This window comes from Myripristis murdjan, chromosome 18, assembly GCF_902150065.1.
Source record: "Myripristis murdjan chromosome 18, fMyrMur1.1, whole genome shotgun sequence".
Taxonomy (NCBI): Eukaryota; Metazoa; Chordata; class Actinopteri; order Holocentriformes; family Holocentridae; genus Myripristis; species Myripristis murdjan.
Window position 1 is genome coordinate 24,142,462 of NC_043997.1, and position 1,008,220 is coordinate 25,150,681.

Consider the following 1,008,220-nt stretch of genomic DNA (forward strand, 5'->3'; position numbering starts at 1 on the left):
GAGCTCACTGTACCTTGGGAGGATGCAGTAGAGGAGGCTCATGAGCGCAAGAGGCTGAAGTACACCGAACTGGCACCAGATGTACAGCAGCATGGCTGGATTGCTAAAGTCCGCCCGGTCGAGGTAGGCTGCAGAGGGTTCATAGCCACTTCTACGTCAAGGCTACTCCAAGAGATTGGGGTGAGAGGAAAGGCCCACCAGCAGGCAGTGAACGATCTCTCCAGGGTGGCTGAGGAGGGCAGTCAGTAGCTCTGGTGTAAGAGAAAGGACTGCAGCTGGGCCTCAACTGGGTAGATGCCGTCTTGGGGGTGAGCCCAGGATGCTGGGATTCACTGCTGAACCCTCTGGAGACGTTGTGGGCCTATCAGCGAAATGTTAAAGAGGGAGGGTGCCCACTTGATAATCCAATAAGGCACCATCACTCACTTGACAACCACGCAGCAGATCTCAAGTATGCAATTAGGGATAATAACATCCAGTCCTATGTAACAGAACTTTTTCTTTTCTTTTTTTGGCAAAAAAAAAAAAGTTGGTCTTATTTTAATTTTCAGGTATTTTTTTTGTTGCTTAATTCCAGGCCATTTCCTTGTTGGTTTTTGTTTTTTTACTTTTCTTTTTGTTTCTTTTTTGTTTCTTTCTGTCTTCCTTTCTTTCTTTCTTGATTGGAACATTTTACTAATTTCTTGCACATTTTTGAGTTATTTCCTTGCTCTTTGCCTTTTTGCCATGTTTTTGACAGCCATCAAATAAATCTGCTCGCAGTTCAGAGGGCAGATGAGGGACATTCTTGCAAGAGCATCTGAAAAGTTCACTTCCCCAGATTGTAGAGGGCAGAAAACACCGGCTCAGCCACTCGGCCTGCTGGGTAGATGTAAATTGTTAGTAGCATGTGTACATGACACCAAAGCTGTTTATATTTTACTTTATTTCTGTACTACTTATACAATTTATGCTGCTTTATTGATTATTGTACATTTTATTTTGTGCTATCGTCTCTGGATATGTCTTTTTTCCCTGCTGAATCCTGCTTTTTGCATCACTGGTACTAATTTATTTTTGTTATAGGTCACACCAGTAAATAGTAAATGGTAGGCTTTCTTGTGCAGCGACATCCCTATTTTTACATCCCTGTTCGAGCTCAACTTCCTATAGTCTAAATCCAAATGAAGCAGCAGCACAGTATGGCTGTTTGGTTTTCACGTCCTCTTTTTTGGCCACTTGTCTCTGTCCTCTTGCTTCCCTAAGTGTTCCCTTGGAAAGTGAACTTATTGGAGACAACGCTCACCTCTCACAAGAGGCACACATTTGAAAATGTCTATTGTATTATTTGCAGAGTGTGTTAACTGTTTGTGGCATTTCTCATTATTGGACAGTGACAGAGTGAAAGAAGTATTGTTGTGCTGCTATATTTGTATTGTATAAATCCCTAAAAACACGCTATGGAAATACCACATTATATAGTCATTACTATTTTTAAATTCTTCTTCCTCTTCTCATCAATGTGGTAGTTCTTCTGCTCATAATGTGATTATTTTCAAGAGAGGAGCTGGTTGCATGTTATATAACAGCATGTCAGGTAACAGAGGCAGATTCGGCCTGCCGGTCCTGTTTTACACCCGGTACATGTTTCCTATTGTGTTGGAGGCTGGGTTCTGCCACCGCTGCAAACAAGGAGCAAATCGATTCCAGTGCCTTCAGCGTTTATTTTTTTTTCCCCCACCCGCATTCCGAATGCAATGCGGGTGGGGGGGAAAACGGGTTGTGTCACGGACAGAGCAAGTGAAGATAGTTCGCCTGCGTTCCCTGTGCTCACGGACAGCTTGCCTCGCGTACAGCTGTGGGACATGAAAAGGATGGTGGGCTAGCAGCCAGCAATGCCACTTCTGAATATTCAGTACAGTCACAAGAGCATTACGCAAGTTTACGCATGCGTAAAGTTGCGTTCCGTTCAAATCGCAGAGTAAACCGGAAGTCCTCCCGAACGAAAGCGGAAATACCGAAAAGTATCGAGAAATAAAATTCGAGCGGTAGTGAGACGATCCTGGTTTCTAAATAAAACCGACAAACAAACAAATCTTGGTGGTTGGAGAATACATGGCAAGTTGAAATGGTGGTTCTGCGGTGTCTGATGGGTTTAGGGGATTCTGATATGATTCATACATCCATCCTCATTAATTCATCTTTATTGCAGATTTACAGTGCCACCATGTGGCTTCGGTGGGTCCCACAAGGCACTTTAATATGAGTAAAAATAATGCAAATCGTTCTCGTTTCCCAGGTCTATTTCAGCCAACCAACTTAGAGCAAATTTATTATGCAGCTCTACAAACCATCCAGTCATTTTTCACCCTGTTAACTACACACCATTTTATAAACTTCATGTGGAGTAATGGCATCACATCCATCCAGTAATGTTTAATAAACTTTAAAATGTCTGCTAGGATCAGTTAAAGCTGTTTGGTCAAGATACAGGCCGAGATGATGATATTCACCCACAAGGAGCATATAAATTTAGGTTATCTGCTTAAGCAATAACTAATGTTTTATTATGTCACGCTTATTATTATTATCATTATTATCATTATTGTTATTATTATTGTTGTTGTTGTTGTTGTTGCAAGTCATGAACAAAGAAGATAGCAACATCACTTACAAGTATAGGAAGCATTAAGACAATAAAACATAAAGTAATGCTATTGAGAGAAATACAGCAAAAATATATTGTTCATTGTTTTGATAGATGTATTGCTCCAGTTCCCTCATGAATACAAAGAATTTAGTTTTTCTTTCTTTTCTTTTCTTTTTTCTTTTCTTTTTTTTTTTTTTTTGTAAATTTGTATTTGTGAATGTGGTAAATGGCAAAAAGTAAAATTAAATTAATAAGAAAAAATGTGAGTGAATATTGTGTGTAAATCTGAGAAAACATTGTTAACTATAATCTTTTTAACATCTTGCCACAGCCTGTACGTAAATTTACAAGACCAAAATCAGTGGTCCGCAAGTTTCAGGAAACAAGGGACATTTATGTCACGCGTTACCTTCTCAAAGAACAGAAATGTTTCACTGGATGGAATTTATGGATCAAATTATAAGAGACTCTTTCACCTTATTTGCTGGAAGGATTTTGGTATTGTGGTATAAAGACGAAACTTTTTTTTTTTCAGTCAGGATTCTTCCAATAAAATGTTGCAGTAGAAACCATATTGGCTGATGATGACTGATGACGACACACACGGAGCGTTTGGATTGGCGATACTACCGGGAGTTTTGAATTTTGAGGAAGACTTTGTTGATGGGAGCCAAGAGGAGGAAAAAGAAGACGGAGAGGATGAGTGAGACGGTTGAGCACGACTGTTCCGTGAATGGATCAGAAGTAGGCAGTTGGGCAGGAATGGAGTATGATGAAGATAGAGAGGAAGAGGAAGACAGCGATGGGAGTTACAGCAGTGAGGAAGAAGGACATGAACATGTTGAGAGGGAGAGTCCAGAGAAGTGTGTTGTTATTATAAGGTTTAATGAAAAGGGACAAGAAAACATGAAGAAGATTAACCCGTTTTTGCTAACTACAGCTCTGGCAAGTAAACTAGGGGAGATAAAATGTGCGAAAGTCTTGAAGGATGGCAATTTATGGGTGAGTTGTGCTAATGGAGAGCAAGTTGAGAAGGCTCTCAAATTGACAGAGATTGGAAAAAATAAGGTGGCAAGTTCAGGAAGGGTCGGAGCAAGAAATGGTGGAGGATGCAAAGGAGTGATTACAGGGGTACTACTGAATGTGAGCATGGAGGAACTTAAGAGAAATTTCAAAGGAGGAAACATATTGGATGTGCTAAGAATGAAAACAACTAGAGAAGGAGTTAAAAAAGATAGCGAAACTGTTTTGATAACGTTTGAAGGAGAGATTGTACCCAAGAAAGTATTCCTAGGGTTTATGAGCTACTCAGTGAGAGTTTTTGTGCCAAAGCCTTTAAGGTGCTTCAACTGTCAAAGATTTGGACACATAGCAAAAAACTGCAAGGAGAAGAGAAGGTGTGCTAGGTGTGGGGGAGATCATGAGTATGGGAAGTGTGGAACAGGGGTGCAACCAAAGTGTTGTAGCTGTGGAGGAGCTCATACTGTGGCATATGGGGGATGTGAGGCTATGAAAAGGGAGAATGGTATCCAGAAAATAAGAGTGGAAAGAAGGCTATCTTATGCAGAAGCTGTAAGAGTATCAAGAGAGCAGCATGTTGGAACTAATGATCAAGGAGCAATGGGAGGTAGAGAGCAGCAACAAAAAATAAATGACAGGATGTATGTGGACAAAAGGGATTTAGTAACATTTATTGCAGGAGTGGTTAACAGCACAGCAGAAGTGAAGTCAAAGAGTGAAAAAATCCAGCTGATTGTTAAGGCAGCAGTGCATCATCTGGGACTAGTGGGACTGACATGGGAAGAAGTGAGGGATAACCTCACTAATCAGTCAAGTTTGGAGACACCATGAACCTGTTGATAATAGTTATGGTCATTATTTTACAATGGAATGCGAGGAGCTTACTGGCTAATGGCCAGGAATTCAAGCATTTCATCAAAGAGATGGATGAGAAACCAGATGTAATTTGTGTGCAGGAAACATGGCTAAAACCAAATCTGGACTTTGTGATACTTGGATACACAGCGATAAGGAAAGATAGAAATCAGGGGGGAGGGGGAGGTTGTGCTACATTTGTTAAACAAGATATTCCATATAGGCTACTGGAAAAGGGAGCTGAGCAGGAATATGCAGTGGTGGAAATATGGGAGAAAGGGGAGAAGGTAGTTATAATCAACTACTATAACCCATGTAAAAGGTTGGAATTGGAAACAGACTTAAATGGACAGGTAATTGAAGATCTGATGGATGAAAGGGAGTTGGTATGTATGAATGATGGCAGAGGAACAAGGATAAATGTAACAACTGGTACAGAGTCAGTATTGGATATAACTCTAGTATCTAACACCCTGGCTGGAATAGGTAACTGGGAAGTTTGGTCAGCATCAACAATAGGCAGTGATCATTACCCAGTTTTGTGTATGGTGGGAGAAAGAGTGGAAGTGAGAGGAAGTGAGGGAATCAGAAAGTGGGTTTTTGGAAAGGCAGAGTGGGATAAGTTCAAGAGCCTGAGTGAGGAAATGATGAATGGGATAGATATGTTTGGAGATATTGATGAACTAAATAATCAGGTAACGTCAGCAATCATAATGGCGGCAGAAAGAGCTATACCCAGGAGTAAAAACAAGAAGAACAGAAAACTGGTACCATGGTGGACAGAGGAATGCCGTCAGGCTGTAAGAAATAGGAATAGAGCTTTCAGGCTAGTTAAAAGAACCCATAACATGCAGAATTTAATAGAGTACAAAAAGGCGCAGGCAGTGGTGAGAAGAACAGTACGTCAAGCTAAGAAGGCAAGTTGGAGGAATTTCTGCAACAAAATAGGAAGAACGACACCAGTTGGAGAGGTTTGGGGAATGGTAAAGAGGATGGGGGGAGACAGAAGGGAATGGGATTATCCAGTCATAATATCAGAGAGAGAAACAGCAATATCCAACAGGGATAAGGCAGAGATCATGGTCAAGGCTTTTGTAAATATACATAGCTCAGGAAATTTGTCGGAAGAAGGAAGAAAGAGAAGACACAGAACTATGAATCAGTATCCAGGTGTGTTAGAGAGGAGGGAGAGTACAGATGAAATAATTGATGAGCCATTTACTTTGGCAGAGATGGTGAGAGCTATAAAGAGATCACGACCAACTTCTCCAGGGAAAGATCAGGTTTGTTACATTATGTTAAAACATCTAGGGGAAGGAGCGCTATTGAAGTTGCTGAAGCTTTATAACAGAGTGTGGGAGGAGGGGAGGTTACCAGGAGCTTGGAAAGAAGCAGTAGTGATTCCAATTAGGAAACCGGGAAAGGATCCATCTAAACCTACTAGCTATAGACCAATAGCACTAACGTCAAATATATGTAAGATAATGGAGAGGATGGTAACAGAAAGATTGTCATATGAACTTGAGAGGAAGGGATTGTTGGATAGTTGCCAGAGTGGATTTAGGAGGGGGAGGAATACCATGGACTCTGTGATAAGGTTAGAAACTGAAATAAGAAAGGCTCAGGCAAATAAGGAATCAGTTATAGCAGTGTTTTTTGATATTGAAAAGGCTTATGACATGATGTGGAAGGAGGGATTGCTAATAAAACTACACAAGATGGGTGGTGGGGGGAGAGTATTTAACTGGATAAAGGATTTTTTATATGATAGGAAGATCTAGGTACGCATTGGGCCAGATTTATCTAACCAGTATACAGTTGAAAATGGTACACCTCAAGGGAGCGTGATAAGTCTGTTGCTCTTTATCATCATGATAAATGATGTATTTTTAAAAGTGCCGATGGATATAGGGAGATCACTTTTTGCAGATGATGGAGCCCTGTGGAAACGAGGAAGGAATGTAGAACATGCAATCAGGAAAGTCCAAAGTGCAATTGATGAGGTGGTGGAATGGGGTTTTGATTGGGGGTGCAGGTTCTCAGTGGAAAAAACTCAAACAGTGTTTTTTACCAGGAAAAGAATTGAGGAAAGGATGAAGCTGAGTATGTATGGGAAAGCATTAGAAAGGGTTGGAACGTTCAAATTTTTGGGAGTTCTATTTGATTCTCGACTGACATGGGCAGATCATATCAGGAAAATAGAAATAAAATGCAAAAAAGTAATAAATGTGATGAGATGTTTGACTGGAAGGGAATGGGGGGCAGGATGTTCAGCGTTGAAGAAGCTGTATGTAGCTATGATAAGATCGGTGCTGGATTATGGCAGTATAGCATGGGTCAGCAGCTAAATCTGTTCTACGGAGACTGGATGTGATTCAAGCGCAGGCTTTGAGGGTCTGTAGTGGGGCTATCAAGTCTTCACCAGTGCCTGCTTTACAGGTAGAATTGGGAGAATTGCCTCTAGAATTAAGAAGGATGCAGTTGATGAATAATTATTGGGCAAATTTGCAGGGGCACAACAATTTTCACCCCACGAAAGGAGTATTGCAGGAGTGTTGGGAGAATGGGAGGATCCACAGGGATAACTTTGCCAGAATAGGGAATGATATAGCAAAAGAATATGGGATATTTGAGATGAAGATAAGCCCAACAGTAGTTTTTCCAGTGATGGCTCCATGGAAGCTTGTGTGGCCTGAGGTGGACTGGTACCTGTTAGAGGTGAAAAGGAAGGGAAAGGGTACAATAGATTTGGTGAATACATTCAAGTGTCATGTAATGGAAGAATATAGTGATTTCACACAGGTATACACAGACGGTGCTAAACAACCAGACACAGAGGTGACAGGGTTTGGGGTGGCGGTGCCAGGGAAAGGAATTGGGATAAATAGAAGAACATCCAGTAAGTTAGGGGTATATACAGTGGAAATGCTGGCGGTGCTGGTTGCATTAAGGTGGGTGGAAAAAAGCAGTCAAAAGAAGGTGCTGATTTGTTCTGATTCATCCTCAGTCCTAGCTAGTTTAAGGTCTTTTCATTCAAGCAGTCGTCAAGATATTCTTTATCAAGTACTTCAGTCAGTCACAAGAACAGTTAGTCAGGGAGGTCAGGTAATAGTCCAGTAATTTTAGGCCAAAATTGGGGTCAACCTAGGACAAATTGCAAGAGAAGCAAACTCAACTGATTTTGTATCCTCAGTTTGTCCTGAGTGAGGGAAAAAAAGTCCCAAGAAATCCCATTGGTGGAAAGTTTTGAAAATCACCTATTTATGACCACATATTACCAAAAAACACTGTTTTTAACACACAGGAAAGGGGTTCAAAATTTTACTTTCAGATATCACTATAAAAATTCACAAGATGATTACACACACAAAGACAAGAAAAAAAGTCAATTACAAGTTCTTTGAATTATTCTGTTTACACATGCATATCACACATTAACTGATTTGATATGCGCTAATAAGGAATATAAGGAATAAATGCCAGAAGAGACATTTAAACAGTGAATTAAAAAGTTACTATATATAAAGTAACCTTGAATTAAAAGGTTACTATATAACAGTGAATTAAAAGGTTATTATATATATAGTAACCTTTTAATTCACTGTAAATATCTGTTCTGGCATTTATTCCTTATATTCCTTATTAGCTCATATCCAATCAGATAATGTGTGATATGCATGTGTAAACAGAATAATTCAAATAACTTGTAATTGACTTTTTTTCTTGTCTTTGTGTGTGTAATCATCTTGTGAATTTTTATAGTGATATCTGAAAGTAAAATTTTGAACCCCTTTCCCTGTGTGTTAAAAACAGTGTTTTTTGGTAATATGTGGTCATAAATAGGTGATTTTCAAAACTTTCCACCAATGGGATTTCTTGGGACTTTTTTCCCCTCACTCAGGACAAACTGAGGATACAAAATCAGTTGAGTTTGTTTCTCTTGCAATTTGTCCTAGGTTTTTTCATAAAATGACTGGACTATAAGGTTTCTGTGGGTTCCAGCACATGTAGGGGTGAGGGGGAATGAGAGGGCAGATAAGTTAGCAGGGAGGGCGTTGAGGAAAGGAAGTGTAGAAATGCAAGTGAGTATTAGCAAAGCAGAGGTTAAATGTGCAATATGGGAGAGGACAATTCAGATGTGGCAAGAAAGGTGGGATGGTGAGGAGAAAGGGAGGCATTTTTATCAAATTCAAAAAAGTGTTCGAGGTGAAAGGAAGGGAAGTGGGCATAGGAGAGAGGAGATTGTGATGACTAGATTAAGGTTGGGGCATTGTGCACTGAACAAAACATTGAAATTGTTAGGGAAACACCAGACTGGTCTGTGTGAGGGATGTCAGGAGGAGGAATCAGTGGAGCATGTGGTCTTGAGGTGTCAGAAATATGAGATGCAGAGAGAAGTGATGAGCAATAAGATGAGGGACTTAGGGATAAAGGATCTTACATTAAAAGTATTGTTGAGTATGGAAAGGAGAGAGCTGGTTAGGATACTGATGGCTTTCTTAAGGGATACAGGTGTTTATTATAGAATCTGATGGATAAGGAGGGTTAGAGTCTAGGTGGCAGTTTGTTACATGGGTAGGGCATTAATAGTAGGAAGTGTGTGTGTGTATATGTATATATATATATATATATGTGTGTGTGTGTGTGTGTGTGTGTGTGTGTGTGTGTGTATATATATACATATATATATATATATATATATATATATATATATATATATATATACTTTTATAATTTTCTTTCTTTCTTTTTTTTTTTTTTTTTTTTTTTGGCACAAGTGTATAATATTGTTAGTCTGTAAGTCTATTGTCTGATCCACACTCCGGAACAGTAGGTGGCGGTAATGCGCAAGAAGAAGAAGACACACACACACACACACACACACACACACACACACACACACACACACACACACACACACACACACACACACACACACACACACACACACACACACACACACACACACACACACACACACATTCAACAGCCACACAAAGCTGTGTCGCTCCGTGTGTGGCTATTAGTAGACACCTTGCGTTTCCGCCACGTGTAGTGAAGAAGAGTAACATTACGCATATTTTCCCTCATGTCGCCGACGCGCTTTTGCTCGTCTACGATATGTACTCGTCTCCTACTAACCGTAGCAACACGATGACGATACAGTAACAGGACCAGCGTTTTGCCAAGGTGAGTCGTGGTCATATTCCTGGTTAAGGCTAGCTAACATTCACCGTAACGTTACCGTGATGCTGGCAAATGGTGTGCTGTGCGACCGCTGCTCTCCTCTTTTAGCGTAAACTGGCTCGCCCCGGTTTTACTGAAGACATTTCGACTCCAGAGAGTACAGCTATCTGACTCCAAGACCTCTCTGAATGATGAACAACGTGAACTAGGATGGTTGTATTAGCTTCATATTTTGAAATCCTGTTTTCCGCTCCTCCAGAGAGACTGACAAAAACAGGTGTATCCACAAGTGTCCAACTGTCACGTATGTTAATGTAGGTTTATGTCTAATGATGTAATTCGTCTTTTTAAATCATTGCGTAAGATATTGAATCGTTTCTTAGGAAAAATCACTGCTGTAATCTTTTAGGCAAAGGACCTAGATACAACATGTGCTCTACAGTGAGTTCATACTGACTGTAGAAGGTTTTGCATCATATTATACCATCATAATATAGCCTAACTTATATAATATACATGTTGAGGCCTGGTGTTTAGTGAGTTTATAGACACCATTAGCACTACATTGTATTTTGAAGCCCCTGTGATATCACCGTAATATTCTATAGGAACTTGTGTCAGTTGTATTCAGTAGTGATGTTTTAGTGACTTTAAACTTAGGGATGAAAAGCAATTATAGAATCACTTCAGGTTCTTTTTCCCAACATGTGTCCAGTTTCCTGTGTACACTGACTGTAATAATAGAGGTTTAGTGCTGTGCCATGCATCATGGCACCTGCCTTCTGCTGAGCACATGGATTGAATGAGTCATTGTAGATAACTGGCAGAACCAATAATGTCTCAGCAGGTGACTCAGTAGGGAAACAAACACCGTTATGACCTTATCATCAGTGGTTAAAGAGGGCCAGGATCTGCAGAATTCCCTTTGACAGCCTCTGGAAAAGTCTTGCCTCTGCCATTCTCATACTCCAGTGATTCCATTTTGCTCATACAGGCGAGCTTCTGCTTCGGCCGGCATGTCGGTGCTGACAGACGCAACCTTGCTCAAATGACAATATGTCATGAGTATACATTCCCCTCCTTTATGATTGAGGTGTGTCTTGGTGGAGAAATACCACACCTGCCTCCTTTCTGATTTTTTTTTTTCCTTTTGAGTTGAACAATTGTTGGACAGCTGTTTGTGAGGGGGAACGATGCTATTTTATGCTGATAATGTGCATCAAAACTCAATACAATACATGACTATACACAATACACAATACTTGGTTAGATTTGATATGTATTGCGATTCTTTAATTATTACAATTCTACAAGTATTGCAATTTGCTATTATGATTTATTGCTTTAAAAAAAAAAAATCTAGTTTGTGGTTGTGTTTTGTGAGGCAGTGATTATTCTAAACATCACAGTGAGTCATTTTATACAGTGATGTCAATTTCCAAATAATCTGGCCTCACTACAATGACACACATGAATCAGATGTGGCTCATTGAAACCCACAAGTCTCAGCTTTCCAGTGAAACCCAATTTATGCAACTCCAAGACTGTTTAGGCCCCAGTCTGCACAAACACACCATTTTACAACAGGCCAGAAGAACACATGTGGACTGCGTGGTTTGTGGCCCAAACTGCATGGGATTAGCGTGAGGTGGGCATGTCTGCAAAGGGGAGAGCCGTGGCTGCCCAGAGAACCCATTTTCATGTAGTTGCTACTATTTAGGCTCCTACATCAGCGATAGCATCCTGTTTTAATATCCGTTCTCCTCAACCCTACTGAAAACTCAATGGAATGAGTCTTTGAAAATTATATTTTTTCTTATTCTGGTTTTCCTAGTTACACACACATAAGCACAAACACGTACTCCCTTTGTAACGTCTTACATGTCCTAGTCCTATGACTGAATTTAGATAGCTAACCAGTAGCTGCTTTCACTTCTGCTCATAAGCATTTCAAATCAGTTATGTCGGACTATTATTGAGATAATGGAAGCAGACCTCCCTATGGACGGTGGACCTTTAAAGACTTTTGTGGCTGTTGTCAACAGTGTTATTTTAAATCCCCTAGGCTCATGTTTTGAGTCCTTGCCTTAGGTGACCTCTGAAGGTTTCTGCTGTGCCAGCTGCAACACACTCTTGTTACAAAATAAATCCAGGGTGATAAGAAAATATCACTGTGAAGCCTCTGGGATTGTTTGGGTGACTGTACTACTTGTTTCCTTAGTGCTGTCTTTGGGTATCCACAAAACAGTTTTTGTATTTGTCTGTAAGAAGCAAAAACTCATGTAATGTGAGTTCAAATCTCTTGGCTTGCTCAATATGTGTTCCTCTTTTTTTTTTTTTTTTTTTTTTTAACAAAATTAACTATATTAGGAGAACTTATATGTGCTGGCAGTCAGCTGATTGAATTCTAGTCTAGCATGTAAACGTCTGTGGTAGTCCCAGTCTTATTCAGTCCTCTTTTTTACTTTTTTATTGCTGTGTTTAAAACAAAACAAAAAACCCCAAACAAACAAACAAACAAACAAAAAATACACTGTTGTTGATTTTTATGTGTAGACATCATTTAAGCCTTGTCCATGATTTACCAGCTCATGCACATCAGTTCTGCCTGGCTGCTTAAAAACACTATGTCTAGTTTGAATGTAATGATGTCTAACCAGGCCAATCTGCTGGAGAGCCAGGCTGTGAAAGGCACACCCATGGCTGTATTGTCAAGGTGTCTTGCTTTACTGAGATGAAGGAAGACGCAACGCAAATTGATAATTTAAAAAGAGAGAAAAGATGTTTATGTTAAGTCAGAGACATAATTATAATAAGAGACAGCATACTTTGGCACCATGTTTGAAACAGCTCCAAACAGTAGGAGTATTACCAGATCAGACCTGAGCTCTAGCTCTTTGAATATGGAGTTGTCTATATCTAACTTTGTGCTGGATGTACTGTTGTTTGTATATCATATTTACGTACACTGATAATTGGATACAACAAGGAGTCATAAAATTTAAGCAAAGTTTGTGTCATGGAATTAGCGCCATGTGTGTGTTTGAGCAGGCCATTGTTTTTAGATACAAGGTGTTAGTGGTGGGTTACCAACAACAGTAACAGGAGGGAACTACAACCACCCAGTTATCCTTTCACATCAGCACTAAACAGATGGAAACTCCAAACCGCTCTGCAGAAGTGATGGCATCAGTGGAAAAAAACCCCAGGCTACATCCGGCCACAGTAGTTATTTTACTCTTTCCTATGTCTTCCCTTTTATATCCTGGGTTCTGCTGCCGCTGAAATGAAAAACAACCTTGCAGTGACTCAGTGTTATGTAATAGAGTTGTTGAGCGTTGATGAGCTGTACTTTTTAGCACAAACTGTTACTAGTCTAGCACTCACTCCTAAAGTAGAACTACTAGACATGTGGAGCCTATTCGCAATTATCCTTGTTTGGCCTGCTTCCCGACCAGGTTCCAGTTTTTTTTTTTTTTTTTTCTACTCACAGCATAGCCAGTGGCCTCGTGTGTTAAGACGGCACAGGCTTCAAAGAATTAACAAGCCCAGATATCCTTAGCAGCTGGGGCAGTATCCTTGTGGTTCTGTTGTGCCTGTGTGTGTGTGTGTGTGTGTGTGTGTGTGTGTGTGTGTGTGTTTTATTTTCTCCCTCAGTCTAAGTGAGTTGATGTGCGCGCTCAGTGAATGAACTCTCAGATTCTTGACTAATCTACACATTAAAGAGGCAGAGAAGGTATTCAGCCTCGGGGTGTCGGTTTCTGTGCCAGGGCCTCATTGGAACATCAGTGGAACTGGCCGTAGTTATTCAGGTCATTGAACTGGGAACCACCACATGCACTGCTGGCATTCCGAGTGGCTCTCTTGCCGTTCATACAAACTACACAGCAGAACAGGTTGTTGGAATTTAATTGAGTCAGAGCCCAATGTAATATTGTAGAGGTCAGAGCAGAGTGATTTATTATCAGGTTTTGGAGTTTGTCTGGCTGAATGACCATAGGCAGTGAAAGGTATTGCATCATCTATCATTCCCATACACAGATCACACCAGTGTGCCCTATAGTCTATATGTGTCGTGCTTGTCTGGAGGCAGGTTTGGACAGCCCCTTGCAGCCTCATGCCAGAATGTAATGGATTCCTGCGTCTGTAAGAAGGGGAACCTTGGCAGAGGCACGTCTGGTGAGCAGTACATGCACAATAAGCTTTGGAAATGCTGCTGACTTTTCCTTTCTCCTGTTGCCCCCATAGTTTGACCAGAACCTCCTACATCAGGATGACGGGGCGAATGGACGCCCCTCAGGACCGGTGAGTTGACTTCTTATGAAAAGTGTCCACTTGTGTTTGGTTTCTAAAAGTTTGATGTTCACTGAACAAAACTGTCCATGTGTCAAATGTGTTAAAACCATCCTTTGAATGACTAAAAAAGAGTCTTAATGGAACATTTAATGGAAAAACTGTATTGATGTTTTAGGAACATTTTGAGGCATTAGCGATGGAGTGATGGGTCTGCCACCAGTATCATTCCCTTTTACAGATTTTAGACAAGTCCCATCAGTTGCTTTGGCTCCTACAGCAGCAATAGAATCCTGTTTTTATAAATCTTCTTCAAATAACACAGTTTTTTCCCCCCTATCCACAGGGCCTGCTTAGTAGGAATCATCTTCTTCATTCTGGGCTTGGGAACTCTACTACCATGGAACTTCTTCATGACTGCTTCCATGGTAAAAAACAAAACAAAGCATAACAAAACACAAACTGCTTACGCTTTGCAGTGGTTCAGTCCAGTGCTTGTTAAGAGGATGGTAACATCACCTGTTTGTCCTTATCGAAGCCATGCTGGTCTACACAGAGGGCTTAGGGGCGATTGTGATTTGTTGGCCGTCTGTCCCCATGACCCTAAACCTTGTCACACTTAAAGAATCACATGCTGGATCAAAGCCAGTGCAGGTCACTTCTCTAGTTTGAGGGGATTGGCAGTGAAATTAAGTGGGTTTAGACTGACAGGCGGTTGACATACTTAAGGAAAATGTCAAGAAAATCTCTGAACGGTTGCATGCACGTGTAATCTAAAGTAACTATAGCGTGGATAGAATTAGTTGAGTTGGTGGTGGGTGGCCAGGGGTCAGTGCATTTTGTTGAGCTCTCTGTCACACAGTCAGCGTGTAAGGCACGTTAACCTGTCACGTTTTCCTTTGACCTCGTAGAAGTACCCACAATCAATCATAAGACTACCAGGCCAGTTAACCGTGCATCATCTTGCACGTGTACGTATGTCTCCACGTTCTGGTTGAGGCCTCTTTTCACAAACATGTTACATTCCGGTCCTAGAGTGAATTCAGTGATCCACAGTGTGTAATCGGCATGTGTATTCCTGCTCTGCACCGACACTGCAGCCTTAGCTGTTTTTAGCTACTAAGTGACTGTCATAACACATTTTCTTTCAAGCCAGAAAAGTAAATGACAAAGCACCATTATTGTTGCAGTATTTAGCATATCACTTCACCAGACTTTTGTTGGATCTCTTGCATACTTGCCTGTCTTACTCCTCTTTATAGTAAAAATACTTATTACATGAAGCTGAGGCCCATTAAGCCCAAGGATACTAGTTGGACTGTGACTGCCAGATGTATCTAACGTCTCATGTCCTCTTGATTCTTAGTATTTCCAGGGCCGTCTGAACACAACAGAATGGAGCAATGGCACGGTGGTGGTTCGCAAAGAGTACTACTTCAACAACTGGATGACCCTGCTATCCCAGCTTCCCCTGCTGCTCTTCACCCTGCTCAACTCCTTCCTCTACCAGAGGTAAGGCGTTGTTTCACAGCTTTGCTTGCGGTTTTGAGCTCTGACAAGGTGGAGGATAGAGTTGCACTGGTATTGCAGTTGGACTGACACCAGACCATTAGGTTCCTTTTACACCGACATACATCCTGAGTGATCACACTGTAATTGGATACAAGACAAACATAAAACCTGGGTATGATGGCACAAAGCAAAATTGAACTTTGGTTGAGTGTTGGGTTTAACATCAAATGAGTCCACATCATGGTAAAATAGCCTCGGTAGTTGCTCCTTGTTCCCCTGGGCTGCTAATTTACAATACTGTGTTTGTGTTTGTCCACTCACTTCCATAGCATGGCACAAGAGCTCCCAAAATAAACCAGAAGTTGAACTGAAAAGTAGATCGGGCAAGAAACTTCCACCTAAAGCCAGGAAGAAGCACCCTGATTGTACTCTTACAAATAATTGTAGTTATTTGAAGAAAAATGGGTGTCAGGATTTCCTTTTTATATTGGCATAATATACTTTGTTTGCATATTTTTATTGATATTGTTTATATTTTGGGAGCTTTTTTCGCTATGGAAGTGAATGGAGTGACAGAAATTAAGTATTGTGGTTTAGCAGTCCAGGGGAGCACAGGGAATAAGACAACACAGCGCACTGCCAAAGCTCAGTTTTGCTTTAAGAGCTACTAAAGTTGCAGTCATCCAAACCAGAGGTGGGCAGAGACACGTTTGTCCGCAGCAACAACAAAATGACAATACAGTGACTCTCAGAGCAAAATAAAAATAAAATGTCACATACGGTAGGAAGCACATGTAAAGAAAACAGACATCGGGCAGCTCGGATGGTGATTATACCTGTCAAAAATGAATGTGACAAAGTGAGAGGATGTGTTTACTGCTTGTATACCTCAGCTGTTAGATATAAAATACAATCTAGCAATACAATGTGGATGGAAGACAGCTGTTAATTATACTGTAGGTCTATACAGAGCTTTATGGTATTGAAAATCAACATAATTTTTTTTTTTATATGCAGAAAAATGTCAAATCTCCTATATTAGGTAAAACTAATGACTCTGATCGGCGCTTCATATTGTAAATTACTGATTGTGAATACTATGCTTCAAGTATTGGCTATGATGAAGTGGTTTTGCTGTACCCAGTTAATTAGATCTGCCAAGATCATACTAAGAGTGTGCAGCCTTTTAATGCTTGCTGGGCACTGCCTAGCCAGTGTGAGGATAAAACGCCGAGGTGAAATGACTGAAGTGTGTTCTGGTGGGCCGCTGTGTGTTGCAGGATATCGGAGGCGATGCGTATCGCGGGCAGCTTGGTTTTCATTCTGCTGCTCTTCATGCTCACCGCCGTTTTGGTTAAAGTGCCCATGGAGGAGGACCGCTTCTTCTCTATCACCATGGCCACTATTTGGTTCATCAACTGTAAGCTCATGTGATTGTATGTGAGAGTGAGCGGCGTCTTGGCTTCATGCGTGGGGTCTAATCACATCTGTGTGTGAGTGTGGGCGTGGAATGTTCTGAGTGAAAGAGATTAGAAATGTGTGTTTGTGTGTGTTACATTAATTTGAGTCCCCCTTTCCTCCCCCAGCGTTCGGGGCCGTGCTGCAGGGCAGTTTGTTCGGCCTGGTGGGCCTGCTGCCTCTGAGATACAGTGCCATCTTCATGAGCGGCCAGGGCCTCGCCGGGACTTTTGCTGCTGTCGCCATGCTGCTAGCCATAGCCAGTGAGATTCACATATACCACTGGGTGCCAAATCCCCAGTTGCCTAGTAACACAGTCAATTCCAGTGAGACGTTTTAAGTCAAATCAGCATGACGCCACCCACCACACTCTGTAAATTCAAGGACACAGCTTGTGTTGGGTCCCTTTGAATGATGTTTTCAGCTACCTAGTGATTTTCTTTCTCAGATTGTCTTAGTTAGCTAATTTGTCTGTGTGTGTGTGTGTGTGTGTCATTTAGGTGATGTCGACTCTGAGACAGCGGCTTTGGGATACTTCATCACACCGTGTGTCGGGACCCTGGCCACACTGTTTAGCTACCTGCTCCTGCCCCGTCTGGTCAGTAGGCACCCCCATCAAAGCTGCAATATCCCCTCACTGCTTACCCGCTAACCCCCCACCCACATCATCACAATGCACCCTCAGTCTGTTTCTGTCCCACACTTTTCCCACCCTGCATTTAGAGAGCGCCAGAGTCTGTACATTCACCCTCCTGGGCTTGAACATTATTTAGAAAGACTTGAGGAGTAACTTTGTTTGTGGTGTATTTTTTTTTACATGGGAGTGGAGAGGCCTTGGGAGGAGATGACTGGTCATTCACAAAGCTTATCGAAGCGTTAATTGAATTTTGAGTATCGTTAATTGAATTTTGAGTATTTTATTTTATTTGTTATATTATCTTTTTTGGGGGGAGGTTTCTTTGAATAAGCCCATTTTGGGTTTTTTACCTCTCCAGCACTTTCTGTATTATTGTTTTTTTTTTTTTTTTTTTTAATTTATGTAATTGTCTCTGTATTATGGTGCAAAAAAAAAAAAAAAAAAAGACATGAGAAAACAAGTATTTGAGAGGTTCCACAATGGATAGAAAGATTAAATTGTCCGCCTTTTATGTAAAAATCCAGCCATCTTATCAGCCTGAATCAGAGTCTCATCCCCGCTAATTCCGACCCTGTGCCCAGTCTGCCTTTATGTCTTCAGTATCCTCACTGATGGATGATGGGAAAACAGAGGATGTGATGAATCACTTCCACTGTGCATTTCCTTATTGTTATGTAAGGCCTCGTTTCCTCTGGTGTTTCCATACAGGAGTTTGCCCAGTTCTACTTGAACAGAAGCAGCCAGTACGAAGCAGGCACCACAGATGAACTGCTGAAAGGTGGGATTTCACCATTGGACTCTATCTGACTGCACACTTTACTCATCTTAAAGTGACTATAAAGCTCTTCTGCAGTAATGCGTCTCACAGAGATTTGACAGCATTTCTCCATGCAGCGTAAAGCTCCCCCGCCCTAGTGATTTCATGAGTCACTCTCAGAATTTTCTCCAAAGCAATTGTACATGTAACACAAATTATTACATATTACATTATTACATTACATAAATTAGAGTTTTCTGTGTATGACAATAAATTTGATCTGCTAAAACAACAGTTAGCCACCAGTGAAAAATGCTTGTTGGCTAAAGCAAGCCTTGTTGGTTCGTTCTTCATTCCTCTGTGCTCTTTATGCGCTCTGTACATGCCCTCTTGGCGCTGCCTTGTTGCTCCTCTGTCCTCTGGACCACAACCAGAACTTTAGGGCACTTGATGTCGTTGTTCTCCACTGAATAGATCTTTGTTTGTCGTGTATAAAAAATCCCACATGTACGTCACTTTGGATAAAAGCGTCAGCCAAATGTGAATTGAATTGAATGTAATGGCAAACAGCGTTTCTGTGTCCACGTTCTGAAGCACATGAATCTAGATGGATTTCTTATGTTTGAGCTTCGCAAACCCTGAAGTGGAGGGCTCCACATCATCCCATGAATCCTTTGACATGAATGTGGCATTATTCTACAAATTAAAGTCTCAATCAAACTGAGTCACACATGCAGCAGTTGAAACCACAGCCACTTAATTCAAACAGGTCCTGCAGGGAATTACTTGGTTGGATCAACTTTCCCAAGAAGGGCTGTGTAAGGCTTCTGCATGAAATGTGTTCATGAACTTGTCATGTCTCATCTTTATGTCAGTTAAAACACCTTTATGATCTTGAGCTTGGCGTGTAAGGGTAGTACACAATGATCTAGCAGGCACCGCCTCATTTTAAGATCTATTCACACGGGGCTAGTATTACCTAGCAACAGCAGCACCAAAGGTGTGTTGAGCCTGATGAAAGAGAAAAATGTTACCAACCGCATGCTGCCATGCATGTCACCCGTCTCATCATTTTTTTGAGATTTCACTCTTCTGATGAATTTGAGCTTGTTCTTTCTGCAAATGGGAATTTGCACCCACAGTGCTATCAAATGTCTTTATTTATAATTTACACTGCAGCCCTATTTGCACAGGATTACGATCACCGAAGACCTCCACTATTACTACAACTTACTAGTTGTCCCCAGGTAATACTAGTCCCAGGTGAATGGGGCTGCAGAAGGTAAACAAAGGCAATGAAATCCAATCCTGTTGAATTCAACAGTTTGACTGTGGGTTCAAGAGTCTAGTATTTTACACAACACGCTGGATGCACAGTGCAATCGAAGACTTGCGTCAACATGTGCACAGCTGCATTGACCCATTGAGCTCCCTAGCCATTGGTAATTGATGATTAGAGTATGTGCACACACCTTAGGATTCACCATGGCAGTGTCAAGCAGTCGCTAAATAGGCATTGCTGATTGATTCAATTCATTGTCAGTTTTAAATTAAATTGTCGGTTTGAGCCAAGCCTAAGCACAGCCTGACAGTTCACCCCAGCAGGGTTTCAGCAGGCATGAGAGGGTGTACATAAAGACTCCGTTTTTCATTTCTGGGTGAACTATTCCTTTAATACTCCTACCATTCATAATCCTAACATTCGTGTGACGTTTAATAATCCACTTGAGTCAACAGCTGTGTCTTTCTCAGTCTGGCTGAATCAAACTGATTCAATGGAGCATTATCTCGTTAGGCCAGTTTACCCTCATTTATCTCGTTTAGAATCCTGGCAGACAAAGATGGGCCTGTCAGACACACAGAGACCCGCCGACCGCTAATCCTCTTCATTCAGCAAGATACTCTTTTCCACGTCTGTCATTCACCCGCATGCAGAACAGCAGCAAAGTTTATGTTCTAAATTGTATTCATCCGCTTGTTAAGATATAACGTCGTCTTGTGTTTAACTGCAGAGACCAGCGCGGTAGAGAACAGCAAGCTGAACGGCCACGCCAGCTGCCCGGTGTCCAACGGTGGAGCCGGTGTTGGCAGTGCGGCTGAGGCTGAGGCTGAGGCTGTGGCTGAGGCTGAGGCTGGAGCCAGTCCAGACGGGGCCAAGCAGGCCTTCCTGTCCTTGGAGCAGGCTGAGAGTGCCAACACCAAATCCTCAGTCAAAGAGGTCTTCAAAAAGGTACACAACACCGGACTGATACAAGGCTTTCATTCACAGGGTGCAGTTTTTTGGATAACGTGGCCTGTTTGTTTGGAAAAATTCGGTTGGCTTATTATGAGGCTCATTGTGAATTTAGTCATGATTTCCTCATGTTTAAAAGTCACTTGAGACTTTGTCTGCTTTCCTTTTAAGGTGTGGGTGATGGCGTTCTGCGTGACGTTTGTGTTCACGGTGACTCTGTCCGTCTTCCCTGCAGTCACCGTGGACGTCAAAACCTTGTTCCCAGGGAAATGGGGTACGACCTCACTTCACCTCCACTCTCTGATTAGACTAGACCCCCCCCACTGCACTAATAGTCCAGTCATTTTATGAAAAAACCTAGGACAAATTGCAAGAGAAGCAAACTCAACTGATTTTGTATCCTCAGTTTGTCCTGAGTGAGGGGAAAAAAGTCCCAAGAAATCCCATTGGTGGAAAGTTTTGAAAATTACCTATTTATGACCATATAATACCAAAAAACAGCCTTTTAACACACAGGTGAAAGGGGTTCAACATTTTACTTTCAGAAATCACTATAAAAATTCACAAGTTGATTACACACACAAAGACAAGAAAAAAAGTCAATTACAAATTCTTTGAATTATTCTGTTTACACATGCATATCACACATTATCTGATTTGATATGGGCTAATGAGAAATATAAGGAATAAATGCCAGAACAGATATTTAAATAGTGAATTAAAAGGTTACTATATATGTATAGTAACCTTGAATTAAAAGGTTACTATATAACAGTGAATTACAAGGTTACTATACATATATAGTAACCTTTTAATTCACTGTTTAAATATCTGTTCTGGCATTTATTCCTTATATTCCTTATTAGCGCATATCAAATCAGATAATGTGTGATATGCATGTGTAAACAGAATAATTCAAAGAACTTGTAATTGACTTTTTTTCTTGTCTTTGTGTGTTTAATCAACTTGTGAATTTTTATAGTGATATCTGAAAGTAAAATTTTGAACCCCTGTCCCCTGTGTGTTAAAAACACTGTTTTTTGGTAATATGTGGTCATAAATAGGTGATTTTCAAAACTTTCCACCAATGGGATTCCTTGGGACTTTTTTTCCCCTCACTCAGGACAAACTGAGGATACAAAATCAGTTGAGTTTGCTTCTCTTGCAATTTGTCCTAGGTTGACCCCAATTTTGGCCTAAAATTACTGGACTATAAAAATACCTTGATGATTAGGCTTATCTGTGTGTACTCCTTGTGTACATTCAGTGTACCTGGACATCGTGTTCTGCTGAGTTGAAACCTTTCTTCTCTCATAACTTGTGTTTCAGAGCGCTTCTTCATTTCCGTGTGCTGCTTCTTGATGTTCAACATCAACGACTGGCTTGGCCGGACCGTCACGACCTGGATACAGTGGGTCAGTGTGACTGTCTTGATTTCTACGCAGGGAGGCGATGCTTTTCTACTCCTGCATCATTTATGCAGCTGGACCAAATGCTCCCACTACTTGGAACTTTTTCCAATCCACTTTTATTGTGCCAGATGGTTCAACACTCCCACAATACAAAGTCGTCTTAGCTTCCACGCCTACACATGGAAATCCCCTCCAGGCAGCACATCCTCACCATCGCCCACTCCTGTCCGCCTGTTTCCATTTTTTTCTCCTTTCTTTCTTTCACCTCCTTTCCCTCCATCTGCTCCCTTCTCATGGATTAACGGTGATGTGTTTGCGGGGTAGAAATCCATCTAAATTCAGCTCATACAAAGTGCACTGCAGATTACAGCCCTGTGTGCCACACGGGTGCCGGCTGGGTGAAAACAAGACCTTTTCAATAAAAATGATTTCACATCAGCTTGAAAGTGAAATGCAGAAGTTTTAGTTAGATGTTTTCATGTAGCATCTCCATCAGTGATCATCCCTGTCACTCTGCTGCACACACAGCAGTCTCTGTGCTTGTGCTCCTGCAAATGTGTGTTGTGCTGGCTAGCTTTTTTAAAAAATGTATTTTTGTAGCTCTGTTTTTCTTTGGTGTATTTTATGGGGATATTTCTCATGTGTATTCTAAAACTTTTGTCCCTGAGGACAGTAAACTATAATTATAATTTTCCTGGCTCTCCATCCTGCTGTTGTCTCTTTCTGTACATAATGAGTTTATTTGCAAAAACAGATGAATGCCATTCCCGACTTGACTGTAATGCTTCACATAAAAAAAATCTAAAATTTTGTCACAAAATCAGTTATCGCCTCAAATATCACTTTAGCCTACTAGTGTTTTTATTTTAATTGGTATGTGGAAAAAAAACTTGATAGAAATGAATACATTTGGAAATAGGTTTTTTGAGAGCTCAACTCTGTTCTACTCTACTCATATATTCCCTGTGATTCCCTCCCATCCAAAATGCCGTTTGTGTCCTCTGTGGTTAAACGTGGGCCGTGGCTTCTGGGAAATGCAAATTGAACTGGACTGACTGGATGGGGTCTGTTGTTCTGTTGTTTGTGTCTCTGCTTTCCAGCCCCGCAAGGACTCCCTTCTCTTCCCGGCGCTGGTCGTCTCCAGGGTCGTGTTCATCCCCTTGCTGATGCTCTGCAACGTCCAGAGTCGGTCCTTCCTGCCCGTCTACTTCCCCCATGATGCCGTGTTCGCCGTCATCATGGTCTTCTTCTCTCTGTCCAGCGGCTACTTTGTGTGCCTCTCCATGTCCTACGCCCCGCAGTGAGTGGAGACAGCTTACTGCTGCTTGGACAGCAGTAAGCTGTTAACATGACAGTGAACAACATAAATGTAAATATGGTAAAAAATTGTCATATTTATACTATTCCCTGAATAGTATTGTACTATATTCTTATCTGTCCATTCACTTCTGTAGCAAAACAGCTCCCAAAATAACACTTTTAGCACATAAATGGACACAAACAAAGCAGACTATGCAAATATAAAAAAACCCAACAAGCTCCCATTATTTGACTAAATGTAATGGCTTCTTTCTTTTTATTTTCCTATTTGAATTGGAAAGTGGATCCGGCAGGTAGTGTTTGCAAGAAAAACATAATTTGTACTCGTTGACTGGTACATGGAATTACAAAATGATTTAACAGCTTTTTTTAAATAGCACTTCTAATCAATATGAGGGGGCTGTGTGGTTGACTTGGTTTGTGCTGCTCTCTGTCTTGGCAGGTTGGTGGAGCCCAAGGACGCCGAGACAGCTGGAGCCCTCATGACCTTCTTCCTGGCCCTGGGTTTGTCCATAGGAGCGGCCCTGTCCTTCGCCCTGCGAGCCCTGGTCTAGAAATACACACACACACACACACACACACATGCATACACAGACACAAAGACTCGCACCTTTAACCCGAGAGAGGGGCTGGACTGCTGATGGTGAGCAGTGAGGCTCAGATCACAGCAGGGCTGGGTTAAAAAAAATCAATTTAATCGATTTCCCTTTAGGTGGTTCGATATCGATTCATAAAATCCAAAAATCAGTCTTTTAATTTAACTATTTTTTTTCTTCTTTGGACGCGTGATCAGCATTTAGCGCTGCATTTCATGGCAGATGTTGTTGCTGCCAGCAGTCAAACAACATGGCTGGAGCGAGCGCACCACTGAAGGCACCGCCAGCCAGTTTAAAAGCTCATGTTTGGATGTGTTTCGGATTTAACAACAAGCACAAGGAAAACGACGAGTTGGACAAAAAAACAAGCAATATGCAAGATATGCAACGGAAAGGTAAAATACTGTGGAAAAAAAAAACAGTCGGCACGGCTCAGACAAACCAACCTGGAGCAGGTGTTGGCGCGTAAGTTACCAGCAAACTCTCAGCGTGCAGAGAAATTAACCGAGGCTGTTGCTGTTTTTATATGCAAGGACCTACGACCATACAGCGTCGAAAACGATTTCCGAAGCCTCATTAAAACTCTGGAGCCACGCTACGACACGCAAACATTTAAGTGAAGTGACAACCCCAAGCATGTATGCAGGTATTAAACAAAGAATTTTTTTTGTATCCAAGTAAAGTTGGTATTTTAACTGAAAAATCCCTGACTGAATCGATATCAAATCGAATCTTGAATCGAATCGAATTGGGACCTTGTAATATCGAATTGATCTGGAAAATCTGAATCGATACCCAGCCCTAGATCACAGAGCGCCACTTTCAGCCCTACGTGACTGTCAAGACTGCAGGAGGTGTAAATAAGGGAAACGTGTTACACGCCGTGCTGTCTGTGTATGCGGCAGCCTGAGCGCACAGGCTTAGACTCCTCATTTCAGATTGTGATGGGCGAACCCACCGCTTTTCACGAAGTTATTTTTCTGGACCTTCAGTTGTTGTTGTGTCTGTGTTCCGTTTCATTTAAAAGTAATGTGTTTAGGTCATTAATCTCAGCGAATCACAGCAAAAGGGAAAAACCCTCGAGTTGGTTTGTGGAAGCGTTTGTTGTTGTTTTTGTTTTGTTTTGTTTTTTGCCCAGTAGGTAGATTAAAAATCATTGTTCCTGATAGGAAAGACAATTGTTTTTTTGTTTTTTTTTCACCCCACCACTAAGCTCTGTGATAACAGACGCTTACATGTCCGATTTGATTTCTTTTATTTTGGATTCTGACTGTATTACAGGGCTTTGCTTCGTTAAGTGAGTGAGTCTTCTTTGTCTTGGATTAGTTACAGCAAAGCTTTTTTGTTTCATATTTCTTCATACCGCGGCTCTGGGCTACGCAGGAAGAACAATCTTTTAGTTTGTTGTCGTTTTGTTTACCAAGGGAAGGATGCCTGACCAGGTTTGGTCTCTTTCAGCACCACCTTTTTTTTTTTTTTTTTTTTTTTTTTTCCTTTTCCATTTGTAAGCTGACACTCCTTTGATCCCCCAGCCATCTACTGCCACCTGTTGATCAGTTGTTTTGGCCACCATTAAAGCTGCTGCTGCCCCCTGCTGGCTTTGCTCTCCTCTGATCCTCTCAACACTATCACATTGAAACTTTTGACACTAGTGGGCTTTGGCAACAAGTTCATAGAATTATATACATACACACCTGATTGCAGTCGGTATCAAGTCTCTCCTGCAGTGGAATTAACATTTCATTATGCCTGCTCTTATTGTGAAGGCCCACTGGTTGATGCAGACATGAAACACAATGCTTTTCTAAATGTACACACTCCACTGGGCAAAATAAGAAAACTACTCATCTAAGGTTATGTAAAACATGCCATTTATTTTTATGTACCATTTTCTTTCAAACAGAACTGTGATGCATTTCAAGCCGATACCAATATCTCATTTCTAAAGCCGATATGGGCCGATGTCATGCAGTTATTGTGAATTCCTAGTGTGTATCTTATAAACCCCATTTTTGGTGGTAGATTGGTAACTCCTTTTTTGTTTTACATGTATGTATGTCAGTGTAATCAAGTATTAAGGGAGAACAATTGGGTAAAAAAAAAAAAAATGCTGGGGACATTACAAAGGCCAAGCAATAATTCTGTTGTAATGTTTTTGCTCCTGAGGGAGAGAGAGATACGTACTGTAACAGAGTTGACAAGAATGAATTTCATGTTCTTGGTTTTTCTTTTTTGTTTAACATTGCTACCTGTGAACCATGTAGCAAGGAAAGAGCCTACATCAGTAAAGATGGTGTTTTTTGTAAATATTTCATTGATTTTTTTTTTTTTTATCTTTATTTTCTTTTACTTTTTTCATTTAGCCTAATGTAGGTGTAGAAGTAACATTCTTTACCTTTTTTCCTTGTCCTGCTCATTTTCAATTAGCTGATCAACCTTTTAGTTTATTTCCTCAGATGCTTGAAGTGTTTTTTTGTTTTGTTTTATATTTCATTCCCTGGTTGGGTGTCAGGAATGGTTGTACATGAGGTTAAGAAGGCTGAACCAAGGGCTGTATGGGACCAAGAGTCCTAAAGCATTTGTGGAGCAATATTTGTGAGATATTAAGATGACTCGATGCATGCTGCATTCACATCCTGGGGTTTTGTCTACCTTTACTCCTCATGGGATTTTGGGAAAGAATCCTCCTTGAATGATTAGATGTAGATCCTGCTAAATAGGGCAGGCACAGGTACTTAAGTACGTGCAGCTGTTGTTCTGTCACAGTCCACCGTAAGACCAACCCAATGTTACGAGGTTTTGCTGTGTTCATGTCCTAAAGGATTGGATGGAAACAGGAGCTGCTAATTGGGAAACGCAGTCGGTGATGTAGTAACATTCAGTCCAATCCTGCTGTGACCTGAACACATCATGAACATTCTGTGTGATGCGTTACGTGAAACTGGTTTGTGCATCTTGAAAACACGGACATGACAGCCCGAGAACAGAGCGGCTCGTCACTGCAACCATGGAAGTGATGGTACTGCCAGAGCATCTACCAGGCGGTACAGTGAAGTGTATCATGCCTGTGCACGTGGATGTATCTGTATAGTTTTGATTGTGCCATTAAATGGATTCTTTTATAAACTGGTGTTTGGAACTGGTCTTGTCTATATGAAAACGTCAAGTGTGGTAACTTAAGATTTAAAAAAGAATAATCCACTTATTGATGAAGTCCTTATAGAAGGGTATAATTAAGGAAGGGCTTTGTGGGATGGCTTGTACGTTGTAAAAGTCTATTTTGAAATAAACAAATTAAAGCTGTTCATGTTCAGGCTACACAACAGGGCATCAGGTTCCTAATGTGAAGTCAGTAAGAATAGTTTGAGTTGATGTATGTAAGGAAAGCACTATGTGCATAAACCTGTCGGCCATGAATACATGAAGTGAATTGAAGGACAGCAATGCATACGCACGACAAGTGCTACATAGACTATTAAATCTACTTTTTTTTTTGCCCTGCAGAATAATAATGCATCTGTGAGGCCTGTGTCACATTCCAGGTTTTAATGAGCTCCCTGGAGGTATCATTTCAGTCTCCTGCAAGAAAACACACCAAGCATCCAAATAAAGGTTTATTCCCCATATTATTTATTGAAAACCCAGCAGTTATCATTAATACCTGTTGTGTCTGTACAGGCAGGGGAGGGAAAGGATCTGGTAAACTAAAACTAGCTGTCATTCTGTTGTAAAAGCAAAAATAAAAATACAAGCATTGACAAAGACAAAAAAAAAAAAAAAAAAACACTCCGGATATGCTGACAGAATGACACCCTTATATTGTTTTCTCATTTCTCTTTAACACTTGGTTTTTAAAAACATTTCAAGGTTACACAGATGCAGAGAAAAAAAAGCACTGAGGAAGAAAACAGCAGCATAACAGCACTTCAGAGAGGGAGATAAAAAGAAAAGAAAGATGAATTAAAAAAAAAAAAAGACAGGTTGTGTGTCCTAAATCAGAAACAGTTGTGTTCATCCACTTCTCCTCCGCCCAAGTGTTGCCTTTTTCTTTATTTGTGTTATGAAAAGCTGACAAGGGACTACCACTCGTTCACAATCACCCCCCCCTTCTCTTTCATTCTCTGTCTCTCTTCCCCCCTCTGTCCTTCTTCATCGTTTCTTTGGAGGTTGGCCTGAGCGGGGAGGGGTGACAGGCCGACCGGTGTTCATCCCTCCATACTGGTACTTGGCTTTCTTCTCAGATGGCTTCAGGATCTACACAAGATCACACAGAGGACACAGTCAGCTTGTATTAGCAGACACATTAAAGGGCTTTTCTGGAAGTGTAACACTCCTACATCCCTTTCAGAAATGGTACCAAGATACTCCCCTCCATCTGCTTGGCTGGTATAATACCCACTCTGCATCAACATCATGTAATACAGTTAAGATGCTAAGTATGAGCCTCCTACTGGAAAATACTGAGATGATGTATATGTGGTTTTTTTTTTCCTAAAGGAAATAGCTGCTACTGAGAAGGCAGGCGATGTGGTGTTCATTTCCAGTGACGAAGTGAATGGCTTCCATCATGTCAGTCATTTAGTGAAAGGGCTTCATGCCGGAGTTCAGGCTTGTGGTTTGACACTACGTGTTTTTGCTCAACCTTTTTTCCACAAGAACTGAAATGCATCACTAAGAGCAAGTGTACCGAATGTCAACACTAGGAGGAAGTACACTCCACTGAGCGTTTCAACACAGTGTGAGTGCATGAACATTTTCCAAGTGTGTGGTTTAAAGAGTCGACTCTCAAACACGGTCCTCGGTCGTACCTGGAAGGAGCACATAAGGGTTTCGTCCACGCTCATCATACCACCCGCGTTGTCAAACTCTCCACAGTAGTTGGGAGCTGAGAACAGAGTCACCAGCTGCCGCTTGGCAAAGAACTCATAACCATCTTCTACCACCTGGGGGCGCCAAAGATACAGGAAGGTTACAAAGTACAGCACAAAGGGAGTTTTTCCATAAACATTAGCCTCTGGGATGTACTGTGAAGGGCTTGAATGTTTACTTTTAGTAAACTTTGAATACCTTTACAACCACAACATGTGCATGGATGGCTGCTTTTACATAATACCTTTTAGGTGTTTAAGCTTGAGTGGCCTACAGTGCAAAATAAGATTCAGCTCTCAGATCACCAGGATTATAAGCAACTACAAATCAGGAGGTCAAAGGTCAGGGCCTCAGTGCCCTTACAGTTTTCCTGTGATGATAGAATAATCATATTAGAGTGAATTGCTGGGATAAAGAAGTAAAGCTAAGGTGAGAGATAAAAGTGATTTTATCTTCCCTCAGAGTACGCAGAAAGTAAATCGCTCAATGGGTGGAGGGCCATGAGACACATTCAGAGATGAGTGTAAAGCAGTTCAGTCAGAATAAGAAATAAAAATGACTCTGGTGAACTGAACTCCTCAGAAATATGGTACAATTAGGAGAAAGTAGGGATATCTGAGGAGATACCAAACAACATGTTTTTGCAGTAGTTAAAAGGAGTTTTGGCCACAATCCTCTTTTTCCGACTTCCCCACACTGAGACAAGATGTTGGATAACATTTTCACCTCTGTACGTCCAGCACTTCAGTTCCTAAGGTGTATTTTTTTACTTTGACGGAGCTAGGCTAATGACTCCCATTGACTTCAAGTCTTTACACTGAGCTAACATGAAATGCTACCCATAGGAACTGAACCCCTGGACGTACAGAGGTGAAAACAGTATCAACATCTTGTCTCAGTCACAGTTAGTTGGAAAAAGGGGATTTTGCCCAAAACGCTGGAGCATTCCTTTGAAAGCCCAGATTGAGGGTTTGGTGAAGGTTGAGTTTACAGCTGGACTGATATGTGTTTGCAGAGGCTGATAGCTAACCTTTTGGACTGAAACTGCTGATACTGCATGCCGATGTTGACAGTCTTTAGACTCTACCATTTCCATGCCAAAACATTTAACTATTCAGTTTTTCCTCCAATTTTCTTCCTGTCAGGGTGGAAATGCCTCTGAAACATTTAGACCAGCAAGTGACACTTAACTGATATATTTAGGTCAGGGCGAAGTGTCTGAGTGTGTGTGTGACCTACCTGATGGGCTCTACAAATGAGGTCCAGGTCATGGCGGTTGAGGAACTTGCTGACCACATCGGCTCCGAAAGTGAAGGAGACGCCACGGTCGTTCTCACCCCAACCCTGCACATCTTTGTCTGGGTCTGACCACAGCAGATCGCACAGCAGGCCTGAAGCGAAATGCATACACACACACACACACACACACACACACACACACACACACACACACACACACACGCACAGAAAAAGGTAAGGGCACAAGATCAACATTTTAAAAACCCATGACAGCTCCTCTGGATGGCATTATGCTTTCTGTGTTCCTCACGGTGTGTTCTTATCGGACAAGGGGAGCAGACAGAGTCAGTGCAGTGCCACAGATGCTAACTTCATGGCAGGCCTGTATACACATACATTCTTTGCACCCAGACACAGCGAGACTCACAGAAAGACCATAAGAGGATGTCAGGGACGAGGGCTGCCATGGTCTGGAAGCTGCCTTCCTTATAAGGACATGTTCAACCAGGTTTGATGAAGGGCTGGTTTAATGAAGCTTGGTTAAAACCAAGAAAGAAAAAAAATAAATCAGTGGACTGGAGCTGGAGACAATGTGGTATTGTGATTGTCATATAGACTATCATATTTTTTGGACTATTATGTGATTTATTCCTTTTGGCAGTATATACATCAGGTTATAGAGAAAATTATTACCTGCCTGCAAACAGGACTTTTGTGAGACACAGATATCACTTTAAAATAATTTTGTAAGTAAGAAAACAATTATGAAGGATAATTACATAATAGGGAAGTTTTCTTTGTAACAGCAAATAAGGCTATCACAGTTGTACCGGGTAAAATGTGTGCAATATTTTAACCATGATTGAGCCTTGTTATTTTATTTTACACATTTTTTTCACATTTTAGGGTGTAATCATTGGACTAAAGAGTTGCCCCATCACTATCATTCAACTGACGAATCGGATTGTTTGTGTGCTGTGAACTACTAATCTATAAGCTAATTTGTTCCTGACATCATCTCTTTTTTTGGCTGTTTTTTGTTTTATTTTGACCGTTTGTGTTTATATATTTGCGAACATTTATGAGAGAGTAATAATAAGAAAGGTTTATGGGAAAAAAAATGGAAAGTATCTCTACTTTACTCTCAATAAAAACTTTAAGGAAAAAGAAAAGCGTGGTCCTAACCAGCCCCAGAGTATCTACTACGACTTCAAATGTTCTTGATTTTTCCTGGGGAACTGATGCGCTACACATGAAAATTAATCCGAGCTCACGTAATGTCGCAATCATCTATGAATGATGATGCTGGGTTTTGGTATGTAATGACCTGAAACTTTTAGAGCTACTCCAAAGTAGGACAACGTTTTCCAACATAAACATCTGAGTTGCTCAAAATGTTAGTTATGACTTACAACTGGTGAGCAAATATTTTCTTACAGAAATACTGCTACCTACTGGACAGAAAAGATATGATGCAAGCCCAAGAAAAAAATGTAGATGCGAGTGCACCCTAAATCATCAACAATTCCTGTATAGAGGTTTCTAGGACAAAGCAGGTCTAACTGGAGATGGCATGAGTCCATTTGAAAACTTGGATCAGTGTGAGCATGTAAGAGTGTGTGTGTGTTGCCCTACCTGTGTCAGGCACGTCTGTGGGTCTCATGATGCGTCTGATCTGCTCCATAGACTGCAGGTCAGGTGAAAGACCTGGAAAAAACAGAGCATGACATGAAGCCACCGCAGCTCATAAACCTCTTTCACTTCAATTTTCCCCGTGCTCACCCAGGAATTAACCTTAACCTACAATGCCAGCGCTGCTTTGACCCATTTCCTTCACATCAGATTAGCCAATCCCCACAACAAAGAAGCAGACTGCGAGGTTTATAAGCTTTGTCTTTTAAATATCAGACTGTGTCTCACCTCCACCCATTCTAAATAAGTAAACACGGCCCTCAGTCAGAGAGATATTTGTTTATGCCGTTTTGACCCACAGCACCCAACCCAAGATAAATCCAAGGACTGGAAACATGCGGACTGGATAACAGTTTGTACCTCCATGACAGCAGAAGATCTTCTCATCCACAATGGCGGCGATGGGTAGGCAGTTGAAGCAGTCAGTAAATGTCTTCCACAGCTTGATGTTGAATCTGCGTTTACCTGCAGAGGGGGGGAAAAAACATCTTAGAAGTGAAGATTTCAGAGCTCCTGTTTTCAAGTGACAGTTTGGGTCCTACCCAAACTGTCGCTACCCCAAACCTAGACTAGGTGCGCTTTATTCATTTTGGAGAAGGGGGTCCAGCTGAAGTGCTTGTTCACACCACAGAGAAGGAATTGACGGGTCAAACTATTACATGAGTTTAAATATTTCCAAATGGACCAACTGTGTTGCTAGTTGCAAAAATGCATGCCAGATTTACACTTGGACTGAAATATGCAGTTTTTAATTTAGAAATTCTGTTTGGGTTCGAGTCGAGTTCAGTCGTGTCAGTCGTGTATTTCAGTGAAACTCTAGTGTAAAATAAAAATGATGGACCTAATGTCTGTTCTGGGCAATTTCCCTTACAGTACTGGAGTTTACATGACAACGCTGAAGCCAACACGTAGGCTGTTTCAGGTGGCAAATGTAACCTAGCGATGGAGGACAAGCAAAACCTCGGGCTCAGACACAAAAAAGAATGCCTGTTGGGTATGGATTGGGCTTGGATTGGGCTCCCGTCTCAGATCGGGTTCAGACAAAAATATGCGGCCCGATCCAAACTCTAGTCTGTACCAAACAAACATGTTTTCTTACATCTGGACAATTTGTAGGTCAGGACGTCTCTGTAGCATTATAATGTTTGATTTACAACAATGTTTTCACACACACACATTTTACCTGTATCAAAAAAATTGCAGCTCCTGCCAAGTTGGATACAAAACTTGGCCACTGATTTTAATATTATTTCCATTAAATGGTCAGCCCTGATTTTAACTGTTACTATGTGTCCAAATTATAATCCATGAGTGTATGATGAAGGCTCAGCTCAGATAAACTGGTGTGAGATGTGCACAAGACTGCCCAAGATCCTTTTTGGTGAGCTTAAGAGTAGCAGGTGAGCAAAAGGGCATAAAAAAAACAGTACCACAAACACACCTTGAAGGCCTCTATAAAGAGCATTTGTCATTGACCTACAAAACTGGGAGATCCTTGCTCAGGATCAACTTGCCTGAAGAAACAAAATCCAGGAGGGTAGGAGGCATGTGTGTACCAAATGCAACCCTGATAACCCCATGACACATGCCATGGTCAGGAAGAAAGGAGATGTGTGCTTTTTTACTTCAGTGCAGGACCAGTGGATATTTTGTGCCTGTAATGTGCTTAATATAGCTCAAAGTGAATTTCTAGTGAAATTATCTGAGACTAATTCCAAAGCCTTTCTACTCATCAATCACTTCCATTTATAGAAAAAAAGTGTATAATAACAGCAGCCACCCTGCCAAGTTCCGGATTATGTGTGACCAGTCCTTTGATCTGGTACTGTAGTTACATGATTTAAAAGCAAGCAGAGGAAAGACTTGGCTTCAGCTTTGAAAGTAGAGCTTTAAACTGCATCAACCACTGGACTGGTGGGGGCAGTGGGCATGTACAGCACACTGTATCTCCATGATCAAATACTGAGATGATGGTGGATTGTGCAATGGATTTCCTATTTTCAAAGGAAATGCAGGTTTTGATTCTGAAGAGAAATCCACTTTCAATTTTGAGTTTGACTTAATTGTACCACGTGCATCTTGATGTGGACTCCCTAGTAAATAGTAAATAAGATGTAAGGTCAAGTATTACGCCTTCGTGCTTGCTGAAATTTTGAGCATTTATCATACATGGCTATGTTGGATATGTTCTCTTATTTTTGAAAAAATGTTAAAAACTCAGTTGTTAGATAACTAATAACCATGAAATCTGTGCGAGCTTGCCATTTTGTCCAATTACCACAGCATTTCCGCAAATTTTGACAATAATTGCAGGTTCCAGCAAATTTCACCTTTCACTGCATTCCCTCACACAAAATGTCAAACTACATGTCACCATGGCACTTTTTCCAGTAATATCGTTGCTACTAAAGTAAAGTATTAAAGTACAACTAATTTTGTACTTTAAAAAGTTGTGACACATTTCACACATTATGTTACTGCTTCATACACCATACTAGGCCTTTGTGGGAAACAGAAAAGATAAACTACAAAACTGACAAATTACACATACTAAATTGTGGATAAAAAAAAACCCAAAAAAACCCCACAATATATGTTAATCTACGATTGACTGCTAAGCCCTACATTCAAGAAAAAGGTCCACATTAGTATGAGTGTGGGAAATGGGGGAATGGCCACTCACACTCATCGTAGAAGCCGTAGATGCGGTTGATGGAAGCACACTCATGGTTGCCCCTGAGCAGGAAAAAGTTCTCAGGGTATTTGATCTTGTAGGCCAGCAAGAGGCAGATGGTTTCTAGAGACTGCTTCCCTCTGTCTACATAGTCACCCAGGAACAGGTAGTTGGCCTCGGGAGGGAAGCCGCCATACTCAAAGAGCCTCAGCAGGTCTGTGTACTGTCCATGGATGTCACCTGGAGGACAGAGAGGTGCAGTGATGAACATATAGGAGAAGGATGAGGAAGAAGCTGATGAACATCAGGAGTAGAGAAAGGAGGTATGTGAGGCAGAAACTTTCAATAAGATGTTTGTCCTTTTGGTACAATGATATTAAATTAATAAATAAATATGAAAAACAGTACGCATTTAAAAATATGTACCGTTTATTCATTAGTGTTAAGACATTAAAAAAGGATAGTAATTTCCTGTTCAAAAGTGTAAAATGCTCATGGGTGTGACGGATGCCGTTACTGACCACAGATTTTGAGCGGAGCCTCCAGCTCCAGGAGGATTGGCTGACTGAGGAAGATCTCCCGGGATTTGATGCAGAGGCCGCGAACCTCCGCCTCCGTCATCTGGACAATCTTTCCTGGACGACATCCTCGCACTGGGGGAGGAACGAGAGGAGGGGAGAGCAGATTAGAGACAAAATAATTTGAACACAGCCAGCGCAAACACTAATTCTAGAAGCTCAACAACTGCACGCTGCAAATCCTAAACATCCATTCAGTCTGACACATTTAATGTGACTCAATTAAATGGAGATGAATGCAAGTGAAGGCATTTTGTGTTCACAAAAGCACACAAAACCCTCTTTTCTTTTCCCTTGTAAAGTGAGTTTTGGAAAGATAAGAGCATTGGGTTTAACAAACTAATCCAGTCTTTCAGGCATAACCTTTTCTAGAGAATGGACTCCCTGCCTTCTCGTTCCCATGTAACTTTAATACTTCCTAGGGTTCTTATCCTGTTTATTATCACAGTTCTGTACACATGGCATCTAAGGCCCTTGGGATAAGTTTCTGAACGAACTTCAAGCTAAATATGGGAGGCAAGGTTTAGTCAACAGAGAGAGGCTGGAAATAGCCTGAGAGGGCGTTGTTGATGTTAGAGTTTTTTTAAGAGAAACTTCCCGTTGTATAACTGAGAAGAAAAGTGCAGGGGTAGTCCTTGCTGTCACGTGATCGGAGCCAGGGAGCAGCAGATTTCATCTAATGGAATGATCGTCACAACATTATGAAACAATGGTAATAAAAGTCTATGATGCAATCACAGACATTTAATAAAATGAGGCTACTTGTTTTCCTCACAAACATTTGAAAGGTCGAGGGACATTTTGTAAGGGTTATTCTACTTGATGACCAATGATGACTATATGTTTCAATGACAGTAATAAAATTTTAGTGTGAAAGCTATAACATAGGCTTTTGTGACTTGAACTTCAAATTTATATATTTTGGCAGCAAAGCAATGCAAAAGTAACTTAAAGTAAGTATTATCGGAACGGAGATGACCTGAGGTAAGTTACTAAATACTATCATGAATTAATTAAGTTGTTTTCCATGCTATAGTTTCATTATTTTGTCCATCGATGTTCCCGCTGTGCTCAGCCCTATGCAGCAGCAGTGCCAGACACTCCTCTTTTCTTTTTTCTCCTTGGTGAAGCAAAGAAACTGGGCCAGAGCTGACTAAGATCCCTGTCTGTCAGAGGACACCACAACAACATGATCGAAATACAAGCATGTGTCAAAAGCCATTTCATTTGCAAATACAAATATATTAGTGGGTCAAATCCATTTTTATATGCTTTAAAAATGTTACAGGGGAGAGACTGACATATTGTCAGCTCATATCTTTCAAGGTGTTTTTCTAACCTTTTTTTTTTTTTATGTTCCAAACAGATCTTCCTCCTCTAAGTGTATTTGCAAAGACAGATAAATGTCATTCCTGGAGGAAAAAACATGAACTAGTCTAACTGTTGTATGTAATGCTTCACATAAGATATTTTCTGAAGCTAAATCACAAATTTTGCTGCAAAGCCACGTTGCCTACATTAGCCTACAGTGATTTTTTATTGGTATTACCTGGAAAAATGTGATTTACAGAAATGAATACAAATCGAAATTTCTGTGGATGAATTCTTTAAGTACAGCTTGGAATGTTGATCAGATTCCTGCAGGTGATTTGTGTCTGGGCCTTGTAGCTTTGAACTTATTTTGCATCCAAATTTGTGCAGCCGTGCATGAACATGTGCAGTGTGACCCAGCTATTTCTGCCTGGAGACCATAAGCAAGGACGATAAACACGCGCTCTGTCTCCCCCCTCCCAGCCAAACACAACCTGCTATCATGCACCTCACCTGAATGACAGGAGTGGGGCTATATTTAGACTGTCCAACGGCAGGATTTCACAGGTAGAAAAACAACATAAACAGTGGCTTTGGCCAAAACAGAAAAAAAAACTTCACTTCCTGCATCACCAAAAATTACCATAAATACAGAAAAATCTGGGTTTTTGTGCCCTCATAATATATCAGTCACACATTTGCATAAGAGCAAAACTAAAACAGAATAAGAGCAAATAATGGAGATGGAAGAGAGCATTAGTATTGCCTGACACTTCCCCAGCAGTTTATGCTAACCAAGTCCTAACAGGGTAAGAATATCTTTGGTTTAGAAATATTAACACATTTTCTTACTGGCCTTTACACACTAGATACTATTAACTGAATACTAAACAGGAGGAGCAAGGTGTGTGTTTGTCTGAAGGTGTATGCATGTCCACTTAAATGTGTGTGCATTTCATTTCACACCCCTCCTTTGCAGCTCGGTCATGACGTGTTTGCAGGTCTGTGTTGGTTCAGCTTACAGAGGGACACGCCTGATACTGGACACACTCGCTCACTCTCTCTCTCTCTCTCTCACACACACACCTTAGCAACTGCACTAACACCACACGTCCCACTTGTCTGGGAGGATCCCCTTTCACCATCTGGGTGAGTTACATTGCCAGAGAGAAATGAATGAGCCAGGGACAGACAGACACACACACACACACACACACACACACACACACACACACACACACACACACACACACACACACACACACACACACACACACACACATCCATTTCTCTCTCTTCATGTCTCTCTCTCTCTCTCTCTCTCTCTCTCTCTCTCACATACACACACACACGCACACGCACAGTGCTCCAGTGACCTTGACTTTGGATTGTACCACTGTGGCATATGGGGAGGTATCCCAGCATCCTTTACTTGCACCACTGCACTGCAGCTTCCCCGCTGAAGAGTACGAGAGCGAGAGAACTGAGAAAGACAGAGAGAGACAGATGGAGGTGGTACTACGTCTAATCACCATGGCAACCCAGTAGGGCCAATTTCCACCGTGAAAGGTGTTGATGAGTGCTGCTGCTGTATCTTTGGTTGGAAAGCAGCTGATTTGCACACAAAGTGGCACCTCTCCCAGCCCACGCCCTGAATACTGTGCATCGCCTCTGACAGCGTTGTAGGAAAGCCCTCTGCCAATAGAGAGGATCACACACACACACACACACACACGCATACACACACAGAGGGGAAACAGAGGTGCACCTGTATCTGTAGAATCAGGACTAGTGATGACCCAGCTCTTCAGTAGCTGCACTTACTCTAGACTAAGAATTGGAGCTTCCCAATATTGATACTTAAATGGCATGTTGTCTGGTGCAATATAAAAGTTTTGTAGCATAAAAATGTCTGTCAGTCTGAAAATACTGTAAAGAGCTTGAGTAAGCTTCTTACAAGTCAACTTATTCTGAATCAGATGCAAGTGGTGTACTTATATTTTTTAAAACTTGATTTATAATTAGGTCAACACAAGGCAATGTGCACAACTGTAAACTGAGGGGTACCTGGATGGTTGCCCATTATAGCCAACATTCTGGAAATTGCCATACCAGTGATTTTGTACGTTCAGTGTAAAGTTTGCAAAATTTATGTACTTAATGTTTCTTCTCATCTTTTCCCTAAGTCAATGTTCCCCATTCCAGTCCTCAAGGACCGCCTGTCCTGCAAGTTTTGGTTTCAGCTCTGCTCTTGCACATCTGACCCAATTAAGGCCCACGCATCTTCCTGCACGCCCTGTTCAGGTAGATCTGCTTCAACCAATCAGCATGAAGCCCTTAAATGGATCAGGTGTGAATGAGCAGAGCTGAAACAAAAACTTGCAGGACAGGCGGTCCTTGAGGACTGGGTTGGGGAACACTGCCCTAAGTGAGCATCATATTTTAGAACTCAGTATCACTTTCAGAGGCTTCAAACTTTCTTCACACCAGTATTCCATCATCGTAATAAAGTTGTCCTCATTAAAAGCAGCAGCACTGTTGTGTTCTTATCTTGACATTATGGGGAGTGAAATGGTCTCTCTGCCAGAAAATAGTCCCTGGGGAAACTCGCTTTACAAAACCAATTATCAGTTCCACAATTTATAAATGGTGACAACCTTTCTTAGCTGCAGAAAAAGACAAATGTTGTGAAATCTTTAGTACCTCCACACTAAAACACCCACACCGACAAATCCAAGCAGACGTGTGTTTATCAGTGAATACTTGCTTACGAGAAGGGAATGTGAAAGATTCCTGCATGAAATGGTTGTCGAGCTTCACTTCATGTCAGCCTCGTTTAAATGGGGGACAAGGAGAGACAAAAATTTCCTTGCCATTTCCCAGCTGGTTCTTGCACAAGATTGGTGCAAATCTCCGACTACAGTCTTTGTTGAGGAAACTCGTCACGTTCCAATTCATCATTCCTAATTTGGCATTGGTCTGGTGTGCTGTGACTGTGTCTCCATAAGCTCTGGAGCTGGAGGTGGGGGTCACAATCTGACATCTTCAAACCGAACGCTATGTACTCTCTCTAACTCATCTCTCCACCTGCCAAAGCAGATCACTGCACTGCAGAAGAGCTCTATTCCCTCTCTTTATCTCTCTCCCTATCTCCTTCTTCCTCCTCCTCCGCCTCTTCCTTCCCTCCTTTTCCCTTCATGATTTATCTTTAGATGCATTTTTGGCTGGGGTTGAAATCCTGGGTCATCATCCTCTTCTGCCTTGCTGGTAAACTGTGTTGACGTCAGAGGACAACCCTGACTCGTACCCCTCCTATAGGAGTCTTTGCATTCCACACAGTTCACACAGATGCTTAAAAACTCTGTAGCACTGCCTGTATAGGGTTCTGATGCAACCTGGGGATACACACTGACCACATGCACCAGCTGCAGCTGAACACAGATTCAATTATCTGGCATGTTACTGGGGGAAAAAGGTAATTGCTTATAGGGGTGTAACGGTTCCCCTAACCTAACCTAACCTATGGTTTGGTTCAAACTTTGGTTTTTGAATCACAGTTTGGTTCAAACCTCGGTTTTCAAAAACTAGTAAAGAAAAGTTTTGAAAACTTTTAGAAAAAATGTCTGGATTTTATTAACTAAATGTTGCATTGCAATAAAGAACATGGACATTACTATAACACTTTTCTTACCACTCTTCTTCCACTCTGATACAACTGCCTGTAGTATTTCTGACAGATGTTCACTTGTGTGACTTTCATATACACCGCATGTCTGAAAAACGGGATTTTTAATTACCCAGTTGGCGGTGATATAATGTGCGGTGATTGTGATGAAGCTCTCCGTTGTGCACAACGTCCAACCATGTGTAGTTGATGGAATGAACTCTGCGCTGCTTAAGTCCTCTTGTAGTTTAGCCTTCACATCTTCATAAAAGTTTAGACAACACATTTTGGATGAAATGTGGTAGACTGGACATGTCATATCATACTTAGCAAATGTCTGAATCCAGGGTTTTCATCAAGTGAAAAGGGGCGCATATCCCCGATAGCATTTGTAAGTGGAGCGATTTATCTGGTTAATTCCGATAACAAACGAGACTCCGGCATTCTAATTAGTTACGCGGCCCCGTGCAGTCGGCATCCAACTTCTTAGAGGGACAAGTGGCGTTCAGCCACACGAGACGTTCCATCAAATAAAGTGATTTAGTAAAGTCTACGTCAGTGTGTGGAGGATCTGTTTGTCCTAGTTTGTCGTACGTTCCTGCTGCCTTCTAGCACCTGACTACCCGTGGCTGTGCGAGGAGATTTCATTGATTGCAGCATTTGTAATTGCTTTTGCAATCTGAGGTCGGAGGAAGTTTCATTTTAAAAGGCCTCTTGAAGAGTTTGCTGTTGTGGTTTCCGCTGGGCTGAGTAAGCGCAGCGTCGGGGTAATGCCAGCCGCTCCCGCAGCAGGTTTCACAAAACACAGATGACAAATTACGTGTATTTTGATAATGTCACAACTTCCATCCTCATTGATAAAATCGGTGAACCCAAAGTGTTTCCACACAGCTGACCTGAAAGTGGCCAGGGGATCTGCAATCACCGGTTTATCAGCCATCTTGCTAAAACGTGACTACCTGCAACATGTGAGTGATGGTGGGATGGGGGGTGGGGGGGTCAACCTTTTTTTTTTTTAAGTCATTTACTATCACCTGTAAAGATGATGTTACACCAGAGACCAGTGGTAAATGTTTGTTCTAAACAGTCACACCACCATCTGTTGCATTCTAAGTAGCAATATTTTTGGCACCTTGAATACAATAAAAATAGGTCTTAAAAATACAGGCAAAGTATAAATTCAGGGTCAGCAGCGTGATATAAAAATTGTCAAAAAAAGTAAATAACTAACTAAATTTTTTTTAAAAAAAAGTGATTTGTAACTGAATCATGTTTTCCCATTCTTTGTTTTCTCATTTGTTGTTAATGATTGTTTGTCAAAAAATTATTGTCTACAAAAATAGCCATCCGTACAATATCGTATTCAGCGAAAGATATTACATTTAATTTTGTTCATATGACTAAGGCCTAACTGAAACATGAACTGAAATTGTCTTTTACTGCTTACTGGGTTACATGGTAATGACAACACTGCCCACTAACCATTCCCTTGGTTGATCTTACTAAAAAAAACTGAGTTGAAGTTCTTAAGAGGTAAAGCTCAGCTGCCAGGCACTCTGCAAATAAATTCTCAAAATGTTTGGGAGGATCCTTAACACTGCCCAACCCATCTCTTCTTGCAAGATGAAACCACAACAGTGAGATGTTATGACGTCAGTCAACCTGATGGATTGTGTTTGTGTGAATACAATCACATTCTGACACAGCAAAGCCGACAGGAAGACAAAACCAGCATAGTAGGATATGAGCATATCTAAGCAGTTTTGGAAAGGGATAGGCAAGTAAAGAGTGCTGTGACATTTTGTAGAGCCTATGTCGATCAGGTTCACAAAAGTTTCTTTTCTTTGTGGGTCATTTTAGCCTGACATTTAGGGATCGAAAAGTTGAAGGACCAATTTTAAACTGTAGCTAGTATTCAGTTAAACAAAATTTTGGACCAGAACAACTTCAATCCAGTTTAAAGATCTGTGTTTATAGTTATGCAGAGCCAGAAATGTATATCTTTTAGAGATACATGTTGTCCTGATGCCACAGGGGCACAATTGTTACTAAATAGAGGCTGGTGTTCAGCCATAAGTTGTTCTGCTTCCATGGCTGCACAGTATTTGGAAAGATTTAAGGAGGTCAGCAAATTTTCCATTCATTTAAAAAAAACAAAAAAAAACAGGGTTCACTTTAAATGTGTGTTAGAGCAAGCAAGAGACAGACAGGAGGAAAAGAAAAGTGCATCACATTACCAGACCATATAAGGGCGTACAGGGACTACTACTGTATGGAGGAGGAAAGGAGGAAGTAGAGTAGTCAGTCCAGACCAAAAGAAAGCGAGAGGACTTCCAGGCTCTGGTATCTGCTTCAGAGAAAATGAGACTAGCCGGCAGTCACAAGCCAGGCCTCTGCCAATGACTTGGGAGGCTACAACAATACAAAGGCTGTCAGCTCCAGATAGCCACATCAGCCCATTCACATCAACAAGAAAACACACTGACGAAAGCGCAACATCAGAAAGCTATCAAAAAATGGAAGCTAAACTGTTGTCCCTACTGCTGTTTTGCACACCTTACTCACCATCCAAGCTTTTTCCACACGTCTTTCTATTGTTTTATCATTTTTTTATTTTTATTTTTTTTTATTTGCTGCTGCTGTAACCCTACTTACCCATGTGGATCATGGGTATGCAGATACAAAAGCTCTCCAAAAGGCAAGAGCAACAACAAATGATTTTTCTCTCTCTCTAATCACCAAGTAAAGACCACCAGGTCAAGCAGATGTCATGAATTCTAAGCAGGTATGACTGTGCATGTTTTGGTCAGCAGTACACCCAGCAGCACCACAGAGATGCCCTGTCAGAGCTTTTTTAGCTCTCTACCTCCATTCTGTATTCCTTCCAACTGGGCACCAGTCCAGCAGCCCCTGTATCCAGTCATCCCTGTAACCCTGTTCCATACAGGGGAGATGAAAAACAGTAACCCCTCAGAGGACGGGGGACATAAAGAGACTGTGGTGAGGAGAAAGGGACAGAATTTTAAAGCAGAAATTGCAAATGCAATGGCATTTCTGAGCATGCTTTGCATTTTATGAGGACTTTTTGTTTGGCTTTCAGTGACTGCGTGAATGGCTGTCTTTATGGGGCGAAAGAAAGGATGAAATTGAGAGGAGAGCAAGTGAAATAAACAGTGGGCATGGAGAGAGAGACAGACACACAGTATGAGAGATCGAGAGAAAAGGAGTAGGGAGAAAGAGAGCTTGAGAAAATAAAGCTTGAGTGAGAGAGAGGCAGAAAAGCCAAGGTAGATAATAGAAAGAGGGGGAGGCAGGGAGAATGAGAGAAGTTTATTGGAAAGGCTAGCCAGGCAGCTGAAAAGCCTGCATGAGCTCTGTGCCATACTTGGTGCCAGGGGGCGAATGCTCCTCGCCACACAGGCTCCACCATTGTTGTTTCCATAACAGTGTACCACGCCACCACATGGAACGCCATGCAACACAGTCACACTCCTCAACGTTGACAACAAGCAGGTTAACATGTTTAAAATGTGTTGTGAAGGAGCAGAAGCATGTTAGTGTTGCATAAAGTGCTGTGACCATCAGAAAAAAATACCCATGTTTTGATCAACTTCCCTTAACTAAAGTAATGATATAAAGTAAATTCATTAGCATACTTTTCTTGAGTGATCATGTTCAACAAACTAAAAGTAATATTGGTGCCTGTATTACTGGACTGTATGTACCAATCCCTTAAATCTGATAAAATTGTATCTGATGCTGCTGAAATCTGATAGATCTGATGCCTGTAACATCATTTGCATGTTTGCCCCAAAACCAAAATGACAACATGGCTCCAAAGTGCAACCCCTCGCCCCTTTCTGCTTGAGCTGTGGTGTTGATTGTGCCACATAAAGCCTACGGGCCACCTGTGCTGGCCAGGCAGACAGAGGGCCTGTTGTTGGTAAAGCCTAGCCCAGTTTGGGCTTAGCATGGGCACACAGGGCGAGCCAGGCCTGTAATAGCTGCTGGATCACTGCACGACACAGCACAGAGCTAATAAAAACGAAGCTGGAGGAGTCACGAGTGGAAAAGCCAAACAAACAGAAAAACACAAGGTGAGCTCAGATGTACTGTAGGCAAAGGTGGAGTGCCTTGTGAAATCTGAGTCTTGCTGAGGCATGCTACTATCTGCTGGGCACAGACAACAACTGAGGGATTTCCAAGATCTGTTGTGAAAAATACAAAGTTGGCTCAAATGTGCTTTATCCAACAGTACGTACTTTGCTATCCAAAATCTGTGTTTTGCTGAGGCACTCTACTAGCAGCTACAAAGACACTGGCACTGGGTAACTTGTCGATTTGCAATGTTGTAATGCAGGATTGTGTATTGTGTAAGTATGTCTAATGTGGCAAACCATGCTTGAATCCACCGGGATACAGCTTCCATGCCCACTGTGGACAAGTGACAGGACCGAGCAAGTGTACGGCAAGTTGATATGAGGGAGCCTTGACATGCAAACTGCACATTCCACTGGACTGAATCAAAATACAAACCCATACAAATAGCTTGACAACTAAAGATGTATACTTTTGTTTAACCTGATTTGTAAGTTTCATGCACTGGGCTGTGGTCAGTGGTCACAACAGGAAAAGTGGCCAGTTGTTGCATTCACAATAACAAGTAAAACCTGAGAGACCAGTGAGCTGCATGCTGAAGCCAAACGGGACTCAATTCAAGCAGCAGTGACTGTAAGCCATTTTGTCAGTGGGTCAGGTTAGGCCTGTCAGCCCGTCTGCCATCAAGCTACGGCTGAGGGACAGAAACACTACATATGTGTGCATGGGAATGTAAGTGTGTTACAGCTGGGTCATATGTGTTTAACACAATTAAAACTGATTGGAGTAGTTCTAGAAGTTGATTAAATGCTGTAAATAATTGTTATTTTTTATATTGAAACTAAATTATATGTAATCTCTACTGTTTTGTGCAATGTATGTGCATTTGCCGCTATGCTCATTTGAAGACACTAAATCCTTAAATTTGTCATCTAACAGCATATATGCTTAACTTAAAAATAAAAAACTGTGAAAACATCTACAAAATTTTCCTTCAAAACAACTGTATTTAATCAAGTTTCTCATGAAAAGCAAAATTTTACGATTACATTTTAACACATCATGATGTTGTAATAATTTTCCTTCATCCACTGCTTATTTTTCTGAATACTGCTTGAATGCACCATAATCAGTAGCGGTTTTAGGCACGGGCGAAGCGGGCAGCCGCCCGGGGCGGCATATTTTCATGTCACGTGGGGGGCGGCATGAGAGCAAAAAAAAAAAAAAAAAAAAATCATCCTCGCTGCAAAGCAGTTTTCTATTACCGTATTCATCTGAATATAAGACAATATTTTTTCCATTGAAAATGCCCTGAAAAAACGCCCTCGTCTAATATTGGGGTGTAAGCAAATACACATGTATTGTGCTTGCATATAAACCAGTAGGTAGGCTCGCCTGATGCCGCAATTACCGGCGAATGGCCGCATTGCGCAGTCAATAATCAACCATGTTGTCTGTGTCATTGTCCGTTGTGCTGCTGCAGCCGCGTATGAACAAAAGTTGATTTATAACGAGAGGATGGCAGTATGTGTGCGCCCTCACCTGTCAGATCCGGCAGGGCGCGGCACCTGTAAGCATCAAGCCAGTGCCGCGGCCGGCCCGCCTGATGCTGACCGGTGGCTTTTTTTTATGCAAACAAGATTTTGTCCATATAAAAAGTATTTTTCCAAAAAAGGTATTTGTGTAGGTGTTGGCGCCCCTGCTCTGGGAGGGGCGCGTGTAGCCGCCAGAGGGGCACCGGTAGCGGCCGTTATCGCTCGCTTGGAAGTTCTCGCCGCGTGCGCGCGTGCGCGCGCGCGGCTAGAACAGTAGGGCGTAAGGCAGTAATTTCGCCCAGGGCGGCAACATGGGCAGAACCGCCACTGACCATAATGTAACTCAATGCAACCTAATAACCCAATAACACAGATAATGATAACACATTATCGCTTTCAGTGTGGATACAGTTGCGGCTTAGTGCTACCCGGGTCCCTACTCCAACTCAGAGCCGCTTATGGATCATCATCTCTGTTCTTTCCTGACTTACAGGCGGACTCAGTAAGGTGCAGCTCCCTGGTGTTGCCGGTCAGTTTATATGTCATCTGTGACAGTGCTTCTGTTACTCTCTTTAAACAGAACATCAGGTATTAGTGCTAGCATGACCAGAGCAATGAATGCTACCATGTCAACATTTCAGAATCATTATATTTCTCACAGGGCTCGCAACTCAGTCAACTAAGGGGACAGCTAGTGATTACTTACAGTAACAGCAAGAGAAGAGACACTCAGCTGTAATCAGCACCCGGTAGTGGAAAACACTGGTCGTGGCCAAGTAGTTGATTCAATTTGTCAATTTCTATGTGATAACGATAGTAAAACCCCCAAATTCCCCCTTTTCTCGAGGAAGCATGCGTCCTGTTGCAGAGGGTTGGCTGTCCCAAATACATTTTTCCCTAGGTGGGATGCCCTTAGTTGCCAGCCCTGAATGTTATGCCTCCCCAGAAAAAAAATATGAATATTCTGAGCTCAATTTGAGTCCCAGGGAAATCCCCACAAATAAATACACTAATAAATACAGTTTGCACAGAATAGCAGAGACACTGAAAGTATTTATTTATTTATTTTTTGGTCTGGAATGGGGGACTTAAAAAACACAACCTTATGATGGTAGAGCGCTGGTTGGTCAATGGCTGTCAGCTATTGATGATGGAAGATGATATCACCTATCAGCCCAACCCTAAAAGCCATCAAGGAGATTTCTTTCCAAGTTGGTGGCACATAGTGTAACATGCAGTGTGGAGGCTAATGGAAACTGCCATTGTCTTGTGTCTTTATGTTGGCAATAGTGAGGTCTTTAAATGAATATGGTAGTAATTATTTAATGTTAAAGTGCTATTCGTAGCACTGTTAAGTGTGATTCCAGTGTTAAAAATAGTCTACGTACCTAACCAAGAAACAGAAAGACGATATGCCAAGAAAAAAAAGAGTGACAAAACTGTAAGTCACTGTATTACTGTACTACCATTTTTAAACTTTCTCCTGAGTGTGTGTGTATGTGCGGACGCGTGTGCATGTGTATGTGTGTGTGTGCATGTCATCAAAAGGGTAGGTAACTTCTACCAGGGACAGCTGTGCCTGCTGACATTTAATGGGAGATCAGAGAGCTATGCGAGTGTTCCTGTCTGGCACCAATGCACTGAGGAGGTGGGACAGTCCTCCTGAAGAGGTGGTAAGGAAAGCTCTCTCCACCTTTGAGAAAGTGTCCTCTTATTGTTGTAAAGAAAGAGAAATTACTCCCTAGGGTGGGAAAGTAGAAATACGAACCAGGCGAGCTTTTCAACCTTTAGCCTATTTAATACCAAATAAAGGCCAGGCAAAGTCATCTACCTCTGAGACTATCATACACGCAAACTATTCTCTGAAACCCAGGATAATAAAACATTTTCATGAATTTTTTTGTGGAATCTGATTAATATCAAGAATCAGAATCAGTTAAGGTTATTTCCTTTCTAGTATCGATTAGAAGGTTTTCCACCCTGATGAAACTAAAATTTTATAATGATTATAAAGATTTATATTGCTTAAAATTTTATAAAGATTTGTAATACTTGAAATATATACGTTCTAATTTGTAAATGTAAAATATTGTCAGTTTTTTTTTGTTTTGTTTTTTTAAATATCACTTTCACCTCTCAAAAACTGCCTGCCTATGTCTCATGTTCTTGAATGAAATCGGCCTGCAGAATGAAAACTAGCTAAAGATGGTGAAAGAGAGGCTGAGCAGAGCTGAGCTGTTGGGTATACACACGGCCCACATCTGGAAGCCTTTACAAACAGATCTGGCCAATTTCCCCTACTGAGGTTTCCTCAGCACTGCATAAAAAACGTAGACAAATATGTAACCAGCTAAATAGTTAGCTAGCCTGGCCTTTAGGACAACATGGCAATGCCACTGGTGTGTTACTGTGCAGTTAGCTCACACTGAAAGACAAAACATAAACCCAATTACATAATCATCCCCAATCAATACAGATGATTACATTATATTGACATATCCAGTGCCTCTGTTGATCTACACTGTTCTTTTAGCATAAGCTTCCAACCTGTGTGTTAGTATCTGATTTACAAAATAAGGCATCTGTGTGTGTGTGTGTGTGTGTGTATGAGAGAGAGAGAAAGAGAGAGAGAAAATCAGTCATTAATGTTTGTTCACCACTGTTTCAGCCAGTCCACATGTTTACTGAAGACACAGAGGAACACTGTCTCCATGTTTGATATTTGCTTGAGAGAAAGACAGGGAGACAAAAGGAGCCAGAGTGTGTGTGAAGGAGCGAGAGAGCGAGAAAGTGAGAGAGAGAGAGAGAGAGAGAGAGAGAGAGAGAGAGAGAGAGAGAGAGAGAGAGAGAGATCACCTGTCCCCTATTTATCCATGTTCAGAACAACATGATGGTGCCGGAGCAACTGTAAGGTGTTCTTCGAAAGTAATAGGGATTCTTTTGTGCTGTGTTTATAGACCTACTCTTCTGAATCACGCTGATACAGAAGTAAAACTGTGTCCGTCCATAGAGTAGAAACTGTTAAATATAGGCTATTAAGTCCAGCTGATGATTTAAGAAGATAAAGTCAGCCTGTTCAAATGCATTCCCTTGTGCCACACATACATACACACACACACATGCACACGCACACAGTTGAAATTACAAATATTCAACTTTGTCTAGACAAAGGAAAAACATCAGATGTACTATTTAAACAACTTAAATATTATGTAAAGGGTTATACAGCACTTGTGGTACAGCAGTCAGTAGTTAGTTTAAAATGACTTTAGAGTACTTTATGGCATTTCTTATGTCCAAAAACAATCTTTATGATGGGACTGTTGACCATTATGTATTTGTATAGTTTGGCTGTGATATTTCTAAGGCATCCTGAAGTGCATGATAAGATTACTTTCCATGATGCTTCTTCATAAGGCCACTCAGGGGCTGAGGCAATCGCATTGGGATAAGCTGACTCTTACCACCACATCCAAAGCTAAAAATGGGAACACCCTTTACATTCCTTGATGATGATAGATCATGTCATTACACAACATCCTGTGCTCTCAGCCAAACACTACCTGCAATTGACTCCATGTTTAAAAATCAAGGTAGACTACACTGCACTGTATTACCTTACTTGAACAAAATTCGAGGTTTGGTTCACGCAGTTGACTATTAGTAGCAACAAAACCAACAGAGTAACCTTGACAAGCCAGTCCACTTCATTTCCAAAGGCTCAAAAGGGTTTTTGTTTTTTGTTTTTATAATGAAAAATACTTGCTTTATCACTGTGCCTTTTCCTTTTATAGACAAACAATACAGACATGAAAAGTGCTCTCCTCTCTTATCCGAGAACTCGTCAAGCCAATCTGCATTCAAAACCTTGGAACTTATTGCTGTGCATACCGGCAAAAGAGGAAAAGAGGCCCCCAAAACAAACTTTGGACGTTTTACGAATCCAAAACGTCCCGTGGTCAATTCGTCCTATGGGTAAACCACCAAGCTGCACTTTATTGCAGTACAGTTTCAACTTTTACGACTGTTTTGCACTGCTCTTCATCTACCGCCCACCACAGCGGTGGAAAAACGCTGCGGGACGGGCGAACCAGTGTGAAAGGTTGAGCTTTTCCATGGACTGCGTTCAACCTATACGACACATGCCGGACAATAAAGCTATATTTAACTGCCATAACGTTATTTGGGAGTAAAGTTTGGTGTGTCGCCCTCTACAACACACGACATACCGAGTCTTTTAACTTTGTCACACGCTTACAACTAGCTTAACAGCTAACCTATCATGGGTTAGTGACACTGTAAGGTATTTTTTCATTCAAGACCATCATTCTGAGTTTCTACTGCTGTGAATTAGTTGAAACTTTATCCCAAAACGACATTGTGAACAGAGAAAGGCGGCGGCTAAAGCTAAGGTGTGCCTATGTTTGGTTTTAGCTACGGGACCACTTCTGTTCATTCCAGCAATACCGGGTGTGCTAGCAAAGGAGGCTTTTTACGTTCATTTGTGACTAAATGATACCCACACGACTCCTGAGGATTAGCGCCTCGAAGAGAACAACAATACCAATGAAATGTGGTGGTGAACTCACCCTCCAAAAGCCTGGAAATCAGCGAGTCGACGTCCAACTCCCCCTCCGCCATTTCTGTGGTAAACTGTGCTGTCAGATAGGCTACTCAGTGCTGCCCGCCGCAGTCTGGAGCGGGCAGGGCAGGCACCGCCTCACTGCACTGGAACGCACCGCCAACCCGCCGGGCCTCCCTTTCGGGAACATAATGCTGCGTTCACGGGTCTTGCTTGAACTCGGTATTATCACTTTTACCACTGGCTTCGTTTTTTTAACCCCTGAAACATCACTGTTCACATACTGGTGACTAACGGTTTCGAGAATTACCACAGCCCGTTAAGACATCAACAGAACCAGCATTTGTCAACAGGTATTTTGTCATTCACTATAGCAAAGATCTCGGTTTTAAAAACCCAAATAGAATCTTTTGTAGCAATAGTTAATAATATAATAGCATAGTTCATAAATGATATGACAATGGTGTACTGCACAGCTAAAGCATCACTGTGCTTATAAGGCCAATACATAGCATGGCACCAGCTAAATATGAGGGGTGGAGGGGATACCTTTGTCCCCAAAGATGAATTGTGGATCTATCACCTCATCATGTAATTCGCCAATAACTCATCCAGTTCGTTTCTCCTTTATCCAGGTCAAGGCCCGATATAGGCTAGTTCAGGGACTACTGAATAGTGCTAGTAATAAGAGAACTGCTGGCAAAGGAATATGATTCACTGTGTTACAGCGCCTCCCTCTGGTCACAGCACGCCTGGGCGGGCAGTAGAAGAGAGTTTCCTTGACTTTTCTGTGTTATGGACCTCTATCTGTGTTATTAAATGGGATTTTGAGGGTAATTTAATTAATTACTACTACTACTACTACTACTACTAATAATAATAATAATAATAATTTTATATTGTCACATGTAACTGTGGTCACAGATCACTAATTAATTAATTTGTTTACACTGTGGGTAACAAAAACAAAATGATCTTTTGACTGTTTTACTTCAGACTGGGTTGATAATTTATCGTTTATTTGAGCTAATAAAATTGAGTCGGATGGCCATGATTTTGACAAAACTGTAGTGATATGATTATTAGTCTGTTTCGTTTTTATTGCCTCGCCAGTCATGCTGCAGCCCACGCCGAGCATTAGTCGCTCATTGTAAGAGTACAAGAGTGGAAACTTTGATTAAGTCACTGCTTACAGTTAGTCGAACAAAATAGAGCTACAGTTGATCAACCTGTAAGTCCTTTCCCTCAAAATAAACCTTGCAGCGTTTATACTTTTTCATTAGGACTTGAGACGACACTCCTTCTAAAAGCCTCTTCCCAGGCCATGACTACAGTCTAGAGTTATGTTAATGCCTCTCCCACTCACAACTTATTTTTCTGTTCCTTTAAAGTGCGTCATCTGGGTATTTCCGTGCCGTTTGAGTAGGCGGTGGCGAGCTGCGCCGGAGAGACAAGGCCGAGGCTGCACGGCGCTGTCAAGTTCACTGAAGACAACAGGAGTGTGGCAGAAAGTGACGGCATGGTGCACTTCAGAATAATATAGTGCAGTTGTCACATAGTAGAAAAACAAGTATAATTGTTACTAGCTCGTCATTATAGTTTAAAATATCTTTAAATAAGTAGTATACGAAATACAAATAATAGTCAACGAACTAACTATCAATGCCTGAAAATAACCAAACAAACATATGAATAAAATAAAATTGACGGCTATATATGATATTATGATAGAATTTCTGCGATGTACACAACTGCAATCACAGCAAAACACTCTGAACAGTCGATCCTCGTCAGCTTTTGGATTACTTATTAAAACCTAGTCAAATTACTGCCTTAAAATGAACATTTTAAAGGTGGTCTAAATTTGTAGTGAATGAGCTAGCATGCCACCTTACTTGTGTTGCAATGAGTATCCTGCATTGAAATGGACATTTTGGCAAGCAAAGCAAAACAAAACGAAAAAACAAAAAACATAGTATCACACTTTAGGTCAAAATCAGCAGGGAAAGGATAAATTACATAATAAAATTGAGTACACTTGGAAGAATACCTTATACCTTAGGAGAATGGTGTTCTGCTACAGCTAAGTAGGCTACCTAGCCAAGGTAGAATAGAATAGAATAGAATAGAATAGAATAGAATAGAATAGAATAGATATTAAAAAAGAGACATTTTGATAATGAAATAAGATGTAAAATTCCCTTTATAGATTCTCTCTTTAACTCTCTGTCTCTGTTGCCTGCCTGTTGCTCTCTCAGGCTTTTATTGTCTACTCCTCGGACCGGAACACCTCGCTTCGTTCCTGCCTGTAGCTTCACGCCGTGGGGTGGAGCAAAGGAGGCGAAAGAAGAGCAGCTCTTGTCAAGAAGTTTTGGAGTCCACTCTGCCGTGTTTGAGGGTGATAATAGTTGACAAAATAAACATCAAACAAGCAGCTGTGTGGACGACGAAGCGTGGCTCGGAATCAGACACAGACATGGATGGTGAGCAGATGTGTATTTTTCAGCTCTAGATGTGTATGTTGCTCGGAGGCTGTAGGTGAAACTGTGAGGAGAGTTGTTTTGCGCAAAGGGGAAAGCCCCGCTGCCATTGGGTTTTTGCGCTAACGCAGGAGGGGTCAGTCTCAGAGGAGATGAATACTACCGTCCCCGACAGTAGGAAGTTAGATTTAGTGTGTTAATTACATCTGCTATGCGGTTTCTGGGTGAAATGACATGGATTCGGTATCTCACACACGTCAAAACACGGCGCGACACCGGCAGGGTTTCCTGAGAAGCCTGGAGTTTCCGAGCCACTTCACGTAGAGCTGTCGCGCCTGTCTAGAGCACAACATGCTGAAACTCCATTAACACATTTGGCAGATTACTGTTACTCTGCTCATCGGCTCAAACTCAAAACCAAATTATGGAATGTATAATGTAAACCAGGTATGCTTAAATTCGTCATAGAACATGTCGCTAGCGTCCTAAGTAAACACCGCAGCAGTGTCACATTGATCCACAGCACCGCTCAGCAGCCGCCCACTACAGTGTATTTTTGTTGAGGGACGTTACCGCAACATGTCAGCCACCAAAAGTTGAAATATTAGCGACATAAGAGCTGCTTGGTGAATTTTATGTATGCCGAAGTAATAAGTGCTCGCTTTTGATTTAGAAATGAATTTTCTTCATAGTTGGCGGCGCACGCGCCTTTGCACGATAAGGAAAAAAACATAAAAAATTATAGTTTTTAAAAGAGGTTTGGTGTGTTTTTTGTTTTGTTTTGTTTTGTTTTTGCGTCAAACAAAGGAATGGGTTTATTTATTCCATATCACAAAATGTTACTCCCTCCTACCCACCCCTTGATAATCCTTAATAACAAACTGGGTATGTTGTTAACACTGTCATGAATACACAGATGACCACGGAATTCACTTGTGGAATGGCCTCAGCATGAATTCATTTCTGTCTCTCAAATTCAGTGTGATGTGAGAGCCAAATTATGCTGGTAGACTTTTATTTTCACTTTTTTGTCTATTTAACGATAATTATTGTATTTATATTTGGTGCACATTTTTTCTATTGGTTGTAAAGTACCTCATCCCCTTTCGACCACCTGCAGGATATGCACATTTAACATAAATAAGAGATTCATGTTCCATTGCCTTAATAGACTAATAGCAAAATGTATGAGGGTGTAAAATGATGTCACTGCCTTTTTCTAGGTCAACCCACAACACTAGTTATTTTCCTTTCAGGGGCCAGAATTCTATTCTTTTTCACACACACACACACACACACGCACACACATACCAACACACGTATATGTATATGTATGTATACATATATACATACATATACATATATATGTGTAGGTATGTGTGTGCGTGTGTGTGTGTGTGTATATATATATATATATATATATACATATAGAAAGAAAGTTGACATTAATACTTTGGTGGTCTATAGCTGGTGCCTCTCCCATACCTTAAAATATGGACTCTTAGGTTTGAGTCATACTTAATACTTAAATCACTCTCGGGACAAAGACCAAGAAGATTGTAATTTTATGCGAACTGTATGCGTTTGTTGGGTTTTTGTTGGATTTTCAATGAATTCAGTCATCTGTGTAGCACGCTGTAGGCCTCATGGTGGTTCTTTTCATTTTTTTCCCCAGTCATATGCCCCCAATATCTGTGTATCACACGCAGACTCAGCTTTGCTTTGGTCTGAGGCAGGGAAGCAGGCATGTTAAGACTTGAAAATGTGCTCAATACATGCTTGAGATGATCCCAGTAGTCAATGGATAGAGCTTTGACCAACAGTGCTTTTATCGCACCTTGCATCTCTTTATGAATCCCAACAATGCACAAACTAAACACCTGAAACTAGAGCGCTGCATGCTCTATTGAGCAACGTGGGACACAATGGAAGAACATATTCCTCATACTAAAGTGAGGGGAGTAATTTGATACCAATATTACACCCTAGCTGGCTTTGTTTGCTTTAGTCTGCAGGCCGTCTTCTCTCCAAGCTTGGTGGGTCATTCATGACAAGCAATTATAGTTTCCTGGGAGTCCCTTGTATTTCAGTGGCCTTTGACACTTTTGGACGCCTCACTGTCCAGTAGCTTTCCACTAACGCTACATCACAACCAAGACTTTTGTCAAACCACAAATATGTGCTGCAGCAGTTTTTTTTTTCATCATCTGCACTGCCATTGTGTGTTTTGTTTCATGTAGTTGGTGGATCAGTGCATGTTATTGACGTTCCCTTCTTTTTTTCCCCCACTCTCTCCACTACAGCACTGTTTGGATGGGGCCAGCCCCCCCTAAACCAAGGTGAGAGGCAGTTTCTTGTAAATTACGACTGTTTGTTGTTGATTGCATACTTTTGATGAGTAAACATTTAAAATCTCAGATGTACTGATGGCTGATGATTGAGCAATTCTGGTGACACACTGACAAAAGGGAATCAGTGAAGACAGACAGTTGTGCAATCTTTGCACGGCATATTTGTATCTTCTAAAGTCAATAGCACAGAATGGCAGGCACGGTGTGTTGTTTTTAGATGGATATATAGCAGTAGCTATTTACAGTCAGGATTGCAATCAGGTAGTGCCAGGTTGCTCTTCTGTGCTCCATGTCATTCTGACAACTACTGCGTTACAATCACAGTGAAAGTGATTGTATCATAAAATGATGCAAAAGACTATCAAAAGTTTGTTTTCCTCACTGCAAGAGTTTGAAAACGATAATGTCTCACAAAGGGAAAGCACCATCTGTGCAATTTTTGTCAAGAATTTCTGTTTAATTTTTTTGCTGCTACTTTAATTGAGTTTTTTTTTATTTTCTTATTTGTTTGAGCAAGGTAGAGCTTTGCAATCCAACTATCTGTTTTGAGTCACTCCTCATTAAATTTATCTTCTGTAGCTGACCCATAACATATCTATTGAGTATACTCTTGCCAGTATGAACAACATCTCTGATCTTCCTGGAAAATCACAAGATGAGTGACACTGCATCTTCTCTGTCTGTCTCACACTCTCTGGCCTTCCCTCTTCATCGTTTCTCTGTTTCAAAATCCAGGTAATCCTTTCATAGAAATCATTGAGCAGCCAAAGCAGAGGGGGATGAGGTTTAGGTACAAGTGTGAGGGACGCTCGGCCGGCAGCATCCCTGGAGAGAAGACCAACGACAACACCAAGACGTACCCCTCCATCAAGGTGAGCCAAAATCAGTTTTCAGCTGGCTGGTCTCTAGCTGTGATTCATCTGATCATTTAAACTACATGACATTTGAATGATCCTTGCTGTTGAGTCATCACTGCAGCAGAGAAAAGCATAAAGAAGAGTAAAACAAATAGAGAATACTGAAGATCTTGAAAATAATATGCAAATACATAAATAAAGATACAGCATTTTTGTAACTAGTAACTAAGTATATAACCAAAACCTGCAAAGGCTGAGGTTTGGTGTTAAAGCAAAAATTGAACTTTGGAAGATTATTTGGTTGTGTAGTTACCATGGAGTTATACGGCCACAAAGCATGTTCCAGGTTCCACTTTTAACACATAAACAAACATGAACAAAACTGATTATAACACTATATAAAAGAAGACCCAGTACTTTTTTTTTTTTTTTGGGAGGAGGAAATTAAACAGTGCTTTTCTTATTATTTCCCTATTTGACTTGGAAAGTAGATCCACCAGGTCGTGTCTGCAGGAAACTTTCACGTAGTAACCTTGCGCCAGGAAGAAATAACATGATAGTACTTTCACAAATAATTTTAACTATATAAAAAAATGGCTAACCGGGACTTGTTTTTTATATTGACATAATCCACTTTGTTTGTGTTCATTTATGCTCTAAAAGTGATATTTTGGGAGCTGTTTTGCAATGTAAGAGAATGTAGAGGCAGAAATACAGTATCGTGATTAACAGTGAGCAGCTAATGAGAATATTTCACCACCGTGTGGACTCATATAACACCCAGGGAACTACACAACCCAACACTCTACCAAAAACAATAACGTAGGGATTGTCAAATCTGTAAATATGATTTCAAACAGATTAAACATAGAATATCAGCTTCATCAGACAGTGAGGAACTGTTATATTCTTCAAACGGTCAGTTATTGTTTATTCAGTGCATGATAGGTATGTTTTGTTTTGGCCGTTTTCTAAGCCAAATGTTGTAGTCAGGTAAAGGAATACTTGGATTCAGAACAACATGGGTTCAAGCCCCTTGTGCTGCTAAACTGTCTAAGGTGTCCTTGAGCAAGAAATTGAATTCCCATGAGCTTCAGGTCCTGCCTGTCAACAGGACAAGGGTCAACCAAACTATCACATCATTATTTTAAATAACATGCCATCCGATATGTATTATATGATGTCTGTCCACCAGGTGCACAACTACAGCGGCCCCATGCGTGTTCGCATCTCGTTGGTGACCAAGAATGCGCCACACAAGCCTCACCCCCACGAGCTGGTTGGGAAAGACTGCAAACATGGCTACTATGAGGCCGACCTGCAGGAGAGACGCATACACAGGTAGCCACGGGAGAATTTGTGTGTGGTTTATATGTATAAAAAAAAAAAAAAAAAAAGATGTCAAGTGACAAAACATGGGTGTAGAGCTGGCCAGTTGCATTGTAATCTCAGTGTCATGGTTATTGAGGTGTGCAACGAGAGTGAAGAGTGAATGCTTGAAAATATGGTGGCTCAGACTTCAACTTGACTAACATGACTAGCCAGCCGTGAAGGACAGATAACAAAGCAGAATCAATATGAAGCATTATTTTGGACCATTTTTGCAAGAATGGAAACCATCAAAAATATTTAAACGGATGAAAGACGGCCGACCCAAATCTGCGACCCAAATCTTAATAGCATGGCTATTAAGTTAAAATCCCAGCAGGTCCAGTCACACCAATTTTCTATATAAATTCCAAACTGTGGGAATATAATGTGTCCATATTTTTATGATCAGTAGAGCTACATGATAAATGTGCTGTATTATAACACATACTCGTATGCATTCTTAATATTAAATGTACTTATTTAGTCAATACAGTGGCACAGTTTGCAGAAAGCGAGTCGGCTGAAACAAAAATTGGAAATAGTTTCTCCATCTGAGAAATAAGAACAAAGTGCACTTTTTTGTGCTCTTGAGAACAAGATAGGTCCTCTCTTCTGAGTAATGAGTTCACTCATTAAAGTACAATAAAGTGCAAGTTTTCTGGAGAACTGAGTTGGTTAGAACAGATCAATTTAAACAAATGTGAAATTGTCCCAGTTTTACACGGTCATACACATTGCATATTTGGGCTGTTAGTCACCCTCCCTAGAATAGAAGTCTCTCTGATCATTCCCTCCTCCTTCATGTCTCTCGATTGGTGAGAGAAATGAGCCTGTTTTTTTGTCGTGGCAACACTTTGCACTGTGGCCATGTAGAGTCATTGCAACTCTCAAAATTATAAAAGATATTTTTTTCATCACCTTTTTCGCTGTGCATCTGCTTCTTTTCTGTCTCCTGCTTCTCCGTTGCCCAGTGTGTCTCTGCTGGAGCAGTTGTCCCACCAGATTGTCTGTGTTGCTCTTGGTTTTGTGTATAAATGCACACATTACAAGGATCCTTGCATATTATGACTCCTGCCCGCTTTAGTAGCTTGCTTTCACAGTTCCAATAAGATGACACTCGAGCTGCACTGGAGACAAGACGCTGTGGTTTGAGTGCATGAGATCACACTCCACTGCATGTAGATGTGTTTCCATCCACAACATGTTTTTAGCACATTTCCAAAATTCAGCAAAACAAAACAAAAAAAAAGCAACTTAATGTGGGTTTCCATCTATTACATTATGCAGATTACCCTGAAAAGCGCACTTAAATACAATGTAATCAAATTCTGACAGTGAAACAGAAGACAGATTCAGAAATGAAGTATGGTTAATGATCTCCTTGCTGGTATGTGAAAAGTGGTTGTTACAGTCCTCTGGAGAGGGTGCACTGTGGGCTGAAATAGCTGCTGTTGTGACGCCATCCACCGTATACACGGGCGGGCCGCTGTTGTGTCGTGGATTTTACCCTGCCACAGAATTCCTTCCTGCTGCTGCACTGCCATTCCATTCCAATTCAGAAAATCATGTTGGTATCACAAATTTGAGGTCAAATTTGAGCATGACTGGCACAAGTACTGTGGCTCTATGCAAGGAAGGTGTTCTCTGACAGCACATGATCCATGGCACCACACCTGCGCTCAAACCATTTCACAGTTCAGTTTTCACTTCTATACGTCCAGTGGTTCAGTTCCTATGGGCAGCATTTTGTGTTAGCTTAGCATAAAGACTTGAAATCTATAGGAGTCATTAGCATAGCACTGTCGAAGTGGAAAAAATCAACCTCGCAGCAACTCCGAAGCTGTCTTATTTACGCACTTGTACTTGAAAAATCATATCCAACATTTTTTTCTCAGTCTGGGTAAGTCAGAAAAACGTTGGAATATTCCTTCAGTCGCGTTTTTTCCTTCATGATTCACCAACTTATTCACCTCCGCTCACCGCATGAACCTATAGGTGAATTTTGGGAGGTGAAATTTGAGGTTTTCTCGTGTAAATTCAGGATTCACATATGAACAGGTGGATGGAAACCAGCCGTTGCGCAAGAGTTGGAATTGAATATGAGCTCATGCACTGAACATACAAAGAGCAGCACACCTCACTATATACATTTTCCATCTGTGATATGGGAATAGGTACAAAGCAGGTGTACAAAGAGTTTTATACGTGTGTGTGTGTGTGTGTGTGTGTGTGTGTGTGTCTGTGTCTGTGTGTCTGTGTTTATCTTGGTGATGAAATGCAAACGAACAAGATGCTCTGCCATCGCATGTCAGTTAATATGGTACGGAGTGAGGAAGTGCACAGGTTCATATATTAGTCATTTGTTTTCTCACAACTGTACATTTGTCATTGCATCATGCCTACATTATGATCAGGGGTATAGTGGCAGATAAATCCACCTAAATCAGTTCAGAATAGAGAAAATATGATCAGTTTTTGTCAACATATGTGGTTGTTTGCTTTATGATGATGATGACTGGCCAGAGGTCACTCTTTACCCCTCTTTGTATTTACCACGAGAGCACTGACTGCAATAAACACAGGCTTGTCTGTGCTATGCTTTTCTTTACTTTTTGTGCAATGTATCTTTACATGAGTCACTCTGAGTCAAACGCAGGTCAGATAAAGATGATTTGTAGCAAACACTGCAACCAGCCCAAATTAGAGAGTACACGGTGTACCCTTTTGTGGTTTACTTACACTTGTTTTCTCTCTCACTTTCTGTCTTCTTGAAGTTTTCAAAACCTGGGCATTCAATGTGTGAAGAAAAAGGATGTGAATGAAGCTATCACTTGTAGGCTACAGACACACAACAACCCCTTTAACAGTAAGTAGTCTTCTTTCGAGATAACAATATCACACAAGGCTGCTCATGCTCAGTTTTCTGTTGTTTTTTTTTTTTTCTTGGACAGTTTTGTTTTCAATCTGTCGCTGTGTGATAAGGAATTGAGCCTAGTCTCAAAGACGACCAAAATGTCCCACTTTAATACAAGCACTGTTGCTTTGATGAAATTTTGCTCAAATAGAACTCTAATTAAAAGTTAAAGGTTAAGTTTAAGATTAATTTAAAAAGTACTCAGAGTTAAAGTTACTGATGTTTTTTTTTTTATTAATAGAACACAGTTGCAGAGGACAAGAGGACAGAGTTCAGTGTGCAATAATGAACTCAATCTTGACAAGACTACTCATGATGCTGGGAAAAAAACGCCCTCCATTATCATATAGGAATATATTGCTATGGGAAAACTGACAAGTCACGCCACTGTCGGGCTGAACAAGTGTGGGTTCTGCTCACGTAGGGCTTTGATGTTGCACACCTCATCTTTTTTAAACCAACTATTAAACATCATCTCTGGAATGAGACTATGTCAGGAAATAAAAAAAAACGGCAGCACTCACATTTAGGAAGTGGCGACCCGGCTATGACTCCCGAGAACCAGATGTCATGTAGATGGAGACTTCTGCATATGAGCTACCAAGAATGCGTCTGTGTTTGATCGCTCAAGCCTCCTCTGGAAGCCTCCTTGCGCCTCTCTGTGTGTTCCAACGAGAAAATGTGCAGAGATTTTTTTCCAGGGTCACAATCTGGAGGATGGAGGAGCAAGACGACATAAAAAAACAATTGAGATCCACCCAAAGTGTCTGGTAGAATCTGGTGCACAGGAAACGGTGCATTTTATATCTTTGGTTTGAATTAAATAGAAGAACTGGTTAGTCAGCATGAGCAGTGAAGTATTTAACACAAAATATGGAAACAAATACAACAACATTACTACTTTAGGTAAAAGCACTTTAATTAATGCCTTTAAAAGAGTACTCAGAGGTTCAAGTTCTTCAAAAGGCCACTTGGTCACAGTTATAGGAAGTCTAAGTTGTTATTTCCATGCTTGACTGCTAGTGTTTCTGACAGGATGCAGATACCAGACTCCTGTGTTGCTTGACTGTGCACCACACCCATTTCTCTGCTGTGTTTTGGCTGCAGTTCCTGAGGCCAAGGTGTGGGAGGAAGAGTTTGACCTGAATTCAGTCCGGCTTTGCTTCCAGGCCTCCATCACCCTGCCAACAGGGGAGCTGTGTGCCCTGGAACCAGTGGTGTCCCAGCCCATCTATGATAACAGTGAGTAGGCTATACTCTCTAAGTGGTGATTGCCAATATCACGTGTTGTTATTGAGTATCTCTGAAGCAAGATTGAAGTTTTGGAGCGTGTTGGTTTGTGGAGTTACCTGGACGTGATATGAGTCCACAAGGTGGTGAATCCATAAAACTGTATTTATGTCTCTCCGGTCACTTACATAGAGCAGCAAAAAGTCCCCAAAATAGCACTTTTAGCACATAAACAAATGTAAACAGCTGATTATGGCAATATAAAAACGAAAAGTCCCCGTACCCATTTTTTTTTCAGTGTAATTATTTGTGAAAGTATTATTAGGTTATTTCTTTCTGGTGCAAAGTTACTATGCAGAACTTTCCCACAGATGCTACGTGCCGGATCTTCTTTCCAGTTCAAATAGCAAAATAACAAAAAATTAGCGGTTTCATTTCCTCCAAAAATGGGTACCAAGACTTGTTGCTTTTCATATTGGCATAATCCACTTTGTTGGTGTTCATTTATGTGTGAAAAGTGTTATTTTGGGATCTGGTCTGCGACACTACAGAAGTGAATAGAGATAGAAACCCAGTGTTGTGGATTAGCAGTCCAGGGGATCGCAGAGCAACTAATGAGGATATTTCACCACCATGTGGACTCATATAACACCCTGGTAACTTTAAAGGCCAACATTCTACTAAAGTTCAATTCTGCTGTAAACTTGACCATTTTCTAGCTAAGATTTTCAAGAAATTGCAAGTAATAAATTTGTCCTGCAGAATTGTATTCTTGTCAGGGTGGAAACGCCTCTATAACAACATTTAGAACATCATGGGACACAGCAACTCTCTACTGAAAAATCCACTGGAAAAAAAAAATCAAAGTGCATCATGTCTATCATATCTGTGGATGTCTGATTATATGTGATTTTAATGAAACAGCCAAGACTGGTCCAGCAACCTCAGTATGTACAAGCCCACAACATGCCTCAGTTCATATTTTAACCCACACACCATATTCTTGCCTCATATATTTCTTCCCTCATATATTTCTTTGTTCCTCTTTGCATGTCGGCTTTTATTGTCAGTCTCGGAGTGTTTACAAGAATCAGTCTGACAGTAAAAGGCATGTCCCCTGATCCCTCAATAATTGATCCCTATTTCTGTCTGTACGATTGCAAAGATTTACCATGTTGTTCTGAATTTCTCAGGAATGGAAGTCCTGAGAAAGCAAAAACGGCTTCAGCATTCAAATTGTGCTGAAAAAGCAGATTGAAACTTAACTGTAACCAACAATGTGAAACATGCGCTAGAAGACACACTGCTTCATTTGCGGTTTGAGTGCTTTTAGCCTGCACGTATCATCAAGGAAGAATATTTGATTTTTTTCTCACTGTAATATTTTTGCTTTATGCCTGTGGCCTCTAACCTATCTGACTGATCCAATTAAAAAGTGAGTTAAGACCATTTGGAAAAAAAAATTAGGTCTACTCTTATGAAATGGGTGATATAAAAAAAAATATATAAATAAACTATACTACTTTTTTTGTAAAACTCTCTGTATTCTGAACACGTTCAGGCAACAAAAAGAATGCCTCAGGATCTTTATCATCAAGTCTGGCTAGTAAGAGCAAGTTAGCAAATACATAAAAACCACTGCCACCCCATCATACCCAGCCATCCCATTAACACCAAACAGGTCTTAAGAATTTTATTTTTTGCGCAGAATACAGAAACCGCACAGCCTCACTTTTCACAAGCTCCAACATCTTTGGGGCATATCAGAAACAGGTGCCGATTGTTCGGGTTATCCATGATTTCTTTGAGAGAAGGCTGCCCCCTGCTTTCAGAAATTATTTCTTCACATCAGGCAACCATCACAATCACACCACACACACACACACACACACACACACACATACACACACAAAACAGTCACCAGATGTGCACTGACTGGTCAAGAGTGTATTTAATTTAGAATTTTGCATAGATCTTAAATGCCAACTTACAGTGCCATCCACCTTTTTTTACTTCTTAAAATCTTTTTTCTTCAAGTTTTCTTCCCTTTAATTCACACATGCAGGCACACATAGGTGAGTGTGCATACTCACATGTACACATACTTCACTGAATAGTAAAATAGTAACACAGATATTACTAATGACATTAATTAAGGTTCAGTTCCAGTTCAGTGTAGCAGAGTCAGTGAGTGAAGTGAGCAGCATGTCTTTGTTATTGCGTTGCTGCAGAATTTAACAAATGTGAATAAACCAAACTAAATGTACAAAAAGTGAAATCCCTGACAGATAGCAGTAGAACTTAAGTGATTTACTGAAAATGGGCATGTTGTTTTGGAACAGCGAGGATACTTTTGGTGAACACTAGGTCACGGTATTAAGTGAATTTTGCAGAAAAATAATTTCTTGACGGCTGAAGCTTGTCCAAGGTTAGATACTTGGTGTAAAGACGGTTTAAGTGGCTTGTGGAGTTGACTTGCAAGCCACATCCCAAATTCCTCCACATTTAGCAGGTGTCTGGTGTTAATCTCAAGCCTCTGTGTTATATTTATTCATGCAGAAAAATGTCTTTCTCTCTCGCAGGAGCCCCAAACACAGCTGAACTGAAGATCTGCCGAGTCAACCGCAATTCTGGAAGTTGCAAAGGAGGAGATGAAATCTTCCTGCTCTGCGACAAAGTGCAAAAAGGTATGATAATTTCTGACCAGCTGCCATTCAGACACAAATGGTTTGTGTCTGCACTGTCGGGTGTGCATGAAGCCATACAGTGCAGTCTTATTATCTGTATTTTTTTGAGCTTAAGCCTCTGAATTACTTAAATTACCAACCCAATGCTTTCTCCCCCTGCTTGTGCTCCTCTTTTTGCATTCTTTTGCATTTTCTACAAAAAATGAAAAGGAGTTTAGAACCTCATATTGTGATAAGTAATTGTTTGCTGGCTGTGTCACAGTGAAAATGATATTGCTCAGTAATTTACTTTGAAATATGAGGATCCTTAAGGTAAACTGTGAGTTTTACATTGTATGACATTTGACATCCTGTAAGTAAGAAAGTGCTAATAAGGCAAACTCTCCAAAAAATTCTGCCATCTGGCTCCTTTTCAGCTCCACCTCTTTTTCATTTGATTTCATATTTGCATTATTTCTGCCCAATTAACTCTCAGTGTAACAATGTAAGGTTGCGGTCACAAAGGAAGCTTTTTAAAAATTTTAGTAGTTAGGTTGTGGCAGTGCTAGAGATGCACTGACCTAAGATCTAGATCCGGATCTGGAAATGGCCATTTTCAGTATTCGCTGATCTTGTTATGAGTGACTCTAAGCCATATGAATGCATATATATATATATATATATATATATATATATATATATATATATATACACACTACTCACAAAAAGTTAGGGATATTTGGCTTTTGGGTGAAATTTATGGAAAAAGTAAAATGTTCACGCTGCAGTGATATTATATCATGAAAGTAGGGCATTTAAGTAGAAGCATACACTGGTGATTTCCTCATCTCAAACAATTTCTTGAAACAAAAGCCAACAACAGTGGTGGATATACCACAACAAAAAATGTCAGTGTCAATAACTTGTCATGTGCCCTTGAGCATCAATTACAGCTTGACAACGACGTCTCATGCTGTTCACAAGTCGACTTATTGTCTGCTGAGGCATGACATCCCACTCTTCTTGAAGGGCGGCCCTCAGGACATTGAGGTTCTGGGGTACAGAGCTCCGAGCCTCTACACGGCGACTCAGCTGATCCCATAGGTTTTCTATGGGATTCAGGTCTGAGAAAGTGCAGGCCACTCCATTTGAGCTACCCCAGTCTCCAGCAGCCATTCCCTAATGATACGACCTTGATGAGCTGGAGCATCAAAAACCTGATGTGAATTTTGCCGTTAAACTCCTTGTTAGAGAACAGCAACTTGTGCAAAAAGTACTGAAACACTGAACAGTTGGACATGTGCATTCAAAAGTTTACAGAAGGTCACATTAAGTTCACCTGTAAAGGTTATAATGCATTTTAGGTTCATCCTGAAATTTCACCCGAAAGCCGAATATCCCTAACTTTTTGTGAGTAGTGTATACATATATATATATATATATATATATATATATATATATATATATATATATATATATATATAGCGTGATCTTAAGTGCTGGATCCAAGATCTGGCCAGGTAAATAAAAAATATGGGCAGTTTGTATCTCCCCCAGACTATGTCTCTAGTCCTTTGGGGAGCTTCTTTGGGCTCTGTGCTGAAAATGTTGCTGCTTAAGCTGCATCACAGTAAACTTTAATGTGAAAAGAGCCCTGAAACAGTCTATTCAGCTCTTGGATAAGATGATGAAACTCTCAGTGCTCTGTTCTCCATAGGATGTCATGTTCCGGTATTCACTGTTGAGCAGTCACTAATTGTCTCTCGTTCATTTTTATTACCATTATTACCTCCTTTTTTATTTGAGGTTAGCTGGCTCAAGCTAATTAGATACATACGCTTGCAAGCTGTTGTCAAGGTTTGTGTTACATAGCAATGAGAGTGATGCAATTCTCAGCTGCATTTTGGGTTTGGGTAGAAGAAGAAGCCTCCTATCTGATTCTTGTTTGAGAAGAAGAACCCATTCTCCCCGCGACCCTAGTGAGGATAAGCGGTTTAGAAGATGAATGAATGAATGAACCCATTCTCGTCTTTGGTCTGAACTGTCAACTCTCTTTGCTTTTCCCACTTTCCTCTCGTCTACAGAAGACATCGAGGTGCATTTCTTCCAGGACTCCTGGGAGGGAAAGGGCACTTTTTCCCAAGCTGACGTTCATCGGCAGGTGGCCATTGTGTTTCGCACACCGCCGTACCGTGACACCAACCTTACCGAGCCTGTTAAAGTGAAGATGCAGCTCCGCAGACCCTCCGACCGAGAGGTCAGCGAGCCAATGGACTTCCAGTTCCTGCCCTCTGACCCAGGTATCAGGGGAACCCAATTCTGTCTCTGTCGTTACATTCTCATGTTACAAATAAGATGTTCCTGAGAGCTCTAAATCTTTGCCTTAACACTCACAACATAAATTTTACTGATGATATAGATATATTCAAATTCTTAGGAACTACATGCAAAATCTATGCTGTCTGACATGATATTTATGATTTACCTTTTTAAAAAATCGTCCCTATAGATGAATACAGACTGATGGAGAAGAGGAAGCGCACAGGAGACATGTTCCAGAGCCTGAAGCTGGGAACTATGCTGCCTGGCGGTTGGTAGATGAAAATGTTTTATAGCATGCCAGAGCAATAAAATCTACTGAAGTAATAAAATGGTAGTGATTCTCACGCTTTGTTCTGTAATTTAATGGTTTGTGTGGGAATTTCAGTTTCTATTCCAACAGAGAGACGGCCCATGAACACCGCAAGGAGAACGGTCACAGCCAAGCCTGTATCAATGAATATCCAATCTGGTAAGACTTTTCTATTTGTTGTATTTCAGTATCATGACAAGACATGCTGTTCACTCAGGAATGTTGTTAACTAGGGGTGTGCAGTGATTTGTAATAATAAATTGTCAGTGATTTCAATTGTCTGAATCTGTCATGTTTGGGTGCAAATTATCAACCATATTTTGGTGAAAATAGAAATGCCATGATTGCAGTAGTCCAGTGTGAATCAACCTACTCTTAATTTCAGGGGGGATGGTGTGACGTTTGTCTGGAGGTTGGCAAGGTGGCTGTCATGGTTGTTAGCTGAACATTTGAGGTCTTTGACAGCGTCGCCCTGGGAAACGAGTTCGTTCTCAAACAGTTCTCAAGCAGTTTATCTCTCTTTGGAGTGTCTCTGAGACTGATTTCCGCTAGCATGTCGTCCATCATCTGCCTGATGACTATTAGCATACATTCAGTAGTATCAAACTGTGGCGAGGCCTCGAGCTCAGGTGTGGAATCCATTTTAGTTTGTGCAGTTGCCATTTATTTTAACATTGGGTGAAGATGATAAAGTAATGTAAGCACCAGCAATGTAAAAGCCCAGAAATGTTTAAGAGCAAATTTTAGTGCAAGACTTCATGAAAACAAGTTACACTCCAGAGGCACAACCGCAGTGCAGCTCTTACATCGTGCATCTCCCAAAGTCTTGGCCTTTATACAGTTCAATCCACAGACCTGTGGTTTCACTGAACTACGCTGTACAGAGGAAATGTGCTTCAGAAAGACACAGTTTAGAGGTTAATTTGTTAATTGCATGAGGTCTTCTCATAATACAACTACTACATGAATAGCCACATTGTTTGGATTGTGTATACACTTGTTCTTGCAGGAAACAAATCTTTGTCATAACAACAAAATCATATTGCCCAGTAAACATGACGTAATGGGTGATCTGTGGATTGTAGTTAATATGCTGCATAAAGGTTACATCATACACAGAATGAAGGTAGTGAGCTACTGATGAATTGTTTTGTTGTCTCCAGCAGGCGCACCTCCAGTCATGCCCCCTACTGGTGGTAGAGTGAAGCCTTACCCTTACGTCCAGCCAGGCCAACTCTTCTCAGTCCAGCCCAAGGTAGAAGCCTCGCCCTCGGTTCCCACCACGACAGCAAGCCAAACATGGAAGTTCATGGAGAGCCTGACACTGGACCCCCAGCCGAAAGTCTCCTCTTCCGCCACCATCAACCAGGACCTGTCTACAGTCAACCTCTCAGACCTTCATGACTTCTTCCCTCCCTTCTCCTCAGCAGTTGCCCAGGGGCCAGCAGCTTCTCAGGGGAGCACGGCCTCCACACAGCCCAGCTCTTCCTTCACCCTCCCACCCACACAGTTCAGGTCGGACCCCCCAATGGTGGATGACGATATCCCGGAGTTCCCTAGCTTTTCTGAGGCCCAGGCCACAGGCAACCTGGACAGTCTCAACATGGATGAGTTTGAGGACCTGCTCAACCAGCGGCTCTTGAGCGAGGGTGGAAACGGTGCCTCGATGCTGGCTCAAGCTCCAGCTGGCTCCTCTACCACTGCTCAGAACAATGCAGTATTGCAGAACACTCTTGACCCAGCCAGCAACCCAGGAAGTACCTGGATGAATTACCCCAACAGCATTGTCAGCCTGCTGGCGAACGAGAGCATGATTGACAGTTCACCCACCAATGCCGTCTCACGCACTCCCATGGATGACTTTGATGAGTTTCTGTCAGGAGATGATGATCGTCTTATTTCCATTTTGAATAGCGGACAACAAGCTGGTTTTGTGTCGGGACACCCAACTTAAAGGCTGTCAACATGCTTTTTTTTTAATAATTAGCACAGTTCATCAGATCACTTGTGACTGTCTTTTAACCCTTGGGACTGGAGGCCCTTTACAAGAAAATATGGTGGATATGAAGGGCTGGTTAAGACAGAATGCTAATCAAGATACTTTTAAGACTCTTAACGGTATTTGATGCGGACAGAGTTGATTGACTTGTGGGCTTCATTGAGCCTTTTTTTGTTTTCTTTTCTTTCAATACATGATAAACCAAAAGACTGGACATCATCAGATGTAATACCCCTTGTTAAACATAGTGCTTTTATCAACAGTTGTACTTGATATTCAGCATGAATCTATTATACTGTGATAAAAGCTGTTCCACAAAGAAAACATGTTTATTTCAAAAAGATAATCAAAACAAATGCATTGTTGAATATATTGAATGAGTGCCTGTTAAACCATTCTCTGTGTTTATAAAGGACATTATTAATTGGTATAACTCTGGTCAGTGTTAACAAAACTGACCAGTGTCTAAGTTAAAAAGGCCTTTTTTCTTAAGAGAATTGTTAGAGCAAAGGGGCACTTATTTAAATCTTTTTTTTCCCCCATTGTGCAATCAAAAGCAGAGGGGCGTCTATGCAGTCTATGCATTTGCCTTTTTGGTGAACAATCCCATGCATTAGATAGCCTGGAAATTCAGAGTATTTAAAACATTTACTGGAAGTCACCAGTAACTGTTAACACAGTTGTCTTGCAGATGTGCCTTTGTTTATTTTCAGCAAAATGTACTTCTATCACCTTGAGAACCAAATATAATGAAGGTCTACATGTAAATAATGATCAGGAAGCAAGCATAGTCAGTGAATACATGCCCATAGCAGAGCAAATGTGCATGAAATTCCTGAATCACTTATTGAATTGTAACATATCATCTGTATTTTGTGCATTGTCTCAGTATAATTTCTTCTGTGATTTCACTTTTCTAGTTATTTTATGAATGGTTGCAGTAGTTTAAAGAGCTAAACCATTTCAAACCTGTAAGCCACCTTGCTGTAGTCAAAGCTGTGTTACAGAAACAGATGAATGTCTAGGCTAATATTTTGTACTAGTATTAAAAAAAAAAAAGCAAAATAAATATATGCAGATTTTGGTGTAATGTGTCATTGTCTTTTTTCGTTCATACTCCAAAACACACCTGCCTTGGTAATAAAATCGCAACATGTCAAGACACAGGCTTCAAAAGTAAATTTTATTTGGCAAGTTAAATTTGTGATCATCACAAAGCAATTTTTTCAGCACAAAGCAAAAACTGAAGCCAAAAGAATGAGATAAGTGCATCTGTTATCAAAAAGAGAAACGCTTGCAAAGATCCATTACAAATTTCCCTTAACAGTAGAAAAAAAAATCAGCTTCAGCTGTCAGGTAGGTATTGTCATGAACAGAAAAACCACTGTCAATATTCTCATCTGTAGATAAAAAATATCAACAATAAAGTATGATTTTCACTGACATTTAAACTCAATAGAGAATTTATTTCACAGCATGCACAGACAACATTAAAACAAGAGCTTTTGTGGTTTTCTGTGCCAAAAAGGAAGAACTTCAGATCATAATTCAGCCACTGATAGACAATCAACAAAACTGTGCAACCACAGTACAACACAGGGATCATTTGTGGCTCCCATAAACCCTTCCTCAGAATCCTCCCTCCTTGTTCTAACAGGCCTACGTGACTTCAAGATTGGTGACTTTGTTGATAATGTGGGACCGCCTGGGTACACACTCAAGGTCAAATTTGCTCTCATATATGGTCGGGCAGAGCTTCCAGCGGTTGTTCCGGTAGATTCCCAGGTATGTGTACACATCCGGCTTGTAAGAAAGAGGGCACTTGACCCCTGTGGCACGAATGACCGAGTCTAGCCTCATAACCTCGCTCTCATCAGTGAAGTTCTGGTTATAGGCACAAATGACCTGCTTGCCCTCTGACTTTGGGTCATAAGGGCTCACTTTTACCGTGGAGATCTTGCCTTCCAAGGCAGCTCTGGCCACACACTCCCAGGCGTGATCCAACTTGAAACCAGAGTCTAAGTGCATCAGCCACTTCCCTGACAGCACCCCATGGTTCAAGGCCATCTCCTTCACCGTCTGGAAGTTCACAGGCCGGCCACTGGCCAACAGTCGCTCCCAGCTCTCTTGGAGGCCGACAACGTCCCCGCCACTAGGGCAGTGATTGGGGCCCAGCACGGCAATCCACCCCACAGGACCTTTCCCGCCCTCCTCATCACCATACCGGGATATTTGTGAAGGCCTGTTACTTTCCAGCCAGGCGTCAAACTCCGCTCTGGGAGTTCTTCTGGAGTCAAATACAATCCAAGGGTCCATGTCTGCAGCCATGGCCTCGGCAGCATACACCTCAGCAGTGAAGCTGTCGGGGTTTTCCATCTCCCCCTCCAAAGGCAGCTCTTCCTCCTCCATGGTGCAGTCAGTATGAGGGTGCTGTCGGAATCCTGCACAGGGTTTTCCTGTTGAAAGGGAGCAGGTGCAGTGCATTCAGATCAGAGCTGCACCATATGGACAAAATTTCATACCTCAATATTTATACCAAATATCTCGATAGTGATATGACTATGGGTTCACTCTTACTTGAAATTTGGATTGTAACAATGGTGAAAATCAAGCATTCCTCCAAAACACAGCATAATAACGCCAAATGGATGTAGAAAATGCAGTTACTTCACAAAAACGTTTACTGATCAGAACAGACAAATCACTGTCTTAGACTGCATAAAAACAAAACCAAAAAATAAATTAATAAATTAAAACATTTTGCTGCAGCCGTGGCTTTGACACAACGCTTCAACAATATTTTTAGTGTAACAGTGAAAATTGAGGACTCTTAAAACAAACAAACAAAAAACTCCAATTTATACCAATGGATGTTGAAAATGCAGTTACTTCACAAAATGTTTTGATCAGAACAGACCAATTTGTGTCTTGGGCTAACCTTAAACCTAAATTTGATATCGTCCATATCGTTGCCATTTGAGATATTACTGTAACGCATGTTCATAGGTAGAACAAGATAAGACAACGATATGTCGCTCTGCCCTAATTCAAATTACAAAATATTCTCTAACTACAGTTTCGGTTTACCAACAACTTCAGTTTCGGTTTAACTGGAGCCGGTGCGCCCATAATAATACACGTTGATTATTTATTACTGCTACAAAGCCATGGCGATGTACATAACGCTGTTGCAAATACAACTGAGAACAAACGTGTTTTAAAAAGTGGACAGTGTTGCGTCGCTTGCTGGTGTTTTCAACTGCTGCTAGCTAGTCTGCCGACAAGTTAGCTGCACTGGCATTCTCGCTGTCGTTCATGTCCTCCCTGTAGTATGTATTAAAAACATGCTTGAGGGATAATTGTTGTTTTAAAATATAATTTCAGTCAACGTGTCCACATGTACAGCTGATAATAATGTAACTGACAGACTCCAGACTTGAGTTAGCTAAGTTAGCCTGCTAACCTACCTAGCCAGTTTGCCAGTCCTCCATGCTATAGTCTGCAGTTGTTGTTTTTTTTTTTTTTTTTTTTAATTTGAAGAAACTTTATGTACAGACGGCTGTTAACAGAAAAGAAAACAGCCAACGTTTGTGTGCGGTCCACTGGAAAGCTTAAAAACAAACACACAAACAAAAAACACGAAATAGAAGACGTAGTGATAGCTAGCTAGCATTCATATTTATCTTACCTTAAGACGAGGAACACTTTATGACCACCGAGATAACGATATCAATTCTGGGAAACTGCCCTGCACAAACCACTAGCATACTCCACGCTGACGCCACACATTTAACGTCAAAGCAATTAGTGGCAAGTTGTAAATTTATTATTATTATTATTATTTTACTATTGCTATGTCACCAAACCCATAAGGAACATTCCAAATGACGGTGCACACCTAGGTCACCATGTTCATTAGATGGAAATAAAATTACACAGAAAGTTGCATGAAAAAGTTTAACATGAATGGCCTATTTGTCAAACCCCACTCCATCCAAATATCTGACAATTAACGATACCTGTCTCATTACACATTTGGAAGTCCAACAACAGTACTCAAAGATGCTTTTAAGTTTAACTTAAGTATTGTTTGCTGGATGGAATGTTAGCCGAATTTACCAAAAGCACCCAAACGATTCCTAAAAGTTGTTTTGTTGTTGAAATGACTGTTCACATTTGAGAAGATACCATGTCCCGTTAAATTGTTGGAATACTGAATAGCCTTTGGTGCATTTTCCCCATGCAGTGATAACAGTTGTGCTTTAACGGGCTTGTAAGAACCCCACGGGCACTGAGACCCAGCGGAACCCCCAGCTACCCTGCCAGTCAACACTGAACGGGAGACGACGACGTGCTAACGAGCTAGCCGGGTAGCTATAGCTATCCGGTGTGTGCGTGGTGGGGGCGATTTATACAATATTTACACAGAATATATTTCACTTTTTAAGTTACCTATCCAGGTCATTTAATAATGCCCAGCAAAAAGAAGAAATACAACGCCAGGTTCCCTCCGGTAAGTCTACAGCTAATTGAAGCAGCGCTACAACTAGCCAACTGTATGATGGAAAGCTAACTTAACTAGCTAGCTTGAGTGGGGATTCGGCCTGTCCGGTCGGCTAGCCGGCTAACGAACCAAAAAATAAAGCTAACGTTGAGCCTCTAAAACCAAAATGTGAAATGTAGTGCTAAGAAGTAACGTTGAATGAATCACACATGGGCTTAAGAGAAAGAGCTACTTTGCCAGCCAGTGCTTGCCAGGGTCGGTTCACAATGGGGGAAGTTGTTAGCTAACTAATTTATGTTGTTTTTAGCAGGACTCGACAAGCAGTTAGCAAGTTATATGCACGGAGTTGGAGCTGCATAATTAGGAAACTATCGAGGTCACAGTCTGACCTTCGTGATGGGAATGAATGGTCATAATGTAATGATCATGAAGAAGCCCCTTTCTTGAGTCACACATGTTAAAATATATATATATATATATATATATATATATATATATATATATATATATATATATATATATATACATATATATGTTTGGCATTGCACTTTGTTCCCGTGTCATCTGTTCCTAGTGTGGCCTTGGGTCGTTGATCCAGTGTTGTGGATCATGCCAATACAACATCTAACTAGTTATGGCCAGTTGACACACACACACACACACACACACACACACACACACACACACACACACACACACTCAGCGTTGATTCTCTTCTCATTACAGGCGAGGATTAAGAAGATTATGCAGACTGATGAAGAAATAGGCAAAGTGGCTGCAGCAGTACCTGTTATTATTTGTATCCTTTTCCTCCTCCTACACTTCACTTTGCAGGCTCTTGTGTCTTGCTCGGTGTTTTCCCATGGGTGTGGAGCTATATTGGGAGGAACTCACTGCCACTGTTATCTGGAAGAGAAATGTGATGAATCACAACCCACCACTGTACTTTCTTTTCTCAGAATATGAAACACTGTATTAATCCCCAAGGGGACTATGGGTCAGTCGCAGTTGCTCAAGTTATACAAGAAATAAATGAAAGGAAATAGAAAAAGAAATAAGAAATACAAAAATATGTGCCTTACAAATTTGTGAAAGCAAAAAAGTGCATTATGGCTGAAAAATATGTGCATGAATCCTGGAAAAATACAAAAAATATATACAGAAATAAGAAATTGAGGGTTTGTTTAAAAAAAAAAGTGTACCTATGTACAAAGGGATATTGGAGTTGGTTGTCAAGTCCTACAGTTATAAATAATTACACAGTTAAATGGTTAAATATACAGTTACATAGTGTATAGTTAAGCAGTGTCTCCACACACTGAATAATATCAGCTTTTATTTTGGAAAAAGACCTCAAATTACCATGTCATATTATTCATAATAGATTGATAGTATGCATCGGGTGATGTTTTAACCTGATTTTTGTGCTGTTATTAATTCAGCTGTCTAAGTTAACCTATTATTATTATTGTTGGTATTATTTGAAATAACATAAGCCTGCTGTGCCATAATTTCCTTAATTCAGTCATCAGCGAGAGCCCTGGAGCTTTTTTTGGAATCGCTGCTCACAAAAGCATGTCAAGTTACGCAGTCTAGGAACGCAAAGACAATGACAACGTCACATCTGTAAGTTTTTCTCTGTGTGTCTGTGTCTGTGTTTTAGTCTGTATGTGTGAGTTTCAGAGAATGTGTATTTAAAAAAAGAAGCTTGTGACAGGTTGTGGTTTGTTGAAGACGCCCTCTGCTAGATTAATCTTGCCATAGGTGTGAATTACGGCTGCACAGTGAGAGAACAATATCAGTCAAAAAGGTGATAAAACCAGAATGTGTGTGCATCAGTGCAGAAAGCATTGTACCTAGCCCTTAGCGCGCACGTGTGTATGTGTTTGCAGAAAGCAGTGTATTGAGCTGGAGCAACAGTTTGACTTCCTGAAAGACCTGGTGGCATCAGTGCCAGACATGCAGGGCGAGGGCGAAGAGAACCACACAGAGGGGGCAGGAGACAAAGTCCCACGCAGGTAGGAGCCGCCTTAACACTGGAGTTTACCTCAGGGAACGAAAAAAGACAAACAACAGCGTCCTATTCAACAGATAGTTTACATATGCAGAGATTAAAGATCACTCTGCAGGAGCAACTTATTGAGGAGGAATTAAGATCATATACAGCGGCAACATATTTGGATCATTCAACAAGTGTTTATTTACAAATTAAGCGAGGGTGGTTCAGATAAAATTGCTCATTACTACCATACTGTCTTTTTGTCATTTTTAAACAAATGCAGTACATGTAAACCTATAGCCTTTGTACCATAAAGCAAGCAACAATAAAATTAGGTATTTTTTGTAATCCACTAAAACAAGAACAGCCAGTAGATTAAAGATCATCAGCCTTCCTTTTGGAAATATTAAGAGGCATAGCAAGGTGAAGATTCAGTTTCATTACCCGGACATCAGTCCAAGACCAAAGTAAGATAGACTAGTTTTACCAGCTTCAGTTCTCACAAATGGTACCTGGAGACCTAAGCCATTACTAGAGCTCTGAATGAGAGACAACTTAGATATAGTTTAACTTTCCAACAAGGGCTTTGTAGAGTGTACACCAGTCCTTCATGCTAGCTTTTCTGAAGAAAATAATCAGTATTCAGTAAATAATCCTTTGTTGTAGCCTTATTGCAGTGTCAAGTTTGTATGCGTCCTGAATGCTGGAATTGTAATATATCTTAGGGCAGCGTGATATAATGAATCAAACTTTGCTAAAGTAAATGAGGAGGCAAACTGATGCGCAATATCACTCTAATCAAGTTGAGGCAAAAAGGCTTAGTACCAGCTTTTTGTGTGCAATTTGTGAGAGACATAATTTTAGCCTGTACAGAAAGCTCAGTGTAAGTTTCAGTTTCTGGGCCTGAGCATTAATATACTGCTTGAAGTTAAGACTGCCATTCAGCCAGACGCCCAGATATTTATAGGTTGTGACAAACTTGGAACCATATCCCTGCTCATTGAGAGGAGGTGTGACTGTTTTACTAATCACACACGGTGGAGTTTTTACGTGTTTCCTGGCGCTCAAATCTGCACTCCTTTCTGTGCAACTTTGATAAATGAGGCCCAGTGTGTATGGAAACAGTTCTATAACAAGAAGCACATAACATACAAAATGCACAGTATTTACATGGTGAATGAATAGAAATTGATGTTTTGTATGTACATCATAAGGTAGAACATGCAAACTCTATTGTAAAACTGTAAAGCTGATAATTATAATGTCCTGGCTTTCTCTCAGAGGCCGAAAACCAGGGTCTGGTCGCAAGAATGGAGGAGCCAGCTCCAAAGGCAAGGACAAGAAGCTGTCAGGCACCGAGTCCGAGCAAGAGGTGAGAATTGGTTTGTGTGCACAAGCTGTTAAGGCTGATGTATGCCTTAGCATCAAAGTGAAACCACAGTTATGTAGCAGTTTGAGGGCCAGTGTTTGTGGTCCTGCATCAGTGCATCTTCTGCATAGACTGCCTCAACATTAGTGTAGTGCTGAAGTGTGATTAATTGATTCTAATTTTGATAATCAATATATCATCTTAGTAATTTATCAAATGAAAATATCAAATATTTTGCTGGTTCTGGTTTCACAAAAGCTAAGATTTGCCAGCTTTGCTCAGTTTACATGATCAAGAGAATAATCAATAATGAAAATAATCTTTAGTTGTAACCTTATTGCAGTGTCAAGTTTCTATTCCCTTTGTGCTAACAAAACTTGAATTCTCTAAAACTGTAATTTCATTGTTGGACACATGCTGCAGTGTTCATACCAATGTTTGATTTATTTCTTACCCTGAATTCAGTGACATCTGACTGTCTTACTTATTTGGTGAGGAGGTGTCTTAGAAATGAAGATATTTGTGGACATGGTTAGCTCATCTCACTGCAGTTGGCTTCATATTGTTTACCTTGAGTGAAAATCAAGTGGAAACGTGGGATGAAGTACAAAGCGGCCACACGGACTAATCACAGTTCCTGCATCACTCCACATGCAGTTTTGCAGAGGTGTGTGTAAGTTAGGGCATTTAGATGCAGAACCATAAACTGGCCATCAGGTGTCTGCAGACAGTGATTTGTGTGGGTGTGAGGTGAAATGGCAAGAGAGGATGAGGCATATGGATTTTGGTCAGTGTGAGCTCACCCTTGTGTTCATTGCGATGCAACCAGGATGACTCTGAAGACAGCGAGACAGACGGGGAAGAGGAGGACGGCTCTCAGTCAAGCACAACTCTGCAGCCTGTGTCCAAGTTTCAAAGGTACAAACATAACAAAGTGCAGTGCCCAAAAGCATGTGTGGTGCAAAGCACTAAAAACAAGGTCAAGAATCGAGAATCAAGTTTTTATACAATTCCAAAGTGGAAAAAAACAACAGGAGAAAAGTGCATTGAGGCAGTAAGATGTGAAACACCAGGGGAGAAACAGTGGGACCCTGGCAGTCAATATGCTCATGTTTTGTAACATTTATTTTTTATTTTTTAAATTTATTTTCATTTATTTATTTTCAGTTTTAGCTGAGATAATGTTAACAATATTGTTGTAGGCTAAATAGTCTTGAGAGTACAAAACTGATATTGATATTGAATATGAATAAATCGAGATTCACACATTTACTTACTTAAACAATGCTTAACGTTAGCTTGTAATGGTAACAGTTAACTTCCCTCAAGTCATTAGCTAATTAACATTATCAGCAGCACACAGACTGTATGTAGCTCTGTGAACATAAACAGTGTTTTCCTCCCCTCTGCAGTCTGTCAGCTATATCCCCGGAGAATATTGAAAATAATCGTGGAGTTTATACAGGTTCTATCATTTTGGTTCAGGTTTCCTTTCTGTTGCTCGGTGTTAAGATCAACAGTATTGAGTTTTTCTAATCCCTCTCCCTTTCTAGTGGATACAGGGTGCTAAAATGATGCAAACACTTGATCAAATTAGCAGCTCCAGGTATTTAGGCTGCTGTTCCACATTTGGATGTATTGATCAGCACTGATTGTTTGTGGGTGTGGCTTTTCAAGTGTAAGTCCTTATTTCTGTTGTCAGATTGGTCTTAGGTCTTGTTCCCACTTGGTATTATCTGTCCCGAGAAACCCAAACACAAGGTGACGCCTTTAACTACAGGTGTAAACAGCAGTAATGCGCCCTCAGGACGCATTTTGAGGTGGTCTGGGATGCTTGTGTCCGTATTGCATTAGTGGCATAAGCAGACATGTGTCCCAGGGCACATTTAAGGACCGCCTACTGACCGGTTGTGCTCTGTCTTGTCCAGCCCAACACCGCGACACCGGCCAGATTGTCACTTTCCTACTAGAAAAAATCTCTTACATGACTCTAAAATATGTATTGACAATATGCAGGATTTTTTCTTTATGTAAAATTCAGAGGCAGCAGCCTTTCTTAAATTTTGTGCCCCGGCATGATTAAATACATTGTTTCTAACCCTAGACGCAGTGGAGTTACCACAGGAACATTACAGGCAGCCATGTAAAATGCTTCCTCAGTGATTGATTACTTTTGTTAAATACCTGCTGCCTGGTATGCCATTTTATTTATTTATTTATTTTTTTGTGGAAGGATTATTAGCAAAGTAAGAATTTATTTTACGCTCTCTCTCTCTCTTTCTCTCTCTCTCTCTCATTCTCATTCTCTCTCTGAGATCTGAACACAAGTGGGCAGGCAAGATGCACGTGGATAGGCATGTTAATGCCAGGTGTGTGCGGACAGACTTACAGGTGTTCACTTGTGTTTGGATTACCTAAGACTGATTTTAATACCAGATGGGAACAGAGCCTCAGATTAAATAACTTGCATTAAAGAGGTCTTAATTCTGTCATTAAACAACTGAACTGGAAAACTGATAAACAACGCAACCGTTGTTCAACATAGGCTTTATTAATTGGTTTTTACTTTTCCTGAAAGGTGCTACTTGTACCCTTTTCCCATCAGTCATCATTATGGCAATCTTTTGAGTATGGTTAGTGTAAAGAAACAAGCCCTCTGTCTTCCCTCCCCCTCTACAGAGACAGGAAGCAAGCTGGTTTATGAGAAAGGTGGTATCAATTTTGAGAAACACTGGCAATAACAACACCATTGGAGTGAGATAGCAGTTATGAGCCATCTGAGCTTATTTATGTATGGTAATTACATCAAGATCTCACAATTAATGTGATAAAATATTAATGTTTAGATAGGTGCTACACATAGCACCTTCAAAGCATGCAGCTATTGAGATTTAATTTTATTCAATGGCAAATTAAAACCCCTGTCTTTCTTTTCTCTTTATTTTTCTTCCTTTCTTTCTTCCTTTCTTTCTTTCTTCCTTTCTTTGTTTATCCTGCTTCCTGGTTTCCACCTCTCTGCCTGTCCTCCTCCAGCTCAGACATGCCCCCCCAGTACTTGCACATGGGCAACATGGTCTCTATGGGCAGCATGGTGCCTGCACAGCCCCCAGGTGGCATGGCCTTTGCCCCTCACCCCTCCATGATGAGTGCCACGCCACCGCCCCCCGCCCCTGCACCACACAAAAATGAGGAGGACGACGATGAAGACTATGACTCTTAGCTCCCTCTCCCCCTCCCACATCTCCAACACACACAAACACACACATACACATTTTTACCTTTAATTTGGTTCTCTTATGTTCTTACGGCGGGTGCTCTGAGCAGGGGAGGGAAAGACTCTTTTCATCGCAGCCCGCTGACAGAAAAGCCCACGGCAGCCGGCCGTATGAGACGCCTAGACAAGCCTGCCACGGCAGAAGACAGATAACTGGTTGTATATTATGTGTTTTAATTTTCTTTTTTTTTTTTAAAGACGTTTTTATTTTATTGTAAAGGAGAATCCAACCAGGATGTTTTTTAAGAAGTCGAGTTGCTCTATTTTGACGATTAAAGTGGCAGTCGTCAGCGGTTTGCCACGAGTCCCTCAGACAGGCAAGGATTGGTTTGTGTTACTTTGTAGTTTTATTTTTCCTTTTGCACTTTGGTTTCTCTCTCAGTCCTCTGTATTAGCCGTCATTGTTGTGAAAAGAACATATCACTCCTCGTCGCTCAAACCCTCAGGCTGGTAAAGAAAATTAAGAATTCTATACATGGTAGTTAAAGCCTTATAGCCTTTGATGTACATGCAAAGGCAACTACTTGAGATGATTTTTTCAGGGCAACAGTTTATAAAGTATTTTGAAAGCGACCAGCACTTGTCTAAAGGAAGGGAATCATCGATCATTGTCTCATCAGATGTTATTATTAATTGCTATGTTATTAATTGGCTATGAAAAACTGCTGTTACGATGTGGGCCCTACTTCCTGACTTTGTCACAACTTGCTCGTCCAGTCCATTTGTGTAGCTGTTATGTAAACAAGGAAGCAGGTGTGTTGTATTTTTACTGTTGGTTAAACTGCAGCATTTTGAATTCATTTCCATTTTTAATTCACATTTTTATAAGGAAACTGTCCTCCAGTCCGCAGCGTCAACCCCGAAGCCAATCACGTCAGCATGGAAACAATTTCAGAGAGTTTGTTGTTTTCTCGACACTGTCAATTACAAGCCACTGCTCTCGCGGTATGACAAATGGTATTATTTTGTACTGCTGCCACCCAACCCACACAAACCCCCCATCTGCATTGATGACCCAGACGTCTGTGCAGCCATGTCTATCAGAATTACTGTGACTCTCACACTAGAACTTTGTTTTTAAATTTGCTTAGCTCCTTCCTTTTCTCCCTGGTCCACACTAATTTCTATTCCTTTCCGCTCATTACACTCCCCCCACCCCACATGCATCTGCCATTTCCATTTCATTTGTGGTCACCCCCCAACTCCCCCTTTTAGATTGTTTTAATGTATCCACTGAAAGCAGAGAGATAGGGTTCCCATATATGTGTCAGTCTCAATATGAAATGTTTCCAAATAGACAGTTGAAATTGACACTGTATTGTAAACTTTTAACATTCTTTTTATTTTGTATGGGTGAAATAAAGTTCAGATTTCAATAAAAAAACAATCAAAACTCACTTTTTTTCCCTCTTCCTTTGTGTCAGAGATGAGCAGGGTGAGATGTTTCCCCACAAGCGAATCCGCAACGATGCTCACCTTTATACAGTTTGCATGTCTGCCAGCTGGGAAGGCAAAACCTGATTGTGTGCCATGCCCCCCTCAACCCCCCTTCCCACACACACACACACACACACACTTTTTGCACTCTCCTCCTCAGGCACTGCTTTTTGATTGCACAGTGGTGGAAAGCATCCTTTGTAGTCATAGCCCAGCGCCCTGCCTCCCCTCCACCTTTTGATATTTTTCCACCGAATATATTTGTTTTTGTATGTTGCAGCGTGGAAAAAAAAAAGTTTCCCAAAGAGCTCGCATAGATTGCACCACCCCATGACTCACAACCTCAAACACACCATGAGGGCTGGTATGCAGCCTTGCCACTCCGGTCCACCTCCCGCCTGCTAGTCAGATAAGTGCAAGACGGTACAGGTTTTGGGGTGAGCTTCTGACAGAGAGGTGATTGTTAGCATCACAGGCGCACACTGTACGCTCAAAGTAGCCCGCACACTTTGCTCTTGCTGTGTGTCTGGCCCTTTTCCTCACCCCCACCCTCCCAGCCAACCAACCAGCCCTGAGCCGGGGCCACAAAAACAACTGCATCCTTCCTGCACAAGCGATGACTCAGCAGACTGTCAGGGGAAGGGGGGGGCGGGGTGGTGGAGGGGGGGCGTTAGGTGCTTGACTTCAGAAGGTGGGTGTCCAAACAAACGCTGGCTGTGGGAAGGGCGGGAGGCAGGGAGGGAGGGTCAGGGAAACCATCAAAGCGGCCAACAGAAGGAAGGACACTGTTTCCACACAGAAGCGGCTGGGAGGAGGGCACAGAAGTGGCCCTCTGAGTCTCATCTCCTCCCATGAAGGGCAGGACTTCTCAGGGCTCTGGACTATTTGAAACGTGGGAAAAATGTGTGGAGACTCTGAACACTTTTTTTTTTTTTTTTTTACAGGAATACTCAAAAGCGAAATCCCCCTTTTCCTACCTATCCAGACTGAGACAAGATCTTGGTACCATTTTCACCTCTGTATGTCCAGTGGTTCAGTTCCTATGAGTAGCATTACCTGTCTATGAGAGTCAAAATGAAAAAATAACCCTTACAGCAGGGTATAGTTATAGTATAGCAGTTATAGTTCCACCATCTAGCTTCTCCTGAAATTACTCTTTTTTTATATATATATTTCAAGACTTTCATTTCAAACCCACATAATCCACTGTATAAATCAGACAGCTTTGTAGTTGCTGTAAGGGTTATTTTTTCACTTTGAAGGAGCTAGGCTAACGACTCCTATGGACTTCAAGTCTTTATGCTAAGCTAACACACAATGCTACCCACAGGAACCGAACCACTGGACGTACAGAGGTGAAGATTGTGTCCAACATCTTGTCTCATTCTCAGTAAGTTGGAAAAAGGGGATTTTGCCCAAAACGTTGGAATATCCCTTTAAAGCTCTTTCCTGGAGAAGCCATAGAATTTGATTAAATGTTTTCCAGGCTTGGGCATATTTTTGAAAATGTTGAAATAGCCCCTAAAGTTTTGGAAAAGTCATGGATATTTTTAAAAAGTTATGCTACTCCTGGCAAGTCAAAGTAGAATCAGAGAAATGAAAACAGTTAAGGTACTTTTTATTTCCTCAAAAGCAGCTTTTATATTATACTGGGAAACAAGCCAGTCAGAGCCAAGAGACGTGGCAGTTGCTATGAGATGTTTTTTATTTGCCCGGTGATTTCACCCCCTAGTTGGAAAGGTTGCTTTACTCATTACACCACAGATATACATTTAAATGTTATATATAGTTATGGAGAAGATCAAAAAATGTCAGATATGGGTAGAAAGCCTGTTTGTAAGCCGAGCTGAAAACACATGATCAGTACACGTGCTGTGGCCTTTATCACAGAGCAAAGGTAGAAATCAATTCTTTACTACTGCTGACAAAACAATACTACACCAGCTTTTTTATAGTGTGCTGTTTGAATATTAGTATCTGTTCCTCAGCCATGCCAACTGGAATGTGGGACATGATGTTGTCATGGTGGAATCTGCCTATGTGTGACTCATTCATGAGAACATAGTTACTCAAGAACAATACATGACTGAGAAACTTCATCCACTATAGGTTCCCGTCCAGTAGAGGAAATGTTCTGGATTTTGGAGCATAAATATGCATATTATGAGGAAAGACAAAGTTTCTCAGTTTACCTCCTTCATGCTTCAGGATGTGGAGTTCATATTAATACTATTCATGTGTTACAGCAGCCCATGGCCTTGGTAGCATATTTGGTTATATTTAATACATTATGGTGATAACTGTGGGGCATTAGGTGGTTCAAGTGCCTCCTATTTGAAGGAATACTTTTACATAAGTATGTTTTAGTAAAGAATACAACAATATCGTTTTTTGTTAAAAAAAAAAAAAAAAAGTTAATTTGGGTAACTTACGTTTTGAAAGAGATGTTTACTTTTAGTTAATTTAATATATGAACATGAATGTATAATAAATAACATTAGCATATGTACCCCTATACAAGATAATGTTAAATCCTATTAATGAGATTGTCTAACCTAAAGTGAATGGCCTATCTTTTTAGTAAATATAAAGTAATGTAAAAGCAACATATTTCTACAGAGGAATGTGTTTCAAATGAAAGTCCAAGTATCTGTGCAATTTGATATTGAATGTTTTGTATATATCAAAACTGCACAAAAATTCTGCATTATGAGTATACATCTATGTTATATATACATATTCTATAGTTATTTTGATATTTTGATATATTTCATTATACACAGTCTATGCAAAGGTCCAAAGATGAAGGGTATATAGATATTCTATAGACATATTTTAGTATATATTTTTTTTATTGTATACAAAGGTTTTTCTTTTTTTTTATATATCCGTTGTATTGATCCACTTTATTTATTTTGTTCCTTGTGTTTAATTTTTCTAAAGATATATATTTCTGCTAGTGTTGAGAGGTATATTTTGTGTTGTCAACTATTGTCCCTGTGCAAAGTCTGGACAACCTGCTGCTGGAGCACAAGAATTTTCCAGTTTGGGATCAATAAAGTGCAACTATTTATATCTATCTATATCTATATTGTCCTTGTGTTATCACACAGGTGCAGCTTTTCCTGCCCAACATACATATAGGACAGTACTGGCCGCTGACTCAAAAAAATTGTAAGGACACATGCATTTGTATATGTTAGACACATCCGTATATGAAAATTGTGCCTAAGTCCAATACATGTAATATGTGAGTATTTAATATGGACACTATGTCATATTTGGAAAACCCTTTTATGTACATACGTATATTGCATTTCTTGTATGGGAAACTCCACTTGCCCTGGAGTAGTGAATATTTTAGTAGTCTTCCCACCTGTGTCAAAGAGCAGCACACCAAACAGCATTAACACTCTCAGCATTCGCCATACAATAAAGGCTTTTAAAAATGTGTTGCCTGAAGAGTGCCTTGAAAGTCCTTTAATGTTCAAAGTAACGCCACACAAGGGAGCACCTTCAATAAATTCCTTCTTGCAGAGATCCAGCAGAAGCCCTTTATGTTACTCTTTTTTGAGCATAAAAAAAGATATACCTTAAATACAAAAAAGAGCAAATTGGGTGTGTGGAATTTAATCCAACCAGTAGTTACTGCACAAGAACAGGACATACACTATGTAGACAAAAGTTTTGGGCCACACCTCTTAATCACTGAAGATGTTTCATTCAGTCATCATGTAGAAAATGAATAAAATCCAGCAGCTGGCCATGCAGTCTGCCTTTACAAACATTTGTGAAAGAATGGCTCGTTCTAAAGAGCTCACTGAGTTCCAGCGTCCTGCTGTAATAGTAATGTAATAGGATGCCACCGCTGCAACAAGTCAGCTGGTGAAGTTTCTTCCCTCCTAGATATTCCACCATCAGCTGGAAGTGGGATTATTGCAAAGTGGAAGCGTTTAGGAACCACAGCAGCTCAGCCACCAGGTGGCAGACCACATGAAGTTACAGAGCGGGGTCGCTGAGCGCTGAGGCTCATAGTGCGTAAAAGTGGCTGACGCTCTGCTGACTCAGTAACTGCAGAGCTCCAAACCTCCTCTGGCATCAACATCAGCACAGAAACTGAGTGCCGGGAGCTTCATGGCCGAGCGGCCGCATGCAAGCCTCACATCACCGAGCACAACGGCAAGCATCGGATGGAGCGGTGTAAAGCACGCCACCGCTGGACCCTGGAAATGTGTTCTGTGGAGCGACCAATCACACTTCTCTATGTGGCGGTCTGATGGACGAGTCTGGGTTTGGTGAATGCCAGGAGAACGTTCCCTGTCTGACTGCATTGTGCCGACTGTAAAGTCTGCTGGAGGAGGGATAACGCTGTGGGCTTGTTTTTCTGGGATCGGCCTCGGCCCTTCAGTTCCTGTAAAGGGAAATCTTGATGCTTCAGCTCACCGAGACATTTTGGACAATTCTCTGCTTCCAGCTTTGTGGGACCAGTTTGGTGAAGGCCCTTCCCTGTCCCAGCAGGACTGAGCTCCAGTGCACAAAGCAGCTCCATAAAGGCGTGGCTGGCTGAGTTTGGTGTGGAAGAACTTGACTGGCCCACACAGAGCTCTGACCTCAACCCCATCCAACACTTTTGGGATCAACTAGAACAGAGATTATGAGCCAGGCCCTCTGGTCCAACATCAGTGTCTGACCTCACAAATGCTCTTCTGGATGAACGGGCAAAAATTCCCACAGACACACTCCAACATCTTGTAGCCTTCCCAGAAGAGTGGAAGCTGTTCTAGCTGCAAAGGGGGACCAACTCCATTTTAATGCCTCTGGATTTAGAATGGGAGGTCAGAAAAGCTCCTGTAGGTGGCCCAATACTTGTCCATATAGTGTGTTTAAAATATCAGCGGACAATGATGAAAGTATGAGTAATATTAAAATGTGAGTCTATATGTTAGTATGAAAATAGAGTGATGTCCACTACCAATGATTCATTTCATTTCTCTTTGGGCAAATTGAATCGTAGGCAATTGGACTTCTATTTGTCTTAGGAAGACGTTTCGCCTCCTATCCAAGGAGCTTCATCAGTTCATACGCATCGGTCTTTCTAGTCCGCACTAGTCCGTGCTATTTTATTTCTGTTCAGTTTTTCTGTTCTGTTCAGTTTCTGTTCCATTTAGGGTCAGCAGAGTCTTTCCATATTAAGGCCCCGGCTCTGTTAGAGCTAAATGGAACAGAAACTTCATTAGTATCATTAGTGACACCTGTGTTTACCCTGCTATTTCATGTCAAAATGGCTGCTGGTAAAAAGGTCAATTGTACTCCATAAAATCCCACAGCAGCTATGAAGCAGGACTATGCAAAGCAAACTTGAATATGTATAGTAATTTTTTTACAAGCATATCCTTATGTATAGCTCATGAAATAAAAGTCAGTGCCACAGTTTAAAGATGTTTTTTTTTTTTTTTTTTTTTACACGACTGAGTTAAGATGGGTTTTTAATAAAAACTGCATAAATTAAGACTTTGCTGAAAGGGTTCATTATGATGTCGATGTTTTCTTTCTGATCCTGTATTACAGCTCTCAGAATGATTCAAAAGATTTTTTTTTTTTTTTGATCAAATTAACTTCTTTATTGTCTCATAAATGACTTTCTCAGGCACCAGGCTGTTCCTGTAGTAGGGCATTCAAGCTCACCACCAGTGTCAAGCGAGACAGAATTAACAAAGTTCTTCTGTTATGAATTTCAGTGTAAAATGTTTTTGAGCCAGTGCCAATGTGAAAATTATATCCTCTAGGGGAAATCTGTTTTTGTTGTTTTTTCCACATCATAAAATACGATTTTCCTTTTACACACCCCAACACTCAAAAAGCCTTAAAAATTTATATACTTTACACTCTTACACTGAAAACAAAATCTATCAACTTCCTGTATTTTCATGGCAACTTCCTGCTAACAGCCTGAAAAATAAAAGCATCACATGCAAACATACACTGTATTCTGTTTTACACTGTATTCCTACTTTAACACATTCCCACTGTGGGAGAGGTGGAAATAATGTGGAAATAACACCCACTCTCATTACTGTAGCTGAATAGCTCTTTTGCATGCTTGTTTATTTTTGGAATATTGTGCAAAATCATGAATTTATGCTTTGAGTGAATTCTGTTGATTTACTTTGTTTGTGCACCTTTCTACATCGCAAGAGAAAGATCAGATGTAAAAATGTCTTCCTTCAACATTAAGCAAATATGGCCAAAAATTATTTGGTGGTCGTCAGTCATTGCTGCACTCTGCCTGGGTTGATGTGATTGGATTGGATGTTTACATGACAAATTATCTCAGATCCAGAGGCTACATTAACACAGCCGGTAAAAAGTGGCCTGATTTTTTTTATGCCAGCACCAACACCAAAAAACATGTTCCATCTGACATTTTCCGTTCTGATTTGATCCAGTTTCATATGTGCTCCTGAATTAGATACCGATCTGATTCCTGCTGATGTGATGCTGTGTGAACGCTCACATTGGAATCCACGTGGACTTTTGCAACAACAACAGGGAAACAGGAGGTTACAGGTCACATCCAAAAAGAAATGTGATGAGTCAGGGCAAAAAAATCACATTTGGGAAAAATACAAATAGAATTGGATCACTTTCAAACACTGTGTGAAGGTCAGAGGGTTGTTTAATGGTTCTGTTTTGCAAAAAAGGAATTTGTCCACTTTCTGTCTGTGTACATTTCAAATAAGCCCTTTACTTTTCACACCAGCAGTTTTGTTCCTGCTAAAGTAAAAACTGACAAAAGTGTAGACCTTTTTCAAATGCAGGCATACTGACATGAAATAACCAAGGTTATTATAGTTAACTGAGGGAAAACTAAAAAGTAAAACTAGGTGTGAAAAAACATTTTAGTTAACTGAAATAAAGATGAAAGAAAGAAAGAAAGAAAGAAAGAAAGAAAGAAAGAAAGAAAGAAAGAAAAAAGAGAGAGAAACAAAACTTTAGGTTCTGCTAACTTATTGGAGTAAATTTGAAATGTCTAAGTAATTTCACAGTTTCATAGTAAAATCAGAATCTGTAAAAAAAAAAAAAAAAATTACATTTCTAAAGAGGCCAATTTTAGGATGGTAAAATTATTAAGTCAAATCATTTTATGTATATAATATTTAGCCAAAACTAATAATCCAATTCATTATATAAGATTCATCTGCCATCTTTGTCTAAATGAGAATTTAGACATTTTTTGAGAATTTTTTTCAGTGAATCGAACCAAAAATAAGCACTTTGAGAACAATTAGCAAAGTTCACTAGTTTCAATCCCAAAAAGTGTGTCTGTTGTTTAGAACTGGGTAGAATTAGCTTCAACAGGATAATACCTGTGTACAATTATAAACGCAAACTCCTTTATTTTATGTGGTATTATGTATTTATGAGGTAACAGAAGCAGTTTTCCATTTTTTTAAATTTAAATTTATCCATCTAACCTTACATATGGGTGTAGTACAACAGCATATTAAGGCCAAAAAAAATTAGGAGGGGAGTGGCAATATTCTGTAAGAAAAAACAAACCTGAGATTAAAGTGGTACATTTCCACTGTAAAATTCACAAATGTACTTGAAAAAAAAAAAAAAACATGGAAAAATACTTTTTCTTTTAATGTTTTGTTCATCAAGACACCACATAACTTCACTTTGCTAAATCCAGTTCTTGGTTCTTGATTGCTTGGCTGAAAAAAGTAAAGGAAAAACTATTTTTCAGATTTTTCTCGTATAAATTTGTAATCTCAGAGTTTTCGGGGGGTTTTTTCTCCTGAAGTTGTGAGTTAGTGAGTATATCCCCCCCCTACAGTGGTCCTTATTGGGGCAGTGATATCCTCAAGATGATGTCTGATAAACACACGAGCGCACTGTCCAGCCAACAGACACCCCGCGTGCCACTCCGACAAGCACCGCCGCCCACGCGCACCGCTAACGGCCTTATTTTGAAAACTGTAACCGGAAGTCCTATTGTTTATTATGTGTAGTTTGACTCGGGCCTGCTGTCATCTGACTCTTTTCCTGTTGGGAGAGAAGAAGTTATGAAACCCCACCCTCTTTACTGACTGTAAGCACAGACGTAGAAGTGGTTCGAGGTCCTGACGAGTGAGCACTGACCAAGGAAAAGGAATATGATAATAAAGTTAGGATGGAGTTGTCGCGCTGTTTGGATATCAGCTACAACAACAACAGTATGACCAAGCTGGACCGGGCCAGGCGCTGAGCAACTCTTAGAAAACTACACGAGTTGTTTTTACTGCGTGTTTCTCTCTGGAAAGTCAATTCGAGCGGGTTTGGATAGCTCTTCCTGTTACAAACTCGGTGATTACAACGTTTTAATGGAGTGAAACCGCTCGTTGTTTGTGTGCATCGGCCAGCACCAGCAGTATGGATAGTCTCGTGCAAAGGGGATTCTGCGGGAACGCCGCAAAGTTGCGGCCAGACGTCGTTAATGGAGATATGGGCTTAATAGTGCCAGTTGGTCAGCCCTGAAACTTGTCTTGTCGTAAAACACGGCTTGGCTGTACTGAATGCTCCTTTCCTGCTATTCTTCTCCTCTTCTTAGCGCTTCCTGCTTGTGGTGGCCACTGCACTTAATGGCTAAAAATACATAAAAAACTCAGAATGGACAGCTAAATGTAGTGGGAAACTTCACTTGGAGTTGTAATGGTAGGTCTTTAAACATTTTACAAGCAGCTAATGGTAATTCGAGGTTTGCCTTTATAGTTTTAAAAAAAATCAGAATGAATTAGGTGGCACTTTTAAATGGGGGAATAAGAAATAGCCAATTAACTGATAATGAGGTGACTTAAGTGCCTCCTGTAGAAATGATATTGTGCTCAAGCCATGTGTTGGGAAACCACACACCACATCACTTGAATAGAAAGACATTCAATGGAGACAATTCTGCCTCTCTTAGCTTTCAGTCACTTGCCAGAATCAGTTACTTTGGTTTGATTATGGCTATTTCACATGGAGAGCTTTGCATTCGTTGTAGAGACGAATGAGAGACACTTGGTGTTCGTTTAATTTTTAATCCTTGCTTGTAGCCTACTTGTTGCTTGAGCTTTTGAACACATTTCACTGGTCCCTGATGAACCAACAAGAAAGACAGGAAAGGGAGCGAGGCGCAATAAAGTACTCTTTTGTACTTTATTTTCAAACCCTTGGGGTGCAGAATCAAATCCAGTCAAAACATCTGCTTGAGGCTCCATGGAGCCGCTGAAGAACATATTCAGCCGAGGCCCGCTGTCGAACTGGAAAAATTTGGAACAGTCACAAAAAGGGAACTTCACCAACCCTGTGTGGACGGCCTTGTTTGACTATGAGGCATCCTGTAAAGATGAGCTCACTTTACGCAAAGGTGACCTGGTGGAAGTCCTCTCGCTGGACTCGGAGATATCAGGGGACGAGGGCTGGTGGGCGGGTAAGGTCAACAACAAGGTTGGCATCTTCCCGTCTAACTATGGCTCCTTCAAGCCCAGTGGATATGGGAAACTGCCGGGCAGAGAGCTGGGCCCGGCCGTGGTGAGCGAGTTCGAACCTGAGACCGTGGATTTCCGGGAACTGAGCTTGGAGGAGGTCATTGGGGTTGGGGGCTTCGGGAAAGTGTATCGCGGTACGTGGAGAGGCGAGCTGGTGGCCGTGAAGGCCGCACGGCAAGACCCAGACGAGGACATCAGTGTGACAGCCCAGAACGTGAGGCAGGAGGCGCGCTTGTTTGCCATGCTCACGCACCCCAACATCATCGCCCTGAAAGGTGTCTGTCTGCAGGAACCTAACCTGTGCCTCATCATGGAGTATGCCTCCGGTGGGCCGCTGAGTCGGGCGCTGGCGGGACGCCGCATCCCGCCACATGTCCTGGTCAACTGGGCCGTGCAGATAGCCAGAGGGATGCTGTACCTGCACAGCGAGGCCATCGTCCCTGTCATCCACCGGGATCTCAAGTCCAACAACAGTAAGTCAACAATCATGTGTTAGTATAGGCTTACAACAACCGTGGAGACCAGTAGCCAGTTGGCCACAGCCAGGATTCCTAATAAATCTGTGGATTTCCCAAGTCACAAGTCATTCATCAGTCTAACCAGTCTCCAGTCTGCCAGTGTTAGACTGATTAGAGTAAAGGGTGCAGACATATTTGCTGGGGCTTCCCTTTGACCAAATGCTCCATGACAATGATAGAACATTGTGTACTGGTGTACATATAGCTGCCATAGAAAACTCACTGTGTTGGCAAGACCATATCCAGAACAAAGCCAACCTCTTTTCTCCCACATGAGAATATATGTTCCAGTAGCTTGGGAAATATCAAGTCAGACATCTCATTTGTCAAGGAAATTTGATTATATCTATCTGTTTGTTTATTTTGTTAAAGTAGTAAATAATCGGTTCAGTCATGTCACTGTCTCAGGGTCTCAGGGTGCCATGATCAATCTGAAGTCATTTTCAGTTCAAGATCATGGCTTTTAGAAACAAGATTAGTATCATGACAAGACTTTTTTCTTTTCTTTTCTTTTCTTTTTTTTTTTTTTTTTTTGATCGGTAACCTCATCATGTGACAGTGAGGCTGTGAAAGCTAGGCCAAGCCACTGAGCATACACCCAGGCAGAAATGAAAGACTGAAAGGCCCGAGAGTGTGTTGTCTATAGGGAAAAAAAATAAAATCATTTCCACTTGCAGAGGTCAGGAATTCAAGTGGGAGCATTTCATCTCAGTACTGTCACAGTTCACACTTTGGACTTTGGTGCTCTCTGAGGGTTGTGGGAAGGACTTGCGTCAGTGTTTTGGGCCCTGGCGGTGGACACGTACGCGTTGGACCTTGTCATTAAAGCTACATTGCAGGGAGATGTATCGCTGATAAAGCTTTCTGTACCCTTTTGAAGCATAACAAGTGCCTCTCTCAGCTGTATCAGTGCCCATAGCTAACCTCCACATGGAGCCACCTGAATTCATAGAGGCTTCTCCACTGTTATTATCATTCCTGTGATGCTGCATGTAATCCCTGTCAGCGGTATGGCTGGATCTGCCGCGGTTCAAAAGTTTATTTTTTCAACATCATCCCATCTTTTCTTTGTCTGTGGACCCTGATTGGCCCAGAACACGGCCACCTTGGAAAATCCCCATGTGTATGTTGTGTGACTGGGAACGAATGGCTTTATTGTACGTTTCTGAGAATATGGCCTTGGTCGGAGCACAAGGAGTTCCACTCCCTTATTTCAAGGTTTGTTTGAAGTTAAGGATCCCTTGTTCAGCAAGTCCTAAGAATACTTTTCTTCCTTTCCTCTTAATGTATTCCCAACGTTTCACTTGCCTACCATTTTTCTGTTTGAACTATTGCAAAGTGGGTGTTCTCTCTCTCTACATCCTAATGCTCTACCTCATACCTCTCCGTCCTCCACTTTAGCTCCTGTCTACACTCATTTGCTGTCTTATCTTCACCTTGGTGTTGAGTTCATGCCAGTCTGGTCACTGGGCTGGAAACCACCTCCTGTTGCGCAGAGAAACATACATTAATATAGCTGTTGCATATGAGGCAGGCCAAGCAAACACAATCCCTCTTTCTCTGTGCTGGGAGATCGTATCCCTCCTCCTGCCTCTTGTTTTTTAATTCTTTTCTGAATCTTTGTCCCTGGCCTGCCCCTACTTGTCTCCATACAGCTACAGCCCTGTTGTGCCACTGAGCAATATCCTGTTGTGGTAGAGACAGAGAGAGAAGGAGGCGGATGGAAGCGGTGGGAAGGGGGTTAGTTTCAAAAGACACCCTGTCGGTATTACAGTAGTGCGGTACGTTGTAATTGTAGTGCTGACAGGGGTTCACACACAGGTGCAAGAGCATCTCAACATGCAGACATTCTGTGTTCAGGTGGAGTTTGGTATTAGAAAAGGTTTCAGCTTACTAAAACTTCGAAGGGCACGGGCTTCTTTCTAAACTCATTATATTACTCATAGGGTTCAGCGACCATACCGTGGGAAATCCATCGCAGTAGGCTTTACAATTTCTCCACTGACAACAGCTTCCACAGTCCACAGTGCAATGCAGCCATATAACATGTCGTGTTTTAAGCATGGGTCATTCTAGGACATGTTGGAAATGGCAGTACAGAAAGTAAATTATAACACTCCATCACCAAATAACTCTTAAGGAAAGGCTGAAGGTTAGGTGAATTAAGTTGATATAGTCGAATTTACCATCATATCCAATTGATCAAAACTAAGTTCAGGCTAGAGTTACTGCGACATTACTGTATTAAAAATAAGTTTACTTTTGATCATTAAAGCCAGCCGTTTCAGTGATGGATTAAGGAGAATCGTCATTATCCTTAGAGGGCTTTTTAACAAGAGCCAGAGTTACAGTGGCAGTTAATGACAAGTGTAGCACACCCGTCCGTATGGAGGCTGCTGATTAAACTGGATCATTGAAGAAAGTGCACAGACAAAGACAGACAGACTGAGAGAGAGACAGACAGAGAGAGGAAGGTCTTGGATTGAAGCCAAAGGCCATAACTGGAATTCCTCTGAAAGTAAATGCAGAACAGAAGAGAAGAGCTTCTTTTTCTCACTTTTTGTGCGTGTCTGGGTATGAGGCACAATTTAGGACTCACTCGTGATTATATTCACATCAGTAGACACATGCTCATGTGTTCAGTTGTAGAGATATTTGGTCAGCAGTGGCCTTTTTAAAAACAAATCAAGCAAAAAACCCTTTGGCCAGTCGGTGTCAACCTCTTGGGTATGATAGAGGTTCATCTCTGGCCACAGCTAGTCAATACATTTTTATCATTATTATTATGATATCAAAATGTCTGACCTAAGAAGTCATTTCACTGTGATGTGTGAGGATTTTACTCAACTATTCAGTGAAAACCTGCCTCACCCTGCCTTATAGAGCTAACCTACCCAAAAAATTGAACTAGTGTGATTCAGTGGTTTTAGTGTCCCATGATGGCCTAAATGCTATTTTAGAGGCTTTTCTATAAAATAACGCAGAAAACACAGAGTCCTTGTCCTTTTTTTTGGCATGAAAATGATATTGCTACAGCTTCAATCCAAAAACACTGATATCAGTACTGGCATTCAAACCCGTGCAAGTCAAACTCTCATCCTGACACCACTGGTAATCAGCACAAAGCCTTCATACACCCAAAAACAGCTATAGGCAATGCCACGCACTGTAAAACTGCACAGGCTTTAGTTAGAAATGGTGGGGAAAGTGCCAAGCTAAGCACTTGTGTGGCTGGAACTCACAGGCCTTTTTCAGGAAGAAGCCACAGTTAGATCTTGGATCAACATGTCTTGTTTTTTTTTTTTTTCCACGAGTGCACAAACATCTGATACATCCCTCTACCAGCATGTTTTCATTCAGGGCCCCCAGTGCCCCACACTGCAGCGCACTCAAAACATCCCCTGTGAGTGTGTGTGTATGTGAGTGTGTGTGTGTGGTGAACAGTCATCTCTCCCAGTGCCACTGCATGTAACACACGCTCGTTCTCACACACATCAGCATTCCCCCGTTTGGTGAGGGGAATTATGAGGGCAATTTAGACATTTTAGCCAATGCCTATGGTATGGGAGGTATTTACTAAAGGAAATAAGGGTATTTTAAACCTGATAAAGTCTCAAAGTGCACCCGTATTTTGCTAATGCAGCTGTGTCATTTAAGGTGTAGCTGAGGTGATAAGTGAAGCAATAATGTTCTAAAGGCAGCCATCAGAGAGGACGTGATTAAATTCCTATGCATAGATATTAATTTTGTGGTAAAGGATATCAGCAGTCTAACAACTAAGCCAGTGTGCCATTCAAATCCTTTACTGCTTGTGAGAATAACCGTATTTCATTTGGGACTGAGTAAGGAAGTCATGTTCAGTCTTATTCAAGACAGTGTTTCTTGCGGTCTGTGACGTTTGATTCCTGTTCCTGTTGAGTTACAATGTCGGGCTGGGGTCACACTTAATGTGCAGGGTGTGAAGTCATCGCTGCAAATTATGTGCAGAAATGATGAATTATGAGAAAATCAACTGTTAAAGTTGTGATGAAGGAATGAAGATGTTGCAGGCGTGACATTTACTGAGATTATGTGTTGATAATGCACATGTCAAGAATTTCAATTGTGAATCACAATTGCAACTAAAGCTAATGTATATAAGTAACAGTCAATGTATTTTCATATGCATTTACTTATTTATGTAGCATAGTAGTTATTCAACCTGTGTCCAGTTGATGGAATATCTTTTATTTTTGTTATTTTATTTTTAACGATGTCCACGGGAGCGTTTTCAAAAATACCTCTAATATGTCTTCACAGTATAGGGAGTGGAGTGACTACAGTGGTATGTTGACATCCCAGAGTTAGCTACAAATGCAAGTGCAAATACAACTTAAAAAAAGTCTTAACATCATCCAAAATTGTACAGAAAAAGTAGGCAAATAAAAACATCTCCTAAAAGTCACCAGTACAAGTTGTTGGAAATAATTCCATGAGTGAAGTGGCTGCTGTGAGCGTGTGCGAAGAAGCATAGTTATGCTGGTGCAACATCAGTGTTTTCAAATTCTCATTTCCACAAAAAAAAGTGTTTTTAAAAAATTCCCCTCTGGTGAGCAAAAGTTTTCGTGTGGTCATAAAGAGTTGCATTTTGAAAAAATGGTTTCCACGTGGACATAGCCTCAAAATTCATCAACAAAAAATCCAAGCAAAGAGATGCCACAGCAATGGAGGCACTGTTTGATTGGCAGGTGATCTCTGGGAAATGCAGTGCAGAAGCACCAGAGCAATGAGCACTCAGCAAAGACAAAAACAGATGAATGAGGAACTTTCAAGGATATTTCAGTACCATCAAAAAACATGTCGAATCAAATCAGTTTCATCTCAGTTCTGTTTTAACCGTGGAAACCTGCAACCACATAAACACATCATGGACTAAGTGTGATCACTTCATCAAAGTTGGCTAAGTTACTGAACCAGTACACTGCTTTGGACGCAGTTGCCAGTAGGGGCAACTTTATGCACATGCTAAGCTTTTGAATTCAGCAAAAGGTGTAATCCCCTCAGTCCAGTGTAGCAAAAACTGCATCGTCAGGAAGTAACCCAATCATAAACACAGGCGCATCTTCAGTGCCAGATTGCTGACTGGCATATCCGAGGGGTGCTTGGGTGCCCTGGCAGAGAGCTGAAGGAGGTCACTGAGGGTAGAGCTCAGCTGTGTTGCTGTTGGCTGTGTGTGTGTCAGGGTGTGATAAGGCAGCAGGGAGCCGAACTTAGCGTACAGCTTAGCCAGCCGCCCTGCTGCGTTGTTCCCCTTCTCTCTTTATTTTGGCAAACCCTGCCAGCCTGCATCCGCAGATCCCAGGCTCAGATTGAATTGAAGAGCAGGTAGGATCTGGCAAAGGGATTCTCTCTCTCTCTCCCTCTCTCTCGCTCTGTCTCACACACACACACACACACACAGAGAAGGACATGCTGGGTGTGTGTATGTGCTCACAGCATTCAGCTGCTGTTTCATGGCTGATCATGCTCATTTTGAATCGTAGCCTCTGATAGTTAATGGTTTAAGCTGTTTTTCAGTGTGTTTAAATATGTCAAAAGTAACAAAGATTCAGTGTTTTATTCTTTTCAGGATAGAAAAGTCTTTGAAACAGGATTTAGACCCTCATCGGATGCTAAAACCCTATATTGAAACCAAATTGAACCTAATAGAAATTGTAATAACTCCATTGGACTCCATTGACATTGAAATGTTACACTGCCTCATAACCACTATTCTAACATTTAGTTAAGGCCTGATGTATCAACAACACTGTGTGTGTGTGTGTGTGTGTGTGTGTGTGTGTGTGTGTGTGTGTGTGTGTGTGTGTGTGTGTGTACTTATATCTATATTTATATTTATATCTATAGATATCTATGAATCTAAATTTATATATATGTGTCTATATGTATATCTATCTATCTATCTATATTACATTTATCTATATCTATATATATTTATACCCACAAAATGATTACACACCCACTCTTACAGTCATGGAACACGGAAGCTGCAAAATACTGTGTGTGCAGAGCAGGATGAGTGAGTGGGCAGAACAACAGAGCTGCAGGGGAGGAGGAGGAGGAGAAAAAGGAAAAAGCAGACACTGGAAGGTCAGAGCGCACAGGAAGTGGAGAGGTTTCCAGAACTCAGCTAGAGTGAAATCTTTTTTTTTTTTTTTTTCTCCAGTCTGAAACCTCATTCTCACCAGCTCAGCTTGGCCTCTTTTTTTTTTTTTTGCTGTGCAGATCACAAGACAGGTCCCATACAAATTTCCAAAACCTACATAAGGCTTGCAGGTTAGACAGGACAGGAAGTGGGGCTATGCAGTAATCGTCTATGCAGTAAAATGTGTTTATTATGTTATATCTGGCATGGAAGAGATAATTTGATGGTTGTTTTGTCTCTTTGACCTTTTCTTTTGAATTCAGCAATCATCTTTGTGTTAAGTTTCCATGACAGTTAAATCACCTGCACAAAAAACAGCTATGGTAATCCAGTAATACATTTTGAAGGATACCATACAGAAAATCTTTCATTTTCAAATGTTTCCTTTTTACACAGCCTTACATGACTCAGGGTAGTCCCGCTAGTTCAAGGTAATGTTAAATAACGAGAATAACTGAGGTTTGACTCAGCCGATCACCCCTGCCTCCAAGAAATGTTCGTATAACTCAGGCTACGTCCACACTGACACTTTTTTTCTTTTTCTTTTTTTTTTTCTTTTTTTGGAAAATGCAGCTTGTTCTTTACACAAAAAACAGATTATTTTGGTCACTGAAAAGGCAACTTTTGGAAAACGCTCTCCGGAGTTGGAAGCTTTTGAAAACACAGTGTTCCCTTTTGTCGTGTGGACAGGGGAAAATAAAATAAAATCATGCACCACACGATTTTGCTCCTTTTGGCATGCTCACAGTGGGACGGTGACTTCACACAGGTGCCACTTGATCAACAACTATTCATTTGTGACTTTTATGAGAAGCTTAACCACCTCCTCTGTCCATATAAACCATGCTGTTTCTATTATTCCATTTCATTTTCCATACAGTTGTTGACATTGGGAACTTTTTAAACATATTTGCACTTGCATTTGTAGCGACAGATTTTTGAACATGGTCAGACATGCAGACAGTTTTTTAAATTATTAATTTTCTAAAAATGCTTTTCAAAAAACCCACATCCATCTGGGCATGGCCTAAAACCCTAGTCTGCTTTGAGCACACTGTTCCATACAACACAAAGTAATATCAGAACATAACAATACACCTTAACTATAGTAAGATCACTTAAGCTCACTATTCAATACCACAGACACACATTAAGTTCCTACAGGAAAATCATTGTGATGTTTTGTTTTGTTTGTTTTTTGTTTTATTAGAGCAGAATGGGTGGAAAGTTGACTTTTGTGCAGCCATACAGAATCTATACAGTGCTGATGCTTGTTTTGTCTAGCTGTGTTCAAGCCCATTTTATTTCATCCCCCACAATATCAAACTCATCTCGCACCATGACCTGAGAGCTTCTGGGATCAACCTGGTAATGACCCCCCACTGTTTGATTTTCCAAGAAAATGGAGCTAATGGAGGTTACATTTCAACACATTAGGACTAGAGGCTTGTTAATAAGTGACCATCTTCAAGACCCTACAGCCTTTTACCTGTTACCAGCTACTTTACACAGCGAATCATTTATAACCCCCCTGTGACAGCTTTAATCTGGACGCCCAGAGACACAAAATTCCATTGCGTGTGTTGTATCAGCACTCTTGTGATGATTAGCTGGTGACTTGTCTGCCAGAATGTGCGCGGAAGTAGAAAATTGTTTGATTTGTGGTCGATTTCACTATAGAGGGTACTGACTGAAAAGAACACAAAAGCATATTTCCAGTAAAAAAACAAATCACTTAAATATTACTACAGTCATGATGTGACTCACAGTATCATTCAGAAATGTATAATGGGAATATGGTATGTCTTTATGGTAAGGATAGTAACTCCAGAATAGTTACAGAGTAGTAACGGAATAGTTTTAGGTGGTGTTTGTGTGGATGACATCCATTAAAGTCACAGGCCTGCCATCAGTTGGTTGAGAACTCACTGACATTGCTTAATTTCTCCATGCGATGAAAAACTGACTGAATGCCTGTGAAGAAAGACGAAACTCCAGTGGAGTAAGCTCTAGTTTCACCGTGAGTTGACATCTTGTGCACTATGATTATCCTCTCTCTCTCTTTCTCTCTTTCCCTCTTTCCCTCCCTCCCTCTCTCTCGCTGCCTGGTCAGAGGTTGCCAGACTGTCTGTCAGCCTATGGCCTCGTCCCTCAGGGGACAAAGCTCCCGTTCTTCCTGGGGAAAGCCCCCACCCTGCCGGAATTCTCCCCTCGCCTACGGGTGCAGAGCAGGAGGCGGGGGAGAGGGAGGAAGGTAGAGAGAGCATGCAGGAGACTAAGAGTCGACCGACATGAGGATTTGAAGGCCGATACTGATATTTTTTAAGTTGAACCGACTGATAGATTATATTCACGATTTAAAATTTGCCAAATATTCATGCAAAAAAAAAAAAAAAACAGCAACATCACAAATAGTCAGGGTTTTTACCCAGATTTTCACTCTTGTCAAGCCCCCCAATGGGATCATGATAGAGATCCAAAGTCTGCAGTAATTTTGTAAGCTGTTAGTTAGCATTTACGTCATTCAGTGTGTCTAAAACCTTATGTAAAACATGAATATGAATGAAACCGAATACAGAATTTGCAGGAAACACCAAAAATCTGTGCTATACAGCCCCTCAGCATCGAACTTTACCTATGTTTATTTTCATTCTTTAGTTAGATTTTGTATTATTGCTTGCAAAATGCTATTTTTGTTGAGGAAAGGATTATTAAACGAAAATTATTTCTGCCAGTGAAAAATGTGTATAAACAGGAGGCAAGGACTTTGCTCATTCTAGTCCATTTACTCAGTGATTAGCAACTTGTTAGCAAAAACTATTTTAGAATAAAGCATAAGCGTAAATAAAATTAGGAAAGTATAACATTAAGTAGAAGTGAGGGAATGAAAAATGAAAAAAAAAAACATCCCAAGGATTACAGCAAACAAACAAAAAAAAACCCCAGCTGTAGTAGAAGTGAAACAAAAAGAATGTTACATATGCAGAGATATACATGGAATAAGCAAAAAATAAGAAATAAAAAGATTAATATATACAGTGTGTGCCATTTATAACAAATGACAGCATACTTATTGTTATTATTTTTTTGTGTTATAAAACATTTTCATGCTTGAGAATCTGCACAAAATGTTTCATTAGGACCAGTTGAGAGCTTCCCATAGACAAGGGAAGACAGGCAGTCCAGTGTAGCAATGACAAACTCTATATTAAAATTTTAATCAAATAACATCATACCCATTATATCAGAGATGCACACCACTGACTGGGTTAGAAATGATTTTTAATAAAATGCTGATATTAGGCCCATATATTGGGAAGCTGATATATCAGTCCAACGCAGCACAGCTGGGAAGGGCGGGGTGGGGGTGGGGGGTTACGTGGAATGATAAATGAAGCATACAAAGAAAAATGCGGTGAGAGATGGAAATGTAGTTACAGTGTCAAATTATAGAGAAAACATAATTAAGTGAGGTGCAGAGTGAAGAGTGAGAGAACAGCTTTGTGGAGCTGACTTTTGCATCCCGTGCTATGGCGAGAGAGGCAAGAGAGCGGCAGGGTGCTTATGGAGGCAGAATGGCAGCTCACAGGTTACAGTTTCAGGCCCCGCAGCGGCCACATGTCCTACCAGAGGGTTCTTGAGAAAGATAATGAACCACTTACTTGGGTTAAGTCTGGGTAAGATAGTCTGCCTTATGCCGTACATGTAATTGCAGGTGAAGTATTCTAACAAAGGGAAGTGGAGGTAGGCAGGTGTTACCTCCAGTTGTGCACAGTACCTGTGATCTGTAATAGATTTCATAGCTGTTTTGATTTAATTTTCTTGAAACATGGTCACTACATTAGCCACGATTACAATTACAGCACATTTCTAATCTTTTTTTTCAATTGAGTTTTGCACACTAGGAACTCTGAACTCAGTGGTTACAGAATGCAAACAGGCCTGAGGTTTAATTACATGATGGACATGAGGAATGTATAGAGTCAGTGTTTACATAGGATTGTCGTAGTTGTTCTTTATCAGGCTTGCTTCACAGCAGTCACATGACGCTGTCCCAGGCAGAAATACCTGGCAGTTCGTCTCACTTTCAGTTGTGTGTGTGAAGCCGTTGTACAGTTGAGTCAGACCCAGCGACAAAACCCATATCTAGGCCGCCGCTGGTGCGAGTCATTTCTGCAACTGACACACTCTTGTTTTGGAACAACAAACAATAACAAACAGAATCCCGTTGCCATGGAAATCTGTCACGGTGTCTCCGTGGCGGCATTGTTGGCTTTGCCTCCCTATCAGGAAGACTGTCCAGGCAAGACTGATCTAGTCATGATACTCCCTATTAGAGTTAGACTCAGGACCAAAGTTTGTGATCCCGGCCCAGCTGGAATCATACAAAAAAAAAAAAAGCAAACTGCACCTGGAGGGGTAAACTTTCTAAACACAAACAATGGGTATCAATTCATCACATTCAAAGTTATGATTAAATGCCTGCATGTAATATAATCTGCCAGCAAAACTTTCAAACCAGCTACTGATATCAAATTTCTGAGGACTAGGTTAAAACAATGACTGAAGACAGACAGGGTATTATTTGGTCATTGTGATAAATTATTACACGTATTTTGTTTGGCCAAAATATAAGGTTGAAAGGAACATTGCTCTTGGATACCTCCCTGATGTGAGTAATTTTGTTTACTGTATCTAATTTAGATATGGCTTACAATAGAATTCTGTCAATAAAAAAAAACACCCAAGGATGTTTTAGTACAAGACATATAATGACAAATCTCCGTCATACTTTAAATATACACAGTAAAGAATAATACATAGTTTAGCAGATGCAGAGGCACAAGCACAAAGAACTGAGAAAAGTAAAGCCACTACAAGAAAATGGATACATAGGCCTAACACCGGGTTGAATTCACCACATTTATGGCAATGGAGTCCTGGCATTTTTTTTTGCTTGATCTACAAGCTTTACTTTCCCAACAGTTTTCAAGAACTTGTTGTCGCACCCAGACGTATGAAATTAAAGCATAAGGTTGGCTGTTTTAGATGTGGATTCTATTTTGGCATGCATTTTTTTTTAAATAGTAGCCTATTGATCAACAGATCAAAATCATGCCAGTTGATAAAAATTGACCCACAGAAATACCCAAAGCAGCATTCTGATACTCTGATAGTCTGTAGTGAGACATTGGTCCTATCTAGACTTGTTTTGCATCCACATATATCCTGATTGTCTAGATGCAATGTCTAGATTCAGTTGAGCCGGACTGTAGGTCACACATGGCACTAAAAATGCGTCTTGAGTGACCACTTCCATTCCTGTGCTGACGATCAAAACAATACAGATGGCTTCCACCACAGACCATGTTTCACACATTCTGACCTTATTTTTTTTTTTTTTTACTACATTTCGTGTTTCTCTTGTTGCAGAAGTGAATGTATGCATCCGCTTGTATGATGTTGATGACTAGGCAATCCTTCATTGCAGCTGGGTACACACGTCTATTCATACAACAAACTACAAAACATGTAATGTTTTGCGCGCTAGGCCGCCATTGAATGTGACTTCAGTGATCGGATGTCAGTGCATCTGCAGATTGCTTTGAATGCCTTGAGGCTGTGAACTTAGCACTGTCCAGTTGTCATGGAATCACCCAGAACAGTTAATGCCAGGTTTGAACAGCCTGCATGCATAACTTGACAACTTTAATTATTTGTTCTGCACTACATTACCAAGCCAGGCCTGATTTTAGACATTACATTACTTTACATACATTTCTCATAAGAGTGGGCAATCAGTGTGTGGATAACCATATGTTTTGGTGTTGGGGTTGATTTTTGGAGCATCCACTGGCTTATTAGGACTGAAATTGAGAGCTGCACACCCAAGCACATAAGGTGTAAGTAGTTCTATAAAGAAGTAGTTGATGAAAATTTGGTCTAAATTGATTGATATGATACAAACGATGGGGAAATAGGGTCCAGGTTAAATTTGTTGCTACATGCCATCTAGGAAGTAGCTGACAAGTGCAACAGTAGTCAGTGCGATGGCAGTGTGAGGAACACAGGCTGAACTGAGGATGCACTCTACTTCACCTCAGGAAGTAGAAGAAGAATGTGGTGTGTGTGTGTGTGTGTGTGTGTGTGTGTGTGTGTGTGTGTGTGTGTGTGCGCGCACTGAGACTGCAAAGACCCCTGTGTGCATTTGCATGTTTGCTCCCGTGCCTACTTACTTGTGCATATTGGTATTTGTGTGTGTTGTCATGTTATGAGTTTGTGTGCTTGCATGACTGTATAAAGTACTGAAAGACAAAGTGTGTGTTTTGATACAGGGACAATCTTTTTGTTACATGTGCACTTTTGCGTGTGTGTGTGTTGCTGAAAACAGTATATGCCTTTTTATGTATATGCGTGCGTGTGTGTGTTTATAATGAAACTGCAAGAGCCCTGGCACTGGCATGTATTTGCATTGCTGGCTTGCTAAGAGTTTCAGATTCACGTATAGCTCCAGAAGGTTTTTTTTTTTGTTTGTTTGTTTGTTTTTTGTTGTATGGAGTGTTTTAACATAAGCGCCTCTGCAAAATTCTAAAACTACACACACCTTTGCCCTCATGACATGGCCACCATCTGCTACTACAGCAGAGTTTATCAGATCTCTTCTGATAAGTAGTCAGAACTGATATGGAGAGAATGTATCTATTGTAATGCCGTGTTCACTCTTCTCATTGGATGATTTGGAATGATATGTCTGACATCACAAGCTAGAGGAAGGAACTCAGAGACAAAATCTGGATATATGCGTGTTGTCATTAGCTTCTTTGCTAATAACAATATTGTTATTATGTCAAACATTATTTGTGAAAGCAAAATTGATCTTTGGAGAGTGTTGGGTTGTATAGTTCCCTGGCTGTTATGGTGGTGAAATCTCCTCAGGAGCTGCTCTGTGCTGCCCTGGGTTGCTAATCCGCAATACTGTATTTCTGGTCCTAAAATAACAATCAGATCATGTCAATATACCAAAAAATGTGTCCTGCCACCCATTTTTTGAGGAACTTGACTCTTTTCTTTTTGTTTTCCTGTTTTAATTGAAAAGTAGATCCAGCAGATAGTTTGTCACCTTGTTCCTGGAAGAAAGGACGTAATAGTGGGCCTACTTTCACAAATAATTGTAATTACACAAGAAAAAGGGGAAAGTGTTTTTATTATTATTATTATTATTTTAATATTCTTATAATCCGCTTTGTACATGGATGGATGAGGGAGAAAGGCACCAGCAGCTCGCTAACATTAGCTGGCCTTGATGGAGAAAGGTGTTGGGTGCTGTACAGCATTTGCATTGATTTAATTGCAACTGTACTTCATTGCTAGGTTGTTGAAACATTTGCTGCATAATAGAAAGAATTATCTGACCCAATAAACCATCAGTTGCTGTCTACATAGTGCCAGATGTTTGCAGGCTGTAAAGAAGGTGGTTAGGTGATTCTAGCAACCACTGAGCTCTAGTCGCTGTGTTTTCCACATTTCATAAGAACGGATAGTATAGATTATTGCATGCGTTTATATAGAGGATAAAAGATTTGGTTAAAAGTCCTGATGGGTTAGTCAATGTAATGTCCTCTGAGGTGATGGAAACATGACTGTCTCTGTGTGTGTGTGTGTGTATTTGTGTGTGTGCAAGTGAATGCTGAGTGTCAGTACATGTGCGTTTGTATATGTATGTCTACATTACCATTTTGAGTGTCAATATGTGTGTTTGTCTCTGTGTGTACATGTTTGTTTATGCAGGTGTATGTGTGTTTGTGTTTGTGTGTGTTTACCATTATCTTCAGTTCTGCTTGCTAGGCCCAAGCAGCCATTCAAAGCTGTGCTCTGTCTTGGATGTAATCAGATGATAACAATCAACATTCAGCGCTTCTCTCTCTCTTTCTCAATCCTTTCTCTATTTCTCTCTCTCCTTCTTTTTACCTCCAGTTGCTCTACAATAGCCCCCACAATTCCCTCTGTCTGTGTCTTTATCAGTGTCTGGACCGCGTAACCCCCCTTAACCTCCACTTCCTAAAATAGCGCTCTGCTTATTGTGTACAATGAATGGGGCCAGCTACAGCGAGTGGCCAGGACAAGTCGGCTCCCGTGTTTGTTGAGGAAGGGCCCGCCCCCAGAGGCTAATTGGTCGATATCACGCTAACTTCCTGGAAGTGAGGTCATGGCGATCGAGCGCCTGGGTGGAAATGGGGGTGATGGACTGGAGCTTGTTTTTACCAGGCTCTGACTGGTGAGCAACACAAAAGAAGTAGAGCGAGGGATCAGGGCCTTTTGCGGTAAATACTGACCTTAAACCCCTCCCCTGACACCCCCACCCGGCTGACCCCCTACCCCACCCCCCCGCCCAGAGGCCCTGTGGAACTGGCAGAAACAATGACTCAGCTATAGAATGTACTGAAATTGATTTTCTGTGGAAAAGGTTAAATGAGTGGACACATTTTTACTGTAGATCTTGTCTTTGTTTTGGCCATGGGCTACTTTTGCCGTTTCACTGGTTGTGACAGGAAATCATGAGGGCTGAAGTCAGTGCCAAAGTTTGTGGTGTGCATCCCTTTGTGCAATTTTTTTTCTCATAAAAAAAAAAGAACAGCTCTGGGAATAAAAGGAGGTTTGCTTAATACTATGTAAAAGCCTGCTTTATTCTGTTCATCTTTGCATCTGTCACGTAATCACCTTTTTAACCATAATGCATAATGATGAATGAGGATGAATGCACAAAATCACAGACTATAATGCTGCATGTGAGGAGGTTTCATGGATGACTTTTTGAATAGTCTCTCTGTGTGTGGTTTCAGCAAGCCAGGGTGCAGAAAATGCAGTGCGAGTTCATTGCCAATTCCTCTATCCCTCTCAAACACACACATTCGCACAACGGAGCAGACAACACCACCTCTTGTGATACATTCCTTTGTAACATAAAACTTGCTGCCTCTGGGCTATGAGGCGCAAGATGTCAGAGAGAGAGACAGAGTTACAGAGAGAGGGAAAATCCTTATGTGCATGTCCGGTGTTCTTGAGAAAAGAGACAATTCACATTTGAGTAAATGTGTGGTAAGAGAAAAGAGAGACTGAGAGAGTGAGATTTGTCAGTGAAAGACAGTTGAAAGAGGAAAAGGGAAGACAGCGTTGAACCCAGAAAGTGGCTGCAAATAGCAGGAGCCTTACTTCCCTATAATAACTTAAATTCTTTGGTACTTCTCTTCCCTGCATTTGACGGCCAGCCCTGCCCCGAGCGATGCCCAGCCTAGTAGCAAAGGGGAAGAGAGGCAAGGCTGCCGATCACAGAAGCACACGTGATACAGAGTCACACCACAGCAACCAACATCCTCATCGTTATATTTTATTTTCCTAGAGTCTCAGCTGGCTAGCCTTCCAATGCTTAGTGGCTAACTGACACTGGCTGGTCACCAAAATCTGTTCAGTTACGGGTTATTACATTTTGTAACATGTACTTTTCTCATTTGTGATCTCTCTGCTTGTGTCTATACATACACTCTTGTTAATCACGTTTGCATATCGGATATCCTAAGGTTTTCAGCATTTGGCATTATAGAAGCCAGTGGATTCTGCACATCTTACAGAAGGCCAACAAGCCAGCAATTGAAGGGGGTAAATGTAATTATAACTGCCATTCCCTTGCATGATTTTGAAAACCTTACAACACTGGTTTGTATAGAATGTGGTTCCAGGAAAAAGTCCTGGAGGTAAATTTGGAAAGCTTTTTTTTTTTTTAATGGTAACATTCAAAGCAGCCGCCAATTGACCGTGGCTTAGCTTTTCTTTTGTTACACAAAACATGTCTTAGTGATTTTCACTGACCTTGCACGCATTTCTGAAATTACACAATAGGTTCTGAAAGGGTTTCATAAGTCCTAAAAATGTTACCCACCCACAGACAGACCCTCAAGGAATTTGCCATTTCTCCATTGCAAAAATGAATGGAAATTCAACCAGTCGCTGCAATATTTCCAAGAATAGAACGTTTGTAATATGCATAAAATGTCTATTACAATCTAAACAAACTGTGACTACCTTGGCCCTCTGTGTTTCCACCAATACCAGGCTGCTGATACACATACATGCATACATTCACCCTATCCCAATGTGGGGTCCATGCATAAATTATAAAAATGATCTAACTCAATCTCTTCCAGGTGCTCATTACATAATGTTTTCTGTCTCTTATCCATGAATATGAAAGTGAAACATAAAATTCTTCAGTTTGCTCTATAAATAGTAACTGGACATTTTTAAATTACTGGAGATATTTATGTTTCCCCAACACTTATATAGACAGGTAACATGAGTGACCCGTTAATTATAACTTTCCACTGGACACACTGATGCTGCTGTTAATTCCCAACCCATGACAACAAATGGTACAGAGGGATCACTTCAGCTTACAGGAAAGCACCTGATTTGTCTTCTGTTTCTTGAGACATTTCTAACACTCAAAACCCCCTTGATGTCTGGATGGAAACATGATTGTGTAACCTGACAATTATACAAAATGATCCTGGTCAGGTCAAAAAATCTCAAACAGGCAATTATGTGAATTGTGACCAGCCTGCTAGTACGCCATAACAATTACCTAGAAACATGCTAAGAACCACCTAGTAGGCCATAGCACCACAGTTGCTGTTTGACAGGCTTGTACTGGATACAGTACTGGATACGATACTGCTACGATTATTAGTGCAGTTGGTATTTCTGTTGCTACTGGTGCTACCATTGCTGCTGCTATTACTACTACTTGCTACAGCCTCAACCAAGTGGTAGCACTCTATAAGTGATCTTGTACACTCTAGCAACCACCTAGTACACCTTAACAACCACTGATGCACATCTTATCAACTACCTAGGACACCCAAGCAACTGTCTAGAAACTCCCTAGCAATAACCAAGGTCAGCCTAGCAATCATCAAACATTAACAGCTGCCCATACACAGCCTCACATCGAAATAGTACAGCCCGGCAACTGCCTATTAAATACCCTAGCAACAACCTACAAACAACCTCGCAACCTCCTAGATACACCCCAAGTAACCACTTGTTGCACCATAGCAACCACCCAGTACACCCTGGCAACCACCTGGTACACGCCAGCAACCAGTTTGTATACCCATGCAACCACCTAGCTCACTCTAGCATCCCAACCACATGAATGTACTACTTCAACTACTTTAACTACTTCAGATCCTATTTTAAGAACTGCTACTGCAAAAAGTACTGTAAATACTATCCTACTTGCACGACTACTTCAACTGCTATGTATTTGTACTACTTCTACTAGAAACAAAAACTTTACTATTATTGCCACTGTACTATATTACTGCTGTTTCTTGCACTACTTTAACTAATGCCACTGTTACTGCAAGTGTTATTGTACCTCCTCTTACTATGATAACAGCTACTACTACTATTACTGTTACTATTAGAAATACTAGTACTTAACTGATATTACCATTTATACTTTAAATGCCACTCATGCTGATCCTTTATTTTTTGCTACCATTTTATTAATTACTGTGAGATGACTATTTATTGCTAAGAAATAAATGGCCTAAGATGCAAACAATAAATTTACTTGCCTACTTCTACTTCTTCAACTTCTTTCTTTGCTGTGTGAAATAAGTCAAGTTCTGCTTCAACTACTTCAGCTATTGTTTGAGGTACTGATCATAATCAGAACATACAACTAAATGATAGTATACTCTTACTCTATTTTTCAGTAGACTTGCAAATTTTACCAGTTGTAATGTTTTGATCACTATTTGGAAGAGCAGAGTGCTGGAAACCAGTACTATTAAAGTACATCTATACAGGAGCTGTCCAGCACGCAGATGAGTTTTTCAGTAGGATATGTGAGTCATTTTTGTTGTTTAACAGTTACGTTGACCTGTGAGACACCAAGCACTTGGTATATTCCTTTAAGAATGCAGAGATTTATGAATTTGCTTTGGTTGGTTAGTTGCAAGTGAACTGTGTCATAGGATATGTGGAAATATAACTGTTTCAGTGTCAACTCGGATCGTAGTGGCCTTAAAGAAAAAAGAGGAAGGGGAAGTGAGAGAGAGTATGTGCCCGTGTGCGTGTGTGTGTGTGTGTGTGCGAGTGTGTTCAAGTTTAAGCCTAGTCTTGCATGATTGTTTCTCATTTATGTACGAGGGAAGTGCTAAATCAGCCTCTGCAGTGATGCATTTAATTGCATTATAATCACTTGACACATTTAACCATTTACAACCTTGTAACATTGTCTCGCCTTTTCTTTTCCTCCCTGTCTACCTCTCTGCCTCCATGCTTCCTCCATACAGTACTTCTGGCTCAGCCCATAGAGAATGAATGTATGGAGGGTTTGACATTGAAGATTACAGACTTCGGCCTGGCGAGGGAATGGCACAAAACCACCAAGATGAGCACTGCCGGCACCTATGCCTGGATGGCCCCTGAGGTCATCAAGTCGTCGACCTTTTCCAAGGGCAGTGATGTCTGGAGGTAAGGATGTGTGCATGTGCATGACTCTCTTACGTCTTACAGATTGCATTAATTTGTGGAACACTGTATATATCCAGGCTGTATGGAGTTTTGCACCTTAAATTGTCTTCAACACAGTCAGAAGCTGTGATCTTCAAATCCTGAATACTTAAGTGGACACAAATACAAATTACAGTGTGTGCCTGCAAGCTCATAAAGCCCATATTCAGTGCAGTCTTTCCCACTTGATTTGTACACTTGCTTTATTCAAATGGAAGGCCATAGATGAGGTGAATCACAGCACTTAAACAGGAAAAATGGTAAAAGGTATCCTTTGTGACTAGGAAAATACCTTGCTGATGAATATGTATCACCCTTTTTTTCCCCACTGAGAGTACAACAGTATTCTCAGTGGAGTCTGTGTTGACACACAAAGCAGAAGTGATTCAGTGGGTGAAAACTGAAATCACTCAAATGTAATTCAAGACATAATGTGCCTGTAATGTGCTGAAATGAGCTCTAATACAAATCGGGCAAAATATGTATTGGTGTCTGGTGGTCCAGATATATGTTAACTTCATAGAGAACAGAATGAGACCCATGGCTGGAGAGACAAAACCTTTCACAGCTTCAAAACCCTCAAGTCAACATTAGTCTTGTCACCATATCAGAATTTTTTTCCAGCACTTGACAACAATATCTTGGTGAACAAGAAATACCCTCAAGCAATCTCTTAAGAACAACCACTGTGCATAATTGTACATGCCTGCCTGCTTTGTAAGCAGAATAGTTCCATATTTGGCCCCTGGCACCAGTTAATTTCAGGTGGACGGGGATCCTTTTCAAGATGTGATGGACTGTTGGACGCTGTTGCCATTTGTTCAGCTGTAAATTAACGGGCATGAACCAGACTGCAGTCTCGAGAGCTCAGATGTGGCTGTCCCTTTTTCAGAGGCCCTTGTTCCTTAGGTTGATTGCCCATTGATTTTCTCTGTTGACATTTCAGAAAATGTCACTATTAAAAATTTAAGCTTTGACCTAAACCAACAAGCCAACCGGATGAATTGTGAGCTTTATCATGTGCCCTAAAACAGATACTGTCTGACAGCAACACTACAGTGGAGCAGAGGTAATCACTGATACAGGGATACAGGTCTGGCAACCACACACAACAGTGGAGTGGGTAATGTTTCCATAGTAACTGTGACATCTTCAGTTGATGGGAACTGCCTAAAGCTTGTGTAGTATGTTACAATAAATTTAGCAATAGAGTGATGGTGTGTTTTTGTAGGCCAGCCCGGATCTTGCGCCAACCAGGCTTGCCTGGAGAGATCTCTAGAGGGATTTTTTTCCACTGGGGTTTTCTAAAATATAAGGCAAAACTGAACTTTGGTAGAGTGTTGGCTTGTAAAGTTACCTGAGTTTCTTCAGTAGTTGTTCTGTGCTCCCCTGGGCTGCTAATCCAGAATGCTGTATTTGTGCCTCTACATTCACTTCCATAGTGCAGCAAAACAAGTCCCAAAATGACACTTTTAGCACATAAACGAATGCAAACAAAGCAGACGATGTTTATGTATTGCATCCAGCTAACTATACAGTACAAAACTCTCAACCAAAGTTCATTTTTGCTTTAAGATAATAACAAGCTCTGTTACAAAACAAAGGATTATTATACTTACAAGTTTTGTTCAACTAAATTATCTCCACAAACCAATATACTTTTTTTGACTTTAACACAGGTGGAATGCTAATGTCTGTCTTTAAAACAAAAAACAAACAAATAAACAAACAAAAAAACACACCAGAAACTCAGAAATGCTCACTTGCTTCTTGTAATCTCAGGACTACAACCTGTAATACTCTACAGTGTTTTTTTTTTTTTTTTTTTTCAACAATAGTCAGATTGATGGATTCCCTCAACAGCTGTTTCATAGCACTTCAGTGCATTACACCACTGAAACACTGTAGTAAATAATAAAAATCCTCATGGGAAAAACAAATTGGAAATTTATTTGAGGAACCTGTAAAGCTCAGTTGTTTCTCCTCTGTCTAACTATTCAAATCCACATGCCTGGAGGTGATGCTTAAACGGAAACTAATTCAGCAGAATCAATCTTTTGCAATGCTATGAGAGTAATTTTGAAATTATAGTCACCATGACTACAGTGGTCAATATACTCATCTGCTGCCTTGTGTTCTTTAGCAAGACACCGCTTGCTGAGCTAATTGGAAGTTGCTCTGGATCAGGGGGTCAGCTGAATTTTTTAAGTGTAAAAGCAAAATGACGAAGAAAATGAAAGTAAAACAGGAGCAAGGAGCATTGGGAAGATAGTGGGAGAGAGAGCGATGAAGGGATGGAAGGACAGAGTGATAGATTGCAGCATTGGCCACCGCAGCCATGTGACGGCTTCTCTTCAAAGAGCTGCTCTGTGCTTTGTTGTGGGACATGTGTACTGCACACTGTCCTATTGTCTCCAGTATAGACAGAGAGGGAGGCCACACACCAGACCCAACCGCAGCTCTTTATCTGGGAATGGCTTTCTGTGTGTGTGTGTGTGTGTGTGTGTGTGTGTGTGTTTCTGTGTGTGTGTGTGTCTGTGTGTGGCCACATCTACACAGAAAAAAAGAAGAGTTCTTCAAGGGTTCTTTGGTTTGGGCTTGTGGTTCCATAATAATGACTTTACGAACCATCTGATGTGTAATTTTTGTTGATGGATGGCCAAAATAAAATTATTAAATTAAAACCTAAAGCTCTTATCTTTTAAATGTTATTATTCTAAAAATATTGTAAAGTCATTGTGAAGTAATGACATAATAAAGGTTGTGCACTCCATCTCTTGTGGTTTTGTATAATAATAATATTATAATAATAATGTAATACTGCTGATTCAAACCATTTCCTGCATTTTACAGGTTTCTTTACCAAACCATAAAGGTTGTTGTGGAACCATTTGAGCATGGTCATATAGAAAACCTTTCTGAAAGGGTTCTTGACAGTACTCTAAATAGGTAAAAGTATTTTCTGGTACCATGTAGAACCCACTTTGCTGAAAATGTACAGTATACAGACAGTTTACTCCCCTCTAGACCCAATCTCATTAGTCTAACTCTCTCACACACACACACGCATTCTCTAACTTCTCCATCTGCTGACAACAAACCCATGTAATCTCATTGTCACAATAATCGCCGCACACTCTGGAAAAGAGCAAAATGAGCAAATGGCAGGAGGCAGTCCTGCTCTGAAAATGACGGATAATCTCTGTTCTCCTATCCCTTTGTCGTCTATCCTCGGCTGCTCGTCTCCAAAGCCGCCATGCGGAGACGGCGGCGGCCTCAGGGCGAGACGACGAGCAGCGTTTCTGCACAGTCACAGCGTGTGGAAGTTGTAATTAAGGAACTAAATAAAAAAAGGCTGCGGCCTGTGCTCTCCACTTAGCGAGTCTCCGCAGTGCTTTTAGTCAGGCCTGGGCGAGGGGTAATTGACAGTGTGGGAGATCCAAGTCCTGCGCCACGCTTCATCTTCTTAAGGCCCTGGGCTGCTCCCATTGTGTCTTTAGTGTGTCCATGGCCTTATGTGTGTGTGTACTTTTGTGTGCGCACATCTGCATGCGTGAGTTCACATTGCTTTGCAAGCACATGTGTGTGATCAAGCGTTATTTTTACATTGCACAAGGGTACCTTGATTCTTTGCATTCAGTGTCATGATAATGGATAATGTGCTCAAGCACTTTAATGTGAAAGAATATGAAGATTTGTAGCTGCTCTAAACTCCTGCATATTCCCTCAAAGTTCACCATTCAATCTTGAAAAACACCCCAGCCTTTAAAGTGACATCATTTTTGTCAAAAGTACTTGTTTCACCTATTGTACCTTAAAAAGTGCCAATGTTGAAGGTTGCGCTTGCTGTGAATAATTCAACAGTGACCCACTATTCCTGAAGAGGCACCATCATTCATCTGAATTTTGTGCACATACACATCAATTCATACAATCAATTCTTCAAAAGGTGGATCCCTCTTCACATTACTACTTAAACCCCAGAAAACCTGGAACAACACACGATATTCATGATGTTTCACACCATGCACGATTCACTCACAGTGTCAATACTGCTCAGCACAATCAATATGACCAACAGTTGATTTGTTTTCTGTGCTTTTTCTCTCAGCTATGGTGTTCTGCTGTGGGAGCTGCTAACAGGAGAGGCGCCCTACAGAGGCATTGATGGACTCGCCGTCGCCTATGGAGTAGCTGTCAATAAACTCACTCTGCCCATCCCTTCCACATGCCCTGAACCCTTCGCCCACCTCATGTCAGGTGTGTATGTGTGTATGTGTGTGTGTGTGCGCGCAGTTTCTGTTCCTATCAATTCAGGCAAGGCAGGGTAGCTTTCTGTGTGCTTTGCAAAGTGATTAGAGTCTTAAAGGCAAATTGAACTTGAGTGTTTGAGTTACCTGAGCGTGATGTGAGTCCACATGGTGGTGAAATATCCACATTAGTTGCTCCTGGGCTCCCTTGGGTTGATAATTTGTATCTCTCCATTCATTTCCATAGCGCAGCAAAACAGCTCCCAAAAAATAAAACAGTTGTAGCACAACATAAGTGAAAAAAGCAGATTATGCAAATATAAAAAACAAATCCTGGTACCCAGTTCTTCATGTACGTACAATTATTTGTGAAAGTACAATCAAGTAATTTCTTCATGGTGCAAGAGGTTTGCTGCACATGCTACCTGCTGGATCTACTTTCCAGCTCAGAGAGGAAAATAACAAGATAAGAAGAAAATACATTTTTAATTTCCTCTAAAAATGGGTACTGGGACTTGTTTTTTACACTGGCAAATCCACTTTTTTCATTTGTTGTTTATGTGGTAAAAGTGTTATTTTGGGAATTGTTTTGCTTTTCTATGGAAGTAAATGGAAACACAAACACAGTATTCTGGGTTAACAGTCCAAGGGAGCCCAGATGAGAGTGAAGATATTTCCAAACCATGTGGACTCATATAATGTCCAGGGAAGTAGGGAAGTTCAATATGCTTTAAAAGAATGCACTTACTTTGGGAACTGCTAGTGCCCTACTTTCATTCTATATAATGTCTACATAGTGTATGCTAAAACGTTAGCATATCGCACTGGAGCAAATGATCTTCTGCGGACACATGAATGATCTTCCTGCAGATGATCTCAGTATGTAAAAGATAAGTCAACCAACCATATAATCTCCTAAAAACATGTAATATTCCCACAGCAACAGTGCTGTGGTTACAGGTATGTTTCCCACCTGTGTTAAAAATGCATGCACACAAGGCAGCTGGGAGAGTGGAAGTGTGTTGCTGTTGTGAGAGTGCTCTTGCGTGCAATCAAGTTTGTGTCACCGGCATCTTCTCTTTCCATTTCCTCAAAGCTCGGTTGAAACTGCGAGAACAAATTCCTGAATGTTGTTGAATGACATGGCTGTGGAGGGGAAGTGATTTGTTTTTGTCACCTTGTGCAACATGTTTGAACCCATTCATGTTCTTTTTTGTTCCATTTCACATTGAAAATAAATATGGATCTTCACATGTCATCTTGGTATTGGCTAACATACCACTAGGCTGCTATTATTTTGTGGGCTCTTGACAACATGGGCACACACAAATATGCAAATTAAACTAAGATAGTTGAGATTTTTTTTCAATCTGCCGAGGCTCATCTTTGTGCATTTTCATCAGCTTGTCTGTTATGCTTGTATTTAAACAGGGGATCAGTGTACAAAAACCATTGATAGCCACCTTGGAGGATTAATTAATTATCGGATTGGTTTTTGATCTGCTTGTAATGCCTGAAAGTGTTGAAGCAAATTATGCAAAACACCCCATAGCAAGTAAATTAAGCGTAGCACTTTGAATAACTGATGAGCCTGACTCAAGATTGTGCTCAGACAAGTGCTTGAAATCTGTGTAAATAAAAATTACAGGCATTGGAGAATAGTGAATTGGTATGCGAGTATTGCACTGGAGAAACATTCATCTCACTAAATCATTTAATCTAGTCAAGTCTAGTCTTGTCTTAAAATCTTTTTTCCAAGAGAAAAAAAAATCTTCCACTTGTTAATTTACTATGTTGTCAGTGCAAATTAACGTTTGAAAAATTATCTTGAATGTCATCTTGATTCAAGACCGTTTGCAAAATAAGTGAAGCTATAATGAAAACAAATAGATTCATCTCACTTTCCTGACGGATTATTACACTTGTTTTATGCAGACAGCAAAGATTAAGATTGTAATGTTAGACAAAATGACAAATGATGAAATCCCCAAAAATACCGTTTTGGGATTTTCATGAACTAAAGTGAACTTGCCAGCAAGATCACCCATCAAAAGCAGGTCACAGAGAAAATGATGTATGTTGTGCTTTTTTCTTGGGGTTAGTTGGCAGAGGCCCATGGGGACAGACCTCCCCAAATCACATGAACCCCTGTTTCTTTAACAGTGATATAAATTCTTCAAACAGTAAAATCTACTTGCACATCAAAAATATGATTGTAATTTGAATAAGACTATAGAACTGGTAAAGCTGAACCTGCACTAGTACAGATTAAGTATCTGTCCATACTGGGACATGCTGGTGACTGGTCTCCTCCATATGAAAATGCCAGCGTGTCACAGCTGGGAATGAACTGATTTTAAAAGAGATGAGGGAAACTGATTTGATTGGCCTTTCTTGTCCTCTGTTAATAATTTATTCCTCCTACTAGTGCTGCAAACTCATGTTCCAGCCTCCTTTCCCAAATAATGCCAAGATAATGCCGGTCATGAAAATTTCAAAAATAAGCTGGCCACGCCCCAGACTCAATAGCACTGGCATTTAACTGCTCTGTTGCCACTAACGCTGTCTTCATGAAAATACTAGTCCTCTGAATCTCTTGTAACTGAAGTGGTGCTGTTGTGTCGCTGAACATGACCCCTGACCTGAGTAAATAAAAGGAGAAAATTACAGGAATCAGTAAAGTCTCACATTGCTATTATAATCTGTATGTGTATGATGACAGAGTGCTGGGACCAGGACCCCCACCATAGGCCCAACTTTGGCTCCATCTTGTCCCAGCTGACGACCCTGGAGCAGCAGGTGAAGGAGGACATGCCGCAGGAATCCTTCCACTCCCTGCAGGAGGACTGGAAACTGGAGATCCAGCACATGTTCGATGAGCTGCGGGCTAAAGAGAAGGTAACAAAGTTGTCCCTCGCCAAACATTTATGCATTCATACACCTTTTTTTTGGCTATCCATCCCTCTACCTTGGGGTTCCCGTTGGTTATGGAATTTGTGGAAACATGGTATACAAGGAAAGTCTAGGCAGTGGACATATTTTCTGGGGAACTGCGGGAGTTTTACACTCACAACAAATATATAATAATATATTTTGGAAATTGTTAATTTCATCAGATGTGGAATCTCGGAATCTGTAGTGGCAGCTGGACTATATATACAGAGTTTCTAAGATGAGAAGCAAGACTAACAATCTGCACAGGAACAAAATGTATTGGTCATGGAGACACTTTGACTTAAATATGGGAAGTCAAGGCAAAAGCTATGAAATTATATATGAAGACTGTGGTGGGAAACATCCATCCATATCTCATTTAATCCACCCATTCGTCCATCCATGTCGATAAACATAAACAAAATTCACCAGGCATTTCATACACAATCCTGTATGCTTTAGAAGATGAATCCCTCAGTCGTGCAAAATTGGATTTTATTATGGTCTGTGAAAATGGATCTGGTACTGTCCTCAACTCGTCGCAAACACAGAAAATCTTCTTTTAGCTCATATTTTGGGCTTGTTTTGTCATTTGGCTCAAGTAAACCATAGCAGGATACCTGCAATTTTCATTAAAGCCAATACACTGAGAACAGACTTTTATCCATTGTGGTTCACACTGATGTTTCGTCTATCTGAAAACAGTAAAATGGTGAGGTGTCTCTGCTTTTTCCTTCTATCAGGCTGCATGCTTGTAAGCTGTTCTGAAATATCAAATGAAAACTACAAAAGCAGTTTGTAATAATCTGTAATCATCGCACAAGAGATTGCAGGGTTTCATTGCATTTAAACACTGCTACAAATTATTTAATAGATTATTTTCTCCAACCACCCTTCAACCCGGGAGATTGGAGGTCGGAATGGAAACCTGTAGACTGTTGAGTCTTGATGACACATAATTTGGAAGCATCGATCTTACAGCTGTTTCCCCTCCTGCAGGAGCTGCGATGCCGTGAGGAGGAGCTGAAGCGAGCAGCACTGGAGCAGAAATCCCATGAGGAGTTCCTTCGACAGCGTGAGCAGCAGCTGGCCCAGTGGGAGCAGGATGTGTTCGAGCGCGAGCTCAGCCTCCTCATCCTCCACATGAACCAGAACCAAGAGAAACCTAATGTCAAAAAGAGGAAGGGCACGTTCAAGAAGCACAAGCTTAAAAGCAAGAATGGCGAGAAGATCAGCATGCCTCAAGGTGTGTATGTGTGTGTACGTGTGTGCATATGTTTGAGCTGTGACTCGTGTGACATTGTGTCACATGAGTCACAGTGAAATTGTCTTGAAGTGAGAGATTGGATTTTTATTACATCCACAAAGTTTGGTCCACTAACTCCTTACCTGTCATGAGCAGGAGAGCCTCACCAGAGTGTACTGCTCCAAAATGAATAATATAGATTTAGACTGGAATACATCATTTTGAGTAGTGACACAAAGTTGAAAGATTGTTTTGAAGGAAACACAACAAGCCCTATTTGTTTTGGTTTCACTTTCAGCCCTATTTCAGCTCCCTGGTCTTCAAAATATCAGAACTATTTTATGGCTGCAATCAGGGTCCAAAAGTAACTTTTTGGCTCATCTGCCAGTGGCAGGTAAACTGAGTAAATTTCCCAGCCAAAAATATTTATTAACAGCCATAAAACTGCATCATGCATTATTTACAAGTGGCTTCATGTTTTCCTTTTGGTGGCTTAACACCAGAAATGTGACAGACATGGTGTAGGAAGCACCAAATAGTAGTAAGGAGCTTTGATTTGACTGGCTGACAATATTGGCTCACAGTTGGCAATGAGGGTCACATCAGCCCCAGCCGTTACAATTAAAAAACACAATGATGCACACCTGGCCCTATTCTCTAATTATTATTTACTGGCCACCTGGCTGGCTACCCCAGTTTATTTACCCACCAAACCCACATTTGGCCCCGCATGGTGTTGATTTTGGACGCTGGCTAAAATTTTTTAGAATCAGCTCAGTCTAAGGAGAATAAATGTAACTGCAGTCTAACTACATGATATTCATCATATAACAATAGCAACATTAACCAATATCATAGTTACAACATCAGGAAAATAATCCCAATACACTGGTCTAACTATAGTTTCTAATATCACATTTTGTTTTATATTTTGTCTGACTGTGTGACACTCATTATTTTTCTCCTATATTATCTTCCATGCAAAATGGGTTGCTGTTTCTTATGTACAAACACATACAACCTGCTGTTCATATCCGAGTTTCAGTGTTTCAGTGGGAGTGTGTGCGTGTGTATGTGTGTGTGAGTGTATTTTCGGCTGAGCAAGCATGCGTAAATGCACTGTGTTTGTGTGCGTGTGTGCACGCGCACTGTGGTCAGGCCTTTCCCAGCAGTGGCAGGGTGGTGATGTGGTGGAGGGGTTGATGAGAGGGGAGAACGAGCCAACCACGCCTCGACGCTTCCTGTCCATAGACACGCTGCTGGCTTGCCTCTCTCTCTCTCTCTCTCTCCCCCTCTCTCTCTCTCTCACTTGCCCTCTCTCTCTCTCACTTACCCTGTCTCCCCCTCTGTTTCTCTCACAGCCTTTTTCGCTCTCTGACTTTGTTTCCCTCTTTCTTTTTCTCTTTCCCTCATTCTCTCTCTTACTCTCTTGGGCTCTACTTCCCCTCTTTTGCTCTGTCTCTCTGTCATTATCCTCTCTCTCTCTCTCTCTCTCTCTCTCTCTCACTCGGTTAGCCTCCTTCACCCTTGCCCCCCCCACCCTCTAGCTCTCTTCTCTCCCAGTTGCTGCATTTTGCCCTCTTCATCTCTGTCCTTCTATATCTGCCTTACTCCCTCTCTTTTTCACCCCCCTCCTTTCCTCTGTTATTATTTTCTTTTCCCTCTTTGTCCTTCTCATCCTGTGTTGTCCTTGTATTTTGGACCCTGTGGAGTAACTTACATATTATGTTTTATATGCCATATTCTGTACAAAATAGATAGGAATAAATGCAAATGATTTTGGAATCCATTCTCTGTCCTTCCCCCTGACTGAGCTCAAATCCCTCTGTTTTCAATAGAAGCTTTGCATTTGCATGACAGATCTCCCAGATACAACAGTGCAAAAATAGTTGTGTGAAAATAATAATACTAATAAATATAGAACAGCAGGGGTAGAGAGATTACTAAACAAAACAAGCTTGTGTGGGTTTAGATTAATGTTGTACTAAGTTAAAATCACTTGTGTGATAAGCTAAATTTGTGCCCAAATGTAGGTCATTGTGACACATTAACTGTCTTCTCTCTACTACAAAACATTATTATGTAACAACAATATTATGTTGTTAGAAAAGGCTACATGTCCTGAGGAAAAGTTGTTTGCTTGCTTGAGGTCAAAAAATAGACAGTTGAAGTATTTGAAGCAGTAGGTGAAGTAGTTACAAGCAGTATTTGTTTTACTTGAAACAATACCTGAACTAGTAGCAGGTTAAAGAGCTTAATCCATTTGTTTACTATGGCTATGACCCATAGTTATCAATAAACTGAAGAAATTGTAATTGAAATTGCAGTATTAGTTAAACAGAGATAATTTCATCATATTATTAATATTATTAAGTAGTAAAGGTAACATCATTAGAGTTAGCAGCAGTAGTTGTAATGGTTGTTATAAGAGCATCAGCAATTCAAACACATCACACACTGCAAAAAAAAAAAAAAAAAAAACTTGACATTTCAACTATTCCTTTATTGAAACATTTTTCAGCTCCTTTCTTGAAGATTGCTGGGGTGTTTCTAGGCAGCTGCTAAAAATGTGATAACAAGTAAAAAAATGTTAAAGCTGACACATAAAAGCAATAAAAATAATCCAATATCATATTTATACTATTGCCAGCATTGTCCTCCTAAGTAAGTTGAACATTTCAGAGGTTGGATGAAGTTTCTATGTGAAAGTCTGAAACATTAGAAAGAGTCAAAATTTCAAAATGGCTGAAAGCTGAATGGCTTGGGAGGCTAGAGTAAATTGTGACGGACTCTCAAGCAGAGCTGATCATCCCACTATTATATTTAATACGGCCAAAAAAATAAGGATCTTGAAATTGAAATAGTGAAAAACTATAAACTGTATAAAAATACAAACACCCTATGCCAGAAGTGGTGACAGAGCTTAAATAGTGTGAAAGTAGTTAGATGGCAGAATTAAGGTATGAGAATAAAAATTAAACAAAATAAAAATTACAATTAGCTATTCACAGCCAGCGCTCACCAAAAGCTTAGGACCTCCAATATGGCCACCACTTGACAAAACAGTTGGGCTGTGTGGCTCAAGTCGACCAAGCATCTTTCAGAGAACCAAAAACTGATTGTAAAAAAATGCACTGCAACCTTGTATGTATATCCAAGATTTCTGAATAAGAAACCCCTGAGAGAATCAAGAAACTTAATTAGAAGATCGCACTATACTGAGAGCAATCTCCTCGTTCTAGTCTGAATTCTGGTTTATGTCTGCCTTCTGGGTGGTCTAATGTCTGTCTTGTGTGTGTTTGTTGCAGATTTCATTCATAAGATTACGGTGCAGGCTTCCCCAGGCTTGGAGAAGAGGCGGAACTCTCCAGATTTGGGTTCGGGCTCCTCACCCTCTTTCGGCCCACGCTTCCGAGCAATACAACGTGAGTACAGGCCGTGCCCTTGGACACACACACACACATACACACACACACACACACACACACACACACACACAAATGTGCGTAGGCACACAGATCCACATGTATGCGTACATGCTCTTGGAAACAAACATTCCAAAAATCAAAGAACATATGTGTGCACATGCTCACACGCCCACAGATTTCCATTGTTGCACCATCATATTTCTCCAATTTCCAATTCTTTCTTTTCATCTGTTCCCATCCACTCACTCTACTTTTTGTCTTCCCCTGTTTCCCCGCAGGACCCCTCCGTCTCTCCCTTGCTGGCTCTCTCTCACACACACCCTCTCCCAACAATAGTCTGTTCCAGTCCAAATATTATCTGACTTCCTCTCTGTAGCTCAGCATTTCTCAGTGGCGTTTTGTGTTGCAGCCCTGCTCCCCCTGTCTGCAGTTACCCGCTGGCTACAGCAAGTGGAGCCATTGAGCTGTATTGTCAGGCAGAAATCCATCACAGTTTGAGATGCATGTAGTGGCTACAGTACGGTTTACTGAATTAAAAATAAGCAAGGAGAAACTCATTTCTCCAGGAGAAGGGTGTGAGAGGGGTCGCAGCAACGGCAGTGATTTACAATTCTCTTTAGACAAACGCCAAGAGATTGTTTCTCTTTGCCGGGAATTTCTAGCCAGTAGATCACAGGGCTTCTTACATGACCCAAAAGGAAATTTGTGGTGTGGCAACAGTTAGCGAAAGGGATTTTTCTAAACAATTACCACCGGGGGTTGACATAAAAGCGCAAATTGTGGTGAAACGTTTATCTGTAAAAGTGGTTGGCAAATCCAAAACATCTGCTGGCTTCATTTATTCATTAAATAGAGGGCTGGATTTCCCTCACATGGCTAATGACTCTCCTTAATGGCCGTTACCAAGCCCTGAGTGTGTCTGTCATTAAAATGTGTTTAGTGGATATTTGTTCTTGCATGCAGACTTATTGCAGGGGCTGCCCAAGCTTATTGATGTCAAGAGCTGCCAAATTGATTTGCATTAGACCACAGAAATTTTTGTCCCATTTGAGAAGACTTTTGTTGTATGATTAAGTCAGATTTAGTGTAGAATTGTGTAACTGCCTAATCTGGGAAGTTGGGAGGGGACATTGAAATGTACAATATAATCAGAGTAGTCATCCTTATACAGGGTCTCATCGCACACATTCCTGGTGAGTTGAATATCAGGGAAATTAAACCATCCCTCTTTTTGTTGGAAGCCCTCTACAATGCCTTCCAGGATATCTGGAGGTCCTGAGACTGCTTAGAGAACAGCTGACTTGTCGAACTCTGGTTCTTACATAGCATTTGTAGCATCTCAGTAGGTTGGCTGTGTTACATGTGTTACCCCTATTATTACAAATACTTCTGTTTTGGACTGTGGGGCTCTGGTTCCTGTGGTTCCTAACTAGTCTTTTTCTTAGTATCTAATCCAGTATCCAAGTGTGTCTGAATGTACAGTTTAGATTTGAGTCATAATCATCCATTTTGTTTGTTTTATACCAGTAAAGCTAAGACATAGTGATGCAGGGCAAAGTTCATTTTTATAGCACATTTCAAACACCATGGTTATACAAAGCACTTTACATACGAGACAAAAATACATAAAAGAGATTTTAAAAATATATTGTTTTTATTTTTTAGCCTAACCCTAACCCTTTTTTAGCACTTCTAGTAAAAAAATATATGTGTAAAATTGTAATATAAAAAGGCAAAAGACATTCAAAAAAGGCTAGATAATGTAATCATTTTCTTCCCTTTACTTTTTCCTCCTTTTACTACTTTTGCTTTTCTCCTTCCTAGTTGAGGCAGTTTTCACAGCTATTCAGAGAACATATTTGTGCCAGATTTGTTTGCTGAAGTGAAATTAAATGAAGTGCTAGAAATAAGCTGCCAGTGGCTGAACACAAGAAAAACTGTCTACATTGTGCGTCATGTATTGGTGTAAATCCATGCACATTTCCGAGAGTGTGCACTTGAGCGTAAATTGCAAATGTCCCTATAAATATTTCTCCCAAGTATATTTAAACGTGACCATATCAGCACTTGACAAGTTGTCGCCCTCTCTGCTGCAGTTAATTTGCGACTAACATGCTGGCATTGTTCCTGGGACTTAGGTGTGATTGGATGAGTACGTCGCAAGGTGTTTCTCTTGGATCTTCACACGGTAGATAGTTGAACATTTGCATACTGTTCACACACTGTTGACATGGTGTTGCCAGTGCAAGCCTGGAGGAAATGCAAAAACCTGTGCAAAACATGTCATCGACAGGTGAAATCCTTAGAACTTGGCGCTTTCGTCTTTTCCCCTGTGACTTTGGTTCCTTCTTCGCACACTTTTCTGCCCTGTGAAACATCTTGGGTTTTAGCCTGGAGGTTACCTTCCAGACTGGAGCCTATATTATCAGTGCAAAGAGGAAATCTTAACACTGTTTCAAAAGAAATTGGGATTCAAACTTATTCAGAAATGTCTGAAGGGTTTCAGCCTACTGGAGTTTCATGAAATTTGAGGCAATTTAGGGTCTTTGCACTGGAGATGATTGCAGGGCTGCGTACATTTATGAATGAAGCCTGCCCTTTTTAGAATGCTTTCCTTGTTACAATACAGCTATGCTCTATGCATATTTATGATGTGTATATCACTCTGTCTTTCTATTTCTCCTCCTTTCTCTACAGTTAGTCCAAGTGACAACAGCAGGACATTTGGTCTGAGCTCAGTGTGGCCCTTAGAGGCCCCTTCCCTTAAACAAGCCAATGGAGACCTGCGATTGGGCCCCCACTGGAGACCTCAGAGCCCTAAAAGCCCCAAGAGTCCTAAAGTCCTGCGCCTTAGCCCCCAGGAAAGCAGGTAGGAGACCCCTAGGAGCAAGCTGCTCATCCCGATCTTCCCTCTCTTCCATTTGCAGACATCTGGGACTTGACATTTTTGTTAACATTGTAATCATCATTTTTTGCACTTGATAATGCTTTCATAATAGTGGTCTGAAATCTCATTTGGGAATATATCTCAAGCGTTTTCAAATTTCCTATGTTTTGCAGTCTGTCGATGAGAGCCAAGCTCTTGGAGTTGGACAGCAATGAGAATGGAGAATCCAAGGATGACTTTGAGGAGTACAGACCCTCCACACCAACCCCTCTCCCTGCTCAGAATGGTAGCCAAGGCCCCCCAATGTCATCCTCCAACCACCAGTCACATATCATCTCTGAACAACTGTTTTAACTCACACTGGCATGACTCTGAATTATAAATAGACACTAAATGAATAATAAATGTGAGCAGTCCTTTTCTGGCTGTCTCTGTCTTTCTGTCTATTTTCAAAACTCATAAAACACTTTTTTCCCCCTCTCTACAGGCTCCTCAGTGAAAGAGAGCCTGCGGCTGCCTCTACCTCAGGGAGACTCAGGCAGTGAGGAAGGGGGTTCCTCCCCAGCTGGCTCCCCCAGGCCAGAGAGGGGTTCCCTGGGTGGCCTGATCAAGAGCACCCACAGGGCTCTGCTAGGCGGTGGCTCCCTATTGGCTTCCATAGGTCTCGGTCGCTGCCTAGATGTCCCTCCCCGGGTACCCCCTCGAACTAACCCTCCATCCCTGGAGGACCATCACCGCACCCCTTCCGAACCAGAAATCGCACCTCCTAAATCCGTCACTTCGGACCCCCCGGTAGTGGACGATCTCATCACGTTCTCCACCTCTGAGCAGCTCCCCAGACCGTTCTTGGATTTAGTGTTGCAGCATCCAGAGGTTAGGCCTCTACCCCTAACGCCTCCTCCGCCGAACCCCCGTGAGAGGAGTGGCCACCGCACCCCGCAGACACCACAGAGTCCCCAGAGCCCCAGGACACCCCAGCATCAAGGCAGGGCCAGTCCAGGGGAGTCTGCCCAGATGTCCCATCTAACCAACGGTGAGGTGGGCTGTGAGGCCTGGGACTACAGCTCTGACAGGCGGAGGAGGTCCAGCCAAGGCCTGCATGCATCTCAACTAGGTCAGCCTCAATCCCCATTTTACACCGTACAATAGCATGGTGTCTCACAGCCAGATTGGATCCATGATTTCATTTATCTGTATGATTTATCTTCATTTCCTCAACACAGAGCATAAAAATGCGTTATCTGTACCCACACTGAAATCAGATCGCCGCTTTACCTCGCAAAATTCACTTCATCAGCATGACAATGTTCCGTTGCAGTTCATGCACAATTATTTCTGTGCCTTTTTAGTGAGATCTTGCCGGCACAAGGGAAGCTTCAAATGCTTTTTCATTTACATCAAAGCTTGTCTTCAGCTATTTGCATATCGCAGGTAACAGCTGGTTGCCCGCACTTCAATGCTAATGCTGTTAAGCACAGCTAGCGTCCGATCTTGTGTTGTTTTTCCTCTTACAAGACAGAATGTTCTTTTATTGCCAAGTTGAGGATGAATATAAAGCACAGCTGAGTTCACACAGATACTGCTGGTTTCAAAATTGCTAATAATGAATGCTTGACTTCGCCATTGGCATAATTCTTCTCTGACCATTTCTTCAAATGGTTTGGGCAGTTAGTAAGTACATCTTGGGGCGTATTTACACCCCAGTTGCATATGGTAAAGTTTGATATGGGATGGCCAAGATAAGAAGACAAGGAATCTGCATAATGGAACACATCATCTCATTAGCACCTAGCACTGAAATACCGATGCGGATGAAAGACATTTAAAGATCACACCCAAGAGAGATTAGTATCCATTGCATCTGTGGGTTGGTTTAGAAAAGCAGTTTCTCTTACGGGCCATATGTAGACTTTTGCTTGAATTCATTTCGGTGACCTACCTCGAAAGCTGTTATCTGCATATCGGCAAACACGCACACACACATACGTTGTAATGTACATGTACATGTTTTAACCAAGCAGTAAACGCCCACATCATGATATGCATTTCTTAGAAGCAATGACACAGTTTAAAGTCGGTAATGACAGTGGAGTGGGTATTGGGTGTCTTAAGAGCGAGTGGGCTTTAAGATGGCTTTAAGAGTACCCTCTGGTTCCATTTCACACTCTATATCTGGTCCGTTTGACTCACAAAGCCGAGGATTCTCCACAGAGACATTCTTACAGTTCTGCCCCCAGGTACTAAGCAGACATTCCTCGCCTGTTCCACCACTAACAACCATAATCTCACAAACCGCATGCACTCATTACATCAGGCACGTAGAGGCAAAAAGCCACACATAATTTAACAGCGAGTGTTTTGGCTAAACATCTTATTATGTTTATTGACTGTAATGACTCAGACTCAGATGCATAGACAGGCAGCTACAAGGTTGCTGGCGGTGACTGTGTGCTTGAAAGAGAGATGAATTTAGAGGATTCCTTCATTGACGTTTTCATCTGCTCTCATGTGACTCCTGATTGCGCTTTCTTGTCAGCTGAATAGTTGAGCAGCCTCCGAGAGTTGCCACTGATGTAAATAATGCCACTTGGCAGACACTTCACATTCGGAAATGGCAAATGTTCATTCAGGCTAATTTCATTCCAAACTTAAGGTTCTTGTCATTGCTAATTTACGCTTGCTGTCGGCTGCTGTTGCGGTCCTGTCAGCTAGCTTTGCACCTCTTTGTTATGCTTAATTTTGACTAATTGCGGCAACTTTCTTTGTTGTTTATTGTTCCATAAATTTCTGTCCACTTTCTGTTTGGAACAATGTAATCATAAAGCCGTATATGTCTTCTGCACTTAATAGAGCAATGATTTTCTAGTCAGGTCACATTTATTTTGCCAACACTTCTTCCAGACACTTGTAACAAAGTGCTTTACAGAGCAACAGCATACATAAACATAAGATTACATAAAATGAGATAATCATAATAATATGAGAGAGAAAATGCAGTATTATTTTAAGACTGGCAGTTGGTGTGTGTGCTTGCATGCAAATATGCACACAAGAGCACCACTTTAATGTCTTTGTCTAATGCTTTCCCCTTATTTTCTTTCCAGTTCTGGACCTACCTTTGTGTCAAGACACACTGGACTCTGATGACAAGCCTTCGGTGCCCTTCTCCCTCTATCCGGACCCTCGCCTCTGGACCCCCAAAACCCGCCGCCTGGAGGTTAATGTCATCCCCCGGCCACGCCCCTCCCCCATTCGTCCCCGCATCGACCCTTGGAGCTTCATTTCGGCGGGAGGCGGGGGTTCAGGAGGTGCCCGCAGCCCCCATCGCTCTGACAGCCATCCTCTTGGCTACCAGCCATCCCCCACCAACCCCTTCACCAACTGTGACCCCTTCCCCTCGCCGGACTGCGACCCCTTTGCCCTCAGGGCCGACCCCTCAGGCACCCTAGATACGGCTTCACGCTTTGACCCCTTCTCGGCGCCCTTCCCCACCTCCCGTTCCGCCCCGTGCTCCACCAACGGCTCGCCCACACTGCCCACGTTCCGCGTGGCGCCCCTCAACCCAGCTGACTCGCCTCTCATCGACTTGGGCTGGGCGGCCTGCAGCAAGCCCCCGGACAGCACCAAAGAGAAGGCTCGACCCCGCAGGACTCTGGGGCTCAAGCCCTTCAAGTCCCCAACACAGCTCAGAGACGACAGATTCTAAACCCATCTAAACCCAGCTTTGCCCGTGGGCACACGGCTGTCCCTCTCCTGTGGATTTTAATTACAGCTGTTTTTATCACAGGAATGCAGTCCAGGACCGCGTGCACTACTATGTCCGAGGTGTTCACAAGGATTTGGGATCCTTTTAAAAAAATGAAACAAAAAAGCACCACTCAGCCCATAGAGGGAGGTCTCATTGATGGGAACCAGCGAGCCCCAGCTGTGGCAGGTCCTATTTATTTGCCAGCCTGTTGCCTTGGAGACCAGGAAGCCAGTGAAAGGTCATTGGTAGTACATTGGACTGTGGGATAGTGGCCTGCAAACCAAGTATCTGGTGCCCCTTTTTTTTTTTTTTCCCCAGTCCCTCTCAATCTCTGTCTCTCGAGCCCTCTGGAGAAGCAGATCAGAGATCAGTGGTCCCGTCTTCAGATTCTAACAGACTGCTCATATCTCCAGCTTTCATCTCCCGCTTACCTTTGAAGCATTGTGACAATGCAGAGGTGGATAAGGCGACTTGCACGACTTTACCTGCCTCTACCTCTCTGCTGACTCTGAAAGAATTCAGGACAATGGAAAATTGGAGTGCCTTATTTCGTGAAGTGTTTTTAATATATATCTCTTTAAGATTCCATGACCGGTTAACCTGGCGCGTAGGGAAGATGCTATGATTTTGGCTTAAATGTGCAAAGCAGCATAGCATTGCTGTGGAAGAAAATGGTGTTTGTGTGTGTGCCTGTGTGTTTGTGTGTGTGTGTGTGCATGTGTGTGTGTGTGTGTTCAGACCCACTGTAAGGAGAGAATGCTATTTTTTTAATAGTGTCTCCATGTTGCATTATGGGAGAAAGCACTCTGAGTGGTAATTCCAGTCCACTCCATCCGCTGCACATGAAATCCAAGACAAACCATGACCCAGGCATTCCACTTGGAAGCAGATAACATTCCAGTCACATTCCCGGGGAAATGCCAGGGATTGGACTGATTCAATTGGCTGGCATGCAACAGAGGACAGGAAACAAGAGGGGGGAGCCCTGTGCATTCCCTTTATGTGCCAAAGAATGTGACTGTATGAGTGAAACAGGCCGGGGACAAAGAGTATTTGCAAATAAGTTGTTTTTACCTCCAAGGAGTGCCAGATGGGTGGGGTTTGCCACACTGGACAGCACAATGAGTGCCAGCAAGTTCAGACTATAACAAAGTACCCAAGTGTCAATTTAATTGACAACTTATTTAACACTATCCGGGCTGCCTTGCCCTGAGAAACACCACCCATCTGGTGCTCAAGGGAGGTTAAAAGAAAGTATTATTTGCAAATACTCCAGCACTTGACCCTAGTCAGAACACTTCTTCTGTACAGTCCAGCAGAGTAGCAAGGCTCCTAACCCCTCACCCCTCTTACTTTTCATTCAAAGGAAAAATCCACCCGAAAACACTTAAGCACTGTACAAAACCACTATTGGAGCTATACCTGTCATTGTGTGGTGATGTGTTTTTCTTAGTCCCATGGATAGCTGGCAAAATCTAGACACCATGCCCCAATATTTCCAGTGCTGCTACAACAGAGTTGGAGAGCAGAATTGTGTCAGCAATCCCAAACATCAGTGATATCAAAGAGCAATGGCTTCTTTTCTAGAGCTGCATCACATCTGTGTTCAGTAATCTCTATCATAGAAATCCATCATAGGAGGGGCAGACATGTCTCCAAGACCCTAAAGAGACACGGAGTACAGTGCAAGCCAAAAGACATGTTACATTCTCTCTTTTTCTTGCCTGGTAAATTTGCTCTCTACTCTTGTTGAATTAATGCTGCTTCTCTCTCCAAGCAGATAATGTTATAAGTTCAGGCACGTTCTCAGCGGTTTGTCAAAAGGCATTCTGGGAAACGTAGGCAGTCACTAACTGAAGTAGACGCAGACGAGGCAGATTGAGGGAGAGTACGCATGCCAAAAAGATAAATCACAGCTCTTGAACATCACAGAGCGAAGATATCTGACGGTGGATTTTTCCTTTAATCTCAACCAACGTGGTTCTGTCCAGCATTATGGTGTCCTTTGACCTAATTGGTATAGATCAAGCACTGAAGCATCTGAAAGAGACCTGCTAACACAGAGCACACACTCCTCCCATTACCCTGCGTCTTTATTAGTGCATTACGGGGTACAAATACTGATTGGGTTCATCGCTGAAGCCATGTCATTGGAAGACAATAACAGCTTTGTTCCAATGAAGAGCATAAACCTCGACTCCAGAGGGGGAAGCTTTGTGATTAGCTTAATAATCCTACTGATGAACAGAGGAGGCCCGATAGTGATAATTAGCTTTGCGATAAGGGCAGAGTGCGTTAACACCCCATTCAGATATTCGGCTAATTAATTTGCCCCCCAACTTCACTAAAAATGCTTCGTGTCTTCCTCACAAGGTATTAAATTGCTTTGTTGTATGTCACTTTGAATTTATGGGTTTTAGCGTTGCCCTTTTAAAAAGGTTTTGTTGTCCCCCCTGCCTTAAGCCAAAGAGATCGTCCTTTTTTTTTTTTTTTTTTTTGGCTTGCCGTTGGCTACTCAGCTGCTGCGGATGAAGTCTTCACCAACGAGGCTGTCCTTTCTCTACATCCTCTTTCTTTCTCAGGTGATACACACACAACTGTTTTGAGAGACAGACACCCCCCGCCACCTCCCCACCCCCGCTCCTCGCTCCTACTTTTGGCTTCTTTCTTTTCTGGAAAGTTTTCTTCAGGGCAGTTTTGTCCTGACACTGCAGTGTTCAGTTCAATAACACCAGAGGTTTCTGTCTGGGAAAAAGAAATTGCTTTTATTCTAGTAGAGCCCATTTGCTGAAGAAAGTTCCTTTTCACAGAAGCAAATTTTGTTTGAAGTTGAATCGGATGCCTTATCAAATATTCCAGTTGCCAGTGAATGTGACATTAGTAACAGATGTTTGACAATCATATAAACACTGCTAAAAATATCGGAATTTAAATTTAAACATTAACAAGCTGTTTTACCTGCCTGTTGTCTGCAATATTTGTCAAAGAAAATGAATACATGCATATATTCAATATGTGCACCGTCTTCAGTGCTAGTTAACGACACTAGTCAAACCTTTCTCTTGAAAGCAAGTCTTTTTTTGTGTAGAATTTGACAGGATCACCTAACCCCAGGAAGCCCTCCGTTGGCTATTTTATTCAGTATGCTCTCAAATCCTTTTATATTGACTTACAGTCCTGTCCAGCACTCCACCTGCTGTCCTCTGCTGTGGGCGCAGGCAGTGTGGATTTGCCTTTGCTGTGTGCAAACGTTCAATATTGAATTCGGCAGTGTTCCCCACCTTCCTCCCCTTGCTATCACTGCTTCAGACGTCGTGTAGCAGTGACAAGTGATGAGCTATTGCCTGCTCCTTTCGTGTCAACAGACAAAGCCACAAGAGCCATCCTCCGATAGTCATTAGGCTCGGATAGCTGTTATTGTCAACAGAGCTCAGCGAGGAACACGATACATGAGGGAAATTGAGATGATTGAAAAGTCTGGCAGATTATTTCTGTCTCTGAGTTGTTGTATGCGTCAAGTATCCACTTCAACCTGCTGCTCATGTCTTGTCTGTGCTGTCGGCGCCTTCATTCTCCCCAGATCCAGTGCTGCTGCCTGTTGTTTTCCATCAAAGCATTTGGTAATTGACGTTCATGAAACATTACTTATAATAAACAGCGGTCACTGCCCCTCTCACAAATGATTAGGATGTGTAAAGACAGGAGGGGAGTTGTTTTTCTCTCGGTAATGACCCTGGGAACTTGTTCATTTGAAGTGCGGGACCCTTCCTGCTTTAAAGATGACTTTTGCACAGAAATACTCCAGATTCCTGCTTCTGTCATGCGTATACAGCACAATCCTACCTCAGCTCTGTAGTCCTTATCAGACTAGGAGCAAAATTACAGAAATTCCTTTTACTTTGGTAACTGTCCGAATGAGCTGGGGCACGTTCTAGGAAGTCTTTTGCGGACAGGGCCTTCTGATTTTTGGTTTGGCTGTCAGTTGTGTGTAGCTGCCATTCGTCTGACAGGGCTGACAGCCAGCACTCTAGTAAGAATCTCCTGATGAGCTGTTTGTGACGCGCTGCTCTTCCAGGCATCGCCCCCATCTGTCATTGCAAATCAGTGTCCTGAGCACAAAGAGGCAGAATGAAAGTGAATTCTCTACTGGAGAGTTGAATGGCACCAACTAGACTGATATCTAGCGGCGCTAGTGGCACTCCAGATTCAACCCGCAAAAGCTGTAGAGCAAATGACAAGAAGCAGAAATGATTTGACTATCTTTAATGAGAGTTCAAGGGTCAGGCCATTGCCTCTAATCGATAAAAGACACTGACCCTCCATTAACTGCAGCTCCAAGACATGTAGGGGGTTTGTGTTCGGTGATGGTGGATGGGACTACATTTATCAGGGAAAAAAACATTCAAGAGATTTTATTTGTTACATATACATACATACAGTGAAATGTAGTTGCGTCAAACTCCCAGGCAGTGCACAAATGAAGTACAGGAAATTATACACACTAAGTGAATGTTTGCTATACCTATAATAAAGCGATTAAAAAACTGTATTTAAATAGCATTTGTAAGTAAAATACAAAATAAGCCAAATAAGCAGAATATACAATAGAGTAAGCACTGTTAAAAGGAAACAGTGCAGATCAAGTGGCAACAGTATTTAAATGGCAGTAGTGCGAGGTAAAGTATAATATACATAGGTGAATGTCCTTGGGTATGTTGTCCTTCAGGAGATTACTGTTTGCTGTTCAAGGCTCTGATAGCCAGTGGGAAGAAACTTTTGCTCAGCCTCTCAGTGTGTGATTTGTGGCAGCGCAGAGGCTTGCCTGATCGCAGCCGCACAAACAGTCCATTGCTGAGGTGGCGGGGGTCCTTTATTATCCTCCCAGTTCTGCTTCCACACCTCCTGTTGTATAGGCTCTGCGGGGAGGGGAGCGCCGTCCCCGTAGCGCGCTCAGCCAATCACACAGTCCTCTATGGAACAACTCACAAGCAGGTTCCTTATCAATTCTGTGAATGCGCTTACATGATTCCATAAGCATAACAAGATACTCCAATCTTCGGGGCTAAACCCATGCTTAAATTTCAGCTGTAATGTGTTCCTGCCATGTGGTGCCCATTTCTTCTTTCTGTCTTCCTCCTGTCATGAAAAAAATGGAGGCATAGTGGAATCTGTAAGGGAAGCGTTTGCTAAATCAGGAAGCGATGAGTCATAAAGTCTTGACCTTAAACAGTTGCACCCAGGGGTTGCAGTGCATTTCATTAAACCCTGTGAACGCATTCAAGAAAACAGCAACATTCGGGTGGTAACTCATTAATTAACTCAGTTTCCTGCTTAATGCCACCTTTGTGCTCGTAGGGCTTTCATTTATTGCTAATTGAACCTTTTTTGCTGTTTACATCTTGACAACCGGTAGAAACTGGTGGACACACCTGGATTTCTGCTCTCTTTCCCAGCACTTGACACCTCAGTCTGAATTTATTTAGTTTTCTAAATGTGGCAAAAATGCCACAGAGGAAATTACATGGATCCGGCCATGGCTTTCGTCACACATTTGACAACACAGTGAGGGTAGTAAAATCCAACATTTTCTCTGATTATAATGGGAAGGCATATGTAAGAGTACATAACAAGAATATAGCTAAGAATATAACAAAGACCATTAACATGAAGGGCCAACAATACAAAAAAAAAAAAAAAAAACTGAGATGATATTCTTCTGCTCTTTCTGATTTTGAGACGTCTGAATCCCATCGCTTCAAAGCTTTCTCCAGCTCAACTCCCCCAAGTGTAAAATACCTGTGAAGCCAGGTTATTTTGAGAAATCACATTACTTCATGTTACCATAATCTGGTTACACAATAACGCAACATTTTGGCCATGTAAACATAACAATGTCTGTCTGTCAGACTTCAGTGTAAGCCAGAGAACTGTTGCCACTAGTCATTTTCAACTTTATTTCTGAAATTGCTGCAGCCTCCATCATGTCATGCTTTTCCTCCTTCACGGTTACTGAGAACATTGGAGAAATCGTTCAACAATGGTAGCAAAACTGCTCAGGCAAACCAGAATATATACATCTTGTTTTTAATGCAGTCTTCCCCATGCAGCGCGATTAAGAATAAATTCTTAAGTGATAATATAGATCGCCTAGCCCCTGAATGGCTTTCACCTCATTTACCCTTTGTCTCCCTCTGCTTGCTTGTGTTCAGTTAACTGGACATTACAAATGTACCTGGTTATCAGCCTCATTTCAGTTCTCTCACAGCTCGCCATCAGCACTAGAAACACACTATTCCCTTCTCCGGATCATATTATACTCAAACACCTGCCCAGCCCTTTGTTTGGCATTAACAGGGTGAGACCAAATCATCAAATATGACCTTTCAGTGACTGTATGGGACCTGCACATCCCAAAAGGGATGTGGACAAAAGCCACGACAGCTAAAGGCATCGCCAGGTGCATAAGCTAATGCTCTGTCTCTCTAAGTGAGAATATTATTCCTCATTCTTTTCAGTCTGCGCATCCAAGGTCACCATCTGCTGTCCTCCCTTCTATGATAACGTTTAGCAGCATAAATTGAATGAATGAGAGCCATGAAAGGAAGACCAATTCGTTTCCAAGACCACAGTGGCGGCTTGTGGAGAAGGCTGGCGCTCTTCTCAGAAAATAAACATGGATTTTATCAATGAGGTTATTAAGTCCAAGGCCCACACACTCTTCCCCCTCCACTCCACAGGATAGAACAGCCCCATTGCCGTTGTTATTGTTTGGCCTGGCTATTGAATAGGAGCTGTTCAGTCTTCAAATTTTGTTTCCAGAGCGGTGAATCGGTGCACGGCACAAGCCGACCGGCTGAACGAAGCACCTAGGATCTCGCACTCAGATTGCAGAATGATTTATTGTTGTCTGAGCTCAATAGTGTTTGCTGATAAAAAGTGACAGCTAATTGATCTGTTTGGCCTTTCTCTAGACGTGTAGAGCTATTGATGAACACCTTTTAACTCTGTGTTTCACATCTAGCAGGGCGATTAGACACATGCATTTCAGATTTGCAGGTATTTTGTCTGTAGGTGGTCTCTTTCACGTGCTCATGCTTGTATTTAAACAACTGAACTCTAAATGATCCAATGAGGCAATTTTGAATGGTTTGGATGGTACAAATCCCCGGGGCTCAGTGGTCAATCTCTTCCACTCATAGCATCACAGTACTGTAAAAGGCTTTTCCCTGTGACAGATTTCCACCAGCCAGCTAAGGACATTTATAACATTTATATGGGGACAAAATGTGGATGAGATTCTATTTATGAATGGCTATCTTTTTACACACTGGACTAAAAACGCTTTCCTTTTAAGATGGCCATAGACGCAGTCTACATTAGGATGTTGGACTGATTTCTTTGTATGTTTGAGAAAAAAATGCTTTTTTTAAATTTTTTTTTTTTTTTTTAGGTCTTCACTGGAGTATTTAAGATAAGACGTATGGGTGCTTCACATGAGGCAGAATGACTTTACGTTCCAGTTCTCCAATTCGACCAAATCTCTATCTAAAAAAGATTTCTATTTGAACCCCAGTATTTGTGTGTAGCAGAAAAATTCAAGAGAATTGCCTGGTAGAGCTTGAAAGACTGTTGTTTGTGTATATTGCAGCAAATTCCCAAACCAGATCAAATGTCCCTTAGGGGAATCCAAACTGAAATTGTACATGCATAAAACTGCTATCTACCTAGACAGAGGCGAGGCCTTTGTCATTCTTAAAAGATAGTAGGCAAGGTTGACCTCTTCCCTGTCTTTGTATCTCCGTGCTTTTAAAAAAAAAAAAAAAAAATGTTCCAGATTCAATTCTTTGTCTTGTGTCTGTTGCAGGCTAGGCGATGTGATGACTTTGTTGTTGTGTTGCCCAGGCAGCCATTTTTACAGTTTCTCAGATCTGTCTCTGCTCATGTGAGTTAGAGGTTTCCCGTCGTCAGGCTTTGAAATTTCTTTGTCAATGTTGCATTTTTGTGAAATCTCGCACTGGGCTGGGCCTAATCAACTGTTTTTATTGTTGTGCGTCAAGAGGATTATACCTGTCTGTATACAGTATGTGAAAATGTTTTTTTTTTTTTTTTCTCTTGACTATTATAATGGGTTTTAACCTGTGGAAAAAAAATATAAAGGAAAAGGCTCAAAAAGAGATAAAACCAAATAAAATGTAACACCCCTGACATGGAGAAGGTTTTTTCTTTCAGCTGCTTTCATTTCAGGTCAGTGAATACATGGCATGCATTGTCTGAACTGTACCTTGGAAGATAATACTGATGAGAGTGAAACCTTTGATTTGAAAACTCATTGTGCAGTCTTTACTAGGAGTGATTTCTGGTTAATTCAAGTACAGTGGTCCCTCGTTTATCGCGGGAGTTACGTTCTAAAAATAACCCGCAATAGGCGAAATCCGCGAAGTAGTCAGCTTTATTTTTTACAATTATTATAGATGTTTTAAGGCTGTAAAACCCCTCACTACACACTTTATACACTTTTCTCAGACAGGCATTAACATTTTCTCTCTTGTTTAAACACTCTCAAAGTTCAAACCTTTGTAGAAAAATAAGTCCAGTAAAAAAAAAAAAAAGCATGCAAAATTGCACTAAAAAAATCTGCGAGGCCGCGAAAGGTGAACCGCGTTATAGCGAGGGACAACTGTACATTGAAAAATAAACTAATCTTTATTTTGCTGGAAACTTCCTTGGAACCCCATCGAGGCTCTCTGGAGGAGCCCATGTTGAGAGCCTTTGAAGAGAAAAATGATTTGCTCTTGCATCCATGTGCCATCTTGATGCATGATATACTTTTGATATAACAGGAGATTTCAAATTGAGATGCCAGAAACGGAGAAGCGGGGCCAGGCTATCATGCACAAGTTGGCGCAGCAGCGAAGGAAACCAGGAATAATCCCAAATAGGAGAACAATGTGAATCCTCTCAAAGAACGATGTGTGTGTGTGTGTGTGTGCGGCGCTGTACTACAACTACAACTCTTCCCCCTCTCATCAACATTGTCAGTCAGCTGGATAACACAGGGAATGGGGAATCAGCAGCGTCAGCAAGGGCGTGATAGAGAAACTCTGCAACGCCTGACCCTCCTCTACCCCGGCTGAAGTCTCCAAGGCTCTCGTTGCCATGGACACTGTGAATGAACATCTGTAAAGCGCAGTGCTGTGGCTCTGCAGAGCCTTTACACCAAACAGGCAGCCGCTTCTTTCAGAAAACACCTAGCTGATTAGTTTTGAGTTTTTATCTAAGTTTCTCTATTTTAATTTAATTTAACTCAATTTAATTTCTTTTTTTGTTGTTTTTTTATTTTTTAATTTTATTTTAAATGCTTAATTATTTTGAAAAAAAAAATTAATAAATAATAGATGGCTTTCATTTAAGAAACAAAACAAAAGTGATATAGCCAAAATATGGAACATGTGAAAAAACAGAAAGATATATATTTAGTATCAAGAAAAAACATTTTTTTATAATACAGTTTAAAGCAAAATTGAACTTTGGTAGAGTGCTGGGTTGTATAGTGCCCTGGGTGTTATACGAGTCCACATGGTGGTAAAACATCCTCATTAGCTGCTCTGTGCTGCTAACTAGCACTACTAGATTTATGTCTCTCCATTCACTTCCATGGCAAAACAGCTCCCAAAATAACACTTTGAGCACATAAATGAATGCAAATAAAGAGGGTTATGCTAGTATAACAAACAAGAAGTCCCGGTACCCATTTTTTGGAGGAAATGAAATGGCTCTTTTCTTGTTATTTATCCTATTTGAATTGGAAAGTAGCAACTGCAGGAAACCTCTGCATAGCCTTGCACCATGAAGAAAAAGCCTGATAGTACAGGGTGTCCACAAAGTCTCTTTACAATTTAAAAAATCTATTACAAAAGCAATTGATGAGTTTTGTTAATCAGATTTCTTCTATGTACTCAGTGGTTATCAAAGTTTTTAATCACATTGGACATCAGCGACCTGAAGCTAAAGATCACTGATGCCACTGCCACCACTGATGAGGCTCTGCTCCAGCCAACATGGCAAGAAATCGAGCACCGTCTTCATGTGCTTCGTACAACTACTGGTGCCCATATATAGGTGTATTAAATGAGGCACAAAAACTTCAATATTTACTCCTCATTTTGTAATAATTTCCAGATTTGTCTATTCATTTGCTTTTGTAATAAATTTGTTAAATTGTAAAGAGACTTTATGGACACCCTGTACTTTCACAAATAACTGTAATTACATTTCAAAAATATGGGTACTGGGATTTGTTGTGTTTTTATATTGCATAATCCACTTTGTTTGCACCAAAATGTTCATTAACTTGGCCGTTCATTACCCTCAGAAGAAGTTAAACACTTTCTAAGAAGCTACAGCAGTGGCCCCAAACCAGTCCTCAAGATCCCCTTGTCCTGCAGGTTTTTGTTTCAGGTTTTTGTTGTTTCTTTCACACCTGACCCATTTAAGGGCTTCATGCTGATTGGTTGAAACAGATCTAGCTGAACAGGGCATGCAGGAAGGTGCCTAGGCCTTAACTGGGTCATGTGTGCAAGAGTAGAGCTGGACAGGACAGGGGGATCTTGAGGACTGGGTCGGGGACCACTGGTCTACAGAATGCCAGTCAACACACCAAAACATTACAGAGTTCATACTCATTTCAAATGTGATGCTGGAACAAATAAGCTGAGGGGAATAAAGCGTCTCGCTTGCTCGCTGTGTCTGATTGAGCCTGGACAGGAAAGGCTGCATGCGTTTTATAAATGCCACTGATGTTCGGGGCACGATAAGCCTGCTTGGATAAGTATAGAGTTATGGTTGGGTGAGGGCTCATATTAAATCAAATATTAAATAATGGCACTGCTTTAGACAGGCCAACGATTCAAACACCACCAGAGACCCTCCCCCAGGTGGAGACGAGTCCACAGCTTCTTTGAGAAAATGCTTCGTGACATGATAATAATAATGTTGCGGCTCCTGCCCAACATGTTCCTCGTGACACGGTACTTTCAGAGACAGCCATGATGAGTCTATTAAGACGTTCTTTTGTGTGAGACGTTCACTGCACAGAGAGACTACCACGGCATCATGGTGTCAAGGCCTGATGTGATTTGCAAAGCACGATGCACGCCGTCCAGCCAGCCTTCAACGCTTTTACCAACACTAAACCCCACGAGTCGCCAATCTCCTGTATAAAACATCTCTTGCTGCACTACAAGAGCCTTTCATTTGCATCATATTACCTTTTCTGTCATTTTGAATTTTAAGCAAAACTAATTTGTCATTGTTTGTCCAGCAAAATTGGCAACTTTGGGGGCAAAAAACTACTTTTGGCAACATTTGTGTCATCAAGGAGGTACTTCAGCTGCTAATAATAGTTTTAAACATCCAGATTATTTAACTGTGCTGCACAAATGCAGTTGACAGCAAAGACAGGGAGACGGAAAGTGAGGCATAATTTCTAAACACTTTGGGGGAGGAGGGGACTCAGAGTGTGACAGACCGTGCTGGTCATACTTAGGCGCATCACCACAAATTGGGATGTTTTCAAATGACAGAATGTCAGGCGCTGTCTCACATGCAGCTGCAGGGCTGTCACTGTCAAATCATTTGGCCTGCAGGCTTGGATCCTGCTAATGGTCACTTATGTCCATGTTTATTCAGTTTCTCACAGTCCCCGAGCATCTAGGACGCTCGAAATCGCAATGCAGGCCACTTCTCCTCCCTCATGACAGAAAATGTCTCGGTGTCTGCAGGTGAATATTTACAGTATAGGATGCAAATGAGGCGACACATTGTTCTTATCTTTGAGCATTTGTTGCCATTGTACAAAATGTACATTTGATCCTACTTTAGTGATTCAAGATTTTTAGTGTCACCAAATTTTTATTACACACCCGTCTACAAGAGATTTGTAACTGAAAAACTTTTTCCCTCTGCCGTCATTTCAGCATCATCTACATGTATAGAGCTGATCATGAGGTTATAATGAAGTTCCATCTCAGCAATCAAACCAGGCTCCTGCTCTAGCTGGTATCCTCCTTTCCTCAGAAGAGAAATCTTATCAGCATTAATGAATAGTGGGAATGAAGATTTCTCTCTCTGCTTCTCTCTTGTGAGCTGCCTTTAATGTGAACAACTTTGTTATACGCGGGAATGAAATAAAATAATAAAAAAAGAACAAACCCTTATGCTCCTTCAAGATGTGATTAAATTTTATTATAATCCTGAACCCTTGTTAAAGAGTGTCTCAGATGTTTATTATTTCATAAAGTTGCGCAGACAGTCATTGTTTTTGGCACTTTTTTACTTTCGCCGGCCTGGGAATTGTCAGATCTGTAGGTTTTAATTTTCTCTCTGAAATTGATAATTGACACAAGACAAACAAGGGAGAAGAGGATAAATTTAGCCTGGGGGTGAGCTGAACCACCCTTTGCAGGAAAAGTAAAAACTGTATTTTTTATTAACACTGAATAGAAAGTTTGATATGATGCTAATCAAATCAGCAGTCGCATGGTAGATATATAACAATACGCAAAAGGTCCAGTTAGGCTCAAAAACACCACTTAGGATGGATATTCTGAAAAAATTCACCATTAGAGTCATTTTGCTTGATCTTACCCATCAAAGTTAGAGAATGTCTACAGTTTGAAGTGTGGGCAGCTGCTACATATATTCTGTAGAGGACATCCTGAAACACTGGTGGCTGATGTTGGACTCTAACCAGTCTCTATATGTCTGATCATAACTGTGCAAAACTGTTATCCACAACAGTAACTGTTTCCACGCACAAATCCCACTACATATCTAAAGTAAACCCGCTCTCTCATGGAAAATGTTAAAACCTCTGGCTCTAACTCTATCATGTGACAATCCTATTTGTAACATGTTCTCACAGCCTCATTACACAAAGTCCCTTTGAAGCTAACGGCTGAGCCAGGCCATTAAGAAGCCCTGATAACATGGGGACAAAGACGTCCCTGGTCTTGAGATGCCATGACGTCTCAAGGACAACAGAGGACTGTCTGCAGAATCACCCGCTCCCTCCAACACCACACGCTGGTGTTCCTCAGCTCAGACCGCCACAGATGTTGCTGAGTGACTCTTGGGGTTGGATAGTTGATATTCACTGGATGACGGTAACGCCCCAGTCAGAGGCGTCGACTGACTGAGCCCTAAAGCAGCAACGGTGACAGTGTCCCAGCGTTTAACCCTTTGAAACCTCAGCATGTCATTTCTCATGTCAAAAAACATGGGAAAGTAAAAAGTCCTGGAAAATTACCTCAAAATAGCCAAAAACAAACAAAAACAGAAAATTTGCAAACAAACAAATAATAAAACAAAAGAAAAAAACATAATACTGATACACAATACTACTGGTAATATCATCTGCTCCCAAGGGGTCCAGAAAGCTTATATGAATGGACAAAATTGCTGTGCTAGATAAATAATATTTATCAATGTGATAAATTATTATACTTCAGCACAGCAAGGTAAAGGGAGTAGTGGTGATCAAGTGCAATAAAATGCTGACTCCTGTGTGTCTATAATAATATGAATCAATGTGGATTTTTCCATAAGCACATACCAAGCTGAACATCATCACAGCAGGAAGACTGAATTTTAAAAAAAATCAACTCGGTCACTGTCAGGGTGTTAGTGCTGATGCTGCCAGCAGAGGGCAGTGTGTCAGTGTGCAGCCGCCTCCTGCGGCCAGCAGCTGCATCAGATAATCACATCAGACATTCTGCATTAATCTATGCAATTTGTTACCGCAATAGGCTGCCATTTTGTCACTGTGGATTCATATCACACGCGCACACACACACACACACACACACACACACACACTCACAATGAGCTGTCCATCAAGAGCACATTAAGCCATAGGTTGAACATAGGCTTCCTTTTTCCTTTTTGTTCATTACAAACACTTTGATGCGGTGCTGTCAGAAATAGTGTTGCATGGTGGGACTGACTAATGATGTTTTTAGGGAGACGCGGTCCTCCCACCACAGAGAGATGCACACATAACTGAGGAGGTATGACTGACAGATTGAGATCATGGAAATTACCAATAAAAGGTCTTTATGGAAATATATGCAGAATTACAATAATACATTGTCTTCAGACTTCACTCCTTATGAGTATCAAGTATCAAGTCCAGGAAAAATATATATTTTGAATCCCTCTGTAATTTTCTGTACTGTTCTGGGCTTTGGAGGGACACACAGACCTCCGTTAAAGAAAAGCCCGTTACACATTTTTTTTGTCATGATATTTGTCGTGAGAGATACTTTCTAATAAAAAATTCCCTTTGCAATTTGTCACAACATGTCGTACCTGTGTCCGTGCCAAATTGCCCACTGCTCTCATTTGTCTTTGATATATTGTTGCCTAAAAATTCTGCCATCCTCTCGGTTGATTTCACAACTAACCTGCTTCCACCGTCAGCGAGAGGCATGGCCTGTGAAGTGCATGCCAGCGGTGCACGAACAATTACACAGCGCAACGCCGCCACAAAATCTGCCGTTTTTGTGGCACCCGATAAGAGAACCCTGGATAAATGTGCCTGCGTGCATGAAAGACTTGAGAGGGAGAAGTGTTTGTAGGGTAAATATTGCAGTTGGTCTTAGTGCATGTGTACAGAACAATTACATGCTTCATTGTTGTGACAAAAACGGGCCGAGACAGCAGCTATTTGCTGCTAATTTAGCTTGAGAAGTCCCAAACACTGGGGGGATAAATCTCATTGGATATGTCAGCAGCTATGCTCACTTGCATGCAGCTGGCTTTGAAAAGCGCACAGCAACAGTAACTCTTGTGGCATGTGAGAAATGTAAACTCAGAGGTTGACGGGGAGGAAAAAAATGGCTTAAACCTAGTGGACGCACACACAGCGAGGAGAGCCGGGGGTTGTGAGATGGAGCGAGCGAGTCATAATCTAAAGAGCAAGTCAAATGAAAATATGAAACACAAACATCTGGAAAATATGGGGAGGTCAGGAACAGTTGTAACACTTTTTGTCTCAGCACCTAGAATTCAGTTTTCACATTAGATTTCTCAAATTTTGACATAAAGTACCCACATCTGGCTGCTTTAAGTAGCTGCGACTTCAGTCTATTATAGTACCAGAGTCTTCATAAATTGATGCCTAAGAGGCCACTCACACTGGCAAGTTTGATCCGCGCCCAAGCACGATTGCCCTTAAAATCCGGATTCTTTGACCAGTGTGATCGCTCCGTATCGTGCTTGAGTACAGTACACAGTACACAGGGGGTGTGCTTCAGCGCGGTACGGGCGCGTACATGAGCACATGCACGGTCACGCACGCAGTGCGCGGATGTAAATCATGCAACTTTCCTCCTGCCTCTGCAAAACTGTTTAATGTGCGCAGCGCGATTACCGGCGAATGGCCGCGTTGCGCAATCAATAATCAACCATGTTGTCTGTGTCATTGTCCGTTGTGCTGCTGCAACCGCGTATAAACAAAAGTCGGTTTATAATGAAAGTACAGCAGTCTGTGTGCGGAGATCCGGCAGACCTGGTGCCAGCCGGCACCGCGTCGGCACCGGCCGGCACTGGCCGCAGCACCGCGCGGTGTGCGGCCACCCGGTCACCTGGTCTGCCGGATCTGACAGGTGCTGCTCTGGCTGTCAGTTGGACCTTTCTGAAGAAGGAGGAAGTTACCTCCGAAACTGTCAAGGTAAATAAACATCCCATGTCTGTTTAAAAGGACCAAAAACGTTTTTTAGTTAAAAGGAAGACATGCAGGGCCGGACTGGGAGATTATTTCAGGCCAGGAGGTAGTCATCCACCCAGGCCACCCGGGGGGGGGGGGTGGGGGGGGGGGGGTGGGGGGGGGGGGGGTGTTCATTGGAGTGGAGCGGGGAGGGGGGGGGCATACACATACAGGCACTAGCCACTCCAACACTCACTCTGATGTCACATAGCCACTCCATATTTATGTCAACTGCCTGGTTTCCATATGTCTGCAACTTGTTACAGGTTGGTGATTAATAATAAAGAATAACTACCATTTCTGTAATGTAATCCCAAGGAACATGCAAATGACTCATGTACCACCTATCACATGCCCTACTGTAGACATTGTTGTGTACCTTCTGCCAATGGTCGTGCACTGGCCTCTCTTTCTGCAGCACCAACAGGACTGCTATCAATACCACCACCACCTTTGAATAGCAAACATAGAATTATTGTGTTTTGCATTCACTATAAGAATAATGGAGTGATTATATCCCATTTGTTGCACAAAAAAATTAATCTCAAAGGGAGTAAAAAAAAATATGGCTTGTAAATCAGTGATTTTAAAACCTCAATCCTTATTTAATTTCAAAACTTTTGAATTTCAAGTCCAGGTCCTACATTTCTACACTGTACGTGTAAAATCTAATCCTCAGTGTTAATTCAACTCTAACTGAGAGTGTACATGGCCTAAAGAACCTCCTACTGAGAAGAACCAGTGTGTTTTAGAAAACTCACTTGCTGAAGCATCACTTTTTTTTGACAGTGCGACAGCGAGGGGGGGGCTGAATAACAAGGGCAACTTGAGGCACTTGGCAGCGTCTTCCTCGAGTGCCTTTCTTTTTTTCTCTCTCTCCCTTTCTGCCCCACCTTTCCTCTTTTTTTTCCCCCGGATTTGGATTGGGGTCCATGGAAAAATTTATTTATCAACTGCAATGTAATCACTAAACCTTTCCTTCCGCCTCATCCGCTCTCCTCCACAGTCCAACACACTCGCGCGACTCGCCACACCCCCTCCTATGTTTACAGCGTGCTCGGACTGTTGGGGCGGGTGTTAATCAAAACAAACCAATCACGTCTTGATCTTGTCACCGGCTGCTGGCCTCTGATTGGCCTGGCCTGGCTTGTCCCTCTGTAAGGGACAGGCCAACCGGAGAGCGGACCGGCATGACAGCTGATTGGCCTGGTCGGCGACCTGTCCAAAAAAAAAAAAAAAAAAAGACAGGCAGGCCAGCAGGCCAGTGACAGGCCGGCGCTTCGGGAATTCTCCCGGTTCTCCCGATGTACAGTCCGGGCCTGAAGACATGATGTATTTGAACTACATTGATTTATAATGACGTCGGGCCATACCTGTTGTTGTCATATTTCAACGTGATGACATGCACACCGGGGGCAATCGTGCTTGGGCGCGTTTGGGAAAAAGGTAATGTGAGTGCAGGCCAGCCGGGCACTGGGGAGGGGGGGATTTTGGCTTTAGCACGATACGGGCTCAAACTTGCCAATGTGAGTGGGCCCTAATACACAGAGCGGTTACAACTTATGCACAAACAACATGACCGTCAGTGTGGTGTGTGTGGGATTTTAACTATATTAAGGTGCAGGTTCTTTTCAACAGAACAATCTCAACCTGACTAGGGATATATTTGCTAATGAAATGTACTTCAGTCTCACTCAATCATAAATTCAGTTTTGGAATCATGTTACCATAATATGTATGAACATCATGACCAACTAAGAGTGCATTGTTCAGTGTCCTTAAAATGATTTAAATCTTGTTCAGTTTAACATAAACTATTTAACCTTAATTGCATCACCTAATGTGAGTCGAAGAAATCCCAAAAAAATGGCTTTATTCTTCACCAGCAGTTAGTTGTGACATATTTAATGGAAATGTTACAACTTAGTCCCCCGTCAGCCATTTCATTTCTCGCTTTAGCAAAATGGTGGTTTCAGATTAGCAAGGATGAAACTCATTTGATCAATTTTTATGTGAAAGAGCACTATTTAATGTAACACACAATCAATCATTTTACATTCTCAGTGTTAATCTTCCTTACCTCTAAATCATTTTGTTTGCTTTAAAATCTGTAGCTTGAAACTGAAGTGGCGATCACATGACATATCTTAGAGCAGAACTGGTGCTGTTACAACTAAGCCCACGTTACAACTGCTCCTGGTCTCCCCTGGTGTAAGTGGAAGAAATAATTGATTTAACACTGTGTGAAAAGGGCCAGAACCCAAGAATAGTCAATAGGATATCTCGGAGATTCTCTGGGGAATACAGACCATTTCTGATGGATATGCTGAGTTTTGTTGGTGTGCATCATATCTGGTCCAATATGGACTCAATAAACATTGTTAGGACCTATATTATATTAGGATATGAGATATATCTTATTTTTTGTCATGCATGTGTTCCAAAAATGACCTTATGTCATGTCTGGAAATATCCAAGCTCAATATTTTTCTAGAATACTGAGTGTCTCTATGGTGTCTATCTACAGTATCAGGGATGATATGAACTCTGCATTCTGGCGGTATAAAGTGCTCCCATACTGGAGTTTGATATGCTCCCAACACGAGATCTCTGACTGTCATATTTGGAGAGTACCACTATAGATATCATCATATTTGGATCATATTTGTGCAATGATTCTTGGGGTTTGTGCGCAGTGATAATCTGAATGTTGTGCTAGCAGAGCCCATGAGAAACTCCAGCTCCAGCAGCATCAATAAGAAGAGAAATAAAGCTACAGATGAGGAGCATTAAGCTATCATCTCCGCCAGTGGCTGCACTGCTGCGGAGGGGCCAGCGGCGCACTTCATTTTTCTACCTGAGCCTCGGTCCCGCAGGACTTGAGGCTTCATGTCCTGATTCATGACTGGGCCATGGTGTGGCTGAGCATTTTTAGAGAAACTGGGGGTACACAGTACAGTGCAAGCTGTTACACTTACAGCCTTAATAAATGGTGTTCTTAAGAGCCATTCATAGCCTGTCCCCAGTGCGGGGAAATGATGACGGATCGGTTTTCTTTGCTGTGCCTCATTTCTTATCCAAATGAAATCCGGGAAGTCCATTCATCCCGCTTAAGAGATAATAAATTGGTTGAGTTGCTGGCTGTAAATAGACTTCAGGAATTGACCCACCTCTGTGCTTACTGTGCCATTGTTTCTTTCTGTAACTCTCACCTTCCTCCACTTCCTCCTTTCTTCCTCACATTCTGTTTTATCACTTGAATCTGCTTCTCTGTCATCCGCATGAATAACTAAATTAATCTGCACTAGGCAAGACGTTTCTATAAAAACACACCATTATATGAGCCTAAAATCACAAATTAATTGAATAGATTCATCCTATATGTGCCCAAATGACATTTTGCTGTTGGTTCTGGACATGCTGGATGGACGGAAACTCAATAGTGCAATGCAGCACTTTCTATTAAACAGCAGTGAGTGTGCAAGGCAGCAGCTGCACGCACCACAATCTGCTGTGAAAAGATTTTTTTCCACCACCTCACTGACCACCATTCACAAAGAGGTACTAATTAATTAAGTACTGATGTCATGTCAGACATCTGGATGTTGAAGTCCTATAAGCGTTCATGAATTCACTTTCCTCTTGGTTGCCTCGTGCAGCTATAAGCTATAGCTACAATCTAAACTGTGAATTTACAATTTAAAAAGAACAGAGATGTCAGACTACTTCGGTGGGACCAAAGGGTGTTTGTTCACGAAAACTTTAACAATGAACAGAATGTCAGCTTTAATGAGAATCAAAATTCATCCAGGGATTGGGCTTGAACAGATTTTGCATGCGTAAGAGGCAGGGAGGATTTTCGTACCTGGAGAGAAAGACAGGTGTGAATGACGGTATCAGTTTATCAGCGGTGACGCTGAGAGGCTGCGTAGTTCACCAGCAGAGAAGATTCTCAGAGGCAGACGGGTTGGATTTCACATTTATTAGATGACAACTTGACAAACTGATAATAATCTTGTTGTTACCTATAGAATATATTTTTTCACTCCTCAGCTGTGATTGCTTGGCTCAAAATGACATTGCAAAACAAAGCACAACATCAAGTGCAGTCTTCATACTCGGCAAGACATTTTCTGACCACCAGCTACTCACTATCACTGCAAGGTCTGTGAAGCAAATTTAAAGATACACTGCTACAAATCTGGGTCATTGTAAAATAAAGACAACAGAGAATGCAGTAAATGAATGAAGTAAAAATCTAATCTGAGAAAAAGCTGACTGTGTTGGCTGCCATTCTGTTGGGACAACATGTGGGCTTTTTTTTCTTTTTTTTTTTTTGCAAAGCTGGAGTTTCAGAATGTCGCCGTAATTCCGACTTGTGGTTCGGCGTTAACTGGCATTCCTTCACACTTTGACATGTAGGAAGTTGGATTTATCCCATGTCCAAGTTCCACGGAAAGCGCCAAAATCGTTCAAGAATGCATTACGTATAGAGAATGTGGAGATGACGCCACGGCACGCTGCAATCCGCCATATTCTAAGGATTGTCCTCGGTTTGTTTACTACACATTACCTGGCACCTGGCACTTTCATGGAAAAAAAGTTGAATGGCTTACATATGATCAAGAAAGGAAGAAATGGATAAACAAAAGGAAAATGAAAGACCCTGCTAGGAAACACTACATTTCAGCGGACGGAACATGTGGAGAGCACACCTTCAGTGACTCAGGACTGTTTTTGAATGTTATGGATTTTCGTCTGACAGCCGCCATCCATGCTGTCTTTTTTCTTTTTGTTAGCTTGTCCACATGTGGCCCTTAGTTTTTCCCACATAGAAAATGAGAAAAAAAATGTATTTCGTAATCATTTTTTTTTCCCCCAGCTTGATTATGCGGTCTGCTGTGGCAGTGTCTGACGCAGCAGTGCTGCCCTGCCAGTTCGACTTTGAAAGTTTTCAGCCAAACAAAACGGGAAGGACAATGGAGACGGAGTTTCTTTACATATGCGACCCTCAGAAGATGGCGCCTGCGGCACAACACGCAAGGATGCATGACGTAACTTTGCATTCTCTTTTGGCGCAGTCGGGTGAAAACCTTGTATCTCCAATCTTAGTGATTTTCATGTTTTTATGTCATTTGAGTATTTACATGCTCCTCTATGGGTTCAGAAAGTTCTACAACCCTTGGGCTCATGAAACCTTTATAAAACTAATTATATAAACTGAAAAATGCACTGTTGTCAACCTAGTGATAAGACTGTTTTCCTAAGTTTTTGGAAAGCTGATATAGAGATACCAGGTTTTGGTTGGGCAGCACAGAAAACGCCATTTATCCTGTCAAAGTAGGCATCCCCGAGGAACCCTTACCTGTGCATTCACTGTCGGTTACTTCAACAATCCCTACTACTACAATCAAACCTGTTCCTCCTTTTGAAATTGTAAGTCACTTATGGCCAGTTAGCGGGTGTGAAATCTCAAAATATCTTTCCAATCCAATCGATATCACACATGTGGTACAACAGTGTGTGGACAGCATCAGCATACCAATTTGGTCAGGTGGGCTTGCTCGGCCTCTCGTGTAAATCCAGGAGCAGAGGCATATATGAGCACATAAACAAGGTTAACAAGGGAATGAAATAACTGATGTTTTTTCTCCTTTGTAGTTTTCCTGTTAAACTCTATGGGGAACCTGAAGGATGGTAAGCAACCATCAAAACAGGCATGTCTCCAAGTTTTTATTGTGCCTCTTGGGCATCATTATGCCGTGAGAGATTACAGGGATGTGGGTTTCCAACATAGTACCACAGACCACATTTCACAGTTTACCAATCCCTAATTCCACGGATGATTGAGGGATATTGCATGATAATGAAACGGGTAGAAGGTGTAGTTAAAATACCAGTAAACAGCATCACACTCCATCACTTCAAATGCTTGAAACCAAGAAAGGAAGCTGTCTTGGCTGGGAAAAGAGCCCCAGTATGCACATAGGGGCTATGCCAAATGTTGTGCTAACAATCTCACACTGAAAAAGCAGAGAAGCAGTGATATCTCCCATTTATTCCACTTAAGTGTGTATCAAGATGGTATACCAGAGTGTATTTTTATCCAGTCAGATTCAGCTTTTGAGTTTACTTCTGAGTTACCGTCTGCTCATGTTATTGCAGTATTTTTATCCTTTCATGCTCTTTTATGAAGACTGCCTTCATAAATATTGAAATGTAGGTTGAACCCATCGCCTTTCCTTCTTTTTCAAATAATACAGATGATACATCACCAGCACACACACATGCATAGTCATGCAAGCATGCACACACATGCATAGCATCTCACAAGCTCACCTATTCACACACACATGCATGTACAGTATGTGCACACAGACATATGCACAGTCATGCATAAATATATATAAACTAGGGCTGTCAAAGTTAATATACTAATAATGTGTTAATGGGATGGAGTTTAAATATTGCTGTTTTTTAACGCTGTTAATGCCTTTTCCTAGTTTAACCCTTAAAATCATCAATAGTTGTAGGCTCATGGAAGCTCGGTTGGTGGTGCACCTGTACTGATATGACTGAATCATGGCCACAACTGCAAACAGCCTTTTTAACAGAAAATTCCATTACAAATCCCTCCCAGATGGCTCTCTCTCCATTGATGCCAACAATACCAGTAGCAGCAGAGGTAATGTCAGTACCACAGGAGGATGTCTTTGTCAGACTCCTCTCAGCAGTGTTCACCAGAGACGTATGAACAAGTCAACCTGCAGCACGCTCAAGACAAGACAAATCACAAAGTGGAGAGCTACAGCTTGCAGTCCAGTTCATGTTGTGGAGGACAAAGGCTGTAGAGAAATAGTTCAGACTGCATCAACCATCATAACAGGAATATACAAAGTGTATGAAAACAAAAGGACTACAATAGTTGAGGGTTTGGAATGTGCAATGCCTGTTGCTCTCACTGGAGAGTACTGGACATCGGTGAGTAATCATAACTATTGTGGGGTTCCAGTGCGTTACATCAATGAAAAGCAGAAACGGCACTCACACACACTAATAAAAACAGAAGAGAGGCACCATGCTGAAGCATGTCCTGGCCATTTCATGGATGTAGCAAAGCAGTGGGACACTGAAAGTAAAGTTTCTACACTTCGCACAGATAGTGCAAGGAAAATGGTTGCAGCTGCAAGACAGCTGCCTTTTGATCATCTGCCCCGCATCCCGCACAGTCTCCAGTGGAATATCACAGTGGATATGCAACACAGAACAGCACATTTGACAATGCCATAGCCAAGTGCAGATAAACTGCCCGGCATTTCAAACACAGCCCACCAAATACTACCAAAGTAGGACAACAGCAAGTTGCAAATGGGCAAAAGATAGAGCCACTGAAGACGTTCAACCCACATCATTCTGCTGACAGCAGGACTGGACAAACTGCAGAAGTTGGAGACGCTACTGAAGTACTTATTTTTTTGTCAAGTTGGGTTGTGTGTATGTACAAGCCAAGTGTTTGTGTAATGGAGAGAGAGAGACCAAAAGTGAGTGTACATGTAATAAAGACTGTGTGTTTGTGACTGTAACTGATTTATTATAATCTCAGGAAGTGATTTTGAATTCTTCTATTGCAGGTACTTGACTGAGCCTCTTGGAGTAGAAAAGTGCTTTGTGCCATCTGTCTCAGGTGATGGAGAGCTCTGATGATAACCCCTGCCTAACGGTTCAAGTTCAGGCATTCACAACTAACCTGGAGAAACATAAAGAAAAGAACAACTCATGGCTGAAGATTGCCAAAGCGTTGGACCCAAGGGTTAAGGACCTTAAATGCCTCCGTGAAGATGAGAAGGGTGAACTGTGGGCTTTAAACAGCACCATGCTCAAAGAAGAGAGGCTTGTGTAGCACCACTGAGAGGCAACATCAGAACCAAAAAAAAAAAAAAAAAAAAAAAAAAAGAACAACAGCAAAAAAACAGCCCTCATGTTTGCTTCAGATGATGAGGGGAAGCAGAGTGTTGAGAAAAGTGTGGAGTGATACAGAGCAGAACCTTCTATCAGCATGGAGGGTGGTCACAACATGCAGGGCCACACAACACCAACACAATACCTGTGAATTTGAATTTGGAAAATACAGACTTCCCTAAAACTCAATTTAAAAGCAGAGTCCCTTTTACTGGCTGGGTATGTCTACATGTTTTGACAAACAAAGGCCGGTCTCAGTTTGAAAAAAATCTTTTTGCAGTTACCACAGATGCAGTTTTGTCATTTTTTTTTTAATCGTTATTTGCAATAAGTCAACTGATATGTTTTTAGGGGGCCTAATTTTTTTTTCCAGGTAATAGTCGTATTTACTGGTATAAATAAACAATTTGATAGTATTTCCTATCACTGCTGAGCAGCAAGAGTTTTGCACAAAAGGAAAGCAGGTCTCTCATAGACAGCTGTCCCCAAAACAGACCTTTTGTATTCAGTGACTGAAGCAAATAAAAGCCTGGGCTATTAATTGAAGTTTTAAGGTATTTACTGCATGAGTCAGTCTCTGATCAAGCAGAAGGACCTGGGGTGCCACTGAAAATACACATACAGTTCTTTCTCACGTTCACAATGCCTAATTTTTGCATGTGATGTATAACTAAAAGAGCAGTGAAAATGAGTTTCATCTATTTTGGTGCACATTTCAGCACCATGGACAGAGAGCGGAGGTCTGATTGTCATTAGTCATTTGTTTAAAGTTCACAGAAGATAAAGAAATGCACTAAATTACATGCTAATAGTAGCACCTACTATTTCATAGTGCTCAGGCCTGCCCACGCAGGCTGATTTCAGTCTTCAGTAATTTCTCACTGGAAAAAACACCCACAATCACAGACATCATTTCCACAGGCTGTTGGGCACAAATGATGAATTTTAATTCTATATAAGTGCAAATAGTTTCTTATTTTTACTTTATATAATAAAAAAGGTTTGGCAGCTGCCATACCTTGCTCTACCCAATTGACACCTATCAAACAGGCTGGCCTGCACTGCAGCATCTGCCACATCAGTACCTTGAGAAAGGTGGTTTTCACTCTCTGGGTGTGTTGCACAGAAGAAACGAGCAGCACTACCGTCTGACGGTGTTAACAGGCCTGTAGCTCCAAGCAGCTGGCTCGGTGTAAAGGACTAGGAGAAGCCTGGTGGCAGGCATATTTTGTGTTGTGTAACGTTTTTAAAATTCAGACTCATTCAAATCAAATCATTCAAAATTCACTCCACATCTTGAAAGCCTTGTAATTACATCTGCTATTCAAACTGCTATTGTACAGGTAGCCCTTTCCCAAAAAGAACGCTTTGTGTTTATCAAAAGGTATGCCACACAGGGCATCTCTTTTAGTTTTTGGTGAAATGTAATGTAGCAGCAAACGAGACAATATAATATGAAAAGATCTGAAATAAATATGTTTTATGAAAACAGATTTTGTGTTGCCGTTATTAATCAATGCATAGTATGTAACAATTTATTTTTAAATTCATCTCAAACTTGAACAAACTGATTCATTGTGATTAACTACAAAAAATCATATGATTAACTGCAATTAATTATTTTAATAATTTCACAGCCCTGATATAAACACATGTACAGGAACAAACACATACTAAGTGTATGTATGCATGCACCCACAACTATATATTATAATCTTTGTATTATTATTTTTTATTACTTCTGAAAGGCCTTAACAGAATGTAATTTCAAAAAGTAAGTGTGTGTGTACATATGTGTTTGGGATGTAAAGTTAATGTCAACGCTTGCATTAGCTCACACCACATCAGTACGAAGCTAAATCATTCCCAAAACACCTCTTTACATGTAACAGCCACCACAGACACACACACACACACACTCATTAGCCCAGAGAGAGCGCAGGGTACTAATGAGTGTCTCCTGGACGCGTGATGGAGCTGAAGTGTCTTTGGAGGCGGAGAGGTCGGCCGGCTGCATGGCGCTTCAATGCCATGGCGCTTTAATAAGCCCACTCTGTAATGGAGCCCTATCTGCCGCGGCCCCTTAATGAGCACCTCGTAATTCCATGTGTCCTTAATTTGTTCCACATAACTGAGGCCAGGAATAATCTCAAGATGTGAACGATTAGCTGATGACAGCGCGAGTGGAGGTGGTGTGAGGAGTGGGGTGTGAAGGTTTGTGTGTGTATGTATGGTGGTGGTGGTGGTGGTGGTGGTGGGGGGGGCATGGTCACGGGTGAAGGGTTTCCTTTTGGGAACGATTAGGCTTTGAACGCCCCGTATAAGGTCACGGGTCGAGGCGGGATCGGCTATGCGGGGCGGACAGTGGAGCTCCTGCAAGCCTCGACTTCAACTTTGTATCCCCAAACATACACACACAAGCAGAAGCACAGTGACGATGTCTGGTTACTATGGCAACTGGGCAAAAATAGTAGGAAGGGATGGTGGAGGTTAGTAAAAAAAAAAAAAAAAGGAGAGGGGGTTATACACGTATGCATACACATAATCAACATACAAACACTCAGGATGATTTTGCAGTCAGGTGACACATCTGTTTCCCTCTTTATCCCTCTCTCCATCTTGTGCTCATCACATTCCTCCCTCTCTCTCTCTGACACACACACACACACACACATTTTCCCTGCCTGGGTGAGAGACAGTGTAATCTGCTGACAGTCAGATTGATAGGTAAGTGCGGTGTGTTTGTATGGCTTTATTCCAGCGGCAGAGGTTTAGAGGCAGCTACCTGTTCATCCATCATCCTCCTCTCTGCTCCACTGTCTGCCTGTCTCCTGCAATAACAACATGCACGCGCACACATGCACACACACACACACACGCGCGCACATACACCTTACTTCCCTCTCACTACTTTCCTTGATCTTCCCCCCTGTACCCACTTTCAGAAGCAGCAGCCCCACCCCCACCCCCCTCTGTGCTGCATCTTGTACCCATGGTTGTTTCCCCCCACCCCGCTCCAACGCAGCGTTCACGGCGCTGCCTGGCTCCCCTCCATTCACGCACAGCTCCTTATACATATTTGACTTGTAAATTGAGGCTCTATTTGTGTCATGCCCAAGAGGCACTGTCAATTAGTCTGAACGCCGTGACGCATCTTGTGAAGGCAGAACGAGAGAGGGAGGGGGACGGCGAGAGACCAGAGGAACAGAGGAGAGAGAGAACTTCAGATACAGTAAATAAATACAGGGACAATCAGTGTGGAGAGAGGAGGAGGAGGAGGAGGACAGAGGGAGGGGGTGGCCTTTGTCTGGTTCAGCATCATAAAGAGTGAGCCAGCCCAGCCCCGCTCCACCGGGTCATCAAGCAGATCCCAGATCAGTCACATGAAACTGGACCGAACAATCCTCTGGACTCGATCATTGAAGCTAAGATTTGAATCCATGAACACACGCCATGACACATCTTGTGAAGACAGAGAGAGAGAGAGAGAGAGAGAGAGAGAGAGAGAGAGAGAGTAAAGCCGATGGAGATCAGAGAAAAAGAGAAGAGAGAAAATAAAGGTGAGGTAGAAGTGAAAAAAAACATCAAGTGTGCTGAGAGACACCAGGAGGAGGGAGTAGGTGGCATTTATGCGATGGAGTGTCAAGGCCAAATTATACTCCTGCATCCAAGTTTCATGGTAGCTACGCCGCAGTGTCCTGCACTTCTGAGCTAATGAAGCACAGATACAAACCGAAGCAACATGATTTACATTATTTAAAACCACAGAACCTGAACTGGAGCAGAACAGACTTTCCTATTCAAATCAACATAACAGGATGGCTCATACTGTCACCATAGCAGCAGCGAACTACAATCACCATTTTACTGTGCACTCGGCCACAGCAAACTGATCCATGGCTCCTCTACTCCATTCAAGTTCAATGGGAAGTACTTCAAATGAAAAAAACAAAACAAAAAAACATCCAGAAATCAACAACATCAACACAGGTGGATTTGCGTTTCTTTTTTCGTGTCTTGATTGGCGAGGGGCCACTTAGGGAGCCTTCGCTGCTGATTCAACGCGCTCAGTCGGCCAGGCAACCGCTGACCAAGACCAACATGGCAGACCACACCGCAGAAACTACAGGGGATCGCTGGCTACAAAAGAGCCTGTATGGACCGTTGTGGCTTGACTGAAATATCCCAAAATATCACTTTGGAGAGCACCACTGCGCCTGAGAATGAGCTCTGTGTTCAGACGCAGAACCTGGGAAAGTCTGCTCTACTCCTGTTTCTGCTAGTCTTTTCCAAAATAAGTGTAAGCACTTCTTAGTGCGCTATAGAAAATAATATGCACAAATGCTTAATCTATAGGTACTTTTCAAAGAGGAGGAGAGGAAAGGAAGATACCAAAACACTTAAACCACAGAAAACACTTTAGGTTGAACAGTTTGAGGTCAGTTCAGGTTTTTTTTTTTTTGTATTGTCCTCTAAACAGACAGACTTTTACATGACCCTCCAACTAGCTAAGATTGAAAAGAAAACAGATGAAAATAATTCAGAGCTTGGGGAAAATAATAAACAAAACTGAATAAAATAAGTGTTTATCTACCCAGCTAGTGTGTATTTTTCCTTTACAGTGTGTTGTGGTGAGATCTCAGTGCTTATCTGTCCCATGTGATCAATCAGTCCTCCTGACTGCTGAGATGCTCCTCTGCTGTTTGTCCTCTGTCCTCTGCTGGTCCACTGAAAGTCCTGCGACGAGTCCTCATCAGTCCCTCTGTCTCTCTCTCTTAATCATCAGGTGTGAAATAAAGACCAACCTGCATAAGCATGACATTATTCTCAATTTAAATCAAACATCGCCAGATCTAACATCGCCTAAATCCTAAACCCGCGATGGAGAGAGGGAGGTAGATTTTCTCAGGGCTTCTACTGAGGCTAAAGCAAGGTGGCTTTATATACATATTATATATTATATTATAGGCGAGTTAATTCGGGAGGTGGAGCCACATGTGTCCAAGTGGACGTGTCACAAGGTTGTACTGATTGAGTAAAATCCCCGGGTCACACACCACACACAAGAGGCAGAGGGGGAACTATGTGTAAACTAATTTATTGACAAGGTAGATTGGGCAAATAAAATATTAAAATAATAATAAAAATATAGCACAGCTGCTGGCTTATGATAAAACAATAAAACGTGCTGGGGTAAGTGTCCAATTAAAACAGTCTTTCCTCTAAACAGTCTATATGAGTAATATACTCAGTCCATTCCGGCGGCGTCCCGGTATCAGTCCGACCGTGTGCGTGGCGAGGCTCCGTCGGGGCGCGCACTGAAGCCGCCTGGACGCGCTCTCCTAACAGCACACACTTTAGGGATAGCGGATAGGACCACCCGCTATCCGCTTTCCCTAAAGTGTGTGCGCAAGATAGCAACTTTAGGGATAGCGCATGAAACACGCCCACGACGCACCTCCAGGCGCAAATGATGCAGTCGGCATAACGGATAGCGGGTAGCGGGTGGCGCAAGATACCGTTTAGGGATAGCGGAAGCTCCTAAATCCGCAATTTGCGGGTAGCGGGTAGTGGCAGCGGATAGCGGGTGGCACAAGATAGGGCCCTAAGGGTGGAAATTAGCTCTAGGGCTATAGCCTTGTACAGTGCATCTCTCCCTTTCAGGTTAATGTCCCCTGTACCTTGTCCCTGTTTTCAAAAAACAAATAAATCAAATCAAATCAATTATTGTCAATAAAATCGCCATTACATAACACAAAGAGAAAATATCACAGCTTATTCACATGAATTTCTCCTCCTGAATGGAAAACATTGAGAGCTAGCTTACAGTTTGCTCTACACTCACCGTATGGAGGACTAAAAGGGACAGAATGAAATAAATAAATACATCTTTAAATAAATACTTAAAAGTGTCATTAATTAATTAAAATGGGAATTAAATAAATAAATATGTCATTAAATAAATAAATGTTTCATTAAATAAATAAATGTTTCATTAAATAAATAAATGTGTCATTAAATGTGTCATTAATTCATTAAAATACCAGTTCATTTAATGTAAAAACATATATATAATTATTTCATTATTTATTTAATTATTGCATGGACCGGTGTTGCAGTGCTTCATGAATTAATTTTATCTGTCAAACTCACCCATCAAAGTCAGTGGGCGGGACTAACGTGAATCTAGCCCAATCGATTGCTTAGGTCTGAAGCCTGGAAGTCTGCCGGAGCCGGAGGAGTTCTGCTGAGAGCCTCTCCAGTTAAAGTTACTGCTTCTCTGAGTAGTTCTGGGCAACTTCTCCACATTTTGTGGCTGCACCTATCTAGCACGCATCGCGCACCGCAGTAACATTTGCTCCTGCAAATCCCCCATTTGCTTGAACCGAGTAAAGGTTGCGCCACCAAGTGTGTCAGAATATCAAATCAAATCAAATCAAATCAAATCAAGCTTTATTGTCATTAAGCTACACATACAGCAGTAGTGCACACAAAATGAGATAGAGTTTTTCACTTAGGATCCCCGACTGATGGTAAAGTCAGCAGTTTAAAAGTCTAACAGCTTTCTGGAGGAAGCTGTTGCTCATTCTAGCGGTTTTGCTTTTCACCGTTTGCCTGATGGAAGCAGCTCAAAGTATTTGTGGAGCGGGTGAGAAGGGTCTCTGGCATTGTTCAGTGGTCTACTCCTGCAGGGATGGGATGTTTCCATGGAGCCATGTCTCCGCAAAAGCAAGCACACAGCAGTCTCTCTCCTGCGGGTGTCTCTTAGCAAGCGGAGCTCGTCCAGCTTGTTGTCGAGGGAGCGAACATTAGAGAGCAAGAGCCACGGTCCTGCTGGTCTGGAGGAGTTAGCCTATAGCCTGTAGCCTTTAGCCTGTAGCCTGTAGCCTTTAGCCTGTAGCCTTTAGCCTGTAGCCTGTAGCCTTTAGCCTGTAGCCTGTAGCCTGTAGCCTGTAGCCTAGCGTGGATCCCGGCTCTCTTCCCCCTCGTTTGTTTACGTTTGCACCGCTTGCGCTCCCTCCTCTCCCTGGTGACAGCCGGTGTAGACGCAGGTAAAATCCCGTGCTGGCGTAGTGTGTCCACATCAAAGCAGAGAGCCTCAGTTCTTGCAGCATGCTTTACCTGATGTTTAGTAAAGTCTCTCGGCTGTAGGTTATGCAACCTGAGCGTCTGGGTTAAGCAAAACAGTTAAAAACTTTCACTCTAGAATATGTTTACTTGCTCTGCATCAATTGATTATCTGAAGTCGATCTGTCTTGGCTTGCTGTGCCGGGTAACCAATCAGGTGTTAGGATCCGCCCACTGACTTTGATGGGTGAGTTTGACAGATAAAATTAATTCATGAAGCACTGCAACACCGGTCCATGAAATAATTAAATAAATAATGAAATAATTATATATATGTTTTTACATTAAATGAACTGGTATTTTAATGAATTAATGACACATTTAATGACACATTTATTTATTTAATGAAACATTTATTTATTTAATGACATATTTATTTATTTAATGACACATTTATTTATTTAATTCCCATTTTAATTAATTAATGACACTTTTAAGTATTTATTTAAAGATGTATTTATTTATTTCATTCTGTCCCTTTTAGTCCTCCATATCACCGGAGCGTCAGAAAATCCTCTAACAAACTTCGACTAGTTTCTCCTCTCAAGCCCGTTCGGGACGGATTTCACTCAGAAGATTAAAAGAAGATGAAGAAGATTTGTTTCGCCTGTTTCTACTTTCTGTTCAGCGTGCTTTGTCCTCTAGTCTGCTCGGTGTGGTTTGTTTTTTTCTGTTTGTTAGCTTGCTGTCGTTTTTTTCTTCTTCTTTCTTCGTCTCATCCAGAAAAAAAAAAATGCTGTTTCAGCTCTTTTGCAGCGCCACCACTGCCCCCTGGTGGAGGAAACCTGGTATGGATGGGAAAAGATAGTAAATTCATCCTGACTGTGTGTTTACTTTGAGCGGGTTACACAGGCAGAACTCTGATATCATTTTTCCTCCCTTTTATCCAGCTGTTGGCTTCCATTTATTCCACTACGATATGAAAATGAACTTTCAGAGACTTCACACTTTCCTCACCAGTATTCCATCACCATAATAAAGTCGTCCACTTTAGTTTTCCTGAAAGCTGCAAAACATTATAAAGTCATTATAAAGTCATTTTTAAAACTGGATGGATTCTGATTATATGTTGTGAAATCTTTCGTCCTCCTGCATGACTTGATGATCGGGTTCGTCCCTTGCATGGCAGCCAACACATCGGTGTATAAGTGTGTGTGTGTTAATGGATGATTGTGAGGCGCAGCCTGCGTTGTAAAGCTCTACCATGTAGAAAAGTGTTATATAAATGCAAATCCATTTACAGTGGTAGAAACATTATATTAACACCAGTGGAGCAACAAAATACATACTGTTATTGTGTAAATACTTTACACAATATCGACTGCCACAGATGTTACAGGTCCATCAAAGAACAGCAACGAAATATTTTATGAATGGAGGAGTCATAAAACAATCCTAAACAAGATTACTATAAATTCATAACGGAGATCCACAGACCTGCTTTTCCTGTTGGAATATTACACTAGGGGCTTTATGGGAACATTATTGGCTTTTTTTTGTCCATACAAGAATATTCTATTTTTTTGGCAGGGATGGCAGTTTCTAGGATTTAACGAGTACTGCATGGAGGAATAAGTCTATTTATGGAAATAAAATTTGTGAGGGGTGTTACAAAGTGTCTGTGGACTTGTTCTTTAATGTCTTTTTCTCCGGCTCCCTGTACTGAGCCAGGTGATCGACTTTGGGGGATTACCTGCCTGGTTGTCTTCAAGAATTTAAAACAGACTTTGCTCCTGCGGGACCCCCCTCCGTCATAAACGCTGCCTTGAGGGTGATCACACACACGATAGAACACAGAAACACACACACACACACACAACAGCCCATTTAAGCTTTTGACTCAGAGAAAGGCAAACTAACAAAGGGAGCCTGACGTTGCGCTGCCTTCACGATGCTGACACACACACACACACCCCCCCGCGCTCAAAACACACATACCATAATTTGCATGGTAGGGGTGGCCACTGAGACGGTGTCAGGGCTGATCGCGTGTCTAGCGGGCGATGTCATATTTCTTGTGAAAGCAAAGTTCTCTGGCTTGTTTACAGCAAAGCGCTTTGAACAACACACTGCTGGCGGGGGAAGAGCTGCCACAGCTTTTGTTTTAGTTTGTTCCTTTTCTGAATTTGATCGTTCCCCAAAGTGAACTTGGGAGGGAACAAACAAAGCTATTTTGGCGGGAGCGTTGCTTGGTGGGCTGGTTGGTGGCGGGGTCGCAAAGTTTGGCCTGGGAATATTTGCAGACGTCTTCTTCGTGGTTGAGATCCAGGCGTGCGTGCGTGCGTGCCCTTCATCTCGAGCGGAGAGCAGAAATGGCCAACGGGATAAGACTGGCAATTGGATGGAAGAATGGATGATGAAATGTGGAGGAAACACCAGAGAGAACGGAGCACAGAGCAGTTTGATCCCCCATTTCCCCCTACCTTGACTAACCTCTGCTCCAGATTCAACACGCAGAGCGTTTGATTTGACGCCGCCGAGCGATGTAGGTGCTGATTCAATCCCCATGGAGTGAGGGCTTTATCTGACACTGCTCGGTATCACCCAGGTTTTTTTTTTTTTTTCCTTAAACAGAAACGTGGAGGAATCCATATTTTTGCAAACAGAAAGTCATATTACAATACCTCAGCACTGCTCATGTTTATCAGAATGAGAGTTGGCTGATGAAGCTGGGAACAAATTCGATTCAGTGTGTGTAAGGTGCTGATAAACACTTATGGCATAGGAGGAATTAATACATTTTAAAGGAAAACTCCGCTCAAAAACACTGTTAAAAAGTGTTTAACAGGGATCTACACTGCGTGTCTAGGGTTAGTTTTGCTGCACTGGTGGTGTGTTTTTCTTGTGGCGTTGGATAACTGTCCACATGAGGACGATGCAGTGTCATGTTGAGGTACACTATATTGCCAAAAGTATTCGCTCATCTATCCAAATCATTGAATTCAGGTGTTCCAATCACTTCCATGGCCACAGGTGTATAAAATCAAGCACCTAGGCATGCAGACTACTTCTACAAACATTTGTGAAAGAATGGGTCGCTCTCAGGAGCTCAGTGAATTCCAGCATGGTGCTGTAATAGTAATGTAATAGGATGCCACCTGTGCAGTAAGTCCAGTTGTGAAACTTCCTCGCTACTAAATATTCCACAATCAACTGTTAGTGGTACTATAACAAAGTAGAAGCGATTGGGAACGACAGCAACTCAGCCACGGAGTGGTAGGCCACATAAAATCACAGAGCGGGGTCAGCGGATGCTGAGACGCATAGTGCGCAGAGGACGCCAACTTTCTGCAGAGTCAATAGCTTGAGACCTTTAAACTTCATGTGATCTTCAGATTAGCTCAAGAGCAGTGCGTAGAGAGCTTCATGGAATGGGTTTCCATGGCCGAGCAGCTGCATCCAAGCCACACATCACCAAGTGCAATGCAAAGCGTCAGATGCAGCGGTGTAAAGCACGCCGCCACTGGACTCTAGAGCAGTGGACACGTGTTCTCTGCAGTGACGAGTCACGCTTCTCCGTCTGGCAATCTGATGGACGAGTCTGGGTTTGGTGGTTGCCAAGAGAACGGTACTTGTCTGACTGCATTGTGCCAAGTGTAAAGTTTGGTGGAGGAGGAATTATGGTGTGGGGTTGTTTTTCGGACGTTGGGCTCGGCCCCTTAGTTCCAGTGAAAGGAACTCTTAATGCTTCAGCATACAAAGACATTTTGGACAATTTCATGCTCCCAACCTTGTGGGAACAGTTTGGAGCGGGCCCCTTCCTCTTCCAACACGACTGCGCACCAGTGCACAAAGCAAGGTCCATAAAGACATGGATAAGCGAGTTTGGTGTGGAAGAACTTGACTGGCCTGCACAGAGTCCTGACCTGAACCCGAGAGAACACCTTTGGGATGAATTAGAGCGGAGACTGAGAGCCAGGCCTTCTCGACCAACATCAGTGTTTGACCTCACAAATGCACTTCTGGAAGAATGGTCAAAAATTCCCATAAACACTCTCCTAAACCTTGTGGAAAGCCTTCCTAGAAGAGTTGAAGCTGTTCTAGCTGCAAAGGATGGGCCCACATCATATTAAATCCTATGGTTTAAGAATGGGATGTCACTCATGTTCATATGTGTGTGAAGGCAGCCGAGCGAATACTTTTGGCAATATAGTGTATTTCCGGTGCCAGCCCCAGTGCAGTCTGAAGGCCGAAAATGTTTCAAAAACATCAGCAGCAAGTTTACTTTTTGCCATCACTCCCTCAGAATCAAAGAGCAAGAGCTTCTTTGTAGACTGACCATTTTGCACGGACTTTCTTTGAACAATCACACAGTGAGAGATCCAATATATATATAGATATAAAAAAAAACAAAAAAAAACAGAGATACCATTTTCTCCACCAATGACCTTAAAAGACCAGAATGCAATTCAGCTGTAAGAAATGTGTTTTGAGTAAGGGGTCGGATTTTCAATTCTTCTCGACTGGAAGACTGAAACCCTGTGCTATCACTATCCCATTCTGCACCTCCATGTCTAACCCACAGCTCTCAGTTTTGGATTATACGGAAGTATAATATGGAAGTGGAGGGAACGCACCCGTTCTGCACGGGTTGTTTTAAGGTCATTCTGGGAAATGTAGAAAATCTCTGACTGAAATAGAGGTGACAGGCTGAAAATTACAATACTCTATCACATAAGAACTCCTCGAATGGATTGGCCATCTCACACTGATGCTCTATAATAGTTTAATTCTTTCTTCGAGAAGTGGAGTGGCCACAAAAACCCCAACAACGTGACGAATACGCCTGGGAAAGTTAGACGTTTTCATGAAGTTGCTGAGATGTGAAACTTTCTAGTGAGAGCTACTGGAAGGTGTGTCAGGAGCTGCTGCTAACAAGTGTCGTTTACTATTTGCACCTCAGGCTGGGTTTGCAGGATTCTGGTTTCACTCTTTTTGGAAGTCCTGGCTGCTGTCACACGTCTTGTTTGTTAAATTAATTAAGATGTAAATGACATGCCACAAATGGATTTCCTCCTCCTCCTCCTCTGCGTTCTGCCGCTGGACTCCTCGGGTGCGACACAAGCTGTGTGTGTGTGTGTGTGACAGCACGCTCGTGTTGCTGCGCTGCTCCCAGTTAGTCAGCAGCACCAACTGGTGGCGTCTTTTCTCATCTATTAGTCACTTTGATACGACGTAGGCAGGATGGGAGTCGATCAGGTCAGCTGGGAGTGGTTCTTCTGCTCATCATCTGTGTGTCTTCAACACTTTTCTGGGCTGGGCAGCAAATCATGTACCACACATCGGTCAATCATAAGCCATCCATCCAACAAATGGTACATGTGATCAGTGTTTGCATGTTATAATGTGTAATGTTATGTTTTATGCATTTCATAAGTACTGGATCACTGGTTTTCAAAATGGGGCTTGGTGACCCCCAGGGGTCCTTCAGGGGCTTCTGGGGCCCTCCGAAAAATGAGAAATAGTTTCATTTCACTGTAATTTAATTCATTAGAAATTGTTAGAATGCAGAAAATGCATGAGGGATCATTTGAACAATTTCTTCTTCCTGGGCATAGGCGGTTCTAGGGGGTGGCAGCTGCCCCCCTAGAAAAATGCCTTGCCACCTTAGTTGCCACCCCAATTTCAGACAGTTTATTTATTTATTTTTTAATTGTGGCTGTTCGGAAACTCTCTGTTACGAGACTCAAATGTCTGAGTGCAAGTAAATTCAGCAAAAGATGACACTCCTACTATTTAAGGGGTTGATAAATGAATAAATAAATAAATCAAAATATATATTTCTAATGCCACCTTTTGGTTTTCTATTCAATGCTTTACTCATGTACCACAATAATGGAATGTTTTTGAGTTAAAATATCCTCATTTGGGGGTTTTCCAAGCAAATATTGATATATGGGATCGTTTGGTATTAAATTAGCATATATATTTCTGCCACCCCTTAAAATCTCCATGCCACCCTCTTGCCACCCCATGAATATTTGTCTAGATCCGCCCCTGTTCCTGGGTAAATATCACCACGATTTCTCAGTGTTCATACATGACACAAGAACAATTTAACCCTTGGAACCTGTGCAAATTCACTTGATTTATTTCAGAAACACAGGGAAAGTTCTCTGGAAATCTGCAAAAATGTGGCCAAGTGAAAAATCTCAGCTTGGAGCAAGCCTGATGAAGCGATATGTGAAACACATTGCCTGCCATATCCTGGAATAAATATTTCATTTGAAATAAATATTTCATTTATTAAGGGGATCGAGAGCTTTGTTAGTGTGCAGCAAAATTTTTGACTTGACCGCATTTGAATTTCCTACGCTTGACTGGCACCTGAAGTATGGAATCAGATTTGTGCCAAAAAGATCAAACAAAACTTCTTCAGTAACAAGTAAAAACACAAATTTAAGAGAAAGAGGGAAAAAAACACTAAGGCAAAAAAAGTCATCTCAAAAGTAAAACTTATAACTTGCAAACAAATTATTTGTGTAATCGAGCAAATTATTCCCCACTGGCTACTGAGCTCTTGAGTGACAGCTCAAGAACGACATGTTCAGTGCAGCAAGCGCGCCAATAATTTGCTCAATTACACAAATAATTTGTTTGCACGTGATAAGTTTTGCTTTTGAGATGGCATTTTTTTACTCCAGTGTTTTTTTTCCCCTCTCTCTCTCAAATTTGTGTTTTTGCTCGATTCTGAGGAAGTTTTGTTTGATCTTTTTGGGACAAATCCGATTCCATACTGAAGAAAGTAAGCACCTGTTCAGGAGACATCCCTTTTTAAAAAAAAAAAAATAAAAAAAAATAGCAAAACTACATTTACACAATACAAGAAAAGTATATTTATAATTCATTCATTAAAATGAGAAATTTAAATGTCAGATCAGTGATGCTTGCTCTGATTGGCATCAGATTTCTCATGAGGCTGCATTCGGACGCCTTTCACAAGGATTTAAGACTGAACACAAACCAAAAGGGTCCCCACAGGGCAAACACACTTTAAACTGGAGTTCACCGCTTATTGAAGGTCAACATGGGGATCCAGAACATGAAGAAGTCTGAAAACCCCTGCGCTGAACGGTTACTACATCTGCCCCGGACAAGGATATTGTAGCTTGTGTATTTGGCGTTGTTTTGTACACATAAACACTGAGGCGGGAAAAAAGCCAAGGTTATCCCAGCTGTTTGTGGCAGCGTGCTCGCACAAAATAATGAAGATCTCGGTCAGTAGAAACCTGGATCGGTGAAGTGAGCTGGCGAGGCGCTACAGGCGCAGATTTGGGTCATTCAGCCTCCCTGTTTCATAGCAGATAGCGGCGAATTCACTGGTGATGCACGGCAGAAGATCAGTTCTATAATCCTAAAAGCCAACGCGCAGCCAGCGCTGTGCATTATCTTGACTAGAAAAGGCTATTTCCTCGTCACGTGACACGACTGCGTCGGTAAAAAAGAGGCAGCTAATGAATTCCCTGAAGGACGGGGGGTGGTGGTGGGGGGCTATAGAGAAACCAGGGAATGTATACAACTCCGGCTGATATTGACCTGCAATTCAGATAATCCAGAGGTTTGAGAAGATTGTGCAAGAAGGAGTCAGGTACATTTATGAGCTATTTCTAGCAGTGTAAATGTCCATGGAAAGGCCGTGATTGCATGATGCTGCTCGTCACAGCACTTTGAGCCCTCTTGGCTTTGCATAGTGATTTACTGGATTGAGGTTGTTTTTCACTCTGACAAATGGGCTCTGTCATTGTTTAGACCAGCGGTTTTTCAGAGTGGGGTCCTTCAGGGGCTTCCAGGGGGTCCTCAGCAAAATGAGGAATAGTTTCATTTCACTGTAATTTGATTCACTAGAAATTGTGAGAACGGAGAAAATGTGTGAGGGATCATTTCAACATTGCCTTCTTTCTGGTTTAATCCCTCCGCTGTCTGCCAGTGTTCAAGTATGACCTCGGAAGAGTTTGAGCTTTGAAGCCGGAGCACGTTTCCTCTAAAAACACGGGGAAAAACAGTCATTAGCAAATTAGCAGAAAATTACTGGGAGCATTCATAAAAAAAAAACTAAATGGACAACTAATAAGGATAAGTAATTTACTAGAAAAAAAAAACAAAAACAGAAAATTGGCTAAAACAAAATCAAATTAGCAAAACATAAAAAATACAGTCTCGGGTCAGATTCAAACCCAGGCCGCTGTGGTATATTTAAACTATTAAAATTATACATTTAAATGTCAGATCAGTGATGCTAGATCGAACTCATTTTTCTTATGTTTAAATGCTTGTGGAAGGCATCTGACGCCTTTCACAAGTGTTTACCACGTAACACAAACCAAAGTATCTTGATATAAGGTGCCCTAATGGGCAAAATCACTTCACATGGGGGAACGCAGTTAATTCAGCTCAGGGGGCCAGAACATGAGAACGTTTGAAAACCCCTGAATGCACTCAGCATGTGACGGCGAAGCACGAGCTGTGTATGTATGTTGATGTTTATTTGCAGCTGACGTGTGTGTGTGTGTGTGCTGTTACCAGTTAAGTGCAAAGCTGAGCTCCCAGGAACACATCACCTCCATCAGCGTCAGAGCACTTACCTCTGTACAACAGGAGCCAAGCAGCCGTGACTGCATGTCATTCTTGATTGGAGAGGTGTCGAGATCGGCGCTTGATGTTTCATGTTCACCTTTTTCAGGCTTAGTGGTTTTGTACCACGGGCTTTAGACATCTTGAAAAGGCCAATTGGCTGCCGGTGTTAGTTTACACTCCACAACGAGGACACTGTGTTCCTTTAGAGGTGTCAAGGAGGATGTACGTGCAGAAAAAAACACCGACAGGGGACCGTTTTCAGTGTGTGCATGTTTCCCATTGTTTGGCTCCAAATACTTTCAAATCAATCAATCCAAAATGAAATAGGATAATTTATTCACGACTACGTTTTTAAAAGCCAAAAGTTTTCAGTATTTGCTTTTGCATGAGCAAAGTTGAAAGTAAACTGATTCCTACCCTGGTGTGTGATATGCTGTCACTATCTTGGGGGGTCCAGATGTCCCGACCAAAATAGTAAACAACACACCTTAGAATAGAAAAAGGTTATTTCAGGGCTTCAAATTTAGTAAGGTCAAGATAAGGAAGAAGATTGCCGGTGTGTGAGATCACAGCCAAGCAACACCTACATGCAACACTCCTGACTAAACATCTCGGTGTGTGTGAAGATAAAGAAAAAAAAAAAAAAAAAAAAAAAAAAAAGCACATAGATGGCTCACTAAATGAGCGGCCATGATGTAAAAGCAGCAGCTCTGCTATCACAGGACTGATAAAAATACTGGCAGTAAACACATGAATATCACCAGCAGCTCACAGGTGGCCCGGCTCTTCAGGAAACAGTCCTTCAACCAGACAACCTCGGCTAAAGCCACCGTGAAAACAGCTGTCTGCCCCGCTGAAGTGTCCTTGAGCAACACACTTCATCCTTATCAGCAGGGGTGCTTGTTTAAAGTGGCGTTCCTGTGTCTTATGCAACTGCAATGAATTACAAAAGAGCTCATGAACACGGTTTGCTGCTTGTTTGCCTTGTGAAGCCGGTGCAGTGGTGGCTGAATGAAAGTTGTTTGCTTACTGTAGCAGACTATCAATAAAATATCATATCCTGTCTTTAATGTACAACTCTGTGGGGTTTCTAATGAATCTTGCATTCCTCATGACCCAATTTACTTCTTCATTACAACAAATAATTGGTCTCTACATAAAAAGTTGAGGAGACACAACCCTCAGTTTTCTTTTTGGGAGTAATTCAACACTAAATCACATTCAGCAGAATACCTCTGCTACACTGCCCTCTAGGGGCTGAAACTTTCAGTCATGTTCATTTTTAATAGCTGTAAATCGCTCAGTACCTGACTGGATGTGGCCAGAAGTGCAACATCCTGGCTGTTTGAATTTCAGCCGCTAGAGGGCGCTGCAGCAGAAGCTGTATGCTGGTGTTGAGCTACTCTTCTAATTCTGAAGGTAACGTTTTAAAATGCTGGGCTGGAGAGTTACCAGGGCGTCCACATGGCCTGGACTGCCAATCCACAATACTCCGTTTGCATCTCTCCATTCACTTCTACAGTGTCAAAACAACCCCAAAATAACACTTTGAGTACATAAACAAATACAAACAAAATGGATTATGCCAATATAAAAAACAACAAGTCCCGGTACCCATTTTTCTTCATGTAATTACAATTATTTGTGAAAGTACTATCAACTTGTTTCCTCCTGGCACACGGTTACTATGCACGAGCTCCTCACAGACACTAGCTGGTGGATCTACTTTCCAATGCAGACAGGAAAATAATAAGAAAAGAGAAAAAAAATGGGAACCGGGTCTTGTTGTCTTTTATATTGACAAAATCCTCTTTGTTGCGCTTGTTTATGTGTTAAAACTGTTATTTTGGGGCTGGTTTTGTTTTGCTGTGGATGTGAATGGAAACACAGAAATATGGTATTGTGAATTAACAGCTCAGAGAAGCGCAGAGCAGCTAATGAGGATATTTCACCACCATGTTGAACTCATATGATGCCCAGGGAACTATACAACCCCACACACCCAAAAGATCAATTTTGTTTGAATACTTTTACAAACATCATATGAATTACAAACCCACTGTGGGGTTCACAGCCCTGCATTTCTTCACGATGTAAACAGTCTAATAGGAACCTGTTGACTGTTTCCGCAACAAACGGATATTTTGAAATTTACTTTCTTGTGTTTTTCTCCATTCTCCATACACCAGCTGAGATAAAACAATGACCGCAAGACCTTTCTAGAAATTATACTCCTGATTATCGGGCTGGAAAAGACACCATGAACAGACCACGCAACGCAGGAAGTAAGAAGTATATAACCAAGTGTATTCCCTCTGTTAATGTACACATATTTAGAGTCATCTCACTGGAACACTTTACAATAACATTTAGAAAGAACAGGAAGATACTGGGAGGAGTATGCTTGGAATGGAGAGAGAGAGAGAGAGAAAACAGAAACCGGACGAAGCCGGCAGGAAAGTGAACTGAATGGAGCCTGCCAACTGACGCGGCCGCCATCTTGTCTCTATCAGAGGACAGGAATAGATATAAAACGATAAAAAACAGGAGATGGAGGATGGGTAAAGCCTGCTTTCTGAACAGGTTATGGGGACATACAATCTGCCATACTGAGAAAAAGGAACGGACAAAAAAATGGTCGGGGATGATGGATGGAGGATGAGAAAAAGCAGAGTAACTTTCCTCTGATGGAAAACGAAAAAAAAAAAAAAAGATGGTTTCATGTTGATAACCCAAATCACATTTGCTCAATTACCAAAAAAAAAAAAAAAAAAAAAAGGAACATAGAAATTTCAATTTCCCAGAATCAATTACCATAGTCATTTTTTTCTCCAAACAGGAATGATAGTAGGGAAACACATTTCTCTTAGTAATGGGATGAGAGTCAAATATTTAGACATTTCACAAACTTTTTTTCAGGATTTTTCTTTTCTTTTCATCATACAGTTTTCTTTTTTTTTAATAGAGTTGAGAAAATTGGAATACTAGAGTTCTGTTGTACATCTTCCAGGGAACTGCCGTTCGCCTTGTTTTTGTGTTCTTTCCACAAAAGTTTGCCCACTGGCTGCCATCAGTCCATGTCAGGCTCGAGAGAGAGGGGGGGGGGCGAAAGACACAGTCGCTTTCTCAGATGCAAGGTATCCCTCTCCACAGTGGAACTCCAGCAAAAATGAATTCGGAATTTCCCTAAAGTGTCTGTCATTTCTCTGGAGAAAATAGTAAAATAAACCAAAACCGAAACAGCAAACTGAAAACCTCTCTGTCTCACATTGTTGCTTTACCTGTACCACCAAAGTGACTGCAGCAAGGCCGTGGAGCAGCCGCACTGTCCATGAGAGGGCTGGCTGGACGTCTGGGGATGGGACGTTTTTTTTTGTGGGGTGAAACCGGTCTCATGTCAAAAATCCTCATGTCCATCTTCGCTGCCCACTGATGCGCGCACATTCAGTGAATTCTCACTTTTAGCACTCGCTCACGATTAGGTCCATAGGTTTCTGCAATGTCTATACATATATTTATATTTATATAGAACAGAGTTCGTCTTGTTTGCTGGAGGTTTTTTCTGTTTTTCGGTGATTAGTAACTGTAAGGATGTGACACAGTTTCTCTGCGGACCTCGCAGCCCCGGAAACACATGACACACATCTGCTGGAACAAAAGGACGACCAAGGGGGTTTGTTTTTTTTTTTTTGGCCTCGAGAAGGTTTTTTTGGCGGGCTAAACGTACAAGTTAGCATCCGTTCGGGTTCCGGAGCGGTGGTATCTCACATGGTTTGCTACGTTGTTTATCATCGTCAATCGTCATCGTCGTATATTTTTGTTTGTTTTTTTTTTTTTAAATTCCACAGAAAGAAAAACAGTTTGTATCTCTTTTTCGTAAATGAATACTACATGCTTGGAAACACAGCAGAGTTTATGTTGCATCGGCTGCTGAGCACCGTAAGACAAAGGAGAGAAACAGAGCGCACGAGCGAATGAGAGGGAGAGAGAGAGAGAGAGAGAGAGAGACCTGACGAGAGGCGAGAGACTGGAGATATTGAATACTTACAGAGGCTGGGGGGGGGGAGGTGGATTTGACACAGTGTTTCTGTAAGTTGGCAGTATATTGATTTTACAGAGGGGTGTCAAGTCACTAATTCAACCCTAGTACGAAAAGAGAGTGTTCATACTGTCTAAGGTGACGGCTTACACCACAAACTAGCCTCGGAAAGATGTACAGACCTTCACTCAAATACTGATGGTGGCGCTTTCCTACAGTACCTCGGGACATTTAATCACCTGCCATACGGTAACCCATAAATCACTGCTTTATCAGTATTTAGTACAAGGTTGTTGGCACGGTATGAGTTTCAACTGAGCGCGGTGTAATAGCCTTCTTTTATATCAGCACCATGCTTAACGTGCACCAAGTCAAATCAATCAAAGCCACTGCTGAATGCTGTAAACAGAAATTTGACGTGAATAGTTGAGGGTTACCTTGCCATCTTGACTGCTGCCTCCCTCAACAAAAATGGCCGTCCAGCGATACTGTTTGAAATGATGTTATGCTAGCCTTTTCTGCTTATACTGCCTTTCCTCTCTCACCATCTCTCTCTCTCTTTCCCCAACCTCTCTCTCTCTCTCCATCTCTTCTCTCTTTCCTCCTCTAAGCGCATCTGCTGTCTGTCTCGGTGTGTCACGGCGGCTCTCCCTCAGACGTAGTACTCCTTGTCTTTGTTCTTCTTGTTCTTGGTGACCGTCTTGGCAGTGCTGGGCTGTTTCTCCTTCACCAGGGCTCCGTTGTTCTGCGTGGCCGAGTTGCTGATGTAGTTGCGGCTCTGGTCCACCTGGTAGGAGCCCTCGTCGCGGTTGCGGTACTTGTACATGGCGTAGAGCAGGATGAGGATGCAGAGGGCGGCGGCGGCCACGATGCCCACCACCATGCCCGTGGTGCTGCTGGACTGCTGCACCTCCACGGCGCCGGGCAGGCCTCTCTCGGGGGACGTGGGGTCTGGGGTGGGCACATGGGGGAAATTAGGGGGGTAGGTTATTCCCGGGACTCGGCGGTGGCCGGGGTCGGAGGAGGGGTGGGCCGGCGGCAGCAGCACTTGGTCCCGGGTGTTCATTTTCCCGGCGGGGATGTTGTTGCTGCTGCTGCTGCCACCGGCGGCCGGCTTGAGGCGCGGGCTGAGCTGGTCGGGGTTGGCCGTGGGGGTGGAGGAGAGAGGCGGGCGGTGGGAGTTGGGGAAGCGGGAGAAGTGGCGGTCCGGGGGGTTCTGGACGCCACCCTCCACGGCCGGGGGAGGAGGGAGGACAGTCCTGTCGGTGACCAGGGGGGAGTTTTTGTAATAGTCCTCGTCATCCGACTCGGTCATCTCCCCCGAGCCGTACGCCGACACCTCGATGGTCTCCTCGCAATCCTCCTGGTCCAGGGGGCAGGGGGGCCGGCCGTTGGGCAAGGGGAGGGACTCTTTGGTGGTTTCAAGCAGGGTGAGGAAGGGGCGGTAGGTGGTGGGGGGTGGGGGGATTACTGGGTAGCGGGTGGCGATGGACGGGGGGTCTAGGGAGTCCACCGTTATAATGGGCAACACTAATTCACCTCCTAGGACAAGAAAGAGACAACGGAGGGAAAAGAGCGTTAGGGACCGCCTGAGAGAGAGCACCCTCCAGACCAAAAGAAAAGCAACAACAGTTCAAATGAATACAGCAACACCAGTATTAGAACAGCACTAAAACTTAACATGAGGTTAGTTCTAAAAGTTAGTTTAAGTTTAGTTAGTCTTTTCTTTTCTATTTAAAAAGTTAATATGCTGACTAGCTTGCCAACTGGAATAAAATACAAGTTGCTGTATGAAAACATTCTATCTCATACCTACAGCATTCTGGCTCTGCTCTGACTGATCACCCTGCGCTAGACTGCATAAGCCTACATGGGATACTATTATTTCACTAGTAAAACAAGATAAAAGTAGACTATAAATTACACTGAACAGCTTACATCTACACAGTCTATTCTTCACTGACAACTTTCCTATGCTTGCCTATGCTGACTACGCTAACGCTCAGATGTTTCTGCTGTGATTGGGTAAATAAGATATAGCAAACCACGAGGTTCAGGTCACTTACATCAACAAATTGGCCGCATGATTTTTGCATGAAAAAAAAATTACAAAAAGAAAGCTGTGTAAGATTGTTCTCGGATAGTGATAAACAACTTTCCCCCCCTTCTTTTATTTTTTTTTCTCCTCCTCCTCCTCTGTTCTCTTTCTTTTCTTGGGTGAAAAATAATCATAATATTAAAAAATATATATCCTTGAATTATTCATTGTGTTTTTTTTTTTTTTCAGTTTCTCATGAAGAATGAGCCCAATCCTATTTTCCCCCTTTGGGCATGGTGATTTCTATGGCTCATTTATAATTAGCTTAATCTGTATGCTAACCCTTAGGAGCGGCTGCAGGAAACTGATGCCCCTCATTTCTACCCCAAAACTCACTACACACTAAATTGAGAGACAGAATATCAAATCCTAATGCTCCCTCTCTTAGATGGATTCCCGATGCCCAACCCCCTCCCAAAAGCCATAGATAAACATGGGGCACATTTCTTTTCAAACATCAACCAACAGAAATGGTAAGCCATTACAGAATAACCTTAATGAGCTATAATTTCTTCTCAGGCTTTTGTTGTGCGAGCTGATTTTTGCCCCCTGTGAAATGAACACCCAAATTACATAAACATTAGCGGGTGTTATAATAACGTAATTTGAAATAAGTGCCACTGACTCATTGCTCATTCACTGCTGATCATTCTATCAGGAATTGAAAGCCCAATTGGGGTCAACTGTCAGACATAATAGGAATATGTTACAAATACATAGCACAATATCAGTCACAGACAGTCTGTTTATATGTTACATTTCACTTCATCATAACAATTTCCTGATCTCTTTGGCAGCTGTGTAAGGGTCACAATCAAGGAAACAATTGAAAAACATAGAAGGGTAGGAATTTGAATGATTACGGCACATCTTAAGAGGGGAAAAAAGGGAAGGTAACAGCAAAATATGACCAAAGAAATGCCAATATCACCAGCATAAAATCATGACTCTGGCTCTTTGTTCATTTGATGAGGTAAATCAGAGTGACTCAGTGGGAGAGGGATTGGATCAAGCAATTTGGGAATGACATAGGAAGTATAAAGGGAGGTGTCAGGATTATAAGGCTTCCCCGGTGGCCTTTATTCAGCTCAGTGACGCTCAAGCCCCCAGCCCCTCAGCGATACAACCATACATTTTCACTCAAAGAATGTCAAAAGGGCTTTGTTACAGAGGGAGATGCATTGAGTAAACAAAGCCTCTAAATACATCAGCAAGTAACAATACACTTCACAGAAAACAGGCCTTGAAATGAAGCAAAAAAGTGAGAGCTGCAACGGGAAAAAAAAGTTAGTCATTCTTCAACCCTTCTCTTAACTTCTTACTTCGGTACCACTGCTGGAAAGGTCTAGTTTCCATGGCAATGCTCAAGTTATTTCTCTCTCTCTCTCTCTCTCTTTTTTTTCTCTTTCTCTCTTTTTTCGTCTTTCTGTGTTTGAGGGTTGCGTTTCACCTTGAAGACTGAGAGGACAGCCGAGTGTGGTGGCACATTTGAGGAACAAAGAAGATCTGCATGAATTAGGATTTTAGGAAGTCGCGGCGTTCAAAAAAAAAAAAAAAAAAAATCTTTGGTTTAGCAGAATGACTTGTCAAAGTCACAGAAGGGAAGGTAGGGGGAAAAAAGTACAGTTTCCTGGACCTCACAGATAGCTCCTCAGAGACACAGTATGTTCATGTGACTGAGGAAATGATAATGCCGCTATCTTTACCACACCATCTGTCCGTATGCTGCCAATGCAATTTGGAGCGCGTCTACCTGCTGCTCGGTGTGCAGTCTGCACGTCACCGAGGAGCGGCCTGCGCTTCCCGCGTGCCCCAATTACACTGCATGCGCCTCATATTGCAAATGGATGGTGAAATACCTCCGGTCTTGTTGCAGTAAATGCATTTGTGAGCCTCACAGATTCTGGCACATTGAGTTTTAATAACCAAGCCAAATCCAAGCTACTTATTGTTGAGGCATTTCACTTGTGTTTAGCAGTGGGGCAGCTCAACGTGCCCTCACGTCGTACCCAATGTACCTGACACTGTTATAATGCCACCGCTTTAAGACGCCATGTGCCACGAGCAGCGGCTGTGCAATGTTGCATAAAAGCTCTTGGAAAAAAGGGACAGGGGTGTACCTTTTTAAAAGCCTGCTTGACAGAATGCTGCATTTGCTGGATTTAGATAGACTCCTCTTATTCTTGTTTACGCATTGTTGTAACTCTTAACATTCAGAGTGGATAAATGTGCAAAAGTCTTTGAAGTGAAAAGAACCACTCCCCCAAATCCTGCCATCATCGCTCTCTGCTCGGCCCTCAGCGGCAACAAGAGCCAAAGCCTGGAAGCCTTGTGGCAATGTGTTGCTAGACTTCAAGGCAGTGGCTATTGGAAAAATAATGAATCTCAGCCCTCATACACAGAGCGAGTAACACCTCGGCGCTCTAACCAGTTATCAAACGGACCATCTTTTCATTTCCTTTTGTGTGACCTAAGGCACCCGCAGCTTAAACCAATCAAAAACTTCATTCCCTTGTCCCAATGACTGTACCCGCTTTCCTCCGTATGCAGAACTGATTGTTCACAGGTTGGTTTGCGTACGTGCTGTGAAAGTTTTTTACCGTTGGCAGGGAAAAAAAAGAAAAAAAGGAGCATACTGGAGTGTCACATTTTTTTTTTTCGTTCACTGAAAGCTGCCAAGAACCGAAGACGGATGTAAAATTAAAAGATGCCTGGCTCACATCTGATGGATGGTGACAGGCAGGAGGAGACCAAGTTCAATATCAACTCATAAGAGTGCAATATATCATGGCAGGGTAAAAAATTATATTTAAACAGCTTTGGAAGCTATTTGTGTAGTGATATTAGGACGATATTTGAGTACCAGTTTCTCAAAATAATGCACCTAGTAGCATGTATGGATGACTACAGACGCCATCTGAAAATTTCAGGTTGATGCTGGGTTTTATGGCGGCTGCCGTTTGCTGGGTACCCACACACAATATTGACTCAGGCTGTGGTTTATTCAGCAATGTTTCAACCAAGACTCGCACTGACTAAGACCAGTTTTGTCGATACTGTGAGCATCCTTTTTTGTCCAATCATTTACCAGTTCAAACCAGAGAGAGCGAAAGATGTTCAACTGGACTGATTGAGTTTGACTCCCATCGATTTGAACAGCTGATGCAGTGGAACCATGCTTAGCCCACATGATGAAATTCTCCTTTATCTTTACCCACACTCCACTCCACGGGGCTGTCGGTATGAGTCACAGCCCTCTATTTACTCAAAATGAGAACAGGGCAGATGGATACTGATGCATCTATGTCGGTCTCCTGACAAACATAGTTATTCTGCTGATCACGTTGCCTCGCTCACATCCATTTGAAATATTTAGAGCAAAAAGGTTGCTTGGAGTTTGAGCATTCTATAATTCAGCTTTGATTAGAGTGTAGATGGAAAACACAGCAGCGTGTCCGAGCATAATATATTCTCCCTTTTTCCTGGCTTGCTTTTAATTCATGCCACAATAGGTACAATTACAGCCTTATCATCTGTTAAAAGGAGAAAAAAAATGTTTTTTTAAATACTTGTGACTTAATAAAATGTTTCCAAGTGCTGCATTTACTGTTGCTGGCCTCGGGCAAAGTGATTTATTTTGACACTAATGGATGATGCCCTGCTCATAACATGTGTCACTACCGGCTGTGGGGAGAGCCGCCTCTTTGCGTCTCACTGGCAACTAGAAAAGGAGCTCACAAATTCATTTAGGTTTGTTTTTCTGGCCAGCCTCGTGTTTCTACCTCAGCATAGTATATAAAGCTGCGGTTCTCAACTGGTGGGTCGCGGTCCAGAAGTGGACCCCAGGTCAGTTTTGAGTGGACCATGGGCATGTGGGTTTATTTTGCACCCCCAAACAAATGAATCAAAACAAAAAAAATTAATAATAAAAAAAAAAACCTTTTATAATACCAATGTGATGCTAAAGCGTTAAAACTAATTTTAATAAAAATAGAAAATAAAAAAATTAAAATAAAATAAAACCATAAAAATAACATTAAATTAAAATAAAAAATATGTAAACTGTAAAAAAATATAGAAATTTAATATAGGTAAAAATAGACACAAAAATGCATGATACTTTAAAATATTTAAGAATCTCTATGTTAGCCTATGAAATTGGACATTAAAAAAAAGAGATTTGTTTTAGTATTTGAACACTTATGCTCAGTGTTTATACAAGCGTCTGCGGCTGTCAACAAAACTGGCCAAAGCAGCAAATTTAAAATATTTTTGGAAAGAAATAAAGGGAATTTCATTTAGCTTTAGGGAGTAAACAGTGCATGAAAGCACTGTGGATTACTGCATGTTTCATTTGGCACAATCAAACTGAATGGCTCTAAATGCCTAAGGACGAATGTGGACCCTGAGGCTAGACCAGCGGAGAACCACGAGGTCCTCAGGCTGTGAGGAGGAGACGAGGCAAGGAAGTCAGCACTGTGCGCCTCCACCTGCGGAGTCGACTGCCCCAGCAGCTCCCTGCTGTTCACATTTACCCCGTCTGGAGCAGCTGATGGTCTCTGTCTTTTTCAAAATGCTTTTCCTTACGCTGTTTTTTGTTCTGCTGCAGTGCTGAGTCCAAGCAACTTCACCCTCCTCTTGTCTGCCTCAGTTTTTCCTTGGAGTATATTTGCTGAATTAAAAGGTCTTTCTCCCCAAACAAACAAACACAGAGCTGCGTGACTCTTGTGAAAAAGTGTAAAAAAAAAAAAAAAAAAAAAAGAACAACAATCCGTGTTCCTCCAACATGCTCCCATGAGCTAGTAAAAAGTCTCATTAAGTAAATAAAAATTAAATAATTATAAACAAGACTTCACATGAGAGGGGAAAAAAAGCTGTGACAGGGAAATTTGTTTACAGTTCTTCACAGTTTGAGGCAGCAGCAGAAAGACGCCCCGCTGAGAAAGCAGCAGCTCGCCTGGTGATCCAGGAGTGCTGGAAAATAAGATCCCATCATCCATTGCTTTGTGGTAACGATAGTCGTTAATTATAATTTTGATATGATTTTCAACCGGGGATACATTATTAATACATTTTTTCATCTGCTCCATTTTTTCAAGGAGAGACAATCCAGTGGGTTATTTTTACTTTAAAGGATTCAAGAGTCCATCGCCCCATTTTAAGGCAAAACTGAACTTTGGTAGAGTGTTGTTATGGGCTGCGGATTCACAAAACTGTATTTCTATCTCTCCATTCACTTCCATTGTGAAACATCAGCTGTATCAGTAACACTTTCAGCACATAAAAAATTAACCAAAATGCTTATACAACTATAAAAAAACAAGAATTTGTCAAAGTGCTATCAGGTTGTTTATTCCTGGCGCAAGGTTACTATGTGGTAGTTTCCTGCAGACTTTACCTGCCGGATCTACTTTCCAATTCAGATAGGAAAAACAACAACAAAAGAGCCGTTTAATTTCCTCAAAAAAATAGGTACTGGGACTTGTTATTTTTTTAGGCATAATCTGATTTGCTCGCATTCATGTATGCACTAAAAAAAAAAAAAAAAAAAAGGATGTTTGTGACCCCAGAAGAAAAAAAAAATGTTATTTTGGGAGTTGTTTTGCTGCATTATGGAAGTCAATGTAGGAATGCAAATACATTATTGTGGATTAGCAGCCCGGGAGAGCACAGAGCAACTAATGAGGATATTTCACCAGCATGTGGACTTACATAATGTCTAGATTACTCCATCAAAGTAAAATTTTTGCTTTAAATTAAAATGCTTAACATGATTATGATAGTCATCATAATTCCTATTTTGCACGGTCAAACATGTTACATTTTTCTCACACAGTTTCTATTCTAAAGGATCTCAGATCTAGGCATAATGTTGAATGACTACTGAACTTACACCGTTGACGTAAAAAGAAAAAAAATCTCTCTGTCCAGTATTGGAGTTCTTTGGTCTCTTTTGGCGTGGTAGCCTGAAGATTTGGAAGACCTTAAGAGGCAAGACCCAAGTTCAAGCCCCTATGTCAGCAAGAATATGTCCAGTGGAATCCCTTTCGCCCTGTGGGGTGCTGGGTTGTACCTCCCCCTTACCTCCCTGTGGAGGGTGCCGAGCAAGACAAATCAATAAAGCATTGCACGGGGGAGAAAAAATGACACTTGAACCCCCTGACCGAAGTTAGTTTGATCACATGGCTACTCCGAGTCACATGGGGTGAAGGGCTCTGAGCTCCGTTCCCCATCTATCACTAGATCTCTCGGTTTTCACACCTCAACCTAAAAAGAACATTCGCAGGTTGCCTCTGTAGTGTGTCGTCTGATGAATTATTGAACTCCTCAAAGCTCTGATCTCGTCGGAGTAAAACCGATATAGCGCCTGCTACATCCTGGGACTGCTAAGTAGCTCGGAGGTATGCAAGAGAGAGAGAAAGAGGGAGAGAGACAGAGAGAGGGGAAGGAAGTGTGAGGCCGAGGTAGAGAGAAGACGGTGAAATATGGAGATTACATAGAGGAGAGATTTAATGAGCGCGGCTCATTGTTGGAGAGAGAGAAGAAGGTTGCTTTATCTAGAAGAGGGACGTGTAATATCTTGTGTAATTATGTGTTTGTGTGAATGCAGTTTGTGTACAAGCTTATAAATGAGTATACATCTAAAAGAGGGCGTGTGCAAGCTTAGATGCATACTTGCATGTCTGTGTGTACGTCTTTGTGTGCGTAAACTGCATGTGTACGAGTGCATTCTTTACATATGCATGTGTACAAGTGTGCATGTGTGCCTTTGTGTGTGTGTGTGTGTGTGTGTGTGTGTCACTTCCCCGGTGTATCTTCCATCTTTATAATCCGGGTCCTAAATTCGTAGGGCTTCTCCCTCTTCTGAGTGGGGCTCATTAAAAAAAGCCGGAGGATCCAAACCAAAGCTTGGTTGGGTGATGTAATTAAGGCTCAGTAACAAAGTCAAAGTTTAATTAGCCCAGTGGGAAAGGCAGGAGTCATTCATAGGAATGCCAGCACTCTTTCTCTCCCTCCCTCTCTGTAACTCTTCCCTTTCTCTGTTCCAAGCTTCCCTTCTCTGTCTCTCTTGAATCCTGCTGTCTCAAGCTCTTGCCTCTCTCTCTCCCCGGTTCTCCGTTCTGCTTTGAGCGCAAAGGGACGTGACACAAATCTCAATAAGGGTCAGTCCTTCAAAATGTAGTCACTCCAGCTCATGCTCATCTATTCCTTAGGTCTTTTTCCTCGGTCCTCCCTCCTTCTCTGCGTCTATGCACAGAGAAGAGCTATGTTGGCTGTATGGTCGATGTGAATTCACAGAAGTCACATCCCCTCCAGTTTAATGGAAATTCTGTGGCTACTCTTAACATTTCTTGTGCCTCCTGAAGGTAGCTCCATTCTTACATGTAATTGAAAACACTGGAAAATTGGTTGTATCGTACAATGCCTCTCTTTGTGGAGGAGTTATGGAGAGGGGGCCTTGTTTTGTGGACGGTATTCATTCCTCTGTCCTCGTCTGCAGTTTTCACCGAGGCTTATCCGACCCGGCTGGCTTGCCTCAATGGAACTCTTTTGGCATCTCTCTTGGCATCTGGTAGCTGTGATATGAAGTGTGTGTGCGTGTCTGCCTGTGTGCGTGTGGATGGCTGCAGAGAGAAAACTTTACACCCACAGAGTGAGAGAGGCAAGTGTCTGTCTGGAAAGGTGAGCATGTCTCCCGCTGTATGTGTGTGTTTGTGTGTGTGGGCATATGAGAGAGAGAGAGAGAGAGAGAGAGAGAGAGAGAGAGAGAGAGGGAGACAGAGAGAGAGTTGCTGTTCTCCCCTGGGAGATTAAGCCTGGGCATAGCATCCACCAAAAAACTCTCATTTCTTCTTTTGATAAGAAGGGAATTGAGTCTCTATTTCGGTCCCTGCCACCTACAGAGAAAACGCGGGAGAATGCCGCGCTTGAGTTTCTCAACACAGGTTCAGATCAGTTTCTCCGCGCACAAACATACCAATTGGTATAATCTCCAACCATTTACAGTCTAACATTCCATTCACGCCACTAAGCCCCGTTCCTAATAGCTTTTTGATTTGAAACGGTAAAAATATAGGATGGGGATGTGGGTTGCTTATGCCAAACATACACAAAATGGCAAAGTCCTTCCAAAATACACTTTGTTCTTTGATGGTTTCATGAAAGTTTGCTGTAGCCTGAGGACACTGGTGCACTGGTCTGGTGACATCATCTGTCTATCTAATGTCTTTCATTCCTTTTTTTTTCGTTGAATCTACAACCTATCCCAGTATTCTGTCTACCGGCGGCTCCCAGCGACCAGCTGGGATCCCTGAGGGGGCTCTAAAGGCACCCCCCCAAAAAACTAGGAAGAATTTCATGGTTATTTTAAAGGTGCACTATGGATATGGAATAAGCACATAATTTATCACTCAATCGAGCCAGTGATAAGAACAATGTAGACTCTACCACCAAATTTCATACTTATTTTTTTAATCCAATGGTCCAATGGTCGTCACTTCAATCGGCAGTGTATTTGCCATACTGCACCTTTAATCCCTGGAGGTTAGCATAGTAAGAGAAATGTATGAGGATGGCTCCTTTGATCGTAGGTTTCCCTCAGTGCATTGTTGTTATCGTTCCACTGTAGAGAGATATACGAGTCTGTATCAAAATTCTTATCAGACAGGACTCCTAAGGACAAAATGTCTTTAATTAGGGATGGAATGCAATCTGTGGAGGACGCTTATCTCTTGGTGAGTCATTGATATAAAAGTTGGTTAACTCTGGCCGTGTGGGTATTTAATTTAGAATGAGTTTGAATTGGTTTAGAATTAGTTTCACTCAATGTTTTTAAATCAAAAATGATAGGGCCGGAGGCAACATCTGGGATGTCGCAGTGTTTAAATCATTACTACGACTGTTACTTGCAGGAAACTTTACGGCGGGCCTTTACAACCCCTGGCACATGCAGGATTTATTTATTTTTTGAATTAAACATACACCATGTAATCCACTACACATCAGAAACATGGCAAAAAGAAAAATAATTAGACACTGCACAAAATAAACATAATTCTTACATCTGTTTTTAGTGTACTGGTAGTTATTCATGTATTGTCGTCTATGATGTATGTTGAAATGTGCCCTTCACACTTCTTAATCCTAGTGGGGCTTTTCTGGTTAAATAAATGTTAAATAAATACAATTTTAAAACTAATAAGAATTTAATTTTTTTTTTTACATGGTTCTTGGCAGTTCTCATGTGTTTGGCATGATTAATATAGCTCCCAACCAAAGAGACAGGAAGTAAAACTCCTGTGATCTCCTGACTTCAGTCATTTTCAGAACTCGCCCTGAAAAAACAAAGTGATTCCTCCACCAATCACAATGAGTCTCACATGTTTAGCAGGTTAATTGGGGGCCTGGGCTGGTTGTGCCATCTGTCTGCAATTAGATATCTATTCCTGTTTTATCAGGTAAACCAGTGCTTTCAAACACACCTCGCAGCTAATGAATTAGTTGCAAGGTGTGTTTGAAATCACTGGAGGGGGTCTGCTTACACCTGTTGCCACACAACTTGCTTGAGATTGTGATTGGTGGAGATAATCGCACCTCAGTGAACTGGTTCAGGACGACTTCTGAAAGCCATGAAATCACTGAAGGGGGGGCTTCAGCGTCCACCTCCCTACCTCATTGTCGAAACACAGTTTGACCTGCTGTTCACACTGACGGCGCCTCAGCCACCGGGCCTGCCAGGCTACAGCTGTGTGCTGCACAAAACAAGCTGCGTCTCCACGTTGAAACTGTCTTGCCTTGTTATAATTGGGGCAGGCGATTGGTGCAACAGCTGGACAAATGCCAGATACCTCCCCATCACGGCACTTGGCTGAGCACTTGATGGACCACGAGGCTGCGAGCTGCCTGCTGATTTGAAAGCCAATTAGATGGGGGTTGGAGGGTAAACATCTGGCCAATCAGAGCTGCATACGGAGGGTCATGGGGTCACAAAGCGTCATAAAAGTGGAGCAAAGGAGGATACTCTTTTTCTGAGGCTCTATTGGATTCGCTGACACCTGAATAATATGGACACAGAACCCCCTGAGTGGACTCACCATTTCCAGGCTCACACTCCTCCAAGTCTTCGTCATCGCTAGGACACTCAGCTGATGCTACCAATAGGTCATCCGTGTTCTGAAAGAGAAAAAAGATGGGGAGGAAGGAGAGCGAGACATAGTCAAGTCAAATTATTTTTGTATAAGGGGCTTTCAGCTGGAGTAACACCTTCCTACACGTTTTGTGTCCCTGAATGTATGACTTAAAGCCGTTTCACACCAGTGCGACACAAAATTGTGGCACGGATTTGCAGAATATCTGCGCACAAATTTTCCGCATGAAAAGTATACATGTTTTAGTGTTCCAATTCTGTTACTGCAAGACAAAAGATCTGCCCGGCTCTGCTCTCTCCTGCCTGTATGTCAAACAGATCAGCACACAGCCTACACACACTGCTACTGACAACCCTGTCAAAATACCATAGCAAATACCTGGATGCTGATGGGGGAGGAGAGCGGCCCCCTTCCGATTTGGTCCCATGTTCACACTGACATCAGTTGCACTGGTTGCTTTGCTAAATTAGCCTGATGGCTGTAGTTAGCCAGCTAACAGTTTGTGAAGGTTAACTGAGCTCACTCATGTGAAGCTACAACTAAGGATGTTTTGGAGTAGAGACTAAGGGACTAAAGATAAGAGAATAACCTGCACTTGGAAACAAATCTACCTTATCAGACCAAGCAGACTTTGATTTCGAACATTCTTGCACTGAACTGCAGCCACACGACAACAGCCTTTTTCAGTTGTCTGATTTTCTTGGCTGGTTGTTTTGTATTGAACAGCTTTGATTTTTATGTAGTAACCACAGCTTTGTCAGGGTACTTTATTGTATCTATGATTACTGTAGTCTTAACCATGGTACTACCACAAGTTTACGAGAGTTCTCTATGGTAAACATCTAACCATACAATGACCATGTTTTTCTTTTATTGTGTTTTATTGAAACTTTGATGAATTGGTAGTAATACTGTAGAAAGGCAGGGGTTAAATGATAGCAGAACCATGGGTCAGAAAGCATGGTTTTACTTAATTCTTGGTTTTTGTCTTTCCTGTTTCAACACATCCTCTAACAAGGGATCTATGAACCTTCCAAATCCATAATCTGTAATAATAAAAAATGTATACCATTTGCCCCCTTTTTTTTTTTTTTTTTTTTACATTTTATGTTAATTTTACTACAAGGACAACAAGTGATGATTTGTTATATGGGTTGGAATTGCTAGCTATCATTGCTATCATTGCTATGCATGCAATGCAATGGGGAGAAAAGTTAAGAGAGTGCTTATATAAGAGGTTGGCATTGGGGCTCTTCAGTTGGGGCCAGTCAAGACAGAGAAAGACAGCAAGGGCGGGGGGGAGGAGTTACAGAGTGTCAGCAAAGACATTTCTTTTATACATTTCATCCTTGTGATGCTGGAGACGGTAGATATGAAGTCAGTGTGTTAGTGCACGATTTAAAAGCACAATGGGTACAGTAGAGGGGTCTGGAGAGTAATACAGATTAAATCTGACAAGGTGGTTCCAACTGAGTTGCTGGGGGTTTGTTCGTCGCTGCTGGGTGACTCACGTAGCTGCATGTCTAGACACCCAAACCTCCCGTCCCCCTCCCCTAGCAGCTTCTCGGCCTCAGGTTATTATTCAAGATGGGGTCGGGCGATAGAAAACAGGGGGCTTTTATCAGTATAATTGATTCAAGCGCCACACTGCTACACGGTGTTTTCTCTCTGTTGTTAATCCACCGCCTGGGTATATTCGTTTATTAATCAAATTGTACGGGTCTAAGTGTGCATGTGTGTGTGTGCACATCACCTGGGTTTGTGAAATGGCTCTAATGATCCTGCTTTAGTTTCCCAGCATCATCTCCGTCAGACATGCTGTTACATTTCAATTCCGTCCATGCAACCAGACACCTCACTCTCTCTAATTCAATGTAAAGTAGCATAAAATGAATTCTTTAAAATGTGCTCTCCTGAAGTGAGGTAGCCTTTATCACTACATCCTATAAATTAAACAACACTTGCATCAGAAAATGGCCCAAAGCAGGGAGTCTGTGTGCAGCCAAAACTGCAGTCAAAATAATTCAGCGTCTTTCTGACTGCATCCAAAATGACTGTTCGAGCCTCCTGGAGTTATGAGAGATAATTCAGTGCAACATTTATAATACAGTTACAAACCTCACAATGTCGGGGTAAATACTAAAGGAGAGCAGGTACACCCCAAGTCCAGTTTGGATTGATCGGTACTTTTGTTGTATCCATTAGGAGACATTTCTGAAAGCATTTCTATTCATCCAGAGACACCAGAAAGATCACAAACACCCAGAAGTGGCCTTGACTTATACAGCAGCAGTGGCTTGTGATCTTAGTTTTACCTCCTCAACACCTCCGACACCAAATTGGGGTCGGAGCAGGAGAAGCGATGACTGCAACTGTTTCACGGAAACCCAAAGTATCAAAGGGGTGAGGGAACAAGGGAGGGAAAAAAAAGGCCCCCACACACACATCAAAAGGTAGATCTTTTATTCTAGGCATCAAAGCGCATTATTCCACTATGATCAAAGCTCCAGTGCGGCTGGTAGCTCAGAGCTTTAGGAGAAATTGAAATTTTGGTTTCCGCTCGCTTGCTTTCAGCCACCCCAGCCCGTCTCCTGTCTCTGAATCCGCTGTGTCTTACACGGGGCCGGGGATGTTCATTAGAGCGCCGTAGTTCCCGTTTGCCTTGCCCATCGTGGCATTTATAATACCATTACTATGTTTGCTCTAGCACAAAATTACACCGCTGGCTCCATAGGATGGATTATTAACTACCCAAAGGACTGTGTACACATGTGTACACGTGTGGAGATGTGTGCGTGTTGCGTATGTGACACAGAGTGAGAGAGGAAAATCAGAAACCAATTCTGCGTGCCATGTGTGGTGACTGTGACTAATACGACTAATTCAGGGTTTAGGGGTTAATTTCATAACATAGTTTCCAGTAGATAACTGATGCCCAGAAAAAAACTGTGATATGAAATGTTATTTTGTTAATGAGATGATAACTCCAAATCACAACGCCTTATCCTTCTTCATACATGTTTCTGAGCAATCCAGCAAGTTAAGGTAAACTTCCTTAAGATTAAAATTCATCTCAGCCTTGGTCAACACATACTGTCTGTACCCAAAAAGACATCTACAAGCAATACAGTGAAGATCAAGTTATCATCTGCAATCTCATACTTGTAGCTGCTCTCAAACCATAGTTTAAAATACTATAGTTTTCAGTGCAGTTACAGTTTGAGCAGCAGCATGTTTGATGTGGAAAAAGATACATAAGCATTGATATGCATTGGAAAAATGTTGATCATGGCTTCAGTGGATGACATATAATTGAAATTACCACCAGTGAATTATCAGTTTCACGTGATAATTATTTACAAAGATAAAATCTACACAGTCATCAATCACATCATGTTGGAGTAATCTCATTTATTATGTTTAGGACTACAATTTTTAGCGAGTAATCCATAATAAGTTTTGATGAATTAAGTTGCATTCAAAGGCATAATAAAATACCTGTGAGCGAAATTATGAACTGTGATCACTTTTAACCAGACTTACGTATAATGTACTTTGACCTTTTCTATTTGTTTATATGTATATTTGTATTTGTGTATTGTTGCTTATGGTGCTGTGTTTTTTGTTACCTACCTAGGGACTATGGTTGTAAATTAGCATTTTTGCTACCTCCAGCATGGTCTCATCATGTATTTTATGCTGATGTTCATTAATGTTCCTTATCAAATAAATACAAACTTTAACATTACTGATAAGCACACACTTGTGAGCACACATCTGTTTATTTAAGCAGAAATGTGCACACCAAAGCTTACCACTCTTGTGGCTGATGACTGTGTATGTGTCAAACTGCAAACACTTTGTTTTGCTACTGTCCAAGAACTACATTATAGGGTGGAAGAATGACTGCATTATTATTATGTGAGTCGTATTGCCTCCTGTGCACCAGAGGAAAGAGCTACCAGACCGTGTTTGGAACGAGGCCTCATGAACTACTACTGTGTTCTATGAACTTGCAACAGAGAACAGTAAAAATAAAAGAAGACATTTAAACGGAAAAAGTCAAAGATCACTCCAATATACGTTTTTTAAACATTATTCACAGATTGTATTCTTGCTTTTGTAATATGTTTGCTGTCTGACAGCGCCTTTCAGCTGCTCTAAAATCAATAAGAGGGTGTGACCTCTGATGTCTTACTGCTTGATTTGACTTGACTGCAATTGTTTCTACTCTCCTTACAAAAATAACACCAATATTGTTTTTTCTGACATCTCTATCTGTGTTGCTCTCATCTTCTTTGGCCAATCTGCTCCTGTAGTCATCAAGGAGATGTAGATGTGCTCGCCGGGCCTTGAACACCACCCCACAAATAAGAACTAATACCAGAAAAAAACACTCTGTAACGGCGGTGCGGTCCATTTGAATGAGCAGGGCTGTGGCAGCCAGCTATACAGCACGCTGCAATTATGCATTCATGTTATTTGCGCGTAGCTGAATATTACTGCTCTGATTGTTCAAGTACTTGGATGAGTGACTCATTGGTAATATCTTTTCATTCTGAAGCACATATCCTTAATGCTGTTTGGGGTTATTGTGGCTATACAATATGTTGAGTTAGGTACATGATAATAAGGAAAAGTCTGCTACAATGTGTGTACACTAGCGGAAAAATAGCTTTCTGGCAATAAAAGGCACTCCAAAGGTGTGCACAGTGCTTTTTTATGGCTATGCATCGAGCGTAAATGTCAGTCGTTGAATGCAATGCACATTAAGGCTTGTAACAACAACAGAGGGGACGGCAGAACAGACACTATCCAGAGTCCTTTGGCATCTCAGAGTGGTTATAGATAATTTATCAAGCGAGCCTGCCCACAGCTGTCAATTTCACAGCGTAGATCACTGCTATAAAAGCCTGTTATCATACGCTGTACACGGAAGCCATTTCCACTAATAAGGCTGGAGTCCAGAGATATGATATTGAACACGGTGGATGGCTCCATGTGACATGTCAGAGTCAGATTCCATCGATCTCATGTTTACCGAGGAAACGCAGAAACACTAAACCATAGACCATTACGCCGTCCAAAACACCATGTCGACAGGGGCCGCTCGGAACGACTACGTCTGGAATGGAGCTTTGAAGCCCCCCACACTCGTAATTGCTCGTAATTGTACTGCACAGCTGAGAGGAAGAGCTTGGGTGAATCTCTGAAATTCAATCTATGGCCACCTCCATGTCCTTTGTCTTCTCCACTCCATCTTCCACCACTCGAGCCATTAGCTGGAATCATAACACTAATTTGATAGTGCCAGAGAGACTTCATTAAGTGACTTTTCCCTCCTGTTTGTGAGTTTTAGGGAGCACTCCAGTTTTTCACCCGTACACAAACAGTCGGTGGGTAGAAAACACATCAGAGGGACAAGGAGTTGACCCAAAACCAACAGTCCAATTTTCTCCGAACCAGCATGGCAATATAAAGCTGCTTGAGTAGCCCACCATGCCTCTACGCATCAACTCCCTCCCACTGACTTCTCTGCTCTATCATTCACAGAAGCTTTTAGTTCTGTAATTAGCCCTGCTGCATTTGTCTGAAATGAAACAGATGGGACTTTCAAGTGAAGGAAAGTGGAGAGGTCAAAGTAGAGGTTTGATAAAGAGAGCGAGAGTGAGGGGGTCTAACTATATTCTAATTTTGATAAGTTTAATCATGGTTGTTATGGAGCAGTGAAAGTGCCCTGGCGACTCATCTCAGGTAAGCTGCTGTGGACATAAGCCCTGCTAATGAACAGCTTACAAATCAAGTGACAGAGATGTGCCATTAATTGGCACTTTGCTTCTCACCGAGGTTTAACTAGGTTAAACCATGGTTTAACATTAAATTCTACTGCATTTAAACTTTAAATTTTTAAAAAGTGTAGAGGGATTAAATTTAAACCTTTAAAATTTTAAATCCCTTACTCTTTAAAACTCAGTGTATGTTATATTCTAAATCTGGTTTAAATTCACTCCTGCTGTAACATAACTTTATACTAGGATCTGGTTTTAACTTTAAAGTTATACTTGAGGAGGTTTAAATTAAAATGATTACCTTTTTGAGATGGAGCAAAATGATGAAGTTCCTTGTAGGAAGTTAACAGACAGACCATTTTTTACTACTCCCACTGATCTGTTAAAATGGTCTCTCTCTCTTTTTTTTTTTTTCTAATGGTGCTGTCCTAGCTGTCCTACAGCCAGCAAGCAGGGAGACACAGCAAAGTTTTTACATGGTCAACAGATTTACATCATGAGTCCATCTTTTTTAAGTCATAAATGTTAGTTTGATTACTTTTCTTTTTCACTACAAATGCAAATATCCATCATTGACTGACTGATTACGTTACGCTACTGGTTGGCCAAGTGTTGAAGCTTCATTATTGGCCATTGCTCAGTTTTCTACTATGCCCTCAGGGGGCATTTACAGTAGCTCCAGTCACTGACTGCAGCTCATTCCGAATTTAGCGCACACTAACACAAGACCAACTCCAAATGGTTGTTTCATAAACATGATTAGTGTAACTAAGAGATTCACTTATTTTCTTCACATACCGTATTTCCCCAATTAATCGCCCGGGCGGTTAATATGCAAAATCAACTTGGACCCCAGGCGTTTAAAAGAACCAGGCGGCTATTCACTGCAGGCCTTTATTTATTTTTGCACAGACCTGCACCAGGCCATTACTGTGATCACAGTTACTGTCCAACATATTTACAGTCGGTCGATTTAAGATTACAGTACACCCTTTTTTTCTAACGTTAGCTAGCTCTCTTATTTTGACAGAAAACGGAAGTGCCGCATAGTTATTGTGCGGCTAACTGTTTAACGGCTATTTGCGGCCGGGCGATTAATTGGTGAAATACGGTAGATAGATTATCAAATACGATACGAGTTTCACGAGTCTCACTTTGGCATGTCCTGGCTGTAACCAGGGCTGTTCAGTTTCTCTTTGATCAATCAGTGGTCTGAATTTTTTTGACCTTTTAGTATTACCTCAGCTTGATTGAAACCTTGTAGGAGATGATACCAAAAACAGGACCAGATACAAACCACAGGTTTTGCTGGGTTGAACACCAAAAAAGGTGCATAGAGTTGAGCCAAGTTCAGTCGTACCAAGGTGGTTTATTTCATCTAAAAAATAAATTGGTGCTATTTAAGTGCATAAATAATCAGGGTTTGAACATTTCTGTCCTGGTACACCTGCTGTTGTGCTATTGCGCCTGTTGTTGTGCTGCAACTAAAAAAAATGGCCACACTGACCACACATGGGTCAGCCATATAATAATAGGTTTTGACCTAGTCTTGTTTTGGTAAGCAAACAACGCCATCTTAGTTTAACTCTAAATATTTAAGTTACTTTTAAACCATTAAACTTAGATTTACTCATTTTAAACCAATTTTTGCCAAACTCTGATTACAACTAATGATTGCTGGTGCAACCTAGCCTTATGGAAAGTAACAACAGACAAAAAAAGCTTTTCAAAGAAGGAAAATCTGAACTACCCCTTGGTTATGAAACAACTAAAATTTGCTGAAACAGTGTAGACACTATAGATCCTAAGTAAATATGAACACTACTGTAAAACAGCTAAAGTGGACACTGCTTTCCAGCGTGCTAGACCTTTGTTTCCTTGATGAACTGAACAGTCTTGATATAAATGCAGTGCAACACTATGAGTCAAGGTCTTTTTGCATAATGCACACAGCTTCTAGGTAATTAATAGATTGTGCAGAGTATGAACTGGGTAGTGCTTATTTCACTCTGGAACACACGGGGCCTGTTATTATGGCTTATTATGGGAACAGTGGGCTTGAACGCCCTGCCTTTGCCTTCTTCCAGTATGCAGGCAATGGCGCTTCCCCATTGTCGGCTAATTGCTGCTTACAAGGTTGCTGGTGGGTGCTTTCAGACCACGTACTGTAGGTAATCATGCCATAAATTTTAGCCTTTCAAATGCATGTGCTGGAAGCTCATAAATGTATGTTTACTGCACCATGTTTGATTCGGCTGTTGCTGCTGGTGAATTTCCTTTTCATTATGTTATTCCCCTCCACTGGCCTTTGTAGATCTGTCTGGATGTGTTGTAATTTCCAGCATCCTAACACGTCTGAGGTTTAGTCAGCCATATCTTCTTAGAGAAAATCAAAATTGCAGTCTTGATTGGACTAATAGGACTAGCCACACAAAGCTGTTATCTGACTGCCTCTCAGGCTGAGGGCTGTTTGAATGTCTGAATGTCAGACTGAGGAATAACACAGTGAACGCTCACAGAAAACACAGCGGTGAGGACGTGACTGTTTGACCTTGCGGCTGACGTATGATTTCTTTTGAAATGCATAACTACTGAGGATGGTCACTTGGTTACTTGGACATGCTGTTTAATCTTTCAAATATTGTTTTCAGGCCTTCTGACGTTTTAAAGGAGCTTCAGATATACAAAAAAAAAGACTAATTGGCAGGATTTCATCACATGTCAGGCTGTATTCCAACACATTGCACCAAATTATCTCCAAGGCACAATGACTCACACCCCAGCTCTCCTCTTGCTTAAAACATCTTTCTTTGTTCTTTTCTTTTCTATTCTTCCCTTTTCTTCCTGGGATTTTGCTGCTTAATACATCATATCAATCATGTGGAAAAAAATAAACCATCTCAAGGCACTCACCTGTGTGACACTGTCCCTCATGGTGGGGGAGCGCTGCTTGCGGGTGGTGGTGGTGGCCATTGTGGTGGTCGTTTCCATGATAGTGGTGGACATGTCGGCAAGCGGGGTGGTGGAGGTGGTGTCGGTGGTGAGCACAGAGGGCACATCGCCCACTAGCCGCAGGTTGCCCTGGGCCTGGACATTGGGGTCGCCCTCGGCTGCCAGTTTCAACACTTGTAGCCCATTGTAATACAGGCCCGAGATCTGGCCCTGGAAGTGACGCCCCTTCTCCCCACCACCGCCGATTTTGATGAATGCCTGGCTGTTGAAGATGGTCAGCTGTCGACCTGATGCATGAGAGACAGAATGAGGTGGAGCAAGCGAGGGAGAGAGAAATGGAGGTGAGAGAAAACAGAAAAGAGGAAGGAATAAAGAGAGAGAGAGGGAGAGAGAGAGAGAGAGAGAGAGAGGGCAAAGAATACATATCAGTCATGGTCTTTGGGTAGGCTTTCCCATCACGCATACGGTAATAAACACACATGGTGTGAAAGCAAGGAGATAGGGAGAAACTGTTTCAATCACATGGGATTTCCTCAGGTAACACTTTAGGGAGATTGGACCCTGGCTTGCTGAGGGTGCAGCTATTATAGGCCTGGGCACGCACCATTTTCTCAGAAAGCCGTTCTGAATGTGGCAGTCAAATAGATTGCGGGGGCAGTCATGGGTTGACCCCAAGACTGAGGGTGCACAGTGAAACGCATCTCATTTGCCCTGAGATTGAATATTTTAGAACAACGCAAGGTTTGTGTCATTGACCTCCAGTGCACCTGAGCTGCACAATGATAAAGTGCCTAGGCGAGGAAAAAAATTATCCCCTAACTCTGCTATCCAAAGGAGGAAAATAAGGCCCTCTTTGGGAGGAAATGTTTAATTCAGTAAGGGTTGTCCCCCTCTGTGGTCATTACCATACTGGATGGGCGGATGGATGAAGGGAGAACAGGGTCGACCATTTAACCAGGGTCCAATGCTAATGTGTTACCTGGGCTTGCGGTGAAGGGGGGTCGTGGGGTTGGGGGTGCCTGACAGGTGTAGTTTTTCTCCTGTTATTTTCTTCAGCTGATATTAATTGAGTTTTTTTTTTTCTTACATTGTGGTTCTCCACATTTGTTTCCCACTGATCTAGCTGCAGTGAATATCAGTTGGAAGGTAAACTTTGACCTCTACAATGGGCCTTGTGGGGAAGATGGAGAGAGAAAAGTATTATTACGGGATGTTGTTTGAAGGAAGTGGGTTAAAAACAGATTTGATGAGGTAATTACTTAGAGGGGAAGGACAGGAGAAGCCAAAGAGCATTTTTTATGGATTAATCAATCCCTGTAAGGAAGGAGAGAGTATGTTTGTGTGTGAAAGAGATACTGCACTAATGTGTGCATTTGAGAGAGAAAGATGGACTCTCCAGGGATGGCATGTTACAGACATCTGAAATAGGAGACTCAACCCCTCTGGCCGAGTGTGTGCTTTGCAATGTGTGGACGCACAGATGCATGTCTGTGCATATATAGGCTCGGCAATTACACCAGTGATCGAGTGTTTCAGTGCGGTAGCGCATATGCGCGCGCATCTGCACCTCAAGCACCCAGCAATTACAGACACTGGTTGGAGTGGGTGTGTATGTAGCTGCATCTAATGATGACATATGATCCTCCAAATGTCTCGTGTGTTTTTGCCTTTGTTTTCCTGTGGGGTTCCAAGTCAAAGAGGAGAGACTTCTCCCCATCAGCAGAGAGAGGTGGGGAACAGGCCTAGGTCCCATTTGTTTTCAATTAAGAAAGCTGAGAGGGTACTTCATCACTGTAATTATGATTTACCCTGAGCCTATAGGGGTGCGCTAATGCCAACATATGTGTAACACCCTCATGGGTATGGCTATCAGCCAAATAATGTTTATTAATATACATGCATGTGAAATGCTCCTTTGTGCATGTGCTGGCGCGTGTACGTGCATGTTACCATACTTGTGTGCACTTGCAAGTTTTCTGCAGATGTGCTAGACAGATAAATCCATCCGACTGAGATGGGCCATTACACGTGTCATGCCATTATCAGATCATTAGGCCCGTCAGGAGCCCACGAGGGACCCGGCTCCTATCCCTTAACTTCATAATGATGAGACTTAATGTCTGGCATATGCACTGTTGACATAATAGCTCAGTCTCACTCTATTATCTCACCACTAAGCATATTTTCTGTGGGATGTGATACCACAATGAATAGGGGAAGTAGACAAGGGGCAGGAAGGGAGAGACTGTCAAATAATGGACATCAGTGAGGAAAATAGAGGAGAGTAAACAAGCATGCGTACATACAAAGGTAAACTTTCACACACATACAAGTATACACTCAAACGACTGAAAAAGTCTCAGTGATACAGTAGCTATGATACTGTACTGTATCATTGCGCCATTGCCCTTGGCAAGAGGGGACACACACACACACACGCACACACATACGGACACACACGTCAGCCCAGAGGGTCTCCGATTTCAGGCGAGTGGCTCTACTCCCTGCTCTCTGGTGAAACGGCTGTGGAGTGCAGTGGAGTTGAGGACACACATCATCTATATTCTTGAATGCTATCAGTCCTCTTGGCTTTCCAGGCTCAAGTTCCTCTACAAATGCCTGCATTCCCCCCCGTGTATGAGCAGTAATTCCGAGTCAGAAGATGATCTGTTCAGACAGGACATTTTACTCCGGAGGAGTTAAGTGTATTGGTGTCAGGGTTATACTCTGAGCCAGTGACACAGTCATGAGTAAGCCATATTGACAAGCGGCTTATGATTATGATGCAGAGTGGGGGGGATTAGTAATACCTCCCAAGTCACTGCATATGCATTGGTGTAACGTGACATATTTTTTAAAGTGTCCAAGCATCCATGGTGTGACCTATTTAATCCAGTGTTACTACTACAGCTTGAAAAGACGCCCTCCTTCGCTCAGTGCAAAGAAGTGCAGTCAGGACAAACCCTGAGCCTAGAAGAGGCTTGTAAAGTGCCTTTCTACATTCATCTCATCTGAGAGAGACAGTGCAAAAAAAAAAAAAAAAAAGAGAGAGAGAAAGGTGCCCTCTAGACTAGATGGGGGGGAATCAGTGTTTGTTTTTGCAGCTGTCTCGTCAGGATGAGACTCTAACAGGGCCTGATGAAGTTATTGTTTCGAGGTCTGCCGGGTCAAATCAAAACTGACATGCGGTTTTAGAGCCAATTTCAGCTGCGGGGAAGAAGGAGGGCGGAGGGGCGGAAGAATAGAGGGGAAAAAAAAAGGGGGGGGGGGGGTCTGCATGACAAGCAATGAGAGTGCTTGATATGACAGAAATGGCGACGGCACGGCGGCGAAGAAGAGTGTGCGCGCGTGCGGATAATAACTTATGAAATGTGTCAGTGAAATGACCTTTATGTGTGTGATAGGTGGCCTTTTGACGAACTGTGTTTGTGCATGCTTTATTTACATATCCCTCTGTGTGTATGTGTTCGGTAGCTGCCTATATGGAGAGCACATCAGCGCTCGGGCTTTGCACATTGATGAGGGTCTAGTGGACCAATTTGGTAGGACTGGGAGGCAGCGGCTCACCTCTCCCCAGGGCTCTTAAGGTGATAGGTGCATAATGGGCGGAGGCAGGGGTATAGGAGGGGCCGGGCAGGGGAAATGAGGGGGCTCGGGGTGGGTGCGGTGGAGCTGGAGTGGTGACAGGCCGCCAGCCGCCTTTTATAATAGCTATTCACAACCATACATGGTGCTCTAATTTAGTGTGGTGCAGAGATGGTGATGGTCACGCCTCTGCAATGAGGCGCTGCAGCTTCTGAGCTAACAGTGGAGCCGGCTCTCTTTACTGTACATTTCTTAAGAGGCAACATTAACTAAAAAAAAGATAACTTACATTATCTCTGTCTGTCTATTTATCTGTCTAACTATTTATCTATCTAGAATTAACAGTATAGATATCTACAAAGGCATTTTGAAAAGTCATAATTACATTGTGACAAGTCAGAATAACTGTAAAAGATATCTGTAATTACAGTTTGACTAGTGACAATGATAATTACAGATATCTGTAATTCAGTTTTGACTGGTCAAAATATAGATATTGCAAATGGAATTATGACTATCGAATGTCATTATTCTGACTAGTCATAAGTTAATTCAAGACATCAGGAAATGTAGATATCTTAAAATGTGGGGAATTGAAGACATCTTGAATTAGAATTACTACTAGTCAGAATTTAAGGATATATAGCTGAAATTGGAATTTGAAATATTTGTAATACATTTGAAGATATCTACAATGTGAATTAAAGATATCTTAAATTGAAGTGCAGATAAAGTATAGGTAGAGACACCATGTACTGGGAGATATCTATCTATCTATCTATCTATCTATCTATATACTTCTAACCAACTCATGTTTTTTTTTTTCTCACAGAGAAATTTATATTGAGGTAAACAGTCTTTTCTTCTATTCTTGTTCTGTAAATCACAGCAGAGCTATGGGTCCTTGCTGGCTTGAACTCCCCTCATCCTCATCAGCCTCAATTTAAATTTACGTATATGTAGGTTCTCGTGAAATCTATAAGGGATTGTGAAACACACATAAAGTGGCTCACAGTGCTCCTCAACTCTGTCACAACAGCAGAGAATACAAAGAACTGTGAACAAAGAAGTTTTGACAAGCAACAGAAAGCAAGATAAAGGGGAGCAGAGAGCTGGGGAGAGCCAAGCAGGCGGTCAAATATTTGGTTAGGTGTGTATGTGAATCCTAAACAATTCCCATCAATTGAGCTAGCCTATCTAATTGAGTTAGTCTATCCATTTCAAAGGTTTCTTAGAGAAGAAGGAGGCTTGGAAAACCTCTGATCCTGCCCTTAAGCCAAGGAAAAAGTACACTGGCTAGATGTGGAGCTTTCTTTGCTTTTACTTTGGGAAAAAAGTGGTAAACGAAGGTGGCCTCGATGGTTTTCAAGCTCCCGATTCGATCTGTTATCACACCGCTGAATGGATGTTCAGTAGGTCCCTACTGCACCTTCAAGTGGGTTAGAAGCTGTTATCATCTATTCTTATCATCAATCTGTCTTAACCAGTCAAATGGGACCCTGGAGCCAGACATACCATGACATATATAAAGACTGACAGGCAGAGAGGTGGCTGGGGTGCTGGATGGATAAATCACAGGGACATACACTCTGAAGTCCCAGGACTGAGTCCTTACTTAAGCAAGAACTGCGTTTGTTTTTAGCTGGCAAACATTACGTAGATAACACTAGCAAAGGTTGCGTTAAGTTTCCTAACCTTAACCATTACCTTTTCTGAAACTTAACCATCATGATGAACCCTTTCCTAATCTCAACCAAGCAGCTGATGAAAGCTAATGAATGTGGCTAAATCTAACATTTAAGTAGTTAAAGACAGGATGATAGGAATAGAGAAGGGGCAGTAGAGACCTACTAACCCTGGCCTGTGAGGGTGATTATGGCTGATAACATCCACTCAATGAAGTGATAGCGGTCAGACGGTGTTTTAAGGCAGTATGGTCCACATTCTCTCTCGCCTTTGGCTGAATCACCAGGGGGTTAGCAGCTGACCGACATGTTGTTGTGGAGAGGGGAGTGGTGCTCTGTCTTCAATTTCCTTGCCAAGGGAATGCAGTAATGACCCCTGCACTCCAGAGCATCTTGTGTAACATGGGGAGAGGGGTGATTTTTAAATTTATAATGCATAATGAAACGCTGTGCCCCCCTGGAGTGGACAGGTAATCAATACCTGATGGGAGATATGCAGCCCTGCCTACTGAACATCTCACACAAGCCTGTCATTTTCTGGCTGTGGGGTATCCCTTATAGGAGACGTGAAAAATGAATTGCAACTGGCTTTAGTTGCATTGATTTAGACATGAAATTGTGATCTTATTTCTTTTGCATTCTTTCCCCAGTGAGTGAGAGAAAAAATAGTTCTGATTTTACTGTAAAACAGGTCTGTGCAACAAAAAGGAAATGTTTCAAAATTCCGTTCCAGCAGTTGATGCATTAATAAATCAAAATTGAGGTGTGGCTGTTCAGGAGCGAGACACCCTGGAATAATAATGTATACACGTCAAACGTGCTCATGCTGCTGTAAATAAAGGAATGCTGGCTTCCTGCGATCTCTCAGCTATTCTTGGTGTGCTTAATTAGAGAGGACAGGGGCGTAGGTCAGCTAATGGATCATGAGAGAGCGGGAAAGACGATAAAGAAAGAGGAGCTTGGACAGACACTGAGAGAATGGGGACATGTGAGATGACACGAGCGCGGGAGGATGACAGATGAGTGGGACGGAGAAAGAGCGAGCCGGTGTGAGGATAGCATGTCAAAGAGACAAAGCGAGGGCACGGAGGGAGGGGCGCAGAGAGAAAATGATGGGGTTGATAAAAGAAAAAGAGAGAGAGAGAGAGACGACGCGGTAAAAGACAGTGGCTCGGGAAGACACAGAGAGGGAGAGATAAGACGCGTGAGTAAGATGGCAGGAAAGAGGTGGGAATGAGCAGGGGAAATGGTTAGAGAGGGAGACGGTGACACAAAAAGGCAAAAGAAAGAAATAGAGAGGTGTGGAAAAGTAAACTGAAGCGCCGTGTGAGGGCAGCTGAATGCTGAGTGGGTCACACTCTTATTTTCTAGTGCAGTGAACTAATCATATGGCAAACCTCATGATAATAACAGGGTTCCTAGATATGTGCCTGTCTTAGCTTGATGCCGTGGCTGCCTACTGCATCCCTCTTGACTGACCAGAGGATTTTTATTGCTGATTTGAAGGAAGTGGGTGCACGGGGAGGAGGAAAGACTAAAATATCTTCCTCAAATCTAAGCCCTGTTTCTTTCCTGAGGTTTTCTTTAAAGTAAAATTGAACTTTGGTAGAGTGCTGGGTTATACAGCTCCCTGGCTGTTATACGAGTCCACATAGTGGTGAAATATCCTCATTAGCTGCTCTGTGCTCCCCTGGATCACTAATCCACAATACTGTATTTCTGTATCTCCATTCACTTCTATAGCATGGCAAAACAGCTCCCAAAATAACACTTTATGAACACAGTAGATTATGCCAATATAAAAAACAAGTCCCTGTGCCCTATTTTGTTTAAATAGAATTATTTGTGAAAATACTAGGTTCGTCTTTGCACAAGGTTATTACACGAAAATTCCTGCAGACGCAACCTGCTAGATCTACTTTTCAGTTCAAATAGGAAAATTACAAGAAAAGAGCTGTTTAACTTCCTTAAAAAATGGGCATCAGGACTTTTTTTTTTTTTTTTTTTTTTTTTTTTAAGCATTGGCATAATCTGCTTTGTTTATGTTTGTATATACACTTCAAGTGTTATTTTGGGAGCTGTCTTGCTATGGAATGGAGAGTGAGAAATATAGTATTGTGGATTAGCAGCCCAGGAGAGCACAGGGCAGCTAATGAGGATATTTCACCACCATGTGGACTCGTATCACACCCAGGGAGCTGTACAACCCAACACTACCAAAGTTTACCAAAGTTCAGTTTTGGCAACTTGTGTCTAATGTCACTGTGCTGGACAAACCTAAGTAAAAGTCAAAAAACAAAACAAATTACATAAAACATAATTGTAATTGCTTGTGGAGTCACGGGCAGATTACAAAAGCTATACAGTGTAGCAGATGTTATTTAAATTGTAGCAAAGCATAACGCTTCAGTGAAAAATAAGATGGTTTTAGTGACTTTTGGTAAGTATACTTTCATTGCTGTGATCACTGGGATGTGATCACTTGTCAGTCACTGTGTCCAGTACTTGTCTCACATCAATCAGAGACAGAACATTTTTTCATTTGAAAAAAATCTGCTCATTACTTTAAATAAAAGTACAATTCCTGACTTCAGCAATACTCAAAAATGTTAAAGTTCACAAACTGCTACTCAATTACAGCATCAGCTGTAGAGCAGACAGTTTCTTCCACCCTTGCATTTGTGCACCAGCCTCCATTTTTTTTTTTCTTTATTTTTTTGTGTCTCAGATGAGCTGTGGCCGGTAATTACCAGCTGAGCTGAGCCGAGCCAGCGAGTGGGCCGGGCTTGGGCCATGCTCGGCTGGCTAATGCACAGATTGCCTGTCAGAGGCTGTGGTATAATGGCTGCAAGTCTGCTACAACTCTCAGACTGGAGGTGGGGGGGTGAGCGGTGGGAGGGGGATAGCGACCTGATGCTGGGCTCTCACAAAGCTTACCCCTCCCACTGCGCGTGGCAAACCTGGAGGAGGTGATTGCGGACTTGGGGGTAAAGTCTTGAATGATCTAAATGTAACCATCCCCGGTGGAGCGGATCAGAATTGGATTGCAGCTTGGAGAGAGAGGTATCTCATTCCCACTGGCGTTATCATTACACCTCCCTCATCCTCTTTCTACCCCTGTTATCTTAGAGAAAAGAGGAAAGCCATATGGTTGCGAGAAGCCTCTATCTCAAATGTGTTTTGTTCGTTGGTTTGCAGGGTGGGAAGGATGGCCAAGGATTCACTCCTGCCTATACACTGCTTTGTCATGTGACTGACAGAAAGTTGGACTGTTTGCAGGCAAAGAATCTTTAGGGAGTTTGTGTTTGCAAATCCCTCCTACACCAGGAGGAATTTGCAAGTGTCTGTATTGACAAACAAGGTCCGTCCCAACATCTATCTTCTTCTATAGAGAGAGAAATAATGAGAAGAATAGGGAGAGAAAAAAGGAAATGAGAAAGAGAGAAAAGAGTGGAGAAAATGAGGGGAGCACAAGCTGACAAAGTTGATTATGAAGTGTGCCCAAGTTATCTCCTCGGCGCAAAGCTCTCTTTGGTAATTAAGAGAGTTTTGCTTTTTTTACTCCTCAGAAGTTGGGCTGCTTTGGGTAGAACACTATGAATTAATTGTGTTTGACAATGGAGACGAGGGGCCAAATGTGGCATGAAGTAGTACTGAAAGCCTTGTGTGAAGGAGCATGGAGCCCTGAGGGCCTTAGTTGTAGCAGGGGGCACAAAAACTTGTGGTGGTAGATCTTCAGGGCTGTACAGACAGTACAATAGACTAAATTTAACTGGATATGGCTCTATCTCTCATCATAAATCTGTACGTAGATCACAAAGAAGTGATATTGTCTGGGGAGAGAGACAGAGAGATAGCATAGCGGTTTGCTCAGGACAATCTCGCTCTCCTCTTTTTTTTTATTTTTTTATTCACTCCAGCTGTGACGGTGCTGTTTTAGGCCATTTCATGGTAGGGGACCATGAAATAACACAGCAAAGCGTCCCATCATTCCAGCTCCAGAGCTAATGTCTTGCGGCCACTTTTCTCCTGATGAGCTAGCATGTTAAAAATGCATACGGTTTCTTCTTACTCCCCCCAAATATGGCCATAGCAATGCAGAGAGATCAAATGGGAATGCAAGACCATAAATAAGTAGACCACGATACAAAGCTCGTCATGGGGGGGCTGAAAGATGAACTCAGACAGATGGATTTACTCTGTTTACGGCAGCCTGATATGAGAGAATCTCTAAAATGAAGCTCAGATCATGCATGGCATGGCTGGACCAGTGCCCGGCCTGGAGAGGTTGATTTGGGCCCTGGCCCTGCACCAAGTGGGAGGACTCGATTACTTTCGATTAGGGAAATGGGCGAGCTCACACCAGACCATTAAACACTGAACATTAAACCTAGTTGTCAAGCTAGCAGTGGGACCACAAGACCCGGTGTCCTTGTAGTCCTCCTCTGTCCCCCTCTGTGGTCTCCTGTAGTTAAATCATTGTCAGGGTCTCCAGCAGCTCCAGCAGGATGGACTCCTTGCCAGGCTAAGACCCAAAGCTCCCATGCTTCAGGAAGCTTTATTCTCTGCCTTGCTTATCAGTTGAAGCGAACAACTAGGGGAAACCATTTCTTGCTGGTTATTTGTAATCTCTATGTTTTTGGTGCTGCTCCCTGGTGGGATCAGGAAGCTGCATCCCATTCTTGCTGTTTCTAAAAAAAAAAAAAAAGGAGGCTGCCGTAGGGACATGCTTGCCAAGTCTTGGGTGAAGACTGTTGGGAAAGGTGAGGGGAAAGAGAGGGAAGAAACAAAAGGAGAGACCGCAACGAGAGAGAGGCTAGGAAGGGTGGATAAACAGAGTGGAGAATCTGGGATGACAGACTCATCGCGACGGGAGAGAAAGATGCGAGGCAAAGAGGACACATCTGAATGAGTTTCAGCTTGGATTGAGCTGTTAAAAACTTTCGGGACTCTTATTTTTCCCCTCCATTGGGTCCCTATAATGGCTGCCATTTTGGATTTAGTCAGCAGGCACAGAGAGGGCCAGCGATGTTCACTCTGATCTGCCTCAAACTCTGTAGGGGAGATGGGATGAGGGCCTCACACTGAGCTGTGGTGCCACAGCACAATGCTACAGTTCAGCTCTTTCCTAAAACACCGCTGGCTCCCGCTCTTAACTCTTCTCATTGCATTGCAGTGTGACTAAAATGCAAGTTTGTGGGTGATTGTGAGTGATTAGTGTTCTCCTTTTGTTTCTGTCCACTAAAATCCACACAAGGACAGTGGTGCATTAAGCTGAGCTTCAATCTTCAGCCGTGGCTTTGTTATCATATAAATGGGATCTGAAAGCAGAGAGCTGACGATTATCCATGCTCGAGTTTTACAGAATTGACAAAACATCATAGAAACGAGGAGAGGAGACCCACGGGGCTGATTGTTTTGTTCACTCTGGTCAAGAGCTCTGAAACATCAGAACTCTTTGAGGCACTGCAGTATTAAAATCACCCAATTCACCATGGAATAGTTTGGAGCGCGAATCGCCACGTAGGTAATACAGCCTGGGCCATCAGCAAAGACCAAGACGCAGTCACATCATTTTACATGAGCAATGATCCAGGCTGTACACCGCACGTGACAATCTGCAACTCTCCTTCCGATAATCAGTGTGTACCACAAGAAAAACACACACACACACAAACACCGCATTCATCCTGCAAATGAAAGGCAAATGACATAGGTTTCAAAACATTTAAACATGAAAATACTCCTTGGTCGTGAAAACAATAAATGTTAAAGGGACCTCATTTATATTTCTCATGCTCAAAGAGGCATTCAAGTAGCATTTTGTGTTGACATGCCGAATGATCAAGAACAGGTACGGCGTTGTTTGAATTTGGTAGGCAGTTATTTGGTTCGTTTTAACCCTCTGAGTTGTGCATTACAGATAAGATGAAAACAGGGGGTCAGGGGGTAGAAAGGATCTGTTACCTTTTTTTTTTTCATTTAGAAAAGGTTAGAACTTAGTTAGCTATTTATTTTGTTTTGTCCCAAAAGGCTTTTTGAACGATGTGCGCAACCTGTCCACGTTCTTCCCAAACAACTGACATCAAGGTCCAATTGTGTTGACGTTATACTCATTTATAACAGGGTTATAACTGAGGGCTTTCTAAATTCGTCACCTGCTGTCGGAAAGGCAGGAAGTTTCACTACATCTTCTCGGAGAACAGCTTCAGCACTAGTGATGGAAGGTGGGGTGGCGTGTCACGACATAAGCCCTCAGTGGTTAGTGTGGGTGAAGTTTGATTTGCTGTTAGGTGGTTAGATTCTGCTTAGAAGTTTCTTATCTTTAGGCTCTACCTGCTTTCACATCAAAGCAAATTACAGCCTTTAACCCTTTGAGCCCAGAAATGTCCACTACTTGCTTCTGCTCCAGCCCCCTAATTTTCCTTTTGTACATAGCGTGATCGTCTACATACACTAGTATCTTAAACCAACAGTTTCTTAGATTATACTGTTCCAAAACCACTTTGCCTCTTAAGACGTCATGACGTGTGTGCAACAATTTATTAGTGAATCCCATTCTTAGAAGAATAACAAATAATGGTCCCTGCATGTTTTTATGAATATGCACCCTGATCAAAGCCCGAACTTGCACATTTGAAGGCTTGGAGTTAAGAGTTTGTTTGTTCTTCCCAGTGTCCCGTTGCTCTTACCTAAATGATTGGATGTGGAGTCATTTCAAACTATAGAAGAAAGAGAATAATACATTCAATTTCCAAGCTTGTTCTCTTTAGAGTTTCACAGCATACACAAATCATTTCATAAGTGGGTAAGTCATTTTTTATTGATCCCGTTTTTCATTCAACTTTCATCTCCCAAGCCTTTTTAATTCTGATTTGTGTCTTAACTGCTCTCAGCTGGAGTGCTTTCCCTATGCACTAAGGGAGAGCAGAGGAGACGGTTTACAGGATCTCAAGATGAATGCGCTGATTGTTTTGTTTTCATGAAATAAACATGCATGTGCTGTGTTTATTGTGTTCTCCTGTCACATGAATACTTCATTTAGCTCTTGGTGACAAAATTATGTATTTCGAATTCATCTCTGCATTCGTTATCACTCACAGTACCATTTCAAAGAAATGCCTGAAGAGAGTCAGCTGATGTCTCAACAGAAAACCAAATGCTGACCATTTGTAATCTCAGTGCTTTATAAATTCAGCTAATGTAGACCAAAACGTCCATTATATATACGTGCATACTGTATTCCATAACCTATACTGTTGGTTTTATATGACTAAGCTGCACTCTTTAGTTAGTCTGCTCAATGACTTGCAAAACTTTGCCAGACTTTGCAATATGCACAGAAGTGCATTAAAGATGAGTGTCTGCAGTGCATTCACTGTGCCATGACAGCTGTTTTAAGACACAGCTCCCTTGTGATCTGATTTATCTTTGTGTTATTTCATCCTTTTATAGAATCAACCACCTTCAGCAGCACAAACACACGGCACAAGACAAAGACAAAGAGGTCGGGACGTTTGGCACTCAAAGGGTTAAAGAATCATCACTTTGATCAGACCACATTCGAAACTCAGCACTAATTATGCTCAGCGTTGGGCGGAAAGTGGTGCCCGCACGGTGAAATATATGTAGACTTATTACTCAACAAACACTTCAACAGTCCCTTTAACTTTTAATGACTTTCATATACGGCTTCTTTTTTTCTCTTAAAATCCAGTAAGAAAGTGATTTTTTTTTCCCGATTTCATGAATGATTAAATATAGTAGTCATAATTAATGCATATTCACATTCAGCAAACAAAAGACACAGGAAAGAAGCAGACGGAATCAAAAGTCTATTTACAAGTTGCCAGGTTACTGAGGGGGTTATGTCGGGGTTATTTGGGGGTTAATACTCTGAAGAGATGCAGCCCCAGTTTAAGGTGCTTTGGATATGGTCCCCTGGATATGTTACTGTATCATGCTAACATTTATAATTGCAGAATAGAATTTCTTGCTAAATGAATGCCAATTATTGCACATTCACTAGATTCAAATGTCTAAAAAGCAAAAAAAACACTACTAGATATATGATCAGAAATCAAAGTATCAGAAATCAAAGTATCAGCCAACAATGTAAGGTTTAATGGGTTAAATTTCAAACATCAGTGGAAAGTAACCACAATTTAAAGATGTATGTTTCATCAACCAATTATCGTTAGGGTTGTTACATTGGGGTTCAGGGGGACCCACAATTCTGTGGAAGAGCCAATCACATCCACCCTTGTTGCGTGGCACTGCACCTCCTCCAGAGCGGTGGTTAACGGTGGGTTAGGCGGTTAGATCATTAGTGGAGTTAAAGGGATTTTATTACCTTTGTCGAGTAGCCACTCGTCAACTACCCGACCGAGTCGGTATGGGATTCTTTGTCTAGCAATAGCCAGGCGCTCATTATCAAAGTTCCCTTTAAGAAATTTAGAGAAGACAAATTAAGAGAGGTTACAAAAAAATCTGGAAGTTGAAAGGTTAGAGGTTAGAAGAAAAGGGCAACATGGCAAATGTTTAGCAGGTTATGTACTTTAAATCAGCTTTAGGTAGGACAGGAAGAACTCGAGGTTTTTGTGGGCTGGTTTGTTTGGTTAGACAAGTTAACAGCACTCTAGTTACCTTGGGGTTAAATGATAAGTTTTTAATACACTAACAAGTTAAACATATTTATGAATTATTTAGATATAGTATGATTACATTTATAGAACTGCTAACTTATGAAAGTTATTCGCATAGTGAATACACTTTAGAAATGCATTAGCAGTAATGAAGCAAATTAAGCTACAAAATCAACACAGAACCAGCAATCATTTAATAGCAGCATTATTACAACTTGAATGTATAAAAAAAACTCCTTCACATTGTCAGGGACAAACCATTGTTATTGCATATCAGCATGAGATAATCACACAGTATCAGAACACATTTCATGGTTATTTCAAGGAAGACATTTTTCAGTTCCCGTTTCAAACAAGGAGCTGCTCATTAGCAAATCGCCGTCTCACAAATCCCAGAAGAGGATGGCACTGCGCCACAGTGGAGCCTCAGTTCATTTGAAACCAGGCTCTTACCTGTCAACTAGAGCAAAAAGTATTAAGTGAAACCGTCACTGCTCTGTTTTGTTCAGGTTTTCCACTGCATTAATTGAGCACTCCACAGTGGCACTCAGCAATTAGCATCACTTCATCAGTGTGTCAAAGATGTTTCATCGCCACTGCGCAAACTTATTATCCCTCACTTCACTTCAATCAACCCCAGGGTCACGCTGCATACATCTCCAACACTATCTATACAGTGAGCTGGAGTGAAGGGATTGGCGAGGGCTGATGGTGGTCACCCTGGGGTTTGATGAAACTTAATGCTGTGGCAACGTCAGAGGCTTAATTAGGGGTTACTGTCAATGCCCAGTGGCAACTGTTACAGACTGTAGAGCTCTGTGAGGACAGCGCTCACCAAAGTGGAGTCCAGGAACCCCAAGTGGTCCTTGAGGAGTGATAGCAAAACAAGGCGTTGCATAGTTTCACACTAATTTAATTTACTTGTAATTATCCCAGTTAGAAAACGTATAATAGTGATTCTTCAATAGCAAGGTTTTATTCATAGAAAGCAATGGTTGGAGTGGTTTAACTACAAATTGAACTCTGGGGCCTTTACACCATCAATTCGATTTGTTTAGGCAGGTGAGAAGAATGCCACTTGAAAAGTGGCACTGAATAACCATATCAAGATGAGAACAGAAAATATTTGAAAAGTTAAAAAAAAAAAAAAATACTACTACTACTACTAAAAATGCTTTTCCTCTATACAACTACTCAGCACCAAACAGCCTCAGTTCTAGTGGAAATCCTCTGAAATTGACATAATTTTACAAAAATCAATTTCAGATTAGCTTATAATTATGTCTTTATTATAAATATTGGGGTGACCATATATTCTACAATATATAACAAGTGCTCAGCACTGCCCCCAATGGCCAAAAGACTGTACTGCACTGGTTTTCTGTCTGGCCATAGTTTGGCTTTCACGTCTTGTTTCTTTATAGCTCAACTACAGGAAACGACCTTAAAATACAAGGACTTCTAAGTACAACCACCCTACTGATAATTGTGCTAATTTGTGAGTCAATGTTAATTTTGTTTACAAGCCATGCTTCACTTGTATTGGATAGTGTGGACAGTGTGAAACAACAAAGACCATTTTTCCAGTATGGGGTTAAAAAAGAGAAACTGCACCCTAAAATCAACAAAATCTTCAAATCTTGTGATGCCTGAGACAAAATCCAGGGCCCTAATGCATGTCTATTGGAGGACTGTGACATGAAAACATCTGAGAACCCCTAGGCTTGAGGAGAGTGGCTGAAGTTATCAGCTGGGGTCTAAGGTTAATAACTGCAAGAAGGCAAGGTTAAAGACTGAGGGGGAGTTTGGGACCAAAGGCTAAACAGCAAACAGAAAACACAGAAGTATGTACCGCATCTTAACTAGTACATCCCCCACCCCCACCTACTGCCTCACAGCCACCCAGTGCTCTGTACTGCTGCAATGCTCTAAAATAGACCACCTCTCATTTCTGCAGTACCTACTTCCACTCCCAAGGGGTCTCTCTACCCACGCCTGCCTGCGCAATACAGCCTCACACTGGCTGAGGAGGTGTGCACGAGTGTGCGCGCGCCTTCTGCAAACGCATGCAGTTGTTTGTGCACGGAGACAGTGGCAACAATAAGCTTTGGTGAGAAAGATAATGAGAAGCGAATTGGAGAATGAGGGAGTGAGGGCGGTAGTGGAAAGATAGGAGGAATGAATGGGAGATGGCAGATGGACGGAGAAGCATGGGGGACAGGCAAGGCTGAGCATGTGATAGTGTGAGGTTTCAGTGCAATGTATGAGTCAGTGTCATTCATATGCTGCACATATAGCTCTGTGGCTGTTGATCTGGGTGGGAACCGGCTTGCATGATGCAGGAGAGATTGAGAGACAGCGAACAGCAGCTGAATTGCTATCGGACGCTTCATATCAATCCCGATAACAATATCTATTGATTTTAGTTTTAATTGTTACTAGCCGGCTGTTAATACTGATAATAATCCCTCCAACAGTGACTCAGAAAGTGTCCTGAAAAGTCTGGGATTCACAAGTAACACCATATATGTTTTTTTTTGTTTTTTTTTTTGGTTGTTGTTGCACAAGTTGTTAGGGGTTTGAATCCCACTTCTAACAAGCAGTTTTGCTTCCAAGTTGGCACTTTACCTGTGAGTCCAGAGTGTATTGCATTGGCACTACAGGTTTCTTTCCTGTCTTGCCAATAGAGTGCAATGCCAGCGCGGCGCTGTGAGAAAAAAAACGAGTGTGTATTTGCCTGCATGTGTGTGTGTGAGGACACTTTGCGTGGCATTAAGGATTGCCAGGTAACACTCTTCAGATTAGCCCTGTGCAAAGCCAGTGCAGCAATTATAGTGTGCACACGTTTTAAGATGGGTGCTCTGCAGCAATCACTGAATTAGAGATGGAGAGACAGATGCGGCTGAAGGGGGAGAGAGAGAGAGAGAGACAGAGAGTAGGGAACAAACAAGAATCTGTGCAGACACACAGAAAAGCCGATCATAATGATGGCAGAGAGAAAGAAAAATGGTGGGAGGCAGCAGTCCCTTCCTTAGTGAGATGAATCAATCCTGGTCTCTGTATGCTCCCCTCCTACTGCTGCTGCTGCTGCTGCTATTTCTCCTTCCTATCCTTCCTAATCCTTCCTAAACCTCTACCCTCCTCTAACTTTCTTCCCTGAATCACAATGTGGCCGGGAAGTGCGATCCTAAGGCGGCCGCATCCAGCAAACTTAATCCCATGAAGAATTCCTTTTATTGTCCTGCTCGTGGTTCATAATGAAGATCTACAAGAGAGATGTAATTCTCCCCCTACTGGCCGCTGTTAGTCAATGCATCCAGGACACATGGCAGGGACAGGTGCTTCTCAAAACAATTTGTTGCTGAAACCCACAAGCCCAGGGACAAGTTTTTATTTTCCGATCTTTTTTTTTATAATTTAAACTAAACTCCTTTCATTTCTATGCTACCGTGGCCTATGAAGATGCATTTTTCTGTTGGAAGGCACAGATTCTTAATAAATTTATTTGTTTTTAATTAAAATAATGATCTTTTTTTCTTTTACCTTCTCTTACTTTTGTCTGGTGAAAAATCTTATTTTTACTTGATTTTTTTTTAGATATATTTTTTAGACAATACTTTCAAAAAATTGCATCTTCATAGGCCAAACTAGTGTTTTTTTTTTTGTTTGTTTGTTTTTTTTATATTTATGAAAGGAAATGAAGAGAATTTGGGGTTTCACAAGGTTGATTTTTACTCTGGAGTCCTCATCTTCCACTATTCATTCTTTCATTCTTTTCTCCTTCCCCTCTGCAACAATGTCCTTTCTTTCCTCCTTACTTCCTCCCTTCCTTTCACCTCCTTGTCACCCTCTTTCTCCATTTCTCAGTAACATAATGACTTTATTACGAGAAGATTAATAGTGGGGCATTGTGAACCAGGCTTTGCCATCCATTACCACATTTGATGATTATTTTTTACCACATTTCCATGGAAAAATCTCTCTTCCCCTCTTTCTCTCTGACTGAGGCAGTGTATAGAGAGGAGGGTAATGAGTGCTAAAATGTGTTTGTGTGTACAGTATGCAAATGCATGTGTATTCTTTCTCTGACAAACACGAGTGACTGACAACAACCTCATCAACAACCAAAAAATAACTGCAGGATCAACAAACAACAAGACACCCCCCCCCCCCCCCCACCTCCCCTGCTCTCCATTTTGTATACATACCCCGGGAATTGGAAAGTGCTGTGTTGGAGCAAACCAGAGACGGACAAGGGGGGCAGAAAACTATGGAACTGAGGAAGGCAGTACACGACTCCCTGTGGGTTTGATTTGAGCCAAAATGGATGCACAGCCACAGGGAAATAAATAAATGGACAAGTTGTTGTGTGAGCTAACACTGCAGTATCAGAAAATCTTGATTCCTGGGTGTCCTGCTTGTTTGTTTGCATCTGTTTACTCTCAGATCCTTGGAGAAATAAGTGAATGAGAGAAACTTTTCCCTTCTCGCTCCTCTCCCCACCAGCTGAAACCTGCTCTGCATGAGAATGGGGGGATGGATTAAACAGCTGGGCCTGTCTCTTTTCCCACACCGCCATTATCACAGCCGCTCCATTCCCCAGACTATTCCCTTTGCTTGATTTTAGAGACGGCAAAACAATGCTATCGGACCTGGCGCTCAGCGAAATCTGATATACGAGAGAGGAGAAACAAACTAGTGAGTCAGGGAGATGCTCACCTCTGTTGAGGTGTGCAACTTTTGTAGTTAATAGTTAACTTAGAACGAGGGTGCCGGTGGCAATGTTTACATGCAGACTAATATTCCCTCCATATTGCATGTAAACAATATATCTCATTGTAATAACGTATATAAACTCTCACCCCAGCTAAGATAAGATGCACAGATAAGATAGCTGGTATATTATTCTGTTGTTATTCTTGCATACCAATGCAAGTAAATTTCATTATTATCTCATTCACTTGGTAGGTTTGCAGTTTTGCATTGCATCAGTAATTTGGTCAAAATTCAATTACTTGGTCAACAAATGTAAACAAGCCTGGGTAGCTCCACATCCTCAGAACAAAACTGGACTGTCTGAGAGATGAGCCCTCTGAAACCTGAGCGACTTCACTTGAATTTCATAATGTTAGTAAAAATTATGATGATGGGCTGACATAAAAACTGTTGTGTTCTTATGTGAGTGTAAATGGTGTCTTAACACAGTCTACGACCCTTCAACCCAGTCTCAGACCTGAGTTCACTTAATAAGGGAAAATGGATGTGCAAATAAGCAAGAAATTACCTGAAAATTATCAAGAAATTAGGAAAACATTCTAGAAACTTACCACAAAATTATCCCCATCCTATATATATGTGTGTAAAGATATGTGTCTAAAGAAAAAAATTAAAAGTACTTATTGGATCCCACAAATAAATACATAGAAATGTATACAATTATTATTATTATTATTATTATTATTTTTGCTAAATTTCAGGGTTTTGAGTCAATTAGCTCAGGCTCAAAGGGTTAATTCACCAGACATTATTTTAACATGTTTTAATCCACTACTGTGAATTTACTTGACAAATATGACACCTAGACAATGCCGTAATTAACAAAAACCAAACTATCCATTCATATCAGACTCCAAAGGGCAAAATCACTTCAAGTGTGGGGCCAGGCTTTCCTGAGAGTCAATTTGGGGTCCAGAGCATGAAAAAGTTTGAAAACCCTTGGCCTAGAAAACCCATCCTGAAGCAGTTGGAGCATCCTGGGTTAGATTTCTACACGACCACACCTGCAGATAAAGAAGCTGCCTGTCCTGCTCGTGTGTCTCGGATCGGGAGCCTCGAGCGCTCGGCTGGCTTCACGGCCATCGATGGGACCCGTCCAGGCTGGGCATCACAGCTGCTATGCCAGGGGCAGGGCAAGGGCACAGTGATTGACTGGCACCTCGGGGAGACACAAAGCCAGGCAGAGGACGGACAAGAGACTGGCGTGGCATGCCGGGGGTGTGGAGTGTCTGTTTCTGTGTCTGGGAGAGTTGGACTTTAGTGGGCAATAGAGGCCACACTCTCACTATGCAGTGTATGAGTCAGACCCTATTCTGCCTCTGTCTCCATCTCCTTTTGTATGCTGCATGTGTGTGTGTGTGTGTGTCTGTGCAAGTGCATGTGTGTGTATGTGTGTGTGTGAAACAAGACAGAGACTCTCCGAGGAGCCAACTGTATATCATGTAGCTCTGCAGGCAGCCAGATGACCTTGTGCAGGACACCCACATCGGAAATCCATCCACAAGAATGGAGATTACATTGGAGACGATTGGCCACCGGCCACCCCCGCTCTCCCTCTTCCCTCTCTCTCTCTCTCTCTCTCTCTCTCTCTCCCTCTCTCCCTGTTTCACTTTCTCTCTCTCTCTCTCTCTCTCTCTCTCTGTCAAGCCAGCCTAATTCTGTTTTTCATTAGGTAACTTTAGATGGATTGCTCTCATATCTACTGGTTGTTTTCAAGAGTGGATGGAGAGAGGAGGCGTCCCCTCCATGCTACTGTGTGCAACTAAATGCGTCTCTCCTTTTAACTCTTTAGAACAGAAACTGCTGGCAAATTGTATGGCAAAAAAAAAAAAAAAAAGCGATTTACCTGCCAACCACTTTCCTTTGTTCAGTGTAAATACATCGCCCACCGCTCATGTCGGTATGCATCTGAAAGAGATGATATCTCCCCGTTAACTGCTCACTCATCTTTCATCTCTGCGGCAGTTATCAATCCAACCGCTCTCGTTCCCTTTCTCTCTCTCGCTGCTTCAACAGTATCCTTACCACCTTTCATCTCGGCCACGGTGGATTTGTGCGAGGGTGGCAGCCTGAGCAAAAGAAAGCCCCCTGCTCATTTGGAAATCAAAGTTGTCACTCCTCTAATTACCTTAAGCAATCTATTCCTTCTCCTGCTCTGCACTGCTTAGCTGTCTCCCTCTCTTTCTCCTCATCCCTACTTCTCTATTTCACTGTTCTCTCTCTGCGTCATCCCATAGCCACAGGCCTATAATTGGAGATACGTTCCAACTGTGCAAGATCCAATCAGAACAAGTCACAGAGCACCAGAGGCCCAATAAGAGCCCACAGAATGAGGGAGAACTGTCATTGGTGACAAATGATTGAACAGGCTTACTAACTCATGCCTACTTTTTTGCGATACTTTCATCCTGAGTATAATGACTACAATGAAAATTCAGTCCCTAAGCAAGATAAGCCATTGATCATTTGGAATCAATATTGAAACATGATTGCTGTTTGAAATTAAATAGAGCCTTAGTTGTTGTTGTTCAAATCTGTTAAATCCAGTTGAAGGAAGAACTGTGGGATCGTTGTATTCACCCATCAGTTTGGTGGGCAACATTTCAAGCAAACCATAAATTATCAACATTCGCTCCGCTGGTCAGCAATTGGGTGTTGAAAAAGACTTTCTTCAAGGTAAACCAACATGGAGCCTCAGCATCAGTACCTTCTGTAGTTGTGGGTCAGAACATGATCTCACTTCTAGCGAAGAGCTCCGGGGTTGGCTATGGAAACGTACAGAGACACCACTCTCTCAAAAGTTTCGGACCAATTATTTTGGACTGCTATATTCTCGTGTGCACAAACAAATCAAACTACAGAGGAGACTGCTGCGGGGTTCGAAATAACTACTCTAAACGAACGAGGTGTGAAAATGACGTTGAGAAAGAGTACCAAAAAGGCTATAAGACAATGCTTTCCTGCATCTTCGATTCTCTGAAATTGCCCCATCGCGCCACTGAGCAAGCCGGTTTTTACTTCATGGCTCTACCTTCAACTGTTGGAAAGTCTCCAGGGAGTTCAGACATGAGGCGGTGACGGCGGTCTTCCATTGTGCGTCTTTTGTTTTCTGCTCAGTAGACCATCGCCGTCACACCGGGTGGGTCAAATGCTTCTTGCCTGTAGGCCTCAGCTTGTGACGTGAGTAGGGTTCAATTCTTGTTCATGCTCGGTAAAGGTCCATATCCCCCCGACCAGCCTGCCCCACCCCTCCAACCTGCTCTACCCCTGGCATTTTAACTGTCACTCGTGAGTGTTTTTATATGGTTTTGGCCAGAGGCTCAAGAACAACTCTGCAAAGCTCCTTGTCTATTTCTTTCACCTTTTCTCGGTTGGTTTTCTTTCTCCTTGAGCATGGAGAGCACAAAGATATCTGGAAACAGCAGTGGTATAGAGGAAAATGAAAGAGGTGGGAGGAGGGAAAGAACAGCGCAGACAGCCTTGCTCAGCCCCCTTTGTCCGATTGCTTATCCAAGGAATAAGAGCACCTTAACAGCTCAGCTGGAAGAGCCATTGGTGACCTCTCTGGCACAAAAAGTCTCTCTCTCCATCTCTGTGACTCTTTGGTTTCAAGTCTCTCTTGCTTTTTTTTTTTTTTTTTTGGTCCACCCTCTTTTCCTCTCTCTAATGGGCAGTGTTCATTCTGCACCGCTTGTCATCTAAATGCCTAGCAGGTTGAAAACAGGGAATGACAATAGCCTCCTCGCTGTACTTCACCTCTATTCTACCTCTCTCCTCTGTCTGCTTTTGTTGTCTACTTTTTTTGTTATTCACTTGTTCCATCGCTGTCCTGGATTTCTCTGTATTAAATGGTGCATGTGCGCTCCGAAATGAGCTCTGAGTGCATTTCAAATAGTGTGTTTCCTGTAATTTGGTGGCATGTGTGTGGTCTGCACGTTGGGCTTTGTGTGCATGTGTGTGTGACAGCTTACTGTACAGGCTATATGTAATCTCTCCTGCTGTGATGCGATCCAATTTGTGCAGTACTTATTATTCAGTAACGTGCAAAGCCTCATCCATCAGAGCGGTGACAGCAGCTAGCTTGCAGCATGCATACTGTAACTCGCCCTCCCTGTCTTCCCTCCATATCGCGCTCTCTTTCTTTCTGCCGCGCCATCTCCAAACCTCTCTCTCTGTCTCCATCTCCCCCTCTTCATTCATCTTATCCGCCAATCCATCATTTTCCAGCAATGCATCCCCTGCACTCAACGATAGAGTGCTATTGCCTTTCCTCTCCTCTCCTCTTTGCTCTCAGGCCTTCCATCTATGCATTACTTTTGCCCCCCCCACCACCCAACTTTACTCAATTCCAGCCCAGCCAGAAACTAAAGCAAAATGACAGCTTTATAGCTGATATGTTGACTGTAAATACTGTTGAAGGAGAAAGAGGTAGAGAGAGAGAGTGAGACAGAGAAATCGAGTGAGGAAAGAGAGACGGCACACTGTGCTCTCTTATTGGTCATAATAATGCAGTTATGAGGCAACAAAATATGGTAATCACAGCCAATAGACTGCAATGAGGGCAATACAAGTGTGATTGTAAAATGCACAATGTTTATTCAAAGCTCAGGAGGCACCGCTGTGACATCTAAATGTGTAATCCCATAGGAAATGGGTGGACTGTTCGAGAAGCTCTTTTCCCACAGTAATGTCCTAATTTACTGCAGTGAATTACCATAATCGCAAAAGAGTTAAATCTGAAGTGCTTTATGAAGATGTACGATGATGAGGAGATGGGTTGGTGTAAAATGAAGAACAAAGACATAGGAAGACAACAGGAAAGCGAGAGACGGAGCATAGAGAGATAAGGTAGGCATGCATGCAGGAATGTGAAGCACATGCTCACACACCCTTGCTCATACTCACGTGCACATACGCACACACTCAGCGACAACCCCCCCTCCCTTCCCTGCCTGGTGACAATTTCTCCCTGGAAGCTTTTCCCTCCTTGTCGGAATCTTTGGGAGCAGCAGATGCTGGAGGGGAGGCTGGCTCCTAATAAGAGGGGGATTAATACTGTAGCATGCCCCCACTAGCTAAATCTGACCTCCCTTTCGAGTGTCTGAGCCCCATGTTCAGCTGTGGGGTGGGGCGTTGGAGAAAGAGAAGTGGAGATCTGGGAGGGCGGGGGGGCATGGCAGGGAGAAAGACCCCTGACAGAAATGTAATAATATTGGAAAACTTAAAGTTGCAGGATGCTGATCATTGCGTTTGCTTTTAAGCTGTTAAAGGTCAACAGCGGCACTGATTTTTTTTTTTTTTTTTTGATTGAAGCTGCCAATACTTGATGGTGGATTCATGATTTCAGAATCCAATCAACTACAGAAACCCGAGCTTCCTTACAGAAAATCCAAGGAAAACACATTATTGACCACACTATTGGATTACCAAGTGATCTTTTGCACCACATTAAATTTTCATCGGTGTGGTGCAAACCCTCGTGCCAATGAAAACATAGTACGAGAGAATTTTTAACGCATAGCTGAACTCTGGTCGAGTGTTGGATTGTAGAGTTCCCTGGATGTGATATGAGTCCACACACTGCAAAAACTCAAAATCTTACCAAGATTTTTTGTCTTATTTCAAGTCAAAAATGTCTTATTACTAGTCAAAATATCTCATTACACTTAAAATAAGACATGATCACCTCAGAAGTAACTTGTTTTTAGACAATTGTCTCTTGTTTCAAGTGAAAATTTGCTTGAAACAAGTGAAAATTTGCTAGTTTCATTGGCAAAATTTGTTTCTTTTTTCAAGTTAATTTTCACTTTTTTCAAGTGAAATTTCACTTTTTCCACTGGCAAATTTTGCCAATGAAACAAGCAAATTTTCACTTGAAACAAGTGAAAATTGTCTAAAAACAAGTTACTTCTGAGGTGATCATGTCTTATTTTAAGTGTAATGAGATATTTTGACTAGAAATAAGACATTTTTGACTTGAAATAAGACAAATAATCTTGGTAAGATTTTGCGTTTTTGCAGTGCATGGTGGTGAAATATCCTTATCAGTAGGTCCATGCTCCTTTGGATTGCTAATCCACAATACTTTATGCTGCTTCTTTTGACGTCTGTCTGTCTCTCTGTGGCCAGGTTGAGGCGCTCAGCATAACACAGTGATGTTGTGTCTCTCTTTTTTTTTTTTTTTTTTTTTTTTTGCATGATTACAGTTATGTTGGTAATCAGGTTGTTTCTTTCTGCTGCAAGGTTACTATTTGGGAGTTTCCTGCAGACACTACCTGCTGGATCTACTTTCCAATTCAAACAGGAAAATAACAAGAAAAGAGACGTATCATATCCTCAAAAAAATGGGTACTGGAACTTGGTGTTTTTTTTATATTGGCATACTCTGCCTTGTTTGTATTTGTTTATGTGCTAATAGTTTCATTTTGGAAGCTGTTATAGAAGTGAATGAAGAGACATAAATCCAGTATCATTGATTAGCAGCCCATGGGCGCACAGAGCAGCTAATGAGGATATTTCACCACCATGTGGATTCATATCAACACCCAGGGAACTACACAACCCTACATGCTACTGATTGCTTTAAGGCAATGTCAGAGAACAGTTAACAATTAGCGTGAAACCTGCTACCTTTACCCGACAGAGTAAATAAAGGGAGTCAGGTGTGAAATGGTGCAACCGTGGCCCGTATGATGCTTCCGTTAACATCTGGCTGTCTCTCTGTGGCCAGGTTGAGGCGCTCAGCGTGACACAGAGATGTTTTTATTCAGCCAATCCGCCATGTTGGGGGGTGGGGAGGAAGGGTGTGCCAATAACAGGGGCTGCAGGGCCCACCAGGGACACCTGACACACTGGATTAGATGGCCGAGCACTCCTCTGACACTTTTTGTCTGCTCTCTGTCCGTCACACGCATGTACACATACACACATGCGCCTGCACCCCCACAGCGTGACTGTACACTCACTCATGCACACAGACAGGCACAATGTCATGCACTCACACTTTGAAATGGGCGCACACACCCAGACAGAGACACGCGGGCGCGCACGCACACGCGCAGACTCCCCAAGGACAACAAACATCACTTCGTGGGACATCAGGCGACGTGTTGCTTTGCCGTTGAGTGTGCCCGACCCGTGACAGCCATGTTTTCTGTCAACATCCTGTCGCTCCAAATCATCACCTTGCACTGGCTTTCTGTTTATAAGCCTGCTGCTGGCGAGCCCAGGCTTTAAGGGGTGCTTCTTGTGAAAAGAAAGCAAAGCACACATTCTTACTCCGCAGGATTATGTGTGTGTGCCTACAATAAAGAGAGATGTACCGTGTTAAAGCATTGGCCCCCACCTGTGGTTCTTAGGACCCCGAGCACTTCTGGTTTTCGCTCAGCGTTCTATCACTAGCCATCTAATAGGGACTGATTTATACCTCAGATGCTAGGTGACCTACCTGGTAAGAGTAGAAACCCTGTGGTATTAAAGGACTATACCAGAGATTCCTTCTTTTATCCAGCCATTGGTTTCCATTCATTGCACTTTGACGTGAAAATTGGCTTTCAAACTTTCTTCTCACTAGTACTCCATCACTGTAATAAAGTCAACCTCATTTTCCCCCTAAAAGCATCAGCAGTGTTGGGTTTTGATGACCTGAAATGGGGAGAAAATGGAGAAAATAGTGTCCCGGGAAATGTTTGCTTTACACATCCAATTATTACTTCTGTGGTTTATGAATGATGATGACTTTGTTACCCTTACGAAACAAAAATATATTGCAGTATATTGGAAAATATCATGTGATATATTAGATAATGCATTTCCATATATGGGAACTAGTCTTTATATTTTCCAGTATATTGCAATATCTGAAATGCGCAATTACTTATGTATTATTCCATATATTAAAATGTATTGAAGCAATATATATAAATATATTGCATTATATGTTTCACCAATATATTATTCTATGTAATGCTAAGACATTTTCAAATACATAACATATACATTTATTGTAATTCCATATATTAAATGTAATATATTGTAATATATTTCATGTAATATATTGATAAATATTTTTTCTTTCCGTAAGGGTAGCCAGACGCAGAACATTATAAGGTGGCTGTTTCAACCAAATTTGAGAATTCAGAGATTTTGACTGTATGCTGTGAGATCTTTAGTAACCCTGCATGATTTTCAGAATGGTTAGTCGCAATGTCATAATGTGGGTAAATAGTAGTAAATGCGCCAACCATTCAGAATCACTGGTATGGTCCTTTAAGGTTTCTGAGGACTAGATTTGGGACCCACTGCTTTAGTAAATGCTCGCTCCCATTCTTTTTGTGCTCATGACAGCTTTACATCCTTCCCTTTTATCTGCGCTCTCCCTCCCCTTCTCCTCTGGGAAGGTTTACATTTCTTGGTCCACAGTCTATGAGTCGAGAAGTCCCACATGTGGCTCTCTGTATGCACAAAGCATTAGACAGGGCTTAGAACTATAATGGCATCCCAAGGAGACTGCCTGATGTGGGTCACAGTGATCCCTTTGGGGAAAAAGTGATTTTACAGGAAACTCCACTTCCTTGTTTTGTGGAATGAACCAGTCAAATATGGCACCTGTAGCCTCTCACTGAAGGCCCCTTTTTTCTATCTTTTGAGAAAATAATACAGTTTTCTTCTTAATGTTGCTACTTTGCCATTATGAAATGTTAACATTGCGGGTCCATGTTACATAACATTGAGAGAATTAAGATAGTTCCCGTTCGTCCCATTTGTCTCATTTAAGAGCATCAGAGAATGTTTGAATCTTCAATCTGGGTCACAGGAACTTGTGTCAGCAAGGAAGCACCCACTTTTTTCTCTCTTCTCTACAAAATGGAACCCTGCTTTCTTTTTGCAAACACTCCCGTCTCAGGAAGTTAGCCCTGCCACCACAATCCTCTCTGTCATCCCTCCATCCCACTTTTGCCTGCGTATTCCTCCGCCCCGTTGTGTCTCTGTCTCACTGGAAGTTTTCATCTCCAAACGCGCAACATCTCCATTCCGCCAGGATGCTGCCCCAACAACAATGTCAGAGCCTTCAAATCACGGATGCTGCAAACATATCTAGCTCCCATAAATGAATAAAAGCTACTCCGCACACCAACCGACCATGCTCACATCCATCTCCTCCCCTCGCACCTTGCAACTTCCAAACTTCACACGGGCTTCCGCCAATGGGAGTGCGCCAGCAAACAAGAACCTCATCAAGTAAACAAACAGTGACAAAAAACTCTCCTGAATTCTTTATCAGCACAGGAAAGGAAAGGGATGTTTGACTGATGAAGTCAATAACAGCGCCAGGGAGGGTGGAAGGCAGCAGGAATAAAAAGAATAGAATATGGGCCCGGCAATCATGTTTCTTGATGAAAGAAAACATGGATTTGGATGATGACACACACTTGCCAATGTTAACAGGCTGCTCTGCTGCTATTTGCCAAACTGTTATCATTATTTTCGGTTGGAGGCCCCTGCTCCGAACATGTGCTGCTGCGAAAAGGGCCCCATTTCCATCTCAATAAAAACTGCAAAGAGTGAGCTGTCACAGGACGCTTGCTATTCCAGATGTGATGCCAAAGGATGAGCAGGAGAATATGGCTTTCTCAACGCCAGAACAAAAGCCACAAAGTATGGGATGACTGCTCTGACAGAGAATGTCACTTTCCCATTGGTCTGTATGTCAACTAAAGTCTATATCTGGGACACATTAGCCACACACTGGCACTCTTCCTGCTGAGACAGAGATTTACAAGTAGGATAAAACTGATATAGAAGGACAGAGGAATGTACAAAATATTATTGGTCATAATTGTTGGCAAATTCTTCCATCTACGTTGCTCCAGAATATCATGCATGTATCATAGCCTTGAGGCATTCAAACAGCCTTCGTTTCCAATGCTTATTTCATCTAATTATCACTTTTTCATATGATCGTTAAAACCATGTACTGACAGCTAGTACGAGCGGCTGCCTCATTATAGTTTCAACTTGGTGTTTACCGTATGCAAACTCATGACAGGAACAGAAAATGTCTTCCTTTGAAAAACCATGTTGAAGGAAATAGGAACAAAGGGGATATACAATGGAGAGAGACATTAAGCGAGAGCTTCTGCATGGCCAAAAATAGCCTCATAATTCATGCTTAAATAGAATATCATGATTATTGTTAAACAACAAGGAGGGGAACGAGCACACTCCTGGCACTGACTCATGGTTGTGCTTGCCCTCTTTTATAGTCTGTATGTGTCAGGAAGAAACACAGCAGGCATCTATGTCTTGGATTGTACTTATTTTTGAGTCTATTTTTGTTTCTTAATGTCCTCACACCGGTGCCTGTGTGGGAATGTGTTCATGAGATGTGTAATGATTGTTTCTATGTTTATCGTGGAGCTGGGGCATAACTTGTGAGTACGTGAAGAATGCTTCCCCTTGTATTCTGCCTCCAACCAAAATCTATACCTGCCTGTCAGATTCACATTATGCTGGCCTGAATACAACCATGACTTCACAGTGCCAGGAGCTGCAGTTGTATACTCCCACTGCAGAGAATTGCATCCTCTTAGATGGGAGACTGCTTGCCTGAGGATCATTTCTTGGCCCTCTCTGCCTTTTGGTCCAAAACATGACTTAATCACTCAGAATAATGCAAGCATGCTCTAAATATAAATGCTGTGATAAAGACTCAGAATGTCTGATATCACATTCAGTGGGACATGGGGATTTGAATTAATGCAGGATCATTTTAGTTCCCTTTGTTTTTTTTTTCCGCAGGACTCTCTTTTCATTCTCTCTCTACTGTATTACCCCGGTGCAAGATTCAACTCTGCGATCCTTGAAGGCACTAACCCACCACTGATTGCACCCTCCCTCCCTCTTTCCATCCTTCAATCCCCAGATCCGGCTCCCTGTTCCTACCTGAGGGGAAGCGTTCGATGACGGGCTGGTTGTCCACCTGTAGCGTGGCATTGCCACCGCTGCGTGTGAATCGCACCACGTGGTATTTGCCGTCGCTCACCATCACCGCGCTCTCCTCAATGGTGATGTCGTCTGTTCCCACGTTGAAGATCACGCCGATCTTTCCCCGTTCCTGAGGATAGACGACATTGTTATAAGTTTTCTTCAGAACATGTCTGTTTGTAGAGAGGACAAAACACATGCTTGTTTTCTGCTTGGTTTGTAAAGGAGCTGAGCTCAGACACTGATCTGATGGGATCTTGGAAGATGGAATTTCTATTCTGTAAATTTTGACAACATGGCATTCAGGTGTCAGTGGATGCTCTTTTCTTTGGTATAGCTTATGGAGTTTTTTTTTTTCTTGTGTTTTTTTTTTCCTTGTGAGCATTCATTTATCCCAAGTTGATACTGCAAATGCCATGATATCACAGGTTGGAAATTTATAAGGTGTTTTTTTTCCAGTGTCCAAATCTCCATGAACACAGCATTAGCCATCTACCTGTGGAACAGTGGCGTTATAAACAGACAGAGACCTGTAAATGCTAATACATCTTGTTAGTCAGCACCATTTGCAATCAGTTTTTGGATGAATAACTTCACTTCTGTGAGAGTTTCCCGTTCTCAAAAGAACATGATTTTTGAGGGCAAAAACAAGTGACATGTTGGACTATGCAGATGTCAGAAAATAAAGCCAGAAAGAGTATTTTATACATGCTTCCATTTTCTGGTACTAAATAAAACAGTTTTTGCTATGGAGTATACCATTTCATGCTTTTGCCTACTAACGTGTCAGGGAAAATAAGTGTGTGTGTGTGTGTGTGTGTGTGTTGGCGTTGGAAGGCATTACATGCAGCAATCAAATTGTAAACGCAGCAGCTACTGTTAGACTGCTCTGAGGGCAATTCAATTTTAGCTATCAAATGAGGAGTTCTACAATTCATACACACCAAAAAATAATAGTTCTGAAATGGTTCTTTAAAAGACTGTGTGTTCCTACGAATAACCATTTATTAACCTATAAAGAATCACTTTATTTAAATAATTGTTTTTTTGTTTTAAGTTCTTTGAATTACCATTTCACCACTGCCTCAAAAGAACTTTTTCTTTGAAGTACCAGACGCAGTGAGTGAGTCTTTAGAGCACCTTTGAGGATTCTTTGAAGAATGATCTAAAGAAAGTGCTCATTAAAGAACTGTGGTCTGAAAGGTTCTTTGTGGAAATAGTTCTCTTTAAACACCACGAGGAAGAACTGTGCTTGGTTCCACTTGGAACCATGTAGCATCTACGTTTTCCACTGAGAAACAATCAGAACCACTGCTGATTCCTTGAAGAACTGATTTTTTAAGATTCACAGAGGCATCTTTGAACCACTTAGAAGAAAAAAAAGGTTTTTAAAGAGCCATGATCTGAAAAGAACGAGAAAAGTTTGTCCTATGGCATCATTCTGAAGAACCATTCCAGGTTCCAGGTGGCACTTTTATATTTTAGTATGTCATATGCTGACACATATGATAGGTCTGCTGCTGTTTTGTCTTCCTATAGCAAGCGCATTCCAAATCAAATGATATTTACTTTGAGCTGCCAAACAGGCCGCTCTCCTCAGCATTGTAACGAATCCTCGCACAAATCAGCCTGGTAAAGAAAAGACTACTTGTTGAGGACTCACCTTTAATATTCATCAACCTCGTGACCCCCTCCCCTATCCAATCTATTAGTGTTGACAGCCACCCACTGCTTTGAGTTTATTACAGTCAACCGCCTACTCTGCTCTTGTCTCCCTCCATCCCTCTCCTCTGCCTCTGTGGTTCCTGTCCTCAGTCCCAGGAAAGGTCAAAGTCATTTACAGAGTTACAGTTTGCCAGAGAGGGATAGAATGAGGGAGAGAGAGAGAAACAGACAGAGTACATACCAGACAGCACCATTAGGGGGAAATTCTCTGTCTTGCAGTAAATCCTCTGTTCCTCCGTAACACTCCGCAGTAGTAGCTGCCTTTCAAAGTGCCCTACTGCCCATACCGCTGGCAGCAACACTTCCTGCTTGACACCAGAGGTCAAGCTCATTTGTGGAAGGGGTCACGGATGCACGCTGCTATCTGCTCGCCGCACACGAGCTTCCACGACAACTCCATCGATTCCATTATCTCATTAACTATGTGCATTTATTTTTCCACCTTCCATATGCCAGGATATTCGGAGGTGAAAGTGTGGCTTTAGCCTGTGGCGTTTTTTTCCATTATTCATGGCTGATTAAGTATTTAGAAAAAGGAAAATAAAACACCCGAATGTTAACAGAACTTAAAGTAGCAAGTTAATTGAGTAAATAAGTGCAGAGGTTGTACAGTAAGTTAATGAGCAGTATAATCGCCACCAAATTTATGTGCATCCTAACCACTCTTTGCTGCAGTAAAAAGTGGTTATAGTCGTCAGTCAAGGCTACAATTTTGCCATGCAACGATGATAGCTACAATTAGCGTATAAACTGAGTGCTCTCAAATGGTCTTGTAAGTGGAAGTGTTGGTGGACATGATTAATGCTTCAGAGGGATCAACAATGGATCACATGAAGTCAAACTGTCAGAGTAATCAATGCACATCATTACCATAAAAATACAGGAGAGAGTTCCAACGAAGATTAACCACACACACGCCTGGACATTTCTGTCTCATCAGAAACTAAGGAGGAGGATGCAAGGGTGTAACTTGATGGACTGCTCAGCTCATCCTGCAAGAATGTCTCAAGTGGCAAAAGTATTTCCACCTTCTTAGGCACTTAATCGATTCATGACTGAAAGTCTTTCTGCCTCATCTCTCCACGCCTGCCCAAGTCCAATATTGATTCCAAGACATGTATATGATTATCATCAGAATCCGTTCACCGAGGACAATGTGAATGAGAACTGAATCACCGCTTTGAGCACTCATACCTTTGAGATGCTGCAGCAAGGAAAACAAAATGGAGAATGTGAGTGATATCCTTTTGATGTAGCGAGCCAGGATCATCACCATTACAGCCCACACACTAGGAAGCTTAGAATAATCATAACACCTTTGCCTGGAGAATTAATTCAATTTGCCAGGGCAAAGTAGAATGAATCCATGCTATTACGTCTAAAAAGCAGAAGGGAGAGCGAATTTGAGTGATATTTACAGAGAGATTAGCATTTGTGTTCCGCAACATTAGGGTTCTTCTCCGTGCTGAGGGAATGTATCGAGCCCATTACGCCGGGAAGCCGCTGGGAACCAGTGCTTTTTTAAAGATGATTTCAGTGTTGCAGTAATGACATTTTAATGGCTATTTCCCTTAAGCGAAAATATCTCTGGAAACGGAAGGAAAAAAATATAAATCCCCGAATGACTGGGGGCAGTCAAGCCTGCAACACTGAAATGAAGGGAGTGGTAGGTAACTGACAATAAGCCCTAACTGCTCTTTAAACACCATAGCTTCTAAACTACTGCTAAGCAGCCCTTAATCTGCTTTGACTGTCGTCTAATGTCGGGAATAATAATGTTATGTTTTTGGTCTTTTATCCGGAGGGCACCTCATCCCAGTTTTCTTTCTGCGGGGTCAATCAGCAGTGCTGGAAAAGGGTCCGTCATGGACTTGAAGGCTATGGGATAATTTTCAATTAACATCTGATTAACACCTCAAGTGTCCTAGGGAGGCAACATCCCTTCCAGTTACTGAGTTCAATTAAACAATCAAAGATCTTTAATAAAAGTGACGAGGACCACCCCTCAGGGTAATGTAACAGAGATGTTTGCAACAAATTTCAAGTGATCATAATCAGAGATTTGAGGAAAAGGTCAGTTCAGGTTGACTCTGCTGCACTGAGCATATGGATTTTACACTTGAAGTTGGTTAGTTAAGCTAGAAACACACTTGAAGACTCACAAACTTGCTGTCTTTGCCAAATGTGCATGATCTTGATCCAGAACAAAAAAAAAAAAAAAAAGACGTTTCGTGCAGAGCAGAAACTGTTGATCAGCATATCGTATAATGGTAAGTTGATGAAAGAGCTTATTTGCCCAAAAGTTTGCAAATCCCTTTCATTAGTGTCTCTCTACGTCCTTATTTTCAAAGACACAAAAACAACGATGAGAAAGCAGTCTTTGGATTCTGTACAGCAGCCAGCGATGAGAGGTGTGCTGCTCAAATATGGAGAACATTTTCATCTGAAATATTTCAACATGACCTTGCAGTGTGTGAAAGCGTTTTACGGTAAATGCTGTTTGCAAGGGCGGAATGTGAACGAGGACCACCAGACCGGGGCTGCCGTCTGCATGTCTGTGTGTGCACACGTGTGTGTGAGTGTGTATCAGGGTTATCAGTCAGCCTCAGAGAGCTCTTGCTGATGACGCTGAACAGGGGAGAGGGAGAGGGAGAAGGAGGGATGAGGAGGAGGAGCAAGGGGGCAGAGAGAAACACCGCATGATAAAAAGACAGAGGGAACCTTGATGATCCTCCAGGGTCTCAAGGTGCTTTAAGATCAAAGCTCCTTTTGAAGATGTCAAGATCTCGTTCTCTCTCCACTGCACATACCAGTAAAGGCAATTAAGAAGGTAAAAGAAGACAAAGGGAGAATGTGAATGCATTTCTGAGGGATTTGTTTTTTGGCTTCCCTACACACGACAGCTTAATCGTGATGCTCTTCCTTTCTAGCATCACAGGCCTAACCTTCGTGCACACCTTGATCCGGTGGCATCACCTGAATGCCTCTCTGCATTTTCCTGCTACATATGTTGAAACTACTGAGGTAACAAGCCAATCACAGAGGGATGCGGGGAGGATTCAGCAACAATACTGCACAGTTATGAGTTTCAACATCACTGTAAATGAGGGATGTCCTTCACTGATTATCGAGTATAAATAACAGCCAACTGATTGTCATAACGGTAAAAAAATGATGGTTCTGGGTGTGGTTGGTTGGCTGGTTGGATGGATGGATGGGTGGGTAGTGGGGGATGCAAAGGAGGCCAATGCCGCAGTTAAAAAAAAAAAAAAGGCTTGAACCCCACATGGCTCCCCTAAATGAGCAGTATTCATTTATCAATTCATAGCAGCAACCAACAATGTGAACCAAACCCCGGATTTTAAATTCACAATTAGCCTGTCGTCAGTCATGCGTAGTAGTAAGTGCTGACTTCACCTACCTGGGCCAGTTTTTGTGGAAACTGGCCCACTGGCAACAACAAGCACACCCAATTTGTCCAGAGCTCCGTGATCTCAGTGTGTATGGCTTCCATGTTTTCGTGTGTGTAGTGGTGTGATAGTAGTCGAGGTTAAAGTCTGCAATTGATTTTCTTGGAAATAAAAACACAAAAAAAAAATGCCACTGCTGTTTCTAAATGGTCAGCAATATACATTATATCTACAGCCTGCAAGGTTACCTTATTGTCAGCTCTCTTTTACATTTATTTTCACCCACGTTTAAATTAATTGGGTAGACTAGACTGCCTTAATGAAATCCAGACAGGTTTTCATTCATTCATTCATTCACTAGCAACAAGAAAAAAAAAAAACACTTAGTTGAGTGCATACATGCGCCTACACTATGCAATTGTCAAGGCATGCCAGTTCCACATGTTGGATACATGCCAGAAATTAATCACACCCACTGCCACACCCCCTTTGACCGATCAGTGTGAAAAGCTGCTTCTTTGCCATATGATCAACCTTTCCATCACATTTCATGCAAATACATCCATAACTTTTCAAACTATCCTGCTAACAAAAAACACAGACAAAAAGACAGATTGGGGTGAAACCATAATCCCCGTCCATCTTCCACTGGTGGAGGTAAAAACTTTGTTTAGCAGCTTCTCCCTTTTGGTATGTTGCATCGGTTAATATGATACTAATTGCAGTTGCAGGAATTTGTGAAACAGCCCCTGAGACAGGAGAAGCAATCTGGCCCCTGTGGATGCAGCTATCCAAAACCTCCGCTGGTTTGGCTTCGCAATCACTTGAGCTGCATCACCCCTCCAAGAAGCGGCACAGAACACCGTCTGACCGCTTCAGGAATCCGCTGATGCCGAGGATTCGCTTTGACAGCTTTGATATTAAAAGTCCTGTGGGTGGTGGGAATGCAAACTATTCATCAGCTTCTTTCTCATTTCACCCAATAATGATCTATCACAGCCGGGATCTGGTTTAGCCTACTCCGACGTACCGGTGCGACAACACAAGAGTTTCAGTATTTACAAGCTTATGAATCAGCCAGTGTAGCAGCACAGACAGAGCAATGACTGATAAATGGGTTTTTACTGGAGGGGCAGTGAAAGCAATCCCTTATTGCCTGCTTTGTATGGAAACACACACTCACACACACTCATGCACACCCACTCAATATTTCACACAAGCAGCATTACAGCTTGAGCAAGTATTTCAAGATATGCGCCAGTTATGCCTCGGCACGAATGATATATTTTGTGTGCTATTTGCAGTTACTAATAATATCATTGGTGAATAATTTTGTTAGATGTCCCACAGGACGCTTTTACCCTTCAGCTGAATGCAGTATAGCATCATATGGTATCTCCACATCTCCCCCCTGGCAGTAATTACGGCTATATATGGCTAATCAGCTTGTCAACATGCACGCATAATACCAGCATAAAGATATTGGCTATGGCATCTGCTACTTGGAGAATAGTATAGCAAGGCTAATCTTCCACTCAGAAACTGCAGTGTTATGTAAGATGAAATAGGCTGTTGCATAACATGTAGACTACTCACTGGCGAAATCACCCACTGTCCATTCACTTAACACACCCTGAGCGTCTGTGTCAGAGGGAGGACAGAGGAGCGGCCGCCATTTTGGATCCGGATTACCTCGTCGTCCTATTTCACATCCTCCCGTTTCAGCCCCAGCACCTCTTGACTGGTAATGATACAGGGGGCTCATACATAAAAGGGAAGTGCAGACAGCGCTACATGTAGGTCACTGTGATGTGGTGCGGCGGGGGGGAAAAAAAAAAAAAAAAAAAAAGGAAGAAGGCAGTGACAAAATATTCTCTTCGTGGAGAGGATATGCCACCCCACCATCTTTCTGTTTCTCTGGATTCTCTCCGTCGCTGTTCAGGCGACTCATTTGTATGGGTTTACCGTGATCTCCGGCAGTAACCTTGAGAAAGTTGCCCCCCTCTCCTCATCTTAATAGCACTTTATCCCCTCTCTCCCTCTTTATTCCCTCCCTGCCAACCTCTCTTTCTTTGCTGTGCCTCGTTTCGTGTCTCTCATAGTGACAATGGTCACAGCTATCCATTCCTCCTGCGCCGAAAAACAACAAGCAGCCGCTCTGACAAAAGACTTGAAGCTCATCGGGAAAAAAAAAAAAAAAAAAAAAATCAATGCATTAGAGAGAGATGTGGTGTGGGTGTATGCATGCGTTTGTGTGTCTCTGTGTGTGTATCTCCCATCCAAGCATGACTCACGCTGGGCTTGCCCATTTGTCCTGCAGTACACACACACTGGCAGCGAGCCAAAACACTGTGGAGGGAAACATTTATGGTGATGCTAAAGACATAGCGCGAGAAATAAATCAGGGTAAACATCATCCTTTATAATCCTGATTATGTTGTCAACGAGCAGCAAAACTCTTTTCACTCACTCAGTGTCAGTCGCTGGCTCGGACTCGCGCTCCAATTTCAAACGCACAAAGGCTATAATCACACACTCGCAGGCGTATAAACACGCGCTTGTGCACACACACAGATACTGAGTTGATCGTTTGAGCGGGCTGATTCGTGCCGTAGGGACAGCTGATGGATGGCATCCTTCAGCTCAATGACCATCAGGCCCGTGGGCTTGAATCCCACCTGACCAAGCCGCTCTCGCCGGAGACACACATGCACACATCTGCAAACGTCCTCGTGCATGTGCAGCAAGCAGGTGAATTAACACACACACACACACACAGCACTTATGCAAACATGAGGATGTCCTTGAGCGAGGTTACACTGTGCACTGCCATGCTAGTGCCTTGTTTACGAAGCTGCAGAAAGCTGATGGATAAACGCACAAACACACACACACACACACACTAATACATACAGGGATTTTTGTGTGTATGTGTTTTTCCACTGGCATGGCACCAACTGATCACACACACCACTCGAGTAGGGCGTGCAGTACAGCCACCGTGCTGTGTCTGATCCTGTAGTGTGTGTGTGTGTGTGTGTGTGTGTACGTGTGAACACTCGAGATTGTGCACAGCAAGCTTTGACATGGATCCAAAACATCTGTGGTTGTGCATGTGTGTGTGTTTCAGGGAGTAAAGAGGGATGACATTTGGCTTTGATATAGATCCAAACATCGGCGTCTGTGTGTGTGTGAGCGTGTAATGCGTGTGTACACTTCATATTCTTGTGGTGGTACACATGTAGGGAGAAAGAAAATACATGTCTGTTCTCAAATGTACGTGTGTTATGTGGTAGACCTCCAATGCACCAGTGGCTGATTGTGGACACACACTCTTTGATGCGGTGCCCAGTCTTTTCATGCAAATTTTCTCGAGTGCCTCTCGCTGGAAAGTGACATGAAGATAAATATGAAATTTTATGTTAAGTGTGTGTGTTGGCCAAGGCTCTTCGACAGATCTCTATCTAAGAAATAGAATCACATATTTTACAAGGTAAGTTTTTATCTGAACAGACTCATGTTACTTACACCCAACGAGAGACAAAGCAACATGACTGTCGGCAGCAAACCCTGTGTCAATGCTAATCCTTTGGGAAGTTCTGTGACTTTTTGTGATAGGCCACGGTGCAAAAAGTTTGGTACTTATTCCTTATCCCGTGCTCAACCTCCCCACAAAATGTGGCGGAAATCTGAGCATTCCTTTAGAAGTTATGCCAGCGTGTGACAAATGGACGGATGATCTATTCATAGTCTTCCTCATCTGATTTCAGCCGAGTTCTTCATCCTTTGAATTTACCCCATGCTGCTATCTCTCCAAAGTAACAGTTTTCAAAATTCAGCTTCCTACTGCTTAGAATGTAGGCAAAACTAATACTTGCTATCAGTCAGGTTCCAGTTGCAGTGTTCTATGCGATAAAACCCCATGCTGATCATATACGGTGACTTAAATAGGGAGACGTCGCCTAGGCAGAACGTTGCGGCAAGCCTCAGTGGGCCAGATAAGTTACATTTGTTTGCTAAATCATTTTAAAGCACAATGATGTTTTTACAGGTCATATGCTGTACACGTGCTGTATGCATATACAGGGCTTTAAGTCCATACTGACAATACTGATGGGAAACACGGACACAGAGTAGCCCCTGATGCTTCATTGTTCTGTGGCTCTGTAGCCCACTGTGTGAATGTAGTATCAGAATGATGGGGCAGATAATGGATTCTCTGTGTCCCACAAAGACACTTTGACAGGGCACAGTTGATGGCTACATTGTCTGTTGCAGGAAATCCAACTTGTGACCTTCTGGGTGTGCTAAAACCCTGCTAACCGACCCGCCACGAAGCCCTCCCTCGGTTTTTGAAAGTACAACTTCTGAACTTCTCACAAAGTCTCACTTTGTGATAAACTTAGGGTATTTGTCAAGCACTGCCAGTCTACCTTTCAGCACCTTATCAGTGGAGAGATTAAGAAATGTGTGAGGTGATATTCAAGGAATATGCCATGTTGGTGCAAAAACGGAATCAGTTTTTACATCAAACTCTGCTGCTGTGAAGAGAGGTCTGAAGAGAGATTAAATTAATGCAGATATATAAATGAATCCTGAACATCTGAACGAGTAAAGATGTTTGTGTCAAGGTCCTCTCTAAGTCACTAACCCGTGATGGATGGTAGACATGGATGGATAACGTCAGGGAGAGGATGAGATAAAGCAGACAGAATTGGTACAATGAACTGAAGAAGACTGGATTTAGAAAAAAGAAATGACGTAGGAATCTAGAGGTTAACTGAGAAAGATTGCGAGAGTGAAGAAAATGAAGGATTGAGAGCCACGAAGCTGCAGCTGTGCGGGCATCTTTCTGGACAGAAAGCCAGAAAAGGATGTCTGTTTTTGTGATGGCAGAAATCGATGTCCACCCACCCATTTGTCACCGCTCTACCCAAAACCCTGGTAGACCGAGACACTGGCAGATATTTGCCACAATGAGTGACTTAATATGGACGAGAGACACTTCCAGGACTTATGAAGTTCCAGGCACTGTCCTTTTATGCTCTTCTTCTCTCTTTGTATTCATTTATCTGTCCTTCCTTCCTTTACCAGCTCTCCATAATCCCCCATCAATTCACTAAACCCTAAGCTATGGCAAAGTCCTTGAGTATGATATCATCTGCCACCAAAATTTCCAAACCCTCTTGTCTTGAAGACATTTCTGGGGAAAAGTGGAGCAATACTGATGACTAACAAGATATTATTCAATTAGTGTGAAAACTATTAGACTATTAGATCGTCAGACTACCAGCTTGGAGGGAATGTGCTACTTTCATGATTTCCTCATCTTCCCATACCCAACTGATGTCCATGTCCTCCGCTATCATTGTCTTCTTTCCTTTCATTTCTCTTCTGTCTTCTATCGCTCTTTACCTCCCCAGAGGCTCATTACTGTGTTGACTGGTTGATACTGACACTGCTTTTGTGGAATCCATTTGATCCACACTTTTTATGCGTGATAGAACAGCTGAGTTCAATAGCCAAGTGCCGTGGTAAAAGCGATGCCTTTACTCAAAACAAACTAGGCTTGCAGATCATAGAGTCCCTCAATATGTAAATTCTGTGCTTAATCTGTATACTAGCTTTGTAAAATGATGCCTTTCGGACATTGTGTGGGTTATTTTTGCATAACTGAAAAATGTTAATTGTTGGGTGCGATGGCTGTAAGCTGCCAAGGCAATTTCTGAATGAATGAATCAATAACATTATCATTCGCTGCGTCTCCAGAAAATGTTCAAATTAATTGCAAGCGAATAATGAAATGCTGCACAAAAAAATCAAATGAATTAAGCTGAGTTTCCATAACATCTGTTTAAACTAAGAAAACATAGCCTGCCATGGATGCCAAATGATGACGTGTCCTACTACAGGCGACTGGTTTGTTTTCTAGCTACATGGCAGTGCTCAGTTTTGCAAAGACTCACAAAATCCTGTGAAATATCACTTTCTGCGTATGCAATTGATCATTTTTTCATCTGTCCATCTGTCAACAGCGCTGCCATGACAGCCAGCTCCATCTGTCTGAAGTTAGAAACCAATCATAAATTTGGTCAATTAAATAGTAAACATATGTCCTGTTTTTATTTGTTTTTATATGGCAAATGTGTTTACTACTGCAAAATTTCAAAATTTCTTCAAATTTCATCAAATAAAGTTTGTCCACCTCAAGTTAATATGTAAATTTTTAAAATGCAAAAAAAAGTTGCTATCAGCTACATCATTGACTGGGTGTGGCCAGAAGTGCAACGAGCCTGAAAGTTTCAGCCCTGTAGAGGGCAGTGCAGCAGCAGTTTTCTGCTGGTGACGAGATCCTCTTTAAAAAATACAGAGGGTGGCATGAAGCAGTAATGACATTACTGATTTGTTAAAAAAAAAAAAAAAAAAGGTCTCTAGATGCTTGTTAAACTCAGTAACTTCTCACATTTTATATTTAAGCTATTTTCTTTGTGTTTTACATCTTGTTCATGAGTTGTGAGGAGAAGTGTGATAAGAGAACAGGGTAAAAAAAATAGAGAAAGACAGACAGTGGAGAACAACAGCAAGAGCCAAATTAATCTTTTCAGGTACAGTTTGCACAATTTGATTTTGTCATGACCGAGAAATGCCTTGTGCGAGGAGCCAATTAAAGGCAGGAAGTTGTTTTTTGTCTTCCTTTCTTTCTTTCTTTCTTTCTCTTAGTGTGTGTGTGTGTGTTTGTAGGTGCTGAATGCAAGACAGTGTGTTAACGTGCACTGAGGTGCACAGTGTATGCATGTGTGTCTTCTCCAGCAGCTTATTCCTCTCTTGTCAAGGAGAAGCAAGGCACGCCGCTGGCTGAAATTGAAGGGAATGGCCGTGACCTTCGGACAAAATCAAGAGCAAAGTGTTTTCTATCTGACGTTCCTCCACTCTACTTTCTGTCCTCACGCCCCTTGTTTTTCCTCTCTCCCTGTCTTTTGTCTTTGCTCAGCACTGCAGAACGGAGATGAAAAAAAAAGCTAAAAAAACTGCTTGTCTTTTATTTCTCTCACTGTTTTCCCCCTTTCTGGTTCCAACCCTCATTCCACTGAAAAGAGAAATGGTTCATACTGTAGTCTGTGGTTTGGACGAGCTTAAACAGTGTACTTACCTGGCAAGATAAAAGAAAAGCCCTGTGAGAAAAAGAACTGAGAAATAAGCAGATACCATGCTGCTCTTCTATCAAAAGATCTGGATTTGACAGTGTATTAGAAAATGCACCAGGCTCAACATAAAAAGTTAGCCACCAATAAAACACTTCTGCCTCCTGCTCCAATGGTAAAAATAGCGTTTGTTTTTGATTTGGACTGTGGGCTGCAGTTTTAACTCCAACGTTCGCTCAGATTGCCCTGCTTTAAAACTACTACTTTCGGTTATTCTTTTCATTCTGTGCCATCATTTGGTCTCTGATCCATCTATCGTTCCTGTGTCTCGCTTCTGTCCATCTGTCGTTCTGACATCTCCCAGCTTTGGCCGCTCCCTCTCCTGTTTTGCCTCCATCCTTCTCTCTCCCCTCTCTTTTCTTGCCTCTCTCTTTTAGTCTCTGTGAGCAGGGTGTGAAGTTGAAGGCCAGCAGAGAAGAATGGCTGCAGAGCACACAGGCTAATATTTGCTCAACGCTAAAGTGAGCAAACATGGATAAACCGACTGCAATCTCTCACTCTTTCCCTGGTTATCTACCTTGTCTTTTTTTTTTCTCCGTCCCTTTTCGCGCTTCGTGCACCGCTGCAGAGCTGAAAGCTGGTTAATCACCGCACAGATTGCATGGGCTTGTGTGCTATATTGTGCAAGAGAATGAATGTGACTCGGATTCAGTAAAGTTATTTGGTGTATGTGTGTTCCGGCGCCAATATGTGTGTGCCCGTATGCTTGCGTGCATGTGTGTGGCCGCCTTCACCCCTCAGCACCTCTATTACAGCCAGAATTGTTGCCTCAGGTCATTGGACACACACCTGCCGCGCACTGCTAAAGAGCTTTTCCTGTCTACGGCTGCAAAGTGACAGCAGCGGCCAGTCCTAGCACCTCCGGGTCTAAAACTTATCTGTCTGCTGCCGCCTCTTTGTCCAGCTCTTTGCCTCTGGAGAGCTAACTAAGGTCGGACGGGGTGGTAAAGAGTATCTACAAACTTGTGCCATTATGGTGAAAATCACCTTTAGTTGTGGATGAAAGAGGCGGGAATTTTTGGATGGAAGTGAAGAGATTTTGGTCAAATTCCACTTGTGATGAAATGTGACGATTATAATGTTATGAGGAAGGTTTTAAACGTCTGAGCTGGCGCTAAGTTAAAGCTGCACTAAGCCATTTTCTGACCACTAGAGAATGTCGAGAGCACTAACTCCATTTTCCCCTGGCACATCCCTTGTTGACACTGAAAAAAAAATGTGTTTTTTTTGTTTTTTTGTTTTTTAAACAGAAATAGGCGACATATTTTATTCTGCAAGGCTCCTGTTGGATTACTTTGCCTCTGAGATTCAGTTTGTGTCAATCAGATGTGGTGAATCTGCAGACATTCAGCTACAAGGTAAGCTAACCTTTTTTCATCGCTGAATTACTGATTTATGAGGCGCCTGAACAATTGATCTGAAATTTGGAAATGTTTATCTGCAGAATGTGCAGGTGGTAAAGAGGAGGACAGAGGAAGAGCTTATCGTCAGGCCGATACAGAATTTCAGGAAACCAGAAAATAAAAACAGGTGGTCTATAAAATTGTGCGGTGGAAAACGCCCTACAATGGTGACTGTCACATTACAAGGGGCCATTTTACTGGAAAAAAAAAAAAAGTATGAAATATTGCTTTATGTACCTTTAAGGTGAGGGCTAAAGGTTTGCTGCAAAGAATGTCCATCTGCACAATAATTTTGTGTTGGGTCTTTAATTTGCTGTTCTTTAAACCTTTCTTAACAAAGATGATGCTGCTTTAGAAGTGAGTGGATCGGCTTGATTGGCTTGTACCCTGTACTAACAGACAGCCAATCAGAACACAGTTTTGAACGAGGGGAGGGACTTGAGAGTTTCTTCAAAGCCTCTGCATCATGCCAGGAGTGCCACTCCTCTAGGTGGGATGAAGGGAAGAAGGGGCAGGGAGGCTGACCTGTTTGCTAGTAACAAACACTACACTGTATATTAAATAGTGGGTAATGACCTCATATGGGATTAGAGCCAGAACAATGAACAATTAAACAATTAAACAAGAAGCGCATTACCATGCAACATATTCCAACACATTCTGAATAATTAAATGTATATATTACTTTCTTCTAACCTTTACCCTGTGGATCGCTGGTGTGTGGTATTCACAGAATCACAAGTGATAAGAATAAATAATTAATGCTTCGTATGATTGCAATTACTCCAGGCAAAAGTAAATACTTCATAATACACCACACCATTTTCAACACATTCTAGCTACATGTCATTACTGGAGACGTGTTTTCGCCGAGCGCCAAATCATGCCGTGTCGTGTCTCATCCTTGTTGCTGCACATGAGAGCACAGTGCTCCTGTTATTTGCGATGGCATGCGTGCACTCACGGAACGTTATGTTTTTCTACAAGTGACAGTTACAAAGTTGCACACAGAGTGTCGAGAACGTCTCCAGCGGTGATGGCTGCGTGCGATTTTTTGTTTACATGGCAAATCGTAGTCTTCAAAGGCCTCGGCTTGAAAAAAAAAAAAATGAAAAGAAAGAGCAAGAGCTTTGTTCTCCGTCTCATCTCTATTTCTACAGCAGGGCACGTCAGGTTCCTGATCTGCTCTCCAGGCGAGACCACACAAAATGCACTGACTGACAATGTGGCAGGGCAAGGCTCAACGCTCATATATAATATAGTAACATACAAACACACTTGGAGTGCAACCCCTTACACACCATCCTGCTTATTAACAATTTCTGTCCTGGACAATTCTAAAAACAAAAAACAAAAAACAAAAAAACAAAAACAAAAAAAAAAAAGAAAAGAAAAGCTAAAACTTTATTTTTCTCTTTTCATTCCATCATTATTTCCTCACTCTTGCTATCACATACAGTTACACACACTGCATTTTCTTACATCTCCTGAGTGAGGTTTGTAAGTTTAAGGAAAGTCAGTTCCATAATTTAAAAAATTATTTCAGTCCGGTCCAAAAATAATTGTAATAACAGTAAAAACTGTAATAATAGAACAACTAAAAGTTCATCAGCATCTCTGCAAAAGAGTTGCTGTTGGCCAGTGGACAGATACTGTAAGTATTTATTTTTATAGGCAGTTCAAAATGCGCTCAACCCACACTTAAATATCTTGAGTATTAGGTGCTGAATTCTCAAAATATGCAATAGAAACAGGATTCAGGACAGCACTCCACTGATATCTTTATTACTTCACATTTTGGGCAAGATGCCCTTCCTCAGTGTGAAGCGGCAATCAAAGAAAGAGTGAGTTTTTGTTGTTGTTGTTGTTTTTTCACCCTCTTTTGTGCAACTAATCGTCTACACTTGGCTTTGCTCAAACAGAGGCACTTTGTTAAAACACAAACACAGATCACGACACTTTGGTCACGATGGCCTTCATCAGATAATACTTTTTTATTTCCCTCCAAGTGTGTGCATGCCTGTGTGTGTTCTGGCGTTGTGAGTGTGACTATGTGTGGGTGGTCTGTTGCCAGGTGTGACCCGGCACCCCCAGCAGGTGATAAACACTGCTGCCTTGCCGGCCGCAGGTGCTCTTCCTGCTCCTGCTGTGTCGCCATGGCAACCTGCCGTGCAGGTTCACAGTGCCGCCGGCACCGGTCGTCAACCATGATGAATCACGAGCTGAGATAATGATAGGCCAGTGATATCGAACACCCCAGCTCCGACTCGCGATTTGTTTCTCCCTTCCTCTCTTTATTGTGTTCGCACCCTGTCTGAAACATGCGCACACACACACACACACACACACACACACACACACACAGTTTGACTCCAGTGGGACCCTGCGGTACAGGCTACACACTCTGGCAGTAAGACAATATGGAGGTGTAGAGTGAAAAAGCATTTATGGTAATGTTGAAAACAGAGAGTGGGAAATGAATCTGTGCAAGTTAGTTGCTGGCACATTCACAGTGGGCATCATTCATCAACATCTTCCCAAGTTTTTCTTAAATTTGCTCTTGAACAAAGTCCTAAGAAAAGCCTTAACCAGGCTCCTATGTTCCTATAATGATGAGGCTCATTGTCCTCGTAAATTGAAAGCCTGTGCCAGTTAATCCTGAGCAGCACAGGCAAACATCCCGCCCATGTCCACACACAACCTGACTGAACTGAGAGAAGTCACAATGCCCAAAATGATAATCTAAAAAGGGTCACTGGACTGCAAATGTAAAAAAAAAAAAAAAAAAAAAAAAGGTCATGCTGCAGGAAGTGGTCACCAAATATGTGATCCGTCTTATTTAGTAACATTAGCAGCTGAGATCAAAAAAAGATGCAAGGAATGGGTTTTCCTAACTCATGATAGGCAATCTTCATTACACAAATCATGCATAGACACTGTCTGAGTCTATACATGGTCTGTGTACAACACACACAGACACTGCCAAGTCCATTGCCCTGATATCACTGTGATATGCAATTACTGTGATCTTTCCTGTACTTATCCACTTTTCCACTAGAAAGGCCAAGCTGTGGTCAATTGGCGCCTGTTTTCCATTTTAGCAGTGAAATAGCCAGCTTTGAAAATGACCCACATTCTGTACAAGCCAGCATTGTAACATTTGACAAATTATGCAAGGACATAGTGGTTATTATCGTATTTACCTGTTTCAAGTGACAGCTTGCTGGCTGTCGCTTAGACCCCCAAAACCCATTAAGCTAACTCCAAAGGGTATTCAGACCTCATTTCAGATGTTGCTGTAAATGCAACACTGTCATTTCTCCATGACTTTGCCTAAGTTGCTGTGAATTAAAACCTGGCAATTTTGGAAGAAACTCCACATTAGATTGTCCAAAGCCTGATTAAGAAGAGGAGGAGGGCTGGGTGTGGGGCTAACACCTCCACCCTGCAAAACATCCATATGGCCACAGAGCCATCAATATTTTTAGAAAATACTCCATACTATAAAGACTACATATTTGCGTATTTTTTTCCAGGCAGCCTTCAGATGTTTCTCACTCTGGTAACTGGCCAAAAAAGCTAGCATTAGCTAACTGACTACTGCAACATTAGCTTGCTGCTACAGTCCCTTTAAACAACATGCAGCAAGTGGCCTGTGGTCGGGTCTGAACGCAGGACGCTGCGATCAGGACTCAGCCTTAACACATGGTACGTGCTCTTACCCAGTGAGCCACCGGGATGCTGCAAGGTATCCTGTTGTTTATCCTATTTGAATTGGAAAGTAGATCCGGCACGTAGCATCTGCAGGTAACTTCTACCAAGGAACCTTGCCTCAGGAAGAAAGCACCTGATAGTGCTTTCACAAATAGCTGTAATCATGCAAAAAACTGCATACTGGGACTTGTTGTTTTTCATACTGGCATAATCTGCTTTGTTTGCACTTGTTTATGCGGTAAAAGTCTTATTTTGGCAGCTGTTTTGTGAACGGAGAGATAGAAATACAGTATTGTGGATTAACAGCCCAACGTGGAACTAATGAAGCTATTTCACCACCATGTGGACTCACATCATGTCCAGGTAACAATACAACCCTGTACCAGTCAAATTTGACTTTAAACTCTCTGTTTAGTCTATGTCAGCACAACCACTGGGACTTGAAAGATCACTGATTCGCCTTGAACCATGTCATCATACAATGGCTTAAGGTCACTGTAATTCATATGTACATGCTTTCAATATTCAACAGCCAAAGATTTCTGAAAGCTACTCTGGCTCCAACTTTGAACGCCAGCTTTGTGCATCAAGGCATCCTAAACAAATTCAAATAAATATGTACTTGGGCAGCTGTTCGTTTACCTTGGCGCTTTGCCCAAATACAGGAAACACCTCTGACAACAATTTTCGCAGTTTCCTCCACAAATAACACACCCAGTGGCCCATATCCTGTGCCAATGGGCTTCTACCTCCATTGTAACCGTGTGTGCTCCGCTTGTGTCCGGCTACTGTTTCCTGTGCCAGTGGGCATGCCCACCTTGGTCAGGTCACTGGAAGGATGCCAACCTGACTGTGCTCACATATGCCCATCTGCCCTGTGAGTGAGTATCGAGCTGTCTGGGGTGGAGGGATGGATGGAGGTCAGAGAGAGGTCATATCCCTATAGCATCTCCTCTGCCCTGCATCTAACTCCAACAGGAAAGAAGGTTAGAGAAAAAAAAAAAAAAAGCTTACCCCTTGTGCACGCACAAACACACACATAGATGGGCAAAAATGCAGCTTCAGTGTAAGCCCGACACCCCTTCTGAAAAAGTTGGATCTGCTGGATCTACTTCAGTTAACTTTGTAATAGGTGCTGGCTCACGTACTCACCATTGCACTTTGTGCAAACCTCTTGGCTGGCCCTCACTTTATACCAGGAGAAAACTGCATATGTTGGCATTTGTTTTTTAAGAAACTTTTGGGCGAATTTCCTTCTTTACAACCTTTTATCTTATTCCTCAAGTAAACACACCACTAGATCCTACAGTTGGATTCTTCAAAGTCCTCCAAATGTGCAATTAGAGCTTGGTAAAACTGCCTTTACTTGCCGTGCACTTTGGGCGTGGAAGGAATTGCAAAGTAATTTGCAATATGGCAACATTACCTCCTTTCAGATAGCCCTGACCCTGACCTGTTGTGTGGGTCAGTGGTTCTCAATTTGGGGGTTGCAACATGATTAAGACACAGGGGAGATAAAAAAAAAAAAAATTAAAATGCAAATTATGATTTTGTTCATCACTCTGCAGTCGGTGACGGGGGTGTGCTGACAGGCCATCACTTTGTTTTAAGGGGTCACAAGCCAAAAAGGTTGATAACCACTGGTGTAAGTAAATATTTTATTTATGTGTAACTTTCAGCAATCTCCCTGGAGGAAGAGGTACTGTATCTCACACACAAGTGCACAACACACTGAGTACACATGATTACTGACTGGACTACTTAGACACGAACAAAGGATCAGCATTGATTAAAATGCTTTTCTGAAGGCTCATGGCCACGCAGGCTATTGTAGGTTGCGCATCAATGGGTGTTTGTATGTGTGTGTGAGAGAGACAGAGAGAGAGAGGATTTATGAGGCAGTGTTGTCGGTTATTTACAGGTAGTGCTCTGCTTTATTTACTGTCCATAACTGCGGACTGTTGGCCTTGTTTAGCACTGCTGGGGCACAGCCGCTTACAGCACAGCACAGATCTGTGTGTGTGTGTGTGTGTGTTGCACTCACCCACCTTGCAGCTACAGAACCCACCTTCCTATAAACCCAAGATGATTTAATGCGGACGCCTATTTACTGCCTCTCCTTGCGCATGTCGACCGCTTCACCACGCATCTCTGAGGTATTATCAAGCTTAAAATAAAAACGCCCCGCCACTGTACTCACTCAAACGGCTCAAAATGGAAAAAGAAAAAAAAAAAAAAGAAAAAAGAATCAGACATCAAATATCAATCGCAGGGCGCCCCTACGGCTCCCACTTCTCACATTACCGCCTGGAGGAGCGTGGGAGTGCATGCAGGAGCCTCCTCGTTTGCTGCTGAGACGGCTGCGCTCGCCACCCCCGTCCCCTCCCTTCCGTTCCTCTTTGAAAACCTAACCAGACATCTTATCGGGCAATCAAGCAGACAGACCTGCCTCAGACATACACCTCATCACTCCCTCCAAATTACTGTCTTCAGCGCCAGCCAAGGGAGGACGGATGGAGGCAGGGAGGGGAGGGGAAGGAGTGGGAGCGGGAGAAAAGAGGAGGAGGAAGGGCGGGGGGGGGGATGTGAAGAGTAAATCAGATGATGAGCCGAACGGCCGAATCCTTGCAGGAGAGGGATGATGAAAATGCAAAATGATTGCTTTACCCTGTCATTCAGTCCACTTGACAAAACAATGTCCACAAATACCCATGTTTCAAGCTCTGAAATTTGTGCTCATCTCTTAACTTAAGGCAGATTTGGCGAGCCGATGTTGGCATCTCCTGCTGCTGTTTAGGGACGGGGCTAGCGCTTTAGAGTGGAGAGAGCACGTTTCTATTTTGCCCTTTGTCGTCCTTGAACATGCACACAAACACAGGCTGGAATGGAGGCTGAAACAGCTGCACTTTAACTGAGAGAGTGTGGGGTTTCCAGTAGTTTAAACCTTTGCCCTCTCTGGCTTATGATCTTTGTTCCCTCTGTTCGATAATAAAAAATACTGAGAGCTGAATTCACATATTGAAGGGATCAGTTTAAGAACTCTAAAATTTTAAAATCAATTTTTAATAGCAGCGCTGCCGAGTCCGGTCCAGTTGGACACATATTTCCCATTTCTTTTCTCTTGCTCTCTCACATCGCGTTTAAATCCTGGGGGGCAAAGAATGCACCCGCAGGTCTATTTTTTTGTAATGGCTTTAGAGAAGACATCAACCCATGTTATGAAGATTCTGCTGTTCAAAGCAACACATTTCAGATACCAAAGCCCTGTTTGGATGGCTGTGGGAGAAGTTTGCCTTCAGGGCTTTCTGCCAGAAATCCTCTCTGCCAGAAAGCCTCTCTATTTCTGCCAGAGGGGTTAGGGTTAGGGCTGGGGTTAGGTTCGACAGCCTTTCTGGCAGAAAGCCCTGCAGGCAAACGTCTCCCATGTGCTGTTCTGACAGGATTAGTGCTACAGGAGGACGTCATGTATCACAGGCGTCATCAGTGCTTTCAAGCTCATCTGAATCGAGCAGACCAATTACCTACAGTTTTTCCTCAGACTCAGAGGTCCTCTGATAAATTTAATCCCATCAAAATGGAAACCTTTGCATGGAATTAACACATTTTTACAAACATTATTGTAATTGTCATTGTTATTGGATACTGTGGGGGCTGTTTTTGATTATTTATGTATAACTGAAAGCTCCACGAGTGCAACGAACGTGCCTTGTATGCACACCGCTGTATACTACTGATAGTCTGTTGTTGGCCTTATTAAAACAGTCTCCCACTAATTTAACTTGTATTAGTAGCCTAACAACATCTACTCATTATACTGCCTGTTGGAAGTCTTCAAATGTGAAAAAAAAAAAAACAGGGAAATAAAACTAAATTAATTAAATAAATAAAACGAAGAGAGCCTGATTGCAAGCTGTTTAGATAGTAGTTTGACTGTACTGACAGTTTCAGGTAGCCACATCTGTCTCTGTAATATTGGGAAGAAATTACAAATCCAGACTGAATGGGTACATGAAATTACACACTTACAGTGTCAGCAATTAAAACTTAGATGTCGTTTAGGAAATTAATCCTGTCTGAATAGGGCTTAAGTTGCACTCTAGACACCTCGTTAATCTCAGGTTGGGCTGTATCAATTCTCTCAACCCCCATAGTTCACTCTGACACAAATGCACTAACACAATATATAGCTATTCGAGATGATAGGTAGTCTAATATCATGATATCTATCTATATCTATCTATATCTATAGATATAGATATAGATAGATAGATATACCTGTATACCTGTATCTATCTAATCAATTTCCATCTGATAGCATGGTAGTTATACTTTAGTTTCCAACTCTGGTTTATTTGACCAAATCAGCAGAAAGTCTTTATGATCTGTCTTGTTCCATTATATTTGCTTCCCACTCGCCATTCTCTGTCTTTTCTGTGCAATTAGCTTCATTTGGATTAGGATCATGTTATACGTGTGAGCATGCAAGTAGAAAATTTATCATGTATGATAGTGGATCCTGAGTCACATACATAGAAATACCAAACACAGTCAGAACGACACACTACAGCCAATTATGTACTGATGGGCGTTGTGTGTTTCGCAGCATGGAAATTCAAACATGCAAGCATCAGTCTTGTGTGTCTTGCTCGGGTAGTCGGCACAGATGTTGTCCGTGCTCTCTGCTGACTTTCATACATAATTGAATTAGAGGGCCATGAATACCTAATTTTGTACATTCGGAGTCTCTGTACATCCACAGTAATGCACAATGCTAGCAAAGTGCACGCTTGAGTGATAATGCAGATGCCGCTGAGTACAGTGTGTGTTCCTGGCAGGGGGCTGGGGGGGTCATACACACATGTAAGCGCACACAGAGACCAAGAAAGACATGCACTGTCTCATTTGGATGAGATCAGTGTCAGATGGCTATGATGCATTACACTATAATACACTCCACTGAGCCCACTGAGCGCATAGAGACTGTATGACAAGTGATAGGGCTTAAGAAGATGAGCGATAGGGCTTATGATGACAACGTTTCTGTACATAGCAGCAGGCGAGGGTAAGGGTAAAATACTGTATCAGGCTGCGGCATGGCTAACAGGACTTTTGTAGATAGATAAACAAGGCAGGAAGATTACTTTATGGATCCCATGGGGAAGTGCAACCACATCTTGCACTTACCTTGAAACAGCATTAATATCTGGGGCACAGCCCTAGCAACACCAACTGGTCATGAAGAATGGAAGTGTTGCTTATATGTGTGGTAAGCGTTACCATTTAGCTGCAAAGTAGATGTAAATATATTTCATTTTTTTCTTTCCCTCAGCCTATCATCTCAGAGAAACATGCCTTCCTTGGACAGCTACCTCGCGCCTATTTGTGTGCATGTGTTTGAGAGAGAGTCAGAGAAGCAGAGAAGGACAGAAAGAGTTGGAATAGACCTGAGCAAACAAATCTGCCAAAGCACATCATCGCCAAACTCACACAGACGGCTCACGACTCCTCAACCTCTGCTAGAGCCTTGTGCTCCAAACCACCACCACCACCTGGTGCCCGCTCATGCTCACACTGATGGGTCAGAACAGGGCCACACACACACACACACACACACACACACATGTTTATATTACTACACTTGTGAGGATCTTCCTTAACTGCCAAGCCTTCATTTAAACTTAATCCTAATTAGAACCTTAACAGATTATGTTTTTAGGAACTTGTCCAATTAATCTACTGATGTCATCTTCACACCCACAATCCCTCGGTTTTGGTTCCAGTCACTTGAAAACATAGTTGATACTTTGCTGTGTTTTTCATTTGGTTCATTTTGGTTTCATGCAGCCAACCAAAATGTGTCAACAAAAGTCGTGTGGGAGCTGTCACAGAAAAAGGGCAAGAAAGGGAAATGTTTTCTTCCAGGGTAATCATGTCTTTACTCTCTCAGTTGTTGTTTATCTTCCATTTGGCATTAGTTCGTTATTAGTCCTACAATCATTGTTTGTGCCATACATATCAAGAGGGCAAAATTGCTCACTGCTCAATTCATCTTGTGCCTACTTTCCTAACTGCAACCTGCTAATGTAGAGTCCTTGCTTTGTTCCCAGGGTCCTATACTGTCCAGGTTTATTTGGCATGTAATGGGAGCATGAAAAAGAGTCCTATGCTCCGAGGGACCTAAGCTTCCAGGTTCCCTAAACTCATATGGCACATAATGGGAACATGAAAAAGATGTTTCTCAACTCTTTAGGCTGTTCGGAGGTTAGGATTACAGTTAATGTGTGTTAACAAAATACTTGACTGGGGAACATAGGACCCTGGGCACATAGGAACTTGGGAACATACACTCCTGATAATTCTAGTTAGCAACAACACCTGCTAACACTACCAAGTTGCTTCTTCCAGTCGGTTCTTTATTAACAAGCCCTTATTATGCAGTGGAGCTGACAACAGGAGCTGTTTCGATGTACAGTGACTGCTGTAGTTGAGTCAAATGTAGGTCAGGTCATGCTCACACCACAAATGAAGAGGTGTTTGATAACCATTGTGAGACCACCTCCTTAAAAGGGTCTCGGCCCAGTTGTTAAGGTCTGCACTCGAGTGCAATTGCTTGTTTCAAACCTTTCGAAATATTTATGATCATTTCAGACTATACAAGGCAGGTGTGAAAGCACCCTTACTTGTTACATGGCTCTTTTGTATTTAGTATATTGTGATGGCAGGCTGCTAGCATTAGGTCCAAAACTGAGGAAATGAGAACTGTAAAGCTAAAGTGATATGCAGCTGAGTTTGCCAGTTTTGTGTAGGACATGGGTATAAAGCTAAAACGAAATGTGACATGAAATTAACATATTGTTTTGAACACGCAGGAGCTACTTGTTTCCATAGAAAGGGGAACGTGGTGGATGATGAAAGACTCTGTGCAGCTAAAAGTCACTGCACAGCAAATGAATATGTCGCCTGCAATAGTTCCAAAAATAAAGCTGGCTACATCAGCCATATGGACTTAATAATAGTTCTTTTTGAATGTATCATAAAAAAACACAAAACTTTTAAAAGTTTGGTTGAGCTGGACTATGGTACTGCCTTACTCCCTCAACAAGGTTTTAAGTCTTAGCGTGAAACTGATGATCTACCGGGGACTCATGAGATATCTATATGTTCTCACCACAACATATAGATATCACCCAAAGCCCTGAGTATCAGTGTGCATTATGGCAAAATATCCCTACTTGAGTGTTTTCCTCATGCTTCTGTCCTTGTGAAAACTTTTGCTTCTCATAAAGTTCCAAGTATAAAAGCACCCACCCACATTCTGAAAAACTGTAGAAAAGGTAGGTTTTGAGTGATGGGGCGACAAAGAGGTGAAAAGCAGTGCAGAAAAAGGGTACGGTGAAGGATGCAGAGACACAAGAAGTCAATGAGCTTCCTCTCACACAGGCAACAAACAAACTTTTTCCACAGCTTTTTAATTGCGGTGGCATCGGCGGAGGTGCGCGGCTCTTTCTCATTAATCCATTTCTTAATTACGGAGGAACGCAGAACTCACTCTCACCCGGCTCCTCCTAATGAGCCTCCTCCCTCTCTCTCTCTCCAGCTCTCCATCTCCTCACCTCTTTTAATATCTCTCGCCGTCTGCTTCCCGCTCCACCGGTTTCTTTCTCTATCGGTGATGTTTTTATCCAAATTCTCAGCGAGCTTTTGAAACATAGCAGAAAACACAATGTGAATTACGTGTGTGTGTTTTTAGAAGCTTGGCTCAAGTGAGTAAATAAGCCCCCTGGCTGTCAAAAATCAACCACTTCTGTTGAAAAAAAAAAAAATAAAAATGTTAGGCAAGTTGCTCTTACATCAGCTATTGTGGGCACATTTAATGCTTTCTTAAGACCAAAACAAAGGGATGCACTTAGTAATTATTTGACATGTCATTCATGCTGTTGTGCCTATTACTGTACAAGGCAACTGTTATGATTATATGACCATTGTTTTTCTCATTTCTGGAGGCTGTGGTGGACATTTTGCACTCTAATGTTGCTGTGCCATTATTTATTCAACTAACGCATGTCCATCTACAGTATATTTATCGCATATTATATCAAGAAAAAAAATCCCCTTCTGTGACATTTTTCTTAAGATAGTGCATTTTAACAAAATATGATGTTTCTACTCAGGTTTTTTTCTGAACCGCTAAATAATAATTTGCATATAAATACTAGAATGGAAACCCAGCTAGTGTCTGTTTCTCTTTGTACTTGTTTGTGTTACTTTTCACCTTTGTCTCCTCCCCATTTATCTCTCTCTCTCTCTCTCGCTGCTTCTGCCTCAGTTTTTCTCCCTCTTCGTTTCTCTCTCTCTCTCTCTCTCTCTCTCTCTGCACCCTGTACACATTAAATAATAACTCGCGCCCTGGTGTCCTTGAATGGAAGAAGTAGGATTCATTTAGAAATAATAGCACTCTTTATGGCACACAGTGTATGTTTAAACTAGAAAACTTGCATTTATGTACCTCCAGTGTGTGCCCCCAGGTCGCAGATGAAACACTTTCTCTACCCTCAAATTTTTAATGTGATACACCGAAAAAAGTGTTGAAATTGGATTTTTAATCTTTCAGCGTTGTTTTGTGGGTTTTTGTTAGTGCCATTTGCTCCAGGGGACTGAGCAGACAGTCTTATTTGTGATTATGGATTTGTTGCTCCGGTGTGTGCTGTATAATTCATTTGGTCTAATTAACACCAAGCTCAATTGATGATGATACGTGTGCGCACCAGCGCATGTTGTGTGTGTGCATGTGTTCCGTCATCTTGGAGATAATGTATGATAGCAATTGATTACTGCGGCAGTGGTCTAGGCAGTGTGGCTGATAGGTTACTGTGTGTCTGCCACTGGTTTGTTGATAATGTTTTATTGAGAGTTGTTTACATGTCAGAGTCTCGCTGTGCATGTTTAATAGTCAGCCGTTCTGCTCTGCTTGGTAAGGCATTGACTTTCACAAAAGTGGCACACAGGGAGAATAAACAGGGAACAACGGAACAAAGAAAAAACTGGAATCTTGGTCTGAATAAGAAATGAAGCATACACAAATATGACTGCATGCAAGGACACACACACACACACACACACATACACAGAAGACCATGTGCTGATCACGGCGATATCAGGAGTGTTGACACTTCAGCTGCTAGCTGCTAAAGCCGACACACACACACACACACACACACACACACTCTCCCACTGTTTTGTTATGTTGCTAAACAGTGAGGTGATGACAAGCATAAGATGAAAGTCTTTTTCCAGATAACCCAGATGCCTCAGATGGAGCCTCATACTGTAAGTGTCTTGACAGGGTGTGTGTGTGTGTGTGTGTGTGTGTGTGTGAGTGCATGTGTTGTTTTTTTTGTTAGTGTGTCAGAGATAGTGTCATACAGTGAAAGTGCAAGCAATCAAAAGTGTGTGTGTGTGTGTGTGTGTGTGGATGTGTGTTTAAATGCACGAGTGTAGTGTTTGCGTGCTTGCATCTGTGTGCTTGGGTGCTGTGATGTGTGTGTATGTGTGTGCGTGTGTGTGTGTGACACATTAAAGGCCTTCTCCCCTTATCTCTCTGTGAGGATTAGAGTGCATAAGCTAAGCCTGAGGGTTCTGCTTCCCCATATCAAACACTATCAACAATCACTGGACGCCGGCGCAGAGCTCTCTATTACGCAAAGGCCGTCTCATATCGAAGAGACAGCAATCTAGCAAAGGTAATGGACCGCAGATAGTTCACACACTTGACACCGCAAAAATGGGATTATTCAGCCCGTTGTAATCGGAAAAGAAAGGGGGAACAAACGGTTTCTTTTTTGTAGTTCCTGATAACATGCCATTTTGGTGGCCGCTTTTTATGGGTGGGCCTCCACACAAGGTCGTGAGCGTGTATGTTTTGAGTATTGGTGGCTGAAGAAATGAACCCCAACTGAGGTTCGCAAACAAATACAAAGGAGATGTGATAATATGAAGGCTGCTAGAAATATTAAATTGATCAACACAACATTAAATGGTTTAAATATTATATTATATATGATTTGATTAGATTTAAAAGACCACACCAGTGCTTTAGAATGTTTGGCCCATTTCCTACAGTCTACCCACATTTTACTATGAAACCATTTTGCAAATCACAAACATAAACCAAGGAAGTCCTATACTCTTTGTAAAAAGTGCAGACAACCAAGAAAAAAGGAACTGAGGCACTCCGTCTTCTGGCAAACAATAATTATTTTTTAGTGAATTATTTTGGAGCAAGGCAACTGGCAGACCTACGCGTATCGACTAACAGTCTTCTTGCAAATCATTTGGGGGTTCTTGAGATTTCACAACATATAATCAAAATCCCTCCATTTTCAAATTTGAATTTTTGGTTGAATTAGCCACCTTATAATGGTCTGCTCCTGTGGCTTACAGTCACTGACATTCATAAACCACAGAACTGATAACTGGCTGTGTCACTTGGCTGTCAAACTTGAACATTAACCATTTTGACATTTCAGAGGAAGTTGAATTTACAGAGGAAGAAAGTAACGCACAGAAGGACTGCGACACAGAGAGGGACAGGTTTAGCTTGTCAAGTTGAGTCAGACGCTGGAGGAGTAACTTATCTGTTGTTTCTTCTGGACTCCAGAGCGTAACGTTGTGTCAAAAGTGCCTAGCCGTGCCTCCAGAGCTGGATTCATGTTATCTGTGTTGTCATGAGCAGGACTGTGGACAGTTGTGGTTAGATGGAAATGGCTAACGAGATGGCAGAGGGACTTCATGTGACAGAGCACAGGTATTTTGGTGTCTGTATACCCACAGAGCAATGTTATTCTGGTCCCTGGAGGATAAATTGGGCCTAGTGTGCTGCTTGGCAAGCGTTTTAAAAAAATGCATCATCTTTATATTTGATATTATATTATATTTGACAAGCTGAGCTGGGTGGGGATGAGGAAGCAGTATAGGACAAGGCATTCTGGTTGTCCAGGTATGCCATAATAACAGCATCTGTGAACAGGGAATCCAGTTTTTCCTCCAAACTTGACATATACCAAAGCATTTCCTTGACTTTTTGAACAACTGCAATTGTTGAAAGAAAAGTTCTTAAATTTATTCTTAACTTTATGTAATCTTATTCATATCTTTATTCTTATTTATTTATTCTTATTTTATTCTTGACTTTAAAATGACTTTCCACTTATTTTAATTCAGATGAAGTCTCTAACTGCATGAATTACATATTTGCAACAATGACATTTCAAAGTAGTTATTGTTTTACTTATGGTATCTTACATTTTAAGTTTAATGTTTTATGTTAAGCTTAACTTGTCATTTTTTTTTTTGATCAGTACCTGATGTTTGTTTCTTTTCTTACCATTAAAGTTACCTGTTGTAGAGCATAGAGAGAGCCAGCCTTTCTGAATTATTTTCTAGATGTAAGTGCAATTGCATGCTAGGAAGAAAAATCCCCCTTGTATGCTTGTTGTCGATGTGGTTGCAAGGTAGGCCTTACTTGAGAAGTTGAGAGGAAACCATAAAGTTCATAAGAGATGATAATCTAACCTTAAGAAACTACTGAGGATTTGCACTTCAGAGACGTCTTAAGAACTTCCTAAAAATGTCTTTTTTTGGGTAACTTCATTAGATCTATCTTAAGAGCACTTTTGTGAATTTGTCCCCAGACAGATAATAATCTGCCTGAGCAGTGCAAAGCACTTATTAGAAATGGACGACTATCGAGCAGTTATTCAGTGACTGAAGCAAGCTCGAGCTCTGAAATGATTTGCAGTTAGCAGAGGCTGACTACTCTTACTAACATAAGCTTCCTATGGGGTTCAAAGTGGTCTCAGCATTACTGTGAACTCAGATGCTTCTCTTTATACTAATACTGCCTCACAGCAAGACCCAAGGCATTCAGTGCCCAAGGCAGAAACAGAACACGTTCTGATTTGGGCTGAAATAGCCTTTGGAGCAGTGCACGTTATCGTCACAGCTTGACCTTTTTTCTGGACAGCAAATGCTTCAAAACACATATAGTAACCCACAGCATTAAAAAAAAAATGAGGTAAAGTGAAAAATGACAGGAAGGGAAGGGAGGTGAAAAATCCTGGCTTTAAATCCCTAGGGGCCTAAGGGAAGAGATGCTTTTGTCTAGCCATCTCGGCCATAAGCGGAGTCTGACAAAAAAGATAAATCCACTCACTTCAACACAGCCTAAATCTGGGACAGGCTCTTCGTCCGATGAATATTTTAGCATGTCTGTAAAATGTAGGTTTGCCGCACACTAAACAACTTATAAACTGTCATCTTTAAGTACTTTTTTTTTAAAAAAAGAAGAAGAATTACATACGGCAAGTAAAGCTGTCCGAGCGAATGTTTTGTTTTGTTTCATGACTTGGATATTTATTAGCCTGGCCTCTCCGTTCATTTTTGATTTCCAAGGGGCGTTATCATAGAGTCAAAGAGCATAATCAGTGGCCGCACACCTAAATGCCTCTAGAAATGCAATTGGATAGACCAGAGCATCATGCGCTGAGTGACCGTTGAGCCTCAACAGCCTCATTCATCACATTAAACCTGCCCCGTATCAGATAAGTGGCCTGCGATTGGCCTGACATGGTCAGGTTGGCTGGAAATCTGTCTGTGGAGAGGAGGGGAGGGGGGTCCAATCTGTCTGATTGCCATGCTAGATATTTATGAATACACATGATGTGCTGTACAGTAATCTTCCCTTGGCAGAGCACTTACCGTGAAACCACAGAACTCGAATGGAGTACAACAGTCATGGAACTGTTTGCTGTGGTCATTTGGCGTGTACACAATAAAATGATGACTGTGGTTAGCTGCTATGGTTAACAACCAATTGGTCCAACAATCCCCAGTTCCCCTCCAGCAGCTCTAGACTCCACTACTGCAAAACCTCTCACCTCAGAGAGTCAGTGACTTTCCGCAAGTCGGTTTGATTGATTGGTGATTTCCATTGACTGTCAGATGTTCTGACTTCCCACCTCTGTGTTGAATGCGTTCCATTGCAACTGACATGGACGCCCGCAAGACAACAGAAAAACAATGTTCTGCCTCCTTACAGCAAATGACTCGCGAACAAGAGTCAATGACAATAGTTAACGCCACTAAAGCTAGACTATCTATAGCTACAAACCTTCACTGTTAATGCCAGGTGGCATCATCAAATTAAACAAGCACTTCTCTAGAAATCTGACCATGTTATCAAGTAAAAATCTAAATAAGCTCCATTTCTCGAATATTAACCATTTTTCCTGACCAAAAAGTCCGGCAGAGAGGCAAACTCAAACCGTTCAGACACATGGAACCTCCAAAAGAATCAAGAGCCCCCCTCAACACTATGCACGGCTATACTCATCTGCTTAACTGCAATTAGGCTTATGCCTGGTTTCCAACATTTCCTGATAATTTCCAAACTCAGTCTTGGCCTCAACAAGAACCAGCAGCAGGCTAGCAGCACTGACACTCTGGAAAAGCTTAACAACTAAAATAAGAAGAAGGTGCGGTGCATCTTGCCAGCAAGTATAAAAGGCTGTTTTTGATGCCGCCTCTCTTGGAGAGATATTTCAACACAAGCTGAGTGCCCATTAATGGGGAGTTGAATGATTTTTTTCTCTCTGTTATGATTCTCCTGGGAAGCGCAGGTCTGGTGATAAATGAACAGCCACCTGGGAAATATTGGCGCCGATGGGAGACATTTTGGCTCCATTATTCTCAATAAAATGCAGGTCATCATGCGCCCCCCCTGCCTCTTGCCCACCCCCCATCCTCCTCATGTCATTAAAAGGCCTTGGTGAATGAAGCCGGGGAACATCATTAGCTCAGAGATGAGAGGAAGGAGAGGCCACAGTGTCCTGAGAGGAATGCAATGATTTGCCTCTTAGAAAAACGCTCAGGAGAAATATGAGGCTCTGATGGCACTGAATTTCTTTTTGAGTGAGAGCTTTGTGTCTATATTATGAGTGTGCGTGCGTGAGTGTGTGCACGCTTGCGCAATATGAGTGTATAAACTATATGATGATAGACGTGGCATGCTTGGTGTGTTTTTTGCCAGGAGTTATTGGTTTTTGTTGTCAGTGTTTTGTACGTGTGAGTTAGTGTGCTGTGTATCTTCTGTGTCAGGTTGGTGGGGTGCGCATACTGTATCTGATCCTACATTCAGTAACGCATGCATATGTGAAGCACTTGCCGTATACACAAGCTGATCCACTGTGCATTGCCATATACATTCGGCATGTGTATGTAGCTCTGTCTATAGGGGCGTTGCAGCCTTATTGTATCAGAGGCTCTTTCCATCCTCTATATGTCAGCAGTGGTGAATTGTTTTTGCTTGGCGGCCCCTCTCAGTCCAGTATGGCTGGAGATTGGAGTCCTGACCCAACAAGTCAGACAAGGTCTCTATTTCGCGCTGGCATCTGACAGCCAATAATGAAAGCATCTGAGGTCTTCATCAGAGACTGCTCTACCTCCCTCCTTCGTCTCTCTCTGACTCCCCCCGCCATCCTTCCCCTCCGACTCCTCCGCCCTGACATCATGTTCCCATCCATCAGTCACTTGGACTCTTTGCTGCTTCCTTGCCGATGGAACGGTCCATCTCGCTTAAAGTGTTGGCTATCAAAGAGCTCGCCGCACAGTCGACAATTGATAGAGTGTGCTATCAGTGCCAGGACATGCTGTACTCTGCTCCTGTACACTTTCACTTTGTGTTGGCGTGGCAGTGGGAGGGGGCTTGTCTCCAGCCATGGCCTCCAACCTTTCACTGACATCCTGTACTGCAACAGACTGTGCTTGCACATTGTTAACAACTTTATGAGCTAAGTATTTTTGAAACTCCCCTGAAGCACATAATGTATATAATAAATCATGAGACAGCCAGAGACAGTCTTCCGGATGTCCAGGGGTATGCACAGAAAAGCTGAAGTGCTTTCTCCAACTGCATGACTCATAAATGATAACCGGAGAGAAGAACCTTCTACGGGAATATTAGGACACTGCCTGACACACAGAGTGCTTGTAGTGAAAGAGACAGGTCAAACTGTCAAAAGACAGATCACACGGCATGCGAAATCACATTCAGCCGTGTGCTATATGAAGAGACTGCACACATTTATTGCATTCGTTTTTTTCATGAATCTAAGCTACCTGCTCATCTTTTTTGTAAGCAAAAAAAAGAAAGAAAAAAAAAACAAAAAAGAAAATGTGTACTTAAGCTCAAACCACTCACTGCATTATTCCTAACAAGGCCATTTAGATTGGCTACAACTGCAGGGCACCATTAAGAGGTGAAAGGGGGGCGATAAAAAAAAAAAAAAAAAAAAAAGAATGGGAAAAAAAAGCCTTGGCTAAATGTTTTGTGGGTGGGCATGGTTAATCTAGCCATGTTCCCTCGCTTGGCCCTGTTTCAAAACACCTCTGACAGCTCCAGCCCTGAAGATGCTTGTGCTTTGCTTATGTAATGAACATCCTCCCTTGTCCCCCCCCCATCCCCTCACTTCCAGCCTCCTACCATCACCGCCACCCGAACCTACCACCACAGAAATACAATTATCATTTGGATGACACCAAAATGTGTTTTCTCGCCCATGGCCACTCGCGATGCTATTTCGAATTTCTCAACATTAAGCGAGGGAATGGAAAACAGAAATAATAAAAAAAGAAAGAAAGAACCAAGAAAAAAGCTCTCTCTCTCTTCTGTCTCTCTCTCTCCTGCCGTCCTAGTTTTTTTTTTCTTTTTTGTGGGTGAGCCGGAAAAGATGAGGGGAAGAGCTACAAGAGGGAGGAGGAGGAGGTGGTGGAGGAGGAGGAGGAAGAGGAAGAGGAGGAGGAGAGAAAGGATGGAGGAGGAGGAGGAGGAGGAGAGGGATGATAAAAAAAAAAGAGTGTGTTTCTGGGAGGATGCGATAATGAGGACAGTTAATTCAGAAACAGGGTGTGAGCAGAGATTAGCCCGCTAGCTGGGTGATGCAGTCCACAGATTTTCTGCTCTGAATGGCTGTCATTGGAGGCTGAAGGGGCTAGGCCGGGCCGCCAAGCCGAGAGGAGAGGAGCGACAATTTTAATTAAGAAAGCGTTTGGGTAAATACGCGTTTCCAGGTCAACTTACACTGCCTGCGAGACAGACAGGGGAGGGAGGATGAATAGGGGAGGGTGGGATGCAGAGGGAGGAGAGGGGAGGCTAGGAAACTTCTCCACAATGACAGCGCTCAAATGGCATGAAAACACAGCAGCCTGTCTTTTTTTCTCCCTTTATCTCATCTCTCCTCAGATCATTGTCTTCGCGTGTTTGGATTTTTCTTACATATTGCCTCCCTATCCCCGCACTCATGCCTGCTCCTGATATAGCCTCGATCTATCTTCCTCATTTCGTTTCTTCTGTAACTCACTGTCATTTTGCCTTACTGATATTTACCTGTATCCTTCACTTTATATCTGCGGTTCATAACCCTCCTCTGTCTTCATTTGGATGGTGCTCCCCGGTCCCTCCCTCCCTTCATCTTTTTATTTCTTTTGCCTTTCCACGTCTCTGCACATGGTTTATAAACTGTGAATCCGAGCAGCCTGGATATGCTGCGGTTAAAAATTCACTGCAAGAAGTTGACTCAACTGTGCTTTCTGTAAAAAAAAATCTGGGAGAGAAAGCGGCACAGATGGGGTGGAGAGGGGTGTTTAGTCAGTCTGGTCTTTTATGCACTGAAAATGTAAAGACTTTGGGGGGTGGGGGAGGGGGGCTGCAGCAGCAAACCTGTTAGGTCTTAAAGCAAGAACATACAGCACTGTGTTTATTCAGTACAGATATGTGTGATAAGAAATGCAGGGCGGAGAGTGGAGGAAACTGTCTACATACAGTAATTTTGTGTGTGTGTGCACAAATGCATGCCAGTGTGTGTACCCCTCGTCTGTTTACATATGCCGGTTATCAAATACACACTTCCAATAGCTTTTTTTTTTTTTTTTTAACGCAACGCCTTTATGACCTTCACCAGCGTTGGGGGGCAAACGTCTGCCTCTCACTCCACTACACCCTCCACTTCATCTCTTTATCTCCGTCTCAATCCCTCTCCACTCATCTCTCCTTATTGTCCCGGGTCTGTGCCTAAATGCGTCTCTTTCATCTTTGTTTTTATCTGTCAGATCAGTGAGGCACTAGTCCCACTCTGCGCAAACTCCTCAAAATATAAAGTTAGAAAGTCTCCCGAATCTGGGCAGATCAATGGATAAGGGTTGGCAGGCCTGGCTAATGGAATGCAGCTCATGCCCTAGATTAGGATGTTTTCTTATTCGCTCGGCTGTCCTCAAACCAATGCCGAGCCAGAAAAGCATGGCGGTGGTGGTGTGTACGAGTATGTAAAGGAGGGGGATCACAGGCTGGTTTCTAGCTGCAACAGACAAGCAGGCAGGTAAACGGACTAACAAGCACAGGGGCGGATTTCTAAACTAAAACAGACACAAACAGCCAGATAGAACAATGCAAAGAGGTACAGCAATACTGCACCTAGAGATAATAGAGGGATAGCAATCTTTACTATATAGATGGTGCACTTTTCAAAAAACAGTTACAAATTGGTAAGCCAGACAAGCCAGAGCAGAAGCAATGAAAGCAATTTAGGAAGTATTATAGACACATTAATGTAAACCTTAAAGAGGAGGCTTCCATTAAAACAGTGAAAACAAAACACTAATATAAATTGATTTGCAGATGATAGGATGAATATAATAAAATGGACAGATACAAAGTAGGATACCATTAGGCCCTTCTGACTAGCAAGGAACTGGTTCCAATCTGGTTCATGAAACTAATTTTGAACCTTTCTGAGTATTTTGACCAAAAACGAACTGAATGGACCCAAAAAATTGTTTCCCAACTGGAAAAAAATAGCTCAACCAGAAGTGGGAACTATGATGACAACAAAAGTATTATTCTACAGGAAAAGGTGGAGACAACAGAGAAATTGAAGACCATGCAGTGGTCTGCGAAAGAAACAAAATTACTGCTTTCAGTTTGGACATCTCCTGAATTTCAGGCAATGATGGAATGGAGTATGAGAAAAAAACTGTGAGAAAAAATTGTATCTTGAAAGTGCTGAAGAGCTGTACAAGGCTGGGTCTCTTAGAACCCAGGACCAAATAATCAAAAAACAATCAACTAAGGAAGTAGTACAGAGAATCCAAAAAGGACCTAGTGAAAAGTGACAATGGACGGGGTACTATGGGGGAGTTTTACAAACTCCCCCATAGCATAGTGGGGAGTTTGGGGAGTTTCAAAAAATGCAAACAAGCTGACTGGGGCTGAATTCAGCCACATCAATGTTCCATCGCAATGTTTCCTCTCCAAACTGATGCAAACACAGGCCAGCTTACAAGTTCACATCTTGGTTTTAAGAATCCTGACTGGAAGCAGTTCAAGAACCAGAACAAAAAGAGTCAACAGTGATGGTGGCAGCCAAGAGGCAACAGAAATGGGCTTATGACCACAGCATTACTGGTTTGATCATTGGTGAATCCTTGTACTGGCTATGAAAATGCCACTTGGGTGCCAGTAAATTAAAGAATGACTTGAGCAAAGTAAATCATCCTATACAGAATGAGACTGTGGCTATACTGGGCAGTTTCAGAACAAAAGTATGTTACTTTTCAAATAGGTGTGGCTGAGAAAGGACAAAGCGATCAGTTGACTTTCCCTGGATAAATAGAGGTTAAAAAGACAAATGGATATGCAGCCAAGTCTGGAAAAAGACAAGTGGACGACTGATCAAGGGAGCTCCGTCTCCCACATGTGCAACATATGGCACCAATGGGACAACAGGGAGAGGTGAATTTGATTGTGGTGAGAACAGAAGGGAGGAGAGAAACTCAGGCTCCCGATGATACCAGCATCCACCATAGAGCCCACACAGGAAGCGAGCAGGGCAATAGAAACTACAATGGGCTTTTTGTGATTACATTTTTGCTAAATGGGATTAGTGGAGAGGGTATACGGGTGGACGCACTCAGCCGCAGAGGGCCCAGTGGAGGCATTGGGGAAAGGCTCATAAAAGATGGATCTCTTTCTCTCACACCATCTCTCTCACTCTATTTCTCCGCTAATGGCATTTCCAGGAATCCCTCAAACAATGAATGCTGCCACCTCTGCCTCTGTAGAGTGGCTCTGAATTTAATGTGTCTATCTATGTTTCTGATATAGAGGTCTGGGTGTGTGTCAAAAAAGCCCCAAAAAATACTTCAAAGGACCTCTCCACTATTAAGAGGAGCTAATGCACTTCCTTTTGCAGAGACAGAGGGGTCTTGATGATTGAAGGGATACCTCAGAGAGAAGTTTCGTTTTCTAACCATAAACTTAGCCTAAACTACTTCTTCTAACATTAATCCTAAATTCACATCTTAAACCTAAACATGCTGTTTAAAGACGTGAGAAATGACAAAATTCCTTCACCTTGGAGGATTTCCCCCATTGTGCAATCCTTATGAGGACATTTGGTCCTCATAAGATTTAGTGCAATGTCTGTACACTCACAAATAAAGCTGATACAATTTCTCAAACATAACCCAAACTCAAAATTAGTCTTGTACAACTTTGTTAGGTTTAGGAGTCACTGACAGTCTTTATTGAGTGCAATATTGTCCTCTGAGTGACTCTGAAGCATTGTTGTGTTAATTAAAGCCAAATGAAATGATGTTGATGAAAAAGAAACAGCATGGCCCAATGCCTCAGTGAGCAATACTGTTGGGAAAATACACTTTCCAAATAATTAAGTCGTTTTATATACTTGAACAGTGATTGATAGGAAATCAAACCGAAACAAAGACTTACAACCTAATATCTCGTGAACCAAATACGCAAGTGGATTTACCAGAGAGTCAATTACACTTTAAGATAGGAACAGAATAGCACTGAAGTAAATTATTTCTGAAATGCCCCATTAAGTCATAGTTACCAATGCTGTGAAACAGATAAGAGACTCTTTGGAAGGTGGACTGCAGAGGACTTTTCAGAGAAATTGCAATAAGATGTAATTTCAGCCCCACTGACCTGAAATTACAGGATATTGCCGGGAAATGCAAACAATTTCTACTTCTAATATGTCACAGTGTGTCAAGTACTTTGTAGCAGGACTGAACAGCCTCCCACTTCATGGTCAATTAGACAGACTCAACTATCTCTTTGAATCCTACAAGGAAAAAGGTGGACAAACTGGATGCAAAATGATGTGAGAAGCAGAGCACCACACCACATGAAATTTTGATTATGATCCCAATCAACTAAACCGCTCCCCCTAGAATTGGCGCACACTTTCTGACATTGAATGTTGACAGCAGAGGGTGTAGAAACCTTAAAGAGAGGAAGCTAGAAACAGCAGCAAAAAAGGGCAGAAATTGAAAAAGAAATTATGTGGTCAGGGAATGAGAACAGAGGATAAGGCATAATTGAGACAGTTTTAGCAGAAATTTGTAAAAAATAAAAAATAAAAAATGTGAGTCAAACAAGGTCAGAGTCAGAGAGGAAAGCTGCCTCTCTGTTAAGGTGGTTCTTAATGCAAGTAATATTCGTCTGCTTAAGGCATGGGAGAGAGAGAGAGAGAGAGAGGGTGAGAGAGAGAGAGTGAGAGAGAGAGAGAGAGAGAGAATGAAGCTAAAAGAGAGGAAAGAGCAGAAGAGAACAAGCGATGAATCACTGATGAATAAACATGGCTGACAATCTGCAGTGCAGCTCCAGCAAGGAGGAAGGACAGGGAGGGGAAGCCATAATTGACTGATGTATCTGGATGTGATCAATCGTTTACTAAATATTGGATATCGGCCAGACAGTGTCATCCACTTTACATATGATGAAGGTCCATCTTTTATCCCAGCTACAGGGGACCATGAAATGTTATTTTCTTTGTACATATGTTCGTTTCAATTGTTCAATAATTTCTTTGATAAAATAATTCTTCATTGAAAGGTCTACTTCACCAACCATTGAATGAGTGAGGTGTGTCATGCCTGCTTATGAGATCTTGCAAATTTCATTAATCTGGATTCCAATGGAGAGTTTTAGTGTCACAGCATGGTCTAAATGGTGTTTTAGAGGCTTTTCCATCATTTCAGGAATAAAAATCAGGGGGAAATATTACGGTTTTTCTTAGCAAATTTTGTTGTGAAAATAGGCAGATTTAAAGATTTTAAAGATTACTGCCAAACCCCGCTTTTTGGAAAACAGTCTACGAATCGCGTTCTTGGTATCAATCCTCAAAAAACAAAGTCGATGAACCGGAATACGTACAGCAAAAAGAGGAACAAACACCAGATAAAAAGTTGACCACTAGCGAGGTAAGAGTGAAATGAAGAAGAACTGTAGGAAAGGAGACGTGAGGACCAGTCCCTATACAATGGGTACTTAGAGGTTCTAAATTTAAGTAATAATCCCCAGATTTTCACACCAATAACTGCTTGGTTTGCTACTCTCTATTGCTGACACTTGGTCTCTGTTGGGTCTTTCCTCAGAAAAGTCCACTGGCACACAGGCATTTTGTGTTTCTTGCAACAGCAATAGCGGTGTGCTGGCATAAATAGAAGAGCTTGCTTGTTTGTGCGAGCATTACGTGTGTTGTAGCCAAGTCAGACTCCACATGCATCTCAATGAATACACGACCATCAATATGCAAGTCTGTCTTACTATATCTCGTTGAAACGCATGTACCTGCATGAGTGAGTAAGTGAGTGAGCTTGGTCTGAAGCCAGATTTTGGTTTGTGAAATTGGCTGAATAACCAGATGTTCTGATGCCCATCTGGCACTGTCTACCCACGGTGCAGAACACTGCGAGGTCACATAGACTTGTTTTGATACCAGGATATGACCTGTAATATCTAGAAGAAGGTGTTCTTAAACTGTTTTTAGCACATGAGAAATTTGTTTTAGGCTGCAATCCATTTTGGACTGGCTATTCCAAAGTGAAAAACTAGACCAGCCTCAATGGAGCATTCCTGATTGTAATTACCCCTTTAAGTGGTGGGATTTTTGAGCAGCCCTAACCCTTCCTAACTCTGCCTCTCTAGATGATCATGTGAGCTGATCACAACGTGAGGCGTGTCTAGCTATCCTGTGCTATCTTTAAAAGCTGATCTTTGGTGAGTGCTTCTGTCAGTGATGTAAGCAACAGGCAATGCGGTTGAACAGCGGAACTGTAAACAGCTTCATTTACATTTAAGGCGTTTAGCTGATGCTTTTATCCAGAGTGACTTACAATGACTGAGTTTGGGGATCAGTGTCTAGCTCTGAGACACTTTGACAAAATGCTTGTCTGTAGATACGCTGTATGTACAGGCGGAGATCGTGTCTTTGATGCTTCAGTTATGCTGCCACATTTTCTGATCCTTGACTCTGACTGAACACATGACGTTTCGGGGTGGATCCCAATGGCTTATTTTATGTCTTCTCACTCCTCCATCCTACAGCTTGTTAGGCCGAAATCAATCTCTGCCTGCCATTTTTAAGGATGTCTCACTTCATAAAATATGCAGCAAAGAGGCAAGAAGTGAGGAAGTACAACCACTGTGTCCTGTAGCGATGTCTTTCTAGTGTTTTTTTTTTTTTAATCCAATGCCTTAATTCCTGGTTCAGCCCATTGGTTTTTACATAGAAAAGTATCTTGTCTGATTCCACTGACCACAACTGAACTAAACTGCGAACATACTAGCAGCAGTTTCATGAATGAAAGACACAGGCGGTATACATGACACTTGGTGGTCCAAAGTCTTCTCTGAATCTAGCTTTTTTTTAAGCCTCATCAACATCCATTTCACTTCTAAACTGATACTCATTAGGACCATACTCCGAAAGTGCGTGACCGTGGTTGGGTGAGACCTCTGACTCCCCACCCACCATCTACCACAGTGCACAGCCTTACCTATCAAGCCTGCTGGAATAATTAAATGATCTGACTCTGAACTGACCTGATCATGTTGGGCCCAACAGGACTTGGCTTGAGATGTTGTCTAATGTTCAGACATTTACATCTAACTAAAATTGAACTGATCTGTCTGTATGTATGCCCTTCGCTAATCATGACAAGTTTCTCTGATCACCTTCACACTTGGTGGGTATATTGTTGAGGACCCAAGAAAGTGTGGTGTTGACTGTGAAGTTGTTTGGATGAGCAGTTCTCCAGAGTGGTTCTCAAGAAAGCTGCAAGCACCTATATACTGGAGGCAAAGCAATTGGTCCATTCTGAACAGGTGCTCTGAATGGGCACTGCAAAAGTCATAGTAAAGTTAGGCACAAAACTGAAACAAAACACTGTAAAAAAAAAAACAAAAAAACAAAAAAAAAACAGAACCTCTCCCCCACCGTCAGTTCCTACAATTTTTTCCCTCATCAATGAACAATTTTATATGGTGATGATTTTTTTTTTATCTGCAGCTATGTGCATTTGCCTGTAATATTTATTTCTAAAATGCCATTTATTAGGTCGGGGTTGTGAAGGCAAGAAGATATGAGGACATGCGGATGAAGGCAAGAGGAGAGACCGTATGTATGGTAATCTTGGATGTAAAATAAGTGAATGAGAAGTACCCTTATGCTTAATGCCCACCGTATGTGGCTGAGTCATTTTGTGGCTGCCAGAGCTGATCGCAGCCATTCTGTCCAGTGTTTCAGCATACAGTAATTACATGAGCAATGCATATAACTTGAGTGGTTATTTCTCAAACCACCAGTCCACCCTGATTTTACATATTACATTAAGTTCATTTCAGTCATGATGGAGTACATAAGATAAAGGGGAGGACGTTGAGACATTTAGATGCAGATTGAGACATGAGAATGGACAAAAGATGTGCAATATAATGAGTTATTCCTGTCGTATTTTGTACACCACAGTTTAACTGATTAATTTGTGGTGTTGTTGACTGCACTGTACCTTTCCTTATTCTAAAAACTGAAAATGGGATTGTATTAACATCCTGCTGAATAGTACATAAGTATTTTCTATGTGCTGCTGTGTTCTGCAATGGAGAACAATAGTCATAGTTTTTAATTACATGTCATTGAGAACAACAGGGGAGAAGACAGGCCGGACACATTGATTGACCAGCAATTATGACCATCCTGAAGGAGAGAAAAATCAATTACAAAAACACTGGTGAAAACCATGAAGTGAGTGACATGATGTAGACAGGTTAATCCTTTCATATTCATTTCTCACGGTCAGAAAAGTAATACAGCCTCCAGACAGGGGGAAAAAACACTAAAATATTCGCTCAGAGGGGCCCGTTCATTGTGTAAGAGAACCTAAATGGCATAGATATATGGTATTTTTTGTCACCCTTGGGGTACCATTTACATTTGAGCTCCAGCTGAAAAGGTTAGTGCCTCACAACTCAACGGATCGTCATGATCTCTCGGCCTGCCTCTCCCTGACCCCCATCGTGCCAGATTCATCTCAATCCAAAACTATCTATCAAAATAATTAAAAAGACATCACTGAAATGTCAATGTGCGGCAATAAAGCTTATTAATGGCACCCACGTTTCGCACCAGGGCCGTCAAATGATAGAGGGGCCAGATGTTTGTGGTGGGAGGAAGACAGGAGCGTTTATGAGCCAGGAGAAAAGAACGGTGATCACTAATTGAAAGGCTTTGATGGCTTTTTTTGACTGCTTGAGGAGAATGATAATGGTAAGGTGACTTCGCTCTCGGCGATGACAGGTGCCAGGGTTGAATTATAAGTGTCTGAGTGGAGTGTGAGGATGTGTGGAATAGATAGGTTTAGAGCTGGAGGTTGGGTCGGGAGTCGGTGATACAGATTCAGACCTCCTCTTCTGACTTTGGAATGCACCCCTTGCAATCAGTGTCCTTCAGAAGTACGGTGGCGATCAGACTAGCAATATCACTCTGACACACTCAATCTGCTGTCGAGAATCCTGCCTCCCTTAGGAGAGAAAGAGGGGGTTCTGAAAAAGAGGGTCAAAAAAAAAAAAACAGGTGAAAAGGGAAGAGGGTTTGACTGAGAGAACAGTCACAGAGAAGATGATAGAGAACAAAGCGCCCAGGGCAGAGTGAAACATTATTAGAAGCAAATCACTCATCACTCCACACTAAGAGAAATGGAGTGACAAGCACTCAGGTCACTTGACCCCTCTCAGTTATTATTTATGCAATTAAGAGCCAAAGGGGGGCTGCGAGGACCCAGCTCCAGCTGTTCATGCCAACAAAGCAGCAGTAAAGGACACTCCAATTAGGATGGCAGTTTAAAAATGAAAGAACATAATTAGGTAGGGGAAACACAAAGTACTCCACCTTCCCTTCCTGTCTACCCCAAATCTTCCTCCCTAATTAATAGGCGAATATGGACTCGGGACTACTCATTCTCTCTCTCAAGAGCAGAGAACATCCCTTATTTTGAGAAATGTTCACCATCACCTTCCCCCCTAACCCGTGGGGAATGCCATGGTTTGTAAATAGCTCTTGTTAATAAAAGAACACTGCAGTGTGTCATGCAAAAAAAGAGATGCCAAATGTCCCTGAACCAAATAGCAAAAAAAAGAAAAAAGAAAAAAGAAAAGAACCTCAGGCTGCCCACGCATGATGGAAGCAATCATGGCCTTCGAGGAGTCAGTCAGCCATGCCGTGCCAGAAACAGGATGCCATCCAAAATGGAGGCAAAGAGGGAGGAAGACTTGGCGCCGTCAGTTGAATAGCATGCAATTTTTACACTTAGTTATCTAAAAATATATTTTCTGTGACCAAATACTTAAAAGTTGGACCATGCCACCACATCAGCAGTACAATACAAGATTTACCTCCCGTATTATCTGATTATACCTGCTTTGTCCATGTTTTTATCCTACGCAAAGTGGTAAAAACAAGTTTCTGTAATTATACGTATATTCTTTTGCTATTAACGCAAAACAGCAGATGGGGGGCTTTCAGGTGTAAATACCCTCTGATGACCATAATATTTATTATCTTAATTATGTTTTACTCTCTCATATGTAGCTCATATTGCTTCCATGTTTCCTCCCTGATGTTGTGTAAGTTTTAAACTGTACTGAAGCTGTTTGTCTAGCATTTTTTACTTTGTCTTTTGAAGCACGTTGTAACTTTGCTCTGAAAAGTGCTATATAAATAAACTTTATTATCATTAAATTGGAACTCCACAGGTTTTGCACACCAGTGGCTGTTAAGAACTGTTGGCATGTCTAAATGTATACACTTTTTCTATATATGGTGTATTGTGATGACCGTGCCTCCTTGGGCTGAAGGGTTGCCTGGCTTGTCTTTGTCTGTTTGTGTTGCAGGTGCACAGTAGGCAGAGTCAGCTTATGGGATTTTGGGAAAACCTAGGCCTGGTGTTCCCAGTATAAAAGTAGCCTCAGTCCTCCCATTCTTAGAGAAATGAGTCACCTGCTCAATGCTCTCCACGCTCCACGCTTCTATCTTTATTTCTATCTACCATATAACACTCCAACACTATTCTGTCCACTCATGCATACAAACTGACACCACTGAAATACAGACTACCATAGCTCATAACATTTTGTCACTCTTTAGTTAATTTCAGTTACTTTTCAGTGAATGAATTATGTCGTAATGTATGGCCATTGTTTGTGTGCAACTGATTCGCCATGATGGCACAGATCGTTTGTAGCGAGGCTCATGACTCAGCTGCAAAGCCTCTAAGGGTACAAAGTTTAATACCTGTCTGCAATGATCAGTCCATCTCCCCGCTGCACACATGCTCCCCTCCATAAACACACACACACACACGCACGGACAAGGTGTTGCAACCCCAATTACTGGTACAGTGGATATAACGATGCAACAGCTTGTGTTGGAGAGGCCCAAGACAGATGCTTCCATATTGGCGAGAAGTAAGGAGGGGAGAGGAGCGCAGCAGACGGCGCCAAGTGGCAATGAGGATCCACAAATTATGGGGGGAAAAAAAAGAAGATGTAGTTGCCTATAATGAGGAAATTAGAGGGAGGGGAGAGGGGATGAGGTATGAGGAGAGACAATGAGGAATATGATAGCCTTCCATGTTGAAACACTGCAAAAGATGATGCAGGATTAGTAACAGACTGCAGCAGATTCACAAGAATGGACCTGACAGTATTAGAGCATGCAAGACAAACCTAGGAAAGAGTAGAATAGAATAGAATAGAATAGAATAGAAAAGACATGTATTGTCCATGTTGGTTATTAATAGAGTTAAAACAGATTAAAGCAGCATGTCGGTACATTGCTTATAGTGACAAACAGATAATTATGCACAGTACACAGCAAACATTTCTCCTCCAATCAATGGCTTTGTCTTTGTTAGTGCTATGTGTATTCATTTGCCTCGATGTGTGTGTGTGTGTGCGTGTGCACAAAAAAAAACAGAGCTGCAGGGCTCTGTCATCAGGTCCTAGTGTTAACACTCCTCTGCGCTGTTGTGACAATAGGCTCTTAGGGGTGGACACACACACATGCGCACAAACAAAGCTGTCCGTCTGAATCTACTGAATGTAAATTGTCTCATACAAACAGAACTGTGCGCACACAAAAATACACACACATGCATGGCTGCACTCAGACGCGCACACACACACAGACAAGCCTGGGTATGTGAAGAAATGAATGTTTTTAACTGCCACAAAATGTCAAACCCCATTTCGAAACCATTTTAGGTTTAACAAAGGTAATCATCTAAATATGTGCAATTTGGTAGACACTTTTATCAAAAGCACCTGATTACACAGATATTTAGTGTGCATGACCACAGTGGTAATCAAGCACCTAACCCTGGCATTGTCAGTTCCATGCTCTACCTTTTGAACTGTACAATGTCAATTTTCTCTCAGTACAATAGAATATCAAAGAGCCATAAATTACAAATCAGCGACAACCCACCTGAGTTCGGGGGCGAGATACACCCATCAGCACTGTGGTTGGTCATAAAATGTGTTGGCCTGTTGCCCATTCACTAAACCAAACTTGACATAAGCCCTCACCCAAGCAGAACCTCAACCTTAACCAAGTGGGCAGATCTTGCCCATAACACTGGTGTGTTTCATAATAACGCAGTGGGCGACCAGCAATAATGTCAGCTAAGCCTACATCTTAAAATTCAGCCAACACATACAACAGAATGTCAACAGATATGTCAATATGTTGTTGAAATACAAGTAACTGCTTACTGATATTGCACCGATCTTTTATTGGTATTTAACATGCATATCAGTTGACACTCTGTTGAACAAATATAGGGGGCTCCGCAAAGAGTGACCCAAAAATGAACCTTTGTTGGCAAAAATATTGATGAAAAATAATGGCATTTTCGTCAACAAATAAAAAAAAGATGAAAAAAATCAATTCGGAGGGGAACAGATATATGGGCAAATGTTAATTTAAGTACAGATATTAAGTACAGTATAAAAACAAGCACTACATACAAAATACAAGGAGCTATAATGAGGAATGTGGATTAATCTGTGTAAAAAGCTAACTAAAATAATTTAAGGAAAAAAGACAAAAAAAAAGTGTGAAATTGCTTCAGCAGAATTAGATTGAAACTCTAGCTTTCATCAACTAAAGCCACTCTTGTTTTTCCTGACAAAAACTAGTCTAAGAAAAGTCAAATGACTAACATTTGGCTCAAATTCCTAAAATGCATTTTAGTCAAAAGACTAAGCTTTAAACTGAATCGAAAATGGAGGTCAGAAGTAACATTGGAGTGAGCATTTGGGGAACTCAGTGGCACCTCCAAAAGCAGCATTTGCAGGCAGGTGGGTGATGGGATGTGCACTGTAAGCTTTCTTGGAAGCAATGAAGGATCCATCCACCGCCTCCTCATCCTCCTCCTCTGCCACTCATGTGCAGCTCACATAAAGTCAAAGTTTGATTTGACTGACACCCACTTCTTTCCTATCCGTTAAACAAATTCCCTTTTGGCATTCATGTGAATGTTATACACAAGCAAAAATACAAAGGTCAGCCCCAGCACGCACGTACAAGGAGGAATGTGCACATTTGCGCACACACATTCAGCGCCCTCTTCCCGACAGCTTCTATTAAACAGCGTGTTATATCTGAGGTGGCAGCAGGCAAGTTGCAGCCCAGGGCTCATTTATTGAAGGGGGTGAATAATGAATTCTTTGTGGCATCTCATCTTCCCATCACTATTAATCTGTCGTTCTGCAGGTATCTGCATGGCAATCCATACTGCTTGAGCCTCCAAACGGGTGCCTCACAAATCCAGATGCTTTACCCATGACAGTTTTACACCCTCCCACCCCGAGGATGCTAATTGCGCATGGATTTTACAGTCTCCCTCAAGTCTCCGCAAGCTGCGAAAAAATAACATTCATGTCGTCCATCACACTTTGTCTCGGTGGAGTGCTCAGCTACTGCATATTTTACATACAAGCTTCTCTCAATCCTCAAATTTACTTTCCCCTCCTCATTATTTCGCTATTGAAACATGTCAGCGCCAGAGGCCGGCTCTCCTGCTAGAACCTTTGGAGTCCCTTAATTCTTTCTTTGACAGCGTGCACCACACGCGCACTGGCACACTCCTTGAACCAATTTGTGCCACAGGCAGACGAAGAAGTCATTTACCCTCCATTGAAAGTGGCTGAAGAGAAAGGCAGGGATTAACCACGGGCCAATTACAAAGTTGGCTAAACCCTGTTTGAGTGGAACAAATACATGGAAGGAACCATGCTTTTTGAACAGGCACTAAGTTGAACATCTTCAGAGGAAGGTGAATAAAAACGGAGGTGGGAAAAAACAGCGCATGACGAGGCTGGAAGGAAGGAAAGATATAATAATAAGACAAACACTTGGAGGGTAATAGGGTTTGACCACTATAGACTTTTGAGGGCCAATACCGAGACAGTGTCGTTGACAGCCAATATTCAATACGTTTACATTTGACCTTCTCCATCCCAAACCACAGCAGGGCAGACAAATCTCTGAGTTAGACCATTATCAGACCATTATCAGGCACTAAAATGTTCCCATTCAATGGTAGGGGTATATCTAGGACATATTACTGTCTTTAAAAGGATAGTTCACCCATTCTGACCCACCCATTTTGTATATTATTTCACTTCCTACTGTACTGGTCTTTGGTTACAATGATGGCTTGATGTGTGTGATGGAGGAGGAACAGAAGAGCCTAGCCACAAAATTACTTGCCAGCTATCATTTAGTACTAACATACATACATGTGTTCAATGAAGAAAACAAACAATAGGAAACTCAAGCAATCTACTTCTGTATTTTTCAGTATTTTTCAAAATTGTTGATGTATCCCTTTAAAATAAAGATTTAAATTACAAAAACGAAATTGAACAATTAAACAAAATGCGCAAAGAGGAAATATGACTGCAGGTTTTAAAGACTGCTGATGAGGTCGATAAAGTAGTAACAGAGATGTGAAAGTAACTAGAGAAACAGAATCCAAGAATCCAGATGTGGACGGACAGAGTGTCAATGTTAGTGACTCAGAGCAGGTTGTATCCATCGTAACATTGATAGGGAGAGAAAGGTTTCTTGATACCCTGGCCTCTGCTGACACTAAGCCAGGCAGAGTGACACCGACAGGGTGAGAAAGGCCGAGGACTGGCCTCGCTCGAGGAGATTCTGGGTCACAATGTGTCACATACCAAAGTGACATGAAGGTCGATGGCAGTTGCACCGCAGCAGAGCCCGATCCGGTGCAAGATTGTGTGATTCTGTCTGCTTAAATGTGTAACCAATGCTGTATTTCAGCTCGGAGAGACTGTCTGATTCAAGCTGCTCTCAAAGACAGGTAATGTCTTTGCTTTGACAGTCTGGTCGGCTCATATCTAGCTGGAACTGGGAGGGAAAAAATAAAACAAGAAACTGTACAGGTGGATTTCCTCGTACCCATGGCGAACCACCTTTTTCGGTTGGGAGGGGTGGTACAAAGCAACCTAGCTCTCACTTGAGAATTTATTCTAATAATATTGCTTTGCCAGATGTCACTGAACACAGCAGTATAAGTGACATTACATGGGTGCTTCCATGACTTTTCCCTCCCTCTCGTTTTGGTCATAAAGCGGCCAGCAAATGCACAGGGACTAACAGGACTTAATTAGAGGGACCCGTTGTAGCGAATTCCTCTTATATCTTAACTAATAGCATCACAGCAACAAACGTGCTGTAGGACATTTGGAGAAAGTTTATGGTTTAATTAAAGCTTTAACTTTTGCATTCGATGAGGGAATTGGTGTTTTCTCCCTTTCACTGGCCATTGGGGAGTGGAGAACAAGCTCAGCATCCCTAAAAACGTGAGCGTGGAGTCATCGGCATATGCTGCTAATATCCACATAGAATAAAAGCAGCCATAATGAGCGTCATGGCTGCATACATTTATTGGTTGAAGTGTATGGGAGTGTACCTTGAGGATACTATAATGAAGTATTTAGATTCTGCAGCTGGCACATTTAAGGGAGGTAGTCTCTGAGCTCCGTGGAATGTAAAAGGAGACGCCTTCCTGTTCAATATATGTAATTTTTCTTCTCTCCTGGCATTTTCTCTTCATTTAACTGGCAAATAGCACACAATCATCACCGCTCTGTCCATGCTCCTTTCACGCCTTTATCATGCAATGTGTTTATCTGTCACTTCCTCTTTCACTATTTGGGACAACTGTGCATGCGTGTTTGCTTGTGCCCATGTGTGAGACAGAAGGAATACTGTGCGTCACAATGTGTGAAGCATCTGCCTATGTGTGTGTGTGTGTGTGTTTGTGAGAGCGGCCACACCCTCCTCTCTGTGCCCGTCACCAAGCTGTTCCTTATAACTGCCAGATTAGTCCCACCTTCCCTCTTTTTATCGGTCCAGACAGGCATTAGACTTTCTAATATGGCTCCAGACTGTGCAAGGATCTCATTTTTATAAGTGCTCGGCTAAATGACCCGCCAGCCACCACGGCTATAGCTCCGTCTTTACTATTTCTTTTTCATTTTTATCATTCAAGGGAATAATTAAGAGTCTGGGTCTTGGTGGTGGTGGTGATGGTGGCAGGGCGGTTCTCTCCACCTCTCATCTCCCAAAGCATGATCTGTTTGCCAAAGTCGCTCATCCACAAGAGGGCATTTCCCTCCTTAAACTGGCCATTCTGGCAAAGCGGCTATGTCGACTTGTCTCCTCTCTCTGTGCTCTAATTTGCCAGGGCTATAGGGACTGAGGGGTAATCTTCCCTGGCATATAATCAACACTCTCCTTCCATCTAATCTATTGATGTGTCATTTGTCCTCTAGACTCTGACTTCTGAGAGACTGGGGAAATGTAACGAATTATAAGAAAAATACAAAAATTGTGTGATTGGTGAGAGCGAGCGACCACCAAAGTGATGTGTTCTCTTTTTACAACATTTTGATTCGTTTATTTTCACGATTATAATGATTTGTTGCTCTGTGTCTTATGCTTATACTTATCTAATACTTATGTTGTGTGTGCTACTTTTTTGATGCATAACAGATGCACAAATTGTTCATTGTGCTTTGATGAAGGTTGCATTGGCTGAAATGTCATATTTTTGACATTCCCAAGTCAAATATAGATTCCTTTTAATGGTCAGTGAGGCGCCCATCTATTTTGTCATGAAAGCATACTGTACTATCTTCTATCATTCTAGCATCCATCAGACTTAGAGCCATAGACACACAAGAATTCCCTCAGACCTCTCAACTCCATTTTTCCTTCCTTACATTGCTCCGCTCTACGCCTCCACCTCTCATTCCCCATATCATATCACAGACTTTACTCCACAGGTATGTGAATCTGTACTCCGGAACTAATCTTCTGCCTCATCCCTGATTACACCTACACTTTATTAGTCATCAAGCCAATTACAACGCCATGGCTGGGATAACCTTTAATGCTATCTGTGGGTTCAGCCTGTGGAGCACTGACACATGGAATGATGGCTGTGATTGCATTTCACGTGTGTGCAGGCCTCTGTGTGTGTGTTTGTGTGTCTGCCTTTAGGCCATTTTGCCGAAATCTATATTTTCTTTAGTCCAAGACAACTAATTTCCTAGAGCTGGCCAGCTGCAGTTATCATTGGTAGCACTAGCCATAAGATGCTTTTGGGAGGACAAAACAAATCAAAACAATCTCTACTACTGTACAGATTGTAATAAATAATGTAATAAATGAATGAATGAATGAATGTATGAATGAATGACTGTAAAAACCAAAACAAACAGATGTAAAAATAAATAAAAGTATAAATGAATGACTGAATATCCAGACAAGATAGTAAGTTCTTCCTATATACTGTAGAGGGATAGTTGGCATTGCTGTGCTTAGTCATTTTTTTATTATTGTATTATTTTTTTATTTACTACATTACTTGCGAGTAATGTAGTAAATAAAAAACAGGGTATGACCTTCAGTTGCTGAACATCATAATGCAAGCAACCACCAAGCACCCTTTTTTTTTTTTTTTTTGGATACTTGATAGCACATACTATTTCATGTCATTTATGGCATGATTCATGTCAGTCTGTCATGTGGGTAAATTGAGTTTAGGTAGGTTTGCCCTCCTCTACATTCCTGATTGCATGCAATCCAATGTACTACTATAGTCTCCATTAGTGACATATCCTGTCAGAATGCTATCTGGCACCTTGCAGCTGTGTTCTTATTTTATGAGAGGATTTGCCACCTTTTGCATCAATGGAAATAAGTAATCCTGCTCAGGGTGCCAGGGAATCAAAGACTGGAACTGCTGGATCAGGTCTGATGATGACTGAATCAACTATCCACAGCTATTTCCCTTTCTAATCAAGTTGGCTTGCACAGAGACTGCTGTGACATCTCCTGCATTGCATATTTCTAGCTTAAAGTAAATCAAATCCACTGTTAGCAAACAGTGAAGAAGACCGGGGGATGTCATAAACTAACTTTCATTATGTGTTCTGATCTGTGGGTTACTCTCTGCTCACTTTGTGATCCAGAAATTTGAGCTGACATTCTCCTTTTCGTGCGCTGCAGCCGAGCGTCACAGTGAAGTCTCAAAAAAAGCAGTAGTATTTCACTGTTGGCATCAGCAGTATATCTAGATATTCAGGGCATAATCCCTGTCATTTGCATAACCAGGGTGCTTGGCATCCTTTAAAATACTTTCATCAGCTAACTCACAGCCCACTCCCACAAACCCCCCCTGAAATTGCATTCCCGTCTCGATTTTTTCCAGGACCCTCCAGATTTACACATTAAATACTGGTAGCGCTGTACCAGCTGTCTGCTTGACTCTCTCAATCATCAGGCCAGATGTGCAGCTAATTGTCATGGCAAGCATGGCATCTCTACACCCCGCCGTGACAGCCTCCAGCATGGAATGATTTGTGTAGCATGTGTCTATTTGCATGTTTGTGTGTTTGCGTGTGTGTATGATTTTTTCTATCAGTTAAAAACGTTTCATATATCCTTCATATTTCTACTGTGACCCCACTATCCCTAGGGGGCCTCTATTTGCAATGATGTAACTCTGGCGAAGTGCAATGCGTGGTGAGGTCGGCACTGGGCATTTTCCATCTCAGATAGAGAAGATTGAGGCCCTCCAGCACAGAAGCTTTTCAGTCTACCCACGAATGCTAGACAGAGTGCAGCAGGATACCTCACACACAGCTGCAAAGCTGGCAGGGGGCACCAGAGCTGAGAGGCACCACCCCCGGCCATCTGACCCAGAGAAGGCTCACTGATCTGGGCCTTGTTAGCTCAGCAGGTGGGGGCCCTTGGAATAGCTCCTGGGTGTCCTCCTTTTCCTGTGTAGCCAGCGCCACAGTCAGTGCTTAGATTATGCCTCCCAGGTGGGTTGCAGTTTGTGACTATGCATGTGTGTGCGTGTGTGTGTGCGTGTGCGTGTGGGAGAGAAAAAGAGAGAGAGTCGGGATGGCCAGGGAGTGCCTCTTGTTTATGCATCTTATTTTCTCTCCACTGATAATAAATCTGCTGCTCTTGGAAATGGACCACTGTATACTATTACATCTGTTGATTAGCTAGCCGATTGCATTTGATCAAGTGGATCCACAGAAAGACATTACCAATGCTCAATAAGTCTGCTATATGACTGCCAGCGTAAACAGCTACTGGATGCCGGCATAAGCGATTGCTGTTAATCCATCAGGGAAATGGCCTCCTCGGCCCCGGCTATTGCCTTTTTTTCTAATTATTGGGACTGCCAGCTTTGATAACTATGCCCTATCTGTCACAGATGTATGGATTGCGCCCCGGTTGAATGAGCGAGGATAGCATGGCAATGTAAACTGGCGAGCAGGTGGAGTAGGCGAGATGGGTTAAAGGCTTCATTTGTCAAAATGGCCAACTGCAGTTTGCTCCCTCTTTCATTTATCAGTGTTACAGGATCAGCCATGCGATTCATATGAATCCGACGCACCTTTTGGGATTTTGTATCCTACTCATGCTCTGTGGATGAGTCAACAGTGGCTGAAGAGGGGCTGCTGAAACTGACGGGACGCATCCCGGTCACAGTGGAAGAGGCTTAAGCTCGGAAAGTGGATGGGAGAAGCTAATTTTCATTGGTGTATTAATCAAACAGGCATGTGGGCTCAGCTAATTGCTCTGGGAAGACCTCCAACTAGCAAGCTTTTTTTTTTTTTTTTTGTTTTCCTTGAATCAGCAGAGCTCTTTGTGGAGATGAGAAGCTTGATGGGTACCATCTCAGACAGTAGTAAACATAGTGGACCAGGACGGAAACAAGAATATAGAATAATAAAGTACTGTGTAAAGTATTGTGGTTATAGTCAGCAGACCATGTCTTATAACTGACTATGTGCAACTTAACAAGTCTGCGCTTTTGCTAAGTATTTTACTTTTCCGATATGCTGATTAACAGTGGATTCTCAGCCGCAGTGGCTACTTTTCCTAATCTCACTAAGTGTCATGAAAACATCTCACATCACAGCCACTGCTGCAATATTGTCAGCATATTTCCCCTTTTGGACACTGTTGCATCCCCTCATTATAGTCAAGCTACTTGTCAGTCCCCCTCTTTCTCCTGCTCTCCCCCAGCCTTTTGCTTTATCAGCTAGGGATATAAGGGTACTTATTCTTATTCAGCATATCATTCTGAAGCCTGGCACAGTGTAAGTACAAGCTCTGACTCAGCAGAGAGGGAGGGAAAGAGAAAAAAAAAATATCCCACATAGAATAAGAAAATTAGAGTGAGGGAAAGAGAGAACAAACAAGAATAAGTTTAACTCAACAGCTGCAGACAACCAGTTTGTTTGCCAAATTAATGTTTTAAAAAGGGCAGCGAATGCATTTAACAATGCCCGTGTTTGGTGGCTCAAGGTTGCCTGATTAAGAAAGCTCGCAGCCTGAAACAGGACTTGCAGAGGATTACTTTTGCTTTACTCTCTGGGTCTCTCTGTCTTCCCTCAGCAAATTGTGACTGGCAGTGTTCCTTACATCCTGCAAAGTGACTTTTAATTTGTACTCCGGTGCAAAGGACAGAAAGAGGGCAAGACAAGGGATGGTTATAAAAAGGTGCCGACTAAACAACGGGAGGCTGTTGCCATTTGTTGGGTTTTATTGTCCTGAAACCGACCAGAACTCAAGAACCACTAGTACACCCAGTTCTCTGTGGCATCAGTCAATGAATGAATGATGAACCTCAGTGCACTGTTTCTGCCTTCCTCTCCTCCCAAACCGTGTAGGTGTAATTTGATGACACCAATCCTTCAGTCACTTACTAGAGGTTCCTCCCTTGTGACTTCACTCCTTCTTAAAATTTAGGGAGGGCGTACACGAGCCAGTTCTGCTCACTTCGAATCAAAGCGCCGGGGTGTCAACTTTATTCTTCTGCGAGATGTTGATTCCACCTCTCTGAATAGTCTCCCTTCAAGCTGCGAAAAGGTGTCACCATTTGCGTTTTAGTTTAACCATCTCATAAATGCCAGAAAAGACATGATTGTGTCGTTCTTCAGGTCTTTATTCACACAGCTCCGCTGAATGAAAGCCTAAGAAAACAAAGGGCCCTTTTCTTTTGTTTGATGAAGCCATTTGTGGCGCAGCAGCTTGTGTATTTCCCTCTGGCTGACCACCTCCCAGGAGAAAGACATGTAATTGAGCAGCTGTAATGAATGGAAGCGAGTGAGAGCAGTGCAATTTTTTACTGTTTGTCCATGTCCATCTCTCATCAAATTGAATGCGATGCCAAGAGCGGCATAAGCGCACATAAGAGGCTACTGAATATTTACTGTCCTTTCAAGGGATCAGTCAATCAGGCTTGTTGAGCTACTTGCGGACAGAATGAGTCGAAAGTAATATAGGTTGCTACAAAAGGTGTGTGCATTCGTGCTCAATTCTGTCTGACAACATCTGACTTCAGTCTTGAATTTTCTGTAATACTTTCCCCAAATCTGCAAGCTAAAAATTCCATCTCAAGGTAACCTTCCAAGGGCACATATGTGTGGAATACTTAAGGAAAAGGAGAAGAAGAAAGACTGGAACGATTAAACCAGACAGGGCTGAAGTATGCTCTTGACGTGGACTTCAACAGAATTCAATGTTGTGAGTAAAACTCAATGGGGTCAAACAGCTGAAAACAAGGCAGCGGCATCAACAACCCACCACATCTTGAACTGAATCCATGTAAACTGGCTGATATAAACTGATGCCAGGAAAGAAATGGTGCCGTCCAAGTGGCATAAAAAAATATATATAAAAAAACCTCTGATCAAAAGTTACTACAAAGCTCTCTAGGTCAAGCGGTGTACCACATTCTTTAATGCTTTTTCATATTTGCTATGGCAGAGGTTTTTGAAGTTTTTCTGAACCCCTAAGTTGACATTCAACGAGCCCCAGCCCCCTCGAGGCTCTGATATGAAAAGATATTTTGATTTGTGTTAATTGTGGGATTATCTAGAGTAGGTGTTATACTATTTAAAGTGGTAAGATTAAAACATAATGTTAAATATTGTTGTGTCATGGTGATGTCTAGTGAATTAACCCTTTGAATCCTACGCAAGTTCACCTTTTTCTTTCAAAAACATGGGAAAATGCAATTAGCAAACTACAATAAAACTATTTATAATTACCAAATGATAATTGGAAAACGTGTCTGGATGCAGCCTTTGGAAAGCATTTAAACTGAAGTAACATTAAAGTACTCCTCATTTCGCTGAAGATCCACTTGAAGACACTCAAGGACACCTAGGGGTCTTTGGGTGTAAGGGTCTCCACTTTAAAAACCACTCAAAACTTTGGCATTGGACCAGCAGTCAGTGCAGAATTCAAGTGTTAGGGTTTTGGGGAAGTAATATCTACTGTGCAAAAAGTCGTATGTGCAGTTGTGTGTGTTTCATTTTTCCAGGGCCATGACCTCCCTCAGGACAACCACCTCTGCTGCATAAACATATGTCCTCTCTTCCCCTCTCCCACCTCTCCTGTCCTCTCTCTAGCCTTTGGCCAGCAGCACATTGCTTTCACCTACCTCCCCCATCACTCTCCTCACCTTTGCCTTCTCTTCCGCCTACCTTCCTCACCTTCTCGCTGTTCATTTCCCTCCCTCTCTATCCCACAGTGTCTTCTCATTCTGCAAGCAGCACTGGAGAAATACATCAAGGAAGAGTGAGTGAGGTGGAGGGAGGTGGGGGGTGAAGAGAGCTGCGGAAGGAAATGTGCAGCGGTCTCACATCACTGAGCACATTCTGTATGGGAAGGCAATTGAATTGTATATCTGTCTGCTTGTATATACTTACAGCTAAACATAACCCAGTCCCTGTCCCCCTGGTTGGCTTGCCTCCCTTTTCCTCTTTCTCTGTTTGTTGCTCTCTCTGTCCATACCCCCCCACCTCGTTTTCCATCCTCTACTTGACCACCGCCTCGCCTTCAAATCCAATCCAAAGTGCGGATTTGGCAAGGCAATAGTGGTTACCGAATCCTATTTGCACCTTATCGGCCGGGCAATAGCGCATGAAAGATTCAGGAGTGAACAGCCATATCGGGGGTCTCTGAGACAGGTTGGCCAGGGCCCCGGGGCCCATCCTGCATCAGTTATCACTGGTCTGACAAAAGGATTTCAGCTCTCAGGGAACGAGAGACAGAAAAGTCTACCGCTCTCTGTGTTCACTGAGCTAAGACCTCAGCCAACCATATCAGTGGGGATGGATTACTGGTGAGAGCACTCCTCAACCCGCAGAGGAATAGATAGAAAGAAAGAGAAGTGGGTGGTGGGGTAAACGAGGGATAAGTAGATATTTTCAGTTTTTGTATCATCTGCCCATCTGTCCTTTTTGTCTCCCTCCCTCCCTCCCTCCCTTCCCTTTCATTATCCCTCTTCATCCTCCAACTAACTCTCCAAACAATGGAAAATTAATTGGCTGTAAAAATGACTGCTCCATTTGTGGTGAACAGACTAAATACACATGGCCTGTGGACTGTGCACATCCACCACAAACACACTCACAGAGCAAGTAAAAGCACTTATTACACACCAGCTTTGTCAGAAGAACAGCCACAACAGCCTGGAGGAACGGAGAAGTGCTATAGCGCAATCATCCCCATGTCTCACTATTGGCCCAGCCGGTTGTCTATCTTTCCTCCTCAGAGGGACTTTGAGGAAACTCAGCTCGGCGCAGAATGGCAGCTCTCGCGTTTATTATGAGCTCTTTTGTTCCTCAAAAGGAATGACAGTGAAAAAAAAAGCTGTTTTCTTCTTATCTTTGCTCTACACCAGCCTCTTTTCAAGAGCTTCATTCCCTGTTCTGACCAAATTTCTGCTGATGGCCCCACACATCCAATCTTAATGGTGTTCATTTTCCGAACAATGAGGGTGTTGAAAAATAAAGTGTTTTTTCTCGGTTTGTCAACAGCAGCACTGGCCGACGGAGACGCGGAGTTCAGAGTGGCAACTGAGAAATGACGCATTTCTGCCTTAACTACATCACCAAAGGCTTGGAAACATGGACATATAAGCTCTGCATGAATGAGCAGATGTAAACATCTTTTCTTTTTTTGCCTCACGGTCTTCTGCTCTATCTCTCTTCCACACACCATCTCTCTCCTTCTCCTTCTCTTGCTTTCCCCTCTCTTTGTCCTAGTTTTTTCTGCTTTCTTTTACCTCTCCTCAACATATTGTGCTTGACCGTGTTTCAAGGTAGAAAACATCATCCCTGGGGAAGTCAACAAGCAAACTGCGATAACAGAGAGAAAAGATTTGATAAAACAGAATGTTTTGGGCTTCTAGCTGACCCGTATTTCGAAATTTGGGTGGGAAAGGTTCAAAGCATGGTTAGGAGTCAATATGGCAAGTCTGAAAGGCGAAGCCCGACTGTGTCGATCTCCCTTACAACAACACTCACAGTGTCAAGGAATAACTAGAGTGAATAGGTTAATTTTGCTGAGAAAAATAGGTGAAAAGTGATGTAGGGTGCACATTTGGTGGTCGATTGAGATATTGTAGGAGGGTTAGCATGGAGTCACAGCAGTTTTACAATCAATAGAATATATAGGATTTATTAATGCAGTGCAGAAAGTCGATAGCCAAACTTTTATGGAAAGGGCAAGGATGAATTATAGATATAGTGATGAATCAAAGGTGAGAGAAGGCAGAGGGTCAGCCAAAGTCCAGACAGTAAAAATCTTAACAGACAGTGTGCACTGATACTTGACAGAAAATCATAGCATGAGGCCAATGGTAGATGGGGGTATGTGTTGAAAATGAGAAGTGGTAGTTTGTGCAGATGCGCTGTATGAATTCAGACTTTGTTTAAGTACGACGTTCCCACTCTGAAATTCATGCACGTGTCAGCATTATGAGTTCATCAGCGGACTGCAAAGTTTTAATGAGACCATTCAGAACAGAGCAGACACCTGTGCGTTCAAACAGAAAATGAGTGCATTAGTCACAGAGAATCATTAATGGCAGCACTGCTTGTACTGTAGTAGTAGGTGTAGATGATTCAGCAAAATGAAGGCATGATTTCTCATGAGTAACATTCAGCTGCTTTGTGTTTTATTGAATTAAGACTTGTGTTAGATGATGTGGGCTGTCCTGTCTGTGTTGGCCCTGTGCTCACTACAGGGAGGAGGGAGGAGAGGCCCCGGCTAAAGTGCATCCAGAGGGAGCAGAGGGCTGGATCTGCAGCAGTGACATTTGAAAAGGATCTTATGGTGGAAAACTACAGCCCTCTTCAGGGCACCTCACACAAGGCAACACACACTGGATGAATCTGCTCTCTTTCTTCTTTCCTCTTCCCTATCTTGTTTTATTCTCTTTATTTTCTCCACTCTCATCCCTCCTCCTGTCCTTCCTTCCTTCCTTCCTTCCATCCTTCCTTCCTTCCTTCTTTCTTCTCATTCCAATCCTTTTTATTTCTCTCTTTTCGTCTCACAGAGCATGGGGACTCAGGGGCCAGCTATGGATTTTCTTTTTGCTGGAACTTCCACCCCGATTCACACAGAAGCAGCGCAAACCCTTACATGTCAAGGCTCACTGACTTAAATCCCAATCCGACCTATATCCGAGATTGAAATCACACACATTTAAAGTGAAATGATGCACATCAAATGTGAAATCAAATTACATGTCCGCTGAAGATGATTCTGCTGCCGTGGCACTGCAAGGCATCATGAGCGCGGCCTTTTTTCATTGGAATTAACAGGATGTCTTCAAACATGCAAATATGCGCAGAAAAAAATGAAGGAAACATTTTCCCACCATGAAAAGATCAAATGAAGGTGAGGGGGTGGGTGGTGGGCGGGATACATTTGCCTATAGCTCTGACAACCAATTTCCTACTCACACCAGACTTAACTGCGTGAGAGCTTTTAGTTTTCAGTGGATCATTAAACTATGACCAAAAACTGCAACCTTAACTACATTAAGTTTCATGAGCCTTAAAGTTTTAGTTGGCTAATCCCAACCTTAACCAAAGTGGCATGTGCACGTCATTGTAATGCGGTCCGATTCTTGGTGGAGAAACACAATGCTCACATAATCCATCCCATTTTATGAGATTGTTTTGGACATTGCAACACATCACAGTAAAGACGGCCTAGAACTGACAGCAAGCTGCAAGAATTAGTCACACGGTACAGTCTCACTGTGAGGGTCTGGGCTGAGTTGAGCGAGAGCAGTACACTACAAGGTTGTTGCCATTGAGGTGGTGAGTGGATACAGGAGAGAGAGCAGAGGTAGGAAAGAAAGAAAGAAAGAGATAGAGAAAGAGACGAATAGAAAGAAATGGGGTGTTTTTGCCTTCCCAGGTGATTATCCTTGGCATGGTTGAACCCATACAGACAGGCCTGCTCTCTTGGACACTAATAGCTTATTGATCCTGGGAGCCCATTCATTTACTCTCACCAAGAGCTCACATGGGATGTTCAGCGACACACAGCTAGGTAGTTCAAGTCACCTAGTTAGCGTCCTAGCTCTTTGTGTGGGCGTATGCTCAGTGTGTTTCTAGATTCCCCGTGATTGTACACGGTAAAGGAACTGAATTTCTGGAAAGATAGAGCAATGGCTGATGACTTATAAATTATAATTATCAGTGTATCAATGCAATACATTTTTAGGCATCTTTTTAGGTCACCATTCATGAGCCAAGATATAGATTCCAAATGTCGTAAAACTTCAATTAAAAGCCGATATAGCCAGATATGGTCTGTTTGGAAGCAGAACAGATACCAGGACAAGAAAAGGCAAGACTCTGGAGGCTTTGAGAGATTTTTAATCCATTTCTCACATAAAAAAATAAGGTCTGTGGTTTGATAGCCTATTTTTTCTGGTAATAACTTTTTATTTATTTATTTTATCCTTTTTGCTTAGCAAGAATTTTGTGCAAAAGGAAATATAGGCAAGCCCAAAATAGATGCAGATCCCAAATAGAGGCTGGCTGTGTTTGATGATTTAAGCAAATAAATGCCTAGTTTTACGGTATTCTGTCTGAGTCTGTATAATATTATAGTGGTAAGCCTGTAGACTATTATGGTGATGAAAATCAAGCCAAAGTATGGGAAATACCACATCGGTGGGTAGGTTGAATGGCTTCCAAGATGCAAATATAACAATTTGTGTTAAAAGCTCTATCGTTCTCCATCCAAAATTAATTCATACGTGCATCTGCTTTAGGCGTTTACCCCCTCAGAAGCTGAAAACACATGACTGAGGCCATCTACAGTCAGCTCTAACAAAATATTAACCAATACGACTGACCAAAGGGGCACCAGCAGGGTGTGCTGCTTTCAGGTAGGAGTGTAAAAGGCAGTTTCAGGTATGGGGGGGACCTTTTCTGTCCTTCCCATCATGAAGCCCAGAGAAGGGCAGGTGGAATGCCGCCACCCCCTCTAGCTTTCGTCCTGTCATCCCCTCCACGATAATTAATTAGTGATGCGGAGGGGGTGAGATTAATCGATAGGCTGTCAGGCTCCTGCTCTCCAAGGCGAGAGACCCTGCCAAACCCACCAGGACCCGATCTCGTTACCGACCGCGGCCCACACTCCCCTTTGCGAGACAGCCGCATTCATCAACGCAACGCCTTCCTTCACTACCTGTCCTAGCTCGATTGTTCTCCACGCTATATCCCTCCCTGCATGTTTTGCTTTTCCCCCCCTGACAAGATGAAGGAGAGCAGTTTGTAGAAGTGACACTCGCTTAAGGTGAGGGGAAATGTGTGTGTGTGTGTGTTGGCGGGGTGGGGGGGGTATAAATAAGGAAATAACAAAATCACACTGTGTGGGGGGAAAGTGTGTGTGGGATGCCTGTGTAAATTTAACTGTGGATGGCTGTGTGTAGCGGGGCTAATCATACGTGTCATGTGTGTAAGTGAATGTGAAGGTGTCCTTGTAAATGTGTTTGCACGTGTATGTGCGTGTGAGCGCCACTGACAGCTAATTAGAGCTGGAGCATTGTTAGCGTGTGTGTGTACACGCTCGTATGCTACTGACAGCTAGTTAGGAGTGGAGGCGGAGTGCATGTGGATGTGTGTGTGTGTGTGTGCCTGCACACCCACTCCTCTGTGTATCCTGTGTGTGTGTGTGTGTGTGTGTGTGTGTGTTGCTACTGGGGGTGGGGAGTAGAGGATAAAAGCCTTTGCTTCTCTCTGACAGTTTTATCCGCATTGCCATCTACCTTTATCTGACGCCAGCATCTCTCGGCTCCCTGCTGCACTCCAAAAACACTTCACCCTGCACCTCCTTCTCCTCGCCACTCATCTCATCCCCGGCTGGCATCGCACATCGGATCGCATTTTTCCACCCATAATTAAACAGGCACTGGCCTAAACTGCTGATAGATAACCACGGGCCTATGGTATACAGCCCAAAAAAAGGGGTGGGGAAAAAAGCAAAAAGAAGTGTTTTTCTTGTTAACCAGCAGAGAAAAAGAGAGAGATGTGGATTTTGGAAAAAGCTAATGAAGTCAGATGCTGCACTTCACGTTTTGATTCCGTGGGTGTTCGTCATAAACAAGCCTGTGTACACAAATATGAACACAGGGGTGCGCTGTCTCCCTCCCTTCGTCTCAATTCTTAATCAGAATGTGACCAGCTGGGACATGGGAGTGGGGGGTAAAGAGGAGAAAATATATCCCCTCTTCACCCCCCACCTACACGCCAGCTCCACTCCCATCCCCCGTCGCCCCCCCCGCTAGAAGTAAACAGTTGCAGAGAGGGATGACTCCCTAACGGGTAATCGAAGGTGGGTCCTTATTTAACACTATGAGCCAGGTCCAGACAGCCGGTGATGGAGGTACTTGGGGAGACTCGCTGTGCTCTGTGCACCGGCCCATAACTGCAGATGAGACACTTCCCACAGAGCAGTTAGCGGGACAACACACCAGTTGTAAATGTAATGACTGTCAAATGTGAGCGGTGCCTGTGCGGATGGCAATAAATACAAACACAGACACCTCCAAAAAAAAAAAAAAAAAAAATCATAATAACAAAGGTTGCGCCAAGTCCGGGTGTTGAAAGGTAAGTGTAAGCTGCTACGTGTTTATCCAGCCACCTGTCAGGCTATTTAGAAAGTTTATGAGTGGCCCATGAAGAAAATAGCTCTGACATTTGCTGTTTTCATTGGTGTCTCATTGTAATAAAGTCTGTGAATGCTAAATAACCTCACTTGCACCTCGGTTTTTTGAGTGACTTTATTGGTCTTTGCAGTCCCTGAAAACAGCTACATAAAAACTCTACATATTAATGGTTCTGAGCGTGGGCTGGTGCTTCTGCCCAGACTGAGCTCTTAAGTGATTATTTCTCTTTCTGTGAGCCTGTAAAATGTTTCAGCTGGGATACTCAAGAAATAAACTGTACATGAGTCAGACACTAGGACAATAGTCTAACTTAATCCTACTTTCAGTCATACGATTGCAATCATTTGTAATAATGGAATTGTTTAACATAAATGTGAACTGTTTAAAATAAATGTAAACTGTAAACCTAGAATTTGGGCATAAACAAAAAGAAGTGTGGATCAGTACTTTTTATGAGTGGCTCCCAAGGTCTTGAAAGGACATCTTCCTTTTGCAGCTGCCATAGGCAGCAAATACAGCCTATCAGCCTACATCCATATCTCTGCCTCCTGCACTCCCTGCATCTTACACCTCAGGCCCTGAAGGTGGAAATGTCATGGAGACAAGCTAAGATGAAGTCCTGACCTCCCAAATGTCCATTTTTTATTTCTACGTGGCTAACATTCTGTAACAGACGTAGATTCTGAAATAGAAATGCATATTGAAGCAACAATCTTAATACAACTGGATTTTGCAACTTTGTAACATAATACTGATTGAACCTAAAGCCAGTTCATGAAGTTTTTTCTTGCTATTCTAAACACTAAGAATCAAGCAAATCTTTTGCAGAAAAAGTGTTTTTTATTCCGAATTTGTTTGAAATCAATCTAAGAAACGGGTAGTTGCCATGAGCACTGAGAGCCACCATGACCAAACAGACAAAGAAAAGTGCACCACCTATAGAAACTCAAACTTCATTAACAGAAAGGAAAGGAAAAAGATGACAGTACAGGACACACTGATTGACTGACAAACAAGAAACACAAATATTGCAGATTACAACTTTTGCAAGCAACATGTTCATCTAAGCACATCTGCTATATTGCAACAGCCACGGCAACAACAATCATGTTTGGTCTTCCTCAGAAGTGATTCATTTTCCTGGCATTTTCCATCTAATTAATTTCAAAACTTTTTCAGCCAGAACTCTCAAAATGCCAACTAGAAAGTTTTGAGAGTTTTCAGACACACCCACAATAAATAATTGGGGATCTGTGAGAGGCAAGGTCTTGCGAGGACAGCTCGTCTTTAAATGGGCCCCAGGCAGCAGATTCAGCCTATCCACCTCATCCTGTATCTTATACATCTGCACCCATCTCTCTCTGCATCTCCCACCCCGGGGCCATGATGGTGCCATGTCACGAAGATGTACTGAAATGATGTCCTGCCCTCTGTCAGGGAGATGGACAGAGGAGGAAGGGGAGGAAGGGGTGGAAGGGGGGGTGGGCGGGTGGCATAAAGGAGGGTAGGCGAGGGAAGAAAAGTATAGTGAGCGGGTGGTGTGCGAGAGATAAGGAATAATGCCCTATCACATCTTGCTGGCACGCTATTATCAGCCATGCCCACCACTGCCAGCATTTGTAGCTAGACAGACAAAGAGCCTGACAAGGCATCCATCAGCAATGTGTCATATTCTGTAATGAGAGGACAGAGTTTATATGTGGCTCTGTGGTCCTTGCTTGCCACTCCCCTGACGTAATGATACAGACTTAGCAATGATAGAGCTGTCATTGACATTGCTTTACATGGACATGGTGATGAATCACTTTGGAACCTCTACTACAATGCAAAAATGTTCTCATAGCAGCCATTTTCAAAATTGCCAGTCAGGGTTTCAAACTTTGAAATGCTATTAGAGTCCACGCAACAAGCTAACCCCAAATGCTGCTTTTGAATCGATCAATCCTAAGTCATAACCCCCAAATGCAAACCAACCCGTTGTAGCTTAATAAATGTTGCCCGCAGTCAAGCAGTGCCTCTTTCCCCTTAGACGTGAATGAAGTTCATTTCGATTTTGAGGTGTTTTCAGTCGTTTATGCTGTTGCCTTTTAAAAAATCCATTGTCAAATGTTGTGCCAGGGGTCACTGCAGCAGAGATAGACAGTATCTATCCCAAGAGATTGAGCTGTGCAGCGGACCAGACACCAATACCAAAATAGGGCCAAGCCATATGCCTCCTCTATGGATTAAACTGTGTGTCCAACCACACAGCCAAATGAATATTAATAAGATTAACAACCATACCTGTGTTTGGATGAAGGTAAGTAGTTGTGCTGGATTCATAAAATCCTAGTATAGCCCAGATAACGCAGATGACTTTGAGACGTGGTAAAAAAGAACCTGATACTGTGAGAATCTGCAGAAGACGCTGGACATTCTGATGTATAACATTTTGCATGTTTGATTAAAACAGTGGGAGCGAACACAAAGTTCTTAGACATGGTGAGACCACCTTTGGAGGGTTGTCGTGTAAAAAGCAGATTGCTATGATGACATGGTTCAATTCAGCAAGAGATGCTGAAAATGTACATATAATGTGTGCTTGTTTAAAACAGTGGGAAAGAAAACACTGAGTAGCCTATCACTGAATTTTACTGCCTCCATGGCTGAGCACGTAAACTTTGTCCAACCTGGCAACAGTAACTAAGGGAGGCGGAACTTAGGATTGATTAATTGGTAGCCAAAGCTAACAAATCAGGCCCCAGATACTGGACCTTGTGGCTACCTTTACTGTTTGTATGTAGAGGGTATATTTCAGTTTGACTGGGTCAGTGAAGCCCCCATCAGATGGAATGATATGGGGCCAGTGCCCTTGGTTTCCCAGGTCTAATTTGCCTGTACTTCTCCCCTCCAAGAGAGACGGGCATAATTAACGGGGCCCAACCACCCACTGTGGGCTGAACAGGAGTCATTTAGGGGAGCGACTCGGGAGGAACGGCAGCAAATGAAATGTAATTGCAAAGGGAGCGGAGGAGCAGGGCTGGTGTGTCTGAAGCACTGATGTGAGAGAGAACGGGAGAGAAAGTGCGTAAGAGAGGGAGAGATGAGGGAATGAGGGAGTGAATGAAAGACAGAGACAAGTCAGATAGAGAATATGCACTTGAGAGAGGAGAGCGAAAGAATGACTGATGAGGGATTGTGCGAGACAGGCAGAGATAAACTGAGAGCAGCCCAGCCATTTCTTGAGACTACAATAAAAAAAAAAAAAAATCTGCTGCACTGTTGCTCATCGAAGCCTCTATACAACGACAACCCCAAGTAGACCTGTTTTAAAGAAAAGTTCTCGTTATTTAAGCATTTCAGCTTCAGTTTAGCTTTTGTTGATGTTTGCATGATTCACACTTTGCAATATCACATGGTTCTCAGATCACACTGAGACTAAATAACCATTTGAATTTTACATTTACTGAAAATCTTGCATTATCACAGTCATTACTGGTAGTTATCACTGATGAAAGGAGCTTTAAACATGGCCTTGACTTGGGTCCTTGCTTCACACACCCATCTCACTCTCCTGATTGCCCTCCCTTCTTTTATCCATCCCTTTCCCATCATCCCAGCACTGGATGAGAAGCAACCTCTGGTCAACTCTGTTCCTGTTGCTTCCAGGCACCAGCAGCCCAAAGAAATTGGGGTCACTGGGATATTGAAGGAGAGTGATCACACACACACGCACACGCACACACCCACATACACACGTGTGTGCAAATGGCTGAGTATCACCGTGAACGAATGTGTGTCCATTTGTCTGTGAAGCAGCAGCATGATGGGGCAAGGGTTGATAACAGTGATAGTGACAGTGTTTTATCAGTGAGTGCTTTTAGCAGCAGTCTAAAGGAATTGCAGGGCAAGGCTACATCTTTTAGACCAGCTTGTATATCACTGTTTGTAGCCCTTAAACCGACTGTGTATGTGAGTGATTATTAGACTCCTGCAACATGATGAGTAGATCATAGTCACCAGGTTTGGCCTTGGATGGCAATTAGGAGAAAAACTGTCATTAAAACGAATATGCAGTTTGAATGGAATATCAGAGGGAGCAAAAGGGTCAACAAGACAGTTACAGCCCACATTAATGCATTTTTTAAATGCATGATGTCACTTAATAGCCATCTAAAATTGTCATTAGAGGTGGTTTTAAAATGACCCTTTAGCCTAACATATGAAAGTAATAAGAGGCGAGATGGGGCTAATAACTACTCTGACAGAGCATAAAGAAAGATGCTCTTGTGTGATCACTCTTAATTTTCCAGACTCTGCACCCATTGATGCACCCTTTCTACCGTTCTTCTTATTAGTTCAAGTACTACACTTATATCAAGCTGCCACCCCAACCCTCCCACACCAAAACAAAACAAACAAAAAAAAAGGTTCTTTGCATAAATGCCAAGCAATAGTGTTCTCTTCCCAATCTAAAACAACATCTAAGATATGCAGCCTAATGCCTTCTCATGTGCACAGCCTTCTATGCTATTAATAATACAGTGGCAAAAAATGACCCCATAACCTTTAAGTTATGTTTTAAAGTTAAGCGACCTCTGGTGGTATAGAGTATAGGTATAGAGTTAAGAGAGTGACAGAAAGTGCTTAGGCACAATGGTTGGGTGGTGGATGGGTCAATCATCATCCTAGCAGATCACATCACACGGGTCGTATTAGAGGTGGTCTTGTGGGTCAAATGTGCCACTCATTTAGGAAACACTACTGTTGGTTGTATTAGAGGGCTGGAACAAACAACCTCTATGGTTGGCTTCTCAGACTTGTTGATAATATACTCTGTAGTGATAATGCAGTAATAAACCTTGATCGGCCATATTGGAATGGCAAATCAAAGCGGAAGCACAATTTACGCATGAAAAACCTTGTTAACTAAATGAATGGTGGTAGTAACATTAGCAGATAGCTTCATAGTCGTGTATTACTATGACATTATTGCAGGCTACATAGATCGTCTCAGTGGTGAACCAACTACGATACAGCTTCAACTCCACCAAAACAATTCGACGTTGTATCCGCTCGTTCGTTGTGTCTTTTAGCCTCCTATTTGGCCAATCTCTGTTTGTAGGTCATGGTTCATTCCCAGACCCCTGGTGCAGCCAATCCCTCCTCCCTCTTCTATGTCCTTCCTTTTTGTTGCCTTCCTCCATTCATTCATTCATTCCCTCCGTCCCCGCTCTTGATCTCCGGTCTCCGGTCGCCTCCTGGCATGTTTCCACCTTCCATCTCCCTGTTTCTGCTCTCTCTTCCTCCCTTAAAATGGTAGTCTTACCGTATAGAGCTCCGGACACTCTCCAAGCCCCTGTTCCTCGCTCTGATATGCCACCTAGTGATTCATTTTGAGTACACTGCCATATCCTCCCTCCATCCCATACCCTTTGTACCCCCACGCCGTTATCTTACTATGTGCAGCTCCAGGTAATCTCCCAGTCCCTTGGCGCTCTCCACCCTGACCAGAACGGCCTCCTTCAGCTGCGTGCTGAAGCCCACCGCCAGCCGGTCTGCCCGTGTGCTCGGCCGGTCGTTGGGTGGCCAGGTATACGTGATGAGGGCTCCGCCTCGCCCGAAGATGTACGTTGTCCCAGCTGAGAGATACAAAAAAAAGAAGGAGAGAGAGAGGAGAGAAAGGTGTTATCCTGATTTTATGGCAGAAAACTGGCATACAGACACATTAAATCCCGGAAAAAGGATATTAGAAAGGTGTAAAAGTTGAGACATTGTGGAAAGATGTGGGTGGAAATAAGAGAAAAGGCAATTACTATACACACCAATATTAGAATTCACACGTTTCTGACACTTTCTACTGTAGCTGTCAGAACTTTTGACGAAAATAGAACATCTTTATTAGCCTCTGTCACATTTCATTTTTTTTGTTGTCATTTGGGAGAAACAGTTCAGTGAACATTTGCACCTAAGGTAGGATGATTTACACTTAATTCTAGTTTTGTAGAAAATGATTTTCTGAGATGCTGTAAGCCACAATGAAGTTGGATAGCGTACAGGTATATAGGATTATAAAGAATTTAATGAAGACTCAGATATCAGTGGTCTTAACAGCTTGATTTAACATGATGATGCAAGGGAAATAAATCAATTCCACAGGGGTAGGAGAGAGAGAGAGATATTGTCCCTTGCAGCGTGTATCACGATCATTGAGTCATGTTTAGTGTAAGCACTAGCGTTGTTTGTCACTAGCGTTTGAAATGTTAATCTGCCGAGCTGCTGCAGTTTCAGTTGCCCTCAGTTGCCTTCAGTTGCACTGCATGCAAACTAGGGTGAACTGACAAACTTTGTGTCGGCTATGTTGTCAGCAACCACCACCTCTCAAAGTCAACAAAAGAAATTCCTCAGATCTCCCTGTCAAAGGAAGTTTGCTTCAGCAGTATTTTTGAGTTGCAGTCGAAAAAATCTGCCCGCCTCATACGCTGAGCGAGTTCAAGTGTGAACTGTAATGGAGGAGTTTGGACTTGGGTTGGGTCCAATAAGCCCGGTGGTGAATGAGATGTGACGGGCGTTGGCTGTGATTAGCATAGCGCTACAGCACCACAGCAAAGTGCTCCAAGTCCCATGGGCTGTCTGTCTCTTAGGCTTCTGTCTGCCCTCCACAGAGCTACTTTGCATAAATACTCAATTTGCACACACACACACACACAAACTGTGGAGCATTCTAATTCTCACGTGTTGTAGAGACACACAAACTGCACACACACTTTGCACACTTTCACAGACTAATAGATATGTAGTGCAGAGGCTCTTAAAGTGGGCTCCATGACACATGGCCAGGGGTTCTGCAAAATAACTGCTAAAACTAATAAATAATGGATAAAATTGTGTTGCCTCACTAAAAAGCATAGGGGCCACCACTCTGTGCAATAAAACAAACACACCTTTGAGCCAGTTACCCCCCACCTGTTTGTTCTGACCCAGTAGAGGTTCTGATATCTTTTGACACTCCACATCACTCTTACTGCTGGCCATCAATCACACGCGGGTTAGGCCAGTGGCTTTCAAGACAAATAAGGAATATGCATGTTTACATGCTTGTGAAAGATATTTAAAAGATAAGATATTCCTTTATTAGTCCCACGGTGGGGAAATTTCACGTATTACAGCAGCAAAGTGGATAGCAAGATATGAAGCATAATTTACACTATAAACAGTATAAACAGATAATAAGTACCAAAGAGCAATATAAACATTATAAACAAGGAATGTAGAAAAATGTAGAAAAAAATGAGAAATGTGATCCAGCATCACTGATCTGACCTGAACATAAATCATTTTAATAATTATATAGTTTTCTTGTCATTTTAAAAAAAATATTTTGTTACTAATTTTCTGGTAATTCTTTTTTTTTTTTTACTAATTTCTTGCAAGTTTTGGGGTTTGAAAGAAATAAACTGAATTTGCTGGGGGAAAAAGGTGAAATAAGCAAATGAGCGAAAAATTACTGGAAAATTAGTAAAAAAAAAAAAAAAAAATGCAACAACTGCAACAAAAAAGAAAAGTAGCAGCAAATTAAGAAAAAATAAAGAAAATGAAAACTTGGAAATATTTATTAGTTACACAAAGGCTGTATTTCTAATCATTAAATGGTAGATTTAATCATCAGCTCATAGATGTGATGTATCTCTTGAGAGAAGGGTCTCTAAAGAGCTCGAGTTTTTATAATGAAAAAGTGAAGAACGCCCCCACCACAAGACGTGTCGGCTCAGTGGAGTGCCAAAAGCAAGAAACTGCATGCAAGTGGAGACGAAGCCACAAGAACACTGCTCCTCTTTCCTACCGAGAACTGACAAACTGTGTCATGAGAGACAGGCCGACACTTCTCAATAATTTACAAGACTGGCTACTGTGACTGTAAATAACAAGGAAAGGCTAAAATGTGACACCAAGCAAAGGTTCTGTGGAAAATATTTCTGCAATTACTATGATGTGCTCTACAACACTGCTGTGATAACAGATTTTTCTGGCGTTATGGTCAAGAAGCGTCCCTGGAAAAATTCCTCCCTTCAGGGGAGTCCCCGGCCTGGAAAACTTTGAGAACCACAGATGTGGTGGCATGCACAAATCCTACTATAAACCATACACTAAGACAGAATTACACACAGATAATAGATACAGCATGGCAAGATGTGACTTTCATATTGCTGACATGACCCAGACATGCATACACACACACACACACACACAAAGGGCACAAACACATACAAACATATCCACGGCGTGTGACAGCATGGCTTTTCATACTGCTGTTTATATTTAATGCCCCGCCACGGCATGGAGGAAAGAGCCTGGGATGACTGCAAGGCCAACAGGCCATCAAAGCATATCCACGACACCAGGCTCGACACACTCTCTGAGTCACAGAACAGGGCAACAAGGAGACAGAAAAATGAGACATGCAGTCTTTCTATCCTGCACACACACACACACACACACACGCACAAGATCAGACAGGTACGCACCCACCCGCACTCACACACACACGCTCCGCTACCTGAAACCTTCATTATCTAACAATCCACTGGTAGCCATTTGAAATCGGCTGACACAACGCCGCTCCCCTCCCCTCTCCTCCCTCCCTCTCGTTCTCTTGCTTCCTCTCTTTTTCTCCATCCCTCCGTCCTCCCCCTCCCAGCGGAGCTGAGCCCTCTGCTCAGCTCTTGCTGTTTTCTTGAGGCTGTATTATTTTAGCGCTGACTAATTATCGCAGCATGGCAAGGAAGGCTATAAAGAGGTTGTGTGCCGGAGGAGGGGAAAAAGAGAGGATGAAGAAAGACAACAGGGGAGGGAAGGAGGAAAGGAGGGATTATAGATAGAGCAAGGATGATAATGTGTGAAGTGGTAGGGGGATGAAGAAACTTGACATTTCTTTCTTTTTTTCCCCAGTGTTTCTCTCTCTCTCTTCTCTCTCTCTCTCTCTTTTTAAACAGAGCAGCTCCAGAGTCATGCTAAAGCTGGGTGAGAGACAGATGTGGAGGAAGAGGAGAAGAGATTTTTTAAAATGGCCGACAGACAGAGAAGCAGGGGAGCCATGTTGTGAAAGAGGAGAGTGGAGCCATGTTGAGAAAGATTAGAGAATAGTTAATAGTAGTTGAAGCGGAGCGCACGCACGCACGCACGCAGACATGCAAACACACATTTTGAGAGAAAGCGTGAGAGAGAGAGAGAGAGAGAGAGAAGGAAAGAGAGAGAAGTAGAGATATGAGAGCGGAGCCATGTTGAGAAGATGAGAGAAGTGTTAATAGCGGCAGAGGACAGACATGCACTCCTGCAGACATAACCTTAGCTGGCACAAACACACCCACAGAGACAGAGACAGAGGGAGAGGACCAAACCTAGAAGGAGGCACAGATTTTTCCACACTTGCTCTCTCCTGCTATGTGAAACATGCCCCTGCCCCTACCAAAGTTTCCTAATCTAATTTACTCTCAAAGTAAACCGGAGGCATAACTAAAAATCTAATAAATTAACAGCGTGTGGGTGGAAAACCTCAGATGCAGGCCCACCACAGAGGGAGTTGTCGGGGGTGTCAGCGCTAAGGCTCGGGGAACGCTTTCATTCCATTCTGCTTGGACGGGAATGAGAGAGAGGTGCGGAAACACAACAACTCCACTGCAAAACCCAACACATGCATGGGCGGGAGAAACTGGAAACATAACAAGTTCATGTGAGTTATTACTTTTCTCAGATTTCCGAGTTTCATTACTGTTATCTTTGTGACGGCTAATCGAGGCAATCAGGGGGGATTTTCTTCAAAAGCCTCCGAGGAGTCAGTCGGAAAGACCTGTGATGAAACGCACCTCAGCTTGCCTTAAGGGGCTAGGAGCCCAACGAAAACAATTTCACTGGCCTGCATTTTGCATATGATTGAACTGTCAGTCAATTTTCTGCACATGGTTTTTATTGGTTTACAGTTATAAGCAAACCGAGGCCGATCCACAAAAGTCACACAGACTCGGAAAGCAGTTCATTTACTGGACAGAGCTGCTCTCCTGGAGGATTACAGATTTTGATAGGGAGGACTGAGGTGGGCATTTTGGGATGTCCTGGTGCACTTATTTGGTGCAACCTGAGTTCAGATGGTGGGCAAACAAACCCAATAAGCAAATGCTCCAGATTTCCAATAAACCACTGCAAACATCCTTGCTGTGAACTCACCCTCAGCGACGATGACTGAGAGGCTTTCTGAGCATACACTTCTTGAGGAAATACAGTACAACTGGAAATAAGAGTGTGACTCCAATGCAGAACCACAGGTCCTGGTGTAGGCCCTCAAAACCCATATCAGTCAAACACTAATTGATATCTAATTTGGGGGTGACTGCAGGCCACCACCACATCACCGTGAACTCCTCATGCAGTGTGGATTATCAATGCATATCTAATACATGTGCTCCCCGTTAAGTTGGTTCGCATCAATTAACACCCGCTCTCATGCAGAGCATCTACCATATGCTTTGACTTCAGCTGGTGCCAAAGTTGAAGTCATTCTTGTCACTTTTTACACTTGAGAAAATAGCACACAGCTGAAAACTTAAGTACTATTAAGTAGAAAACTTTCTAGTTTCTTTGTCTTTGGAGTCAGGCAATTTCCTTTATTGGTGTGACTGAATTAGAAACTATATTGAGCAATATTATAAGAAAAAAAAAACGCAAATTGCATGGGGATAAATTCTCTCTCTCTCTCCCTCCTTCTCATGTCCATCCGCCGTGGAGGCATTGAGCGTGCGCCCTTTGATTTGTCCTGCCGGGACAGCGGCCACCTGCTGTTCTGTGTGTGTGTGTGCGCGCGTGCATGTGCGTGCGCATGTGCGTGCTTCCTCCACCTCTAAATGAGGAGACAAAGGTGGCGCGCAGTCTCTAATGAGTTCGTCTGACAGGGCGCCTCCGTGTGTCAGCGCCTCTCCCTCCAAACACCTGCTGCTGCTGACGCAAAATCCACCGCTACCGCAACGAGACACAGGCTAATAGGAGGCAGAGACAGAGGGAAAAACGAGAGACAATCGGTGTTTATCAAATTCGAGAATGCCATGTGGGTTCTTGTGTCCTTGCGGAGGACATTCTACCCAAGTTGTCTGCAAGAGAACAAACTTCTTGAAATTGCTTGTGCAGAGTTGGAGATGGCCTTTGAGGCGACATCATCAATTAAAGTGAGATTCATGCTTCAAATGGAAAGACAAAGCAGTGTGTGCAGGATAACAGGGTGCAACAGCTGCTTCTGGGAGTAGCGCTCTACCTGAAATTTGATGCATAGTATCAACACCAAGCCCTTTATGAAGTAGAATTACGACCAATCTAAGCTCCACTCAGTTCACAGTTCATCATCAAGTTCATGCGTGGAGTCAAACTGTAAGCTGAATGTAAATTGTACGACTATGACAACGGCAAAATTGTCAAGTAGCAGCGGGTTCAGTGTCAAAATAGACACTGTTGCTGCTTTGAGGAGGGATGTTGCATCATGTCATTAACATCCTGTGTAGACAACCTTGGTGATTATAATGGGAGCGTTCTGTGTGTTTTTTTTTTTTTTTTGTATGTTAAGACATGATGTTAAGCTCTTACTCATGGTAAGCTCAAGGTCTGTAAATGTCAGTATGCAGTGTCTTATTGTATTATCCCAGGTTGCTCTGAATGCGCCTGGAAAATCATTACCATTGCACCATCTGAAACATTAAATATCAATAAAGGAAATATTGCAGAGTGAAAATCTGGAGGAATATTGAAGCATATTTTAGGGTAAAACAGAAAATTTGGACATCCATTAGCTTCCATTAGCTAACAGCTGTGACCACTGTGACTGTCAAATAAAGCAGAAATACACACACACACACACACATATATATATATGTGTGTGTGTTTGTGTGTGTGTGTGTTATGTCCAATGCATTTTACTTTCAGGCTTAATATTGTATAGATCTAAATTGTTATTTCATATTTTAGTTTTGCCATTACTGTTGTTATCATATGCATCACTGTCATGCAGATGCTAGGATGTGATGAATATCGTTTTTCACTGCCCACTGTTATTTTTTTTTTAGTGTGGAAATGTTTTTTTTTTTTTTTTTAATATTTTTTTTTGTTAGACAAAGACCTACAATGATAGCCTTTTCCTTTTTTAATTCTTTTTAAATTTAATTTGTGTTTTTTTAAAATTCTTTTTAATGTTTTATTTAATGTGTTTTCAAATGTTCTTCTTTTTATTGTGAAGCACTTTCAGCTGCAATTCTTGTATGAAAGGTGCTATACAAATAAAATTTTATTTTTACTTTTATTATTATTATTATTATTATTATTATTATTGTTATTACAAATCTGAGTTTCCTGGCTGTTTTTACAGTGTGGAAATGGTGATTTTTTTTTTTTTTTTTTTTTTTTTTTGTTGCCTGACTTTTTTTTTTGTTTTGTTTTGCTTGACATATGAGATTGTCCTTCTGTTTACAAAATTTGAGTTTCCTGCCCAGAGTGTGATGTTAGAGCAGTTGCTCTCAATTGAGGGTATGCACATCCCTAGGGGCTTTAGTGGCTATGTGAGATTTTTTTTTTTTTTTTTTTTTTTTAAATGTTGATTTGAAAAAATATCAGTCGTGTGTAATTCCTAAAATAATTACCCTATGCAATAATAAGCTCAATAATAAAGTGTAAGTTTGATAAAGCACATGTTGTATTCAGTTTTCCCTCTGGGTTTCCTGAAGTGATGCAGCTGAAAACGAGGAGACAGAAGTGAGAAAGAAGCAAAAACAAAGGCAACAAAATCTTTCCAGTATCACGTTGGTGTTTCAGACAGTGATGGAGCTGGGTTGTACCTCTTTATATAGCCTTTTTTTTTCAACTTTGCTGAAAAAAAAAAATACTTCAAAGGGAATAGATTATGGAAAAAAGTATAAGAGCCACTGCATTACAGCATAATGGCTTCCATATGAATGTGTTGAATTGGTCAATTACAAACAAATTACCGGCATAAAAATACAGGAAGTTGTTCATTTTTACATTAGACTATTATGTTTGCAAATCAATCCTCATTCAAATAAAAATTATGACTCATTGTGACAAATGATAATAACATACATTATAGAGTAATTAGAATAGTTACTCTATAGGGTAGAACCTATTAAATAGCATAGGGCTTGAATAAAAGAACTAGCTCACAGGAATTATTCTTCCCAACAGGGAGTTTATTCATTTGTGGAAAAGAGTAGGTTCTCCACACTCAGCGTGGTGTTTTTCTGCACTTGTGTTTCCATGTGTATGTGTGTATGAGGATGTGTAAGTGTGCATGCGCGTTCACAGAGTGCCTGTGCACATTAGTCTGCGTTTCCACGTGGTATTTTGTGTGTATTATCAAGTGTCTATGAGTGTTTCGGTGCATGGGCCCTTTTTTCAGAGAAATAACAGAAAGAAAGAAATCTACCCCTGATTCTTGCAAACACTCGGTCTCTTGGCTGCCATGCGCCTGTTTAGAAAGTGTGAGTTAAAACCAAATTAGCGAGGCCTTGTTAATTGTTGGCAAACACAGCAGTCGGCAGAGTATGGATTCCTCTGACCTTCACTCTGCCGTGCTTTAATCAAGCAATCTGCCCGCCTGCTTTCACTAGAATAACAATAATGATGGAAATGCTCTGTTGCTCTTGTGTGCGTTTTTCATGCCACCTCACCCCACTCTAAAAAAAAGAAAAAAAAGAAAAGAAAAAAAAAGTCTAAATATTTATTACTTTTGTCCAATTAGCTCTGACGGCATTGATCCAGCTAATCAATCCTACCTGGAGCGCTGGAGGTGGAGAGAGTGCAAAGAGATAAATCAAAACATCGCGGGACGCCCCTTGATTATTATTTCCATTCACAGGGACTGACTGGTAATTTGATTTGGAGAAGAAAAAGAAAAAAAATACCATTTTCCTTTGTCCGCAGATACGGCGGAAAAATAATCAGAAAAGACTGGTGAATCACAGCAGTAATGAAAAACCTATTGATTCTGATTTTTCATCCCTCCTCTGTTTTTACTCACTCTGTTTTCCTCTACAGTGGGGTGAGAGTGTATTTAGGATTGACTTTATCATCTGGGAAGCTCTGTCCGTGAGGGGCCGCTGATTTGGGCTGGCAGATACTACACCAATGCCATCCAAGCTCAGGATAAAGAGGTCACACTGGAGAAGGAGGACACTGCAATTTTTCATTAAGGTCTACGGTAAATTGTGAACACCAGCCGCAGAGAGTTACGGGGGTTAACTTATCTGAAAAAGTGAAAAGGGCAAAAGAGTTTGGGTGCAAAACTACACATTCTAGGACAATGGCTTTCAACGTGGGGTCCGGAGACCCTCAGGGGTCCTCGAGAGACCTCCAGGAGGTTCATTTCTCTATAATTGAATTTATTAGAAATTGTTAAAATGCTGAATTCTGGTTTAATCTCACCACAATTTATCATACAGTTTAAAAAATGGGGGAAATTACAAAAAAAAAAAAAAAATCTAGAAAAAAAACTATGTCAGATCAGTTTGCAATTCATTTCCTCTGTATTTCAAAACTATCACAGCTTCGGTGGCGCATATGCCACATGAGATGGCTCAAGAGATAGCATAAATTGATTATGAACAAGAAAATATTCAAAGAAAAGGTCAAGGCACACGACTGTGTGCATATCATATTTTAAGACAGAAATAACACTCGTCCCTAATCCTTGACCCTGCAAACACTCCTCTCCTAATCCCTGAACAACAACATATCTGACAACACAATCATACTAGCAAACGGCAAATGGAAAACCTCTCCATCCAGACTGTCAGACACACTCAACGCCATTCCTATCACCATGGTAACAGCTCTCTGATTGGCAGAACTTGTTTAAAGAATTGGGGATAAAGATGTACCTCTGCGTTAGCACCGGGAATAAAGCCAATTTCTTAAAAACAAAGTTGAAATCGGACTAAATAACAGCTTTTGGAGGAGCAGATGCTATTACATAACAGAGCTGTGAACGGTTATGATTTTATGGATGATTAACATATTCACTATGGCAAAGAATCCTGCATGCCAGTTCTACGGAGCAAAGTCACTTCAGCTGGGGATGTTGTAGGAAACAAAAAACAAAAAAACCAAAGGAGCGGTGATGACATCAGCTACTGAGAAACAATATGCCTTCGTGACACATGCATCTACTTTATGGCGGCTGAAATTCCTCTGCACTGCTCATTTTTAACTTTCAGTCAGCCTCTCAAACAACAGCTCAATAACACACAGATGGCTCCTCCAACCTCCGTGTATTATTGCGTCAGTGCAGGCTGATTTTTTGAAGTAGTTAAAGAAAGAGACAGACATTTGATTCCCTTTAAACAAGTAGACAGACTTTTTTTCTGTTTTTTTGATGCTCCATATGTTTGAGAGACACTTACAAAGGGATGTGTAGACTGGAGGGGGTAAAAAAAAAAAAAAAGAAAAAAAGAAAAAGAAAAAGAAAAAAAAGACAAAGTGTGAGAAAGAGGAGAGATGAGACATTTTGCAAAAAGTTTCTAGACAGCTGTTGATCTTTGAAGAAGCGGAGTTACACACACGCACGCACGCTGATAAGAACTTGGTGAAAAGCACACACTCTCGGTTGACATTTTAGGGTCTTTCCATCTCTCTCCCTCGCTTACAAGCTGGCACATACACTCATACGTCTCTTTGGTAGTCTAAGCACCTCGTCAGTGTCCCTGCCCCTGCTCTGATAGCAATTTCTCTGTGGCTCGGTGTAAGAAAATGTAGAAGTGGTATCCCAAAGATTGGCTGCATCCAGCGTGGAAAAGAGCAAGTCGTCTCTGTTCCCTCTGATGGGATTGGATAATATTCCCCCTCTATCTATCCTTTCTGCAAGATTGCTTTGAGGGATGGGAGGGACTTTCTGTTACATGAGGCGAGGCAGCACTTGATGATGGCATTCTCAGAGAGGATGTGTCATTTTCAACACTTTTCTGTGACCCGCCGGGGCGAACACGCGGCGTGTGGACATGTTTTCGCTTGCACATGATCAATGCCTCCTGTAGATGCAACATATATGAATGTGTTGAAGAAGATATATAAGGAGGAAAAATAGTAAATACAGCCTGGATGCAATCGACTTGGATATAATAGTATGTGTTTTCATTATGTTTTTTTTTTGTTTTTTTTTAATATTGTATCTGTCTGCTTTTGTCCTACTGTTTTTCATGCTGAATATAATCCTCCAACAGGGCCACTTGACAAGCCTCAAGGGTTTTTTTTTTGTTTGTTTGTATTTGTTTTTTTGACTCCCCCTGCACAATTATTACACTGTTGTCTTCTTCACACAATCCTTGTCAATACAATAAATTCCTCTCCTGTTTTATTGCTCTGTTATGTCTTTTTTAATTTTTTTTATTATGTGCAATAAACTCAGCTAAACTAAAACACATTTGTTTCAGCTTTGTAGAATCGATCAATGGTATATGTGTATTCTAAAGGGGTGGTAAACGAAAACGTGCATTTTTCATCACAGTGGTTTTTATGATCATCATTCAAGGTCATTCATATTTTCAGCAGTCGCCGGGAAAAAATGTTGGCAGTTTATGTTTGTCGTCACGTTTTCACGTTTCAGTCACATGACACTGACACAGGCTCCACCACACGTCTACTCGTACTTGTTGGTCTGCAGAAATGTAAAATGGGAACATTTTACTCTGGCAGCCGGGTTCCACATTTTAGTTGACCCTGTATGATAAATCTTATTTTCAGCTGTCTTTTCCCCATGTTACTAATATCTATTTCTTCATCTCTGAGTTACCGTCTGCCACCCAGAGCTGCTAAAGGAGAGCTGGTGCTTCAGCCAGATTTAAATAACACCTGAGAACAGATGGCGGCAATTTGGTCATTCCTCTCTGCACCTAGAGGGATGCACTTGGTTTATTGTTTTAAATGACTTTTTAATTTGGCAAATATTATGTTTTCTGTAATGGAGTAGTTGTTCTGTCTCCCCTTGTGTGTATTTTACTTTGGCTAGCGTCTGTATTGTATCAGGGGCCCCGGTCTTCATTTGGTCAGATCACTTTGTTCTGTTCAGACTTGGGTTGAGCTGCCTGTTTTGTTTATTTCTTGTAAATATGCTTCTCACTCTACTGGTTTTGCTAACCTATTGTGTTAACTTTTCTGGGTAAATAAAACTCTTAATTTTTTCACTCTACCTGAGATTTCCTGTTTTCTTGGCTTGGTCACTCCCTCTATGAAGCTCAAGGATGCCAGTTCTCCGACTCCCAAATACTGAGATACTTTGGGCCCACCCATGTGAACTTTTTCTCATCCAGTGACATTATCTCTGCCTCCAAAGCAACTCTGCCTCCAAGAAATGGTTATATAAATAAAACTCCAATCTGCTGGTAACATATACTCTCAAACAGCCTTGCCTGATTATACCTACCAGTCATCCTGCTGGTGAAAATGAGGTTCTAATATGTAGCCTGTAAATCAAGGTGGGGATATACAGCTGCACCTTTAACAGTTTTGAAGGATTCAAATGTTGCACGTATTTCATCCCGGAAGCCAGGGCTTTCTTCACAGGACTTGTTTGAAAAATTTCATAACGTTTGTGATGTCCCTGGAGGGGATGCTACCATCCCAGAGTGAGTTTTATACAAATATCACTCCTTGTGTTCAGATTTTACTCAGATGCTACCCCTGACTCCAAATCTAAATATCTCCAAAACAGAGGGATCAAGTGGGAGCGGGAGACAAGGAGGTGGCGGGGTGGAGGGGAGGGAGAAGCGACAGACAACTTGACAAAGGGGGCTGTGGAGGGGGGGTTGCTTGTAGACAGTTTTACACCCAGATAAGAACAGAAATGTCTTTGGCAGGGGTTGCTGGGCAGGGCAGCGCACTCGCCCTGCATATCATCTGGAAAGCTTATCGATCAGTGCAAAATGCCCTCCTCTGTCTGATAACATGCTTGATAGTCTGGTGGGGTAGAGACAGCAACGCCCTACTGAGCTGCCCAGAGGGACAGCAGCAGATTTTTATCAAAGACACACACAGACACACAGACACACACACACACCTGATGCAAATACATAAAAACATTGTGGCATTGCTCCCAGCATGAAAACATGTTTAAATGGTTGATCTAAAGTGCTAGAGCCCTGCAGGGTTAGAACTGCCTTGTGTATTTTTTCATTCTCTAGCCCACATCCTGATGATTGAATACCCGGTGTTCAATAATGCTCATGTCAACAGCCCCACCCCTCGTAGGTGGTTCCTACGAGGGGCGGGGCTGTAGAACAAAGGAAGGGAAGTATGAAATTGGAAGGAATATTTTGGGAAGAAGTGAGAAACCAGAGACCAGGGAGAAAAGATTTGTTTGATACCTGTGAATGCAAAATACTGGCATCTTAGTTTGTAGAATAAGTCATAACTGAAAGAAACATTTCTGAGAGTCTGTCTTTTTCAAATGCACCACTGTTTTTGAGTTTGAATTTTGCATTTTGAAGGGGGATATCTGCCTGTGGATTTCAGTAGAAAGAATTTTTGAGTTTCCCATGGACACATTGAGTTTCATATGGATATTTAAAGGGACATTTCAAGCTTATTAAAGTGGGAACTTGATGCAGTAGGTTTTTTGAAAGCAAGTCTTTTTGTTTGCTGAGTTTTGGGGAATAGGTAAAGGTATAATGCAGTATTTTATCCTAATACTAACAGTAAGAAATAAGAAACAATAGTATCCTGAATTCTTTTTATAACTAGGCGTTGGGGAAATGGCTGATTGTTATAATATGCATGTGTTTTTGTGTGGTGTATAGACTGGGTTGCCTGCGAGTTTCATCAGGTGAAATTATGTTATTTCCGTCAAGGCAATCTCGTCAAGATAAAACCATTTATTTAGTTTGGCGGTGTGGCTTTGCTCGTGTGAGGCATGTCTTCAAATCTGCGGAAGCATGACACAGATTGTCTGGGTTCACAATCCATCCTGACAGAACCGAGGAGATACATTCATTAAAAGATCATGACAATAAAGCCAGACATAATGAATGCACATGCATAACCCACATGGAGAAATCTCAGAGGTAACACAGGAGGAGGCTGGGATTTTACGATTGCACACCGAAGTGCAGCAAGCAGGGTTGCGATGCTGACAAATAGCGGGCGCCAAGTCTGTTTAAATGGACCACCCAGCTGATCAGTAAGGGTTGTGGTCATTTCTGATTGGACAGAGTGTGAACATGTGACTAAATGCATACCGTGCCTGCCTGAACTATCTCAAAGCTTCATTTTAAGACATTTCTTTAAGCTTGTTAATCCCAGCCTGAATGAAATGCAAGCTTGATTTGGTATCTGGAATAAATGGAAAAATGAAAATATTTCTTGATGTGTCCTAATATACACGCAGGTCCATTTCTAAGCAGCAAACAACACAGAACTGCAACTGAATTGCAATGAAATTCACACTGTATTCAAGACCCTCTTAAAGAGTTTCAATCATATTATTTCAGACCTTTTAACCTTCAGAAATCATGTTAACGATATACAATTAAAATTAAATGATTTACATTTAAAGGAGAGGGACTCCTGGGTCACACACACTCACACACACACACACAGGAATCACATTATTTTATGTTCAGTGTGGTCACTGAGTCATATACACAAGGGAGGCTCAGACATACACACACACAAACAATACACAACAACAAATGCACACATACACCAATTACTGTATACATGTTCACACAAATGAGGTTCCAACACACACAAATGTACATGCTACCTTAATCACACACACTGACACACACACACAGCTGCATCGTTTCACTCGAGCGTTCCTATTAAGCTGCCAATCAGGCGATGGGCAGACAGAGACTTGTGAATATTTCAGCTTAAGTCTTTGCCCTGGAACTCTTTTTAATTATTCACCCCCCAGAAAGTGAGAGAGTGTGTACATGCAGATGGAGAGATCAAGAAAGAGAAGAGAGAGATCCATAGAGACAATTCCTGTGTTCTTGCACGTGTGTCTTCACATGTGGCTGGGAGAGGAAACAACGAGAGAAAACAAACAATAGATAACATCCTCGTCTCCCAATCTCCCATACAGAGTTATTAAGTTGTGTTGCTCTGAAAAGGTCAGAGTATTTTGTGCTTGCAAGATCGGAGGAACTACAGGTGTGTGCGTTTGAGCTGTATGTGTGGAAGACAAATGTAAAATAGCAAGTGCATTGCTATTAATTATGCTTAATAGCCACGGGCCCTATTAGTGTTAACATCATCCTGATTAGGCTGGAGTGGCTTCCGCAGTAAGAAAACCAACACGGGCTAAAGCTCAAACTCCATCTCGCTTGTGGTGACCTTTGGAAACGGTGGCTAGGATCATCAGTTTACACAGACGTCAAACTTCATGCGTGAGCTGTGCCGAACGCATTGATCCTCACAGAACGGACACTAATGAAAGAACGCTGAATTCTTTTAAGCCAAGGTTCAGCAAATATAATAATAAGCCCTTCTCCATGGACTGTGCATGATATAATATTATACTTATAGGGCTATTGAGACTGTTGGGTTGAGACTGCTTTATTTGGATACACGTGACCCTTGTGGCATTCAGACTGAAGTCAAAGGAGAAAAGAAAAAGAAGCAAAAGATTATGATGAGATGAAGAAGAACATGGAGGATTGAAGAGGAGGGGAAAAAATTAAAGTAAAATAAAATACTCATACACACTATTCTTGCTACTTCACTTGTGGAGATGACTGCCACTGTTTTGGTTCAAGGTCTTATTCATTAACCTTTCGTTCCAAAAAATCTGAGATGATTTTTATTGTCGGATGCTTTTATACAGACAGAACAGTCTACTCTATATCAGGGGAAGAAAAATACCCATACTTCTTCATTTTTACATTTTGCTTTGCGCTAGAAAGGGAAATAAAAACCTAAATTAAACTATACCCAATAGAGTTCCCATTCCCAAACAAGGACTGGGAACTCGATTGGCTTGCTGGGCTGTCGTTTAGCTAACGGCGCTAACTTATCCGGGAGGCCTGCCCACCAAATACAATTAGTCTCTATTGAATTCTCCTCTCCAGTTTGTTGCAAGGCTGTAATGGCCTCTCCGAGCGGCCACTTCTCAGAAACAGGGCGAGGGAGCCCACGCCGTCCACCCTCGCTTTCTCCAAGTAAACATCAACTTCCACTTTAGCAACTTAACGCCTGGCATGAAATACACTCCTGCAGCACACTTGACCGGAGCTGGGAGCCACATTCTAAATGGTTCTTTAATGAAATGAGCTGAGTGCAGCGGAGTGCTCAGATGACTTGTTATTGTGGTACCAGAGGTGTAGGAACGGTGGAAGAAACCGAGAACCGTACGTGAAGCTGCGGGTGAACGACCTTCCTCTTGAACAAGGTGGAGGGAAGTTATGGATAGATGCTGGGGGTTGATGGACGGACGGATGGAGCAGTGGGAGGCTAGTGGAGGTGATGGAGTGAGTGAGTGATTGAAGAAGATGCAGAGAGGGTGAGAGAGAGCAAGAGAGGTGAAGGGGATCGATGGGAAGCCTCTTACTAAGAGCAAGAGCGCAGATCTACTCTCTTTCATTCCCCAGAACTGTATTTCTCAGACTCCAGGGCATAGCACATCAAAGGGAGAGGCGGATGAAGTGGGGAGATGAAAGACCAACATTGTCTGTAATGTATGTGTGAGGTGCATGCATTAAGTCTTGTGTGTATGTGCGCCGAATGTGTCTTGACACACAAAGCGCGATGAGCTGGCATGGGTCAGTCCACGCAGGATCTTCAGGTCCTTGCGCGGCGTCGTCGTCAAAAACATGAAAGATGCGTGATGGTATTGAACATTGCGTGAGTGCACATTCGCTTCTGCCCACATAGATCCATAACAAGCCATGAGAAAGTACATCATTCGCTCTGTGAAGCTGCTACCTTGTGTTTGCATTGACGGCACTTAGCCTTTGAAGAGAGAACTAAAACAGGGATGTCTGCGTCTTTGAAGAATATCTGTGGTCCAAACTTGGCTCTAGATGTTTTCTGATCTTGGGAGACTAAGAGGTGCCCTCCTTTGGTGCCAACTGAATTCAATAGCGAAGTGCTAAAGGCTCTGCGTTGGTTTCTTTGACAATGCAGGAAGAGCGAGGAGGGGATTTTTCAGCGCATCCGCAAATGAACCCTCAAAGGACTGTAAGTAGTCATCTGAAATGTCATCGGTGCCTCCATCCTCACATGTCAAGTCGATGCTGAAGTGCCTGAATAAAGAAGGGACAGTCGATTGTATTAGTCCACCCTCCATTCTCCCTCGCCTCGCGGGCCCACGGGACTTCTGGACAGGGGTGACTGTCTGTGTACGCCTGTCAGAGGATGATATTTCACATGTGGGGAGAGCTGGCAAGACGGATAAGCGAGGCGAGGTGCATGAGATACTAAATAAATGGCTGTCTGTACTTCGCTGAGAGCCTTTCAATGAAAAACAAATCAAGCTGAACCAATAATGTGACAAGACAAAGCCCAAACACGGGAGAGAAAGGGGAACAGGAAAGGAGATTTGCTGTGCCGTGTCTGGAACCACAACATTTAGCCAGAGGCTCGTCACTTACTCCTTCTCTCTTGCTTTCTGCGTCTGCCTCCCTTTCTCTTTCTCCACCCCCCCGCCCGCTTTTGTTTCTGCTTCCTTTCCTATCTTACCCTCCTCCCTCATTCTCCCTTTCTGTCTCCTGCCTTTTGTCCTTCAACCCCTCCTTCTTTCTTTGCAGGTTGGCAGTCGAACACAGCAGGCTTTGGTCTTTACATAACAACCCATTTGTTGATTAAAGCCGAGAGGTGAGCCTTGGTGGCTTGGCGGCAAATAAGGCCTTCAACGGGGTAGAAATGAAAATGTGCAGATGCACGTGCACACAGAAGTCCAGAGAACGATGGGTGCTGCATGTTCTTCTTTGCTGGTGTTATATTTAAGCTCGGGGCTCAACTGGAATCTGGGGGGCTTCTCCTAAATTGCCTATGGTACTCATATGTAGCCCAATGCAGTACAATGTGTGCTTTAATACATAAACATTAACACTGAGTTGACATAAATTGGCAGTATTTTAAGGACAGTTCACCCAGATTTACAATTTTTTATTTATTTATTTTTTTTATTTTACTTCGCTCCAAGCTAGGACAGTAGTGGTGCTATCTTCCTCTCATTGTTACTGGATACTGGCTGGATGCTCCAAATGCTAACTGTTAGCCTCCTGCCATTTAGGTGGACTTCCCCCCAGCTAACATGCAGCCAGTACCCACCACTCAGCAACAATGAGAGGAAGATTGCACCACTACTGTCCTACATAGAGGGAAGTGAAATTACATCACATGTTTCAAAATGGGTGAACTATCCTTTTGAGTTAATTTTCTCTAATCTCATCATGGGAGTATGTACATTTTTACCCCAGCAGCTACATTTGATGCCCACTGCCCGCACAGGCTTACTATCTGCATACAAAAGCGCCACATGTTGTGTCTGTGGGACTGATAGAATTCAGTGCGGCTTTTCCGCCCAGCCCTGTACAATATGTACAAAGCTGGCTGTTAAGAGATGACTTCCATTCAGCCAAAAAGGGCATCGCATTCATCCCCCCGCCTCAAATTCATTTGCTCACCACGTCCGCGAGCGGTTGCATGTGTAGGGACACGGGGCTTATCGAGGCGTCAGCCAATTTGCGGGCTGCTCAGACACGGCTAAGGGGAGGGAAAGTGGAAATAGGGGATGAGGGGGTGTATAGAAATCACATATGACATATTGAGCTTATCGACTGGAATGAGAAGGCTCAGTGTGCTGTGACTTGAGTGAGATGAAAGGTGGGGTATGTATGGGAATGTTGTAGCTGTGTGGTGGAACTAGATGCTGCATACCAATTGCGCTTCGCCTGCTGGTGCCCTGTGACAGAAGCTCTGCCTCCAACTATTTTAGATTGCACATATTCTGATTTAGAAACCCAACCACTAAGCTGGCTCTGAGAAAAAAAAAAAAAAAAGTTTTGTTTGTGGACAGTTGGATGTAAAGGAATTATTACTTATTATTATTACTGCATTCGCTGAAAGTCAGCTTCACGTGTAAAGTTCATCTGCATGTTTCCCTCTCATGAATTTTGTTGACTTTTGCGACTGCAGCATGCTTCAGGCAGTCTAACCTTCAAACTGCTGCGTTCACATGCAATTTTCTCCGCTCTCCGCCTGGAGGCATGTTTGAAGCTAAACAATGTCTGTGAATACAAAGACATCGCATTTTCATATGCGGAGAGAACGGTGGCAAGTGTTTCGCTCCAGGCCAATTCAGGGTCTGTTGAGAATGTTTGGACAGTGCATGACAGTACTGCTGGGATGGGCTCTGGCTGTTTTGAAACCATTCACTATTCTTAAATTAAATGGCTAAAGTCTCTTAAGGAATAGGAAAAAAAACACTATCTACACAGAAAGAGACAAAACTCTCCCTCATCTGTGAAAAGGGATTTGTTGTCAGTACATGCTTATCCAAGTGTGCTAAAGTAATAAGCTCTTCAGTAGCCCTTTTTGTGCAAAATAAGACAGGTTATAGAAATGGATTGGTGTCACAATGCCTGGAGAGGATGCTTGGAGGCAAATAAAGCGCAAATCTTGTTTCATCTTGTCTTATTAACAACAGCAAGCCGATAACAGAATAGCCTTCCCAAACACAAAACAGAGATGTAATTTAATACAACCAGGCAGCCACTCCAGTGTACACGCGCCCGATGTCATCTCTGTAACCACAATAACTACCCCTCACAACGGAAACTCATTTCCCGAGCTCGCACTCGGCGTGTGCGCTATGGCTAATGAGGGAAATTAGACAAATAATGAGGGCCGCGCAGCGTTTTGGTTCATCTTGGATTTGAGGCGACATGTCTCAGAAAAACAGCCAGCGTGGGGGCTGCGGGGCGGCAAGGAAATATCCAGCCTCAGCCGCTTCTCCCCGGTAAACAAACGGCAAACATCTTCTGTCGAACCAGCACGGCTTCCCTGTCAGAGATTGGACAGGAAATGGCTTTTATCGCCGTCGCTTTCCGCAAGTTGAAAGCTGAAGAAAGCCAAACACCTTTCACCGTGAATTTGTCGCACTACACAGTCACGCAGGGTAGCTTCTGACCCCCCGACTGCCTTCTGATATCTCCCTTTTCCTTGTTATTTTATTGTCACCTTTGCTGTCTCAAGTGGCTGCTCCTCCTTGAAGTCTTATGAGTTGATTAGAAGTTTTGGTTGTCTGAGCACAAGCTGGAACACCTGGACCAAACATCATCCACTTGTCTAGTTAATTGGACACGCGCTAAGTTAATGTAAATGAAAGAATCCTGTCGCAGTTTGATCACCCAGCCCTCTACAGTACAGTGGCTTCAAAGGTGTGTGTGCGTGCGCGTGCGTGTGCGAGAGCTAAGGCCTTTTAATAAATGATATCCGCCTTGAAAAAAAAAAAAAAAAGAGGGCTTTGCGCAGACATCTTCACGGCTGAATGCCCCCTCACAGCTTTACCAAGGGATGTGCCAACAACATTGAGGAGAAAACCTAAGAGGATCATTTTCAAACTACAGCTGACTTTGTGCAGAGAGAAACCCCTCTCCCACAAACATCCCGCCCTTTTCTCCTCACCTCTCCCCCCTCCTTCTCTTGCTCTTTTTCTCTCCCTTAGCAGATTTAAAAAAAAAAAAAAAAAAAAAAGGTTTCACAGATGCCTAGAAGTATTAGCTTCCTGTGTGAGTGAGTTTATAGGGATACACCTCCCCATTTCATTCTCTCTCTTTTCCTCAGTCTGCATCACTGGAGGAATTAAGTGCGTGCGGCTAATCTGAGGCCCCCTACCTCACATATACTGACACTGCACTCCAGTACTCAGACAAGATAGTGGAAGTCTGCAGGGAGAGGACAAAATAGCAGAAACATCCCGTAAAAACCAGACTCTCCCTTTACCTTTCAACTCGGTAAATAGCTAAAATCACAATTGCAGGGGCAGTTACGCCACTGACTGCTTTATTTTTCCACTTTGAGAAGAGCTCTGACAATCACAGCGTTTACACGGAACTTTTCAAAGCCACCGCAGTTTCTAAAGAAGCCAAACGTTCGGTGCCAAAATTGCACCTTGGCGCCTTAATCACAGGAAATGCGCGCGTGTGCGGCTCCAAATGGCACGGAGAGGCAAATGTTTGAAAACAGTTTGAGCCTAAGTAACGCGGAATCATCAGTGAATTGCATCAGCGCTCATGTCTGTGTTTGATTGCTTCATACCAGGGGTGTCAGACTCACATTAGGTGGTGGGCCGCATTCGTTCAAATGAGATCTCACGGGGGTGGATTATTTTTTTGCTAATTTCAACATGACTGAAGTCGACACATGGATATTTTAGGCTACATTGTGATTTGTTATTTTAAATCAAATTATCTGTCGTCTGTAAATCAGAAACTGCATGTCGGCTGATGAAAATAACACATAATGTAGAATTACATAAAGCGGAAGAATGAAGAAGAAAAAATCTACACTCCATGTCAACATTTTGCTTTTTTTGATAGCATGTTTACTAAAAGAGCAGTGCAGGAACTGCCCTGCTGCTTTTTCCTTTATTTCCAGCTGATTCTACTTTCAGCCAGTGGATAATTTGCAGTGTGAGGTCTGAAATAATTTATCATAATTTATCATTTATCATTATATTTATCATGTAAACCTCTTATTACACATGGTTGATAATAACTGGATGCAGATATTTCAAATTAAAAAAACTTTGATTAAAATTTTATTTATTTATTTATTCATTTTTTCACCATTTCCCTCCAAAACATCCTGGGGGCCGGATGAGACATGCTCAGGGGTCGGATTTGGCCCTCGGGTCAAATCTGTCACACCTCTACTTTAAACCAAGGATATGAAAGGGCCCAAAAAAAAAAAAAAAAAAAGCAGATGTAATGTCAGTGAGTCCAGTTTTGTCTTATGCGCCGTTGGTCCTGTTTAGAAGACATTTTTTATTTCAATCCTAAGCTTTGTTTTTTTTTTTTTTTTTTTGTCTTCCTGTGATCAGAGAATGCTTCCCACTAACCAGCAGTGACACCATAGGTTTCCTTGTACAGTTAAAAACAAGAGCTCTGAGTCTGTGCAGAGGCATACATGCAGAAGTGTGTTTCATGGATGTGGGAGAGGACGGTCCATACAGAGGATGAGAGAGGAGCGGAGGAAGGGAACGAGCTGGTGTCAGCCATGACAAAGGCATGTTTATGGCAGCTGCAGAGGGAGGGATGAGATGACATTTTGCTCTCTGTTTCCTCGTCTTCCCTCCAACAGCTGTTACAACCAGCAGGCAGTGACAAGGAGACAAAGGGAGAGAAATCGAGAGAGGGAGAGAAAGATGCACAAGGAGAGAGCAAAAAAAAAAAAAAAAAAAGTGAAAAAAGGGTGGAAGACAGTTAACTCGCACCTTCCTCTCCTCCCGCTCCTCCTTGCCAGTGCTTTTTCTCTTTCCGCATGTCTTTCCCTACCTCCCCTCATCCTTCTCTCCATCCATATTTCCTTCCATCCTGACACAGGCCACGGGCAGCCGGCAGGCTTGTGTTAAAGAGGTTTTGCCAGCTCTAATGAAACACCCTTGGTTAGATTTCGGCTGTCCACCGTGCCCCCTCGCCTTTAGCAACATGAAGTGGGACACGGGGAGAGGTCTGAGCAAGGAGCCATGCAGGGAGGAAGAGGAGGTAATGGAGGGATGAGGCTCAAGATAAAAAGAGAGAGCAGCAGAGAGAGGTAAAGACACAAAATGACGAAGAGGAACTGGAACTTTTACCTTGACCACAACAGAATAATATCTACAAAAATATATGTACTAGGACAGCAGTTGTACTGAATCATTTTTCCTACCTTCTGTCCGGCCATTGCTTTCCATTCATTCCACTACGATATGAAAATGAACTTTCAGAGACTTCAAACCATCTTAACACCAGTATCCCATCACCGTAATCAAGTCATCCACATTAGTCAGGTCAAGCCACTCTTATTATTTGCAAGAGGGGAATTTAAGGGATAGTCCCATCTACATAAAAAATAGCTTTAAATTACAAAGGCTATACATGGCAAGAGTATGCAGTACATGAAAACAAAGAGGAGGCCGTAAGTGGTTATCAGGCCTGAAATCTAATTTTAAGCCACACTTAATCAAGTTTCAAAATTGATCCGGTCACTTCTAAATCAAACATCAGCCAGGAAATGCCAGTTCTGGACTGACGGGCTTTAATGTGGTTGTACCAGTCAAGACGTGAAGGCAAGAGGAAGATGAGGAAGCTCAGTGAAAAAGTTCTATTGTGATGTAGTGTGCGTGTGTGTGTGTGTGTGTGTGTGTGTGTGAGAGAGAGAGAGTTTTAATGATGAAAAATGAAAGAGACTGGGAATTAAAGGTCAAGGGAGGGGTGGTACCTCATTACAGACAGGAAGGAAATGCAAGTGCAGGTAAGACTGAGCTGCATTAAAAATCCTGTAACTTACTTTCATAATGTTTCAGTTTCAGACTCATATACATATATATCTACATCTATCTATCTATTTATTTATTTATCTAAATATATGTATGTATGTGTGTGTGTATGTGCGTTTGTGTGTGTGTGCATGAAATGCATATGAAAACGTCTGGATAAGTAAAACAGGAACTTCGCCAGAAGGGTTATTAAACTCCCTCCCCATCATGCCACAATAAAAGATTGAAGATGACTGAAAGAGGGATGGGGGAGACGGAGTGAGAGAGTCATTAGAGGACAGGAGTCAGTTTTCTCATCTGTTAGGCTTGCTGTGTGGGCTGACTTGATAAGTAGAGGGAGCGAGGGAGGTATGGATGGATGGATGGATGGATGGAAGAAAGTGAAAGAGGTGTAGTGGCGGAGCGGCATCAGTTCATCCAAGGCTGCAGAGTATGTGCTTCTCTCACAGGAGGCGACGCAGCGCGCATGCATTTTAATAACTCTTTCACTCTTGAATTTAGTCTTAAAATGCTGCTTTTTCTTGAGGGGATGCAAGCCTGGCTAAAAACATGCATTTTGTGTTCAGTCTTAGTCAGGTACAATTTTAATCATCCACCAAGATTTGAAGGTTCTTAAAAGTCAATAGCTGTAATGAAATGAAGTTTTAGTTTTAGTTTCAGTGGGACTACATGGGCTTTAGCGCCCCTTGTGGAGTAATGGTAGTCTATTGTCTGGACCCTTGTAAGACATCTTGTATACATCGATGCACACTGTTTTTTTTGGTTTTTTATCATCTATTATCATCTGGGTGCTATTTATTTATCATCTGTTTATACTGTAAATTTGCACATTGCCCTCATCTATGCACATTGTATACATCGATGCACACTGGTTTTATTGGTTTTTTGCACATTGTTTTTTTGCACATTGGGTACTTAGATCTTTAGATCTCGAGGGTCATCTTTTTTTCTTTATTTTTGATTTACTTAGTCTTTATTTTTGATTTACTTAATCTTGTACTCTGTGGATACTGCTGAAAACTGTGAATTTCCTTCGGGATGAATAAAGTATCTATCTATCTATCTATCTATCTATCTATCTATCTAAGACCAGGCAGCAAAGTGAACATGTCCCGCTTGTTAGAACTGAAATAGCTTTGGCTCTAGCTGTAGCATTGCAACCAAATGTTACAGAAGGCACAGCTCCAAAAAAGAAATTTGCTAGGTCATGCGTCTTTGAATACAGCTTAATAAAACAATATAGTTGATTTTGTTAGCCCTTAGCCTTCAGCCATAGCCTTTGATGAACTCTAAGTATTTTGATTGGAAGGTTTCATTCTATGGATATAAATGCAAAGTAGAATCACTGGATTTATATCCTGGAGCAACATATCATCAATATGCCATGCTGGCAAGCTGCTGGTACTCATTTAATGAGCCGAGCAGAGGATAACAGGTACAGTTGAGGAGTCAATCAAATGGAGGTGGGAGGAATAAATACTGAGGTCGAGTTCTGACTGGATCACCCACAAGTGAAATGTGAAAACAGCAAACTGCTCATTTGACTCAAGAGAAATCAACTGATTGGCCTCTGTCTGCATGGAAAGAACTTCAAATTCAGAGTTTCATTAAGTTTTTTACAACTAATGATGACAATAAAAGAGAGAAACTGCATATTTTTAATTTCCTGGACATTTAAAGCAAGTGAAAAAATTGCCAATGAGGAGTAAGGATGACATTTGTTGGCAGTACTAATCATCTTGTTTAAAGAATTACGTGTTGCTTTCCTCCTGAAACCAGTGAAACTGAAGTGCAATATTCTATCCCCGTTGGCAGATGTTTCCAGGCATTTTAAGAAAAAAAAATGATTTGAAGATTGAACACAAAGCTGAAAGACTACTTAATGGAGTTTTTTTTGTTTTGAGTCAACTTTTTTTTTTTTTTTTTTTCGTTTTTTTGCCCAGCTGTCTTGTGTGTTTGGAAATCCTGGGGATTAAACTGTTTAATATCCAAGGCTGAGTTTCTTTGAGCATGCAATATCAGGTGGCTTATTATGTTAAATAAAACAATGTTTAATAATACAATATGCGTGAGTGAAAGATGGGATTAAGCTGTGGTGTGTGTGTGTGTGTGTGTGTGTGTGTGTGTGTGTGTGTGTGTGTGTGAGAGTGAGAGAGAGTGTAGGGTGGGGTGGGGGTTGAGTTGGTGAATAATCAAACTGTTGAGACAAACAAACAAAACACAGCTCTGCTCCAAAGAGAGGTGGAAAGAATAAGAAAACCACAAAACAAGATGGAAGACATTAATGAAACACAAAAAGAAGTCTCGCTGGTCAAGTCAGAGCCCAGTCAATTGAGAGTTGGGTCTGTGGCTCCATCACCCCGCCTCCACTTCATTTGCCTCTGAGTGAAGCACCAGCAGCAACTGCGACACGGCCACTCCGTAACGATGACACTGCAAGCCGCTCACTCCGCCGCCGCCACAAGCCATCTTTTTAATTCAACGCTTGACTTTGATATCCTCCCATAAGAACACAATCCCATCTTCTCTCCTCCACTGTTCCTCGCTCTCAGTGTTTTTCCCTCTCTCCACTTCCTCTTCAGCAAGCCTGTTAGCTGCAAGACAACCGCTGTGCAGCCCAGCCAGATCACTGGCAAACTAGCATACGTGTTAGAAGAAAGTCTGGATAATTGAAAGTGTCCTTTGCATGCTCTGTCACCCATCCCTGCTGCATCTGGAAGTAAAAAAAAACAAAAAAAAAACGCACTCTTCTCATGTCTTACATATGGCAGGCTGGAGAGTGAGGCTCCTAGCTATACTCAACTCATCATTAAAATCTCTGCATTAGCTGCTTCAGAAGTATTAGGACCTACTGTTGTGCAGTTTGAAGTAGGACCATACCAGTGATTTTGAATGTTCGGCCCATTTACTACAATTTACCCACATTTTACATTGCAACAAACCCCTTTGTACTAAAGATAGCAAATAATCAAAATAATAATGATAATGAATTTTTGGTTGAAACACCCACTTTATAATGTTCTGCTTCTGCGTCTAACAAAGTCATCAACATTCATAAACCACAGAACTGATGGTCGGCTGTGGAATGCCAGTGTTTCCCTGGGGACTAGTTTTCGGCAGAGGTGTTTCACTCCGCCCAGTTTCTAGTCATCAAAACACAGCAGTGCTGCTGCTTTTTGGAAAACTAATGTGGAAGACTTTATTATGGTAATGGAATACTGGTGTGAAGAAAGTCTGAAGTCTTGTAGTTCAGCAGGCAGATATTACACTTCACTTGCAAAATTATTGGTATTGCACAGTGGTGCCATAGGTGGAGCTACAGTGCAATGGTAGTGGATGGGGAGAAAGATTTGAGGCAGATCTTATTAAGGTCTTATTAGACGTTATTGCTACGGTTAAGAACAATAATCCCAACCCTCTAACGTGATAGAAATGTTTTGCAATGTGCATCATCAGCCCCAGCGTGAACTATCACATTTGCAACTTCGTGCAATAAATCCTACCCCTAATGCAATATTAGCTCTTTATCCTTGACAGGTCAACAAGCTGACACATTTGAAAAAAAAAATAAATGTGTTGCGTGTGTTAATATGCAGTTGTATATGTGTAAATGAGGAAGTGCAACATGGAGGTGTAAGTTACTGTACAATGGAAAGAGTGATTTATAACGGGTGGAGTCCACAATTCCGCAATGACCTACTTTTGATTTGGCAGAAAGAGAGAGAGAGAGAGAGAGAGAGAGAGAGAGGGTCTTTAATAAATGCATTGCAGCTCTGAGTCTCATTTCCATGTTGAGGTTTGTCGCAAATGCCACAATTCTTTCTGCTCTCGACAATACTTTTCTCTCCGTCGAGCTTCGCTGTCTTCAAATTCTGCTTACTCTTGCTTTGCTTTCATGGCAGGTTACATTCTATAAGTAGCACATCTGATACTCTTGCTCTTCAGCAAAGCGGTACTCAGCCTATCCCCCCATCCACCAATCACTCAATCAGACAGTCAGTCAGTTACTCTCTCCCATATTTCCTTCCTGTGTTCTCTTTCTTCTCCTCTGTCTCTCTCTCCTCGGGACACCCCGCCTTTCTGAATCAGCGTCTCTCTCCTCAGTCGTCCACACTCCATGACTCGTCATTAGCGTAGCACTAATCAACTGCCGCCCATTAAAATCCATTCTCTCCCTAGCGGAAGCGCGCTGCTGACAGGGGGGAGAAGAGAGTGATGGAAATTGGCCTTAATAACATGCACACAGCGTTGGCTGAGTCTGGGCCATGGCATAATCAGAGGAGGGAGGCAGAGAAAGACAAACAGAGGAAGAGAGGAAGAACGAGCGAGGCACAATGAAAAAGGGAGTACCCTACTTACTAATTTGGAGGGAGTACAAAAGACAAGAGTGACCTTTACAAAATGGGGATGCTTGTCAGTGAGAAAATGGTGGCTGATGCAAGAGTGTCAATTTACTAAACCCCTAGGGTACGGCAAAGTCTCTGTATCCAATATCATTTGCCAGCACCAGCTCGAAACCCACTTATATTGATTACATTTCTGGGGACAAAATGAAGCAATGATTGAAAATATTATTAAGGTCAATGTAATAAATTATGTAACAAAGGACACTAAACCATCATCTTGGATGGAACACTGATCCTGAATGCTGCCTTGGTGTGAACTTCTTTTAGATGTGCTTTCTAGATTGCTTTCTGCTTATTTTTGCCTGACCACCTAAACAGGGCCGGCCAAGAATACCCAATGTCCCAAACTCAGTGACACCCACCGCTGAAATGACCATGTGCAGAAATCAACAGAGAGCTGAAGCAAAACTGAACTTTGGTAGTGCTGGGTTGTATGAGTCCACATGGTGGGGAATTATCCTCATTAGCTGCTCCCTGGGCTGTGAATCCACAATGCTGCTTTTCTGTCGCTCCATTCACTTCCATAGTGCAGCAAAACAGCTCCCAGAGTAACACTTCTAGCACATTAACGAATGCAAACAAAGCAGATTATGTCAATGCATTAAACAACAAGTCCTGGTACCCATTTTATGAGGAAATTAAACCGTTCCTTTGTTGTTGTTCTTCTACCTGAGTTAGAAAATAGATCCGGCAGCTAGTGTCTACACAGAAAGCTTCAGCCTAGTGGCACTGTGTCAGGAACAAACGACCTGTTAATACTTGCACAAATAATTGTAATTAGAAAAAAAAATGGGTACTGGGACTTGTTTTTTGCATTGGTATAATCTGCTTTGTTCGCCTTTGTTTATGTACAAAATCTGTTATTTTGCTGCACTGAGAAGTGAATGTACAGACAAATCCAGTATAGGCGAGAAAAGTTCAGTTTTGCACTAAGGCAACTGATTAGCTAAAGGGACACACAAAAGCAAGTTGTAATTTCATCAATTTCATCATTTGATGTACGGATTTATACGTGTATTTAATTATAGATGACTGAATTTACAGTTTTGAATTTACAGCCAAGCCAAGCCAACACTTTAAAAACTATAAAACAAACTCTAAAATTCTGGCCTCGGCAGCCAGCAGAAGGTAAGATAGCTGCTTTTCACAGCCCCCAAGACCGAAAAAAAAATATATAGGGGAGAGTGGGGTAAATCGTGCCAATTTTTACTTAAAGTGCCTTTAAAGCGAGGGGATTACAGTAATGCCTCCAACTAAAATATGCACATATAGTTTAGGATGTTGTGCATCCCTGGGAACAATCACTTTGGATCTTATATAAACTGTTTGAGAAATATAGCTTTCGAAAAAAAAGTGGTTCTGTGGCACAACTTGCCCCCGGTGCGGGGTAAATTGTGCCATTAGAGAGAATACACTGGGGTAAATTGTGCCATTGATAACTGAAGTAAAACAGATCATTTTAATCTCACAAATGATAATGCTATATAAAAGCAAAACAAATTCAATACAAAATTATTTATTTAACATTTATTTATTATTTTAACAAGATCACAGGCCACTTTTCTATAACGAGGCCGAGCGCCACATGAACACATACCCAGAACAAAATAAAAATTCCCAAATGAGCACCTGCAAATCATCTTCATCTGAATCTGAATAGTTTTAGTGATCAAAGGTAAGAAGACAATATACAATAACAATAAAATACAATAAAGTAATATATATATACCCCAAGCCCACCATTTTGAAAAGAATGCATCCCCCAGCTGTTTTGAGCTAACATCATGCTAACTGTATAGACTCATGGTGTAGCTTACTAAAGTACTAAAACCTGTGTGAACTGTTTTCAAAGTTTTCTATAATTGTTCAAACACAGAAATCAAAAAACCTTGATCATGGAAATTTTACTTTGGAGGGCAAAAAAATGTTTTTTGAACTGAAATGTGCTTACCTCTCAAGCCATGTGTCTCCCTTCTTTACAGGATGAGTGAAATGGATGCCTCTTCAAAAATAACAGAGGTGGCACTACTTGCCCCTTGGCACAAATTACCCCACTCTCCCCTATATAAATGCTCCTTTACTCAGCAAACGAACAGTGCAGTGACAACGGCGGCCATTTTGTACCAGTGTTTTCCCCACTAAGCCTGAGCACTGAGTGAATAAGGAGAAAGTTGGGACGGGGGCCAGGACAACGTTTTGGCAGGAGTCGACATGCAGGCCAGTGCATGACAAATGAGTGTGTCATGCATACTGTTGAGCCCAGGCGGGGACCTGCCCGGCTCATCTGTTTGGTGAACACGGCACAAGTCAATTTGACTACAAAGACCCCCTCACTGCTCCCTGTTGTAACCGGGAGGGAAGCAGGGAGCCGTTTTGAGCCCGATCCAAGGAAGAGAGAGGGATTGAGGGGATGGACGGGCGGCGAGGGGGAATAGATGAAGAGCGGGAGAGAGGGTGGACAGGGAGATGTGCGAGGAAGACGGAGAATAAGGGAGGGGAGGGGGGCAGCACTGGAACAGCCTGACAGGGAGAGAGAAAGATGGCCAAGACGGAAAAAAAAGCATGTGAATTGGGGAGTGATGTGAATAATGGGACGGTGACAGAGTGAACAAAAAACAAATGTTTGAGAGAGACAGCTACTGTAAGAAGTTTGTAAGCCTTAACCACTCTCTCCCACTCTGGATATTATTATGATTTCATGTTTTAGAAATGTTTTAGAAATCCATCAGAACACATACAATATGCATACAGAGCAGAGCCCTTGTTCTGCGTGCAACAATAAATCATCCCTCCTGACTGTTTTATGCTCAGCGAAGCACTGGCTTTGATGACAGTTCATTTCATGCCAATACCCCCCCACCCACCCCCTTCCAACACACACATACGCACACACACACATATGCCCACACCTTCCCCTGTGCAACCCCTCCATTTTCTGTTCATTCGGCAAAGACAGACTGCTGTGTGCATTTGATTAAAAAGCTCGCTCTGCAAACAGGCAAGATGTTGGCGGCAGCGAGAGGAAATCAATGGCACCAAACAGTTCCTTTTTTTTTTTCTCCAAAGAGTGTTTACTTTTTAATTAGGCTATCCATATTGTGAGCACGGAACTAAACCACTTGGGGGGACGAGGCGGGTTCATTCCACAACAACCCCCCCCACCCCCCCTTGTAGGTTCGGTGTATTGACTATGATGGCGCGAATTAAGTACAGGAATGTCACTTCTGAAAAATGGTGGCGGCCGTGCAGCGACTGAACAATTCTCCACTTTAACATCTGTTTCGCTTTTGAATATGGCCTCCAAACGCTCGGATACAAGACAACACGCATATACTGTGGAAGATAACAAAGTGGGGATGAACACTATGGAGGACGACAGGTGTGGTGTAGCTTTGTGTGGTACAGTTAAATCCCTGCTGCACCTCACAGCTGTCCACATTTGCAGTTAAGTCAGTTTTTGTGTGTGTGTGTGTGTGTGTGTGTGTGTGTGTGTGGTTTTTTTGGTGTGTGCACTGGAACTCAGGCCAGGCTGGATGCGGCATGTTAAGCAGCAGATGCTAACATTCCAGGGATGGGAGTTGGCTGTAAATCTACCGAGCAGACAGGGGACAGGCACCCCTCCATTAACTCCACTGACTGCCTGGCACCGATCACCTGGTGTCCCCACGTCTGTCTGTCCTTGATGTACCCGACTGGCTCATAAAATTTTACACTCAAGCCATACACATACAGTACTTGAAAGGCGGAACTAACTCAATTTTCAATTTAAAGCTTGCAGTGGGCAACTTAGCATGCGACACCCCCCCAACAGCAGCAAGAGGGAACTTGTTTGAAAACTACTAAAACTTCAGACCAAAAAAATGAACATATTATGATGTCAGTGATCACACTATATTAAAGGATACGAAAGGCACGAGAGAGGATTGCTCACTAACTGCTGTTTAGGAGCCACTCTTGTATTTCATTCTGAAGATTTGTCACTCGTATATGCCAGGAAGAATTCGCATCAGTGATCACACCTATCAACTAGAATTTCTTTTAGAAAAATTAAGGGGATTGTATACCAAAATATATCTCTTTTGATTGAAATGGCTCAAATTTGGGTTTATTTAGAATCCCGAATCACTCAAATTTACAACAAAAATGGTTAAAAATGTGTTTGTTTTTTTTTATTGTCAAGATTGTATGTTAAAAGCATAATTTGCTGGGTATTAAAAGTTACATTCACAGTTAAGAGTGGAGCAGTCCAATCAGAGTATTATTTTACCAGTGTATCCTTACATTAAAAGAGGTAAGGGCTGGCAAAGCGCTTCCATCTAATATGGAGCTTTAGCTGATGAGGTTGTCAGTCATGGACTTTCTGACATCAGCTCAGTCAGTAAAAGCCTCCGCAGCTCTCCAGCAGTGTTAGTTATGAAAACAGTTGCCAACACATTGTTGCAGTGCCAGTAAGACATGTAGCTATCGCGGCTCCAACAAGCAAGATATTTACTCTTCATCTGGACGGGACAATATTGTTAATCTACAAAGGGAACTAAAGCTCACCCAATCCTGCTGGAATGGATTACTGTAGAAAACGCAGCCCCTAAAACTCAATTTAATCACAAATATCGACTTTTAGGAACTCTCAAATCTTGGAGGATGATGGGGATAGTGCTCAAGAATAATACTAAATAAGAAAATCTGTTTTTAACTAGGGTTACCAGCCTTTTAAGGCAAATCTATGGCATTTTAATCAGAGGGATGGGATGTTCCTCGGTAATACAGCCTAACTTTGTGATTTACGCTGATGGGACAGGTGGATTTTCACATAAAAATCTTGCCTACAGCAGCTTCCAACCCTCTTTGTCTCTTTTCTCTTCCCTGTTCTATTTTCTATTCTCTATCTAGTCTGTTTTCCCTTCTGCTGGATCCTGCTATTACAATTTACATCCATTCAACTCCTTGTGTCTCTGTTATCCTCCCACCAGCATGCTCATTCAGTCTCTCTGCTAATGCTAGTCGTTGTCATCGGAGGTGGAGCCTTGACAGTGTCAGACAGCATAACACAAGGCTAATGACGCTCCGCCAAATTAAATACCTGTAATTGTAATCCTACCAGATGGGGAACTTAATGTAGCGTTCCTCCAAGACACGTCGGGCTAGAGACATTAGTTTGCCAGCATCAGTCCCTGAGCTGGTACGCTGCTGGCTGACTGACTGATGAGAGATAAAAGGAGACGAGGTTGAAGAGGAGGAGTGCGAACGTGACGGGGAATAATATGACACACTAAGGGCGAGGAGTCAACAAAGGAGAAGAAGTAAGAGGTGAAGCGAGAGAATGGAAGACAGGAAATGTTAAAGGATGCACTAGGCGAGATTACTGTGTAACAACACATCCACCTTATCTGCTGGACTCACAAAATGGGGCTCCAGCAGAAAAGGGTGCCCTTTAATCGAGAGGCACGTTCGCTCAAATTAATTACAGGTGTAAGGTACGGGCACTGACAGGGAATCTTGGTGTGAAAGAGGTAATGAGTTGAAATGTAAGAATGAAAGCAGGTTCAGCTCTGGTTTGTTATTAATATCGTTGTGATGGCATCTCGCACCTTGTGCATTACATACATATTCCATGTTTCAATAATATAAATTCTACCTTTTAACAAAGTTAATAATGTTCAGTTTTTGTTGACCTTGTGGAGAATGTGTCAATTTAATTCCATGTTTATTACTGAGGTTGTAGTTTGCAGAGCTCTTATACTGGACTACATTATATCGAGAGGTGTTTCTAATTTTTTGACCTCCCTATTTATTTATACATGAGGGGGACAGAATATTAGAAACACCTCTCTATAAAATGCAGAAAAGGAAACTTTATGGCACAACAGTTGGATTGGATTGGAATAGATTGTGCACGTTGACCTCATAAAGTTGCCACTGAGTGTGTATCTGCTGGGCTCTGCTCTTCACATCCTGATGGGAGGGTTCAATTTCAATTCAATTTCAATTGTATTTATTTATATAGCCCAGAATCACAAATTACAAATTTGTACCAAAGGGCTTTACAGGAATACATCATCCTCTGTCCTAGGACCCTCACATCGGATGAGGAACAACTCCCTAAAGGGTTGACTGCCGTCCTTTAGCATGCCTCTTAATATTAATATAGAGAGCACCTTTTCTATAACCATTGTGCTACTGATTGAATTATCCCTTGTTGCCACATGTGATTAAGTATTTTACAGAAGGCTTTAAAGAAACAGTAAGGGATCCAACATTCCCTGCAGGCAGAGATTTCAGAATAGAAACCACCCTCAAGGTGAGTTAATGAAGTAACACAGCCTCTGCATGCTGTAGAAAGTCTTTACCTCGGGAAAACATTGGCAGCTTCTGGGGATAAACTGGCAGGCGGAACTTCTTGACTCGCCTCTAGCCCTTCAGTGGCACAAAGTGAAAAAGCCAACTACTAATTTAGAGCTATTTAAGGGTAAGCGGATTGCACGGAGTGAGGCTCGAGGCTTAGTGCAGATGGCGGGGCAGTGTGTTTAATGCAATAGAGATAGCAGGGTCATTTAAAGCACCACTGAAACCAGCCACTCTGCTCCCTGCAGCAAGAAACCTCTCTTCACGTTTTCTCTTCACCTTATTCACTCCTCTGCTCTCTGTTACTTCCTCTGCCCCCTTCCTTCTTTCTGCTCTTTTCTTCATTCACTTGCTCTATCCTTCCTTTGGACACACACGTCCTTATAATATTTTTTTTCCCTCCAAACTTTCTTATTTTCAGTTGTCATATTCGACTCCCACAAATGCAAATATTTAAACAAAGAGTCACTGAGGAGTCCATACGCTGCTCAAACACTGCTCATCAAACAGATGATGGACTCCTAACCCTTAGGTAAACAGCTGATACTCCTCCGTATTGAACATTATTAAAAAATGATAGGGAGCGCATTAATCCCTCTGACCCTGGTAAAATGAGATATAAACAGCCCCCACAGGATTCTTTGTAGAGAAAGATACTTGTGGGCTTTCAGACATCATATGACTCAGAGCAAAATTATTGGTTCTGGCTGCAGATTTCCCTTCACACCACATGGGGGAAAAAAATCAGGATGCTGTGGAGGTGCTGCGGTGAGGTCTGAAGAAATAATGTGGCAACATTTTGGAAATATTCAGAGGTGGGAACTCTCCATGGAAATTAGGTGGTGATCACACAGGACTTGCTTTTTTCGGCCCACGCAGAAGGCATACGTTGTATTGCTTAAAAACACAGAGCAAGAACACATGGAGCACAAAGAGCCTGACTTCATTCGCTTTGCCGTGATTGCAGTTTCGTTGCAGCTGACGCCTAGTGCAACATGTCGTGGCTAAAATACAGACACGTTCAACTTAATATGCCCAGGAAAGCGCCCGAACACACACTGCATCTAAACACAATGGTGTTAGAGGACACTTTGCCATATCAAAACCATTGTAAACAACTGCGAAAAGGGCACAGCTGTGCTCAACAGTGTAGCCAATAAGATCACAGACATAATGGAAACTGGAAGAGAAGCAAAACTGTAGAGGCTATTTGCACTTACAATATTTACTATATCAAATGGGAAGGCAAACTTTTTTTTTTTTTTGCCATGTCAGACATAAATGCACATATTCACAGTTTAGCTGGGTTGAACTTAATGATATAGAGAAAAACAGAATGTATACTGCTCTGCAAGATGCTGAGAATCATCTGTGCAAAAGATTAAAAAAAAGTGCCCTACATGTGTAGGGCGAATGTGCAAGGCATACTAGGGATGCGAATCTACTGAATTCCAATTAAATAGTGGGCTGCCAATTATCTGCCCATGGGATGCAAGAGTGCACAGTCCAGCTCTAAGGCTCACTATCACAGCACTAACATTTTCTAATGAAAGTGGGTAACATTTTTGAAATTCCTATACTTTGCTTGCTATAGAATCTTTCCCAGAAAGTTTTGGAGAATTTACTTGAGACTTTCTAATCCTTTGCTAACCCCAAGGGAATGTTCACATACCGTGGCCTCCATCAGGACATTTGATTCTATTTTCAGTCAGATATTTTGCTGTGTTATCAACTGGTTTCTCAATCAGTCTTTTCAGAAGCTCACTGGGAGCTTGAATGCCTGAAAAAAATCTGTCTGGCTTAAGAAAATAGTCTGTATAGGCATGAGGAGATGAGATCCAATGAGACAGCCCAACCCCACTGCTATTTTACAGGATTTGTGAGTGCGTGTGAAGTGTGCACCGGGACCTCCCGAAGAATATTCCCTCCACGGGGGAAAAGAATGATTAAAGAGGTGGGTAGAGAAATGGTGTGAGTGTGGATCAGTGCCTGTGTCTTTTTTTAACGCTGAATGAAGCAGGTTACTTCCCTACTGGTTCCTTTTGACTGTCAATCAGAGTGACTGAAGTGCAACAGGCAGGGATCAAAATGCACCTGCTTACATAGAACATTAAATCCCACTGGCTATTACTGCCAGGGAGGCACCTCTGCATGCCTGTAATCTGTGCGACCACTGGGAGCAACAGACATCTTGCATGCTGAGTTGTCTGCTTCCATCCATGCTGAGCTCCTGAAAATACAAAGATCCCCCCTCCCCCTTCAACCTGCGCCACACCACCATCACCACCAAAGAAAATGCAGCCTTGTCTAGACGACAAACACATCAACGTGGTCAACATAAATTGCAAAGTCACCTCACGCTTAAATGAAGACATCACATTTAGGGAACACACTGGCCAACTTACAGGCAGGTGACACATTTCAGGAAAAACCAACATAAATTGTCTTAATAAGGTGTTAGGCCATAACAAGCTAACAGAGCAGTTTTTTCCACATCGCTGCAGACTGGTGGCTATATGTTTTTTTGCACCACTGAACTCTCGAATGTACATTTGTCTTTGTAATGAGGGCTTTATGCACTGCAGCCCTGCTATAATATCCCTCTCTATATACAGGACCTTTTTTGGAAGAAAGGTGCTCTATCCCCCTAGTAAGTCTAGTCACCAGGATAATTTTTGTGAACTGAAGATGTGTTGAAATATCATGTCCTGAAATTCTCAAAACAAGTGAAAAAGACTGTTAGGAAGTAGGCGGGGTGGTGGACTACACAGTCAACCAGGACTTTGCTTCTGCAGTTCAATCTCGTGCCAAGCATGAACCGTGTTTATTTTTAGCTAGTGATTAGCTATAACTTGTGAACAACGACTAACATTTTCCTAACTTTAACCTTTAACAAGCAGCTTTGGTGGCTAACAAAGCTAACGAAAGTGGCTAATGTAGTGCTCAAGTGATGTTAATTCAGGCTCCACCACATTGGCTGTGAGTCTAAATGTTGATATACAACATATTTTTGGTTAAGAAACATTGACATTTCATTGACATTTACAGCAACGTAAAATGGAAACATTTTATTCTGATGACTGGGTGGCCCCAGGTGGGCTCCTCAGACTTGGAGAATCTCTGCCTAGGAGCACTGAAGCTTTTCTGGTGGCTTGTGATGGCCCAACCCCTTTCTAAGAAACTGTATGTTATTTTTAACTATACCACCTATCTGTCACAGCTGAACACAGCTTACATATTATTAGCTTATATTTCAACCAGCCATTCATTTGCTAAATGTAAATTAGACCCCGCTTGTACAAAACAGAATGTCATCATATTTTATCTGAAGTTTTTTTTCCAGTCTCCTAAGCAAAACTGCTAGACTTGACAACATACAATTTAACTTAACTGTAGAGCTGTACAGCATCCCAGTCACCTACTGTCACTGAACATAGTTTATGCTACAGTGTTAAGGTGGAGCACCAGAGCCAAGAATGTGATGGGCACATGGAGGATTGTGGTATCTATGCTCTGTGAGTTGTCCAATGGGCCAGTCTCCAATAAACGTAGCATATTCCTTTTACCTCTTTGGAAAGCCAGTCAGTTGCCCATCGTTTTTTGACTCAGATTACAGGCATTACTTACCCACAACACTCTAGTGGTACATCTGTGTCTCATCTCATCATTGTCTCTAACTTGCTTATGGTGTCTAAGTTACATAGAAAAGGTTATCTGATCACTGGAAGTCAGAAGTGGTGCAGATATAAGCACCATGGAAAGCTAGATTTACCAGCTGCAATGCATTTCGATTCTCTCTCTCATCCTGGCTCATGCAGAAAAGACTGGGTTTATTTTTGATACGAGTCTACATGATGTCAGTGCTCCATGAACAATTCAGAAAAAAAGGAAGTGCACGGCTTTTGCCCCTATTTCTTCCTTTGTGGTCGTGTTTCCATTTCTCATTGACCGACAGCTGTTTTTCTCTGGTCGTGATAGTCCCCTCCTTTGCTTTCTGCAGTGTACCACCTCTCTTATTCCCCGTGTCTGCTGACCTCTAAACTCAAACAACACTTTGCCACATACTATTCCCTGTTTAACAGCCTTATCAAGCCTCAGGGTACGCGAGCTAATCTGATGTACTGTAGGAGGCTGTGAGGCTGCCCTATTTAATGTATGTCTCGGTAACAAGCTTTCATATCAAAATTAATCATTTTCAAAATATGTTGCTAAGTCCGGTCACTGGGAGCCTTATTTAATGTGTCAACTGATAATGGTGCTCATTTCAAAACGATTTGTTTTCAAAGTACACAAATAAGTACGATGCCCAGGAGTGGTCACGGTGAGGGAAAACAAAAGGCATATAGGAATAAACAGAGGGCAGAGGATAAGCTTCACCATGAGGGGCACCCACAAGATTACGTGAGGCCACCTCCAGGAGGCAACGTAGAGCGCTAAAACTGGGCAAAACAGACACAAATGAACAGTGGTCAATGGGAGTTTCTGCCCCCGATGGTGAAAAGACTGTAATGCACTCTTTTTTTTCTGTCTTGCAGCAGGTTTGGCTTTTGGTATTACCTTACTAGACTCTTATAGTATTTAGAATGATTCTGCAAAGGGCATACTCAGTGCATTGCTCTGCGATTGACTAGACTAATTTACCTGATGCTGTGGGTTTTATACAACAATGGCTGCTCTTTGCCAGTTGAGAATGACATTGGCTTGGCTATGTGAGGAACATCTGTATGGAAAGAATATAAAAACAACAGCGCAATGTCATTGCTCCAGATGGCTTTGGGGTGTGTAGTATGGTGGCCATTTTCCCCCTCAGACACACCCACCCATCACGGATGTTGTCACCAGTGACCTAAGAGGGCATCCTGAAGGAGGTGTGTAAATGATTCCAATTACAGAAAGCACTCGAGTTGACCTCATGAATTTAGACAGGCTCATGTATTCCAAATCTAGCCATTTGACCGGCCTAAATGAGAAAATTAAATTGGAACACATGAGCTCTGGTTGTAAGGCAACGTAAACATCATCTCGCTCTCGCTTCCTGCCTTATGAGGTGCGAGCTGAAGCGGAGGACACAGCACAGGACACGCTTGCTCAGATAGTCTTTGTATGTAGAGCAGGCAAAGAGAATATGAAAAAAAGTAGTCCATGAATATAAAAAGGGCAAAAGGAGAGGGTGAGGGATAATGAACAGAGAGAAGGATAGGACAAAGGCAGAAAGACAGATAAGCAATTTGCCTTTGTGTGAGTGAGAAAAAAGAAGGTGGTGGGAGAATGTACATGGAAATGGTAACAGTGTGTGTGTGAGGGAGAGATTGTGAAATGAAGTGAGGTGAGGGAGAAGTGAAGCATAGCATGCTGACTCTAACTCAGTCTTCTACAGCATCTAATGAGCAACACAACGTTATGTTCAAAATGGACCAGCAGGAGAGGGGGAAAAAAAAAAAAAGCAAAATCTAAATTTCCTCTGATTCATTTTTATCTAAATTGGCCCATCAACAGGACTGAGATGGTGGCATGAGACGCCCTCATTACACATGCACATACAGGGTTACTTTGCCTCCAAAAAAGTGGCAGTTGACCACTCTTTTAATCACTGCATCTATTAATATTGCAGGGCCCCTTGACTATAAAGACATGGAGGATTATGCAGAAATGAGGATTTGACAACGGCGAGAAGTAAGGCGTGCTGCATTCCACTTGTTTATTAATAATTAATGCTGTGCCTACAATCTAGGCGCAAGAGCGGGTTCTGTGGTCCTCACATCTGCAGTCAAGGCATTCCCCCTATTTATGCTCACTACGTAATTAAATGCAGTGGAAGCTGTGCCTAAATCACTGTCAAAACGGTGACAGCACTGACTTTTACAGAAAACGCCAAGACTGAGGGAGAACTGGCTATCGAAGGGAGTGGTAATTAAAAAGCAGCTATTTTTTTTTTTAACTCCTGTTTCAATTCGCCACTTTTCCTTACTTCACAGGAGTGCACATATGTAAACCATTGTCATTCTCATTCAGAAAGACCAGAAACCCATTAAAAAGTCATCAAGCACTGGAAAAGCTCCACTATCGAAGAATTCTTGAAGCCCATTCTGCATCACTTTTGTACCTGCTGCCAAACCTCAGTAATGGACAGCGTCTGTGTTTTCCACCAAGAAAATGTACCAAATCGCTCAGTTTGACATTTTACTGTGTGAAAAAGTAGGATTCTGTCACTTACCTATTTGGGTGTTTTCAAGGCATCATGGGGGAGGCAAAGAAAAGACAAAAAGGGAGAGAGAGAGAAAAGAAAAATTGGTTAGTTCAAATGCACCTAGACAAGTGTGCTATGGAGTGGCACGTTTGTACATTCATCACACACTGATAAATTCATCAGTCATTTATCATACTTAGTCAATGTGTCTCTTTAGAGGTTGTAATAAACGCTGTCCTTTCCACAAAGTCATTTATCCAGGACAAAAGAGAAAGCAGAGACAAAGATCAAGAACAGGACATGCAGTCAAGTGTGAGAGGCCTGGAATAACGTTGTGAAATTACCAGCCATCTTGGCATGTGAATTGATGAATCAGATTCTATATAGGTTATAAATATCACTGCATCTGTTTGAGACGGGTTGGGGCCACATTCCCCCTGAAGACTGTAATGGTGTAAAAATACAGACTTTTAAGTACAGATCATAAATATCTGAAATCACTTCATTACTCACTGAATCGTCTTCAGTTCTCTCCCTAAATTTCTGTTAGGATGGGTGTTGGGAACGGATGTATGCCACTGACTGAAAAAACCCTGCACCACAAAGGTTCCTGTTGCTGCTTTTAGTGTGCTTCTTGTCTAGTGCTCCATTTACGTTGCTGTGAGTGCCCAGGTGGAATATAGCCACTTGTGGGCTTTTGGGTTGGTATGTATGGCTTAAATAAATCCCAAATGGCTGTGGAAAACATGCCACACTGAATTTCTTCATTCAGCATGGTCTGGTTTCTGATATCCAGGGTCTGGTGACCTAGATTGGCAGTGGGAGAGAACCGTAAGCAGAGCACAGACTGCTGTATTCTGACAGTGTTCCGCCATGCCTGCTGTGACAGATTGACAAATTGGAGTGCCAGCCAGGTATCTCTCCTGACATCTAAGATGCATAAAAAACAAGTCTGTCAACCTCACAAAGGATGCAAACAAAAGATTGATTTTTAGTCGACACACTAACACTTTCTTTGCAAAAGCATGTATTGTGCTCATCAGCATGGGTCCCAGTCACTATGTACAACACCGGAAAGTTCAACATCTTTTCCAAGGTTGTTCCTTGACAACCCAACACAGTTCAGTTCAAATGCCAAAAAAAAGTTCATTCAAAGAAAACCAAATTTCTAAACAGTACAGGTGGTTCAGGTTAAGTCATCAGTCAGTCAGTCAGTCGAAGTCAGGTCTACAGGCTTTCCTCTTTCCAATTTGTCCAGCTGTTAACAGATTGCTTGTCCAAGTCACACCAACACGGAGACTTTAACTGTGTCCGGTTACTATTTTTTGATTGCCACGCTTTTTGATTGCCACGGATGAGGGATTAATACTTCCGCACACATTGCATAAACACTATTTTTTATGGAGGATCACAGACAACCCGGCCTGGCCTCTCATAGCGGTTGCCACCCTTTTGCAAAAAATTGAAATAAATGTCAGCCAAGCTTACAGCGGGAACCAACAGTGTATCAGGTGTTTCTGAACAGCAAGGAACTGGTTCAGTTCTGGTTCACAAACCTGATTTTGAACCATTCTGAACATTTCCAGCAACAACAAATTGGTCCAGAAGCCAAAGAGTTGGTTCCATGCTGGAACCAGAAAACAGTAGCACCTGAGATGGGAGCCATGACGACAATAGGAAAAGAAACAAACCTATCAATTTTAATTGATACAACTAACTTTCACGAAAGGATGCAAGGGAATACTAGAAAATGCACAATGTATCTCAAAATTTCTGAAGAGTTGACAAAGCCAGGCTTCATTAGAACTTAGGTGATTCAGTCACACCCACAAACTAATTATCAACACATTATTATTTTTTTTCCTTAATCAAAAAGTGTATAGAGACCTAGCAAAAAATGGTGCTGGGTGAGGTAATATGGGGAAGTATTATGAATATCTGAGTTTCATGTTGGGTCAATGACTTGCAGACTGGGGCTGAATTGCAATGGTTCAACTGGTGCAAACACAGGCCGGTTAGCTAGTTAGTACCTTGATTGCAAGAAACCTGAATGGAACCAGTTCAACAACCAGAAATGTTTTGGTCACAAAGAAGTACAAGCAGGTACAGACCCAGGTCATCCCAGTGACTACTGAAAGGATCCATGCACGCCAGCACGTGTTGCTGTATTGATCATGTAGGCCACTTTGACAAGGAGAAGAGAGAGGCCATGGGGAGACAGAGTCTAAAAGAGAGATGGAAGCTTTCTGAGTGAAATCAGTGATGAAAAGAAGTCCGTGCTTGAGCGTTTTTGTGTCGGTATATGCTCTTTCCTCTCTTTGGGATCTAAGTAAGGTATGATGCTGACCCAGTTTTGATGTAAACAAGCGCACATCATGAAGCCAAGAGTCAGGGCGCACATTCTGAGATTTGATCCTCAAAGTTACCCTACTTTAGCAAAAGAAAAATCTAAAAAACCCACAGGATTTTGAAACAACACAGCAACCCTTGCTATAAATACTGCCATCTGGAAGTAGAAGAATATGCAAGTGTCTATTTAGCTGCATAACAAAAGGCTAGTCTGCTAGACCGTTGAAAAGCATTTTGATTCTGCTGAAGTCATGTTTTTCCAGCTCCTTGCTTTTTACTATCTAGGTCAGCCAAGGAAGATATTGAGAAGAGGGAGGGAGGGGGGAAAGAGAGAAAAGGATACGAAATGGTAGTGTGGCGGGTGTGCTGTTTGTGTGTGTTTGAAGGAGGGGGTGGTGGTGGTTGTTGATCGCTTCCCATTTTCTTGCTGATTGGATGAAACAGGGCGCAGATGGAGCAGGGTGTTGAAAAAAAAGGAGAGAGAGAGAGAGAGAGAGAAAGAAAGAGAGAGAGAGAGAGAAAGAGGCAGCTCTCCAAGTGAAAAACTGGCAGGCGATGGAGGTTATACTTCATTGTTTATTAGCAGCTATCTTAAAAATCTCCACATCAAACGCAACGAGCAACAACTGCTTTGTTGAGCGTTTTGGCCTTCTTTCAAGAGCGAGAGAGAGGCCGGCGGGGAGACGCTGGATGGAGGCTGAGGGGGTAGGAGTGGGGGTGTAGAGAAAAAGAGACAGAGAGAGAGAGAGAGAGAGAGAGAGAGAGCGTGAAGAAGAAAGTGAGAGGTTGGGGTGCTGCCATGTTGACTGAGAGAGAGAGACAGACAGAGGGAGTGCCAGATTTCAAACATCTTCTGTCACAGAGGATATGGAAGGGGAAGTGTTCCATGTTGCACCTCCTTAATTAAAACCACCAACACATACACCACCTCCTTTACTTTCTCTGCCCGCATTAATAGAATCAAGCCTGTGTGCTATCAGATACCTGCATTTCTCTCCTGCTAAATTCAATTTGCTGATATTTCCAGAATGTCTCCCCCTCCCTCCTTTTCTTATTTCCCTCCTCCCTCTTGCCTTTCTTTCCTCTGCTCCTTCTTATCGGATAGCAAACAAACTGGCTGGCTCTGTGTGCCCTGATTAGTAGTAGGCTGGTGTAAAGATGGGTGGGGTGTGTGGATGGAGGGTAGCGGGTGCGAAGGGTGGGAGGGAGCACCTCCTTCGGTATGCAAAGAGAGGCAGTAGATAAGCCGCTGCTGCTGCAGCAACGCACCGTCAAGGTGGAAAGAAGCAGGGAGGAACATGATGTAGAAGTGGGTGGACGAAAGAGAGAGAGAGTTTTATACCAAAAACAATAATCCCTGCATAGCACACATGATGTGTATCACACCTCTCTATACGCTGCATCATATCTTTTATTTTCCGTCTGCCCACTAATCCCCCACTACACCCCCGATGCGACTGATCATCCTGCAGCGAGGATGTGACACCATGCCAGAGGAGGCCTATGTGTCCCTGCCAGGCCCCACAGGCTCTCACATTAGAGTGAAACAGCACCCAAACAAAGTGGCACCAGCGGGACACTGCCTTCTCCATCTGTGCCATGCCAGGAGGGCACAGGAGGCCATAAGGGGTGCTGGGATTGCTCTAGAGCCCCTGCTGATCATTGGCATTTCAGAGGAAATGAAGCGGATGGAGAAGGTAGGGCCACTTCACATGTAAAACAGGAGGGTGTGTGGTGTTCACAGGGTGAGGAAAATATCCCAAAGTGATACTGCAGGCTCAAGCACTGATTTTCACACTTGTTTTCACCAAACGGCCATTTGTTTTTTTCAGAGATTTGCCAAACTGCAGTGAGGGGAACCTGATGCTATTTTTAAAAATGCATTTATTTATTTTACTTTTTTTTTTGGCCTGGCTAATGCCACGTTAACATTGTATGAGCAGGGAGGTAGAGAAAAGATTGCCATTAACTTGTAATGTTACAACTTTTCAAGTCTAGGCAACATTATCACACCATTAGTCTGCCAGTCCCGTGGGTGGTGTTGTCACTGCTGTGTGACCGAGCGTTGTTCCAAACACCACACTTTCATTTAAAGTCAAGTGGAGATTCCAAATATGTCCTGCTGAATTACAGGGAAATGTGCACAAAATGATGCGCATTTCTGCATATCTTCTATTTGATATAATGTTGCAGCCATGAAAGAATGGCATCAGATGCAGAATGTATGTGACATTTTCCTACAATATGGAAAAAATGCTGAAGAAAATATGCAAAAAAGCTATTTAAGGGGAAATTTAAAGATAAGTTCAATTTCATAAAAAAAATCCTTCAGTTTTACAATAGGCAGAGCTAGTTTGTGATTAAAAAAAAAAAGGACATGATAAAAGTAGCAAAAATTGGGATTTATTTACATTTAACAATGGGGTGGTATGAAATTTTCATGCTATTTACTGCCTGAATAGATATATTGGTGCCTTCAGAAAAATACAAGATTCCTAGTTGTGATTACCAGCTGGATGCTGATGTGAATGCTATCTGTAAGTTGGAAAATGGCATGTACGGTAAATACCATACGACATAAACCAAGACAGAGTCACTGCAATCGGACACCCTTAGGCAGTCGGAGTCACTGGCACCACCCCCAGGTCACTGGTATCGCGCTAATGACAGGGGAAAATCACCCAACCACTGTCCATCCCCCCCTTTGACATTCACTCCCTGGTCTGCGATGCAGTGCACGTCTGACATTTTGCGTGGCTTTCCTTGATCGCCCTCTTCTACGGGGCCCATTATCAGGCTTTTCTCTCCTTTCTCCCTCACCACTGCCCCCCCTGTATCTCTTTATCCGTTTTATTTTCTCTCTCTCTCTCTCTCTCTCTCTCCGCCTCCATCCATGTTAAATGTCAGGAGAGGCCCTCCGGGGAGCGATGGTGTTTTCATGCCGGAGATAGAATAACTAGAAACCGTTACAATGCGGCAGTAAAAGGGTGCGACCTGCTCCCCCTCAGGGCATTCGAAAAGCGATTAAAAACAGGGATGATAATAACAAACACTGAGGTAATTTAATGTCATTGCTAAGCTTTGTTCAATGCTTTGCGGGGACACAGTGGCAGTAAGGTAATGTGAACACGCGTCAGGACCTCAGATCAGGAAATGGAGAAAAAAGCAACTAGTTGGTACATGTACAAATACGGCTTCTACGTGGAGTGGTCAGAGACAAAAAATAAATAAATAAATAAATACATTGAACCTCAGGCTTGTATTTATGTGTTGGTTCTTGGCCCAACAGTTAGCTTTGGCCCCCACCTTACCTCTTTGCGTCCGATTATGTCAGCCAAGAAAACAGACAAAAACATTAAATGAAATAGTAATGTGGCTGGTACTCCCCAAGGAGATGAAAGCAGAATGGCCTTTGCTTGTGCATGTGTGTGCGTGGAGAAAAAGAGAAAGGCTGAGAGTGCGCATGAGTGTACGAGCAGGACAGTGTTTGGGTGTGCAGCGTGTGTACGTGAGTGTGTGTGTGTGTTCGCTGCTCTCAGACAGTAAATTATTTACAGTCTCAAACCCCTGACGCTTCCACCGCTGTGCTGGGGAGAGACAGCGCCTGGCTCTGCCTCAGGCAAACATCCCTTCTCTCTTTTTGCCGTTTCTACCTTTATTTCCTTTTTTTCCTCCCGCCGATGCAATGTTTCTGTCTCTATGCCCACGTTCTCACTCCGTCGGAGAAAGAAAAATCAAGGGAAATACGGTAATGTATCCAGGGGAAAGAGTCATAATGTATTTCTTCAAGTGCTCCTCGTGTGTTTGAGACGTAAGCCGTAAATATGACTTGACTTGCATATGAACTAACAAAATAGGCCTTATAACAAAAGTAGCTCTTTGGCAGCAGTTTTTATTTTAGAAATCTAGCTGCACAGTGTTACTTTGTACTGCAGCATCAGAACAAAGAGGAGAAAATCCACATCAGGTCTGTAATTGATGCACAAAGAGTGAAAAATATAACGCTCTTTGCATTCAGTCCTTGACATGGCTTCTATTCTATCTGCACCCCAAAACATCACATCGCTGCAACTTGTGTATCACAGATAATTCCCTCTTTCCCAGCCAGATTTATTACTTCATGGGATCATTCTCCGCTCTCCATTCCTTTATTTCCGACAGCACTTGAAGGCAGCAATAACTCAAAGGGACATATCATGGTGAGTACTATTATCTGAGCTCCACCTTGAAACTCAAACTGAAAACAGGAAACACTAGGAAAGGACCACCAAGCATGTCATTGGAAGTGAAGGACGAGTGCCCGCACTCTGCCCCCTCTTTGATCGATTCCTCCATTTCGTCCATCTCAGTATTTCCGCCGCAGAGGAGAGGAACGGTCCAGGAACCGTTCTCTCTCCTTCCCTCCCTCCCTATCTCTCTCTCAGCCTCAGAGCTGGCAGAAGAGAGGGATGCAGGAGCGCAGGGGAGGGAGGAGAGAGCGCGAGGTACAAAATGAAGCACGGGGAGGCGACCAAGCGAGTCTCTTCCAGGCCTTTGATGTGCTGGGAGACCGACGAGAGGCGAGAGGAGGGGAGGAGGGAAAGAGAAGGATGGTGGGGTGAGTTGTGGGGTGCTGAGGAGTTGAGGTGGTTTCATTTCTTGCCAGTGTGGGGCTTCTCTCCCAGCAAATTGGCTCCGGCGATTGAAAGTCAGTGAGGTGAGTGAGAGGAACACGGAAGCCGAGGCGCCTGCAAGATGGGGTGGGAGATTTCCCAGAGCTCTTTTCTCTTTACTTTCTTTCCTCTTTTTCTGTCTTTCACCCTCCTAAGCTTTTTATCAGAAACAATGCTGCGGGTAACATCATAGCTTCTTTGGTGCAGGATTGAAAATGATACACCATTCCCCTTGGACTTTCAAACACTTTTCTTCCCCCCTTTACGACTGAGGCAATATTTAATATCCCCAGGAAAGGATACGCTGTTGCATAAAAGCCTGCAATCACCTGTAAAGATGACCACAACCCAGCGTGATGATTCAATTTGTACTCTCCCGTTCAGGAGAAACACATACGAGGTAGTCAGAGGACTGCGATACCTCACTAATGTCTCCAACTTTCAATGTTTCAAAGCCTTGTTTTTGTTCTATGACTTTACTGAGAACTAGTGGTCTTTTTATCAGGTCTTGGAGAGGCAAATTCAGGTCAGTTAGTCTAGGCGAGACACTCGAAATCAGGTTTGAGCTGCATTCAACTGATGAAAGGGGGTAAAGGTATGACTGTGACAGTCTGGCGTCTATAAATGTTCACATCTTAGCTGCAGCTTCTCACACAGCTCTCATAATCCTCCTCTGGTATGCAAATGAAGTTTGATGATGTTGAATGACAGAAGAACTTACTTCTAGGTTCTTTCTGGAGATTTTATAGGCAAAATAAGCTGCACCTTTAGCATAGTCCTTTTCAGTCTGTTTATTGTTTTGTTGGGAACAAATTCCTCATGTTCATCTAACGTTGTATGTTGTATGTGTTCCTTGTGGATCAAATAAAAATTCCATTTCAAAATTTCCATTTCAAAGCTGCCAATCCAAGAGGTTAATATAAATATAACTAATATTTCCCTCTGTATAAAATACAGAGAGGTGAAAAATTAAAGGAAAAACCATCATAAAGTGTCTTAGTAAGGTATTGGGCCACCACAAGCCAGCAGAACAGCTTCAGTGCTCCCTGGCAGAGACTCTAAAAATATTCCTGAATTTGAACACATTGCAAATGGTGCTTTTCTTCCTTTAATTTGTAACCTGTCTGTATGTAACAACACTGGTTGGTACAGAAACGAGGTCCTGGAAATGTCATAGACGGGCATTATGTAAGCAGAGAGATGTGACTGCTAAAATTCTCTCAGCTAGTCTAGTGTTAAATCATCGTCACAAATGCCCGGTGGGCCTCTACTGAACCTGTTCTTTTGGTTTCATGGCTTTATTTTGAACGGCTGTAAAGGTACCGTGGTGGATGGGTGCGCACAAACGTACATACTAACACCAAAAATAACAGCTTCTGTCAGTGCAAGACATTGTCAGGAAACATCCCTCAAGTGCCAATCACACATTAAATCTAATCTCCTCCTGCAGCCGGTTGTTGTGGTGGTGAGACCCACAGGCAGCGGAGGAGCCGGTCCTTGCTTTCAGCACCAGGGACAGCTCCCCCGGGCCATCCGGCTGCTGCTTGTTCACACCTCACACTCACTTGTGCAAACACAGGCCTGGCTGGACGAGGGTAAATAACAGCAGAGAGGGAGTATTTCAGTACCGTGGCATGGCTGACAGATCCCTAGCTTGCTATGTGGCACTGCAGAGAGTACAAGGCCCAGGGAGAGAAGACATGGCTTTTCCATTAGGTGAAGGTGGGGCTATATTTGAACAACAAATCTCCATCTTTCTTTCTCTGTCTCTCTCCCTCCCTGACTTTCTACTGACCTCTGTCCATGTCGCTACCAGCACCAAGTCTTGTGACAAGTTCCCTATTTCTGCCTGTCGCTAATTTTGTACGCCAGCCTCTCTCCCCCTCTTTTTTCTCGTGGAAACACTCACACACATGCACACACACATGCTCAGTTTTTCATTAAATATACCAATGACAGGATGTGACAAGCTTCCCAGCTTTTTAATTTAGCGCCGGTGTCCGCCCACCTCCTTGGAGAGCAAGTCTAAAACCTGTCACTGCCAACTGTCAGGGGATGACAAGGTAATTAACAGAGTTTCACTACAATGCAGCCAACTCATTTAGGAGCTGGATGGACCGGATGGATGCACTGAACAACAGGGAAGTGCATGGAGAAAGGAGGGATTAGGACAGAGAGATGAGCAGAAGATACGGACAGACGCAGCAGGGATGAAAGAGAGGCAAAAAATAAACTGGCAAAACTGACAAACGCCATTCTTGGAGCTAACGGCAGGATGTTTCAACTTGAAAACAAAAGATGCTGAAATCAGATTCAAATTTAACTCCCTAACAAGGCTCTCAGCAGATTGCTCTACAACAGCGTTCCATTATTGAAAAGATGCTTAAAGATGGGTGGAAGTTGTGCATCTTTTATGCAGCCGTCAATCAGCAGGGAAGGCGCCCTCGGAAATATTCAGCATGTCTGATGCGGACCAAGCTCGTGGCTGTGTTTCACCCATCTATCTTGATAACGCCTCATCCGGTAATGTATAGTGAGGCATATGTGCACATTCTGCAGAGTTGAGAGATCAATGGTTCTAAAGGGCTGCGCTCAGCCTCATTGATGTATCACTGATGCTGATCATAAAGCTAGCCAACCGTGCCATTTAACACTAGAAAGGCCACTGATATTTAGGGGGTGTGAGGAATGGCCAAGAAGGTGTCAACTGAAAGTGAGCGAGGTGGTCAGCGGGGAGTAAATAGTAATATCTGCTATTTCCTGGTGTGATTTTGAAAAATAACACCATTGGAAGGTGCAGGGAGACAGTCTTGGAAAGGTCATGGGGGGACATTTTGAAAGCTGAGACGTCTCAGTGCAGTCAAATAATTCAAGAGGCACTTTTCTTTTTGAGTGTAAATATACAGTCATGTTACTTTCTTAAGCAGCTTCTAGTGCAACAAATAATTTCAATTTCAGGATCCATATTACATTTTTAAGGTAATATGAAGCGGCAAGGTAATACAGAGGAGTAACAGAAAAGTAGTACACCAAGTAAAGTGACAAATTACTGCTCCCAAAGAGTAATAAGTGAAGTAATATCGCCACCTTTGAAATTCGACAACTCCTTGACAGGTTACAAGCCTACTATCCATGAAACACACCCACAGCAGAGCCGACTTTTTCAGAGAAAACGAGGACTGCAGCGTGACAGCAAACTCCACACAAACACACAGCTGTGAAGGTTGCAAGCACACACACACACACAAACACACAAACACACACACACATGCGTGCAAACTTTCTCCCAAAATGTCACAACATCATTATCATGCAGTATTGATCCTGGCGAGGGTGATCCATTTGAATTCCAATCAGGATGGATGCGACAGTTCTTTGGCTGCTGCGCTGCTGCCGCCGCTGCCTTGGCTGGTCCTGGCAGTAAACACACCATTGCCAGTCTTCTCACGACCACAGATGCCCACAAGACGCTAGAAACTCCCTCTAAAACACCCACTGATTAGAACTGGAAAGCCTGTGTGTGTCTGTGTGTGTGTGTCAGCTGTGCTAAGCCATGCTACTTACCCCCAGGCTGAAAATATATGCAGGCCTTTTGCTTTATCAACTCAGCTCATGTATATTCGTAAATGATGTATATATTCATAATCCGTTAGGGGTGTGGGTATATGGGAAGTTTGCTGCAGGGTGGCAGCTGGTCCATTAAGAGATGACAATTGGTCATGTGTCACCAGTGTGAGTGCCCCCTTGCCCCAAACACACACCCCCAATGCACACAAGACATGACAACAGCTGGGACACCCTCTGGGCTTGGGGAACTGGCGTGAGGGTGGCACAAAGGGCAACTAGGGGAGCTAATCGTCCCCAATTACATCTCACTGCATGAGAGGGGGGGTGGCCTTATGTTTGTGTGTGTGTGTGTGTGTGTGTGTGTGTGTGTGTGTGTGGCTATAGCCTCAGGACTGCATTGCCAGATCATGCACTGCAGCATGTGTGATGTATCTGACCTTTTCCCTGGCTTACAGAATGTCTGTCATCTCTGGTCTCCAATTTGATCAAAAGCATATATTTGGAGCCTGACTTTGAAGTCTGAACACACACCCACACTTTTTTTTTTTCGGCTACAGAATAGCAATTGGTTTTGTCTGGCGTGTTGTTACCTGCTTTTGCACTAATATTGTTTTTATAATTGCTATTATACTGAACATCGTGCTTGTTTTCCTGAAAGAGTTTATTTCTAAAGCGGCCATTTTGCACTCAGGTCACACTTGAGGTGAAAGAACTGTGCCTGGAAGAACAAACAGGGCACAGCCACAGCTCCCTGATGTGTTTGAAGAGGCATATTGTTTTCAACGCTGGGAAATGGAGAAACCACTTCACTTGAATTGAGAGAGGTGTTTCCCATTCAAATCAACATTCCAGGATGGTCGAAGAAGGGGCCATTTTTATGCGTCGGCTACTGTTGCCATGGTAAAGGCTTCTGTATGGACTGTCTTCCGAATGTCTTCTTCTCTGAGGTGAATGGTTTTGCAGTGAGGACCAAAGCAGTGGAAAGACGTCTAGCATCTAGTGGTAGCCTACAGTACAACGACCAATTCTACTCCATTCAGTTTCTGTGGGATAAACCTTTATTATTTCCTCCCAAATCACTGTTTAATAATCCAGAAGGATTAACTGTAGGTTCATATTTTAAGCATTAGCTACCTACCAGAATGGAGCCTAATAGTTGCTAGCCAGTATCTAACTAAATATAAAGCTAATTTCCCACCTGAATTTGACACTGGAGTCGATCTTTCCAAGTTTGCTAGCTAACCGTTAAGTCAACATGTGTTTAAGCGGGGTTGCTGACTTTTGTCAGCTGGCTGGAGTAAGATTTCCATGTCATGCTGTAACATTTGTCCATGTCTTAATCAATGTTGCCAACTCCTGTGTAAGGAAAATCTCTATTGGTTGTCCCAAAAGTTGCTAAGTGATGGCATCATCTCATTTGCATAGCAGACTGATCTGCATGACAAATATACAGCGAATAGACAGTATTAAAACAAAATCATTTGTGATTGATTTGAATGTTATACTGTGTATGGGCTTTTCATCTGCAGCTCTATAGATAGATATAGATAGATATACTTTACTGATCCCAACCAGGGAAATTCTGGTGTTCCAGCAGCAACAGTAGAAACATATAATAAAGTTAAATAAAATAGAATAAAAGCTAAATATATACAATAAAGACAATAAAGGCTAAAACTAAAAATATACAATAAGGGCTAACCTAAGAAGAAGAGATATGAGATGTGAAATATACATATGGTAATGAATATGAAATATACAGATGGAATTGAAGTATATACATGATTGTATAGATAAGGAGAGTTAGTATGAAACCCCGAGAACCAAGAACCAAGTGGCAGAACCTGAACGCCCGGTACTGGGATTCAGGAACTAACCGACTTGATTCGGCCTCTTAAGGAATCACCACTTCCCCTCCAGTCTGAAAAACAGTGGGAATGTATATTAACCTAGGATGTAATATATAGATAATAAATAAATAATAGCTCTGATGCTGTGAAGGACTTGCTGTTGTCTGGACCATTACCATCCTAGTGAGCCTGACCCACATAGGTGCTGTGGGACTGGGGAGGGAGAGGAGACTCATGGTTCCCTCTCAGAGGAATGGGCTCTTGTTAGTATGCTCTTTATTTAGACAAAGCATTCATAAGAAACTAGTGGCTTAATTATTAGCTGTCACTGTCTATCATCTGAGATATGTATACATTGCTAACTCCCCTTTCAGCTCTATATTGTAGGATATAATTTACCTCTAATGTACAATAATGAAAACATATTGCCTGAGCTGAGAACTTGCCTAAGAACCCGTGGTGCTTATTAGGAAATTTTCAACATCAAGTAGGTCTACGTGTGCTGTGACTTAACAAGAGGACACTGAGTTCACATTTGTCAAAAACCTTGATGCAACTAGGCTATAAAACACTGTGTAAATAAAATATGCGTAATGTAATAGTTAAATAAACATAACAAACATAAGTCCCTACAAACAGTAGGCTATTTATTTTTACTCTAGTCTGTCTTCTTCTTTTGGCTACATGTTCTCATCAGCATCACACACCTCAAGTTCTTTCTGGCACAACCCTGGAGCACTGATTTTTATCAGTTTGGTCCACATAGAGCGCTGTTGCGCTGCCTGGGTGCAGTGATTTGACAAAGTAAGCTCAGCAGCCTGCAGGGAAATACTTAAACAAATCATGTTAAACAGTAGGTGCAAATCTGAATCCAAATCTCACCATCATAACCTGGCAACAGCCACTGAGGACGCACCTACTGAGTGGACAAGCACACTGAGGAGAGAGAGAGAGGGGGAGCTGCAGCCGGTCACCTGCTCAGGTATTGTGTATCAAATTTATCCCATGATCCTGCCTCATCATTATCCTGGTTTCATAATTATTCATAAGTGTATTTTTCTAATTTGCATTTCTTTAAACAAAGAACAAATTGCAGTCTATAGTGACTCATTAGGGAAAACAACATCTTGCTCTTCATTAAGTAATGAAACCAAAGTGAAATAGCCTAAACAACAGCTGATATTGCAGGTAACAGCCAGACTGGGTAGGGGTTCCTCCAAGAAACCAGCTTGCTCTTTGTTTTCAGACACACTCAAAGCAACACCGCAGCGCTGCAGGCGAAAATGAGACTAAATCATCTCATCATGTGGGGAAATAATATAGCATGCCAGCTGATTTGTTCACGACGCCGCAGCCACTTTACTCACACTCGTTTGTGCTATATTTTAAAAGTTAAACTTAAAGTTCTTTTCATAATTTAACCTGGTGTGAGATTTGTTTCGGGAGCATGGCAGCATGAGACTAAATCTGACAGCGAGAGTCTCACGCCAAAAGTGTGAGCTGGCAACTCTGACTGGAGCCATGCTAATTTTATCGACCAAACATCTGGGAGGCGTTTTCCACCCCGTGCGTTCAAAATGGCCACCATGGGAGTTAAGATCATGTGCTGTCGATGAATCATGTAAAAGTGACAACACCTCTGTGCAAAAGGTGAATTTTCAGAGATTATTAACTTACTTCCACCTTCTGTGGTTCTTCCTACCTCTTTTCTCTTTGGCTTTAACACAAGTACACATATCTGAGGTAATCCTACCTATTCTCTCAATAACTGTGATCTTGTCCATTCACTATATCATTAGCCTGCCTGACTCTTGTTTCCTTCAATCACTTTCACAGTTTCAATTTCCCGCTCTCTGCTCCCTCTTGCTCTCTGTCTGAACAATGTATTAGTGTCAGCAGTGCCACTTGAGCTCTAACGTTCTCTCTTTCTCTCTCTCTGAGAATCTTTATCTCTCTCTCTCTCTCGCTCTCTCTTCCACTGTCTGTCCCCCCCAGAGCTTCCGCGTCCATCACCTTTCCAGTGGCAGTCTTTCAGGCAGCCAATCACAGGCCAAATGAGAGGAAAACAGCACGAGGTAATTAAACTTCCACAGCACCCCTATCCCCTCCACACAGACACACATACACACCGCTGAAGAGATTAAGACTGCAGACTACACTTTACTTAGCCTTCTTCCCTTATTCCACAACCCCAAACACGGCTACAGTGTCACTTCCACCTGGTGTGTGTGTGTGTGCTAAAAGAGAGGACATTTTAACCTCTTCAGCTGCTGGTCCCACGAGTGTTTTTGTCATCACTGTCTGGCCCAGCTTTGTTCAAACCCACAGAACGTTATTTTAATATGTTAATATGTGCAAGACATCTAACCGTAAAACAATGGCATCCTGGGTTTTAATATTTCACTCAAGTCTGATGTAGCTTCAGTGAAGCAACCGGCAGATACAGAATATGTATGTTACGTTATGATTTTTTTTTAAGGGCAAATCCGTGTTTAAGAGGTTAGCATATTTCCCATGCAAAAAGACTACTTACAAATGCTAACTTCTAATAAGGCAGCATTTCCAACTGTATCTCAAAGCATTTCCATTTGGCCAAATCAATAGAGAGCAAGTCGATCAATTTTTGTTTTCCTTTAGGCAAGTTTTCTATCAGGCATCAACATCCTTTTATGGGTCCTTTTTGATACCAACACCATATTTTCATCCAGGGTCAAAGGGCAAGCTTCTAATCAATATGGGAGAGGCAGTGGGTTGGGTTCCCATTGTGTTTGCTAAATCAAATGTTAGATATAACAGCACACAGCAATGCAAGTTTTGACATTTTGTATGGTGTGTGCTGAATGCTCCCACAAAAGTGCATTTATATTGTAATGAACCTTGGTTTTGGGCGCGAAAAAGTCAACATCTTTGGTTGCATGCTGAAGCTACACTTCTGCGTTGCCACTGACATGCTGCATATGGGTGGCAATAATAAACCGCTACTGAAAAATGTTGGTGGGTAATGTCGGGCATATTAAAAATCAAACAAACACAGCAAGCTGCAGCAAGTGAAGGCTGACCTACAAAAAAAAAAAAAAAAGGAAATATGGATAGCTGCATCTGCTTTGCATCAAAGGCCGAAGCGAGGAGATTCTCATTACAGCTCTTCTTCCGTTTTATCACTTTCATCCCAAGGCCATCCACTTCCCAAACACAGATAACAGAGGCACCCCAAATATCTCTTTAAAAGAAACTACTTAAAAATCCACAGTCAAAGAGAGAGAGACAGGGCTCTGAAGAGTGTGAGGATCCTCTCCAATAATTAAGGAGTGGGGCGCGCAGTGCAGATAATGAGTTTCTAGCATCACTGGCTACACAGTATTCCCCTGTCTTATCACCTGCTGCTGTCACTCACTAATGAAGTTGCTATTTCCAATTACTGCTCCCTATTAGGAGTCATTATTAGTCCTGGGCTGTTATTGTGACTGCCTCTGAGGCCGGAGCACACACGCCAACATCCAACCCATCAACCAAATCACCACCACCCTGCATTAGTGTACTTGTCAAGACAGGTTGGGGCCTGTTCTAAAACAGGTCTTTTTCATGTATTTGAGAAGGAAAACGGCACGTATGCCACCGCTCGTTTGTGCGTTTATGTATGTGTCTCCTGTAAGCTGTCAAATTCGGGTGGCCTTTGAAGCAAAAACCCACCCCGAAATACTTTAGCGCTGCTAAACATAGATGACAAAACCTAACGTTGAAATATTTTCAGAGCTGCTACAGTGAAAGGAGGAGAAATATTTCAGCCATCTAAAACATCAGTGGTAAATGTCAGGTTTTGGTGTCAGTCCATCAGAATCAAAGAGGAAGCGTTTCTCTCAAGATTCTCCATTTTGCAACAACATTCAGCAGTGATACAGGGAGAAATCCATCACAGGAGAGGCAGAGATACCAACTACTCCACCGGCAGAAGACTTAATACACCAGAATGCAAGGCAAGCACAAGATCTGACACATTTTGAGCGTGTCTCACTGTTCCTCACCTGGAAAAGCTCTGCTGTCTTGCTCTTACAATGTTATCACTTTCTTCACCACTCTCTATATCCCACAGTTAAATTCAACAAATCAAAAGTCTGTTCTTTGGGAAATGCCGGAAAACACAAACTGAGGGAAAAACAGTATGTTGTTTACTGTGGATCCCCATTAGTTAACATGTAAGTGAAACACTAGTCTTCTGAGGTCCAATGAGGCAACTTGAAGGAGAGTACATACACCTAAAAACTCACCTTCTAATGTTCGGCTTCTGCAGCTAACAAAGTTGTCTGCCATTCAATCGCCAGAGACTATTTCCTGGCAGAAAGTCTGTTTTGCTCCATCCAATTTCAAGTCATCAGAACACATCATAGTGGGATGAGTGGAAACCAATGCTTGCATAAAAGGTTGGAAAAATGATATCAAAGTTCTAAAACACCGCTTCCTTTGAGAAAAGATTGGCAGAAATGTGACATACACAGTTTATATTCTGTAGATACTACACTAAAAAGACAGAATCACTGGTATGGTTCTTCAGTGTCCTAAAAATATGCATGGGTCTAGATGTGAGGTGTGTGTGCGTGTTTGTGTGTGTGTGTGTGTGTGTGTGTGTGTGTGTGTGTGTGTGTGTGTGTGTGTGTGTGTGTGTGTGTCTTTGGGATGTGACCTTCCAGTGTATGCCCTGAAGTGTATGCATATGCAGCAGCTTCATAGTTGCTGACTTTGTGTAAAAATTATGTGATTTCCTTATGTATGTATTTGCTTTAGTTTAGTTTTAAATACATCTGGTACCTGTTTCACATGGCAGATGCTTGATAACTGTCAAAGTTGCGTGATTAGCATTACTATTTAACATTAGCGGGAGTGCGGTGACTGGTGACCTGAGCGGTTATGGAAAATGGATGGATGGCAGGATGTGGCACAGTGTGTGTTTGTATATGTTTACTGTGTGTACTGTATGTGTTGGCTTGTGCTAGCTTGGTTAGGACAGTGTGGAGACATTAGCCAAAGGGAAACAAAAAACCCTGAGAACACCTAATTGACTAATTATTATATTAGTCTATTTATATTTAGATTATATTAGTCTTATATGCAATCTTCATTCTATGTTCAAGCATGTGTGTTCATGCACTGTTTTGTGTTTGTGTGTGAGTAAGTGTGTGCCCTGGCAGCACTGAGCCCTGACACTTGCTTGTCTTTTATCCAAACTCTGGCAGTAATGTAACTTGTGTGTGAGTTTTCTACAGGGTGTACTGTGTGTGTATTGTAGTGGTGTGTGGCTATCTGTGCTAAGCGCCTGACATGTGTGATCATTACCACCTGCTATCAGCAGCCTGTCCACTCTGATGCTGGACTTGATCAATCTCATCACTGGGAACTGGCCCCTCACTCTGACAGGCTACAGCCACCACAACACACAACACAGCTACAACACACATGCCTGGAAGTGGAGGAAGAGGATGTACACACAGAAAAATAATGGTTCTAAAATGTTTCTTTATAACACTGTGAAGTTCCATGAAGATCTACTACTAAAGACACACTTCATGTAGTGGATGCTTATTCAGATTTAAGAAAAGTCTTAAAGGTATTTTGCAGAATCAGAAATGGTTCTCCTCTGTGAAAAACTATTTCTGATTGAAGTTGACACCTATATTTTTCCTTTAAGAAATAAGAATTGCTTGCTGTTTCCATGTACCCTTTCTCTTCTCTCTTCTTTGAAGAACCACTGCTGGTTCCCCAAAGAACTGGTTTTATGGTTCTTTGTATGTTTTCATTACATAGTATCTGTTCCACTTATATCAGCTCTGCTCACTGTTGGTACCAGGTGCTTTCATTTCATTTTCTATTACAGATAGTACCCCCTTTTGGCAAAGCCCTGTTGGTTTTCCTGTGGGCGTGTTGACTGTTCGAAATGGCTGCTTCCCATAAACAACAATATTAGAGTAAGAAATTTGCTGATTTTTTTTTTTTTTTTTTTTTTAACATGGATAGATTATCAACTATGACACAAGTTTTGTGAATCTTGCTTTTTGTATTTCCTGCTTGTTAGCGGCGATCCGTTGGGCTACACAATTCAATTTGTCTGAGACCAATAAAGGGGCTTTAATGCTTCACATCACATTTTAATATCTGGTCAGCTCGTTTCCAAACTCAGTGGAGGTGGTTCTGAAAAAAGTACCCAGTACCAGATACTATTCCAAACTTTTGCCTAATTTGCGTAAAGTGCCCCGCGAGGCACCTTTGAAGAACCATGGTCCGAAAGGTTCTTTGAGGAACCAGAAAAGGTTCTCCTATGGCATCATTCTGAGGAACCACTGTTGTTTCCAGCTGACACCATTATTTGTCTGCGTGTAGCGAGGAAGAATAAAAGTCCCCTATGTTTACCAGAAAAGGAATAAAGTGATTGAGGTGTCTCCATTTTGAGCTTCTCTCCATTGACGGCTTGCACAAAGGAACACGGATTTACAATCCACAACTGGTAGTTAGCATGAGCAACAACAGCCACCATATCTGAACTCACCACAGAAATGAATGCTGAAGCACCGAAGATGGGGACAAAAACAAAAACAAGGATTTAATTTTCATACTGTGTTTTCAGCCTGGCAACTAACGGCATGTGTGAGCTTTTAACCCCCTTTGAGATTATCAGGCAGCGGCTGTTGGTCATCACAAATTGATGATCTCTAACAGCTTAAAAGCATCCAAGGGAGGATACTTGGACTGGATTTCCTTTAATGTCCTAAAAACTGTGTGAGGGTCTAAATGTGAGAGGTGTGTGTGTGTGTGTGTGTGTGTGCACGGTATGACCTTTAAGTGTATGCTCATGAGAGAAGGCAGATTGCATACCTTTGTGTATAATGTCTGTGGCTGGGTATGTGTTTATGCTTGCATTTGTTTTTGCTTGGGTTTAAATGTATATTGCACATGATCCATATGGCAGCTGCATGAGAATATCTCAGCAATGGCACTATTACGAGTAATTGTGTTTAGTGCTAACATTTTACCTCAGCTATTGCTCCGTGTGAGTGTGTACATCAGTATGTATGGCTAGGGATTTCAGTTGCTAAGCTTTACTTGAACTGTTGTCCATATTCTGTTTTCATTTTTCTTCAATTAGCTGGTATATTTTCCATTTTCTATTTTATTCTTTTTTCTGTACGGGAATGTTCAATTTTTTGTGCTTCGTATTCATCAACCTTGTAAAGCGCTTTATGACTGTTTTCCAGAGGGGTGTAATGAGAGAGCATACACCTGGATATTGACAAGAACTAAAGACTGAAAGTAGAGTGCAGGATGGGAGTTAAGGAGGGAGGCCAAATATGAGCACATGTCCTCCACGGGGGAGGATCCCAAGGCAATTCAAACTAATTCTTCCTACACCGATTCTCCAGTGTTTCACATTCAGCAGACTAACACACACTGTGTTATTGCCATTATCATATCATATGATGCTGGAGACCGACGCAATTGACCAGGGGGAAGTGGAAAGCAATGTAGGCGTTGGAAGGCCGCGGGTCAACACGATACCCTCGCAGGAGGTTAACGCTCTCCCTGTTGTTCACGGCCGCCCTTCATTTAAAAGACAAAAGGAGACGAAGTGGGAGCTGAGGACTGAACAAGGCTGCGTGACGATGGTGATGCATGAGAGGCTATTTCTGCTTCCTGTGCCTCCACCTCCCCTGAAGGACATGAGAGACAACATGGAGTGGGCAGAATCTGCTCAAGGAAATGAAACGCAGAGGGGAATGAACAGAGCAAGTGATTATTATGAGAAGAAAGAGTGGGCCATGTTTTTACAATTTAGTTATTCATTTCATGCTCTTATACGCAATGAGTGAGCACTTAGGGGTTGAGTGTCTTGATTGAGTACACATCAATACAAGCTATAAATGCTGATGAACACAAAAGTAGAATAAGGGCTGGGAGATATAAAAAATAATTTGAAAAAATCTTTGAACGAACACCCTGATAAATACGATACTGATGGGATGAGTATTGGGAAGTATTGCTTTCATAAAACATGTTGACACAAGAAATATTCACTGAACAACCATTAGAAATGTGAATATGATGATCAAGTGGTTAGAGGCAAATACTAGGACAGTTAGGACAGTCTAATAAATTCCTTTTAGGGCAAACACCCACCAAAATAAATGAAAACCAGTTACACTCTCAGCCTGGCATTATGACTTTCCTTACACTTGGTTATGTTACCGCAACCAAATGTTTTTCAAGCCTAAACCTAACTTTTCCCCTGACCTTAACCAAGGGGTTTTGTTGGCTACTGGTAACAGAACTGGCTAAAATGACGATCAACACAACATGCAAGATATGCTGAAAAGAAATCCATTTGTGACACGTCAGAAACAAACATAATGTGCATAAAAAATAAATTTGATATTAAAGACTCAAACTAAGAAGGTTAATGAACTAAGTAACATGCAACAAATGGCCAAGGACTGAATTGAGCCCAGACCACTTCAACAAGGACTCTCTCATACAACAAACAAACTCCAACAGCCCCAGCATGCTACAGTTGGTTGCTATCTTTCGAAGTTTGGAAAAAGATCCAGCATTTTGTCACAACTGGACCGGATTGCTCGCGGAAAATGGACAATCTTTACCAAACAAGTGCTCTTTATTTTAAATGACACATCAGAGTAGCCTGATACTTTCTGGTTTCAAACAATTTGAGGCACTCTACTACTTGTCTGAAGTCAAATTTTCCCCGTTGAAACAGTTTCCTCAACTTGGCTCTATATTAATTTTACATGACATTTTAAAGAGCATTAACTTTGAAAGTCCACATCAGAGTGGCCTGTGACTTTAAAAGTTGAGATCAGTGAAGCTGTACTTTCTGTCTGAGGTGAAGTTTTAAAGCAAGTGGAAATATGTTGTACACGCAGTCTGAATTTGATTTGAATTTGAATTTAATTGACTGTTTTCTAAAACATATATCCTATCATACTGGTCAAACATTCTACAACCCCTCAAAATACAGGTTGAACATGACTTTTAACTGAAATAAACAGAATTTTATTTTTGCTGTGCTCCACCCAAAATGCCCTAATTCTCCAGATCACATGTAATTCATTGTATGATACTGTTACGATTATGCATAAAAGAAACTGATGAATTTACACAATAAAAATACAGGTAAAATGGATGAGGGTCAGTGTGAGGATAGTGAGGTAAATTAATCGAAATAGTTGTAATATATTCTTTGTTGTTTTCTCTGCAGTCCCAAACGTGCAGTCTGTTCAGTTTAGATAAGTCCTGACCTGTCTGGCATTAGTCTTTATTTATGTTTGCTGTGTTCAATGTATAGAAACACACTATTAGGCCTCAGGGTCTTCTCTGCAATCGAGTCCAAAACATCTCATCATTACAAGTTCTAGCTCTGCTTAGCTTGCACGCTCTGAGAGGCTCATCGATATGCTTTCATATCACAGCCAAGTGCCCCAGTACTTCATATTGGAAATCCATTTTCCCAATATAGAGCTAAAAAAGATCAACCTTGAGTTATTTCTGCACCTTGTATGAAAAAAAGTCTCAGTTTCTTAACCCACCTTATGATTCATCGTTAGATTTTGTGTTCCTTTTAAAAGGAATATTCTTGTGTTTGTGTACTTTAAAATACTAGCACTTGCACCATTTATTCAATTGCACATGTCAACACTGTGCATGTGTGTGAGAGCTTGCTGGTCGTGCTGAGTAACAATGGATAAATAAGGACATGGAAAAGAATTTCAATTTGCTCTAAAACAACCCATTATGCACTGATGGGCGGAACGGGAGTTTGAAAGGCAGCTGCGCCCACTGATAAATCCTCCTAGTGTTTGCTGCCACTTCTACAACCACAAATTAATCTCTCCATCTCCTAAATATGTTGCTTCCTGTGGCGGGCCAGTTGAGGACAAAGCTGAAGGATGGGCTCAGAAAAATAGCCTCGACTCGTCTGACGGGGTTAGCATACAGTTTGACTTCTAGGGTTATAGGCCAATATATAATTTGCTGATACTGGCCTTTTATTAAAAAATCCGGAATTTGCCAGTCAGTGTCGTCCACCTCTGATATGAAGGAGGCTCCTCTGATTTATTCAGCAGCTTCAGTGGTGTCAGTCTGTCAAAGTTGCAGTGAAACCTGTCTCACCCCGCCTTAAGCTGCTGCTAACCCACATAAAGAGTTTCATTACTAAGAATTTTAATGGAGAGTGTTAAGTGGCCCTGGATCTAAATGGTATTTCTGAGGTTTTTCCATCCTGCCAAGAGAAAAATTCTGAGGTAAGCACTAAGTTCCAGTAATTTTTTTTTGCAATTTCATTGGCATGTGTCAAAAATATCAAATATTGGCACATAATGTTGCCTGCAGGCAACCTCAATCCAAACACATCGGTAGTGGTATCGCCCTTCAAAAGCCTTACCCTTCCACCCACACAGGCAAGTGCTCGTGTAAGCAAATATGCTGTGTGTACGCGCACGCACCCACACAAACAAATGAGCACACGCACACACACACACACACACACACACACACACACACATGCAGCCTCACACTTAATCTGCAACACTCTATCTACTTCTCCAAAGAGAAAACGCTTAAACAATAAAGCAGCGATTACTCTGAGCTAATTCAATAAGACCCGACTAATCATTTGTCCCCAATCTACTGAGCTACAACACACTTGAAAAAAAGACGCCTGAGTCGGTGAAAGGCAGACGCTGCCACCAAGGACAACTGCTTTACTAATTTCACAGCAGGGCTGGGCCCATCTGCCGTGTAGCTACGCAGCCGACAACAATAGGTTGACCTCGGCCAAATCACTACACACCACCACTCTCTTCCCTTCCATTTAACGCACTGCCAGACACTGAAGTACTTCCTCTTGGGAACCACGTTGTCCTTGTGATGGTGGGACAGAGACAGACCACGAGAGAGGGGGAGAGAGGACTATTACCTGACAGATCATGTGTTCCTTAACTGACTGATCCATATTTCTGCTGCAATATAGAAAAAAATGATATATATAGCTACAGTATATTGTAACTAATATTTTTAACATGAAGCTAGCCAACCATCTAGATTAAGGGAACACTAACTAGTCAACATTGGCCAATATATTAGAGGATTTCCTCCCCTGCCTTCCTTAGTCTAATTTAGTTGATCTCTGGTGCATTTTCCTCCTTGGTTAGTGTTAGGGTTAGGGTTAGGGTTTGGGCAGGTGTATACCCTGCACTTGGATGTGGACAAAAAGAACCGGACCCTGTTGAGGAGCTGGTCTGGGGACGGTTACAAACATGCTCTGAAACAGCTGTTTGCAGCGTCAACTTGAACCAACCTAGATGTGACCCAACTACAGGAGTGCGTTTTGTGCTGAAGCAGCCTTATAGCTCAGGTGCACATTATGGACGTAATTAATAAGTGAAAGAAGCAACTGGGTAATGGTACTGTAGCCCAGAGGAACACTGCAATAATGGAGACACCTACTGATGGCGTGCCATGCCCATGCTGGATACTGTATTGACCAAATGTGCTTGTACAATAAAGTGAGAGAGGAAACCATGAAAAAAAAAATGCAACAAAGTATCAACTCTTTCACGGATTCGAACCACGGCAAAGGTGTGAAAACGTTCTTAAGCGCTGTTGTTCCTCACCCATGCTCTCTCCCCTTCCCCCCCCCTCCTCTTACATGTTAGCTTGTTTCTTTTGCCTCCATGGATGACTAACATTTCCCCCTCTTCCTGCAGTCTATCGTTGGTGTTTCCAGCAATCCAATACTCATTTATACCTGTGACGGCATTAGGCTGTGGTAGCTTGCAACACGGTCAATAGAAGCTAGCGGCACAGACAACACCGCATTGCCCAGCTGCATTGCCCAGTAAAATCAATGCTGAGGCTAGACAAGAGCTCTGATTGGTGTCCGTTGAGGTTAGCAGAAGAGGCATAATGAAGGGTCCACAATCCACAGCTTGTAGTGGCAGTGGAAAAGGTTTATAATGGTTTATGGAGTGGTTTCACACATGTGTGTGTGAGCAATCCTAAGGTGGTCAGTAGCTACACTAATAAATTTCAGGTCTGAATTAGGATATAAAAGACATTTTCCACACCTCAGAGATGCCTAAAGAGCCTAGATACAACCATAGCCACAGACACAAACACAAACACACAAACACCAGCAGACCAAAGCAGGATGGCCTTGTGGGAAGCAGTATTTTGCTAATGGACGCAAAGAGGTCTGGGCTTCAAGTTCTCTTGTTGCCAACATCCTGTAGCGAGCGCTCGCTAGATCAATGGCCTATTGACTTGCCCTCTCTCTGCTCGTCCCGCGACTGCCTTCTGCTCACTTATTCATCTCATTGGTAAATGGATGCAGGCAGGAGCTAAAAAAAAAAAATACAAAAACTGGACTCTTTGCTTGGCTGTCTGTTTCTTTAATTAACACCTAACTTGAAAGCGTCCTCTTCCAATGAAAAGCTCCAGTGGCATAAATATCTAAATTTAACAAAACTTTGGAGCAGCTTGTCTGGGGAAAATCTGATTAGAGAGCTGTGTACCTTCATTTATGAGACTCATTATAAACTCCAGTTTTGATGCAGTCTTGTGCTATTTCTGATCTGAAGAACCAGTGCTAATTGAATCACTGTAAGTGGTTCAATCTCGATAATCTTCTTAAATAAATAAATCTAGGACAGGGGTTTTCAAACTTTTCCATGCTCCGGACCCCTATACTGACTTTAATTAAATCCTGGACCACTACTTAAAGTGCTTTTGCCTTCAGGACTCAGATATGAAAAGCTATTTTGGCTTGTGTTAATTATGGAATTGTCTAGGTGTCATATTTATCAACTAAATCCAAAGTGGTGAGATTAAAACATAATGTTAAAATAACCACTCATTTAACCCTTTGAATCCTGAGAAAATTTATTGGATTTTTTTTTTTTTTTTTTTTTCAAAAATGTGGAAAAAAGGCAAAATTGCTTTTAAAAAATGCCAAAAAAGCATGAAAATGTTTATAATTGTTAAAATAATATATTGAAATATCAGATCAGTGATGCTGGATTAATGAGAGATTTTTTTGTGTTTAAACAACTTTTACAAGCATTTTAATTACAGTTGCAGACCCTCTGGAAGACTCTAAAGGACCCCTGGATGTCCCTGGATTCCACTTTGAAAACCACTGACTGAGAATATATGTTATTTCTGTTGCATATGATAATAAAAGTGAACAAATATTAACACTGAAACAGAATGTCCTATATCTGCTTGTGTGTATGTACTTCAGAGAAAGCTAGTCTGTGGGTGGGTGTACAGCTTTGCCCTTGTCATGCAGCCTGATTTTGCGTGTGTGTGTGCGTGCGTGTGTGTGTGTGTGTGCGCATTTACATTGCTCTGCGTATGTGTGTTCCTCCCAGTGCCACAGGGAACTTCACAGCAGTTGAGTCCTGGGGGAAGTGAAAGGCTCGCCTCCTATGTTTACAACACAAAGAGGCCACACTGTGCACCCTTGTGTGCACACCATTGACTTTAACGGCTAATCCAGACATTTGTGCCTACCACCCATCCCTTTCCCTGCACCTCTCTACTCTTCTACTGTGCTCTATCGCCTACACACCGCTGGTGAAAAACACCGCTAATGTTACCTCTTTACAAGGAATGATTGGGCTTCATAGGATGATCAGAAATTATAGACAAAGCTGGCCACGGTAGCCCTCCCCCGCAGAGGTTATGTACAACTTTGCTTTCTTCTCCAATCTCCAGATATTACTTTATGAAATCTCTGTCATTTCTTGCCACACTTTTCATGCTCTTTGTTTTCTGATCGCCTCCCACGTCTTAGAAAGTCTTATGAGAAAAGACCAAGGTCTGTGGTTCTCTCTCTCCTACAAGCGATCAACCTCCTGACACCGCTGCACCGGTTGCGCTGCAGCATTGCCTGATAACCACAGGTACATTCCTCTGTGAGAGCCGCCGCATTTGCATTGGCACGAACCCAGCCAGGCACCCCCCATGTGAATCATTTTCAAGCCCATAAGGTTATGCCACTTCTTCGCTAGCCTGGGCTAATGAAAGCAACATAAATCCCAATGGAAGTTAACCGGAGCAAACCTGCACCGATCTGTGAATTGGCTCAGGCTTTATTTGCCACCTTAGGCTGAAAACCAATGAGCTCCATAAGTGAAGTAGCTCTGTACGTCTGTAGCCAAAGGGAAGAGAGGGTACTTTTAAATAATTCACCAGGCAGCTTCAGAGTTGAGCCAGTGGCAGGAGTTGAAGGGAGGACTTTGGCCAGAACTCTGTTGCTTTTACCTAAATAATTGATTGCTTCAATCAGCAGCCGAGGCGGTCTCGGGTCAGGCCAGAGCAAAAATGACACTCGGTAAATAAAAGAAGCGGTGAGATGAGAGAGAGAGAGAGAGAGAGCAACGAGAAAAGGAGAGATGGGAGGCAGACGTGGCATATGGGGTTGGGAAGCCTCCAACGATTTGACGTAGGGTAACAGAGGGAGAGGAGGGAGAGAGAGGGGACTTGCCTCTCATCAGCTCAGTTCAGTGATGTGCTTTTATGCATCTTTAAACTGCACGGCTGCTGCCCCGCCATATTTTACGTGCACCCACAGCTGAGAGCTACCCTGTGCAGCATCTTTCACTGGGTGTTAGATCTAGTTTTACATTTTTTCCCCATTTGCAAATTCATTTTCTTTTTTTTTATATTGGAACATTTCCTGGTTTATGGGAACTGTAAAGGTGAAGTATGGCTGAGGGGTCTCTTTCCTCTCTCCTCTCTCTCTCTGGCAGGGGATCAAAATGCCTTCAGGTCTGAACTACTTGTATCTCTCCTTCCGTAGTTAAAGATTCTCTTATGACTACTAGGATTATGTGTATTCACTACCAGTTCACATTTAAGTCAACACTTGTTCTTACCTGCAGCAAAATCACACAAACCCATTCATTCATATGCTGGCTTCTTTCTATTACCTAAAAAAAAGCTTCACCTGTGGTATAATGTGCACTGTATTGCCCTGTTTCTAGGTTCCCTGAGGCACCAATTGCATTTGCTATGCATTTCCTTCCATCCTTCTTGAGTTACAAAACTGAGCTATCGATTGTTTGGTGCTATTCTTGGCTTTCATTCGAAGGCTCTGTGATGTCCAAGGCCTAATCTGATTGGTGTAACCACTGGGTTTGAGACATGCTAGCTCACAGGAAGAGGGGAATAAAGGCACGACAGAGTGAGGAGAGTAGGTGAGAATAAAGGCCTGGAAAACCAGTGCTCGGCTCTGCTGCAATATGACACCTGTGATCACCCGGCTCTCATCCCACTAATTACATGGCGGAAAAGAGAAAAAAAGGAAGAGAGGAAGGAAAGAGTTAGAGAATTTATGCCAAGGCTAATCAGACAGCTGGGCAAGACAGATGTGTTAAGGAAACTGACAGAGTTGAATAATGACATGACAGGGATGTGGTAATCCAACTAAATCCCTGCACAATTACACCTAGATAATACCATGGAGCTATTAACTATTAAATAAATGATGGTTAAACACCAGTGATACAAGGAGACATCAGTGGAAAACAGCAAATGACTAAAATGGACTGTTTGATTCAATGTCCAACTAGGGGCTATTCAATCATCCAAGATATGTCAGGTGTGCTGTAATGGCAAGGCAATATAACTGGCAGCCTTTTTTAATGGTGTTACGGGGCACCTGGATATGGACAGAGTGACAGCGCACACAGTGGCTTATGTACCCAATTAACTTCATTGACAGGCAATTTTGCCTGGAGCTGGCAGCTATTAGCAAGCCATCACCTTCTGTTGGCGAGGCCTTTTCCAAATAAAGTCCCCCCTGCAGAGATAGAGTGAGCATAGTGACCTCCAGCACACTCAATTATGGAATCATAATCCAGGATGGTGTGCAGCCCTGACTAACTCCTAATTGGTGGTCTTTTTTATGTATGAGGTTAGCTTTAAGATGGAGCGGCGGTGCTGTGGGGAAATCAAGGCCCCTCTCCAGGCCTGTCACTCAACCAGAATTGTTTAAGACTGAATTAATTTCCATCCTCAAACAGAATGGGTCATTGCTTTGCATTTCTTCACTGCTCTTTTGCAAACATAACATGTTTGCGAGTTGTTAAAAAGTTACCCATAAGCAATTTTACCTGTTTGGAATTGTGAAGAAAGAACTCCCAAAGATACAGCCTTAAACCTCTCACCAAAAAAAAAAAAAAAAAAAGGCAAGGGGGAGTGGGGGGGATTTCTGTCTGTATTGGAATGTTAAGAAAACATTTCATAAACACACTGGTCATTATTAAATCTCCAATCAAAGCAATACCCTTTACTACATATCCACAGATAAAGCCTGATCTGGCAGTGATGCAAACATAGCACTGTGATGCAGCTGTCACAACAAAGCTGGATATACCGTGACAGATTTTATAAATTATAAATGACAAATTACATATTACAAATCACAAATTACATGGTTTTGCTGTTCTTTTATTTAATGATACGCTATTTTGGTGGAGGCTTTTTTCCAAGATACCTTACAATCAGGCATGCAGTGATGGGTAAGCCCAATGAAACTCAAGTCACCCCATCTCTTTAGCCTGAAACTGGATCCAAAAATCCCATTCATTTTGGCTGCAGGCAAAAATAATAATGGATGAGGATATACTGTAATCTGAAAGCTCCAAAATGACAAAAACATTTCAAAGGACGATGCACAGGACCACAAAAAGCTTCAGAGAGGACTTGCATAATAGCTTTAATCTCAATCTTGGAAAGATGTGCCTCCCCCCCAGTGGATCTCTCTGTCTGTGGCTGATTCGTCTCTTTCTTTCACATGATGTGTCAAAACACAATATGGCTGACAGAATCTTTGAAAAAAATTAAAGATAAAACAAGCACATCCACCACCTAAACTGCTCTACTCAACACTGCAACATTGTGGCAAGGTAATTCACATTGAAACCGACGCCAATGTGTTTTATAAGCACATATAATACAAGGACACATAATTGATCCATATTATTGTTTGAGTTCCCAAAAGATTAATGTAGAGATGGAGCCATGCCATGTAGACATCCATCAAGGCTAGGATATATGTAGAGAGAAAAGATATTTGAGGCTTGGCTGTGAGAGACTGACAGACTATCAACACCGTAATCCACCAGGGAGTCATCCTAATACACCTAACTGCCCAACTAATGGAAAAGCTCCGACAAGAAAACCAGGGTTGATTCCGTGTATCAAGAGGGGGCAGAGGATGAACGCCAACAAAATGTCAGCCTCAATCAAATGTGAATGATAGCCCTCAGGAACAGCTCTCTTCCGACAGCACTGCCCAGCCAAGTCAGCTCCACCACCAGACCTACAAGGGACATATCCATTTGCCCCAGGTTTTTATAATGTTTTACTCTCATCCTCCACTTTGCTACAGGGCGACCCTGCTGCAGACACCGAATAATCTGTGAAGTGGTACTTGGCAGTCAGTAACAACCGACTAGCCACTCAAAAGTGGCCACTTAAGGGACACAATGGCTGAAAACACCAGCGATTAAAAGGAAAATCCATCTTAAAAGAGAACTGCTTTATTATGATCTTGTGCTCAAGGACAGTTTAATCATGATATATGTATGAAACCATTTAAGTTTGAACTAAAGCCGTACACAGGAAAATTAATGCTGTTGTCCATGATATTATTAAAGGACATTTTCTGTAACTGTAGAACATGGATCAAACTCGTGTATCTGATGGATCAGATTTTGGTTGTTTGTTTGTTTTTCACAGTTCATACCTTTAACTATCACAATGACATATGCCCCTATTGATGTATGAATTAACTCTGTTTAGCATATACTGCATTTTCCTACCAAAGCAAAGCAAGTGAGCTTACGCCCTATCAGTGAGGTGTTGGCTTTATGGTATATTCCAGTTTCTGAGCAGGAAGTGCACATGAACATCCTACCAGACAAACAAGCTGAATAAGTAAGGACTCTAAATGTAATACCAATTGGCCCATTGGGCTGTTTCAAAATGGCTACTCACAGCACAGTTTTCTGCCAGTGATAACAAATTTGATCTAATAATACAACAGCTAGCCGTAGCTACATTTTAAAATGTAAAGTCAAATACCTTGCTTGTTGGCCGCGCTTGTTGGCTAAAGCAAGCCTTGTTCACTGTAGCTCAAAAAGCTGATGACAACGCCGTTTCTGCTGCATTTCGCATCCCATGAATGCAACTGAATTTTTCCTGTCCAACTTCGCAAATGAGGAAGTGGTAGCTTCTGAGCCATTCCATGAATCCAATGAGCACATGAAGAAAGCATTAGTGTCCTCCCAGTTGGTCCAATCCCCAGTGTCACAGATAAACATGGACTAAATTATTGCACCATTATTAATTCAGCAGAGGAGATTCTATTAGTCGAATGCAGTGGGGGGAAACAGCTTGTTTATCAAATACCATGCTGTGCTTCAATTAATCTAAGTAGTCCAACCTAGCAAGAGAAACAGACCACATTTAGCCACAGGGGTGAGTCCCCCATTGTGGTAATATCTGATATTGGGCATAGCTTAGAATCACAACAACCAAAAAAGAGTTAATGTTCTTGTCAAAGTGGGTAATTAATTTGAATAATACTACAGAAAAAGGATGGCATTGAACCTTTATGGCACTGGAGGTTTTCATGATCAAATTCTGGACATACTCAAAGGAGAAGCAAGCAGGGCCGGAGTGAAGGCAATGTCAAAGGATATAAAGGCTCAGTGGTAGTATATATTCACCGTGCGTACAATATTCCTATCCCAGTCAGTCTTAGCCTTGGGATAATTTCTTTTTTGACTCAAGGTAATTGTCGGCTGGATCACAAGAAACCAGTGGCCTGGAGAAAAGTATGAATGCCTGAATGGGCTGAATGACATTCCTAGGGATGCGGCTTGGTGATGATACATGCGCCATGTGTCTGAATGTGAATGCCATTAGCTTCAACACTCTGCCTTGCAGATCACATTGCCTTGGGTGAAATGCATATGCAATGAGGTGTGAGGATGATGCCCTATATACAGTATACGTCAAACACAGCTGCTGGCTAAGAATACACCATCCGAAATTAAAAAAGGGACACTGTTGTACCTTTTGTCACTGCAGTGGTACGCATATTCAGGTACTTTCAGGTACTTTACTTTCCATGAGATACAACCAAATCTGTCAAAGTTTTGAACTGGAGTCCACATGTTGAAGACTCAGTTTGTAGGATTAAGTAAAGCGTAGAGTAAAATGTAGAACACAACAAAAAACTGGAAGCCATAGCCATGGACTGCAAGGTGAATATTAAGGGAATATTACTGAAGGGTAGACTAAAAGTTAGCTATAAAACTAGGTCATCACTCTGAAACCCTTGCCTTTTCCAGCAGGTTCACCTATCCCCTCATTTATTTTCTCTCATTTAAGACAGAAAGGAAGGATGAAAGATAGTGGTGCATCATGCAGTAAAGGTCCCAGGATGGATTCAAACGCAGGACATCACGGGCAGATGATAGTCAAGGTCACCCTGATGTTTAGCTCAGTTTTCTGTAGCTCTCTGGTAAAGTTTTTGTAGGAAAAACATTTTATCAGTGAATTAACTGAGAACCATGCCTAATCAGTTTCATCTTAATACATTTGTACCATCTTTAATCCTTGCAGAGGACTCTGTGCACAGTGTGATCCCGACTTAAGTCTCCCTCTATTTCTTTCTCCCCACTTCCCATCACAAAAATAGAACCGGAGATGTCTGTCATGACAGGGACAATAGAGAAGGAGGGAGAATGAGCGAAATAAAAGAGGGTGTAAGAGCCAGAAGAGCGGGGGAAGTCGGGTGGAAAGCAAACGCTAAGCGCTGGCAGTGGTGAGGGCCTTGGCAGGCCCTGGCCTAGTACATCAGTGCATGGATTTATAGGCTGATTTAGCTCGCCACTCGTCGCTGCATAGGCCATTAAGTTTGGCTCGGATTCCTGCCCTCCACCTCTGCTTCCCTCCATCTCTTCCCCCGTTGCTATATCTGTCTGTCTCACGCGCACTGTCCCAGACCCTTTCTTTACATAATGTTTTCTCTATCTATTCTAGATCCCTCTGTCTTTCTTTTCTGACGTGGCTGAGCTCGCTCGTCATGAGCATGTTTCCTTTCGCTCACAGTTCATCCTTGCGAGCGGAGGCACCAAAGCACATCTCGTCGCAGGTCATTAATGTACCTAAATAGTGGCAATGGGTCTAATGATACTCCAGACCTTCTTGCTTTGAATGTAATTGGCCTCTTCAGTGAGTGCAAAACCTGACATTCCAAGCTATTAGACCACTACCCCTCCTCTGATGAAGTGTACTCCAGGGTACACTAGCCGTAATGAGCGGTAGGACCTCATTGACAAGGTACACCGACTTCCTGCTACAGTGTAACCTTCCTACCAACCTCCTGTCCCAACCTCACGCTGTCCTAAGTGTTTTGGCCTGTGTGCCCCCGCCCCCACCCTCTCCCCAGTGCCCTTCACTTCCCCTAAGGGGCCATCATTACAGCGGCGATGCCCCTCACCACTTTTTATCAAATGAAAATGTACGAACTGCTGATTACAGAGGCCGTTGGGAAAATCAATTCTCATTTCGAGGGGAAACATTTGTCTTTTCACTCCAGCGGCTCGTGGAGATTTGACAGCAAAGTTGAACGTTAAGGGTGACGGTGCGAACAAGGGAGCGGGGACGAAGCAAGGGACACGCAGGGAGAGAAAGACAGCGGGGTAGAGAGAGAGAGAGGATGCTACACTGTATGTGGGAGTGTTTGCAGACATGTTTGTCTTTGCAGCGTGTGCGAAGTGGGAGGGGTGGCGCTGAGGAGCCGATCGAAAAGTGCCCCTCTTCGTATTGATCGCGTCAGGGCCTCTAGGGGCTGGCCCTCAAGCGAAGGAGAGAAGGAGAGGAAACATTCTGAGCCAGTGGGAGTAGCTAGATGAGTGTATTAGCAGGAAATACACAAGGGGAAAAACCCTGACATTTAAGTTGACATTACTGCTTTATTGTAAGCCTAGAAAAAAATGTCGAGTACAGAATGTGATGTAGTTTTATCTAGAAAAACACTCTGATTGCACAACTGCCAAGTGTGCATTGTGATATAACTTTAGCACGGTTTTAACTGCTCCTGCTGTTTAACTTCAGTTTTGAGATCTATTTGTTCAAGTTTTACCCTGCCACTTGTTTCTTGTCTCTCGATCTGCTCGTTATTAATTGAACCTATAGTGGTTGATTATTTATTTTAACTTATAGTGATTGTTTTACTGATTCTGCTGTTCCAGTTTTACTCCTATTGAGGTTGTGTTTTTGCTAGGTCCTTACTCTCTATGCTGACTTTCTTATAGCTTGGCAATACTGAAAATGAGAGCCTAAACCTTGAGTGTTCCTCTGAGCTTTAAATAAAGCTAATAATTAAAGCTAATTATCAATGTACACTAATGCATTACTATTTTAGTTGCTCTTTAAAAAGTTATTTTACTATCTTATCCCTTTAATGCATTATATTCTTTTGGAACACAGTGCAGGCATTGTCACAGGGATCATGTTTGTTGTCAGTTAATTTACTGTACTTTTAAATCCAGGCCACCAAATTTACACTCAAATAACAATGAATTGAACTGAAATGTGGCAGGAGCTGCCAAACAGTTGTTGAGTGACCGTTATCTACAATCCTATCAACCCCCCACAGAGATGTTATGGCCTTTTTGTGCTATGGGGCAGTAAAAAAAAATTACCCTTTTACGTGGCAGATTATGGAAAGAAAGAGGTCACTGAGGCCCTTGATATTTTCACAGGGAGACCCCACAGAGTAACACCTGGAGCAGAGAGAGAACTCTTTGGTCCTAGATGGGCTGCGCATTGGCTCACCACAGGAATCTGTTGCACCAGATGCCTCTCTTTTGACAAGAGAAGCAACCACATTTTTTTCCTGTTGACTGAAGCCATCAGAGAGAGAGATAAGTAAAAAAAAAAAAGAAAAAGAAAAAGAAAGAAATAACAGGGACATTGGAGCGAAACACAAAAAGAGAAACAGTTTGTACTTTTCTTTCCTCTTTTGTGTTTCTGTTTCACTTTTCCCCTGCAATTTAACAGTTGGTGGCGGAGTCACAACAGAAAAATATTTGACAAGAGAAATCTGCTGATCTAAGACGAACCTGAGCTGGCTGGCTCCTGGCACAAGCCCCGGGTACACAATCGAAATAGGATCTGGACAAGGACACGTGCGCAAAAGCACACATAAGATGCACACATTAACGCAGACACAGGCGCGCACACACACGGAGATGCTTGCCTAGAGCCACATTTTGTGCTGGAAAAATATCTCACTGTAATGCTAATGTGCATTACAGCAAATGAAGGATAAAACCTGGCAAGGGGGAAATGTTCTCATTTCCAAATGTTCTAGGCCCCTTTTAACACAAAGCTCAAGGAGCAAATCCATTTCACACACATAACTACATTCTCCATTTTCCTCCGCTGCCTTTTTTTTGTGAAACACTGAACACCTCTGCCTGTATAAAAAACAGTCCCACCATTAGCGAGTAACGCCACCCCATGAACCGATTGGTTGGGAAATGGAGGCTAATGCTACTGTGCCTCCTTCAAATCAGAACCGGCGACAACAGCTAATTTAAACACAGGTCGTAATGCAGAATATATAACAGCTAATATATGTGTGTGTACAGTCATGGAAATCAAAGTAGTCAGACTCGGTCGGAGGAAAAAAAAATGGAAGAAATTCTGTTTATATTCCAATCTACCTAAAGATATGCGCTTTTCATTTGTAAAATGTAAGCACAGTGGTGTGCAATTATTACTGCCACTCCTGCCTTACCATTTCTGTGTGTGTGTGTGTGTGCGTGTGTGTTTGTCTTGATGCACAAGCAAGACAGTTGACTGCGTCGGCTTAGAGTAATAACCCATCAGTGCAAGGGTCTTCGGGGCTCGGAGTCAGAAGTGGTTATATCATAATGGAATGAGCTGCAATATTGTGAGCATACTCAATTACAGAGTGTGTTATTAGTCTGTCTTGCATACAGGCCAATTCAATATTAAAAAAAATAAGCCTGGATGTGAAAATATGGCTGCTACAGTCGACAGATTAGCGCATGTAATGTTTTTGTGTTGATAAATCTACTCTTTGTCTATAGCTTGCTTTTTCAAAGGGTCTCTATTTAAAAAAAGTATTTCCCCTTGATAGGCTTACACTGCATGATCAAAGTTTGTTGTTGATGTTGATGTTTGATGCTGAATGATTTTTTGTTTATGACTAAAGCTATTCTTGTAGTTGTTGTTGCTGCTGTTGTTGTTATTTACTTATTTAGTGAGTAGCTATTATATTTTGAGAAATCCTTACTTTTCCCCAGGCAAAGCCACTCCAGTAAACACACTGGGATTTGATCCCATCACCGAACAGCTGCTAAATTTCTTCCAATCCGGCTTGTTTACTGTATTTGGTTGGAAAAGCCTCCGCTCAGCAGGTTTACCTCATTTGAATTACAGGAGACGTTGTTGTCAGCTAGTCACAACCTTGGATTTTTGTTTGCAAGGGCTACACATTCAAATTTATTTGTGTTTTCTTAACCTGAGCCAGCCTATATTTGAAATCAAGATGATGAAAAGTGACTCATTTGGCCTTTTAATTTTCTATAGTGCGCTGCTGAATTTCCATGCCCACGGAGCAAAAAAACTGTATCATATACAGAGCAAAGTGCAGCTGCCATCATTTCACAAGATGACACAAATTACATTCGGTAAGTATTACCTTGCAGCAATGACATGGATTTCTCTATGTGCCTGTTGCCTCTTGTTCTATAGCTGTTGCTGGGATTTGATATCAACATTTGGTCTAGACCTGGCAGGCTATCATTGGGATGCTTTTTTGTGGGGCACTCTAATAGTTTTGTAATGGTGTGATTGCAGGCCCTGTCTAGAGATTGTTGGACGGAGGCTGAGGGGGGAGGGAGGGAGTAACAAAATGAGGGGAAGACAAAAAGGAAGAAGAGAGAGAGAGAGAGAGAAAAAGAGAGAGAGAAAGAGCGTGGCAAAAACGGTGAGGAGGAGAGGATAGGGGTGTAAACACAGCAGAGAGGAGAATTCACAGGGCGAAGGTCTGACAAGGCAGGATGTTTCACTGCACTGTGGACAGGGGCTCAGCCAGCCATGTTTCCAGCAAATTAGGGCCTAACCTCTAGCCTAATAGTGTGCGAGCATGTGTGAGAGTGTGCGCGTGTGTGTGTGTGTGTGTGTGGGCAACAGCACGCATGTGTCTCCTCCACAGCACAAAGATCACTGGCTGTTCTGTTTTAGAGTGCTGCGGATGTGCTTTCTCCCTGTGTAACCGGTGCACTAACTGTCATCCTTATAAAACACAAGCCACCCCATCTTGACAGTACAGTAAGTAGATACACCGGGAACTCATCCCCTGCATATATCCATAATAATGAACAGTTACTATGTAGCCAGATTTAGCCTGATGCATACAGTGGCAGACGTAGGCATAAATGCATAGGGGTTGTGCTTCGAAACAAAGCGGTTGTCAGTCAGTACTATTGCACAAGGCTGGGAATGATCATTTAAAGAGGTAATCGCCAAAGATAACTATGTCCCTTCTTAAAGGACCATACCGGTGATTCTGAATGTTTGTCTCATTTACTACAGTTTACCCATATGTTACATTGCAACAAACCATTTTGCAAATCATGCAGGGGTACTGAAGATTTCCCCACATATAATCCCAATACCTTGGTTTTCAAATGGGAATTTTTGGTTCAAACACCCATCTTATGATGTTCTGCTTCTGAGGCTAACAAAGTTGTCACCATTCATAAATCACAGAACTGATAATTGGCTGTGTAAAACAATTGTTTCCCAAGGGACTATTTGTCAGTGGAGGGACCAATATCACTCTGTCCAATTTCAAATCATCAAAACACAACAGCTACTGCTTTTTGGAAAACTAATGTGGATGACTTTATTATGGTGAAGGAATACTGGAGCGAAGAAAGGCTGAAGGTTCATCTTTATATTGTAGTGGAGTGAATGGAAATCAATGGCTCGATAAGAGAGAAGAAAAATGACAGGAGTTCTAAAATTCAAATGTTTCCTTTCAGATAAGATTAGCAGAAACGTGATTTCTATATTTCTGTAGATACCATGCAAACCATGCAAAATCACTGGTATGTGTCATCCTGGTTTACTGATAAACCAGGATGACAGGCTCAGGTGAAGTGGTGTGGAAGAGAAGAATTTCAACTAGTTAAAAGTTTGTATAACCTCACAATTTAAATGCACTAATTTACACACATCTGTAATCTGACGGCTGCATTTTGCAGCTGTGATGGATTACAGTTTAGCATTTCCTCCTTTCATCACTGGACTACTGCAGATTCATTACATGATATGAAACAGGGCGTCTATTTCCTGACTTTCAACTGAAGTCACGCTGCAGACGCACCAACAGAGCGCCATCTTCCACACAGTGAGCAATAAACCACTGGGCATAAACAGTAGGCCATTTGTTGAATTTTAACAGGGGAACGCTGGGCAGGAACACTGCTGTTTTCCGGGATATTTCCCCTGAAATCTACAGCTGTAACAAGGCCAGGAAGGACGATTTGGTCTTTTCTCACCCTTCCAACTGGAATATGGAGCAGGTAAGATACAGAAAAAAGTGGCTAAAATAATGCAATCCATATTGGAACGGCTGTATTTTTGCACATTATCAGTGTAGAGTATATACATACACTCAACAAGGGCTACTTTTTCAAAATGATTTTGCAAAGGACAGGTATGCGATCTCCTCTCTTCCCTCCTCAAATTGCCCCCTGGGTAGAGTGGGTGTGCTGTTATAGAAGACAGGCCTGGGTCAGACACTAATTGGGCACATGAAAGAACACCCTATCAGTTCCCATGATAGCACCTACTGTGGCTGTGTGTGATTGATCTGTGTGTGTGTGTGTGTGTGTCGGCCTGCTACATGTTCTGTATGTCACCAACCTCCATTTCAAGCAACAGCTATCTGGCCGCAGCCTGGCACAGGTAGATCTGGAGGAGCAGGGAAGAAGAAGACAAGGATGGTACAAAAGAATGTAAAGGAGGAAAGGTGAGAAGGGAAAGAGAGAGGGGGAAGAGGGTGTGGGGGGCGTTCGTTATGTGACTGGAGAAGAAAACTACCTTGGAGGTGGGAGGCGACGTGGGCGGAAAAGCGTAGAAAGTGCGACAAATGCATGCTGATCTCTCATCACCTCATTAGGACTTTGCACCACGTGCAATACAACGAAGCAGCTATTTCCACCCAGCAAATTTCACTATAGATAATTAATGTCATACCAGACACGTTGAGGTGTGGAGTAATTTAATCCACGTTAACCGAGGAGACGGGGATGCTGTGTTGCTACATGCAGGAAGACGAAAAATGCTAATTAACTCGGGGGACATTTTATCTATTTGCGTTTAAGTGTTCATTTATTAATCTGTTTGCTTGGTTGTTTATTTTACCCCGAGGGGAATTGGAAAGTTAGTGGAGAGATCAAGCTCCAATAGGTTTGATTGATATAAAAAAAAAAATAAATAAAAAAAAAAGTGTTTTTCAAAAGAAATATTTTGTAATAGAAATTTTTAGACGGCAGTGTTGGGGCAGCATTTCCACACGGGGAGAAAGATGAGGATTACATTATCACAGCTGCTATTATACTGCGCTGGGAATGAAATCTCGCACTTTTGAATTTTTATCACTTGAATCAAAACAAACTTTGAAGGCGCATAAAAGCTAAACGACACAGACGAAGCACAAGAAGGCCACGTACACACACATATCACCTTCACACTGACATACGCGCAGCCCACACGCACACGGTAAGATCATATAACACTCAAATAACAATGTGCACATTAGAGTTGAACCCAAATTGACAAAATAAAATAAAAACACAAATAAAATACAAAAAAAAAAATTCTGAGAAAAGGATCAAAATGAAACAATGGAGAGGAGGCACGGGAAGGGCACACGCTCACACAAGCACACACCGCGTTCATACTCACATGTGCACACGCCAACCTCTCTAAACCCAGACATCCAACAGCACACACACACACACACACACACACAACACTCCACGCCCACATCGCCATCCCAATGCAATCTAGGAGGGCAGAAGCCCAGCTGGGTTCCCGGGTCTTTGGCTGCCAAAAGCAGCTGCTGTGCCAGAACCATCTCTCTGGTAGCACCACTTCTGGAACTACTTTTAACCCCCCCTCACTAAACCACTGTGCCAAACCCATGCCAAGGGCCCGGACAATTACTTTTCCCTTCCACCTTCCTCATCCTCAGCCAGTTGTGTGAGGAGCTGCTATCACGGGTGAACAGGCGGGCAGTTCGGCTGAAAACGAGAAGCTATTTGGAAGCGACGGGAGAGCATAGATGGCACAGCGGCAGCAGTGGGGCAGGGTTGCCTGAGTTGGCACGGGTGGCTGCTGGGCTGAGGAGCAGAGGGACGGATGGATAGATAGATGGACGAATGGATGAATGGATGGATGACAGGGTGTTTAGAGGGAATATGGGGGTGGCAAAGGACACTGGATAGATGGGGATATGACAGTAAATACAGCGTCTGGGGCTGCCCAGAGCTGATTGTTGCATTGTTTTGTCTTGTTTTGCCTGGGGACTTCAACATCTTTCCGGTGTCACTTCATAATTAGTGATGAAACGATTAACCGATTAATCAATTAGCTGACTTTCAGAAAATGAAGCAACTCTCATATTGATAGTGGCATAATCGTTTTAGTTATTTATCAAGTAAAATTACCAAAGGTCTGCTGGTTACAGTTGTGCAAATGCTAAGATTTGTTTGCTTTTGTTCATTTTATATTGCTATACTGAAAAGTGTTTTTTTTTTTTTTTTTCTTGGGCTGCTGGTCAAGATGTAGCATGGTATCTGACAGTGCTTCTAAACTGGTGTTTTTTTTTTTATTTATTTATTTATTTGACTATAGTTTCCAGCTGCAGCATGCAAGTAAAACTAGCTTCATAGACCAAGAATTATGGACAGCTGTCGTTCAGGAAAATGTCACTTTGTCCTTTTAACCAAAGCAACAAAATCTTTTACTGTCCTGATGTCATTGCTGGGGTGTATTTGAAAAAAAAAAAAAAAAAGGTTTGGAGCCATGAATTCAATCCAATGGCTTTTTTATTTCACTGGATTTTAAGCCTTCATTGCACCTTCTGGGTCCTACTCTCATGTGCCAAGGCACAAAACACAGTTAAACGCTCAGTGCACAGGGGGCGTGACGCTGTGCCTTTGGTAGATCCCTGACAAGTTGTGCCTGGCACATTTGGGAGCGGGGTGGGATAGCGATGAATATATTATCAATGGGCGTGTTAGGGGCTTTGACTGAATCAACCAATCCCTTATCCTCTCATCCTTTCCCTTGGCGCCATTTTCATCACAAGTAGGTGAAAGAGAGAGCAAGTGAGAATGAATGTTCATAAAGTAACACAATCAGAATCAGAAATACTTTATTGAGCCCCAAGGGGAAATTGAGTAAAAAAATTGGGTTTTTCTATCTTGTCCCTGTCCTTTTTATGGAAAAAAAACAAAAAATCAGAGCATAAAATATCATTATGCATGCTTTTCTTTTGGGTATAAATAAAATAAACAACAACTGCTTATTTCCAGCATGTCACCAAAATACCCAATGTGCCAAGGTGATAGGAATCCATCACCGTGACTCACAAAAAAAAAAAAAAAATCACCTCAGAGAGGTAAACATAGCAGTGGCCGTGAAGAGTTGTGATGTTACAGACTGGAAGCTAAATGTGGCAATCTCTGCTGTTCTCAAGAAATGTTACAGCATTGATACATTAAAAGATGAGCAATTATCCAGTCTATAAGCTGCTGTTGTTGCTGTGATGCCTGATGATGCAATCATTTAACCTGCTATGATTGGTCAAACACTGAGTGAATGCTCTTGGGATTTGTGATTCATGTGGTCTGACGTGTTACAGATTAAAAGATTAACCATTAATTTAAAAAATTACTTTTTTATGTTCAATACTCTGTGGTTGAACTTAATTACCGTTGTCACTGTCTGGGGATTTTTTTTTTTTTTTTTTTTTTGGCTCACAGCCATTTTTATTTTGACAGGCTAAATTTTGAGTACGACTGCATTTCTCCTGATCCGTCCCTTTCCGCTCATCTTCCCCACTCTGCCATCTCAGCATTCTCTCTGAACACCCACTGCAGTGGCAACTACTCCCCCCCACCACACACACACACACACACACACACAGAATGCCCGTAGTCCCATCTGCCCCTCTTTTTTGTCCATCTATCAACCTTCTCCCTGCTGCCCCCCCTCCATCCTTTTTAAATGAGAACTATAACGCTCCCCTTTTCCCCAGTCTCACTTTGTATTCTCTCTGCACTAGCAAGCCTGGAGTGAACAGACACATAAACAAGCCAGAAGATAGGCTGACAGGCAGAGAATAAGAGAGAGAGAGAGAGAGAGAGAGAGAGAGAGAGAGAGAGCAAACCCTCCTGTGGCCTAACTAAGAACTGCTCGACTACAACAGCCACGTTTCAGAGCAGGGTTGACAGGACGCAGCTGTGTTTGTGTCTCTGTGTCTCAATGGCTGACATGCACAGTGGACCTGGACACAAACATATTCACACGCATAGCTGGATTTTGACCGTGGGCCCGTGTTTACAAGACTACCTGCACAGTTGATTTCAACTTTTTTTTTTTTTTTTTTTTTTTTAACTCATAACCCCCACATCCCTCCCCAGCCTGGGCTAGCAAGCTCACAATGATGAGCTGTGGCACGAAGCGGAGATCTCTCAATTTGTATCACTACTGCACTTGAATTTATTACAGGGGGGAAGCCTCAACACAGGCAGGAAAAAAGCTGTGGAAACATCTCCTGAATCAGGCGTTGTGTGCACATGCTGGGGCCATAAACCCCCACTTGATGAGCTTTTCACAAAGGACCCCCCCACATGCTATGATTTTGCTGTTGTTAATTTATTTAACTGCACAACTGTCTGAAAGAGGGCCACAGTGCGCCAGCACTTCTGATAGAACAATCAGGTATTAAATGTACATATTTAAATTCTCAACTCAACTCAACTCAGCGTTATTTATATAGCACTTTAAAAACAACCACAGCTGAAAACAAAGTGCTGTACAAAAATGATAATAGAACAACAAAACAGAAAGAACAGTAGAAAGAATAAAAACAATCAAAAAATTAAAACAGAGCAATAAAACAATAGGAAGAATAAAAACAATCAAACAAATTAAAATAGAGCATTTAAACAAATTAAAACAGAGCATTTATAAATAAATAAATGTATGTCCCCATTGAATAAATTAATAAAATATTATCAATTATTATTGTTATTATTCTCAGTGGATTCAAATGAATGTTTCTGTCTACTACTTGTCTTGTTTTAAGTTCATTATCTGGTTCACAAATCACAGCAGTCCATTAGGTTTATTTAGTTTTATTTATGTAACCTCTCTGTAAGATTTTCTCATTTATGTCCTTTGCATTGAATTATTTCTGCATTTAATTTAACTGATGTATTAGGCTATTTTATTCAATCTTGGCACATAGACATGCACTTGCTTGTGTATTTTTTGATTCCCATATGTAGTATTTTTTTCAGCTAATCAAACAACATCAGGTGGACTTAGAAAACCATCTGCATCAGTGAGTCACGACGGCAACGCGGCGACAGCAAGATCCTTGGTGAATATGCTGCAGGAGACCACCAACCAAAGAGTATAAAAAGTCTTCTTTGATCATGTCTTAACTTGAAATCACAGAGCTCACTGAGGTTTAATAAGTTATTTGGCCTCATTTTAGGAAACTGAGTGAGTCTGGTTAAGTTGCTACCCCCTGAGCCAAAGTTATAAGGTGGGTTTACAGATGTCATTCACTTATTTTTTGCATGCAAACATAAATGTATTTATTTCAACATGTATAACTTATGCTTGAACATACTATTTGAGCTGCTTGCATACAACCACCCTCTTCGTCTACCATGAAGCTAATAGTGAGAATGAAAGAATAATGGGAATACAATCTGTGATTACATTAGTTATTCATAAGAATTCTCTAATTAGGATAGATTCTCATGAATTAAATTCTAGCCAAATTGGATGATTTCTCATCTTGATATGGCCCTTTGAAACCACTAAAGGTCCCCTGGAGTTTCCCAGACCCCACACAGAGAACCCCGGTTCTGTTCATTAAGGTAAACATGGTGTAGCATTTCAGTCGAAATAGTTATTTGAAGATCATTTGATCATTTTATGACACACCCCAAATTACACTGTGGATGTTGCAAAACTGCACAGAGCCAAGCAACATGCTAAAATCGGAGTGGAATAAGAGAAAATTCAAATAAAATGCTCAGTAAGAGGAGTGAAGGAAACACCCCTAGTTTATCAGTGGTGCATTTGATCCCTGTCACAAATCATTTGGGCTATGTCTAGGAAGCTTTGCCCATGCTTGCTGGGCAGGAAATCCAGTGCCAGGGGCTGACGGGGTGAGCAAGAGGGGGCTTGTAACGGAGCAGAGGGGGTCAACAGGATGTGACGGGTAGCATGAGGAATGAGTGGTAGCGACTAGAGGGCTGCAGGGCGGTGAGTGACCCTGTAGTGTTTTGGGTTAATGAGAGACGCCGCCTGACCACCACTACAACCACCACGGGGGAGACAGACAGCAAAACAGAAACTAAGAAAGAGGCAGAGCGGCTGGTCGAAACAGAGCCAAGGCAATGGGGAACTGGAGCATGTGTTGGAGAAAAGTGAGGCTTTCTGCTTCTCACACATTAACACATGCACACAGAGGAATCACCATCATCCATCCAGCATCCACTGAGACTTCTGACAGAGGCATGTGGAGTGTTTAGCGGATCAAGGCAAAAATAAGGATCTCGCTTCTTTTCATTTGTTCCACCATCTGTCTTTAAAACAAAGTCTGAGAGCTTCATCTCTGTTGGTGCTCTAACAACAACACTGTCTTGCTGTTTTGTGCTGTAAAGCAATCTCGCTTTGCTTCATAAAGAAATGCAGCATGTGGCCCACAATATAGATAGATTTAAACTTTATTTGTCCCTGTGGGAAAATTGGTCATATGAGATGTGATAGAAAATGCCAATCTCAAAATCAAAGCTAGACTAAGTGATAACTGACCACGAGAGGGTGTTGAGAGCGCCGACTCCGTTTGCAAACACACAGTCACTCCTGCCCCTAGTCGATGGCATATAGAAACTGGAACTAAAGAAAAAAATATATTTTTTATGGAAATGAGGGAGACGTTTTACTTTGCAAGGCTCCTGTTGGATTACTTGCATTACTTCTTCTTCTTCTTTTTTTTTTTTTTAATTTGAAAACGTGGGGAAACTGCAGACTTTCTGCATATAGCCACAAGGTAAACCTTGAATTAACTTTGTCGCTGCATTGCTGATTTATGAATCACTTGTGCAATTGATCAGAGATTTGTACATATTCCTCTGTTGAAGGTGCAGTTTCAGAGAAGCTTAAAATGGAGCTTAATGGGGCGAAGAGAAGACCACGGGATGAGCTTACTGTCCAGCCAATACAGACATTCAGAAAGCTCAAACCACAACCCTGACACGATTTCCTCTGGTGGACCGGCGGCTCTATTACACACTTTGCCTTGATACTGGGTAAACCAGGCAATAACAACAAGCTGGCTATAAAATCGTGTGGTGGAAAGAGACCTACAATTATGACTGTCAAATTGCAAGGGGTCAATTTAGTGCACAAAAAGTATGCACGCAATGTTGCATAATGTAGCTTTAATGTGCCACTTGATGTTGCAATGCCACATTTAGCACCATTAACTTATTATTAACTATTTGAACTGTGCTGTGATGAACCACGCCCACCTGATCCTGTGAGCAGTATCAAACAAACTGTGGGAATTACACACAGCTACTACTGTTGACCGAGGTCAGGTGTATGTGTGTGTTTATGTGTGGGTGACTGTATTAATAAGATACTCCCTGCCTTTCAAATCTCTCTTAAATCTCAAATCCCAAAACACATAACAGATAACAGAACAGAGCAGAGGGAGGGAAGCGCGGAGACTGGCAGGCTTTACTGGAGAGAAAGAGTGCCTCCATGTTTATTTATATCATCAGCCCCATGGCCTAAATATTTAGCACGAGCCTGCTTCAAAAGAAGACCTCAAAAGCGAGGCCCAACCCACGGCTAATACACGCGCTGCTCATTAAAATGAGAATAACCTGCCACGCAATATTTGCTGCATGGGAAAGAGAGATGGGGAGAGACAGAAAAAAAAAAAGATGGAGAGAAAAAGCGAGATTGAGAGAGCTGCCTGCATGTTTTTACATAAAGGGGATTTCTGGTGAGGCAGACAGCTCTCTTAATTAATTTTATCCACGCGGATCACTCAAAAATAGAATAATGAGCCCCCTATGAGTTTAGTTTGCGAATGTTGCTATATTGCTAGAACCTATTGATTCTCGTGGCGTAGGCATACCTCCCAGTGGTCAATAGATGACGCAGGCTGGCAGGCCTTTGATCTTACAAACATGCAGGCTTGTTTCTGATCTCATCCTGTCTTCATATCATCCTCCCTCTATTTATTTCTCCCTGTCCTACTAGACCACTGGCGACCAGCAGCTTTTTCTTCCAGCCACTCATTACAGTGCAATACACTATGGCGTTTGGTTGGAATGAAAACCCTCAGATCATTGACCCTCAAAGGCATCTGTCTATCTATCTATCTATCTATCCATGCATCTATCTATCATTTTCTTCACAGCATGACTCTCTAATTTCATTACAGCCTGGCCCCAGCCTGGCCAGGGACTGCAAATGGAGAAAAAAAAAAAAAAAAAAAAAAAAAAACAGATCTAAGATAAGATAAGATCCGATAAGATAAGACTTTATTTATCCACATAGGGGAAATTCAGGTGTTACAGGCAGCAGCATTAGGAAGACGATTCAAAACAAGGGACACAATATACAATATTCACGGTATAATACACTACACATAATATGAGGCAGTGCAAAGAAGAAAACAGTAATCTTGTGCAAGAGTCATCTAGAGTAATCTGACCTGTCAAAACCTACTATCATATCATCACCACTAGGGCCAAAGATTTTGAAAATGATAGTGTTCTTTGTATTCACCATTTACCTTGAAAAACAGAATGAATGAAAATTAAATGATGATCAGGTATATTCCCCAGAGAACATCTAAAACTGTTCACCGGTATAATCCTGATTATATCAGGCACTTATCCTCCAGGGGAGTTGATGATGCTCATTGACAATGCAAAAGCTGTTGTATTCTTTCTTTTACACAGAAATACCGTTTATATTGTTGAATTATGTTTTTGTTTCATTTTGTTTTGTAAACCTTTTAAAAGAGCAAATTCTAATTTACAACAGCAGCCAGGTAAGTGATGGCACTGGCACTTTGTCGACTAAAGAGAAAATATTTCAAGGAAAATGAATCTTGTGGGCCATGACTGATTCCTGAGGGAAGAAAGGCGGCCTTGTGCTGGTAAAAATTGGTTTACAGTGTATGAGCATGTGGCGACAATGACATAACTGTATCTTAGCAACCTTGGGCTGAGGTATTTCATCTGAATCTCCGATATGGAATCTGAAATTCAAGTATGTATTTCAAACCGAGTGGAGTGGAGCATATGCCTCGACCCTCCTCCTTCCATCTATCCTTCTCGATTCCTTCCTGCCTTCCTTTCTCCTTCATCTCCGCCTACTCCCTTTCATCCTTCTCCTCCACATCTTCTTTTCTGTCTCTCTCCCTCTTGATCCCTTATTACCTCCTGAATTTCCAAAACTTATAAATATACATGTTTCATCTCCTCCCCAGAGTGCTGAGTGTGTTAGGCACGGCTCGAAAATGAATGGCCTCACAGCGATGCACAGCTCCCGACAAGACACACACACACACACACACTCTTTGGCTGTGGTCAATAGAGATGTTGAGCTGCAAGTGTGTGCGTGCGTGCGTGTGTGTGGGTGTGGGGGGAGGAGTAGAGGGGTCTGGGACCTGAGAACATGGGAGAGTCCTATGCATTATATGCCATCCTGCTTAAAGTGGTTGAAGCGTAGTGCCATTGTGAGTCTTTGCACAGTTTTAAAAATGTCTTCATGCTTGCCAAAATTCAGCTGATATAGGTCTGCCAATGTCAATTTGTCAATTAATTGATTAAATCAGTTAATGTTAAAACTAATGACAAATGACACTGGATGTCAAACAGCTGATGTTAAAAGAGCTGATCATTTTCCTGGTAAAAAAAAAAAAAATTAGATATCTACCCTTTTTTAGTATTATTATTGGAGATAGTAGGTGACACCGCCCTTGAGTGATCAAATTCTAATACACACAGAAAAACTGAAATATGATTAGTGATTTCATATGAAAGTGATTTAGGTTGAATTGATATTATTTGTCCATGGTATGAATGTTATAAATGTTTAAGCCTACATTTCTTCGAAATGATTACGCCACATAATCATAAATTATTGACTGAGGAAGGTGAAGCAATGAAACTCTAGACAGGAGTGGAACCATGACACTAACAAGAGGTGACAGCGGGACACAGTTTCTTTCCATTTAAAATGAATCATACCCTTTTTCTGCCCATCTTATTATTTTTCAATCCCTTATAGTCTTCTAGCAACCAGGAACATAAAAGATAGATCACCAACCACAGAGAAGCTTTCACTATATAGTGTAGTATACAATTACAGCATATAGTTCAAAGGAAAAATGGTGTGAAAACCAATCCTGAACATGGTCTTTCTGTATTCCTGTGATGATGGAAAATTTAGCAAAGACAGAAACCAGGCTATGGTGAAATACTGTTTAAATTAAACCTTCAGTGTCCACAAAGGTATTGTAATGTGACATGTGATATGTCAGTTCACTGCACACAGCATCCAGGGCTGGCACAGGGAGACACCTCAGTTAATGAGGATATGATGCCCTTCAGTTTTATTTCTCTTCTGTTTTGTCACTTTAAAAGTGATTTTTGCATGTTTAGCAATAGCGTACCTACAAAATGTATACACTTCCCATTGCTGCTGCTATTTTTCTCTGCATTTTAGGACTCCGATATAATTTCTCTGGTTAAATTTTTTATCCAGTGATTGGTTTCCATTCATTCCACTACAACATGAAAATGAACTTTCCTCACACTTGTATTCCATCACTGTAATAAGCTCCTGCATATTAGTTTTCCAAAAGGAACAGCACTGTGTTTTGATGGCTTGAAATTGGAGAGACTGTTTCACTCCGCAGAAAAAATAGTCCCCGGGTCTTTTACTTTATCAAATAAGCCGTGACCACCGACAAAGCAAGGAAAGAACATGCACTGCTCCGGGTGGTTTCAGTGATGTGACCTCATGCATACAGACTTGGCAGGGGTCAATCGAGTTGAGATACAGATATATATATATAGAGAGAAGAGGAAGAGCACAAGAGACGTATATAAAGGTGGCTGGAGGGATGGATGAAAGGGGAAACAGGAGGAACTGTTGGTCCGCACACAGACTCAGCGGGGCTCGAAGAAGTCATGTTCATGGGCGAAGGTGGGGGACTGAGGGAGGGATGGAGAGTCAGAGATAGACATGTGATAAAATAAACATTACACTTATGAAAAATGCAGGTCTAATGTGAGCCGAAGCGACGTGTGAAATGCATTCAGCGGGCCGAGCGGTGTGGCACATTAAGCTAAAGTGCCCTCTCCCTTCCCTCGCTTCAGCACATTTCTCCATGTATATCTACACGCCCTGACTCACACGCACACACGCACACGCTCCCCTTGCCCACATTTTATTTGCCCAACTATTTCTCAAATAACAATGACAGATGGCAAAATGGATTTCAATGAAAGGAGAGTTTTTCCTGAGTGAATCAGTGTCCATAAGACCTCTTACTCTTTCTCCGGCTCCTCTGCCTCTCCCCTGAGTCTCCACGTCTATCTAGCCGGAGTGAGACAATGCTTCTTTCATCTAAACACTGGCAGGAGAATATTAAAGCAAAGACGACTTCCTCTCCATCACCGACTTTCCTCGTTTTTCTTTATTCTTTGCCTCAAATTCCCCTGGCAGCGCCTCTATTTCTCACCAGTGCCGACTTCGGTTCTCTCAGCCCGCCTCGGTCCGCCTTCCTCTCTCTCTCCGTCTTTGTGTTGCGCCTCCTCTCCTTTTTCCGCTACCTCAAGCTCTCTAGCTCGGTGTTCTCTGTCTGTTTGTCTGTCTCTATTTCTGCATCTTTATCTCTGCCCTTTCTTCCCTGTTCCTAGCTGTCTTTCTCTTCTCTCTCTTGAACCAAAAAAGCAACAGATTGAGAGGAAAGGCTCAGAAAAAGCACCAAAGGAGGTGCAGAGGGATAAACAACTCAACAGTTTTCCCCTCGCTATCTCCCAGGACCTTGCATGTATGGGAGCTTCTTTTTCTCACCCCACTGCCAATCCCAAAGTATGTCTGTGTGCGGGGCAGAGATAGCGTGAACACAAATATGGCATGCGCTATCCAAGCCATTCTGAGCCCGATAAATTGCCTTATAGCCCTCAGATACGCTGAGACAAAAGCGTCCTCGTATTTCCTCTTCCAGCCCACACATCAAAAAGTCACATTTGGACTGTCGTTTGTGAGTGAGGGATTGTTTAGTGCTTACCGTTAGGGATGTCAATTAAAACTCAAGTTATTATCAGGAGTTAACACTGTCGCAAAAAGTGGTGACGACTGCTGGCAGGGAGATTAGAGATGTTGGGGGGGGGGGGGGGGGGGGGGGGGGGGGGGCACTGCCCATTTCCGCATGTATACCAAATACATGAACATTATCAGTAGACAATATGCTATATGGCTGCTCATATAGATAACGGCGGTTCAGAGAAAGTGCAGTGTGTGTGCACGTCAGAATCTGGCAGCACTTCCTCATGCTATCTGTCTAGCCCTCACACACACGGACAGGCATCGCATATCCACTCAGGAACACGTTAATATTCATCATACTGAGGTGATAATGGCTGGCTGACTTGGGAGTCACTATCCTTTTGAAACCTGACAGATTCCTATGTAAAACCCTACCTAGCTTCCTTCACACACTGCCAGCTCACATGCATCTGACAGGCCTCACGCTGTGAGCATCAGCATTGTGTCGGGAGGGAGATCCTCTTCCTGGTGCTAAGAGGATTGGCTGGTTAAAGACCAGCGACTTTGAAGGCTGTAGACGCCCTGATGTGGGCTACGGCAAGAAAGACGGGGCCAAGCCACCTGAGCTGGGAAGTGACGCGGTAGAACCTGAGCTGGGTGAAATAATCTCACGCTGGTCTAAGGTCTGCTTTTGAACTCAGTGGGCGAATTGGTGGATTGGTGGCTGGCCGATCGGTGGGAATGCTGTGTGAAACCACAGCCACATGCAAGGGGCCTTTGCCTTGATCCATCTGCAGCAGAGGGTTACCGTTCTTCTGGTGAGCTCGGTGTTGCGGCGCATTCCCACCGTGCTTCTGTTTTCTCAAACTGCTGCATCCAAATGGCTGTGGAGGGGCTTTGTTTATAGGTTAGATATAATAGAATCATCAAGGCAAGCGCCCCGTCTTTCCTTTTGACACCAACTCCTCAGGTGGCCTCAAGCGGCACCCTCAGCATGGGAATGAAACTTTCCATTTATAGTCAGCTATGATAATTCCATTCCAAGTGCAGCTGCAAGACACCTTGGCTGCTCATAGCTTTTTTTTTTTTTTTTTGCAGTGTCAGATGGAAAGAGCAGCACAGAGGGCGAGGACGACAGAAAGGGAGGAGTGAACGTGGGAGAGTGAAGGGACGGTAAAGGAAGGAAGAAGAGGAACGAGTGCCGAGCAGCTGTCTGAATGATGGAGAGCAGTAAACAAGGGCAGGACGTCTACTGTGCCATATGTGTGTACGTGTAATTGGACGGGAGGTAGCAGACTTGGTCTTGTAACCAGAAAATGGCTGGTTCAAATCTCCAGAAAGGAGAACATGTGGGTGGAGAGAGTGGATAAGCAACAGTCTCCTTTCCCTCAGCAGCTACCGTTGAGGTGTCCTTGAACAAGGCACATGGGCCTCTGTTCCGGATCACAAACCCAATTCCGAACCATTCTGAGCATTTCGAGAAAAAATAAATTGGCTCAGAACCCCAAAAATTTGGTTCACAACTGGAACCAAAAACTAATAGGACCTGAAGTGGGAACCGTGAGGGCAGTTACTCCTGTGTAGAAAGTTTTATAAATTGTGTACTATTCTACAGGGAAAGATGGAGATGACAGAAACTCACAAAATGCCAACGCAATAAGAACTCCTGGACGGCATGCCGGATCACAGACCAGCAAACTGGCAGACCGGGTGCTGATTTCAGCTCACACCCACCATCGATGACACAGTGGCTCCACTCCAGCCTGGTGCAAACGTGTGCCACTTTGCTCGTTAGCACCTTGCTTCCAAGAATCCCGAATAGAACCAGCTCAAGAACCAGAGCTGTTTTAGTTAAAAAGATGTTACTGGGAATATGTTCAATTTTAGAAATGTGATGTTGTTGGAAAAAAGCAACATCCCTTGTTTGAGTAAATTAAAGTGGTGGGTTTGTGAATCTTTTTTTTTTCTCTGTGTGTGTGTGACAGAGTATATTTTGTCCTGTAATCTCATGTTAGCTCGTTTTTTGGTGTAAATACGTGTGCCTGTTCGCTTGCACACATTATGCATGTCTGTCATTGCTGCAGCACTGCAGAGGTTCTGCTCTCTATCTCTCTGTAACATGGCAGAGCCATTGCTGAGTTTCTCATCAGCTGCAGCGTGGCGCCACCGTGCCCCGTGCACTCCTGCAGAAGGGTGCTTAGCCCAGCCAAGCATCGCAGGCAGAAAGAGACAGGTACAGATCCACTCCCACAGGAGCGCTGAGCCATCCCTCCACGCTATGCACTGCTGAACTCAAGTCTGTACAAAGGGTCGGAGTGCCACATACGTATGGGCACAAATACACACAGGCATATGGTACATACACACACGTGAGGACATGCATAAGTGTTTACACAAAGGCATACATGTTCATTATGTTCATTTTTTCAATCAGTTTTTCTTTGACCAATATGCTCTGTTGTGGTTTCTTTGCACACTCTCATAACTATGCAGTTGTTTCATTCCTTCCTTTTATATAAGATGTTCCACTGTAGCATTATTTTTATGATTTGCTCCTGTGTTCTTGTTTATATTGCCTCCTTTTCATTAAGTGTCCGACTGGAATGATATTTGCGACTGCAGCATCCTAATTTCTCCACTGGGCTCGTTTCAGTTCCATTAACATATTAATTCATCTGTACTTTTCATATACAATGAATACTCTGCTTCCCTTTTTTCTCGCCATATGATCTCTTCCATGCACAGCTACCACAGCTTCATTCACCACTAGCATAGCTGGTAAGTGTTTCAGCTGCATAAACTAAGCTAGTTAAGCTGATACTAAATCAGATATCTAATAATAAGTAATGCTGTCAACAGCTGTCAACACACAGCATGCGGGAAATTGGAAAATTAGGATGTCAGTGTGGTGCAAATGGTGAAAACATCCGGATGAGAGAACAGAGGCCTAAATAGGAAAAGTATGTGGAGACACTAGATCAAGTTGAATAAAAAGAACGTAAAAATAAAATAAAATATGAACCTGTAAATACATCTGCAACTATGAATAACCTTAGCCGATTCTGCCACAGCCCACAGGCGTTTTTTCTGTCCAGATCTTTCCGAGTATGCAAGCCATTCCCATAGTAACCCTCCTACATCTCCCATATGTCCATATTTATAATTCTCCACAGACAAGGTATGAGAATCCTTGCACTATGCATTAAGTATAGATGTGTCCCTGGAAAACAACATTAGGTATCTAATGTAGCTTTCTGTACCGAGGGTCTGTAAGATTCCCCCATTCCCCTCATCAGCCTTTCTGGTCTATATGGTTAAATCCATCAACTACCCAGCCATCGATAAGCCTTGACATTACTTTCTTCTCTGTCTGTTTGCTAGGCCAAGCTCATAAAACATCCACGATGTTACTGTGCATTAGACAATAAAGATGTGCTGCGGGGAAAATCCATTAGCTTCTATAGAGAAAGGTGGCATGAATAGAAACATCTGAGGGCTTGACTGAGATGATCCATCTTGCTTTCTCGGGCTGACGTGCAACACCATTTGTGCCCTAGGTAAGGGAACATGTATGCAAATCCACCTTCAGATACACGGCTCTCATTGGAACACGAGTGTGTAGGAGAGGATAACGCTTGTATGCCTGTGCGTCATTAGCATGACACGAGACAAAGTCACTGGGAGCATTTTTCTCTCAATCTATTTCCATCTGTGCTGCAGTTTCTCACTCTTCACGTACAATGGCTAATGCTATTTGCTCTTTTTAGCCTTACTTATTAATTCAATAGAGCGTGCATGCTCTTTCCCAGCAGTGCTCAGATTCACACTCATATAGTTCTATAGAGTTTTACACTGGGAGCTGCTCAGAACAACCAGTTTTCTTCTGGTGGCCACAGAGCAGCTCCACTGGAGCTGATGGAGGTTAACTGCCTTGCTCATAGGGCCCTTGACAGGAGTTGCTGAGGGAGAGCGGAATGTTACTCATTCACTTTCCTTACCTACGATTTCCCACACCGGCATCCCAAGCTTTTTTTTTTTTTTTTTTTTTTAAACTCTAGGTTACTGCCCCGCCCACTCAATTCCTCTTTCTCTCATCCAGTTTATTTTTCCATCTCTCTCAGTTTCACTCCTATCAGTTTGACTTTCTCTAGCTCTTTTTTCTCCTCTCTCACTTTACTTCTCTCAGCTATTGTTTTCCACTTATGGTATACGGTGGCTAAAATATGCACATCTCTGCAATGTGGGGTAGTCTCTGGGGAAGGCTGCAGCACTGACAGAGGGACAACACACTCCATCTCTGTTGCTTATATCTTTTTAATGACTCACTGGGTACTTTGCCTCCCTCTGTCACATACAGTTATCACTGTTTATTCATGAGACCGCATCTGGAGTATGACATAATAAGGCACTCATTCTCCAATGTTTTAATCTGTGTGTGAGTACAGTAGAGTACAGTAAACACTTTGCATACTGCTACAATCAACAACCAAGCATATCATTACAGTCTATGTTTAGTTCTAGGCATGTTGTTGTAATTGGGGAAGCCTCATTCAGGGTGTCCCTGTATTTTTTTATCCCCACTCATTTTCATGGGAGTGTCTTGATGAATTGCAATCTATGTAAAGTGTGCAGCACTTGTGAAGATGATGAATAAAACCCTATGGGTCTCTTTTTTTTATTGAGATTGTGTAGCATATTGGCTCTGACAGGTATATTAAATTTCAATTTGACATGAAATGTCCCTAAAATATCATTAAAGCAAAATGAGTGTTGGTTTCTATAGTTACTTGGACGTTATACGAGTCTACATGGTGGTGAAATATCCTCATTAGTTGCTCCTTGCTCCCCTGGGCTGCTAATCCAAGAAACTGAATTTCTATCTCTCTATTCACTTCCACAGGGCAACAAAACTTGTCCCAAAATAATACTTTTAGCAGCTAAACAATTGGGAACAAAGCAGATTATGCCAATATGAATAACCATAAGTCCCAGTACCGTTTTTTTGGTGTGTAATTTTAATTTGTGAGAGTACTATCAGGTTGTTTCTTCTTGGTGGAAGGTTACTATGCAGAAGTCTCCTGCAGACACTACCTGCCAGATCTACTTTCCGATTCAAATATGAAAATAACAACAAAAGAGCTATTTCATTTCATAATCTGCATTGTTGGCATTCATTTACGTGCTTAAGTGTTATTTTGGAAGCTGTTTTGCTCCATTATGGAAGTGAATGGAGAGATGGAAACATTCTACTGAAATGTAATATTGCTTTAACTTGGCAAAACATCATTAATAGTGGTGACAGCATCCTGAAACTGACTTTTGCATGCATTAGTGGCCACAGGGCATCAATTACGCATAGCACAGATATGTTTGTGTTTCAAACAAGCATAGCTGTCTGACACATCTTATAGCTCATCAAAGACATCTACCTCTGAAATATTGCTGGAAATGTCTCTAAGATGCCTGGAAGGGCTGGCAAAGTACGTCTTGTTAGGGTTCTCTCTCCCGGCACCATGCTGAGTCGAAAAGCCCTCCTCGTACGAGTCACCACTTCAAAGTAGCTTTCATTTTTCTGATCACATACGCCAAAGTCCGGAGTCTCTTTCATCTCGTGGCCCCAACGTTGACCTTTTTCGTCCACCATTCCATCTGATGTGTCCCTTCCCATCTTGCCCTCATCTGTCTCCCGGTGGGACCTCTCATCAACCTCATCGGTCACAGTGCCAGTCAATCTAGACCCCCTGTCACTCTCCATCTGAGTCAGTAGGAGACCCATGTGTGCTGCCTAACTAACCCCCAGGCTGGCCAGACTGGCCTGGGCCCTGGCCCCAGCCGGGACCCTGCACCGTTGCCTGTTCTCTCTCCACCTCACTTTTTCAACTTTCTAACAAGTCTTTTTTATCCACTTTTCAAGCATTTAGCAATTCGGCAGATGTCCCTCTGAGATTGCCGATGCACACAGTCAGAGTTTAGTTCTTCTCTCTCTGTTTGCTCTGACTGTCCTATCCCTCCCCTTTTTCCAATTCACTCTCTTCTAAATAGGCTATTCTGTTTCATTCTGCTTCTCTCTCCTTTTTGTTATCAGTGCTGGTGTCGTCGTTTAGCCCCCGCACCCCTTCCCTCTTTCTGTCTTCTCCTGTGCCTCTTTAACTCTGAACTCATCTGTTTCAATTGTAGCCTTAGCCCTCTCAGCCTTGACTCTGCAATGATGTAGGAGAGGAAACAAGCTCAGGAAAGACAGAGAAAGGAGAAATGGACAAAGAAGCGAAAAATGGTAGGGGGAGGGAGGGTATTGCATGTTGTGGAGGGATTCCAGTTATTTTTCTTGTGCAATCAATTGTTGACCTTCTCTCAACAGTAGTAATGTTACATTACGGAGCTCTTTACCAACACTTCTGCCTTTTGCCGGAATCCCACCTAATACATTGAATTCATACATGAATTAATATGAAATGAGAACCCATGTCAGTTTTGCCCATTTTTTGGTCCACCTCTCAGGGAAGTTTACAGATTGAGATGGTTTATCAGTGAATCAGTGTGGCCACAAAAGATACTGCTGTCAGAAGACAACTAGAAACCATGTGTAGTCTTTATTTAAGCTTCATTTCAACATGTTTTTCTCAGATGCTTTGCCAGCAATAATCAACTAATGCATTGTGGAATATTCCTGGCACTAGAAGCACTCAGTTTTAGCACATGTATGCTGTAGCAATGCTATAGCCGCTGTGTATTTTGTTGTAGTGCAGGTGTGGAAGAGCAGGTGTCTGCTTGCTGTCTGTGCACTGTTTGCTAACAAGAGCAGACACGTATGCATAATTCCATCCATGTGTACTGTGCGCGCGCGTGCGTGCGTGCGTGTGTGTGTGTGTGTGTGTGTGTGTGTGTGTGTGTGTGTGTATATGAGGCCAACCAGGCCGGTTGACTGTGTATAATTCAGAATCCAGGATCCCTGAGGGTGCGGACCTCTCTCCTCGCTCGGCTACTCACCGGGAAAAAGGAAACACACGCCCTCGATTCAACAGCAGCCGAGAAACAAATTGAGCTAAAAGGTCAATCATCCCCTCCCCTTCCTCCACACACACACACACACACACACTTTAATTAACAAATCAGTTGAAAATGCCAGGGAACCAGAGGCTGAGAAAATATCACTCCACAAAGTTCTGTCTTCCCCGCTACTCTGCAGTAATTGGCTACCATTTGATAGACTGCTGAATGGATGTTGATCATTAGCTAATACACCCAGGCTTTGTTTTATTGCTGAACAGCTGCTATTTCCTGGTGCTGCTTAGGTGATGTTTCTGGGATCTGTACAAACTTGGGAAAGAAAAGCTGCTGATGAGCTTGATTTGCTAAGATGAAATGAGAAAGTGAGATCAAGGTGCAAATGAACACGGAATTGCGTGTGTGTGTGTGTGTGTGTTTATTATTAATCTCTGCGATTGTGAGTGCACAGGGCCCCAGACGAACACCCGTCCTTGGCGAAGAAACTTTGCTGCACCGAAAAAGAAAGACAAAAATTGACCGTGTCACTGCAAACACTGAGCCTGCCAAAATGGAAATCTCCTACTCAAGCCAAGATGTGGCCATTAGTTGGATTGGCGATGCACTCTGAAACTAAAGTTTCCTCGCACAACCTCCTCTCTTCCTCTTCGTCCTTCTTCCATCCCTCCATCTGTCTATCCTCAGTCGACTCGGCATCTCAATTAATAGCAGGAGAAACCGAATCAGGCAGTTATTTGTTCGGAGTTGTGTAACAATGCCACCTAATCAGTCTGGGCTGGACTAGAGAGCGTTGAGAGGCAGAGGGAAAAAAAATAAATAAATAAATAAAAAAACAAAATAAAAAACAAGTGCTGGAATTGCATTAGCTATAATGAGGGGTCCAGAAAATAGAGATAAAGTGTCTTTGTTCCAGCAGCAAACAGAGAAAGAAACAGAAAGAGTTTGGATGAAAGGAGAATGGTACACTGAGAGACAGCAGCAGATGGAGAAACTGAGAGATAGAGAAAAATGAGGAGGGAGCAAGCAGGAGGAGGAGGAGAAGGTATAGAGCGAGGCAATCTGAGGATATGGCTGGCATGTGGCATGGAGGGTTGCAGGCTGGATGATGGAGTGGAGGAATAAAAATGAGGGAGTGTGAGAGTGCAAAGCAGATGTCTGATTTACCTAGACATCCTTCTGCTTTGGCACTTGGGCAGCACGACGCCAGGAAGACAGACGTAAGAGGACAAAAAAAAGGTGAGGACAGAAGTAGGTACATTAATTGAAGGCCAAAGAAGGCAAGAGAGGAGGAAGGACAAAAGCCAAATGACGGTGAGCGGAGCAGCAGAGAGGGGCGTTGAGAGAGAGGCAGGTATTTTCACAAAGACTGTGATTTCTAGCAACAGCTGTGATAATCTGAAGCGGTGAGATCCCTATTAGAACGGCCTGTTACATCCGATAATAGAAGCCGCAGTGAGCCCGCACATTCATAAAGTCAAACGGTGACAGTCACTGGTGATGACAGACAATACAAAACCCTTGCAAAGCACGTCTTGTCTGTTTGCATACACAATGGCTTTCAGCAGGGAACAAGAGATATGACAGAGTTTTCAAAATGGCAGACAGCTTGTGGGTGCCACAGTAGAAAAAGCAGGCAGGTGAGAAGATAGTACCTCACTACTCAAAATGTGTGATGTATAGCATCTAATGTTGCAATGCGGACAGCACTGCAGCACTAGGCATTTGAAATTGCTAACTAAGAGCCTGGATTAAAGGTGCAGTACAGTAAATGTAAAGTGATGTTGTGGAGCGCTTACAGGGATACTTCACTCATTTAAAAAAATAAATAAATAAATAAAATCTTTATTTAAATGTATTTATTTCACTCCCCCCCAGCTGTTCTGTAGCACAGTGGTGGTGCTATCTTCCTCTCATTGTTACTCAGTGTGGATACTGGCTAGATGCTTCCCCCCGGCTAAGATTCTAAAAAATATGAGAGGTTATAGGAATTTATTTTGAGGTAATGTTCACCCACTTATACAGCTGCAAGTCACTTTGGGGGCATTTTGAGCAACCAGAAAAAGCCAATGCTCTGACTGGCTTTCACTTGCTTCACTTTGCTGCAACCAAAGTAAAGCTAGTGATAGCTTTTCACATCACAACCAGAATGGCCTATTTCTAAAGACAGTTTTTTTTTTCTTTCTTAAATGCAAGTTCAGCAAAACAACAAATACTGTAGTGCAATTTTCATGTTTTTATTGTAAACAAGGAACACCCAAGAGTGTAAAATCCATGAAAAACATAAGCTTTTCCATTTCCAAAGATACTCCTTTAATATGCCATGTGCGTGTGTGTATTTTCTCCCCAATTGTCAGCTGAATTAAACAGCATTGGAATGCAGCTCAGAGGGATGTCCTGTGGGCTTTAAAGCAGGCTTGCATGGGCTCTGTTTCTCGTCGGCATGCCTCCACAGTCTCTGCCCTGCTCTGCCCCACTAAGGCAACTGCCCCAAGGGAGCCAATTAAGAGTGTCCGCGGTGCCGGTGACAGCTGCTCCAGCCACGGCGTTGCAGAGCAACATGGCCTGAAAGCCTCCCAAATCCACAACGCTAAGGGGGGAAACGCAGTACAACGGAGGGGAGGCTGAGGGGTGGGGGTGGTGGGCAGACGCAAGAGAAAGACATAAGGCGTGAAGTTGGAGGGGATCAATGAAGACAACAGTCGATGTGTACACGAGAAGAGACCACGGTGTGTTGACGTGCAACCTGGGCGTGGGGATTCTGGATCTTTCCAAGCAGCTGATGGAGGCTTTGACCTCGTCAAGCAGGTGGCGGTGTGGCTGGGTGTACTCAATCTCATGTTCAATGGAGCTGCACAAGGCAACAAAGCCACACATGGCAAGATTGCTTATTTGATAAAAATGGACCTGTGTTATCAGCCTAAATCACAAAGTGAGGCTGCAATAGAGAACAGAGTGATATCCCTACTAATTGATATGCTGTTTATTCACCCTATTTGCCATTTGCCACTGGTGGGAAAATGTCGACAGAATGTCACAAATCACAAATTAAAGAGATGGCAAGTTTTAAGGGCTGCATTTTTTGACATTAATACATTCCAGTATGGCTGGGTGGACAACAAGTCCTCCACAAGTCGTCTCTTCCAACCCTCCATTATGACCCACAGGAGCATCTCTAATACAGCCCAAAGGATCTAGCGAGTGAACGTTAGTTAGCAAATTTTAGCCCACTAACTAACGAACTTGCCACTAAAAATATTTGGTTAAGTTTAGTAAAGGTTATTTGGTTAAGGTTATTGTAAAGTTTAAGAGAAAAGGTCAGGGTTACGAAACATTCTCTACCTAAAATCAAACAATTCTCTAGCTTGGATTTTAATTTGGATCAGCTAAGTGAAAGATGTGCTGACTGACCCATTCACCACCTCACCAGCATCCTCAATGCTACACCACTATGTTCTTTACAGGACCAATAGAGGGCGCTTCACTTTAAAATGTAACTATACGTTGTGACAAACCCCTGTATAGACGACCTATACAGTCGTTTTTGTCAGAGGACAGTCTCTTTTAGTTCCCCTTGTTGAGTGACGATATCGCTGCTGCTCATCTGTCCAGCAAAGAGGAAACTATCACACTCCTAACACAAACTGTGTTACTACTGTAGTGCTGCAACGATAAGTTAGCAAATGTTTTCACATCTAGCATTGCTGTAGAGCTCACTTGTTAAAAACCTCCACTTTGGAAATCCTTTGAAAATCCAACTCTTATGTGAAAGTAACTTTTTAATCTCTCTCCAGAAAAAAAGTTGTTTGATGACAATATTGTCCATACCCAATGATGACATTAAAATCATTTTAATTAAAAAAAATTCTTGGATAAAAACTTCTGATGTGAGCCTTTAACTCCTTGCAGACACAGACAGGGAAGTTGGCAGTGTGATGAAAAGTGCCGTGCGCCCTGTGTTTTCCAACACAGTGGCAAGTAAACACTCTGAAGACGCTCCAAAGAAAGCTACACTCACCAACATTAGATATTTTACCTCTCTGTTCATCAACCCAGCTGGTCCGTCATCACTCTAGCAAAGCATCCCAAAACAATGTCTGCCAATCACGTTTGGCTTGTCTCAGTGTAAACAGACTATTTTGTTTTCTTTCCCCCCTCTTTCCATCCTCGTTTCAAACCACCTTTTCATTCCATGCTGTCCTTTTTGACTTCCACTTCATTTTCACACTTCAAAGTAGTACAGAACACAAGATTATTCATCCCCCTCCTTCCTTGGAAAAAAAAAAAAAACAAACAAAAAAAAAATGATTGAGCTGGGGAAAGTGAGAGCATGTGATATGTTTTGCATAACACAGCAATGCAAGTGAATCGGGGGAAGTTTTTAATTGGGGCCTCTGAGATAACGCTCATGATGGAGATCACCGGCAGGGGTGTTGATGATGGGGGGATTATGCATTCTACGATGCATTCTCATGCTTTCCTCCACATACAGTAGCAACTGAAACAACCTCACAGGCTTTTTATTTTTTTTTAGGTCGCTGCCTGAAACAACTGAGGAGCTCTGTGAGGCAAGCTACAGTATTTTACCTCAGATAACATCACTCCACTTCTTGTCTCCAAGATGGAGGTTCATAAGCAAGTGTTTCCATTTCTTCCCTTCTCCAGGAGTCCCAAATGTCTTCCTTACTTCTTCACTGATTGCCTGGTGCAATATTGCCTCTGTGGATTTAATTGGGTCTCGCTAATTAATTGAGAGCTGTGACTCCTTGGGGAAAGGCCTTTGCATTGGTAAAAGTTTTCCCAGAATTGGCAGGATTGTAACAGCAATTCCCCATTTGTGTATGCAAGGAGGTAAAGGCTCACATTAAAAGTTTTTATTCTGTAAAGTGTTGTTTGTCTTTTCTGTTTACTCCATGCAATGTCTCTTTCCGGGAAAGCTCTGACAGAGGCGTCCAACCCAGGTGCCACTGGCTTCAGACCCAGTTGCATTGGCAGCCGCCCACTGGCTGGCAGTGGGATGAAAAGTGCCCTGTGTCATCTAGCAGGAAGAGATCACCATGCCAGCGTGCTCCCACTAGACAAAACACCGTGGAATGTGCTCACCTACCTTCCTGAATAGAGGAAAGTATCCAAATGCGGGGTATGGGCAGCATCAGCTTTTGCCCAAATGACTAAACTGACTTTTTAACACCCTTTGCACCTGGTATTAACATGCGTGTTGGGTGATCAAATACCAATCCGATAGCACTTCACCATATAAACGTACAGGTGTAAATGCACCCAAGATGTGCTGAGGATGGAATGTGATCCGATCCCAGATGAGCCCCGGATGTGGTTAAGGATGCATTGTCACTACACAACAGAAGTGTAAATGCAACCACATCATCAATCCACGTCCAACAAAGGTAGATATACATGAAAATACACAGGGTCACCATAGTAAAAGGTTAATGTGATGTGAGTATGTGACGTGTAGTATAGTGTTTATATTAATGCCAGGTGTAAATGTAATCCAGCAAAGTCAGGATGACAAGACGATTGGCAGTAAAAAAAAAAAAAAATAAAAAATAAAAAACAAGGCTAACTCTGTTTTGCTCTGTTTAAGGTTAATCTTCTTACATTAGACAGAGCCCAAGGGTACTTAGCATACTGTTTACCAACACATTGGATTGCACACAGGACTGAGGCATCTGCCAGAGGCACAAGAGAGGAGTTTGGTTGTACTTCCATAATGACAGGTAAAACCAATGAGCCAATTCACCAAAAAGTTGGGGCAGTCCTTTAAGGCATGCTGATTTTCTAAGCTCAAACACAGAATTTAAACACAACAGAGACTTGATGTTTGCAGAAAATATACTACATGAAAGAATTTCATTAGCTCTGACAACCCAGTTGCCAGTCCCAATATCTACAGCACTTCTTCTCATCTTGAACTGACAAAATAAATCTCACTCTTGTCATATGGATAGCAATGATTTACTGTCTAAGAGTTCTCTGTCTCTTACTCTGCCCATTCAAACCTGGCAGTCCAGACTGCTGTGGCAGGGATGGGCGTCTTAAGGTGGAAAATGGACGATGGTTACCGGGCTAGTTTGCTGCTCAAGTAGTTGAGCCCCAGGCTACAGCAGAACTGGCCATATTTGACAGATTTGATGTTCTCCTGTCTCTACTATACTGCTTGCAAGTTATAATGTATCGCAGGCCTTTAAAGATAAATTTGTGCTACTGTTTTTACAGAGTAATATCAGTCAGATAGAAAAAAGAGACAGCCACACTATATTTTCGGTTATTATTTTTGCTGAAAAGCTCAAAATGCTTCAGCATCAGAAAAGGTACCATTTGAAATTTGTCTGACCAGCTCTGCCAGATTATACAATTCTACTCTGTATCTGTACATATAGGAAATTGTTAAAATTGAGAAAGAAAGATCACAGTCTACTAGATATCAAGTCATCTAACATTATGATTGGGCACAAATGACAACTTTCTCTCTGCTAAGCTGTCAATCCAATTGCAGTCCACTTCAGTAACTGCTGTTTGCTTTTAATTAGCCTCTCGCTTTCTCTCACTCTGCCTCCCTTAACCCTTCCCCCTGCCACTCTCTACAGGTTGTGTGGATGGCAACCACTTCTGACAATATTTCCCTCTCCCTGCTGTGCCTATTTCACAGGCTGTCACAGCCTTTAATCCAAAAGCTAGCTTTCTAAGAGGATAAAACCATTTACTATTGAAAATCACTATGACTGAGAGCAGGATCAATGACTAATCACTCTGCAAACATTTGCCACTCTTGTATCAATTATTGATCTGTCCTCTTCTTTCCACCTGTGGGACACAGGAGTCTATGACTGATGCAGCGTGAATTCTTTAATGGCATAAAAACGGGCAATAAAATGTGTCCTGGCAACTGTTAATTTCTGTAGTATTTAATGGTGTTTTCTGTTTTCATTTTCTGTAGAAGTGGGTCCCCTGCTGCTGTGGCCACTCTTTGTACAAGTACCTTGGTTTTAGGAGGCTATGCATACTATTTTGTATCAAGCCATAATTTCTGGACTGCCTGTTTAATGGTCTTCTCAGGTACGATGCCATTGATGCAATTAGTTATTTTCACAATTTAGAACATTATACACCGATTTGGATCCTTACAGTTTTCAACAGCATTCCACGTTTTAACTGGAAAGCACCTGCAAAGTTGTTATTTTTGGGGGTTTTTTTCCTACTCAGAACTTTAATCTTCATTTTAGTACAGGAATACAACATAAAAGTGGTCTGTAATGTCCGGAAATATTACACCTGAATCAATACAAGCCTTCCAAGAATTAGTGATAATGTTATCAATAATCAATAATCAACCTGCTGTCTCTGTTTTTATGGTACAGATAACAGATGAAGATGTTAAATGCTGGTTTTGTTTTTCTTGAAAAAAGAAAAAAAAAATCAACTTTGGAAATATCAATATCAAAATTAAAAGAGCTTTGTTGTCATTATTTGTGACATAAACGTTCATCAAGTTTAATCTTAGGAGTCAAAACCAGACTCAATAAAGTAGTCGAACAATGACATTTTTAAGACCGTTAACATTTATCTCAATGAATAAAAAATTGGAGTGGCCATCATCACAAGCGTAAAATCATTACTAAAATGAAGGGTGGCTGAATCTACATGTAGACACATCCCGCTGCCATGTCAACCAGGTCTTTTTCTGTTATGTAATTTGTAACCATCAATGTTAAGAATCATCAATCCACTGCAGCCCATTACATGAAATCTGTGGCTCAAAAAATTAAGCCACCGTGATGCTTGTTCAAGATACTTTTGTTAAGATGTAATAGTTATTTTGGATGAGGAATAAAAAAGCAATCCTGATTAAAGATTTTCTTCAAAATTTTAATCTTTAAAAACTGTGCAGAGTGTAATAAAGGTATAAGGATTGCGAAGTGACTGGCATAAAAAGACTCCAATTATGAAAAGGCTAATATCTAGAAATATCTTTGTCTAATTATATTGCACTTCCTTATTGTTTATGTACTTTGCCGATTGCTTTTTGGCGGCAATTAGCACATAATCACCTGGTTGAAAAGTGAATTTCCTGTTGGTTGATTGACTGACTAAGTGGATGCATCCGAGTATTTGTGGTGCAGTTCTGCTGAGGTGAAATCCGACGATGTCTGAGTGCTGAAATGTTGTTAGTTGCTGCCCACATGCAATAAAATCAAAAGATTTAATGCAACACTACAGTGCTGGTTTCTCTTAGGTGCCACTATCGGTGAATGAAAACAGAAAAACAGTGACAGTGTGTTGACTCATCTATACAGTAATCCCTTAGCCTATTGTTTCTTTATTAAGTGAGATGTCCTTACCAATAATTAGTCTCATGCAAATATGAGGAAAAGATGATCAGTTATCTGTTGCCACACCTGTGACAAAGGTTTATGTATTCAAGTCAAGTATTCAGGGCTTAATACCAAATCAAATAGCAGTGAGATGTAGACAGAGTTGAGTGGATATTCTCCTGCCAATCAAACCTCAGCATAAGCTGTTTGTTTGGAAAGTGAAAGGTGAAAGTCACCTTTCCAGATGCTTGGGTGCTGGCTATTCATCCACCCACACACACATATACACACACACACACACACACACACACACACACACACACAGATACACAAAAACACCCGTTCCTCCCACTCATGTGAGTAATCTTTTTTTCCACTTTCCACTCCTCAGAAGGCATTCAAATGTCACTTAGGAGAGCACTTCTACACAAAAACAATGTAATACGTGTTGCATGACTCTGTAATGAGCTTGGAAACAGAGCCTATTTCACACATTTCACCAAGCACAACATGCACACAAACGGGCACACACTCCCACGCACTGCCATCGTATTTTGTTTTCAACACCTCTCTGTTTCCCTTTGTGCATTCCAAAGGCTTCCAGCATCCGGACAGAGAAACGGATGAAATAACAACATGGTACAACAGCGCGCGCAATGGCTCCTTTGCTTGCTGCCATCGAATAAATGTGTGGGAAGATTAGCACTTAAGCCAGTGACCAACCCACCCCCCACCCCCCACTGCCACACGCACACACACACACACAAACACATACACACACACACGTCTGCCCCACATGTCGCCTTGGCTTTCACATGGTGACCGTGACAAGCTTCTGGCAGCTTCCTTCTACAGGGACTTTCTGTCAAATCTGACATTTGCTACCATTAACCATCCGCCAGGCCTTGTCACCGGTTGAAAAGCCTGTGTGTGTATGTAAGGGGTAGGGGTGGGGAAAGGGAATGGCACACATAGAATAAGGTACACTACCACACCAACAGCCTTACCGTTAAGGCACTCCCCCTTCAACTCCCCTGCCACCCCATCAGCCATCTGTGATGGTATTTGATTCCTGAGTGGACTGTGCTTAAGGTTAACACTTGTGAGACTTTATCCAATGGTATGTCAGAGTTGTTATCTGATGATGGGTCTGACAGGTAATTACATGGAGAGAGAGGTGGAGAGCAGGGTGAGGGATTGTGCGCCTTTTTGCTTGGTAATTAACCACACTGATGGACAGTCATGGATGCACGCTGCCCCGCCCATCTGAAGGAGAGTCGTATCCATACGCACGGCCTCGCTTGCCTTTCTTGCAAGGTTTAGCATACGGCTCTACGGTCACTTTTACTGTCACTGCTTCTTCTTTCAACAAAACAGTCTGCGACATTGGGTCCAATATGATGCTGTTGGCCAAAGAAACTGGGACAGTGGAAGCACTCAAGCAAACAAACCCCCCACAAAAAAGTGGCCGAGTGAGTCACTGGGCCTAGGCATATATTAGGCACTCACGACGTGGCTGATGGCTCTTGACCTTCGTCCTGTCACTTTCTTCTGAATGCTATTCTTTGGAAAAAGTGTGAGAACGACATAACTTAAACTGGAGTAGAACATACTTACCTATTCAAATCAATAAAGCAGGATAGTCGGAGAGGTGGCCATTTTTATGTGCATCGTTGCTATTGCAAACAATGTTACACCGGGCTAACTTCTATATTTCAGCTGCTAGTAACATTTAAATGCATTTACTACTTTTAGCAAGCAGCCACAGCACAACATATCTTCTCAGGTCTCAAGAGGGTATGACATAATTTACTGCTCTATATTTGCGTTGTCACTGTACCAACTAACCACAAACATCAGTTTAAACTGAACTAGCCAAATGACCACACAAACAGTCCTATGAGAGTTTTGATTCTCAGTGGCACTGTTCCATATAACCAAAATCAATGGGTTGGTCTTTAAAAAGCACTGACCCTGGCGTTTTCAGTATTTAAAAACAACTTAACTTTTTTTTATCAAGAGAATGTCCAGTGAGAGCTGACATGATGCCATCATTTTAAAACAAACAAGATGGAGATGGAGCAGAAAATGCCTGTATCAGAGACCTGTTTTGTTCATCAGGGAATATCCCAAATAGCATGAAATGTCCACTAAAATATACTGTCAGTATACCATCAGTATGCCTATTATCACTATCCCACTATCAGCGTCCTCCTTTAAATCTTGAATATGCTCAGTAACCTCTTCCTTGTCATGTTATAAAAGCTAACTGGTAAAATCAGTTGAGCCAAGGATCCATGGTAGGCTAAGTCACTTGACCCACCAGCACACAAAAGACGATCTAAACGCTGCTTTTCTCAAAAATACTTCGTGTTCACGCCCTAACTCCATCCATTTTAAGCCTGAGCCCTATTTTCTGAAGAAAGTCTTTCATGTCTGTGCAGTCATAGAGGTAGTAGTTCCCATAGGAGGGAGGTGAGCTGACCAGTGACAGGGGATCAAAGGTGACTTCCTGTGGGGGGACGCCTTGGACACTCCAGTCCTCCTCTAAGTCTGTCAGCACGCTGATTAATACATGTAGCACAGCAGAGTGAAAAAGATTAAAAAAAAAAATGTATAAAGGAACACAACCCCTTTTTACTGCCTCTTTGTGTACTGCCAGCCTCACGTATCAGACATTAATCAAAGAAGAGAAGAATTGTTTTCTCTCCACGGCATGGCGCAAAAAATAAAACTTCATCTGCGTCTGGGGCGAAGGGAGGGGTAATGTTGCGTGACATTCTCTTCATATCGCCGAGCTAGAGGTCACCTCCCGGCACTGAGAGAAAAGAGAGAGGGAGAGAAATAATGCTTTCCATCTCTCACCTGCTTGCCCACTGCGCCTGCATTCATCAATCCTCTCTCTCTCTGTGCTCCTGTCCTTCCATCTATCTGGCCTTGTGTGACACATACACAGTGACAGTAACCATCATACATATTCCTACTTTTACTCTGAGCACAAATTGACTCACTGGCCTGGTGCCCCCCTCCCTCTCCATGATACAGTAATTGAAGTCTCTGACAAACATATTAACTTACAACCACAATTATGGTAAGAGAATACGTGAGCTACGGCACACTGCCTGGTCATACAGAGTGCACAGGAAGACTCACTTATGTTGCCTGGTGTGTCTTGCTATTTGCTTGGTAATTGCTGCTGAGCTTTGACACCACAGAACAAACGCTTTGCAAGTAAAATTTACACCATGTAATTAATTTGACTGGTGGAGAGTTGGTAAGACAAGGACTTCATTGGAAAGGTGTATAATTTCCAAATGTGATAAACACATACAGTGCTTAACATTTTAACACTGAAAATTGCTCACATTAAATTGCACTTAGAAAGCTATTGGTAGGAGAGAACATGATTCGTAGATTTTATTTTTATTATTATTTTTTTTTGGTTGTTTGGGGTTGGACCAACAGTTATATTTGCACAAATGGAATGAGTCATGCTAGATTTCAAAGATTCGTTTACAGTCTCCGCACATCACAACTGGTGAATCATCTGTTTCCTTTTGGCTTTTCTGATTCATCTGCATCAGAGGATGAAAACAGTCATGAAACCCCAGATGCCTTCTATCACTGATAAGATTAACCTTTTCTTCCATAATGAGTCTATACATTCTGGGCCAAATCACCTCATAGACTGAACAGGTGGGAAATTCTAATCAATCAATACATTTTTAAAGGACCATACCAGTGATTTTGCATGTTTAGCATAATATCTATAACATGTATATACTTCATATTTCTGCTAATCTTTTCCGAAAGCAAGCAGTTGAATCTTAGATTTTAGAACTCTGATATCATTTTTTCCTACTTTCTATCCAGCCATACGATTCCATTCATTCCACTACCATATGAAAATCAACTTTCTGAATGATTGTGATTACATGCTGTGAAATCTTTGGTATCTTTAGTCCCCCAGCATGACTTGCAAAATCACTGGTATGATCCCTTTATAAAAATGTAAACAAAAAGGTCCAAATGTATCCATCTGCATGCACAACAGTGCACTGTCTACCAGTTAAGGCGGCTCAGACGAGAGCCCCACATGAATCAAGTTTATTACTCTTCAGCCACTCTGACCTTTTGATCACCAAAGTGCTGCCTATGGACAATAGTCTCCATCTGTGAGTGAAATGGGATCAATACTTGCAGAGCTTTATGTTTCTCTGAAACCACAGAGATGGTATAGGAGGGGAGATGGGGGTTGTGGAAGGAGGAAGGAAACTGACAAAGCGAGACAAATGACTGACAGGTAGGGAGCACACCTTCTCAATGGGGGAAATGATTCAAGTTAAGTGCAGTGTTTGGAACTCCGCCCCTGCAGAGGGAAGCGATGATATCAACGTTACCAGCATTTCCTCCTTTAACCCCTAATGATTGGAGGAATACAAAAAAAAAAAAAAAAGAAAGAAATCATGGTGCCTCAACAAACAGGCGGGTGTTAATCAAGAATGAGGGTCATTGTGAGCTACGTGAAGACAGCATGAAAAAAGGTTTAAAAACAGCAGTAAAACACATATGAAGAGCAAGACAGACTCCTGGGCAGGCAATATTTCAAACACAGACAAATGTAGACAACTAATATAGGTAGGTCAAACAGGTACAGGGGTCAAACAGGGTTGTTGGCGTCTGAGAAATGGAAGCCAGGTGGAGGCCGTCTGTTTGGCAGTGCCAACATCTAGCCTTAATTAGCTGTATGCCAGCCATCCATCTACCTTGAGCTAGAAATGTCTGGCCACAGCCCTTTGAAATGACTGCTGGATTTCTCAAATGACAATTGACTTGTTCTGCTTCCCTAAATGCATCTTGCTATAATTAGTTTTTCCTTTAAAGAGATGCCAAGATATTCGTTTTGGTAGCTGTGGAACATGCAGGCTTGTGATCCAAGAACCATCATTACTAAATATATCACACAACCTAATCCACTGACACACAGTGCGCTAGCAGTACAATAATACACTGTCCGCATAGGATTTAGTTTCATGATTACAGTTAGTTGTTACCTAAACCAATTTGTGGCTGAGTGTAGCCTTCAATCCTGCGTAAGAAAATCAGCATACATCAAGTTGAAAGGCTGAAATACTCCTTGTGTACTGGACACTCATTATCATGACTGATGAATATTCAGTGCAATGACTCTGCTCAAAGGACGACAGCTCCAAGGTTTCAGGACACAAAAACACCAATTTAATTGAAAATGCCTCAAGTAGCCCAAATGACTTTGGAGAGTCAAATCAAATGTGAATTTCCAGTATTTAGAAGAAGTGTTAGATGCCAGTTTCAATTTAGGCGCTGAGGGAGGAGAAACATAAGCAGCTACGGGGCTAAGACATAATCTGATCCTCCAGCATAATAATTTAGCACATGAAATGGCATCATTTCCCCTGTTACATCTTTCAGGACGGCATTCCACACTGATTGGCGAGGTGAAAAAAAATCGAAGGTTCTGGGAAAACAATCTGTTTCCAAATTCTCTGCCAAATTGAGCCTCTTAGCCCGCCCACATGCCTTGCCATTGGCAGTTAGTAATCCCCTGTCCAATCAGAAAGCATTAGTTGGCATATGGAAGAAGAAGAGGAGGAAGGAAAGGGTGACACTTTGGAGAGGATGGGCAACAGAGGGATTTACCTTACATACAGTCCATGAGATAAGCCTCTTGGTTTTCCCCTTGGCAGATAAAGACAAGGACATTACAGTTATTGTCGCAGCCAGATTATAGACATGACTCTGTCCTTAAGTGCAGGAAGACGCCAGTCAGGCCTTCACTGTGCCACTACCATTAAGAACGCTCTGTCTGCACCGTTCTCTACTGCATCAATCTTGTTTACTGCCGCTTTGAGTTAGCGCTTTCACTTGACTCTGTCTGAGTAGTTATTGACCTACCCCGTTCCCCCATCCCATGAGTGCAGAGAGTGTACCTGGTCTGCACAACATCTGAATGGCAGATGCTGGAATCAGATAACAGCAAATACACCATAAGCTACTCTAAGATGTGCTACAGCAGTCTGATTATGAAGGGAGACAACTCTACATCAGGGATAATGCAACACTGAGATGGAATAATCTGAAGCTATCTGCCAAATGGCTGCACGGTCAATGCTTTTGCATTATCTTAGGTGCTCTTTTTGGGTCAGGGCCATTTCCATCGCCTGTGTGTTATAGAGCAGTAACTGATGAAAAGGCAAAAAGTCAATGCACAATTCACTCCTGCCTTGGTCTAGAGATATTCTCTGTTGGCTTGAGCACTGGACTGCTGGCGGGCTAAAAACCAGAGGTTTAGGGCCTGTGGCCCAGAACTGTGAAGCTGAGTGTGGCTTTGGTCGGGCCTCAATTGGGAAAATCACCTGGGCAAACTCCTGAATAACCTATTTCTGCACTGAAATGACTGATGGGCTTGGATAAGATGGCAGCCGTGCAGAGTAGAGTGGAAAGTAGTGGGGGTTCGCCTATCTCTGGTTCTGCTCCAGTAGTGCCTTGGTTCATCTCTACAGCCCCCCAAAGGCCCTGGGGAGGAGATTTAAGTGTGTCAAGGCTCTGTGTGCAAGGAGATGAGTTAGGGCTTCAAACACAGTGTGCTGAGACTGTATCGCTCTCTGTAGCTGGCTCTCCCTCCCTCCAACCTTCCTTTCCTTCCCTCCTGCTGTGCAGTCTCTACTTCTTTTCCCTACTCTATTAATCTTTCCCCTTTCCTCCATTCTTCCTCACTTCCTCCATCTATCTCTTCTTCCCCCCTTCTTTCTGTGATATTCCGGCTGCGTGCAGGGATGACTTGTGGGCACATTAGTGGCAGCGGCAGGAGGGAATGATGGTGATGGATGCTGCGTCTGTCAGTCATCAGAGCCCTGACACAGATGTGTCAGACGGAGATGCAGAGATCTTTGATGTTCACTCGAACTCTGTGGAAAGTTACTTTCTGTCTGGAACGTACGTAGGCGTGTGTGTGCATGTGCATGTGTGTACATGTGTACTTATGTGTGAAGGTGTATGCACAGGAGAAGCAGCGGGAAGTTGCTGTCTGTCAAGCGCCTTCATAAAACCTTCATTTTCCAGGTTATGCCACCCCAACACCCACATTTGTTGTAAACAGTGCAAAAGCACGCCTGTACTGACACATCCTATGACACTTTGATTCAGCATTCATAAACATGAACTTCGATAACAATTGCAGCTACAACGAATAATTAAGTCAAGAAAACAAGTGTCCAAAAGGATGGCAACAAAAATAAATTATTAGTAAGAAACAAGTGTAGCCAATAATACACTGCCCTGTCTCATGGGTCTACTCCAGTCAACCGGCTGGAGTAAACAAAAGCTGACAAGAAACCCCTGTTGTCATCCTTGTTGCCTCTTAGCACTCTCAGTCAAGGAAACATTTAAATATTTGAAAGCAAAATAATTTTGTGTTTTTTTAATCAAATGAAAGGCAGGATGGGGTTAATTGTGTGACTGCTTGAACATTATGCCCCATGCAGAGACAAGACAAACAACATCATTAATGTGGCACTGGTGTCTAAGGTACCACCGATGCAGACGTTCCTGAAAGATGATATTTTACAGATCCTATGAAACACTGGGTACTGTCATGTTACAACAACTAGGGCAAATCATTCAGTGTCACAAATGCTTTTTCTTCATTTGTGTATTAAAAAACTTTTCTGGCACAGCTGCCACTGTTATACCTTTTCAAGTTACACCAATCAGAAAGTGTGCACATCCAGCATCCCCCAATGCAGCTGCATCCCACAAGCAATCAGGTATTCCTACATAGATATCCATGTGGCTGTTAGTCTAAGCTTATTTTAGCACTATTTTTGTCCTATTGATTCCTAAAGAGCTCCATTTGGAAACAAACTTTGTTCAAAGGCCCCAAGAAAGTGGGGTTGGAGGTGGGGAATGGTAGAGATGAGAGGTGGGGGCTGGGGCGGGAGGGGTTGTGTTCAGAATAGTAACAGAACTGATGAAAGCGTTCTCCTCTGCCTCCAAAAACTCAATTGCTTTTGGAGGGGGAGGTGGTGGAGGGTGCTTTTCAAAGCAGCAGTCATGCATAATATAAGCCACTTTGTTTATTAATGGTGAGCACTCCCAGTGGAAACTCAAATCCTTGGCGCGGGCCCCCAAGTCGCACCGCTTTAATATCTGACGGCTAAATAATGAAAGCGGGCTTACATCACAGCAGCCTCTGAAGATCCAGTCCCTTCGTCTGTGCCATGCTCTGCCTCATTGGGGCAATGCTGATGCTGCGGTGCACTCCCACTGATGAACCTGAGGTGTTTTCATGTGCCGTACCAGTGACGGTGGGTGGGAATGAGAGAAGGTCACCTCCACACACCACAGAAAAAAACATGTGACCTTCCCTGAGCTCCACTCCAACTGAGAACCAATGCAGAGGAATCCTCATTTAAAAAGAAATAGTCAGAGGTAATGTCAAGGAGGGGATGGTTTTATTGGTAGAATGGCTATCAAATTGCTACTGCTATTATGCATGATGGGTGTAATTTGTCTTGGAAGGCAGGAAAAAAAAAAATTCTGAATGTGATGTAAGAGCAACTGTCAATGACAACAGTCAGGGGGTTTTCAGAGACTATGTTGTTTTTTTGACTCCATTCTTTTGTATAGTAGGCTACAGACCATATTGTCTGTTAACCACAGGACATTACTCTGTCTGGCAAAGATCTCTCCTCTTCAATACCTCAACACTGAAATGACCAGTGAGACTGATGAGTACAAATAATAACAGTCTGAATACCATTCCCATTCAGATCCGTTAGTGCGTGACATGGATCTGTGTGTGGCATCTCTTGCTCGACTGGGGCATTGATCAAACGGCAGCCGGGGAGGATCCTCAGCATCTGGACTGGGCAAACAGCTATCTTCCCTCTCCTCACCTGCTCCTTCGTTTTAATAGAAAAGCTATGAATGGCTGTCTTGGGCAGAATGCGTTCATCTGGTCCCCATGGTCGTGTATGACACCTTATTTCGTGTCGGGGCCCGAATGCGAGAGAGAAAGACAGGGGAAATCAATTTCACTGGCAGGCAGGGGAGATGCGCCTGGTAGCTAGCTGGCTGCCGCCAGGCTGACTGCAAAGGTGATTGGTGTACTGATGTATGTCAAACTATTCTGTGCTTTATTTTGTCCTAACAAGAATATAGCACTGTGCTCCATCTTGCACCATGAGAGGGCTACTGGATCAAGTTAACTCTAAAGCAAATGAAAGTGTTTATTTCTCAACACAATAGAACAAATTAAGGCTTGGAGCCAATAAGGCATAACATGCATTTGTGACTAAATGAATTGCTGATGAGGCCTACCTGGTGCCAAAAGCACTGAAATTATGACTTGCTATTTTTAGAGGCATACACAGACCTTCTTATGCGCTGATTAATTGATGCAATAGAAACCTCAGGCTGCACTTACACCAAAGAGGCTCTGTGTGTGATTTATTTGCTATTTTATTTCACCATTAGGCTGCTACATATTAAAATGTCATACTTGAATAACTCCTCGTTGGCATATGTGTTTGATCTCAATTTCAGTTTGGCCAAAATGTGCAGATGGTTGACAAAATAAAGCAAAAAACAATATAAAGTGTATTCAACCCAACATCTCTGGAGGTCTCTTGAACACTGCTGGTGGGATAGAACGCCATTGTTCCAAAACATGTTCTGTCATTTGGTGTTTTGATGATGGTGGTGGAGAGCACTGTCGAACACACACGCTGCTCCAAAAATTCTCACAGGTGTTCAGCTGGGTTCAGACGAGGTGAGGACATCATGATTTACATAATTTTCATCCCCATCAAACCATTCAATGAGCCCTCAAGCCCTGTGGATGGGGGGACGTCATCATCCTGGAAGAGGCCACTCCCATCAGGATAGAAATGTAGCATCTTAGGACGAGGGTCTTCACTCAGAAAAAATTCATATTATATTTGCAGTGAGCCTTTCAGCTCTCAAATGTGCAATTGTCTCTTTAACGATGGCTTTATGCACTGCAGCCCTGCGATAATCTCCCTCTCTATGTACAGCATCTTTTGGAAATATGGCGCTGTATCCCTCCAGTAGAGTTCCAGAGACTTGGAGCATAAAGCTGTTCTGGCCCAACACCTTCCACCTTAATTTGTCACCTGTCTCTTACAAACTTTCTAAAAATCTACTCATGCCCTTGTGAATCCAATATCTCACCTTACCCCCCATGAAAAAGCACTGAAATATCAAAAAAAGCCGTCAAGAATGGACAGTTTTTGCGGCAGTAGTGGCTGTGTACGCTGTCATACTGTAGTGTAGGCAGCCATCTTTGAATGTTCGCTCAACAGTGGGCTGGATGCCTGTTGACTTGCTGACCTTACACTATAGTAACAAGCAGAGGCTGCCATTCTGCAGCAGCCAGCTACAGCCAAAACAAGAGCAGGACAGGCCCACAGAGCCCAGTTCAGCCCGCCGCCTAGAACTGTCACAGTACAAACACACAGGCAGGAATCCAAGGCAACAACCATAGAGGCAGAAAAACTTATATGCAATCATGCATGCACACACACACACGCACACACACACACGGCAACCTAGACATTGAGGGTACTGCTGAAGCACATTTGAGGTATCAGACACATGAAGAGGTGGACGGAAACTGCTGAGGAGTGCTGCTCGAAACGCCCACCATCGAGTAGTACTCTCCATGAAAGGTCCGCAAAAATGGATGGGCCCAAAGCCAAACAAGTGGAAGATCAAGGAGTTTAAAAAAGAAAACATGTTCATACTATCTCCAGCAATTGTTGCCACAAAACTCCGACAATCTCTGTGAATTAACCCACATTGATGAAACACTTAGTTTGTGCTCTTGAAAGCTATTCCAAAGAGAGTAGCCTGGCCCCCTCGGCTTTATATATGTCCTCTTTCACAGAGGCACAAATGCTCAGGTGTGAAAAGGGGAGAAAAAAGAAAAGGAAGGACAGAAAATGTCAAACCCGCCAAGCTTATCTTTACTGGCCAGGACACCTGAGGAATCCTTTCTGTTTCTCATCACAATGCGCATGTCCGTGCATGTGGTTGTGTGCCTCGGACTTGGTTAGGAGGGAGAATCATGAATACTAATGGTGCTCTCTGAAAGACAAGGATTGTGACTTGACTCTCGGGGGGAGTGAGCTCAACCCCTCTTCCACCACTCAACATCCCTACACACACACAAACACACTGCACCCCAACCTCCCTCTGCAGCCTGGAGATAAAGTGGTGATTATCAAACACGGAGGCTTGTCATTAGCACAACATCCAGTGATACAGGCCACTGGTGAAAGAGGAGAACAGGAGCTCAGCAGACAGGGTCAAAGCCTGTGGGCTTTTCCCCAAAGATGGTGCTTGGTTTCAGGACTCAGAGGGCTGCTGGCCTTGCCTGTTCAGGGCGGGGTGAATGGATGATTGTAGGAGGTAGCTGAGTGCATCAGTATGCATGTGATGCCCTGCCAAGCAAACAAGAACCGGTCAAATGCAGAGGCCTGCAGACAAACAATGGCTGTTCTCCCAGAGGAACTGAACCAAGAGACTCAGAATTCATCGCTCTAGAAGATGAGACAATGTAATAAAACAAAAGGCGAAAAAAAGACCTTAGACAAAAACACAAAGAAAAAAGACAAAAGGGAGGGAGATGAAGTCAAAACAATGAAGGTTGAGGACACAGGAGGATGGAAGCGTGAAGAGAAAATGAAACTAAGAGGACAGAAATGAAAATGGACAGAAAATAGAGAGGTTCAAAACCAGCGGTGACACTGATTAAAGATTAACTGGTGCAACAGTAATTACATGTCGAGGTTCAAAAGGTAAAGAAGGCCATAATAAAGCTTATCAAGTGTATATGTGTCCGTCTTTCGATTTACTTTTTGTTTACTTTTGCCACAAAAACCAGTGGAATTCCACGATGTTTTACTTTCATGCCACCACTATGTTTGTAAGAGAATATTCCAGTTTTTATCTAGAAGTTGTTGATATTTCCAATATTTAAAACACACAAAACAAATCAAATGTAGCCTACTTTGCCTGAGGCAGGCAATGAAATTGTCTTTTTCGCTTCAACAATAGCATACTTGCTGTAAACAAAACAAAGATGACAATGGATGTTTTCCCCGTTCTGGTCAGATTGGGTGAATGTTTGAACACAAAATAATATTAGTACGATGAATACATGTTGGCACACACACTCTCACACACACACACACACACACACACACACAAAGGGACAGGTAAGGTTGAAGAATGGCCTCACCAGTGTGGGGAATGGTAATTATGGTTTTGTCTGAATCTTGAATCGTATGATGGTTTAAGGTTATCAAGGTCACCCTTCCATTTCCTTCTGTCACTCGTCCACCTTCCTCCTCCTTCCATACACACCTGAGGCCGAGCCTGTCCATGGTTTCCTAGGTAACTAATGGTGGACAGGGCAAAGTGTGAGTGATGTTGATGATTCATGAAATACTGCCCAAGTCCTTAAGCCACTGGGGGAGATGTTCCTGTGGGGCGGATATTTCTCTGTTATCTCTCCTCGATAACAACAGTCATTCACATCACACAGGCAGGTGCGCACACACTCGCAGACACACACACACACAGCTGCCCCCAGTCAAGTTATTCTGTCCTCAACCAAGGACGAAGTGATCCACCCAGTAGTGAAATCTGTTGGAAGCTCTCCATCTAAAACATCAAACAGAGCCTGAATCAAAATTAGCTTTTTAATCCCTTTAACCCAATGCATTGGGGTGTGCAGGTATGGATTACCCCGCATGGCAAACATTTCCCTCTCTGTTTCCATTCCAAAGCCATGAAAAGTGCAGATGTGTGTGTACGTGTGTCTGTGTGTGTGTGTGTGTGTCTAAGCAAAATGTGTTGACAGATGAGCAATGAACAAAGCCAGCCACACCAACAAATTTGTGGCCACGCCACTGGTGCGAGAGAGTGATGATCTCACGTATAAACAAGCCTTGGGCAAAGCTCATTGGTTTATATTTGGAATGATGTAGGATGTTCACACCTCGCTGCAACCTCTCGCCTCACTCAAACATGGGCGTGCTAATGTATTCCTGCATATACTGTAAATATCTTATGAGGGGTGACACGCAGGCAGCACTTTAATGGAATGTTTTCATAATCACAATAAGACAGTGACTCACAGATGCATTTAACTTGAGCGTCATAGTTTAAACCCGGCCTGTTATCAGCCAACAAATAAGAATTGAAAATTTGGGAATTGTTTGCCAAGGCTGTCCAAAACTACCTCTCATTTTTTGCTGACATGTGTGCATGCCCTCCCTTAGATGATGCTGGAATAAAGCCTTACCTTTATCAGGACAAACAGATTTTTTTTTTTTGCGTCTTTGTGACAAGCGTCACAGCATTTTTTCTTTTTCTTTTTTTTTAATTTAAGTTGGTGCAGGCTCCACATCAGCATAGGAGAGGCTGCTGACTGTCACCCGGCAGACAGCAAGGTGAAATGCCAAGCAAGCGAGTACACTGGTCAAGGCTGTCCAGTTAGCTCTAATCACAACAATGTGGGGGAAAAAAAAAACTGTGACGCTTGAATAGACGGTAATAAATTAACACATACACGGCGGCAACTGGATGTCACCTCCAACAAAAAAGGCCCCCGTAAACCAAGCCACAGCACATCCATTACAGTGGATGGCGGTAACAACAGAAATTATTCATCAATGGCAAGTGGCGGCGAACAATCTGTGGCTCCTTCATGCTGTCTGAATGCTTACCGTATATTGGCTGATCTTTTCTTTTGCATGAGGCCCTGATGAAATACAATCACCATCCATCTCAACACTAAACAAACTGTCTTCTATCCAGCATTCCCTCACCACACCCCGAGCTGAGATATAAACAATTCCTTGGTTTTATTGCCTCTTAAATGTTGCAAGACGGTGGAATCTGCCTGTCCTGTAAGCTGCAAGTGTTTGTGCTTGTGTGTATGTGTGTGTATATGAGTGTGTGAGCAGTGTGGCCCTGCAGCAGCTCACCCAGACAGATGTAGCATAATAATGACATTGTGGGAAGAGAGAGGCAGATAAGGCCTGAGCCTTGAATCTCATAGTCAATGTAGACATGATATGGCAAAACCCTGAGGAGGGTTCAGGGCCACTCCGACAGCTTACTGGATGATAAGTGCCCTCTTTCCTGGCACAACAATGCCACTTCCTCGGCAAAGGGTGAACATGCGGTTGGAAAGGTTTTGAACGTGACAGTGACAAGCTGTCCGACCAAGGTGCTGTGAATGTGTGCGTGTGTGTGTGTGTGTGTATGGCACTGTGGCAAAAACACCAAGCTGAGAAACCTTGTGCCGAAAAAGCTCTGAAGCAAGTGGGCTCTTATCACTGAGTAGGGTATTAGAGCTGGTAATAAGCTGTGCCACTTGGTTGATGATACACGAAGAGCTGGCATTTCAGACAAGGACTTGATATGCCAGGCTGCAATGGAAGTATTTATGATGGTCATTGAAATTGACTCCCCGCACAAGAGCAGCGTTTTAATGTGCCTGTGCTGTCTTGTAGTTGTTAATGAAAATGCTGGAAGTATGCGACTAAAAACAGCTCAAACCGAATGAGAAACAGCACTGTTTGCTGTGTAGGCGTACATTAGTAACTGCTACAGCATACAGACGAATAAAAAAAAAAAAAAAAAAAGAACAGCAAATACAGCCAAGCAATGTTATAACTGCTCTGTCTTACTGTTGCTCAGCTGTTGGACCACCGAATGCTTTTATATGGCAGTCAAACACGCATCACATGAACACACACACACACACAAGACTGCCATGCCTGTACAATGCAGGCTGACATCTCGGCCTGAGCCAGCTCTGATTTTGCCACGGAAACGTAGCCTTTCCCTCCCTCAGACGAAACAGACCATTTCTCTTGCAGGCCAATATCTTCTGACAGCCACAAATCCACAGAGAGAGCCTGAGAACATTTTTATGTTAATTATGTAAATTTAAATAGCTTAGCAACTTGAGATGCGAGAGAAGTGCAATCCAATTATCCAAGCTAGGCGGAAGAGAAGGCAAAAAAAATAAAAAGAAATGGCGATTACAAGAGATGGCATTTTGGAAGAGCCAAACTCTGTAGTTTGCATGTGTGCATGTGTGCACACTGTAACTGAATGCTCCTGTCCAATACATTTGCCTGAGCTTTTAGGAGGTTCTATTAGATCAGAAAAAGGCTACAACGGGTACCACAAAAAAAATCATCAAATACTTATTGACAAAACATAAATGATCATTCCTCCATATTTCCTCTGTGGAACAGGTCCAACCCCCTTTGCGTGCTCACTCACACTTTGGCTATAAAGCGCCCTGCGTATCAAGCACTGGGCTGGGAGGAGAATGTGGATTGCCATAAATCCAATGCAGTACTGAGCACCGGGAAGGAGGCTGTGCGCTGAAATGTCGATGAAGGCTCAGCACAGCCAATTGACCACAGAAGGCTATGTGAGGCTCCTCTGCCCATCTGACACCAGGTTGATTGATACAGATTACACATATACTGAGAAGAGAGGAGGAAGAGAGAAAAATGGAGACATAGGGTGCAAATGGAAAGAACAGGTGAACATACTAAGACATCAATAAATGCTATTAACGGTGTCTATCAAAGTACGTGCATGTGTACAACGCTGAGAAAGGGCAAGGGAGGGAAAGAGAGGGAGAGAGAGAGAGAGAGAGAGAGAGAGCGCAAATATTGCAGTGGAAAAGCTCAGGATGGGGAACATCAAAGGGATCGTCAGTGTGAAACCCTGCTTTGTCCCTGACAGCTTAGGCTAAGAACAGCACAGCAACTGACGCACCACTGAGCGCTGAGCCAAATACATATACTGGAGAAAGTAGGACAGAATAAAGAATGCTCAGGCAATTATCAATGGATTTTACAGGGCACACAATGTACCGGGACAGACAACACGGAGCTTTAGAATATCAACATCCAGCCACAAAAAGGCAGTTTCTGTCAGTGGTTGCCATTGTGCGCAATGACACTACAGGTGGCAATTACATGAGTTGAAATTGGCCACACTCGAAGGTCATCACTAGATCCAAGATGGACGCTCTGTTTGAAATGCATATTACACTTGACTGGCAATATACTGCAGGAAGTCCGGCAAGAAATAGCTGTTGTAAACATCATTTGCCATTCTGGCATCATGAATCAAGACATTGGCCCTTGGGGAGCTGAGCCAATGAGGCTGGTTTCCCAGGCCAGGCCCCTCTCAGTCTTTGCAGAGATGACCGAGATCAATAGATGGATGACCCAATTGCCTGTACTCAACCCAGAGCTCATTGCCGCCACAAATCAACCCTTGAAGAAAATTAACTCCCATTGACTCCTCAAGCTCACACCACTTCCCACATACTCACGCATACACTTTCACCATGTCACTCAGGAAAAATCAGTCACATCGGTGCACAAAGCTCTTACCATGGCCCCCGCGTGTAAGAAAGGGCATCCGGTTGATGGCAATGGGCACGGTGCCATGCTTGTTGTGGAAGTGGTGGACATGGTGGGTGGTACTCAGGGAGGAGGAGACTCGGGCAGCCACGGCTGGGCAGGGGAACACGAGTAGCGCCAGCGAGAGCACCAGCCTGAACAGGAAGGCCGGGCTGGCCCACACCACAGGTGTCGCCACCGCCGGCCTGGGCACCAGTAACAACCCTCCGTCCACCTCCATTTCCACCTCCCGCTCCTCGGGGGCGGGGCCTGTCAAGAGCAAAAGGCCCCTCCCCCTCATACGACAGAAACAGGAAGTGAACATCTCAAATGGATCCAGGGCCCATGATCCCCTGCTGTACAGCCTGGGGAAGGAAAATCTTAAAAGAAAAAAAAAAAACTCAGCCAAGAAAAAGAGATCCTTCTTTGAAAATCCCAAAAATGGTTGTACAGTGGAACAAAAAACACAAAATCAAAAAAAAAATAAAAAATAAAAATAAAAATAAAAATACAAAATCCTTCAGGAAAGGGAACCCCCCAAAAAATCCTCCAAGAGTCTAATGTTGAAATCCAGAAGCTTCCGACCCAATCCTCGAAAATACTCCACCCCCCCCAAAAAAATTCCAATGTTTTGTGTACAAAAAACCCCCAAACCTCTATGCTGATAACCTCCTTAGCACCCTGAATCAAATAATCACAAGCAGCCTAAGCAGCACTGATTTATGAAACACAAGACTCCATCGCAGCTACTGAAGGAATACTTGAGAAAATATTTCTCATCTACAGCTCCGCGCCCCTTGAGTCGTTCGTTCGACGGCGTTCCTTCTGCCTTGGGGAGAGCTTCACAAGGTTTCTCCATCTGTAACCCGAGCTTCCATCGTGAAGGAAAAGACCACCGCCATCCCTTCTGGGCTCTTAGGACACAACTTAAATGGAGAACAGCAGCGTGGAAAAATCTGTCAGAGGAAAGCAAGGAACCAAAAGAGAGAGAAGAGAAAAGAAGAAGGGGTGCCAAGATGAAGGAGCAGTCCAAATCCCGTTTCGTCTTCCAGGGTTTCAAATCCCTGGAGGAGTCCTGAACCCTTGCAGTCTGCAGCAGAGAGCGGGAAAACAAGGGATGAATAATTGGAGTGCAGGGCTGAAAGGAAAAAGGAGACGGTGAGAAGGAGGACAAAACGGTCAGCTATTTCCAAGAGCGACGGCGCGAGATTCCTTCTCCTTTTTTTTCCCCAACAAAATAAATCAATACGGGTCGGGAAAACACACAGCAGCACTTTTGAGAGACCCAAACAGAATTCGGACACAAAGCTCTGGAGCGGAATCCAAGTGGTCGTTGTCCCTCCTCATCCAGTTCACCACACTAATCCTCCTCTTTTGACTCGCAACCAAACCCAATCCCACCTGTGATTCCTCCTCTCCCCTTTCACAATGTGACACCCTTGTCTCTCCCTTTTTCAAGCGCTGCTATCCAGGGTGGGAGGCAGACGGGAGGTGGACCCTGGTCCTCTTGGCGGAGCTCCGACACAGGCTACGGCTGCTGGCTGGGAGAGATGCTTTGACAATGCTGCCGCTGCTTTAGCCGCCGCTGCCGCTGTTGCTTTCGCTGCTGCCGCCGCTGCTGTGAAATTCATGCTAATTGAATCAGAAGCTGCAGCAACGAGCGCATCCTTCTTCCACGCGCGGCTCTCCTCTCTCTTCTTCTCCGAGCGAGTCGGTTTTCCTGCCGCACGGGGCAAACACCCGGAATCAGTGGCAGGAAGGGAGCAAAAAAGGGAAAGGCAGACGCGGTCGGCTCCTTTGAATTCACAGCCGGTGGCTATGATACACAGGGCAGAGCGGAGAGAGAGAGAGAGAGAGAGAGAGAGGGAGAAGAGTGTGTGTCTGGTCAGAGCAGCGAGCCAGAGAGAGCGAAAGAGAGAGAGAGAGAGAGAGAGACAGAGAGAGAGAGTCAGAAGAGAGCGAGAGAGGTAGAGAGAGAGTGGGAGGGGAATAAGTTGAGAAGGAGGGAAGGAGGAGAGGGTGTAGGCAGGAAGGATGGGAAGCTCACATGCATGTTGGGTTTGCTATTTGTACACACACACACACACACACACACACACTGCAAATTTCACAGTCAAAGCATACACTGCCATCACGACCATACCCTAGAGAGTGATGTGGGTGCACGCGCATGTGCACGTGAGCCACGCTGAACACTTGCGGTCAGTAAACACACCTTTCCATGCATCTGCACAGGGTACAAACAAACTGCACAGACAAACATGAGCCAAAATAACGCACGCGGGGCGGCGAGGGTCCCCGACAATGATAAATAATTTAGTCGTCGGCAAAATTAATGAGGGACATTTTTCCTCTCTGGTTGGCACACACACTTCCCTGCTGCTTTGTTTTCATCTCCCTTCATTGTCTCATTCTTGACACGATATTATATAGTCTTTTTTTTTTTTAAATTTCATCCCCGTATACCCTGTGCTTTTTTTCTCACCAAAAAGAGGACAGGGTAACATGGTGTATGTTAGTGTGTGTGTACAAGAGAGAGAAAAAGAGAGAGAGAGCTGCATGGACAGGTGGAGCCAGTGAGAACATGTGACGGTGAGAAGAGTGGGAAGAGCGAGGGATGCAGAATTAAGAGGAGGTGGAGCGAGAACTGAGGGTTGCAGAGCAAAAGGTAGACGAGGGAGTGTGAGAGGGACAGAGAGAGAGAGAGAGAGAGAGAGGGAGAGAGCGCGCCGGGGAGGGAGAGATGGAGTGAGATCGCATATCAGATAAATCATGGCTGATAGAGATTTCAGCTGGGACCGCGGCTCACTGCTAGAGACACGAGCCAAGAAAAATGGCCAGAAAGAGAAAAGCCAGCACCCCTCTCCTCTGAAGAAGAGAAAAGGGCCCGGACTATCACTCATTCACTCACACAGATGCACTCACTCACTCACACACACACACACACACACACACACACACCTCTGCCAGGTGGGCGAATCCCAGGGGAGACAAGAGATGCTGTGTTAGCTGCTGTCGGGGTGAGGGAGGTGTGACAGCCGGAGCAAAAACACTCCAGGGTGACCTAGCCAGGTGTCCTGTTGCCATGGAGTGACAAGCTCCATGGACTATAAGAAAGAATTATAGAAGCCACAAAATTCCTCCAAGAAAACAGAAATCCAAACATACAAGCTTCTGGCTCAATTTTTTTTTTTTTGAAAGACAAAATTTCGGATTTTTTTTTGTTTAGGCAAGCATCTTGGTACCTAAAACAAAGCATCGCTTACCAGCCTAACCACTGCTGCGTATCAAACACAACATTCTGCCTGTGTCCCATAAGCGTACTGTGGTGGTGTGTGTGGTCTGAGCTCAGAAGCAGGGGAGAGGTGGGTGGGAGTGGCTTCATCGGCCCAGGTGATACATGTTGGTTAGTTTTTCTCTCTGGTTTTTATGCGGTAGGGTGCTGGACCTGGGACACACACGTGGAGCACGGCCGCGCTCCTCGTTATTCTGATATGTTTAAGTTTTGCTTGAGAGACCGAAACGTGCGCCCTCCGGAGAGACTGGGCAAAAAGTCAAAAAGACTTTGTCTGGAAAGTAATGTGTGTGGCAACCGAATAAAGATTACAAGCAGCCTGGCGTGTTTTGGACTGTGTTTGTGCTGAGTAGAACCCACGGTAACAGCATCAGCTGTTAAACATACTTCATACTAATGCCAAACACTAAGTACTGTATACTCATCTCCATTGTATATAGATCTGCCATTAATATGACAGAAAAAAATCAACATACTGAACCATTTTTTAAAAACAGGGAATGATGCAACTCGTCATGTGATCTGTCTTCGACTGTCTTCCAATTTCACATTAAAAAAAAAAAAAAAAAAACGCCAGCACACAAATGCAAAAACAACATTCCTCAACAGATATTTCAGTTTATTTTTGGCTGGCTTCTCATTTTAAAGTACACATTACACTGTGTGAACACACTTCATACTCAAAATTTGCTTAGAATGAGCACGTAGTGTGTATCTGGGAAATGGCTTGTCTGTCAGCTACTGAAAAAGTACTCAAAAGCCGCCCTTAGAGACTTTGCACACTGGCGACCCCCAAATGCCAATGAAAGGTAACTGAATACTGATTTACTTCATTACCGGGTGGCCATGTAACATAATGTCAGTGAACTGCACACTCCTCAGACAGATTTCCTCTGTGTCTGGTGAGGGTGACGGTTCAGCCGCCGTTAGTGAGTCCCGTCATTTATTTCTCCACTGCTGTTTACGAGGCAATGTTGGAATGCGCGCCTATGCTTGTTTTCAGGTGCACACAGAAGATTTCCTGCCAGTTACCATGCCTAAAACCAAAAATTAATTTGGGTTGATAAGGGCAAATCTATGCCGTCTCAATTACCAGGGAGGGGACACTCTCCACTGCAGCTCCATTTGTGATTTAGCCTGATAAGACATTTGTACTCTTACATAAAAATCTTGCCTGGTGCAGCTTTAAGGAAATAGTTCTCATCGCTCTGCATCCCTTGACTGATCAGCAGTGTTTCCTCTGCCTGAGGGAGAGCTTTACAAGGTTCCTCCATCCAGAAATCAGGCCTTGACTGAAGAAGGAAAGATACCATCACCCCTTCAGAGCCCTTCAGACATCACTTCAATGCCAGTCTTCACCATACTGTGCCCATGGTGGCAGCGCCTCAGACATGAGCTACTGGATATCAGTGACTGATTACTGACTACTTCCAACACACTGAGTATGAAGTGTTGCCCAGAGGTTATAGAATAATACCATGGTAAAGAGTTTTCCCATTGTTTTTCAAGAGAGATTTATATTGTTGCATTTTTCTTAAATGCTGCTCTTGGTTTCTACTCATTACTCATTTCGGTAATTTTCGACAAAAAAAGTGTCAATATCTTGACACACAGTCAAAGTAAAGGAGCTCACTATACAAGTATCAGGAAAATGACACTCTAATTAATAGTCTTTTTGACTTTAAGAAAATTAAGACTCTGGCAGATATTTTTTGCAGTATATGGATGCCCTCTGATTTAATAATGCAAATGAAGGAAGACATTAGCACTTTAAAGGCATTCAATTAAATTGGAGTTTTAGTTGCGAGCTCCGTTATCAATCCTAATTAAATAGGTACCATTAGCTACAAATTAGCTCTTTAGTCCATACCTAACAGCACCTATTGATGTCAGTGTGCTAGGCTAAAAAAACATTTTTTTTTGCAGCTTCCCCAAATTATCACCAACTCCTTGCAAAGAAAATTAAGATTACAATTCAAAATGAAAAGGTATGACTTTAACAACCAACACAGTAAGCAACTGCACTAGAAATTTAGTCTGCAAGCAGTCTGTCAAACACTAAGTTCACTGAAAAACATTTCATATGTACAGTATGTGTAATTTTAAGTATTTGTTGAGACATTAAATTGTAATTTGTGAGATGGAATTATGTTCCATCCAAAACAACTAGGCTAATAGTCAAGTATGTTTTGTTTACACTGTTTGTAAACATCTCTAAACTTGCTGTAGTAACACACTTATTTATTTATTTAGTTACTTATTTTTCCAGTAGGGCTGTGAGCCCTGGAAAACCAGAGGCTGGTGATAAATGTTTCCTCCAGAGGATGATGTGAGGATTGGGAACTCATTATAATGAAAAACACAGAGGGTTGATAACACCTGCTGCTCCACACCCCTCCGGGCAGCAGAAAAACACGACGCCCCGTGTGCACAAAAACACACAGGTGTACGCATGTGAGCACACAGTCAAAAACACACACACACACACACACACACACACACACACACACACACACAAACTGTACTCCACCCAAGCACGCACGCATAGCTAACTCTCAGGAGAAAACCCCATCACCCGTATTACCACTATGATGCAACAAACACCTCGAATTCCCACAGGGCAAAACCCCAGCACTGCAGACCTTAATTTATTCCTGCAATGAAACTACAAACCCCACACTCCCTTAGGGGAAGTGAAGTCATAGATGGAGGAAGTGGGATCAGTTTACTGACAGAGGTGAGATCAAAGCTTCTCGTCTGCTGTCTAATCCGGAGGAAACCTCCTCGCCATTACTCACCTCATTAACCAGACCTCAAACACCAGTCAGTGACAGGAAACCAATCGGGAAGTGAAAAACGACGGGAATACATCATGGCAGCAAGATATTTTTTATTTGAAGAAGCACATTAAAAAGACCCGTTGTGGCAATATAAAACGTTAATGTATAGCTCTGTTTAAAGGGTGCATGCAGCAAGATGGCAGGGCAAGTCAGGAAAGGCTTGGATTTTTCCGTTGGGTGAGGTCAGGAAAATAGGACAAGCTGAATCTCTTTGCTCACGCAGCGGGGGAAGGCAAAACACAAAAAGCAAGTCATCAATTTTTAACTCCCATCTCCTGTTTGTGCTATTCAGTAGCTTTCTCCCGTACAGAGCCCCCAATGTTAGCCGCTTATGTAAGTACACTGTTGGGAAACTTCCCCCAGACTGAGCCCCAATGTTGGCTGCTTATATAAGAGCGCTGCTGGATACTGCAAACAGGGAAATAACCTTGTTTCCCTGCAACCCAAATGGAGACACACAAAAAGTTAGTTGGCATTAGTGCTGCCAAGGGTCAGTCCATAAGTCCAACTAATACTCTAAGTATTAGTTGTGTTTCTTCTTTACTAGAATAAGAGGCTGCAAGGTCCCTGGCATTGGATACGTTTCTAAGCCTATGACTCCCTTTCACAATCCTTTCAAGATCAATTATAGAGGTGCAAAAAAATGCACAGTCATCATGGTCACCACGGAGCAGTTGGCATTTCTTAATTCCTGGAAATCTGGCTTTACTGAAAGGGACCATTTTCATTCAGTGCAGAAATATCTGTGCTTAGGTTTTTCTGTGGATAGCTGAATGGGTTTGAATCCAAAAGCAGATATGCAAAATGAGATAAAAAAAAAAAAAGTGCCATCTACCGCTGGAAAATGGGACATGGCATAACATAAATGAAGTCAGTAGCTATTTTAAAATCATTGCGCAGACTATGCACTTGTCAGAACATTCAAAATATTAAAGAGCTTTTCACCCATCTTGAAAAATTTGATGTTATTTGACTACCCCCGTAGCTGTTATGTAGCACAGCAGTGCTGCTATCCTCTTCTCATCCTTTCTGGCTGGATGCTCCAAATGCTAACTGCTAGCCTCCTGCCATTGAGGTGGACTTCCCCCCAGCTAACATTCTTAAAGATAACCACCTTAATCCACTCAAAGACGTTTTAACATCACTTTACAAGTGTCACTTTCCCAAACTACAATGCACATACAACTACAGAATGAACATGGACGATAGCCTTGCTCAAGTTACTGTTTATGATTGTTTTTTCCTGTTAGCAACATGCAGAAAGATCCAGTAACGTCTGGACTTCCTGTATCACTCCAGCCCAAAGGAGCAGAGGCAACCACAGAGACGGGAGTAGATTGCTATCATTTGTTTTCTTCACTGAGCACATGGACGCATGTTGGAGGACAAAAATAACAACTTTCTCCATTGTACTAAAAGATAGCTGGCAGGTCATGTTGACGCTAGGTTCTTCTTTTCTTCTGTTCCCCTCTATTGCATTTTGCAAATCTTTCAGGCTCCTGCCAGCCACCGTTATAACTGAATACCAGCACAGAGAGCTGAGGCTGCACAAGAAAACAGTTCTACTGTTGATCATTGTTTTCTGAGCACAGTCAACATTTTTACATCACTTTGGGCTGTAACAATTCTGCCACACAACATCAAAATCAAACTTTGCTTATTCAACCATTTGAGTGGATTAATGCAGTTATTTTTAGGAAGGTTATCTGGGGTGAAGTCCACCTCAATAGCAGGAGGCTAAGAGTTAGCATGTGGAGCATCCAGCCAGCATCCAGCACTCAGTAACAATGAGAGGAAGATAGCTGCCCAACTGTGAACTACTAAATTATCACTTTAAGTATGTAGAAGAGCACCCTCAGTAGAGTACAGATCTCCACCAGGTTTATCTTCCATTTCCCAGACTACAGATTATATATCTACTGAGCAAAACTTGAGAGAGATGGAGCAGCCAACTGTATTGTCAAACACTTTTCAAGGACTACAAATTTAATTACTGTATAATTCAAATATAATACAGTACAATATATAAAAAATTACACCATAAAACTCCATGGCGACCTATTCTAACTCGCCACTTTTTATAATGTTGTTTCCTGTGTGTCGGCTCTGTGTTCTGTTGACTTTATTGTCAGCAATGTGTAAACTCTGGAGAGAACACGGCCACAATGGGATAAAGAAATGAGCGAGCCAGTGTAGTGACCCAGTAGTGTGAGAAGAGAAAGAGACGAGTGGAGCAGTGGTGGTCGAGCAAGCTAGAGACTAAAAGAAGAGAGAGAGCAGACGTAGAGATTAAAAGAAGAGAGAGAGCAGAAGTAGCAAAAAAACAACAACGAATGTTTTGCAAAGGTTTTGAATCACCACAAATACGGGCTGTTCTTTATCATACAGGCATAACTGTGCACAAACAATTTTAGGCTGACAGGCCCAGTAGTTTGCGAGATTAGCTACAGACAGACACAAACACACACACTCACAGACAGACAGGACCAAACACATTATCTCTGCCAGGCAACAATGAACATCAGATAACATCTGATTTCCAAAAAGATATATGCCTTTTTGGAACAAAAACCCTTATACATTTAATTAATTTTTAACTTAACTGATAGACAGCCTGTTCTGCATATTGTATGGGACAAATAGACACACCAGCATGGGCCTGCAGCCTGATTGTGGCTTGTAATGTGATTTGCACTGTTTATTTACTTACTCTAATATTCTGCTCTCAGGCAGGTTTGGTAATTAAAATCTATTGGTTTTCCACCCGCCCAACATCAATTACACTGCCTGTACCCAGACACATGCATTCACCCAACAATGCCTTCAAACCAAGCCAGCAGAAACAGGAAGAGAAAGAAATAAAGCAAACCATTAAGCCATCTATAGAGAACTGCTGAATGCATTAGAATACACCGCTATAGACAAATGAGTTCACTAATAGCATCGTGGTCTGTCTAGCATTGAAAGCCAAAGGTATCTGCTTACAAGATGTGGTCCCCCGCGTGAAAGGATGCCTTTATTTCCTTTTATTTCCTCTCAGAGCTTTACCAAAACAACTGAATTAATACAACGCTTTAGCATGTGATGCACGGGAAATGAGAGAGACAATCAAAGAGGTTTAACGCCTTGGTTGCTAAGCAGAGGTAGAGGGAAGACAAGGAGGCAGGTTGGATGAAAAAGAAGGGAATGGGATAAAAGAGAGAAGGGTAGCGAGTGGGGGAGAGTGTGTTTGGTGATTAGAAGGGTGGGATTAAAGGGAAAAGGGGGGTGGGGGCGATGGAAGGGGGACACGGTGGGGGTTCGCCTCAGCCAGACAGAAAGAGAGGAAAGATAACTAGCTGGGGGGGTGTCTCTGGTTTCGCTTGGATGGAGGAGCAGGTTGCACACATCTTAATCATGTGAAATGATATATCCTTGGGGGGAAAAAGTGATAGAGTGTGCAAGGAGATGAGGAAAAATGTATCAGTGACTCCTCTCTAACCGCCACCCCCCCACCCCTCTTTCCTCATCACCGTAACAGCCACAATTTTCTTCAAAATTCCAATAATGGTCGTGCACGGAATGACATTATCTGCCAGTCTTATCTAATGTTAGCTCTCCTTTTGCTAGTTAATTGGGTGTTTGTTAATTACACAGATCTGAAATCTATCAGGGCGCTGGGTTCTTGAATATTTAAACAGCACAGGTATGGCTTTTCTCCCCAGGGTGCCATAACAATGTCTCATAAGCTGAATCAGCATTTCCTGGTCAAAAAAAAACAAAAAAAAAAACGACCGCCTTGGCCACTGAAGAACACAAGCAAGTAATTATATATAGCTGATTTCCTCTAAAGCGAGTAAAAAAAGATCCTTCACTGAGTGAACTTGATTGCACCATTAAAACAATGCAAAATAGGAGTGCTGCTGGTAGCTCGATACGTCTATTTCTCTCTCTCGTCTCAACTTATCTTTTCTCCGTTGCTTCCTTCCCCTCCAGCCATCCATCCATCTCAGCAGCCTAGCACGGTGCGGTGAGTCAGCTGTCACTGTCTGTCCCTCCAGCTGTGGACCCAGCTGTCTGGGCCAGATGGGCCTGACTCCACCTCATCGTCACTAGGCTGCGATCTCTGCAAGGGGCCCCCTAACCTGGAGCCGCGGATGGCCGGCCCCAGAGCATAATAATCGCTCACCGAGTCAAAACAAAACGGAAAAGAGATGATTTGGCGGCAATCTAGCAGACAAATGAGGTGTCCGTGCAACTCACACGGTGAAAAAACGAATCCAAGCTACCACGGCTTTTCGCTGTTATGAGAACATGTGGCAAAATTACATTTTTAAGTGATTACTCCTGGCATTGTTGCAACTTCAGAAGGTGATTTACAGGTTTTCTGAGACCTGAGAAAGATTCCTTTTGCATGCCATTGTGAGTGTAATAATCAGGGTACATGCTCAAAGGTTGGCGGGGAGGGAGAGTGCCTGCTAAAGCTATTCCAGAATAATACTGGCTCACAGTAATCTCCTGCGCACAGGGAGAAAAGGGAGTCTATTTTGACAAGGATTTAAGGATTTTAAATACAATTTCTATAAGCAATGAAGGCCCAGCAATAGTGCCAGAGAGAGAGAGTGAGAAAGCGACAGATGATGGTGAAGGAAAGAAAGTTAGCAAAGGAGAGAGAGAGAAAGAGAGAGTCATCATCTTTCTGGGGAGCCAGATTGCGGAGCTCTGGGGTATGAGACGCCCCAGTGTTTAAAATGCCGGCTGAATCACATCTAATTTATCCAAAGCCTATGTGAAGAGGAACGGGAGGTTTTTTTGTGTGTGTACGCAAGTGTGAAAGAGAGTGAAAAAGCAAGAGAGAGATCAACAGAAAGACAGACCGACAGACAGAGAGCACGATCCCTACAACAGCTTATTTAAGACAAGGTGTTTTTGATGCTCTGCTGGTGTCTGTGTTCGATAAATGGAAGTGGCTATCGATTCAGACTCCAGATAGGGAGTGCTGAGTCCTTGCTGTTATCACCAAGATTAACACACAATAACAATGAGAAATCTGCAGGGAATAGATGGGGGAGAGAATTCTCTCAGCCTTATCCTGCACATAAGAGATACACGGCTTGAGCTGCAATTTCAGCGATTGCTGATACTATCCTATACGGTTTACCAACAGAGTTGTTCATACTAATGTGCAAGTTTAACACAAACTCCCATCCACCAAGGTTGCAGTGTGAAAATAATGGTACACTCCCTCCTGTGCACACTGAGGCAGTGAGTGAATATATATTTTAGTACATTATGGCTGTGCTAGGCAGCTGTGCACTTTGAATGTCCCCAAATGGCAGTGAGAGATAACTATTTGAATTTTTGAACGTTTAAAGGACTTCACTACCCATAAATCCTGTCATGGGAGTTAAATGTCCTCTTCTCAGTGGATACTGGATCTAGGAGTGGAGGTGGTGAGGAGGTTCAGCCACTGCTGGCGAGCCCAGTTTTTCAGGATGGAACATTTTCTGCTTAGAATACTGTTTTGGATTTAAAGGGATAGTTCCTCTTTTTAGAAAAATTGGATATCATTTCACTTACTCATTTAAAAGTCACTTAAATCCTTTATCCACTCAAATTGTTAAATAAACATTGAGTTCTTTTTTTCTTCAACAATTATTTTCATGGCATTTCTGCTTTATTCAGTAGTGATAGAGAAAGAGACAGGAAAGGTAGGTGAGACAGATGGGATGAGGACTTAGTGTTGATATGAGGTACGTGCTCAACCAGGTGAACCACTGGGCCCCAAAGTTAGAATCTGTTGATCTGTAGCTGAATTTTTAAGACCTGAAATGGTGTAAAAAATGTTGACTTTTTTTTTTTTTTTTTTTTTTTCAAGAAAACAAAGAATGATCAACAGTAGAAGTATATTTTTGTGCAGTCTCAGCTCTCTGTGCTGGTCCTCAGTCATAATGGTGGCTGGCAGGTGTCTGAAAGATACATGAAAGGTGTGTGATGGAGGGGAGCAGTGGGAAAGAGGAAGCTAGCCACAGCAATACTTTCCAGCTCTTTTTTAGTACTGCAGAGAAAGTTGATATTTTTGTCCAACATGCGTACATGTGTTCAGTGAAGAAAACAATCAATAAAAAACGGAAGCGATTTACTTCTGACTCTGGAGTGGTTACAGCTCCTCTGACGCGAAGTGATAGCCTACAGGAAGTGCAGAAGTCGCCGGATCTTTCTAAATATTTATTATGTGAAAAATACAGTTATAAACAAAAAATTGATCAAAATTAACATTCATGTGTACTTGGTAGTCATATGTGCATTTTAGTTTCAGAAAGTGACACCTGTTAAGTGATGTCAAACCGTCTCTGTGTGGATTAAAGTTATATTTAAGATACATGGCAGGAGGCTAACAGTTAGCATGTGGAGCATCCAGCCAGTATCCAGCACTCAGTAACAAAGAGAGGAAGATAGCACCACTACTGTCCTACAGAACAGCTGGGGGGAAAGTGAAACGATTTTTTTTTTCTTTATAAGAGTTAACTATCCCTTTAAACTTCAAGTTGTGGGTGTGCAAGATTTGACCATACCAGACATCAGAATTTTATTTGGCTTAGCGGTGCAAATCCACACTTCAATTAGAGGGGATAGGATGTTCCTCTATGGTCCAGCCCCGCTTTGTGATTTAGGCTGATAAGCCGGGTGTATTTTTACATAAAAATCCTGCCTACTGCAGCTTTCACAGCAAAAACGTCTTGTGATAAGCAAATCCTGTATCGAGACCAAAGAGACTTTTATTTATCCATACGAGAAATGCAAACCTCTACCAAATGGTTATTTGGCAAATTGGAGATCAATAACGGCACTGCATAGAGATAGTGCACTGGTGGATTTCTGTCAAAAATATTGGTGTGCACAGCTTCTCAGCAGAGGAGTGTCCTTTTGCCAGGATTCGCCGATCTTCCCTTTATATTCACACCTGTCATTTTAATCCTTTTCCCCGTCTCCAGCTACCAGCTTAGACTTTTTATTTTTTTAAACCTGTAGTCTTTATCTTTATCTCCCTCTGGGCGCCAGTTTGGTCGTAATCCCCCTTTCTGATGTTTGCTCCTTCTTCTTGTATCATCCTTATCTTAGGGAGAAACCCTTGAAACAAACACTTTCCACTGATTTCCCTTCAGCTGGAAATATTTCATCCCAATTCTCTGTATGCAGCATCATTTATCACCAGCAATATACAACTTCTGCAAAAAAAAAAAACAAAAACAAAAAAAAACAATGAAATAAATACACAAATAAATAACTAAATAAATAAATAAATGAAAGCAGAGCCATCCTTTTGGGGTGAGTGAATGTGGGTATAGAGCCAGAAAGAGTGTGTGTTTAGATGTGTGCTTTCCTAGGTTTGTATGCATCCCCTTGTTTGTCTGTCTGTGTGTGTGTGTGTGTGTGTGTGTGTTTGTGTGTGTGTGCCTGCAGTGCAGAGCCCTTGCTGCAGCATAGCTGACTGAAATCAGGATTTCAGAGTTAATGGATAGGGTGACTGCTGTCTCTTCGATGTGTCAGCTTTGGTTACACACTCTGCACACAGAAACCGCCACTGCCGCGGTCCGGACCCCGGCAGAACAACAGCTGAATACATTTAGAGAACACAAACATAAAAGACTTGGGAGGTGATGTACCCACTTTTATTGTTTTGTCATTCAATCTATTTTTTCAATTAATCGACTAATGATTTTGCTTCTAAAATGTTAAAAATAATGACAATTGCCCCGTACAAGTTACCAGAACCAAAAGTGATAATTTAAAATTGCTTACTTATTATGAAAACACCCTCAAGATATTCATTTTATATCAATTCAATACAAAATGAAAAAAGCAAGGGAATGCAGGCTTTTACTCTGTTTTGCTTCTGCTGGATTCACTGAGTAACAAACTGATATTGATAAACCATGAGAGACATCTTCAGGAAGCTGCTCTCCTCCACTGTTTGTGCTTTATTTATTTGAGAGAAATTGTGTATGTGCAAATGTATCTTTGTGTATGCTTGAATGCACGCAGCATGCATGTGTGCCTCCTCGCAGCTTAATATATTGGCCAAATTCTATTTATGCAGCTTTGCACAGCGTCTTGATATCAAAGCCACAAAATAATCCTTGGAGCCCAGCGTGTTAAATCGTTGATGGTGTTTGACAGCCAAGACCTTGGAGGCAGTCACCCGAGTTGGGGCCTTACAAAGGCAGGCCTCCACGCTCCCAATCCCACCCCCAACTGGATTACACACACCTACTATTACAGGTTAGAGGCTGGGATTAAAGAAATCTCAGCCCCTGCCCCAAATAGATCCAAAATCCCTATTTTTGGATCTATATGTGAAACCCTACAGTAGATAAATCAATCTCCACACCAGCATTTTCTCCTGTAGAGACAATACAATTGGGATGTAATGACTGTTAGGGTGCCCCCCGGTGGTTGGGCTTGACTGTGATTTGCTTTTTCGCCAAATGTGGACCGGAGCCTTGATCTTGAACGCTCCCCCCTGTGATGTCTGGAATATATGGCCCTCAGAGAGGGTTATGCCTCAGGGTGATTATGCATTTTATGATGCCTACGCTGTGTGTGACACAGGCAGAAAAATGAAAGAGGGTTGGGAGGGAGAAAGAGTGACAAAGAAAAGAGAGACTTCCAGGAATGTCCTTGACATTTCCATACCTCGCCTCCTGCTCTCTCACTGCCTCATCGCTCAATTCTCCCTCATTCCCTCCCTCCTCTGACAGCTGTTAGGACTTTAACCCGCTAAGTACAGGCCTCCTATTGAGTGGCTACATGAGGGCTCATTAGGTATGAGGCTGATAGAGACATTGAGTGCGAGAGCTTATCTGTTGACATGCAGCAGCGCAAGGTCGAGGGGTTAAGACGTGCAGGTTATCAATAGGCAGATGGGGATGTCTGCTTTGAATATGTTAATGTCACTTTCCATCATGTTACCTACCGCTGCTGCCAATCAGGACAGCAAAAAAAAGTGCCAGCCTCCACATTTTACTGGCCAGCGGGATGAAAGAGGTTTCAATTAGCAGAGACTCATTGAAACTGTGATCAAATGATGCAGGGAGTCAGTGGGTGAGTGTGTCATTACGATGGTAATCTTTTGCCTGTTTTTCTTGAAATCTTTTTCTCTGTCTCGCTTGATGTCCTCTGCTATCAGTCCCTATCATCCTCACATCTACTTTTACTGCAGAACTGGAGTGGCTGTATCAGTGGTTATTAAATTAAGTCATTTCAAGCCACTGAGCAGAAAGAAAGCAACCTTGTAAAAATCACACACACACACACACTCTTACAAACAAACATCAACATGAACATGCTAGTTTTTACACTAATCTGTCAGTTTGCTGTTACATGTGGATTCTGACTTTGATTCTTGGCAGATCACAAATGAGCGTCATTCATGCACATGGACTTAAAATTTACACACCAGTCATGACCACTGACAGTAAGCCAGATTTGATTTCGTATCCATGCACACATGTTGATCAAGTCCAATCAATCGCAAATGGGTCCTATGCTCACATTATCATCAATTAGCATACATCCACGCCCATGAACAAGCAATCAATGCTATAGGGAGATGGTGATCAAGATGGATTAGGTGCATAGACTCACAAAGCATGTTGCAAGCAGTATCAGTAGTGTTCAGTATTTACTATCATACAAGGAGAGCGCGTTGCTTAAAGCTAAATTAATTAAACTAATTATGTGTGGGAAGGACTTTTCAGTCCTTCGCTCCTGTTGACGCTAGGTAATTTATTAGATCTTGTTCAAACCATACTTATTTCCACTTATCTGAATGCAAAAACTTAATTTTGCCGTCACAACAAATACAGATACAACTACAGAGAGTGGCCTTTCTACACATTCCCACTTTGCACAGCACAAGCCGTAGTGACATGTGTTATGATTTCGCTATGAACCATACACAATTGATCATCAACTCACTCTAGTTTATCCCCCACAAGTGTTCGCTAAACAATGCCAATAACTGAGCCCAAACTTGTTCTGTTGACTCTCTGTCTATTAGAGCACTCTATAAAGTGAGCATTATTTTAACGCAAAAGGGAACAAACAAAATAACAAACAAAATTTCCACAAAGAAAAAACGGGTTACTGCAAATAACATAGGCTTCAGTGTGGACAGTATCATAAAGAAAAGGGCACGCCATGTCCTGTTTTCTAATGAATAAGTCAAGGTCGTTTCAAGTAAAGCTACTACCAAGCAGTTTAGCTTCAGAGAGTAAGTTACCATAGTTCATCTAATCTTGCTTTGTGAACTGAAAATGCCAGGTTTCTGTTAACTCTGGGTTAACAAACTCAGGTTAAGTCACTAAACCCGCTTTCAGATATACCCCCCCCCCAGGTCGAAATCCCTGTAAAAAAAAAAAAAAAAAAAACAGTCCACAATGCCCTAAGCTAACTCAACAGCCTTGTAAAAAAAGGCATACCTACTTGCACAAAACTGTTTACACAACTGTGAATACATGATAAACACTGCAGCTCTCAAGTACTTAACACATTGCTGTCAGTGTTAGCGCGCATTAATTTCCACAGGCTGGAGAAGTTAACAACAGGGTCTTCGAACTCTAATTGATTTCTTTGAAATTCAATTGCAAAGTGCCCTTTTTATCACAAAAAAGGGTGGAAAAATGGCATCAGACCTGGAAAACGATAATAAAGGGAGGTGAAAAAGAATCCTGACAAGTCCTTGAGCAGCAGACAAGAAACTGAACAGCTTGACATTTAGTCTGCTACTGGGCTGGGTCGGCATGTCAGGTGGAAGGGAATTACAGGGTAGAAGCCACCCAGTGAGGGGGTAAATCACTGGGTAATCTAGCCGGCAGGGATTTTGGAACCTGAGCTGATCTTTCAATTTTACATGACTACCACTTAACCAAAGATTGTTTTTAAACTAACTGTTAAGGAAGAGAGAGGAGCAGAGCTGGGGGAGACATGTGCAGAGGCAAATTTAAATGGTGGCTAATTGAGAAAATAGTGTATATAGTGCACTTTGTTTTACTATTCTAGTACCTTACATCAAGTATATGAATTTTCTAACTCTGATGAAAATTTGAGTCACCTTTATATAAACATTTCTCTGAGTAATATTACACTGACACCAATGTAAAATGCAATGGTAAAGAGAGTAAGTAGCTAATGTTATGATGTCTTAACTTACCAACTCCTCTAAGCTTGAAGTGTGTTTTGGGCGTAACATACAATAAACAAATCAGGGTTCCATCTCCTATTCCCTATAAAAGCCAGGCATGCGTGCACCATGGTAGATTGCAATAATAATGGCGGATCTGTCAGGTAAGAAGGAACATTTCTCTGCAGAGGAAACAGATCTGCTTGTGCACGCAGTGACAGCGCACAAGCAAATTGACAACGGCTGTAATTCTGCAACCATTAATTTCACATCATCTTATAAATATGACTTCATTATAATATTTGCAGTGATAATTTTATAGCATGTTGCCAAACTGACCATCATAAATTGAAGCAAGTGCTCAGCACTGCCTCTAATGGCCAAAAGATTGTACTGCACTTTTTTTCTGCAGTTAATACCATGATGCATTTGTTTGAAAGGTGCTATATAAATAAAATTTGATTGATTGATTGATGATTCGGCTTTGTCTCTCTATCGGATTTGATTCCAACAACAGGTGAGTAAGGTGCATCCACAAAACAAGATCTTTAAGTCTTAAATCTTGAAATCTTTAATATATCGGTATGGTACATGATTCTTTCTCAAAATGTCTTATGCTATTTTATGGTTGCTTGAGCAGAGAGCATGATTCACCGTTATCACATCCACAATTTGATCCTTCATTGAAGCCACAGAAGCAAGAGATAGTAGGAGTAACAGAGTCATGGGGAGAGATGAGTGAATTCCAGTGCACAGAGTTATAAGCAAGGAAAAACTCCACATAATCCTCCACATAATGGCAAGTAATGTGCAGCAATCTCTTGCATATGAACTAAATAAACACTTTTTCTGCACATTTAATTGACAAGTAAGCGATAATGTTATTTTATTATTGTGGCAGAAACACATTTCTTGCCCTACGTGATACATATGAAGGAGACAGATTTGTTAACAGACTTTAATATCAGTGTTTCCGCTATATATAATGTGTGTGTCTAGGAAGGAGACTAATGTGTGTCTGTGTGTGTCTGTGCACCTTTGTTGGGATCATTTTTTCATGTTTCTAGCAGCGGAGCAAGATAGATGGATAGTTTCAGCCGCCATCCCCCCATCACCGAGCTATATAGCTGGCAGCTATAATGCACTGCCTGGCTTATCAAATGCCAAGATGGTACATTTAATTAACGTCCCACACACTCTATTCGTCTAGGCCCTGCATCTGGTCCTGGCTATGTGCTGGAGGGTTTACAGCAATCGGCGTGTGACAGGGGCTGATAAAGTCATTAGGCTTTGACACTAATAATAGGGAATGGACAGGAATGTCCTTTTGTTAGCCAAGAGATAGGTAGTACCGCTGGCGTGTAACACAAGAGAATGAATGCTTATGGAAATGAGAATGGAACATGGAATGGGGAATCGCTAATCTAGGATGATTGGAAGTACAGACGAAACAGCAATAAAAAAAAGAGAGCATAGGATTAATGGCACGCAAAATGACTTTGAGGTGAAATTTAATCAAGGCAGAAAATGGATCTCTGGCTTTCTAGAGTGGGCTTGTGAGGGAGTTCCAGAAGCTATACGCCAGGCAGAAAAAAAAGAATGTGTCCTTTCTGAATTGTGTCTTTGATGCGCACAGCACTGATAACCTAAGCTGTGTTTGAGCCATGGTCTTGATTCTTCAGGTTTTCTCATGCTTTTCATGCTTTTCCTCCTCATCCCACAGGCTCTGTGTCTTTCTCTTAGCCATTGTGGTTCGGGGGAAGAAGTCTATTTTCCCAGGCAGTGTAAACATACCCTTTGACTGAGGTGTGATTAGACTGGTGGGTTGAGTGTAAAAAGAAGACCGACAGGCACAGGACAAACTCCAGCCAAGGATGGCTGTCCTCCTCCCTGTTCACCTTAGAGGGCAGACGAGCCCCGTAGGTCAGACAACCATATTGAAAACAGCCTTCTGAATTTCTGTGGCGGACAGAAATTCAGCATCTGTTGACACACAACTTTCTCCCCTCGCTCTGGTTTATTCTTCGCCTCTCTCACAGTTTCGTCCTCACTCCCTCAGCCTCGATTACGGCATGTACATTTCAATAATTCAATTTGTGATGCCCGGCTACATAATCATATTCTTCCTCCTTTGCCTTTTTCCTGTCTGTTACTGATGCTTCAGTTCCCTGGGGTCAAATTCTCACCTCTGTCTCTCTCCTTTAATAAAGAGAAAAAGCCGTTTTGTTAAAGGCGCACAACTTTGATTCAGTGATGATTATCCTTGTGTCGTTCTCCTCACTTGTACTGCTTAATACAAACTTAATACCAGCTACTCCTCCCCTGCTCTTCTATGAAGGGCTATTAATTACCCTGACCCACTTGTCACCATTTGACAGCTAAGTGGCCCTCCTTGTGCCCAATCAAAGCCACTTTTACTCAGCCATAATAGACTTTCTATTCCGTGTTCACATGCTCTGTTCTAAACTGCATTACCCCTAATCCTCACTTACTGCTGTCGATAAAACAAATCCTGCTTATGATACACCTTTATTTCTTTAAGGCATATGGCACTCTTTCTAAATCAGGACTATACAGTGAAAGGGAGCTGATTAAACTTTCTGTTGGGCTTTAAATTACAGATTGAGATCTTTTAAATCTGGCACAGAGGGCATTGGCTGTTTGAGGCGCATTAGGAGAAATTAAAGCCAAACAAAGAGGGGGTATCAGTTTGATCTTGCTGCAGGGAGATTTTTCGACCCTCAGTAGAGAGGTGTGACACACAGTCCAGACACACATGAGCAAGGAAAGCATACACTTTGCATGTACACATTCCCACACACAGACACAGGATGGGCAAACCCAAAGGCTTTGAGGACACCTGGAGTTGAGCTTACCACCTTTTCCAATTACAGTTCAAACTGGACCTTGGAAATCTATTTCCTCGAAGGAAAAGTGATCCACTGTCTGTAGATATGGCCGCTTCGCCTGCCGTTATGCACCCACAGACCTAGTTACCATGCAAAGCAAATAGCGTTCTACGAAGATGGCAAACCTCGCTTGACCTTGTGCAAGCACTTTGGCTGCCAAGTCGTAGTAACAGCCCGTACCAGTCGGGCATCTCCTGTGGGGAGGACGCATACGTTTACACACACAAACCTCACGGGACAGACGCTATGACGGAAATGAACACCAGGAGCATTCTTGCTTTCCATTTAGCTCTTCCTTCAGGATTTGGCCTTTTGCATCACATTACTTTCACTTAGCATGTGGTCTCTATGGATCGTGAACTCAAACGGGGTGACAGGGCTAGTGCGAGATGGCAGTACACAGTACAAGGCTGCAGGCGTGTTCAGAGTTTCTAAGACCTTTCAAAGACAATTTTGTTTAAGGCTGTTGTTTGGACAAATCACCTTTTACTTATTTAAATAAGCTTTGCAGGTATAAAGTATTCACTACCACATATTTGTCAAGTGCAGAGGCACATTTTTAGGTTTGAACATGGCAGGTTATCAGCTAGATGAGCTGTTCAAACAGTTTTCTTTATTTGTATAGCACCTTTCATACAAGAATGCTTCACAATAAAAAGAACATTTGAAAACACATTAAATAAAACATTAAAAACACAGCACAAATTAAATTAAAAAAGAAATGCTGACTGATGCTGACTGTTGACTCATTTTGACCAAAAGCAATAGATGGATGGATCAAAGTACATAAAATGTTTGGTGAAACTGAGACTTTGTAAATTCACATTTCTGACAATTTAATGACTTTTAAGGTACAATATTTATAAAACTGGACATTTTTAAGGACTTGCAGATATCCTGAACCGCCATAGCAAGAAAATATTGAATATGAAGATGTGACAGAGAGAGAGAGACAGAGCAAGGAAGGAAGATAGATGGATGAATGGGTGGATAATATGGCAGTCAGACTGTGTGCTGGCACCCTGCTACTGCGTTGGCACAGCATCAACAGTTTGACGGCCAATTAGCAATGAGTAGCCGGCAGGTGGAGGCCTATCGGTCTGAAATCTCACACACTGATATCTCTTCTTCCTTCCCTCCCTTCCAACCCCGTCCTTCTCGCCTCCACTGACCCGCCTTGTCCTCAGTGTGCCTCTCTGAGGTCTCATCCTCGTCATCAGGGGCCTGGGGAAGCCAGATGGCAGTCACAGTTGTGTGTGTGTCCGTGTTTGTATGTCAGTATGTGCTTGTTCCTTCGCAGGCAACCAGCCCTTAGCCCACCAGAGCTGCGGGGCTTCAGTGAAGCTATTGGCACTGATTAAGACATGCTGGCACATGCCAGGCACGACACACACACAAACACACACAATCCTCTCATCATCACTCCACCTTCCCAAGTTGTAGCCATGGCCTGCGGTGATGTTCAATGGCTTCTGGTGAGGAGAGTGTGGGAGAGGGCGGGCGCTCGGCACATGGGACATTCTCTCTTCAGTGTGTTTGGATTTTAGTGTTTCTTTATTTTCTTGCTACAGCAGTCTATGTATCAACCAAGTCCCTCCCTGCACGACCAGATTAGACAGTTCCTTCCAGGCCTGAAAGCCAAAGCCTACTGGAATTTCCGGGAATAACAGACTCTAAGCACTAAACATGCCTTCATGTGAAGTGAAGCATTTCTGAGTGGTAATTCACTCAGGTTGTTGCCCCAGATTCCCTAAAATTGGGTCACAAGGGCAATATGTGTGTTGGACCTAAAATGCTAAAACTAAGACTGCACAATTTTCATCTCATTTTTGTTGTGCAACCTAAGTTACAGTGGAAACAAGCTGTTGAAAATTGCAGTCCCCACCATCATCCAATGGAAGAGCCCATAGTGTGTGTCAGACGTATCTACCCTGGATGGTGTGCTTACACCCCAAAGCTCCCTTTATAGCTTTCTGTCAATCTGCCTTGTGACCGGCTTGCTGTAATAATAGCAGCCAATGTGAATGGTCGGGCTCTTGTCAGTGAATTGAATCTTGATTTGCTAAGTCTCTCCTACAAATATCTATGATGTGTGCAAAATAATGTGATTTACATAGATTACGAATAGGCATGACCCAACCCAGTCGCAAGAATAAAATGTTCCGATTTTACATTTCTGCAAACAAACAAATACATTAAAAATGTCAACGTTTCTGAACCAAAAAATAAATTGCATAAACAGTCACTTTCCTTTGCTTCGTTAATTTTGTTAGCCACCAAAACTACTTAAGGTTCAGTCTAGGAAAAGGTGTGACACCAAAGGTTAGGAAAAGGTCATCATTAACGTTATGAAAAATTAGCCAACACTTGCTAATAATAGTTAAAACAAACAAGGCTATTGCTTGACATGGGACTCACACCCCAGTCTACAGAAGCAAAGTACTGTTGATTGTGTCATCCACCACAACTCCTAACATGGCATTTTTTGCTCACTTTATACTACCTCATGACAGTTGAAAAGGTGACATTTCAACAGCCACGGCCAACATTTATTCCTGCAGACTGGGCTGCACGACCATGATTGGTGCCAAGAGGATCAGTTTCATCACAAGTGAAGCCAGGCAGGTTCCATTAAATCAGTACAGTCAGTTAAAAGAACAACATTCTGATTTGATTTCTTCAGTGATACTGGGCACACTCCTTCTCTCTCAAGTCTTTAGTCAATCTGTGCCTCAGTATTACTCCTTTCTGCCTTCCAAAGCAAACACATGTATCCGATGTAGACAGTCGATGGCTTGGAAAAAGTGCAAGTATTAAGGATAACAAACTAAGAGAGTCTTTTTCTCCCAAAGACATTTAACCGGGCAGCCAGCCCGATGGGCAGCTGTGACTGCATCAGCACTTCAACACATTAGCCTACCTTGCCTGATTGCCCGGTAGAGGCACTTGACATGTACACATTTTGACCATGCAGATTTAAACATCAGGCTCCATATGAGAGTTGAGAGTGCCTTCTTGGACTATGAACACACATATTGTTTGCAGCCGCTGCCATCTTAAATAGAATCCTATGGGAAAAGACCAGTTTGCAGTGATGGCTGTGATGTCAAAAGAGCAACTGACAACATAAAAAAAATTCAACTTCTTAAAGCTCCAGTAGCTTAGAGTAACTAAAGACCAAACTGAAATCTCTGTGAAGCCTGAGGGTTGCTGGTCTTTGGTGGCAGGTAATGCCATCACCCATAGAGTCTAACATGTTATGACACCCTACAATTTTCACAATTAGAGATCAGGCTTCACAGAGATTTGGGGTAAGAGTTTCGTTACTCTTTAAAAAGCACTGGACCAAGTGCTTTTAAAAGATGACAACAGCTGACCTTTTTCAGAAAAAGCACTATGATGTCAAGACAAAAGATGGAGCACAGACTGCCAGTAGTAGACTTATTTTGCAACGTGTATAAGACAAGATGACATATCCAGTAAGAGCCAGTGCAGTACCTCATAGGAGGATTGTTGGGAATAGCTGGTAAATGACACATAATAAAGTCTACTGTTTTGCTAGCTAGAAATGCCGGTCAACATTAAACGATAACATTACTTCAGTATTCAGCTGCCACCTTTAATGCTAGCACAAAAGCTCGACCTCGTCAGCTTTAATTTTTATGGAAAATGTAAAGATCCGCTAAGAGGTAAAATCAACTGACAGGGATAAAGTGTGTAAGCTACGTAACTTGACCCACTGGCACAAAAAAGAGCTTTCCTTAAAAAAAAAAAAAAAAAAAAAAAAGTTATTGGTTCCATTTTAGATTCTGTTTTAGGCCATCTTGCATTGTCTCTCACAACCCTAGGAAAAACGCAGATGTGACAGAAAAAGGGTCTTTGAATTATACATGGGAGCTGAATCACTGTCTGCAGCACAGCAAATTGAAAATGAAACTAACTGCGTTTGAACTGGTGTTGTAAAGCCTGTACCTCCCATCGTATTGCAGTGTGTCCAAGGCACTGCTCTATTACTTGCTCCCTCTTCTGTTGTGGTGCCTCTGTGACCATTAGTGCAACTCCCCCATCAGTCTGAAGATGATTCCCCTGTCTCCTGCTCCCTTGTACAGACGCTGCTACGCACTCCATCTTGCTTTACGGGAGATGGGCATCATCAGAGTACAACACCATTTCCCCACGTCCCGAATTTTCCAGCCCATTTCCTCACCGTGCCACTCTCGCCTCTCAGGGCTTGTAGACAATGTTCCCTCTACCCTTCATTCACCGCGTGATACATCACAGCAGGTGGTCCGTTGCATGCGGAAGATCCGGTGGATGGGAGGTAGCAAACTGAAACTACAGTAATAAAATCTCTTGCCTTGAGAGACACGCTGATTTCCAAATGGACAAAACAATCCTCATAGATTCATTAGGATGTGTAGATTTTATTGACTATAATTATTATCAATATTCACTGACAAAAAGAGAAATCAGATCAACCCATGAAACCCCTTGTGGGCTTCTAGATTCAAATATATTCAAATATTATGCAGACTATGATAATGCATTATTTAATCTAGTAATTAATCATTATGGAAACAAGGATGAGATGTCTCCTTTGCATGGTTACCATGACCTGATTTTTTTTCAGCATTTTATTAGTAGAGTCTAATTTAAAGCACCTCTTCTTTCCTTCTCATTTTGCTCCCTCAACCAGCATTTTGCTCAATTCCTTTAATTTTCTCTCTCATAATGCATTCAGCCATTGAGCTTACTTGGAGTGAGTAAGACTAATGAAAAAATCATTTTGGGGCAGCCAGCCACGCCTCAATCAGTAATCGGGGAGTATTCGTCTGCGACATCAATCAATCTCTTTTACTGGAACCTCCACTTTCTCATCACATGGTATCAATCAAACTCAGGTTAATGGTGACCCAACATTAATCAAGGGATCGTGGGAATTATCAAGCCATGCACGGTGCAACCCCCACCCAACCGTTTACCGCACAAACAGAATGAAAATCTGTTTCTCCTAGGGGTAGGAAAATAAATAGGCATGTATGAGTAAAATGCATGCATAGCAGTTTGAATTCGCAGTGGTCACACAGCCACCAAAGTCTATGAGAGTGCAATCTTTTATTTTTCTCTCTCATCAACACAGGAGGGTTCCCTGCAAACACTCAACCACTACACCTCTCACTGCTACAGTGAACAAATCTGAACAGACACTCATACAAGTATGAAAAAGGCTCATACACAGTGGTATGCACACATAGAGCACATTTTCTCCAAGGCCATGTTCCATACTGGCCTGAACACCCACCCACCCTCCTCCACACACACACACACACACACACACACACACACACACACACACACACACACACACACACACACACACACACACACACACACACACACACACTGTAAGTTAACTCAAGTAGACAGTTAACAAAAAAAAAAGTGGAGACAGAGGTGTACCGAGTCTCTCTCGAGTCACACAAACACACACACGCGCACACACACCCCTAGAGAGACCGTTTGTGAGCTGGACCTGCTGGCCCTCCTCTTCATTTCTCCCACCACATCCTCCTATTTCTCCATCTTTTGCACCACTGGCACAGGAAGACCTTTCACAACTCTCACATTCAGCCAGGGAACATTATATAAAATACTTACTTCTCTGTGTGGGAGAAAAACCACATCACAGCACTTATTTATGTAGACTACCACCAGTGATGCAGGTTAGGAACGCAACCTAGCCTATATGTCATGAGGATGATACACCACTGTTCTGGCAGGCTTTGATGCGCTGAATCGAGGCACATCAAGACGTATGCGGTTGCTAGGATGTGATATAGTGAAGCCAGGTGTGGTTTGCGTTCATGTGGTGTAAAAATCAATGCCAGACCAATATCTCTGCAGAAACTTTAGACATTTAAAACAAGGAATTACCAGAAAATTTGCACCCACAAAGAGAAAGAAAAAATCTACCAAACTGTATTTAATTATTATAATTACATATATAAAATTAAATTACAAGGACATTACCATAAAATAATCAGAAAATTGTCTACGTTTATAAATACAGTGAATTTTGTTCAGAGGGTAAAATACAACCTGTTTAAATAAAAGCCTGCCTGCATGCTCCTGAGCTGCAAAGAGTTAACAATAGGGTGTGTTCTTGTAACTTTTAAAGTATTTGGAAGTGCTGGAATTATTTTACTCTTGTCTGCGTGACCAGTCCATTCACCCTGCAAGCAGGTGAAGTTGAGCTAGACCATCTACTCTACCGCCTTCATCTGCACTTGCACTGTATCAGCCCGCCTGATCCACTTCCATCACCAGCTTCATTCGCGAGTGTGTGCGAGTATGTGTAAGCAATTCTGTGCATGACTGCATTCGCACCTTTACAATGCAGGTGTATGGTGTGAGTATAGGCACAAAATGTATTTTTCTTTATGTCTGTGTGTTAGTGTAGTTCCGTGTGCTCACTTGTATCTGCTCTGCATAATGCTGACAGACAAACAGCAAAGTGATGCACCACCCCCACCCCCCACTGTCATCTCCTGCATTGTTTTCTAGGCAAGCCTGATATGTGCACCACAGAGCTATTCTCTCCATTCTATTCATCATATCAACACAGGGCTTACAGATCAATCAGGAGGGCCAAATGGAGGTGATATCTATTGTATTTATTCATGAAATGACTGTCTAGACATCGGACCCAGGGAAGTGACTGTCTGCAATGACTGCATGCTAACCAGAATGAAATGCGTGAAGATGTGCGAGGCAGTTTTAATCCTCAGTCCAGGCAAAAAAAAAGAAAAGAAAAATTGTAAACACCAATAAAAATAAATCAGCTGCCAAAAAATGGATACTTCCTACTTTAAAATGGTTTATTTTTCCCTGACAAGTGTAACTTGCTGTTTTCACCACCTGCGTCTCCCACTCATGCCTACCGTGCACAATCATTTAGCATTTGTACTGGAGTGGTGTAGCCTGAGGTGAAAAAGGAGGATTCTGGATGGGGCAAAGTTAAGAAAGACGGTGGCTGTTAAAAGAGCTGCGGATGCACTTGCATAAAGTCATGCTTTACGAGCCCCATCCATGTTACAACTGCCTATTTCACATCACACCTTTGATAGATTGGCAGGCATAAACGAGGAAATTGGGACATGGGAAGGTTAGTAAGGCCACATGACACCACAGAAATCCTGGTTTTTGACTCTTGATGTTCATCCCCCCTAATGGAGGATCGCCCGGAACGTAATTAAGGACATGAATGTCCTTCAGGAAACTGCTCCTTGAGTTCTTTGCCACCAGAGAAATTGTTTTAATTTCCTATCAAAGCTAGGTCAGAAGTTATCTAAAGCATGGCAAAAGACTGATTAAACATGGCTAGCAGGAAGTAATCACTTTGTTTTTTCTTTGCCCCTGTCAGCTAGGTCTCTTTAGTGGCTTTCACTCAGTTTGGCTTGCACCTGAGAAGTTGTAGTGACACGGGGGCGATTTGCAATGATAAGAGGGTGATGAATCGGAGCGGGACAGAGACATTTTTCTCTGTCACGCTGCCTTTTGGGCTTCATATTTCAATGCCTCCCAGTATCGCAGGCACCAAGAACATACCTTCCCTCAGCTCGTTCGCCCACCCATTACACCTTTAATCACATCTTTTTTCCCCCTCTCCCTCTCTCTTTTTCTCTCTCCCTTAACTTTTCCCTCGACTGGATCAGTCTCCTTGATGGCAAGTGCTTTAAATTCACTTGGTCATTTTGGCCATAAATTAGTCTGGTGGGTGGAAAAGGCAGACTGGGGAATTTTTTAAGATGGCAGCAGTGCTCAAAAAAAGCAGTGGCTTATTTGGGTGTGTTGCCTTGAATTTGCAGATAAGGGTCATTCTTCAGTGAACGGGTGTAGGGGGGTGATCACTAACGTGTGAAGATGAGAGCTATACTTCATCAAAAATCCCGGCGATTCCTTAAAAGAATCAGTGTATGTGTTGTTAAAACTGCCATCTGATTCCATGAGAACAGTACATCTGTTGAGTTCTCCCCTTTGACCTCTAGGAATCAATGGCGGCACTGTTTTTCAGTCAGTCAGGGATACACACTAATCTTTTTTGTTCTTCTTTTTTTTCCCTCTCCTCTCTGAGTTAAAGAAACAGCCCTTGTCTCTTAGCGGCATTGAAGATGCTCTTTCTTTATGACCCACAATGGTTTTCACATCAGCTCCCTCAATAGCCCTGTGCAGCTGAACCTCCCCCCACCACCTCTGTGACTTTCTCCCGCCCTCGCCACCTCTGTCTGCTCAGGCAGCGCATTGAAAAAAGCCTCGTGAAAATTGGTTGCAAGTTGGTCACTGTCGGTTGTAATGACCCGGAACAGCATTTGGACACTGCAACCTGGTACATAATGAGGCAGGAGGTGAGTTCAGAGAACGCTACAACATGGTTATTCGTTTCTCTCAGCTTCTTTCCTTCAGGAGCTTATTCACAGTTGTGCACGTGCAGCAGCCTCTGTCCACACACACACACACACACACACACATATCTGAAGACACACACACACACAGACCGAAATGCACACAGTGTCTTTCTTCTGTCGACGTCTCTGAGGAGCTACAACCTGCAGCAATCATCGCTGACCCTCTGCAATCAAACAGAAGGGGTTCTTTCTAGCCAGGCTCTCTCTTTGAACATCCCCACACTGAAAAAACCAAGGATGGTGGACAGGGAGAGAGACGGCCAGAGAGAAAGAGAGAGAGGGAGAACGAGAGAGATCAAACAGACTGCTGGAAAGAGAGCGAGAGAAAGAGAGAGAGAAACAGAGGGAGTTATCCTCACCAACCAAGCACACGCAATCAAAGCTTGACGCACTACAAAGACAGGGGAAAAAACTAAATTAACTTCCACTCATTTGCTCGCTGTATTTCTCCTTGTCAGTGTTCGTCCTTCGCACTAATTTGATGTAACAATTGGCTTGTCTCTCCCCTCCTCATTCCACATTTCCTATTATTTGTGCTCTTTGTCAACTCGTGCTGTCCTCTCTCTCACCTCCCTAGCAGCGGCTCTACAGCGTAATAAATAATGTCAATGTGGCTGAGAGCTCTTTGGCTCGGCTCCTCAACACTGAGAAACATCGTGGGATATAATGGAGCTTTACTGAACGTGCAATCAGGATGAATATCTTTTGCATAGTTATGTCATCTGCCATTCACCCACTCACGCACTCAAATTTCCCACGCTGTTATGACTAGGGCCGTCATTGAGCTAAATCAGTTCAACGTTCAATCAATTAATGTCCATATCTGTCCAATAGCATAGCAGTGCACCTTGATTGCTACTTGAAAGAGCATTTACCCCTTTAAAATCTTCCTGTTGAGTCTAAGCCAAAGACTTCAAGATGAGGAAGAATTATCTTCACCTCATCCACTTTGCTTCTCCTGATTTAATTATATTTAAATTGGTTTCAAATCAGGAGCTGGTTTCTAAACTGTGACCCACGGATCCATGAATTCAACAGCCCATGTGACGTCACGGCAGCCTCAGCTGACCCTGTGCCTACACTTGAGCTTTAAAGTTATCACTTCTGTTTTATCTCACTCGATGTTTGTTCCAAGAGAGGAGGTGAAAGTGGGCTGAGGCTGCAGGAAGAGTATTTGGATGAAGTGTGTGTGTGTGTGTGTGTGTGTGTGTAGGCGTGTGCAGGTGACACTGCACCAGAGTGTTCCTCTCACAACTGCAGCTTAGCGAGGGCTAAAAAGTGGAGAATTAATAATCAACCAGAACACAATGTAAACACAGCACACCAGTGACATACTGTATAACAACATGGTCCCTATAGGAGCAGGCATCAAGTTGCCCGGTGCAGGATCATAGTTTAAGATGCATGACAGAGAGACAGAGATGAAGAAATAAAAAGGAGGTGAGTTAGGAGAAAACAAAAACAAAATATCAAGGTGAACAGCAGGGCTGCCGGCAAGAGTTTCTGACCACTGCAGAGGGCACTGTGTGTGCGTGCAGTTAATTGAATAGCTGAAACTGTCGAGCATGGTTTAAATTGTAAACATAAAAAGTAACCAAATGCTCCTTAGGGTAAGATGTAAGGTATGATTTAATGTTATGGAAGTCAGATAACATTAGACAAAACTTCCTAAGGGGGAGACTGGGTCACAGCAAAAGTAAACTATAAAGTTATGTAACAAAGACAACAGAACATACATATATATCATACATGATGGAGCTTCCACTGAAATGTGGAACTAGGATAAATCTAGCATCCTACACAGAAATGTGCAAAATAACAGCAGTAAGGTATGTGCGTGTGTGTGTGTGTATATATAGATATAGATATAGATAGATAGATAGATAGATAGATAGATAGATAGACAGACAGACAGACAGATAAAATGGCAGACAGCACAGTCAGTGATTTTTTTTTCTCTGGCTGAATTTTTATTTAAAACGTTTCTTTAAAGTTTAATCTAGCATTTTCTCTGTAGTCTTTTTTTTTTACAATAATAGCAGTGACGATGGCTAGCTGTAGCTAGCCTAGCCAACATTAGCGGCTGCCCTTTTGGAGGGCTAAAAGAAAGAGGACACTGTATAGATGAGTTTCTGTTCCATTACTCATTAAAACTGATCGTCAGTAATATCTTCTTTTTGGTTACATGTCCTAGTCTTATTGGTAGTAATACAGGTAAGCAGCCTACAGTACCACAAGTTCAAGCGTCTGTTGCATTAAACTGAACTGCAAGTATAACAAAATGTGTAAACTGTACTGCACTGGTAAAAGATGACAAGCTGCTGAATGGATCTATATCTTATGGATTGATGTCTTATAATCCCATGTGGGATGGTTCATATGTGTGACCTGACATGTAACCAGACCATTCACTCATTCATTCATAACAACTGATCAAATGGGGGTTATTACACCAAACATTACACCAATTCCAACCCCAGAATGTAGGGTGAAGGGTAACGTCAGGGGTAAGGGTCAGGAATGTAGCTGACAGAAGGTACACACTCCAGGTACAGAACAAGTGTGTGTGTGTGTTTGTGTGTGTGTGTGTGTGTGTTGTGTAAGGGAAGGCAGGGCTCACTTGTTTATTGGGAACCACGGTCTAGCGCTTTTTCCTTTGTGACCCTGTAGCTCAGCCCTTTGTGCGTGTGTGTGTGTGTCACACCGGTCGGAAACCCATTACCTTCCAATTAACTGGCGACAAGTGGGTCTTGCTCCGCCACACTGACTCTCCTCACCCTTTACTAACAGGCTCACCACCAACATCTCACACTGCAAGCGTGCGTGTATGTGTGTGCATCTGTTTGGGTGTGTGTGTGACACCGACTTTGCGTATTCATCACCGGGAGAAAGGTGGTTATCATCCAACAACGTCCTGATTCATCACTGTCACGGGCGACAGGGCAGCCTTGAGGTTAGAGAAACCATCCTGTTACCAGATGGTTTCAGGTAGGTTCAGTCCCAGCAACAGCCATGTTTCCCGTCAAAGTGTCCTTAGATGGTAATCAACATGACTGTTTGCTGTGTCTGGACTTTGATATAGCTAGAATATATTTAGAGCCGGCATTAAAAAACATCTCTGGTATACATATTAGAATCCAATTTCTCTTTCCCTCGCCAAAACACAAATTGCCATGCACATCACTCCCTCTCCTAATGTTTACATCTTTTAAAACTGACAGTTGACACCTTGTATTGCTTGTACCTTATCCAAGAGTAACCTGGCAATCCATTTTTGACAAGTATATTACCATGCGAGCTGCCTCTCAACTATTTATCAAGCACTTTTCCTGTTTAGTGTACAAATATTTGTTTCTGTTTAGGTACTTGTACATGTGGATTGGAGATGCATTACATTTATGCTTTGTTGTTAATATAGCCAAATGTGTTTCTCACTACCTCTGTAGGTGGTGTGGATGATCACACTGTTAATGTGTCTTGGGTTTCCTTACACATAAACAATACATATGTTTGTGTAAGTGATATGATTACAACCCAATCACACAGTAAAGAGTTAATGCCAGGTATAAAGTGAAACCCAAGCCTATAAAGAGAGAAAGCTGCACCATGGCCACTGACTGCAATGAGACAAAAAAAACAAAAAACAAAAAAACAAAAAAAACAGTGCAGTACAGTCTTCTGGCCATCGGGGCAGTTTTAAAAACTACGTTTAGTTTCAAATGCAGTGCTCAAAACTGCCCAGTAGTTAGTTTCCCAGTAACTAGACTATTTCCTTAATTGTTACCAAGTCCAATATTTACAAGGACACATAATTATAAGTTGCCTTGGAATGGATGCTTGCAAAATCATGGCAATTTCAGAGGATTTCCACCAGCATTGAGGCTATGTGCTGTTGACTGTTTGCATAATGAGAGGGGGAAAAAGCCTTTTTTTCCTAAATGTTTTCATGGTTTCATTAAGCACATAGAAATGTGTTACTTGTAAACCACCATTGGGTTATCCTCACTGATGCACAGTCAAAAATAACTGAATAAGTGAATTTCTGGAAAAAGTCTCACTGACCACTGTTCATATGACTCTGTTAGGCCAAGTTTTAGTGCTCTACGTTGCCCCCCTGGAGGTGCCCTCACATATTCTTGTAAGTGGAGTATCTCTGATGAAACCCTACCTGTTCTATGTTGATAAAAATCTGCACATAAAGTTCCCCTCTTTGTCTTCCCTTCCCTTGTCCTCTTCCACTGACCTGTCTCTTGCTACTGCCTGGCAGCGACCTCCAGACATCACTGGTGCTGACTGATACCAGGCTACCTGTCATCAAATCTCCTTCATTTGAAGGATAGATACCCGGTGCTCTCTTTTCTCTCATTTTTCACATCTACTCTCTGGTTTCATTCTCTTACCTGCCTCCCTCTCTCTGCCCCACATCTTTATTTCATGTGCTCACTTTGAGTCTGCTTTTCTCGGCCTCTATCGCATTCACTTTTTCTCATTCTGGTACTATCTCCTTCTCGCTCTGTGCACTATCACCTTCCTCTCTCGTTTTTCATCTGCCTATCTTTCTGCCATTTGATCCAACCAGAGGTTGAGGCCAACTGTTGCTGCCTGTTTTGAACCGTTTCAAGAGATATAGCGACAATGTTGGCTGGGTGTGTGTTCACCAACAGCTGAGGGAAGTGGATCATGGGGCAGAGGAAATGCTGGAGGCAACTATGAATATATTCTCTTACCTTAAGGCTGCATTAGCAGGATTTTTATGTAAAAGTACACCAAACTCTAGTCTACATAACAAATTAGGGCTGCAACAGAGAAGCCCCCATTACTAAGATGCTGAAGATTAGTCGCTTTGCCCAAATCAATGTCAAGTATCAGTTATGGTCACTGCAGGAAGTGATCAATGAAAACATACAATACAGGAAATTTTCCTAAACAACAGCAAGCATGTACTCGGAGAGTTCAACTAAGTTTGGAAGAATGCTCATTTGCTCATAATTTGGATTGCGTGGAGACCTGATCCAAATTTCTCCATAATGTGGGACAACAAAGTGAATCTTGTATCTTGAATATTAATCACCACATCATATGAATTCAATGTGATATAATAATCTGAGAATTGTTTTGAGAATTAAAACAGTTATCTCCTGCTGCTATTTGGGGTTGCTAAATTGCAGTGTGTATAAGCACAGCTTAAAGAATGCCACAGATCCCTTTAAGTAAAGGAATAATATCCATTACGAGAATGCTAGCAGGGCCTCTTTGAAACATGGATTCTCTTTCTAGGTTATGACTCATTATGAGTAATTCTTGATAATGTTGGATAGAGATGTATTACGTTTGCCTATATTTTTGCATCATTACCATAACACTACTTAGATACTTTTTGTGTATACTGCACTTTTGTGGGCATAGACACTGGGGTGGGGCCTTATGTCTTTTTTAAACTTTGAGACTTTCTCGCTTGTCATTCTGAAAATTAATAAAAAATGTTTCAGCTCATTTAGTATGCACTAAAATAACAACAACAACAACAACAATAATAACCATACCTATCCACACCTCAGGCTCTCTTATCAGTTAAAAGTGAAGAGCAAACTCATCTCAAACTTTCGCCACCAATCAAACCAAAGTTTTCTCCAAGAAGCCATTTCACCTTAAACAGATAAGAAGTCCGTAAACGATGATTCCCCTGACACAAACCCATCTAGCAGCAAGATGGATAGGGTGAACTGTTCCAAGAAAAAAAAAGTCTAATTTTCTCCTTTAGATCACCCTGGGCATTAGAAGGCATCCTTGCCCTATCTCTTCTAAATTTTCAACCTTGTCCACCCACCTACCACCCACGTACTCAGTGGGGTCTACATCCCAGGAGCGGAGGGGAGAAATGGCTCAATGCTAACAGACTCATTATTCCTTTTCATTATTCATGGAGGCTAATGGAGGTTTGGATAGCATCCACCGGCAGACACTTAGCAGGAAAAATGGGCCTGAGAGTGGGATGAGTGTTTTGTCTCACTCTCTTTTTTGTCTCTTGCCCTTTCTCTTGCTCTCTCTCTCTCTGCTTTTCTTTCTCTGTGTTGCTGACGCAGGGCTTTAGCAGGGTTTCGATGAGTAAGAGCTCTCAGGTTGCTGTGTGAGTAATGGGACACTGAGAGTGTCTGGTGTAAAAAAAAAAAATAAATTAAAAAAAAAGGAGTGGGGGGAACCGGAACATCCCTTCCTGTCCTGCTCCCTCCTAATTCACCCGCCAACTCCAGATACCTCCTCACCGGCCCTGTCCTTCTTGCAATGCAATTCAAATACTCTAGGTTGCAGGGGGATCGATAAACCAGTCCTGAATTCTAATAAGACTTCCTGGAGAAAGAGACAGAGTTCATTCGGGGCCAATCGCTCTCTCTCTCTCAATGCTTTTTGTGCACAGATGAAAGTTTTTATTTTTTAAGTCCCCAGATCTCAGTGGCAACCACGCCTACCCCAGCCACTCCAAGATGACTGCTGGCTGCTTTCTATCCATTCCCTACATCAGGTAGGGAAAAAAAATGACTGACTAAGCAGATACTTTCTCTGCATGAATTATTCAGCGCTGAGGAGAATGTTCTGATTCTCAGTCATAATGGGAGGTCCTGAAATGGCATGCTGTCCCATACCCTCTCATGTATATTTCAGACCTGGGCACAGGCAGTGTCACGCAAGAAGTGGAAAAGCTGCTGTTGTGGGAAAACCTACAGCTATGGAAAACACCTGTTTTTCCACAGAGGCAGGAAAAGATGTGTCCTAGGTTGGAAAGTCAATGTTTTTTTTTTTTGTTTTTTTTCTCCCCATCTTTACAACCGTGCATGTTTGCGCCACATATACATGAAACAATCCTGCTTCGGGAAAAAAAGCATGTTCAGACAGCAGAACATGTATCAGTTGTGACAGTTAGCATCACAGAGAAATGTAGGGATCCTGTTCCATCTTATTTTCCCCATCTGCTCTCATTAGATGAGACATGACACATTGTCTGTTACTGCTTTCTGCAGTATGGCATGTGTGGGTTGAAAAAAAAGGAGCAAAAAGAAATGTTTTTCATTCTATTGGAGACGAAAAAGACAGCGTCTCAGACACATTTAAAGATGCAGCCGTGCGTAGTCATCCCAGCTCACAACTTACTGTTGCAATCACATCATACCGCCTTTGGATACCACCCTCTCTTTTCCACCCACGCTCCGATACTCTGCTTTTGCAACCTATTAAATAAGCCCCAATGTTAGCATTTTTCCTCTCTCATTGCTGGCAAAGAAAGGATAGTCAGTCACTAACCATCTTGGGCTCAGATGAGGATGATTTGGGTCTAGGAACAAGGTGTTTTCTCTGTCTAAAAGGTCTTCCTCTGGTGTAGCGTGGCTTGCTGACTCTCTGGGCTGGGTAATTGCTGTCGGAATTCTCCCGACTCAGCGGTTTCCTCCGAGTCATAATGAGGAAAAGGTGTGTGTATGTGTGTGTACGTTTGTGTGTGCATGTATTGGATAGGCAGGCTGGCCATAGAGTTGGCAAAAGCAGACAGCAACTCAGAGCACCAAAGCTAATCAAAGGGTCCGTGCGGAATCCACTAAAGCTAAGGAAACACAGGGGCCCACATAGTGAATAATAGTAGGAGTTGTTCTGCTGCTGAACTGATTACCTGTGAGACAGCTGCAGTGGAGGCACCACAGCTAATCAGGCAAAGGTCAGCTGAGTTAACATAGTGAACACAATGCAGGCTTTAACATAGTGAACACAATGCAGGCTTTAACGCAGAAGCAACAGCAGAGGTGGAAGGTAAGGGGGAAAGTATAAGTTACTGGCACGTTGAGTACTTGAGTATTTCTGTTACTAGTTAAATTACGTAACTAGTAGTTCTATACATTTACTTAACTGCTCCAAGACAGTTTGGGGGTACAATTGTGCAGAAGTATTTTCTTACTTTTTCATGTATGTACGACTAATTAAACATCAAACCCAAATCTGTGTGAAGCCTGACCTCTAGTGGTGAAAAGTTGGGTGTCTCTTCTTTGGTGGCGGGTGATGTCACTACCTGTTGTACTTGATGGGTGGTCACCTGCCACCTAATTTTCACAGAGATCTGGGTTTGGGATTTAGTTAATCTTTAAGGAAACTTTAGGGGCCTGTCTTCATGGTAGTAGCAGAAAACTGTTATCATACCAGCTATCCTAGCAATAAGCATTATCATGGTGTTATCTGGGAAAGGGGGCTGGAACAGAGGGAGCATGCAGGTAGTAAGAGGAATACATCAATAATACGTGCTGACTTCAACAAAGCAGCCAAAACATGAATACATACTACGCAAATAAATAACGTGCAAATTATGACCTATGATTTCTGGAGACAGCGGAAGTCATGATGAGTCACCATCAACAGTTCCACAACCTATTTGAGGTCATGGCCAATTATTCGAAGTGGTAATTAGTGAGATCCTTTCCACCCTTTTTTATTTGGCAGTGTCTTTGTTGATAATTACTTCTTGACAATGATGGTTTTGCATTGCAGTACCTAGAGATCATTTGGCAAGCAACCGGATTGTTGCCTTGGATTTTCTGTTGATGAAACTGAGTTACTATGGTGGCTACTTTGTCTGTTTAAATGTGCTGGCTATCACTGCTCATTCCGACAAGCCAGTCTGGTGTGTACTCTAAAGAAGCTGCTGAAGTTATGACAAGAAACATATAACGCATTACTTGTTATGCACCACAGGATTTTCCTAGTGTAAAACCACTACTACTGACAAGCCAATGAAACTGTCAGTAGAATCTGCAGCCACTGGCCCATAGTTAGATTTTTTTTAGATGTGCACAGCACATCTGCGACCTTCTCTGTAGCCATGTGCAGGCGTTGCAAACACTCCGTGTTGCTTTGCGACCTCTGTTCCCATTCAAATATAAATTAAGCTCGCTGATGCAACCTCACCTTGCCCCTACGCTGCTTTCTAACTTCCCCCTCAACCCGTGTCCTGTCTCTCCATCTGTATGCTCCTCTCTTCTCCTGTCCTCTCATCCCTGTGTATCCATTAGTCCAAGGCTTTATACCAGCTCTACTAATGGGGGCCTGATTAATGGTGAGGACTCAGCACAAAGCCATTAGCTTCCTGACTCCCCCAGGAGAGAGAGTTGAGGGATGGAGGGAGATAGAAAAGAGGAGGTAGAAATGGGGAGGAGGGAATGTTGGGGTGAGGCCAAGAGCCACTGGGCATGAAGCCAATAGAGAAAGACAGAGAGGAGGGCAAGGTAAAAGGGATGCAGACTCATCCACTGTTGCTGAAAAGTCACTGTCGATGTAGCTCAACCTATCAGGTATCGCATTGTGTGCCATAGTTACATAGATGGAGTCCTCTTGCCCCAAAAGACCACAGGATCACATTCAATCCTCTCTTGCTTAATATCATCAAGTGACTTGGGAAATTTAAAATGAAACCAGCATTAAAGATTCAAAGTACTTTAGATAGTGCTTTCATAAACTGCTTTCACGGAAGTCTGAACTGAATTTATCAAAATCATCCCTGAAATACAAAGAGGTAAGCAACAGACTGCAAATCAGCAACAGTTAAAAAATGTATTTGCAATTGCTGTGGATTGAGACAGATTCATTTTGATGCCTACCCTTAGGCCTAACAGATGCTTCTCTTGCTTTTGCAGATGCTCTCATCAGAACAAGTTGTGGTTCCGGTCCAGGAGGCATTTCTCCCATTGCTTTTTTATAAGCTTTCCTGTTATGAGATTCATCAGTGAATGAACGCAGAGCGGAAGGGTCCATCCCTCTAAACTGTACTCAGCCCAGGGCACAGAGAGCTGTATCGATGTGTTACGAGACCATTCATGGAGCGAACATAGGCCGTTAAAGTGATTTAAAGGTGTGCTGTTGCAGGGCCACAAGAGTGTGACTAAGAAACACACAAGAATAACAGCAACCGAGGAGCAGGGGGTAGATTGGAAAAGCGTGAATATATGGAAGCACGGAGGCTGTCTGAGAGAAAGGGATTTCAAAGACAGTAATAATCGGATGAGTTAGACTTTAGCACTTGCAATTCTTTCAATTGCACTTGTTCAGAATTCAGTAGCATGTCATATTTTGCCAACATTTCATTTCATCATTATTGCTCATACAGCACCTAACAGTTTCTAACAATTCTAAGAATGAGCACAAACTCTGAAGTACTCATTTCATGTTGAAGACACACAAAGAACGTGAAGATTACATTCTTCCACTAGCAAAGATAGCAATAAAATGAATTGAATTTGACTATGGTTGAGGTTATCTCTCTCTCTTTGGTCGACGTAATCACCATACCTGTTTCAAGTTGCCTCTTTGACATAATCCTGTCATGTTGGCGAAAGGGATTTCCCTCACTTTTCATGTTCACAGCACATTATTTGCATTTTTAAGACATCAAGTTCACTTATCAAAATTTCACAAGTGTAGGCTGGCATTTTGCCCTGTTTCTGATGATTACAAGATGTTGGCCTGCTGTACTGCTGACTCTCCCATGCACTGTTATCACTCTCCTCCAATGACAGGAAGGGCACTGACATTGATTGAGGGGCTGCGACAGCGTAACCCAATATCGCCTTACCCGTCCCACACACTGATAGGAATGAATACCCAATGGACAAGTGGGATGAGATGAAATGGCCCTCCCTGTTCCAGCCATTCAGCTGGTGTTCGACAGAATGGGGAATAATCGTAACAGATTACCCTCCACCAGCAAAATCATCTTGGAAGCCCTGCACCACAAAGCGAGGCAAGCAGGAGCATGAAAGAGATGCTACAGGAATGAGAAAAGACAGCAAAGGTGGGGAGGGAATATAAAGAAATTGAAGGGAAAAGAAGGAGCAGATATGACATCTAATACACGTTATAACAGCTGGCGAGATAGGTGTTGCAGCATTGACATTTTTATCTGAAGCACAAGCCCATTGGTAAAATTATATTAGCATTTAGGGGCCTCGGCAGGGAATGGAATGAATGCTGAATGTGAAGATGGGGGGAGAGGTAGAGGGCAAACAAATCTATTTATTTTCCTCATTTGCACATTAGATCTCACTTCATATGTCTGTAAATCAACCAAACAAAAGGAACGGGCCAGTCAACATTATGCCAAGAGACAGGCCTTGAAATAGCATGATTTTGCATAGGCAGCCATTGGTGTCATTCAGCTTGTGGCAAATTATTAAAGATTCAACCAAACAGCACTGTGGTGGGGCAGTAAAGGATGATTGGACAGAGGAAAATCCATGTGTTCATGGGGAAAAAAAATCTAATCATTAGGGCAACTAATTAGGTATCAATGTATGTTTAGATAGATAGATAGATAGATAAATAGATAGATCTTTATTGTCATTGCACAATCATATACGGTATAATAATGCAACGAAATTAGGGCTCAGTACTTTCGGTGCAGGGCAGAATAGAAAGCATCGTGCAACCTGCTAGTTGAAAAGCTGAGTCTCTGATATCAGAAAAATGCAACAGTCACGGAAACACTTGTTGGATGCAATGTGCAGGCGCAGTTCGTCGATTTTGTTAGTTATGGACCTGAGGGGTGTACTATGAAGCAGGTTTAGTGGGTTAGCGAGGTATGTTGAGTCTAAAGCCAGGCTTTCCTGTATCACCAAGGTGGCTCTCTTTTAACCCGCCTAGATCACCATGGTAACTTATGTTTAAATTTAACCCCGCCCGGCTATAAAAGCAGCGCTATCTCATCATTTAACTCTCTTGGAGATGGCGTCACCATTCACCGATGATCCGGTGGAGGTGGGAGCCAGGATTGTCCGTGGCTCATTACAGAGACAAAGAGGATTTAGGGATCGTGCGGATCCGCTGGCACATCTATACCATGAGCGGTTGTACCATGTTCATCTGAGGGAATACACTACATTTGCTCACTTGTTGAGCCAAGTGCCAGGAATGCCACGGATAGAAGTTGTGCGCTCACAGTAGGGCAAACGGTGTGTGTGGCGCTAATAGTATACCTGCACAATGCAGGTATACAATTACAATTCCTAGGCAACACTCCCATAAAGCTACTAAAGTTACCTACATAGTTATAAACTAAAATTCATAATACTGAATGAATATATAGAATATAATGAGAGTCAGTGTTGACTTGCACATTCACTCGGTCAGCAATTTTCTGCCAGCACTCCTCTCTCGCCTTATTTGCGGCCACAGTGTTGCTCTTAGCGTTAATTTTATTTTTGAAATTTTCATAGCTTTCCATGAGGACAAGCTGCTCCTCTTGCGTGAAATATGCAGCCCGTGAACGGTCCATTTTTCGCGGAAGTAGAATCATATGACGCCAAAATGCCCCCTATGTGAACGCGCACAAAGCACAAAGCTGACAGCCGGGCTTAACAAACCTTGATGATAACCACCGTCGTGATACCACTTAACTTTGATTGGAGCTTTAGGTTTTGTTGAGCCTGATAGTGAACACAAAGCCTGGCTATGTTGAGCCTCCTTCGTAGTACAGCCCTCTAGCGTTGGAAAATGCTGGGAGGCGGCGGCTTAAAGGGTTGTCTTTTCAGCCGTGCTAACGCACCGGCCCTGCAGCCTTGCTTTTGTTTTGTTTTGGTGTCCCCCGGAATGTCCTGGTAGCGATGAAAGTGAAATTGGTATTTCGCAGCATAATCCCAAGCTCAAAAGGTCCTGACGACTGTACGCGTACATTGCCCAACATATGATGGTGTTTTCAGCTAAAAACACAACTGTTCACACATACAAAAACATATAATATGGCACCGAGAGTGGAGAGCTGTAAGCCACTGTGTCTATGCGCGCTGCCATGGCAACTCCTACTGAATATTAAGCTACTGAATATGACTTTCAACTAGTACTGAAACATTTTATCATTTTATCCATCTTAGAAAATGAGCAAAATCAAACTCACTATAATAAGTATCGACTTATCTAAAATTAAATAATTATCTGAACATTGCTTTGTTGTGATAGCTTGTTTTGGTAAGTCATCTACATCATGTACACATCTGGAAACAACCTACTTGAGCTAAGAAAAGCTCTCCTTACAAGTGTTTCTTTTCATTCCCCTCCATTACTCTTGTCTTTGCATAAAGGCAAACAGAACAAAGGTTTAACTCTGCCTGTCGAACCAAGAATACTCTCCTGTCTAACAAGGATTAATTGGCTCAACTCTTACCTAATAACACCTGAGTGAACTGTGCTTCTGACATTTGTACAGAGTGACAGGTTTGCTTGTTCCTCTCCCTGACCTTTCTACATTTGCAACTTTAGCCTCGGCGTGGGTCCATCTTTCCTGCTCGCTGCTGTTTCAACAGGTTCATTATTGTGTCTGGCTCAAACGAGTGCCAAGAAAGCAACTGCAGAAGCTGAGAGGCCAGCCCCCAAACTTCACAGAGAAGATGGATGTCAGGGCCTATAGGCTTCCACCTGCATGCCAACTAGGCCCTCTAGCTTGGATGTCTCTGTTAATGTCGCTCGTAGCCTATCTTCTTTAGTTCCTTGTTCCCTGAACAAGCTCTGGATCCACAAAAAAGTGTTTCATGTGATGGTGTTGATTAATGTCTTTTGAGTCATATGACATGAGTCCACATTGTGACAAAATATCCTAGGCTGCTAATCCAGAATACTGTAATTGTGTCTCTCTATTCATTTCCATAGCAACAACTCCTAAAATAGCACATTTAGTGCATAAACAAATTAGAACAAAGCAGATTATTCCAACATAAAAACAAGTACCAGTAGCTATTTTTTGAGGAAATTAAATGGCTCTTTCTCAGTTGTTTGTCTATTTAAATTGGAAAGTAGATCCAGCAGGTAGAGACTGCAAGAAAGAGTAACCTTGCCGTAGGAAGAAATGTCCTGATAGTACTTTCTTAAATAATTGTAATTACACAAAAAATGGGTACTGGGACTTGCTTTTAAATTGGCAAAATCCATATTGCTTGTGTTTCTGTGTGAGAAGTGTTGTTTTGGGAGCTGCTTTGCCATGCTGTAGAAGTGAATGGAGAAACACAATTACAGTATTCTGGATTAGCAGCCCATGGGAGCAGTAATGACGATATTTCATCACCATGTGGAGTCATATAACACCCAGGTAACTTTACAACCCAACACCTCCAAATTTTAATTTTACTATAAAATGGGGCGATGGACCATTCAAACCTTTAAAGAAGAAAAAACCCCCACTATTTTTCTCCTTGAGAAAATGCTGAAAATATATATTAATAAAGTATTGCTGGTTGAAAATTGCATTAAATTTCTAATTAACGGCAAACGTTATCACAAAGCAATGGATGATGGGATCTTATTTTCCAGTGCTCCTGGATCACCAGGCGAGCTGCTGCTTTCTCAGCGGGGCGTCTTTCTGCTGCTGCCTCAAACTGTGAAGAACTGTAAACAAATTTCCCTGTCATAGCTTTTTCCCCTTTCATGTGAAGTCTGGTATATTCTTCTTTAATTTATCTTTTTTTATTATTTCATTCACTGAGACTGTTTTTAACTAGCTCATGGGAGCATGCTGGAGGAACACGAATTGTCTCTGTTTTTTTTTTTTTTTTTACTTTTTCACAAGAGTCTGCATTTGTTTCTTTGGGGGAAAGACATATTAATTCAGCAAATATACTCCAAGGAAGTACAGAACCAGAGGAGAGGGATGTGTGATATGATCTTCATTAGTTGCTCCCTGTTCCCCAGGGCCACTAATCCAGAATACTGTATCTGAATCTCTATTCACTTCCACAGCATGACAAAACTGATCCCAAAACAACACTTTTAGCACATAGGTTGATAGAAACAAAGCGGATGATGCCAATATAAAAAACAAGTCCCAGTACCCATTTTTTCATGAAAGTACAATTATTTGTTAAAGTAATATCAAGTTATTTCTTGTTGACGCAAGGCTACTATGTGTAAGGTTCCCACAGACACTGCCTGTTGGATCTACTTTCCAATTCAAATAGGGAAACAACAAGAAAAGAGCTGTTTAATTTTCTCAAAGAATGACTACCAGCAAAATAAAGCCACAAGTAATGTATGTATGTTTATTTCACAATGAGGTGTCTCTTTCTAACCAGAATAAAATTTTGCCATTTTATTTACATTTCTGCAAACCAACAAATACACTGAAATGTCAAAACTTTTGAACCAAAAATACGTTGCATTTCACAATTCAGATTTAGAGGCAATGTGGTGGGGCCTGCGTCAGTGTCACATTAATGTTAATGTTCATGTGCGAATGCTAGCTAACATTAGCTCATTAGCTACTTTAGCCACTTTCATTTGCTTTAACTTTGTTAACTACCAAAACTACTTGGTTAAGTTTAGGAAAAGGTGGGAAAGGTTAGGAAAATGCTCACTGTTATGATGACAGGAAAAGGTTGGATAATGTTGCAAAACATTAGGTAATGTTCACTAAAATCAAATACAGCTCTTGCTTGAGATGGGTGCCAGTTCCCGATCAGCGCTGGCTACCTGATCCATTCTGCATGTGCACAAGTAGTCCACCATCTTTGACAGCTAGCTACGGCAGCCTAACTTGGGACAAACTTGATACTGTATGTTATAACCACTATAGCAAAAATTACTAGATTAAGAAAAAGATTTACCTATCACCTCCAGAATACATATAGAGTAGTTTACTGTCATAGTGTGAGGAATAATTCATCTGATGTGTTGGCGCACTGTGACGGATGCAGGGTGCAGTCTGGTGTATGTTGATTACAGAAAATATAGTTTAACATGCAGGCTGCTGTCCCAAACATACAGATCTGTGCTGCCTGTAGATACGCATATGTTCCCTGCTGACTCTCATGTTACATCACATAAGCTAGCTTACATCTGTTTACAGAAACAGGCAAGATGCCTGAACGCTAGAAATCCCCAGTCCCAAAACACAGCATATCACGTGGAACAGATCAGGTGTATAAAACTTGCAGTATCAACTCAAAGTTTGCTAGCTGTCCAAGTTGGCAGACCACTCACACATGTGCAGAAGGGATCAAGTGCTGACAACAGGACTTGAACCCCCATCTGCAGAAGCAAGCAGCCCAGTTGACTGTGCCATACACCACCCTATGTGCCAAACATGGTATTTTTTTTTTATTTTTTTTTTTGCCTGCTTTATACTGTGTCACAAAACTTGAAAACATGACATCTCAACATATTCTTGGTTTGCAGAAATGAAACTTGTTTTCCTGGTGACCAAGCCTCTTTTTCATCATTTTAGCAAGTATTGGAGTTTAAAGGGGCTTAATGCTTCATTAAGAACAGGATAAAGTGTTCCCCACATCATGAGCCAACGATGACAGGGCTACACACAATGGGACTCATAACTGTCAATTGATCAGTCAATTGATTATTAAAGTATGTTGAGGATGTGCACAGATTCATGTTTTTTGTAGCTTCTTAATCCAGTTATCTGTGAATGAATTTTGTAGGTGAGTGCGTCAGATGGCTCGCTTGAAACACCACAACAAAACCATCAATGGATGTGACTCGGTGTTGCAGAGATATTTTGGAGACTTGTCTTTTTTCAACAACACCTCAAGAAGCCCTCATTGCCCACATTTAAGTAAAAATAAGCAGTTATCTTTCACTATGAAAAGGCAGATCTATATTTGTCCAAATAATATATGGTGTAATTTATTGCACTACACTTTACCAGTACTGCCTTAAAGGAACAAACAATAGAGAATTCTTCAGTTCTAATTGGGAATGAGTTATGAGCTCTAAGAACTTTGAAACAATAACAACACAAAATCATTCAACAAGCCATATTTGAGCATCTACATATGCTGTTTATAACACTGGGGAAAGAATGATGCAATTCCCGCAATGCTGATCAATGAAGCATTCTGTCCTACCAGGTCATATCCAAAAAAACTTGGGCCTTAATGTGCAACATTCTGATTAATGATGCAGCAACTGCTGTAAATTTTATTTGACTACAAGAGTGCTGTACTTAACAAGCCTAATGCAACATCAACTATTGTCATATGAATCATTAAAACTTTGCACACACACAAGAAGCCAAGTACAAAAAAATGGCTGTAATGTGCAAGACTTGGAAAAATAAGCAACAATGAATGCTCTCCCCAAAAACCGTTCAGCTACAAATACTACAGTAGCAAAAGTGATAAAAAAAACACATAAAAATTGAATTAAGCTTTGCCTTCTCCTTTCCCTATCTTTTCTTTAACTGTCCCTAAGGAATACCATTTTTCAGAGAACAGAAGAAATACACTTGAATCTTAGGCCTCAGAGAAAATGGTGCTCCGATGAGGGAAAAAAGATCAGGGAAAAGCTTGAATTGCAAGTAGAGAAATTTACTGAATGATGAAGTGGGAGGAATAAAGTGGACGAGTGAAGAACAGAAAAAAGATGAGAAAAAAACTAAGATAAAGAATGGAGGGAGCAAGAAAAAAATCATTTTTTTGTTGCCTTTTTTCGACCCACACTGCCCTTAACGGCTCAGTCAATCGCTGCTGTGTTCCTTTTCATTCCATGTTGTAAAAAGAACAACAACGCATCAGCCCCAAACGTCAATACTGGCCAATTAGGTAATCTGAAAGGGCTTGCTGAATTGTATGCAGTCAATCACCCCAGGCTTAAAAGGAGCTTAGTCAGGCTTTGTGGTTATCTGTACACAAAGAGTGAGTGTGCGATATACACAGCGCCATCCTGTGTGCCTCTTTGCTCTATTCAGGCTAGTCTGGCATGCATCTTTTCATTCCAAAGGAGCACTGAAATCAGATTACTACTCCTGTGTCTTAGTCAACTGGCAGAGACTCAGTTTTAGTTTGCCACTGGGTCTCCAGCACAGACTCAACAACTGTCTCTCTACGGCTGTATATATATATGTGCACGTGCGTGCATGCATGTATGTTTTCATTGTGCATGCTGGGAGATAAACATTCAGCACTCAAAGAGGGAGGGGGACCGTTTTCTACTCTAAACTTTGCATCGATCAGGGGCTTAGCAGAGAACCCAGCACAGACGTGTGTGTGTATGTGAAAGAGAGAAAGTGCTTGCTGTGCTTGTAGGTGGGTAAGCTGTGAAGATACATAAACACACCCGTAGTGCTCTCTTTTCCTATGCGATATCCCACAAGTTCAAGAGTGAGCCATGTGGATTTGTGTGAAAAGATGAATTGCTCTGTGGAAAGGGACAGCCTCTGTAGATATCATGACTAAAGGGTTGAGGTTAACCTATATAAGATACAATGGATTCCAAGCACCAAGGCTACAAGATGTATTGTTTGCTTGCTAGATTGAAAGAAAAAAGGAGAGACAGAAAGAAAGAAATACAGAAAGAAAGAAAGATCCATCTTAAAGCAGATGGGAAAGTGGGAATTGGGATAGAACAGAACAGAACGGAATAGAATAGAATAGAATAGAATAGGAAAGCCCACGGGTATAGAGGCAGTGGCATCTTAGCCATTTCCAGTCCTGTTAGTGATCTAATTCCATGGTCAGGTAATTATCAAGTGTTTTGCAAACCCACCTCCTTAACTCTTCAAAACACCAGAAACCTTTCCTATATGGGCATTTTATTTCAATTCTTCATACATTCAGCTCAACATGCTTAACCGAAGCCCCACCTATGACACCGTGAAAGACTGTAAAAATGTGCTAGGTACAATAATCGGGCCATGACAGCCGCGCGTAATGACAATGATTCCGCATAATGGCTTCACAATTATCTCCGAGGGGTCACGGAATGCTGAGAGGAGCAAGAACACATTAAAGAGAATCACATTAAAACGCTTGTAGCTAGCAATTAGCCAGGGGAGAGAGACTAGCTTCAAACAAATTTATTATTTAGTTGAGAATGGCTACGGAAGGGGGCACAGTAGGGGACAGAAATCATTGGAAAGCAAACAGTGGTGCTGGAAGGGTACGTGAGGATAGGAACAGCAATTAGGTGTTCAGAATACAGAGCTTACTGCTCATGCCAATACATTGTTAGCGGGTGTTTATTACCACGTGCATGTGTTTGTGCACTCAAATTAAATGAGGCAAGCAAATAAGACACCGGCTCGGGTAAAACTGCACATTCCAAGCCATGTTAAATATACACACGTGCGCACAGACACACACCTAATGCCAGCAAATCACCACAGTAAATACTCCCATGGTCTTTGGCCAGCAATGGTGGGCAATGGTGGCGTTGCAGACCCTCAGGAAGCCTGGGCAATTCTGGCTGCAGACGTCCACACACAAGCCCCCGCTCCCTCCCCTGTAAATCTAGCCTGCAGCCAGCACAGCCACAGGGTGTGACAGCTTGGGACACAGCCCTGACAGATACAAATTCCCCCGTCCTGCTATGAATTATATGAATTATTTAAAGAGGGAGAGTTAAAAAAAAAAGCAGGAAAGAGGGTGAGAGAGAGCAACAGAGAGAGGGATCTGTAGGTAGGAGAGTGTTGCAGCGCAGATGGGCAGGCTAAAAATGGAATGAGGGGGAAAAAGCTGAGGGATGCGGAGGGAGATAGAGGAAGCCTGTGTGGGGGATGCCCAAAGCCAGGGCGAAACAAGATGACTCGGCATTCTGTTGTTTACTTTATCACTCGTTATCAATGTAAATTGTGCAGTAAGTGAAAGGCTGCAGCTTTAAATGGTTGAAGATGTTGATTAACCAGCACCACACTGGCATTAGCAGCCCCGTAGTCTCTTCTCGGAAAACATCAGAGGAGATTTATGGTACTGAGGTGCTGTCAAAAAAAGGGTCCACTCCGCTAGTTCGAGTCCACGGGGAGGTGTGTACAGTAGCAATTCCCTTTATCCCCTTACAGCCAAATAGAAGCAATTTCACAAGTGGCCCAGTTAAGTTCAGACAAGGTTCTCAAGGGGAAGCTCTCTCAGACAGAAAGGGATTTAAGATAGCTTAACTCTCAATGACCATATTGGAGGATTTTCCCCCCTTTTTCCTATATCCCTAAGTTTGCACTGAGGTCATTTGCAGATGTAGTATCAATGTGTGATTTACTGCTTATGGGCAATATCATCACCAAGTCATCACTTACAAAAACACAAGGAGATAACATGACTGTGGTTAACACAGCAATGGATATCAGATCATAAAATATGAATGGACTCCTAGCGACTGGCTCAGTTGAGTTTTTTATAGGCTAAAAGAGGTCAGCCTTCTCTCAAAGTCCCATTTTGTCCTTACATGGACTGTGCACAGTGCAGAAATGTATGTATGGATATGAAGTGTACTTGGTCATTACTCTGTGCCATTTTTTGCAGTTTCTCATTCTTGTAAACTATTAAATGAAAAAGATGTGCCATAAAAATCAGCAAAACCAAGAAACATATTTGATTGGGAGAGAGAGAGACTGACTTACCTCTGTCTACACCTACTCATCATCTCTTCTCCAGATCCCTCAATCACCACCCTTTGAGTCCTGCCAGCAAGCCAGCTTGAAGAAAGAAGGGTTAGCCCCGGGGTTTAGGGTCCCATTTGGAGAGGCACTGATCTGGGCTTTTAGTCCAGCCAGCTCAGCCTCCATCCAGCCTGAGTGAAAGGGATAATCATGGAGCTTTGGATCTCCAGTGCTCCCAAGGCCCTTTGCATGGCTCACTGTCTACCCAGGTACGTCACACCGATCCCAGGCATGGAGCTGGCTGAGCCCAGCTAATGATAGAAGAGAAATCTTGGCAAAGAGTGATGAAGCCATTAACTGAAGCCGTAGTGAAGACGGAGATTGAGGTAGGCCCCGGTGAGTGTAGTGCATGCCTTGTAATTTGTATATCCTCATATCAGCGCCAAAAGAACAAGGGTAAGGTTGAAGCACATAAGTCTGCTCCACTGTGACAGGCCAGTGGATACTAAATGGAGTTCCTAGGTAATGCTATAGCTGGGCTACCTGAAAGACCTTTATAGGAAGCAAAAATGCAAATATGTGAATAATTTATAACAGGATATTTTTCAATCTGTTGTAGAGGTGAAGGCAGTGGTGACGTTCCTCAGCTCAAGTGTTTCCCTGTTACCCGCTAAGCGTGACCCAGAGTTCGCCTTTGGTACCATCCTTCACATCTGCACAAAGGATGTGATCATCATGAAAGCATGCGTTAACATCATCAAAAGAACATCAAAAAATGATTGAAATCCATCTTCAGTAGAATATCAAATATGACAGTTTCATCATTAACACAGATATCAAAAGAGAAGTCAAACCATGTGGGTACAACTAAAGAGACAGTGCCAGAGGCATTACTAGGCGAGGTCATTTGAAAGGCGTGTGTGCGTGTGTGTGCGTGCGTGCGTGCGTGTGTGTGGGTGGGTGGGTGTGCGCGTGTGTGCGTGCGTGTGTTCAGGAAATTCAACCTTTTAGCTTCACTCCTCTACCTTGCTCACATGATATAATGCATGAGGTAATGTGTCAGCAATGTGAGGTTATCATAAGTGCAGTGGTGGAAAAAGTACCACAAACTGCTACTTAAGTACAGGTACTCTTACTTTGCTGATATTTTACTTAAAAAGAAGTAGTACTGCTGTAAAGATCTACTTAAGTAAGAGTAAAAAGTAGCCCATTTAAAATGTACTTGGAGTAAAAGTTACTGAGTTATTTTGTTAGGCGTGATTTTTTTCCCATGCAATTATAAAAAGGTTGAGAGTACACACATCAAACTACATTCTTTTAAAGATGCATTACACAAAACTACTGAGAGTTGGCTGAAGCGAGGACCCTGTAGACTCAACTGATCAATGTGGATTAAGCACATCTCATCATTGGATAATTTATTAATATGATTATCCTTCTTCCACACTTATTCCATATTTTTGCCAGCTGAGTCCAATCAACCTGCAATTCGTCATGGTGAACCTTTAATTGGAAATTTGGAAATGACAAAAAGTAGAACAAACAGAGCAGAACCAGATTTTTCTTCTCATCTTTGCTGACTGAGCGTTTATTGTGAAACGTTCCACAATCTGTCAATGACCATTTGTACACTAATGGGTAAAAAAGTGCACTGAGGTATTATTTGTCTTCTTTGGTAATTTATAAAACCCTGCAAGACATATCTGTAGCTCCCTTTAGTAGGTGGTAGTGTAGCTATTAGCCTGCAGGCACAGAGCTTAACAAAGGTTGTCCTAGACTTGGTTCCACACTGCTGTGATGTTCAGTTTGGGAGTGTGCAAGAGACAGGGAAGCAGGGAGAGAAGAGTGGCTTCACAAAGACTTTACCTACAAACTTCTTACTGCTCTCAACACTATCCAGAGGACAGGGGAAAAAAATACTTTGCAGTACATTTTATGTAAAATAAAGGCCAGAAGAAACTGCTAATCTTCTGAAATGATGATCTCATTTGATGTTAACATGTAGCGCCTTTAATGTATTATGAGAGAACAATGTGCTCCACAACTCTCCGTAAAAGCATTAAAATAACTCAAATGAAAGAAAATTGTAAACGCGCGTATAGAGAAAAATTTTTCCTAACATTAAGGTTCAATCGATTTTGATGCACATTCTACGTCCAGTTTTCACGGGCTTTCAAAAGTTCACTGGCCTACAGGGACCAATCAGATTTTGGCTGGCTGTGATTCTGTCACCATCCAAAATAAACAGCCTCAGCTCACAACTCTAAAGCATAATCCCAGAGGCAGGGAGGAGTGTACCAGAGCAAGCACTGGGACAAGGAGCCAAATCGATTTGGACCATTTATGTGCTTCAAAATCACCATTTAACCAGTGAGACTGCAAGAAAAAAGCTTGGGAGTAGAAAGGGAGAAAAGGAACGATGTTTTCAACTGTGTTAGAAAAAACGGACTTCACAGATTTTGGATTAAGGGCACTGTGCTGGGGTAAGAGGGGTAAGGAGTTTTGTTTTGGGCTTGTTGTGAGCCAAGCAGTGGAATGGTGCCTGCCTGTGGACAGAAAGGAGCTTCTAAAATCCACTGAGACTTTTTACTCTTTTTAATGTCAAGAGAAAACACAACTACAAATCCCTAATTTTTCCCAGAATAGAGGAAGCGCAGAAGCCCGACAGAACAGGGTGACAATAACAATGCCGCATTTTGGAGAGAAAAGTTGTTAGCGGCTGGGAAAGAAAGCAAAACAAGCTGATCGTTTAGCGCTAATTAACTGCCATGATTAAAGCCACAGCTCTGAAAATCAGCTGGAGCAATTAGAGATGATTAAACTAATGACTGGCAACATAGTTAATAAAAACACACAGCCCCATTAGTTTTTGATTTAATGTGCAATTCAGCTGATAGAAACAAACATTTCTCCGTCATTTTGCTCATAAACCTTAAGCTACCGATTGGTTAGCGGCTATAGATTCTTGCTTTGTGCACAAGAGGCTGCAAAAGGGAATAGCACCACGGCTGCTACAGGGCCAAGAGCTTATCTGGCAGGGTGATTGGCCCTGTTAGGATGTAAATGGATGGTGCAGCGGTCCATGCCGTTCTTCCACCTCACAGTTCAGCTGAGGCTCGGCAGACAGGCTCTGTCATCCGGCACACCTCTGATAGACAGGCCTGGCATCTGCGGAGCCACACTAAACCTTTGGGCCCTCTAAGCCCAGCAGCCTCCCACTATCATGCCAGTCCCACAGTTCATGTCCTCCTCACCTACCACTGACTGGCAGTGTCAGTTCCAGCACATCACCTTTGGTAAAGGCTCCCTTCTGATTTGCGCAGGTTAAAAATTAGCCCCCATCAAATGAAAATCTTCTCAGTTTTGCCAGCGCTCTGTCACTAAAAGCATTTATTATTCCACTTCATCTGCTGCTAGCAGTGCCTTGCAAGTTTGCATATGGGCAGAGGTGTAGCGGACACGAGGGATGGGAGAACGCTCCCTTCACTGGTGGAGCAGGCCAATTACAAAATAGTTAAACCATTTTCCTGCCTCATTGCTATTGCTATTTTTTTACTTACTGAAAAAAAAGAAAAACTATGAGAAAGTTATTATTGCTATTGTTGATGTTATTATTTAAAAAAGGTATTTTAAAATTAGTAAAACATTACTGGGAAATTAGAAAAAGAAAGTAAAAAGGGAAAAAATAATAAATAGAAATAACATGAATGTACAGATGGTGGGGGTTATTTCATTTTCAAAAAGAAAGAAAGAAAGAAAGAAAGAAAGAAAAAGAAAGAAAAAGAACATGCCTACATGGCCATTCTGGATGAGTGAGTTTTGCAGTGTCCTCCATACCTTTTCTCCTCTTCCCGCCTCCTCCCTCCCTCTGACCATCTCTGGGTTTGCTCATGGTATTTGCATCGGGCTTTGCAGGTGAAGTGCTGCTCTCAGCCTTGACTATGAGTGCCTGTGTGTGTGTGTGTGTGTGTGTGAGAGTGTGGCGTGTATCTCTGACAGTAACGCTGTCAATGTCACATCGCCCTGTGTGTTTATCGACACTTTACCACAAAATACCTGTCACTTTCATCCACATTCTCTCCACACTCCAAACTTTACCAGCTTGAAAATCTGAAAAACAGGCCATCATGGACTATATCTGGGCCTGTGAGTGTGTGCCTGTGAGAGTGTGTGTAGGTGTGTGTGTGTGTGTGTGTGTGTGTGTGTGTGCACGCGCGAGCATTTGAACAGGGCTGACTTCCTAGCAATTTCCCCACTCTGAGTGACAGGCTGAAGTCTACCTGGGTTGACCTGCTTTGAGGAGGACATCATTACCACACCACTACAGGGTGCCAGGTAGGATGGTGCAATAAAAAGAGTAGTTTTGTAGGGAGCAAAAAAAGTAGTCAGAGAGAGTGAGTGTGAGAGGGAAAAAAAGGGAGAGAGAGAGAGAGACAGGGAGATAGCGCCTGAGTTCATTCCCTCAGTTCAGAACGTTTTGGTTTAAAGCGTCCCCAAGACCGTCTGATCCTCTCTCGTTACCATATAGGGCTGATGCAGCAAAATGTAAACGCATTGAAATGAGCAAGAAAATATTAACACGCTCAATATCCATTAGTCCAAATAGCCCTAGAGAACCGAAAAAGTGCTTATCTTTAAATAAGCTGGCAGAACTCAAATAACTGTGACAGGCAATTTACTGATCATAATAATGTAAGTGTGAAACATGACACTGTAAATGTAATAGCTACGTGACATCCAGAATTGATCAATCTATTTATATCCATGAGCTGAGCTTGGAGTCTTTTCTGACCGGTGTCCTGTTACCCTGAGAACAAGAACATGTCAGTTAGATGGGTCCGGTCGGTGGAAGCCATTGATCCAAAGCAGAAGAGAGGAAATGAAAGAGAGAAAGAGAGACTGTAAAGAAAAAAAAAAAGACAGACCAGATAGAGCGAGAGAGTAAGAGAAAGGGAGCATCTTAGGTAGCAGTTTGGAGAAACAACCTCCGATCCTGAATTCGATACAACACGACTTCATCCTGGCACGGCCCTGGCATGAGTCCAGTCGCCGCCTTCACTATTACTTGCACGTCTACAATGCCAGTGCCAGCGCCTCGTCCTGCCAGTCGTAGGCAGCTGGTCGGTTTGTCCTCTAAGTGCTGATAACTGAATGGGCCCTCGACGTGGCGCTAGGTAAACGACTCCACAAAGCACTGTCGGATGCCAACAAGCCAGAGACATCTCGCCAATAGCACCCCAGAAGAGAGGAAAACAATGATTTCTGTTTAGATTTTCTGTTGCCAGAGCGTAAACACTCACAAACAAACAGTCGTAAAAGTAATTGGTCATATTCACAGCAGAGCTTAACGTAGATGGAGGACTCTTGTTAACTGGTGTGTTTGCCCACGGCAGATGGCACTAAGAATGTTGCTTGCTGGACAAATGCCTGGCTGAGAGGTGTGTGTGTGTGTGTGTGTGTGTGTGTGTGTGTGTGGGTGTGTGTGTGTGAGTGTGTGTGTGTGTGTGTTGTAAGAAGCAAACTGTTCTCATTCTGGAAACACAATACAAGAGGCAATAAAAAAAACATGCATTTGCACACATAATAAACATACGCTCACACCGTACTTTCTCCATTTTCTCAGTTTTTTTTTTTTTTTTCCAACCTTTTTGGGATATTGTTCCTCAGAGGGGTGTCATTTTTGCATTATGGAAAGTGTAACGTTCATAATTCTGATGCCAGACAGCTCTGGCTGATAGAAGTCAGTTAAAGGAACACTCCTCATTTCCGTTCGAGTGCCCCTAATGTTTGAGACAAACAAACAGTTGTCTTTGCTCTCTGATGCCTCATTTACAATTGCAGTACTTTGTTTAGGTGGAAATATTAGATTCTGGGATGGCTGTTGTTCCATATAACCAAACTGAGGAGTATGCCTTTAATTGTTCAAAGAAAAAAATCATCGACCTTTTGCCTTCAAACTTTTGTGCTTTTGCTTTTCATCCTGTATCTGTAATTTCATTGTATTTTTATTATTCTGTAAAGCACTTTGAGCTGCCTTTGTGTATGAAATGTGCTATGTAAATAGAGCTGGCTTGCTCTGCCTTTGTTCAAATCTGTGCACACCTTTGCCCTGTGAGCATTCCTCCCTCCTGTTGTACCTCATCATGTACACAAGCATCTCTTAGTTAAGCTCTGCTGCTCACTGACAATAATCATATCCTTAAATCGCAATCACCGGCCTCCCTTAAGGCGAACAGACTGAATTCGTAATGCTTCCTCTCTCCATATTAGATTAATATGATTTAACCCACTCGTCCCAAAACTCAGTGACTCACCCTCTCTAATTAATGTAGGTGAGTTGCCAACTGTGAATCATACCGGGGGCAATGTATTTTTGTGCTTCAGTCTATCTGTCTTCTGTCATCTATCTGTCTACAGCACATACGTATATACATATTTATTTATAAAATACAATAAAATAAACCCTGCTACCCTCCCATCTTGCGACTATCACAATAGACTAACAACACCAGTAAGTGAGGAAGGACATTAAAAAGAGCTTGGATATAAACATAAGGCAAGAAAAACAGTTTACACAGCCCACTCAAAGGCATCCAAATTTTTAACTTGACTGTAGATTTGTGACTCAATTTTGTTCATGTGCTACAGAAAACCCTGATATTTTCAACTTTGTTATTTTAATACATTAAAAGGACACTGTGTCCTACAGTTTAAAATATTTTCATGACTCTGAGACCCAGACAAAAATACTGATACAGAGAAAGAGAAAAAAAATCACTGATTCTCTATTTGGAGTATGTGAACATGTTACAGAAGTTTCCTGCAGGACCTTGACAATATGTTGAGATCGGAGGCTGTTTGTGGCTGTGGAAAGAATGCTAGTGCACATGCACCATCACCCTGCACCACATCCATGTGCACACGCGCACACACACACACACACACACACACACGTACTCACCTAACCCCACAGGCAAGGCAGACAAGCATGTGTAGCTCTAATTGATTCCCTTGCCACAGGGTGCCAGCAGGATACTGGGTCACGCGTGGCCAAACATTATCCATGTTATGCTACGTGGTCCGTGACATGGAGGATCATAGGACACATACAAACACAAACATGCACACACACACTCACAGCACATGGTACTTCTTTATGAGCATCTCAAAACCATTGTCTCTCAAATTAACATTCACATATGTGCTCACAAAGAAGAGGACTGAATTCCAATAGCAAATTTCTATCTGTGTGTGTCCCTTTGCATGTGTTTCTGTGTGTGCACGCAAACAAATTGGCTCATGCAATTTTCCTGCAATGCAATCTGTCAGTTCCCTCGTGGCAACTGGCATAGCAACTTAATGGGATGACGGAGGGATGCGCAACTCTCTTCTCTTTTCCTGCCTCTTTATAAATACCTTAGAATGCAGGATGGAGTGAACATACACCTGAATTACTGAGGTGCCGACCAAGTCTATAAAGTATAACTAAAATTGAAGATGGACTGCCACAATATTTATGTAAGGTGTGAATGTGAATCTGACTGCCACCTTCAAGCAAAATTTGGTTCCGTAAATAATCTTAGAAAGGATGTTTCAAATAGGTCTATGTAGAACTTTTATACTACTGTAAAGAACCCTTTAACACTAGAAAACAGATGTGGGGATTCTAATGGAGAGCTGGTTATAAATACAACAAAATCTAGTAACTAGTTTGCACCCACAAGCACTGGTGTGCATACATCAAAATGGTTGCAATTTTAGGCCATTCAGTTGAGTTTTGACATCCCCCTTGTTAGCAAAATGACTAAAATGCATTCCCCTTGTTAACCTTTCACCTCCCCTCTCCATTCCCTGGTAGCAGAAAAAATGCAGGGGCAGAGGGGTTGTTTTGCTGAATATGGTGGTCTAGTCTGCCTGACTCATTGATCTTTCATCTGACTGAGGTTTGTGCGAGGAGTGTGTCGCAGTTCATATCAGTGGCCTAAATGTGCTGTGTATTCTATGGAGCTGTCCATGGTGCTGAAATACCAAACAGCTTTGTAACTGTGCCTGTTCCCCTCTGTCCCAGCCTTCTGTAAGATTCGTCTTAGATCTATAATTTTCTTGAATCTATGTGCTATAAATATTCGAATCTGAACTATAGTATAGCTTATATACTCTATAGAGTTGAGTCACCTTCATGATCAAAGTAACAAGTAGCAATATGTGATAGTGGAAGAGGATCAAAAGGCACACAGTGCTGCCTGTACTGTTCCTATAATATTGCTGTAATATTTCTGTGATCATTCAGTAGTCTCTGTGCTGCTGAAAATTCACCCCAGGCCAAGCCACCTCTAAAGCAAAATATTTGAGGGGAGACTACAGATATAGTTTATACAATAGATGGCTGGTGTAACCTGGGAGTGGAGCAGGTCATGTGACTGAGGAAATTAACATGCACTAACACTGCACCGTGCTCAGCTGCTACATTTATATAATTTGAGGTAAAGTTTATTCATCAAAATTACTGTTGACGGCAACTAAAAAAGCAAAAGGAAGCACTCCTCCCCAATATCTTTGGGGATGTGTACATGTGTGGATGTGTGTGTGTTGGTTGGTGGTGTGATATCACAGAGTGCTTCCACTGGGCCATGCCTCTGTTAAAAAAAAAAAAATAAAAAACAAATCGTCTACTGACACCAGAACACACACACACACACACACACACACACACACACACACACACACACACACACACACAAATTTTCACAACTGTTTTAATAATTTCTATTCTGCTCCAGCCATTGTAACTATGTGTTGGCACAGTCCTCAAGCGAGTGTGACACACTGATTTTCATTATCACACTGACTTGCATTATCACCATATAGCATTTAACCATGATTGCCTTTTTATGCTGTACTGGTCAAATAACCACAGCTAACAGTGCAAGCACCGTTCTATTCCACTGATGTTTTGTGGTCGTATCGAGTATAATTCTCCATAGAACTGCTATCCTAAGAACCCTTGCAGAAACAAGCCTTTTACCTGTGTAAAGGCTTCAGTATACCAGTTGGTCCATCAGACTGAGAAATTCACCCAGCTGTGCCAGCAACGTTACTGCATTACACATGAGCACAAATAATGAAAGACAACATAAAACATTTTACCCAAGCTGTTGTGGGCTGTTTTAAAAAGGGATTTTGTTGTGTATGAAAAGCTTCTCTCTGCCATGTTTTTGTGTCGCTTATTCACCCTGTGGGCATGAAAATGCTAACTCGCGTATCTTTATGTGTCATTGTTTTGAAGTACAACAGTGACTTTTACTGTTGAGTAATAACTGATGTTGCACAATGATTACAATGGCTGCATGAAACTTCAAGACTCTATAATATTATGCCTACAGGCATACATTTTCAACCAGGGAATGTACACAAACACCAAACACTTGGTTCTCTGACACTTAACACACAGGACTCAACACACAGAGACAGACACACGCTCATAATCACTGTCATGACCCAGAGCAAAATGAACTGTGCAGCCACCTCTGACCTATCATGACAATTTAAGATGTAAAATATTAATTTAAAAAAGCCACAAAGCTAAAATTCCTCAGAATTACAATATTGGATTAACAAGCCCCACAAGGTAAACATCTGTTTGTGTGCTATTTACCCGTCCATCTATCCACAGATCTGGCCATCTATCAGCTGTAAGAGAGGGAGTGGAGGAAAGGTTTACAGCATGCAGTAAACTTTCCTCCACTCCTCCTTCTCCTAATGCTGACAAATGGGCAGACTGTGCCAGTGGTGGACTAGAGAGGCACTGAGACACCAGCTAGTCATCCATCTGCTCTATTCCCTCGCTGCTGCCTTCGCTGTGGCAGAGGTCACACTCACTGGCTCAACTGATACTACAAACCCACTTTTCTCAGGCGTAGGTGCCTCACATCTCTCTTTTTTTCCCTCACTCCAACTTCGCCCCTTCCCTTCCTTTCTTTATTTTCTCTCCCGAACTCTGTCTGCCTTCCTCTAGGAACTATTCCCTCCCTTAGAGTTCTGCACAGTAATCTTATTTTTGCAAGGTAAAAGACTTTGTTCTAATAACAGCACTCTAATTGCCATTGTCAAAGGAAGTAATTTTTTAACTCGTCCTGCCTGTTGGTCTGTTAGCATTAAAAGAAAAAGAGAAGCAAATTGCACCAAACTGTAAATGGTCAAAGGTGTTGGTAATGAAAAATGGCTGATCATGTACCCCCTAAACATTCCCTAAACTTAATTTCTCTCTGCAGGGAAAGAAAAAATGCACTTTTTAATCATACTTTGAGTTTGCATAGGCACAGAATCTCCATTTTGTATATATTATCAGTCAAGAAACAAAAAAATGCACAGACATAACTGCTCAATTGAAGTTTTAATCTCTAATACAATGTACTTCAGCAGGCACACACACACACACACACACACACACACACACGCACAGAACTCACTAAGCCAGCTTCTTCTGACTGACAGAATAATCGGTGATTAAACACTTCAGAGACGACGTTCACTGGAGAATGGATCAGAAAGTGTTCGACACACAGACAAGATTGAGCAAAACATTAGTCACAACTAAAATATGTGTGTCTATGTGTGTGTGGATGTGGGTGTGTGAGTGTTCAACCATTTGTGAATGCAATTGTGTGTGTTAGTGTAGATCTATACAAACCCCTGAACCTGTGGGACAAGATGACTCAGGTGGGAATAGCAGCGGATGAGGGATCACATTAATTACCTTCTATACATTCTCCATTAACAATTTAGGCATTTGTCTGACTTTCTTAATTCGAGTGCATCATGAATGGCCGATACCTCAATACTAAAGATTAGCGGCCAGCTGCTTGATGTCTGTGTTATTTGTTCCATTCATTATCAAGTATCTTCTTGACAAGGGAAGGAAATAGAAGTGCAGAGACTTACTGTAGCATATTCTATTTTTAGACAGACAAATGTGCACACACGCACACGCACACACACACACACACGCAGACTCAGCAAACCAGGAAAAGCACTTGACTGACCTTACGGGTGATTTTGAATGTTTGGCCTATTTACTACAATTTACCCACATTTTGCACTGCAACAAACCATTTTGAAAAAATCATGTGGGGATACTAAAGATTTCACAACATATGATCAAAAGCCCTTGATTTTCATATTTAAATATTTGGTTGCAACACCACCTTATAATGCTCTGCCTCTGCAGCTAGCAAAGTCATCACCATTCATAAACTACAGAACTAATAATTTGCTGTGTAAAGCAAACATTTCCCAGGGGACTATTTTCTGATATTTTTGAGAAAACTAACGTGGACGACTTTATTCCAGTGATGAAATACTGGTATGAAGAAAGTTTGAAGGCCCTGAAAGTTCATTTTCATATGGTGATGGAATGAATGGAAACCAACGGCTGGATAAAAGTAGGAAAAATGAAAAATACGGCTGCTTGCTTTGGGAAAAAGGTTAGCTGAAATGTCTACATTTTGTAGATATTGTTTTAAACATGCAGAATCGCAAGTATGGTCGTTTAAGTATTGTTTGCTGCTTTACCAGATTCAGATCAACAACTGGTATTAGTGACTCCTTTGCCCTTAACGGTTCATTGTTCTTAGGCGACCATGGCAGAAAGAATCAGTTTAGCCTCGGTACATCTTTCCTCCATGAGATTACAAATAACCTTGAGTAAGAGGCCCCCCAAAACAAACAACTTTGGTTGCATATTTCATTTTCAGTTTCCCTGGGTTTACTGTGAGTAGTTGAAGATTCTATTAGTATTCTGTGTGAGGCAGGAAAGAGTTGGAAAGTATTGACGGCTGGAGAATGCAAAATGTCTCCCTCTGACTAGTGCACCCACACACATGCATTCAAGTCTGTCTCTCTCCCCCTCTCTCTCTCCCTCTTTCCCTCTCTTGCCCTCTCACACACCTGCTTGTACTGGACCTCTTGTTTGCTCTCTGACTAGGTAATTGACATGCAAACGGCAGTTTACCTTAGCCTCTAAAATGCAAAGCCAAAAAAGCCCAAGTGGAAACCACCACCCCCAGGTACCAAACACTGATTCAGAGTCATCTTGCATCAAGTGACATGTTCCTATCAATTAGGGAACTTGTTTTCCATGTCCAAGGGCAAGGGTGAGAATCATTTGGGAAGTTCACAACACCAGGGGAACATGTTTGAGGTGTTGGGACTCACTGCACGCCAGTTTCTCTCCGTCACTATGGCAGGGACACGTTCTGCAGGGAACTCTACTACTCCAGAGAGGTGGGTTGTTTTTTTTACCGCTGGAAAACAAGTTTCCCAGCATTTCACGGCTGTATGAATCAAAACAAGCCACAAAAGGCTCTAGGGCTGTGATTATAGCAAGCAGCAAAATAACCGCTGGCAAAACAAATACTGCGAATGTAGCAATGTTGTCTTTGAGAGCTAGCTGAAAAAAAAAAAAAAAAAAAAAAAAAAAAAAATCACTGGATATTCAATATCAGCACCTAAATCTATGTTGTCAGTGAGCTGAACGTGCCTGACAGAGAAACACAAGTTGAAAGGGTATTTACGAGCAGAGACAGTTTTTGATTTAAGCCTGCCTGAATCGATGCACACAAGTCAGACGTCTCAGCCCCACAATACCTTCAAACTTCAAACACAATGGCACATCAATGATTGGGAAAAAGGCAACTTGTATTCTTCTGGAGCGAGCAAAACACTGTATATCTTTCAGAATTATCACCAGCACACAAAAATGGAAGTTGATTTGGTGCCGAAAAAAATGCACTTGACATGCAGGAGATGCCTTCATCCATTATGCAACATCTCCCAGCATGAGCTGCCATTTAGGGAGAAGCAACCAAGCCAGCTGCAAAATGGACAGCAACATAACATTTATACAAAGCACAACCACCCCCCTCGCATCCCAATCATTACAGGTAGCTGAGCATCCATCCGCCCACCAACTCCCGCCTTATAACTTCCTTCCTTCCACACCCCCCTCGCTTTTTTTCTTTCTTGTTCAATGTACCATCAACACACAAAGCTGCCATGGCAGCACAGTACAGGGGTGGACCTGGAGCCTGATTCATCTTTTTTTAATGGTAAGAGAGGTGGTATGATGGCAAAAAGGAAGCAGGGACCTACAGGGGCGTGAGGGATAAAAGGCAGCCTGGCCTGGAGTGGGAGAGAGGGAGGGTAGCTTGGATTGACAGAGGGAGGCTTGATGTGAAATGAGGGTTGAAGACTTTTTCAGAGAGTAGGCCCACGTGTACTGCCCACTGTAGCTCCAGGTTATCAAAAACACACCTCTAAAGTTGAGTCCTATCTGAGCATGTACTGTGGAGGGACATAAATACAGCATGGCCACAGGTATCAGAGAGTTACATTTTTGGAAGAAATCCTCACAGTGGGCCACAACCCACTATGGTTGGTTATTGAAAATATGATTCCTCTATCAGACTCCTTCAGTCTAGATAGCAGCTGCTGCTGGAATAAATCTGACCAGGACTGACGGACTTACTTACTTACTTTATTTATTATTTACACAGAACATGTGTACACATAAGTCTAAGGATTTTTGTGGCTCTACAGATGCTAAAGTGAATACCCTGGTTTCTTGTCTGCATGTAAATGTGAAATATAAGAGTAGTGCAAAGTGGGCTAGGTTAATCTACAACAAAAAGTTTCCCGGGTTAAGTGTAACAGGTCAGTGCAAAGGAAGCATCAGGAAGTGGTAGGATTCGATTTTCGTAACATCAGAAATACTGAATTTCAAGTCTAATTCTCACAAAAAGCAATTAAAAGATGGATAAACATTACATAAAATGTTCATGTAGAAATCAAGCACTTCTAAATTTAAATTTAAGACTGTTTAATGACTTTAAAGGCATAATATTTATAAAATCGAATTTATGACTTCTTGAATTTTAATACCTCTTTACGACCTGCAGATACCCTGAAATACAGATGATTCCAATGAGGCATGCAGGACTGATCAGGGATATAGCATCGGCGTTCAGCCTCTTGATGCGGATCATGTGTTTTACAAAAGGTCATGCTCCCTGCGTTTGTGATGTATGGGAAATGTCACCAGTGTCAACAGGATCGTATTCATGCTTGCGATAATAGGGACTGCAGTCCCTAGTGGCAATAACGTTAGATTACTTGCGCCCCCAATCCCTAAACAGACATTCACACACAAACACACATATGCGCACACACACACACACCGCCTTCTCATATGTCACCCGTCGCTGTAGCACATCATCAGCAAATGATGGACCAGATAAGTGACGGGTGATTAGCATGGCTTTCCCCCATTGGCTGTGGTTTGGCTGCCACGGGTGGGGTAAGCGGGTTCGGAGGAGACTGCAGGGGGAGGGCAGACTGGGCGCTGACAAGATGTGAGTGACGTTATGGGACATTACTTACACAGGCCTGACATGAGAGGAGACAGAGTCCATTAATTTAACTCCTTGAGGCCATTTACATCAGGCCTGGATGGGACATAAAGCCTCATTCGTTCTGTCACCACGCTCTCCAATCAATTTGGCCTGCTTAAAATCCTGTTGAGCATGGGGATCATTATGCAACCCTAAAAGTAACACACTCTGCAGCATTATTGCATTACAATTTGCCGTTTTAAAACGTATGTCTGGTGCTATTTTTGTCTTTCTTTGTCTTAAGCTGATATGCCTCTTATAAATGATCCAGGGTGTCTACAGGCATCAGAACATTGAATTTAATGCTTTGTAAGACCTTTCTAAGACATGGATTTTGAGATTTGGGTTAATTTAGAATGGGCATTTCCCCCAACAGATAGAAGGTTAAGTATATCAAGGCAGCTGGATGATTTCTGACAAAAGAAAAAAATGCCTTTGGCAGCCCTGTGTATGAAAACCCCGAGAGGCAAAGAGATTTTTTTTTTTTTTTTTGTTGAGCAATGTTGTAGGAAAGATTATCTCCTATGTAGGAGATTTTTTTTTTGTTTTTGTTTTTCACACTGCTTCTTAGGTCTTGCAGAGATGGCACGATAAAATTTATTAAATGTTCCTGTTGAAATAAATTCTTTGTTCAGATTTAAAACTAATTAATGATTTTCAAAGTGTAACATTTATGAAATTCGACTTCAAGACATTTTAAGACTTTTCAAGGACCTGCAGGCACACTGTGATCGGTGTTAGGAAAGGTGAATGTATAATGCCGTCCCTTTAGTTATTGTCAACTGGTGTATGATAACTCTATGGAATGATGGAACAGAGACTTTTCTCTGTAATTAACAACCTGAGGTATCTAAATCTCTCAATTCTAAACTCTCTGCCTATGTGTGCACTGTAACTCAGTTCAGATAAGCAGAATGTGAATGTTGGTGCTTTTCCCATGTGAGCGTCACCTTATCGTGCTATGCTGCCCAGGCCTCTCTATTGTTTATCTCGCGCGTCGGTAATGGGACAGAGTAATTTCTCATTTGTAACAATATCAAAAGGCAATTACAAGTCTGTGACTAAAAGCCACTGAACAATGTCCCCCATCAATCACAGGAAAGGAAAAGGCACAGAGCACAGAGACATTTCAAGCCGTTTATGTTCCCCCGTCTCTTTGTCTGGTATTTGTGCTCAGCTGATCTTGGCCTGGCTTTATGCCTGCTTGGTCACCATCGTGAAAGGGCAAAAACCTGTTGCAGATAGGCGGATAATTATTGGCTTTATTTACCAACTTAAAATGTCAGTGCCCCAACTTTGCGATAGGAATTTGGGTGTTTGTTTGAGACAGGGCTACATCTGTTTACACCACGCTTTTCTCATTACATGCACATTTCCCCGGACAGACACTGAAGGGCGCTCCCTTTTGTATCTCATCTCACTAACTAACCACAGAAAAGCCCTCCGAAACACTCAAATTTCAAAGAATTCAATGTCTCACTACAGAGACAGAGTAATACCACAGCACTTTCCTGAGGTATCATTTTCAAATTGATGTTTCTCCCATGCTCATGTAGCAATGAATGAACCAAGTTGAAATCTGAATATTAAATTAACGTCTAAGGTCCGAGATTGATCATTGTTCAGGGTGACGCCTCAGGCCAGTATCGACACCTGTGGAATGAAACTGCTCATTCTAGCAAAGTTTGTACCTCCCATTTATTTATTGCCAAAAACATACTGGAGCTTTATGCTTCCGTTCACAATGCCTTGCCTCCACATCAGGTTGTTTTCCTAACACATTGCTTTCAAAGCGCTATTGACCAAAGGCTATTCTAGATCAATCTTTAAGGCACAATACCGTGAACAGTGCACCGACTGTCTCTCTCAATCCATCCACTTTGTCTGTCTTTGACACTTTGTCAGCCCAGGGCATGTATTGACAACCTATTTCCTATGTCCTCACAAACACATGCACACACGCACAAACTGAAAGAAACATGCAATTTTCCCATCAACTCTGTGATCCCTGTGGACTTGATGAGCCTGACCTGCAGGGGAATGTGTGTATGTGTACTGTAAGTGTGTTACTGTGGAGTGTGTCCCTATAGAATTCCAGCCAGGTGCAGTGTATAACAAGCTATGAGGAAGAGGAAAGGGAGGGGTAGTGTGAAAATAAGCAAGGGAAGGAAAAGAGAAGATGAAATCATGAAGGGAGGAGAGAGGGAGAGAAAAAGAGCATCAGAGAGAGACATAGTAAAGGCTTTGGGGAATTCTGCGTTAGAGGGGACAGGGTAGGAGTGTGTCCACTGTCAGCGCCAGTGCTTTATGCTATTAGTGCCGGTCAAAAGGTGACAGCAGAGAACACTAGGCCCTTGATGCTGCAGACTGGCCTACAGGAAGGTCAGCTCCACATGCACACACACACACACACACCTCGCTCAAAGAAAAGGACAGGGTTTCTGGATGCCGCGTCAGGAACTGCTGCATGCTATATACTGTCGGCAGCGATGACTATTTGATGAGATTTGATTCTGGGTGTATGGTGAGCTTTATCGGAACAGGCAAGGGCACCCATGCATTTTAATGTCCTGTCTCTTTCTCACTTTGCGGGTGTATCTCTCTCTCTTTCTCTCTCTCCCCCCCTCTCACTCTCTCTTTGGCTTAGTTTTTTCCATTTCTCTATTGAACAAGCAAAGACAGAAGGATTATGCTGATAAATTCAACAAAGGCAGGCTGTAAAGACTGAGTCAGAGGACACAGGAGCGAATATTTGTGCTTCTGAGACTGAGTATGCCTCTGCACTTGTACTTGTCATGTGTTAAGAGTCCGTTCATACATGACTGCACATTCTCCTTATTCAAACAATTTCAATCCACAAACGTTTTTTGAAGACTTCAACATGATCACATGATGTAGTTCCTAGGCTGACCTGAACTTGACTAACCTAAACATGCCCCAGTCAAAAAAAAATCTTGCTGCACACCAGCAAAGCTCTTGACCCACTTGATCCATTTATTGTTTATTTCTACATCATTTATACATTTTCAACATTGTCTACATCAACTAAAAATCATTGCAAGCAGCATGTTTTGCATATTGTGTCATCAAGCTTGCAAGGTGCAGAGCTATATTGACTGACGCATATTTGAATTTCTTGCACTTGACCAGCAACTGAAGAAAGCATGAAAGAGTTTGGCTGTGCAGGAGACATCCTTTGTGCAATATGACTGAGTTCAGCTTAGAGATGTAGGCCATGAAAACAATACGCTGTTTGTTGTCATCTTGCCTCCTCTGAAGACAGTGCGTCATCTGACAAGACAGAGGGTCACAAAAAAAAAAAACCCAAAACTTGGCACAGGAGTTGATGGCATTTTGATGTAGGCAAAATTCTCTCCAGGAGCTTCTTTCTGCACAGCGGGGTGGAGAGAGGTGGATGGAAATAGAGACAAGGCTAATCTTGTTTTCACCTTTGTTTTAGTTGTTTGAAAAAAAAAAAAAAAACAGGCCGTGAGTCTGCAATTTCCTGAAATTGTTGCAATTAATAGATTTTTAAGAGGTAACAGACATAATTACCTCCCCAAAACGGAGTTCAACAAGGCTATGTTTTCACCCCATTCCATGTTGTGTGTGTGTTTGTTTGTTTGTTTAGCAGGATACCTCCGGAAAGTATTAACAGATTTGCATGAAACTTTGTGGAAATGGTCACGGGGCAAAGAAGAACTGAGTCACTTTTTATAGTAATTAGCCAAAAGGGGATAAATAACTTTTTGTGAATATCCAACATATGGAAGTGGCATATCTTCACACTGACATTTCCATAGTGTTGGCAGAAATATGCATTCTACTGAGCGCTTTCTACATTTCTACAAGATGACTTGTTTTTACATGTGCAGTAACAGCTTTAGTAAACCGAGGTGTTACTAATGGCATTCATTAAGGCTCTGTTCCATTTTGGCTCTGTTAGACTTCAGCATACATTAATGTCATGAGCAAACACCCGAGTTTACCAAGCTATTACATGTTAAAATGGCTGCGGTGAAAAAGATCTAGAAATGCAATATTATGGGTAAAACACATTACTTCCAGTGCTTGGAACAGCAATGCAAAAGCTTTCACAACTACCTATAGGCTAATTCACTATAGTGTGAGAGTAGCAAAATTTACTTTGTATGAATATGCAATACATTATTTTAAACTTTACCGCTCTCTCTCCCCATCTATTTCTTGTACTCCCTCTCTTTTTTCCTCTCACTCTTTCCCCACATGGATTTCCTTTCCCAGTGCGCTAAATCTAAACTCAAACATGGATGTTTCTACTGTAGGTCCACGGGTCAACAAACACACTTCAAACACACTGAGAGGGGGGCCAGCAGCCAAATTGACTCTACCGAACAGGAGGCTGTCTCTCTCTTTTCCCTTTTTCCCCTGGGGGCACACAGTGTTTTTTGGCTTTCTCCACAGCCTGTGGTACCAAAAATGGAAGCGACACCAAACAGCAGAGCAGCTCGCCAATGAGTACGAATTAAATGTCAGCCACTGTGTGTGTATGCGCATGTCTTTTGGCACGTTAGCCCACGTGCAAATACCAATGCACCTTGTTGTGTTTGCAGTTACATGTGTACTTGTGTGTGTGCATGTTTTTTTTTGTTCGTTTTTTTAAAAAACATTTCTGCATCATCATACAGCATATATGAATGCTTATGCTTGCTTGTCTCTGCAGCAGAACAAAATGGAGATATCTGTGTGTTAAATAAGTGGTAGTGTTCATTTGTAGAAGGTCATTACTGTTCCCCCCTGCCCTCACTATCTGTCATTCTGGCCTGGGGACCACTGCACTGCCAGGACACTCCTATATAATCCTATCCAAGAATCTGTGTGATCAATACGCAGTGGCCACTTTTTTAATTGTGCTATTCATCCTCTCCACATGCTTTCTACATCCCCATTTACTTAATTGCCTCCGCCTTCATCATTCTCTATTGTTGTGGTCGTTCTCTCTTTGTTTCTCCTGATTTTTCTTGCTTAAATAATCATCCCCATGGTGCAATATCAAAGCAAGCAGGCACACGCACATATCCACATACATCGCCTGCCACAGCTCAGCCAAATAACGAACCGTCTCATTTGGGCCCATTATTTATAATTTACTACCTGTTTGCCAGGCGTGCCTGGGCATCCTGCTGCCACCTAATTGCATCCAAGGTTGATTGTCATGCACAAATAAAGCCTCTCAGGAACAGTTATGAGACTGAGGCACCACATTAAAAGATACTTCAGAGAGGGAAGAGATGCAGTTTGTGAAAGAAAAAAAATTATATACATATATATACATATATTACTACTATGTACTATATACTATATATATATAGTAGAAATACTACTATATATATAGTAGAAACCAGGGAGTTGAGGTGGTGGCGTGTGTGTGTGTGTGTGCGTGTGTGTGTGCCTGGGGGGGTCGGCAGCTTGAGGGTCAGCGACATTGGTGAGGTGAAGAGGTGAGCTCCATTAAGTTTGGATTGACCTGGGGTCAAAGCCTACTGATTAGAATTCAGGCGAGGACAGAGGCTTCGTCTTGCCCAGTCTAATGAGTTGAAAACTGAACTAAATAATTTGGAAAGGAGGCTCTACCACAAAGGTTTATTTCCATTCAGGATTATACTCGCTTTCATGAAGGAGTCCTTTACAAATAACAAATTATCTGATAAAGACTGTACACATTATTCAAACCAAATCAATTAAGTTCTCGGATCTATTTTGCTACTTTCATGTTAGTAATGCCACACTAATCTATGGAATTCGATCTCAAACTAACTCAGTTTCCATTTGAGAAATATGGAGAAAGGTGGAGGTGGAGAAAAGTCGACATCTTCAACTTACTATGAATACAACTATGAATCCATAAGTTATATAATGAAACTGAAACTTTGTTTAAAAAAGGTTTTACCCTCTCAACCTCTCAAATGATCCTTTCTCCTCGAATCCCACATTTCAATTCACCTTCTTATCTAAGTCCAGTGGGGCCAGAAGACAGACCTTGATTGTCAAGAGGGAAAGCCAGTGTGATGTGTTTTGAAAAAAAATTATGACTGGCAATCTACATTAATTACATATTCCCTGTTGACTAAAGCTTGGCTCAGACTGCAGGCAAATCAGATTTGTTTTTACAATCAGGTAGACAGACTGCACTGTTACTTGCAAGTGATCAGATCAGTTGTGTGTGCCCAGGCATCACCAACCTATCTGTATGGGTTGCTGTGGTGACAACGTAGGCTTGAGTAACAGGTGAACACTGATGATGCTGCTGTTGATACCATTTTACAATGAGGAAACATGAGAGATGAAGATCCATCATCTTACCCTCCAAACAATAGCGCTGTCAAGTCAACTGTTGTTCACTGTGTTGTCCTCCATACCACTATGCTAGTAGCAGCATTGATTCCTCTCAGCTGCTCACATGCACTTTTGTCATTCTGGATTTGATGTTGTCGTTGTGTATTACATTGTGAGTGATACAAAAGACAGTCTGAAATCGCTCTTGAGCAGCCGAACTGAGACATTCGTAGAAATCCAATTGGAATTGCATCTCCAACCACCTCCAAATGTGGCTTGGATCTCATTTGCAAAAATCACATTCCATGTAGTTTTGCTGTCCACAATTTGGACAGTCTGGATACAATCTGTGTATGCCATGAAACAGGTTTGGGCTGGCAGTCTGAACAAGGTCTAAATTCTCCATTACATCTGAATGTGTCTCTGTGTATGTGTGGAAATGTGGCCTTGAATTTCTATATTCATAGAGGCGGAATTTCTTCACATTGAAGGAAAATCCTACAATGTGAGGACATTTCACTGGTCCTCACCTCTACAGTGGCACAATATAAGGATGGGGGTTAGGTTTAAGGTCATGGTGGCCAGCATCATTGGTATAAGTTGGGTTGTGGTGATCAAAGAGAGGCTAATGATCCAAGAGGCAAAAAAAAAAAAAAAAGACAGTAACAACAACAATGGGGCAAAGCAGTAACAAAATGTACTGCAAAGCTATGAATGTGTAGCAGAAAAGACCTGTTCAAATATACAGCAAATGCTTTTCCATCCAATAGACCGTGAGCTGCTTTGCAGACTGCTAGATAGGTGGTACGATTGCCAGTTTACTTGCTTTTTTGTTCAGCTATCCCGCTGTTCAAAAGACAGATCATCAAGATAAGTGACAAATGTTGGGCCATGAACATGAACAATGAAGAGGAGGATGACAGGAAAATTTGATGCCTAAGATTCACTTTGCTTCTTACTGTAGCTTTAGAGAAAAATGGAGAAGACTGCATGGAGAAGGGTTTAGTTGTATAGCTACCTGGACATGATATGGGTCCACATGGAGGTGAAGCATCCTCATTAGTTGCTCTGTGCTTCCCTGGGCTGCTAGTCTACAATTACTGGATTTGTGTCTCTCCATTCTTTTCCATAGTACAACAAAACAGTTCCCAAAATAACACTTTTAGCACATACATGAACACGAACACAGCTGATTATTCCAATATAAAAGAAAGTCCTAGATTTTCTTATTGGTCTTCTATTTGAATTGGAAAATAGAGCCAGCAGGTACCATTTGCAGGGAACTTCCAACTCCTGATAGTACCTTCAAAAATAATTGTGGGACACATGGAGCACAGAGCAACTAATGAGGATATTTTACCACCATGTGGACTCATATCACTTCCAGGTAACCATACAATGCAACACTCCTCAATTTTTCTCCAAAGCTACAATAAGCAGCAAATTGAGCAAACTCAATTTTTCTTTTCAAGTTAGAATCAGGATTTGGTTGCAGTTAGGATTAGGATTTAGGCATATAGTAATCTTGCGTAAAACAACATGTACATGAAATTTGAAAAAGGCTCGTAGAGGGTTAACTGTTGTAACAACTACAAGGAAGTTGATACAGTTAGGAAGCTAAAATACATAAACTGATAGATAATATCCTTTTGTCAGAGACAACACAGCAATGGACTGAAGACCTTTTTCACAGCAGCCATTTTGAGCTGAAAAAGCAGGTCAACATAGGTGTTACTAATGACATTAATTAAGGTTCCGTTCCATTTAAATGTACCAGAGGCTTTCCAGCGAGCCAGCATGAACAGCCCCCTGACTCTGTTAAAACTAAATGGAACCTTCATTAATAATGCCATTAGTAACACCTGTGTTTACCTGCTACTTCATGTCAAATGGCTGCTGTGAAAAGGGTCTAAATTAGATACAAAACATAGCTCAATCAAGAGTAAAAACACCATCAATATGCATGAAGTACATACTTACAAAACAAGCCTAACTGTCAAGCTGAGAAGCTATAAAGGCTTCGTCAACTCAATTTTAAGTAAACTTCCGGGACATTAGAATTAATCATTCAAAATCTTGAACATCTCAGTGGTTTAATTTACCAGCGGAGTCTATTAACTTAAATGTACTTTACTAAAATAGCAATGGAAAACAAAGGAAAAGTGCCATGTTCAGGGTGCTGTGTGAGAATCTAATTTCAAACTCTGAGCCAATCAAAAATGCTTCAGCTTAGCAGGCTCTCGTTATCCCATGTTTTATGACGAGGATTAACCTCTGTTGTTTTATATGGAGGTGTGGCTGCACGAGATAAGACATGAAGTTTAGGGTCAGGGAGGTCAGGGAGTGAATGAAGTAAACAGATGTCCCTCGCGAGTAGTAATGCAAAATTGTGTGTGTGTGTGTGTGGTGGTGGTGGTGGCACCAAGCCTATGTAATAATGAAGCAAGGGTGGTTGCAAAGAGAATGGCAGATCTGTGGTTGTCAGAAGAGAAAAAGAAATATAGGGAAAAGAGTAAAAGAGTGATATGAAGCTGAGTACAGTGGAGTGGATTGCACTGGAGCATGGCTTGGGAGTGCGTGACTCATTAATGCTGGAGCTGAGTGCCTCGCTCCCTCTAAACCTCCACTCGCCCTGTCTCACACACACACACACACGGACACACATGCACACACATGGACACACACATCAGTGTAACGTGTCTCTTTCTACTTCTTTCTTCCTTGTTCTGTCTCAAATTCTATCTGACACACACACACACACACACACATACACACCCCTACCTACATAAATGCATGAGGCCAGGGTAAAGAAAGGGTTCAAAGCCTGAGTGATTTCTGAGAGCTGAGCACGCGCGCTGCATCTTAAACTCCACTCACCTGCTCTCCCTTCTTACCTTCGCTCCCTTTTTTATCCAGTCTACACACACACATGCACACACACACACAGACACTGCCACTTTCTCACCACTATCCAATCAAGTGATGGCGAGAATAATAGCCTTCCCTCAATCTATTTCTATGATGTTGTTTCTTATCCTATCTCCCTCCTCTGTGCATCCTCGTCTCTCCTTTAATTAGCACCCTCCTCTATTTTTCCATCTCTTTATATTGAAATCAGACAAAGCCCACCCCCCAGGGCCTTCAACGAGAGTGGACAGTTATATTACTGAGGCTCCCAAGAGCCCTATAAGAGTGTCTCTCTTATTGGGTGGGCAAAAAAGGCGATAAGGAGATGCTGAGAAGGATGAAAAGGAGGGAAAGAGGCATAGAAAAGCAAAAAGGGAAAGAAGTAGATAAGGGGTGGATATGATGAAAAGACAAGAAAGGAGGAGGTTGGGAGAAAGGTAAGCAATGGTGGCAGGATGGAAAAAAGTGGGAGAGAAGGAGGGAGGGGAGGAGAGATGAAAGGGGAAGGAAAGGAAGAAGGGAGAGATGGTCTATCAGCTCGTTATCAGCACTCTGAAGCTCCTAGATGCTGGAGTGTGCTTGTGTATGTGTGTGTGCCTGTGTGTGTGTGTGTGTGTGTGTGCGTGTGTGTGTGCGTGTTCACGTGCATGCAGTCTCTCTCTTGCTGCACTGCCGCTTCGTTCCCAAGGGAGTGAAGGCTGCAAAAGAAGAACAATCCTCTCCTCCTCCTATAGGGTAGATCGCTTCAAACTCTCTCTATTCACTTTCTCTTATTTTTCATCACTTTCTCCCTCTCCCTCTCTCCCTCTCTCTGTCTCTCTCAGTCCTTTTCTCTCACTTCTACTTGTCTTCTGATTTGTGATAATTGCGCCTCTTGTTTTATACTGCTTTTAAACTCAGTTTGTGTCCTTTCATGTAGTGCCTTCTTTTTCTTTTTTTAACTTTATTTATTTGATTTACTTTTAGGAATTTTAATTATTTACCAGTACACGTTTGTTATAATGTATTATGAATCCCATGCATTATTCATTTTACTTGTTTTATTTTATTTTCAATCCACTTTATCCACTCTTTTGACCTTCTTGTTTTAATTGTTTTATATTTATTATTACATACTCATTGTTATTATTTATTAATTTGTGTATTTTATACTTAGGCCTACTTTATTTGTTTTTATGGGTTTTGCCAAAGCTTGTGTAAACTGTTATTTATTTACTGATTTATTAATCCACTTATGTTAGTTTGAGTTGATTGTAAAAGTAATTTTAAACTGTTTTGAAAGCTGTATGCAAATAAAGATATTATTAGTATTCTTGCTCTTAACGCTTTCTCCCATCCTCTCCCTTTCCTGTCGTCCTCTCAGTGTTTTTCTATGCCTCTCTATCCTCCACCTCTCTCTTTGTCCCCCTTTTTAATAACTGCCAGCAGCAGTCACCATACTGTATTCACTGGCTTGTCTGCCTGTGTTCACAGCTTCACCGCTGTGATAAATCACTGCCACACACAGGAGAGAGAGGGAGAGAGAGAGGGAGAGAGAGAGGGAGAGAGAGAGGGAGAGAGAGAGAGAGAGAGAGAGAGAGGGAGAAAGGGAGAGAGAGAAAATGGCTGTTAGGTTCCAGTTCTGGCGACATGATGGCTTGTTCGCCCAAGAAATCACATACACGCACACACACACACACACACACACACACACACAGAAACACACATGCATACACACTGTTCACAAGGACGACACACCCTCTTGCACGCAAACACAGATTTAACACACACACATACACACACACACACACAAAACTTAAACAAGAGAGCCTCTTTTATCTTACCTCTCACAAATCCAGACCTTTTCACATACACACGTGTGCACACACACATACACACACACGCACACAGAGTTATAAGCCAGCCTGTGCGAGATAGATCATCCACCTGCCTGAGATTTTCAATGGGGCTGTCATTATTCATTTTGCTCTCATTCGCACTTCTCCCGCCCTCTCTCCCTCTCTCTCTCAAGGAAATATGTGAACTAGGACAAGAGCAGCCATGAGACAAGGTGAGTGAGAGACAGAAGCAGAGAACATGTAAGAAAGAGAGCGAGTAATTGATGAGAAGTGGTGAGGTGAAGTATGGCGGCAATAGGAGGTCAGCTTTTTATCTTGAAGTAGAATATCTAAAGAGCGGTGACTGTGCTGTGAGTTGAAAACTGTTTCAATATTTTATTGCCGCAGCTAGGCCAGGCATCAAAAGTTGGGAGGGCTTTTTTTTTTTTTTGGTGATTGGTCCCTGACAGCCCCAAATGCCACCAATGACGAGCGTGGATGATGGGTGTGTGGGCGGGGGCGAGTTGAAATGAGGTAAAACTGAACAAGCTAACAGTGGAGCTATAAGTGGAGCCTCAGTTCTCTCTTTATTCCTGTTCATTTCAGCTCTTTTACCTTTTGCCTTTATTTCTCTCATCCGCCGTGCTGGATATGAGAAATTATCGCCACAAAAACACACACACACAAAACACTAACCACACTGTCTTTAGCCTGCAGTGCTTGAGTTAATTTTAAGCTAATTCAACTGCAGTCTAACTCTCAGATCACACGGCTAACTTCTTCCTTTTTTTTTTGTTTTGTTTTTAAAGCAGTCCAGACAATTCCCATAGCACCAGGACTTCAAAAGGCAAGAGAGGGTGGGAGGGGGAGGCATCCATGCTGTTTGAGCCACCTCCTAAACCGACCATATTTCTATCTTAAAAGAGACTCTGTTCTTTGCTGTGTGCTACTTCCACTTTTTTTTCCTTCCCTCTATTTACACAAAGCTCTGGCTGGGCCCTCAGGAGGGCCTGCAGGCCTGCAATTCCTCCAGACACCCCCAGTCTCTTTCTCCCTTACATCAGGATATCAGTTTGCCAACGCTGGCCTTAAATTAAAAATCAAATATAATTTGGGCCAGTTTGTTCGATTCCATAATTATTTTAGAATGATTGTCTATAGGAAGCTCTTCACAGGAGACAGGCCAAAGGATTTGGAGGGAGTAAATGTGAGGACAGCCCTGATTCTGTGGCCATAATTTTCTTCTGTACTTTCCTGACTGTGATTATCAGCAGCAGTTGTAATAACAGCAGAGGGAGTCGCTGAGGTTTCTCTAATCTTGAAATTCAGTGCGAAGTCAAGTCAAGTCAATGTTATTTATGGGGCAAATTTTAAAACAACAGATTTTGACAAGTGATTACAGAGAGGTATAAACCACAAGATCATAGATAAAAAAAGGATTACAAATAAAAGAAAAAGACAGAAGAAAATTTAAATTAACAGAATAAATTAATGTAAAATTACAAAAGGGGCAGAGATTAGCAGAATATAAACACATTCTCATTTCAATGTTTGTGTTGACTTGAAGGCTGAGGTAAAAAGATGAGTGCTGGCAAATGTAGATCTGATCATGAGGAATAGGCTGTTTCATGGTGTGGCGGCAACAGTGGAAATACACCTTTACCCTGAGATTACACCAGAACTGTGAGATGTAGGAGAGTTTTCATGCCCCATGATGGGCCACATCCTGTTTCAGAGGCTGTTCCATCCTGACAAGAAGAAATCTGAAAGTAAACACTTTAGTCTAGCACTCTTCTGACTGGAAAATTTAAAGGGTGGGTTTATTGAATATTAGCATAAACTATCCTTTACTGGTCTTTAAAACATAACAAAAACATATCAAATTGACCCTGTCTTCCATTGTGGATTCAATAAGCTTTAATGAGTCAAGCAATTATCATCAAAGGACGGTTATTGCCCCTCTGAGCATCTTTGAGACAAGATGTGGTCAGACCACAACCACTAACGAACTGATGAGGGTTTTCACTGCAAGCGTGGGGGGATATGTTTCATAAGATGAAACATATATACTGGATTTGCATATGTAAAGCGGGTTGAGTCTTTTTTATCTCCTGTAAATGTGCACGAGTGTGCATGTGTGCATCTCTAAAAGGCTCCAAGGCGCCATAGACTATTCATGAATGTGAGCTGCCAAGCACTCACTGTATCCAATCTGGTCGGGTTTAAATGGTTTCACGTGACCCCTCGCCCTTGTCCCAGCAGCACATTACGGTGATTCTGACAGCGACTGGCTGAGCAAATCAGGGCTGAGGCACGAGCGGCCACCTTGGAAATTCCAGTAATATGTTTTTTGGCCATATGTACCCCCAACCCGCCCCCAGATGCTGGGTAATTGATCCAAAATGAAACCAAATGAGATTGATCAGGGCTTTTGTGGTTTCTATCTATATGCTTGAGAAGAGCAGTAATTAAGCTGGTCGCTCAGAGAGAGTACAGTGAACTGAGGTATGAGTGTGTGTGTGTGTGTGTGTGTGTGTGTGTGTGTGCGTGCGTGGGAGTGTGTGTGCACATGTGTGTGCGTGTTGGCGCGGGGGGTGGGGGGGTGGCGAAGAGAGTGAAGCACCATTGATCAAACCGCGCTACTTCAATGTCAATAGAGGCCTCTCTCTCTCGGGAGTGGAATGACACAAAGTAGGGAGGCGAGATCTACGGGTTTGCGTGTGAGTGTGGGTGTTCATGTGTGTGTGTGCATTTGCACGTGGGAGGGAATCAAACTGATGGGTTTTTAGATCGAAACACACTTAATGCCTGTATGCAGACTACTCAAGCGTGCTCCATCTGCGCCAAGTAGGGAAGATGGGCCAATTTAGAGGTCTGTAAGCCATCTATTGGGAAGTCAAGCTCACCGTAAAACACAAAATCACTGAGGGAAAGCAAAGGGATATGTCTTACTGAGTAAGAGCCGTGTTTTATGATTTGCCATAAAGAATAGTTGGGAAAATAAAACTTCTATGTTCCCCAAGTGGCCACAAGTGTTACTAAGAGCAGTGAGGGGGAAATGCCAACATATTACCGAATGTGATGGACAGAAGGACAGGAATACAATCCTGCACCTAGAATGGGTATACACATTATTTCTAACTGTTTTAAATGCATTTCAGTTTTGGAATCATTAACAATCCACTGATACCCTACAGTGGAATGTTAGGGTATGAGAATACACAGCACCCAAGAGCCTTTATTAAGGAAGTACTGCAGCAAACACACACACACACACACACGCACACACGCACACACACACGCACATAGAGCAGTGCTTATATAACATATACGCCAATAAACAATACTGGCTTAAAATGAATAAAAAGGACAGTAAGAGTGAAGGGAGAGTAAAATAGAGCCACTGGCAGGGAGCGAACAAGACTGAGAGGCGACAATAGGAATTAGGCCAGTTAAATTTAAATATAAGTAACTATGGGGGGTGCTGAGTGGAATGGACAACCCATCTCTTCGCACACACGCACGCACGCGCACACACACACACACACACACACACAGTTTGGAATTTAAAGGGACCAATCAGTTCAGCCACTGCCTTTACATGCGCTTTAGCAATCGGGTTATTCACCTCACACTGGCCAAGAGCAGCCATTTCTGTTTTCAGGTTAAGGGATGAAAATTACATTAAGCAATATTATGTGTATTTTTTTAATAAAATGACCCCATGCAGTATGAGAGTCGTCAGTGTAGGCAGTGGCAGGAGGTTTAGGTCATGGTGAGGGTCAACCGCCCCCCATGGTGCCCGCATGTTTGAAAAAGCATCGCTAAAGAACCCTCTAGAGTGCCAAAAACAAGAGGAAGTGCCCCACTGCCTGCCCTTCACATGGGAGAGAAAAGATCAAATGACCTCTAGGGTGCTCTTTCATGCAATAAGTAAACAATAATACTAAATCATAATAAATGAGGTGCTCCTCTAATGGAGAAGAGCCCCTCCAGTGGAGAAAATGTGCTGAAGTTTCACCACATTTTCAAGCAGAAACTCAGAGACAAAGTAATTCAAGTAATCCAACAAGAGCCTTTTGAGAGTAATATGTCCCTTGTTTCTATCAAAAAACACATTTTTACTTTACTTTCAGTTTGCACAAGCACTCTGCCATGGTCAGAAATGGCTTTGTGCGTTTACAAATGGAGTTGTGCTCTCGATGCCCTCTAGAGGTCAGAAAATCACTAAATGCAGCTTTAAGAAATCAGTTGAGACAGCTACGTTTCCAGTGTAGAAAACTGATTACTAGGCCATGTAAACTTGGGAGTGTTTAAAATGCTCTGTTTTAAATGGTCATTGAAGAATGCTACTTTTATGTTAACATTACTGATGAAAATATACAGGGATGGAAAACATTGCTGCTGCTGCCTGCGTCCACCCTCTGTAGCAGCTGATGGGTGTACTTGGTTGCAACACCAGTGTCACCATGGTAACAGTCTGGGGAATGTTAGGGGTAGTGAGGGAAACCTGATTATTGGGAGATCTCATGTATACAGGAGTTTTGAGTAATCAGAGTAAGGTAACATATGTGTTACCTGATTTGCCAGGCGGCTATTCGCTGTAAGCCTTTATTTATTTCTACACAGACCTGCACCAGGCCATTATTGTGATGACAGTTACTGTCCAACATATGTTTTAGTACAAAAGTACTGTAAGGCATAAGGTAAACATATCTGTACATACAAATATAGCGCAAACCGTATGTAATTTTTACAGAAAATGGAAGTGCCGCACAGTTATTGTGCGGCTAACTGTTTACTTCTGCAAAAATAAGATGAATAGCCTTATTTTGGGTTTACCTCAATATAATTCAAATAATCGCCCCAGTGGTTATTCAGGTGGGCGTTTAATACGCAAAATGGGTGCAGACCCCAGGCGTTTAAAAGAACCAGGCGGCTGTTTGCGGCCCAGTGATTAATTGGTGAAATACAGTATATAGATATATAGATGTCTATATCTATCTATCTCTATATCTATATCTATATATAGATATATAGATATATATATATATAGATAGATAGATAGATAGATAGATAGATATCTATATACATATATAACTATAGATATATCTATATAGATATATCTATATCTATATAGATATATCTATATATGTGTGTGTGTGTATACACACACACACATATATGCTATACATCAGTTCTTAGTAGTGAATCAGAAGAAATTAGGAAAACAAAATATCATTTGCACTAGCTTGCACAAATAAAAAATTCAACAGCAGTGCTGCCATAAGCACTTTTTGCACCTTGTCCAAAGCTAAAACTTAGCTTTCCAGCCGTTTCCCCAGTGCTGCCCAAAAATGATAGGACCGAGTGGTGAGGGCTGGGTAGCCATAATGTCGATACAGCATTTGGTTTCATAACGCCCCCCACCAACACACACACATACACACACACACGCATCTCCTTGTTATCTCCCCTTTTCACTTTTGTAACACTCATCTAGTGGGTAAATGTTTTGTCAGGGCTGCTGTGGCCTCCGCTGATACACACCAGCCGACTGGGCAGCTTCAGTGACTCTATTTACCCAAAAAAAAAAAAAAAAAAACTGCCTGTCTATGAATAATACAGTAAGTCCTAAGTACAGAGATGGAGACAAGGGGATGGGGAAGGCAAGGGGTCCCAGCTTACATCTAGCTGGCTGGGAAAGAAACCAGTTGGAAAACACAAGAAAGATACATCTGTAGTCAATGATCTGTCAGGCAGACAGGATGCAGAGCTTGGTATTCAGCAACAAGATGATTCACACAGGCGAGCTGGATGCTGGAGCTGCATCTTACTCAGCATCCCCAGTGTGATTAACATTCTTCTTGATGCTCTGACAAAAGAGACAAATTTGGCAAAATGCATGCATTATCAGTTTTGCAGAGATGAATTTTCTGCTCCAGTCAAAATGGCTGTATTCTCCAGCGTGTTTGATAAAGCTCAATAAGTATTCAAAGAGAAGTGGGCCGCCATCACTAGGGGTTATTAATGTGGTTTCTGCTCTGCTCAAGGACACTTGTCTACTTTGTTATGCTCATACGTTTGGCCTCAATCGATCCCTGGCCCTCCTCAGATGCACCATGGGAGACATACTTGTGTGTGTGTGTGTGATTGTAAAAGCAAACGAGAGGGTGAGTGCAGGCATATGCAACCATATAAGCTTAAACACACAAAATCCTGAAGTGATCTCCTCATCACTCTAACAAAACTGCAACATAATGGAGATAGGACAGAATTATTTATTTTAAAAGACCAACCAATGCAAATAGAATATTTGATCTGAGCTGAAATGTCTTGTAAAAGCAATGCTCTGTGAATGAGCAGCAACTCAAACAGAACATCGTCCAAATCACATCAAAAACAAGACTGCTCCTTACATCTCTCTGGTGGCAATGATCACCACTTTGATCGCTGAAAGCATCTGCACAATGTGCGACAATCGAACTCATCCATTAAAGCTGTGAACAAACTTTTGTCATAGTGAAACAAATTCTGACAAAAGGAAGAGACTGAAATAAAGACAAAAAAAATAGTCTTTAATTTCTGTCTCAGTGCCTGCACCGTTTAATGAAATATTAGAGCAACAACAAACTGATGAAATCTGAAAACTCGCCTGCCACTTGAGAAAAGCACCTGTCTATCTGCATAATGCAGACCAAGAGTCCAAATTATCCAGTCCACACTTTGATTATGCGGAGGAAAATAAATGAAGTGGGTGGAAATGAAAGCAGTACTGCAGTAAGGGAAGAATGGGAAACAGGGGAAAGTTACTGACTCCTGTGATCCCCAGTTGAGGGTCTAAGATTGAAGCACAAAAACAGGGCTTAATCAGCCTGTGTCTTTTATAAACCCTCTATGTTCATGTAAAATCATCACTTTGGGTAATTACAATCTATACAATTTGCTGCCAGTGGTGAGCTTGTTGTGACTATTGAAGTAAGGCTAGCAGCTGCAGGACATGCAAGTCATAGTTATAACAACAATGGGGAGAATGCAACAAGAAATGAAAGAACAGTAAAGTTGAAAAGCACGAACAACATCAGCACTGATTTTTTTAATTGCAGATTGGCTGTGTTTGCCATTAATTTTCTAGATGCCGACATCCTGTGGGTCCTGGGATTCCTGTAGGATTCCAGCGGGATGGGAGTCACTTTCACTATTCATCATGTGACAGAGAAGGGACAGGGGAAAAAAGTCAACAGCAATATGTCAATTTTTATACATAAATGTGGAGTTCTTATATGAATAAATGTTGTTCTCTTTATTTTGAACATAATGCTAATTATGTTGTTGTCTTTTTTTGTTCTTTCCTGTCTGCTCTGGTGGCTGGTTGCTTGTTGCTTGCAGCCACCTGAACCATGCATGATGTGTTAGGATTGACGACCATAAACTGTATTACAGTGTGAGCCAACATGCTGGCCAAATGGTGTGAATAAAAAACTGTCCAGTAGAGCACAAACTAACATCTGCCTAAATGGTAGACTACCCCACCTAAAAAAACAACAACACAGGAAGCGGATGGGATGGTACTAGTCTTCCAGGACAGGTTTGTCCAACTGAGGGGGAGGAGAGCTTCTCATCTCAATAAGGAAAAGTTGCTTATTGTAGCTTTAAGAAAACTTTCTTGTTTTTATGAAAACAAGAAAACTTGCTTCGTCCAGTGACCTGAACCCTGGTGTGATTCATTTGGGCAGGCATAAAAACAATAATTGCACTTGTGTGGCCTCGATACAGTGGACTGAGACCCTGTTGAGGAGGTGGTCTGGCTGGAGGGGTTTGTTTGTGGCGTGAATGTGCACTGACATGCATCCGACCCAACTAAAAGGAAGCACCATATGTTTTGGGTTGAAGCAGCTCCCAATGCCAGTTCCTCTGCACATATGGGCTCTAAATAAAGAACTGACTGGAAGAGGAATTGGTATTAGCAGCTAGTTAGCAACACGGAAAACAAACTGGTTGACAAGGAGTAAACAAGAAAATATATTGCCTTCTCGGCAAAGCTGCTGATGGGACGCCATGCCCATGTTGAATACTGTAATAAATAAATAAATGAATACACTATCCTGGAAGAAACCATTTCGTTTTTCGCTCCTCAGCCTTGCAACATTTGTCTGACCTTGACCACTGAGCAGACTGCTCAGACAGCCCCCACGTGGTTTTTGTTGGTACATTTTGGTTTGTGGTACCACACCAACCCAAAATGAACAATGCAACAAAGTAAACTATTTCAATGATTCAAACCAAAGCAAATGAATTAAAGGTGTGAAAATTACCTGAAAGAATAATCAGGATGCTTTCACAACATTTAATGTTGCTGCAGAGCTGAACAACTGTTTCTAGTAAGCTTGTTCAGGACAAAATCACGTCGCATTTCAAAGGTTTATAATCTTCAACTAGGTACTCAATATGGATGATTTCCCCATTGAGCAAAAGACTCAGCCACACAGAACTACTTTTATACAGCACTTCCCCAGCCAACACATTGTCATTTATGGATATTATGGTGCAGGGGCAAGTAAATTGATATTGATATTGCTTATAATTGAGCATGGGACTACACTTTAAGGAGATTTGTACCTTTTCAATGTTCGCAGTGACAAAAAAAAAAAAAGGCTTGAAAGAATGACTGGCGAGAGAGAGTGTGTGAGAGAGAGAGAGGAGAAAATGAAGTGCATTGATCTATGTTTGATATGATGCAGCTGTGGGAGTGAAGCATGAGCGAATTATCGATCTGGATTTCCTAAGAAAGCATCAATCAAAATCAAATGTTATTCATGGTGCCCTACAAAGACAGCTTCAGAGCCTTTGCCTATCAGCAATGAACCTCCAAATAAGAACAAAAACCAAAAAACCTCCTCTCTCTCTCAAATGATGGGAGTAATGTGTCTCATTTTTGAAGAAAAAAAGAACACCAGCTTGATTATACATTCCAACTGTGAATGAAAGTCAGAAACTTTCTAACAGCTGAGGGAAGCGGGCTTTGAAGAGAGGGCTGTCTGCCTCTCTTTCACCATCTATGTCTTCTCATGCTCTTTCTAGCTTGCTCGCTCTCTGTCGTGCACTTACCCCGTCCCCATGTCATCCGTTTGAGCACGCAAATCAAAGCCATGTAAATGAAGTGATAATGTTGGGAGACTCTCCACAGAGCAAGTCCCTGTAATAACCGCATCTGACACATGCGCACACACACACACACAAACAAATACACATCAACATATCTCCACTGACTTAACTACCCCTAGTAAAAAGATCTCAATCATAAGCAAACAGCGAAGCCACTACACTGAGGTTTTAAAATGCAGCAGCACCACAGCGGTAAATAAAAAGACTTTGCTCCCGAGTGCTTGTGAAAAAAAAGAACAAATATCAATAGCAATTTCTGTCTCCTCTTGTGTGAGCTCCCTGGACAGATCATACTAAGCGCAAAACGCCGTAAAATTTCACACAGTGCTCGGACAACAAGGAGTTTTGGGAATAAGTGCAAGGGAGAAAAAATGTCATGGCTTGAATGTGAGCAGCTAAATGCACAACAATGTATATCAAGCCTATAGGGAAGGGCAGAGAAAGCGGGGGTCTGTGATTTATTCCCCACTTTGGTCACCATCGTTTATCACCTCACTAGCCGCCTGATTCAGGCTCGCTTTAAAACGGCCATCACGTTTATGCTTGGGAGATTCCATTACTGATTTAGGGGATACAGGAGGGCATGTGGGGTAAGTTCTATTTCCACAAATATAAAAGCACAATAAACTACCCTGTGCTCAGGTGTGGGTCAGTTTGAAAGAACAGTGTACACCTTTGCTGATGATGATCATGAATAAATACATATGCACATGCACAAATATGCACTCATCCATGTTCTCATATGAACACATAATGTATGCACACACAGCAACAAACTGAAGCACACCCGTACTTAAGCTCACATATGGATAACATGACACTTGACATGAATGACACTGGTTCATAACAAATTCATGCTACTTGCAGAAGGGCTTTACAAGGGCTGCATGGTTCAGTTGGCTGTTATTTTTAGCCATTTTATTCACTGAGCATAAACTTTATGATAAAATTCCCCACACGTACCAAAATGTAAATATATGTTAAATGTTATTATAGTTTGCAAGCTTCATGTTGTATGCACTGACCCTTTATATTTATCCTTCATGTGCTTCTTATCCTCTTTGGACAATTTGGACAGCTGCTTTGAGTATTCACCTGCTTCTCTGTAGATTCAGAAAGCTTCAACACTTATGAAAACTTTACAAAAAGAATTATATTATGTGAGAAATATACATGTCATCAAGCTAAAACAAGACTGTTTATGTGATTTTTTTTCTTTTAATTATGGAGCTACATAATTTTCACTGGACAGCTGTGATGCACTAGTACCACTGAACTCTTTGTTTTGAAGTGATTATTGGGAATAAATGACTGAGGAGTGAGGCAGAGGTCCCACCTCTTTAGAACAAGCACCTGCATTTTCCCTAATCCATTAATACTTCAGGCCTCACTTATTTCATCAATGTTTCTCGGTTGTGACTTCCAGAGAATGAGCAGGTAGGGGATACTTTGACAGTTCATAGAAATGTCCTGGCTGTTGTCATTACTCACCAAGTACTGAAAACTTAACCAAAACTGAAACAGTTCATTGTTCCAGAAGAGAGATACTACTTTGAATTCTGTATGATCAATTAATATTATTATTTCGCTCTGTATAATTTTTGATCAAAAAACAAAGTTGTCTTCTAGGTTACTACTGCATTTGCGACTTTGATCCCCAAAGTCGCAAATGATTCACATTACTGCACCACCTCCTTTGAAAGCCATGAAGTACTATGACGCCTAATTATCATGATAAAATGTTTTTCAATTCCAAATTTAAACATTTCACTTGATTGGTTGACTAGGAGGCCTAGTGAGATATTGTTTCTCTGACTTATATTCAGTTGAGTTTTTTTTACAATGCCACAATACCCTGAGTAGCAAATGTAGCCCAGAAGAAACCACATTTGTTAATGTTCTGGATGAGAGGATTATGTTTTTATTCTATCAGGCTGTATTAGAAAGCACAGGCAGGTATGAGGTGTCGGCATGGCATGGTAATCTCTCTGTACAGTTAAACTCTAAGCTTGATCGTCTAGTACAGACTGCCATGAAGTTTATGGAGAGAAATGAACATCAGTCCCTCCAGTCAATATACGAGCAGTCTGCTCTCAGGCAAGTACAGAGAATATTGTGTGATCCATCTCATATTCTCCACGTCGAGCATGAGCTTTTACCCTCAGGCAACTGATGTAGAGTACCCCAATGTAAACTCAACCGTTTTAAAAACTCATTTGTGCCTATCTCAATTAAAATTTTAAATAATGTTGCTTGAGGCTGAAGAGTTGTGCAATAGCTTCATGGTATGATGCGAGGAGTTGTGTAATAGATTCATGATATGATGCCAGAGGTTGTCTAATAGATTTTTTATATGATGAGAGAGGTTGTGCAATTTGTTGCCTGTTCTTATCACTGGTTGTGTAATATGTGAAATATGTGTAATCTGTGGTTGTAATGTGCTACAATGTGTGTTGCTTTTTTTTTTTATTAACAATACAATGGAGGCAGCTTTATGATAAGACGATATGTCATGTGTCATGTGTGCAGGAATACTAGGCTGGGGAGTGCTAGAAAATAAATAAAATATATACAGATTGTGCTCAAACAAAAATAATTTTAAAGCTGGTATTCTGATGATATGGTATGGTACAGAATACCATTAAGAAATGTGATGACTATTTTTCAAAGCTAGATGCTCCTGTCAGCCTCCACTTTGCAACATTTATGTGCCACTGAGTGAGATGTTGTGAGAAATCTTCTAGATTGATTTACAACACAATAGGAGGAGGGTGCTGTTTTCCAGCACAAATTGAGCTAAAGGTTTCAGAGATAACAGAAATGGCATATGGAAAATGCCAACAGAATTATTACTTCCAACATATTTATCTGTTTTTTGAGGCAAAAAAAAATGTAGAACTAAAGATTTCATGGCAAATATGAAGAAAGAAAAAGAAAGAAAGAAAGTAAAATTCCATTTAGACTTAACTTTGAGAAACAGTGGCACTAATAATACCACTGGCATGAATCATCTTCTCTAATGTTCAAGTTCAAGTTTATTTAGAGCTTTTAAACATTATTATGGTTTCAAAAAGCTTTATAGGCCACAGCTCATAGAAAACAAAACAACACCCCCTGACCGAAACCCTCATATATTTATATCTATACCAAGCTATTAAGAGTTAATTAGAAAATGTCATACTGATGTTAAGAGCACTATATACTGCACTTTTGCACCTTTAACTACATAAGTCCTGTCACCTCATGTGAGAGACTCCCTCAGCATATCAGTAGATGTAATGGTAGTGGTGGTGGAAACAAAGTAATGGGGGTTGAATGGGGAATAGCGGATGGAGAGGAGGAAGAGTTGAGGGAGAGGGCAGGATGAAGAGAGAAGACAAGGTGAGGAGGAGACTGTGTCAGCTCAACTTATCGACAGCTTAACTCCCGCAGGGATAAATACAGGGAAGGTGTGTGTTTGTTCCTGTGTGCTTGTGTGTGTGCATGCGTGTGTATTGGTGTCACTCCTGATGATCTAACATGTCAACTTGAGTAAAGGGCTCTCTCCCTGGTGATGCCCTAAGGAAATGCTGACATTCTCAGCAGAGTTTGTGCATAAGTGTGTGAAATACTGCGTTTTAAGGAGGACAATCAAGCAGAGGGGCAGCGGGGGTAATGGGTGGGGGGTTGGGGGGTTTGGACTGTCTGACATAGCAGTATTTCCTCCCACCAAATCCTGAGTGTGGACAACATCATCATCCACTTAATGTATTCTGGGAGTGCAGTCATCCCTGAAGCACCAGCCATTATTTCAGCTGGTCAGTGCTACTGATGATAAACTCTCTTCTGCCTGTTACAGGTGTCATTCAAGCTAGCAAATGCCTTCCTCTCAAGTTAAGTCTTCTCCCCTGTTTCAAACCTACAAGTCCTCTGGCACTGCCAAGCAGCCATACTCTAAATTTTGAAACTGAATTACAAGAAAAGGCAGTTATTCAACCAGAGAAGAGAGTTCCAGCTACCCTGACCCATAACCAGCTTTTCTTTCTACTGCATTACTCTCAGAAAACTTGCGGGTGATTGCACACAAACTGCATTTTCAAAGTGAAGGGAAAGCTTGTATGGAACTTTGGCGTGCGTGGCTCATGTATCACGTCCAATCCCCCACACGCTGCACTTTTCTTATTCATGTATTCATCCATTGCTCATTCAAAATCTAGAAAATCTGTGGCTTGCACTGCCTTATAGGTGTTTGTCTGATGCAATTGTGATTTTTCTAGGGAGCAATGAGAAACATGGTAGAGGAGGTGTTGAATTTAAACCTGCAAAAACAGGAAGAGGTCGTGAATGCTTATGTGATCTGGAGAAAAAGGTTTAGATTAGACATTTAATTGATCCCTGACCAATATGGTACTCTCATTGTCTAGATGGCAATGACATATTACAGTAAAACAAACTATCTAAGTTGACTACGGAAATGTACAAAACCGATGGCTATAGCCACTAATAAAAACGCTCATTGGTTAACAGCAACATGAAGGATGTTTACTATAATCTGCAATGTCAGTCACTTTGGTGGTTAGGAGAGAAGAAGTAAAGCTTTTTTTGATGGATTATCATCATACCCAATCCTTTAGACCACCAATCAGTCAGAGCAAGTAAGAAAAATTAAAGAAAAAAAAGGGCGGGTGGGGGTGGGGGGTGGAGCAGCTTTGTCACTGGCTGAGATGGTAGATAGCCTTTTAGAGCCTGGCTGTGACTGCCGCCTCTGTAAACGCTAACACTAAGGCAGCATTCAGAGCGTGTCATGCACACACATCACGCAAAGTAAATCTCAGTCTCTGAGTCATGTTTATGTCAGTTTGATTGGAGAAGGTATGTATGGTGTTTTTTGTGTGCATTTGCACTGCTGAATCCAATCATGTCCGGAATATTGACATTACTCGGATGTGTGATGCTGCTATTTACAAAGCTTCAACAAAGGAATTGACTAATATGAGATGTGCGAACTGGGCACCTCTGAGAAATAATTGCTTCCCCCTGTTTTTCAGGCCTTTTACTTTCTTCTTTTTTTTCCAGTTTCTATTCCCATCATCCTACACACATCCCTCCAACCACTCCTGTTTCAATGTACAGTGAAAGGCCTTTGATAATGTCTGCAAGTGGCTGGAGTGGTCTCCAAGTAATTACAAAACCCCATTAATTGTCCTTTAATACATGTTGTGGTTAAGAGCCCATCCGATCTTTAATTAACCACTCTTACAACTTGGAAAACTGCACCACTTCAGCAAAAGCAAAGACTCATCTAGGCCAGATGCATAATGGTTTCTTTTGGATATTTACCCCGAAGACAGAGGCAGATTCATGGTTTACCTGCCAAAGCTACCTGACTCACAGACAAATAGACACTGCGGAGGAAACAAGGCAAGGGACAAAGGAGCCCCTTACACCTCAGGGGTGAATCCTGAGGTGTAAGGGGCTTGGTATTGTGGGGGGTTGAAAATCACTTCAAAAGCTTAAATAATAGCACTTGAGGTAAAACCGGGTGGGCAAGAGTCTACAGATGACATAAATGTCACAGATCAGAAACTGGGTTTGAAATAGGTTTTTACTTATCTGAGACTGTCTTTGCATCTACTGAAAAAATCTTTAAAAAGGGCAGCATTTATTGGAAAGACATTTCAATTAAAACTAATATTCCAGGTAGACAAAGGCTACAGTGACATGCCTCATCTCCCCTAAGCCATATCTTGAGCCAAGCTATTACTTTCACCTACTGCCCTGAGCACTGTGGGACACAAAATGTACCCATCCACCCTCAACCAATCCCCTTCAAGCTCTTGACATGGTGACTTCAAAAGCCCAATGGGCTTAGCTCTCCCCTCTATTGGGGGTGCCAAAATTGCCTTTGCATGCCCAAACACTATTTTATTTCACACTCGCTCCGTCTTTTTTTTGCCCACTACTTATTCCATCCATCCTTCCAGGCGTCCATCCCTCTACCTCACTCTTTTATCCTCCCAGTGTCTGCACATGGGAAGATAGTCGCAACCTCCCCAGCCTCTCTCCATCTCATTTCTTGAGCAGTCCACAATTGAAGAGCCGAGAGATAGTGTGTGTGTTTGTGTATGTATGTGTGTGTTGGTGGTGGGATTTACGGGCTTGTAACAACCCAGCCAAGTAATTATACAGGATTCATGCTGCGTTTCTGGCCTAATGAGGTGGCGGTTAATTGCTAGGTCCGAACAGCAGCTCTTTGGGGCCAGCTGACGAGCAGTGTGGAGCGAAGATGGGAGCCAGAGAGGGGGTGGGCGGAGTAAAGAACAACACCACCACCACTGAAATGACAAGGCAAAATGACAAGAGAGGGAAAGTGAGACAAAAATAACAAGACAGAGCCATTCCAGGAGCCAGCTTGTATCAGAAGCCATGCTTGTGAAGATGTTTGATTCACCTCCTTCCATTGGATCAGGGGTTTTTGGGAGGGTGTGGGTGGAAGTGGGGGTGGGGGGCTTTTTTCCCTCTCTCTCTCTCTGAAAGGCTTGCAGCTTTGCTTATTCATTCCGCCTGAGTTTGCACTATAAGTGTTTTTAGCTGGTGATGACAATCTGAAAGGGCTCAAGCCTCCCCAGATCAGTGCTGTGTTGAGCTCTGTTGGGTCTGTGTCGAGGTCAGCTTGACCTCCATCACAACAGTGGCCTGACATCAAATGTTAAGCCTAAACCAACTGCATGATACACGCAGCAAGGCCACCTTGACCGGCCTTTTCTTTTCCAGAGCTGAGCAGCAATCTCTCTTCTGTGTTTTTTTTTTCTTCTCTTCTGCATTTCAAACGATGTGGCAAAGCAAATGATCACCTGTAGGGTGACTGGCTGGAAAGGATGAGAGTGAATGCGTTTCAGTGATCAGGTTTCATTAAAGTTTGGAAAGGAGAGATTGTGAGAGGTGCCTGGCGTGAGCAATGCTTGCTGAAACCTATCTAGCTTATCAAGGATTAACAGTTAGGCTGGAGGTGGCAAAGTGTGCAACACTTAGTGAGCTGCACTTGAGTTCTGGAGAATTGTTGATTGCAATTCACTTATCATTATGGCCCTCATACATCTCGCTGAACAAGGATGGAGGGCACCAGGAATCATGCAATATTGATTGAGACAGAGGGAGATTGAGGATTCCAAGAAATAAGGCTAAAAGGGAATGGAAAGAAAGATAGTGAGATGAGGGATTGGGAGACGAGTCTAGAAAGAGGAGTGGATATGAGGTGGTATCACTGATGTTGGTGATGGAAGATTGTCTGAAATCTGCAGTGCTGCAAACAAGCGCGCACCCTATTCTCACTTAGTATGCCTGAGAGGACTATGTGCAGCTGGATTCATTATACACATGCACGTGTTTCGCTAACGCCCAGCGAATGCGTACAGTTAAACAAAGGACTGCACAAACAGTCTTCCCCTCCCTACACATCCCTCTACCTCTCTCTCCCTCTTTTGTTTTCTCTTTCCCCCTCTCTCACACACATAAACAGCAAGCAAGAGTGAGAGAAAAACAAAGCCCTCATACTGCATGCACTTACACAGCATCTCTGTCTGAGTTGGTTCCAGATGAATAAGGCAGAATACCAAGTGGCCCACTTATACGCTACGCAGAGACAAATGGACCAGTCAATCACTGCAGGATGCTGCTGAATAACAAATGCTCCCTGGTGCGTGTCTGTGTGCATGTGTGCAAGCAAGAGAAGTAAAAGAAAGCAATTTTCTTTTTTTATTTTAGCATCTGTTTGCATGCATGCAGTTTTATGCGCGCCTCCTCCCCAACTTTCTTCAACATTAGCGTTTTGTATTCACATGCATCGTCAGGCTGCATGATAACCAATTTCTTTTGTATGTACCCTTTCCCCGCTGACTACCCTCCAAGCCTCGATGTGAACTGACTCCCATACCTGCTTCTCCAGAGCACACCACAGTGGGCCTGTCAGAGCAAACACACTGACAGAAGAGGTCACAGGAGAGGTACAAACAATACTATTCTACAAAATGGGAGCCTCTCTACTGGGATAGGAGCCCCATGAATTACTTCACATACACATACGCAAACACACCCACACCCAAGATTAAACTGTCTCAGCAGAAAGACTACACGGAGACAGAAATCACTTTTTTTTCTTTTTTTCCCCTCTGGACAGGAGTGAGTGGTGTGAGGGTTTCTTTGATATCTCTTAGTGAAAAGGAAGTGTGTTATCCCCAAGGCAATGGTGACCAGTGCAGATCACACAGTGATACTATCTGTGGTGCCTTTGCTTACCTGTCATGTGAGAAAGGCACAACACAAGTTGGGTCAAAAAAAAAAAAAAAAAAAGTATCCAGTTGATGCTCACTTTGAACTGAGGGGTTAGCTCTTATAAGAACTCTCAAATATAGTTTCCTCCACCATGGAATTTAGGAGGAGAGAAAACATACAAAATCCAATCTTGTAGAACAGGCTGGATTAATATAAACACATTGTGACAAATGCTTTTTTGGTACTGACCAAAATTACCTCTATATATCAACCTCAGCTGCAACAAATAAATATATAAATCAAAACTAAATAAAAGCAACTTTCATCCACGGTTTACAAGACATGACGTTGGTTAGAGGACCCATTCATGACTGTTAGAGATTGGCCCCAAACCAAACCTATTTTTAAATATGAATAATAATAATGTAGAAAAAGCTAAACGTCTCAATCTGGATGTGATGTGTGTGTGTGTGTGTGTGTGTGTGTGTGCGTGTGTATGTGTGAGAGAGAGAGTGTGCACGTGTGTGTGTGGGTGTGGGTGTGTGTGTGTGTGTGTGTGTGTGGTGTGGTGAAGGTGGGGGGGTGAGATGTGAGGTCTGAAATAATCCACACTGAGAAGTACAGCCCTGAGGGTGATCTCAGCCTTGACAACAGCAGCAGATAACCCGAGGACATCCGGTTTAGGTTCCCTGTGCCTTAACACATCAAAATCTACTTGCCCCCCCATTCCCACCCAATCCCTCAGGAGCCAAGACGTGTGAAATCTTTTACGGGACATACCTAAGAATGAGCTTTATTGTGCCACTAGGAAGACAGTGATTGCATTAATGAGGACATCCCAAGGACATGTTGCATGTTCGTATGTGTCATAAATATCAAATAGGCTTTGACAGGGTTTTTGAGGCTGATTCATGTAGTTTTGTACTGAAAATGATGGTACTTTCTGCTGGTATTCAATATCTTTAAATCTTACGGTTTTTATGTATTGTTTATTTTATCCCCTATAGTGAATTGATAGACTAAAACAAAAGCAACAACAACTTAGCAACCTGGACAGAAACTTATATTTTGCACTGAGCATAAGTGTAGATATTAAATTGTTTTGTTTGGTGACTCTTTCATGATTTTTCCATGAATGGATTCAGTTAATGGAATATACTCACTGTGAATTATTATTTATATGCCCATGTATAAGCACATGCACATATACATAAATGTTCTATTTCTTTTTTCTACTTTTGCAGTGTAAATTTGGAGAACTGTTTTGAAGGAGGACATGGGGTGGGCTGTCACAATGGGGATGTTGTGAAGATCATTTCTGGATGCCTCTGTTTTTGTTTGCCTTCTGTATTTACGGATGGAAAAAAAAAACACTTAATGAAAAATTAACTAATGAGCAATGAGGAAGAGTCCAACATTGACTAAAAAGCCAGTATTGTCCTGGAATATTGGTCTAACCATAACATTAAACATCCCTGTCAAACAATGCTGCACAATGACTATAACATCTCCCAGTGAGATGCATGCAGTCCATTCATTTCCTGATCTGTATTCATAAACACTAAGTGGTGCGTCAATACATTTTGACAACCTTTCCAGATAGAATAAATATGAATGCAACCTTGAAATGGGAAACATAATTTAGAGGGAAGCTTTTCTTTATTGAATGTTGTTTAACAAATAAGATTCACTCCCAGTTGGTGTGTGCATGCATGCATACGTGTGTGAGTCTGAATGTGTGTGTGTGTGTTTTGACTGGATCCCTTTCATTAGTTCCGGCCTCATCTCAAATGCAGGCATCTGTGCTGTTGTGATAGAGCTGTGTGGCCTACATACACACACATTCATACATTCAAGGTCCCTTTACACTCTGTGCATCATGACCACCATGGGAGGCCTTGACGTCCACAAAGAGCAGTGGGAGCAGTGGTGAGAGAATAATTATGCTAATTTCTCATTCCCAACAGAGTAAGAAAAGCGGCGACAATGATCCCATTCAAAGGAAAGGGAAATTGATTTTCATATCTCTTTTGTCAGTGTGAATGGAGAAATGAGAGAATGTGTGTGTGTTTGACTGTACATGCATGTTTGCTTTCCTGTGTGTGTGCAAATTTGTGTGTATACATGAATACATGCATCCAAAGTTTACATGTACCACGCAGCAGCCTGGCATTTTACACATAAGGTGTGCGGCAGTGTGTGTGATCATGGCTCACTCTGGGGGTGTGTGAGTGAGAGATGGGAGGGCGCAATCGTACAAGGCTGGCTCTTTGTGACTCATGTTATTAGACTTATTTCCATCACCTTTTTTGATGTCACCTGTGCATGGAATCTCAAAGGATGTGAGACACATCAAATCACAGAGATATGCCACCAGCCCTCCCGTGTTTTCATGTTTACCTCTTCTTTTTCTTGCCTGCACACACATGTGGCTACAAGAATAAAACTCCAGGGAAACTTCAACAAAGATAGCAAGAAAACAATTGCAAAGCTATCTACACCAGATAAGTGATGAACCAAGGGCACACAACAGAGAACAAGGGAAAACAATTTTACTCAAGAGAGCAAAAGAACACAACCCCGAAGATAGGAACGTGAGTAAAACTGTGAGTCCGAACACACAAAGACTGTGTTAGGTCTCTAAGCCCCAAGCGTCTCTTTCATACGCGAGAACAGCGCAACGCATCCTACCTTTGTTTTCGGCAGAGCCACGAAGAAATATTTCCTGAAAGTCGGCGCATTCTGAAAAAATGTCGAATCAACATTGTGTGAGCCCAAGAAAAAGGCTCACGGTGTAGAGACGAGGCTCTTTGTATGAGGAAATAGAAAAAGGAGGAGGAGAAGAAGAGAAAGAGCCAGAAGTTCAACTCAGCAGAGCCTCTCAAGTATAATAGATGAAACGCTTTTGCTGCCGCTCAAAGATGGCAGAAATAGACAGAAGGGCAGTTTGATGACTCGTAGCTGCTGTGGGGAAGGAAAGAGCAATTTGCAACAGTAACAGCAAAGCAATAGCAAAGCATGCACAGGTTACATTTCTTCACAAGAGGTTAACAGGATGAGAATTTCAGCCTTCATAAGAATTTAAATTGTTTAGCAAATCTACAAGGCACTTTCAAACAGTCTAATGATGTCAAATAAACAAGGCACGATGAAGAAGTCTGAAAGTCTGAGTATGTCAACCCCTTACCAAGAAAAGACGGCACAAGATGCATGAACAGTAGGGGACTTTAGCCAGCAGCCAACAGGACCCATAGTCAAATCTAGAATTTTGGATCCTTTTCAGATAAAAAATTTCATCATGCTACAGTTTTAACCTATTTGACATTTGTGCAAAACTTTGTCATAATTAGTGTGTGAATACTTGAGTTATGGACACAAGTGTGTTTTGTGAGGTCACAGTGACCTTCGACCACCAAAATATTATGTGATCCCCGAGTCCAAGTGGAGGTTTGCGCTAAATGTGAAGGAATTCCCCTCAAGCCGTTCCTGAGCTATCGCGTTCACAAAATGGGACAGACGGACAGTACGGGCAGATGGCACGTATGGACGGATGGATGGACAACCTGAAAACATAAATATGCCTCCGGCCATGGCTGTTGCTGGAACAGAGGCAGAAAAATGATCTTATCAAAGAACCATCAAATTAAATTACTTTTTATTCCTCGATGTTAGCATACGGCACAGTTAATTTGACAAAAGTCTTACGATGTCCATCCATTACATGGTCAAATGAGAAAAAAAAAGAAAAAAGAATAACTTGTCTTCTTTGCTTCTTTCATCACGGCCTTTGTGAGCAGAGTAATAGCAGGCTATTATGCATAATGGACCCTCTACAGACTCAGCTTAAGACTGAGCGACCGATTCATAGATGGACAGATGTGATTGAAGCATGGAAGGAGGCGTCTCATTAGACTGTCAGTCACAGGCACTGCTTGGAGACTCCACCAGGAGGAAATCTAGGGTCGAGTCTTTGATCACTGGTTTTATGTTGCTCAGAGATGTGATTAGGATAGCCAAGCTGATGTCAGTGTAGACAATTCCTGGGTCTAGATGTTACCCCTTTTTATAAAGATTTACAAGTGACGGCTCTACCCCTTAATCCCTTTGTAGTAGAGCTTGGTGTTCATTCTATATGAAACATTTGATATTTATATTTGTCTGCAAACATATGGTGTCTTTGATCAGGCTGCTGGTGAGGTCCTTTCCTTCATGTCTCACACACACATACACACACACACAACACACACTGAGGTTTTTTCAGTAGATGTTTGTGGGGGGATTCCCTGCTGGTGCAGTGCCACATACTTCCTCTATCTCATCTTTCAAAATCAGCATATTAAACTCACTAATACTCCCCACAGGCAAAGAGGCATGAATGGAGGAATCAGCTCCCTCTCCTCTCCTCTCCATCTGCTCCTCGCTCAAGAAGCGAGGGATCTCTCTGTGTATCTCAACATGGCTGTCATGCCGAGAGAGCAATTGTTATTGCCTCTTCCCACAGCCAAAAGAGCACCTTGCTAATCAGCCCTGTACTGTCATGCCGAGTCATATTCTGTCTGACACTGCAGCCAAACACAACAGTGACAACAAAGCGGGACAATCAGAGATAAACTCCAGCATGACTAAAAAAAAAAAAAAAAAACTCTAAAATTTGAGGTTACTGTGGCCAAACTTGGCACCCACCACATCACAAGGAAAGACTTATGCAAACAATTTTATTAGCCAGTTGCCCTGCCTCTGACCCTGTAAAGCCTGTGAGGGGTTCTGAATGCTAATTGTGCATAAGCTGTATGTTACCGAGTAAAGGTCTACTACAGACACATAGAATTCTCATTAAATGTGAAAAACATGCATCTTAAAAGCCATTTAATGTTATATTTACTTTACTTGTAATTTTACTTAAAATCCTAATTTACTTAGAGGACCATACCAGTGATTTTGCCTGTTTACTACAATTTACCCACATTCCACATTGCAAATCATGCAAGGGTGCTAAAGATTTCACAACATATAATCACAATTCCTCCATTTTTTATTATAAATTTTTTGTTGAAACACCATCTTATAAAGCTCTGCTAGTGGCTAACAAAATTGGTGCCATTCATAAACCATGGAACTGATAATTTATTTTGTAAAGCAGAAGTTTTCCTGGGGACTGTCTCCAGTGGAGGAACCATTTCACTCAACCCAATTTCAAGTCATCAAAACACAGCAGTGCTGCTGTTGTGTTTTGATGAATTGAAAACTAATGTGGACAACTTTATTATGGTGATGGAATACTGGTGTGAAGAAAGCTTGGGTCTTTGAAAGTTCATTTTCATATCATAGTGGAATAAATGTAAACCAATGGCTGGATAAAAGGGAGGAAAAATAATATTGGCGTTCTAAAATATGAAAAGATTAGCATAAATGTGAAGTATATTTTGTAGATACTATGCTAAACGTGGAGAACCACTGGTATGGTCCTTTAGAAAGTTTTAAAAAATCACTTGTTTCCAATGCAGTTTAACATTTATATGAATTTTTCTTGATTCAAGGACCAATGTCGTAACACAGGGCAGACTGAGGCATCAGTCCACTAGTATCAATAATCAAGCTGATTTTTTGCATGTAATAAGGGAAATAAAACTTTTAAAAGTCAGTGCTATAACAATTGTTAAGATGGAAGTGTACACTCACTGTAAATACCAGAACCCTGATAGAAACCCAGCCATAGTATTTCTTTGTCTCCAAGTCATTATAATGTCTAATAGGCCTCAGGTCTTGTCAACACACCTATGCAATATCCATGCAAATATGTTGTTTCGACACCCGGCATTCAGCAGAAATATTGGCCCAAATCATATTACAATAAATAAATACGTCAACCTAGGAGAATGACAACTGAAACCAATGAAAAACAACACCCTCTAAATGCATCTGCTTTCCCTCTCTCCCTTCTATCCCTTGTTGCCAGCCACCCACCCACCGGGTGACCACATGGCAGGGACAAGGCACTTAAAGCACCATTTCTCCTCACAGCATGTCCATAGTGCTGTCTCAGGGACTGAGTAGCCAATCTCATTGTGAACTCTGAGTTGTACAATCCAAACTGGCACTCTGAATAATATGTACGTACTACAAAATTAGGAAAGGGGGGAATGTTGAGTGCAGCCAAAATTGTTTGGCCCAGTTGAAATGAGGAAATAAGTCCTTGTCACCACGATTTTGATATGTTCCTTGTTAACAGCGATATGTTAACATATTCTCCGGGTAATATGCAAAAGCTCTTGTTATTCAAGCCATGAGACAAAAGATCTGTGAGGAAAAATGTGTTTCGCAGGCTTTAATGTGATAATCTTAAAGCTGCATTAGGCGAGACTTTTATGCAAAAATGCACCCGTCTTATAAGCCTCAGTGACAGATGAAGGCTGCAGCAGAGAAAAGCATCTTATCCCTAGTAATTGAGACCCTGAAGATAAACCCTATTTCTCCAATTAATTTCAGGTGTCAGGTATGGTCACTGGTGGAATGTGTTCTGCCCACAGAAACTGAAAGATTAAAAATTAAGAGCAGAAAAGGAAACTGTCTCACACTCAGCGAGCTCTCCGTCCAGAAGAATCTGCAGTAACTGACTACAGTTCAACCTCTTCAGTAGCTCCGCCCATAACAGAAACAAAGAAGAAATTTAGCATTCCAACGTCATATTATATAATTTCTGACTGATGTAGTACTTGAAACTCCAAGAAATTTAAAGTGCAACATTGCATAGTGTAGCTCATAGCTGTACAGCTCTGTACCGCTTATCCACCACCCAGCCATATGCTCGCCTACGCCACCCATCTCGGCCATGCACACTCAACCATTCACAACCAAGGGATCACACGGATGTGACAAAGATGAAAACAATGGGACTCACGGTCGTTGCAAAAGGGGCCTCCATAGGACGTCATCGTGCAGTCGCAGGTGAAGCCCTCCCACTGCTGGAGACACACCCCCTGATGGTAGCAGGACTCCTCCGTACAGGTGGTACTGGGTCCTAAGGCCAAAATAGGTTAAGGTTTCAGTATCCGGGCTGATGTTGATTTGACGATATTTGATCTTTGCATGGAAGAAAAATCACTGATGCTTACAAAACCACATGGACTTATTCAGACTTTATACACTGTGTCTGGTACGGTGGTGACCCTGAAACATATCCACTGGTAGCCAAACTGGAAGTCCATGAGTCTTGGCAACAATGGCTGACAACAGCTTACCTAGTCAGCTAACATCATTCTTTTGGTAAACACATCTGATTCGTACACTGCTGATGAAGAACAGAACTGCATGAAATGCATGAATGCATGCATGAATTAGTGGGAGCAGCTTGTTTGTTTTGTCGAGAACTTGGAACTTGACCTGGACTTGAGACTTGACTTGGACTTGTTTCAAATGACTTGACACTGGAATTGGACTTGCATGAAAAGACTTGAAAACAGCTCTGCAAACTGGCTACTTAGGTAGATAACAAAGCCAAAATCCAACAGATAAACTGCACTGACTCCTCTCAAACTGCAACTCAAGTATGTTTGGATGTAGAGACAAAGGTGAAAGAAAGAGTTTCCTGTGTCACAGTTAGGTCTACCCTTGGAAATAAATCTACCTTATCAGACTATTCACTTTTACTTCTACTGGATCAACATTCACACAACATCAAATTTTATAGTATTTTTTATAGTATTTTTCTTTTTCTGTTTGCGCACAGGTTATTCTATAACAAATATGAAGTGAATACACTGGCTCTGGTTGCTAGATTGGTGCTGCAACTGCAAAGTTTCCACAATGAAGATGGTGAAAGTGGTCAATTATCTCTAAGAAAATCTTTCTACTATGTTGTTAAGCATCAGTTATTACTTTGAATGCGATGGAAACACACCTTACAATATATCTCTGAATACTTAAGTTGAAAGATCAGATGACTGTAATCAAATAGGCGCTCCTCCACAGGCTGAAAGTGATTTCATTAATGCTGCTTAAAAATGTATTCAGATTGAATTTGACATTAATTCAAGGTTGGAACCTGGTGTGATTGTCAGACTAAGGGCCCATTTGAATTGGAAATTAGTGGGGAAGTGTAGGCGGCTCAGGTTTAATATCACCAGTAAATTTGTGTGTGTGTGTGTGTGTGTGTGTGTGTGTGTGTGTGTGTGTGTGTGTGTGTGTGTGTGTGTTGTGTGTGTGTGTTTTGTGTTCTCTGTGTGTGTGTGTGTGTGTGTGTGTGTGTGTGTGTCTGTGTGTGTGTGTGTGTCTGTGTGTGTCTCAAGGGGATAGAGGGTTGTTCTCTCTCACTGCCATGGATGGCTAAAGACATTTAAATTGTCAATTAGAGAAATCCACTGTCGTAATTTCTCTGTGGAATTCCAGCCACTTACTCAGATAGCTGAATTAAACGTGATAGGTTGCTTTGTAAACATTAATTTCCACTGTAAATGTTGACTAGCTTTGACCCAATAGGTTGTCACATGAACTTTCATGCTGTGATAAATTATTTACCATTTTTTCCCCCTTTGTTCACTTTACTTGTTTGAATCTGATATGATTGATGGAAAAGAAAGAAAACAGGCTTATAATTAGTATTCTTTTGAACTGCCTGCTTTCAGATTATTGTTCCAAATTTGGCTGGGAATAAAGATGGCTGAAAGATTTAAGATTAGAATGCCAATCAAACTTGAGGCATGAGAATTGTTCTAAAAATAAACTGGGGAGGAGAGGGTTAGCTGACATGTTGGTGATGCTGGTGGTGGGGATTCTCATTAAAAACTCAATTAAACACAAACATTTCCAAAGAACCGTGGTTCAGTGCCAGACTAATTTGTTTCTGCATAGATAAACACACATCTCACAGCCACATTTACAAATGGCCCAATTAAAAAAAGACGCCCAAAATAAAAATAAAAATAAAAAAACAAGACATTTTCATAAGAGCACTTGCTTTCTCCTCCAAAATGGCCACTTGAATTCAATGTCATTTCCATTTTATCAGCTTGTTCTGTTATTAATTCCTCACCAGGCTAACTGCCCCATTAATTACTGACTAATAAAAGGTTTCACTGGAGGCGTTAATTAGGAATACTGTCATAATTAACATGCAAGTCAATGTAATCACTTCCCTCCACTTCCTTTAAGTATTGATCTGTTGCAGGCTACCACAGTATGGCCTCCTGAAAACATGTTATCCGATGCTTTGTTTGTTGGAGCATAAAAGTCCATCTGTTGTGTTGTTTTCAAATGCTGAGGAATATCAAAAATAAAAGGAAGCTGCTAAGTGTAAGATCTTTGTAAAAACTCGAACTGAACACACCATGACTCTCTCGCTGCTGTCACCTGTAACTACGATTAACAGCTGTGAAGCAACTGGAGCATGTACTGGCATATTTACAGAGTAGAGTAGGTCAGAATGCTGTACAAGAATAAGGTTTGGCTTTTGGTTGGTAAAAGTAGATGAAAAGCTTAAGATGCTGAGTTACACTTCAACTTTGTGAAAGTTGTGTTTTGAACAGATAATGCAAATTTTGTTGTTTATTGTTCGCAATTTATTGCTCACATTTTTATCTTTGCTATGAAGCACTGTGTTTGAACTCTGCTTTGCTTATTGTTACCAGTCCCACTCCTCGTGTTTCTATCACTGCTACTATTACTTCTGCTGCTGGGACAGTTGCTATGAGTGCTTCTACTACTATTACTGCTGCTCCTATTACGCCCAGGTCATACTGGTTACCTCTGCCTGTTGCTGCTGTTGCAGTGCTGCTACTGCCAGTCCTATTTTTTTACATTGAGTTTGCCTTAGACATTGGCAATATTATTTTTTATATCTCCAGAACGCAAGTCATAGCCACACAGGACCAAGACTGTTCAGCATCCCTGAAAACCCACACAGATGTAGCCACCACTTCTTCCATGCAATTACTAAAATAGTTTGTAAAATATTTGATTTTTTCATGTCTGAGACATATTCTACAGATATAGATATTAATGAAAAGTGTCAGTTTGGTAATGGTATGTTGTCATTATGACTATCATTTCTCCTGTCTGTTTTTACACATGCGCCTCACACTGAGAAAACAGATTGCATGCTGAAACTCTAGCTGAGGCGCTCCTTCAGCAATGCTCAAGCTGCACCTGAGACGCGCTCCTCACACAGGCTGTGTGGCTGTCTTGTATTTAAAGGGTAATTTAGGAAGTCAACAAGAAACATAAAGTACATAAACTTGAGCAACAATTTTTATTACAATCATTTTCTGGAGGTTTATATGGCTGAGGTCAAATTGACACCAACTGATAAAAAATGTTTATGAATCTGAAGGTAGCAGTAGGGTTAAAAGGTTGCTGAAATGAAAATCCTGAGCTTCCACAGCACACAGGCACTACTCAGGAAGACAGTGTGGCCCAAGCATCAGTGTCACTAGTGCTGCTGCTATTGACGCTATTACTACTACTGAGGCTGACTGATACATTTTACTTATGAAGAGTATACATTCAGTATACATTCATTTAATTGTATTTTTCTCAGTTTTAGTTTGTAATTAAACAAAGCTGAACTGAGCTTCCTCAAAATGGTAATAGAGCTGAGTGAGTTATCTGTCTGTCAGCTTATGCTGGGCATGATGATGACAGAACAGTTAAGTTTACTTAATTAATTAATTTATATTTTTTTGCTATTGCAATAAAGCTTTTGTCTCTGTCCTGACTCCTGCCCTCCTCAGTGCATCCAGCCCAAAACCTCACAAAGTGATTCAGCAGGACTGTATATGTAGCTATGGGGACAGCTCTCTCCCTCTCCATTTCTGTTTCTCCTTCTATTTTTTAGTCTTGGTTGTCATGTTCAGCTGAGTCAGGAGAGAGCTGGAAGTACAAGCTCATTGCTCTGGCCTCTGTCTGGCCTGAGGTCCAGAGGAAAACAGACCAGCGGCCACCTCTGACCACTTTGTAATCCCAGTTTGCAAGCTAACACCAACCTCAGGGCCATGCCGTTCAGGACTTACACTGGCCATGGGTCATGGCCCAAAACCTAACTGACCTGCCAGTGTTAGAGAGGATCAATCAATGTCAAAAAGTACCACAATTTACTTTGAGTTGTAATTTAACAGATCTGGTATGAAATCAAAAGTCAACAGACTTTACACCACCACCCACCCACCCCACTGCCCACTCCCACCTAAAGACACACACACACACACACACACACACACACACACACACACACACACACACACAAAATGGTCAATTACTTACGCTCAGCTCTCTAACATATCCAATCATTAATGAGTCTTAGCATCCATTTCTTGTGCCCACGGGAGTCAATATGATAGTTACATGCAGTTTTAAAATGTGTTTGGAACAAAGTAATTGTGGTGTATAACTGTAGGCAGGTAATAAGGCTGGCAAAGGTAGCGGCGGTGGGGAAGAAAAAAAAAAACAGAAAAGAAAAGAGCTGGATCGGCACCACATTGAGTCGGCCAGCACACGGCCCTCTGGGAAATCAAGGCTGTTCTCTCCGACGCGCGGTACGCCATTGAGATGTGGCGGTGGTATGGGTAGGGCGAGTGGAAGGGGGGGGCAGACGCTATAGACGGAGTCTGCTGTCACACTCAGGATTAACTATCCGACACCGGAGCCAGCTCAGGACCGGGTGACGAACTGCAATCACTGAGCCAAAAACACTTCGAATGCAAGATTGATGAGGCAAAAGCCAACGCACAGTGGGGGGGGGGGCTTGAGATTAGCCACACTGACAATAATGTTAAGCGTGAGAGATTCCTTCCTCATGCACCTTTATTGGGCAATGGGAAGGAGAGGGGCTTAGACTGTGACGACTGCTCAGAGCTGTGAGTGAATGGGCATGGCTGTTGGTGTGTATAAGGGAATACAGCTGGGGGAAAGAGCCCTGAGATAGTGTACTAGTGTCTCTTTACTGTGAGACCAACACAAGTGGCAGTTTTCTTTATGGGCATTTATAGAGATGAATTGCAAATTAATTTACATGAGAGGATTTTTAATGGTAGAGGGACGCTGGAGTCTACTTTAAATGTTCTTATACACTGTAAGACCTTTGCTGAGATACCTGAATAAAAGGACTTTTGCTCTAATTAATGGGAAAACACTAGAGAGTAGTTTATTTGTGTGTGTGTGTGTGTGCGCTTATATACACTGGCAGCATGTTAATTAGTAGCACTCACATGCTCTACAATAATCTTATTACCTTTCCAAGTCATAAACAATGCCACAAATTCATATTTCAACTTCAGAAATATTACACTTACCATATGTAACATAAGACAAAACTGTTTCAAACTGATCCTGAATTATCCAAAAACTCGATCCTGTCAAAATCTCTTGTTCTGTTTTCTCTCATGGTTAGTTGTAGTTTTTGGAAACTGAACTGTCTTCATTGAGAAAGAGCATAAAAGTTGGTGTTCTCAAGGTAAAAATATGGTCACAAATACTGTTTTCAAAGTTTGAAAGCATAATAAGAACACTTGATTTTTCCTTGATTCTTACTTGAGTCATCTTGACTTTGGAAGATACGAGTGGCTGTACTTGCTAATTTTAAGGGAAAAGACATATTTTAACAAGCGGTATATTTACTCTGCCCATGGAATAATAAGAACTGATATTACTTTCGAAATAACATGTGACTTCACTGAGTTTGTGTGCGTGTGTGTGTGTGTACATTGTTTATACCTGTGGGTTTTGACTCAGTCATTACCCCTCAGGCTCAGCTCAGAGTTGGACAGCACTCAAATTTTCATGTTTGTGCCAAGCTCTGGTGTGCAAGTTTGTTTTCCTGTGTGTGTGTGTGTGTGTGTGTGTGTGTGTGTGTGTGTGCTCAACTGTTTCCCCAACTCACCGTCGCAGCCTCGTTCCACCTGACCCACCCTGTGGAGGGCATCTGCGATCAGGTCGGGGAGTCTCCCATTCAGGTCCACGGAGGCCAGGCAGCCCTGGTACCCGTCCCGGGACGCGATCAGCTTGGGCAGATTGCTGTACATGTTCTTCGTCACGCCACCGATGTACAGCTCCCCTGGAAAACAAACACACCCAAACCACCCAAGAGAAAGAGTGAGTTTTTGTAAGTCACTTTGAAAATAAGATCCTTTTTAGATAGCTTCAGAAAATGATTAAAAATGACAGTGTATATGAAGGACCTGTTTTCTTTACATAGCTTATCTCTTATATAAAGTAATGGATAAGATTTCTATTGTCCATAATCTTTTATGATTTGCAGGTAGTAGTTTGACTGTATTATCATCAGCAGCAACAGCTTTTATCAGGCATTGCATAACAGGCTTTATAAAAATGTTAAAATCGTATTTTTTCCATTTATAACATGTTCCCAAAACTAACATTTTTTTTTCTCTCTCTCTCTTTTTTTAAGTAATCTGTCACATAATCAAAGTGTCTATTCTCTTGCTCTGTAATGTTTAAGACAATCCATTATGGGCCTTAATGACATTTCAAGGGTTTTTCACCATTGGTTACTTGAAAAAATGAGGAGAATATGAGAAAATGAAAAACCTATTGACTGAAGAATCCATAATGTAATTTCTTTCTAAACTGATACAAATACTTTGTTCCAGGCATATTCTGCAGTGTTGTCAGTCAGCTCTAAAGCATAGTATAGTGTGCACTCAAGCTCAATTTGTCAAACAGAACAGTGAGCGTCGTTTCAGAGCTGAACCTTTGTTGTCTCACTGACCACTTGCGTTCACTTAGAAGTAATAATAATACAATAGTAAGTAACTGGAACCCTAACCCAGTTGGATCTACTTCAGTTGTAATTAATTAATCCCTGAGCTTTGGTTGGGCGTCCCACTTTACCACTCTCCCAAATTAGCTGCTCAAATTGGGAAAACACATGAATAAGTCAAAGCTTTAACACCACATCCAATCATTCTCTTTCTCTCCCTAACTCCTGCTGTATATGAATATCTAATTTTCTTTATGCTACATAGCTAATGAATAATGTTGTAATTGGCAGAACTGAATATGCTGTACATCTCTTGTTTTCTCAAACATGCTATTTAACATTTAGACACTTGCTGAGCTAAGTTTTTGCTTTTTACCATTTCTGCATCATTTACAGTAACAAGTGATTGTATGGTTGTGAATTCCCCTATTCTTCAGGCAATTTGTCTTCAGTGATGCTAAATTTTTGCATTTTTTCCATCATATAGTAATTCCAAAAAAAGAAAAAAAAAAAAAAAAAGGCAATGTCAATGGCAAGCATTCAAGTTAAAAGTACCATTTCTTGGATAAAGTCAAGAATCACAAATTTGTCTAATTTGTCTAACAACAAAAATATTGTTAATTACAAGTTAACTATATTGTTAAAATCAAGTGCAGTCATTACTGCACTGTGATGTGTTGTATTACTATGAAAATTTTACTGAGGGTATAAATCTTCACGTTGCAGTTCCGATTTCAAATAAGTTTTGATAACGTGAGTTTTGTTTAAATGGAGTGCTGGCATTCATGGCCATTTGAATAGCTATATCTTTAATAATATTATGAAATGTTATGGAGTTCATTTCCCAATGTTAACTAGCACATGAAAATAGCCTAGATGTATTTCCTAAAGAAGTGATGAAGACAGCAAGACATCTAGACATCAGCTGTATCTGTGCTTGCTCTGTTATGATTTCCTAACTCATTTACTACACAATAGCCATTATCTGTGTTGTTACTGGTGCAAACTGCGGTGCGTTGCTGATCAATAGCAAAGATTCACAGCACCAGCTGTTGATGCAGGCAGCAGACGGCCAACATTACAGTTGCGACGAGATGGAGGAGTACAATTTAAATCCAGTCTGAGTGTCGTGAGGTTTACTCTTGGGAAACCTACTCTGAAAATATACTTGTCACTATAGAGGCACTAAAAAACATGTTTTGACTAGCACATGGCTTCAAAAAGTGGCTTAAAATGACATAAATGGATTGTATGGCATCTAGCCCCAAGCTTCGTAAATGACATTTGATGTGTAGAAAGATTTTTTTCTGCAATCCTGTCCATGAACCCTTTCGATAGAGGGTTAGAATACATGCAGCAGCATCTTTTTATTTAGTTATTTATTTATTTTTATGGAAGGATAAGTCTTAAAGAATGCTTAACGAGAAGATAAAGCTGAGTTTTGGGATATCCAAGCTCTCAAGTACAATTAAGGTCTCTTTACGTAAGGACATAAAAGGAAATATCCATTGACTCTAAAGCCCAATTATTTTATCTCCCACTTTTTCTCTCTAAGCCCCCTGTTCTCAAGAGCTGCGCAGAACATGCCAAGCACAATTACGAGAAAACATAAAGAGGCCTTTGATGTAAATGCATATGAATAAAAACGAAATGCTTCATACATTTCTCATCATGGCAACTCTTACTTTAACCTTTATCTTTATGAAGGCTTTAAATGAACACAGCTTGCTCTGGGAAAGCTTTTGAAAAGGGGGCCAGATATAAAGCTACAAAGACCGGGCAATCAGAAAAATAAAAACAGAAATCAGAAAATAGATGTTTTACCAGCTTAAAAACAGAACCTGCCGTTTTTGAGCAACTTTCAACTTTACAATCTTGAGAGGCAATGAGTCACTAGGTCAATTATATGTGGACTTTGTGTAATGGAATGAGTCAATGATGTTTGCCAACTTCTCTCCAGAATTAATGAGTACTTGACACTTCATATTTTTCAGCCAGGGCTCCCAGGCATTATAATCGATACAGTGAATTCATTAGCCATCCAACTGAATGATGTTCTGAAATAGGCAGCTGAAGAGGAGCCATTTAGCAAATATGAAATCGTTGCTATGGCGTAAATCTCAAAAGAGCAAACAGCGCATTTCCTGCTGAAGTTAATAATATGTTTGAAATTCCACTTGCAGGCTCTGTACTTCATGTTGACCAGAGGAGGAGTAGGAGGGATTCATTGTTCACCAGATGTACTGTGAAAATGAGTCATGTATGTGTGTGTGTGTGTGTGTGTGTGTGTGTGTGTGTGTGTGTGTGTTACATTTGGAGAATTTGGAAGATAAATGAATATGCGCCAAACATACATATCCACCCATGCACAAGCGTGTCGAGAAAGCTAGGCTCTCATTGTGCTCATATTAGGGTTAAATATTTTGCTAGAGTTCTTGGGATGAAGTTTATTAATTTATGTACAGTGTCTACCAAAGAAATATGTACATTACAGCCAATAGCCTTTAATAGTTTTGAAAATATGAATAAAAACTTCAGTTTTTATTATGTATGCTACTTTTTGCATTATTATGACTTTTAAATGAACATGTGTGATCATTAACATGTGTTAGCCTAGGTTATTATGCTCTAACACAGAGGTCTTCAACAGGGGGTCCGCGGAGGTACTGCAGGGTGGTCGTAAAATTTTGGGCTGATTAGCCAATTTTATATTTATATATATATATATATATATATATTAATTTTTACCCAATTTTCCCCCCACTAATTTAAAAGTCTCTAAATACACATTAACATGAATCCAACATATAGCGTATGGATAAATGGAGGAAAAATACATCATTTTTCAGTCAGCAATGCACACATTCAGCGACATGCGGCGGCCTCGCAATCTCAAGCTGGGCACCGCTGCTGTATCAATCGAGGGGAACCTGACACGCAGCATCCTTGTGATTGGTACAGGATGCCCAGCTGCTGTCAAGTTTTGCCCTTTGCAACAACATATCTTCGCAAAAGTGGATTTTCCTCACTCAACTACCTGAAAAACAAATACAGGTCAAGACTGCAGCCTGAGGCTGATATGACCCTCTGCCTGACAACCTCCATCCTTCCAAGGTTAGATAAGTTGTGTGCCACTCATCAGGGTCAGACATCTCACTAATGTGGGAGGATGTGTGCCATCCACAGATGGCTTGAGGATGTCCCTAATACATGTATGTTTAAAATAAATACATGAATCTCTTAATTATTTTAATAGTTCAGTATTGTTTGCAATGTTACAGATATGTTTATTCATGGCAGTGGCCCTAATAGGCCATCACATATTTTTGTTTCCACTTTACCTTTTGCTGTCACTTTACCTTGCACGTTTAAAATAAAAACTTGAATTAAAAAAAAACTATGTATTACTTGAATAGCTTAGTAATGAATGCACAATAACAAGGTACATTTATACATGTCACTAGGCCCAGTTTAATATAAAACACAATTTTATACAATATATATTGAAGGGGATCCCTGCTCCATCACTCGATCAGTTTGGGGGTCCTTGGCTTGAAAAACGTTGAAGACCCCTGCTCTAACATATGACTTGAGCCTCTTTATCAGACAAAAAATAATGTTTTTCATGTCTACACAACTTGACTGGTGGTTTGTCAGTAGCCTGGTACAAGCCTCTGAATGGTGCGAGGCTCGTCTGACAGTGTAGGAATTAGCACTTAGTAATCTGTGAATGTGAGTAAGAAGCACTGGAAAAAGAGCTGCACAAACTGTTTTCACTATCTAATCAACTTCATTTTTGTTTTTCTGGCATCTATGAGATGAGAGAGCACTTGAGGGGGTTTTGCTTTGTGGATTCAATCTGCCAAATGCTGGGTGCATCTATGAGTCATTTAAAGTCACAAGGAAATGACAGTTTGACGGCGCCTTGCTTCTATAATCTGACACATTTCTGGTTGAGACAGGATGTTAGAGTGGGACATAATGCAAGGGGTGGCCTATTCAAAAGTGGGCGTGTTGGACCAGAGCAAGCACACGCAGAGAAAGCCACTGATTCCCACTGCATATTGGATGTGGATGATGAAGCAATCCACTGTGAAATGTTGCAAATTCAAAAAGTGTAGATTGATGAGAATGCATGAAATCAAGCCCTTACAACCACAGTGTCTGGGAAAATAAAACAACATTTTTTGGTAGTGAACATTCAAATGTACTTCTGTATATTTTCAAAGTTGCAGGTTTGCAGTGGCGGTTCTGCCTGTGTTGCCGCCCTAGGCGAAATTACTGGCTTGCGCCCTTCCGTTACTACTCCTACCGCGGTGCCAGTCGGCCGCGGCACCAGGCGGGCCGGCCGTTCACCTGTCAGATCCGGCAGACCTGACCGGGTGGGCACAGTACCGGCCGGTGCCGCGGCCGGCCCGCCTAATGCAGGCCGGTGGCTTTTTTATTCAAACAAGATTTTGTCCATATAAAAAGTATTTTTCCAAAAAAGGGTCTTGAAAAAGAGGGGTCGTCTTAAAATCAGGGTCGTCTTTTATGCGGGTCAATATGGCAGTCTAGAAAACTGGCGATTTGTAGATTGCGCCCTGGGCCGTTGCCCACATTGCCCATAGCAAAAACCGTCCCTGCAGGTTTGACATGGGCAGCAGACTCTGGAAAGACTCTCGGTCTTGTAATGAAGAGACCGTCTGTGCTCAATGCTAGCTGAACATCACTTATCTACAACTAACCAAAAGGTCCTCCAACTCACACGATACAGCCACATATGTTTTGTTTGTTTGTTTGTTTTGCTCCAGCCCTCTAATACGACCACCAGGAGCATTTCCCGAATTAGCAGAGCGTACGACCCACAGGAGTGTCTCTATACGACTAGCGGACTAGCGAGCTAACGTTCGCTAATGAACATTAGCATGCTAGCTAGCAAGCCAGCCACTAAAAGTACTTGGCTAGGAAAAGGTTATTGTTGAGGTTAGGGAAAGGTTTGTGGTAAAGGTTAAGTTTAGGAAAACGTCAGGGTTAAGGTTAGGAAACATTAGCTAACGTCAGCTACACAAATGCTGCTTACCTTGGACGGCTGAGCGACAGGTGTGCTGATTGACTTTGACACTACCATACAACACAGTGTAGTTCTGTACAGGACCACTAGAGGGCTCTTACTTTGACAACTAAAATTAATTTTATTTTTATTAAAATGTATGTGCTTGTTCCTTTATTTATTTTATTTTAAATATTATAATATATTTAAACACTTATAAAAAATAGAATATATGCCGGCTACTTTATTATTTTTATTTATTTTTCATTTGCATATGCACATTCTGGTAGCTGGACTACCAGACATCCGCTGCTGCAGTTTTTTTGCTTTAGCTCTGCGTACATTTAGTAAGGAAGTGACATATATAATGCACATCTATAACGTTACGGCACTCAGAAAAAGCGGCAGAGGTTTCTGCATTAACTGAGACTAAAGCAGAATATAAAGATTTTTGGCATTTACTGGTAGACGAATGAATTATGAAATGGAAAATGGTCTTGCTTATGTTTTTTTTTTTCTATAATAACTTTTTTTTTGGAGGGGGGGGGGGGGGGGGGGGGGGGGGGGGGGGGTCTTGAAAGATGACTATGCACTTCATTTTGCCCTGATATGAGAGGCTGTGACCTGGTCTGGCTCAGCGGACCGAGCAGTGATGAATGCCCATGTTCCTGGACTGCTCAGAGCGGTCCACTAGACGGGACCAATTACAGCCTCCAAGACATCACACCAGGCTTCCCTCTCCGCATCACCGTGGTTACCGTAATGACCTCTCAGGGGCCGATGGGACGGGCCCGGATACTGGGATGTGGGGACCCACAGAGTCTCAATCAACACAATCTGGAAGAACACACTGACTGAACATCATTTAGACTAGACGGCGAGGGTAGTCAGAGGTTTTCCAAGTGAAATATAGATCTCTGCGATTTTTTTTTTTTTTTGGAGTGTTTTCTGCAGCAAAGTGAAAACTTTACTACTCTGAGAGTTTATCTGCAAGTTTCATCACCTTAGGACTCATGATACCTACTCAAAAGTTGTTCTTTAATTTACAATATAAAAAAGTATCTAGTAGAAAATAATTCTTCTCTCCAAAAAAACGAGAGAGGAATTTTTTTTCATTTATTTCCAAGATCTAATACTTTAATCCCTTGGCAGTATTATGCTATTCCTATTACTTGGTAGGTATGCCTAAGCCACTTCCAAAGGAGAGCAAACCTCAGAGCTCCAATTTGGGCATTTTCATTTCTTCTATAAAACTTTCTCAGTGAGCCATCTGCTGAGTTGAGTGAATTTCATGACTGCGGGACCCATGACACGCAATTTAAAAGACGTGCATCGTCCTAAATTCCGGAGTCTCGCCTGAAAAATACAAGTGGTTTGTGAACAGTTTTTAAATCCAATAGCAGTGTGACGCTATTCATAATATTTGGTCAGTGTAGCTAGACAGCTCCAGACAAGACCTCTATGTCATCCTTGCCTGTAATTGGCTCCCAAGTGCAGCGATGGTATTGTAGTCGTCGCCCATATCTATCTATTAAATTTATAGAAACCCTCAATGTACATTATTTAGATCAGACATTAAGAGGACATTGATAATGAGAGGAGGCCGTGAATGCACAATGCCTAATCTAATCTCTAAACAATACTCAGCCCCCTTTTGCCAGCCAATTCTTTCACAAACACGGGGCCGCCCATTAACTTTCATTAAATGCTCTATTAAGAATCTCTGCCTCCCTCTCGAGCCCTCACTCTCCGCTCTCCTTCTATTGTTTGTGCTGCTTTGCCATCACGCTGGCTCTAACTGACACAAATTGAATGGTTGGTGATGAAGGAGACGAGAACAAATGCACACACACACACACACGTATGCTGTAGGCTGTGTGAGTGAATGGCTGTCAGGAGGTGGTTGTGTGTGTGTGTTACTGAGAGAGCCGGGACAATGGCAGCCAGCAGGAGGATGCAGGGAATCTGTGATTGCTAATTACAGAGGCGCCCCGATCTGCAAAGACGCCACAACAAGACGATTGGTGTAGAATATATGTTGTCGTTGCTCGTGCCTTAATTGGTGACACTAAATTATGAGTTGTGTAATTATGTTTTGCGCTGCGCATCTGTGTTTCAGTTTCTGAGCATGTGTGTGTGTGTGTGTGTGTGTGTGTAGGTCGGAAAACAAATGCTATAGAAAGAGATGTTTTGAATTCTGAAAGAAGAGGATTCGAGGAAGCTAAACAGAGCTGCAATTATTTGATACTGTAATGACGTGTTTTTAGCGGCAGGTGTTTTCTCTCTCCCTCTCTGTCTCTGTTTTGTATAACAAGCGGCGCAACAAAGTCCGGCTCCCGCTCCCTGTGAATGCAGGCAGCGAAACGAGGGAGAAAATGCTGGAAGCGGTGTTAATTGGACACAATGAGGGGAAAAGGAAAAGGTAAACTATTACAATTAAGCAAAATCTGCTTTGTCTGCATCCACTTTGTACGCTGTCACCACGGTCATGGCTAATTCATGTCACAGTTTGAGACATGAGACATTCTCGTCTAATGACCAGGGACACTTAGGCAAGGCTAACTGAGCATTCCTTAACACTGGAGAGTGAGAAACAAGAGAGGATTTCCTGTTTTAAGCTGCTAATTTCTGAATTGTGCTTGTCATGCAGTGAATCGTGTGGCTTTTTTTTTTTTTTTTTTTTGTATTGCAATATGTTTGTGTGATAATCATTCCATGGCTAAAAATGAATGTGCAAAATTGGGCACTTGAAATAAATATGCACAGACAAACAGAGCAAGAGAGGGAAAAAAAATCAGAGCTTTCACAAACTACTGACTGGCAATCACAGCCTATTGTTGCTTACTGTGCAACTAACCTTAAATAATCAGGAGCAGCAGTGGGATTTTGATTTCTGCAGGTGCCCGTAAACGACTGCCCAATTTGTTCTTATCTTGTTCCTATTCCATCTATCAATTTGTTCCCATCTAAAAATGATGCATTTCTTGGAGGCAGGGATGTTCACTAGGAACGGAGTGAGTCACAACAGACTGCAAGTAGCTCGCACAAGACCTTGAAGATTCACACAATGAAAAATAAACTTCAGTATTTCCACAACAGAGTTAATAGAAGATCCCATCTGCAAAAATGTTATTTTGTCCACGTATAGCGAACTATTATCCTTTACCTCGCTGTATTTTGCTCTAAATTCATAGGAAGCAATCGTTTTATAAAAGTATGTGTTGCTTTTTCCCTGATGGCGGATATTTCATTTTGGTGTGAATCTGGTCAGGTGTTTGATGAGTCATGGTAAAAATGAATTCTTACAGTATTCGTGTGTCCAGGGATCCCTGTTTTATTGCAGCATGCTTTTTCATAGGCGCACACGCACACGCACACACAAACACTTAACCCTCCCCCACCGCATGCTTCTCAGCAACCCGGCAGGATCAGTTGGTGTTTGTGAGTCTTAACACACCTTGGGAAGATCCAGAGGTCTGAATGGTCGCCGGTGTTTGGCAGTGACAGCCTCTGACAGATTGTATAGAGTGACACAGACAGGCATCATTACACACTTTCATGCCTCCATTCTCCCTCTCTCTGAAATGTCGCTCTGCATTCATCTCCACCAATGTCCTTTCGTTTTGCCTTGGCTCCGCTATCTCTTCTCTATTGTGTTTTGCCTTTTTTTTTCTTCACTGTAGTCGCTCCCTATCTTTCCTCTCCATTTTCTGCATATCTGTCTTTATCTCCCAAACCCTTTCATTTTCCGCTCTCTTTCCCTGTGTTCTCAAAATACTCACACTTTCTTGTTTTGCCGTCTCTCCCTTTTCCTGTCTCGCACTCCTCACTCCGTTTGACTCACTCCCGCCAAAACATCAGTATAGGTCAGCTGTTCAGGCCAGCTCTAAATAAGCATTTTACCGGCTTAGGTCTTTATTGAAACCAATAGAAATTGGATGTCTCCCTGCTTACCATGGTTTCACTTTTGATGTTTTAATCCAGAACCAAATAGCCAGGGGTTAAATTTGAAGCAGCCGAGGCAGCTCCTCTACTGCCATCTTGTGGCCGGCTCCAGAACAATTCGAAATTGCTCCCATGTCCATTCAAGTCAATGGGACCACCGCAACCCAACAAGCCAAAAAAAAAAAAAAATGCATTCCGTAAGAAGTGATTAAATTTTGCAGCTGATTCCATGTCATGTATTCTGTACCCTTGCATAAGTTTTTTAAAAGGATCGTGAACTAAAATGTGTGGAAAACATGAAACGTTTTGTGCAGAGAGAAGCCACTCAGTTGATTTCTCCAGTTTTTCTTCCTCTTGCCTCTGCTTGATTGACACTTCAACTGCACCTGCTATTTTACAAAATCGGTTTGACAGATGTTAAGAAGTAACAGTGACCGTTAGCTCATTAGCACAGCAGGCTAACTTTGTGCTGTTCCTTGGATATAAATCCACCATGTTACCAAAGATGGAGATGAAGATGAAGTGAAAAGCGCAAAGTGCTTAAATTTGATGGAGCTTGAGCTAGCAGTGGTGGCAGATTTGGACTTTCTCACATCAAGTCTGCAACGACAAGCCTCCAAAGGGGAAGCCTGTGAGCTCTACAGCATAGTAAGCTGGGAAAAAATTTGCTATTATACTGCGGCAGCGCTAGACCCATAGCTATATCAGTTCAACAAACTGAATATTTTCCTCTTGGATGGCCCACCCAGCCCTGCTAGACTCGATTATTGTAGAAAATGCACGCCCTAAAACTCCATTTCATGACAGTTCAGGACCTCTTACCTTTAGAAACTTTCATTTTGGTGGATATTCAGGAACATTGCTAAATAAAATCCACAATTTTAACGAGGTTTACCTTCCTTTTAAAGAATATTGCCGTTAAAAGGATATAACACAGGAACCTGGTTGTGTTTGCCTTGTGATTGACAGGTCATCAATATATCGCGCCACCCTAGCTCAAGTCACTCGTCAATAGAACATACATATTTCAGACAAACGACCCCCAGAGGGCTGTGAGGTGAAGCATGCCACCTGGTGGCCACTTTGGAGGCTCATTTTACAGGCAGCAACAACTGATTGCAACTGATTGGATTATGAAACGTTCGTGTTGCTCAGACGTGGTGATTTCCATCACTATTTGTCGAAATTCATCAATGAAACGTGATTCATTTTGTGTTCAGGTAAAGTCTGCTTGTTAAAATGCTAGCGAATCAGCACACCCTCTCAGTTAACCATCTCTGTCTTGCTGGCATGTCTAATTTGCCCACCAGCTAACAACATGACATTGCACAGCTAATAGCTATATTAAAGCAGTGGATAATAGGAAGAAAACTGGAAAAAAGGTAGAGAGACTTTTCACTCCGACTGGCCAAAGCAGGTGTGGCAAGTGTGGCAGTGGGCGGGACTTCTCATAAAAATGCATTTAATTACAAAACAGATTCACAAAGCACCATGAAACTTTGTGGAGAGGTTGGTCATCAGGCAAGAGAGAACTGATTATCTGACAAGCCAAAGAATATGTTATAGTGAGTGTGATTAATTTTTCGTGAATATCCAATATATGGAAGTGGTGTATCTTGACATTTGCGCAGTGTCGGTGGCGGTATGCGCTTTCCTGAATGCTCCCCTGTAAGGAAGTGGAGCTGTAAATTCTCCAGTGGAGCACTGTAATGGCGCCGTTGTTGCAAGGAGCCTCTAAACTGTACATCATGGAGGAGAGCAGGCGGCTCTCTCTCTCTGTCTATCTCTCACTGTAAAATGATGGAGAGGGGGACATGTAGGTATGAAAAAACAAATGCCCCCATGGCAACCAACCCATTCATCAGGGGACATTATGACTGCTGAGGCCCCTGTCAGGAGGAGAGAGCACAGCCAATAAGCCACCAGGGATTTATGACTGATGGAAGCCTAGGCCAATCATCTACTAAATCAACCTCCCACCTCGCCTTACTGGGCCATTGTACAGTGAAAGCAGTGCACAGGCTACACTGCAGCTACAACACTATGCTTCAGCAATACCTTCAATTGTGGGAAAAAAAGGTTAAAAAATCAACACATTCCCTTGTATTTAACCTGAAACACTAATGGCTTCTGGGGACTTAGAGCCATGAACTGATGGTTTTTAAAACAAACTCTGCTGCCTTATTGACTTTGAAAATCTGACAACAGAAAGGGATGGAGGGATTTTTTCTTTTATATGAGAATTCCAATTCACAAACGTAAAGCATCAGTCAATCGATGACACTTGGGTTTTTGCTTGATAGGACATCCAAATCAGTTCCAGCAAACAAATGTTAACTCAATTTTTTGTGTTGTTGTTGTTTTTTTGTTTTTTTTTGCTTTAACAGCTGATTGATTCTCTCCCTCCCTTAGCTATCTTTTGTACATCAATAAAATACATCCTGTAGCAGCAACTGTCTATGGGCTGCCTTTACCCGAATTCCCAGTCCTTTCCCCCTTCAAGAAGCCTTCAACATTTTACCTGACAATGTAAACAAGAGTTATTTTCTGAACTGGTTGATTTATGGTTCATCAAGAGAGGCTGAAAAATAATCAAATTCAAGGTCTTGTAATAGCTATAAAAGTACTGCTTGGTGTAATTCAGGCATCCAAACTAGCATATATTGGGGCAAGAAATGAGACTAATCAAAATTAGACACCAGCCCAATTTGAAACTGAAATCCTTAATAAACCATCATAAACTTGCTCAGATTGCTATCACAGAATTTTCTTGAGAGCAGTTATCCCGAGAGCTCAGGCATACTGATGAGTTTGGGGGCCGAGATTTTAGTAAAATAAATAAATCACATTTAAGGCATGCATTAATTTTGAAAAAACTTGAAAACGTATTTTATTTTTCTCAAATCCACAAAGATTCAAAGCTTTTCAAGGTTCATGGGATCCCTGTTGTGATTCAGATACTCCCTGAACAAATTCAAACACTGACTTGACCACAGAGCTGCTTCATGCTATGTGAATATACAACACACCGGCCACTTGGCTGATGTTTTCTTTTCTTTTCTTTTTTTTTCTCTTTTTTTTAGCTGCACTCCACTGTACTGCCTTATGCTGGGGTGGTGAACCATGTAGCTCTCTACCTGCTGCTGTGGCTCAGGGCGGTCCTATCAGAGCTCTCACTTTTTTTTCCTTTTTTCTTTTCAAAACCATCAAAATGCATTGTATTGTAAATGCAATGTATTTGACAACACTGCCAATAAATTTTCCACTATTTTTAAAATAAAAAATAATTACACTATGTACGAGACCTCTACATATCTTGTCTTATCTCTATAGTGCACTCTTTACAGGTGTATGGATCATTACTGTTGCTGTAACTTAATTTGTTGTACTGTTCTTTTAATTTGTCTTATTTATCTTTTTTCTCATTTTTTTTATTTTTAGTTTTTATTTTTATTTATTTATTTATTTATTTATTATTATTATTATTATTATTATCATTTTAATTATTATTACTATTACTACTATTGTCGGTGTTGTTGTTTTCGTTCTCATTATTTTAATAATGAAAACTTTTTCGTCCCACTCTTGTCCATGGGGGAGGAAGGGGGTGTTAACAATTAATGTTGTATTCACTCTGAAACAATGTATTCTGTCTGAAAATTTCAATAAATAAATTGTTTAAAAAAATAAATAAATAAATAAAATAATTGTGCCGTCAAGTGTCATGCATGTAGCTACTCTAGCTCAACCATAAAACATGGCAGAGTCAGGAAAACATAAAGCTCAGCGCAACTCTGAAGAGGAGCACAGTGAGGAATAGTATTTTTTGTGGGACAAAATGGGAAACACGTTGCAGTGTTGCATTTTGAAGCTTCAAACCTAGGGCACCATTTCACCTCGCCCCACGCTAACATGGCCCAGGAGTTTCCCAATGGCACTGACCTTCGCAAGCACAAGGTAAACACATGGAAACACCAGTCAGAGAAAAGGACTCGGTTTTTCTTAATTTACGAAGCACTCAGAGACGGTCACGCTAGCATCATATCAACTGGCATGGAATATTACTCCATACAGTGAAGGGGGATTTGTGAAGACATGCCTCAGAGATGTTACTATCCTCACTCGTGAAACTGATAATGTGAAGCGCCCCGCTGTCACAGCACACCACTGAACAGAGCACATCGGATATAACCCAGCTGAAACACAGGTATATAAAGATCTTTAGAAATGTCGGCATTTCAGTGTTGCTTTGGATGAGTCGTGTGATGTTCCAGATAAGCCACAGTTGGCAATATTTGTACGGCTGCAATTCAGGAAGAGCTGCTTGACACTGTGCCATTAAAAGACAGGACTTGTGGCCACAATTGTGCCCACAGACAGAAATCCCAGTGTCAAACAGGCTGCACTCAAGCCGCTGTTCATGTCTGCATCACCTTACCTCCGAATCAGTTTTTTTTTTTTTTTTCCTGCACCAACACAAGTAAAGTCAAAACATCGATCTGCTCTTACGGACACACATTTGAAAGAGTGACTTTGAGTGGCCGCAATTGAGTACAAACAAGACCTGAAAAAGATTGCGAAAAATAGAGAGTGTGAAGGTGAGGCAGTCTTTGTTTTCCAAGGTAAGAAAGGACCTAGTATGAAAACTGTCAGGCTAAGTGATTAGGCCTGTAAGTCACTGTTGCTATCGTAGTGCGGGCATGCATGTGTTGTGTGGCTCTTTGCAATGGTTTCCGGCTCTTTATGCTGAACTGACAACCACTGTCAGACCGGCCGATGGGAATGAAGTCATGGGGTCAACTGTGCGGTCACACAGCACAGAGAACCTTGTGAGAGATGGCAAAACTATCCCGTTTATTTTGTAAATTGTAGATTTACTAGCTGCCAAAAATCGCACATAATAAATGTATTTCTCTGGGTAAGAATATTGACTATAGTGATATCAAAATAAATGTACACGCACAGCATTTTCCTGCCAACATCCTACATCTTACTGCATCACCCGCCAAAAAAGGTTGACAACTAATAAATAAACCATGGAATCAACAAACATAGAGCCCAGCACTTATAGCTGTACTCCAGAGCTCCTAATAAGTGTATGTGTGTGTGTGTGTATGTGTGTCCTTGATTAATTTATAGCTGTTGTACGCCTCTTGTCTGACCTTTAGCAGAACTGAATTAAATCTTTATTCTTGTGTAAGCGTGTTTTGATTTGTTTTCTTCTCGCCTGCATAGATTGAAAGCTTTATTGTCTCTTATTGTCCTGTGTAAATAATAGCATTATATTGTGTATTGTAACATACAATTACAATCAGTAATGTATGAAGACATATGCTGATAACATAACAAAACTTTCACGTAATAAGTTCCCATTTTATGTAAGAACATTATTTTATTAAAAAGCAATTTTGACTTCATAAAGGGCATAACATTTTTAACTGTGATGTAATAATAATAGTATTAATAAATAAATAAATAAATAAAATAATAGTTCTGATGAATAGTGTCACTTATAAGGGTATTGTTATTACATCATCAATTCAAAATAAGTAACAATCACTAGATGATGTAAAAATGTGATGTGATTACATTAGACTCAGCAGATTAACTGCCAGTTTTATTATGCTCTGCTATGATCTTTCATTATGATCTGTTTCCCTCCCAGATGAATTGCAACTTTAGATGCATCTGTGTTCAAAGTGCAACTTCACTGTAAGAAATACACATTTCAATCACCCAATCAATAACAGCAAGATCACATATTCACTGACTCATGTGGTTAATATGCCCTTGTCTGGCCTAGGTGGGCAAAACTAAAACCTAGATTGTAGAACACTGCAGTGCAATACACACAGATGCTGAAAAAAGTCCTGTGGCGAGACATTCGAACGAGGCTAAACACTCAACAGCTGCTCTCAGCTACGCAGGATTTCTAATATTCTCTCCCTCTGAGACGAAGAGGAGAGAGAAAGATGTCTCCTCCAATTTTCTGTCAAACCTTTCTTATGAATTTGAGTAATTCTTAAAATATTTGGGCTATCTCCTTATTTGCAGAAGTAGAAGAGGCTCCCTATGGAGGAGTGTGTTTTTTTTCTCTTTTACTTTAACAGAGTTATGCTCATCTTTATGGAAGTATTTTCTGTATCTGATTGATAGAAATATGTGATAAAACTGGAATTTATTGAAAGCAACTGCCGTCATCCATCTGAGCTTTGAATTAGCCTTTCTTTTTAAACTCAGCACCTAAAAGCAGATGTGTGTGTGCACTTTTTGAGAGTTTTGAATGTTATTTTATTATCCGTCAATTCACTGAATCAAAGGTTTATTCCATTTTCAGCCCATTTAGATGGGCATTTTGTTACTTTTTGATATCTCATTACATTAACTGGTAGAAAGTCTGGCTGTTGGTGGCTCTGTGGCAGGGAGTCATCAATAGTATGCAAAAACTCGAATCAAATAAATGATATTCCCCTGCATGGGTGAAACCAAATACCAATGCGGACCATACAGACTGTATGCAAGTGCACGTGCATTTACACACACGCATGCAAACACACACTCAGAGAAAAGTTCCATCACTATCTCCACTCACTATCTGGTGAGAAAACTGGCAGTCAGCATTTGACTGAGAGGAGGTACGAAGGAGGAGGCGGAGAGGCAGGGGAAATGGCCAAAGCTCTGAGTAATCCCATAGTAAATTGTAGTGGAAGACAGGTCAGTGGGAAAAAAAAAAGCGAAAACACACTGCTCTATTGCAGCACTCAAGCTACCTGGCCCATCATTTATTGAAAGAGCACCGACACTGAGGGGAAAGAGAGAGAGGACAGACGAGGACATGGGACGAATAAAAATCAATTTAGACAGGAGAAGCAGCTTCATAGGACTGTTTGGATTGGATTAAATGTATATTTTACTTTATATAAATGCATGACTTGCAATGTACAGGATATAAAGTCACCATCCCTTGTGACACTGATAAATGAATGCTGTTCAGGAGTCAATATAGTACATGACAAGCAACCATGAGCAAGCAAAAGTCTCACCTGAAATTGGAAGAATAGAAAAGATATTTCAGGCAGACAGGTTTTCGAAGGATATGACCCTTATTCAACCACCGGCACACAAACTCCCCTATCTGTCGTTTCATGATACACAACCCGCTATTTTTTATTCACAACCTGTCTTCATATTCTCCTGAAACCCTTAAGGCTACAAAAGTAACGATTTTGATTTCGATATCTTACTTCGGGGTGGGTGAACTTTTGAAAAGTCCTTCATTTTCAAGAGGTAAACTTCCTATTAACTGGGCAGCCGAGGCTGAGGTCACACCGCACACCTTCTAAAATCCTAACAGATTATAAAAAAGACTGGGCATACTGCACCAACTGACTTAATCTTGAGGATTTAATTTTGATGATGGAAAGATTTGGATTGCACACATAACAACTGGAAGGCTTGTCGCTTGCAACTGAAGCAAAGTGCTCGCCGCAAACTTGCATGAGAACGCAAGATCCAGCGTCACAGTGACGTGCTGGTAAAACCAAACACGGAGGGCAAAATGTATGGCAGCTTTTGTGATTTGCTTCACGCTGTGTGCTAAAAAAAGAGATTAGAGGTGTGTAAAATGCATTTGGATTAAATCATGGCAGCACAGATGTGGATTATGGGCTCTACAGACTGAAGAGCTGGAGGTGAGGAGCTAATTTTGTTAATCAAATTAGCCAACTCACCAGTCCACACTACAGCGAAGTGAAAGTTGAAAAGGCTACAGTAACAGTGATATAACATTGATGGCTTGTAATTTTGTTCACTGATGGTCAGTCATAATGAGTCTGCTCTTAGTTTTTATTGGCTGTTGACAGAATCTCTTATCATATCTGCCACTGATGTGTTGAGAATATCTTTGGTCCAGATTCCGGTTGTGAAAATCAAACATGTCTGGTACAATCGTAGGGGCTCCACTCACCCAGATGAGAATCTGTACGCCTTGTACGCTTCTCGATTCTCTGTGCCGACCGGCCACTTCAACCAGACCTGCAATCTGCACACTGGCACAGGCCAGCCCTGACTCAGCTCAACTGTGAATCAGCGGGTAACCTCAACCTAAGTCAAGGTTAATTTAATGGTGCGGTTTCCCAGACAGGAGTCTAGACAAGCCTAAAATTCCCTATTAATCTGGAATAACACTAATTCACTTCCTGTGTCATGTCAGGCACCAGAAGGTTTAAGTCCAGATGACTGCTGTTTTTCAGAGGAGACACACCATCCGTGTTGTTTCTCCTCCAGGCCCACACAATCCAGGGCTTGAAATTAAAATTGAAAAAAGCAAAAATCCATGGCCGTTGTTCTGATAAACTCTATCTACAGTATGATTGACAGCGAACACTGGTTTAACCCATAACCACTTCATGAAAGTTTCCATGTTTCTATTCTACACAGTTGAATAAGTGATGTATTTTATGTTTATGAACTAACAGCAGTGGGTAAATGTAAGACAGTAGAAGACATAAGAAGTATTTTTGCTGTTCATTTTTAGCATTGTGCAGAGTTAGTACCCTGCAGGAGTAAGTAATCTGAGGTCAAGATGTGTTAGACTGTATTTGGGAAAGTCACTTTTTTAGGCCATGATTAATGATTCTGGATAAAGGCCTTGTCCTGTCTTAATTTAATCAATGTATGGGAAACCAGCCTGATAAGTTGTTGCTGGTCTTATGTCTTTCTTTACCAATGGGGAAAAAAATAATAAAATTCCCCTCCCTTCCTCCATCCTGACAAGATTATTGCAACAGATGGTGCAACATATGACAGGCGCTTTAATTGGTGGTTGGTAAAGTAAATTGCAATATTTAATAAAGCAGCAATGGCGGGCACTTTCTGTCAGCACCCAAACATTTGTCTTGAAGGGAAATTGGAAGCCAGTGTGGAGATGTCAGCGGAATAGTGACATCACAGCAAGTCATGGACGAGACACATACACTGTATTTTAAACCCTGTCTCATGAGGGTTTGCGCAATAGTCACAAAGTTAAATCTACAGATTGATTTTTTTGTGCATGTGGACAAAAAAATTGCCGTTTCCATGCACATGGACAGGTTTAACACCAAAGTCACTTGGTTAAGGTTAGCAAAAATAAGGTTTATTCATAAAAACCACTTGATTAAAGTTAGGAAAGGTTTAGGCATGAAAACCACTTGGTTAAGGGTTAAGGCTGGTTAAGGTTAGGGAACAGTTAGATTTAGGCACCAAACCCCCGCCTCATGCCAGCTTTGAGGCTCTTTATACTACCTCATTATACTGTATGTGGTACAGGCACAAAATATACCTCCAACTGAAATACATTACTTTGAAAGTTGTGCCGACAGTCATGAAAAAATGGACAATTTGTGTCCATGAACACAAATCTATAGATTGAATTTCATGACTATATTACAAACTGCTCTGACAACAATTTTATCTGATCATCGTGATTAATTTCATTTAATTTCCTGCAATTGCTTATTAAATTAATGATAGTTTTAATTGTGACAGTGAATACTACTGACTAAATATCTGTCCATATTGGTGTTGGTGGTGTCAACACTGACATAAATGATAATAACAACAGTGACTGGTTAATTAACTTACCATATATACATTTATATATGGTACAATGTTACAACATTGATGATAATCTGGATACTTATTTACATACTGTTGTTGATAATGGAGCGGCAACAATAATGGAGAGGCGAAGCCCACATGATGAAGATGATAAAGCGAGGCGATGGACCTCAACCACACACACACACACACACACCCACACACCCACAAAACCTTTGCTTCCAGTTCAGAGGCAGCTCACAATGAGGCTAAAGCAACTGCACAAGACATTCATAGGAACTGACGTGAGGCGCTAATCCAGTTATGCTGCATGTGATTTGTTTGGTTATTATTATGCAAATGGTTCCAGGCGCTGCTTTGGCAGATCTTCATCACATCCCCTCCTCCCCCTCACTTGCAATCCCAAACCAGGTGCAAACTGCACCGGTGTTGAAGAGGATGTTCAACAAAATAGACATTTTGTAGCACTGCATCAGAGGACATACTGTGCACACTCTCTCTCTCTCACACACACACACACACACACACACACACACACCAACTTTTCTCACTTTTTTCTTTGCTTTTCACACTGTTAGATTTCAGCCCTTCTACTCACATCCACATCCAGCACAGAGTTCATACTCCAGATGCTTTATGCTAACAAGTCTCAAAGGAACACAGCTATGAGGACATTAAATGTTGAACAACAAGAAGCAGCTTCTTCTCCTGGAGGGCACAATAAGACAAAAAAAAATCCAACCATAACTAACACTAACAGAGATGTGCTACGAAAAACATCCACATAACTACTCATTAAGCTGAGCATTTTTTAAACAAACAAGTGACTCTACCAACATTATGATAATAATTCTGTTTATTTCCGATGAAAATCAACTTGTCTCAGGAATTCTCTTAAATCAGCTTTTGTTTCCCTAGTGGAGTGATGAACATTATTTGAGGTATGACTGGGTTAAGGACTCAGTGTCTGTAATTTTTGTTTTGCGTTTGTCTGTGTGTTTCTTCATTTGTCAGTGTGTATTAACGCATACGAGGTTGAGTTTTATTTCCCAACCTGAGTGCCAGCATAAGCAGCCCTTGAAGCACGGTAACACTTGGAGCCCTTAAAGCTAACACTGCAGCCTTGGCTGAGGATTACAATGTCAAAACAAGTTTTGAAGAAGCCAGTAACTTGGGAAGATAATATGAGACCACAAGAGCACAATTGTAATCTGCCACTAGAACCAACTATTTTTTCTGCCCTGTTTTCTCGGTGGCTGAGGAAGAGATGAAAAGAATTTCAAGTCACACTGCTGGTCCTTTGGACAATGAATTTCTTCAGTATGATGACATCGCTGTCTTGTCCTTCACTTAATACATCTACACTGTCCTCTTGTTACTATTGCCCCACAGAGTTTGAGTTCAACTGCTATTCACTGTGAAGCAAAGTTATGGAGAGTACTGATAATAAGAAGCACAGGAGTAGCAGAAGAGAAATCTATTCTTCTAACATAATGGAATAGACCCTGGCATTGTGTTAATGACATTTCCTCTCCACACGCTATAATGGAAGGACAAAAAAAAAAAACCCGCAGGATGTAACAATGTATACCGTCAAGATGAACAGACAATGTTTTACATCCATCCTGACAATGAAAGTTCAGTTTGAATGGCTGGAACTGTCAACGGGTTAGTGACAATGTGCTCAAGGAGACAGAGGAACCAGGCCAGGACTGTCCAATGGGGGGACTAGCTTGGAGAATCATGAGCAGTTTCCAGTCGTCATTTGTTTTGTTTTGCCTCCTTCATCAGTCAGCGCTGTGCAGCCTATGAAGTCTGTGTGAAAGATGGACCGTCACAATCACAGACAGAGAGAGGGTGGAGCCAAAGAGTGAGACAGCAAAAAACAGTGTCTTTTGTCCATCGGGAGCAGTGCTGAGCACTTGCTAAACAGAGGAGAATACTGTATGTGGTGGTCAGTCGGGCTAAATGCTATAAAATGATCATTTGATTCCAAATGTTTACTAGTAACTGCACTGTAACTGTCATTGTTACATGGCCCAACATTTATTATAAAGACATAATCATATGCTCATCTGAAATTGATGTTTGTAAAATTTCATGAAGCTATGTAGTGTTGACTGGTAATCAGCAGTGTCTTAAACAGTTGTAGTTATATGTGGGAATGTGGGTGTGCGTTGTCGGTTAGTTCTAGACATGTGTGGTGCGGTCATGGACAACTTTTAGCCACAGTTGCCACCAGTAACAAGACAACTGCTCTTAAATCTATTTCTGCCGAAACGTAGACTCAAGTTGCAAATATGGTCAAAATGTGAGATGCATGAATGTGAGAAAAATCTAAGACACATGAATGTTGGAAACAGTGGTGAAAGAGCTGTTTTTTCTGTTTTGTACATGGTGTTTTCTGTTTTGTACATGGTGTTACTAGTAATCTACAGGCACCATTGTTTCCGTTGAAATACTTCTATGGCTTCCCTGTAATGGTGTCTATTGTTGCGGTTGTATTGCACATTCATGTACTGTAGCATGTGACTCATACGGAGTAATGAGTGGTAAGCATGACCATCCTTCAGCTAGTCAACACGGATTCAATCTCCGGCATTGGAAAACACCTTATCTGTTGACGTGTCTTTGAGGCAAGGCACTGAATCACCACCAACTACAGTGGTGGAGTTCTGTAGCTGACCCTGACCCCTGACCTCTTCACAGTAAGAGAGAATGGTCTATAAAATATCACATTATTATTATCATTACAGGTAATGCACACAAACTGCCCTGGTATCAACAACAAACTGAAAAACAAAAAGTTTTGGGGTCTAATCAAGAATCCTCAGAGGAAAGCAGAGGTTTCTGCCTCCCCATGGGGCTACTGGTCAATAGATAGTCATTACATCCAGGTGTTTGGATCAATGGCGAGCCAATTTGAAAGCCAGTGGAGACGTGGGCCCGCATGGCAAACGCCATTTAAAAACATCAACTTAGAAAGACGTCACTCATGAAAACGTGCCCACTGCAAGTACTCATCCAATGATGTGGCCTTGCTCAGCTGCATCAACCAATAATGACCCACAGAAGGTGAACCCCTTCTGGTTGGAGATGAATTGCTGCTGTTCAAATACAAAAAGTTACCTCACAGAACCTTGAAAATCTCTAATTTTCAGGAAATTAAAATAAATAAATAAATGAATAAATAAAAATCCCCCACTTAGGGCACTGCTCCTCATTTAGAAAGCTCAATAAACCTTGAAATAATGGTCTTAACTTATATCCACCTATTAATCCTTATAGGTAAATATATTTCATTTTATGTGGCATTTTGCCTTTATTTGTCTTGTAGAAAGAGACAGGAAAGATTGAGAGAGACAAGGGGATACTATTAAAGAAAGGACCTGGGCTATAAGCCAACTGAGCCACCAGAACATCAGCAAATCGAGTTAATTTTAGCAGTGGTAATTATGCACTGTTTTACTGACTATGTTCTTATTGTACATTTGTCTGCTCCACAAGTTCTTAAACCAAAAATCTGTAATATATAAGCTGGTAGAGCTGAATGGCCAGAGACCAGCGAAGTAATTTGGAGCTTCAAGTACCATTGTCTAGCTAGATGGAAGTCAACTACTTTGCTCAATATCTCTGGATTTAGCATGTTTATTGGTGAACATTTCATTCCCTTTAAGGAATAAAATTATGGCAAACAGGAAAAAGAAACCATATTACTTTTTGACAGACCAATAAATAAATAAATAAATACAGGAACTGGATGTGCACTGGAAGCCTCAACTACTCTGGTAGACTATTGCTCTCTTTCTTTCTTTTCTTTTTTTTAAATACTGATGTCAGTGTGCCATAAGAATCATCCAAATAATAGAAATCTTGACACTGTAAAATTTATACACAGGTCTTAGGTCTTCAAAAACACAGGTCCTCAGAAACTTTGAGATGATTACACCTTTTTGCGATGTACAACAAAATGGAAAATCAAACATTTTCAGTAACAAAACTGAAGATTCGCATTTTGTTCCACGTGCTAGATAATCAATTGCAGCTTGTAGGAATGTCCTTTCGGGCAACAAGAACATTGCTAAAAAGTGATGACTGTCTGGCCTATCGTTCATGAGACTGAACATCTTAAAACTGAATTCCAGGGTGCGTTCAGTTTCAAGTGAATCAGCTTCCCCTGGGATGGTTTGTACCCTCCACTGTGGCAGCTATGGCTTTATCACGTGGAGAGACCTTGGTGGGGACGTGGGACAAAGACAATGGCTAGAATTAGTGTTGAAGCTGGTCTGCTACGAGGTGCGCAGAGGTTTTGGTATTGTGGCAGGATTAGCGAGTAGCTTAGCTTGGTTTGTCAGGCACTGATATTAGCCAAAAAGAAGAAGAAAGAAAAGCTTTGGGGTGATCAAACGACTAATCTCAATTTTACCGCTGGCAACTGCGGAGCTCATTAAAATGTGTGTACCTGTTTGTCTTTCTCTCCTCCTCTCACTCCCTTGCCAAACCGCTCCTCCATATTGTGTTTCAATTTGTTCTGCTCTTGTTGAAAAATGGAACATGTTCAATGTCATCTCTTTATAATTCTACAAGAGTATGCTTCATTAGCAAATGTCTTCAAAAGGAAGGGACAGGCAATGTCTGAATAGGGTATGCCAAATTATGTCTCCTTCCTGTATTTCCTAAACCTAAAATAAGTCCTCATCAGGTTTATCCGTCTGTTTTCTTCATTTCCCATTGCTGTACTTAACAGTGGCATTAACATTGTTGACATCGTGCTGTTAACTGCATAATGAAGCTGGGTACTCCCCTCGGGGAAGTGAATGTTTGTGTTCGCTTCCTCTTGAATATGACCAACACTGTTTATTTCAATGTATGCTTTACAGCATGCTTAAATGCACAGTATTATTAGACCACCATCGCCCACACCGGCAAAAAGATGGCACAATATAATATAGTCATGAAATTGCTTTGCTAACCTATTGTATTAGTTTTTTTTTTTTTTTTTTTTTTTTTTTTTTTTTAATTTATGGTGCTCTCCCAAATTGAGAACCAACTTCAATCTGCTGTGTCATGATTATATACAGTGCAGCTGTGGCACTCACAATGGAAAGATATTTTGACTGTGGACTCTTACAGACTATTAAAGTGCTTACGTACCCAAAAAAATTCACTGGTCAAAGTCACCTAACTGTCTTGTCCAGTTTATTTTCAACAGAGATGTACATTGTAATGACTTTATAGAATCAGTGACAGGGCGATATATTTTCTGACCTACGCTGACTGTTCACTAATGAAATCTGAGGTGTCCCTCATTAAAGGTGCTGCGTGTGGCATTTTGAATCACATACCATTAAATAACACACTAATAGATCATTTTCAACTCATAAGAGGTAATGCTGTGAGATATGATGATGTGAAGGCAGGTCAGCAAGAAAAAAGGGCCATAAATTTCTCACTGCAGTAAAAAACAAGGCAAGAAATCACCCTAAAATTTCTTCTCTCTGTGTGTGCCTGAAGACAAGAAGACCGATTTGTTTGCAAGCGTGATTAGGGGACTAATGCAATTCACAGGCCAAAACAAAAAAGTAGAACAAAATGTAAGCCTCAAAGTAAATGTCAAGCAATAGGGCTGTTCAAAACGCTTTCAAACAAAAGCAGCAGGGATGTGATTTCCTCACTTTTGATTCAGCAATAATTAACTTGCATTTGCGCCACAGGACAGTAGCAGCTGGGGAGATGGACATGTAGCTCGGATAACATATACTTAAATAGCATTCACTTTAGGTTACATCTCATCGGCCAGGTCCACAACCTAGTCTGAATGTCTAGCTTCAAAACAGAACAGACTGACTATTTCAAAAGCTCATTTAGTCAAAATTGGAGCTGGAGCTGTCTGGCTCCAATACTGGTTAAAATGCATGCAAACTGAGACACACATATGCTACAGCAGTCAAATAAAAGCATCACACCTAAAGGGATAATGAACTCATTCTGGAAAGAGAGCGAGAGAAAAAAAACATTTTCAAACTCATAATAGTTTGATTTGTGCAGGTGTAAGGATGGTCTGTAGCGATTTTCATGTTATTTGTGTAAAATATGTGCAACTAGTAAGTTAGTTTTGGATAGAAATCTTGTGATGGACTACAAACGTTTCACATTTTGACCACATTCGCAAATAGAGCTATCGCATGTCTTGTACATTTTCTAAAAACTTTAGACCACTGCTATAGCACTGTCGTCAGGATTATTAGCCCGAAATTTTAGTACGTGTCATTTGGCATAAGAATCGAACTACATTTCATGCCAAGACGGTTAGTTTTGCAAAGACTTTTTAAGTTTTTATTTTAACTTTGAATAATCCTTCAAGAAAAAAGTTTGAATATTATTATACGAGGTTATGGTAGGTCTTGCATGCTCAGTAGGAACTTTATATTGAAGTTCTCACGCTTTGCGGATTTTTTTTCACCTGTTATTATACTACCATCGGATTTTCTGTGGTATTGTATTATGAGCAAGGCAAGCCACGTTATATTTTAAAGGTTTGCTGTCATACTACAGTGGCATCCCTCTAAAAGCTACACGATCTTTGATGTTCTTTTTGTAAGGCATCCTTGCTCGATATAGCTGACTATTTAATATACTGTTCTGCAAGCTGTCAGCAGGAATGACACAGTCACGTTCCCCCCTATAGTGTATCTTCAGCAAGTCTCCCTCTGAGACTTCACCATACAAAACTAGAATCCACTTAGTGCTCTCCTTGGGGACTGTGTGTTGTTCCCTCATCATACTTTAGCTGACAAAGAGGGATGCCTTGAAGATTTTTTTTTTTTTTTGCCTGTCTAAAAACAAAGAGAAGGTAGACAGAGACACAAAACTCATTTTTCTGGGCAATTGCACAGGTAAAGCTTGGAAATTTGTGTTGTTGTTGTTGCTGGTTTTTTTTTTTTTTTTTGGTTGAAATGCGTCCAAAATGGTGTTAAAACAGGACAAACACTGTGAGGAATGCCCCACTGTTGCTGTATTTGATTTGCATAGCTTTGTGCATGACTGCTTTAACTCTTAGGGGAATACTCTGTGTGTGTGTGTGTGTGTGTGTGTATACGAATTTGAGAGAGGGGGGGATTCTCTGCTGCCTGTCATGTTTGGTGGTACACTGTATGTGTGTATGTTAAGTGTCCATACCCACCTACACACATGGCAAGCTTCAGTTCACCCATATGCACAAGGCGACACTGTTCATGTTGTGTATGATGTCTCAGTAGGGGAATTGTCCTAGCAGAGCTACAGAGCATGGTTTGAATGCCCAATTAGACTAGGGAATAAAGGATAGAGACATCTTCCCCCCGCTAAAGGTCCTCTGAAGCAAGATTTACAACTATTATTCTTCCCACAAGCACCGGGCTGCCTTACTCTGCGTCCCCTGCTGACAGCAGTTCCTCAGATAAAGAAACAGACCCCTGAAAATAAATACATTTAGAAATGCAACAGCTCACAGATTAATAGCGCAGATGGAGCCTTACTCCCCAGACATGTATAGTTTGTATAGTGATAATACGGGCAGTGAAAAGGCAAAATCGCCACTTTCCCCCATCCTCGGCGTCTTCACAAATTGCAGACCTTCTGTTTCATTTGGTGAGACAAATCATTCAATGGGGTGTCTGTAATTTTGCACATTTCGAATATGCAAATGAGACCATCCTCGCCGCATGGCCCTGTGATGGGCAGCTGAGAGAGCTTGTCGACGCACGCTTGGTTGGTGGTGTTTTATGAGAATGAGCTACAACGGTCTGTTAATCACTCAAGCTGGTAAGACAACAGCAGAGGAGTATAGGGGAATGCTAATACCAGTTGCATTGCTTGGAGAACACAACCCGCCTTAATAACAGGAAGACAAACTGTTTACATTTTGTGAACTACAATGACAGCTCAATATGTGTATGTCACCCGTCCAACCCATCATTATTTAAAAAAAATATATTTTGTAAGACTGATTGCATTTCTTCTTGATTAAAAGCACACAGTGTAATGCGTCCACCAAGGCCACACACTCCTGCTGAGACACTAGTACAACCTACATGAACCTCTTTGACCCAATTTTTGCTTAATGACTCTCCTGTTTCATCTCATATTTGATTGGCAGCAGTCTTAGCCACGGCCGAGACAGCAGCCATCAATCACAAATGAAACCCTCCTAATTACAGACACCAATTGCTTCACTTTAGGAGATCATCGGGGGTAGATATGCTACAAAGAGTGCACAAATGCACAGGAGATTAGTTTATCTATCAATCACACACAGTGCTTCATGCATACTTATCATGCTGCAGCTTGCTTTACTCAAAAACCAAGGATTAAAGTTAAAAATGTATGTCTTATATTTATTGGTTTTTCTGGCATGCAGATTGCATGTTGTGGGTTGTGGAAATGAATGAAGCAAAACAGACGTGGCATTTTCATATTGCCATGTGAAAAGTTAGCTAACACTTACATTTATTCAACTAAAGAACTCTCTTTTTGGTCAGGCCTAAAACTCACCAAAAGTAATTTGGTTAGGATTAAGTTTAGCCAAAACTAGTTAATGTTCAAGTGAAGAAGAACTTCTGCTGCACTGCCCTCTACAGGACAAATGTGTCAGGCAAGTTGCACTTCTGGCCACATCCAATCAGTGATGTAGGTATTTTTAGGAGATGTAAAACCACCTGCAGCTAAATCACTGATTGGGTGTGGCCAGTGGTGCAGCATGCCTGAAAGTCTCAACCCCTAGAGGGCAGTGCAACAGAAGTTTTCTGCTAGTGCTGACTCACTCTTTAAGTTTACAGGATGGTTTTGGTCATGGTGAAATGGGGGAAAATGTTGAAAATTAAACTTACGCACACATTTGAAAACTTGTTCACAAGTTGGGAATTGAGCTTCTCTTAGTTTTCATGCATGAAGCACGGTGTTTGCATGTTACAGCATCATGCTCATTGCATCAAATTTTGTGAGAACACGCTGCTATCAGCATGCTTTGCTGATTGAAATTATCATTCCCTGTTTATAACTCATAATAAGGACTGTGCTCAGTAACCCTGTACTCTTGTCTGCAACCCAAAGTAAGGACACTGGCATAGTGCCATTCCTCTACATCCTCCCCTCTTATGATTAACACAGCACTTTTTAATTGCACTATGCAGGCCCCAAAGGACAGAGCCAAAGAAAAGCGGAAGTCCGTCAATGAATCATGCCTCCCCAAAAAAGCTTGGGGCGCCTTTTGATCTTTTGACTCCTCACATCCTTTAGTGCCCCCGGGAGCTCGCCCTAACTTCTGATGTGTCTTACTCAACAACCCACAGTACCCTCAAGAGCCCCTTCCAAACTCAAGGACATGACAAAGACCTAGTCTAAGTGAATCACCCACAGCAAATCCTCATATTGGTACAGACAGGCACTTGATGGAGTTTAGCATTGGTCTCTGTGAAGCTGCCCCTTTCCCCGCGTGGCCCATTACCAACATCCTAGTTTCTTTCTTCCAAGTCAGTGGGAGGTATCTCTTTCTCTATTTCTTACACTCTCTCTGTTTCTCCAATTATTTCCATGCTGTCACTCTTTCACTGCACAGCCAGCCTCTCTCAAGCATCCAAATGGCACATCAGAGATCTTGACTTCTAAAGTCTACAGTCTACAATTACCTGAGCTTCCTGTCCAAGTGTCTCAGCAGACCAGACATACACATTCACACTTAAGTGGCTTGTAACCATGACTATTATTTCAAGATGATTCATGAGGGCAGGGAATTTTAAAGTCAAAGAAGTAAAGGTGTCTCCATCAAAAGACAGTCATCATATTGCTGGTGAAAGTGAAGCGTACTCGATGATTTTTTTTTTTTTTTTTTTTTTTTTTTTTTTTGCCCGAGCTGGGAGCTCAGAGGAAAACAAGCAAGGGCAGCTGAAGAAAAGGACAGAGGAATGGAGTGATAAGCTGTTATTGTTTTTGGTATCATTTTTCAGGTCATATTGGGATACTGATTGTCTGTGGATATTGCTCAAGTTATTGCCCTGTTTCTGCAAAGCCAACATCTGCTGAAGGAGGAGGGAAGGTGGGGGCTGGAGGGGGTCAACCTTTCAAGGTGAGGAGGATAGGCTAGCTCAGATGCTGCCAGGCTTTGTTAAGTTTTATTTCACCCCCTGTCCACTCTTGTTTGGCAGGCGGATTAACACTTGGCAGCACCAGTTCATTTTCTAGTTGCTGAACGTGAGAGTATCCTGGGCTCCTACCCTAGAACACCCAACATTTGAGGACTGAACAAACAAACAATGCATAAATAAATAGTGTAGCTGTGCAGGCAAGCACATACAAAGCATGAACAAAAGCCATTTCTATAAACCTTGGATTTTCTGAGCAATTCCTGCGAGTTATGGAAACAGACAAAAACACAAAGGTAACCCATGCCTGAGTAGAACTGTCTCTAGCAAGGATTAACACATTTTTGTAAATGACATCTGTGTGTTTTTGCTAATTATCTAAATAAAAACAGATTAAATAAAGTCTCTGTGTGCAACAGATGCATCCACTTAAAAAGTGAATTTAAGAGCACAAAGATCTACAGTACTTTAAAAGCCCCTGTGATCCTGAAATTGAGTCTAATATAGATGAATCTCAGTTGGCAGCTCTTCATGGCAACCTTCCAAAAAACTTAAGGGACATACCAAGGATGACATTAGAGTAGTTATCTTCTGTTAGTGCAAATATTATCTGGAGGAGCAACTGAATGCTATGGAGGCTTTTCTTACCTTTGAGGTCCAGGTTGCGAGCTCCATTGGAGTGCTGGGTAACGGTGCGTGAGTCGATCTTGAGCGTATGTACGTTGTTAGCGTCCCGGGACACCACCACATTGTGCCACTGGTTGTCATTGAGTGGCTTGTCTGAGTTGCCCTTCATTAGTGACGGCCCGTTACCAAGGTCAAAGACGTAGTGGACATACCTGTGAGAAAAGAGGTCAAGGTAAGGATGGCGTATGTGTTATCCTAACCTTCCAGTATTCTGCAATTCCATGATTGCGGAAAAGAGGCCATCCTGTTGAAGACTGTTTCATCTGTGGAAAATAAAGAGTTTACCGTGAAAAAGTAACTAAACCCTAAACCCAAATATGTGTGAAGCCTGACCTCTAATGGGGTGCTTGGTCTTTGGTGGCAGGTGATGTCATCATCTGCTGACATCACCTGCCACCAAAGACCAGGCAGCCTACTTTCCATCATTTGGGTTGGGGATTGGGGGATTTGGGTTGGGGATTTAGCTTCTCTTTAAAAACCTAAATTCCCCAAACATACCACTAGATGTCCCTATGGGGCATATACGTAGCGGGTTTATTTACATCTCTCAGTCCAATCAGTCCAAATATGAAAATTACGAAAATCTCCAGCTGAGAGGCATCACCTTCTTAAGACTACCATGAAGAGTTTAGAACATATTTAGAACAAAGAGTGGACCAGATTTAATTAATGTTTGAATGTCTTAGTTGAACATCAACACAAATTGTTGCTCAGGCTCTTTTAAATATGCAAATTTATGTTATGAATATTAATTTTTTAATTAGAAGCATACATGATATATGGCATTGCTTATGTTAAAGAATCTAGTCTTTGGCATGAATTTGTATTATGAAGAACTTTTGAATTTTATAGAGATACTTTTCAACTTGATTAATAACTTGACTGATGAATAGATAGGTTTCCTAATAATTGAACAATTTTAGTTTGCTTTTCCTCATGTTTGTAGAATATTAAAGCCACACAACCACAGTGGAATTCTGGACTTTATTTTGCAAAATCCTAGAGGGATTATTATTTTAATTACAAATCTTTAACAATAGCTGCCTTTGAAGCAAAGGAAATCCTCAAATGGCTCAAAACTCCAGCAGTCTGTAAAAGTCTGTCAAACAATTTCTTGAAACAGGGAAGACACTCATTTGACTTCACCTAAGAATTGCTATAAATCCTCAAAATGACTTCTACCAATTAAACGACAGGTCACAGTCCAGAGTGTTCTCAAGCCTCCGACTGTCAAGGTAAGGTGCTGGAAGCCTGGAGGACATTGCTTTTCTCGTTTTGTCATCCTTATCTCACCCTCTCTATCTCATTTGGTCTGTCTTTTTCTAAAATTTAATCACATTTTGGAGGAACAGAGTATTGCCTCACCTCATAAGGCCACACCTTATAAAACCACAGCCCTGGATTTGTCCTTTGTCTACTTCATGGTTTGACGTGTAAATATAGCACATCCCTTTGTGTAAAAGCCCTGTTTTACCCACATGCAGACAACGTGGCACAGTTCCTTCCTTCACACAAAGATGGCCGTCTTTTGTGTTTTGGGTTTAGGCTATTGTGGCTGTGTTTCATTCAAGGTATGTGTTTATTCTGCCCCTATTCCATTTCCTTTATATAGCCTCTTGTCTTTGTGTGGCGGAGTCAGCTCATGCTTTTGTGCTGTTAACAGTGCTGGATACAGAGGACAAGAGGCAGGGAGATGTAACAACAAAAACCTCTTTCTTCATATCTTAATTATGAACAGATGCATAGCTCCGAGAGGGATATACTACACAATTCAAATGGATTTACTTCAGGCTTGTGTTTCTTACAGCTTTTATTTGAAATTCGCCCAGTATTTTACAGGTCACACTAGTGCAATATGCCCCCAGTTTTCCATTACTGTTTACCATTCATATGGACTGTGAAAAACCCAATAACCAATAGACTATTTCTTCAGCAGAACAGAGCATTTCACCTGTTTCAGTTTTCTGTGTGGAGTTTTCAGCTGAGCTACAGGAAGGAGCAAACTGAAATTCTAAACTCTATTATTGTATAACTGTAAACCTAACTATGAACCTATGCTTAGCTGACAATTTTCATACAACTTTCACAACCAACTCCTTGTATTGAGAAAGTACTATGGGTCATTGCTATGAATACGCCGTAGGGCTGTACTGTACATTTGTACTTCTTCCCTATGCACAGCAAACAAGTTTTGTGAAATAAATCATTAATTTGAGGTGGTAGTACAATTAAAAAAAAAAAAGGAAAGAAAGAAAATATATATATATATATATATAAAACAAGACCATCTCTGAGAACACTGTCAGCCTCTAACACCACACTGAACAAATTGTGCTCCAGTGGTTCAGATTTTACAAGACATTTTCTGTATTGCTTTAGGGCACAGAGGATATTGTGAAATGGATCTAAAGCTTTTTCCAGCAGTGGCGGAGAGGGAAATCACTATCAACATGTGTACCGTCTTCAGTCAAGCCAAAGATGCCAGGGAGAGCAGGAGTGTAGAAACATTCTCCTTTGAAAGTGAGCAAAGATAAGCTTACTGGAAATGTGGTCTTAACTCTTAGATGCATAAGTCATTGCACTGTTGTAAAAAGTATCTAAAAGTCTAAAAGCTAAAATGTTACTAAAATGTTAGTAAAAGTGAAATTTACCCATACAAATATTACTTCAATAAAAGTATCTGATATTAAATATGCTTAAGTATCAAGAGTAATTTTCTGGCAATAATTTTTTTAAGGTTTTTTTTTTTTTTTCAACCTTCATTACAATGCAAAATTCAAAAATTAAAAATCAAAAATATAAATAACAAAATGTTTTGAAGATGTTCTGCGTCCCTAAATTGTACTTAACTTTGTGCATATAAACTTATAAATTAAACTCATAAAATGTCAGCATCAAAAGCAATTTAATTAATGTATCTAATATATCCAACATATCATTATCTAACAAGTACATATACAGTGTGTTTCTTCATTTTGGGCAGTGAGTTTCTAATTGCCACTATCTCCTTATTTTTTTTTTTTTTGGCACACCTAAGAAGATGTTTAATCTAGTATGCTGAATCTTTAACTCCAACAAAAACAACAAAAGTAAACCCTCTTCACCCTCTGTTGCAGGCAGGACTGGAGAAGCATCGCTGCTGGAGGGGATGGCTGCTACCGCCATCTCGCTATCCCTGATCAATCGCTATTGATAGCTACTTAGCAGCTGTTGTGTATATCAGAGATATACACAGCAGACGCTGGCAGGATCCTTCAGTCGCCCAAACAACTACCTGATTACAATGCTGCCTCTCCTTTACAAGATTTTAGTTTGCAGGAAGTAACGAAAGTGTTCAGGGAGAATACACTGGAGTAAAAGTACACATTTTATTCTAAAAATATAGTGAAGTAAAGATGAAAGCTGCTAGAAATATAATTACTCAAGCACAATGCAGAAATGCAGAAAAAATACTTCAGTATCGTAACAAAGTATTTTTGCTTTGTTTCTTTACAACTCCATGGCTAGTTCAAAAATGACCCCTATCAGATTCAGTGCATTTGCCAATAATTTAAGCCAGTTATCTTTATCCTTTCTGTTCAACTATGTTAAAGAAACATATGGTGTGCAGAGGACTGATTAATTATTTGAAATGTTATTTATGTAACACATTTTAACCCAACCTGTTGTATATAGGCTGTAAATCTAATTATGTGTACTTAGACTGCCATGCCATGGAAAACATGATATCAAATGTCATGTCATGTGGACCCCAGGAAGACTAGCTCATCCTACTTTTGTGACAGCTAATGGGGATCCTTTTAACAATAAACAATAAATAATAAACAACAGTAACCATCTATCGCTCTCTTATTGCTCTATTATGTTAACAACACATCCAACCTATACTAATAGCCAGATGTTTGCAAAAATGGCATACCAATAACATGTTACTTACTTACTAAGCAGCTGAGTGAGGTAGCTACATACCAGTGGTGATAAATGTGCATTATTATGCAATTGTTATCAATTTAGTGTCATGAAATAGCTACGGCAGCAAAAAAGAAATGAATATCATATTGACTCATTATATGTGAAATAAAATTCTTTGTGTTAGAGTTATATTCTTAGCTGAGCTAGAGTAGATTGAACCAACCTGAAAGTCCCTGTGATGTCTGTGATATTGCAGCAACAAAGTTTCAATAACCTGAGATACTGCCATCCAAGGCCCAGCGCCAGGATAACGTGACTGACTACGCTCAACAAACAGCGTGGGCCAAGCCTCTGAAACAACAGCTTAGTGATAGTCTCAGTAGTAAAGCTAGTGCTTGCTGCCCTGCTAACAGCTGAATTTATCTATAGCTGATTTTTGTTTCTTTGTGGAAAGGAAAAAAAAAATAAACTAAACTAGCCAGGCCTTTACAAATAATTAACTAAATAATACTCATTACATTGAAAAATGCATTATTTGTGATTAAAATAATAGTTGTTGGTAATGCGTTAGTGACCCTTACAGATGTATGATTTTACTGTTTGGGGATCTCAAACTCTTCCATATGGGAGCTACACTCCCACTGGCACCCACAGAGCTCAAACCCCGTTTACTGTGTACAATAGCCTTGATAAGTGTTGACAATACTGACTTTTAAGGTGTGTTCAAAGGTAAATGGTCTTTATACTTAATAAGGATCAAATGCTCTCATCAAGATTCCATTTTTGACCCACTTATGGAAAACGGGGCAGTGATACAAAACCTTTACTTTCTTAAAAAGTACAAGAAGTAAATAATAAGCTTGAGTGGGATGATATCAAAACGTTTTTTTGTTTGTTTGTTTGTTTTTAGAGATACCTGAAACATGAAAAGATGAAATATTTTCATTGCAAGGATATTACCAAAAAACAACCAGCCTAGGTTATTTTTGAGCCATTTTTGAATTGCACCATCAATTATCAACTAACAGGCAGTGAAACTAGACCTGAATCTCAAGCACTGTGACTCACCCCTTGACCAGCTCTACAACAATAAAGTCGCTCCCATCTCCGGAATTGAAGAGCATCAGGCCGTCGGGCGTGGTGGTCTTAAACTGGAAGAAGAGGTGCATGGAGGCGTAGGCTTGGAGTGTGGCTAATGCTAAGTAGCTGCCTTTCGTTCGAAACGTCACCGGATCTGCGATGATGTGGCGCATGCCAAAGCGGGCGTTCAGCTCGCAGTAGGAGATGTCTCCGTTCTTGCACTGGTCCAGGTAGGGCTGTCCGTTGAAGGTCAGGCCCTGGAGGTGGCCGATGAAGTTGGAGGGCACCACGGAGATGAATCGGCGCTCAGTCATGATGCCGGTCTCAATGTTGTGGAACTCAAGACGTGTGTGGGCACCAGTCATCTGGCCTAAAAAGGTGGACAAACACAGTGGTACCAATTTACTAGAAATGTTACTCCTTAGGACTTGAAAAGCAGTCAGGGCATATTTCAAGGGTCCAAGGGTCCAAAATTTACATTTTCTGCCAAAAAACTGCATCATGCTCAGCGCTCCAGCAGTGAACATGCAATGCCACCTTGAAGCAGCAACTCTCAATGAATTGCAAACTCCCTCCATCACTTTTATCAGTTGTTTTTTCTTCCCGTTTCTTTAGATGTTTCTAACACCTGTTTTAGTGGACAAACTATTGGAATATGTTGCCATATTTGTGCATTAAATATTTGACTTTGATGACTCGCTTGTTTGTTTTGGTAAGACCTAATTGACCCTGCTACAGAACACTCAGCCACTGACCTTTTCATTAGTAGGCTAATTTCAGCCATTGATTTGATTTGTTCCCATCATCACATTAAGATAAGTGGAGAGTGAAGCTTAAAAAGTGTGTGCTGGTCAATATAATCAATCACACCTTATCTTATATTGCAATATGAAAATTAGTTTACATCCATTTTTACCCACATTTGGCATGTGGTGGATTTTAATATTAGACTCTCCTTTCAGAACACAATCATGAAAACTGTAAAATTAAAATGCATATAAAAACCTTTTAACTGTAGGGTATCTTGCATACTAATGTTTGATATGCAGTCTGAGATATAAGCTGCAGTTAAGTAATTACATTGTTTTGGCATACCTGTAATTTGCTTATGTTATCTTAAAATCACGATAAGTGCCTTAATGAAACAGTGCGTATGACAGTTCATTGCACAGATTACCACGGGCTGACTATATTTTCCTAACCTCCTGTGAATATTACATAAGTATAATGTCATAGAAATTCTGTTGTTACCGTTCCACATGGCATGATTTATATTGTGTTGACTAAGAGGCGGGGAGTAATGAGCTTAGGATTAAAATGCCCTACCTGCTGAAGCCTGGCCAGCCCTGCAAGGACTCCTTGGGCATGTTCTTCTTCTTTTTTTTTTTTTTCCTACAAACCAGTTAGTGAACCAGTCAGAGCTGGCTGATCTTGACTCCTAACTTCGCAGGGTCATCCGTAGCCTCCGGTCTCAGTACACCCACTCTCTCTTCTTCATCTATCTCACACCTTTCTCTCACCTCTTTCCTCATCCGCTGCCCTGCCATCTTATTGCCCGGGGCCTGAATACAGTGGGTGCTCATAACACCACCTCATCTCTTGACCTTTCATCCATCTTCCGCTGTTTTCTTAGTCGGTAGTGGCACCTGTATCCTTTCTCTGTGCACACAGCTGCTCAGTTTAAAGCTGGCGATCAGTAAATGCTTGAATAGCTTCTTCTGCTTTCATTTCTCCTTTTCTGCTAAGCCTGTGTCACATATAATTTTATCCTGCCATCCCTCCATATATCTCCATGGATACACCCAGGCTGTCCAAGTTCTTGCAGGGTACATTAACTTGCGAAGCTGCCAGCCTTTAAGCATCACAATGTTATTAATCCTTACCATTATAGAGCCTGCTTACAGCGAGCCAACCAAATATGTAGATATAAATCAGTATGGGTAGCATCACACCCATTGTTGGGTAGTAAGACTTTACTTATTAATGGTTAATGGAGTGAATACTTATTTCAGTTTCAGCAATTTCCAAGCAACATATAATAGTTACTTTTATAATCACTGCAATTCGTGAGTTTCCTATTTGGCACAGTTTTATAATCACAACCTCTTACATTATCTATAAACCATGCCCCATACAGATGCTTGATTCATTTCAATCATAATTATCCTCTCCCTCTTTCTGCTGACAGCTTGTTGAATTAAGAAATGGCAGAAAAAATGCGCTTCTCTCTGTGGTGGTTTTCTCCCAACTTTTGATTTTATCATGAAAACAAAGGAAACTGCTATCCTTGTTTCTGATGGTAGAAGATGCAATTGCCAGTTATTGAGGTGTAAGCAATCATTTTTGCTTTTGTGATAAGTAATGAATAACTTGTTGTGTATTCTGTTTTTGGAGGCACATGCCTAACTCTAACTGTAACATGCTCACAAAAATTACTTTGCAATTAGCTCCATTTATCCCTGTGTCTTTATGGGTAAAACACTGCAGTGCTCTTTTGCACTGCCTCCCCGTCCCACTCACGACTAACCTTCCACGGTGACATTATCCACAGACAGCTGCAGGTTCTTGCCTCTTCGCACCACCTTCACTGTGTGCCACTCATTGTCGTTGAGCTTCTGCCCCGCGAATAGAGTTTCAGGTCCTTTACCTGTTGGGGAGGGGTGGGTGGGGAAGGCAAGTCACCCAGCAGCATAACAGTCGCAGTCACTCACTCACACACAGTTAACGTTGGTGACAATGGTATTGGAGGAAAACCTGCATGCTTGCAAAACACACGCCAGCACACATACCAAACACATTACAGAATCATTCATTCGACAACTGGGAAATAAAAAGAGTCAAACATCTGCTCTGACAGACTGTAAAATAGAGTGCCTCCGCTGCAGCAGGATGTCGTCAAAGAGGAGAACTAAGCAGTAACCAAGTGAGCAGCAGATCAAATCAGACAGCCAGCAATGGCTAGCGACGTTGTGTAACAAACACTACACAAAGTCATGTTTTTCTCTGGCAGAGCATTCAGCATCTCCATTCAGCACAAACTGGAGTTTTTATGTGGGAGAGTCAATGGGCAAGAATAAAGGGTTCAACCTCTCATCCCTGTGCCTCTGTCGTCCCTAACTCCTGCTCTGCAGCTCTGTTCTCCACTTTCCTGTTATTGTTTCACCTCTACCGCTTTGACACAATGGCATATGGTTTCGCAGAGCTTCTTATTAGAGCCATATTTACATAAGCGTCTTGTTAACGTGGGAATTTGGATATTTATATGCTGCCTGATCACACCAAGATTTTAACAAATCGTCAGAGAGTAGAGACAACGTGCAGATTTTGATGAAGGCAGCAGAAACGAGAGAGTTATCAGAGTCAAAACAGCCACACCCTCCATCGGGAGGAAAAAGGGTGAGGGATGTGACAACAAAAGGAGAATCATCCGTCAAATGGTCTCGAAAGGGTGGAAGAGAGGCCTGGCTGCAATGGATGTGCGTGGCATCAAGGTCCCAAGGTACCAAGGTGAATGTAACTGTGATCAGAGGGGAGAAGAAGGGATCTGTAAACAACAGTATAACACAGGGAGACTTCCACCTCATTGCCAGTAGGGCAGACCAAAATAGCAAAGTGCCGGAGGACACAAGTCACTTCCATTAAGCTGTGTACTGTACTATACGGGCTCTGGAGCGCATCAAGAGCCAGGGTGGTTGGTAAGTACAGAAAGAATGACCTGGAGAGACACTGGCTTTCTGACACCATTAGTACTGATGATTTGTTTATTAGAGATCTAATATTAGAAATCCCACCATGCTATCAGGGCCAGTGGCATTTTGGCTAGCCGGTTGGCTGGCTTGAGTCTAAGCGTAGCACAGGTGCTCCAGTGGAAGATGAAGTACAGCCTGGCAAAATACGATTGTCCCCCTCCCGGTTGTGTGTGAAATGATTTAGTTTAGAGGAAAAAGGTTCCATCAATTGATAGCCCCTGCCTGGCATGCACACACGACCCACTGGAGAATTGTTTTCCCATTTACTGCTGTTACATTTTTTTTTCATGGGCTTTTTGTCTCCAACCACGTGAAATTGGATAGAGAGACTTTTAATCACACTGGGTGTGAAACAAAATATAAAGGAAAAGGCTGTTATACTGCTGCAAAGAAGGAGTGGGAAAGTGGATGAAAGTTCCAAGCATAGAAGGAAAAACTAGATAGATAGGGCAAGAAATTTGAGAGAGGATGATAATGAGGGGGGAAGAAAACAAACAAAAACCGAAAATATGAAAAGAATCCTAGTAAACCTGAAAAATTGAGAAACAAAGTGCAACAGACAAATGGCAGAGCTGGCTCACTGATGTAAAATCACAGAACCTAAGAGAGTCCAGTGCAGCGCAAATGAATGGAAAATGCTACCTTTTAGGTTACAGTCCATGTAATATTTATCTGGCTTGGCCACTAGAGGCTACGGGGAGAGCAAGGGCCACTGCTGCAAACATACTAAGGTCCATTTAGTCATAATAGTAGCAGGGGAGTAACAATAGGGGAACAAAAGATATATGTGTGTTGCTTTGGCCAGGCGAGTGGAGGTAAGGCTCTGGGCAGAATGAGGGAAAAGTGCAAAGTGGAGCCTATTAGAGTCTGGGGCCAAATGTGATGCACAGTAACACCACCACTTGAGGAAAAAATGCCACAAGTCTAAGATGCGAGTCCATCATCACCTTCTCGATGCTGGGGGGGATGGGGTAAAAAAAATAGGACTGAAAATTTGACTTTCAGAATTTGGCTTAAAAGACCATATCAGTGATTTTTCATGTTTAGGGTTATATCTACAAAATATATAAACTGCACGTCTGTTCACTTTTCTCAAAGTAAATAGTCACATTTTAGGACTTGGATGTCATTTTCCTACCAAGTCCTACCCAGCCACTGAATTCCATCAATTTCACTGATATGAAAATTAACTTTGTAAACCTTCAAACTTTCTTCACACCAGTATTCCATCAAGGGAATAAAGTTGTTCTAAAAGCAGCAGCACTGTTGTGTTTTGATGACTTGAATCACTTGAAACTGGGCAGAGTGAAACGGTCTCTCCATCAGAAAATAGTCCCCGGGGAAACGTTTGCTTTACACCACCAATTATCAGTTTTGTGGTTTATTCCTGGCAAAGGCCTTTTTGGCCACAAAAGCAGAGCATTATAAGATCAAAGTTTCAGCTGAAAATTCATATTTGGAGAAATTTTGAGAAATCTTTAGTACTGCCGCATGATTTGCAAATTGATTTGTTTGGTGATGTCCGTGAAAGCACAATTTCACAAATCACAGTGCCAAGAGTGTTAACTGCAAACAGTGAGTTTCTCAAAACCTCATATTGCTGAGCCACATGTCCCTGTAACTGGCTGGTATACTGCTGACAGTGGAGCCTCATTTTTAATGCCCAGGTAACACTGCAAACAAGGAAGCTGCGAGCTAGCAGTTCAGAGTTAAATGAGCTGCTAAACCCTTTAACACTGCCTGACAGAGAGAAGTACTCATTGCTAGAAAAACAAAAGAGGACACAGTACTCATTAATAAAAGAGCGGGTGATTATTAAAATGCAATTAATTCTCATCGCACCACTTGTGCCCCTTCGCTTTGTCTTGGAGATCAGTGAGGCAAAGGCCTGTGATCACAAAAACAAAAGCGTGCTTGCTCTCACTTCTTCTCTCCCTCTTTGGTTCCCTTCCCCTCTAATTCTGTCACTTTCCCTTGCACTGTCTCAGGGTGTCACATGTGAGCTGAAGGGGGTGTCAAGAAGATTTCTTACTTTGTGTAAAAATAGCCAGTTCAGGGCTTGTGGATTACTTTCATCGACTGTGTGGGAGCAGCATAAATGAGAAGTGTGATGTTTGCAGGCTGTTGCATAATTACCAGCAGTCATCCATCATTGGCCGCTGTGTTCTCTGTGTAAACAACCTTGATTAATGCAATCGGATCAATGGAACACAAGCCGTCAGCCAATGGATGCAGGTTGCCGCCATCAGTCACTATTCAGGGTGTGTGGTGGCTGTTACAGCAATGAGTACTCAAACAGTTGTTTAATCAATTTATTATGTCTAAACATTAGTCAAAACCACTTGAGATAAAATGGAATATCTGATTATCAGTCAGCAACAGTGGGAGATGATAACAACTTCCCCATGTTCGGTATGTGAAAGTGCGAGAAATGTTTCTACTTCTTTGAATGCACAGTAAGTGGCACAGCAATCCCTGTGGACTTTGGCACCCCATGACAAAACTGTAAGGTGCTTTAAATAGAAGCTTCTGACAAATCACCTCTCTTACTCTGAAAAATGAATTTTCTCAACGCTGTCAGCGTTTGACACTGACACCCCAATATGAAGCCACAGCACAGAATAAAAACAGCACTATGAAATGCATGGTTTATTTTCATGTTGCAAGCTTTTTGCGTTCTGTAAGCAGAAAACAGGAACATTGTGTGGCCCAGCTAGCGTTCCCACATCGCTCTGAATAACCTCCCACCGCCACCGCCGATGCTGCAGGGCAACACAGCCAGTGTAGCAAGCTTTCCTGACATGGCTGGGAGTCTGACCGAGCAATTGAAAGCCTGAGGCTGGCAAGAGCTCTCATAGCCATAGACGATCAGTGTTAGCTGAGGCGCCGGCCAAGATGACAGCGCCACGGCAGGACCACCGCAGTCGCCGGCAATGCCATTAGAAGCACAGAGGTAACAGATTAGAGAACGAGCCATGAGTCACACACTCGGGGATGGAGACTCGCCAGGGTTTTTCAAGCGTTCAAGTAATTGAAAGATCTGGGATTGCAGGAGGTCAGAGGTGAACCTGAGGGTGAGTCTGTGTTGGCGAGTCGAAGGGTCAGCGCTCACCAGGAAGGACCGGGCCAACAAGACCACAGTCTACTCCTTTGCAATGGAAGCAGGCTCTGAGGATCTGTCCTGAGGATCATTTTGCATCTGACTTATCATAGAGGTGCTTGAAAATCAGAGAGAAATGCACACTAAAAAGTAACTACAACATTTGCTAGTCTTCTGTCAGCCATACGTGAGATTATGTTGTTTCTGATGTATCACAAATATGTTTCTATTCTATCTTGTATATCTTGTTGGGTGGCATTTTAGCCAGTTTTGTCACCTTTAGCCACCAAAACTACTTGGTTAAGAAAAGGGTTAATGTTAAGGTTAGGAAATGTCTGCTAAATCAAACATTGGCTAATATAACGGAATGTATAATGTAACGTAATGTAATGTAACGTAACATTAGCTAGAAATGAATGCCACTCTTGCTTAACAAAGGAATCGAACTGGGTTCTCCTGAACTAAAAGTCATGTTAATTGAATAATTCTCACTAAACCATATACCATCCCACCTTCCTCCAAACGTGTTTCCCTCAAAATGTAATTGAAAATGCAGGTTAATTGTACGAGAACACATTTTTTAGGACTCGGGGTTGAAATAAACGCAACACAGAACAGGGAGGATTGCTGTATTGTAGAATGTGTCTACACTGTGCCCTGAATATGCCATTTTGCATTTCAGCAGTGATTCGACTGAACAAGGAAACCTGAGCTACTCCATTAGTAGAGTTCCATAACTGTAGTAGATTTTCTTTTACAACTGCGCCGTATCCTCCTTTACAAGGCATGACAGAACCTGCCATCTCCAAGTATGGGATAGAGCAGCGAACGGCAGTTGAGACTGGCTGATTCAAATTCCCTGGGAGAGAACATAATTATGAGCAGCTAGTGCTCAGGACTTCTGAGGTCAGGAGTTTCTGTGAGACACACATGCATGCATCCATACACACACACGTGCCCGCTCGTGCACACACACATAAGACAAGAAAATATAGCTGTGGACTGCAGTCCAATTAAAATGGGCTCAAGACAAATCCACAATCCTTTTCATTCTTGGCTCAGCAGCCCCACTCTGAGGAAAGGGGGAGTATGCTGATACTCAGCACCACTGAAGGAGAGAGGGTGAAAGAGAAAGAGAGAGAGAGAGAGAGAGAGAGAGAGAGAGAGAGAGAGAGAGAGAGAGAGAGAGAGAGATGGAGCAGGGAGGTGGATAGATAGATGAGGGTGGGTACTAGATAACAGGGATGGATTTTATTTTTCATGCAGCACAGTGTTGGGGGGTTCTTACTGACAAATGCTAATATTCCTGCTTATCGAGACAAACAGATGCTGTAATCGGAGTGGCAATGTGTATGTGTCTAAGTTGGTCTTATTTGTGTTCATGATTATCGTTTCACAGCCAGGTGATGGACCTCCTGGCAGCCCCCTGCTATGCACCCTGTTGTGCATCATGCTGTTAACATACAATACTGTATACATGCATGTGTACACTGCTTCAAATATATAATAAGGTATGAATTTTGTGCTTTAGATTAAAAAAAAAAAAAAAGCAGACTTCCTTGAGCATCATAATTATATGCTGCAGTTCACATGAGGTGACCACCCTTAAATGTTTGATAATTACTTCAGAGGTGGATAATGCATGTGACCAGCTTTGTGGAAAAGTTAATTGCTTTATAATATAGTAACACCCCTTGAGAAGTAAAAGAACCAAACAACTGATAAGCCCACATTGTCACTAGCCAACATCTTGGCTGTCGAGCACCTGCAGGTTTTGTCATTTCAGTTTAGCTTTGTCTTCTGGAGAGAGCTGCTCCTGATTTGAATATTACTGATTCTTTACACTTGGGAAAAACAGAAAAGTGCCTCTCTTCTTGAAAGGAAATGGTTATTTAAAAAATGATTGGAGGTGAAGGCTCGGCCGCAGAGTGATAACTTCACAAACCTAAAGGAAGGCCTTCACCACACCACCACGACCTAATACCTACACTTTAACCATCTCTGACCTGAAGTCCAAACTTAGGCTGGCTGTGTCACCTGATTTGGCTTACATGGATACATCCATACTGACCGAGGGAATCCAGGAAAAAAAAAAAGTCTCAAAAGATGAAGGCCAAAATGGAGAGTTTATTGTTATAGCGCCACCATTGCATGGGTAATGGGTGAGATTTTCAACCTAAGTTTGGTTGTTGTAGCTTTTCCAGATCCAGAGTTGCAGATACTTTTTGTGGAGAGCACTTGAAAGAATGAGAGAGGGAACTCTGACACTTGAAAAAACACCAGGGCAGCTGGGAATGTGGGGTTATAGAGCAGTGCAGCACTTAATCCCAACTGCTGATAGCTGGGGAACCGATGCTCTGACTGTGGGTGTGTGGTTTGTGTAGATTGAGCCTACCACACCAAATCCAGTCAGTAATCAAAACCACTCTCTGGGACTTCACATCTAGTGTGAAATCCAACTAAAGAGGGGGGATACGCAAACAATCAACCTAGAGAGAAAAAAATTAATAAAACTCGTGTGTGAACCAACATGAGAACTATTGACTAGGAAGCCATTAGGAACTATCCAGTTGGGAAATTCAAATAATTTGGTAGTTGAATGCTCTGTACCTCGCAGTCGACTACTCAAGAACAAGGAATTTTCATACACTTGGATGTTCCTGTTTTGTATTTCAGGTCAGTATAGTTAGACAGCAGTTACCGAATCAGTGAAGAACAAAAGGGAGTTAAAAAAGAAAATGAAGAGAGGAAATTAAAAGTCAGCCAGAGCCAAAGACTGAATTCCTGAAAAAGGAGAGACAAAGGTGGAGGAGACAAGGGTGATTTTACTGAAAGGAAAAAAAAGAGGCTTAGAGAAAGGCTTAAAAATGTATCACAAAGAGCGAAGAGAGCATAGGAAAACACCCAGACACATCCTCTAGTCCACTGGATCAAAGCATATACGAGCCAAGCTGCAGTAGACATTATTGTTATGAGTGACTAGATCACCACTATGGGATTAATTTGTTTTACTGCCACACTGTCACCGCTGACAGATCTCTACCACCAAATGGACTTCTTTAATTTTAAAATAAACATATTTTTATCTTGTTTAACCAATAGCACTGATCTTTTTATATCTAAAATGACTGTCTCATAAATTTAATACCAAAGATAAAGCTGCACTCTAATATAATAAAGGGACAAAAGTCAGGATTCAATATTTCAGTGTGCATATGGACAGAGATCAAGCTTTAGAGCCACTGAATCTGTCTCTGACGGTGTTGACGCACGCTGAGTAGTGACTACGCTTGTTCCTGAACCTTGAGTGAATGAATGTCAGCTGTATACATTTTTAGGGTTTCTGAGTTCACCATTATCAGTTTTCATAGAAATAACGGCTACAGGTAAGTTGTTGCTGCCGCTGCTTACGCAACCGATAAGAAAGGAAAAGAAAGGAACACTCCATCCATGAGTGCTTCTTTGGTTCCATTTCCCACACTCAAAGGTCACGCAACGAGCAACATTAAAAAGCAACTGGCTGCCAGGAACTAACCTGTCAGATGCATTATGGTGAGGTGAGCTCAATGTGACAGGCGTTTTTTAAAGGTGTACCGTATTGTATGTTCCAAGGCAGGGGGGGCTGCAGCTTCCTGTGTGTGTGTGGGAGGTGTGTGTTTGTGTGTGTCTTAAGTACATGTGAGAGCATGCTCTTCCATTCAACCTCGTGCCCTTGAGAAAAGCAGTACACGCTGTGCCCTATATATGCATCTCCCTCTCACACACACACGCTGCCCTGCTTTCCTGCTGCGCAAACAGACTAGTGTTCCTAATTGGGCCGTTGGGGGCGTGAGTGAGTGTGTGTGTGTGTGTGTGTGTGTGTGAAAGAGATGGATAGAGAGAATGAGAGAGCAGATTTTAATTTAGGTCTTAGGTTATGGCATCCCTGGAAGACAGGGGGTGGAGAGAGACGGGGGAATGCGAGTTAGGGAAAGTAAGAGATAAAGTGAGAATCGCGGTGTCAGCAATGCCATTTCCCCATCCGAGAAACTGGCACGGGAACATAAAATCTACAGGGAAGCTTGCCAGCACGTGTGTGTATGTGTGTGTGTGCGAGCAAGCCATCTTGACAACAGAATGAGAGTGTTTCTAATACCTGTATGCGGGTATTAGAGGGGACATACTGAACACTATCACCTATGAGGACTTACTGAACAGGGATCAATTAATTATGAGCCCTGCATGATTATCAGGCCTGATATTAATCGGTATCATAATTCTGATTTACATGCCGGCCAATATGAAAACCCCTCAGACGCCTTCACATTTGTTCCGCAGTCTTTCAGTGGAGTAAAAGCAAGTGGGCAGAGTCATGTTTCCAAAATTATGGCTTCAGTTTTCATTTCCCGTTTCACTGGATGTGCATTCGTTTTATTTTTCCAGAGAGACGAAAATGGCAAGTTGTGGCGTGTTGCTCTTACTTTCTCGACTTCGGGACAGAAAGGCTACAATTTTTATTTCAGTTTCCCTGGATTTTATTCAGTGTTATTTAAATGCCTGTGGAAGGCGTCTAAACGCAGCAGGAAATCTGACATTTATACAGCATCACTATGACTGAGGACTTTAAATATATTTTTATATAGTTTTATAATAATAATTGCTTTTTTTTAATATAACATTAATTAAACATTTGTTAATTGAAAGTACGATTTGTGCTTTTGATTAATCTAAATTTTGCAGTTTTTAATGTTTGCTGTAAATGAATGTCGGCCCGAAATATTTATCAGTGTCCTCAGTTGCTAATAATCAGTGTCAGTATCGGCCCTGAAAAATGAATATCGGTCGATCCCTATTATTGCATGCAAATATTACTTTACATAGGTTGCAGCGAGGTGATATGCGTGTATGTGTGTAGATGCGTGTGTAGCAGTTTGTGTGCCAAACCTGTGCCCCCTCTCTCCTCTGCCATCTGTGCTCCTGGCATGGCTCCTTAGTGCCGGTAATGAAGAGGAACGCCGCCACTCGCCACCCCTCCCCCACCCCTCCCCCACCCCCTTTTCCTGTCTTTCCGTCACCTCCCTCGTCTCTCCCTAACCATCCTCTCCTCCTTCATCACTCTCTTTTTAGCCTCGCATGGCCCCAACACACTGCCAGCTACCGCCTACAACACACACACGCGCGCACGCGCACAGACACACACAGAAAGAGCCGATCTGTCCCAGGTATCCTTCCCTTTTGAAACGCCCTCCTGAACCCGCTCTCCTCTGAATCCGCTTGACTTGGTATTGATTCTTTTTTAACAGAGCCTCACAGCGTGTTGCCTCTTAAGTTCAAACAGCTGAATGCTCTCCTCCCACCCAAATGAACAAATCCCATAAATACTGCACATCTCATTGCTGCAGTATAAAGGACCCCTGATGTGTGGTGAAACACACACTGATACCCCATACCCCAACCCAAGACCACACAGATATTTAAAAGCACACTCTTACACACACATAAAGCATATTGACTCATACAAGCCGCCCTACCCTATGATGTCCCTGGGTGCTGTGCAGCGGCTTCCCACTGCTCCTAATGCTTAGGATGGGTTAAATGCGGAAGTCGAATTTCCCCCACAGAGATCAATAGAGGATAACTTCTTACTGGTTATTGTGATTACTATGTAGGAACAAATAAAAAAATCCCCCAAAATTCTCCCTACAAAAAACAAAATAAAATAAAATAAAATAAAAAGACATGAATTTCGCTCAGAGGGTTAAATTAAACCTTTCAAAATAAATGCATGCCCACGGGCTCCTGGAATTCAAAGGGTTAAAGTATACTCTGACCTTCAGCTGGTGATTGTCATAAAGCAAATGTTGTGAATTTTAGGTGCTGCAGTGTTGAATGTTTTGAGATTGTCATGTGGAAGTGTGTTAAACTGCGCCCTGTGATATTTTTGGATTGGTAACACCAGAAATTTAACTTTGTCTTAACCCTATAAAGCCTGAACTATGACAGAATTGGTAGAAAATTCCAATTTTTTGAAATTGAACCCTTTATTTAGTCCTATAACAAAATATATATAAAAAAAGAAAAATCAAAAACTATGTTATTACACGATCTTTCTGTTGTATGATATATGATATGTACTTGAAGTGCCAATGGTATGGTCCAGGGTGAACAGGGGAAGTGTCCAAAGGTATACAACAGTATTTTGGTCAAGTATTGATTAAACAAAAATGTGTATCATATATGATACAAATGGCTTTATAGGGTTAAATTCATGCTTATGTTAAGTGAAATATTCAAAGCCAAGATGCTATTGTTTTACGCATTTCATAAAATTTAAAATACGTAGATGTCTGGTAATTTTATACACATTTCCCTGTAATTCAGCAGGATGAATTTGGTATCGCTGGAAACCTTGGGATCTCCATTCGAAAAGCTTGGCTGTGCAGCAATGACACACCCACCAAGGGGACCGGCAAAGCTAACAAGGGTAAAAGCTTTATGCAAAATACGAAGAACGTATCTTAAATCAGCTTTGCTCAGAGTTTCCCTGCCATTTTTCCCAAGCCCTTATTTGTCATTGACCCATGTACAAAACTCAGTTACACACTATAACTGTCATCACTTTGAAACTGCTTACTATGATGTATACTATCAATTTACATAATGAAGATTTATGGCAGCCTAAAACTGCTGGTAAACTCTGCACTGTGACTAAGATAAAGCGGGCAAACCAAGTCGAGGTGCATTCACCCTCCGCTGAAAACGAACGCGTCCTCACGCACCCTCCGGACTGTCCTGAGGGCGGCAATTCGTGCAATTTTTGGACGGCAGTCGTGCCCTTCCCCCTATGTCCAATGCCCTTCCCTTATGCCTGCCTCCATGCTTTGTCGGCATGCCGATCTCGTGGGGGCTTTCCCTCGTGCCAGCCCGGCCACGACCAGATGGACTGGTTCAGCATGGCGTCACACCAACCAACACAATGGCACGTCAAACAGGCGGCGATGGGCCTGGGCACGGTGCACACAGTCATTACTGTATCGCCATATGGGAATCTTGCAGGCAGAGATCACACTGAGCTGGCAGATATGGCGGGTTCCGTGGCCTGATCTACCCGCAAACGGGAATAAAAAAGATATAAACACCAGCGCATGTGCATGTGCGCGTGTGAAAGCGCACATGACTAAACGCACACCGCCCACTCTGCTCACCATGCTACATGTGTTCCTCCTACCCATCAAATGACTGTCATAGTCACACTAAAGCAGACTCATAAAAACAAACATGCACACAGCTCCCTTTATGATGACAAAGTCCACACATACACACCCATATATGCATGCACATGTGCACACAAATCCTGTGAACACATGAGCCAGCAGTCGTAGCCACATACAGTGCACTCACTATTCACACGCTTACAACTGACACACTCGAGCGCACACCCACACACTCCCCTCTGTCCTCTGCAGACGGTGATGATAGGGAGGTTAATGGCTGTTTGCTCCTCACAACCTTCACACTTGATTACTCCAGTTGACTAGGTGTCTGGACGGCAGGGCCATGACTCTGGCACACCGAGGCCCTCGCCGCCACCGCTCTGATATGCTAACCACGCTCATTAGAGATGCTAATACCCGATGAAATGCAAACAAGGCTGCGGAGATGCCTGTCAAAAGCAGAAGGCATCCTCGATGTTAGGTTTCCAGAGTAATCTCGCGAACAGGAGGGGGATATGATCTCTTTTATCTCCGGCTTCAGCAAACAAAGACACGTGACAAACGCAGCTATAACGCCTTGACAGGTAGTCGAGCAGTGCATGTTCCCAGTGGCAGGTAAAACATGCTTGAATCCATTCAGGTCGCATGTTTCTGTCTCAAATTTGGACGTGCATTTCACTGCATTACACGATTGTTGTCTGATTTCCATTATAAAAGTCAGCTAACACCATGCTCTATAGCTCATTTGGGGAATAAAATGTTTTTTTTATGAAAAACGACATTACATTACTGCTACATGCTGCATCTAATCTGTATCTGATATTCACATTCCCCTGATAAAAAAAGAAGAAGAAGAAATCTTAACACAATCAAAAAAAGATGCAAATACACATCACTGTTGCACAGTGAGACGTGGATGTTCCTTGCAGAAATTCAGTTTCTGTTTGACTTTTTCAATATGGAGCAATGTAATACACTATATTATTGAGTTGGGGCTCAGTGGTTCCAATATTCTTTCTCTGAAATGACAGTGTTTTACAATGGAAAGCGGTCCTAATAGATTTGCTCAATCCCACAGTGACAAAACCATTTCCCCACCAGTCAAGCTCACGATCCAGCATCAAATTGAGCTGAGTTTTTTAAAAAATATATATTTGGCTGAAATTTAATTTTTAGGAAGTGTAGGGCTATGCAAATACTGTAACACCTTATTCAGCCGCCTAGGGGTGGCACTTCATGATTCATGACCGGTAACTGTGTTAAGTCCCCTCACTGACTTCCAGATTGGGAAGTGTCTTGTTTTAAAATGAGCCAAGTGACGGCTGCACTGGAAAGCGTTTTTTTGGCAGAATCACATCGGGGGAGTACTATAGTGTACGGCTCATATCTGTGTGTCCCTGTACTCTATTCCCTAATTCTGTTCCCTATACATGCAAATGGTGCAGCGTTATTTACAAAATGGCTCTATGTAATCTGCATGCTGCACGTGAGAATGTACAGAATGACTTTTTCTACAGCTGTGTAATGTGGTTTGTGAGGGCCGTATGGGCTTGTCATTTTTCTGCAAAAGTGAAGGCAGATGGCAGTTGTTGAAACAGTTGCATAAGCCTGTAAGACTATAGACATTAATGTGGTTTCTATGGCGAGAGACGGGATTTGCTTTGCCTCTCAGAGTTATCAGGATGAGCCCTCCTTTGACGCTAATGCAATTTGGCTCCTATCTTAAGATATATTTTCTATCTCAGAGTGCGGGACTATCGCTGCTGATCTAATGAGACGCTGCGTATGTGTATGTGTGTGTGTGTGTGTGTACATACTGTCTAAATGGCAGCCGTCCGCTAAAAACATGGCAAGATGGGGATGAAAGATTTGAACAGATAGGAGTGATAAAACACAAGGAGACAACGACATCAACTACATCCTTCCTCTATCTGTGTCTCTTTTGCCTCTTCATCCTCCTCCTCCTCGTCTCTCTTGTAGCTGTTTGCCTGATATATCTTTTCTGTCCTCTTTCTGCATGCGCACGCAAACACACACACACACACACACACTTCTCACCTACACTGCTCTGCCTTTGTCCCCCCAGCTCACTGTTCCCTGCTCTGTAGCTCTCCTTGGCCTGCTCTGTGTTTTTGCATCGAGAACAGAGGTATCTCTTGGGGTGGGGTGGAAGGGTGTGTGTGGGTGGGTGTGTGTGTGTGTGTGGAGGGGGACTGAGGGTGTATGAAAGCTGGCAGTCACTTGAGGACACTGTCGCATCCTGACACAACAGCAAAACAGCCCCCCCGCAGCCACATCCAAAACACCGCCCGAAAGCTGCCGCATCGGAAACAGGGACAAGAGAGAGAGAAGATGGGGGAGTGTGTGTGTGTGTATGTCTGTGTGTGTGTGTGTGTGTATTTGTGTGTGGTGGTGGTGATGGTGGTGGAGGGAGGTCAGTGAGAGGAGAGGAAGAGTAAGAAGGGAGGGGAGCAGCAAACAGATTATGACCCCCAGCCATGATTATCTACGCCCAGTGCTCTGACCCCCCGTGGCAATTACAGAGATAAGGCAGCCTGTGTGTGTGTGTGTGTGTGTGTGTGTGTACGTGTACGTGTACGTGTGTAAGTGTGTCTACTTCTCTTTCTCTGAAGCTGAATGTGTAACTAAGTGTGTGTACAGTTGCATGTGTGTGTTTGTGCATGCACACATTTGTATTCACTGCTCGCTATCGGGGGCTCCACACTTTCTCTTTTCCACTGTTCTTGCTTGTCTGTAGGGGGGAGCAGCGGCGGGTTCAGCATCCATGACAAGATAGCCACTGTCGATAGCTTCTAGAATTGCAGATGGCCACCGCGGGAGGACACATTCGAGTCGGGAATATGTCGAGAGGAAGGCAGGCTGATTTAGAAATGAATCACACTTTTCGCCCACCCTCTCCAGCATTTTTAGAGCCCACTGCCCTCCCTCTTTTGCTTCAACAACACCCTTCTCTGTTGTGGGGGAAAATGGGGTTGGCTGTCTCATGGGTTGACTATATCTCGCTCTCTAGAGGGCGCTACTCAAAACTTTATGGGAGCAAAATCTTCAGCACGGGGTTCAGAGTTCACCCATGTGGTCATTTCACCACATCATTATGGTGAAAGGACTTTTAATGTTTTTCGTATCAAACCACATTTTCAACTTTTTTTTCTAGGCTTTTCTGCTAGTAGTCTATCTATAGTAGAGTGTATTTCTGGGGTTGATCATCATCACTTTTTTGACAATGACAATGACAATGACATGACAAAACGACAAAAAAATGTGAATTTTGTGGGAATAATTGTTAGCTGATTTTGAATGTTGGCTTATTGTTCATACCTCACAGCCTACGCCTAACATCATGAAATGAAATCAAAAAAGGATGCTGTTTTTGAGGAATTGTGAAGAAAGTAGAAGCGAGATAACCAACCCCGCTCTCCCCTATTTGCCTTTACTGCAGCTGCAATCTTCACCGACCCTCCTGGCTTCTGCTTTTTACCCACAAACTCCACTGCTTTCTTCAGATCGCCCTCTTTTCTCACTTTTTCTCTCGCTTTCCAGAAAGTGATCCCCAGGGCAGCCCCTGATTTGTGATTTGAACCGCATTTCCCGGCATCCTACGGTGGAAGGGGCATGATCCCTTGGGATAGCCATCAGTCCTGTGAGGGAGTATGAGTCTGGACAGCACCAGGCTGCTACCGGTTCTCGCATTAGAGTCTCTGTAATGAGACCACATCTAAGCTGTCACCGCTGCCACGTGGGGCTGAAAGGGAGCAGAGTGATCATGATGTGAGAGTATGGAGGCGAGGCGGCCACGTCCCCCTTCAACACAAAGGTCCCGTCCTCTGTGCACTTGAGGAGATCAGAGCAGCTTATACAGCTGTGCTCAGTGTGGTGAGGCAACTCCACGAAGAATAGATGCAAGGGACGCTTGCCCTTTCATGTGGATGTGGACCTTTGTACTGATGATGAGACAAATGGGAAAAGCTTTAGCACTTCTCCACATGTCACTTTATTGGTCAAATAGGAACTTTGCATTTGAGAGCACCACTTTGAGAATTTTTAATGACTTTCTTCTTCCTTTCATTTGTAAGTACGAATTCACTGCAGGGCCCATTGCAAATTCAACTGCATTGGATTTGTGGGTCTTTACACCGGGCCAATGTAACAGGCTCCAGTTTGTGCTATTTTGTACCAAGGCATAACTCTTTTTGGTGAAAAAAAAAAAAAAACAAACCTTGGAGAATGAATGAAAAGCTCCAGTGTTGAAGATTTGCACTTGTTGAAAATGGAGGGTTCTTTGAATCATTATTTGATTATACATATAACTACTCCCCTGACAAAATATTCCTCTTGTTCTGTGTGTACCACAGTCAGGTCATTTCCAAAAGGCCTCAGGGCATTAGGGAACCTGTGGATCTGAATGTCTGCAGTCCAAATTTTCACAACATGTTCACAGCGTGCACTACCAAGAAAAGGCAGCAGTATACTTGCATTGCAACATCTTGCAATGCAGAGCACTGATTTGAGTTATTTCGGTGTTCTCTTTGCAAGCCCATTGGCTGAATTTTGTCTTATTTCTTTTGTAGTGCTTTGACCTGCACCTGCTTGCTAAATTCCGCTGAATATCCTCGTTAAGAGTTTTATTTTTCTATACTGTCGAATAAGCCTTGCATTTGACCACCAATAACACAGTAGGTTTCATTTAGTTTCACCGACTGTCCTGTATAATGTTAGTCTGCGGAACTGTCCTATTATTCTGATGTAGCCTACAACCGTATTCAGTTTTGACGTCATAAAGGACACAGTTTTCTGCTGTTTCTCTGAAATCAATTCAGTGAGTGCACGTGGAAAAGAATTGCCTAGATGTAGTGCAGAATTGTTAAAACTGCCAACAGTATAATACAGAAGTAAACCCTCTTTCTCTCTTTCTTTCTCTCTTGCCTCCCCAAACGCACATTACCTTTTGACTATCCTGCAACGCTGTTCCCTGACATGTTTGCCGGTGCCTCTTTCATCATTTCACCTTGTGTCCTTCCAGGTGTACTGCTGTCTTAATGCTCTGAGCACAACAAGACTTACAGGAATGCACCAGCAATCTATGTTAGCCAGTCATTCACCCCATGAAGGACGAGAACAGGTAGACATGAGAACATTGAAGTGGACAATTCGCATTAGACAAAGAAACAGCAAGGCAATCTTCTCTGCCAGGTCATGTGTAGTGGGCAGATTGCCCGAGGTGCCTTAAGTTAAGAGAGTGAGAGCAGGAAGAGACAGGAAATAGAGAGAGAGAGAGAGAGAGAGAGAGAGAGAGAGAGAGAGAGAGAGAGGAGTAAATGGAGGGAGAAAAACTAAGGTACAGTGCTGTTCTCATTACATATCCTTCATTCGCTCAACTTTACTTGTAACCCCCATCTCCCTTGATTTTCTCTTTCTCCTATTCTCTTGCCACTTGTTCATCTGTCATTGGTTGTCAGTGTCTTTCCCCACTCAGCCTCCCCCTGCTCCACATTGTCTATTTAACCCCCATTTCTTCAGCTTCTTTCTCTTCTAGGTTCAACGACAAATAAAAGGGGCTTCGACAAGGAGACAGTTGCAGAAATTTCTAGGCTGTTAAACATTGAATCGGAGTAGAGCTTTGCCTTAAAAATAGCTAAATAAATAAATAAGACTAAGCTCTCTAAGGTCAGTTTTTCCACATCGTTCCATAGACCATCACCTTCCCAGCATGTCCTTTAGCTGGAGGACTGCCCTTTCATTTCAGGGTACTTGGCAATAACATCCCCTCTGTTCACTTCTGTAGTTCCAAGCCAAAAAACAAAAACAGGGGAAATGCATTGTACTATTATGAGTTGTTATTTCACAGTAAAAAACTTAACGGTAATTTGCATCAATTTCCTCATCTGGGAAGTGCTTTTTTGTCTGAGAAATTGTTTTATTAGGGATGCGATATGCAAAGGATAGAAATGACAGTGACATCTACTGATTATGCATGTTGTTTTGTTACAAAGACCTTGTCATCTCCCAAGGCAATTGGCTAAGGTAGTGTTTGCCGCTGCTACATTGCACACTGGCACATGGCTGGTGCCCTACTTGGTTCAAAATTTTACCCCTGCATTATAAAGGAGTGCTCAGTAGAGCTGGAGTGTGCGATGGTGTGCCATCCTGCAGAAATGCTGTGTTTATATACAAGAAGTTCTACCACGGCCAAAAGGTAGAGTGATAATACTGCAGTTTGCATAAAGTAAACATTTGCATACACACATATGGATAAACACAGACTCATATACTATTAATCATGCATGCATGCCCGCGCACGGGCACGCACACACACACAAACACACACACATTTGCCCAAGCACATTCCATTTCAGCTCCAGTTGTTAAAATGCTCTGATTACATATTCCTTTGAAGTTTATATAGGCTTCAAAGCACTTCTTTATTAGGTCATTTCTGTTTAACATTTTAAGAGGCATTTGGTTCATTCCCATTAAAACATGCACAGAGCAAAATATGATAAAAATGTAGGAAAATTAAACAAGGCAACATCTATGGACAAGACAGTGGTATTTGTGCATGTTTTTTTTTTTTTTTTTTTTTTTTAAATATGTGTTTGTTTGTAACAACACACTGCTTCCTAGCAGCTGTCTGGGGGTGGCTAATGTCTTACGTGCTTACATATGTTGTGGCTGCACCATAGAGACTCAAAAGACAAACTAAATCTCACTGGTGTTTGGTTGTGCACTAATAAGACACAACAAGACTTTATAGTATTTAACTATTGGAAAATGCACAGTTAATTTCTGCTGTCCTGCACTGAATGAGACGGTCGCCTTAAATCTATATATAAAATGAATAACCATTTCCTATGGTGCACAAATGGAAGGCATTATGTTAATAACATACCCCTCTTGTTGGCTCATTGCACTGCATTTGGCCTGGAGTTTTGCAGGATAAAATGAACATTAAATAAAAAACGCTGCCCTCCGTTGGAGCATTAAATTGCCTTGAAAAACCAAATTCCCAACCAAGCATTTCTAAAATAAAACATATATATTTAAACCCCGGCATGTTCCCAAACTGTTGAGGGCGACTGCTCCTGCCTACTGTATATCCATCTTTGATATCTATTTGGCTGAGCTTGGTCATGATGACTCAGAATTTAAGTGAGTGATAAGAAACTCATTGAAATTCAATACTGTGATTCACAGGCAAAGCACGAGAGCCACCTGCTCAGGGCGGCAGGTAAGGACCAGTTCAATATACTGTAAATTAGACTGCACAGACCATCCACTCACATATAAAATGATCATGACAGCTTCCAACACCTGCTTTTCTGAACACGTGCTTTATGTTTATAGATAAAGCGGTTACAGTGCCACTGAACCGCACCACTTATTTCAATAGTCGTGACTGGGCATTAAAAAAAGCACGGAGGAGGAGTCTGACACCTGACAGCCAGGGTGGAAGTACTGTTAAGATTGAGGAGAGGTGACACCTACAGTGACAGAAATACAGCGTGTTTGTCAGTGTATGTGTGTGTGGGCAATGTCTCGGCAACAGTCATTTTTTTCTGCCCACAATGTGTCAGATGATGCCTGCATCTGTGAACATGAGTCTGTGTGTCTCTGTGGGTGTGTGTCTGTGCGTGTTTGTGAGGGAGAAAGCTTATCTACTAGTAATTTCACTAATTACTGTGCTACAGTCTTTGAGTAGCACGGTGTTTCTTAACTTGTAATTACTCCATTAAAGGTTATATGGAGTTGCTCAGTGGAAAATGGTACTGAGGTACTTCTAAATGAAAACCAATATGATTTTTGAACATGCTCTGAAAAGGATTGATTTCTCAAGGTTGGTTGGGTAATTAATTTGAAATCCATGTTTTTGGCTTTAGGTTCTTGGTTGTTAGAACAAGGATCCATGGCTTGATGCTTGGATTACAACAGAACCTCAAAAGAATCTGAGTACTGTTGAGTACATTTTGCAAAATCTCACTAAATTTAACTGAGACTGAGAGTCCCATTTCAATACCTATTTTGTTATTAGCCAAAACTACATACTAAAACTACTACTACAAAGCAATCATAATCTACTTTTTTCACCAAGAAATTGCTACACCTAATAACTTAATTGTCATAGGTCTTACTTCATAAAAGTCAATATCATAAGTTCTATATCTTTTTTTTTTTTAATTAATGATCTACATTTAGCTGAAAATGTATCACTTGTTTCTGAGTAAAATAAACAGCATATGTATTATACAATAGACAGTAGTAAAGATGGAGGAAAACATGAGGACTGATCATCAAAGACTGGGAAAAGTCAAATTTTCCTATGATAGCTTTACTTATTATTATTGTTGTTGTTGTCGTTGTTTTCTTTGTTCTGCCTAAGTGACTGCAACAACTGCCAATACTATCACCACTGCAATGGCAACCACTGAGTCTGAGAGAAAGTTTTCCACTCTATAAAAAGGACTTTTTCATAAAACACCATGCAGCGACTGAATGTCCTTGCCATATTATTAAATAAGCAGCAAGGTTATGGAGAAGTTTGACATGAAATACCGCTGTGTAACCTTCCTTTTCAATAAGGGGACATCACTGTTGAGTCAATATTTTGTCTAGCAGATTATTATAGGCTGTGGGTCATATAGTATCGTCTGCATTCTTATTCTTACTGCAGTGACAGTGAACACCAACAGTGAACATGCCATTCACTGCCGGTGTTGGCAATCACACACCTGCTGTTGGTCTAGGTCATTTCATGACGTTGAGTGTTCCTTTTCGACTATCAAAAGTAAATGGAACTTTCAGAAGCACTCCATTAAAAATCTCAGTCCTCTGTGATTTTAAATGGGTCTTCTTGCTTCAATTTTCCCATTATATGGCTGAACTCTGTGATCTTTTTCTCTGTAAAACACTGTAAAACTGCAGTCAAAAGCCAAGTCAATAGTCAGTCAAATCAAAATAGTTGTGTGGAACAGGCAATTTCAACCACCTACTTTCTAAAAATTATTATTATCATTATTGTTATTAGCGGCCTAATGTAGCTTTTTACATTATATAACATTAAAATTATGGCTGAATAACAACCACAGGAATAATCAGATTTGCCAATTACACAAGCCTCTGTAATTCAAATGAACCACCAGTTTTCTACCGAGAAGTGACTGTTGCGAGACGTCACAGTGATTCATTCTATTTGTTTGTCCAAGTTGCACAGTTCTGCCGTTTGTCCTTGCAGTTTGTTGCTTGGGTGCAGCCGTCTAATGATAGTGCATGTTTACAGAAGTATTGTAAAGTCAAGGCTTCATATTACTAACATAAACCTGGAAGTCATTTTAAGTATCACCTCCTGAGCAGGGGCAAAATCAGGTTCCATGACCTTTATCTGGATCTGTGTTGTTGCCAGTGGAAACAAATTCTTACAGCTGAAAATGTTGGTGTGGTTTTGTGGGGTTTGGAGCAGACATATGTACTAAACTGAATATGACTCTACGCCTGTGAAGTCGACTCAACTAAATGATATTTTTACATGGTGGGAGCCACAAATGGCAGTGAGACATAACTCTGCAGTTTTAGGGCATCAGCACTTAGAATTAGGGCTGAAACTATTCCTCAAGGAACCCAAGAAATTTGATTCTAAAAAATCCTCAAACCAAATTCTCTGCCTTGAACTTTTGTTTCATCAACAGAGCTCTTTACAGTGGGCTTTGGAGCAGGTCCAAGCTCTATTCAGTAAAAGTGAGCATTGGGCGAAGGTAAATTATTATGTTATCATAATGTGTTCAAATGTTATTTTGTAAAAGTTTCGTTTTTGTCAAGAAACTTGAATAAATGCAGTTGTTTGAAGTTTTTGAAAATTATTGATGTTTTCACAGCAATATAAAATAGATATTAGAGACAGAATTATGACCTGTTTATCTCCCTAATACTAATTCTAACCAATAGCTTATAATATGCAATGGTTTTGTTTGGAATGATATTTTTGTATTATTAAAATATGTAATAAAAATGCAGGTTTTTTCCTAAAAGGAAACAAGGTAATTGTTCATTTTAAGACATTTTAAAATAGTGTTCTTTCTTTTGTATATTTACCATTAGTCTTCAGTAAAACACAAAACTATTTCGTATCTGTCTACTCCATTAATCAATGGCATCATCGGAAGAATATTGTATTACTAAAATAAACAATAGCTGCAGCACTACCCAGAATCATGCATGTCACTAAGCAACACATTTGTGTTCACCAACTCAGCCATTCTGTGGTTGCTTGACACCAAAGGACACAAAAGGGAAAAAACTGAAATGAAAATATTATATGGATATTTATTATGAATATTTCTTCAGGGTATGCCGGCATGATTCAGTTTCCCTGTGTATGGTGGCTATCATTGCTCTACCTGAAAATAAAGGTGCTTGGGAGTAATTTGTTACTGTTTATGTCTTGTCAGGAAGTGCATATGTATACATGTGTGTACAGTATGTGTGCCTGTGTTTTGCAACGAGCAGTCACAGGTGGACAGGCCAAAGGGTGTGACATTAGCAGACGGGGTGTCGGCACTCCACATGCTAGCCATATGTCACACCAAATCTCATCTGATCCAGCGCTAAGGGAAGGTGCTACTGGCAGTTAAAAGGCCACTTTCCAGACAGATATCAAGGCCAGCGCCCTGACCTGAATGGATCTGAGGGCTCCACATCATATCCAGTCGCATTAAGGCAGCAGAGTGCGGTCAATCCAAGCAAGACGCCGCAATATACAGAGTGGGAGATTGGTGTGTTCCTGTTTCTGTGTAGCCTCCTCAGTCTGATTTAGCAGGTTATTCCAAAATCCAAGAAAATCAAATGTACTGATATTGGTAATAGTAGGAGCAGTACTGTTGGTTGCAATCTGAGCAACAGAGGAAGAAAGCGGTATGCTAATGCAATTGTGGTGTTAGCATACCGAATGCTCCAAATACAAAGTCCAAATCACTCTACTTGTAGTCTTCTGTTACTGTATTTACTAATACACTCCTTATACCTGTCATGTTGTTTTGTGCGTCAGAAGATTCTTCATTAATTTGTTGTTAAAGAGCGACTAAAGCAAACCCAAATCTGTGTGAAGCCTGACATCTAATGGTGAAATGGTGGGTGTCTGGTCTTTGGTGGCAGGTGAAGTCACAACCCACAGAGAACAACATGTGGTGACCTCATCTGCCATCAAAGACCAAGCACCCCTTTTTGCCAACAGAGATCTGGGTTGGATTGGGGGTTTGGTTATTCTTTATCATGGTGCACAGAACTGAAAGTAACTTTAAACTTCATGTTGGAAGGGTAGAGTGGTCATGATTCACTTGGGAATCTAAAAGGGGCCTTTCAAGGGGCATAATGAAACAGGGTTTCCTCAGGGTTCTCCAGAAACTGTAAAGCTACACTGAACTGATAATACATGGGCACATTTTTGGCAAAAGTAGTAATAATAGTTATAGTAATAATAGTAATAATCATCATCATCATCACAGGCAATGAGTCGTACTAACTGATAAATCTGACAGTTGGAAGTTGATGAAACAGTCACTGCTTCCATCGCTGTCATCTTAGTCTCATCGCTTTCACTGACTAATAATTTAAAAGTATTATATGTTTTCCATAATGTGTATTATAGGCATTTATTGTTAACAAGAAAGAATTCTGCTGGCTACCAACTGGATTAAATGTATAAAAGAAGTGCACCTAACCAATTTTCTTGTCTCTGATCGGCTGATGTTGAACCATTGCCAGCCAGGCTTACTCCTGATCAAGCATGGCTAGGTTTCCATCTGACAAACTGTTTTTAGTAGTAAAAGATTCATCAACAAAAACTGCTGACAAATTTTGCCCTTCATTTTCCCGTGTATAATCAGCTTTAGATATAAGCCTTTAATGTTCCCGATGTAAAATCAGCGTACTTTTTTTTTTCTCGATAATGCTGTTTTAGAATTTTTCTAAATGTATATTTTGTGACGCAGAAATATGATATGAGTTTGTGGAGTTTGTCTTAGTTGTTACAGAAACTGATATATAGGTGGACATGGGAAAACTTGCATTTGATGAGCACGCAGAGAGACCTTGGTAAACTGATTTTCATACTTGAGTTCAAAGTTTCAGTTACTATAGGGCTAAGTAGGATGAATCAGCTGTGAAGTCAGGACATTAAATAAATTCCTGACTGTAACTCTGCCCTGCACTGCGCTCTCTCTTTCAGTCTCTCTTTTATACACACCCACACTCATATTTTGGTGTCTTTTATATATTGTTGTGTGTAACTGAAGGACCGTGAAGCAGGTCGACTGCTGCAAAAGGGTGCTCAGCCAACCGAAAAAAGCAAAGGTTAAATATAATATTCCTCACAGAACTCCTGACACCTTGTATAGCAAAGTCCATGACAGATTATTACTTGAGCAGGACTGGTAAATTGACCACATCAGTGTTTTACACAAAAATTGAATTTGAGAAACAGTAAACATCACAGGGCATTTCAGTTATAGTGGCAATGCATTGACAAAAAAAGAACAGCTCGCCTACAGAACTTGAAAAAACGCTGCTGGCTCACCTTTCATTTCTAACTGCATAGCTTTACATCAAAAATTCAACAAATAAAAGTCACACACATACAAACCACACCGATGTAAATCATAATATAAGGTGCTGTAATCCAAAATCAAATCCATCTCTTATAAATTGAAATATAGTTTAGAGCCCTCTGGTGGAAAAAATACTGTCTCCATCTCTCCCTAACTGCAAGGAGATCGCCTATCATTCTTTGAGCTTGTAGGACATCTAGTGTTCACAAAGGGGTATGGTCATTTTCTGAACCAAAGCAGGGATTACTTGAAGGTGTGTCAGGCCAGTGGCACTGCGCATAATAAGCACTATAATTTGTCATCAGTTTTTTGGGGGTTGATATGGACTGCACTGATTTCAGTTCAACTGCAGAGACATGATGCACACAGAGGCCCTGACCCTAAAACTGATTCTGACTTTAACCCTACACCCAGTGTCTAACACTCAACTAACCTGAACATTAACCTTTACATTAGGTAGACCAATTCCAATTCTTTTTACTGCCTCACAGCACAAAATAACCATAATAAAAAGGGACATTACAGAAGCCTGTTGAAACCTATTGATGCCGTTGCAATTGCTTGGTTACTGAGAGAGGCTGATTAAAAAAAAAAAAAAAAAAGCAGAGAGGAGGAACTAATCAGTGAAATCACCTGGTGTAGTTTCTAGTTGGAATGAAAACCTGCAGACTCTCAGCTGTCCATGGCACATGGTTGTCTACCTCTGCACTAATCCTAATCAACTAGCCTCCTGTATACATAAGGACACTTAAAATGTCTTTCTATCCTTGTGAGGACTTATGGCCTGCATAAAGACACAAGTGCAAGAACACACGCAAGCACACACACAGACACGTGGCAAGCACCAGGTTTTCTCCACTTTTGTCACCATGGCTGGCAGCACTTACCTGTAGTTGTTCAACTGTCAGTGGCCATGATAGAAATAACAGTTTGCTATAATTCTGTCAGTGTGGGGTGGACAAACATTAGCTTGCTCAGAAAACAAGCACACACCAGGTGGTGCCGTCTCTCACCGGATAAGCAATTAGCTTTCTGGGGACCGAGCTACAGTTTGTCCCACATAGAAAACAAGCAACACCTGTGTGTGCAGCCGAGTGAGGCTGAGACTTAGCGCTGCATAACAGAAAACAGGAATCGGAGTGTCAAGTTGCCCTTTTCTGAATACATGTTTTGGAGAAGGTTGATGGGAAAATGAATAGGATGGATAATAAACAGTTGAAAGGCAATGAAATAATTTCACGACAGCAGATTGCTATAGTGAAACATAAATTAAACCCATGACAGGTGGGTGGTATTGAGGAGAAACGGAAATTAAAATGACAAAACTTAACAAATTGAGTATAATACAACTTAGATCATGTTTTGCAAAACTAGGCGGGAAAAGGCATACCAATGGAAGGGTGCAAATGAGAGATAATGATAGAGAAAAGGTGTGTAGTCAAGAAAGAGAATGTGACAAAACAGAGTGGGGTGATGAGACCTGTCACTCAAGAATGAGCAGAAAAGGGCCACAGAATCATACAGACAGATACATGTTACTTTTGGTAAAAAAAAATGCATAGAACCACTTACTGAGGTTACAGTCTATCCTGATACAATCTGGCAGGAGAGAGAGCGAAATGGTGAGATCAAATAAAAAGGGAGAGAGAGAGAGAGAGAGACAGAGAGAGAAAGAGAGAGGAGAAAGGAAAAAGAGAAAAAAAGACATTTTACATCCTTCAAGGTACATTCTGCAGACAACCAAGCAATGCTCTGGGGCCACCATCCGGGGACAGGCTACGAGTCAGGATCACCCTTTTCCTTTTTCCTCCATCCCTCCTTCATTCCCTCCAGTCATCCCTCTTTCTGCCCCAGTGTTCCCAAAGCACAGCAGGAGGCAAGTCCTGCTCAGTTAAATCCATACTTAATATTCCTGACACTGAGCAAAATGTAATGCCAACATACTGACAGTGGTTCTACTTCACTAATCTGTGTTAAAAGCGTAAAAGTGAAATTCTCTGTGCATGATTATGTCAGTATTATATGTGATTACAATGGCAATAATTTTAAAACAAAAGAAAAACAAATCATGAGCTTGGAATCATAATGTGCTAACTACGTGGGGTGCACTTCTAAGATACTGACCCTCAAAGTTTTGACATTAACCTGCAAAATTCCTATGTACTTTTTTTTTTTGGTCCAATCAGCAGCAACCATAAGTCATTCTGTTGGTCTCAAAAACAGAAATGAAGTATACAGGGTCCTGGGATACTGAGGTATGACAGCTGAAACTTACAATAGCAAATAAGTTTGTAGGACACTGTACTGTCATGTCATGGCCCCCGGGTTCTAATGCCTTAATCCCAGCAAGCCCAGAATGGTTATATATTCCTATTTGACATGGTCAATTTCAAATATAACATTTTGTACTAAGACAAGGTTTGCCCCACAGCAACATTTTGACTTAAGTTTCATAACAATGACATTGTACATGGCCAAGAACAGGCCTAAATAGCAGGACACTGATCAGTTGTTTTTGTGAACACCCTTATTAAAATGCCTATTCAATCTTAAGTACTATAGGCCTACTTTAGGCAACGATTTGCACAGTGGTCCCAACAGGGTAACCTGCACCAAACTCGTCACAGTTTATTACAAATTATGTGCTTGTTTAAATAATTCTAAACTCATGAAATGTTCCATGCAAAATTGGGAGGCCTGAGACATTTTTAAATCTAAGTCTACAAGTCTTGACGAGGAGTAAATGTTTCTGGAGTGGTAACAATTTCTGCAAGGCCATTATGCTCACCATGCGAAGAAATATCTGTTCTTGCTGCATCTGCTGTACCATCATTAGAGCAGAAACAGTGTGTCACACCTTTAACTTTACTCCATTTTGCTGGCAATTTGAGATGCACTTGCCTTCTGCAGCACTTTGGGCATGAGAGACCCAACATTGTAAATGACAAGAAAGGGTGATCTGCACAACCCAGCCACATCATGCCTGGTGCACACAAACCACAAGAAATAATACCCTACTGTGTCCCATTTGCTGCTACTAGTGTGACAAAAACACACGGTGTGTGTCATTTTACAAGCTGCCTCACTATATCAGGTTGGGCTGGCAGGGTGGAATGGTGGCAAAAAACCCTTGTCCTTCAACTGTGACTGTAAACATCCACCCTGCTGAAGTGTCCTTAAAGTGTCCCCTGCAACACACTGAATTGTCACCAGCTCTAGGGCTGTTGTTCTGTAGCTGACCCAGACCTCCTTTGTGGGGGCGGCTGGGGTGGAGGGATGATGGTGGTGAAAAGACACCTTCCCTTAGGGGATCGATAGACTATCACATTATTATCATCAAGGCAATCTCACAGTTTTTTTTTTTTTTTTTTAGTTAATATATTGCTATTCTGCCATCTCATGGCCGCAAACTGGATGTGCATGTGGCTGTGTGGCTGGGTTGTGGTCTCGAGCTGTCAACCGCTACAGAATAGTGGACACAAACAGCCAGGGACCAGCCTCACTGTGGAAAGAGGAAGGGGGAATGACACATACACGTCTATTAAAGTTTGCTGTTTGTGGTCAAGAGGAAGAGGCCAAGACCAGGCACAACAGCCATGGTTTTGAAATCTACTTTAGAAATGGAGGAGTTGTCCCCAGCTCAGATGAGTGAAGGTCGCGTCATGACATAAATGTTTTCTAGTGTAAAGCATTTGTTAATGTCCAAATGTATGCTAATGTATTTAGTGTGATGACTGTGAGAGTTCAAGAAAAAGCTTAATAATCTGACTCACTGCATATTGAACAGGTTATCATTATCACCTATCACTAATAAACATCATTAGGGCAAAATCTACCAATTACATCCTTTCCCGATGATTAATTACCAGGATTTTAATTATCGTAATGAGGATTAAAGCTGCAAGAAAGAGCATTAACAGATATTGAAGATTCCCCGCTGATTCTGGGATGTGTTTCACTTTAGCTGTTAATTAATTTCCTTGCAAACAAGCTACAAGTATAATCCTCATCTGGGTCATGGTGCTACTCAACATTGTGTGACTTTTTTTAAAAGCTGCATTGAAGCACAAGGGGAAAGAAGAGGAGGACTTTTGGTAAATGGATATACGAATTCATTTGGGGACATTAGCGCTATAGATTAGCATTTAGCCTCATTAGCTATGATAAATGATGTGCCAGGCTGGGGGATTGTGAGCACCCTGTTTGAGTGAGAGTGACTATTTGTGTGAGTGTGTGTGCAGCTTGGGGACAACCATAGCCGTGAGCTGGTCTCTCTGACTGTTTGATCCGAGGGCCGCAGACATACAGGCCTTTGAAGGGATGAAAAGTTCCATCTTCTGAGCCTTGGCCAGGTGGGGTGTGTGTGAGAGAGAGAGAGAGGCAGAGATGAAAGAAGAGATAGATAGATCATAGGGATGGCCACCTTCTTTTACCCCACCACCCCACTTCCTATCGCTGTGGTGGCCCAAACTCCTGTATCCAAGGATGTACCTCCTCCCTGCTACTCCCCTGTTCTCTGCCGAAACCCCTATCCTTTAATAGATCAGAACAGACTAAGAGGGGTTGGAGCTGGAAGGTCACACCCATTTGCCAGGAGTACTTTGTAATTGTAATAAATCAAAAGTTATCATTCATAATGCAAATCAAAGCTTTTGCACTCATGCATTGAGCTATGATGGAAATGCATTCATCTATTCTATGAAAATCACCCATCTTAAGAGCCCATCTCTCTGTATTAGTTCAATTACCTTTTCTCTGCCAATATCACCTCTAAGATCTCTCTGCGCATTCCCTTCTACTTTGAAAACATCTCTGACCTTGGTCTCAGCCCAGCATCGTGTAACCCTCCCCCGCCTCCCGGCAAATCAGTGAGGCCCCCTTTATCCTCAACAAAGTCCACAAAAAAAGGGAAGCAGAGGAGAGCCATCAGAGGAGGGGAGACAGGTGTAAGACCACCACAGACTTTCTCGAGACAGGCCAGTGGGTTAAGGCTCAGGGTCGGGGTAGAGATAGTGTTAGAGATAGAGCTTCCTAACAAGAGGATGAGGAGCTGCTGTGGGGCTGAATGGAGACCAAAGAGAAGGGGAGAGCTTGCGTAAGGGATGGGTGGGCCACCTGAGGTGTGGTCAATAGGTGTTTCAAACAGACCAAAGATGCAACAGAAATGACCACTGGGTGGATTCCCACAGAATGAAATGAGTTTTTTTTTTTTTTTTAGGGTTACCTTCACAGTTTGAATTTTAGTATTTTGTCTGCAGCAAGCTCTTATAAAAATATAGGGGATATGAGTCTTCATTTGTACCTCAGTTATCCCAAAGAAGTAGCATTTTTGGAATTCTTCAGAAAAACCAATGGGTAGCGATGGCCATAAGCTAAGTATTTGAAATTAAAAATGCTAGCCTTCCAGCTAAGCCTTTTAATGGCCACTGAGGGACAAATTTAGAGGCTTTTTTCCCTCCAATAATCCAACAAAGGCAACACCAATGGAATAAAATTCAAAATGCAAAGCTGTCCTGTTGACCTCAGAGCCAGGAATATGTTGTTAAAAACAGAGGATGGGAGTGTTAGTGTTGAGAAAGGGAAATGATGGCAGAAGGGGAAGATGACAGGGATGTCCACGGTGGCCTACCAAGATTTACGGTTAGCTTGACACGGCCCCCGTCCAGCTCCAGTCGCAGGGTGTCCGCTGACTCCTTGGACGTGGTGGCCATGAGCAAGCCGTAAGCCCGCTGAGACATGAAGCGCAACGCCACGTCCTCGGCCTCTGTGTGCATGGTGACAGGCATGATGATCTTCAGGTACATGCTGCCATCGTAACTCAGCACCGTCGCCTCTGGACGGGGGTAGAAGGGAAGACAGAAGGATGTATGAGGGAACATAACATTGGACAGGCACTGCAGTCACAGCATTTGGATAGTCACAAGCAGTGTTTGAAACACTGGCCAACCCGCCAAATAATGCAGATAAAAATGAACTCTGGCGGGTAACGTAAAATTAACAGCCAATTTAGCGGGTGAACTTGATTAACCAAGCCCTATACAGACTTTAAAAATCACACCATCAGTGATCACACCAGCTTGCTGCCCAGTTTATATCAGGACTTAAAGGCCAAAGTATTTTATTTATTTATTTGTTTTTACATATTGGATGCATCATAGGTTGCCCGTTCATTTGTTGAAGAGATGGAGGTTCTGACTTGTATTTCATTGGTGGGGTTAATTGACTTCACTGGAAATGAGTTTTGGATTTATTCTGTCTATTGTGTTGTGTATTGTTTACCTGTCCATGACCTGCAAATGGAAAGTGGTTATCTAATGCAAAGCCTCTCCCCTCATTGTTTGAGATTAATGTATTTCGTACATGAATTAGGTTTTGTTTAGTTGTTGTCCAGTAGTCCAAAATAAAGAGACCTCTCCATACATTTAGATGTTAAAAAAATGTGCAATTTCAAATCTTGTGTTTCAAATTCGGTAATGGGGGAGCATTTCAGTCACGAGCTGTGTGAAACCCATGTCCAACAACAGACCTATCTAATACCATTTTGGCTGGTAACTTAAAAATCTAGTGGCCATAATGGCTGGTGATTGAAACAGTTTCATTTCAGTTTCAATCACAGCTTACAAGTGACTGCACCGTTCAGGACATCTTGAGAAACGCCTCTGATACTGGCATCAGGAATATATTTAGATCCAGGTTTAATAAAATGATTCAGGGAGCAGCCAGGCACAACAACAGAGGATCTCAACCTTTATTGAGGTGCCTGTACATGGCATTTGATTGCCATTTTATTGTGTGTTCTTCCTGCACTGGGACTATGGATGAAAAAATACTTCTATAGCAAAATCTAGAAGAACGGTGCTGAGAATGGTCCCAGTCAAATAAAACCTAACTCAAGTAAAATAAAATAAATTAAACTATACTCAAGTATGTTGACACAGATTGTCAGTGTCAGTGCGTCCTGTCATATTAACATCTCTTCAAAGTCAAATTGTTTGTTGGGAGGATGTGGCACTTGCATTACCTTTGCCCTCATGACTCCAAATTTATCTCATAGTTGTTTATTGCTTTGTTTTTTCCCATTAAAGCAGTGAAAAAACAAAATCAGGCAAAAATCAGAATTTATCTTTTTCAGTGTCACATATAAAGAAATAATCCACATAACGAGAGCATTCAGTCAAGACTAATGCTTCCTCTGAGCCGTGTGCATCTGGGCAAGATCTAGTAATTTATCACATTGACCAAATAATAATATCATAAGTCACTGCTCCACTTGTCCTCAGAAATTTAGTGGATATAAGGAGGTCTGAATGGTTTTGATGACAAATGATTCTCGATACAGGGGCTTTGCTGCGGCTTAGGCACACAGTGAGTGGGGTTTTTATCAAACAGTAAATGTGTTTCAACCTCCCTACAGCACCAATTTAGGTATACAACTGAAACATTTTCACCTCAAGTAACACAAAGAGAGCAAACATAAAGCATATACAGAAGACTGAATGCAAAAAACAGGTATATTCCAACCAGTCCCTGGTGTTAACTTCGCCACAAGCTTAAAAAAAAACAACAACAAATGAACACAAAAAGCAAAATGCAGCTTTTTTCGGAAACACCCTTGTTCACATAGGCACAGTGCTGAGTTACTCTCTCTAGACACAGTCTGGCCATAAATAGAATGCTGTGTAGAGTGACAGTTGCCTGAGGATTGCTCTTATTTTGCAGTGTGGGTTGATATGTGTCACCATGGGCTAACATGAGTCACTATGACGGGGTACTTCTAACAGTTATGTTTCGGAGCGCAAACAAAAAATGTGATCCTAAAACATGCATAAAAATCCCTGTTATGGGTAGTCAAGCAGGTGAACAGTGTGGCCTACAGGTAGGGAATACACACTTCATGAAAAGCCCTACTCAGCATATATGAAAGTGTGGAAAAAATGCCAGTGGGACACTATTAAGGGGTCAGTCTCCTGGTAAATGTTATCATTTAGTCATAACAGCAATCCACAATGAAAAAAAGGATATTAATTATTGCCATAATACCTGCACAAACATTGTCAAAAGTGGTAAGCTTTGGATATTATTAATTTCATGGAAGAGTAGATTGGAGGAACTAATAGTATCCCTGACGTAGCATCTAATAATACATAAGCTTGATATATTTTTTAACTCCACTCTTGTCAATATCACTGATTATCTTTAAACGTTGATTTGTCTACTATCTACTGGCACAGAGGAATGTAGGATTACATATGAAAATATGGTTCAAAACTGTCCTTCATGTGGCACAAAGGCCCACTAGGTGGCAGAAGAGCACCACAAAAATAATTTTTGTCATGTGAGCCTTCAGAGACAAAACAGTTATAAAACCACCCTTGTCTTCAAAAATAAAGACATTTCATTTTCTTCCTCCACTGTCCTGATTTCACTCGAATCTCTCCTTCCCTCATTACTCTTCTTGTCCCTCAAAATCCCATGCTGTCATGGCACTCTCACCCCCACAGGCTTGTGGAGACAAATCATGAAGGCAGGCACCCGGAGCTAATTGGGATGAATCAGACGGACGTGGGTGCTATTTGCCTACTTCACCTCACCTCGCCGCAGCGTACGCGCCACCTGGGTTTGCGTGACTGGCACAGATGGCGGCAGTAGGCCCGGCTGCTCTGCCTCACTGTTGCCAGCCTCTCGGCGTCTCAGCCCTGATTCCCTCCTGCCTGCTGCCAGCCAGCGGGCCCAAATGCCACCCAGCCTTGGGGTGGCATTTGGTTCACACAAAGCTCCCTGTAGAGCTCTTGCTCCTACTATATGGCAGCTGGTTGATTGTGTCAAACACAACGCTCCATGTTGTCTAATGTCTCCCTGTGTTGAAACGCTCTCTTGACACTTGTTTGGCTAGCTCCGGCTCATAGGCTGGAATGTTCACTCCGAACGTTTCAAAGTAGTGAAGTGCAAACTGTGTCATTTTCAACTCTGTGCCTAGTTTGGAATGGCATTCAGTAATGTTACTTGCATTTCTCAAGCTGTTTGGTTAATAGCACATATTGACACATTGTTAAGACTTAAATACAGTGTTGTGTTCAAGTGACACGGCACTGTGGGTGTTTGTGAAATGTAATTTTGTGCTGTGTTTAGACTGCCTAAATACTGGATGGTAATGCCAGAAGTCAAAAGTGAATCAACTCAGCAATTATTACATTTCTCACAAGTTGTTGCATTTCTGTCACATTGCACAGGAATGGTGACACAACAGAAAGTGTTGAAGCTCACTGTTTCTTGTGGTGTTTCTTGCATGTTACTGTATTTCTCTAAGTCTGCTGCAGTAATCGTGCCACCTTGAAATGCAATCAACCGTCAAATCACAGACTCGGGGCTGCTTTTGTAGAGAGCATCATTAAAGAAAGTCCAGATACTCTTGGAAGAAAATAAATATATCCAGGCAAAGCAAACATGGCACCCCATTCATGGCAACGTTTTTTTTTTTTGTTTTTTTTTTTTTGCTGAAGCTGCTTCATCACATATGTTGAAAAGTACCACAAGTATGCTATTCCAAACATACTGAAAATGAGAAATGGCCTACTTTAGAGTGGGGTAAGGTCTCTGTTTCAGCGAAGTATACTGGAACCCTGATAGCTTTAATCAGTGCACACACCCAACTTCCTCACCTATCTCACAGTTGCCTCCCAGGTATCCGGTGCCAGTGCAGTCACAGATGTAGCGGTTCCAGCCCTCTTTGCACACGCCTGCATTGCCACAGGGGGCGCTGCTGCACCTCTTCTGGTGCTCGCGGGTGCAGAAGCTGCTGACGCCCGGCGCGCTCTGGATCTCGGCCAGGCGGCGGACGTCACGGCTCTTGCCGTCAATGAACAGGTCGCGGACGCAGCCCACGTAGCCGTAGTTGAGCAGGGCCGTCCACACCTCGGGCGGCAGGATGAGGTCCGACTTGGTCTCGGGGAGCCCGCCAAGGTACATGTCACTGTCCAGGTCCAGGATCTCGCTGCCTTCTGGGGAGCTAAAGGGCATACTGCGGCTGTTGACCGAGATAGAGCCTAAAAGGCAGAAATAAAGATATGAGAGATAGCAGAGGGCAGGAAACAGAGCTTAGCTTTACACTTGTGTTGATGGACATTCATTATTTTGCATCAAAGCCCTCAATGGCTGATATCTCAACCATTTACCCCGCTCAGGTACTGAAGATTTCACAAAATATAATCAAAATCCCTTATTTTTCAAATTAGATTTTTTGGTTGAAACACCCACCATATAATGTTCTGCTCCAAAGTTGTCAACATTCATAAATCATTGAGTTAATATGTGGCTGTGTAAAGCCAGCGTTTCACTGGGGACTATTTTCTGGTGGAGAGACCATATCACTCCACCCAACGTCAAGTCATCAAAACACCACAGTGCTGCTGCTTTTGGGAAAACTAATGTGGACGTCTTTATAACAGTGATGGGATACTGGTGTGACCAAAGTTTGGAGCCTTTGAAAATTAATTTTCATATCATAGCGGAATGAATGCAAACAAACTAGATAAAACATACAAAAAACGATATTCTAAAAATATGACTACCTGCAGTGTGACGTACATAAATTTTATCGATATTATGGTAAACATGCAAAACCACCAATATGGTCATTTAAATCAGGGTGAGTCACAACAGGTAGAACAAAATGACACCCATGAACCTGGTTCAATATGAATTTATCCTCATCTCTATTATATCAGTGAGGGATGATATTAACTGGCCGCAATTCAATTTTTATTAAAAAGCCAATATTGTCCTGATATGTAAGGTAATATACTGGTCTAATCCTAGATTAGTGTATGTGTGCATGGGGCTGCTGGTTTGTGTGTGTATGCATGTTGAAGTCCTAAGTCAGTGAGTGATTCAGTGAGAGCGTAGATGATGAACAGAGAGAGTAAATGACTGAAGAGGTGGGGAGGTGGGTGGAGTGAGTGGATGGGTGAGTGGGTGACTGGATGAATTAAAGAAACAAAAGACAGACTGACGCCAGACAGAGACAGAGAGAATAGATGACAGGAGGGAGGGAGGGAGGGAGAGAAAGAGGGGGAGAGAGAGAAAGAGAGAGGGAGAGGTGTGTTTGTGTGTCTAATGTGTCTATAATAGGCTAAATGGAGGAGAAGGGAAGCAGAATGCAGCAGGGAGTGGGCGAGACAAAAAGCCCTCTCTCTTTCTGTGATTAACGACTCCGTCTTAATTTTCTATTAAAAGCCAATTACAGCAGGGGCAGCAGTGAGATCACACACACACACACACACATACACACACACATACACATACACACACACCTTTCCTGATTACAGGACACCATTAGGAGGAGATATAATGTCCAAGGTGCTTTCCCACCTACAGATCATTCATCACACACCACACACTAAACCATGCAGATGTTCATATTTGCACCCACGTGCTTGAACACACCTTGTCACAGCTGAGGACAACACACAAACACAAAGAATACATTCAAAAGCACCACACCTATTTGCAATTCGTGTCTACCTGTGGTTTAAATGTGCACTAAGGAGCACATGAGTGCCAGAATGGTGACACTGCTAAGTCAGCTCAGTCTCCTTCTCTGTCACTGACAACTCTTTGACATATCTGAATTCTCCTGATCCAGCAAACCACACAATAATAAGTTCAGATACTGCACAATCCGTTGGCACATTTATGGCTTTGCAAGATACAACAAGCGAGCTAAAGGTATTTCAAATCAAATTGTACAGCCATAATCCATATCAGACTGGAATGTGAAATGTGAAATCTTATCTTTGGGCAGATATGTTTTTTCTCAGTGGTGTACCGCCAAAAAATGATCCAAAGGAGATTTTTCCCTTTTTTTGGATTCTGCCTTTGTGAAATGGGAGAGTATAACAGAGTAGTCTGAGCACTTGAAGAGAGTTGTGGATTGTGTGAAAAGTCATATTAGTGGTGTGTTTAAATTTTCATATAAATAGATACTGCTCAATAAACACAACATTTTTGAAAATGACTTTCTCACATTCTGTGTGCTGAGGGTTTGGTAGTGCACATGCACAGCCAAAGTGAAGAATTTGCATGAATTTGCCTCTTGATGCAAAGACAAGAGTCCCCGAAATGAGTGGGAAAATACTGGTAGGTAAAAAAAATATCCCTTTGATCCCTCTGCCGTCAAGGTGCCTTCGAGCAAGGCATTTAACCTTCACTTGCTCTCGCGGGGATGTTCAGTGGCCAACAGCAGAAGGCTCTTGTTGTTCTGGGAAACTCCCAGGTGTGAATGTGTGTAACTGTGTCAAAGCAAAGTAAGGCATTCCTGGAGAACAACAACACACCCAGCCAGGTTTCCCTGGATAAACAGCTTCAAAATCACACAGCTTTAAAGCTGCACTTAGCGACATTTGACCACTAGAGGGTGTGGAGTGCACAAAATCCTTTTGTATACACACAAAGCCACTGCTGCCCCTGGCAGACCACTTGTAGAAACGGAAACTAAAGAAAAAAAAAAAGGTTTTTGATGGAAATGAGGTACCCATTTTACTCTGCAAGGTTCCTGTTGGATTACATGGGTTACCATTTCTCTGTTCTTTTCTTTTCTCTGAGAAGTTGAAAATGTGGTGAAATGGCAGACTCTCAGGTACAAGGTAGGCGCTGAATAACTCGCCTCATGGACAGAACAATAAACCTCTTTTGTCTATGCACGGCTGATTTATAAAGCACATCTGTGATTGGTCTGAAATTTGAATGTGTTTATCTGCAGAATGTGCATTTGAATTTCCAGCTTTGAATGAAGTTGAAGCGGCTTGGAGGTGAAGTGGAGGGCAGAGGAGGAGCATATCATCAGGGAGATACACAAATTTAGAAAGCTCAAACCAGGACATCACAACAGGATGGCTGTGAAACTGTGTGCTGGAAACAGACATACAGTTCTGCTTCTCAAGGGTTCATTTTACGACCAGAAAGAGAAATGTATGGGATATTTAACATAGCTTTAAGATCCTCTGGTATCCTCACCTTTCCTCCCTTCCCTCTGGAAATCCACGTGGCACCACTCCCCATCGTTGACCTTCTTGTTGCTGGTCTTCAGCTTTGTTTTGCCTGAGCCCATGTCGATCAGCAGGTACAGGTACCCATCCAGCAGCTCCATGGCAAAATAATCCGTCTTCAGCTCTCTCCCGGGCTTCTGCTCTTTGGGACCCTGAGGCCGGCCGTGGCTGAACAGGAGGAGGCCGCTGGGCTCCGTGGTGCGGAAGTCGAAAGAGATAGATCCCGTCTTCTTGGTGTTCCACTTGGGCAAGGAGATGTAAGACTCGGGGGTGTCGAAGGTGACGGGGTCCAGGGCGGCCACATCCTCGCACCGAAACACCAGGTCTCCATTCAGGGTGATCTTGGGGTCGCGCTCGATGGCCAGTCGCGACAGTTCCAGCTTGAAATCATTATTTTTGTACACCACCTAGAGAGGAGAGAGGGGAGTGGTTAGTTTAAAAACAGTAGTTCATAATTCTGTGTAAACCGGTGGGATAGCATTTGAAACAGTGCATTTAGTTTTTTATTTAGTGAATGATGAAGATGGACGCTTTGACAGAACTAAAACTAAAGCAAGTAAAGGTTGACAACAACAGAACAAAATAAAAAAATCATTCATTGAATCAGGTGTTTTTTTGTTTTTTTTTTCCATGCATGATAAATGTTGACTTGCATATATACTGATCCTGTCACTGGCCAAATTTGCTTTCCCAGTGATTATCTTTGGCTTGCTACAGTACATACAAGAAGTATCATTCACACTGTAAGACTAAAAAAAGACTAAATCCAAAAAATGAGGTTTTTTAAAATTTCATTAGATTAAATTTTTTGTACACATTTGCACAAACATTTATAGATACAAATTTACATCACATATTCAAAAATCAAGAGTCTCATACATTTTTTATACAAGCTTAAAAGACTGTAGATTCTAATTTGACTTCATATATATTCTCCTCAGTATCACAACCCTTGATAAAGCCAAAAAAAAAATAAGTGTCTCATAAATGTCAGTAAACACGCAGAATAAATGAAATAATTGAAAGGCTCCGGGGGAGATACCCAGTCGTGGGATAAAGTGAATGTCACCTACAATCTTAATGCAAATGTCTCCGCTGGGCTTTTTTGAACTAGCAGTCTATTGTTTCAGCTCAAAGTCTGTGCCTGTGACTCAGTGTGTGTGCATTCACAACAGATTAAGTGCTAAAAGCAAAGGAAATTATTCTTGCTTTTCATAGTTGCAGTCCTCCTTTTATTTGCTGAACACTCTGTGCACAGCATCCTGAGAGGCCATCATCAAGGTAATAGTGTGAAGCAGCTGAGGTTTGTATGGTGCTGCAGGTGCATGTGTGTGCGTGTGTGTGTTTTCGCTCCTGATTGAACTCCTGTTCTGCACTTCACACTCGCAAACCCACACGTATTTTCTGAAGGATGATGAGGGAGGGAAAAAAAAGTCTCACTCAGTCTCACCGAGTCGGGCAGGCAAGACAGATTGCTCTCCAGATTATTGAACATTTGCAGGTTCAATTCCTGCAATACATCCATGTGTCCTGTCAGAGCGCCCTAAAGCAAGACACCGAAACCCATTAGCTGCTCCTTCACTGTTAGCAGATCTGGATTGGGCTGTCAAGAGAGCTGAAGAGCTAAAGGCTAACCTGATGAAGGTGTTAAATTCAGAAAATGACCACGAAGGACCTTCTCGAAACAGAAATGTGTTGCGATTTGAACAAAGACAGGAGAAATGGGAGTCTGACTGCAAAGAAATGACCCCTTAGGTGGTTTGTACAGCAGATTACTGCAACCTATAGTTACATCTGAAAGTTAAGTGACTGTGAATAATGCCATGAAGAGCGACACTGTGTATCACAGTATTAAGAGAGCGATACAGTCCATGTAAGGCGGCTGGTGGGTGGCAGGTGGGTCTTTCACTCAGCCAACCTGAGTTCAAATCTCTCAAGCGACTGTTAACTGACGATAGTTAATGCTTCGTATCCTGAAACCTGACATTTTCCCAACCTGAACCATTACTTGTTGGCAACCGTCTCACTGGCATACAAAAATTTCAAGGCAACTTCTATTTTTCTCTAATTGGAGTCAACTTGAATGTTGCTGTTTGCACGCTAACTTAATTTATGGGTATATCAACAAAAGCAATTATGAAAAAAGAGGAACTTTAACCAAAAAGATTTTGCCAATTTTTTTAACTGTTGGAAATTTATCAAGTCAGACAACAGGAGAGAAAACGATGTAATTACACATATTTGTCCAAAGAATCTCCTTTGCTTTTCTTGCCACTTCAGATTTCAGTCGCCTGCTGGATTATAGTGTCTGCAAACTACTGCTTTCCCCAAGTTCTTGCAAATTTGTAGTACTTAGGCTACTGTTGTAATTCAGAAAGAGTTAGGTGAAACTGAATACTGAAAAAACTGAATCTCAAACAAGTCAATACAAGCTTTAAATACTTTGTAAATACAACTAAAAAAAAAATCCATTTTCCTGATGACAAGCAAAATCAGAAGAGCTACTTGGTCTGGTGGCACAAGAGCACCAAGTGTGCTCCATCCTGTTTCAGGCTAGCTTATTTTTACGGCGGCAGAGCGCGTCATGCTTAATGAGTGTACTTACGCGGCTCATTTTGCTTTGAATTCACTTGTATTGTCATGTTTTTTTGCATTCGCACCAATGAATGGCTGTGTCTGTGGGAGGTGGACGTCTAATTTCACCAGACTGCCGCTGTCACTCCTCTGAGTTGGTTAATCTTTTGTCTTTCACAGCAGCTCTTTCAAATGCCCTACAAATTTGTCTCACACACACACACACGCACTCTGTCTTCCACCGCACACCTACACACAGACACAGAAAAGCGCCATATGAACAGATATGCCAGGCTATTCTTGAACTTAAGCCTCCTCTGGTATCTCCTCTATATTGGCCACGCTGCCACATATATACCCCTCTTAATGCCATCATTAGCAGAGATTAGTCCTGGTAATTACCCATGATAACGCTAAAACTGGCAGCTAATAAGGCATGAGCTCGCCTGGCTAAAGGTGTTGGAGAAAGAAAAGCGGGAGGTAGGTGAAAGAGAGAAAAGGTGGTGGGAGGAGGAAAGTAAGAAGGATGGAGAATCTCTATTTTCAGTTATTTAATTTTTATTCACCCACGCGGCTCAGTTAACGACAAATTATTTAAGAATGGCAACCTGGGCGGACGGCGTTTTTTAATGGGCAGTAAACATGTATATTTACCACCCGGTGCACAGTGCATCCAAAGCGGCGCAGCACGACGAATGCATACATTTTCAGTTTAAGTGACCCCGTTGGGAGTTGGGTTGCTCACCCCGGGGTTGTTAATGCCATGTTCAAAACATTTGCAGGCGCAGAACACAGGGAACAGGGAGCGAAGCGAATTAATACGATAAATTAAATCAGAAAATAAATGGAGAGCGGAGGGAGGAGGGGCGGTGGAGAGTGAGTAGACAGGAGGAGAGGCTGAGCAGACTTTCTATATGTACAATGTGACTCCCGGGCCACAATTTGGCCATCGCAACTGATTTTCAAGGTCAGATCGAGTCTGTGCTAGAGTAGGGAAGTGCTGGGGATCATTAATTAAAAGTAACTTGAGAAAGATAACCTGTATTTCAGTATTTCTGTGTTACTAGCATATTAGAGGCCTTTTGCAATGCTTTGGAAAGGGTGAACATTTTCACTATGGATTGCACTGCATACTCCTGTAAATAATTCTGCAGGGTAATAATGGGAAATGACAGATGCAATATCACCTTTACAGTGCAGAAACAACAGATTTTATTTTAATATTGTTGTTTCTTTTTGCCACAACAAAAGAAATGGGTTATATAATTATGCAATAGAAAACAGATGGATGGAATAATACAAAGTAACAAATTGCTCTTCTGAAAAAGTAACTTAATACTTGATTACTTGATTTGAAAAACTGACACATGACTGGTTAGTCACAGTTGGAAAGGATGACGATGCACTGTTACAGAGCTAAGAGCTTTAGCGTCATGCAGTTTTATATAAGATTCATTCATTTTCCAAGTCGCTTATCGAATTAGGGTCAGGAGCTGGAGTTCATCGCAGCAGTCATGGGACAGAAAGCGGAGGAAACACCCTGAACAGGTCGCCAGTCCATCGCAGCACACACACACACACTCACACTCACATCTAGGGGCAATTTAGTATCTGCAGTTCACCTGACTGGCATGTCTTTGGACTGTGGGAGGAAACCTACGCAGACATGGGAGAACATGCAATTTAAACCGTTCACTGCTATTTCAAACAGGTTTGATTTTTCCGAATCAAAGCCGCACAAGTCGTCCATCCCTCACATCTGAATGGAGAGCAGCACTAGCTCAGGCTGGGGCTTTTTCAATTCCTTATCCAGACATATTTCTCTGATTTTTTTTTTTTTTTTTTTTTGTCTCTCAGTGGTAAATATCCTAGATTGATGGCAAAGGACTCCGCATTGCGCGCTTAATGGTACAACTGAGATTATCCTGCTGACTCCTGATGCTTCACTGATGTCAGGGCTTCTATTATCAACAGTAGAGGCAGACAGAAGGAGCTCAGTGTTAACTTTGCTGGCAACCCGAAAAACCATGGCACCCCTGCAGATGTCAAGTGGCACATATCAAACATGTTTCATATTATCGCTGTGGTTATGATCAGCGTGTAAAGATTGAATCATCAGATATTCTTTCCCAACCAAGCCTGCAAAAGATTATTTACCCTCCGGTGTAAATTGGCCCTGGTAATCTTCCAGTAGCTCCACTGCCTAATGAGAGATTAACATATGGAAAAAGAGCAGCTACGAAAAAAAAAAAAAAAAAAATCATCCTTCATGTATGTCTTGGCTTTGATCCAGGGCTTCTCTTGTTTGTTTTGCTGTGTGATCCCCAAATCCGACACCTTGTCAAGCATGTGTCCCTCTGCGATGGCAAAGTGGACAAAAAAGCCGCAATAACCGGTCATTAAGTGTGAAGCCCGGTTGTTTCACAGCATGTTAAGTTTTGTCGTAGTGTCTCCAGCGAGAGAACGCAAGCATGAAGGGATGTAGAGGGAGAAGTGGCCGGGGGTGAGGAGGATCAATGGGGTGAAGTTGGAAGAGAACAACAGGAGGAGAGGAAGGAGAAAGGTGGGAGGAGACGAGCGTGGTGCATGAGAGATGACAGGAGGAGAAAGACAACAAAGGAGACCGGGATGCATGGGAAAATTTGGGAGGCAGGGCCTACCCTGAAAGGTGCAATAAAATAATTTGTTCCTTTGGAAAGCTGAGGGCCCAGATAGCTAGAGCGGTATAAATACAAGTATTCACTCAGTAGTCAGACCATATGCCTTTGTTTATACCTTCAATCCCTTGAGGCTGTCTGGGTTTATAGAAACATCTCTTCAATATGTCCTCCCTGCAAGACTGGGAGGGGTGGTGGGTGGGGGGGGTGGGGTGGGAGCAGCGCTTGACAGCCCATCTAAAGATGCGGTTGCTGGCGAGACCATTCTGAAAGGTTACAAAAAAGTTTCTAACAAGTTGCACAGAGTTAATAATGTCTAGCAACAGGGCTTTTCCTCTCTTTTTATTTGATAAGGTAATCACTTCTGGCTTTGGAATTCATTGACTTGGGGGGAGAAAAGCCACGGGGTGTTTTGTGTTGGATTAACTTCCGTGATTCTTTCCAAATCAGAATGTCTGTGGGCCCGACATGGGTATTGGCTTATGCTTTCTCACTCTTCTGATGGTTCGGCTATCGCAGGGCCAAAGCCATCCTCAGGGGTGACTCCATTGATTTGTTTTGTCATTGAGAAACTCAGTAAATCCAAAACCCTGCAGCCCCAGCAGCACAAAATAATCACTTTTTGCTGATGTGGACAGGGATGTGTGTGTGTGTGTGTGTTCGCTGTGAACCTCCCACACACTATATGCTTGTTTTTTGGGTGAGCTAAGCAATAGCATTATGGACAACCCATCAAATCATACCTCTGAAACATCAATGCAATTTAACATCCAGTGTTTTACATATTTCACATTATTGACCAGTGCGGTTTAAGAAAAACACTAAACAGCATCGCGCTGGCTGTATTGATTGCTGTTGCCTTGTGAAAAAAAAAGCACAACTAAAAAGAAAGCACAAGCAACAACACAGGTTGAATGTTAGTCGCTGACCCAGAGAATGAGCAAAGGCCCCTGTGACACACACAAACGCACACACCGATTTCTAATTTTCTGGCTGTGGGGATGTGAATGTGGTAGGCTTCGCGGAGCCCTCTCGTCTACAAAGTCTAAAAATGAATCTGGATGAGGGGGCGAGTGACGGCTGCGTCCAGAAGATTTTATCGCCCTGCCAAGGTGAGACTCAGAGGATGCTGCAGACGAAGAGATAGAGCAGCAATATGAAGTTGGGAGGACGGAAGGAGAGCGAGCGAGGGAGAGAGGGCAAGGAGGAGGGCGCGAGTATTCAGCCGGTGCATGGAATCAGTCGAAGAAATCAATTTTTAATTTGGCCGTCAGGATGGCAAAGCTGGCGCACCAACAGCTCTACCATGGACTTAATTACATAAAACTGCCCCAAGAAAGGCAAGATGAGAGGCGTCGGGAGAGAGGGGGAGGGAGGTGATGACAAAGGTGGAAAGAGTGAGAAAGACTGGGAGGGAGGAGAAAGAGACGCTGAGAGAGGAAGATAGCGAAAGACTGAGATTGAGTGAGGAGTGTGAAATGTGTGTGTGCAGGGGGGATAGCAAGGTCACCGGGAGAGAGACGGAGAGGCGGAGGTGGCAGAGGAGAGACAGATGGTGAAGTGAAACAGAAGAGAGGAATATGTGGAAACAAGAGCGGGGTGTGAGGGAGTGAGGAGAGGGGGGTAGATATGATTCCACACCCTGCAACTCTCAATGGAAGCTTAAAACACACACATGCATACTGTATATATATATATATATATATATATATATATATATATATACATCACACAGTATATGATCACAACTTTGAACAGGCACACATGCGCACACACACACACACACCAAATAAAAACTTCATAAGGCTTCTGTGCTTTTTTCAGGGCCTCTTTACTCGTCTTGTGCTCCCCTTCCTCCATTGGATTTCTGGCGCCTGGAGGGCGCTGGTCAAGCGTATCAAAGGGGTTTGGCCACGGTGGCAGCATGAAAGCCTTGCCCCGGCCTATAACACCACTGATAATCCAGGGTATGCCACTGAACTACCGCAGGATGAAACACACCGCCGTCTGCCCCCAACCACTGACTTTCCTCAGCGCTTCGAGATACTGCTACTCCACCTGGCTCTCTGTCCGCCTTTCTTCTCGTTGCAGGCTTTGTGGACGGTTAACTTTCCTTCTATCTCTCAACGGTCTTCTTGTTCAGTTTTATCTTTATATACAAAATATTCAAATTCCTGCATCACCCCACCACACTCCCTCTCCTCCAATCCCCTATAGCCCCTCCATGCAGACTAACAAAGAGTACAAGATAGTCGAAAATATTACAGAAAGCTACAGGTGCACAGTATTAGAAGTACAAGAACTTATTCCACTTTTAAACAGACACTGAGACACATAACACAGAAAGCACTAAATCAATAGATTATGTGAGAAAACAAATGAGAATAGAGTTGCTAGGGCTCAGAGTGACAAAGTGACATGTCAAAGTGACAAGTGTTACGAGAGAGAGGTCTAATTGCTACTATTCACCGATTACTGTTTTGGATTTTGGAGAAAATGGAGGCAAAGACTAACCTGGCGCACCAGATTGGACACTATTTGGAAAAGGGCAGGCGCTGTCAGAAAATACTTGGCAGGTGATTGGATGAACCATCTGTCTATCACTGTATTGCAAATCAGATCAATGAACCATGTGATGTAGTAGGGGAGCACAGAAACTGCGCTGAGACTGGACTACTGGGACAATTCCAAAAAGTGGACTGGGCTCTAGAATGTGTCAAACTTGGATCTTCAAATGTGTCTTAGATTAGAACTATCCGAATGTCCTAACAATTACATATGAATATATGAATATCTGCACTTTTATACTTTATACTTTTGTACTTTATACTATCACCTATGGGATGTGTCTTTAAAATTTACATTTAGTACCTTAACTATGGAAAACATTAACTCTATGTACAACTGAACTAAATAAGAGAGTGGTGTGCACACATAGAGGACTGAGCCACAAATATCCTCTGAAAATGATATATCAGCAGAGGTTAACAGAGAGCAAGGTAGCCCTGATACTGAGTTATGAATAGTGAAGACGATCAAGGAAAGGTATGCATAACTGGGGTTGCCTGCTATTCCAAATATATAGTGAAATCACTGAGTCTAAGGATTTAACAAAGATAAAAGGGTAAAAACAGGTAAATATTGAAATAGGTAAGCACAGTCATTTGTATTGAGTTAATTTACCTGATGTGGGACAAAGTGAGAGGGGATAATTGGATCAAGTAACTTGGCAGAGTTGTTTATAAAAATGCTCTTGTAGCCACAAATAACTGAAATCCCAAGATATGCAAAGTTGTTTCTGACAACCCTAAGTGGAGTATTTAGGTATTGCAAATGTTGTTAGGACTGCTGAGTATGAAGACTGATATAACAGCCTGATCCAAGAGATGAAAACTGAGCCGAAGCCAAACTTTTTCTAATTCAAATGTGTTTTCAGCATCGATAGAAATAACGGATTCCAGAGCGGTCTGAGATGGGGCGCACAGAATATTCAACACCAGTTAAATGATAAAGAATGAGTGCTGATTCTAGATAAACCCTGTTTGGTTGGAAGAAACAACAGATAACAAAGTGGCGAACATCCCGTGGGAGAAGCAATTTAAAGTGTCTTTCCGTTTTATTTACTTATTTATTCATTTATTGTTTCTTTTTTAACCAGGAGACAGATACAGTTCTGGTCCAAAGTAGTTAGGAAATTCCCATTTTCAAGGGACTCCAAAAAGACTACTACCAAATAAAGTAGAGCTGTGGAGACAGTTTATTATAACGCTCTGATGGAAACTGATCCCCCAGACATTCTTTTTTAAACCATTTTTGAACTACTAAGAAAGACTTCCCTGAGCCCTTGGTTAGACGCAGAGTCTGCTGAATATAATTTGAACAAGATCAAATTCTGTTTTATATTTTAACTGCTCTTTATACAATGGTATGGGACAACTTGCACACTGCCTATGTTGTTGTGAACTGCGATTAGAAAGGTCTGCTACTGTGTCAAGCTTTGTTTTGCTTCTCCCTTTTTTTAGCTGCAATGGTAATCATTTGTCCCTGCAGTTGGCACTTTTTTTTGTGCTCTATGTTGTTTTCTGTTGCCTTATGTGATTATGTCTGCATACAGGTGCTGTGTCGTACAACCAATTTCAGTACTACTGACAATAAAGTTGTATCGTATCGTATCGTATCGTATCGTATCGTATCGTATCGTATCGTATCGTATCGATAGTCTTTGTAATCATTACCACCTAAGAAGAAATGTGTCTGTTCGGATATAATTTTGAGTCCCCATCTGCTACTAGAGAAGAGTTGAAGCGCCAGTGTTTCTTGAGGGGGCTGAATTAGGAAATGAAAGATCAAGAGTTATCGGAGCATGATCAGATATAACAATACTTTGATATGCAAAAGAATGTTTATGAGAATATAATAACTGGATTGTATGTGTGATGTGCATTTGAGAAGTAGGAATACTCTCTGTGTCATTCATTCATTCATTCATTCATTCATTCATTCTCAAACTGCTTATCCTTAGGGACGCGAGGCACTGCATAAAACCTATCCCACCGCACACTGGGTGGAAAGCGGGGAAACATCTGATACAATCTGATATGCCATTTTCAGAAAGAAGCCTTCAGTGCGAGTGGCAGATATGCTAACTGCACAGGGTTTGGTGGAGGAACAGTCAGGTATGGTCCAGAAGTATCAGTGTGAGTTCAGATAAGGAAGAAGGAATAATAAAAAAAAAATGTTGGGGGAAAAAAACAGTATCATCTGCATTTGGGGCATTAACATTGGCCAGAGTTGCAAGAGTATTAAACAATTTACCTGAGACAGTTAAATACAGACCCTTCTTATATGACAGAATCTTAGAGGATCTAAAAGGTACTTTATTATCACTTAGGTTGGCTACCCCTCGTGCTTTTGCTGGAAAAAAAGTAGAAAAATTCTGCCAACTACTTTTTGTAAATGCAAAAGTAATACACACAAGATAAATGAGTTTCTTGTAAGGCCACTCAAACTGTAAGCTGTTTAAGGTGGGAGGTGATCTTATTTATCTTTACTGAATGATATTTGTCCGTGACATTTCAACTCACAAATCTGAGGCTGCTACCGATTGGAATTTACATGATGTACTGGAGTGCACCCACCCAAGAAGTGTCTGGCAAACCTTGATATTTACTCTCTCAGTCCTACCCAAAGCAGCAAAGAGTAGAATGCATGAACAGAAAAGCCACTATGGGCAAAAAATTGATCAGCTTTCCACCGCAGCCTCCCCCCACCCCAGCCCAAACCCTGATAGCCACTGTATTAAACAACATTCCCTTGTCCATACAAAGATTTTCCATTTTTTTTTAAAACAGGAATTGGTCACTTGTGCCATTTGTCTGTTACACAGTATCTGCTCTACTCCTCTCGACTGTACTCACTTTTGGCACTAGTTGCTTTTCTGGATTTCATTTTCCATTACAGATAGTTTCCCACATTTTCAGCTGATCAACAAGATCAACTGGAAATGGCTGCTTTCACTGAGAGAACTGAGAAATTCTTGAAGAGTATTTTTTTAGGTGGATAGATTATAAACTATGACACAGTTGTTACAAGCTTTTTTTATTTCCTGGTTGCAAGCAGGAACCGGCAGGGCTTCGCTCCTGACTCATCAGTGGTCTGCTGTTTTCACATCATCTCTCAGTATCTTCTCAGCTCGCTTGGAACCACAACCGAGGTGGTCCCAAAAATAGTATCTGGTGCCAGATACTATGCCAAACTTTTAGCCAATGGAAAACCAAAGAGAGTAGGAATGATGTTAGTAGAGCTGATACAATGAAATGGAAAAGCGCCATTACAATTCTGCTGTTTTGTTGTTTTAGGGTGTAATTCCATTCTTCCATTGGTGCACTCACCAAACGTGATGCTGCCGCTACAGTGGAGCTCAGTGGGAGGCAAAAGCGAGCTCTCCGTTTTCCATGCTGGATTTCTGCACGTTTGTTAAAAATTGTAAATGGGTCTACAACGAAACCCTTGGTGATTTATTTGTAGCCGTTCACAGTGAAACGTAACAGGAAATGCCTCTGTTTTAGACAATTTTCTATTTAAATGCCATTGCAGCTGTGATGAAAATATTTCTTAGTGACATGGGTTCACTTTTGGCTATAGTTAGCTGCGGAATAACAAACATACATCAACAACTGCAATACAAATCACCATTCTGTGGTTTTAAATAGTGTTTCTTGGACACTTTATTTAGTCTGAGTCTTAAAATCCTTTTCTCAAAACAAGTGAAGGAATTATTCAATGGAGCATTGTTTCAACTTGTAGTAATAATTTGTTGCATAAAACAGGATGCTATTCAAACTGATGGAGTGATTCACCATCTTGCAAGGCATCTTGTTTAAAAAAAATCTCCATACATGTGAAACATGGGAAGGATGCAGAATTTTCTCACCTTGTTGGCATTTTTTCACTTAATGCAAGACTGAATAAGTGTATAAACATTTTTCTTTGCAGGGCAGCCTGAAAACCAAAAGGCTAGTTGAAAAATGCAGCCTTACCCAACTAAATCAAGTCCCTTAAGGTTAAACAGGAATATAAAGGTTTAATACATAAACACCCAAAGCTTCAGTTATTGTCTTTAATCTCTTTCTTTCCCTTTCACCACCTCTTATCTCTCCCTCACCACTTCACTTTTCCAGCCCTTTTCACTGCACTAAAAATTGCAGCTGACAACTGCTGTCTGTTATTCCTGGAAACATTTTCTCTTTCCATTACATTACAATACAAATTCAAAGCACATACTTTATTCATTCTTCCTCTTTCGGCCATTTCTTCCTCATTTTCTCTTCGCGGCATCTCCTCTTGCTAGGCTAATTATTGGGAGATCACTCATTCTGTCTGACAGTCTCTTAACTGCTGTGCTCTCCAACCATCTGCTCTGACTTTCCTTTCGCAGAACTTCGCCCACATCGCTTCTTCACTTTCACTTTCACCTCTATCTTTTGCCGTCAATTCTCGCCTTTGTCTGCTCTTTCTCTATTCACACCTCTCCCCTTCCCTTTGCTTTGTCTGTCTGTACATTGACTGTAAATCCAGGCTTGTCTTGATGAGGGAGAGGATAGTTAAATGCCTTGGGAGGTTTAAGACCCACTGGGGATCCTTCTGATAGCAACCCAAATAATGAAAATGTAATTCTACGGGCATAATTAAGTTAGAGATAGGGCGATTACTGTGCGATCCATTAAAAGTGATGGCAAAAGTAATTACTTATTCAATCAGCCTGGTTTTATGAAGAAACACGATGGCGCCACGTTGTGTCGCCTCCATACAAGTCATTACATTTACAAGGGCGTAATACTTTAAGCTGTGATTGGTCCTCCTGTCAGCCTGTTAAGCTGTGACTTAAAGCCCGGGTGAAAATAAAAGTCATCTCTTGCCAAAGTTAAAGGAAATAAAGTTATTTTATATGGCAACCGTCCTCTTACACATGAATGGTAGAGTGAGACTATGCACAAGTGTTTGCATGCTGGCACGGCTGCGCACATGTAAATGTGAATGTGCATGCGTATGTGTTTATACTATCCCACTGTGGCGTATGTGGCGCCTGTGGAGTGTGTTTGGTCTGCTAGTGTGGGAGGTGTGGCGATCAAGGAAGGGGGGAGGCACAGTAAACACTAGCGAGAAACTCATGATGCGTCTGACACCTCCTACTCTCGCATATGGTATTTCTGTCTGCACAGATGGGCGATCCTCAAGTGACAGTGGTGACACAAATGTGTGTATGAGAGTGTGAGTGATGGTGGTGGGAAACTTACAACAAAGGCAAACTTGCTTGCTTCACAACAAACCACTGTTTAACACATCGCCACATATAAATGTCAAGAATGCTTGCTGTGGCCTGTTTTATTTTTCATAGTGCAACATGGCCACATGACCTTAAAAAACCAAGGTCCACATAAAAAGCATGGAATCCGTGGATTCTATACATTTTGGCATTTATCCTGCGGCTTAATTGCATAAGTATTTTTGGGTGCGTCTTGTGATGAAACTAATTTAGTCAACCGACAAATCAGCGCATGCTGATAGGTCACAAGTTTCCCGTTATCTCTAACCTCCACCAGCTCGTTCCAGCTTCATCCAATCACAACCTGACTCTTTCATACAGCCAATCACTTGTAAGCTGTCAAACTTTAAAAGTGCTCTCTCTCTCTGCTGTCATTTAGCTGTCATCTCAGCACCGTGGCGTTTCGTGAACGTCCTCCACATCGTCACCACCTCATCTGTGGGTGGCAGATCCATCTCCAATCAAATCATCCGATCAGAAGTTCCCGCTCATGAAGACATCCCATCATCGCGCTCTGCGCTGCTCATCACCACCACCAGTGTCTCGGCTCCAGGAGCAGTTCTTTGACATATCAAAATCTCCTAGTTCATGGGATCACCTCCCATGGCGATCCTGTCGATCTAAGTGCCAAAGACTATTTCACGATAAAACATAATCTACTTCACATTTCTCTCATTCAAACATGACAAATAAAACTCCCTGAGTGTTGGAGATTAAGACACTCCCAATCCCACCATCTTTAATCATTTTTCAAGACCTCGCCAACCTAGCTAAATAAATATCTGTAATTGCTTAATTCCACTTTAGCTGGTAACAAAATATTATCTTGGGGATTAAAACAGACTCAATCAAAAAAAAAAAAAAAAAAAAAAAAGAAATGGAGACTTTCACAAAGTAACAAGGCTGATCACACAAACATTTTCAACCATTTGCAGATGATCTCACACTGGGGGTCAGTGTGTTAAAAATTACAGGCCAGTAATCCTGCACACACTGTGGTGGCCATTGCCGATGCAGTGTTTACTTCAAAAATGTCTACAACCATGTTTTGTTTTCATACTAAATTTTGGCAGGCTGCAGCATGGAGATAGAATAAATTTGTGAGCATGCATGTAATATTTCACCACCGTAGATAAGTTACACAGAGACTGCACCCTCACACAGCCACTTACGTCTTTGAGACAGCCCATGAAGTTGTTGCTGACTGGAGATCCGGGCAGGTCGGCAGTGTTGGGGCTCCCTCCAATGTAGAAGAAGTCGTCGGAGCCCAACATGGTGTAATCTTCCTGGGTGTATCCAGTGGTGGTCAATATACCATCCACTGAAATGGTCACCTGACATAGGCACGGCCCAAAGGAGACAGATGAAGGAAAAAAAGAAAGAAAGTAGTGATAGACAGAAATAGAGAGAGAATGAGAGAGAAGAGAAATTAGAAGAATGAGGAGGAGAAGAAAGGAAGAAGTTGGATTAAACACCGGTGATAGGCGGGGTCGTCCCCTAAGTGGTGTCGCTCGATTGGTTGCTTTTGGTGCCGGTCAGAGTGGGGGCTTTCACTCCAGAGTGCAGTTGCTGAGGTTGCAGTGATGGGGCAGCGCTGTGCTGACTGTCCAGTCACTGGCAGCAGTGGACTTAGAAGTACTCTAATTCTTTACTTACGTATGTAAAAGAAAAAAAACAAAACATACACTATTCAAAACTGTACACTACTCTGAGAAATGGTCCTAGATTTAAAATTCAGTTCAAATAAGGAAACTGATGTTCTGAAATTTAGTAACCTTTGTCATCAAAGGTTACATGAGTAATATGATATTTAAGTATATTTCTAATGCATTAACCTCTCCGGATTTAGCCAAAGCTGTCAGTGGTCTTTTTTTTTTTTTTTTAGCTTTGCTTTTTTTTGTTTCCACAGAACGATGATTGGATCCACTTACCACTTAGACAGGAATTACACCTCAGCCTTAGCCTAAATGCTCTCTCTCTCTCTCTCTCTCTCTCTCTGCCCTGTCTTTCCTGTCTCTCTCCACTGAACCTATCTAGTAAAGCAGAAATGCCTGAAAAATAATCTTACAAGAAAAAGATGTATATATAAAAAAAATACTGGATTGAAGCCAAAAAAGTAATAGTTTTATAAACAGATCACACTGTGTGCAAAATGTCTTCCTTTCATGAAACTAACAAGTAACTTGAGGTTTCAGATAAATGCAGTAAAGTGAGAAGCAGGGCACTTGCCCTGAAATATTTTCTTAAATTCCATAAAATGGAAACATGAAAGTAAAACACAAGTACCCTGAAAACTGCACTAAATCGAATGCTTAAAACTGCATGAAACTGAGAGGAAGTACCTAATTATATTGGTAGTAATAGAAGCCCATTTTTAAAATATCAACTGCCTTTTTTTTAAAAGGGCATAGCTATTCTGCAAAACTCCCCAGCTGAACCACTTCTCATTCAAGGAACTGTTAAAAATAACCTCCTTTTCAATATTTAATTGCCTCCAGTCTCGCCTTTTGTGCAAGGTTACACATTTTGTGCAGAGCGTTTGATCGCTAACAGAGCAGAAAGCGCCGGGCGGAATCAAACACACAGCCGCAAGCTGATGATGGGAGATAGTGTGGATTGAGGTGTGGAAGTAAGACTTTGTCTCAGGATAAAGATGCATGAACTACGTGTTTTAGAGGCTCCCCCAGGCTTTTCCGAAGGATGATTGTCATTTTTAGTTTATTTATTTCATTTTTGCAAATGGTGTTTCCATGTATCATGTCTATCTGTCTGTAAAATATTGAGTCCCTTGAATTTCTGGGACACAACTCACCTGAGCAAAAAGAGTCATTTTGATTTCACCTAAGTTTGACAATAACACTGAGCTGAGATGAGGAATCAACTTGTTGTACTACACTTGATAAGATGAGGTGGAGGAACTTTTTAAAATGTAACACCAGACTCTGCCTCAGTAGTTCAGGGACTATCTGGGGAATGAAAAGAAATTACATGTGAAATATGATCACTTGAAGTAAGAATGAAGCCTAAATGAAAAAAAGGGGTTTCCTTTTTTCCATCATTCATAATTTTTTTTTTTTTTTTTTTTTTTTTAGCAGGGATCACAAATGAACACATTGTCTTTTCACATTATACTCATTACAAATGCTAATGAGTGTTATTTGGCTAACTGAGTTACATCATACTGTAGCTGTGTTTGCTACCAGTGCCACAGCTATGCTGCTATACAGCATCCTGCCAAGCAGTTTCATTTGGAAGGGACTTGTGCAGTTAGCAACCAATTTATAGTCTAATTATCCTAATAGAGCTGGCCGGGGCAGTGGTGAATCTCTCCAATCTTTGATTCAACATCTGTTATTCTGCATAAATGTTGTAGTGTACATTGCATAAATACTGTTCTGTACAGAGGCTCAAACTCAGCCATCTGTTTGTTTTTCATTACCTTTTGCACACTGGAATGTGATGCTAGCAGAAATTGCACCCATTTCTACATAAATCCAACAGTATACATTACATATTTAAATTAGATTCTGTGTATTGATGACAATACTCAAAAGTGCATATTGGAGCTGTCTGAGAAGCTGATGTACACAGCTGATTCACTGAATGTGAACTGGCTTTACTAAGACAGAGGGATATCTCAAATGTGACTTTTGTTTGAACACTTTTGAGGCATTATTTTACTTGAGTGAAGCTTTCATTAGTGCATGAATTCCAATTTGGGAAACTCAATGTGAGCGACACATTTCCACAACCATGGCAGCGTAAAACCTTTGCAACTGCACTCAACAGATCAGTCCCCCACCTGAGCGCTCGACTTTTTTTTTTTCTTTCATTATTTTTTTTATTTTTTTTTTATGTTTGCATTTTTTTCCGTACTTCCCTTCTGAACAGGGCAACTCATTTTTATGTCTGCTGTTGCTACTTGGTGAGAAAGAGGGGTCATATTGGCCTGACGTGACTGGCGTAAAGAAACTGGTAGTGCTGGGGCCGTCTTTGGTGATCTCGGGCGGGGCTCTCAATGGGCTCGTCTGACCGCCACTTCAGTGATCCCACAACTGAGGAGAGAGACCTAAGGGGGGTGGCTCAGGAAGAGGAGGAGGAGGAAGGCGGACAGGGGGGGAGGTGGGGAGTCACGCTGTCGAATGCGATTCATAAAAAGCTTTTACGGACTCTGGCCTAAGCCATTTACCCTTGGCATGACCCCCTCTTGAGTAAGCAGATAGGATGTGAGACTTCAAAGGGTGTAGATATAACCTGCAAAGCTGTTAGGACATTAAAATGTTGACTAAACTGCTGAAGAACACCATCAGCTATCACTGCCAAGGTTGGCTTTGAAGGTGTATGTGTGTGTGTGTGTATGTGTGAGTGTGAGTGTGTGTGTGGGGGGTTCTTTTTACAGAGCAGTAGTGGGTTGTTGATGATACAGGCGGGAGTCCTGGAAGGGCTAGCCCACCAAAGAGCCCGCTCATTAGCGCCATTAGCTGGTTGTTAAAGGACCAGCGTTGGCCAGCTGCCAGACACCTGTGAGGTTTCCAGCTGAAAGAGGGAAAATGAGAGGTTAGCAACATTTTCTTTTGGCACTGACTTACCACTACTTCACGTCCCTCCTCAACTGTCTTGCCCTCTCCTTGCACTCCATATTGTATCCTCTCATAGTTCTTCCATGCTTTCTGTACGTGGAGTGTAGGTGAATGCCAAGAGCAATCATACTCAGTCCAGTCATTGTGTGATCAGATGCGGGCAGAAAAACTGCCTGAGACACTACAGGTCAGGGATCCAAAATAAACACGCAAAAATTTGTAAGACAAAATTAACAACGCCAAGACAAACAGATTGTTTGCCCCAAGGGATCTTAGCAATTATTCATAAGTGTTAGCTAGTGTTCACTCCAACCAGACTGCACACTCATCCCACTGACTAGCGTTACAAGCAGTTGCATCACTAGCCAGAAGACAGAAAGGGTGATGACATCACAGGTTGCAAGTTGAAATTCCTTGGTGTTGCTGGCGAGAAGCTGTGCAGTCTGGAGGAAATTAGAAGGCACCTCCGACTGCTAACTGGAGATGGAATGTTCTTTAAATGAATCCAAGAGAAATAATAATCATGATCTCTGCAGATTCCTTTGACTGAGGATGGCACTACCCAGCATGGAGAAACTCCCACTGGGGTGAATATTGCTACTGTTGATATATAAAGGACCATTCCAGTGATTCTCCATGGTTAGCATACTACCTACAAGATGTTTCTGCTAATCTTTTCCTAAAGCAAGCAGGCATATTTCAGAGTGCCGATATAATTTTTCTTACCTTAAATCCAGCTATTGGTTACCATTCATCCTACTGCAATGTGAATATCAGCTTTCAGAGACTTCAACTTTCTTCACACCACTATTCCATCACTGTAATAAAGTCATCCACATTAGTTTTCCTAAAAGCAGCAGCGTTGTTGTGTTTTGATTACTTGAAATTGGGGCGGTATGGACAGTGAAACTAGCCATCCACCACAGAAAATACTTTGCTCTATACAGCCAATAATCCGTTCTGAATTGCAGGTGAATTGTAGTAAATTGGCCAAACATCCCAAATCACTGGTATGGTCCTTTAACAATCTCAAGAATGCAAATTAAACAAAGTCAAGGCCCCTCCCTACAGATTTGTATCTAGACACACTATCTTTGGGTAGCTGTTACCCCCCTGAAATGATGTAAGCACTGACAATACATAACCACTGACGGCAGCGACACTTTGGTCACTGCAGTAAGTTGGCTCACAGGCTCATAACTCACAAGCCAACACTGTTGACGCCATGATTAAACCTTCACTTGGACACATGCCTTTATGGCTTGTGCAATGGAAGATCTTACTCCATTCATTTGTGGCCATGACAGCCTCAGGGTACAGGCTGTTATAAAGGTTAGGAATCACGCTCAAGTAACAAGACTCTTTTTTCCCCCCTGTCAAGTGCACGGTGAGGCAGGCATGAGGCAGTTATCTCTCTGATTACACACAGATGAGGGCTACAGTATGCCTTGAAGGGCTTTATGGAATAAGTCAAATCAACTCTTTTCCATGTCAGCTAAGCAGGAAGTCAAACTATCCTGATGTCTTACTTAAAAAAAATTGATTAAAACTATCCATATGTGAGGGAAAATGAGATGAAAACTAACTAACACAAACCTTTGTTGACAAAACTATGATGAAATATCATATTTTGTCAATAAATGAAAATTACAGAAATGATTACAGAAACTCTGACTTCAGTTTGTAAGGGAACAGTTATATGGGAAAACCTTTTGATATTAAGTACAGTATAAAAACAAAGGCTGGATACAACAAACAACATTTTATAATGAGAAATGTAGATCAATCTATATGTATAAAGGTCACTACAAATAATTTGATATGGAATTTATAAATAAAAAATTATTCATTAGAATTAGACTGCAAATTTTGTTTTCATCGATTAAAACCATTGAAGGTTTTGTCAACAACAACTAAAATGAAATTCAAATGATTAAAATGTGACTCAAACTAAGATACATTTTAGTCAAAAGACAATGGCTAAAACTATACTGGTGTAAACAAAGTATAGAGTTATTTACTAAAGAGGCAAAGAGGCTATTGGTGGCAATCCTCATGACAGATATTGGGTGAAGTGACCAACGGGACAAACTACCAACATGTCTGATTAGTCCTACATTCTATATGCCCTTTTACCAGAGACATTTTTATGGTACTAGTCACAAAGCGGTGGACACAGCAAAGGAGAATGTGGCAAGACAAGTTATCAGGCCAGTTTCATTTCATTTTAACCTGTTTTTTCCTTCTCTGGAACTGGCGTAAAAGCAAAGTCAGTAAAGGTTATTTTTTTATAGAGCCAGGTGACATTAGGACACAAAGTCCACCTGAAGTCATTTTAAAGTATCCTAATGCTTCCCTCTGGTAGAAAATGATAGCAGTTCAGGGAAGGTGAACCTCCAACATTAGCTGCCTTGGGAACCTGCTGTTACCAAAAGCAATCAGAATTTGTTTTCCTCCCTGCCCAATGCCGATAGTTCAAAACAGGCAAAAGTACCTCTTGAAAAATTGGATCGAGATGCACTAAATGAAATGTCGCCTGTGTCTTTTCCTTGAATGTACCATCGGACTGTCTGCATCGGTAACTTTGGGTCAAAAGCATACACATCCTCATGTAAGGAAACCACCAAACTTTGCTAGGTAAATATCACTTGATGCAATGCCTTTGTGGTTCCATTACTTTTCATTAGGGGCAAATATTAATAAAAATGAACCAAAACAATAAACGTCATCTGTGAAACATTAAGCTTTGGGGATTTTTATCATTTTTCCAGTTGACAGTGCAACTTCCACAGATACTTTGTAAATCTTTCCATCTCACTGTTGCTGGACCACAGTAATGAAAATGGTGTGAAATCAATCACATTGTCACCCTGCTGATAATAATTTGATACTGATATAGTGGGAAAATAACTTTTTCAGACTCTCCTTTATTTACATTAAACATCAACTTGACAGCCCATTTCATCTCGTACCAAACCAAAAGTTGACTGTGATGATGTTTTCAAGAGAACTGAATGTGCAGAACAGCAGTTTGGCCTGAGAAGAACTGGTTTTAGTAGCATGATGACAGTTTCTCTCTGGAAACAGACTTTAGCATGGTAAACGGAGGGCTGTAAATAGAAATATTAAAGGATAAATGGTGGATAAATACTATTTGTAATGTTCTTGACTGCTCTGTTCCTTTCATCATTCTGCCTGCATTGAAACTAATAAAATGCACAGAGAAGAAATCCACACTTGGTCTGAAAATCTGGCAACGCAACAAGCAGTGGTTATCTATTCCTTAACACATCTCGAAAAACAGGGCTAAATCATGACACAGCAAGAGTAACAGTCAGACCCCAACTTAAAAGCACATTTCCTGGCTCTACTGAGTCTCTTACTTTTTTATCCAGCTGCTCAAACGCTTCAAGCCTTAGTACAATACTCAGGGAAACCAAAGATAGCAAGGCTTGGTTGATTTGTGCTGAGCCATGTGTCCCACACATCAGAGAATCCCAGACAAGAGTTGTTTACAGCTGAATGTACCGTGCAGGGATTGACACAGCTCAGAAGTTCAAATCGTGCCAAGCATGCCATTTTAGGAATTCACACTGCCTGATTGGCTTTCTAGAATAGACTGTAGTAAGGGATTGCAACATCTTAATATTGAAATCATCATCTTATACTCCAGTACTTTTCTCTATCTACTATCAACTGCATCAAAAGCAGCCGTGCTTCTGCGATTGGGCTGCACGTACGGCATACAGTGAAGTACAACAGTGAACTCCCCTGCTCTCATAGTACTCAGTCCTGTGGTGTGCTCAGCTGAGCGTGTCACTGGCTCATTGACCATGTCTGACTCCAGACTGCAGGCCGCTGGCTAGTGAGGGCTCCGCTGAGTGGATCCTCTCTCATGAAGTCAACAGGGGTTGACATGCTTCCAACTGCGCGGAGAAAAACACCGACCACGTTTACATGCACACAGAAAATGTGACTGCAGTTCCATTAACTCAATAATGCGAGTAGGCCAGGACCCAAGTAAACACCATGGTCTGATCACGTTTGTGTGATAATGTGAGTGAGCATTAGCTCTGATTTTACTGGCATTAACAGGACCAATCAGAGCATGCATACAGCTTAATCAAATTTCCTAAAGTATAAGCTTGAAATACCCATACAGTTCGTTGCATGTCAGCTGGGTCATTAGGTCAGGTGCCACTTCATAGAAATCATAACTCATGGTTAAATTGCACTGTTATCTCAGGCTTCTGCCAATAGTTGCATTATTGGCTATGTGTAAACATAACAACTGAAACACATCAGGGTGCCCCCACACCACACACACACACACGTAGAGAGAGAGAGAGAAAGAGAGAGAGAAACTGAGCAAGCTCACTGGCTCATCTACTCTCTTTATTGATTTTCAGTGTTCTGGCAGCAACTTTAGTTGCTGACTGAGGGCGAAAAAAAAGAAATGAGGAACAGCTACCAGAAGATAAGACAACTAGCTACTGTTTCCATGAAGAAGTGCATCAAAGTGAAGCCAGGCAGTATGTTTTTGATAGAGGAGTTGTGGAGAGGTATCAAAGCAAGTCTTGCTGGCAGCTTAAGTTAGCCATATCCCCAGTACTAAGGGGAAAAAAAACGAGTTGTACGCTTTACAGTGTTCCAAGCTATCTCCTGTCAGGCCTTCAACACGTACGATGGAAGACAGCTTTGTGTGAGCCACTCATGCTTATAGTGCACTCATCCTCTATTTGGGAATACAAAATCACCCCAGCTCTAAAAGGCAGTGATTTTGGGGATCCATCTAAACTTTCAGCGAGCATCCGTAGCTTTCTTTTTTTTTATACCTTACACCTTATACCTTACACCTTATACCTTATACCTTGATGTGTTCAGTTTCATGCACAGAAGAAGTGAGCTTACCTTTGAAAATGAATCACTTACCCTTTTTTTTTGCCGCTACATCTCATTACTCTCAAGAGAGGCTTCTTCAGACTAATGCTCATTACTTACCAGCAGAGAGAGCTTTGACTAGGGGAGACAATGAGCTATTATTCGGAGTTAGTAATCAGTCTTTGTCTATTAATGCATTACAACATAAGTTCACAAAAGAACAATGCATTACGAAAAAAGGCCATGCACTTTGATCCTTCCTTCACCTAAGGTCAAAAAAACAGACCAATGCGGAGGAGGGACGCTGAAGAGAAAGAGAGAGAAGGGCTTCCCATTCAGCGGTGGAGTCCTCTGGTAGGTGTCTGGCAGCTGGCCAAGTTGTACTGACCGGGGACAGTTCATGATGAGAGGGTCCTGTCCTTCAACAGCAAATATGGAATCTGTAGCTTGGTGAGGTGAACCACCATGGGCCGTCTAACTACGCTACATCCCTAGGTTAGTTAGGGGTGGGAGGCTTGTGGCGACAGCCGATTTGGAATCTTGTGTTAAGGGGAGGGGGAGAGAAAGGGGGGAATGCTCTATATCTGTGTGACGGAGAGTTAAGGGGTTGGAGGGTGAACGAAATCGGTTAGTACTTTAGTCAGTAAGGGAAAGTCAGACACAAAAATGGTTGTTAGTACAGTTACAACAAAGGTTTGATTCAAACAGTAGATTAGTAACACGTTTGTTTTAGTAAATTTAGTAGAGGTAGTAGCATAGGAGTAGGCGAGGATTCTTTAAAAGTCCTCTGCAATTTGATTTGCTCAAACCAGATCCAGATTTGGACTGAATGTGTGTTATTTCATGTGACAAGGGTTTGTTTTGGTTAAGAAGAAACAAAATGAATCCATCCAAGCTAATAGGGTGACACACAAGCCATGCACTTAAATGGCAAGATGACAGGAAGAATGGGGAATGAGGGAGAGTTCCATTAGACACAACACAAACAGGTCGACTATCAAAATAAATAAATTTTTAAAAAAAAATATATATATATAAAAATTAAAGAAAAAACAAACAAATAAACCATTTGACAAGATGCAGCAAATGGGGAATCAAATTCAGATTTAAAAGCGCACCACAACACCAGACAAATGGGAAAAAAAGGAATAGAGCTTTGAGGTTAAGGTTCTGACTGGCACGCAAATGCAACAAAAAGGAAAAAAAAGAAGAAAAAAAAAAACATCCAGACACGCGTGCAAAAGACTGACACGCGCTGGGCTAGAGCAGCGGTTACACCCTGTGAGGATGCTGATGTCAACAGGTTCTAGCCAATAGTCGCATGCAAACAGGGTGGAGGGACACAACCACTTGATACTGTCAGTCTGGTGGTGAGAATGGGGGAGGTCGGGGCCAATGTTGACAATCACGGATGATATCGAGGGGAATGAGAGGGTTTTTTAAAGAATTGGGAAACCTGAGAGGAGAGAGAGGGTATCCCTGTCTGCGGTGAATAGAGTAATCACTGTTTGAATGGTAGGAAATACAAAACCTCCGCTCACACGTCCTTAAAAACTTATTACTGCGATTACACAGCCTTTAGCGCTCTGTCACAATATTTCCGATGCAAACTTCAAATTGCCTCGTCACTTGCATCAGTGTGAGCCGAAGCTGATACTTTCGATACACTTTTCAGCAGTTTTGTCCAGCTCCCACTGTGCTATGATAGATTGGCCAGATTTATTCCTTGGGGCATCAATCCTCTATTCACCCAGAAAATGAAAAGCTGTCTCCCCTCTTACCTTTTCCCTTTTATTGTTTTAGCAAGATAAGGTGTGAGGTCATTATTCATTTTAGTAGGTTAATTTTGAAGTTAAACTTAAAAGTCAAAGGAAAAATAAAGTCAAATAAAATAAATTAAAGGTAACAAGAGGGCGTGGCTAACGTGTTTTATGGCCATATTGATAATATTAGGACAATTGATATATGTATGTATATATGTTAGCCATGATATATACATATACATATATGCTCAGTGCAATCTGTATATCAAAAACGAAAAAAAAAGAGAAAGAAAAGGAAAAAAAGGATTAGGGGAGTCAAGTCTCTTCATGCAAGGGGTGAGGCCAGTAAACTAAGAAGTATAAAGTTAGTGTTAGTGTTAATGAGGGATCGGTCGCACACAGCTCAGACTTTCCCAGAGATTTCCCTCCATATTTTGCGGCAACACATTGGCAATTCCACTGAAAGCAAGTAAGAGTTACCACAACTAGATGGCAACGGTGGCCTATCAGTGCACCCCTGAGGCTCACTAAGGCCTTCAGCCTGAATAACACTCATTCTGAAAGAAATCCTAAGAAAGGCTTGTCAGTATCAGTCACACACTGTTACGGATATTTTTTCAAAACTCTTCACGTTTGCAAGTTATTTAAGCAATCGCACCCCCACTTTGCAGCTTAATGAAGGTATAATTGTCATTTTGCTTTCCATAATGAGCCAACACTGATACTTTTTTGTTTGCTTATTTATACACCTTAAATTAAAGGGACTACAATAACACATGAAAGCACCAATTGAACTTTGGTAGTGTGTTGGGTTGCACAGGGATCTGGGGTGTGATGTGACTCCACATGGTGGTGAAATATCCTCATTCATTGCTCTGTGCTCCCCTGGGCTGATAATCCACAACGCTGGATTTCTATCTCTTCATTCACCTCCATAGTATGACAAAATCACTCCTAAATTAACACTTGTAGCACATAAACAAACACAATCAAAGTGGATTATGCCAATATAAAAAACAAGTCCAGGTACCCATTTTTTATGTAATCATAATTACTTGTGTAAGTACTATCAGGTCATTTATTCCTTGTGCAAGGTGGAACTTTTCTGCAGACACTACCTGCCGGATCTACTTTCTCATTAAAGTAGGAAAATAACAAAAAGAGAGGTGTTTAATTTCTTCAAACAATGGGTACCAGGAGTTGTTGTTTTTTCCATATTGGCAAAATCCTCTTCCACTTTTAGCACATTAATTTATGTGCTAAAAGTGTTACTTTGGGACTTGTTTTGTAATGGAAGTGAATGGAGAGATACAAATGCAACATTTTGGTTCAGTGGCCCAGGGCAGCATGGAGCATCTAATGAGGGTATTTCACCACCATGTGGACTCGCATCGCATCCAGGCAACTTTACAACCCAACAGTCCACCAAAGATCAATTTTGCTTTAAGATGCAGGCCTGGGAAGAGCGTCATCTTGGCTATAAATCAGCCTAAGGCCACTAATGGGATCGAGCCCTCATTTGAGGCCTACTTTACAGTGAGGGCTTTGGCCACTCAATCAGGAGGTGTACAGTAAATACTCTTCATCACTCCATAAACTAGAGAATGGCCAGCACATTAGGTCATGGTCCCCAGGTCTAACTGAGGCAAAATAATAAGATGCTCTCCTAAGTGCCTTTGCTGTACCTCCCCTGGTGTTGTAAAGTTGGGCGAAGCTCAAATCCAGTGTTTATTTTCACTATTTTTTTTCACTCCCTGTCACTGGAATTGCCATTGTAGGGTATATCTCTGATGGAAAAGGCTGCTGTGTACGCTCACTTCATAAAGTTCTTCAAAGAAAATAAATAGGGAGGAAACGGAGAATAAAGTAAAAGATAACTCTTATAATACATTCTCTGATACTCAATTGAGAAGAAGGCATCTTCCATAATGATTCTTTATTTCTTCATACGGATAGTGTTTGAAGTTAAAGAAATGAAAAATAAGTAAATAATAAAGGGAGGGGGAAAAATAGCAAAGCAAAAAACATTCTTAAATTTTGAATTTTGTGATTTATCCTTTTTTGGGCAGACCTCTTTATATGAACACGTTAAATTATTTCAGGAAGGGGAGAATTGGATGGTATAAAAAAAGCAATAACAGATAAAGAGAGGGCTAAAAGAAAGACATAGAGAGGTGGAGTTTTTTGGCTACCTTGAAATTGATGGCGGATTGTACTTTCAGTAAAGCAAACAGAATAGAAAGAGGTAACGGAAAACCCAGGGCAAACCAAAGTATAAGACAATTAGAATGATATCTACCATATAATGCAGTTTGTTTACCATAGCGTGTCCAATGCCTGCGTGCTTCAGGAGAAAACAGGGGGAGGAGAAAGAAAAAAAATAATGACAAACCGTAAACTCAATAAAACACACCTCAACCCAAAAAAAAAAGAGGAAAAAAAGAATCGCCTTTGGCAAAAACAGCTTCTCTCCTCAATAGGCGATGAGAAACCAAGCAAAAATTCCTTGTAATAGTCAAATATAAATTAAAAAAATATGTTTTTACTATTGCTAATATATCAAATCATCCAAATAAAGAAATAAAGAAAGTAATACTATAGCTCAGTTTTGTTTTAAAGGGTCATCCACAAATCAAATAATAAAGGAACAAAAAGGAGTAAAACAAGAACAATACATTTGTTAGTATGTAAGTCGCAAGTTAAGTAGAGAAAACAACAGATGGTTCACATTCCGTGAATGACACAGTGTTAGTCGTTCAAATCAAAAAAGGTAAGGGAAAAGAAAATTCACCAAAGAAAATAACCAAATTGTAAGAATTCTGAAGCTTGTTGTTAGTAAAAGAGACAAGAGTTAGCAAATCAACTTCCACATAGAGGGGTTTGGGGCAGTTTTGAAGGGGAGGTTTGTTTTGAGTGGGTAAGGGAATGAAGGAAAGGTACATCAGTATTAGTAATCACTCAGATAGTCTAATCTGGTCAGTGGGCGTGGCTGGTGGGAGGGTCTAGTCCATCAAAATAAGGTGTTCCTTTGCACTGGGTGAGGCCAATCGTGTTTTGATCGCTTGGGGAAGGTGGACATCCCTGAGCGAAAGGCTTCAAGACTTCGTTATTTGAGCTACTGTACAAGTCAAAGAAAAAGTGCAAATGCTGAAACAATATCAGTCTAAAATCAGCACCAGGTTATGGTTACTACTACAGTGCATTTTCTGTGTTACAGTAAGTGACATAGAATCATCAGGGGCATTGAGGAGAGAAAAATTAACTGCACGTTTCTGGAAAGTCAGAGAGAGAATGAGCGTGAGATAGAGAGGAGAAGACAGGTGCAACAGGGGAAAGTGAAGTCATGCATTGCCTCCAGTGTGCAGGTGTTCGCTGCAGTCTGAAAGAGAAATAGATATATCTTCAGTCATTTAAGTCATTTCCAGAACAACAAAGAACCATACTCACAGCCCCTAGGGACAGAGAGAAACACACACACGCGAAATGAAATGTGAAATGGTTAAAAAAAAAAAAAAAAAAAAATGGAACCTTGTTATGTATTTCTTGCCGAGCACTTGCAAATTTGCACTGGCTTCCTTGTAAACCTCTGAGAGAGTGGTCTTGTTGTGGAAATGAACTTTGAAATGATGAAGCCACTGGGCGATGTATTTCTGGAAGGTTTGTCTCACATGTCTCGGTTTCTTTTTTGGCGTGAAAGCGGCGCCGGGTAGCTTTGCATGTTTGGCAGCTCCCGTAATGGCAGCGAGCGAGGCGATGGCTGGAAACTGTTTGAAATTCAATAGCCAAAATTCATGCAAGTTGTCTTTAAACTGCAAAGAGCACACTCATGTTTACAAGCCCAGCTGGTGTGTGATGCTTTATAATACCACAGGGATGAGAGAGAGGCAAAAAGATCTAATGGCGGTGAATCCAGATTTCTCTGCATCAAAGATTTACTGCTGTTTAGGAGACGGGCTTTATTTCACTCGTCAGTTTCAAGTCAACACGTTCAGAAGGCAGAGAACTGACCATTCCCGAAAAACAGAATTTAGGGTTGGCAAAAAGGGTGAATCTCTGCTGTCACAATTACTGGGGGCGAGATGCTCTTTTCTTTTGTAATCTCATCCTCATGAATTGAAAGCCTGTTCACACCAAGTTGGAATATTCTGCATGAAAAAGATTTAATTAGTTTATTTTTCCCTCAGAAGCCAATTTGTGTTTTGTTTTTTTTTTTTTGTTTTTTTTGGATGCCAAATGAAAACTCACCAGCCACTCAGTCACTCAGATTAGCTTTTGGGTCATGTGTGCGAACTGGCATTCAAAATGGACTAGGCCTTTAGGTTGATGAAACAGATGTTTTTTCATCAAATACGACAGCGCACTATAGAGTTCCAAGTTATACGAGCAGGGGTGAACCTTACCACCACAGAACTATAGAACCGAGGAGCACAATCCCATTTTGGTTGGACTGGATTTGTGTGTATATGCTCGTACACCATCCTGTGTGATGATGAAGTATGTGTGAGGGTGTGTTTGGGAGTGGGATGGCTTACTCTGCATTCATGTCATCTGTGTGGGAGTTGAGAGTGGATGTGGCAATCATGAACGCAGCAGCCCCCCCACCCACTCCCAAAAAATAGGGCCAATGGGCTGATTCAGAGCTTCACACCCGCCCACTCTTTGATCTCGGGTCACAGTAATGTGTTGTCATCAGTGCCCCACTTTGTCTAATGACTCCTGTTAATCCGTTAATTAGATAAATAAGCTTCAGTGGTGGGTGTGAATTTGCATATGCACGCCGCTCTGTGCTCGCTGGTGACTGCACTCCTTTAAGCTGACAAAAACAACAGCTGATACATCAAAGGCTGGAAAGGACACGGGGCTCAAAGGACTGGGAACCCAACAATGGCTTATTAAATTAGACAAATGCACATTTACGAAGGTGACAATGACTTTGGGCTTTTCAACGCGGCAGACAGCCAGTCTGAGGTAAAGCGGAGGGAAAGAAATTAGAGATTATTAAGTGCAACGTTTTGGATTCTGTTAGCCTCAGATCCCTCACGGGTGTTTGATGTCTGGATTCTGAGCTTATCTTTCTATCGGTTCTCTGACAGAACAGCCCTGGGATGGTTGTGAAAAATTAATCCCTCAAAATTGCTGATGATCTTTGAAGTGACATAAAAAGGGGATGACAGCGAGCAAGAATATGGGGAGGAAGACAGACTGAGGTCATGGCATTCTGGACTTAAAGAAAGAGAATGAGAACTAATAAAAAACAAAAGTGCTTGAACCAACAGCCTGTCCGGCAAGAAAGGATTGAAGTAAAGTGAGACAGCTGTTGTAGAAATCACACTTTTTTTTTACTACAGTCTGTAGAACTGTGAGTACTGCTGGACTTTTGCTTCCCTGCCAGGACCAATCGTGCAGAAAATTAAAGTTTTGTTCTATTTTTGTCATCAGACTGTAGACAGGATGGCCGGTAACTAGATGTTGAGAAGCTGACGCTATGGCTTGTCAACTTTGTTCCACCATAAGACGTTAAGGTGGGACGTGTGAGCAGTATTAATTGGAGACAGATGCAGGATAAAAAATATGAAAGATGACTTCTTCAGTAGCCTTTCGTGTATCTACCTCTGGAACCATCCTCTGTGTCAAATTGTTCCTCACTAGGGAGCCAGAAACTACAGCAATACAGTAGGTTCACAACAACCCAGAGAGTAATGAATGATAAGTCTGACTTGGGGTGGTGGACACAAACAACTGTGAGGGAGAGACAAGCTCACCCCTAGTGCTCCTACTAATTTTACTCTCATGGTAAATTTCCTTGCGCTTGTTTCAACTTTACCTCGCATACACCATGCCTGGAGCCCCTACTGTGACAGCCCATCACCTTCTCTGTAATTGACCCATGTGGGAAAATGAAGGCTGCGAATGCCGAGGCTTGCTGATGGGGAATAAAGCTCCTAGTCATGTAAACAACCACAGGCTCAGACAAACAACTTTGTGTTGCACTTGTTTCGAACGGCCCCCTGGGCAAAGGAATCTTCGCGCGTTATGAATTGCGGAAGCGGGTAGGGGAGGGGAAAAAAAAAAAAAGGAGGGGAACCCGACGCTCGCTGCAGTTCACGATGTGCAGTTTGTAGCTTCGTAGTCAGGGGAAAAGGGATGAAGCAGCTCTTCGCCAGTGTGTGCCGAAGACAAAGGCGGGCCACAGAGAAGCCACAGAAGATTATGTTGACTGAGAATGATGTAAAAAGCCCCTATTGTCAAGTTCTCGATCTTTACACACATGTTCACGGCGGACACTGCTCAACTGTGGCCACCAGCGAATAAGCCAGATAAATATTTAATGACAAAGCTGTGAAATTGATCAATGTCTTGCGCGCCGAGGCCAAGGCTCTCAGTCCGGATAGATTTATCATTGTAACTGAGACAATTTTAAGACTGATGACCGTTCTCCTATAAATTTCCAATTTGGCCATTGTGAAGTAAGTGATAAAAGTAATATTGTGGAATATTATTAGGGGTTGGGAGGGGAGGGAACGAGTGCTATTTTTCATCAGGGGAAAAAAAAGTGAGGGGTAATGTGTTCCATAGACTGGAATAATGATTAGAGACATGGAAATTCAGAGGGAACAAAACACACCATGGTATGTCGTGCGCACAAAAGATCTCAGCTGTGTGCTTGCGTCCTAAAAATATACACTGTGTGGATATTTGTGCATATTTGGTCATCAGGCTAATACGGACACTCTGTGGGTGACCCTGAAGGATGGAGGGGAGCGGGGCGTCAAATCAGAACGGCTCTTTCAGGTACATTTGATTCTGTGTTCATTCCAATCATTCGGCATTCACTCCAATCCGCCTCTGTGCAAGTCTGCCTCCAAGTAATGGAATGGAATGGCAGGCAGGCTTCAGGTGCAAATATAAATGTCACTGCAATTACGCCAGAGGGAGAATTCTGCAAACAAACAGTGTGTGAGAGTGTGTGTGTGTGTGTATGTGTGGGTGTGCATACAGACTGCACTGGAATATACTGTCTGTTTCAATGCAAGCAGTCATAATTCTTTTTCTTTTACTCATCCTCCTATTGTCCTCGTCTCCGTTTTTTCCATCTCTCTCTTTGTACATGGGCTTTTGAGCTTCCCTTTGTGTTTGTGTCAGCTCCCGCACTGTTTGCCTCACCCATTCTGTCCATAGAGTGCATCAAGACATGGGCAAGTTCACTGTCCACCCAACCTCAAAATTTTAACAATACAATATAATGGAACATTCTCAGTAAAGGAACAATGTGCCCAAATACAGTTAAAAACAGCTATTTGTTGCATTCCCGTGTCCACTTTGTTTGATTGTTTTTGACTCCCCTGGTTAATGGACATTATATGACACTGAGATATCCATTCCAGCTATAATGAAGTTTACGAGCTGAAAAACTGTCAGCCATCTAAAACATCAACAGTAAATGTCAGTCAGTAAAATGTCAGCAAGGGTCAGTCCCTCAGAATCTCAAGGCGCCATTGTTGACGTACAAAATCTATTTCTTCACTGGCGCTCCCTTGCCATTACTAATTCCGGCTATCGTCATTTCTCTCCCAAGATACCCCTAACACAAGTGCAAAGAGCCCAGGCAAGTTCTCTAGGAAGTGCCAAAAGTTCTTCTGGGAAATGTAGGAAATCATTATCTGAAGTTGATGCAAATGAGGCGGGTTGAGGGAAAATGGACACGACAAAAAGGTAAATTGTAACATGAAAAAACAACTTCTGGATTGCAACAAATGGCCGCAGATTGAAGATATATAATAGTGCATCCTTTAAAACAGCCTTTCCCGTTTAAAACAGCTGTTTGAACTGATATCAAAGAAATGCAGATCCTGATTTCACAAAATGATGCAAATAGCAGCTGTGGATGACTACAGATATCTCAACTTTCACTCTGGCCCATGGGTTTTCAGCACTGGTGCAGATCATTGGATCACTGTGTTCAACATCAAAATATGCGCTGGGCGTCCCTCTTTCCCTTCCTCCTCTGCCCTGTCTTTCTCTAAGCTCCCTCTCCTTCTCTTTTGTGATCTCACACTCATCCATAACAGCTCACACCTCTCTCTCTCTCTCTCAGTGACTTTTCATTACCTATCGCCACCTGTTTGAGCGTGCTAATGGCGCCGAGATTTGTTATGTGATTACAAGTCTGCAAGAGAGAAGAATGAATAAACATAAAGTGGCAGAGCAGGTAGTGGCAAATGAGGCTGATAAGTGAGGAATGTGGGAATGCGGGCGGATATGCTAATGCAGTGTAGATGCGATGCAAATGAGGTTTTCTTTTTCCCTTTTTTTTTTTTATTGCTGAAACATGCAGGTGAACATCGCGGCCCAGTTATCAAACGCACAGTCGGGTGTTTTGTATACGGGCATGTATTCGTGCACCTCTGTGTGCACGTGCGGGAAGTAGTTTGGCCGATGCCGTATATATATACGCTGACCCCCGATCGCTGTGGGGGGAGGAGGAGGCAAACACATGAAAAGCACACGCACATTCAACATCCGGCGGCACGCGCTATCACGATGAGCGAGCCCACCTCCCAACCCCACAACCCGCCCCCGACCCCACCCCACGGCTAGAGCACATTAAGATGACTTAAAATGTCATTGGCAGTAAACGGAGTAAGGATTACAGGGGTGTTAGGATGTCATTATGCACATCAAACAAATCCACTACCCCTGCCTGCAATGAATAGCAATTCCTATTATCACCATAGAAGGGTGTACTGTATGTGTTGGCAGGGCCATACACTCTAAATGGCATTTTCGATTTGGTTACAAGAGGTTGAGTCTGTCATTATGCTAAACTGATTATGCTGACTTGATTGGGATGCTAACATTGTGCTCACATGTAGACGCTTGGGGCTAATCCATGAGGTGTGTGTGTTTTAAATTGCAAATTACCAGTTTAATTGGTCTTAAATTCTTTTTTTTTTTTTTTTTATCGTCAGAAGGCTTATTCTAATAATAAGTAAGTAATATAATCTGATTATCTACTGTTACTTTTGGATTACTGTCAGTGTATAATAGTGCACACTGTACTGAAGTATTTATATTACAGCTAGTAACATAATCTTAATTCCTGTTTCCATTAAGATATGTTTCTAAGTAATCCAACAAGGAAACTGTCTTTTTCAGTAGTAATTCTATTCTCATTGTCTGTTTTCCACAGTAACACTGTCATTACATCGAGCAACTGTGTGATCATATTAGTGGAATCAATTTACATTTACATTTAGTTTCTTGACCGTTGTAACGCCATGGTTTTCCAAGCAGAGTAAAAGCAGCAAGACTATTAACAAGAGAACAGACAATATAATATAGCTGTTTTAGATTAATGTCAGTGGCTACCAGTTCATTTTTAAGACTTTATGGCTTGTTTTCAAAATGTTTACTGGACAGTTTAAAGGCGTCGACGAGCATTTCTGTGTTATCTTTTAGCCCCCCTCTGCAATCCCCCTACAGTCCAGGGTGAACACTATGAGACTAAGAGAGCTTTCTAGGCTCTGGAGCAATCTTTCAGCTCGGTGTCCTCCTTCAAAACACCATTAAGACTTGTGATAAACTATGGTCTCAATTCCAATTTTATTATTCTGCATTTGTCCTTCTTTTCGTGCATTTATTCATTGCGATCGATTTTATTTATTGCTCCCATTATCATTTTTTTTTGCAGATGAAATCTGGGTTCATGAGGATAAACAGCACGTTTTCTTCATGCTGCACTTGATTTGATTTCCCTGCTTAAACATGGGCTATAAGGACAGCTGAGTGAGGGTTCCTGGTGTCAGGATTTAGGGATGGGTTGGCGGGCACCCTGTATTTTTTTATCAGTATGATTCCAGTGACTGAAGGAGGAGATAACATTTACTTGCAGGGAAAGGGTTAACACAACTACTGTAGTAGTGCAACCAGACACGATTCACTACCCAACAGCAACGCAGACACCGTTGCTAAGTGACAAATTGCAAGCAAGGGTGGGCAAGCAGATAGAGTGAAACAGAGAGAGAGAGGGAGGGATAGATGAGCAAGTGAGGAATTGATTGGCTCCCTCTTAGGAATTCTGGCTGCCTCTTTCCATGTTGGAGGAAGGCTGGATGAGAGGGAGGGGTAGGGGAAAATGACTGGATGGATGGATGGATGCAGGAGGAAAGACGGGGGGTAATTGCAGCTGTTAGCTTGATGATGCCTCACAGAAAGGGAAGAAAAACAAGCTGAACAACTGAGAGGGAAAGAGGGGAAAAGAGTGAGAGAGAGAGAGAGCACAGGAGTGTCCAGGCTTCCAGTATTGATTGATATAGGGGGAGGGTGTGGCAGTGTTCTCATTCTGTCTTCTCATATGAAATGAATGTGATCGTTACCCGACCTGCCCCACCATTTAAAGATATGGCTATTAATATTGTGATGTCTTAGTAAGTGGAATGACACTGGCTGTGCATTACCATATCAGTGACTGAATGGAGGGAACCTCCTTTTCAAAAAGGATGTTTCTATTTTAGAACATCATGCGGCGTACAGTTGATCATACAACACTAAATACTGATGATGGCTTTCCTTTGAGATTTTTTTCTTGAATGGCAGCAACTGCACTGTAAAGGAATCTCATTTGCTCTGTTGCTCTCAATAAGACGCCTATACAGTAGCGAAGTGAAAGAGTGCACGCAGACTTTCTGTGAAGGCTGTGTTGTGTGTTGAATATGAATAAAGCGGGCACCAATTTCCACTATGTATGGGAGACAAGCAAGGAGGTTAGGAGAAGCTGAGAGTTCGATGGAGGTCGGTGTTTGTGTGTGCTCAACGGAATAACTATGTTTGCCTCATTGGCTTTTATCTAATGCAGCCTGGCCGGTTGTAAAGTTTGTGTAAAGTTTCATTATCTATTATTGACCATGTGGGTGTGCTTGAGCTTGGGAGCACATACAGATCCTTATACATGCCTTCGCTCTGTGTATATGAAATCGTGCTGTATCCAGTTTGGATGCACACAGACTTTGAGTTGGAAAGTATTCTCATGTGTGCATGCGGGTATTTTTAGTGCTTCCATCGTGATCTGCCATAAATTGTTCATGAAACAGCATGCATATATCTAAACAAACATGTATTTTTGTTATACTGTACTACACCACACTTTCACGGCTGTGCAATTCATAATCGAATAAATGTCCAAAACCGCATGTGCTTTAAGTTTCAAACGTGGATTCACTCACATGTGCTTTTCAAGCCAGAATGCACTGATAGCGATTCCATTATTATCCAGTGTTTACTGCACGGCACGCACTGCCAGGCGTCAAACTACCTTGACGTCTGTCGATGTTTCGATTTGAAGGCATCAAAACAGAAGCGGACAGACCTGATATGCTGTTATTTTACACTAGGTTACGAAAAATTGATGGGAGAGGGGATGTGGAACAACTGAATTGAAAAAGCCTCTCGGACCAGTTGCTGTTACCGTATGGCCTAACTTACACATCGTAGCTGTGAAGCCATCTGGGCTGATCACAATCTACAGGCCCTAATGAATTTATAGGACGCAACTCCACGTTTTTACATGTCACATGGAATCACCTGCATGTTGTTCTCCGCATGATTTCCACATACAAGTGAGTAGATTAGAAATTGTGGTTTATAACAGGTTATTATCTACGTTTAATGGATTAAATTCCTCACAGTAACCTTTGCTGAACTCAGTGCCGATGCAGATCAAAGGCTCGTCTGTTCCAGCTGAACTCCGGGCCGCCGGTTGAACCTCGGCGTTCTGTGCTCAGCACTTAAAGAACAAGAACAAATCTGTTTGATCCCCCCGTTAATCCAATAGCCGCATCCAAGGTCCAATTATATGGAAAAGAGATGAAGAGCGAGCAGTGGGGGGGGTGGTGGAGAGACAGACGATGTCAGGCGGAGACACAAAAAGGAGAGATGAGGAGGACGCTGTAGGTTAGAGAGCAGAGAGAGAAGTGTGACGGTGATATGGAAAGGAGGGAAAGAAATAGAAAGTGAGCACAAAGATTAAATGTGAAAGCGAGCGCAACAGAGAGAGAGAGAGACAGAGAGAAAGAGAGTTCAGAAGTCTCTCTCTCTCTCTGTTTCCAGATGCTGGCTAAGCTGACGGCCCGGTCCAGAGAGCGGCTGCCGAGCCCTTTAACTGGAAAACCACATCGGGTAATAAAAGAAAGCCTTCCTCTGCTCTCTCGCTCTTACTGGAGACCAGACTGCTGTCGCTCTCCCAGAAGCCCCCCCTCCCCCAACTGCACATAACCACTCAGAATCTACACACACACACACGACATCTTTTGCACACATCTTTTCCCTTTTGCTTTGTCGTCCCCTCACTCAGTCTCTCTTCTTTCTAGCAAACAAACACACACATACACGCACTTCCTTTCCCTGCCAGAGTGTGTGTGTGTGTGTCTCATGTTTCCTCTGGCTGCCTGCGGCGTCCTGAGGGACCCAGGTGCCTGTTAAGCACACAGACAGACCGACAAGGCCAGACGGTGCTTACTGTATTACTATCTTTCAGTAAGTGGTTTGGAGTATTACCTATAGATCAAAACAGTGGCATCCAGGAAGCGGGGAGGAGCGGGGTTATTTTTCTGGCATCACACAACCTGCTCTCACAACGTTCAGTGGATCAGGTTTTAGCTTTTATGTCCGCGCAACTTCTGTCAATATGAACGTGTTGTGATTTTTAAACTCCCTCTCTATGTGAAAACTTAGCCGTCCAAGAATACCTCATAGGATAAGTCCAGGTGCTTCCAGTTATTCTATGTCACTATCTTTCAGGAAGCAGTTTAGGGTCTTGCTTATAGATCAAAACAGTGGCATCTAGGACGTTTTCTGGCACTTGGGCATGATAAGCATGGAATGCAATGATTTTAATGAAACACCACTGAGCTGAGTTGTTTTTAGCCAATGGTGCTAGAGAGCGTGCAGAGGTGCTGCTGAGTAAAATATTTTGATGCATCACACAATAATGAAGTCCAGAAAAAAACAGACTTTAATGTAATTCCAAGCAACATGGCTCTTCTTACATAAGGACACCGGTTAGTAGGGATGGGCGATAGCACACTTTTAGGATTCGATGCGATACCGATACTTTTTCTTGCATTTTCATCGATACCGATACTGATACCGATACTGATCATTTCTTATTGGCAATTTTTTTTCATTCAAAATAATATTACATTTAAGACAACTTACATGACGAATACAGACCATTTGTGCCATATTTATTATGGTCAATACATAATAAAACTAAAATTAAAATAAATAACATAAATATGAATGAAATAAATTAAATATGAACAAAAATTTGCACATTTTCACTGTTATTGTTGTTTTCTTGCACTTTTCTTGTCAAAAAAAGAAAAAAAAGACCGATCTGCCATTACTTTCTGTGTGTTCCTCCGGCTCCCGCATTCGAGACACTCTTGCTGGCTGTGCTGTCGGGCCGTCACGAGACACGGGCCAGCTCAATATGCCACCAGGCACAGGGGTGTCTCGGCACATAGTAAGTGAAGGAAGCTATCTAAAACAGCTGAAAGTTATGCATGCACCCCCAATTCTTATTTGTTAGTATCGATATTTGTTTAAGGAAATTGATGCCAAATGAGTATATATATCGATATATCGATACCACAGAATCGATACGCCCATCCCTACTGGTTAATGGTGTCCTGAAACTTCACAGGAGTGGGTCATGTCAAGCACCAAACCTGAGTATATCAATTTTATATTCAGTTTCCAATAACTCCCCTAATATAGCATGGGGAAAGTAGGGGTTTAGCCAAGAGTCTAGGTTAAACGGATGACAATATCACATATACAGCAAAAATCCTGACATAAGACAACCTGATTAGGACAAGCCGAGGATACAGTCACGGAGGAGATAAAGTCTAAAAATTGTGTGCAAGTTCAATGTCAATTTATGATGGAATAATGTAGTAATAGTAGTCATTTGGCCAACATACTGAGAGTTGAATGGCACGGTGCTTGGGTCTGCAGGTTTAAGGTCTTTCGTGTGACTCACATTCATCAGTGTGAAGCGGTTCTGTTGACAACGGCTGATTTTTTTCCAGCAGCTGTTGACATGAAAAGTTATCCCTCCAAGAACACGGCAGACATGGATTAGTCCATGTGTCTGCGGGGTTTATGGAAAAAAAAAAGAAAGAAAGAAAGAAAAAAAAAAAAAAACAGCGTGGGATTTGAAACGATCAGCGAATCAATAGTCACGGAACATACTGTAGATGATGAGGAGGACGACGTGCGGCGCATACATTAAGGGCCGCGCGGTAACTTCGGGCTGACAAGAACATCCTTGCAGGCTTAAGGTTTGGCCTATTTTCACATCGCGTTCCGTCTGGGTGTCCACGTGCGCTGCATTGTGTGTACCTTCCCCCCAGACATGCACACATGAGGGCCTCTCTCACACTCTCCACCCCACCCCCCCCCTCTCTCGCGTTTGCAACTCATTTCTGCAGCGCGTTCAAATGGTGTTGCAGTCCTGGAGGGCAGAGAGGGCCACGGTGGTTACCAGTGCTGAAGTCTGCAAGCCGTCCATGGTAGTTCATCATGCCAGGGAGATGAGAGGGAGGGAGGAGGTGAAGGAGGAAGGCAGGGAGGGAGGGGCATCAGGGAAGGAATGCATCTTTGCTTATGCAATGTGTGCATGGGGTGCGGGGATTTGTGTGTGTGTGTCTGTGTGTGTCGAGTGTGTGTGGGGGGTCTCGCTCTGGTGAGAGGTCAAGCCCAGTGTCCTTGCTTGCCTATCACACGTACACCGCAGGGACGAACCAAATTGTTCAAACACAAACACACACACACACACACACACACACACACACATTCATACCTGCAGTATCATTATGCTCCACTAAGGGGAGCTCTGATCATGCAGTCCTTCACTGAGCGTATTGCATCTCCCTTTTTCCCTCCATACACCCCCCCCCGCACACGCACGCACGCATACACACACACACACACATATGCACACACATACACACACCCTCTTTCCCCTCTCTCTTGGCGGAGAGTCCCTATCACCTCACCTAATTCTGTCTGCTTCATTTTATCCAGTACAAAGCTGACAAATGCATAGGTTTTGTGGAAAGAGACGGTGAATGGAAAACTTGCACATACACACAGCAGGAGAAAGAGAGAGAGAGAGAGAGAGAGAGAGGGATAGCAAGTCACAGAGAGCTTAACTTATTTTGTTGCAGCAGTAGATATGCATGATGTTGCAAGAGCCATTAAAAGCAACAGACAGAAATTGGACGAGACTTTCGAGACTGCTGGGGCTGCATGATAGTCTCAGCTGGAATCTGACGCTTGTCTTGTCGACTGCAGGCTATTTTCAATGCATGATATCATGTTAACACTAATGGGAAGCGCAGTTGGCTGAGGATAATGGCACGTGGATGCGTGTGTGCGTGCTATCACGTTCACCTTTACGTTGTAAGGTATTTGTTGACGCGCACAAAGTAAACTGAGGTAGGAGGGACGTGACACATGGCCGCACATCTGTGAAGTGTTCCATCTGCATACTCAAACAAGGAGTTCCTCCATGTGCAAATTGTCACATCAGTACATATTATCCATCTCCAAATTAATTGAGAAGTGAAGTGAACATAAGTCGAAGGTGTATAGTTCTACACACTTCTGTACATATGAATAATCCCCTGAGGACTTGTTAATGAACTGTGAAGTTCATTGCATATCCTATATATATGCTGCACACTCTCATCATTGCTATATATTGCATATGTATTGATATTTGCAGCATTTTTATGATTCTCCACCTCTTTTTTTTTTTTTTTTTTTTTTTTTTTACAAATCTCAAGCTTTCTGACTCTACTTCTGCAAGTGCATGCTACCTCTGGCTGTTTTGTAAACCCTAATAATGTCTGAAGGGACAGTTCTCCCAATTTGAAAAGTCTGATATTATTTCACTGTTATGTAGGACAGTAGTGGTGCTATCTTCCTCTCATTGTTACTGAGTGCTGGATACTGGCTGGATGCTCCACATGTCTCAAGGAAATTGAATCAGGTCAGCTGGACTTAGTTATAAGTCTAGAAGACGTTTCGCCCCTTATCCAAGTGGCTTCATCAGTTCATGCTGTTCACTAGACTAGACTGGTAGTGTCCGTGAATAGTCTAGTGAACAGCATGAACCGATGAAGCCACTTGGATAAGGGGCGAAACATCTTCTAGACTTATAACTAAGTCCAGTTGACCTGATTCAATTTCCTTGAGATGCTTATGACCTGGACGAATGAGAATATGCACACACAAGCTCCAAATGCTAACAATCTTAAAGATAACTGCCTGATTTTCCCGTTTCCTCTTCTGCACTTCCTGCATCACTCCGCCCCAGCAGCCACTACACAGACACAAGTAGATTGCTTGAGTTAGCTATCATTTGTTTTCTTCACTGAACACAGGCACACATGTTGGAGGACAAAAAAAAATACAGTTGTCCCTCGCTATAACGTGGTTCACCTTTCGCGGCCTCGCAGTTTCGAGGATTTTTTTTGTGCAATTTTGCATGTTTTTTTTTTTTTTTTTTTTTTTTTTTTTTTTTTACAGTGCATTGTGTTCTGCGTCGTGATTGGCTAGGGGACTGTAGACCATTGTCAATCAATCTCCTCCGTGCCGTGTCTCCTGTACAGTTCATTCTATAATACTGGACTTATTTTTCTGCGAAGGTTTGAACTTTGAGAGTTTAAACAACAGAGAAAAGTGAGAAAATGTTAATACCTGTCTGAGAAAAGTGTATAAAGTGTGTAGTGAGGGGTTTTACAGCCTTAAAACATCTATAATAATTGTAAAAAATAAAACTGACTACTTCGCAGATTTCGCCTATTGCGGGTTATTTTTAGAACGTAACTCCCGCGACAAACAAGGGACCACTGTAACACCAAATTTAACAAATGTTGTGGCTAACTTCCTCTTTTCCACTGCTTCCCTCTGTCGCACACATTTCATGAATCTATCAGGCTCCTGCCAGCCACCGTAGGAACTGAAGACCAGCACAGAGAGCTGACACCACATGAGAAAATACTTCTACTGTTGATAATTATGTATTTTTTGTGATTTATGCATTTTTTTTTTCAACAGTGAACATTTTTTATACATCTCAGGCTGCACTAATTCTGCTACACATCATCAAACTCAAACTTTGTTTATTTAACAATCTCAGTGGAGTCAGTTGTTTTTCAGAATGTTATATCAATCATATAGTTTTACACAATTCACCAAATGCAGATGTGTGTACTTATTTTTGTTTTTCTGTATTGCATTACTATATGCTGCTTCAGTGTTTTAATGGAATCTTATACAATGCAATATAATGTCCAGCATGTAACCTCTCAGCATGTGTCTGATCGTATGGCGGCAAAAGCACAGGCGTGAATCTTGGATGTATCTCAGTGGGCACGCGCGTGTTTGTGCACACGCATCTCATGAAAGAGCAAAACTCTCGCCCCTGGTAACCGATTGGCCGGGTATTGGCCAGAGTGTAAACACCGGGTCAGAGATGTGTGTGTGTGGGTTTGAGAGAGAGAGAGAGCCAGGTCAGTGTCAGTGTCTCTCAGAGGGACGGTCCAGTATAAACCCAGAGAGCTGTTTGACATTTAGGTCGCCTGTTATGTCAATTATGTGGGACGACCAGTCAGGGATTCAAGTTGTTATGTGGGTGAAGAGAGACTGCTGGGACAGCGTGATGTGGGCGGCTGCCAACTGGTTGACGGCATTGGAGGGATGCTGTATAAAGATGCATCTGATATCTGTTCCAGCATAGGTTTTCATGCACTTGGTTTACTTATCCACAGCATCTTGCCCAACAGAAAATTTAAACCAAATTAATTCATCGCGATTGGAGTCTTTTAGTCGTATTATTGTGAAAAACCTTGCAGAATTAGGATGTGAATCAACCTGTTTCAAGAAATAGTGATAAAAGTGGACTTACTGACACTTGTCTTTAGCAACACAAGCGGACATGAGAAATTATATCAATGAAATGGCAGACTTTTCCACTTGTTTTAAGACAAGAAAGTTTTAAATCTGTTACTATTTGTGAGTGGTTAAAGATTTGCAGCTTTGAGCCTTGTAGATGATTTTTGCCTCCAGTGTACAACTGGCTTTCAGCAGGACACTTGCTGTATTTCACACTAATTTAATATGTTAGTATAATGTATAAAATGAGGCATTGTACTCATAGTTAAACCACCAAGCACAATGCACCAGCAACCTGCATAATCTTCAGAGCTTTCAAACTGTCAGAAATGGAGAAATGTGCCTGATTTTTACAATTAAATCCACACAGTTCTGACATCTTGGAAGATCATTTCAAGAACCAATTTGTGAGCGATGAAACAATTTGTGCAATTACTATCAACGACAATTAAGTGCCAATTACAAGACAGACAGACAAAAAAGACAGGGAGACAGACGGACAGATGGTTGGAGACAACAAAATTGTAAGTCGTGTCACATCGAATCTGTTCATAACTGTGTCTCAGTGGAATGTGTGTGAATGTGTGTGTGAGAGAGAGATCTGCCCAGTGGTCATCATGGTGCAGTTGGTGGTAGGTGGGTTGGCTCATGCTTTAAATCTTTAAAGTCATATTGGCTTCCTAAACTCATTAAGCTAGTCTCACTCTGCTGATCACACATAGCCCTACAGCTTAACATATTTGACCCCGACCGCGTGCGCATGTGAGTGTGTGTGTGTGTGTGTGTGTGTGGTTGATCCTCTGCTCTTTATCCTAAGGCAAGTGCAGCATATGGTCATAAAGTATCAGCTCACAAAATCTTGGCCCATCTCCAAATATCTAAAGTTACCACACTGATATAGATGTCCATGTATGACAACATTATCGCTGTATGACAGAAATTGACAGTTTGGCTGGCCCAGAAATTTTTCCCTATAATTTAACAGCACTTAAGTCAACAATCAACAATCACTTTGCTCGTGACTTCTCGTTTTGGGGGGAGGGGAGAAGGGGGTTCCTCATTAAAAGCACATAAGCTTGATACTATCAACTGTTTTTTTTTTTTTCCCCCTCAACTTTGAATGGATGATTTAGCAGTCGCACACAAAGGAGTTGGTGTACTTTCTTTCTGCATTCGCAATCACATCAGGCCTTTTTTTGCATCCCGGGCCCCCTTACGATGCCTATTATTAGGGCTGACAAGCCATTCATTCCAATTACAATTACCAAAACACTGGGTAAGTAAGCAAGGCAATTGTAAGTGAAATTGATTGCATCTCAGTGCCTCTATCTGCAACTGCCAATTGATGACCCGGTGTATCGAGCCTCTGCCGTCGGCGCTATTCAATTCGCTTTGTGCTGTCCTGTGTCTGTGTGGCAGCGCATTTGCATGCGTGTGCAGGCGCGTGTGAAAATCGACTAGATAAAACATATACACATCCGCGCGCTCGCTCTCGCCGGCATTCAAGTTGCGAGCGCTCTTTTGTTCCCACTTAGCTACGATTAAAGGTTTGTAAAGATGTGTTGGGTAATTTGTTCAGAAAGGGTATAAGTGCATTGTCGCCTTTGATAAATTAGAGTGCATTCCATTTGTGTACCTAAGTACATTATGTGTATACGTACTGAGCACAGCACCGGTTCCACTTGTTCATTAATAACAGCTACTCTCAGCGCTGGCTTCTATGCAAATAGTTTTGCGGCTGAAAAAAGACTGTGATGTATGCCAATTATTTCTAGCTGTAACTGAAAATGTTTTCTTTCCTTTGCCCGCTGGACTGTGATGACGCCCATCTTCCTCCCCTTGAATGACCCCTGAATATGAAGGTGACATGGATCTTTGGTTTGTTTCGGGAAGAAAAGAAAGCCGACAGCAGGGAGGAGAGCAAAACAAAACAAAATAAACATCAGCACCGGTCCTCTTTTCATCCTCCACCTGGAAAAAGACAAAGATTAAGATAAGATTAAGATAAACTGGTGGCGAGCAGCAGGAGAGGTGAGAAGGCAAGACAGATGCTCCCCTTGACGCTTGAAGAGAAAGAGAAAAAAAAGGCAGAGACGGCAAAAGAGCCAAACAAGGCAGCAGAGAGCAGACAGAGGCGCTGCCCGCACTGTGGCGGCCGTGGGTCGCGCGTGCAGTGTTTACCTGGCGCAGGTTGCGGGTGACGCGCACGTCATGCCAGGCATTGTCGTTGAACTTGCCGTTGACGGGCTCCACCAGGGCCTCGAAGGCCCCCGAGCCCAGGTTGATGACGAGCCAGACGGCGCCGCTCTTCAGGGAGAGGTTGACGTAGTCGGCCGACTTGCCGGTGTGCAGCATGAGGCCGTTGCGCTGCAGCGTGCGGAAGGAGAGCGTGATCTCGTCGGTGCTGCTCTGGATGGGCGTCAGTGACAGGTCGTAGCAGAAGAACTCGTTGCCCTTGAAGGTGGCCACTGACTCTTCCTTACCTGGAGAGAGAGAACAGAGGAGAAAGGCGGAGAGGTAAGGATAAGGAGGAGCAGGCTATGTATACCAAAAGTGACCTATAATTAAAATCTGGTCGCGTTGAGCTAAAATTGAACATTAGCTGTTTTTTGGAAGCTGTTAGTATACTGATTTGAATGCAATGTTTTGATTAGACACACACACAAACACATATATGCACAAATCATAAGTTTTTGTGTCCTGTGATCCAATGATGGTCTGAATGATGTTTCACGGGCTTTTCTTCCCTGATAGGAATAGAAATCTAGGGTGAATCAAAATGCTTGAAGGTTTTATTGCGTTTAAAATGACAAGCTCTATAAATATTGTCTATTGACACAAAATATTGGCTGGTGACAGCTTCACAAGTCCACATTAATCGCACTAAAACTCATCTTTATTTCTCCACTAAAACAGTGCTCTCGTCCCCTGAAAACCGACCTTTTTGAAAACACTGGTTTTGCATTGTAGTGTGGCCAGTGAAAAACGGGGGAAACAGAAGGTTTTGTGATGTTATGTGTGCTGTACGATGTATGATGGTCATGTCATGTCATCATATCAGTATGCTAATATCACTTCAGGACCAAGGAGAGTGCCTGTTCAAGATTCCAACGCATTGTCTCTCAACTTCAATAAGGTCAGCTGCAACCCACAGCACGCACGGTCCACAGTCAGCATTTAAGGCATTATTTACATCAGTAATAATGTAGGCTGGTCCCTACAGACGGAGCACTTTAACAACCACAAGTAAGCAGCTTGGATAACAACAAACTCTAGGCTCTTTCACTCTTTCACACACAGGAACAAATACAATTTTAAATCTCATTTTCTTGTTTCAACTACAACATAGGAATTTTTTTCCATGAACACAATAAACTCTAGGCTATAGAAGTGAATATGTAGTCCACTTTTTTACAAAGACTCAGCTTTACCACAGGCCAAAAGTATGGTCACAGAAGCCGAGAGAAGACGGAGGAGTTTTCACATAAAAATACAGGTTGCCATTATTTGTCAATATATGCATATTATGGTGTGGAACATAAGCAAACTAGGTGAAAAAGTAACTTTTCAGTTCATTGTGACCAGATAGAGAATATTGCCTACTGTTTGTAAGTGTCTCACTAATGGAGTGCAAGAAGCACAACACCCATGTGTTGGCCTTTTCATGTGAAATAATTCAAAATTTATGTTTAATAATTGATAAATAATTCAAAACAAAATATTTTCATGATCAGTGAATGAAATACGTTAGCTCATGACTTGCAGTTATAAAGACTCAAGGCTTGAGCTGGTTTGGTCAGCTCAAAACCAAGCCTACAGCTGATCTAACATCAGTTACCTCGACTGTAAAGCCTTTGCTCTATGCAAGGATGCCAGGTGTCAGATGTGTTGAGATGAAACTGATCAGACATGGTTATTGATTGTAGCATTACAACATCAATTTTTGTAACAACTCTAATCCACTAATAAAATGCTTTCATTAACAAAACGTCACGGGGTGAAACAACATTTGCTTTAGTTTACGGACGCATTATCAACACATAAGTCGAAGTAATCTGACGCATGAGACGCTATTTAAAATGCAACGCATTCACACCATGATAGAGCGGTAACGGATTTTCTCTTGTGGAAATGAAATTCCATGAGCGCACGGCAATGGAAAAACCGGAGAGAGTGAACGAGAGGGACAAAGAGAAAGAGGGAGAGAATGTAAAGGGAGACAAAGAAGGCCAAGACCAGCCGCACAGACACAAGGTGGATTAGAGGAACCATTCAAAAAAGAAAAGTGGTGGAAAAAAGAAAGCATGTTGACATTCTTGCTAATGCTTGTCAGTCTATCTGCCTGCCGCACACGCCTTCCTTCCGCCGCACTGAGCATTGTTCACACACTGCGAGTCAAAACAGCTGGTTTGCACAATGGACACATGTCAAACACCAGCCTAACAGCAGGGGACGACACAGGTTCTGCTTGTCAGGAGCTGAGCAGATATCCGCATCTGTCACAACACAAAATAGTGCCACTACAATACACACAGCGGTAAAACCTCAATTACACCAGTTAAAGTGTGGATGCTGAAGCAGGTATTATGTAGCAAAAGGCCATTTAACCTGCTGTCATGGATAACAACAATACACAAATATAAATAAAACGTGAAAAAAGCAGCAGCAGTAGGGCTTTGAGAAAAACAACAACAACAACAACAACCTTTTCTGACGTATGAACACACAATTATTTTAGAATCTAGTAAAAAAAAAAAAAAATACAATGTAAACACTGTTTTCTTGTGAGAAAAAAAAGTCAACAATAAGTAAATGAAAAATCCTTTAATAATTATGGACAAAATTATTGTTATTTTTATTTTTATTTTTTTTTTTTTATAATTTTTTTGTCTATAATTCCTTAATAATTATCGACAAAATGTGTGTGTGTGTGTGTGTGTATCATATAGATATTTATTGATATAGATAAATAAATAAAAATACATGATCTTTCCCTATCTTTCCAGCATTGCATTTTGGTTAACATGTTGAAAATGTCCGCATTATGTTCATGTATCCCCAAAATTAATATTCTACTTTATTGCTTTATTGTTTAATTATTTTTATTGTTTCCACCTTGCTTGTTTTTCGTATTCCCTGCTGGGACTGATCACTCCTGCTGCTGCATCGGCCTCATTTCCCCACACAGATTAATTAAGTTGTATTTCATTGCACATATGATAGCTATGGATTGATAGCTCTACTGAACAGATCTACAGATCCCTTGACAGGTGTTAAAAATCAACTGCTTCCTCAGGCAAAACGTGACCTTTGGCAAAAGCATTGAGGATCAACATAACTCCGCCGATAATAGCAACATCTCTGTCAACTCTCAAATCACTCTACCCCAGGCAGCGGCGTTACAAATCAACGGATTCTCCCGACATGAGCTGTGATCTGAAGTGACACTCCACTTCCTGTGTTCGATTCCCCTCCCGGCTCCCCGGGGAGGCCGGCTGGAGGAATCTGCCTCAGGTAATGAGGTTTGGGCCTGAAATAGGAGGGGAAAGGAGGGGAAACTAAACCTGCCAGGATGCGCCTGTATGGTTGGATCATCAAATCTACTTTATCCCACAGTTCCATTACAGCAAAATCACTCCAATACCTTGGTGCATTTCCCCGGGGAGAGCGGCGAGGCTTGGTCCGAGGGGTGGTCCGTCAGCCGACAGATTGAACGCCCAATTTAATGAGTGAGTTAGCCACAGAGGCAATTTCGGGTGAGAGGAGAAGAGTGGTGATGGATAACAGCATGTCCATTTGGCATCTGGGCACGCAATGGTGACTTATGACCATGAACTGTTTAACAGGTTGTATGTGGAGTGGGACCGCAAAGAGTTTGGTGTGTGATATTACTGCACAAAACCACATGGCACAGAAACATCTACTCAGGACTTATGGAGTTGGAAAGAAAAGCTGATTATTTTTGGCATTACCAGGCATGACGAGAACAAGGCACAGAATAAAGGTGGTATGCTGAAATGGAAGAAACAGTATTTCAAAGAGAAGTGCTGTATTGTGTGACGGAACTGCTCTACTCTTGGCACATTAGAAGGCTGAAACAACTCACTTTGAAACAAAGAAATCTCAGCCTCGTAATATGAGTGCATGCACTCAGAATGACAGAAAACAAGATTTTATGCTGAGGAAGAAAACAAGAAAGAGAGGGGGCAAATGGCATCCCCAGATAGAGAGACAACTACTTAAAAGAGCATTTTGGCTGAAATCGAAATTTAGAGCAACCTCAACCGAAGCGTGAATCGTCATCAAGAAAAGGCATCAAGGGAGAGCGAGAAAGAGAGAGACAGAGAGGAGGAAAAAAAAGACAGAGGGAAAAAAAACAAATCCCCGAGAGCAGCCTCCTGGTGGTGCCTGTGTTGCTGATGTAGGAGGAACAAAAGCGTGGCAAATGGACCACAGCAACCATTTTCAATTATGTATTAAGTTGGGCCCCCTCCCAAAATATGGGCTGTTAACGGTAAGCAACAAACAGCTTGTGATTGCTTCCATGAGCTCAGCATCGGGAGAGATTGAGTCTGCGTGCAACGGAGAGACGAGAGCCACAAATGAAAAAAAAAAAAAAAAAAACTTTCCTTTGTTTATGCCTTTTTAATGAACAGAAGGCTGAAAGGAGGAGATAAAGCTGGAGAGGATCAGGCAGAGACGGGGATGGACAACGGGGACAGTTTTCACTGTCGCACCACTGTGCTGTGCAGGTGACAGTTGCTAAGCTACATCTGTCAGTAACTTCGAAAATGACACAATCGAAGGATTTTTGATTTTGGCGTTTGCACCGGAGCTGGCAAAAGTCATCACTGAGCAGCCAGACGTGGGCCACTGAGTTATCCAAATGCTGACATTGATCATGAGTCGGGTAAAGTCATTTCGGCTTACTCGGAGGACCCCCCTCCCAGAATGTGTTCCTCACTAGGATACACTTGTAAGCCCGTTCTCCCCCATCCACTCTTAAGTCTGAATGCTCCACTAAGTCAGTGATCCTTCACCACATGGCAGAGTATTGGAAAAGGCCCCCCCCTGCAACCCCTCTCCCAATTTCCCATGAGAGTGAGAGAGATCACTTCAGCCCCCGCTTTCAGGAGGAAAGCTAATATAAAGAAGTAGTCTCTTTTTCTTTCTCTGAGGCCACTTCAGCTCCCATCAAGATGTACTTGTCGCTATAAATGCTTCTCCTTCATCTACATCTGTATCTTACCGGCGCCCTCCCTCAGAAGCGCTGTTGTGATGATGTGCGTGCGCACACACGCGCACATGCACATCCGCTCTTACAGTACACACCTTTTCACCCAGATCAAATCTCCTTACATAAAGCCCGACAGCTTAGGCAGCGGTCGCCTCCATAGCCAGAGGTAAGAGAAGACGCGCCGGTACACACCGGAGAGTGGAGTGCTGTCAAGGTCTCAATTAACCTCACAGAGAGCCCTGACTACATCACAGATATGAGTCATTTGAAATTTAGTGGCTTTAATGGCTTCTATGTTAAACACATTTTGAGTTCTTAAGGTGTTGAGGACAGACCTTTAGTACGGGGTTTTCTTTAGGGGCAAAAATAGTACACCCAGGGTCCAGGCAGGGCAGTCTAACCAAAAGCAGCTTATTGAATAAGCAGGCGTAATCAAGCAAACAAACGCTTATCATATGCCCACATGTAATCCCTCAGGCATCAGCAGGCTTTTATAGCGCTCACACTTCCAGCTGCCGATCCTACACACTGGATGTGGAACTTACACAGCTGGGAGAACAGACAATGGTTGGCTGGTTAACAATGCAACTAGTGTGCAAAAGGTTGCAAGGTAAATGAAGACTGAATGAGTGCAGTGAAAATAAAAACAGTACTGTTGTTAGGCATGGACCAATTTATCATCAGACTGTCAGCCGATACCAGCAATCAGTCTATTAGACCTTTACAGGATGGGTTTGGGTTTTTCATGATGTATTCCCTTTATTCCAGTCATGAGCGATGGAGGTTACATTTTTGCCTTGATCAATCGGAGGCGCCGTGCCAGAGGTGCACTTGTTCATGTTTGTGCCTTTCCTGGACGTGGGAATCAAACTCGCTCATGGTCACTACAGCACTTCTACAGATTTCCTTTGACAGATGCTAACAAAGAGGGGAATTTAGCAACAGTGTCTATAAACTACCGCTTAATTTTGTCAATTGAAGCTTCTGTAGCACCACATTACCTTTACCTGCAAAGCATAGTGGGCTTTTGGACTGAAAGAAGAGTTTTGGCCCTGTCGACTTGAATTGGGCTGTAGTTGTGGAGCTTATGTTGCACCACTGGTATGATGCACTGAATGGATCAAGGCGAAGATGTAACCTCCATTGCTTAACATTGCCTGTGACCGGAATAAAGGGAATAGACTTCAAACCTATCCTTTCCAAAAGCAATATCAATACTGATCCAAAATGTATTTTTACTACTGATATTAAACTAACATTGTTTTCTGTTTATAAAACATTCAATTATCTTAAGACACGCCTGTTTGAACTCGTTTTGCACCTGCATTTCTCTTCGGATTCTCACCGTGCAATTCCTGACTTGCTTCAGCCCTCAACACCCTAAAATCGTTCCCTTTTCGCTTGTCCCTTCTGCTTCTCTTTCTCCACTTTATGTACATTAGCACAAAATGGATTCAATAACCTCAACCCCCACTCCCACCTCTGTCACTATCATGCCACCAACAACAGCTAAGGTGTTTGTTGCACTTAATGTGTCAAGCAGCTAGCCCTTTGTGACCCCACCAGCCTCCACTGTCCTTGCAGAGGCAATTCAACTGGCTGAGCTGCACAGTGATAGACTGAGAGGGAGGAGGAGGAGGAGGAGGAGGAGGAGGATGGAATTCCAGCCCGTATGGAATCAATGCCATTGATTAGGACCAGGGCCAGCACACACACACATTGTACCTATACACACAGTGCTAACACACTACCTTACACACGTGGGCACAGATGCACTAGCATGTATGAAGGAGAATGAAGAAGAACTAAGTAAAATGTTTCACTGCAGCATCACATAAAATTACCATCATGAATCCTGGGATTGACAGTGTTGTTCATCAATACCAATAATTCAACACTTGGCCTGGTGCTGAGATTTTTGGCTCTCACATTCTGCCATATATTCTGTTTTGCAACAAAAGCTGCCCCCATTAAAGTTTCAGCATACCCAATTTCGAGCCAAAAAAGCTAATGACAAAGGAGAATTACTGTTAGAGTGTTGCGCCACATACATTAGCTTTTCGCTCTGCTTTAATTAGCAACTGTATTTGACTTGCCTCTACTATAATAATAGGATGCTGCTCTTGCCAATTATGGGCCACCATAGTTCAAGGAGACAGAAGGCACAGAAGACAGAAAGTATTAAAGTGGCAAAACATGTTAGAGCCTGCATATTGGCAATTACACTCTGAGAAGATACACACGCTTGTGTCCCAAATTTGAATTCACAAAATATTTACAAAGGTACAAGTCAAAATTTGAATCAAGTTAATAGAAAGGTCAAATTGTCAAATTTGTTGTATGACATTTGCTCAGATTCATTATTGTTATTATTATTATTATTTTTTTTCAGTTCAAAGTTCTAATCCTGTTGCAGTGTCAACTGGTTGCTAACTCTGGTTAACAAAGGTCAGCTCGCTCCACTACACACTTAACCTTTGCCATTATGCCTAGCAGATTACTGACATTAGCCCTAAACTCTCAGTGAAACTATGAATGACAGAGCCATCATACGCCTTGCACTTACAATAGTGAATAACTCTGATCACCTCCACGGCCCACATTGCACACTACAGGCTGTAGATATAAGATATAAGATATATACTTTGGCAGAAGTTTTGCCCCCTCCGCCATTAAACAAAGTGCCTCACTGACTCAGTATAGACCTAGACTTATCTGTGTGTGTGTGTGATGCATGTGTATGTGTATCCGTGAGTTGCTGTATGGTTATCTGTATGTTTCTGTGCTTGTAGGGACTGTGAAGATAAATGTAATATCTTCTTCTCATCTTCTCTAAAGTAATCTCAACCTTAATCTTTATTGTTAACCTTAAATTTACCCAAATCTAATTTTACTTCTAACCTCAACTCTATGGTTCAGTTCCAACTTGCCCCATGTCCTTTGCTTGTTGCCCGGCGACCAGCTCTGCATGGTTTGGGTATGTATGGAATATTGACAAATTGACTTACAGAAGACATTAGACTTGGCTTTGGGATGTAAAGGATGATGCTATCTGGCTCACCTGCAATAGCAGTAGCACAAAATACAATCTACAAATATTCAAGTGTTCTTCCTTACGCAGAACAATGCAGTATCATAAATGGTAATAGAATGTCATGAGAATACCATCGCAATTGCTGTTTGTCAATGCTGCCCAAAATTGCCTTTTTTTAAGGAAGGTCCTTGCTGGATATTACAGTAATAAAAGTGCAGTGCAGTGTGTGTTATTAAATTGGTTTGAACTCAGACTAAGAGCAAGAGAGTGAGAGAGTTGGGGGGGTTGGGGGTTTAATAAGACGAGCTGCATGAATAGCTCCATCCAAACTTGTGTGGTGCATTACTCAACCCATAATGAACCTTAACATACTGCTTTCTGGCCGATTGGATTACATATTGAGGGTAATTAGGTACTTTTAGGGAAATTGGAAGAGAGAGAATGGGATGAGACAAGTAGGTGTGTGTGAGAAAAACATGTAAAATCTAGATGACTGCACACTGGCGGATCCACTCTTCACATCACATTACCTCACCGTTCCTTTACACACACACGTACATACAGTACACACCCACACACATGTGCACACACAGTCACCCTCTATTACCTTCCCACTAGTGCCATCTACCCCATAGAGGGAGTATCTGACAGCTTCGAAAAACAAGTCAGCTGCAAGACGAGCGAGCAATGGGAAATGCACGGGGCATATGAAAGCTTTGATGCCGCCTCATGAATCAAATGGACTTGCTTGGTCCTGTGGCTAGTGTCCTGTGTGAGCCACGAAGCACAGGCAAAGGCCCGTGGACTGATAAGAAGAGGGTGGTGCACTCACAGTTGCAAGCGCCACAAAACATACTGGACCAACATAAGCACACAAATAGTCAGGTACAGCTAAAGTAACTCAACTCTTAGGCAGTGATAAAGAACTTTTGCCCATGCACACACACCCACACGCACCCCATCCTCCCTCTTACATCCACAGAGTGAAACATGCAGCAAAAGCAAAAACGTAGAGCGCAAACTAGTGAGAGAGAGAAAACGCCCCAGGGAAAGCCAAGGCAATAGGGAGACAGAGAGATAGAACAAGGCATGCAGATTTGGAAAAGAGTGAGGAAGGGGAGGATGTTAAAGGTGTCAGAGCAGTGGATGGGTGGGGCGAGGGGTGTAGAAAAAAATGCTGAGGTGAGATAGATTGATAGATTGTTCAGATCTCCGAGCCCCTTTTGTGCGCCACTCCGCATGGATTTTCCCCTCTCTGTCTCTGTCAAACATAAATCTGAACTGTCAGCTGTCCTTAACAAAAACATATGGTGGTGTTCTAAGCTCAAGCCAAAGCCAATGAATTACCCCGCCCTCCCCTAGCACAGACAAGAGGCCTCACAAAACCTGCAACCTACTGGCATTGTGCACCTCAGGACAAGTGACTACGTCTTGGGAGGAACACCATAATTATCCAAATATAGCCATGAAATGGCGCTAGAAGAGGATGCATGGTGAATAATTATTGACCAAGATCAACATCATATAAACTAGGCAAAAAAAGTTCTGCACCACTTTTTCAGTCTATAATTTCTCCTCTTTATTTATACCCAATAGTGTTATATCTTAAGCGACCAATTTTTTTTGAGAAAATACCCTGCGATATTTTTTCAGTTGATCATTTCTCCCATTTAACAATACCGATTGGTGTTGTCTTTTATACCGTTAGAAAGCCTGATTAGTCCCCTTTTCAATGAGAAATAAGTTGTAAGGATTGTCAATCGATTGGTATGACCAACATGGCTAAACATGTCCCCTCCCACCCTTTTTGAGGGGAGCAAAATCCCATTCAATGTCCTTTCAGTCAATCAAAATTTCCTTCAGTGTTCTTCTGTTGGTAATTTAAATTGCACTCACAGGTGTACCTAACTGGCACTTAATTGACAACATATGGCAAAATGAGAAAATGAATAAAGTTGAGTTGTATCTCATTGGAAAGCGGACGAATCAGTCTTTACAACGGTATAAGATACAACACTATTGGGTATAAATAAAGGGGAGAAATTATAGACTGAAAAGTGGTGCAGAATTTTTTTTGCCTAGTTTTATTAGTGAATCCACTTTTTTGCCCTCCAAGACTTGTCTATTTTGTCTACGGCCTGTTTTTACTCAGCCTTGTCTTGGCCGGTTCATTACGGGATGTTGACATTCTCAAAGGTACCTTTTCTTTTACCTGGCCTGAAAGATCAGCTACAGTGTAGAGCTCCTACAGACAGTTCTTGATCTCTGTTAATCCATCACAAGCTCCTTGGACATTATTTTGACATTTAGAAAGACAATGTTAACTGCCTATTTTAGTGTTAAAAAGGGCATGATTTGTTCTTGTCTCTGCCTTAACTTGGTTTCAACCCCCTTTGGTCCTGGGTTTGTTTCAAACGCAACTGGAGCTGGTCTTGGAATTGTCTTGGACGTCACTAAGTGCGTCTTGACTGTAGTGCTGCTGAACATGCAAATGAGAATGCATTATAATACATTATGCAAATAATTATTAGGAACATAAAATCATGATCCAAACACATGCTGAAGATTAACTAAAGACCATTAGATAGCTATATAGATATAGTACTTTATTGATCCCCAGAAGGGGAAATTATGTTGTTGCTGCAGTTACAATATCACACAAATAATATTAATATAAATAGAGGATCGGGGAGGAGGGGTTCAGTATCCTGCTGCTTCTCCATAGTGTTGTGCAGTGGACAAAGGGGACTGTCCATGATGGCCAGAAGCCCAGAAAGTGTCCTCCGTCAACAGGCTGCCACAAGTGCGGTGCCATGGAAATTATAATGATATTAGTAAAATTAGACTTAACATTAGTCTTAAGTCGTGCTGAATAAGGTATGATATCCAAAGCAATTCTCTATTATAGGTGATTCTCTATTATCCACCCTGTTTCCTAGCCCAGACTTAGCCTGGCGCACTATCTACTTTGTTGCATTAATGATTTGTGGATTAATTTATGGATCTCTGCCTCCATAGTGTCTGGTAATGCCACTGACAAAAGGCCAAGAAAGAAAGAACATTCTTCTAAACCTTCTCAAACTCCTTTCTCTCCACAAGTGATTACTGTATATATCGATCCTTGGACTGATTGCACTCCTCTAATGAAGGAGCAATAATTTGCTGTCTGCCCAGCTCATTTGCTAGAGGCCAATGTTCTCCGTTGCACTCACCATTTCTCTCCCATTTTACAGATGCTTGTTGAGTCCGGAGTGAATGTGAGCCATACCCAGTATTTCTTTTGTTCCAAAGGATGCTGCTGAAAGGGCCAGAGTATCAATATCGAATGAGCTCTCCATGGTGAGGGATGGTTGCATGACAGCTTCTCTGTATTTGCAAGACACTAGGAGTCAACTGAGTTCCCTTCTTCTTCCTCCTTGAGCCTAACAGTTGTACAATATTCATACCCAAGTCTGAGAGCGAGGCAGGATTTAAAAGAATAGAGCACTTTCTGGAGATGATACAGATAAAGAGCCAGAGGATTGAAGGGCAGTGTCTTTATTACATGAGGTGGACTGTAGCGTGTTGGGAATATTTTAGAAACGTTACAGAGAGGATATCTTAGAATCTGTTTAAAGATCTAAAAAAATAATACTTTTGAAGCTTATGATAACTCAAATTATTCAAGAATTCAAGAATATTATCTCAGTTGAGAAATCAGGAGATCACTTCAATATGGTTTTATTTGTGAGATTTTTATGTCTGTATCCACCAATTCTCATAATGTTCCTGACTTTATTGGTGTAATTTATGTCTGCAAGGTGTCCATAAACTTTACTCTACCCCGCTGGTAAGTGTGCTGGCGGAGGACATGCATTTTAAGGGCCCTTGGCATAAAGACACTTGATTAGATTCATTTGGCTCATCCACCTTTAAATGTAGCTGCAGGTCACATTTTAAGAGTGCAGTGTTCTTTTTAATTTAAATCCCTTATGCTTTTGCTTTGATTGACAGTATTTGAAGGTCGCTGGAAGAGCATGCAGGTGGCAGAGAGAGAAAAAAAAAGCAAATCTTTCCGTGGAGCTGTTAAGAACAGAATTCAACGTGATCCGCATACTAAATGTGCACTTTGTTGGGAGACTAGTATTGTAACTTGGGTCATATTACACTGACATTACACTTTGAGCAAGGTGTGTCCCGAATTGGGCTGTGTCAGCATTGTGTAATGAATAGGAAGATGGGGCTTTGTTTTGACCTTTCCGGAGAGCACCTTCTGTCTGTTCCAATGGCTGTTGATTGCGCTTTCCGCACCATAAGGCATCCCACAGCCAGACTCACTCACTCCCATCTCCAGGAGTTTTTAGCAAACATTTTAATGAGAAGGCTCTGCCTGTTCCCTGTTTTCTATGTCCGTAATCTTGTTCTTTGAGCTAATTTGAGGTGGTAAAGGATTAATGAGATATACTTAATGGGGGAAAAAACAGTTGCCTTAAATTGCCTGTCGCCTAGGAAACAATCCATTTTGTAGCCATGACACAGACTTCTGCAGCAGCCTTGTGACTCCTCGCCACCTCCCTTTCCCTGTTTTTTTCTCTCTCTCTTTCTCTTTAAATCTGTTCGTTCTCCCTCAGTCATTTCTTGTCCCTCTGTGGGTGCCTGGCAGGTGACTATTATCACAGTGGTGGGCTGTTCGGTCTCTAGGCTCACCCTGGACACAAAGAACATGTCGGGTGAGCTGACACTAACGATAGGCTCATGCGTTCTTGAATGGCGGGCTCCTTAGCCAACGGAGAGCTGACTGCAAGACAGGCAGAGTACATAATAGGACCTATTAACTTGAGCTGGAACATGTCCTTCACTTGAACAATGTCAGCCCCTTTTTGCCAAGTTGCTCTTACCTGCATGTCAGTTATGTCATATCACATTAGAGAGGCATCTTTAAATAGCAAGAAATTGGACTTATTTCCTACTTCCCCCTTTCATCTCTGGGTGCAATGGAGGGCAAACCCACCTGGAAAGAGTTCACACACTTTTTTTTTATTTGCAAAGAGTAGTTTACTCATAATTTAAGTCTTACAGAAGTCTTGATGACCTAACTTCCTAATTGTAAGTACTAAACTGACTTTATATGATGGCAGGGTCATGAAAGTATGGAGTGATCACTGTTTGGTAGTTTGCCTTTTTCAACATAAGGTCACAGTTTATACAAGGATACAAGGAAGTTTATTGGTCATTATACAACAGGTTGTATAATGAAATTAAAATGTGGTTCCCTCTTGATTGATTAATTGATTGTATATATATAAAAAATAAAATTATTAAACATGGAGGAGTGCAGATGGTGCTTATCACATCACTGTTCAAATAAGGGTGCAAATACTACTCTTAAGCCAACTGGAAAAGGGGGATTATTTTAAAACATCACTCTTTTGCATGAACTCTTATGCAGAACGTACAGAAAAATGCACTGGCCTACTGTTTCTGTTGTGGAGTGGCTGATGGCTGGTGATAAAGCAGCGGCTTTCTGACGAGTGCCGAGAGTGGCAAGGCAGACAGCCAGAGGAGAACCTTTGTAGATCTTTGAAGGTTTTGATTCAGATGTGTGACTTGGAGAGTGGGGATCATCCAGCACTGAACAGGAGCTCAGACTGGCTGAGGCCACAGAGTAAATACACAGCTGGTGTTTGTGTGGTTTTGGTTCTTGATGTGTTCGTTTGTAGGCTGGAGAGGCCGACGCTTGAGCTCGGCAACACTAACTAACAAAAACGTTCTTGTAAAAGCCCTGAAAGCTGTCTATGCAGACTGGAACAAAGCAACTCCAATTAACTATGCAGATAACAAGCCTTGAGTGCATAAAGTGCAAAACAATTTGCAATACACAAAAATAAAGACAAACTATAAAAACAGAAGATTACAAAAATAATAGCTATTGAATTTGGAAATTGTAGTGGTTAAACTAATATTTGGCTTCATTTTTCGAGGTGTCTTTTCCGTCTTTTTTCATAGTTGGACTTTTTTTCTCTTGGTGAGCTTTCAGCAGAGAAAATATGCAAATGGGTGAGAGAATGGATGATAAAGAGCTACAGGGAACAAAGCAAAAGTAGGCGTGTTTTGAACGCAAGGAAGGATACTTTTGAAAAAATGCCTCGCATATGAAGAGAAATAATTTTATTTCTGTCCTGTCTGGGGAGAATATTTGAAGGCTATATGCTTGTAATAGGAAACTCATTAATTTCTGTCCTTAGTGTATGTATACCATAAAAATCTGTGGGCAAACACTCAAAAGTAGCATAGTATTTATCACACAAAGTCATTATATGTGTGCTCTCTTACACACACACACTGTTTTGTCTGTTTTTCTTGTGATTGTCCATGACAGGTGGGTATTCCCTGCACAGGCTAAGGCCCATGCAATTGCACATCAGCAACATGAAGGTAATCACATGAAATACCCAGGTATGGATTGATTTTTTTTTTTTTTTTATCCTATAGCTTCAGTGAGCATTGATTAGGCTCGGTTCATTAACTGTTCTGAACTGGTGTGAAAATATCTCACAGGGACCCAGCCACTGTGACCAAAATGTATTTGAAAATATATACATGTAATAATGGCTCTGTACTAACAAGGACCATAGAGTCAGTGTTAAAAAAAACAACGAGTCTATCTGCTTTCATACAATCATACTACAAGTGAAAAAAAAAAAGAAGCTTATTATTCTATTGACAGCTGGACGGACTGCCTAAAGAGATACATACATCAAATTCAATGAAGTGCACTCTCCTGCATAGTTATCACAAATTACTGTCAATAGAGTTGAGGGAACAAGAAGAACAATGTGGTTTTTATTTGAAAGCATGTCTGATGTTGTTGTTTTTGTGTGTGTTATTTTAATTGTATGGAAAGCCTGGCAAACTGCCTGAAAAATTATCCAGCGGGAACTGCTTCACTTAATATGTTAATGTCAGTGCCGGAAGTGAGGCGACGTTAGCATTAGTGGAATTGTGTGTGTGTTTGTATGGACATATTGGCATGCAGTGAAGTTGAGGTCCCAACATTATGTCGGCCTCCTCTTTGACAAATCAATCTCCCAGTCCGATAAAGGAAAAATTTGTTTCTCAAGGGGAAAACTAATAAAGACATTGATCTGCACATGAGACGACCTCATGCTCATTCTCACATTATCTTTCCCTCCAGTGACCTCTTTGATACCGATCCACAATGGCTGCCAGCAGAGAAGATGGCATCCATGCAGAGGTTGCAAAGGGGAAGGCTGATCAACTGCTAAGGAACGAGGAAAAGAGACAAACTTCAGTAAAAGTCGATGTTGAGCGAGAGGCGATATCTTATCTGACGTGCTGAACTGCTATTAAGGCATTCAGTCAGCTGAGGAAGTGTTTTAATGAGCGGAACTCGTTGCTAAGGGTGTTCACCTCTTGAACCCGCTATCGAGAAAGTGTGTAACTGCCCACAGAGGAATTGGAAAACATGGCTGCAACAGAGACAAGTGGAGAGTTTAGTATGCGGCTAAGAAAGGAGGATCTGGCATTGTGTATCTGATAAACTTTTAACTATTAAACAAATAAGGGTGACATGTCAAAACGGTGGTTTAACAAATGCCACGAGCGTCTGGCAAGCCGTCCGACAAGGGAGCCGCTTTTTCCAAAAACATGTACCTCGCCGTGACTCCACTGGAATCCTAATGAAGCCCATATGATGTGAAAGGCAAAAAAAAAAAAGTGTTGCAATGGGCTGACGAGAGTGTGGGTGGAAATAAGAAATACAATACATGCAGACAGATAAGCCAAACTTGCGGAATACTCTTCGGAATACTTTTTTTTTTTCTTCCCTCTCATACCTGATCAATATTTCCACTGACATTTGAAGGTGAATGTAAAATTACTGACTCTGAGGGTGCGTGGACAGGACAACAAGCGGAATGAGGGAGCTTAGTTGGTGTTTAATCTGCTGATGTATTGGAAAGCCTTTAGCTAAATGCTAACCTTTCCCTGTGGAAGGCTAGTCAATGATGAAGACGGTGCTATGAGTCAGCCAATACACCATGCAGCGAGAGAAACTATGAGCTGGAGCGATAACATTTTCCAAAGAAGAACTTGGAGAAATGGGGGTGTGGATACTACTCTGCTTCTGCTGGATCAAAAACCCGGGAGAAAAAGTACATTTTTTTTTAGGAACAAAGGATAGAATGCTTAAGTTTTTACTGATGCCTTTAAAATTTAAGAGCCTAAGGGTCATGAAAAGTGCTCGGCACATAAAGGATCATGTAAAATTTCAGCTCAAATATGATAAGGCCCAAAAACTTCAGGTATACGGCTTCATGAATAATTTAGTTCACAAATCTGACTTCATTCTGAACATCCGTTTTAGTCATCTATAGTTAGAAAGTGTCTCTCTGTCTTCCAGTAAAGACTAATAATACCACCACTACTCTGATCAAACACTACCATAGGATGATGAATTACTTTCGGCAAAAAATATTAGACATTTTAGTTTACCATCCTGTTACGTCATCACAGTATAATCTTATGAGAGCCACTAGCAACATACATGATTACTACAAATAAACAACTTACTTTTCTTAATTGAGAAAAAGCACCATGGAGCCACCACCTATATGCAATCAGAGCTTGTCATTCCACCCACAACTGGTCAAAACACAGCCACCCTTCAAATAACTTGCCTACAGTGAGGACAAGCAGCGTGAGTGTTAAGTGGGGCGTCGCTGGAAAACAACATGAACGATCAATCAAGAATCAGCTTTTTCCCAGCAGCTTTTTCCCAGCATGGAGCATGGCACTGTTGAATAAATATAGGTGAGGTGGTGTATATATCCGCACAATGCACTGTATAGTTATTATTATGTGTAGCAGTTTATGAGTACAGGTAATGCATTGGTTATGTGAGTTAATGGATTCAAATGGAATATTTCACCAGAAGTCATGTTTTCATTTGTGTGATTGCACACAATTAATGTTTCACATGATCGCGTCGCATCGATGATATATGGGCTGATGTGACCAAGCGCACATATGCACGCATGTTAATACACATACTTGCAAGCCGGTGTGCACATACATGAACATGCACGGCTCTTCTTCATCAACAAATGAGTTGTGTTGTTAGTTGATGCTACAGTGGCTATTGACAGTGAACTAGCAGTGTGGGTGATGGGCTGTTTGTCTAATAACCAAGGCTGCATTTCAATTTCACAATCCACTGAACAGCCTGCTTAGCCACACAAGACTGATATGACACCAGGCTTAGCGAGAGGCTGTTTCTGTGTGTGGGTTTGTGTGTGTGTGTGTGTGTGTGTGTGTTTGTGTAATCGTAATGATGGTGGTAAAAAGCCACGTATTAACCTCATGGTCTGCAGCGATGGCATCCATCAGATGTTTGAGCCAACCTTGAAACAGGTTGAAGAAAAGGGGAGACTTTGTTGCAGAGCTCACACAAATCCAGCCACCACACACATACACACTCAAATACGCCAAAACACATCTACCCCCTACTTAGTCCCACGAGGGCCCCATTATATTAGTGGAGCTTGAAAGTGACTTTCCTTTATACCTCTCCCTTGAGGCCTGGCCTATGTGATACACGCAGACAGCACTCTATGTCTGCTCTAATTAAAGACTCTAATTCACTGCCTCCCTCTGTCCCTGCCTCTCCATCCATCCCGTCTGTCTCCTCCGTCTCCGTCAGTCTGTCTTTCAGTCTCATGCTGACCGATTAGTCACAGCAGCGCAGACTTTTCGCTGGGAACAAGTTTATGCAGGCGGAGACTGCCGTGAAATACCCATCAGGTGTTTGCGTGGCGTGTGACGTTCGCGAGGCATGCAAACGCCAGGAGACGAGGCGACGGACGGATCGAGGGACCGACACTCGCAAGCGCAACGCAAACACAAACAAATAAGGGACGCTCCTGTGTCTGCGACATCTCTTCCCCATAAATTATCCATGTCTCAGCTCCCTTTTCTCTCTCTCCCTTGCTTCCTCCCCAGTGGTCATCATTTACTTTGGCTTTAAGGACACACACATCCTCTGAAGGCAGCGAGTTAATTAGACATTGGGCCCTTTCTGTCCCACTCACTCTCTCTCTCCCTGGCTGTCTGTCGGCTCAGTGCTGCTGCTTCAAGGAAACAACACACACACACACACACACACACATACACTCTGCCTCTATGCGGTAGTGTGGGCAGCTACTGAGCTAGTGCATGTGGGAGTTTTATTGTACATGTGTAACATAGTGTGTATGTGTTTCCTGAGGCCCGTGGGTAGGTGGAAAGGTCTTTGAGTTTGTTTCCAGGCTTCCCATCCCCAAACAGAAGACTTTGTCTTGCCCAGGTCGGCTTTGCCTTGACAGCTACACTGTGAGCTCCGCTGTTTCCCTCAACATGTCGGCAGCCTCATCACAAACCTGTCAAATGCGGGAGATGTGCACGAATGTCACAACTCTTTACACTTTGCGCGACTGAAAGGTCCCTTCAGGCTCAGACAGCTAACCTTGAATGATGAACTAAAAAGAAAAAGGTAAGTTTGACACCCCGGGGTGCGTTATGACAAGTCGAGCCATTGTTTATGGTGAAGCGACGGAGGCGGTCTATCACTGTGCGGCATGTCAAAGTTCATGTGCTGTTTATGGGGAACTTCTTACAAGGTACCTCTGTGTTTTTTTACACTCTAAGTAATGGAAGGTGGACACTTTCTATCTGCTGTTTCTCACGAGGCACAGAGGAGCACTTTCAAAAGATCGGAAAAGTTCAACTTGTTCGCGGAGCACATATGACATGAGCTGGCCTTAGCAAAAAGACCAAGAACACTATAGAGGCAGTTTATTAGCTTCTCTGGCTCCATGGTCAAACCCAGAACAGTAAGTCTTCCCTTTCATTAATCAAACTCAAAAGACAGAATTACACACCGAGTGGTAAATGCAACCAAGGGTGGACATAAGAAATTATAACTGCTCTTGTCACTGTTATCAAGTCGTTTCTACATACATTTTTGAAGTCTGTAATCTTACTTTTACCCAAGTGCTTTGGCTTTAGCGTTACACTTTGCTACAACTTAAAAAGCATCGGCTACTTAGTTCAGATTTCGTAGGCTTGCATCAAATTTACCAATTTACCAGTGATGATGGAGGCAAACAAGATGAAAAAAGCTGATCCAAAGCCACAGCCTTTGCTCTTTTAAATTCAGACTTTTGAAAATTCTTTGTGTTTGTATGTATGAGGCGCTCTTTAAAGAACCCACCACTAACATAATCCTAAATTGTTCATGCTTTGCTTCAATTATGTACTTGACTTTGGAGAATTTTCTTTAATTACAATAACATAGTCCCGATTCTAATTCACATTTAAGTAACTCAGTAACTCTTACTTTGAGCACATTTAAAGTCTAATTGCGCTCAGACAGATGCTGCGCCCGTGCTGCTTGCATGTAATGTAATTTAAGGGTTATGAGGGAGTGTATCAAACACGGCAGACATGTTTTACAAAGTGGAGACGGGCTGATTGAGTGTGACCTGGAAAAAACAACAACAACATACACACAAAATATTCCAGATATTCATTTTGTCCAAGCCAGTGGCTCTCCCTTAATGTTTACAATCCAAGAGACGCTGTCTCCCATGGCAACAGACATTACCTCATCATTTGGAGCGGGAGCTTGTGTAAGAGGTCGATACACTAAAGCAATGGATCAGGGGCACACATAAAACAACAAGGTTTGAACAAAGATATAAGAGTCACTGATTATAAAACAATCACAAACCCTGGGAATCATAATTAGGCCTTGCACAGCTAAAACACCGAGCACACTGTGAAACAACACCTCAGAAAAACATGGTGGTGCCAGGCCAATAAGCTCTTACTGTGACAAGTTCAATCGTTCCCTGATTTGGAAAAACACATGAAGAAGAGAAACACACAAAAACCCTGTGTAGTGCAGGTCCCTGTGTTATCTATGAAAAAAGGTGAAATTTGACTGTTGAGTGGAAAAGCCACAACAAATGGGTAAAGCTGGGGTGCAGAAAAGAGGCAGCCAAGTGGTAATAATCAAGTGGCAAAAATTTAGGGAACGATCATTGCATACAGAAAGGCACTTAAATACACACACATGGAAATGCACACGCTTAAACTACAAAGGATGAAAAGCTGAACAGTTTCTGGTTCTGTTTGGTCCAGTTTGAAAGTTATGTGGGATTAGGTCCACACAAAATCATGGGAATGTCCGGTACAATGTACATTATGCATCAAAACCAGTAAATAGTGCAAGTTATGAAAAAATATCATATCATTAGACAGCTGCCCAGAGTTTGACAGTGTGTCACAAATGGCCACAATTCATCACTATCAGTTTCAAAATAACACATTTGAAGGTGAACCAGGGAGTTAATTGTATCAACTTGGACTCTTCTTGTTGTGGTTTGCTGTCTCTCAACCTGTATAAACCTATAAATACTCATAATTGTAGGCAAACCTTGTGTTTCCCAAGTCTGTTATTACTGCTATCACTATAACTAGAGCATGCCACACCAGCAGCAGTGCTTTTGCACTTTTCCATATGAGGATATGTCCTTAAGTCCAGTCTGAGTGGCTGGTGCTGTAATGTTAAAAATCTATTGACCTGTTAGAGATTCTGTAATTTCATATATTTAATCTGTGAAGCCATCTTCTAATTCCTCAAACCAACAGCATACAGTGGGAGATTAAAATGGGATTTACTGTGTATTATAGAGCAGTCTGTGGATTTCTGTTCGTTCATAAAAATCATAACAATGCTCCATCAATGGATTTCTACGCATTATTAGTGGCAGAATATGGAAGTGATACAACCTTAAGCTAGTATCGGTAAAATAGTTTTTTTTTTTTTTTTTTTTTTTTTAATCCAGTGATTACGTACCATTTAGTAGTCTAAATCAATTTTTTATTATTTAAAAATTCAAGGAGACAGACTGAGCTGGATACAGAGGGCCTCCTGGAGAAGATGGAGGCTTCTGCAGAACTCTTAAATCACAGCTGTTTCCATACTGTTCCAATATGTACTATATTTTGAACTACAAACCACTGCACGCAAGTTTTTTTTTTTTTTAATAAAAAAGTGCTATTTTTCTGTTGAACGAGAATGAGAAGGTAGTACGTGCCTTCTTTTGTTGTATCGTGTCCACTGAGGAGTGAAAGCAGCCAGCTGCTCTCTCTTAAGTAACATTCTCCATAGCATTCAAATCATAAATAATGTGATACACAAACAACCAAAAAAAAGGATGAATAAATAATACATAGTTGTCTTTTTTTTTTTTTTTTTTTAGTATATAACATAATGACAGAAAAAGCATGCCCTTGTCACTGTTTTCAAGACTAGACCAGCACTCTGGGAGATGCTAAGCCTGTGCTGCTTGCATGCAATGTAATTTAAGGATTATGATGTAAGGTGTCACACACAGCAGTCATGTTTCCCAAAGTGGAATAGGGGATGATTGAGTCTGGCCTCTGTGTTGCGACCTGTACATTGTCATCCACTACAAAGCAGGTTTGTCATGGCAGGAGGTGTCGGCGGGTCAAGGCCGCTCTTATTCACCTCACACTGCAGGCACCGTTATATTGCAATCAAAAAAGGAAAAGCACATATTCAGAGATTTCATGCCCAAGCTAGGCTACAAAATGATAAATGCAGATATTATTGAATAGCTAGTAGCAACTGTGGGGTCACGTAAAGCTACCATTAATGTTTTATTTTTCTCCAAAATGCAGTTAGTTCCAAAAAAAAAAAATAATAATAAAATTCTAAAAACAACCTTTACCCAAGTGCCTCTATTGTCAATACTTTTCCCAAGTCCTTTGACCCATTTTTAAAATTCACATTTTAAGCACTGAAAACTTTCTAGCTAGAGAACAACATTAAACATTAAATTATAAGTCCCGTACAGTGGAGGTGCCACTGATGTGAGATAGTCTGGTTTTAGTTCCCAAAAAATGCTACTTTTTAGTTATGACAGCGCTTTGGATTGAAATCAGAGGCATAATATTGAGAACTGACACGTGAACTAAGTCCTGTTCTTTTGCAAACCATGACTGGGACTCTGCCTTGGACAGCATGCAGAACACCCTGTTTTAATTACATTGAAAATATGTGATAAAACACATATTTAAAAGCAGAAATACACACAATAATAATCATAAAAATCATAATAAATTGCAGATGACAATCCTCGCCTAATTCTGAGAGGAAATGACTTAAGTAAGGGCTCTTGTCTAATTATGAAAATACTTTATTACACACAGACAAGAAATTTCAAGTCAAATTTCAGCTGATTATGCCTTCACCCTCCAAATGTGCATGCAACCTGTGTGCATATAACCACTGCTGATTGATGTAACTTGATGCATGCATTTTTTTCTTATTTAACCTATAAAAAATAGACTTTACCACAGAAGAAAAATACTCAATATCAGCACTAGCTGAATAGAGCATCTGGTCCTTGTTCATATTATGAGTACAAATACAATCGAGGCAACGCTGAATAGCTGTATAGTCTGAACACGTCCTGAGAGCAGGACTCGGCTGGTGGTTTCTGTCACCTTTGACCCCTCAGCCTCGGAGCCTCCCACTCAGGCCACTTTAATATGTTGGCATGCTGCGGAACTGCAGCGAATGATCAGCAGATGCTATTTCATCTGTTTGAGTAGCGACCCAGTGGGGATTCACACTTAGCATTGTTTGTTTCTGAGGAGTTGACAGGCAACAAAAACAAGGAACAACAATGTGTGAGGAGGAGGAGGTAAGAGGGAGAGGGGAGGGCCCAGCAGGAGAGAGACAGGTCATTTTAGCATATTAGCCGCAATGCTAGCATCAAGCTCAGTGCTCTGCGGCTCACATTTCAAAATACACTTTTGTGATAAGATGCATACCAATGTATTCAATGGCAAATACATATTTGAACATCTGCTCAATGTAGATAAATGGAGAACATATTAAACCATATATGCATGTGTGTGTGTGTGTGTATTTCCTGTATGACAATACATACTATATCTTGTTAAAATAAGATATGTTTGATCTTGATGGATGGATGGATGGACCCAAAGTGTGTGGTACATACATGGAAGTGTAAAAAGAGGTGAGATGATGTAGTGATGCTAGGCGTTTGTATCCTCCAGAAAAGGGGATGAGTCTATGAGATCAGCAGATGAAGAGTGAGATGTTAACAGGGAGAGACAGAGAATTTTTGGAAAAGGAAAGTGAGTTCATATGGGGGTTGAAACAAGACTGAGAGGAGAGAGAGAGAGAGAAAAAGAGAGAGAGAGAGAGAGTGTGTGGGAGAGAGATGCTAACCTTCCCAGTCTCCTCTCCAACTTACATTCAAAGTTAACCGTTCAATCAAACTCTCAACATCAATATTACAGAAGAGGACCCCCCCCGCCTCCCTCCCCTCCACACACACACACACACACACTTCCAACCCTATTCTTCTCAGCTCCTGCCTCTGCCTTCGTTCACACTGCATGAATATTTTAGTTCAGAGAATCCCTACCTCGCAGTCCCCCCCCCCTCCCTCGGTGTCTCGCGCCTGCTCACGCAGCACAAAATGATCCAAAGGAGCTCTGACACCAATAATTAAAGAGTTATTGAAATTAGCATTGACTGGCCATCTTGTTGCTGCCGAGTGCCAGCAAAGATTCGCTCTCTGCTTTGATCGCCTAACAGCTTTCTCTTCATTCTATTAAACCCTGCTCTCGTGATTGACTCAGACATGCAGATAAACACACACACACACACACACACACACACACACACACTAACACACACATACACACACACATACCAAGCCTTTGCAGTGTTACCTGGAAAATTGAAAATTGTGCGCCTTTGCAAAGACAGATTTAAAGTATAGGTAAATGTTTACAAGGACATAAATGTCTCAAGAATCTTGTATGTCCCTATTGTTGAAATGCATACAGCATGTGTGTGAATTCCAAGTACTAATTATTGCAGTTGTACTTTTGACTTTAGTTAGTTAGTACTTAGACTAGCTGGGCAGCTAATTAGAGGGCATTAAAAGCAGACCCAAGTCCAACAAACACTGTTAACTTCTTAATCCCTGGACCTCTGGCTCAGGCCCCTGCTCGAAAACATACCCAAAATGAATAGAGCATATATCTCTGCAGCAATATGGTCTATATGAATAATCTTCTGCAGAGGTGTAAGCATCAGTATGACATGCTCAGCTGCTTGGTGTTTGACTCGTTCCGTTCAGGTAGAAACGGTTACACCCGGCTAGTAGTCGAGCTTCCTCTGGTCAGAATGGAAGGTCACATGACTGTTCTCAAATATTAAATGCCCCGTGAGGCTGGCTGCTAATGATCAACAGATTAAAAACAATGTTTCTACAGTCTGAATCAAAAAGCTTCTATACAAAGTCCAGTTCCAGCAATTTTTCACTTTATTTCTTTTAAGAAATATTTAAAAATCCATACTTCGGCCTATGAAGATTTTTTTTTTTTTTTTGTCATAAACAACTATTTACAGTGCAAAAGCTCAAAAAGAAAAAAAAAGAAAAAATAGATAAACTATATAAAAAAATATTTAAAATCTATAAAATAAAAATAAAAAGGTTTAAAACATTTCTAAAATACAGTATTTAAAAAAATACAGCTAAAAATCGATGCTTTTCTGACAATAAATAATAAGCAAATATATATACAGGGTGACCCAAAAAAACGGGAATCTTTGAAGTGTGTATTGGCAGACATGAGCAAGTGGCAGCACAATTTAAAAAAAATGAATATTCCATCATTGTTTCTTAAATGGCATGTTTTAAGGTTTCAGTTACTATGAATAAAATATTTTTCTTCCATCACTCTTGGTTTTATTGGATTGTTAGTTCCCGTTTTTTCGTGTCACCCTCTATACAAATTAATTCATTCATTCATCCATTAAAAAAGTACATTTATTTAGGTTTCAAAGAGCTAAACTAGGCTTGCCTCATCTTATTGCACTCCAACCATTTCCACATGGACAGGCACCTGCGCACACAGTCTACAAAGAAATGTGGCGTAAAGCATCTAAACTATATTAAAATAATGTCGTGCTGCACCACAGCCTGTTGAGATAAGGCGACTTGTATTAAATGAAACATAAACATGAGCACTAAGCGTGCTGATATATGCAGTGGCATGTCACAGCGAAGAAACATGCATGTCCTAAGGTCATACTCTGAACCACCCCACCCCACCCCTCCCGTCCTCTCTCTGGCATGCTAAATCTGTCTTTTCTTCCACTCCGCTCCAGCATCCCTCCATCTTCTTTTCTTCCCCACTCCAAGCCACATTCTCGGGGGCTGCTATCTCTCATTTTGTCTCCCATTCTTCCTGGGAAACACGGGAAAAGATTCCCTGCATTTCAGATCCCTCCCAGCCATTTCCCCATGTGTCTCAGCAACTGTCTCCTCTGCATGCCTCCCTCCCTTCCCTCCCTCCCTCTTTTTTTTCCCTGCTGTCAAAGTCCATTCTCTCCCTCCTCCACCAGCTGTGTGGAGCAGAGGCCCGCTGTGCCAAGTGCCATTTGATTAGCCTCTTTCTGGCAGCCACAGTAATTGTGCGGACATTTCCTCTCCTCCTCCCTCCGCCCCATCCATTTCTCTCTCTCTTCTTATCAACTGTGCTGGGGATGCATCATCATCATCATCATCATCACCATCCGTGCTCTCTATCTGTTTCCCCGCTCCCTCCGTCATCTCCCTTCCCCTCGTCGTACATCCTCACCATTTTGGCCCTTGTGACACTTTTCCCCGCCGCAGCACATATCTCTTTTTCCCTGACAGAAAAAAAAAACCCCACATACATTCCTATTTCTCTCACACTGTCTCTCTCTATTTATTTTCCTCCCAGTATCGCCCCCCCCTCCCTTCCACAGCGCTCAATCCTTCTTTCTTCTGTCATTAGCATATCGCTCCATAAACAGCCAATCCACAGCCTCGCGTCCTCTCATCAGGCGAGCTTACAAGTGCGATACATTCCCCTGATATGGAACGGCAAATGCATTCGGCACCTGATCACATTTCGCGTGGCGTATACAACCAAATGAGGTGTGAGATGGGGGAGTTTTCGAAGGAACTCCGGAGAGCGGAGGACAGAGGGAGCAGGAGCTAAAAAGGGATGAAAGAGATGTTACAGGAAGGGGTGGAAGGTGAGAATATGGGAGAAAATATGGGAGAATAGGGTGGGGGTTGGGATATATGGAAAATTCTGAGATTCTTTACTATGTTTCCACTGAAAGCTTTCATTAGAAGAGCTGCGTTTTGCTGCATGCAGGCCTCTGGCATCATCAGCTGGGGCAAAAATACTGTATTTCCCAACACCTGAGCCAGATCTATTGGCACATGCACACATGCAAGCAGGCCCACACACACACACACACACACACACATACTCACACACATGCAAACAAATGCACACTTCCGCATCAGTATGGATGGGGTGGAGCCTCCTGTGTGCTGCAAACACAGCGCTCATCATCAATCAGCGTGTGAAGGCTGCTGTTCTAATAATGGATAGTTATATATAGATATAATTGATATGCTGTGAGCATATCAGGATGGTTCACAATATGCCATATGTTCACCATGTAAGTGGATGTTTTCACAAGCAGATCGAGTAGGGGTGTATATGTGTGTGTGAACATTGTTTTACTCCATATGATATTTTCATCAAACAGTCAGCCGTGCATGTGTGCATCTGCATGTACATGCCAGCGTGTAGGTGAACATGTATGTGTATACGTATATTTAGCAGTGCATTTGGATCCGCTGCACTCAGTACTGGCTCATGCTTGCTGTCCTCATTTAGCTGAGGATACCAGTTGTTTAGTTCACTGTCATTAAAAGCATCTTGTCTGCACCATATGCACTGTTAAGTTTTATGCTGCTGCTTGTGTGCCTGTCCTGAACTGTTTGTTATGAGCTCGCAATTCCTCAGAGACCCAGGAGCCCACAGGTGGCTTTTTTTTTTTTTTTTTTTTTTTTTTTTTTTTTGTAATTTTTGGGTAAATGTATGTTATTTTTTCTTCTAATTTTAATTAATTAATTAAATTAAATTAAATTAAATTTTAATTTTATTTTATTTTTTTGTTAATTTTCAATTATTTTTCTAGTATTTCTTTTGGGCTATTTTTTTTTTTAAAGGAATTTCTTTTGTGCTAATTGTGGGGTCTTTTCTTTTTTTTGATAATTTTTGATAATTTCTTATTTTCTTCTTATTTTTGTTCATTTTTGGGTCATTTCTTGCTAATATGCTCATTCCCTTCTTGCCCAGGTTTCTGAGACAATTCAAGTGAATTTGCTCAGATCTCAAAGGGTTCAGCATTTGTGGTCCTCATTCATGTCAGTGAGTGTGTATTACTTTCTTTCTTCACCAGCAGGTGGACACCAGTGGGCGTGTCGCAAACAAGTCAAGGAAGCAGAGTGATTATTTCCAGCTAGATGAGGACATAAAAGGGGAATCTGCAGTTTGTCTGTTGTGATAAATTCTGCATGAATACAAAGACATGCATTTAAGATTGAGCATTTAACCGAGGCCGAGCAGACGCAGTAATGAGAATTTTCTGCGGCTGTGTTCAGCGTCCACAGCGTGTCATAAGTCGACGTCACATCCAGCACTCTGGTAGAGCTCTCCTCTCGCTGGCCTGTTATTGGTTTCTGCCTCCCGGGTTTCAAATGAATAAACATGAACAAACACGGTGGTCCTGCTTCAACGTCTTTTTGCACAAAAACACATCAAAATTGCTGTCTGAACACATTTGAGCTGAGAAATATGCCACGCAGCTGCTGATTCTTGTTTCACTGTAGATTCACTCAGTTAGCCCAAATAAAATTTTGGGTGTGTGGTATGGTAACTGCCAGGAAAACGTCACTCAAAATGACAAATCAAAACTTGAGGACTGATTTAAAAGGAGCAATTAGCAAGCGGTCCGGATTTTCTAATCCCCTATCCTTTGATGTAAAGCATCACAGATGAGACAGCTTGGTAAACACGAGCGTGCTGTGCGCTGTTTGCCTACGCCGCGTTACATGATTTCAGGACAGTCAAGGTCAAATTCTTCGAAACAATTGCGTCGTTCTGCTATTGGGAGTCATCAGTGTGTGAAGTTGCCTCATGCATCTTGAAGTAGGAGGGTTTCCCCTTAGGCAACAACGGAGGTTTCAAGAATGCAGCCAACTGTCACTTCTCAAAAAGCGACCACTGCCTGTCAGAGAGTGTGAGGCGGGCGCAATGATGGGTTTATTCCATTCCTCACAGAGGAAATTAAAAATGTATAGCAGGTGAGGCTCGGAGCATGCACTGAGTGGCATTCAGCTCGCTTTGAACTGAACTTTCTCGCACAAGGGGAGAGTAAATATCGAGTACAGCATGTGAGTGAGCGGACTACAGAAAAAGGTGGAGGGATGTATATGTGTGTGTGTGTGTGTGTGTGTGTGTGTGTGTGTGTGTGTGGAATGAGGAAGATTTGATTCAATCTTTACAAAAGGCTTTAAATTTCCCTTTCAAGCCTTGTGTTATGCAATTTTTAGCCAAAATAATAATAAATTAATTTACCACATGCGGCTTGCAGCAGATTCATTTATCTCGGAATTCTCATTTTATTAATTAATAAACTTATTTATTTATTTCCCCCCTAATGTGATGGCTGGTGCTTTCGCAAATGTTTTTGGACCACATTTCACACTAATTTTTCTCAGATTAAAAATGAACACACACATCGGCGTTCATGGACGATTGTGTGTGTGGATGTGTTTATGCATGCCTGGATGGATTCTTTAATTGACTAAAATGAGGCATATAGTGATGTATGGTAACAAAAATACAAACGCAAAGGTTTAGTTCCATGTTTCATGAGCTAAAATGACATGCCTCATCATTTTTTTTTCTTCCAAATCTCGTGCACAAATTCGCTTACATGCCACCGCAAATTTCCACCACAAATTACTTTCAAAGCAAATTGTTGTGTTGTGTTTATCTTATTGTTAAGAATATACTGGGTTTATGCTCACTAACAACATTTCTTTGACCTTTCTTTCTTACTATCTAACTACCTTGCTCCTTGAGACTGTAAACAGTGATTCAGGGATGTTGCAAGGCCTTAACAGAGTGGGTTGTAGGCTGAAGTCAGAACAATGAAGGAGATTGAGACGTCCTCTCTGACTTGTAGTTGTATTTTAAAGGGATAACCCAAAAATCTGGGTGTGTATGTGTTTCTCCATCTGTGGTGCTTGTTAATTGTTGTGCTGTTTCTGCACTTGCTGAAGATCGAGACATCACGGTACTGTATTATTATTGGATTTTCTGTCGCTGAAGTCTGAGTTTGTGTAGGTGGTGCTATCTGTACTTCTTTAACCATCCAGACACACCTCGCGCGTCATTTTCTGTGCACAGGAGGATTTTTTTTTTTGGGCTGGAGGGACCTGCCAGGAGAGCAAAAATAAAAGCTTTCATAAACTGACTATAAGTTGAATCACCGAGGTGCTGTGTGACAACTGAGAGTAAAATAAACTACTAATGCTACTTTAAGACCGTGCGTCAAGTGAAATCAAAAATAGCATGCAGGAGATAGTATTTCACACCTTCACAATATTGTGCTCACAATGTCAACGACGCAAGTTCACATCCATTGTACTTGTTACTCAGATGTCTGTTTTACCTTGTCTCCCTCGCTGTCACTCTCTCTTACTCACTCTAACACACACACACACACACACACACACACACATACACACACACACACACGTCAATCATAACTGCCTGACACACAGAGGACATTTGACACTTAGTGGTCTTGACATGGCAGACAAGGAGAGGGACTTTAGGAACAAGAGACGACCAAGAGACGCTTTGTGAGTAAGCACTCTCTGTTTTAGTCATCAATCACACACTCACGCATGCACACACACACACACACACACGTACACAATGTCACCTCTGCCCTGGGGGTGCAGAATTGCGCTCTCCCTGACACCCTGACAAACAAATACTTGCATTAGCCTCACTCTGACAACTCCATTCAAGGCATCGCCTTTGTTTTCATGAGCAATTCCCAAGCGCGAGCAGAGAAACCGCTCTCAGCTCACATGTAATTCGAGCCTCCAGTGCATGTCATACACTTCTATACAACCCACCTGGAAGTCAGATATGATTGAAGTTGGGGCGGGGGGTGGGGGGGGGGGGGGGTAATTCACTTCTTGAATCAAAACACCCAGTTATGTCAACCATGAAAAGGGTAGGTGTTTTTGAGTAGCGCTTCTTCCCCTCTCACTGTACATTTGTACAAGGGAATTTGTAGCTGCACAGAGGAAAATCAGATGCATGCGGTTCTGTGCGGCTCACACACATCAGCTGCACTCCTTCCACTTCGCCAGAGTGGCAAGAACTTGTTACAGCCAGTCAAGTGGTAAAACTGCTGGTGTTAAGATTCATGAAAACTGTAAAAATTGTAAACACTGTTTCTGGAAGATGGGTATTCGTTTATCTCTGCAAAAGAGCTTCAGTCCTTAATGTGCCGCCGGGAGTAAATAAAGGTTTGAATAAATGGATGAATGAATTCAGGGAGTTTGAAAATGTTCACTGTTGCTAAGAAGAACATAATATGTTCATCCTGGGTCGTATTTGACACTTTATTGATCGCCCTAGGAAAGGTCAGGGGTCCAGTTCAGCTACACAACAGCACAGTGGAGCTGGTAGTGTGTTGGTGTAGGACACTGAAATGAAAACAAAGGGAAGGAAAGCGGAAAAAAAAATGAGAGGAAAGAAAGTACAGTGATGCTTAAGTTGAATAAGACAGGAGCTGTTAAAAACATGGTCAGAATCAGTGCTGGCTGCCCTCTCCATCTGCTCCTTTAACGTCTGCTGTGGTTATGTGGTTCGCTCAACTTCAGGCTCGGTGCTGTTTCAAGGTAGACAGCTCAGCAAGATGAGTGGCAAATGCTGGAGAAACCCGACTAAGGTGCAGCAAGGCGGGAGGACACTTACACGATACACTCCACCCCCTGCCTCAGAGCAAAAGCCTCAAAGCATGTTTAAAGGGATGCTGAACTAATATGCGTAATTTTTCATTAAAATGATTTTTATTGTTATCATTGCGTATCAAAAGCATGATGAAACTGTGAATATCTGAAGTTCCTTCTTATGCAGAGGCGTATTAGCTGATTTCACCTGGGTCAAACAATCAGTTTTGCATGGGAGGGGTTAAAGATTACTTTCATATTTCAGAGTGGAGCCATCCAATCAGAACACTACCTCAGTTTTTATTCCTCCCGCCTCTGTTTGATTGGCTCTTGTACTGTATCTGAAGTCTTCCACTAGGTTATGGAAACGGTCATGAGTAACATTGGCTAGCCTGTCCACTTGTTAGCACAGCACCCACATTTTGTGCTGTTCCCGGATATAAATCCAGGAGGCGAAGGCTAGCCTGCAGAGCAAGTTTTTAGTAGCTGTGTGACTTCTTAATAGCTAACTTGAAAACATGTGATTGCAGGATGAGTAAGACCCATAGATATTTCAGTTCCAACAAGGAGAATATTCTTTTTGCCAGACAGATGGGTCACAAAAATATCTACCCTCGAAGGGGCACACCTGCCCGGCCCTGGAATGGGATACTGTCGAAAATGCAGTCCAAAACCCACAACTTCATACAAAAATCTATGCTTACCACCTCTTCAAAGTTTCTTTACTTTACTTTCCATTTACTTTATCTACTCAAGACCATGATCACATGGTATAGAGCATAAGACATACAGGATACACCACACGGCATGGCTAAAGTACAATACATATTGTTTAAACAAAGGAAGGACATTCTGCAAAAAGGCACCAAGTTTAAATATCTTCCCTACCGATTGTCTATAATGCATTATGCTTTCATTCAAACAAAGCTACTCCCAAACGATTATCATAACGAAGGTTGCAGATCGTCTGGTTTCTATCCAGCGCTTCATATCTTCCAGTGACCCTGGGGATTCTGGTGTGGTTCACCCTAAAATTACACCTAATCTGTCTGTACTTTTAGCTTTCATATCAAAGACAAGCTGTGGTATGAAACCATATCATACGATGTCATACTTCTGAGCTCACTTTGCCAAATGAGGACTAACACAATCAGCAGAACAGATCAGTGTTGCCTCTGTAGTTTGATGCACCTGTGATGTTTTGGGTGACAATTCTACTTCTGTCCCGTATCTGTTGCTAGATGTGCCAAATTGCCAGTCAAGTGCAAACATGTTTTTAATCACACTTCCTCGCACAACATTTGGACTACATTTATTTTAGTCTAAGGTGTTAGTAAGACTAAATTGCGGTGTTAATTTTAATTTCACATTTTGTCTTGCAGTGGTGGTAATGCTCTTGTTGTGCTGTGCACCGCTGCAAATGATATACTTACTACATGCGCACACATACATTCATCTGTCTATCTCTATACTGAACATACTCTGTAGAACAAGAGACTCGTTGCCCTGTGGGCATGTACTCGATCGACGCCAAGTGACCAGCACACTGACCAACCAACCAAGTGGTGGGCTGGCTGGCTGGCTGGCTGGCTGGCTGGCTGGCTCAGCTGGGCACCACTGCCTGGCACAGTCCTGTGTGTCCACCCTGGCATGTCGATGCCAGTGCCAACCCAGGGAAAGGCTTTCAGATATACAACAAAAATCGCCACCTGCCATCAGTGCCATTATCCTGTCTGCAGGCCTCGCTCTGCACCCGCAGCCAAATGCTGAACAAAGACCATGTCAGCGCCACTGTAGCTATACAATTCATTTGTACAGTGTGGGCTAATTGCATCAACATATGCGGCGAGGCTTTTCTTGCTGAAACGTGGCACATTATGCAACGCTATTCAAAATGCGGCCCAGATACGGTGATATGCCTGAGCCTACTGTGTTTTTGTCTCACAGCGGGGCTTGTTTTTGTGACTTTGCTATGTTGCAGCCTGCTGACATCTTAGCCAGGAATGACAGCTAAATGCTTGGGGGAATCAAACCCACCTCAGCCTGCTAAGTCCCTGGTATGTTGTGATTTTGCTGTGCATGTGCATCGGTGCTGAGAGCATGATGAGACACAATTAAAGCCGTGAAATGTACATTGCATCCTTTGCACAAAAGGCTAAATAATGTCAGTCACATATGCAGTTTCTGGATAAGCAGCATCATTCAGTTATTTTATATTGGTAATATAATGACCAAAAAAAAAAAAAAAAATCACCACTTGCAATGCTAGATAAAGTTTAGCGAGGCAGGACAGCGTCAGCTTTGGGAAAACACGGAGTCGTGAGCTGGTACCTATTTAAAAAAAAGGAGACCCCATTCATTTTTCAAAGCCGAACAGGCTTCACCTTTTTTTGTGTTCTCTGGTGTCATAGAAAATAGAAATCAATGTGTCTGGGGCGGCGTAGGAGCCCGATGCGCTAATGTGGAATCGATGGCTAATGTCACAGTCATTTTTTCTCATCCACTGACCAACAGAAGCCATGAGGAAGGCAAGAGCCGGTCTGCATCACTGGGGAGTGGCTGAGGGTCAGTGGGCTGAGCGAGGAAGGAGTTCGCAGGGAGCAAATAGTGGCACGCCGGGATTCCTCCTGGATGTATCCACGAAATGAGCTTTTGTCGTGCTCTTTCTTTGTCCCTGACTCCATCTCATCTGCCAATCCCCTTGTCTGTCTTGCACTAAATTGAAGTATTGGTCCACAGTATAATGGCTAGAGGAGGCTTGTCCCCGTATGGCTCATCGTAAATCATCTGTGATTCAGTCAGTGTCTTGGATTTTTGAAGAGCTTGTAAGTGATTGAAGCTGTACCTTGGGGTGAATGTTTACAGCAGCGTTGCGCATCTCAGGAAAAGATCACATCCTCTGTGTAACCATTCGGCTAATATAGATGGATTGGGTTCAGCTACAGCAACAAAAACAAAAGCCTCGGCAGGTGTAATTATTCAGGGCACGCAGCTTTTGGGCAGACCCCCCATCATCGCTGCAGAAGTTCACTGAGAGTAAACTGTGCCAAGCAGTCGCCCTGTCCCATACCAATCAGACGATGAAGACTCTTTGGGGTCAGCGCTGTGACTAGAGTGGAATAAAAATGCCAACAAAGGGGCCCGGCTGGAGATCAAGCAAACACATCGTGCAGACGGCGAGGTCCGGATGTTTAGCAGTCAGGCGTCTGAGAAGGTGGATATCATTAAAAACGAAGCCATCAACGCAAAGAGGACGACGAAGTTGGCAAAAATATACAAGGAGTGACAATGAGTGTGCACAGAGACACCACACAAAACGTAAACACACACACACACACAATCCCTCCGAGCCACTACAATCAGAGAGTAGCGGCTTCCCATAAAACCCAACTCTGTAATAATCCTCCAGTCTTTAAATATTTATGGGCCAGCGCCTACAATCCCCCACCTCTCCTTTATTATTTGTCAGCAGAAATGATTTAGCCCCTGGAAGTGTGCTACATTAGATATATGTATTCAGGAAATTACAGGGGCACCGCTCATGATCAGTTATTGTACTCTATATAACGCTACCCACCAGTCTCGATATGGTAAACAAAAATCTTCAGAGTCGATAGAATTGTAAGCAAAGCAGTGTTTGGTGGCATGCAGACGGATGCCTCTCGATGGTGATTGCCAGGGAAAGCGCGCAGACTTTTGGATGGGATTTGCTCGTGTGCTTTGAATGCAGGCAAAATGTTAAGCCTGTGTGCACTTGCAAAGCCGGTGTCAACTATGGCTCCATGATAAAAGCACAGGCTGGAAGCTTGATGGAGTTCAAAGGTTTTTTTTTTTCTTTTAACCAGCGTGCCTGTATTCAAATGCTCAAAGTTTCATTAGCTCCATGCAAAACAAACGCTATCCAAAGTTGAGGTGAGACACGTTCCTAGACGGTGATTCTATATATACACAACCAAGAATAGCTTTGTTTTGATTAAACTGCTGGAAATTTCTCAATTTTCCTCCCTTTTTTTCTGCCCCAGTTCCTCTATCACCTCTGTGCCAGTGATAACCTGCTAGGGAAAGGGACATACCATATAATAATATCTGCTACAGAATCACAAAGTGGCTTAAGGACATGTCTCGCCAAACTGACACCACAGCCTCGAGGAAAGTGAAGAAGTGAGTTCATGCATGCGCCTCCGTGTGTGTGTGCGCACATGCAATGTGTGTTTTTGGCCACGCATGAGCATGTGCGCTTGCGTATGAGACAAAAATATGTGTCTCTTTGAAGTGGCCCAGAGATTAAATTACTTTCAGCGTGGGTGGTGGGGAGGGGGAAATTGAGAAAATGATTAAAAAATAAATGGAAAAATGATTTCCCATTCCGGGCGCTGTCACAATGGAGGGAGAAGGCAATGGGGCGAATGCATGCTTATTTGTCTGGTTGGGGCCAAAGCATGCCTGTTGTAGCTGCTCATTATAAGACATTACCAATTTATCCTCCTCTATCTCTCCCCACCACTGCTGGCTGGGGACTCCTGGGCCAGATTACCTAAATGAAATAATCCTAATCTCTATTCACAGTTAATTATGTCCACAGGAAAACAATCCCAGCCAGGCCCGTGCCCTTTCAGTGCGCAGTATTGGTTCTTATGTGATACCCAGCAAGTGACCTTGAAGCTCTTGAGCGAGATGCATGTGGGCGAGAGGGTGTTTTTGTTGGTTGTTTGCAGTTTCAGCGTCTCTCATGCGGCGGCAACTGAAAACCGAGAAATGAATCTTTTTTTTTTTTTTTCCTAATTTAACATATTCACTTGAATATATTATACATCAGAATCCATTCATTGCATGCATTCAGCACAGACGCAATATTATGGCTCAAGTGGCCTCACTTTGGACTTAAAGCAGCCATTTGTGAGGCTGTGAAACGTTCATCAGCCTCAAATAGGTACCATTAGCCTCGAATTGGATACAAAGTCGAGGAGATCAGTCACACGCTCAGCCACTACATGCCCACTCCCTCCCTCACCTGCCCTCTCCTTGTACTGGGCCATGCATCTCCCCTGCACCCCGTCCCCACCCCGCCTCGCTGGAAGCTCATCTGCACCAGGGCCTTGGGAGGGTTGGGTCGTGGGGGTACGAATGGCGCGGTGCCATCCATTAGGGCTGAGCTGGCCATAAATCGCCACGTCCGCGTCCACACTTCACCAGTCGTCACATAATTACATTTCAAAGACGCCGCGCGTGTTGACCTCCAGAGAGAAGCTCGCTGTCGTAAATGACTGCCGCGGTAAATCTCGGCCTTTCATTCCGGCAGGACGTCTTGATGCTGTGAGCACACACACGCGTACGCACAGGTACACACTCAGGTGCGTTGAGCTCTTGAGATGTTATGAACACTAAAGCATGCAAATGTGTCCATGCACAAACGGTACTATTCTTCAAGACATCCTCTAATCTTCCTTCAACTCTTTACCCCCTCTCCCTTTCTCTCCAGTGTCTTTCTTCAGCTCTCCAGCCTATTAGAGACAAGGCCTTTGTCGTTGTTTAGAATGATGAAAAGGGTGGTTGTCTCCATCTCAAGTCACCCGTAGAGCTGAGAAGCGCCAGGGTGGAGGAGGCTTGGCCATCAAGCAGGACAAGAGTCAAGGGGGCTGCATGGTCTGACAACCCAGAAATGTGACGCCTCCACTGGGGTTCATGGCTCCAACACTCCCCAACGACCTGGTCATGCATTCTGATTAGCAGAAGTCAGCGATTGCTATATCAGCTCTCACAGCAATGCAGCATTAAATAATTTTCATCGTTTAGATATGATGTTTCCATTATGTATTTGAATATTCTGTTTATGGTTAGACTCATGTACTTATTTGCCTTTCACCTTTAGATATCAGATATCATTTAGTGAGTGACCACATTTCTATCACCTTTTTTATGCACATTTTGCTGTAACAAACAAAAAATGTTTGAATCTGTAAATCTTTGACTTCTGATTTCAGATAGCTGGCTGTCACGGTGACGGTAATGCCAATAGGTGGCATGAAGTGGACAGATGAAGAGATCGAGACATTTGTCTCATATATGCAAAGAATGGCATATAAATATCTGACAGGAAAAAAACAGCATAAAGTGATGGCTTAAAAATGTTTGTATAGTCAAATGCAAAAATGCATCTTTGCAAAACTAGAAAGCCATGTAGCCAGGAAATGCTGCAAACTGGTTGCCCATAGCAACATTACATCATCAATTCCCACTCACAGGATGCATTCGCTTAAACAGATGTTTTGAAGCCTGGTGTGAAACCTGCATTATTCTGCCTTGATGAGTTTCTAACCCCGCCCAAACCGTTTGTTTCAACAGAGCGTTTTTGTGTCTCATGGTCTAAACATCATTTCAAAGGCTTTTCCAACTTCGGACATTTTGACATGAGAGTGGTCACATTGCTAAATTCAGGAAAAATAATACTGATCACTGATCATGTCAGAGTTACAGACTGGAGCCAAAGCAGAATTGAGAAAAGTGTACAAAGAAAAGCATCTAAATCCCACAGACATGCTGGCCTCATAAACTGACGACAGGACACAACAGTCCACTGTTTTTTTTTTTTTTTTTACCACCGCCATCACCATCACTGTATGCAGCAGCTGTCTGTGAAGGCAGAGATGGAGCAAGGGCAGCAGAAGGAAGTATTGTTTATGTCGTGATGCCCCCGCCACCCCCACCACCCCCCACCCCCACCCCCTATCTGTTTGCTATCCATCAGCAGCTGACAACCTTGACAGGGCTAGAGAGAGATAGCACCTAAATACCACTGGGATAGGAGGAGGAAGATACAAGCAAAGACTCAGTGTGCAATTGTGTGTGTGTCTGTGTGTGTGTGTGTGTGTGTGTGTGTGTGTGTGTGTGTGTGCGTGTGTGTCAGACGGGATGGGAGGGTCATGCCTTGCCACTTACTGCTTCACATCCTCATTCCACATTTAGGATATGTTGGCAGTCCAGGAGAGAGATGAAACCAAGGTGGCGAAAAAGGGCCAAAAAGCACTCAGGCAATCTGTGTGTATGTGTGTGTGTGTGTGTGTGTGTGTGTGTACCCAGCCTGCACGATGTTTGACACACATTTCTGCCCAAATCCGTGTTGCTTTTAGGCAAAGGGAATGTGCATTTGTGCTCTAATACTCTTCTACTCATGAGAAATATTTTGAGACGACGTGCAAAGATAGCAGAGGGAATGTGACTAGATAAGAACAACCAAACTCAGCCTCTTTGCAGCTGCACTGTCACATATTTTAAATATCAGTGCTGTCACTGAAAAAAAAAAAAATCCCTCTAATGTGATTTTGGTGTTTCTTCTTTCCTCTTTTCATCACCGTAATCAAAATCCATTTGATTCCATTTGTAATATTTAAACAAAATGCATTTCAGAAAATCTTAATCATAGAGTATGATGCTTCTTAATTAAGCTAATTAAGTGTTTCTATGTTAACATCATTTTGCTTCACATAGTACATCTTATATCAGTTCTGTTTAAGTCTCTAGTATGCATTGTTCTTCAGTTACTATACCATGGTGGAGGGACTTAAAACTACATAATTTAAAAATAAGGATTTTTTTCTTACATTTCTTTTTTGCAGTTTCATCTGACAATGCCAACATAATATATATTCAAGATGTTTTTTGATTTATTGCACGATTTGGGCATTTTTTCCCATTGTCTCATGATCACAACTGTTCTCTCTTTGCGTGAATGCCGGTCCAAGGAATTTCCCTGCTAGCAATAATAAAGACGGATTTAACTTGACTAATCCCTGCAGCAGGAGCGTAAATTATACTAATTGGGGTTAGATCCATGTTAAGGACATAAGTGGGTAATCAGGAACAAACGAATTACATCAAAACACTGTTGGCATGAACTGCCATCAGAGTTGCCCTTTTACATTGCTTCAAAATGTTAGCTGTGGATCGTCACCTTACAGCCCCCATCTGATTAAACAGTCACCGTGTTTGGTGTATTCACATTGCCTGTGACTTTTACATAGCGTTATTACTTGCATTGTACCTCAACTGCACATGCTGCCCAAGCTGTATTCTGTTGAGACACTCTACTGTGTTTAACCCAATCAATCAACGCTAATTAAGCCAGTAATAGGTTGGCATTATTTAAAAAGGGGCTACCATGCTGTTACAGATAGGGGTTTTAATACTTGCTACATAATTTGAATTGAATGCTACAAGAGAATCAAAGGCGGGCTTCATAATAAACTTAATATCAACTCAATGCCTTATGGTGAATTAAGTTTAAGGGATAGTTCACTCATTTTGAAAAATGTGGTATTATGAACAACACCCCTCAGCTGTTCTGTAGGACAGTAGTGGCTCTATCTTCCTCTCATTGTTACTGAGTGCTGGATACTGGCTGGATGCTCCACATGCTAACTGTTAGCCTCCTGCCAAGTCATTCCTGTTTTCCGGGTCCTATGTTCCCAGGTTCCTATGTTCCCTGGTTCCTATTTGGGACAGGGTTTAGTCTTTAGGGCTGGAGTTAGAGTCATTTCAAGAGTTAGAGTTAAGAGAATGTTGGGGAACAGAGGACCCTGGAAACATAAATATCCTCCCACTCCTGCCATTTAGGTTGATTTCTCCCCTAAGATTCTTATTTATTTATTTATTTATTTCAAAATGGATCAAACATCCCTGCAACTTACAGCTTAATATTCAAAAAAAGTCTATACCTTTCACTCCCCCATCGCTGAAGGTCTAAATGGTTTAAGGCAGGACGGTAGAAACATTTTTTTTTTTTTTTACAAAAGTTAAGAGTATACTACAAACAGATGTGCAATATTCCCTCAAGTGTGCAAAAAATCCTGAGTGATCCTCGGGGAGCTGCTAGAGACTGACCCTTTCTGATGAATTTCAAAGTGTAGCTTGGTTTGAAGAAACACACACACACACACACACACACACGCACACACACACACGCACACTAAAAACGAGAACATAGCTGAGCCATATGGACTAAATGGATTTGGTGTCACAGTGGATTGCGCTGGCATGCTGGGCAGGTGAGTATATGAGACGCTCTGAGCAGATGCTTCACCAAAGGAGGGCTGTATGGAGGGACATGTGATGTGCATGTGAGTGCGTACGTGTTGGTGAAACTCACAAGTTTGCATCTAATTGTGTGCGCTCACACAATGCATTAGCAGCTCCTCAAATTAGCAATAAAGAGTGTGTGCTTTTCCTGCATGCATTCACATCGCTGATTCACAGGTCTGCTATTAGAGAAGCAGCACCCCTGCACCGCTTCGCACATACGCAGAGATATCTCATTAAACAAGCTCCATGACACCCAAACCATAAACCTGTCATTTTCGCCAGTCACACCTCCAGAGCTGAAAACCAGCATCATGATCACCTGCAGCAGCCGATCCTGACGCCTCGATAAACATATACACATCCAAACTCCTTAAGCTTTTCCGACACCACAACCGGAAAGCCCAATCACGTCTAATAAAAGAGCCTAATGAACTCCTCTCATTATCTAGATGCTAATCATGTAACACAATCTTGTAATTTGACACACTTGATTTATGGAGAAGGAACCCCACCCCTCCTCAACCCCCTCCAAACACACACACACACGCACACACACGCACACACACTAACTCACAACCACCACCACTCCCGCTATCTCCAACTATTAACAATCTGAGCATGTCACAGTATGAGGCGTGTAGTACGGCAACATGCATAATGAGGTGCTTAGGCGACTTATCGCGCACCGAGGTGATGCAAAGGAGAGAGAGAGAGCGAGAGAAGGAGAGAGAGCACAGATCACAGTTGGAGCCGTCAAGGTGTGGAGGGAGAGATGACAGAGTCAAGGTGACCGATGGCTTGTGAGTGTGTGTGTGAATAGGCGCACAAACACACACGCACACAAAACACACTCTCATGAACTGAAAAACAGAGACACACATTTCCATCCACGTGCACACACACGCATGCAAACCACAAACCCAGTGCGGCAGCTCAGCCGGGAGACACATCAAGCCTCCCCTTTGGCCAGAGCACATCACACATGACTGACAGTCGAAACAACATCCGCTGCCAATGAGTGATGTGCTCTCACCTACAGCTGTCGCGCTCAACACTCCCTGTCCCGCTAAATAGCAGTCAGCGCTCACCTTGTTTTAACTTGTTAACATTTTAATCAGTTTCAATCACATTTGATCGGATTTGATAGAGTCGCAAATTACTTTCCAATAGCTTTCATCATAAAACTTCCGTGTGATGTTACCAGCTCCCAGTGTTTGCACTAAATCAGTCGCTGACTAGTAATTCAACAAGTATGATATCGGTGCTAATATACTTCTAGTGGCTAAAGGGAACAAGCACACTTCAAATGACATCATACAAAGTGGCAAAATTAAACTGTATCCTCTTGATGTCGTATTTCACTTTCACAGCTGTTTGCTGTCCATGTCAGTAGGTAGTTAATTCATCTCAGCACAGTTATAAAAGATTAATAGAAGGATGTTGATGATGGTAATGAGGAAAATGAGAAAGATGAGAATACTGGGCCTCCTTCATCAACTGTTCTCAGGAGGAGATTTCTTCTTTAAACCCACTTATGCAGTTTTCGAGATCCCGTTATTCATCGCTGTTTTGTTATTTGGGATTTGTTCTTAGGTCAGAGCAGAATCTGCACACACTCAAGAGCATGTGAGAGCAATGAGTGCCGACATGTTTGTGCAAAGTAATTGGTTATTGCATTTTAATCAATTCTACAGTTGTATAATATTCTAGGATTTAAATAAGATTTTTTAAATTTATTTTTGGTATTTATAATATGTTGCAATAATTATTTTCATTATTTTAAAAAGCATTATGGTCTGTTAAAATAGATACTACACAAACACTCCAATTCACATCAGTTATGTTAAATGGGAATCATGCCATCTGATAATATTTTTCTTTTTTGGCCGCAGATTTGAGAACTTTTTTTTTTTTTTTTTGCGCGGATCTGTTTGTTTTGTGATGTGTCTTTCCATCGTTATTGATGCTTTCTGAAAATATGCATGCGTTTGTGTGTATGTGTGTTGACGGTGTAAAATGTGCACATGATTTCTTTTGTGTGCTGATCCGCCAAGATTTCCTTCACATGCATTCAACCAAGACCAAAACTCATTTACGTCATTGTGGCTGTGGGACAAAAGGAATGACTCACAGAGGCATTTGTTGTTGGTCCTCCACTCCATTGAAGATGTTTACGCTGCACACTACAGCTATGAGAAGAGCACATAATAGTGCACATAGCTCTATGGGTGTCGCAGGATGGCATGTCAACCCCTTGGTAACAATTAGCCCCTTTCTGCTATTACAGGATCAAAGCCAATTTTCATGTCAGCAGAGGAGACATTATCCTTTGCCTTTCAACATACTGTCACAACAGACTTGGCATGCACCACAGCCGGCTTGCCTGTACAGATATCAATCTTAAAGACCAAATTTTAAATTTAAATCCAGCAGACTGCTTTTTGTTCACTTTAATTGGATTGCAGATTTTTTTTTCCTTTTTTTCCCAAAGACAATGCAGTTAATCAAGCACGAGATTATCACTCAAACTGACATGGAGTCAATCAAAAAACCAATGTGCTTACAGCAAGATATCATTGCTAAAAATAACAATGAGTACAATGAAAAAATGCATCAAATGTATACCCAGATTTCGACTATTATCCTTGGGCAAAAAATAAGCGAGATAATTTGCACTTCTCTATTTGAGAGATCTGGATTGAAAAGGGGAGAAAATGAAGTTTCTTTGCTTTGATTTCTGACATGGTGTATGTGGCTAATGGGGTTGTATTTTAGTAATGGGGGCATTTATGTAGCCTGGTGATATCTGATACCATAATCATTATCTGTGTATCTGGATATTGGGTATGAAATGTCTCCAAGGGCAACAAATCTTGTGGTCCGATAAAAGAGAGCCTTCACAACAGGCACATCGCACCACACCCACACACTGTATCTTTGAATGTGCAGCATGGCCCTGAAGGGAATCTAAAAGACAATTTTGTCAGATGCACAACCAGGAGGTGGCAGCAGTCAGAGAGGGAGAGAGTGCAGGGAGGACATGTAACGACAACCCAGGGAGGGAGGAGGGAGGTAGGGTGGCAGACAAACAGGTAACAGATGGAACAGTCACAGAGACTGAGGTCATTTTCATTCATGTCAGAAATGAAGCTTTGATTCTAATGAGTGGAAAACTCTCTCTTCTGCGTCTCGCCGTCTTTCTGTCTGTTCTTTATCTATCCATCTCGCCACAGGAAGCAGATGCAAATGACACATCGCTCACAAATGCGCCTTTGCCAAACAGAGCGAGGACAAGACAGGAGAGACCCAGAAGATGGACTGACAGCGAAAAAAAAAACACAGACAGCAGAGCGATTCAAAGTGACTAAGTCCATGTCAAAGGGAGAGGAACGAGACGCTGTTTGTTTCCAACACACAAAGCCATTCTGTGTGTGTTAATGAGGCTGTGAATAGGATTGTCATGGAGTCAATATCAAGCATACCCTTTCATCCTCGGTGTAGGGGAATCAGTGTCATTGCTGCCATTGTGTTTAGATGTTGTTAAGGCCTTATTCAACAGGCATTCAGCGTACTGAATACAGAGACAGGATATAGCCTTTATATCACAGACATAAAAGTGCCACTGTTTTTCGGCATGCTTGCTGAAAGACTGATGCCGTATAGCTATGTCCTGAAAAATAATTGGGGAATTTGAATTCAAGTTTTGTTACAGCCAGGGCTGGGGTGAAACCACTTATGATTCAAAATGTAAGCTTAATAAAAAGCGAAATAGGTAAGAAAGGGCAACTTACACATGCTGCAATACTTCAGCGTTTGAGTTTTCAGGAAAACCCACTCCTTAATTAAAGAGACAGCCTCATTATCAAAATATCACAGGATTAATCCCTGTGCCTGCTATGTGCTCTGTCAAAGTGTCTTTGAGCAACACACTAAACTGCTTTCAGCTCATTCATAATAGGTCCCTCGGGATAAGAACATCAGCAAAACACCTAAAATGTCAGGGTGTGTTCACACCAGGCATGGTTTGGAGTGATTTATCCAAACTCTGGAGCGTGTGTTCCTTTAGTTCAGTTTGTTCTAGCTGGTGAAAATGTGTAACTATCCAAACTTGGGTGGCAACACGTAACACCCTGAGACATTTGAAAATGCAAGTCTCGATCTGGCTGCGAGAGAACTGCAGTGCAGCTTGCAAAGAGCAAGAGTGTAATCCAAAACTAAATATGTGAAACAACTCCAAAACACGAGGTTTTATGGGTTTAAGCAGATGCAGGTTGATATCTGCATAGCAAAATGAACTGAGGACAAACTGCAGCTTGGCCTGATGTTCATATTAGGCCATGTCTTCATGTGCTCTTAACTAGTTTGAAAACCAGAGAAGGTAAATTATGGCACAGGGCACAGAGAAGTCCATCGAGCTGTGCTAAAGTGACACAGACTGGACCCAGATTTGTTTTGACCCCATCCCATTGCTTCCCACTGAGACCAGCCATATTAAAAGTAGTACTGTCAAGGACTCAAGCAAATCACATGACGGTAAATACATGTGAATACGTGTAGAACATGATCTGAACAGTCAAATGAATGTTATACATTTGAAATGTATCACAGTACTACAATGTACAATTTCTGCTTTCTTTCTTTGGTGTACATTTCCAGCAGTAAATACTACTATGTTTAAGTTTTTTCAGTATACAAGGCATTGGCACTTGCTAAGTGTGAGGCTGGGCTGCAAGCCCAGCAAACGGCAAACCTCTGGAGTGCCAACACTAGGCACCGGCATGGGCAGCCCATCACCATGGAGACAGGGTCCTGACTGGGAGGCAGACAATATCACAGCCAAGGAAAGACACATAATGTTGAAAAAAATTAAGGGAGAATGGCATGAGGGAGAGAGAGAGAGAGAGAGAGAGAGACTCATAAAAAAAGATATCCAAGGCAGAGGGAAAAAAGAAATAGAAAAAGAGAGGGAGGCTTAAGGAAGGAAATGGAAAACTGAAGAACTGAGAGAAAAAGGAGAAAAAGGAAATAGAGACACGCTGATCATGGAGGGCTTGCCATAATAAGAGGTGTCACCTCCAAAGTCTGGTTATGCTTCATCACATGGTGCTGGGAGATGCACTAGACACTGGGAGCCTTCAGCACCATGGACAGAGGCCAGCGGTGTTTGAACGGAGCTCACTTCTCCTACACTGAGGTCAACATGGACACCTTGTAAGCCTGTCTACTCCAACGCTCATGCCAAAAAATACTGTAGTTATATATGAGTTGCCAACATGTGACTTATGAGGCATTTTGACTTTAGGGAAGTCATGACAAACATTTATGTTATTATATGCCTTTATTGGGAATTATATTTAATTAACTATAATTGTTTTATGTTTGCACTCTTAGATGTTGTTTGCTTGGTGTTGAGGAGGGAGTAATGTAGCTGCATGTGATCTAGTGTTTACTGGAAGTAAAGGTTTTGAAATTGCATAAAAACATGGTTTACACACTCATCAGACATTTTCTAATCTTTACTGTGCCTCTTCACCACAACACATAGCAGCTCTGTGTGTCTTCTAAAATTATACAACAGCCACCAAAATGCTACTTTTGTTACTGGGTCCATTTTGTGGTTATTTCTGGCCAAAACCACTTGAACGCACCGCCAAGTTGCATTTATAACTTCTTATCTTTGAAGGAGAAACTTGTGGGGGAGCACTTGAGGGCAGCATTAAAAGCAAGTGGCTCTCTAGGGAGAGAGAAGTAGCTTATGGGTCATATCTAAATATGCTCTGCTAACATTAATGTGTGACTGTCTTTTCAGAAACCTCAGGAAACCAGGGAGCCTTTAAAAAGTGAAAATGACAATGGCTGACTGTCGGGAGACAGAAACTTCTTTGGTGACTGATATTTGGTTAATACTGATTTCAGGTTTGAGACTCATTTTGTGACACATCTATACATTAAAAAAAAAAAGTCAGATTCTGTCACTGTGAAATCTGATCTGGTTATTATTAATGGGGTTAGGTCTTGCTCTGTGTCTTAAGTCTTGTGTTCCTGTCTCAAACTACATTTCTGCACTCCACCACTTATCAACATCCTGAGAAACTTTATATGTTATATAATGGTGGTATAATTTCCATTTTAAAATAAATGGAGAAATTGAAGACATGCAATTTTATGTGCAGTTTGTTTTTATCGTCTTCCTCTTTTTTTTTTATTTCTTTGTTTTATACCAAAACAGTTTAATCCCAATTAATCCACTATAAAACATGAAAACTCTCATTCCCTGTTGTATTAGGGGAAGAAAAAAAGAAAATGCAGATTTTGTTTCTCCATTAGGTGATAACTGAGAAATATCCTGCTCAAATTCACAGCAGTAGTTAGCACAGTGTAAAGGATGTGTCCGACCTTTAAACTATAAAAAGTATTGATTTTTCAACATCAAAATCACCACTGCCGCACTGTAGATGATTTTAATCAACTATGCATATACTATTCAAACGCGGTCTGCACATATCTAATTGTCTCCCCACTGATCTCCATGGCAACAAAGCTTCCCACCACCACTTCCTCCTTCCCTCCCTGCTCCCCAATACAATCAGTCTTTTTTCCCTCCCCTCGCTCTAATTTCCCTCATTAACTCTAAATCAGATATTGAAAAAAGCAAGTAATGCCCTCATCCATTTTTAATAATGCTTAACTAAGGGTGTCGTTTCTGTAAGTCTCCTCGCCCGTCTGGCTCTCTTTTTTGCTCTTCTTCATTTCTTTTTCTGTTGAAGTAAACCCCTAACCTGCATACAGTGTGTAAACAGCACTCAGGGCTGTGGTTTGATAGCAGATTGGAGTTTTAGTTATATAAACATTTCTCAGCAGCAGAGCTACTCTAGAGGCAGAAATAATCTTGTTGGTTGAGTTAAACCTCAGTGGACAGAACCAAACAAACACAGTCTCTCACAGCGTAAGTTAGCTAACTAATAAACCTGAAAGCTAAGGATGGAATCCTAGTCAATATATTAAAACAAAATATACATACATAAACAGAGGTGACTTTATTCATAACTATGGCGTTTTTGAGTGTTGGTAAGTAGGTTTACCTAAATAGATACAGTAGATATGGGTTAGTATGGTCACTTTAACCTTGGAAGGTCAGCCATGCTAAGATTACATTTTGTCTTGTTAATTTAGTGACTACAGTGCAAAGCATTGTAATATTTGCTTGATCCTGTGATATATGCCTGTTTCACTGGGCTTAAAGCTGCAATAAGCAATTCTCTCACTACTAGAAGGTGTTGAGAACACAAACTCTGTTTGTAAACATACATAGCCCCCAGAAGATTGCTTGTGGAAGCTGAAATTAAAAAAAAAAAAAAAAAAAAAAAAAAGTGTTGTTGTTTTGTTGGACATGAGGGACACATTTTACTCTGGCAAAGCGTATGTTGGGTTATTTGGATTACTTTGTTTCTGAACTCCAATCTGAAAGTGTTACTTTCAGACTTTCAGTAATAAGATAGGTTAAGCTTTGAATGAACTTGTTCTGTTGCTGCATTGCTAATTGGTGAGTCATTTGCGACTGATGTAAAAGATTGTGCAGAATATGTTTTTTCAGAGCAGCTTTGAATGAAGTTGACATGGCAAGGAGGTGAAGAGAAGACTGATATAGAAATACAGAAAACTTAAACCAGGAAATAACAGATGCTGGCTATAAACTGTATGGTGGACGGACACACACAATGACCACTCTCACACTGCATTTCCCTGCAAAAAATGCACCTAATGTGGTTCTTTGGCTCTGCCCCCTGAGGTTAAACTCAACCAATGAGATTTTTTCTGTGTTCCTAAAACATTTAAGCAATAATTGTCACTGTAACTCAATTTAATAACTGCTAGGAGTGCACTGTTTTGTGCAGGGTGAGACTGACTGACAGTGGTGGAGGCAGCACTGTATGCCTGTGGATCTGTGAATTTTTGATTATATGTGTTTGTATGTGTGTGTCTGCGCACACACCTGCATTTGTAGCCTTTTGTGTGCGCATTCACATCCATGCTTCATCCCTCTCTCCTGCACAGACATGCACACAAACACACCAAGACCCACACCCATCTATCCACCCCACCTCCACTCCTACATCGTGAGGGCATCTAAGCAGTACATGGCTGCTAACAAGCTCTCCCTTCGGCTTTGGGCGTTGATTAGGCCAGGTAGTCAATAAAAACCACAGCCATAGCCCTGGCGTGCCACACACATTCATGTGCCTTTTATCAGCCTCTCCCCAGCCTTCAGCTTCGCCAGCAGTCAATAGCTGGAAGAGACTAATCCATAACTGCAGCAGCAGCAGGGCGTCTGACATGCGCCCACATGATTAAGAGTGAACAGTCGAGCGGCGTTAGCACCAACATCTGCCGAGCCAGGAGTGAGACTTGTCTCCCCACGTCGTAAACACGCCGACCGGAGAGACAACAGCTGAACCGGCTGGAGTGCATGCACGCACACGCACACATGTCCACAACCATACATACACACACAGCCATGTCATGTGTGATCAAACATATGACACATAGGTGTGCCTCATTTGACACACAGCTGGGCAAAAGTCAGGGCCATGCAGATAAATGTCTGCCCTGTGGTACGAGGAAAATAAAGGGGTTTCCCTTTGTGTTCAAGGTTTTACACGACTATATGGAAATACACACACACACACACACAAACTCACATGTACCATCTGTTTCTCTTGCCATTGTTACGGTAGCAATTCCCTGACACAAGATGGATGAATATGGTACATTTTATTGACCGGCTGCTGTCGATGTGGATGTTGATCAACGTTCTGAGATCCGGAGCTCCACTGCTGTAATGATTACAGCCGATTTGCTGCTCCACTTACAATAATGAGCAATTTTTTAACATGTTAGTGTGTGGTGTTTCTCACAACATGCACTCTGAGCTACTTCCCAACGTAGTGTGTGCTAATGGCAAATAAATACATCAAATAAAATTGTGGTCTAAGCACATTGCTGCTGTCATGTGGAAGCTGGAACTGCAACTCATTTGTTCACATGGTATTATATTGTCCTTTATGGGCTGAGGAAATGTTACCTCCCAGGGTTTAAGGCACCCTTTCAGATCATTGGCTATACTGAAAAATGTATGCAAATCAAGCTAAATAATGAAAGGTGGCTTTTTTGGTTCCTAAAAACATTTTGGACGTACAAACTTTCCCATGATAGATCTTTTAAAATAATGCTGAATGTATTTTGCTAGGGCAGAATGCAACACATTTTTGTACATTTGTGTTACTGTGGCTGACTGTGCCTGCAACTCAATATGGTGGTATGGAACGTCTCCATAGACTTGACGGTGCATGGAGGGTTTGCTGGACAGTGCACAGTAGCTCCTGGTTCTGATTACGGTGCCCTTATGAGTATGTGCCCAGCATGTGAGCAGTGTGTTTCTATGTCTGTGCATTTGTGTAAAGCACAGCCACCTGCCTGCATGATGGATGTCCCCTCTTTGTAGCACAGGTTAGAAGCCATCCTTGATGGGATAGGCCAACTGTTCATCACTCCGCATACAGCCTTCTCCTCCTTTGCTCCCCTCCGCTCCTCCATCCATTCTCCCCTTCCCATTCCAGCTGTACATGACGAATGGCCTGCGTAAGAAACATGCTCCCCAATATCTAGCCATTTTTCCTCCGCCAAAAGCTTTTCTTCACCCTTTCATCTGATTGCTTCTTTTTCTTTCTCTACCTCTTTTTTGCTGTCCTCGCCATCCATCTTTCGCAGAAGGCCTCTGGTTAATGAATCTCCAATGTTTTTCATTTGGTTTCAATCTATAGCCCAACAAGCTAGACCTACTTTTGCTGAACTAAGTCAAATGCTGATCTTTCTCCAGTTCTTCAGCTAAGCCAAACGTAGTTGGAGGAAACAGTTTTATTACTTTTCTTCACTGGTGCAGTATACCTGAAGGATTGGGGTGAAAAAATAAGAATATACATCAGCTCCAGGACGAATATATGTGCTTGAATGAACAACGTTGACCTAGTGTCTGCCCTATTGTCTGAATTTGTTTTCATTCAGAACCACTTGCTTCGTGAAACTTCTGAGTCAGACTGAGCTCCAAACCCTTGAACCTGTTAGACGGTCGAACAACATTAATCTATATTTACTCAAAGCTGCCACTGAGGACACCCTGGGATTTATGCACACTCTCTTCCTCACTCCAATATAACCGCTCCTTCCGCTGCTACTCATCCACTTATCTAACCAGCGAGATGTTAAGTGAAATGCATTTGGACTTGGCATCACACCTAGCCATTACCACTGAAGCTTGCTGCAGTTTCACTTTCCATGAAGGGGATAAGCAGGGGAGAAAAAATCTGCAGGATCAAAATTACTATGCATTGAAGCCAAAGAAAACGTCTTGTGGGATGGAGACGGGGCCGTCAGCGGGCCCGTTAATGGGGGGCGACTTGATAAACGGAGTAATTCATCATCAATTTCCTTGGTGAGGCACGGCGGAGACAAATTCTCCGTTCTCCTGGCATGAGGGGGAGGAGGGGAGGGGGGCTGTCTTTGATGATTAATTTGAATAAACACAGCTACAGCAACATTAATGCTGATTGCTGATTAAGTTCAGATCCATCATGTTCCCCAAACACACTTGCCCCTCACCCCATATTTCTTTATTCATCTCTCTCCATCACTGAATCATTCTCTCCCTCTCTCTCTCATTCAGTCGCTCCACATCTTAAATGGTGGCACCTTCTCCTTTCAGGTGTGACCAAGAAAGAGGATTGTTGAGGGAGTTACCATCAGGTGTTAACAGGCTATGTAGCAAGCCAGTTAGTAGTGGACTGAGTCGAGATAATAAGCTGTACAAATTCTGCTTGCTGAATCACACCTATACAGTATACCTTAAGAGTGTTAAGCCAGGGGCATGGGGGAAGAGCAGTCCAGGATCCCTGAGATCCTTACACAGAGAGCTCGCACAGCCCTTTGTTTATTCCCTGCTAACTCACTGGGCTGGAGAGAAGACAAGCCAGGCGACGTTAATATGAGACGATAACAACATAAATCTTGATATGACTAAAAAGCTACATACAGTTGCCCTGGATTAGTGCTCGTCCAGTGGACTCCGAATCCTATTTGTGACAACAAAGCAAGCTCTATAAGGAATTATGCTACACGGCTAAGGCCTACTTACATGCATCCCAAAGGACCGACACAAAGGATATCCGCCACTGTAAGCACAGATGACTGGCCTCATTTGAAGAAAAAAAAAAAAAAAAAATCCGTTCTCATGTTGATATTTTCTTGTGCTGTCCAAAATCCAGATTGGAGTTAGTGAACGTAGTACCCTGAAGCTAATAAACACGACGATGTATGCTATTTAAAGCAATATCAGTTGCACAAGTGAGGTTGGAAGGCATAATACCTCAGGAGTCTGCAGCAAAACCCAAACTGACACGTCCAGGGTCAGGTTGGTAAACCAGGCTGACTAATACTGACATTTATGCGGTAAAAGCTAACACGTCCGCGTGGAAAATATGCTGTTTTATTCTCTTTCTACTGACTTTAACGGGACCCAGCCCATTTACAAACAGACGAATCAAAGATGTGAACTACAAACCTGGGGTAGACATGAAACCTCATTCAGGATGGTAGAGAGTCCCTTCCCCGACAGCTGCCATTGTCTGTGTGTGGGCGCCAGTGCATTTACGTTATACATTTCTCCATGTGTCACAATTAGCAGATCAAAGCCTCTTTTTCATCACTTCTCTATTAAATCAGCCATTACAAATAACAGATGGCCAGATTAATAGGTAGATGTAAGCCTAGGGAATCACATTTAATATGTTGATTGCTTTTCTCTCGAATCAAAGTCAAATGAATATATGAGATCCCAAACATTATTCCACTGCAGATGTGTTGCATGCATTGGATGAACTTTGCTTTGCACATTTATGATCGAGGCATCAACCAAAACAAATGTCTGGTCCACTTTTTGCTCTCTTTAGTTTTTGTAATGAAAACATTTCCTCAGTTAATTAAAGTTACATCAAAAATTCATATTATCATGATGTCTAATCAGTTTCCTCTCAATGTGTGCAGAGCTCTATGCATATTTGCATGGGGCACTGAATATAGTCTGCAGCAGCATAAATGCATTAGGAACTGAATGTGATCCAAGCATTTCCTTAGCAGACATATTTTCAAAGTGCATTTTTTCCAATTCATCTGGCTGGATCACCATTTAATAGCACAAAAGTAAATCATCTACCCTTTCTTATACTACGCTGTACATCACCCTCTCTCTTTTTCTCAGCCTTTCCTAACCAAGATATTTCACAAGGGGACGATAGCGCATCCTTCAACGCAGCTGTGACTCCGTTAATAGTGAGGCGAGTGTGAGGGGGTATTTATATCAACTGAGATGCGCCTACTGAGTCTCCTGTTTATCACGCTGTCATGTGGCAGCTAGTGCTGATCGCTAAGACCAAAACATGATCTCTTCCCGACACTAAACCCTCTATGGGTTCTTAATCTCCCGGGTTAGCCCACCCCTTGACAGCCGGAGTGTTTCCGCGCATACAAATCGCCGCTGCTCTCCATTCTCATCCCGACAGGTAGATAAGTGGCACTGGCTTCTGAGAGACAAACAACTTTTATAGGAGTTTTCAAGGCGAAGACAAGTGGCTCCGGGGCCAAACACAGGTCAGGGCATTTTGGATGGCGCTTGTCAGGGATGGAGAGCCACTCTCCACACACACCGACAGGTAGACATGCACATGCACATCTCTGTCGTCACTTTGACGTTTCAAAAACCTGATCAGTCCCCCTGCCCTATTTTGTTGGTCCGTAGATTTTCGTCAGTGATATCCATGTCTAATACAAAATTCATCCCACAGAGTGTCATCACTGGTAAATGCTCTTTCTGATATGACATATAGGTGGCGCTACAGTGCCTATTGGGACTTGCTTGATTGGCAGTATATCAGGTTTTGTTCAGTATAAAATATAATACACATTTTTACCTGTCATAAAGTGATCCTGAGCTGTTCTACTGGACTATATACTTGGCTTCATTGCGTTTTTGCTCTTCGTTTTATAAGAGGGAGGAAACACCAAAAAAGTTGGCCCGGTTTTTTTGGCACCACCGTCTCCCTCCTATGTGTAGCCCAATGTGTCAGTAGCTCAATTTGTTCTAAATAGAGTATAGATTCCTCTGCTTCACTAGTACTTATGCACTGACACCCTGTAAATAAACACTGCCACTGTTGTTATTTTTAACTTGTTCAACCAGTTCATTAATTTTTCCTCTTACATCCTGCTGGAAGTGTCCCTGGTGTCCCTACAGACCGCACTGAGGTTGCAACACGCAACACACACGGGGGAAAACAGACACAAATAATGACTTTGTAACCAATTGTCCAAAAGGCAAGGGTGCTGGAAAAGGCAAAGATACCCCGAGAACTTTAAGTCTGGCGTTGCCATGACGATGGCAGAGCGGAGATGTGCCCTTAGCCCTAATGAGCTGCATGAGCTGACACAGAGGGCGATGAAGGGGGTGACCAAAATAGGGATGTACATGTAAGCAAGCATACACACAATAATGTGTACATAAGCACTAACTAACACATACAGACATACCACAAGGCAACGCTTTTGTTGCTCAAGGGACAACAAACATTCAATTAAAACACTATATGTGTATACATATAATGATTTAAATCACACACACACACACACACACACACACATATATACACATGCATATATAATTTTAATACATAATTTACATAATACATACATACATATACATACATACATACATAATTTACTTCCCCCAAAAAGTAAAGTTTCACTATGCTAGGAACTTCTTGAGGCCGTAGCCTTGATTAGGCATGATGAATGAGCTGTGATCATAGATTAATTTTTGGCAGTGCCTGCCTCCGACTGGATGCTGTTTGCAGTCCGAGGCCAGGTCCTGCAGAGTCAGACCACCTGTGAGCCTCAGTGCTAATACCCAAACTCCCCAAGACTTTCCTCTGTACTCAACACTATGCGCTGTACAAAGACTAATGATCTATGCTGACGAAATGTTATTTCCTTAAGCACAATTGCCTAACAAAGCACCATGAGGATCTCAACGTAAGAGACTCCCAAAATTAGTTTTAGAGGAATAGACTGGGAGGGGAGGGCTGGGGTGAAAGAAAAACAATACATCGGCATTTTTTTACCTTTTACGTGGTATACAAGTTTCTGAATAGTACTTATTTTCTTTCATTCCAACCATGTTGGTCTTTTGCCATAGAAATCCCAAAGCAATTAAATCGGTCTCAACAGAGCCTCTTTTCGATTTCCAACCGCCAGGAGCTGCGCTGGACAAACAGCGGATTTCCAGTAGTAGTCGCCTACCGACCTTAACTTAGACAGGATTTTGGAACACTAGTCAGCTCCAAACCAATAATGGTCAGTATGTATAGAAAAAGGCAATATAGCATTTTGCTGTCATAAAAGGGAATTAAGTGAAATGCAATATTAGGGAGCCTCTTAGAAAGAGAGCGAGAGAGGCACAAAGAGAGCTTGTTCGCCGATGCGTGCACAAGATGCTGAGCTGTAACAGACTGACTTTCTCAGGACACTTACAAAGCAAAAAGTGAAGAGACCCCCCTAGCTGTTCCTTCAGCAGAACTGTCATTCAAAACCTTGCACAAGTTTTGACATTCTGGCGACTGTAGGGGAGGATACGGAGTTGGAGGATACAGGCCAATTTGCCACATACAGTACATCAGATAAAAATGCACACTAGACATCCTGCAAGAAATAACCAAACAGAAGGCAAAAGGTCTCATGTTCACTGTAAACCTTTTGCAGCTGTATTAACAGTTTATCTCTACAATACATGTAACTGCATTTTAGTCAAAAATGTAATTTAACTATCATTTAGCCAAAACTTTAAACCACTTACTGTCCTTTAAAAAACACAGCATTTTTTTTTTTTCATCTCAATTTGACTTAGTCATTATGCAACAATAGCTGGTGCTATGCAGCATTTTTTCTCCCCTCTCTTTTTTCATTATGGTAGATATTTAACTTTATACCTAGGTAAGAAACCAGTGATAGCAAGAGCACTAGCATGTCCAACTCAAGGACACTGCTGCTATTTTACTTGAGTAGAACTCATTTCAGTTCATACTTTATTATCCCTCCTAGGGAAATTTTATTTGCTGCCAAGGGAAGAAAGAAAATAAATGAATTTTACAGTGTAAAAATCCACATAGATAAAAGTAAAAAGTAGCTCAATTAAAATGTACTCAGAGTAGAGGTCACTGAGCTACATTATTAGACATGGTCTTCCCCATGCAATTCTACAAAGATGGAAGGACAAAATTAAAACTTGATTCTTTTGAACAGAAAAAAAAAACTGGAAATTACACAGTAAAGCACACAAAGTAAAGCCAGTTTATTTTGCAAATACCTTAACATTTGGCCAATTTGCAAATGTCAAGGTTCTGATGCATATAGAGAACCTAACAAATGTGTAAGGACATAATTTGACAAAATTTTAGAAAAAATGTACTTAAATAAAATTAAAGTGACAGACATAAAAAATACTCAAAAAAATCTTGTCAGAAACTATCCAATTCAGTAAGAGCAGCAAATTGAGCAAAACTACAGAACAATTTTTTAATTTGTTAGTTTGTTTTCTACATAAACATGAACCAACAACATGACAAAAAATCCCCATCAGTCAAAAGAAGCGATCACAACAAATTACCGCCTTTTTATCTTTTCCTGTTTCCATTACTCCACTATATCACTGTCATTCCACTCTTCTGTGTGCTGGCAAAGTATTAATAAATGCAACAGGAGTCACAGGGCAAACATTCATGAATAAAAAGATGTCATTATTGCAATCAACAGGAGAGCTGTTAAAAAAACAGAGGCTAAATTTAGCCATGGAGAACACCAAAAGTCAGATCAACCGTAGACTGACAAAGAGACTGCAAACATATTCTCGCCGTCTCACTTGTTTGATACGGGGAATCTCCTGCACCACATTACCACTGCTCCTGTCTAAACACAATTCCCAAATTCATTCTGTACACTAGAGTTTCTGTTTTCATCATCAGTGAACTGAAAACCCCATCATGTCAGTATACAGTGAAAGCCGTGGTTGAGACAGCGCGGTAAAGCCTCTGAAACAACACTTCGAACATCGCGGGACGGTAAAACTCCCCAGTGAAAGCAGCTCTTTAAGGTAGACTGAGAGCAGGTTATTCCATTGTTGAGTGAAATCCTCCCACACCACTCTGGAATGATTTCTCTGCTCAGACATTTCGAAAAGACTCTTAACAACCCCGCTAACAGTCTGTATAAGAGACCAAACTGGCTCTATGGGCTGTCAGAGCAAGTGAGTGAATTAGCGATACTGTCATGTTTGGAGGCCTGTGTTATTGCTAATGGGCTTAAATACTAATTTATAGTGCTGGGAAGATGTTCACGCCAGAGTAAATGCTTCCCAGAACAATATGCAAATAAGTTGCCTTACTTTGCAGTGAACACTACAACTTTCCTAACTGCTTCATTCTGCAACGCTTTAATAAAGCAGTCTTGTTAGTAAAACCCTCCTATTCACTTTTTCTGCTTGGGCTTGTTGACTACACACAGTTCAAGGTTGCTGTGGGTCTTCGGCAAGTTTCATGTGTAGTCAAATTGCTCTATAAACTAATTGTAGGCTCAGCTACAAAAGATGAAAAATGTCTCTCTCCAAACTGCATAGGATGCTACAGTAATTATAATTTTGGCACATGTGCATAACCACTATTTTTCCCCACTATCACTTGCAGAATCTCTGACATGCCTTTAATAAAGTCATAGTTGGTGATTACTGACTAAATAATTTGTCACCAAACACATGACAGAGAAAAGAAACAATTATACAAAAGACAAGAGAGGAAGAGCATGCATCCTAAAATAGTAACAATAATAGTGCCAACAATATAATATGGATGCCAACATATAAGTACAATAAATGGCTAAAGAAAAAATATTCTACAACTGCATCACTTTACAAAAAAAAAAAAAAAAAAAAAAAAAAAAGGTACAGAGATATCAGCAACATCAACATCATTTGTGGGTCACCAAAGTAGACAAATGCACACTGAACACTAAAAGATTTCTGCCTGCTAAAAGCGAAACCTAACAGTCTCTCAACTGAAAGTGACACCGTCTGTAACTCACAAACACCAGATCAAAAGAGCTAAATGGGGAAGAGACTGACCAGCCGACACATCTGCAGAGCCCTGACAGCTAGAAACACACTGACGAGCTCCGGTCACTTAGGAGCCTCCATCATATCAGAGGTGACACTGACTGGCAGCAGAGCTTGGCACAGACAAAACCTTTGTTTCTAGCGACCGGTGTTAATTGAATTAGATGGTGAATGTGCTGCTCGGCCCACCCCCGCCCTTTCCTCCTCTCCTCCCCTCCTTTTCACTCCCACCAGAAGAAAGCAGCATCACCCTCCTCCCATCCTCTCCTCCGCCCACACAAGCTGCCACCTCCATGCTCCTCCCGCCTCCCTTCTCCAGTCTATCCATTGCATCTTACTTCTCTCTCTCTCTCTCTCTCTCCCTCTCTCTCTCTCTCCAGCCATTTTTCTCCACATGCATCTGCCCACACATACCCCGTAACTGCAATTTTATCATTCACTTAGCCCTCGCATCAAACCTTCCATACAAATAATACAGAAAGCAGGCATGCTGTATTTCACAGTATTTTCCGTCTTGCCTGATGAATTGCAGGTGCCTTTGGGTTGATTTGCTGCTTTTCATTGAATATTGGTATATTTGTAGTGGAAGCAATAGCCTTCTCTGGGGGGCATCTATTGTAACTCAAACGTTGTGGTGGAACAGCACATGAGGTGCCCACATACCAATAGAGATTACTGTTTGAATAGAAGTCTTTCTTCATAGTTGAAGGAGATACTGTCCTGGTGTTTTGTTTTTGTGTTCCTGCATTACTCAGTGGGCAGACTATGCTGCTAACAATGCCAGCATTAGGGATTCAGTGGCTAATGGGGGCCACCTGTAGTGAAAATGCATGCATGCATGATATGTTGAGATCCTCTGCAGAGAAACTTCACCAAATGACATGTTAATTGTAATTACCTCCGCCAGCCGAATTGGACAGGGGTTATGTTTTCACCCCATTCTTTTTGCCTGTTTGTTTGTTTGTTAGCAGGGTGTCTCTTAAAGTTGTGAGCAGATTTGTACGAAATTTTGTGGAAAGTTTGGTCATGGACCATGGAAGAACTGACTGGCTTTTCATGACAGCGATCCAAAGTGTGCACGCAACTTTAGAACAAATTCTCGCAACTCCATGAACCTTTGTGGAAAAGCTGTTCATGTGGCAAAGAAGTATCCTCCCACTTTTCACATGGATTAGTCAAGGGTGGGTGTGGCAGTGGGCATGATACACTTTTGCGGTATTTTACCAGCATATGGAACTGACAACTGTTATGTTGGCGGAGCTATGCGGTTTAGTGAGTGCTTTCTAGTTAAGAACCCTGAAAAGTAGACACAAACAACAGCAGGCTAATGCCACACTATTTTAAGTCTTAATCAGTGATTGCAGACCAGTGAGCTTTTCCAGACCCCAACTGTCACCACCGTCGGAAATAAAGTGCAAAATTGGAAATTTAAAAATGAAAACTCACAGTACCTTGAGCTCATTTCTGCCAGTTAACTGCACGGCAGGAGGTTTCTGTGGGCCCAAAGAAATGAAAAAGTCCTCCACAGTCTGAGCTCCTCCTGCCAGCTAATTGATGAAGGACATGATAAATTGCTCCCTCTGTTTATCGCGCCCAAATGTCCGGCTTTCATTAAATTATGTGTCTTCTTTTAATCACTTTTGTTGAAGTGAAGCCGTGCGTTCCTCCTTTGACTACCCCTCTTCAAGAACACCTCAACAGGATCCCTGACACCACGTGAAATGCAGCTATTCACACTCTTTGAGCACAGCGAACCATAATATCTTCCTGAGTGGAAAAAAGAGGCTTGGCATGGGGAGAAACAGTAAGAAAAAGTGTAAAGGATGACTTTGGTAATGACAGCAAACTAGCTGTGAATATTTATTGTCGGCGTCTCTGCCGAGCTACCTGTATATCTGTCGATCGGCGAGGCAGCTGAACAGATCCATCAGTGGCATCTGTCTCGCTGCGTCTCAGGATGTTTTGATGTCGACAAAGCATGGAGGGAAGCCTCATTAGTCTAGCAGCTTCAACACATGCAGGCTCGCAAGCAGGCATGAGCGCACTGATGCCCGCGCAAACATTTTGTGTCTTCATACGAGAGTAAGGCGGTATCAAGTCAGATGTCCGTTTGGTTTTTGCAGAATTCTCATGTAGAGAACATAGACTATAGCTCATTAGGACTGAGATCAGCCGGGGTCGGCCTACAGAGAGGCGAGCTGTGGTTAAAGATACAGAACTTAGATAAATGAGAAGAAAAATGTAACGGCAGGTTTATAAAGGTCTCTGTTATGGTCTCAGGTCATGAAATCAAACTGTGGGACAAGTGAGATCAGAGGAGTTGATGGGTTGAAATAAGGATAGCCGAATGGAGACTGATGTTGAGCCAAAGAGGCAGCTGTTAGATGTGAAGCAGGGCAATCTTCCGTATGGGATGCTATTTGTGTGTGTGTGTGTGTGTGTGTGTGTGTGCATGAATGTGTGCATGTGTGTGTGTGTGTGCATATGTACATTTATACTGATCCATTCGGATCCCGGCCAACAAAGCCAGCGGTCATCCATCACTCCTGTCTGGCTGAGTGTGTGTCGAGTGTTCGGGTCACGACACCTGCAGCAGGTGGAAGGAGGATGAAGCAGCAGGCCGTGCCCAGAGATTGTGTTCCTGGTCCTGGCTGGGTTTTGTCTGTTAGGAGAGTGAGATTCCTCACTCTCCACTGTGACCCACACCTCCACTTAGCTAAGAGAGCCAGAAATGCGGTACTGCTGTACCCTTGGTGGCAATGGGCTTTTATCACCTAAATTAGGTTGAATCACTACCTAAATGTGGCGATTCAAAGATGAAATAATGAAAGTTTATTTCAAAACCGTTATACATACATGATTGATTACTGATCAATATATGACTCAACAACTACTTGGCCAGAAGCTGAGATTTATGGCTTTCAAAATCCCCTGTTAGACCTGGACTCTGTGATGAAACAACAGTGCTACCACTGAGTGACAGGTGGTGCACGACATTTCAGCTATGAAGGATAACATGCCTCATTCTCAAGCCAAAGAGCAAATGAAAAAAACATTACGTAAGGGATAATCCAGGCGGTCTGTTATCAAAAATAATGACTCAGGCAGAAGCAAAGAACCTCTGCCAAGGTTATTATTGTTCAGTAGCAGACCGCCTTGGAGTGGATTATCCCACTTATTACGCAGCCTGTATGGTGGTCTACATACCACGGTGAGTGTAGTAAAGCAGACATTACAATAAAACTAAGCAAGACCTTCTTTGCTGAAGTGCATCCATTTGGAACAAGGAGGTGATGAGGTCACAGCTTGATATTCAGAAATAACAGGCCACAGAATGCTTTAACTGACCAATCAGAATCAAGCATTCAGCATAGCCATGTAATATAATTATAGTATTTGGCATGGTTATGTATTACCAGTTAACTTGATAGTTCATGTCAAGCGCAAGCCACTCTAAACTGTGCCGGAGACCTGTTGATGGTTGATGTTTGCTTTGGTATATATCAGAGGTTCATCAAAGTCATAATTCACTTAACCCTTTAAAATGCACTAGAGGATTTCTCGTGCCAGTTGGACTGAATTAGAATGAGTGATTTTTTTTTTTTTTTTTTTTTTTGTGCCAATCAACTAAACTCACTAAGTTCCGGGTATCTGTTTAACTTTTTGATTAACGAAATGTCTTGATAAATGTCTTTTTATCATGAAGATGTTTTAATAATAAAGCTTTATTTTTCAGTCACCAGAATACTATAATCTCATGATAGGTAGCACAATACTCCCCAGCTCTGACTCTTGAGAGGAGCAAAGTAGTGGAACAAGAAGGAGTAGCTATTATTCGATTACAATCTATGGATTCACTCAGTGCGCTGCCAAATTGTTAGCCACTGTTGATTAAAATTACATACAAAGACGCACAAAGAGAAAAGCAAACACAAGTCGCGCAATTGGCAGTTTCATGTGTGCCCCCTCTGGATCAAAAATCAACCAGTCCACCAAGGCATTTCCTAAAAAGAGAAAGGTAAGTAGAGGTGGAGACAGACCGAGTGAAAAGCAAAAGCGAAAACACACACCCACCCACAGAGTAACACAGCCGACGCCAATCTGGAGTGGCTCATGGGGAGGATGTTGACGTCGTCCCCCACCATCTCTATCATCCCAACACAAAGCCAGAAGCTATGCACTGGCAGCAATCACTGGCTGAGTGGCTGAAATCACTGCGGCATTGTTTGCCGGCAACCACAATCAGACCTGCATTGTCAGAGGCTCCATTGTACAAACTGGCCTGTGGCTCCATATCACAATTAAAAGCCTTTGGACAGTGAGCTGCCAGCATTGGTAACACTGCACCAAACACAGAGGAGCTTTTTCTGTTGATAGCAATGACAAAATCCAATACAAGTAGACTTTGTGAAGACCGCCACAGGAATGAAACCTGCCTCTCGCAACACTATACAGTGAATAATCCAGAGCAGCGGTAACCAATATTGGGGACCGGGGATATCCAGGGATCCATGAGAAAACCCTAAGGTGCCCAAAAAATGAGCAACCGTTTAATTTCACTGTTGTTTCACTCACTACTCTGCATCCTTCCACTGCACAAAATCTTAAAGGACCATACCAGTGATTTTGAATGTTTGTCTCATTTACTACAGTTTACCCACATGTTACATTGCAACAACCCAGTTTACAAATCATGCAAGGGTACATGTAATCATAATCCCTCAATTTTTAAATATGAATTCTGGGTTAAAACACCCACCTTATAATATTCTGCTTCTGTAGCTAACAAAGTCATCACCAATCATAAACCACAGACCTAACAATTTGCTATGAAAGCAAATGTTGCCCTGGGGACTATTTTCCAGCAGAGGGACCGCCCAATTTTAAGCCATCAAAGCACAACAGTGTGGCTGCTTTCAGGAAAACTGATGAGGATGACTTTATTACGGTGATGGATACTGGTGTGAAGAAAGTCTGAAGCCTCTTAAAGTTCATTTTCATACCATGGAATGAATGGAAACCAATGGCTGCATGAAAGGTAATCCGAAAGGTCAATCAACATGCCTTTCACTCGGCCAACCTGAGCTCATAATTAATCTAGTCTAGCAGTATTCATTTTTATTAGTTAACATTCATTTTTATGAGCTAACGTTTCATAACGCTCCTGTGGTCCTATTCAAGGGTTGGAACAAACAACCTCCATGGTTGCATAGATTGGAGAAAATGTTTACATTTAATCAATCAAACTGCACCATATCCATATTGGATGTGAAGGACACTAACAGGGATTTAATAAAAGCCTAATATCAGTCGTACATATTGGCAAACAGATCAAGTCAGTCAAACTCTCATCTCTGTGTCTGTGCCTGTCTCTGCACGTCTACAGGGGGAGAGAAGTCTATGCGAAATCATAAAATAGTTCCGGCAAGATGCTCTGAACCCAATAAAGGACACAACAGACTCCCCAGATATGACATGCTCCCACCACAGAGCGCTGCCAGCTGAAAGAAATAGCCTGCTGAGAAATGGCAATGAGCTCACCACCTCTATGGCGAGAGTGAATAGGCTGAGAGACACCGCACAGACATCTGCCACGAGCCTCTACAGCCTCCAGACACTGTGGCGCTGATGTGGGAAGAAAACTGAAACCTGCAGTGGTCTGGCTTTGTATTTTCTCTCCTTTTGCTTCATCACATTTGTTTCGGTAGTACTACATGATATTGTTTGTATTTCCCACTTTGATGATGCTATCGAAAGTGAGCATTAATTCAATAAACAAAGACACAATTAAATGTGGCCCTGTGTAGGATTTCCTCTGTACATTGTGCTGTCAAATGAGATTAAGACGCTCAGCGCCATATTCTGTACCTCTTCTGCTCATTATTTCCTTTATGTGCCACTTTTGATGTGCAACATACATTTTTTTAATCCCTTAGATACTCACAGTTTTCTTCTTCCAGCATTACAATGCGTCACTAATTCCACAGTGAATTATTAATGGGAAAACCCCACGCACAGCATCTTTCATATACACTCCCCTTTTCTTTTGCTGTCAGTGGTAATAATAAATACAAAAAGAAGTAATCCTGATAAAAGTGCCGCTGCAGTGAGCTGGGACGCTGATGTTTTGTTGTTCCCAATCAGAGGAGAGGATTCAGATTGCCAGCATCTCCCCGGCCAGGCTGATTACAGCCTGTTTAGAATGGTGATTGCATAGAAAGGAGGGGAGGACTGAATGCAAAGCACAGGGGAAACCAAGAGGTGCATCAGAGTGTTTTCTGGGTCAAAAGGGTGTGTCTTTTCGCATATTAATACAAAAGCAGAAACTTCATCGTCAGTAATTTGAAAATGTCTTGTTTTCTTAAAGATATGAATCGTTACTGAGGACGAGTGAGGAAGAAATTATAGTCTCCCAAGCCTTCCAGAGAAATAAACAGGATGAGGTGTTATTAAGTGATGGCTGTGCCGCTATAGCCACGCCTGCAGGCATGCACAATTAAATCCAAATGTTAAACTGGCAGGGCGTTGAGACCCAGAGCAATGATTGGTGCTGAGCCTACGGTTCAAAATTATATTCCACAGGGCAGCTGCCAGAAATCTGCTGTTAGTAAAGGTGGATTTGTGAAAAATTATGCAGCCTTTCAAAACAAGGCACAAGACATATTTTGATGGATGAAATCTTCCTGAAAAACAAAACAAAAAACAAAAAAAAATACAGAAGGATTTAAATCATGAATTTACAACCAAACTGCAGTCCCTGCTGCCCAGTTTGTTTCTGTGTGGAGAAAGAGCAACTTGGGCACCTCTGGACTAACTGGCCCCGTGGGATGAAATGAAACAGAATGAATATTAAACGTAAAGGATGCACTATCATTGTAAAAAGTTGCATGGGCACTTGACTTTATTCACAACTGTAGAACTCAAACGTGGTTGGTTTTATTTTAATAAAGCTTCCCCTCAATATACTTTTGTAACGTCCTGCTTACTAATCTTTCTGCTGTTTTGTAACTTCTTTCCTTTCTGCCTCAGTTGTGACTTTTTTTTTTTTTTTTTAACAGTGTGCTTATGAAATATTGAATGAACTGCCATTGCAGCATCTAGAGAATCAACAATGGCGCTGCTTTGGTGATCTATGGTGCAGATATACTGTATGCAGGTAAAGTACAACATAAAGGAAACACGATATCTTATTCTGCTACTAATACAGTATTTCAAACTGGGTTTTTTTTTTTCAACATTTCAATATTTCATATCTCAGATGCTACTGCCAGATTGTATTGAGGAGTTTTCCTTTCAAATTTGTTTTAATTCTGTCTTTCTTGCTAACAAAGCTGAGATCAGATCACAGCTTAATGGGATTTTTGTGTACATGGAGGACTCTCCATCACAATACGCAGGCACAGTGTTGGATAAGTGGTTTTCTTCTGAATGGCTTTTGAGACCAATTCTTGAAGTGTAAAATAAAATGTAGATCCTGCAGGCTAGAATTCTATACTTTCACACAAAATTGCGAATTTCCCTTTCACTTTGCATGTATTCCGACATAATCGCAGGGCAATAAATATGTTGCTTATATTATTTTCTTTGTTCATATCTGGTGTTATCATGAAAATAAGCTCTTATGTTATTTGTTAGGTTATATTTGAATTCTTTGTAGCTATAAGTCACAAATATGAATCAGTCTTGCACCGGCAGGATCAGAAGTGGAGGGGTGAGGCGTTCATTTGCTCTGCAGAGTGCCATATGATTGCATTAGAAATGAAATGGCATTATCAACTGGTGGAAATGAGTTAATAGTAGCGGCGGCATTTCCTAACAGAGATTGAATCCTTCAGCCACGCTTTCTAACAAGTGACAACTCACACAATAGAGTATTCTGGGCATCCCTGAAGTTACCTACATCTGATAAATATTCAGCGTACACCCTCCCGCCCCCTTCAGCCAGCATACATCACATCAGCTGAAATGCATGCAGATTACATAGAATCTGCAGGCACTGGATTACATTATTGTCAAGTGGGGATAACAATGTGATTCTCCATAGAATGAGATCCCAACAGCAATTTGTCCGTTGACATTCATTGTGTGTTTACAGAGGTACAGAGAATCAGGCAACATAGCACATGCTACTCCGTCTGTCCTTACCGCACCCTTGTGCCCCTAGCCGCCTTCACACACACACATACACACACACACACACACACAAAGACACACACCTCACACTCTTACAATGATGAAGATGTTGTGTAAGTCATATAGAAGGTCATCCACTTTTATGCCCTGTAAACCATGTTAGCCAGTGAGGGTTGTTTGTCACCGAGGCCCCGCTGAATCGGAGCGGTCCTTGGTTACAATTTCAGGCATTTATCAAAGGTTCCTTGTTGATGGCACAGTGTCCTTGGCTGAGAAGCCTCTCCATAGGGCACAGCACACAGTAGGGGTTAAGTGCCTTCATCTCCATGCATTGTGCAGTACAGTACACTGGGATGAGACCACACAGAGTATCAGTTTAAAAGCCATTTCCGTGGGGAGTTTCAGGTGTCTGTTCACCAGGTTTCCACGGGTGATCCTGTTGAGAACAATCTAATTTACACTAAGAGCGTGACCTTAATTTACATTATAGGCGCCAAACCGAACCTAAAATCATATGATCATGTTCTTCGTTCAGTCTCTGAATCAGAAGGGCTGTGTGTTTATCTTGCCACTACTGTATATCTTCGATTTCAAGATATTTACTCCCTTGCACATGGATAAGTTGGCTCCTCTGTTAACTGAAAAATATTTTGCAAGCCGATCATAAAGAAAACAGACAGCCTTGGACCGCTTTGTTATTATCAATTTATTTTCTTTTTTTTATGCTTGATGTTACCTTACTTTAAACACTTTTGGATTAGGCTACCTCTTTATTCGCATTTCCTAAATGAGAGTAATTCATTTGTTTTCCATTGGTTATTAGTGCATCTAGTAAATAGGTTTGCTACATCACCTCTTTCACCTTGTAAGGAGGGTGCATAGAAATGACCTTTTCGTTTTCCACTGTCAACATTGAAATTCTGATGGATATGTCCCCTTGATTATGATATTCTCATCAACATCTGGCTTTTATGTGCAATTAGTAGGCTCACCAACGGTAGCCTAAGGCAGATTAAGTGAATGCAATGTATTGTGCAAGAACCACACTCCTTACAGCTCTGGCAGTTTTCACATATTTACTTAACTTTCAACTTTGTGTGGTTCATATGGGGGGGACACATTTGCCAAAAAGTGTCAAAAACTCGTCTAAACCCTAAATTCAACAATAAATACATCAGTGCTGCACAGAATACATTACCTCAGCTACATATTAAATATAGCATTGCTATAAAAAATGAACACTTATTCATGACATATCCATTTAAAACCTCACCCTGCGGCACTGAATTGACCCTATATTTATCACTACTCTATTTTAAGACTTCACCTGACTTCACCAGTAGCTCCATCTGACTCTTCCCTGCTCCCTGCTGATAAAATAACATACAACACTTAAAACACACTAACACCGGGCCTGCTTGGCTATCAGTTTAATTAATTCTGAGCTTGTTCAGTAGATGGAGGCGGCCTCACATATTCTTGTAGGTGGAATATCTGCCACTGTAAACATCTGTGGTGAGTAGCCGTGACAAGAAGGAGGAGGATTTGAGCTGTGGACTGCAGCAGTCACAACAAAGTTAAGCTCAGTCAAGCAGCTGAAAAAAAAAAAAAAAAAAAAAAAAAACAACAACAACAACACGACAACAGTGTCAAACAGTCCACCGTGCCTCGTCTTGTTGGGGTATCAGAGCAGGATTGAATTTTTCCACATTAAAAGCTGTGCTGGCGTGGAAGTCGACATCCTGGCATCGTGCACCTCATCCGGTATTTTCGCCCGACGCCGGGTAGCCGCGCAAATCAGGTTGCATCTTAAGACCCTCAACGCGATGGGACTTGTGTCCGCCTGGCAAATCAGTTTTCCGACACAATCAAATCAAGCAAGCGGGCTGCGGGGGACAGCCAGGAACATTTTTTTTTTTTTTTTTTTTTTTGCTGTTGCGGGCAAGTCTGTAATGTATTAATGATAACAGAAAGGGGACACCAACACCTGTCAGCATTCTGTGTGACATCCCGGTCTGTTTTGAATTCCAGTCAAGGCGGTGACGGGGCCAGAGCAAAATGGAGCTATATCGCTGTCAGAGGCTGTCAACGCTTTAATAACCGAGAGCCTCTCTGCCTTTCTCGTGTGCTGACAGGAATGCAGACATTTCCTTTCTCTGTTTTTATTTTATTTATTTATTTATTTATTTATTTATTTTGGTCCCTCCTCTCTCTACTCCCCTTCAAACCTCCACTGCTAGCACACCTCCTATTCTTGCCCCTCCGTCTCAGAGACCGTTGGAGATGGATCAAATAATAATAATGTTAATAATAAAGCGGCTGAGATAATCCATCAGCCTTTTTCTCTCTTTTTTCCTCCTCGCTCTGGAGTCTGTCTGTCCACCTCTCCAGCTTGGAGGCCTCGTTTCCACTCCACTTTCACCTCCATCGCTCACCACTTTTCTCCCATCGCCCCTCTCCGCTTTCCCTCCATCCCTCCCCTCCCGCTGTTCTCCCTCTCTCTGATCTATAAGGCTGCGCATGTCTCTTAAGTCTCACTAATCTTACAACATCAGCTCTGTAATGCGTCTCATTATGAGCGGTGGGCATGGCAATCAGAGTTATAAAGCCTTGGTCTCTTCCAACCCTCTCCTCCCTTAAATCCACTTTAATTCACACTCCTGAGCGCTGCGCTGGGGGGTCTTCAATGCATTCAAGGCCACGACTCCGGGACAGTACAATCCGCACGCAATATGTAAACACGCGCCATCCCGTCTGATTCCCAGCACAAGCTGATAAAAATGCTGCTGGAGCAATCACTTGAAAACAGAGATTACGTCTTGGGAAAAAGATGTGCATCCTTCACACCTGGAAATGAGGTGACTTCCCCTCTTCTCTATTCATGCTGTGCAAAACAGACTTCTCAAAGCGGCTCGAAAGGATTTACAAGTGCAGATGAGAAAAGCTCACAGCCAGCGATGGCGTCTTTAGCTATCGCCTATATTCGGCACACTGTTATCTATGTGTTTTAATTTATCCTTTCCTCTGTTTTTAGCATCCACGATCTTGGATAATTCTCTCACGTGACAACAAGATAAATAAAGCTTTCTGTATGTGTGTGTGTGTGTGTGTGTGTGTGTGTTTCCACATCTCCCTTTGCAGGAGCTAGTGTTAATTAGACGGAATGCATCAAGAAAAGGTGAAAAGTAAGAAATAATGGCAAAACTATAAAGGGAGGAGAAAATGCGTGTGTGTGTGTATGTGTGTCTGTCTGTGTGTGTGTGTGTGTGTGTGTTAGTGCAGGCCTGCTTGGATGCGCGGAGATGGCCGATGCTGTCAGCGTGTGTGTTACAGCGTACACACAATCACGTTTGTAGTCTAATTGGGTCTCTGCTTCACCTTCTATTATTTAAAAAAATGCGATCTATCCCTTTATGCATGACCACATTCCTTCCAAATCCTTCTGAATGCATAAAGCTGGGAGAAAAATTGACAGGCACATCGCAAGGGTGTTGTGCGTAAAGACTAAAACTGCAAGTCTTAGCAGTGACTTTGCTCCGGCACCTGATAAAAATGGCAAATCCTTCTCCCGAATCGATGTTTATGAAATAAATTTAAGCCACACTAAGGTGGCAGAGATTGGATATTGAATATTCTCCTCACCGACCTAAACTCTCTCTGTGCTGCAGTGTGGGTGGTTTGGCATGCATGAGCCAACGTGCACAAGCATACACACACACACTCATAATTTACACTTTTACGATGATGGACAGAATGCAAAAGAAAAAAAAAAACTAACTGTAAAACTGTTTTTGAAAAGCTGACGGAAAATTTAGTATTTGAGTAAAATGCAGTTTTTCCACAGCGACACAACAGCACAGACTGCCTTAATTACCTCGCTGGGAGCATAATGCTGGCTCAGTTGTCAAAAAAGCAGGACAGGTGAAGAGGTGAGAGGGATGAGAGAATTTTGATCTGTTATAGAGGCGGTGGGCATCTTAAGAGACTGTTGTTTAGATTGAATTACACTCCTAATGTGAAGACGTGCATAAAAGTAGGATTATGATATGTGAAAACACGCCGGTAGCTGTGCAAAGGCAGAAATTGAAGGAGGAAATCCATCCTGAAAAATGTTTTGTATTTCTCGGAAGCCTTGCGTAAACCAAGTTTTGACAATTCCATTATTACAGCACTTTGGCAAAGAGGGATTTTACCAAATTGAAGCGAACGGAGAAAAGATAAAATCATATTTCAAATGTTTGGGAGTCAATGCCCAAACTTTTATTGAGTTCAGAATAATAGGATCATTTGTGAAAGATTTCACGTTTGTAATAACAGAGACACGTGGAGAAGCAGAGGAGGTAATTTGTTGTTTCCCTAACAAGAAGGAGAAATGTTAAAATGGCCAGAAATGGATGTTGGGAATGAGGAATGACTTTTGAAAATTACAAGGAGAAAGAAATGAGAGAAAGGAGAAATGACATAAAAGAGGGCAATACAATGCAGATTAATACCATGTGCGCTGTATATTGATTTCCATTGTTTCTCCATTATCTAATATTTTGAAAAGTAACTTTGAGATTCCATGATTAGCCTGCCTAAAAATGAGACCAATTACAGGCTCTCTGCTTTTGTATTATATTAGATGTTCATATTTTGAATAATTTTTTTTTTTTTAACTGGCTGTATTTTGTGAGATTTTTTTTGTAAAGGGATAGCTGGGAATGTATGCATACACATAAATACACACACACACACACACACACACACACACACACACACACACACACACACAGCATACACATGGATGAATGAGTGTGTAGGAATAAGAGAAAACACAAGAAATGAGCAATGTCTGTGCGTGTGTCTGTGAGTGTGTAAGTGTGTGTGTGTGTGTCTCGTGTTCACGTTGTCACTGACAGGATGATGCACTTTTATGATGTCATCTGTCCTCTGGAACAGATTGGATTTAATTGGTTGGTCGTTTCATAGCCACATGCTTTTTTTTTTTTTTTTTTTTTTTTTTTTTTTTTAACAAGCACATCTACACACACACACACACACACACACACACACTCACACCATCTCTAGTAAAAGTCCATCATCCCCCGCCGCAGTATGGAATGTACTTCACCTCGCAGTACACTCAATGAAGTACACAGAAAATTTCATATGAGTGATTCATATCAAACTGCATGAGGACACTTGGAACGTTCACACACACACCAACATAAATTACTCTCGCTCTCTCTCTCTCTCTCTCTCTCCCCCTCCGTCCCCACACACACGCTCTTGCAGCTATTGCCCCCATTGCTCTCACAATGTTCTCCCAAGCCCTTACAACATGAATCCTACTGTCGTTGTGCAGCGATATATCAACGTTAGCCTCGTAGCCCGGCTGTGTCCTACCCCAGAGCAAACCCTGTGTTCTCCTAGTTTGCAGCCCTTTAGTAGCGCTGATAACACTCCGGGTCTACGGGTCCCCATTTATCACCTGTGTGTAAGAGCCCACTGGATGCTACTCTCCACGGCAAACAGCACCGAGCAGCCAAGGAAAGGTTGAATGAAGTTTTTTGTTTTCGTTTCTTTGTCTGTTTGTTTTGGAGATTGTCCCATTGGTCAGCTTATTCTACAGATATTACAGATATGTTGGTTTGGGCTTGTTCCCAAGAAAAGAGAATGAGCATTGCACTCGAGGCAAAGGATAGATGCAAAGGATCCTTTAAAATACGGCAAACAATAACTGAATGTATAAGTAATGTCAAGACAGAGGAAACTAACTACATTTTAACTACATTATCATGTATAATAAAAAAATTTTACATGGGGGGACGCATTTTCTAAGTAGTCGCCCGGTCCACTGCTGGATCCCAAATAAAGTTAGACTTTCCTCCCCTATGATCAAACACTTAAACTGAGCAACAACTTACCCAACTTTGAGTCATCCTTATTTGGAGCACACCGGTTCAGCAGGGTTGATTTGTTCATTATCTCCAGTGATGAAGACAAATACCCATTAGGATCAGTTATGCTTACTTTTATTGAAAATTTTCACCTGTCAGCACATGGTGAGCCAGGTAGTGTCACTAAGTAGCATTAGAATAGCCTACATAAGAGTTTACACTGAAAATGATATAAACTGGCCTGACTGATATGCCAGCTGATATGACCAAAATACACTTAACATCCCCTAACATCTCTGCATCCCCTAGTCATCTTGGATCTATAATATTCTCTAAATCATATACAATACATATTTAATTCTGTACTATATTGTAGATTATATACTCTATAGAGTGGTGCAACCTTCATGATCAAAGTGAAAAGTAGCAATGTGTGGTTGCAGAAGAGCTTATGGATTATAGAGACACACTGCTGCCTGTTGTATTACTACAATATTCAAGTGATATTTCCATAATCATTCAGAGGCGTCTGCGCTGCTGATAATACACCCCAGACCAAGCCACCTCTGTAACAAAATATTTTAGGGGAGATATGACTACAGAGACTTTTACTATAGGTGTTCGGTGTAACCTGGGAGTGGAGCAGGTCATGTGACTGAGGAAATTAACCTGCACTGACACCGTTACAGAATTCAAAAAGTTCATATGGTCAAAATACACTAATACATTACATACATTGTATACTAATACATGCACACAATAGATTGAAAAGGCAACTGTAGGGAACAAGGGAAGAAGATAACTGGATAAAATAGAATTGCAGAATTAGAAAGGTCACCGTTACGGCTAAGGTGTCCTGCAACAATGTCTTTCAGGAGGTGTACATGGGTGTGTGTGTGTTGGGGGTGTGGGAGCAGGGGGGTGCTCCCATTGGACTGACCCCCCTGTTAAAAAAATGACAAATCACCTACTGGCCATAGAGCAATAATGATATACTATAATGCAGTGAATAAAAAAAACAAAACAAAATAAAACAGTGATGACCTGCAGATCTGCAGGGTGTATGGCAAGATAATAGAAGGAGAGGAGGAGGGTAATAGATCCAGAGAAGAGGAGGGAGGGCCGCAGTGTGAACCTGTGTGATGTGAAATCATGAGTCAGCCACCAGCATCCATCCAGGACACATTCACACACTCTGTGAGACCACAAGCCAGGAGGCCCAGGCCCTATCAAATGGTAGCTGGTCCATGAGAAAACAGCAGATCAGCGACGCGGCAGCCTCAACCATGCTATCAACTAGCCTCTTGGCCCTTGTACTGGTGGTGGTGGATGTATCTATTCTTCCAGTTTATGAGATGGGACAGGATATAAACATGGCTGCTGAGTTGGTGGAATACAGGCTTTATTATGCTGACAAAATCCATGGTGTCTTATCATACTAGGTAATAGAGATGGGCCATATTATTGTAGACAGTTCCATACTGCAACTACATACTCCAATAGTATAACTTGCAAAGTTTTTTTTTTTTTCACTCTCTCTTTTCCACAGTAGCCACTCACTTTATTCCAGTTTTCTCTTATTTTGCAGAAGTTATTGCTTTCAATTTGTGACCAAGGTCATACAGAATGGTTTGGATGATTAAACATGACTGGAGATGTGATACCTCGGTGTGAATATGAAATAGTTCAGTTGTGCACTTCATTACATACATTGTCACTGTAACCGCTTCACTGAGAAGACGCCATTTATGACAAGATGAGACTGCTTTACAGTCTGGAGTGGAATGATTCATCCGGAAACATGGAGAGAAAAAAAAAATGCAGCCCCTACACTAGCCGTGCCTTTGAGAACTAGAATGATTAGGTTGAAAATGACGGTGAGATTAGCCAGCGACGCAGCAGATAGGCTGTCTTTCAAGATCCCCTCTGCTAGGGAAATAAACTTCCATCCTGTTAGTCCATCCAGAGCACAAGCAAATATGTTCTGAGTAACAGACACAAACGCTGTCTAGCTAGCAAACCTGCAGCTTCAAAATGGTTGTTTTGTTTGAAAACGAGTTTTAAAATTCCAGTTTTCTGTACCACCCAGACTGGGAACCTCTCATTGTTCCTACCCACATGCTGAAGATAACGGCAGGACAGGAGCTGAGCCTACCCTGCCACTGTTACATGCAACTGGACATTTCACTAGCCTGAATGAGCTCAAACATACAATACTACTGGTAATCAAATACGCTGCGCAGAAAAGAAAATGCGGCATCCATTAATTTTAGCTATGAAAGCCATGAAATGACAAACAATCGGAATTTCATGTCCGTGTTTATTAAGTGAAATGATCTACTGCAACGAGCAAACGCAGATAGCACTAATGCATGTAATGCAATTACAAGCAGTGAAACCAGCAGCCGTCACAAAAGAGCTGTAAACATTGCTTGTGTAGCATGACAGAACTTATAATTCCATATGCAAATTCATTAAATAACATGCCTGATTACTGAAGGATCAGTGCTGGACTCCGTATTAAAGGAAAATATGCATAAAGCCAGGTCTTTTAAAGCACTAAGCACAAAAGAACATATCAGTGATTTAGTAGCCACAGCTCAGGAACACTAACAATCAAGCAAAGGACCAATCACAAGTAACACGAGTTTTACACATTACACATTCTGCTTCTCCGATGTTGTTCATCTTAGAAACTGTCTATCTGTTGGTGTGTTTGTACAGTTTCCCCTGCACGGCTATGCATATGAACACATATGCATACACCCCCCTATATTTATGTATCTCCAGATGTACTCTATGCATATGTCTGTATCTGCATATGTTTCAGGAATAAGTTCAAACGTCCTACTGTGTGTGTGTGTGTGTGTGTGTGTGTGTGGAAGTAGGAATTTTCTACGGGATGAGATGAAACTTGTGTTGATTTTATCGTATTGATCCCAGTGAGGAAACTGGAATGCTGGAGCAGTAAAATGAATAGGATTCAGACTGAAATAGAATATAGGAAATATAGGATTTACCTTATGGGTTCAAAAAGTTTTCTTTTCTCTTAAAAAACAAAAAAAAAAAATGTATTTTCATTTTGGTCTATGCAGAAGTACAAAAAAAAAGGTTAGGGTTAGGGTTAGGAATATTTTTCCCACTAGTACTAAATACACTGGATCTGCTGAAGAAGTGAATAGCAGGTTTAGTGGTTATGTAAACTATTCAAGAGGTGGTCAGAGGATATTTAGGGAACAAAAGCTCAATGTCTATACTCTGCTGGTGTGTGGGGTAGCTGCCATGCTGTGTGCTTAGGTGTGTTCACACAGGCAAACAATACAGTAACCACACACATTCTGCTGGACTGCTGACACTTAAAGGAAAGTGCAGCCCACTGCCTCACACACTTCAGTGCTTCCATATATCTCTGCTTAAATTAAGTCAAACTAGCTATTACCCCTGCCCGCCTGAGCCAAATACTCCATAAGGTTTCTTTTAGCTTGCTTTGGTGTCAGATAGGTGGGGATTAGCACAGGCCAGGGGGGGACAAAATGAGGGTCAGAGATTTTAGATAGCCAATTATCAGGTCTGTGTTTTGTGAACATTATAAGGTGTGTGTTTCAACCAAAAATGCATGTTTGAAAATGGAGGTATTTTCATTATCTGTTGTGAAATCTTGAGTATGATTTGCAAAATGGTTTGTTGCAATGTAAAATGAGGGTAAACTGTCCAAACAGGTCAGCCGTTCAAAATCACTGGCATGTTCCACTGTCTCTTTGTTAGTTTACCAAATATGTGATGAGAGGATTGGTACAACATGCATACATGCATACTGTACATCTGCACACCTCTAGTCACAGGATCTACTCATATGCACACACACACACATTTCTGTGCAGTGTGGCTGTGTCGAGTTCAGAGGTGTGTGCAGGCAGTCTATTAGAGTCTGTAGGAGTAGAGGGTTTGCTGCTGAGTCTGTCTGTCATCGCCTCTTCAGACCCACAGTCACACTGTCACAACCCTCAGGCAACAGAGAGAAGTGTTGGCATGTGCGTGCATGTGTGTGTGTGTGTGAGAGAACAAGTTTGAGTTTTTGATGTTTGGAGTAAGGACGTTTTTGCCAAGTGAGGTCATATTGGCCAGTTCTCACTTCTTCATGGACTAGTTTGGGGATTAGGGCTTAGGTTTAGAGTTTGGGTTGAGGTAATAATTTCCATCAGTTTGTTTCAACAGCTGCCTAGCTCGAATACTAGCTCTGTAGCTCACTAGCCACAAAATACACTTGGTTAAAGTTAAGTTATTGACCTTTCTGCCACCTCACCCGCTCCCTTATGAGGAATCTGTGGCTCCCTTAATACTACACCACAGTGGCATCATTTACAGGACCACTACAGGTCGCTTAACATTCAAACGTAGCTATAGGTTGTAATAAGCTGCTGTACCAATGCCATATTGGGTTGTTTATTTTTGCCGAAGGCCAGTCTCTGTTTAGAATACATAAAAACAGAACTGGGTTTAATACCAAGATAGCTGAAAAGACAAAAAAAAGAGAGAGCCACCTACTGAAACTGAAACTCAAAAAGGAGCAAGTTACTGTTTCACTGGACAAGCCGCTTGGACTTGACTTGTGCACACACGACTCACATTTTTGGAAAATAACACCAAGTGAGTCAGACTTTCTCATCAAGGCAGCACACAGTGAGCACTTGATACAAACATGTGCTCTGGACAGTCGTATCCCCTTGAATTTGATTCTGTGAAAGAGTGTATTTTGACATTTTTTGATTTTTCATTCTGATGTTCCTGCCGGTGACCATACCTGGCATAACAATTTCATTTTGGCGAAATGGACAAATCTTTGCAAGCAAAGAATAAACTGAGGTGGATGGGGTGCTCGGGAAAGCCAGATTATGATTTAGACAGATAAGAGATACATAAATCTAACAGGAGAATCTTGCCAAGTGTTACTTTAAAGTTAGGGTTTGGGGTTAGAGAATGACTGCAGTGAATGGAAGGTCCTCATAAGGATAGAAGTAAAAGGTTGTGTGTGTGTGTGTGTGTGTCAGCGTGCGTGTTAATGTATGCAGTTGCCCCGGGCAGTGCCCAGCACCAGCTGTTGGTAATAAGCTGTGGCTGTTAATGAACGGCTTCTCTAAGCTGTGGAGCTACGGGGCACCGAGGCCCTTCCAGAGCAACAGCCTGGCCCTACACTTAGCAAACATCCCTGCTGCTCCCATAATATAACCACATTAGTCTCTCTTTCTTTCCCCTCGCTTTCTCACACTCACTCACCCTTTTTCTGTTCCTCTATGGAGTCAAATCAACCTAATAGACCAGCAATGAGCCTGCCGAGCATTGTAATGAACTTCAGCCTCGGGCTCCACGCAGTCGCCGAAGGATGTCGTGTAAATCAACGGCGAGGTGGAAGTACACAGGGAGATTACACTGCAATATGAACTTTAAGTGTCATTGAAAAACAATGGGCTTGGCTACAAGGTTAGGCCAGGATGCAGGGATCAATTGTGTGTGTTTCTAGTAAAGGGAAACCTGTTTGCACCCACCCCTCTTTGTTTTCATCGCCTTGCTTACTCGCTGCTCGCATTCCCTGCGATGGTGTGATACCTGTGCACGCGCGCACACACATAAAAAAAACAAGGCTCACATACCGGGCTCACCTCCTTGACACCTTTGCTTTGTTCTCCCTGAACCTTTCATCTCTGTGTACTGTTTTTCTGACTTTTCCCCTCTTCCTCTCTTTGTATTCACACAATCCCTCTCTCTCGCTTTCCCTGGAGATGCAGGTTTCCTCGGCGTCATACCCTGTTGCATGTGCAAGTACCGCCAGACTCAAATAAAAACAATTTGTCGCTGAATTCAGCCCTCCTCCTTCAACAAAGCATCAGCGATTGGATTTTCTTATGTTCTAGCTACTCTAGCTACTTAAAAAAAACACATCACCAAAGCCCTGAATCATTATTAGGTATAAATACATGCTTTGACAGAGATTAAGGCACCAATATGTTGTGATCTATTTATAAGATGGACAGATTGAGGCACTTTTAAGTCACAGAGGAGAAAGTCAGGCCTGAAAGTTGGTGGTCTGTGTGGCTCGGCTTTGATTTTGAGGATTAGAGGTTTGGACTGTTCATAGCTGTCTTTACAATTATCGTGAGGCTAATGGAAGCGGACGCCGTTAATCTCCACATGCTGCCGCCAATGTAGATCCAGCGGCGCTCTCTCCCGTCTCTTATTGCTAGCGTGCGGCCCCGCTGCTCAGCCGAGAGTACACTACGCACAACCATCACACACCGTCGACGCACTGTCATTTATAACAATCCAACGCAATTTCTCAGCAGTCAGGATATCACGGTTTAATTAATTAAAGACAAGGATGAAATATAATGGCAGTAAGTTTGAGTGATTGCCATGTTGTGGGTTTTGCCAATGTTCAAAAAAAAAAAAACACAAACAAACATGACAGAAAGTCAGCAGAGCAGCTACTGCCAACATATACATTTTGGATGTATTGCCATTAATGATACGTTCAACACCAGGGGCATTCAATTCAAATTTTAAAATTCCAGCTACTCAAAGCTTCTTGTGATTTGTAGGTCTGTATGGATGTCGTACTGAGGGTGGACACATGCATCAAACGATAAAATGTAATAAAGTTCACCTTTGCCTACCATTTTCACAGTAGACACGTTGTAAAAGCAAGAAAAAAAAAGCAGGCTTACTCACAAATAAAAGTATCAAAATGAGTTTGCCTTAAAAATAGAAATGAAAATAAAGTACTGCTCCTCGTCCTCATCTGAACAAGACTGGGTCTTTATCCTGAACATTTATCACTAATCTACCAGGAACATAAAGTGCCTGTTGCAAAACTGAGGGAACATTAGGCAGAACAAAAACACAGGACGAAAAGAGTAAAGTGATTATTTTTAACAAATATGAATTTATCTTTCACACACCTTCAGCATTTTTGTTTTTCTCCTATATTTGCTTCTCTCTCTTGCTGAAAACAAGCGCGTCCTGCTGTACAATTGTTTTGGTTGGCCAAGATGGTTGAGTGATTTCAGTAACACACAACATATAATATGGAGATACAGTAGCTACAACAAACAATGACACTGTAAAGAGTTTGCAGACTTTCGCTGTTTTTCGTGGTTTTAATTGATCCAATGTATATACAGAGCTTTACCGTAATAAAGTCCTCCACATTCGTTTTTCTGAAAGCAGCAGCACTGTTGTGTTGTGATGACTTGAAACAGGCAGAGTGAAACTGTCTCTCCGCCAGAGAAAATAGTCCCCAGGGAAATGTTGGCTTTACACAGCCAATTACCAGCTCTGTGGTTTATGAATGGTGATGCCTTTGTAAGCCGCAGTAGCAGAACATAAGGTGGGCGTTGCAACCAAAAAAAAAAAATCAGATTTGAAAATGACGGGATTTTAATTATATGTTGTGAAATCTTTAGTGGGCCGCTGCAATGGAAAATTGTAGTAAGTAGGCCAGTCATTCAAAATCACTGGTATGATCTTTTAACATGTGTTCTGAGTGCAAAACCGGCTCCACAAGTGGCGGAGACATTTGATCAGATTAACAATAAAATGCAAATGCAACGCCCCCGGTCCACATACAAGCAACTGTGGAAACACAGAGAAAATAATTCACACAGGCAGGCGGCTAAGATAGCAACATACTTGTCAAAAATAGGCTGTCAGGATACTCGCTGATGGAAAACAAGCACGACGCGGTGTTCGCTGTCAGTTTTCAAGAATGCAGAGAGGAGGGTTTTGACATTTTAATATCAGGTTTAAATTTGGAAGTGGAGACGGGCCTGCACAAAAACTGTTGTCGGTGTACCACGGACATTCGAACCGATCCGTGCACGTGGAATAAGGAGCTTAGATTATTTTGCTTTATGTGAATCTTCTGTGTTTGTCAATCTGTCTTCATGTGCCCACCCGTCCGTCCATCCATCATCACTTCCTGGCCTTTCACTGTCTGTGTTGCCGGTGTGTTGTGACACAGCGGAGCATGAAAAGGCATAAACGACGCCTCAAATGGAGCAAATGAGTGGCCATTTAATTGCCGTGAGTTAAACTGGTTCCCTGTGGTAGGGGGATGAGGGCCGGACGCCTTCAGCGGTAATTATCTCAGGTAGCTATCTCATTATCACCCCTTTCAATATGCAAATGGTGCCGCGGGCTCGGTGCTTTACGGCGCTGGGTGTTAGGTTGCGGGGCAGCCATTTTGTTGTGCTTTTGAGAGGCCGTGCTGTTTATTGCCAGGTAGCGAAAATAACTTAAGTAGTGGTTATGTTTCCGGGGATAATAGGGTGGTTTTATTGTCTCGGTTTCCGCATCTGTGTCTGATGTACAAGACTTGTTCAAACTAAATGGCTACGGTCCTCGCTATCAAACAGGAAATTGCCTCGGTGAGGAGCGTCTTAATGATCAAGGTGATGAAAGGAACTCATAAATTAGGAGAGTTATGGGCCATTTCGACGTCCACAGCGGGGCTGTTCCGCCATGCCTGTATTAGCTCCGAATGAAGCGGCTTACATAACGCATTTCCCAACTGTGATTAAAACACATAATGCTTGACTTGGGGAGAAGTCAAAGAATTAAAGCTGAATGAAAAAAACAAGCTCCAGGCAGTGGGAACAAATAAATAAATAAAAATGGGGGGTTACTCTACTATAGAATTTTCTTTGGGGGGATGTTGGAGAAAAAAAACAATGTGTTCTGCTAAGAGCTAACGCCTCATTTTCTGTTCCAAGTTGGGGGCTGTGCGGTTCGCTAAGCATTCTGGGTGTTGTGTGTGGCGCACAGGCCAATCCTGTTGCAGCATCAGCTTGAAGAGGCTTCTGCTGGCAGCTACACTGACTCTGGCATTCACAAGGCAGAAAAAAACAAAAAAAACCAGAAAGATGCTAATCATGTGAGCGGCGTAAAACAAGGCTTGAGAGAGACAGAGAGCGACGGAGACAGAAAGAGAGGCCTGAGACGCGCACAGAAAAATGTTTCTGCCGACACCATTTCTTGGAGTCGAAAATAAAATCCAGCAACAGGATAAGGATCTGTGCTTGTAGTTTGCCCGCCCGCCCGCCCGCCTGCCTCGGCATCAAAGCCGCAACAATTACTTCTGCCACAATCTGCCTCATCAGCCATGCAGCGAACGAAGGAGCTTGACTGTCGACAAAAATAGCGATATTAGTTTCCAGCAATGATATATTTAGGGACACTGATTCCCAAGTTGTAGCGTGGACTTGGCTGGAATTGATTCATCAGCCTCCGTCATGTGACCTCAGACACCATACATCAGACAAAGCCTGGTGCATCATGGTGGATCTCGCCAACACATACAAAATGAACACAGCCATTCATTTGTCTGTGTGTTTGCTCACTGTGCCATGTGCAGCATCTCTAGTCTAATTCTGATCAAAGTCTGCTGTGATGCTTCAACACTGAGATAAAACAATAAAAGCAGGCCGATGGACATTTTTGCCGTTTGCTTCTTTCATATGGTAGACCTTACCATAAAACTTTTTGAATTATTAGCCCGGGCATTTATTTGCTTTGATCATCAAAAGCAGCTGGCCTGTATTTGGGGACCCTGCATCTATTCAGGAGCTGCCTTTATTTGCTTTTGCACAACATTCTTACTCAGCAAAAACTCGAAAAAATAATAAAAAAGATACTGGAAAATTAAGGATATAGAGAAAAAATCTCTCACAGTCCCCTGACTCTAGCTTTTTTTTTTTTTTTTTGGTTGTTTTCCTGTGTATCTATTTCACTTTATTGCCCGCATCAGATCCACCCTGGAAGCGCATAACCGCAGTGTCGCGCCTGATCCCACCTGCCTGCTGTCTGCAGCACAGAGCCCAGCCCTTCATCCCTGTTGGAATAATTACAGAATGCGAGCTTGTTAGGGTTCATTTTGAGAATTATAAAGTCGAACACATACTGGTGCCTTAGCCGGTGTGCTGATTCTGTCAGAAAAACCCACAGCTGTTGCCCAGAAAAAGGCGCTTTTCGCCCGGCAGGAGAAGCCGCCCCCCTGCTCCATTAAACAGCCTGACACATCACAATAACACCGGAATTTGATTTGAATATTCGATAGAACTCTGCCTCTATTAGGGAGCGGTGTTTACTTGTCAAAATGTGTAGCCATGCCCGGCCAATAAAAGGGCCTCGACGTTTAATTGGGAGGCTGCTTTTAATTGAAGTTTTATCGTGGACAGGTTTGCGTTCCCTCTCTGTTCATTTTCCTCACATCCAACCTTAGCGAGTCATTCTAATAACGCTACGCCCACACACACAAGCGCTCCCTCTGAGAAAAACAGTCTATCATTTTGGAACTTGACAGGCAAACAGAAAAAAGAAACACAAAAACAAACAAGAAAGTCAGGGACTGCTGGTAGATTTGACACAGCCGAAGCAAATTGAGGACTTATCCCTCTTTTAACTCGATCCCTCACTCACCACAGCTGGTGCTTTTTTTGTTGTTGTTGTTGTTTTGTTTGTTCGGGGGGAATTCTCCCATCAACCATCACGACTGTGAGGTTAGACAGATCCACCTCCTTTCCCTTTAATCAAACACCCGTAAGCCTGGGCCCTGTTTTCCTAGAGGAGGCACTCCTGGGAAGCAAAATCTCGAGTTTTGCGAGATGCAGAGAAGAATTCAGCTCAGGCGATCTTTCTTCATACAGCTGGTGGTAAACACTGACAAAATCTCTCCTTTGTTTCTCTAGGTTTCGGCCGCACAGCCATCACCTTTTACGCGGTGCTACCATGCCTCACAAATGATGTCAGCAGCAACCTGTTTCATGTCCAGTCCTTCAGGAGAGCGTGAAGGATCTTCTAATTTTGACTGCAGTGCTAATGTACTTTGCTCATTAATCAGTGGGTGGTCCACTGTATATAGAATGTTAAAATAAAGTACAGCCTGGCCTCGTTTTTAGCTTAATAATAACACAGTTTGGATCAATTTGTTCAATCCCGCCCCGAGGCACATCCTACAGAGATGTGTGCACACGCATGCACACATCCCCGAAGCATGTTGGATTTGCACACTGACAGACAAATGAAATGTACTGGATCTCAGAGGGAAATACCTTATCTTCCATTTTTCTGCCCTGTGGTCCTAATGAAGACCAAAACTCAATTTGTGCCGGACTCGAAGATCAAATTTTAATTAGTTTTCCCCCCTACTCTCTACTCCCTACTGGATCTTGATTATTGCAGGGTGGCAGGAAAGAGCATGGTATTTGGGTATTTGCCCCTCCTGAGGGTGGGCATGCCCCCCCCCAAAAAAAACAACAACACACGCCTCCCTCCAACTCCGCCCCACCCAATCCTCCAGGCCGCCACAGACATCGTGCAGACAAAAAGGCCCATTAGTATTCAGACGGCACGCTGGCTGATCAGCTCTCTGGGCCCAACACTCGCTGGGGAAAGCTAGAGATGCACACACACTACACACACACACAAAAGAATGAAAGTATGTCAAGACGAGGCGACATTCTGAATAAGATTTGGATACATAATCACGGAACAATACTCACAAGGAACAGTGCACACCATGGGACTGCACGGGACTTATTTCATCATGGCTGCATGGGAATGAGTGTGTGCTTTTCTCATTACATGTTGCATATTCCGCTCCGCCGCCACTACTACTGCACATTCATAATGGGGAGTGAGTGCTGCTTGCGAGGCGCAGCTTATAATTAGAAGGCGCGTGATAACACTGACACATCGCTGCGCCACATGTTGGCTGCTGCAAGCACCAGCTCATTTTCTTACTGTTTGCGTGAGCTGTTGATTCGTCCCATTTAGTTTGTCCGTCTCTGCTCTCTCTATTCGACCGTGCCCCTTCCTCGCTCACTTCTTCCATCCCCGCTGATTCCAAATGATACACTGATAGGAGGCCGGCACGCCGCAATATGTCAGCACATTCACAGATAAAGCCTCTGTCTGCGTTTTGATGAACGCTTAAGTGGTCCAGAGCACTTTAAGTCCGCCGCACAACAAAAACAACAACAACAGCAAGGTTGAAATGGAATTTCTCCTGTACCTTTGCATCTTCCCCTGGGTGTGAATTACTTTATAAACAGGAGGCTCAGTTTGAAAGGAAAAAAAAAAGTGGGGTGAGTGAGGGTAGTTTGGGGTTAAAAGTAAGTGAGTCTAAGAAGTATTTAAAAAAATGAGAGTACACCTTCTAAACTGCAACAAAAACTCCAGTAGACTCATGAATCTTAAAACAAAACTGAACTTCGGTAGAGTGTTGGGTTGTATAGCTACCTGGGTGTTACATGCATATGAGTCCAAATGCTGGTGAAATATCCTCATTAGCTGCTCTGTACTCCCTTGGGATTGGCATAGAGAATATTGTATCGCTATCTCTCCAGCAAAACTGGCTCCAAAATAACACTTTGAGCGACAAAAACGAACGCGAGCAAAGTGGATTACGCCAATATAAACAACAGCAAGTCCTGGTCTGGTACCCATTTTTTGTTTAATTGCAATTCTTCGTCAAAGTACCGCCAGGTGGGCCTTCCTGGCGCAAGGTTACGGTGCAGGAGTTTCCTGCAAATATAACCTGTCAGATCTACTTTCCAATTCAAATGGGAAAATAACAAGAGCGGCTCGGTTTCCTCAAAAAATGAGTAACAGGACTTCTTGTTTTTCATATTGGCATATTCCGCTTTGTTCGTATTCATTTATGCACCAAAAGTGTGCCTTGTTTTTTTTTTTTTTTTTTTTGGTTTGTTTGTTTGTGTTTTGTGGACTCATAAAGCACAAGTACCTATACAACCCAACGCATTACCAAAGTTCAGTTTTGCTGTAAGAATGAAGGAGCTGACAGTCAAGCCCATTACAGATACCCTGCACATGCTCATTCATGCACTGTATGTTAACTGCTACTGACTGTGGGTCCTCAGACTTAACACCATATAGTTCCCATTTCATTCTACACCGGAGGATAATGCAGCATCTAAGGCTTCCAAGGGTGAGAATAGAGGTTTCTTTCCATTGCTAGCAAGTTTCCCCCACCCCCTGCCGTAATGCAAACAAATGAACGGTAATTGTGCAGCACTTCAACATAGCTGCACTGCGGAAAGAGAGAAAGGGAGAGAGATGAAGAGAACCCAGGAAGAAAGGCAGACAGCGGTGCAGCAGTGATTGCCATCCATCTGTTTGTACTCTTAGAGCAGAAAGTTTCGGTGCTCTTTTTGTACACCAATTTAGGGTAATGAAAGGGATAATTGCTGCTTTGGTCTCTTTATTTGTGTGTGTGTGTGTGCATTTTCGAGCATAGTCAGTTGCAAAGCACAATAAAACAAAGCCTGTAACCATTCAGCCATCATGGTAGCAAGCCCAGTGCCTATTTCGGAGAAAAGAACATGGCAAAGGAGGGAAAATGTGCAGCCAACTTACCAACTTGAGACGAGTCACCTGCAAAGAGAGAGAGGAAAAAGATGGATCAGTTGCCACTAGAAATCACTCTCACACCAAAAGAAATCAAATCGCATTAAAACGGTCGCACGGGGAGAAAAAGAAAAGACGGTCGGCAATTAGCTGCAGACGTCCGCAAAACGTGTCTCAAGACAGAGCTGCTAATTGAGATGGTGGGGGAAAACAAGAGCCAGGGATGTTTAGAGGGCAGCAGTCATATTTTCATTAAAAAAACACTCTTAAAAGGTCAAAAGAGGACCCCTCATGCAACAACTAACTTCTTGACATTCACTCTCCACTTCCCCCTACTCTGCAAATAAGTCCTCCTAGGACCAAACTCATTAAAACAAAACAGTGTTTCAGGATGAAACAAAAAAAAAGAAAAAAAAAAATCTTCCAAACAGTGTTTTAGCCACCTGCAGTATATATCTATGTAACTTTAACCAGATTAGCCAATTAAAGAAGAGCTTTTCATTTACAGAAGTGACCTAGCCAGGAGGCATAATTAAAAGCAAGTCGAAGACATCAACCGCAGTGACAAGTTCAATAATTCAACAGTAGCAACTCAGCAGTGTGGAATAAACAGTTATCAGGTGCACATAACCACAACAGCTTTTCTGCTTTTCGTCGCCTTGCCTTCTGAGAGAATGACATGGCACAAACAGGCCCGCGACGGTTCGGCCACTCTGAACACCATGCACAGATCATATTGGAAACCCAGCAAGGGCCAAGAAAGTAATGGGTGTTAGAGGGGAGAAATAGACCGAGAGCAAGGCGGAGATATAGAGACAGAGGGGATAGACAGGATTAGAGCAAGACAAGGAAGGAGGGGGGGGGGGGGGGGGGGGGGGGGGGGGTAAGTCAAAATGAAGAAAATCAAAGGAGTAATGGAAAAAGTAGAAAAAAAAAGATAGTCAACAGAAATGGGGCTATGAGGGGGGTGACTCAGCAAAAATCTCATATCAGGGAGCCTCAAGCTCATCTGTGAAATGTGGGGACTTGATGGCACTTGTGTGTGTGTGTGTGTGTATCCATATGGACGTGCATGTGCATGGGGGGATGGGAAAGATAATAGGGGAAAAAAAAAATCACTGCTCATCCATGCAAACAGCTCAATATCAATATCTAGCTGCCCACCCCAGCCCCTCACGCCCCGAAGTTCGATAACACGGGAACCCAACCCGACACTTTATTCCTCTTGGGTTCCGTCCAATGTTCAATAAACAGCTCAAAGAAGCAAAAAATTGTTTTAATGAACGCGCATACTTTCATCAGAAATATTGATTCTTGTTGCTGGGTCAAATTCCTAATTAAAGAGTGGAGCTGCTCCGTGTGTTGGCAGGTGTTAAATATAAAATCTGATGGTCGGGTGGCAAGGGAGGGGGCAAGATGTGTTTTTCTGGAGAGTTGAATACGTACACACGCACTGCAGTTCACCATCTGCTGAAAAAGACTTTCATGTCTCAACCTTTGTTCCTGTTTTTATTTACAATTTGTCTCTTTGCCTCCAATGTAAGCATCTACGTCTGGATCCCTCTCTGCTGTAGGATTTTATTTGGTCCTTGTTGAACATGTCTGAAATGTGTGTATTACTAGTAACCTTTATAAAGCAACTGATGGCCTTCATGTAAGATCTTTCTTATGACACAATGCTGCATGACAAAGAGTTATTGGTTTTGTTATCGGTGTTGGTGAAACACCAGATGGATGAAAGGATGCCTTTGTCTCAACTCTAATGGACACATGATCAACAATAACACATTTTTCCACAGGTAAGTACGTCATGTCATCTCAGGTAAGACTGAAGAGAATGAAGAGTAAATGAATAGATAGAGAGAAAGAACCAGAGCAACAGACTGAGAGGGAATGTTGAAATTTTTGAGTATACTGCATTTTCATACTCATCTTACTGTGTGAACACACTACTGACTCAAAATTTGGTTGGAATGAGTGGCAAGCTTTTGGGACACTTGTTGGGCAGGGAGCTCTTGATGACCACTGTTTTAATGCTACCTATATATTTTAAGACAAATTAAAATAAAAAACTAAATAACAAAAAAAAAAAAAAGAAAAGAAAGAAAAAAGAAACACTAGCAAAATCAAAACTTTCCCAGTTGAACATTGCAAATGAAACTGTGTTTGGGCAGACATCAGGAAATTAATTGTTAAGAATGAACCACATGAAACAGCATGTTTTGTATCCTGCACTTGTTAACCTGTTCTATGTAAATGTATACAGAGTAGAAATGCAGCACACATTAAAAACAATAGTTTTTTAAGGTCTTGAATTCAGGGAGTTAATCTGACACCTTTGAAAACCTGTGGATACTCCATATAACATGACTCATGAGTCTTACTAGAACCACCAATGTCAAGACGTATCTTGTGCCTTAGCCCTCTGAGCTGCTGCTTAATGTCCCATAATGCCGCTGCCAACCAGGAACAGTGTTTCAGGATAGGCTGTCGGCCATACTGGCCAGACGGCTTAGCTACACCCTTTTGTGGCCAAGGTGAAAAGAAGCCTCTTCAGTCCCAACACATGCACCAGAGAAGGAATCCCAGCCAGAGCAGATGGAGAGCGGGGCTCTTTGCTTTGCAGTGCCAGCCTTGCCCTTGATCTGCAGGCCAGGCAGAAGAGCCTAGGCTGAGCCTGAAGAACCACAGTGGAGAGTGAAAGAGGCTGGAGGAATGTACGCAATCAATTGGCCTCAGTCTCCAAAGTCTTGTTCGTTAATATCCTGGATACTGACAAGGATATATCCAGCTCCCGTGTGGGGCCGGCCGACTTGCTCTCTCTGACAGACTCTCGTGTAGACAAACACGCTCTCTCACAGGGGGATTTAGCCAGTGAAGGGGAGGAAGTGTGCATGAGTGAGAGCGTGGATGTGTGGGACAGGAGCAAATGAAGAGATCGCTAGTCAAACAAAGCTCATCTATCTTGTCCTTCCACTTCTTCCGGGCCACAGTGAGCATATCAGTTGAGACATAAAGATGTACAGAGCTGCACGCGTGCGCTCCCACACAATATCATGTGATGGCAGCGGTGTACAAATATCAGTTATGGCAAGCCATGCTATCTTTACAGGCGTCGGCGTGGGACATACAGCTGGGCTGACCGTGCTTTTATTGATGCTATATCATCCTGGAGGGCTGATAGGAACCAGGAGCAGGGCTATAAAGTCTCTGGTGACCCCTGTAGTATAGTAAATAAACCCAGCTAGATGCCATATTGTGCTAGCGAGAATGCTAACAGCCCGGCAGTTGGTATTTCACATAGGAAACACACTGAGGCCAAGGCTGGAGAGCCGTCCTTGGTATGTTCTGAAGCTGTGATGGTTTTGTCTAAGCACTGCTGCATTTTCCACACTAAGTCCAACCTCACTGCCCACTCTATATCTGATACCCTTCATTTCACCGAACAATGCACGTAAGCTCGGCGTGACAATAGTGCCGTAGCTAGGAAAGCGAGCTGGGAGATGACCCCTGACCCCCCTCTGCCTCTGCGAGTCCCCTTTTCCTTTTTGGCAGCTCAGCCTCTCCGTCGCGGAGCAGTGACCCCCGTCTCTTGTCGATTTACTTTCCATCTCTTGCCCCACTCTCCGTATCTTTTTCTCGGCAACCGCTTAGCTGTCAACCTCTTTCACCCCGTAAAATGTGGTGAGAGAGAAGTGTGGAGAGAACACGATACACATGGACGAGCGAGAGGGTGTGCTCCAGAACACAGCGCAACACACACACAAACACACATAGACACATTCAAGGCTCTAAAGGAGAAGAACAATACAAGGACACATCTAGGACAAACAGTCACAACAACCCACACTACGAGTAAACAGAAGAAGAAACAGATACACACACTGTATACAGTATATGCATGTGAAAGGGGACGTGGACACAATGGAGCGATGGAATAATCACATCAGATTCTGAGTTATCAAAACATCTCTCTGAACCACAGTTGTTCTGGTTGAGTAAGAAAAAAGAGACAAGGGGAAAATTGTCAGTACAATATACAAGTAGTAATATAAAGTATGTGTGCATTGTACCAAATAGGTTAAAATATGAAAAAAACAATGTGAAGCTATAGCTGCAAAGGGCAATGAGTGGTGTCCAAGCACCAAAGGCAGTCTCTGACTCAATATGACCTTCAGAAGAATTTGAAAACATGCCACATACATAAACTGCCATATTGTTGACAAGTATGACTTGGACTTGGCTACCTGGGGATTCAAACCCTGGAACTTTGTATCGCCAGAGAAGGTGACTTACTGACTGTGCCACTTTTCTCTGTTTAAACCTGAAACATATACAACACTCAAAATGTTGGTGGAGGGTTTTTCTGACAAAAAATTACACATCGTACTCCTGATTTTGGGTGTATTGTCAAATACTTTGGTGAAGTTTAATCCAACACTTAGTGAGAAAGAAAATGTTGTGCATCCAGTACAAATTACAGCAAGATATTGAATATCATTGTGGGGTCACCGTTTCTCAATGCTATTTGAAACACTTGATAGCTACATCTAAAGAATGTCTGTCAATTTTGGGAGCATTTGAAAGACCGGTTCTGGCAAAAAAAGTTCAGCTATGAAAAATATTAAGTCACGTGATTTTAAAGTACACAGTGGTTTCTGAGTTTATTCATCAGCTGTCAAACTAAGCCTTGAATAGGCAGTGGTGCAGCAGTGATGTTATTGCTAGAGAGCTAAACTATGCTAGGATGATCCATCCAACCGCTAAGTGAAATTTCAGCTCCTTTGGGAAATTTGACAAAGGGACCCTGACCCAAATCAGGAGAAATGCTTTGGAAAATGAATGAATGTACTGACGCCAGCCAATGGGATTGTTGCCAGTGGACGCTGGCAACAATTCATTGCTGTTTTCTTCACTGATGTGGCAAGGTGTTGTGGGATCTGCTATATCACCCAAAGAACTATCATGGCACTGTTTCCACTTTTGACTCAGAAATGCTAGGAAGCTTCCTTGAGTTTGAGATAGAGTCGACATGTTTCAAATTCTCCTGGTCCTAGCTTTGATGTTTTAATTACTTTATTAGAGACACAATTTGTGGCAACTAAAGGCTGGAGTAGAAGCAGAAACGTGGACATTCCGATTTCATGTAATTTATTGTCCCATAGAGAAGTTAGTCTTGGACACAGTGCTGAATTAGTGCAAAGAGAGAGGAACTTAAAAACAGGTTATTGCACAGATGAATATTGCAAAGCCGGTCTCATTTAAAGTGGATCTATTGCCCCGTCCTTGGCGGCCTTGCTATTTAAAATTCTAACTGAGGTAGATACAGATGAGTTTTTGAAACAGGTTAGTTTTTATTTAGGGGCTCTGAATTGTGTGCCAGAGGGTAAGGGCTTATACTCAGAGTGGAGGCCATGCCATGGGTCAGAGATTATTCACTGCTTTCCTGAGTCCAGCCTGCTCCTATAAGATCTGAGGAGGCTGGGGTTCTTTCTGGTTCAGTCTGAATAAGTGAAGCTAGTTTAGATTTTAACCTAACAAAAAAGTTCCCATACCTGGACTGTCCAGCTGAATGTATTATTTATGTATATACAATACCAAGGTACTTTTATGTGCAGAGTAATGGGTTTATCATGAATGACCACCCTACTACCCTGGAGCAACACTAAGAGTTTGCATATAATGCCAACACGATTGCAAATAATGATGTAATTCATTGTTTTACCATAAATATTTAACACACCTTCCTTGCTGCTAAATGTCACATCTTGCCAATTCAGGAAGTCTACAGAGTTTGAGCTTTCCCTTTACTATATACCATCATCATGTATACCAGTTGTACTGTATTTACCACTTTGCTGTGTTGTGTATGCGCATTCAACACATAATCATGACATTTTCAACAGCACTTAAAGGCAGCGTACGTGTCCAAAAGGTCTGCATCCCACGCACTGTTAATGGAGCAGCTCCAAACATATTGCTTGATGACAGCCTTTGTTTTGGTTCTCGGTCTGTGGTGGTGTGTTGTTCCTCTTCACAAATACACACTGTGTGGACAATATTCATATATTGCCCTCTCAGGGTGGACATCCTCCATCTGTATTTATGCAAATGTACAAGCTGGTGAAATGTAACAAATCCTCCTTTGCTATTATTTGATTTGTAAGTGAAGTGCTGAGATTTTTCCACAGTGGCTTCATTAGCTTGTCCATCATCTACTCTTGGATCTCTGGCTGAACTAAGAGAGCCTGCGGTGGATCACAAATCATATATATTTCTAAAAAGCCACAATCACTCAAGCTTTACAAAGTTTGAAATGAACTGAAGTGTTCACCGCACTGACTGCTGGGAACAAGACGTGCTGAAGCTGTCTCACGTTAAGTAGTAGTAATATCAGTATCTGCACACAAAGACAAGCCTGTGCAAGGCTATTCGGTGTGTCTGGTTTATTTGCTCCGAAGATGTCACTGACAGGTAAGCCTCTGCTGCATGGCCTTTCAACAGAATTCTCTTGGTGAAGCTATTTTTCCAATTTTACTCAATTATTATTGTGTTAAAGTGTGTATTATCCTGGTAACTCTTGCTCTTGCTTGTTTTTTTCCTGTGTTCGAAAATTTCAAAACGTATATATATATATATATATATATATATATATATATATATTTTTTTTTTTTTTTTTTTTTCTTTAAATCGTTGACGTTCAAGGTCTCATGATTCCAAGCTCACTAAATTCTATTAATGTAAGTACAGCCAAAGGTCCTGTGATTACCAATGCTGTGTAGTGTGATCAAAATTAGGGTAATTACAATATGTCTCTCAACTGCTTGCCTCAGTGTGGGTCTGTGTGAGTGACTGAGTAAATGAATGTAAGAGAGAGACAGTAGAAGTATCCGTATTCATTCAGACGTTTGCTGGCAAACAACCAAACAATGACATGACGCTGCTCAAACATTTCAATGTCTTTTTTTTTTTTGTATGTGATTTGTGTCAACACAGTGCATTCTGATTCTAAGGGAGGTGTTACAGGTGTCTTTCACTGCAGACTGTGGCTTCTTCTGCGTTCAGTCTTTTCCCAGTCTTGAAGATGAACAAGTCTCGTGTCTGCTATTGTGTTACTGCAGATGGCACTGCTGCCTATCATGCCTAATTCTAAAGAACGCTCTTGAATTTGACAAAGGTGATTATTTCTACCACAGCAGTGAGTCTAATGAACCTCTTCAGCGGCATTATATGGGAACCTACTGAACCAAAATTGCTACCCAAATGCCATGCATAACAATGAAGAGTGGGATGGATTCCAAACTTATGCTACAAAGGAGATGTGCACTTCAACTGGGAATAAAGACATCCCCCTGAATAACTCAAAAGATAAATAAAGATAAATTCCTGAGTTTAAACTCCCATTGTGCCTTTTTATCTGTCCCATGCTGCTTCGTTCTCCTCCACATTCTCTCACTGCCTTTGCTTTTACCTTCCCCTCTTTTCTCTTGGCAAGATATTTTTCAAGGCTTGAGATAGCCATGAGTGCAGTGCCTGCAGCCCTCACAGCAGTCTACAGTACTGTGACCGTGGCACAACACTTTGTCGGGATAATAGTCAAGTGAAGGTAAGGCTTTACTGTAAAAGCCTCATTATGGTAAAATGATTTACGTCCTCTACACTCTGGGTCATTTCAGGGAAAGGCTGCCTTTGATGAAAGGAAAGTCATTAGCAAGAAACTCAAATTCACTTCAAGGAAGGCTGATGATTTTAAACATTAGGCCAGTAGGCCAAGCAGATTACTTTGTCAGCATGCAAGACTACAGTTTCAAAACATTTACCAATGCACAGGATATGATCTTCCTATCGCTTGTGCTATAATTCAGGGTGAGCCTTATTTAACAAAACAAAAATCTTCGAACCCCTAATAACATTCAAAAATGTATTACCTATAGTGGACAAGCAATGTCTGTTGCATGCACTTTAACATGATTTGGGTGTCTTAATGGAGGCTTGAATCTTCACATGAGGTTTATCAGTAAGGGAGGTCCCACTAATCAGGGAAGGCCCATCATGTCACCCTCCTTTACTAACTAGCACTGATAAATGAAGCTAAGAGATGGAAAAGGAGGGAGTGTGTCCAAAGGTGAAAATGTCAAGTTTGTGTCATTAACTTCTACTGCCCGACCTACAGGCAGTCACCAGAGGGGTTTGAGGTGATTCCAAGACCAGGCACCATGACTGTATTTCCAACCATTTATTTTGCTATGAATCACATTTACTTAACTGATTTACATGCATTTTTACTTTGAATCATTTTTCACAGTTCTGGGCTGGCAGCAGGGCTTTGTGGTTAGTAAAGTATCAGAGTATGATCCCTATGAGGCGATATGTGCTGAGTATCCTCGAGTGAGATGTTTAACACCTTCCCGCTGTATAGGAAGGTGTATAGCTGCATCCCAACTAGATTGGGAGAGATTATTTCTGCCCTGAAGGAATTAATAACAAAATGAAAAACACTGAAACAACCTTGTTTACTTGTTAGCATGCATGAAGCTTGCTGCCAGTCATGTCCTGGTATGGGAAAGGAACTTTGAATAAATAGGACAAGAAGGCGCAGGATAGGAAAGGACAGAGTATGATAAAGAAGGCAGGAGAGAACACGAGAACATGAGAACACGAGAGAGCCGAGCAAATGTGAGGCAGGGTTCAAGAGGCGGCAACGTACAATTGATGGACGAGTTGCTGTTGCCCTCCCATTAACACCCCCCGTGCTCATGTATCGACTGACTCTTCCCCAGACGAAGCTTGTCAGACTCCGACCCCCCACCCTGGCCTCACATTCCTAAACGTGGGGAGCATGCAGCTCGTTAGAGGCTTTACCACACCACTGGCAAACGCCATTCACAGGATGATTGGCCGCTGCATTCATGTTTCTTTTATGTGCCTCTATCTGTTGAGCATCACTCTCTACCTTTCTCTTTCTCTCTCCCCCTCTCTGTCCGAATAGTGTTTTGGGGTTTTAGAGATGCTGTTTAGCCTTTGATCATATTCCAGGGTCATTACTGGAATCCTGAGCGGTCGACTGGGGTTAAATACTGTATGTGCTGTTGCTGCTGCTGGTGCAGGAGAGGAAAGCAAATGAGGCAGAGGCTCTCTGTGAGTCCAGCGCCACCAGGGAGACAAGAACAGTTGCGAGAAGTGGAATTTGGACAATTGGACAACTAGTCCCAAGTCTTTTGTCTTGGTTGTGTGTGCCAAAGTGTAATTATAGAGTAAATTGCTCCCATTAAAAGTATACAGTAGTTCCAAAGCTGTCTGAACTCTTGGTACTAGTGGAACACCTAGCTCTCAAATTAAATATTTAGGTACCATTAAATCATTTGATTGCTGTTTAGCTTAGAGGCTTTGGGTACAGCTTTAGAGGAAGGTGTGTATGCGCTTATTCATATACACAGAAACCCCACTGTGTTTGTTCTTTCGTGTTGCACTGACAGGATCGTGTAAGTTGGAAAACTACTCAAAGTCAGAGGAGCTGTCCAATTAGATAGTGCAGAAATTGGGACTGACAGTAAACAACGATAGCAAAGCTAGCAAGCAAACAAACCGATCAAAGAAACGGAGAATTGTGTGCAGAATTAATTGAGAACAAGCAAAAGAAAGTGTCACTTGTTGTATTATTGGTGTTTGACAGAAGAAACAAAGACATCAGGATGATGACACATCTGCAGTGTTTTGAATCACAATGGGCCAAATGCAAGAACCTGCGCCTATGCCACAAAGTGGTCTTAAATCATACATAATAATGGATTTAAGGAAATTCTAGCATTTCACAGTATTAGGCTATTTATTTATGTAATTACTTATTTTGGAGTGGTGCAACAGTATATGCAAAAGCCATGAATTTGAGTTCATGGTCACAAAAGAATGTACTATGCCACTTTCTGAACATACAGCTGGCTTAAGTCAACATTTTTGTACGAAAAAACCCCCCCAAAAAAACAAAAAACATGAATGTTCTGTAACTGATTAGATTTTGTGATTTTGATTTGGGAGTGATGGGGGCCTTAATATCCTTATTTTACTGGAGACAAAGTGTGGAGTTTAAAAGTGATGTCAATTATTAGTGCTCCATTTGAAAAATTGCAATAAAATGTCTATTATATGAGGTTGACTCAAAAGAGTAGGCTGTATTGCCATACAAAGGAGTCATCTGCTAATACATGATCCTCCAAATATTGGGAATTTCAGGTACAATAGAGCACTCATGTGAGGCACACTCAACCAAAGAGCATGAAATTCATTATACTAAATCCAGCGTCCCAAACTGTGAGCATGTATCCTAAATGTGACATCTGCTCATACTGTTCTTTTCTGATTTCTCTGTTTTATTTCTTGTAGATATTTACATCTGATTATATGTGATTAAAAAGATAGCTGAGTGAGATTTAGGGGAGTTGACACATATTAGAGCCACATACTCCAATTTTACAAGAATTTAACCAAGGGACCCTCAATGACAAGGCTTGTGTTACTGCTTTTCTGCTGGGCACTATTAAACTGTCTCTAATGTACAAAAGATAGCAGTGGTGTCAATGGAAACCTATGATTGTTATAAATTCTCTAATTGGAATTCTTCCTAGAGTGAAAATTTTCTTCATTTTGCTAAAGGAAACTAAGTGGAACCCCCTCAAGGGCCCCTGTGGGTCCCCTGACCCCACTTAGAGAACCACTGCTATAAGTGCATTGCTTCTGATCTCAACAACAGCTGAACAACTTATCCCGAGGACAAAAATGAAAAAGACAAGAAAAAGCTCAAAATTCTCACCACATCCTTGTTTGCCAGCGGCCAGCAGGGCTTCCAAGCAGCGAGGGAATCGCAGTGAAAGCAAACTGCAGTGTAATCGCTGTTATGGTTTTGGTCAAGTTCCCTTTGATATGATTTGTTCACCTTTCAATATTGTCTCATAGAGACATGTAACTATAAGTACAAAGGGGGTAAACTATGAAATCCAGTATGTGATCAATGTCCAAACCTGTAGTTCCACAAACATGGAGCTACAGCTGAATTTCTTATTTTCTTTCACTCAGATGACCCTATCCTCATAAAACTTACATATGTTTGATACTCACATCAGTGATCATCAACTGGCGGCCTGCAGGCCACATCAAGCTTGCCCAAGCTTCTCATCCAACGCGCAGAATATAAATGAATTCAGGAAAAAATGTGAGGAGGAAAAAAATGTGTTCCATTATTTAGGCTATCTAGCTCATTTTTGCTATAGTGAAGCAACAGCAACAACAATTGAGATGGAAATAATTTTATTAGGAATGATTTATCGACCTTAAATATGTGCATTCGACCTTTGGGGTATAAAGACGTCATAAATCCCCCTGTTAGCTTATTATTAGTTATCCACTGGTAGCTAACATAACCTGCTGCAGGAGTCAGGCCCTCACTCACAAAGCTACACTTACTTTGCTGGTTGTGGACTGAACAGCAGTAGCTCTGGATAGACGAAACTGAAACCAATTCTTGTCTTTTATGAATGCAAGCAAAGAGATGATGTTTTCCACCAATTAGGACACTGCATAATAGCGTCAAAACTGGTTAAAGTTGATTACTATTTCCTGGCAATGAGGACTGCGTTCTGTAATTATGTTTCTGGATTTGCAGATCTTCTCATTCCTTGGTGAACGATCTCCCTGGTGGAGGTCTGCGCTCTAGTGAGAGCATTTTCCAGTTAGGTATCTACTATGGATCTCCCATGTTTTTTTGAAGAAGTCTGTTCACACTAATAGGCTAATAAAAATAAGAATAATTTTGTAAGAGAATGAAAATATTAAGCAATAATAGAGTAATTAAGCGTAAATAAATTAAAATGTTGTTATTTGAAAGTCTGGCCTCCACAGCGTCTGCTTTGAAAAACTCTGGACAAACATAGTTGATGACCCCTGTTTTACAATATGAAGTTAATCATTAAGATTTAGATCGGTCTCAAAAGGTTTATCACATCTGTTTCATAAATAAAAATGTGGGTAATTTCAGTTCAGGTGGACTTACCCTCCGCGTCTTACCTTTTTTAATTTATTTAAATCAATAAATCAATCAAGGCTACCTCTCTGCATCAGCCAGTCAGCATCTGTAACTGGTTTGAAAGCACCTTTCACCAATATTAAATGTTCTGACTGCTGATGTGTCCCATAAGAGATCATAAAAAACAAACCAGCAGATGCCTATGAGGTATTTCCCCAATTTAAAAGGAAAAAAAAATTAAATCCTGCTACAGCCTACCAGTGAGTGGGCACCAGGGTGGTGTTGTTGGGGGTGGGGTGGGAGAGAGCTCTGTTGCCAGGTAACAGTGACAGAGAGTCGAGCGGCTGGGCTGGACTGGGCTGATAGCTAGAGTGGTTTAGTGGGAACCATCGGTGCATTGGACCCACAGTGACCAGCCAGCTGGAGAGGTTCTCCTGGAAGAAAAAAACGACTGGCGGGCAAACCATCAGCACAGCCCTGTTTGAGTGCAATCTGTGAGGAAAAAGGGATTGCTCTGGCCAAAAGGTGGCGAAGAGGAAGGGTTTGATGAAAAAACAATATCTATCTATCTATCTATCTATATATATATATATATATATATTAGATAGTGTATCTATGTACTGAATATACATGTTCAGACAAAGTGCACATTCTGAGGTACCGACATAAGAAAACAGTCATGAAATCTGTCATTTAAGTGGTGAATGACTGATTGACTGAGTAATTTACTGAGTAAAACATTGATTATATGATTGATTAACTCACTAACTGACTGACTGACTGATTGACTGAACAGGCGGCTAAGCAGCAAAGAGGGTATTACAGAGTTTGAGTCCCTGGATTCATTCACAAACATTTTTTCAAAAGGTTTGTAGAAACCAAACAAAAGTGAAAGCTGACTATCAAAGGTCAGTTACTCTAACACCATCACATCAATTACAAAGTTAAGGCACTGCAGTACCAGATCCCAAGCATCTATTATCTTTGGTACCGAGTGTGAAATGAATGTAATGAAAACACTGACTGAATTCAATGGATGCAGCAGAGATGCTTCTGTCCTCTAAGATATGTTCATTGTTGTGTACCTTGCTTTTAGCAGTTGGCCCTTACACATAAAAGGATGAAAAAACATTTAATTTAAAAAGTTACACAAGATACCTGCAGTATGGCGGTGACTACTGAAATGCTGTAAACCTCCGCTGGCTTTGTTTACTGTTGTTTACCATTAAAGTGGTTTTAAGGGCAGACATTTAATTTATTCTGAAGTGCATCATCTCTTCTGTGAAAGTGAAAGTATATAACAGCTAAATATTTAATCTGAGGCCATTAATGGTTAGGAAGTTGAAGTATACAGTAGAATACTAATACTGGAGTATAGCAGGCACATTTGTTGAGCTACGCAGGCCAGTAAGTCAGCCCTCACAAGACCATTCAGATGTGTGACAACTTCAAGGAAAAACCAACACAAACTGTCTTAGTAAAACGTTGCGCCCCGAGAACAGCTTCAGTGCACCTCGGCATAGATTCTTTAAGTCTGTGGAAATCTACTGGAAGGACGGAGCTCCATTCTTCCAAAAGGTCTAGCACTGGTCTACAGAGATGTGGAAAAAAACAGTAATGTGGTCAGATGAGCTATCATTAGTGATATTCTGAACAACCCTATGGGAGATTTTGGTCACCAAAACACCAAATGAGGGAGTGTCTTTTTGAAGACTGGTGTTCCATCCCTCCAGTAGAGTCCACAGACTTGGAGAATCTTTGCCAAAGAGCACTGAAGCTGTTCTGGTGGCCCAACACCTTACTGTGACACTTTATGATGGTTTTTCCTTTAATTCGTCACCCAACTGTATGTGAACATGCCCAACATATTAAAATGAACTCTACATATGTTGTAACTTTTGTCACAAATACTCTGCTACAAGGATTAACGTGTCTGGAATTTGACTACCCAATGGATTTTGATTTGATTTTGAATGTCGACAACACTGGTTTATACAAAGGTTAAGGTAATTCATGAGGAGAGATTTAAGAAGATGCACAATATGACAAAACATGTATCTTCATTAATGCATCTTCTCACATGTCTCAAAAATGAAAAATCCTCCTCTGCGTTTCCAGCTTTTCTTTATCTACACCTCCTTCTTTGTGACTGGCATAGATTCATTAATGAGAATCAATGAGGAATGATGAGTTTTAAGTGGATTCAGCTCATCAGCGCTGACTGCTATGGGTCCACTGAATGTCTGAAAATCTATATAGTGCAAACATCCCAAGTGATAAACAACACATCATGCTTCCTGTGCATCCCGGTGACCTTGAGGGTGATTGCCTCTGATATGACATGGTACCTCTTAGTTCTCCGGTAGTGCTTGAGGCCAGTGTTTGACCGGTGCCTCACACAAACACACACACACACACACACACTGATCCCTTTCTTCCCGTGCGTCTGCACATCTCCTGCCTGGACCCAAGCCTTCACTCTAATCCTCAGGACTCGATGCTGAGGCTGCAGCCTGGTAATTCACCAAATCCCCTTCCGCTACCCTCAGCCCATACCTCCTCTCTAGTGTCAAGTGCTCCTTGAAAATATACATACACACACACACGGTTACATACAAACAACACACACACCCAATGTCACACAAGCACTATCTGTATATAACTTCTTGTATGAGCTGCACTATTCCTGTTTTACTCCCCTATCTTTCAGTTGGAGCATTATTTTCTTGGGAAACAGTGATGTTTTGAGGAAAGAAAGTAATGATGTTTTTATCAGTGTGTTTTGAGTTGATGAAGTGTCAGCCTTTACAGCCTGCAAAGCTTAGGTCTACTTTCTACTCCTTCCCTATCCTTTCTGAAACCTGTCACCACAAAACATCCAAGTTTCATTGCCGATTTCATTAAATGCTTTGTTTTTCTTGCGAAAAAAGGAAAATGTTCACTGATTTGCCATCAGGGAGCCCCTGAACAATGTGTAATTTCAGCCTGCCATTGAAATTGTTTGTGCACGTCAGTCAAAAGCTAAATGTGTGGCTAAACGCCAGATGCAACTTAAAATGCTTTTCTGCCTGAGAATATACTGATTATTTACATAGATAAGTAATGAAACAGGCGTGTCAGGGGGAAGTATTTGTTGTCTCAAATGTCATCCACTTTTTGTATTAAGATGTCAGTCTCATCTGCAAATATATGATGTTTTTCGCAGCATGTAGTAGTCTTATGATAAGGCCAAAGAAAATTGAGTTTTTGGTGTACAAACAAAACAAAGGGTAACCTAGTTATTTTAGGCAACGCCCACAGCATATAGTGTGTAATCAAACTGGATTCATTGTCAAACCAGTTTTTATTGGCTTACCCTGTTTATATAGATGACATCTTATCACATGTTGCAGGATAATCAACATGTCCTAAAATGTGCAGATGCTGCCTTTTGAACTGTTTCATTTTGAGGAGATGGTTATCGTCTGTATGATAAACAGATTTAATCATTTGCTCTGTTGGATATGGTTCATGTTCTTCTTGCTCGTTTGAAATTGTTTAGGAGCGACGCCTGATTGAGGCAATCGCAGTCATAAGTGATTCTGAAAGGCGCCTGCAGAGACTTCAAAGGCCATAAACAGAGACACTGCGGTTAAATGTGATCGTGAGGAAGAGGTGGGAGGAAAAAGGGAGAAAGGAGAAAGGAAAAGAATGACGAGCATGTACAGTATGCGAGAGGGAAAATAAAGGATCTGCCACAATGTGACTTGTCTTTGCGCGAGGGTAAAAAAGCGATACGAAGGACACTTTGAAGGCCCTCCTGGGTCCAACAACGCAGCGCCATTCCAGTATGCTTTGCTGCTTTGTGAGGGGTTCAGAAGGGTACTTTGTAATGCTGGAGTGGCCCGCTATCAAGGGCTCCACTCTGCTCCTTTATGATTAGTGTGCTTGTTCTGTTAGATGTGATTGGTCTAATGCTGTAATACTCTACCCGAGGTAATGGTCTGTGGTTACTGTGGCCGAGCCCCGCTGCTTGATTAAATTATTCACTTAGTATTAGTTGATTAATCTAGCAATTAATAGTCTGGGTCAAAGCGACTGTAGCTACAGATACTTTGTATAGTAACATGGCAGAGCTGACTTACAAGCAGCGGTGTCATTCTGTATTTATTCTGTGATACCATGATGTTATACTGTAAACAAGCCTTCACAAAGTGCTTTTACTGTTTCATTGTACAGACTTCATACAATGGTAGCTGAGGTGGATCCACAGTATTCTATCAGTAGACTCAGGTAAAGAATAAAAAGCACAATCTAGAAGTTCTTGCTGGGCTTATAAGAAGATTTTCGGCTAAACAGAATGGCTAAATATGTGGAATCCCCAGATAGCAGCTTTTACAGTGTGAAATATCTTTGCGAAAATGGATGGTGAAGACACCATGGGCTCTATTTTTCATGCCGCTAGTATTAGTGGTAATGAACACTTTAGAACAATTTTGTGTTCGGGGCGTAGCCGACTTATTTTTTTCAGTTTTTATGACCTGCGCTATCTTGGTGATAGGAGCTATCCTGGTTTTATGTGGGGCAGGAGTGAATGCCACTAGTAGGAGGAATACATTATTAGCAGGTGGAGTCTGGGTGGATTTCAACGAAGGCCAATCAAATCCCTTTAAAAACAGTGTACTTCCCACCCTGACATGCAGACATTTAGTTAAGAAAAAAGAGAAAGCAATATTTTTTATCCATGAGGTGCAGTCCATGCAGAAGACAGGTCCTTTTTTGTCTTAGCTAAGTTTTGAGCTATAGAAATAAATGCTATAGGAAGAAATTTGACTTGCCTCAAACATGACTGTACAGTACCCAAACAATCATATACTGCATGAATACATATAAAGGTACTTGTGAATAAGGCATATTAATTACAGTTTGTGTTGATTTTTCTATGGTGTGAAACATAGAGAAAAATCTAACTTTGTTGCACTTTTATATTTGGTTTGTTAAGGTTCATGCTGTCCAATTACAAGTGAACCAGTGCTTGTAAACAAGAGTCACATGTTCTCACACAAAGCTTGTTTTACTGGCAACCTCAGTCATCTTCTGCCCACAAAACCTTTTTGGGTCATTTCCTGTAGTTGTTTCAGATTATGTTCTCATTTCTAACAAACCACATTGCAGTTCTCTTGGAAATTTTTAGGTTCAGCGGTGCCACCCGAGTTTAAATGACATTGCTCAAACAGACCAAACTAAAAGGGTAAATGCTTCAGACTTTGACTCTACGGCTTCAAACATATTTGGTATTAGCACACCCTTAATCCTCCATCACCTCAGTGGAGCTGTGAAATCTCTTCCAATGAATATGTGTAACTGCATGAAAGTAGAGCTGAGAGACAGCACCACCTGTGCACATTTTCTGTTTTGTTTTTTGTTTTTCTTGGCAAAGTCTAAAGTTCTTTATGTCTTAATTAATTTAAAGTATGAGAGTTACAGTGTTATCATTATTAATGTTCATGTTGAAAATGCAACTTCGGAAACATGATCAATGAGGTGGGATTGGAAGGAGAGTTGAAATCAGTGTTTTATAAATGTTCTCTCTCTTGTTAGCAGGTTTAAAACCTCACGTTTGCTAAAGAAGTACAAAAAGAGTCACATTTATTTTCCAAGTTCATTTACTCTTTCAAACCAGTTTCATGTACAACACATATTGTTAGCCAACATGATGTGACTGTCAGTGTAACACTTCAAAAACTGCTAGAATTTGACAGTTCAATTGCCAAAGCGCTGGAAACACGGATCGGGCCATTTTGTGGAACCACAACAATTCTCAAAACCTTTTAAAGTGCAAGCGTGTGCCAGGGTGAGGAAAGGGAGAGACTGACAGACAGGCACACAAAAAGCTAACTTTATAAAGGTCTGATGAGCTTGTCCTGAAGCAAGAGGAAGACAAGAAAGGGAGGATATATGAAGGAATGAGGGAGAGAGGGTAATGTCTGTGTGTGTGTGTCTGTGTGTGTGTGCAGAAACTGAATAATTAATAAGTGGACGCAGGGAAGGAATTATGGGATAAGTGGAGAAGGGAAGGCATCGACCCAAATCTCTTTAAATTCCACACAGCTCAAAAAAAAAAAAAAAAAAAAAAAAAAAAAAAAGCAAGCAGATGGTTCAAAACCAAATGCCATTCATATAATATGGGTGTTGCTCTAAAGAGTACACGTGACTGTTCACATTTGACTGAAATGCAATAAGATCCATGCAATAAGATTTCTCCACTGGTTAAGGGCACAAAATCAATTCAACGGGTCATACATTTGTTTCAGTTTTTTAACCATAATTATATTACGCTTTTAAATTTTTCTGTTCTGACGCGTCTTTATGATATTATCTTTTTCCTGCTACTGACTGATCTGTTTTTAAGCGATGCCAGCAAAATGGATGAGCAGGAAACCCTGCAGTGTTTCTGTTCAATGTTTTTGTCATCATTTTGCTTGATAAAACCAAACCCTTCCACCCAGCCATTATTTTTATCCCATTTGTCATCTAAACTGGGGAGGCTGAGGAAAACAAATCAGGAAAAAAGCATGAAATATAGTTTATGGATGATTCCGACCCCCATCTGATGTTTCCCACTCTCGTTTTTTGATTGATATCTGTAATAATATTAATGAAATTGAATGAAATTGAAATGAAATTATGAACTTATCTATTTTATTTTATTTTATTTTATTTTATTTTATTTTATTTTATTTTATTTTATTTTATTTGGGGAGGGAGAACAGTGTTAAAGAATGTGGACAGTTCATCTTCCTTTGGTATTTCTTCCAAAATGACCGAGACTGAAAGGCAAACAGCTTAGGCAAAAGTAAAAAAGTCTGTGGAGGGATTTTATCCTTGGCAGATTGAGGCACCACTAGATGACATGAACTTCACCACACCTGTTATAAGACTATAATATCATGTGGGCCCTAAATTGAAGTCACAGCAAAGTATCTACTTTGAATTTGCAGGGCTCGGATGATGCACTTACATCAATTTAAAATCGTGAAGATTTTAATTGGCTTCTCATCGACCCTTTCTCCATCAAAGCTGGAAATTAACTGTTTCTAATTGCTAACGTTCATGATGACTTATGTGATATTCCAGCATGAATACTGATCAAGCAGTGTGGAATCAAATTGGATGGCTGAGCAGACAGAAATACAAATAGTTGCAGTCAGATAGAGAGATAGAGAGAAAGGCAAAGTCCGATAGAATGACTGATGGCCAAACACACATACACACACAGAGTTTTAATGATCACCGTGTGCTGTTCTACCCCGAATGTCCTCAGGAGGGCATTGTTGTAAAAATCTATATCCTCACATTGATGGGAGGCACTGTGTTGAACGTTAGTGCTGCAGGTGAAACATGCATGGCTACCTGTGGTCTGTGGCATGTGTCTGCAGAAGCTAAACGTGGAAGTGGAAAAAAAGCCTAGAAGAATCATGATGAGATTTGTTGAAGTGTACAGCAATTATCACATCTCTGTCTGCACATATCTGCATCTGTGAGAGGAGATCCCAAAGCTCATAGACTATTCTGTTTGACCATAATGTCACAAGCATACTGATGTGTACTGTAATCCTTGAGTGGCTCAATATTTTTTCTGTAAAAGTAAATGCACTTGATAAATCGCTGGAATGAAAAATGCTTTGCAAACTGGCTTTGGGAATTGGGGATGCGGATCATGCACACAGAGAAATAGCTATAATATCTTATTCATGAGTGCGATTGTGGCGCCTACAGCCTCACGGAATGATTTGAGCAAGCCTATAACATACACAGAGCCTCTTTTGTTCCTCTCGATTGACTTAAAAGCACGCGGGCTACATAGAGGCCGCTTCCCCTGCCTAATCACTTCATTTGATGTTATGTTTCTTTTTTTTTTTTTCCCCTCACCCCCCGCCTCTCTTTCTCCTCATCATATCTCTGTTCCCTGTTGCTTGCTGAGAAAATTAGCCCTTGTTTTGATCTGGTGCTATGATTGATATTTCTTGTGTGATCTCGGTTAAGCAGGCGCCCGTCAGGGTAGCCCTCTGTCTCCGCTGACATTTGGAGCAGCAGTCATTAGTTATGCACTTGATCAGGTCCGCCAACACGAACACCCCCACTCCTCTCCCCAGTCTACCTGTTCCGTGGATGGCAGTTTCAAACAAGGGGCTCTAATGTTATTCCACTTGCCTCATTGCCTTCGCTTGTATGCTCCGGCGAGCACAAAACCACCCACTGCCCCTGTGAATTGTCAAAATTAGCGAGGGGCAAATTGAGGCGGTGTATTTTGCCTGGTGTAAAATGTTTTATTCAGGGGGGCTGTGACAACCTTTCAACAGCTTTTCTCTTCATTTGGAGGGAGCAAAAAATTTATATATTCTCTAAGGGCACTATGCTCCGGGATAAAAGTTAAATAATAATACTGTTTTTGATTTGTGTGGTTTGATTTTTTTCCCTCCAAAGACAACGATGCAAGAGGTAAGACGATGCCATTTGAGTCTTTCAAACGTGTGCTCTTGAAAATTGTTCTGCTGAAAAAATAAAACAGTGTGAATTAACGTTGTATTATAAATGCCTGGTGAATTATTAGAGCTCCTCTTAAAATGAAAACCTGTGAATTCTATGTGACCTTGGTGGGGGAGCTTGCTGTCTGGCTTTCTCGACAGTTCACCTTGATACAGACAGCACAGAATGAATGCACCAAAAGCACTACAGACACTTGGCACTGGCTTCTTAACTTAACTAGAGGGAATTATTTTGGTTCGCCAAGCCTCAGTGATATGTTAAAACCTTTAACTACACAAATCATCCGCCCAATTAAGCCCATTTGGAGATGAGATAGGTAGCTTTGATCAGCTCTACAAAAGGGACTCATTTGGAGAACAAGGTCACAGTGAGTCATTTCCCTAATGTTCTGTGAGGAATTAGAAACCGCATAACTGGCTGGTAAAGGTCCTGATCCACGACATGTCTTGTATTATCTCTCATCCTACCAACAGTGAGCTGTATCATTTGTTCAGAGATCTGAGTTTAGTGTTGGTCAAAATGCTGCTGCTTTTAGATATTATTCGCTGGTGGATCATTTTTAAGATTAGTCAGCAAAAAGAGCATCTGCAAACCCAAGCTTCAGTATGAGCATTTATGTGAATATAATCATTAACAGGGAGTCCAAAGATGACATTTTTCAATCAAAATGGTTACTGTTTGGAATGCTGCTTTAATTGTGCTGATTTTTTAACGAGCTGGCACACAGAGTCAAGGTAATTATTTTATGTTTTGTTATTATATGAGTAACACTGAAATTATGTGTTATGCTGTTAGAGTTTATGATACAAAAATTAAACTCATCATTTATTAAAAAGTTGCCATGTTGCTTTGATGCTCATTTTTTGTTGAAGTATGTGTGCCTCTCTGTATTTATTTAATTTTTTAAAAACTTTTTGTCTTAGTAGAGCATTCCTCTAATTATTTTCTTTACAAAGCTGCTGATTTATCTAACCAGCCTAGACAGTTTCTATGATCAAAAGCTCAATGTACATTTTCACAGTGAAGTTCATCTTGTGTCTTTATGTCAACCTAAACTATAATCCTGTCACCGCTACCCTCATATTACACTTTGAAACTGGCAAGCACATGCACAGTTCACAACCTACTGTCGTAGTAATGTATATTCATCAACGAGTAGCCATTCATCTATTATCCTTTAACTCAGGTACACAGATGAATCTTCCCACCTTAAGTGTATTTAATTATTATAATGACATGCAGTAGGCCTATTGGGGATTGCTGGAGGTGAGCAGGAGGCAAGTTTGGAAGACTGTGAATATCTACTAATTAGCCATATGACTGAAACACTCCAGGGGGAAGGATAGAGCACTACCACAGTATGGTAGATGAATGGCCAGGTGGGGCTTCATCTACAGCTTTGACACCTCTAGTCATAGATCCCATAATCTTACTTAATGTGTGGTTGCAGCACGTCATCCCGTAGAGAATAGGCTCTTTTGTCTTGCGTGATTAAGGGTGGCTATGTACATCTACGACAACAGCTAGGTGCAACATTAGAAATAGATGTGTGACCACTGAAGCTCTGCAGCTTCCCATGTTAGTGCCCCCGAATAGTGAGAGGTAAGGACCAGAGAGGAGACAGATCTAATGCTTGTGAGTCTTTCTCTAGACAGCACTGCCTCCTCCCTGCTGTTTGGGGGAAAGTTTTACAGTTTGCTCTTAAATTTTAATTTGCCACTTCCTGTTGCCAGCAGCTATACCCGGCATATTTTTGGAATCAAAGACCTCTTGTTATCCATTCTAGGTGATCCAATCAGTGCTGGAGAGTAGGTTTTTACACAGAATCAGCTACGTGTAATTAAATTACAAAATAAATGTTATTGTAATCAGATACAGTAACTGAGAAAACTATGTAAGTTCTTAACAGTTACCAATCAAAATATTGGTGATCTCTTCTTTTTAGTAAAAAGCTTATAAGTACTGTATGACATTAATTCTGTTGCTTTGCATCTTTTTGCTGTGCAGAAATGTCTTCTTTTGGTGAATTTCCAGACAACACGGATCAGCAAAGCTGTAGGGACAAACTTGAGTGCAACATCATCAAGGGTAGGATGTCTTACAGAGGGCTGTCTCTACTTCCAGACAGGCTCCAGTCATTTGGCAGTTTGCGCTCAAACTTTGAACGTCGTTTTTGATTCATTTGAATTTGCACCGCCTCTTGTCTGCCAATCAAATCAATGTGCATTGCTCTAAGCAGCCAGTCAGCCATAAGACATGCCTGCATGTCTCATGGCCGACTGGCCATGTCAAGGTGGTTTGTTGTTTGTGATCTACACACTTGTGATTTGTTTTGGTGGATGTGCTTAAAAATCAAAATGTTCTGATTTTGATTCAGGCTATATTGAAGAACTTTTAATAAAAGTTTGACAGTCAGTGTTGAGTTCTGTTGCGAGGTTTACACCGTGTGGTTGAAACTGATATTATTCAAACTTTTCCACTTTATTGCCCAGTTTAAAACGTTTGTTTGAAGAGTAATCAAATTGTTACATTAGTTGTTACATTTTTAACAGAGTAACTAACTAACCTATTTCATTTCAGAAGTAACCTTCCCAACACTGGATACGATTACAAGTGGACAGCACTAAGTACAGGTATGAACAGTGTGCAAGTCATCTTAGAAATTCATTGTGATCCAATCATTCAAACCTCCTTCAGAGGGGGTCACGGACACTGTGCCGAGTGGCATTTGCAGCGTGAATCCTGAGGCATTCCAGTGTGTCCTCAACAACATCTGAAGATGATGTAGTTGGTATGTGGTATATAGGCGTGCCTGATAGTGCGCAGTGTTAGCAGTGTTCAAATTTTAATTCTGTTTGTTTTTGTGGTGAGATGGCGACATCATTGCTAATCAAAAAAAAGAGAAGTTGGGCACAACTGCTTTGTGAACAAATCAGAGATAGGGAACAGGGCCCCATTTCCTGGGAGGCTCTTAAGGCCAAGATGATCGTCCAATCCATCTTACCAAGCCTTTATGGTTACAAGGCATTTCCCAAACCCATCTTAAATGAAAATGCTTGTCGTAGATCTTCAGTCACTCCTGACCATTCTCAGATGGTTAAACATGATTTAACAAACCCAAACAAATGCAGGAGTCAACGTGAGGTGCATGTTTAGTGTGTGCCACTTTGAATTTAGATTGATTTTTGTTGCAATGTCACCTCACACTCCAAGTTTATTTTTCTTTGTGAATGTGCCTTTATGTCATAATTTACTTGCTCAAATGTGAAAAATGACAATAACACAACAGCAAGGGTTCACTGATTACTTTACCATCCACAGGTATTGATCAGCTTTTACAACAACAAAGCCATTGTTGTGCTGTTCAAGTTCTTGGGTGATAATTCCACACACATTCATTTCAAGCACTTGAATGCCTGACTTGTTATGTTAGTTTGGAATAACATTTATGGAACTAACAATTGGATTTCATATGTTGTTAGGGTAAGCAACATTTGTGTGTAATCAAACACTTTGTTTTCAAGCAGTATGGATATGGATATGCTCAAAACAACTTGCTATAGCAAAGAATTGATTTGTGCACATTGTTTGCTGTAGCTTTGCTCGGCTCCAGCTTCTTCAAACTTATCTAACCTCATGCATAAACATGAGAAACATGAGACCTAATCTATTCAATGTGGCTAATCTGAGAACATGTCATTGCTTAACTTCTGTTTAGTACTTTATGTATCTATAATATATAGTATGGCTTACAGACATTCACTGTCAATCAGTTCATTCACCTTTTCCTCCACACAGTATCAGTGAAGTGACGTTAACATGATCTTTGGTTTCTGCTTGGGAAACAGGTAGAAATGTATGAACATTTATGGAATTGCTCTAAAAGAAGATCAATTGTTTTCAGGAAACAAGGCCCAGGATGGCTGGGCACTATTGGGAAGACAGTGACAGCATAGAATATTGAAGTGAGGAGGAATAAGGGATGGGAGGCAGTTAGAGTAAGAAACAGAGAATCAAAGTAATTCCCATGGATCTGAGATCAATCACAAATCAGATTACAAATGGGGATCTGTCTCACCTGTCCATTTGTAATCGGATCACCCAAGATGAATGTTAACACCAAGCGTGAACAGGGCTTAAAAAAGTGTTTTGAGACGGTCTTCTCTGTCGGAGCCACAATTGTTGATTGTGTCATAAATTTCACAGTATTGTGCTTTTACCTCAGCTTTTATTTTTCATAAAACTGCCCTTGGAGAGTGTTTTTTAGTTACATATATGTGCCTTTCCTACACAATTGATTACAGCTTGCATAGTTGATTTCATGATTTCTAACCTTCCAACTGAAACCTTGAGAAAATATTTTTAGATTATACTTCATAAAGACTATCTGAGATGCAGCTGAAGACGGCATAGCAGCTACCATGTACAAACACAAAAGCAGGGCTGAAACAAACTTAGTTTCTCTCTCCCAAGACAACTTGAGTGAGTCATTTCTAGGGGCTGCTTTGACTTGTGTTTGGCCTTGCCTCTGTTCTCTGCCATTTTAAATCCCCCACATATCTTAATAACACTCTCTCTCTCTCCCAAATCCCCTTATTCAATTATGGCAGCCTTTAATACATGTGTCAACATGTTTCATTAGTCCGTCCTCCTCTCCCACCAAAGAGATTAGCTCTCCCTTCTTTCTTTTTATTTACTAAATGCAGAAATATCATTTTCCTCAGGACAGAGGGAGAGAAAGTGTGAAAGAGAGAGTGATTATTTTTGTTCATTACATTTCATTCTAGTCCGCCAGCCAGAGCTCCCTTTTTTTCCTGAAAAGACTATTAAATATGCGGCCTAAAAATTACTTATTCAGCTTTCAATTTCGCTGCAGTCTACATTTAAATGCTTAGAGAACATTAGAGGGAGTGTGGTACTAGAGCGTGATTTTAACTCTTGACTCTCTAAACTCGCCGCCTGGAATGCTTTCATCGCACGGGGGAGTATTCATGAGCTTTATGCTATCGAACAATGCTAAGACTATCGAAATGGGATATGGAGCGAGACGGTTCCATGACAAAAAGTGCGCATGAGTGTGTGCGCATCACAGAAATAGGCTATTAATTCTGTGTGTGTGTCTGTGTTTGTGTGTGTGTGTGTGTATGAGCGCATCAGGACCGCTTTGATGTTCTATGTGGTAAACGGTGGGAGGTCTGCTCCCTCGAGGGTTTGCAGCAGCTATTGTTGATCCATGGAGGATCAAGTGGGAATGTATAGAGGCCATGTATAGGCAGGGACTAGATTAGACTGTACAGTGCATATCTGCTCTGCGGGTTTCTCCCTGTGACACTACAACTGTGGAGAGACAGTAAGCAAGGGCTTGCTGGTCATTATCATTCTACTCCAGTTACACTCATCTCCTGATGGGCCTCTTCTCTACACCCGCCCCTCCTTCCCCTTCCCCTTCTCTATTTCCACATATCCCTGTCTTCATCAGTTTCCCCTCACCGCCTGATTTTCTCTCTCCGGAGAGAGGACAAGAAGAGAGCGTGGGGAGACAGGGAGAACAAGAGAGAGAGAGAGGTGACAGGAATAAGAGAAGAGGGGAGGGGAATGGACAGTGAGAAAGAAGCCGAGAGAGGAGGGGAAGCAAAAAGAGATAAAGAGAGACAGAGGGAGAAGTGGAGAGGAGTTGTATTTCTCTCACATTTGATCAGGCCTCCCCGGCTTTTGTAATCACTGGCCCTTTGGCTATGCTTATAATAGCAAAACGCCTATGGTCGGCCAATACTCAGTGAAATATGTCGCAATCTATATATGCCTCAGCTCCCTTCTTCCTCTCAAGTCGGTCTTTTTGAGTCCTCCCAGCACTCTCTTCTTTCTCTCCTCTTTTTTCCTCTCTCTTCTTGCTTTCTCCCCAAGCCTTTCCAAATCCGCCATTTCCCCATCTTTCATCTTTCTATTCATCCTGACTCCCTTCTTCTCTCCTGGTGTTTCCTTTCTTCCTCAGTCTTTCATGCATTCCTTGGGCATCTTATTTGTTCATCCCTCTTTCCTTCTGTGTCTCCCTCCCTCTTGCCCCTGGTGACCTTAATTACAACATGTAAAACCCTGACCTGGATCCAATTTCCAGGCTCTGACCATGCTGGCCCCAAGATTAATGCCCCCTGGGCCAAATTCAATTAAGCGTCTTTCTAAATACGGACCAAGAAAGTGGGGGAAAAAAGCAAAAAAAAAAAAAAAAAAAAAAAACAATAGGGTCAGCACGCTGGAGCTTGGGAAAAAACAAAACATTGGGGGTAAAGGTTCATGCAATTAAAAAAGAGAGGGAGAGAGGGCAAGAGCTACGTATGACAAATGACTGCTTTCAGCCCACTGGGAACTGAGCTTAGGCCAATGTTGTGTTCAAGGCATTAATGGTATCTATCCATCAATAGATCAATTGCTATTGGCAGATTTGGTTTCCCTGGTAACTCTCGCAGTCAATCACTGTCTCAGAGTATCCGTTATTTAAAATTTATGGCCCTTGCATAGGTATTTTCCAATACTGTGAGCACTTTGCCAGGTGGCCTGACATTATTGATAAAACTACGTTTGTATTTGATACAAATTTACATTATTTCTTCAGAAATGTGAGTGAATTCAGGTCCTGAAGAGACTAAATTTACTGGACACAAATTAATTTTACAGCTTTGAATTAATTTAAAAGAGAAGGAAAGTCTTGTACTACCAAGAAACCAGTGGACACATTCTGATCGGTCCACAGTATTCATTTTTGTGTTTCAGTAGCAAATTTGGTCTTGCATTTATTCTCACTGGGATTCAAAAGGTCATGATGAAACTTGCAGACACCCTGAAAATATCCTAATTTATAACTGTTTAATAGTTTCATGTCTGCCCGTGTAGCTTCTCAACTCGACTACACAACTGAGGTCACTGACAGAGAACCTGAAATCTCATGCTAAGAATTCTGAGGTTATATTGATAGTGACCTAAAGCTTTGAAGTGCATACCAGAGATGTAACTAAATCTCCTTGTTATCACCTGAAAAATATAACTAAGGTCAGACTTTTTCTTTTTCTTGCTGTTGAGGATTCAGAGAAATGAATGAAATTTTACTACTCGCAAACTTAATTACCATGGCACACTTGGTTGATTTTCCCGAAGGACATACAACAGCTTCAAACTACAAAATGCTGCTCTCTGAGTTTAACTAGAACCTATTACCTTTACTTTAAAGTCCATACAATGGTTACTGGTTAATGTCAGAACAGGTTTTTTTTTTAAAACCATTCAAACTTTCACCCTGATGTACATTAAAGATGCACTATGGAAAATTGACGGTTGAATGAGGTAATCAATCGAAGGACCATTTATAGACTCAACTGACAAAGTCGAGGAATAAACGCATTATCTATCATGAGTCAGGTCGACACTGTGAACCACACAGAGTCAACCTTCAAATTTAAAGGAGTACTCCATGTTTTGGGCAAAATACCCTTTTTCCAGCTTACTCAGAATGAGACAAGATGCTCGATGCAATGTTCACATCCAGTGGTTCAGTTCAAATGGGTAACGTTTTGTTAGTGATAATTTCAACCATCCTCTTCTTCAACTTCTCTTTAAACGACTCTTATTTGTACAAAAGAAATTCAAACATATTTATTTCCAATACACATGATAAATTACCTAAGTAAGACAGCTCTGGAGTTGCTCTAAAGTTTTTTTTTTTTTTTTCCCCACTTAGATGGAGCTAGGCTAATGACTCCTATAGGCTTCAAGTCTTTATGCTAAGCTACCCACTGGTGACAATGGTATTGGACATCTTGTCTCAGTCTGGGCAAGTGAAGTAAAGGGTATTTTGCCCAAAATGTTGGAGCATTCTGTTTAGCTTGTTCCACATTTTGTTTTGTTTTTTGTCAGTTGTATCTAAATTGTCCTAAATGCAACTGCAATGCAATTTTACCTTCATGGATCAACTAACTAAACATGTTCCTGGCAGAACCCTCTGATTCTCTCATTCCTGTCTTTTAGTTCTAGCTATTGTATATTCAGGACAAAGACTTGCAGGGAGGCTGCTTTCAGTTCCTATGGCCCAAGGCTCTGGAGTATTCTCCCCCTGGATCTGAGGGAAGCTCAAACAGTAGAAATTTTTAAACATAATCTTAAGAAAAAACAGTTATGCGTCATCTTTTTATGAAAAATGTTATTTGACTTCATTGTAGCTTTTTTTTTTTTTTTGCTTTTGCTTTTGCATTGTATTTTATCGCTTTTTATTTTTTCTACTTTGCATTTTCTTTTTTAATGTGAAGGGCACTGAATTACATTTGTCTGCACAAATTGTTCTATATAAATAAAGGTGATTTATTGTTTCATTCTTTGTGTTTAAGTGTTTTCCCTATTTGCCATTAACATATGATCATTTAAATGATTCATAAGCATAGCAAAGCTGTTTTTTTTTCGATGCCATTGTCCTGAATTTATGTCCACTTTGGGCAATAACATTTCACTCCTCAGCCCCAGTTACTCTTGATATATCAGTGGTAAAAAACAGCTGTAGCCACATAGGTGTATGTGGCTAACAACATTCAGTCCAGTACTCTGATGCCTGTAAAACCTCTCCTTCTGTCTGACTCCACAGAGGAAACCCTGCCACTCTTCTGAACTGCAAATTTTCATACTGAACTAATACAAGGACTGAGTAGAGTGAAACTCGCCATGCTGCATTTGGTATCAAACAGAAACAGAATTTTTTCCCCCCTATAAACTATCCCAGTATGCAACAGATAGGCTTTTAACTATAACTAAAAGGTAAAATCATATAACCCTCACCATTATACATTCACTTATTCTTGATTTTTAATCTAAGTTTATTGATTTATTCATATTATTTCAAGTAATGGATGACTTAGTCTAAGCTAACATAATGGAATTTTCATCTTCCTGTGCAGAAAAGCAAACTCAAATATGACAAAACTCCTTGTTCCTGAATTTAGAATCAAGAATTTGCAGTCAGGGCCCCTTAACTTACCAACCTGTAACAATCTACCCATGGAAACACAAACTCACTTTGTATATTCTTTAAAGACACAACCAAAACGTCATTTTTGTAAACTTGCTTGGAACTAATAATATAATCCCTTTAAGTGACCCAAGAAAACTTTTAAATATAAATATACAAAATCTCTCTGAATGTTCTTCAAAAAGAACAAAGATGTTAAAAATTGCAATTTTCTAAATTTGTCATTCTAATTTTATTGTTGCTTGTTTATTTTTGATGTGGTCTCTTTTTGGTGCCATTTTACTTTACATAATATACTTTGCAACTATATCACTACCACTACTACCACTACCACTACTACTAGTAATAGTAGTAGTGGTAGTAGTAGTAGTAGTAATAGCAGTATTGGTGGTAGTAATGTTGTTCTTTGCACTATTATAATTATTTCTGTGACTACTACTACTACCACTACTGGTGACAGAAGTTTCATAACATTTCAAAAATACATTAAAAATTTGCATAAATTTCCTTTTTTGGGGCCGAGTCCAGCCCAGAAGCCAGTTAGACTCATTCCTGGACCTGCAGCAAGCGAGTGTGTGTGCATCTGTGTGTATGTGTGTGTGTGTCCCTGTCCTAGCGAAGTGGGAGTTTGCTGTTAGTATGACGTGTCCTGTCAGTTTCTCCAAGTGAGGCTGCCAATAGTGAGGCGTGACCAGCCTGGGAAACACAGCACAGGCCTCTGATCAATCTTGGCGGGGAGGGAGGGGGGAGAGGGAGATGGAGGGGGGACGAGGGCTGTCACACACCTCACACCCTGTCATTCGCTTCACCCGAGGGATCCAGTGAAGGTCACAGAGAGTAGCCTCAGTCCAACCTCGTCAATCAGCATTAGCCTCATGACTGTGACTATGTCATTAATAGGGATTATTCGTACACTGTTGACCTACACTGTGGATTCTAATAATTTCTTATGAATATTGCTAACTAGACTGTTACTTTTGAGTTAATTTGATAAACTCTTGTAGAATTGCTTTTGTGTGACTTCAAAGATATCTAACATCTAGCTTTTATGTCTTCTGATTTATCTTCTTCTGTCTCTCCCTACTTTAACTTTTGCTTCACAGAGATGGAAAGTCACTCAAAAAGATTTTTATTGTTAAAGTTCATTACAGCTGTAATTAAGTGCAAATTCGAGCCTAGTTGGATAAGATATTTTCTCTTTGTCATGCACGATGCATTATTACAGGATGGATGGCTTTAATGATTGTACCACTGACATATACACTGTATCCACAGTGGCCTTGTAACCCTGGAAGATCATGCTGGCCTTGTGTCTCTGTGGCCATGGGGTTAAGGGCTGTGTGAAGCAGATTGAGACTGCTACAGAGCCCCATCCATCCTGCCCTGCTGCTGTGTCAGGAGAAATTCTTGCCTGTGTGAGAACTTCTGTCATCCAGGCCTAATGTCTCTGCAGTAACCTCCCAGGCTCTGAGCCAGACAGCCCACCATGACTGGGCTGCTGCACAGGGAGGAGCACCCAGGTCAGTGGGATAATACCACTGACCTGCTCTGGAAACCCCATGGAACATATGTAGAGGTCACTGCAGAAGCTCCAAGGTTCATCACTTATTATTTGGGGGCAATGGGGCTGCCAGGCTGTGCAATCACTTTCTCCCCTTTACACATGGTACTAACATCCGTCTTGTATCTAGACTGTATCTAGATATGATTTTTCTGGATTGCATTTAGTGTCTGCGTTGCAGCCGTCTCCTAAAATTTACGTTCTCATACAGCTAAACTGCACTTTCAATTATGTTTCGAGGGGAATGTATTTTGTTCAGGATTATGTTTGTTTTCTAACGTATCACAAGAGAGTTTGTAATCCCTTAGTGTGAAGTCCACCAGGAGGCAGCCACAGTAGTGGATGGGTCAAACCACGACTGTCACCCAATTGACCCTGATTCAAATCCAGCGCAAAGCAAAACCGGTGTTCGTTTTCAAAAGTTACGTACATTACATTATGTTACTGTAACCAAGTGTTTTTTTAATGTCTAAACTAACTTTTTCCTAACCATAACCAAGTGGTTTTTATGCCTAAACCTAACCTTTTCCTAACCATAACCAAGTGGTTTTTATGCCTAAACCTAACCTTTTCCTAACCATAACCAAGTAGTTTTTTATGCCTAAACCTAACCTTTTCCTAACCATAACCAAGTGTTTTTTTAATGTCTAAATTTAACCTTTTCCTAACCATAACCAAGTGTTTTTTTAATGTCTAAATCTAACCTTTTCCTAACCATAACCAAGTAGTTTTTTATGCCTAAACCTAACCTTTTCCTAACCATAAGCAAATGATTTTCATGTTTATACAACATGATATACAAGATATGTTGATAACAAAAGTATTTGTGATATACCAGAAACAAACATAATCCGAGACAAAATGCATTCATGTTTAAACGCAATTGAGAATTATTATTATTATTGTTATTTTTATTTATTTATTTATTTTGAAACAGTAACCACATGTATTTGCATACATTTCCACCTAGGTTATTACTGAATGTGGATTGGAGATGCACATGCACTTACACTTCTGCTTGATGTGGTCACAAACGCATCCCTGACCACCTCTGCAGGGGGTTTAAGTGATCAGGTCACGATCCATCATCAATGATTTGTGGGTGCATTTACATGTGTGTGTTTACATGGTGGTCAAACGCTATACAGTCACCTGAGATGCTCTGGCTGGGCGATACATTGTTATAATAACTATATTGTGGTATGAGGTTAGATGTTGTCTGCAATTTCGGATATCATGTTATCATGTTAAGTTTTGTCTTTTCCTGGTTTGAAGGCTGTGTTGAAGTAAAGAGATGCAATTTTCTGAACTTGTTAGATTTTTGTAGCTGTTCCATTATCACATCCACATTAATTATGATTTGATGATTTATCAAAAACATCTTACATTTAAGTATCACCAATAGTCATCACTTCAATATTGTTACAATATCAATAGAAGTATTAGGTAAATGATATTGTGATATTTGATTTAGTTCATATAGCCCAGCCCTGCGAGATATGTTCATAGCACGTGTGAAGGAGGTTTTTGAATGTCAGCATCAGCTGGGAAAATGTGCTTGCTCTGGGCATCTCCCACTGAGAATATGTAAATGCATAAATATGAAGCAGGTTGTTGCAGGTGGGTAGGCAGGTGTGTGAGTGTGTGTGTTCAGACTTTCCTTAGATATATTAAGATTTAAATGGAAGTCTCTAAAATTCAGAGGACACAGTCTTAAAATAATTTTGCGTGCCATGCGTTGTGTTGATTTCGTCGTTTTACGAATACGTGTCACTTTTCGTGTCATTTCTTTTCAAGTGCTGAGTCTCATTTTGGGACAAGATATCTCTTACTGTTTTTTCCTTCTTTCTTTGTTTTTTTCCACTTGTTTCCACTGTTCCCATAAAGTAAATGAATATGAATGTAACTCAGCACTATGGTATGAGAATAATAATAAATACTTTAAGTTCTTATGGATCACAAGCAAGCACAGTGTGGTAATCTTTTTAATACCAGTTTGATTGTTCAGAACATGCAGTACATTTTGTTACCTTGAGTTACTGGCGTTTTGTCAATAGACTATTTGATTTTCATATAACTGCAACAATTAATTTATTTTCACCCACACACTTATTCTCTGGCACATTTATCAGCACTTAATACTGAACAAACCACTTTCTTTTGTATTGCTGCCATTATCCCCACTGCTCTAATTTTTTAATAAAACATTGTTTGTTTTGAAAACTGCAGGTACCTCTATTTGTTTTTATCTCTGGCAGCACATCAAGCCATAGCTGCTTCAGTGAGCAGTGATGAGTGTCTGTGTGTCTTTGTGTATGTGAGTATTTACTTGTACATTTGTACATGCATATGTATATCGCTTTTTATAGCTTTAATGGACAAAGTCTGGCACAAATGCAAGCCATGTAAATATAATATAGGCTTTGGATAAAAGCATTCATCAAATAGCAGACTGCATGTGAACAAGGATTCAACCATATACAAATCAAGGCCAAGACTTTTAGTGATGATGTTTGGATTGAAGCTACCAAGCGCTAACATTTTACAGTGATACTCAATATCTTTAAATTTGACCAATTGAATGCCATAAAAACCTCATAAAAAACCTGCAAAAAATTCAATATATCAGTATAATTTAAACCAAATACAGTGACACATCTCCATAAACTGCCCTCGGTGAGTGAGACGGTAATGGCTATATCTTGAGCTGGGCCTAGTCTATTACATTTAGGGTAAGAATCAGATATTTACTTCATTTTCCCTTCAGTATCTCTGAGGAGATCTACTTTAAACCTGCAAAGAGACAATCTCCTGGGGGCTGGTTAATTTGATTCCCAGTATGCATGCCAGCCTCTCCAGTGGGGGTGCAGGGGACTTCATTTGTGGAGAAAAACATCTGCAATCCCAAAGCCAAGGGGCTGGAAATGTTGGCGATTTAGAGCCATTAACTTGCACATTATTTCATTATCGGGCTCGGCACTCTTATTTATTCACGGGTCCCTTAATTGGTTTGTTAATGCTAAAACAGCCTCAGGGCAACAGTTAAGAGCAGTGTGTGAATGCCTTGGAGTCTGTGGGAGCCAGGGAATAGACTAGAAATAGGTTCTGTTTTATACACACATACCCAACGTCCTGCAGAGTGGAAAGTTTAAATGATTTTAGACTGGATCTTGTGGGACAGATAAAAATACGTATACATTGTACTGATGCTGTTAAGGATAAGTTGTGCTGGACTGTGCTGTCACTCAGGGATGTAATGTTAATGATTATGTTTATTTATTTTTGCGTCACTTTGCCTCCAAAATTGCTAGAATAGGTGGCTAACAAGCAATAAGATATGTTGATTTTTTTGCTTCTAACATGCAATTTCTTCACAAAGATCATCAAATTTTCATCTTATCTCATCATCAAGGGATGGGTACTGAAACTCAGTATTAAAGGGGGCCCGGAGCTAAATAATTAAAGACCGTAGTATTGATAAGGTTAGATGTTGCCGTTACTGCTCTCGGTATTTCAGAACTTAAGAAAATAGATTTCCTATTTAGGCTACAGAAACGTTATCTTTGCATCCACTAACTCCATTTCTAATTTAATAATACGATTAAGACATTCGTGTTTTTAAGACTGGCTCTTTCATCAGTACTTTTATACATTTTGCCGTAAGTTAATTGGTGGTTATGCTGCAGGCAGCTTCTTGTCTCTGCTCTGTGTCAGCGGTGGACAGACAGTGAACCAGGTGAATGCAAGATAACGTTACGACAACGATGCTCGCTATTGGAACTACAATAAACCTTCACAGGTAAAAAGCCAAAAAGACTAATTTATTAAAAAGCATATAAACATATGGAAATTAAATATTTTCACCTGCTTTGGCTGCAGTCTCTGATCCACTGCTGCTAACTATGGTTTATACAACTGCAGAGTGCTGGTTAAACTAATAGCAAATTGTCATAAAAACAAGCTTTAATAAAAGCTGTCTGTATGTGGTTAGCTTAGTTTGTAACATATTAAAAAGTGGCAAATTATTGTAAACTCAGCTACAGGCTCAGACAGTTCTTTAGTAATGAAAAACAACAGAAAAGAGTATAAGAACTGGAGCAATCAGGCGTAATGTGAATAAAACCTTTACGATACCCATCCTGAGGCTCATCTCATTTTGTCTTGTTTCATCTCAGTCTGAGTTATTATCACCTACAACCAGTATGAAACATTATTTAAAGAGTAAATATGAGGCTGCCTTCAAAATGCTCTTGTAACTTTGATTTTGTAATATCTTATCTTGGTTAGTACTAATTACCTTTGACATGTAAATTCTTTTAGAATAGCAGCCCAGTGTGTGAGCTTGGCGCCAGCCTCAGCAGATAGAGAGCAGTAGTGACTGAAGCCTGGGGTTTGTCCTTCCGACAGCTGTGAAGGACAGCCTTGGGTTTGGGAGGAGAGTGACATTGATTTTCCCTGGATTGGGTATGTGATGGCTGAGGCCCCAGTGAAGAGCACCTGCCTCTGATGGCTGCCACTGACCACAAAATCCCCCCCTTTTTTCTGTTAAAAACATGGCTTTCCTTACACCCAGACACATATGTGTGCACGTAGACGTCAGCACAAATTCCTGGAAAGCTGAAAGGTGCTTAAATCCTCGAGCGATCGTGTCATTCACTAACATGTCACACGTTCGTGCCTGCACCAAATAGCTTTATTGATTTTGCTGTTTTAAGATGTTTCTTAGGCCTGTCCATTGGGAGGAAACACTGTATTAATTCTGACTATGTGGGGATGGGGGATCAATACAAAGGGGAGGCTAGGCATTGTTTGATTAAACAAGTGTAATCAGCTGCTTTACTTTGAACTGTGATAGCATGGCATCTCCCCGAGGTTATTTACCTTGTGAATTATGTATTTTGTGTTCTTTCATTTATGTAGCCTTTATTTAACTTAGGTAGGTTAGCTGTGATGAGATTAAAATAAATAAATAAATAAATACCAGCGAGCAGGGAAAAAAAATATTTGAAAGTAGTCACTTCATTTTTTATCTCCAAACAGAATATGTATTAACCCTCCACAGAATGCCCGTGGCCTGGTTGGAGACTGTTTTTTATTACCTCTTTACTTTTTGAGAGAGTAATGTACAAGAGAAAAGGAGAGGGAGAGAAGGGTGGCCTGCAATCACTGACATGCATATTCAAGCAGCTCAGTTGTGCGTGATGGAATTCCATTTATTCTCTGAAACTTTTTCTTCTTATCTTCCACTCTCTCTCTATCTCTCTCCCCTTCTCTCTCTCTCTCTTTCTCCCCTTCTCTTCTGAGCCAGACCATTTCAAAACTTTGAAATGGTCTGTTTCTGCAACCTTGCAAGTTTAGATCCTGGCTGCTTAGTAGGGGTCGAGTTGACAGAAAATGCACAGCCATGCCCCGGGCCTGGCGGCATACAGTGTCCGGATCAGGGACAGAATTGATAATGTTCAGATCACCGAAGGGGGATGGATGGGTCCTCTAATGTCAGATTTCCCATTCCTCTGGCATGTCCTATTATCCCTGTGTGCGCTGGTCTTACTGTGACCGTCTGGCTGGGGTAAACAGCCAGCCGAGTTTGGGGCGGGCTGAAGACGGGGATTGGCGTTAAATGGCAGTAGGTGGCGGGAGATGTCACATGGAAGCAGTGAAGAGGCTGCATAAAGATGAGGGGATTATAGTTATGATTCATTGGCTGCAGGCACCAAATGTCTGCCGGGGATAGAGGAAGGTATTCTGCCTTTGTGTTGTGCTGTGGAGGAAAAACAATGAAGTGGTAGAAGTTTTAACGGGTGATAATTAAAAGCTGGCAAATCTGCAACTGAGTGGAACCATTCAACAAGGTTTCTCCTGGGAGGAGCTCTGGAGTTAAGCTGTTTTTTAAAATATGTCTGATTGGCAGCAAATGTAAAAATGGGAGTGTGTATCTAACAGTCAACAGAGATTCTGTTGTATTTAATCAGGGATGCAGAGGAGGAGAAACACACCTAAATAATACACCTTTTTATTTGCAGTGTGCAGGCTGACATCCTTATTAGAGAGACGTCTAAACTGTTATCGCAAAAATTCATTGCCTAAGTCACAGTGGCACAGTGGCAAACAGAGGTAGGTTTGACACAATATTTTTTTTTTTAGATATATGGATGGTTTGCCCTGTGATCACTGAGTCGAGGTGATATTTTACATTTTAATTTTCTATGTGTCACCTGCATGGTGTTAAAGGACAATAGCAGTTTGTTGTAGATTTGACAAGAGGTTTGGTTGCAAATTAATTTATGTATCTCTGTTCGATGCACATGATGCTTTAGCAAACAGTATATCAAGTATTGCTAAGCAACTAGCATTATCCATATATGAGGGTGGACCTCTTAGTAATCCAGATATTTTTTTTTATCATCATTAGAGAAGTCCATTATAGCTCAATTAAAAAAAAAAAAAAACATCTGGCCAACTATGGCCACTTCCTGTAAGTAAGTTTTCTTAATAAGAAGGCACCCACTTAGTCAAATTTTATTATTATTATTATTATTATTATTATTATTGTTATTATTGTTATTGTTATTATTATTTTACCAATCTCCTAAACAATGCTGGCAGGTTTGCACACGTAAAATCAACCATCCAGCAGAAGAGCTGCTATGAATTGTCATTTGGTCAGCAGGGGGCAAATAATTCATTCATTGTCTTGAACAAATGAACCATTTTTTAAAATGATGCCCATTCAAATGAATTGATTGTCTGAAAGAAATTGATAAAAGGACTGTATTTCTACTTTCAAATGTAGGAATGCTTTATAAATACTTGTGTTGGTTCTTTTTATTTTTTGTACAAAAAAAAAAAATAAATAATAATAATAATTAAGAACACAATGGAAAAGATTTTGTTTCTAGTGTTGCCCTCTTGTTTGTTTGTTTTTTTATTATTATTATTGGGGTTAGAGATAAAGATGGAGAAAGAGAAGATATTTCTTCAGTTTAAAGCTGTAGCATACCCACTGAGGATGAGGATGATGATGGGGCTGTGAGGGGGCTGAGAAGAGAGCAGAGCAGCTGAAAAATGCACATCTCTGCATGTCTATATTATGCTTGCTCAACAGATGTTTGATACATTGTTTGTACTGCCTCTCCTCCTCCAGCGCTGCAAGTAAAGGGTTTTACTGCACTTATGACAATGAGCTCTGTGGTCTCCGGCATGAATAAAATGTACCCAAACTTCAGAATGTTTTTTTTGTTGCTGTTCTCTCTGCAGTGGCCTCTGTGTCTCTGCTGGGAAGCACTGCCTGACCCAGTTGATTTCGGCATTTAAAAAGAGTGCCAACTCCGCCTACCCGGTGCACCGCCGGGTAGACAGAGCAGCACACCCAGAGACAGAGAGCCGTCCCTCCCCTCGCAGACTGGAGAGCACACAATGTCGTCTAACCACCTAACGCCTAATGCCTGCAGCTTCATCACCATTAGGGGACGGTTAGGAGCTTGAAATGACCAGCTATGTTTGAATTAATTAACGGTACATAAATAACAATATCAGCACCGTTTGTCCAGGAGCTTATCAGTATTTCAATACTAACCAATCAAAAAGTGGTTCCAATTTAATACCAGTTCTTGATACCCATCCCTATTCATCTGCACTAATTAGCCCCCTTACAGTGTTTTCAGATTAAAGTTCATTAACTGATATTGGCTCCAAGTTAAAGTTTCTGCTAACTGATGCTGACCAAAGGTAACTCAGTGTCATTTAATTAATTTAAAATGTTGGCTAAAGTTTACTGTTTGGGAACCTGAAAATTTAAAGTTAAAATAAATAATATGAAATTATGTCATTTAAGTTTAAATGGTTTATCTTTGGCTGTATTACAGTCAGCACTTTATTTTTATTTGACTTGTTTTTAAAATAAAAATTAGAATAATTTGGTCTTCAGATTTTTTTTTTTTTTAAATCAGTGCACATGTTTAATGTGTAACATGCTGTCAGACTTTTAACTAGAACAAGAAAGAGAGAGCAGATCTACTCCGTTTTAACTAAACTGCATTGGCTCCCTGTGTCTTTTAGGATTGATTTAAAATTCTTTTAGTCATTTACAAGGCTCTTAATGGGTTAGAACCAGCCTACATTACTAAGTCTTTGTCGTTTTATAATCCTTCACGGCCTCTCAGATCTTCCACTGCTGGTTTTTTAAATACAAACTGTCACATAAATAAGAAAATCATCAGCAAAGCCTTCTTTAATTATGCACCAAAATGATGGAATTTCCTCCCCAAGGCTAGAGGAGCTGCAACAGGCTCTGAACATTTTTAAACAACAGCTGAAAACTTATTTATTCAACACTGCTTTTAACAAACTGTCACGCTTCCTTTCTTTTATTCTTTTAATCTGTTCTTTTACATGCTACTTTACATATTTTTTATGTCCTCATTTGTTTTAAATCTTTATGTCTTCCTTTGTTTCAACATATATTACTGATTCTATATCTTCATTTGTTTTTACTGCCTTTACTGTTTGATTTTTCAATTGATTGCTTGGTTATATTGTGTAGTATTTGCGCTTGTTTTTAAGTGCCTGTTTTATACACTTGTTTTTTCCACTATATTGTGAAGCACTTTGAGGTACACCCCCCTGCATGAAAGGATGCTATTATAAATAGAGTCAAATACATTAATGAAATTGTGGTTTAGAAAATCAAATCTTTGTTAAGCCAAAGATTCACACCCTTATCAATCAGACACGGAGATGATTTTGGTGCCCATACTCTCATATTAGACACGGTGACCAGTGGGCTGGACAAACTCCCAAGAAGTGTGATATCTTGTTTAATAACCAAGAGAGCACACTTTTTTGAGTGTACCAGTGGAACTTGCACTTTACCCTGAATTGTTCAGTATCTCTTTGGCCATGAGTAAACAGCTGAGGAGAGAACAGGGAGACAGAGACAGGGAGCGAGAGGTTGAGTCAAAGGAAAGGGGTCGCTGCTCGAGTCTGGGTGGATCACGGACTCTCTCCAAAGCTCTCTCCACAGCGCTAAAGGTCAGAACATTCACTAGCTCCTGCATTCTTTCTCTTCCTTTCTCTCTCATGAACTTTCATGTTATCACTCTTTCTGTGGAAAGTCCTCGCTGGGAGTCCGGCAGCAGAGAAAGGTCAGAGAATGAGGAGAATAAAACTCTGAGGGATAGCCAATACCGAGCATGGATGTTTCCTTGAAATGAGATGTTTGGAGTGTGGTGTGCTGGGGATTATCAGCCTTTGGTGTCGGATGGATTTGTGCTGCAAATGTATGCAGAATCGCATTGAGAATTCCACATCAAAAAATCAGTTCTTGGTCATGATGTTTCCCATTATCACACTTTCTCTGTCAGCACACTTTCTCACTGTGGGGCCAGGTGTCAATAAAGGTCAGACGTTGAGGGGAATAGAACAGAGATAGCAACAGCGATGCTTCTTAAAATGTGGTATTTGGTGTGTGGTGTGATGCAGATTAAAATGCTTTGCTGTAAAATCTATTTGTCATGTAAATGTTTGCAGAATTACATTAAAAAAAAATCTATATCCAACATCAATATCAACATTAAAAAATCCACACACATTTTTCCTTGAAAAGGCACTCCATCAAATATGAATTAAGCTTGGAGAATCATCACAAGAATGTAACATCTCAGGACTTGAACTGTAGTCCTTTTTGAAAAATATATATCATGCCAAACAATGTGAATGTCAGCAGAGTGGTGATGAGAAACTCTGCGCATTCAACGACACTTTCACCTTGAAGTGTTCATGAATGGAAATCTGGACACTTTTTCCCATTTTGATCAACAAACACAATCCCAATAGAATCAACAGTTTTTTTCTCTCTTTTTTTTCCAAACCCAAGCAAAAGGGAGAGCAGAAAAGCGTTACCTTCAGCCCCGGAGTCAGGTCGTCGGGGTCAAAGGTGATCAGAGGTGAGGGTCCAGGACGTGAGCCAGAGGACAGGACAAGGGGTGGGACAGACAGTGGTGAAGGTCACGGAAAAGCACAAAGACATGGCGGCAGGGGGGAAGGAGGAAGAGCAGGAGGCACAACCAAAAGAACGGAAAGATATGATCGGAGGGGATAAGGAGAAGAGAATGATGGGAGGATGCTGCTCAGGGTAACAAAAGAAAATATTAAGGAGAGGTTTTGGGAGGAAATGGAGGGATGCAGTGGGAAAGGAAGGGGAAAAAGCCGAGGAGGAAACTGGGAGGAGAAGCAGCATTATCGAAGGGTTGGGGCGAAGAGGCTGATTCAATTCCTTTAAAAAATAAAGATTAAAAATAAAAATAAAAAAAGAACCCAAATAAAAAGGAATGAACCCATACCTTGGTTGTTTAACGTCAGGTGCGCCAGACCTTGAAAGGGAAAGAACAGAAAAAAAGAACAGAAAGAGGAAGAAAAGAAGGTCATAAAAGGCACGGGAAGAAAAAAAGCATTGTCACAACGTTGGACTGCAGTTTGTGACAGACATCCTGGGGCAGACTTGGATGTCAGAGTTCAAATCAAAGGTAAAAAACGAGAGAGAGAGATAGATAGATATAGAGAGAAGAGTAACAGAAAACAAGCAAACACTTCTTGAGTGAGGTGTGGGGGGTTTAGAAAAAAAAGCATTTTCATTTGGCGCAACCCCCGAAGGCTATTGCTCTCACAAATGCTTTTTTTTCCTCTGGAGTACTTATGGAACACAGAGAGAACTGTTTGGCAGAAAAGACCTGAGCTGGATTCTGCAATTCCTACTGTACACAAATCATAGAAAAAAGAAAAGAATCTTGCTGTGCAAGGTCTCGCATAGAGAGGGTCAAAGATAAGCCAGCAAACAACGCTACAGGAAAAATTCTTCGTCGTGTCAGAAAAGGCCCAGAGCCAAAGATTATTCCAACACAGATAAATGTGTAACATCACAACAATAGCCTACAAAACTGCTTTAGCTTATGGCATTGTACACGTATCTGCAAAACTGAAGATCAATATATTTCAGTGAAAAAAAAAGGATAACAAAAAAAAAAAGTCCAACATAAGCTCCTGCTGTTGTAGGTCAACTGTATTTATTGACTAATGCCTGAATCACACAAGGATGCCCGGCAAGCATTTGACAAATGGCGACATGCAGGAGGTGGCCATGGTCAGCGCCAACCCAAACAAGCACAAATCGTCACGATATGATAATATGGTAAGGTAAAAATTGTATTAAAGCTTTAGGAAGTGTTTCGCAATGATAGCAGACATACTTTTAGTCCTGATTTCACAAAATGTTGCAGGCAGCAGCTATAGATGACCACAGATGTTGTCACTGGTTTTCATTTCGGCGCTTTATTTACACAGGTTTAGTGCAGATTGAATCGTATCAACATCTATTTAACGTCAAAAGTGTTTGCTGGGATAACACAAGCTGAGAGATTCAAAGAACAGCTGTCTTATTCAACTACGATGCACAAAACACTTCATCCCCACCGGTAGCCAATCACAGCACAAAAAACATCCCCAAAGCAATTACACTTTCCGAACTGTCACAGAGGTAGCCATGAACAGCCAACACTTTTCTGACATACATTTAAATATCTCAAGATCATTTCAAATCCACTCTTTAAATTCACTATTGTATCCAACGGGAACAAAAAAACAGAACAAATACTGTAGGCCTCTCCTTTTTCATTGTTTTATCCTCAAGAAACACATAATCACAGCCCGTGTTTACATGCATAATCCAACATTACGGTGACTATGGGAATACTGGTCATAATATTTCAGTCAAACAATGTTTAACTGATTAGGGTCATTTTGGGGTATTCACACAAAGGTTAGAGCATGTGGAGCAGTGATTGTAGTACACACAATACTGGTCATTACCATTTCCCACCACTATTTTTGATTATATCCAGCCTCCATGCTTCTTTGGGTAAGTTACACAGGAGCAACAGAAGCATCAAAAGAAATGGAGTTCATGACAGGAGGGAGATTATGCATTTGTAATGCAGAGCTGATTTATTTAGTGTACAAGATGCTATGAAAAGAGGAATATTCCTAGAATATTTTCAAATAATCACCTTAATTAAATGCCATACTTTCCTGACTCCATAGACAGAATTTTGGCACTAATAGCAAATGGCTTAATTCAAGAGCTCAACACATGAACTATTTGCTGCACAAAAGACCCTAAGACTTGAACACATTTGCACCACCTCTGGTTGCAAGGCTGGTCGAGTTTTTGAAATCGTCTGCAAAATGTGCGAGCCATTTCTTTTGTTGTTTCTTAACACTGTACTATTAATCTACAATTACTCTGACCTTGTATTTAGAAAGAAATCAAGACGGTGTGCGCCCGCTGGTTTCACCGTGGCTGACGCTCATCAAATCAGCGGGCCTGTAATCTCGAGGAAGAGTTTGGATGGTAATCATTCAGATGGGGACTTGCGATGACTCAAACACAGGCTGTCGATTAACCTCTTGAATCAGTGATGAACAAAAACTGTGATTTCAGATTGCTGCCCGCGCAGTTATCTGCACCGTCAATAACGGGACCGGGAAAGGTGAGGGACAACCTCTGTCGCAGCACCGACACATAATCAACTCTGGGTGGGATACTAGGCAGCAAATTACACTGACACAATATGGGCATGATAGTAACCTAACTGTGACTCGATTTCCACTCACTGACTCAAAAAAATCATACACATGAAAAATGTATTGAAGTTTGAGAGTAAGGAGAGCTGTTGGTCAGTGGGAAATACACTAAGGTATTCCCAAATTCAGCGACTAATTTGAACACTAATGAGTGTAAAAATTAATAATAATAATAATTAAAAAAAAAAAAAAAATATATATATATATATATATATATATATATATATATATATATATATAAAGCATGGCTGTCCAATTCATTGTCAAAATGCCTTTAAAGGTTTGACAATGAGTTTCAATCAAGCAGGGCAAGTGTTCCATTTTCCATTTTTATATTTACAGCCAAAAACACTATTAGGCTATAGGCTATTTTTGAGGGAAAAGATAGTGACTGAAATATCCGAAAAGAACAGGAACAGGCGCTCATATTGTATGCAGCCTGAACGAGCAAAACAAACGCCTATACTGCTGCCAGCCAGCAGGCAAATCGGAATGCAAAGACCACAGAAGCTCAAATGACTCTTGACTACAAGCTGTCTTTATTGTCCTCTCTCCTAATAACATCTGTGATTCAGGTGCAGAGGAAATGTACAGGCAGAGTGTTGTATTTATCTGGCTGCAGTCCGTTTCCTGCCGGCCCTTTGCAGGGAGTCCAATCATTCTCACTCTGCCTCCCTCTGTTTTTGTTCCTTCCCTCATAATCCATTAAGGAGATAAGGCGAAGCCTCCTGCAATGAAACAGAACGGTGCTGTCGGTGCATACCAAATCATTCATCCCTCCATATCCAGCTACAGCAAGAAAAAGAGACAGTGGTGTACTTTTAAGGGAGAAGAAGATGAGACATAAAAAGAAGAAAAGAGAAAAAAAAAAACAAGCCAAAGAGGAAGGGTAAAGGGAAAATGAAGTGTGACAGCAGTGGTGGCGGCAAGTGGCATCTTCAGAGCTAGTCCTAAACCAGAGTGGTGCAGGCAGGGTGGCAAAGGAAAAGCCACAACTGAGAAAAAAAAAAAAAAAAAAAAAAAAGGAATACTTCACTCATGGGTATCAAAGGGCGGAGCTGTGAATCTGAAAGTTTGATGCATGGTGATTTGATGTATGCACAATCACCAACTTTCTCTTTGCAACACACCTCTACCAGCAATGGAACCCACACATCACACACATACACACGCACACACACACACACACACACACACACACACAAAATATGTTGTCTTGGCAGAGGCATGAGGTGCCAGACTACAAATGTGCCAGATCATGATCAGGTTGTGATGGCTTTCACTAGGCAAGTGGTTTCAGTGGGGTAGTGCTATGATTCCTGGGACCGGTAGCCTGTGTGTGTGTGTGTGTGTGTGTGTGTGTGTGTGTGTGTGTTTGGGGGAGGGTTAGACTGAAAATTGAAATTATTGATCACTATGTGGCAGGTAAGAACCAGCATACAACAGCTCCATCTCACTTAGCCTGTCACCTTTTTCCCCCTCAGTATTTGGAGCACAAATCAAATTAAACACAGCCACAAGCAGCATGCCTTCCCACACATATTGCGAACGTGATGAAAACCCGGCCCAAACTATGACTTTCCCCTTCTCTGGACATCTGAGCATTTGATTACATCCTTAATTCTGCGGTGAGTACAGATGGGAGTGCCTAACGGAACCGGTGCCGATCAGAGAGAGGCTCCGATTGGCTGGAGATGATTGAGTGGCAGATGGAGCCGGCTCATAATTCTGTCATTAGGAAGGAGAGACGTGCTTCCGTCTAATCTGGCTCACTCCTCTTCTCCTCTGTTTTTCTCCCCTCTCTCTTTTTACATCTTGTCTTGCTCCCTGTCTCCACATCCAACCCCTCCATCAGCCAGCTGCAGCTGCCTTCTGCTCTCCTCTCTTCCTTCCTTCTACTTCTTTCTCATGTGCTTTTAGGCCTAATGAAACCAAGCCGCTGCTGTGTCAAATTGCTCAAATTTCCTTGTCCCAAATTGCCTAGTTCATTCAAACATCTTTCAGCGGCGAGTGGCAACACACGTGTCCTGCCAGAGACTGTTTGTTAGAGGCAGAGTGAGGATCATCAGCTAGAGTTAGGCTGGTATACTGTAAGTTTGCCAGTAATGGGGCAAATAGTACTTTTAAATATTAGTACAAAATATTAGCTTTGCTTCATTGTTCCACAAAAGCCTATAATCTGAATTACCTTCACAGTTCACTGCAGCAACTGCTGGACATCAAATGAAATCTAATTTTTATCTACAATCCCCTTGATAGCTCACGCTCCTCGCACCCATCGACCCTCCATCTACCCACCATCACACTGACGACTGATCAGATCATATTCATGTCACCCTATATGAGGTTTTCTCATTGGTACAACATCTAATCTATGTTTCCGTTTCTGGTGTTTCCCTACATCGTCGCATTGTCATGGTGTGGAGATTGTGTAGTAAAACTCTGACAGAATGCCTATATTGGACCTTGTGAGGCACGATACATTTTGCGATGTTCAGCCAACGTGTGATGTTAGGTCTACAGCCGACATCAGGCCAACGTATGTGTGCTATCCAGGTCCTTCCAACGACATCAAAGAGACAACACAGAGGCAACAACAGAGAGTAAGCAGTGAACCTTTCTTTGAAGGTCATTATGTTGATGTACTGAATATCAAATACAGTAATCTTAGAGTGACTCCTGTCAAACATATAAAGATAAATATGTCTTTTTCGAAAATAAAATGCATCAGAAAACGTCCTATCCTCCTTGTCTTGTAATCAACGTTCAACAGGTACGTTCTTGAACGACCTTGTCAGAAATCCATCCTTCACAACACTCTCAAAGCAACATTCACAGAGCATGATGAGCCTCATCACTCCACATGCACAAACACTCACACACACACACACACACATGAACAGATGTGCTGGGTCTCAGGGTGGGAGCAACAACACACACTTGGAGGAGACAGAGAAGAATGGGAGTCATCATCATTATCCCTCTCTCCCCTCCCATCCTCTCCTTCTCGCCTCACCTCCTTTCCTCTCACTTCCTCTATCCCTCGTTCATCAGATGGACACGCAGACCAAGTCAGGAGCAATGTGTTTGCTTTGCGAGCCCCCCCTGTGGTGCCGGGATGGCATGTTAAATAGCATCGTCCTCCAAGGACTCACACCAGCATATGGCCACTGCGCTTTGCGTACCTCCTGAAAGCACATGCCATATTGATGCAAGAGCCACTCCCTCCAAAATGATCCCTTGCTTTCTGGTTCCAAAATGGTGGACGTACAACAGCGGTAAGCACATATTCCGCGGATACTGCCTTTGATGACTTCAGCGGGAATGAGCGAAATGCAAGAAATATCAAAGTGTATAAAAGTTATGAAGTATAAAATAAGAACAATAAATGTTTTTATGTGCAACTCATTGCTCGGTGCACCCTTGGCTTGAGGAAATAAAGCTGCACAGTATCCAAAACGTTTGGCACGTCCACAAATCACCTGCTTTTACTACACCTCGGCATGGATAAAGCTTCACAGCGTAATCATCGCTGCTGTTTCCCACTTTGGACCCCCCAAACCCCCCTCCCCCCAAAAAATAAAATAAAATTAAATTTAAAAAAAAGTGTAAGTGTGGTCCTTGTGGGCTGGGAAACGAACCCGAGCGATTTGTAAAAACATTTGTTTAAAAGATGTTGGGAAATGGTTTTGACTGAATGTGAATAATATTCATCTCAGTGGGCTGATCTATAATGCATAGTGTCTTTGCACAGCTTAAGTAATATAGAGGCTCTGGCAGAATTTAAAGTGTTTTAATAATTTACTGTAGCTATCTCCTCTATGAGGGAGAGAAGGGGGAGGTAGTGGTAGGTAGAGGATAAGACGCACTCTAAAAACACACAGGCATTGATGGATTGATATTAAAGGCTTTCATGTCTTTGCATGCCTTTAATAATTAAGACAGGGCGTGCCCCGTTTCAAAAGAAGAAAACATGTTAAGTTCCGCTCTCTAACATCAAGTGAAAAGCTTGTTCACTGGGTCCACGGCGGCTAACCAACAGTGCTGAGTCGTAGGCTGCAACTCCCTGTGATTCTAACTCAAGATGAAAGGCCCGTAGCAAACACAGCCTGCACTAGTTTCGCACATAATCTGTATTACAGCTATTTCTAACAACCATCCTCCTCGTTTCCACTGCTCTGCCAAGCATCAAAATGCCTTATTGATATTTCAAAAAAATGGGACTGTAGCTAATGCTGCCGAGATGCTGACCTCAGGTCTGCAATGGCTCTGATTCAAACAGACTTACGCGTCCACTGGAATGGCTCTGATCCATTGATCCCTATGGTCAATAGGTTAAGCTCTTGTCAATGCATCAAAAGTTATTGAGTCCGTGTTTCCTCCAGCTGAGTGGTTGCCTCTAAGAAAAACACCTAGCTGCTCTAGGTCATCTCAGTGTCTTTTCTTTTATAGAGTCCATTAGGAGGTACAACACCAGTAACCATGCAGGTCCCCTGTCATTCATCTATACATCTATTCGTCCTTGAATACTGTACAGAACAGAAGCATAATTACATTCCAACACAAAAGCCTCTTGATTATCTAGTTACTATAGCTACTAAACGTCCTTCCCAACAAGTGAAAAGAGCAAACATTGATTTAACTTTCTAAACAAGTCTTATTGAGTTTGAAGCAAAAGTATATCTGTAGTTCATTTACACAATGGCAAATGAAAGGTGGGACCAAATTCCATCCACTTTTGCCTCCATCCAGTGGCAGCATGTTCATTACAGGATTTATGTTAAGCTTTTAGTTGCTCTTCATACTTTATCCCACATTTCAGACCAGTATTATGAGCTCATGTAACAAAATGTAACATGAGATCCTCTGACTTGGCGCTCTTGGTTGTTCGTAAATCCAGGTTTAAGACAAAAGGAGACGGAGCTTTTCCCATCATGGCTCCAGGTATTTGAAATGCCCTGTCTTCAGAGATGAGGCCAGAAAAATCAGTAACCTCCAATAAATCTATTCTTAAAATGCCCTCTAACGATTTCTTATAACTTCTTTAATTGTATGTATTTATGAATACCATTATCACAGTTTTTATTAATGTATGTCCTCCTTCTTTGAAGTTAATATTATTCGAGCACATTATCATCTTTGTTTAATAAACTTCTATATAGGATCATCATTAATTAGATGATTAAGAAGATCCTTTATAATTGCATTTAGGGCCTGTTGATTTTCATTTTGTTGGCAAATTAGCAAAGATTTCCACTGTTGGTGCAGACTGTGATAACAACTTTTAAAATCAATGTGCAGGCTTTATGTGTGGTCTTACATGTATCCACATAATGCAAAGGATTTGTACGTATTGATTCAAATCTGTCAGTTTAAGACCCTGATAATCCAGGAACAAAACACTTTTAATACTTTAACAATAATGGATGCAATACAAAAGTGCACAGGATTTATTTATGGAGAAAAGAGTAACTGGGTTTTTCTGAACAAACTAAACTTTCCATATTATTTAGTTACATATTCAGTTTTAAAAAAAAACTGTTTTCCTAAAAACAATTGAAAAAAAAAAAAAAAAGACAGAAATCAGCTAGTGGGATGAGATAATCCCACTTCTTTCCATTGCAGTTTCACTTGTTTGAGGAGTTATCCACTATTTTCCTGCATAAATATGTTGAAACAAGGCAGAATAAGACATATCAGCCTGCTATTCTCAAGAAAATGACTCTTGATTCTCTTTGATTCTCTTTGATTCTCTCTTGATTCAAGAAAACTATGGAAACAAGTTGATTAGCATTGGAAACAAGTGAAATTAACCCACTGGCAGATATTTTACCTTGTTAAAAAAAAAAAAAAAAAAAAAAAAACAAGCTTTGTGAGACTAGATGACTTGTTAAAATGAGATTTTTTTTTGCAGTGTGTGTCATGGGACTTGAAATAAATATAACTATGAAACAAAATGCTTGATTGACTGAGTCTTGACGGGCTGTCTTCATTCACATGATCAACATTTAAACTAGAAACTGCAGTTTCAGAAACTTCAGAATATTTGTAAAGGGATACCACAGTTAATAGAGGTGCATACCCTCGTGTCACCCTCGTGCCAACTCGTGTCTCTTCTCAATTTTTCAGTATCTCTACACTGTAGTCTATGCCAAAAAAATTATAAAAATGAATATTCGTTCGTGCTTGCTTCTTAGGTCTGAAGATTTTTGGTCCAGAATTTCAATACATGTCACTATTTCAAACACTGACAGCCTGCAGGATGACCTAGATTCTCAAGGTACCCAGATTAAAAAAAAAAGAAAAAGAAAAAGAAAAAAAAAGCTCTCCTCCTCTTCCACTGTTTCAAAATTCTCTTCTTCCTGTGTGTGGATTAAGTGTGTGTGTGTGTGTGTGTGTGTGTGTGTGTGTGTGTGTGTGTGTGTGTGTAAGCATGAGCGTGCATGTGATTTCCTCAGGAATACCGCTGGGAACTGTTGACCCCAGGCAACGCACTTAAGTTGAGCGAGGGAAGCATTAAACCTTTATGGTCACTTTCCCCTTTATGCAGCAGCAACAGCCATCATCTGTCAGGAGGCTTGCACTAAGCTGTTTGGAAGCCCGTCAACTGATGTGATTTACAGTAGCATTCAGAGTTACGGCTTGCCTAGGCAGAGCCGCACAACATCATAATAATTAACTCTGCACAAGCCAAGGTTTGCAAACTAAGTGCATGCGATCCAAGAGGCAAAGGCTGAAGCCATATTTCACCAGGTTCTTGTTCCTCCAGATGTTTGCAGCATCTTTAAATGACAAGCAGTCATTACTTTGGTCTGAATGAAGGCACTGGCACAACATAACACAACAATAAAGACGCTCAGTGGAGATTGTAGCTTTTTATATTTCCTCTGTTCATTCCCACTAGAGTCTGTATCCAAACCAGAACTTTATTTGGGCAAATTGAGTGTCTCTGCATTGTTCTCAATTAATCAGAAAGAGATGCTCTTCTCTGTTGTAGCCCCATTATGATTCCGGCTGATAAGACAGGTGTACTTTTACATAAAAGCGGTATGCCTAGTTCAGTTTTAAATTAGAGTGAAATTAAACCATTTCTCATTTTGCTTGGGACACCCTGGAGGTTCAGATCCTGCTACACTATGTACTGATGGTTTTTCTTTTTTAAAATTGGATGTATAAAATAGCTAATACAAATCACAGAACTATTATAACCTTGTATGTTGGATGTCTCTCTGTGTATTTGTGTGTGTGTGTGTGCACACCTACACGCATGCAATAAGCTGTACCCCACATTCTTGAAATCACCGTGTGCTCATTTTTCCGCAGCATGGTGGCAAAAAATCTCTTATCATGATATCGCGCTCCCCCACCTTTCCTAATGAATTGCATGAAGCTTGGTGAATCACACATTTTGTTCATTAAAACACAGCTAATATGTCATGGGATATGTCTGGGAAAAAATAAATTGGAGCGTCTTGGAGATTGGCAAGCAGTAGAGATCTGAACAGTTGCCGTTTCATCTTAATTAAACAGTTCATAAATAAATAGGACCTCCGTATGTCGAGCCAGATAGCTTGGACCAATTTCTCTGTTTTAGCCATCAACGCGATCACAGAGAAGGGGTTCGGATGATTTCTTCACTTATGCCGATTTACACTTGACAGGCTGAAATATATTCAGAGGAGCGACTGTGTTTTACTCTCACTATATAAAGACAATTGTCATTCACCTCAAAGTAGAGGCCACTGATGAAGCAAAATGCCATAATAAAGCACACAAATTGTCCTCTCATGCTTTACAATCACTGTAAATCATCTAAATCTCCAGCAGTACCATCTTCTTTCTATCCAGCCGCTGTGTCTACTCTCTTCCCCTTTCCGCTTCCTTTCAGTTTCAAGGCTGAAAGAGCCATTTTAGGGTTCAGCCTTTCGTCTGTGAGGTCAAAGCTAATCATTAGTCCCCATGGAGATCTGGGATCCTCTCTCCGAGTATCCATCTGTGCTTTGTCTCCTCTTCCTAATTTTCAGCTGTCAATGCCGCAGATGCATCCCGCCGACCCTTCTCTCCACCCGTCCATCCGCCCTCCTTCCACAGCCAATTTCATACAGCGAATGCCTCTGATTGCCACTTCAACGCTCGACTCATTACGGAAGCTGAAAGTGAGGAGTGGGCTGTGAAATGATCGCCTCCCTTTGCAATCGTTTCTCGTGACGCTGAAGCTGTGAGAGTGGATGAGCGACAGGAACAAGGAAGGAAGGAGGGAGGGAAGGGAGGGAGACAGAAAGCCAGGACACCCCTCAAGTGGTCTAGCAGGTGCAACTTCTTCATGTGTGTTTGACTGTTCATCTCGACAGTCTTCACGCTTTGCCTCCACATTTAGTTTCATATTCAGTTTTAGTTTACTTAAAACAAGTTAAGACTTTCCACTTCTTGAGTATAAATCCAGTAAAATCCAGATTCTAACAGCATTGCTCGACACAGGTGTCGATATTTTGAGTCAAGGCAGAATAAGCCACATCCACTAGTTTCAAGAGAAAGACTTAATTTGAGGAAATGCTTGAAACAGGTTTGTTTGCACTGGAGGCAAATGAAATCATTTTACTCTCTGTCTGCTGATCTGTTCACATTTGATAATACAATTTTACAACTCAGCGCTAAATTAAATGACTTGTTAAGATGGATATGTTTTGGGAGCGTGCTCGCTCTGTGCTGCAGCCTCCAAAGAGCAGAAGTAAAACCATGCCAGTGAGAGAGAGACAGAGAGCGAGAGGGGGGAGAAAAAAAAAAAACCCTGCTGGTCCTCGAAGCCATGGAAGCTCAAATCGGAGGCAAAGTAATCCACAGGGACATCAGTGCAAAATAGCACCTTGCCTTGAGCATTTGTTGATGTTTAATGCTTCATTTTTTTTTACTTTATCATTTTCTCCCCTCGATCGGCATTTAGGAGCTCATGTTGTGTTCCTCTGCGCTAACGGCGTGGCAGTTAACTGTATTTCTGCGTTAGTAAAGGAAAAAAAAAAACAAAAATGTAATGAGTGTTTTTCCTGAAAATGTGGCCCCCCTGTGATGTTTTGACTGGGCGACTCCCTGTCTTGTGTCAGGGCACAAGTCTCAGCAGGTAAGTACAACAACATCCCATAATGGAAAATTAATGTCTTCCAACTGAGACGGCGTGCTAACTTCATCTAGCTCATTGGGCCGGGTAAACACCATTAGACCATGGAATCTGCAGTGCTACAGGAAGTTGAGTCATTTGAGAGGGAGTTGGGTAATTATGGCAAAATTAATGGAAATTGTGTAACAAATTTATTCATAATTCATGTGCCTACTTTGTGAGCGTGGCATTCCCTTTGTGGGGAAAGATAGACAGCTTGATGTAACTCGGTTTGAGTATGAAGCAGTCCCAACTGATGTATTCTCTGCGCTCATAATAGCATTATGATAGTTCTTTTCTGCGTGGAGCTGAATAAAATCTGCTGCAGAGGATCCTTGAACTCGTGTCGGCACTCAGACACCACGCTGTATGCACTGCGCTTCAAAACATCAGGCTTCACAAGTCATTTCTTTACATACTCAGGCTTGAAAGCTTGCATTCCTTAAAGCGAGGGGAAATTGTTGGCCAGTTATTCGAGCTAACTCTCTGTGTTTCCAATGCAATTTCGCTTGTCTCAGGAAACATGAAGTAAGGCAGTTCCATTAGTGTCAGCAAATGACTGAAAAGACAGATCTGGAAATGAGTTTATTTGTATTCAAAAGAGTTGGAATTACCTCCAGTTCTTCAGTTATTTTAAGAAAAATAAGACTTTAAAAATATAGAGTGACAATTTTTTTTTTTTTTTTTTTTTTTTAAATTGATATTTCACTGTTGTGTAGGACAGTAGGACAATCTTCCTCTCATTGTTACTGAGAGCTGGATACTGGCTGGATGCTCCAAATGCTAACTGTTAGCCTCCTGCCACTGAAAAAAAAAAAATAAATAAATAAAAAATAACCCACTCAAAGGAGGTTTAACATCACTTTAAAAGTGTCACTTTCCGAAACTAAATTGCATACACCTTCTGAGTGCTGACAGTTTTCCTTAAATTACCATTTAAAACTGTATTTTTCCCTCGTATCACCATCTAGAAAGACATGTTAACCTCTGCACTTCCCGTATCACTCCACACCAGAGGAGCAGTGGCCACCGCAGAGATGAAAGTAGATCACTTGAGTTTGCTATTGATTATTTTCTTTAGTGAACACAGGTGCGCCTATTTTTAAGAATAATAGACAGTGGAAAGTCCACCTCAATGGCAGGAGGCTAACAGTTAGCATTTGGAGCATCCATTAATATAAGCACAGAAAAGCTGCCTTAAAAGTAAAAATGTGGTTTTATATATAATATGTGTAACTATCCATGACAATGTCAGAAACATGGCCACGATAAGTAAGAAGTACCCATTATAAAATAATAATAATAATAATAGCTATTATTATTATTGATTAAAAATAAAAGAAACTATTGAAAATGCAGCATCTCTTTCCCCCTCTCATTTCTTGTTTTGCTGAAGACCCACAACAGAGTGTCAGGGCCGGCATGACATCAGTCACTGGGAAAAACGACAAGTTGTTCCGAAGACATGCCAGTGCCTTGTTTAGTCTCAACCGCTGAGCAAAAAGCCCTGCTGCTTACTTTCATCTCGCCAAACTCTAATTAGGCAAACTGAACAAATACCAGCGGAGAGAAAAGTCCTCTGCATATTCAAACAAAAGGGCTCCTGAGTTCGAGCGAGCAGAAAGAGAGAGAGAGGGAGAGAGAGGGAGAGAGAGAGAGTTGATCACAAGAAAATTAAACGGCACTGAACCTTGTAAACAAATATTTCAACAATGTTAAACACAATGTAGGAGGCGTCTGTTGCTGCTGTGCTGTGAAATAGCCGAGCTTTGTTTAGAGCCGTATTTCATGTATGATGGGCCCCGGGAAAAAGCAACACGCGAGCGCCAACAATACGGCGGCTTTAAACTAAAAAAAAAAAAAAAGCGATAGATTGAAAACAAGCAACCCAAAAAATGTGGGGAAAAATAACAATTATTATTTGTAACTATTCTTCTTCCTCCTTTTATCATTACTATTATTGTTGTTGGTATTATCATCATCATTTAATCGGTTTAAATGTAACCAGTGGAGGTGAGTGAGGATTTTTGCTTCACTTAACAGGTTGAACAGAGGCCATATTTCCGCGCCACATCATCCCAGCTGCCCAGAGACGGCTAAAGCCCTTTATTGCCTTCATTAATAATTTTTCCCTTGCCAATGTGGAGCATTCCACCTTGAAGTGTCAGCTATATTTCCCAGAAATATACGAGCGCCTGTGTGCAGACCAAGAATATGGAGGCGAAAGAGAACAGCCTGACAGAAATCCATTTTTTTTTTTTTGCCTGCCAACACGATAGAAACGGCTGTTTTTTTTTTTTTTTAATATTTGTTTTGTTTTTGTTTTTTGGTTTTTTCTTGAAAGTCACTCATCGGTTTTGAGGCCTTCTGTGGACGAATGCATTGAGATGCAGCAGCCTGACCCTTGTTGGCATGGCAACAGGCTCCACTATCTCCCCTACCGTGACGACGGCCATATTGGTGTATTCGCATTCTGCTTCGCATTCCTCTGCTTTCTTTTCTTGCTCTCTCTGTCTTCCTCATCTATTTATCATGTGCTCTCTCTCTCTTTTATCCCCTCTTTTTCTTTTCTCTTTCCTCCTGACCTTATCTTCCGCTCCCTCGGTTTCACACCCCCTTTTCCTTTGTCCTCTGCTCTCTGTCTTCCTCGGGAAGCAATTAAGTTGGCCATTGTGTGTTTTTAATACATTATCCGACCTAATATTTAGAGCTGTACCCTGAAAAGTCAAGGGGGATTTGCATTTGAAAAAAGGTTATAAAACCGAGTAAGTGAATCCGGTAATTATATTAAGGGGGCATTTGATTCAGCAATGATATTCTCAAAAACACTGTCATCTGGTTCGCTGCCAGCTGAGGTAAACTCAGAGATCCCAGGTATAGGTCAGTGGAATAACCCTTACCCTTTCATAAATCTTCGCACTGTGGTGAAATTGCCTTTGGGCGTAAATCCTTTATTACATAGTCCTGAACCCTGTAGCCCATTAAGTCCACATTACCAAGGCTGTATTGTTTCACTGTAAGCATTCTCTACGATAACAAGACTGATGAAGTACAGACGAGTGTAATGAACACAGACTCACTATTAATTTGCGTTTTATTATACCTTCTAAAACCAGCGAGTCAAAATAAGAGTTGTGTAAAATCCAAGTCGAGGGGAATCAACAGCCACATTTTAAAAAAGCGCATTTGCTGCGTGTTAAAAAGGCTTTTTACTCGCGGTTAAACCTCAAGATTTTGGGTGCTTCAAATAGAGATGGGGAAACATATTAATCATATCCATGTCTCTGGAACCGGGCTATCTAAAATAGCAAGAGAAACAGATTGGAGCAGCCTGTTACCCCTAGGAGTCCTCTGGAGACCAACACAAGCCTCAGGTGCTAAGAAGTTATCTCACAGCCACACCTGATATCTGTGTGTGTGTGTGTGTGTGTGTGTGCATGTGCAAACGTGTATCCTGCCAGCACCCTGTGGACTCCAATACTGTACGCACAATAAACCTTGCCACCTATCAGCGCCAAAACCACCACCACCACCACCACCGCAGTCATTTTGGCTAGTAGTTGTACGGTGTGGGATTGCTTAATCAGATAGGACCATTACGCTAGGCTCCACTGATCCCATCTGTCACGACTTCATCCACAGAGCCACCGCGCTGCGTTTGAGCCCCACGACAGCTCTTTAAGAAAACCACTCAATCTGTTCTCAGGGCTATTTTCGCATTCCTTGCATTTTCCCCTCAAAAAAAAAAAAAAAAAAAAAAAAAAGTGCAGCCAAAGGTGGTTTGACGCAAAGTGACATTTTCACTTTGACTGAGGGTGGAGTGTAGGGGCTTTGGGGGGGTAGCCTGTTCCCCGCCCCCCCCAATCTGTGACCCCACTCTCCGCCCCTCTCCATCCACCCACCACCTCCACCTCCACGATGGGATCTGGCGGCACATCAGAGATGAACGCTGCTGCCTGAGTCACCAGCTACTTGGCGCTCGATCCGCTCTCCCCCTCTGCGGCAGCCGTTCCCAGCAGTGTGTGCGGCGCCGAATATCAGTCGCCTGCTGGATCAGCTCATCCCCAAGGAGCCGAGAGGAAACTGGATTAGTGGCTCAGAGAGCGCAAGAGACACTCAGATGTTGCCTGGAAGGCGGTATTGCCTCCCGAGGCGATGGTTATGGTCGTGGTTAAGGTTAGAATGTGCTGCCTTACAGGCAAGTTTCAGGGCAAAAAATTTACCACGGGCCAAGAGACAGGAATGCAAAAAGTGGAGGGAGGGGGGTCACTACTTGGTCACTGGTTTCCCAAGTTGAAGAGGGTAGATGAGGTTTTTAGGGCTGTACCCGAGGGTATCTTAGCTCAGTTGTTGAGTGTGCCACGTGATCCCATCCCTTTTCCTTAGCACTGTCTCAGGGGAGGCCCACAGTCTTCCTTTGAAAAACCTTAAAATGATAATCTGTGACATTCAAATATAAATAAATGTGCATTTTGCTACCCTATATCACATATTGATATATCAGAACAGTGATTCAGCCCTTAGCAAACTGATGAAATCTTTTCCATCTGCCCAACTATGCGCTTTGACCCCAATTTAGTAAAGCCTTTAATGTGTGCAATGACCAAACCTATGACTGTCAGTAACGCTCCAAGAAACTGTCCTGCACCAACGAGGAGTTTTAAAGCTGACTTTGAACACTGAAGCTGTTTCACTACCCCCTGATAGTTCTAGCAAATCTGGGTCTCAGTGTCAGGTAGGTCTTTATTGGAAAACGTCCTGTGGCATCCAGGAAGTGATGTGTTTCATATTTCCAGTTCCCTTAGAGTAAACAGAAGAGCTGGGTGGGTAGCATGAGCAGTGGTAGCTGCTGTGGTTAAAAAGGCAAAGAAATGCGCACAACCTCCAGATAGAAAGGAAAAAAGATGTCACTGTCCTGGACACAGCAGCGTACAGGTGGGAAGAGCAGTGCAAAAACACCACGGTTAGCATCGACAATGCAGACAAAAATATAATGCTAAAATAAAACAAGGATCCCGGGGATTACCACTTTAATCCACAGTGCTTTATGAATGCTAATGCGTCAACTGGAGGCGCAGAGACCTCAAATCCCCTGCGACTCCCTCCACTACTCTCCTTCACTTGTTAGAACTTCTTATTATGGGACACTATAAAACGCTTGATTCTGGTGATCCACGAGGGCGATAACATTAGCATGCGTTAAACAGTCAGCACGTGTACGCTGCCATGTCAGAGCCACCTAAAGACTGCTGTCGAGTGTCTGACATCAGGCCTCTCGGGATGAGGACGGTGCACGCGGCTAGCCTGGATCTTCTTGTCTCGCACAGGACGTACATAACTGCACACACACACACACATACACACACAGTATACACACTTAGACTTTCCCTCTCTAGCGCACACTCACACTCTCTTTCTATAGCTGTCTATTGTCAAGTCAGACAAACTGACCACAAGGTCACTGAAGTGCTAAATCCAATTATATGCAATTATCCAGTGCGTCTTATACCAAAGAAAGAGCTTTATCACAGAAGGGGATGAGGGGTGAAAATTGAAAGTGGAAACTGTGCTCTCAACGGGACGCGGTCCTTTGGCAATGAACTCTCCCCTGGTGGGACTCTTTAGGACAGTCTGTGTGTGGCATATGTGTGCGGTACTGATGTGTGCCTTTTAGCCCCTTTATTCCCTTATCCACTGGCCAAGGTAACACCAGCGCTTGTCCTCTTTTGTGGGGTGATGTCACACATAAGCGGTTTTCAGGCCAGCACGCTTGAAGAACAAAAATAACCTTGCCTCAACTAAGAAATGACGTAAGAATACCAGTCTAGTTAAAAAATATGAACTGACTAGAGTCTGAATAGCTGATCAACATGGCGGTGACACAGAGGTTGGTCAGATGCTGTTTGCAAACGATGCCTGAAATGCTGATGGACCGTAACATTCAACATCAGCGGCGTCCCTAGACATCTGGGGGCCCGAGGCAAAAGCAAACAAAAATCACCATTTGGGGACCCTCGTGTTTCACCAAGAATGACCTAAAAAGTTTGATCTCAGTGTCTGGACAAAATTCATTTTAGTTGTATTTATTTGTTTCATTTTTGGGGGAACTTTTTTTGGGGCATTTTTTTTTTTTTTTTTTTTAGTTATTTATTTATTTATATATTTTACAAAGTTATTGGGGCATTTTTACTGTAGTTTTTCTTATGATATAATTTTACATATATAATTAAAACAATATAACAAATAATATTCTGCTAATTTTCTTGCCAATGGTCTGGTAATTTTCATGAGCTGAAACTGATGTTTTATCTGTAAGTTGTGGTAACTTCTATATTCTTTTGAAAATTATAAAGTATTTAAAAGTACTACCTGATCAGGTGCAATGTGGCGTATATAACTTAGAGAATGAACAGAAAATTAATTTTGAACAACACTGAAAGCAGTGTCTTAGAAATAACCTATATTACAGTGATCCAGTTCAATCAATTTCCATATAAGCTTCTGTAATTAAAACTAATTGCTCAGCTAAAAGAGGCACCTCCAATTGAGATAAAGATTGATACTAGCTATAGTGGATTGGATCTGGATGAAAAAAAAAAAAAAAAAAGAGTCAGGCTGCCAAATCAATAACTGTTTCTGAGTATTTCATCAGTGTCAGTAACAAAAGCATATAATTAGAGCCGCTGCAGAAATACCAAAATCAATCAAGAGGTGTTTTTCGTTCAGGCTTATCATTGACAATTCAACCTTTTCCTTTATTTTCTATCTTTTCTATCTTTTTTCTTTTTTTTTAGTTAACAAGGTGGGCATGCAGCCTTGTCTGCATCCAAATTCCCTCACACGCTGCCGCCATGTCAGGATTCAGGTTTGTTTGCATTCAGCTCCTATAATGCCTCCTTTCTCTATTCCCCTTTCTGCACCTCAAGTATCTCTTTGCTCCTTTGTGTTTACTGAGAGAAGAGGAGCTCCAGGAGGATACGGAGGAGGCGGAAGAGTGATCAGTGTCGTCTCCACTTCATTTCTATGATCAACGGTGCCTCTCGGGGGCTCCGGCAAGCAGATCTGGGTACTCGGCGCTTCTGAACAGGCGCCATCTGCCGCTGCCATCCCCGAGGCAGGGCGACAAGCTGGGGCTGAGGCCCTACGCTGGTGTGATGGAGAGAATGTATGTGTGTGTACATGTGTGTATGTGCAAATCACCCTGAGAAAGTGGGTACGGCTATACATATTGATGAGCATCTGTGGCTCGCGGGGAGTGCTGGAGTCGAAATGCTTTTAGTGTTTTCACACAGTGGAGGAGGGCAATGCAACAGGTGTGTGTGTGTGTTGTGTTAGAATTCAAATGGTGCACTAAGATGATAATCATACTTTAAGGACTCATACACTGTGTATCCTAAAGGAGAAATCCAACAGTGGAAATAAAGAGAGTCTGGAAATGTGTTCATGCAGTGACAGAGTAGAATAATCACAAAACTACCCAGTTCTACCTCGATTTGTTCCAAACTGACCACAAACATAAAATGCACATCAACAACTGTGTACCAGAGGACCCCCCTCCCCACCCCAGAGAAGAACAGCCTGATATTGAGTGTTTATGACAGCAAATGGAAAAAGCTCCCACCCTATCTCTTTCATAAATTTGTAGCAATTTATTTCAAATATATATGAATAATTACTACAAATACAGTCTTCTGGATTATTGTTGTTGATTTATTTGCTATTTCTTGGCTATTTTTAACATAATTTAATTTTTTTTATTATTTTTACTATTTTAGTAATTTTCTTGAAATTTTGACAAATGTTGCTAATGTTCTCCTTTCCTCATTTTTTTTTTTTTTTTGGTTCCCTTTTTTCTTTTTAATGTAAGGGTTCCTACTCATGTAATTTAACTTTAAATATATAATGTTTTTGAAAAAGAAGTGAGTTCACTCAGGTCTCAAAGGGTTAAATCAAGCGTTGATAGAGAGCAGCAACATTACAGACAGCACAGCATACACACAGTAATGTGTCTATTTAAAGCAATGCAAAGTGTGTGCTTGAGTAATGTCAGCATCAAGAGTGTGTGTGCGTGTGTGTGTGCAGCCTCTGTGCTGATGTAGTTCAACAGTATGGATGTAATGGAGTCAGAATGCACCTTTATGAAGGTGTCCGATGCTGAAGAGAAATATTACGTGTGTGTGTGTGTGTGTGTGTGTGTGTGTGCGTGTGTGTGTGGGGTGCGGGCACACATATTGTTGCCTCTGGACATGCTGTATATAGGGGGAAATGTTCACATGATGAGTGTTTGTGTGTGTGTGTGTGTGCGTGTGTGTGTGTGCACTAGTGCATGCCTCTATACATATTACACAGACATTTCTATAATGATACAAGGACTCCCTTTGGATCTTGTGTGTATGCTGTGCTTTGTGTGTCCTTGTTTGTGTGGACACAATATGCATGTGTGTGTGGGTGTGTGCATGTGTGTGGTCTCCTCTCCTTATCTCCTTCTGCCAGGCCACTCCGCTCACACACACTCCAAAGAGCCTGTAGCTGTCATTCACGGCATCACACAGCCCTAGAAAATGTCACCATGAGCGGAGAGAGAGAGGGAGAGAGAGAGAGAGAGACAGAGAGACAGCAACACAGACAGAGAGAGAGAGAGAGAGAGAGAGAGAGAGACAGACACACAGAGAGAGAGACAGAAAGACAGCAACACAGACAGATAGAGAGAGAGAGACAGAGAGACAGCAACACAGCCAGAGAGAGAGAGAGAGAGAGAGACAGAGATGGGAGAGAGTGTACCCACACGCACGCACGCACGCAGGCACGCACACACACACACACACACACACACACACACACACACACACACACACACGCACACAGACACCTAAAGCACCCCTTTAGCACAGTGGGGGTGTTCAGTAGCACCTTGTAAGAATCTGTTTAAACGTACTGTTAACCAGGGATCCAATTCAAATCAACCATTTCAAAATCTAAAACTGCGACAATGTTCACAAATAACAGCACCTTGTGTTAAATAAGCCCCGCCCACCGCATTTGTTCTAATTTTGGCAACCAGTTATGGCAAAACACAAATGACTCATTCCAAATGGCTCGGTCCAAATATATTATAAACCCTTCACTTGCTGTCCTCACACACTCCAGATGACTGAGTGAGGTGCAATTTGAATCTCACAAGCAGTTTTGTCTTCTTAAAGTGCCGGTGGCCTTCCACACTTTTGTGACACTTTGCAGATAATCTGGCTCAAAGCTAATTTGTGGATTATTTTAAGTTTCCATTTTCATGCGTAAAACAAAGAGTGATGTATTTTCCTAAACATAAATCACGTTCATCAGAAACCATTTACCTTTAAATTGGCCCTTAAATGAACAAAATAAAGCTAAATGTCCTAACGACCTAAATCATGCAGAAACAAACTAATCTGAGTGACAGAGTGCAAGTGCAACTAAAATAGATATACAAACAACATTGAGAAAAAAAGGATAGCATAAAAAGTGCAAGTACACACAGTATATGATGTGCAAACATATGGATAGGGGAATATTGTGAGAGACAGGTTAAAGCTGCTACATGCAGAGTTGTGCTTTTGTCAAAATTAAAACCGCATTTAATATTACTATAAACCTATATTATAAACCGCATTGTTTTCTGACACAAAAGCCAAGGTGGACATGTTTTATTATATATTAATGTTTAATCTCTAGTCAGAAATAGAACATAAACATTATAATAAGCGTCTTTAGAAATTCATGACCACTACTTTGGGAAAGTGACCAAGCAACAGGCTGAAATAAAAATGTCAAACAGCCCTGAGGACCTTACTTCAGGGCAGATTTAACCTTACTAAATACAACACTGTACATTATTGAGATTGATTCTATTTGTATATTTACCGATTGCATTGGTTTTGTAGTACTAGGCTATGGTGTATTTATTCCTATTCAATGATGCAAGTGCTTGGGGGAGCGCTGCAAACACCCCGGGATGATGAATTCCTCTCGCCAACTGCACGGCCTCTTCAGGTGATGTAGACTCTTGTATCTGTCTGATCTGCATACTACCACCTCCTTAACTGTCCTCGCTGCCTTTGCAATGAAGCAGCGCTCTCTCTTTGTCTTTGTTTACACTTGGGCTCATCATCACTATGGTGACTCAACTTCAAACTTGTTGAAAAAAAAAAAAAAAAAAAAATAGAAAAAGGTGCTCCTGGCTGTTAAAAGCGCATACAGTGTTATCCCAGCCTTAATATGCATTTCTAAACAAACTAAAGTTAATACAGAAGAGTCTGTTAATTAAAATGTATTACTCAACACAGGGGGCTCAAATAAATTTGGGTCACACACTTAATAAACACCTACTTTAATCCATATTTTCAGGCTCTAGATGGCAGGAAATGGCGCTTAGACTAACCTAAGAATTCTAAATCGATTCAGTTCCCCAGGAGGCCAAACATAATACTCGCCTACGGCCTAAATCTTGACTCTGGATAACAACATATACACATTTCCACAAGGTAAGCCACAACACATTTGAAACGATGTGGTGGAAATGGTGGAAATGAAATAAAGTTGTGTATTACTTGCAAAGTAAAACAGATCTTCCAGTGGATTTCAAGCCAAATTCACTGGCACACAATTTAAAACGCGGTGTCGCGGCCGGTGGACGCCGCCTCTCTTCTCAGTGATGGCCTTGTGTGCTTATTGTAATGAAATGAAATGCTACAGATAGCACCTTTAAGAGCGTCACACTCAGTTGGGCATCATCCTCAGGGATTTAAATTGGAAATGTAACCCGGAACATGCATGTGACAAGAATGGAGAGTGCTCCATCCACATCCATATGTTTATCTCTCTTTCTGTGGTCTACCAGGTCTTAGCCAAATGGTATTTGTGCGATTGCCATCTTGCAGCGGCTGACAGCTTGCGTGGGGACGACACACAGCGGCAGTGGACGGCATTATAAATAAAAAGTGATTCCCATCCATTGCAACTGTCATGACAAGAGTTGTCTCATACCAGGCGAGGAAGGTAAGGAATAAACACAAACATACAGCACACAGAGACAGTGATTTATAGCCTTTTGCCTTCTGCATGCAGGTGCATGGGCAAATTTGTCCACACACACACCTATAGCATCCATACATATGTACAGAAAACATTAAAAAAGAAAACTGAAAGCAAAACTTTTATACCAGGGAAGGATGAATGCCTCCAGGGACATCTTCAAGACGGGGATCTGATTCGTCACATCCTCTAACTGCGAGTCACTTCAGTCCATCCCAAAAAAAAAAAAAAAAAAAAAAAAAAAGCACTTGCTTTTGGTTTCTGAGATCTTTCTAAAAGAAGGTTTTAGCACTTGTTAGTAATGCTGGTGGGGGAAAAAAGTGATAAAAAAAAAAAGGATGTCTGGGAAGAATGTGGCAACTTCCAAGCAGCTCCCTTACATTTTCACAAAAAATAGAGGGATTTAAATATGATTAAGACATACTTTTTAGCCTGGTTGATTTTAGGTTCAATTCAAGTTCAACTTCTGTTTCCAGTCTGGAGCTTTATAGGACACTGAAAATACTCCAAGTTTAGGTTAAACCTGAGAAGCTTCTAAAAAAAAATCTGAACTATACATTTGATGCCAATGCAAATTCTGAATACATTTCCATTCCTATCATTATGCGCTCTTCATACAGAGTGTACATGCTGGATGTGAGAGTGTTTAGCGCTGCATCGTGAGGCCCATGTCCCAGCCCAGCCTCATGTTTGTCACTGTACTGGATTAAAATATTCCATGTTTGTCGGTGATTGGACTAGACAGACAGTTCCATTGTAATCTCTCACAGTCTCTGGTATGTGTGTGTGTGTGTGTGTGTGTGTGTGCGCGGTGTGCATGACATGCCCACCTTCTGCTCACACAGGCACTCGTTAGCTGCTAGTTGTATCTGTGATGCAAAATACTGACACAGTTACTCCACCACCGCCAATGCCAGTGAGCAGGTAACATGGTCGTGATGTAGCAGTCGCCTTCAGACTTGCTCTATTACAGGGATTTGGAATGCTGCAACAGATTTTGGTAGATTATACAAGTGGTAAGGCTGATGGTTATCTTGTAATTTCAGTGTGAAATATTTAGAAGGCAACACTCTGCACCTGATTGTCTTTATCTCCTTCCAATTTAAATATAGACCTGAGTTCGTGAGCTTGCATGCCTAATCACACACACGCTTTTGCATGCACGTATACACACACACACACACACACACACACAATGAGTACATAAGTAGCAGCCGACTAACTGTTTAATTTCTCCAGTGGTTAATCCCCCTCAGCCCCTGTGTTAATACCACTAGGCATCACATCTGTTTTTGTGTCAAACACATATTGGGAACGCTAAATGCCTTTGAGTTTTCACTGGACTTTAAGCAAAACTGAATTTTAGCAGTGTTGGGTTGAATAGTTCCCTGGATGTGACACGAGTCCACATGGTGATGAAATATCCTCATTAGTTGCTCTATGCTTCCCTGGGCTGCTAACACAGAATACTGTATTTCTATCTCTCCATTCATTTTCATGGTGCGGTCAAACAGGTCCCAAAATAACACTTTTAACACTTTTAAAGTAGATTATCTCTTAATAGGAAAGGCAACAAGTCCTGGTACCGTTTTTTTGAGGAAATTAAATGATCGTCCTTGTTATTTCCCTATTTGAATTGGAAACTAGATCCAGTGGGTAGCATCTGTAGTCAAGTCCCACATAGTAACCTTGCACCAGGAGAAAAACAACCTGATAGTACTTTCACAAACAATTGTAATTACACACACACACACACACACACACACACACACACACACACACACGAAACGGATACCCAGACTCATTTTTTATTCAATTTTTCATGTTTATTCATGCACTAAAAGTGTCATTTTGGGAGCTGTTTTGCTGCACTATGGAAGTGAATATCAGTGACACAAATCCACTATTCTGGATTAGCAGCCCACAGGAGCACGGAGCAACTAATGAAGATATTTTGCCACCATTTAGACTCATATCACGTCCCGGTAACTATACAGCCCAACACTCTTCCAAAGTTCAATTTTGCTTTAAGCATCTCTCTAAATACCAATTGGAATTTTTAAAATACATTTTTTGGCATTTTACTTTATTCCATAGTGACAGCGGAGAGAGACAGGAAAGGAAAGGCAGGGGAGAGAGGGGGAACAACATGCAGCAAAGGACCCTGGCCGGAGTCAAGCCCAAGCCACTGCAGCTAGGACACAGCCCTGACACGTGGCCCAGGTGAGCCACCGGGGCGCCCCCAACTGGATGTTTTGCTTTCTTTCCATTGTTGCATCTTGTTGTGTTTTATGCTAACACTGGCTCAGCTAAGCTGTGATAGCAACACTTATCACAACTCTCTCATTCACTGTTCATTGTTATTCATTGATTCATTGTTGTGGCCATTTTCAATTTGGCCGCTCAATTACCAATTGCATGACTCAGGATCTAATTTTATACCATATCTCATAATTGAAAAAAAAAAAAAAAAAAGGGACACAACAGCTTTTGCTGTTCACGCTAATTAATCTGTCATGTGAAGGAAATTTAAAATCAAAATTGCAGCACTTTCAGCTGCAGTGTGAACACAGCCAGTATTTTTCTTAATAATGGCCTCTCACAGGCTTGATGCTGTCAGGGCAAGCCTGGTGCAGACAGGGGACAGATAAGATAAGACTCTGTTTATACAGTGAGAGAAGAACAAATCCCACATTAAGGACCTCACAGTTGACCGGTGTGTCAGATTGCCGAGTTGGCCGATCGTTGTCAAGATGTGGGGGGGTGTTTTCATCTTACTGTGGGGAGTACTTCACCCTGCAAACCAAATACCACCTTTCCCATTGGGGCACATTCCTCTCCATCTCTCTCTGGGCTTCACAGATAAGGGTTATGGAGAGTCCTCCTGTCCCTGGCAGAAATCTCTCCACTGTTCTTCCTGCCCTGCTCAGCTCCTTTCTCGCAAGGATTTTGTTGCAGATAAAAAAAGGGGGTTAAATGTTAAGGCTACTATGCACTGGGATATCTATAAAAAATCTCTCTTCAGTATATATGCCGTGTCATTAAAGGAACTGGAAAAAAATGAAGACTGGACAGATGAATATGCATCAGTTTCTGTGTTTGCAATGAAAAAGATACGGCACTGCATACGGTTGTCAGGAGTCAGGAGCCAGTGAGAAGTGGTGTAGACGCCGTGGGTGTCTGTGCTCCTTCTGACTTGGAAACATTAGTAGAAGCCACCTCTACAATAGACACTTTGATAGACACAGAGGCTACATGAGTTCATTTGCTAAGGAGGTGGTTTCTCTATTCAGTGTCTAAGTGTGGGTGAGTGCAGGCGCACAATGCATAATCACATCTTTCAAACCAAATTAAATGTGTGGGTTTTCAGAGGAGTTGTGTCTCTATATAATTTGATTTTGATCTGTAAGTTTATGCACATAAGACTTGATTTCAGATAAACCCCATCAGCCGCAGTGAGCTGAATATTCTGGAGCACAGGGTGAGGTTTTCTTTAATCAGGGCACAATCTTCAATCAGCAATGACTGAAATGAATTTGATTTGAAAAATACTGGCTGATTGGGCACTCATGGTGTGTGAGATTTGCTCAGCTCTTTGTATTAGCGTCCATTAGCTATTGAGCGTGCAGCACGAGGGCTAAGAAATGGAGGCGCACAAAGGCCATAATGGTTCTTAAGTAACCCCCCCCCCCTTTCTTTTTTTTTTTTTTTTTTTTTGGTTTTCAGAGAATTTTGTTTTTGTGAAACCGGGCTCACACTACAGGAGTTTTGGGCCAATTTATCACAAATTCACCCCTCATGAGAACTGGAGGAGGAATCTGGTGTGGGACCTTGGTCAGTACCGATGTTTGGCCCAGATTATCGGGTAATGTGAGGGGTTTCCAGAGCCAATCTTACACCTCTCAAGTACTCGCAGACAATTTTTTCAGGATTTTAAATCTGGATGATTACATCACGACTTTCCAAGTGAGACGACAATAGTCAATGAGCCAATGAGAGTGATAAATAAATGTACCGCTGCCAAGCAAAGATAAACATTCTAGGCCTTGAGGCTACCATTAGCTAGCATACTGCTGTTGAGAGATATGCCAGATATGCCAGTTAAAATCCCACCGCCAGTTCTCGCTGAAGAACAGACAACTCGTATTGACCGTGTCTCCCCAGGCATTTTTTTTGCATCCAGCCTTCATCTAGCCTTTTGTTTCTTTTCTCAAAGTGTTATTAAAACAAGATGTTTGCATGCGCTTCCCCGTGAGATCATGTGAGGTGGTGCTATGCAAATTATATAGTTTTGTGTACTGCAGAAAGAAAAGGCTTCAGAGAAATATTGTACATGGCCAAGATTGCTCTCAGGATCTGCCTTTCGAAAGCGCAGAAACAGGGCACAAATTGATGTCTTCACTCTGAGTTTAAAGTGTTCACCTATCTCGGTCTAGACTGTTTATTTGATTGCAGTCTTAAGAAAGGCCAGTTTTCTTTTGAGTGGCTGTACAATGACTCTGTCTCCACTGGCCCTTGTGTCAGACTGGACTGCATTACCAACAGCCAGACATCAAGCCTCACAAAAGCCCGCTTTTGGCGAGGATCACTGACTGAGAGCTGCGGTGAATACTCATCAATTTGGTGCCATTGAAGACACGAAGCCAGAACATTTTAAATGGCTCTTAATGGCCTCTAAATAGCCTCTGAGTTCTGAGTCGCTATTTCACACACTTCACTGCAGCTGGGGAAATCTTGAGAAAGCACTCCGTTCTTTAGAGCAAATCAAAGTTCACTGCGTTGCACAGAGACAATAAAACAACAGAATAGCACACTCAAAGTGAGCTGCTGTCACAGCAAGGAATAAATGGATAAAAGATAATAGCATGTTTAAATAAGGATCTTGCTAAGTCATTTATAATAAATGTCTGCATCTCAGCTTTGCATTCAGTGAGATAAAGGGAAATGAAGTAAAAAGAAAACTTCAAGCTGGCCGGCATCACCCTCGAATAAAGCCAAGCTAATTTGGGAACTAGAACTCCTGGATGCTTCATGTTCTGATGACTCATATCCGAGCCCAATTTCCTGGATGTTTGATGAACACAGCAGCAGCACCGGACGCCTCATCAAAAAAGGAATTAATCAAGATTATTTCTTTCCTCCTCTAGATAAAAGTCAGCCAAGTAAATTGACATTTATCTTGGAGCCAGGTACCTGGTTTTAGTGCTGAAATGCTGGGAACAAAAAATGCCTTAGGGCCAGAGAAATGTAACTGATTGAAAATTTAAGAGAATGCAGACTGAATACTTAAGCTCACAATCTTTTTTTTTTTTTTTGCACACCATTAACATCAATACAAATACGATTCAAAGTTTGATTGAGGAGGTTTGTGGAGCTATATGTATGTCAGCCGAGGTTTGTTAATGCAGCATATGGGCTCAGAATGTTTTGCAATAATACACACTGTGTGCAAAAAAACCCCAAAGGGCTACATACTTGTGCACTGCTAATCAACTGTTTAGCGACTAACATGTTCTCCGACCAGATTCAAGGTGTCTTTTAATACATGTACTGCATTAGAATGAATTATGGTTCCTCCAATTTCACCTCAAGTGAAGTGTTACTAGTCTATGAGAGCTATATTGGATTTCTGTCAGAGTGCATATCAACCAATTCATTTCTTATGTAGGGAGCTTGGGGCTATCCAGTCAGGGGTCTGATAATAGAAATAGGGCGGAGTGTTTTGAGGTGTGTGTGTGTGTGTGCATGGGAGAATGGGGGAGAAAGAGTGTGAGAGAGAGTGAGAGAGAGAGAAAGGGAGAGAGATGATCACTAAGGGTTGCTGCTCCTGTCACTCTACAGTGACCCTGCCACCACACACAAGCACAGACACAATAATGGATCAATGAATTCAGGTCTTGATATGAAAGCAGTGAACTGTGTCGCTCCGTGCTTGAATCTCCCCAAACAATACCCTTGATGTCAGAGGCAGAAGTGCCTATTCTCTGACATGACTGTAGGTAGCTCTCACACTTGAATGTGATGCATTGCTTTCCCTCTCTCTCTCTCTCTCTCTCTCACACACACACACATGCACATGCACAGGCACACACATACACTGTGCCAGGACAAGGAGAGTTGTGTTTATGTTTTTTATAGCATCCATTATTTGCACGGGGGTAAAGACGCGCCATGAAATATTTATTAGGTGTCCGATGTCATTTCATGGAGAGAGAAAGGGAAAGGTAGAGGCGCTGGAGGACAGGAGGAATAGTGCAAGCACAGACAAATGCAGACTGAAAACAAATAAATAAATTTTAAAAAAAAAGCATAAGAAAGAGGGAGGTAGAATGTGTCAGCACCCAGTTTTGCGTGACGCCTGTTTTTATTTAAAACACCAATGGGGTTTCCATGTATAGCTGGAGATGAATGAGCAGGGAAAGCCAAGTTGTGATTCCTTGTTGCACCACTGTCTGCATCTTCATCCTCAAACGCCTCTCATCTTATTACAACAGCTCTGACGTCAACCTCCTACACTGTTTACCGCATTTGGGAGGGTAGGAGGTGGGGGGGGGTAAACACCCTCTTGAATGCAAATGAGACATTGCAGGTGACGATCCCACTCAGTGCCTTACAAACAGAAATGACAGTCTGCGTGAAGAGCTCTATTCCAAAGCGCCACATACCTGTAATATGTGTTAAATTTCCCTAATTACTTAAGTTACCCTGAATTCTTTTAAGTAACAATGTGACTTTAATTCAGCACTGTCAAACATTTTGTAAGAGTGCGTGTCACACTATCTCCCAAATGGTGAATATCTCATTTTGAAAATAAACGATAACTAGATCTGCCAAGTATTATACAGCTTCTATTTAAACCTTCTGTATGTGTCCAACACAAATGGTCTGAAACCTGTGTGCCCCGTGTCCTCTAAAGATTCAGCGTGGCCTCATTTCAAACTCTTTATAGAGAAATTTGTTGCTAAATTGATGAAAAAGATTTAAAAAGCTGTGGTTTCATGTAATTGATATACTTAAAACTGAAGATGTCTATCTGGATAATAAATGTGCACTTCCGGATGTATGTGGGCACACACACACACACACACACACACACACACACACGCACACACACACACACACACACACAGGGTGAAGGGTTCAAACCCCTCTCTCTCTCTCTCTCTCTCTCTCCCTAAGAGTGAGCAGAATGGCAAAAGGAGTCTGATTGTAATCTAGACTCCAGCTAATCTGCTAACCGCCACCAGAGGATCTTCCACCCATTAGCACTATCAACCAATCAATTGATTTCCTAATGATCTCATACAACGTCTATAATTACTCCACTGGCTAACTCTGTCCCTTTACTAGTCACCCTATTGTGGCATAGATGTAGAAAGTGCAATAAAGTGTATTTAAAGCACATCCAGGCAGGCAAATCTGGACTGCAGGATATTATGGGTGTGAAACAGTTCTTATGTCTGACTAAGGGTTATTTTTTTGCAAATCTTTGTCCCTTAGTAGCTGTGCTGTGCCTATTTTGGAGGACAGGCAGATACATGTATACATATATTTCATCCACTTTTTGTCAGCACTTGATGGCAATTACAATGAAAAATGAAAAGACTCGTCTTCAGAAGTTCCCAAATAAGTATCCGTACCTGTCTAGTGAGAGAAAGCGTCTTTGCTAGACAGAACATGGAGATAATCTTCAATAGGCCTATTCACACAACCTGAAAAATACTGTAATGGATTATAATGGGGGTAATTACAGTGTATGTGTGTGTTTCTGTGCATATATGTGAGAGAACGAAAAGAGACAGAGAGAAAGCGAGAGAGAAAGTTGAAAGCCTGAATAAAAAAAGGGTCTATTGAGATAGAGAGAGGTATGGAGGCTCAGAAGCGGCAAATTATTCCCTAAAGTTTTTCCATCCTATCTTTGAAATAAAAAATACCGCCTTTAAAATGCTGTAAGCAAAACGATGCCATGGCACGCGTGTGGACTGCAAATTGCTGTTTTGTAGGTGGATGCATCTCAGCTTGAGCTTGAACAAACAGCATGCAAACATATGTAGAATGTACATTGGTAGGTTTGTATGAGTTTATTTTGCAAGCAGGAGAGCATCAAAGCCGGAGAGAAAGCCACACAAACGGAAGTAAACCAAAGCCAAACACACACTTGTGCAGTCTAGCAGAAGGGTTTCCAAAAAAAAAAAAAAAAAAAAAAAAAAAAGCCATTTTTATAATGATACCCCCTCCCCACCTGGCTGCTTCATAATTCAAAAGAGGGACTTTCTTTTTGGGTGTTCATGGCTCAGGCCATATAAAAGCAGCTGCACATTTAATGGGGCGGCACTGAGCTCTTTGGATGTCTGAAAGTCAGAACACGGTGTGAATCACTGCTAATACAGGAGCAAATCTACTTAGTGAGAGAGAGAGAGAGAGAGAGATGCTAATGACCCTGTAAGCCCTGGCCCCAGCTTAGTTTATGCTTTTTGCAAACAGCTGTTGTAGACATGTTGCTCACAAACAGACCGGGTCCAGTGAGGGACTATAATAAGTCTATGTGGAACTCGACATTTATGCTTGTGTTTTCCGCGTGTGATCCTTTCACTAACAACAGCTTACAATGGGACGGATGAGTAAGGCTGAGGTGAATCACACGCAGGCAGAGATGTGCAAAGTAGTGCACATACACGTAAGTGGTATGATGTAATGTGTGCACAAAGGGAATAGGTCGTCAATATGTTGCGGTTACCATCGAGTTTCTCTGCTGCAGCACAGAGCGGGATATTGGATTTCACAATCTTCTGTTATTTTCCGGAGGGGGAGGACAGCTGAGTCACATCTATTAGACTCTGTTTATGAATGGGATAAATACTGCACCTGTTACACTTTGGAGATTTGGGTGCTTAGATGTGCTAATGTGCCCATTTTTTTCTTGTTTTGCCCTGCCAAGAGAAAGTGGTCTTGGTAGGAGTTTTGCAGCTGTGTATCACCACTCTACAGTCCTCTAGACACCTGGAGAACACTAATGGTCACTAATAACAGAGTTATTATAGGGGAAGGAGTGGAAAAGAAGGGGGGGCAGAGGACATCCCTGTTGGGTCCCCCAAATGGTGACAATAATTACACAGAGAAATAGCAATAACAAAATACGCCATTCTGTGTGTCCTCTGTCTCCTATTAAGATTGTTGTGGCAGTAAATACAAGGTAAATTGGCCTCTTCAGGGTCTTTGGGATTGTTTAGTGGACTAATGGCTAGTATGGCAGTCTGCTACCTTCTGGTGTGCTCTTGTAAAAATCGCAATTAATTTCTGCTAACGTTGAGGCTAACCGTCACATTTCCTGCACTGTTAACTGTCAACTGTTGGCTGCAAACCCTTGTTAGGTTTAAGACATGCTAATTCTACAAAGAGCAGGGAAATAGCATAATGGGGAAAAGGGAGAGAGGGAAGTTGCCAATTGTCAAGGAATAAGTAAAGAAGAGGATCAGTGTTGAAATACTATCGCTGAAACTCACTCTTGCACATAGGCAAGAGTCGTTACAGAGATTAATTACTCGGTAGTGAAAGGGAGTGAGAGCAGTGCAATCACAAAAATAATGGTGCACCCCCTGTAAGTGGAGTACTCACAGTTCTTCCTGTTTTCCATTTAAAACTGAGATCAATGCTACAGGGAACAAAGATCAATGTGGTTTCTGTGAAACAACAAATACATGGTTCAGGCAGAGCAGGACTTGGAACATCAACTTTACACTTCTGATGTCTGTCCATTCAGTGCTTTTTACAAAAATAAATAAATAAATAAATAAATAAATAAAGAGGGCAAGATTTGTCAAATATGTTTTTGGTTTTGGTTTTTTGTTACTGTTTGGTAATAAGCATAAAAACAGCTTTTAGTTTTATCTGCACTCTTCAGGGGAGAGTAGTCAATCTGTGTAAATGGCTATAAATGTCAAAGGGACACACATTTTTTTTCAGAGGCCTGTATTTACCGTACATGAATATGTGCATATTCATGTTTTTTCCCCTCTTTTTTAAATCTGCAAATCAGCAATAACATTTGCTTTGAGAAATCAATGTGCATATAAAATCACAAATGTTTTCTCTCTTTACATAATAACTCTGAAATCGTGTTGGGGAGGCAATGAGATGAGATAAAGCCAATTTGAAATGAGTCTCTAAAACCACTTTGATTTTAATCTCGCCTGGGATTGTGAACTTGGTACTAAAAGCTTGTTTCAGTAATACAGGCCTGAAGAAATGGTGCACTCGATCAACTCAGTTCCCATGTACGCCAGTCAGTCTGTTTGCTCTGCTGCAATCAAACAGCTCAAGAAATTCCTTAGTGCAAATACCGGGGATAAAGTAAACTGCTCATCTCCTTTGCACTGATAAAGAGTGGGTTCACAGCTCTGCATCTACGTCCACTGAGTCTTTCCCTCCAGGGCATCTCCGGTTAAACACAAATTCATCGTCTGTTGACACGCTGTAGCGTGAAGTACCGTGACGCGACTTCCTCCCTTCCCTCTCAACTTCGCTCCGTGGCTCTTCATTCCTGATGAGTGAGAGAGATGTTAACTCCCAAGATAAATTTCCCAGAAGGTGATTTCAAGGGCTGGTGGGGGCCACATGTTTCTGAACCAGCTAGCCGTCCCTGTTGCACGGTGCAAAAAAACAAAAAAAATAAATGCTCAACTGTGATCATTCAATTTATCCTCCTGCCTGACTGCTGGAAATGAAAGCAGCTTGGTGAGATGGGTGCCCATGGGGCAAGAGGCCCAGAGTGGGCATGTGTCTGCCTGTCATAGGTTGGTCCGGCCTGCATCAGTCAATGTTGTCTTAGCGCCTGCTAAACACTGGCAGGCAATGGGAGACGTATGGAAGTGTAAGGTGATGGAGGGAAAAAGGACAGAAGGACAAAGATATAGAGAGTGACAGGGGCATGGCTACATGTCAAAAACATGACATATGTATCGGCTTTTAAAATACTTGTAGTTAATGATCAGCATTGATGAGATGTGACTCCTTTTTCTACGGTTTGCCTTGTTTGGGACTTTTCAGCAAACTGCCCAGAAGCTCTGGTCCCATTTGTGGCAGCTCTGTCAAAATATCAGTTGTTTTGGTTAAGAATGACAAGTATATGAGTTAGATCAATGGAGATGGATGGATGGGCAGGATATGGCTTCCATACTACAACGCATCCTGTAAAAGAAAGCACTGGAGATAAATTTCACTCCAGTGTTGAATGATTTGATGCTAAAAGAGCAGTTCCCCCAAAATGTAAAAATGGGTATGAACTAAATGTGGATAGATGTGTTCTCTGGCAGGAAACAGGTCCCAGCGAGGGCTGTGGATTACGCTGGGTATCCATTGGGGTCATTGTTTTTGGAAAAAACTGCTGCTGTTGAGTTTTTTTGCATGTAGATTTTTGATGGTTCCAACTCCACAAAATACCCATCCAGCCCTGCTGTACTTGGGTGGAGGGAGACTGACTCAAAACATCACTATCACCAAACTATCTGCATGGATAGTCTGCACCTGGGTGAAGTGGGAAAATATCTTCTTTTCTGTCGTACTTCGTACCTTTGAATGTTCATTGTTTAAAATAACACTTTGGGGGGAAATACCAAATGATCCCTGGCTCCATTTAAACAGTGTTATTTGAAAAAAACAAAAGAAAAAAAAACACCATCATGTTTTCAAATAAGCTATTCCAGTGTCAGTGTGACACTGTCCTGATTCCCTAACTATTTCCACCCGTCAGTCTCCATGTCAATGTGTTAATCTTTGTGTGTCAACTATAAAAAGGGAGAGTCAGACACGACAATTTCCACCTATGCCCTCGCCGTAACAGAACGCTCTGGCGACCTCATTTGTGGATCCATATTCCCTTTCATGTGGCGTTGCCCTCCAGAAATGGGGTCTAGCTCATATAAATCTATGGTGTACAGGGTGACACTGAAATCGGATGGAACACAGCTCAATCCAGTGAGAATCTAGCCTCTTGCCATCTCTATTCCAGACACCTTGAGAGAGTGTAATGCTGAATACATATCATTTATTATACCCTACTGCCAGTACAGTCAAATGACAACACCCCAGGTTTTTTGTGCTAATGTCTTTGCCAATAATATTATAGTGGAGTCCTAAGTTTGTCCATGAAGGCTAATAACATTAGCTGATAGATCAGGAGGCAGCCTGAGCACGCCAGATAATAAAAATTACAGGAAATCAGTCATGTCATTACCTAATCAGAATTCTCTTTATCATTGGGGAAAAAAGATGTGAAGAAAAAAAATCGAGCTTTTTTTTTGTACTTGCATAAACACAGACATTATCTGAGTAAATAATTATTCACGGTGTGTTTGAGCGTTGATTACGGCTTCCCCCCGTTGTGTGTAATGGGAAGGAGACATTCGCTCATCAAATATGGATGACACGGATGTTGATGCTCTCCATCGTACTTAATCATGGCCTTTAGTCAACAGTAAGGGTGAGGAGCGGGTGGGATGCGACATGGCGACTGAAACTGCTTAGGAAGTCGGTAAACACTGGCTGGCTTGCTTACTACTCTTTGCCTGCAGTGCTGAGTGTGACTCACTGGGTGTTTTGAGACGGGCGGAGGGAATGATCATTGTAAGGTGGGTGATTCAAATCGGGGAATGCAAAGATACTCATCAAAAAGGAAGTTATGGATCATGGCAAACTCTGGAGCGAGCGGAGAAAGTTCTTGGTGTGTAAATACCTATGAAAATAATTCATAGGAGGAATGGCGGAATATATACATACATACATACATACATATATATATTGATAGATAGATAGACAGATATGTGTGTGTGTGTGTGTGTGTGTGTGTGTGTGTGTGTGCACGTATGTGTGTGTGTGTGTTCTTTTTCATACTACTAGTGCTTCCCCCAATGCCTGACAGTCGCGAGTGTGTGTACGCGTGTGTAACTCTGTCATTTGGTGTACCCAGCGCCGTGTGTAATGACACTAGCAGGCCTACATTCCCCTTACTTAGCAATATGTTTATCACCCTGCCATAGATTTCCTCTCACGCTGAATGATGAGCTGGAGCCAGCTGCAAACAGGCAAACATCCAATTACTGCAAAAGTTTAGCATGCAGGTTGCATCGACCCACAGCGCCCAGACAAACACAAACCACAGAGAGGGAACAGGGGGAAAAAACGTATCACCAGAGTGACTAACCCCTTGATCCGAACTTGATCTTCGCTTGTCTTCAAAAGGCAGGATCAGTGTCATGGTAAGGTCAAAACGCAAAGGCAAGGGGCCTATAGGGAGAAGGGATGAGTTTTAGCACTGAACCACAAGATAAGATCAAGTTCAGGCAGAGGACAAATCAGCAAGTAGAAGGGAAGGGAGGGCATGAGTGGGATTTTAGGTCTGAAGCACACAGCGAGTGGAAACCTTCCCACATCGGTGTGCTGCTCTGAAGAGGTTTCAGCTTATAACGGATGCTGCACAGATTTGGCTGGTTGGCTGTCATGCAAAGCTTATAAAAATCTAAGATTCCTTGGTTGTCTCCATGCCCACTGTACATCTGTTATCTCCGTTGTCACTGTACTACCGAGGCAGTAAAATCCAGAGGCAGGAAAAAGGAAGTGCAAGAGTGGTGAGATAGCACAAAGCTGCACTATTGCCCGCGGTTTGCGTCTATCATGAATGCGTGTGGTTTGTCTCCGACTAAACCAAAAAAAAGTTTGACTCTCATTTGGTGTTTTGAAAAAGCACATCAGCCAACAACACATGCACAAAAAAGCAGGCTCAAGTAGCTAATTACTATGCAGGAATAACTAATGCCCGCTGAATGCGGTGGTGTTTATTTTAAAAAGCCATTACGTAAGTTAATGAATACGCGTATACTCTCGGGGCCAGCGGCTCTGCAAGCTTAGTGTTTACTCTGCTTTAAAAGGGTACTGCTTGCATTTGGGCTCATTATAAGCTGCTCTTTATTCGGGAGAAAGTGGGTGATAGTAATTCAAGGATTTGTGATGTATGGACTGAATTAGGGTAGTGATTCAGAGCAGATGCCTAGCATATTGCTGGAAGATTTTTTTTTTTCTCCCGTCTGACTGACCAACACTTTACATAGAAGAAAAGCTCAACAGGAGGGCGTCACATGGATGGTCTTTTGTATTACATTTTTTTTGCAAGATTTCAAAGGCTTATTTCCAGAGAGTGGACATACCCAAGTGTGCAAAATTCTTGTATTTACCTCCTTGTAGAGTGCTTTTGTGTGAATATCCTGCTTGAAAGTACTTAGCACCGTGTCCATCAGCCTTGTTCAGTGCTCAGGACTAGAGGGCTCTGCTCTCCAAAGACCGCTTAACAGTGGAGACAAAAATGTCAGTGCGGGTGGGTCTGCAGTGCTAAGACTCAGCTCAGACTTGGCCTGGCTCTGTAGCAGAAAGGGCAGGTAGCTTATGAAAAGGTAACACACAGCACCTGGCCGGTGGTGGAGGTAGCAGGAGGGGGTGGGGGGGGGCTGCACAGGACTGAAACGGAGCCTTAGCATGGCTGCCACGTCCGCTGCTCTGACAACTAATTTGCCCTAACATTTCAGCGAAAAGGTCAGACAACCCTCTCCCCAAGTTTATGAATAGTGTATAGGGGCTCCGGCTGATGGAGAGGAGAAACAGTGAACAAGGCAGGTAGAAGGTCTCTTCATTGACTTAGCTTAGAGCGAGGAAAAAGAAGGCAGCTCTTGTCAGTGTCCAGATGGGAGCTGCTCTGAATCCCTCTCTAAATCAGAGTTCTGACCTTATCTTATTCAACTGGGCCACTCGCTTAAGGCGCTGAATTGTTCAGGGTGCACTTTCCAGTGACTACAGATTTCACAATAGGACCTTTGACAATGATGGTGCTTGAGCCTACAATCAAAAGGCAAAACACACATACATACACACACAAAATCCTTGACTTTGTAATAAATTCTCTCTGCCAGTGGAAGAAATACCCTCAGGCAGTTTATAGTTATGTGCTTTGGTCCTCTATGTTGTGAATAAATGTGCTTTTACATAGTGTTCTATTTTCATATCTTTGGTGGACTAAAGCAGACAGCATCCGGCACACCCTGAGATTTCCGTCCACTTGAAGTTGTACCTCTGACAGCGGAGGATGTGCACAGAGCGTTATTTTCCAGTGAAGAGGCAGCGGCTGGACTCAATTTGAACAGAGTAGCCGGCAGAGCTATCCACCTACACCAGTCCCTGAGAGCCAGAGATACGGACAGGAGACACACACACACACATACACACACACGCGCGCACACACACAATGGTATTGGCTAAAACTTCTCCACATAAGGTCAAACAATATTGACTGACAAAAAAAACTATCAACTGAGCACCTTCCTCTCTGTCTGAGGGAGATTATTCACGGCGTCAGGGAAGCGGGGGAGTTACATGTGCAAAGTCTCATTGAGCTGAGAGATGACAAATTAGAAACTGAAATGTTTAACAAACTATGTGGCGCCACAGTTCTTTACACAGGGAACACACACAGGCACGCACATTGTATTATGCACCACGGCTGTTTCTCAAAACCATGTTTGGCGAAGCATGAATAATGCAATTTTAGCTTTTGAATGTTTTTGATATTATTCAGATGTTCGTAAGCCTGCAGACATGGAGACAACATACTCAAATGATAGCATGGCCGGCTTCTCTCGCCTGTCTCAAAGGGGAGGATGGATCGTTCCCGTGCTGTTCAGATTGTGTGTAGGTGATGATTATTGGTCAAAGCCATTGAAAATTAATTGTAACACCCATCACTTTCTGGTTACTGGTTTATAAAGTCCTGAACAGTGTATGAGCCAGCTAACAATTTCTCTGTCTTGAGAAAATGAAAGACAAATTCTGATTGGATAATGTTTGCATAGATTCAAGACAGCAATCTTATTATTTCTATTTCTGATGTACACTTGACAGAAAAAGGTGACTAAAATTACAAGTAGAATATATTAATTATTTAATTAAAGATATTAAGTATAGCTTTAAAGAATAATAACTAACATGCTGCTATGTGCAGTTTTTATCTCCAGAAATCCTTAAGCCTTCTTTGAAGGCCCAGAAGGCCCTGAGGGTTCCCCTCTGGTTTATAATGCCATACAGAAATTCTAGTTTTTTTCTTAATTTTTAATTGTTTATGGCTGTGTTTATGAAAGTCTATATTTACACTTACATAACATCTAAGTTGTTAGATGCTTCAATATAATCTGCACCCTTTTCTGGTCTGAATGCAAAGTTTGTATTTGTGTTGGTTAAACAAACACCAACACAAAGAGAAACTGCAGCATATCTGCACACGTCTGTTATGCACACTAAGTAGCTGCATTCACATTGCTAGTTTTTCCTCTATGCGTCACCTATACTTTGTTTCCTGAGCTTTCATAGGTCCCAAACAAAGTTACACATCCTCGCCAGCTGTGCAGACCACAGCCCACACAAAAACATCCAATTCCCAGGATGCTTTCTGTCCAGATGGGCTCGGCCGGCGACACTTGTTCAATTAAAGGCATCAGGGGAGACCTAACCGCTTTATTATCTGCAGGCTGGGCCACATTGATCAGTCTGTCTGTGACCGCTCACCGTCTATGTGACAGCTTAATCTGGGCTCTGTGCACGCACGCACATGAGCACACACTCGCACACACTCACACAGATGCACACACCCCACCTAGTGCACAGTGATCTTAATGTACTCTGGATTCTATCAGTGTGTAAGCATGTGGTTTTGTCTGTCTCAAGTCAAAAAGCAAATAAATAAATAAAAAGAAATAACATGAAGCACAGGAAGGAGGAAAGGATTCCAGGCAATTGGATCAGTTTTCATTTGCTGCCTTCTGTCAAGCTGTGAAAACAAACTGTTGTCTCTCTATCCATTTCTCTGTCATTGCACCTGGAAAAAGCAGATTGCTAGTATAGATTTAAGGGCCCAATCTGGAGTCAAAGCTTAGTGGCCACCTGTGGCACCGACAACTCCACGTTGCTCGCTCTCTTTATGTTATTTTACAGGTCTGAAGCCATTTCATTCTCAGGAAATACTAAAAAGAAAATGACTGACTGACATTTTGATTTGGACTAACAGTAAAATCCAAAACACAGAAAAAAAAAAAATGTGAAGGTTGCTTGGGAAAAAATGTACTGATGTCTTCTGTTCGGCAGCCTGGAACCTCATATGTTCCCCAAGGTCAGTGCAGTGACAGTTAACCAGCTTGCATTCCCAATGCCCCTCCCAGCCCCCTGGAAACAGAAAAAGCCAAAAACACACACACACACATATGCACACAAAAGGCTGCTGAACCACATGGTGTATAACACTGTGTGCATGGCAGTGGCTTAGCTGGCAAAATGAAACCCTAGCCAAGTTGAGCAGTCATTAACAGTGAATCCTAGTGAAATATCTAGGCCATGTCTCCTTCCACTACAACAGCCTGCTGCTTTGACGCCTCAGATCCTGAGATCTGCTTATATGGGTGCTCTCTCTCCCTCACTCCATCCCCTGCCTCTTGTTTCCCTCTCTGCCGCTCTTCCTCTCGACGCCCCCCTCCCTCTCCTGTCCCTCTCTTCCTCCCTTCATTTCTTCGTCTCCCCTTCCAAATGATCACATGCTGAGAAGGCGAGAGCAGGCCAGGTCCAACCCGGCAAACACACACACACACAGACACACACGCACACTCTCACACACGCTCACACACACAGTGGGGGGCATTGAGGGTCTGTGGCATTAAAGCTCTCCCTCTCTGTACATAACAGAGCCCACCAGAGCACTGGGAAGGCGACAGATAAATAAATAACAGCTGTGGGGGGTGATGCTTGGTGGCAGCTGCTGGGCAAATTTATGGTGTTTCCGGTAACAAATCATCATAGTGGTTTGTCCTCACTGACAGGGGGGAGAGAAACAGGGGGGGTCCTGTCGGCACGCATGTCTTTTAAAGTGGCCGTCCAGCTTTTTATTTTCCTTCAAGAGGTCTGTCTGATTTACCATAAGCTGGTCTATCACTGAGGCAGTCACATGACTGTTTGGGGTATTGTCACATCAAATGATTATCACACTCAGGCTAGTTACCACCGAAGCTTTATTCATGTTTTGGCCCAAAATGTGGAGTCCTAACCTAATTTTGCAAACATAGGATGCTCATGTCATTTTGGAAATGAGCCAAGCACACTCAAAAGCTTTTAATCTTCACTAGAACATGCTTTTTTATTGTTATTGTTATTAGCCTTTCATTATTAGTAGTAGTAATAGTAGTGATCATGGCAGTAGTAGTAGTAGTAGTAATAGTAGGATCCTATCCTTTCAAGATACCATGTTGAAAATATGCAGTAGCCAGGCCATGCATGAAGAAATGGATTTGTGGTTAGCATTTGATAGAGATTATAGTGGAAGATGATACAACTAAAAGCCAACAAAGACATTGCTTTGACAGCCTAAGTTCTTAACCATAGTGAACTCTGATTTGGAAAAAGTGTGAAATGTATAGCTAGTGTGTTTTCAGATAAATGGCTGTCATACTGCAATGGCACTGTCAACTGAAAATGTCTCAGGAATGAGAAAACAGGAAAAAAAAAAAAAGACCTGGGACCTTTTGTGGATGATCTGACAGGATGACAAGTTTGACAAAACTAGAACTTGGTCAGTTTTGGCCACAGCTGTCCTGCAAATACCTTGTTACCTTTGATTACACGGGTCTCATAATCTTCTGATGAATTAGCTTTCAGCCAATGGTAGCCATTGTGTTGACTGTTCTCAGGCAGTGCCTGTAATGGGGAGAAACAGTTTGGGGAACATCAAATCTAATCAGAATGTGTGAGGAGACCCCACTTAAATCTCTCCTGTCCATCACCAGCTGACACCAGTCCACTGACAGACTCCTCTATCCATCTGTCCCTGATCCTAGTATTTTCCTTCATCTCTTCATCCCTCCTCCTTTATCCCCCTATCCCTTCATCCATAAACCCTCCTCCCTGACCCTCGATCCATTTCTCCTGCATCATCTTGGTTCCTCCATCCATAATATCTGATAAACTATTTCAAATCCATATATCTTTATTGGCATGGGCTTTGTTTGTGAATTTGTAATCCTTGTTTTTGAAGTGGATGACCCGACTATTAGTAAAAGGACTAGCAACATTTAGCACGGAAATCAATTGAAATGTAAAATGTATTTGTATTGGCTGCAGTGGAGCTGAAATAGACTTTTTGTCATATATGGGCATTGTGAGAAGTGTATTTTCCATCAGAAAGTCCAAACTTTCTAAAATCTCATACATTCACTAGTAATCAAAACACACACACATAAAAAATCTGACTTTAACCGAATTGAAATTACCTCATACTTTATTCTGCATTGTCATGAATGCCTGGTGAAGAGACACATAACAGACCTGAAATTCAAAGTGTCAAAATACCCCTTTTAGGCTTTTTTCTTCAAAGTCATACACATCTCTGTCTCTTCTGCCTTTCCATAGCCAATGGATAGTTGCAGATTCATACACACCGTGGCGTGGAGCTTCAGAGGTGTTTATTTAGTTATTTATTTATTCAGTTATTTATTTTCCTCAAAGCACCTCCACATCGTCTTTGAAAACACAGACCGCGGATTCCGAATTTAAGTTCTGTGACAATCTTTGATTACAATGTGCGCGTCGGGGATGGAGGCTGCGGTGTGGGTACTCAAGAGTGTTGTTGGTTACAAGGTGGAGGAGCGGCAGGATGACAAAGAGGTATGTTGTGGATCAGTTTAGACGTGTGTGTGCCTCTCAGAGACTGAGCTTTGAGGAGTAAATATGGAGTTTAACGTTCCGTGCTGGAGTGTTAAATGTAAAGCGAGACGTTATTGATCACCATGGAAACACCCACTCTACCCTCCACAAGGGAGGTCCGAGCTCAGGTTCAGCTGCTGTGGATTCAGTGTCTCACTTATGGACATTTAAGCAGTTTGCTTTTATGGTTTGCTGACACAAGGCTTGAGCCTGTGTTAAAGTTGTGTGTTTCGCTGACTTCATATTTAACAACAGCACATACTCACGTACACCATTTCTTACAACAGAAATACCCCAACTTGCTATGAGTTCTGCTAAAATGGGAGCCATTAATGGGCCATCAAAATATGGAAAATCACTGTGCCCGAGCAATGGCTGCCAGTGCAGTGGCTTCTCATCCACACACACACACACACACACACACACACACACACACACACACACACATAGAGATACACTGGGACTGTTTCATGTTTAAGGTCAAATCATGACACATTACTCTGAAGGAAATGAAAGACAAATTGAAAAGCAAAGGAAGTAGAGTGGAAATAAGAGTAGATGGAAACAAACAAAAAAGAAAAAAAAACTGCGGAGATGCATAGAAAAAAGAGCAAATTGGCAAATGAAAGGGAGGACAGAAAGTAGAGAAAACTGACAACAGAGGCACGGGGAGAAAAAGAGAGCGAGGAGGGGGAAGAAAGAAAAAAAGATAAACATATTCTCCAATCTATCCCAGTGGAATCCCAGAAGAATATCGCTTTACGTTCAAACACAGGGAGGTCCTCGGTGGTGAAACAAACTCAGTCAAGTGTTACTATTTTCCCATTATGAAACTGAGGGAGGGACGGGGAGAGAATAGCTCTATTCCCAGTTTCCCTTCTTTTATTGGTCGCACTCATTCATCTGGCTGGCCTATTGATCCCAATTTTACCAGACCATTTCTCTCCACACTGCCTGTGCTCCACCAACACCCACTTCATACATAATTGTAGGCTGGCTAAATGAATGTTAGCCAACAAAAAAAAGGCCAAGACCCAAACAAGAAAGTGAAGACAAATCTTAGCCTTTTTGGAGAACGCGTAAAGAGTGATGAATATATCTAGGAAGTAGCTGCCACCTGGTTTATGTGGACTGAGAGAGAGACAGTGAGGTGGAATTCTCATAACAGTGCCATGCTTAACCTCAGAGGTGCCAGGTTACGGTTGAGTCACCTCCTTTGTGAGAGTGCTACACACACATATATGCATGCACAAATCACATTTCCACCAATCTCATGCACGCACACATCCACCCACACACACGCAAACAGGTTTGCAAAACCTGTCTTGTATAAAGAGGCATAGTCTCAGACTCGCACGCAGATACACACATCTACGAGAAAGAGGAATGTGACAGTTGCCACTTCCCTCAACCTTGTTGCTTAGCAGCCAGTTGGAAGTGAGCGTGAGTGCTTTTATTTTCTCAGCACTGGCTGTCGGCTGGGGGACGGGCAGGAGATGGACTTTTCACTGGGCTCTGCCCAAATGCAATCTCTCACAGTGTCACCTGGCCAGCGAGGACTCTTAGCTTTGCGGTCAGTGGCATTTCATGGCATAATTGAATTCAGAAAGAGGTGCGGGTACATGCTGGGAGTGCTCTAGCACACTGGAAATAATGGCAAGGTTTGGATTGAGAGAGGTAAAAAAAATAGTAATAATAAAGCAGCGTCTTTTGAATTGAGCCATGGACAAATCGGGTTATGAAAGTGACAGTGGGTGTCAGGTGGAAAATAGGAATATGTCAGCTTCTACTTATAACCCCTGCATTGTCAGTCTACAAATGTGCACACATACACACCAAAATGTCTGCTTTGGGAGACTTGCCCAGACCAATGCGTGTCAGGTTATATCTATCCTGATATGAGCCTTGCCTCACACTGTGACTTCACCCCTCTTGATGTCTATATTTGAATGTTTAAAGAAAAACTATAGCTGAGTTGGATGGCTTTAAATCTCAGGACAAAGAGCACAAATCAACTGTTAACACAAGACAGAATTTTAATGGCCAGTTGGCTTCTCTGTAACTAGCCTCCAAAATTACAGAAATAGGATTGTCTGCTCCATTTATGCCTTATCACGCTAAAAATGCACCATACATCAAACATCCTTTCACAATTGATTTTGACACGCTTGAAAAATAATACAGCTTGGCTGCAAGAGGAAAGAAAACTCACAGCTGCACCAGCGTTGAGATTGTGGCTCTGATCTATTTTGTTGTTTGTTGTACAAAAATGACAAACACCACAAAAGGACTTTGGCCAAAAACAGTCTCAAGAATGTCAGTACACATTGGACCAGTTTTGTGTGAGATTAATTTTACTGGTCATTTTACAGGGCGACGGTTTTACATCAACCTGGGGTGTTTTACAGGAGGCTGGGATTCTTAACAGTGTGGGCACACACTCCAAAACAATAACTGACATGGTAGATTTGAATGGGACCACAATTACAGTCATGCTCCAGTAATAATTACATTACCCCACCTCCACTTGTAAAACTAATCCTGTACAAATAAGGCTTATGCTGCCTATCAATATCCTAGCCAGCATAGCCTTGGTAGGTGATTCACCCACTCAGTATATTAGCTACTCTGATCTGTGATTACAGTGTCAAGCATTAATAGGCACTAAAACAATGAAGTATTATTGAAGACTAAGACTGGATGTTACAGATAAGAAAGATCTCAAGCCATTGTCTGCAGAGGCCTGTTGTCTCTTGCTGTTGGTCTGTTTTCAATTTATTCCTGCATGTTGGCAAGGGTTAACAGGAGATCCAATCCAATTACATCTCACAGCTATAAAAACTGATGAAATAGTTCTTATAAATGTATGTCAAAATATTATGTACACCAGTGAGGGCATTAAATAAGCCAAGGTCCAATTCCACTTGCTTTTCACTCACAACCCTGATTTCCTCCTTCAGCCCTATAAAGCTGCAATTCACAGTTTCCTATGAAGGCATCTTCTTTATAAGCCTCTTAGCTACAACCTACGAGTTTATCTACAAGGTGAGGGGAGAAGGTGATCGAGATGAGAAGAACAGGACAGAAAAAAAAGGGAAGGAGCGTTGAAGGTGGGGAAGGGCAGCGATTGGTTGAGGCAAAAGCAGGAAGAAATCTCAAGAATACAGGTATGTGGCAATGAGAGAAAAAAAAGGAAGAGACTGATGAGATAGGGATATAGCTGAAGAAATGTGGAGGGATAAGGGGAGGAGAAGAGAAAAAGAAATCATAGAGTGATAGAGGAATCGAAAAGGAGAGGAGGATTACCGGGACTGTATCCCTGACGGGGCATAAATTAACTGGTGGAGACAACAAAATGAGAGACGCGGTGATATAAACTCCAAATACCCCATAACCCCCAGTTCCTCTGGGAATTGCTTAAAAGACTGGATGTCTTTTTTTTCTATCACAAAAGCAACTGAGGCACAGAGGAGCACAACAAATCTTCATTTTAATACGCAGGAGAGAGGACTGCTTGAAGTATACGAAGAAATCTTCCCCAAAGCTCATTGTAATATAGATCCAAGTGCTAAGGTTTAGATGCAGGTAGAGAAATAGTCGACTCAGTGAGGGCTGATTTGAATAAAGGTATCACATACTGGTGCAATTTATGTGCACGAGGAATACACTATGCAGATGTTGAAAACAACTGGTGTCGTTCTTTGAGTTAAAAGAGCAAAGGAAATCTGTTGCAACGTTGCAGTCCCACTACGTTGCCTGAATCAAAAAGAAGCAAAGGAATGAAAGCTACTCTAAGGGAACAATCAGAGAAAACCTTAACGTGAGAAACCAAGCTTTGTCATGGCGCATTGCAAACTGTAAATAAATTCCATGACATCCAAAATGGCTATCTCAGAGCCGATACATCAGTCAACTACTGATCCAGAAAGAATGGGTTTACAGCAGTGTATTGCTCTGGTAAAAGCAACCCCACTCCCCAAAAGCTCAGGGAAAAACCTGTGCCGGGACCTTTGACCTTTGACAACCTACCCTGCTTCACACATAAATGATACAACACTACAGCTCAAGGTTTTACATTGTTCAAGCCATTCCCCTCTCCATCGCAGCGAATGTTTTTGCCTGAGGCCACACATGTTGACACTGAAGCATCTGGAGCTGCTCACAAGTGGACACCCACTCCATCCCTTTAGACTTTGTTATCACATAGCAGAGAGAGAGAGAGAGAGAGAAAGAAAGAGGGAGTGTGAGAGCTGTGTGGGGTGAAATTAACGTCTTGTGAGAACAGGCATGGCAGGACTCGGGCTCCTGCAGGACCTGAGGAGCTTTAATCGCACGGCAACATCTGGCGGACACTGAGCAGGCGGAGGCAACATCAAGGCATCCTACTGTCCACAGGCTCTTGAGCAATTTCAGAGCTGAAAAAAGACGCCATTCAGTTCTGCCCTCCCTGTTCCTTGGTTATATTTGCTTTCCAAAGAGGTTATTGTGTGCGTGCGCGAGTGTTTGTTTGCAGCCTATTCTTTTCAAGTGGTTGTGAATAAAAAGCTAGCCAGCAATCTTGCACAATCGATCGCTTTGTTTGAACACAGCATATCTCTTGTGTGTTCAATGAAAAATGCACAGTTAAGCTTTATTGATTGGAGGGAATGGATAAATCGCCTTGTTATGCCGTGCTGTTATACAAATAAATGCCCTATCATGTTCAATAGCTTTGGAAATCTACCTTTTTTTGGCAAGATTGAAACCGGTTTCATAATAGATCCAGGTGGTCATCTTTTTAGCCAAGGTATTCAAAATAACTAGAACAGCAACAGTTGGAATTTGAATAAGGAACATGAACAAGTACCAGAAACAAACATTCAAATCTAGGTTAATACCCCAATGACATCAGTACATTTAATACTTGCTTTATTCTCCGTGTTTTCTCCATCTGTTGCCTCGCCGTACACACATCTAGGAAACATTCGAGTTTTTGGTCTATGATTTTGTTTTATTTCTCCTGATCAAATAAGAACAAAATCCATAATCTGGTTTGGATGATCCGAAGTAATCTCCTGTAACTACAGGCCCCACTCAATCTATAATCCTGTATCTCCAGACAGCATCAAACTCCCATCTTTTTGCGTGAGGACAAATAGTTATTGCCCTTCCATGGGGTCAGATTAAGTTGGGACTCTGGTTGGCCCAGAAAGAAAAGATCATTAGCCTTGATCAGATTGAATAAAATCAGCATAGAACATCCCTCACCCAAACAAAGTGCCAGGCTGCTAAATCCATCACTCAGTCACAGAGGCCAACCAGCCAGTCAGGGTAGATGGGATTTGTTACTGGCCAGTTGTATATTCTGTTTTTCTCTCAGCCACAATCACGGCCATGGTCATGGTCTGTCAGACTCATTTCAAGGAAAATTAAAGCTAGCCAGCATCCAACATCTGACTGACAAGTATGCGCTTTTGCAAAGAGACTATAGGCTCTAAGGAGGACGCTTACTTACTACGTGAGTCCTTTTGAATGTAGGTTAACCTTGATTAGACTTTTAAATTTTTTAAGAAACTAAACCAATGTTCTTTCCTCAGTCAGTGCTATTGTCTGCTTCCTTTGCAAGACTGTGCTTCAGTCTATTGGATTATTGTTAACTCTACTGTTAATTAACTGGTCTAATGAAAATGCATAGCCCGCCTTATGTATATGTGACCATTCCCTGTTATTACCGCTGCTTCTGGTGCAAACTAGCCGGGCAAAATCCCACTCAACATTTGAGTACGTAAAGTCCCCACTTTTCCCTGTCTGTTTTCATTAATTCTATAGTGTCCACACAAACCCATAAGAGGCTTAACTAATCAATCAGTCATTTGTGTAGCTGGGCCTGACAAACCCCGATCACATCTTCATGTTTAGATCAATTAAATGGACCTGAGCAATGGCCAAAAGCATATAAACTTCTGTTGCTTGTGACAACTAAAGCATATTTTATGTAGTTTTTTCATGATTTCAGGTCAGGGTGGTATCTCACATATGTCTGGGGAAACCCTTCAGTTAGAGTAGCTGATTTCAGGTGTCAAATGTGTATGCTTTCCAGTTTTCCTTAATGTAAATCAAGGAGCTGACAGGATCACTATATGTAACATGCAATTAGATTAATGGCAAGAGAAAATGGCAAGCATGCTATTTCAAATGCAGACGACTGGGGAAGAGTTTATGCATTTCAGGTCTGCAGAGATTCCTTCACAAATTCCATAGCAATGCAAAAAAAAGATATTTGAGATATTAGTGTGTAATATTGACAAAATTAGTCTGCTGGTGCTACAGGGAAGGTCACAGCATCACCAAACGTGACAGGTTTCATCCTGTTGACAAAATGAATACTGTCACCAAATTTATTGGTGATCCACTAAATAGCTTTGGAGATATACCACCCTGGACTGACTGCCTGGCATGGAGATGAGTAGGCCCCTGCTTCCCGGCAGGGCAAAGACATCAGCATATTTAGTTAATTACTTCCAAACTTGGGGAACGCCCAAGTTCTTGTTCTCTTAATCATAATTGTTGTAGAACAGTTTCCCAGCAGGTCCAGGGATTCAAACTGTCAACCTTCAGGTATCATGCTTATTCGTCCACACTCTCGGCTACCACTGCCTTTATGCTTTGTGTCATTTCTTCATTAACTGCTGGAGGAAAACCATTGCGCAGGCAATGAGGTAAACCCGTGCTTACCTAATGAAACTATACATCACACGTGCAGCCTTGAATGTGGCACTGTCTCCAGGGAGAGCCCATGCTTGGCCATCACTATGCAGATAGCAGTGAGCGGCTGGCTTGGCAGTGAAAACAGGTCATTGTCCCGGGCAGATCATCAATCGTGACTCTACTCTCTAACAGCGAGGGCCACCAGCCACCTTCCAGGGGCACCTCCCTCCTTGGGGCTTTCAAGGTCCCCCCTCACCATCAATCTCAACCAACCTTTGAACACATGGTCGCTGACACTAATTAGACCAAATACGGTCATAGGGAAACCCTAAAAATAGAAGAGAAACGAGAGCAGTAGCACTCCCAGGGTTCAGTATCGGAGACAGTAAGACATTAAATAGATCTCCAATTAAGTGTTCTGTTGATGCGTAATACACTAGAAACACAGCTCCTTGTATTAATTAAATTACCATGACTTTGGAGAGCACAAATTAATTGAGTTGTTAGGGACTTGCAAGTTGCAGTTTTAGTAAGGAGTTACAAAAATAGCTCTGCATGATGACCCTGGAGCATTTTTTGAGCCGACACAAACTCCACAGGTTTGGAAAATTCTTTAAAACCCCAGGGAACCTCAGGCACAATCTTGCATATGAGAGTTATTTTCCTATTAGCCATACACCTGGGAAACACCTAGACCTCCACACAAGGGCAATGTTCCCCTCTCAAACTGTTAGGAGTCTACAGAATAAAAAGTGCCTTAACCTACAATAATTACCCTTGCCCAATGCAAAAAAATAACTATAGAGCACAGTGTTGAACTGAATGAAAGCCTAAACCAAAGCCAAACTATGCAGCTCTAGATTCTGTATGCACCGCACATCGGCTGGACTAGCTGCTTTTACTTCTGTAGTATGGGGAATGTTAATGGAGAGCCAAGAACCTGCTGTCTGACTGGGCCAAAGCCTGGATCTGCCCTGGTGATGAACCCCTGCTGAGAGGCAGAGAAGGTGAAAAAGGTTTCTCCGTCTGCCCTCCGGAGTCCCTCCGGGAGCTGCCTGCACTCCCTTGGGTCGGTCAAGAGAAACAGATCACCATACTCCATCACAGCGTAGGTCAGCGCTCTGCTCTGCTATTTCTCTCACTCTCTCTCTCTAAGTCTGACCCTCCCGCTCTCTCACACCCACACACAAGCACTGACACAAAAGCTGCACAGCCTTCTCACCCCTCATCTCACCCTGCATCAGAGTAGAGGGGCCGACGCCAGACAGTTTTACTAGGAATGATGGGAATGCTTCCACATCTTGCTCTCCTACTATAGTCCCTATGACACACGCGTGCGCACGCACACACACACACACACACACACACAGACACACACCCACACCCACACAGAAAGATCATCGGAGGCTATGAATCCCCACATTCAAACAAGGATAGAATGTCAACATCAAACAGTCTACTATAAAGAAGTACAGAGCTCTGCATGCCAATCCCAGGTCAGAATTCAGATTGAGGGCACAGGGTTGGCCAGCCATGGTGAAATGACACAAGAGCCTAATATACATTTCTGTATTTCCAGTACGCCACAAGTTAAACAACTTATAGAGGTGTATAGAGGTGGATAAATAACTGCAGTGTTCAGGGGGTTCAGCTTTTTGGCAAAAAGAAAACTTGGAGCAGGGCAGTGTTGTTTTCATAGTGATTTCCCCAGCTACTCCAAGCCCTCTGATAGGTAATCCATCACCACAGATTCTGAGAGGAGGAAATGCAATTGCAAAACACGAAAACATACGCATACACAGTGTGTGCACACCCACATGCGTACACCCATTCACCATCCCTTAACAACCTTTCCATCAACAATCAACTCTTATTCCTTTCCTGTCATTGAGTATATTGTGAGATGGATCAGCACTTACGAATAAATCATTGATTCAAAAAAGCTCTGATCAGTGTGTCAGGGAACTTAAAACCAATCACACCTCTCTGAATGTGTAAATGTCTCACCCAACTGATGAACTGACTAACTGGTCCAGTGGACTGATCTTCCCCAGCAGTAGAGAGTGGATGACAGGCAGCAGCCTGCAGACAGACAAGCTAATGCTAATCTATCCACAAAGTCTCCTGCACCCAGCTCTAACTAACTGTCTAGCCGAAGGGTAATGAGACCCCCCCGGGGCCAGACTGGCAGCGTTCGTTTACCCTTGTAGATAGGACAGGCATAAGGCAAGCAAGTGGACAGGATCTCATACCTTGTTAATCTCTACAGTATGTTGTTAACTTGTAAATTGACTGTCAATTTACCTAGGCAGATTTCCATTTTGTTTACCTATACTGCAAGTATCTCATATGAATTCTATAATTCTATATGCCAGTATCCAAAAACAGAATCAATAATCAAAACAAAATAATCAAACCAAGGTAAAATAATCAAGAGATAAAAGAGGGGATAATTTTCGGCTGCAAATCTGCAGCTTTCGGCTGTTGTGGAAACACTGTAATTTAGGCCCCCTGGAAGTCACTTATAACCGCAGTCCAAACTGACAATGCCCCTCCCCAGAGGGAGGGCAGACAACATAAAACAAGGAGCCAGCACTGGCATCCAACATGGATGCCAGCATAAAAAGGGAAGCCATCAGAGGGCCTTGGGAGCAAAGCATTGGTCTTACCTTCAACAGCATACTCTTCAGCTTCAGGGGAAGGCCCAAAGGAAGTACATGGAAGAGAGAGAGAAAAGGAAGGGCAGACTCATTAGATGTGCTATTCAAATAAATGTATCCCTTCATTTTTTTTTATTCACATCGCATCTATACAACATAAAACATAAATGACTGAAGACTTTCATGAGGATTTGAGAGCTCTGAGACCTGACAGAAAAATGAAACAAGTTCCGCTCCAGTGAAATAATACTATGTGATGTCATCTGCCTGTTGACTTATTTAAAAAGCTCCCCACAAAATGTCCCCACAATTTCACAAGTATAAACCATTACCTAACGTTCTTAAAGGAATGCCCAGTAGGAGATGTTGAGAAACCAAAATCATCCTAGTGTAACTATGTTATTATAGGGAACTGGTGCTTTCAGTCAAAGAGGATCCCTAACTGGTAGACATAAATATAGAAGGCCGTACACTCACACACTTCTTGCTGCCTTAATGATATAGTGTGGGGGAGTCAAAGATACCAGGCTCCAGCAGGACGCTGCAGTAGAAAGAGCTAGCCTACGGCAGCTGAGGCAAATCTTTAATGTCAGAAAATGAAACTGCAGCTGCCTGCCACTCTAGAAACCTCATGTCTGATGATAAGCCGCAACACAAAAATGCAAAAGAGCCTCTGGTCTGGCATGGCATCCCTATGGAGAACTTAGCATTTTGATCTGCTATTGTGGCTGCTGGGCTTTGGTCTCCATGGGACTCTGGTATATTCAGTTGTAACATGATCAATAATATTTTGCTCTAACTCATGCCTGTAGCTCTCTTTATGTTTGTACTGGTAAAGCTTCTCAGACTGAGTAAAACCTGTATTAGTGCTGAAAAGCCTGTTCTGTCAGAGCAGTATAAGAAATTATAGGAAACAATGAGGTCAAGCACTCACACAGAGTTAGGCCAAACAAATGTTATGCTACATTCTGCAGCTGCAAAGTCTAAATTTATATTTTATATATGAAATCCATATAAGGCTACAGGGAAGGTCCGTGTGTTGGGATGCTTGTGTAGTTACAGCTGCTTTTAGCATTAAGATTTGATGATCACAGCAGCCATTTAAAAAAAAACTGAAAGGTGCCACTGGGGGCCAAATGTGGCTGCAAAGTGAGCAGGGGCCATGAATTGAGGTCAGTCACAGTTCCAGTAACATGTCAGCACTGTGCATAATGTTCCTGAAAAGGGATTCTCTTGAATGTAATCAGAGTGATGCACCCTCTCTTGTGTATGTACACACACACACACACACACACACACACACACACACACACACACACACACACACACACACAGCCTTGCTCAACCGACTGCACTATCATTTATCCATTTATTCCAAGAGCACCCTCTATTATTAACAGCATCTTCAAAAGACTTTTAACCAACACTACTGTGAATACAGTATCACTCAGTTACAACAAATTATGTCTTTGTATTTTTTTTAAAGGCTGGTAGGCAACTTAAACCCTTGTTTTTACAAAATAGCGACACCAGATACTGAAGTTACAATTTCCTGAAGTGCATTTTACAGGTGAACCAAGCCTAAACAACATGGCAATACTGACATTGAGGGTTTTATATTATTGCTTTGATGTGCATGTTCTTGAATTCCTAAACAGAAATACCTGAGTGTCACAGCAGCCATTTTGACATGAATTGCAAACCAGATGTTACCAATGACAATAATTCGGTTCCATCAAGGTTTAACACAGCTAGTGTCCTGTTGTTGGTCATGCTGGTTCACTACAAAGACTCTGCTAAACTTAAATGGGATGGAGCCTCAAATTGTGTGATTAGTAACACGTTTACCTGCTATTTCATGTCAAAATGGCGGCTGTGGACAGGGTGGACTGAGCAGTTCCACCTACATGGAGAAACTTTTCAACCCCAAATACTTGCCAAATTATGTCAGAGATACAGTTTTTAATGACGTATAAAATCCCTTATAGATTTCACTTTGTGCTCATCTCTTGCTTCCCTCCACAGGAAGGTCAGAAGTCAAGTAGTGCTAAAGAGCAACAGCCATGGAGGTGGTGGCGAGTAGTATCTTACTGAGAGGCATTTCAGGGGTTTGAATCTGCATCCTACAGGTTGACGTTTGCTCTCACTATGCCACCCTGTGCCTTGAGATGAAACAAACTATTCATTAGATTAAGGTGTATGTCACAAGTATCAAACCTCCCACTGACCGGGGAAGTCTGGTGAGCGTACAAAAAGCAGCAAGGAGATCGGCAGTCCAACTGAAAGCCCTTCATGTGTGACAGTGTGCTCGCCAAGCTGAAGCAAGGGGATCATGTTTGTCTGATAAGTAGAGGTTGTTTATATGATCATCTGCCTTTCCTCTCCTCTCTGATCTGAGTCCCTCATCCTTTTTTTTCATTACGGTTCCTCATATCTCTATCTCTGCCTGTCTCTCTCAGACCTCAGGTTCAACTGGACTATCTTTGAGAGACACAGTGGGAAACCACTCTGTTCAAACATGGATAGACATAAAGAAAAGCACCATTTTCCTCCATAAACACTAAAAAGAATCACTTGGACAGTCGGGATGTTGGTTTGTTTGAACATGTGCTTTAGAGACAGTTTGTGTGAACTACCACTCTACCCAACTCCAATTCTTTTGGCAAGCAAATAAATGAAAACATCACTGACTGTTCATATAATGTTCTACTCCAAAGCATACCTACATTTTTTTAAAGAGAAAACCAAGAAAATTGAACAAAGACATATGGCAATTATACTGCAGCAATGTTCTCATTTCAAGACATGGCTTGGTCTCGGCACATAAAAGCCAAACAGATAAAAGAAAGGTAGAGCTTTTCTCATAGTGCACCAGCTTGAAATGCAAATTATATTTAGACAGAGTTCAACCTTCAGGAAAGACCACAGTGTTGCAATTACATTAATTCAGGCTTTGAAACTTGGCCATATTAGCTTTGTTTGTCCCCCCCCACCCCCACCCCAACTCATCCAGGAAGATTTTCCTTATCCTTTGAGAAGAGTAAGAATGTTCCAAACAGTCCATTCTTCAGAGAACGGTGAGTGCCATTAATTGTTAAATCCACTTCATTTCTAGTTTGACATGTAGATATTACTTGGTGGTTCTTGAGAGCTTTTGAGCAGATATCGTTTCACACTGGGAATAGCTATGAAATCTAGCCTTAAGGGGAAAAAATACTATTTCAATCAGATACTTGGTGGGATATACCTCGTCTTGCTGAAGTTGTCCCTTTTATACCACTGATAGTTTCTGCTAGTCTTTACTCACCCATTACCTTTATCCAGAACTGTTTTCCATTAGGTAGATCCCACATAGCCACAGGCTTTTACCTCCATTGGGATCTTAGTCTTTACAATGTACTGTGTCATTCATTGGGGAATGTGGAGAACGTTTTTGACTATGAGAGCTCAAAAGCTTTTCTATGTATGTGTGATGCCCCAGTACACAGATGAGGCCCATTCCTAAGGTTTAGAAACCTTTATTTTGCATTAAATTTCCACACAATGCAAGACTAAAAACGATGCAAAAGAAAAAAGAAACAGGAATAAGCCGGAGTTCAAACTGTCAGCCAGTCAAATGTGACATTTCTCTCCACTATCTTTAAATTAGTGTGCAATACCTCCAACTACAAAAGCCCAAAAGTCTAAATTAATCAAGAAGACAGACACAGGAAATGGAAATGAACAGAGTTCAAAAGCAGGTTCCAATAAAAAGAAATAAATAAGTAAAGAAATAACATACTCAAATTCAGTCGAGAGCAGTGGAGAAGTTGGATTTCTTTGCCGATGAATCCCTGAGGGTTTTGGAGGCAAATGAGAGACTTTTCAGACCTAATCCTCACCAAGCTAACTAAAGGATTTACTAAGGGGGGAAAAGCATGCCTGCATAGAAAAATAACCTCCTCTCCATCACTATCCTCCTATTTGTTTGCACAAAAAGAAAAGCACACAATGAACTATTCTGGTAGAATCAAACAGAGCATGGATGGGTGTGGCAAAGTATGACAAATAGCTGCAAATACTGGATGTATCACAAATGTCTGAAATGTCCAGGTGTGATATCCCAGCCTTTTTTCACAATAATGGAGAAATGTGTTAAACTACAACTGCAAGCTTGTTGTTGGAATTCAAATATTAGGATTTGGATGTGATATTTCAAAAAAGAAAACACAGAGTGCAAGGTCAATCGTGTCAGGAAGGCCTCTTTAAATTGTATATAAAGAATCAGGAAAAGTCAGCATGAATACACACTTAAGGATCAACAAATGGTACCTTTTAAAACTCATAAATGTTTTAGGAGAATTGGCATTAGCCAATTATACCATTAACAATAATTCAACCACTGCGCGCCCTGAGATAAATTATGTTGTAATTGTTGACTTGGTTTAAAGAATAATCATCAACAATTTATAGAATAATCTCCTCGTTATAGATACAAAGCTGAGACACAGCTCAAAGCTGCAAATCATCACAGAGGGTGTTCGAGCTCAATACAGAATCAGCTGGAAAAGGACCATCTCTCTCTCTCTCTCTCTCTTTCTCTTCCAAATTCACACAAATATAGAGGGAAAGTCACGACACAAACACAAAAACAAAAACAAAAACAAAAATAGCAGATCTTACCGGAGGTCGTAAAGTCACAAGGAAATTAGGTTTTATTTACAGTGGTCCCTCGTTTATTGCGGGAGTTACGTTCTAAAAATAACCCGCAATAGGCGAAATCCGCGAAGTAGTCAGCTTTATTTTTTACAATTATTATAGATGTTTTAAGGCTGTAAAACCCCTCACTACACACTTTATACACTTTTCTCAGACAGGCATTAACATTTTCTCACTTTTCTCTCTTGTTTAAACACTCTCAAAGTTCAAACCTTCGTAGAAAAATAAGTCCAGTATTATAAAATGAACACATTCTGTACTGTACAGGAGACACGGCACGGAGGAGATAGATTGACAATGGTCTACAGTCCCTTATCCAATCAGGATGCAGAACACAATGCGCAGGCTCTCCCTTAGCCAATCAGGACGCAGAACACAATGCGCTGTTAAAAAAAAAAAAAAAAAAAAAAAAGCATTCAAAATTGCACTAAAAAACATCCGCGAAACTGCGAAGCCGCAAAAGGTGAACCGCGTTATAGCGAGGGACAACTGTATTTATTGTTTCGGTCAAACTTTCCTCAGTAGGAAACACCTTGTCATTTTGGCATGAACTGGGAAATAAACTCAGGTCACTGGAGTTGACCCTTCCAATATTGTCAAGAGATGATCAAAATCAAATGGCAGTGCAGATTCAGTTACGTTTGTAGGCTAAGACATGTTGAGCACACAAGTTACCAGTAGTACAAAGAACAAAAAGATCTGCATATGAGGCAGGTTAGGGCGGCGGATGGGTCAATCTATGCCACTTTACTCACTTGATCCCAGTTTGCATCCAGGTTGAGGAAAGAGCAGTGTTTGTTAGCTTGCTAATGTTAGCTCGCGAACGTCAACCATGACCTTCCCATGTAGTTTTGGTGCTCAAACTTAACCAATCACCCTTCTAAAGCTAACGTTAGCCCTCTAACATTGGCGTGATGTTTGCTTGGTGTGGTGGTGGCATATAATTTTTCTTAGTTGATTTTGCATCAGCATTAATTCAGTGGTGCCAGCCAATAATTTTAACCCATTCCGTTAACCTATCATTCTTGTGAAAAACACAATGTTAATCCCAGACACCTTTTTTTGGATGATCGACTGGCTCACCATTAATACTATACTGAAGACGGTGGGCCAAAGTGCTGGCAATACAAGTAATATCTTGTTTTGGAAATAAATATAACCTTAACAACTTGAAGTAGCTGCCTGCTAACATTAAGTAACATGGATCAACATCGCGGATGTTCTCTTCAGTCCAGTGGCTGTAGCCTTCGATTTGGACCCGCTTGGATAGTTTAGCCTGCAGTGATATACCAAAACCAAAGGGCACTTAATGTTTCTTTCTGCCCAAAAAGTTGTTTATTTAACCTCTGTTTCTATCCACTGTATCTTCTTAAGGGAAGAGTTTACCCACCCTGGCTACGATGTAGATCAATCAAGTCCACCTTAGGTTTAAAGCAAGTAAATCGATGCCATGGACGGTAAAGCAGCATAAAACTTTCTTTCACACAGGTTACTCCATTACAGAAGTTAATGCTGGCATGCTCTTAGAGTGGATTTGGGCTTTTAGGCACCAAGCAGCAAAAAAGAAGCATCACAGGGTTGTGAACAACACTGATTATAGTGCATTCTTTGTTAAAACCTTGCATTGATTTTTACATAAAAACCACAGTGAACCAAAAAGTGATGCTTAATTTGAAATGTCTGGGCCTTGCATCACAGTCAGTCCTTTTATTCCAGACTTCAAATGCAAAACATTACTTTACATGGTTGCTACCTTGTGAGTCACTCAAGTTGCACTGGAAACACTTTCAAGGTCTATTATTTTGGCCAGCAGCGTCACACAGAGAATTGAGATTTCAAAAGGCAGGACGGAGAGAAAAAGCCCTTTCCATCCAAGGCTATTTGACATCACTTTGGCAGAGGCACAGCGCAAGAGAAAATGACAACATTAGTGAACAGTGGAGACAAAATAAGTAGAAAGAAGACAGGCAAAGGGATAGACACACACTCACAGACAGTTTCACATAGTGACACACAGACACACTCCTCTTTTTTCTCCCTCTTTACATTCTAATCAGAGGGAAGGTTTGTCCTGAACTCTCCTACATTGTCAGAAAGTTTCTCTGTGAGTGACAAGTTAATCCAAAAGACATGGCCTTTGCAGATTTCACAGTAAAACTCAATGGCAAAATACAAAACTTCCACCCAACAAATGTGCAAATAAAGTTGAGACTTTCTAATCCTGGTTAAAAAAAAAGAAAAAAAAAAAAGAAAAAAAAATGCCTAGATTTATCGTACAACACTGCATATACTGTATTCTCCTTACTATAGGATCTGAGGAAAGAAAGGAGAAATGGAGTCAAAAGGAACGGATTGGAGAAATCCTTAAATAGATGCATAACGTTCTTCACTTAAAGGTGTTTCCTCTGCCACTGTGCTTATTTTAAGACTTTTCTCAAAACAATAATCTAGAAATCTAATCTAGAAATAGGCAGAATTCCCTACCAGTGTAACAATATTACTATTTAGTTAAAGAAGATTCTTGAAAAAATGTTATTTATCTCAAGATATCGTGTGCCACAGCATTAATCCACTCAAATAATTAAACAAACAAGTAAACTGCATGCAGAAAACAACAGTGATTTTTAACCTTCTTTGAGAGATTTTTTTTAAAGAATGATGGCCCGACAGCAAGTCCACCTCAATGGCAGGAGGCTAACAGTTAGCATTTGGAGGAAGATAGCGCCACTACTGTCCTATATAACAGCTTGGAGGGAAGTGAAATGATATGAAGTGAAAAAAATGGATGAACTATCCTGCTAAGATGCATATTTTGCATAAATGGAGGACATACATTAAGTTTTGATTCCACCTGTATTGGCTGTGTTGTAGATTGCATTGCCTCTTTTCGGGATACTTACTTTTTGTGTGTGTGTCTTGCTATTTTTAATAACCAGTTTTTGTGGGGGCTTTCCTCTTCATTTTCTAGCAGTGGTGGCAATTATTTAACTTGACTGCCAAGAACAAGTTTATGAATATGAAAGACTGCAATAACAGTCTCTAAACCTTGTGTGGAAACACTGGCATATAACTTCTACAGAGGACACATATGACTTTTAACAGTGCAGTGCACTGCTGACTCATAAGGCAAAAGTAGGTTGCAGAGGGAGGTCAGAAAGAGGTAATAACTTGAGAAATGAATGGGGGCGGACCTCTACTTCCAGTGTCAACACACCATTGAGAGTTAACAAAATTAGAGGACAAGGTAAAGGCAATAGCTGACACTCAGTTGAGGTTCAAAAAGTACAAGGTCACACAGAGAAAGACGAGATAAAACGAGACAAAGACAAACTGCGAGAGCGCGAAAATGCAGGCTTTAAGTCGAGAAAAAAATGTTTTTGTTTTTTTTTTTCTTTGACCGGGCAGCCTGCGAATCTACATACTAAAATAATAACCTATATTTGATAGAAAATGAGTTGCCGTCAACGAGGAGTGTACTTCTTAAATAGAGAGCGTGGAAACTCATGAAAAGCAAATAAATAAAGCCATCCATTTTTTTTTCATGCCCTCGCAACAGACAGGATGTGGGGTGCATGAATTAGCATTGGTGATATTCAGGATTCAGGATTTTTTTTCCCTCCTCTTTTCCTTAAATAAGAAAAACAGCAATGATGTGTTTCAGCGGGGAAGAGCAAAACAGCACTGATTCCAAACAGTTCAAATTAGACATACGCTAATTAGGTGAGAGATGATTGCTCACCTAATGAGAGTCGACTGGGGAGAGCAAGAAGCGAGAGAAGGCACAAAAAAAGATGGTAAACGGAACACTATTTGTAGACTGTTGTAAAAATTGGGGGTAGTTGGGAATATAAGAGAGCTGTGGAGAAAAGTAGAAAAAAAATTACAAAGTTCCTGGTTTGGAGAATGCTCTTGTCAATTAATGTTCCAGCCTATTTACTCCTGAGTCTAGTTTATCCCCCAGTCATTTTGCAATTGATGCCATATGTAATTATATAGCTTTTATAATTACATTTTCATTCTTAAAATATAAGCTTCATGATGAAATTAACAGCTGCCCCAGCTAACATTGATACCCTAAATAAAAAAACAAACAGATATGACAATAAAGTTTTGAAAGGAGACATGTTTTTGAGGGATTATTTCCTGGCAAAAAACTACTTTCTTTCTGTGGGTGTCAGGTGGCTGACAGTGAGCAGAGCGTAACACCAAATTAAGGCTTCATGATGGATTATCGAGCTCTGTGTAAAAGTTGTTCTTATACTTTACAAGAACGACTGTCAGCAAATGGCTCTCTCCTCAGGTTTTGGAAAATGAGATGTGTTATCTCCAACTGTGCTGACGGACAACCTGAATCATGGTCACACACACTTAAAAACAACTCTCTGTTGTCCATGAACACTTGAACACACAGTTTGTGTCGTGATCTTACAACCAAAAATAAATACATAAATTAAAAAAAAAAAAAAATATATATATATATATATATATATTGCATAATCCAACATGTACTTGTGTGTGTGGGTGTGTGTGTGTGTGTGTTTGAGTGAATCTGGGGAATGAGTGTGTCTTTCACCAATCAAGCGTTGACCTGGCTTGGCTGGCTTCGTGTCCGTTAGGCCTCCCTCAGCCTAGCGGACATAATGATATTTGATTTTCAGCTGGGCTCATTTTTCACTACATTTAACCTTGATTTTAAACTTCACTGGAGTTTGTATTAATATCATTCACGTGTCACTGCAATTAGATTCTGAAATAATGACTAGCGCTCAGTTAAGTAACAGGAGGAAGCTACTCTCCCCGACAGTCCCAGGAATGATCGGGAATGTGAACAGGTATCATCAAGACAAGTGAGAGGCTTTTAAAAAAATTTCCATCTTTTTTTTTTTTTTTTTTTTATGGCAGCTGATGCAGATGAAACGGATGTTCTGAGCTGCGGCAGGAATTCCTAATGAGACTGATACCTGCTGTCGTCCTCTTCCACTTCTGTTAGTGATTCCTGCATTACTCAGAGAGCCATTTGTCAATCCCAAGAGAGAGAGCAACAGTTTGTTGCTATTTAGTGTCGGTGGGTTTTACCTTTAACACCATAAGTCCATGTAAAGATGATTAAAAATTACATTAATCCAGGAGTACCCTATCACTGGCGCCATATGGGGGCCCTAAAAAATTATTAGCACATCAGATAAATGTTTTCAGAATTCAATTATGAACCTAGCATCATTCATAGAATATTTTATTTACAATAAACTAATGAATAGTTTGGTCTTGCCCCCAAACCAGTCTGTGGGAATTAATGACTGGATAGCCATAAATTTTGCTGTGCACAATCATGACCTATTTATAAATCTATTTATTTGGTGAACACTTGACCTTTCCTCTAGTGCCACTATTAGCCATCAAGCCTTTTCATTTTCATGTCCATTTTATTTCCCATTTTCCATTTCCACTTTTACAGCTGCCTATTTTCTACTTGGTATGCATGCTTTGTTCAACAAAATCTGCTGCTGATTTTATTCTTCTGTTTGTTATACCATTCACTTTAACTGACAAGCTTAATATACTGTATATATAAGTTATATGTATTTAAAGTTTAAATAAACTTCCATCCAGGAATGTAACCATGAGAATTAGATGTAGACTGTAAAAGATGGACTATAGCACATTTCCTACAGATTTCCATTAAATAGTGAACTCCCTTGTGTGAAGAATGTTGCATTTATATCTGTATAGTGTTATTTTTTATATGGTATATTTTTCATTTGTTTATTTATTTTTGACGGGCAATACAACCTGAAATGGTGCCTTCATGTGAATTGAAATATATTCCAAGCTCTGTTGGGGGATGATGAAAAACTGAAAAATACTGAGGAGAAAATTATTACATTATCCTCAAGAAGAGGGAGGCTTAAACCTCCCCAGTCAGGAGTTTTATCACAATGCAGCTCAAATGTTCTGTTGACCGCATAATTAACAACACCAATGAGGGGAAATTATCAGCTACAGCCTAAGAGTTTCCTCCTAACGCTTAAAAAAAAAAAAATAAACAGTAAATTTTGTAATTAATAATGAAAAGTATTTGCAACTGAAAAACTGGATAACAGAAACTCTTGACCTTGGAGTCAGAGTTCCAACTGAGACAGAGGAAATTTTGAAGTAAAAGGGATAGAAATAAATGATTAATTGGCGCAGCATAAAATATTCTTATTAAAGTGGAGGGCAATGAATTTTTACCGCAAAACATATGTAAAAAAAAAAAAAAAATGGGATACAGATCTCAATATGACAGGGGCAAAAACTAAATGGAAGGAATGTTTACAACTTGCATATAAAATCAGCACTAATAAAAACTTACGACTAATTCAGTGTAAACAGATGACAAGGATTTACTATAGCAGAGACAAAATCCAGAGGTTTGACACAAGCTTTTCAGACAGATGTTTAAAATTTGGTGCACAGAGTGATTCTCTCATCCATGCCTTCTGGTGCTGCGAGAAGATTAGCAAGGCTTGGAAGAATATTGAAAGTGGGATGGCAAAAATCTGTGATTATAGAGTTATGTTTTCACCAATGATTTGTCTCTTTCAAAATGTTGGGAATATAAGATACCCAACTGGATGGCAAATTATTTGCTCATCATTAGTCTGTAAGAAGCTAATATTGCAAAACTGGGAAAATAAAGAGGCAGCTACATTTTGCAAATGGAAAACTTTAATGCAATATTATTATTTGAGTATTGAAAAGACAGTGTTGGAGGACAGCAACACAGAAAAACAATCCCACAAAATTTGGAGCCTAATCCATGCATGCAGCATTTTTTATTTATTTATTTTTTTTCTCCATGTACGTAAGTGTGTGGCTGTCAGTCTGTGTGAGTAGAAGTGTGTCTGTGTGTATGCATGAGGACAAGGTATATGCTATCTGTGTGTGTGTGTGTGTGTGTGTGTGTGTGTGTGTGGGGGGGGGGGGGGGGGGGGGGGGGAAGGGGGGCGCAATGGATTTCACTTGTAATGACAACTGTAACTGTACAGGACAAGAATAGACAAAATATGAGTATGTAATTTGTTAGAATATAAATGTAATGCATTTTGACCCTCACTCACTCAATAAAACAAAATGAAAAGAAAGAAAAAAGAAAACTGAAAAATACAGATAAAAATCTAATTAGCATGTGGTTTTCCTGCCACTTCCAACCCATACGGCACACAATTAGTACAGGACAACGGCTAATCATGGCAGCAAATCAAACCCCCATCAAGCTACTGCTATGGAGTTCAGAAGTCAGAATTAGCCGAGCGAAGGCTATTTGCTCGAACACAGAGCTATCATAAAGCCACAATTTAAAGAATAGACAACTGCTAACTGCAAAACAGAAGAAACGGAGATGTAGAGGGTGACTTGAGGCCTCTGTTAACAACAAGAAATGACTAGACATGAGCTCTAAATGTGTTTACCCGTTGTCATTGTTGTATCACTTTCCACACATTAGAGAAGGTAACCTCAATGAATCATGCTAAATAGAGACCTGTCTTGTTGCACGTTCTATGTTCCATGTTTCATTCATGCTCTCCATCAATATGGTTGGTGACATACCAAGAAGAAAAAAAAAAAAAAAAAGTCCTGCATTTGACATCTAAGCTTTCCAGCGGCACTTCACCCTGCGGGCTCAGCATCTCTAGTCCCTACCCTGATGGCAAAGACAGTCCCAAGGTCCTCTCCCTGTCCAAGAGAAGTCATGCATAGCTCTATCTATGGATCGAGTATGACACAAACGCTGCGAGGGTTTGAGGTTCCATTCCCACCGGGGCCCATCCATGCTAAAAATATACGGGCTCATAATACTGTGAGGTGCTTTGGATGAAACAGTCCACTGAGATGACATCTATAGTTAGGTTCAATCAGCAGCGGTAGATCAACCTCACTTGTGTCAGTGACTGTCAGCTGACAGCCACGCAGCTCCCTCCCTGAGCCCTGGCAACTGTGAGCAAAGACACTTCAACACATATTAAGTGACATGTTTGCTGCTCCTGCTTCTCAACAAGACCCCTGACTGAGTGGGTTGATGCCTACTGTGGCTCGTGTGCCCCCCCTCTCACAACACCCATCTAGATCTATTGTATTGTAGACAAATTTTTGTTAACTATTATTATTCTATCCTGTCAAGCACTTGGTAAATGTCTGTTTTTAAAAAGTATATTGTGATCCAGTCATTTGAGGTTGCATACAAAACTTGTTTACAAATGACATTCTGCTATGCATTCAGCTGTGAACGTAATTAAAAAAAATAGAGGGGGAGGAAAAGAGAGAGAGCAAAAGAGTACAATTCTTCACTGCTTACTATTATCACTTGAGGCACATTAAGAAAAAAGATATCTGCTCACTGAAGTACTGGTTCTTTAGTTAAGGTGATGGTTCATATATCTATATATCTATATATATACGTGTATATATCTATATCTATCTATCTATCTATCTATCTATCTATATATATATATACAGTACAGGCCAAAAGTTTGGATACACCTTCTCATTCAATGCATTTTCTTTATTTTCATGACTATTTACATTGTAGATTCTCACTGAAGGAATCAAAACTATGAATGAACACATGTGGAGTTATGTACTTAACAAAAAAAGGTGAAATAACTGAAAACATGTTTTATATTCTAGTTTCTTCAAAATAGCCACCCTTTGCTCTGATTACTGCTTTGCACACTCTTGGCATTCTCTAGATGAGCTTCAAGAGGTAGTCACCTGAAATGGTTTTCCAACAGTCTTGAAGGAGTTCCCAGAGGTGTTTAGCACTTGTTGGCCCCTTTGCCTTCACTCTGCGGTCCAGCTCACCCCAAACCATCTCGATTGGGTTCAGGTCCGGTGACTGTGGAGGCCAGGTCATCTGCCGCAGCACTCCATCACTCTCCTTCTTGGTCAAATAGCCCTTACACAGCCTGGAGGTGTGTTTGGGGTCATTGTCCTGTTGAAAAATAAATGATGGTCCAACTAAACGCAAACCGGATGGGATGGCATGTCGCTGCAGGATGCTGTGGTAGCCATGCTGGTTCAGTGTGCCTTCAATTTTGAATAAATCCCCAACAGTGTCACCAGCAAAAACACCCCCACACCATCACACCTCCTCCTCCATGCTTCACAGTGGGAACCAGGCATGTGGAATCCATCCGTTCACCTTTTCTGCGTCTCACAAAGACACGGCGGTTTGAACCAAAGATCTCAAATTTGGACTCATCAGACCAAAGCACAGATTTCCACTGGTCTAATGTCCATTCCTTGTGTTTCTTGGCCCAAACAAATCTCTTCTGCTTGTTGCCTCTCCTTAGCAGTGGTTTCCTAGCAGCTATTTGACCATGAAGGCCTGATTCGCGCAGTCTCCTCTTAACAGTTGTTCTAGAGATGGGTCTGCTGCTAGAACTCTGTGTGGCATTTATCTGGTCTCTGATCTGAGCTGCTGTTAACTTGCGATTTCTGAGGCTGGTGACTCGGATGAACTTGTCCTCAGAAGCAGAGGTGACTCTTGGTCTTCCTTTCCTGGGTCGGTCCTCATGTGTGCCAGTTTCGTTGTAGCGCTTGATGGTTTTTGCGACTCCACTTGGGGACACATTTAAAGTTTTTGCAATTTTCCGGACTGACTGACCTTCATTTCTTAAAGTAATGATGGCCACTCGTTTTTCTTTAGTTAGCTGATTGGTTCTTGCCATAATATGAATTTTAACAGTTGTCCAATAGGGCTGTCGGCTGTGTAGTAACCTGACTTCTGCACAACACAACTGATGGTCCCAACCCCATTGAAAAGGCAAGAAATTCCACTAATTAACCCTGATAAGGCACACCTGTGAAGTGAAAACCATTTCAGGTGACTACCTCTTGAAGCTCATGGAGAGAATGCCAAGAGTGTGCAAAGCAGTAATCAGAGCAAAGGGTGGCTATTTTGAAGAAACTAGAATATAAAACATGTTTTCAGTTATTTCACCTTTTTTTGTTAAGTACATAACTCCACATGTGTTCATTCATAGTTTTGATTCCTTCAGTGAGAATCTACAATGTAAATAGTCATGAAAATAAAGAAAACGCATTGAATGAGAAGGTGTGTCCAAACTTTTGGCCCGTACTGTATATATATATATATATATATATATATATATATATATATATATATACACACACACACACACACACACACACACACACACACACACACATATATCTATATCTATATCTATATATATATATATATATATATATATATATCTATATCTATATATATATATATATATATATATACACATATACACACACACACACACACACATATATATATATATATATGTATAAAATAACATACATAACATAAAATTTTGCCATAACACAGCAACATTTTATAGAAAGAGCAGGAAAGAGCTGACTACTCTGACTGGCAAAAATGGGGTGTGACAGTGGGTGTGACCTATCACAACAAGGAGCATAACCTGAATGGATTCATATAACGCTGCAAGACTTTGTGAAAATGTTGGTCATGAGACAGGGAAGTACAGATGAACTTTTCATGACGACTGGCTAAAATGGGGTGTGGCAGTGGGCGTGGCCAACATAAATACTCCCTTAATTAACCATACACACATAGCTGTTTAATGTTTGGATTTATTAAACAAACATTAACTCCAAATAAAAGCATGAACATGCAGAACTGACGAAGGTTTAATTTGGTCAACTATGTGACATGGAAGTAGCATATCTTGAGAATTTATAAGTTATGACTCTGTGACTTTGCATCTTTTTATTTGTGGGTGACTTTTTGCTTTACACCCAGAATTAGGTGTCACAAGCCTTTTGCATGAATTTATATAACTTGTTTTCCATCCTGCCAATATTTGCCAGAGGAGGCCCACTCTGGTCAAATGGTGTATTAAATAAGGACCTGGCAGTTCAGTGTGTGGGTACTTTTTGTTGAACCGACTTTGTCTGTCTGCATTTTGCCTATACACCAAGGTCCAGTGCTGACATTTATCATTGAACAAGGCAGCAATGAATAAATTAAATGGTTTATATTTTATCAATCTGTTACTGTATCTATCTCTTGGTTTCTCTTGTGCTAAAACAGGCCTTCATAAACATGTGAACAGAGTATGTATCATCAGGATTTTTTTTGTATTATGAGGCATTTCTGCAGGAAGGTCAGGGGAGGGACGAGAGGAGGGGGGCTGACAGTTTATCGATGATAGCAGCACATTAGTATCGACACCAAGAACTCGCTGGGGAGAGCAAACCTTATCTCTGCAAAGCTAGAAAGACAGGGAGAGATCGGAGTGAGGGGATGGGGGGGTGGTGGGGAGATAATGGGAAAAGAGAGGAGTGGGAGAGAGGAGGGGAGAGAGAGAGAATGGGGGGGGGCGCGAGGGAGATATGAGATGTAAGAAATGCTGGCAGAGAGCTTATCTCTGTAATGTGAAATAAGAAGCAGGATGAGACTGAGTGAGGACTGTTGTTTAAGGGTGGGGCGCTGACTGGAAAGCTATAGTGAGAAGAAACAATAACTTTTGCCGGCAAAACTCTTCAAATGGTAAAGTTTCCAGGGTACATCACGACTCATGATATGGTATCCCCGACAAAGGAGGAATTCCGCACAAAACTCATTTGACTTCCATGACAACACGGTGAGTAAACACACACACACAGACACACACACACACACACACACACAAATAAATAAAACAAAAAAGAAGGCAAAATGACTTGAAAGCTGCAAAGATAATGTGTCATACCCAGCATGCACTGTGTCAGTCATCACTTTGGCTTTTGACAACAGCTGAAACGTCTGACCCTAATCACTCCTTATTTGACTGCACAGAATGCAGATGTATTCTTCTTTCTGCTCGGCGCGCTTATATAACACGTCTCAGTTCTTTCAGTGACACCTGCAGACATAAACACCTACACCATGCTGACACCTTTGAGCTTATGGAATGACTGTGCAAAACATCTGAATGGAAAACAACCTGATGACTGAATAGCAGACACTGCAAAAAAAAAAACATATTTTGTCAGTTTGTGAATAAGGGATGGGTGCTGCAAATTAGCATCAGCTACAAACACTATGATACTTGCACTGGATAGCTGTGTTCAGTTTTTCTATGCATATTGTATTGGTCCCTCTCAAATAAACCTTAAATAAATAAAGAATTTTTGCTTTGTCTTCTCTCATAATCGGTTTTTGCCTTTTTTTTTTGCACTGTAGGGGACAGTGCGTTATTTGAAATGGGGGGTCACTAGCACTCAAGTAGCCGCTTTCTGCTTTACATTTTAAATATAAAGCAAAATATTTAAAGGCACAGGAGAGGTTAATCTCATTTGAATATCAGTCTCAGTGGAGGACATGTAGGAAGCTGATGTGGAGAGTGCTGGAAATACATACGATAAAAGAATAAAACAAAACAAACAAACAAAAAAAAAACACAAAAAAAAACTGGAAAGGAAGTAAGATGAAGACAGTATCCATGGTTGATGGGGGGGGGGGGGGGGGGGGGGGGGGGGGGGGGGGGGGGGGGGAGCAGCAGAAAACAAAAAAAGGTAGGACACCGCAGAGTGTGTGTCTGCATGTGTGTGTGGCGGGGGGCAAATCTCTTAATCTCTCTCTCTCTCTCTGGCTCTGTTTGTTTTGTGCTGGTTTTGGCCTCAAGTCGCTCGTCGATCCCCTCGTAAATTGCCTGTGTCGATCCAGCCTTACAAGCTTCCACACACTCCCCGAGTCCCTGTTAAAATGGTCACGCCAATAAAAGCCCATTCACTTGTAATGAATTGAGAGAGAAGCGAAAGACTAAAGAGGCTGATTTAGTGACAATTGCTGATGATCCTCGATTGAGTTAGGATTGAGCCGGCCATGCTATCCAGTACTGCAACATGGCTGGTATTGTTAGGGATTTCTAAGAGGAAAAAAAAAAAACAGGGCTCCCAGTTCCCAAGTGGTAAAATTAGCAATCACGTTCTTTTCATCCAACTCCGAAATTGAGTTTTACACAATGTACACTGTGAAGGAAAATACCTTACTCTGGAGACAATATAACTAAATCTGTGGGCGTAAGGCACACTCGGATCTATGCACAGTGATTAGCAGGATTCTGCCATGGGCCTGCAGACACAACAAAGCCACTGCAGACATAATAAAACAGGCTAGTAAATAAATCATCATAGTGCGCCGTCCTACAGCAACTGCCTAATTAATACAACACAAGATGCCCCATTTATAGCAACTGCAGCTCTCATGATCCTCCCTGAGCACGTGCTGTGACAAAGCCACAGGTCAATCACTGCTTTTCTGATAACTGCCCGGCCAAGTCACTTCAAATCTCAGAGCGCCATGGATGAAGAAATCACCATAGTGGGGTAATGGCGCTCAAATCCTGCGGGGTTGCATTGAAAGTGAACTGCTGATGCTGTAATCTCCAGGTAAGCTGTTGTAGCTCACCAGCGCTCCACCCGCCCAACCCCTCAGTCTCTGCTTCGCTCACCCGAAACTATTAACAGTGAGCATGGGACTCTTGCAAAACACCATGACCTCCAAGAGCCGATTACAGCAGTGAGGTCAAGAGAAGCTAATGTGACTTTGTCTGGAACTGCCCAGTGTGGCCCTGGGGTGCTGAGTAGCATGCCACTGGATTACATGGGCAAAGGGATTCTAAAAAAGAGAGTACACAGTGCAGGAATTAAATATAAAGTAGGTGGATGAAGTGGGGGGACAGATATCTTTTTCTTTTTTTCTTGCTCTGCAAAAGATAAAGAAAGAACAAAAACCCTACAGTGTGAATGCAGCTGAGCTGTAATTCTTGTTATTCTTTGCTCTCGATGTAAATAAAAGAGAATTGATTTGATTCTTCAAACCTTTGAAGGATGAGGCGCTATTGCACAACAATGTGCTGTAAAGACCGCTTTTTTTTTTCTTTCTGTCGCTTCTGAGAACATTTTGTTCTATGAAAACAATAAACAAGCAAATAAATGAATAATTTCCTCTGGTGGGCCAATCACTGTGTAGTTACCGAGGCAAACATGCATGTCTAAGCTCGGGCTAATTTGCCAATTGAGGAGGTCAAATAATTTCCATAATGGACAAGAACATAACGCATCTTGTTCCTTTCATGTTGCAATTGATGCACATTTGAATCCATTATGAATGACCTCCTGCATTCAGCAGCAGCCTTCAGCACAAATAATCCAGGCTTCCAGCCACAGGGAAAGCAGCACACATATTAAAAGTCAAACTAATGCTCTTGCTAAATGGTTAGATAAAGGGAATTTGAATTTTTTGTTTACCAATTGTGTTGCACTATGCATTACACTGCACAAATGACACAGCATCATCAAATGCAGCATTTATCTTGCTAGTCACTTGTTGTTCACCTCCAAGAAAACGACGTGAGAGAAGTCGACAAATGTGTGAAAAGTAAATACTATGCTTTCAAGTATCATTATCTTTAAGAGGCTGTCTCGCTTTGTCAGCTTGAGACAAGAGCAAAATTTCTTAAGAAGTGTGTGAAAGTACAGAAAAAAAAAAACACCAACCCACTAAATAAAAAAAAGAAAAATAACCAAAAAAAGAAAAAAGAAAAAAGACAAGCCCTTGTCAAAACGATTGTTTCACAGTTTCAACATCTAGTCAACCCTCTTGCCAGGTGTCAATGTGTGTCTAACTCAGTGCTGCAGCAAGAGTGCAGCTGTTTTAGTGAATATGTGCAATATAAAAACAGTATAGTTACATGTAAACTTAAAAAAAAACAAAAAACTGCTCAAATCCCGGGGCACACTACCACACTCATACCTTTCCTACAAGGTGTGCGACAGTAAATCAATACTCTGTGTGTGTTGGTACGTATACACACGCTTGTTTGTGAGCCAATCTCAGCGTGAGCCTGTGTGTGTGCTCAACAAAAATATTCAACTCTGTCATAATCCCACATTTTCTCTCATGTGAGCATTTGAAAGTGGACAGAATCAATTTAGAGAAGCACAGAACAGCGAGAACTTGTTCTCTCGTGGAGATGAAGTGGCCTGGCGTTAAGGTCATTGTCTTATACCGAGACAGTCTAATGATGGTGCAGGCTGAGGGAGATCAGTAATGGAGGCTGGCTTGTCTGCAGGACAGGACTGGTATGAGAGAGTTTTATATAGTGAGGCTGACATCTGATAGGGCAAAGTGTTAGGCGGACAGATAATCACCATAATGAACAGCTATCAGTAATTTATGAAAAATGGTGCTTGTTGCCATACTAACTAGTGTGGTAACCATTAAGAGACTGTGACTTTCTTACAATGTGTGATCCGCTGTTATGCACTGTACTCTATACATAAAAATGACATGGCTTATATGCACTGATAATGGTATATAAGAGCCATAACATAAAGAGAGCCCGTTATCAGTCACATAAAGTGTTCATAATTGCTGTATAAAATGGCCACTAATGTCTTAATGCTCTGTCTTTGTCATAGTTTCCCTCCCTTAAAGCCATGAGCAGAGTCCTGTTTTCCCATATGTGAGAAAAAAATACACATTACACATTTTCATATAGGTGCATGTAACCTTTTAAACCTATACTGCATGTACACTGTGTAAAATGTATGCTGGTATTATAAAAATGAACATTTTCACCTATACATCCATTTACGTCCTGTGCCATGTATCCCAAGACATTAGGACACTTTGAGGTATATTGTATCTAAGTATGTTACATTCTGTATATATATATATATATATATATATATATATACACATATATATGAGCAGTGAACATTGCCAAATGAAACTTAGTTTACAGAAACTTCTGGCAGTAAGCTTCAAATGCAAGAGACATTCACATTTTAAGCTGAAGATCTTTGTGTTGCATAATGTATCTAAATGGATCCACTGTGCCAAGAAGCACTTGAGCCACTAGAATGTTTACCGATGAGTGGTGTTTCCAGACAGCTATACATCTAAATATTGTGTACATTCATATTGGAAACCAGTCAAGGTTGCATACTTTAAGATAATGTATAATGCACATGCCCTGAATGACAAGGGGTCAACTTAACATTTGAGAGTATATTGGCTAATCGTATTGTGGAAAAATAACTTTTATCTGCAGGATTTAAATGTTCATGGTCTGCCTGAATAGCAAACCGTTTTCATTTAATAGCCTCGAAGATAATCTCTCATTTTCATTGTCTACTACTCCACAGTAATGTATCTTCACCACACATCATGCACAGTATGTAAATAACAACCGAAACAGCACAGATTTTGTCAGTAAAGACATTTTACGATAAAGAGCGATGGAAATTCATGTATGATAACATATGGACTTTGTAGTCTGCCCACCATGGCCTCCTCGAAATATCATATTCACTATTTCTTCCATGTATAAGACAGCGATGGTGTTTGTATGATAATTAGGAGGTCTATTAGAATATTGCCAAGTGCATGTCTTTGTTATGCTAATTTCTTATGTAATGCTAATCAAATTTGAAAGGCTCTCTGACATAGCTACATTATACATTCAGAAAGCCTGCATATTTGTTTTAACACAACTCATGGAAATGCAGCTAATTCATATTTTGCATGTCATGACATTTCAAAAATGTATTCAAAGGGATGGTAAACTAAGATGTGTAATTTTTCATTAAAAAGTTCTTCATTGTCATCACTGGGTATCGAAAACATCCTGGAACTCCAAGAGTCTGAAGTCCTTTCGATACAAACAGTGGCCTGTTGGTTGATTTTACCTCAGTCAAACAAACAGTTTTACTGAGGAATAAAAGTTACTTTCACATCTAAAAGTGGAGTAACTGTAAGCTTGTTCGCACGACATCGATTTTGTATTGTTCCTGGCTATACATAGACATTTTATCAAGGATTATTTTACCAATCAAACATTATATCAGAGGAGGCGAGGGTTAGCAAAAGCTTCAATCTGATGTGGGACTTCTCACATCAACTCTACGATACAAGCCTCCAAGATGTTAAGTTTTCAGTGGGTGAGCTCTTCGCTATGAATAATTTGTAACATATTGCTGCAGGAAAGTAGTACTTGAAGTTATTTTCAACTCCCAGCAAGCAGAGTATTTTCCTCTTTGTTGGACAGCTATATTACCCAGTTATTGACCTTTTAGGAACTCTCACAATCTCGGTGGATGATGATAAGTAAGATAATCCCTGTTTTTGAGTCTTTATGGGTGTCCAAAAGTAGCAAACTGATTCAGGGCTGGTACATTGGATTCATATTTCTGTCACACTTGACCGAAGAGCAGTGCTGTTTGGAGGTCCCATAGTGATGTCAATGAATGAAAAAACAAGAAAATCTCACAATTTCTCAGATTGCTGCGATGACGCCCATTTTTAGAGAGAAGCCAGCTGACTGCAGTCTTTGCCAAGGTTAGCTGAAAACAAATGTCTTTGTCTCAAATGCCTGCTTGGCTCCCTTAGAACAGTGCAAAACACAGTCCGACCAGTGACACTGGATTGATTGAAAATTTTTGATTCAGTTCCTTTGTTGAACTCATTTGACTCATTTGCCCAAGAGTATTGTTGAAATTAATAATTGATTTGTGAATCGACCTATCGCTCGACACAACCCACCACCACCTCATTTTCTTCAGACAATGGGATTGTCTGAGGAATTGGATGTTGTGACATGACCATTACAGCACATACAGTTCAGTGTAAAGGTCGACACATGAGGTCTATACGAGTTCACACGGAAAGATTCAGAGAGTGTGGAAGAGTGAGGGTATCTGGTCTGACCTAGACAGGGAATAAACAAACAAACAGGCTGCTGGGATATCAGCACACACAGCGAACAAACAGGGGAGCTGACAAATCTCCCTCATATCGGTGGCACCGAGCCAGGCGTCACACAGGTTTGAAAGGTGAGGAGGTTGGAACAACACATGGTGGCGTCTGTGCAACTATAGTCCCCTGTGATAACCGTTTTTTCCTCCATTAATCAATTCATTTTATTATTTACACAATGAGCAATTGCATCCACATCTCAGCGTTACTGCCCTTGTTCACCTTCTGAAGGTCATCGGTGATGAGAGTAAAAGAACTGGATGACCATACCGGCCTCATTTCATGAATACCTTCTTCCACTCTCAGGTTGAGGTTGAGTAAATTAGTGACGGTGCCTCATGTTACGTTTTGGCTGAAATGAAACTTCCATGCTCTTGGCCTTCAGTGGCATGATTAGACACTGCCAGGCTAGGAAAATAACTGTGTGCGAAATGCGTTGCAGTAGTACTGCCCCCTGAAAGACGGCAAACTGAATCACCTGTCAGAGGCCCCTCAGTCGACTTCAGACTCTTGAGCAGCATTTTTCTTTTTTTTTTTTAAAAGATAGTTACTGGGCATTGCAATAACACGGGCAAGCTGTCAATCTGTCATTTTGAAATTGTGAGTCGGGCATAGTCCTAAAATGTAATCTATGTGGTGGGCAAGTGTATTATACCTAAAACAGCCAGGGTTGTGCTTGCCAAACCCCCTACCCAGAACTGTGTACTTGTCACCAAAAGGACTCTTCAGTATATTACTAACAATACAATGTATATTTGTGTAAAATCACATTAACTTAAGGCACTATGTGTTTCTTTCTTTCTTTTAGCCCAGCAGCATTATTTCTTTGCCTTCAGCAAGCATAAATAAGTTTCTAAATGTCACAAAAAACCCACTGTAGGTACCCTCATCGAATCCCAGCCGGCTATGCTGAGGCAGAAAGCTAGACGTACTCCAGGAAAACGTCTTCTATTATATGAGGGTGATGTCAGTCAAAGTCATGTTTCCTAGGAGAGGTCAGTGGTAATTTCCTTAGTTTTATTGAACTGCTCTGGTCAAAACTAGACATATCACACCAATAATATCTATGTGATCTAAAAATAAAGTACAATAAATCAATAAATAATATAAAATAAAATAAAATAAATGGGACGTTTCAAGCTTTCAGACGAGATCCAGTTTGTCATGGATATTTACTGCGGAGATTAAAAAGGTACCTTAAGGATAATTTAGTGCCTTTGTATTTTGTTGAAATAGTGCAACTGTTGTGTGCTTACAGATTTCTGATGTTAAGATAATGTTTTATTTCATCATCTTGCAGTTGTCATCTGGTCTTCCTTAGTAATGCTTTGGTTATTTATCAACAAGAGAGTTCATATTTTTTGTCTATGTACCTTATAGGTCCTTCAGCGTTTGTGACCCAGTTTTTATAGCCGAAAGCATTATGATATTTTTTACCAATAGTGTAAAGCTTGTGTAGTGTTGTCACCACTAGGCCCCACTGTGTTAATTCAGAAAAAAAATTTGGTAGTCAGTTAGTGACATTTCAGGTTCAAGGTCTTCCCCCCTAGCAGGGTTCTGGCAACTAGGTCCTGTTTTAAAACCTGTTAATAAATAGCAAGTCAGTGTTTCTTACTTCTTGTTTTTATAACACTTAGGTGGAGAGGCAGCTCGGATAACTTGCCATTTGTCGAACATATATTGTGTACCATCACAGCAGAGAATGATTGGCCCATAAATGAAGCAGGCCTGAGCAACAATAACCGTCTCTCTCTCTCTCTCTCTCTCTCTCTCACTCTCTCTCACTTTCACAGTTGTGTGGGAGAGTACACTCCAACATACAGGTATACACAAGTACACATATGCATTCATATATGCATAAGCTGTGTATGCCACCATTCCCACTCAACTGCAAAATAAATAAATAAATAAATAAACAACATCAGGGATCTACCTCAATATCCTGAAAGGTCACTCTGCCAATAACGTGCAGTGAGGTCTCCGACACGTGTGAGCTCGGTATTATATTTTTTTGGTTCCACTCCACCACTGTTTATTGTAATTTCATTTAGCTCAATCCTCTGTTATTCTAATTACACAGACATCTTTGCAGCAAATAAAAGTTAATGAGCTTTTATGAAAATGGCGTGACGTTGTGACCCTTTTTATTTATTCAATTTATATCCCCCCCACCCCTCCATCCTAGCACTCCTGTCCCTGTCAAATTGCACATGGAAGGCCCCCCGGTGCCACGGATGGGGAGGGATGGAACACCCCTCCCCCCTCCCCTCCAGCACACACCATTCCAACATACACTTTTCCAAGCAACATCAAACAGTCTTTTTTCTGAAGCCCATTTTCCATAAATCATTTAGCTTTGTCATTCATAAATCTGCAAAATGCCCTTTTCAAGCTGGTCATAAACACCCTAATAGATCTCCAAAAATGCCACCGCACTCTGAGGCAAGACCCGTTGATGGTAGTGAACCCACAACACTTCAGCTCCTGAAGTCTGAAAGTGATGAACGGCAGTGTTGAGTGTGCATTTGGAATTTGTATAGTACAGTGTGCCGGGCCGTGTTAACACCAAAAAGGCCAATGGATTTTGAGAAGGCCAACAAGCCATCAAATGAAGGTGGGGAAACACAATTATAAATCCAATTTCCTCATGTGTTTCTGAAAATTTAACCAACACTGGTTAACCCGCAGGAAAGCAGAGGTGGAAGTAAACTAATCACATTTACTTATGTTACTGTAACTGAGTAGCTTTTTGTGTAGGCTACTTTTAAGTATTTTTCCACTAATTTTAACATTTTATTTGCCGTTTTTGCCTCGACTATTGTACTTCACTACATTTTAAATCAACCTGCCTATTACAGAGAAGAAAGTGATCCAGTGACAGATTATGAAACCTTTCACAATGAATGCTCAGCCAGCACAGATGAGAAACAGGTAACCTTGGTTCTTCTTTGTTGGGCTCGACTTTTGTCATTTCCAAATTGCCAATAAAAGGTTTCACTCAGGAACAATGCAGATGGGTCAGTGGAAAACCAGGACCATTTAGACTGCAACTTGGGAAAAAAATTTGGAAATAAGTGTTGGAAAAAGCACGTTTTTCAAGAATACCTAAATATTATTCCATTGCTAAATTCAAAACAGCAGCATAGCCTTCACATGTTAGCAACCAAACAAGCTATATTCTATTCTATTCTATTTGATACAAGAGGGCCCTGTAAGGTACAATCAGCAAATGTCTGCTGAGTAATATATGTCTACATACAGTATATATTCATATTCACCCTGGTAATACCGAGGAGCTGAATATGACTTGCACTCTGTGTAATTTTATTTACCTTACTAATTCACTCATCCAAGTGGACTCATTTCACACCAATTCTCTGAAAAGAACGCTATGTAAAAACATGAAACAGATGTAAATTATTTAAAGAAATAGTAGTTTTTGATCTAAAATCAGCAGTGGACAGTTATTTTGCAAAACAGAACATGAAAACAAGTCTGGTCAAATTTTACAGCGGAGCTAGCACACATGCACAGAGACATAACACACAAGCAAGCGTGCACACACACACACACACGCACACACGCACACACACACACACACACACACAGTCATACAGTGAGGCATTGCCTTCAAAACTATAACATGGCCTGCTGGCTTGTCTTGAGGTTCATCAGCCTGTTCACTGGTAGTAATAGGCCCATTACATTACACACCATTAATGTGAGGAAAATAAGGGAAGGTGGTGGTGGACAAGGACTGCAGCTTTGGGCCACCACATTCAGTTCTGACAGCTGGAAATATTATCAAGTTGATGGAAGCTGAGAACACAAGACAGCTTTTTTACAAAGTTCCTTATTTTCCAGGATTAATGTACATTACCCAGGTTACACTTTGTGGCAATAAAGAATAATTATAACTATGTGCAAGCTGACAGGCATTTCACAGTCAAACAAACAGCTGGTTGCTGAGGTAAAATAAAGAAAGAGCCATAAGGGTGAAGGTGGAGTACTAATGGAGCAGGAGTAATAACAACAAAATTTGCGTGGCATTTTTCTGAATATGTCATTACACTTACATTTCATTTTCTTCTTCCCCTCTAACTCTAGCTATACGCATGATGGATGTGTCAGGCTCTTTAATGTCATTACCTTCTCTGCTGCTCAAACCAGTTCATAAAGGAGAAGACAAGAATGAAGAGAGAAAAAAGGAAGAGATGAATGAGCATCAGTCCGGACTGTACTTTTCCAACATTTAATTTTGTTAACATGAGGAACCGCTTGCTATGAAATGTCAACTTCCATCTATTTATATCCATAAACTCTCATGGAGAAGACTCACATCTTCAGCTGTCTCAGTGCACTTATTAGTTCCCCTTCTGACGTGGAGTGGCATTGTTCTAAACTGCACAAACAAACCGAACTAAAGGAGTACCAAATAAACCGCTTCAAACACGCTCGGTGTGAACAAGCCTCGAGCCAGAGTTTACCAAGTGATTCACAACTGAGACAAACAGGAGACAAAGATACAAGATTATGGAGGAGGACGGTGACAAACTCGGAACCATCACGCTCTCTGTTAATGTCAACTGTCAAGACCACACACTGATGAATCATCAGAAAAGAAGAAAAAAAAAAAAACCCACCACAGAATCACGAACGCAAGAGCACTATTTCTGTCAAAATCTCTCCTATAGCCCCACAGAACACAAATACCACAGCATCCTCAGGGTTTAGCTGAGGTTTACCTGGATACCATCTGCCTCGCTCCCTCATACTCTGTTGTCTGAGCCCCCTTTTAATAAAAAGGGGGTTCTAGAAAGCCAATATGATTTCCAAAGGGAACGTATTGTATCTGCCTGGCACAGACTGCAGGTGCAACATGCTTTCTGTGGTAGGTGTCTGGCAACAGCACGACTGAAAGGGTTGCATGTGTTTGCTGGGGTTTTTGTGAATGCTTTCTTAACCCAAAATGAGTGATTCCTCAGCTTGCTGGGAGTTCAGGACATCCATTTCTGCTTGAGATATATGAATTATTGTACAAACCAACCCCCGACCTTGTGCTAAGCCCACCTTCCTGCCTTCCAATCGCACACACACTCTCTTCCTCCATTGGACTGAAACATTCATCTTTCCCTTATGTTGATGTCGCAGAGGGAGCATAGGCTCTTTTCTGTACCTCAATGAGACAGCAGTCATTGAACCATGGGGAGGGAATAGGGAGGAAAGGAGTCAGGGGGTTACCAAGCCATTGTTTCAGTCTTGCTCACCAGAGTGAAAGTGAAATGGGCTGTGGGCGTTATGTAAAGGGACAGTGTGCAGATTTGTACATGAGCAAGGGGGTCAGTGAGTCACCAAATAGATAGGCTCCATGGGATCCACAGCGGAACAGGCATTGCTGGCATACATACAAAATGAGGAAGGATGAAGACGGTGTGCATGTAAAAGATACCCACACACTGTCCCACAGTGTCATTTTTATCCAGCATAGCATACCCGAGCATTTGACAACTAGACAACTTGACACTGTCGCAACTTTCATTTTGGCTCTATACTGTATTTACATTGGTTTTCAATGTTGATACAGGCTGCTGCATCTTTTTAAATCTAGCACACACATCTGTTGCTTTTTCTGGACATATGTAATTTTCACATGGATTTATTTTATTTCAACTGAGCTTTGATAGAGTGTTGGGTTGTACAGTTACCTGGCCTTGATATGACTCCACATGGTGGTGAAATATCCTCATCAGTTGCTCTGTGCCCACCTTTGCTGTTAATCCACAATACTGGATTTCTATCTCATCATTCCCGAGCAAAACAGGTTCCTAACTGCACATAAACAAATGTAAACAAAGCAGATCATGCCAATTTAAAAAACGAAGTCCTGGTACCCATTTTTTCCATGCAATTATTTATTTGTGAAAATACTATTAGGCTGCACTTCTTTCTAGGCTATGTGCCAGGCTATGCAGAGGTTTCCTACAGACGCTGCCTACCGGATCTACTTTCACATTCAAATAGAAAAAAAGAAAAGAGCTGTTTACTTTTCTCAAAAAATCTCTCAAAAAATGGATATCAGGACTTGTTTTTTTATATTGGGATAATCTGCTTAGTTGACACTCGTTAATGTGCTCAAAGCGTTGTTTTGGCACATGTTTTGCTGTGCTATGGAAGTGAATAGGGAGATAAAAATCCAGTATTGTGGATTATCAGATCAGGGGAGCACAGAGCAACTAATGAGGATATTTCACCACCATGTGGACTCACAACACCCAGGGAACTATACAACCTAACACTACCAAAGTTCAATTTTCCTTCAGGCGACAGCTAAAACTCAGCACATCCAGTACATGCAACATGTTATATTTAATCTTTTAATTAAATATCCTGATTATTTAAACACCTAGCACGATGAACATCTACATGCCTAGATAGAATCTGTGCACATGTACAAGCCAGTAGAGCTGCTGCAGTTTTTCTTGACTGCTAAGAAACACTTAATGAAACTGGGATCCACTTGATCTTCATCATCACCTTCTTACCACAGCACAAGTCTTCTCTTGCAAATGCATTAACACTTCTTCATTGGTTTCACACGTTTTTCACACCCATTTTCAAAACAGTTAATACTGCTCTCATACAAAGACTCAAAATTATATATATATATATATATATATATATATATAGAGAGAGAGAGAGAGAGAGAGAGAGAGAGAGAGAGAGAGAGAGAGAGAGAGCGAGAAAGAGAGAATTTATACATTTACTAAGCTGTGATGGGCTGGTTTGCATTTGAGGGGGAGAAACCTAGGTCAATTCTTCATACATCAGTTGTCCATCTATAAAATATGCCACCACTGAGTTGCTATTTCATCAGTTGCACTACAATCATTTTTTTCATTTTCGGGTATTTCTGATTATGGGTGAAATTCTTTCTTGAGTTCTTTGGTGAAGAAAGAATGCGTACATGTAAACCTGAGTTCCCGGGCACAGAAAGACCTGCACACAAGAATGAAATGAATGAAGAAAACTTTCTTGGAAAAAAGGTCTGTTTTTATTTCAACAGGGCATCTCAAAAAAAAAAAAAAAAAAAAAAAAAAAGAGCAAAAAGTAAAAAGTGCACATACAGAGTGCAGCAGGGTTTGTTATTTACCTTTGAAGAAAAGAATGCTGTTCATGCTGTGATATGCCTGCTTGCCTTTTGTGGCACAAACTATGTGAAGTATCAACAAATGACAAAGGCATACAGCACAAATGAAGGTTGAACAGGTTCATATTGATAGCTGTATTTTGTTGCCCATTGTGTTATAATTGAAAGAATATAGCACATAATTTGACCACAGTTGTGTTGTTTGATGGAAATAAGCTTGAAAGAAAAACTTGCTTTTGTTACGTAGCTTTTGAACATTTTAAAAACAAAATTTGTCATTTTGGCCAGCAACTTTCAGTTTAGGCCTGTGTGTGTTTTGAAAATGCAGCTTCTGAGTGGATAAATGTGTTCAAGTAAATGAGAAAAACTAATGTGAACTCACCACATTTCTCTATCTGTATCTGTTTTCCCGTTTTTTCTCATTTGTTATATATTGCACACATATTGATATTTTATCATATTTGAACTTATTTCCTTTTCCTTTTATTTTAATACCAAAAATGTTCCACATTCCTTTTCTCAGTAAATTCTGCTAGTGTTATTTTACATACCCCTCATCATGCTGTCATCCGTGCTTTTCCATCATGGTTAACATGTTCTCGCATTCAAATTGTCAGATTTGTATGTTATAGACATTTGCTCTACTCTAATTTATTTTTCTTTGCTTTGTTCTTGCATTTTTCTGCTGCAGTGACCCATTTTTTTCAACAGGAATTGTTCCAGTTTCATCTTAAGCATGTGGGTGAATTTCTGGATGAGCATAGGCAGAACAGAGAATAAAAGTAATTCATTAATTTAATGGGATGAAGTGAAAGAATACACACGCAGCTCTACTACCAGGCAACATGTCCCCTAGCCTACTTTTCTTTTATTTACCTGAAGTGCCTCCAAGCAAAAGTGCAGAAAAGCAGTGCACGGGTATAGAAGAGTTGTCAAGAAGACAGACTGAGCAGCTTTTTTTTTTTTTTCCAGATTTCAAGTTTGGTTTCTCAGATGTTTTGATTTAACAAGCAGGTTTCAAGTTGACGTCTTCAATTCAGCATGGAACCTCTGGCCTCCTATTGCTTCACCACCCACTGTAAAACTTCAACACCCAGCATGCCCGGCTGCCTGCTTGCCTGTCCATCTATATGTGTGTCTGCTAGGGAAAATGGAGTAAAAAAAAAAAAAAATAATAAAAAAAAAAAAAAACAACTATCTTGCTGAGAGAATTCCCTGTGATGTGATAGCCTGAACTAAAGGCAGCCCTTACAGGAGACAGCACTGGCACTCCTGCTCTCTGCTCAACTTCAACCCCTTTCTACTCTCGGAGATCAGAGCACTGAGCAACTCTGTGAGCTACTGATGTGCCACAGACAAATCACTGCAGTGAAAGTTGACTGGACCCGGGGCCTGCTGCCAAAAACCGCAGAACAAAGAAGGGCTTTGGAGGAGAGAGACAGGACAGACGGGAGTTGACTGCCTCCTCTCTCTGCAACCTCCTCTTCCTAGCTGCTTTCAAACTCCAAAAGGCTTGATCACACATCTACGCAGGCCAGACAGTCGGCCTATAATACATGTTTCAGCAACAAAGGCCCTCAAGCTCAGGGCATTAAAGTTTGCTATTTTTACTAGCTGGTATGCATTTTTGTTTTCCTCACTCAGTCTTCCTTTCATCCTCCGTCTGCTGCCAGTGTTCGGTGTAATCACCGAGTTAGAGGCTGTTACACAACTGGAACTCTTGGCTAATTATGAGTTTGTGATTGCTGTTGGCAATGGCACCTGTCTACTGAGCAATGTAAGATGCAAGTGAAACGGCAGCTGGGTTCTCAGCTGGGCACTATGTTGTATTGGCTTTGGTCAATAGCAACAAGTGAAAATACCTTGGCTCTTAAAAATCCACCAGTCAGGTCATCTAATGTCAGTGTGGTGGAAAGCTCTGACACAACTACAGTATAGACAGTAAAAACAGTGGCACATTGTACTTTATTATTTGGAAAGTATTTCTAGAAACAGATAAATGGCATTTCTAAATAAATAAATAAATAAATAAATAAATAAATAACACGCTAAAAGCTGCATATAATGCTTCACTTAACACTTTCCCCTGTAAGTAGTGATTTTCTGATTAATATTTCCAGGAAAAACTAAACAAAAAAGAATATGGTTCATAGAAATTAAAACAATCGGAGATTTTTTTTTTTTTTTTTTTTACCCTTTTTTACCCTCAAGCATTCTGCAGTTTCTTGAACCATTGGTGCTTAAGTGCCACATGATGAACCAAATGCTATTTCAGTGTTTTTTTTCTGTCCTGTCAAGAATACATTTCTGGGGGAAACACCAAATCTCCAAAACTTAGAATGAAAATGCTCCAACTTCAGCATCAGCACAACATCAGCACAAACATGCACCTGCTATTGCCATTGTCTTTCGAGAAAACATATTGATTGAACCAGAGACTGACAATATAGTGAGATATTTCACCTATAAGAACATGTGACTCCATCTCCATATATTACTTTTCTTTTGTAACCAGTCAACACCACATAGCCTCAATGCTAGTGGAAATCTTCTGAAACATCCAGAATTTTACAATCAATCATTACGGCTTCATTATAAATATTGGTCTGTGTAACAATAACAATAATTGTCAAATAGTTTGTAAATATTTGGAATCAAATGTAGTGATCATTTTCTAGCATTTAGCTCCTTAGACTACCACATATTCTATCCTGTTTGCCAAGTGCTCAGCACTGCCCCCGATGGCCAAAAGATTGTATTGCACTCCTTTCTTTGCTGTCTCACAGCAGTCAGTGTCCGTGGTTTGGCTTTAAATCTTCACACCAGTCACAACTGTCAAAATGATTGTTTATATCTGTGAATGTCAACATATTTGTGTCTGCATGGATGTCCTTGTTTGCACATTCAAGTCAACAAATGCCCGTATGTCTTGCACCTCACCAGGTATACAAAGCCATGTGCATGCACATGATTGCACCTGCACCAGATTTTGTCCAACGCAGGGGGAGAAGCGCTGTGCGGTCAGTGTTACTTTCGGCATTTCACGGCAGGCCACTTGGACCAGTGGAGGAGTCCAGACTGTGTTATTTCCACATCAGTGGTATGCTACCTGCTCACTGGCCCGGTCCCCTCCCTGCTGCCTGCCACCTGTGTGGTGCAATGACACACACACACACATACACACACACACACACACCTACACACACAAGCTTACAGACACAAAACCAGGCCATATCACAGTAGCTACCTGGCGGAAGAGAGGGGGAGTAAACAGATCCAGCTCTAGCTCATCAGCTCATGAGCAATGTATGTCTGTTTTGGGAGCCTGTGTGTGTATGTGTGTTTCTTGGATTACATTAAACATGAACGTATGTGGTTAAAATCCTAAAGTGCAACATTCACAGTGGTCATGGAAATGAACTAAACAGTGATAAACAAGTCATGTCATGTTAAAGCAAAATGCATAATTTCAATGCGGGGTGGGGTGGGGGGGTCATGTCTGGTCGATCAATCGTTGCCCATGTCTGAGTTTCGTTGCCATGGATTTGTCACGCGAAGCCATTTATTTTTGGTCCAAATCTTGCCCATTCACATCTCAAGATTGTTCCTCCCTCTCAAGGGCCGAAAGAGCCTCTTAATCATCAGTCGTACAATTAAAACCTGTAATTAATCCCCAGCCCCGTCCTCCCAATTTCTCACGTTCACCTAGGAAGCCATTTTGTGACGCTTGGCACTGGCTTTGAAACACAGGGGACAAAATGACACAGATGGCGACTGTCTGGGCTTGTTATGCCTGTAAGCCAAGATCACCACTTTGTAGTAGAGAAGAAAAAGAAAAAGAAAAAAAAAATAGAAATAGATAGATGGAATAGATAGAAGGCCCGGTGGGAGGCCAGACACCAGAGGCAGTTCAGAGTCACTCTGGTTTTTACTGCTCTAACCTGCGAGTCATGCAAGGGCAAAGAAAAGAGAAGCGCAGGAGGTCCTGGGTTGTACGACGGACTAAACATGTTTGGATGTGATATTAAGTACACAGATTAATATGGAGATTGAATGAATTGATCCCTCTAAATCTGTATGGTAATTGCTTTTGTGTGGGCTGAGTATTACCTCTTTTGGCAGCAAACAACAACAATGACATGGTTCTTTATGTTCCATTTTAGGAAACTACTTTAAAGGCTGTACAGCAGACTCAAATGACAGACTCACCTGTGCCACGGCCAAGACAGACTATTTACAAGTCACCAAGGACATTTGGGGGCCCTAGGCAAAATATCATTTGGGGGCCCCTGCATTTTACCATGAAGAGATCAATGTAAGAAAAAAGATGAACAATCTAGAAGATTTTATTTCAGCTTCTGAACTAAATCACTTTAGTTCTTTTTATTTTATTTATTTTTGGGGGGAATTTTCTGGTGATGTTCTTTTGATTTTTTTTACATACTTTTTTGGTGGGGGTAATTTTCTGGTAATGTTGTTGTTGTAATATTATTTTAAATGTATAATTGCAAAATAAATAGAGATTTATGTCATTTTCTTGCAGTAGACTTGATAATTATCTAGCAATTCCTTGCTAATTATCTATAATTTTATGTGATTAATTGACTGTTGTTTCTAATTTTCATCATTTTCTTTAGTTTCTTTTCTTTTTAAGTCATTTTCTTGCCTTTTTAAAAATATTTTTTAATGCAATTTTCAGGTCATTCTCTTGTGCTTTTTATTTTCTTGTTCTTCTTTGAGTCATTTCTTTGCTTGTCACCTTTTTACCCACGTTAAATGCTTTTTGTAAGGCATCTGAGCACAACCTCAGTCTACGCTCAAAGGCCTCTCACAAGCATTCAAATACACAAAATCTAATGTTGATCGAGCGTCACTCATCTGATATTTAAATATATCATTTAAATATATATCACAAATATTGGTTTGTTGTCATTTTTCTTTTTTGGTTCATTTTCTTTCATTTCTTTATTTATCTTGTGATTTTTTTTAAATAGTTTTCTAATTTGCTCAGTGTCCTTTCCCCATGTTTTTCAAAGAAATCAAGTGATTTTGTTCAGGTGTGGAAGGGTTTATTGAGTTTTCATTCATTCATAAATAAATAAATAAATAAAGCAAAGGCTGGTTGTGGGGTGGCTGTGCCTGATCTGCCTAGTCGGCCCGATGACTCTGCCATAGAGTGTATAAATGGAACAGCATGACCACGGCTGAGGTAATATAAAGATTACAGTATCAACTTTGATCAATCCCTCCCAGTACATATTTGACTGAAGCAGTGCCCCTTGATGCAGGATCATGTAACTAAAAGTCCACCAGGGAAGATAATCCACTCCCTGGTCTGTACAAGCTGGCATCCCTCCACCGCTCTGTGTTCAGGGGGGAAATAAAGAGGGTCAGATTTATTGGTATTCAATCACACACTAAAGCAACGGCCGCTCCCGGTGATTGCTTTCAGGCACAGTGACTGTCAAGACTTCTGTCTGCAGGAGCACTGAGTGCAGAGGAAATGAAATCACACTAAAGCCAGCGCTGGCTTTTCATCACAATAAAAGGTAGCCAGTATTATCCTCTCGCAAGAAAAAGGGAGAGGTGAACTGTCAGCACTTAATAGACCTGACGAGGGAAAGTGTTGAAAAGGTCAGTGCATCTTCCAAAGTTAAACCAGGGAGAACAGCTTTGGTGACAATGGAGTAATAGCGCTTTTAAGCTTGATCAGACATGTGTAGTGCAGAACAATTCTCTTTGGGATTGTGATTTCTTTTATCCCCCGTCTCTGCACTCACTTGCCTTCATATACATGACACATGGCATTATTATGCGGTTTCATTTTTGCAATATCATTTCGCTATTTATTAACCATTTTGTTGACTTTGTGTGTGACTTTGTGTGTGACTTTGCTTGCTTCGGTGGACCTAAATTAAACTAAAGAGAAACAAAAAGCATTAGGGGAATCCATTTGTTGTAACTCTGGGCTGAACAGACAAAAAAATGCATGGCTTAGTGAAATATGGAAAGATACTACAACAGCTGGCAGAGAAAAGGGGAGCAGAAGCTGTGCTCATTGTATAAAACTTGGCATGAACTCCTGGCATAACAAGATTAACCCTATTTTCACATGAACTGTGTTTGCAGAATTTATAGTGAAATCATGCGTACTCCCAAACATTTGGGACAACTCCCAATCAAATTCCACCCAACTTAGCCTTTGGCAACAGAGAGGACAGAGAGGAAAAGATAAAGCTTGACCATTATCAACAGCGCACACCGCCCCTGGCATCATACCATTTGCAATTAGTGCACTATATGTCATTTTCAGGCTCAGACAGTCGACGAGCCCTTTAATGGGAAGACTGTGAGTCAATATTTACCTTCTCTTCTCAGCTTGTGAGCAGTGACGCCAGAGGATGTGTGTCAATGTGTTTGTGTGTTTATGGAAATGTGTGATTAAGTCCTTTTGCTGAGAAAAATGGCTGTGAATGAACGCAGCTCTGAGTTGTGATGACTGCTCAAAATAAATGGGAAGATGGAATAATTACAATCATCATCATTCCCGCATATGAGAAAAAAAAAATGTCTGTTTTATTGCATTACATTATCATGTCATCATATCGTTGCTAATGAAAATGAAATTAAAGGTTCGTGTCGGTGGGTGAACATATTGCCTGGGCCGGTGCTACACAAGGAGGGGAAATGTTTTCATATACAGTACATTGAAAGACAATCCTCTTACATGTTTCTTTGTCGTTGTTTTTTTTTTAAGATTCCCACCATCTGTCAATTTCCCTGTTAGACAGGGGAGCCAGGCCAAAAGCTTCACCATCAAGGTGTGGCACTGAAGGAGGCCTCTGCTCCCCACATACGTATCCTGATTGCATTTCTATTTGCTCCTGCTGATACACTATCTACAGGCTGGCGTCACTATGTGCTGCCCCCCAGCATTCACAGTGTGTCCCTCAAGCTGTTCCATTTTCCCTGACAAATATCACCCCAGGCTATCCATCAGAGACACAAGCCCACTCTCAAGGCTTGTGGCAACTCCGCCACCCCCTCTGGGACATGGTTATGTCACGCAGTGTCTGCCTAGCCGCCAATTAAACAGAGCTGCATTTCTTTCTTTACATCTCCACTCTCTCCTCTTCAGAGATAGCATCCTTCCTGACTGATTCCTCTGACTCTACCTGCTCCTCACATGTCGGCGTTCAGCTTTCATTTCTCGCCGCCAAGTGATCGATTGGCTTCCACATGTGGCAGCCTCTGCTTTGCTGAAACGTTGACCTCCCCATTTGCACCGTTTGCCTCCCCTGCCCGCCTGGATGAATCAATGTCGGCCATCTTGTTTGTGTTTTGACTGCTACAACCTCTGTCGGTCACTCCTCTGTTTGCTGTGCAACGTGGCATTAGGTGAGTGAGGAAACAAGGCCAGTTTGTCAGGTTGTAGCTTAGTCTATGAGAACTTGAGGGAATCTGCACCACACTGTGTGAGATTACCACAGTTTTATGATAAGCCTACTTATTTCATTAAAAATGCCCGAGTCAAATTGGAAGCGGGATACATTTGTAAATATATCTATATCTATACCTACATGTATATCTATATATTTTTATTTTTATATCTTTTTACACCGTTGATGTTGTCAAGTCTCACTCAGTATCATGGTGTGAGAGCTCTGATGAGCCAGAAGCACAAACAGCTTGCAACTTGAGCAACAGCATTACAGCAGCAGGCACATCAGCAATCAGGACTCATTTCCGAGTAATTTGGTGTCGCTGGCGCTGTATTAACACCATAGGAGGTCCTGTCTGTCTGGAAGTCTAAATAAATAAATAAATGCTATGACACCAGCCCAATTCACAGGAGATCTATAAAGTAATGATGTATAACACCCCCTTCGTGCTGAAATCTTGATGGCACCTCAGTTCCTTTATGTAGCCTCCATGGGCCCCTTTTAGAGTCCCACATGTCGCGATCAAGGCTTCCCCTTTAAATGTCTGGCTAGGACATGCCTGTGTCAACAGAGAAAAGTCCCACACACAGCAGGAGTTTATGCAGCACCGCAGGAAGCATCAAAAGCCTGTGCACCCCACATATCAATATTGTACAGGCTGAAGAGGTAGGGGTCTTTGCATGGAGAAGTGAGGGGGGATTACAGTGCTCTTTTGAAGCAGCAGCTAGCAGGTGTTTGATTGAAGTGGAATCCCAAGAAGAGGGAGGGATTGAGGAAGGTAAAGATGGAGAAGGGTTTCCCCAAGTCTCTGGCGATGGCTTTGTCTCCTGAGCCTCGCTCTGGTGCTAGCGTCACTAACACTCTCCCTGTCTGCTTGTTGTCTCTCTCCCGTCAACCTCGCCTTCCTCCCTCCCTGTGGCTCTTGTTTCTGACTCAATGCACAAACAAGTTATCCAGGAGGGGGCCACAGGGGGTCACCTGATGCATGGAGACGCAAGGATCCCTTATCAGTCACATAAACGTCAGATGTTGTTTTCAGCAGCAGCCTGGGGTTAGAGAACAAACGGGTTGGCTGAGACCAGCAGTGTGCAGTTGGGAAGGGGGGTAGGTTGTGGAGGCCTGTCAGTGCCTTGCTATCTCTTTCTCTTCTCTCTTCATAGTCCTCCATTTCTTCTAAACAGAGTCACTCTGTGTGTGTTACTGAGCTGTAGTTCACTCCCCTGAGCCTTAGAGTGGAGTAGCCCTCAACAAACTCAGCGTGACTGGGACTCAAGTCAAGTGGACTGCAGTAACACATGCAGGAAACACCAGGGAGGAGTCTTCTCTTTGTAAAGTTAAAGCGACATGTTGCTGTAGACTAATTAAAGAACAAAGACCTTGCAGCGATGTACTGCCTCTGACCACCAGGCCAGGTAGGGGGTGTGTCTTTGAAGCCTAGCCTTGACAGAAAGAAGGAATATTGCAGTAGGCTACTGATCAGATCCAACACACACTGACTCAGATCTAAGACTCATTCAGCTCTTCCAGTTGATATAACAGTGGATGTCCTAAGCTTTGGGGTGACAGTGCCTCTGAATCTTTGTGTTCAATTAATATCAGCATGTTATCTAAGTAACTGTAGCATCTGGTCAGCTAACCACTGCACAATACAATATAATATAACAAGATACAGAAACACTTAATCATGCAGTAGAATCAATCTATCATTCAGGCATTATTTATATAGCACCTTTCATGCAACTGAATGCAACACAAAGTGCTTCTCAAACAAGCTAAATAAAACAGTTCAACATAATAAAAGCAGATTAATCACAGAATAGACCTTTTTTCACAGCAGCCATTTTGACATGAAAGAGCAGGTAATCAAAGGTGTTATTAATGATATTAATTAAGTTTCTGTTCCATTTAAGTCTACCTGACCCCTTCCAGTGAGCCAGCATGAACAAGTTAGATCTAAATGGAACAGAGCCTTATTTAATGTTGTTAGTAATATCTATGTATGTACACTATATTACCAAAAGTATTCGCTCACCCATTCAAATGATCAGAATCAGGTGTCCTAATCACTTGGCCTGGCCACAGGTGTATAAAATCAAGCACTCAGGCATGCAGGCTGTGAAACAAGACATTTGTGAAAGAATGGGCCGCTCTCAGGAGCTCAGTGAATTCCAGTGTGGAACTGTCATAGGATGCCACCTGTGCAACAAATCCAGTCGTGAAATTTCCTCACTCCTAAATATTCCACAGTCAACTGTCAGCCCTATTATAACAAAATGGAAGCGTTTGGGAACAACAGCAACTCAGCCACAAAGTGGTAGGCCACGTAAAGTGACGGAGAGGGGTCAGCGGATGCTGAAGCGCATAGTGCAAAGAGGTCGCCGACTTTCTACTACAAACTTCATGTGACCTTCAGATTAGCCCAAGTACAGTACGCAGAGAGCTTCATGGAATGGGTTTCCATGGCCGAGCAGCTGCAGCCAAGCCACACATCACCAAGTGCAATGCAAAGCGTCGGATGCAATGGTGGAAAGCACGCCGCCACTGGCCTCTAGAGCAGTGGAGACGCGTTCTCTGGAGTGATGAATCACGCTTTTCCATCTGGCAATCTGATGGACGAGTCTGGGTTTGGAGGTTGCCAGGAGAACGGTACATTTCAGACTGCATTGTGCCGACTGTGAAATTTGGTGGAGGAGGAATTATGGTGTGGGGTTGTTTTTCAGGAGCTGGGCTTGGCCCCTTAGTTCCAGTGAAAGGAACTTTGAATGCTTCAGGATACCAAAACATTTTGGACAATTCCATGCTCCCAACCTTGTGGGAACAGTTTGGAGCGGGCCCCTTCCTCTTCCAACATGACTGTGCACCAGTGCACAAAGCAAGGTCCATAAACACATGGATGACAGAGTCTGGTGTGGATGAACTTGACTGGCCTGCACAGAGTCCTGACCTGAACCCGATAGAACACCTTTGGGATGAATTAGAGCGGAGACTGAGAGCCAGGCCTTCTCGACCAACATCAGTGTGTGACCTCACCAATGCGCTTTTGGAAGAATGGTCAAAAATTCCTATAAACACTCTCCTCAACCTTGTGGACAGTCTTCCCAGAAGAGTTGAAGCTGTAATAGCTGCAAAAGGTGGGCCGACATCATATTGAACTCTATGGGTTAGGAATGGGATGGCACTTCAGTTCATAGTATGAGTAAAGGCAGGTGAGCGAATACTTTTGGTAATATAGTGTATTTAATGCTAGCTGTCAGATGAACCTACGACTCATTGTGCCTTGTTTACCATGTCATACAGTAGTAACCTAAGTTTGGAGACAAATCTACCTTATCAGACCACTTGCTTTTGTTTATTACTTTACTGAATTAACCTACATTTGATTGTTATGTAGTCATCTGCATACAGGTAAGTCTCCAGTGAATCTCCATGAAGGTACAAAACTTGGCTGTTGAGAGTTTTGCAACACAACTGCAAAGCCACTACAGATTTGACCCAGTTTGGGATTTAGAATTCAGTGTCTCGATTAATTAATCTAAAGATTCAGTTTCTGGGCACAGTTCACTAGTTTTTGTGCACCCCCGTCTTGATTCTCAGGTTTAAACATTACTTCTGTCTGAGCTCTCTGCACTCCGTTGACTTGAGTCCCTGTCTGTATCGAGTTCATTTGCTTCTGCATACACAGTGGAAGTGCATGGCTTACATTTGTGCATGCATGTTTTTACTAAAAAAGTTAGTGGCATTACTTCCAGGTGCCCGTTTTGCAGCATGAATGGGTCCCTTTCAGCAGTGACAAAGTTGCAGCACAGAACATTTCTCCACGGAGGTGAAGTCTCACAAGTCTGCTCACACTTGGCAGGACACAGGAGTTGATATTGAAATGAAACATGTCTGACTAGGCTGCTGATAATACCCCTATTCTGGTGGCGGCTGCCTCTGGGGAACCTTATGTCTGTTAATTAACAGCTCGCAAAAATAGTCTGGAGACCTTGACTGTAAAAATCAAGCCTAATTGCATTAAGCTTTGCATCAGATGTTCAAAAATCCATGTGTATGAAATTTAAAGCCACCGACATGACTACATTAGGATACTGATGCTGCATACTCAACGCCATTCCAGCAAGCCATCAGAGAATCTCCTATTGATTTTCTCCTTTGCCGTTGCATAAAAAAGGCTGTCTAATGTATTCCAGCCATGCACCATAACACACGTATTGCCATCAAATACATGTCTATTCTTTCATGTATTATTCAGAAAAATGACGGTCACATAATTGTGTGCACGTGATCAATAGTTATTACATTTATAGATGTTGTATAATGCGGTCAGACTGCATGGTCTGACTGCAGCTACACATATGGCTTCTGGAAATATTAGGGTACTTTCATACTAGCACTGATTTAATGTGACAAGGAATCAGAAATTCTTAAAACACTGGCTTTGAAAGGGTTGACTTCAAAGTCCGGCAATTCCACGGTGTGTGTGTGTGTGTTTTTTTTTTCCCCTAGCCATGCTGATTTTCCTCGCACTCCCCATGGCTTGACCCTAATGGGGATAGATGGAAAGTGACACAAGTGACAGGGATGTGTGAGCCAGACCTCTCACTGCCGCTCATTTTTCCAGTTGTGGACTGACAGTCGGGGTAGATAGCCAACTTTAATTGCATGTGACAGCCAATCAGGCCGACTCACCTGAGAAATGGCGACTGAGAATGGGCTGGAAAGATCACACTGACACCCTTCTTGGAAGCCGCTCATGCAATTGCACCCCCCACATCCCTCACCAATACCCTGTTACATCATCAAGCATGCAGGACGAACAAGTCAAAACAAACATGTTTTTTTTTTGAGTGCACATTAAGACTCGATGGAGCTTTTAAGTCAAGCAACTTAACCTCACACTCTAATCCATTAATGCTTGCTTTATATGGCAGCAAGAGGAAGTTATCAGCATGAAAATATTCAAACAGTGTAAAAGAGAGGGGAGGAATTAGGGGAAGTTTCTCATCTGGAGCAGTTTTTACTGTATCTTCAAAATCTGTGTGATTCAAAAGAGGGAAAAAGTGAAAGGGAAAGAGAAAGAGAGTGAGACAGACAGAGGGAGGCGAGAGAAAATGAGAAAAGCGTAGCTCAACAGTGGGGCCCTTGATCAAAGTATGAGGCAGGGTGGAATATTGGGCACCCTTGGCTAAATAGTGGATTTTCGCTGTGCCGTCCGATCGAGACAGCTAGGAATCTATCACCAGAAGAATGCAGGTAGAGGATGTATGTGTCCTTTGAACTTTGGATTGCTCAGCTGGCAAAAAGCCATGACTACACATTATTGAGGAGAGAGGTGCAAAAAAAAAGTGCAATGAGTTGGAGATGGGTAGAGGATGAGAGGAGTGCAAGATCAGCTGCAGGGGGGAGGAGACGAAGCAGGCGAGATGACTGGAGGGTGTGGGGAGAGCGGGAGATGAGGAGAGGCTGACAAATGGACAAAGGGTAAGAGAGAGATGCAGTTTGAGAGCGAACAGGAAAATGCTTGGGAAGGCAACAGCACTAGTAGGATTTCCGTCATCTCTCTGGTGGTGCACTGATCACAGAGATGGTGCTTCCATCAGCAAGCGGGGGTCCACTGCTTCCATTATAGTTAATTCCTGCCCTGCTGAAGTGTTCTTGAGCAAAGCACAGATTCTCTCTCCCCTCTAATTGCAACAGGTACTGTTGTAGTGTAGGTTTTTAGAGCAAGTACATTTTGACTACTTTTAAAAGACTGTACTCTTACTCCTATGTGAGTAATTACCCCCTAGTTTACAATTATTTTTATGCATCAATTTAGTGCTTACAATAAGATTTGCTCACAACCACTTTTATAACAAAAAACACAACATTTATTAAGCCCATGAAAGGGCCCTGAAAAAGAATTTCTATTCATCAATATTACAGTTTTTTTTTCCATGACAAAACATCCCTTAGTGCCTTAAAATGGCTTAGATGTAAATCTTGCCTTCATTAAAAATGTCCTGCTCTGTGAATACACAAATAGTCCCAGCCCACCTCCCTGACGTGGAAGTCTTGTCCCATGATGGTCGTAAACATTGTGCCATATTTGATCATCTAACCATTTATTTTTTCAGCGAATCTCCTAGTTACACTAATATTGCTCAGGTAAAGCAGCCATTTCAAGTTGGTTTTGCTGAACACTCGTGGCAGAGCTTGTCCCATGACACTAATGAAAATCGTGCTGTATTTCATCATTTAACCATGAAAAAGATTTTTTGCAGCTAATCGTAGTTACACTGATATAATTCATGTGAAGCAGCCATTTCCAGTTGGTCTCGCTGTTTTTTGTTTTGAAAACAAAACACAGTCAGCAGTCCAGCACCAGCAACACGACTGGTGGAGCTGCTGCTGATGATATGTAAAGCAACACCCCATCATTTGACAGGATTGGCTGTCAGATTTGTGTTGTACCAAATCTTGCTCAGCCAGAGTAGATTTTAGGGTTGTGCACAGACACCTCAACCCTCAGTAGAGGATTGTGAAAATACCTCTGTAATACCAAAAAAAAAAAAAAAAAAAAAAAAATTGCACAGATACACAGTCAGTGTAGTCAAGGTCAGACATTTTAAGGAACATAAATATAAGAAAAACACATTTTCAGTGCAGGGGGTCTTTAAGTTATCTCCAATAAAAATGACTTCATCTCCTTCGGTGAGTACAAACTATGTCTTTAGTCTTACCTGTACACAAAATATGATGTGTACTTTCTTATTTTTTCAATTTTTGTTTTAAATATTATGTGCACTTGTCTTCTATCATTAAGGCTACTATAATTTATATTACTACTGACTATTACTCTGAGGGGGAAAAAATAACAGTAGTAACAGTGCATCTGACTAAAATATTTCACTATTTTCCAAGCCTGCCCAAGGGTATCAGCCAACACAAATGGAAATTTGGAGCATTGCGCCTTGGCTAACAAAAGGAAAGGAGGGAGGAATGTGGGAGCCATAATGATGGGAAAATAACGGCAGCTACTTGACAAACAGCAAGTCCCGACCGCAAACACAGCAGCCACAGCAAAGATGTAACACTGCAGGCCTGATAGCCACCAACAACATAGCAACATCGAGATTCCCAAGCACGGACAGATTCATTAGACTTTATCAGTGTGGTTGGATGGTCTAGGGGGGGAAAAAAGACATGGCTCGAATCCTGTCAGCCTCCATTGTCATTCCCAGCCGAGGTGGCCAGACATGCCTGTGATAAGGTTATCTATGGAAGCACTTCAGGCGCCCTAACAGGGTACAGCCCCCTCATTAGTGCTGTACTTATTTATGTATACAGGACAAGTTAATTGGGAGTTCATTTATCAAGCAGTGAGAAACCCAGCACCCCTCACCCTATCCTACCCCACTCCACCTCCTCGCTCAGTGGTTGCCAGTGGGGAGATAGTGCAATTATCACCATGATGTATGACTCTCCTCGGTGTCCTATGCTCTTTGCCCCAGCACCGTTCTGCCATCATCGTACCCCACCCGTTACCACTGAAATCTACCCTCCCTTCACGCCCAAAGTCACGTTTCTGGGCATGAAAGGTGCAACGTGTAGCATTTTAACATCAATAAATCATTACCGCATACCTTTTCAGACATTAGTATAATTGCTGTGAACAAATGAGAGTATTGCTGAGAAGACTGTAAGCCTCTGTCTGTCTCTGCACTATATTTTATTTTGTGTGCCGCGAGGACAGGTTACAGGGAGGGGGAATCTGCTTGATCGCTTTACCGCACGAAACAGGGAGAGGGCGATATTCCAAGTGCACCTAAAGGATTCAGAGTTTATCACAATCACAGATGATTTAAGGGGTGAAAGGGCTTTCAACCTCTTTAGCAAAACCAAACAGAAACCCTTTAACCTAAGGAGCAAACACCCTCTTTGCAACAGGGAGCAATGGAGTATACGGGAAAGACACCATGAAATTAACTCCCATGCCTTCTACTTTATGGAAAATTAAATATTTTTAGTGGTTACCTGATGTTGCCCTAGTTGGTATTAATAACATTAAAATTTCAACCAACAAAACTCACAAATTTTTGAACAATCTGGCCTTTCCAAATATCCCGACAAATAAAACACTTTCTCTCCCTAACTGGTTCCCTACAGGTTTTTATGCGCCTTCCTGTGTCACGTCTCACCCCAACATCCTGTCTTAACAGGACATACATATCATCAAGTAAGAATGCCATTTCATGATATCTTTAATTTGGAGAAACATTGCAATTCATATCACTGCCAATCCAATAGAGGCTACATATTGTCCTGACCATGACAGATATACGCAGCCACCATAGTTTGATATATCGATGCTTAAAAATACTAAAAGAAAACACCTTGAATGACACGACTATTGAGCTCACTGTTTCACTGTCACGGTAATTTCCAACAAAACAAATGTCAAATAACTTAACATTAATCCTAGGCTGCCAAGGGAAAAATATAATTGGTGTTGTGGTGTTAAGAAGAATGTGGAGACCCTTATTGTTCATGAATTACAACAGCTGATACACCCAGATTATTCAGCCCCATTGGGGGAAATAGCATCTGTTCATGGCGGACCGTGTTAAAACATCTCCACAGGCTATAAAAAGGGCAGTGTGTGTTTGTAGCCGACACCTTTGCTCCGTGAACGCAGCTCTGTCTCTCACTCTGCAGCTAGCAGCTTGCCTGAGGTCACAGCACTGTGCTTGAAGGAGGGCTTCCTTCTCGACATGCAGGGGCCGGGCATGTTAACTGCAGGGCTCCACACAGACCCAAGTTTCGGCTTTATTTCGGCGCATATAATGAAAAGTGATGATGAGAGTGAATTGGAGAGTAGTGAGCGGTAATGAGCGAAGCAGCTGTTTTTGAACGTTTGCTTTACGCGGCCCTGCCAAGTGGGAGAGGGCTGCTGCATCAACCTTTTTGCTCACAAACAGTATGATACAGTTTTCACTGCGCAGCTGGAGAATGGGAAGCAAACAACAGCTTTTCTTTGATAATTTGGATACCATTTCTTGGCTCAAGTTGAAAGAGAGACAAAAAAAAAAAAAAAAAGAAAACATTCAAAAGTGAAGTAATGTAGTTGTGGCCAAGCTTATTCTGAAAATGTAAGCCAGAACTGATTGCTGATCACCAGCCTTAAATTGTTACCAGTTAAACTAAATATACTCAATTTCTGCTTTGTGTTATCTAAAATGTGTAAAATAAATAAATAAAAATCATTATTTCACAATGTAAAACATATACAAGCAAAATATCAATATCTAAATGCCCTTTTCTCCTTCAAAAATGTTGAGTAATCACCTTTTTCCTTTGTTTTTTGTTTAGTATCTGTAAACTGACTCCTCTATGTTATTTAGACATTAACTAATGGATTAGATTTGCCTAACAGCACGGTTCAATTACAGGCCCCAGCTCTTTCTGTGTGCAGTTTGCATGTTCTCCCCAGTGCTCAGTTTCCTCCCACAGTCTTAAAACATGCAGGTCAGGTGGAGTGCAGACTCTAAATTGCTCTCTGGGAGGAATGAGAGCGTCTCTCTGTCTTAAGCCTGCCCTGTGATGGACAGTCCGGCGTGTTTCCCTATCTTCCATCCAATGATTCCATCCAATACAGCCCCCTGTGACCCTGGACAGGTATAAATGAGTAAAGACAATGAATAAATAAGTGAACTAATGGATTACAGTTACAATGTTATCTGATCAGAGTAGTTTAATCATGTTAAATGTAATTCCCTGTTCCCTACCTGGTGGAATCCACAGGGCCTTTGAGCAGATTAAAACTCAGTCGGACTGCAAATTATCTACTAGTTTGTATCTGACTTTTATCAGTATGCAAGTAAGTGAATTTACTGACCACTGAGTTTGCAAACTGGCACAGAAATGTTATGTCAACAGTTATAGAGATTAATATTCCATATATGCTGATTTTAAGATGGCTTTATTCTAAAATCCAATCTCCCGTAAGGGAAAGACCTGATCGAGAAAGGGGGAATAAAAGTCCATTATTGACTTGATGTTTGAAGTTTGTAGTTTGTTTTCATGGTATGTATGATACACACATTTTTTTCTCACTAATTGGCCACTTTACATTTATCACTCATATCTATCTGAGCCTGTCAAATGCACTGTAGAGGAAGACAGAACACAAAATGTTCCTGTGATTACAGTCAAACCCAGAAACAGGGCTACCTGAAACAGTGTTCGTTGTGGGTTAAATGAATGTATAATATAATAGACACCATTTTCTCAAACACATTTAACCTCTAATTACCCTGATTTGAGAGCTGGCATCTGCCTTGCCCTGCTCTGCCATTTGGAGGTCGACAGAGGAAGAAGCCAGGCTCCCTATCACTTATAAAAACGATACAGGCTGTATAGGCACAATAGCTTTAATTACGTTCCCTGATCTGAAACTCCTGTCTGAAAGGCTTGCACATGACTACTTCAAAATGCAGCTAATGGACATAGAAGCTGTGATAATAGCAGGGAAGGTGGCAACCTACACACATAGTACCTTATACACACACATATCTCAGGTTCCAGTGTGGTTCTTGTTTTTCTCTGTGAGTGCTCATGGACATAATTGAGAAGTACAATTGGAATTTTTGCCTCTGGTATCACAGGTCTGTTTAAGAAAATTACTTGGTTGAGTGTGTGCGATGTTCACCTCCAACCCTCATAACACCCTCCCTACTTCACTTTAACAGTGGGCATGTAAATGAGAGAAAACACTAACACCTCTCGGTGGCAAGGGCGGTTGAACAGTGGTAATGGCTAAGTTGGATCACTGTTATTCAAATGAATGCAACAGGAGATATACAGTTTTCTACAAAGGGAGTAGTCTGATAAAAAATGCGCTAGAGAAAGATGAGACAGACAAAGCTCTTTAAATTGCAATACCTCTACTGTCATATTCTCTTTTCAGATTTGACTGAATCTACTTTCAGCTGACATTCATCATTACATTGGATTTAAAAGTCTGGAAGTCATTATTTTGGGGAGTGAATAAGACCTTTGTCTCTATTCACTGGTATTTCAAGTCATTTGTCCATATTACAGTGCAGACTTGTCAAATCTTGCTTGTTGAATTGTGTGTGGCCATTGAGAGGATTTATTTAATGCAGCATGGTTAGCACCACACTGTTTGGGTTTCCCCCCTCCGTCTCTGCTTGAAGTGGATTTGAATGCGACTTCTTTTTTGTCATACTCCATTCTTCCTCATGGTATGGTTTAATGTCTACATCAAAGCCTGCCACTTCCCAAGCCTTGAATTCACGAGCCTAAGTATCAACACAGAGAAAGAAAGGAGACCGTTTTCTGATCAGTGTCAGCAGAAACTTATTTCACTCTTAGCCCAGTGTATCATCCAGCAAACTTCAGCTATCTGAAATTTGTACCTAAGCCATTTAATTTGCTTATTAATTAGAGTTGTTGTTTTTTTATTATTATTATTTATTTTCAAACCAACCAGCATGCTGCATTTTTGCTTTAATCTTTTGCATTTACAGCAATGAGTCTATTTTGAGACCAGATATACACACTTATCAAATGTGTCTGATACTGGCCTTTATTAAAGGGGTGGTTTCACCCGCTCTGAAAAACAATACTGGCTGGAAACTGGCTGGATGCTTGCTTTAACAAGTGTCACTCTCCAAAGCTAAAATGTACATCAGACTACTGAGTGGACAAAGGCAATAGTTTTGCTCAAATTAATTAAAAATCTCATTGACAGGAGGCTAACAGTTTGCAGCTGAAGCATCCAGCCAGTATCCAACACTCAGGGCTCTAGTTTCGCAGACCAGGCGAGGCGGGGGCGTAGCGCAGATGCGCTTCGCCAACTGGGTGTGGCCAGGCGGATTTTCCAAGTTTGGCACGCCGTTCTCGGTGGCGCAAGTACCTCCGCCGTCCCTCCTACCGGCGGAGAGGAGGAGAGAAGGCGTGGAGTGGGTTTGACACAGCCGATTCACATTTAACCAATCAAATGAGCCCCTGTCCTTGCCTTTAAAATGTGCTGCGTGAAGGCGTAATGAAAGTTTACACAGCTGACATGGAGGTCTATTGCCGCAGGCGGAGCGGAGCTCAGGAGACCGGCGCGGAGCGGAGACCGGCGAGCAGTGCGGACACGTCACCAAAACCTCACAGGCAGGCTTCCGGAATGTCAGACACATGAACAATGCAATAAATACCGAAAAAAACACTATTCAATGCTACGATCACAATCAGCACATACATATATCCCCATATCAACTGTCCCGTCACAGCTGATGTCAGATCAAAGGAGATTGGCACCGTTTGTGCTGATTGTGAGGTTTTGGTGATGTGCGCCAGTCAGCCAAACTTCCACTGCGCCGGCTCCGCTCCGCCTTGCGCTGAAAGTAGACGTGGTTTCAGATGGCGAGCTTTTGGCGCACCTCGGCAAAGCCTTTTGGCACGAAACTGTCACTGCGCCAAGCCGAATCTGTCGGCACCTCCCCCCGCTGCGGCGCCACTCCCATCTCGGCGAACCTCCGCCTGCGAAACTTGGAAACCGTTCGCCTCTGCCGTTTCGCCGGTCGAAACTAGCTCTGCGTGGGGTTCGCCTCACTGCGCCACCCCGCGCTGCGCCGGGAAACTAGAGCCCTCAGTAGCAATGAGAGGAAGATAGCACCACTACAGTCCTACACAACAGCTAGGAGGGGAAGTGAAATAATATCACTTTTTTTTTTCTAAATGGGTGAAATATACCTTTAAATACAAGATATCTGCCAGTCATTTTCATCCATTTTGAATGGGACAGTAGAAGTAATCAATACTACATGAGTTTTCTGAAAAAAAAAAAAAAAAAGTGATGCTGAATGACTTTCTTCAAAAGCTCTTAGTCTCTTCTTCTTAAAGCACTCTGCTCTTAAATAATCATATTAAGGTCATACAAATAATTTAGGGGCACTACTGATTTTTCTTTACTTGTATTTTTAGTGATGTACTATTGCACTTGTGAGACATTGTTGAGAAGCATATGAGCTGAGTGGAAGTGTTAACATATGCTGTGTTGACAGGTAACACAAACATGTATCATCTAGTCACCTGGATGTGCTGAAAAAAAAAAAAGCCACATCCTGGTTGAAAGTGTTCCCATGTACCAATGTGTTATTCCTCTGTAGCGAGAGTAGGCTGCAGCCCTTTTACAAATAAGCTTTCCTTTGACATGGCCTCTTCACTGCCGAGCTAACACAGCGAGACATGGATTTGTTAGTACAGGCATCTAAGTGGCTTAAAACCAACTAAAAGAGGGAGAGAGACCTTTACATTCCCACCCATGTGTTAGATAAAAGGAATAAATGCACCACTGCTCTGGCAGCGAGCCATAATGACCCAATTTACAGTCCTCAAACCAAACAACATCACCGAAAATAAATTAACACTGAGCAAATGAATATCTTCATACTGTCTTTCTCACTCGCTTGATTCCCCATTTCTCACTGTTGATCAGTCATTTCTCTCTCTCTCTTTCTCTTTCTCTCTCCCTCTCTCTCTTTCTCTCTCTCCATCCCTGGTTTGTTCTTGTTCTGTTTCTTTCCCTCCTTGCCTCTCTCTCCATTTCAAAAGGACAAATGTTTCCTGCAGTCACAGTAGCACCGCATTGGTATTCTGCTCTCAATTTAGCCAAGAGCCAGGCAGCAGTATCTGCTTCCAGCAACCACACAACAATCTGACACAGAGCAGAGAGAGACGGAAAGAGTGAGACAGAGGAAGAGAGAAAGAGCGAGCTTGAGGAATGAAAGGAGTTGAGAAATGCAAGAGAGAGAAAGCGAGGGGGAGACGTTGCGAGGCAGACAGACCTATGTCAGTCCGGCAGCGGCATCATTTGCCGTGCTATACGGTCTCTACAAAACAGCAATAACTCATCCCGCAAGAGATGGGGGATGCTATGTCTGTTTGGATTTTTTGGAGTGCAAAAAACCAAACAATACAGCATCTTGAGCTGCTATACACACTCCATCAAGCCTGTGCGCCGTTACAGACTTTCTATATCAAAACAACTTAGGCTTTGATCTAAATCATGGCTGCATGCTGAATTTATTCTTATTACTTCTGATCTATCAAAAGCAACACTCCAACCAAAAACTGAACAAAATATTTTGTTTGGGTGATTTTACCCCTCCTCCCCTCCCCCCAGTACTGTCAAGCTTATCTTTGAGTGCCACAAAACTGCAAGACTTCAAACAATCGACAAATAACTGTTGGTAAAGTGGTGATCTACCTTTTGAAGATTCAATCATTACAAGCCATTTCATCACGAAGGACAAGGTGTGAGCATCTGAGCCCATTGATTATTGGTGGTTCGTAATGCAATATTAATAGTACATAAAAGCAAAAAGTGGAGGGAGTGGGTCGGGGTGTTTTTCTTCATTACAAATGATCAAGAGAGAGCAGACAATGCCAGCAAGACTCTGATGACTGCACGGGGAATGAGAGAATAGGTGAGCGAAAGATGTAGAGATGCAGAGAGGATGAAGTCGGGAGAGGAGGGAGATAAGTGCAGGAGGAGGAGGAGGAGGAGGAGGAGATGCAGGGGGTAGGAAGCGCTGACAGCGGGTAAAGGTGAGAGAGAGATAAGTGGAGTAAGGGAATGAACTCAGGAGAGAGAGAGAGAGACAGCAGGGGGAGGCGAAGAGAGATGGAAAGCCCAGATAGCCTTGAGAAGAGAAGGTAGGAGGCGGGTAAAGGAAAAGCTGCGGGATGAACAGAAACAGAGAGAGACAGTTGAACGCAAAAGATAGAAAGAGAGAGAGAGAGAGAGAGAGAGAGAGAGAGAGAGTGAGAGAGAGCGAGAGAAAAGCACAGATATGGAAATGGGATGTGTCAGTGAAGGAGGGAGCCAGAGGTTTAAAACAGAACAGAGTTTGACATGAGCTGACAGCACAAGAGCACATCCCAAAAGCAAATGAAGGGAAGAGCAGGGTGTACGCCAGAGAGAATACATTTGGAGAGGAAGAAAGAAAGAAGGAAAGAAAGAAAGAAAGAAAGAACCCAGTTGTGCACAATTGTACATCTGAACAATTCTGTTTGGCTATTCGGCACTTTCAATGTCAAGCATTGTTTTAAAAAAAAAATCCCAATCGCATTCAAAGTAGCACCTGTGCCACCTCAGAAGCTCTTGAGTAATTCACAGAATCCCAAAACAACTCCTCTGTCCTTCAACAACCCAGCAATTGTTTGAGCAAAGAAACTTCTAAAAAGACATCCCAGAGAAAAAAAAAAGGCTGTAAATAAGCCCACACTGGGCATCGGCAACATATCTCCCCCAAATATCCTTGTGTTCCATCTCTCATTTTCCTGTGGTGTTTTTTGGGGGGTTGGACGTCAACTACTAAGGCAGTGCAGCAATACAGACTTTGCGCTGCCTCACACCCGAGCAGTGAGTCACTTGCGACCTCTCTGCAAGATACTTGGAAAGGTCAACAAAAGACTATATTAGAATAATTTATACACATCAGAGCTGTACAACTTGCTATGCGGTAGCTCTCGCTACGCTGATCCCACAGTAGATGCTGGTATGTAATGATTTCGACAACAAGAAAACCGATGGTGGTTTGCCAAGTGCAAAGTGAAAAATCCACTCAACAAAGAGATAGTAAAATTAATCCTAGAGATAGTGGTGAAGACTCCAATTTCCCAGCAGGCAATGTAGACATTGAGCTATCAAACCAGCAGAGAACACCTTTACCTATGGGAGACTGAGATTTACCATGTTCGGGAAATTATACCCAACTCGCCATTGTTACATACACAACAGCTAAAGGAGGAAATGATATAAAGGTGGGAGTAGGAGTGTTACATCTCTTACCTTCCTTGCAGTACTTCCCCTTAAAGCGGGTGTGAGTGCAGTCGCAGTGCACCTCCCCATACTGAATCGAGCAAAACCCTCCATTGAAGCAGGGGTTCTGTTTGGTGCAGAGGTACTCCAGGTCGCTCTGGATTCCCTGGCTATTCAGCAAAGTAGGAGGCATCTCCCCCACCTTAAGATTGGATATCAAACCCTGGAACGGCGGCTCATACTTCACGGTGCTGGAAGTCAGCGCTGAGAGGCGCACATCTGGTGGGATCCCACCTACAAACAGGTCGCTGACCACCGCCATCTCCTTCCTCTTGGACTTGACCTCGGCCACTTTGGTCTCCCCGTCCACCATCAGAAGGGTTTCGCGGAAGTTGCGAGTGAGCAAAACCATGTGCCAACGGTCATCATTGACCCGCGTCTCCATGTGTAAAGTGGCAGGCTCGGCGCAGTGGATGGCGAAGCGCAGCTGCAAGCGCCCACCGGCGATCAGCAGTTCCATGAAGTCGCAGTTGCCGCCATCGTCCAGGTAAAGAACCAGTGCTTTGCTGATGTTGGTCTTCAGACTGAAGCTGAGCTCGCCCACTGATCCAGCCTCCCAGCGCCCGTAGCGTGCCCACTGGCCAGGTGCCCCACCGAACTCCAGCATCCTCACTGTGGTGAGCAGGCTGAAGAGGGCCAGAGGCCACAGTGGCCAACACAGGAACCTTAACCCTCTTGTCATACTCAAAGTTCCCAGTTTTTACCTTTCTGAATATATGATGCCTTATGGGTCTAAAAGAACCACTGAGATACAGCCTAGCCTTGCTTCGGCTAACAGACGTATTGTTTCTACAATGTAAACAGCAATTATTATGTATCTGTGAAGTGAGATAGGAAGCTTGCTGGGTAAAGCAATCCTCACAAACTCTAAATTTCCTGACAAATCAGCAGTTTTTTCCTCTTCTCTCTGATGCTCTAATTCTCGTCCTTATCCTGACTCTCTCCTTCGTCTCTCCATCAGTTGGTGCCTCTGGGACTTGGAGGAAAAGAATAAGGAATGGGGGAGAGAAAGAGTAGAGGGAATATGATAATTCGAACAGAGCCTTTTCTTCAAAAGCCTCTTGGTCTATCCTGGACTGAAAATAGAATCCTCGTTTCTAGAATTCAGATCTCAGTGTAATTTCCAGGAAATGTGAGCTGCCGCCAAAAGCTAGGGGGGGGAAGAGTTATCCGACTGTTGTTTTCTTTTAAGAATGACTGTGATCTGAGGAAAATGAGAAAAAGGGAGTAGGAAAGGAGGGTGTCAGAGCTTCCTGGCATCCACTAGACCGCAAGATGCATTCATGGTTTCAGTCTTCTCCTGTAGCATACGGTCCGGCAGAGATTTACACCGTACTGGCTCCCTTCATCCTCTCAGCATGTGGGGATCTGAAAGAAACACACACACAAAGATCTTTAATACTTGCTCCAATACTTGCACATTCTATCAATGCAAAGCGGAAGGTGGAATGTGCACAGTTAGGAAATGCAACCGCCCGTTTAAGTTCATCAACTGAGTTACTCCTGTGACAGCCTTGGACAGCAAGAAATTTTCACTTGCTGTTTAATTTGGTCTATCTTTCATCTGCTTAGCCCTTACAGTCTGAGAGTAGACACTGTGTACTATATATAAAAACCCTATGTTGTTCCCAGTTTGAAAGCTGACACTTCAAAAAAAAAAAAAAAAGTTTGTCTAGAGCGGAGCAATAAATAAGCTTTTTGAATTTTGCATACTGTAGCTCTCTGTTTCCCAGAGGAGTCTGGGCAATGTGAATTTCTTATTTCACCCGTGCCATCTCATTTGTGTCAACCGATATCTGAAGCACTGCACTTAGCAATAGCATAATGGTGCACTTACAATGGCAGTGTCATATAGCACTGAAGACAGCTTCCATCCATACGCATGTTTTCAACCAATCAGCAATATTCTGTATTTGATGAATCACACCCTAGCAGGGCAGCATATCACAGAAATGCTCATCATGTTCTTAAGTGTTTTAGAGGGTATGATCTCAAATGTATTGCTGACACACACACACACACACACACACACACACACACACAAAGCATGGGTATGCATATGCAAACACACACACATCATTAAATCAAATGCGATTCCAAGTGGAGTGCTGCAGAGTCAATAGCTCGCAGGATAGCCATTCTTGACCCTGGGCCCCGGCCTAATCCCTCGCCATTATTTCTTGAGTGAGATTTAATTTCCATCACTGTGCAGTCTACAATTAAAGCCGGCCTCGCCCCTGATCACGCTCCCTCGTGCTATCCTGCCTGGCATCAAAGTGACAACACCGATGACGCTCTCCTACAGGGAGGGGAGGGAAGGGAAGTGAATAAGTGAGTAAGTGAGAGAAAGAGAGAGAGAGAGAGAGAGAGAGAGAGATGCTGCATAATCACATGCACAATCTCAGAGAGGAAAAGGCTTAACAGCAATGGATAAAGATTTTGAGGGGGATGCTTTGGAAAATGCAAGGAAAGAAAAGGGGGAAACAAGTAACACTGGGATCATTTTTTTTTCTAGGTGATGTTCATATTGGCAAGAGAGAGGGGGAGAGACAAACGTCTTCAGCAGCGACAGAGGGAGGCCTGATTTATTTTGGTCTCTGAGTGACGGAGCCTGATCTGTGTGTTTGCATAAGATCTTCTCACACACACGCTCACATATGCACACACAGGCGTATGCCGCCATAAATTAACAAGAGTAGATCGGAGCATTTCTGATATATGGACGATTTCCTCTGCTGATTATGCAGCTGCAAAGTCCAATAATATCAGCTGCAAGGTGAAATTATACTAACTCTACAGACACAAAGCATCCCGCGCAAATATCTGCACAGGAATTTAGACAGGTAGTAATGTAGACACACACACACAAATCATGATACTAACTGCCATTATTAGCAACAATAAAAATATGATAAAAACACTCAACACATTTGGGACCAAAAGAATTGCATTTTGTGAACAATTTGAGGGCTTACTGTTTAATCAACCATTCTTTTACACACATCTGTGTCCCTTATGGGTAAATAGATTTGGAATATTCCCTCATTGCAGCATTGAATATTCATTGAGTTATTTCTGTCTGGCTGGGGAGTCTCTAACGAAACACAGAAAAGCATTTCCTCCTTCTTTCATAGTACTGTATTTGTGGAGGCTTACTATGTTGGAACTCACTCTATTCTACATGCATTGTGTCAGCTAGTTATTAGGGGATATTGGCAGGCTTGCCTCATGTTACTGTTAAATCCCAAGGACGCTGAGAAAACATAACAAGCCTCAAGAGATGACTAGAGCCCGAAGGGTTGTGCTGTGCCTTGGCTCGTGTGTGTGTCTAGAATGTGGTTGTGTGTGCATGGCTGTCTGTTTTCAAGAGAGGAACTGTCATTGTGTTCATCTGAAAATGTCTCTACATAGTATATGTGTTGGTGTCTATATTTATGCCTGCATTTGGGAGTATGATTTTTGTCACAGTTGTAGTCCACAGTGTCTCCTCTACAGCATTTAGCCACAATGTTGTTTTAGAAATGATATCTCTCGTAGTGATCTTCAAACTGGGAGCTTGAGGGGTTTTCAGGGGGTTCCCAGCGAAATGAGGAATAGTTTCACTTCAGTGCAATTTACAAGTGAATTACTTGTAAATTAGAAATTACTGGAATGCAGAAAATGCATGAGAGCTCATTTTAACATTTTCTGTCTTTCTGGTTTAATCTCATCACAATTTGTTAGTGTAAGTGTGAGCAAGTGTGGCATGTAAACAATTTGACCCCCTGAAGCCCACGCAGTTTCATTTAATTTCTTTCAAAAACATAGGAAAGAAGGCAATTAGTAAATTGGCAGAAACTTTAAAAAATGCATAAAAAATTGAAATCATAATCACTGAATTTATATCTTAAAACATCAGATCAGATGTTTGATTGACATTACATTTAATATGTTTTGATACCTGAGGAAACTGATTTCTTTCCAAAAAAAAAAAAAAAAAAAAAAAAAAAAAAAAAAAAAAAAAAAAGGTGAGGCAAGCAAATAAGCAAATTAGCAAAAAATGCCATTGGTAAAAAATAAATAAATAAATAAATACAAGAAAATTACCAGAATATTAGCAAATAAAATACTAGAGAAAACTCCAATAACATAAATACAACTAAAAAACTTTATATATATTAAAATGATATATTTAAATGTCATGTCAGTAATGCTGGATCGATATCAGGTAAACATTTAATATTTTAAAAATGCCAAAATGTGTCAATTTTCAATCCAAAAATGAAACAACAGCCATTTGCCCCTGATGGTTAATGTGACATCCATTTGCCTCCACTCTTTGCTCACTAAGTAAAAAAACAAATGAACAGTCTCCTCTCTTGCAGTGCAGAGTGGTGCAGTTGGAATAGGCACACAGCCCTGCACACCCCAGCCCCGCTCTCGTCCAGGTCACACTCTGCACCCCTAAGGATGACTGCAGGGTGACATGAGCCAGCTCCAACCCACTTCCACTCACACCATCCCACTGGGAACACTAGCATGATCTTGATGGAAACCACGCTCCAACTACTTAAGAGACTTTGGCTAAGTTCATACTGCACTTGAAAGTGTCCCCATTCTCACTTTCCCCTCACGTGTGACACAGATCTGATGTTTTCTACTTTGCTAGAACCACTGCAAAAATTCTCCATCTTAAGACATTTACTCTCATATTCGATCCTAAATTTTTTTTTTTCTTAAAACAAGTGAAAAACAAGTGAAAAAGTAAGATGAGACAATCCCACTAGACTTGTTAAGATTTGTTAGGATGGACATTTTTTGCTATGAGGCCTCATGTAAACTATTTTTTTTTACATAGCAAACAGGACTGCAAGCACATGTGGTGCAAAATCAAACCCTGAGGCAGTTGACCCTCATGGGTCTTGTGGACAAGATAATAAACCAACGTTACATTATTCATCTGAGACATCTGTAATAAACTTGGAAACCACAGGAATTTTGCTGGTCCAGTTTTAGCTCGGACAACAAGACACAACAAAGGAAATCTATCATCTACTGTATTTGCGGTGATGATTAAATTCAGTTAAAAGTCAAAGACATATACTCTGACCAAAATATGATTTTAAGAAAGTGTCAACATTTCTGCCAGTTCCTATTTGTATTAGATAAGGCTTACATCCAATAACAGATATGAATAAGCAATAAAAACACAAATACGACCAGCACTTCGGAATTTCACAGAAAATGTATGCAATGTATGCACAGGGCTTTGCAGGTGTGTGTGCACTTGCTTGTGTGTGGGTGGGTGTGTCTTGTTTGCATGCATGATGCTCGTGCACGAGTAGAGGCATGGGTCGAGGTGTGTGTGCACATTTATGTGTGGGTGGGTGTATGTGTCTTAGTGTTTAATCCTGCTCTTGCAGAGCTCCTCCTCGGCCCCAGGTCCTCACAGATTCCCCACAGACCGAGCTACACCTGTTGTGTGAAGCCGTGCCAGGCTTTCATCTTCCTCCTTTGCTCAAACACTGAGCTCACAGGTGAAGTGTGGTGTGAACGCTGCATCGCTGAACACTGCTGCACAGAGTTCAATGATTTGTTGTTTTTATTCTGTTGTTGTTTGCTTTTTTTTTCCTAAGGGGTGACGCCGATTTAGAATTGTAAATAAGAAATGAAAAACTTTTCATGTGAAACAAATAAAAATGGCTGAAATGGGAAGAATATTTATGCAAACAAATGGTACTCTTCAGTAGTCTAGCCAAAGGATAATGAGATGTTTTTTACATGTGCACTATGTATATATACACTTATGCAAATACTGCACACACGCACTAATACACAGGCTTTCTCACAAAAACACAGTGCACATGCAAATACTTGCACAAAGACACACAAATGTATGCATTATACACACAATTTTTACACACGTACACGCGCACGTGCGTGCACACACACACACACACACACACACACACACACACACACACACACACACACACCATCTTGGTGAGGTGAGAGCTATAAATCCTGGCTGGTGAGAAGCTCCGTGATGTACCATCCGTCAGCATGAAGCTGCTGCTGCTGCTACGCGCTAATTAACCAAAAAGGCATGCCGAGCCACTTTTAATATTCCTAGTCAGGATGGGGAAGGAGGAGAGGGGATAAAACGGAGGTGTGTGTGTGTGTGTGTGTGTGTGTGTGTGTGTGTGTGTGTGTGTGTGTGTGTGTGTGCACTTACCTACCTATCCAAGAGGGGACTTCGGCGTCGTCACACATTCACCAAGTGGGGACCTCATAGCCAAGTGGGGACATTTTTTAGGTCCCCTCTTGGTCATGCTTTAAATCATGCTAAAATCAAGTGTAACACCCTCTGGTGAAGTTTTTTTAATTTTAGCCAAGTGGGGACCTGAAGGTGTGTGAGTGTTTAAGTCCATGCTCAGCTCTGCCCCTGTAGGCTGGAGCAGGGATTGCAACGTCTCATAAACACACGTCGTTTTAAACACACTCCTTCAAGGTGTGAATGGCTTGCAGGTAAAGCAGCCTTTCAGACTGTAGGGGGGCTGTTAAACAGGAATCCTGTCTCTTTAAACACGACTTGTCTTTGTTTTTGTAACAAAATATAAAGTCTCAGCTTTAGTGGATGTCTTAGGTTTCAAGCTCAACACTATTAAAATAAAGGTCTCAGGGGGTTAGGGAGCAAGGAAGTAATAAGTACTTAGAAAGAAAGAAAGAAAGAAAGAAAGAAAGAAAGAAAGAAAGAAAGAAAGAAAGAAAGAAAAACAACCAGAATGAAATTAGATTAAAATTTAAATTATTTCATTTTTGACTAACTGCTAAAAAAACAATTTATTATCAGACTTTGACTAGACTTCTAAAACTGTGATGACAGAAGTTCCCTGTTGGCTGGTAAATACTGACAGGAGTCCCCTCTTAGATAGCATGCAGCGACCTTCACACTCCAGCATGGATGACAAGAAAAAATAAGCAAAATGAGTAAGTAAAATTACAATCTTAACTAGATAATTGTTGTTCAAATATGATTTGTTATGTTTTTTGAGGCACATTACAGAAAAAAAAGGTACTTCTACTGTTTGGAATGACAGAGGTCCCCTGTTGGCTGGGAAACACTGACAGGAGTTCCCTCTTGGATAGCATGGAGCGACAGCCACACTCCAACATGAGTTAGGAAAAAATAAATAAGTAACATGGGTAATTCTTAAGACAAAATAATCTAAACTAAACATAATCCAATCTGTGGTGTTATTCTTCAGCAAAGTTGCACCAGTAATGTTGTCATTGTTGCTTTTTTGAAATGTGGGATGTATTATGAAAACCACCTATCATGACTTACAGTATGTAAGTATAAAGAAACTAAAATCCTTTAGTACCTAATTTGGATATCGATATTAAGGGTTTGACAGAGAACAACAATTTTACATGGAATGAGAAGGGTTGCCTGTTAGGGAAATAAACTGTTTGGCCCTTTAACTTACTACCTAATAGAGACACACAATACATAAACACTATTTTGCCACAGAGCGTTTAGAGGATATGCCATTGTTTGAAAATAGAAATACAGGTAAATCTGTTTTTGCATATGATAATCACAGTTTTCTCAACTTGAGAAAACTGTGATTGGGTTTAAGTCAGAACTCAGGGTTTCCAACTTCCAGTAAATTCCCAGTAAATAATTACTGAGTCCCCTCTTTGCCTGAACAAAATGACACAGGTGCCCTGTTGGATGGTATGGAGCGATGCTCACACTCCTGCATGTATGTAATTAGGACAGAAAAAGATATTATCATTGGCAGTAAGCTGTCACAAAGTTGAACAGAGAGGTAATAGAGGATTTTAAAGATTTTGCCAGAGCCTTTAGTATCACAGAGTATCAGTATCAGTAACTCAGAGCTCCAATATTTTCATTTCTATCAGCTCCTCAGATTAAAACTCTAAGCAAGTGGTACATCTGTTATAAAATCAGAGTATGCGTGATATTACATTATCTGCTAATTCAAAGTCAAACATTTTAGTGTAATAAATTCAGTAGTGTTTAACTCAGGATTTCCAACTTCCTAGTAGTAAAAAGCATGCAGAAGTTCCTTAAATTGCAGTACTCTTAAGGTAAGGCAACTTTTCTCATCCTCTTGGTCATGATAATTTTACTATGCACTTTTAAACACTTTGATTTTCACCATTATACAGTAGTTCTTTGTTTTAAACTTTGTGATAAACTGTAAATAATTACTGAGTCCCCTCTTTGCCTGAACAAAATGACACAGGTGCCCTGTTGAATGGTATGGAGCGACGCTCACACTCCTGCATGTATGTAATTAGGACAGAAAAAGATATTATCATTGGCAGTAAGCTGTCACAAAGCTGAACAAAAAACAGCATTGTTACTGTTTGATATGTTTTTGGTTTTCTAAAGATAGTTTTCCCTGCTCTGTAGAGGGTGATAAATATTTTGCCACAGAGCTTTTAGAGGATATGCCATTGTTTGCAAATAGAAATACAAGTAAATCTGTTTTTGCATATGATAAAAAAAAAAAAAAAAAAGTCAAAGTCAAAGTCAAAGTCAAACATTTTGGTGTAATAAATTCAGCAGTATTTAACAACAGTTAAGTATTCAGTACTGATACATTTTCAAACCGTAAACATTAAACTGATATTGTCATGCCTGCCTGTTAGGGAAATAAACTGTTTGGCCCTTTAACTTACTACTTAATACAAACACAAAATACATAAACACTGCAACGCTGATAAGAGAATTAGGATTAGTGGGTTAACAGTTGTCTTGGCTTAACTCAGGTTTTGCACCATCATGAAGCTGCTCAGTTTTAACCTGAGTAGATCACTGTGGTAACTTGTGCTGTATGGCCTGGTCTGGAGCAGGTTAACTTCAGAATATTATAGTATCAAAACATGTCAGTAACCCTTACTGACTACTAGACAAAAGTACTAGGCTATAAGGGACCATACCCACACTTATTTTGAGCCTCAGCCTTATTTTTAATGTTTGGATTTTTTTAAAAAAATATCTATCTATCTATCTATCTATCTATCTATCTATCTATCTATCTATCTATCTATCTAGCTTATTAAGCGATGTCCAAGTTATGCGATAATAATGTTTACATTTCACATTGGACTTAACAGTTAACTAAAACTAAAGTAAAAACTAAAGCTGGGTTTGAAAGAAACATTTTAGTTAAATAAAAATAAAAACCTACCTTTAAATTAAGAAAACTGCAATAATATTGTGTGCTTACAAAATAAACTGAACAAAACAAATGAATGAACAAACCAAAAAAGAAAAAAACAAAATGTCTTTAGTTCTATATTTTGCCAATTTGGTCAAATTTGTCCACACAAAAACCATGAGAAGGAATTGGTATTTATGTTTATTGAGACTAGGATGTCAACATGACTGTGAGGCAGTTGCCTTCACAAAGTGTTATTTGTACTGTAATACCTATTCTAAACTTCCTCAATCTTGCCCCTGACAAATACCCCTATATTACAGTATAATAAAAAGTAAATAAAACTAATACTGAAACTACTAAAAAGTAAATTGAAACTTAAGGGCTTTTAGAGCTTGAAATATTGAGGAGGTGGGGACAATCCAAGGGGACATAAAAGTAAAGATCCGTGATATTAAACACACACACACGCACACAAAATAACTGTTGAGAAACCAAACAAACAAATAACAGAACACATTTAAAATCAGCTGCATTTGGGAGTGGAGTAGTTTGTAATCATGGTTTTAAATTGGCGCATGCTCGTGCAGCGACCGGCAGCAAGCCATGTCTGTCCTGTTTATTGTTCTGTTTTGGGGGACTGTTTATTGTTTTTGGGGGGTTTTACACACTGAATGTAGCTGTTGACTGACGAACAATATTTGTGGCAGTGGAGATAGTGGAAACCTACAAATATTCACACTCTAGCATGGATGAAAAGAAAAAATAAGCAAAATGAATAAGAAAATTACAATCTTAACTAGATAATTGTTGTTCAAATATGATTTGTTATGTTTTTTGATGCACATTACAGGAAAAAATCAAGTGCAGCCAAAGACATGGAGACAGGAATTAATTAATTAATATATTTATCTTTATGCACAAGATAAGAGCTTTGTTTTGTATAGCTATATTGTTAACAAATAGAAAGCAGTACAAAAAAATAACAAACATATAGAACTAATAAATATATCACTGGCTCTAGCAAGCTATAATCAAGTTATCAAAATTGTTTCAATGTTATGGCACAGTGATGTGCCGTTACATGAACAGCCACTGCTGCGACCTTTACACTGAATACGTGTACATGCACACCATATTCCTGTATTATTCGAATAAGACCCCTGGCATGTGCCTGTTCCAACCGGAATATTGTGCCATGTAAACACCTTAATCTGAAAATGCCCCATACCGGAATATTCAGTTACATCTGTGCATGCTCGATTCACAATGAATCCTGGGTCGTCTTTGTTGCTATGGTTACTGTAAGCGGGGAAAACGACATGGTGAATTCCAGCAAGAGCCAGGAGTCTGCAGTCTGCCTTCAGCTAATGAAAGACTTAAATATCATGGAGTATATCGATTGGAGAAAACGCAGAAATAGCAACAGAAGAAGAAGAAGAAGAAGAAGAAGAAGAAGAAGAAGAAGAAGAAGAAGACTTCTTCTGCAATCACAGCAGCAGTTCTTTTAAAAATGACACTGCCGGCACAACAACAGGACGTGACTCTGGAAATGATGTAGTTTGGCGGACCAATCATAGCTCTTGTTGTCAGTGGGGGGCCTGAGTTGGGGGCTACGTGGGGTCCGCATAGTTACAATTTTCGCACAACCCCTGTAAGTTTCGCACAACCCCAGCCTTGATGCTCCGTTTACATGAACTACCAACGTTGTGACCCTTACACCGATGCTCCATAATGCGAGCTCCCAGTATTAATAATTTTACAATGTTATTTACAGGGACCCAGCATTCCCCCATGAGCAAGCACTTGGTGACAGTGGCGAAGAAAAACTCCATTTTAACAAGGAGAAACCTCGAGCAGAACCAGGCTCTGGGTGGGCGGCCATCTGCCTTGACTGGTTGGGTTGAGAGAGAGAGAGGGTCTGGCCTGAATTTTCCTTTTCAGTGGCCCATCCTCTTTTACCTGCAGCTTGCAGCGCTTATGATATCTCCAGCGGTCTGTTTTGATGTACACGGCAAAGCAAAACTTGCAAGGCAGATAGTCTGTTGCTGTTGACTGGTAGGTTGCTTGCCTTTTGGGGATGATTTGTCCTTTCCCAGAGGACAGTACTAACACTTATGGTCGTAATTTCCCTTGTTCCTTACTTTGCTCAAAAAAAGATTGCGCACGGCTGATCCTTGTTTGTGTGCAAGTGCCTGAGCCACTTCAGCTATGTTAGAATGCTTTTGCTTGAGGTGTCTCGTAATTTTCACAAAAGGCTTCTCGCAGTAGAGGCAGTAATTCTTCTTGTCATATATTCGCTGATGTGCAGTGTTTGAGGACATTTTCACTTTGATTGAAACTTCTTGTTGAGGGTTACCACCATGGGCTATCTGATCCATTGCCTTTGGGGTTTTTGAAAGTGAATTTTCTTGGAATAGTGCATCAGAACATGTCAGACATGATGCATAAAGCTATTGTTGTGGGTTGGGCACTTTCTTACCCATGTCTCAGGAAGTCTAAACTAGACATAATTTGCGTAGGGTAAGAGGACGGGGAGAAGGTTTGTTTAGGAGCCAGAATAGGAGCTGTAATGAGGGGGATGGGAGTATTGGAGTTGTTAGTGGTTGGGGGTAGAAAACAGATGAGTCAAAGGGCTGATGGGCAGGGGCCATCTTCATTTTTTAAAAGAACATATTAACCTTGGGAGGCCATTTCTAACAGTAAGATGTGGCAAACATTGGTTTCTATTTATTTATTAAAGCCCTTAACGGCAACTTACATGTGTTGCTAGTAACTGGGTAATGCTTAAAGTTCTAAATGTAAACACAAAATTTTGGAAAACTGCTTTTTGTGTCCATGCTGCACACATTTTACAACACAAACTAAAACCTATAGTAACCCAATTGTACTTAAAGGTCAGCCCTCAGGTTGTAAAGGTTGAGAAACTCTGCGGTACAGGTTACAGGTAGGGGCGGGGGAGGGGGAGGGGTAAAGTCGTCAGGTTGGAGAGGGTTTGTTTGAGAGCCAGAGGAAGTGTGAAAATGAGTCTCACTGGGGAATGGGGGCTGTAATGAAGGGGAGGGGCCATTGGAGTTGTTAGTGGTTGGGGGCAGAAAACAGATGAGTCAAGGGGCTGATAGGCATCTTGTCATTTTTTTTTTAAAGAACATATTAATCAACACTATCTGACACCACTATCTATTTGTCAGTGAATCCATATTCTATTCATAATTTGCCCTGTCATAAAAATCCAACACCTGCAAACACAATTCTAATAATTATAAACAATAGACAGAACTGCAGCAATCTATCGCCATATTCTGACAGAAACGTGTCTTAAACAGAGCATACATATTTCTGAAGTTTCTTTACATAACTATAACTTGTACAGAACAGAAAGAGTCAGAAGAGGAGGTGGTGTGGTGTTAGGACCCGATTCTTTTGTTGAATGCCCAAGGACAGACCGGAGTCAATCTTCAGCTCTCAGATATAATATTTATTTGGTCACATGTAAAGCAAAGCAGCGCTGGTCTCAGTGTGACAGAGCTCTCGCAGGATCTCAGTCAGAATGAGTGTCGATATCAGGAAATGATACACATTTATGTTCTTGGGCTTGGGCCTGCCCCGTACATAGGTTGGACTTTAAACGCAACCGAGAATAATTGGCCAGTTACCGGACATGGACAGGCCAACCACTGTCCATGCCTTGATCTCGGAATGTGTGATGCTATGTGTATGTATGTTGATTGGGCGTGTATCTAATGCAATAGACCTAACAAATAAGATAGAGAAAATATGTCTGGTTCCAGCTTTGTTTACCTTCTGCTAACAGTCAAGCTGTTCTGAATAATACAAGAAGCATTGAACTTTAACATGCATTGAATACTGCAAGAGACATGAACTATAAGGCCAATTATAACAGTGGCTATATACATTAACAATCAACTCAAATCATTCCTCTCAAGAAAGTCTGGGTTTAAGCCCACACCAATCTGGTTTTAGAACTAAACATAGTACTGTCTTTGCTAACACTTTGGTTATAAATGCTACCGCATCTGCTGCTGACAAAGGGAAATATTTTGCTGCCCTGTTTGTCAGTTTGACAAAAGCATTTGATAACGTTGATCATGCTATGCTCCTAGAGAGGCTATGTGATATTGCTTTTGATTATAAGTCCTAAAAATTTTTCGGGATGATCTTTCTCATAGACAGCAAAGTGTAACTTTAGGAAATGATTGATCTGTATTTTTAACACTGTCAAAGGGGGTTCCACAAGGTTAAAGATTGGGCCCTGGCTTGTACTGCTTTGCTAATACTGTACATTCAGCCACTGAAGGCCTACAACAAGCTTTTGACAAATTGCACAATGCCTATTTTTATTTGAAACTAAAAATTTTACAGCTAAAAAATGCAAACAAGATATATGCTGTTTTCTAGAGGCAGAGATATTGTTGACAATGGCTTGCATATTAAAAAAAATAAACAAAAAAGCCTTCCTGTCTGTTTTGAATAATAGTGACATAGACATACCTAACTAGATTCAGTATCACTCTGCCCTAAGATATACCACCAGTGACAGTTATTTTACTCTCAAATGAACAAATGAACAAACATCTTGAATGAAAACCTTGGGAGGCCATTTCTAACAGTAAGACGTGGCAAACATTGGTTTCTATTTATTTATTAAAGCCCTTAATGGCAACTTACATGTGTTGCTAGTAACTGGGTAATGCTTGAAGTTCTAAATGTAAACACTCAGTTTTGGAAAACTGCTTTTCGTGTCCATGCTGCACACACTTGGAACATTTTACAACACAAACTAAAACCTATAGTAACACAATTGTACTTAAAGGTCAACTTAAAGGCGATGGGTTATGTCTGAGGAAAGAAAGCAGCCCTCAGGTTGTAAAGGTTCACAAACCCTGCCGTACAGGTTACAGGTAGGGGCGGGGGAGGGCTGAAGTCGTCAGGTTGGAGAGGGTTTGTCTGAGAGCCAGAGGAAGTGTGAAAATGAGTCTCACTGGAGAATGGGGGCTGTAACGAGGGGGAGGGGAGCATTGGAATTGTTAGTGGTTGGGGGCAGAAATTTGAAACTAAAAATTATGTACCTAAAAAAGTGCAAACAAGATATATGCTGTTTTCTAGAGGCAGAGATATTGTGAACAATGGCTTGCATATGAAAAAAATAAAACAAACAAACAAACAAAAAAGCCTTCCTGTTTGTTTTGAATAATAGTGACATAGACATACAGTGGTGGAAAAAAGTTTTCGGACACCCTTAAAATTTTACACAATCTCAAATATTATCATGAAATATTTGTGGAAAAATCTTTTTGGTGTTTCAAAAGGTGTGGCTGCATTAGACAGATACAAACAAATACAAATTATATTTTTTTGTTTATTGTTTACAAGAGAAACTAACAAAACTAAATTCTTGACAAATTCTTCTGACCACAGAATCTTCTTCCAGTTCCTGGCTGTCCAGTTCTTGTGTGCCTGGGCCCGATGACGCCGGGCTAGCCTCTGTCTCTCATTGATCAGGGGCTTCTTGATAGCCTTGTAGGACCTTAAGCCATGATCTAAAAGTCGGCCACGTACAGTGCGGGTGGAACACTGGACACCAGTTTGGTCTGACCACTGCTGCTGAAGCTCCTGTGATGTCATTCAGTGGTTTTGCCTGCACATGCGGATCAGGATGTGGTCATTTCTTGCTGAAGAAACCCTTGGATGGCCAGATGTTGGTTTGTCTTCTAAGCTGTTGGTTCGTCTGTATTTCTGCAGAGTGGATCCAACTGCTGAAGGACTGCATCTGCACTTCCTGGCTATCTGGCGGCAGCTGTACCTTTCCTCGCTGAGAATCTTTATCTTCAGGCGTGTTTCCTGCGTTAGGTTCCTTGTTTTAGCCATTTTTGTGTCTGAAGAACTTTCAAATGTGCTGGCTTTATATAGACACAAAGCTTGTGTCTTTTAATAAAAAGAAGGACCTTCATCACTGGTACCAAAATGACCCAATACTCAAAATCCTATGTATTTTTATGGAACCAATCAATTTGAAGTTTTTAATGGCTTTTTTAGGATGTATTTAGTATTTTGGCTGTGACTGTACTAAAAGAAATTGCACTTGAAGACCTAAGAGTGATTCTTAATGCAATATTTGACAGATGCATGGGGTGTCTGAAAACTTTTTTCCACCACTGTACCTAACTAGATTTAGTATCACTCTGCCCTAAGATATAGCACTGGTGGCAGTTATTTTACTCTCAAATGAACAAATGAACAAACATCTTGAATGAAAACCTTGGGAGGCCATTTCTAACAATATGCCAAACATTGGTTTCTATTTATTTATTAAAGGTCTTAATGGCAACTTACATGTTTTACTATTTATTGGCTAATTTTCCAAGTTCCAAATGTAAACAAAATTTTGTAAAATTGCTTTTAGTTTCTGTGCTGCACACACATTTTACAACACAAACTAAAACCTATAGTAACACAATTGTACCTACAGGTTCATTTAGATAGATAGATAGATAGATAGATCTTTATTATTGTCCCTAGTAGGCAATTGGTATTGCAGCAAGTCATAAAGACAAAACAAAAGACAGGTCATAAGAACAAACGACATAATACATAATACAAGCGGTTATGAAGGTGATAGGGCACTGAATGTAGCAGCTGCAAACAGGCGAACAGACCCTCAACTGTAACAGCGCCTTGTCAACAAATGAAAATACTGAGGCAACAATAACTAATAAATAAATAAACAAATAAATTAAGTAAATTTTTTTCTCCAGTAGGATAAAAAAATACACCACTAAAAACATCACAATCAGTAAAATTTCACTTCACGGGTTCACAGAAGAGCACTGCCACCGTAAAACAGCATAAAAAAGCAACATCACTACCATGAGCCCAACTGCCGACCTATCACTTCCCCTGGCCTGAGTTAAGGAGATAGATAGCACTGGGGACAAATGAGTAATTATATCTGTTGCTCCTCGCTGAGGGAAACCTTAAATGTGAACCAGAAGGCAGTAACTGAAACTCAGAATGGAGGGGGTGTGTACTATGGAGTTAGCTTTTTTCAAAATGTGTCTGTCGTACAGGTCGGATCAGCTGCTTTGTGGAGCAACTATGATTTTGCCACTGGCTTTCACGATTTTGGAAAGTGCAGTTTTGTCATCAGCACTAAGATTGCCATACCAGCAGATCATAGAGAATGTCATGATAGACTTGATATAGAATTTATAAAATATATGCATAAGAGTGTTACAATTGGCCTTATAGTTCAATGTTTCATGCATTATCCAATGTATTACATAGTTCAGGACAGCTTGACTGCTAAGCAGAGGACAGACAAAGCAAAAGCTAGATGTACTTTCTCTATCCTTGTTATTTAGGTCTGTTGCATTAGATACACGCCCAGTCAACATTCACACACATAGCATCACACATTCCAGAAACAAGACATGGACAGTGGTTGGCCTGTCCATGTCCGGGTAACTGGCCAATTATTCTCGGTTGCGTTTAAGTCCAACCTATGTACGGGGTAGGCCCAGCCCAAGAACATAAATGTGTATCATTTCCTGATATCGGGGCTCATTCTGACAGAGATCCTGCGGGAGCTCTGTCACACTGAGACCAGCGCTGCCTTGCTTTATATGTGACCATAATAAATATTGCATCAGAAAATTGAAGACTGACTCCAGTCTGTTCTTGGGCTTTCAACAAGAGAATCGCTAACAAGCTAACAAGAGTCTTATCTACATTGAATTTTGCCATCTTGCGGAGGCAGTAGAGACATTGCTGGCCTTTTTTGCAAATAATTTCTGCGTTCAAATTAAATTTCAGCTTGTTATCAATCACACTGTCCAACTATTTGTAGGTTTCCACTATCTCCACTGCCACAGATATTGTTCGTCAGTCAACAGCTACATTCAGTGTGTAAAACCCCCCAAAAACAATAAACAATATCACTGATCTTTACTTTTATGTCCCCTTGGATTGTCCCCACCTCCTCAATATTTCAAGCTCTAAAAGCCCTTAAGTTTCAATTTACTTTTTAGTAGTTTAAGTATTAGTTTTATTTATTTACTTTTTATTATACTGTAATATAGGGGTTTTTGTCAGGGGCAAGATTGAGGAAGTTTAGAATAGGTATTACAGTACAAATAACACTTTGTGAAGGCAACTGCCTCACAGTCATGTTGACATCCTAGTCTCAATAAACACAAATACCAATTCCTCCTCATGGTTTTTGTGTGGACAAATTTGACCAAACTGGCAAAATATAGAACTAAAGACATTTTGTTTTTTTCTTTTTTGGTTTGTTTGTTCAGATTATTTTGTAAGCACACAATATTATTTCAGTTTTCTTAATTTAAAGGTAGTTTTTTACTTTTATTTGACTAAAATGTTTGTGTATATATATATAATGTTTGTGTATATATATATATATATATATATATATATATATATATATATGCCAAGAGTGTGCAAAGCAGTAATCAGAGCAAAGGGTGGCTATTTTGAAGAAACTAGAATATAAAACATGTTTTCAGTTATTTCACCTTTTTTTGTTAAGTACATAACTCCACATGTGTTCATTCATAGTTTTGATGCCTTCAGTGAGAATCTACGATGTAAATAGTCATGAAAATAAAGAAAACGCATTGAATGAGAAGGTGTGTCCAAACTTTTGGCCTGTACTATATATATATATATATTTATATATATATACATATATATATATACATATATATATATATATATATATATATATATATATATATATATATATATATATATATATATATATATACATATATATATATATACACTACTCACAAAAAGTTAGGGATATTCGGCTTTCTGGTGAAATTTCAGGATGAACCTAAAATGCATCATAACCTTTACAGGTGAACTTAATGTGACCTTCTGTAAACTTTTGAATGCACATGTCCAACTGTTCAATGTTTCAGTACTTTTTGCACAAGTTGCTGTTCTCTAACAAGGAGTTTAACGGCAAAATTCACATCAGGTGTTTGATGCTCCAGCTCATCGAGGTCGTATCATTAGGGAACGGCTGCTGGAGACTGGGGTACCTCAAATGGAGTGGCCTGCACTTTCTCCAGACCTGAATCCCATAGAAAACCTATGGGATCAGCTGAATCGCCGTGTAGAGGCTCGGAGCTCTGTACCCCAGAACCTCAATGTCCTGAGGGCCGCCCTTCAAGAAGAGTGGGATGCCATGCCTCAGCAGACAATAAGTCGACTTGTGAACAGCATGAGACGTCGCTGTCAAGCTGTAATTGATGCTCAAGGGCACATGACAAGTTATTGACACTGACATTTTTTGTTGTGGTATATCCACCACTGTTGTTGGCTTTTGTTTCAAGAAATTGTTTGAGATGAGGAAATCACCAGTGTATGCTTCTACTTAAATGCCCTACTTTCATGATATAATATCACTGTAGCGTGAACACTTTACATTTTCCATAAATTTCACCCAAAAGCCAAATATCCCTAACTTTTTGTGAGTAATGTATATATATATATATATATATATATTTTTTTTTAAAAATCCAAACATTAAAAATAAGACTGAGGCTCAAAATAAGTGTGGGTATGGTCCCTTATAGCCTAGTACTTTAGTCTAGTAGTCAGTAAGGGTTACTGACATGTTTTGGTAATATAATATTGACAACTGTTAACAACTGTTAACCCACTAATCTTGCTTCTCTTAGCAGTGTTGCAGTGTTTATTTATTCTGTGTCTGTATTAGGTAGTAAGTTAAAGGGCCAAACAGTTTATTTCCCTAACAGGCAGGCATGACAATATTAGTTTAATGTTTATGGTTTGAAAATGTATCAGTACTGAATACTTAACTGTTGTTAAACACTACTGAATTTATTACACTAAAATGTTTGACTTTGAATTAGCAGATAATGTAATATCATGCATACTCTGATTTTATAACAGATGTACCACTTGCTTAGAGTTTTAATCTGAGGAGCTGATAGAAATGAAAATATTGGAGCTCTGTGTTACTGATACTGATACTCTGTGATACTAAAGGCTCTGGCAAAATCTTTAAAATCCTCTATTACCTTTCTGTTCAACTTTGTGACAGCTTACTGCCAATGATCACATCTTTTTCTGTCCTAATTACATACATGCAGGAGTGTGAGCATCGCTCCATACCATCCAACAGGGCACCTGTGTCATTTTGTTCAGGCAAAGAGGGGACTCAGTAATTATTTACTGGGAATTTACTGGAAGTTGGAAATCCTGAGTTCTGACTTAAAACCAAATGTTCAATGTTTTAGTGTGCTTCTCTTAGCAGTGTTGCAGTGTTTATGTATTCGGTGTCTGTATTAGGTAGTAAGCTAAAGGGCCAAACAGTTTATTTCCCTAACAGGCAGGCATGACAATATCAGTTTAATGTTTATGGTTTGAAAATGTATCAGTACTGAATACTTAACTGTTGTTAAAAACTACTGAATTTATTACACTAAAATGTTTGACTTTGACTTTTTTTTTTTAATCATATGCAAAAACAGATTTACTTGTATTTCTATTTGCAAACAATGGCATATCCTCTAAAAGCTCTGTGGCAAAATATTTATCACCCTCTATAGAGCAGGGAAAACTATCTTTAGAAAACCAAAAACATATCAAACAGTAACAATGCTGTTTTTTGTTCAACTTTGTGACAGCTTACTGCCAATGATAATATCTTTTTCTGTCCTAATTACATACATGCAGGAGTGTGAGCGTCGCTCCATACCATTCAACAGGGCACCTGTGTCATTTTGTTCAGGCAAAGAGGGGACTCAGTAATTATTTACTGGGAATTTACTGGAAGTTGGAAATCCTGAGTTCTGACTTAAACCCAATCACAGTTTTCTCAAGTTGAGAAAATTGTGATTATCATATGCAAAAACAGATTTACCTGTATTTCTATTTTCAAACAATGGCATATCCTCTAAACGCTCTGTGGCAAAATAGTGTTTATGTATTGTGTGTCTCTATTAGGTAGTAAGTTAAAGGGCCAAACAGTTTATTTCCCTAACAGGCAACCCTTCTCATTCCATGTAAAATTGTTGTTCTCTGTCAAACCCTTAATATCGATATCCAAATTAGGTACTAAAGGATTTTAGTTTCTTTATACTTACATACTGTAAGTCATGATAGGTGGTTTTCACAATACATCCCACATTTCAAAAAAGCAACAATGACATTACTGGTGCAACTTTGCTGAAGAATAACACCACAGATTGGATTATGTTTAGTTTGGATTATTTTGTCTTAAGAATTACCCATGTTACTTATTTATTTTTTCCTAACTCATGTTGGAGTGTGGCTGTCGCTCCATGCTATCCAAGAGGGAACTCCTGTCAGTGTTTCCCAGCCAACAGGGGACCTCTGTCATTCCAAACAGTAGAAGTACCTTTTTTTCTGTAATGTGCCTCAAAAAACATAACAAATCATATTTGAACAACAATTATCTAGTTAAGATTGTAATTTTACTTACTCATTTTGCTTATTTTTTCTTGTCATCCATGCTAGAGTGTGAAGGTCGCTGCATGCTATCTAAGAGGGGACTCCTGTCAGTATTTACCAGCCAACAGGGAACTTCTGTCATCACAGTTTTAGAAGTCTAGTCAAAGTCTGATAATAAATTGTTTTTTTAGCAGTTAGTCAAAAATGAAATAATTTAAATTTTAATCTAATTTCATTCTGGTTGTTTTTCTTTCTTTCTTTCTTTCTTTCTTTCTTTCTTTCTTTCTTTATTTTTAAGTACTTATTACTCCCTTGCTCCCTTGCTGGTTATTTTTGTTAGATTTTTCTCACAGAGAAATGTTTAAATAATGATAACATTTAAGTTAAATCACCCATTCTTGAAAGAAACCAAGAAAGTCTTTGTGGTAAATGAGCTCTCATTAGGAGTGTGAATGGGTACAGACAGCTCCACTGCCTTATATGGAGGTCCCCTGTTAGATAGGTACACCTCACTCAAGGATCCAGGTCCCCTCTTGGCAATTTCTTTTAAAAAAATTAAAAGTCACATTTGAAGTAACATTATGGTAAAAGACCTTAAAAGAAAATTTTCTATTCTATTTTTGTTTTATTAAAATGACCAGAAATAGAGGTCCCCTCTTGGTCAGTCTGGGCTGATAGTCCCCTGTTGGTAAGATAAACGTGTATGTGTGTGCGTGTGTGTGTGTCTGTGTGTGGGGGCTTGTTTTGCTATACTTGAGAGGACCAACTATTGAGATGCCACTATTCTTGTGAGGACATTTTGGGTGGTCCTCACAAAGGGAAAAAAAAAAAAAAGCTAATTCTGGCTTACTGGTTACAATTAAGGTTTGGTGTTAGGAACGATACAATTGCTACCTCACAATGAACCTATCTCCAATTAGGTAGTACGGGCGGCACGCAAGGTGAGTTTTCAAGAGAAAAGGCACAGGCCCACATCCATGTCTTATCTGCCACAAACCTTAAGAACAACATGGCTAAACACCGGTTCTGTGTTAACATGAAACCACTGGCAACCCCTGATGCGATGGGAGCTATCAGACTTGGTCCAGCCTTATGGAATCACCTCATTCCCTTAGTCTTTACGTGTTGCACCAAGACGGGGCCCTAGGTCCTGTCAGATAAGCTCCACAAGTTGTCGGTGGTTACTATGGGGTTGTTAGGGGGATAAGGCCCTTGGTGAGGGCTCTGTACAGATCCCACCACCCTGTGACCCTTCCCCTGTCCTCCCCCAATGCTATCGCAACGGTCAGTGACAGTTGGTTGTTTTTAGGAAGAAATAAGGAGACAGAAAGGAGGGAGGTGCCCTCCCTCACGCTAAATGCACAATGTCGTATCAGGGTCATGTTATGTAGGGACTCGTTATTGTAGGTTTATTCTGCTATGGACAAAGGGGCGTTTCAGTATCTCTTTTTGGGAAGGCCCTGTAAGGGTTTGGGTTTAGGGTTGGGTGTTAGAGTGTTAGGTTAAGGGTAGCAGTTAGGGTTAGGGTGAGGGTGGGTGAGGGGGTTTAGGATTAGGGTGGTAAAGGTTAGGGTTAAACATAATTTGGTTACGGCTAAGATTAGTGAAAGGCTGTGGAGAATGAATGTAAGTCAATACAATGTCCCCACAAGTACAGCAAACCCAACGTGTGTGTGTGTGTGTGTGTGTGTGTGTGTGTGTGTGTGTGGAGGGGGGCAGACACAGCGAGAGAATATGGCCAGTGTCAGGACATACACATTACTCCTGAGGAGCGGCAGGCATGAGAGCGAAGGCTCTTACTGTATGTTGTGTTCCATTCAAAGCTAGAAATTGAAATTTCCTGACTGCAGTATCAGCCTAGGTGCATTCTGGGAGAAAGATGAAAGCCCAGCTTTATTTGCCCAGCTGCTCCCCATGTTATGTTGATGAGATCTGACATTATAGGTAGCATATGGACATTGAATGTTAGCAACATTAAGGGCCACTTTACATTTGAAAATTAAATATACTGAAGGGCGTTTTGAAGATTTTAAATGTATTTAAGCGATGCTATGTAGAGTTTACAGTGTGTGCTGTCATGCTGATGTTATGTCTGATGGTTTGGAAACACTCAGAAACCTCAAGTCCTGGACTGCATGCAGGAGATTTGAGTAGTCTGCTAGGGCTGGGTGATTTATATTAATATTGTATCAATATCATGATGTGAGACTAGATATCATCTGGGATTTAAAATATCAAAATACGATATGGCATAAGCGCCGCCTCGTCCTGGTTTTGAGAGCAGCTTTACAGTAAAGGGATGCAATTTTCTGAACTTTAGACTGTTTTAGCTGTTCTGTTATTGGTCTCTACTTGCTTAGTCATAATATTCAGATTACTAATGATTTCTTTAATCAAAAATTTTGTGGGTAATTATTTAATGAACGCATCAATAGTCATCCTTACAATTCCGTCACAGTTTCGATAATGGTATTCAGATATCATGACATTTGATTTTGTCCACACTGCATGGCCCTGCGTCTACACAGAAGGACAAACAGAAGATCAGCTGGTTACTAATACAGTCCATGGCTGCCAGAAAACAAGCTCAGAGGCATGAGCACAAGCTGAAAGCTGTTCGTCCACAGCCACTGAGAATGATGTGTGTGTTTGTTCACGCGAGAATTCCCAACATTCCGATACCTCTGGAGTGAGAGAATATCACAGAGAGGGCCCATCAATATCAAGGAAGAGGTGGAGAGTCAGACACAGCAAGGTGCCATGGGGAAAAATAACAAGCTAAGAACGCATTATCAGTTGTGCAAAAGCCAAGCTGCTCTGCACTATCGAGTAATCATAGGGTTAGTTAGTTTGTGAGCGAATGCAGAGGTGAACAGGGCTTCATTCTGCATGGGTCTAGCGCACCTTTGATCAGCCTCGTCGGCTGTGAGCCACTAATGAGTGGCGCTGGCTGTTAGCGCTAGCTGCATTTAGCCCTGATGAGGAGACGCTAATGAAACAGATCAAGGGACTTAGCCTCACTGTTAGCGCTCTAACGGCAAGATTAATAATGATTTTGGCGGGACTCCTTTTTGCTCTTTTAGCCATAACACCTTGACAAGGTGAGTCATGTAAAGGGGAAGTAAAGTGAATTTGCTCTGTGAGGTGATGCACAGCAGGGGGGTGGCAGGGTGGGCGGGGGTAAGAGGGTGAGCTAAGGATGTCATGTGGTCATGCACATGGATGCAGTGGAGAGTAAACACATTTTAACTTAAGTTATCTGTCATTTTATTTGCACAATAGAGTTTATCCACCTTTTTAACATTAATCTTTGTGACACATATTCTGCATCACAGCATCAAACTGATTTAAACGATATGGGGATAAAGGTCTTTAAAGCTCCACTATATATCCAAAATTGCCAAGGGCTGATTTAAAAGAGAACCTTCAGACTCAGCTGATAAATACGAGGAATAAGAGGAAAAGGGGCAGAAATGGGATGAAAATGCAGCAGATTTTTGCTCACACTGATGATAGATGAATCTGTGCGCATGTCACGTCTGTGTATGCAACAGAAAGAAAAGAGGGGTGGCATGAGAAAGCTGCTGATATGCCAGCAGCACACACTGGCTAAAAGCTTGGTCATGGTTTGATAAACACTCTGTAAGTCTGCTTACTTCCCAAACACACGCATACACACCCCACTTTCCCTCTGCTTTGCCTCAGACTGCACTCGCCTCTTCAGTTACAGGTCACACAACTCTCCTCTTAGTGAAGTCAATCAATAGCTGTTGGCCAGTAATGGAGGCTTCTTCACTAGGAGCCTCAGCATGGGACAGGCTGTTTTCAACTAGTCTGGCTAGTGCGAGATCAATGAGCGGCGCGCGCACAGTGGACAGGCCTCTGTGGAGGGTAGCGCTGATAGACACATAAACACCAGCAAGAAGACAAAATGCATGAAAAAAATATCAGAAAGGAGCAAAAATACAGAAACCATAATTCCTGAGGGCAGCTGGCGACAGGGGACTGCAGAAGAAGCAGACCACCCAGTGTCAGCGAGCGGCTTATGAAGACATTATCGCCTCCTAGATCAAGCCAACAAAATGGCTGACATGCGGAGAGAGGGGAGGAAGAAGAGATGGGAGCGTGAGGAGTGTGAGGGACATAAAAAAAAGAGAGAAAAGCGAGGGAAAGAGGACATCAGTGACACTTAGCTTGCTGTGCCCCTCGTGACGCAATCACCCTGACATGTAGTGTGCTCTTACTGGCGCGCGTACGCCTGTTCGAGCACGCCCGCCATCCTCCGCACAATGGGGGCCATTAGATCACAGTGGCATCAGCCAGCCTCATCACACTGCAGTCTGAGGTACCAATCATGGCGTGAGAGAGGGAGTGACAGAGAGACTGCTGCATCCATAACATTACTGCGCGGCTGCCTGCTCATCCAGGCTCTAATTACCTCTTTTGCCCGTCCCTTCATCCTCCTTTTTCCTCCCCGTTTGACACTAACCTCCCTCATAATGCCTCTCCTTTCCCATCACACCCCTCGCTCCTCACATTCCTTCTCTCATTAACTCCCCCCCTTGATTCATCCGTCCATTCATCACCTTCCGTCTTCCATTTCGCCTTGTTCCAAGCTAGGGGAAGGCGCGGAGCTCGCCGTGGGTTACAGGTGCGGCCCGGCATTGTGAGTGTAAATCCAAATGAATCGTGTTTGAGCGCGTGCTGAAGCAAAAACGAATTGGCGTTTTGTTTGCGCCCCGGGTCAGGCTCTGTCATGTTATCATTGTTTTGTGGGTTGATAGCCGCCGCAGATGAATATCAATGTGCACCTTTGGAGTGAGGGAGGGAAACAGGATGTATTTTCAATGTCTAGAGTTTTAGATTTGTTGCTGAGGATGCAGTGTTGGGAAGCTTCATATTTACATGTGAAAATATGTGACTGTACTCTGAGTGTGTGTGTGTGTGTGTTTGTGTGTGCGCGCATTAGTGTGTGCACACAGTTTTGTGCATCTTGTCCTGTCCTTGAGCAAGACACTGAAGCTGTACCTGCTTACCCATTCTAAGTTGCTCTCAATGCGTAAAATGTTTGCTCATGTGGGCTTGTGGACGATTACGTGTGTGTATGTGTGTGGGTGTGTATGTGTGTGTGTGTGTGTGTGTGTGTGTGTGTGTGTGTGTTGTGTGTGTGCGCCCAGCAGCATGTGTGAGGTTGTCTTGGTGCCTGGAGATGTTTTGGTAAGAAGCACAAGGCTCACTGGCCAGGCCTCGAGACTCTCCCGTTCCAATTAACCAGCCCAGCAGCCTGCAGCTCTACTGGCCTTATCTGGGAGAAGAGCGAAAGAGAGAGAGAGAGGAAAAGAGAGAGGGGGGGAGAGAAAAGAGGGGGTTGGAATGAGTTGGCATGGAGGGAGGAGAGAGAAAATGAAGCAGGGAACAGAGAGAGAAGAAAGCAGGAGAGAATGTGCTGCACCATAGTCTTCATGGCAAGCTGTGTTTCTGCAGATGCCTGCATGCCTACTGTCCTCTTACAGCACCCCCGCCCCTTTCACCACCACCACATGTCCTACTCGGCAGACCAAGATCCAGTGAAGGACTACCATCTCGGCGAGAAACAAAGACCTGCCGGCACCTTAGTGTGGGAAGCAAGGAACTCATAGTGTGCGGCTGACAGAGGTATTGTGTCTATTTTCGGGAGAAAACACTGTGCTGTCAATACAGCTGCTGGTTCGAAATCCACTGTGAACAAAAAGCGGGGGACACCCATTCAGCAGCAGTCACTTCCAGCAAACTGGCCTTCATAGTGGCTGGAGGGGACAACTTTGTGAAATGCCAAAGCCCTGGTTTATTCAGTGATAAGAGATGGGGCAAGAGATGTGGGGATTTATTTTGTTGGCGGAAGAGAATTGTTCAAGGTTAGTTATTTTGATGATTCAGAAAGCTGCACTCTCGATGGAGTGTTTGTGCTGTGTGCGGTATTAAGTACTTGTAATCACCTGAAAAACAACATGCCATTTGTTGGCCCGCCAGGGGATGAACAAACATGCCAAGACATGTTGCTTCTTGGTATAAAGATATCAAGTTCTCAAGGTGTGGGTTTGCACACGTGTAAATGTGTTCCTGATGACATCGTTTCACAATATTTTGCGAAATGAGCAGAAACTCTGAGACACAGATTTTGTGTTATGGAAAGAAATAATATGGTCATGTCCTTCTGAATTAGATTATGTGGCAATAGAACAGTTTGGGCACACCATTTTCATGTGTTTGTCACTTGAAATAGTTAGCTAACAGAGAGCAACTTCATCAGAGGTTGGAGGTAGGCTTTGGTCATGTTTATTCTCTCAAAGTACAAATTTTCTATCTGAGTAGAGGACTGCACTCAGAGTGGAAGGTTAAAAGTATCCACCCATCCACCCATGACGTCCACAGCCTTACTTTCCACTGCACTACGTCAATGTCATCTACTGCCTTTTTGTACTTGTGCGTCCACAACTGACTCATTTCCTTGAGTGGAAACATAGTCCTGTCCCTTTCTCTGGACATAGCATGTCCTTTTAAGGAATTCATGCTCATTTTACAAAATATCATTAAAAGGTTGCTGCCTTCCCTGCCTTGAAGGCTCTCTGTGCCCACATTTCAAAGGCAGCCATCAACAAACAGAACTTGTGAGAGCCACCAGAAAATTGCCCCCACAAAACATAGGGCCATTAGCAGCCATGTATAGTGGCATTCGTCCCATCTCTCCTGGACATTAATTGCAGCAATGGCAGGTGCAATTAGAGGCCATTTCTGGTTCCTGAGTGGCCAATGACAAGTGGCCTTTCAGCTGCAGCCAGCCAGCCTATAGGAGGACGGGGGTTGCAGTGAACGCCTTGGAGAAACACAATCACTGCCATTATTTTTTCATGAGCCCAACAGCAATTAGAGTGGAAGCTGGTGGGGTGAGCGATGAAGAAATGGGAAGGTTAGGTAGGCAGACACACACATATACTTTTGTTCTTCAATTCTGCACACAGCTTTGCACGCACAGATAAAACACACATACTGTTCATGCAGATATAGATGCATATTAATACATTACAAAACAGCAAAAGCTCCCACACACACACACACACACACACACACCCTGTCCAAGACAGAACTATAGGTTATATAGTATAGATTATATAGGTTATATAGGTATAGAGGTGAAACCTGAAGGATTTTCTTTAACCCCCACTCAACAAAACCAACAACAATTTTTTGTTCTTTGGGGAAATTTTGGGGTGATTCTGGTGATCTTTTTGGTATGTAATTTTATGATTTTGATATACACAGTACAGGCCAAAAGTTTGGACACACCATCTCATTCAATGCGTTTTCTTTATTTTCATTACTATTTACATTGTAGATTCTAACTGAAGGAATCAAAACTATGAATGAACACATGTGGAGTTATGTACTTAACAAAAAAAGGTGAAATAACTGAAAACATGTTTTATATTCTAGTTTCCTCAAAATAGCCACCCTTTGCTCTGATTACTGCTTTGCACACTCTTGGCATTCTCTGGATGAGCTTCAAGAGGTAGTCACCTGAAATGGTTTTCCAACAGTCTTGAAGGAGTTCCCAGAGGTGTTTAGCACTTGTTAGCCCCTTTGCCTTCACTCTGCAGTCCATCTCACCCCAAACCATCTCGATTGGGTTCAGGTTTGAACTTGACTGTGGAGGCCAGGTCATCTGCCGCAGCACTCCATCACTCTCCTTCTTGGTCAAATAGCCCTTACACAGCCTGGAGGTGTGTTTGGGCTCATTGTCCTGTTGAAAAATAAATTATGGTCCAACTAAACACAAACCGGATGGGATGGCATGTCGCTGCAGGATGCTGTGGTAGCCATGCTGGTTCAGTGTGCCTTCAATTTTGAATAAATCCCCAACAGTGTCACCAGCAAAACACCCCCACACCATCACACCTCCTCCTCCATGCTTCACAGTGGGAACCAGGCATGTGGAATGCATCCGTTCACCTTTTCTGTGTCTCACAAAGACACGGCGGTTGGAACCAAAGATCTCAAATTTGGACTCATCAGACCAAAGCACAGATTTCCACTGGTCTAATGTCCATTCCTTGTGTTTCTTGGCCCAAACAAATCTCTTCTGCTTGTTGCCTCTCCTTAGCAGTGGTTTTCTAGCAGCTATTTGACCATGAAGGCCTGATTGGCGCAGTCTCCTCTTAACAGTTGTTCTAGAGATGGGTCTGCTGCTAGAACTCTGTGTGGCATTTATCTGGTCTCTGATCTGAGCTGCTGTTAACTTGCGATTTCTGAGGCTGGTGACTCGGATGAACTTGTCCTCAGAAGCAGAGGTGACTCTTGGTCCTCCTTTCCTGGGTCGGTCCTCATGTGTGCCAGTTTCGTTGTAGCGCTTGATGGTTTTTGGGACTCCACTTGGGGACACATTTAAAGTTTTTGCAATTTTTCGGACTGACTGACTTTCATTTCTTAAAGTAATGATGGCCACTCATTTTTCTTTAGTTAGCTGCTTGGTTCTTGCCATAATATGAATTTTAACAGTTGTCCAATAGGGCTGTCGGCTGTGTAGTAACCTGACTTCTGCACAACACAACTGATGGTCCCAACCCCATTGATAAAGCAAGAAATTCCACTACTTAACCCTGATAAGGCACACCTGTGAAGTGAAAACCATTTCAGGTGACTACCTCTTGAAGCTCATCCAGAGAATGCCAAGAGTGTGCAAAGCAGTAATTAGAGCAAAGGGTGGCTATTTTGAAGAAACTAGAATATAAAACATGTTTTCAGTTATTTCACCTTTTTTTTGTTAAGTACATAACTCCACATGTGTTCATTCATAGTTTTGATTCCTTCAGTGAGAATCTACAATGTAAATAGTCATGAAAATAAAGAAAACGCATTGAATGAGAAGGTGTGTCCAAACTTTTGGCCTGTACTGTATGTTTTATATTATTTTATTTAAAATTTTTGAGTAATTTATTGTAATCTCATTGTATAAATACAGTTTTCTGCTAATTTCTTTTTTCTGCTTGAGCCAAGGACAACTGTATGCTTTAAGAACACAATACTTAATGACAACACAGCTTTCAGTAAGTGGGGGAATGTGGGAGGGGCACTTAAATCCACCATCACACCACCGATAAATTAGGGATAAATCAGGTAGAAGCGAAGTCAGAGAACAAGCATGAGATAGAAAGAAAAGGAAAAGACAGAGCACAGAAGGAGGGAAAGTGAAGCACACATAGCAATTCAGACAGAATTGGCTGTGGTAAATGACAGTCGATTACCATCTTAAATATACTGTCAAAAAGCAATTTGCTTCGCTCATGCCACAGGCCTGATATTTGCACCTTATTAGAGAGGCTGGCCTATATTTTAAAAAGCCAACCTCCCAACCTCCCTGAGCTCTCATTTACCCATAAGCCACCTCTGAACCTGTCTAGCAGAGGACATTTTATTGAGTGAAACCAGTTGATGAATAGATGAATAGAGAGAGAATGTTGTAATCAATGGAAAAAGGCTTGTGATATATTAACAATCAAAACAAAGAGAACTGAATATGTTGCCTGATGGAACGTTCTGACACTCATTGGTGCTGTAATAGATTTTTTTTTCCAAATGGAGGCAAAATACCCTTCTATACAGAGAAGTGTTCACTTAGCCCAACATTTGAATAATTGTCAAATTCAAAACGAGGGACAAATGAAGTTGTCAGTTACGATTCTATCGGCCATCTTTAGGTATCATGAAAGTGCCATTAGCGACAAACCTTCTCCTCAAATAAACATGCAGTTATTACCACCCTCTGGTGTTTATTGGCTTTTAGCCGTCATACAGTAGCTTGTAAACCTATGAGGTGTCACAAACTCGAAACCCTAAAAATAATAAAAGATCAAGGTGGAAAACACTGTGGCTGCCGATTTTTAAATGGAATTTAAGTATCTCAGCTTAGGCTGATGCCAGGTGATATTGTTGAGAGCATTTCAGTGGAATCAAACGAAACAATAGCATGCCGGAGACCTGGGACCAACAGACACAATAAAAAGGGGCTTGGATATTCTCCTCACCGTTCCAGCTTAGCGATTTCCATTGACGTCGAGCCGCCGATATGATTACTAAGAGTCAAGGCCCACCGATATCAGCAGCAGGTGAGCAATGTGTTTAATTTCGCAGACCTTGTAGACTCGCCAAGCTCATTATTGGCCTCTCAATTCACTCAGTGCACTTCCTATGGTGGCATATTGATCTGGGTAATATGGTTGAAAGCAGTGTCTTACAAAAGACCTCTCACCCAGCTCCTCTCCCATTTTAGTCCTTAGTATCAAGTTGTTGTCTTTCCCTCTCTCTTTCCTCTTTTCAGGAGGAAAGAAGGAAGTAACTAAGAATAACTGATGGAAAATGGAACTGACGCCCCTCTGAAAACATTGATTCGGGTCTCTTTTTTGTTCTGCTATCAATCTGAAGGAGAGGGAACATGCACAGGCATGCGGCGCCGCTTTGTGACTCAGAACAAAAAAGTATCAGGAATTTGGTTTGAAAAGATATGAGGTGACATGCAGCTTTGTACGCACACGGATACAGACACACACACACACAGAGAGAACTGTGAAAAGGGGGACAGAATGTGTGCGTATTTGCAAGCCTCTGGGCAGAAGTAGGTTAGGCAGAAGAGAGAGGAGAGCAGACACAGCCTGGATTTGGGGGGGGGACTGCAGTTGAGAATACAGGATCAGATTATGTAAGCATCGCTAATGCTCTCTCTCTCTCCTTCCAAAAAAAAAAAAGAAAGAAAGAAAAAAAAAAAGGGAAGAAAAGGCAGGAGGAGCGCTTTGAGCATCCAGACTCGCAAGACAAACTGCATCCTTCTCCCAACAGCCTCAGTGGGGATATTACAGACAGGATAAATTATGACCCCTGGAATAAAATAATATTACACTGCTTGCCTAGGAGGCCAATTGAAACCACTCAATGCCCCAGGATTTACTACCAAAACCAAGTGGAAAAAGCTAAAAGGCAGAGATTCAGCTGATCAATGCGAAATGCATAGACTGTGACCTTGTAAAATCAGGCTGCAGGAGAGAAGGCGTGGGTGTTGTCTAGGTGTGTGTTTAGTAATAAGATGCTGATGATCGTGTTATTTTGAGAAACACTCGATATGCTCACCTATTGATTTGGCATCACGTCGTGCAAGAGAGGTTAGGGTTTGTAGTTTTATGCAGCAAATTGCCAGCAGACAGATGTGTGTGCACTATATGTGTCTGTGTGTGTGTGTGTGTGTTTGTGTATGTGTGTTTCGCATTGGCTACAGCCTCTCATGCTTGACTTAGACTCATACTACCTGAGTCTAAGTCTATAAAAGCATCAACCACTTGCTGCAGGGATGAACCTTTAACCTTGAGGCCATGTGGACAAACACTTACAGATGCAAAACACAAACACACACGCATGCACGCACGCACGCACGCACGCACGCACGCACGCAAGCAAGCAGCAATCCATGTGTCAATCCCCTCTTACTGCTGAATAATAGTAGCAGATTATACATTAGCTCATGCTTCTGTCTTATCAGTTTCACTGTTGCCGTGTGTAATTTCACTATTCCTTCACCAGCCAGGCTTCTCGCTTCAGTGATCAACACAGAGAACATAATCCAAATCAGTGGAGAAAAAAAAAGCTATTATTTACTCCTTATTATTACTCCTTAAGCGTCAGGGTCAGGGAAGTTACTTTCATTTTCAAAACAACCTTGCATGAACCTACCGGGGAAAAGTTATGATGTTTTACACTATAGATGTTTCTATTAGCACCGCATCGGCAGCTGTGAGCAATAATGATGATTTCAACAAAGGCATAATGTAGTTAAAGTAACGGCTTGTCTATATGTCTACTGTTATTATCTAGCAATTCTTTGGATTCAAGTCCACTGAATGCATCAGTTGAATGCATCAACATGTGCTTTCAGGTGTGTGCATGCACTGATTGTGTGTCTGTCAATGTATGCGGTGTTTTATGCTAAGTGTGGCTTTAACATGAACTGAAAATTTAATGATTGCCTTAGGGAAATTGGTTCACTGCAGCAACAAAAATAAATAGGATACAGCTAAGAAAAAAAAATATTAATAATGATATAGTGGATAACATATGCAACCAACAATTTTAGCAGACAAATTACATGTGTGTTCTTGCCTCAATAAACAGGGGTATTTTTGTTGATAACAGTGGTGGGAAGGATAGTAGCTACCAGCTTCAGCAAAAAAAAAAAATATGGCCTTCAGCAAGGTTTAAAACCTGATTCGCTTTCATTAAAAACAACCTGGCCACAAAAGGCAAGCCAATGAAATGATGTTAAAGCTCAAAAGGATCAAACAAATAAAAGCTCGTGAATCATTTTAAGCACATTTTGGACCATATGCTCAGTCTAAATCTCACAGAACCGACTATTATTACAAACTATAAAAAACTTCGTCTCGATGACATGTTTACACTGCAGAACCACCTGTGAAAGTTAAAGCCAGACTCCATCCAGGGTAATCACCTCTACCATATGGCTGAGTAAACTACAGCCAGTACACACAGTGCCCATCTACCAGCACTAAACTAGCTATAATGCGTCAGTAATGTGATATTCCATAATGATGCTGTATGCTCAAGCTTGTAAACAGCAGCCTACTCTCCCACAGAGACCCTAATAATAGCAGGAGCACCAGACCTGATAGGTGCCAATGTACTGCCTGATTAGGTTAAAGGCAAGGAGGTAGTGGCGTTATTATGGTTTGTCTGTCTCTTTTTGTTATACCTCATTTACCATTTCAAAATAGTCTACCATTATTTCTCACCTAGATTTGGTTGATTTTGGATGGTAATTTTGAATGCAAGCTGGGATAAATGGCACAACATTCTACAATACAGTTAATAATGTGACTCAAGTAGGTTATATCACTCTGTTACAGCAAATATCACAAAACCTGAAAATGACTGTCTAAAACTAAGATGTTCACTTACAGGTGTCTCAGGACTGAACATTTTTGGCACAATATCCAAACTTTTGCAAGCCTGAATCCATTTTCTGCACTTTTCCAGACCCTGAAAATGTGATCGGTTTGAAAGTCCCTTCCTTGCCTTCACTCTAACCTCCCCTCCTCCATCCAACCTGCAGCCTCAGTGGGGACTTTCCCCTTCGATGCTGTGTGTGCTACTTTTTCCAGCCAACTATTGTTGTTCTGGGTTATTTTTCTGCTAAGTCAAATAGCAAGTCAAAATGTCGTGTTTGCATCTTTCTCCCCTAATCCTTACATAAAGCCTTGCTGTCAAAGAATTTAGGGAGATATTCGGTGGATATGTGACATGTTGGCCCAGGGAGGACACTGATGAATTTTTGTCAAGTTGCTGTTCAAAGGAAAATGAAAAAAGTGGAGCAAAAACAACAAATTAGACTGAAAATTGGGCCAATTTACTACATTAATCACGCTTTAGGTCTGCAGTTGATATGCTTTTCAGTTCTCAATTAGATACCTGACACTAAGGGCAAGAGAAATATGCACTTAGAACTTCAATTACCAACCTGTAGCCCCTGCAAATGGGGCTGCGTGTCGAATCTTACTTGATTTGTAGGTGTACACGCAACTAATCAAATGGCCTAATCCGGGCTGAGCTGCTCGCTGTCTTAACACTCTGTGCCATAATGCACAGTGCTTTTTCCTAGTTCCAATTTCACTCAATCCCTCTCCCTTCTTTCAATAAGAAAGAGCCATCATACATGATTCATTGCACTTCACTATCTATTTTATTTATTTTTTCTTTGCCCATTCCACCCCAGTCCTCCCTCCTCTGCCCCATGCTCTGTGTTCTTTTTCCTGTTCCTATTGGGCATCCTGCTGGGTTTGCCTTCTTAAGCGCCCGTTAACCGCCGCTAAGCCCTCGCCACAATGGAGGAAGAAAGGCGACGGGCCAAATGGGGCATCAATGAGCAGAAACAAGCTTTCTCTTTCATCCGCAACTATTACCAGGAGAGTGGAAGAAGGGAGGCAGGGGCGGGAGTGAGGGGAAGTAAGTGAGACAAAAGCTCTTGGTAAGAGGCTGAATGTGGTGAGGGGACAGTGAAAAGGCGCTCTGCTATCCAGGCAGGATTGGCAAATGCATATCCATGTTGACGCCTTCCTACACTGTGGGAAGGCTGTATGCAAAGAATGAGGCAAGGTCAGAGGACTTCAAGCAGGGAATCACATACTGGGAGTAACAACAGCAACAATACCCGACTTGGAGGCTAAGCACCGATGGCAGTGGCAGTACAGGAGAGAGAGAAGTACACTGGAGAGGGTACAAGTACAAGTGCATGGGGAAAAGCACGTGCCAGAATACAGCATTAGAGGGAACTGGGCCGCTAATGGGGGAGTCGTCTATTGGATGAAAGTGGGAATGGGGTGCATCCATTGGCATGCAAGCTTGACCACTCGTGTCTGGTCACGTGCACCTCTTTGAGCATTCCTGCTGCATGTGGTATGAGTGTACAGCTACGAGCACACGCCTGCATACGTGTACCATATTATGCAGGGGAGGTGTAAGGACTTGGACGTGTGCCTGGGTGCATTTGCATGCGTTCAAAAACATGCCCGCGTATTGAGGGTGCACAATGCAGCATTGTGAGCATTGTGGAGGGGAACGTGGCAGATAATGGAGAGAGCCCGAGTCGTGTTGGGAACGGGAAGGTGAGAGGAACCAAGCGCAGAGAGAACATCCAATTCAATTTTGAAACGGCACCGGCTCAGAGTACAAACACAAAGGCTTCATTACAGGCAGATCCCTGTTGAAAGCTGGGGCTAATTCACCATCTTCAAGTACGAAGGAAGAGAACAGCAGGGAGGGGGGTAGTGGCAGTGATGGTGGTGGGGGTGGAGGGTAATCAGGGGGCAAAAAGACGGGGAGAACGAATGAAGGAACCAAGGAGCAGTCAGGTTGCTGAGGGGGAGTGTGAGAGAGAATTCAATGCTGACGGCGCCGCCTGAAGCATACTAATCCCCTATTAGAACGGAGCACAGGGCAGGAGAGTAATGGCTCCTATTATGGTGTTCACACACATGCGAGAACCATGTAAATAAATATGGAGCAAACAGAAGCATGTTATTGCATTCATAAATCTGGTTTCACACCAACTGATCAACATTAGAAATAAATGATCGGCCACTCGGTGCCAGGGTGAGGCTAAAGATAGAGTCACAATGTTGATAAACAGTAAATGGGATAGTGAGGTAAAGCCTCCACCATTCCCAGCTAATAGTTACATCCATCTCATGTAAATACTCATAAAGGCTCATGTCTGTGGGGGGTGTATACAGATCAGCATACATGCAATGTTTCCCGTTTGTGGCAGCCCACAACAACTTGGCAGAGTCAGATTTCCTGAAACAAGACACTGTATTTACTCTACATATGTTATATTATAAGACCTTCCTCAAATTTACATCTTTTGTCTGCCACACCACAAATGATGTAAAGTCTGTAACATACGGGTGTCTTTCTCTCTACATACGACCAACAAGGTAGATGCTTTTGACTTCTGTAAGTGATTCTCATTTTCTCAATCAGCAATGCTAAATATTCACCAAGTGTCTTATTGATGAATCCATTGATCTGTTTACACAAGAGACTGTTGTCAGCTGGCAACCAAAGGACTCCAATAATTGTGCCATGAGTATCCTGCATTGACATTTTCTTGCAATGCATAGACTTGATGGTGATATGTGTGTGTGTGTGTGTGTGTGTGTGTGTGTGTGTGTGTGTGTGAGAACATGAGAACAGCCTTTTGTTAACTGCTGAAGGTGATTAGATACACCTTTTCCCTTTCCCCTCTACCCCCTCCTGACACAAGCTATGAAACCCTGAGGCATAACTACACTGCAAAGGTGGGTGCCCACACACACACACACACGCGCACACATATATACAAACACACAGATTCAGTAGGGCACAAGCTCCCAGGGCCAGGCAGGACACCAAGGTTTGAGGTCCCAGGTGAAATGCCGCTCCGCTGCATGTGAAGCAAGCCATGGCTGGGCAACTGGATGCCAAAGTAGGTAGAATGGAAAGAGAAAGGGAGAGAGAGAGAGAGAGAGAGAGAGAGAGAGAGAGAGAGAGAGCAACAAAGAAAGAGAGAAAGAGAGGGGATAGTGTCAGGGCAGATTAAAAATGTATGGCTTTGCTCAGGCTGGCGTAACAATGAGTGTCCTCATTCGTTGCCTGTCACCTCTGGGAACTCATGGGACAGAGTGGAGGAGGGAGAGAAGGAGAGGAGAAGAAAGAGAGGAGTAAGGAGGTGAGCCGTGATTCACAACGAGGCATGAAAAAGGAGAGAAGGTTAGCAGGGAGTTGCATGAGACTTTGTGGGAGGCCATCAAGGTTCAAGGAAAGCTGAGGTGCAGTGACTGTCACTCCCCCACTCACACACACACATACACACACACACACAATCGCGCGTGCACAAACACAGGGTCCAATTCCACAACACCAAGATTTACTACAACCATTGAAGGGTACTAAAACGTTCTCAGTGATCAGTGTCAGGATTAAAACTTGTCTTTGGTTTTGCACACGTGAAAGGCTTTCGTAAACCAGGGCCTATAGGTGTGAGTCATAAGGAGAGCCCATTCTGAGAGCATCTTGTTTCCTGAAAGTGATGTATTTCCTGCTGAAACAGGATACTGGGGAGGAACACCACTGAAGAGAGTTTTTTACGGTCATCAAGTCAATGAAAATCCAATTAATCAATCAATCAATGCAATGAACTCATTTGGATGTAACGGTGTATGGTATGATAGAATGCGCTAACAAGGTGAAAAAGTAATTTTTCATCTCAGTTGGATTTTAAGGTCCAGCTTTCATCCATCCATAGCGAACTATATGAGGTATGGTGTGGTGTATGGCAGGACCTAAATGGATCTGATGAAGTCAAGTCATCAGGCCATGACACTCATCATGAAAACCATCATTAGGGAACATGGCCTTTGCAAATCACCACTTACACTCTGACAATGACTTGGCTCAATACTTTGCACTCATGCAGAAAACGATCAGCATGGCAGCCGAGCAAGGTGAGCCCTGCAGTAGCGCTCCTTTGCTTGTATAGTGTCTGTGGAATCGGCACATCACAGAAGAAACCGACGCTAAGGAAAAAAATAAATAAATAAAAATAAAAAAAAGGTGACAGGCGACAACAATCATCCGGGAGCATCTCCTCGGCAACCTTGAGAAAAGGGAGGATGTTGTCTGCGCCATGATGAAAAAGCTCCCCTCCCGAGTGAGTGAAACAGGGGGTGAAAATAAAAGGAGAGAGGGGAGGGAAGAAGGGAAGGATAGATGGCGGATGAGTTACACATGAGTGCATCCAAACAGCTTTTTAATTGCGTATGGAGGAGTGCTAAGGCCACAGCTGTAAATAACCTGTGTACCGCTGGAACACATTCACCGGATAAAGGAAAGTGTATGTGTGTGTGGGTGTTTGGGGGGTTGCAATGACCTGGTAAGGTTGTGAGGTGATAATGAATGGAATAAGGGCACACATTAGCCCTTTACGCACACACTCACACACACTCACACACACACACACGCATACATACTCCCTGTGTGTGACCGACACACACCTGACTACTGCTGACAATATGACATTAGTCGACATCTGCAGCACTCTGGAGACCATGAGTCACCACATCGCTGACCTAAATGATCTCATTGGTTCATCAATCAAGACTAAATTAACCCGTAATCTAACAGCAGGTTTCCTGACACGTCTATGAGCCCTCACAACAAAGTTAATATTTCACAGCATATAATATGCTTTTCAATAAATCAGTAACGCTTAATAAAATAATAATGCTGCACATCCAAGGAAGTCCTTTTGAAGATACAACCATCAAAATTTCATAGCATTTTCTATTTTACTTTTTCATTGAAATTATTAAGAGACACTTCAGGAAAAAAAGGACATGTGATATAAAACTGTGACAAATGTTAACCATTGTGCACTTTCTCTAAATGCTTTGTTTTCACTTTGTTTAAATTAGGGCTCAGGAATATATACTGACATAATATTGATATTGTTTTCTGAACTTATTAGACTGTTGCTCAGGACAGTGTTCTAAATACCTAATTTTAACAGAAATGCAAATGCAACTTCCGGTGATTGGCTAGCTAGCTCACTCACAACTGATTGATTTTTGGGAGTGCTCCCACAACTTCATCAAATAAGCTAGTACAGCTAGTTAGCAGGGAAGTGATCAAACAGAAGCATGGCACAAAAAACAAACAAAAAAACAAAAAAATAAAGCGGCTTGACCAGCTGTGTAATTCCGCATTCCAAAATATGAGTGGATTATTTACCTCTACCTAAATATAAATAATAAAATAATAAATATCCACATTACTAATGTTTATCAAAAATCTAATTGTGTAAATATTTTGTGAAAGCACCAGTAGTGATTACTATAATATCATTATAATATCGATAGAAATGTCGATTTTGTCCATATTACCCAGTTCTAGCTTCAATATCCAGTTTTTAAGGCAAATAGTTTTGACCCTTAATGAATTTTGTGCAACCTATTATGAAGTTAGCTCAGTTGTGCTTCTTCCAGTTGAGAAACATGACCAAAAGAGATGGAGTTTGGATGAAGTCAGTCGTGCTTGGACTATGTACTGCCTTGCTCTCCTGCCTCAGACAGTCAATGATGATCCGCCTACAGTAAGTTTAGAACGCTGCTGCCAGGCTTTTGATAAACGCTGGCCGTGGGTCCCACATCACCCAAATACTGGCCTCTCTTCATTGGCTTCCAGTCAAGTATAGAATTGATTTCAAAATCCTTGTCATTGCATACAAGGCATTGCACGACGGGGCTTGCTGTCTGCATTACCGTGTTGTTGACTTCACAGCACTGCTAGGCCCCTCAGGTCTTGTGGGCCAAGCCTGCTGGTTATTCCAAGGTCCAACCTCAACACTAGAGCCGACAGTGCCTTTGCAGTTTTGGCTCCCAACTCTGGAAAGGACTGCTGCACATTCTGAATTTCAGTAATCACTTTACAGTTACTGGCCTGGTAAGAAGGGTGTTACTTGCGTTAAACACAGAATTTCAAAACAACTATGCCACAAGGCAATGAATTAAACAATCAATACCAAACAGAAATTGTTTTGCCTTTGGCTTGCCTCTCTCAACTTACACATGCATGCCTACACAGACTGCATTAGCTGCTGTTCTGTAACGAGATGTAAATGAAATAGAGGCACAGTGGCAAAGAATTTCGGATGCTTTGATGATTGGAAATGCTCTCATTATTTTGAACTTATGTCATGCAGGGTAAGTAAGAATCGTACAGTGCAATGTAAGTTATAACCAGGCCAGAAACACCTATTCAGTGCTGCAAGCACTCGACAAGCAATCTGCCCAAGCACTTGATCAAAACTGACACATAGCGAAAGATCGCCGACCCCGTCCCCCGACAGATGATTGTGAGGATGCCTCAACCCTCCTAAAAGGCAAAGATTGATTGCTGTTAAGCTTTGCAGGTAACTCACAGAGAAATTAGGCTATGGCAAGAAATAAGGTAGGAGAGATACTGCCCATGTCTACTGCAAAAGTCACCATCTTTCTGACAAATCTGAAACAAGGAGGAACAAAGCAGGAGGAAGCAAAGTCCTGTCAGATGTCAACTACCACTACTGCTACTATTGCTGTGTTGTTTGAATTCCCACTTTGAGGGATCAATAATGGTAAATCTAATGTAATGTAGACATAAAAGTATTTGCCACTTTTTTGAAAGGGCAGCTTCCAAAAACACCTCTTAAAGCTTGAAATATGCAAGTAAAACTGATATTTGGACCAGCCACAATAAAACGCAAAACTGCTACCAACACTATCACTAAATTCCATTTCATTTTAAGCATAGCCTTCAGTTTATTTGAGGTTTGCTGTAGTTTGCAAGGGAATATAATGAGGAATATAATGGCAGAAAGTTCTGGCAAACACCAAAAAATATTTTAAAGCAAAGTGTTTTTCCACGATTGACAACTTATCGAAGTAAAACTTACACAGACAACACAAGAGACTGGGGACATACAGTACGTGTACCTGGTGTCTTCCATGTTGTGCTGTTCCACTCCTGTCCACTAGCTTTCCCCATCGTTTTCTGCCACTACACGCCTGTTTCCTGTCTGCAATCAACTCAGCTCTGCTCCTCCCACACCAGCTGATCTTCATTCCTCATTAATCTTCTGTTGTATATATACCAGTCAATTACCCTTCAATGTCAGCAGTGGATTTTCATTTTGGAGTTTCAGATGAGTGATATTTTCAAACCTAGCCTTTATTATCTAAAGGCTACAACTTTATAAATTCACTCTTAGAGCCTGTATATTTTGAGGTGAGGTATTAAGAACTGCATTTAAACCTCAAACCTGTTAAACTGAACATAAACACACACAAAATAAACCAGCTCAACTTTTTTTCTGAAGGATTATTATCCTCCTGGCACACTGCCTGCACATCCAAGTCTAAGGTTTCATTCCTTACTTCATTTTCTGGCGACACGTTTGCCCTAAGAAAGGAAACTTCCTCTGTTGCTTTCGCCCTGCCAGGCAAACGGCGACACATCAGAGTAATCTCTGTGCAATGTGTAAATGAGGGATGAGCCGTGGAAATGGGAATCACACCAGTTCCATTGACTCTAATGAGGCGAGGTGTCTTGCGTAGCCAATCAAGCCTGTCTTCAGTAATGGGGTCCAATGACACCTGTAGGACACGGAGGTGTCACAATAAGCCAGTGGCAGTTAAGCTAAAAGGAGCAGACAACCAGCTTGACACAGATCAATGTCTGTTCCTACGGCTGGAAGAGGACAAACATCACGGTCACATAGTGGCCGGGAATGGCGATCCGTGTCCAAGGTTGGCTCAGATGCTTTTTGGTGGCAGATTGTAGTTTTAGTTCAACAAACATTTGTAAACGGCAAAGCCGCTGTGCAGACAACAGTAATCTTACTGGTCAAGTTAAACCTCAAAGAATGAAGTCACTTTAAAAAAAACAAACAAACAAACAGGAAGGTAGTTAGCCAAATGGCAACTTGAAAAGGAAACACAGAGATGGCAATAAATTATTTCTTTTTTCATTAATTCATGGCCATGTCATGCATAATCATGCAACATAGAACCTTAATCCTATGTTTACTTCACACACAACAAACCTCTGTAATCTGATGTGCAAGTCAGTAAATATTCTCTGCAATGCTTTTTATATAAAAGCTGCTTCCAAAGATACTCTTTTATTCAAACGCACTGTACATTACCTTGAAAAAGATTAAAAATCTATTCAGTGACAGGAAGGTTTCATATGAATACTTGTACAAGTTATTTTATTTAAACTTCCCAAGACTTTCACAAAGCTTGTTGTTGCACAAAAAAGATGAACCACATGTGACATTGATCATTAGCAACAGGGGTGGGAATCACTGGGTAACTCCCAATACGATACTATCATGACATTTTATCCACAATAATGGTGGTATCAGGATACAGGTGATTATGTAAGATAATCAGCTATGATACCTCACAATATCTGGAACAGAAGAAGAAAAAATACCCTGGTTTTCAGTGTTGTAATATCCACATCAACTGCAACATGAACATGACCGAACAGTTCCAGTTCAAATAGCTAAAGTCAGGGAACAAATTCCCCTCACAAGAACTCAAATGTGCTCTCTGTGCAAAGTAAGCTGAAAACTCAAATATCCATACTTGGCATGATTGTATCCGGAACGTCTCACACGAAGCAGTATCACAATATATTGCATTATTGATTTATTGTTCCACCCCTAATTAGCAACATGCATAACAGAATGTCCAATAAGACACACCCGCCCGACACTAACTTTATTTTCTCAGTCTTTGACCAGCTATATTGTTGAACTATTCCTCTAATAAACTGCGAGTGCCCCATCACTCTCCAGTCTCCTTTGTCACATTCTCACACACTGTCAGCATCGGCTGGCTCAAAAAACATGTCTGCATTATCTATGTTTTCAAACTGAACTCACCATCTGTACACTGCATTGCGTCTTCAAATCAAATGAACCATTTTTGTTAATAGAACACAGGTGCTGTTATTTTATGCTGGAGGAATACACCATTGAGGGAACATGGGTCTGTTTTCAATTTTGAAAAAACTACACTTAGGGAGCATTTTTCCAGTTAAAGAAATGACTGACAGAAAATATGAAGCCCGGGGTTCACAGGTGCTCACAGGGCTAGTTTGAAAATGTCAACTAACTAGCTAAAATAGAAAACTTACTTTGGCTAGATGTGATTTATTCAGTTAGCAGCAAGTGTGTCCAGCGTCTTAATGATAGCGACCTTCTCTCTTACCCTTTGGCATTGTCAGTGGGCTTCAGTCTAATGTTATTTAGCCTGAAAAACTTATGCTTCTTTGGCTTCCCCAATTGAAGTTTAACTCAATGAGATTTCTTTGCTTCCAGAACAGCTCTGCCTCCGAGATGTTTGCATAACTAGAACTCTAATCAGCCATTTGGTGGACAAAATGTGCAGTTTGGTAGACGCTTGTATGCAGAGTGCCTCACAGTACCATAAGTACGTACATGTTAATTATGACTGACTCAAACGCCTAGTGCAATACTCTTAATGAGCCACACGACCACACATGCACAGGCACAGACACAGGTTTTCGGTCACTTTGGCTGCCAGTTGGCTGACAGAAGATAACTAACTCATTACAATCATAGTGTCCAAATTATGTGTTTGCTGGTGGAGGGAATAAGAACACTTTGGAATGAAGACATAGCAAAAAGTAGCTTTTTATGGAATTATAGATTGAGGATAATGTGACGCCCTGTGGCTGGGTTGACTCAAGCCTTACTGGAAAATTCAGCCAAGTGCAGGTTGCCAGCAGTGAAGAAAGAATGATTGGAGTACAGTGGTATTTTGGGCCAGCAGGGCCACCCTACCCTCTGCTGTGTGGTAAAGTCTGCTTTAGAGTATGCTGACTGAGGTGAGGGAAGGAGGAGTTGTACCTTCCTGAGTGACTGTGTGTGTGTTCTCCCTCCAACTCAAACGTGTGTTTCTTTTCATTTTGCTAAAGTTGTTTGTCATCCCCAAGGCTCTGGGACAGCCCTTAACCTTGAGAGTGAAAACACAGTGAGTGACAAAAAGAAGCCACACACATCAGTAGAGAACACATAAAACACAAATCATCCAGATCTAAATACATAAGCGTTTTGTCATATAAAATTACCAGCATGCCATCATTGTGCAATTACATTATCTCTAAGAATGCTATTAAAAATATTTGCAGAAGATATTACTTTTCTGCATAGTATGCTATATGCTGTACTTTGCACAATTCAGTAACTGGAAATTATGTAGCTGTTTTCACTGATGCTGCTTGGACTGAAACAAACGATGACAACACAGCGCTACTGAAACAGGAAGATAACACACATCTAATTAACTTCATCAACAGGAGAGGAAAATCCACTTTCACATTTGCTTTAGTTAGTGGTTGCAGCGGGACAAGCTGTCACTCTCCTTCATGGATTTGGAGGGCAAAAGACAAAATGAATGACCCTAGTATATCGATGACAGTTATGTTCTCATTATCGTCTAGAGATCCTCATCTTGACAGCAGTTCTGGCAGGAGAGGAAGATGGCGATTATTTCATTAGCCATTCGACTCAAGGTAAGTTAGCTATTTCTCTCTGATATATCACCCTCCTTACACAAACACATAGCATTTTATGCATCATTCATTACTTAAGGCAGGTCATGAGAGGTCAAAGCATAGGGTCGTTCTCCATGCACAAGCTCCCTAAGCTATTTGTTTTGCTTGTGGCCACCAGATTATTTCTCTGGTGGCCGACATATAAATAATTCAGCAATCAATCCCCTTGATGTCCTGTACAAGTCATAAGAACCCTCCAGCTGCTCAATTTACTTTTCTGCCAGATGGGCGCACCTCGTCAAAATCCTCACAAAATCCTGTTCTCCTTTGATGGTGTGCTGAGGAACGCTACGAGGAAGAGCTCCGCATTAAGTCTAGAGCGACTGCTATACAATTAGCCAGTACACAATGGAAGAGAAAGAAAGGAATAAATATTTGGGATGTCTGTCACAGCAAAGTAGGATTGTCTTTCATTTACAAAGGGAAGAAACGCATTTAATACACACGCAGAAATATCTGTGTTAGCACATGATATTCATTTGCATATCATGTACAACATTTCAGTGGGTGGTGATTGTTAGCACTGACAGCAACATTTGCTCTGTAATTTAGGTGAATAATTAGCATATTAATATATAAAAAATGACTGTATATTGTTATGTTTCTTGGGTTTGATAGAGTAGACATGAGTACTGGATAATGAAAGGTGAGACACCTTTGAGCTAAAGTGTGGTTTGACAATACTCTGCCTAGATCTCTGTGTGGCATTGGTGCTGTTTTACATGCAGCATGCCACAGTAAACAGTATAGTTGTAACATTGTAAAGAGTTTCAGATGCATTCCAGGGCTTATTTGTGCCATCATGAGAAGGATGATGTGGATTGGGCTTCTTGTCTAAAATAACGCTATGAGGTTATTTAGTCTGGGAAACTACCAAAAAAAAAAAAAAAGAAAAAAAAAAAAGAATTATAAGGCTGACTTATGACCTGAATGTTTGGAGATTAAAGTGATAGGGGGTCTTGAGTACATAAGTTTGGAAAGGTAAGATAAAGCTGGTAGTAAGGTAAATGATGTGTAAGTAGTATGTAGATGCAGTATGTAAAATGGGCTAATGTATGTGAAACACTGATACTGTATGGCCCTTTACATCAGTTATTGCTTACCTACATTACCCAGAATGCTTTTCGACTATCCTCAGGTGAGAGGATGAGAACTTGATGCTTTCTTCTATGACAGATTTTGTCTTGTGCGATTGGTTAATGTTGGTGCAAACTGGTGAGGGAGGGTGTGTGACCACAAAACCTGATAATGACAATGGATAAACAGCAAATTCACCACCCAACAGTAAAATGGACCCAGATTTGCAAGTATCCCCAATCGCTTCACTAGCTTTTAACAGTGTTAAACTTTTCAGGGTGGATATTTCCTTGAAGAAACCACTGAGGAAAAGATGGAGAAATGGAGGGCAGGCAATAAGAGGTGAGGGATTGAAGGAGAATGAAAAGGGAGGAGAGAGTCCTGGGGCAAGAGAGGAGCTAAGGCGGGGACGGAAGACGTGGATGATTAACGATGCCAGCACAAAGTGGAGGAAAAAATACGGGCGCTGTCTGGTTTGCATTGCCGAAGAGACCCAAAGGCAGAGATATATGCCGCCTTCGTTGACCCCAAGGCGAGGATCCAAGCTGACAGCAAAGCTGCCAGTCCTCATGGGCCCTCTTCCTCAGCCATCATCACTACCATCATCATCATCAGCCTCATATCTCACTTACTGCAGAGTAACTCATAAAAAAAGCAGATGGGCTCTCAAGCGTAGCTGTCGCTCTAACCTAACTAAGCTCCATCTGCCTTTGATAGATCTGTGCACATCAGTTCTGATTTTCACTAAAAAAAAAAAAAAAAAAAAAAAAAAAAAAGACAGTATAACTATCTCTGCTCCGGTATTCCTTTGAAATGGATGATTAGAAATGATATGAAGGTGCACATTAGACATTTTGGCATAATTGCTGTTTGACTTCTATTTAACGGTCAGGTAGTTTGAACATATTTGTTAGAAGCTCCAAGAATAAATCTGCAGCGAAGGGAGGAAACACCATTTAAGGATGCTGTAGCTTCCTCAGGGATGGGAACCAGGGAATTGCTGGATCAATTGATCATTGTCTTTGAAGCTGATGGACTCATTGGATGGATTAAATATTAAAGAGGGTCTTTTAACGAGGTAAAAGCTTTGACTGGAGCACTCACACTGATAGAAGGCCATAAAGCTATGTATAGCCTATTTGCCTGGGGAGGATAATGTATACTAAAATTAACAATATGCATATTTGGAGTGCACAGGGTTGCTTCTGTGGACACTGGGGTCAATGCTTGTACCTGCAAGTGTTTCATTAACTTTTGACCCTTAACTGTGCCACTTATACATCAGAGACACTAGCCAAGGGCAACGTTGACCTTAGGTGTGTGTGTGTTAGTGTGTTTCTGTGTGTGAGAGAGCGAGTGAAACAGAAAGAGAGTCCATACTCCTCATTTCCTCCCTTTTAGAATATGAATTTATTTTCTTAAAAGACAATACCAGTGATTTTAAATGTTATACCTGTTTACTACAATTTACCCACATTTTAGAAAGCAACAAACCATCCTCAAAAACAGCAGGAGTACTGAAAGTTTCACAAAATATAATCAAAATCCCTCCATTTTCAAAATTGAATTTTTGGTACAAACAGCCACGTTATAATGATCTGTTTCTGTGGCTAACAAAGTCATAAACCACAGAGCTGATAATTGGCTGTGGAAAGTAAACATTTCCCTGGGGACTACTTTCTGGTGGAGGGATTGTTTCACTCCACCCAATTTCATTTCATCAAAACACCACAGTGCTGCTGCTTTTAGGAAAACTAATGAGGATGACTTTATGACAGTTATGAAATACTGGTTTGAGGAAGGTCTGAAGTCGCTCAAAGTTCATTTTCATATTGAAGTGGAATGAATGGAATCCAATGGCTGGATAAAAAGGTAGGAAAACTGATATTGCAGTACTAAAATACAACTGCTTTCTTGGGGAAACATTAGCATAAAGGTGTGGTATACACATTTTTTAGATATTATGCTATACATACAATATCACTGGTATGGTGCATTAAATGTGAATTTCCAGACATCACAGTGTAGAATTTTTAAACCCAAACTAAAACTAAGCCTGTTGAGTACTACCAAACTTTAAACTGAAACATTACATTTAACAAGAAACATGAATGTCAAGCAGCATCATTTGGCTAAAAAAAATGACAACACCACCAAACAAATATACTCTCTTTCCTCCCATGTGAAAGCACATGAGGGGGAAAGGACACAAAGAACCATACAAATGGTGTTGGATTACAGCCATTGCACAAGACAGGTTGTTTAGGAGGGCTACGTGGGCAATAATCAGGGAGTGAATAAGTGCAGCGTTAATCCTATGGCCTTCCGTCAATAACAGTTGGCATGGCTCTGAGTGTCCCTTGATTCCCCAACAGGATTACGTGCACATGCACTCTGACGTCCCCCACTAACAATATCACAATATTCAATAATCCTTTCCTCCATTGCTCTGTCTGACTTCTTTCACTCTCTGAATTGCTTTCCTCTTTTCTTTAGAGCTTTCTGCTTTTTATATCTACTCCATTTTCTGATATATATATGAGAATGGGGGCCATTCCAGAAAATGGACGCCAGACAAAGCAAAAGGAAGCACCCCTTTTGTTGCCAGGCAACAAAAGGGGCTTGTGTTTTTAGCATTAATGACATGGGGGCTCTTAAGGAGCATAATTAAGGAATTTTCACTTTGTTTTCAGCACTTAATTGCAACAGACTGGCACAATACCTGGATGCACAAAAGATTTGTGGAGGAGGCTGTGGTTTTTCTCCTACCTCTGGGTATAGCAGACAGGTGGGGGATGGTTTAATTAAAAACAATTGTTGTCAATGTTCATGTTATTCACATCGTAACCCAATTACTATTATGCATGTTACAATTATACTGTTGACCTAAAGGTGCTGCAGCAACTGGCTACCAACCCCTTTGTAAAAAGTGCAGTCATTATCTCTCTGGGGAAGATAATGAAGATAATCCACACACACACACCCCATCTCAGTCAGTGGTGTGCCCTCCTCTGTCAATCAGCTATACTCTGACAAAAGCCATGACTTGAGAGATATTGATCTAAAGTTTCCACTCCATTCCTTGTCCGTCCAGGGGGCACCTTTACCTGAAGACGCATACACCACTGCCGAGACCTCTGTCATCTCTCAGTCTCAGTTTAACCCCTTTGGTCACTGCTCTGACAGTCAATACCTCCTCTCAGAAGCTAATCAATAAGAATATGCTAATGCAGAACACAAGTGGATTTGCTCTACACCCACTCCCATGCTGCCAAATCCACATCCATCATTGTGAACTGACAAAAGGTAGGGATTTTCAGTCCAGATCTGGGAGCAGAGCAGAGGTCTCCTGTCCTCAAACAATGGCTGTATTTCCCAGTTTGCACACAGTATCTCCTCCACATATTCGACTGCAGGATAACAGAGGGAGAAAATGTTTCTTCCACAGCAGCACACCATAGGCCTGTGGAATATGTTTACCAGTGGGACACTGAAAGCAGCAGGAAGCAGGTGGCAAGCAACATGTGGCAGACAACCTGTCTGCGGTAGGAAAACCACTCAAGGGTCCAGGGAGAGAAATGATGACCTTGACAAGCTCCAAAGCGTTTGCTCACTTCACCAGCAGTGGGTATGCCAGGCACAATGGAGCTGCTCTCCATGCTTTCATAAAAATATTAGAATCCATTAATGAGATATGGCACTAAGGTGTCAGCATGCATGTTAGTGACAATACAGAACTGGACAGGTTCAATTTCAAACACTCCACATTGGATTCCGCAGATCTCACAAGTAGGGAGAAGGGCTGAATGCATGAGTGGCACTGAAGGTCAAAGTAGTCAAAGTGGATATCATCAGGCTCATGCTACCAACTTCATTTTCCCCCTTCAACAACCCTCCCTCCCCCCAGCCGCACCACCCGTGCCTTGCCGAACGCGCTGCCTCCACAACATTGAGTTCGGTTAATTGAACAGGGGACAGCAAGCAGGTTGAAAGGAAAGATTAGATATAATGAGAGAAGAGCCCGTCTGCACAATTACAGGCTTTAATTAAAACCAGGGAGGACGCCAGAGCTGGTGAGGCTGCCAGCCAATAAATGGAAAGGTTATCTTCCTGTTGGACAAACAGGAGGAAAAAATAATCATGGCTTTGGACAAAAGCAACTGGTTATGGCTGCTCTAGCCTGTGTGTGTTTGTGTGTGTGTGTGTGTGTGTGCACCCACGCATGTGGTCTAATTTCATTAAAAAAAAAAAACATTATAATGACATGGCTGGTGAAGTGAAGGCAGTGATAAGTGGCTGTGAGTGCTGGGACTTGAAAGAATGCTCTCTGAATTTCCCCAATTGTCAAAATGTCCCTGTCCTTGGTACACAGCCTTGGCAGTTGTTTGAGGCAATCCAAGTGTAGAACTGATCTGATTTCAGTGGTTGCCACATCCTCTTTAATTCATTTGAGATCTTGACTTGAGGGTTCCAGACTGGGCCTGTGGAGCTGGCCTTTGACAATGAAAAACTCTCAAGGGTGTCAAGGTTTGAACACACCACGGCATTGATCCCACTACTGACCTTTTGTCATCTCTACACAAGTTCCCAAATGAATTTCCATTGTTTGTTTGCTTGTGTTTGTTGTCATTAATGGAGATTAGCTCCATGAATATTCATGTGAAGACAGGTGGCAAGCCACAGGCCAATCAAATGTCAAATCCCAAGTGAGCATTCTCACTCAGTGCAGGCCGTTTCATGCTCAGATGTGGTAAACCATTTCACACATAATCATACATGACAAAGTGGAGGTTACAGTGTGTGTGTGTGTGTGTGTGTGTGTGTGTGTGTGTGTGTGTGTGTGTGCATGTTTGGGCCTGTATGTGTGTCTGTGTGCAAGGGTTAACCACTCAGGCCAACCACAAGAGAAAGCAATTCCCTCACGGGCTCCAATGACTGACACCCTCCATGTTTCTTTTATAACTATGAAGATGAGTGAATGAAAAAGAGACAGAATAGGTAATGTGTCATGAGTGAGAAAGATGAGAAGAAGCAGAGTGAGAGACAGGGCAAGAGAGCCCATCGCATACAAACCATATTGGCGTAGCACTCAATAATCTGCCCCTGCAACTCTCTCTCTTCCTGGTGCTCAGTACATGTGCTTATGTTGCAAACAGCTTTAAAAGCTCCGTCCTAAATCTTTATGACTGGTGCCCTTGTAAACTTCACCGCAAACACATTTCTCTGGGGAGACGAGTTGACGGCTCGGACCACAGCCTTTATTAAGAAGTGTCCAAACCATGAACTTGAGAGAGGAGCGAGGAAAGAAAGAAAAGTACCACTCTAGTAAAACTTTAACTTCGCCTCCAATAAACAAGTTTTCCAATAGGTTGCTCCAGTCCCTGAACAGCGAGACAACTCTGAAAGCTAAACAGAATGGATGTACACTTTGTTATTGTGTATTTACCTGGCCAGCAAAGATCACAGATACACATTTGAGTTAGACTGATACATCAGTTTGCCAATAAACCAGGCAAACCATGATGGATATGCATTTTTATTATATATATTAGTACTACACAGATAGTCTGTGGGAATGCAACATTTTGATCAGATCACACACAAATACACATGGATATGCTTATATCATTACTATTACTGGACAATATGGACAAAATAAAATATCACAATACTTTTTACCAAATACCTCGATATCGATATTGTAACCAGGAAAACCAGGAAAAGACAACACTTGCGTTCTAGCACAATATTATGAGATCCAAAATCCCAGAAGATGTCTCATGGTCTAGATGTTGTTTCAGAGCCTTGACATTCCAACAAAAATAGAATTCTGTAGGAAACACTGTAAACTTTTGTGCCAAAAAAACATAAATTAAAGAATATCAGACAAAAAAAAACCCCAAAACAATCTTGGCAGCATCAATCCAGGGAAAACCTTTCAAACTCTAGTCTTCAAAACCCCATATCAGTCGAAACCTAATGAACACATACGGATCCATATGATTTGTCCCAGAGAAGGGACATTATGTAAATATTCTCAAGTCGATCATTACATGGCTCGTCTCCGCAGCTTGTACTACATTGAGCAGAGGCGACCCTGAGTCACCTTTGTTTGCCCCCTGCCAGCAATCTGCAAGTATGAGGGAGAGTCCGGCCAAGCGTGTCGCAGAGTCAGGGCGAACGCCATCCGCCCACACATAAATAAACTCATTAATAAAGTGGCTTCCTCACTGTCTCACATTCCATCAAAATGCAAAGTGCTGATTTTGATGTACCCCCGAGGGCACACTGCATATTCCACTTAATTATTGCCTCAGAATTTACCCCCCTCCCCCTTCTTCATTCCTGTTCTTCCCCCTCGCTCCCCTCCTTCCCCTTTCCACTCTCTACACCGCGTACTCACTCTGACCCACTTTCCCAGTTTCCCCATGCCCTCTCATTTATTTCTTAAAACCACAGTGAGACATCACAGAGGGCCGAGAGACAGAGAGATATTGTACGGGTTGACAAGGGACTTTTTTTCTTGTCAAATTGAGGATGGAAGCACACAGAGCAAGGTGGCAGGCGTCCCTGTGCTGTGATACAAGCCACTGCGTAATCCTGTCATCCCTCGCCACAAACTGACAAGGTTCGGGCAAGGGGGACACCAAGAGTTCACAAGGTCATTATCATCTGCTTCCTGTATCTATGAAAAACAAGATATGGCGGAGGGGAGTAACAATCACGCTGCAAAAATGTCTAATTTCGTCTCATGCGGTCTTGTAATTTTCTTAACACAAAAGGAAAATTGTGAAAAATACACTACTCACAAAAAGTTAGGGATATTTGGCTTTCGGGTGAAATTTATGGGAAATATAAAAGGTTCACGCTACAGTGACATTATATCATGAAAGTAGGGCATTTAAGTAGAAGCATACACTGGTGATTTCCTCATCTCAAACAATTTCTTGAAACAAAAGCCAACAACAGTGGTGGATATACCACAACAAAAAATGTCAGTGTCAATAACTTGTCATGTGCCCTTGAGCATCAATTACAGCTTGACAACGACGTCTCATGCTGTTCACAAGTCGACTTATTGTCTGCAGCATGGCATCCCACTCTTCTGAAGGGCGGCCCTCAGGACATTGAGGTTCTGGGGTACAGAGCTCCGAGCCTCTACACGGCGACTCAGCTGATCCCATAGGTTTTCTATGGGATTCAGGTCTGAGAAAGTGCAGGCCACTCCATTTGAGGTACCCCAGTCTCCAGCAGCCGTTCCCTAATGATACGACCTCGATGAGCTGGAGCATCAAACACCTGATGTGAATTTTGCCGTTAAACTCCTTGTTAGAGAACAGCAACTTGTGCAAAAAGTACTGAAACATTGAACAGTTGGACATGTGCATTCAAAAGTTTACAGAAGGTCACATTAAGTTCACCTGTAAAGGTTATAATGCATTTTAGGTTCATCCTGAAATTTCACCCGAAAGCCGAATATCCCTAACTTTTTGTGAGTAGTGTACACTCATTCCCAATGCAGTTTCATTTATTTCATCACCAAAAAGAGAGATCACATTACAAAATAAAAATAAAATCTTGATGCAGGTTGATCTACACTGGAAGCAAGTGCCCCATAATCATCATCACTGCATGTGTTTGCAGGACCAAAATATTTTTGGGGGAAAAACTGGTATCTGCTTGTGTTAAGGTTTCACCATGTACTGTCGATGTGCATCTTTAGGGAATATGAGGAGTGCACAATTTCTTATCCCAGTCAGCATGCCCATATTTAAAATTAGATTTTTCACAAGTGGGCTGAGAGGAGTGCTTCGATATCCCATATAGCAACAGAGTATTTGTACGTCAGAGTATCCATCATCATTATAAATATCTGTCAAGTAATATTAAAACGTTGGAGCAGGTGGAAGGGAAAAAAGAAAAAGTCTGACCCTGTATAACCACCAGAAAAGAGATATCAGAGTTGCAGACAAATACTATCAACTACCAGAGGTGAAGGGAGAGGTAAAAGTGAACAGACAGAAAGTGAGACATGGCTGGAGGATAAGGTGTGTGTGGTGTAGGTGAAACATCTCTGTTACTGATGCGAGGAAGGAGAGCAGGGAGAGAGGGAGATGAGGAGGTGGAGAGGGTTCATCTGATGCCCACGGCAGCTGATACCCAACTCCACTGCTACTCCATCTTCACCCCACTGACTTTCTTTAACTCCACTCCACTCCCACCCTCCCTTTTCCTCCACAATGTCAGATAGTGCTGATAGTGTGAGCACAAACTACACCATCATCAAGAAACAAAAAATCAAATTTACATTTTGGTTATGATGGGTCTCATTGCAACACAGTCTCACAAAAACAAATGCAAAATAGGACTTTGTTCTCTTGCTGAATATGCAAAAATAGAGCTTGAGAAAGAAGAGCAGCTGGCAGCACAAATCTGCTTAAACCACTTGTACAAACGTTTTAAGCAAAATTCTGCGATTCATAAGTGTGTTCTCACTTGTATTTGCTCGTACTCTGCGAACAATTTTAGAACTGCCTCAGACGATATATAGTCAAACTTTATCCAATGTAAATAGTATATTAGAACCACAATTTGTGAAACAACTAGGGCTAAATATACAAGATTTAAAGTTTAGAACAGCTCATAATACACAATTTTTTAAATAATTATAAAATTTATACAACTTTGTCATCAATGAATTATCATAATAAACATTATTTAATAAATAACAATAATCTCTTAATCTAATAAATATATGGTCAGTAGGGTGGCGATACACTGTAGATGAGCCTACTGGAGACACTATAGTAATAACAGTAAACATAGTAGTGATTTTTTTTTGTAATTCTCTTCCTCTCGCAACGTGTATCTGTGGCAGTAGATATCTTTTTGACATTAATGGGAATTTCTGTCTATTAACAGGTCTGCAGGCTGTACACAGGATTCACAATAGGCCTTCAAACAGGTGTGCTAGTGGTACGTTTACCAGCTTTATGTGAAATACCTTTCCTGGCTTCTGCCTCTGAAAGTATAGTCTGGTTTTCAGCATCATTAGTAAAGTTTTTCTGTTTTTTCTTACCTTGGGGAGGCATGTTTCTCTTCTTTTCAAGGACTTCACTGCTTCTTTCACTTGTTTCGCTCCAAAAGAGCTTTCATTTTTTTTAGAGAAATGGGGACATGGTGGTATGCTAATTAGCAATTGCGGTTACAGTTTAGAGTGATCCTGATTCTCTAACATAAACATTGTGGAAATTTTATACACAAAGTAATAACTTATCTATGCACATATCCATGAATCAGTTCCACAGGTATATTTATTTGTGCCTTTCATAATGTTACATCACTAGCATTCTATTTTGGTTAATTTAAAAAAAAAAAAAAAAAAAAAAAAAAAAAAACAGGTGACAGGAAAAAACATCAATTAAATTACTTCAGAGCATGACAATGAATGCAACCATTCATACATCATTTTTAACATGTTCCTGTCCTGTCCTGTTCCTTTTAAAAGCTTTTTAAGCCTTTTAGCTTTAAATAGCTATAATCATTAACTCTGTAGTAAATTAATGGACTCTTGGTGACTTGTTGACTGCATTAGTGACCACGTGGACTTGCAGGCAACCTCTAAATTTCAGACAAAATTGATATTTAAAGACCTATGAAATCTACGATGGCTTCATGACAAGGTGAGACTGCTTCCCCAACCTGGTGAAGCATGGTTCAAAGATGGTCATAGACATCAAATTTACTTTGACATGGGGATTTTGTTTCAAATCTAAAAAACAAACAAACAAACAAACAAAAACTATCTTGGACAGCAAAATCAGGCCTAAGATCATCTAGTGTGCACCCTAAACACTTAGCTTGTTTCCCTCTTACCAAATAGCAAGCTAGACCAGTGGGTTTTACCATTTGTAAAAAAAAAAAAAAAAAAAAAGTGTATATATAGTGTCTGGTTAGTTGTTTACCAAAGAAAAGTATGCCCAAATTCTTTCAAATACTTTCATGAGATTATATAAACTTTCTGTCATTTATTGTGTCAGGGTGGCTAATCCCACCATCTGCCACCAAAAGGTACAAAACCCCCCCCCAAAAAAAACAACTAAAACAAAGCTATATAGAATTTCAAGAAACAGATGATAGAAGGCTTTTATTAACTTGGTATATGGAGACATCTGTTTAAAGTGCTCTGTGGCTCAGTATTGCTACTTAAATGAAAAAAATAATAAAAAAAGAAGTACATGATGCAGTTCTCAAACCTCGTGCCAGAATAGTTTCTAACATGTTGCTTAGTGTGAGAAGTTCAGCGAAGTTTATTGACCCCCATCCTCTCCTGATTACCCCACTAGACGCAGGGTGGTAACAAATATACTGGTTTGGAGTTGCAAAACATATAACATATAACATATAAATGTGGCACATTTGCCCATGTCATTGCATCTTCTGACACTTCTGCCAGTGATGATCCTCATATTTATATTTCTTATGGAGAATGTCCAATCAGGCTTCCATATGACATAAGGCTAGAGTCACTAAATACATCACATAACGAAGCATTTTATCATGCTCTGAGGCATGCATAGGTGCTTGCATACCATGAGATCAGCTCTACATAAAGAAACGCAAGGATAAAGGAACATCATTCATTGTCTGAAGGGCTTGAATACAGAAATGCACGGGCAAAAGTGCCGCTTCAGCACATACCTTTATACCCAGAGATAATAAATGACGGTGTTGACAGGTATTGTGTAAGACGGTTTTTGCCTCATCGGCCTTTCGCACATCGGCGACCTCGGTAAAACACAGCAACAAAGTAGCAACAGCAAGTATGAAATTTTACAGGATAGTAACTTGTCTTCAATAAAATGATTGCTCCAATACTGATTTGTTAAATCTCTAGAAAGTTTTGCCTAAGAGAAAAAAGATACATTCATGGATGACAGAATTTAGGCCAAGTAAAACGAGTGACTGACTGTACTCACACACATGGAAAAATGTCTACAAGCCTTGCATGACAAGACCAGAAGACACTCAGAAGATGCTTTAATGGTGTACATACATGTGTACAGTAAACTCAAATCATATGTTGTTTCAAATTGGATCTGTGGGTGGTTTGTGATTTAAATAATTGTTTGGTTCAATAAAGCATGAGCTCAACCATGGGGATCAAAGCTAAAAATACACACACACAGACACACATAGAGAAAGAACAACATCTCTCATGCCAAGCATCCGCCCACCTGCCCACCCATACACAAGTAAAACATGCCATATGTGTGGGCTATCACGTATACACTACACACACACACTCAAACACTTCAAAACACATGCACCAAACAGACTAGTCTATGTATGTTAACACAGATAATGCAGAAGCCAGAACAGAAGAGTAGAAGCCAAACCCAGCAGCTGTTCCTGCCTCTATGCCTGGGGGCTGATAAGGGGAAGCTCTGAGACCCGTGACCCCAGTGCTGTCTCTTTCTGGGGAAAGAGAGCATCTGAGGTCTAGTCTCTCTGGTCATGAATTATTCCACGTCCTTGCCTCCCTGAGTACCTGTAGTCGGCTCTGCAGAGACAGAGTCAAGGGGCTTTGACTGACAAAGCCTTTGATCCCACAACAGCCACGCACTCTATGATCAGCCGTCTCTCGGAAGGAGGGAAGACCAGAGCTCACTTGATGTTTTCTCTCGCTGAGTTCTCTCACTTTTTCTCCCTCTGTCTCTCACTCTTTTCCTGAACTCTGAACTCACTATATCCCTGTTTCCTGTCTGGCAGTATCTCTCACTGCCACATAACATCACTATTAGAATTGGGTTTATTGAATTTGAATCCAATATTAAATATGCTTGTCAAATCCGAATCCTTTCAAATTCCTTGCGTTCAGATGGACATTTTTACTTTGCATGTGTGCACTGCTTTTAGTTCCAATACCTTTACCTTGTGTTTGACGATTTTTATTCGTGCTCCAAGCAGAAAAAATTAAATTGTTTTAAATTTTGCACAGATCACGCACAGCGCCCTGTGGATCCTTTGTCAATCTGTCCAGTCAGGTGCCATTGCAGCTAACTCCAAGTTGACTGGACAGAATCCAGTCAACTTGGAGTTGGCTGCAATGGTGCCTGGTTTTGTTATGACAGTTAACAAGAGACAAATAACAAGAAAAGCAGCACGTGCAACTGCAAGATAGATGAGGGGGAACCTAAACTGAAAAAGTATATTAGCTAATATATCCTCATCTCAAGGCAAGACACTGCCAGTAGCCTGCGTCATCATCCATCCATTGACAGTGGCATTGAAACACATTTGTTTGCTTTTTGTCACATCAGTAAAATCTGCGTAGAACTGTCAAAGGTAATCTGTCACATAGACGTACATGCCTCACTGTTTAGTTTACATGTGAGCAAAAACATCTGTCTGCACCCCTATGATGTCAACATGCATAGAGTGTTTTTCTCCAACTACCACCACCTTTATTAATCCTATGGAAAGTGACCACTTAACAGTCATTGGGAACTGTTTCCTGCCAAAGAACACATTCAGACTGCAACCCCCCAAGAAATATGAATGTGGGGCAGAGTGATGCATACTACAATATCAAGGTTAGCTTGTACTAAATTCAAAGTTGCCATACTAGCCTATAGCTAATGCATACATATATGTCAGTCTGCTACAGCCTGCTGGTCCTCTGAGGTTATGAATGACCTTTTTGCACCCTGACAACATAAAGCCTCACTTCCTCCTTGGCCCTCCCCAGTGTTTCCCCACTTAGCTCAAGTCTTATGTTAGCCAAACATTTATCTGGCTTTGACACTATCTGCAGCTGCCCTCCTTTCCAACCACACCATTCTCCGTTGACATGGCTTGCGAGCACACTGCCGGCTTGTTCTAGATTATATATGCTTTGATAAAGAGCCCAGCTGCCTGGTTCTGGCAGATGCTTTGTGCTAAATGTGCGGCCAGCTCTGGTGGAAGTACAGTCGTCTTTATTTGTTGTCCAAAGGGCATTCATCAGTACTAGAAATGAAGAGAATGAAGAAGAGAGTGATTTGAGGAGTCAAAGTTACGACAACGCCTGTCCCATTCCACCTTGGCAGAAATGGGACTGGCCTTCCACAGGATCAGGGTGGCAACTTAGAGAGAAATCTGGTCCAAGTGTTGTGACCAAATGTCTGCATTGCTGGAAATCTGATATAATCTCATAAACTCTGGTAGGATTAAAATGCTCAGTGGAGGAGAGATGCAAAATGGGGGAGATAAGTGCCTGTGGTTATGTGCTTTGCAGATGTGATGAGTGTATATTTGCTGTGTGGATGCAAATATACATGCATGCACTCTATGTCTATGCCAACACATACACACTGCACATTCACACATGTATGTACACGTGTACTATGCAGTAATACAAGCCTTGTGCCACATGTAGGTATGATTGTGTGGAGAAGATAGTACACAGGTAAATCCTTGGGGAGAAGGAGCTGAAAGAATGCACTGGGCAGTGGAAGGGAAGGTGGGGGGGGTGATAGTTGGCCAGGCATCAGCATTTCTCCCTGATACTATCTGGGTAATAGTATCAGCTCCTCTCCACAGCCCTTAGTCCTGTTTGTTCCTCACTCACATGTTGGCCCTTTTAGCCAATGGGGCTCTGTCACAACCCCAGCCCCAGCTGCATGGCCCGATAGCCGGCAATAGGACAGGGCTGGAGGGAGTCCACTGGAACCGCTGAAATGGAAGTGTTGCCAAACACAAGGACAAAAAGGCGATGGGCGAGGATGTGGGCATATGCTGCCGTTTTAGAGCATTTATCTGGTGCAAACACACTCAAAATCTACATAGAAACACAGGGAAAAATCTGTAAAATGCATCCAAAAGACTTGGATATCGCCCATCTCTGTTTGCTCCTCCCATCTCTCTTCCTCGCTGTTGTGCTCTGTTCGACTTTGCATATGCACTGCACGCTCCGCCACGTTCCGCCTGAGCACTGCAATCCTTGGCTAATCTCATCTGTGAATCAATGGGATTCTCTCGTCGCAACCACACAGGCCCACAGCACACCAATGCCAGCAGGATCTGAGAGAATCATCCAAGTCGCCAGGGACGATAGCAGGACTGCTTCCAACACAACGGACACGAAAGAGTTGGATGATTTATAGGACCAGGAAAAAACCTCACATATGAATAATTAATGACGCTATAGAGCACTATTTGTTGTTGGGCCAAAGAGATATTGCATAATGTAAGGGATATTTGTGCAATAATAATAAAATCAAGCTGAAATGTCATAGCAGAGGCTATTGATAGCCCTAGTTGAAAAAGCTGTAGTCCTAGTTGAAAAAGATGTATCTTTGCAATGTGATTAAAGAAAAATTCTCAAATTTTCTGATTGATTGACCACCATGCATTCTTAAGATACAATGTGTTTTGAAAAGGATTTATTGCCTCAGGCTCAGTCTACATATCAAACTTTGTAACCATTAGAAGTTTGTGTTTGTGTCAGTTGCTATATAAAATGAAAATACTGTAATGTCTCCGAATGTGTCTCAAACCCACACAACTGAGGAAATTTGATTCTCGGCAGACTTTGTGCCTATAAACTTCCAAAATAGTTACTAAACAGTGTAATGTGAAATCACTACTTCAAAATGCAAAAATGTGAATGAATATGCTAATTGCAAATTGTTGCAAAAAATTACCCCGTAACCTTCCCAGCAATGTGAGGGACGGGAAGCCGTGCAGTCTTCATGCTTCATCTGTCTTCACACTTCATCAGATTGCTAGATCCTTTGAATGAGTGGCTATATTCCACCAAAAAGGAGCTTGTCATATGTTTTCTATTTCTTTTCAGTTATTGCAAGCAAAGACTTTCCAATATCAATTCTTTTGACATTGCTCAAAATATTGCATCTTCCAAACCATTTCTTCAAACTTCACTACTTTGTTCTTAAAGCCTGATTTTCTTTAAAGTGGTTAGTACCAGCTACTATCCAGGGACACATGCACATATTTTCACAACACAGGCCACTAGGGACAAAATTCGAGTTATACTGTATATGGCATGCAGATAAATCTGGCATATATGTGAAAAAATATTTGCCACATTAGTTAGATATGGCTGGGTACAGTATAATATATACCACAGGTAGTAAGGTAACAATGGGAACAGTGATATCTATTATGAGAAAAGTCATCAGTATACATTTTCTCATTATGCTAATGAAATTGAACTGTTTCTCATTTTGCTTAAGGACCCATTAGAACACACTCAATGACCCACTGTGAAAACCCCTGAAGTTGTACTGCCGTACATTAACAAGCCAAATAAGCATGAATGAGGGAAAGCTTAATGATGGCCAAAGGACTACATGACGCTGGAGAAGTGACCTTTATGCACATTCAGTTTTTCTCTAGTGAATGCTTTAGTGACATCTCTTTCTCGCTCCATTTTTCTCTTTTCCCACTCACAAACGACACCAAGTCACAGCCTGTAAGGACAAGGAAGGAAACGAAGTGAGTGGTGATTAAAATCTGTCACCCCTATGCCCTTTGCTGAAGTATGCTCAGATTTGTATATGTCTGTGTACCTCCTACTAGCTGGAAATATTGACACAGACTTTCCAGGACCAGTGTCAAGTCCAGTGTTAGGTGCAGTATTCAGTCTTCAAATATATCTGAAGACATGATAAGGCAATAAAAGAAAAGGTGTAACCTTGCACAGGTTAGATTTAATGCTTTGAGCCTAACACATTCTTATGCTTGTGTGTGTCAGTTTGAATGTTTTATGGAGTGTGTTTATGTGTGTACAAGTGTGTAGGCATGTCTTCCTGTCTTTTGTGTTTGCGCTTCTTCCCTGCACAAAGCCTTTCATCACTGTCTCTCCTATAGATAGAGACATATTGGAGCACCAACCAGGAAGCGAAGGTGAAAGAATGGGGTCTAACAAGGGTTGGGTGATGATACACTAATATGGTATCCTGGAATAATTAAAACAGAATCATTTCACTACCATGATGTCACCACTCCTGTTCAGTTGGTACCTGCAATGTGGCTTCATTTCAGGTTTGTACTGATAATGACAGGGAGTAAGCAAATCTGCATGAAGCTATGAGCAAAATTTGAATAAAGAAAGTTGCAGCCAAAGATGGGAATAATTCACATTTATGTGCACAACTCTGAATCAGCACCCACTAACCACTGCAATGACTGATGTGTCATCCAGTTCAATGTCTTCCACTATAGCTGCTGCCCAAGCAGGACTTTCACAACAAAGTATGACAATACCAGTAGCATGTACTCCAGAAGACAAACCATTATGGTAGCGTAAATATCCCATGGAACTATGCGGTCCTGACGTCAGCCTGTATTTATGATGAATGTGCATGTGGCCATTTGGCTTACTTCCTACCGTTGTGCTAGCTGCTTCCCCTGTGTAATCCCTGTGTTGGACTGAGTGTTGGACTTGGACTGTTCTGTTTAACTTGTTGCCCAATCTGTGTCATCCTTATGTTGAAAGGGGCCTGACCAAGCTGTGGTATTTGACAAACTGGGGACAAGAATGTCTTGAACATGTGTCCTGCTGGTGGCGCAATAGAAAAGGTGATGGAATCATCACACTTGGAATGTATTGTTATCTACCAAACATGAATGTCATCACCAAATTTTATGGCAATGCTAAATCACTTTTGAGACATTAGCCTGCAAGACTAAAAAAACAAAAACAATTGACTGCTCATGTTGCTCGCCACATGAATTTTGTCACGAAATTTCATGGCAATGCAAAAAGGTTTAGAGATAGTGTGCAATATTAACAATTTGACCTGTTGGTGTGACTAGAGGGAAGGTCATGGGGTCACCATAATCAACAGGTTTCCTTCTCTTGGCAACATGAATGTGATCCACAAAATATCCTCTATTTGTACAATCTGTCATAAATATGAAAGTTGTGCAGCTATAAAAAATCTGAAAATGTGATTGGCTGGTGTTGTCACTCCTTGATCTGCCGCCATTTTTAGTGTTTCCTACTGTAAACTGAAGGGGTGCCCTGTCTTCTTTTACCATCACACTGCCTCTGGTGTTCTAAAAAAAAAATCTAATGCTTTTTTAAAGGCAAAATCATTTTTCTTTCTGATGGTGGCCAATTTGCCTGTAATGACCACTAAATGAAGGTTGTATATTCCCCAACTTTTCGTTTACAACTACATCAATGGCTACACTGCTGTAATGCGACAATTAACGTCAAGGTGGATAGGTTTTGATGGCGTCATGCTAGTGTTCATATTAATTTCATTCGTCATCCAGACTAAAAGCTTGCCACACATGAGCTGGAAATGATGGGCTCAATTTCGCAGATGAGGAAGGGTCAATTACAGTGTAATGCAGCATCCCAGTGGAGTAATTATGTTTATATTGCCAGTGATAAGTCCGGGATGATGCTGTCTGTTTTTATGACCCCACACCCAGCATCAGCAAAGCAGTAGTAAAACTTGCCCTTCGTGTGCATGTGTGTGTGTCTGCCCCTGGGGATAAAGACTGGATACATAAGAGGATGAAGGAGATGGGTCCCTAAATGCAGAAGAGAAACAACATGAATAATTCATACCGTTTAAGTTGACTGAATATAATATGTGCGTGTTAGTTCATAGACAAGATACAAACAAGAGCTTCTACAGATGTCCCCCTTTTGCATTCCTAATTGTAGCAAGTGAAAAACAGCCACTGTATGCTATGGCTGAAAGGAAACAAGTGAGGGTTTCTTTTTCTTTTTTTTTTCTTTTTTTTTTCTTTTTACATGAGACAGTTAATGAAGCACAGAGAGAGAAACAAGTGGGGGCAGAAAATGAGGCAGAGATAGACAGAGCACAGGTTGGTTTGCTGATCCGATGTGTCTGAAGCCCCACGGGAGAGCTAAGCCTATTAGCTAATAAAGGAGAAGTGGAAGAAAACAAGGCGGAGGTGACCTAATCAGGTTGGCCTGAGGTGTGAGGGCTTAAGTACTAGCGGCTGGAGACCTGCAGACTTGTCAGACAGGGACCCTGCTCGCAGTCGGCTGCCCTCAACACTGCCTGCTTGAAACCGACGCCCATAGCCTGTAACAACACCTTGGCTGTGAGAAACCCAAAGGAGCGTCCATTTTAATGAATCTAGACTTCTTTAATGGTCAATTCGCCTTTTTCCATTTTCTCATTTTGCCAGCAGAGCAGATAGGGTAATAGAAATGAGGCCGCAGTGATGGGAATGGAAACTAGCCTTAAAACATGCAGAGAGAGAATGGAATGGAAGAGGAGAACCCGCTAAGCTGTGCTCTTTACACTTCATTGGCTTTGTGCTCATGTGGACTTGAAAAAGGTAGAAATTTTCAAATATATCTATACAGTGTTATCTGATGACATGACAATGGACTCATGATGTAGGATAGATTATCATGTACACTTCCCTCGGCTGATTATAAGGCCTGAGGGATAAAAAGGCTGTACCATGTTGCAGTAAATGCTTCGTGTCAAGAGATGACCTTGATAAGGCTGCCCTGCTACACAAACAGACTGCTATCATGAACCAATTGTAAATAAACAAAGATGTCAGCTGATAGAGAAGAGGCCCTTATGACTCAGTATAATTGATTTTTACCACAAAGATTTTTTTCCTATCATTTTGAATATCAAAATTAAATAACTGCTTGCTGTGTCATGTTGAATCTATAACAGTAACTTGTCTCTGCTAGGCAGTAGAGACATATTACAGTGAGGAAAAAAAAACATGGGTTCTCTCTTCATCAATTTTTTTTTTGTTTTAATCTGACTGCAGATATGCATACCTGCGAATACTTTGTGCTCATGTGCTGGTGTGATTTCTGTGTGTGTGCACCTGTGTGTACTTTGTGCGGTCGTCTGGAGAGAGAGGTGAGGTGACACAGACAACACCTGTCAGAGCTTGTGTGAGGTGGCCAACTGACAGGCTGAGAGCCTGTAAAACATGCAAGATAGAAACGACAGGGCAAACGGGGCGAACAGAAACAAAGAAAGGTGAATATTTTTAACCCAGAGCTAGACAGTAACAGATGCTTCTGAGCAATCAGAAACACGCACGAATGCATGAGAAGGCAAAATTGTACCATACATCAATTTAAATGGCACCTATAAAGGCACAGATACATATTGGCAAAAAGTCACAGTTCTTGTCTTGCCCCGGGACTGTGTGGCCATCTGAGTGTCGCTAATTCTGCAGTGCGTGTCTTAATATCCAGTTGGAGAGGGAAGAGAATTAGGCCTGGCACGCAACACAAAGAGAAGTGCATGGCGCTTTCAAGTCCCGGACAGGAGAAGGCACTCAGGGATCTCCGGCAACATGATGCATTTTTCAACAGCAGTAATAAGAAAAAAGAAAGAAAAATGTCACTAGATATTGCATACCACTGTGAAGAATTTGTCCCTGCACGGCCCTTCAAAGTAGACCTTGAAAACTGTTCGAGACAACCCTCCACGCTTGAAATCTGTGAATAATTCCAATTGGATGAAACAGACAGGGGCTTTAAAAAAAATTACTTTCCAACTTTTGACTTTGCAATGATGATTGATATGGTGTAGTCGCTGGAAAAGAGGCGACCATTAAAAATTGACAGGGGTGTGTCTGTGGCAGACGTTTCATGTATTATTTCAAGTGGAAGGGAGAACTTTTATATCGTCAGATGTAAATGAATTATTGAGGGGCCCCCACTACCGCCGCCGCCTCCCTCATCCCACACATCCTTGCCCCATCCCTTCATCTGTCCCACTTCTTGGGACAAGTGGCAGTAGGGGGTTTCAAAGGCATGTGAGTGCACTCTGTTAAAAACAGAAAAAAACAAAAAAAAACAAAACTTTTTTTTATCACTATAGTGCAGCACCAGAATGGTCTAAAACTGTATGTGCTTACCTGTTGTACTATGTACTTAACAACAGAGTTAGAATCTAAAAGCAAAGGCCACATTGCTGGTCATCAGTAAAATGATATACTGCATCTCCAAAGTTGAAAACCTCACTCTAAAAGAGCCAAGTTGGATTCCCACCAAAGTCTTTAACGGGGATCTTATGGCTATCGATTTATGCTACTACAGCCTGCTGCTTAGAGGAAGAACAGATGAACAGCAAATTGTGTGTGTGTGTGTGTGTGTGTGTGTGTGTGTGTGCAGTCCCTCCCGGCATGCAGCAACAGCTTTATTCCAAAAGGCTATTCCTCCAGAAACCACATAGTACGTGTTATTTATTGGACACCTGCATTTCATAGAATCATGAGGTTTAACTCACCATACCATAATTTAAAACTCTCATGACCCCACTGCCACCTGCCAGCTGTTTGCAGCCATTCAGCCCATAAACAATGTTTAGCAGGAGCCATTCTGTGGCTAATGGCTGGAGGGGAAAGGTTAGCTTTGCAACACACCTCTCTTATATCTGTCACTCTGGATTGGGCCTACACTTATCTGATCATTTTCTCGTCCATTCTCCGCAGCAATGTCCTTAACCTTTTTGAGTGTGTGTGCTTTAATACACACACCAGACCTGTGCTTTCCCAGTTGTGTGACATTCTTCAAGTCTGAAAAATGGTAGATGACAATATGCTTGTAGGTAACTTTGTAGAATGGGCGGTATTTCGTCAAAAAAATTGAAATCCAACAGTTCAAAGAGCACCCAGCAACGGCAGAGTATGAGTTTTGCATGCAACCTCCATCCCCTGCCATTCTGTAGCTGCAGTAAGTTAAGCTAAAGTATGGGCGCTTTGGCAGGCAAAGCTAAGTTTGTTTGGCTTAGCCTGTGGCTTGTTTATAACAAAGCCACAAATCTTCCCAACATATTGATAGAAAATTGGCATTTTTCAGACAAATAAATGAGAAAAGAAGTTGTTGTAGCCCTGCCCTGTTTCAGCTAACATCTATTTGTTGGCACTCTGTGCTGCAGAGATGTTGTTAGGCCCAAAAAAAACGTACTATGCCCACTTACTCACTTCTTTTGCTCAAGTATCTTTAAAAGTTCCAGGACCTTTCATGTGTATCAGGTATAAAAGAAAAGGCCATGGTCTGGCTTTTGCAGCCCACTACCCACATCAACCTGTCTAAACACTATTAACTATGGAGACACTCTTGCTATTCTCACGATTCGCTGAAGGGGACTTTTGTTCTCACCTCCTAAACGGGAAGAGGAAGAAACATTCAAGGAGTGGATAGGATTGTCTCTCAACAGTTTTCACTTCCTTTTAACACCACATAAGAAAAATGCGGTCTTTGTTTCCATGGCAACCACAACCCATGAGCATCCCAACCCCACTGTCATGAGAACCGCCGGTTCTGCTCCTTCAAACAGAGGTAAAATTGTGCAAGGTACATGAGGCTAGCTGACTGATAAAAATGTGGAATGAACACACACCTCATCACTCTCTTCCCTCCTGCAAACAAACCCCTAGCATAATAACTACACAAAAACAAAGACAAGGAGAGAAGCAACAAGTGTTCACAGAACTGGAGCTGCTTTAGAATCAGTCTGGTGGAGACAAAGAGCGGGTCAAGTTGCTTCACTCTTCCCCTGGGAGAAACAAACTTTTGCTGTTCTTATCTTTTTTTCCCTTATAGCACTCCCATCACTGTCTATTCTCTTGTGGTGTGTTAACAGCCATTTCTGGGCCCAAATCATTTGTCACACTCCACTTGATGTGATAGTGGCAAAGTAAAACTTGCTGAAACATGCCCATGAATATCCATGAATAATTCAGGGGTGGGGGGTGGGGTGGGCTTTTTCTTCTCACCAAGCATTTGTTTTTGCGATCTGTGAGCGTGTATTCCAGGAGATCTTGTTCTGAGCTGTATTTAGCTCCTGTTCTGCTCCTGCACTGTTAGGGATGAACACAAAAACCTGTCATCTTTGGGCATGAGTCATAGCCTATCTCATATAACTGATAAATCACACACCTGGCTTATGTCAGGGATGCCATATTAAGAACTCTCAAAGAGATAAACAGCATCACATCAGTGAAATTATACAGCAGTGCCTTAGGATAGAAAAGGTATAAACAAACAGTTATCAGAACCTTAATCCACTATTTCAACATGGTGCATCATATTGAATACTGCAGACAAAGCAGTACGCGTTTTTCACTCAAAATCAAAGGCTGAGGAGGGGACTGCTGATTAGGCTCTATCTGTCCATCTATTAAGTGTGATTTCTGAGCCCCTGCTGCCTGTTTTATGCAAAATTTGGGGGGGAATGGTGGATTTTGACACCAGGGTCAAGTATGTTAACTATAGACACACCACAGCGCTACCAACTGGCAAACAAGCCTTGAGCTTCACATTCAATGTCGCAGACACTGCTGGGTTAACGTTGGCGAACCTTTAGTAGAATTATGCATTTCTACACTGATAAATAGTATCCACAGCATTAAACTGACTGGCCCAGAGCCATGTCACCAACAGGCCAAAAAGCCACCAAGCTTTAAGCAACAATGTTTTAGAGAAAGCATACTGCACACAGAGGGTAGAAAAACATCACACCCAGGATAGGGCTGTGCCGATAGACAACATCATGCAGCCAAATGACTGGCATTTATGCAAAGCTGTGTGCTGTTAAATAGGCTTTGTGCTGTGTTCGCTCGGAGAGAAAACGAGAGGGCAAGAGAGAGAGAGAGAGGGAGAAAACAAGGTATAGTCCATTTTATTGACAATCTCAGCCACTCCTACACAGACAACAGAGAAAAATCTGGCTGTCGCGTCTTTTCCGAGTTCTGCTCAGCAAGTAAGATAGCCTATTACAGTCATGTGCCCCCCTACCCCATGACAGGACAATGTGAATATGAAGAACGTCGCCTAACCCGAACTAAATGCCTTTGGAACCTTTGAAATAGCCTTTGAAATAATGACTACTTTCTTTTTTCTTGTCTAAATTCACAACACGTTCCAGCTTCACCTGCTCATTTTCAGGACTATCACTGCATTTATTTACAACTTTAGTAATCAGGTTATTTGCCACATACTGGCAGTTACCTGATTTTTCAGATCCCATGTAAATGAGAACATTAGCTTCCATAATCAGGGTAAGGGAATAAAACAAATCTGATTCATACAGCTAAATTTTGTGCTGGAGAAACTTGATTATCAGGCCATTTACAATGATCAGGAGAGTATAAACCTTTTGTTCTACATGCAAGTTCAAGAATTATGCTCAACATTTTTTATGTTAGTGTTGCTTCTGAGCATCTGCCGTCACCTGCCTCCACCCGCCTCCACCCACATCAGTGGAGGACAGAGGGGTGGAGCTTGGCGAAATCTCCACAAGAGGTCGGCTGTCTGCCGGGGAATGTCAGGGGTCTTATAGGGGAGCATACCGGGGTTTTGAGTAATCAGAATATGGTAACACATGTAAATGCTTTACCCAATTTCTTGCCATTTCTCAGTTATAACAATTTTTGTTTCTTGTGTGCATGTAAACATATTAAAGAAAGACATCAGTAATAATAATGGCCACTCACACAGGACCAGATTCAACATTGATCATTGTCTTTGACATTATCCCACTTCCCTATGTAAAATGAATCTACTCTTACATCAGAGGTAGCTAATGAACCACTGACACATATTCACATTCTTGCCCTCATCTCCATGCCATGTATGGCTTTCCATCAGTTATTCTGCTTCCATTTCTCCACTCTTGTTAGGGCTCAATCTATCTACAGGTTCTCTCTCCATCCTCCGTCTGCCCTCTCACACATTAATATGCCTCCTCCCTGCCTTGGCCTCCTGTCCCCCTTTATCTCATCCCTGTCTCTCAGCAAGAGTCTATCAAACCTTTGGAGTAACAGTGTGTCATTAACCTTGCTTCTGGAAACGCTACTAACATTACACTCCTGCACACTCCTCCCACTTCCTCTTAAATCAGAAAATCAATCTCAACATCTCCAATCAGACGGTTAAAGAGAGGGAATGGGAAGACCAGATAAAATGAACTTTCTATACAGCCATGATATTATACACGATATTACAGCCAATGATAAGGCCAAAATATGAATATTACATACTGCAGCTCTGTTCTGTAAATAACAAGGGAAGATGGGGCAAGAGCAAAGCTAACAAAACAGGCCTGTTTATCACCCAAACACGGCTGAATGTTTGCAGCAAGGTGCTAATGTATTCAGTCACAGAAAGATAATTTTCAAATGCACCCCCCTTAAGCCCCCATTTCATTTAAATTACAGATACAGCAGTTTGTGAGACAATAAAGTTCCCTTCGGCAGAGTGTTCAAATCAATTCTCATCCAGCCTTTTTGTGCATATAAAAAAATGAAAAAGTAGTATTTTCTTTCTGTTGTTTTTGTTTTACAGGAACAAAGCAGTGGAAGAAATTAACAAGGTGTTTCTGCTTTTCATGGCTATGTCAGCGGCAGAAAACGGAAATCAGCATCTGAGATTTAAGAAAAAAAAACAGTGTGGGTGTCAGCTAGTGATGTTTAAACCTTAACTTTTAGTCCTCATGGTCTGACCGCCGTCACTACAGAGAAGAAAAAAAAAAGAGTTGTGCTAATGTTTGATTATGTAGGCTGACTGGCTTTCATTAAACAGCAGTGTTGATTTTTAAAAAGGGAAAACTAAGCTTCTCCACATTCCGTTCCTCAAGGAGCAATTACCATTTGCTAACCTTGACAAGCATCTTTTGCTAATTAACTCCAGCTTTGCTGATGCCTAAATTGGAACCAATCCTAACGCAAGAAGCAGAGATGTAATTGCTCACTGGCTAGCTATTAGGATCGTAATGCATAAGAACACTCAACAAATTGTGGATGAATTGTTTTCCAATGGAACAAACAAAAGCTAGAGTAGAAACATTTTGTAGTTCCTTTTTGCAAGGTGCTAAAAATTAACAAAAAATAACTAATGAGCAGACTAATGGACCAAGTGACATGCAAAATAGGATGAAGCAGCGCTGTCAACGTTGTCAACCTCTGAAAAGATGGGAGTTTTATGCCTGATTTTCTCCAACAAGTCAATATACTGGTCCAACTATAATTCTGAGAAGGTTTTTTGATTGTATTCTGCAAGTACCCACAAAAATGTTTCATATATACAATACATTATTAATTTTTTTAGAAGTCATTCCAGTGTAGTGTGGGAGGATTTTGCTCAACATTTCTGGAGTGTCAGTCCACCTCATACTGAACTTTTGGACCTGCTTGCCCACCTAAAAGAATTTCATCAGTTTGGGTTTCAGTGCCTAGTTTTAGTGTCCAGTGATGGTCTAAAGGCCCTTTTAGAGGTTTTTCCCAGGCTGACAAGGAGGAAGAAGTTGCTACTTTTTGGTACGAGTCAATCTACCTATCAGGTATCAACTCAAATGACCAGAAGCTTCAATATAAAAACACCAGTACTGGCTTTCAAAAATGCATGTCAGTCTAATACTACAAGAACAGGCAGGCTTCATGAGGAACAGGACAAGCTGTTGCTGATCCTAGCCTCTACTGGAGTGGGGTGGGGGAAAGAGGGATGGAGGCGGTGGTTAAGGTTGATGTCAGCTTTGTAACCTGAGCTTCCAGCCTGGCCTGAGATCCCCTCGCGGAGGATAGGAGGGATTCACAAGGCTCAGATATGGAAAAAAGGTACTGGTTCACCTACCAACAACACACATCAAGGGGTCTTATTTCCCTGCTTGCATAAGTAATGTGGTGGGATCATCACCACTGTGTCTCCCTGGATGAAAGGAAAGATGCTGGCATGGAAGAGGAGAGGAGAGGAGAGGAGAAGAGAAGGGAGGAGAGGAGAGGAGATGAGAGGACAGTAAGAGAATAAAGGAAAGGTATGAAAAGGAAAAGAGAGGAAGTGTGAAAATGGTACGGAACGGAACAGAGGGAAAGAATGAAAAGGAAAGGAAAGGAAAAGAAAGGCTAAAGGGAATGAAAGGAATGAAAAGCAAAGGAAAGGACAGAATATGAGTGAAAAGGAATGGAGGGTGATCTAAAGAAAAGCAGAGCAAAGGAGAGTGAAAGAACTCAAAATGCCAGTGGAGAAGAGCAAGGCTAACTTTGAACTCTAATGACGGCTATCATATTGGTAGAGGGAATGCAAGATTAAGTCATTTTCATGGTGATTGCTCAAGCTTTTCCGTGAAGGAAACCCTTTAATAAAAAAAAACATCTAGACACAGCGATGCACTGAACACAACCTCTTTTGCCTCAGAGGAGGCGCAGTGCTATTTCCATCACCTGCTTGCTGCGGGTATGAGGTCATCAAAGTGATACTCTGAAAATGCCCCTGGCCTTGCCAAATTATCATGCACATTTTAACACACACACACACACACGCACACGCACACACACACACACACACACACACACACACAGAGCAGTGGGAGAGATAACACCATCTTGCCCCAGTGGAGTAAGTGCAAAAAGAAAGAGATAACGATGTCCGCTTTAGCTGGCTAAAAGAAAGAAGAGTACTTACAAGTTCTTATCTGTCTCTGTCTCCAGCGTTCACTCTCCCTTTCTGTCTTTTAGCCCTCCTCAGCCCTGTCCTTGCTCATGGAGGTGTGCGCTGGGAGAAACCTGAGGAGGATCCATTACACTCTGTTATTGATGCTGACCCCTCACACCGACGTGCAGGATGGTGTCCATGAGTGTGTTTGCATGTGTACTCCAGGCTGCTAATGGGGTTAAACTGATATATCAGATATAGACCCTCATTATCAGGCACTGTCTTGTAATGTCATCTATTCTCAGTGACTCAGGAGCGGCGTGTGACGGGCCCTCAGGCAGACAATCCTCTGGGTCCCCTCAGACCAGCTGTGATTGCTGTTTAGTTGTAAAGTCACAGTTATTTCAAATTGGATATATATTAATTTCTGAATTACTATTTTAATTTTTTCCATACTGTTTATTGCAATGTTAATAGAGTGGTGAAGTCCTGCCCACCCACTTCCGGTACATGGGTCCTCAAAAGCAAAAAATTATGAATGCGATCCAATGGGTAGATAAAAATTATTTTCTGGTCCCGTTTGAATTGTGCCATGGATTTCACATATGTTGTTTGTGATATTTAAAGGTAATTTTTCACGCAAAGAAGACTACAATTTAGCGCAACGCAGACCCCGGCGGCGGGGTCCGCTCGCCCTCCCGCCCGGCCCGGCGCTCCGTCGGCCTTCGGAGACGCGGACAATCGGGAACAAAACACACCGGCATCTTGACTTGAATCTGGATGGAGGGAAACGGCGATGACGTGACGTCACATACACGACACAGTATGTAGTCTTTCTAATTGTGTTTTCTCAACAGCATTTAACTGAACAATGGCGCAATAAACGGTCAAACTCTTGACATGAAAATGTGTTATTTAAGCCTATAAACAACATTTGTGTAATCCATGGCATAACGAAGGGGGGACCAGGAAATAATTATTTTCTGTCCATTGAACACCATTCATTTTTTTCGCTCCGAAAGGTCCCATGGGGGCCCACCGGAAGGGGCGGGACTTCACCACTCTATAGACAGATAGATAGATAGATAGACAGACATAGATATGGATATAAGCCAGGAGCCAGTTAATGTTACCTAAAAAATAAATACTTTCAAGCTAGCATACTAAATCCTGTCAAGTTAGCTTAGTTAGCTTAGCTTACTTAGCTTAGTTTTGCTAATTACTAGCATAAATATAATGTTAGCTAACTTCAGGCAAAAAGTTAGCAAAGATACAGCACCACCTAACTTTTTGGCTTACTATTAATGACCATTTATCACCATTTGTCATTATTTGCTCTACTTACCAGTGCCCTTCTTTATTTTCTAGTTTGGGGAAGGAGGAGATACTCATATTTCTGTCAATGGCTTAATTGCAAGTCAAGACGAACCTGTGCGGGTCTGGAGATGCCGGATAGGGCCCCTTTAGGGAGGTTTCCTACCACTGACGACATGTGTTACCACAGAATGAGACGCTGCTGTGGACTCCAGTGGGTCACCCCTTGGGGGGCCCCGTTATGATGGCAGCCTCAAGCAGCTGCCACCCTGACCTGTCCATGCAATTGTCCTCTGCTGATGGTAAAGCTACATAAAAACAATTCACTCGCTTAGTTGTACAATTGCCGTTTTGTAGACTCCTCTTTCCTCATCTTTAATCATTTAGAAACAGTAATGTATCCCTTAGTTTCTCCTATCATTGAATTTGTGTGGGGCGTCCTCCTGTCTTCAGAGTATTTCATTAGTATTAATTTCAGTAGGGTTTAAGGGTTAAACACTGCTCTACAGGCTGTAGAATAAATCCAGAAGGAAAAACAATTCATTCTTGCAAATGTTTTGACACGAAAGAGGTCAGATGTAAAGATAATGAGCACTGGTACAAACTGTGTCACTTTCAGCGGCTTTAATGCAATATCAGCAAAGTGTAAGTGAGCCGGTGCCTCCAGACATTTCTGTATGAATGAAAAGTGAAAACTACGTTGGACAGAGGAGAGCGGTGTGTGGATAGGATTGGACAGAGCAGATGTGTGCAGCAGAGTGTTAGTTAGAGGAGATGGAGGGGGAGCTCGTAAAAGCAAAGCCCTTCTCTAACTAAGTTATAGGATTTTCTCCTTGTCCATTAGCCCGGTAATGAACCGCTGCCCTTTCATGACTTCCCACAGAGCTTGATACTTCCCAATCAGTATCTCCCAGTCTTCCTCTTACTGAGAAGATGAGCAAATGCTATATGTTGCCGCAGGTGAATGTCAGCCTTGTTAATGTAGTTTTTTTTTTTTTTTTTTTTTCTTTGACTGACAGGAGCATTCATATTTTTAGAATGACAGCTATGTATTTTTGGCAGCATAAAATGGGTTTCCAAAGGCTTCATCATCATGGTCACTTTCAAATCAAGAAAAGAAGCCAATTTTGCACGATACACACACACACACACACACACACACACACACACACACATACATAGATGCACATGTGGAAGATATATCCTCTGTAGGATGAATACTTAAAATGTACACTTAAAGGACAAATTCACTATTTTGGAACTTAGGGCCCTATTTATAGATGATCTGGTATCATCCTCAGACCATCGTTTCATGGTTGTCTCAGTACTGATCCTGATATTGATGTGCTGCAGGCTCCCGCTTGGCTACAACAGCAGTCAATGGTAAAATAACGTTGCTTTTCCAAAACGGCAAGTTTGGTATATACTCTTACCGATCTCAGTTGGTTCTGGTTCAAAGGGATTTTTGTATGGACTGTAAAAAAAAAAAAAATAGATTGTGAAATCCATTATATGTTTTTGCACCTACCCTCAGAGGTGGACACAGATTTGCCGAAATTAAAGCGTGAGAGGTAAGAATGTGACTTTGAATCGTTCAGGTAATGTTACCTTTTCTTAAATCAGCTGCGGCCAGTTGATTGAACACCGCGGTTGGAACCCCGTGCAGTAGAGTGGCATTCCGAAACCCTTTTGATACAAGTGCTGTACGTTTGAGTCAGCAATAAGACGACCGGATCGATAGCAGGCTCATGGATCACTTATGACTGAGAGTGCATGTGTCTCACTCTTCCATCAATCCACAGCTGGACAGCTGCTTATTCTGCCTTAAGGCTACATCAACTTCAGTGGCTCACCGTGGGAGAGGGGCTCCAAACCAACATCAATACGCAGCATGCTGAGACTGAGGGAGAATGGCTGATTGAATGAAACCTTGGAGTGGTATTTGAGAGCAAAGCCTTTGACAACAACAGCTCAGACTGTCAGCCTTCCAAACAGAGAGAAAGCCCCAACACGGACTGCTAAGGTTAAAAGAAAAAGGGAAAAAAAAAAGAATGGAAGTGTTTGGATAAATGTTGTTTCTATTAGCTGTGAGGTCGACAAGACATATCAAACACACTGCGGTGTTCTGAGGGTTTAATATGGTCAACTACGTGCCCAATCTGTGCTTCAGCATGGTGTCCCCTTTTGAAACACTGTCTTTCTTTATAAAGCACATGATTTGATTTGAACGAAAATATTTTTTTCACTGATATTTACTGACTGATATTTTGACACCAGTGCTGACATTACAGTACATGCCAGCTCAAAGAGCTCATTTTCAACGTACAAATCAAAAGGCTCTAGAACGTATGCGAATATCCCCAAAATTTGCATGGCTAAATAGATTGCAGTTTGTCTATTCAAGGCATCATTTAGGCATATGAATATGGATATCATGCATAAATACAGCAATACAGTGAGCACGCATTAATATTGCAGCATGATATAACAGCCGCATTATTTATTCATGGCACAAAACCCATGGAGTCGGGGTGCCATTTTGGATCACAAACAGAGGTATTTGTTGATGACAACTGAGTGAAATGCCTGTTTCAAGTTTGAAAACCGACTTATGTTGAAAAGAATGACGGGACACAGAGCGGAATGTGCGGAGAGAAGAAGAGCAATCGGGAAGCCAAAAGTAATTATTTTAAAATACAATTCTCTCTCTCTCTCTCTCTCTCTCTCTCTCTCTCTCTCTCTCAAAGGGAAGGTAAAGCTGTGTGTTCCTAAATAAGTAAGACATCAGTGAGGGGCAGACAAAAAAGTATTGTGATTGTGCTTGGCAAGCAGTCTCAGAGCATACATTTTCACCTGCACACATGAACAATCACACACTCCAATGTAAACAAACCCAACAGGTGGGTTACTAGAGGGATTTTTTCACCTATGCATATGGTGCATACCTGCACAAACATGCATGATATGCGCGCACATACACACACACACACACACACACACACACACACAAAAGCTATGTCAGAGCAGGTGGGAGCAAGCTATTTGCACATACCTTTGCATTTTTGTACAAAAGCAAACACATCACACACTACAGGTGGGAAACCAAAGGAACTGTTTTGAGGCAATTCCTGTACGCATCCCAAAAGTCACAAATAGAAAGAAACAACATTTGTTCAGGTGCGCTGAAAATACAATATATCAAAATTCTCACAGCAGACTGAGTCTGGTGAGACAGACCTGAGGCCTCATCATCACTGGTTACCCGAGTCTCTTTATTTTGTTCGGGGAGAATGACAGTGGAGACACATTTGATTGGAAGAGCAAATCCGGTCTTGGGTCATACCAAAGCAGTTTTTTTTTTTTTCTTTTAGGACAGGAATGTGCTGCTATGTGCAATCTAGATATCTTTATTTTCACATGCACTGGGCTATTCACAAAAAGTAAATAACTAAGTAAATCAAGTAAATAAATCAGTGAATGTCACTGGCCATGGATGTTTTATTTCCATCTAGTGTCGAACAAGGATATCAAAATGCTTTGATCAGAATTTTGTTCACTGGTTTTTAATTGGTGTCAAGCCCCCTTCGCTCCTTTATGTGGCTGTTTTTCTGCTCATGTGAACAGACTAGAGAGGGCAGTGTGTGGGGCAATTTGCTCTGAAAAAGAAAGAAAAGAAACTTTACTTTAAATGTGGAAACATGACAGTGGTGGTTAACAAAAACTGTAATTTCTTCTGTTTTTCTTCCTTTTTCCTTAATGGTATTTCCCTACTGTAGTTCAAGGGCAGCCGCTGCTGAGGCTCATACTAATTTCACTCGCAAAGAAAATAGCTTGCATTTGATCTGCAAACGGTTTCTTACTGAACAATAAGACGCTAGTCATTGTGCAAGACACGGGGGTGAGGGTGGTGACAATGAATTTGGCTCACTGACAGCACAGTACAGTAAAACTGAAAACACAGTCCTTGCATTTAATGGCATTCGCACACAATCGCTGACTCCACAATGATTCCATATCCATCAACCTTGCATTCATAACTCATCCTACCAAACATTTCTTCAAATTTCCCTCCCTTATTCTCAAGGCCTGGACACTTGCAGTAGTAAAGACCCACTTTCATACAGCCTTGAAGAATATCCCCTGTTCTCTTGGACTTCTTTTGTTACTAGAAAGAGAGAATTTGGGGGCTTCTGTTTTCATTTCTCTGCCCATCATGCGGAATATGTGTTATTTTCTGTTATTCATGTTCTGTTTTCTGTGTTATAAGTGCTACTTTGGGACCGGCACCGCTGTGGAAGTGAATGAAGAGATAGAAATCCAGAATTCTGGATTAGCAGTCCAGCAGAGCATGAAGCAACTAATGAGGATATTTCACCACCATGTGGACTCACACATCACATATAACACCCAGGTATTTCCAATTAATTTTGATTTAATTTTGATTATAATTGCATGTCTCACATTTTCTTTACAGTATTCCACGGAAAAACAAAATATGCTGATACTGTACCAAATCTAGAGTGGGCTGTGTGTGGCTACATGACTGTACTTGTGTAAAGGAGATGTGATGATCCTATCCTGTCTTGGATCGTCCTCAAAACAAACAGCAAACTCATGTGTGGTTGCGATGCTGCTAACTAACTGCCTGAGGCACCTGAGAACTCCCCCAGGGATCCAGGGACGAGGCAGAGAGCCGTTTGAGGTAACAGGGCTGGTGCAGCCCTTGCCGTCATCCTTTGTTGTTGTGCTGCCAGCTAACTGCTCGCCGGCATCACAGGGGACTGGCACTGAGACCAGACAGTGGAAGAGCGGTGATGCCCAAGTTCACGCAGAGTGACAGCTAATGCCTTTTGAAAAAGTGGCCGTGGTGCCACCAAAGGGAACTGGGGGATAGGCAGTGAAAAGTTCAGGCGTCTCATCTCGGCTTACCATCGCTCCCCCTGCACTAATCTGACAGCTGCTGTACGCCAGCCTGCCTGGACAGCCCCTTCCTCGCCATACTCTTCATTGAATGCAAATTTCTCTCTCTCTCCCTCTCCCTCTCTTTTTCCTTTTTGCATTGCATCTTCCTCTGTCGCTCTCTCTGTCCATACTGTTTTTCTCCCTCCCTTGCCACTTGCTTCGCTTATTCCCTCTCACACAGAGCTGGTAGAGTGTCTTCTCACTGCCTGACGTAGGATCAATACATTTTCTTCCTCCCTTTTGTGGCTCTGAATTCAAGGATAATGCCAGCTGACTAGGGGAGGGGGCAAAAAAACCCCAACAAGAATCAAACATCCCACTGGAAGTTCTGTTTTATCAATTGGCCACAACTTTTTTTGGTGGAGGTTTTATTCCATTTTTTCTGTCAGTTGTCGGCACAAATCTTCAGGGGGGAACAGGCCTGAAAGCTCACTGACTGCCTCCGTGAATAAGAGTCTGCGCTTGGGCTCAGACACGCTGGGACTTGCTGCCTAATAATTAAAGATTAGATCAGGCAGAATGGACTGGGCGTGCCAAATCAGTTTCTGGTTAAGTGCATGACGTCACCGTGCGCTGCTCCTGAAAGGCCTTACATTACCCTCGGTTGCCATGGTGGCATAGGCACAGCTCATTAAACTGATTGAGAGGTTACCTAAGCTAAATGATTTGCGTATAGCACCAGTGGGTGGTCAATTCATCGACTGATTGATTTCCAAGAGTGGGGCCAGTGTTTCCAGTCTGTGAAAATGCTGATGTGTTGCAGTCACTGGCTTAGAGCAGTCAGGCCGTATTGATTCATCCTTTTTTGCCTCTGATGGGAAAGCAACTTGTGTGCACACAACCCCACACACACACACACCCATACACGCACAAAAGACCGGCCGCATGAGCACAGAGGAAAACAAACATCAATTAATATGATATAAACACCCTATCTTTCTCGCTCTCTTCCCTCTCTCTTCCTCCTGTCTCACATTTTAGCTCTCAACCCATCTAGAGTATCCACTGTGGGACTGCTAACAAGATGTTGCCTATTAGATCCTAGGATGGTGGAAGTCTTTAACTATGATGTGTCATCAACATGCCGCCTTTATAGCAGCTTGGCGATTGGAATATTCCCTTCTGCTCCTCCAATAGTCGGCTAATTGAGGACGAGGGACTGACGATTAATTATCCTGTCCCTGTGCACTGTTTACCTAGATGATCGCTGCTGATGAGTGGTGATTAAAATTGAACTGCCACTCATTTTCAGGCTCCGTGTCAGGCGATGTGCAGATGTCATCATATCAACTGTATTGTAATTCCCTTTGCCATGGCTCTGAAAATGTTTCTGTAATTCTATCACACCAATGATGTCACGACGAATGAGCTGCGAGCTGCCAAGCGGCTGAGCTGAGAGATGGTTTTGACATCTTTTACCCTGAAGGAGATGTTGAACCTCGTTTATTTTCCGCAGAAATGTTGCCATCTATCTTGAAGCCATATCTCAGAATGTCATGGCAGTAATCCCACACGCCACACTGTTTATTCCTAATTATACCATCGTCTGGGCGAATGCTCATTTCTGATTGGCTTAGAAAATGCGCGTTCAAATTGTTTAATGTAGTCCAGCTCAAGTTTAATCACTGTTTTAAATTCATATGCTAACCATAACTGTAATGTAACTGTAGCAAAAAATGAAATGTAAATCTGTGCTAAAAATAAATAAATAAATAAATAAAATATAGTATCAGGTTACATTGGGATTATTTACCTTTAATGGTGGGTGCAACTGATATGGGGATGCCATTTCCAGATACTTCCTGGAAGTACCTTCCCCTTTTCTTCCAGATACTTTGAACATCGAAGAGATCAGCTCAGACAAACGGTGTGTTATCCAGTCTATTAACACGTTTTGGCTAGAAAGCTGAAAATGTTCTTTCACTATTCTGAGTGTGACCCATTTCCATTTACAGCTACTTCCAAATAGCTATTTACCACCTTGTCAGTCATATAATTTCCTAGTTATAATTATGAGTCGGATGTTGACATGAATGCTATTTATAAAATGGAAGATGGTGCCTATGGTAAATACCACATGACATGAACACGGTAACACTGCAGAGCTGAATATTAGTCTGGATTAGCCATTAGTTGCCACAATCTGCCTCATTTGTAAAATACAGATTGCTTCAAAACTAGATTACATGCGGAAAGTTAACGCAGACATTGAGCTAGACAGGCCATCTTTTTTTTTTGAGTTAGGTGCTGTAATTAATCCAGTTTGACAAATCTTTTCAAAAAAAATTTTGAGACCATATCGCTCACTAAATGAATGATCTCTCCATATTTTTTTTTTTTTTTTTTTTATTATTGCTGACAAGTAGCCATGGTATAAGGTGTGCATTGAAGGTTCTCTTTGCATCGGGTGGTTCTTCCTCCATGTCCATTAAAATCTTCTAACACACTCCTCATCGTGGATTATTTCTTACTTATGTGCATGCTTTCTTCCATTGCTATATTACAAGCTTTTTTCTTTCTTTTTTTTTGACCCCTTCTTTGCTTTGTCATCTTGCTTTTGTCCTCTACATTATTTGTCTTGATTGAAGCACTTTGTAAAATCCATTTTGGAGAGGCGCTACACAAATAAAGCTGTTATAACAATATTTAAAAAAGAACTTATTTTTATTTCCTTCATAACAAATGGCACTGTCGCAAGGTTTGCAAACTGTTCGCTTTGTTGTGTGAAGAATACCATTGCTGCATTCTTGTCGAGAATGTCAATTTCTGAGGAATAAAGAAAAAAAGTCTGGCTTGAATGGCGATTTAGTTTTGAAATGACCCAGTGGGTGTTTAAAGGGTCTCATGAGCCACAAGGGCAGTTAAATTTTATGGTAGACCGTCCAGTTGAAGTCAAAACCTGAAAAGCACCGCCACTGGAGTGGAGAGGCTTTCTCACGTCAGCGGTGATATGTAAATTTGTCAGGCAAGAGGCGTTCACTGTGGACAGGAAGACTTATTGGATCCTAATTAGTCCTCCATCTTCGTGCAATCTGTGTAAGGATGAATCTTGGCAAAAAAAATAAATAAATAAATAAAAGTGAGGCGAGGCGAGCGTGTGGCCTGGCCCCTGTTTGGGCCATTAGCCGCTTGATAAATGTCCCGGGGAACGCCACACAGGGAGGGACACGTCGCCTGAGCGGCAGGCAGCCATGATGACTCGGCGCTGATCATATAAACAGATTAGTGGTGTGCCAAGCCAAATGGTGCCAAACTCAGGGTGCAGCAACTGAGATAGAGGGAAGAGAGCCTGTGTTAGTCATTTATTCTTGCCCACTTGGATTCATTATCTGACTGTTTGTGCTTGACTTTTTTTTCTTTTTTCTCTGTAAAGCAATAACAACAGTCTAGTTCAATACGCACACATATACTGAAAGTCACTTTGAAATGAATAGCAACTCAGATACTTCATTAGCACGCACAGGCACACATACATAGAAATACAGCCACACTAGTGGAACAGATGTTTATTGTTATAAGCAATTTATTTTTATTATTTTATTCAATTGTATTTAGACACTCTGGCAGTGCTGTTATTCATGCTAATAATGCAGAGTGAATTGAGCTGAGCTGAATTGAATTGGAGAGAGAGACAGAGAGAGAGAAAGGCAAGCAAGACATGAAAATTGGCCACAGAGAGAGGGGCAGAGAGAGAGAGTGTATAGTCTCTCGTCCCCACCACTGAATGCACCACAATTAAACACAGCCACTGCTTGCCCGGGAGAGCCGGGATGCCCCTCGAGCCGCAGCTGCCTTGAAATAAGAGGGTGTTAAAGCACGCTCAGTGGGGGGAGGAGAGACACAGCAGACAGACAGAGCAAACGGAGGAAGAAGGAGAAGAGGAGAGGGGAGGGATGGGGTGGTGGAGAAAGAAAGCCGGGGGGACTTTAAAGCACAAGCTTTTTATTTGAATATCAAATGATAGCAATTTTCTTCTCCCCCTCTCTCCTGCAGGACCCGCTCACACAGTCGGTGGAAGTTACACTTAACAAAGTGATTTTAAGCTTAACTTCATAAGGCCCTTCCGACAATGAGCTCCGACCCCCTACCTCGGCAGGATCCCCTTCCCCTTTACCTGCACCTCTTCCTCCTTCCCTCCTTCCTTATCCTCTTCTCCAGCTATGCGTCATGATTCCTCTGTTGTTAACATGACTAAACAAATTTGTTGTCATTAAAACAGTACTAGAGGGCTCAGTGTTCGTGAACTATAATGGCTTCAAACAGCAACCGAGATGACAAGAGGAGGAGCAAAGTTAGAATAATATGTCTTGTGACTTGCGAACAGTTCTAAGCATTTGTTTTAGAGGCAGAAGTGGGGCCGGGCGATAGGGCCAAAATCAAATATCACAATAGCTTTTAAATCTATAGACAAGTTTATGAGCCGTTTCCGCTCTACTTCCTAAACTCCTCCCATCGATGCAATCCATTTCCGTTTTCGCGTGCTGGTTTGTTTTTAGCCACAGACATACATAGGTTTTTAGCTAGCTAGCTCTGTCCTGCCGACGAAAGGAAATTACAGATGGATACTTAAAAAAAAAAAAAAGTGGTTCGGGAACGACGTGTGCGGTAGTGTGCCGGCCTTGTTAACCTGAAGAGTCCACTGATCAGAGTGCCTCGTGAGGTTTAGAATTTTGCCTTGTGTCCCTGTCTATCAGCACTCAGCCATGTTGTTCATTAAATACAGATAAACACAACAAATACTGTGTGCATTGTAGTTTTTAATATTATATATGAATATTTTTATAGTGATGTAATTATGTGGACTGCTTCTGTATTTTACGGTTTAATACCTGTTAAGATTAAACACGTTCTCTTTCTTGTTGAAGCCATTTGTTTAGTTTCCTCAAAGCAATTCATTCATCCAGTGTTATTAATGTACAGCATGAGCTTACTATGAATGATGAACTGTGTTAAAAGAAACTGTTACACTAAGGAACATAAGGCCTAGCATTCATGATCGTAGTTCAGTGCAATAATGAAATGAAATTACATTTTTACATTTACATAAACTTTTATTTTCACACAAACAGTCAAGGTGGTTGAATCGTGTTCCCATTGTAAGGACATAATTATTAAAATTGAAACCTCACGAGCAGCGAGCTACATGTCTAGACGAAGTTGCGTTAGCATGGAAGTTTGTTTACACCGGCATACGCTGCGCAAACCACTTCCGGCGGAAATGAAGTGCATTTTTGTAGAGTAATGGCGCCCCCCAGGATTTGGCGCGTAAACTTGTCTATAAGGATGACTATTTGGTGCTTTGATGAGATACTCGCACACAAGAGATTTTTGACAAGCAGTAACATGGATATGATGACTAAGCAGCTAGAGGCAAATAACAGAACAGCTACCAAAATCTAATAAGTTCAGAAAATTGCATCCCATTTTTTTTAATGCAGCTTTCAAATGACCATTTTAGTGATTGCGCATGTTTAGAGTAATATCTACAAAATGTGTAAATTTCATTTTTCTGCTAATCTTTTCGCAATGAAAGCATTCATATTTTAGAACTCCAATATCAGAATTATTATATCGTACTGCATTCCATTCATTCCACTGTGATACGACAAGTAACTCTGAGAAATTTCACACCATTATTCCATCACCATTTCCCCGGGGCAACATTTGCTTTGCACAACCAGTCATCAGTTCCGTGCTTTATGAATGGTTCAGCTTTGTTAGCCGCAGTGGCAGAACATTATAAGGTGGATGTTTCAACCAAAAATTCATATTTGAAAATGAAAATCTTTAGTACCCCTGCACGATTTCTAAAATGGTTTGTTGCAATCTAATTGCAAATCATGCAGGATGAGCGTTATTTTTCCAAATGCACAAACTCATATGTGATGATGGGGCTTGCTGTGGCGACGCTCACACAGGCAGAATTTCCAATGCATAGGTTGTACAGATTATCTCACTCAGCCCACATCCATTCCATATGAGTAGACTCTCACTTGATAACAATCACAGACATCCAGTTCACAAGGCTAAGCGCACAACCAACAAGGCGGCATGTTCTTGCTGAATTATGCACAACGACATCTTACACATTCATTTGACTGCTCTGCCGTGGGGCCTTTAATGCTTGGCCTCCCCGTGGTGTGCGTGTGCGCACTAAAACCCAAACCACAGCAGTGTCTCGACATGGCGCTCGGAGATGCTCCTGACCCATCTATGATTTAATCCTCATTATACACGCCGACATTCTCCTCTGTACCACCGTTTCACACTGCAGTCTACCCAAACCGATTGTAGGCCATTACAAGTGAACGTATTACGGAGGCCTGCATTGTGCGAGGGAGAAATGTGTCTTAAGCATATTTTCTGTGATCCGCCGCTAGGTTAGAACGCAGGAAAGGCAGCCAGTGAGAGAAGCCAATAACTAAATGCAACAGCGGAGACATGCAAATGCAAAGACTCTCTGCCACATTCAGCAAGACAGAGAAGAAGCCTATACGAGGAGAAAAATGAGTCTGAATAGAACTGTGGGGGAATTAGATGGATCTACTGCGGTATATCATCTCAAAGTGATGTAATGCAGCGCACACAGTCGATCAGGGGAGGCGAAGTGCTGTTTAGCTGACGTCTAGAAGTAATGGGAAATCTGCATACATTTTTCCCTCAATCCTCTGGTGGCAATGCTAAACTATGCTAAACTGACAGAGGGTCGATTGAAATAAATGATTGTGCCCCGACATTTTCAGCTGCAGCCAGCACCCATGAGCAACTGCTGTGTGCTGTGTGTGTGTGCATATGAGAGGGAGAGTGAGATTAGAGAGTGAGAGCACACCTGTATGTGTGCCTGCATGCCGGCATGCATTGCTCCAAATAAGTATATCTGCTTAGGGCCACGGGCTTTGCTTTATGCATGCACGGCACTTTTCAGCACTTTTAGTTGTGAATGCATGCGGCCGCTCTGCACTGTGCGAGCCAGGCCAGTTGCCAAGCTCCCTAAATGCCCCGAGAGCTCTGATTGATGGACATGTCCGACAGCCGTTAAACATTCCCAGATTTACACAGGGCCTGATGATGAAGCAATCATAGCCCCCGTCCGCAGCACTGACATAAATCCAGCAGCTAGCCAGACCCGGAATGCACATGCACAGAAAACGGTCAAGAGGGATGCAAGCTGGATGAGAAAATAAAAAATTGCAGGAAAGATGGACTCAAAAGCAAAAACACAGCAATGCATATTTTCTCTTTCTCACAAAAATACACATATCGCCCCACAACTCCTGCGTGCAATCCTTCCTGACCTCCATCCCCAATAATAAGCGAGCAGTGCAGCATTCAAACTCAGCGTGCCTCCAACATTAGGCCATAAGGCCTAAGCTAATTCAATTATGAAGCCTTCACATACCGATGGGCAGCAGCTCTGCGAAAGGCAGCATACACTCCGAGACATCCTATTCCCAGTAAACAAGAAAAGACGATGTTCCTTGCCTACAGGCTAAGATCCATGAATACTCCCTTATGCTGGCTTGGCTCCACACACACACACACACACACACCTTTTGCAATGCAAAACACGCAAAAAGACACACAGACAGAAAAATTCAAGCACATTTAAAAATGCACTCAAGCACACACACGCACAAAAGACATACAGAGATGGTGCACATGGTGCACAACAACACACACACACACACCTGAGTAAGCTGACCTCAAGTTCAGAAAAGAATCCAATGAAGCGCAAATCCAGAGATGATTGACCTTTTAATTTGGCACCGCTGGGCATGTTTTATGCTCAAGATGACGCTTGTCCGGCCATGACATCACTGATGAGCCACTGTGGGTGAGTTGCCAGGATTGGGCATTGGGAGTGGCACTTAAAATGCTTTCTGAGCCCTTCGATATCTTCTGGGACAGCTCAGAGGGCCGCCTTGTCTCACACCTATAGCCCTGATTTAGTCAAAGAAGTCACTTTTTCAGGGGCATTTTCACACCAAGTTTTTTTGAACCCTGGAGCAGTTTATCTAATACTTTGATTTGTTTGGACATATAACACAACAATCACACTGCAGTGCAGACCAAAAAGAGGAGCCAACATTTTAGGAGCCAGAATTTTGTTTACAGTTTTACTAGGGTTGAACTGATATCAGCATCAGCTTTCAAAAGCAATATCGACATCAATGTGAAAAATATTTTTACTGCTGCTATATGTTTGATTGTGAATTTTTTTTGTTTGTTTTTTTGGAGTGGTCATGAATATGGTCAAATTAGCAACAGAAAAAAGTAATGTAGTCTTCTGCTTACAAAACAAAGAAAAGCAAAATCTGCTTTGCACCTGGATTCGTATTGTGATTCTGACAAAAATTCATATTGGATTCACTTTTGGCCATTATAGGTGGTAGATATTAGATATCAGTCCATCCCTGCAGTATATTTCACCATTGTCTGATTGTAGTCCCAAACAACTACAGGAAGTACTCTGCATGTTCTTAATCCAAAAGCAGTTGGTTGGTAGTTGGTAGTTTTACCAGACTTGTGGACAGTGAAGGAAATGACTGCTGCAATGTGGCCGATAAATTACAATTTACTTAAAATCCTCACTATGTGAAACAAAATTAGCTAATATGCTCATTCTCTGATTCAGACTGAAGCAAATGGTAAAGAAGCTGGAGGTTAAAGTGCCTTGTGCAAAGGCATGTAAGGAACAGCGTTCCCCACTGAGACTCTCCCAGGCGCTGTGGTGATCCAAACTGGCAAACGGCCAGTCCCAAACAGCTTCTCTAACATTTTGGTTACCGCCATCACCTCCTTCTCTCCTACGAGTGCTGTTACCCATGAAGTAGGCACACATACACACACACACACACACACACACACATACACACACACAAATAATGATGAAAGCTCTCCTCTGCCAACGCTTTCTCAAGGATGCCCCCACAAGCGTCACATCCAGTGCTAAGTAGCAGTACACATCACACCCCAGTAGTGGGTGACATTTAAGTCATAGATCCACACCACCCACACTGGTACTGCTCACTCATTGCAGCAAGAGCACCATATAATATGAAGAGTTTCATTCCAAAATGAGATATCCACCATTTAGAAACACTGACACCTACTCTTACAAAATGATTGCCGGCATGAAAGTAAAGCGCATTATGGGTTACTATTAATGTTATGAGTCATCCAGAGGCTGCTGCTTATAAAACAGCTTTATGTTGGGGGGGGGGGGGACAGAATCAATCTGCATTAATGAAATATTGACTGATGAATTTCAAGTAGCAAAATGGGTCAAATGTTGCCTATATGGACATAAAATATCTCCATATAGAGCGCTGCATAGGCAGTTCAGGAGAAGTCACAAGTCAAGCACTCATTTGCTTTCATCAGCTCACCGGAGTGATGCTGCAGTGCCCACACTGTTGATCCCTGTCGTATCACAGTACAACATACTGGACCACTGAACTACTACACGTGAGATATTCCACCTACAAGGATATGTGATGCCACCTTTAGGGGGCGATGTAGAGCACTAAAACCATGAAAATGGCCAGCTGGTGCTTAAGGAGATACACATTTCTATGTATTTAGATGCATGAAATATGGAACAATTAAGGTGTTAGTGTCATGTGGTGTTGACTGAATGCATTGTATTGCATAACCTCAGTGCTGGTGGAAATCTCCTGCAACTGAATTAAATTTACAACCATCAATTTCAACTTACAATCAGTTTATAATGATCAGAATATCACTGATGCTCACAATATTTGGAACTAAATGTATGGATCATTTTATAGAATTTAGCACCATTGACTGCCATTTATTCTGCTTCATTTAGCAAGTGCTTGGCACTGCCCCCAATGGCTAAAAGACTGCACTGCATTTTTTTTTTCTTGTCTCAGCAATCAATGCCCATGGTTCAGTATTCTCTCTGTATAGACTTTGGTATCTTCTTATACTATTTTACCACTATTAACCATTATAATATGGATGATGTGAATTTTTTTGATACCCATAAGGAAATTATCTATGTAGCTGCCACTAATCCACCATCCTACCCCCGTTATATTTGCTACAGCATCACAAGACAATAAAATCTGTTACTAAAGAGTATTTGGCAATTCTCCCAATTTTATGCTCACGTGAATTACGATTTCACCCATTCAGCCATCCGTACATACCGGCCTAAACCACTGTGCATATTGCAAGCGCTCTCTAAGGGATGCCTTATGCAAGAGATTCAAAATTCCACCCAAGTGTTCCTGACCAGAGCTAAACACTGCAATTTGAGAAGCAGGGGCCATATCCCCAGCCCTGCAAACTACAGCTGGGTGTGTGTGTGTGTTGGGGGAGGGAGGTCATGGTGGAGGAGACATGAAGTGAACTATGCTAACCAGGGTAAGACAGCGGGGGAGCAGGAGGAGGGACGGCATGGGAGGTCTCTCAGCAATCTCAGACCAGCCGGGCAGGGCAGGCAGGCAGGCAGCCTACAGCTAGCTTTGACATACCCAGTCCTCACACCCACCCTCCACCCACACACACCCACTGCGCACACACACACACACACTCCACTCCACCCTCTCAGGAGTCATCAAAGGCAAGGAAAATGCCTGAAGGGTTGAGGAACCCAGCCTCTGCAGTAAGCAGTAATATGTTTAGCATTTAACACTGCACAGGAGGTAAAGGTCTCTGTCTTGAGATTTAGTCCCCTCTCCCTATCTCTCTCTCTCTCTCTCTCTCTCTCTCTAACTCTCTCTCACGCTGCTCTCCCTCTTCTCTCTCTGCTTTTCACTCTTGGCATGAAGATGAGAGTGAGTGATGCATTAATGCTCAAGCTGTACCTCAAGGCATGCTCTGCACCCTCGTGGCATCTTATGACTTATTGTCCCCCTCCCACCTCGATCTCCCCCCTGGCCCTCACTCCCCTCATGGGAACGGATGATAGCTGCATTACTTTCACCCATTCACGTCTCTTTCCACACCCTCACCACATCCCCAAACCCTCAAATGCCGGCTCCACACACGCATACACACATGCCCTCATACCCTCTCTCCACTTTCCCCCCCGAGTTCGTGAAACTGTGCAGAACAGCCAGTGCAGCATATGAATGAGGGATGGGACGGTCGGGCGGTGATAGGTCGACTGAGGAGGCAAAAGACGCAAAGTGCCCTCTCTGCCTCCTACGAGGGCTTCACACAGAAGACCAGGGTCAGGCTAAGAGGAGAAAACTGAGGGGTATTTCACTTGCGATTTGTTTTAAGGTCAAGAGTTATTCCTCCTTATTTAGCATGGTAACATAGTGGTGAAAACTCAAAATAAATTCTCTGCACTCTATAGATTCCGCTACTACATCCAATTTCCATGACGGAGGGAGGATAGAAATTGCATGTCTAGAGGATGAAAAAGAAAAAGGAATCGCATGCCTAAACACAAATCAACGTTGAAATGATCCTAAGTTTGCTTCAGATGAATTTAACAGTATCAGGGGATGTCTGTATCCACTAAACTGTGATAGTTAATTTGTGCTGGATTTTTTACTCTTCAAGTTTCGGATATGGTTGATTTGTGCGGGATTAAAAAAATACAACAAAATTTCCACAGCTGTTAAAAACCACTTGACGCCCGCAGGTAACATTGGACCACTGTGAATGGGGCTTCAATATCACATCTAAAAATAATAGTGAGTAATGCAATGAGGTGCAAAACGCAAACATAAAATCGGGACATTCAAGGTCTTCAAACAACTGACTTTAAAGATGACTTTTACGGACTTTCAGACGACACCATGGTGAGATTCCGGAAAGGTAAAGGAAGGGGACAAATCACAAAGGTTGCGAGTCGCATTCAAACACGCGACGTGGCAAGAGAATCGCTCACGAGTCTGCGGAGCTGTTTGGTTTCTCCCTGGGAAACAACTGCTGGTGGAGAATTTTCCAGCCACCTGTTTTGCCCCCTACATAAACAAGTGCATTAGCCATTCCCAAGGTTTCAGTAAATTCATTAAAGCAGCAGGGAGTGGGCCAGAGGGAGACAGATAACCCCTCCCTCCCACTGACTGACAGCTAAGGTGAGCCAATGTCAAACAACAGGTTGCTCTCTGCATCCTCACCAAAACTCATTTCCTCTCTTTCTTTCTCTCACTCCCTCTCTCTTTTTCTGGTACATTCTCGCTGTGTTAAGTGGAAGGTGGAATATTTTCCTCCCCTCTCTTCCCCTTCTTCCACACCTTTTCTCGTCACCTCTCCTAGGTCCTTATCCCACAAATACCCTTCTCCTTATTTTGCCTTGCTCTCGCTTCATTTCTTCCCTCTGCTCTGTTGCCCATCACCTCTTTTTTCACCTTTCCCTCCCCGCGCTCCTCCTCATCTTGCAGTCACAAGCTAACATTGATTAAAAGCTGTCTATGCCCCCGGCTGCCATTTGCCCTCTGTTCACCTGTGTGCTGTCCACTGCTGGCACAGCTACCCACCAGCACAGTGCCACATCGACCTCCACAAGTCACCAGGTGCTCCACCCTGGTGGGTCCGTGACCTTGGAAGGGTGCAGCGACAACAAAACAAAAAAGACAGTCACACAAAGTCACCCATGCACCAAAACACATTCACACGTCAACACACAGATGCAGGATTGCGGCAGCAGACTGAAAGGAACAGAGCACTGGTGCCTGTATGCATGTATACACAAATTTACATTACATTCTACATTTTGGGCTGATGCTGTTACGCAAGACGGGCTTACAACGAGCACAAGAGCAGAATAATCTTTGGTTCCTAGATCACCTATTTAAGCAGGCAAATCGCAGAAGTAGAGGGATCAGCTCGATCGCTCTTGCCTCCCCTCACAACATCCTTCTGATCACAGAAGAATCGTGTGCTCAGATAAGAAGTAGAATAAGAGTTAAGGGGAGAGACTGTGGGGATTGTGTTTTCAAGCACGCACAGCCTGGAAACACCAACATAAATACCACTTTAAAACCCTTGACGCTCTTTGCCTTTTCCTACCTCTCAGCTCTCTCTCTCTCTATCCCTCTCTCTCTTTTTCTTTCTCTCTCTCTGACACCCAGCAGCTGTCCCTGTGCTGCGCCTTGGCCTGTCAGGACCATCTGTAGGGGTGGGAAAGGCATCAGCTGCCACATCAGCACACTGTCTTTACCCTTCCCCAGGTCACAGGTGGTGCCAAGGGACATCAACAGGGCACACACACACACACAATACACACACATCCTCCTATGCCTATAGATCCATATGCATACATATGCACATACATCTATAATTATCTATTTGACTCTCAGAAAGGCCATAATTTGATTTTTCTTGCTAGAGGACATTATTGATTGCTTAACATGAAGTGTGATGTTTTTTGCTAACATCACACTTCATGTTAAGCTTTTGCCACTATGTCTTTCATGATTCTAAAACAGTCTTTACTTCAATACGTAGCTGTATTAAAATATTAAAACCAGTCACAAAAGTACAGACATTGAAACCTTTGGCCCATGGCATTTTACATTGTCCCTAACCTAACATCAGGCTAGCCATGGAAACTAACACCGTAGAACAGAGCTAGAGGCTAAACTGGTACAACAGCTGAACATGAGATATTCCATGTATTACTGCAGTGTTTTGTGGTGGGTGTTACCACACATTGTGGTGAAAAACTTGCAGTGTTGCACATGCCGCAAGATCACACGCATGTACTTCAAAAGAGCTTACATAGATATTCCAAAGCTACCTTAAATGCACTAAGAGGCTTGGGCTTAACACACCGTAACCTCATCACTACACTTACACCATGACCTGACGCAAAACCAGCAGCCCAAACATCAAAGAGCTCCAGTCAGCACTTCTCGCCGTAAGCCATGATTATGCTGGTCTAAAGTCTGGCTTGATTAACAAAAAAAAAAAAAAAAAAAAGGGCAATGTAAGGTGCAAGGCAGGAGTGGGGCAGGGAAGAAGACGCAGGAGTGGTGGTAAGGGTTGTGGGGGTCATCAGTGAGAGAGTGCTGATGGCTGTAAATCAAACGTAATCACTGTAGTCTTATCCCACAAGGGCTGAAAGCCCCTCCCACCAGTTTTATGCACATCAATAATTAACGAAACAGGGAGCCTAAGCCACCCACTCTCCCAACAGCTGTAGACATACACATACACACACACACACACACACACACACAAAGTTCCCACCAACCTTCCTGCACCCCCATTCTATCCTGAAATGGGCCTGACCGGGCCGTTTCATGGTCGTTTACTTCCTAAGACCTGCCATTACTCTCCACAGCGGCAGTGAGTAAAACTAGGAACCCTGTCAGAAAGGTAAACAACAGCGGGGGCAACGAAGAGTCCGATTCAGAAAGAACAAGGGAGGAGGGGGAGGGCTGGGGAGGGGGTGAAAAGTCCAAAAGAGATACAAGAATCAAAAATGTAGGGAGTGGGGGAATGAGAGAGAGAGAGAGAGAGTGAGATGGAGAGAGCAAGGGAGAAAAATATGGGAGCAAATATAGTGTAAAATGTGTGCAACTCTAGAGTGTGCAGTCCACATACGTGCGCACACACACATGCACGCACGCGCGCGCACACACACACATCTAATCCATCATAAAAAGCCAGGACAGCAGTCTGCGTTTCTGCAGGGAGCTGTCCAGTAGAGCTTTGGCCGTGAAAGCACAACAAACCAGAAATACAGGAAGAGAGAGAGAGAGAGAGAGAGAGAGAGAGAGAGAGAGAGAGAGAGAGAGAGAGAGAGAGAGAGAGAGAGAGAATATGGCTGGGTAGTGTGTGGAGCTAGCCAAGGTGCTGAAAGAACAGATTCTCAGTGCCGGAGTAGTGAAAGTGGTGGAGAGTGAGAAAGCGAGGGAGTGAGCAGCAGCCAAGGATATGGAGCTGTCCGAGGTGCTGAAAGCTTCTCCCGTCAGTGAAGACCGGGAGAATTTTGGGGAGTGAAGGGGGAGCTGGGGATGGAGCTGTCCACTGAATCAGACGGCATAGGTCTCCCTTCAGCTCTGGCCATGAGTAACTCGTCAATAGTCCATATTCTGGTTTAATTGAGGTCTTATTAGGGTTAAAATGTATCCTTTGTTTCCCTACCAGTGAGTATCCATGTTGCCATGGATAAATATGTTAATGGAATATTTGTGGCTACTGAGAAAATGGTCCACCTGCAAAAAAATAAATAAATAAAAAAAAAAAATGAAAAGGTGCAGCTGGCAGCTATCTGACTGGGCAGTAGCAGCAAAATAACTTACAATAACAACAACAGCACTTGTAATAGTAATGGCAATAGTGCTTGCTGTCTTGTGTGTGGTGACATCAAAATGTATGCATAAGCAGTAATAAAAATAAATAAAAAAGTGCTCCAGTAATCACAAGGCAAACGTCCATTAATATCATAAAAACTCATAAAAACTCAAATATACTTGCAGAAAATGTTTAGACTTCCATATAAATTATATCAGTCTGAAACAACATATGACAGCTACTCTGATTTTACATCACAATGATTTATCTCAGCGTACAAAGCTGGGTAAACTCTGTTCCACAAACAAAAACAGTCTGTTTAGGGGAGTTAACATCTCATATAATGCTGAGTCTGAGTTTGCACAGGCAGCAAAAACTCAAAGTGAAAGGACATGCCTTTACTTTTATGTGTTATCCTCACTGATTTTAATTAATGTATGGCTGTGACATCACTTTTGATCAGCAAACAAACAAACAAACAAAATGCATCAGTAATATTGTTTTTATGACTATGATAAATCTATGGTGTTTACCTGTTGTTCCTTGTGCATGGTTAATGATTCATCAATGGAATGGGAAATAAAACAATGTGTGTGAATGGAGGATTCTCCACAGTGCTAAAAAGTAGCTCATAATACAGACAATGGCAACACTGTCTGTTAAGTATGCAGTGATGAAATGGGCCAGTGGACCGTGTGCACAAAGCATGTCCTTCCTTGATGGTCATGAAGTCCTCGCGGCCCATCCCACAGTGCAACTTGCACCCATTGTTTCTGGTTCAGTTGCCTCGCTCTGAACCGGAAAGGCTGGGGGTGGCAATGCTCTGTGGGATTTGCCACAAGGACTTAATGACATCAAGGAAGGACGCTGACATTCTCAAAGCAGATAGTCTCAGTCAACAATAGGTAAAGGATATCTGCGTGAAAACATGGACACACACAGACAAACACACACACACACACACACACACACACAGACTGATGAGAAAAATAAATGAAACCAGAATGGAACTCCCTGGCATTGAAGCTTTCAAGTAACCCAAAGCCTGATGTAGCAATAGCAATTCTTCCTTTATGTTCTTTATTTTTTTTTCTCCCTGTCTCAGAACTGATACTGATACAGTACAGTTCAGAAAGAATACTGATGCAAAGCAGTATTCGGTGAAAGACCATGTGGTAAGAGTAAATTTTCACAAGCTACAGAGACAAAAGTCTCTCTTACAAGGGTGCCCTGGCCAAAATGTCATCAGTCAGAAGCAGTTGTATATGCATAAAAACATGTATGTTAAGAATCTGCACAAATAAATGTCTTATGATTTTTTTATGTGTCAGTCCAAGAGTATGTTTGTTAATTTTTAAGGAGCTAAACGAAAGAGAAAGTAACTACCCCCGGGAATCTCACTTTCCTGTTTAATGAACTCAGGCATCAACATCAAGAGCGACAAAATCTACTGCTATTAATAAGGGGTGATTTTCAAAATGCTGATTGGAGTATTTTGGAGACAAGAGCAAAAGGTCCAGGGAACTGTGAAAGGAAATCCACTGTGCAGGGACTTGTCTTCCTGTACAAAAGGGGAGGGATACAAAAGAAATGACCCTGGAAGAGGATGGATATCACAACGGAGGAAGATAGAACAACACCTTTTCTATGCTCATTGACTTTCCTCAGGCTGAGCAGCAGTGGCTATGTCTTATAGATTCACAGCCGATGGCGAAGCAGGGTTAGCAAGTGAATAGTGGGTAACTGGAGCAAAGTGCCCGCCTTGCAGATAGCAGCATCCTTGGAGAAAATGGCTTGGCAAGAGAGAGAGCTTTCAATCGATAATGCTCCAAAGAAGTTTGATAGGGCTTTGGTGGGGGCTGACTTTTCAACACAGGCTCTGCGTTTTGAAAGAGCTAAGAGGTCCGTTGCGTTTCTATGATCTGCCTGTGTTTATTTATTTATTTATTTTTTTTCCATTTCTCCATTCTCTTTCCATTTCTCTCTTGGTATCTTCCCTCTGATTCTCTGTCTGCCTGGAAGCAATTCACTGCACTGATATTGATCTTTCTTCTTACAGTGGATGTTGTTATCCAGCTATATTTCTGGTATGAAGTTTGTTGTGTTTCATGCCACAAAATGAATATTGAAAACATCAGTGTTTTCTGATCAAATCTAGTCTGCTTGCTTGCTTTTCCATCTATGCAGCTATTTGTCTCTATATGTGGCTGCTGGGAGAGAACTTGACTGCGAGCCAGTTCATAAAGGACAGCAGCGCACCATCATGCTCAAAATATATTAAAAAAAAGTGAGAGCAGTCTTCCAGTTCTTATTGTACTTTATTACAAAAAAATAGGGTACATAGGTTTGCAACTTTATGCTATTGCTCAGGAAATCTTGTAATGTGTCTTCCCTTTCAAGGAGGAAAGACGGGCAGACGGAACGACAGGCCGCAGCAGAGGAGAAAGTCCGTAATACTTTTCCAGGGATTAATTCTATCAAAACGCACATCTCCGCAGCTAGTGCCATCTGTGAAACACACGCACGCACACACACACACACATCCCCTTTCCCACATTCTACAGCTTGCTGTATGCCAGGGGCCATGTCGAATCAGAGAGTTATTCCAGGGACTCGCTAGGGAGCGGGAGGCACAAGCCACCACACATGCCAGTCCCCAAACAGCAGGGCCAAATGGTGAGTCACACCAGCTTGGAAGAGATGAAAAACACTGACGAATTCTGGACTGCTCCATTTGGAAACAAGGGAGAGACAGAGATAGAGACAGAGAGAGAGAGACTTGGAAACACGATAAGTGCTAAACCCCCTCAATTAGCACCACTGATGGGAAGAGTGGCTCTGATCCCAAAACAATCTGATCTGGACTTATCAAATCTCTGGGCTATGTTTCGAGACGCTGATGTTTCAAGAAGCTTCAGATAGATTACTTTTGACACTGAAGTAAAAATCTTGGAAAAAACTGTGTTATCGGATAATAAAAAATGTTACAACTTGAAGAATACGCTGTGACAAGTTTATGTTTAAAGTGGTTACTCATGAGATCTTTTTTTTTATTTTGGTGACATATCTGTTTCTAAGCAGATTTTCTACTTATGAAGTTTAAGTTTCTGTAGGCGGTGATCTTTTCTTTACCTGTTCAGCCATGTTAGTGGCCACTGCTCATGCTTAATACCAATTCTTCTTCTGTTTATCTCAAACAAATCGCTGCCTGAAACATAAAGCACATCACTTCCTGTGCAGCGGGGGATTTTCCCAGGAAAGACCTTTCAGACCAGACACCGGGGGTTTAGAGCAGCAAATTTAAGAGCTTTCATAAACTGGCCACAGGCTGAATCGCTATTGTGTTACATCAGTCAGTAACAGAGAGTGGCGAGACAGACGTGAAAACATCAAGGGTCATTATTTTAAATATTGAATCGGCGCTTTGCATTATAGAGCTAGAAGTTCGAAGCATGTGGGATACAATACAATATTGAATGGTCCTATGATTCATCATTGAGGAGGGGAGCAGGAGAAAGAGAGACTTGTACAGCGCAGCAGTGAACTAAACGTCTAAAAATGTCCAAGTATGGAGAGAGAAAAGCCTTGTGCACTGCATCAGAGCAGAGTTAGTCAGCAAGTCTCTCAAAAGCTATCTAGCTGGATGGTATTGAAACGGCTGGACTGAGATGGAGGCAGGGACGGATGGATGGTCTGTGACTCTGTTCTCTCTCTCTTTCTCTTTCTCTCTCTCTCCCTGTCTGTATATCTCCACCCTCCTTCCTCTCTCTCCCTCCCACTCCCTCTTCTCTTGTTCCCTCATTCTGACACATCCAGCCGTCATGTCTCATGGCTTTTTTCCTTTCAAACTGGGAAGCAGCAGCAGCAGCCAAAGCCTCAGAAGGGGGCAAAATGTGACACTGGCCTCATTCCCCCGTGAAAAAAAAAATAGGGTAAAAGTCTACATCAACATTCGAGAGGCTCTTAAAACTAAACTTTGGCGCAAGATAAACAATATGTGATGCAAATGAGGATTAAAACTTCAGCTGTGAAACACCCGACCCCGCAACCTCACAAAATAGGAGAAAATAAGATACATAACCGCTATAAAAACATAATAAAGGTAAACGTGATTGAATATGAGTGCCCATTTCATTTCATCTTTCTCCTCTGAGTCACAAAATGGTGTCAGCAGTCACCGCTCAATTGCGCTTCTCTATTCCTGGCTCATTACAATTGAGAGAATAGTGCTGGGTAATTGTTTGACCCTGCCTGCTCATCCTGCGTCCTTGGCTTGCCGAGTGCGCTCAACGTGAGAGTCCTATGGGATAAATGGTGGCTATTCCCACACTGTGCCCTGTGGCCGCGCACAAACAGAGCGCCATCATATCAGTGACAAGAGAAGCCTGATGAAGGTACGCTGGCTGCACAAACCAAATGCGGGCCCTGGCGGCACCACTGCCACCTCTCTAAAAAGGACCCATTGTGCCCCATGAGAGCCTTTCCCTCTCTGCGCTGAAGTGGCCACTGTGGCCCGCAGAATAGCCAGCCCTCTCCATCGCCCGGCAGCGAAAGTGCTGTCGTGTCTGGCCTGAGTGCGACCACAGTTATTGTGGTAGACAGTATCTCAGTATCGCAACTTCCATCACGCCCTCCCAGTGCCCCCTTGTCACTCAGCCCATTCTTCCCACGGGCGGGGACGATCCAGACCTAATTTCAGCCAGTGAATACACAATGAGGAACACGTGCACTCTGGGATTAAACCATCCCACATTTCGACCTCTGGTGTGGAGAGCCTAGACTTGATGGGGGCTTTTCAACACCTATAACTCCAGTTTGGACACCTCACACTGATTTGGCGGCAGGTATGGTTCTCTGAAAATCTATTTTTCCATGAAAAGCCAGATAAAAGGCCTTATGGATTCCTGGGAGAGGAAAGAAGCATAGTAGACCACCACAATTCTCTCAAGGGCACTTAGCTAAGAGCAACACCTGCAGAGAGCCAGCATGGGGAGCTGGAAAGAGTGGTCGCCGGAGCTCAAAAGATAAAAAAGAAACCGAACAATTGCAGGAACGGTATTTATTAAAAGTTGGTTCTAGGAAGCTCATTTGGCTGCCAGTCTGCAGCCTGAGCTCCAGCTCAAGGATGAGTCATGTACAAATCACTCTTAGAGAACACAAGCACATCTTTATTAGGAGTGATGACTCTGAACTTTCTGTGTACCCTCTACATTTGCTGTGTAGTTTTCCAATGAAACTAGCTCCAGTGAAACACACAATCTCATAATATGCTTTGCTGACCATAAAAGAAAAGTAATTAAATTAAACATTCCCTGACAAAAAACAGAAGGAAATCATCAATGCCTTTCGCTGCTGAACTCAGACTGGTTTGTTTATAACTTAATTCTTTTGTCCAATTAGTAGGCCAATGAGTAACGGCAATGTCCACTACTAGTTCATGTTAGTTATGCAAGTGTTACACAAACATATAGCATGATTATGCAGAACTAGAAATAAGTGTATATCAGTGATATCCCATAGCGTAAGGATTAGTTACTAACACCCACTCTCCAATTATAAGCATAAAACTCTTATGCGGGGTTTTTGTGTCCCACATCCCTGTTATGCAACCTGCTCCATTTTAGAGTAGGACCCATGCAAAGCCAACCACATTAACTAGAAACACGTCTTGATGTGGACTGGTACAGTTCACACTAAGATTTAGACAGTTTTGATCTTTCCACACACTGATGCGCAGCCAAACAAGGCCCAGAACAATTTCAGTCAGGCGGTGTTATGTGAAAGGCTGCCAGTGTTTACTACAACTCAAAGAGGAAAGAATGTCTTCAGGTTGCCGGTGTAAACCCGATACATCATCATCAACGGTGCGGTTACATCAGCCTGTTTTGTCCGGTGTGTGCCCTTCCAAGTGGGAAGCCGGTGGTGTTGGGGATATTTTTAAACCTGAGAAAGCAGCCGTTGCCTTTGCGCTGGAGTAATTTAGGTTAAACAGCTCACTGGCGGGTGCTAAAGAGATGCGTCACACACCTGAAACAGGAGCCGCCCCCCTGTAGGACTCCCGGGCCAAGAGTGCACTCATGCTACGTCTGGGCTAGGTAGATGACATTTGGGGCAAAACTAAAAGCATGTTAGCGGTAGTGAAGACATGACGTGGTAGCTTGCAACATCCATTTTTATTTCTCTATTATTGATATTCCCCTATTCTCTTTAAGAATTTCCCCCTTCACTGTAGCGCCGTTGGTCTCACTCACGCCTCTTAAAAGGCGAGCAATATGGTAATGCAAATATTTCAAATCTGGCTCTCACTGGAGGCTACAAAGCACATCTTTATTAATTCATTGGCGGTGCCTACTTTTGGGGGTTGCTAAGATATGAAAAAAAGGGGGCTGGGATTACATTACTTTCAACTATTTGAGAGAGAAAAAAAACCTCATCCATGATTCAAGTGTACTTGCGAGCTCTGCTGAATGAATTCATGACCCAGTCTTTGTGGAGTACAGTACAGTATCTGGCGCATAACCAGGATTTTCAACACCCAAAGTGTCTCAACTCTTTTGCAATTAGAACACCAAAGGCAAGTAGTAAAAAGATGCACAGCGCTTTGAACTTGATTGGGGCCATCACACAACAATTTTGTCCCTCCTCTTCCCAAGCCAAGCACGATAAAAGATACACTACCTCTGACATCCTCAATAACGCACGTCCTCCCAGACTGACTAATATTACTCCCAGTCAAGACATGGATATCCTTCCGACGTAGCCACACAGGAGGGGAAGAGGTAACTTGATCAGATCGATAGACCATATTGTACCCTCTCTCTCTCTACCTTTCTCTGAGTCTGCCTCCCTCTCTTTCACAAATCAGTGCAATCAGCGACAGTGGGAGACAATGAGAGGTCTTTAGGTCCATCGCTCCATCATAGGCTTGTCCCCGTGTATTCCGACTGCTGGATCAAAGGAGGGAAGGGAGAGAGGGAGACAGACACAGAGGGAGCAGGCTGGGCATGTCTTCCCTCATCACGTCCCCTGCAGCTAAAATGGAGGGCGTGAAGAGGAGGAGGATGGAGGAGGGGAGGAAATCCTTCATTTTCCTCTCACATTTCCTCCTTTTTTATGCAAGAAAAAGTGTCTGCCTTCTTGATACCTCCCTAAGCTCCTTAACCCGGCCTTTTCTCCTTGTCCACAGACGGATAGACGGATGGGTGATGGATGGATGGATGGATGGATGGATGGATGGATGAGGGCCAGGCGGCAAGCAGCAAAAGAGTGAGTTAATGAGGCAGATTGCTCTCTTCGTTGCTGTGCGAGGGATTACAGGGAGATTACCCATTCTGATTCTCTCCTCTTCCAAGTTCTCTCTCTCTCTTTTGGTCGTGGTAAACGGGAGAGACGGGGCAGCGAAGGGCGGGAGGGACGGGGGTGTGGTGCTCATGTCTCGACAGAGGTGAGATAGGAGACACTGCCCTGCCTCTCTGTCAGGAGAAAATGGCAGCTGCTCAAAACATTGACCTGCGACATGGATGGATAGAGTTACTGACTGAGGCCTCCAATCTGACAGCTGCTTCGAGGGCAACGCTCGCAAAGCCGGCCCAGCCTAAATATACCCAGGATGAGACTGAATATCTTATTAGTCACATGAGAAACAGCTCCTTCATGCTGTTCACTCTCTGTGCTAACTTCTAACAAATTAGGGCCCACAGCCTCCTCCCACGGAAAAGCGCACGGTATAGACGTGCCACAAAGTTGACATTATGCATTTGAAAAGGCGTTGTTTTCCCCAGTGTGCAAATGGCATGCTGATTACAGTGACCTAGAATGATGGCATTTCAGTTGAAAAGCTGAAGATTTGTATTCAGGAAAGTTGTTGGGTGCCTCATGTCAGAGGATGAGTGAAAACAAAGAGAAGCGCAGGACCTCAAATCCACTTTTTGCACTCACCGAATAACAAACACTGAAAAGGTCTGGAAAAATTATTCAAATTGCAGGGGAATTTGCAATTATTATAAGTCATCTCAACCCACAATGGCAGTGTTGAGCACCCTTCATGAAGTGTGCTGAAAGCTCTGAGAACAAAAGTGGAATCATGTATGGGCCCATTTTCTGCTGGCAGAGTCTGTTCACTGTGTATTATTGTAAGGGGGAAAGCTATTTAGGTATTTCCAATTAGCCGAAAAGTCATTGTCAAAACTGCTTTAGACAGACTAGTGAGTTGGTGCTGCAATCAGCTCTGTGAAAGGTTTTTTTTTTCCCCTCGTCAATTGGGAATAACTGTCTAATAGCTGAACTGTGGATGTCAAGTTGTGCTTGGGATAAGTAATAGGTCTGCTGGTGCTTTGTGATCTTCAGTTGAATGATCATTAAGCCATTTACAGAGTCTGAAAGAGATTTTTGACCCCAAGTGTCAAGTTACAGCCGACGTCCTGAGCAAGGCCTTTTGTCTCGGCTGGATAAGGTTGTAAGATTTCCATCCAGAGCGGAGTGAAACTCTCATTGTGCAGCTTCGTCCAGATCAAACTGATACACAGTGAAAAACTATAAACAACCTGGGCTGATAGTGAATCTCATCACCTTGACTGATTTCTCCTGCAGGGCTTCCATTTGCATTACTAAGACGTACACCTCCGCTGACTGTTGCCTGTGTGTGGGTCACTCAGCTCCTGCTATTGAGTTTGCTCAATCGCAGGAATAGCATTAGCATTACATTTGATGTGAAGGACTACCAACACCATCACAGTGAAAACTGTGTAAAATATGCCTGTCCAATATCTACATCATGAAGTCAAATAGATGCTGCATTACTGTGGACTTTTAAAATGATCTATAAATCTTCGCATCCTAACTGCAATTTTACAAACAATCCCAATGAGCCTTTTCCATTTCTAACCTGGGAGAAAGAGGAAGAGGCTTCAGACAAAGTAGATTCTAATGGACATGCAATTGTCTCTCATAACAATAATAATAATAATTAAAAAAAACTATAATAGGTCAGGGCAAGGATGTTGTATTTATTGTGAGAATACAGTAAAAGTTCTGGCAGCTGTGATATGAACAGACAGAAAAGGTCCATTTTAAAAGTGGCTTTAATAATAGGGAGTCTCCTTATATGGTGTCTTCCTTCCCCTTCTTTCCGGTCGTGTGCTTCCCAGCCGTTTCTATCTAAATGTTGGTGAAGTTGGGAAAATCCAGGATTGTTATTGTTGTTTTATAAATCGTGAGAAATAGAACAAACTCCTATACCATTCTCTGTCTCCATTTGTTTTTTTGCACTGTCTTGTGATTTTCTTCAGGTTTGGAGGGTTTTTGTGTAGCCTACAGAGACAGTTACGCACCCCGGTGGGCGTTTGGTGACACGGTAGCGCAGGAGTCGCAGTAATACAGTGCGCAAAAAAAAAAAAAAAACATCTCCTTTGTCATTTGTGCAGGCATTTCTAACCTGTCGCGGTAATTAAATTCATCACTGGAGTTTCCTGGAGTAAAAGAGTGTCTTTAATGACATGACGGCGATACATGAGCGGCACACATCACATCCATGTTGCCCGTCTGCAGCCTTATTATAAGGCAGCTGTATAGTAAAGTAAGTATAGCCTACCCTCAGGTGGCCTAATCTTCAGTTACAAACCTTGAATTTCCAGATATGAAAAATAAATCCATGTCAAAAAAAAAAAGAAAAAGAAAAAGGACATCTCACTTGGTAAAATAACAACCTCTAGAGAAATTCCAGCATTTCTTCGTTTCAGGGATTTGAGGATTTGAAGCGATAGAGAAGTGTGAATGTGTAAGTATGTCAGGTTATGTTCGAGAGGGCTATTTGGATTATCACTGGATGGCTACAGGGTATATATTTTGGTTTCAACTGCCCGCAGAGCTATTTGGAAATAAATAAAAAATGGTCCCTCGGACGAAACCTGTACGAACAGCCTATTACAAGTAGCCTACAAATCGCTTAAACACACCCACGACAGCTTGGAGAAAACAAAAAACGCACTTTCTGTCTCACCGAGCATTTCTTCCCTAAATTCCCACAGTCGTTTTTTTTTTTTTTTTTCCTTGACAGAGTATCACACATGGCCTCAAAACCCACAGGCTATGTCCGTCGTTTTATTTTTTCCCTACACTGGATTCAAGGTGTCTGTTCCCAAAGCCGCAGAAATAAACAGCAGTCCTCAAACCCAAGGAGGACAGCACTCGCCTCCTAAATCCCCTCCAAATTCTGACCCATTACGCATCGATTGCGCCGGCTCCTTCTGAACAGAACAAGCACCAACAATTGCTCCTAATTAGACTTGCGTGAGCGCATTTTCATTGTTTTTCTTTCATTTCTAAAGCATTCTGCAGACAGTGACAATCCTCACAGCAAAATTCCCCACAGACGCAAAGGGATAGTCACCACAGCAAAGAAGAGAAAAGTCCTTACTTGTGTTTTGCGGCAATCCCTCCGGTATTATCTCCAGACTTGGGAAGGTTTGTAAATATCCCTGGATATGCTCTGGATATGCGTTACTCTTGTGGCTGTCTTTTTTTTTTTTATCCAGTGCGTGAAGCAGACCAGACCAGAATGCAGGTTATCTTTTCCCCCCTCTCTCCTCCAAGACAGATGTGAACGATGCTGGCCGAGCCGCTCCACCTGCAGCCTGGCTGTGAAGCCCACCACAGCACAGAAAACACAGCTTCTGGTAATTCCTTTCAAAATAAAGCCATTAGGACAATCGCGGGCTGCTGCGGCTATTATTTTGAAGGCGGCATTGCCTTACGTCTCATGAACTTCTGGGTGCCTCTGGAGATCTTGACGCATCTCCACCTGCATCCACTGGAATAGGAGACAGACACAGCAGTAGAGGCAGCAGCGGCGGCGGCGGTGGCGGCGGCGGCACCATACTGAGGAGGCCGCCCACAGCGACACGCCCCGCTCCGGCTGGAGAAAGCTACTTCACCCGGCGAGGCTGAAGCGGTGTTGGATGGATTTGACCGGCCGTCCAAATTTGACTTGACTGAGTTCTACTGCGGAGCAAAAATACGCAAGTTAAGGCACATCTACACCATGCGAGATGCTTAACGTCCCAGGATCGTATCCACCGCCTAAAATAATAATACTACTAATAAAATACAAAAAAATAATTAATTTTAGTAATTATAATGATAATCATAAAATAATCATTATAATTACAATAATTGTGTCATAGATGAAAATAAAATACTGTTGCTGCCTCTACTACTACTTATATTAATAGTAATACCACTAGGCCTGTTATTATTACTAATACTGCTACTACTGCTACTACTACTTTTACTATTATTATTACTATTGCTATTACGATTGCCACTACTACTACTGCTACTACCTTTATTACTATTCCTACTATTGCTACTACTAGTACTACTACAACTATTACTACTACTTTTACTACTCTTACTACTATTGCTACTACTACTACTACTACTTTTACTAGTATTACTACTATTGCCTTTACTACAACCGCTACCGCTACTTTTACTACTATTAATACTATTAGGCCTACTACTACTACTATTACTTCTACTACTACTGCTACTATTATTTGGCACCCAAACATCTCATCTAAATCAAAGTATGGACTACATTTTTATACTTAAAATGAAGCTATGACTGATTGACTGACTGACAGAATACTGTTATTTGATCTTTGTGATCAGTTATGGCATGTAAGCCATCAAACCATCAGCCTAAAGATGTCATTGGCCCTGAATGTGCCCTTGATATGACCATTAAAAAAAAAGTCAGTTTCTGCTTGATCTTTGCTCTCCACTGTAAAGATGAAAAAGAAAAAAAAAGTCCTATCCTATAATGAGGGCCTACACTTTGTCACAGCCAGTGTACGCCAATGATATCAAGACGACGATGTGTAGTGTGTAGTGATCATCCTAAAGCAGCACAACCACCACTAACGTATTCACAGAAACCAGAGACAAGAGAAGCTTTAAATTATCTTGTATTATTAAAAGATACTGTCTTCAAATAGCGTAGACCAGTTTGATGCAACTTATGATGTACACTATGAATTTCCTCATAAAGATTTATGACAGCCTGAACTGTGATTACACTCTGTCACACAAATAAAAAGGTAAGGACATTGCATCTCTGGTACTCAGTAGTGGCTTTATAGTGACTGTATGGCACTGAAAAGTACTTTTTAAATATTATTTTTTATTATTATTTTTTTTTATTCCTTATTATTACAGTAATGTTCCCATACTTACTTTGTTTATCTCATAATGCATTTACAGAATCCTCTCTTTCCAGGAATTAAAATCTTACCATTACAATGTCTGTTTCACAGCTATAGCAAGACTTCCTAATCCCTGCTTGTGCTTCTTAAAACAGATGTGATTTTCCATTGCATGTAGCATGTCATTCAGCCACCAGGTGGGACCAACTTTAACCAGCCAAGCCATGCCATTCTGCTTTTGGCTGAAACATCACCTGTTACCCTGAGGATTGGCCCATCACCATTGCTCCTGGTAAAACAAGATGTCACCTGCACAAGCGGGACCATTTGATCTGGACAGGGACGGGGGCCATTTGAGTCGGGGAGACCATTTGAGGGTGATGCTGCATTTCTCTCCCATTCTTCCTCTTTCTCTTCTCCCTTTCTGCTCATAGTGTCAGAAACTAGGCTGACAAAGTTCCTCATTAGTGGCCCTCCATGGCTCCATTGTACTCGGCTCGTATGTCGTGCCGCAGTGGGAGAGCGACTGGGTCTGCTCATCATGTCCCATATCATGTCAGCAAATTGTCACAGCCAAAGTCTTCATTCCAACCAGCGTGGCTCATTTACGGATTGTATTTCCCCATGTCAGAATACTGCGGCTTTCTGTGGTGGCTCCCAAGGCGAGAGTCGGATTCAGCAGTTCATTTGAAATTTCCATTGGAACACAACCATTAACCACCTAGAATCAATTAAATCAAGGCCTATTTCATGGCTTTGTAGGCAATCAATCAGAAACCATTGGAAATCAGTAAGCACACACTATGGACACAAAAGTCAATAATGTGTCTTTGGAGTATTTTTACAGTGTATCCCATCCATCTAGCCATCAGTATGTTCTGCCTTAAAGGCTTGTCCACGTCAGAGGCTAGCAGCATGTGGACGGAGAAATCACAGTCCTAGTCAATGAACCTGAAGGGGGGGCATCAATCACAGGCTTATTGAGCGGCATGCTACAAGAAAAAGCCTGTCAAAAGAATATTGGTACCTCTCAGAGTTAATTCTTCAAGCCATGTTTAAAAGTGTTGGTAGGGTTTAGGTGGCCCAATTGTCATCGCAGGAATGAAAGCAACTGCAAAGCTGAGCCTGAATCAGGATGGCAGGCAGGTTTGAGACCCATTTCAATATGTTACAGATTATAGTTATAACATGGCACTGCAATTCATTTCACTTTTTAGACATAACTCGCAGTAATAGAACAATTTATTGCTTCTTCCAGATACATACATATCTGATTGTGTCTCAGTATACTGGTATAACAAGATGCTGTTTACGTTGCAATCAGAATACTGTAAACCCATTATCTGTGGCCACTGCTGTCTGATGAAGAGCCATTCGGTTTGGTTTGGTGCTATGAAGCCTTTATATTCAAAGACAACATCTAAAAATAAACGAAAGAGCCTCACGGCAGTCAGATGTCAACCGAGTGTATAAAACATCAAATATCATCAAATAACTGCTTGCCTGTTATCATGATCTGATTTGAATCCATTAGAGAGATTTCTTCCTTTTTAAATATTAGTGTAACTCATTCCAATTGCACATCTTCCAGCGCCGTGATTTAATATTCTCAACATATAAAGCTTGCTGATTTGATAAGCTTTCACTCATGAGTAATTCATTTCATTGTTGGAGGACCCTGTGAGGTTGTTGTTTTTTCCCTCCTTTCTCTCCATTGCGCTAATTAAATCTAATTGAATTGAATTGATGGTACCAAGCCCCTGAATCACAGTGCCACCATCTCAGTCCTGCTCATCCCTGAAATGAGACAAATCAAGTGTGCCATGTAATCAGACATGGGGAGAAAAAAAAGTTAACACACCAAAGCTAAGCCATCTCCCTTGTTTGTTGTTACTGTTGTGATCATATTATCGCATTTCCATCAAATTCTCAAATAATAACTTGGCATAAAGGAGCAGAGGGAGAGTTGTTTGAACACAAGCAGATTTGGTTGCCTCGCATGTGACAATGGTAGTTATATGACAGGAATACTCTCCTTGGGTGCATTTTGTCTTTGGCTTGAAATCAATCCTAGTACAGTCCTAGCTGGAGTTTTAAAATGGAAAGTTTAAAGCTTCATAAGGCAAGGTTGTAATGTAAAAATACACTCGTCTTTTTTTTTTTTTCTTTTTAATCTGAAATCACAAAGTGGGGCTGCAATTGAGAAAAACGTCCCATTCCCATTTATGCAGACACTGTAGAGTCACCCTTTTTGCTCATATGAAATTTTGATTTGGGGTGATGAATCGCTTAAAAATTTGAAAGACTAATACAACGTGTCTCCCAGACTGCAGCTTGCCATGCTGCAGGATTTGGGTTAGTGAAGTCTATTTAAAGAAAACATTACATTGCAATGCCATTTGGGGCCACCTAATGCAGCTTTAACTATACGGATGTGTTATAGCTCTGTTAGATTATCTAAAGCATGTTGTGTTCAGCCCTATCCAAACGGCCTCGGAATTTCCAGGAGAGGTTTGGGGATTGCAATTATCCTGAGCACTTCTACCAATTTTCTCCCAGGGAGCCTGGAGAAAAATTCCAGACGAAATCATCCTCTGTTTTAAAGCACTTTCCAGCCGCCAGTTCTTGCCAGCCACGCTTTAGGAGAATTACAGAAGTGTCTAGAAGGTGTCTTTGACCAATTAGATTGCTTACTTGGAAGTGCCAGTTGCACATGAAAATGATAATGAGAACCGTCTTTCCAGCTTCATCCTTAACCTCCACAAAAAAACGATGATTAGGAGAGTCCCTCTGAAAGGAATTAACCTTACTCCAACTGGAAATTGCCTTGCACTCATAATGAGAACATGTGATTAAATCAAAAACAATAAAAACTAGATTATGTACAGTGTGTCAGACGCATCTTGGGTCAGCAGTGGTGGAAAATGAAAGTGTTGCTGCATTAAACCCACAATCTTTAATTTCCCCTTGAATAGCTGTAAAATTAGAAAGCACATATTTCTACATCGTACAATGATGTCATGCATATTCTGCAAATGCTGGTTGCAACGCTTCATTGTACATTATACTTTATACATTATACATTATACTGGTACATTATACTTATATTTAGCTTCCAGGTAACTGTGCTTTAAGTTGTGGATTGTGAGAGTGTAAAATAGATAAAAAAAAATAATGAAAAATAAACACAAACAACATTAACGTAAAGATTTACAATTTCAGTTCAAACTCAACCTCTCCTGCTGTGCACAATCTATTTAAATGCTCATTTTCCAGGAACTTTCTGACACTTTATCAAAGTTGTTGAGGGAAGCTGTTGTTTTACACAAAGGCAACCTCGCCGATTGTGCAGCGACAGACTGCGGCCTCAAATCAACAGGCATCTCTGTCAGCGGGATATTTGATGAAGTTTTGATGGCGCTTCAGAAAAGTGTGAGATTTGACGCAGAGCAAGAGGAGTGATGAGACTTTGAATTACACATCTCGCCGAGAGCAATATGTGTTGAACAATCGTCTGGATTGGTCTGAGGTAGCAAAGAAATAATAGCGACAAGCAAAAAAAAAAAAAAAAAAAGGTAAAAAAGCAAAAATACAACCTCATGATAGACACACACACAAAAAAAAAAACACAATAGAAAGACAATACAGTCTCTCTAGCCATCTGATCTTTCTCTGCGGATGAACTCAGTGAAGTCTGGGGTCAGAATGAGCTGCATCAACAATATTATTTATGATGTGTGATATGAATCTGTGGTGCTAAAGGGCATTGGGGTAGAAATGTGTGATCAGCATGTATGCGAAGCAAAGAGCAGGCATGCTCTGATCCCTAAAGCCCTAGTCATGATTAGATGGTCTGGCACGATGGCTCCAAACATATTTACCCCACAGAGCCCTTTGGAGATGATGATGATGATGATGTGTGAGTGTGTGTGTGTGTGTGTGTATAGAAAGCAATAACAACACCATCAGCATGTTTCCGGATAGCACCATATCCACAGGAGAAGGGAAAGAACAGGAACAAAGATGCAAAGCAGGGAGAGAAACCCCCTGCTGGTGCACGCTTTTTTTCTGTGTATTGCATATGTATGTTTGCACGCTTTTGCTTGTGCGTACGTGTGTTTGTGTGTGTGTGTGCAATTGCAGAAATGCATGTCACTGTAATTTTTTTCCCTCCATTTGATAGCTTCCTTTCAAGAGAAAAGATGAGATACGCAACAAAGACTCCAAGCCGGAGTGAAATCTGTGAGTTTGTGTGTGTGTCCTCTTAAGTGCTGTGTGTGCATGCAAGCAGGTAGGCTGCTGTCGCCTCAATTCCTGTGTGCGTGTGTGTGTGTGTGTTTTGTGCATGCGTTTAGTGTATACTCTCTCTGTGTGCTCCCTCTCACAGCATGTGTACAGATCTACATCAGTGAGTGCTATTTTCCTAGGGGGCCCTCTGGCGATCGCTGTCCTGTCGCGGTGGTGAAAAGGGCCAGCGGGGCGTTGTGTTTGCGTTTTGGAAGGGGGGGGGGGGGGGGGGGGGGGGGGGGGGGGGGGGAGGAGTCTCGTCCCAGCAGCACCGCTATCGCCTTCATCACGCCTGGCTGCTGACAGGAGACACACTTTACACAGGGTGCGAGGGTAAGCAATTATTCCTTCTGTCTTTTATCCCCCTGAGATGGAGGGCGCCCGGCGACGGTGAGCAGTGCGCCTTTTTGTGCTGCGCTTTTCAAGTTTGCGAAAATAAGCGCATGGCTTCCCACTGCTGGTCCAGTAAAAGTGCATGTATGTGTGCATTGCCGTCCTTCTCTCTTTGTGAGAGCCAATTGGAGCTAGAGATGCAGAGTGAGGGTGTTTGCACAAAGCCTGGACCTGCTGCTGCGCCTCAGTTCACCAAGGGGTCGGATTTAACCCCTTGAGCTCTGGCTGTCCATGAAAATTCCCTTTAAGTAGCTGTAAAATTAGCACATTTTTTCCCCATGTTGTATGACACTGTTGCCTACATAATCTGCATCTGCTGGTTTCAATGCTCCACTGAAGCTATATCACGCTTGAGTGAAATATTCAAGATGCCGTTGTTTTATGCCTGCAGCGTTCCATCAAAGGGAAAATATTTATGTGTCATGTGCATCATTTTATACATATTTACTGTTAATCATTGGAATCCTTGGGACCTCCACTAGAATTTCAAATAAAGCTTGGTGGGTGCGATCGAAGCTCAGCAGTGCAGCGGTGATATAGCCACCAATGGCAGCAGCAGAATTGAAAAAGGTAAGATTGGAATTTGGGTTTTGGGTTGAGATTAGGATTAGGTTTATGGTAAGTAATGGTACGGTGTATAGCTGTGAGGGTCAATCGATTTGATGTCCTCATAGGTCTTCACAATAACTTAGTTTATGAATGAATGAGTGGATTTTATATTTGCGTCTTGCCTCACTAACCACCTCCTTCAGGACCAAATACTACAAGAAATCAGATGAATGTTCTCTTTGCACACATACCCAGGTTTTCTGTAGATCACTGGCAAATTTAAGTTTATCTGTATTACATAACCAAATCAGATCTGGATTTTGACTTTGCTAAAAATTTTAATTTCTTTTAGGTCACCAAGGAGCAGTCTCAAGGGGCGGGGCCTGTATATTTTAGATGAAAGGCAACTCATATTTTTCCACAAAAAAATGATTGCTAATCAAGTAAAATGTTCTAATGTTTGTTTTCCACCTGTTATATATCTGCAATACATTTATTTTTTAAATACATATGCCCCAACGTATCAGCAGGTCATGCTGTGCTGTTATCAGAGGTCTTCTCTCAACCACTGCAGTGAGACAAAGCATGTGTCTTACTTAGTTTGTGTATGTGTGTGTGTGTACTCCAGGGTGTGTGTGTGTGTGTGTGTGTGGCGGTGAACAGGATCTTCTTTTACTCTTGATTGTCGCTCCTTCAATCTTTCTCTCCCTGTCTTTCTTTCCTCCTCTCAGCCATCTCTCGCTTAATCTCCCCTTCTCTCTGTGCACCCTCAATTCAGTTTAATTTGCTCGGCTGGCATGAGAAGTATGCATTTATGTCAGCCAGGCATCTGCAGGGGTAACGGATGGTGCAATAACCATAGGGAAACAATGCTCTGAAACAGGAGGGAGTAGGTATCACTATTGAACCATTAAATAAGGGAACACTCAACGCTCCGTGTGACTTTCCAGGGGGGAATGACTTTTTCTGGTACTGCCAGGATGACTAGACTACATGGAATAGGAGCGGGACAGGTCAGAATGATTAAGTAACTATCTTATCTGTGATATTTTTTCCCTACATACTCTGTGACAAACCATTAGGTCTGGATGACGAAGGGTTGTATTATTTGTGTATGTGTGTCCTTGTATCTGCCATGCACAACAATATATATATGCAAATTCACCCACCAAACAGAGATGTTTTGCCTTAGACTGGAGGCTGCAGAATATGAGGGTGCTGTCTCTCTCTCCCTCTCTCCTTCTATGCCATCCCATCTGTCGCTCTCTCCTCTATAATATACGTGTGTGTGTGTGTGTGTGTAGGTATCTATAGGTTTTCCTGTCAGCTATGCGTAGGTTAGGTAGACAGAAACCACCTGTCATGACTTGGGGGCCCCATCTCTAACCTGGAAAAATATCCCTAAAAAGCACAATCAAAAATATTCTGAAAACATTCATCATTCGACAACCACATTAGTCCTAAAATGTTCTAATAGCATCCATTTGGTTTCTTATGCTTTGATTCAGATGGAGAGCTACTCTGCAAAGAGGGTCACGCAGCGTGTGTAAAATAACTGGAATACCTCGTTCGCCGTTCATTTTTATAACAACAAATATTTAAGAGCTGTTCCTGACTAAGCGTCACCGCTTCATTCACATCAACAAGATGAGATAGTGCAGTCATTCATACTTGGCTTTCATTTGAAGATAATGTGAATTTTAGATGTGAATGAAACAGATTAGTTGCAACACATTGGTTTCTATCCATCTCCCACCACTCCTGGGATCTCATCTGCCGACTTCACACCTGTAAATTCTTGCTTAGCCTACCTAGTAATGGACCTGCTTGCAGCTAAATAACATGTTTGACTCAGGTGAAAGATAATTCTAATGTATTTCATCCTATCTGGTGCTCTAGGCCTATTTCTAAACACATTTTGTTCTTATAATATTCTCAATTAGTTTTTGCAGTGATGCAGCCCCCCTGTGGCAAGCATGGTGGAGGTCCTCAGCCCTAAGGTAACAGTGGTTGTTATGTGTCAACAGAAATGGAAAGACAAGCAAAGTATTGTAAACTACATAAAAATCATTGCTTCCAGTGTGTCCAATGCTGTGTGTGTTAATTTAGTGATGTAAATTACTGATAAATAGCAGAAGTGCTTGGATTTCAGTGAGAAATGCCACTTGCATGGCTTTGCCTGTTCCCACAGTCTTCTTTCAGTGAAACACAGCTTGGTGGACTGTTGCTCTACATGGCTTAAATTTGTGGAATGAATTATTTAAGCCTGCTTAGGTGGAGGACTGCGAAGTGTGAATAAATCAGTGTGCTAGTAGAATTGGCTACTTATATCTGGCTGCATGTTTGCTTGTAGCCTGCCCTCTTTCACTGAAACTGACCATGGAGGACAACAGTAGCCTAAAAATGTTGAGATTTCATTTTTTCAGGATATCGGGGCAAGCCTCTTGAAGCTGGGACTGTCCTGGCTAAACCAGGGGGCCTGGTCATCCTTACTGTGGTATACATCATATCAGTGAGGTGACCATTGTTTGTTCACTGCAATTTTCAGTCCATTATGGGCTTTTTATAGTGGACTTCATATAGTGAATAAAATTGACCTTTAAGAATCTGTACACTGCAACAGAATGGCTGACACACTTTGGCCTATGAAGAGGGTAGTGAATGATTTTGAACACAGCCACAGTAACTCCATCCTCAATATCATGAGTGCCATGTTGGCGAAGGTCGAAAGTCCAAGTTCAAGTGAACGTGACATTAGCTGAATAGCAGCAGACCAGCATGGATGCATACAAGGCAATGTATTATCACAAATGCTAAGTGAAACTTGTTAGAACCACTGTTTGCAACCATGTTTGGGTGGACAATTTAAAGACATATTCATGCTTTGACTTTCACATTTTCAAAAATAACATTTGTAATGGTTTTTGAGGGTGAAGACTACATCCCCTGGTCTAGCAAGGAGGTGGTGCCATGTGCAGTTACAAATCATGCATGGGTGTCACCAGTTTAATAGAGCCTTGGTTGAAAAAATACCAAACATGTCCTTTAACTTTCATGGTATAATGTTAGGTAGCCATCAGTGTGACACATTCTCCCGCTTATAAAAGTAATACCAACAACTGTGCAACCAATGAGAATTTGTTTTCGGAAAAGAGCATAATGACCAACCAATCAGCCAACAGACCAGAAGACTAAAGCCCTATGGCTGTCAAAGCCAATGTGACGAATCAAGTGGACTGAGCTAGTGTGGCAGATTGGAATTCATGCATCTATTAGTTGAATGAATTGAAGTTCATACCCTGGCTAGTTCAAGTTGAACAAATTAGCATTAAAAAGTAGTGTTGATTGTTTAAAATAAATAGTGCAGTTTTTAAATAATTATAAGTACAGAGGCGTTACAGAAATTCATATGTGGAATTCAGAAGAATAAAATCAATAGGAGTAATGCCATTCAATAAAGGAGAATGTCCCTTATAAAAATATACACACACATAATCTGTTGAAAAACAGTAAAAATGGTCTGTGATCTAGATTTAAGGAAGAGTTGATCGCAGAGAAGCTGTTATCGGTGACTGACTGGTCGTGTCTGTGCGAGGCCAGAAGAGGGAGCCATTGCTGTGGCGCGCCATTCTCCATAAAGATATCTGAGAACCGCAACATCATGAGCATCATCTGTATTGATTTGCTGCCTCTTCAGGTACGAACAGCATTTTTTTTTTATCTTATCTGTCAGATAAACTGGTAAATGCTGGAAAATTCAGCTATAGATAACGAGCAATGGCGGCACAACACATATGTAATGGAACTACACTAAGCTGAAACAGGTTTTACATTATTATGTGGCATTTAGGTTATAATCCTTGATCAAGTTCCTGTATAAACAGAAAGTTCACAAGGCTCAGGCGTTTTATATTGCTTATTCATGTTAGCCAGACAAATGAGTGGGTGCTCAGGCACTGGAGATTCATAGATATTGTATTTGAGTTGATGTCCAGATTCTTTGTCGAGTAGTGAATGTGTAGGCTACACAATGAGTTAGAGCAATGTTTAGTCTGAAATTTACCACTGTAACCTAAAGGTTGTTACCAGAACAGTTGCTCAAAAGAGGTACTTATTTCAGTTATTTTGGTAAAAGTTGTTTTACAAAAGTATCATTTAAGACAGCCATGTCTACCAGACTAAATCTGAATTCTGACAATCATTTAGCTGTCAGCATTCATAGGATTTTCTGTATCTTCACATCTGTTTACTGTTTATTTACTGGCATGATGAGATTTGTCCACAAATGCATAGTTTGTGCTTCAAGGATTCTGAAGGAAGCTTCATGGACTAAAGTGATTTATGTTGGATTGCAACTAAATTGGAAAGTCATGGCAATAGACATCACGAAAATGATCACTGATTGAAGCAGATTCTCAATCAAGATGCCCGAGAGTGACCATCGTGAGCATTGTCTTCACCGCCTCCCTCCCTCCTCAGGGTACAGCACTAGCAGTCATTATGGTCTGGAGTCGAGATAAGCTTTAAGGGCAAGTCCCATACTGTACATTTTGGAATAAATCTACCACTAATTGATCTATACCCATACCACAGTGCTTTATTTTTCAGTTATCTCTCTTTTCATGCTCGTCTCTGTACATTTAGCCATTATTTTTGCATTGCCAGTTCTCCATTACACCTCCATGTGGTACCAGCCATAGTTGCTAGGAGATTTGTGATGCAACTGCAGAGCCTGTGTTGCATCTTCCCTGACACAGCTTATATTCAGCAGTGGAATGCAGGCTCATTTTGAGGTATAATTGATTATTACAAATAATAAAAATTATATAACCCCTATTCACAATCAAATCACAGTATTAATTATACATAACTGGACTTTCAAGCTGCAAAGTGGCGTAGATGTCATTGTTTTCTTATTTCTTTTAAAATGTTGCCTCATTAGGATATGGTGTTTTGCAACATGACAGAAAATAGTTCCTCACCATCCCATTTGAAAGAAATAATCCCAGTCATGTTGGGATGGAGTTTGCCCATTTCCTCTTATATCACCAAAACCATATACCACTCAACGTCTGGAGCTCTGCAAAATACTTTGCTCACTGAAGTTGCTCATGTTGAATTTTCTGATTGCATATCTCTTAAAATTCTCTTTTTAGTTTTTATTTTTTTATCTTTTTTTTTTTTTTGGACCAATCTGGTGTGCATCAAAAGCTATAATTAGACCCAGTCCCTCACCTACACACCATTGAGAAGAAAAAGAAAATTGTGATATGCCTGACTGTTAGTCATTGTAAAGTGTTGACTCTCTGACCTGAAATTAGTCCTAACATTGCTGTTTCCATCCTTTATCCACCCACCTGGGATCTCGTCTGCCAGGCTTCGCACTCAGCTGGAAAATCATGTTGAGCCTACCTGCAAATTATACTGTTGACAGCCAACACTATATTTAAAAAAGTTATCTATCTCATCTTTTTCTACCCCTCTTCTGAGAAAGGAATGCAAGCTCTCAGCACATTTTACTGACAATGTGAAATTGTGAAGGGAAGGTATTTTAAATGCAAAGCCTAATTAGGTGAAATATTCATTGCATATTGCATCATACATGAAGTAGTTTAGGAATGGAATCTGCAAAGTTAAAGTTGCAAATTGTGGTATATCCTGAATTTCTATTGGAATTATAAGGCTTTTTAAACATTTTATATCAAAAGGCCATTTTTACAATAGTACATGACTAAAGAACAGTAAAATTCAAAGATCATGCATGTGAACAATTATGTTTTGATAATAACAAGAGTCACATAGAACCATATTTTTAAGTTTAAAATATTACAAAAGCAGTTATGTCTTTAATTAAAGGTTTCCGAACCATCAAGGGAAATAAAAAACAGCCACAACTTCTATCCCTGCAGATCTATTAGTCTCTCAATACAGTCATGGCACCCCAATTTCCAAATGCTTCCAGCCACTCCAATGTATTTCTGCATGTCTGAAGCTCATATCAGAGCTGAAGGCAGATATCTGGTCATTTCCCCACATCTGTATCCACTTTGTAGTTGTGTAAGTACATTCAACTGGATACCACTTCTCAAACCATAGCTAACACCAGCTGGCTGTGTTTAGCCACGCTTTTATCTTTCATCATTTGACAGTTCTTGTTTTGTTGAGCTGTTTTCATCAGTCCATCAGCATTTGGCACATTGGTAATAAATTAGGCAGGCAGACAGTTAGCCTCGCATTTGTTTCCAACAGGAACAGTTTTTCACAAACACTGTTTTGACATCTTTTGATTTGGTCTTCGGGCTGGCTTTCTCTGGAACATTTGAAGAGAGGCTGGCTTGAGACACCATAGATTGATTAACGGTAGGATGTGAAATGCAGTGCTTTCTTTTGCTTTTCTATCTAACGCACATCATAGTGTTCTTCTTTCTTCAGACTCAATTTTCTCAAGTGAAGAATCTGTACAATGCTGTCATTCACCAACTATATATGGGGGAAAGTGTGTAGGCTACACCAAAAAAGTAATTTGCAACAACACAAATCACAAAATAATTCATGGAACACACTGAACATCGGACACTGATACTTAACAGTGTAGGAACATCTGAGGGAGGGACTTTTCCTTGGAGACTTGGTGCACATGGGACAATCATAGCCATTGTATCTCACTATCTATTAACTTATTTCATGAATGAGTTGTTGATGGAGTACAACAGCTGCCTTTCTAGAGACAATGCCTATGGTGTTCTTTGTCGCTTTGCATCAACTGGCGGTCTGGATCTAGGTTTTTCTAAAATTAGCAACATATAATCAGCTGATTGATGACAAAGTCAGGCAAAAGGCTGATTACTGTCATGTTTCTAACATGGTAGAGAACGATACATGAAATCCATTATCACTCTGATGCCTCCACTTGTAGGCAGTCCTGTATAATTGGCTCTTCTTGGAATTCCTGTTTGAAGATGTATGGCTGAATTACTCCTATATTACCACTTGTCATTGTGTGGCATGCATTTACGAGCAAAACATAAAACAAGATGAGGTTTGTGTTTCTGATGAGCAGCGTCAAAGGTGAGCACGTATGCGAGCCGCGAGTTGGAGATTTGAATAGAGGTGGGGCCAATTTGCATATTCAGATACCCACGCATACCAAATGAAGGCAAAGGTGTTACAGCTAAGCCACTTTGAGACATGAAGGGTTTATTTTCCATGGGATAAAACTGATTAATATGTAATTTTGTTGAACACAAATGAGTTTTAAGGGTTTAATCAATGCCACGAATGGGCCTTTAATCATTTATAAATCAGATAAGACGTGCAGTCATACCACATTATGTATAAATACAGATATGGGAACGAAATACTGGCACTTGCAGTGTTTAGGCAACCTGGGTAAAGCTAACCTAAGCTAATAGAGAGGTTTCAACCATAGCTGTTAAATTCTCCATGTATTTGTGTCCTTGTTACTTGGAACTTTTAGATTAAATAGAGGTACTCATGTGAAAATCTTTGACCTTTGGCACCTTTAGATAAGAACTAGAATCCAGGAATAGCTGCTTGTGCAAGAACATAAAGACATCAACATAAAGAAATATGTATTTGCAGTGGCCATTCTGCACACTGCTGTTTTCTTGAGACATTATTTTTAGCCATCCACAGCCTACTTGTAAGCTTGCAACGGTCTTTTACTTCATCCCAGGTAAACTGTGGGTGCTGTCCTCTGAGAAAACCCCAAAAGAGCACCCACGTCTTGCCCACTTTAAGTTAAATTTATGGAACTGGTGCGCCTAATTCTGACAATCATACCCCCTTCACTGTGTCTGAGCTCACTCTTCGCCTCATTTTTCCCTACATCCATTCTGTAATGTTTGACTGAGCAGCAGCTGTATCTGATGTCGCCTATCAGCCTGCTTTATGTGGAAAACCACAGGCACATGATTCACTGTCAGAACAAGCAATCCATTTTCATGAATGGGGTGGCACAGAATACAAAGTGGTTAGTGCGTGGATTACTACATGTGGATCATTTATGAAGCCTTGGTGGTGTTCCTGTTTCTTTTTATTACTATAATATGCGGGGTGTTTGTCAGGGGCAAGATTTAACAAGTTCAGGATAGGTATTACAATGCAAACACAACACTTGTGCGCCAAGTCTTGTGATTTAGCCAAATTTTTTTAAATTCTATTTTAGTTAGTTTTAGTTTTTTTCTAATGTCTAGTTTTTATTTTTATTTACTATTTTTTTCACTACTAGTTTTTTTTTTTTTTTATACTATAATAACCTTATTCTCAATCAATCAGAGTCCTTGAACATGTCCTGAACCTCTGCTGTATAAATTCCAACAAATCATATGTGTTATGTGTCCAGTTTGTGTGTGTGTGTGTGTGTGTGTGTGTGTGTGTGTGTGTGTGTGTTCACAGCAGATGTGTGGACCTAAATGTATTCATGTCACTCAATACTGATGCAACAGGTCATGTTTTAATGCAATATCTAAGAGGACACTCATGAGATACATTTTTAAACGGCAGAGCGCCATTCATTTGACTGGAAATGTTTTCAGTGATTCACAAATGGAAATATTAATCACATTTTGTAACGCCGAATGCACTCATTTGCAAAACATTTGCAAATACCTGTCTATGGCAAATGGCATCACTCAAACAAGCATTTTACTTTCCCGTTGTACAGATTTGAGTGCACACATGCATTTTTGTTCATTTGCGAGTTATGCTACTACCTCTTAAATCTCATAATGAGAGCACAGCATATTTTGGCAGGCTTTTTATGAGAATACAAATTAAGAGAAAACAAGGATTTTTTTTTTTTTTTTTTTTTAACAAGAGTTCCAATTCCATTTTTTCCCACTGGTTAGCTGTGTCTTTGGTGGAGTTATAAGCACATTTGGGATGTGTGTTTGACAAATCGAAGTCCAACTGCTTGGCTGTAACAACCTGTTGTATAATGTGCTGTAATTGGCTGTTAGGGACAACTGCATTTAGAATACTGTAGATGGAGGTGAAGGAAGGGGAGTTTTTGAGTTTTATTGCAGCAGTTTTGTGGCAGAGCTAGAGACGGAGATAGGGAGCCAGAGGAAGGCGATATGGAGAGGCAATGCTGTTAGGTTTTTATCTGTCATTGTGTCATGAAATGGAATTCAGAAAGTTAGAAAGCGGCCAGCAGGTTAAAAAAGATCCCACTTTACCTCAGCGCCTGTTGGGGCTGTCTGGAGGTGCAGTGCTTGCAGGTATAGGTATGACACACACACACACACACACACACATACATACACACACACAGATTTATACACATACACACAGTCAACCGTGCTCGCACAAAACTCTGAAAAACTTCTACATCCGCTCATGCAAGACTACCTGTTATTCTCTCTCCAAAATTATGTTTAATTCAGTTTGATCTCTTTTCTCGCTACCCAAATTTTGACGCACAGAGAAAAATATGCCGTGCACAGCGGCAGCAGCAGCAGCAGCAGCAGACGCATGTGTGTTTTTAAGGGAGCCTCTGTGCTCATCTCCATACTTTTAAGCTATTTCTTGGACAGGCATGAGATATTGAAACAATGAGGCTTCCACAGCAAACATTTATTTACTTTTGGATTTACAGTATGGCATTTCATCTTGTGGAAGGCGAGGTAAGTTGGATGCTCAGAAACAACCCTCGGTTATTTTCCTCGCTGCAATCCCCCCTTCCCCACACCGCCAGCTCCCTTACTCTCCGCTGCCCATGAAAGAAAATCGCTGTGGGTAACAGTAGGAGGAAGAAAATCCCTATTGAGCATAATGGCCCTCTCTTTTTTCGCTGGAGCCGGTATAAAAATATATGTGGAGCGTTTGTATATAGGACGAAAACAGCCTGAGCTGCTCTGTGTTTTTGTGGCTGACTTGGGTAGACTTCCCCAGGAGGAAAGGAGGTCAGCCAATATCTGAACCCCATAGTATGCACCAGCACACACCCCTGCTGTGTGTGTGTGTGTTTGTTATGTGTGTATAATCTCTCTCTCTTTCCCCCTGCCTTTCCCCCCCACTCTCTTTCTCTTAGTAGTTTTATTTGAAATATAATCAGCAGTATCAACCCTAAGCTATGGCAAAGTGTCTGTACCTAATAATGTGGTCCACCTAGCTACCAACTCACTTAAGTGCATGATGACTGAAAGGGCACATTTGGTCAGTGTGCTAAATTTTTAGATGCAGGTCAACGAGCTATAGGCTTAAAGCAAAGGTGAACTTTGGTAGTGTGGCTCTACTTTCCAATTCAAATGGAAAAAATAACAAGAAAAGGGCTGTTTAATTTACTCAAAAGATGGTTACTGGGGCTTGTTTTTAATATTGCCATAATCTGATTTGCCTGGGCATGTTTATGAGCTAAAAATGATACTTTGAGAGCTGTTTTGCTGTACTATGGAAATGAATGGAGAGATGGAGATACAGTATTGTGGATTAGCAGCCCAGGGGAGCACAGAACGACTAATGAGGATATTTTACCACCATTTGGACTCATATAAAGCCTTGGTAACGACACAGCCAAACAGTTTTGCCTTAAAGGTGATCCTGGCCCTGCACGTTTCGTCTTCCAAATAAATTTTGGGGCTTTTTGTCCTGATTTTTCCTGCAAATTATAATGCTGAAAGCGACAAGATCAAATTTGGACCTTGTCATATGCAACTGACAGCCATGATTTGGGAAAGGCTCATCTGAAGTGACAAATTCTATTAAAATGATCTTACTACGGTGGAAATTTTATTTCTCTCTTTCATTCTAAAGGAATTTTGTGATCAATTATAAGAGAATGTGATGAATGCAACAGGACAAAACCATCTCTGGAAAATGTCTGTGGATCACAAACTCACTAAAATGTTATACATGTTGTCTGAGATGCCAAATGTGGCTGTATGGCTATTAGTTATTGCCAGCTGCATTTTGTGTTTTTGTCTCTGGATGATTAACACTTGCAATGAAGAATGAAGAACAACCCCAACTTGCCCAGGACTAATTGAGATTTTTTTTTTTTTTTTTTTTAAATAGCTCAGGAAGCCTATTTATTCAGTTTTCATTCAAGTTTTCATTTTGAAAACTTCTCATAAAGCAATTTTGACAGTTGGATGGAAACTTGGCCTCTTGTTCACTTGTGGACCCTCTGACTTTCTCCCCCTCCATTTTCACAGAGACGCACTGTGCCGGCTTTCTAATAAGCCCCGGAAAGACTGGGCTTTTGCTTGTGTAGTGTCATGAGGAAGTGGGGTGTATTTTATGCTCCATGGCTTTAGTGGGAATAAAAAGGTTTAGTGGACTCCATGTTTGCATTGTTTTCTCCCGCCTGGCTATAACTTTGACTGTATTACTTTGCTATAACAGAGACAGACCACAGTCACCTGGGGATAAAAGAAGTTTCTAGTCAGTTCTGAAGCTAGCTGAGGTTCATAACCGGTTGTTGTGAGATCATTTCTTTACTTAGGAAGGTTTGGGAAAGTGGCTAGACGGTTCTCACTTTCAAAGGGGAGCCAGTGTCAAGCTAACTGAGACGATGTGGATTGACGTTATTTATGTTACGGTGTCAGTTGTACAGGAAAGTGCCTGGAAATGTTCTCCACACACAGGCGGCAATGAATTGAAAGTTTACAAAATTTTTTTTAGAAAATCCTTTTCTAAAATAGCAGCGGACAAGTCAACGATGACTGACCTCACCCACAATAGTTGGAGCGGCCTCCAAATGACTTTGCTCACCACCTCTTCACCCCCTGCAAGCCACACATTCCATGATCTTTTGGGGTACTGTCCTTGAAACTTTCGCCATTTCAAACAGTGACCTTAATTTATGCTGAGTTCACACTGTGAACACTAATATCGCCGGTCATAAATTTACAAGACAGATATTCCAAGGTCTGGTGGTCCCATGAATGCAGCGTTAGCGAAAACAAAAAGGTGTAGATGTGTACAAAGCAACGTGCTTGTTGTGAATGCTAAATAAACCTTTGTTAGAGAGCAAAATTTGAAGCCATTTCTGGGTGGACAGTTTCAAGATGTATTGGACCGCTGTGAATTTTGTTTTCAAAAAGGGCATTTAGAAGGCTTTTTCAGGCCAAAAACCGGTTCCCAAGTTGGACTGCAATGAAAAGGATTGGTAAATTACTCTTCATTAAAGCTGTGAGGTCCTGCAATGTATGATCATAAATAATAGGTATCAACATTTTAAGGCCTGGGTTGAAAAATACAAAATTTTGCCTTATGGTTTGAATTAGTGAGGGTTGGGTATAGGTTCAGGCACCCAGTTAGTCCAGTCATTTTATGAAAAAACCTAGGACAAATTGCAAGAGAAGCAAACTCAACTGATTTTGTATCCTCAGTTTGTCCTGAGTGAGGGAAAAAAAGTCCCAAGAAATCCCATTGGTGGAAAGTTTTGAAAATCACCTATTTATGACCACAAATTACCAAAAAACACTGTTTTTAACACACAGGGGAAAGGGGTTCAACATTTTACTTTCAGATATCACTATAAAAATTCACAAGTTGATTACACACACAAAGACAAGAAAAAAAGTCAATTACAAGTTCTTTGAATTATTCTGTTTACGCATGCATATCACACATTATCCGATTTGATATGCGCTAATAAGCAATATAAAGAATAAATGCCAGAACAGATATTTAAACAGTGAATTAAAAGGTTACTATATATACAGTAACCTTTTAATTCACTGTTATATAGTAACCTTTTAATTCAAGGTTATTATATATATAGTAACCTTGTAATTCACTGTTTAAATGTCTCTTCTGGCATTTATTCCTTATATTCCTTATTAGCGCATATCAAATCGGATAATGTGTGATATGCATGTGAAAACAGAATAATTCAAAGAACTTGTAATTGACTTTTTTCTTGTCTTTGTGTGTGTAATCAACTTGTGAATTTTTATAGTGATATCTGAAAGTAAAATTTTGAACCCCTTTCCCCTGTGTGTTAAAAACAGTGTTTTTTGGTATTATATGGTCATATAGAGGTGATTTTCAAAACTTTCCACCAATGGGATTTCTTGGGACTTTTTTCCCCTCACTCAGGACAAACTGAGGATCCAAAATCAGTTGAGTTTGCCTCTCTTGCAATTTGTCCTAGGTTGACCCCAATTTTGTCCTAAAATTACTGGACTAAGTGGTGAAACTCAAGAAGAGGATGAATGTAGTTGAGGAAACGTGGCCTCAATGTGTGTCTGTTTGTCTGTACATCCTTGTTCTTGTACTATGGACTCCCACTCAATGGGGAAAGAGACAAATGTTCATCAATGGGTCATCCATAACAGCTTTGCATAACTACTTATTATGCTAATTAGAAGTAATAATGAATGCATAAAGTTCTAACACTTTACTCCGTCATGTTGTGCTGCGTGTGGTATCTAAAAACCACCCCCACATTCCCAAGCTGATCACTGCCCCTCCACTTGTTTGCATTTTTCACTGAGAATGCCACTCGTTGCGTCTATTTGCAAAAGAGAGAGAGAAACAAAAGCTTTTTTCGAATCACGATCCCATCTTCCTTGTATATCAGCCTCATTGGTATCCTGTCAGCTGTCTCAGTTCTGCTCTCCATCTTTGTTCAGCATTGTGGAGGCCGTCATGTTTCTGTGTGGCTAGATAAAAAAGACAATGTTTACAACCATGGAGCCATTCAATCTGGAATTTAAAAAGGTAATCCTTGAGATCCTGGTGGAAAGCCTTCGCTGCTGCGGCGTTTCGGTGCTGCACTTCCCAGAAAGCACCTGTCAGTCAAACAGTGTGGGTGGTCCCTGTGACATCTTTCCGATTGGATTTTCTATTGAGGAAGTTTGAGTTTCTGTAGGTGGTGCTCTTCTCTTTGTCTGCTCAGCCTTGGTGATGTTCGCTGCTCATGCTTACTACCCGGTTCTCCCTGTTTGCTCCAAACACAATGTGGTGCACAGGAAGTGAAACATAAAAATGGATTATTGTGCTATGAACACCTCCCTGAGCAGACAGTGGGTGTTTGCAACAGCGAATGTAAAAAAGCTTTCACGAGCTGGGTTAAATCACTACCATGTTACATCAGCTGACAGCAGAGAGCAACAAAATGGACATTTATTTATATGAAAATGCCACGGATTATTACTCTAAACGGGATCCCAAGCACAGTCATGCACGCGCCCTCTTTCCCCTGTTTTTCCCCAGTCTCTCTCAAACACACACCAAAAAAGCACTCTGTGGCTCCAGCAAATAAAGAGTGTGGTTACACTGCTAGCTCTGTCATTAGAAAGAACAATCATGTGAAGAGTGATGGGGCTTTCAAAGCAGCCACTTGAGGAAAGGTGGGGGGGGCTGGGAGGCGTGGGGGGGTGGAGGTAGTGGTGGTGGTGGTGGGGTGGTCGGGGGGTTGAGATTGGTAGCGGAGGCAAGATGAAAGGGATCCTCCGCTCACATACACACACACTCCCTGACAAATACCACATGCAGCAGACTGCAATATCCCCATGCCAAATGTTAGCCTTAAGTAAGTGAGGGGGAGTGTGTGCACTGAAAGGGAGTGAGGGTTGTGTGTGTGTGTGTGTGCTTGTTTATTTGTGTATGTGTGTATCTGTGTGTGTGTGTGTGCCCATTTTGTTTTGACAAGAGGGGTTCAGCCCGCTATCTCCCCTCTCCCACTCTCTCCTCTGTCCCTGAAACTGCTGATGCTCGGTGGCTACCTGCAACGCCTGCCTCGCCTCGCCTCGCCTGGCCAGCAGATTCTCAGCAGTGCAGCATATTCCTGGCTCATCCCGTGGATCAGGGAGGATTGGAGGTTGTGCCTTTGTGGCCAGAGAAGGCCCCGAGGGCGCCTGTTCAAAACGGTGCCTCAGTGACCGGGGCGTCTCTTTGGGCTGGTGTCCCCCAGCGTCAGGCAGCCGTCCAGGGAATTAGCAAAGAGAGACTTAGCCTGTCAGGACGAGCCGGCTGGAGCTCCGGTATGAAAGCCTGCGTGGGCGATTGTGTCCCCGGAGATTTGTTGTCTCTTCGTGGGTCCAGTGGTGACCGCGTGCCAACGGCGTCCAGCCAGCATGCCAAGGTTTAAGTACAAGCAGCCGTGGTGGCATCATCCATGGAAAAGGGACAGAGGGAAATAAAGCAGATCCCACATGCGCATACAATGCACGCACACATTCTCTTATCCTCAGTGCACCCCCCTGGGTAGTAGAATAAGGCATGTATGGTGAATTTAGTACCCTTTCATGTTGGCAACAACCATTTCTCCTTTCCTCTCCTCTCCTCTCCGCTCCCCTCCTCTCCCTTGTCCTATACAAACAAGCCACATTATTGAAAACAACAAATATTTTTGGCAAAACAATTCCCTCTGCAGACTGTGAGCCTTATTGCCTTGGACGTCCTCTCTTGGTGGTGCAGGGGGGTTGAGAAAAATTGATGCGAGGTCCAGAGCAGCGCCTCCTCTCCTCGTTTCTTCTTTAATTTCCTTCCTCAGAGCTCCTGCGCTGAGAAAAGCCAGCGAGTGTTATTGGTGTGATTATTCTGTCGCGCAATGTGGCAGAGGGCAACGGCTGAACGAGCCCGCTGTTGTGACTATCTCTGCCCTAGCTGATTACCCAGACACCCCTACGGACCGACAGATACTGACTGCTGTTTATGAGATTCACGCTCAGATCGCCTCTGGCAACCGGCCTCATAACTGGATGGGATGGGAGGGAAAAGGAGGGATAAAAAAAGTTCAGATCACTGGCGAGGTTGAAAGCTGCTAACCGTGCTGTTGTGTTTCCCAGCCATGAGGTTGAGGGGGTCTCGGGCTCAGGGTCATCATCTCCATGGTGACTGGACTGAGGTTCATTCATTTGGAGGCTGCATTTGTCCCCACCGTGTCTGGGCATCTTGGGAATACCCAAGCAAGGTAGCATGGAGAACTGCAGAATCCTCACGGACCTTATAACAACCAGAGGGTTAGAAATCCACTTTGAGATAATTTGATACTGAAAAATATCAAATAGTAATATCATTATTGCCTAATGCTGCGTCAATAAGAACTGCGTTTGGGGAAAGCACTGACAAATCCGGGAGCAAGATTGTGAGAAAAAAAAAAAATCAAAATGAATCAAAATCAGGAAATCATATGATCATTTGATTTATTACAACATTTGCATTTCTCTCTGGAAACCGATGAATGAATGATACCCTCACTATCAATTCTTTAGAGTACTATATATGTGCTAAGCAGCTTTAGTAATGCTTCAGGAATATTATAATAATTGTCACTTGGAGTTTTAAGGCTGTATTCAATCTCAGAATAAGCTCTGTGCCTAAAAATGAATATACAGCCTGAAGTAACCTCCTTCTTGTGTCAGGAGTTCAGAATCCCATGGAGCCCTGTTCCTGTCACATGAAAACATGGAAAAATGGCTGAGATGTTTTGTCTTTTCTGTTGCTGTTTTTCACAGTTGTGCTTTAACATCTCACAAATTACTTTTTTTTTTCTAACAGTGGAGACTGTATCTGAAAATTCAGACGTCTTCTCTCACAATTGAGACCCAACTCACAATTGTTTTTTTGTTTTGTTTTGTTTTTTCACTCGCAGTTGCGACTGAATAAGTCAGAATTGTATTTCCTTTGCACAATTGCAGCTTAATAACTCACAGTGCTTCCCAAGAATGATGAAGTAGTTGGACTCTATGCATTCATTTGCAAGGGCTCTTTTAGCCCTCGGTGTCAGCCTGTAGTGCAGTCACTTAATTAGCCTTGGCAAGATGGATAATATTATAAAGGACTGTTTTCGTCGTGGTTTCACAAAGAAAGACATTTTAATATCACTGGAGGAATAACACAATGTTAAAATAAATCTCCGGGCACGACACAGAACGCCTCACAACATCCAGCTTCGGCAGAGAAGATCAACTTACACCACCAATTTCCAGATGATGATGATGATGATGATGATGATTACATTTTGGAGCACCTTGCCACATTTGCATATTAGAGTAATGAGGAAAACTGATTTTCTTTAACAAACCTAAATTCCTTCATGCTTTGAGATACAACATTTAAATTAATATTCACCTTGTGTTGTGTATGTTGACATAGTAATATTTGCTAATTAATGCATTCATTTACTTAATTAATAACCTTGTTATCAGAAATGGTTTTAATATATCATGTAAATGGAAGGATATTCGGCAGCTCAGGTGGTTCTTGTTCATTTCTGTTGTGAGCAGTTCCTGGGTGAACAATTACAGATGGCAAAGCAACACAGCATTGCAGTGTGGGCAGCAGTAGGGCATGACAAGTGTCTTGACATTTCTTAAAGGGATAGTTCACCCAGGTTGAAAATTTGGACAGTCGTGGTGCTATCTTCTTCTCATTGTGCTAGATACTGTCTGGATGCTCCAAATACTAACGGTTAGGCTCCTGCCATTGCGGTGGACTAAAATAACCATTTTAATCCACAGTATTTGTTAAATAAATAAAGTTTGAGTGTGATGATATGTAGCTGAATTTGTACAGCCCTAAACTGCCAGCAACAGCACCACTACTGTCCTACATAACAGCTAGGGGGGAAGTGATTTAGTATATATAATTATTTATATATATAAAATATATATATATAATTATTTATTTTATTTATTTATTTATTTATTTATTTTCAAAATGGTAGGATCTATATGACTCCAAATTTTGTCTTGTACTTTTTTATCATGATAATGAACTTAATGCACTTACTGGCAGCTGTGGCAGACAGTTTGTCTGAACAGATGCCTCTGTCAGAGAATACAAACGATCTGCTATGAAATTAATAACAGCGCTTTACTTTGCAAAGCAGCAACCGCCGGATAGCCACCAGGTATTTACAGCTCATAACCAGAGGTGCAACGTAAAATTGGCCCATTAAGAGGAACAATGACTTAGGAGGAGACAACGACATGCATGAGTGCCCGATGGAAGCCTTCAGTGTGGCGAGGCTCTCCTGGTCCCCCCACCAGCCCCGGTTATAGATCTCACCGAGGCGATGGCTTGTGGCAGCCAGTGTTTAGCCTCAGCACTAATAGCCCACTGTTCTGGGCCTTGGGAAATTAGCTGCGCACTGGAGCATGCTGCAAGAAGCTCGGTGAACCTCGGCCAGAGGAAGAACAGTCACACATAGGTCAGAGGAATCAATGTCCTTTAGAGACCTGGGGGCCAGGCTTGAGAGTGCTGAACTCTGTCTAACCTCCACCAATGGCTGCTGTCTAATTGCACTATTGCAGTGATAAGAAATGGCAACTGGAAGGAGGTGAAGTGTTTGAGAGACTGGGATGTGGGGCTAAGGTGGTTATGCTTGGTTGCAAAAGGCTATGGCTGAGATTTTGAGAAGACACTGAATTAAAGCTACTTCCCAGCATGAACGCACACACACACACACACACACACACACACACACACACACACACACACACACACACACACACAAGTTGGTTTCCATCACTTCAGAGGACATTACATTGACTTACATTCATTTCCTGGAGATTTATCCTAACCGTAACCCTAACCACTACCTGCCTAACCCTAACCCTAACCCTAACCCTAACCTTAACCTAACCCTAAAGTTATCTTAGCTTTAAATCAAGTCTTCACCCTAAAATTAATGATTTTCACTTATGGGGACTTGCTTTTTGTCCCCATAAGGGAGGCGAGTCCCCACAACGTGACTGTGTAAACAGATTTATGTCCCCACAACATTAGCAATACCAGGTACACACACACACACACACACGTGCATGCACACATCCACAAGAAAAAACACACATTTTTAAATTCTAGACATCTTTCCTGTACTTGAGATTTGCTCACGGACATACTGGACTGTGTAAGATAAAACAAAGTTAAGATCATTAGTGGTAGTGTCCTGGCTACAGGACTCTATAGAAATACTATCTGAGAAATCAAACATCATGAGTCGCACTGTAGTATTGGAAAATGAAATAAACTACAGCGATCGCATTTGGTAAAAACTGCCTTTCCCCATGTCAGCGCACTTGAAGGGAAGGAGAAGGAGGCAATGCTGCGTATTAATTTCAAAACTCATCCTTCTCCCCCCCCGGGATGTGCTTGCGAACAGCTAAAAAAACACTCCTGTTTCTTGTTCTCCCCCTCCAGGGGGGCTGAAATAAGAGCAAATGTGATCATGAGATGTCTTACTTACAGATATGTACCCAGAAGCAGCGAGCTACCTTCATCCGTGCTGATAGCAGTGTTTGCTGCTAGATGTACCATTTGTAAAGCATCTATAGCTCATGGCTCAGCCCCCCCTGTTGAAAATTGCAGGCATTAATCTGTCAAACTCTTTAACACTATGTAAGGTGTGTTTACCTCCTTGATGACATTATTTTGCCTGTGCCCCCTGTTGCAGCTGACATGGTACTCAAAGCAAATGTACTGAGTAAAAGGCCCGACAGTCAGCCCTCTTGAGTGCCTTTTCCTGGTAAGTGGTGAGCGAGCCGTCCCCGAGCGCGTGACCCGGGTCTGGCCGGGCTCAGTCACGCCTGGAAGCCCGCGGAGGCCTCATCCATTCAGCCAGAAAGCACCAGGGAGGTGACTGTGGCACGGAGACATCAGTAGGGCTATGGCCCCCATAGGGCACCAGGGTTAGAGATCACAGCCAAAGACAGGAAGTCAAAAAGTGTTTACAGTTCGGGGAGAGGTGGCGACGGAGATGAGGAGCGGAGGTGGCAGGGGGAGGGAATGCTCTTGTCTCACTGATAGAAAGAGACAGGATGTAGATAGCAGAAGCAGGGGACATGCTAGCCTGATACAAGACCCTTTGGCGGTATTAACTGATGACTGCCCCCAAAGGCTCCTCTGCTGCTCCACAGAACAACCCCCATTCAAAAAAAATTACACTAAACACCAAGCCTATAATATAGGAGCAATTCTCCAGTCAGATCGGATTTTTTTTTTTTTTTTTTTTTTTTTTTTTTAGCCATGTAACACCTGAAAAACAAGGCAAGAGTCAGAGCATTCATGTCCAAAATGAACCTTGAAAAACTGATCCATGCATTTATTTCCAGTTGTTAGAATACTGCAACGGGTTTAAAACACAGCAGCCAGAGTACTGATGAAAACTGGAAAAAAAAAAAAAATTGAATATATCACAGCAGTTCTCAAATCCCATGCTCCCAAATAAGTCAATTGATTTTAGAATACGTCTTCTTGTTTACAAATCAATCAGGACCGGGTTGGGCCCAGAATATATGTCTGACCTGCTTATACCACTTAAACTATTGAGAACTCTGAGGTTAGCTTTTAAATTTAGGCTTAAAACTTACATGTTCAGTGTTGCGTAAAACTGTTATTTGTCTGCCCTAGGACTCCTAAATAATTAATCAATTTTGTATGTTTGTTTGTGTTTTTAATGACTTTGTACTTATGCTTTTTTTTTTTTTTTCCTAATGTAAAGCACTCTGAAATGTGAAATGCATTGTGTATGAAAGGTGCTATACAAATAAACCTACTTTCACCAACACCTTACTACATCTCAAATATACATGCTTAACCTTAGTATTAATTGTTCATATTTCTATTTTTTTTTATAATCCTTGTTTATAGTGTTTATATTGCTTACTGCTATTTATCACCTGTGTATACTGTATATTTCTTCTAAATTTGCACATTGACCTACCTCTATGCACATTTTATACACCCATGCACACGTTTTTTTTTTTTTTTGCACATTGCTTTTTGCACACTGGGTTGTACTTAGATCTTATTCTATTGTACTTAGATCTTATTCTTTATTTTTTTATTTATTTAATCTGTAATCTGTGGATACTGCTGAAAAACTGCGAATTTCCTGCGGGATGAATAAAGTATCTATCTATCTATCTATCTATCTACATGGTATGCACTCCACACAGCGAGCCGTCAGGGCATCCAATGAAGACATTTTAATTCGTTGCAACGACAGTATTACGCGAGCAGTGTGTTATCCCACTGAAATAGATGTGTTGTAAGCAAAGAGCTCCCCAAGTGCTACACACAAAGCAAATAGGCTTGCACTTGCACATTCCCCTTGATGGTCGGCCCGTGCGCAGATGTGAGCGCACGGCACCCGCCCGCCTGTGTGCATGCATGTGAATTCACATGCGTTAGTATTTTGCATGGATCGGTGCCTCGTAATTAGCTAAGGTGAGAGCATTAGAGACATTTCTGCCCGTAATGTGCTAAGTGTGCGAACAGGAGCCAGCTCTGGCGGCGGGAGGGAGCTGGGGTGTGGTGTTGGTCGGGGCCGGGGGTGGGGGGAGGTGAGGTAGGCAGCTACACTGTATATTCCAGGGCCGATGATAGGGGTTTCCTGTTTAAAGAGGACCCTGTGGGAAGCGGTGCGAGTTTTCTAGGACAGCTGCATTCTTCACGACGCCGTCTGCACAAAAGTGGAGCATGCTAGCTCCATGGTAGCAACAGCTCGAAATCCTTACCAGGGGCCGTCTCAGGCTCTGTGTCTGCTCAGTAATTAAGGCAGCCTCCCACACATGATGAAATTACAGTTGTGACTTCCTGGCCTTAACTGTTGTTGTTGTTGTTTGTGGTGGCTCCGTGGATCTGTTGTGAAGGTTTTGAACAAGAAAAAAAGGCTAGAGAGAATGTCTGGATTTTATTTCTTTTTTTAATTTTTTTTTTTCCCCAGAATTTGAGCTTCAGAGACTGAATGCGCTGTGCACCACTCGGTACGGCGGAATGAAAGCGCTTTCTCCTCTGCGACTTCACGACGAATGGCATCTCTTACTATCACTTCTCATGAAAGAGCCATCCCATATGGTTTACTTGTGTTTCATATCTCTCAGTATTTGCCAGAGACACCAAGGCAGACAGACTCATTTGCCATGTGCATTGTTGTTGGTGCTATGATTAATATGCCAGGGTTTTCAAGCTGGCATCACTGACAACAAGAAAGTAAAAAAAAAAAAAGTAGATATTAATAAACACACATGCTTTCTGCTTCCTAAAAATTTTGAGGGACTCAGAAATTAATGAGATAACCATCTGTTGCTTCCTGTTTCTGGTCGCTTGTAATTCAAAATTTGTGCATTTTCAAATCTGTGTATTTTAACTGTTTCCAACATGCCCACAGGAAACGGAGTCCTTGCCATTGTTCTGTAAATACAGAAAGACAGAAAGTGTTTGTTCATTAATTTATCAGTTACTTGCGATGACAAAGCAGTATTATAATATTATAATAGCAATAAAGCGCAAACACATCTTACATCAGACCATTTCAATTCTGTATCTGTCTCTCTCTCTGTCTTTGTCTCTTTCTCTCTCACTTTAAACTGAAAGGCATCAACACAAGGACAGCAAACTGAAGTTCAGACATCAAGAAGATTTGGGAGCCACGTGGCTTCACCCTCCCCTAAACAGCAACCTTTCAGATGCCCTTGAGAAAAGCTCTTCACCTCCATTGCTCCAGCGCCTTTGTAGATAGAAGTTCAAAGAAAAGATTTTGCACACTTTCAGCCTCACATTTTAAGATTGAGGACTTCATTACACAGAAATCCTGTAAACGCCAGTAAACTGTGCACTGCTCAAATCTAAATTCCCTCTTACTGGGAACAGGTGTCAGCAGAGGCAGTGAGGATAAGCCTTTTGCCGCTGGCCATAGTTGGTCAGTTTCGCTTTATAATAACCCCTCGCTATTTTTCTCCTTTCTTTAACCCCTTACCATTCCGGCCCTTGCTGGGACCCGTTTTAGTGAGGGGGCAGGGGATTTTGAGATGGAAATAAAAGGCCAACAGTGGATGCAGTAGAAATGGTAAGCATCATCTTAAAGCTGGGACCCTGAAGATTGATTTGAGATCCAGCCACTGAAATATTAAATATGGTCAAAATCCCTCCAAAACACTACATTAGGACACAGAGACCACAGAGAAATTCATGCTATGATGTGGTATCTTTTGACATTTGGAGACTTCTGTAAGAATTGCATTTTTCGGTGATTGGATGGTGAACGGGCCGGTCTGGAAATTGCTCAGAAAATCCCCTTTATTGACAATACACCTTTAAAACCAGACGTCTTCTGAATGCCTTCGGTCTCTAGTTTGTGGTTGTAAGGTTTCATGAGGCTGTGAGTACCCTAGAGGTCACTCTAGGTCATTTTACACAGTGATTTTCAAAAAAAGGTCTCACTGCAATGCAGTGAAATGGCTACTATGGGGGCTAACATCATCACACATGAATCAAATGTGGCTCATTGAATCCACAAGAGTCTCAGCTCAAACTCAATTGATGCAGCTCCAACACTATTTAGGCCCCAGTCTGCACAAATACACCATTTTACAACAGGCCACAAGAACACATGTGGATTGCATGGCTTGTGGCCCAAACTGCATGGGATTAGCATGAGGTGGGCGTGTCTGCAAAGGGGACCCCTTTGCCAGTTTTGCCCTTGCCAGAATTTAGCCTAACCTTAGAGCAATATGTAGGGGATCATTGAGGGGATAGTAAATGAAACCAATTTAAATACAAAAAGCATAAATACGATTTAAGATGGTGTTACCAAACTAAAACTTAAGAACACATAAAAGAATTTTACAACTTAAAACACCACAGAAAAAAAACAGGCCAACCTTTAAAAAATTGTCTTCAGGCCTTGCTTGAAACAATTAGTAGATTCAGTAGATCTGACAGAATCGGGGGGACTATCCCAAAGAGTCAGGACTCACATTTCAAATGCATGATCACAAAAACGCAAAATCTTACCAAGATTATTTGTCTTATTTCAAGTCAAAAATGTCTTATTTCTAGTCAAAATATCTCATTACACTTAAAATAAGACATGATCACCTCAGAAGTAACTTGTTTTTAGACAATTTTCACTTGTTTCAAGTGAAAATTCACTTGAAACAAGTGAAAATTTGCTTGTTTCATTGGCAAAATTTGCCAGTGGGAAAAGTGAAAATTCACTTGAAATAAGTGAAAATTAGCTAGAAACAAGAAACAAATTTTGCCAATGAAACAAGCAAATTTTCACTTGTTTCAAGCAAATTTTCACTTGAAACAAGAGACAATTGTCTAAAAACAAGTTACTTCTGAGGTGATCATGTCTTATTTTAAGTGTAATGAGATATTTTGACGAGTAATAAGACATTTTGACTTGAAATAAGACAAAAAATCTTGGTAAGATTTTGAGTTTTTGCAGTTGTATGTATCTTAACATTAGTATTTTTTGGGGTGTGGTTTTCATATAAGCCTCTATAGGTTTCTGACCACTCCTCACACATATTTTTCTTGTTTTTTGTTGTTGTTGTTGTTGTTGTTGTTGTTGTTTTTATATGATTCTCCACCTTTCTCTTTGTATTTGTACATGTGTGAAACAAATAAATGAAATGAAATTTGTCGTGACTGTTTAAGACAAGATTTTCCATTTGAATTTGTCATCTCTCAAGCTACCTTACCTGACACCAAAATAATTTGCATAATATGGACAAACAGGGTGTGGTATTTCAGTTAAGGGGGGTGGGTTGCCGCATTCTGTTGCAGCTCCGCTTTGTGATTTACACTGATTAGCTGGGTGTGTTTTACTGTACATAAAAACCTTGCTCGCTGCAGCATGACTCACTTCACCGCACACCGATGGATTTCAGCCGGGCTCAATCCCTTGTATCGGCTCTGATGACATCAAGTCCGACACTCCTCCAACTGTATTTACAGCCACTGGAAATACTTAGGCTGCGATGGGAAAATCAAAGTTCTCTGCTCAGTCGAGCGCATCATGTGGACGTGTTTGCCTGTGGAACGGAGAAAAGCAACCCCCTTGTTGTGGTGACAGGGGTGACATTGCTCTGAGCCTGCCGTTTCTCCTTGTGACTGCCCTGGCTGAATGGCAGCTTTGATTGACTGATGGAAATCTGACTTGTGTATCTGTGGATGAGGGCGTGTGCATGTGTGTGTGTGTGTGTGTGAGTGTGACTAAGCAGAGGGATCCCTGCCCTCTCCCATGCATACATTGCAGTAACTTCATCATTGAACAGTGGCCAGCGATGCCAACCCAGTGTCTGTGTGTGGCTTTGACTTTTTCTCTCCCATCTGGCCTTTGGATGAATAAACCGCTGCTCCTGTGTTCTGACACGGCATGTCCCTTCCCATCAGGCTGCTGTGATGGAGACTGTCAGCGTGGCACGCTCACATTTGTCCCTGACTCATAAATTCCCCCTACACACACACACACACACACACATGCACACACATCCCTTCTGGCTCACCAACAACCTCCTGTCTCTCTCTCCCTCACACACACACACACAAACATTGTCGCCCTGCCCGACTGTCAATCACAGCCCCTCAAAAAGTGAGACGAACAAATCTGCCAGCTCCCCGGAGATTCTGGAGAGACAGTGGGCGCTTGACACACCTCTGACACACGCAAAGATAGAAACGAATGTGCAGACACGTACACAAAAACACACTACGGTCATATGTCTCCGATCCTCCCACTTGCCTCACACATGTATGCATGTATGCATGCCCACACCCACACACACACACAGGCATGCACGCTCCCCATCATTTATAAATGGTCTGAGAGTCAGGCAGTTGCACGTGCATGCACACAAACGCACAAACGTCAAACCCCTCTCCCTGTGTTGACACTCTTCTTTTCTCGACATGATATATGGCTCAATTGTGAGTGCTGCTTAATTGAAGCCTTGTCTGCTCTTCCCCTCATGGCCGATAAAAGCACCTTTCATCTGCAGACAGCCCGCCGCTCAAAATCTCATCCTTTTTTCTCAGTAACACTATCTAACAGGAGGAGCAGCCGTGGCCTGGTGGAGGCGAAGTGGGAGTGTATATGTATCTATGTGTGTGTGTGTGTGTGTGTGTGTGTAGAAATGATCCTAATACAACATCAGAGATGAGCTAAGATGCAGGAAGACAGGTTTAGACAGCAGCGGTAGGGGACAGGCCAGACCAGCAGTTAGAGAGACTTTACAAATTTGATCCCTGCAACAGCCAATGTGTCCATCAACAGTCAGGCCTCTCGCACAGCCCTGGACCCCTTCCTTCCATTTTATATCGCTCTGCAATGACAGTAACTGGGGAGACGTCTGCAAGTGACAAGGAAATGGCATTTTGAAAGCCTCTTCTTTATTTAATTTGATGCATTTCTTGTTTTTGGGCAGGGTTTAACACAAAGAGGCATCTTTCAAAAGTGTAAACCATAGGGAGATCAGAGGAAGGCAGTTTCATCTGATGGCTGGGATGGGATTGATAAGAAATGTGATATTTTGTTCGTTAAAATATTTTTCCATGCCTCCTGCTTCAGAATGAAGGCACCATTAAAGATGTATTTAAAAAAAAAAAAGAAAGAAAGAAAGAAAAAAAGAAAATACAGATAATAGAATTTTGATTTTAGGTGTATAAAAATATCAAAAATGTGGTACAGTGGTCCCTCGCTATAACGCGATTCACCTTTCGCGGCCTTGCAGTTTCGCTGATTTTTTTTGTGCAATTTTGCATGTTTTTTTTTTTTTTTTTTTTTTTTTTTACAGCGCATTGTGTTGTGCGTCCTGATTGGCTAAGGAAGAGCCCACGCATTGTGTTCTGTGTCCTGATTGGCTAAGGGACTGTAGACCATTGTCAATCAATCTCCTCTGTGCCCGGAGGTTTTGATCTTTGGTTTCATTCTATAATACTGGACTTATTTTTCTACGAAGGTTTGAACTTTGAGAGTTTAAACAAGAGAGAAAAGTGAGAAAATGTTAATGCCTGTCTGAGAAAAGTGTATAAAGTGTGTAGTGAGGGGTTTTACAGCCTTAAAACATCTAGAATAATTGTACAAAATAAAGCTGACTACTTCACGGATTTCGCCTATTGCGGGTTATTTTTAGAACGTAACTCCCACGATAAACGAGGGACCACTGTAGTTTTTCTTTTGTGAAAAGTGAATATTCTGGCATGGAAAATTAGCTAATAAGTTGAAAAAGTTATTTTTTTATTCTATATCACAGATGTTATTTACCATAAATGACCATCACAGCACAAAATGCAGACCACAGGATGGGAAATCAACCAGGGCTGTGCTTGTACAAAGGTTGAAGAAGTGGGCTTTCCTTGAGTGTAAGGTCACTGGGGTGCATCCTGGGAAATGTTGGATGGGGAAAGCGACTTCTCCAGCATCAGTAAGACGCCTAAAGGCAAGGCACTTAACCCTACCTGCACCCATGGAGCTACTCGGTGGACTCCAGTAGAAGATCGTCACTGCACTGGGCAGCTCCCATGTGTGAAAGCATGTAACTGTGCGAATACAAAGCAGAGCTCTGCCGGAAAATGGGCTCAGCTGACTTTCCTTGAACAAGAAAAGGTTAAAATGAAAAAACAACAACAACACCAGCAACAACCAAGGCACAACATTAATGGGAATGCCATTCCACTTACAGGAGATAGCATTACTGAGGGCACCCTGTCATGAGAGGGGGAGGTGGAACTGACATCTCTACCTAGTGTAAATATCATCACCTCTTGCATCTTGACACGTCTTAAATGTCATGTACACATGAAGATGTTTCCTTCACCGAGCTCAAGGCTTGGGATCAACACTGCAGCAAGTTCCTCTTGTCCCTCCTACCTCCCTGCCTTCCTCTTCCCTTCCATTGACAGCTATAAATAAAATATTCCCTTTTCAACAAAGTTTTGTCAGCCGTTTGATGTGTTGCCTTGCTTCTTGTTGGAAGACAAAGCAGCAAGCCAACGCCGGCTTTGAGGTTGTGAAAGCTCGCGCACAACCCTGATGGATCGTTCCTCATGGCATAAAAAATCTTTAATCAAGGCGGCTCCGATGCGCTGGTGAGAGTCAGATTTGGAAGGAGAGGAGGGCGAGGCAGAGAAACGAGCTAGACAGAGCTGAAGAACAAACAAACAAACAAACATGCTTGTTTACGTCCTCAATGTGGGCTTGCCTCGGGTTCCCGACGCTGCAGTGCGCGGATGTCATCTGAAGACGGCTGCCATTTGAAGTGTTGGGGAAATGTGATGGACAGATTGTCTTACACGCACAAACAGAGACACGGCGCATTTCTCTCGCTGGCAGCTGCAGAGGTGTCAGAGAAACAAGGACGGGTAGAAGGGGCAGAAGAAGGGAGGTTTCTGTCCAATCACGCCGCTCCCTGCCCGTGATTGACACATAACATTTAATGAGACATGTATTTTACCACTATCTCTGTCGCTCCATCCCCTTTCATTGTGGCTCACATGTCACTCGGAGGCACCGCTTGTCTGGTTTGTTACAGGAATTGCAAAGGTGAGCGATGTCAAAAGCGTAAAAAAGAGCCAGCAGAAGGGACTGGCAAGGGCTGCTGGCGGATGGAGACTATCCCTCCTGCAATTATGCCGATCTCTGTTCCCATCTTACCACTGTAGGCTTGTGGATCTACCTTGGACTCTGATCCCACGTGCCAAAGGGTGGGCGGACGGGGATCAAACCCCGGTCGTGGGATCTAACTGGTCACACTTGGGTCAAACCCTCGGAGATGCAGCAAAAGGACTTGTGATCATCCGGGACCCCCTCTGTGGCGGCGTTCCAGAGATTCCAATTCACCACTCTGATCTCGTTTTTCTTTTCTTTGTGTGTGTGTGTGTGTAATTACCATGACTAGGCAGCAGTGAGATGGTGCATTTGTGCCTCTGGTGAGGATAGAAAAATCCTCAGAGGACGCTGATCAGAGGTGTTTGAATTTACTGTAGTATGGCCGCTATTCTCATTTCTTAGAAGCATCCAAAAAAAAAAAAAAAAAGTCCCCATGCTTGCACACACCTCTGGCTAATGATTGTCTTTTTTTATTCATTCATTTTATTGATAGGTCATGATTGACATACTCCTTCCAAGTGCACAGTTACCCAGAATCCTCTTTATTATGCACTGAGGACAATGAAGCCTGTTCAAAAAGCAAAGAATTCCAAAATAACACATGGGTGTCAATCAAATAACGAATGTCCTTTTCTTGATTGAGTTGACTTTTTGAAGATTCAATGATTTCATCAAACAAGGAATAAAATGACAGAGACCAACACCATGATAAACAATATTATTAAATGCTATTAAAAAAGCCAAATTTGATTGCATTAAAAGCAGAAGAATGAGCTGGTTTGTGACCAGAAGATTGCTGGTTTGATTTTTTTTTATTTTTTTTTTTTATTTTTGGAAAAGTGAATATGAAAAACATCTTTAATGTGAATGTGAGTGAATGTAAGTCAATTTTCTATTGATAAGGGTACAAAAATGAAAACCCTAACTCTACAAGTGTTAGTAGTATATTGCAGTTTTATTTCAAAATGACACACACACACAAAAAAAAAAGAAAAAAAAAAAACAGTGAAATGATACCTACTTTCAAATGATCACTTCTGGCAAAAGCAAAAGTGAACCATTTTTGGTTATCACTGAAGTTCTGAATCATCTTAAGACCCGTGCTTTCAGAACATGGTTTTGAGGATAGAATCATTTGGATATTTCTTCCTCCACTTCGACAAACACATTTCAGGATTTCTTTCCAAAATAGCTTCATGGCATTCTCCCATGCCCCTCAATTGTTGTAAATACACTAACCACCCCCATCACCATTATCCCCATTTCTGAAGCCATTGTGCTGGTGTGGAAAAATGACAATGTACATAATATCTATCTAATTTCGCATGAGAACGCATAAGCCCACAAGGCAGATCAATTTTCTGCCTGGCCTCATCAGGTCTAGAGAGGTGAGACTCTGCTCTCACTCCATTAAGCTCATTAGTAACTGAGTGAGA

At 41.8% G+C, this 1,008,220-nt stretch overlaps 7 protein-coding genes across 10 annotated transcripts; 4 read left to right on the forward strand and 3 right to left on the reverse strand.

Annotated features, from left to right (window-relative positions):
• Positions 1-9,474: 9,474 nt before the first annotated feature.
• Positions 9,475-27,039, forward strand: LOC115376543 (equilibrative nucleoside transporter 2-like). The gene is made up of 13 exons (XM_030076204.1): positions 9,475-9,694; positions 13,940-13,996; positions 14,331-14,412; positions 15,351-15,496; positions 16,777-16,916; positions 17,083-17,217; positions 17,455-17,552; positions 18,300-18,369; positions 20,361-20,578; positions 20,753-20,855; positions 21,911-21,996; positions 23,094-23,293; positions 23,756-27,039. The coding sequence occupies exons 2-13, from the start codon at positions 13,965-13,967 to the stop codon at positions 23,865-23,867; spliced, it is 1,422 nt and encodes a 473-aa protein (XP_029932064.1). The 5' UTR covers positions 9,475-9,694; positions 13,940-13,964; the 3' UTR covers positions 23,868-27,039.
• Positions 27,040-27,510: 471 nt separating this feature from the next.
• On the reverse strand, positions 27,511-50,316 carry LOC115376601 (serine/threonine-protein phosphatase PP1-beta catalytic subunit-like). The gene is made up of 8 exons (XM_030076300.1): positions 50,159-50,316; positions 34,905-35,036; positions 34,393-34,623; positions 32,070-32,174; positions 31,653-31,724; positions 30,018-30,169; positions 28,718-28,852; positions 27,511-28,163 (listed from the first exon to the last, which is right to left on the reverse strand). The coding sequence occupies exons 1-8, from the start codon at positions 50,208-50,210 to the stop codon at positions 28,059-28,061; spliced, it is 984 nt and encodes a 327-aa protein (XP_029932160.1). The 5' UTR covers positions 50,211-50,316; the 3' UTR covers positions 27,511-28,058.
• A 2,167-nt stretch (positions 50,317-52,483) lies between these two features.
• Positions 52,484-68,630, forward strand: rela (v-rel avian reticuloendotheliosis viral oncogene homolog A). 2 transcript variants are annotated; one of them, XM_030076521.1, is made up of 11 exons: positions 52,484-52,634; positions 54,935-54,970; positions 55,718-55,854; positions 57,035-57,180; positions 59,985-60,076; positions 61,232-61,366; positions 63,937-64,041; positions 66,105-66,320; positions 66,530-66,610; positions 66,728-66,811; positions 67,816-68,630. In XM_030076521.1, exons 1-11 carry the CDS (start codon positions 52,628-52,630, stop codon positions 68,604-68,606), a joined length of 1,830 nt encoding a protein of 609 aa, XP_029932381.1. In that variant the 5' UTR covers positions 52,484-52,627; the 3' UTR covers positions 68,607-68,630. The 2 variants fall into 2 exon arrangements, with proteins under 2 accessions (XP_029932381.1, XP_029932382.1); XM_030076522.1 differs by having other exon boundaries at positions 67,819-68,630.
• Positions 68,631-69,815: 1,185 nt separating this feature from the next.
• On the reverse strand, positions 69,816-72,861 carry c18h11orf68 (chromosome 18 C11orf68 homolog). 3 transcript variants are annotated; one of them, XM_030076114.1, is made up of 2 exons: positions 72,671-72,861; positions 69,816-71,107 (listed from the first exon to the last, which is right to left on the reverse strand). In XM_030076114.1, exons 1-2 carry the CDS (start codon positions 72,684-72,686, stop codon positions 70,311-70,313), a joined length of 813 nt encoding a protein of 270 aa, XP_029931974.1. In that variant the 5' UTR covers positions 72,687-72,861; the 3' UTR covers positions 69,816-70,310. The 3 variants fall into 3 exon arrangements, with proteins under 3 accessions (XP_029931974.1, XP_029931975.1, XP_029931976.1); XM_030076115.1 differs by lacking the exon at positions 72,671-72,861 and adding an exon at positions 72,340-72,648; XM_030076116.1 differs by lacking the exon at positions 72,671-72,861 and adding an exon at positions 72,119-72,296.
• A 65-nt stretch (positions 72,862-72,926) lies between these two features.
• On the forward strand, positions 72,927-81,195 carry drap1 (DR1-associated protein 1 (negative cofactor 2 alpha)). Its single transcript, XM_030076117.1, has 7 exons — positions 72,927-73,164; positions 73,882-73,954; positions 74,688-74,781; positions 75,048-75,173; positions 76,436-76,526; positions 77,353-77,441; positions 79,557-81,195. Exons 1-7 carry the CDS (start codon positions 73,123-73,125, stop codon positions 79,741-79,743), a joined length of 702 nt encoding a protein of 233 aa, XP_029931977.1. The 5' UTR covers positions 72,927-73,122; the 3' UTR covers positions 79,744-81,195.
• Positions 81,196-89,364: 8,169 nt separating this feature from the next.
• LOC115376464 (mitogen-activated protein kinase kinase kinase 11) lies at positions 89,365-134,220 on the forward strand. The gene is made up of 10 exons (XM_030076040.1): positions 89,365-91,219; positions 109,808-109,988; positions 114,139-114,287; positions 117,000-117,175; positions 118,211-118,457; positions 121,766-121,882; positions 124,583-124,754; positions 124,946-125,058; positions 125,260-125,886; positions 127,877-134,220. Exons 1-10 carry the CDS (start codon positions 90,475-90,477, stop codon positions 128,476-128,478), a joined length of 3,129 nt encoding a protein of 1,042 aa, XP_029931900.1. The 5' UTR covers positions 89,365-90,474; the 3' UTR covers positions 128,479-134,220.
• A 36,013-nt stretch (positions 134,221-170,233) lies between these two features.
• nrxn2b (neurexin 2b) lies at positions 170,234-971,571 on the reverse strand. Its single transcript, XM_030076071.1, has 21 exons — positions 971,446-971,571; positions 867,588-868,985; positions 762,990-763,019; positions 636,690-636,991; positions 618,865-618,888; positions 606,493-606,654; positions 592,233-592,671; positions 588,881-589,264; positions 584,851-585,054; positions 580,794-580,820; positions 555,096-555,215; positions 552,557-552,938; positions 547,538-547,728; positions 517,355-517,528; positions 511,385-511,504; positions 290,574-290,755; positions 222,609-222,780; positions 206,597-206,686; positions 192,935-193,260; positions 184,179-184,257; positions 170,234-173,528 (listed from the first exon to the last, which is right to left on the reverse strand). Exons 2-21 carry the CDS (start codon positions 868,297-868,299, stop codon positions 172,639-172,641), a joined length of 5,010 nt encoding a protein of 1,669 aa, XP_029931931.1. The 5' UTR covers positions 868,300-868,985; positions 971,446-971,571; the 3' UTR covers positions 170,234-172,638.
• Positions 971,572-1,008,220: the final 36,649 nt, after the last annotated feature.

What these genes read in the sequence shown, in the direction of transcription:
- LOC115376543 (XM_030076204.1), top strand. Translation starts at nt 13,965, where the DNA reads ATGACGGGGCGAATGGACGCCCCTCAGGACCG. An exon ending in ACCTGCTCCTGCCCCGTCTG is followed by an intron (nt 17,553 to 18,299) that starts GTCAGTAGGCAC and finishes GTTTCCATACAG; the next exon opens with GAGTTTGCCCAGTTCTACTT. An exon ending in CACAGATGAACTGCTGAAAG is followed by an intron (nt 18,370 to 20,360) that starts GTGGGATTTCAC and finishes GTTTAACTGCAG; the next exon opens with AGACCAGCGCGGTAGAGAAC.
- LOC115376601 (XM_030076300.1), bottom strand. Translation starts at nt 50,210, where the DNA reads ATGGCGGAGGGGGAGTTGGACGTCGACTCGCTGATTTCCAGGCTTTTG. An exon ending in CTACGGCTTCTACGATGAGT is followed by an intron (nt 32,175 to 34,392) that starts GTGAGTGGCCAT and finishes CCCCCTCTGCAG; the next exon opens with GTAAACGCAGATTCAACATC. An exon ending in TCATTTGTAGAGCCCATCAG is followed by an intron (nt 28,853 to 30,017) that starts GTAGGTCACACA and finishes TGGCGCCCCCAG; the next exon opens with GTGGTAGAAGATGGTTATGA.
- rela (XM_030076521.1), top strand. An exon ending in ACACAACAACCCCTTTAACA is followed by an intron (nt 60,077 to 61,231) that starts GTAAGTAGTCTT and finishes TTTTGGCTGCAG; the next exon opens with TTCCTGAGGCCAAGGTGTGG. An exon ending in CTGCGACAAAGTGCAAAAAG is followed by an intron (nt 64,042 to 66,104) that starts GTATGATAATTT and finishes TCTCGTCTACAG; the next exon opens with AAGACATCGAGGTGCATTTC.
- drap1 (XM_030076117.1), top strand. Translation starts at nt 73,123, where the DNA reads ATGCCCAGCAAAAAGAAGAAATACAACGCCAGGTTCCCTCCG. An exon ending in GGAGACAAAGTCCCACGCAG is followed by an intron (nt 75,174 to 76,435) that starts GTAGGAGCCGCC and finishes GCTTTCTCTCAG; the next exon opens with AGGCCGAAAACCAGGGTCTG. An exon ending in CCTGTGTCCAAGTTTCAAAG is followed by an intron (nt 77,442 to 79,556) that starts GTACAAACATAA and finishes GTCCTCCTCCAG; the next exon opens with CTCAGACATGCCCCCCCAGT.
- LOC115376464 (XM_030076040.1), top strand. Translation starts at nt 90,475, where the DNA reads ATGGAGCCGCTGAAGAACATATTCAGCCGAGGCCCGCTGTCGAACTGG. An exon ending in AAGGGCAGTGATGTCTGGAG is followed by an intron (nt 109,989 to 114,138) that starts GTAAGGATGTGT and finishes TTTTTCTCTCAG; the next exon opens with CTATGGTGTTCTGCTGTGGG. An exon ending in ACGCTTCCGAGCAATACAAC is followed by an intron (nt 121,883 to 124,582) that starts GTGAGTACAGGC and finishes CTTTCTCTACAG; the next exon opens with TTAGTCCAAGTGACAACAGC.
- nrxn2b (XM_030076071.1), bottom strand. Translation starts at nt 868,299, where the DNA reads ATGACAAGAGGGTTAAGGTTCCTGTGTTGGCCACTGTGGCCTCTGGCC. An exon ending in GGGGAAGTACTGCAAGGAAG is followed by an intron (nt 763,020 to 867,587) that starts GTAAGAGATGTA and finishes TTCCCTTTCAAG; the next exon opens with GTCTGGCGCACCTGACGTTA. An exon ending in GGTGGAACGAGGCTGCGACG is followed by an intron (nt 511,505 to 517,354) that starts GTGAGTTGGGGA and finishes TTTTGGCCTTAG; the next exon opens with GACCCAGTACCACCTGTACG.